This window comes from Hemiscyllium ocellatum, chromosome 3 (genome assembly GCF_020745735.1).
Source record: "Hemiscyllium ocellatum isolate sHemOce1 chromosome 3, sHemOce1.pat.X.cur, whole genome shotgun sequence".
Lineage (NCBI taxonomy): Eukaryota > Metazoa > Chordata > Chondrichthyes > Orectolobiformes > Hemiscylliidae > Hemiscyllium > Hemiscyllium ocellatum.
In genome coordinates, this window is record NC_083403.1 from 12,338,036 (window position 1) to 13,368,035 (window position 1,030,000).

Below are 1,030,000 nucleotides of genomic sequence, written 5' to 3' on the forward strand. Positions count from 1 at the left end.
AACCCGGGACCCTGGCACGGTGAGGCAGCAGTGCTAACCACTGAGCTGCTGTAGCTGTTAGGGGCTGAAGGGATCAAAGGGTTTGGGGAGAAAGCAGAAACTGAGGTGGATGAAAGCCGTGATCAAACTGAACAGCAGGGCAGGCTTGAAGGGCCGATTGGCCTGCCCGTAGTTTCTACATGCCCACCAAAGGTCACTGGACTGGAAATGTGAACTGTTTCTCTCTCGACAGGGTCTGCTGTGACCCCCTCCCGCCCAGCGCAATGTTTTTCCTTCAATGTTTCTCTCTCCCACATGCTCCAACACTGTTTCACTTCAGATACTTTCTCTTAGTCGCTGGTTAGATTAGATTAGATTACTTACAGTGTGGAAACAGGCCCTTCGACCCAACAAGTCCACACTGACCCGCCGAAGCGCAACCCACTTATACCCCTACATTTACCCCTTACCTAACACTACGGGCAATTTAGCATGGCCAATTCACCTGACCCGCACATCTTTGGACCGTGGGAGGAAACCGGAGTACCCGGAGGAAACCCACGCAGACACGGGGAGAATGTGCAAACTCCACACAGTCAGTTGCCTGAGTCGGGAATTGAACCCGGGTCTCAGGCACTGTGAGGCAGCAGTGCTAACCACTGTGCCACTGTGCCGCCCACAAAGGGCCTTGTAAGGTCACAGGGAACACCCCACCCCATCAAACATGGGGATGCTTGCAAAGCAGATTAAGGACACACAAGGAAGAGTCAGACACCCCAGATGGGACTTGAACCCACAACCCCTGGCTTAGGAGGCCAGTGCCTTATCCATTAGGGCCACTGGTTGTGGGCATCACTGGTTCAGCTAGCAATTATTGTCCTCGTTATTCCTAATAACCCAAACAGCAGTGAAACGGCAACTTGGTGAGACTCTGGAGTTACATGTAGGTCAGACCACAGAAGGACAGCAGATTTCCTTCCCTTATATATCATTAGGAGGGGTTGATACAACAACGGGCAGTAGTTCCATGATCGCTTTTAAACCATGGAACTGAAATTTAATTTCAGATTTTCTTCTATTGATTCCAAATGTCTGCCATCGTGGGATTCCAACCCCACGCCCCAAGGACACCGGCCTCTGGACGTGAATTACTGGAGTCATAGAGATGTACAGCACGGAAACTGACCCTTCGGTCCAACCCGTCCACGCCGACCAGATATCCCAACCCCATCTAGTCCCACCTGCCAGCACCCGGCCCATTTCCCTCCAAACCCTTCCTATTCATATACCCATCCAAATGCCTCTTAAATGTTGCAATTGTACCAGCCTCCACCACTTCCTCTGGCAGCTCATTCCATACACATACCACCCTCTGTGTGAAAAAGTTGCCCCTTAGGTCTCTTTTATATCTTTCCCCTCTCACTCTATACCCTCTAGTTCTGGACTCCCCCACCCCAGGGAAAAGACTTTGTCTATTTATCCTATCCATGCCCCTCATAATTTTGTGAACCTCTATAAGGTCACCCCTCAGCCTCCGATGCTCCAGGGAAAACAGCCCCAGCCTGTTCAGCCTCTCCCTGTAGCTCAGATCCTCCAACCCTGGCAACATCCTTGTAAATCTTTTCTGAACTCTTTCAAATTTCAGAACATCTTTCCAACATGAAGGAGACCAGAATTGCACACAATATTCCAACAGTGGCCTAACCAATGTCCTGTTCAGCTGCAACATGACCTCCCAACAATCCCACTGCCCCACTATATTAATGCTATTAATGTATCTACTCCTCCCTGTGATAGAGAGTTCAACATCCTCCGCACTCACTACATTGTCTGTGATGGCCTTACATTTCTCGGCCCTAATTTCCAACCAGGAACATTTAGTAATATACATCTCACTTTTTTACAAAGTTAGAAATCACACAATGCCAGGTCATTGTCCAAAACCTTCACTCTGAAAGTTTGTGATTTCAAATAAACCTGTGGGACTATAACCTGGTGTCATCTGACTTCTGACTGTGCCCCCTGGCACCTCCACATCATCACCGCCTTTCCCACCAGTGCCCACTTCCAGGGCTTGGTTCCTCTGTCTGGTGGCATTATAGACTCATACAACACGGAAACAGACACTTTGGTCCAACCAGTCCACACCAACCATCATCCCAAACTATCCTAGCTCCACCTGCCTGCGTTTGACCCATTTCCCTCTAACCCTTTCCTATTCACGTAACCGTCCAAATGTCTTTTAAACGTTGTAACTGTACCCAGCTCCACTACTCCCTATGGCAGGTAGACACCACCCACCAACCACTCTCTGTGGAAAAAGGGTCCCCTCTTTTTAAATCTTTCTCCTGTCACCTTAAGAACATACTCCCCCCACCCAAGGGAAAAGACCCTTTTGCTATTCACCTTTCTATATGCCCCTCATGATTTTATAAACCTCTGTAAGGTCACCCCTCAACCTCCAGTGAAGAAAGTCCCAGCCAATCCAACCTATTTTTGTATCCCAAACCTTCCCTACCCAGCAACATCCTGGTCAATCCTGTCTGAACCCTCTCGTGTTTAATAATATCCTTCCTATAGCAGGGCGACCAGAGCTGCACTCCAGAAAAGGCCTCACTAATGTCCTGTACCATCTCAACATGACGTTCCCAACACCCACACTCAATGCTCTGAGTAATAAAGGCAAGTGTACTAAACACCTTCTTAATCACCCTGTCTACCTGTGACACAACTTCCAAAGAATTATGGACCTGAATCCCTGGGTCTCTCTGTCCTCCATCATTACCCAGGACCCAACCATTAGCTATACAAGTCCCGCCCATGTTTGCTTTACCCAAAATACAATATTTTGCATTTATTCAAATTAAACTCCATCTGCCAATCCTCAGCCCATTGACCCAATTGATCGCGATCTCTTTGTTATCTTCACTGTCCCCCATTTCCCCAATTCTGGAGTCATCTGCAAACTTACTAACCATACCTCCTATATTCTCATCCAAATCATTCATCTAAATGACAAACAAAAGTGGACCCAGCTCTGATCCCTGAGGAACACCACTGGTCACAGACCTCCAGTGCGAAAAACATCCCTCCTCCAGCACTCCCTGTCTCCTGCCATGAAGCCAATTTTGTATCTAATTGGCAAGTTCACCCTGAATCCCTTGGGATCTAACTTTACTCATTAGCCTACCCTGGGGAACCTTATCAAAGGCTTTACTAACGCCCAAGTAAACAAGGCCTACTGCTCTACCATCAATAATCTTTTCAGTCACTTAATCAAGTTTGTGAGACACAATTTCCCTCAGACAAAGCCACGCTGGCTCTTCCTATTCAGTCCTCACCTCTCCAAATGTATGTAAATCCTAATGCTCAGACTCCCCTCCAACAGCTTCCCCACCACCAATGTCATTAGCAGACAGTGGGATCCCAGGGAGAGCACCTCAAAGTTGTCCTATTTTACAAGTAACATAAAGAGGTGACTCCAGGCCCGGGAAGGTCTCAAATCAGTCTCCTCGCTGACATTTGTTACTAAGTTGTTAATAAGGTTCAGGTAAAATGGGAAGTTGCCCGTCCATTGGGGCCTGCTGGGAAATTAGTCAGGCAGCTCCCTGGGCCACCATATTGGCAGGTTTGGTCAATTAACAGCCAATCACTTTCTCGTTGCAAGGCAGTGCAATTGACATCAAGCCCCTCGGTCTGACTCGGTGCTGCTGATTAATAGATAAAGGGCCTGATTTCCCATAATCATCTTCAAATAGGCCCATGGAGCACCTACTTCAACTTTACCAAAGGCCAGCGCCTCTGAGAGTGCCCTCGGTATCCTCAGCCTCAGCGCAGGCAGGGAGTAGAGGGAAGCATAGGGGAACATAAGAATTAGGAGGAGGAGATGGCCCCTGAATCCTTCCCTGCTGTCTGTAAGATCACAGCCTCACTCCCTAGGCCTCACCTTCTCCTTTGTTCCAGCTCCTCATATCCCAATAGCCCTTACTATTTCACCAATCCATTCCCCTCCCTGACAAAGGTGCTCAGTGATCTAGCCTCCACGGCTCTCCGGAGTAGGGAATTCCAGGCATTCACCATCTTCTGGGAGAAGAAATTCCTTCAGGTCTCACTTTCCAGTGAAAGTCCCCTTATTGTGTAATTGTGTTCCCTAGTTTGAGATTTCCCGGCTGATAGAAATGTCTCCTCAACATCTAGACCCCTCACGAACCTCCATCTTTCAATATGATCACCCTTATTTTTCCAAATATTTTATAACCAGCCAGTTGAGAGAGATTATGACACCCCAGTGTGGGCTGGTTCTTGTTATTCATTCACAGGACACGGGGTGTCGCTTCCCAGGGCATCATTTATCCCATCCTTCATCATCCAGAGGGCAGCTCATAGTCAACCACATTGCTGTGGGTCTGGAGTCACACTTAGGTAGGGACCAGGTAAGGCCAGCATAGAGTCTTACAGTCCTAGAGATGTACAGCATGGAAACAGGCCCTTCGGTCCAACCCGTCCATGCCGACCGGATATCCCAACCCAATCTAGTCCCACCTGCTAGCACCCGGCCCATATCCCTCCAAACTCTTCCTATTCATATACCCATCCAAATATCTCTTAAATGTTGCAATTGTACCAGCCTCCACCACATCCTCTGGCAGCTCATTCCATACACGTACCACCCTCTGTGTGAAAATGTTGCCCCTTCGGTCCCTTTTATATCTTTCACCTCTCACCCTAAACCTATGCTCTCTAGTTCTGGACTCCCCTACCCCAGGGAAAAGACTTTGCCTGTTTACCCTATCCATGCCCCTCGTGATTTTATAAACTTCTATAAGTTCACCCCTCAGCCTCTGACGCTCCAGGGAAAACAGCCCCAGCCTGTTCAGCCCCTCCCTATAGCTCAAATCCTCCAACTCTGGCAACATCCTTGTAAATCTTTTCTGAGCCCTTCAAACATTCACAACATCTTTCCGATAGTAAGGAGACCAGAATTGCACGCAATATTCCAACAGTGGCCTAACCAATGTCCTGTACAGCCACAACATGACCTCCCAACTCCTGTACTCAATACCCTGACCAATAAAAGGAAAGCATACCAAACGCCTTCTTCACTATCCTATCTACCTGTGACTCCACTTTCAAGGATCTATGAACCTGCACTCCAAGGTCTCTTTGTTCAGCAACACTCCCTAGGACCTTACCATTAAGTGTATAAGTCCTGCTAAGATTTGCTTTCTCAAAATGCAGCACCTCACATTTATCTGAATTAAACTCCATCTGCCACTTCTCAGCCCATTGGCCCATCTGGTCAAGATCCTTTTGTAATCTGAGGTAACCCTCTTCGCTGTCCACGACACCTCCAATTTTGGTGTCATTTGCAAACTTACTAACTGTACATCTTATGCTCGTATCCAAATCGTTTATGTAAATGCCAAAAATTGAGGACCCAGCACCGATCCTTGTGGCACTCCACTGGTCACAGGCCTCCAGTCTGAAAAACAACCCTCCACCACCACCTTTGAGCCAGTTCTCTATCCAATTGGCTAGTTCTCCCTGTATTCCATGAGATCTAACCTTGCTAATCAGTCTCCAATGGGGAACCTTGTCGAACGCCTTACTGAAGTCCATATAGATCACATCTACTGCTCTGCCCTCATCAATCCTCTTTGGTACTTCTTCAAAAAACTCAATCAAGTTTGTGAGACATGATTTCCCATGCACAAAGCCATGTTGACTATCCCGAATCAGTCCTTGCCTTTCCAAATACATGTACATCCTGTCCCTCAGGATTCCCTCCAACAACTTGCCCACCACCGAGGTCAGGCTCACTGGTCTATAGTTCCCTGGCTTGTCCTTACCACCCTTCTTAAACAGTGGCACCATGTTAGCCAACCTCCAGTCTTCTGGCACTTCACCTGTGACTATCGATGATACAAATATGTCAGCAAGAGGCCCAGCAATCACTTCTCTAGCTTCCCACAGAGTTCTAGGATACACCTGATCAGGTCCTGGGGATTTATTCACATTTTTGGATTTCAAGACATCCAGCACTTCCTCCTCTGTAATCTGGACATTTTGCAAGACGTCACCACCTATTTCCCTACAGTCTATATCTTCCATATCCTTTTCCACAGTAAATACTGATGCAAAATACTTGTTTAGCATCTCCCCCATTTTCTGTGGCTCCACACAAAGGCAGCCTTGCTGATCTTTGAGGGGCCCTATTCTCTCCCTAGTTACCCTTTTGTCCTTAAAGTATTTGTAAAAACCCTTTGGGCTCTCCTTAACCATATTTGCCAAAGCTATCTCATGTCCCCTTTTTACCCTCCTGATTTCCCGCTTCCTCCCTGAAGACTATGACAGACCAGTTGGGATTGCCCCCATACATCAGGCATGGTCCCATGGCGAGCTTCAGACTCGGAATTCCAGACTGTTTACTGAATTGAAATTCCACACCTGCTGTGGGGGGGTCTCAAGGCCAGCTCCCCCAGAACAGCAGCTAGTTTCAGGATTAACAGGGATCAGGCCATCACCTGAACGACAACCTCCTGCTCTAGAGATAGGGACACTACCACTGTACCACCTAATTTACTCCCCCCATTCTCCGAAACCTGAATGATTAAAGACCTAACCTGATTGCTAAGGCCATTCTTCATGAGTCAATCCACCCCCCCACCCCCCACATTCTCGGAGTCGGCCTGTTGAAATGGCTCCAACAGCAGTATCTTCTTTCTGACATATAGAGACCAAAGCTAGGTGTGAGTTTTCAGGTGTAGCCTTACCAGCACTCTGTACACGTGTAACAAGACATCCCTAGCTCCAAACTCAAAAACCCCTCGCAATACAGGGCAAAACTCCACTTGCTTTCTTAACTATTTGCTGCATCTGTTAACAATTTGTCTTTTCTGCCCTAGATCTCCCAGATCCCTCTGCACTACACTGTTAAGGATTCTCTCTTCATTTCAATTACAATTGATTGCTCTTGCTAACTAACACTTCCCTGTATTAAACTCCATCTGCAAGTCTTCTCCCCCTGAACCCACCCCCCCACCCCCATCAGTCAACATTAGAGAGACCAATATTCCCCACCAATTACTGACAGTCCTATCCTTCTGCATTTTCAATTTCATTATCACCTTCTCTCAGTGGAAAAGCTTTCTATCCCCCAGGCAGTGACTATTCTCCTCTTTTCCGTTAACCTTTAAGCTGCCGTAGATTCCTGCAACTGCTTACAGGCCTGGCATAAAAATATTTGCAATGCCATTCGATTTGACTTTCTGTTCAGTCCCAATTGGGCACTTTGACCTCCATATGACTCCAGACCCACAGCAAGTTTCCTGACTCTTACAATCCCCTCTGGGCCACCAGGGAGGGTCAACACGTCCCCGGTCTAGACCGTGATGCTCACCTCGCCATCTGCAAATGTTTCAGGAAACGATCTGGCAGTTCTACTCCAATATTGTGACCCGTATTTATACCTTGACTAGAGCAAACCCTCTCACAATATATGAAGGAGATAGCCTCGACCCTAACTTGGACTTATTTTCAAGGCAAGTGTCAGGTGATATGTTCCAGATGCAATTCGATTGGTCAAACTCCCAGGCTGAAAGCAAAACACACCTTATCCATACACAATGGTTAAACTATGTCAAAGGAAGGGATTGGAATCACTTACAGTGATGTTAGAAAAGTGAACACAATAATAGATTAATTAACTACGAAACAGTAGCTGTTCCAATATTATAACATCCCATAAACACACCCTTGTTAAATTCAGTTAAATAGTAAAATATATTAAAACAATTGCTGTTTAGTAATTAAATAATTTGTTATTCTGTTAAGTTTTTTCTAATATTCCAATTGTCTCGTCCAGGAAGAAAAACCTCCAGAGAAAGCTCTGAGAGAGAGAGAGAGAGAGAAAATGAGAGAGAAAGAGTGAGAGAGAGAGAGTGAGTGTGGGAGTGTGAGAGTGAGAGTGAGAGAGTGGGAGAGTGAGAGTGAGCGTGAGAGTGAACATGAGAGTAAGCGTGAGAGAGTAAGTGAGAGAGAGCGTGAGAGTGAGAGAGTAAGAGTGAGAGTGAGAGTGAGAGTGTGAGAGTGTAGCAGGGAGAGATGTACTTGCATACCGAACTTCAAACCCCAGCAACTGCCACTGGAAAACTAAAACGAAAAATCCTGATTCCATGGGAGCTGGAGCCCACCCCTTCAGGCTGCTTCTATTGTTCCAGTTTTAAAGAAACAGCTGAAGGCTTCCCAAGCTGTTGACTTTGTTGGCTTTGAAGCAGAGCCGTCAGGGTCGTTGTTTCAAACCCTCTTCATTAAAAAAGAGGACCGAATACACCTCTTAAAACCATAGTATCACCACAAGCAACGTCACTAAAGTACTTCATTCAGACTCTATGCTGTGTGCAATTTACTTTCCTACAATAGTGGAAGGTATAGGGGAGATGTCAGGGGTGGGTTCTTTACCCAGAGAGTGGTGGGGGCATGGAATGCGCTGCCCGTGGGAGTGGTAGAGTCAGAATCATTGGTGACCTTTAAGTGGCAATTGGATAAGTACATGGATGGGTGCTTAATCTAGGATAGATGTTCGGCACAACATCGTGAGCCGAAGGGCCTGTTCTGTGCTGTATTGTTCTATGTTTGTTCTATGTTCTAATACAAACTGCTTACACATTAAACAGAATTGGCTGCTGCATGCTTTTGGGGGAATTGAGCAGAAATGCAAGTCTTGTGTTTATTTTCCATTTTCCAACGTGTGATGGATTTGATGGTTATTCCTGGGTTTCTCTTTGACGTGCTGCTTTCAGAAAGGACAGCTCTTTCCGCAGCACCTCCCCCTCCATCAGGTGACCTATAACATGGTACCGAAGCCCAGGATAGGGAAAGGCTCCAATCAAACACAGGTCAGACGGTTTGCAGCTACAACTGTCCTCGATTCGATGACAGATCGAGAGCTGAGAAGGTTGCAAGGTGACACTGTCGGGAGGTCCTGCTGGCTGGGTAGGTGGGAGCCATTCAGTGTCACAGCCAGGCCAGGATAATGGCTAAACCTGTAACAGATGGAGTTCAATGTTGGGGTCTGTGAGTGCTGAGGGCCATTGAGAGGGAAGCCTAGGAACACCTTCTAATTTCTCCAACATGTCTGTGTAGTCGGCTTTGAAAGAAAATACAAAGAGAGCTTTTGAGTCTGCCTCAATTGCAAAACAATTTTTTGGAATAATATGAAATACGGACTCATTTGACCTGATGACCTTGGACCTGGAAGCAGTACCAACAGGAAGGAAATTAACTGATAGAAGCCAATGACATTAGCAAAGGTGCAAATAGGGTGGGGGCGAGAAAGTGCGGCATAGACAGAAAGCAGGCAATGACAGATACGGGGGGACACCAAATTCGAAGGAGGACAATCAGACAGCTCAACGCAAAGGTCAGCTTTCTTGTTGCAGCAGGAAGAAATGAAGAGGAGCTGAAGCTCTGGAGAAAGTGAGGTCGGAGTGCACTGTCAGCGACAGGATGTGATGTGAATAACTCAGCGTGCGGGAAATGAGCCGAGAGCTCCCGTTCAGACAGCCAGTCCATGATCTGGGTCTCCTTGGTTGGTCCCTCAGAGAGATGCTCAGGAACCGTCAAGACTGGTGTGACCCGGGTTCACGAGCATGTGCCAGACCGGTGGAAGCCATTCCCAGTGACCTCGGATGGACTATACCAGTGTGTGAATCCAACCGGAGAGCCAAATGGGCCGGTAGCACAAAAGGGGCTCTCCGGCCCATCGAGTCTGTACTAGCCTCTCTGCACGAATCCCACTTTCCATCACTTGGCCTTGACAAGTGCAATTGCATGTGCTTTTTACAGGTTGCGAGGAACTCCCTCCCAGCACTCTTTGCTCTAACAAAACACAACCCCAGCTTCTCCGGCCTCTCTCCATCGCTGAAATGCTCCATCCCAGGCAGCGTCCTGGTGAGTCTCCTCCACACCCCCTCTCCAGTGTAACCCTAATCCTTCCTACAGCGCGGTGACCAGAACAACACACACACTGCTCCAGCTGGGGCCTCACTACCTCCAACAATAACCTCCCTGCTGGGATAATCTACAGCATGAGTGATATAGGCAAGCATCCCGTATGCCTCCGTAATGACCCTATTATTCCGTTCTGCCACCTTGGGGGATTGGTGGACAAGCACGCCAAGATGGAAATCCTGCACATTTGTACAAGGACAGACGCAAGTTCTTGCAGTTGCGTAGAATGCGTCTTTGCTGTATCGATAATTTAAGGTGAGGTACCATTCACTTATTAATACAGATTTCATTTATCTCAGTCCTGTGGAAGTACATATTACAGAAATCCTGTCGGTAATTTCATTCTCTTTCGGATTGGTTGGTAAATGTGGCTCTTTTAGTCTACAATCAGGACCTTATCAGAGATCATTCACTCCAAACCTGAAGACAGACTAAACAGCAAACAGGGTGAGACTAGAAGCTGGAGGGGTGGGAGGCAAAAACGTCTCAGCTGCCTGAAGAGCCCTATAAACATTGGTAATGCGAAACAATATCGCCCTACTTCGCAGGGGGATCCGAATACAAAAGAGGGTGAGGTTATACAGCACTCTTACAGAGCCTTGGTTAAACCCCATCTGTATTTGATAGTGGGGGTCAATCCTCAGGAAGGAAATACACATCTTACAGAAAACTGGAGACGGAATCCTCTGACTGACACCGCACGGCTGCTTTACGTTCTGGCACAGTTTGTGAGTGATATAAACACAGCTTGTGTTCCTTCAACTTCAGAGACTTGAGGGACTATCCAACAAAAGTCCTCAAAATTCCTGCAGGTCAATAAACACCAGAAAACCGCTGCAGCGGCAGAGTCCAGAGTAAAGGAGGCCATCATCGTCGGTCAGGGAATGAGTGAAATCAGAAAGACCGGTGGGAACGGGAGACTCACTTCCCCAAATGGCTGTGGGTGTAAGGTTTGAGCAGAGGGACGCTTTTGTGATCGGAATCCTGTTTCTGCAGGGATCAGCATTGGTATGTGTGTGGCACATACGAATGGTTTCGGCTTGAAGGTAGGAGAGTTGACCAATGAGTTTATGGGTGATACAAAAACTGGTGAGACAGTCAAGAGTGAGGAGCGATGCAGGAGGATATAGATGGCCATTTCCAGAGAGATGTAGGCAGGGCAAACAAGGCAAGGGAAGACATGATAAACATTTGAATCCTGGGAAGCACTGAGGATCAGAGGGAGCTTGGTGGACATGCCCACCGGTCTGTCCAGGTTTCCAGACACCTGGATAAAATGGTGAAGAAGCCATATGGGATACACGCCGTGACTGACCAACGCACAAACATTAAGAGTAAGGAGGTGATGCTGGAACTGTGCTCAGGCCACATCGAGGGGATGGTGTGCAGCTCGGGAATCCCCGTTATAGGGGGGCTGTTTCAGCACTGGAGAGGGGGCCGGGGAGAATTACCAGGATGTTGCCTGGCCTGGGAAGTTTTAGTCCTCAGACAGAAAGCTGGAGAAACTCGACAGCACCTGAGGAGAGCAAGCGGAGTTAACATTGAGATGAATCTCTGCTCGCCAGGTTAATATTGGTTGAACACAGGAACACTATCTGCAACACCTTCAGTCACTTGACCCATCTCGGCATTAAATTGTCAACTACATTGGGACAGGACAGGAATGGGGACTGTAACACTCCCAGTGCTTGCAGGGACAAGTGAGTCAGATTTTAGGACCGAACTGTGTGGGTTTTAAACAAATTGGCAAGCATGGGACAACAGGACGTGCTTGGGCAGAATCAGTAAGAAATCAGGGGTCCCACATAAACAAAGCTAACCTCTGAGGATTAATGGCAGTGCTCTGAAGGCAGATCAACTAACTAAATTATCTCTAAATCGTTCACAGATGTCGGCATCACGAGCGAGGTCAGGATTTATTGCCCCCCCCGAGCTTGCCTTCAGAAAGGTGGAATTGTCGCAGTTCCTGTAACTGCCAGTAAATCCACAGGAACTGCGAGGGCAGGAGCTTCGGCTTTTCAACCTAGCGACACTGGAGGGTGGCAATGCTGTAACTTTAAGAGGTTATTTTGTCCTGGGTTTCTTTTAAGGGTGCACTTGTAAAACGGTAGCGTGGAGCTGGCTGGTTAAGGCCACATGAGTTAACAGCTTGGGAGGTCTCAGGTTTTCGTTTTTAACAGCTCGCACAGATCGGGATTTCTGACTCTGGCTTTCTCTGTAACTTCAGAATATATTGGCAGTCTTCACCGAACTTTAGTGAACACATCCTGGCTACTACTCTCTCTGAGATTTCTCCTGATGTTTCTTTCCTCTCCCCGATTGGACAACAGTATCTGAGAATCTGTGTCTAAATTTGCCTTTTTGCCAAGGGCTGCGTTGATGTGATGTTTCTATATTGGAACGATTAATTAGTAATAGATACTGTATCTATTATTGTGTTGAGTTTTCCAATAGGTTATTCTAAATCCCTCTTTCTTTGGCTGTATTTTAATTAAAATGTTTAAATAAAGTGCGTTTTGCAGAACATCGAGTAGTTGAACCAGTCGCATTGCATCTGGAACACAGCACTTTCCAGTTCCCTTGAAATTGGGAAAAAATTAGGGTCCAGGCCACCTTATTAAAATATTTTTGAAGGAGTCTAGCCTGGTGCATAACAGAAGGAACAGGATGGGGAGCAGCTGAGAGGGAAATATACAGTTAGTGGCATTCCCATGTATCTGCTCCCTTGGATGGAAGGGCTAGAAATCTATTTATGGCATTTTATCAAACAACATCTGAATGTTCATTTACTCAACAAATCCACCTCTGAAAACAGGTTTGTCCGATCGATTTTGCCTTGAATTTTGGTCTTCATAAAATACGAGCATTTTTTTAAAAAAAACTGAAGCCACTGCAGCCAACTTTAAAGAATAGTACAAGAGTTTAAAATTGTAAGACATTTACTGTAACAAACAATTTAAAATTAACGTCGTCTAAACACCATTCACAAGGCAACTTCTCAAAACAACGGCCTTTACTCTTACTGGCTCACAGATGGACACCTCAAACCACACTGCCTTGTTATTACAGGATCTCCACGTCGCTACAGGCCCAGATTTTGCAAGCACTATCAATCGCAGTCAGAGTAACATCACAAGCAGACATTCCACTGGCGCAACAAACTCAGTGAACCCCATCAGAAGGGATGGGGTTCGATCAGAATGGGACAATTCCACATTTCCCAGCACCAGCCGCAGTGCAGAGAGCTGAAGGCCGATGCTCCAGGGACAGGGGAAGACTAATAATGAATGGGTTGGGGAGGAGCATTTGTGGGCAGGGCCTGGCAGAGTGAGCTGGGTAAGGGGGCAAGGGCTCAGAGGGAGGTGGGTCCATAATTAGGCAGTAGCAGAGGTTTGCTTAGGAAGGATAACGTCTCGGATAATCGGTTGTTCAGGACGTTACATCCAAGGTGTTGAGGGAGGAGGAGCTTGAATGAGGAGGGGGGGTTTGAGTGAACACGGGGATGTTGATTGAGCGGGGGTGAATGAGGGAGGTGTTGAGGGAGGAGGGGGTGAGTGAGGAGGGTGTTGAGGGAGGAGGGGTTGAGTGAGTGGTGGGAGTTGAGTGAGGAGGGGGATGTTGAGTGAGGGGGTGTTGAGTGAGGAGGGGGGAGTGATGGGGTGTATGTGAGTCGGCAGGACGGAGAGAGCCAGGCCTGTGGTACAGTGGGCAGGGTGAGAGCCAGGCCTGTGGTACAGTGAGCAGGGCGGTGAGAGCCAGGTCTGTGGTACAGTGGGCAGGGTGAGAGCCAGGCCTGTGGGACAATAGGCAGGGTGAGAGTCAGGCCTGTGGTACAGTGGGCAGGGCGGTGAGAGCCAGGTCTGTGGTACAGTGGGCAAGGTGAGAGTCAGGCCTGTGGTACAGTGGGCAGGGCGGTGAGAGCCAGGTCTGTGGTACAGTGGGCAAGGTGAGAGTCAGGCCTGTGGTACAGTGGGCAGGGCGGTGAGAGCCAGGTCTGTGGTACAGTCGGCAGGGTGAGAGTCAGGCCTGTGGTACAGTGGGCAGGGAGGTGAGAGCCAGGCCTGTGGTACAGTGGGCAGGGTGAGAGTCAGGCCTGAGGTACAGGTACAGTGGGCAGGGTGAGAGTCAGGCCTGTGGTACAGTGGGCAGGGCGGTGAGAGCCAGGCCTGTGGTACAGTGGGCAGGGTGAGAGCCAGGTCTGTGGTACAGTGGGCAGGGTGAGAGTCAGGCCTGTGGTACAGTGGGCAGGGAGGTGAGAGCCAGGCCTGTGGTACAGTGGGCAGGGTGAGAGCCAGGTCTGTGGTACAGTGGGCAGGGTGAGAGTCAGGCCTGTGGTACAGTGGGCAGGGTGAGAGTCAGGCCTGAGGTACAGGTACAGTGGGCAGGGTGAGAGTCAGGCCTGTGGTACAGTGGGCAGGGTGAGAGCCAGGCCTGTGGTACAGTGGGCAGGGTGAGAGCCAGGTCTGTGGTACAGTGGGCAGGGTGAGAGTCAGGCCTGTGGTACAGTGGGCAGGGTGAGAGCCAGGCCTGTGGTACAGTGGGCAGGGCGGTGAGAGGCAGGCCTGTGGAACTGTGGGCAGGGTGAGAGCCAGGTCTGTGGTAAAGTGAGCAGGGCGGTGAGAGGCAGGCCTGTGGTACAGTGGGCAGAGCGGTGAGAGCCAGGCCTGTGGTACAGTGGGCAGGATGAGAGCCAGGCCTGTGGTACAGTGAGCAGGGCGGTGAGAGCCAGGCCTGTGGTACAGTGAGCAGGCCCCAGCACCAGCCCCTAGCACCCACTCTCAGCACCAGCCCCCAGCACCAGTTCCCAGCACCACCCCCGGCACCAGTCCCTAGCACACACTCTCAGCACCAGGCCCCAGCACCCATCCCCAGCATCAGGCCACAGCACCAGGCCCCAGCACCCACCCCCAGTGCCAGGCCCGAGCACCAAGCTCCAGTGCCAGGCCCCAGCACACACCCCCAGCACCAGGCACCAGCACCAGCCCCCAGCACCAGGCCCGAGCACCCAGCCCCAGCACCAGGCCCCAGCTCCCACCACCAGCACCAGGACCTAGCATCAGGCCCCAGCAACAGCCACCAGCACCAGGCCCCAGCACCAGGCACGAAGCACCAAGCCCCAGCATCGGCCCCCAGCACCAGCCCCCAGCACCCACCCCCAGGATCTGCCCCCAGCACCATCCCCTGGCACCCACCCCCAGCACCAGCCCCCAGCACCCACCCCCAGCACCAGCCCCCAGCACCAGCCACCAGCACCAGGCCCCAGCACCCACCCCCAGCACCCACCCCCAGCACCAGACCCTAGCAGCAGCGCCAGCCCCAGCACCAGCCCCCAGCACCCACCCCCAGCACCAGGCCCCAGCACCCATCACCAGCACCAGACGCCAGCACCCACTCCCAGCACCAGGCCCCAGCACCCACCCATAGCAGTCACCCCCAGCACCAGGCCCCAGCTGCCATCCCCATCACCAGGCCCTAGCACCAGCCCCCAGGACCAGTCCCCAGCACCAGGCCCCAGCACCCATCCCCAGCACCAGACGCCAGCACCCACTCCCAGCACCAGGCTCCAGCACCCACCCATAGCAGTCACCCCCAGCACCAGGCCCCAGCTGCCACCCCCATCACCAGGCCCTAGCACCAGCCCCCAGGACCAGTCCCCAGCACCAGGCCCCAGCACCAGTCCCCAGCACTAGGCCCCAGCATCAGCCCCCAGCAATAGGCCCCAGCACCAACCCCCAGGACCATCTCCAGCACCAGCTCCCAGCACCAGCCCACAGCACCAGCCCACAGCACCCACCCCCAGGACCTGCCCCCAGCACCATCCCCTGGCACCCACCCCCAGCACCAGCCCACAGCACCAGGCCCCAGCACCAGGCCCCAGCACCAACTCCCAGCACCACCCCCAGGAGCCACCCCAGCACCGGCCCCAAGCACCAGGCCCTAGCACCAGGGCCCAAGCACCAAGCCCCAGCACCAGGCCCCAAGCACCAGGCCCCAGCACCAGGCCCCAAGCACCCACCCCCAGCACCAGGCACGAAGCACCAAGCCACAGCACCGGCCCCAAGCACCAAGCCCCAGCACCAGGCACGAAGCACCAAGCCCCAGCACCAGGCACGAAGCACCAAGCCCCAGCACCAGGCCCCAAGCACCCACCCCCAGCACCAGCCCCTAGCACCGGCTCCAGCACCAGCCCCCAGCACCAGCCCCAGCACCAGGCCCCAGCACTAGCCCCCAGGACCATGCCCCAGCACCAGCCCCCAGCACCAGCCCACAGCACCAGCCCACAGCACCAGCCCACAGCACCCACCCCCAGGACCAGTCCCCAGCACCAGCCCCCAGCACCAGCCCACAGCACCCACCCCCAGCGCCAGCCCCCAGCACCAACCTCCAGCACCGGCCCCAACACCAGGCCCCAGGACCAGTCCCCAGCACCAGTCCCCAGCACCAGCCCCCAGCACCCACCCCAAGCACCAGCCCCCAGCACCAACCTCCAGCACCGACCCCAACACCAGGCCCCAGCACCAGTCCCCAGCACCCACCCCCAGCACCAGCCCCCAGCACCAACCTCCAGCACCGACCCCAACACCAGGCCCCAGCACCAGGCCCCAGCACCAGCCCCCAGCACCAGCCCCCAGCACCAGCTCCCAGCACCAGGCCCAAGCACCAGCCCCCAGCACCAGGCCCAAGCACTAGCTCCCACCATCAACCCCCAGCACCACCCCCAGCAGCCACCCCCAGCATCAGGCCCAAGCATCAAGCCCCAGTGCCAGCACCTGGCTCCAGCACCCGGCCCCAGCACCAGCCCTTAGCACCAGGCCCCAGCATCAGCCCCCAGGACCAGTCCCCAGCACCAGCCCCCAGCACCAGCCCCCAGGACCAGTCCCCAGCACCAGCCCCCAGCACCAGCCCCCAGCACCAGCCCCCAGCACCCACCCCCAGGATCTGCCCCCAGCACCATCCCCTGGCACCCACCCCCAGCACCAGCCCCCAGCACCAGGCCCCAGCACCCACCCCCAGCATCTGCCCCAGCACCCACTCCTAGCACCAATACCCAGCACCCACCCATAGCAGTCGCCCCCAGCACCAGGCCCCAGCACCAACTCCCAGCACCCACCCCCAGGAGCCACCCCAGCACCGGCCCCAAGCACCAGGCCCCAGCACCAGGCCCCAGCACCAGCCCCCAGCACCACCCCCAGCACCCACCCCCAGCATCAGGCCCTAGTACCAGGCCCCAGCACCAGGCCCCAGCACCACCCCCAGCACCCACCCCCAGCACCAGGCCCCAGCACCAGCCCCCAGCACCAGCCCCCAGCACCAGGCCCCAGCACCAGGCCCCAGCACCAGCCCCAAGCACCAGGCCCCAGCACCAGCCACCAGCACCAGGCCCCAGCACCAGCCCCCAGCACCCACCCCCAGCACCAGGCCCCAGCACCAGCCCCCAGCACCAGCCTCCAGCACCAGGCCCCAGCACCAGCCCCAAGCACCAGGCCCCAGCACCCACCCCCAGGACCCACCCCCAGCATCCACCCACAGCACCAGCCCCCAGCACCAGGCCCAAGCACCAGCTCCCACCATCAACCCCCAGCACCACCCCCAGCACCCACCCCCAGCATCAGGCCCTAGCACCAGGCCCCAGCACCAGGCCCCAGCACCAGCCCCAAGCACCAGCCCCCAGCACCAGCCCCCAGCACCAGCCCCCAGCACCAGGCCCCAGCACCAGGCCCCAGCACCAGCCCCAAGCACCAGGCCCCAGCACCAGCCCCCAGCACCAGCCCCCAGCACCAGGCCCCAGCACCAGCCCCCAGCACCAGCCCCTGGCACCCACCCCCAGCACCAGCCCCCAGCACCAGGCCCCAGCATCAACTCCCAGCACCCACCCCAGGACCCACCCCCAGCATCAGGCCCAAGTACCAAGCCCCAGCGTCAGCATCTGGCTCCAGCACCCGGCCTCAGCACCAGCCCCCAACACCAGACCCCAGCACCAGGCCCAGGCACCAGCTGCCAGGACCAGACCCCAGCACCCACTCCCAGCACCAGGCCCGAGCACCTGCTCCCAGCCCCAGGCTCCAGCACCCACCCCCAGCACCAGGCCCTAGCACCAGGCTCCAGCATCCACCCCCAGCATCCAACCCCAGCACCTGGCCCCAGCATCCACCCCAGCACCAGGCCCCAGCACCCACCCCCAGCACCAGGCCCCAGAACCAGGCCCCAGCACCAGGCCAGGCCCCAGGACCAGCCCCCAGCACCCACCCCCAACACCAGGCTCCAGCACCAGGCCCCAGCACACACTCCCAGCAACCGCCCCCAGCACCAGTCCCGAGCACCAGGCCCCAGCACCAGGCCTCAGCACCCAACCCCAGCACCAGGCCCCAGCACCCACCCCCAGCACCCACCCCCAGCACCAACCCCCAGCACCAGCCCCCAGCACCAACCCCCAGCACCCACCCCCAGCACCAGGCCCCAGCACCAGACCCCAGCACCAGCCTCCAGCACCAGGCCCGAGCACCAGCCCCAAGCACCAGGCCCCAGCACCAGCCCCCAGCACCAGCCCCCAGCACCAGGCCCCAGCACCAGCCCCCAGCACCAGCCCCTGGCACCCACCCCCAGCACCAGCCCCCAGCACCAGGCCCCAGCACCAGCCCCCAGCACCAGCCCCTGGCACCCACCCCCAGCACCAGCCCCCAGCACCAGGCCCCAGCACCAACTCCCAGCACCCACCCCAGGACCCACCCCCAGCATCAGGTCCAAGTACCAAGCCCCAGCGCCAGCATCCGGCTCCAGCACCCGGCCTCAGCACCAGCCCCCAACACCAGACCCCAGCACCAGGCCCAGGCACCAGCTGCCAGGACCAGACACCAGCACCCACTCCCAGCACCAGGCTCCAGCACCAGCCCCTGGCACCCGGCCCCAGCACCAGGCCCGAGCACCTGCTCCCAGCCCCAGGCTCCAGCACCCACCCCCAGCACCAGGCCCTAGCACCAGGCTCCAGCATCCACCCCCAGCATCCAACCCCAGCACCTGGCCCCAGCATCCATCCCAGCACCAGGCCCCAGCACCCACCCCCAGCACCAGCTCCCAGCACCAGCACCCAGCACCAGGCCCCAGCACCAGGCCCCAGCACCCACCCCCAGCACCCACCCCCAGCACCAACCCCCAGCACCAGGCCCCAGCACACACTCCCAGCAACTGCCCCCAGCACCAGTCCCGAGCACCAGGCCCCAGCACCAGGCCTCAGCACCCAACCCCAGCACCAGGCTCCAGCACCAGCTCCCAGCACCAGCACCCAGCACCAGGCCCCAGCACCAGGCCCCAGCACCCACCCCCACCACCCACCCCCACCCCCAGGCCCCAGCACCAGTCCCCAGCACCAACCCCCAGCACCCACCCCTAGCACCCACCCCCAGCACCAGCCCTCAGCACCAACCCCCAGCACCAGCCCTCAGCACCAGCCCCCAGCACCAGCCCCTGGCACCCACCCCCAGCACCAGCCCCCAGCACCAGGCCCCAGCACCAGGCCCAGGCACCAGCTGCCAGGACCAGACACCAGCACCCACTTCCAGCACCAGGCTCCAGCACCAGCCCCTGGCACCTGGCCCCAGCACCAGGCCCGAGCACCTGCTCCCAGCCCCAGGCTCCAGCACCCACCCCCAGCACCAGGCTCTAGCACCAGGCTCCAGCATCCACCCCCAGCATCCAACCCCAGCACCTGGCCCCAGCATCCATCCCAGCACCAGGCCCCAGCACCCACCCCCAGCACCAGCTCCCAGCACCAGCACCCAGCACCAGGCCCCAGCACCAGGCCCCAGCACCCACCCCCAGCACCCACCCCCAGCACCAACCCCCAGCACCAGGCCCCAGCACACACTCCCAGCAACTGCCCCCAGCACCAGTCCCGAGCACCAGGCCCCAGCACCAGGCCTCAGCACCCAACCCCAGCACCAGGCTCCAGCACCAGCTCCCAGCACCAGCACCCAGCACCAGGCCCCAGCACCAGGCCCCAGCACCCACCCCCACCACCCACCCCCACCCCCAGGCCCCAGCACCAGTCCCCAGCACCAACCCCCAGCACCCACCCCCAGCACCCACCCCCAGCACCAGCCCTCAGCACCAACCCCCAGCACCAGCCCCCAGCACCAACCCCCAGCACCCACCCCCAGCACCCACCCCCAGCACCAGCCCTCAGCACCAACCCCCAGCACCAGCCCCCAGCACCAGCCCCCAACACCCACCTCCAACACCAGACCCCAGCATCCACCCCCAGCACCCACCCCCAGCATCCACCTCCAACACCAGCCCCCAGCATCCACCCCCAGCATCCACCCCCAGCATCCACCCCCAGCACCCACCCCCAGCATCCACCTCCAACACCAGCCCCCAGCATCCACCCCCAGCATCCACCCCCAGCACCAACCCCCACCCCCAGCCCCAGCCCCCAGTGCCAGGCTGGTATCCAGGATGATAGATTTCCCTGCTCTCTCCCCAATCCGCTCTCTCTCCTGTGCAGGGGCTCGCTCCCAGCCTCTCCCCCGAGATTTTCCCTTTATCATTCCCATCTGGAAAGTTGGGGGGGGGGATAACGTTGTGGTTTGGAGAGTGCCACCCTTTCTCCTCATATGGGAAAACTTTCTCAATCGTTTCTGTCTCCTCCTGAAACGCCTCCCGTCCCCTCTCGGGGACTGGGTCGCCTTCTCTGTCAGTGTTTCCACTGCGTCTTGCCAAACCCTGTGTTAGAACCTGGCCTCTTCCCAGCATCGAACAGCCTCATTCGGAAACAACTGAGGTATGTTCCCCCCTCCCCTCCCCTTCCCTGCCTCCCTCCTATCTTTGGTTCCACCCCCCCCCCCCGGTAACCCCTTTGCAGTTTCATTTCCCCCAGACCCCTGCTCAGAAGCGCACCCTCTCTCTCTCTCTCTCTCTCGCTGGGTTTTATTTGTGGAGAGTTCTGCCCAGTGGTTTATAGGGAATCGTGCTCCCTTAGAGACCCTGGCCAGTGTTACTTTCTGACTTGGGAATGTCACCCCCTCCCCAGGGGGAAGCAGCCTGATTTCGTCCCTCAGTCCTGGGGAAGGGAAGGGGGTGGTGGGGGGTAAGAAACCCCACTCCAGGACCCTCAATGCAGATGGAGGAGTGATGTGGTGAGGGGGCAGAGACCCTCACAAATGGTGCAGTCTTTAATCTTGCCCATGGTTTCATTTAAAGTGAAGGAGAGGGAGAGGGGGAGGGCAATGCAGAAATAGCAAGGTGGGGGGGGGGGGGAGGGGGGTGTTTGGGAGAGAGGGAGAAAGGAAAAGGACACTCACCCTGACATGCTGGAATCCCTCCTCTGGCTGGGTACCCCATCTGAGCCACAGAACACGCCCCAGGTCAGCTTGGGAGAGGTAGATGATAGCAGCGAGGCAACAGAGGCAGGCCAGCAGGAAGCCCTGATCTCTGCGGCTGACCCTCCTCATCCTCCCCGGTCTCCCCCCTACCACCCCCGGCTCAGGGAGACACCGCCTGTGCAGAGACCTCCCTCCCCTGGCACTCCCAGCCAGCGGGCTCCTCTCTCTCTCTCTCTCTCTCTCTCTATCCCTGCCTCCGAATGACATGCCCCCGGAGGGACACAGCCACTCACGGAGGGATCCAGCTTTTTTTTGTGTGTGACTTATTCCCGTGCGTCGCTCCCAGTCAGGGGCTGAGCATCGAGCCGGCCTGCCAGCCCAGGGAGTGTGCAGCAGGGGTGGGGGGAAGGGAGGCACACACAGACACTGTGTCAGAGAGAGAGAGAGAGAGAGTGAGCCGGAGACATAAAGAGAGACAGAGAAAGAGAGAGAGAGAGAGAGAGACAGTGTCTGAGAGAGAGAGACAGAGAGAGAGAGAGAGAGAGTGTGCCTGAGATAGAGAGAGAGAGACAGTACCTGAGAGAGAGAGAGAGAGACAGTGCCTGAGAGAGAGAGAGAGACAGACAGACAGTGCCCGAGAGAGAGAGATAGTGCCTGAAACAGAGAGACAAAGAGACAGAGAGAGAGAGTGCCTGAGATAGAGAGAAACAGACAGTGCCTGAGAGAGAGAGAGAGAGAGAGAGAGACAGTGCCCGAGAGAGAGTGAAAGAGAGAGTGCCTGAGAGAGACTGAGAGAGAGAGACAGTGCCTGAGAAAGACACACAGAGACAGTGTCTGAGAGAGAGACAGACAGAGCCTGAGAGAGAGAAAGAGAGAGAGAGAGACAATGTCTGAAAGAGAGAGAGGGAGACAGAGCCTGAGAGAGAGAGAGAGAGAGACAGTGCCTGAGAGAGAGAGAGAGAGAGAGATAGTGCCTGAGGGAGAGAGAGAGGGACAGAGCCGGAGAGAGAGAGAAGGAGATAGTGCCTGAGAGAGAGAGAGAGAGACAGTGCCTGAAACAGAGAGACAAAGAGACAGAGAGAGAGAGTGCCTGAGATAGAGAGAAAGAGACAGTGCCTGAGAGAGAGAGAGAGAGAGAGTGCCTGAGAGAGAGAGACAGAGAGTGTCTGAGAGACAGACAGACAGAGCCTGAGAGAGAGAGAGAGAGAGAGAGACAGTGTCTGAGAGAGAGAGGGGGACAGAGCCTGAGAGAGAGAGTGAGAGAGAGAGAGAGTGCCTGAGAGAGAGAGAGAGAGAGAGACAGTGCCTGAGGGAGAGAGAGAGGGATAGAGCCGGAGAGAAAGAGAAGGAGATAGTGCCTGAGAGAGAGAGAGAGAGAGAGACAGTACCTGAGAGAGAGAGAGAGAGAGAGAGACAGTGCCTGAGAGAGAGAGAGAGAGAGAGAGACAGTGCCCGAGAGAGAGAGATAGTGCCTGAAACAGAGAGACAAAGAGACAGAGAGAGAGAGTGCCTGAGATAGAGAGAAAGAGACAGTGCCTGAGAGAGAGAGAGAGAGAGAGAGAGAGAGACAGTGCTTGAGAGAGAGAGAGAGAGAGTGAGAGAGAGAGTGCCTGAGAGAGAGAGAGAGAGAGAGAGAGAGACAGTGCCTGAAACAGAGAGACAAAGAGACAGAGAGAGAGAGTGCCTGAGATAGAGAGAAAGAGACAGTGCCTGAGAGAGAGAGAGAGAGAGAGAGAGAGACAGTGCCTGAAACAGAGAGACAAAGAGACGGAGAGAGAGAGTGCCTGAGATAGAGAGAAAGAGACAGTGCCTGAGAGAGAGAGAGAGAGAGAGAGAGAGAGTGCTTGAGAGAGAGAGAGAGAGAGAGAGAGAGAGAGAGTGCCTGAGAGAGAGAGAGAGGGACAGAGCCGGAGAGAGAGAGGAGATAGTGCCTGAAACAGAGAGACAAAGAGACAGAGAGAGAGAGTGCCTGAGATAGAGAGAAATGGACAGTGCCTGAGAGAGAGAGATAGAGAGAGACAGTGCCTGAAAGAGAGGGTGAAGGAGACGGTGCCCGAGAGAGAGAGAAACAGACCCTAAGAGAGAGAGAGCCTGAGACAGAACCTGAGAGAGAGAGAGACAGTGCCAGAGAGAGACAGTGCCTGAGAGACAGAGAGAGAGAGAGAGAGAGAGAGAGAGAGAGAGACAGTGCCAGAGAGAGACAGAACCTGAGAGAAAGAGAGAGACAGTGCCTAAGAGAGAGAGAGAGAGAGACAGAGCCTGAGAGGGAGTGAGAGAGAGACAGAGCCGGTGAGAGAAAGAGAGAGAGAGACAGTGCCGGAGAGCGAGGGAGAGAGAGAGAGAGAGACAGAGCCTGAGAGAGAGAGAGAGGAGAGAAAGACAGAGCCTGAGAGAAAGAGAGAGACAGTGCCTAAGAGAGAGAGAGAGAGAGCCTGAGAGGGAGAGAGAGAGAGACAGAGCCGGTGAGAGAAAGAGAGAGAGAGACAGTGCCAGAGAGCGAGGGAGAGAGAGTGAGACAGAGCCTGAGAGAGAGGAGAGAAAGACAGAGCCTGAGAGAGAGAGAGAGAGACAGTGCCGGTGTGAGAGAGAGAGAGAGAGAGACAGACAGACAGAGCCTGAGAGAGAGAGAGAGAGAGAGACAGAGAGACAGCGCTGAGAGAGAGAGAGAGAATGAGAGACAGTGCCTGAAGAGAGAGAGAGTGAGAGACAGTGCCGGAGATTGAGAGAGAGAGACAGAGACTGCGCTGGTGAGAGAGAGAGTGCCTGAGAGAGAGAGAGAGAGAGAGAGAGATAGTGCCGGAGAGAGAGAGAGAGAGAGAGAGAGACTGTGCCGGTGAGAGAGAGAGTGCCTGAGATAGAGAGAGAGAAACAGAGCCTGAGAGAGAGAGAGAGAGAGAGTCATTGCCGGGGAGAGAGAGAGAGACAGTGCCTGAGAGAGAGAGAGAGAGAGAGAGAGACAGTGCCTGAGAGAGAGGGTGCATGAAACAGAGAGAGAGAGAGAGTGCCTGAGATACAGAGAAAGAGTCCGTGCCTGAGAGAAAGAGAGAGAGAGACACACTGCCTGAAAGAGAGAGTGAGAGAGACAGTGTCTGAGGGAGAGAGAGAGAGACAGTGTCTGAGAGAGAGAGAGAGAGACAGTGCCAAAGTGAGAGAGAAAGACAGTGCCTGAGAGAGAGAGAGAGAGAGAGAGAGACAGTGCCTGAGAGAGAGAGACAGAGACAGTGCTTGAGAGAGCGAGAGAAAGAGAGAGAGAGAGAGAGACCCTGAGAGAGAGAGGGAAAGACTGTGCCTGAGAGAGAGAGAGAGAAAAAGACTGTGCCTGAGAGAGAGAGAGACAATGCTAGAGAGAGAGAGAGAAAGAGAGACAGTGCCTGAGAGAGCGAGAGAAAGAGAGAGAGATAGAGCCTGAGAGAGAGAGAGAGTGAGACAGACAGTGCCTGAGAGAGAGAGAGAAAGAGAGAGAGATAGTGCCGGAGAGAGAGAGAGAGAGAGATTGTGCCGGTGAGAGAGAGAGTGCCTGAGATAGAGAGAGAGAGAAACAGAGCCTGTGAGAGAGAGAGAGAGAGAGACATTGCCGGGGAGAGAGAGAGAGGGAGAGAGAGACAGTGCCTGAGAGAGAGAGAGAGAGACACTGCTTGAAAGAGAGAGTGAGAGAAACAGTGCCTGAGAGAGAGTGAAAGTGCATGAAACAGAGAGAGAAAGAGTGCCTGAGATACAGAGAAAGAGTCCGTGCCTGAGAGAGAGAGAGACACTGCCTGAAAGAGAGAGAGAGAGAGAGACAGTGCCTGAGAGAGAGAGAGAGAGAGACACTGCTTGAAAGAGAGAGTGAGAGAAACAGTGTCTGAGAGAGAGAGAGAGAGAGGGAGACAGTGCCAAAGTGAGAGAGAAAGACAGTGCCTGAGAGAGAGAGAGAGAGACAGTGCCGGGGAGAAAGAGAGAGAGATAGAGAGAGAGAGAGAGAGAGAGAGAGACAGTGCCTGAGAGAGAGAAAGACTGTGCCTGAGAGAGGGACAGTGCCAGGAGAGAGAGAGTCTGAGAGAGAGAGAGAGAGAGAGAGTGAAAGACAGTGCCTGAGAGAGGGCGAGATAGAGAGATAGTGCCTGAAAAACAAAGTGAGAGAGAGAGAGAGAGAGGGACAGAGCCGGAGAGAGAGAGGAGATAGTGCCTGAAACAGAGAGACAAAGAGACAGAGAGAGAGAGTGCCTGAGATAGAGAGAAATGGACAGTGCCTGAGAGAGAGAGAGAGAGAGACAGTGCCTGAGAGAGAGGGTGAAGGAGACGGTGCCCGAGAGAGAGAGAAACAGAGCCTAAGAGAGAGAGAGCCTGAGACAGAACCTGAGAGAGAGAGAGACAGTGCCAGAGAGAGACAGTGCCTGAGAGACAGAGAGAGAGAGAGAGAGAGAGAGAGACAGTGCCAGAGAGAGACAGTGCCTGAGAGACAGAGAGAGAGAGAGAGAGAGAGAGAGACAGTGCCTGAGAGAGAGGGTGAAGGAGACGGTGCCCGAGAGAGAGAGAAACAGAGCCTAAGAGAGAGAGAGAGCCTGAGACAGAACCTGAGAGAGAGAGAGACAGTGCCAGAGAGAGACAGTGCCTGAGAGACAGAGAGAGAGAGAGAGAGAGAGAGAGACAGTGCCAGAGAGAGACAGAACCTGAGAGAAAGAGAGAGACAGTGCCTAAGAGAGAGAGAGAGAGAGAGAGAGACAGAGCCTGAGAGGGAGTGAGAGAGAGACAGAGCCGGTGAGAGAAAGAGAGAGAGAGACAGTGCCGGAGAGCGAGGGAGAGAGAGAGAGAGAGAGACAGAGCCTGAGAGAGAGGAGAGAAAGACAGAGCCTGAGAGAAAGAGAGAGACAGTGCCTAAGAGAGAGAGAGAGAGAGAGCCTGAGAGGGAGAGAGAGAGAGACAGAGCCGGTGAGAGAAAGAGAGAGAGAGACAGTGCCGGAGAGCGAGGGAGAGAGAGAGAGAGAGACAGAGCCTGAGAGAGAGGAGAGAAAGACAGAGCCTGAGAGAGAGGAGAGAAAGACAGAGCCTGAGAGAGAGAGAGACAGTGCCGGTGTGAGAGAGAGAGAGAGAGAGAGACAGACAGAGCCTGAGAGAGAGAGAGAGAGAGAGAGAGACAGCGCTGAGAGAGAGAGAGAATGAGAGACAGTGCCTGAAGAGAGAGAGAGTGAGAGACAGTGCCGGAGAGCGAGAGAGAGAGACAGAGACTGTGCTGGTGAGAGAGAGAGTGCCTGAGAGAGAGAGAGAGAGATAGTGCCGGAGAGAGAGAGAGAGAGTCATTGCCGGGGAGAGAGAGAGAGACAGTGCCTGAGAGAGAGAGAGAGAGAGAGAGAGAGAGAGAGACAGTGCCTGAGAGAGGGTGAAAGTGCATGAAACAGAGAGAGAGAGAGAGTGCCTGAGATACAGAGAAAGAGTCCGTGCCTGAGAGAGAGAGAGAGAGAGACACACTGCCTGAAAGAGAGAGAGAGTGAGAGAGACAGTGTCTGAGGGAGAGAGAGAGAGAGAGAGAGAGAGACAGTGCCAAAGTGAGAGAGAAAGACAGTGCCTGAGAGAGAGAGAGAGAGAGACAGTGCCTGAGAGAGAGACAGAGACAGTGCTTGAGAGAGCGAGAGAAAGAGAGAGAGAGAGAGAGATTGTGCCGGTGAGAGAGAGAGTGCCTGAGATAGAGAGAGAGAGAAACAGAGCCTGTGAGAGAGAGAGAGAGAGAGAGAGAGAGAGAGAGACATTGCCGGGGAGAGAGAGAGAGCGAGAGAGAGAGAGACAGTGCCTGAGAGAGAGAGTGAAAGTGCATGAAACAGAGAGAGAAAGAGTGCCTGAGATACAGAGAAAGAGTCCATGCCTGAGAGAGAGAGAGACACTGCCTGAAAGAGAGAGAGAGAGAGAGAGAGACAGTGCCTGAGAGAGAGAGAGAGACACTGCTTGAAAGAGAGAGTGAGAGAAACAGTGTCTGAGAGAGAGAGAGGGAGACAGTGCCAAAGTGAGCGAGAAAGACAGTGCCTGAGAGAGAGAGAGAGAGACAGAGAGAGACAGTGCCTGAGAGAGAGAAAGACTGTGCCTGAGAGAGGGACAGTGCCAGGAGAGAGAGAGTCTGAGAGAGAGAGAGAGAGAGTGAGAGACAGTGCCTGAGAGAGGGCGAGATAGAGAGATAGTGCCTGAAAAACAAAGTGAGAGAGAGAGAGAGAGAGAGAGAGAGTGCCTGAGAGAGAGAGAGAGAGAAACAGAGCCTGAGAGAGAGAGAGAGAGAGAGAGAGAGAGAGACAGTGCCTGAGAGAGTGAAAGTGCCTGAAACAGAGAGAAAGAGTGCCTGAGATACAGAGAAAGAGTCCGTGCCTGAGAGAGAGACACAGCCTGAAAAAGAGAGAGAGTGAGAGAGACAGTGTCTGAGAGAGAGAGAGACAGTGCCAAAGTGAGAGAGAGAGAGAGAGAGAGAGAGAGAGACAGTGCCTGAGAGAGAGAGAGAGTGAGAGAGACAGTGTCTGAGAGAGAAACAGAGACAGAGACAGTGTCTGAGAGAGAGAGACAGTGCCTGAGAGAGAGACAAAGACAGTGACTGAGAGAGCGAGAGAAAGAGTGAGAGAGCCTGAGAGAGAAAGACTGTGCCTGAGAGAGAGAGAGAGACAATGCTAGAGAGAGAGAGAGAGAATGAGAGACAGTGCCTGAGAGAGCGAGAGAAAGAGAGAGAGCGATAGAGCCTGAGAGAGAGAGAGAGAGTGAGACAGACAGTGCCTGAGAGAGAGAGAAAGACTGTGCCTGAGAAAGAGAGAGAGAGAGAGTGAGAGGCAGTGACTGAGAGAGAGTGAAATAGAGAGATAGTGCCTGAAAGACAAAGAGAAAAAAAGAGAGACAGAGCCTGAGAGAGAGAGAGAGAGAGACAGTGCCTGTGAGAGAGAGACTGAGATAGTGTCTGAGAGAGAGAGAGACTGAGAGACAGAGACAGAGACAGAGCTTGAGAGAGAGAGAGAGATAGTGTCTGAGAGGGAGAGAGAGAGAGATAGTGTCTGAGAGAGAGAGAGAGAGATAGTGTCTGAGAGAGAGAGAGAGAAAGACTGTGCCTGAGAGAGAGAGAGAGAGATAATGCTAGAGAGCGAGAGAGAGAGAATGAGAGACAGTGCCTGAGAGAGCGAGAGAAAGAGAGAGAGATAGAGCCTGAGAGAGAGAGAGAGACAGTGAGACAGACAGTGCCTGAGAGAGAGAGAAAGACTGTGCCTGAGAGAGAGAGAGAGAGAAAGACTGTGCCTGAGGGAGAGAGAGAGAGAGAGAGAGAGAGGCAGTGTCTGAGAGAGAACGAGTTAGAGAGATAGTGCCTGATCGGCCAATAAGGATTGGGTGTTACAGTGGGTCACATACTGTCGTTTCCCCCCTGGGACTGGGTGTTACAGTGGGTCACACACTGTCGTTTGCAACCGTGGGATTGGGTGTTACAGTGGGTCACACACTGTCCTTTCCCCCCTGTGGGACTGGGTGTTACAGTGGGTCACACACTGTCCTTTCCCCCCTGGGACTGGGTGTTACAGTGGGTCACACACTGTCCTTTCCCCCCTGTGGGACTGGGTGTTACAGTGGGTCACACACTGTCCTTTCCCCCCTGGGACTGGGTGTTACAGTGGGTCACACACTGTCCTTTCCCCCCTGTGGGACTGGGTGTTACAGTGGTCACACACTGTCCTTTCCAACCCTGGGACTGGGTGTTACAGTGGGTCACACACTGTCCTTCCCCCCTGTGGGACTGGGTGTTACAGTGGATCACACACTGTCCTTTCCCCCCCTCTGGGACTGGGTGTTACAGAGGGTCACACACTGTCCTTTCCCCCCCTCTGGGACTGGGTGTTACAGAGGGTCACACACTGTCCTTTCCCCCAACTGTGGGACTGGGTGTTACAGTGGGTCACACACTGCCCTTTCCCTCCTGTGGGACTGGGCGTTACAGTGGGTCACACACTGTCCTTTCCACCCCTTTGGGACTGGGTGTTACAGTGGGTCACACAGTGTCCTTTCCACCCTGTGGGACTGGGTGTTACAGTGGGTCACACACTGTCCTTTCCCCCCTGTGGGACTGGGTGTTACAGTGGGTCACACACTGTCCTTTCCCCCCTGTGGGACTGGGTGTGACAGTGGGTCACACACTGTCCTTTCCCCCCTGTGGGACTGGGTGTTACAGTGGGTCACACACTGTCCTTTCCCCCCTGGGACTGAGTGTTACAGTGGGTCACACACTGTCCTTTCCCCCCTGTGGGACTGGGTGTTACAGAGGGTCACACACTGTCCTTTCCAACCCTGGGACTGGGTGTTACAGTGGGTCACACACTGTCCTTCCCCCCTGTGGGACTGGGTGTTACAGTGGATCACACACTGTCCTTTCCCCCCCTCTGGGACTGGGTGTTACAGAGGGTCACACACTGTCCTTTCCCTGCTGGACTCGGTGTTACAGTGGGTCACACACTGTCCTTCCCCCCTGTGGGACTGGGTGTTACAGTGGGTCACACACTGTCCTTTCCCCCAACTGTGGGACTGGGTGTTACAGTGGGTCACACACTGCCCTTTCCCTCCTGTGGGACTGGGCGTTACAGTGGGTCACACACTGTCCTTTCCACCCCTTTGGGACTGGGTGTTACAGTGGGTCACACAGTGTCCTTTCCCAACCCTGCGGGACTGGGTGTTACAGTGGGTCACACACTGTCCTTTCCCCCCACTCTGGGACTCGGTGTTACAGTGGGTCACACATTGTCCTTTCCCCCCTGTGGGACTGGGTGTTACAGTGGGTCACACACTGTCCTTTCCCCCCACTGTGGGACTGGGTGTTACAGTGGGTCACACACTGTCCTTTCCCCCCTGTGGGACTGGGTGTTACAGTGGGTCACACACTGTCCTTTCCCCCCTCTGGGACTGGGTGTTACAGTCGGTCACACACTGTCCTTTCCACCCCTTTGGGACTGGGTGTTACAGTGGGTCACACACTGTCCTTTCCACCCCTTTGGGACTGGGTGTTACAGTGGGTCACACACTGTCCTTTCCCCCCTGTGGGACTGGGTGTTACAGTGGATCACACACTGTCCTTTCCCCCCCTCTGGGACTGGGTGTTACAGAGGGTCAAACACTGTCCTTTCCCCGCTGGACTCGGTGTTACAGTGGGTCACACACTGTCCTTTCCAACCCTGGGACTGGGTGTTACAGTGGGTCACACACTGTCCTTCCCCGCTGTGGGACTGGGTGTTACAGTGGGTCACACACTGTCCTTTCCCCCAACTGTGGGACTGGGTGTTACAGTGGGTCACACACTGCCCTTTCCCCCCCCCGGGACTGGGTGTTACAGTGGGTCACACACTGTCCTTTCCCCCCGGGGACTGGGTGTTACAGTGGGTCACACTGTCCTTTCCCCCCCGGGACTGGGTGTTACAGTGGGTCTCACACTGTCCTTTCCCCCCTGTGGGACTGGGTGTTACAGTGGGTCACACACTGTCCTTTCCCCCCCGGGACTGGGTGTTACAGTGGGTCACACACTGTCCTTTCCCCCCCGGGACTGGGTGTTACAGTGGGTCACACACTGTCCTTTCCCCCCCTCCCCGGGACTGGGTGTTACAGTGGGTCACATACTGTCCTTTCCCTCCTGTGGGACTGGGTGTTACAGAGGGTCACACACTGTCCTTTCCCCCCACTGTGGGACTGGGTGTTACAGTGGGTCACACACTGTCCTTTCCCTCCTGTGGGACTGGGTGTTACAGTGGGTCACACACTGTCCTTTCCCCCCTGGGACTGGGTGTTACAGTGGGTCACACACTGTCCTTTCCCCCCCCTGGGACTGGGTGTTACAGTGGGTCACACACTGTCCTTTCCCCCCTGTGAGACTGGGTGTAACAGTGGGTCACACACTGTCCTTTCCCCCCCCGGGACTGGGTGTTACAGTGGGTCACACACTGTCCTTTCCCCCCGGGGACTGGGTGTTACAGTGGGTCACACACTGTCCTTTCCCCCCTGGGACTGGGTGTTACAGTGGGTCACACACTGTCCTTTCCCCCCTGTGGGACTGGGTGTTACAGTGGGTCACACACTGTCCTTTCCAACCCTGGGACTGGGTGTTACAGTGGGTCACACACTGTCCTTCCCCCCTGTGGGACTGGGTGTTACAGTGGATCACACACTGTCCTTTCCCCCCCTCTGGGACTGGGTGTTACAGAGGGTCACACACTGTCCTTTCCCCCCCTCTGGGACTGGGTGTTACACAGGGTCACACACTGTCCTTTCCCCCAACTGTGGGACTGGGCGTTACAGTGGTCACACACTGTCCTTTCCACCCCTTTGGGACTGGGTGTTACAGTGGGTCACACAGTGTCCTTTCCCAACCCTGTGGGACTGGGTGTTACAGTGGGTCACACACTGTCCTTTCCCCCCTGTGGGACTGGGTGTTACAGTGGGTGACACACTGTCCTTTTCCCCCTGGGACTGGGTGTTACAGTGGGTCACACACTGTCCTTTCCACTCTGGGACTGGGTGTCACAGTGGGTCACACACTGTCCTTTCCCCCCTGTGGGACTGGGTGTTACAGTGGGTCACACACTGTCCTTTCCCCCCACTGTGGGACTGGGTGTTACAGTGGGTCACACACTGTCCTTTCCCCCCTGTGGGACTGGGTGTTACAGTGGGTCACACACTGTCCTTTCCCCCCTGTGGGACTGGGTGTTACAGTGGGTCACACACTGTCCTTTCCACCCCTGTGGGACTGGGTGTTACAGTGGGTCACACACTGTCCTTTCCCCCCTGTGGGACTGGGTGTTACAGTGGGTCACACACTGTCCTTTCCCCTGTGGGACTGGGTGTTACAGTGGGTCACACACTGTCCTTTCCCCCCTGGGACTGGGTGTTACAGTGGGTCACACACTGTCCTTTCCCCCCCCTGGGACTGGGTGTTACAGTGGGTCACACACTGTCCTTTCCCCCCTGTGGGACTGGGTGTAACAGTGGGTCACACACTGTCCTTTCCCCCCCCGGGACTGGGTGTTACAGTGGGTCACACACTGTCCTTTCCCCCCGGGGACTGGGTGTTACAGTGGGTCACACACTGTCCTTTCCCCCCTGGGACTGGGTGTTACAGTGGGTCACACACTGTCCTTTCCCCCCTGTGGGACTGGGTGTTACAGTGGGTCACACACTGTCCTTTCCAACCCTGGGACTGGGTGTTACAGTGGGTCACACACTGTCCTTCCCCCCTGTGGGACTGGGTGTTACAGTGGATCACACACTGTCCTTTCCCCCCCTCTGGGACTGGGTGTTACAGAGGGTCACACACTGTCCTTTCCCCCCCTCTGGGACTGGGTGTTACACAGGGTCACACACTGTCCTTTCCCCCAACTGTGGGACTGGGCGTTACAGTGGTCACACACTGTCCTTTCCACCCCTTTGGGACTGGGTGTTACAGTGGGTCACACAGTGTCCTTTCCCAACCCTGTGGGACTGGGTGTTACAGTGGGTCACACACTGTCCTTTCCCCCCTGTGGGACTGGGTGTTACAGTGGGTGACACACTGTCCTTTTCCCCCTGGGACTGGGTGTTACAGTGGGTCACACACTGTCCTTTCCACTCTGGGACTGGGTGTCACAGTGGGTCACACACTGTCCTTTCCCCCCTGTGGGACTGGGTGTTACAGTGGGTCACACACTGTCCTTTCCCCCCACTGTGGGACTGGGTGTTACAGTGGGTCACACACTGTCCTTTCCCCCCTGTGGGACTGGGTGTTACAGTGGGTCACACACTGTCCTTTCCCCCCTGTGGGACTGGGTGTTACAGTGGGTCACACACTGTCCTTTCCACCCCTGTGGGACTGGGTGTTACAGTGGGTCACACACTGTCCTTTCCCCCCTGTGGGACTGGGTGTTACAGTGGGTCACACACTGTCCTTTCCACCCCTTTGGGACTGGGTGTTACAGTGGGTCACACACTGTCCTTTCCCCCCTGTGGGACTGGGTGTTACAGTGGGTCACACACTGTCCTTTCCCCCCTGTGGGACTGGGTGTTACAGTGGGTCACACACTGTCCTTTCCCCACTGTGGGACTGGGTGTTACAGTGGGTCACACACTGTCCTTTCCCCGATGGACTCGGTGTTACAGTGGGTCACACACTGTCCTTTCCAACCCTGGGACTGGGTGTTACAGTGGGTCACACACTGTCCTTCCCCCCTGTGGGACTGGGTGTTACAGTGGGTCACACACTGTCCTTTCCCCCAACTGTGGGACTGGGTGTTACAGTGGGTCACACACTGCCCTTTCCCTCCTGTGGGACTGGCCGTTACAGTGGGTCACACACTGTCCTTTCCACCCCTTTGGGACTGGGTGTTACAGTGGGTCACACACTGTCCTTTCCCCCCTCTGGGACTGGGTGTTACAGTGGGTCACACACTGTCCTTTCCACCCCTTTGGGACTGGGTGTTACAGTGGGTCACACACTGTCCTTTCCCCCCTGTGGGACTGGGTGTTACAGTGGGTCACACACTGTCCTTTCCACCCCTTTGGGACTGGGTGTTACAGTGGGTCACACACTGTCCTTTCCCCCCTGTGGGACTGGGTGTTACAGTGGGTCACACACTGTCCTTTCCCTCCTGTGGGACTGGGTGCTACAGTGGGTCACACACTGTCCATTCCCCCCTGTGCGACTGGGTGTTACAGTGGGTCACACACTGTCCTTTCCCTCCTGTGGGACTGGGTGTTACAGTGGGTCACACACTGTCCTTTCCCCCCTGTGGGACTGGGTGTTACAGTGGGTCACACACTGTCCTTTCCCCTGTGGGACTGGGTGTTACAGTGGGTCACACACTGTCCTTTCCCTCCTGTGGGACTGGGTGTTACAGTGGGTCACACACTGTCCTTTCCCCCCTGTGGGACTGGGTGTTACAGTGGGTCACACACTGTCCTTTCCCCCCACTGTGGGACTGGGTGTTACAGTGGGTCACACACTGTCCTTTCCCCCCTGTGGGACTGGGTGTTACAGTGGGTCACACACTGTCCTTTCCCCCCTCTGGGACTGGGTGTTACAGTGGGTCACACACTGTCCTTTCCACCCCTTTGGGACTGGGTGTTACAGTGGGTCACACACTGTCCTTTCCACCCCTTTGGGTCTGGGTGTTACAGTGGGTCACACACTGTCCTTTCCCCCCTGTGGGACTGGGTGTTACAGTGGGTCACACACTGTCCTTTCCACTCTGGGACTGGGTGTTACAGTGGGTCACACACTGTCCTTTCCCCCCACTGTGGGACTGGGTGTTACAGTGGGTCACACACTGTCCTTTCCCCCCCCTGGGACTGGGTGTTACAGTGGGTCACACACTGTCCTTTCCCCCCTGTGGGACTGGGTGTTACAGTGGGTCAACACACTGTCCTTTCCCTCCCCTCTGGGACTGGGTGTTACAGTGGGTCACACACTGTCCTTTCCCCCCTGTGGGACTGGGTGTTACAGTGGGTCACACACTGTCCTTTCCCCCCTGTGGGACTGGGTGTTACAGTGGGTCACACACTGTCCTTTCCCTCCCCTCTGGGACTGGGTGTTACAGTGGGTCACACACTGTCCTTTCCACCCCACTGTGGGACTGGGTGTTACAGTGGGTCACACACTGCCCTTTCCCCCCCCCGTGGGACTGGGTGTTACAGTGGGTCACACACTTTCCTTCCCCTCCCCCCCCCCCCCCGTGGGACTGGGTGTTACAGTGGGTCACACACTGTCCATTCCCTCCTGTGGGACTGAGTGTTACAGTGGGTCACACACCGTCCTTTCCCCTGTGCGACTGGGTGTTACAGTGGGTCACACACTGTCCTTTCCCTCCTGTGGGACTGGGTGTTACAGTGGGTCACACACTGTCCTTTCCCTCCTGTGGGACTGGGTGTTACAGTGGGTCACACACTGTCCTTTCCCTCCTGTGGGACTGGGTGTTACAGTGGGTCACACACTGTCCTTTCCCTCCTGTGGGACTGGGTGCTACAGTGGGTCACACACTGTCCAATCCCCCCTGTGCGACTGGGTGTTACAGTGGGTCACACACTGTCCTTTCCCCCCTGTGGGACTGGGTGTTACAGTGGGTCACACACTGTCCTTTCCCCCCTGTGGGACTGGGTGTTACAGTGGGTCACACACTGTCCTTTCCCTCCCCTCTGGGACTGGGTGTTACAGTGGGTCACACACTGTCCTTTCCACCCCACTGTGGGACTGGGTGTTACAGTGGGTCACACACTGCCCTTTCCCCCCCCCGTGGGACTGGGTGTTACAGTGGGTCACACACTTTCCTTCCCCCCCCCCCCCCCCCGTGGGACTGGGTGTTACAGTGGGTCACACACTGTCCTTTCCCTCCTGTGGGACTGAGTGTTACAGTGGGTCACACACCGTCCTTTCCCCTGTGCGACTGGGTGTTACAGTGGGTCACACACTGTCCTTTCCCTCCTGTGGGACTGGGTGTTACAGTGGGTCACACACTGTCCAATCCCCCCTGTGCGACTGGGTGTTACAGTGGGTCACACACTGTCCTTTCCCCCCTGTGGGACTGGGTGTAACAGTGGGTCACACACTGTCCTTTCCCACCCCCGGGACTGGGTGTTACAGTGGGTCACACACTGTCCTTTCCCCCCTGTGGGACTGGGTGTTACAGTGGGTCACACACTGTCCTTTCCCCCCCGGGACTGGGTGTTACAGTGGGTCTCACACTGTCCTTTCCCTCCTGTGGGACTGGGTGTTACAGTGGGTCACACACTGTCCTTTCCCCCCCGGGACTGGGTGTTACAGTGGGTCACACACTGCCCTTTCCCCCCCCCCGTGGGACTGGGTGTTACAGTGGGTCACACACTTTCCTTCCCCCCCCCCCCGTGGGACTGGGTGTTACAGTGGGTCACACACTGTCCTTTCCCTCCTGTGGGACTGAGTGTTACAGTGGGTCACACACCGTCCTTTCCCCTGTGCAACTGGGTGTTACAGTGGGTCACACACTGTCCTTTCCCTCCTGTGGGACTGGGTGTTACAGTGGGTCACACACTGTCCTTTCCCTCCTGTGGGACTGGGTGTTACAGTGGGTCACACACTGTCCTTTCCCTCCTGTGGGACTGGGTGCTACAGTGGGTCACACACTGTCCATTCCCCCCTGTGCGACTGGGTGTTACAGTGGGTCACACACTGTCCTTTCCCTCCTGTGGGACTGGGTGTTACAGTGGGTCACACACTGTCCTTTCCCCCCTGTGGGACTGGGTGTTACAGTGGGTCACACACTGTCCTTTCCCCTGTGGGACTGGGTGTTACAGTGGGTCACACACTGTCCTTTCCCTCCTGTGGGACTGGGTGTTACAGTGGGTCACACACTGTCCTTTCCCTCCTGTGGGACTGGGTGCTACAGTGGGTCACACACTGTCCATTCCCCCCTGGGCGACTGGGTGTTACAGTGGGTCACACACTCTCCTTTCCCTCCTGTGGGACTGGGTGTTACAGTGGGTCACACACTGTCCTTTCCCCTGTGGGACTGGGTGTTACAGTGGGTCACACACTGTCCTTTCCCCCCTGGGACTGGGTGTTACAGTGGGTCACACACTGTCCTTTCCCCCCCCTGGGACTGGGTGTTACAGTGGGTCACACACTGTCCTTTCCCCCCTGTGGGACTGGGTGTAACAGTGGGTCACACACTGTCCTTTCCCCCCCCGGGACTGGGTGTTACAGTGGGTCACACACTGTCCTTTCCCCCCGGGGACTGGGTGTTACAGTGGGTCACACACTGTCCTTTCCCCCCTGGGACTGGGTGTTACAGTGGGTCACACACTGTCCTTTCCCCCCTGTGGGACTGGGTGTTACAGTGGGTCACACACTGTCCTTTCCAACCCTGGGACTGGGTGTTACAGTGGGTCACACACTGTCCTTCCCCCCTGTGGGACTGGGTGTTACAGTGGATCACACACTGTCCTTTCCCCCCCTCTGGGACTGGGTGTTACAGAGGGTCACACACTGTCCTTTCCCCCCCTCTGGGACTGGGTGTTACACAGGGTCACACACTGTCCTTTCCCCCAACTGTGGGACTGGGCGTTACAGTGGTCACACACTGTCCTTTCCACCCCTTTGGGACTGGGTGTTACAGTGGGTCACACAGTGTCCTTTCCCAACCCTGTGGGACTGGGTGTTACAGTGGGTCACACACTGTCCTTTCCCCCCTGTGGGACTGGGTGTTACAGTGGGTGACACACTGTCCTTTTCCCCCTGGGACTGGGTGTTACAGTGGGTCACACACTGTCCTTTCCACTCTGGGACTGGGTGTCACAGTGGGTCACACACTGTCCTTTCCCCCCTGTGGGACTGGGTGTTACAGTGGGTCACACACTGTCCTTTCCCCCCACTGTGGGACTGGGTGTTACAGTGGGTCACACACTGTCCTTTCCCCCCTGTGGGACTGGGTGTTACAGTGGGTCACACACTGTCCTTTCCCCCCTGTGGGACTGGGTGTTACAGTGGGTCACACACTGTCCTTTCCACCCCTGTGGGACTGGGTGTTACAGTGGGTCACACACTGTCCTTTCCCCCCTGTGGGACTGGGTGTTACAGTGGGTCACACACTGTCCTTTCCACCCCTTTGGGACTGGGTGTTACAGTGGGTCACACACTGTCCTTTCCCCCCTGTGGGACTGGGTGTTACAGTGGGTCACACACTGTCCTTTCCCCCCTGTGGGACTGGGTGTTACAGTGGGTCACACACTGTCCTTTCCCCACTGTGGGACTGGGTGTTACAGTGGGTCACACACTGTCCTTTCCCCGATGGACTCGGTGTTACAGTGGGTCACACACTGTCCTTTCCAACCCTGGGACTGGGTGTTACAGAGGGTCACACACTGTCCTTCCCCCCTGTGGGACTGGGTGTTACAGTGGGTCACACACTGTCCTTTCCCCCAACTGTGGGACTGGGTGTTACAGTGGGTCACACACTGCCCTTTCCCTCCTGTGGGACTGGCCGTTACAGTGGGTCACACACTGTCCTTTCCACCCCTTTGGGACTGGGTGTTACAGTGGGTCACACACTGTCCTTTCCCCCCTCTGGGACTGGGTGTTACAGTGGGTCACACACTGTCCTTTCCACCCCTTTGGGACTGGGTGTTACAGTGGGTCACACACTGTCCTTTCCCCCCTGTGGGACTGGGTGTTACAGTGGGTCACACACTGTCCTTTCCACCCCTTTGGGACTGGGTGTTACAGTGGGTCACACACTGTCCTTTCCCCCCTGTGGGACTGGGTGTTACAGTGGGTCACACACTGTCCTTTCCCTCCTGTCGGACTGGGTGCTACAGTGGGTCACACACTGTCCATTCCCCCCTGTGCGACTGGGTGTTACAGTGGGTCACACACTGTCCTTTCCCTCCTGTGGGACTGGGTGTTACAGTGGGTCACACACTGTCCTTTCCCCCCTGTGGGACTGGGTGTTACAGTGGGTCACACACTGTCCTTTCCCCTGTGGGACTGGGTGTTACAGTGGGTCACACACTGTCCTTTCCCTCCTGTGGGACTGGGTGTTACAGTGGGTCACACACTGTCCTTTCCCCCCTGTGGGACTGGGTGTTACAGTGGGTCACACACTGTCCTTTCCCCCCACTGTGGGACTGGGTGTTACAGTGGGTCACACACTGTCCTTTCCCCCCTGTGGGACTGGGTGTTACAGTGGGTCACACACTGTCCTTTCCCCCCTCTGGGACTGGGTGTTACAGTGGGTCACACACTGTCCTTTCCACCCCTTTGGGACTGGGTGTTACAGTGGGTCACACACTGTCCTTTCCACCCCTTTGGGTCTGGGTGTTACAGTGGGTCACACACTGTCCTTTCCCCCCTGTGGGACTGGGTGTTACAGTGGGTCACACACTGTCCTTTCCACTCTGGGACTGGGTGTTACAGTGGGTCACACACTGTCCTTTCCCCCCACTGTGGGACTGGGTGTTACAGTGGGTCACACACTGTCCTTTCCCCCCCCTGGGACTGGGTGTTACAGTGGGTCACACACTGTCCTTTCCCCCCTGTGGGACTGGGTGTTACAGTGGGTCAACACACTGTCCTTTCCCTCCCCTCTGGGACTGGGTGTTACAGTGGGTCACACACTGTCCTTTCCCCCCTGTGGGACTGGGTGTTACAGTGGGTCACACACTGTCCTTTCCCCCCTGTGGGACTGGGTGTTACAGTGGGTCACACACTGTCCTTTCCCTCCCCTCTGGGACTGGGTGTTACAGTGGGTCACACACTGTCCTTTCCACCCCACTGTGGGACTGGGTGTTACAGTGGGTCACACACTGCCCTTTCCCCCCCCCGTGGGACTGGGTGTTACAGTGGGTCACACACTTTCCTTCCCCTCCCCCCCCCCCCCCCCGTGGGACTGGGTGTTACAGTGGGTCACACACTGTCCATTCCCTCCTGTGGGACTGAGTGTTACAGTGGGTCACACACCGTCCTTTCCCCTGTGCGACTGGGTGTTACAGTGGGTCACACACTGTCCTTTCCCTCCTGTGGGACTGGGTGTTACAGTGGGTCACACACTGTCCTTTCCCTCCTGTGGGACTGGGTGTTACAGTGGGTCACACACTGTCCTTTCCCTCCTGTGGGACTGGGTGTTACAGTGGGTCACACACTGTCCTTTCCCTCCTGTGGGACTGGGTGCTACAGTGGGTCACACACTGTCCAATCCCCCCTGTGCGACTGGGTGTTACAGTGGGTCACACACTGTCCTTTCCCCCCTGTGGGACTGGGTGTTACAGTGGGTCACACACTGTCCTTTCCCCCCTGTGGGACTGGGTGTTACAGTGGGTCACACACTGTCCTTTCCCTCCCCTCTGGGACTGGGTGTTACAGTGGGTCACACACTGTCCTTTCCACCCCACTGTGGGACTGGGTGTTACAGTGGGTCACACACTGCCCTTTCCCCCCCCCGTGGGACTGGGTGTTACAGTGGGTCACACACTTTCCTTCCCCCCCCCACCCCCCCGTGGGACTGGGTGTTACAGTGGGTCACACACTGTCCTTTCCCTCCTGTGGGACTGAGTGTTACAGTGGGTCACACACCGTCCTTTCCCCTGTGCGACTGGGTGTTACAGTGGGTCACACACTGTCCTTTCCCTCCTGTGGGACTGGGTGTTACAGTGGGTCACACACTGTCCAATCCCCCCTGTGCGACTGGGTGTTACAGTGGGTCACACACTGTCCTTTCCCCCCTGTGGGACTGGGTGTAACAGTGGGTCACACACTGTCCTTTCCCACCCCCGGGACTGGGTGTTACAGTGGGTCACACACTGTCCTTTCCCCCCTGTGGGACTGGGTGTTACAGTGGGTCACACACTGTCCTTTCCCCCCTGTGGGACTGGGTGTTACAGTGGGTCACACACTGTCCTTTCCCCCCCGGGACTGGGTGTTACAGTGGGTCTCACACTGTCCTTTCCCTCCTGTGGGACTGGGTGTTACAGTGGGTCACACACTGTCCTTTCCCCCCCGGGACTGGGTGTTACAGTGGGTCACACACTGCCCTTTCCCCCCCCCGTGGGACTGGGTGTTACAGTGGGTCACACACTTTCCTTCCCCCCCCCCCCGTGGGACTGGGTGTTACAGTGGGTCACACACTGTCCTTTCCCTCCTGTGGGACTGAGTGTTACAGTGGGTCACACACCGTCCTTTCCCCTGTGCAACTGGGTGTTACAGTGGGTCACACACTGTCCTTTCCCTCCTGTGGGACTGGGTGTTACAGTGGGTCACACACTGTCCTTTCCCTCCTGTGGGACTGGGTGTTACAGTGGGTCACACACTGTCCTTTCCCTCCTGTGGGACTGGGTGCTACAGTGGGTCACACACTGTCCATTCCCCCCTGTGCGACTGGGTGTTACAGTGGGTCACACACTGTCCTTTCCCTCCTGTGGGACTGGGTGTTACAGTGGGTCACACACTGTCCTTTCCCCCCTGTGGGACTGGGTGTTACAGTGGGTCACACACTGTCCTTTCCCCTGTGGGACTGGGTGTTACAGTGGGTCACACACTGTCCTTTCCCTCCTGTGGGACTGGGTGTTACAGTGGGTCACACACTGTCCTTTCCCTCCTGTGGGACTGGGTGCTACAGTGGGTCACACACTGTCCATTCCCCCCTGGGCGACTGGGTGTTACAGTGGGTCACACACTCTCCTTTCCCTCCTGTGGGACTGGGTGTTACAGTGGGTCACACACTGTCCTTTCCCTCCTGTGGGACTGAGTGTTACAGTGGGTCACACACCGTCCTTTCCCCTGTGCAACTGGGTGTTACAGTGGGTCACACACTGTCCTTTCCCTCCTGTGGGACTGGGTGTTACAGTGGGTCACACACTGTCCTTTCCCTCCTGTGGGACTGGGTGTTACAGTGGGTCACACACTGTCCTTTCCCTCCTGTGGGACTGGGTGCTACAGTGGGTCACACACTGTCCATTCCCCCCTGTGCGACTGGGTGTTACAGTGGGTCACACACTGTCCTTTCCCTCCTGTGGGACTGGGTGTTACAGTGGGTCACACACTGTCCTTTCCCCCCTGTGGGACTGGGTGTTACAGTGGGTCACACACTGTCCTTTCCCCTGTGGGACTGGGTGTTACAGTGGGTCACACACTGTCCTTTCCCTCCTGTGGGACTGGGTGTTACAGTGGGTCACACACTGTCCTTTCCCTCCTGTGGGACTGGGTGCTACAGTGGGTCACACACTGTCCATTCCCCCCTGGGCGACTGGGTGTTACAGTGGGTCACACACTCTCCTTTCCCTCCTGTGGGACTGGGTGTTACAGTGGGTCACACACTGTCCTTTCCCCTGTGGGACTGGGTGTTACAGTGGGTCACACACTGTCCTTTCCCCCCTGGGACTGGGTGTTACAGTGGGTCACACACTGTCCTTTCCCCCCCCTGGGACTGGGTGTTACAGTGGGTCACACACTGTCCTTTCCCCCCTGTGGGACTGGGTGTAACAGTGGGTCACACACTGTCCTTTCCCCCCCCGGGACTGGGTGTTACAGTGGGTCACACACTGTCCTTTCCCCCCGGGGACTGGGTGTTACAGTGGGTCACACACTGTCCTTTCCCCCCTGGGACTGGGTGTTACAGTGGGTCACACACTGTCCTTTCCCCCCTGTGGGACTGGGTGTTACAGTGGGTCACACACTGTCCTTTCCAACCCTGGGACTGGGTGTTACAGTGGGTCACACACTGTCCTTCCCCCCTGTGGGACTGGGTGTTACAGTGGATCACACACTGTCCTTTCCCCCCCTCTGGGACTGGGTGTTACAGAGGGTCACACACTGTCCTTTCCCCCCCTCTGGGACTGGGTGTTACACAGGGTCACACACTGTCCTTTCCCCCAACTGTGGGACTGGGCGTTACAGTGGTCACACACTGTCCTTTCCACCCCTTTGGGACTGGGTGTTACAGTGGGTCACACAGTGTCCTTTCCCAACCCTGTGGGACTGGGTGTTACAGTGGGTCACACACTGTCCTTTCCCCCCTGTGGGACTGGGTGTTACAGTGGGTGACACACTGTCCTTTTCCCCCTGGGACTGGGTGTTACAGTGGGTCACACACTGTCCTTTCCACTCTGGGACTGGGTGTCACAGTGGGTCACACACTGTCCTTTCCCCCCTGTGGGACTGGGTGTTACAGTGGGTCACACACTGTCCTTTCCCCCCACTGTGGGACTGGGTGTTACAGTGGGTCACACACTGTCCTTTCCCCCCTGTGGGACTGGGTGTTACAGTGGGTCACACACTGTCCTTTCCCCCCTGTGGGACTGGGTGTTACAGTGGGTCACACACTGTCCTTTCCACCCCTGTGGGACTGGGTGTTACAGTGGGTCACACACTGTCCTTTCCCCCCTGTGGGACTGGGTGTTACAGTGGGTCACACACTGTCCTTTCCACCCCTTTGGGACTGGGTGTTACAGTGGGTCACACACTGTCCTTTCCCCCCTGTGGGACTGGGTGTTACAGTGGGTCACACACTGTCCTTTCCCCCCTGTGGGACTGGGTGTTACAGTGGGTCACACACTGTCCTTTCCCCACTGTGGGACTGGGTGTTACAGTGGGTCACACACTGTCCTTTCCCCGATGGACTCGGTGTTACAGTGGGTCACACACTGTCCTTTCCAACCCTGGGACTGGGTGTTACAGAGGGTCACACACTGTCCTTCCCCCCTGTGGGACTGGGTGTTACAGTGGGTCACACACTGTCCTTTCCCCCAACTGTGGGACTGGGTGTTACAGTGGGTCACACACTGCCCTTTCCCTCCTGTGGGACTGGCCGTTACAGTGGGTCACACACTGTCCTTTCCACCCCTTTGGGACTGGGTGTTACAGTGGGTCACACACTGTCCTTTCCCCCCTCTGGGACTGGGTGTTACAGTGGGTCACACACTGTCCTTTCCACCCCTTTGGGACTGGGTGTTACAGTGGGTCACACACTGTCCTTTCCCCCCTGTGGGACTGGGTGTTACAGTGGGTCACACACTGTCCTTTCCACCCCTTTGGGACTGGGTGTTACAGTGGGTCACACACTGTCCTTTCCCCCCTGTGGGACTGGGTGTTACAGTGGGTCACACACTGTCCTTTCCCTCCTGTCGGACTGGGTGCTACAGTGGGTCACACACTGTCCATTCCCCCCTGTGCGACTGGGTGTTACAGTGGGTCACACACTGTCCTTTCCCTCCTGTGGGACTGGGTGTTACAGTGGGTCACACACTGTCCTTTCCCCCCTGTGGGACTGGGTGTTACAGTGGGTCACACACTGTCCTTTCCCCTGTGGGACTGGGTGTTACAGTGGGTCACACACTGTCCTTTCCCTCCTGTGGGACTGGGTGTTACAGTGGGTCACACACTGTCCTTTCCCCCCTGTGGGACTGGGTGTTACAGTGGGTCACACACTGTCCTTTCCCCCCACTGTGGGACTGGGTGTTACAGTGGGTCACACACTGTCCTTTCCCCCCTGTGGGACTGGGTGTTACAGTGGGTCACACACTGTCCTTTCCCCCCTCTGGGACTGGGTGTTACAGTGGGTCACACACTGTCCTTTCCACCCCTTTGGGACTGGGTGTTACAGTGGGTCACACACTGTCCTTTCCACCCCTTTGGGTCTGGGTGTTACAGTGGGTCACACACTGTCCTTTCCCCCCTGTGGGACTGGGTGTTACAGTGGGTCACACACTGTCCTTTCCACTCTGGGACTGGGTGTTACAGTGGGTCACACACTGTCCTTTCCCCCCACTGTGGGACTGGGTGTTACAGTGGGTCACACACTGTCCTTTCCCCCCCCTGGGACTGGGTGTTACAGTGGGTCACACACTGTCCTTTCCCCCCTGTGGGACTGGGTGTTACAGTGGGTCAACACACTGTCCTTTCCCTCCCCTCTGGGACTGGGTGTTACAGTGGGTCACACACTGTCCTTTCCCCCCTGTGGGACTGGGTGTTACAGTGGGTCACACACTGTCCTTTCCCCCCTGTGGGACTGGGTGTTACAGTGGGTCACACACTGTCCTTTCCCTCCCCTCTGGGACTGGGTGTTACAGTGGGTCACACACTGTCCTTTCCACCCCACTGTGGGACTGGGTGTTACAGTGGGTCACACACTGCCCTTTCCCCCCCCCGTGGGACTGGGTGTTACAGTGGGTCACACACTTTCCTTCCCCCCCCCCCCCCCCCCCCGTGGGACTGGGTGTTACAGTGGGTCACACACTGTCCATTCCCTCCTGTGGGACTGAGTGTTACAGTGGGTGACACACCGTCCTTTCCCCTGTGCGACTGGGTGTTACAGTGGGTCACACACTGTCCTTTCCCTCCTGTGGGACTGGGTGTTACAGTGGGTCACACACTGTCCTTTCCCTCCTGTGGGACTGGGTGTTACAGTGGGTCACACACTGTCCTTTCCCCCCCCGGGACTGGGTGTTACAGTGGGTCACACACTGTCCTTTCCCTCCTGTGGGACTGGGTGTTACAGTGGGTCACACACTGTCCTTTCCCTCCTGTGGGACTGGGTGCTACAGTGGGTCACACACTGTCCAATCCCCCCTGTGCGACTGGGTGTTACAGTGGGTCACACACTGTCCTTTCCCCCCTGTGGGACTGGGTGTTACAGTGGGTCACACACTGTCCTTTCCCCCCTGTGGGACTGGGTGTTACAGTGGGTCACACACTGTCCTTTCCCTCCCCTCTGGGACTGGGTGTTACAGTGGGTCACACACTGTCCTTTCCACCCCACTGTGGGACTGGGTGTTACAGTGGGTCACACACTGCCCTTTCCCCCCCCCGTGGGACTGGGTGTTACAGTGGGTCACACACTTTCCTTCCCCCCCCCCCCCCCACCGTGGGACTGGGTGTTACAGTGGGTCACACACTGTCCTTTCCCTCCTGTGGGACTGAGTGTTACAGTGGGTCACACACTGTCCTTTCCCTCCCCTCTGGGACTGGGTGTTACAGTGGGTCACACACTGTCCTTTCCACCCCACTGTGGGACTGGGTGTTACAGTGGGTCACACACTGCCCTTTCCCCCCCCCGTGGGACTGGGTGTTACAGTGGGTCACACACTTTCCTTCCCCCCCCCCCCCCCCCCGTGGGACTGGGTGTTACAGTGGGTCACACACTGTCCTTTCCCTCCTGTGGGACTGAGTGTTACAGTGGGTCACACACCGTCCTTTCCCCTGTGCGACTGGGTGTTACAGTGGGTCACACACTGTCCTTTCCCTCCTGTGGGACTGGGTGTTACAGTGGGTCACACACTGTCCAATCCCCCCTGTGCGACTGGGTGTTACAGTGGGTCACACACTGTCCTTTCCCCCCTGTGGGACTGGGTGTAACAGTGGGTCACACACTGTCCTTTCCCACCCCCGGGACTGGGTGTTACAGTGGGTCACACACTGTCCTTTCCCCCCTGTGGGACTGGGTGTTACAGTGGGTCACACACTGTCCTTTCCCCCCTGTGGGACTGGGTGTTACAGTGGGTCACACACTGTCCTTTCCCCCCCGGGACTGGGTGTTACAGTGGGTCTCACACTGTCCTTTCCCTCCTGTGGGACTGGGTGTTACAGTGGGTCACACACTGTCCTTTCCCCCCCGGGACTGGGTGTTACAGTGGGTCACACACTGCCCTTTCCCCCCCCCGTGGGACTGGGTGTTACAGTGGGTCACACACTTTCCTTCCCCCCCCCCCCGTGGGACTGGGTGTTACAGTGGGTCACACACTGTCCTTTCCCTCCTGTGGGACTGAGTGTTACAGTGGGTCACACACCGTCCTTTCCCCTGTGCAACTGGGTGTTACAGTGGGTCACACACTGTCCTTTCCCTCCTGTGGGACTGGGTGTTACAGTGGGTCACACACTGTCCTTTCCCTCCTGTGGGACTGGGTGTTACAGTGGGTCACACACTGTCCTTTCCCTCCTGTGGGACTGGGTGCTACAGTGGGTCACACACTGTCCATTCCCCCCTGTGCGACTGGGTGTTACAGTGGGTCACACACTGTCCTTTCCCTCCTGTGGGACTGGGTGTTACAGTGGGTCACACACTGTCCTTTCCCCCCTGTGGGACTGGGTGTTACAGTGGGTCACACACTGTCCTTTCCCCTGTGGGACTGGGTGTTACAGTGGGTCACACACTGTCCTTTCCCTCCTGTGGGACTGGGTGTTACAGTGGGTCACACACTGTCCTTTCCCTCCTGTGGGACTGGGTGCTACAGTGGGTCACACACTGTCCATTCCCCCCTGGGCGACTGGGTGTTACAGTGGGTCACACACTCTCCTTTCCCTCCTGTGGGACTGGGTGTTACAGTGGGTCACACACTGTCCTTTCCCTCCTGTGGGACTGAGTGTTACAGTGGGTCACACACCGTCCTTTCCCCTGTGCAACTGGGTGTTACAGTGGGTCACACACTGTCCTTTCCCTCCTGTGGGACTGGGTGTTACAGTGGGTCACACACTGTCCTTTCCCTCCTGTGGGACTGGGTGTTACAGTGGGTCACACACTGTCCTTTCCCTCCTGTGGGACTGGGTGCTACAGTGGGTCACACACTGTCCATTCCCCCCTGTGCGACTGGGTGTTACAGTGGGTCACACACTGTCCTTTCCCTCCTGTGGGACTGGGTGTTACAGTGGGTCACACACTGTCCTTTCCCCCCTGTGGGACTGGGTGTTACAGTGGGTCACACACTGTCCTTTCCCCTGTGGGACTGGGTGTTACAGTGGGTCACACACTGTCCTTTCCCTCCTGTGGGACTGGGTGTTACAGTGGGTCACACACTGTCCTTTCCCTCCTGTGGGACTGGGTGCTACAGTGGGTCACACACTGTCCATTCCCCCCTGGGCGACTGGGTGTTACAGTGGGTCACACACTCTCCTTTCCCTCCTGTGGGACTGGGTGTTACAGTGGGTCACACACTGTCCTTTCCCCTGTGGGACTGGGTGTTACAGTGGGTCACACACTGTCCTTTCCCCCCTGGGACTGGGTGTTACAGTGGGTCACACACTGTCCTTTCCCCCCCCTGGGACTGGGTGTTACAGTGGGTCACACACTGTCCTTTCCCCCCTGTGGGACTGGGTGTAACAGTGGGTCACACACTGTCCTTTCCCCCCCCGGGACTGGGTGTTACAGTGGGTCACACACTGTCCTTTCCCCCCGGGGACTGGGTGTTACAGTGGGTCACACACTGTCCTTTCCCCCCTGGGACTGGGTGTTACAGTGGGTCACACACTGTCCTTTCCCCCCTGTGGGACTGGGTGTTACAGTGGGTCACACACTGTCCTTTCCAACCCTGGGACTGGGTGTTACAGTGGGTCACACACTGTCCTTCCCCCCTGTGGGACTGGGTGTTACAGTGGATCACACACTGTCCTTTCCCCCCCTCTGGGACTGGGTGTTACAGAGGGTCACACACTGTCCTTTCCCCCCCTCTGGGACTGGGTGTTACACAGGGTCACACACTGTCCTTTCCCCCAACTGTGGGACTGGGCGTTACAGTGGTCACACACTGTCCTTTCCACCCCTTTGGGACTGGGTGTTACAGTGGGTCACACAGTGTCCTTTCCCAACCCTGTGGGACTGGGTGTTACAGTGGGTCACACACTGTCCTTTCCCCCCTGTGGGACTGGGTGTTACAGTGGGTGACACACTGTCCTTTTCCCCCTGGGACTGGGTGTTACAGTGGGTCACACACTGTCCTTTCCACTCTGGGACTGGGTGTCACAGTGGGTCACACACTGTCCTTTCCCCCCTGTGGGACTGGGTGTTACAGTGGGTCACACACTGTCCTTTCCCCCCACTGTGGGACTGGGTGTTACAGTGGGTCACACACTGTCCTTTCCCCCCTGTGGGACTGGGTGTTACAGTGGGTCACACACTGTCCTTTCCCCCCTGTGGGACTGGGTGTTACAGTGGGTCACACACTGTCCTTTCCACCCCTGTGGGACTGGGTGTTACAGTGGGTCACACACTGTCCTTTCCCCCCTGTGGGACTGGGTGTTACAGTGGGTCACACACTGTCCTTTCCACCCCTTTGGGACTGGGTGTTACAGTGGGTCACACACTGTCCTTTCCCCCCTGTGGGACTGGGTGTTACAGTGGGTCACACACTGTCCTTTCCCCCCTGTGGGACTGGGTGTTACAGTGGGTCACACACTGTCCTTTCCCCACTGTGGGACTGGGTGTTACAGTGGGTCACACACTGTCCTTTCCCCGATGGACTCGGTGTTACAGTGGGTCACACACTGTCCTTTCCAACCCTGGGACTGGGTGTTACAGAGGGTCACACACTGTCCTTCCCCCCTGTGGGACTGGGTGTTACAGTGGGTCACACACTGTCCTTTCCCCCAACTGTGGGACTGGGTGTTACAGTGGGTCACACACTGCCCTTTCCCTCCTGTGGGACTGGCCGTTACAGTGGGTCACACACTGTCCTTTCCACCCCTTTGGGACTGGGTGTTACAGTGGGTCACACACTGTCCTTTCCCCCCTCTGGGACTGGGTGTTACAGTGGGTCACACACTGTCCTTTCCACCCCTTTGGGACTGGGTGTTACAGTGGGTCACACACTGTCCTTTCCCCCCTGTGGGACTGGGTGTTACAGTGGGTCACACACTGTCCTTTCCACCCCTTTGGGACTGGGTGTTACAGTGGGTCACACACTGTCCTTTCCCCCCTGTGGGACTGGGTGTTACAGTGGGTCACACACTGTCCTTTCCCTCCTGTCGGACTGGGTGCTACAGTGGGTCACACACTGTCCATTCCCCCCTGTGCGACTGGGTGTTACAGTGGGTCACACACTGTCCTTTCCCTCCTGTGGGACTGGGTGTTACAGTGGGTCACACACTGTCCTTTCCCCCCTGTGGGACTGGGTGTTACAGTGGGTCACACACTGTCCTTTCCCCTGTGGGACTGGGTGTTACAGTGGGTCACACACTGTCCTTTCCCTCCTGTGGGACTGGGTGTTACAGTGGGTCACACACTGTCCTTTCCCCCCTGTGGGACTGGGTGTTACAGTGGGTCACACACTGTCCTTTCCCCCCACTGTGGGACTGGGTGTTACAGTGGGTCACACACTGTCCTTTCCCCCCTGTGGGACTGGGTGTTACAGTGGGTCACACACTGTCCTTTCCCCCCTCTGGGACTGGGTGTTACAGTGGGTCACACACTGTCCTTTCCACCCCTTTGGGACTGGGTGTTACAGTGGGTCACACACTGTCCTTTCCACCCCTTTGGGTCTGGGTGTTACAGTGGGTCACACACTGTCCTTTCCCCCCTGTGGGACTGGGTGTTACAGTGGGTCACACACTGTCCTTTCCACTCTGGGACTGGGTGTTACAGTGGGTCACACACTGTCCTTTCCCCCCACTGTGGGACTGGGTGTTACAGTGGGTCACACACTGTCCTTTCCCCCCCCTGGGACTGGGTGTTACAGTGGGTCACACACTGTCCTTTCCCCCCTGTGGGACTGGGTGTTACAGTGGGTCAACACACTGTCCAATCCCCCCTGTGCGACTGGGTGTTACAGTGGGTCACACACTGTCCTTTCCCCCCTGTGGGACTGGGTGTTACAGTGGGTCACACACTGTCCTTTCCCCCCTGTGGGACTGGGTGTTACAGTGGGTCACACACTGTCCTTTCCCTCCCCTCTGGGACTGGGTGTTACAGTGGGTCACACACTGTCCTTTCCACCCCACTGTGGGACTGGGTGTTACAGTGGGTCACACACTGCCCTTTCCCCCCCCCGTGGGACTGGGTGTTACAGTGGGTCACACACTTTCCTTCCCCCCCCCCCCCCACCGTGGGACTGGGTGTTACAGTGGGTCACACACTGTCCTTTCCCTCCTGTGGGACTGAGTGTTACAGTGGGTCACACACCGTCCTTTCCCCTGTGCGACTGGGTGTTACAGTGGGTCACACACTGTCCTTTCCCTCCTGTGGGACTGGGTGTTACAGTGGGTCACACACTGTCCAATCCCCCCTGTGCGACTGGGTGTTACAGTGGGTCACACACTGTCCTTTCCCCCCTGTGGGACTGGGTGTAACAGTGGGTCACACACTGTCCTTTCCCACCCCCGGGACTGGGTGTTACAGTGGGTCACACACTGTCCTTTCCCCCCTGTGGGACTGGGTGTTACAGTGGGTCACACACTGTCCTTTCCCCCCTGTGGGACTGGGTGTTACAGTGGGTCACACACTGTCCTTTCCCCCCCGGGACTGGGTGTTACAGTGGGTCTCACACTGTCCTTTCCCTCCTGTGGGACTGGGTGTTACAGTGGGTCACACACTGTCCTTTCCCCCCCGGGACTGGGTGTTACAGTGGGTCACACACTGCCCTTTCCCCCCCCCGTGGGACTGGGTGTTACAGTGGGTCACACACTTTCCTTCCCCCCCCCCCCGTGGGACTGGGTGTTACAGTGGGTCACACACTGTCCTTTCCCTCCTGTGGGACTGAGTGTTACAGTGGGTCACACACCGTCCTTTCCCCTGTGCAACTGGGTGTTACAGTGGGTCACACACTGTCCTTTCCCTCCTGTGGGACTGGGTGTTACAGTGGGTCACACACTGTCCTTTCCCTCCTGTGGGACTGGGTGTTACAGTGGGTCACACACTGTCCTTTCCCTCCTGTGGGACTGGGTGCTACAGTGGGTCACACACTGTCCATTCCCCCCTGTGCGACTGGGTGTTACAGTGGGTCACACACTGTCCTTTCCCTCCTGTGGGACTGGGTGTTACAGTGGGTCACACACTGTCCTTTCCCCCCTGTGGGACTGGGTGTTACAGTGGGTCACACACTGTCCTTTCCCCTGTGGGACTGGGTGTTACAGTGGGTCACACACTGTCCTTTCCCTCCTGTGGGACTGGGTGTTACAGTGGGTCACACACTGTCCTTTCCCTCCTGTGGGACTGGGTGCTACAGTGGGTCACACACTGTCCATTCCCCCCTGGGCGACTGGGTGTTACAGTGGGTCACACACTCTCCTTTCCCTCCTGTGGGACTGGGTGTTACAGTGGGTCACACACTGTCCTTTCCCCTGTGGGACTGGGTGTTACAGTGGGTCACACACTGTCCTTTCCCCCCTGGGACTGGGTGTTACAGTGGGTCACACACTGTCTTTTCCCCCCCCGGGACTGGGTGTTACAGTGGGTCACACACTGTCCTTTCCCCCCTGTGGGACTGGGTGTTACAGTGGGTCACACACTGTCCTTTCCCCCCCCCCTGGGACTGGGTGTTACAGTGGGTCACACACTGTCCTTTCCCCCCTGTGGGACTGGGTGTAACAGTGGGTCACACACTGTCCTTTCCCCCCACTGTGGGACTGGGTGTTACAGTGGGTCACACACTGTCCTTTCCCCCCTGTGGGACTGGGTGTTACAGTGGGTCACACACTGTCCTTTCCCCCCTGTGGGACTGGGTGTTACAGTGGGTCACACACTGTCCTTTCCCCCCTGTGGGACTGGGTGGTCACACACTGTCCTTTCCCCCCCGGGACTGCGTGTTACAGTGGGTCACACACTGTCCTTTCCCCCCCGGGACTGAGTGTTACAGTGGGTCTCACACTGTCCTTTCCCCCCTGTGGGACTGGGTGTTACAGTGGGTCACACACTATCCTTTCCCCCCCGGGACTGGGTGTTACAGTGGGTCTCACACTGTCCTTTCCCCCCTGTGGTACTGTGTGTAACAGTGGGTCACATACTGTCCTTTCCCCTGTGATTTATCCGTTCTCTCTCCCCCACCACTCTATCCCTTTGGTTTAATCCATGTCTCCAGATGTTGGGTATTCCCGGTGAATTGACCGTCCTTGCCCACGGTGATGTGTGGAATGCTGCTGCTTGGTGTTGCCCTAACTGGCTCCGTTGGTGATGGCTGGGAGGAGCCAGTAGGTCTCTGACCGGTTTTGATGTGGTCCCTGGTGGGTTACTGGGAACACCACTCAGTTAGGGCCATGGGTCAGGTCCCGGCGAGTGGATTCTTCCAGATCGATGAAGCGAACGAGTGTTTTGGAGATTCCCTCTGGATGCAGCCGCTGTTCCCCATCCCTCAGCCATGTCCCTGTCCACGGGAGGGTCATGATCCACAGTTCCTCCAAATTATTCCAAGGAAACTTTGACCCATGGAGGGATACTCTCGACCGTTTGCTCTAAATCTTACCGTGACCTGGAGATGGTGCCGTGGGAACTTGGATTTGCCAAATTTGCCTCAGCTCCTCGATCGATCATAGGATTTCTCTTGACTCTGTTGTGTGTCAGTATTTCAATTTTATTTTGTTCATTCTATCTTCAAAAACAATTTGCCCACGATGGAAGAGTCCAAAACCAGAGGGCATAGGTGTAGGGTGAGAGGGGAAAGATATAAAAGAGACCTAAGGGACAACTTTTTCACACAGAGGGTGGTGCGTGTATGGAATGAGCTGCCAGAGGAAGTGGTGGAGGCTGGTACAATTGTAACATTTAAGAGGCATTTGGATGGGTATATGAATAGGAAGGGTTTGGAGGGATATGGGCCGGATGCTGGCAGGTGGGACTAGATTGGGTTGGGATATCTGGTCGGCATGTACAGTTGTATGACTCCATCTGCTCTGTGTCTCCAAGTATCGCCCCAGTTTGTGTGTTGTGTTAATGGGATGACATTCACTGGTCGAGCTCAGATGCTGTAAACACAGTTTTAATTCATATAGCAGCAGAAACCCTTTCCCCAGGTCACCCCCTTCACTCCCAGCCACTGGGGAGCTGCCGCCAGGACAGGACTCAGTCAAATCTCCTCGTGGTCTCTTGTAGCCTCCGGCCAGACCCACGGCATCAGCCCCCAGCTCCTGGTTACAAATACATGGTGAGTAGCATCCACTGTGAACAAGAATAGAGAGACTGTAGTGAGGACAGGGTCATTGAGACTGTACGAAGGACAGCGACAATGAGACTGTAGTGAGGACACCGATATTGAGACTGTAGTGAGGACAGTGGAAGTGAGGAATTGACACTGAGACTATATTGAGGACAGCAATACTGAGACTGTCGTGAGGACAGCGACAAGGAGACTGTACTGAAGATCGTGATATTGAGACTGTAGTGAGGACAGTGTCAATGAGACTGCAATGAGGACAGCGATATTGAGACTGTAGTGAGGACAGGGACAATGAGATTGTAGTGAGGACAGCGATATAGAGACGGTAGTTAGTACAGGGACAATGAGATTGTAGTGAGGACAGGGACAATGAGACTGTAGTGAGGCCAGCGACAATGAGACTGTAGTGAGGACAGTGATATTGAGACTGTAGCATGGACAGTGATATTGAGACTATACTGAGGTTAGCAACAATGAGACTGCAATGAGGACAGCGATATTGAGACTGTAGTGAGGACAGGGACAGTGAGACTGTAGTGAGGACAGGGACAATGAGACTGTAGTGAGGTCAGCGACAATGAGACTGTAGTGAGGACAGTGACAATGAGATTGTAGCGAGGAGAGTGATATTGAGACTGTAGTGGGGACAGGGACAATGAGACTGTAGTGAGGACAGCGTTATTGAGACTGCAATGAGGACAGCGATATTGAGACTGTAGTAAGGACAGGGAAAATGAGATTGTAGTGAGGACAATGACAATGAGATTGTAGTGAGGACAGCGATATTGAGACTGTAGTGAAGAAAGTGACAATGAGATTGTGGTGAGGACAGGGACTAAGAGATTGCAATGAGGACAGCGATATTGAGACTGTAGTGAGGACAGGGACAATAAGACTGTAGTGAGGACAGTGGCAATGTGATTGTAGTAAGGAGAGTGATATTGAGACTGTGGTGAGGACAGTGACAAAGAGACTGTATTGAGGACAGTGATATTGAGACTGTAATGAGGACAGGGAAAATGAGACTGTATCAAGAACAGTGATATTGAGACTGTAATGAGGACAGTGACAATGAGACTGTAGTGAGGGCAATGACAATGAGATTGTCGCGAGGACAGTGACAATGAGACTGTAGTGAGGACAGGGACAAAGAGACTGTAATGAGGACAGCGACAAGGAGACTGTAGTGGGGACAGTGACAATGAGACTGCAGTGAGGGCAGGGACAATGAGACTGTAGTGAGGACAGCGACAATTAGACTGTAGTGGGGACAGCGACAATGACACTGTAGTGGGGACAGCGACAATGAGACTGTAGTGAGGTCAGTTACACTAAGACTGTAATGAGGACAGCGATATTGAGACTGTAGTGAGGACAGGGACAATGAGACTGTAGTGAGGACAGCGACAATGAGACTGTAGCAAGAACAGTGATATTGAGACGGTAATGAGGACAGCGACAAGGAGACTGTAGTGGGGACAGCAACAATGAGACTGTAGTGGGGACAGTTACAATGAGACTGTAGTGGGGACAGTTACAATGAGACTAGTGACATCTGTGACACTAAGACTGTAGTGAGGACAGTGATATTACGACTCTAGTGAGGACAGTGATATTGACACTGGAACAACGACAGTGACAATGAGATTGTAGTGAGGACAGTGACAATGAGACTGTAGTGAGGACAGTGACAATGAGACTGTAGCGAGGACACAGATATTGAGACTGTAGTGAGGACAGTTACACTGAGACTGTAGTGAGGAATTGACACTGAGACTATAGTGAGGACAGCAATACTGAGACTGTAGTGAGAACAGCGACAATGAGACTGTACTGAGGATAGTGATACTGAGACTGGAGTGAGGACAATGACAATGAGACTGCAATGAGGACAGCGATATTGGGACTGTAGTGAGGACAGCAACAATGAGACTGTACCGAGGACAGCGATATTGCGACTGTAGTGAGGACAGGGACAACGAGAATTTAGTCAGGACAGCGATATTGAGACTGTAGTGGGGACAGCAACAATGAGACTGTAGTGGGGACAGTTACAATGAGACTGTAGTGGGGACAGTTACAATGAGACTAGTGACATCTGTGACACTAAGACTGTAGTGAGGACAGTGATATTACGACTCTAGTGAGGACAGTGATATTGACACTGGAACAACGACAGTGACAATGAGATTGTAGTGAGGACAGTGACAATGAGACTGTAGTGAGGACAGTGACAATGAGACTGTAGCGAGGACACAGATATTGAGACTGTAGTGAGGACAGTTACACTGAGACTGTAGTGAGGAATTGACACTGAGACTATAGTGAGGACAGCAATACTGAGACTGTAGTGAGAACAGCGACAATGAGACTGTACTGAGGATAGTGATACTGAGACTGGAGTGAGGACAATGACAATGAGACTGCAATGAGGACAGCGATATTGGGACTGTAGTGAGGACAGCAACAATGAGACTGTACCGAGGACAGCGATATTGCGACTGTAGTGAGGACAGGGACAACGAGAATTTAGTCAGGACAGCGATATTGCGACTGTAGTGAGGACAGGGACAACGAGAATTTAGTCAGGACAGCGATATTGAGACTGTAGTGAGGACAGCGACAATGAGACTGTAGTGAGGAATTGACACTGAGACTATAGTGAGGACAGCACTACTGAGACTGTAGTGAAGACAGCGACAAAGAGACTGTACTGAGGACAGCGATATTGAGACTGTAGGACGACAGTGACAATGAGACTGCAATGAGGACAGCGATATTGAAACTGTAGTGAGGACAGGGACAATGAGACTGCAAGAGGACAGCGATATTGAGGCTGTAGTGAGGACAGTGACAATGAGACTGTAGTGAGGACAGGGACAATGAGATTGTAGTGAGGACAGTGACAATGAGACTGTAGTGAGGTCAGGGACAATGAGACTGTAGTGAGGACAGTGACAATGAGACTGTAGTGGGGACAGGGACAAAGAGACTGTAATGAGGACAGCGATATTGAGACTGTAGTGAGGACAGGGACAATGAGACTGTAGTGAGGACAGTGACAATGAGATTGTAGCAGAGAGACTGATATTGAGACTGTGGTGAGGACAGTGACAATGAGACTGTAGGGAGGAGAAGGACAATGAGACTGTAAAGAGGACAGCAATATTGAGACTGTAGTGAGGACAGGGAAAATGAGACTGTAGTGAGGACAGGGACAATGAGACTGCAATGAGGACAGTGATATTGAGGCTGTAGTGAGGACAGTGACAATGAGACTGTAGCAAGGACAGTGATATTGAGACTGTAATGAGGACAGTGACAATGAGACTGTAGTGAGGACAGTGACAATGAGATTGTAGTGAGGAGAGTGATATTGAGACTGTAGTGAGGACAGTGACAATGAGACTGTAGTGAGGACAGGGACAAAGAGACTGTAATGAGGACAGCGATATTGAGACTGTAGTGAGGACAGGGACAAAGAGACTATAATGAGGACAGCGATATTGAGACTGCAATGAGGACAGTGACAATGAGACTGTAGTGAGGATAGTGACAATGAGATTGTAGCTAAGACAGCGATATTGAGACTGTAGTGAGGACAGGGACAATGAGACAGTAGCAAAGACAGTGATATTGAGACTGTACTGCGAACAGACTCCTTGAGACGGTAGTGAGGATACTGTCACTGAGACTACCCTCCAATTGGATCCCCATTACCGCCTCCAAGTGGATCCCCATTATCCCCCTCCAAGTGGATCCCCGTTATCCCCCTCCAATTGGATCCCCATTGCCCCCCTCCAATTGGATCCCCATTACCCCCCTCCAATTGGACCCCCATTGCCCCCCTCCAATTGGATCCCCATTGCCCCCCCTCCAATTGGATCCCCATTGGCCTCCTCCAATTGGATCCCCGTTACCCCCTCCAATTGGACCCCCATTGCCCCCCTCCAATTGGATCCCCATTACCCCCCTCCAATTGGATCCCCATTGCCCCCTCCAATTGGATCCCCATTACCCCCCTCCAATTGGATCCCCATTGCCCCCTCCAATTGGATCCCCATTACCCCCCTCCAATTGGATCCCCATTACCCCCCTCCAATTGGATCCCCATTGCCCCCTCCAATTGGATCCCCATTACCCCCCTCCAATTGGATCCCCATTACCCTCCTCCAATTGGATCCCCATTGCCCCCTCCAATTGGATCCCCATTACCCCCCTCCAATTGGATCCCCATTGCCCCCTCCAATTGGATCCCCATTGCCCCCTCCAATTGGATCCCCATTACCCCCCTCCAATTGGATCCCCATTGCCCCCTCCAATTGGATCCCCATTACCCCCCTCCAATTGGATCCCCATTGCCCCCTCCAATTGGATCCCCATTGCCCCCCTCCAATTGGATCCCCATTACCGCCTCCAAGTGGATCCCCATTATCGCCCTCCAAGTGGATCCCCGTTACCCCCCTCCAATTGGATCCCCGTTACCCCCCTCCAATTGGATCCCCATTGCCCCCCTCCAATTGGATCCCCATTAGCGCCTCCAAGTGGATCCCCGTTACCCCCCTCCAATTGGATCCCCGTTACCCCCCTTCAATTGGATCCCCATTGCCCCCCTCCAATTGGATCACCATTACCCCCTCCAATTGGATCCCCGTTACCCCCCTCCAATTGGATCCCCATTACCCCCCTCCAAGTGGATCCCCATTACCCCGTGCCCCCACCCAGTTTCCAAGGGATTGCAGCAAGTGGGAAGCTACCTCCATCACATCATTCCCAACACACAAACATTTGGAATAATGGGCCCCCACTTTCCACCATTCAGACCCTCCCTTCGGTCAGTGGGTTCACTCCAGCTCCTGGCCTGGATTCCGATATCCGGGGAATGTGTGGGAAAACGCCCTCCCGGGGAATTCGATGCCAAGTAGGAGGATCCCAATGTGTTGAGTAGGCTCCTCCCAGGAGCTATCCCTTACCTCTGCTTCAGTCAGGCAGAGCTCGGAGCCTCCCTTATTTAACCTGGAGTACATCTCTGTGAAAGGAAACAGCGTGCATTACTCCCACTGCCCTCCAACCACCGCTCCCAGCCTCTCATCAGGCCCAGGCCTGTGTTTGTGTGGGGTGACAGACCACTGCCGAGGTCAGAGCCAGCTCCTGGGGACTGGGACTGCGAAGGCAGATTGGCCGAGGAGCTGGATGGAGGCTCGAGTGGGAATAGGAACGCAGAGAGAGTTACTGGGAGGGCCAGGCTGGACCACACGCTGGGGGAGAGACAGGGGTAACGCGTGAGGGGTACTGGGGGAGATGTGGAGGGGAAGATGTGGGGGGGGAGATGTGGGGGGGGGAGATGTGGAGGGGGAGATGTGGGGTATGGAGATGTAGGGGTGAGATGTCAGAGGGAAATGTGGGGGCGGAGATGTAAGGGGGGTGTGGGGGGAGATGTGGGGGGGGGAGATGTGAGGGGGAGATGTGGGGGGGTATGTGGGGGGGTGATGTGGGGGGTGATGTGGGGTGGTGATGTGGGGTGAGATATGAGGAGGGGGCTGGGGTAGTCTGTGGGTTTGTCAGGGAGTTTAGATCAGAGTGGTGCTGGAATAGCACAGCAGGACAGACAGCATCTGAGGAGCAGGGAAATCGACATTTCGGGAAAACGCCTGTGTAAGGGAGGCTGTGGGTGTGTAAGGGGGCTGTGGGTGTGTAAGGGGGGCTGTGGGTGTGTAAGGGAGGCTGTGGATGTGTAAGGGAGGCCTGTGGGTGTGTAAGGGAGGCTGTGGGTGTGTAAGGGTGGCCTGTGGGTGTGTAAGGGAGGCTGTGGATGTGTAGGAGAGGCTGTGGGTGTGTAAGGGAGGCCTTTGGGTGTGTAAGGGAGGCTGTGATTGTGTAAGGAAGGTCTGTGGGTGTGTAAGGGAAGCCTGTGGGTGTGTAAGGGAGGCCTGTGAGTGTGTAAGGGAGGCTGAGGTTGTGTAAGGAAGGCCTGTGGGTGTGTAAGGGAGGCTGTGAGTGTGTAAGGGTGGCCTGTGAGTGTGTAAGGGAGGTCTGTGAGTGTGTACAGGAGGCCTGTGGGTGTGTAAGGAAGGCCTGTGGGTGTGTAAGGGTGGCTGTGGGTGTGTAAGGGAGGACTGTGTGTGTGTAAGGGAGGCCTGTGAGTGTGTGCAGGAGGCTGCAGGTGTGTAAGGGAGGCTTGTGGGTGTGTAAGGGAGGCTGTAGGTGTGTAAGGGCAGCCTGTGGGCATGTAAGGGTGGCCAGTGGGTTTGTAAGGGAGGATGTGGCTGTGTAAGGGCAGCCTGTGTGGGTGTGTAAGGGAGGCTGTGGGTGTGTAAGGGAGGCCTGTGGGTGTGTAAGGGCGGCTGTGGGTGTGTAAGGGAGGCTGTAGGTGTGTAATGGAGGCTGTGGTTGCGTAAGGGAGGCCTGTGCTGTGTAAGGGAGGTTGTGGGTGTGTAAGGGCAGCCTGTGCTGGTGTGTAAGGGAAGCCTGTGGGAGTGTAAGGGAGGCCTGTGGGTGTGTAAGGGAGGCTGTGTGTGTGTGTGTGTGTGTGTGTGTGTGTGTCTGTGTCTGTGTGTGTGTTGTGTGAGGGCGGCCTTTGGGTGTGTAAGGGAGGCCTGTGAGTGTGTGCAGGAGGCTGTAGGTGTGTAAGGGAGGCCTGTGGGTGTGTAAGGGAGGCTGTGGGTGTCTGTGTGTGTGTGTGTTGTGTGAGGGCGGCCTTTGGGTGTGTAAGGGTGGCCTGTGGGTGTGTAAGGATGGCCTGTGAATGTGTAAGGTCAACCTGTGAGTGTGTAAGGGAGGCTGTGGGTGTGCAAGGGAGGCTGTCGGTGTGTAAGGGAGGCCTGTGGCTGTGAAAGGGAGGCCTTTTTAACCCCATACCCATCCTTTATAACCCCATTACCTTCCTTTATAAAGGTAAGTTATAAAGGTAAGTAATGGGGTTATAAAGGAAGGTAATGGGGTTATAAAGGATGGTAATGGGGTTATAAAGGAAGGTAATGGGGTTATAAAGGATGGTAATGGGGTTATAAAGGATGGGTATGGGGTTATAAAGGAAGGTAATGGGGTTATAAAGGATGGTAATGGGGTTATAAAGGATGGGTATGGGGTTATAAAGGAAGGTAATGGGGTTATAAAGGATGGGTATGGGGTTATAAAGGAAGGTAATGGGGTTATAAAGGATGGGTATGGGGTTATAAAGGATGGGTATGGGGTTATAAAGGAAGGTAATGGGGTTATAAAGGATGGTAATGGGGTTATAAAGGAAGGTAATGGGGTTATAAAGGATGGTAATGGGGTTATAAAGGATGGGTATGGGGTTATAAAGGAAGGTAATGGGGTTATAAAGGATGGTAACGGGGTGATAAAGGAAGGTAACGGGGTTATAAAGGAAGGTAACGGGGTTATAAAGGATGGTAATGGGGTTATAAAGGAAGGTAACGGGGTTATAAAGGATGGTAATGGGGTTATAAAGGAAGGTAATGGGGTTATAAAGGATGGGTATGGGGTTATAAAGGATGGGTATGGGGTTATAAAGGAAGGTAATGGGGTTATAAAGGATGGTAATGGGGTTATAAAGGAAGGTAATGGGGTTATAAAGGATGGTAATGGGGTTATAAAGGATGGGTATGGGGTTATAAAGGAAGGTAATGGGGTTATAAAGGATGGTAATGGGGTTATAAAGGAAGGTAATGGGGTTATAAAGGATGGGTATGGGGTTATAAAGGATGGTAATGGGGTTATAAAGGATGGGTATGGGGTTATAAAGGATGGGTATGGGGTTATAAAGGAAGGTAATGGGGTTATAAAGGATGGTAATGGGGTTATAAAGGAAGGTAATGGGGTTATAAAGGATGGGTATGGGGTTATAAAGGATGGGTATGGGGTTATAAAGGAAGGTAATGGGGTTATAAAGGATGGTAATGGGGTTATAAAGGAAGGTAATGGGGTTATAAAGGATGGGTATGGGGTTATAAAGGATGGGTATGGGGTTATAAAGGATGGTAATGGGGTTATAAAGGATGGGTATGGGGTTATAAAGGATGGGTATGGGGTTATAAAGGAAGGTAATGGGGTTATAAAGGATGGTAATGGGGTTATAAAGGAAGGTAATGGGGTTATAAAGGATGGTAATGGGGTTATAAAGGATGGGTATGGGGTTATAAAGGAAGGTAATGGGGTTATAAAGGATGGTAATGGGGTTATAAAGGAAGGTAATGGGGTTATAAAGGATGGTAATGGGGTTATAAAGGATGGTAACGGGGTTATAAAGGATGGTAATGGGGTTATAAAGGAAGGTACTGGGGTTATAAAGGAAGGTAACGGGGTTATAAAGGATGGGTATGGGGTTATAAAGGATGGTAATGGGGTTATAAAGGAAGGTAATGGGGTTATAAAGGATGGTAATGGGGTTATAAAGGATGGTAACGGGGTTATAAAGGATGGTAATGGGGTTATAAAGGAAGGTACTGGGGTTATAAAGGAAGGTAACGGGGTTATAAAGGATGGGTATGGGGTTATAAAGGAAGGTAATGGGGTTATAAAGGAAGGTAACGGGGTTATAAAGGATGGTAATGGGGTTATAAAGGATGGTAATGGGGTTATAAAGGATGGGTATGGGGTTATAAAGGATGGTAATGGGGTTATAAAGGATGGTAATGGGGTTATAAAGGAAGGTAATGGGGTTATAAAGGATGGGTATGGGGTTATAAAGGAAGGTAACGGGGTTATAAAGGAAGGTAACGGGGTTATAAAGGATGGTAACGGGGTTATAAAGGAAGGTAACGGGGTTATAAAGGATGGTAATGGGGTTATAAAGGATGGGTATGGGGTTATAAAGGAAGGTAATGGGGTTATAAAGGATGGGTATGGGGTTATAAAGGATGGTAACGGGGTTATAAAGGATGGGTATGGGGTTATAAAGGAAGGTAATGGGGTTATAAAGGATGGTAATGGGGTTATAAAGGAAGGTAATGGGGTTATAAATATGGGTATGGGCTTATAAAAGATGGGTATGGGGTTATAAAGGAAGGTAACGGGGTTATAAAGGAAGGTAACGGGGTTATAAAGGATGGTAATGGGGTTATAAAGGATGGTAATGGGGTTATAAAGGAAGGTAACGGGGTTATAAAGGATGGGTATGGGGTTATAAAGGATGGTAATGGGGTTATAAAGGATGGGTATGGGGTTATAAAGGAAGGTAATGGGGTTATAAAGGAAGGTAATGGGGTTATAAAGGATGGGTATGGGGTTATAAAGGAAGGTAATGGGGTTATAAAGGATGGGTATGGGGTTATAAAGGAAGGTAATGGGGTTATAAAGGATGGTAATGGGGTTATAAAGGAAGGTAACGGGGTTATAAAGGATGGGTATGGGGTTATAAAGGAAGGTAATGGGGTTATAAAGGATGGTAATGGGGTTATAAAGGATGGGTATGGGGTTATAAAGGATGGTAATGGGGTTATAAAGGATGGGTATGGGGTTATAAAGGAAGGTAACGGGGTTATAAAGGATGGTAATGGGGTTATAAAGGATGGGTATGGGGTTATAAAGGATGGGTATGGGGTTATAAAGGATGGGTATGGGGTTATAAAGGAAGGTAATGGGGTTATAAAGGATGGGTATGGGGTTATAAAGGATGGGTATGGGGTTATAAAGGCAGGTAACGGGGTTATAAAGGAAGGTAATGGGGGTTATAAAGGATGGTAATGGGGTTATAAAGGAAGGTAATGGGGTTATAAAGGATGGGTATGGGGTTATAAAGGAAGGTAACAGGGTTATAAAGGAAGGTAACGGGGTTATAAAGGATGGGTATGGGGTTATAAAGGATGGGTATGGGGTTATAAAGGATGGTAATGGGGTTATAAAGGATGGTAATGGGGTTATAAAGGATGGGTATGGGGTTATAAAGGAAGGTAATGGGGTTATAAAGGATGGTAATGGGGTTATAAAGGATGGGTATGGGGTTATAAAGGATGGGTATGGGGTTATAAAGGATGGTAATGGGGTTATAAAGGAAGGTAATGGGGTTATAAAGGAAGGTAATGGGGTTATAAAGGATGGTAATGGGGTTATAAAGGAAGGTAATGGGGTTATAAAGGAAGGTAACGGGGTTATAAAGGATGGTAATGGGGTTATAAAGGATGGGTATGGGGTTATAAAGGAAGGTAATGGGGTTATAAAGGATGGTAATGGGGTTATAAAGGATGGGTATGGGGTTATAAAGGAAGGTAATGGGGTTATAAAGGATGGGTATGGGGTTATAAAGGATGGTAATGGGGTTATAAAGGATGGGTATGGGGTTATAAAGGATGGTAATGGGGTTATAAAGGAAGGTAACGGGGTTATAAAGGAAGGTAACGGGGTTATAAAGGACGGTAATGGGGTTATAAAGGAAGGTAACGGGGTTATAAAGGATGGTAATGGGGTTATAAAGGACGGTAATGGGGTTATAAAGGAAGGTAACGGGGTTATAAAGGATGGTAATGGGGTTATAAAGGATGGGTATGGGGTTATAAAGGACGGTAATGGGGTTATAAAAGAAGGTAATGGGGTTATAAAGGATGGGTATGGGGTTATAAAGGATGGTAATGGGGTTATAAAGGATGGTAATGGGGTTATAAAGGATGGGTATGGGGTTATAAAGGATGGGTATGGGGTTATAAAGGATGGTAATGGGGTTATAAAGGAAGGTAATGGGGTTATAAAGGATGGGTATGGGGTTATAAAGGAAGGTAATGGGGTTATAAAGGATGGTAATGGGGTTATAAAGGAAGGTAATGGGGTTATAAAGGATGGGTATGGGGTTATAAAGGAAGGTAATGGGGTTATAAAGGATGGGTATGGGGTTATAAAGGAAGGTAATGGGGTTATAAAGGATGGTAATGGGGTTATAAAGGATGGGTATGGGGTTATAAAGGAAGGTAATGGGGTTATAAAGGATGGGTATGGGGTTATAAAGGATGGTAATGGGGTTATAAAGGATGGTAATGGGGTTATAAAGGAAGGTAATGGGGTTATAAAGGATGGTAATGGGGTTATAAAGGACGGTAATGGGGTTATAAAGGAAGGTAATGGGGTTATAAAGGATGGGTATGGGGTTATAAAGGAAGGTAATGGGGTTATAAAGGACGGTAATGGGGTTATAAAGGAAGGTAACGGGGTTATAAAGGATGGTAATGGGGTTATAAAGGACGGTAATGGGGTTATAAAGGAAGGTAATGGGGTTATAAAGGATGGGTATGGGGTTATAAAGGAAGGTAACGGGGTTATAAAGGATGGTAATGGGGTTATAAAGGAAGGTAATGGGGTTATAAAGGATGGGTATGGGGTTATAAAGGATGGTAACGGGGTTATAAAGGATGGTAATGGGGTTATAAAGGATGGTAATGGGGTTATAAAGGAAGGTAACGGGGTTATAAAGGATGGTAATGGGGTTATAAAGGATGGGTATGGGGTTATAAAGGATGGTAATGGGGTTATAAAGGATGGGTATGGGGTTATAAAGGATGGGTATGGGGTTATAAAGGAAGGTAACGGGGTTATAAAGGATGGTAATGGGGTTATAAAGGATGGTAATGGGGTTATAAAGGAAGGTAACGGGGTTATAAAGGATGGTAATGGGGTTATAAAGGATGGTAATGGGGTTATAAAGGAAGGTAACGGGGTTATAAAGGATGGTAATGGGGTTATAAAGGATGGGTATGGGGTTATAAAGGATGGGTATGGGGTTATAAAGGAAGGTAATGGGGTTATAAAGGAAGGTAATGGGGTTATAAAGGATGGGTATGGGGTTATAAAGGAAGGTAATGGGGTTATAAAGGAAGGTAACGGGGTTATAAAGGAAGGTAACGGGGTTATAAAGGACGGTAATGGGGTTATAAAGGAAGGTAACGGGGTTATAAAGGAAGGTAACGGGGTTATAAAGGACGGTAATGGGGTTATAAAGGAAGGTAACGGGGTTATAAAGGATGGTAATGGGGTTATAAAGGACGGTAATGGGGTTATAAAGGAAGGTAATGGGGTTATAAAGGATGGGTATGGGGTTATAAAGGATGGTAATGGGGTTATAAAGGATGGGTATGGGGTTATAAAGGAAGGTAACGGGGTTATAAAGGACGGTAATGGGGTTATAAAGGAAGGTAACGGGGTTATAAAGGATGGTAATGGGGTTATAAAGGATGGTAATGGGGTTATAAAGGAAGGTAATGGGGTTATAAAGGATGGGTATGGGGTTATAAAGGATGGGTATGGGGTTATAAAGGACGGTAATGGGGTTATAAAGGATGGTAATGGGGTTATAAAGGATGGTAATGGGGTTATAAAGGATGGGTATGGGGTTATAAAGGATGGTAATGGGGTTATAAAGGATGGTAATGGGGTTATAAAGGATGGTAATGGGGTTATAAAGGAAGATTTCAGTAAAACAGTACAATACGACCAGATCACTCAATGAATTTCTGGAATCTACTTGTTACAGTTTTCTCAACTAATTCCCGTTCAAAACTCACAAGGGAGTAACTGAAGCCGTGATATGATTTAGAGGAAAGAGCCACCTACTTATTGCATTTACATAGCACCCTTTATCTGGCAACGTCTTCCCAAGATCATTAACAAGGTTTGACCCCAAGCTACACCGGGGGAAACTGGATTGTGTGGTCAAATGTTTGACTAAAAGGTAGGTTTTACAGAGTGTCTTTCAGGAGGAGAGTGGGGTGGCACCGTACAGGGGTGGGAGAGAGCAGATTCCCGAGGGTACAGTTCCAACAGGCCAAGGGTGGAGCTACTGAAACTGGGGGGAGTGCAGGAGGTCTCAGTGGATTGCTGGGTTTAGGGAGATCACAGAGGTCAGGAACTGCAATCGATAGTGAAACAAAATAATCAAAGGAATATGAAGCCAAACCAACAGCAAAATATTTTGAGTAATATATGGAGAGTCAGGAAGTGGTTCAGAAAGGAATGAGTCTGTTCAAGGGAAGTGTGGACCCGCCTGGTCTCCTCCCGATAATGGAAATCCCTCAGCTCACTCTCCCTGTCAATCTCCTCGACTCCCCACTTCCTCATCAGGTCACACAGCACGGGAACAGGCCCTTCAGCCCACCGTCTCTGTGCTGACTATCAAACATCTGACTGCACCGATCCCATTTACCTGCACTTGGTCCCCGGCCTACAATGCCAGGCTTTGGAAATGCTCCCCCAGGTGCTTTTCCAATGTTGTGAGGAGATCCTGCCTGCACCACCCTCTCAGGCAGCCCCTTCCATCTTCCAACCAGCCTCTGGGTGAAAATACCTTCCCTCCCGCCTGAACCACTGACTCCTCACTCTGGGCTCAGACATGTCTGCCAATGGGGAAAATGTTCTCATGGTCTACCCTGTCTATACCTCTCATCATGCTGTATCAGATCCCCCACTCCCAGCCCCCTCTACTCCAGGGAGAGCAATCCCAGTCTGTCCCAGTCTAGTCCCTCCTCATAGCAGAGACTTTCCATCCCTGGGAACATCCTGGGGAATCTCCTCCTTCTGATAGTGTGGTGACCGGAACTGCACTCAGTGTTCCATGTGCGGCCTAACCAATGTTATATGAAGGTGTAACGAGACTTCCTTGTTCCTATATTGTCCACCCCAACTAATGATGGCAGCCATCCCATATGCCTCCTTCTCCACCCTGTCTCACTATACTAACACCCTCAGGGATCTATAGATTGAACACCAAGGTCCCTTTGTCCCTCAGTCCACCTTAGGGACCGACCATTCATTGTGTGTGTCCTTCCCTTATTAAACCTCCCACAATGCATCAGCTCATTATCGGGATTAAATTCCATCTGCCATTGCTCTGCCCAGTTTACCAGTTGACCACCATCAGACTGCAGTCCCCCTTCCACTGACACCCTCATCCTGCCTGGTTGAACTGGTCCTCACCTGCAACAACTTCTCCTTCCAATCTTCCCATTTCCTCCAGTTCAAAGGGGTAGCCATTGGGCACCCACGTGGGCCCCAGCTATGCCCTGCCTCTTGCTCTGGTATATGGAACAGTCCATCTCCCACAGCTCCACCGACACCACCTTCCACCTCTTCCTCCACTACATCGATGACTGGATCAGCACCACCTCGTGCTCCCACGAGGAGGTTGAGCAGTTCATCTACTTCACCAACACCTTCCACCCTGACCTCAAGATCACCTGGGCCATCTCGGACACCTCCCTCCCCTTCCCAGCCCTCTCCGTTGCCTGCGGCTGCGTTTCCCTGCTGCTTTAGCTGCCTTCCTTGAACTATCGAATGCAGTAGATGGAGGAGACGAGGTTAGACAGGCTGCAGAACCATGGGGCCAGATGTTGCAGCCCACTGTATGGCCGCCACCCGCAGAGAAGGGGGAGCAGCTCGAACTGTGTCAGGCTGATGGTTAGGCCCTTGATCTGGGGACAGGTCCTACTCCAGGCCCCTTCTCTGTAACACCAGCAACCAGGGATGAGACCTGGGCAGTTCGGGGTGGACTTACCCCAGCTGAGGCGAGCTGAGGGTTTGATATCGATCAGCATAAACCTTTGTAACCTGCTCCTTTCCATCAAGCTCATATGGCCTTATTGTGCTTCAATAATTGCTTTATTAATCATAACCATAAGACACAGGAGTAGAATGAGATTATTCAGCCTATTGAGTCTCCTCCACCATTCAATCCTGGCTGTTTAGTTTCTCAATCCCGGCTGTTTAGTTTCTCAATCCCATTCTCTTTCCTCCTCCCTGTGACCCTTTACTAATCAGGAACCTGTCTGTCTCTGTCTTAAACACACTCTCTGACCCGGCCTCCACAGCTCTCTCTGTGGCAGTGAGTTCCACAGCATCACCAGTCTCTGGCTGAAGGAAACCCTCCTCCATTCAGTTCGAAAACTGAGACGAGCCTTTTATTGAGGCTCAGGTCCTAGTCTCTCCTACTCATGGCAACATCTCCTCCATGTCCAGTCTGCCCAGGCCTGTTAGTATCCTGTAGGTTTCCATCAGATCCCCCTCATCCTGCTAAGCCCCACCGAGTACAGACCAAGCATCCTCAACCACTCCTCATATGTAAAAAATGAGGTCTGCAGATGCTGGAGATCACAGCTGCAAATGTGTTGCTGGTCAAAGCACAGAAGGCCAGGCAGCATCTCAGGAATAGAGAATTCGACGTTTCGAGCATAAGCCCTGATGAAGGGCTTATGCTCGAAACGTCGAATTCTCTATTCCTGAGATGCTGCCTGGCCTTCTGTGCTTTGACCAGCAACACATTTGCAGCACTCCTCATATGACCCAGCCATAGAGTCATAGAGATGTACAGCACGGAAACAGACCCTTCGGTCCAACCCGTCCATGCTGTCCAACTATCCCAACCCCAATCTACTCCCACCTGCCAGCACCTGGCCCATACCCCTCCAAACCCTTCCTATTCATAAACCCATCCAGATGCCTCTTAAATGTTGCAATTGTACCAGCCTCCACCACTTCCTCTGGCAGCTCATTCCATACACATACCACCCTCTGCCGTGGTAGATTCGAACCCGTCGCCCCAGAACATTAACCTGGAGTCCTGGATTAACAGTCCGATGATATATTAGCATCACACTATCAGCTTCTTTATTGATAATCTCATGAGTGGAGCATGTGCATGGAGACATTGTTCCATTAATCTGCTCAGACATGCTACAATTCACCTGGACCGCAGGTGAAATGGTGAGGCACGTGACCACAGTTGGTGCAGAAAATAGCAAGTGGTTTGGTTGGAAGAGTGAGGGTACAGAGGCAAGATGCATGCTAAAAGGTACAATCTTAACGCAGAGTCCTGGGAATGTTCTGGAAAACTAGAGTACAGACGTTCTGCTGAGGCTCTGGTTGGATCACATTTGGAATATTGTGAGCAGTTTTAGATTAGATTAGATTACTTACAATGTGGAAACAGGCCCTTCGGCCCAACAAGTCCACACTGACCCACCGAAGCATAACCCACCCAGACCCATTCTCCTACGTTTACCCCTTAACCTAACACTACGGGCAATTTAGCATGGCTAATTCCCCTAACCTGCACATTTTTGGACTGTGGGAGGAAACCGGAGCACCCGGAGGAAACCCACGCAGACACAGGGAGAACGTGCAAACTCCACACAGTCAGTTGCCTGTGAACCCGGGTCTCTGGCGCTGTGAGGCAGCAGTGCTAACCACTGAGCCACCGTGCCACCCTGTATCTAGGGAAGTATCTATTGTCGGAGGGGATCCAATATAGCTTTATAAGAATAATCCCAGGAAAGAAGGAATCCCGGGAATCATGAGGGGCATGGATAGGATAAATAGGCAAAGTCTTTTCCTTGGAGTGGGGAGTCCAAAACTAGAGGGCATAGGTTTAGGATGAGAGAGGAAAGATATAAAAGAGACCTAAGGGGTAATTTTTTCACACAGAGGGTGGTACGTGTATGGAATGAGCTGCCAGAGGAAGTGGTGGAGGCTGGTACAATTTAAAAGGTATCTGGATGGGTATATGAATAGGTTTAGGGGGAAATGCTGACAAAGGGGACTAGATTAGTTTGGGATATCCGGTCAGCATGGACGAGTTGGACCGAAGGGTCTGTTTCTTTGCTGTACATCTCTATGACTCTGTAAGTAGCCTTGCAATATGGATTGGCTGGGAGTCGGGAGACAGACAACGGACTGTGGACTGGCTGGATGTGACAAGTAGGGTTCCCAGGAAATCAGGAAGGACTCCTTCACTTGGTGTCTCCCCATAAAATGATCTGGATGCTCTCAGCATGGAGAGTTCAAATCCCAACGCTGTCAGGCCTCAGTTACAGGATGGAGTCTGACTTGGAGCATTCTCTAAAGGACATTAAAACAGAGCGACAGCAATACAGGACGAACTAAACCTTCCAGAGACGGGGAACGTCGGCTCTGAGGACAGGTGGATAATGCTGGGATTGTCCTTCATTGAGGCGAGAAGGTGAACAGAAAATTGAAGAGGGGTTCTCCAAATTTGGTCGAGCTGACAGAGAAACCACTTTGCATTTGTCAAAGAGTCAGATCTAAGATACATGACATGGAGAGAAACATTTAGTCAGCGAGTTATGGTCTGGAATTCCCCAAACAGGAGGAGTGATGGACCAAGAGCCATTCTTTCAGCTGGATAAATGCCTGTAAATGAGGAACGTTACCAGGACCCTGGGCTAGGAGCGGTGAGTGGCCCTTGTTCCAAGGAGACAATGTACTGAACAGTGTCCATTTCCCCTCCTCCCCATCTCTGCGATGACTGAGAACCACTTACTGGTTGTAAACTCCACACGGAGGAAGCAGTTGACGAAACTGTCCAAACTGATCCTTCCTGATGAGTCACCGTACCTCAGAGTCATGAGACTGAGGGCAGAGTTAGTCACTGTAAATCCTTCAAGACACAACAGAAAAAACATCCAGAGAGTAACAGGGAGAAAAAAAAGAACAGCAGTTACTGTGAGACCCTGTAAATGTCATCAACGCAACGTCAGTGTTTGCAACTTATTTTCAGTACATTTCATGTTGATTGAGACGAAGGAAGGTTATGTCAATGTAACAGTCACCATGGTGAACACCCAGAATTCCTGAAATGGGTACAACACTGGTTAGATGCTTCAAGTCCCACTATACCATCCAGTCAGTTATTCTCAGGACAGGTACACACAGGCGCGATTCAGAACAGGACTCCCATTGTCCTATCAAACGCCCATCAGACAGATTCATAGAGGTTTATAAAATCATGAGGGGCATGGATAGGGTAAATAGTCACCGTCTTTTCCCTGGGATGGGGGAGTCCAAAACTAGAGGGCATATGATTAAGGTGAGAGGGGAAATATTTAAAAGAGACCTGAGGGAAAAACTATCACACAAAGGATGGTGTGTGTATAGAATGAGCTGCCAGAGGAAGTGGTAGAGGTTGGTATAATTACAACATTTAAAAGGATGGGTAGGAAGGTTTTGGAGGGAAATGCTGACAAATGGGACGATTTAGACTGAACAATCTGTTTCTGTGCTGTACATCTCTATGACTCTTGGTATAACACAGATTAAATACTTGGTAAATCACCCCACTTTACAGTGTGATATCAAATACTCTCGAGCCTATAGGTTAGACACAGAGTAAAGTTCTCAGTGCTGTATTCTAATAACAGCACTAGGGCGAGTAAAGTGTGGGTTAAGTGCAAAGTAAAGCTCCCACTACACATCAGATACAGTCCATGCAGATTCAACATGGAATTAGGCAAATAAATCTCATATTGCATTGTGTGTGATTTACTTATCTTTGAAGATAATTTATTGTGGGATGTTTTTAGATTTTGAACCAGTGACATATGGGTTTTCTGTGACTGAAGGGATTTACTTGTAAGTATTTCTGTAGGAATGGAGATTTCTTTTGAAACACAGTATCAGAAAGAGACTTCCTGTAAAGATTTGATTGCAATGGGAGAGTTTACAATTATACAAGGTAAACAGTATAGTGCATTGCGCTTTCAGGTGAAAGAATCTCAAATTGCTTTTGAGTTTAGGGTAACACCATATCTTTAAATAATTGCTTTCAAAAGTCTTAGTTGAAACTGTACATGCAAAAATGTTCATCCTGAGAAAGGGAGGTAGTTTAGGACTAATAACATAGAGATTACTTCAGTGTCGTTTTAAATGTTCCAGACCAGAAGTGTTTGGTCAAAAACCCAAATAGGGCTATTTGATGCGGAGAAAGTCTAAGCTCAGATGTATGAAGGTTGCAGGAAGAGTCTATCAGGATCTCAGAATGGGCATTAAAGTCACCATTAAAGTAAGCGCCATAAATGTGAAATCGAAGGAAACTTTTTCTGGTATAAGGATTGTAAAGGAGCATCTTGGGCATTAATGACTTTTTTTTAACCATGTGTTTCAAACTCTTTAATTTGTGTTGTGAGTAAGTAACTTGGTTTATTCTATTTTATCTTCATTTCTTTTCCATAATAAACTTATCTTTCATTTTAAACCCAAATCTGCATTGACCTGCAGAATACTCTCACAGCAAGTACAACACGAGTTAGACGCACAAGTATATCCCTGCTCCACTGTTACATCAATTACTCCCAGGACAGGTACACCATGGGGTTAGATCCAGTGTAATGCTCCCTCTGCACTGCCCCCAGTGAGTATCCCAGGACAGGTACACCATGGGGATTGATCCAGTGTAATGCTCCCTCTGCACTGTCCCCAGTGAGTACTTCCAGGACAGGTACACCATGGGGTTAGATCCAGTGTAATGCTCCCTCTGCACTGTCCCCAGTGAGTACTCCCAGGACAGGTACACCATGGGGTTAGATCCAGTGTAATGCTCCCTCTGCACTGTCCCCAGTGAGTACTCCCAGGACAGGTACACCATGGGGATTGATCCAGTGTAATGCTCCCTCTGCACTGTCCCCAGTGAGTACTCCCAGGACAGGTACACCATGGGGTTAGATCCAGTGTAATGTTTATTGTAAAACTGAGAGCTGAGGAATTGTTTCTAACTCTCCAGTTGGGAATGGAGCAATGACACAGGCAGGTACACAACACGGGAATGGTGTACCAACAGCAGACTGCAGGCCAGGAACAGGGAGAAAGCCATCGCCCCTAATGACAGCGGGTACTCTGGGAACCCATATCACAAACTCAAACCAACGTCTTCAAAAAGCCTCATGGAAACATCATTGATAAATGGGAACTGATACAGTGCAAGTTAGATACAGAGTCAAGCTCTCTCCTCAGTGTCCCATCTAACACTCCCAGCGCAGATACACTGTGGGGTTAGATACAGAGTCAAGCTCTCTCCTCAGTGTCCCATCTAACACTCCCAGCGCAGATACACTGTGGGGTTAGATACAGAGTCACACTCCCTCTACAATGTCTCATCTAACACTCCCTGTGCAGATACACCGTGAGGTTAGATATAGTGTCAAACTCCCTCTACAGTGTCCCATCTAACACTCCCAGCGCAGGTACACAATGGAGTTCGATAGAGTCAAGCTCCCTCTACAATGTCTCATCTAACACTCCCAGCACAGATACACCGTGAGGTTAGATACAGTGTCAAGCTCTCTCTACAGTATCCTGTCTAATACTCCGAGCGCAGATACATCATGGGGTTAGATACAGTGTCAAGCTCTCTCTCCAGTCTCCCATCTAACACTCCCAGCGCATATACACTGTGGAGTTACATACAGAGTCAAGCACTCTCTACAGTGTCCCATCTAACACTGCCAGCACAGAAAAACCATGGAGTTACATACAGAGTCAAACTCCCTCTACAATGTCCCATCTAACACTCCCAGCACAGATACATCGTGGGGTTAGATACAGAATTAAGCTCTCTCTACAGTATCCTGTCTAACACTCCGAGCGCAGATACACTGTGGGGTTAGATACAGTGGATGCTGCCTGACCTGCTGCGCTTTTCCAGCAACACATCTTTCAGGTTAGATACAGTGTCAAGCTCTCCCTGTACAGTCTCCCATCTAACACTCCCAGTGCAGATACACCGTGGGGTTAGATACAGAGTCAAGCTCTCTCTCTGCACTGTTCTATGAGACGTGGTAATTATTCTCACATTCTCACTGGTGAAAAATTGAGCTCTTCACAGGCCACGACCATCACCCTCCTGCCCTCTGAGCCAATCCGAATGGCCTCAATGGTGGCTGGGGGGTGGGGATGGAACATACCTACTTCCTGTAGCCTTTCGGAGAGTTGGGCTGGATTCAGCCGTCCCATTCCATCCAGGTCACTCTTCTGGAAGAGTTCCTAACACACAGACAGAGAGAGAGGGACACACAGAATGAGCTTTTGAAATCACCAAGCTCTCACTATCCTGGTAATAAGGCCTTGTTTGTTCAAGGGTCATCCTTCCCTCCTCCCAGCACCCCCTGGGATACATTCCTCCCCTTCTCCCTCATCGACTCCTTCATCAAACCAACGACCCGCAGTCTATCCTCACCCATCCCAACGTGATCACTGCTCGCTGGAGCCTGGGCCAGTCAGCATGGGGATGCTCAACCTGTCGAAACTGGCACGAACAACAGACATCGGGCCTAGGGCAGGTCCCCAGAGCCTGAGCAATGTGGGAAGCTCACCATTTGTCCGAGTTGTCAAAGGATACGATTGGCATTGTTGTCAACTCAGCTCCATGACATCTCCGCAGCAATTCCTCAGGAATGTGGTGCTGGAAAAACAAGGCAGGTCAGGCAGCATCCGAGGGGCAGGATAGTCATCGTTTCGGGCATAAGGCCTTCATCAGGAATGTGGGGAGGACCCAAGGGGGCTTCGAGTGGGATTGGGGGGTGGGGATGGTAGCTGAGAGTACGATAGGTCGATGCTAGTGGGGGGGGTGCGGGGTGATGGCGATAGGTCGGAGAGGAGGGTGGAGTGGATAGGTGGGAAGGAAGATGGACAGGTAGGACAGATCGTGAGGGTGGTGCTGGGTTGGAGGGTTGCATCTAGGGTGAGGTGGGGGAAGGGGAAATGAGGAAACTGCTGAGGCCATGTGGTTGGAGGTTCCCAAGGTGGATGATGAGGTGTTCTTCCTCCAGGCGTCAGGTGGTTAGGGTTTGGCGATGGAGGAGGCCCGGGACTTGCATGTCCTTGGTGGGGTGGGAGGGGGAGTTGAAGTGTTCGGCCACGGGGCGTTGGGGTTGGTTAGTGCCTGTGTCCTGGCCACATTCCTGATGAAGGGCGTCTGCCCAAAACGTCGGTGTTTCCTGCTCCTTGGATGCTGCCTGACCTGCTGCGCTTTTCCAGCACCACACACTCTTCGACTATGATCGCCAGCATCTGCAGTCCTCACCTCCTCAGGATACTGTCATGGCATTGTAACATTGTACCGTACGAATGAGGCCCTTCAGCCCATTAAGACAGCACTCAAATCTCAATCTGCGCCAGTCCCACCTCCTAGTACGGCCTTAGATGTTACCACATTTCCAGTGCTCATCCACATTCTTTTGAAAGGTTGTGATGTTTCCCGTCTCAAACTGCCCCCACCCCCGCCCCATGGCAGTGCATTCCCAACTCCCATCATTCTCTGAGTGAAAAGCCCTTTCCTCAAATCCACTCTCAGCCATCCTGCATCTCACGATAAAATCCTGCTCCCTCGTTATTTAGCTTCAACTAAATGGAACGGTGGCTTTCACACTGTCCATGTCCCTCGATCTTATTCAAGACTCCTTCCTCAACTCTAATAAAAACAACCCGAGCTTCTCTGGCCTCTCTCCATCGCTGAAATGCTCCATCCCAGGCCAGCGTCCTGGTGAGTCTCCTCCACGCACCCCCTCCAGTCCTTCCTACAGCGCGGTGACCAGAACAACACACACTGCTCCAGCTGGGGCCTCACTAACTCCAACAATAACCTCCCTGCTCGGATAATCTACACCGTGAGTGATAAAGGTAAGCATCCCGTATGTCTCTCTATTATTCCGTTCTGCCGCCTTCAGGGATCTGTGGACAAGCAGTATTCCTCTAAGCTTCCTGGTGTCTTGCCATTCATCGAGTCCTCCCTGTTCCTTCTTCCAAAGTACATCATCCTCACATTTATCAGCGTTAAATTCTATCAGCCACTGACCTACCCATCTGACCACTCCGTTTATATCTTCTGAGTATCGAACCCTTGTCTCCTCATCATTAACCACCCAGCCAATCTTTGTGTCATCCGCAAACTTGTGTACCAACCTTTCACAATCTCATCTCCAGTGTTTGTGAATATTACAAATAATAAGGACCAAAGCAATCATTCCTGCACATTGGGCTCCAGTCTCTCCAACAGACTTCTACCACCATCCGCTGACTCCCATCGCCACCCAAGTGTGGATCCACCTGTCCAGTTGCCATGAGATTTTATCCTCTTTATCAGTCTCCTATATGGGACCTTGTCAAATACATATAAACTACATCAACTACGCTCCCCCCGTTGACACACTCGGTCACCTTCTCAAAACGTTCAATCATATTCATGTGGGCAGCACGGTGGTAAGGTGGTTAGCACTGCTGCCTCACAGCGCCAGAGACCTGGGTTCAATTCCCGCCTCAGTCTGTGGGGAGTTTGCACATTCTCCCCGTGTCTGTGTGGAGTTTGCACATTCTCCCTGTATCTGTGTGGAGTTTGCACATTCTCCCCATGTCTGTGTGGATTTCCTCCGGGTGCTCCGGTTTCCTCTAAAGATGTACAGGTCAGGTGAATTGGCCGTGCTAAATTGCCCGTAGTGTTAAGTGAAGGGGCAAATGTAGGGGAATGGGTCTGGGTGGGTCGGTATGGACCTGCTGGGCCGAAGGGCCTGTTTCCACACTGTGAGTAATCTAAGTAAATGCTTTTTTCGGCAAAGCCACACTGACGATCCCTGATCACACCTTGCCTCTCGAACTGGACATTAATTCTCTCTTTCAGATCTTTCTCCCAATGCTCATCTGACCATTGATCTGAGACTCCCTGGTCTGGAATGCCAACCTCCTTTCCAAGTGGAACCCCATTAGCTGTCCTCCAGTCTGTTGGCACCTCCACTATGGCCAGAGAGGAATTAGAAATTTAGGTCCTAGGTCCAACCATCTTCAGCTGCTTCATCATTGACCTTCCCCTCCATCAGAAGGTCAGGAGTGGGATGTTTGCTGCTGATTACACAATAGTCAGCACCATTTAGAGTCAGAAAGATGTACAGCACGGAAACAGACCCTTCGGTCCAACCCGTCCATGCCGACCAGATATTCCAACCCAATCTAGTCCCACCTGCCAGCACCCAGCCCATACCCCTCCAAACCCTTCCTGTTCATATACCCATCCAAATGCCTCTTAAATGTTGCAATTGTACCAGCCTTCACCACTTCCTCTGGCAGCTCATTCCATACACGCACCACCCTCTGTGTGAAAAAGTTGCCCCTAAGGTCTCTTTTATATCTTTCCCCTCTCACCCTAAACCTATGCCCTCTAGTTCTGGACTCCTCACCCCAGGGAAAAGACTTTGCCTATTTACCCTCCCATGTCCCTCATAATTTTGTAAACCTCTATAAGGTCACCCCTCAGCCTCTGACGCTCCAGGGAAAACATGCCCAGCCTGTTCAGCCTCTCCCTGTAGCTCAGATCCTCCAACCATGGCAACATCCTTGTAAATCTTTTCTGAACTCTTTCAAGTTTCACAACATCTTTCAGATAGGAAGGAGATCAGAATTGCATGCAATCTTCCAACAGTGGCCTGACCAATGTCCTGTACAGCCGCAACATGACCTCCCATCCCCTGTACTCAATACGCTGACCAATAAAGGAAAGCATACCAAATGCCTTCTTCACTATCCTATCTACCTGTGACTCCACTTTCAAGGAGCTATGAACCTGCACTCCAAGGTCTCTTTGTTCAGCAACACTTCCCAGACCCTGAAGTGGTCCATGTTGCAATACAACAAGATCTGGACAATATCCAGGCTTGGTCTGATGAGTGGCAAGTAAAAGTCATGCCCCATAAATGCCAGGCTGTGACCATCACCAGTAAGAGACAATCCAACCACTGCTCCTTGATGTTCTATGGTGTTACCATCACTGAATCCCCCACTATCAACATCCTGGGGGTTATCATTGACTAGAAACTCAACTGGACTCACCATATAAACACAGCAGCTACAAGAGCAGGTCAGAGGTTAGGAATATTGCAGCCAGTAACTCACCTCCTGACTCCCCAAAGCCTGTCCACCGTCTACAAGGCACAAGTCAGGAGGGTGATGGAATATTTCCCACTTGCCCTGGATGTGTGCAGCTCTAATAACACTCAAGAAACTTGACACCATCCAGGACAAAGCAGCCCTGTTGGATTGGTACCACATCCACTCCCTACACTCCCAACACTCAGCAGCAGCAGCAGTGTGTATTATCTACAAGATGCCCTGCAGAAATTCACCAAAGATCCTCGGACAGTACCTTCCAAACCCATGACCACTTCCATCTCGAAGGACAAGGGCAGCAGATACACTGGAACACCACCCCCTGTAAGTTCCCCTCCAAGCCACTCACCCTCCTGACTTGGAAATATATTGTCCTTACATCACTGTCGCTGGGTTACAATCTTAGAATTCCCTCCCTAAGGGCATTATGGGTCAACCCATAGCACATGGACTGCAGCTCACCCCCACCTTCCCAAGGGGCAACGAGGGATGGGCAATAAATGCTGGGCCCAACTGATATCCCACGAGTGGATAAATAAAAGTCAAATTTCGGCCTGTGATGATATCAGACAGTAAACTGTGAGATTTTTCTGCTGTCGGGCAGTTTTCATGGTCACCTGGGTTGCCAGTCCCACCATGTCACACCCACACGGTTGTGGGATTTGAACGATTTGACCAGACTAACTCTCCTCAAAGGGCAGCAGCGAATCCAGATGGAGTGTTGCTCCACACAGCTCAACTACTGCTGCCGAGTGGAAGGTGATTCAGAGAAACACGGTGCAGATAACAAGGTGGGGAATGGGGCCAGTTTTAGGGATCGTGGATTCCAGCAGGACAGGCTGTCAGGGTAAAAACAAGACCCCTGTCACGTCTCAGCCTGTAATTAACCAAAAGATCTTGTGACTCACTGCTATTTGCTCTAACGTACCTTAAAAAGCATCAGTTTCTCCCACAGGCGTCTGAAATCGTGTTTGTCGAGTCCTCCCGTTCCACTGAACTGTGTCTGCCAGTTAAGTCTGGACACCGTGACCACAGTGAGTAAAACAGAGTGTTAATTATACTGCCACTTGCCAGGTAGAGATTCCAGCCAAGGGCTCTGTCTGAGAGGCAGTGTGTATCAGACAGAACCCAGCCAGGCAGTTAGCCGTGCTGGAAGGGTCAGCCCCTGCCTGGGAGATCCCGGTCGTGGTTGGGTGAGTGTGCGGGGACCCTGGTTTGACATATTTTACTCTGACTGGAGTCAGAATCAGTGCCCGACCCCCCTGTGGGAAACACACCAGTCCTGTCAGTGTGGGACCACACTCTGTCCTCATCCAGGACTCAGCAAAGATGATTGGACTTTTAAATTAGTACTTTGTTTCCTTATGGTTTACATTAAAGGCTTTTTGCAGTTTAAACTAACTTAGTTTTTCATGTCTCTACAATCCGATGAAGCATTGCTTAACATTTTAACTCACTTTTTCCCTCCGACTCTGTGCCCAAGTGTTTTCTATACGTTGGTCCTCAGAGAGAGCCGTGTGTGGTGACATTATACACTTCTCACTGGACTCCTGTCCTTCTGTACTTGAGTACACGAGACACTAAAATCGAACATTTCAATTTGAACCTATCTAAGTTAAGACACCATGCACTCATTCCAAACTGCAGGATGTGAGCAAGAGTCGAATGCAGTTGCAAACACACACGGCTCCTCTTCGAAGGTGTCAGGAGCAGTGTCCAGGCCACGGCCCCTTGTTACTGGTTCAGCCACAGCTCAACAGTTGGAAATTCAGATCACCAAGGTCAGGGCGTTGCTCCAGACTCAGGTAAGGCCACGTATCCCTCAGCCCCACACCCCAGGGGCTCCCTCTGTTCCCCCAGACCCACCTCCCACACCCCAGGGGCTCACTCTGTCCTCCAGACCCACCCACACTCCCGGGGCTCACTCTGTCCTCCAGACCCACCCACACACTCCAGGGGCTCACTCTGTCCTCCAGACCCACTCCCACACCCCAGGGACTCACGCTGTTCCCCCAAACCCACCCCCACATCCCAAGGGCACACACTGTCCCCCAGACCTACCCCCACTCCCCAGGGGATCACTCTGTCCCCAGACACACACCCATACTCCAGGGGCTCACTCTGTCACCCTGACCCATCCCCACACCCCCAGGGATCACTCTGTCATCCTGACCCACCCCCACTAACCCATTCGGTTGCACTAATCACACGATGATGTTGACATGTTTGAGGAGGGGTCCTACTGCCCCACGAGATAATGACCTTCAGTCAAACAACAAGACAGCAATGGTGTTAGCGAGGGAGTGGGCGGTGTGTGTGAGTGGACGTGTGTGTGTGTGTGTGTGTGTGTGTGTGTGTGTGTGTGTGTGTGTGTATGGTTGTGTGTGTATGGGGGGGGCGGTGTGTGTGAATGGGCATGTGTGTGTGGGTTTATGTGTGTGTGTGTGTGTGTGTGGGGGGGCGGTGTGTGTGTGCGTGTGTTTGCGTGTGTGGGTGTGTGTGTGTGTGTGTGTGTGTGTGTGTGTGTGTGTGTGTGTGTGTGTGTGTGTGTGTGTCACTGTGCTGACTGTCCACAGGGAGATGCAGACCCAGTGAGGGTGTCTCAGTGTGTGTGTGTGTGTCTGCGTGTGTGTGTGTGTGTGCGCGTGTGTGTGTGTGTGTGTGTGTGCGTGTGTGGCACTGTGCTGACTGTCCACAGGGAGATGCAGACCCAGTGAGGGTGTCTCAGTGTGTGTGTGTGTGTCTGTGTGTGGCACTGTGCTGACTGACAGGGAGATGCAGACCCAGGAAGGGTGTCTCAGTGAGAAAGGCTGGTGGTTAGTGTGAGGGAGTGCAGCCACATGCAAGGATACATCCATCAGCAGCACCATCGCTCGGCAGCTGTCCAGGCTGAACCCCTCAGATGTTCTGTGGCCTGTTGGAATGGAGAGACAGACTGTGGTGTCAATGCAGTTTGCCGGGAAGGTGATATTTCCAGCTCACCGCTACCGGGGATATGGTCAGATCACGCACAGTGTCACTCACCTTGGAGAAAAACTCCATTAAGGATCTTCTGTAGGCCAGCAGCAGTGATCTCCCTGCCCTGGATCAATGAGATAACACTATTTAACCAGGATTTTATCCTGCTCTCGCAAGTTACCCATCGTTACAGTGGGTCACACACTGTCCTTTCCCCCCTGGGACTGGGTATTACAGTGGGTCACACACTGTCCTTTCCCCCCTGGGACTGGGTGTTACAGTGGGTCACACACTGTCCTTTCCCCCCTGGGACTGGGTATTACAGTGGGTCACACACTGTCCTTTCCCCTGTGGGACTGGGTGTTACAGTGGGTCACACACTGTCCTTTCCCTCTGTGGGACTGGGTGTTACAGTGGGTCACACACTGTCCTTTCCCCCAGGACTGGGTGTTACAGTGGGTCACACACTGTCCTTTCCCCCCTGGGACTGGGTGTTACAGTGGGTCACACACTGTCCTTTCCCCCCTGGGACTGGGTGTTACAGTGGGTCACACACTGTCCTTTCCCCACTGGGACTGGGTGTTACAGTGGGTCACACGCTGTCCTTTCCCCCCGGGGACTGGGTGTTACAGTGGGTCACACACTGTCCTTTCCCCCCTGTGGGACTGGGTGTTACAGTGGGTCACACACTGTCCTTTCCCTCTGTGGGACTGGGTGTTACAGTGGGTCACACACTGTCCTTTCCCCGCCCCCAGGACTGGGTGTTACAGTGGGTCACACACTGTCCTTTCCCCCCTGGGACTGGGTGTTACAGTGGGTCACACACTGTCCTTTCCCCCCTGGGACTGGGTGTTACAGTGGGTCACACACTGTCCTTTCCCCCAGGACTGGGTGTTACAGTGGGTCACACACTGTCCTTTCCCCCCTGGGACTGGGTGTTACAGTGGGTCACACACTGTCCTTTCCCCCCTGGGACTGGGTGTTACAGTGGGTCACACACTGTCCTTTCCCCCCCTGGGACTGGGTGTTACAGTGGGTCACACACAGTCCTTTCTCCCCTGGGATTGGGTGTTACAGTGGGTCACACACTGTCCTTTCCCCCCCTGGGACTGGGTGTTACAGTGGGTCACACACAGTCCTTTCTCCCCTGGGATTGGGTGTTACAGTGGGTCACACATTGTCCTTTCCCCCAGGGACTGGGTGTTACAGTGGGTCACAAACTGTCCTTTCTCCCCTAGGACTGGGTGTTACAGTGGGTCATACACTGTCCTTTCCCCCCCCTTCTGGGACTGGGTGTTACAGTGGGTCACACACTGTCCTTTCCCCTGTGGGACTGGGCGTTACAGTGGGTCACACACTGTCCTTTCCCCCCCTCCCCCCCCCCCCCCCAGGACTGGGTGTTACAGTGGGTCACACACTGTCCTTCCCCCCCTGTGGGACTGGGTGTTACAGTGGGTCACACACTGTCCTTTCCCCTCTGTGGGACTGGGTGTTACAGTGGGTCACACACTGTCCTTCCCCCACCCCCCCCCCCAGGACTGGGTGTTACAGTGGGTCACACACTGTCCTTTCCCCCCCCCCAGGACTGGGTGTTACAGTGGGTCACACACTGTCCTTTCCCCCCTGGGACTGGGTGTTACAGTGGGTCACACACTGTCCTTTTCCCCCTGGGACTGGGTGTTACAGTGGGTCACACACTGTCCTTTCCCCCAGGACTGGGTGTTACAGTGGGTCACACACTGTCCTTTCCCCCCTGGGACTGGGTGTTACAGTGGGTCACACACTGTCCTTTCCCCCCTGGGACTGGGTGTTACAGTGGGTCACACACTGTCCTTTCCCCTCTGTGGGACTGGGTGTTACAGTGGGTCACACACTGTCCTTCCCCCCGTGTGGGACTGGGTGTTACAGTGGGTCACACACTGTCCTTTCCCCTCTGTGGGACTGGGTGTTACAGTGGGTCACACACTGTCCTTTCCCCCCTGTGGGACTGGGTGTTACAGTGGGTCACACACTGTCCTTTCCCCCCGGGAACCTTAAACGTCGAACACCTCCCTCGTGCCTGAAATCAAGCCAGCTGTTTACTGTTCCCCACGTCCCTCACTTTGACAGTCAAGGGTAATTCCCACAGGGTTCAGGGGAGGATGGAGGATGAAGAGACAAGAACTTACTGGAGAAGTGGGGGATGATGGGGACATTGGCGGTGGGTACCTCTCTGACCAGCCGTCGTCAGGGTGGACCTGGGCCCAGAAGGGTCTGCCCTGAAATGGAGAGAAAGAGGAGCAGTTACCACCTAGTGATGGGCCTTTCTCACCCGTCCCTAGTTGCCCCTTGAGAAGGTGGGGGTGAGCTACCTTCTTGAACTGCTGCAGTCCATGTGCTGGGTGTAGACCCACAATGCTGTGAGGGAGGGAGTTCAGGTTTCTGACCCAGTGACACTGAAGTCAATAAACCAAAAGGAACAGAGAGGGATGAGTGGTGTCCTACTTAGATCCTTGGCCAGATTGGTCATGTCAGGTGGGCAAGACCAAAGTTAACTTTTGCCTATGGTGCATCTCGAACATAAAGCTGGATAACTGACCACACAATCACTTGTTCATGTGGGTGAAAAGGGATGCCTATCCTGTCTAACACCCTTTGACCTGGAAGCACAACACAATAACAATGAGTAATTTCTTTAAAATGTCTGTGGGATCGGTAATTATATTTCAGACAACGTATAAAATGCTTATCTTTTTCAAATTTGCTTGACTTGGAAAGCAATCAATTGCAATTTTCTTAGATAATGCAAAATACTATGCATGCAGGCCGGTGACCCTTAACCTGGAAGCAGTACTGAAAAAAACAACTTAAGACCAGAAATTGTATGGCTGGAAGACCTAATGGAGGACTAGCGGTAGAAGGTGATCAGAAAATCAAGGACTCAGGTATCAAACTCCAGGTGCCATTAATAGAGAAACTCCTGACGGAAATGACCGTCTTCCTGTTGGTAGAGAAGTAGAATTCCGGAATCTCAAGTGGAAAACAGCGACTGCTGCTGAATGTAACAAAGGGACGATCTGACAGAGTGAAAAGGCGAGCGATTTTAACAAGAGGCTAAACTCGAAGGAAAATAAAATGGGGCGTACTTATTTTGACTGTCGGCCAATCAGGTGCTGATGGATGTGGAAGATGGATTTTTGTTGTATCCACTACTTGGAGGGAAATTGGCCTTTGTGTATTTGAAGCATCATTTGCTTGTTAATGCTTCACAGGTTTGTGTCAAACATGGGAATCCTGTGATCGTTCTCTTTCTGGTCAGTTGGGGCTCAGTGCCATCACTGCCGTTTCTCGAGGAGATCGTGCCCTTCCAGTGTCAGGGAGCAGACAGGGTATTGGGGGCAGAGTGAGAGGGCATGTCGACTTGGGAGAATCAACGCTGATGGGCTGCAGTGCCAGGGTGCCCACCACCACCCCTGTCACACACGCTCTCACCAGCCTCAGATCAGAGACACCAGCCTTGCTCACAGGTTAGTGCCTCATGCCTTTGTGCTCCCTACCCTCTGGGAATGAGATACTTGGTCCAATCTCTGGTTGGGGAATTGTGAGAGATCTCAAAGCACGAGTTACTGGAGCCAGCGTTTAATCCTCATTGTGATATTCTTTTCTGATTACTCTGATACAGCTCATTTCAATTTGTTCATTCATCAACTCTTATGTTCAACACAAAACAACCGTGACGGCACAGAGCCACCGGGCAGCGATGGAAAACTTACCAGCAATCCATTAGGAGACATAGGGCTGGGGGTGAGAGGGGGGCTCAAACTCTCCGAGCCATTGAATCGAGGCAGGGACCAGTTTGACGGATGGATCTGTGAGGAGGCAAACAGAATAGGGGCTGAATGTGACCGTGAAGAGAACGTGACTCAGTAACCACACTGTCTCCAAAACCAGGGGATCGACTCAGTTCATAATCCATAACACTCAACTGCGGTACAGTCACACTCCTGCCTGATGTGTCGCTGCGGTACAGTCACACTCCCGCCTGACATATCGCTGCGGTACAGTCACACTCCTGCCTGACGGGTCACAGCGGTACAGTCACACTCCCGTCTGATGTGTCACTGCGGTACAGTCACATTCCCGTCTGACATGTCACAGCGGTACAGTCACACTCCCGTCTGACGTGTCACTGCGGTACAGTCACACCCCCGTCTGACGTGTCACTGTGGTACAGTCACACTCCCGCCTGATGGGTCACAGCAGTACAGTCACACTCCCATCTGACGTGTCACAGCGGTACAGTCACACTCCCACCTGATGGGTCACAGCGGTACAGTCACACTCCTGCCTGATGGGTCACAGCGGTACAGTCACACTCCCATCTGACGTGTCACAGCGGTACAGTCACACTCCCACCTGATGTGTCGCTGCAGTACAGTCACACACCCGCCTGACAGTCCAGCGATAATACCACTCGGCCATCATCTCCCTCGTTTGGTGTGTTGGGATTGCCAGACCCAGTTTACACTCGGAGCGGTCAGACAGGGTGCATTAGCCAAGACTCACCTGGGCGTATTTATTGAAGATTTGTTCCCAGGAGCTGTAATCTGACCTGTCCAGTGTCGCCTGAGAGAGGGAAAGACACAAAGACGTCATGGTGAAGGAAAGGTCAGAGGTGGTGTGCCCAATCAGTGCCCACTGCCCCATGCCCTGCTCTTGGTCTGTCTGGACCACCGAATGGGTCTGAACAGGTGGTCAAGAGTAAAGTGGATGGAATGGAGAGGGGGATTGGGGTCTGCAGAGAGAATGGACAGTGGGTGTGACTGGCCTGAACATTGGACACCTCTGTGCCCCATCACCATTCCCCAGGGTCAAGGTTGTCTCTCCCAGGTGCTCTGGTTCCACAGAATCCATCTGAGGCTGGGCAGAGGCCTACAGTGTAGGCCCGCAGCTCACCCGTGACAGTCCTGCCTGAGGCCTTAGCATGCTGGCACCTGATTGGAAGGGAAGCAGTCACATGGTCTTCCTCCCTCAGTCACATGGCCTTCTAATACAAACCAGCCTGCCCCGTTCAGAATTCACTCCCACTTGCCTCCTGCTCCGAACCCCCAAGTGCCTGTTGGGAACCAAAGGGTTAAATATCACGAATATAAGATACTCGGCATCAAGAGGTCCGTAGACACTCTCCTCAGTTTGCCGGCTGTGTTTCTAGTGTCCCCCACCTCAGAGACAAAACGTCACGGGGGGGGGAGGTTTGACCTCCCTCTCACTGATCTAAAAACCTGAGCCCAATGTCGAAGGTAGCACTCTGGTGCGGTACTGACCGAGTGCTGCACTGTCAGCGGCGCCACCTTCCCGATGGCATCTTAAACGCAGGCTCCCAGTTGGATATCAAAGACCTGGAAAGATTCTGCCCGACGCCCAGAAATTATCCTCCGATCAATCTTGCTCAATCAAGTCCTGATTTGGAGATGCTGGTGTTGGACTGGGGTGGACAAACTTAAAAATCACACAACGCCAGGTTATAGTCCAACAGGTTTAATTGGAAGCACACTAGCTTTCGGAGCGACGCTCCTTCATCAGGTGGTTATGAAGGAGCAATGCTCTGAAAGCCAGTGCTTCCAAATAAACCTGTTGGACTATAACCTGGTGTTGTGGGATTTTTAACTTCAAACAAATCAAGTCCTGGTTGTCAAAGAGAGCTTGCTGCATCGAAGCGGATTTAATTCTAGCCTCCGTCTGGTGACTGGGGATATAGGTCAGGGTTTCTAATCTATGGGACACACTGCAGGACCATGCCAAAGCTGTGGGTCAGAGTCCAGCGCAGCCCAACAGACTTTAGCAGTTCAACAAGCCCTCTCACCCCCACCTTCCCCAAGAACAGATACCCAGCACCAACATCCTTTCAACAGCAGAACCAAAATTCAGAACATTTGTGTTTTCGTCACACGCCTCTGAGTCAGAGGGCAGCGCGTACCATCGGGTGCTGAAGGTTCGAGTTGGAACTTGTATCTCTGTGAGGGAAGAGACAGAAATCAGGTCACCTATTCCATTTGGAACACCAATCACATCAATCTGCCTCACAGACAGAGTGAGAGAGAGAGATAGAGAAAGCTGAAACATTCAAGACTTAATGGTTTTCCCTTGACCAGGGAACAAGGGAAGGCTGTTCACGTTTGGGATGGGGGTTTGGAATTACGGGTTGCAATTACCCATTATTGTTTAATGACAAAGCCAGACACTCCTGCAGATACTTTTATCCGGTGCCAACCCAAGGAACAGGCTAACCTTACGAGTTGAGATAGTGACCAGAGTGGGGGGGAGGTATTGAGTGCTGGGGGAGAGGAGATGTTGATGGCTCAGATTAAGTGATGGGAGTGTGAGAATGGCAGAACAGCGGGGCGTCAGACTGGAAAAGACAGACAGTCCCATTGGGGTGCAGGGAGGGGAGAGAGGACATAGTGACAGAGAACGTAACAAATAAAGATAAAGGATCGGGAAGGAATGGGACTGGGTTCTGATGGTGTTGAATCTAATATTAAGTCCAGCAGGCTGGAAGCTGCTGAATTTGAAGGTGAGATGTTGTTCCTCCAGTCTGTGCTGTGATTCCCTAGAACACTGCAGATATGTGGGAATGTGAGCAGGACGCTGTGTTAAACCGACCAGCTCTGGGAAGATTGGGCTCCCTGCTTCTACACGGACTGAGGGTGTTCAGCAAAGCGGTCTCTCCAGGCTGTCTTCAAGTTACTCCAGTGGCGAGTTGGCCACACTCGGGACAGCGAACGCAGTCGAGTGGATCGGGGGAGGTACAGGAGGTCAGCTTTCTTCAGGCTGTGAATATGGGAGGGAACGGGATCTCTGAGCTGCTCCGAGTGCAGTCACTGTAACCAGGAGATCCTCCCAATCCCGCCCCCCCCACCCCGACATGAGCTCTCCATTCCTATTGTGGAGATCTCCAAGCGACAGGCGCAGAAGGGAGAGTGGACAGAGAGAGAGTATGGAGGAGAGGGAGCACAGGGAGAGGAAGAGGCTGACGCAGTGAAGTACCTGTGATAACTGCCCTTCTGAAAGTAGGCTCGGAGAAGGAACTCGGCTTGTTCATTGGGGTAGTATGTGCTGGGCTCCAAGACGTAGGTGCCTGGTTCCAGCTGGTACGTTTCACTGGTCTCTCTGACGTTGCGGTATTTTATCTGTTTGACCAGGTAACGCTCGTTCAGAAAGGTCTGTGGCAGCTTCCCGTCTTGTTCCTGGAACTGAGACAGGAAAGGAAAAATAATCAGTAACAATTCGGATCCCAACTCCTTCACTGAGCTCAACGGTCAGTTCCAGTTCCCCACAGCATGATTAGATTAGATTAGATTAGATTAGATTTACAGTGTGGAAACAGGCCCTTCGGCCCAACAAGTCCACACCGACCCGCCAAAGCGAAACCCACCCATACCCCTACATTTACCCCTTACCTAACACTATGGGCAATTTAGCATGGTCAATTCACCTAACCCGCACATCTTTGGACTGTGGGAGGAAACCGGAGCACCCGGAGGAAACCCACGCTGACACGGGGAGAACGTGCAAACTCCACACAGTCAGTCGCCTGAGTCGGGAATTGAACCCGGGTCTCCGGCGCTGTGAGGCAGCAGTACTAACCACTGTGCCACCGTGATGGGGCTGGGCAAGACGGTTACCCTCTCCCCATCTTGGGAGCTGGGTTTGGAAACTGGCAAGAGCCCCATTGAACCAATGGTGGTCAAACACTGTACCACACTGTGCCCTGGTACATCACACTGGTGCCCCTGGGATTCTGGGGTGGGGGTGGGGGCGGAAATCCAACTTGCAAGGCATTCCACAGCCATGGAAGGCTGCACCAGCAGCAAGGGAGGGGCCCAGAGTAGGAACTTCCCAGGGTCACCCTCCTCCCCATCACCCTCCCCCATCCAAATGCAGGCTCCTGGCTGCCATTGGCTAACGCACCCCATTCACCACAAACTTTGGGGCCAATCACCAACCATTTACTGAGCTGGGAGCTGGGGACCAGCAGAGACTGAGCTGGGAGCTGGGACCAGCAGAGACTGAGCTGGGAGCTGGGGACCTGCAGAGACTGGGGTGGGAGCTGGGGACCAGCAGAGACTGAGCTGGGAACTGGGGACCAGCACAGTCTGAGTTGGGACCTGGAAACCAGCAGAGACTGGGGTGAGACCTGGAGACCAGCAGAGACTGGGCTGAGAGCTGGAGACCAGCAGAGATTGGGCTGAGAGCTGGATACCATCGGAGACTGAGCTGGGAGCTGGGGACCATCAGAGACTGAGCTGGGAGACCAGCAGAGAGTGAGGTGGGTGCTGGTGACCAGCAGAGACTGGGGTGAGAGCTGGAGACCAGCAGAGACTGGGGTGGGAACTGGAGGTCAGCAGAGACTGGGGTGGGAGCTGGAGACCAGCAGAGACTGGGGTGGGAGCTGGGGACCAGCAGAGACTGGGGTCGGAGCTGGAGACCAGCAGAGACTGGGGTGGGAGCTGGAGACCAGCAGAGACTGGGGTGGGAGCTGGAGACCACCAGAGACTGGGGTAGGAGCTGGAGACACCATGTAGGCGCTGGACAGTACCAGTGTCTGGCTAGTCAGCAGCTTTCGGGTGGCAGTGAGATGGGTGGGTGGGTGAGGATTGTTGGAGGGGGTGTACTGGGTGTGGAGGGGTCTGAGGGGTTGGGATTTTTCCTTTCACTCATGCTGGGAATCCTGAATGTGGGAGGATCAGAAATGACCAGAACGTAATCCCACTGGACCTCCCGAAAATGTCCGACAGGGACTTGCCCCCCCCACCCCAGTGTTCCAGCACAGTGAATGGGTCCCACACTGATTCCCATGAAATATCACACACTGTCACAATTATCAGGAATATCTCCTCATTCCAGTCACTAAACATTGAGGAGAGAATCATCCAAACCCAACAACAGAATAAAAACATCAGGAAAGGAGCATACACTTACTTTGGGAGGAACCTGAGGGGAGGGGAGGGGAGGAAACAAAGAGAGATTGTTAGCTGCTGATATTTTCACTGAGATTCCCTTTGTAGGTTGGGAGTTTCCCGTTGCCACATTGGGGATGGACAGGTTCGTGGGTACGGAGCCAGACTTTGTGATCTAGATGAATAAGACATTCTATTATTCAAGGGTAAAAAATTCAGGAGCTTCAGCTGAGGGAATTCACTTTAATGTGAAGATGAGCAATTCACACACTGACACTATGCCACGACTGACCTGACCTTCTTAGTTTTAATAGATTTTAACATATTCATAGAGTCATAGAGATGTACAGCGTGGAAATAGACCTTTCGGTCCAACCCGTCCATGCCGACCAGATATCCCAACCCAATCTAGTCCCACCTGCCAGCACCCGGCCCATATCCCTCCAAACCCTTCCCATTCATATACCCATCCAGATGCCTCTTAAATGTTGCAATTGTACCAGCCTCCACCACTTCCTCTGGCAGCTCATTCCATACACGTACCTCACTCTGTGTGAAAAGGTTGCCTCTGAGGTCTCTTTTATTTTTTTCCCCTCTCACCCTAAACTATGCCCTCTAGTTCTGGACTCCCTGACCCCAGGGAAAAAGACTTTGTCTATTTATCCTATCCATGTCCCTCATAATTTTGTAAACCTCTATAAGGTCACCCCTCAGCCTCCGACGCTCCAGGGAAAACAGCCCCAGCCTCTCCCTATAGCTCAGATCCTCCAACCCTGGCAACATCCTTGTAAATCTGTTCTGAACCCTTTCAAGTTTCACAACATCCTTCCTGTGGTGGGGAGACCAGCTGTGAGTCACCATCTGCTGTGGGCCCTGGACCAGGTCTGCTGGGAAACCCCTTCCCCAGGTAACTCCAGCTCTACTCGGGCTCCTTTAGAATATAAGGGCAGGGAGATGGTTTCAGCCACACGGAGATGAGCCAGGTATCTCACGAAGCAGAGTGCTTGATGAGAAACAAGAGTTTGTCCTTGAAGGTCTTCACCAGGAAATGTTGTCACAGCTCGATCAGGGAGCAGTAAACACCGAGTGACCAACACAACGGCCCGCTGTGGTTTGGCCAGTGATCCCACCAGTGACATGGTGAAGACAGGGAGGATGTGTGGGGCATGATTGACTCACTGGCCAGAGCAACACAAAGAACTCTACAGTCTCTAGAAATTCGGTCAGGCCCTTAGTGCAGAACTAGAACAGCTTCTCCATTATATCCAAAAGTGGTATCACACACAACTGGAATTGTTTACCCCATCACAAAATCACTAACCACCGCCTTTAATCACACACACACATACACACACACGCACAGACACACACACACACCCACCAACACACACACACACCCACACACGCACAGACACACACACACACCCACCAACACACACACAGACATACACACACCCAGACACATCACACACACACACACCCATACACACACTCACACTCACACATACTCACACACACCTACACACACCCACACTCACCCACACACTCACCCACACACCCACACACACACAGACACACACACACACCCACCAACACACACATCACACACACACACCCATACACACACTCACACTCACACACCCACACACACACACACACTCACACACACCCACACTCACACCCACACATACACACACACACAGACACACACACCCACATACACACACACACACACACACACACACACACACACACACACACACACCATTAAAGGTGAGGGGTGGGGGGAGCGAATAAATTAAAATGGAGTTGGAGGGGAGATATAGCACTGTTTTCCCCGTGGTGCCCACCCTCTCTCTCTACAGCATTGACAGCACTGATGGACACCACGTGCTCCTTCCCCAATGCCACCCTGGCACAAACATAAACACAGAGGAGGGGCAGGCAGTCGGCAGAGATGACCCCCTCCACGGCCCACTGTCTGGGCCAGGTCCTGGGGCAGACCCGTGAGGAGATCCTCTGAGCTGCCCACTCCCCTCCACACCGTGTGCCCAAAGATCACAACCACACCAGGTTTGTCCAATCTCTAAGAAGGTAGTGCAGATGCCCACAACCAAGAGAAACATAGTCCCGAGCGCCGCAGTTGGGCAGGGAGTCTGTGAACCATCATAATTGTGGAAACAAGAGTTACAGGGATGTGGATCCAAGGGATCTCGGACTCACCATGATGTGAGGGGCCGAACGGCCTGTCCCTATCTCTTAGAACATAAAACATAGAACATAGAACATTACAGTGCAGTACAGGCCCTTCGGCCTCGATATTGTGCCGACCTGTCATACCAATCTGAAGCCCATCTAACCTACACTATTCCATGTACGTCCATATGCTTGTCCAATGACGACTTAAATGTACTGAAAGTTGGCGAATCTACTACCGTTGCAGGCAAAGCATTCCATACCCTTACTACTCTCTGAATAAAGAAACTACCTCTGACATCTGTCCTATATCTATCACCCCACAATTTAAAGCTATGCCCCCTCGTGCTCACCGTCACCATACTTGGAAAAAGGCTCTCCCTGTCCACCCTATCTAACCCTCTGATTATCTTTCATGTCTCTATTAAGTCACCTCTCAACCTTCTTCTCTCTAACGAAAACAGCCTCAAGGCCCTCAGGCTTTCCTTGTAAGACCTTCCCTCCATACCAGGCAACATCCTAGTAAATCTCCTCTACACCCTTTCCAAAGCTTCCACATCCTTCTTATAAAGCCGTGACCAGAACTGTACACAATACTCCAAGTACGTTCGCACCAGAGTTTTGTACAGCTGTAGCATAACCTCATGGTTCCGGAACTTAATGCCTCTATTAATAAAAGCTAAAACACTGTATGCCTTCTTAACAACCCTGTCAACCTGGGTGGCAACTTTCAAGGATCTGTGTACCTGGACACCGAGATCTCTCTGCTCATCTACACTACCAAGAGTCTTACCATTACCCAGCACTTTGCATTCTGGTTACTCTGACCAAAGTGAATCACTCTCACTTGTCCACATTAAACTCCATTTGCCACCTCTCAGCCCAGCTCTGCAGCTTATCTATGTCTCTGTAACCTACAACATCCTTCGTCACTATCCACAACTCCACTGACCTTAGTGTCATCTGCAAATTTACTAACCCACCCTTCTACGCCCTTATCCAGGGCATTTATAAAAATGATGAACAGCAGTGGACCCAACACAGACCCTTGTGGTACACCACTGGTAACTGGACTCCAGGATGAACATTTCCCATCAACCACCACTCTCTGTCTTCTTTCAGCAAGCCAGTTACTGATCCAACTGCTATATCTCCCACAATCCCATTCCTTACTGAACGCCTTGCTGAAAGCCATGTACACTACATCAACCACTTTACCCTCATCTACCTGTTTGGTCACCTTTTCAAAGAACTCAATAAGCTTTGTGAGGCACGACCTGCCCTTCACAAAACCGTGCTGACTATCCCTAATCAAATTATTCTTTTCTCGATGATTATAAATCCTTTCTCTTTTAACCTTTCCCAACACTTTACCAACAACTGAAGTAAGGCTCACTGGTCTATAATTACCTGGGTTGTCCCTACTCCCCTTCTTGAACAGGGGAACCACATTTGCTATCCTCCAGTCTCTGGCACTATTCCTGTAGACAATGACGATTTAAAGATCAATGCCAAAGGCTCAGCAATCTCCTCCCTGGCTTCCCAGAAGATCCTAGGACAAATCCCATCCTGCCCAGGGGACCTATCTACTTTCACACTCTGCAGGATTTCTAACACCTCCTCCTTGTGAACCTCAATCCCACCTAGTCTAGTAGCCTGTATCCCAGTAATCTCCTCGACAACACTGTCATTTTCTAGAGTGAATACTGTCGAAAAATATTCATTTAGTGCTTCCCCTATCTCCTCTGACTCCACACATAACTTCCCACTACTATCCTTGATTGGCCCTAATCTTACTCGCGTCATTCTTTTATTCCTTAAATACCTATAGAAAGCCTTAGGGTTTACCCTGATCCTATCCACCAACAACTTCTCATGTCTCCTCCTGGCTCTCCTGAGCTCTCTCTTTAGGTCTTTCCTGGCTACCTTGTAACCCTCAAGTGCCCTAACTGAGCCTTCACATCTCAGCCTAACATAAGCCTTCTTCTTTCTCTTAACCAAAGATTCCACTTCCTTTGTAAACCATGGCTCCTGTGCTCTACAGCTTCCTCCCTGCCTGACAGGTACATACTTATCTAGGACACACAGGAGCTTTTCCTTGAATAAGCTCCACATTTCTAACGTGCCTATCCCCTGCAGTTTCCTTTTCCATCTTATGCTTCCTAAATCTTACCTAATCGCATTGTAATTGTCTTTCCCCTAGCTGTAACTCTTGCCCAGTGGTATACACCTATCCCTTTCTATCACTAAAGTAAACATAACAGAATTGTGACTGCTATCACCAAAGTGCTCACCTACCTCCAAGTCTAACACCTGGCCGGGCTCATTACCCAGTACCAAATCCAATGTGGCTTCGCCCCTTGTTGGCCTGTCTCCATACTGTGTCAGGAAGCCCTCCTGCACACACTGGACAAAAACTGGCCCATCTATAGTACTTGTACTATAATGTTCCCCGTCAATATTTGGAAAGTTGAAGTCCCCATGACAACTACCCTGTCTCTCTCACTCCTATCGAGAATCATTGCTATCCTTTCCTCGACATCTCTGGAACTATTCGGAGGCCTATAGAAAACCCCCAACTACACCTCCTCCCACCCTGCCCCCTGTAAAAACGCCATCCCATATTCCCAATTCCTTCGTCTCCGCCGCATCTGCTCCCAGGAAGACCAGTTCCAACACCGCACAGCCCAGATGGCCTCCTTCTTCAAGGACCGCAGATTCCCCCCAGACGTAATCGACGATGCCCTCCACCGCATCTCTTCCACTTCCCGCTCCTCCGCCTTTGAGCCCCGCCCCTCCAACCGCCACCAAGACAGAACCCCACTGGTTCTCACCTACCACCCCACCAACCTCCGTATACAGCGTATCATCCGCCATCATTTCCGCCACCTCCAAACGGACCCCACCACCAGGGATATATTTCCCTCCCCTCCCCTATCCGCATTCCGAAAAGACCACTCCCTCTGTGACTCCCTCTTCAGATCCACACCCCCCACCAACCCAACCTCCACTCCCGGCACCTTCCCCTGCAACCGCAGGAAATGTAAAACTTGCGCCCACACCTCCTCCCTCACTTCTCTCCAAGGCCCCAAGGGATCCTTCCATATCCGCCACAAATTCACCTGCACCTCCACACACATCATCTATTGCATCCACTGCACCCGATGTGGCCTCCTCTATATTGGGGAGACGGGCCACCTACTTGCGGAACGCTTCAGGGAACACCTCTGGGACGCCCGGACCAACCAACCCAACCACCCCGTGGCTCAACACTTGAACTCTCCCTCCCACTCCACCGAGGACATGCAGGTCCTTGGACTCCTCCATCGGCAGAACATAACAACACGACGGTTGGAGGAAGAGCGCCTCATCTTCCGCCTGGGAACCCTCCAACCACATGGGATGAACTCAGATTTCTGCAGTTTCCTCATTTCCCCTCCCCCACCTTGTCTCAGTCGATTCCCTCGAACTCAGCACCGCCCTCCTAACCTGCAGTCTTCTTCCTGACCTCTCCGCCCCCACCCCACTCCGGCCTATCACCCTCACCTTAACCTCCTTCCACCTATTACATCTCCATCGCCCCTCCCCCAAGTCCCTCCTCCCTACCTTTTATCTTAGCCTGCCTGGCACCCTCTCCTCATTCCTGATGAAGGGCTTATGCCCGAAACGTCGAATTTCCTGTTCCTAGGATGCTGCCTGACCTGCTGCGCTTTAACCAGCAACACATTTTCAGCTCTGATCTCCAGCATCTGCAGACCTCACTTTTTACTTAAATCCCCATCTCTCTTCCTACCGAAGTCTTTGGTGCCGATGTGGGGCGTGACTTGGGGCTGCTCCCCCTCCCTCTCAAGGATCCCAAAAACACAATCAGAGACATCACGAACCCTGGCACCTGGCAGGCAACACACCAACCGTGAGTCTCTCTCGTCCCCACTGAACCTCCTATCTGTCCCCCTAACTATGGAGTCTCCAATGACTACTGCTCTGTTCCTCTTCCCCCTTTCCCTTCTGAGCAGCAGGGACAGACTCTGTCTTATAGTAACTCAGCAAGCCATCACCTGCCCACTTCCTTGGAGACACAGGAAAGACATGCCAGTCCAAGAAAGCAAAGCAAAGACAGGCACACGGGCCAGAGTCATACGTCCAACAGAAGGTACCTACTCACTGACAGAGCTGGGCAGAGTGGGCAGGCAGCCCGGTTCCCACAACAACACAAGCAGTCACAATCCACAAACCCACACAGGGAGAAAACACACACACAGATAAGCTGGGACTCGAAGCTGTGTAAAAACCCTCCGGAGAACAATCAACAGACCCTTCGGCCCAACCTGTCCGTGCCGACCCGGTTTCCTGAACTGAATGCGTGCCACTTGCCCGTGCCTTTGGCCCATATCTGTCCGTCTCTGTGACGCTGCTTACCTTGAAGAGGGGGCAGGCGATGAAAAGCCGGGGGCTTTTATTTCTCTGCCTGTCCCGGGGTTTTTGCAACAGACACACGATGAAGGTGGAAGTGTTTGTCTCTCTGTCCATGTCGTTCTGACTCAGAGTCACACAGTACTGGGGATTCGTACAGAAGCTACCTGCAGAGAGACATGGCCAACTCAGAGAATACAACAACCGCAGAGTACTTCACATAAGTATGACCCGCCAGGAGATGCAAAAAAACTCTCCGGGACTATTTTGAAGAAATCGTCAAAGGCTCATAAAGTTTTGAACTCTCCCTCTGCAAACAGAAATTAACACGAGGTTGATTGTGCATTTTAAAACGAGGACGTTTTGATACTTGTTGGTGAGCGTGAAGGGACAGGGGGAATAGGCGGGCGTTTGGAACTCAGTCACAGACAGCCATGATGGCTGGCAGACATTAGAAGGGTTGAATGGCCCTGACTGCTCCGATGTTCCTAAAGACATGGGAATTCTTCCAGGAGTAAATTACAGTTCAAGCAATGTCATTCAAACTGATTAACGGGGCTGTGTACGATCTGACTGTCTGTAAGTTAGCTTTCACACACAGTAAACAAGCATGACCCCAGGGTCCCGTACTTCCCGAGGGAACCTGTGCCCCACAACCTGAGCCGCCTCCGGAATTTTAGTTTTGTCCCTGTTAAGGACATAAAAAGGCAGGCCTTGTATCGACTGCTGCTGCACACCGTCCACCTCTTCTCCCTCATCCACCGTCCGGACACGCCTTGGTGGGGATCCCCAGTGGAGGGCCCTCTACGCGGGAGTCCTCCCCCTTTCTCTTGGGGATCTGGGGTGGAGGGTGCTGCATGCAGCAGTCCCCTGCAACCGCAGATTGCGGTGGTTCACGGACTCCCAGCCCGACTGCTTGTTCTGTGGTGCTGTGGAGTCCGTGGACCATGTGTATATTGGGTGTGGCCGTTTGCACTCCCTTTTTGATTTTCTTAAAAACCTCCTCCTCTGCTTTTGATTGCACTTCAGTCCCACGCTCCTGATCTTCGGGCGCCCGGTGCGGAGGAGGGAGGGCAGGTCAGAAGACCTCCTCGTGGGTCTGCTCCTGGGCCTGGCCAAACTGGCCATAAACAGGTCCAGGCAGCGGGCCGTGGAGGGGGTCGTTAGGGCCGACTGCCTGCCCCTCTTCCGCGGTTACGTTAGAGCTCGGGTGTCCTTGGAGAAGGAGCACGCGGTCTCCACTGACACCCTGGAGTTGTTCAGGGAGAGGTGGGCGCCGCAGGGAGTGGAGTGTATTATTTCCCCCGCCAACTCTATTTTGATTTAGTCCCTGCCCTCCCCTTCACTGTTTGATCACACAGCATTGCACTTTGATGTGAAGGGCATTGCTTGTCACAGGCCACTCGGGTGTTTCCTTTCTTCCTGGTGGTGGAAATTAAATAAAGATTCGTACTCCTTGTGTAAATAAAAAGAAAGGAAAACAAGCCTGACTTCAGTGATTGGTGGGGCAAACTCAATGGGCTGAATGGTCTCCTCCTGTTCCTAATGCCTTACAGGTCAAAACAATGTGACTTCAAAACACTGAAGTTCTGAAGGTTCAGCGTTCCGAGGATGAGCAACAGCTGAGTCGAAACATTAAGTCTCTCTCTCTCTGTCTGTCAGTCTGTGTCTCTCATCTGTCTCTCTCTCTCTTCCTCCCTGTCTCTCTCTCTCTCTCTGTCTCTGTCTCTCTCTCTCTCTCTCTCTTTCTCTCTGTCTGTCTCTCTCTTTGTCTCTCTCTCTCTATCTGTCTGTCTGTCTCTCTCTCTCTCTCTTTCTCTCTGTCTGTCTCTCTCTTTGTCTCTCTCTCTCTATCTGTCTGTCTGTCTCTCTCTCTCTCTGTTTCTCTCTGTCTATCTCAGTTTGTCTGGCTGTCTCCCTCTGTCTCTCTCTCTCTCTCTCTCTTTTCTCTCTGTCTCTTTCTTTGTTTCTCTCTCTCTATCTGTCTGTCTGTCTCTCTCTCTCTCTCTCTCTGTTTCTCTCTGTCTGTCTCAGTTTGTCTGGCTGTCTCCCTCTGACTCTCTCTTTTCTCTGTCTGTCTATCTGGCTGTCTCTATCAGTCTATCTGTCTGTCTCTCTTTCTCTGTCTCTGTCTGACTTTCTCTCTCTCTCTGTCTCTTTCTGTCTGAATGTCTCTCTCTGTCTGTCTGTCTGTCTCAGTTTTTCTGGCTGTCTCTCTCTCTCTCTCTCTGTCTGTCTGTTTGTCTGTCTGGCTGTCTCTATCTGTCTGTCTGTCTGTCTCTCTCTCCCTCCCTCTCTCTCCACAGACACTGCTGGAGCTGCTGAGTTTCTGCAGTGCTCTCTGTCATTATTTCACATTTCCAGCATCTTGGTGCAAACAGCATGTTCAGTTGGCTGCCTGGACAAGGAGCTCACCACCATCCAAGACAAAGCAGACCCCTACCCTGGAAGGACCCCACCGTCAGCCCTCATCCTGATGGGGAGGATCACTCGCTACATCAGCTGGTCCCCAGGAGGGAACGGTGCAGAACGACAGGGAGACAGTGAGGGAGCGAGTGTTCCTGCAGAGAGCAGTATGAGGTGTCAGATCAGCCTTTCATGCTGCCATTACTCAGGAATGTTCGGATATTTGAAGCTGATTTCCAGGACAATAACGAGCATCAATGACCAGAGACAGTTGGGAAAGTGGAGTTAAAGCCACAATCAGGGAAATGGGAGAGGAGCTTCGACCAACTGAAGGGTCCATTCCTGCTCCACTCCTTATAACCAAGGGGAGGGGGGATTGGGGAATATGGATCAGGAATATTGGGGAATATGGATCGGGAATTGGGGAATATGGATCAGGGGTAGATTGCGGAATATGGATTGGGAATATTGAGAAAAGTGGATGGGAGATTGGGGAATATGGATTAGGGACAGAGGGAATTCGGGAATATACTTTTGGGGAAGGGATTGGGGAATATGAAATCAGAGGGTGATGATGGTTGTAGTGATGTTGGTGATAATGATGGTTGAGATGACAGTAGTGATGTTGAAGGTGCTAGTTATAATGGTTATGGTTATGGTGGTGATGGTAGTTATGATGTTAGTCATGTTGATGGCGATGATGGTAGTTATGGTGGTAGTGGTAGTAATGGTGACTACAATGGTGGTGATCGTGGTGGATATTATTGTTATGGTGATGGTAGTTATGGTGATGATGATGGTAGAGGGTATGATGGTAGTGGTGGTCCTGATCATTGTAGTCCTGGTGATGTTGGCAACGCTGGTGATCACGTCAGGGAACATCTCCGGGACACCCGCACCAATCAACCCCACCACCCCATGGCCCAACATTACAACTCCCCCTCCCCCTCTGCCGAGGACATGGAGGTCCTGGACCTCCTTCACCACCGCTCCCTCACCACCAGACGCCTGGAGGAAGAACGCCTCATCTTCCACCTCGGAACACTTCAACCCCAGGGCATCAATGTGGACTTCACCAATTTCCTCATTTCCCCTTCCCCCACCTCACCCCAGTTCCAACCTTCCAGCTCAGCACCGTCCCCATGACCTGTCCTACCTGCCAATCTCCCTTCCCACCTATCCATTCCACCCTCCTCTCTGACCTATCACCTTCATCCCCACCCCCCACTCACCTATTGTACTCTTTGCTACCTTCTCCCCAACCCCACCCCTCTCCCATTTATCTCTCCACCCTGGAGGCTCCCAGCATCCATTCCTGATGAAGGGCATTTGCTCAAAACGTCAATCTTCCTGCTCTTCGGATGCTGCCTGACCTGCTGTGTTTTTCCAGCCCCACTCTGGTGATGATGGTGTTTGGAGTACATTGTTTTAAGAACTATATGGAAAATACTGGATGATTTTGGAATATTTTGAAATCCTGTACATTGGGAAAAGTTTTAACACGTGATTTCTCCGAAACTGAAGTCAACAGTTTCTACTGGAAAACACACCACACTGGAGAAGCAGCCTAGCAAAGCTTTCAAGGCGATACGATAGTTCACTGCCTTAATTATTGAAAAAAAATTGAGTCCTGCAGACTCAAAGTCAGAGGAAGAAAGACACCACAGAAGCTGTAAATCTCTCTCATAACATTCTCAGAGCCTCCTGAACTCTGACTGAATTTCCAAATTCCAGTACTCTCGTCTACCTAATCAAATCTGAAGGCGCAGCCTGTTCCAATTCACAGAGACTAGAATCTCCAGCTGTCAGCAATTGAGCTCCATTCACAGGAAGTTCAGTGGCAGAGACAAACCATCTCATTTCAGAATCTTGTTCCACAGAGTTCATTTCCTCAATTTTTCCTTTTCTTTTTAAGAAACATCGTCTCTGAAGGGATGAAGGAAACACGTGTCGGTATGTGGGATGAAGGAAACGTAGATTTAATTGCAGGTGGGAGCTTTGGCATTACTCAGAGCTTGTTACCCATTCTGAGGAAGAAAAATGTTCAAAATAAATTATATCGAGTTAGTAGAGGGAACCTGGCAGAGATTTCTGCAGTAATAGCTGTAAAGGAGGAGGTGAAAGAGAGAGGCTAGGTTTGTGAAGTTACAATCACAAGGGAAGTAAGAACATTTCTGGCTGGCAAATCTTCAGGTAAATATCAATCTTATCTGAATGTTTTGAGAGGTGGGGAACATAGTAATGGACATGTTGGAGTTAGTTTTCCAAACTCTTCTAGATTCAGAAAAGATTCCAGTGACCAGCAAAGAACTCAGGCTAACCCTTGTTTACAACAATGTCAGGAAACAGAGAGCCGGAAACTAGAGATGGGTTAGCCTGAGGGAAATGATCATGTCAGAAAGCATCACCACACACTTCGAAAAGCTCAAGACAATCAGGAAGAGTCTGCATTGATTTGTCAGGAGGGAAATAATGTTTGACCAATTTAACAGAGTTATTTGAAGAAGTAACATGCCTTGGATAAAAGGGAGCCTGGGGATGTACTGAAACTGGATTTCCAGAAAGTAATCAGTAAGCTGCCACTACTTTAGAGGCATAGAACTGTACAGCATGGAAACAGACCCTTCGGCCCAACTTGTCCATGCTGACCAGATATCCTAAATTAACCTTGTTCCAGATGTAGGTTTGCTCACTGAGCTGGAAGGTTCATTTTCAGATGTTTTGTCACCATACCAGGTAACATCTTCAGTGGATCTCCGGACAAAGCACTGCTGGTGTGTCCTGCTTTCTATTTATATGTTTGGGTTTCTTTGGGTTGGTGATGTCATTTCCAGTGGTCATGTAATTTCCTGTGGTGATGTCTTTTCCTGTTCTTTTTCTCAGGGTTGGTAGATGGCGTCTAACTCGATGTGTTGGTTGATAGAGTTCCCATTGGAAAGCCATGCTTCTAGGAGTTCTCATGCATGTATCTGATTGGCTTGTCCTAGATGGATGCGTGACCAGGTAAGATGCATCCAGACACCCGAGCCACTCTCCCCTACAACAAAGGCTCTCAGAAATGACTGCCAGACTACTCGGACCCCTTGGCATCATGGTAGCCCACAAACCCACCAACACACTAAAACAGCAGCTAATCAACTTGAAAGACCCTATACAGACAATGAGCAAAACTACTGTCATTTACAAAATACATTGCAAGAACTGTAACAAATGAAGTGACATCACCACAGGAAATGACATTACCAACCCAAGGAAACCCAAACATTTAAATAGAAAGCAAGACACACCAACAGTGCTTTGTCCGGAGGCTCACTGAATATCTTACCTAGTTATGGTGACAAAAACGCCTGAAAATGACCCTTCCAGCTCGGTGAGCAAACCTACATCCAGAACCTCAACCCAAACTACAAATCTTTCCAAAACTTGTTAATCTAGTCCCATTTGCCAGCACTTGGCCCATATCCCTCTAAACCCTTCCTATTCATATACCCATCCAGGTGCCTTTTAAATGCTGTAATTGTACCAGCCTCCACCACTTCCTCTGGCAGCTCATTCCATACACATACCACCCTCTGTGTGAAAAACTTGCCCCTTAGGTCCTTTGTAAATCTTTCTCCTCTAACTTTGAACCTATGCTCTCTCGTTCTGGACTCCGTCACCCCAGGGAAAAGACTTTGTCTTTTTATCCTATCTATGCCCCTCATAATTTTATAAACCTCTATAAGGTCACCCCTCAGCCTCCGATGCTCCAGGGAAAACAGCCTCAGCCTGTTCAGCCTCTCACTATAGCTCAAATCCTCCAACATCTGTGTACCCAGGGTGTAGGGAGTTACATATTAGCATGGAGAGAGGATTGGCTGGTCGGCAGAAAACAGAGAGAATGCATAAATGGGTCTTTGTCTGATTGAGAGGATGGGATAAGGAAACTCTGTGGTGGAACTGCAACACTTCACAATTTACATCAATGACTTAGATGAGGGGAGTACACAGCACAGGAGCCATATTCTCAAACAACACTGAGCTCGATGGGAAAGTACATTGTGAAGAAGGCATTGGGAAGTTACAATTTAAAACAGAAAGAGCTGGAAGAATTCAGCCGGTCTCTAAGCATCTGTGGAGAGAGAAATAGTTAATGATTCCAAAGCGAACGGACTGAATGTGCTCACCTTTATTGTCTATGTTCCCTCCTGCGGTTTGACCGCTGAGCCAGGCACCCTGGTGAATGGACAGGGCCCATTTCTGCTGGTTTGCACCTCTCAGGAAGTCGGGGGTTAAATTACAAATCACCAACTGGGCAAATTGTGCCTTAAAATCTTGCATCGCCATCCTGTGGAGAGAAAGGGAAGTGGAATGGGAGGCACTGCAGAGGTTCAAGCTGGATTTCTGATCAGGAGGGAAAGGAACAGTGGGACACCCGTGCTGGTTCTGATGGAAGTGTTTGGCAAACATTTTCTCTTCCCGCTATTCCATTCCCTCTGTCCGCAGCATTCCAAGATGAATGCTCAGCTGGAGCCCTGCTCGTGGAAGCTCTCTCCCCCGCACACTCTGATGTGTCGGCTCTCTCTGTGTCCTGGCCTTACGAGAATGCCCAGTTTTAATCACCTCCCTACTGGTGGCCATGTCTTCAGCTTAGTCCTCAAGCTCTGAGCTTTCTTTCTAAACCCCACGACCCTTTCTACCTTGCTTTCCTCTTTGGGAAGTTCTCCTTATAAACTACTTCCTGCCTGCCCTTGTATCTCAGCAGGCATCAGTGTTAAATGTTAGCGAGTTTTGAGAAGATTTGTAGCTCGGGATGAGGTTCTGGATGTAGGTTCACTCACTGAGCTGGAAGGCTCATTTCCAGACATTTTGTCACCACACTAGATAACACCTTCAGTGGGCCTCAGGTGAAGCACTGCTGATAATTCCTGCTTTCTATTTATATGTTTGGGGTTCTTTGGATTGGTGATGTCATTTCCTGTGGTGATGTCATTTCCTGTTCTTTTTCTCAGGGGGTGGTAGGTGGGGTCTAACTCGATGTCTAACTCCGAGTCAACTGGGACAACAAATCCACTCTAGCACAAGCCAAACAGAGACACGCATGAGAATTCCTAGAAGCATGGCATTCCAACTGGAACTCCATCAACAAATGCATCGAGTTAGACCCCATCTACCACTCCCTGAGCAAAAGGTCAGGAAATTACATCACCACAGAAAGTGACATCACCAACCCAAAGAAATCCAAACACATAAATAGGAAACAGGAATTATCAGCAGTGCTTCACCTGAGGCCCACCGAAGATGTTAACTAGTAGGGTGACAAAACATCTGGAAATGAACCTTCCAGCTCAGTGAGCAAACCTACATCCAGTGTTAAATATATACGGCAATCACATTTATATTAGAGTTTGGATTTTGAACTAGTGGCATGTGAGCGTTGGCCTCATATGTATGAAGAGATTTAATGATTAACTCGTCAATGTTTCTGGAATCATAATTTGTTTTTAAAGCCTGCATGAGAGCAAGAGAATGCCTGAAATATTTTCTTTAGTATTGTTAGTTTTAATGATCAGATAGAGGAAAGTTTGAAAAGAATTAGCTTCCTTGTGGTGAGAAGAATCTGGAATTGATTAATTGTGCTGAGGAAGCTTGGGTGGGTTAGCAGAAGTCCTGATTTATGTTAGATGTTATTAAGTAAGAAACAAGTTTCACCTTGTAGAAAGGAGTTAGTTCAGGGCAGGTGGAACCAGTAAAACTAGGTTATGCACAATGGACTGAATGGCCTCTTTCAGCACCATACAAATGCTATGATTCAGAAAGTGAGGAAACAGATTACCGCATTGAAAGTTTGAATTTGAAATTCCAGATGAAAAGTGTTCTGTTAGAACGGGGAAAGGTTATTGGAAGATGATTAAGTCTAAGCTGGCTTATGTGACTAGTCAAGAAAAAGGCGATCAAATTCTCAAGACCAGGAAACAAAGCAGTGAAGTCAAACCAGTGGATGTGATAGAGACGGGAAATGTCTGGTCCAGACTATTGTAAAGTGCTTGGGTTGGAATTATTTGGTATTGAATTTTACCGTTTGTTTTGAAAACTTCCAAATTTCTAAATATGTGAATAGTTCCATTTATTCTATTTTAATTAATTTTTTTATGTAACAAACTTCTGTTTTCATCCTAAAACCAAATCGGCAGTGTAGGGTATGTGTGTTTCGGTGTAGGGTATTTGTGTTTCGGTGTAGGGTATGTGTGTTTCGGTGTAGGGTATTTGTGTTTCGGTGTAGGGTATGTGTGTTTCGGTGCAGGGTATGTGTGTTTCGGTGCAGGGTATTTGTGTTTCGGTGTAGGGTATTTGTGTTTCAGTGTAGAGTAATTGTGTTTCGGTGTAGAGTAATTGTCTTTCAGTGTAGAGTATTTGTGTTTCGGTGTAGGGTATTTGCGTTTCAGTGTAGGGTATTTGCGTTTCGGTGCAGGGTATTTATTTTCGGTGCAGGTTTTTTGTGTTTCGGTGTAGAGTATTTGTGTTTCGGTGTAGGGTATTTGCGTTTCGGTGCAGGGTATTTGTGTTTCGGTGTAGGGTATGTGTGTTTCAGTGTAGAGTAATTGTGTTTCGGTGTAGAGTAATTGTCTTTCGGTGTAGAGTATTTGTGTTTCGGTGTAGGGTATTTGCGTTTCAGTGTAGGGTATTTGCGTTTCGGTGCAGGGTATTTATTTTCGGTGCAGGTTTTTTGTGTTTCGGTGTAGAGTATTTGTGTTTCGGTGTAGGGTATTTGAGTTTCGGTTTAGAGTATTTGTGTTTCGGTGTAGAGTATCTGTGTTTCGGTGAAGGGTATTTGTGTTTCGGTGCAGGGTATTTGAGTTTCGGTTTAGAGTATTTGTGTTTCGGTGCAGGGTATGTGTGTTTCGGTGTAGGGTATGTGTGTTTTGGTATAGAGTATCTGTGTTTTGGTGTAGAGTATCTGTGTTTCAGTGTAGAGTATCTGTGTTTCGGTGTAGAGTATCTGTGTTTCAGTGTAGAGTATTTGTGTTTCGGTGTAGGGTATTTGTGTTTCGGTGTAGAGTATCTGTGTTTCGGTGTAGAGTATTTGTGTTTCGGTGTAGAGTATTTGTGTTTCGGTGTAGGGTATGTGTGTTTCGGTGTAGGGTATTTGTGTTTCGGTGTAGGGTATTTGTGTTTCGGTGTAGGGTATGTGTGTTTCGGTGTAGGGTATGTGTGTTTCGGTGTAGGGTATGTGTGTTTCGGTGAAGAGTATTTTTGTTTCGGTGTAGGGTATGTGTGTTTTGGTGTAGGGTATGTGTGTTTCGGTGTAGGGTATGTGTGTTTCGGTGTAGAGTATGTGTGTTTCGGTGCAGGGTGTGTGTGTTTCGGTGTAGGGTATGTGTGTTTCGGTGCAGGGTATGTGTGTTTCGGTGTAGGGTATGTGTGTTTCGGTGTAGGGTATTTCTGTTTCAGTGTAGGGTATATATGTTTCTGATCAGGAGGGACAGGGACAGTGGGAGACCCGTGCTGCTTCTGATGGAATTGTTTGGCAAACAATTCTCTTCCTGGTGGAAGACTGTCTTACTAAATCAAAAAAGAAAATTAAATCGTTATCCTATGGGCTGTGAAGGATCAGAATGATCCTGGGGTCTGTACACAGGGTAAGTGATCAAAGTGTAATTATCAAATCTGTGCACAGGGAATTAAAAAAAATTCCCGCATGGATGTGGGTGTCACTGGCTGGGTCCCTTATTTATTACCCGTCCCTCGCCGCCCCTTGGGAAAGTGGGAGTGAGCTGCCTTCTTGAAGCACTGCAGCCCACCTGCTGTGGGTAGACCCACAATGCCCTTAGGGAGGGAATTCCAGGATTGTGACCCAGCGACAGTGAAGGAACGGTGATATATTTCCAAGTCAGGATGGTGAGGGTCTCGGAGGGGAACTTGCAGCTGGTGGCATTCCTGTGTATTTCTAGATGGAAGTTGTCATGGGTTTGGAAGGATCGTTGGTGAATTTCTGCAGTGCATCTTGTAGATAGTACACTCTGCTGCTACTGAGCGTTGGTGGTGGAGGGAGGGGATGCTTGTGGATGTGGTGCCAATCCAGCGGGGGCTGCTGTTGTCTGGATGGTGTCAAGCTTCTTGAGTGTTGTTGGAGCTGCCCCCATCCAGGGCAAGTGGGGAGTATTCCTCACCCTCCTGACTTGTGCCTTGTAGATGGTGGAGAGGCTTTGGGGAGTCAGGAGATGAGTTACTCACTGCAACATTCCTAACCTCTGACCTGCTCTTGTAGCTGCTGTGTTTATATGGTGAGTCCAGTTGAGTTTCTGGTCAATGATAACCCCCAGGATGATAATAGCAGGGGATTCAGTGATGGTTATGCCATTGAATCTCAAGGGGCGATGATTAGATTGTCTCTTATTGGTGATGGGCGTAGCCTGGCAGATATGAGGCTTGAATGTTACTTGCCACTGGTCAGCCTAAGCCTGGATATTGTCCAGATCCAGCTGTATTTGTACACAGACTTCTTCAGTATCTGAGGAGTTGTGAGTTGTTCAATTATCAGTGAACGTACCACTTCTGATGGAGGGGAGGTCATTGATGAAGCAGCTGAAGATGGTTGGGCCTAGGATACTATCCTGAGGAACTCCTGCAGAGATACCCTGGAGCTGAGATGGCTGACCTCCAATAACCACAACCTATGTACCAGGTATGAGTCCAGCTAGAGGAGAGCTTACCCCAATACCCGCTGATTCCAGTTTTGCCTGGGCTCTTTGATGCCGCACTCAGTCGAATGCCTCAACACCAAGGGCTGTCATTCTGACCTCCCCTCTGGAGTTCAGCTCTGTTGTCCCATGTTTGAACCAAGGCTGTAATGAGGTCAGGAGCTGAGTGGTCCTGGAGGAACCCAAACTGGGCGTCACTGAGCAGGTTATTGATGACACCTTCCATCACTTTACTGATGATCGAGAGTAGACTGATGGGGTGGGTATTGGCCGGGTTGGATTTGTATTGTTTTTTGCGTACAGGTTATATCTGAGAAAATTCCACATTGTCAGCTCGGTGCCAGTATTGTAATTCACCTGCAACGACTGGACTAGAACCATATGAGAGATCAGAAAGTGGTTCCAGGATATGCACACGGAGTTCGGAATAGACTCACAGAGATGTACACTGCGGAAACAGACCCTTCAGTCTAACCCGTCCATGCCGACTAGCACTTTGCCACATCCCTCCAAACCCATCCTATTGATATACCCATCCAAATGCCTATTAAATGTTGTAATTGTACCAGCCTCCACCACTTCCTCTGGCAGCTCATTCCATACACGTACCACCCTCTGTGTGAAAACGTTGCCCCTTACGTGCTTTTTAAATCTTTCTCTAATCTTGAACCTATGCCCTCTAGTTCTGGACTCCCCAACCCAAGGGAAAAAACTTTGTCTATTTATCCTATCCATGCCCCTCATGATCTTCTAAACCTCTATAAGGTCACCCTTCAGCCTCCGACGCTCCAGGGAAAACAGCCCCAGCCTGTTCAGCCTCTCCCTGTAGCTCAAATCCTCCAACCCTGGCAACATCCTTGTAAATCTTTTCTGAACCCTTTCAAGTTTCACAACATCTTTCTGATAGGAAGGAGACCAGAATTGCATGCAATATTCCAACAGTGCCCTAACCAATGTCCTGTACAGCTGCAACATGACCTCCCAGCTCCTGTACTCAATACTCTGGGAGTACGTCCCTGAGTCAGTGATCAGACTGTGGCATCTGTATGCACGGAACGAGAGATCGGAATGTGATCTTGGGAATCAGTGCACAGGGAGTGGGAGATCTCCTGGGTAAGGAGAGAAGCTGGATAATGGAGACCGTGGTGTCTAGACCCAGGGAGTGAGGTGTGTGCGGACAATGTTTGGAAAGTGTTCCTTACCAGAACTCTCCATCCGCCCTCTTCAGTAGGAGTTGCTCCTTGATGTCAGGATCAATGCGGTTCCACTGCTCGGATCTTGGAATGACACAGAGAAAGATGATTGGCAATGGTATTTCTGATTGTCACACCAGTGAGCTGACGTCTCTGTAACCCCCCTTGCAGCCTGGTTCAAACCAACATGGCTGCACCAGCAGAAAGAATGAGCTATCCATCCTAACCTTGCGTCCCAGCACCAAGGCAGTCTGCGCCTTGCAGATTAGTGTCAAGAGTGTGGTGCTGGAAAAGCACAGCAGGTCAGGCACCATCCGAATTGCAGGAAAATCGATGCTGCCTGACCTGCTGCGCTTTTCCAGCACCACCCTCTTGACTCTAATCTCCAGCATCTGCAGTCCTCACTTTCTCCTTGCAGATTAGTGTTGTTCCCTCTCAATGAGTTGAGGGATTGCCCCACAACCACTAAACTAGGCAGTGAATCCCAGACACCTCCCACTCTCTGCATGAAATAGTTCTTCCTCATGTTCCCTCTAATCCATCCTTCTCCCTATCTGTCCCCTCTCTGCTTGGGAAACCCTCTATCCAAGCCCTTCATTATTTCGTACATCTCACCTTTGCTGTTAGCCAATTAAAACTTTAACCGTACCCAGTCTTTCCTCACGGCTGCTATTCCTCGTTCTTGGGGAATCTCCTGTACACCTGCCCTGAAGTAATTCGACCCTTCCTGTTCCATGGTGCCCATGGATGTGCACAAAAGCCCAGCTGGGTCCTGAGCAGGCTGTTTTAGTTCCAAACTAACATTCTTGTTATGTCTACTCAATACCCTACCCAGTGGAGGATGCCATCTCTTGTCCCTTCTTTATCGCCTTGTCTACCTGTGCTGCCACCTTCAGGAACCTGTGAGCATGCACTCACTTCCTCTTCCACACACAACATCCTCTCACGTTTTGTGTATTCATTCTGGATTTATTTTGCCCTCTCTAAGCTCAAAACCTCACATTTCTCCAGACTGAATACCATTCGCCACCCTTCCAGCCATGCTCCTGCCCCGGCATTTCCCCCATGCCTAATCCACCCACCATGCACGCCACAGGGTAATTTAGCACGGCCAATCCACCTAAATCGACACAGCTTTATGCAGACACAGGGAGAACGTGCAAACTCCACACGGTCTGAGGGCGGACTCGAACCCGGGTCCCTGGCACTGTGAGGCAACAGTGCTAACCACTGAGCCACTGTGCCACACTGCAGCTTTCAATGAGTTTTTTGAGCAGTCTGCCGTGAGCAGGCATATTTCTGAGGGAGGTGATTGTAGAAAAGTCCTGCGGGACAGTACGGTGATCAGAGGTTGGCAGTTCCCAGGATTTCAGGACAGAGGGATGCTGCTTTGGATCAGAATCTAGGTCAGCTTGGAAGGGGCAGGGGTACATAAGACATCACGTATATGGAAGACAGTAGCAGCAGCGGACACAGGGAAAACCGTGCCCTGGATAACATTGTCTGCTCGAGAACTCACAAAACAAAAGTGATCAGCTGCTCACAATCACAGGGCTGCTTGTGAGATCTTGCTGTGCGTTTATTGGTTGCTGAGTTTCCTCCTTCATAATAGTACTTCCTCGGCAGTAAAACACTTTGAGGCAAAAGTGAGAGCTGCAGATACTGGAGATTAGAGTCGAGATGAGAGTGATGCTGGAAAAGCACAGCAGATCAGGCAGCATCCGAGGAGCAGGATGCTGTCTGAAGCATTGGTTCATAGACACATAGAGTCATAGAGATGTACAGCACGGAAACAGATCCTTTGGTCCAACCTGTCCATGCCGACCAGATATCCCAACCCAATCTAGTCCTACCTGCCAGCACCCGGCCCATATCCCTCCAAACCCTTCCTATTCATATACCCATCCAAATACCTCTTAAATGTTGCAATTGTACCAGCCTCCACCACTTCCTCTGGCAGCTCATTCCACACCCATACCACCCACTGTGTGAAAAAGTTGCCCCTTAGGTCTCTTCTATATCTTTCCCCTCTCACCCTAAACCTATGCCCTCTAGTTCTGGACACCCGACCCCAGGGAAAAGACTTTGTCTATTTATCCTATCCATGCCCCTCATAATTTTGTAAACCTCTATAAGGTCACACCTCAGCCTCCGATGCTCCAGGGAAAACAGCCCCAGCCTGTTCATCCCCTCCCTATAGCTCAGATCCTCCAACCTTGGCAACATCCTTGTAAATCTTTTCTGACCCTTTCAAGTTTCACAATATCTTTCCGATAGGAAGGAGACCAGAATTGCACGCAATATTCCAACAGTGGCCAAACCAATGTTCTTTACAGCAGCAACATGACCTCCCAACTCCTGTACTCAATACTCTGACCAATAAAGGAAAGCATACCAAACGCCTTCTTCACTAAGCTAACTACCTACGACTCCACTTTCAAAAAGCTATGAACCTGCACTCCAAGGTCTCTTTGTTCAGCAACACTCCCTAGGACCTTACCATTAAGTGTATAAGTCCTACTAAGATTTGTTTTCCCAAAATGCAGCACCTCACGTTTATCTGAATTAAACTCCATCTGCCACTTCTCAGCCCATTGGCCTATCTGGTCAAGATCCTGATGTAATCTGAGGTAACCCTCTTCGCTGTCCACTACACCTCCAATTTTGGTGTCATCTGCAAACTTACTAACTGTCCCTCTTATGCTCGCATCCAAATCATTTATGTAAATGACAAAAAGTAGAGGACCCAGCACCGATCGTTGTGGCACTCCACTGGCCACAGGCCTCCAGTCTGAAAAGCAACCCTCCACTACCACCCTCTGTCTTCTACCTTTGAGCCAGTTCTCTATCCAAATGGCTAAGTCTCGCTGTATTCTGTGAGATCTAACCTTGCTAATCAGTCTCCAATGGGGAATCTTGTTGAACGCCTTACTGAAGTCCATATAGATCACATGTAGTGCTCTGCCCTCATCAATCTTCTTTGTTACTTCTTCAAAAAAAACTCAGTCAAGTTTGTGAGACATGATTTCCCACACACAAAGCCATGTTGACTATCCCTAATCAGTCCTTGCCTTTCCAAATACATGTAATCCTGTCCCTCAGGATTCCCTCCAACAACTTGCCCACCACCGAGGTCAGGCTCACTGGTCTATAGTTCCCTGGCTTGTCCTTACCACCCTTCTTAAACAGTGGCACCACATTAGCCAACCTCCAGTCTTCCAGCACCTCACCTGTGACTAGCGATGATACAAATATCTCAGCAAAAGGCCCAGTGAAAAGTTCTATCCAAATGCAAGTCAGATTCATCGCCAGCTGGGAAGTGTTTGTTCCGATTCACTGAGCAGGAAAGCAACCTCCCTCTCACACAGCCTGCACCCTCCTGCCATTCAGAAACGTAATGACACCTCTCCTCAGTTACTCTAAACACTGCCCAAGGCTTCCACTTGATGACATGTTACTTTCAAAACATTGGAACAATAAATTCTGACTGACAACAGCAAGCGCTTGAGGCAGAAAAATAGGTTTGCATCCTGGAATCTCACCTCTGCAGTATGGCCTGTCACACCAGACATACTGGATCGTTAACCCCTGGCTATCAAAGCTGGGTTCACACAGGCACAGCGCTGAGGGGTGGCACGGTGGCTCAGTGGTTAGCACTGGTACCCCACAGCGCCCGGGTACTGGGTTCGATAACAGAGAAGCACTATTAGACAGGTTCAATTCTCTCATTGGCTGAGGTTACCACGATAGACTCGCCTTCTCAATCGCTCCCCTCAGCTGTGTCCCTGTTACCTTTTGATACTTAAGGTTGGATGTGGGATAGACATTTGGAACTGAGATGGGGAAACAGTTCTTCACTCAAAGGGTCATGAACCTGTGGAATGCAAGGGATATCTGTGCAGGCCAAGTCGCTGCATATGGTCAAAACAACGATAGAGGAATGGCCAGGCTTTGAAGGCATCAAGGGAGATGGGAAGAAAGCTGGAATGCCGCAATGGGTTGGATAGTCGGCCGTGAATGGATGAGAAGACTCAAAGGGCTGAACGGCCTACTCCTGCTCCTGGTTTCCATAGGGAGGGCAGCGATGACCACCTGGTGTGGAAATGATTGTCAATTGTTGTAAAAACCCACCTGGTTTCACTAGTGACCTTTAGGGAACGAAATCTTTCCCGGCCCTGTCATACATGTGACTCCAAAGGCCACAGCCAATGGGATTCGCTCTGAACCACCTTCTAAAATGGCCTCAAGTAAGTCACTGAGTTCAAGGCCCATGAGGGAGGAGTCAGTCAACGGTGGGCCCAGGCATCAGCTTCACACGTCTCATCAAATACTTTGTTTTTAAATCCTAAACAACATGAAGATTTCTGAAGGAAGACACCCGGGAGCGAATCTTTCCCAACTCATGCCACGAATCCTGAAGCAAACACAGCTGACTATCCCACCTACCAACACAGACATCCCTCAGCACCACACTGGGGTTATCACTCTGACAGCCTCACTCATGTCTGGAGTGGCACTTGAACTCACAACCTTCCCTTCCACAAAAGCGTGTCACACCAACTCAGTACAGAGCCAGCGGGATCCAATCCTTTCCGGATCATTCTCAGCGATCACAGCACCACAGTTTGCGAAAGAACTTGAAAACTTCTCAAATGGAAACACCAACCCTGTTATCACCAACAGAAAGCAGCAGCAAACACTCTCTCTACTTCATCAGATTCAGGGAGTAATCTCCAGTCAGGGCCACAGCAATGACTATACTCACCGGTCACTCCAGCGCCCTTTCCACTCCATCTCGTTTCCCCATGGGTTCCGCACGCGGATCAACAATTCCATTCGGTTTTTGTATGGCACCTACTCCAGCCCATCCCAGAAAAAAAATACAGCTTAGGCAAGATTTCAGTTCATCGAAACAGACAGAAAACAACTACACACACACACACACACACACACACACACACACACACACACACACACACACACACACACACACACACACACAACCAACACCTAGACCTCAAACAGTACACACAGCCCAGAGACAGGACCAACACATCGACCTCAAACAGTACACACAGCCCAGAGACAGGACCAATATATAGACCTCAAACAGTACACACACAGCCCAGAGAAAGGACCAACACGTAGACCTCAAACAGCAGACACAACCCAGAGACAGGACCAACACATAGATCTCAAACAGTACACACAGCCCAGAGAGAGGGCCAACACATAGACCTCAAACAGTACACACAACCCAGAGATAGGACCAACACATAGATCTCAAACAGTACACACAGCCCAGAGAGAGGGCCAACACATAGACCTCAAAAAGTACACACAACCCAGAGACAGGACCAACACATAGACCTCAAACAGTACACACAGCCCAGAGAGAGGGCCAACACATAGATCTCAAACAGTACACACACACCCAGAGACAGGACCAACACATAGACCTCAAATAGTACATACAGCCCAGAGACAGGGCCAACACATAGACCTCAAACAGTACACACACCCGGAGACAGGACCAACACATAGACCTCAAATAGTACATACAGCCCAGAGACAGGGCCAACACATAGACCTCAAACAGTACACACACCCAGAGACAGGACCAACACATAGACCTCAAACAGTACACATAGCCCAGAGACAGGGCCAACACATAGATCTCAAACAGTACACACACCCAGAGACAGGACCAACACATAGACCTCAAACAGTACACACAGACCAGAGACAGGACCAACACATAGTAATCATTGAGAATAAACACATAGGTATCAGTGTGAATAAATACATGCCGGTCTGACAAGAGAAGGAAGTTTGAACATTTAGAGCTTTTTTGGACAGTTATTGAAAACTCTGAAGTGATTACCTCTTCGACCCCAGTGATTGAGTATGCATGCGTCATTACCAGCCCGTTTGACAGCACTTGCTCTCCGCCTTGCTGGGTAGAGAAATCGACAGCACAACATCAGTGTGAGAGAAGCTCTGGTCTGTTTTGTCTGGGGGTGACTGGAGCTGCCGAAGTGGTGAGGCTTTGTGGTGGGTGGACCACTATCAGCTCTGACAACCTCTGCAGATCAACACCCTCTTGTGAATGGAGATCAGACTGACTCGTTTGTCCGAGTTTGATGAAGAAGTAACACACATGATGGATAAAGGGGAACCTGTCGCACTTGGGCTTTGAAAAGACATTGAATGAGGTACCACAGCGAGGGTTCCTTTACTAAACAGGAGCACACAGTGTAGGACACACATTCACATGGAGGCTGGATTAGTGCACCAGCAGGAAGGAGGAGGCGGTAATTAGTGAGGGGGCAACTGGGTTCACTGCAGTATCCTGAGAGGGTTGTGTGGACTCAATGGGTCGAATGGCCTGTATCCACACTGTCAGGATTCTGTGGTCCCCTACCATGATGTGCATGAAGTGACTGAGTGTACGGGATCCACATTTGCTGATGTCACCAAGGTAGGGAAGAAAGAAAACAGTCATAAGGAAGTGGAAATGTGTCAGAGGATACAGCTATGGTCAGTGGGAGGGGAGGAGTGGGGAGGTCTGTGTGTGTGCCACTCACCACCTCCCCCTCGCCGTTTTGTGACCCACGTCTGTACGGGTGAATACTGGTCGATACAGGTGAATATCAGTCTATATGGGCGAATACTGGTCTATACAGTGAATACTTTGTCTTTGTCTCACTCTCTGTCTCTGTTCGAGCCTCACTATCGAACACTCAGGGCTCTGATTGGTCATTGCAGCAGAATCTGAAAAGCTGGACTTGGAGTTCTGTCTGTTCCACCCACTCATACAGACCAGTATTGACCCGTACGGACCAGTATTCACCCGTACAGACTAGTATTGACCCGTACAGACCAGTGTTCACCCGTACGGACCAGTATTCACTCTTACAGACCAGTATTCACCCTTACGGACCAGTTTTCACCCGTACAGACCAGTATTCACTCTTACAGACCAGTATTCACCCTTACAGACCAGTATTCACCCGTATGGACCAGTATTCACCCTTACAGACCAGTTTTCACCCATACGGACCATTATACACCCGTACAGACCAGTATTCACCCACACAGACCAGTATTCATTCATACAGACCAGTATTCATTCATATAGACCTGTATAGACTGGTATTAAACTGTATAGACTGGTATTCACCTGTATAGGTCAATATTCACTGTATAGGCCAGTATTCACCAATAGAGACTGATATTCACCTGTATCGACCAATATTCACTGTATAGACCAATTTTCACCTGTTCAAACCAGTATTCACCCTTACGGACCAGTATTCACCCGTACAGACCAGTATTCACTCTTACAGACCAGTATTCACCCGTATGGACCAGTATTCACCCGTATGGACCAGTATTCATCCTTACAGACCAGTTTTCACCCATATGGACCAGTATGCACCCATACAGACCAGTATTCAGCCATACAGACCAGTATTCATTCATACAGACCTGTATAGACCGGTATTAAACTGTATAGACTGGTATTCACCTATATCGACCAGTATTCACTGTATAGACCAGTATTCACCAATAGAGACTGATATTCACCTGTATCGACCAATATTCACTGTATAGACCAATTTTCACCTGTTCAAACCAGTATTCACCCGTACAGACGTGGGTCACAAAACAGTGAGTGGCACACACACAGACCTCCCCACTCCTCCCCTCCCACTCGATTCCCTCTCCCTTGCCTCTCCTCTCCATCCCCTTCTCTCCTCTTCCTCTTCCACTTCCCTCTCCCGTCCCTCCCTGCCCCCACACCCCAGTTACACTACTAGTTGCGAGTGCTTTCAGTTCAACTGGCTTTTCCAATAATGACTAGGGTCAGGGAGAATGGAACTTGCTCAGACCCAACCCCATTCCCAACCATACCCCATGAGAACCTATACTAGTGACTCTCCCAGTCCTGGACAGCACAGAATGAGGCCATTCTACCCAGCAAGTCCTTTCCTGCCCTCCTCACTGCAATGCAGTCAGTCCCATTCTCCACTAGGGACAAGGGCACTAATGTAGATGTGTTCAGGGATGTTACAATGCACCTCTGGAGCAAGTCAGACTGTCTCCTGTGCTTCCTGTCCCAGAGGTAGAGACACTACCACTGCACCACCAACCCCAAGGGGATTCCTCTAGCTCTCCATAATCTAGGGAATTTATCTCCTGTGAGTGTCAGTAAAATTCCTTTTGAAATCATGAATTCTGTCTGATCTCCCACCCTCGTACTGGGGGATAGGTAAATGACAAAGATGGCATTAACCACAGAGCTGTTGTCTCATCAGAGAGGGATGACCGGTGGTGGTGTATCGAGATGGTCACTGTGCCTCAGGCAAGGGGAGAGATTGAGGAGGTGAGTCCCTCACAGAAACCTCAGCCGGTGGTGGGAATCGAACCCACACTGTCAGTGCTTCAGAGAGAGGTTGCCCAGACAATGAGGTCACTAGCCCCAGGAAGGTTAATGACCCAGAAGCTGATTAAACTGGAGTTATAGTTTCACTCGAGCTCTCCCATCACAGACCGCTCCAAAAGAGGGAGACCTTCTCAGGCAGGTCATTGGTTATCTCACTGACCAACTGGGTGGGTTCTCTGATCACCTCCAATCAAGCGCCTTACAAAACCATGTCATTAGATTAGATTCACTACAGTGTGGAAACAGGCCCTTCGGCCCAACAAGTCCACACCGACCCTGTTAAGAAGGCATACAGTGTGTTAGGTTTCATTCGTAGAGGGATTGAGTTCCGGAACTGCAATATCATGCTGCAACTATACAAAACGCTAGTGCGGCCACACTTGGGAATATTGTGTACAGTTCAGGTCGCCCCATTACAGGAAGGATGTGGAAGCATTGGAAATGGTGCAGAGGAGATTTACCAGGATGTTGCCTTGTCTGGTGGGAAGATTAGGGAGATTTAAACAGTCCTTAGATAAAGCACATGGATGATTTTGGGATAGTGTAAGGGGAGGAGCTGAGAAAAGTCCACAGGTCGGTGCAACACCAAGGGCCGAAGGGCCTGTTCTGTTCTGTGTAACCCTCCGAAGAGTAACCCACCCAGACCCATTTCCCTTCAACAAATGCACCTAACACTACAGGCAATCTAGCATGGCCAATTCATCTGGCTTACACATCTTTGGACTGTGGGAGGAAACTGGAGCACCCGGAGGAAACCCACACAGACACGGGAAGAATGTGCAATCTCCACACAGACTGTCACCTGAGGCTGAAATCGAACCTGGGACCCTGGTGCTCTGAGGCAGTAGTGCTAACCACTGAGCCACCGTGCCATTGTGGTGTGATTTAGAAGGTGTGGGGGTTACATGTCCCTCTTGAAAGGAGCTCTTCAGCCTATCGAGTCTGTGCTGACCTAGCTACACCAATCCCACTTCTCAGCACTCAGCCCAAGTCAACCTTGAACATGAGAGTCATGGAGCTCAAGTTCATCTCCTATTTCACGGTTGTGAGGTTTCCCACCTCAAAGCTCTCTCCCAAATCAAAACAATTTGTGTTTTTGTTTTAAATTGGAACGGATTCTTTTTTATTATTTCTGACATTTAACAGTGAATTTGAATTCTGGAACAGCTGGTGTGGGATATGAACTGACATTCCCTGGAACACCGCACCCTGAACCTTTCTGCTGCGCTCCCACAGTTAACTCTGGGGAAACCCTGCTCCATCAGCCCACCCTGGGTCACCAGCCAACCCAAATGGAAGCCAGCTTTGACTTCGCATTCACAAAGATGGAGAGAGCCCTCACTGAAGGCGCTAGTCATCCTCACCACCCCCGTCCCTCCCTCCCTCACTGCTCCCCCTCTTGTTTACCATGGAGGGGGCGCTGACCTTCTGAGTATTCACTGATTTCTCTTTGTTTCTGTCTAAAGCTCTAAGTTCACTGGGGAAAGCGACGGTGGATCTTACCACAGCGGGAGTGCTGCAGCCCATGAAGGAACCAAAACAGATGGCTCTTCTCAGTGTCATCCAGAGATCCGAAGGGGGCTTCCTCAGGGAGATGACAGACTTAACCCCCCCAGTGAAATCCACCAGTGCTTCCGAGATCTGGCCCATGTGTAAATCTCCGTATGATCCGTACAGCCTGTCACAGAGCGAAAAGAAGAAAAGGTGAACATTTTTCAGGAACTCCGATCTGAGCTCTAGGCCCCCAGAATCTTCGTGTTACTTTTGGAGCTGATTACCAGGCCGGGAGGCGATGGGTGACCCGGTGCTGTAGACCCACCATGAAACAGGCTTCTATCACAAATTAGAGTCATAGAGTCATAAAGATGTAAAGCACAGAAACAAACCCTTCGGTCCAACCCATCCATGCTGATGAGTTATCCCAAATATCTCAGATATCCCAACCCAATCTAGTCCCACCTGCCAGCACCCGGCCCATATCCTTCCAAACCCTTCCTATTCATATACCCATCCAAATGCCTCTTAAATGTTGCAATTATACCAGCCTCCACCACTTCCTCTGGCAGCTCATTCCATACACATACCACCCTCTGCGTGAAAAAGTTGCCCCTTAGGTCTCTTTTATATCTTTCCCCTCTCACCCTAAACCTATGCCCTCTAGTTCTGGACTCCCCGACCCCAGGGAAAAGACCTTGTCTATTTATTCTATCCATGCCCCTCATAATTTTGTAAACCTCTATAAGGTCACCCCTCAGCCTCTGACGCTCCAGGGAAAACAGCCCCAGCCTGTTCAGCCTCTCCCTGTAGCTCAAATCCTCCAACCCTGGCAACATCCTTGTAAATCTTTTCTGACCCTTTCAAGTTTCACAACATCTTTCCGATAGGAAGGAGACCAGAATTGCACGCAATATTCCAACAGTGGCCTAACCAATGTCCCGTACAGCCACAACATGACCTCCCAACTCCTGTACTCAATATTCTGACCAATAAAAGAAAGCACACCAAATGCCTTCTTCACTATCCTATCTACCTGCGACTCCATTTTCAAGGAGCTATGAACCTGCACTCCAAGGTCTCTTTGTTCAGCAACACTCCCTAGGACCTTACCATTAAGTGTAAAAGTCCTGCTAAGATTTGGTTTCCCAAAATGCAGCACCTCTCATTTATCTGAATTAAACACCATCTGCCACTTCTCAGCCCATTGGCCCATCTGGTCAAGATTCTGTTGTAATCTGAGGTAACCCTCTTCGCTGTCCACTACACCTCCAATTTTGGTGTCATCTGCAAACTTACTAACTGTACCTCTTATGCTCGCATCCAAATCATTTATATAAATGACGAAAAATAGAGGACCCAGCACCAATCCTTGTGGCACTCCACTGGTCACAGGCCTCCAGTCTGAAAAGCAACCCTCCACCACCACCCTCTGTCTTCTATCTTTGAGCCAGTTCTGTATACAAATGGCTAGTTCTCCCTGTATTCCATGAGATCTAACCTTGCTAACCAGTCTCCCATGGGGAACCTTGTCGAACGCCTTACTGAAGTCCAAATAGATCATGTCCACCGTTCTACCCTCATCAATCCTCTTTGTTACTTCTTCAAAAAACTCAATCCTTCTCTGTAATATGGACATTTTTCAATACGTCGCTATCTATTTCCCTACAGTTTATATCTTCCATATCCTTTTCCACAGTAAATACTGATGCAAAATATTCATTTAGTATCTTCCCCCATCTCCTGCAGCTTCACACAAAGGCCGCCTTGCTGATCTTTGAGGGGCACTATTCTCTCCCTGGTTACCCTTTGTCCTTAATATATTTGTAAAAACCCTTTGGATTCTCCTTAATTCTATTTGCCAACGCTATCTTACATCCCCGTTTTGCCCTCCTGATTTCCCTCTTAAGTATACTCCTACTGCCTTTATACTCTAAGGATTCACTTGATCTATCCTGTCTATACCTTACATATGCTTCCTTCTTTTTCTTAACCAAACCCTCAATTTCTTTCGTCATCCAGCATTCCCTATACATACCAGCCTTCCCTTTCACCCTGACTGGAATATACTTTCTCTAGATTCTTGTTATCTCATTTCTGAAGGCTTCCCATTTTCCAGCCGTCCCTTTACCTGCGAACATCTGCCTCCAATCAGCTTTTGAAAGTTCTTGCCTAATACTGTTAAAATTAGCCTTTCTCCAATTTAGAACTTCAACTGTTAGATCTGGTCTATCATCTTCCATCATTATTTTAAAATGAATATAATTATGGTCGCTGGCCCCAAAGTGCTCCTCCACTGACACCTCAGTCACCTGCCCTGCCTTATTTCCCAAGAGTAGGTCAAATTTTGCACCTTCTCTAGTAGGTACATCCACATACTGAATCAGAAAATTGTCTTGTACACACTTAAGAAATTCCTCTCCATCTAAGCCTTAACACTGTGGCAGTCCCAGTCTATGTTTGGAAAGTTAAAATTCCCGACCATAACCACCCTTTTCCAACCCATCCAGATGGATTGCTGACAGCACTCATTCCTTCATGAAGATTGTAAGCTGTTGGAAGAACTGGATCCATTGTCAAAGGAAGGCACGACTTGTCGAAGATTTTTGCCTTGCACTTATCAGGACACTTTGCAAGAATAATAGCAGAGGGGAAAACCCATTGAGGGTACTGATTGGTCATCAGGTGGACTCTGTTTGGTCGAGACATTGTTGTGGAGAATGCGCTAATTTGTGTTGTAACATGTCCTGATGAGTATAAGACAAAAAACACTTCATTAGGTGATGTCTCTTTTCAGTAAATGCAGAAGCTCAGTACTAACACTTGGTGAAATAGTTTGTGAAAGGAGAGGGTTTTGGGACATAGGCATTTCCAGTTGCAAATAATACCACCGTCCATCTTGTTCACTTCCAACCAACTGGTTCCATCTACAGAGTGAGCTACCTCTATCAGTGAGTCCACATTAGTCACAGACATTATCTGAGGGAAGTTCCCAATGTTCAAAAGATTAGAAAACTATGGGCCAAAATCCTCCCGAACCTGTCACATTTACCACACCTCACATCTCAATGACCCAAACAGTACGTTCGAACAAAATAAACCTTATCTCATTTTCGTTTCAATGAATCAACACCATATTGAGGAGGGGAGTGCAGTTGGTGTGATTTACGTGGACTTCAGTCAGACCTTTGACAAGATCCCACACGGAAGGCTGGTCCAAGAAGTAAGGTCTATGGATCCAAGGCAAGGTGGAAAATTGGGCACAAAGTTGGTTTACAAATAGGAGGCAAAGAGTGATGGTGGAGGGCTGTTTTGTGATGAGAAGCCTGTAACCAGTGATGTACCACAGGGTGGGACCTTGCTGTTTGTTATTTAAGTTAACGACTTGGATGTGAACATAAATAATGTGGAGGACGGTCTCAGGCCACAATCTGATATTGAGCAGTTGTCAAACTGGACAAAGCAATGGCAGATGGAATTTAAATGCAAGGTGATGCATTGTGGGAGGTTTAATAAGGGAAGGACATACACAATGAATGGTCGGTCCCTAAGGTGGACTGAGGGATAAAGGGACCTTGGTGTTCAATCTATAGATCCCTGAGGGTGTTAGTATAGCGAGACAGTGTGGAGAAGGAGGCATATGGGATGGCTGCCATCATTAGTTGGGGTGGACAATATAGGAACAAGGAAGTCTCATTACACCTTCATATAACATTGGTTAGGCCGCACATGGAACACTGAGTGCATTTCCGGTCACCACACTATCAGAAGGAGGAGATTCTCTAGGATGTTCCCAGGGATGGAAAGTCTCTGCTATGAGGAGGGACTAGACTGGGACAGACTGGGATTGCTCTCCCTGGAGTAGAGGGGGCTGGGAGTGGGGGATCTGATACAGCATGATGAGAGGTATAGACAGGGTAGACCATGAGAACATTTTCCCCATTGGCAGACATGTCTGAGCCCAGAGTGAGGAGTCAGTGGTTCAGGCGGGAGGGAAGGTATTTTCACCCAGAGGCTGGTTGGAAGATGGAAGGGGCTGCCTGAGAGGGTGGTGCAGGCAGGATCTCCTCACAACATTGGAAAAGCACCTGGGTGAGCATTTCAAAAGCCTGGCATTGTAGGCCGGGGACCAAGTGCAGGTAAATGGGATCGGTGTAGTCAGGTGTTTGTTGGTCAGCACACAATCGGTGGGCTGAAGGGCCTGTTTCTGTGCTGTACTGACCTGTACTAATTGTCGATGGTTAGTGAAGTGGTCAGACAGATAGCGAACCTTTGTGTCTGTGCTGCCTCTTTGTACGTTTGTACCCTTCGTTCGAGAGATTAAATCTCGCTACTTGAACAAGATAATCTGCTGTGTCACACAAACAGGCACTTTTGATGTTAATTATCTCGAAATATTGCACCTTCCCTGAGTCCCTCCCTCCATCCCATTGTGCCACAATGTGAAGGCATCAGCTCAAGTTACCTGTACCGTAGTGAGTGACGGTGATGAGCATTAACCTGGGACTCACCGTGCTCCTGTACATTAGTGAGTGACGGTGATGGGCATTAACCAGGGACTCACCGTGCTCCTGTACATTAGTGAGTGACGGTGATGGGCATTAACCAGGGACTCACCGTGCTCCTGTACATTAGTGAGTGACGGTGATGGGCATTAACTAGGGACTCACCGTGCTCCTGTACATTGGTGAGTGACGGTGATGGGCATTAACCTGGGACTCACCGGGCTCCTTTAGATTAGTGAGTGACGGTGATGGGCATTAACCTGGGACTCACCGTGCTCCTGTACATTAGTGAGTGACGGTGATGGGCATTAACCTGGGACTCACCGGGCTCATGTACATTAGTGAGTGACGGTGATGGGCATTAACCAGGGACTCACCGTGCTCCTGTACATTAGTGAGTGACAGTGATGGGCATTAACCAGGGACTCACCGTGCTCCTGTACATTAGTGAGTGACGGTGATGGACATTAACCTGGGACTCACCGGGCTCCTGTACATTAGTGAGTGACGGTGATGGGCATTAACCTGGGACTCACCGTGCTCCTGTACATTAGTGAGTGACGGTGATGGGCATCAACCTGGGACTCACCGTGCTCCTGTACATTAGTGAGTGACGGTGATGGGCATTAACCTGGGACTCACCGTGCTCCTGTACATTAGTGAGTGACGGTGATGGGCATCAACCTGGGACTCACCGTGCTCCTGTACATTAGTGAGTGACGGTGATGGGCATTAACCAGGGACTCACCGTGCTCCTGTACATTAGTGAGTGACGGTGATGGGCATTAACTAGGGACTCACCGTGCTCCTGTACATTAGTGAGTGACGATGATGGGCATTAACCAGGGATTCACCGTGCTCCTGTACATTAGTGAGTGACGGTGATGGGCATTAACTAGGGACTCACCGTGCTCCTGTACATTAGTGAGTGACGGTGATGGGCATTAACCAGGGATTCACCGGGCTCCTGTACATTAGTGAGTGACGGTGATGGGCATTAACCAGGGATTCTAGGAGAAAGTGAGGACTGCAGAAGCTGGAGATCAGAGCTGAAAATGTGTTGCTGGAAAAGTGCAGCAGGTCAAGAGCATCCAAGGAACAGGAGAAGGGTTCATGCCCGAAACGTCGACTCTCCTGCTCTTTGGATGCTGCCTGACCTGCTGTGCTTTTCCAGCAACACATTTTCAGCATTAATTAGGGATTTACTGTGCTCCTGTACATACTGCCACTGAGTGTTACTGGTTGAGGAACATTCTGGTCTCCTTCCTATCGGAAAGATGTTGTGAAACTTGAAAGGGTTCAGAAAAGATTTACAAGGATGTTGCCAGGGTTGGAGGACTTGAGCTATAGGGAGAGGCTGAACAGGTTGGGGCAGTTTTCCCTGGAGCATCGGAGGCTGAGGGGTGACCTTATAGAGGTTCACAAAATTATGAGGGGCATGGATAGGATAAATAGACAAAGTCTTTTCCCTGGGGTGGGAGAGTCCAGAACTAGAGGGCATAGGTTTAGGGTGAGAGGGGAAAGATACAAAAGAGACCTAAGGGGCAACCTTTTCACACAGAGGGTGGTACGTGTATGAAATGAGCTGCCAGAGGAAGTGGTGGAGGCTGGTACAATTGCAACATTTAAGAGGCATTTGGATGGGTATATGAATAGGAAGGGTTTGGAGGGATATAGGCCGGGTGCTGGCAGGTGGGACTAGATTGGGTTGGGATATCTGGTCGGCATGGACGGGTTGGACCGAAGGGTCTGTTTCCGTGCTGTACATCTCTATGACTCTATGACTCTATGTCTGGGTTGGTAATGATGCATGTCTTTATTGGTATCAGATTACAGGTTTGTAAACGTTTGAATGTGTAACTATTAGGTTTCAGATCTATCCTCCTGGTTACCGAGAACCCAGGCCTGGCTGCCCCATTAACTTCACTCCCTGATCTCGTCCCGAGATCAGACAGGGTGCAGCCCAGTTGTCCTCAGTAAACTGGGTTGACAAAGGGACCCCTGGCTGACATCCCGTCATTTCTGCCAAATGTGGGTGGCTTGCTGGGTGAGGGCAGTGTCAAAGTAATTCTCTCACTCCCACTACTGTGCCCCTCCCCTCCCCCCCTTGGGACAGTCATGAGAAGCTGGGAGAACATCAGGGGAAAAGCTGTCATTGCCCACCCAGTCTCGCCCCTTGGCAGTGACTGACCCTCAGTGATGCTCAGAGGGCACACTGCTGGCTGGGCAGCAGGCAGACCGAGACTAAAGCTCTGCCTCTCCAACCTGACCCCCTTCCCATGATCCATCACTTACTTTGCATAGGCCTTCTCCATCAGGGCACACCAGAACTCGTTCCAGTCACATGACCTGACGAAAATCAGCTGACCCTTCTCATCGGTGGGAAGGAGATCATCGACTACAACATCCACCCACTCGCCGAAATGCCAGAACTGCAATCAGAGAGAATAACAGGACCATTTTTGCTGCTGTTTACTCTACTTATCAATGCTACTTAACTGCCTATATTGCTCGCAAGACAAAATTTTTCACTGTACACGTGAAAATAAATTCAGTTCAGTTCAAATCAATTCAATATGGCTGTTCCTGTATCTCAACGCCATGTTCCCATAACCCTTCCAAATCTGAAATTGTAGTGAGGTTTTACTTGTCTTGGTCTCCACAGTTTCCTGTGGTAGACAATTCCACACATTTCACTGCCTGTTGACTGCAAAAAGTTTCCTCATCTCTGTCTGATGCAGCCTGCCCTGCACCTGGAGTGTTTCCTGGTTTTAAACACTTCCCACCCAGGGGAAACATCCTCCCTGCACCAAGTCTATCCAACGCTGTGGGCATTTTTGTACACGTCAATCAGGTCCCCCTCTCATTGTCCTCAACTCTCTGGCCAATCAATCGAAATTTTTCTCATAGGATGGCCTTGCCATGCCTGGGATTAGCTGAGTGAGCCTCTGCTCCCGTTGAGCCGAGTATATCCTCTCTTTGGAAACAAATATGCAATCCTCTGCTCGTGTCTTTCATTTAAATTATTGGCAAGTCCTTCCTTCTCCAGGCGTGCCATAATAAAGGGCAGCAGCGAGACCCTGTCGTTTCAGGCTGGGACTTTAGAGCTTCCTCCTGCTCTATTACACCTTGGTCTTCTGCTCTCTTCTCCCCCTCACCTCCCCTCTCCGGATTGTGTTCACCTCAAATCACTTGGGAAAATGGAAGTGAGAATATCAGCGACTCAGCTGGCCAGCAGCCTGAAGCTGGGTTCACTCAGATTCACCTCTGAACCATTATCAGCGGTACTGCTTCCAGGAGAAATTAAATTGGGAGTTCTCCCGGAATCCCACCTACTTAAGACCATAAGACCATAAGACATAGGAGTGGAAGTAAGACCATTCGGCCCATCGAGTCCACTCCGCCATTCAATCATGGCTGATGGGCATTTCAACTCCACTTACCCGCATTCTCCCCGTAGCCCTTAATTCCTCGTGACATCAAGTAATATAGAGTCTTATAGAGTCATAGAGAAACAGACCCTTCGGTCCAACCCTTCCATGCCGACCAGATATCCCAACCCAATCTAGTCCCACCTGCCAGCACCTGGCCCATATCCCTCCAAACCCTTCCTATTCATATACCCATCCAAATGCCTTTTCAATGTTGCAACTGTACATTATTGAGGAAAGCTGGTTTCTCCTTGTGGGAGCTTGCTGTGTTCAGGGACTTCCCACTGCGCACCAGTGACCAAATTCCAAGGGCATTTAATTAGCTGTCAAACACTGTGGGATGGCCTGAATGTGTGAGAGGTGCAATATATAAATGTACCGCTTGCTCTGTTTCATTTTGCCATGAAACCGTAATGTCTGTTATTCACCTGGGAGGGGGTGGCTGTTGTTCGAGTCTCTCTCACACACACCAGTTATAAACAAGGCCATGTGTGTTAGGGAGGTTGGACACAGATCAGTCACCCAGCCACAGTGTAATGCAGGCAAGCATCTCCTCTTCACAAACCGGACAGTAATCTGGTGGGATAGCTCCCCAGTCTTTGATAGTCCCTGGTATTATGTGGATGGAGATTGAAGTCTGTTCCAGTTGTTATTATTTTGAGGTGCCGGTGTTGGACTGGGGTGGACAAAGTTAAAAATCACACACTACCACACTATAGTCCAACCAGTTTTGTTGGAAGCACTAGCTTTCGGAGCGCTGCTCTTTCATCAGGTGGTTGTGGAATATAAGATCGTAGGACACAGAATTTATAGCAAACATTTACAGTATGATGTAACTGAAATTGTATATTGAAAAAGAGCTGGATTGTTTATTATTAACCTTATCTCATACAGTACTATCCCTCTCATACTGTCTACTGCCATTATACACTTTGCACTGTGCTCCCATTCTTGTGTAACTTGAGTGCAAGTAACAATAAATTTAATTCTAATCCTAATTTGTGTGCCTCAAACATTTCATTCTCCTGCTGTACAATCTCTTCCTCCACTCTTCCTGGAACTAAGCCCCACTGCGTTTGGTCTGATTCATCCCCAGGACCAGTCCATCTGTCTCAGAACCCCCTTCATTTCTCCCCCTCCAGAGGCCCCTCACCTTCGGGAAAGCACACTTCCTCCTCAATCAGACTGCCTATTATACCGTGGAACTTGGACTCTCAGTCCTAAAAGATCTGTATCCAAAGTAACCAAGATAAATAAATCACGTTTGACCTTTCTGCTGAAGGCGTGACCGAGAACTCACTGTTTGCTTTCTCTGAAGGTCTGTTATCAACACGTTGCAAAACACCAACAGAATCCTTCTCGGTTGAATGACTGATTTAAGCCATTCAAAGCTTGTGAAAAACAATGATTTTTATCTGCGTACTTTCATCATTTGCCAAGTTCATACAATAGAGCTCTGTGAAATAAATGTCAAAGTCTTTTCATGTGCAAATACTACACTGAAGTTAAAGGAATTAAAGGCCACATATAGCCCTGAGTCTACTCTATCAATCTGAATATCAATTTTAATCTGTACTGTCACTCCATCATCTCTGAGAGAAATGTATTGCTAGGGAGAGTTGTAGTTTATCAATTGGAAACAACAGTACAGAGTGTTGGTGAGGCCACACCTGGATTACCGCCACCAGTTTTCACCCCTGGATTTACGAGAGGATATACTGCATTCAGTTATGAGACTCTCTTAGAGCCTCAGATAAGTGTAAGTATTAGTATTGTATGTATAAGGGAGGTCTTTGGTTTGTTGGATAGAGTCAATTCCAATGCTTTGTTAAAAAAAACACCTAAGGAACTGTGGTTGCTGTAAATCAGAGACAAAATCAGAAATTGCTGGAAAAGCTCAGCAGGTCAGGCACGTCCGTGGAGAGAGCTCTCCAGTTCTGAGGAAGGGTCAACGGACCTGAAATGTTAACTCTGATTTCTCTCCACAGATGCTGCCAGACTTGCTGAGCCTTTCCAGCACCGTCTGTTGCTGTCAATGTTTTGTTTGGTTACTTGATATGAACTGCATTGGTGACTATTCTTGTATACAAAGAATAAAATATACTTCTGAAATTTAAAAAAAGCAGTTTGAAAGAAAATCATTTATACTGAGTCCTGGGATGAAGGGGTTGCCTTATTAAGAATATTCAACAGATTAGGCTTTTATTCATTCATGTTCAGAAAAACGAGGGATGATCTTATTGAATTGTCCAAGATTCTGAGTGGGTTTGACAGGAAAGATGTTGGGTCAAGATCAGAATTGTGCTGGAAAAGCACAGCAGGTCGGGCAGCATCCTAGGAGCAGGAAAATCGACATTTCAGATAAAAGCCCATCATCAGTGTTTTCCCTTGTTTGGGAGTGTTGACTTAATGATCGCACAGAATAAGGAACTTACATTAAAACTGCGGTGAGGGGAATCTCTGCTTCCAGATGGCAGCATCCTCCAACCCATAGAGTTGTGAAGGTGAGATCTCAGGAAGTATTTAACAAGGAGATCAGTAGATTCCTGAAATATCGGCGATTTGATGGCCACGAGGGGTTGGTATGAAAGAGGTCGAGGCCTTGGACAGATCAGCCATAATCTTGTTGAACGCTAGGCCAGGTTTGATGAGCCAAATGGCTTACCCCTGTCCCTATTTCTTATGATCTTCCCCCACTAGCTACCTGATGAAGGAGCGACACTCCGAAAGCTAGTGCTTCCAAATAAACCTGTTGGACTATAACCTGGTGTTGGGTGAGTTTTAGCTTTGTCTACCCCAGTCCAACACCGGTTCCTCTACAACATGCCTATTTCTGATGTACTTCTACTTTCTGTATTCACCATTGAAAAGCATCACTCCAATTTGAATATTTGATTTCCTGGTTCTGGTCTCTGCCATCAGTGCAGTTACTTTCTCTGGATCTGTCTTTTCCGTGCCCTACTGCATTTTTCTCTCTAGGAACGAACCCTCGTAAACTCCATATAATCTTGTCGCAGCTTGGAAACTCTCCAAGGTCAATACAATATATCCTTGCTGACGTTGGCTGACCACCATGAAATGTTATCCTGCAACTGCTGACTCAACACCATTGACAGAACCAAAACAAAAACTTCCTCCCCTTCGTGTTCCAGCCTGCTTTGGAGAAACACCAACATTCCAGGGCTACTCGAGTTATTGTCTGTGCCTAACCGTTAGTTTCTAACAATTTCCAAACAAAAGATCCACATTTCTCCCTTATTCTCCTAGTTCCTCAACATTTGGGAAATGTCCTCCATTTGTGTCTGATCCAAAGCCAACAATCTCACATGACCCTGGTTTGAACTCTGCCAGAGTTTTATCAATGTCACAAATTCTGTCCACATTCCATTGTAAATCCTGCTCCGTAACATTTACTGTATTCTGTCATCTTTGCAATTCCACTCGTTGTCCAAGTCATTAACTTTTTAACAGACAGCTAAAGACTCCGGCAGAGATCCCAACAACCACTCCTCCCCTTCACCTCCAACTCCAGCTTTCAACATGTCCAGCCATTCTCTCCTTTTTTCCTGATGCTCTCCCGTGTGGAACATAATAAAATGTCTTTCAGAAGCTCATATCGGTGACACCCATAGGCTTCCTGGTCTTCCACAGTTAGAGAGCTCCTTAAAACATCACCGAGTCAAACATGAAATATTCTGCACAATCTGCGCTGACTACACTGCAGATGCTGGAGTCTGAAATTTCCGGATGAAAAGATATTGACCGGAATCATTAACTCTATTTTTCTTTCTCCACTGTTGGTACCAGATACTTGGTGAATCTGTCTGCTTTTATTGCTGACTGTCTCTGACTCCATTCATGTTTGTTCATATTGGAAAGTGAGGTAGTGGCAATATCTCTGAGCTAGTAACCCAGAATACTGCAGGCTGACGTGGATTCAGATCACAGTACAGCAGGTAGCAAAATTTGAACTAAATTTTGTTTGAAAGTCCAGATTTATAAACTGGCCTGATTGTAACCATATTATAAATGACGTGCTTGACTGTAATCCAGAACACGGGATCAATGCTCTGAGGGGCATTGGTTCAAATTGTGAATTTTGAATTCAAGATAAATCTGGAATAAAACGAATTTCATAATGACCATGTAAGTATAAAACCCATTTGGTTCACTCGTGCCCTTCAGGGAAAGTAATCAGCCAACCTTACATGGTCTGGCCTACATGTGACTCCAGACCCACACCAATGTGACTCCAGACTCTGCCTTTGGGGCAATTAAGGATGGGCAAGGAATGTTGATCCAACCATTAACACCCACGCCGCAAGAACATTCTGTTAAGATTCCCTTTAGTGAGGGAAATCTGCTGCGCTGACCTGGTCTAGCCTACATGTGGCTTCAGACTCCTAGCCAATGTGATTGCTCCTGATTACCTTCAGGGGAACAATACTCCAAATGTGGTCTGGCCAGAGCCTTATACAGCCTCAGAGGTACATCCCTGCTTTTATTTTCAAGTCCTCTCAAAATAAATGCCATCATTGCATTTGCCTTCCTAATTACTGACACAGCCTGCCAGTTTATCTTGACAGAATCCTGGACTAGAACTCCCAAGCCTCTTTGCACTTCAGATTTCTGAATTTTCTCCCCATTTAGAAAATTGTTTTCTCTCTCTGGGACATTATATAGTGATAGTGGGGTATACACACATATATAGGACACAGCAATTAGTGGGATCTTATGACAGATATATTACAAAGTAACATGGAATCATTGAATCCCTCCACTGTGGATGGAAGTGGGCCATTCAGCCCATCAATTCCACACTGATCCTCCGAAGGGCATCCCCCCCAGACCCACCTACCTACCTACCTACCTAACCGCTGTAACCCCATATTTCCCATGGCTAATGCACCTAACCTGCACATCTTTGGATTGTGGGAGGAAACCGGAGCAAATTAATGCAGACACGGGGAGAATGTGCAAACTCCACATAGAGAGTTGCCCGAGGCTGGAATCGAACCTGGGACCCTGTGAGGCAGCAGTGCTAACCACTGAGCCACCAACAGTCAGGTAGGAATGCAAATATATTACATTGCAACAGCAGGATATAGCTGGAGAGACATTACATAGCAATATATTACATTGAAACAATAGGGTATAGACGCAAATACACGACAGCAACAGTGCTGTTATTTACAGAGTAACATTGGACTGTATGAACAGACACATCACCCGTGATACCGACCCGAAAGTGAAAAATGCCGCAATAATTTCGTTGGAAGTCTTGATTAGGTGGCACAACATGAGCAAAAAGATCCTGTTCCATTGTCAGGGAGGACAATGCAGCCAGAAACCAGCAGTCTCCTGGAGAAAAAGGAACAACGTCATCAGTGTTAGAGACAATCTCCCATCCTCCCACCTACCTGGTGCAGTCTCTGCCACCCACACTCGATGTTACTGTGCAGATTTGTTAGGGCTACTGGGGCCTTACAAAATGCACCGGACCCAGAGTGTATCTGGGACAGGGTGTAAGCAGATGGGTTTGGTTAGTGAGGCATTGCCCCTTCCCTTTCCCAACCCCATCAGCGTCTGGAGGGGGGGGGTTTGGAAACCTGCACACAAGGGTACAGTTGGAAATTAATGACAAAAATAAATGAATGCTGACATAATAAAGATGGTAGGAGAGGTGGTGTGTTGTGACCGCAGGAGATGGGAGCTCCTGGACACCAGCTTAATCCAGCACGAACATAAGGCCATAAGATGTAGGTGCTGAATGAGGCCATTCAGCCCATTGCGTCTGCTGTGCCATTCAATGGGATCACGGCTGGTCTGATTATCCTGAACTCTACATTCCTGCCTTTTCCCCAGACACCCTTGATTCTCTCACTGATTAAAAATCTGTCTACCTCAGCCTTGAATATATTGAATGACTCGGCCTCTGCAGTACAGAATCCACAGATTCACTATTCACTGAGGGAAAAACATTCCTCCTCATCTCCAGCTTAAATGTGTGACCCCCTTATTCTGAGATGATGCACTCTGGTCCCAGACTCTCCCACAATGAGAAACAACTTTTCAATATCTATCCTGTCATGCTCCCTAGAAATCTTATGTGTTTTAATAAGGTTGCTCTCAGTTAGCCAAATCCCAAAAAGTATAGGCCCAACCTACTCAACCTCTCCTCATAACACAGTCCCTCCACATGCGATATTAGTCTAGTGAATCTTCTCTGGACTGTCACCAATGCCGGTATAGCCTACCTTAGATAATGGGGCCCAAACTGTCCACAGTGACCCGGCTGGTGTCTGATTAATGCCATGTTTTACTTTTATACTCCAATCCCTTTGAAATAAAGGCCAACATCTCATTTGCCTTCCCTTTTACCCACTGAACTTGGAGGCTTTTTGAGATTTCTGCACAAGGACTCCCATAACTTTCTGCAGTCTTTCCCTGTGTAAGTAATGTTCATCTCCTCTATTCCTCCTTCTGAAATACATGACCTCACATTTCCCCACATCATCGAGTCATAGAGATGTACAGCATGGAAACAGCCCCTTCGGTCCAACTTGTCCATGCCGACCAGATATCCTTAATTAATCTTGTCCCATTTGCCAGCACCCGGCCCATATCCCTCCAAACCCTTCCTATTCATATACCCAGCCAGACGCAGCCTCCACCACTTCCCCTGGCAGCTCATTCCATACATGTACCACCCTCTACGTGAAAAGTTGCCCTTAGGTTCCTTTTATATCTTTCCCCTCTCACCCTAAACCTATTCCCTCTAGTTCTGGACTCCCCCACCCACGGGAAGAGACCTTGTCTATTTATCCAATCCATGCCCCTCATGATTTTGTAAACCTCTATAAGGTTATCCTTCAGCCTCCGACGCTCCAGGGAAAACAGCCCCACCCTATTCAGCCTCTCCCTATAGCTTAAATCCTCCAACCCTGGCAAGTTCTTTGTAAATTTTCTACTCCATCTGCCACATTTCTCTCCCACTCACTTAACCCCTCTATGCCCCTCTGCTAACGTTTTGAGTCACACTCAGTAATGGTCTTCCCATTTATTCTTGTGTACTCTACAGACGTGAAAATCTGTGGTGAGTGGTTACAGCTCCAGGAACTTTTGGTCAGATTTTATGAGCTGGAATCAAAGCTGCAGAGACTGTGACATATGAAGGAGGGAGAGAGATACCTGGACACTTTATTCCAGCAAGTGGTCACACTCCTTTAGGATTTCTATGTTTGGGTCAGTGGTGTGGGACAGGAGTGAGTGACCACAAGTGAGAGGTGGGAAGGGAAACCCGAGAATTGGAAAAGGTCAGGCCTTTGCAATTCGTTAACAGGTTTGATGTTCTCTCATCTTGTTTGATTGAGAGCAGGGCCAGTGGGGTGGATGAGTGAGATGACCATTGGTACAGGAGTTCATTTACCTGGGGAAGCCAAAAGGAATGTATTGGTGGGAGGGTGCAGCATATTCAGGGAGATTGACACTGTTCTGCGCAGCAAAGAATGTGAGTCCAGTGCCAGGGTTCAGGATATCTGGCAGGGCATAGGGAATGACATGGCGGTGAACCCCTCTGTTAATTAAACCAGACACCCAGAAAAGCTCACCTTGCCTCATAATCTGTTAAAATCTAAGTGACAGAGAACTCCCAAATTTCACTATTTAATAAAAAAATCATCAATTTATTCTTTAACTCTTTAAAGTGAACATTAAACAACTATTCACAAATCTAAGCCTCCCCGTTCTTTTAACTGCTTATTGTCTACCTTCAGCTCTATAACAATATACTGTTCCAATAAAACACTTACTAAAATTACATCAACTTAATTTCAAAACTATACAGCAGCTGTCATTGTCGGTGTCGTTCTTCTTCTGGCTGAAGATCTCCCTGCATCATCTTCTTTCTTTTATCTCAAATATGTTTCACATAAAAAGATACCTTTGATAAAGAGTGTTTCAACGGCAATTGCTCTGTCTGATTTTTCATACCCCCCAACATCAGATCTTATCATTGGTTCAATGTTGGCAAAACAATAAATTCAAACACGATTGGGTTTTAATATCCTGGGGCATAATTTAAACTGACTGGTTAAATTCAAATTGTTGTCAAAACAGCAACCAACTCAGGTATCCATTTCACAACCAAATGTTACATATTTTCAATTTTCCTGTACACGCTGAGACTGCTATCTGTTCATAGTACAGGTGCTTGTCAGCTCTCAGTGCAGAACAGTATTCACTCTCTCTAAAAGGTACAGAACATGCCTTTGACCTCACAACAGGAAGGATCCAGTTGTCATTGTCCATGGAGATACCAACAGTAAGGTAGAACTAGGAAAGACATTCCATTAAATTCAGAACCTCGAAGATGCTAGCCTCTAGAGTCTTATCTGCAAATTGGCAGAGGGTAAAGACAATTGGAGAGAGATGAATGTGTGGCCAAAGAGATTGGATTGTGAGATCTGGCCTCCAGTTCAGGGAGCAGTGTCAATACTGGGGAGCATGGGACCTGGACCCCAGAAACAGTCTACACCTGAACCAGACTAGGGCTGGGGGTTCCAGTAAATCACATAACTCGGGAAGTCTTAAAACTTGGGAGTTTTAAACTAAATGATGAGGGAAGAGATCAAATTTCGCAAGACATGGAAAATCAAAGAACAGGCTCAAAGCAAGAGAAAACTCTATTCATTTTAGAAATGAAACAGAAAACTGGCACAGCAAGGTTAGAGAGCAGAGAATGTAAGAGTAAATTAACAGGCCTAAGGACAAATCTAAAGGCTCTGTATCTGAATGAATATAAGATTTTAAGCAAAACAGGTGAACTAATTTTGCAATTTGGAAGAAATTAGTTTGACCTGACGGCTATTACAAAGGCATGACTTCAGGATGACCGAGCATGGGATCTGAATATCAAAGTGCACAGAACGTAAAGGAAAGACAGGAAGTGGAAACAGGTGGAGGGATTGCTAATTAATCATGTTAGAGCGCGCCAGACAGTGATGACCTTATTTCAGGAAACACCGATGTAGAAATAGTTTGGGTAGAGATGGCAAATAATAAAGGCAACTATTTTGTGTATGAGAATTGGACAGGCTTCCATAACAACACGATAAGATGGAGTAGAAAGGAAATAAGAAAGGAACTTTATCAGAAAGGTACAACAATAATAATGGGGGATTTTATTTGATGAAGAAAAATCAAGGTGGACAATGGAAGCCTGGGTGAGGAGTTCAGAGAAGGTTTCCAAGATAGTTTCTTAAAACAGCGTGTTCTGGAGCTGACCCCTGAGCGGGCTATTCAACTGGTAGGGTTCAACAAGATGGAATTCATGAATGACCCTATTGTCAATGTGCTTTTTAGCAGCAGTGATCACAATGTCATTGAATTTTACATTCAGTTTGAGGGAGAAAGGGATGGATCCAAGACAAGTATTTTAAACTTAGAAAAGGGAGATTAATGACAGTGTCACCTTGGCTGGCTAAACAGGTCAAGGGATAAGTCATCAGAGATCCCTGGTAGGCGTTTGGGAGGTTATTTCAACATACCCAGAACAAATGCATTCACATGAACTACAAATGTTAAGGGTAAGACTGTAGTTACCAAAAATTATATTGAAGAGAGTATCAAACCTGCAAAGGTAGTGAGGTGAGAAGAATTAACTGAACACAAAGGAAATGCAAATAATGACTGGAAGATTAACAAAGAATGCAAAAAAAGGAATCAAAGTTTGAACACACTGGGGGGTATGTGGAACTATAACATGGTGTGGGGGGGATTGGGAATTAGAACACACTGGGGGGCATGTGGAACTATAACATGGTGTGGGGGGGATTGGGAATTAGAACACACTGGGGGGCATGTGGAACTATAACATGGTGTGGGGGGGATTGGGAATTAGAACACACTGGGGGCATGTGGAACTATAACATGGTGTGGGGGGGATTGGGAATTAGAACACACTGGGGGGTTTGTGGAACTATAACATGGTGTGGGGGGGATTGGGAATTAGAACACACTGGGGGGCATGTGGAACTATAACATGGTGTGGGGGGGGATTGGGAATTAGAACACACTGGGGGGGTATGTGGAACTATAACATGGTGTGGGGGGGATTGGGAATTAGAACACACTGGGGGGCACGTGGAACTATAACATGGTGTGGGGGGGATAGGGAATTAGAACACACTGGGGGATATGTGGAACTATAACATGGTGTGGGGGGGATAGGGAATTAGAACACACTGGGGGGCATGTGGAACTATAACATGGTGTGGGGGGGGATTGGGAATTAGAACACACTGGGGGGGTATGTGGATCTATAACATGGTGTGGGGGGGATAGGGAATTAGAACACACTGGGGGGTTTGTGGAACTATAACATGGTGTGGGGGGATTGGGAATTAGAACACACTGGGGGGGGTATGTGGATCTATAACATGGTGTGGGGGGGATTGGGAATTAGAACACACTGGGGGGGTATGTGGAACTATAACATGGTGTGGGGGGGATAGGGAATTAGAACACACTGGGGGGTTTGTGGAACTATACCATGGTGTGGGGGGGATTGGGAATTAGAACCCACTGGGGGGCATGTGGAACTATAACATGGTGTGGGGGGGATTGGGAATTAGAACACACTGGGGGGTATGTGGAACTATAACATGGTGTGGGGGGGATTGGGAATTAGAACACACTGGGGGGCATGTGGAACTATAACATGGTGTGGGTGGGGGATTGGGAATTAGAACACACTGGGGGGTATGTGGATCTATAACATGGTGTGGGGGGGATTGGGAATTAGAACACACTGGGGGGTATGTGGATCTATAACATGGTGTGGAGGGGATTGGGAATTAGAACCCACTGGGGGGTTTGTGGAACTATAACATGGTGTGGGGGGGATTGGGAATTAGAACACACTGGGGGGTATGTGGAACTATAACATGGTGTGGGGGGGGATTGGGAATTAGAACACACTGGGGGGTTTGTGGAACTATAACATGGTGTGGGGGGGATTGGGAATTAGAACATACTGAGGAGATATGGAATGATAGGGTGGTGGGGGAGGGGGGGGGGGAGGTGGGGTGGTATGGGAATTGTAGTTTCACCACACTGGGAGCTCTGTGCTTGAATACAGGGATGCTCTGATTTTGACACATTGTGTTCAGACCCAAATACCTGGAACAGAATCTTACCCAGCACACTGCCTTGGCACAAATCGAAACGACTGACTCCTTTCACAATAAACTGGGGATTCCGATGGATTTGCTGAAATGAAAGGAAATGTATGAAATCTGAAGGAGTTGGGAGGTTGAAACACACCGTACATTCACATCTCTCCGGGATTTACTGACAAAATTCCTGTCGTTGTTGACCTTTCCGCTCTGCTCACCACAATGTTAGATTGCTCCCGATGTATCTGTGGACAGGCTGATCGACCGGGGCGGGCAGCACAATCCGGATCCTGTCTCTACTCTTTACCCACTTGGAATCAGTGGGTCAGGGTACATCGCAAAGTTCCCACCTATTAGTTCCCCATGAGCTAATTCAGCTCCATCCTTGCTCAGGAATCTCCTATGGTGATTCAGGACCAGGATTTTGGGTATCACTGGGATGGAGCTGTGGAAAGGTGCACAGTGACCTTTGGAATGAAGCATGGGGAGGAGCAGTAGGAACACACCCAACCAGTGCTTAAAGCCCCGATCAGGGCAATCTCAAACACCTCACTCCCCCATCAGAGTGGTAAATAGCTGAAACTCCTCTCCCCGCCCCCCAGATTTTGAGTACCTCTCAATATTTGATATTTCCTCACATCTCCACTCCCCTCATCCATGCACTGCGCAGAGGAACGCCTCATCCTCAGTAACTACCCCAAACTGAGCTGATGACTCACAAATGGGAAATCAGGGATCTTGCTGCTGCTGTTGATGTACATAAGATGATGAGAGATGATGGATCCACCCGGAGGATAATACAAAGCCCAGTGGCGATATGTAGAGATTAGTGGAACTAACAGAGTCGAATTAGCATGTCGTGTCTGAACAGGTAGAACCGGGGCAACTTCAACAGAAACTTCCTTAAGACAAGCACGAAAATAAAGGGAAAAAGCTATTAAGAAAGAATGGCTGGTTTTTTGAAAGTATATTCACAAGGATTGTGGGCCAAATGGCCTTTTCCCATGGTTTTAAGTTCCTTCTGCAATCATTCTGTGTGCTGCTGACTTTGTAGTTCCAGAAGGAACCATCACCCCCCAGTCCAGGATCTGACATTTGACTGCAGATGCTGGAAATCAGATCCTGGATGAGTGGGTGCTGGAAGAACACAGCAGTTCAGGCAGCATCCAAGGAGCAGCGGGTGTTGCCTGAACTGCTGTGCTCTTCCAGCACCCACTATCCAGAATCCAGGATCAGACATCTCCAACTCAGTCACACCCCTGTGTTTCAAGCTGCTCCCAGGATCCAGTTCAGGGGCTGTAGCTTGTGTCTGATGCCAACCTTCCCACATCCCCGAAGCATCTTCGGATTCCTCCTCCAGCTTTCTCGGGATAATAAGGCCCCAGTTCCAGCTGGAGATGTCAGATAGACTGACCCTGAGTGTCTGCACTCGCACTCGCTCCTGGTTTATTAATGAGCCGAGAGTCACCAGCCAAAGTTACGAGATGTTGCTGCTGGCTTCACACAGCCCACAGTGTGAATATCTCAGTGCTTATAGTTTGGAGATGTCAGTGTTGGACTGGGGTGTACAAAGTTAAAAATCACACAACACCAGGTTATAGTCCAACAGGTTTAATTGGAAGCACACTAGCTTCCTCCATCAGGTGGCTGTAGAGTATACAATTGTAAGACACAGAATCTACACCAAATGTTGACAGTGTGATGTAACTGAAATTATACTGAAAAATACCTTGATTGTTTGTTATGTCTCTCATCTGTTAGAATGACCATGATAGTTTCACTTCTTTCATGTGTAAATCATAAAACATTTTTTAAAAGTTACATTCTCAGGTGAACTGTAACAATTGGTGTCAGCCCAGATAATGTCTTCTGAAAGAAGTGAAACTATCATGGTCATTCTAACAGATGAGAGACTTAACAAACAATCAAGGTATTTTTCAGTGTATAATTTCAGTTACATCACACTGTAAACTTTTGCTATAAATTCTGTGCCTTACAATTGTATACTCCACAACCATCTGATGAAGGAGAGTCGCTCCGAAAGCTAGTGCTTCCAATTAAACCTGTTGGACTCTAGCCCAGTGTTGTGTGATTTTTAACTCAGCGCCAATGCCCCTCCTGCACTCATTCACTGCCAGTGAGTATTGGTAAGTAACGTGGTGAATACTAAATCTCAGCCTTGAAAATAAATTCACAAGTCTCACAGAAGTGCAGAATAATTTCAGCTGAGCAGATGCTTTGCCCCTGGAGAAAGTGAGGACTGCAGATGCTGGAGATCAGAGCTGAAAATTATCGACGTTTTGGGCATGAGCCTGAAGAAGTTTCCTGAAGAAGGGCTCATGTCCAAAACGTCGATTCTCCTGCTCGTTGGATGCTGCCTGACCTGCTGCGCCTTTCCAGCAACACATTTTCAGCTCTGTCTCTGGACCCAGGTTTATAACAACTCTCCAGATTGAGCTAATTATATAAAGCATCAAACAGAAGACTATGCACTGTGAACCACTTAATAATGTCTGCAGAAATTTCCTCATGGATTCTCTCAGCCAGGAGCATGTTTCTCCTCGGATACAGCAGGAGGGAACTCGAGTGTATTTCGAGGGATCAGTGTGTTCAACACTGATAGATCTTGCTCTAACTCAGTATCAGTTTATGTTTTAAACCAGCTACAGATTACAAATGAGGAACTTGTCCTGAACAATCACTATTTACCAATTACACAGCCAGTCTGATGGAATCTGCACGGCCAGGGAAGTGAATGCAAAATATATTTGCTAAATTGGGAATGTGCCATGCAGAAACTTAACAATGTAATAGACACTTTCTTTTTATGGATGTAGGTTTGCTCACTGCGCTGGAAGGTTCGTTTTCAGATGTTTTGTCACCATACTAGGACTTGCTGCACCTCTTCCTTTTCCAATTTATCACCACTCGGATAATAAGCTGCCTTCCTGTTTTTGTTATCAAAGTGGATAACCTCACATTTGTCCACATTGTACTGTATCTGCCATGTAGTTACCCACTTATTTGACTGAAGCATCTCTGCATCTTCCTCCGACCTAGCTGTGTGTCAACTGCAAATGTGGAGATATTATATTTAGTTCCCTTGTCTGTTTCATTTGTGATTGGCTGGGGACCAAGCACTGGCCCCTTGCGGGACTCCACTAGTCTCTGCATGCCATTTTGAAAACCACCCCTTTATTCCTGCTCTTTTGCTCTCACTCTGTCAGCCAGCTCTCTGTCCATGTCAGAACATTACATCCCATCTCCTGTGATTTAATTTCACACACCAATCTCTAAAATGGGACTTTGTCGGAAAACTTCTGAAAATCCAAATAAACCACATCCACTGGCCTCCCCTCAACAACTTTACTTGCATCATCAACATCTTCAGCATTTCAAGGGCAGTTAGGAATGGGATGTGCCCCCATCCCATTGGAAGAGAAGAAATGGAAATAAACCCCATGAACAACAGATTTCCTGGGACATTCACAACGTGGTTGTTTGTCACAGACTAAAGATAGGGGGCAGGTAATTTAGGGCTGAAACAAGGAGGAGGATCTTCACCCAGAGAGGGGGGGAGCCTGGGGAATTCCCTGCCTCAGAAAGCAGTCAGGGCCAAAACATTGAATGTTTTCAAGAAGGAGTTAAATATAATTCTACTGGTTAAAGGGATCAATGGGTAAGAGGAGAAAGGAAGAGCAGGGGACTGAGTTGGATGATCGGCCATGATCATACTGAATAGAATGGTTTGAAGGGCTGATGGGCCTACATTTGATCCAGTTTTTTTTTGTGTTTTTGGAGACTTACTGTGTGTAAACAAAGAGTACTTCAGTCTGGCAGCAAACTGGCACTGTTTGTCACAGCTTTCCATCCTTTCAGAGTTTTAGCAAGAAACACCAATGAAAGTGGAAACTGGGGGATACGCTATGATATTTGATACACAGAGGGAAGCGAGCTGATCGGGGGATCCATTATCCCACCGATCACCTGGCTATGCCCTGTTTCTGCATCAGGTTTGTTGGTGAATAAATGCTCAGGCATTATTTATATGGTCGTGAGAAAGGCCAACCTTAGAGTGTGTGGAACTGTAGGATTTGCAGCGGGTTTAGTGTCTAGTGGAAGAATACAGACCAATGATAATGTAGAGACCAGTGAAGAGTACTGACCAGTGAAGATATAGTAACCAATGATGATACAGTGACCAGGGAAGGTGTATTGACCAGGGGAAGGTACAGTGACCAGGGGAAGGTGTATTGACCAGGGGAAGGTACAGTGACCAGGGAAGGAATACCAACCAATGATAGTGTGGTGACCAGTGAGGTTAGCTTTGTGGCCTTCAGCAGGAGATAACTGTCAGCTGATTCTCAATAAGGATGTCAAGAAATGTCATTTCAAAGGTGGGTCTGAGCTGATTAGTACTTTAAGAAAATCTTACTGACAGCTACTGATTGAAAACGGGCAAAGGTACCACCTACCGTTTGGAAATTTAGGAGGGGTAGGAGGTGAGAGGTCACATTGTTGAAGACACATTCCTCATGGGCCTAACAAAGATGTTTATGAGATCAGAAGCGAGAGGGGATCCCATGGAAACACGACCACTTTGGATAGATTCATTCAAATTCAACTCAGCGTGTGAGTTGCTGAGCTCTACGTTCATTGAAGGCCGATTCACACAATGGTCGAGATTGTCATGATATAGTGCTGTGTAGCTGTCTCTGAGTGCTATCCCGGTGATTAGCCTAACAATGTCTAATGAACACATTGCTATCAATTCACAAGTCACAAAGCAGACTTCCTCGGTCAGTACACGCTGAGGTTTCTGTCGTTCCTTGTACTACAAGATGCCTCCTATTGGAAAGCCCATAAGTAAGCTGTTTGTTCATAGTGTAAGCTTGGTACTGAGAAAGGACATGTCAAAACCACAGCAGGGTTGGGGTTTCCGGATCAGTTCGGATCTCCCTATACGTTACACCAGCCCATGAACCTGGCCCAGAAAGTGAGGGTACCCAAACTGAACAGTTTGAGCAATGGGTGAAGCTCACTGTTTCATACTCATACTTTACAGGATCAACACAAGTTGTGTTCACTACCATCAGGATGCTGTATTCAAGATAAGAAGATGATATCATCAACAGCCACAGGGGAGGTGCCAGGAGACTGGAGGGTGGCTAATGTTGTGCCACTGTTTAAGAAGGGCAATAAAGACAAGCCAGGGAACAATAGACCAGTGAGCCTGACGTTGGTGTGGGCAAGTTTTTGGAGGGAATCCTGAGGGACAGGATGTACATGTATTTGGAAAGGCAAGGACTGATTAGGGATAGTCAACATGGCTTTGTGCGTGAGAAATCATGTCTCACAAATTTGACTGAGTTTTTTGAAGAAGTAACAATGAGGATTGATGAGGGCAGAGCGGTGGATGTGATCAATATGGACTTCAGCAAAGCGTTTGACAAGGTTCCCCAAGGGTGACTGATTAGTAAGGTTAGATCTCTTGGAATACAGGGAGAACTAACCATTTGGATACAGAACTGGCTCAAAGGTAGAAGACAGAGGGTAGTGGTGGAGGTTTGTTTTTCAGACTGGAGGCCTGTGACCAGTGGAGTGCCACAAGGATCGGTGCTGGGCCCTCTACATTTTGTCATTTACATAAATGATTTGGATGTGAGCATAAGAGGGACAGTTAGTAAGTTTGCAGATGACACCAAAATTGGAGGTGTAGAGGGTTACCTTAGATTACAATAGGATCTTGATCAGATGGGCCAATAGGCTGAGAAGTGGCAGATGGAGTTTAATTTAGATAAATGCGAGGTGCTGCATTTTGGGAAAGCAAATCAGAGTGGGACATATGCACTTAATGGTAAGGTCCTAGGGAGTGTTGCTGAACAAAGAGACCCAGGGATGCAGGTGCACTGTTCCTTGAAATTGGAGTCGCAGGTGAACAGGGTGGTGAACAAGGCATTCGGTACACCTACCTTCATTAGACAATGCATTGTGTACAGGGCTTAGGAAGTCATATTGTGGATGTTGTGAAACTTGAAAGGGTGCAGAAAAGATTTACAAGGGTGGAGGATTTGAGCTCTAGGGAGAGGCTGAACAGGCTGGGGCTGTTTTCCCTGGAGCGTCAGAGGCTGAAGGGTGACCTTATAGAGGTTTACAAATTTATGAGGAGCACGGATAGGATAAATAGACAAAGTCTTTTCCCTGGTGTCGGGGAGTCCAGAATTAGAGGGCATAGGTTTAGGGAGAGAGGGGAAAGATTCAAAGAGGGGTAAAGTTTATATGCAGAGGTTGGTGTGTGTATTGAAAGAGCTGCCAGAGGAAGTGATGGAGTAGACAGGCAGGAGGCTGGAAGAACACAGCAAGCCAGGCAAGATCAGGAGGTGGAGAAATCAACGTTTCAGGTGTAACCCTTCTTCAGGACAGAGGAAGTGGTCAATTCCAGGAAGGCTGGGACAATTACAACATTTAAATGGCAACTGGAAAGTATCTGAATAGGAAGGGTTTACAGGGAAATGGGCCAAGCGCTGGCTAATGGGACTCGGTCAGGTTAGGATGTCTGGTCAGCACGGATGAGTTAGACTGAAGAGTCTGTTTCTGTGCTGTATGACTGTAAGACTCTACGTTCTACCCATCACACAAATGAGTAATGGGACATTTGATCTTCAGCGTCAATGTAATGCCAGATATGTAGGTTATATATCCCAAAGACTGGCAGATTGTATCAAACTGCATATCCCTTTGGTTGTTCATACTAACTGTGCTGCAAATGTGTTGTTGGAAAAGCGCAGCAGGTCAGGCAGCATCCAAGGAGCAGGAATCTGAAGAAGGGCTTATGCCCGAAACATCGAATCTCCTGTTCTTTGGATGCTGCCTGACCTGCTGCGCTTTTCCAGCAACACATTTTCAGCTCTCATCTCCAGCATCTGCAGACCTCACTTTCTCCTCGAAGATTTTAACATACTAACTGTGCCCCAACTGGCCCGTGATTATAAATCTTGAAACATAGTGTCTACAAAAAATCTGATTCCGTATTTGGATGCTAATTCCTCAATAATTCTGAGAGTGTTAAGGATTACGCTAACAACTAATGCAGGTCAGGTATGCAGTACGATGCACTCAGGTGTCCCAAGTGATTCTTATTAATCCACAGGGTCCAGCAGTTTGCAGAAAGAAAGAAGATGGACACACTTTGCATCTGTTTCAACTCAACAAAATAGCTGACAATCAGTCTCTAGCCAACTCCAGCTTTCTCAGTATTCCTCTTTATAAATTGTCTACTCCTCAATTGAAAAATGATCAACAATTTGCAAGTGGGACTAGAATAGTTTAGTTGGTTGTTCTTTGGCTGGTGCAGACTTGATGGGCCGAAGGGTAGCTGTGGAGACCTCTATTGATAGTCTGCTGCTGATTTAGGGAGAGAGCTGGTGAAATGCCACCAAGGTGTCTCTACCCACTCCAGAGGTGTGCCATAATGTTCCTGAACATTGTCCAAAGGGATCACACCTGGGGAAAGAGGGAATCCTGTTGAGCTTTACGATGAGACTGATGATTTACCATTTGGAACCTTGAAAGGGATAAGGATGGGACAGTCCTGTTCAATGTAAGCAATGCAGAGAGGGTGATCGGGCTAGAAGGTGAAGGAAGATCACTCAGTGAACCCCCAGGCATCTCCTGCGTGTAAACCCACCAATGAACAGCTAAAATTTCTGCCTGAGAATCAAGAAGGTATTATCATTGAGTCATCAGGATCGACCAGGCCAAAAAAGGCCCTTTGACCCATCACATCCATGCTATCTAACTGTTCTACTCCCATTATCCAGCACTTGCCCGATAGCCTTATATCCCTTGGCATCATAAGTGAATCTTTTAAGTATTATAGTGCAAGTGTAACTTCTTTGATGTTATGAGGGTTTCTGCCTCTCCCAGGTTCCAGACTCTCACCCCTCTCTGTGTGAAAACATTTTCCCTTCAATTCCTTCTAGACCTTAAACCTACACCCTGAAGCATTAATTCTTCTGTCAAAGGGAGAAGTTTTTCGCTATCTATGCCATTCATCATTGTACGCATCTCAACAAACAAAACTAAAAACAAACAAGCAGTGAACTTTCACAGCTGACTGACTGTGAAAGTAGAGGCATCTCAGGAACTCAGGTTCAGCGAAAGAAAAACAAACAAGCAGTGAACTTTCACAGCTAACCTTGCAGAGACCTCAATGCGGGAATAACTCATACCTGGGAACATCAGCACCACACATCTTGGAGCAGCACCATGTTTGTTTTCAAGACTTATAAAACTTATCAATCTGTTTTTTTTTGTAAATCCATTGTAGTAAGTAGGGTAACTTTGTTTTTAAATGTTTTGCTGAAATCTGTCTCTTCATTAAATTTTTTAAAGTACAAAACATAGGTGTTCTGTATTGCTGGAGCAGTGTTTTTCGAGATGTAAGACAATGCTATTTTCTGCATCTGTAGACTGTTAAGGGGCAAAGATGGCCTTTCGGAGAGTGATGTGCTCTTCCTGTTGGATGTTGGAGTGTTTCCATGTTACTAACGATTATGTCTGCAGGAAGTGTGTTTGGTTGCGAATCTTATCAGATAGCATGGATCGGTTGGAGTGGCAGTTAGAGGCAATAAGGAATTTTCAGGAGCTAGCAGGTGTGATGGATGGCAGTTATAGGAAGGAAGAAAAATCACAGATACAGTCAGGTAGACGGGTTACTGCTAGGAGAGAGAGGCAGGTAGTGCAGGAGCCCCCCATGGCTATCCCCATCTCAAACACGTATGCTGTTTTGGAAAATGGGGGGAGAGAGCCCAGCAGGAGGTCAATGTGCACATTGGAACCAATGACAGAGGAAGGGAAAAGGATGAGATTCTGAAAGAAGAATATAGAAAGATAAGCATGAATTTAAAAAGGAGGTCCTCAACGGTAGTAATATCTAGATTACTCCCAGTGCTATGAGTTAGTGAGGGTAGGAATAGGAGGATAGAGCACATGAATGCATGGCTGAGGAGCTAGTGTATGGGAGAAGGATTTACATTTTTGGATCATTGGAATCTCTTTTGAGGTAGGAGTAGCCTGTATAAGAAGGACGGATTGCACCTAAATTGGAAGAGGGCTAATATACTGGCAGGGAAATTGGCTAGAGCTGCTTGGGAGGATTTAAACTAGTAAGGTGGGGTGGGGGTGGGACCCAGGGAGATAGTGAGGAAAGGGATTGATACAGTTGTGAACAGATGTGAGTCAAACAGTCAAGGCAGGCAGGGGCAAAGTAGAGAGCAAGGTAGGACTGATAAATTAAACTGCAATTATTTCAATGCAAGGGGCCTAACAGGGAAGGCAGATGAACTCAGGGCATGGTTAGGAACATGGGATTGGGATATCATAGCAATTACAGAAATGAGGCTCAGGAATGGGCAGAACTGGCAGCTTAATGTTCCAGGGTATAGATGCTATAGGAAGGATAGAAAAGAGGGGGAGGGCAAGAGAGGAGGCAGAGTGGTGTTTTTGATTAGGGATAACGTTAAGGCTGTACTTAGGAAGGATATTGCTGGGAGTACATCCAGTTAAGTTATTTGGGTGAAACTGAAAAATAAGAAAAGGATGATCAACTTACTGGAATATTATAGATCTCCCAACAGTCCCAAACAAATTTGTAAGGTGTTCTCAGTTATCTGTGAGAATAATATGATGGAAATGGTAGGGGATTTTAACTTCCCAAACATAGACTGGGATTGCCATAGTGTTAAGGGTTTAGCTGGAGAGGAATTTGCTAAGTGTGTACAAGAAAATTTTTTTGCTGTATGTGGATGTACCTACTAGAGAAGGTGCAAAACCTCCAGGGCCTGGAATACAGAGGAAGGAGGTGAAGCCATTCCGTGTCTCTGAGTGTTTTGCTTTGACTGAGGAGGTAGGGGGTTGGGGGGGGGTGAGGCGGGAAATGGGACAACATGTTGATCATAACTGTTCTGTTGCTAATTAAATTGCATGCTGCTTGCACTATTAGCATGTAAGTAGCTCTGTGTTATAGCTTCACCTAGTGAACATCTCATTTCAATGAATGCCAAATACTGCTCCTGGCATACCTCCCTGCAGCCGTCATTGAACCAGGGTTGATCCCCTAGCTTAATGGTAATAAGAGTGTGAGGTTATAGATGAATACAGTGGTGCTGCAGGTGGTCCATAAGCCTCATGGATGGTCTAATTTGAGCTTCTGGATGTATTTAGAATCTGTACTATCCAGAATGATGATAGTATCAAATATTAGGAGAAAGGTTATTCTCAAAGTGAAGATAGGACTTTGTCTCCAGAAGGACTGTGTGATGGTCACTCCTACCTAACTAACCTGGACAGATGTATCTGCAAATCTTTGTTGCACTTTGCCTAATTTAGTCATTTCAAAATGGTTTAAATCAAATCAAAATTCATAGTTTTGAATGCCTCTTACCACAGTACATGGAAACAGAGCAAATAGGTGCAGGAATGGGCCATTCGGCCCTTCGTGCCCGAATCCCCATTCAATATGATCATGGCTGGTCGTACAATCTCAATATCCCATTCCCGCTTCCTCTCCATACCTGTTGACTCCTTTAGCTGCAAGGGCCATGCCCACCTCCCTCTTGAATATATTTAATTAACTTGATTGAGTTTTTTGAAGAAGTAACAAAGAGGATTGATGAGGGCAGAGCGGTAGACATGACCTATATGGACTTCAGTAAGGCATTCGACAGGGTTCCCCATGGGACTGGTTAGCAAGGTTAGATCTCATGGAATACAGGGAGAACTAGCCACTTGGATACAGAACTGGCTTGAAGGTAGAAGACAGAGGGTGGTGGTGGAGGGTTGTTTTTCAGACTGGAGGCCTGTGACCAGTGGAGTGCCACAAGGATCGGTGCTGGGTCCTCTACTTTTTGTCATTGATATAAATTATTTGGATGTCAGCATAAGAGGTACAGTTAGTAAGTTTGCAGATGACACCAAAATTGGAGGTGTAGTGGACAGCGAAGAAGGTTACCTCAGATTACAACGGGATCTTGATCAGATGGGCCAATGGGCTGAGAAGTGGCAGACGGAGTTTAATTTAGATAAATGAGGTCTGCATTTTGGGAAAGCAAATCTTAGCAGGACTTATATACTTAATGGTAAGATCCCAGGGAGTGTTGCTGAACCATTGGAGTGCAGGTTCATAGCTCCTTGAAAGTGGAGTCGCAGGTAGATAGGATAGTGAAGAAGGTGTTTGGTATGCTTTCCTTTATTGGTCAGAGTATTGAGTACAGGAGTTGGGAGGTCAAGTCGCAGCTGTACAGGACATTGGTTAGGCCACTGTTGGAATATTGCATGCAATTCTGGTCTCCTTCCTATCAGAAGGATGTTGTGAAAGGGTTCAGAACAAATATACAAGGATGTTGCCAGGTTTGGAGGATTTGAGCTACAGGGAGAGGCTGAATTGGGTGGGGCTGTTTTCCCTGGAGTGTTGGAGGCTGAGGGGTGATCTTATAGAGGTTTATAAAATCATAAGGGGCATGGATAGGATAAATAGACAAAGTCTTTTCCCTGGGGTCGGGGAGTCCAGAACTAAAGGGCATAGGTTTAGTGTGAGAGGGGAAAGATATAAAAGAGACCTAAGGGGCAACTTTCTCACACAGAGGGTGGTACGTGTATGGAATGAGCTGCCAGAGGAAGTGGTGGAGGCTGGTACAATTGCAACATTTAAGAGGCATTTGGATGGGTATATGAATAGGAAGGGTTTGGAGGGATATGGGCTGGGTGCTGGCAGGTGGGACTAGATTGGGTTGGAATATCTGGTCGGCATGGACGGGTTGGACTGAAGGGTCTGTTTCCATCCTGTACATCTTTATGACTCTATGAATCTAAATAAATATTGATAGATTAGATTACTTACAGTGTGGAAACAGGCCCTTCGGCCCAACAAGTCCACACCGACCCGCCGAAGAGCAACACATCCAGACCCATTCCCCTACATTCACCCCTTCACTTAACACTATGGACAATTTAGCATGGCCAATTCACCTAACCTGCACATTTTTGGACTGTGGGAGGAAACCGCAGCACCCGGAGGAAACCCACACAGTCACGGGGAGAATGTGCAAACTCCACACAGACAGTTGCCTGAGGCGGGAATTGAACCCAGGTCTCTGTGAGGCAGCAGTGCTAACCACTGTGCCGCCCACGTTTAGTTTAACGAGTGCCTGTACTGCGGAAGAGGCGGTGTTGGATACATTAAGGACCTGATCAGGTGTACCCTAGAACTCTGTGGGAAACTAGGGAAGTGATTGCTGGGCCCCTTGCTGAGATATTTGTATCATTAATACCCTCAGGTGAGGTGCCGGAAGACTGGAGGCTGGCAAACATGGTGCTAATATTTAAGAAGGGTGGTAAGGACAAGCCAGGGAACTATAGACCAGTGAGCCTGATGTCACTGGTGGGCTAGGTGTTGGAGGGAATCCTGAGGGACAGGATTTACACATATTTGGAAAGGCAAGGATTGATTAGGGATAGTCAACATGACTTTGTGCTCTTCAATCATTAAGGATGGTGTGGCGGGATGGGTCACTCAGAATGATGGATTAATGATAGATTGAACAAGAATGGGCAATAACTGAGGCATGCTGGGAAACTAAGGCCAGCCTTGACCGAAGTGGCTGTGGTAATAAACACGCTGCAGAATGAAGGCAGGGTGTAGCTACCAACGAACAGTTTGCAATCAACCCAGAAGCTGCAGACCCTACAATACACACCCAAATTTGGGTTTGAATGGAGTCAATGGAATGGCATCCTCAGGGCGATCGGAAACACCGAGGTGTGTACCAGACACCCTTATTTGGAGGAGGCTACGTGCGCCCAGCACCTCCAGGAATGGATGCCTAAGGACCACCGTCCTATCAACATGCCCCGGCCTGGTTGGGTCTGATTGATCAGGGGGAATCAAGCTTGGTCAATCTATTGGTAAACAGTGAAGACTCTCCCAAAAGGGCACAAAGACTTTCAGGCAAAAGAATCATCGCCACACCACGCTCAGGGCAGTAACTCAAGAGCAAGAAGACACCCCTGGGACCACCGGGAGAAGACGACCAGACGATCATTGCCACGTAGAGCACAGCCAAGCCCTACTGTGGTGGGATATGATCATCCAGAGTTAAGCTCAAGCACAAGATAGCACTTATAGTGAAAATTGTTCATTTATAGGGTTATTTTGTTGTGATAGTATTAATTGTGTCAAATAAATGCGTATCATTGTTTATTGTTATTAAGAGTTGACTCACAGGTTAAAACACACTGTGTGGCAGGCACAGCAATGAGGGTATTTGTGGAGCCAAAGTGCTCACATAAGCTCACACCTTCCTACACCACTCCATTTGCCAGACCTTTGTTCACTTATTTAACCAACCTATAATGCTTTATAGCCTCCACTGGTCTTCCTCTCCACTTACCTTCCTGCCTAGCTTCGTGTCATCAGCAAATACATATCCTCTGTCCTCTATCTAAGTCATCAATATGGGTGGTGAATAATCGAGGACCCAGCATTGATCCTTGTGGCAGAACCATTCAGTCCATCGTGTTAATCTGAAGATGACTCGCTCATTATCAATTTCTGTCTCCTGGTAGCCAGCCTACCTTCTAGCTGTGTTAATATGCTAGCCATAACCTTCAGCTGTTACTTTCTGCATGTAGAAATGACTTTTGTAAATTGAAGAATAGCTCATCCACATGTACCCTGTTATCCACAGCACATTACAAGCCTTAAAGAACTTCAATAATTGTGTTAAATATAATTCCCCTTTCATGACCCCGTGTTACTTCTGTCCAACTACCTCAAACTCATCTAAGTGTCTTGTTTTTTTAACAAATAGCTAACATTTTGCTGTTAACTTGTTATATTTTACCTGTTCCAGATATTAATCTCACTGACTGCTAGTTTCCTGCTTTCTGCTTCCCTACCTTTAGAATAAAGATGTTATGATGCATCAGAAAGGCCAAGAAAAAAACTAAGTGCAAGGGGAAATTGTTCAGATTTGTCTACACAAGCCCATAAACTGGGAAATGCAAGGAAAAAATGGGATACAACACTGGGGGAGAGGCTGAACATGCTGGGGCTGTTTTCCCTGGAGCGTCGGAGGCTGAGGGGTGACCTCATAGAGGCTTATAAAACCACGAGGGGCATGGATAGGGTAAATAGACAAAATCTTTTTCCCTGTGGTGGGTGAGTCCAGAAATGGAGGATATAGGTTTAGGGTGAGAGGGGAAAGATGTAAAAGAGACCTAAGGGGCAACTTTTTCATGCAGAGGGTGGTACGTGTATGGAATGAGCTGCCAGAGGATGTGGTGGAGGCTGGTACAATTGCAACATTTAAGAGGCATTTGGATGGGTATATGAATAGGAAGGGTTTGGAGGGATATGGGCCGGGTGCTGGCAATTGGCACTAGATTGGGTTGGGATATCTGGTTGGCATGGATGGGTTGGACCGAAGGGCCTGTTTCTGTGCTAAATACCTTTATGACTACTAATCCAGAGAATGTTTAAAATTGATTGGATGGAGTATTGGAGACCAAGGGAGATTGGAAAGTACGAAGTTCGACCCGGAGAGTGGAGGACATACAGAGTTAGCTGACGTTGTTAATTGACTGTTGCTACTACAGCAGCAACTTCTATTAGTATGAACCTGTGGACGTTATAAAAATAACCCCTTGCATTTTGATGGCGCTTCCCGTGAGCTTGGAGGTACCGAAGCTCACCACAACCAGCCAGTAAAGGGCAGTTCCTGATGTAACCAGCAAATGTGTGCAGCTGTCACACTCATGGCCGAGGGATCCTCTTCACCCTCTCAGAACTCACATCATTTCTGTGACAGCCAGACTCCTAGGGAATCGATCCTCTGCCCAGGATTCAAAGGGAGATGCCAGGTAGTGGTCAACAGTTAGCAACGGGGGGGGTTTGTGGGGAGGGGCTGGGCATGGACAATTGAACAATAGAGGAAAGTTTGGATGGTGTCACTGCACCCACTTAGTACTCACATGAGGTCTCCTCCACTGCACGGCTTTGACCTTGCTGTCCCCTATGGAGGTCCTGTCAGCCGGGAAGCTGAGGTCCTCAAACAGACAGCGGCTCTGGAGGCAGGCCTTTTGCAGGGACTCATAGTCCTGGCCATTGAAGCTGCTGGGCTTGGATTGTCTTCCTGTGCCCCTGACCGAAAGCCGTGAGCTCCTGTCCATCGCCCGTCCCTCCGTCCGCGGTGAAAGCAGCTCCTGTTCATCCATCCCTCTGGCAGGAACACACCTGAAAACGGAGCAGGAGACATGAAGGGAGTCTGCACTTGCCTCGCCCACCGCTCGGCATAAACCCAACCCTTCGCTTTTCACCCAAAGAGCTGAGTGGGTGGGAATGGAGGGGGAATTTTTCTCTACCTTCTCCAGGCTCTCTCCATTTCCCGTTCACTCTCCCTGGGAAATCCAGGAAACTAACAGCTACTTACCAGTTTGTTCTTTATTGATCAGCTTATCACGATGGTTAAAGTACAACAACGGGCACTTTCTTCCTCCTGCCTTCTCTCCCCCCCCACCACACACACACACACACACACACACACACACATACACACACACACCGACACGCCCACGAGAACAAGTTTCCTGTAATACTAACCGGCTGTTTAAATCCTTAAAGAGCTAGATGGAAAGATTCTTGCTCAACTGTGTTTTCACAGCTGGGAGTGCCTTGTCAGCAAACAAGTTTTCTAATCCCTTCCAGGTGCTGTCATTCTCGGCTGGAACCACCCTTTCCCTGGAAGCAGTGGGAAAGGGCCAGGAATGGGCAGATACCAAACCCCCCTCACATTTCCAGGGAACAGGGAGTGGGCCCTTAGGTTCCACCTACCTCCACAAGGCCGAGGGCCTGGGCCCGAAAGCTGTGCTCCTGTCCCCTCCCTCCTCTCTCCCCTCAATCCCCAGAAACCACCCTGTCCAGGCAACGCACCCCTGTTTTACTGCTTATCCTCCACCTGGGAGGGTCCAGGCAGCTAGGGGGTGCGGGGGTCAGCAGGCAGGACAGCCTAGGGGGAAGAAACTGCTAGCCAAATGTACTTTAACCATTGTGATGGCCGAATCTACGAAAGAGAGACTGGTCAGTAGCTGTTAGTTTCTTGGAGAGTGAGAGTCATAAGATGGTAGAACAAAGTGATTCAAGGTCATTTGTTGTTAGTTATTCCATCCCCTAGCCTTCCTTTCTACCTGTCCTCTTGACAATTCCTGTACCCTTGAGCTCATGGTAACCATGTCTGTCTTATGGTAGTAAAACCAAACCATTTACCTTTTTTTTTAATTCATGGGATGTGGGTGTCATTGGCTGGGCCAGCATTTATTGCCTGTCCCTAGTTGCCCCTTGAGAAGGTGGGAGTGCACTGCCCTCTTGAACTGCTGCAGCCCACCTCCTGTAGAGTTGACCCACAATGTCCTTGGGGAGGGAATTCTAGGACTTTGACCCAGCGACCGTGAGAGGACAGCGATATATTTCCAAGTAGAGGGGAGGGCAACATATCTGCAATGGGTTTAAATTTCACAGTCCACCGAAATGACCTATTAGTTCAAGGGCAGTTAGGAATGGGCAAAAGTAAACCCGTGCCAATGATGTCCCTATCCATGGACGAGCAGCGCCTGCACTATTGAGGCAACTCCCCTCTGGCCGCTCCAGGCACGAGCAATTTGGGAAGCTCTGTGCTCCAGTGTCAGGACAATGGGAAGCAAAGGCTACACACAGCACCCAATGAATCTACATATTCATGTGACCTACCAGATTCCCCCTTTCCACCTAAATTCATATGCCCAAGGGGACCTTGCATGTTGATTGGTTTCAGCAGGACCCACCTCTCCTGATGGAGCTGCTTACGATCAGGGTGACAGCCCTTGGCATCAAAGCCACATTCAACCAAGCGTGGCATCAAGGAGTCTGAGCAAAACTGGAACCAGTGGGTCTCAGGGAGCAAACTCTTCTCTGGATGGAGCCATACCTGGCACATAGCAAGATGGCTGCAGTTGTTGGAGGTCAGTCATCTCAGTCGTCATGGAAACAAAAAGCTGGTAGCATGGTGGCTCAGTGGTTAGCATTGCTGTCTCACAGCACCAGGGTCCCAGGATTGATTCCAGCCTCGGGCAACTGACTGTGTGGAGTTTGCACATCCTCCCCGTGTCTGCGTGGGTTTCCTCCGGGTGCTCCGGTTTCCTCCCACAGTCCAAAGATGTGCAGGTCAGGTGACTTGGCCACGCTAAATTGCCCGTAGTGTCAGGTGTATTAGTCAGAGGGAAATGGGTCAGGTTGGGTTACTCTTTGGAGGTTCGGTGTGGACTTGTTGGGCCGAAGGGCCTGTTTCTAGGGAATGAAATGGAATCTAATCTGGTATTCCCACATGTGGCCTCAGGTGGACCTGTCTATGTTCAGGTGAAGTACATTAAAGTCCAGAACATGGAGCAGCTTAACTGAGGTCAGAGACAGACATAAAATGGTCCCATATAAACAGGGATTGTGTACATCCAGCCTCAACTAGTGCATCGGACTGACTGCCACCCACTTGTTTCTGTATGACCTTGGTATCTAAGAAATTTGCTTCCATAGTGTGAAAACTCAGACTGTGTCTTCCTGTTGGGGGTACAGAGTATACAAGCTCCAGGGTATCTCTGTAGGAGTTCCTCAGGGTAGTGTCCTGGGCCCAACCATCTTCAGCTGCTTCATCAAAGACCTTCCCTCCATCACAAGGTCAGAAGTGGGGGATGTTTGCTGATGATTACACATTCACAACTCCTCAAGCACTGAAGCATTCCGTGTTCAAATGCAACAAGATCTGGACAATATCCAGGCTTGGACTGACAAGTGGTAAGTAACGTTCACTCCCCATAATTCCGAGACAATGAGGGACTTCGCCAAGAATTGAACCATTTCCCCTTGACATTTGTTACACCTCACTTGGGCAAGGTGCTGAAAATCAAGTCCCATAACTCTCAGGGTCATCGTAAAAATGCACGATTCCCCAATATACCTGCCTTTCAGACCCAGGTTAACAGAAAACGCAGAGCAGGAGTCTCTATGTAACGATTTAACCCAAGCAAGTAGACTCCAGTATCAGGTAAATAATTAATCATTCCAATATGTGTGAGGAAAATAATTCTTCTTGATTATATTCAACATTGTTTTTCTTCCTCAGCTTTCTTATCACAGACTGACTAATGAAATCTTAGTGAGGATAAAGTCCGCCCACTGATTACAGTCTCACTACACTTAGACCTCTGTCTCTAAGGGTGTTTGAACTGAATTATTAAAGGGAGATTTATCATTTCATAATATAGCCCGGCATACCCATATTCATGAACTGTGACTAACAGCTAGGCAACAGGGAGCTATTAAACTGATATAACCACACTATACAGTAACCTAATCCTTATCCTAACTCTAACCAGATGCTAATCCTGACCAAATACCAAACTGTAAATTTAACCCTAATTGTAGCCTTCTTCCAATTCCAGGCCCTAATTCAAACCCTGGACCAAACTCACACCCTGTCCCAGGCCTACTCAGGCTGAAGTAACCAATGTTGCACATACAATGGGTTAACAATGAGTCATAGAGTCGAAAAGCACAGAAACAGATCCTTCGGCCCAACTTGTCCATGCTGACCCGCTATCCTAGATTAATCCCATTGATATTTGCCAGCTTTTGGTCCATATCCCTCTAAACCCTTCCCATTCATCTTCCATGCAGATGCCTTTTAAATATTGTAATTGCACCAGCCTCCACCACTTCCTCTGGCAGCTCATCCCATACACGTACCACCCTCTGCGTGAAACAGTTGCCCTTTAGGTCCTTTTCAAATCTCTCCCCTGTCACCCTAAATCCATGTCCTCTAATTTTGGGCTTCCCCACTATGGGGAAAAGGCTTTGTCTATTTACCCTATCCATGCCCCTCATGATTTTATAAACCTCTATAATGTCACTCCCCAATCTCCGACGTTCCAGGGAAAACACCCCCAGCCTGTTCAGCCTCTCCCTGTAGCTCAGATCCTCCAACCCTGGCAACATCCTTGCAAATCTTTTCTGAACCCTTTCAAGTTTCACAACATCTTTCCAATAGGAAGGAGACCAGAATGACATGCAATATTCCAACAGTGGCCGAAACAATATCCTGTACAATATGTCCTCCTGACTCCTATACCCAATGGACTATCCAATAAAGGAAAGCATACCAAACACCTTCATCACTATCCAATACATCTGCAACTCCACTTTCAAGGAGCTATGAACCTGTACTCCAAGGTCTCTTTGTTCAGCAGCACTCCCTAGGACCTTACCATTAAGTGTATAAGTCTTGCCCTGATTTGCTTTCCCAAAACGCAACACCTCACATTTATCTGAATTAAACTCCATCTACCCAGGGTTTGAAAGTAAGAAGCAATAGCAAAGTTCCCCAGCCCCATAACGAAACAGGAAGTCATTGGGAATACCAGGATTCGACTGAAAGTCCCATCCCAGACATCAGCACAGTATCTGCTGTGTCTGCAGACCGACTGGAGAAAAGGTGGCGGGGATTGAGACGTACCAAGCTGCTTTTGAAAAGCTAAAGGCCCTTTTAAAAAGTGAGCCGACACTTGCAGTTCCAAACTTATTTTAAAAATTACAACGGGAATAACGGCAGCGGGAGACCATTCGGCCCCACAACTCTGCTCCATCGTTCAATACGATCGTTGTTGATCAGGTTTGGTCTCAAAAATCGACATTCCCGTTCACTCCGATAACTTCTCATTCCCTGTCGAAGAAACACCTATCCACCTCTGGGTCTTAAAAATAGTCAACGACCCCACCGTTCCTGCCTTCTGAGGCACAGAGTTCCAATGGTGCACGACACTTTGAGAGAAAAGAATTCTCCTCATCTCTGACCCTAAGTGCCCCCTGGTTCTGGACTGACCCTCGGGAGCCACATCCACCCGACCACTCCTCACTCTTCTTCTAGCAAGACCAGCCTGTCCAATCTATCAACCAAGGGGGTCAATAATAATAAGCTCATCAATGTCCTGTAAAAGTGTAACATTCTTAATTTTACATTCAATTCCTTTTGTAATAAAGAATTGCATCCCATTAACCAACTGAGGCAGCACAGTGACACAGTGGTTAGCACTGCTGCCTCTCAGTGCCAGAGACCCGAGTTCAATTCCCGCCTCAGGCGACTGACTGTGTGGAGTTTGCACATTCTCCCCGTGTAAGTGTGGGTTTGCTCTGGTTTCCTCCCATAGTCCAAAAATGTGCAGGTCAGATGAATTGGCCATACTAAATTACCAGTGGTGTTAGGTGGAGGGATAAATGTAGGGGAATGGGTCTGGGTCGGTGTGGACTTGTTGGGCCGAAGGGCCTGTTTCCACACAGTAAGTAATCTAATCTGACCTTTTGTGATACATGCACCCAAATACGTAAATCTTTCTACACTTTGGAATTCTGCTGTCATTCTGCACTGAGATCATTTCCAGCTTTTTTTATTCTTCTTGCAAAATTGAACAAATTCACATTTTCCCACATTATACTCCACCTGCCAGACTGCCAAAGTGGCAAGTAACATTGGTGCTGCACAAATGGACGGCAATGACTATCCAACAAGGGGCCATCTAACAAGTTTCTCTTTACATGGATAGGGTAAATAGACAATATCTTGTTCCTAGGGTTGGGGAGTCCAGAACTAGAGGGTGAGAGGGGAAAGATGTAAAAGAGACCTCAGGGGCAACTTTTTCACGTAGAGGTGGTATGTGTATTGAATGTGGAAGTGGTGGAGGCTGGTACAATTACAGCATTTAAAAGGCATCTGGATGGGTATATGAATAGGATGGATTTAGAGGGATATGGGCTAAGTGCAGGCAAATGGGACTAGATTAATTTAGGATATCTGGTCAGCATGGATGAGTTGGACTGAAGGGTCTGTTTCTGTGCAATATGACTCTATGACTATGACTTGAAATATGTGGTGCTGGAAAAACACAGCAGGCCAGGCAGCATCTGAGGAGCAGGAGAATCGACGTTTCTTCAGGAATCTTATGCCGGAAACATCGATTCTCCTGCTCCTCAGATGCTGCCTGGCCTGCTGTGTTTTTCCAGCACCACATTTTTCAACTCTGATCTCCAGCATCTTGCAGTCCTCACTTTTCTCCTCTATGACTATGACACCCAGTTGCATTATTATCGACGTTCAGTGGGCTAGGAATCCTTGCAGCCAGATTAGGAATTAAATCATCAATATTTTGACTCAGAAACGACAATATAACCAAGGACCCAGACAGACACTATTGCAAAGCATAAAAATGGGATTAGGATCTGTGAGATTTCCCACATTTATCAGTACTGAAAATGTGTTGCTGGAAAAGCGCAGCAGGTCAGGCAGCATCCAAGGAACAGGAGATTCGACGTTTCGGGCATAAGCCCTTCTTCAGGAACACAGTAACCTTATGAAACACAGCTGACATTTTATTAGTTGCCGAAGAGCTGCGTTGCCCGCAGGGTTGCAGTTTACCTGATAATCCACTCTCAGGTTGTGGGTGAACGTGAGTTAATCCTTTAATAAGGGCTGCTTGCCTCAACAGGTATGTCACCATTTGCAAAGAACACCCCCCCCCCACCGTATCTCGGTTTTGCTGACTGTGTCATTTCAGAGCTGTCGGAATTTCCCACCCAGTTCCCGTGTGACGGTGAATGCAGAGCCTGGATGTTTTACAGTGAGTTAGAACACTTCACATTGGGTTAAACAAATCACAGGAGAGTGGGACAGACAACAAGGCTCTACCAGCTCTTTCAAAGACTGGTGCAATGCGTTCCCCTTGTCTGCTGTTATTCCACTGCCCTGCATTGCTTTCCTTTGCAGTGTGAAAACGCTAATTAAAAACACATCAATCAGATGGGAAGGTCCTGGCCTTTCAGACAGAAACCTGATGTAAACTGCTGGAGGGTTCAAAAGGAAGAGAGTATAGAGAAAGCTGATGGTCTGCATTGATCTCTGATGAAGGCTCCTGCCTGAAATGTTAACTCTCCTGTTCCTCTGACGCTGTTTCTCCAGCTCTAAACTTTCTCAACTCTGCGTTTAATCTCCTCCAACCTCACAACCAAGAGAGCAGTTGTGCCAAAGGTAAATGAAATGTCCAAACTTGTACCGATGTTGCCCCTTATCTCTGACGTCAGTTTTTTTCAAAAGACATAATTCAAAGTCAGGCATTGCTGACTGATCCCTCAGGGACCAGGATAACTGAGAATTCAATTGAAAAACACAGAATGTGCTGGAGAAACTCAGCAAGGCTGGCAGCACCTGTGGAGAGAGAAACCAGAGTCAATGTTTTCAGTCTGATTTATTCACTTAGATGCTGCCAGACCTACTGAGTTTCTCCAGCACTTTCTGTTTCCTTTCAGGTCTCCAGGGTCTGCAATATATGGTGGGACGGTGGCTCAGTGGTTAACACTGGTGCTTCACAGTGCTAGGGACCTGGATCTGATCCCAGCCTCAGTCTGTGTAGAGTTTGCATATTCTCCCCGTGTCTGCATGGGTTCCCTCCCACACTCCAAAGATGTGCAGGCTAGGTGGATTGGCCAGGCTAAATTGCCCAAAGCTTTAAGCACATTAATCAGAGGGAAATGGGTCTGGATGGGTTAGTCTTTGGAGGGTCGGTGTGGACTTGTTGGGCCAAAGGGCCTGTTTCCACACTGTAGGGAATCGAATGTAATCATACCTCCTGTTGTTGCGATAGTAGAAGATGAATGTGACACCCCGACAGAACAAAGACCTGACCCGATCTGGTTGCTCCTGTTTGGAGTTGACTGGAATTGAGCAGTACCCAGGAGATAGTTCCTGTGTGTACAAATGTTATGTACCTGACAGTCAGCAATAGGTTTCGCCAGCCTTGGGCACCCCAGTGTTCTCAACGAACAGTGACTGACACATGGTGGATACAAAACTTTGAACTCCACAACCAAGCACAGGGTGGACTTGTGTCATCCTGCATTTAGGCATTCAACACCCGGGATGTACAGCGAAACAGGCCATATGTCATCCTGCATATTTAGATTAGACTTACAGTGTGGAAACAGGCCCTTCGGCCCAACAAGTCCACACCGACCCGCCGAAGCGCAACCCACCCATACCCCTACATTTACCCCTTACCTAACACTACGGACAATTTAGCATGGCCAATCCACCTGACCTGCACATCTTTGGACTGTGGGAGGAAACCGGAGCACCCGGAGGAAACCCACGCAGACACGGGGAGAACGTGCAAACTCCACACAGTCAGTCGCCTGAGTCGGGAAATGAACCCGGGTCTCAGGCGCTGTGAGGCAGCAGTGCTAACCACTGTGCCACCGTGCCACCCACTCGGGATGTACAGGGAAACAGGCCATATAGCCCACGGCTGTGTCATCCTGCATCTAGGCATTCAACACCCGGGATGTACAGGGAAACAGGCCATATAACCCACGGCTGTGCGTGTTTCCACTCCACATCAGCCTCTTCCCACTGTTATTCATCCAACCCAATACACATCCTGCTCTTTCTTATGCCTTTACATGTTTTCACATGCATGCTGTTCCTGAAAGCACATTCCACATTCCACCAGCCTCTGAGTGAAGATGTTATTATTAATGACTGCCTTCTATTAATTACCCTGGATGTGTACAGCTCCTGAAACACCCTGTTTGATTGGCGACCCATCTGCCACCTTAAACAGTCATACTCTTCGGCACTGACACACGAAAGGATCAGTGGTTACTGTCAACAGGATACACTCATCAAGTCCCCTCAGACAGCACCTTCCAAACCCATGACCACTTCCATCTAGAAGGACAAGGGCAGCAGCTACACTGGAACACCAGCCCCTGCAAGTTCCCCTCCAAGCCACTCACCATCCTGACTTGGAAATGAAATCAAACCAAGAACAACTGTACTTCCTACAAGAATGCCTCAGGAAACAAGTATTGCCACCAAGTTTCTGCTGTCAATAACCAGCAGAACAGAACAGTCGCAAAACGCTAAGGGTTTTGATCACTGATGCCCACAATCGTCTTCATAAATATGAACAGGAAACTGCATGCCAAAAAAACTCTGTACTCCAATACTACCAGACCAGAATGGACAGCTACATTAGAACAAGTCATCACCACACAACAACACAGGCCCAGAACTAGGGAAAGACAAGTACTACAGGAGAAACTATCAAAACTCACCCACAACAACCATACAGACAACACAGAGACATGGATAAAGAACCTCTCAGTCTGACCACTCAGAGAAATCCATCCTGGTATGTAGACTAAACATTAACGACAAAGATGCCAGAGAAACTGACTTCCTAGCAGCAACGGAGGCCTCACTAATAAACCACTGACTGGATGAAGAAACACAATGGACTATACGACGGACAACAGCCCCGAGCTTAAGCTGAAAAGGAAACTGGAACACGCTCACCACAGACGACAGGAAAGCAGTGGAGCGAGTCAAATGGGACAAGAACACAGCGAGACTACCAGTGGGCAAAGGAAGGGTGATGGTAATACTCAGCACAAACCAGGGTATGGAGAAAGCAAATAGACTCCTCAGTGATGCTGCTACTTACCAACAGGTGGTGTTAGAGCTGACCCCAAACACGAGAACAGGATCACCATGATGCTAAAGCAACATGTTCTGGACCAGGCCAGACCACTCAAAACATCCTTAAGCAGGCAGTAACTTTGCAATTTGTTTCAGTGAGTGTTCAGTGAAAATTACCCGGAGTAAGATGGCAAGGTTGACTACCAAGTTTTAAAGCAGACAAAAAATTATTCACAAAATTACATGATGAAACACACACCTGCAAATGTGTTGCTGGTCAAAGCACAGCAGGTTAGGCAGCATCTCAGGAATAGAGAATTCGACGTTTCGAGCATAAGCCCTAACACACAGAAGAGCATAAAGGACACAGAACTCAGTCTGTCCAAACTAGACTTAATTATGCTGTTCCAAAAATACACAACAGCCTCCATGAGCAAGCCCCTTAAACACAGTAAAAATCAAACAGAGGCTTACAGGCTGAAGTTAGAAGGGCAGGAGGAGAGAGAGCCTCGCAGTCTGTTTCCACACAACCCACAGCTGAACTGACTCAAACAAGACTTCAGCTTCCAGGACTGACCACTCCCCTTTCATTATACAGGTCACTTCTAAAGCATAAAGGCTTTGGCCTAAATTCTCATCTGTTTATGTATAAGCAAAAAGGCCTCCCAATACCCTTTTCATCTCTGTGCCAAACCAGCTGTTTCTGAGCCTGGCCTGTGTACCTCACCACGGAGAAAAGCCAAGGACACAGTATCCTTGAGAAAAGGAACAGCTTTTTAACAATTCAGTGAGTGGAGCAGCCACACTGATAAAGTTTGGCACAGCCTCCCGATAAAATCCACTTAATCCCAGGAACCACAGTCCTGCTTTTGTTCTTTGACAGTGTGGGAAATATCCCAATTACTTTTGTTTTCGCCTCCCATGGGGCCATTTGTCCATGTCCAGTAACATGGCCCAGGAAGGTGACTTGGGCTTTGATAAATTCACTTTTAGCTCGGTTTACCACCAAGCCTGCCGTCCGAAGTCGATCAAACAAATCCGATAAATGCTGTAAATGTTCCTTCCACGAGTGACTAAAAATCACCAGGTCATCAATGTACACCACACAGATGGGTAATCCAGCAATGACCTTATTAGTCAGTCTCTGAAAAGTGTCTCTGTTAAAAAAGGGCAAAAAGTTTCAGTGGACAGTGGTGTGCCAAAAGGAATTTGACAGCCTAAAAACTGTGTTAACCACTGCCCCAGTATTAACCACCGGATTACACAAAGCCTTTCAAGGTGCCCTACCGATGCCAGTGATGTGGGTGTCGGTGCGGTGCTCCTGCAGGGGGATGACGAGGGAATAGAAAGACCCATCTGGGTATTTTTCCAGGAAGTTGAGCGTTCATCAACAGAAATATTCAACAGTGGAGAAAGAGAGTTTAAACTTGGTGTTGGCATCACAACATTTCAGTGATTATATTACCAGCAATGCATCTGAGACAATCATATACACTGACTATAACCCACTGACATTTGTGGAAAAGTTTAAGGGCAAAAATGCCAGCCTGTCTCGATGGAGTTTGTTGTTGCAGCCATTCAGTTTAACAATTGTGCACGTGGCGGGTCACGAAAACGTGATTGCTGATGTGTTATCGAAACTCGAATGACATACAGAGGCGTTCGGTGGTGGGCGTACCATGGCTTGACTTTGACTGTGGTTGTGCATGTTTGCCTGTGTATAGTCAGTGTTGTGTATATGTGTGTGATTTAGACTACCAATCAGTGTTTATCGAAGGGTTTTAAAAATGAACCATCTTTGAATATTGATGATTCATTTCTTAAGGGGCAGGTGTTACAAAGCTGGTTCCCTTTTTCTAAAAGCTGTTCCTTTTCTCAAGGATACTGTGTCCTTGGTTTTTCATACCAAATGGCATGACTTTAAACTGATATAGCAGAAAGTGAGGACTGCAGATGCTGGAGATCTGAGTCAAGAGTGTGTTGCTGGAAAAACAGGTTTGGAATGAGCTGTCAGAGGAAGTGGTGGAGGCTGGTACAATTGCAAAATTTAAGAGGCATTTGGGTGGTATATGAATATGAAGGATTTGGAGGGACATGGGCCGGGTGCTGGCAGGTGGGACTAGATTGGGTTGGGATATCTGGTCAGCATGGATGGGTTGGACTGAAGGGTTTGTTTCCGTGCTGTACATCTCTATGACTCTATAACTCACTTTGATTATGCCATCTTGGAGAATGCGTTCTATCTCCTTCTGATCCTGTGCCAGCTTTAGAGGGTTATGCCTATAGGGATGTTGCTTAATCAGAACAACATCTCCTATGTCTACATCAACCACAATTAGGTTAGTACCTCCAAGTTTATTTCCACATATCTTCCCATGTGTTAGTAATAACTCTTTCAGGTCAATTTGATTTTGTTATGGAAGGTAACTCAATCATTTATCCCAATTTTTGACAACTTCCTCATTGTCCAGTTTGATTTGGGGAATGTCCAATTCAGAATCCTCTGAACGTGGCTCTTCCTTCATCAGAAGCTCCTGATAAAGGAGTCCTGCCCGAAATGTCAATTCTCCTACTCCTCGGATGCTGCCTGACCAGCTGTGCATTCCCAGCACCACTCTAATCTAGACTCCAGCTGTATTTAGTTGTTCTCTAAAATCTGACACATAGTCCAAATGGGTGACCTCTGAATTCTGATTTGTTGATTTCTCCTTAATCAGTTTTAACGGTCCTCTTACTTCATACCCAAGAATTAATTCAAATGGACTTCATTTCGTCAATTCATTCGGTGCATCTCTGATCGCAAAAAGTACAAACGGAATTCCGTTATCCCAATCATCTGGATAATCCTGACCATACACCCTCAGCACGGTCTTTAGGGTTTGATGCCATCTCTCTAGTGCTTCCAAGCAATTCAGGATGGTACGCAGTCGATTTGAATTGTTTATCTCCAAGCTATCCATAAGCTCCTTGAATGGTTTGGATGTGAATTTTGACCCTTGACCTGACTGTATCTCTATTGGTAATCCATATCTAGTAAAAATTTTAACTAATTCATCTCCAGCCCTTTTAGCTGTGATGTTACGTAATGGGGTTGCCTTCGGAAATCTAGTCGACACACCCATTATTGTGAATAAATACTTATTCCCACTTTTTGTTTGAAGTAGGGGACCTTCGCAATCAATCAAAACTCTTGTGACAGGTTCCTCAGATGCTGAAATAGGTATTAAAGGGGCAGGTTTTACTGCTGCCTGTGGTTTTCTGATTAGCGTCTGGCAAAATTCGGCTACATCCCTGTGTAGTCCAGGCCAGGAAAAATGCCTTTGTATTTTAGCCTGTGCTTTCCTCACCCCTAAATGAACTGAATTGAATTTATGGTCATGTGTACCGAGGCACAGTGAAAAGCTTTGTTTTGTGAGCAATACAGGCAGATCAGAGTTAAGCAGCAGAGATAAGTAAATAATAGGTAAACAGCGGCAAAAACAATAACACAGGTACAGGCAAATGTTAAGAGTTTGAGAGTCCGTTCAGTATTCTAACAACAGTAGGATAGAAACTGTTATGAAACCGGCTGGTGCGTGTGTTCAGGCTTCTGTACCTTCTCCCTGATGGTAGAGGCTGTAGAAAAACATTGCCAGGGTGGGATGGATCTTTGAGAATGCTGGCGACCTTTCCTTGACAGCGGGCTGGGTAGATGGATTCTGTAGATGGGAGGATGGCCTTTGTGATTGTCTGGGCCAAGTTCACCACTCTCTAACTGTCTCCAATCTTGAATGGTACAGTTGCCATACCAAGTAGTGATACATCCAGACAGAATGCCCTCGATGGTGCACCTATAAAAATTGGCAAGGGTATTTGCCGTCATGCCAAATTTCCTCAGCTGCCTGAGGAAGAAGAGACATTGCTGGGCCTTTGTTACCAGTGAGTCCTCATGAAGTGCGTCCAAGACAGCTTATGGCTTCACTTTCTGGGCGGCGGTTAGAGTGGGAAGAGTGACTGCGAGGACCAGTGGCCTGACGGGAATGTAATTTTTAAATATATAAACTTACCTCAGGAGTTTCAGGTACATATTTTGGCAGCTGCTGAATCCCGAGACACTGCACATGTCAGGTCTCCTACCCGCTCTCCTCCTCTAACCAAAACAAAGGACTCTCATGTGCTGCTAAGGTAAGGCATTTCAATTGATATTTCTTGCGTTTCATGTGATTGATTAATAGTTTACTATTAGTTGGTTAATTGAATAAGATGACAGAAGTACTAGAAATTATTTAACTCATAAATTTATATAAATTAATTAGCTAAGCTGAGATGGCTGGACAGGTGATGTGCTGTAGCTGTATGATGTGGGAGCTGGCTGATCCCATTGTGAACGGCAGTGACCACATCTGCAGCAAGTGTTGGTTGCTGGAAGAACTCCAGATTGGAATTGATAATCTGGAACCTGAGTGTCAAACTCTGCAGCACATCTGGAGGGGGAGGGTTACCTGGATGCTGTGTTTCAGGAGGCAGCCACAACCAGTAGATGAGGTAATTCAAATTCAGTCAGTGATCAGGGACAACAGGGTGTGACTATGAGGCAGGTGGGGGGATTCTGAGTTCAGAGGTGGAGGAGCCTCAGCCCCTGACCCTGTCCAACAGGGATGAGATATTTGCTCCCTGTATGGATGAAGAAAAGGGCTGTGGACAGGATGAGCCAGCTGACCACAGCACCATGGTGCAGAAGGCCAAGAGCACTGGGAAATCAGAAGATTGGGAAAACTACAAAAACAAACAGAGGATAACAAAGAGAGAAATAAGGAAGGAGAGGATCAAATATGAAAGTAAGCTAGCCAGTAATATTAGAAATGATAGCAAAAGCTTCTTTCAATACGTAAGAAACAAACGAGAGGCAAAAATAGAGATTGGGGTGTTCTCCAAATTGATGCAGAGGGAAGGCTAGTGCTGGGAGATAAGGAAATAGTGAAGAATTTAATAAGTACTTTGTGTCAGTCTTCACAGTGGAAGACATGAGTAATATCCCAACAATTAAGGAGAGTCAAGGGGCAGAATTGAGTATGGTAGCCATTACAAAAGAGAAAGTACTTGAAACGCTGAAAGGTCTAAAAATTGATAAATCTCCTAGCCCCGATGGGCTACATCCTAGAGTTCTGAGGCAGGTGGCTGAAGAAATAGCGGAGGTGTTGGTTGTAATCTTTCAAAAATCACTGGAGCCAGGGCAAGTCCCAGATGATTAGAAAATCGCTATTATAACCCTCTTGTTCAAGAAAGGATCAAGACAAAAGATGGAAAATTATAGGCCAATTAGCCTAACCTCGATTATTGGTAAAATTCTAGAATCCGTTGTTAAGGATGAGATTTCTAAATTCTTAGAAGTGCAGGGTCAGATTAGAATAAGTCAGCATGGATTTAGTAAGGGGAGGTCGTGCCTGACAAACCTGTTAGAATTCTTTGAAGAGGTAACAAGTAGGTTAGACCAGGGAAACCCAGTGGATGTGGTCTACCTAGACTTCCAAAAGGCCTTTGATAAGGTGCCACACGGGAAGCTGCTGAGCAAGGTGAGGGCCCATGGTGTTCGAGGTGAGCTACTGGTATGGATTGAAGATTGGCTGTCTGACAGAAGGCAGAGAGTTGGGATAAAAGGTTCTTTTTCGGAATGACAGCTGGTGACTAGCGGTGTCCCACAGGGTTCAGTGTTGGGGCCGCAGCTGTTCGCATTATATATTAATGATCTGGGCAAAGGGACTGGGGATTCTGGTGAAGTTCGCCGATGATACGAAGTTAGGTGGACAGGCAGGTGGTACTGAGGAGGTGGGGAGGCTGCAGAAAGATTTAGACAGTTTAGGAGAGTGGTCCAAGAAATGGCTGGTGAAATTCAATGTGAGCAAATGTGAGGTCTTGTACTTTGGAAAAAAGAATACAGACATGGGCTATTTTATAAATGGTGAGAAAATTCATAAAGACAAAGTACAAAGAGATCTAGGAGTGCTAGTCCAGGGTTCTCTAAGGATTGACTTGCAGGTTGAGTCTGTGGTTAAGAAAACAAATGTAATGTTGTCATTTATCTCAAGAGGATTGGAATGTAAAAGCAGTGAGATGGTATTGAGACTTTATAAAGCTCTGGTTAGGCCCCATTTGGAGTACTGTGTCCAGTTTTGGGCCCCACACCTCAGGAAGGACATACTGGCACTCGAGCGTGTCCAGCGGAGATTCACACGGATGATCCCTGGAATGGTAGGCCTAACATACGATGAACAGCCGAGGATCCTGGGATTGTATTCATTAGAGGTTAGAAGATTAAGGGGAGATCTAATAGAAACTTACAAGATAATACGTGGCTTGGAAAGGGTGGATGCTGGGAAATTGTTTCCGTCAGGCAGGGATACTAGGACCCGTGGGCACAGCCTTAGAATTAAAGGGGGTCAATTTTGAACAGAAATGAGGAGACATTTCTTCAGCCAGAGAGTGGTGGGCCTGTGGAATTCATTGCCATGGAGCGCAGTGGAGGCCGGGACGCTAAATGTCTTCAGGGCAGAGATTGATAAATTCTTAATCTCGCCAGTAATTAAGGGATATGGGGAGAGTGCGGGTAAGTGGTGTTGAAAAGTCCATCAGCCATGATTGAATGGCGGAGTGGGGACTCGATGGGCTAAATGGCCTTACTTTCACTCCTATTTCTTATGGTCTCATGGTCTTATGGTCTTGTGGATGACCACTCCCAGGAGCTTGACACTCTCCACTCCTTCCACCTCTGTGCTGTTAATGTGTAGGGGGGCATGAGTAACATCCTGCCGAAAGTCAATAATAGGTTCCTTGGTTTTGCCGGCATTGAGAGCGAGGTTGTTCTCAGGGTACCATTTTTCCAGGTCTTCCACCTCCCATCTGTAGTCTGTTTCATCGCCATCTGAGATTCGACCGCCTATGGCGGTATCATCAGCGAACTTGTAAATGGCATTAGTCAGGTATTTGGTGACGCAGTCATGGGTATACAGTGGGTACAGTAGGGGGCTGAGTACACACCCCTGGGGGGGGCTCCAGTGTTGAGTGTTAGTGAGGATGAAATATTGTCCCCAATCTTCACTAATTGTGGCCTGTGGGTCAGGAAACTGAGGATCCAGTTGCAGAGAGTGGGGCTTAGACCGAGATCACTAAGTTTAGTAATCAGTCTCAAGGGAATAATGGTGTTGAAGGCTGAACTGTCATCAATGAGTAGGAATATTACACAGCTGTTCTTGGTGTCAAGATGTTCTAGGGAGGAGTGATGGGCAAGTGACATGGCATCTGACGTGGATCTGTTGGTCCGATAGGCAAATTGGAGTGGGTGAAGAGTAGTGGGGAGGCTGGAGGTGATTAATGCTATGACCAGCCTTTCAAAGCACTTCATGACCACCGGAGTTAGGGCCACTGGGCTGTAGTCATGGAGACATGCTGCATGAGACTTATTAGGCACAGGGATGATGTTGGACCTTTTGAAACAGGCAGGGACAGTGGCCTGCTGCAGGGAGAGGTTGAAGATGTCTTAGAAGACCTCTGTCAGTTGATTTGTGCATGCTCTGAGTGCACGGCCTGGTACTCCGTCTGGTCCCATCGCTTTCCTTGGAGTCTCACGAAGGAAAACTGATCTGACCTCTGATGCAGTGACAGTTGGGATAGGTTCATCTGGACCTGTCGGAATAGGTGTTACCTCTCAGCTGAAATTCTGCTCAAAGCGAGAGTAGAAGGCGTTGAGGTGATCTGGGAGGGATGTGTCATCATCTGCTATCTTGCACTGTCTCTTTTTAGAACCTGTGAAGTCATTTAGTCCTTGCCATAGTTACCGGGAGTCTGTCTGGGTGTCTAGTTTGGATCGGTATTAGTCCTTGGCTGTTTTAATGGCTCTGCAAAGGTCAAACTGGGTTCCTCATATTGAGTGGGTCTCCTGATCTGAAGGCCTCACGCCTGGTTTTAAGCAGGTTCTGTATGTGCTGATTTATCCAGGGTTTCCTGTAGAGGAACACTTGGGTTGACTTCCTCTGTATGCAGCCCTCCACACACTTGCTGATAAGTCTGTGACAGTGGTGGTGTACTTGTCCAATGTACCTGGGGACACGGTCCAATCAGCCGATTCCAGACAGCCCCAGGAATCGATCCTCTGCCTCTCCGGCCAGCACTGTAATACCACACAGAATGCTTTCACTCTCCTTTGCTGGAAATGCCTTTTGATCCAACTGCTTTAAGTTCTCATCTTTCTGCTGTAACTCAATCAGCTTAGCAGAGCTAAAGATACTCGCACGTTTACCTAGTTGCTTTGTGACAAATGACACCGCGCAGGAGACATCAACAAAACAGACCTGCAATAACCCAACACATCCAACACAGCCTGATTCTATGGACTACCCAAAGTTCACAAAGCAGGAGAACAACCCCCCCACTCCTCACCCCACCCCCAACTCCCTCAGACCTATGACATCACTCCCAGGGACAGCTATCTACAGGTGAGCCAAGGAGTTGCAAACAAGACTGGAACACCTCATCGAATTGTCCAACCGTTCCATTCAGTCCTCCATTTACATCATCAGAAACACCACAATAGAGGACAAAATAATGATTACATATTTATACATCCACCTAATTAAGAATATCATTGTCACATTATTGGATGAAGTGGCTACTGGGAGACCACACCAACACCAGCAGCATCAACAAGAACAGCATAGTAAAATTACTAGACCTATGCCTCACTACGCACTTTACATTCAATGGACAAGTTGTCAGACAAAATAACAATACACCAATGGGATCCTCGATACCAGGACTGATAGCAGAAGCAGTAATGCAATGTTTAAAATGGACAGCCCTCCCCACACCCAAATCTGGGTCTGCTGTGTAGATGATACCTTTATCATCAGTAAATATACACAACTGGAAGAAACCCATTACCACATCAATAACATCCTCACCAGAATAAAGCTCACCAAAGAACAGGAAAATAACAGCAGATACCCCATCCCTGGATGTTTTAATGTAACACTCACCTACCGGTGAACTCCAAATCAGTGTGTACAGGAAGAAAACCCATCCTGACCAGATACTGAACTATAACAGCAAACACCTCAGCACCCACAAACAAGAGCCACATTAGGACACTATTTAACTGGGCAAGGACACACTGCAGTAACCCAGAACTCCAGAAGGCAGAACCAGAACCTGTTCGAGAGATTTCCACAAAACTGGCACCCCAAGAGCACTATTCTCCAATACTTAAGCAACAAACTTAGAGATGAAAACACCATATGACCAAACATACTGTACATCAAAGAAATATGAGAAATGACTAGCCATCTAGTCAGACCCTGTGAAATTTTAGTGGCCCACAAACCAACAAATACCTTCCACCATTTCCTCACAAAGGTTAAAGATTACAACAGGATCTTGACCAGATGGGCCAAAGGGCTGAGAAGTGGCAGTTGGAGTTTAATTCAGATAAATGTGAGGTGCTGCTTTTTGGGGAAGCAAATCTGAGCAGGACTTATACACTTAATGGTAAGGTCCTAGAGAGTGTTGCTGAACAAAGAGATCTTGGAGTGCAGGTTCATAGCTCCTTGAAAGTGGAGTCACAGGTAGATAGGATAGTGAAGAAGGCGTTTGGTATGCTTTCCTTTATTGGTCAGAGTACTGAGTACAGGAGTTGGGAGGTCATGTTGTGGCTGTACAGGACATTGGTTAGGCCACTGTTGGAATATTGTGTGCAATTCTGGTCTCCTTCCTATCGGAAAGATGTTGTGAAACTTGAAAGGTTTCAGAAAAGATTTACAAGGATGTTGCCAGGTTCGAAGGATCTGAGCTACAGGGAGAGGCTGAACAGGCTGGGGCTGTTTTCCCTGGAGCGTCGGAGGCTGAGGGGTGACCTTATAGAGGTTTATAAAATTATGAGGGGCATGGATAGGATAAATAGACAAAGTCTTTTCCCTTGGATCGGGGAGTCCAGAACTAGAGGGCATAGGTTTAGGGTGAGAGGGGAAAGATATAAAAAAAAGACCTAAGGGGCAACTTTTTCACTCAGAGGGTGGTACGTGTATGGAATGAGCTGCCAGAGGATGTGGTGGAGGCTGGTACAATTGCAACATTTAAGAGGAATTTGGATGGTTGTATGAATAGGAAGGGTTTGGAGGGATATGGGCCGGGTGCTGGCAGGTGGGACTAGATTGGGTTGGGATATCTGGTCGGCATCTATGGGTTGGACCGAAGGATCTGTTTTCAGGCTGTACATCTCTATGACTCTATGACCCAACACCATAGAGTGTGTTGGGTCAACAACAGGATGAACATTATCTACACGATACCCTGCAAGGACTGTGATAAAGACTAGATAGGGCAAACAGGAAGAAAGCTGACCACACGAGTGCATGAACAACAGCTCATCACCGCTGGATATGATCAGTACTCTCTCATTTCCAACCGCACAGACAACAATGGACACAAATTCAACTTGGACGATGTAACCATCCTAATACAGGCAACGCAGACACGTCAGAGAATTCCTTGAAGCCCGGCACTCCAGCTGAAACTCAATCAATAAACACATTGAATTGGACCCTGTATACAAACCAGTCAGCTACGGAACCAAAAGGACCAACAAACAGAAACACATAAATACCAGGAAGGGCACAGCACCAACACTGTCTCAAAGACACACTGATGGCGTCATCCAACGATGAAGCGAAATGTCACACTGGTTCGACGTAACAAGTCTACAACCTCAGTATATCGTCGTTCTTTCACTGTCACTGGGTCAAAATCCTGGATTTCCCTCCCTAAAGGCATTATGGAGCAACCCACAGCAGGTGGACTGTAGTGGTTCAAGAAGGCAGCTCACCCCCACCTTCTCAAGGGGGCAACTAGGGACAGGCAATAAATACTGGGCCCAGTCAGTGCCACCTGAAGGTGAAAGTATATTTTAAAAAGCATGGTGGGGTAACAGAATTTAATTTACAATAGCCAATGGCCAGACAGCAACAACTACCATTTTACACTGCAGACTACTGTCATAAACAGTAACTCACATAATCAGGTGCAGGGTTTATTTGGAGAGGGGTGTGGACATGTTTACCTGGTATCATGCACACACGATCGTATTGACATTTGCAAAACGACTGGTTATTTTTAGACCATATTCCGTAACACCGGATCCATATGAAGCAGTAAAATGCTGTGACTGGCCCGCAACCACACTCCCCACGCCCCAGGCTCTAGACCCCAAGCCCCACACCCCATCACCAGGCCCCAGGCCCCAGGCTCCAGACCTGGCATTATCTCAGTGAGGAGGGACCGGGGGTGGGGGGAAGCCTGGGTGAGCTGGGCCTGGAGGGGGAGGAGAGGGGGCAACATTGTAGGAATGCTAGGAGCTTCTGTCCTGGCTGTATGTGGGGTGGTGCTGCAGCTCATTCCCTCCCCCAGTCCCCACAGTGAGGTCCAGCACCAAAGGCCATTTCAAACAGAATATTTAGAATCACAGATAGAGTCATAGAGATGTACAGCACGGAAACAGACCCTTCGGTCCAACCCGTCCATGCCGACCAGATATCCCAACCCAATCTAGTCCTACCTGCCAGCACCCGGCCCATGTCCCTCCAAACCCATTAATTGCCCGTCCCGAGTTGAAGAAGCTGCAGGCAGGGTGCCTCTGCTTTGTGGTTCCATCTCCCTCACTTCCCTCCCGGTGCATCATGTTGCTGCATTCAGAAAAGAGGGAGGTCTCTAGTTACAGTCAATACCCCCACTGCACCCCCCACCAATTCTGACCCCCTCATACCCCTCCTCACTCCCTCACCCCTCACACCCCTCCCCCAACCCCTCACACCCCCACTCCCTCACACCCCTTTGCCACTGCCTCACTCCCCCACCCACTCAGACCCCACCATACTCCCTCATACCCCTCAACCCACCCCGACACACCACTCTATACTCCCTCACACCCTTCCCCCACTCCCTCACACCCCCACTCCCTCACCCCCCACTCACACCCCTCTATACTCCTTCACAACCCTCTGCCACTCCCTCACACCCTCACCCACTCACACCCCTTCCCCACTCCCTCACACTCCTTCCCCACTCCCTCACACTCCCTCACACCCCCACTCCCTCACACCCCTCCGCCACTCCCTCACACCTCTACCCCCTTACACCCCACCATACTCCTTCACACTCCTCAACCCACTCCGACACACCCCTCTATACTCCCTCACACCCCACCGCCACTCCCTCACACCCCCCACCCCTCACTCTGAGCCCCACAAGGTGAGACTGGGGGACGGGAAAGGTGGGCTGGAGTTAAACAGTAGGGCTCACTGCTTGGAGACTTCCACATGTCACTGACACATGGAGGGGGGGAGTACAGGGCAGGGTGGGGTGGGGGTGCACTGCGTGGAATAGCACCGGGGAGTCCACTCCAATCCAGGAAGATTCTCTCTCCATCCGATAAGATCCCTTAATTTTTGTAACTGATTGCACCATATGCAATTCGGCTCCAATTTTCTTCCCAGTCCAGCCTTGGAATAGTAACGTCGACGCTCAGTAGCAACTGTGTGTACTATCTGCAAGATGCACTGCAGGAAGATTCTCAGACAGCATCTTCCAAACCCACAACCACTTCTAATGTGTTACATTCACTCTGTTGTAAGTCACAGGTAGATAGGATAGTGAAGAAGGCGTTTGGTATGCTTCCCTTTATTGGTCAGAGCATTGAGTACGGAGTTGGGAGGTCATGTTGTGGCTGTACAGGACATTGGTTAGGCCACTGTTGGAATACTGTGTGCAATTCTAGTCTCCTTCCTATCGGAACGATGTTGTGAAACTTGAAAGGGTTCAGAAAAGATTTACAAGGATGTTGCCAGGGTTGGAGGATCTGAGCTACAGGGAGAGGCTGAACAGGCTGGGGCTGTTTTCCCCGGAGTGTCGGAGGCTGAGGGGTGACCTTATAGAGGTTTACAAAATTATGAGGGGCATGGATAGGATAAATAGACAAAGTCTTTTCCCTGGGGTCGGGGAGTCCAGACCTAGAGGGGCATAGGTTTAGGGTGAGAGGGGAAAGATATAAAAGAGACCTAAGAGGCAACTTTTTCACACAGAGGGTGGTGCGTGTATGGAATGAGCTGCCAGAGGATGTGGTGGAGGCTGGTACAATTGAAACATCTAAGAGGCATTTGGATGAGTATATGAATAGGAAGGGTTTGGAGGGATATGGGCCGGGTGCTGGCAGGTGGGACTACATTGGGTTGGGATATCTGGTTGGCATGGACGGGTTGGACCGAAGGGTCTGTTTCCATGCTGCTGTACTCCTCTGTGACTCTGTGACTCTAAGTTGCTCCCCCTCTGGGATTTGACCAGAGTTTCTCTTGCTTCTCTGCATGTTGACATATCCCTTGAAGGTTACATTCTTGTTGTGACAACAGTAACTATTCACACTGTGATCTGATCTTAGACACACACATTATCTGTGTGCTGTGCTTACTGATGGAATGATGCGCTGATTGTAATTTTACAAAAGTTCTCTTTCTCTCTCTTGTACCTCCTACTACACCACAACTATTTCTGGGATGTTTTTGTATTCTCTGTAATGGAGACAGAAGCAAAACATGTGTTCATTTCATCCACCATTCCCTTATTACCTCCAAGAGGCTTCTCATTCTTACCCTCTAGAGGACCACACTAACTTTATTTGTTATTTTTCGTAATTATATGTAGAAACTCTTGCTGCGTTTTTAATATATTTCTAGCCAGCTTCCTGTCACACTCTACTTTCTTCATATTGATTAACCTTCTAGTCTTTCTGCGATGTTCCTCATAACCTGACCTGCCAATCATCTTTGCACAATTATATGTTTTGTCCTTAAGTCAGATCTTTCTCTAACTGCTTCAATTAACCTCCCTTTCGAATTCTAATGTAAACTGGCTTCTTCAAGCACAGGGGAGGTGATGATGGCACTGTACATTAGGTACATTCCAGGCGGCAACATTTAGGCGCTAGAGATTACTATCACCTCCAGGTTGCTCTCCTGTGGATGTGAGGAGGCTGTATCATTGGGGTTTTCCCACTGCAGAACTGACCAAACATTAGTGGGCGGCACGGTGGCACAGTGGTTAGCACTGTTGCCTCACAGCGCCTGAGACCCGGGTTCAATTCCCGACTCAGGCGACTGACTGTGTGGAGTTTGCACGTTCTCCCTGTGTCTGCGTGGGTTTCCTCCGGGTGCTCTGGTTTCCTCCCACAGTCCAAAGATGTGCAGGTCAGGTGAATTGGCCCGTGCTAAATTGCCCGTAGTGTTAGGTAAGGGGTAAATGTAGGGGTGTGGGTGGGTTTCGCTTCGGCGGGTCAGTGTGGACTTGTTGGGCCGAAGGGCCTGTTTCCACACTGTAAGTCTAATCTAACCTAATCTAATTACTGTCAGCACAGCCTTTGTGACAGAACTGCTCTGAATACCTGTTGACAATTCAACCGTGCAATCAGCGTTGAAAGGCTTTTGAGTTCTTTCCAGAAGTTGTGTTCACAGAATTCTCCAAAACTGTCATTGGTGTTGTCAGCTGGAGAAAGTGGTGGCAGGCTAATCCTACCCTGTCTCACACTATCAGAACTTGACCTGTAATAAACTCAGAAGAACTTCCCCTGTATTAATGAAGCATAACATCCTCACTTTACCTTCAAATTCTCTCGCGGTAAAGGATCAGATTCCCTTAGACCATGAGACATAGAATCAGTGGCAGGCCATTCAGCCCATTAAGAGCTGAAAATGTGTTGCTGGTTAAAGTGCAGCAGGTCAGGCAGCATCCAAGGAACAGGAAATTCGACGTTTCGGGCATAAGCCCTTCAAGAGGAATGGTGCTGATGAAGGGCTTATGCCCGAAACGTCAAATTTCCTGTTCCTTGGATGCTGCCTGACCTGCTGCGCTTTAACCAGCAACACATTTTCAGCTCTGATCTCCAGCATCTGCAGACCTCACTCTTTACATTCAGCCCATTAAGTCTGTTCCATCATTCAATGACTGATCTCATAATCCCCACAATCCTGCCTCCCGCACTGATTAAAAATCTGTCGGTCTCAGCCTTGAATAGACTGAATGGCCCAGCCCAGACACTCTCCAGTATTTGGTACAGTTCACCTCTCGTGCATCATACAGACACCCCTTTTTTAATTTCATCAGTTTATATGTCTTCCCAATTTTCAGACCATCAGTCAACCAGATGGTTAACGCCATATTTCAACCTTTGGATTCCAGCTTCAAAGCCATTACATGGTTAAATTGGTCTCCCTCAGCAGTTTTCTTTTGTACATCTGAATAGTAGTAACAGGATAGGACAGAGTCAGCGTGGATTTATTAAGGGGAAATCATGCTTGACTAATCTTCTTGAGTTTTTTGAGGATGTAACTCTGAAGATGGACGAGGGAGATCCAGTAGATGTAGTGTACCTGGACTTTCAGAAAGCTTTTGATAAAGTCCCACACAGGAGGTTAGTGAGCAAACTTAGGGCGCATGGTATTGGGGGCAAAGTACTAGATTGGATTGAAAATTGGTTGGCTGACAGGAAACAAAGGGTAGTGATAAACGGCTCCATTTCGGAATGGCAGGCAGTGACCAGTGGGGTACCGCAGGGATCCGTGCTGGGACCGCAGCTTTTTACAATATATGTTAATGATACAGAAGATGGTATTAGCGATAACATTAGCAAATTTGCTGATGATACAAAGCTGGGTGGTAGGGTGAAATGTGATGAGGATGTTAGGAGATTACAGGGTGACCTGGACAAGTTAGGTGAGTGGGCAGATGCATGGCAGATGCAGTTTAATGTGGATAAATGTATGGTTATCCACTTTGGTGGCAAGAACAGGAAGGCAGATTACTACCTAAATGGAATCAATTTAGGTAAAGGGGCAGTACAGAGAGATCTGGGGGTTCCTGTACACCACTCAATGAAGGTAAGCATGCAGGTACAGCAGGTAGTGAAGAAGGCTAATAGCATGCTGGTTTTCATAACAAGAGGAATTGAATATAGAAGCAAAGAGGTGCTTCTGCAGCTGTACAGGGCCCTGGTGAGACCACACCTGGAGTACTGTGTGCAGTTCTGGTCTCCAAATTTGAGGAAAGACATTCTGGCTATTGAGGGAATGCAGCATAGGTTCACGAGGTCAATTCTTGGAATGGTGGGATTACCTTACACTGAAAAACTGGAGCGACTGGGCTTGTATACCCTTGAGTTTAGAAGACTGAGAGGGGATCTGATTGAGACATATAAGATTATGAAAGGATTGGACACTCTGGCAGCAGGAAACATGTTTCCGCTGCTGGGTGAGTGCCGAACCAGAGGACACAGCTTAAAAATACAGGGTAGACCATTTAGGACAGAAATGAGGAGAAACTTCTTCACCCAGAGAGTGGTGGCTGTGCGGAATTCTCTGCCCCAGAGGGCAGTGGAGGCCCAGTCTCTGGATTCATTTAAGAAAGAGTTGGATAGAGCTCTCAAGGATAGTGGAATCAAGGGTTATGGGGATAAGGCAGGAACAGGATACTGATTAAGGATGATCAGCCATGATCATATTGAATGGCGGTGCAGGCTCGAAGGGTTGAATGGCCTACTCCTGCACCTATTGTCTATTGTCTATTGTACTTAAATTGTCATCATTGAATAATCTCTTTGTCTTTCCTGATGCTGACTCATCATGAATGTTTGTGTGTGTGTCCCAGTGTTCTCAAGATGTGAATGTGTCGATGAAATGACCTGTCCTCTGTTTCAACCTTATGACAGTGTTATTGCAATCCTTACCAAGTCAGAGGGGGTGAGGAGAGACATTCTCCTCTCTTCAAAATTAGGAGAAATATCAAATCATAATCTCCTCACGGGCAGGTGGTGAGATCAGGGAGAGATGTGTTTAAAAACCAACTATATGTCCTTCACAAAGGGGAGGGACTGTTAACTAGTTTATTTTATTCACTCATGGGATGTGGGGGTCGCTGGCTGGGCCCAGCATTTATTGCCTGTCCCTCGTTGCCCCTTGAGAAGGTGGGGGGTGAGCTGCCTTCTTGAACCACTGCAGTCCACCTGCTGTGGGTCTACCCACAATGCCATTAGGGAGGGAATTCCAGGATTTTGACCCAGCAACAGTGAGGGAACGGCGATATATTTAGGATCGAGAGTGTGGTGCTGGAAAAGCACAGCAGGTCAGGCAGCATCCATGGAGCAGGAAAATCAACATTTCGGGCAAAAGCCCTTAATCAGAAATCATTTATATTAGGATATATTTAGGATGTGGAGTGGCTTTGAGGGGAACTTGAGGGTGGTGGTGTTCCCATGTATCTGCTACCCTTGTCTTTCAAGATGGAAGTGGTCACGAGTTTGGAAGGTGGGGTCTAAGAATGCTTGGTGAATTTCTGTGTGCACACTTTAATGCTGAGCAGATACATCTTTGTGCCAAATCTATAATCCTTTATCTGAAGGAACTCTTAGAGATAATTTGATAATTGCAGTATGCCCCATCCTTCAGTGCGTGGGTTAATTACAGTTTATCCTTTGAACTATCGCCAATATTGTGCTGCAGTGTATTTGGATCTTTTTGTTCACCCTCATATCTGTATAATAATATAGGCTAGCTGCCAGCACATTGTAAAAGTCACAAGTCACACCACACCAGGTTAGAATCCAACAGGTTGAATTGGAAATCACAAGCTTTCGGAGCGCTGCTCCTTTATTGGGTAACCTGGTGTTGTGTGACTTCTGACTTTGTCCACCCCAGTCCAACACCAGCACCTCCACACCGGGTAAACGTCAGTTTGGACCAGAACCAGCTGGGATACCTTGAGTCAACCCACCACCTTACTGCTGGCTGCTCAAGGTAGCAGGGAAGCAGGGACCCAGTGGAATTATCACGAGACTCTCAACCTGGAGACCCAGCTGGTGGTCAGGGGACCAGAGTTTGAATCCTGCTGTGGCCAATGGTGGAATATGTATTTGATAAAAATTCTTGAAGTAAGACCCTCATGACCATTGATGATTGTCAGGAAGTCAATGTTACAACATTTAAAAGACATCTGGATGGGTATATGAATAGGGAGGGATATGGGACTAGATTAGTTTAGCATATGTGGTTGGCATGGATGATTAGGACAAAGAGTCTGTTATCATGCTGTATGACTCTATCTGGTTAACTAATGTCCATTAGGGAAGGATAATGCCATCCTTACCTGGTCTAGTAGTTTTACGTTATATCAAAGACAAGTGATTGTCTTTTGTGGGAGATAGGTTCAGCCTCAACATAAATCGACATCACCACTTTAGCTGCACGCCATTAACATGAAGAACAGTCTCTCGGGAGAGTTCTCCAAAACTCTGGTGAACACACATCAAAAAAAAATCACCTCACAACTCTGTTCGCTCCCACCGCTGACAGGAAACCTATGTATCGTGAAGGGTGGAGCTTAGTTTGTGATGTCAGTTAACTCCTTCAAATGTGTTGCTGGAAAAGCGCAGCAGGTCAGGCAGCATCCAAGGAGCAGGAGAATCGACATTTCGGGCATAACCCTTCTTCAGGAATGAGGAGGGTGTGCAAAGCAGGCTAAGATAAAAGGTAGGGAGAAGGGACTTGGGGGAGGGGCGTTGGGAATGCGATAGGTGAAAGCAGGTTAAGGTGAGGGTGATAGGCCGGAGAGGGGATGGGGATGGAGAGGTCGGGAAGAAGATTCAGGTCAAGAAGGTGGTGCTGAGTCTGAGGGTTGGGACTGAGAAAAGATGGGGTGAGGGGAAATGAGAAAGCTGGAGAAATCTGCATTCATCCAGTGTGGTTGGAGGGTTCCTAGGCGGAAGATGAAGCGCTCTTCCTCCAGGCGTTGTGTGGTCAGGGTCTGGAGATGCAGGAGGCCAAGGACCTGCATGTCCTTGGCGGAGTGGGAGGGGGAGTTGAAGTGTTCAGCCACGGGGCGGTTGGGTTGGTTGGTCCGGGTGTCCCAGAGGTGTTCTCTGAAACGTTCCGCAAGTAGGCGGCCCGTCTCCCCAATATAGAGGAGGCCACATCGGGTGCAGCGGATGCAGTAAATGATGTGTGTGGAGGTGCAGGTGAATTTGTGGCAGATATGGAAGGATCCCTTGGGGCCTTGGAGAGAAGTAAGGGGGAGGTGTGGGCGCAAGTTTTACATTTCCTGCTGTTGCAGGGGAAGGTGCTGGGAGTGGAGGTTGGGTTGGTGGGGGGTGTGGACCTGACGAGGAAGTCATGGAGGGAGTGGTCTTTTCAGAACACTGATAGGGGAGGGGAGGGGAGGGAAATATATCCCTGGTGGTGGGGTCTGTTTGGAGGTGGCGGAAATGACGATGGATGATACGCTGTATATGGAGGTTGGTGGGGTGGTAGGTGAGGACCAGTGGGGTTCTGTCCTGGTGGAGATTGTAGGGGCGGGGCTCAAGGGTGGAGGAGCAGGAAGTGGAGGAGATGCGGTGGAGGGCATCGTCGATCACGTCTGAGGGGAAATTGCGGTCTTTGAAGAAGGAGGCCATCTGGGCTGTGCGGTGTTGGAATTGGTCCTCCTGGGAGCAGATGCGGCGGAGACGAAGGAATTGGGAATATGGGATGGCGTTTTTACAGGGGGCAGGGTGGGAGGAGGTGTAGTCTAGGTAGCTGTGGGAGTCAGTTTGTTTATAGTAAATGTCCATGTTGATTCAGTCGCCCGAGATAGAAATAGAGAGGTCTAGGAAGGGGAGGGAGGAGTCTGAGACGGTCCAGATAAATTTGAGGTCGGGGTGGAAGGTGTTAGTAAAGTGGATGAATTGTTCAACCTCCTCGTGGGAGCATGAGGCAGCGCCGATACAGTCATCGATGTAGCGGAGGAAAAGGTGGGGAGTGGTGCCAGTGTAGTTGCGGAAGATGGACTGTTCCACATATCCTACGAAGAGGCAGGCATAGCTGGGGCCCATGCGGGTGCCCATGGCCACTCCTTTGGTTTGGAGGAAGTGGGAGGATTGGAAAGAGAAGTTGTTCAGAGTGAGGACCAGTTCAGTCAGTCGAAGGAGGGTGTCAGTGGAAGGATACTGGTTGGTGCGGCGGGAAAGGAAGAAGCGGAGGGCTTTGAGTCCTTCGTGATGGGGGATGGAGGTGTACAGGGACTGGATGTCCATGGTGAAGATAAGGCGTTGGGGGCCGGGGAAACGAACATCATGGAGGAGGTGGAGTGCGTGGGTGGTGTCCCGAACGTAGGTACATAGGTGGGGAGTTTTTGGACTAAGGGGGACAGGACCGTGTCGAGGTATGCAGAGATGAGTTCGTTGGGGCAGGAGCAGGCTGAGACAATGGGTCGGCCGGGGCAGTCAGGTTTGTGGATTTTGGGCAGGAGGTAGAAACGGGCGGTGCGGGGTTGTGGGACTATGAGGTTGGAGGCGGTGGATGGGAGATCCCCTGAGGTGATGGATGGTCTGGGAGATGATGGTTTGGTGGTGGGAGGTGGGGTCATGGTCAAGGGGACAGTAGGAGGAGGTGTCCGCGAGCTGGCGTTTAGCCTCAGCGGTGTAAAGGTTGGTGCGCCAAACTACCACCGCGCCTCCCTTGTCTGCCGGTTTGATGGTGAGGTTGGAGTTGGAGTGGAGGGAGTGGAGGGCTGCACGTTGCGAGGGTGAGAGGTTGGAGTGGATAAGAGGGGTGGACAGGTTGAGGCGGTTAATGTCGCGGTGGCAGTTGGCTATGAAGTGATCGAGGGCGGGTAAGAGGCCAGCACAGGGTCTCTGTGGCCAGCAGAGAAAAAGCAGAATGGTGTGTTGTTTCCCTGGTGCCAGGATCAAGGATGTCTCAGAGAGGGTGCAGAATGTTCTCACAGGGGAGAGGGGCCAGCAGGGGGTCATTGTCCATATTGGAACCAATGATATAGGAAAGGAAAAGGATGAGATTCTGAAGGGAGATTACAGAGAGTAAGGTAGAAATTTAAAAAGGAGGTCTTCAACGGTAGTAATATCTGGATTACTCCCGGTGCTATGAGCTAGTGAGGGCAGGAATAGGAGGATAGAGCAGATGAATGCATGGCTGAGGAGCTGGTGTATGGGAGAAGGATTCACACTTTTGGATCATTGGAATCTCTTTTGGGGGAGAAGTGGCCTGTACAAGAAGGACGGATTGCACCTGAATTGGAAGGGGACTAATATACTGGCAGGGAGATTTGCTCGAACTGCTTGGGAGGATTTAAACTTGTAAGGTGGGACCCAGGGAGATAGTGAGGACAGAGATCGATCTGAGACGGGTACAGCTGAGAACAGAAGCGAGTCAAACAGTCAGGGCAGGCAGGGACAAGGTCGGACTAATAAATTAAACTGCATTTATTTCAATGCAAGGGGCCTAACAGGGAAGGCAGATGAACTCAGGGCATGGTTAGGAACATGGGACTGGGATAGCATAGCAATTACAGAAACATGGCTCGGGGGGTAGGACTGGCAGCTTAATGTTCCAGGATACAAATGCTACAGGAAGGATTGAAAGGGAGGCAAGAGAGGAGAGGGAGTGGCATTTTTGATAAGGGATAGCATTACAGCTGTGCTGAGGGAGGATATTCCCGGAAATACATCCAGGGAAGTTATTTGGGTGGAACTGAGAATTAAGAAAGGGGTGATCACCTTATTGGGATTGTATTATAGACCCCCCCCCAATAGTCAGAGGGAAATTGAGAAACAAACTTGTAAGGAGATCTCAGTTATCTGTAAGAATATTAGGATAGTTATGGTAGGGGATTTTAACTTTCCAAACATCGACTGGGACTGCCATAGTGTTAAAGGTTTAGATGGAGAGGAATTTCTTAAGTGTGTACAAGACAATTTTCTGATTCAGTATGTGGATGTACCTACTAGAGAAGGTCCTGATGAAGGGCTTATGCTCGAAACGTCGAATTCTCTATTCCTGAGATGCTGCCTGGCCTGCTGTGCTTTGACCAGCAACACATTTGCAGCAAGGTGCAAAACTTGACCTACTCTTGGGAAATAAGGCAGGGCAGGTGACTGAGGTGTCAGTGGGGGAGCGCTTTGGGGCCAGCGACCATAATTCTCTTTGTTTTAAAATAGTGATGGAAAAGGATAGACCAGATCTAAAAGTTGAAGTTCTAAATTGGAGAAAGGCCAATTTTGATGGTATTAGGCAAGAACTTTCGAAAGCTGATTGGAGGCAGATGTTCGGAGGTAAAGGGACGGCTGGAAAATGGGAAGCCTTCAGAAATGAGATAACGAGAATCCAGAGAAAGTATATTCCTGTCAGGGTGAAAGGGCAGGCTGGTAGGTATAGGGAATGCTGGATGAATAAAGAAATTGAGGGTTTGGTTAAGGAAAAGAAGGAAGCATATGTCAGGTATAGACAGGATAGATCGAGTGAATCCTTAGAAGAGTATAAAGGCAGTAGGAGTATACTTAAGAGGGAAATCAGGAAGGCAAAAAGAGGACATGAGATAGCATTGGCAAATAGAATTAAGGAGAATCCAAATGGATTTTACAAATATATTAAGGACAAAAGGGTAACTAGGGAGACCTACCACCCCACCAACCTCCGTAACAGAACCCCACTGGTTCTCACCTACCACCCCACCAACCTCCGTATACGACGTATCATCCGCCGTCATTTCCGCCACCTCCAAACGGACCCCACCACCAGGGATATATTTCCCTCCCCTCCACTATCAGCGTTCCGCAAAGACCACTCCCTTCGTGACTCCCTCGTCAGGTCCACACCCCCCACCAACCCAACCTCCACTCCCAGCACCTTCCCCTGCAACTGCAGGAAATGTAAAACTTGTGCCCACACCTCCTCCCTCACTTCCCTCCAGGGCCCCAAGGGATCCTTCCATATCCGCCACAAGTTCACCTGTACCTCCACACACATCATCTATTGCATCCGCTGCACCCGATGTGGCCTCCTCTATATTGGGGAGACGGGCCGCTTACTTGCAGAACGCTTCAGAGAACACCTCAGGGACGCCCGGACCAACCAACCCAACCACCCCGTGGCTCAACACTTTAACTCTTCCTCCCACTCCACCGAGGACATGCAGGTCCTTGGACTCCTCCACCGGCAGAACATAACAACACGACGGCTGGAGGAGGAGCGCCTCATCTTCCACCTGGGAACCCTCCAACCACAAGGAATGAACTCAGATTTCTCCAGTTTCCTCATTTCCCCTCCCCCCACCTTGTCTCAGTCGGTTCCCTCAACTCAGCACCGCCCTCCTAACCTGCAATCTTCTTCCTGACCTCTCCGCCCCCACCCCACTCCGGCCTATCACCCTCACCTTGACCTCCTTCCACCTATCACATCTCCATCGCCCCTCCCCTAAGTCCCTCCTCCCTACCTTTTATCTTAGCCTGCTTGGCACACTCTCCTCATTCCTGATGAAGGGCTTATGCCCGAAACGTCGAATTTCCTGTTCCTTGGATGCTGCCTGACCTGCTGTGCTTTAACCAGCAACACATTTTCAGCAGAGAATAGGGCCCATCAAAGATCAGCAAGGCAGCCTTTGTGTGGAGCCACAGAAAATGGGGGAGATACTAAATGAATATTTTGCATCAGTATTTACTGTGGAAAAGGATATGGAAGATATAGACTGTAGGGAAATAGATGGTGACATCTTGCAAAATGTCCAGATTACAGAGGAGGAAGTGCTGGATGTCTTGAAATGGTTAAAAGTGGATAAATCCCCAGGACCTGATCAGGTGTACCCTAGAACTCTGTGGGAAGCTAAAGAAGTGATTGCTGGGCCTCTTGCTGAGATATTTGTATCATCGATAGTCACAGGTGAGGTGCTGGAAGACTGGAGGTTGGCAAACATGGTGCTAATATTTAAGAAGGGCAGTAAAGACAAGCCAGGGAACTATAGACCAGTGAGCCTGACCTTGGTGGTGGGCAAGTTGTTGGAGGGAATCCTAAGGGACAGCATGTACATGTATTTGGAAAGGCAAGGACTGATTCGGGATAGTCAGCATGGCTTTGTGCATGGGAAATCATGTCTCACAAACTTGATTGGGTTTTTTGAAGAATTAACAAAAATGAAAGCAAAATGGTAGATGTGATCTACATGGACTTCAGTAAGGCATTCGACAAGGTTCCCCATGGGAGACTGATTAGCAAGGTTAGATCTCATGGAATACAGGGAGAACTAGCCATTTGTATACAGAACTGGCTCAAAGGTAGAAGACAGAGGGTGGTGGTGGAGGGTTGCTTTTCAGACTGGAGGCCTGTGACCAGTGGAGTGCCACAATGATCGGTGCTGGGTCCTCTATTTTTTGTCATTTACATAAATGATTTGGATGCGAGCATAAGAGGTACAGTTAGTAAGTTTGCAGATGACACCAAAATTGGAGGTGTAGTGGACAGAGAAGAGGGTTACCTCAGATTACAAAAGGATCTGGACCAGATGGGCAAATGGGCTGAGAAGTGGCAGATGGAGTTTAATTCAGATAAATGCGAGGTGCTGCATTTTGGGAAAGCAAATCTTAGCAGGACTTATACACTTAATGGTAAGGTTCTAGGGAGTGTTGCTGAACAAAGAGACCTTGGAGTGCAGGTTCATAGCTCCTTGAAAGTGGAGTCACAGGTAGATAGGATACTGAAGAAGGTGTTTGGTATGCTTTCCTTTATTAATCAGGGTATTGAGTACTGGAGTTGGGAGGTCATGTTGCGGCTGTACAGGACATTGGTTAGGCCACTGTTGGAATATTGCATGCAATTCTGGTCTCCTTCCAATCAGAAAGATGTTGTGAAACTTGAAAGGGTTCAGAAAAGATTTACAAGGATGTTGCCAGGGTTGGAGGATCTGCGCTACAGGGAGAGGCTGAACAGGCTGGGGCTGTTTTCCCTGGAGCGTCGGAGGCTAAGGGGTGACCTTATAGAGGTTTACAAAATTATGAGGGATATGGATAGGATAAATAGACAAAGTCTTTTCCCTGGGGTCGGGGAGTCCAGAACTAGAGGGCATAGGTTTAGGGTGAGAGGGGAAAGACATAAAAGAGACCTAAGGGGCAATTGTTTTCACGCAGAGGGTGATATGGGTGTGGAATGAGCTGCCAGAGGATGTGGTGGAGGCTGGTACAATTGCAACATTTCAGAGGCATTTGGATGGGTATATGAATAGGAAGGGTTTGGAGGGATATGGGCTGGATTCTGGCAGGTGGGACTAGATTGGGTTGGGATATCTGGTCGGCATGGACGAGTTGGACCAAAGGGTCTATTTCCATGCTGTACATCTCTATGACTCTATGACGCACTGGAAACAGGGACAGTGGGACTAATACCCTCCAGGTTCCCCTCAGGTAGGTTCAACAGATAGAACCTTATTGGGCTCTGAGGAGTCTCTGAGGGGGTTCTGAGGGGATTTCTGTCAGAACCAGAGGAGAACTCCAGTGAGGCCTAGCTCAATTTCAGGAGCCTGTCACTCCCAGCATTCCTTGCTGCAGCGATTGTAACAAGGGCAGCCAGGGGGACCTCACAGAATATGAGTTCCCTACTTGGGATTGTTAACCTGTCCAATCAGGGAGCCCTGGCTGACAGATATAAACAGGAGTGTTTCCAACTGTATTTTGATTTAGTCCCTGCCCTCCCCTTCACTGTTTGATCACACAGCATTGCCCTTTGATGTGAAGGGCACTGCTTGTCACTGGCCACTCGGGTGTTTTCCTATTTTCCTGGTGGTGGAAATTGAATAAAGATTTGTACACCTTGTGTCTCTCACTGTGTCTCACACCTGCACACACACGACATGGGTGCTGGGGAAAAATAAGCACTACCGCAGTTAGGCGGTAGTGTGGGGGTTAAATAAAAATAAAAGCTGCTAGTCACTGCTTGTCACTGGCCACTCGGATGTTTTCCCTGCCAAGAAAAAGAAAAAAGAAAAAAAAAGAAAAAAAGGAAAAAAGAAAAAGATAAAAGAAAAAATTAATAAATAAACAGGAGTGTTTCCAACTCTATTTTGATTTAGTCCCTGCCCTCCCCTTCTCTGTTTGATCACACAGCATTACCCTTTGATGTGAAAGGCATTGCTTGTCACTGGCCACCCGGGTGTTTTCCAGTCTTCCTGGTGGTGGAAATTGAATAAAGATTCGTGCACTTTGTGTCTCTCACTGTGTCTCACACCTGCACACACACACACCATGGGTGCTGGCGAAAAAAATAAGCACTACCAAAAAAAAAAGAAAAAAAATAAACAGGAGTGTTCGCCTGCACACACATGACATGGGTGCTGGGGGAAAAAAATAAGCTGTTAGGCGGTAGTGTGGAGGAAAAGAGAAAAATAAACAGGAATGTCAGAGGTTCAGCTCATTCTGAGAGTTGTCTCTGAGGGAGATGGATCAGTGGTGGAAGACTCCCCATTTTGTGTTAAGGAGGGGAACTGACCTCTGTGCTGCCTGGACCACACCATTATTGTTAGGACAAACAATAAACAGTCATTACGTACATTTAAGACTGAACTAGATAGGTTCTTCAAAGGTAAAGGAATCAAGGGTAATAGGGAGAATGCAAATTATGGGGTTGAGAAATATATCAGCCATGATCAAATGACAGAGTAATCTTGATGGGCTGAATGGCCAATTCTCCCCCCAATACCTTCAGGATTTGGTCATATTCAGTCAGCTGTTTGGTGTGGTCAAAATCAGTATTTTTTTTCCACATAACGGATGAGGAGCAAAATGTCAGGCACACCACCACTCAGACTGACTCTACCTGCACTGGTGTGGACTGTCTCCCTCTTGGAATAAAAGACAGCGAGAGAGAGAGAGAGAGAGAGAGTGTAAGAGAACGAGGTAAAAGGAGGTGAAGGCTGTGATACAGCTGTGGGATATGTACCAAGTGAGTGGGTGTTGCAGAGGGCGTACAGGGTTAGTGGTGTCAGGGGTTGGAGTGGGTGAGAGTGAGGGAGGGAAGATGTTGCAGGCAGTAGTGAGAGCAGAGGAGGATGAGAACCCTTGGTGGGAGGATGAGGACCCTCGGTGGGAGGATGAGGACCCTCGGTGGGAGGTGGGTGCAGTCCCAGCATTAGAGTGTGAGATATCCGACAGACGAATGTGGTACTTATGCTGGCAGAGTGGAGAGCTGTTCCTCCAGAATACAGCCAGGCTGCTGTGAGCTGATTGGTTACAGACCAGGCCGTATAACTGGTGCCTCTGGAGCAAAAGTTCATCCCAACTCTACACCCCATCCATCCGAAAGGACCTCCATATTGCTACCCACACATGCTCTTGCCCCGTCCCTGTCTGTCCTGCGTGGTGCAATTGTCAGGAATTGCGTAGGGCAGCTCCAGACTGCTGGTTTATTCTGGGGTATCCTGGTAGTGGCGAGTAATTCCAGGAAGAGCGTGAGGTAAGGTGGGTTTGGAGTGACTTGTTGAGGATGCCTTATGCTGAGCGGAGGCAATTAATGAGGTGGAAATGTTCAGAGGAATCTCCCTGGGCGCCACAGCGAAAAACTGAACATAACTTGCACTTTGCCAACAATCAGGTCAGATTCCACCCTAGGCTCTGTCAGTTTGTTTTTATATTTCAGACACCTCATGATCTGGTTGCCCCTGGATCTCCTGTCCAATTCGCAGTGGTAGATTCAGACCAATCAGATCCCATTTCCATGAGGAGTCATAACTGACAAGAACCTAAAGTAGCTGTTTTCGTTAGAGGGAAGAAGGTTGAGAGGTGACTTAATAGAGACATATAAGATAATCAGAGGGTTAGGGTGATGGTTTACTGATATTATCACTGGATCCTTGATCCAGGAACTCAGCAAATGTTCTGGGGACCTGAGTTCAAATCCTGCTGAGGCAGCTAGAGTGATTTGATAGTTATTTTTTTAAAATCTGGAATTAAGAATTAAGAATTAAGGATGGCCATAATAGGATCTATAATCATCTAGAAAAGAATAATTTGATTAGGGATAGTCAGCACGGTTTTGTGAAAGGTAGGTCGTGCCTCACAACCTTATTGAGTTCTTTGAGAAGGGGAACAAACAGGTATTTATTAGATTTACAGTGTGGAAACAGGCCCTTCGGCCCAACAAGTCCACACCGACCCGCCGAAGCGAAACCCACCCATGCCCTTACATCTACCCCTTACCTAACACTATGGGCAATTTAGCATGGCCAATTCACCTGACCCGCACATCTTTGGACTGTGGGAGGAAACCGGAGCACCTGGAGGAAACCCACGCAGACACGGGGAGAATGTGCAAACTCCACACAGTCAGTTGCCTGAGTCGGGAATTGAACCCGGGTCTCAGGCGCTGTGCTAACCACTGTGCCACCGTGCCGCCCACGAAGATGAGAGTAAACCGGTTGATGTGGTGTATATGGATTTCAGCAAGGCATTCATAAGATTCCCCACAGTGGGCTATTGTACAAAATGCAGAGGTATAGGGTTGTGGGAGATATAACAGTTTGGATCAGTAATTGGCTTGCTGAAAGACGACAGAGGGTGGTGGTTGATGGGAAATGTTTATCCTGGAGTCCAGTTACCAGTGGTGTACCGCAAGGGTCGGTGTTGGGTCCACTGCTGTTCGTCATTTTATAAACGCTCTGGATAAGGGCGTAGAAGGGTGGGTTAGTAAATTTGCAGACGACACTAAGGTCAGTGGAGTTGTGGATAGTGACGAAGGATGTTGTAGGTTACAGAGAGACATAGATAAGCTGCAGAGCTGGGCTGAGAGGTGGCAAATGGAGTTTAATGAGGACAAGTGTGAGTGATTCACTTTGGTCAGAGTAACCGGAATGCAAAGTACTCGGCTAATGGTAAGATGCTTGGCAGTGTAGATGATCAGAGAGATCTCGGTGTCCAGGTACACAGATCCTTGAAAGTTGCCACCCAGATTGACAGGGTTGTTAAGAAGGCATACAGTGTTTTAGTTTTTATTAATAGAGGGATCGAGTTCTGGAACCATGAGGTTATGCTGCAGCTGTACAAAACTCTGGTGCAGCTGCACTGGGAGTATTGTGTACAGTTCTGGTCACTGCATTATAAGAAGGATGTGGAAGCTTTGGAAAGGGTGCAGAGGAGATTTACTAGGATGTTGCCTGGTATGGAGGGAAGGTCTTACGAGGAAATGCTGAGGGATTTGAGGCTGTTTTTGTTAGAGAAGAAGGTTGAGAGGTGACTTAATAGAGACATATAAGATAATCAGAGGGTTGGATAGGGTGGACAGGGAGACCCTTTTTCCAAGGATGGTGACGGTGCCCCCCCACCACTCTGCCACCCTCCCCCCCCCCCGCACCCTTGCCCCAGCCAGCATACCCCTCTGTTAGTCACAGCTTTGATAGCTTTAAATTGAGGGGTGATAGATATAGGACAGATGTCAGAGGTAGTTTCTTTACTCAGAGAGTAGTAAGGGTATGGAATGCTTTGCCTGCAACGGTAATAGATTCGTCAACTTTAAGTACATTTAAGTCGTCATTGGACAAGCATATGGACGTACATGGAATAGTGTAGGTTAGATAGGCTTCAGATTGGTATGACAGGTCGGCGCAACATCGAGGGCCGAAGGGCCTGTACTGCGCTGTAATGTTCTATGTTCTATGAATGCATTACTGATTATCAGGAAAAACCCCAACTCTCTCTCCCTGTCTTGCTTGGTCTCTCTCTCTCTCTCTCCCCCCCCCCCCCTTTCCGTCCCCTCTCCCCCTTCTCTCACTGCCCTCTCTCTTGTCCCCTTCTCTCTACTTCCTCTCTCTCTCTCTCTTCTCCTGTTGCCCTTTCTCTCCCCCTCCTCTCTTTGCCCTCTCTCTCTCTCTCTCCCCTCACCCTCTCTCTCTCATTCCTTTCTCTCTCTCCCTCACATTCCCTTTCTTTCCCCCTCTCTCTCCCCTTTCTCTCTCTCCCTCACCCTCCCTCTCTCACCCCTTTCTCTCTCTCCCTCACCCTCCATCTCTTTCCCTTTCTCTCCCCTTTCTCTCTCCATCACCCTCCCTCTCTCACCCCTTTCTCTCTCTCTCCCTCACCCTCCCTCTCTTTCCCTCTCTCTCCACTTTCTCTCTCTCCCTCACCCTCCCTCTCTTTCCCTCTCTCTCTCACCCCTTTCTCTTTCTCCCTCCCCTCCCTTTCTCTCTCCTTCCCCTCCCTCTCTCACCCCTTTCTCTCTCTCTCCCCTTTTTTCTCTCCCTCCCCTCCCTCTCTCTCCCCTTTCTCTCTCTCCCTCCCCTCCCTCTCTCTCCCCTTTCTCTCTCTCCCTCACCCTCCCTCTCTTTCCATCTCTCTCCCCTTTCTCTCTCTCCCTCACCCTCCCTCTCTTTCCCTCTCTCTCCCTCTCCTCCCTCTCTCTCCCCTTTCTCTCTCTCCCTCTCTGTCCCTCTGTATCCCCCCTCTCCCTCCCTCTCTCTCCCTCCCTCTCTGCCCTACCGGCTCCCCCCCCCCCACCCTTGCCCCCAGCCAGCATCCCCCTCTGTTAGTCACGGCTTTGACATGTGTTTGTGCCTGTGAGGTACAGGCTGCCCCTCCCTCCATCTCCAGTATTCCCTGATTATCCTGGTCACACGGGAAGTCTCACTCACTCTTATCAGCACTGGGAGGCAATAGTTAGACCAATATGATTGAAATATCCAGTCTGTGCTGGAGCTGTTTTGTAATCAGCCCGTTCTGTGTGATGTTATTACACAGCTCTGGAGTAGGTAAGAGCTCTCCTAATTCAGAGGTAGGGACATGACACTGCACCACAGATTTACTCTCCAGCTCAAACATTGAATCTCTCTAAAGGCAACGAGAGCTCCTTCCAACAGACATCCTCAACAATTCTATCCAGCAATCTGTCAGAATCCTGAACACTTGACCAAATTCTTGATCTTGCAAGGAATTAAGAGCTTGGGGGAAGAGTGTGGGTGAGTGGAGTTGAAACGCCCATCAGCCATGATTAAATGGCGGGGTGGACTCAATGGGCCGAATGGCCTTACTTCCACTCCTATGTCTTATGAACAAAACTGCAGTATTTAACTGGGAGTGATTGCCAGGCATTGGGATGAGGATACATATAAAACATCCTCTCTCTCTCTCTCTCAGCCTTTCCACGTCTCAGGGTGCACAGGTTTGGGGATGAATTATTTTTTGTTTTCCCCTCGGTTCGACCTTCTCCATTTGAGATTTCACTTCTGCCTTCCCCAGTCTGCCACCTGGTGGCAGCCCCAGCTATCAGCAACTCAGGTGAAAACCGCATCCAATACAGAAGGCCTCAGTTTTCAGAAGCTCTGGCAGTGGAGATAGACATCAATACATTAGGATGGAGATGACCCTACTAACCTCCCCTTTACATGTATCTTCAGTCTCTGGTGAAGGATTGACTGGAGTGCCGTTATTCTGGTTTAGGACAGATCAGGATTAAGCTCCATGGGCCATCGCTTGAGTGTGCTTAGCAAGATGTCCAGGTCTCCTGGATAGTCAACAGTTTCCAATGGGTCCATGTCATATATGCTCTGCAAAGGGAGATGATTGTGTTTTGTTGGAGGTCAGTCATCTCAGCTCCAGGAGATCAGTGTGAGAGATCACACCAATACTGGAACATTTAAACATTGAAGTCATAAGCGGGGAAGGCTAATTTTACTCCAATAAGATATACTTTGGACCAAGAGGACAAGGAATAGCTACTTGCAAATAAAACCGTGCATTCGTCCAGATATCTGAGACTGCACTGATCTGGCTGGCAGCTTTGGATCGTTATGGAATGGTCTATCCGGTAGGTTCCTCCTCTGTCTGTCCTGAGTGCAAAGGAAGTTCCACCCCTGCATTGCCCTATCCACCAGTAGCTCCACATTCCTGCCCACACAGTGGTTACTGAATTCCCCCCTTTTTGCCATGTCCAGGGACCGTTCTGGAGTAGCAGAGCTTGCCTGGCTGAATAATGGGCATTTGAAGATGCTCCCAGTGCAAGGGATACTGAAGAATCCTGGGATATCCACTGAGCGGCACATTTTTCTGGGAATGGCACGTGGCAAAATGGGGTCAGAATTGGAGGCAAGAAACACCACAAGAGTGGGGGAGACATCACTAAATCAGAGAAGGGTTACAGCACTGAAGGAGACCCTTCGGCCCATCATGAGCATCATTACCTCATGCCAATCTCCTGCCTTTTTCTCATTGCCCTGCACACCACTTCTATCCAAATAATTCCACTTGGACGTCTCGATTGAACCTGCCTCCAATACATCTCCAGGCAGTGACCACATACACAACTATTCACTGTGTGGAAATATTTTTCCCCACTCCCACCTTTGCTTCTTTTGCAAATCACTTTATATGATTCGGATGTAGGTTTGCTCGCTGAGCTGAAAGATTCATTTCCAGACATTTCATTACCTTACTAGGTAACATCTTCACTGGACCTCATGTGAGTTAATGCAGAAAATTCCTGCTTTGTATTTATATGTTTGGGTTTCTTTGGGTTGGTGATGTTATTTCCTGTGGTGAAGTCACTTCCTGTTCCTTTTCTCAGGGGGTGGTAGATGGGGTCTAATTCAATGTGTTTGTCGATAGAGTTCTGGTTGGAATGCCATGCTTCTAGGAATTCTCGTGCGTGTCTTTGTTTGGCTTGTCCTAGGATGGATGTGTTGTCTCAGTCAAGTGGTGACCTTCCTCATCCATATGTGAGCATACTAGTGAGAGAGAGTCATGTTGTTTTGTGGCTAGTTGGTGTTCATGTATCCTAGTGGCTAGTTTTCTGCTTGTTTGTCCGACGTAGTGTTTGTTACAGTTCTTACATGGTATTTTGTAAATGGCGTTAGTTTTGTTCATTGTCTGTATAGGGTCTTTCAAGATCATTAGCTGCTGTTTTAGTGTTTTGTTGGTTTGTGGGCTACCATGATGCCAAGGGGTCTGAGTAGTCTGGCAGTCATTTCCAAGATGTCTTTGATGTAGGGGAGAGTGGCTAGGGTTCCTGGACGTGTTTTGTCTGTTTGTTTGGGTTTGTTGCTGAGAAATCGGCAGACTGTGTTCACTGGGTACCCATTCTTTTTGAATACACGGTATAGGTGATTCGCCTCTGCTTTGCGTAGTTCCTCTGTGCTGCAGTGTATGTTGGCACATTGAAATAATGTTCTGATGCAGCTTCGTTTGTGGGTGTTGGGGTGATTGCTTCTGTATTCAATATTTGTTCTGTATGTGGTGTTTTTCTGTAGACGCTGGTTTGAAATTGGCTGTTCACTCTACTGTGGCATCTAGGAATGGCAGTTTGTTGTAGTTTTCCTCCTATTTAGTGGACAAGCCAAACAAAGACACGCACGAGAATTCCTAGAAGCATGGCATCCCAACTGGAACTCTATCAACAAACACGTCGATTTAGACCCCATCTACCGCCCCCTGAGAAATGTTACAGGAAGTGACTTCATCACAGGAAATAACATCACCACAGGAAATGACATCACCAACCCAAAGAAACCCAAACATATAAATAGAAAGCAGGATTCATGTACACTGCTTTGCCTGAGGCCCACTGAAGATATTACCTAATGTGGTGATGAAATGTCTGGAAATGAACCTTTCAGCTCAGCGAGCAAACCTACATCCAAAACCTCAAACTGAGCTACAAATCTTCTCAAAACTCACTTCATATGTCTCTTTAAACTATGCTGTTTTGGTCTTGTACCTTTTATGAGCAGAAACAGCTTCTTCCTATATACTCTATCCAGCCCAATCAATGCTTTTACAAACCTCGATCAGATCTCCTTTCAACCCCCTTCACTCCAGGGAGAACTGTCCCAACGTCTTCAGTCTATCCTTGTCACTGACGTTCCTCATCACTAGAACCATTCTAATAACCCTCCTCAGCACCCTCTCCAATGTATTCACAACCTTTCCTATAAAATGGCACCCAGAACTGTACAGGATACTCCAGCAGAGGTCTTATACAAGTTCAACATCACTTTGTTCTTGTCTGCTGTGCCCTTATTATTAATGCCAAGAATACTGCATGCTTTATTTACTGCTCTCTCTACTTTAAATCATCTGTACACATATACACCCAGGTCCTTCTGCTTTTGTTCCTTCTAAGAATTGTACTCCTTATTTTATATTGTCTTTCAGTATCTTCCTACTAAAGTGCTGTACCTCACACAGAGTGCTGTGTGAACTCTGCTACCCATCAGCCCTCTCCGCTGACTGGTCAATGTCCTTTCTAGAGTTCCACACTGCTCTCCTCAGTTTACAATTCCTCACAGATTACTATTCTTCCAAATTTCACATCATTTGCAATCTCTGAAAGAGTACTCTGCACACCAAGATCCAGGTCCTTAATTTATATTCAGGATAAACAATGGTCCCAGCACCGACCCCTGGGGAAATTCACCATAAACCTTCCTCCAGCCCAAAAATATACATTGACCATTACTGTCTGCTGCGTATCACTCAACTAATATTGTATCTGAATTACTACTGATCTGGTATAACTTGACCTTTTAATTTTCCTCACAGGTCTGTTATGTAGCACTGTATCAAACACCTCAGGAAGTCTGTGTAAACCACTTACACAATATTATCTCATCAGGTCTTTCTGTTACCTCCTCAAAAATCTCCAGCAAGTTCTTTAGAAATCCATCTATCTCAAAATTTAAAAAAAGATACATTCATGCATACAGCTTCATTTAACACAGCTCAATCTGCGCTCCAGTCTCCGATGTCACGAACGCAGATAGTCTGGATATGTCACAATTTCTCCAGGTCTTCAAATTTGAAAGAACGGGAGCCCTTTTGTCCGAGGGTTGTTCACGGTGAGTCTGACCTTGGCAATCATTTCTCTGCTGGAGGACCATTGTTCTCTCGGAAATCATTCATGGGGAGATGTCCTTCCGGGAAGACCTTGTTGTTGGCCCTTTATCTTTTCCGGAGGACCTTTAATCCCGAGGACTTGCTCCCAAGAGGAACTGCCCTCTGCCCTCAGGATGCTGCCCCATGTTATCGCCCGAACGACCTACAATCTGGTGAGCGTGCATCACGAAAGATAGCTGCTCTGTCGGAACAGATCTTTGTGTTTCTCATGAGAAGCAAACAAAAAAGGAAAACCCAGAATAGGAAGCCTAATGACGACAATCAAAACATTACCGATAGTCATAGCATCCAGTCCACAGGGGTCCTTTAGGGAAAGTAACTCTGCCATATTTATCTGCTCTGGCCTCCATGTGACTCCAGACCCACAGCATTGTGGATGACCCTCTGAAGTGACTGAGCAAGCTGTATCTGCTGCTACAGAGTCTCGTGAGAGCAATGAGACACGATGGTCCACCTTGCCCAACATTGATGAAGGCAGTGGAAAAGACAACGGCAGAAACAGCCCTATCCACACCGCAAAACCCTCCTGACCAACATCTGGGAACGAGTGCCAAAATTGAATCCGTTGTCTCACAGACTGCTCCTGCAACAGCCTGGCGCAGTCAGACTCCCAGAATCGTATCCTACAGACAAACACCGCTGCTTCTCTGAATGTTCCTGACTTACTCCATTTATGTCATCCTCTGTATCCTTTATTCTCCCAAAGCTGCGGAGTCCCTCATCTCCTTCAGGATGGGGCTCCTCAACAGAAAAAAAAACAAATTGAAAACCTGGCACTTCAGCCTTTGCTAATCCAATTATCTCACCTTCTGCCATACCCTCCTCACCCTGTAGAACACAGGCTGCCTCACCTCCCCAGCCTCTCAATGAATGGAATGCATTTATTTCCTGTTTGTTCCACCTGCACTCTACCACATCACCATCAGGTGCCGCTGCATCACACTGATCAAAACACACTGTAAATGGCAGTGTCCAAAGCTCACATTAAATGGAAAAAGGTGTAGGTCAGAAATTATACTTAGACTATTTTTCAGTTATCTTCATCTCTTTCTTTCTTTGAATAGCCCCTGCACTTATTAATTTACTGGAACCTATCCTGTGCAGAACCTATCATCTCCAGATTTTGGAATTTTCTGACTAATGCTGGAAAACTCAGTATGTGGACTGAAAATAAGATCTTAAGATATTAATATTAACCTGAAACGTGAAACAGTTATAAAGCAATAAAAAAAGAGTCAGTCATTAAAAATGCGTGACTGCTTCTTCCATGTTTCTGCTGCCAAGTACCAAATTAAAATGCTGTTGTGAGATCCTTGGAAATGCTCAAAACATTTTTAGAAATAGAAGTGTTCACTGTCTGGGTCCATTTTTGGATAGGGCATTCTGTCCACCTGATACTATGATTATACAAAACAGATGGGAGATATAGAGAGAATACATTACAATTAATTGGGAAGTGTGGGGACCTGGGAAATAGTCTAAAAATAGAAAACAGACCAGACGCATCTTCTGTGTGCTAGAAAATGGTAAGATTGAGTGTTTCTGTCAGAGCCCAGCTGCACAAGCAGAGAGCATATGCTGAGAGAACATCAGTGAGGGGTACAGACAGGGGTTTCTGCAGCCTCAGACATGGCACCTGGATGGGGTAATGCTGCAAATGTGTTGCTGGTCAAAGCACAGCAGGTTAGGCAGCATCTCAGGAATAGAGAATTCGACGTTTCGAGCATAAGCCCTTCATCTGCCACCCTGGAGCCAGGGCCAGGAAAGTCAGGGAAGTTTTAGATCAGAAGTGGGATGTCTACGACAGAGGAGGTGGTGTTATGTTGGTCAGGGAGAGAATTTACTGCAGGAATGAGGGATGAAATCCTGGAAAATTCCTCAATTGAGGCCTCGTGGATAAAATCTAAAAACGAAAATGGGGCAGGGTTTATTGTAGACTCCCCACAAACAGCCAGATTCGCAGAATCACTGCAGTGTCACACTGCAAAAAGGAGGACGTTCAGCCCACCTGACCTGCATTGACTTATTAAATTGACATCAACACCTGGTGCCTTTCTCATGTTTTTCGCCCCAGTTCCCTTGCACCTTATTTTTATCTAAATGATTGTCTTCATGAATAACTCAACTGAGATCCAGTAGATGTAGTGTACCTGGACTTTCAGAAAGCTTTTGATAAAGTCCCACATAGGAGGTTAGTGAGCAAAATTAGGGTGCATGGTATTGGGGGCAAAGTACTAACTTGGATTGAAAGTTGGTTGGCTGATAGGAAACAAAGAGTAGTGATAAATGGCTCCATTTCGAAATGGCAGGCGGTGACCAGTGGGGTACCGCAGGGATCAGTACTGGGACCGCAGCTTTTTACAAGATATATTAATGATATAGAAGATGGTATTAGTAATAACATTAGCAAATTTGCTGATGATACTAAGCTGGGTGGTAGGGTGAAATGTGATGAGGATGTTAGGAGATTACAGGGTGACCTGGACAAGTTAGGTGAGTGGGCAGATGCATGGCAGATGCAGTTTAATGTGGATAAATGTATGGTTATCCACTTTGGTGGCAAGAACAGGAAGGCAGATTACTATCTAAATGGAATCAATTTAGGTAAAGGGGCAGTACAGAGAGATCTGGGTGTTCTTGTACACCAGTCAATGAAGGTAAGCATGCAGGTACAGCAGGTAGTGAAGAAGGCTAATAGCATGCTGGCCTTCATAACAAGGGGGATGGAGTATAGAAGCAAAGAGGTTCTTCTGCAGCTGTACAGGGCCTGGTGAGACCACACCTGGAGTACTGTGTGCAGTTCTGGTCTTCAAATTTGAGGAAGATCATTCTGGCTATTGAGGGAGTGCAGCGTAGGTTCACGAGGTCGATTCCTTACACTGAAAGACTGGAGCAACTGGGCTTGTATACCCTTGAGTTTAGAAGACTGAGAGGGGATCTGATTGAGACATATAAGATTATTAAAGGATTGGACACTCTGGCGGCAGGAAACATGTTTCCGCTGATGGGTGAGTGCCGAACCAGAGGACACAGCTTAAAAATACGGGGTAGACCATTTAGGACAGAGATGAGGAGAAACTTCTTCACCCAGAGAGTGGTGGCTGTGTGGAATGCTCTGCCCCAGAGGGCAGTGGAGGCCCAGTCTCTGGATTCATTTAAGAAAGAGTTGGATAGAGCTCTCAAGGATAGTGGAATCAAGGGTTACGGAGATAAGGCAGGAACAGGATACTGATTAAGGATGATCAGCCATGATCATATTGAATGGTGGTGCAGGCTCGAAGGGCAGAATGGCCTATTCCTGCACCTATTGTCTATTGTCTATTTCTATTGAGAGAGAGAACGTCAGACGTACCGGCAAATTTCAAAGCTGTAAATATAGTAGGGTAATAATCGTAAGGGATTTCAACTTCCCCAGTAATAACTGGGAAGGACAAAATGTGAAAGGTGTGGAGGACAAATTCCTAAAAGCCAGCTGTGAGAAAGAGAGAGAGAGAGTGTGTGAGTGAGAGAGAGAGAGAGAGAGAGTGTGAGAGAGTGAGAGAGAGTGAAAGAAAGAGCGAGATAGAGAGTGAGACAGAGAGAGAGCTAGAGTGAGAGAGAGAGAGAGAGAGAGAAGTGGTGTTAAACCTAAATTCAGGGAGCAACACCAGGCAAATGGCAGATGTATCAGTGAGGAAGCCTTTCAGTAATAGTCACCATAAATCAATATGATTCAAGGTAGTCACAAAAAAAAGGAGTAAAAGATGCAGCGGAAGTAAAGGTTCAGAGTTTTGGCAGGCAGGTTTCAATGTGGTCAGACAACATCTGGCCAATGTGGATTGAGAGCAGCTACTTGCAGGAAAATCTACATTAGAGGGATGGAAGACTCTTCCAAAAAGAGAATAGTGAGAGTGCAGGCCGACAGGTCCCCACAGACATGAGGAGTGGGACCAACTCATCCAGAGAAGCCTGGATATTGGGGAATGTATAGGATTAGATAAGGGACAAATGGAAACTTATGATAAATACCATAGATGCAAAATGGCAGATGCCCTAGAGGAGTGTAGAAAATGGAGGGGGGGTGGGGGGCTGTTTAAAAAAAGAAATGAGAAAAGCAAAGAGGGGATATTTTTTTTAAAAAGCACTGACGATTAAAATAAAGAAAAATGCAAAAGTATTTTATAAATGTATTAAGGGCAAGAGGATAATAAGGAAAAGTGTACAGCCCGTCAGGCACAAATGTGTGGAGTAATTTACATTCACATTGGAGAAGAACAATGTCAGTGTAGAAATGAGGGAAGGGGACTGTTATATATTTGAACAAGGTGGGGGGGGAGGGGTTTAGTAGACTTAAAAAGGGGGCCCAGACGAAACGTATCCCAAGCTGTTCTGGGAGGCAAGGGAGTAAATGACAGGGGGCTCTGACATTAATTTTCAAAGTTGATGCGGCCACAGGATCATTGCCTGAGGACGAGAGGATAGCTAATGTGGCCCCATTATTCAAGAAGGATGGTAGGGATGAACCAAGTAACTACAGGCTGATATCAATGGTAGGGGAAACTATCAGGGAGAATTCTGAGGGAGAGAGATTCCCTTAGAGAAGGTATATCAATAGGAAATAGTCAACTGGATTTTGTCAGAAGCAGATCACCTCTAATAAATTACACTGAATTTTTGAAGATGGTAACTAGGTGTGTAGATAAGGGTAATGCAGTCACAGGGACTACAGTAAGGCTTCAGAGAAGGGACACTGGTCAAGATGCTGAGAACCCATTGGATTTGGGGTCGGATAGACCATTTGAAATTTGAACAGGAGATGGTTGATCCGACATTCCTCATATCCACATTCCCTGGAAACCTTGAGTCCCCTATTAGTCTCAAATATAACACAAGGACTCTGCCCCACAGCCTGCTGGAAATCCAAATACAGCACATCTGCTAGCTCCCCTCTATCCACTCCGGTTGATGCTTCCTCAAAAGACTCTGATAAATTAATCAGACATGGTTTCCCTTTCATGAAACCACGCTGTCTCTGCTTAATTGGATTATGATTTTCCAAATGAGCTGTTATTACTTCCTTAATAATTGACTTCAGTGATATTCGAACAATTGATGTTAGGCTGATCAGCATATAGGTAATCACTTTTTTTTGCCTCCCTCTTTTTTTGTAGAGAGGCTGCATCAGCCATTTTCCAATCCTCTGATATTTCTCTAGAATCCTTTATGAATTTTTTGGAAAATTACAACCAGTGCATTCACTATCCCTGTAGCCACACTTATAATGATCTTAAAATGTAAGCCATCTGGGCCAGGGGATTTACCTGCTTTCAGCCCCGTCAGGGGCTTCAACTCCATCAGTTTGTCTACTTCTTTAGTGAATGTGATAATATTTGATTTTTCCCCCCATATTCTTTAACATCTAGAGAAAGTCCGCAGTATCTTCCACCATAAAGACTGATGCAAAATATTTGTTTAACTCCTCTGCCTTTTCCTTGGTCCCAAAAATCATTTCCTCATATTCATTTTGACCTCATTCTTCCTTTTTATTTGTATTTAAAGAAGCTTTTATTGTCAGTTTTTATTTTTCTCACTAGTTTATTTATTTTCTCTGTCTTTATTACCTTTTAGTCTTCCGTTGCTGGATTCTGAATTTGTCACAGTCTTTGGAGCCATCGCTGACTTTGACCCCCCTTTCCAATTTGATTAAAACCGAACCAACATAAAGATTGAAGTCACCCATGATTATTGCTTTATTGTTATCACATGCTTTTTATTATCTGTAGCCTTGCCACTGTTTGGGGGTCTGTACACTATTCCCGTCAATGTCTACTTTCCCATGCTGCTCTGTACATTTGCTCAAGTGGACTCTCCATCATCTGAGCCTCAATTGTCTCTCACAACAGTTTTCTTATTAAATAGTGCTATCCCACCAGCTATTCCATATCTTGTCTTTCCAAGAGGTCATATATCCTGGAATGGTAAGTTCCCAGTTTTGATCTACTCTACTTCCGTAATGGCTATGAGGTCATATTCATTTACCTCGATTTATACCATTAGTTTGTCTGAATGCTTAATGGCAGGAAGTAGAGGATGCTGGTCATAGGGTATATGTGTGACTGGAAAAGCCTGTGTCCAGTGGTGTACCATAGGGTTCAGAGCTGGGTCCCCTTCCTGTTTGATGTGTACATTAATGATCCAGACATGAACGTAGGAGCTAGGTTCACAGAGGACACAAACATTGGTGTGGTGATAAACAGTGAGGGAGAAAGCGTTAGACCACAGGACAATATAAACAGGCTGGCCAGATGGGCTGAATGGTGGCAAATAAAATTGAATCTTGAAAAATGTGATGCGATGAATGTTGGGAAGATTAGCAAGGCAAAGGAGTCCATGTGAATGGTAGGACCCGGGAACGTACAGAGGATCAGAGGGATCTTGGTGAGAATGTCCATAGATCCCCAAATACAGCAGGACAGGGTGGAGAAGGTGGTTAGGAGGGCACATGGGGTACCTGCCTTTATTAGTCAAGATACAAGAGTATGGAGGTTATGTTGGAGCTGTACATGTTTGTTAGGTCACTGATGGAGCAGTGTCTGTAATTCTGGTCACAGTACCAGAGAGAGGACGTGATTGCACTGGAGGGGATGCAGAGGAGATTCACCAGGATGTTGAACGGTGCTGGAAAAGCACAGCAGGTCAGGCAGCATCCGAGGAGCAGGAAAAATCGACGTTTCAGGCAAATCCTGGATTCCTGATGAAGGGCTTTTGCCCAAAACATCGATTTTCCTGCTCCTCGGATGCTGTCTGACCTAATGTGCTTTTCCAGCACCACACTCAACTTGACTCTGATCTCCAGCATCTGCAGTACTCACTTTCACCAGGATGTCGCCTGGGCTCAAGTGATTCAGACTGTGCCCATCTGTGCCCTACAGCATATATATTCTGCCAGAGTTAAAGGGAAGGCGTAGATTTGGCGGGCACCGGGCACTGTCCATCGATTGCTATGACCGGTGATAGGGCACCTGCTGATTCTGGTAGGAAGGCTTCCCAATCTCTCACCCAAACCCTAACCATTTCCCTCTCAGTGTAAAAGTCAGCTATCTTGGGCTAGTGTCTCACTGAGGCTTCATGGGTGAAACATGGAAACAATTTACACCTGAAACTTATCGCTTGCCCTCACACCGGCAACAAATGGCTGCCTCTTGGGAATGTCGGATGAAATCCCAACAGAACATTCAGATTCTAGCTGGAATTTCAGCCAATAGTGGGGTGACCTGCTCTCAGATCAAACCCTAATTTCCAGCCTACCAACAAGGGTGCTGCTGATGTTATCTGGTGCACTGGCCCTCTACATTGTGCAGGCTCTTGGGCTCCTCCTATCTCCCCCTGAACCATGACCCTGCTATGGGATGCTAGGTTGTCACTAATCTCATTGTCCCTGGGGATATCTTCACACGGCCTCCAAGCTCAGAGATCCACCCCCCCCCCACCCCCACCACATACAGCCCCCTTCCACCTTCTTCCCAAAATCCACCAGCAGGACTGCCCGGGAACACCCATCCTTTCTGCCTGCTCCTACCACATGCTACTTCTCAGTTCTGATAAAGGGTCACTGGACCTGAAATTTTAATTCTGTGCTCTCCCTACAGCTGCTACCAGACCTACAGAGTTTCTCCAGCAATTTCTGTTTGTTTGCCAGGATTTTACCCCTTTGGAAGATAAACCATGGAATGTGGGAGAGGAGAAATGCTGCAAGGGGTGATCCCCACATCCTGAACAGCCCTGAGGCATGGTACATTGGGGAAACCGAGCAAAGGCTATGGCACTGGATGAATGGGCACCGCACAACAATCAACAGACAGGAGGGCTCCCTCCCAGTTGGGGAACACTTCAGTGGCCCAGGACATTCAACCTCAGACCTTCGGGTGACCATCCTCCAAGGCGGACTTCGGGACAGGCAGCAGAGGAAAGTGGCTGAGCAGAGGCTGATGGCTAAGCTCAGTACCCAGAGGGAGGGCCTCAACCGGGACCTTGGGTTCATGTCACATTACAGGTGACCACCATTACACTACACATACACACACACCTACACACATACACACACTACACATACACACACACCTACACACACACTCTCTCTCTCTTTCTCACACACACAGACACACACACACAACACATACACACACACCTACACACACACTCTCTCTCTCTTTCTCACACACACAGGCACTCCTATACACACACACACACACACACACACACACACACACACACACCCACACACACACACATGCATCCTCTCAGAGACTTAGGCCACATTACACTCTCTCACACACACATATATACACTCTCTCTCACAGACACTCATAACCCCCCCCCACCCCAGACACACATACACACCCCCTCTCACAGACTTAGACACTCTACACATTTACACACACACTCTCTCTGATACACACAACCCCCCAGCCCAGGCAAACATATACACATACACATATACGTTTATGGGATGAATTTGTACTTGCAGAGTTATATTGTACTTTTCTCAAAAACTGCATGAATCCATGTAAGACTCTGTTAACTCATTTTTTAGATTAGAATCAGCCGAAATAATATGGCACAGACAGCAGCACACAGGGGGCTAACACCTTCAACATCTTAACATCTTATCTGGATGACACCAATTGTTACAGTTAACCTGAGAATATAACTTTTAAAAAAAAACTTTTGTGATTTACACATGAAAGAAGTGAAACTATCATGGTCATTCTAACAGATGAGAGACTCAACAAACAATCAAGGTATTTTTCAATGTATAATTTCAGTTACATCACACTGTAAATTTTTGCGATAAATTCTGTGCCTTACAACTGTGCCTTAAGGGCGGCACGGTGGCACAGTGGTTAGCACTGCTGCCTCACAGCGCCTGAAGACCCGGGTTCAATTCCCGACTCAGGCGACTGACTGTGTGGAGTTTGCACGTTCTCCCCGTGTCTGCGTGGGTTTCCTCCGGGTGCTCCGGTTTCCTCCCACAGTCACAAAGATGTGCGGGTCAGGTGAATTGGCCAAGCTAAATTGCCCATAGTGTTAGGTAAGGGGTAAATGTAGAGGTATGGGTGGGTTGCGCTTCGGCGGGTCGGTGTGGACTTGTTGGGCCGAAGGGCCTGTTTCCACACTGTAAGTCTAATCTAAAACTGTGTAGGAGCGATGCTCCGAAAACTAGTGCTTCCAAATAAACCTGTTGGACTATAACCTGGTGTTGTGTGATTTTTAACTTTGTACACCCTAGTCCAACACTGGCATCTCCAAATCATGAACTGAACAAAGATAATATTTCAACTGATTTATTCTACATATTTTTGAAGTACAAAGAATATCAGGTACTACACAGTTAAAGGAGTCCACAACTAATGTGTGGTACGGTGGCTCAGTGGTTACCATTGCTGTTTCCCAGTATTAGCAAGTCGGGTTTGTTTCCAGCCTTGGGTGACTGTCTGTATGGAATTTGCACAATCTTCCCATGTCTGTGTGGATTTTGTTATCTACCAGACCTCAGAATATATTAAGGAGCTAGTCAGACCTTATCTTTTTCTTATTTAAAGGTAAATATAAGGTGTTGCATTCCAGACACAATTTGATTGATCAGACTACTCGATTTGAAGCAAACACACTTTATTCATACACTCCATTTAAAATATAACAAAAAAAGAAAATAATAGGCTTAGCTGTAACTCTATTGGTAAACTTTACTGAATAATAAATTAACCGGCTACTGAATAGTAACTTTCATAATCACACCCGTGGCAAAAGGCAAATTCAGAAAACAAATTGTCTCACATGCAACTCCAGCAGCGCCCAGCTTTTAGATGTAACCGGGAGAGGGAAAAAGTAACTTCCAGTTCTTCAAGGCCTCAGCAACAACTGCTACTGAAAACTGAGAAACTAAAAATTCTGATTCTGTGAGAGCTTGACCACACCCATTCAGGCTGCTTCTATTGTTCCAACCTAACAAAACCTAAAGCCTCAAAGGCTGTTTACTTTATGAGTTTCCAATAGACATCTCAACACCTCTCTCTTAAAAATGTTCTCTTTAAAAAAACCAGGACAAAATAGATCTCTTAAAGCCATTGTATTGTCACAGTTTTCTCTAAGTGCCCCAGTTTTCTCCCACAGTGCAAAGATGTGCAGGCCCAGATAGATTAGCCATGGGAAATGCCGGGTTACAGAGATAGAGTAAGGGTGTGGGGGCCTGGGTGGGATGCTCTTCAGAGGGTTGGTGTGGACTCAATGGGCTGAGTGGCCTGCTTCCACACTGTAGTGATTCTATGATTCTATAATGCATCGCAGAACTAAAACTCCTTTTAACGCAGTATATGCTTTCAGATTCATTGTTGCTTCCATTGACTTTGACAGAGTTCTCTTCCTCGCACGAGTTTCAGGGATCTTCCTTTCCACTTTGTGCAGTTCATTGTATAATGTTCCTTTCAGTCTCACCTGTTGTACCGACTAACTGTCCCTTGGCCATTCCTGAGATTAATTTACCTATTATTACCATTCCAGTTTTGTCTTCTGCTTTCATTGCTGCATCTAATCGAGCTGCTTTAAACTTGGCTGGAAAGATGGTAGGCTTTAGATTCCTGGGGTGAAAATTTGTTGCTGGTTAAAGCACAGCAGGTCAGGCAGCATCCAAGGAACAGGAAATTCGACGTTTCGGGCCAGAGCACTTCATTCCTGATGAAGGCCTCTGGCCCGAAACGTCGAATTTCCTGCTCCTTGGATGCTGCCTGACCTGCTGTGCTTTAACCAGCAACAAATTTTCAGCTCTGATCTCCAGCATCTGCATACCTCACTTTTTACTCTTTAGATTCCTGGGAACTAATATCAGGGGAATACCAAACTGCATGGAGTATTGAAAGAGGTAGATAACGTTTGTGTAAGAAATAGCAAGTTATTTTGGTGGGTTCAGAGTTTGAGGGAAAATAATAAATCTAAATCAGGGTTAATGTGCATGTATGTGAATAACCAAAATGTGGCAAAGAAGGTTTAAAAGTTGCACAGAAGTACAGGCATGTGGCAAATATGATGTTGTGCTATAATTGGGACCTGGATCAAAGGGTAAGACTGGGTGTTAAATATTCCTGCAGACAGAGCATCATGAAATAGAGTCCTGGAGACGTACAGCATGAAAACAGACCTTTCGGTCCAAATCATCCAAGCTGACCAGATGTCCTAACCTAATCGTCCCATTTGCCTGCATTTAGCCCATATCCCTCTAAATTCTTCCTACTCATATCCATGTGCCTTTTAAATGTTGGAATTGTAGCTGCCTCCACAACTTCCTTTGGCAGCTCACTCCAAAACCGCAGCATTGTCTTTTTTCAATAAACAGAGATTTAAAAAGAAGCATGGGTGGGTGATCGAGGATTGGGATCACTGGGGATCAATATCCTGGATCATGGTATTTCCGGGTTTGGGATTATCTGGTAATTAAGGATTGGCAACACCCAGTATTGTTGCCAGATTTGCTGATTTTGTCCCGCACTTTCTGCTTTTAATTCTGATCTCCCAATACTTTGCCTTTATTGGAAATAATACATTTGGTTCCCACTTCCAAATAATTTAGATAGATTGTGAATGTCTAGGGCCCTGGCAATGATCCTTGTGGTACCTCACCAGTAAAACCCTGCCATTCCGAGAGTGACTTGGGGTTACTATTGACCAGAAACTGAACTGGACTATCCATATAAGTATTGTGGCTACAAACGCATGTCAGAGATGAGGAATCCTGCAGTAACTCACCTCCTAACTCCCCGAGGTCTGTCCATCTTCTATACTTTCACACCCTGAAGAGATTTTTGTGCCCTCCTTTATGTTATTTGCCAGTTTGAATTCATAATCTTTCCCCTTTATCAGTTTCTTTATCATCCTTTGCTTGGTTCTAAATCGGTTCCAATCCTCAGATTTATTCTGGTAACTTTATGGGATCAGACACACATGGTAATTGAGGATTAGGATTCAAACTGTGATAATACTGTGCCTTTAAGAGATCTGTTCTGTCCTGTTTCTCTCACAGAGCGATGTTGTCACAATGATGACTTTGAATTCTCCCTGGGTGATTTTTAAGTAAGATAAAATAATCATGAATGGGCTGGGTCAGGCTCACATAGTCTTATAAGCCTTTAGTTTTGCTTTCAGTTAGTTGAGTAGGTTTCTGCTGGTGCTGAAAGCTTGAGTTCTCTACTGCTCGAGTGAAGTCTGCAACAGAGAGGCTTCCTTTAAAAATCTAAAGTGGAAGATTGTTTCTTGCTGTTGGACTGGAGAGAGCCAGCATGTGAAAATAACCACTGTGTTACTGAACTGCCTTTGCCAAGGTTATGCTCATGGGATGCTGACTATTTTGGAACAGTTGATGATTAGTGGTTAGATAACACATTACACAATTGAAATACTTAACAAGATAAAATTATGAATTTTTGTTGTATTTTAATTGTGTTGTAAGAATAAAGTGTTTTGACTAATGTTTAGAGGTGGACTGATTGAATCGCATCTGGAACTCAGCGCCTTTCACTTGCCTTGTAAAAACATAAAATTATGGTCTCCACAATATACTTTGGAAGGTCTGGTCTGGTCCATAACTAAACCAGTTGATGGTGTGAGAGTGAGATTAGATCCAAATTCTGTTACAATGTTGTAATTCCTTAACAGATAGGTTGTTGTTAAAAGGGGACACTGTATTAGTTGCTAGGCGAGCTCATGATTGGGATCTAAAAGGATATATTTGTTACTGAGTTTTCTTTCAAAAATACTGTACACTTTAATCATAAAAATATCTTCATATACATCCATAGTCACTAACACATTTCGGTTCAGTACAGTAGTACATAAACAAACAAATATTGGAGCTTGACTCTATCCAACAAACATACCAAATGCATCTCTTACTTGTAGAATACTATATTTATTTGAGGCCGTGACAGGGTCTGATACCTGAACAGACCCCCACTTACCTTCAGCAGGAAAACCTCAGACAGTGGCTTTTCTCCACTGTGCCTTGATGGCAGCTGACCCAAGCCTTAGTGTGTCCCGAGAATGTAGTCCTGGATCTTGGAATCTGCGATCTGCAATATTCAGTCGTGGTCAACTCCTTGTTCTGGAACCATCAAGTTTTAGACAAAGAACCCTGAGTTGATGGTCCTCCAGGCGCAGTCGATATTTGTCTCGGTGTGCGTCCTGGGTTCAGACCGTTGAGCACAGAGTCCTGCATCATGGATCAGCTCAGGACAGACCTCGACAAAATCCACTTCACCTCTCTCCAGCCTTCTTGTCACCAGGTTTGATGGTTTGACATAACCCTCTATGTTAATACTCTAAATTGTCAGGTGATTCGTACTGGAAAGGTTTACCAGTGCTCCAAGCTTATCAGCTGTGAGGGTTTTAAAAAGAATTAACTGCTCACAGCACCTCTGTACACTCCTGAGGGCACTATTGCTTAGATTTTCCAATACATACCTCATCTTTCTGCAGCAAATTGTCTTCCGATGTGTTGAGAGTGTATTTCATGTTGGCACATAAAGTACAATGTCTGTAAATTTCTTAGAGACTTGTGCACATGACTACGACAGACCAATCAAGTAATTTTTCACCACTTTCCAGGACTTCTTCTCACTAAGGACATGAATATGAAGATGACAAGATCAATTAGAGTCATAGAGTCATACAAATGTACAGCATGGAAACAGACCCTTCGGTCCAACCCGTCCATGCCGACCAGATATCCCAACCCAATCTAGTCCTACCTGCCAGCACCCAGCCCATATCCCTCCAAACCCTTTCTATTCATATACTCATCCAAATGCCTTTTAAATGTTGCAATTGTACCAGCCTCCACCACATCCTCTGGCAGCTCGTTCCATACATGTACTACCCTCTCTGTGAAAATGTTAGATCTCTTTTACATCTTTCCCCTCTCACCCTAAATCTATGCCCTCTAGTTCTGGACTCCCCGACCCCAGGGAAAAGACTTTGCCTATTTACCCTATCCACGCCCCTCATAATTTTATAAACAACTATAAGGTCATCCCTCAGCCTCCGATGCTCCAGTGAGAGGGGAAAGATATAAAAGAGACCTACAGGGCAACTTTTTCACATAGAGGGTGGTGCGTGTATGGAATGAGCTGCCAGTGGATGTGGTGGAGGCTGGTACAATTGCAACATTTAAGAGGCATTTGGATGGGTATATGAATAGGAAGGGTTTGGAGGGATATGGGCCGGGTGCTGGCAGGTGGGACTAGATTGGGTTGGTATATCTGGTCAGCATGGATGGGTTGGACCGAAGGGTCTGTTTCCATGCTGTACATCTCCATTTCTGGACTCACCCACCCAAGGGAAAAGACTTTGTCTATTTATCCTATCCATGCCCCTCATGATTTTATAAATGTCTACAAGGTCACCCCTCAATCTCCGATGCTCCAGGGAAAACAGCCCCAGTCTGTTCAGTCTCTCCCTGTAGCTCAGATCCTCCAACCCTGGCAACATCCTTGTAAATCTTTTCTGAACTCTTTCAAGTTTCACAACATTCTTCCGATAGGAAGACCAGAATTGCATGTAATATTGCAACAGTGGCCTAACCAATGTCCTGTACAGCCGCAACATGACCTCCCAACTCGTACTCAATACTCTGACCAATAAAGGAAAGCATTCCAAACGCCTTCTTCACTATCCTATCTACCTGGAACTCTACTTTCAGAGAGCTCTGAACCTACACTCCAAGGTCTCTTTGTTCAGCAACACTCCCTAGAACCTCACCATTAAGTGTATAAGTCCTGCTATGATTTGCTTTCCCAAAATGCAGCATCTCACATTTATCTGAGTTAAACTTGATTTCTTTCTATTTTCCTGGAATATTTGCATTAGCATATTTAAACTTGAAAATATTTAGGTGAGCACTGCAACAAAGAGATTGATGCAAAGGTGCTCAGTATAGTTTTATCATGGGACCTGGTTGTTTGAAACAAACCAGATTGGAGATGAATGTTTCATTTTAGCTTTAAAGTGAAATAAAATTGTATAGTTCCTAGTAGATGCGAAATCCTCACAAATCTACCCCTCAGTGGCAATATTTACCGAGAAACCAAGAGACAAGTTAGAAGATCAAAAGCTGAAGAAAATTGTCTTTCTTTTGTATGAACTATTTAAATATGTTTAAAACTCAGCCCTCATGATGGAGGAAGAGGGTATTGCAGATGCTGGAGATTAGAGTCAAGATTAGAGAGGTGCTGGAAAAGCACAGCAGGTCAGGCAGCATCCAAGGAGCAGGAAAATCGACGTTTCGGGTAAAAGCCCTTAATCAGGAATGAGGTTAGGAGCCTCCGGAATGGAGAGATAAATGGGAGGAGGATGGGGCTGGGGAGAAAGTAGCTAAGAGTGCAATAGATGGTTGGAGGTGGGGGTAAAGGTGATAGGTCGAGGAGGAGGGTGGAGCAGATAGGTGGGAAGGAAGATTGACCGTTGGGACAGGTCATGAGGATGGTGCTGAGCTGGAGGTTGGAATTTGGATAAGGTGGGGGGGATGGGGGAATATGAGGAAACTGAAGTCCACATTGATGCCCTGGGGTTGAAGGCTTCCGAGGTGGAAGATGAGGCGTTCTTCCTCCAGGCGTTGGGTGCTGAGGGAGTGGCAGTGGAGGGGCCCAGGATTTGCATGTCCTTGGAATGTTCGGCCACGGGGCGGTGTGGTTGATTGGTGTGGGTGTCCTGCAGATGTTCCCTGAAGCGCTCTGTGAGAAGGCGTCCGGTCTCACCAATGTAGAAGGAGTCTGCATCAGGAGCAACAAATACAATAAATGACGTGTGGAAGTGCAAGTAAATCTTTGATGGATGTGGAAGGCTCCTTTGGTGCCTGGGACGGAGGTGAGGGTGAAGGTGTGGGCGCAGATTTTGCAAATCCTGTGGAGGGTGGGTTGTCGGGGGGCGCGTGGACCTGACCAAGTAGTCGTGGAGGGAACAGTCTTTGCGGAAGGTGGATGGGGGTGGGGAGGGAAATATATCCCTGGTGGTGGGCTTTTGCCCGTAACGTCGATTTTCCCGTTCTTTCAGGGTGCTGCCTGACCTGCTGTGCCATTCCAGCGCCACTCTCTAATCTTGCCTCCTGATGGAGTGACTAAAAGGGAAATGTCACGCTGCTCCAATAGAGGGCACTCTATTTGGGGAGAGCAGACACAGCTAAACCTGCATTGAAATACTGTACGAGGTATGCGAATGCTTGAAGGTGGAACTAGCAGCATTTCACCCGCTGAATGCATGTCTTTGCAGAAGAGGTAGCAATAGGCTTTTTAAGCAATTGCTAGAACCAATCAGAATGCCGGAACATTGTTAGACCTGCAGGTTTGTTGATGGCAATCCAGATTTTTCCCATTACAGCCCGCACACATAAGTTTTCATTCTCTGTATTGAAATTGGAACTGACTGCAGCATTGCACTCTGTAAGTCTCTGTCTATGTCTATGCAGAGACCCATAGTCCATGATCAGCTCAGCAGGCACTCTCACGCATGCGCAAGCCACACGGTCCTCCAACTGCGGTCTCCCAGAATCCCGGCATGCATGTCGCAACCGTGCACCACTCTCCCCATTCCTCCACGCTTGTGTTGAGGCTACATGCCAAGCTTGACAACCATCTGATGAAGGGGCAGCGCTTCTAAAGATTAGACTCCCTACAGTGTGGAAACAGGCCCTTCGGCCCAACAAGTCCACACCGACCCTCCGTAGAGCAACACACCCAGACCCATTCCCCTCTATTTACCCCTGACTAATACACCTAACACCATGGGCAATTTAGCATGGCCAATTCATCTTTGGACTGTGGGAGGAAACCGGAGAAAGCTAGTGCTTCCAAATAAACCTGTTGGACTATAACCTGGTGTGAATTTAAAGACTTTCAGATTTTCACAGCTTTGGCAAATTTCCTAAGTGGTTTTCAATGTATGATCCGTTGTAGGAAACACAGCAGTTAAAATGCACACAGCAAGATCTCACAATATAAAGCCATTTATATTCCATCTTTAATATGACAAAACGTTCCAAAGCAGGAGCATTCTAAAAATTGCCACCAAGCGACACGAAATTATATATCAGATGACCAAAGCGGGTTTGAAGGAGTGTCTTAAAAGGAATTCCAGAACTTACAGGCATCAGAAGGCACAATGAAACAACAATAATCGGTAATGCACGGCGAGGGGGGCAAAAAATAAAAGGGGCACAATCTCAAAGGGTTGCTGGAGATGGAGAAGAGTTACAGTAACAGGGAGAGGGAGGCCATGGAAAAATCGGAAAACAAATACGAGGATTTGAAAATGAGCTTGAGCAGGACCTCATAACAGCTGAAAGAATAAAATGAACGGAGAGAGCTTTGGTCCTCCAGTATCCCGAGGTGCCTGGCAGTTGGTGGGGGGGTGGGGGGTTACACAGCGCCTTCAGGTCCTCCAGTATCCCGGCATGCCTATCTATCGGGGGTATTTAATACCTTCAAGTCCTCCACTATTTCGGGGTGCCAGCGGAGCAGAATTTAGCACCTTCAGGTCCTCCAGTGTACCTGGCAGACCATTTTGGGGAGGAACGAGTACTTTCGGATCCTCCATAATCCCGACGTGCCTGATTGTCTGTTTGGGGGGGGGGAACACAATCCGGAAAGCTCAGGTCTTCCAGTATCCCGGCATGCCTGGATCCCCTTTGGGCGGGGGGGAACGAAAGGGGAGAAACCCTTGGGGTCTTCCAATATCCCGGCATGCCTGGATCTCGGGGGGGTGTTGGGGGCGAAACCCTTAGGTTTTCCAGAATCCCGGCATTTCCTTGGGGGGGGGTGGGAGCGAATAGGAAGAAACCCTTAGGTCTTCCAACATCCCGGCGTGCCTGGTTCTCGGTTTTGTAGGGGAAGGAGTGGGGTGCGCGGAGAGTCGGCAGGACACTCTCTGGTCCTCTAGTATCCCGGCGTGCCTCGGTCCTCAGCTGCGCCGTGGTTGGAGGCTGGGCGGGGGGGGGGTGGAGGACACTCACTGGCCCTCCAGTATCCCGGCGTGCCTCGGTCCTCAACTGCGCCGTGGTTGGAGGCTGGGGGGGGGGGAGGACACTCACTGGCCCTCCAGTATCCCGGCGTGCCAGTCGGTGCGGGAGAGGATGGTCGGGCCCGTGTGCCCCTCCCCCTCTGGCCGTCCGCCCGCCCGCAGGGAGCGGCCGCCATGTTGTGTTGTTTTACACCTCAGAAACAGCGGCGGCTGCGGGTGAAGGGGAGCGGATGCCTCAGATAGAGAGAGAGAGAGAGATATATATAACATTGACGGAACCGACTGCGTGCATTATTACATTGACCACTCACTGACCAAAAAGGAAGAGGATAACAACCAAAACAAAAACCAAAGCAGCCGGAGGGATCTGATGCGGGAGAAAAGAAATATTCGTGTGTGTAGGGGTGGGGGAGATAAATAAAAAGGAGAACTTGTGAGGGGGAGAGAGGATAAATGATGAGGATTTGGGTATTTTTTAAAAAAAACATTCTTCCCCTCTCTTTGGGTTGAATGAGATGAAGCTGAGGCGGTTTTGCTGAGGAGGGTTTTTTCTTTATTTTAAAAAAATCCTCATTATTCATCACCAACGGCTTTCCCAAAGCCCTGTCATTGTGTGTTTTTTTTTATATATATATAAAAACACACATTATTTGAGGGGGGGAACCGACGACAAGATGCTGTGTTTTGCTGCAGCCGCCGTGTGAATTGGGGGTAAGAGGAGGAGGGTGAGAGACATTTAGAAAAGGGTGGTGTGTGGAGGGGAAAAATTAGGCTTTTAACCGAAATAACCTTCAGCCGCTTTCTGAGAGCGAAAAAAAACCCCTCCCCACACACACCTACCCAGAGGAGGGAGAAATGATGTGTGTATCCGCCGTCTCTGCAGCTCTTCCTTCACCAGGATTATAACTGTACCCTTGGACCTGGAGGACACTCTGCTGAGCTTTATATTTTTATTATATTTGAGGGGAGGAAGGATGTGCTTTAGAAGAAAAGGAGAGACCTAAATATCTCGAGATCCAGACTGTCCACACAGCCCCCTTCCCAACAACAACCTTGCTGCCTCCAGTTGTGATTTATAATATATATATAAGGCACATTTCTGTGTTGAACAAGGCTCGTAGCCCTCTCCCACTTTCCTCCTGACCCACCTCCTCCTCCTCCACTGCAAGCCAAGATGTCTGCAGAAGTGCGCCTGAAGAAACTGGAGAAAATGATCCTGGACGGACCTCGGAGGAACGGTGCGGCGGTGAGCGTGGAGACCTTGCTGGACATCATCATCTGCCTGTACGACGAGTGCAGCAGCTCTCCCCTGCGCCGGGAGAAAAACATCACCGAGTTTCTGGAGTGGGGTGAGTCCACATTCACTCTCGCTGACTAGAGACTGACTTGTGTTTACCGAGTTTTGCGTCTGCCTTTCGTTGAACGGGGAAACCGACATCTCATTCACAATGTCCAGGTTATTCACATTGGGCATTTTCTCCTCCCCCCCCACCCCCGTCGAGGTTATTCACATTGGGCATCCCCCCCCCCCCCCCCCCCGCTTTGTCGAGGTTATTCACATTGGGCATCCCCCCCCCCCCCCCCCGCTTTGTCGAGGTTATTCACATTGGGCATCCCCCCCCCCCTTGTTGAGGTTATTCACATTGGGCATCCCCCCCTCCCTCCATGTCGAGGTTATTCACATTGGGCATCCCCCCCTCCCTCCATGTCGAGGTCATTCACATTGGGCATCCCCCCCTCCCTCCATGTCGAGGTTATTCACATTGAGCATCCCTCCCTCCCTCCATGTCGAGGTCATTCACATTGGGCATCCCCCCCCTCCCTCCATGTCGAGGTCATTCACAGTGGGCATTCAACCCCCCCCCCCCCCGTCGAGGTCATTCACATTGGGCATCCCCCCCTTTGTCGAGGTCATTCACATTGGGCATCTCTTCCCCCCCCCCCCTCCCCCTTGTCGAGGTCATTCACATTGGGCATCTCCCCCCCCCCCTTGTCGAGGTCATTCACATTGGGCATCTCTTCCCCCCCCCCCTTGTCGAGGTCATTCACATTGGGCATCTCTTTCCCCCCCTCCCCCTTTGTCGAGGTCATTCACATTGGGCATCTCTTTCCCCCCCCCCCCCCCCCCTTGTCGAGGTCATTCACATTGGGCATCTCTTCCCCCCCCCCCCCCCTTGTCGAGGTCATTCACATTGGGCATCTCTCCCGCCCCCGCACAGCCTCTGCATTGTGCGGGGTACAATCTTTCAGGCCTCTGTGACAATGCATTCTGTTTTCGGGGCAACTTATTGGTTTGTGTTTTATTTTATTGTTAGAAAGCAGTGTTGCAAATCCAGCAAAATTCATAGATTGGGGGAGGGGGGGGAGGTGAATAGTAGACAGGGCTATTAGCTCTTAACTTATTCCGCAGGCTTGATGCTGTAGTCTTTTGGGGTTTTTTTGTTTCAATTTAGCAGTAATCCCCTCCTCTCAGCGCATTACTTTGGAGGTGAAATACGATCATCTCCGTGTGTTTGCTGTGACCTAATGGTTAACAAACACAATTGACACTTTCAGATCCTAGACCGTTACGAAAACTGCACACTGTTTTAGGAAGACGTTCAGTCCTGTTTGATTTGTGTCCAGTAAAAAATGAGGTCTGCAGATGCTGGAGATCACAGCTGCAAATGTGTTGCTGGTCAAAGCACAGCAGGTTAGGCAGCATCTCAGGAATAGAGAATTCGACGTTTCGAGCATAAGCCCTTCATCAGGAATAAGAGAGAGAGAGCCAAGCCGGCTGAGATAAAAGGTAGGGAGGAGGGACTAGGGGGAGGGGCGATGGAGGTGGGATAGGTGGAAGGAGGTCAAGGTGAGGGTGATAGGCCGGAGTGGGGTGGGGGCGGAGAGGTCAGGAAGAGGATTGCAGGTTAGGAGGGCGGTGCTGAGTTGAGGGAACCGACTGAGACAAGGTGGGGGGAGGGGAAATGAGGAAGCTGGAGAAATCTGAATTCATACCTTGTGGTTGGAGGGTTCCCAGGCAGAAGATGAGGCGCTCCTCCTCCAGCCGTCGTGTAGTTGTGTTCTGCCGGTGGAGGAGTCCAAGGACCTGCATGTCCTCGGTGGAGTGGGAGGGGGAGTTAAAGTGTTGAGCCACGGGGTGATTGGGTTGGTTGGTTCGGGCGGCCCAGAGGTGTTCTCTGAAGCGTTCCGCAAGTAAGCGGCCTGTCTCACCAATATAGAGGAGGCCACATCGGGTGCAGCGGATGCAATAGATGATGTGTGTGGAGGTACAGGTGAACTTGTGGCGGATATGGAAGGATCCCTTGGGGCCTTGGAGGGAAGTGAGTGTGGAGGTGTGGGCGCAAGTTTTACATTTCCTGCGGTTGCAGGGGAAGGTGCCGGGGGTGGAGGTTGGGTTGGTGGGGGGTGTGGATCTGACAAGGGAGTCACGAAGGGAGTGGTCCTTGCGGAACGCTGATAGGGGAGGGGAGGGAAATATATCCTTGGTGGTGGGGTCCGTTTGGAGGTGGCGGAAATGGCGGCGGATAATACGTTGTATGCGCAGGTTGGTGGGGTGGTAGGTGAGAACCAGTGGGGTTCTGTCTTGGTGGCGGTTGGAGGAGCGGGGCTCAAGGGCGGAGGAGCGGGAAGTGGAGGAGATGCGGTGGAGGGCATCGTCGATCACGTCTGGGGGAATCTGCGGTCCTTGAAGAAGGAGGCCATCTGGGTTGTGCGGTGTTGGAATTGGTCCTCCTGGGAGCAGATGCGGCGGAGACGAAGGAATTGGGAATATGGGATGGCGTTTTTACAGGGGGCAGGGTGGGAGGAGGTGTAGTCCAGGTAGCTGTGGGAGTCAGTCGGTTTATAATAGATGTCTGTGTTGAGTCGGTCGCCCGAGATAGAAATGGAAAGGTCTAGGAAGGGGAGGGAGGAGTCTGAGACAGTCCAGGTGAATTTCAGGTCGGGATGGAAGGTGTTAGTAAAGTTGATGAACTGTTCAACCTCCTCGTGGGAGCACGAGGCAGCGCCGATACAGTCATCGATGTAGCGGAGGAAAAGGTGGGGGGTGGTGCCAGTGTAGTTGCGGAAGATGGACTGTTCCACATATCCTACAAAGAGGCAGGCATAGCTGGGGCCCATGCGGGTGCCCATGGCAACTCCTTTAGTTTGGAGGAAGTGGGAGGATTGAAAAGAGAAGTTATTCAGGGTGAGGACCAGTTCAGTCAGTCGAAGGAGGGTGTCAGTGGAAGGGTACTGGTTAGTGCGGCGGGAAAGGAAGAAGCGGAGGGCTTTGAGTCCTTCGTGATGGGGGATGGAGGTGTACAGGGACTGGATGTCCATAGTGAAAATAAGGCGTTGGGGACCGGGGAAGCGAAAATCCTGGAGGAGGTGGAGGGCGTGGGTGGTGTCCCGAACGTAGGTGGGGAGTTCTTGGACTAAAGGGGACAGGACCGTGTCGAGGTATTGGGAGATGAGTTCGGTGGGGCAGGAGCAGGCTGAGACAATGGGTCGGCCGGGGCAGGCAGGTTTGTGGATTTTGGGCAGGAGGTAGAAACGGGCGGTGCGGGGTTGTGGGACTATGAGGTTGGAGGCGGTGGATGGGAGATCCCCTGAGGTGATGAGGTCCTGGATGGTCTGTGAGATGATGGTTTGGTGGTGGGAGGTGGGGTCATGGTCAAGGGGGCGATAAGAGGAGGCGTCCGCGAGCTGGCGTTTGGCTTCAGCGGTGTACAGGTCAGTGCGCCAAACTACCACCGCGCCTCCCTTGTCTGCGGGTACAGACCTCCCTCCGGATCCTCCGCTCCACCCTTGCAGCCATGCGTCGCCACTTACACTCCCTGCAATCAGCCCTACCCCAGCTCAGGACAGCACTCTCACAGACCTGCAAAGGACCCCTGCTGTTCTTCATCTACAGAAGAATCCACAAACTCAACAAACAGTTCTTCCTAGCCCTATCAGAGATTAAAGACAGTAAGTACCAAAAACTTTCATGTACTTACCCCCACACTCGTGGCCCCTCAACTATTCCAGAATCTTCCACAGGCCTGTCGGACGCCATTACACATGTGGCCTCCACAGCGCCCGCGGCACCAAAGGCCGCCGCCCACCGTGACGTCACTTCCGCCCCCACCGACCTCGGAGCCCCCGCGATCGCCGCCCCTACAACTGCCCCGGTGACCACCACACACACAACCGCTTCCACAATCGCCGACGGACCCGCGACCCACGCGGCCACCGGGAATGACCACCACTCCTCCGTCGCCGCAACCATTTCCGCCCCTCCGGTTGCCGTCGACGCAGCCACTTCCGCCCCCACTGACATCACTAACCTGCAGGAGCACAAATCCTCAGGTTTCCCCGCCCCCACGCCGTCTTTCGTCACTACCCATAACCCCGCCCATAACCCCGCCCCCACGCCATCTCCCGTCGCTTCACGTAACCCCGCCCCCACGCTTATTTCCGTCACGACGCATGACCCCGCCCCCACGTCGAGCAACGTCACCACGTCTAACTCCGCCCCTACTTCGATCTCTGTCCCCGCCCCCAGCTCCAGCTCCAGCTCCAGTCCCACACCAGGTCCTAGCTCCCAGCCCTGCCGGATTTTCACCATCCCTCCAGATCTCCCCCTCTCTGAGGATGAAAGATCAGTCCTCAGCAAGGGCCTCACCTTCGTTCCCCTACGCCCTCGGATTAATGAGTTCAACACGCGGCGAGATATTGAACAATTCTTCCGCCGCCTTCGCCTCCGTGCCTACTTTCACAACCAAGACTCCCGCCCACCCTCTGACGACCCCTTCTCCCGCCTCCAACACACCCCATCCACCTGGACACCCCGTGCAGGCCTCCTACCCGCCCTCGACCTCTTTATAGCCAACTGCCGCCGTGACATCAACCGACTCAACCTGTCCACCCCTCTCACCCACTCCAACCTCTCACCCTCAGAACGTGCAGCCCTCCACTCCCTCCGCTCCAATCCCAACCTCACCATCAAACCCGCAGACAAGGGAGGCGCGGTGGTAGTTTGGCGCACTGACCTGTACACCGCTGAAGCCAAACGCCAGCTCGCGGACGCCTCCTCTTATCGCCCCCTTGACCACGACCCCACCTCCCACCACCAAACCATCATCTCACAGACCATCCAGGACCTCATCACCTCAGGGGATCTCCCATCCACCGCCTCCAACCTCATAGTCCCACAACCCCGCACCGCCCGTTTCTACCTCCTGCCCAAAATCCACAAACCTGCCTGCCCCGGCCGACCCATTGTCTCAGCCTGCTCCTGCCCCACCGAACTCATCTCCCAATACCTCGACACGGTCCTGTCCCCTTTAGTCCAAGAACTCCCCACCTACGTTCGGGACACCACCCACGCCCTCCACCTCCTCCAGGATTTTCGCTTCCCCGGTCCCCAACGCCTTATTTTCACTATGGACATCCAGTCCCTGTACACCTCCATCCCCCATCACGAAGGACTCAAAGCCCTCCGCTTCTTCCTTTCCCGCCGCACTAACCAGTACCCTTCCACTGACACCCTCCTTCGACTGACTGAACTGGTCCTCACCCTGAATAACTTCTCTTTTCAATCCTCCCACTTCCTCCAAACTAAAGGAGTTGCCATGGGCACCCGCATGGGCCCCAGCTATGCCTGCCTCTTTGTAGGATATGTGGAACAGTCCATCTTCCGCAACTACACTGGCACCACCCCCCACCTTTTCCTCCGCTACATCGATGACTGTATCGGCGCTGCCTCGTGCTCCCACGAGGAGGTTGAACAGTTCATCAACTTTACTAACACCTTCCATCCCGACCTGAAATTCACCTGGACTGTCTCAGACTCCTCCCTCCCCTTCCTAGACCTTTCCATTTCTATCTCGGGCGACCGACTCAACACAGACATCTATTATAAACCGACTGACTCCCACAGCTACCTGGACTACACCTCCTCCCACCCTGCCCCCTGTAAAAACGCCATCCCATATTCCCAATTCCTTCGTCTCCGCCGCATCTGCTCCCAGGAGGACCAATTCCAACACCGCACAACCCAGATGGCCTCCTTCTTCAAGGACCGCAGATTCCCCCCAGACGTGATCGACGATGCCCTCCACCGCATCTCCTCCACTTCCCGCTCCTCCGCCCTTGAGCCCCGCTCCTCCAACCGCCACCAAGACAGAACCCCACTGGTTCTCACCTACCACCCCACCAACCTGCGCATACAACGTATTATCCGCCGCCATTTCCGCCACCTCCAAACGGACCCCACCACCAAGGATATATTTCCCTCCCCTCCCCTATCAGCGTTCCGCAAGGACCACTCCCTTCGTGACTCCCTTGTCAGATCCACACCCCCCACCAACCCAACCTCCACCCCCGGCACCTTCCCCTGCAACCGCAGGAAATGTAAAACTTGCGCCCACACCTCCACACTCACTTCCCTCCAAGGCCCCAAGGGATCCTTCCATATCCGCCACAAGTTCACCTGTACCTCCACACACATCATCTATTGCATCCGCTGCACCCGATGTGGCCTCCTCTATATTGGTGAGACAGGCCGCTTACTTGCGGAACGCTTCAGAGAACACCTCTGGGCCGCCCGAACCAACCAACCCAATCACCCCGTGGCTCAACACTTTAACTCCCCCTCCCACTCCACCGAGGACATGCAGGTCCTTGGACTCCTCCACCGGCAGAACACAACTACACGACGGCTGGAGGAGGAGCGCCTCATCTTCTGCCTGGGAACCCTCCAACCACAAGGTATGAATTCAGATTTCTCCAGCTTCCTCATTTCCCCTCCCCCCACCTTGTCTCAGTCGGTTCCCTCAACTCAGCACCGCCCTCCTAACCTGCAATCCTCTTCCTGACCTCGCCGCCCCCACCCCACTCCGGCCTATCACCCTCACCTTGACCTCCTTCCACCTATCCCACCTCCATCGCCCCTCCCCCTAGTCCCTCCTCCCTACCTTTTATCTCAGCCGGCTTGGCTCTCTCTCTCTTATTCCTGATGAAGGGCTTATGCTCGAAACGTCGAATTCTCTATTCCTGAGATGCTGCCTAACCTGCTGTGCTTTGACCAGCAACACATTTGCAGCTGATTTGTGTCCAGGGATAGATTGTAGCTACAATTTTCTTCGTCCGTGAGATCTCAGAAGCGACTGTACATTTTGAGTCGTCAGTAACCAGCCTTGCGCAAAAAAAAAGTGAACGTTTCGTCTCGCCTTTTCTGTCTAAGATTTTCCAGGTCTACACACTCCTGGGTGTGCTACGTCTATTTTTGTGTTCGATAGTTCCAGATGATAAATGCCGGATTACTGTGACAGCTGGAACTGGATTGTAAAATGAATTGATGAGTTTCCGGTTTTCTGTGAAACGACCGGGCAAGACAATTTGTTCAGAAATGCTAATACTAAAATATGCGGTGAAGAATACACGTCATGTTTGACCATACCGCCCCTCAAGGTGTTTTTCTTCGTTATACTTGCAACCTTGGAGACAGTTGAGGAAAAACATGCGTGGAGTACTTAAGTGAATTATATAGCCCTGTTGCACATTTTTAGCGGAATTCTCAACTACAATTAACCTTTTGTGGTAGTTCGATTTTTTTTTGTGCGCAGTAACATTTGCACAAGCTATTTCAAAACTAATAAAGTCGATGAGCATGAGACAGTCTGGGATAAAGCAGGCCTAGAGCTGTGATTCAGAATGTTCAATGCAGATGTGTAAGTTTCAGTGCTGTTTTCATCAGCAGTGAAAGTTTTAGTGAAGAGATGGAAAGAAGATTTTCAAGTTATGAAGGTTTTGAGAGATTCCATTAGAAGCAGTGATGGATGGGTGAATGCTTAGAACTATCCCTACAGTGGATGTAGGGGAGGGGAATCTCAGTAAATTGCACCAGGACAATTAAAGTGTGGAATGCTTGTTTGCAAATAGCGATGGCAGAGTGCCATTGCCATTTTGAGGTTGCTTTAATAAATATTTTAAAAGCAGTATGAAAGGATATAGGAAACGAAGAATAGTAGGTCCTGTTGAGTTGGCAGTGCAGGATAGTGGGCTGAATGTTCATCCCCCTGCTGTATGTTTCTTGAGTTTGTTAATAAATCTATGCATAATTATTAAGTGAAGAATTAGTGATTGCAGCCAACCTGGACACGAGCTGGGTGCTCCTGTTATTGCTGATTGTTTGGAACCATGGCACAGGCATATTTGCTGCAATTAGCTGATGATCTGGGAAATAGATTACTGTATGAGATAACGTAAGAGATGCTGCAACAGTGCAACATGCAAAGAGTCAAATTCTGGTTCTCATCTTATGGACAGATTACATTAAATCTGTTATTGTACATTATGATGTGCAGTGATGAGAAGTAAAAATATTTCTCCTTGCCATGACCACTAAATTCCTACGTTTACCTATGCTTGACTGCTGTTGGGGATGTAATTTATCTTGCTGTTCAGCTGGTATCAATGAACTATTTAATCAACTTCCTTTTATAACTCGGTGTTTCACTTTTTTGCTGTATAGATGTCCTTGTGCCGCAATACATATTTAGAATTCTTTTTCTCTCCAGAAGTCTGTTATGGACTTGATTAGCCAAATAGTCTCTTATCCCCTAATGATTCTGACTTTCTATAATTGGAGTGAATATTAGATACAGATTTGCTTAGGGTGCAAGGAAAGCATAAAATTAGTTTATGCCTGGATGTGTAGTCCTGAGAATGTTATGTTGAAGTATTGCTGATGAGATTTCACTTTAGAAGATTGTGCAATGATTTGAGTTGAGGGCTTGATATTATCAAAAGTACAATATATTTTCATTTGACATTTACTTTCTTATATTGATTCATGATTTGTGTGAATATATGTGTGCCCTTTGCAGAAATGGTAGAAATATGCGGCATGTAATCTGTAATGTCTGCACAGTTAATGTGTATGAATTCAGGGGCAGTCTTGGTATCTGTCTGGACATTTGAGGTAAACAGTCTCATGTTTTTCAGCAAGTTAATGTCTAAGGTGGCAATTAGCTATTCTACTGCTTGAAAAAGATGATGCAGCCGTCATCAGTATTTCAAACAGATTAATGTAGAAAGGATACACAGTATTTAGCGGTAGATGATAAGATCTGAGAGATTGGGCCTTTGCCAGTTGTTATTTTGAAGCATAGCTGAATCTTAATTATAGGATGATTAAAGACTGTTTGCTGTTTATATCAAAACAGTACAAATAAAAGTTTTTGCAGTTGCTTGGAATTTTAACATATGCCCTTAAAAAGCTGTGAAGTTTAGCTTTATTTCATGCATTATGCAGATGGAGCAGTTACATTTGCTCTATTGACAGGACTAGGTTTTACAGTGGCTGCTTCAAATTTATTTAGCATTATTGTGACTCAGCTGGATATGATATAAAAATATCAAAATGCTAGTGCAAATTATTTAAACTGATTTTACACTTAATGGCTATCTGAAAATGTCTACAGATGTTTTATAAGCTGTGGCGTGTTCATCTAATTAATGAGGAGTTGCAATTTGGTTTTGATTATTTAAAGTTGAGTGAACAAACGTAGTGCCAGTTATTACATTTTGTTTTCTGTTATTGACTCTATTTCTGTTCAAGCCTTTCTATATACTGTTTGTCCAAGAATGTTTGTTTTGTGGAGTTCTTTTTGAGTTGCTTTTGAGAATTACAAAAGTATGGCACTGGCAATTTTTGAGCTGCGGCCAATGTCCCAAGGAAAGCCTGTAGTGTGATACTATCTTTTTACTTCTGTCCTGGCCTCCCCCAGCATCAGTCTATCCATTCAAATTGAAGGTGGTAGTGGTTAAAATTGTGGTTTTAACTGATGTAGCAAATTCATTTTACAATCTGAAAATTTGTGTGGTCAGTCTCATTATAATAGCTTCCTGTTTTACAAAATAGCTTTGGCATTTTAAGTTCTGTTTTTATTTAGGAGTTAGTTGATGCAAGTCATATAGATTCCTAATTTTGATATGATGTCTGTTTAAAAATTTGTGAGAGAATTTCCTGCCTGGATCAAGAGACATTTTTCTAGCAGTTTCCCACTTCTACTGTCTTTCTTTGGAAGGTATGTTGAATCTACTGTTCAGAACAAAAGCTGCACTGTTTACCTGGAAGCAATACATAGAGAAATTATTTAATTATTGTTGAACCTACAAGATGTTATTAATCTGTGAGAAGATTTGTAGCTCGGGTGCTCGTTGTTGTGGTTCTGTTTGCCGAGCTGGGAGTTTTTGTTGCAAACGTTTCGTCCCCTTTCTAGGTGACATCTTCAGTGCTTGGGAGCCTCCTGTGAAGCGCTTTTGTGTTGATTCCTTTGGCATTTATAGTGGTCAGATTCAAGCCACTATAAATGCCGGAGGAATCAGCACAGAAGCGCTTCACAGGAGGCTCCCAAGCACTGAAGATGTCACCTAGAAAGGGGATGAAACATTTGCAACAAAAACTCCCAGCTTGGCGAACAGAACCACAACAATGTTATTAATTTGCATAAATTTTTGTTTGGATTTTGGGGTAATTTTTTAAAAATACTTGGGCAAATTTGGCAATAAGTTGCAAACATCTAACATGTTCCAGGAAAGTCTGAAACATTTTGGTAACGTATTAACGTGCACCCACTCTCCTTGCGGGAGGAGGAGGTACTCAATGATTGAAAAATGTGATTTGAATTAAATGCTGAAGATTTAACTTATTTGATCTTGTGGGTGACTCCTGCTCACCCTTTGCATTTGTAATCTGCAATATGTGCCTCTGCTGTATTATGCAAAAAGGCTGAGGTGAAGCAATAAAGATGGAGAGCAAGCTCATGTCGCTGTGGTTACTTTAGTTTTGAGACATGGTATCACTTTGGAATACATATAAGGCTTGATCTTTGGAAAAATGGTTGATTTTAATTTTGCTGGTGAGGTGTCATGGCTGATATAGCTGGTTGAACTGTGTAGCTTGAATGGAAATCATAGAGTCATAGAGATGTACAGCATGGAAACAGACCCTTCGGTCCAACCAGTCCATGCCGACCAGATATCCCAACCCAATCTAGTCCCACCTGCCAGCACCCGGCCCATATCTCTCCAAACCCTTCCTATTCATATACCTATCCAGATGCCTCTGAAATGTTGCAATTGTACCAGCCTCCACCATTTCATTCTGAAGACTCTTTAATGTGAAGATCTTTTTTGAGAAGAGTATTACAAAGCTGTAAGTGCAGTTTGTATATTTTCTGGTAGTTTACTGACCTTGCAAATTTTCATTGCTGTTAGTACTGTTGGTATAATCTCATATCGGTGCTAGTCAAATTGTATTTTGATAATTCATATCAAATGGAAATGTTCTAAAATAGCAAATGGTACCTTGATCAGATTCCTTAGTTGGCTGTGGGAATCAAATAAGGTTAACTCTTGCACTTTTTTTGCTAGATTGGTACATTTTTGGTGATTTGCACTGTTGAATGTGAGATCCTGTAATTGGGACCCTACTCATTGCAGTTGAGAAGATTGTGGTGATCTCATTAAACATAAAGGGCTTGACAGAGTAACTGCTGACAGTGTTTTCTTTCATGGGGGAGTCCAGGACCAGGGGGCTTAATCTCTGAATAAAGAGGTGCCAATTTAAGATTGAGGTGAGGAACACTTTCTTCTCGATGGTTGAAGGTCTTTGGAACTCCTTACCGCAGAGAGCTGTGGGGACTGACTCCTTGTGTACAATTATGGTTGAAGTACGTTCTTGATCAGCTGTATCAATGGTACTGGGGAAAGGGCGGGGAAGTGTACAGGAAGGAGTGTCGGATCAGCCAAGATCGTATTGAAAGGTGGAGCAGGCGCAAGGGACTGAACAGCCTACTGCTGTTCCTATTTCTTATGGACTGAAGGGAGTCAAAGATACGTCATAACTAATTACTTTGAAAATGAATTCACTATTGTTTAGGCAAGAGTTTAGTCAATTTTCACACAGCGATATCAGTCAAGAAGCGGTGGTGAGATGGAAGTGTTTTTGTGATATCATTTGAAGGAGAAGTGTTGGACAGAGTACTGAGAGAACTCGTCCGTTTCGTCAAGTCAACATCATGGATCTCGTATCTGCCTGCACAGTAGAGTATTTTGGTTTAACATCCCATTTTATGGAAGACCCCACCAACAATATAGCAATGTTACAGTAATTCACTGAATTGTCAGACTCATTTATTTGCTTACATCCTGGAGAGGTACTTCAACACACACCCTTCTGAATTTGGTGGTAAGATTGCTATCTGCTGAGCCCAGTGTATTACCTTTCAGGTAAGCTGTCACTGTCCATTGTGTGCTATGTTACACAATAGGCTACATTCAATATACCTCCTTTGTAATAGAAGTCAAATTGTCAGCATTAAGATTAAGAACTCGTGACTGCTTACAAATGACACAGAAAATTATATTCAAGTCCTTTTTACACAATTTTCAACTTGATTTAAGCATATCTTGTACATTTGAGAGGAGACAGTTAGTTTCGTATTGTTTATTGTGGTTGCTAGTCAGGACTGGTGAGAAAAGTCATATGTTTATAGAATGTTTAATGATGGAAATTTATGAAAGCCAAGCAAAACTTTGCCTATGACAACAGTGAACAATTTGTTATTTTTATAACCGTGGCTATTAAAAATAGCTGTTAGGAACAAAACTAGTTTTACTGTTTTTGCTAACCTTTTTGGTAATATATCTTTGTCAGTGAAATGTGTATTTGCCTTTTGAGGATGCATTTGTGTGCCATTTACATGGGGTCAATCTAATTAAGTCATCTTGTTTAATACAACATTGTTTGTCCTGTCCTGAAGACAGCAGAAGTAAAATTTGCTGTTCAAGTGAACTCTTGATTTGTCAAGCATGTGATATGCTGTTCAGCAAGCCTCTTGTACTCTGACTTTTTGCCACTCTTATTCCTGTATCAAAGTTTTACATTGAGTAGATTTGATAATCCAATGAAACTTCAAATTATGTAGTTGATTTATTGTAGGCCACCCAACTATATATTTGTGTATTGAAGTATAGTTTCAACAGAATTATTTCAAAAATAGGGCCACTGTTTAAGAAAGGTGGAAAAGAGAAGCAGGGAACTTATCGACCGGTGAGCCTGACATCGGTGGTGGGCAAGTCGTTGGAAGGAATCCTGAGGGATAGGATTTACATATATTTGGAAGAGCAAGGACTGATTAGGGATAGTCAACATGGCTGTCTGTGTGTGGGAAAGAATGTCTCACTAACCTATAGAACAGTACAGCGCAGTACAGAACCTATTGATTGTTACTTCTTCAAAGACAAAGAGAATTGATGAGGGCAGAATGGTGGACGTGATCTATTTGGACTTCAGTAAGGTGTTTGACAAGGTTCCTCATGCTAGACTGGTTAGCAAGGTGAGGTCTCATGGAATACAGGGAGAACTAGCTATTTGGATAAAGAACTGGCTCAAAGGTAGAAGACAGAGGGTGGTGGTGGAGAGTTGTTTTTCGGGTTGGAGGCTGTGACCAGTGGAGTTCCACATTGATCAGTACTGCGTCCACTGCTTTTTGTCACTTATAAATGATTTGGATGTGAACATGGGTATAGTTTGTACGTTTGCAGATGACACCAAAATTGCAGATGTAGTGGACATCGAAGAATGTTACTTCTGAGTACTTGATCAGATGGACCATTTGGCCGAAGAGTTTAATTTAGAAAATGAGTTACTGCATTTTGGAAAGGCAAATCCGAGCAGGACTTATACACTTAATGGTAAGGCCCTGTGAAGTGTTGCTGAACAAAGGTACCTTGGAGTGCACGTTCATATTTCTTTGAAAGTGGAGTCTCAGGTAGATAGGATAGTGAAGAAGGCATTTGGTATGCTTTCCTTTATTGGTCAGAGCATCAGGTATTGGAGATGGGAGGTCATGTTGCAGCTGTACAGGACATTGGTTAGGCCACTTTTGGAATATTGCTTGCAGTTCTGGTTTCCCTCCTTTTGGAAGGATGATGTGAAACTTGAAAGAGTTCAGAAAAGATCTTCAAGGATGTTGCCAGGATTGCAGGGTTTGAGCTTTAGGGAGAGGTTGAATAGGCTAAGGCTTTTTTTTCTGGAGCGTCTGAGGCTGAGGGCTGACCTTATAGAGGTTTATAAAATCATGAGGGTCATGAACGGCGTGTATAGACAAGGTCTTTTCTCTGGGGTAGGGGAGTCCACAAGTAGACGACAAAGGTTTACGGTGAGAGGCGAAAGATTTAAGGGACCTAAGGGGTAACCTTCTCACAGTGTGGTGCATGTATGGAATGAGCTGCCAGCGTAAGTGGTGAAGGCTATTACAATTACAACATTTAAAAGGTTTCTGGATGGGTATATGGATAGGAAGGGTTTGGAGGGATGTGAGCCAAGTGCTGACAGGTGGGACTAGATTAGGTTAGAATATCTGGTCAGCAGGGACGAGTTGGACCACTGACTCATTGTTCATAAGGACTTGAAATGTCAACCTGTATATGAATTACATAACATAATTTTAAAAACAAATTTAAATTCTTCATGTGTATCTGTTTATGTTCTTATTTTTAAACTTCCCTGCTGTTTATTTACATTGGTAGTATATTGTGGCTACAGAACACTTGTTAAATGCTGTTAACATAGTCAGCGCATAGCACATGTTGTTAGTCTGTCTCTTCACCTAGAACTGACACACTTGCACTGTTGCTGTTGGTTTTGCCAAGAACTGACAAACTACTCAAGTCTAATCTTTTTACAAATTACCTGGTTACTCTTTAAGAACCATGTTTTTAAGGCTAGCAGTTTGATAGTGACTTTGATGTGAGGTTGGATAGCCTTAGTCCATTATCCAGTGGTTCCTTAACTCAAAAGTCCTACGCCGTGAAAGAGTAAGAAGAGAATATGTGTTGGATCATGTCGTAGCTCATTCAGGAGTACATGGTACTAATCTTGAATATGAAGAGCTGGGGAAAAAAAAATCTGTTACCAAAGTTGATGTCTGTTTTGAGCTGAAACATTTCAGTCTCAAATACAACTCGATTTTGACCGTAGCACACTAAAACTCATGAGATCTTTGCAGAGCCTCAATATGGTTGGCCACATCATTTTCCAATGGCCCTGATAATCCAGTTCAAATGGACTTTTCTCTCCTGGTTTCATTTTTACCTATGCTGTTGCCAGGTTATGTTATCGCTTTCATCCTCCACTTCATTACTTCAAGTGTCCCAGAGTCTCTTCTTAACTGCAGACTTCCTCTCCAGGTTATTCCTTGACTCTGTTGCCATGGGTGTGCAGTTTTCTCCCATGTGCACACTAATGATACATAGCTCTACCCCATTACCTTCATTGCCTGTATTGTTAGGTCACTTGTGTGACATCTCTCCTTGGAGGAGTCTCTCTGTGTTCTATTTTATCTCTGTTGTTAGAGTGGAGTTTTTGTTGTTTTGGATCTCCTTATCTAAGGAAGGATATTTTGGCATTGAAGGAAATCCAGAAACTGTTTACCAGACTAATATCAGGTAGTGAGGGACTGTCTGATGAGGAGAAGTTGAGTAGGTTGGGCTTGTATTCATTGGAATTCAATAGCATCAGAGGCAGTCTTACTGAAATATACAAGACTCTTAAAGGACTTGACTTCTGAAGATGCAGAAAGGTGGTTTCCCTTGTTGGAGAGTCTAGAACCAGTAGGTATCGTCTTAGAATAAGAGACTGCACATTTAAGTCAGAGATATGGAGTTTCTTCTCTGAGGATGGTGAGTCTGTGGAATTCTTCATTATGGAAGGCTTTCAAAACCAGGTTGTTAAGCATATTCAAAACTGAGTTTGATTTTTAATCAGTAAAGGAGTTGAGGATTATGGACAAAAAGCAGGAAAGTGGAGTTGAGGAGGATTATCAGGTCAGCCATGATCTTATTGAATAGTGGAGCAGGCTTGACGGGTGAATGACCTTCTGTCCTGTATCTTATGGTCTTATTGTGCATTACTGTCTCACTACTTGGTTGCAAATCTACCACATCGGTATTGCTGGAGACATTTGGGTGGAAATGCTGTCGTTATAATGCTGCCGCCTACTCCTATACAAGCAACTTGAAGTTCATTGAAAACTCAACAAGTTTTAATTCCTTTATTTGGTCATCGCAGTTTCAGTGGTGGGGGTTTTACGTTAGATGCCAAAGCATGTTTTTAAATTTTCGTAGACTGAAACATTTTAATAGTGAGTTTTTATGAGTAAAGTGTTTATAAATCTGAAAAAGCAGAATAAACCTATGTTTTTGACTTGCTTTAGATCTTCTAATTCTGTGGTAACACAATGTAAAGATAACGTAAATACGTAGATTTACCACTTCAATTTTTTTTTCACTGCTGGTTTCATTTAGAAATTACTCAGTAACAGTAAGTCCATGTACTTTAGGAAAGGCTATTCATAGTCTTGGGAAGGTCATTCATTTCTGATGTTTTGCTTTATCAGTTCACTAATGATTTCCTTTGGTGTTGTTGGGACATGCAGCCACTGTGGAAAAATGTAACCGATGAAGGATTCTAAAATTAGAAAATATAATGTAAGCAGTACCTGTTAAAATGCTGATACATGGAGACTTTTATTTGTTCATCAATTGTGAACCTTGCTGGCAAAGCCAATGTTTATTTTCTATCTGTTATTGCCCTTGGCGGTGAATGGGCTTCTAGGTCAGTGTAGTCTGTGTGGTAAAGATCTTTCCACAGTGCTGCTATTTTGCAGGTTTGAAGGTTTTGAAGTAATAGGTGTATTTCTGAGTCAGGACATTGGCACCATGTGCAAGTAACACTTGCTGAAGCCATATTCTAATTTATTGATGCTGTTCTTGTGTTTGGAAGTGCTGATGAAGAAGCCTGATTTAAATGTTCAAGAAATTAATCTTTTTTGTTAATTTTGGTACAGATAAACATGAAACAATTATTATTGTAATTATAAACCAGGCAAGTAAGATGTATTCTGTAATTCTTTGACTTGACCTCCCAGTTTTGTGGACTTGGATGGTGAGTTACATGCTGTAGTCTTACCAGCCTTTTGAATTGCCTGTAGGCACCAGGTCAATTTCTAGTCACCATTATTTTCCATATTGTTCATCGATCAGAATGCGTTGAACATCAAGGGGAGGTGATTAGCTTCTCTCTTGGTGCAGGTGGTTATTGTTAGACACTTGTGTAGCACTGTCACTTATTGATGTAACCTTGGATATTGTCCAGACTTTACAGCATGTTGGCATGGACGACTTCAGTATCTGAGCAGTTGTGAGTAGATTGACTAATGTGTAATTATCATTTGAAGATCCCACTTCTGGCCTTATGTCAGAGGGAAGTTCATTGAAGCAGCTGAAGATTATTTGACCTAATCTGAAGAACTCCTGCAGTGATGTTTTGGAGCAATGATGAGCGATGTCCAACAACCACAACAATTTTCCCTTGCGCTGGGTCTGATTCTAACCGTTGGAGAGTTTTCTCCTGTATCCTGCTGACCGTGCTTACTTTATACAAAAGGCTACAACAGAAAGCTAGTACAATGGAGGAAATATTTGGGCTTAAAACTACTACTTGAATGATGTCAGAATGTTAAGTACTTGATGAGAACTTTGCTCGTGAGTAAATTTTTTAAAAAGTGTTCAAAATTTTACATTATAATCTGTGCTGCTGATAGAGTTTAGGCAAGGAGAACGGAGAGTCTGCTGCGTTTATTATTAATTTTAGAGGATAGTTGTGCCTCAATTAGATGAGAGAAAAATAATGCTGAAATCTTATCTACCTAAAATAAAATCCGTGATCGATCTAGTAATGCATTAACGCTGATGATTCATTTATACTGGAATGTCCAGCTTTATAATGGCACAGCGCAGTCAGAGTATGTTCATTTAATGTTTGGAAACTTGCTCTGAGGAATTAATTTTGAAGAGGTTCCTTTTCAGATTTTCTCCATCTATAATATGTGATGTACAGTATATATACTTTTCAGAAAACACGCTATAAATTTTAAAAGTTTTCCTTTTACAGAAATTGTGTATCAGTTTTTTGGACTTTGGCCATGTCATGGTGTCTATTTGATGCAGAGAGAAAGTGAGGACTGCAGATGCTGGAGATCAGAGTCTAAAAGTATAGCACTGGCAATGAAGGGCTTATGCCCAAAACATGACTCTCCTGCTGCTTGGATGCTGCCTAATCTACTGTGCTTTTCCAGCATCACGCTTTTTGACTCTGTCTATTTGATGTACATATAAAACTCATCCCAGCAAGTGTTTGTTTTTAAGAAATTAATTTCCAGGATTCCTCACTCTGAAGATTTGGTAGTCCTGTTGGCTACAAAATCTTGTCAAAATGTAAAGAAGATTTTTTGACGATTTATTATGAAAGAACTGGGATCACGATTTAAAATTTCCGGCAATCTGTATTGGAAAGAAAAAGTTGTTGGTTTGCTTTGGCCTGGAGTGTCACAGCTTTTCTGACTGAGTAGCCTTTAACCATCAAGCGCTACAGGTCATGATGAACGGTTGTCAAAAATGTTCCATTTTGTTTTAAAACAAATGTTATCCATTGTGTGCTGCATTATTCTACTTTGATCTATCATGTCAGTAGGTTCGCGAGGAGGTCAATAATAGTAAAAGAGCTTTCAGAGTAATACTATAATGTGCATCAAAGTGAACGTAAAATCACTGTATCAATGTACTAAACGATGTTGAGTGAATAAAGTATTTTTTTTGATGAAACGCTTTTTATGGTTTGTATTTATGTTCCTGCTGAGGGTGATGTTAGTTATAACCTTGGATGAGTTCTTTGATTTAAACGATAACTGTACGTCAGAAGTGCTGAAACTCTGACTATCTTCCTTGATGTTGGCTTTGTTTCTGCTCAGAATAATGTTTAAACTTTTTTATTTTAATAAAATGTTAGAATTTAAAGTTATTATGCCTTCTGCAAACACTTTGCAATTGATATATTTGTATATTATTGGTAATGTCTTTTACTTGTTGAGTTTGCTTTTAAAAATAAAAAGCCTAAGTAAGAGGAGTAGGCTTTGAGTATTTGAGCCTGTCTTGCTGATTGTAAGATAATGGTGATTATCAACTTCAACTCCCCTTTCTCGCCTGATCTTTAAAACCCTTAGATTTCTGGATTTTCAAGAATCATCAGTTTCAGTATTGAATATAGTCACTGACTGGATATCTGCACTTCCTGAAAATTTATAATAATCACAACTTTGTGAGAGAAATAGCATTGTGGTATTGTCACTGGGCTATTATCCAGAAACCTGGCTTCAAATCCTAACCTGACAGATGGTGGTGATTTCAGCAGTCTGAAGATGACCAGAAAACCATTGTTGATTGTTACAAAAACCCATCAGGACCACTCATGTCCTCCAGGGAAAGGATCTCCTGGACTGGGCTAGTCTGATCTGGTCTGGTCGAGCCTACATGTGACTCCAAGACAACAAAAATGTGGTAAACTCTTAATAGCCTCTGATACAGCAAATTAAATGATTCATTTGTATCAAACTGCCAATAGAAAATCCTGTTTCAATCTAAAACAGTTAACCCCTTATCTGAACCATTTGGTTCCAGACGCTACCAGTGATGCAACATCTCAGGATCTATCTTCCATTTAAGAGTTACTGCTTTGAGTTGATCATTATTCAAAACCCAAAATGGCTGAGGATTTTAAACATTTTCTGTTGTTCTCTAAGATTTCCAACATCTGCGGTATTTTGTTCTTGTTTCCTTCAGAATTTTACATGTTTCAATTAGATCACTTACCTGTCTTGAGCAGAGCTGGTCCAATCTACTTGGTCTTTCCTTTTACAGGATAATCCTCTGGAATAAATTCAGTGACCATTCTGTCTGGTAATCTCTGTCTATGCTCATTTATTAACCCCAAAGCAATGAGCCCTTACCTTCTGCAACAACTTTTCATGTGACACCTTATTACATACCTTTTGAAAATCCACACGCATTTCCTGGTTCCCCTCTACCTGCATTTATTTATCTTGTTAGTTGCATTCTTAAAAAAGAAATGTGTCCAGTTATCACTTCTTTCTAAGAAATTTCAAATTTGTTGGCGGAACAAATATTCCATTTTAGTTCTCTTCTAATATAAGATATACTGGCATTAGAGGGAGTCCAGTAAGATTCACTGGGCTGGTACCAGATAGGGAAGGACTGTCTTTTGAGGAGCTGTTGAATATATTGAATCTGTAGTCATTGAAATATAGAAGCATGAGAGGCAATCTTATTGAAACATATAAAATTCTTGGAGGACTTGAATGTTTGTTTCCCATGGGACGATCTAGGACCGGAGTGTATAATCTTAAACATGTGGAGGTCATGGTGTTGGACTGGGGTGAACAAAGTTAAAATTACGCAACACCAGATTGTAGTTCAACAGGTTTATTTTGAAGTACAAGCTTTCGGAGTGCAGCTCCTTTGTCAGGTAGTGAGCTGTATTGTGTGATTTTTAACATAATCTTAGAACAAGGTGCATATTTAAGACCGGGAATGAGGAGGACTTTCTTCTCTGTGGGTCGTGAATCTGTAGAATTCTTGACCACAGAGCACTGTCGAGGTGAGGTTGTAAGGTGTTTTCAAGGGTGAGAGAGATTTTTAATCAATAAGGGAGTCAAAGGCTATGGGAGGAAAATATAGGAAAGTGGAGCTGAGGATTATTTTAACTTTGACCTCGTTGAATGGCCTATGTTTATTTTTATGATCTTACTAATATCTAGATCAATCTAGATAATATTTATTATACATCTTTTCAATTGCATCACATCACGAATGAATTTGTAAAAAATAAAGTGACTGTGTCATCTCCAGCCAGGAATTTAAGGGTTTCCGGTCGTCACCAAAATTATTTGCTTTCATGACATTTCTGCCCCTCATTCTTCCAGAATCCTCATTGATACTGAAACCCTGAAATATGGTATGGTTCATACCTGAGCATCTTCCTTGCATGAACTTAACTGTAATTAACTGTCCAACTTTCCTCAAAGTGCTCAGCATTACGTTTCATGTAATTCCTATTTATGCCACCTTAAGCCTGTCTTAAGAATACTGGCTTTTCAACTTAATCAAATCCTATTTCATTATGTTTACCATCTTTTGCACCTATTACTTTATGCTTTACTACCATATCCAGTTTTGGCTTTGATGCCTAAACTATGCTCTTCCTCCATATTTTCTTTGTTATTCCTCTCCTGACCCTCCAAGTCCTCCTTGAAATCAACTCTCTTTGCCATGTCTGTGCTTACTATTTCTGACATAATGAATGTATGATTTAGGACCTGGATTGGACCATCAGGCCCTTTTGTGTTTTCTCTACCATTCATAAAATCCTGGTTAAACTGATTAGTGTACCTCCTCTCTATAACCTTTCATCCCATTGTTAATTAAGAATCCATCTACCTCTGCATTAAAAGATTCAAAGACCGTGTTTCCACCATCTTTTTAAAGAAAGGAAGATCCTCTGAGAAGAAAACAAAACCCTCATTTGTGCCTTAGAAATAAAAGTTACCCATTTAAATGCTGACCCGTAGTTTTAAATCTCCTCATAAACTAAACGTCCTATACCCTGTCCAATCCCCTCAAGATTGTGTATGTTTCAATCAGGTTACCTCCAACTCTTCGAAATTCCATTTGATAGAAGCCCAGCCTATTCAACCTTTCCTCTTATAACAGCCCACCCATTCCAGGAGAAGTCAACCCTCTCTGAATCGCTTTCAATGCATTTACACCTTAAAGAAAGAGACCAGTACTGTACACAATACACCAGATGTGATCCCACTAGTGCTCTATGTAACTGAAGCATAATGTCCCTGCTTCATTATTCAATTCCCCTGCAACAGATAACATTCTTTTAGCTACCCTAATTGCTTCTTGTACCTGCATACTACCTGTTTGCACTTTATGCACGAGAGCACCCAGATCCCTCTGCATCTGAGAGTTGTGCAATCTTTTGTGATTAAGTTAACATGCTTTTCTTTATTCTTGTCACAACACTTTCAAATATTCTCACATTGTATTGAATTTGCCAGGTCTTTACCAACTCCATTTATCTATTTCTATTCCTTTGTAGCTGTCTAATGTCATTTTCACAACTCACTTTCTGACTGTTTCTTTATCTCATCAGAAAATTTATCACCCATGCCTTTGGTGAGAATGTGTACAGGGTATAAGCAGGCAGGGAAAGAGTTTTGTGACACGAAAGGTTCAGCTGAGCATAACTCAGATCAGTTAAAACTTGCAGTTAACAACAGGGTGCTGGAGGCAAGGGTATGGGTTAACAAGGTGGAAAAGCAGTCATCATGTAAAGCCATTTAACAATATTGGAAGCATTCAGTATGCAAGGTCAACTGACCAGAGGAAAATATCCATTGTATGCGTCCAGTTGACAACGTTAAGAGCATTCATTGTACAACAGTAAAGGGTTAATCTCTGCTATTGATATTTGTTGATTGTAATGGTCACCCGGTTAATATGTATTGCCTTATCTGGATGCTTCTCCCTGTAAAATGACTATATGGTTCATTGAAAAACTATTGTTCCAGAGAAGACCATGAACTCCTGTCTCTGTGCACATGGGCGATTGTTTTCTCTCTCTCTCTCACTCCAGAGGCCAGAATAAAGATAGAGATAAAATTATATTGTGTCTGAGCATTTTGCTTCGACTGAGGCGGGGAAACAGAATGATGATATCGGTTCCTTCAAATCATTTGTAGATATTGTAAGAAGTTGAGGTCCTGCTCTGGTCCATGTGGCTCATCACTCATTGCACCGTACCAACATAAAAAGTCATTATATGTGGACTGTCCACGTCCTGTTAGTCAGTCAATATATATCCGTGCCAATATATTATCACTTACTCCATGAGCTGTTGTATTTTCTGCACTGATGTTTGATGTGATGTGACACCTTGCCTCCTATTTCTAGTTGGTTCTGTTTCTATAAACTGTGGAGTGTTTTGGGATGTTATGTTCAAAGTTTTATAATAATGCATATTTTTGAAAAGTAATGGCAGGTTGATACCTGCCAGTCAGAAAGGAGTTACACTGCCAGCAGGAAGGGAGCCAGCAATTCTCCTGTCTTGCTCTGAGGAATTTGAGGTTAATTTCCTAATCTTTCCTGAATGTGATCAATTAAGCAGACATTGAACTGAAGATCTTGATTTGTGCCTCCAGAAAAGTTCCAGGTTCAATGGCAAATTAGTTAATTAATCGACATGAGAGCGCCATATTTCCCAGTTATACTCTTAAACAGTTTTCAAGGCGACATTTAGCATGCACCAAGATGGTACTTTTTGCTTGTCGTGAAACAGCTTACATTAGATGGATTTTACAGTCAGTGGTATAAAGGATGTTGGATGATATTTGAAAACGTGACTTTGAAAAGTAGATATAGATCGGTTAGGTGTGTGGGCCAAAATGTAGCAGATAGAGTCTAATGTGGATAAGTGGGAGGTCATTATTGTTGGTTGGAAAATTGGGAAGACAACCAATTATCTAAATGCAGAGAGACTTTGGAGAACTCTGGTGCAAAGGGCTTTGGATGCCCTAGTTCATGAGTCACAGAAGACTAGAATGCAGGTACAGCAGATAAACATTCCATTCACTTTCTTGATTATATAGCTAAAGGAATAGAATATAAAGGTAAGAAAATATTGTTACAACTACACAAAGCATTGTTGAGGCTTATACTTTGGAATTTAGAAGAATGAGGGGTGAATAAATTGAGATATTCAAGATGATAAAAGGTATGGATTAAACAGACGTGGAGCGCGTGCTTCCTCTTGTGGGGCATTCTAGGATGAGAGGTTATAGTCTTGGGATAAGGGGTAGCAAATTTTAAAATAGTTGAAGATAAACTACTTCTCCCAAGGGTTGTGAATCTGTGGAATTGACTACCCAACAGTGCGGTCGATGCTGGAACAGTGAGTAAATTCAAGTAGGAGTTAAACAGATTTTTAATTGGTAATAGATTGAAAGGATATGGAGAGAAGGCAGGAAAATGGGGTGAGTAGCACACCAGCCATGATCGAATGACTGAGCAGACTTGATGGGCCGAATAGTCTAGTTCTGCTCTTGAATCTTATGAATGTCTGCAAACATTATAAGTTAAATGGGGGTTTTGCCGAACTCTGATTCGCTTGGTTGTTATGCGGATAAACGGTCTTTAAAAGAGATATTGAGGTGTTTTGATCTCACAATCATGTAAATGAAGTAATGACCATTGTCTCCAGTCTGCAAGCCTGTCTCTGAGAGTTTAATTTCTTTCTCTTCTATTTCAGTCTTCCTTGCTTTGATTATAAAGATGTTTAATCCCTTTAGGCTGAATTTTCTTTTCATGGCACATACACATTCCTGATGAAGGGCTTTTGCCTGAAATGTTGATTTCCCCCCCTCTTCGGATGCTGCCTGACCAGCTGAGCTTTTCCAGCACCACACTTTCCGACTCTTGATTTCCAGCATCTGCAGTCCTCATTTTCTCCCACATACACGATAGGTTGAATAGCCTCTTTCTGTGATTCAATTTCATTTAAAACTTTTCAAACAGTGAAGCTGTTAATTAATTTGTATCCATGCGAAGCAAAACCTGAACAGAATGTAGGCTTGGGTACGAAAGCAGTATTGTGGGGAAGAGTCCGTCAACACCACCTGTTAACATTTAACCGAATTAAATGAGAGATGATGCACCGAAGAAGAATGAACAAGGGTTAACTCTATGAATGCCAGGACATTAGGAAGCTCAGAGGAACAGACAGATCCTTGGGTGTTCAAGATTACTGAAGGTGGCAGGGAAGGTTAATAAAGTAGTTAGGAAGACATGTAGGATGCCTGCCTTTATCAGTCAAGGTGTAGATTATAAGAGCAGGGGGTCTATGCTGTGTAGAACTTTGGTTAGGCCACAGCTGGAGTACTGTATGTAATTCTGGTTGTCACACTGGGAAGGCTGCGAATACAGTGGGGAGGGGTGTGGAACAGATTAACCAGATGGTCCATGAGTGGAGCATTTCAGGTTCAGAGAGATGCTGGAAAAGCTCGGGTTGTTTTCTTAGACACTGAGAAAGTTGAGAGGTGTATCAGATTGAGGAGCGTGGATAGGGTGAATGCAACTGATTGGCACTTCAACTAAAACAATGACAAGGGAACACACTTTTAAAGTGAAAGGCAGGACATTGAGTAGGGATTTCAGGAAAAGAGTTTTTGCTGGAGGGTGGTGGGGGTCTGGAATGAGGGTAATTGAGGTGGGCACCCTCAACCTTTTAAATGAATCTTGTTGAGCACTTAAAAGTCTCATTCAAGGTGACAGGCCTAGTGTAGGCAATAGTCTATTTTTGGCAGTACAGACCTGATGGGCCAATGGGCCTCTTTTGTATTCAGTGCTTCTTATGATACTATTTCTGAGTCTGTACCATCACTCATCAGAAACTGGAATGGATCAGTCATATAAATACTGTGGCTAAAACAGTATGTCAGGTGGGAATTCTAGTAACTAACTTCTTGGTTCCCTAAGCCTTTCCCCAATCAAGCCATAATTCAAGGTTTGTGATGAAATTGTTCTAGAGCACAGTAATATAAATGAAATGTTGGCACGGTCCATGGCCTTAGCTGAATTCATTGTGCTTAGCTGTTTTTTGATATCTGGAGGGATGAAACAAATTGTCCAGAGTCTGGTTTCTGTATTGGTGGTGACCTTGGCAGGAAGCAGAGAGAGAGATTGTCTACTTGTTATTCCAACTGAATAAAAGACTTGCTCTGGTGTTAAACCTGAATAATAAGAGTTATGCAGTGCATTATGCAAATTATGAAAAAAATCTGCTCAAAAGTAATTGAATCCTGATTAATCAATAACCAGATTGGTCTAATTTTTGCATAAATCATGGCTGTCCTGAAATGTGAATTTTTGGTTCATCAAATTGGGCTGTTCAATGTTTTGTGTCCCCTCTCTATAAGCAGTGTGCGCTATATGTGGCAGTGGTAGTGTCCCTACCTCTGATCCAAGAGGCGTAGCTTCAAGTTCTGCCTGCTCCGCAGGTATGTCATATCATCTCTGAAAAGGTTGAGATTTTTTTTGTAGTATTCACTTGGGGAAAGAGAGTATTTTAATTAGGCTAGCCAGTAGGAGATTCCTTAATCTGAAATGGGTGAGTGTGCAGAGAGAATTGTCTGAAAAATCTGCAGTGTGTGCTTTTATGCTTTGTTTTACAACCCTTGAGGTAGATTAAAATTGTTTTGACAAATATTAATTTTTCTTTAAGGAGACTGGTGCTCTTAAGAGCCGAACAAGATGCAGAGGTTTTGACACCAAATCTTTCAATAATAAAAGTTGTACGTTTCACACCCTGTAGAAAGATGATTGCAAGTGTTCTGTTTATTTCAGATTTAGATTCAGATTGACTTTGTTCTGGTTTTCTAATTTTTTTCAGAAACAGCAACATAAATCAATCACATTTGGATTTGGTCTTTTGGATAGTCTTTTTCATAACTCTATCAATTTTGGGGATCTTAACCAGTGTTGCATTATTCAGTAATAATAATAGACTGAAGGTGCCATTACAAAGACATGGTTACAAGGAGATCAGAACTGGGAGCATAATTTTTTTTTAAACTAGTGTGGAATGTGGGCATTGCTAGCTTTCTAGCATTTATTGTCTGTCCCTAATTGCACTGAGAAGGCAGGGGTGAGCTGCTGCCCTCCTGCTGTGGGTTGACTCTCAATGTCCTTAGGGAAGGAATTCCAGGATTTTGGCCCAGGAACAGTGATATATTTCCAAGTTGAGATGATGAGTGGCTTAGAGGGAAAGTTGAAGGTGGCAGTGTTCCATATATCTGCTGTCCTTGTACTTTTAGATTGAAGTGGTCATGGGTTTGGAAGATGCTGTCTGAGGACTTTTGATGAATTTCTGCAGTGCATTTTGTAGGTGGTGGTGGTAGTAGTAGTGGTAGTAGTAACTGAGCGTCTGTGGTGGAGGGAGTAGGTGCTTGTGGGTGTAGTGCCAATCAAGCGGGCTACTTTGTGTCAAACTGCTTGTGTTGTTGAAGCTGCACTCATCCAGATAACTGGGGAGTATTCCATAACACTCTTGACTTGTGCCTTGTAGATGGTGGACAGTCACGAGATGAGTTGCTCAGTGGTTATCACTGCAGCCTCTTAGCGCTGGGGGCCTAGGTTTGACTCCAGCTTTAGACAACTAGCTACGTGGAGTTTATACATTCTCCCCATGTCTGTGTGGGTTTCCTCCCACAGTCCAAAGATGTGCAGGTTAGGTGGCTTAGCTTTGCTAAAAGAATTGCCCATAGCATCCAGGGGTGTGCAGCCATGGTGAATACAGGGTTATAGGGGTAGGGTAGGGAGTTGGGTCTGGGTGGGATGCTGTTCGGAGAATCAATGTGGACTCTATGGGCAAGATGGCCTGCTTCCACTTTGTAGATATTCTGTAATACTTGCCACAGTATTCTTAGCCTCTGACCAGCATTTGTAGTGACGGTGTGTGGATGGTGGGTCCAGTTGAATTTCTCGAAAATGTTAACCCCCAGGATGTCATTAGTGGAGTATTCACTGATGGTAACACCATTGATTGATTGTAAAGGGGCAGTGGTTAGATGGTCTTATTGGTGGTGGTTATAGCCTGGCATGTGTGTGGTGTGAAGCCCAAACCCAGATTTTGCATTCGAACACGGACTGCTTTTGGTATCCGAGGAGTTGTGAATGGTGCTGAACATTGTACAATCATTGGCGAACATCCCCACTTCTGATGTTATGATAGAGGGAGGATCATTGATGAAACAGCTGAAGATAGTTGGGCCTAGAACACTACCCTGAGGAACACTTGCACAGATGTCCTGGAGCTGAGATGACTGACCTTCAACAACCACTGCCATCTTCCTGTGTGTCTTCCAACCACTGGAGAATTTTCCCTAATGTGCATTGATTCCAGTTTTGCTGGGCTCCTTGATGCCATAGTCAGTCAAATGCAGCCTTGATGTCAAGGGCTGTCACTCTCACCTCACCTCTGGAATTCAACTCCTTTGTTCAAATTTCAACCAAAGCTGTAATGAGGTCAATATTCAGGGATATTTGACTGCTCAAAGACAAGAAGGAAGAAAAAGAAGGTAGTGTAGCACTGTTAATAGGAGATTAAATGAGGGCAGTTGTGAGAGGTAATCTAGGCTGAGATGGTGTAGATTCTGGATTAGTGGTGCTGGAAGAGCACAGCAGTTCAGGCAGCATCCGAGGAGCAGTAAAATCGACGTTTCGGACAAAAGCCCTAGAGTCCATTTGGGTGGAGGTAGCAGTAGTATGTAGATCCTCAAACAGTAGTCACACTGAAGGAAAGGAGATAAATCAACAAATAATAGGAGCATACAGATCATTCTGCTATAACACCTGTTTTGTTAACACAAATTCGTTGTAAGACAATTGATGAAATGGGGACGCAATTTATAAAGTGCGAACTTTTAAAACATGTGCACGTTGTAACGCGGTTACATTGCCAAGACTTTGTGTTGTTTCTAAAGTGCAATTTTTCTGTAATGCAGGCTTGCACAAGAAAGCATCTATCGCCTTATAGAACTACCAGTGTCAAAAGATTAAAGCAATAATTATAAGTGACTTGAATTTCTTTGTATTTACTTGTGGAATGTGGGCGTTGCTGACTGGGCAGCATTTATTCCTGGTCCTAGATTAGACTAGGTTCCCTACAGTATGGAAACAGGCTATTTGGCCCAAGAAGTCCACACCAACCCTCTGAAGAGTCACCCACCCAGAGCCATTCCCCAACCCTACTATCCTATATTTACCCCTGACTAATGCAACTAATACTTTGGGCAATTTAGCATTGCTAATTCACCTGACCTGCACATCTTTGGATTGTGGGAGGAAACCCATGCAGACACAGGGAGAATGTGCAAACTCCACACAGGCACTTGCCCGAGGTGAGAATCTGACCTGGGTCCCTGGTGCTGTGAGGCAGCAGAGCTGACCACTGAGCCACCATGCCGCCCAGATTTTACAACATTACCTATTACTTTGACCACACTTAATACTTTAGTTTTTCATACTCTAGTTATCTTTGAGAAGGTGGTGGGCTGCCTTTTTGAACTGCTGCAGTCCACCTGTTATAAGTTGACCCACATGCCCTTAGGGAGGGAGTGCTAGGTTTTGGACCTGGCGACCGTGGAGGTACTGTGATATGGTTCCAAGTCAGGATGATGAGCAGCTTGGAGGGGAACTTGCAGGTGGAGGTGTTTTCATACATCTGCTGCTCTTTTCCTTCTAAAGAACAGTGGTTAGCACTGCTGCCTCACAGTACAAGGGTCCCAGGTTCAATTCCAGCCTTGGGTGACTGTCTATGTGGAGTTTGCACATTCTCCTTGTGTCTACGTGGGTTTCCTCCAGGTGCTCCAGTTTCTTCCCACAGTCCAAAGATGTGTAAGTTAGGTGAATTGGCCATGCTAAATTGTCCATAGTGTTAGGTACACTAGTCCGAATAGGATGGGTGTGGATGAGTCACTCTTCGGAGGGTCAGTGTGGAACTGTTAGGTCGAAGGGCCTGTTTCCACACTGTGGGGAATCTAATCTTAAAAATTTCTGCACAGGAACAGGCCCTTCAGCCCTCCAAGCCTGTGCAGATCCAGATCCTCTAACTCATTCTGTTGCCTATTTTACAAGGATCTGTATCCCTGTGCTTCCTGCCCATTCATACACCGGTCTAGGTACATCTTAAATGACACGATCTGCCTGCTTCTGTCACCTCCGCTAGCAACACTTTGCAGGCACCCACCACACTGCGTAAAGAACTTTCCACGCGTATTTCCCTTAAACTTTGCCCTCTCACCTTGAACTCGGGTCCCTTAGTAATTGAAACCCCCACTCTGAGGGGGAAAAAGCTTCTTGCTCTCCACCCTGTCTATACCCCTCATGATTTTGTAGACCTCAGTCAGGTCCCCCAACCTCTGTCTTTCTAATGAAAATAATCCTAATGTACTCAACCTCTCTTCATAGCTAGCACCCTCCATACCAGGCAACATCCTGGTGAACCTCTTCTCCGCACACTCCAAAGCATCCACATCCTTCCAGATGGAAGTGGTTATGAGTTTGGTGAATTTCTGCAGTGCATCTTGTGGACAATATGTGCTGCTGCATGTCAGTGGTGGAGGGATTGGATGCTTGTGGATGTAGTGCTAATTAAACAGGCTGCAATTGATGTCCAGCTTCTTGTGTTGTTGGAGCTGTACTCATCCAGGTAAGGGTGGATAATTCCATTACATTCCTTACTTCTGCTCTGTAGATGATGGACAGGCCTTGAGTTGAGGTGAGTTACTTGCCATAGTGTTCCTAGATTGTGACATGTTCTTGAAGCTACTGTGTTTATGTAGTGAGTCCAGTCGAGGCCAAATCTATCTAGATTTTGTTGCATTTGAACATGGACTGCTTCAGTATCCGAAGCGTCTCAACTGGTGCTCAACATACTGCAATCAGCAAATATCTCCACTTCTGATATTATAATGGAGGGTAGGTCATTGATGAGGCAGCTGAAGATGGTTGGGCCTAGAACATTACCCTGAGGAACTCCTGCAGAGATGTCATGGAGCTGAGATGACTGATCTCTATAAATAGTGACCATCTTCCTATGTGCCAACCAGCAGAGAATTTGCCCCCCGATACCAGTTGATTCCATTTTGCTAGGGCTCCTTGTTGCCACACAGGTCAAATATAGCCTTGATGTCAAGGGCTGTCATTCCCTCCTCACCTCTGAAATTCAGTTATTTTGTCCATGATTGAACTAAGGCTGTAGTTAGGTCAGGAGTTGAGTGACTTTGGCGGAACCCAAACTAGGCATCACTGAGTATGTTCTGCTTGATAACACTGTTGATGATATCTTCCATCACTTTGCTGATGATCGAGAGTAGACTGAGGGCAATAATTGGTCAGGTTGGATTTGTCCTGCATTTTGTGCATAAGACAAAGCTGGGCAATCTTCCACATTGTCGGGTAGATGTAAATATACGGGAAGAGCTTGGTTAGGGGAGTGGCAAGTTCTAGAGTACAGGTCTTTAGTACTGTTGTTAGAAGTATATTACCAGGGGTTGGATAGAATGGGACATTTTTCCCTGGACTGTAGGAGACTGAGGCATGACCTTATGGCGGTCATGAGTGGCATGGTGAGAGTGATGAACCAGTGTTCTTTTCCTAGGGTGGGGGAAGTCCAAAACTAGAGGACATAGATTTCAGGTGAGTGGAGAAAAAATTTACAAGGGACCTGAGGGGCAATGTTTTAATGCAGAGTGTGGTTAAGGTTAGTGTGTGTAAATGGAACGAGCTGCTAAAGGAAGTACTAGAGGCAAGTACAATTACAGCATTTAAGACATTTGGTGAGGTGCATGAATAGGAAAGGTATAGAGTGATGTGTGCCAAATGCAGGCAAATGGGGCTAGTTTAGTTTTGGAAACCATGTTGACTGCATGAGTTGGGCCAAAGGATCTGTTTCGATGCTGTATGATTCTGACTCTATGAAACTGAAGTGGGCCAGCCATATAAATATTGAGCCTTAAAGAGCAGATCGGAGGCTAGAAATCTTGCAGTGAGTAACTCTGGTCAGTGTCCTGTCCACCATTGGAAAAGCAGAAGTCGGTTTTTTGAAAGATCTGTTTGACTGGATGAGTGCAGTCTCAAAACAGCCTGCATAAGTGACATCGCAATGTCACAGCAAAATGCTCTGCAGTAACTCCCCATCCTTTCTTTGGCATCCTCTTCCACGAACCTCTACCAGCAAAAAGGACAGGGATAACAGATACGTTGGCACACCACCAGCTGCAGTTTCTCCTCCAAGCCACTTGTCATCATTGGAGCGAAATTGCTGTTACTTCACAGTCGAGGGTCACAATCCTGATGTGCCTGCAGCAGTTCAAGAATGCAGCACACTGCCACCTTCTCCGGGGCAATCATGGACTAGCAACCATCACCTAACAAGCAAAATCTAATTCCCCTGAATAAAAGAACAAATTGCACAATCACACCTGCATTAACATGCAGTTTTTTTCTCCTTATTTAGTTTGTGACAGCCTTAATTATTTCAAAGATCGGGCAATTGGTCAAATTTTTCATCTTTTTTTAAAAGTTCATTCATGGGATGAGGGCGTCGCTGACCAGGCAACATTTATTGCCAATCCATAATTACTGAGAGGGCAGTTAAGAGTCAACCACATTGCTGTAGGTCTGATGTCACATGTAGACCAGATCAGGTAGTGATGGCAGTTTCCTTCCCTACAGGGCATTATTGAACCAGATGGGTTTTTCTGACAATTGACAATGGATTCATGGTCATCATTAGACTCCTAATTCCAGATATTTTTATTGAATTCAATCCCTGCTGCGACGGGATTGAAATCCGGGCTCCCAGACATTATCTGGGTCACTGGGTTGACAATCCAGTGACAATACCCCTAGACCATTACCTCCCTATCTTTCAGTGAAATGAGGAATATGTATAGCTGGTGGATAAGTGGAATGATACAGAAAGTCAGCCATCATATTGAATGGTGGAGCAAGCTCAAGGGGTCATGTGGTCTGTCTGCTTAAGTTCTCAGTATAGAAGAGTGGTTTTGTGAGAAAACATCGGAAGTGTTAAATGCACTGAAGGGGTGCAAGTAACGTTTTTTATTTTTCAGCAGTCATTTTATTCAACAGTAACAACTTGCATTTACAAACATGCTGGAAAACAATCCAAATAATTCCCATCACAAAATATGTGAAATAAAGATAGATGGCAAGAAGGAAAGTAAAGGAAGAATGAGTGCAAATTTTGGCAGGGAGATATGTTTTACAGAGAATTTGTTTTATTCACAAGTGAATGGAGTTAGAGAGAATTTTGGAGTGTGTAGGTGGTCCAAATGATGTGTTTTCTGCCAGTGGAGGAATGAACAGATGTGGATGCACAGGAAGTTGGAACGAGGACTGGCATTGTAAACATGAAGTGAGTTGAAGGTTGGAAGAAAGCTGGAGAAAGAAAGACATGGATTTACACACGTTTAAATGCACTGATGATTATGCCCATCTATCTTCAGCTGCTTCATTAATGACCTTTACTCTAGCATGGAGTGTAGGAAGTTGAGAGATGACAGTATAGAAGTTCATAAAATAATGAGAGTAAATAATGGTTGTCTTTTCCCTACAATGGGAAATTTCAAGACAAGGAGGCACATTTTTTAAGGTGAGAGGAGAGATTTATAAAAGGCATGAGGCAATTTTTTTCCACAGGATGGTTTGCATGTGGAATGAACTTCTTGAGGAAGTGTTGGATAGGGGTACAGTTACACCATTTAAAAGATATTTGGACAAATACATTAATAGGAAAGATTTGGAGTGATATGGGCCAGGAGCAGACAGGTGGGACTAGTTTAGTTTGGGATTATGTTTGGCATGGACTGGTTGGATTGAAGGGTCCATTTCTGTGTTGTATGACTATGACTCTAAGGTCAGAAGTGGGCATGTTTGCTGGTAATTGCAGTGTTCAATCCTGTTTCTGACTCCTTAGATAATGACCAACTCTCAGAAGAAACCCAGCAAACCATCAGACAGGTAGTTGCACCACCATTAAGCAGAAAAAAGGAAGGAAGGAAACACACTCGATACACAAGAAAGGAAAGCACCGGAAAGACTAAAAACAATAAAAACATTGTTATCCTACCTGTAGACAAAGGATGCTTGACAGTCATTCTAAATCGAAGAGACTATATTGAAAAATTGGACTCACCACTTACAGATACCAACAAGTGGGGATAAACCTGACCCTAAAACTTGAGAACCGAATCACAGCCCTATTCAAAAAAACTTCAGAAATCTGGAGACATAAATAAGACTGACTTCCAAAAAATGAAACCAGACAGATCCAACACACCACTCCTCTATGGATTACCCAAATTCACAAACCAGGAGTCCCCCCCTCAGACCCATAGTCTCACTACCTGGAACACCAACTTACAGAAAGACCAAGGAGCTACACCAAAGACTAAAACATTTAGTTGAAGTCTCACACCACTCCATCCAAGAATTCCTGAAGACCATCAAAAACACGAAGATAGAAGAGGATGAAGTAATGGTCTCCTTTGATGTAACAGCCCTGTTCACATCAATCAACATTAACCTGACCAAGGAAACACTGGCTACGCTATTAGAAGACCCAAAGACACTTACACTAAACACCCCTAACTTCATCAACAAGGACAGTATCATCAAGCTAGTGGACCTATGCCTTACCACACACTTCACCTTCAACAACAAAACCAATAGTCAAACCAATGGAACGCTCATGGGATCTCTGATATCAGGGTTCTTAACACAGGCAGTAATGCAGAGATATGAACAAACAGTTCTGCCAACCATCCAAGTCTACTCTGAGTCCTCTATGGAGGTGACATCTTTGTCATCACTAAACGAAACAAATTAGAGGAAACCTTCAAGACCATCAATAATACAGTTACTGGCACAAAATTCAGTGGAATTTTCCTGAGGAGGAGGAAAACAGGAACAAACATACCATTCCTAGATGTCTCAGTAGAGCAAACAGCCAATGGGGAACTTCAAACCAGTGTCTTCAGGAAAACCACGCATACAGACCAAATATTGAACTACAGAAGCAATCATCCCAACATACACAAACGAAGCTGCATCAGAACATTATTTCAACAAGCCAACACACACTGCAGCACAGAGGAACTATGCAGAGCTGAGGCGAATCACCTATACCGGGTATTCAAAAAGAATGAGTACCCAACGAACACAGTCCGCTGATTTCTCAGCAACAAACCCAAACAAACAGACAAAACACGTCCAGAAACCCGAGCCACTCTCCCCTACATCGAAGACATCTTGGAAATGACTGCCAGACTACTCAGACCCCTTGGCATCATGGTAGCACACAAACCCACCAACACGTTAGCTGCTGTTTTAATGAACTTGAAAGGCCCTATACAGACAACAAGCAAAACTAATGTCATTTACAAAAAATACAAGGACTGTAACAAACACTCCATTGGAGAAACAGGCAGAAAACCAACTAGCCACAAAAAGACACGACCCTCTCTCATTAGTATCCTTACATACAGATGAGGAAGGTCACCACTGCGACTGGGACAACACATCCATCTGATGAAAAGTGAAACAAAGTCACACACGAGAATTCCTAAAGCATGGCATTCCAACCAGAACTTTATCAACAAACCGATCGGGTTAAACCCCATCTATCACTCCCTGAGAAAAGGAACAAGTAACGTCACTACAGGAAATGATATGTTTGGGTTTCTTTGAGTTGGTGATGTCATTAGAAAGCAGGAATTTTCAGCAGTGCTTTGCCTGAGGCCAACGGCAGATGTTACCTAGTAGAGTGACGAAACATCTGGAAATGAACCTTGCAGCTTCGCGAGCAAACCTACATCCACAACTGAACTTGGTAGCTAATATTTTCACTCAACTAATTACTGTGAAAATATACTCTACACCACATATGATTTGAGTTATTAAAAGTAGTACATGTTGAAGCAAAAGTTTTATAAATATAAGATGTCTTATTCTAATTATCTCACTATATTCACTGCTTTCTCAAAACACTTATAATAGATTGCAAGACTTGTATGTGTTTTAAGTGTTCCTCTGTGGGAAGACTCTAAAAGAATATTGACCAACTACAAGAGTTTCTTGTGTAACTTTGGAAAGACTTATCTACCAAACAACATTACATCCTAGAATTTTTTCATTGGCACGCAATACCAGAAATAACATGTTTTATCTGTCAATACATAAATCTATTGACTTCACATTCCAAACCTCTGCTTACTCTAGGTTCCAGAGACCCCATTTTAAAAACATAAATGCACTTTGCCTTTAGATGAACTGAATAGAAGGAGGAGATCCAGTTCATCACTACCCTATATAACCACACTGCAGCTATCCAGGCTACTCTAATTCAGTTTCACAGCTCATTATCCTTGAATTAATTTTACTAAATTGAGATGGTTCATCTACTTCAGACTAGTAAACTCAATCAATAACAGTCTTTCAGCGCATTAGATAAATTGTCTCTTTTGTGCTATCCTTTTTAAGACACAGTATTATGCTGGCTCAGAGCAACAATTTGGTTTAACCAATTCAACTCTGTTCAGAGGCTTCTGTAAACGTTGTAATTGTGAATTTGACAATTCTATAATTCATAGGATTTAGAGAAACTAGCAATACGTGTTCTGAAGAAAGATAAAATTCAGCAATTAACATGCACAAATATACTTTAACTTGAACAGAAAATATGCATTAAAACAACGATATTTGCTTAACAGCATCACTTTTATATCTGACAAGATTATTTTGAAGAACTTGTTAGAGATGTCACATTTCAGTGAGGGTTCAAGAAACTGGTTGAAATGCATGTATAAGTAATCAAAATCTGGAACAACAATAACATTTTACTATCAGATGTTCAAAGCAGCCTTCATCTTAAGGTGCATGAGGTTCAGCTCTCCTGACATGCTTGTAAGCCTACTTCCAGGTTGAACTGTAACACATTATTAAAATGGAGGTCTGATTCATCAAATTGCTCAAACGTGACATATACATACATACTAATCTGATCATAGAACACAAGCCCAGTAGATGCAATTCAACTGAACGATATCAACACAACCAAGGCAATTCAGAATTTGAGATTATATTGGAGAAAAAAAATCTAAAAGGTTTAATTTAATGACAGTTGAACTAATAACCTTCTAGTATGAATAGTTTATAGAAATTTGAAAACCCAAATTCAAAACTACTTAAATTAAGCATTTTAGAAATATCAACAGTCAAGGCTACATCAGGTCAGCTTGAAAAGGTGAAGAGGAAAATCTTTCCTATACAAGTTGAATTCTTTCCCAATGAACAAACCAAACTAAACACGTCTTAAGAAAAACTGTATCTAAAATAATTTTGAGAATGGGGTGCCAATTTTAATGGGAATTCTTATTAAAATTTGATTCTTCAGAGAGCAAGTGAAATTTTGTGCAAATGTAGTGCAACTTTTATTTTCACCAGATCACTTAGCCAAATTAGACAAACGTATCTATATTCAGTCAATACAGAAATCTATTGACTTCACATTGCAAGCCTCTGCTTACTCCAGGTTCCAGAGACCCCATTTTAAAATATTCAGGATGGTACCGGCAAGAAATCTGAAGCAGGGAGCAAGTTCAAGATAATCAAGCTCATACTGTTGCAGGTTATCAGTTAGACAATAGACTTCTGACTGCCCCAAAAGTGCAAGACTGAAAATAACTATTCAGCTACTTATGAATCAGTGTATAGTAATGTGCTACAACAGTAATACAAACAGTTAAGCTGTTTTGGTGGTCCAAACTGAATAATCTTCACTTAGGACATTAAAACTTTTCTATCCATATGAAACAAAAGTAAAGACTTCATATACCAGACTGTAGGGCTGCTCCCTCAGAGGGAGACATGTGGTGGTTTAATCTGAAGATCACCACGAATCAGGCGTAGGAGAGCATTTGGGAAGAAGAGGTCTTTTTCCCGGGTCTTTTCCCAAAATGAAAGGCATAGGTTTAAGGCAAGAAAGAGAAGATTTAAAAGGGACCTGAGGAGCAACTTTTTCACACAGAGCATCGATGGTGTGTGTATGGAACAAGCTGCCAGAGGAAGTGGTGGAGCCTGGTACAATTACAGCAATTATACATGAGTACATGAATAGGAATGATTTAGGGGGATATGGGCCAAATGCACAGACAAGTTGGACTGAAGGATCTGTTTCTGTGCTGAATGACTCTATGTAAGTCCAGGAATTAAACCCTCACAGTTGGTGTCACTCTGAATCACAAATCAGCAATCCAGCCAACCAAGCTGACCATTGAGCAACTCCTTCCAAAGTCTATATCTCCAACAATGCAACATATTCCATCCCGCACACCTGCAACTTCCTAACTCACAGGTCAGAATATTATAATAGAGGTAGGGCTGACAGTATCTTTTTAAAAAAATCTCAGCATGTGCACTTGGAAATTCTTACTATACAGGATGATCCCCATATCCGCAGGTCGTTTTTCTGCAGTTTACTGCAGCCCAAACATATTACAGGACTCCTTCCAGAACCAGGGACCAGAGGGGTTCCCATTTAAACGAATAGGTCCACTTCTATCCACTAATTCAGGCTTGGAACGTATTCTCTGCAGATGGGGTGGGTGGAAGCTACTGTACTTCCAAGTTCACACTGGTTTTTTTTAGGCTGACCGGGTTCACAGAATTTCAATAAAACCAAACTGTGGATGCTGGAAATGTGAAACAAAAGCAGAAATTGCTGGAGGAACTGAAGGTCTGTCTGGCAGCATTTGTGGAGAAGAAACATGAGTTAACATATCAAGTCCAGTGCCCTTCTGAATTCTGAAGAAAGGTCATGAGACTCAAAACGTTAACTGTGCTTTCTCTCCACAGATGCTGACAGACAGATTTTTTTTCCAGCAATTTCTGTTTTTGTGTTGAGGAATTTCAAATTAGATTGGATTTACAGAACTGTTTTTGATCATTTTTATACAGTATTAATAGTCATATTCAAAATTCCAACCGTTTGTGCGCTTAAATCCAGTCTCTGACTTAATGATATCATAATACGTCAAACAAGAACAACTTTTAGAGAATATAATGCAATCCACACAGAGAGGGTGTGATGGATTATGAAGACCTTTTTCAGCCGATCACATCAAGAATTTTCAGAGAATTCTCAACTGATTACAATGCAATAACACATCTGTAACACCACAATTTTGAAAAACTTTGACAGGGTAATTTCGGAGACCGGTTAAAGCAGATAATTACTGTTTCACATTTTCTCCATATAAATGAATTCTCCCCAATCCATTCACATTTGTACAAATGTTCTCCAGATAGTAAAAGTCTATCCTGTTGCAATTTAGGCTAACATTCCCATCAGACAGCTAAAGTAATTTGCTAGACAAAGTTGGAATCATAGATATGTACAGCATGGAAACAGACCCTTTTGTCCAACCCCGTCCATGCCAACCAGATATCCCAACTCAATCTAGTCCCACCTGCCAGCACCCGGCCCATATCCCTCCAAACGGTTCCTATTTATATACCCATCCAAATGCCTTTTAAATGTTGCAGTTGTACCAGCCTTCAACACTTCCTCTGGCAGCTCATTCCATACACGTACCACCCTCTGTGTGAAAAAGCCGCCCCCTAGGTCTCCTCCATATCTCCCCCCCTCACCAAACCAATGGACTCTAGTTATGGACTCCTCAGCCCTAGGGAAAAGACCCTGCCTATTTACCCTTTCCTTGCCCCTCATAATTTTATAAACCTATATAAGGTCACCCCCTCAGCCTCCGACGCTCCAGGAAACAGCCCCAGCCTGTTCAGTCCCTCCCTGTAGCTCAAATCCTCCAACCCTGGCAACATTCCTGTCAATCTTTTCTGAACCCTCTCAAGTTTCACAACATTTTTCCGATAGGAAGGAGACCAGAATTGCATGCAATATTCCAACAGTGGCCTAATCAATGTCCTGTACAGCCGCAACATGACCTCCCAACTCCTGTACTCAGTACTCTGATCAATAAAAGGAAAGCATACCAAACGCCTCCTTCACTATCCTATCTACCTGCGATTCCACTTTCAAGGAGCTATGAACTTGCACTCCAAGGTCTCTTTGTTCAGCAACGCTCCCTAGGACCTTACCATTAAGTGTATAAGTCCTGCTAAGATTTGCTTTCCCAAAATGCATTACCTCACATTTATCGGAATTAAACTTCATCTGCTACTTCTCAGCCCATTGGCCCGTCTGATCAAGATCCTGTTGTAATCTGAGGTAACCTTCTTCGCTGTCCACTACACCTCCAATTTTGGTGTCATCTACAAACTTAATAATTAACCTAAGTTTTTGATTAAACTTAGGAATAGATAGAGTCAGTAGCCAGAGACGTTTCCCCAAGGCAGGATTGACTGGTACGAGGGGTCATAGTTTGAAGATATCAGAAAGAAGGAATGAAGTAGATGTCCGAGGCAGGTTCTTCACGCTGAGAGTTGCGAATGCAAGGAATGCATTGCCAGCTGCGGTGGTGGAAACAGAGTCCTTGGGGACATTTAAGCGACTGCTGGACGTGCACATGGACAGCAGTGAGTTGGGGGGGTGTGTAGGTTAAGTTACTATATTTTACATTCGGATTAAACCTCGGCATAACATCGCGGGCCCAAGGGCCTGTTCTGTGCTGTATGTTTCTGTGTTCTAAAGCTCCCTCTATGCTGTGCCCCCATCAAACACTCCCAGGGACAGGCAATCGATCAAAAAAACTGAAGAACACAACCAACAGAAAAAGTCAAATTTACAAAATGATACAAATCAAATGCATCTCCAGACATCAACTGCACTTATGTCCTTTCTGACCCCTCACACACCGGCCATTAAAATTCACATTAATCAACTACAAATGATTCCTCTGCAACAATGTTATTTAATCTAAAATTCTTGATTACATTAGTGTCTTGTAATCAATTCAGGTTCATATATATTTAAATGAGGATGTGAATGTAAAATGTATCATTCTTCTGCAAGTAGTCCAGTGGGCATTTGTACTTTCAATTGTTCATTGATATTAGGTGAACAATAGATGAGTTCATGCAAAGATATATTTAAGAGAATACAGACATTGGGTACAGTTGTGTGCATACCTTTTCTCCATATTGGCATTAATGTGGCACAAGCACCGTTAGACGAGGAATATACATCAATCTTTTGTGCACATGCATATATTTATTTGAGGGAGTCAAGCAATGAATGTCTTGCTACAGTGCTACTAGCCTCTTCTAGCCATGGTATTTCTAATATTTTCTACACAACCTGATCAGAGATATTATTGCACAACTCTGGAGCAGGTGAGACTTGAACCCAGGTCTCCTGGTCCAGACAGTTTCTGGTCAATGGTAAAGCTCAGGATGTTGATAGTGGAAGATTCAGTTATACCACTGAATCATCAAGGGTCAATGGTTGATTATCCTCAACGAGAGAATCTATTGTCTGGCACTTGCGTGACATGAATTTTACTTGCTACTCATCGGCCCAAATGTGAACATTGTCCACGTTTTGCTAAATTTGGATTTGGACCATTTTGGACAAACACTACATTGGACAAACAGGCAGAAAACTAGCCACCAGAATACATGAACACCAACCAGCCACAAAAAGACAAGACCTTCTCTCACTAGTATCCTTACATATGGATGAGGAAGGACATCACTTCGACTGGGACAACACATCCATCCTTGGACAAGCCAAACAAAGACACGCGCAAGAATTCCTAGAAGCATGGCATTCCAACCGCAACTCTATCAACAAACACATCGAGTTAGACCCCATCTACCACCCCCTGAGAACAGGAACAGGAAGTGACTTCACCATAGGAAATGACATCACCGACCCAAACATATAAATACAAAGCAGGAATTTTTAGCAATGCTTCGCCTGAGGCCCACTGAAGATGTTACCTAGTAAGGTAACGAAATGTCTGGAAATGAACCTTCAAGCTCAGCGAGCAAACTTACATCCAAAATCTCAACCTCAGCTACAAACCTTCTCAAAGCTCGCTATCAAGTTCAGTCTTATATTCTTCAAAGTGCTGTAGAAGTAGTTCAATTGGAGCTTGACCAGTTTTAAAAAAATGTGCTCATGGAATGTGATTGCTGACGAGGCCAGTATTTATTGGCCATTCCTAATTGCCCTGGAAAAGGTGGCAGTAAGCTTCCTTGTTGAAGTGCTATTCTGTGTGGAGATATCCACAGCACTGTTTGGGAGTTCCAGGATTTGGAATCAGTGAAAGTGAAGGAATTGCAATACAGTTCCAAATGGTATGTAACTTGTAGGGGAACTTGCAGACAGTACTGGTTCTGTGTGCATATTTCTTTTGTCCTTCTAAGTTTTAGATGTCATGGGGATGGAAGGTGCTGTTAAAGGGCTGGCAGATGGAGTACAGTGTGGGAAAGTGTGAGCTCATTCACTTTGGTAGGAAGAATAGAGATATGGATTGTTTTTTAAATGGGGAGAAAATTCAGAAAGTCTGAAATGCAAAGAGAATTGGGAGTTCTCGTCCAGAATTCTCTCGATGTAAACTTGCAGGTTGAGTCAGTAGTTAGGAAGGCAAATACAATGATGGCATTATTTCTGAGAGGGCTTGAATATAAAAACAGGGATGTACTTCTGAGGCTCCATATGGCTGTCGTCAGGCCACATTTAGAATATCATAAGCAGTTTTGGGCAATATATCTCTGCAAGGATGCACTGGTCCTGGAGTATGTTCAGAGGAGGTTCACGAATGGTCCCAGGAATGAAAATGAGGACTCTGGGTCTATACTTGATGGAGTTTTGAAGGATGAGAGGGGATCTAATTAAACTTACTGGATGGCTGGGACAGAGTGGATGTTGGGAAGATGTTCCCATTGGCAGGAGTCACTAGGATCCGAGAGCATAACCTTAGAGTAAAGGGAAGACCTTTTAGTATGGAGATAAGGGGGAACTTCTTCAGCCAGAGAACCAGCTATGGGATTCACTGCCACGGAAGGCTTTGGAGGCCAGGTCATTGAGTATATTTAAGACTGAGCTAGATGGGTTCATGATTGTCAAGGGGATCAAGGGTTATGGGGAGAAGGCAGGAGAATGGCGTTGAGAAACTTATCAGTCATGATTGAATGGCGGAGCAGACTCAGTGCTGAATGGCCTAATTTCTGCTCATTTGTGTTATGGTGTTATGGTTTTATGGCGTTGGTGCAGTGCATTTGCAGATGATATCATTGTCATTGTGTCAGTGGAGAAGGGAGAAGATAGTGAAAATGGGTTGGCAATCCACCAGGCTGCTTTGCCCTAGAGGGTGTTGACATTTTGTGTGGTTGGAGGTGTATCCAGGCAGGAGAGTGTTTTTCATATGAAGTCTTAACTTATGCCTTGTTGAAAGTGTACTGGTTTGTGGAATCAGGAGGTGAGCTACTCTCCATAGAATTTGTGGACTCGTGACTATTTTGCAACTAGAGTATTTATGTGACTGGTGTCGTTCAGTTTCTAGCCAATGGTAACTCATGGGATATTTTACAGTAGGCTACTTGGCAATGTTAATAATCCAGATATTCCAGTCAGGGTAATAAAATCTATATTCTAGCACTGTTTCCAAGACGTTTTCAGGGCACATAGCCTTTGCAGTATCTGATGTCTTGGGCTGTTTTTTTCTGTCAAGTAAAGTGTATTTGGCTGAAGATTGCATTTGTGATACTGCAGATCTCTGGAGAAGCTCCAGTCAGATCACCCACTTGATATTTGTCGCTGAAGGTGGTTGCACATGCTTGGGTTCCTCCATTAAATGAGGGATGTAAGGATTGTGCAGCTTCCTCTTATGGCTAGTTAATTAAAGTACTCACAACTCTAGGACTTGTTGGTCTGTTGATCATAATTGTTCTGTTGCTAATGAAATTGCGTGCTGCTTTCACTATTAGCATGTAAGTAGCTCTGTGTTATAGCTTCACCTAGTGAACATCTCATTTCAATGAATGCCAAATACTGCTCCTGGCATACCTCCCTGCAGCCGTCATTAAACCAGGGTTGATCCCCTAGCTTAATGGTAATAAGAATGTAGGCACTGTGAGGTTATAGATGAATATATTGGTGCTGCAGGTGGTCCATATGCCTCATGGATGGTCTATTTTGAGCTTCTGGATGTATTTAGAATCTGTACTATCCAGAATGATGATAGTATCAAATATTAGGAGAAAGGTTATTCTCAAAGTGAAGATAGGACTTTGTCTCCAGAAGGACTGTGTGATGGTCACTCCTACCTAACTATCCTGGACAGATGTATCTGCAAATCTTTGTTGCACTTTGCTTAATTTAGTCATTTCAAAATGGTTTAAATCAAATCAAAATTCATAGTTTTGAATGCCTCTTACCACAGTACATGGAAACAGAGCAAATAGGTGCAGGAATGGGCCATTCAGCCCTTCGTGCCCGAATCCCCATTCAATATGATCATGGCTGGTCGTACAATCTCAATATCCCATTCCCACTTCCTCTCCATACCTGTTGACTCCTTTAGCTGCAAGGGCCATGCCCACCTCCCTCTTGAGTATATTTAATTAACTTGATTGAGTTTTTTGAAGAAGTAACAAAGAGGATTGATGAGGGCAGAGCGGTAGACATGACCTATATGTACTTCAGAAAGGCATTCGACAGGGTTCCCTGTGGGACTGGTTAGCAAGGTAGTTGTCATGGAATACAGGGAGGTCTAGCCATTTGGAGACAGAACCGCCTCAAAGGTAGGAGGCAACAGAGGGTGATTTTTAGATTTTAGATTTGATTACTTACAATGTGGAAACAGGCCCTTCGGCCCAATAAGTCCACACCAACCTGCCGAAGCGCAACCCACTCAGACCCATTCCCCTGGTGGAGGGTTGTTTTTCAGACTGGAGGCCTGTGCCCAGTGGAGTGTCGCAAGGATCGGTGCTGGGTCCTCTACTTTTCGTCTTTCATATAAATAATTTGTATGTGAGCATAAGAGGTATAGTTAGTAAGTCTGCAGATGACACCAAAATTGGATGAGTAGTGGACAGCGAAGGAGGTTACCTCCAGATTACAATGGGATCTTGATCAAATAGGCCAATGAGCTGAAGAGTGGCAGATGGGGTTTAATTCTGATAAAAGTGAGGTGCTGCATTTTGGGAAAGCAAATCTTAGCAGGACTTGTACACTTTATGGTAATATTCTAGGGAGTATTGCTGAACACAGAGACCTTGGAGTGCAGGTTCATAGCTCCTTGAAAATAGAGTCACTGGTAGCTAGGATAGTGAAGATGATATTTGGTATGCTTTCCTTTATTGGTCAGAGTATTGAGTACAGGAGTTGGGAGGCCATGTTGCAGCTGTACAGGGCATTGGTTAGGCCACTTTTGGAATATTGCATGCAGTTCTGATCTCTTTCCTATCGGAAAGATTTCAGAAAAGATTGACAAGGATGTTGCCAGGGTTGGAGGATTTGAGCTACAGGGAGAGGCTGAACAGACTGGGGCTGTTTTTCCTGGAACGTTGGAGGCTGAGGGGTGACTTTAAAGGTTATAAAATCATGAGGGGCAAGGAAAGGGTAAATAGACAAAGTCTCTTCACTGGGGTGGGAGAATCCAGAACTAGAGGGCATAGTTTTGTAGTGAGAGGGGAAAGATTATAAAAAGGGGCACCTTTTTCACGCAGAGGGTGATATGTGTATGGAATGAGCTGCCAGAGGAAGTCGTGGAGGCTGGTACAATTACAACATTTAAAAGGTATCTGGATGGGTATATGATTAGGAAGGGTTTGGAGGGACATGGGCTGGGTGCTGGCAGGTGGGTCTAGATTGGGTTGGGATATCTGGTCGGCATGGATGAGTTGGACTGAAGGATTTGTTTCCGCGCTGTACATCTCTACGACTCTATGAATCGGCCCCAGCAGCTTCCTATGGGAGAGAATTTCACAGGTTCACAACTGAGTGAAGAAATCCTTACCCCTTATTCTTAGACTGTGATCTTGTATTTTGGACTTCCCCAATGTCAAGAACATTCTTCCTGCATCTATCCTGTCCAGTACTGTAAGGACGTTATATGTTTCCGCCCCCCCCCCCCACCGGAATCTTCTAAATTCCTGTAAGTGCAAGTCCAGTCAGACCAGTCTTTCCTCATATGTCAGACCTGCCATCTTGGGAATCAGTCTGCTGAACCTTTGCTGGACTCCATCATTAGTGAGAATGCTCATGGTGTGTGCAGTTTCGGTCTCCTAGTCCAAAGAAGGATATTCAGCAAGGCATTGTTACTCTGATACTCAAATCCTCTCCCTATGAAGGTCAGCACACCATTAGCTCTCTTGACTGCTTTCTGCACCTTCATGCCAACCTTTAGCAACTGTTCCACCATGACCTCCGGTCTTGTTGCATCTCACCTTTTCCTAAACTGCCACCATTCAAATGGCAGAACTCTATAATCAGACTGTTAACACAACTCAAAATATATTTGTGTAAAAAAAGTGACTCGTTAGGCAGGCAAAGATTGTGTTTACAGTTTTTGGAGGATTGGGAGAAAGCCCAGAGGACCACTGACCACAATATATTGCCCACTTAGAATGGTGTTGGAAAGAAACATTGTTTGAAATAGAGACAGCTTAGTGGAAGACAGTCTTTTTCTTGTTATCTCAAAGTATTTTGTTCTCATTAAAACATTGCATTTGCCACTGAGATACATGAATTATGCAAATGATTTGAGTAAAATAATTGAGTGTAATTGCAAATACGTATCATTTTAATATGGATGAACAGAATTCATGCTGGGAGGAAGATTTCCCTGCCTGGTGAATGCAGAACTAAGGGTCTTGGTCTCATTTGACTACTTAGGATTGAGATAAAGGATTTCTTTACTCAGGCAATTTGAATCGAACCTTTAGAATTCTGTACTTGAGTTGTGAATGCTCACTTGCTGAGCATATTAAGAACAAAGTGTGATAGATCTTTTGATAAAGGAAGTAGATGTGGGGTTAGTGTGGGAAGGTATAACTCGTAGAGAATCAGCATGATCACAGGTGTGTAAAGAAAAAATGACCGCTGCAGTAATTGTTTTAATTCCATACTCCAAGGTCAAGGATAGTATTTGCAAGCAGGGAAAAGGCCCTTCTGTCTAAGAATTGGTCTTAACTTTCACTTTAGAGTATCTTTATTGAGACATATTAACATTCTAATTTTCCACATCAACTGTCTTACAATGTGAGTGGGAGAAAATCTGTGAAGTTGCCGGTTTGCTGCCTTTTTGTACAGTGCCTTCATGCACAGAATCGATCCAAGCTGTTCAAATAGATTTTGAGACTGACCTTTATAAGCAATCTCATTAGGCTGAATAGGTTAAACTTTAGATTCGGGGTGATACATTGTCTCCTTGTAAGTCTGTTATTTATTTTTAAAAATAAACTTACATTTCGCTCTCTAACTATTGAGTCTAGATGGTAAATAAATGGCTCACCTTGATTGGATATATCCTGCTGCTCCTTCATTTCTCCTTTCTCAGTGTTTATTGATTTTTCTGAACACTTGACTATTTCTACAGTAGTAACCTTGAGTTCTGGAGAGGAAATCCTGACCATTTGATGAAAATGAGATAAAATATCAATTGTTACAGTGCTTAAATCTACAAGGCTTTGGTGAGAACTTGTTTGTGATTCCTCTTATTACATTTATTTCTGCCTGCTAAAGTTTACATTACAACAAATTGTTAGATTGCTGTGGAGTTGTGTTGCAGGGTGACAGTGATAACATACACTGGGTTTTATCACAGAACATTGGGGTATAAGTAGGTAGTAATTGACTATGTATGTATCACATAGTAAAGTTAGTGACCTTCACTTTTTAATCACGTGAACCCCTTTAAGAAAAGGACGAAAAAGGATCATGATCAAGTATAAAAAAAAATTGGGTCATTCAGATGATCAAAGTAAAAGCCATTTTTGGGAAATAATTCTTTTAATAATTTGGTGAATGTGGCTTTGTTGGTTGTGCCTACATTTATTGGCCATCCCTTTTTGCCCTTGGAAAGTTGGTGGTGAACTGCGTTCATCAACCACTGCAGTCCATTTGGTGTAGGTCTGTCCACAGCGTTGAAATGGATGGACTTCCAGGAATTTGGCCCAGTGATAGAGAAGGAAGGGTGAGATGTTACCAAGTTAGGATGAAATATGGCTTGGAGGGGAATTTGATGATAGAGGTGTTCCCATATATCTGCTGCCCTTGCCCATCTCAATTTGCAGAGGTCATGGGTTTGAAAGGTGCTGTCTAAAGAGCCTTGATGAAATTCTGCAGTGTATCTCCTGAATGGTAAACATTGCTGCTACTGAACAATGGTGGTGAAGGGAGTGAATGTTTGTGTATGTGGTGCCAGTCGAGGAGGATGGTTTGTTTTGGATGATGCCAACTTTCCTGAGTGCTGTTGGAGCTGGACTAATTGAGGTAAGTGGCGAGTATTTCATGACTTGTGTCTTGTAGACAGGCTTTTGGGAGTTAGGAGGTAAGTTACTCATTGATGGATTCTTAGCCTTTGACTTGCGGCAGTAACCACTGTATTTATGTGATTAGTCCAGTTTAGATTCTGGTCAAAGGAAGTGGGATGGAGTTCAGCAATTGAAATCAGTGGTGTTGCCAGAAATAGCAGTTAGATTTTCTCTTGTTGGAGTTAGTCACTGCCTGACACTTGTCATCCTAAGCCTGGATATTATTTAGGTCTTACTGCATTTGAACATTAGTGGGCAGCACGGTGGCACAGTGGTTAGCACTGTTACCTCACAGCACCAGAGACCCGGGTTCAATTCCTGCCTCTCCGTGTCTGCGTGGGTTTCCTCTGGGTGCTCCGGTTTCCTCCCACAGTCCAAAGATGTGCAGGTCAGGTGAATTGGCCATGCTAAATTGTCCGTAGTGTTAGGTAAGGGGTAAATGTAGGGGTATGGGTGGGTTGCGCTTCGGCGGGTCGGTGTGGACTTGTTGGGCCGAAGGGCCTGTTTCCACACTATAGGTAATCTAATCTAAAAAAAACATGTGCTGCTTCCTCTGAAAAGTCACAAATAGTAAAGAACATCTTGCAATCATCAGTGAGCATCTCATCTTTTGACTTTGATTAATGAAATTGCTGAAGATGTTGTGTTGAGTACCCGTAGAGATGACGGCAGTCGGATCTGACCTCTACAACCATAACTATCTTCCTTTTGTTTTAGGTATAGAGTGATATGCAACATGGAAAAAAAGCCCTTTGGCCATCATGTCTGCACTGATGACCTGTCTACTCTTGTCCCATTTGCCAGCACTCAACCTGTACCCTTGTATGCTATTGCATTTCAAATGTTTGTCTAAATGCACTAGAACACTGTTTTTGTTCATCCCTCTACTAACCATGAAGTTAGTGAGTTTCCCCCACTCTATCTGGGTTAAAAAAAACTCCCTTCAATCCCCTTTAAACCTCCTGTCCCTTTAAATCTGTGCCCTCTGGTTTATTGATCTGTTTATGGAGAGGAAAATTTATTTTTATCATCCCTGTCTGTGTACTTCATAATTTTATGCAGGTCTCCCATCAGTCTTCACTGCTCTAAGGAAGACAAGCTCCACCTATCTAGTCAGACTCATCGCCTGCGCTTTGGCCCTTATCCCCTCTCTTCCCTCCTGCAACAGTGATACCGTTCCGTTTGTCCTCACCTACCATCCTACCAACATCGGAACGATGTTGTGAAACTTGAAAGGATTCAGAAAAGATTTACAAGGATGTTGCCAGGGTTGGAGGATCTGAGCTACAGGGAGAGGCTGAACAGGCTGTGGCTGTTTTCCCTGGAGCGTCAGAGGCTGAGGGGTGACCTTATAGAGGTTTACAAAATTATGAGGGGCATGGATAGGAAAAATAGACAAAGTCTTTTCCCTGGGTTCGGGAGTCCAGAATTAGAGGGCATAGGTTTAAGGATGAGAGGGGAAAGATATAAAAGAAACTAAGGGGCAACATTTTCACGGAGAGGGTGGTACGTGTATGGAATGAGCTGCCAGAGGATGTGGTGGAGGCTGGTACAATTGCAATATTTAAGAGACATTTGGATGGGTATATGAATAGGAAGGGTTGGGAGGGATATGGGCCGGGTGCTGGCAGGTGGGACTAGATTGGTTTGGGATGTCTGGTTGGCATGCATGGGATGGACTGAAGGGTCTGTTTCCATGCTGTACATCTCTATGACTCTACGTGCATCCACTGTTAGGTATTTTTATTATTTCACTGAAAATGCCATTTATTCAAAACCCGAAAAATTTGGAAAAACAACCGGCCCCAAGGGTTTGTGACAAAGGATTGTGTACCTGTAGTAACCTCTATCTTCCAAGTCCTTTCGCAGTTTTACACCTTGATCCCCATTCGACCATGCACTTCCCCCAATTACCCTTTTTCCCCTAATGTGGTTATGAAAATACAAAGTGTTTCTCATTATTTTGTTCACCACAGTTTTCTTTTATATATACCCTTTCTCTACATTTTTTTGTATACTCCCTGCACTTCTGAAATGCCTCTAGGGCTTCCAGAGTTTTGAGCCTTTGGTATTTCATAAGCTTCCATTTCCCCTTTTTTGTCTCGAATCAAGTTTGTACCTCTGCAAAGTCTCTTCAAAGGACGCCCACTTTGAAGAAGTTCTCTCCCTCCCTCAAACATGCACTCAGTGAGCCCCTTTCTCACTGCCACCCCTCTGCCTCCACCTTCCCAAATTCTGTACCACCATGACGTGGAGCTCTTCTTCACTGCCTCCGCCTCCGCCTCCGTGCCTCCTTCGATCCCCTTATACCCATCCCCAGTTCTGAAGAATTGTTACACCCAAAACGCTGATTTCTTCACCTCCTGATGCTGCCTGGCTTGCAGTGTTTTCCCAACCTCCTGCTTGTCTGCCCAATCCAGTTTGGCCAGATCTTGTCTTATCACATTGATATTTGCTTGCCAAAATTCAGAACTATTACTTCCGCTCCATCTTTTACTCCATTTTTCAGGACAACCTTGAATCATATTGATTTATGGTGACTATTACTGAAAGGCTTCCTCACTGACACATCTGCCTTTTGCCTGGCAGTGTTCCCAGAATTAAGGTTTAACACAACCTTCTCATGTGCTCACTTCTTGCGCCATGGACCAATGGGCTGAGGAGTGGCAAATAGAGTTTAATTTAGATAAATTGAGGTGCTGCATTTTGAAAAGGCAAGTATAGGCAGGACTTGTACACTTAAGGGCAAGGTCATGGGAAGTGTAGCTGAACTTGGAGAGCTTGAGTGCAGGTTCATAGCTCCTTGAAAGTGGAGTCTCAGGTACATAGGATAGTGAAGAAGGCATTTGGTATGCTTTCCCTTTATTGGTCAGAGCACTGAGTATAGGAGTTGGGAGGTCATGTTGCGCTGTACAGGACATTGGTTAGGCCATTTTTGGAATATTGCATGCAATTCTGGTCTCCTTCCTATAGGAAGAATGTTATGGAACGTGAAAAGGTTAGAAAAGATTTACAAGGATGTTGCCGCCGTTGGAAGGTTTAAGCTGTAGGGAGAGGCTGAACAGGCTGGGGCTGTTTTCCCTGGAGTGTCGGAGGCTGGGGGGTGACCTTATAGAGGTTTATAAAATCCTGAGGGGCATGGATAGGGTAAATAGACAAAGTCTTTTCTCTGGTTTGGGGGAATCTAGACTAGAGGGCATTGGTTTAAGGTGAGAGGGGAAAGATTTAAAAGGGGCCTAAGATGCAACTGTTTCATGCAGAGGGTGGTACGTGTAAGGGATCAGCAGCCAGAGGAAGTGGAGGCATCTGGTACAAAGACAGCATTTGAAAGGCATCTGGATGGGTATATGAATAGGAAGGGTTTAGAGGGATATGGGCTAAGTGCTGGCAAATATGACCAGATTGGGGGGGGGGAGCTGGGTGTTGTTGGACGGGTTTGGGGGCTGGGGGAAGGTGTTGGATGGGGGTATGGAGGGGTGGGGTGCGTTGTTGGAAGGGTTTGGGGTGGGGGAGGTGGTGTTGGATGGGGTTCTGGGGGCAGGGGCTCATGTGCTTTGTGCTGGAGGTAGTGGGCGTTGTTAGAAGGGGTATTAGGTAGGTGGCGGGGGCTCGCACGCTCTATGATGTTGCCTTATCTCCTGAATGGGGAGCAGACTTGAAAAACTCCGAGGCCCTGAGGAAAGGCATTTAATCGATTAACCGAATAATCGATTATCCAAACGAAATAGTGCCCACCCATCTTGTTCGGATAATTGAGATTCCTCTGTAACATTGTATAACTTCCTACTTTGGAATAGAACCAGTTTGACTGAAAATTGGAATACAGACAGACTCTAACCTCATACATTTAATATATTGTCTGAGCTGAGATGTCACCTTTTCTTGTAAAACCTTGATATCTCAAGAATGTGACTTAAAAAAAGTTCTGGGATTTACATATTAATGACGTCCCAGACTTTCAGGACTGAATGGCTTACTCCTGTTCCGATGTTTCCTTTTTTTTTATCTGAATCTTCACCTTCTTCCTCCCAATTATCAGTTTCATGTTGTGAAACTTGAAAGGGTCCAGATTTAAAAGGGGCAACTATTTCATGCAAAGGGTGGTGCCTATGAATGAACTGCCAGAGGAAGTGGTGGAGGCTGGTCCAATTACAAGGTTTAAAGACCTCTGAAAGGTTCTATGAATGGGAAGGATTTAGAGGGATCTTTGTATACTTAAGAGGGAAATCAGGAGGGAAAAAAGAGGTCACGAGATAACTTTGGCAAATAGAATTAAGGAGAATCCAAAGGGTTTTTACAAATATATTAAGGACAAAAGGGTAACTAGGGAGAGAATAGGACCCCTCAGTGATCAACAAGGCGGTCTTTGTGTGGAGCCACAGAAAATGGGGGCGATACTAAACGAGTATTTTGCATCAGTATTTACTGTGGAAAAGGATATGGAAGATATAGACTGTAGGGAAATAGATGGTGACATCTTGCAAAATAGGAGAAAATGAGGACTACAGATGCTGGAGATCAGAGCTGAAAATGAGTTGCTGGAAAAGTGAAGTAGGTCAGGCAGCATCCAAGGAGCAGCAGAATCGATGTTTCGGGCATGAGCCCTTCTTCAGGAATATCTTGCAAAATGTCCAGATTACAGAGGAGGAAGTGCTGGATGTCTTGAAACGGGTAAAGGTGGATAAATCCCCAGGACCTGATCAGGTGTACCCGAGAACCCTGTGGGAAGCTAGAGAAGTGATTGCTGGGCCTCTTGGTGAGATATTTGTATCATCGATAGTAACAGGTGAAGTGCCGGAAGACTGGAGGTTGGCTAATGTGGTGCCACTGTTTAAGAAGGGTTGTAAGGACAAGCCAGGGAACTATAGACCGGTGAGCCTGACCTCGGTGGTGGGCAAGTTGTTGGAGGGAATCCGGAGGAACGAGATGGACATGTATTTGGAAAAACAAGGACTGATTCGGGATAGTCAACATGGCTTTGTGCGTGGGAAATCATGTCTCACAAACTTGATTGAGTTTTTTGAAGAAGTAACAAAGAGGATTGATGAGGCCAGAGCACTAGATGTGATCTATATGGACTTCAGTAAGGCGTTCAACAAGGTTCCCCATGGGAGACTGATTAGCAAGGTTAGATCTCATAAAATACAGGGTGAACTAGCTATTTGGATACAGAACTGACTCAAAGGTAGAAGACAGAGGGTGGTGGTGGAGGGTTGTTTTTCACACTGGAGGCCTGTGACCATTGGAGTGCTACAAGGATCGGTGCTGGGCCCTTTACTTTTTGTCATTTACATAAATGATTTGGATGCGAGCATAAGAGGTACAAGTTAGTAAGTTTGCAGATGACACCAAAATTGGAGGTGCACTGGACAGTGAAGAGGGTTACCTCAGATTACAGCAGGATCTTGACCAGATGGGCCAGTGGGCTGAGGAGTGGTAGATGGAGTTTAATTCAGATAAATGCAAGGTGCTGCATTTTGGGAAAGCAAATCTTAGCAGGACTTATACATTGTACAGAGCCCTGGTGAGACCACACCTGAAGTATTGTGTGCAGTTCTGGTCTCCAAATTTGAAGAAAGACATTCTGGCTATCGAGGTTCACGAGGTCAATTCCTGGAATGGCGGGACTACCTTACACTGAAAGACTGGAGTGTCTGGGCTTGTATACCCTTGAGTTTAGAAGACTGAGAGGGGATCTGATTGAGACATATAAGATTATGAAAGGATTGGACACTCTGGAGGCAGGAAAGATGTTTCCGCTGATGGGTGTGTGCCGAACCAGAGGACACAGCTTAAAAATACGGGGTAGACCATTTAGGACAGAGATGAGAAACAGTGGAGGCCCATTCTCTGGATTCATTTAAGAAAGAGTTGGATAGAGCTCTCAAGGATAGTGGAATCAAGGGTTATGGAGATAAGGCACGAACAGGATACTGATTAAGGATGATCAGCCATGATCATATTGAATGGTGGTGCAAGCTCGAAGGGCAGAATGGCCTACTCCTGTATCTATTGTCTATTAATGGTAAGGTCCTAGGGAGTGTTGTTGAACAAAGAGACCTTGGAGTGCAGGTTCATAGCTCCTTGAAAGTGGAGTCGCAGGTAGATAGGATAGTGAAGAAGGCGTTTGGTATGCTTTCCTTTATTGGTCAGAGTATTGAGTACAGGAGTTTGTCTCTAACAACCTCTGTTTCTTTCCTACTTTGTTTCTAATGCACTGAACAATTCATCTTGAGAGTTTTGAAGACCTAACTTAAAATGATGTAAACAAAACAACTACCTAGCTATCCTGGCAAAACTCTCATAACACTTAAAAAAATATAACTAAGAACCGTATTCTCCCCCTTCTTAACTCACACATCAGGGAAATTCAAATCAAACTTAAAACTGTGCAGAACTCTTCCTCTTTACCCTATCCACGCCCCTCATGATTTTATATGGTCACCCCTTAGCGCCAGCACTTCAAGCGTTGTTCCTAAAGCATGATTTTTCTATAATGCAGGGTTGCACAAGAATGCAACCATTGTGTTCTAGAAGAACTGCACTAGAATTAAAGCTCCTGGTTGTAATGTAAAATAGAGATGATATGTTAATTGCCTTTGAGGTGTGATCAGTAAATGATTGGATTTTGTGAAAATAATGGTCATTCCAGGAACAAACTGTCATCTTTAACAAATTTGTATGAATGATTAATGGCATTCAAGTTTGGGATTGGTAGTTCCAATTTATTGTTTTTATTGTCTCAAGATATATCATATGGATAAGCAACCACTTCTGCGTGTTGCCTTGAGGGAAGCACTAATTTTCTTCAGTCTTCATGGCCAGAACGTAATGCAAATAATTGAAGATACCTCTATTTTGAAGTTGTTCAGATATCCAGGTATTGCACTGGGGTGGACAAAGTTAAAAATCACACACCAAGTTATAGTTTAACTGGAAGTACAAGCTTTTGGAATTCTGCTCCTTCATCAGGTAGCTAATGGGGCAGGAGCAGTGCTGTAAAAGCTTGTACTTCCAAATAAATAAACCTGTTACACTATAACCTAGTGTTGTGAGAATGCAGAGGATTAAAGATGATCAGAATGAGAATGAATAAATCTTTCACCGATCTGACTGTTTTAATTAAACTCAAGATTGGAACAATAGTGGTAAATGAATCCCAGAGATGGTACAGGAACAGTGAATTGCTGCTTCAGGTGAGACTGAAAGTCTAATAATGCAGGAAGCTGTCCAAAGCAGGGTCCTCAAAATGATGCAAGATGAAAAAGAATTATGAGGAAGAAGATAAAGATTCTGAATAAATTGTACTGGTCACAAGGAGTGTTGTTAAAATAGACAAAGTACAATTAATGGTACATCTCCAGCTAGTGTTCTAGAACAGTAAGACCTAGGGGTTCAGGTACATCATTCTTTGAAATTTGTGTCTTAAGAAGGTATTTTGCAGCTTGTTTCCATTGCTATACCATTTGAGTGTAGGTGTAGGGACATCAGGTTGAGGTTGAACAGGATGCTGATGAGGCCTCTTCTGGTGTACAATGTCCAGTTCTGGGTCGCCCTGTTCTCGGAAGGATATTATTAAACTGAAGAGAGTTCAGAAAAGATTTACCAGGCTGTTGACAGGACTTGAGAGTTTAAGTAAAGGAATCCACAGTGGGACAAATTACCCTCACAGCTAGAATATTAATAGATTAGATTAGATTAGATTCCCTATGGTGTGGGTGCAGGGCCTTTGGATCAACAGGTCCACGCCCACCCTCCGAGGAGTAACCCACCTAGACCTATTCCAATATGGATAGACCAGTTCAGATTCTGATCAAAGATAATGTCCAGAAGCTTGACACTGAAGATTTTAATGATGACAACGTCATTGACTGTCAAGAGATGACGGTTAGATTCTCTGTTAGTGATAGTCAATGCATGGCACATGTATGGCACGATTAAGATCACAACTTAGAGAAGGGAATGAGCGACATCTTAAAGTTTTGCTTTCCTGGAATTTCAGATGGGATTTCATAATAGAAAACCAAAGTTGCAGGCAGCAATAGTTATTTAAGTTTTTAAAAAAAAGGTAGAGGGGGGAATGTGTTAGATAGATCTACAAAGGAAGAGACTCACGTTCAAATAGGTAAGCATGATATTGCTCAGTTTACAAGAACTCAGGGAGGAGAATTGTACATATTGGAGGCAAGTTCCTGGTAAGTTGGGAAAAAAAAATCAGGAATGCAAAACAGTAATATTATGATTGTATGATTTGTACATAGTCAGTAAAATTGCATGAATACTCTACTTCAGACTTTAAATGTACAGCAGTATTAACCAGTCTGTCACAGTCCAATGGTACACCTGCCAGCATTTGAAATTCTGTATTTAGATTTCGGAGACTGAGATGGAACAGCTCAAATGAGTATTGGTCGGTGATGCATATTTCAGCATAATTATGGGAACAAAAGGGTAAAATAAGAGTAAATTTTCTATACGGGGAGTTTAAACATGCTTGGCTGAGAAGCAAGTGGGCTGGAAATAGCAATCATAACGGAAATCTGTGACGGTCCAAGAGGACACTGGCAGAAAGTTGAGAAAGGAAATTTAGGCTGAACATGATCTGATCAATCAAACACATGGAACAACAAACTCTACACTGCTCTACTGAGCAGCTGGGATAAGGATCCCATTTCAAAGAAGCAAGAAAAATAATATCTGGCAAAGTGAGCAAAATACTGCAGAAAATCAAAAATAGTACAATAAGCATAAAGGTGAATTTTAAAAAGAAGTTCAGAAAAGAAGAGTAAATAGATCAGGAAACATATGGAGAGAATACACCAAAAAAAACATTTTATAGTGTGAGAAGTATGTAAAGTGCAAGGATAAATGAAGCAACAAGTCAGCTATATTATGATTGCAGTGGCAACCTATCTGTGGAGACAGAGAATATGAGTAAGGGACATCTTGAAGACTTTGAGCTTGGGTCTTTACTGAAGATCAGATTGATTATCACACTATAATTAAAATGAGAGTGATACATATCATGGGAAGAGCCTGTTAGAGAGGAAACCTTATTATGTTTGACTTATTTAAAAACATATACATTCCCATTTCTGAATGAATTGAAAGTCTGGTTGGGATATCTGGTCAGCATGGACAAGTTGGACCGAAGGCTCTGTTTCCATGCTGTACATCTCTATGACTCTATGACTCGTAAATTATAAAAACAGATTGGGTTGTTTGGGACTTGGCTCACTGTAGTGCGGGAGATTGAGGAGTGACCTTATAGAGGTTTATAAAATCATGAGGGGCATAGATAAGGTGAATAGCAAAGGTCTTTTCCCTAACGTGGGGGATTTCAATACTAAGGGATGAATTTTTAAGGTGAGAGGAAAAAGATTTAAAAAGGACACCAGATGGTTCGTGTGTGGAATAACTGTCAGAGGAACTGGTGGATACAGGTACAGTTGCACCATTCAAAAGACATTTGGATTAGTACATGAATAAGAAAGATTTGGTGAGATATGGACCCAACACAGACAATGGAACTAGTTTAGTTTGGGAATATGGTCAGCGTGGAGAAAGTGAGGACTGCAGATGCTGGAGATCAGAGCTGGAAAATGTGTTGCTGGAAAAGCGCAGGCAGGTCAGGCAGCATCCAAGGAACAGGAGAATCGACGTTTCAGGCATAAGCCCTTCTTCAGGAAACATGGTCAGCATGGACTAGTTGGACCAAAGGGTCTGTTTCCATGCTGGATAACACTGTGTTTTAGCCCTCTGATGATGGGTCGTTGTGGGGGATTGATGATGGAAGAGTAGCAATGTCACTAGTCTGGTGAGTTAAAGGTCCAGATTTATGTTCTAGAGTTGCAGGTTGAAATCCTGAAGTGTTGTATGGTGGACTTAGATGAATCTGGAGTATAAAGCAAATCTCTGTAATGGGAAGCATAAAATCAACATCAATTGTCATAAAAATCCATCTAGCTAACTATTACTCTTTAGGGATGGAAGACTCTCAGTTTTGCTTGATCTGTCCTACTACACAGTAATGTAGTTGACTTTTAACTATCCACTGAACTGGCCAAGCAATAAGTTTATATCTGTGCCTGTAGCATAGCAAGCCACTCAATTAAAGGTATAATTAGGAATGCAAATGCTGGCCTTGTCAGCAGTGCCCACACCCCATGAAAGAATAAAGAAGGAAAACATCTTTCATTGCTAGACGGTGCTTGCACTTCAACATTGTTTCCAGAACTCCATGTTTGAGTCCACCAGTCAGCTTCCTGTCCTTGCCACAGTGCTGAAATGGCTCTTATCAAAGTCACAAATAACATCATGTATAGCTGTATTAGAAATAAACTTATTCCCCCCTCATCCTTCTTGATCTGTGTCTGTGACCTTTGCTCTGGTTGACGATACTATTCTACCCTAATATTTATATGGGAGGAGGAGCTCACCCCTGTCTAGTTCTTCCTATTTAGCTGTAATAAGCCTATCACTTTCAGTGGCATTTTCTGCTGCTGCACCATGAGGTCTGGTATTCTCCAATGGTCAATCCTAGCCACACTCCCCACTGCTACTGCATGCTTTCTTCTAGTGACATCATCCAAAAGAACAACATAAGGCTTAGATGGTACCCCTAGCTCTATTTCATCACTACCTGTCTCTAAACTCCACTATTTCTAAATTATTAGTCTGTTTGTTTGACATCCAGCACTGGATGAGAAGAAATTTCTTCTAATTGGATGTTAGAATGACTGAAGCCATTTTTTTGATTCTTTTTGGAAAATTACCAGCACGTTTGAATATTGCTTGGAAGTTCAGGATGATGGTTAAGAAGCAAGGCCAATGGACTAGTAGATGGAATGAAAGAGTAAGAGAAAAGAGTGAAATCATTTATGTAGATTCTGGCCTGATTCAGAAAACAACCATACACTTGAACAGAGCCTCCAACAGGGGGAGATTGCAAGGTAGTAGATGTAAAATTGGAAGTAGAGACTATGGTTTGAATTTACACGATGGAGTAAAGACCACAGAACAACCAGAAGTGGAAAGTCCTCATGATTGTGATGCTTGGATGGGTGTCGATATTCTTAAGATATTGAGAGAGGCCAATAGCATGACTTAGATGTTTTTAGTGGGTTTAAAATCTGTCCTGAGGTATCAGATAAAGGGCAACCAATTTTGTCACACATGTGGATTTGTGCTGAAAAATGTATGCAGATTGGCCATATATGGATAAACAAAACAAGGATAGTTGCTCGGGTTCTGAAGCATGACTCAGTGATACAAATGTTAGAGTGGACTCTCCCACTAGAAAAGTAATCATAAAATTCTTTTAGCTTTTTTTAGACACAATCTCATGGGAATTTAGATAAATCAAGATAAAAGCTACAATTCTGCATCATGATACCATTCAGGGATGTTCAAAGAGGCAGCACAAAAGTTGTGAACACTAAATAAATGCACCAGTGGTTTGAATGATATTTCTAGGGTATGATTAGTTTTTAGCAAGGTCTGAAAGTATACTGTAGTCATCTAAAATCATTCCACAATGTTTTATTGATGTCTTTCGGGTATCTTCACAGTGCGTGTTGATAATTTATGGCGGGGAGTAGATGGTTACGGCACCATTTGAGAGATGTATTATTAGTGATTAATTAGAGCAGAATTTTAAATTTGGAGGTTTTATGTTTTTTTTTAAATCATTAAGGAAAGTAGGTCCTAAATAACCTTAACAATTTTAGTTGACGAGTGTGGAATAATTTTGGTTAATTGCAATAGATTATCACAAATATGATTTCATAGTAAAATTCAGAGAACAGTTAGCAAGCTTGGTTCTCATTTGAACTGGCTATGCACTCGGACTTGACAAGATGCTATTTTGTTATGTTGGATTTAAGTTCAATGATGTAACACCCTAAAATGGAAAATGTTGTAAGATTAAATCTGAAGAAGTGCATACTTAAATTTCCATATTTAGGTGACCCAACAACAAGCGACTAGTGATTTCTCACGATATTTCATATTCTGATATCCTCTGATGCTGTAGTTCAGCTGGTTTTGTAGTATGAACTGTGATAAGAAATGTTAGCTATTGGCTTGGGAAACTAAGAAAATGAAAGCAGTCTTTAAAAGGGCTTTGGCTGTAAAGAACTGGCTGCTCTGGAGACAATTGAATATAGAATTAATTATATTTCTCAGTTTTCCAAGTGAGATCCAAGTGATACTGAATATCGTATATCCATTGAAAGTTACATTGATAATTATTCATTGTCTTTAATGTGTACACGGCAAGAAGGTGTGAGTGAGAAAATGTTACAGATTGGTTTTGCTGACTGACAGCAAATACAGAAGGAAAGGAGGTCTCTAAAGTTAAATGGACAGTTTTACAAGAAATACATAGAGTAAAAAGATGACAGCTTTTCTGGAGGAGATGTGAACGTTACTGAATGTGGAAGTTTTCAATTTCATTTTTATGATTTCTGGTTGTGTATAAAAACACCTTACTCAAAGATTGAGTATGAATCTGTTAGTTGTAGAGTAACTGAGTATTTGTTAACACTGTGGGTGTTAACTAGGAATTCAGTTGTGTCCCTATGTAAAGTTTATTTGTGTGTTTTAAGGTATGTACTTATAAGCTTGTATCACTTTAAATTAAAGTTTATAATTGTGTGCAGATTAGACTGCAGTTCTAAACTTCTGCTTGGCTATCTATAATAGTACTCATTGTCTCCCATTGGTTGGTGCCATGTTTCTTTTGCAATGAGCTACCTCATTTAGTTTGAGCATTACCAATGAAGAGTGAAGTTTGACTGAAGTTGGCAGCAGCAGCGTTACGAGATAAATCCAGCCTAAGAATATCTTTAGTTAATACACTACCTGAGGCATGTCCCACATATGTCAAATCATATGCAAAATGAGCCGACACCAGCAAAATCAGTTTCCTTTGCAGGAGCCAGCTCATTAAATCTAGCCTACAGGCAACATCTATTCACAGTATTCAGCTCTGTTTTCTTACTTTGTGACTTGATTTTTATTCTCCTGGAAGAGTAATTTGAAATGGGTGATATTTTGCAAATTCTCAGAGAGACCTGAATGCTTTACTAAGTTAGGATGGTCTTCTGCTTGAACTAAATGCTATATTCAGCAAATTGCTATACTTAAACATAATAAAAGAAAGGACTATGTAAATGCAGTTCTGTGTACCTTTTCATGATGTGAATGTCCCAAAATGGTATACAGCCAATGGACCTAAATGTGATCAGTGTTGTGATGTAGGGATTGCAACGTCCAATTTAGAAGCAATAAGTTCTCACAAACCAAACTATAATATGACAATAACTAGATAATCTGCTTTTGTGATGTTGGTTAAGGGAATAACCAAGGGATCCCTATTCTTTTGAAATAGTGCCTTAGGTATTTTGTGTCTGCATGGCATGGCTGACTCGGTTTCATACCTCATCTGGAAAATAGGACCTCTGAATGTACAGTGCTCCCTTTGTACTGCATTGGAGCATCAGCCTTGGTTTCTGTACTTGAGTCTTTTGAGGTAAGTATGCTTCTATTGAACCATGATGCAAGTTGTACAATGACTTCATGTTTATGCATGTTTAATTGATGTTCAGAACCAAATTACATGTTGTCAGTGGTGGTACTATTTAGATTCAACTGCTTTTGAAATTTTGCCTTGACAGATGATTTTAGATTTGTTCACCATGCATTGATGCCGAACATATTTTATATCATGCAATATGAAGCTGAGCCTCAAGGATCTGATCAAACAGTTTCAAGGTTAGGCTTATTTATGGTTGCCATTGAGGTGGCTGGTTAGGTAATGTTTTAAAATTACATGATTAGATATGGGACTATTGCTGCAAAGACCTATGCCGTGTAGAGTTAAAGATCTTCATTCTCCTCTCTAAAGTATTGCTAACCTCTAATTCTTTTGCAAGGATCTTAAACTGTAAAACCTATTCAAGTGACTCATGTTCTTCGCGTGCTCATGTTGTACTTGTCAAAGTCTCTACCCATGAATGCAGAAATTCCAGGAAAACTCAGATACAGCAGTATCTGACAAATTACATCATGGTCTTGAAATAAATCCTTGGTATGTGGGTTGTTTGATTCCATTTTCTCTCACTGTTACAGATATTTTTAATCAACTTGCTTGGACATTTTGTGAAATACCTGTGATTGTAGGTATGGTTAATTAGAAAGTTTGGAGATGACTCTAAATTGGAGGTGTAGTGGACAGTGAAGAAGGTTATCTCAGAGTGCAAGGGGTTGGGCCAATGGGCCGAGGAGTGGCAGATGGAGTTTAATTTATATAACTGAGAGGTCCTGCATTTTGGAAAGGCAAATCAAGGCAGGACGTATACACTTAATGGTAAAATCCTGGGGAGTGTTGCTGAACAGAGACACCTTGAAGTCACAGATAGGATAGTATAGAAAACATTTGATATGCTTGCCTTTATTGGCCAGTGCATTGAGTATAGGAGTGGGAAGTCATGTTGCAGCTGTATAAGACATTGATTCAGTCTCCTTTGGAGTATTGTATGCAATTTTGATCTCCCTCCTTTAGGAAGGATTTTGTGAAACTTGGAAGAGCTCATAAAAGATTCTTGAGGATGTTGACAGGGTTGGGGTATTTGAGCTATCAAGAGGTGCTGACTAGGCTGGGGTTATTTTCCCTGAAACATGAGGCTGAGGGGTGGCCTTGCAGAGGTTTGTAAAATCATGAGGGGCATGGATAGGTTTAATAGTCAAGGTCTTTTTCCTCGGGGCCGGACTGACTCTATGACCTCTAGAATAGGTAGGATTTGAACTCAGGCCTACTGGTCCAGAATTCGTGATACTACCATTGAGCCACATGAGCGTCTTGACCATGGACTTGACCATATGGGCTAAAATTGTGAGGCATAGGCGGCACAGAAAAAAAAATTGAAGAAGGAATTACATTTATGTTAGAACCTTTGTAACCTGTGGACTTCCAAAGTGCTTCACTGTCATTTCATCACTTTTGATCTGTAGCCATTATCGTAAAGTAGGGGACAGGCAATTTGAGATCCCATGAGTAACAATGAAATAATGATGAAGTGACATTTTTGCCATTAATTGCTGACTCCCTGTTGCTTGCCCTGTTTTGCTTTTAACACTGGATCTACTAAGACAAGCTGAACAGACAAGTGGGGCTTTAGGTCAAGGTAAAGTCACAGTCTACAAAACCATAGGTCTGCTCTCTCATTAGAGAACGAGAGGGACGACTGGTGGTGGTTTAACTTGAAAGCCACTGCACCTCAGGCAAGAGGAGAGATTGAGAAGGAGAATTATTTATGGTAACGTCAGCCAGTGTAGGAGTTGAACCACACTGTTGACATCACTCTGCATCGCAAACCAGTCATCCGACCTTATGGATTGTTTCACAAATCTGTGTCAGCAACAAGCATACTAAAATTTGAATTATACAGAAAAGGTTATCATAGCCCCTGCGTAAGGGATTCTAGTTTAATGTTTCGTCAAACATCCAGTACTTCTGCCCATGCACAATATTTCTGTTAGTGCTTTGACATTTTAGCCATATTATGTGTTCAAGTTCCATAGTGTCACTTTTTGTTTATTCATTTTGTGCGATGTGGGTGTCGCTGGCTGGCCAGGATTTGTTGCCCGTCCCTAGTTGCCCTTGCGAAGGTGGTGATGAGCTGCTGCCTTGAACCGCTGGAGTCCATGTGCTGTGGGTTGACCCCTAATGCCATTACGGAGGGAATTCTGGGATTTGAAACCAATGACAGTGAAGGAACAGTAATATATTTCCAAGTCAGCATGATGAGTGGCGTGAAGATGGTGGTGTTCCTATATATATCTGCTGCCCTTGTTCTTCGAGATGGAAGTGGTCGTGAGTTTGGAAGGTGCTGTCTGAGGATCTTTGGTGAATTTCTGCAGTGCATCTTTTAGAATGCATGCACCGCTGCCAGTGAGTGTCAGGGCTATCTTCAAGTTTCTAATTTGTTTGAAATCTTCAGTATAGCCATCATAAATAAAGTAGTAAACACTGCCTTAGCACATAAAATTACTGGTTGCATTGCTGCCACAAGAGTTCCTGGTATTTAGGCATCTGTAGTTTGCCAATTGATCCTTCCCTTGCCCTTATATCATGATAGAATATTCTCAGTTTGCTGTAATTGATTTCAGATACTTTAATGAACTTTTACTTGTCACAGACAGTCACATTTTCAAGTATCCAATGCAGAGCAACTGATTGCAAAAATATTTTTCCAAATTGTAATTGTTTAGATCTATGTCTGACTTTCATGCCATCGTAGAAATCATGACGTGAAAATGTAATTCATTTTTGAAGTTTTTATAAGAGTCTGCTTAATAATTAGGGGCTGGTTATATAGTAGGAACTCTGCCATTCACTGTAAACAATAGAAAGTCAGGTTGATATCTCCTTCAATAAATATTGATTACAAGTTCCTAAAGAGCTTATAAATAATAGCTTGTAGAAATATAAAATTTTCAAAATGACCAGAGTTTTGATTATACTTCATTTCCCTCCCTTCCTCCATCCTCAATTTATTGATTTCAGGTATTCTTTGGATTGCTTGTGTAAGTTTTTGCATGCTGTTCAGCCTTTCTTCTCATTCTGTTAGTTATCCACTGATGAGCCATCGAATTTTGTCCTGTATTTACAGAAAATGTTCTATGCCTGGTGTGCCATCAATCTGAGAAGACTCCTTGGTTGTGTCACTAATGAAAAGGCTCATTACTTCAAAGTTCCACTGATCAGTTCAACATTAGAGAAGGCTATGTAACATTTGTAAATGAGAAAGCAACAGTGCGACTTATTTTCTCAGTTCTGAGGAAGGGTCACTCGGCCTGAACCGTTAACTCTGATTTCTCTCCACAGATGCTTCCAGACCTAGTGAGTTTTTCCAGCAATCTTGTTTTTGTTTCTGATTTGTAGCATCCGCAATTCTTGTAGTTTTTATTGTGTTACTCATTTCTCCAACATTTTGATCCAACGTCAGGATATAGGAGTAAAGCCATTCTGTGTTTGGAAGGGTGTTGTTGCAGCTGTGCAACTCTGTGGATACCAGCACATATATTCTCAATTAAGTTAGAAGTTGCAAATAATGAAGCAGTCAATTTGGTTACTCATTGCTTTCAAAGGTCTTGATTTTTTCCCCATTATTCTCAAATACATTCATCTCTCAGAATAAGCCAATGTTTCAGAAAATTGTACTGGCAGATGTTGAAGTTTTTTTTATTTACTTGTGGGGTGTGGGCTTCCCTGGCTTTCCAGCATTTATTGCCAGTCCCTAGTTGCCCTTGAAAAGGTGGCAGTGAGTTGTCCTCTTGAACTGTTGAAGTCCATGTGCTGTAGGTTGACTCATAGTTTTCAAATTTTAAAAATTATTTTTTGGGATGAAGGTGTCATTGGCTAGGCCAGCATTTATTACCATGCCAGAGGGCAGTTAAGAGTCAACCCCATTGCTGTGGATCTGGAGTTGAATGTAGTCCAGACTGGGTAAGGATTGCACTTTCCTTCCCCAAAGGACATTAGTGAACTTGGGCTACTGCTTGCTGTTTGTTTCCCTTTTCTCTTTCCCCACACCCTGTATGATGCTAAACAATAATAAGAACTTCAAAACTTGCAGTGCCATGAGCCAAAAGTTCAAAACTTAGTTATTTGTAATATGAAAGTTGCCTTATTTGAGTACATGTTAAATATTGACTTGAAAAAAATTCTATTTAGCATAGCAAATTCATTCTTTCTCGTGAGGAGAAACTACTTCACCCAGAGAGTGGTGGGTGTATGGAAGGGCTTATGCCCGAAACGTCGAATTTCCTATTCCTTGGATGCTGCCTGACCTGCTGTGCTTTAACCAGCAACACATTTTCAACGGTGTATGGAATGCTCTGCCCCAGAAGGCTGTGGAGGCCAAGTCTCTGGATACTTTCAAGAAAGAGCTCTTAAGGATGGTGGAATCAAGGATTATGGGGATAAGGCAGGAACAGGATACTGATTGAGGATGATCAGCCATGATCATAATGAATGGTGGTGCTGACTCGAAGGGCAGAATGGCCTACTCCTGCACCTATTGTCTATTGTCTTCATGAATATCAAGCCTGCCCAACTTATTTAACCTCCTGCAGGGCTCTGCAGTTCTCCTCTACTCTTCAAAAGATAAACAGACCAAAATAGCAAAATATGTCAGCAGCTTTGTGTCCTCTTATTCTTCCATGAGCAAGTGCTTTTCATGATGTAACATTTCTATGGACCTTGCAGCTCAGAAATTGAGAGGTTTCTTGCAACATTTGCAGATCTCAACAATATTTAACACTTCAACCCCAGGGCATCAATGTGGATTCAACAGTTTCCTCATTTCCCCTTCCCCCACCTCACCCTAGTTCCAAACTTCCAGCTCAGCACTGTCCCCATGACCTGTCCTACCTGCCTATCTTCTTTTCCACCTATCCACTCCACCCTCCTCCCTGACCTATCACCTTCATCCCCTCCCCCACTCACCTATTGTACTCTATGCTACTTTCTCCCCACACCCACCCTCCTCTCATTTATCTCTCCACCCTTCAGGCTCTCTGCCTTTATTCCTGATGAAGGACTTTTGACTGAAATGTTGATTTTCCTGCTCCTCGGATGCTGCCTGAACTGCTGTGTTTTTCTAGCACGACTCTAATCTAGACTCTCGTTTCCAGCATCTGCAGTCATTGTTTTTACCTAATATTTATCCTTGTCTAAAGCACAGTTTCTAACCACATATGGGTGCAATTTACTTTTCCTCAAGCCATAATTAACCACTTGAGCTGTGTCTGTTTGTTACTCCCTACTAAGTAATATAAATATATTGTACTTTATAGAATTTCAACCTCATTATTGATACTGAGGAACCAGCAAACTTTACAATGCTAGTTACTATTTGTGGGTGCAGGAAGTGGAAGTATTAGCCCAGCTGAAATCAGTGCAGCGGCTTGTTTCATCCATGCGGTTCCTGTTGCCTTAATCATATGAATCTCAGTATTTCCTGTGTTGTGTGTGTCATAGAGGAAACTGCAAATTCATTCATATGGGGACTGTGGTAAGTGACTCAACCTAAGGATATCCTGTGGCATAGAAGAACTGTAATGCAATTACATTATGTAAATCCAACCAATTTAAAATAAAAGGCACTAGGCAGAATGGCCAAGCAAATTGTGGCCAAGATCCCTTGTGACCTCCTGAGTTATCATACATCTTATTGATCAGGTAAGAATTATGTTTGGTCATGCAACAGACTACTTGTGTTGTGCTCAGACCTGTGATTAATTCCCACAGGCTAGGCCTAAAGAACTTAACAGAGTTTTGGAATAACAATACCATTAAGTTTAAGGCTTTAGGTTCATAAAATTGCACATATGAATAAATTTATTTTCAATGAAAACGTAATTCAAAATGTCTAATTTCTTTGTTGCAAATTTAGAGATCAGTTTGCACAGTTCTGTTTGAAGTTCAGCAATGCAACATGCACTTGTTCGTTTTAATTAGGAAGTGTCATTCTATATAGCTCTCCAAAGTTCCCTTGCTATATCCTCCAGATAGAGAATATAGAGAGTTAAGCAGAAATTTAGAAAGGAGATCCTTGAGAGTAGTAATATCTGGATTAAACCCGGTGCTATGAGCTAGTGAGGGTAGGAATAGGAGGATAGAGCAGATGAATGCGTGGCTGAGGAGCTGGTGTATGGGAGAAGGATTCACATTTTTGCATCATTGGAATCTCTTCTGGGGTAGAAGTGGGCCTGTAAAAGAAGGAAGGATTTCACCTGAATTGGAAGGGGACTAATATACTGGCAGGAAGATTTGCCAGAACTGCTCAGGAGGATCTTGGGGGTGGTAGGAAGAACACCCAGGGAGATAGTAAGGAAAGAAATCATTTGAGACTGGTACAGTTGAGAAAGGATGCAAGTCTAACAGTAAGGGCAGACAGGGACAAAGCAGAAAGCAACGTGGACTGATCATTTAAATTGCATTTATTTCAATGCAAGGGGCCTAATAGGGAAGGCAGATGAACTCAGGGCATGGTTAGGAACATGGGACTGGGATATCATAGTAATTACAGAAACGTGGCTCAAGGATGGGCAGGACTGGCACCTTAATGTTCCAGGATACAAATGCTACAGAAAGGGAAGCAAGAGAGGAGGGGGAGTGGTAGTTTTGATAAGGGATAGCATTACTGCTGTACATAGGGAGGGTATTCCTGGAAATACCTCCAGGGAAGTTATTTGGGTGGAACGGAGATCTAAGAAAGAGATGATCATCTTATTGGGATTGTATTATAGACCCCCTAATAGTCAGAGGGAAATTGAGAAACAAATTTGTAAGAAGATCTCAGTTATCTGTAAGAATAATAGGGTGGTTTTGGTAGGGGATTTTAATTTTCCAAACATAGACTGGGACTGCCATAGTGTTAAAGGTTTAGATGGAGAGGAATTTCTTAAGTGTATACAAGAAATTCTTCAGATTCAGTGTGTTGATGTACCTACTAGAGAAGGTGTAAAACCTGAAGTTCTAAATTGGGTAAAGGCTAATTTTGATGGTACTAGGTAAGAACTTTCAAAAGCTGAGTGGGGGCAGAGCTTTACAAGTAAAGGGACGGCTGGAATATGGGAAGCCTTCAGAAATGAGGTAACGAGAGTCCAGAGAAAGTATATTCCTATTTGGGTGAAAGGAAAGGCTGGTGGGTTTAGGGAATGCTGGATGACTAAAGAAATTGAGGGTTTGGTTAAGAAAAGAAGGAAGCATATATAAGATGTAAGACAGGATAGATCGAGTGAACGCTTAGAAGAATATAAAGACAGTAGGAGTATGCTTAAGAGGGAAATCAGGAGGGCAAAAAGGGAACATGAGACAGCTTTGGCAAAGAGGGTTAAGGAGAATCCAAAGAGTTTTTGCAAATACATTAAGGACAAAAGGGTAACTAGGGAGATAATAGGGGCCCCTCAAAGATCAGCAGGGCAGCCTTTGTGTAGAGCTGCAGGAGATACTAAATGAGTATTTTGCAGCAGTGTTTACTGTGGAAAAGGACATGGAAGATATAGAATGTAGGGAAATAGATGGTGGCATCTTGAAAAATGTCCATATTTCCGAGGAGGAAGTGCTGGATGTCTTGAAATGCATAAAGGTGGATAAATCCCCAGGACCTGATCAGGTGTACCCTAGAACTCTGTGGGAAAGTAGGGAAGTGATTGCTGGGGCTCTTGCTGAAATATTAGTATCACTGATAGTCATAGGTGAGGTGCCAGAAGACTGGATTTAGGTTAACGTGGTGCCACTATTTAAGAAAAATTATGAGGACAAGCCAGGGAACTATAGTCCAGTGAACCTGACGTCGGTGGTGGGCAAGTTGTTGGAGGGAATCCTGAGGGACAGGATGTACATGTATTTGGAAAGGCAAAGACTGATTAGGGATAGTCAACATGGCTTTGTGGGTGGGAAATCATGTCTCACAAACTTGATTGAGTTTTTTGAAGAAGTAACAAAGAGGATTGATGAGGGCAGAGCGGTAGACGTGATATTTATGGACTCCGTTTGACAAGGTTCCACGTGGAAGACTGGTCAGCAAGGTTAGATCTCTTGGAATACAGGGAATATTAGCCATTTGGATACAAAACTAGCTCGAAGTTAGAAGACAGAGGGTGGTGGTGGAGGGTTGGTTGTCAGACTGGAGGCCTGTGCCCAGTGAAGTGCCACAAGGATCGGGACTGGGTCCACTGCTTTCATCATTTTTTAAAAATGATTTGGATGTGAGCATAAGAGGCATAAAAGTAAGTTTGCAGATGACACCAAAATTGGAGGTGTAGTGGACAGCGAAGAAGGTTACTTCAGACTACAGATCTTGATCAGATGGGCCAATGGGCTGAGGAGTGGCAGATGGGGTTTAATTTAGATAAATGTGAGGTGCTGCATTTTGGGAAAGCAAATCTTACCAGGATTTATACACTTAATGATAAGGTCCCAGGGAGTGTTGTTGAACAAAGAGACCTTGGAGTGCAGGTTCATAGCTCCTTGAAAGTAGAGTTGCAGGTAGATAGGACAGTGAAAGAGGTGTTATCGGAAGGATATTGTGAAATCTGAAAGGGTTCAGAAAAAATTTATGAGGATGCTGCTAGGGTTGGAGGATTCAAGCTATTGGGAGAGGCTAAATAGACTGAGGCTGTGTTCCCTGGAGCATCGGAGCTTACAGAGGTTTATAAAATCATGAGGCGTATGAATAGATAAATAGATAGGATAAATAAGTTTTCCCTGCAGTGGGGGAGTCCAGAACTAGAGGGCATAGCTTTGGGGTGAGAGAGGCAAGATATAAAAGAGACCTAAGGGGCAACTCTTTCGCACAGAGGGTGGTATGTGTATGGAATGAGCTGCCAGAGGAAGTGATGGAGGCTGGTACAATTGCAACATTTAAGAGGCATCTGGATGGGTATATGAATAGGAAGGGTTTGGAAGGATATGAGCCGGTACTGGCAGGTGGGACCAGATTGGGTTTGGATATCTGGTCGGCATGGACGAATTGGGCCGAAGGGTCTGTTTCTGTGCTATATGTCTCTATGAGTATGACTCTGTACTTAATGCACTGACTGATGAAGCCAAGCATGCCAAATGCTGCTTTCATTAACCTGCCTACCTGCAATTCTGCTTTCATCTAGTGAATGAATTTTAAAAATGGAAGTGACATTAAAACACCGGTTGTTTTCAGTGGATTTGTTTTCTCTTTCACTTAAACTGTTAACAGCTTCATTTCATTGAACTTGACCAGCCACACACATTCTACAGCCAGTAACTTGAGCCTTGACTCCTCAAAGTCTGTCAGCTGTGAGGCATAAGGCAGGAGTGTAAATCCTAACATGGCTAGATGTACGCAGCTTTAGCAACGTTGAAAATGCTCAATAATGCCTAGGACAAAACAATCCACTTGATCGGCACTGCATCATTGCCTTCAGTATTCACTCCCTCCATTCCTATGCACTGTGGCAACTCACCAAGCCTCCTTAGACAGCACGTTCCAAGCTCCTAAACTCTGCCACTAAGAATGGCATGGAACACCACCACCTGCGAGTATCCCTCCAAGTGTAGTAACTGCCTGACTTGGAACTATGTCACCATAGCTGCATTGAAATCCAAATCTTCCTTCCTAACGTCACTGCAGGTGTGACTAGACCCTAGACTGTAGTGGTTCAAGAAGGTGGCTCATCACTACCTTGTAATGGGCAACTTGGGACAGGCAATATAAGTTGGCCTAGCCACTGACAACCACATCCTGTGAAAGAATGTTTCTTAAAAATGAGCAGCAGCATTGTTTTCTTGATGTGACCACAATATGTGATAGCAAATTGTGTGGTATAATTGTTTCAAATACAAGAGCTTGTTATTTATAATCTGTCACGATGCTGCGAGGAAAGATGAATATCAAAACAATATGTTCTTGAAATCTGCTTGTTATCTTACACTGCAAGCAGTTGCTCATGAATGTGTGCTTCATGCTTTTCAGATTCAGATGGCTTCAAAAAATAAATCTTGAGCTTTGCACTTAATTTGCTATTTGATTCCCTTTGAGTTAATGGTTTGACTGTTCTAGACTGAGTTAAGTTAATTAATTTTTTAAATGGTGCACGTAGTATTTAAAATTCAAGTAAGAATGCTGTAGTTTAATGCAGTTAACTGGAAATTTGCCCAAGACCCATTCTGTTATACATTGCCATTTAAACACACAATAATTTCAGCATTGTTACTTCCAGTCATCGATAATTCTGTTTGTACATAATAGTTTCAGGCAAGAATGAATCATTGAACCATCTAATCTACATATCATCTCCTAAATTTGTCATAATACATCTAAATCTGATTGGTGTCAGCCTTGACACTCTGGCCTCTGAGCTATAAGGTTATAGCTTCAAGGCTCACTCCTAAGAATTTTCCAGTATTGTAATAAAGGAGTGTGCATGTTGCAAGTATTTTTTTCAATGAGCCACTAAAACTGTTGACACTAAAATGGCATGGCATTGCCCAAACTATGGGTTGTCTCCTTATGTCCTGAAAGATATATGTCATCTAATGCAGATTTATAGATCGTATATCTCAGTGCTGTTTTGCTTCGTGGAAACAAAAATAGACCATTATAATCCCTTGAGCCAATTTTACCATTTAATGAGATCATCGTTGATTTGTGACTTCACTCCAGTGAGTGTCCTTTTCCAATATTTCTTAAGTAATTCCTCCTCTTCTCTCCCCCCCCCCCCCCCCCCCCCCCCCCCCCCCCCCCCCCCCAAGTCAAAGCAAAATGCTTAGAGAGACAGTGTAGTTTTACTTCCTTCAACTTTATTCCGGGCCTTGGTGAGAGAGAGAACAGTCGCCTATGTACACTGAGACATGGATTCACGGTCTTCTCTGGAACAGCAGTTTCTCAATGAACTATATAGTCATTTTACAGGGAGGAGCATCCAGATAAGGCAACATACACATTAACTAGGTGACCGTTACAATCAATAAGTATCAATAGTAAGGATTAAGCTATCTGCTATTACACAATGAATAACTGCTTCACATGATGAATACTTTTCACCTTGTTAACTGACATTACATACTGAATGCTACCTTATCTTGTTAAATGGCTGTACTTATTGAATGCTTTACCACCTTGTTAACCCATTACCCTTGCCTTCAGCACCTCATTGTTAACTGTAAGTTCTTGTATGATCTGGGTCTTGCTCAGCTGAACCTCTTGTTTAACAAAACTCAGACTGTAACTCTTTCCCTGCCTGCATATATCCTATACACATTCTCATTCCCTCTTTTTATCATTTCATGTTAACCAGTGGCATTGCCAGCTTTCATAAGACTCTGACAGCCAGTATTTAAACAAGTTATTGATATACAACATCCGCTGATTATAGTAACAAAAAATAATGTTCTGTTACAGTAATTAGAGTTTGAAGAATCTTTCCAGTGGAAAAAAAATCCACCAGTAAAGTTCTTAAATCCACAGTCCTTAGCGACAACTCTATCCCCTCCGAGTCGAGTGGAAACAAGCCAGTTCTCCAAATCTCCTTCAACAAAGTCCAACCTGAAATCAAAATTCAGCCTGTCCTTGCATGCCACTCCATGGAGAAATCTGATTTCTTTGATAAGGGCAGTTCAATGCTTTAGAAAACTGACAAGACTTCCATCCTTACAGATATGCTTCAGATGGAGGATACCAGCACAGCTGAGCGTGCAGTGCAGCAGCTGCAGCTACAGCAGCAGGACAGGTGAATGCAGCATTCTTTTCTGCTTCTGCTCCCGCTGTGCTGTTCAATGTAACAAAGCCAATAGCTGTTGTGATGTTGATCAGTGAACCAGTATATCCCTTAAATGATCGAAAGACTAGGTATGCTTATGTGGTTTAATGTCCGTAGGAAGGCCACTGACAATGAGCGTACTGACCTCCTCTTCACTATTGTTAGCTTCTTCACTTTTCATGCTCATGACTGGGGACCTGGTTGAATCCATTGAATCAGGTTGTGGAGGGGTGGGCGCTGGAGAAAATGTTAGCTGCTGAAAGTATCTCTGCAATTCCTCTCTCATTCCTTCCTTGCCAAGGTGGTTATCAGTATGAAGACAGTCACATATTTAACTGCACTAAATTGTGTCTGCCTGAAATCAAACCCTCAGGTACCTCATTCAGTTTATTCAAAAATTATTTACCTTTAACAAATTGACACTTGGCTAATGTGAAAGCTGTCAGCATAAGTATTTCAAAAGGCTGGAACAGCAAGAAAACAACAAAATGTTTCCTGCGCTTTAGCCATTGAAGAGGCAGTTTCAGTTTGGATTTAAATCTCAAATATTCATGGAAAATAAATGCTGAATATTTTAAAGTATGTTCTCCAAATGAAACTTCCCAAATAGAACATTCAGAATTACAGTGATAACCTTAGTAGAGATCAACATTCTTTGAATTAGCAATATGAAGGGGGCCAATGAAATCTTAACAAAACATCAAACTAAAAATGCACTCTTCTTTGTGTGAACGCTCTGCATTAGCAACACAGCAGCAAAGATATTTTAATACAATACTCTCACCTAGCTAAAGCATGACCACAGACCCAACTGTTACTTTTTAAACAGGCATTGTAGAATTTCAAATAAATCAGGGGCTCAAGGCACTCAATTGATTTGTTTTCAGGTTACAGGTGTGATAATTTTAAAAAAGGGCATAATGTTGTACAATTTCAAAGTAAAAACAAAATCTGCTCCATTCGTTCTCCCTGTGTCTGCGTGCGTGGGATTCCTCCAGGTGCTCCGGTTTCTTCCCACAGTCCAGAAATATGCTGGTTAGGTGAATTGGCCATGCTAAATTGCCCGTAGTGTTTGGTGAGGGGGTAAATGTAGGGGAATGGGTCTGGGTGGGTTGTGCTTCGGTGGATTGGTGTGGACTTGTTGGGCTGAAGGGCCTGTTTCCACACTGTAAATAATCTAATCTAATCTAATCTATAGACCACAAAACACATTGAATTGAGATCCTGATTCAGACAAGGCAAAACTGTTACTTAAAAGGATTTTCTGAACCAAATTTTTTAAACACCAAACCCTCACAGCATGGCATACTTCACATTGAAGCTTTCCTTTTTCAACCCAAGTATTAGTACAGCATCAATTTCAGCGTTCCTTGGTTGTGTTTTTCCATCCACTAATTGAAATTACGCTTATAAAAAGAGAAAGCCCTCACAGCGGGACACATGGCGCCGCAATCCAAGCCACTCTGTTCCCCAGAACAAAGACTGACATAGCCTCAAATTTTACCATTAGCGGACTTCAACCCCTTTCTCCCTTTATTCCTCACAAGGGCTTGAGTCCCAATTAAACACAGAAAACCCGAATCTCAAACACTGAAAACCAGAATCCCAGTCAAGCACTGAAAACCAGAATCCCAGTCAAGCACTGAAAACCTGAATCCCAGTCAAGCACTGAAAACCTGAATCCCAGTCAAGCACTGAAAACCCGAATCCCAGTCAAACACTGAAAAGCCGAATCCCAGTCGGGCACAGAAAACCCGAATCCCTATTAAATATAGAGAGCTCGAAGCTCAGCACAGTGCAGAGGACTCAAACCTCAATCAAACTCACCTCAGGGGACTCAACCAAGTACCTTGCAGAGGACTCTAACCTCAATCACCCCTTCTCCCACAGGAGACTGTAACCCCACTACTGCACAGAGGACTCTAACCACAATTGCTTACACTGTTTGGCACTTTCATAGTGTCCAGGTTGGCACTTCATCTTTAGGCTTGCTCAGCGCTGCTTGTAGAGTGCCCACCTACACGCTCTTCATTGTACAAGGGTTGATCTCTTAATGGTAACGAGTCATGAGTGTGTTGCTGGAAAAGCAGAGCAGGTCAGGCAGCATCCAAGGAGCAGGAAAATCGAAGTTTCGAGCAAAAGCCCTTCATTAGGAATAAGGCTATGAACTGAGGGGGTGGTGAGATAAATGGGAGGGGATGGGGCTGGGGGAAGGTAGCTGAGAGTGTGATAGATAGAAGGAGGTGGGGAAATGGTGATAGTTCAGAGAGGAGGGTGGAGTGGATAGGTGGGAAGGAAGCTGGACACATAGGGCAGGTCATGAGGACGGTGCCCAGTTTGAAGGTTGGAACTGGAATAAGGTGGGGGGAGGGGAAATGAAGAAACTGGTGAAATCCACATTGATGTTGTGGGTTTGGAGAGTCCCGAGGTTGAAGATATGGGGTTTTTCCTCCAGGCATCAAGTGGTTAGGGAGTGGCGATGGAGGTGGCCCAGGATCTGCATGTCCTCGGCAGAACGGGAGGGGTAGTTGGAAGTGTTTGGACATAGGGCAGAGGTAATGGTTGAGTGGGGGCTATGCAGGGCTAAGAGGCTGCAGAGTAGTTTGAGTAGAATTTGGCTGCTGCTGATGGCCTGCAATGCCTCAGGAATGACCAGTTTTAAGTTGCTAAATCTGTTTAAACTTCCTTCCATTTAGCATGGTGATAATGCCACCCAACATGATGGCGGGTATTCTCAATGTGAGGGTGGATTTTGTCTCTTTTGATGAAGGGCTTATGCCCGAAACGTCGAATTTCCTGTTCCTTGGATGCTGCCTGACCTGCGCTTTTCCAGCAACACATTTTCAGCTCTGATCTCCAGCATCTGCAGTCCTCACTTTCTCCCCTGGATTTTGTCTCCACAAGGACTAGGCGGTGGTTCTCTTACCAATACTGCCATGGGCAGATGCATCTGTGGTGGGCTTATTATTGAGGATGAGGTCAGGTATGTTTTTGCTTCACCGGCACGGTGGCTCAGGGGTGAGCACTGCTGCCTCACAGCGCCAGAGACCCCTGTTCAATTCCTGCCTCGGGCAACTGTCTGTGTGGAGTTTGCACATTCTCTCCGTGCCTGCGTGGGTTTCCTCCGGGTGCTCCGCTTCACTCCCACAGTCCACAAATGTTTAGGTTAGGTGAATTGGCCATGCTAAATTGCCTGTATTGTTAGTGGATTAGTCAGGTGTAAATATGGGGGTGTGTGGGTTTCTCTTCGGAGGGTCGGTGTGGACTTGTTGGGCCGAAGGGCCTGTTTCCACACTGTAGGTAATCTAATCTAATCACCGGCAGATCCAGTCTGACAGCTATGTGGTTTAAGACTCTGTTAGTTATGGTACTGCTGAGCCCCTTTTGGTGGTGGACATTAACATCCCCACCTACAGTACATTCTGCACCCTTGCCGACTTCATTGCATTCTTCAAATGATGTTTAAGATGAAATTGTGAATCGGCAGCTGAGGAAGGCAGTATGTGATGATTGACAGAAGATTTCCGTGTTTGACTCAATGTCATGAGACTTCCAGAGGTCTGAATCACCTTCCTGACTGTACCACAGTGCCTTCCTTATCTGTATGTAAGGATATAAGTTAGAGAGGGTTATGTCGTTTCGTGACTATTTGGTGTTCATGTATCCTGGACACCACTTTGACTAGGACAACATATCCATCCTTGGACAAGCCAAACAAAGACATGCATAAGAGTTCCGAAAAGTATGGCATTCCAACCAGAACTCCATCAACAAACACATCGAATTTGACCCCATCTACTAACGCCTGAGAAAAAGAACAGGAAGTGACTTCACCACAGGAAATGACATCACCAACCCAAAGAAACCCAAACATATAAATCGAAAGCAGGAATTATCAGCAGTGCTTCACCTGAGATCCACTGAGGATGTTTACCTAGTAGGGAGAGCAAACCTACATCCAAAACCAAACCTGAGCTACAAATCTTCTCAAAACTTGCTAAGGAGTGGCTGGATAGGCTGGGGCATTTTTCCCTGGAAATTAGAAGCTTATAAAATCCTGAGGGGCATGGCTAGGGTGAATAGCCAAGGTCTTTTCCCCAGGTTAGGGGAGTCCTGAGCTCGAGGGCATAGGTTTGAAGTGAGAGGAGAAAGATTTAAAAGGGACCTGAGACGTAACGTAATCACACAGATTGAATTTACATTTCGAGTTGAGTGCAACTTTTATTCAAAACTGAAAGGGGTTAAAAAATGCTGTTTTATTTTGTTGTTGTGCTGTGACAGAGGCTAAAGAGACATGAGAGGAATAGATGGTGTGGGTGCCCAGAGCTAAAGACAAAGGGGTTGGTAATTGTGGTGAATGGGAAAATGAGATTTAAATGAGTGTACAGAGGAAACTTGATAATTGAGGCTCCCCTGTAAATGTACATGTGATAGGGAGAAAATGGATCTTCTATTGAGAACTAAGTAGACAAAATACACAAATGGGAGAAGAATGGAGGACAGACCTCATGCTTTTATGTTCAAATTCAATATTGCGTCCTAAAAGCTGTAAAGATGTATGTGTCTTACAAAATAAGCACAGAAAATATGAGCAGAAGGAGGCCATTTGGCAGTTTCAAGGCTGCTCTGTCATTCAATACGCCAAGGGCTGACTCAGTACTTTAACTCAGTACTCTGCCCCTGCTTTCTTCTGAACTCTTTGATTCCTTTAACCCTAAAGCTACATTTACCTAATTCTTGAAAACATTAAATCTTTTGGCCTCAATCCCTTTGTGGCAGACAATTCCAATGACCAGTCCCTGGGTGAAGAAATCTCTCCTCATCTCAGTCCTAAATGGCCTACCCTGTATTCTTTACCTGTGACTCTCGGTTCTGGACTCTGTAGTCATTCAGGTGTTTACCCTCCCTGATCCAGTCTGTCTTCATATGTCAGTCCTATCAACCCAGGAATCAATCTGGGAAACAACTGTTGCATTTTTTCCAGAGCTAGAACATTCTTCCTCTCATAAAGGGATGAAAACTGTACAGAATATTCCAGGTTCAGTCTTATCAAGGCCCTATACAACTACAGCAAGACATCCTTGTTCTTGTACCTGAATCGTCTTGCTGTGAAAGCCAACATACCATCTTCACTGCATCCTCTACTCTTGCTTTCACTGACTGGTGTGCAGGATCCCCAAGTCTCGTTGGACCTTGCCTTTTCCCAATCTGTTGTCTTCCTGTGTTTAACCTCACATTTATCTATGCCATTTATTCATGGATTTTCCCAATCATTCAACATGTCCAAATCACACCAAAGCATCTCTGCATCCTCCTCACAGTTCACCCTCCCAGCCAACTTTGTGAGCCTGAATAGGTGGGGTCCACATACTGATCCCTGCAATACACCACTAATCCGTACCTGCCACTCAGTAAGAGACAGGTTCATTCCTATTCACTCGTGAAGAGTGAGAAAACAAAACTATTTATAGTTAACCTGAAAGTGAATATATTGGTTCTTTGAAGGATAATGTATGCAAAGTGGTTAGCACTGCTGCCTCACAGCGCCAGAGACCCGGGTTCAATTCCGGTCTCAGGCGACTGACTGTGTGGAGTTTGCACGTTCTCCCCGTGTCTGTGTGGGTTTCCTCCGGGTGCTCTGGTTTCCTCCCACAGTCCAAAGATGTGCGGGTCAGCTGAATTGGCCATGCTAAATTGCCCATAGTCTTAGGTAAGGGGTATCTGTATGGGTGGGTTGCGCTTTGACGGGTCGGTGTGAACTTGTTGGGCCGAAGGGCCTGTTTCCACACTGTAAGTAATCTAATCTAATCAAAGATAGGTTCTGATTATTGAGCTACGCTATGGCATCAGAAGGGACAGGTCATGTTTTTACAGTTTTGTTTTGTTTTCTTTAGATGTTAACAGAACTGTTATACATTGAGACAGCGAATTCATTTGCTTAGATTTTAGGCAAGCATTTCATTTTTTCCCATGTAAAGTCAGTTTGAGATAGTTTGGCTCAGTGGTACACTTAGCTGTAAGTTAAAAGATTGTAAAGTACAGTTGCAGATAATCTCGACGTCAGTTCAACCGACCTTGTGAAAAATAGGTTAACTGCCTTGAGCAAAAAGGGATGCTGACCTACTAAGTGGCTAGATGTCAAAAGTAGTCTTTTATATGTGAACAGCTTAGGAACCCCTGTAAGAGCCAAGGGAATAATCGAAATGAAAGTTACTTCATTGATTCATCAGTCACATGCTATGAGACATATGACGATGTAAGAAGAAACTTTTTACCTTGGTGGAGGAATCACTGACTGAAGGGTTTAGATTTAAGAAGGGGCTGGAGGTTTAGGGGGGATATCAGAGCAAAAACATTTTTTGTTCAGAGGGTGATGGGAATCTCGAGCCTCCCTATCTCTAAGGGAGATAAAGGCAGAAACTGTCATAACGTTGAAGAAGTATTCAAATTTATACTGCTGATGCCATGGCATACAAGGCTACTGACTAAGCCCTGGAAAGTAGGATTAGAATAGTTGGGTGGTAGTTTCTAACCGGCACTGACTCAATGGGCCAAAGGGCCTTTTTCAGTTATGTAGTTCTCTGACTCCATTAGGCTAATTGGAGTGTGTCTGAAAGGTAGTCGGTCAAGATTTTCTTGGATAAAGTGATATTAAGACAAGACTGGGTCATTGCGATTTAGAATTCCAAATAATTTGGAGGATGGAATATTGGCCACGTACATGAAAGTTTGTAGATGGCGCCAAATTGAGGTAGCAGCCAATGAAATGTATTAATATGCACTCCTGCAAAGATATTTGGGGATAAACTAGATTAATGGACAGAAGGATGGAGTTCAGCCAAGTGAAGTATCATCATCTGTGGTCCCTTGCAGATGAGGATGGCTCTCTTCCACTCTCAGGGTGAGTCTGTTTATGGCTGTACAGACCGATACGGTAGTGGTCATGGGAAGGGGTGGTTGGGGTATTGGTGTAACAGCGCATTCCTTTTGTTTTTGCCTGGCTTCCGTGTTTTCTTCAATGGCAAGTTTGAGCTGCTTCCCAGATGCTCCTTCTCCACTTTGGATGGTCTTGGGCCTGCGATTTCCAGGTGTCTGTGGGAATGCCGCAATTCGCCGGTGAGACCTTGAGGGTATCATTAATGTGCTTCCTCTGTCCATCTGAAGCTTGTCTGTAGTTTCAAAGCTGGGGGTAGAGCACCTGCTTAGGGAGTCTTATTTCGATCATGCGGACGATGTGCTCAACCTTATGTAGCTGATCAAAGGTGGTCAGTTCTCTGATGCTGGTATGTTGACATGGTTGAGGAAGCTGGTGTTAGTATGTCTTTCTTCCCAGTATCTTGCACAGGCACTGATGGTGGTACTGCTCCATTGAATTTAGATGTCTGCTGAAGACAGTACACTTCTCAGAGCCATACAGGAGGGCAGGAACCATCACAACTCTGTAAACCATGATCTGATGTCAGAACTGATCTCGAACACCCTTGTCCTCAGGGAACTGAAGGGTGCACTAGCACACTGGAGCCGATGCTGGATCTCTTTGTCAATAGCTGCTTTGACGCACAGGACACTTCTGAAGTTTTGGGAGTGGTCAACATACTCTTACAGCCTCTCCGTGGACCTTGATGATTGGGAGTTTGCTCCACAATACCAGGTCAGGTTGGAGGAGGACTTTTGTCTTGTGGATGGTTAGGGTGAGACCCATACTCTCATATGCTTCTGTATGGCCTGGAATATGTCCTCTGAGATTGTACACAAACAAGCATCATTTGTGTACTGTGGCTTGATCACACAGGTGGTTTTGGGCTTGAAGGTGGTGGAGGTTGAATAATTTCCCACTGGTTCTGTAAGTTAGCTCCACTCCAGCATGGAGCTTGACGGTGAGGTGAAGCATTACAGCGAGCTAGATCAAGAACAGTGTTAGGGCAGTGATGCAGCCCTGCTTGGCACCGGGCTGAATGGGAAATGGGTCGATGGTGGAGCCATTTGTCATTACTGTGTCGTCATGGAGCAGGCGAAGGATGGTGACAAACTTCATGGTGCAACCAGAGCGGAGAAAGAGGCTCCATTATACTTCCTGATTGATGGTGTACAAAGGCCTTTGTAAGGTCAAAGAAGATCACATACAGGGGTAGGTTCTTTTCTCTGCATTTCTCCTGCAGCTGTCGCATAGTGAAAATCATGTTTGTTGTGCTCCTCTGTGGCTAAAAGCCACATTACAACTCTGGGAGGAGTTCCTTAGCCACAGGGAGCAGGATCTTGGCGATGACTTTCCTAAAGGTTGGCAACAGGGATATTCCCCTGTAGTTACCACAGTCTGACTTGTTATCTTTTTTTAAAAATACTTACGGCTTGGCATCTGAGCTCTTTCAGGATGCTGTCCTCCTTCCAGACAGAAGCATGTAGCTGCAACAGGAACGCTTTGCTTCCCCACTTCAATGCCTCAGTGGAGATACCATCTACTCCAGCAGCCTGGTTGTTCTTAAGCTGGTAGATGGCTTTCTGTAATTTGTACAAGCCTGGGGTATTGCTGAGTTCATGTTGTGTAGTATGCTGTGGAATGCGGTCAAGAACGCTCTGATCAATGACAGAGTCCTGGTTGAGGAGGTCTCTGAGTGCTTCCCCTAGTCTTTTTTGATGGCTTCTTTGGCTTTGATAAGCGTCACTCCATCCTTGACCAGCAGTATGGTGGGGCTTTGGGTGTTTGGTCTGTATGTGGTCTTGCCAGCACTGAAGAAACAATGTATTTCATGATTTTTGGCCATTCGTTGGGCCTCCAGTGTTTTCTCCATCTTCATGTTGTGGGTTTTTGTACCTTTGCCTTCAGTTGTCTGTAGTTCTGCTTTTTCTCCTCTGAGTGCAGTCATTGTTTTACACTCAAACATGCTGCATGCTACTGCCTTAATTCCTGGATATCATCATTCTCATCAAACGGTCTTGATGTTTCCTGGTTGAGTGGCCAACCAAGGTTTTGCAGGCATTGATGGCTGCTCTAAGGGTGGATCAGAGACCGTTGGGATCCCATGACTTGGTGTTGCTGAGTGTCACTAGGTTTGTGGAGATGATTTGGTTGTAAGAGCCTGTTTGTTCTGAGTCTTGAAGTGCCTCAATTGATTTTTTTGCAGCAGTGCTTTTGTTGTCTCTGCTGCAGTGGGGCTATATTTATGATGATCTTGGCTCTGGTCAGGCGATGGTCCATCCAGCAGTTGTCAGCTCCCGTCATGGTGTGTGTGATTTTAAGGCCTTTCTGATCCCTCTCTCTGACAATGATGTAGTCAAGGAAGTGCTAGTGTTTGGAATGCAGGTGCTGCCACGTTGTCTTGTGTTTGTCTCTTTAGTGGAACAGTGATGATCAGGAGGTTGTGTTTGTGGCATTAGATCAGGAGAAGGGTGCTGTTGGAGTTTTGCTTCCAAATTCAGTTTTGCTTTCCTGATTACATTGCCCCAGAGGTCGACACTTTTGCCAACTCTGGCGTCAAAGATTGATCAAGGCTGGAGTAGAATTTCTCCTTGTCCTCAGCTGCTGTATTGAGCTTTGATGGATATGCATTGAATACTGTGATGTACTGATTCCAAACAAAGGTGAGTTGGTGTGTCATGGGGTGTTTACTTATTCCGTAGGAGGTGGGAAGTGGTTGATTCTCTGGTGAAGCCGACTCCAAGGATGCGGTGCTGTTCTTTGGCCTTGCCTTTCCAGAGACAGTTGTAGTCACCACCTTGTTCTGTGAGCTGTCCTTCCCCTGCCCATCAGGTTCCACTCAAGATGGTGATGTCAGTGTCATAGCACCTGAGTTTCTGAACAGTGAGGGCAGTGCAGCGTTCTGGTCTGTCATTGAGGTTCCAGGTACCAAACATCATCTGACCTGATGTTTGGAAGGTGCATCTGCAAGAGTTATTTTAATGTATAGGAACCATTGCACACTGGTTACCACACAGGCTGAGTAGTGCAAGATCTTGTTTGGTCTGTGGAGGAATTCAGCTAAACCATTCAGCACTGGGCAGCACCTCACACTGGGTTAGTCTCGAGTTGGATGAAGGAGAGAGAGTAGGAAGAATAGTACAGTTGCTGCCATTGTGCTGGTCATTGCCAGTCAGTAATTGTGAAATCATTGTGTTGGGGATGGGGGTTTGTAAAAATAACTGGGCTGGGAATTGAGGTAGTTTAAAACATCAAACTTGGTTTGATGATATCACCGAATTGCTGCATGAATAGTTTATAAAATTACTGGGCAGTGAGGGTGTTATAAGATTATTGGGCTGGGGACGTTTATAAAAGCCCAAACTGGGTGGAGGTGTCTTATGAAACAATGTGCTCTCAGGTTTAGATAATTTAAAAAAGAAGGATCACTGGGCTCAGAGGGTGTTATAAAATTACTGGGTGGGGAATGCTGTAAAGATTTCTGTTTTTTAAAAGAAAACTAAAATATCCTGGACTGGGAGAGTTATATAAATGTTGGAATGGAAGGGTGTTTTTGTATGACTGACAGGGTTACTGATGATTTTACTGATAAGCTATGTGGTGTTATAAAATTTCTGGGGGGGATTATATAAACACTGGGCTGGGGGGGAGGGGGGGTGATTGTAAAAATAATTCTCCCACTAATTTTTATAACCTTCCCCCCCACCAGTCCAGTGTTTATATAATTCCCCCACTAATATAAACACTGGACTGGGGGAGTTCAGGGTGCAGGGTGGGAGGGAAGAAGTATTACAAAAGTCTTGCTGCAGTTGCAGCAGCAGCAGTGGCTGTGGTCAATGGGTGGAGGTTTTATAGGCTGGGATAAAAGGTGGTGGTGGTAACCTGGTCCACAACTGACTGAGCACACAACTGCCTCCTTGCCGTCCCTCACCTCACCTCGCCTTCTTGTACCTTGTTTGACCTCTCCCGCTCACACAGCTCCAGGGGCCAAGACCCAAGCCACTCCTGCTTTCTGGCGCTTGGAACAGGGCACATGAGATAGCCTACAAATCACATACAAATGAAGTATAATATCTAGTTGAATCTCCAACTGGTGAAAGTGGTTTGTTTCAACCTATGCTAGTCGTTCCCCCTCTTATTACAATCCTGAGGCTGCTTGTCAATTGACATTCTAAAGTCTCGGTAATGGAATTTGTGTAATTTCTCCTGATTACTTAACTCGTAGATTCCAGGTATCTTTCTACTTAATCTAGGCTGTACTCCCTCCAAATCCAGTGTATCTTTCCAAATGTGTGATGTCCAGAATTACTCTCAAATTTTTCAGATGTTCTAATTTTCCACATTATTCAAAAACCCCACTCCAGATTGCTCTCCTACAACCTCTTCCCACAGACAGAAGTTGAACACATCCACCAGTAGGTTCAAGAACAACTTCATTCCTGCCGTTATTAGACTGATGAATGGACTCTTTAACTTCAAATAATGTTGATCTTATCTCGCGTACATCTTATCTCATGTGGGATGGAACTTAAATGCCTCACTGTCCAGGTTTCTTTTAACCCTATGATCTGTATGTCCTTACTATGCTCTGCCTGTCCTGCTTGCAAACAAAGCTGTTCACTGTACTTAGGTACATGTGACAATAAAGGAAATCAAATCAGATGTGGTCTTAAACAAGTTTGTACATCATGACTTAGAGTCATAGAGATATCTGACACAGAAACCGACCTTTCAGTCCAACTTGTCCATGCTGACTGGATATCCTATATAAATCTAGTCCCATTTGGCCCATTTCCCCTTAAACCCTTCCTGTCCAGATGTCTTTTAAATGCTGTAATTGTACCAGCCTTCACCACTTCCTCTGGCAGCTCAATCCATACACACACTATCCTTTGTGTGAAAAGGTTGTCCCTTAAGTCCCTTTTATATCTTTTTCCTCTCACCTTAAACCTATACTCTCTAGTTTTAGACTCCCCCACAATGGGGAAAAGAGCATGGCTATTTAATCTGTCCATGCCTCTCAAGATTTTGTAAACTTCTATAGCACAAACCCTTCAATCCTCGAAAGATCTTTTCAGAACCTTTACAAGTTTCACAACATCCCTTCTATAGGAGGGAGACCGGGATTGCATGCAGTACTCCACTAGTCCAATGTCCCAACATGATCTCCCAACTCCTGGGTTCGATTCCCGCCTCAGGCGACTGACTGTGTGGAGTTTGCACGTTCTCCCCGTGTCTGCGTGGGTTTCCTCCGGGTGCTCCGGTTTCCTCCCACAGTCCAAAGATGTGCGGGTCAGGTGAATTGGCCATGCTAAATTGCCCGTAGTGTTAGGTAAGGGGTATATGTAGGGGTATGGGAGGGTTGCGCTTCGGCGGGTCGGTGTGGACTTGTTGGGCCGAAGGGCCTGTTTCCACACTGTAAGTAATCTAATCTAATCTAAATCCTATACTCAATGCTCTGACCAATAAAGGCCAGCATACCAAACGCTGCTTCACTATCGTATCTACATATGACTCCACTTTCAAAGAATTATGAACCTGCACTCCAAGGTATATTTGTTCAGCAACACTCCCCAGGACCTTACCATGAAGTGTATAAGTCCTTTCTGTCCCATTGTATTCTGTTCCCCTCTATAAAGGGCAACAACCCATTAATCTTTTAATTTTGTATTGGTTCATGGCCTTTTAATGCTTTGTGTTGACTAAAGAAATAGTGGCGAAGTGGTCATGACACTAGATTAGTAGAGGCCCAGTTTAATGGTAAGAAGGCTTTGGTCCATGTCCCACCAACGATATATATGGAATTCAAAGCTAATCTCGGCGGTGGTAACCTCGGTAGTGTCATGCCTCAGTGGGATAATGCGCTGTAAATTATGCCCCTCTGTTCCTGGGGTTTTCACAAAAGTTTTAAAAAGTTGCCAATCTTTTTGTCAGGTCTAGGTTAAAATTTCTGTACTTAACAATTGCTATTATTATAAGTAAGTAGATTCTAACCACAGGTTAGAATCTACTTACATTGCTTTTGCCGGCAATGATAATTTCCCTGCCTGATGCTGCCTGACCTGCTGAGCTTTTCCAGCACCACTTCAACCTTGATTCTAATCTCCAGCATCCGCAGTACCCACTTTTGTCTAACCACAGGTGAACAACCATGTAGACATAAACTTTACAAGTTAGAATTAACCCTTTTATAAACCTTCCGTGCACATGAATACGAGACAAAAAATATTCTGAGATAGGTAGAGAACAAATAACTGGAAAAACAGTTCAATGGCACCAGGTTCACCGAGGTGATCCTTGTGCTTTCCATGACTTGGTATTCTTCGGTCTCTCTTCTCCAGGTCCTTTTCACTTCTTCACAGGTATTTGGTACATTAACATATGCTAGTTAAAACCACAGCTTACAACAACTAGCGAAGAGGTCTTGTGGTGCAGTGACCTTAACTGTGAGCCAGGATACCCAGATTCAAGTCCCACATACTTGAGAGTTGTATAAAAACATCTCTACAGGGTTGATATAGAAAATACCCTCAGCAGCTATTAAGGGTGAAGAAAGTGGCTTTCTTCTGGCTTTAGGTATTTTACCACCGAGAAAGGCATGCCATGTGCCTTTGTAGATGGCCCAAATGCTTCTGTCAGTATTATTCATATCCAGAAGTGGTCACCACTACACAAGTGCAGGTTCATAGTTCCTCGAGTACTTGTCCCACTTTGTTTGCAGCCCCTGGCCTATAAAGTCTCCCCCACTGTTTGAACAAAGCAATAGTGTAAACACGACTTACGATGAGTTTCTGTGACTTCCTTTGAAAAAATAGCGCCAGTTCTTGGTTTTAAACCATTTAAGTCAACTTTCAAAATACAGGAAATAAAAGTTTCGGCTTTACAACTGCCATCTATATATCTGGTCCACTCATGTCCTTACCTGGTCTGGCCTACATATAATTCTAGACCCACAACAATGTGATTGACTCTTGCCTGCCACCTGAAATGGCCGAGCAATCCACTCAATTCAAGGGCAGTTGAAGTAGAGCAACTAACTCACAAGCCATAAGACGACTGAACATAAAGAACATAAAAACTCAACCTCCGTGTCCTAGCTTTTCACCATTTAAAAAAAAATTGTCCTGAATCTCTTGGGTTTAAAATGGATGATCTCAAAAGAAAATACTTGTAAATGCAATGCTTTGTCAGGGCAGCATATTGGTATCTACAGCTGTCTGTGGTGTCTACAGCTGTTGAGTCCATTAGCATTTATTGTTTGTCAACAGGTGAAATATACCTGTCACTGCAGTGGAACCCTTCATATGTACTGATTTAAATGGGTACTCAGGGTTTCCGGAATAAGGGAATTATCCAACAGAATCTTCAATTTCCTAGGTAATTCTTTCAGAGTACTCCACTGTCATTTGGGGATTCTTACCCAGCAAGAGAAGGAGAAAATTAGAAAATGGAATTAGTAGTATTCAAAAGGAAACCTCATCACTAATATGTTTTATAATCATGTGCAGGCCCCATTCCATAAATGTGATAATTACTGCAGGGTTACATGTGTTTGTATGTGGTATGCTTCTCAGGTGACAGACTTTCCTGTTCAAACCAGGAAAAATAGGACAGTGATGCAAATAGAAATCTAGGTTTATGCTGTGCTGACTATAATTTGTTTAAACCTAAATGTAGGTTATGTTGCAATTTGTTTTAGGGACAGCATAGAGTGGAGATCTTTAAGAAGCAACAATGTGCTTAACAATGAGTTTCTGTCTTTCAAAGGACTTGCTTTTGCATCTTGTTTGTCAGCCTATTTCTACTGAAAGTTTGTAAATTCCTTTTATAAGAAAAATAATTGTTTGAAAAATAGTAATATGGGAATCATGTGGATCAGTGGTGTTAGAATAGTAGGTTTGTGCAGGAAAAAACAAAGACTTCATCAATATATTGCCCTGCCTTACTGTAAGCGGCTGATGTTTTGATGGGTCTGGCCTGCTGACACGGTTATTTCACTGGGGTTGATGTTTGTAGATTCAAGGCCAAGTCTTGAAGATTAAGTCAGTGGTATGAATGGGGTGGGCAACCAGCAGTTGCAGGTATACTTTAGAGACATTGCTTTCATTCATCTTTTTCAGGAAGAGTTTCTAAAGTCGGTCCATTCAAGCTTCCCAGGAGTCTTTTCAGACTGAGAATAAAAATAATAAAAAAGTCTATTCTTTTTGATTTTTGAATTACCAGTTTGCCAGTAGCTGCTAAATTTGCTAATTGTTTATCCCTAACCTGAACTTCATTTCTCATATTTGGATGAACTGAAAACACCGTGCTCTACTGAGCAGCTGTGATAAGGATCCAATTTCAAAAAAGCAAGTAAAATAATACCTGGCAAAGTGAGCAAAACACTGCAGAAAATCAAAAATAGTACAATAAGCATAAAGGTGAATTCTAAAAAGAAATTCAGGAAAGAAGAGTAAATAGATCAGGAAATGTATGGAGAGGATACACCAAAAAAAGCATTTTTTGTGTGTTAGAAGTATGTAAAGCGCAAGGATAAATGAAGCAACAAGTCAGCTATATTATGATTAAAGTGGCAACCTATCTGTGGGTACAGAGAATATGAGTAAGGGACATCTTGAAGACTTTGAGCTTGGGTCTTCACTGAAGATCAGATCGATTATCACATTATAATTAAAATGAGAGTGATACATACCATGGGAAGAGCCTGTTAGAGAGGAAACCTTATTATGTTTGACTTATTTAAAAATGTATACATTCCCATTCCTGAATGAATTGAAAGTCTGGTTGGGATATCTGGTCAGCATGGACGAGTTGGACCGAAAGGCCTGTTTCCATGCTGTACATCTCTATGACTCTATGACTGCTTTATTTTATTGAGTTTATCATTTGCTTATACCTTTGTAATATCCCTCGTTGTTGATAAAACATCTTTGTCCTAATGTCTCAAATCTGATTTTTTCAACTGCTTTATGTGCTGGTCATCCTACTTGTATCTAAGTTTGACTCAGGGAGAACATGGATTCTAGCCATTCCCAGGTGAAATCTTGGACATCTACTAACTGCAAGATTGCCACAGTGAAGGTAGTTAAAAAGTTTGCTATGCCATTTTGGGAAATGCCAGTTCGCATCTCCCATTTTCTGCCTCAGAATTAATTCTCTTTCATTACCAAGTGTGTATTGGGTATGTACGAAGTTACAAAAATGTTGAATTGGATTTTCCGATGGCCAGAATAATCATTTCTGCAGAGTAGATGGGGAGTTGTATGTTGGCACCCTGAGGAATTTTTAACTTAGCAGACTCTGAAAGAATTACCTAGGAAATTGAAGATTCTGTTGGATAATTCCCTTATTCCGGAAACCCTGAGTACCCATTTAAATCAGTACATATGAAGGGTTCCACTGCAGTGAATAGTTAACATGGAAGTGTCATCCCTGGTAAAGACCCTGGCTAACTTAAACTAGCCCTCTCAATTTATCACATCCTTCCCAAGAATGCAGCCCTAGACCCCTTAGCTACCCCTTATCCTAACCCACTTTCATAATCAGTCTGTTTTTCGTGTTTTCAATTGGTCCTTCGTGCTTGCTGTCTCTATTGTGCATATGCTGCCTCTCAGTTGTGCACGCTGCTTTAACCTCTCTCTTTCTCTTTAATGTATGTTTAATCAGTCTTGCACACGGTAGTCTTTCCCTTTCTCATGAGCAAGTTCTTAATCAGGTGCTCTCACAGTCTCTCTCACTCATGTGTGCGCTACCTACCCCCGTGCTCCATCTACTCTAACCTAACCAAACACTCCCATCACTTAGCTGGCCCCCCTCACACTTACCTTACATACTCTTTCACAGGAGCTGCCTGTGATGCTGGATGTACAATACAGGATACAGCAACTACTGCCATGAGAAAGGGAATGATCCTGCACTACGAGGAACCTGTCAGATTTAAAATACACTCTGCATTTCTGAAGGAGCTGTCATCAGAATCTTCTGTCAGAAATGGGGAACTCTTTGTCAATGTAAATAAGTGAGTGGCACTTTCAGTCTGATTGCCTGTCCTTGGAAGTTCTCACTCATTATTTCAGAAAACTACAAAATGACTGAGATCAGGTCAACATGCCGTAATCTATAATGACTAGAAAGGACCCTGGCTTGAGTTGATTAGTTGGTCACATGGGGAAGGGATGCTTGTGCTGTATGTAAGTTTCACCCACGTGAGCAACGTGGAGTGATTGCTTTTACATCAGATACTTTAGTATTGCTCATTAGTTCATGTACATAAATGATAATATAAAGATGGTGTGGAGGTGCCAGTGTTGGATTGGGGTGGGCAAGGTCAGAAGACACATGACACTGGGTTATAGTCCAACAGATTTATTTGAAATTACAAGCTTTTGAAGCACTGCTCCTTCATCAGACGAAGTGACGATAGAGCGGTGCTCCAAAAGCTTGTGATTTCAAATAAACCTGTTGGACTATACGCTGGTATTGTGTGATGTCTGATGGTATGTGCAAGGGTCAAGTGTGATTACTTTTGGTAAGCTTGTGTTCCAGTAAATGCCTTATGGAAAGGAGGATAGCATTTAGTCAGTGACCATTTCCAGGATAATTTCACGTTATTATTTAGTCCCTTATGTAAGCAGGAATTGTCTTAAATGCACACAGTTATGTAGTCTTAAAATTGAATCTACTTTGTTAGGAGGATGGCAATGGACAGGAAATAAGGTCTGAGGATTTTCTGATTGAAAGAGATTTTCTTGTGCAATATGTGAAATCTCCCATATCTCACATGTATTGTGAATAACGATGCTCTCACATTTTGTTTGGTAATGTTCCTTTGAAGAACCTTGGGACATTTTTGCAGTTTTAAAGATTCATTATTAATGTTGTGTCAACCCAGACTTGACGTGAACACCTTGCCTGAAATAACTTCATATAAATAACATTCACTCTTATATTTTCTTCTTCACCTGCTATCAAAAACAGAACAAACAATGATGCTAATCGGGGTGACACTAAACGGGGTGATACTCATCCTCCTCCTTCCTGGCTAGGAATTCAAATGAACTCCGCAGTGACCTGACTGCCATAAGTGCAGACGTTTGGCATTTGATGTACTTGGATTCGGTCATATCTGATAACTGTATGTACTTTTTGACAACTTGAATAAATGAATATAACATAGTCCTAAGTGGCTTTTATAAATGGTTTTGGAATTATGAACAGACTTGATTACCGTTGAAAATTCCTCACAGTAGATTCAACATGTTCACGTGCAAAACTTTGGGTAATTAAAGGCAGTGTATCCACACAAATTCTACTCAGAGATTTTTAAAGTTTAAAGAAAAACTACTGTATTAAAGGAGAGAAAGACCAATTCTAGAGCAACTTTAATATGTGTAAAGTTTATTGAAATTTGCAGTAATGTCAAAATAAATTTTGAGGTGCACATACTGTTTCTATTTTCATTCCTTTCTTTGTAATGTGATTACTGTTGCAAAAACGTAGACCAAAATAAACATGCCTGAAAAGTTCTTGTCCTGTTTTTCAAAAACTAAGAACAGACTTCAAAAAGCTGTGGTGTGGATAACTTTCTGTTTAACTAATCTGAAATATGTTTCCTGACGTTTCTGTATAGACACTGCTGCTGGTTCTACTCTTGGGAAGGCAGGAATTTGGAGCTGTTTGTGCAGCAGCTGTTCCAAAAAATATGGATATCATGTCATAAAGGGCAGGAACTTTTGAAGCCATTGGCCAAATATTCCTGCCTATTCGCATCCCCTCAATAAAACTGGATTCAGTTTTAAGACTACACCATTGTCTCAGTACGAGACCATTTCTATTTATATAAGGCACTCAAAAATGACACAAAATAACCCTGGTAATCGCCACTGTTTAACTGCTCTCCTTTCCTTTAATGCATTCACAACCATTTATTTGCCTGTCCAACTACCTTAAGACACCTGTGGACATGAACACCGAGGTCCCTCATATCCTTGCTGCTTCCCAGGATTCTATCATTCATCACGTATTCCCTTGCCTTGTTTGTCCTACCCCAAGTGTGTTGCATTATACTTCCCTGGATTGAATTCTGTTTGTCACTAATCAGCTCACCTGACCAGTCCATTTATATCCTCCTATTCTTGGTTTCCTTGTGTATATTTAAGGCTGAGAAAGATTCTTGATCAGTTGGGGAATTGAGGGTTTTGGAGAAAGGACAGAAAAGTGGACATGAGGAATATCGGAGCAGCCATGACCCTGTCGATCAGTATCGAGGGGCCAAACTGTCTACTCCTGTTCTAGATTTTATCTACTTGTCAGCCTGCTAGACCACTAAGAATCTCCTATTTGCTTTTGTGTATGCTTAAAGAAATTAGCAGACCTCCCTCATGACCCCTTTGACTAATGAACACTGACACGCTATTCGTTTAGTACTCTGTCTCCACACATCCACATTCTCACTGTGATCTTTATGGTCCCTACTCTACCTCTAGTTATCCTTTTATCCTTAGTGTACAGAGTAATGGTAGGTAAAGTAAAGTAAAATCCTTTCATGTCCCCTTATTACTTTCCTAATTTACTTTATAGGTTTCCCTTTCATTTTCTGTATTCCTGTAGGATTTCTACCTTTTTGAGCACTCTGTTTCTGCCGTGAGCCTTCCTTTCTCGCTGTATCCAATCCTGTGTATCCCTGATATCTAGGCATCATAGGAGTTGTTGATCTTTTCTTTATTGACATATTGGTCCTATACTCTCCCAGGTTCTTCCTTGAAGATGCTGCCCCATTGATATTCAACTACTCGCCTTTGTTATCTAAAATTAAGTCCAGGAAGCCCTTCACTTGGAGGGCTTTATAAACACTGGCTTAAAAAGCTCTCCTGGATGCATTTTAAGAATTCTGCTGTCTCTAAACCTTTCCTACTTTGACTATCCCGGTTATTATTGGGCAAGTTGAAATTCTCTGCTATCATTCCCCTATTGTTTTTACACTTCTCGAAAATGTTCCTGCATAACTGCATTTCTGTTTCTCTCAAGTTTGTTAGGAGCCTACAGTACACTCCCAACAATGTGATAATTCTTTTTTTTTTGTTTTTAAGTTTTACCCATATGACTTCACTTGAAGTTTTTAACATGGTCATCCCTCCCCATTGCTGTAGTTGATTCCCTGATCAATATTGTGATACCCCCTCCTCTTTTACCTCTATTTCTGTTTTTGCTGAAGACTCTATAACCTTGAATATTCAGCTGCCAGTCCCACTCAATCATTTAATTTGTGCCTTGAACTCATCTACCATTTTAATCAGACTCCTTGCAATAAAAAAACTATCCAAAAAATACCATTAACTTGTCAAAGTTCTGCGGCCTTAACTGGCCTAGAATTTCTATACCTTCTTCACTCCCAGCTGTCTCTTCTAACTTAGGCTGTTCCTTTTTCCTGCTGAGCTTTCTGTCTGAATCCTACCCTCCTGCCCAAGTTAGTTTAAACTCTCTCCAACAACACTTACAAGCCTCCCCTCAATGATTCTGGTCCTATTCTTGTTTAATTGCAACCATCCACCTTGTACATGTTCTACTGCTTCCAAAAAATGATTCTAATGCTGCACAAACCTAACGCCGTCCTCTCTGTACCAGCTGTGCATTGATCTGGACTAGTCACCTATTTCTTTGCTCACGAACATATGGTGCCAGCAATTACTGCCTTTTGATTCCTATTCTCTAATGTGCTTTCTTTCCAAAATTCTGCTTGTAGAATCTCATCCTTTTTTCTGCCTATGTCGTTGGTATCAATATGTACTGTGATCTCTCCCTGACCTTGCCTTTCAGAATGCCCTGCAGCTATTCAGTGACGCCCCTGACCCTGGCACAAGGGAGTTAACATACCAGCTTGGAGTTTCTCTCATGACTGCAGAAACACTTGTTTGTTCTCCTTATAATTAAATCCCGGATATCTGTAACTATAGAAATGCTGTTTTTCGTCTTCCCCACATATAGCAGATCCAGTCAGTGCCAAGAATTTGGCTCCTGCTGCTTTCCCTGCATTGTCTTCTCCCCTAACAGTATCCAAATGATATTTCTGTTAGAAAGATGGATGGTTATAGGAAATCCTGCCTTCCACTACTCTATCTGGTCATCACCCATATCCTTTCTGCTTGTTCAGTCTTCATCTGCGATGTGACTACCTCATTGAATGTGCTATCCACAATGTGCTCCGTGAAAAAAAGATCAAAATAAAGAAGGAGGAAGGGAAGTGAATCAACAGAGAAAGAAACCTACACTGTTGTCTGACCCAGCAGTGAACTTTCACAGCTACCGCCTCTACTGACTGACTTCAAGTACCTCTGGACATAGGAGTTTGTCTGTGAAAAATGAACAAACAGTGAAATCCAAAGCTGACCTGGAGATGGAATGAGCTGCCAGAGGAAGTGGTGAAGGCTGGTACAATTACAACATTTAAAAGGCATTGGGATGGGTACACGAATAGGAAGGGTTTAAAGGGATATGGACCAAATGTTGGCAAATAGGATTAGATTTATGTGGTTGGCATGGACTCATTGGACTGAAGGGTCAGTTTCCACCCTGTACATCTCTATGACTTGAAGTGTAGCTCCAGCTCTGAAATGTAGTTAGCCAGTAGCTGCAGCTGGACACTTGGCCATGAGGGACAACTAAAACTTCCATGATTTCCCACATACATAGGAGGAGCAAACCACAGGTGCAACCTCTGTTGCCATGACTTCCTTTAAGCACTTCTAATATTTTTCCAGCATCCGTGATACTTTACAATTGAAAATATAAGCACTGTTCTCCTTGAAGCAAAAATGATAGATTAATGTAATTGAGGTTTTCAAGGTGATGGATTTTTATACTCCTCCTGGCAAGTGGGTCAGTAGTTATTGCTTATGGGTTTCATGATCGAGAAGGGAAATGAGAATTTTTTTTGTAGGACTGTCATGATCTGGTAACATCCCTGAAAAGATGGTGGAATGTGATCGTAGACATCATTTTGAAAATAATTTTACAAAGTACCTAATGAAGAATTTACACGATATGGTCCAAATGTTATGTGACACACCAGGGATATGAAAAGCATGGTGGTCTGATTATCTACCTCTGTCTTGTAAGTTCCTTTTTTTTAAACTTTTTAATTCCTGGATTAACTTAATTTATTTTCAATACTTCTACACATATTTAACTGGCCCATATTCTGCTCTTTACCTTCCTTATGCTATCATAAAGCAGCATCTCAGCTGTTGTTGAGCAAGAAGAACAATTACTTAACAATACATAACACAGAAATGGGTAATTTGGTCCAATCATACTAGGGCATTAGAACTATCAAAGAATTAAAAATCTCTGCAGCTCAACTGAACCTGTTGTTTTTACTATTCTTGTAATAATTTTGTGCACTGCTTTTTCCAGCATGTTGATTAAGACTTTAAACTGCAGAATAGATGGCATTGGTCCCTGAAGTACTGGGCTCTCAGCAGCCAAATTGCATGATATTAGGAATTGTTTCTAATTTATTTTGATCTGTAGGATTCTGGGTAATCCAAGATGAAGGACGAGAAAAATTTCTGGCTGTAACAGCTACTCCTTTTTGGAGGTATTTTACGTGTTGAAAGTGATTTTCTCAAAGTCCAGGAGCAGCAATTACTGTTTCATACACTGTTGCATTGTTTTGGAACTTTGGAGAAAACAACATCAGTTTTAAAAGGGAGAGGAAAAGACAAAGGAAGCACATGGTGAGGTCGGTGCGGAGGGAGGGAGAGAGAGAAAGAAACTGACGCCATAGTGAACCTGCACAGTTACTGCCTTTGCTGTTTGAATTCATGTATTGCTGGACATCAGAGTGTGTCTGGGAAAATTAACAAACAGTGAAATTCACATATAAAAGAGACCTAAGAGGCAACATTCTCACACAGAGGGTGGTACGTGTATGGAATGAGCTGCCAGAGGAAGTGGTGGAGGATGGTACAATTGCAACATTTAAGAGGCATTTGGCTGGGTATATGAATTGGAAGGGTTTGGAGGGAGATGGGCCGGGTGCTGGCGGGTGGGACTTGATTGGGCTGGGATATCTGGTTGGCATGGACGGGTTGGACCGAAGGGTCTGTGTCCGTGCTGTACGTCTCTATGACTCTTTTGCAGCTGCTGTGACAGACTGTTGTTAAAGTTGTAATTTCTTTGCTGTCTTCTCAGATGAGTGGCACAAATTCCTGATGAAGAGCTCTTGCCTGAAATGTCGGTTCTCCTGCTCCTCACATGCTGCCTGACCTGCTGTGCTTTTCCAGCATCATACTCTGGTCTCCAGCATCTGCCGTCCTCACCTTCTCCAAATTCTCGTGCTTTCAATCTAATATTGCAGTTTCTATTATTCAATTCTGGGTTTCTTCCACAGATGACCTTCCACAAATTCAGTAGGTCCTAATCGCGGTAGAGATGATTATTTGACTCATCAAGTGTGAAATTACCAGCTGAAATGTGAATCCCATTTTTACTCCAGTTTGTTTCTGTTGCGTTCTCCTTGTCCTTCCTGGGTTTGAAGGTCTTTTATTTAAAGGACAATTCCACAGTTGTTAAGTTTCAGGTCTTCAGAAGGTTTGAGAGCATTTTTGGAAACTGATCACAACAGAAGGATATAACATTTTGGTATTAAACAATAGATATGAGGCTTGTGTGAAGATAATATTTAGGGATCAATTCTATTGCATCCATCGACATTTCAGCAGGTCTGGGGCAGGGGAAAAGAAAAACTGAGATGAGTTCAGTTAATAAGGGGAGGGACGGTCAGCATGTGTAGGTCTTTAGACAGCACCTTCCAAATTCTCAACCACTTCCATCTAGAAGGACAAGGGCAACAGATACCTGGGAATACAACCACCTGCAATTTCCCCTCCAAGCCACTCACCATCCTGACGCGGAAGTACATCTCTGTTTCTTCACTGCTGCTGGGTCAAAATCCTAGAATTCCTTTCCTAAGGGCATTGTGAGTCAACCTGCAACAATTCAAGAAAGCAACTCATCATCACCTCCTCCAGGGCAACTAAGGGTGGGCCAGCCAGCGACACCCACTTTCTGCCAGTGAATAAAAAGAAAGTAATGTAACATAATCCTTACTTCTCAGTCATGCATTTTTCTTCCTTCAAGGACCCAAAATGGAGGAAGTGTGAAAATAAAGTAGCAGTTACATAATGTATTTCTTACGACACAGGCTGGAAAAGGTCTGAAATTGAGTTACTCTGTTCAAAGTTTCCAAGGGAATATAATTGAAACTGCTCGCAGAGCAACTCTTGGGTGCAGTTTGGGTTCAGTCCATTTTAATGGTTTGTATTTCAAAAACCTAAATATTGAGCCCTCTGCAAGAATGTCATCCAATATAATTAAATATCTGGACTACCTTGTCCTTGGCTCCAACTGCTGGTAAAATGAGAAAACTATTTTTGGAAAATGTTTTTAATCTGTGGTACCTTTGAAACACACAAAGCTCACATTGATTGTGTATTTATTAAGTGTTTGACACTTTACTCCACCTCTTTCTAATACTAGGTACAACTCTCATTAGTTATGCCAATCTATCCAGACAAAGAAACTTTTGATTATTTTTCAATCACAATCAAAGAAGGTACCACACTTAGTTTTGAGATTTTTTTCAAACTGACTTAGAAACAAAATTAGAAGTAAACAATTGACTTTTAAAGTAAAAATAATTTAAGAAAGAACTTTAATCTGAAAATAGTAATAGTGCAGAAGAGAATCTTCCACAGATGGAGAAAAGTGAAAGATGTCTGTCTAAATTTTTTGCATATTGCAGAGCATTACAACATGTAGATGAGCAACAATTCTGTTATCACTTTCCATTTCTAAAATAAGTGATTTGACTAAAGTTAACAAAGGAGAATGACAGCATGCGTACATAGAGTCATAGTGATGTACAGCATGGAAACAGACCATTCGGTCCAACTCGTTCCTGCCAATCAGATATCTTAATCTAGTCTAATCCTGTTTTCCAGGACCTGGCCTATATCCCTCTATAAACCCTGCCTATCTATAAAACCAAGAACGTTGTAATAGAATTCATGCTTCTGTTTTGGAATAAAAAATGCAGAATTTAAATAAGAAATGTGCAAACACCAATACTATGTTAAATTAATGCAGCTTGTTTTAAAGCCGCATTTTGAAATTTTGTCTCTGCAACCTTCCCCATGGGATTGGAAAGCTATGTAAAATCAGTCCTGGACTAGACTAGAGATATGTCCTGCTCTGGGAAATATTTGCTATTATGCTTACTACCTCTCAGGCACTCTTGTCACTCATTTCCTATGCTGTGTCTGGCACCCTCCTGTCTCATATAGTTTATTGTGACACACTGGTAGACAGAGCTTTAAAGTGAATGCAGCAGTAAGCATCTGGATTTTATCCCCCAAAACGCTTGCTAGGTTAGCTTAACAGACAAAATAAAAGGCAAAAACCACAGCATCTTTTTCTGTTTGTCTTCTCCCCACTGTCCTATCCCTCCCAACCAAATCATACGCATGTAAATCTCTCACTAATGAGATCACAGTGGTAGCTGAAAATGCTGAGTTAAGCTATCAAAGCTGTCTGTTCTGTTGACAATGATGTTAGCACCTAAACACAAAAACGCTTACCACAAATATCCCTATTCAAATATAATCTTGCTGGTGATTCATTTAGCTTCTGAGGAACCCAGCCAGCAAAAGTCTACTGTTTGTGAGTCCTTAGTGTCACATTGTCATTTAGGAACAGGAACAGGAGCAGGGGTAAAAACAATGACTGCAGATTCTGGATCAGTGGTGCTGGAAGAGCACAGCAGTTCAGGCAGCATCCAAAGTGCAGCGAAACCGATGTTTCGGGCAAAAGCCCTTCATCAGGAATAAAGCAGGGGTAGGCAGGAAAATGGAATTGAGGATTATCAACCACTGAACAGCAGAGCACTCTCGATGGAATGAATGGTCCAATTGTGCACATGCATGGGCATGCAAGTACTCAAGGCTGCTCTGTAACTCAACAAGATCATGAATGATCTTCTGTCTCAGTGCCATATTCCCTCACTATACTGTAACATAGAAATCTATTGGTAAATGTCTTGAACATGGTCCATAACTGAGTATGTGCAACCCTCTGGGTGAGAGAAATCCAAAGATTCTGAGTGAAACGCTGATCATCGTAGTCCTAAATGGCCTACCTCTTTTATTATAAAATTATTTCCCTTGGATCTAAAATCCCTAGCTGGGGAAACATTCCTTTTGCATCCACCATGTCATGCCCTTGTAAACAAAAAGGCCTGTATAGGTCACGTCTCATTCCTATAAACTCCAGAGAATACAGACCAAATCTCTCTCATCATACCGTATTTGATTCCTGGGATGCTGGGATAATCCAAGCTGGTGAACCTTCATTGCATTCTTTCTACGGGAAGTAAACCCTTCTTTGGATAAGGAGGCTCAAGTATGCTGGAGCCAAGCATAGACATGAAGTGGATTCTGGAAATCAGCAACAATATCAGAAATTGCTTGAAAAACTCAGCAGGTCAGGCAACATCTGTGGAGAGAAAGCAGTGTTGACATTTCGGGTCCAGTGACCCTTCTTCAGAACGGTGCATGTATATCCTTGGTTTGTAAATGGTGACAATGCTTGGGGAGTTAGGTGGATTACTCTTTGCAGAGTTACCAGTTTCTGACCTATTATTAGATCATAAGACCATGCGATGTAAGGACAAAAGAAGTAGCTCATTTGGCCCATCGCGTGCTTTATCATTCAGTAAGATCACGGCTGATCTGATAATCCTCAATTTGCCTTTTTCCCATATTCCTTGATTCCCATACTGAATTAATCTGTTTCCACCTTCAATATACTTAATGACCCATCCTTGACAGCAGTCTGTGGTAAAGAATTCCGCAGATTCATAACTCTTTGAGGGAAGAAATTCCTCCTAATCTCTGACCTAAATGTGTGACCTCTTGTTCTGAGATTATGCCTTCTGGTCCTAGACTGTCCCACAAGGGGAATCAAACCTTTTCACACCTACCCTCTCAAGTCCTGTGAGAATCTTACATATTTCAATAAGGTTGCTCAAAGTTCTTCTGAACTCCAATGAGTAAAAGCCCCATCTACTCAATCTGTACTCATAAAACAGTTCCCCAGATTAACATGGTGAATGTTTTCTGTTCACAGTATTCTAGCTGTAGTCTGACATGCCCTGCATAGTTTTAGCAAGACCTCTCTATATTTATGCTTCTTTCCCTTTGAAATAAAGACCAACTTTGCATTTGCCTCCCTTATAACTTGCTGAAATTATATGCAGTGTATTGTGATTTAAGCCTCTATGACTCTATAATGTGCGAGGACTTGCAAATCCCCTGTTTTTCAGTTTTCTACAGTCTTCCTCCATTTATAGAATAATCATTTCCTCTATCGTTCCTACCAAAGTTCATGTTAACCTGGGCTCATCAGGGAGCCCTGGCTGACAGATACAAAGAGGAGATTTAGTGGGTCTTCTCACTCTGGGGTCTGGCTCAGCAAGCTGTGTATGTGCAAATAAAGAGTGACTTGGTGGCGGCATATCGGTCTCTGTGCAGTTATTTTCACCCTTCAAGCCATTCACCACCCTTCGCTGTCGCTGGAATTTCCCCCGTAACAGCATTGTGGGTCACCCTACAACACATAGACTGCAGCAGTTCAAGAAAAAGCTCAGCACCACCTTCTCAAGGTCAACAAGGGATGGGCAATAAATACTGACCCAGCCAGTGACATCCACATCCCACTAGTGAATGAAAAAAATAATTCAGATATTGTAGCCACAATGTTTATAGGACTAGTCGAGTTGAGTCTCTGGCTAGTGGTAACCCCTCCACAGGATGTTCATGATATAGGACTTGGCAATTGTACTGCAATTGTTCCTGTAACGGAGTAACGCAAGGAAAATATGTAGTTATCACTACTGAAATTGCAAGATTTTGTGGTTGGGAAAAGTTTCAGTAAGTTGTTAAGCTGCTGACAATGACGCAGACTTGATTTCTGACAATTTAGTTTTTCCCATTAAGTGTATAGTTATGATACTTTGGTGTATCTCAGACTTTAGTGCCTTCAATGCACTGTCACAGTCACTTTTTAAATGCTGTGTTTCAGTGCAAAGGATGAGACCTGCCCAAAGTCTGAGGAGGTTGAAACCAGGGGAAACAACAATTACAGATAGGAAGGTGATTTATAAACATTTAGTTGTGCACTCACCAAATATTGACAATTCTTAAAATTCTCCAAATACTGTTCAGCTTTCCTTACTTTTCATCCTGCTCTCTGTTAACAAGGTTGGAGGATTTGAAGTATAGGGAGAGGTTGAACAGGCTGGGGCTGTTTTCCCTTGAGCGTTGGAGGCGGAGGGGTGACCTTACAGCGGTTTATAAAATCATGAGGGGCATGGATAGGATAAATAGACAAAGTCTTTTCCCAGAGGTGGGGGAGTCCAGAACCAGAGGGCAAAAGCTTAGGGTGAGAGGGAAAAGATATGAGATACCTGAGGGGCAACTTTTTCATGCAGAGGGTGGTGCGTGTGTGGAATGAGCTGACCTAGGAAGTGTTGCAACATTTAAAAGGCATCTGGATGGGCATATGAATAGGAAGGGTATGGAAGGATATAAAATATATTGACTACTTACATGTTAGGTTCCCTTCTTTAGATTCTTACACGCTTGATGCAATTGCAATGCACCAACTTTTGTGAACAGCCAAGATTTATTTCAGCAAGGACAAGCTTTTGGAGGATCACTTAACACTCTTCACGATACTTGCAGAGCATGTCAAGCGAGGCTGTCTGAACAAGGGAACTGTCCCTCCTTTATACAGGGTTCTACATCACAGTCAGTCATGCACACAAGACACAATCCCGTGCCTCTCTCCCCCCCCCCCCCCCCCCCATAGTCATGTCCTGCCCAAACACAATGTGCGATTAAGTTATTTCTTAAAACAGTAGCATTTACAGAGTATGATTACATTGTCACATCCGGCCTGCAAGACAGAAAAACACACCCTCCCAGACATCCAATTTCTTACATGTCAGCAGGGCAAATTAATCCTTTACCATCTCATACAGATTGTGTGCTTTTTAGACAAAATAGAATGTATCTGCAAATATAAAACTGCAAATGCACGTTCACCCCATAGACTTATATGAGTGTGCGCGGGCATGTGAGGGGGAGAGTGTGTGTGTGGAGACGGGGTGTGTGCGTGTGCTTGATAGAGTGTGTCGGTGAGTATGATGGAGTATATGCCTGTGAGAGGGTGTGCGCATGGGTGTGTGTGTGTATGAGAAAGTGTCTGTGTGAGTGTGAGGGTGTGTAAGAGTGTTTTTTGTGTGTGTGAGTGTATAGTGCATTTGGGTCACCTGTAGTGTGACGCGAACCCAAGGTCTCGGTTGAGGTCAACTTCATGGATACCGATCTAGGCAATCAGCCTCTGCTCAGTCACTCTCCATTGTTGCGTATCCGGGAGTCCGCCTTGGAGAACGGTCAGCTGAAGGTCTGAGGCCGAATGTCCCTGACTGCTGAAGTGTTCCCTAACTAGGAGGGAACACCCCTGTCAGGCGATTGTTGCACAGCATCCATTCACCTGTTGTCATCGCATCTTGCCGATGTACTAGGCCTCGGGGAATCCTTGTCTGCAGTGTATCAGATAGACAACATTGGCTGAGTCATATTAATGAATCAAAACCTGCAACCATTCTAAAAGATGAAAAACTTAACAGCAATCTAGGTTTGTTTTCAGTATATCAGATTAGTTGTATGACACTGTGGTCGTTTTGCTATATATATTCTGTGCCCTGTAATCCTACTCCACTAGCTACCTGATGAAGGAGCAGTGATCCGAAAGCCTCTACTTCCAAATTAACCTGTTGTTGTGTGATTTTTAACTTTTTTTACCCCAGTCCAACATCAGCATCTCCATATCATGGCTATCATCAACACTTTTAAATGTTGTAATCGTTTAAGCCCCCACCACTTCCTCTGGCAGCTCATTCCATGCATGCACTGTCCTCTATGTGAAAAAGTTGCTCCTTAGGTCTTTTTTACATCTTTTCCCTCTCACCGTAAATCTATGTTCTCTAGTTTTGGACTCCCCCCAAACCTTAGTTCTTTCCCTTATCCATACCCCGCATGATTTTATAAACCTCTATAAGGTCACCCCTCAGCCTCCGATGCTCCAGAGAAAATAGCCCCAGCCTATTCAGCTTCTCCCTATAGCTCAAACCCTCTAACCCTGACAACATTCTCATAAATCTTTTCTGAGCCCTTTCAGGTTTCACAGCATCCTTCCTATCGGAGGAAGACCAGAATTGCCTGCAATACTCCAAAAGTGGACTAATCAATGTCTTATGCAGCTGCGACATGACCTTCGAACTCTTATACTCAATGCACTGACCAGTAAAGGCCAGCAAACCAAACGCCTTCTTCATTGTTCTATCTACCTGTGACTCCATTTTCAAGAGACTATGAACCTTCAAGGTTTCTTTGTTCAGCAACGCTCCCCAGGACCTTACTCATTAAGTCTACACGTGATGCTCTGATTTGCCTTTCCAAAATGCAGCACCTCACGTTTATCTAAATTAAATTCCATGTGCAAACTCCTTGGCCCATTGGCCTATCTGATCAAGATCCCATTGTACTCTGAAATAACCTTCTTCCCTGTCCACTCCACCTCCAATTTTAGTGTCAACTGCAAATTTACTGACCATATCTCCTATGTTCCCATTTATATAAATGACAAAAAGCAGTAGATTCAACATCGATCCTTGTGGAAACCTGGGGAAGGAAAGCAGAAAGTTAGCATGAAATGGTTCACAATTGGAAAAACAGTTGCCATATTGGCCTTTGTTATACGAATATTAGAGGACCTGAACAAAGATGTTTTATAGAAATAGTGACAAGTGTTTTGCTGAGATGAAAGCTGGAGTGTGGTGTTCAGTTTTGGCCTCCATGCTTAAGATGTGCTTGAGTTGGAGGAGTTACAGTGAAGGTTCACTAAATTAGATCCTGAGGTGAAAAGTTACCCTGTGATAAGAAGCTCAACTTATTTGAGTTCATATTCTGTGAAGTTTGGAAGAATAAGAGGTGAATTCAAAATTTGGGAACACCATCACCTGGAAGCTCCCCTCCAAGTTTCCCACTATCCTGACTTGAAACTGTATTGCCATTTTGTTGTTGTCACTGGATCAGACCCACAGCATTGTGGGTGTCCCTATGTCCCAAGGACTGGTGCATTTCAAGAAGGCATCTCAGCGCGACCTACTCCGGTTCAATTTGGGATGTGCACTAAATGCTGGTCTAGCACATCCCGAGTATGTGTTGTTAAAAAAGGGATGCTGGGCTTGATGGGGTTTATACTGAGAGATTATTTCTGCTGTTCAGGAAGCCCAAAACAAGGGGAACACAGTCTCATGATAACTGAGATGATGGTAGATTATTTTGTTCAAAGGATTGTGAATTATTAGAATTTTCCCCCCAAAGGGTTGTGGATACACCACCATTACATATGTTTAAGGCGGGAGTGGACAGATGTTCTGTGTCTCAGAGAATTAAAGGATGTGGTGTGTGTGTTGGAAAATGGAGTTGGAGTCCAAGATCAGCCATGATTGTATTGAAAGACAAAGTAGACTCAATTGGCCGTATACTGTATTCATGTTTCTTGTGTATCTCAGGACCATTTGTCCTCTTACAACAATGTGTATGGGTGTGTTTCCACGATTCCTTTTATTCCCACACTGGAGCTTTTTATAATTTTTTTCCTGCTGCAGTCACTCTCATGGCTTCTTTACGTAATATTGTCCACTTGATACCAATAAGTGGCAAATTAACACTAGCTTGGTAGCTTGGATTGAAATTTGTTCTCCACTCGTTTAAGCCATCATTCTGTTACGCTGTTATACTTTAGCTTGAAATAAAAATGTATTAATTTATGGTAGTGTTGTGCCTGCTGGCGAAGTCAACATTAATTGGTTTTTCTTAATCTCCTATCAGAAGGTATTAGAAATAAATTATTTAACTTTGCGTATGTTTCAGTAAAGTTCCTTAGCAGACTTCTTTCTGAACTGATATTGCCAGTTTTTCTGACCTATCCATTCTAGGCCTGTCACTCCCATGCAGTGATGAGACAATGCTGTAGTGTCTGAGGTGTCCCTTTTGGATGAAACATTAAACTGAGGCCTGATATGCCTACTTGGGTGGATGTAAAGCATTGGGTGGCATTATTCTGAAGGATAGCAGGAGAGTTCTCTGGTCAACTGGCCAATGTTTAAACTCCACTTACCATCACTGAAACAGATGATCTGACCATCATTTTATTGATGTTTGTGGGAGATTGCTCTATGAAAATTGGATGCTACGTTTCCTACATTACAGTGATGATCTTAAAAGTATATAATTGACTATAAAGTACTTTGAAGCATCCGGTAGTTATAAAAGATGCTGTTAAATGCATGTTTCTTGAGAAAATGTCCCCTCATTCACCAGCTTGCTAGCAACAGAATTGACATCCTCCAAAACAAATATTTCTTTGAATCTTGGTGACAAATTATTGAGCGCAGTACTCAGTGCCTGTACACTGTGCCTACCACGAATGGCCTTCTTTGGTTCATATCCAAATGATTAATAGTATTACTAATTCAGTATTCTGTTTGTTTTGTTAATTCCTGCTTCAGTACTTTTGACATGATATATGCTGCTCCAACTGATACCCCCAGATATGTGTTGGTTATTTTTACATTACAAAGAATGTATGCTGCCCATTTTTCTTACTGCTGATACAAGTATTAAATTTCATATACGACTTTTTTTATTTCAAAAAATATACTTTATTCAGAAAAATCTCTCTGTATATACATAGTCACAAACCTAGTTCAGTTCTCTTTAGTTGCATTTCAAGTAAACAAGCAAAACATTGGACTTTGACTCTATCCACAAAACCAAAGACCTCTGTAATACATACAATACTAATATTTGCATATTTTGAGGGACTGGGATAGTCTGATTACTGAATTGACCCCTAGTCACCTTCAGCAGGAAGGCATGCTACCGTTCAGTGTAGTTACAGGTCGTATTACATCCTCTTAGTGGCCTTGCTCAACTCTCATTCGCTCCCTTCAAAGTTGATGTTGACAAGTTTGGTCACTGTGATGGACTCAAATTGAGTGCTGTGTTATAAATTGGAAATAACTGGGGTCACAGTATAAGATGTCATAAGAGAGTTTATTGTATTCTCTTTATCTTCTCCTTCCTTTTCTTAAAATAAAATACATGGTTTTCTCTCTTTCAGACATTTTCTTCCCTTTCCCCTAGCTGAGGTTCCTCTAAAATTGCCCCTGCCTTTGTCCTGAACTTCCACAGTTCTGTGTTTTCTGTATTCCCACTCCCACTCATATTTTCTGCGTCCTTCTGCAATCTGTGACAACGGTGACATCCATTCATCTCCAAAGTTTCCATTGCTCCCGAGTTGGTTGGTATTGCACTAACTTCTTTCTAGTTTATAACTTCCCATTCCTGCACCATTACCTCTGGAGCCCCCCAAGGATCTAATCTTGGCCTCCTGTTTTTGACATTGACATTGTTAGAGCCCTTGCTGACTTTTAATTATTTTAGTTTTATTGTTTTATCAATTTTGATTAGGAACTATGAAATTGGAATTGTGAGCTAACGATGACTTTTGGATTATGGTTAACGTTTAAAAGGAAAATAGACCAATCAAGCTTTTGTTTGTTCATGAGATTAGGCCTGAAAGTTAATTGTGGGTTAGTCAGATGTTTTGTCACTGAAGAAGAGCATTATGTTTAAACCGAGACCAAAACTTGGCAATTAATGTGGTCAGTGCCAACATTGGTTCCAGTAAGTCTAGAAAAGACCTAATGCTCAAATAGATGCCAGATCTTGAATGGTAACTGGGACTTTGTGGGAGATGGTCATTCTGTCAGGGAATGGTCTGAGTTTCAATCAGGGTTTGGGCTGTATTTTCTGTGCAAAACAAATCTGATTGTTGATGTCAGAGCATGAAAGTTTGAAAGCTTCCTGCAGAACTTCCCATAACCAGCTCTTAGAAGTTCAGAGAATAGGAAACTAAGTGATAAATATCTGAGTGAGCTGATCAATATCTTCAGAAAATCAACCAAGAAACCATCACCTGTGCCTATGGAACAACACGTTGTGAAAACCACTTAAGTAATCTTGCAAATGTTGTTACTTTTTATTCATCCCTTACCTGTTTTGTTTGTATATCTGTCTTTTGGCTAAATGGGGTTGAAACCAATGTTTCTGGGTTTGTAGCATAGAATGATTAGATTGCTTTGTGGTTTAATTTTACTCTGTCAAATTTATTGTATTGTTAATAAATTGCAAAGTCTTTAATATACAAAAGCGTTGAGAATTGTTTATTCACAAACTCTGAGATTGATTATTCAAAAGGTCTGGTTTGGAACCATTGGGGTTAATTTTGAGGGTCTTTCAAGGTTTTAATTTTACTATGTTGTGAATACAAAGGTAGAAAAGCTGATTTGGATTGGCTCTCTGTCGCTGTGTTGCAACAACACTGTCCCTTAATTACAGCATTTGAAGCACAGCATTGTTTTTGTATGTATATTCTCAATACCCAAGGTCTCGAAACATTAGAAATAGAAGCACAATTAGATCATTTGGCCTTTTGAGTCTCTTCCACCTTTCAACATGATTTTCTGTCTCAACTTCACTTTCCCACCATCTCCACATATACTGTAATGACTATCTCAGACCTGAATACAATTAATTGTCACTTTTTTCAGCTTCTATTTTTTTTAGATTAGATTACTTACAGTGTGGAAACAGGCCCTTCGGCCCAACAAGTCCACACCGACCCTCCCAAGCGCAACCCACCCATACCCCTACATTTACCCCTTACCTAACACTACGGGCAATTTAGCATGGCCCATTCACCTGACCCGCACATCTTTGGACTGTGGGAGGAAACCGGAGCACCCGGAATAAACCCACGCAGACACGGGGAGAATGTGCAAATTCCACACAGTCAGTCGCCTGAGGCGGGAATTGAACCCGGGTCTCAGGCGCTGTGAGACAGCAGTGCTAACCACTGTGCCACTGTGCCGCCCACAAATATTGTTTCTAAGTTATAGATTCAAAGAGTAATAGAGTCATACAGCAGAGAAACAAACCCTTCAGCCTAAATTGTCTCTGCTGAGCAGGTTTTCTAAATTGAACTAATCCCAAATTGCCTGCATTTGGCCCATACTTCTCTTAACCATTCCCAACCACGTATCTGTCCAAATGTCTTCCAAATGTTGTAATTGAAACCGCCTCTAACACTTCTTCTGGCAGCTCATTCCATACATGTACCACTCTCTGTGTGAAAAGTTGCCCTTTAGGTCCCTTTTAAATCTTCACCCTCTCACTTTATACCTATGCACTCTAGTTTTGGATCCCTTACCCTGGGGAAATGATATTAGCTTTTCACGTATTAGATTGCTACCACAGTATTAGATGAACAGAAATGTCCTTCATTGAATTGTTTTAGACCTCTGACCAACTCTGTTCCCTAGATAGGATGTCAATTCTGTTTCTAACAGATGTCTTAGGCTGAACCAGATTTTTGACAGGCTTATTTGTATTTGATGCTGAGATGAGCTCAAACCATATCTGTGTGCTACGACTGGCTATTTGCTCCTCTGTAATATATTGCCACAGCTCATCTACTGCAGCCTCCCTCAACTATGTCTTCATTACCTCTAGACTTGACAAATCCAGTGCTTCTTGGTTGTCCCCCAAATTATTCCCAAATTTGGGGATCTTTAAAAACTTTGCCCGTGTTCTTACTTATACCCAAGCACTTTTCACTTGTCACTCTTGTTCTCACCGATCTACGTTGTTACAGTTACGCAGTTCCACTTTTTAAAATTCTCGTTCTTGACTTCAGATCCCTCCTGTCCGAGCTCCTCTTTGTCTGCAATATCCTTGAGCCCTAGAACTTTCCTAACTGTCTGTAACTGTCTAATTCTGACCTGAGCATCCTCAAAATCAATAGTACCAATAATAGCCACTGGAGTTGTTGGTCTGTTTGCTGAGTTGGTTGAGTTTTTTGCAAGTGGTTTTGTCTCCTACTGGGTGATATCTTCAGAGCTGTGTAGCCTCTGGATGAAGCGCTGTTGTTGTGATCTGCCCAGAGTTTATATGGTTCTGTCTATCATGGCGGGTGGTTATATTTTCAGATTTGTACTGTACTGGTCTGTAGATGGAGTCTATTTCAACAAGTTTGTTTATGGCACCAGTGGATGAACACCAGGCCTCCAGGAATTCCCGAAATTGTCTGTGCCAGTATTGTAACGTTGTCCCAGTTGAATTGGTGTCCTTCATTGTCGGTGTGTATTGACATGAGGGAAAACTGGCTGTGTCGTTTTGTTACAAGCTGATGTTCATGTACTCTGGTGGAGAGCTTCCTACCGGTTTGTCCTATGTACTCACAGTTGTGGCATGGTACTTTGTTTATCACATTCATCCTGCATGTTTGGGTATGGGGTCTTTTGTTTTGGATAATAACTGGCGAAGTCTGGTGGTGAGTTTGTGTGCTAATAGACAATGTCTTGAATTTACTTCTTACGTTTCACTGCTTTTCAATCTCGCTTTCTTCTTTTAAGACTGTCCTTAAAGTTTATGTCTTTTAGCAGTTTTTGGTTATCAGTGTTAAATTTTGCTTCAGAAGGTGGGGCTTCTGTATTAAAGCTTAGTGCTTTAATACAGGACTGTTAATTGAGAGACTCGGGAAATGTTCTGGGGAATGGAGTCCAAATTCCACCATGGCAGAAGGTGGAACTTGAATTCAATAAACATCTGGAATTAAGAGTGTAATGATGACCATGAATCTATTGTCAGAAAAATCCATCTGGATACTAATGTCTTTTGGTAAAGGAAATTGCCACTCTTACCTGATATGGCCTGCATGTAACTCCACACCCACAGCACTGTGGTTTACTCTTAACTGCCCTCTGGGCAATTAGGGATGGACAATAAATGCTGGCTGATGTCCTCACCCTGTAAATGAATTAAATTATGAAATAAAAAGACTCTTTAGAAGCAATTTGAAACATTTTATTGAACTAAAAGTACATTGTTTCTTGGTCATTATATTAGTTTCAATAGCATATGCAGAAATATTTCTTGAGGTTTATGCATAGTTGGAATTATGTATTCCTTTATGGAAGATATCATGACAAGGCACTCTAATATCTAGATTACTGTCAGTGCTACGAGTTAGTGAGGGCAGGAATAGGAGGATAGAGCAGATGAATGCATGGCTGAGGAGCTGGTGTATGGGAGAAGGATTCGCATTTTTGGACCATTGGAATCTCTTTTGGGGGAGAAGTGACCTGTACAAGAAGGACGGATTGCACCTAAATTGGAAGGGGACTAATATACTGGCAGGGAAATTTGCTAGACTTGCTTGGGAGGATTTAAACTAGTAAGTTGGGGGGGAGGTGGGACCCAGGGAGATAGTGAGGAAAGAGATCGATCTGAGACTCGTACAGCTGAGAACAGAAGTGAGTCAAACAGACAGGGCAGGCAGGGCCAAGGTAGGACTAATAAATTAAACTGCATTTATTTCAATGCTAGGGGCCTAACAGGGAAGGCAGATGAACTCAGGGCATGGTTAAGAACATGGGACTGGGATATCATAGCAATTACAGAAACATGGCTCAGGGATGGGTAGGACTGGCAGCTTAATGTTCCAGGATACAAATGCTACAGGAAGGATAGAAAGGGAGGCAAGAGAGGAGGGGGAGTGGCATTTTTGATAAGGATAGCATTACAGCTGTACTGAGGGAGGATATTCCCGGAAATACATCCAGGGAAGTTATTTGGGTGGAACTGAGAAATAAGAAAGGGATGATCACCTTATTGGGATTGTATTATAGACCCCCCAATAGTCAGAGGGAAATTAAGAAACAAACTTGTAAGGAGATCTCAGCTATCTGTAAGAATAGTAGGGTGGTTATGGTAGAGGATTTAAACTTTCCAAATATCGACTGGGACTGCCATAATGTTAAAGGTTTAGATGGAGAGGAATTCGTTAAGTGTGTACAAGACAATTGTCTGATTCAGTATGTGGATGTACCTACTAGAGAAGGTGCAAAACTTGACCTACTCTTGGGAAATAAGGCAGGGCAGGTGACTGAGGTGTCAGTGGGGGAGCACTTTGGGGCGAGCAACCATAATTCTATTCGTTTTAAAATAGTGATGGAAAAGGATAGACCAGATCTAAAAGTTAAAGTTCTAAATTGGAGAAAGGCCAATTTTGACGGTATTAGGCAAGAACTTTCAAAAGCTGATTGGGGGTAGATGTTCGCAGGTAAAGGGACGGCTGGAAAATGGGAAGCCTTCAGAAATGAGATAACAAGAATCCAGAGAAAGTATATTCCTGTCAGGGTGAAAGGGAAGGCTGGTAGGTATAGGGAATGCTGGATGACGAAAGAAATTGAGGGTTTGCTTAAGAAAAAGAAGGAAAAGGTACAGACAGGATAGATCGAGTGAAGCCTTAGAAGAGTATAAAGGAAGTAGGAGTATACTTAAGAGGGAAATCAGGAGGGCCAAAAGGGGACATGAGATAACGTTGGCAAATAGAATGAAGGAGAATCCAAACGGATTTTACAAATATGTTAAGGACCAAAGGGTAACTAGGGAGAGAATAGGGCCCCTCAAAAATCAGCAAGGTGGCCTTTGTGTTGAGCCGCAGAAAATGGGGGAGATACTAAATGAATATTTTTTATCGGTATTTACTGTGGAAAAGGATATGGAATATATAGATAGTAGGGAAGTAGATAGTGACATCTTGCAAAATGTCCATACTACAGAGGAGGATGTGCTGGATGTCTTGAAACGGTTGAAGGACCTGATCAGGTGTACCCTAGAACTCTGTGGGAAGCTAAAGAAGTGATTGCTGGGCCTCTTGCTGAGATATTTGTATCATTGATAGTTACAGGAGAGGTGCCGGAAGACTGGAGGTTGGTAAATGTGGTGCCACTGTTTTAAGAAGGCCGGTAAAGACAAGCCAGGGAACTGTAGACCGGTGAGCCTGACCTCGGTGGTGGGCAGGTTGTTGGAGGGAATCCTGAGGGACAGGATGTACTTCTATTTGGAAAAGCAAGGACTGATTCGGGATAGTCAACATGGATTTGTGCATGGGAAATCATGTCTCACAAACTTGATTGAGTTTTTTGAAGAAGTAATAAAGAAGATTGATGAGGGCAGAGCAGTAGATGTGATCTATATGGACTTCAGTAAGGTGTTCAACAAGGTTCCCCATGGGAGACTGATTAGCAAGGTTAGATCTCATGGAATATAGGGTGAACTAGACATTTGGTTACAGAACTGGCTCAAAGGTAGAAGACAGAGGGTGGTGGTGAAGGGTTGTTTTTCACACTGGAGGCCTGTGACCATTGGAGTGCCACAAGGATCGGTGCTGGGCCCTCTACCTTTTGTCATTTACATAAATGATTTGGATGCGAGCATAAGAGGTACAGTTAGTAAGTTACTAAAATGACACCAAAATTGGAGGTGTAGTGGACAGTGAAGAGGGTTACCTCAGATAACAACAGAATCTTGACCAGATGGGCCAATTAGCTGAGAAGTGGCAGATGGTTTAATTCAGATAAATGTGAGGTGCTGCATTTTGGGAAAGCAAATCTTACAGGACTTATACATTTAAAGGTAAGGTTAGATTAGATTACTTACAATGTGGAAACAGGCCCTTCGGCCCAACAAGTCCACACCGACCCGCCGAAGCGCAACCCACCCAGACCCCCTATATTTACCACTTACCTAACACTACGGGCAATTTAGCATGGCCAGTTCACCTGACCAGCACATCTTTGGACTGTGGGAGGAAACCGGAGCATCCGGAGGAAACCCACGCAGACACAGGGAGAACGTGCAAACTCCACACAGTCAGTCGCCTGAGTCGGGAATTGAACCCAGGTCCCTGGCGCTGTGAGGCAGCAGTGCTAACCACTGTGCCACCGTGCCGCCCAAAAGGTCCTAGGGAGTGTTGCTGAACAAAGAGACCTTGGAGTGCAGGTTCATAGCTCCTTGAAAATGGAGTCGCAGATAGATAGGATAGTGAAGAAGGCATTGGTACGCTTTCCTTTATTGGTCAGAGTATTGAGTACAGGAGTTGGGAGGTCATGTTGCAGCTGTACAGGACATTGGTCAGGCCACTGTTGGAATATTGCGTGCAATTCTGGTCTCCTTCCTATCGGAAAGATGTTGTGAAACTTGAAAGGGTTCAGAAAAGATTTACAAGGATGTTGCCAGGGTTGGAGGATCTGAGCTATAGGGAGAGGCTGAACAGGCTGGGGCTGTTTTCCCTGGAGCGTCGAAGGCTGAGGATAGAATAGGATAAATGGACAAAAACTTTTTCCTGGGGTTGGGGAGTCCAGAACTAGAGGGCATAGGTTTAGGGTTAGAGGGGAAAGATATAAAAGAGACCTAAGGGGCAGCCTTTTCACAGAGGGTGGTACGTGTATGGAATGAGCTGCCAGAGGATGTGGTGGAGGCTGGTACAATTGCAACATTTAAGAGGCATTTGGATGGGTATATGAATAGGAAGGGTTTGGAGGGATATGGTCTGGCTGCGGGCAGGTGGGACTAGATTAGGTTGGGATATCTGGTTGGCATGGATGGGTTGGACTGAAGGGTCTGTTTCCATGCTGTACGCCTCTATGACTCTACCTAAGAGGCAATGATCATCATCCTTTATAGTTCTTGCCATCTATCCCAAATGATCTGATGCTGTTGTGATATAGGGAGTTGCGTGCCTTTCAAGGTTTGTGCTCATTTCAGACTCCAGGAATTTGGCACAAAATCTAGGCTAGAACTCCAGCGTAGTGCTGAGACAGCACTTGCCAACTTTTGAATGTGTCAGTAAGTCAGTATCTGTTCTCTTCCCAAAGGAAGCTGAGAAAGATTTGGTGGCTCTGTACTGAAGAGAAAAAATGTATTCTGGCCAAATTGTATCCCTCAGTTGACACCTATAACAGGTGATCTGGTCACTACCACATTTCATTTCTCTTTGTAACAGCTTGCTGTGTGCATTTGGCTCATTGTTTCCCACAGTACAACTGTACAAGAGTTTTCATTGGCTGAGAGGTCAAGAAAGTTGTTACAAAATATAGATCTCTGTTAATGCCACACAGACTAAGTGCAGAGGCTTTTACCCTCTACCAATTCCTTGAGTCACCCTCATGTACATGGAATCTGATCTCTGATCTTTGAGTCTGATCTTCAGCATCTGCATTCCTCACTTCTTCACATCCACAGAGTTGGTTTTGCCATCCAGAGTAGAATCTGGATATGCTGCCAGAACACAATTATTTAAATTAAAGATTCATTGCATTTCACCTGCAGTTCAGAAATTTTCATTATGTCATTGACATTGCCAATTATCGGTGCTGATGACCCCTGACATTGATGGTGGCGTTAAGGAAAACTTCTTTTGTAACCATGTCAAAGTCCTTGCTGTCGTTCCAAGCTAAAACCAGGTCATCCGTCTGGAGCATTTTAATTCAGGTGGGTTTTGATGTCTGCTGGACAGACCACTAAGTTGTTCAATCAGTGATGAACACTCTCAGCACCTAGACATCACGAGGCCCCTAAGTCCAATAGGAAGAAGGTCGATACCTCTACCATAGAGCAACCTGACTGAAGAGAGGAATTCTGAGTGCAGCTCAAGGCTAATCTGGAAAATCTTCACATCTGCCAATAATTCTGACATATTACTGGGATCAGATAAAGTTGGCTGTGCTCGACTCCTTTATCCAGACCATCGTCTGATAAGACTGTTACTGAAATATGTGACCACCTGGAACAAAACTGAGCAGTTTCCATTACCTGCTGGAGCAACCTAAGGTTGGAAACCATGAAGGCAGCATTCCAGCCCGTTAGCTTCAACACCCGAGGATAAATACAGAAGTTAAAGGTCTGAGATGGCTTGATAAAGCTCATGGACTCCAACAATGCTCCGACTTTGGAAGTTTTGTTCAAGCCTATTTATAGATCATTGAATGGACAAATCTTCTTCCCTCTCAGGATGGTATTTCTCTTCTTAAGGATGACAGTGCCAACTGTCACTGCTCAAAATAACATTTTCATCGACTTCTCAACTATGAATCCACAGTGGCAGCTGAAACTGACTGGGCCAAGCCCCTGTGGATGAACCATTATTAATGGAAGACCTTAACAATCAAATTAGAAACAACAAATACTGCAGCTGATGTTTTTCCAGCAGAGGTCTTCAAAGCTGTTGGATTTTAAGGCATCAGAGCGGAAGACAGGAGATTCAGCCCATCAGAGCGGAAGACAGGAGATTCAGCCCATCATGTCTGCTTTGTTGTTTGATCATAGCTGATACGTTTTTAACCCCATTCTCCTGCTTTCTCCTCATAGGCGTTGATCCCCTTACTAACCAAGACCTACCTATCACTGCCTTAAATGCACTCAGTGACTTGGCCTTCACAACCCTCTGCAGCATTTCTATAGATTCAACACCCTCTGCCTGAAGAAATTCTTCCTCGCCACTTAAGGATCATTCCTACACCCTGAGTCTGTGCCTCCAGGTCCTAGTCTCTCCTACTAGTGGAAATATCTTCTCCACTCTGTCCAGCCCTGTCAGCATCTTGTAAGTTTCAATTAGATCCCCCTACCTCAGACTTATAGATTGGACTGAGTACAGACCCAGAGACCTCAACCACTCCTCATATCATAAGCTCTTCATCCCCAGGATTATTCTTGTAAACCTCCTCTGGACTCTTTCCATGCGAGCACATTCTTCCTTAGATATGGGGCCCAAAACTGCATAATATTCCAAATGCATTCTGACCAGAGCTTTACACAGCCTCAGCAATACATCTCTGCTTTTATTTTCTAGCCCATTTGAAATGAATACCAACATTGCTTCCTAACTGACAGCCAAACTTGCAACTTAACCTTAAGAGAATCCTGACCAAGGGCTCCCAAGTCCTTTTATGGTTCAGATTTCTGAAGCCTTTCCCTATTTAGAAAATATTCTTCTGAACAAAGTGCATAACCTCTCACCTTCCCACATTATACTCATCTGCCAGCCTTTGCCCATGCTCCAAGCCTGTCCAAGTCCTCTGCAGCCTCCCAGCTTTCTTAACACTACCTGTTTTGTATTTTACTTATATCAAGACATCATGCACTCATCTGATGGATTTGGGAGGAAAAGGGGACAACACACACACATTACCTCAAATTTTCACAAACCGCATGTGGTGCTCACGAACACACACACACAGTTGTAACCAACTTCAAGAAGGTGACAAATCATGTTGTAGAAGCTATTGATATATTTCCCTTTCGTCCATAACAAGGGAAATCCTCTCATTTTCCAGAGTAGCCTATTTCCTTTGGCTGAGTAAATCTTCCAGAAAAATGGTGTGGCTTTAGATCTTTCAGGTAAATCTTGGACATGTTTTCTTTGTTGCAGGCAAACCAATCAAAAATTGATAACAGCACTTGGAACTGTTCATTGAAGGCATCAATCAGACCAGTGTATTTGGTTTACTAAATCACAACGTTCTCTAGATTGAGCTGCATAAACCTACAATTGCTTTGTGAAGATAAGGTTGCAATTGTCTTGAGTGGAAGAACTGAAACAAGTGACTTCAAAATATAGACACGCCTCAAGCAAAGCTTGATTTTCATTCCTCCCTTACAATACTATTTACAATACTATTTTCCTGATTCACTGGAAGGCTGTTTCATTATCCTAGTGTCCTTCTTGAAGACAGTGCCACAAACATTCAAGTAAAACTACTGCAAAATCAACTGTAATGGACTGAGCACTGTAACTGAATGGATGGAAACTGTTTCTCTTGCCAGTTCCTGTTTTCTCAACCTTCAAGTCGCCAATGTTCAAACACAGGACAAAGAAAACATATCATAGACCCTCTAAAGCAATCCTTGGCAGCATGTACCTTAATAACTGGAGGAACCGGCTCTCAGTCCTCAAATGGTGACAACCTGTCAATCAACTGTATAATACTTTGAGTCACAACATCTTTATTATGAAGCTGAGCAAAGACAGAGAAGGAAAGGAAAGGAAGAAAAAAAAACTCTGCAATAAAATAAACACAAAGGACTGCAGATGCTGGAAAAATAGAGTGCTGGAAAACCACAGCTCTGACCAAAGGTCTCTGTACTTGAATCATTAACTGTTTTCTCTCTTCAGATGCTGCTGTGTTTCTCCAACACACTCTGTTTTTAGAAAATTCTGCATGTTTCCTGTATTTGAGACTTTCTGTCCCAACTTCCCAAAGATCTGCAGTTTGAGAATTAACAAAAATTTAATAGAAAATAGGAACAGGAATAGGCCATTCAGTATGATCATGGTTGATCATCCTACTCAGGACCCAGCTCCCGCATTGGTCCTGTAGCCTTTGATCCCTTTAGCCCTAAGACCTATATCTAACCATTTTTTGAAAATATTCAATCTTTTTGGCCTCAATGACTTTCTGTGGCAGAGATTTCCACAGGTTCACCACTGAAAAATGTGTTGCTGGAAAAGCGCAGCAGGTCAGGCAGCATCAAAGGAGCAGGAGAATCGACGTTTCGGGTATAAGCCCTTCTTCAGGTTCACCACTGCCTGGGTGAAGAAACCTCTCTTCCAGTCAGTCCTGGATTGCCTACCTTGTATCCTTAAGACTGTGACCTTTTGTTCTGGATTTCCTGGTCATTGGGAACAGCCTTCCTGTGTTTATGCTGTCTAGTTCTGTTAGAGTTTTGTGGTTTTCTATGGGATCCCTCCCTTATTTTTCTAAACTCCAGTGAGTCTTCCTTCATATGTCAGTCCTACCGCCACAGGAATCAGTCTGGTAAATTTTAGTTGCATACTCTCTGTAGCCAGAATATCCTTCCTCAGATAAGGAGTTCGCAACTGCACAGAATAGTGTCTCACCAAGGCCCTATACAGTTGCAGCAGGCCATACATGCTCCTGTACTCGAATCCTCTCACTGTCAAGACCAAGATACTATTTTGCCTTCTTCACCCCTTGCTGCCCCTGCATTCTTTCTTTCAGCAACTGATGTACAAGGGTATCCAGGTCTCATTGTGCTTCCTATTTTCCCAATCTTTTGCCATCAGATAAAAATCTGCCTTCCTGTTTTTGCTACCAAATGCCACCATATTATACTTCATCTGCCCACTCACGCAATGGCTTTTGCCCGAAACGTTGATTTTGCTGCTCCTTGGATGCTGCCTGAACTGCTGTGCTCTTCCAGCACCACTAATCCACAATTTGTCAATTAGCCTAACCATTCCTGATGAAGGGCTTATGCCTGAAACATTGACTTTCCCTCTCCTGGGATGCTGCCTAACCTGCTATGCTTTTTCAGTCCCACACTTGACACACTCAGTTACGTGAAAACTCATGGCAGCAACTTGTGACCTGAATGATGTCTTTGAATTGAAGACAGCTAACAGTGAGAGAATACAAGATTTTTTTCTTCTTTTCTTTATAATAGTGGTGTGATTTCTTCTCATGCTTAAGAAATATATCTGTTTCTATTTATAAATTTTCCTTCCTCCTTTGCCCTTCAGACATTTTTGAGGGATCCCGTGTTTTTTCTGAGAATATCCTTTTCCTGGTCAGCTTTGTAGTTAGGTTATGGAGTTAACGTCTAATAGATTGATCTTGTGTATTTATTTTGAAGTGTGCTTGTGTTTAGCCTAGACTTGCTTGACCTCCATATATCTTTAAAGCTCTTAAGGATCCCTTTGAAGTTGTTTCATTATTCTTCAGCTGAGGTGTTTGTAAAGAGGTTCCTTCATCTAGTCTGTTTCAATTCAATCCTTCTTGGAAACATTGAGAATCATATTTTTACAGTTCTCAATTTGTATTGCTTAAAGCAGTTACCTCCAGATTAATTTCAGGGTTGGGGGGGAGGTTAGTAGTTGCGAATGTGTGGTCTGCATATTTTCAGCTGAGTTGTATTAGAAGTTCGAGTTGTGATATTATTATTTTTATCTCTGAGGAAACATATCCAGATTGGAATTTTAGAACCACATCTTACCTTTTGAATACAAGGAACCCATTACTTATATAGGAATTTTGTTTGTCGAAACTCTACTAAATGGCACTATGGCCAAATGTTACTTGGAAGAGCTTTCTCGTTAAAGTAATCAAGACCCAAGGCTTGTTTACATATGGAGGAGTTTTTATAGTTCCTTTTAAATTTTTTACATACTTGGTTTGAATAGTTTGTGGTTTTGGAAATTATGGATTTCTCTAGGAGTCATCGATGTACCTTTATGTGCAACTGCGTTATAGGTTGAGATTCAGTACCTGTGTAATAATAAGTTATAAGGCGGTTAACCCTGCATTCTTTGTGGACTCAGTTGCAAGAAAATTATCTTGTTCTCTCTCATTTTAAAAGTGTTTGGCCTTGCTGTAGATTTTTATTCATGAATATTGCTATTTTGCATTGGAAGCACGACAATGAATTACATTTACTCGTGGTTATGATGCAAAGGAATTTGTAATAACGTTTTGTGGCTTTGTGAACGTGTTGATACCAGTACATCATATCCATAATTACTCTGTAATTGTAGTGTGTTGATATATGTAATGCATTGTGGAGACATACAGAAATGTGTACAGCTATTACTGACCACAGCTTGTCATATCCCCAAAACCATTCTTTCCATTACACAGTTTCTTCGCTGGATTTGCATTTTGTTCCATCTTGAGGTTACTCACACTATTTACCCCCACTTTCTCCATGTGTTCGCCACTCATTCTGTAATTGAATTTTCTTGTTGAATTTCTAAATGATTTTTCTTCATGCCTTCTCTTGCTTTAAATATGTGTATTCCAATAATTTTGAAAACTTTTGATGTCGCCTTGCTTGAAAGCTCAGTGGTAGCTTTGAGCAGGTGTGCTAAATATTGCTCATTGATTGAATAAGTACAAACATGATAAAAACAATGTTGAATGATGAGTGTAAGTCTTAATTTTTGGATCTGGAATTCTAATTCTTATAGGACATCCTATCATAGATAGACAGATAGCAACTCTAAAACTTATTGCTTTAAATAGCACAAATTTAATTTTACTAAGTTGAAAAAGGTGCAATATTTGTATGTCTTTTCTGTCTGGAAAGAACAGGGTTCTTTATGTTAATGTATGTTACATCTAATACACACAATAGTGTGAAACAGGTAGCTTCCCCTCTTGCTCAAATGTTTGAGATACTTTCTCCTTACAGGATAAGCTGAGGTAATCTGGGCATCACTCAAGGCTAAAAGTGATGGTCTCAGGCCTGTTCATGATTTTCCACAATTTACAATGAGAAAAATCAAGGTAGTCATTATTCCAAGGGATGGCTTTGATGTGCCCAGTTTCAGCTTTGAATATCCTTTGCATATCCTTTGTGGAATGAGCCATCATTATTTATAAACTGAAGATCATGGCTGTCCATGGATTGGACTTTTAATTTTCTCAGGAAGGGGCCAAGTTTGAAGAACTTTCTGTCCAGGTGATATTGGATTGCTGACACTGCAGAGTAGGTTTACCTTGGCTGGGGTACTCAGGTAGATGAAGAACGAGGTGGGTGTGATCTCATAACCTTGTTTGACTCTGGCACAGATGTAAAGGATGGTTGTTTCAGATCTTCCACTCAGCGCAGTGGCAATATTGTTGTTACACACAAATCTTAAGAAGGTGACAAGCTTCAGTGACTTCACTGTAAGATCCTTGAGAACTTCCACCAGCAGTGCCTTTGTTGAATCCTGGGGACCTAATAAAAGGATCACTCGATCAAAATGAGCTTACCTGCAGTTGGTTCAACTGTGCCCCTTGTCATTTTGTCTGCTAATCCAGATGCTTCTTAAATGTTGTGAGAGTACCTGCCTCCACAACCCTCTCGAGCAGCACATTCCATGCTACTACCCCCCTCTGGGTGAAATAAAATTCTCTGATCCTGTCCAAACCACTGACTCTTCACCGTAAACATGTGCCCTCTGGTCTTAGACACAACTGTGCTGTGATTCACTGGAGCACTACAGCATGCCAAGGACAGACAAGTGGGCATGCGAACAGGATGCTGTGTTAAAATGACTGGCTCTGGGAAGATCGGGATCATGCTTACACACAGTCCTGCTTGGCATATGCAAAATGGTCACCCAGATTGAGTTTGATTTCTCCAGTGTAGGCCACATTGGGTATAACAAATACAATACATAAAATTGAAAGAGGTGTAGGTGAAATGCTACTTTACTTGGAAAGACTGTTTAGGCTTGGATGGTGAACGGGGCAAAGGTGAAGGGACAGGTTTTGCACCTTCTGTGGTCACACAGAAGGTACTGGGGAAGCAGGGATGGTGTTCGTTGTTATAAATGGACTACGGTATCGGGGGGAGGGGGAGAAGGCAATGATCCCTCCGAAATGCAGACAGGAGGAGCGAAGGGAAGATGTATTTGGTGGTGCCGTACTGCTGTAGTTGTCTGAAATGCAGAGAATAATCCTTTGAATGTGGAGGCTGGTGGGATAAAAAGTGAGGACAAGGAGGACACGATCACGATATTGTGAGTGATAGGAAGGGGTAAGGGTGGACACGTGGGTGACAGGTCAGATTGAGGGCACAGTGGGCGGGAAACCACAATTATGGAAAAAGCAAGCAACATCAGCAATGCTGTTTTGGAAGGTAGCATCATTGGAACAGAAGCGACGTAGGCGAAGGAACTGGGAGAATGGGATGGAGTCCTTGCAGGATGTGGGGTATGAAGAGCTGTAGTGAAGGTAGCTGTGGGAGTCAATGGCTTTATTATAGATGGTAGTAGACAGTTTATTCCCGAAATGTAGACAGAGAGGTCCAGGAAAGGAAGGGGAGTGTTCGAAATGAGCGATATGAAAGTTATAGAGGGGTGGAAATTGGAGGCAAAATGAACATATTTTCAAGGTCCTGGTGGCAGCATGAAATGACATGTAAACAGTGATTGATATACTGAACAAAGAGTTATAGTTAAAGAATTATAGGTTTGTTCCACTAAAGAGGCAGGCATAATTTGGACCCATGTGGGTGCCCATAACCACTACTTTGAGTTTGTAGAAGTGAGTTGAATTAAAGGAGAAATTGTTTAGTGAGGGAACCAGGTCAGCCAGGCAAAGGGGAGTTGTGGTGGATGGGGAGAGTTATGGCCTCTAGTCGGGGAAGAAGCCAAGATCTCGAAAACCTTCCTGTTGGGGAATGGAGGTATAGAGGGATTGAAAATCCATGGTGAACAGGAGTCAGTTAAGGCCAGGGAACTGGAAAATGTTGGTATAGTGGAGGGCATCAGCGGAATTGTAGATGTAGATGGGCAGGGCCTTGACAAGTGGAGAGAAGATGGAATCAAGGTAGGAGGAAGTCAGCTCAGTGGGGCAGGATTAGGCTGATACAATGGGCCTGTGGATTTTGGGAAGGAGGTAGAAGTGGGCTATCTAGGATTAGGAGACTGTAAGATTGAGGGCAGTGGGAGGAGGATCACTGGAGGTAATGAGGTCGGTGACTGCCCTGGAAACAATGGCTAGATGTTCAGTGTGAAGTCCTGGTCCAGGGGCAAAGGAATAAGTTTCCACGAATTGGTGTTGAGCCTCTGTGAGGCAAAGATCTGTGCTCCAGACTACAACAGCAACACCCTTGTTGGTGGGTATGATAACAAAGTTAGGGTTCGACCTGAGAGAGCGAAGTGTGGCAATTTCAGAAGGGGACAGTTTGAGGCGTCAGAGAAACCGAGATGGCTGATGTCACATCAGCAGTTTTCAATGAAGAGATCGAGGGCAGGTAAGAAGCCCGGGGAAGGGATCCAAGTGGAGGGTGGAGGGATCAGTGGAACGGGGAGGAGGGGAGTTCCGGCCCAAAGAAGTGATCGCAGAGGCAGTGGAAAACAGTTCAACATCATGGCGAGCTTGAAATTCATTAAGGTGGGAGCGTAATGAAATGAAACTGAGTCCTTTTGCTGAGGACAGTATGTTCAGCCTCAGAGAGGGGAAGGTCAGGAGGTATGGTGAAAACACGGCAAGGGTTGGGTTTGGGGGGAGTGACGTCGGGGACAGAAAGTGATGGCATCTGAGGGCTGGAAAGGGATGGGTGTGTAGGGATGGTCCACAGGACGGATGGTAGTTAGGGTCTAGACTACAGGCAGTTCTATTGTAACATGTCATAGAGATGTACAGCACGAAAACAGACAGTTTGGTCCAAATTGTCCATGCCGACCAGATATCCCAACCGAATCTAGTCCCATTTGCCAGCACTTGGCCCATATTCCTCCAAATCCTTCCGATTCATATACCCATCCAAATGCCTTTTAAATGTTGCAATTATACCAGCCTCCATTTTGCCTCTGGTAGCTCATTCCATACACGCACCACTCTCTGCGTGAAGAAGTTGCCCCTAAGATCTCTTTTATATTGTACCCTTCTCATCCTAAACCTGTGCCCTCTGGTTCTGGACTCCCCCAGTGCAGGGAAAATTTATTTTTCCTATCTATTTATCTATCCATGCCCCTCATGATCTTATAAACCTCTATAAGGTCAGCCATCAGCCTCCAATGCTCCAGGGAACACAGCCTCAGCTCAAATCCTGGCAACATCCTTGTAAATCTTTTATGAACCCTTTCAAGTTTCACAACATCCTTCGAATAGGAAGGAGACCAGTATTGGAGGCAATATTCTAAGTGGCCTCACCAACATCCTGCATAGTGGCAACATGATCTCCCAACTCCTGTATTCAGTGCTCCAACCAATAAAGGAAAGCTTACTAAATGCCTTCTTCACTATCCTATCTACCTGAGACTCTACTTTCAAGGAGTTCTGAACCTGCTCTCCAAGGTCTCTCTGTTTAGCAACACTCCCTAGGACCTTACCATTAAGTGCTAAGTCCTGCTAAGGTTTGTTTTCCCAAAATGCAGGACCACACATTTATCTAAATTAAACTCTATCTGCCACTCCTCAGTCCATTGGCCCATCTGATCAAGATCCCGTTGTAATTTGAGGTAACTTTCTTTGTTGTCGACTGCACCTCCAATTTTGGTGTCATCTGCAACCTTACTAACTACACTTCCTATGTTCATATCCAAATCATTTCAATGATTGGGTGAGTACGGAACACTGTTTCTAAAGTGCACCCTTTTGAAGTGTGTGTTGGCTATAACGTGATTAGATTGCCAACAGTGTGTGTATTGCACAATTTTTGTATAATGTGAAGTTGCACAAGAAGGCAATGATTGTTTTTTGAAAGAACTGCCTGTCTTTTCTTTGGAGAGTGTTTGGCCTGGCCCATAACAGTGGAAACAGAACTCTTCAGTCCAATTCGTCTGTACCAACCAGATATCCACAATTAATCTTGTCCCATTTGCCAACATTTGGCTCATATCCCTCTAAACCCTTCCTATTCATATACCCATCCAGATGCCTTTTAAATGTTGTAATTGTACCAGCCTCCATCACCACCTCTGGCAGCTCATTCCATACATGCACCACCCTCTGCATGAAAATGTTAACTTTTAAATCTTTCTGATCCCTTTTAAACCTTTCCCCACTGACTTAAACCTATGCCCTCGGGGAACAGACCTTGGCTATTCACCCTGTCCATGTCCTTCATGATTTTATAAACTTCCATAAGGCCACCCTCTAGCTCAAACCCTCCAACCCTGGCAACATCCTTGCAAATTTTTTCTGAATAGCCAAGGTCAGCTGACTCTTGTCTGCACCAGCTCTCTAACTGCTTACCTGATTTCCAGTTTGGACTTTGTGTGTTTCGCCAGCCTCTTATCTGTATCTTTACACACTGTTTCTATTCAGTGATCGACTTCCCCTCTGAAATAATGCAATTGACTGTGCCTCTAACACCCTTCTAAATATTGTATTCCAGGTCTGAATAGGCATTGTGGAAAAGTATTTTTTTCTTACTTCACATTTGCTTTAGCAAATTGCATTAAATTTGTTCTCAACCTTTTTCATAAATGGGAACAGTTCTTAACTGTATTCTCCATCCAGACCTCTCGTGACATTGGAAGCATCTATCAGATCTCCTTTCACCTTCACTCCCAAGGACAACAGTCCCAATATCTCCAATCTGTCCTCAGCTGAAGTTTCTCATCCCTGGAACCATTTTTGAAAATCTCTTGTGCGTTCTTTTCAATGTTTTCTTACAGACCTGATGTGATGTTCTCTATATTAGGGGAAAATTTGCAAGTTGGATGATCGTTTTCTGGAATTGTTTTTCCTCTGGTGTATGTTCAAGCTTCCTCTTCTCTGTTCTATCCTCGTGCCTGTTTTATCCTCTGCCTTACTCCCACATTGACCTTCCTGTCCTCAGCCTTCTGTGCTGTGTCAATGATAAGAGTGGAGGACTTTAGGAATAGGACCATTCCAGTCATTCACATTGAGTTTAACAGAATAAGATTTCAGATTATAATTGTTGATCAAACCTTTCGGAGACCAGCTAATGGTAACTCTGCTGTTTACATTTTTAGCTTCTCTGGACAAATTTCTTCACTTGTTCCATTGCCATCTTATTTTGCCTTGCACTATCCTCCCTTTTGAAATTTAATCCACCCTATTACAGTGCTTTCCTTTTGCTCTTTGCTCTCTTACTGCTTTCTCTGCCTCGGTACTTGCTTTAAACCTGTTACACCTGTAACTGTTTCTAGTTTTGATTGTCTTGAAATACTAGCTTTGTTTCTTTCTCTATAGATACTGCCAGACCTGTAGAGTGTTTTTGTATTTTCTTTAGTAACCTTGGAATGTTTGGCCCTTCTTGGAGTATGCAGACGACCTGGGATCATAACGCAGATTTTATTTTCATGACTGGGTTCAAGTTCAAATGCAGTAAAAATAGATTTTGTTTTGATTCTTTTGAGCATATGTGGAGGCATGAAGTCATTAAAGTGGTGCCAGGAGGTCTATCAGCCCATCAAGTCCATTCATTCTGTAGAGTAGTCCAGTCAGTTCTATTCCCCATTGTATCTCCAATATCCTCCTATTGGTGTATTTCTGACAAGCTCCCGTACAATTTCCTATCTTAAATTTATTAATTGACTCTGCTTGTGCCACCTTTGTGGGCAGCAGATCATTATTGTTCATAGTGTTTTAAAGAAAAAATATTTCCTATATCCTACTACAGTGAGTCCAAAACATTTAAATCTGATGGAAACAGTTTTTCTTTGTCTATCCTTGTCCAAACCTGTCTTCATCTCTTTTGCTCTAGAGAGAAAAACCTCAGCTTCTCTCTTCCTTATCCTTTTTACTGAAATTCCTCATCTCTGGAAATATTCTGTAAAACGTCCCTGTGCCTTTTATCCTTTCTATTATACTATTGAGTGGAGTCTTTGTTTATTGGTAGGAACCAGACAAATGTACACCCTGCCTAGATAGCTTTGGCTATCAAAAACAATTGAGGGTCATTCTAGTAGAAACTATAAATGCAAATGATAAGTTCCTTATGCGTGTTGTACTTCATGGCAAATAGTTAGACCAGAGTTTATATTTTGCTGCAATGGCTTCTCATTAGGATGATTATTTGATACCTTCAAATTGATACCACAAGTGAGGCCAAACATTAAATGCTGGAGGTTAACATGTCATCTATTTTTCTTGCCAATAATGGTGTGGGAACCTTTTTTCAATTTTGGATCAGGAATTGTTGACGTGAATATCAGACCCAGAGTTAGGTTGTAATAGGTGCTAACAAGTTTTACTTATTAACTGGCTTACCTAAAGGCACATGAGGTTTGATGTCCTTAGACATGATCCTTTCTTCCTTCAAAGTAAGCAAGCCGAAATCAGAAGATATTTCACTTCTTGCTACATTTTGAAGATTTAACCTTAATTTTGTAAATAACTGCAACTGAGAATGTGTATAGGGTATAAGAAGGCAGGGAAAGAGTTAACCTTTTGTGAAGCAAGAGGTTCAGCTGAGCATAACTCAAATCAGGTAAGAATTTATAGCAAACAATGAGGTGCTGGAGGCAAGGGCAATGGGTTAACAAGGTAGAAAAACAGTCATTATGTAAAGCCATTTAACAGTATTGGAAGCATTCAGTATGCAAAGTCAGCTAACAAGGGGAAAAGCATCAATTGTATGAATCCAGTTAACATGGTTAAGAACATTCATTGTATAATAGTAAAGGGCTTGGTCTCTGCCATTGATTGTAACGGTCACCCAATTAATATGTATGTTGCCTCATCTGGATGCTTCTCCCTCTAAAATGACAATATAGTTTATTGAGAAATTGCTGTTCCAGAGAAGACCATTAACTCATATCTCTGTGCACATGGGCAATTATTCTCTCTCTCCCCATGGCCTGGAATAAATGTGAAGCAGGTGAAACTCTACATTGTCTCTGAGAGTTTTGCTTTGAGTGGAGGGATGGGGGTGGGAGGGTGGGGTGGTGAGGAGAATGGGATGACACAATAATAGAGTCATAGAGATGTACAACATGGAAACAAACACTTCGGTCCAACCCGTCCATGTCGACCAGATATCACAACCTAATCTAGTCCCATCTGCCAGCACCCGGCCCATATCCCTACAAACCCGTTCTATTCATATACCCATCCAAATGCCTTTCAAATGTTGCAATTGTACCAGCCTCCACCACATTCTCTGGCAGCTCATTCCATACACGTACCACCCTCTGTGTGAAAAAGTTGCCCTGTAGGTCTCTTTTATATCTTTCCCCTTTCACCCTAAACCTATGCCCTCTAGTTCTGCACTCCCCCACCCCAGGGAAAAGACCTTGGCTATTTACCCTATCCATGCCCCTCATAATTTTGTAAACCTCTATAAGGTCACCCTTCAGCCTCCGACGCTCCAGGGAAAACAGCCCCACTCTGTTCAGCCTCTCTTTATAGCTCAAATCCTCCAACCCTGGCAATATCCTTGTAAGCCTTTTCTGAACCCTTTCAAGGTTCACAACATCTTTCCAATAGGAAGGAGACCAGAATTGCACACAGTATTCCAACAGTGGCCTAACCAATGTCCTATACAGCCGCAATATGACCTCCCAACTCCTGTACTCAATACTCTGATCAATAAAAGGAAAGCATATCAAATGCCTTCTTCACTATCCTATCTACCTGCGACTCCACTTTCAAGGAGCTATAACCCTGCACTCCAAGGTCTCTTTGTTCAGCAACACTACCTGAGATCTTATCATTAAGAGTATAAGTCCTGCTAAGATTTGCTTTCCCAAAATGCAGCACCTCGCATTTGTCTAAATTAAACTCCATCTGCCACTTCTCAGCCCATTGGCCCATCTTTAGATTAGATTACTTACAGTGTGGAAACAGGCCCTTCAGCCCAACAAGTCCACACTGACCCGCCGAAGCGCAACCCACCCATACCCCTACATTTACCCCTTACCTAACACTACGGACAATTTAGCATGGCCAATTCACCTGACCCGCACATCTTTGGACTGTGGGAGGAAACCGGAGCACCCGGAGGAAACCCACGCAGACACGGGGAGAACGTGCAAACTCCACACAGTCAGTCGCCTGAGTCGGGAATTGAACCCGGGTCTCAGGCGCTGTGAGGCAGCAGTGCTAACCACTGTGCCACCGTGCTGGTCCAGATCCTGTTGTAATCTGAAATAACCCTCTTCACTGTCCACTACACCTCCAATTTTGGTGTCATCTGCAAACTTACTAACTGTACCTCTTATGCTCGCATCCAAATCATTTATGTAAATGACAAAAAGTAGAGGGCCCAGCACCGATCCTTGTGGCACTCCACTGGTCACAGGCCTCCAGTATGAAAAACAACCCTCCACCACCACCCTCTGTCTTCTACCTTTGAGTCAGTTCTGTATCCAAATGGCTAGTTCTCCCTGTATTCCGTGAGATCTAACCTTGCTAACCAGTCATCCATGGGGAACCTTGTCGCATGCCTTACTGAAGTCCATATAGATCTATATAGCTCTGCCCTCATCAAGCCTCTTTGTTACTTCTTCAAAAAACTCAATCAAGTTTGTGAGACATGATTTCCCACGCACAAAGCCATGTTGACTATCCCTAATTAGTCCTTGCCTTTCCAAATACATTTAAATCCTGTCCCTCAGTATTCCCTCCAACAACTTGCCCACCACCAAGATCAGGCTCACTTGTCTCTAGTTCTCTGGCTTGTCCTTCCCACCCTTCTTAAACAGTGCACCACTGTTTAGCCAACCTCCAGTCTTCCGGCACCTCACCTGTGACTATCGATGATACGACTATCTCAGCAAGAGGCCCAGCAATCACTTCTCTAGCTTCCCACAGAGTTCTTGGGTACACCTGATCAGGTCCTGGGATTTATCCACCTTTATGTGTTTCAAGACATCCAGCATTTCTTCCTTTGTAATATGGACATTTTGCAAGGTGTCACCATCTATTTCCCTACAGTCTCTATCTTCCATATCCTTTTTCCACAGTAAATACTGATGCAAAATACTCATTTAATGTCTCCCCATTTTCTGCATCTTCACACAAAGGTCACCTTGCTGATCTTTGAGGGGCCTTATTCTCTCCCTAGTTACCCTTTTGTCCTTAATGTATTTGTAAAAACTCTTTGGATTCTCCTTAATTCTATTTGCCAAAGCTATCTCATGTCCCCTTTTTGCCCTCCTGTTTTCCCTCTTATGTATGCTCCGATTGCTTTTATACTCTTCTAAGGATTTACTCGATCTATCTTGTCTGTACATTACATAGGCTTCCTTCTTTTTCTTGACCAAACCCCCAATTTCTTTCGTCATCCAGCATTCCCTATACATACTGGCCTTTCCTTTCACCCTGACAGGAATATACTTTCTCTGGATTCTCGTTATCTCATTTCTGAAGGCTTCACATTTTCCAGCCGTCCCTTACCTACGAACATCTACCCCCAATCAGCTTTTGAAAGTTCTTGCCTAATACTGTCAGAATTGGACTTTCTCCAATTTAGAACTTCAACTTTTAGAGCTGGTCTATTCTTTTCCATCATTATTTTGAATCTAATAGAATTATGGTCGCTGGCCCCAAAGTGCTCCCCCACTGACACCTCAGTCACCTGCCCTGCCTTATTTCCCAAGAGTAGGTCAAGTTTTGCACCTTCTCGAGTAGGTACATCCACATACTGAATCAGCAAATTGTCTTGTACACACTTTCCTCTCCATCTAAACCCTTAACACTATGGCAGTCCCAGTCTGTGTTTAGAAAGTTAAAATCCTCTACCATAACCACCCTATTATTCTTACAGATAGCTGAGATCTCCTTACAAGTTTGTTTTTCAATTTTCCTCTGACTATTAGGGGGTCTATAATACAATCCCAATAAGGTGATCATCCCTTTCTTATTTCTTAAGGAAGGAAACAAGATCCTTCCTTCCTCTAAGTTACAGCAAGGGGTCATGTGGCCCCAAGCCCTGGCAACCTGGCAGAGGACTGAATTCTGCTAAATTTTATACTTGTTTTCTGGTTCATCCTGTTTGAATTTTAGGATATGGTCAGTTTTTCACATGGATCAAGTCTAAATACCCGTTCTGCAGCTTGAGGTCAATGCCAGTTAACGGAGGCATGAATTTCAGTTTTGAACAAGGCCCAAATGGTCCATCAAGACAATACATTTGGCACTTGAGATCCATCAGAAGTGAACATGGGAACATTAAAGGATAGCCTGTTTAATTCAGTACCACTGCTAAAAACATGTTAATTGTTAATCCCTTATGTTCAAGCTTTCTTCAAAGATGGACATTGTAAATAATTAAATTTCAAATGAGAAATTGGTGCAGATGATTCTGGTATGCTAACAGACTCAAATGAGATGGTCCACATATTTTCATTGTCCATGTTGGGTAAAAAATGTACTTTTTTTAACAACTGTCCTGTTGAAGACTGCAGCCAACTCTCTTCAAAACACTGATTTTCCAAGGACAAACCATTTATAGCAGGAGAGCTGCTGAAGTGAAGACTCATGACTTTGGAATCTGCTGTTTAATGACAACCCACAAATCAAAATGCTTCAGGAATATTTCATATATTTATAAAATATAAATGGTTTTCTACTTTTATCCTTGCACATTACACATAATATATCTTCAATGCTGATTAATTGGCTATTTTTTAACCTGTGGAAGTCCGTTTTCACTTTTGCCAGTGTTGCCTGAATTCTGCGACCCTTTAAGGCTCATAAATGAATTCGGTATAAAGAAAGTACAATTGAACATCTGTCTAGTCTTTCCCCCTTTTTTTAAATGCATATGCAGAACTCGTGTGGACCATTATTGCAATCTATTTGAACTGCTCCCAAATCGTGTTTCTGCCCATATTTAGGGAACCAACTATCTATCAACAATTCTTCATGATGACACTGATTTTTTTCATCTGGGTGGAAGTGAGATATTATATTGGCTAATAGTTCGTACTTGACTTATGTGCCTTATCCTCACCTGTCACGTTCTCTGATGGTGAGGACATTGGTCGTGGCTGGGAGAGGTGGTGGGGTGTTATTAGATGGAGCTGTTCTCTCCTGTTGTTTGGAAAATCTTGATACCGTTTTTCTTAAGTCATTTTGGTCATGATTGGAATGACCATGATCTGCTTTCCATATGTTTATGTTAATAGCATTGATCTTCATAGGAGTTTTGAGATTCACTTTGAAATGTTTTCACTGGTCCCTGTATGAATGGGCTTTTGGCTCAGTTCTGAGTGGTAGATCTATTTGTGATGTTTTAACTCAAACATTGCAATCACATGTTCAATACATTTTAACTCATATGAGATAATCATGGCCTCCTTTCTTTGGAATGGTGATATGTTTTGTTACTATCCCTGTAGAAGCCAGATACCTTTTAAAAGTAATTTAATTCTCAGTGACTGATTTAAAACATCATGCAACAATGTTTCAGGATTTAAGGACATGTAACAAACAAAATAAAATCAACATTACCAATACTCAGAGTTGCAGAGATGGCATCCCCAATTAGAGTTTTAAGGGATGTGTAGGTTTGGTGCATTAGTCAGGGGTAAATGTAGAGTAATTGGGTAGGGGAATGGTTCTGGATGGTTAATCTTCAGAGGGTAGGTGTGGACTTGATAGGCCAAATGGCCTGTTTCCACACTGTGTGGGTTCTGTGATTCTAAGAAGATGGTCTGTGGCTTGGAGGTGAACTTGCCAATGACAGTGTTCCAATCGGCGTGTCTTTATGTGCGGATGCTCATGTTTTTGTCCTTTCCACTTGATTCCCAATACCCTTTTAAGCCAGTAAGTTGTCCAAGCTTCAACACAGTAGAGAAGCATGGAAACAACTACCCCCTGGTATACCTTTTTTACCATCTTGTTTTGGTCCTACAATTTTCAAACTCAAGTGCACATTTTACTGTTGACTGAGCAAACATTTTGGAGTTTGAGGTGTGCCTCTTCTTCATTGTCAGCTTTTAGGAGTTAATACCTTCCAAGATCTGAGGAGTGAGGGACATTTTACAATGCTTTCCCATCGATGGCATTGGTTTTTGAACAGGCATTGCTGCTTCCAAAGACAGTTTGATTTGCTGATTTGAAGATTTCAGGAAATCAAAGATTCCCTTTATATTTTTGCTGAAGTTGTCAAGTTGTGAAGATCATGGTAGTTGTTTCTCTGGCAGATCAGATGTGAAGCTGGAAATCGGCAAGAGGGGACCTCTGTAATTTGCAAGAGGCAGTCGAGGAGTAATATAGAGAGGTCTTTGTCAGTTGAGAGCAAAGCCACAGTATTTGTTACAGTTTGACTTGTCTCTTTATTTGAAGGTTATGAAGTCTCAGTATTTCTGAAGTAACTTGAATTTCTTCAGGTTGTGTAGCTGAGGAATTATTGCGTCTCCTCCAGGTTTCAGGGATATTGACATGATAGAAGCTTTGTTTTTCTCATTTCTTGGCAGCAGTTATCACTTGAAGGATTGGATCATTATCTAGGTCTCTTTTGGGAGGCTTCCCAGGAGCTACATGTCCAACTTAGAGTTCCGACTAAGTAATTCCATAAAGTGTTTTTCTAGTGAATGTCAATCCTGGCATATCTTTGAGGAGAGTCTTCCAATTTTGGGTCTTATTGGTGTGTCTCTGAGTGTTGAGAGTGCTTTAACCTCTTCGGTTATCCTAAAGCATGTGTATCATGCACGCTAATGGGAAATCAAAATTTTCCAACCTTATCCTAGCACCATTTTATAGATGGTTCTTTGAATTAAGATTTTGGCTGCCTAGTGGGTGAGCTTTTCTGTAGAGTTTGCATTATGTTGTCAGATTTGGTATTCTAACTGTTGATAATTAACAAGTTTTCATATTTCTTCAAAACAATTAACAAAATAGCCCTGGTGTCTTTTATTGGTGTGCCTGACCATTTCTTAGCATGTATGGGTGATGACAGATTTAAATGATGGCCATTCACCTTGGGCATTGGGTGTGACTCCTCCAATAGTTTTGGGTTGATTATGAAATTACTTGCTTTGTGTTGTTTGACAGACCAGAAACATCAAATGTTTTCCATACCACCTGTGGCTGTCAATTCAAATGCCTTTAAAATTCAAGTAAGAATGCCAAAGACTTCTCTTGTTAAGTAGTGTCTTTGACATGACACACTTGGAACTGTTAAATTATGTATTACCAGAAAGGGTGGTAAATATGGATTTAGTTGAGTTGAATAAAATTGTTATCGATAAGGCCAGACCCCCTCAAAATGCATTAAGAAGGTAGCCCAGACTCTAACTTGTATTTTTTTTGAAGGTGGATGTAAAGTGGATAGTCCAGGAATGATGCAGCTGGCCAAACCATTTGGCTTCAAGCAAAACCGAATGTATTTACACACTACACGAACAAAAGAAAACAGAATTTATAATAACTTAACTATTTGAAAACCCAACCAACTCAAAATCACAATTTAACAAAGCTGTTCCAATTCCTGCAATATCCCATAAACACACCCCTTGGCAAAAGATAAATTCAAACACAGGTACTGCCAGGCAGGAGAGAGTTCGGAGACAAAGTTCAGGCAAGACGCTTGTTGAAGCATGGATCCTCTTTAATTGTAGCTGTTTCTTTGCAACCAATAACTTCTGACTGCATGCTAAAACTAAACCAAATTAGAAAAAACCTGAACTGGGAGTCTGGCCACTCCCCTTTCATTATCCAACTGTTCTAATAAAAACCTAAAAGCCTCCTCTGATTGTTGACTTTATGCAGTATCTCTTAGTCATTTTGACACCATTGACTTTACGACCCCTGCTGAAAACAAAACCAAGGATTACATAACCGTGTTAAATGGGCAGCATCGTCGCAAAGTATATTCCCTAAAAAGGAACTATGTGTGATTCTGGAAGCTGTACAATGATATTTCTTGGTGATTCAATATCAGGGCTTGGGGAACCACAGTTTTTGGCTAAACACCATAAGCAACTGTATGACGATCAGTTTCAAACGTGTACACCTCCATCCCCTGTACACTAAATAGGATTTTATGGTCATGAACACCCTATTACAGAAAATAAAATACTTTAAGATGTTTTACAAACATCCAAGATGAAACCCAGTTATAAGTGATGATTGCACAAAGTTCAGCACCATTTGCCACTCCTCAGATGTTGAAACAACCCGTGTCTAAAGGTAGCAAGGCCTAGACAATGTCCAGGTTTGGGCTGATAAATCGCACGTTCTCTCGTGCAGTGCAAGTGTCAGGCAATGGCCTTCTCGAACAAAACACAATTTATCTCTTTCCCTGGCATTCATTGGCATTGCCATCACTGAATCCCCTACTATCCACATTTAGGGGTTTTCTATTGGCCATAAACTGAATGGGACTAGACATGCAAAAGGAACATTCAACACTGGATTAGAAAGAAAAGAATGGCTTTTAACAGGTGCAATAGGAGAAACTCAATGGAGACCCTAGTGGAGTACAGAAAGTACAGCGGGGTGCTTAAGAAAATAATTGGGAGAGCAAAGAAGGTTCATGAAAAAATGCTGGCTAGTAAAATTAGGGGTATATCCAAGATATTATCAACAAGGGACAAAAGATAATGAGGAAAAGAGGACAATCTTTGCATTGTGCTGGAGGACATTGGTAGTGTGTTAAATAAGTACTTTTAGTTTATCTTCACTTTGGAGAAGGAGGGTGTAGGCAGAGAATTTGGGTAGAGGGGTGGAGAGGCTCTTGAGCAGACTGACACGGAGTGAGGAGGTTTTGAAGGTTATGGGGAGTGTAAAAGTGGGCAAATTCCCAAGTCCGGATGAACTTTATCCCGGGCTGCTTTGAGAGGAGCTTTGACCCAAATTTTTAATTCCTCCATGGTCACAAGACTGAAGGACAGCAAATATTCCACTTTTCAAGGAGGAAAGTAAATGTAAACCAGGGAATCATAGACCAGCGAGTTTCACGTTGCTTGGAGGGAAACTATTGGAGAAAGTATTGAGGGAGAGAATTAATCTCCACTTGGGAGAGGCAACGTTTGATCAGAGCTAGTCAGCATGGCTTTGTCAGAGAGAGGTCATGCCTATCAAATTTAATTGAGTTTTTCCAGAAGGTGACCAAGTGTGTAGATGAGGGTAGCACAGTTGATGTATATTTTAACAAAACCTTTGACAAGGTCCCACATGGGAGACTTGGGATCCAAGGTAAGATGTCAAGTTGGGTCCAAAATTGTCAGAGACAGAGAATGATGAAGAAGGTTGTTTGTTTGACTGGAGACTGATGTCCAGTGTATATCACAGGGATCAGTGCTAGTTATTATTCGTGGTATATATAAATGATATATAAGAGAATGTAGTGGAGCTGATAATTACATTTGCAGTTGACATGAAGATTGGCCGGGTGGTGGACAGTGAGGAAGGAGGTCTTAGGTTCCAGAAGGATACGGATGGATTGGTCAGATGAGTAGATAAGTGGCAGGTGGAACTTAACCAGCTAGGTATGAAGTAATGCACTTTGGAAGGAGTAACAAGAAAGTGGAGTTCAGGGCAACCCCTGTATCTGTGGGTCCAGTAACCGTGGTTTCAGTTACCTGTGGTTTACTGCAGCACGAACATATAAAAGGGAATGTTCCAGAACCAGGGACCAGGAGGCTGCTGGGAAGGTATGTTTCCCATTTAAATGAATGGTTTCACACCTGTCCGCGGTTTCAGGTTTCCGCAGTAGGTCATGGAATGTATCCCCCGCGGTACAGGGGTCTCCTGTACTCAGTGAATAACAGGACCCTAAGAAATTGAGAGAAAGAGATGGATATTGGGGTCCTTCTCCACAGTTCTGTAAAGGCAACACAGATTCATAGTCATTGAGACATACAGCATAGAAACAGACCCTTTGATCCAGCCTGTCCATGCCGACCGTAGGGAATCAATCCTGCTTCAATGGAGAATGAAGGATGACATGCCAGGAGCAGAACCAAGCATACCTGAAAGATGAGGTGCCAACCTGGTGAAGCCATCAAACATTTGCATGCCAAATATCAGAAATAGCAAGCGATAGACTGCGCTAAGTGATCCATGAAAATGGATCGGATCTAAGCCCTGCAGTCCTGCCACATTCAATCAAGAATGGTGTTGGATGATTAAACAACTCACTGAAGGAGGAGACTCCACAAATATCCCCATTCTCAATGATGGGAGAGTCAGTGCAAAAGATTGGGCTGAAGCATTTGCAGCAATTGTTAGGCAGAAGTGCTAAATGGATGATCCATCTTGGCCTCTTCAAGCAGTCTCCAGCATCACAAATAAGTCTTTAGCCTATTTGATTCAGTCCACACAATGCCAAGAAATGGTTGGAGATATTAGATACTGCCCTGACAACTTTCCAGTAATAGTATTAAAGACCTCTACTTCAGAACTTGCCAGTTCCCTAGCCAGCTCTACCAGTATAGTTGCAACACTGGCATCTGCCTGACAATGTGGAAAACTGCCAGGTCTAACCTGTACATAAAAAGCAGGACACATCCAACCTAACCAGTTACTGCCCCATCTGTCTACTCTCAATCATCAGTAAAGTGGTGGAAGGTGTCATCAACAGTGTTGTCAAGCAGTACCTGCTCAGCAATAACCTGCTCAGTGCAACCCAATTTGGGTTCCATGAGGGCTACTCAGCTCCTGACTTCATTATAGGCTATGGACAAAAGAGCTGAATTCCAGAGGTGAGGGTGACTGTCGTTGACATCAAGCTGCATATGACTGAGCGTGGCATGAAGGAGCTTTAGGAAAATGGAAAATAATAGGTGTCAAGGAGCAAGCTCTCTTTTGATTGGAGTCATACCTAACGCACAGGAAGATGGTCTTGTTTGTTGGAGGTCAGTCACTTCTGCAGGAGTTCCTCAGGGTACTGTAATAGGTCCAACCGTCCAGAAGGATATGATCAAGCTGGAGAGGGTTCAGAAGAGATTTACCAGGATGTTGCCAGGTATAGAAGGTTTGAGTTATAAAGAAAGGCTGGATAGGTTGGGACACTGTTCACTGGCACATACAAGGTTGAGAGGCAATTTGATAGAAGTTTATAAAATAATGAGAAATATAGGTAGAGTTAATAGTAATTGCTTTTTCCCTAATATGGGGGATTTCAAGACCATGGGGCACATTTTTAAGGTGACAGGAGAGAGATTTAGAAAAGACATAAGAAGCATTTTTTAAAACACAGAAGGTACTTCACATGTGGAATGAACCTCCTGAGAAAGTGGTGGATGTGAGTACAGTTACAACGTTTAAAAGACATTTGGAAAGATATATGAATACGAAAGGTTTGGAGGGTTATGAGCCAGGAGAAGGCAGGAAGGGCAAGTTTAATTTGTGATTGTATTCGGCATGGACTGGTTGGACCAGAGGGTCTGTTTCCATGCTCTGTGATTCTGTGTCTCTATAAGGTTAGAAGTAGGGATGTTCGTCAATGATTGCATAACCTTCAGCACCATTCGCGACTCCTCAGATACTGAACCAGTCTATGTTCCAATGCAGCAAGATCTGGACAATATCTAGGCTTTAGCTGTCAAGTGGCAAGTAACATTCCTGCCCACAAAAGTGTCGGACAATGACCATCACCCAGAAGAGACACATTCAATGGTGTCAGCATCATTGAATCGCCCATTATCAAAATCCTGGGGATTATTATTGACCACGGGGATTATTATTGACCAGAAATTCAATTAGACTCATGATATAAAAACAGTGGCTACAAGAGCAGGTCAGAAGCTGGGAATACTGTGGCATGTAACTCACCTCCTGACTCCCCAAAGCCTGTCCACCATCTATAAGAATGATGGAATACTCCCCACTTGCCTGGACCAGTGCAGCCTCAACAACATTCAAGAAGCTTGACACCACCCAGGACAAAGCAGCCCGCTTTATTGGCACCACGTCCACAAGCATCCACTCCCTCCACCACTGATGCTCGGTAGCAGCAGTGTGTACTATCTCCAAGATACACTGCGGAAATTCAATTTAAAGAGCCTCAGGCAGCATCTTCCAATCTCATGACTACTTCCATCTAGCCGTGAAGTGGAGGTGCTGGTGTTAGACTGGGGTGGACAGAGTCAGATATCTTATGATACCAGGTTATAATCCAACAGGTTTATTTGAAATCACAAGCTTTCAGACCATTGCTCCTTCATCAAGTGAAGTGAGAGGGAAGCACACAACACAGAATTTATGGGCAGAGAGATCAAAAGATCCTTCAAATGGTGTGAAGGGAGTGTTGAGTAATAAGTCTCTGCAGGTGACCAAGAATGTTAGACAGTGTGAGTAAAGTGTCAATATCTGATTAGCAACCGAAGGGATGACCTACAATCTGATTAAATGAGGCAGAGTGATAATGACAAAAAATTAAAAATAAGATGGTGCTGGAGATAAACCAAGTGACTGGAATAACATAGAACAAAAACAGAAACTGCTGGAAAACCCAGCAGGTCTGGCAGCATCTGTGAAGAAAAACCAGAGGAAGAGTCACCACACTGGAAATGTTAACTTCGATTTTTCTTCGCAGATGCTGCCAGACCCACTGAGTTTGTCTAAGTAATATTCACCGTGAACTATCATCAACTGTTAGAAAAACCTTTTGGTTCACTAATGTCCTTTAGGGAAGGAAATCAGTCATCCTTATCTGGTCTGGCCTACGCGTGATGCTAGACGCGTAGCAATGTGATCGACTGTCAATTGCCCTCTGAAGTGACCTTCCAAACCACTCAATTTGACCTTGCACATTCCAATTCAGTACAAATCTCTGGGACAATACTTTGTCTCTACTTAGAACCATTGGCACATCTGTGGTCGATAGATTATTTTCTAAGGAATATAACTGAACATGAAGGTTTTCAGTTTCTTTGATTTCCTTCATGTTTTATTTTGCTGCCTGAACAGACATGGTCTTTGTAGTTCAATGAGCACTTTTTTCTTCATTGCTTAATAGACTCAATAGGACAATAACTGACAGAACTAATAACTGCTTCCTTGTTAACTGCAAGCTATCACAGCCTACTAATGGGTTTAATATTTCACAAAACTGGAAAATATGTTAAAGATTGCTCAATAGACATAGTTTGCAAAGCTGAGGACTTTTATGGGGCTCCCCAAACAGAGAACGAGCTTACATTATAAATCTGGTGTCCTAATGTCAGTTGAACAATTGAGTGCACAACCACTACAGTTGCAGATGCATTAGCTTTGGTACAGGTACTGTGTTCAAACTGTTACAGCTGCCCTTGCATCAGAATAAAAAGATCATACGGGTCTATAAAAAGCTGTGGGAGGATAGTGCTTTTATGATGCTTGCGTGCCAGCCTTTCTTTACAGCACTGATTACTGGAGGCTTTTTGTGATAATTTGCAGACCAGTCTTTGGCAGTTCTCATTTGTCAAATTAGACAAGAATCAATACTCTTCTTACATCTCTTCTTCCCAAAAAAGCATCATTGACTGCAAATGTCAAGTATCTTTGCAAACGAATTCATCAGGTAGACCAGCTTTTGTGCTGCAGGGCTGTAATGCTCATGTTATTGAGATTAGTCATCATTGCAGCTAACAAAGGTTTTCCTTGGTCCTGTGTCTACACATCTCATGTTTACCCTGAGATGAGTTAGATTTGATTATTACAGATGATTTGCTACTTCCCTCTTCCATTCAAGTCAATTGTCCATTGAGCACTTGCTTATAGGTTTAAAAAAATGATTGTTTTTCTGCAGAATTTATTTCTGTTTTATCATTCTCCTCATAAACTGTTGGGTAAAATGTTACTGAATTATCCTTTAGTGTAAATGATGCTGCAAATACACAATTGACGCACAGTCAGTGATAACCAGGGGCATTTTGTATTAAAATACTGGAGATGCTGGAATCTGAAATAAAAACAGCAAGTGATTGACAAACTCAACAGGTCTGGCTATATCTGCAGAGCTAAAAGCAAGTTGATGTTTCAAGTCAAGTGTGTACACATGCAATTAGCAAGGTTGCAGCAAACTTCGCAGTTAACATCTTTTTTTAATAAAGGATATTTATGACAAGGTTGAAAAAATAATATGTAATATAAGCCTATCATGGTAAGTTAGCTTCCTGAAACAGAGGAGTTACTGAGCACGTTGCTCTGATACCTGCATGTGCTATTGAAGTTTTGATTGAATTAACTCATGTAATCTGGTGGCAACTCTAGAATTGGCTTTGAGAAAAATGAGTTTTTATGATCAAGTTGAATTTCACAGAAATTACAGCATGCAAGCATTCCATTCGATTCGTAGAGTCATAGAATACAAAAACAGGCCCTTCAGTTGAACCGCATGCTGACCGCATTTCCCAAACTGAACTAGTCTCACTAGTTTGGTCCATGTCCCTCTAAATCTTTCGTATTTAGATATCTATCCAACTGTCTGTTACATATTGTAATTGTGTCTACATCTGCCACTTCCTCTGGCAGTTCATTCTACAAACAAACCAGTCTCTATGTGAAAAAGTTGTCCCTCAGGTCCCTTATAAATCCTTCTCCTCTCACATTAAAATTATGGTCCCAGTTTTGAACTCACCACCGTAGGGAAAAGATCTTTGCTATTCAGATTATGTATGTCCCTTATTTATAAACTCCAGCTTCTACTCTCCAGTGAAAAAAAAATCCTAGCCTCTCCTCATAGCACAAATCTTTCAGTTCTGGCAATATCTTGGTACATCTTTTCTGAACCCTCTCCGATGTAATAATACTCTTCCCATAGCAGGGCAACCAGAACTGGACACAGTACTCCAAATGTGGCCTCACCAACATCCTGTACAACTGCAACATGATGTCCCAACTCCTGTATCCAGTGGTCTGAGTTGTGAAGGCAAAAGTGCTAAATGCCTTCTTAATCACTGTTTACCTGTGATGCAGCTTTCAAAGAACTATGTGCCTGAATCCCTAGGTGTCTCCGTTCTACAACGCTACCCAGGGTCCTACTATTAACTGTAAAAGTCCAGCCCTTGGTTTTTTATCAAAATGCAATACCTCGCATTTATCCAAATTCAACTACATCTGTAACTCCTCAGCCCATTGGTCCAATTGATCAAGATCTCATTGTAATCTTAGAACCTTCTTCACTGTCAACTATACCACCAATTTTGGTGTCATCCACAAACTAAGTAACCATGCCCCCTCAACTCTCATCCAAATCGTTTATATAAATGTCAAACAAAAGTGGGACCAATACTGATCCCTGCAGAACCCCACTTGTCAAGGGTCTCCAGTCCAAGCAACCCTCCATCATTACCATCTCATTTCCTACTGTCAAGCCAATTTTATATCCAACTGGCAAGCTCTCCCTGGACGGGGTTTGGGGGGCAGGCGGGGCGGTGTTGGACGGTGTTTGTGGAGCGGGCGGGGGCGGTGTTGGACGGGGTTGGGGAGTGGTATTGGACAGTGTTTGAAGGGGCGGGTGGTGAGCGATGTTGGACTGTGTTTGAAGGGGCGAATGGTGGGCGATGTTGGACGGTGTTTGAAGGGGCGGGTGGTGAGCGATGTTGGACGGTGTTTGAAGGGGCGGGTGGTGAGCGATGTTGGACTGTGTTTGAAGGGGCGAATGGTGGGCGATGTTGAGGGCAGGCAAGGGTTCGAGAGCGCTGTGTTGCTGCTAGTCTCCTGAATGGGGAGCAGACTTAATAGAAATCTCCGAGCCCCAGAGGAAAGGCACTGAATCGATTAACCAAATAATCAATTATCCAAACAAAATAGTGCCCGCCCATCTCTTTCGATAATCGAGGTTCCCCTGTAAATCCCCACCACTGATATCAGACTCACAGGTCTGCAGTTCCCAGGCTTCACCTTACAGCCTTTCATAAATAAAGGTACAACATTTGCCACCCTCCAGTTCACTGGCATCTCACCCAAGTCTGTAGATGGTAGGAATCTCTCTGCTAGGGGCCTTGTAATGTATTCTCTAATTTCCCACAATGTCCTGGAATACACTTCATAGGTCCTGGAGATTTTTCCACTTTTATGTTTTTAAGACCTCCAACACTTCCTCTTCAGTAATATGGACTATTTTCAATTTTTATTTCCCCAAGTTCCCCAGCCTCCGTTTCTTTCTTCACAATAAAAACTGATGTGAAGTAGTCATTTAGTATTTCTCCCATCTCCTGTGATACCAATGTAGGCGGCCTTGTTGATCTTTAAGAGGCCCTATTCTCTCTGTAGTTGATCTTTTGCTCTTATGTGCTTGTAGAATCTCTTATTCTTAACCTTATTTACCAAAGCTACCTCATATCCCCTATTTGCCTTTCCCTTTGACTTTCCCTTTCAGAATGCTTTGACGGCTATGATACTCTTCAAGAGATTCCCAGAGTCATAGACTCGTAGAGATGTACAGCACGGAAAGAGCTTTGACAAAGGGTCGGTTTGACTCGAAACACTAGCTCTCTTCTCTCCTTACAGATGCTGCCAGACCTGCTGAGATTTTCCAGCATTTTCTCTTTTGGTTACGAAAAGAAACCCATCAGTGCAATGTGTCTATGCTGACCAGATATCCTAAATTGATCTAGTCCCATTTGCCAGCCCTTGGACCATATTCCTGTAAACTCTTCCTATTCATGTACCCATCCAGATGCCTTTTAAATGTTGTAATTGTCCCAGTCTCCACCACTTCCTCTGGCAGCTCATTCTATATGCGTAACATCCTCTGTGTAAAAACGTTGCACCTTGGGTCCCTTTTAAATCTTGCCTCTCTCACCCTAAACTATGCCCTCTAGTTCTGGACTCCCCCACCCCAGGGAAAAGACCTTGTCTCTATCCTATCCATGCTTCTCATGATTTTATAAACCTCTATAAGGTCACTCCTCAGCCTTCGACGCTCCAGGGAAAACAGCCCCAGCCTGTTCAGCCTCTAGCTTAAACCGTCCAACCCTGGCAACATCTTTGTAAATCTTCTCTGAACCCTTTCAAGTTTCACAATATTCTTCCGATAGGAAGGAGACCAGAATTGCACACAATATTCCAGCAGTGGCCTAACCAATGTCCTGTACAGCCGCAACATGACGTCTGTACTCAATACTCTGACCAATAAAGGCCAGCATACCAAACAGTTTCTTCACTATGCTATCTAGCTGCGACTCCACTTTCAAGGAGCTATGAACCTGCACTCCCAAGGACCTTACCATTAAGTGTACAAGTCCTTCCCTGAATTGCCTATCCAAAATGCAGCACCTCGCATTTATCTAAATTAAACTCCATCTGCCACCTCTCAGCCCATTGGCCCATCTGGTCCAGATCCTGTTGTAATCTGAGGTAAGCCTCTTCGCTATCCACTACACCTCCAATTTTGGTGTCGTCTGCAAACCTACAAACTATACCTCCTGTGTTTACATCCAAATCATTTATATAAATAACAAAAATCAGAGGATCCCGCACCAATCCTTGTGGCGCATCACTGGTCACAGGCCTCCAGTCTAAAACGCAACCACCCACCACCACCCTCTGTCTTTACCTTCGAGCCAGTTCTGAATCCAAATGGCTGGTTATTCCTGTACTCCATGTGATGTAACCTTGCTAACTAGTCTACCATGAGGAACCTTGTCAAACGACTTACTGAAGTCCATAAAAGATCATGTCTACCACTCTTCCCTCGTCATTACTTCTTCAAATAACTCAAGTTTGTGAGACATGATTTCCCACACATAAAGCCACCTTGACTATTCCTAATCAGTCCTTGCCTTTCCAAATACATGTAAATCCTGTCCCTCAGGATTCCCTCCAACAACTTGCCCACCACTAATGTGAGGCTCACCGGTCTACAGTTCCCTGGCCTTTCCTTACCACCTTGCTTAAATAGTGGCACCACATTAACCAATCTCCAGCATTCCCTACATCTACCAGCCAGGCCTTTCACCCTAACAGGAATATAATGTCTCTGGACTCTCATTATCTCATTTTGAGGCTTTCCATTTTCCAGACATCTCTTTACCTGCAAACATCAGCCCCCAATCAAGTTTTGAACATTCTTGCCTCATACCGTCAAAATTGGCCTTCTTCCAATTCAGAACTTTAACTTTTAGATCTGGTCTATCCTTTTCCATCACTGTTTTAAAACGAATAGAGTTATGGTCGCTGGCCCCAAAGTGCTCCCCCACTGGCACCTCAGTCACTTGCTCTGCCTTACTTCCCAAGTGTAGGTCAAGTGCATCCCCATACTGACTCAGAAAATTTTCTTGTACACACTTAACAAATTCTGGAAGTTAACACTGTGGAAGTTCAGTCTATGATTGGAAAGTCCAAATCCCCTACCATAATCATCCTAATATTCTTACAGATAATTTAGATCTCCTTACAAATTTGTTTCTCAATTTCCCCCCATTTGTCTATGCCTAATATATTACTCCTTATTATTCTTGACCAAAGCCTCAAAATCTTTATTTATCCATTGTTCACTACTCTTACCAGCCTCACCCTTCACTCCAACAGCAACAAAATGCCTCTGAACTCTCTGTCTCACTTTTGAAAGCCTCCCACTTGTCAGTTGTCCCTTTACTTGTGAACAGTCTACTCCAATAAACTCTTGAAAGCTCCTGTCTCGTACCATCAAAATTTGCCTCACTCTAATTAAGAACTTTAAATTTTTTTTTACAGGACCTACCCCTTTCCTTAACTATTTTAAAACTAATAGAATTATGCTCACTAGTTCCAAAGTGCTCTCCCACTAACACTTCAGTCACTTGCCCTGCCTTATTTCCCAACAGAAGGTCAAGTTTTTCTCCTTGGAGAAAGTGAGGACTGCAGATGCTCGAGATCAGAGTTGAGAGCATGGTGCTGGAAAAGCAACACCGGTCAGGCAGCATCCGAGGACCGGAGAATAGATGTCTAAGGCATAAGCCCTACATCAGGAATGAGGCTTGTGAGCCAAGGTACCTGAGAGATAATGGGATGGGGCAGGGCTGGGAGGAAGGTAATTGGGAATGCGATTGGTATATGAGGGTGAGCATGGAAGTGATAGGTCAGAGAGGAGGGTGGAACCGATAGTGGGAAGGAAGAAGGACAAGTAGGACAGTTCAAGAGGGTGGCACTGAGTTGGAAGCTTAGGACTAGGATAAGATGGGGGGGGTGGGGAAATTGGGAAACTGGTGAAATCCACATTGATCCCATGTGGTTGGAGGGTCCCAAGACGGAAGATGAGGCCTCCTTCCTCCAGGTGTCGGGTAGTTAGGTTTGGTGATGGAGGAGGCCTGGGCCTGCATATCTTTGGCAGAGTGGGAAGGGGGAGTTGAAATGTTCAGCCACTGACAACTGCGGTTGGTCAGTTTTGGTGTTCTCTGAAACAATCTGTAAGTTGCCGTCCTGTTTTCCCAATGAAAAGGAGACCACATCGGGTGCAATGGATGCAATAGATGATGTGTGGAAGTAGAGGTAAATTTCTGTTGGATGTAGAAGGATCCTTTGGGGCCTTGGATGGAAGTGTGGGCGCAGGTTTTGCACTTCTTGCGTTGGCAGGGGAAGGTGCCAGGAGGGGTGCGTGGGCAGGCTGGTGGGGAGGAGGGGGGAGTGTGAGGTGTGAACCTGACAAGGGAGTCGCAGAGGGCATTGTCTCTCTGAAATACAGATAGGGGTGGGGAGGGAAATAATTTGCTCCTTGTCCAGAGGTTCATCTACCTATTGATAAAGAAAATTTTCTTGAACACATTTAACAAATTTCTCACAATTTAACCTGTCCACATTTATTCTGCAAGTAGTCTTAATTACATGCATGTATCAGCAATATCTATAAACCCTATATATAGGCAGTGAAATGCAGTGACTATCAGAGAATTATAGATCCGCGTGGTTCAGAAAAAGGCCATTTAGCTCATTGTGTTTGTTCTGTTTTTTTCGTAGATCCATCCAATTAGTTCCACTTCCCCTACTCTTTACTCACAGCCCTTTAATTCTTATGCCACTTTGAGCAATTCTTTTGACAGTTATTATTGAATTTGCTCCCATTACCATTTTGCAAAGTGTTCCAGATAACAACAAAATCCATCTCTCCTTTGCGATTAACCTTAAATCTCCAAACTATTGTTATCACCTCTTCATCAATTCACCATTCACGAATTTGAATACAGCTGTCAAATCTCCTCCTAACTAGCTCTGCTCTGAAGAGAACAGTCCCAGCTTCTGCAGTCTTTCCACATTACTGAACCCTAGATCCATTCTAGTAACTCCTCTATGAATCCGCTTGTAGCCTTCGCATTCTTTCCAAAGCATTGTTTTTTATAAATGTAAACAGGCAGGTAATCCGTGCTGCAAACTCTCACACAAATATTATTATTGCTTCCTGTAAGGTTTAAATCCCTTCTCACGCTCTGTAATATCTGGAGAGACGGCTGCGTTCCACACTAGACCTTCAGATATTTCTTACCCTTTATTTATCTGCAGCTTTTTAACTACTGAGCTTATATACCCTTGAGTTTTGAAGACTGAGAGGGGATCTGATTGAGACATATCAGATTATTAAAGGATTGAACACTCTGGAGGCAGGAAAGATGTTTCCGCTGATGGGTGAGTGCCGAATCATTGGACACAGCTTAAAATTACGGGGTAGACCATTTAGGACAGAGATGAGGAGAAACTTCTTCACCCAGAGAGTGGTGGCTGTGTGGAATGTTCTGCCCCGAGGGCAGTGGAGGCTCAGTCTCTGGATTCATTTAAGAAAGAGTTGGACAGAGCTCTCAAGGATAGTGGAATCAAGGGTTATGGAGATAAGGCAGGAACAGGATACTGATTAAGGATGATCAGCCATGATCATATTGAATGGTGGTGCAGGCTCAAAGGGCAGAATGGCCAACTCCTGCACCTGTTGTCTACTGTAGTCAATAGACTCCTCGATCATGCTTGTCCCATTTCAGACACTTGTATTTTCAGTCCTTTCCCTGCCTTCCAGAAAGATAATTAGCTTGCTCCTGCTCCTAAATCTTTCAGTCTCTCAACTGTAGTCAGCCTTTCAAAATCACGGCTGATTATCGACCTCTAACCATTTTTATGTAATATCCCTGTATTCTTCATGTCATTACCTAGAGTTCTATTGATCTCAGTCTTGAAAACGCTTAATAACTGAACTTTCACAGCCAACTTGGGTCAAAAATTCCAAAGATTCACCATCTCCTAAGGGAAAAATGTTTCATCCTCTCATTCCTAAATGGTCTACCCTTGATTCTGAAGCCATGTCCCCTTGTTTTGGACTTGCCCAATCCAGGGAAACATCCTTTCTGCATCTACCCTTTCATGCCCTCTTGAGAGTTTTGTATGTTTCAATCAGGTTTATTTTTTATTGTTCTAAATTCGAGAGAATACAGACACAGTTTCTTTGGAGCATGTAGCAGGCCAAGTGCTGCTACCAGAACTGCGGAGTTTCTCCAGCACTTTTTCTCTTTTTATGTAACTGCATAAATTTGTTGGCTGAATTTGGTATTGAGAAATTAATGTTGCGTAGTGATCTACTTAAAAATTGTTGACATTGCTCCTAATAAACAGTGATGCTACAATACATTATTTTCTGCAGCGGCATAAACTCAGTCCATTGAGAACTGTGCACCTCACAGCTGAATATCTCATATTGTTGCACTACCTATACAAAAGCATCCTCTCCTGAGGATGCCAGAGATCTGAAATACAAACAGTGGGAACTCTTCAGAACCAAAAGCTTCAGAACTTGGATTTAACATATCTGCATAGATGCTGCCAGACCTGCTGGTTTTTCCAGCATTTCGTTTTTATTTGTATTCTCCCATCACTTCAGCCTGACAAAGCATCTATTGAATTTATTTCAAGATCTTCGTCCTCAATTTCAGTAGCCCATCTCCATTTCATCATAGTTGTCTCAAATAGCTGTACACAGCCTTTGTTCTCTCACCCTCATTTTTGCTTTTTGCCTGTTGACTCTCCTGCCCTAGCACTGCATTAGTGGTCAATTTTGCAGCCACTGTAGTGCTTCCTGTAGCAATCTGTTTGTAAATCTCTACATAGCCTACCTGTTCTTTTAAGTTTAAATATTTGTTGCTTATTCTAATGCTTTTCCACTAAACTTTTCTGTTTCCTTTTCATTCTCCTGCATCCTGTCCATTTTTAGCCACATCCTGTAAAAAGTTCTCGGCTGTCTTTCTGTCAAGACACAGATAAGGAATTTATTTTGTCAGAAGGCAGCGAATCTGTGGAATCGTTTGCCTCTGAAAGGACTGTTGAGGAAAGTTTATCAAGCATGCTAAAGGCAGTGATGGTTATGGGGATAAGGCAAGAAGTGAAATTGAGAATTATCAATCAGCTCTGATCGAATTGAATGCTGGAACAGTGTTGATGGGCTGAATAGCCTAATTCTCCTACAGTAATGTTATTAGTATGATGCCAGAGGTATTTAAAATTGAAGTTTTACTACTCTGCGTGAAACATTTAAAGTAGCCTGTTTAATAAAAGAACAAGGTCCTGAGTTATCTTGAGCTTCATGCGGATTTTTTTTTGTTTATTCATTCAGGAATGTGGGCTTTGCTGGCTGGGCCGGCATTGAGTGCAACCCCTCATTGTCCTTTAGAAGGAAGTAGCAAACTGCTGCCTTGAATTGCTGCAGTCCATTTGGAATAGGTATATGCACAGTCGTGTTGGGAGGGAGTGCCAGGATTTTTACCCAGTGTCACTGGTGGATAACAATAAAATATATTTCCAAGTCAAGATGCTGTGTTGCTTGGAGGGAATTTGGAAATGGTGGTGTTCCCAATATCTTGTCCTTTGATCGTGGGTTTGAAAGGTGCTGTTAAAGGAGCTTTGGTGAATTTCTGCAATGCATCTGATGCTACACACTGCTGCTATTGTGTGTCAGTCATGGAGAGAGTGAACGTTTGTGGATGTGGTCCTGTTTCAGCAGGCTTATTTATCCTGGAAGCTGTCAAACCTCTTAGGTGGTGTTGGAGTTGCAATTAACTAGACAAGTGACGAATAGTCCAACACACTCCTGACTTGTGCCTTGTAGATGGATTCCTGTTCTTGATAGTGCGGTTCGGTTCTCATCAATGGTAACCCCAGGATGTTGATAGTTGAGAAATTCAGCGATATAATGCCATTGATTGTAAAGGGGTGATATTTAGATTCTGTATTGTTGAAGGTGGTTGTTCACTTCACTTGTGTGGTATGAATGTTATTTGTCATTTGTTCACCCAAACCTGCGTATTGTCTGGATATTGCATTTGAAAATGGACTGCTTCTTTAAGTGAGGAGTATAGAATGTTGCTGAACATTGTATAATAATCAGTGAACATCCGTACTTCTGATCTTATGATTGAAGGAAGGTTATTGATGCAAATGAAGGTTTTTGGTCTGAGGAACTAACTTCCCTGCCGAACTCCTGCAGTTATGCCTTGGAGCTGAGGGGACTGATCTCCAACAACCTTTGTGCTATTATGATCAAGAGTGTTTCCTCTTGATTCCCATTGACTCCAGTTTTGCTGGGTCTTGCTGGTGCTATATTTAGTGAAATGTAGCTTTCATGTCAAGGGCAGTCACTCTGTCCTCAGGTCTGGTATCAGCTCTTTTGTCCAGGTGTGGACCAGAGCTGTAAAGAGGACACGACATTGTGTGTATTCATATTTTTTGGCGGTTAGAAAACTGAATATTACATTAGATTAGATTTGTAGCTCTATTGCCCACTGTGCTAACAATTGTACTGGAGCCTGGTATAATCATAAATATTCAATGAGACTGTGATACAATGGATGGGTCAGCCAACAAAATAAACTGCTGCTTGTAACAATACGAACGCTTCCTGCAGACAAAATGGAATTTCCTCTCAGCTGCTATCAATGGTATTTTTAACTTATATCCTGCAATTTTCAAACCCAAAGTCTGAATTCTTTGTGATTAATTATAAATTCTTAAGCAGAGCTACTAAAGTCTGCATTTACTTTTGATCTGTTAAACATTTTCAACTGTAATAAATGTGTGCAGGTAATGAATGCATTAGATTTCTTTCATTCATTCATTCATGGGATATAGGTTTCTGTCCAGACCAGCATATATTATCCATCCCTAGTTGCCTTAAGAAGATGGTGGTGAGATGCCTCCTTGAACCACTGCAATCCATTTTTTGTAGGTAGACCCTTGAATGCTGTTAGGGAGGGAGTTCCAGCATTTTAACCCAGTGACAATGAAGGAATGATAATACTTTTCCAAGTCAGGATGGTGAGTGACTTGGAGGGGAGCTTACAGGTGGTACTGTTCTCATATATTTGCTGCTGTAGTCATAGAGATGTATAGCACCGAAACAGACCCTTTTGTCCAACTCGCCCATGCCAACTCGGTATCCCAACTTGCGAGCACCTGACCCATATCCCTCCAAACCCTTCCCATTCATATATGCATCCAGATGCCTTTTAAATGTTGCAATTGTATTAGCTTCCACCACTTCCTCTGGCATCTGAGCGAAAAAGTTGCCCCTGGGGTCTCTTTTATATCTTTCCCCTCTCACCCTAAACCTATGCCACCTAGTTCTGCACTCCCCTACCCCAAGGAAAAGACTTCTGTCTACCCCTCATGATTTTATAAACCTCTATAAGGTCACCCCTCAGCCTCCGATGCTCCAGGGAAAACAGCCCTAGCCTATTCAATCTCTCCCTATAACTCAAATCCTCCAACCCTGGCAACATTCTTGTAAATCTTTTCTGAATCCTTTTAAGTTTCACACCATCTTTCCGATAGGAAGAAGACCAAAATTGCATGCAATATTCCAAAGGTGGCCTAACCAATGTCCTGTACAGTCGCAACCTCCAGACTCCTGTACTCAGTACCCAACAGTGGCCTAACCCGTGTCCTATACAGCCGCAACATGACCTCCCAAGTCCTGTACTCAATACTCTGACCAATAAAGGAAAGGATACCAAATGCCTTCTTCACTATCCTATCTACCTGCAACTCCACTTTCAAGGAGCTATAAACCAGCACTCCAAGGTCTCTTTGTTCAGCAGCACTCCCTGGGACCTTACCATTAAGTGTATAAGTCCTGCTAAGATTTGCTTTCCCAAAATGCAGCACCTCACATTTATCTAAATTAAACTCCATCTGCCACTTCTCAGCCCATTGGCCCATCTGATCAAGATCCAGTTGTAATCTGAGGTAACCTTCTTCCCTGTCTACTTCCCCGCCAATTTTGGTGTCGTCAGCAAACTTACTAACTATACCTTTTATGCTGACATCCAAATCATTTATATAAATGACGAAAAGTAGAGGACTCAGCACTGATCCTTGTGGCACTCCACTGGTCACAGGCCTCCAGTGTGAAAAACAACCCTTCACCACCACCCTCTGTCTTCTACCTTTGAGCCAGTTCTGTATCCAAATGGTGAGTTCTCCCTGCATTCCATGAGATCTAACCTTGCTCACCAGTCTCCCTTGGGGAACCTTGTTGAATGCTTTACTGAAGTCCATATAGGTCACATTTACCTCTTCAACCCTTTTAGGTGCTATGGATTGTGAGTTTGGAAGGTGCTGACTGAGTAAATTTGGAGAATTCCTGCTGTGCATCTTTGCAGATGTAGCTTGGTATGTGACCTGGTTTAAGTCAGAGGAACATGCATTACTTCCTTAAAATTTCTGCTTGACTAGCTGTTTTTTTTCTTGATTGTTCATAGGTAGTTGAGTGGCTGAAGCAAAATTATCAATTGTTCTTAACCCAGTTTGTTGTACTATTTCTGTTTAGGCGGATGTTGATCAGTGTGGACCATTGCAGATGATGCAGTAGCTGTTCATAAACCTCTTTGTCAAATTGGAAGGCAGTTGTAACCCTATATTTGGCTTTAGACTTATGTTTTGTACATTATTCAACCTTGAACCTAGATTTTTTTCTATATTTGTTTCCTAGGGCCATGGGAAGGCTCCTGCCTCTCTTTTGGCATCCGAGTGCTAATTCTTACAGATTTTTTGCACTGTCAGTAACCACCAGAATTAATCTGCAACATATGCAGGGTAGCAGGGTGGCTCAGTGGTTAGCCAGGGACCCGAGTTTGATTCCAGCCTCGTGTGACTATCTGTGTAGCATTTGCATATTCTCCTGCTGTCTGCATTGGTATCTTCTGGGTACTCCGGTTTCCTTCCACAGTTCAAAGATGTGAAGGTTAGGTGAATTGGCCATGCTAAATTGCCTGTGGTGTTAGGGATATGTAAGTTAGTTGCATTAGTCAAGGGAAATGGAGAGTAATAGGGTAGGGGAATGGGTCTGGGTGAGATACTCTTCAGAGGGTTGTTGTGGACTTGTTGGGCCAAATGGCCTGTTTCCGCATTGTAGAGATGATATGACTTCTTTGACTATATCCTTCATCTAGTCCATCTCTAAATCCTCTCTTACTTTCCTTGCTAGCTATTGCTGTCCCTACCTTTTAACTTCTGTCATTAAAACCTAATTTGCATTTATTACTGCAAAACTGAAATTGTAAAACTTCTTGTTGCATGTTTTTCCATCTATCACCATCTATGCGTCTAGGATAGCATGGAGCATATCCAGTCCCACAGAATGTTCCAACCCCTTCACTTCTTACCATTGCCAATCCCATTAACATTTCACTGCTGAGAACTTAAGCTCAGATTTTCATCCTTGTCATATATCCCTCTATTTCAGTTTTTGCCTTCCATTTTAATAAAGACCCATTTATTCCCATTCTCTGTTTTCTATCTGTCAACCAATTCTTGATCCCTGCTAATGGATATTACCCCCAATAACATGTACTTTAACTTTACCCACTAACCTTTTATGAGGGAACTTATCAAAAAGCCTTCTGAAAATCCAAATATTTCACATCTACTGGTTTTCCCATTTCTGTTCTATTAGTTATACCCTTAAACATTTCCTGTGGCTTTGTTAAGCCTGATTTGTCTTTCACAAACTTATGCTGGTTTTGTCCGTTCCCTTCACTGCTTTCCAAATGCTGTATAGACCTCAGTATTTCCTTCACCACTGATATTAGGTTAACAGGTCTGTAATTCTCCGAGTTTTTCTCTTCCCTTTTTAAATAGTAGAGTTACATTTGTCACTGTGCAATCTAGAAACTGCTCTGGAGATTATAGAATTCTGGAAGACGACCACCAATACATTCAATATTTCCAGGGCCACCTCCCTGGAATGTAGATTCTGGGATGCAGGCACTGGGGATTTATTGTCCTTTAACCCCATTAATTTCCCCTGTACCACTTTTCTTCACGAATAGAATAGAATAGAACTTTATTATCTCATGTTCTTTTACATGAAAAATATAGTGAAAAGTTTTATAAGTCTCCCCAACACAGAAGTCATATGTAATAAGAAGAAAAATGTAAAATTAAGGAAAAGTTCATCGCAATTCAGTTAACAGCTCCAGGATTTGGAGAAAGTCAATTAAGGAATGATGGAATACTCTGGGGAAAAAAAAGCAGGGACGAGACCGCCATTCTGGGACAAGACCGCCGACGCTGGGCCGCTGGAATACTGGGCCAGAAACCTCTGCCAAAGAGGACGCCATTCTGGGCTGAGACCACCACTGCTGGACAAGATCTCCACATGAGGGTGAAATTGCCATGTGGGAACAAAGTTGATATGTTGGAACAAGATTGACATGCCAGGACAAGACTGCCACACTGTGCGGAGGTCGCCATCTCTCCTTCTTCAGACACCCGGGCCTAGTCATGGAGCTAGAACCTTGGCTTAGCCTGCTAGGGGTGTCAGCCTGGGACCTGTCCCTTGCCCGCCGTGGGACCCCGGGCTGGGTTGGAATCGGTTCGGCTCACCCTGATGTTGCTGTGGCCAGAGATGTCCTCCTTCACCTGCCTCGCCAGGCTTTAATGAAAAGAAAATGAAGCAAAAAGAAGAAAATGAGCGAAAGAGAAATGAAGGAAAAAAAGAGGATGAGAATGAAAGCTGATGGATTTGAATGAGTCCCATGCTTAGCCCAACTACTCCGCCACCATCTTGGAAAAAAGGTTTTTATAAAAAATACTAATACTGATTCCCTTCAATTCTGCTCTATCACTTGACTTGATTCCCTAACATTTCTGGGTTAATCTCTTAGGACCCTTTTCATTGTTTGGCTAATTGTCCTGTAAAACATTTGGAGTCATTTGTATATAGATGAACAATTTAGAATGTTTTGTAACTTCAATATGTTGGAGATTGTCATTGGAGAGATAATTCATTGTCACTGAAGAGATTATTTTTAATTTTAAGTACAGACTTTTTTTGCATCTTTGACACATGTATTGAAATAAAGTTACTTAGTGGCTTATACCCAATGAGAGGTTTTAGTTTAGATATTTTCATATTGAATCCAGAAGACCCTAATATTTTGGGTATGATTATTTGTGAAAGTCTCAACTAATAACCTTTTTAGACCTAGTACTGATGCTGAATAATAAACTTCAAAATTTAACACAATTTAATTATTCCTTGTGAGGAAATGCTATGCTGTGAATCAGTATTTAGCTAGTCTATTACAAAATCCACAACATTTTGAGAGCAACTCCTAGGTTACAATCCTTTATGGTAGTGATCTCCATTTGCAGATTTCAAGACTTGATACTCTTGCCCTGAAAGATTTAAATTGTGTTTCCTTCGAGGTCTGAAAGTTAGGACAGGCTTTTTAGTATTGTTAATTGATAACAGATCTAAGTTTGAACACATCTCTTGTCTTAACTTAGTACAGAAAAATTAGGATTAGTAAACACTACTAACATTGACAAGGGCTCAGGGTTGAAGCAACAAGGGACTTAAGAGAAATATAACAGCTGTAGATATATCTCAACACTGTGGCAGTTTAATTTATATACTTAAGAAGTCCTGTCATCCTTTTTGGTGTTGGAAGGTTGTCCTGAGTTAACAAGTGTTGAAAATTCAACACAGTGCAATGTTTGTTTTATTATTCATTTATTGGCATTGTTGGCTTGGCCAACATTTATTGCCCAGAGGGCATTTAAGAGTCAACCACATTGCTGTGGGTCTGGACTCACATGTAGGTCAGACCAGTTAAAGATGGCAGTTTCCTTCCCTAAAAGACATTAGTGAACTTGATAGGTTTTTTCAACAATCGATAATGCACTCATGGTCATCATTAGCTTCTTAATTCCAGATTTTTTTTATTACATTCAAATTTCACCATCTGCCATAGTGGGGTTTGAACTCAAATCCCTAGAACATTACTTGGGTCTCTAAATTAACAGTCCAGTGAAATACCACTAGGCCATCATCTTCCCTTGGTACCAGCTAAATTCGAATGTTGCCAGTTTTTTTTATCAAAGTCAATGGTATCTTGTTGAATCATATGCTGTCTATGTACAGTATGTGGAAATCTCTGCAGACAGTGCTGCCAATTGGGGCTATATATGTTGAATGTAAGAGTTCAGATGTAGAGTTTACTGTGATTCTGAGGAGCTGGGGCATTACTTGAACTATGAGAAGGATTCAGACTCTACTTTGCCACCTTATAGGTTTTCTGTGCCCCCAGTAACCTCCAGAATTAAATCTGCAACATGTTCTTTCCATGGTCTATCTCAGATTCCTTCCTCATTTCCTCAACATCTTTTTCCACTTCTGGGGATACATTGTCCACCAATATTCATTACAAACCCAATGAGTCCTTCAGTTATCTGGATTATTCATCCTTACATCTTGCTTCCTATAAAGACTCCATTCTATTTTCCCAGTTTCTCTGTCTTTGCCACATCTTAGCTGATGATGCCACCTTCCACAGAGGGCTTCGGTAATGTCCACCTTTTCCCTCAACTGAGGATTCCCTGCCACTGTGGTTGACATGGCCCTAAGCTGTGTCTGACCCATTTCTCACTCTTCTTCCTTCACCGCTTCTCTTCCCTCCCACAACAACAATTGGGACCTGCCTTCACCCCTCCTCTTCCCTCCACAACACAGATAAGGTGACCCCAGTCCTCACATTCCAATTACCAGCATCCAAAGGGTCATTAGTCCCCATTTCCGTTCCACCCAATGGGATGTCAGCACCAGACACGTTATTCTCGTCCCCTCCCTTATCAGGATTTTGCAGGGTCCGTTCTCTGCAGGAGTCCTGGTCCATTCCTTCTCCATTCTCAGCATCTCCCCAAATTGCCATGGGCACCTCTCATGCAGTTGTTTACTTCCTCCTTCCTCACTATCCAAGGCTTCAAGCAAGGTAAAGCAGCAATTTATCTGCAGTTCACTCAATCGTACACTACTCATATTCACTGCTCACCATGTGGTCGTCCTCTATTAACACAGGTAAAAAATGAGGTCTGCAGATGCTGGAGATCACAGTTGAAAATGTGTTGCTGGTTAAAGCACAGCAGGTCAGGCAGCATCCAAGGAATAGGAAATTCGACGTTTCGGGCATAAACCCTTCATCAGGAATGAGGAGAGGGTGCCAGGCAGGCTAAGATAAAAGGTAGGGAGGAGGGACTTGGGGGAGGGGCGATGGAGATGTGATAGGTGGAAGGAGGTAAAGGTGAGGGTGATAGGCCGGAGTGGGGTGGGGGCTGAGAGGTCAGGAAGAAGATTGCAGGTTAGGAGGGCGGTGCTGAGTTGAGGGAACCGACTGAGACAAGGTGGGGGGGAGGGGAAATGAGGAAACTTGAGAAATCTGAGTTCATCCCTTGTGGTTGGAGGGTTCCCAGGCGGAAGATGAGGCGCTCTTCCTCCAACCGTCGTGTTGTTATGTTTTGCCGGTGGAGGAATCCATCTCAGGCGACCGACTCAACACACAGACAACTACACTGGCACCACCCCCCAGCTTTTCCTCCGCTACATCGATGACTGTATCGGCGGTGCCTCGTGCTCCCACGAGGAGATTGAACAGTTCATCAACTTTACTAACACCTTCCATCCCGACCTCAAATTCACCTGGACTGTCTCAGATTCCTCTCTCCCCTTCCTAGACCTTTCCATTTCTATCTCAGGCGACCGACTCAACACAGACATCTACTATAAACCGACTGACTCCCACAGCTACCTGGACTACACCTCCTCCCACCCTGCCCCCTCCACACTCCATCCCATATTCCCAATTCCTTCGTCTCCGCCGCATCTGCTCCCAGGAGGACCAGTTCCAACACCGCACAGCCCAGATGGCCTCCTTCTTCAAGGACCGCAGATTCCCCCCAAACGTGATCGACGATGCCCTCCACCGCATCTCCTCCACTTCCCGCTCCTCCACCCTTGAGCCCCGCCCCTCCAACCGCCACCAAGACAGAACCCCACTGGTTCTCACCTACCACCCCACCAACCTCCGTACACAACGTATCATCCGCCGTCATTTCCGCCACCTCCAAACGGACCCCACCACCAGAGATATATTTCCCTCCCCTCCCCTATCAGCGTTCCGCAAGGACCACTCCCTTCGTGACTCCCTCGTCAGGTCCACACCTCCCACCAACCCAACCTCCACTCCTGGCACCTTCCCCTGCAACCGCAGGAAATGTAAAACTTGCGCCCACACCTCCTCCCTCACTTCCCTCCAAGGTCCCAAGGGATCCTTTCATATCCGCCACAAGTTCACCTGTACCTCCACACACATCATCTATTGCATCCGCTGCACCCGATGTGGCCTCCTCTACATTGGGGATACGGGCCGCTTACTTGTGGAACGCTTCAGAGAACACCTCAGGGACGCTCGGACCAACCAACTCAACCACCCCATGGCTCAACACTTTAACTCTCCCTCCCACTCCACCGAGGACATGCAGGTCCTTGGACTCCTCCACCGGCAAAACATAACAACACGACGGTTGGAGGAAGAGCGCCTCATCTTCCGCCTGGGAACCCTCCAACCACAAGGGATGAACTCAGATTTCTCAAGTTTCCTCATTTCCCTTCCCCCCCACCTTGTCTCAGTCGGTTCCCTCAACTCAGCACCGCCCTCCTAACCTGCAATCTTCTTCCTGACCTCTCCGCCCCCACCCCACTCCGGCCTATCACCCTCACCTTGACCTCCTTCCACCTATCACATCTCCATCGCCCCTCCCCCAAGTCCCTCCTCCCTACCTTTTATCTTAGCCTGCCTGGCACCCTCGCTTCATTCCTGATGAAGGGCTTCTGCCCGAAACGTCAAATTTCCTATTTCTTGGATGCTGCCTGACCTGCTGTGCTTTAACCAGCAACACATTTTCAACTCTATTAACACAGACTGAGTGACTGCTTTGTTGAACACCAGTGCTCTGTCTGCAGAAATGACTACTAGCTTTCAGTTGTCTGCCACTTGAGCAAACCGCCATGTTACTTGGCCAATATTTCAGGCTTGCTGCAGTACTGCAGTCATCAGTTGTACTTTCAGCACAGGCTGGAAGAGCAGCATCTCATTTTCTATTCAGGAACCCTGCAGTCTTCAGGACTCAATGTTGAGGTCAATAACTTTAGAACCTGAACACTTTCTGCTATGTCCTTTACCCATCCATGTATTGACATGAGTTACTTTCATCATAGCCAACCCATTCTCTCCTATGTTTGGTCCCCATTATAAGTTTTTCTTTCTCCCTTGCAAACTACATTCCATCCTTTCATCTCCCTCCTTGTTGTTCATCCTGTCTGGGCTCCATCTATCTGGTCATTCTTGGTTTAACTCCTTGATTTGAAGTAATATCATCTTTTGAGTTAAAATATTCAGAACCTCAAGTGGTCTGATTCTCTTTGTTAATACTCAAGAATTTCCAGGGCAGTGTGGAATCATCTCTCCTTTCTAAATATTAATATATATTAATCATACATATTTCATTAAATGGCGCTTCCAAAAATAAATCATTTTAAAAATGATGTGGATCCATGATTCTAAATAACACTTGTTTAGTTTCCCATCTGTTTATTTGTGTTTGTCTGCAATTTTTAAACAGTCTTTGGAGTCCTTTCCATAACCGTGTGTGTTGTCACATGATATTGCTTACAATTGTATATTTATTTTGGATTTGTAGCTTTGTCACGTGCTACTTATTGCTTAATGGCCTAGAAATTTAAACTGGTTTTGCTTGCATGCATAGAAAATGGGTACAAGATTAAACACTGGATTAGTTAAAGTACTTAATCCTATTGATTTTGTAAAATAGTGTTCCTCCTGGTATATCGTAACTGTGTAAGCTGGGGAACTGGGGAATACTCATATTCACATTTTAGAATTCATAATAAATGAAGATAAACACCTGGCTGATGGAGTTGAGTGAATGAATAAGATACAAGATCATAAGGCATAGGAGCAAAATAAGGCCATTCGGCCTATCAAGTGTGCTGCACCATTCAATGAGATTATGGCTGATTTGATACTTTACTGCCTTTTCCCCATAACACTTGATTCCATTACTGATTAAAAATCTCTTTCAGCCTTATACTTGATGACCCTTCACCACAGCTCTTTGTGGTAAAGAATTCCACAGATTCAGAACCCTTTGATGGAAGAAATTCCTCCTTACCTGAGTCTTAAAATGTGTTACCTCTTGTTTTGAGATTATGCCCATTGGTCCTGCACTCTCTCACAAGGGGAAACAACCTTTCCACACCTATCCTGTCAAATCCTCGAAGAATCTTGTATGTTTCAATATGGTCACATCACATTCTTCTGTATTCCACCCACTATAGGTCCAATCTACTCCCCCTAATAACACAATACATCCATATTTGGTACCAGCTGAGAGAATTTTCATTGGATTGCTTTCAATGCCAGGATGTCTTTCCTTAGGTGAGGTGACCAAAACTGTTCACAATATTCCAGCTGTGGTCCAACTACTATCTTGTATAGTTTAAGCAATATCTCCCTACTTTAATACTCCATTCCCTTTCAATTAAAGGCCAACATTCCATTTGCCTTACCTATTCCTTGCTGAACTTGGATGCTAGCTTTTTGTGATTCATGGACAGAACATTTTGTTTTGTGGCTTTCTGTAGTCTTCCTCCATTTAAATAATAATCAGCACCTCAATTCTTCCGTCCAAAATGCATAACCTCATATTTACCCACATTACATTCCCATCTATTAATTTTCGCCCACTTAGTTAACCTGTCTTTATCCCTTGACAGACCCTTTGTGTCATCCTCATTACTTGCCTTCATTACTTGAAGGCAAGTAATGAGGATCCCCCCTCCCCCCTCCCCCACCCAAGGTTCTGGGCTCGATATCTCCCCCACACTGGGCTTGCTCTCCCCACCCTGCTGGGCACGGTATCTGTCCTGCGCTGGTCTAGGTATCTCCCCCGTGCTGGACCTGGTATCTCCCCCATGCTGGGCTCATTCTTTTCCCCCATGTCGGGCTCACTCTCCCCCTTCAACGAGTCTCACTGCTGCCAATGCTGGTAGGAGCCAGTTCTGTTGCTGTCGCTACCGCATATGCTGTGGAGGCCAGGCCCGCGTTCGCCCTGCCAAAGATGATGATAAAGGCTTTTAAAGAGAAAAACAGAAAAAGTCTAAAAGAAAAGAACAAAAGGAAAATGAAAAGAAAAACAAAGAAAGCAGATGGCAGCAGACGAGCCCCAGAGCAGGACTGATCTGTTTGAGATTTCCAAGATCTCAGTGTTTTGCCTTTGTTTCATTGGTTGATAGCACAATCAGTAACACACATATGCAACTGAGGTGTACTTAGACTGTGTGAAATGCAAACTGCTGCGTATTGTTCATAAAGTAACACAGAGAGCCTGTGACTAATTGTTATGAAGCATTATATTTGTTAGGTTTCAATTGCCCAGTTGAATTTGACTCAAATTTCCTGCTGAAGCTTGGGTTGCAGTTGAATATCCTCACTAATACTATCCTTGCTGGTTGTGTGTTGGAGTTACCTCTCAAAGCATAGTCAAAAATCACACAACATTGGGCTATAGTCCAACAGGTTTATTTGAAACCACAAGCTCTTGAAGCCCTGCTTCTTCTTCAGGTAGCCAGTGAGAGAGACAGAGTTTATAAGTAAAATATCAAAGGGCCATACAACTGATGTGAATGTATTGAACAAACCTAGATGACTGCTAAGTCTTTAATCAGTTAGAATGGAGGTGCAGATTTCGATTGATTAATATGTAAACCCTGGCACCTCCACATCATGGCTACTCTCAAAGCGGGATATTAAAATGGAGGGTAGCCTTTGCAATACACATTCATAAAGTTGGCTGTAGCAAGTTTTCGTGGGGAGTACAATGCTTTTTGTTTGTTAATAACAGGCTACATCAGAGTTTGGAATTGTTCTGTAACCTCACCAACCTAAAAGTGCAAATTAGTACTGGTTCCCTTCTTTTGGGATTCAAACAGCTTGTTTTGTATATCAACTTGTGAAATGAATCCCCATTCAACAAAAACCGTTGGTCATAGTGTTTGCTTTGTGCAGTTGTTTGTATTTAGCATATACTACACCTATGCTAAGGTGCCTTTAACAGCACCTCCCAAATCTGTAAGCTCTTATCGTCTAGAAGAACAAAGGCCGCTGGCATGTGGGCACACTACCATCTGCACATTCCCTTCCAAGAAGCAGACTGTCCTGACCTGGAAATGTATTGTTGTTATTTTCACTATTCTAGGGTCAAAATCTCCAACTGCCTCTTTAACAGCACTGCAAACGTACCTGCACCGTACTGACAGCACTGGTTGAAGAAAGCAACTTGCTCTGTCCCATAAGATGTAACAAAGATTCTCAAGGGCAAATATGACCTTTGGAATGATGCCTGCATATCCTGAATTCATGAAATATAAAGCAAAGCTTAATAGGATGTCGCAGTAAAGATTACATTGCTTTGTTATAAAGTATCGTAACGTAGATGTCTTTGCAAACTGACTGGAATGATGGTGGGGTAGATGAGTCTTCCTGGAATACTTAACTGCTGCATAAAACATGCAGGGAACTGATTTATATTTATGCAGCTGCTGTTACATCCAGTGCTGTTCATACTCAGGCTGTGTTACTACATTGGCCAAAACTTCAAAAAGCTTTTAAAAATTTTAAATGCCAACTATTTCACAAGAAACTGTCTACTTTGGGGTGATAAAGCTGAATGGTCAAGCATTGCATAATAGTGGTAAATGCAGTAGGTCAGGAAATGCTTCAGCTCATTCTGTCTGGATCCTTGTTAGAACAATCCATTTGATCCCACTCTCTGCAGTTTCCTCACAGCCTTGTAACTTATTTTGCTCTTTAAAGTATTTGTCGATTTCTTATCTGCATATTTCTGTTGATCTGCTACCACTACCTTTTCAGTCAGTGTGCTCCAAATAATTGTTAAAAACATCTGCCTCCTCATGTCGCCACTTTCCTTTTCCAATCTGTCACCTTTGGCATTTTGTATTTTTTACTGTGATGTGGATGTTGTTAGATAGGCTTTTGAGAAGGTGGTGATTATTTGCCTCAAACTGCAGTAGTCTGAGTTGTATCGGCACATTCACAGTACTGATCCTTCTACTGCTTTAAATTTACTTAACCTATGACAACACTTAATGATTCTGAATACCTGTAACAAATCTGCTGTAAGGGGAACAACCCTGTTTTTTCCAATCTGCCCATGTAACTTAAATCCTTTATCCCCAGTGTTGCTAGAGCTATCTCTTTTTTTCACTCGTTCAAAACTCTTGACATCCTTTGTTAAGTATGGTGACATAGTACTATTGCTGAGGACTAACTGGTATTTTATAAAGGTTTAAAACGCTTTCATTTTAGTTCTCTCCTGGGTTATGGGTATGGCTGGTTGGGCCAACATTTGTTGCCCATCATCAGTTGCCCTTGAGAAGATGGTGGTGGGCAGCCTTCTTGAAGTCCATGTGCTGTAGGTAGACTCACAATGCCATTAGGGAGGGAATTCTAGGATTTTGACCAATGACACTGAAGGAATGGTGATATATTTGGAAGTCAGGATGGTAAGCTATTTGGAGGCTAATTTGCAGGTAGAGATATTTCCATGAGTTTTTTTTAAATACCCTCATGGGGCACGGACATTGGAGGCTAGGCTGGCATTTATTACCCATCCCAAATTGCCCTTGAGATGATCCAGTTGAGGTGCCTTCTTGAACTGCAGCAGTTCACATGCTGTAGGTAGCCTCACTGCGTTGGGGAGGGAGTTCCAGGGTTTTGATCTTGTGACGCTAAAGGAACAGTAATGTATTTCCAAGTCAGGATTGTGAATGGCTTGGAGGGGACCTTGCAGGTAATGGTGCTCTCATGTATCTGCTACCTTGTCCTTCTAGCTGGAAATGGTTGTGGGTTTGCGAGGTGCTGTTGAAGGAGCTTTGGGGAATTTCTGCAGTGTATCTTGTAGATGGTACACACTGCTGCTACTGAGCGCCGTTGTTGGAGGGATGGTTGTGGGCTGCTTTGTCATGAGTTCTATGACTCATCAATATGTGTCAAATAGAATAGTAGTCCTAATGTCAACTCTATAAGCAGAACCACTGTTTAATTCCTTCTCGTACAAAAAAATGCTGTTCTCTCTTTTATGTTCGCTAGTCAGTTTTGATTCCACGCTATCATTATCATTGCCTATTGAAAGTCCACATACATAAAAACACATCACCCTCAACAATCCTCACTGTTATGTTGTTAAAGAACAACATATATATTTATACACCAATGTTCAGTACACATTTTCAGATTTCAGCATTAAAAGTTGCCCATTTATTAGTAACAGTTTTCTTTATTTGTATGTTTTATAATCAGCCTTGTCTTAATAGATCAAGTTGAACTGGAGCTCAGCAATTTCAGATCATAACATGTAATTCCTTTATTTTTAAGGACAGTGGCCAATAGTGATGATTTCACCTATGCATTTGAAATTTCATTTTCTGTTCAATGTGTAAATGCTAACCTTTATTCATTCACAGAGCAGTTACAGACTAAGAGCTGCAAAAATACTTGGTAGAAGTATTCCAGAACTACTTTGCAATTGTACATTATAAAATAGAGCAGATGTATTATTTGGTTTTGTAGACTGTATAATTTGCAAATGTCAGAACATTTTTTGTGCACTTTGGTATTTCAGTTTGGATTTTTGCCACAACCATCTCTTGTCCTCTCTAAGACAGTGTCTGTTTCAAAGAATGAAATTAGAAATAGCAGTGACTCCAAAACAGTAATCTGTGATTTTAGTGACGTTCACTGACATAGTGCATGATGGGTTTCGGAAGGCCATCTGAATCTTAATGACTTTCAAGTATTTGAATTGTTGAAGAGTGGGCTTCTTCTGTCACCAAGGCTGGATTCTCCAAAGCCTCCTGTCATTTCATGAACTCATGTGAAGGTGTAACCACCTTAGCCTTCCTGATTGCAAAATTCTGCTGAATCCTTTTTTGATTATTCTGTTGACAGCCAATATGTGAACTGCAAACAGAATCATAACTGCCAGGGTTAGATATACAGCTCTGGGGAAACCGGTGACTCATTGAATCCCTACAGTGCAGATAGAGGTGATTCAGTCCATCGAGCCTGCACCAACCCTCCATAGCCCCAGCCTATCCTTGTAACCTCCACATTTTCCATGACTAGTCCACCTAACCAGCACATCCCTGGACACGCCATGGAGCAGTTTAGTATGGCAAATTCACATATTTGGACTGTGGAAGGAAACCCTTACAGCATGCAAACTTAGGTAGAGAGTTACCCAAGGCTAGAATTGAACCCCAGTCCCTGGCGCTGTGACAGAGCAATGCTAATTACCGTGACTGATTTGATGCACTGTTCTTCATAAAATTACTATTCCACTTTCCTTTCTTCATTATCTCCATCTCCTAAGAATGGACATAAATACTAAATGAATCTCTCATCATGCTAATACATAGCAGTGCAGAGACATCTTCCTCCAAGCAGGCTGAGCAAGTAAGCATTGATATCTAGACCATCAAAGTCATTGGATAGCATGAATTGAAGAATATGAGTGGAAGAATAAATGGAGTATGTTTTTGTAGTGAGCAATAGTAAGTGGAGGGGAAAACTGAGTTGGGTTTCTCCTTGTGAAGAGGAGAGAGGAAAGTGGATATGTTCCTGTGGAGAAGGGGAAGTGAAGTTGGTATCTGTGGTTAGAAAGTGCTGACACTTAAACTTGGTGATGGATTTCTTCATATATTAGACTTTCAGCTGACTAGAGTTATAGAGTCATACAACATAGAAACATATCCTTTGGTCCAATTCATCAGCACCGACCAGACATCTAATCTAGCCCAATTTGCAGCATTTTAGCCCATTTCTATCTATACCCTTTCTGTTCATACACCCACCCAAATGCCTTTTGAATGTTGTAATTGTACCCATCTCGAACACTTCCTCTGGCAGTTTCTTCCATACAAGCACCACCCTCTGCATGAAAAAATTACCATTCAGGTCTCTTTTAAATTTTTCCCTTCTCAGCTTGAACCTATGCCCTCTAGTTTTGGATCCCCTTACCCTGAGGAAAAGGCCTTGCTGTTCAACCTATCTGTGCTGCTCATGATTTTATAAACTTCTATAATGTTACCCTGTCAACCACCAATGCGCCGGGGTAAAAAGCTCCAGCCTATTCAGCCTTTTTCCTATAGTTCAAAACGCCAGTCTCGGTGACATTCCTGTAAATCTTTTCTACACCCTCTCCAGTTTAATAACGTCTTCCCTATAGAAGGGTGACTTTGTATGCAGTATTCCAAAGGTGGCCTCACCAATATCCTATACAGTCATGGACACCTACAGCACAGACAAAGGTCTTTTGACCATTGAATCTGCACTAAGTCAAAAACATCTTCCTGACTATTCTAATCCCATTATTCTAGCAGTTGGCTCATGGTCTTGTATGGAGGAGAAAGTGAGGTCTGCAGATGCTGGAGATCAGAGCTGAAAATGTGTTGCTGGAAAAGCGCAGCAGGTCAGGCAGCATCCAAGGAACACGAAATTCGACGTTTCGGGCATCAGCCCTTCATTAGGAAGGGCTCATGGTCTTGTATGCCTTGGCATTGCAAATGCAGTTATAAATACTTAGTAAGTGTAATGAAGGTTTCTGCCTCTTAGAGGCAATGCTTTCTAGATTCCCACAGCCTTCTGGGCGACGGCGATTTCTGCCAGATCTCCTCTAAACCTCCTTCCCATTAACTTAAATCACTGTTCCCCAGCCATCGATCTCCACCAAGGAGAAAAGTTTCTTCATTTCTACTTTGTTCAGGGTAGACAGATTTTATACATCTCAATCCTGTTCCCCAACAGTCTCCTCTGCTGCAAGGAAAACAATCCCAGTCTAACCAATCTGAATTCATAACTAAAGCTACAGGGTCTACCCACAGCACATTGACTGCAGCAATTCAAAAGCCACCTCACCACACCTTCTCAAGGACAACTAGGGACACGTTAGATATACAGGCCCAGCCAGCGACACCCATTTCCATGAGTGAATAAGCAAAAACGTGCCAGCTCTGGCAATATCCTGGTAAATCCCCTCTGCACTTTCGCCGGTGCACTCAAATACTCCTCTAATGTGGATTCCAGAATTACGCATAATACTTTTGCTGTGGCCTAGACAACTTTTTCTACACTTTCAGCATAACTCCCTTCTTTTGAACCCCTTGCCTCAGCTAGTAAAGGTAGGTATCCTATATGCAGCCTTAATCATTTTAACTACCTGTCCTGCTACCTTATGGGACCAGAGGAGACACGCACCAAGGATGTTTCCCAGGATCCTCCTGTTCATCATGTATTCCCTCGCCTTGTTTGTCCTGTCCTTCCACTCATCAGGATTGAATTCCATTTGCCACTAGTGAGCCCACCTGACCAGCCTGCCTATATCCTCCTGTAACCTGATGCTATCATCCTCACTAGTTACTACCTCACTAAGTATTTTTAAAATCAACTGTGAGGTTACTGATCAACCCTGTTATATTTAACTCTAAGTTGTTTATACTGATCCCATGGAACCCTACTCGACATTAGCTTAATCTCACTAAAATAACCTTCTGCTTTCTACCATTTAAATTTTTTTATTATTCATTCGTGGGATGTGGGATCTGAGTGTCACTGGCTGGGTCAGCATTGATTGCTCGTCCCTACTTGCCCTTGAGAAGGTGGTATTGAGCTGCCTTCTTGAACTGTAGCAATCCACATGCAAATATTTGGATCCAAATTGTCAAATTTCCTTGGATCCGATGAGGTCTTACCTTCGCTAACAGTCTTGCAGATGGGACCTTGTCAGAAAAACAGCTTCCACATCTGGCTTCAAGCCATCAAGAATTGCTGAAAGCTAAAACTAAACAAAATTCTGGTTCTGAGAGAGCTTGGTTTAGGCTGCTTCTTTGTTCTAACTTCAAAAAAAACCCAAGGCCTCAGAAGCTGTTTACTTTATTGGCTTGAAGCAGCCAGCTACGTGTCTTTGTCTCAATCTCTCTTCATAAAAACAACCCAAGACAAATTCATCTTTTAAAGCCATTGTGTTGTCACACCTTTCCCCTTCTGAATGCCTTGTAGCCGCTCAGTGATATCTCTGACCCTGACACCAAGAGGCGACATATCATCATGGAGTCTGTTTTGTAGTCGCAGGCACACCTGTCTGTTCCTCTTACAACTGAAGCCCTTAACACTATAGCCCTGCTGTTCTTCTTCCTCCGCACTTGTGCAACAGACCTGTCTATGGTGCCATGAAGTTGTCTGTCACTGCTTTCCCCAGCACAGTCATTTGCACCAGTAGTAAATCTGTTAGAAAAGGGGATGACCACAAGGGACTCCTGCACTACCAACCTTTCTCTACTCTGCCTGGTGATCACCCATGCCCTTTTTATCTGTTCAGTCTTCACCTGTAATGTGACACCTCACTGAATGTGTTATTCATGACATGCCCAGCATCGTGGATGCTGCCCAGTGAATACACCTACAGCTCCAGCTCCAACTGCACCTAGACACACTTCCAGGACATTTGTTCACCTGGGACAGTTGAAGTGGATGATTTTCCACATATCACAGGTGCTAGCTCTGCTGCCATGACTTCCCTTAAACTCTTTTGCTACTTCTCTGTTTTTGAAAAAAAAAGTTTAATTATACTTATGTAAGAATACTGTATCTGTTACTTTATTCTAACTTCCCCTAGCAATTTTCCTCAATTATATAACTTTATTGACACTGCCTTCCATATATTCCTGTTGTTTCTCAGTTAATCCCTTCTTCCAAATATATGCTTTTTAAAATCATTAATCAATCAACACATCACTTTCCTTTGATGTCACTGTTTGATTTGTTGTTTCAGTTAACAGTCCTATAAAGCTGAACTGTTAAAACCCATATTCTCTTTGCTTAGTTGAAGCTGAAGTGTTGAGCCCTTGATCCTGGGTCTTAGTTCATGCTGTTGCTGACTCTCTTTTCTCTGTTATATCTTAAAAACTCAACTCCTTATTTTTAATGGTGTCCCCTAGTTCTAGTCTCCCCTTTCAGCAACCGTCCTGTCAAATCTCCAGAGTTTCTCATCTATCATAATAAAATCACCTCTCATTCTTCTAAATCCCAGTGGATCCAGACTTTGCTCGTATGGAACCCCTCATTTCCAGGTACCAGTTGAGCGAAGCTTTTCTTGAATTGCTTCCAATGCAATTGTGCTTTCTCAAATCGGAAGAAAAAAAACTATCCTCAGTACTCTAGATTTGATCTCACCAGTGCACTGTCCAACTATAGCAAAGCACATTCCATTCCCCTTACAATAAACAACAACATTCCATTAACTTTTCTCATCACACTTCATCGGAATTGTGGTTGAAATGATCTTTGAAGCATGTTTGCAGGCTATGTCACTGCAAAGCGATGAAATGGCAGCAACCAGGAACCCCACATGTATTTTCTGCTTTTGTTTTTGTGGGATATATGTGTTGTCAGCTGGGCCAGTACTTATTGCCCGTCCTTAGTTGCCCTGGAGAAGGTAGTGGTGAGCTGCCTACTTGAACCTGTCGCCATCAACAAAGGTAAAAATCACACAACACCAGGTTACAGTCCGACAGCTTTAATTGGAAGCACTAGCTTTTGGAGCGCTGTTCCTTCATCAGGTGGATGATGAAGTCCACCTGCTGTGGGTTGACCCACAATTGTGTTTGGGAGGGAATTCCAGGTGTTTCCAGATGCGTAAAGGTGTTTTGTTTACTCCTCATCCTATAGCAGCTGCAGTGGGTGCTACTTGTGCATCCCAGATGCCGATGTCACTGCACATGGAATGTGGTGATGGCAGTGATGCGTGTAAATAACCAGCAAACATTATTAAGTAAAGCTGTAGCCTTTTCCTTTTAGTAAAGAAAGTTGTTAAAATTGTAAACTCGATTCAAGGAAAAAATCTTTAAACACAATTAGTTTCAATCCTTATTCAACAAAATCTATGCTGCCTTCAGGGAAGTAATCCTTTGTGTTGATGTGAGGTTGTTAAGTCAAGGAAGTTTAGCAAAAAATTTTTGATATAATTTCTAAATTTGTCACTTTTCTTAAATCAAAGGATGAAGTGTGTGGTGAGTTGTCTGACAATGCATGGCTGCTCTACTTCAGCTTCCTTAGAGACATGACATCAAAACTGTACTGTGAACTGTGGGAAAACACAGAGACTTAGCATGTATGATCAGTACTGTGAATGCATTTAAATTAAAACTGGGTCTGTTGTCTTCCCAATTACAAAAACAAAATGCTGCGACATTTGCCAGGGCTTGAGAAAATAACAACAAAAAAAAATCAAAGCCCAAGATAAGTGGTTCCATCAAGAAAACATTTGTGCACTTATAAGGAAGTTAATAGAGACATTAGTTTGTAAATTAGATGCGATGGAACTAATGATCAGTTTTGTCTCAAATCTGTTCCTTCAAGTAGACATTGGTACGTTGAATACCACATTCTACAAGGGTTAGGTTTACAAAGCAGTGGAGTTGATCTGGAGATAATTATTGTGCAAAATTATATCGTGCTGAATGCCAGGTCAAGGGACATTTTTGATTAAACAGGAAAATACTCACTTGGATCATTTTAGTGCTTTTAAACTGAAAACTTACTTTTGACTGCACATACCTCTGAGAGATCGTGTTCTCCTGAATGAGGACAGTCAAGTCCAAGTGATGTACCCACCTCTTGGTAGTTTGATTGACTGTCAATGACTAGCAGTCTCAAACGTGTTCAGATTTCAAGACACTGGCTGATAATATGCAGTCACAGGTGTCACATTGAGAGCTGGCAAGTAGAGGACAAAATGAATTATTATGCAACTGTTTATTCTGTAATTTCTTATGTTGATACTGGTGTTGCACTTAACCGTAGATTACTTATTGAATTTAAAAGGTTGGAGACTACTTTGTTGATGGTAGTCATGATTTGGAGGTGCCGGTGTTGGACTGGGGTGCACAAAGTTAAAAATCACAACACCAAGTTATAGTCCAACAGGTTTATTTGGAAGCACTAGCTTTCGGAGCGCTGCACTCCGCCTGATGAAGGAGCAGCGCTCCAAAAGCTAGTGCTGCCAGTTAAACCCTATTAGACTGTAACCTGGTGTTGTGTGATTTTTTAACTTTGTTGATGGTGACAGGAGGTCAGGAAGTGAGTTACATGCCACAGAATTCCTGATGTATGACATACTATGGTAGCCATTGTCTTAATATGGCTGGTCCAGTTCAGTTTCTCGGCGAAAGTGAGGACTGCAGATGCTGGAGATTAGAGTCGAGAGTGTGATGCTGGAAAAGCTCAGCAGGTCAGGCAACATCTGAGGAGCAGGAGAATCGACGTTTTGGGCAAAAGCCCTTCATTAGGCGGGTGTGGAGGTTAAGACCATGCTCACAGAATTTATAGCTAAAGGCGTCCAGTGTCATGGAGATGTGATACTGTAGACAATCTTAGATTTAAACTTCCATCTTTAGAATGGGATATGCTGATTTCAGTTCTTTGATATGTAAATCCCAGAACTTCTTTTAAATTACTTTCTCAAGACAGTTCAACTTTTAAACAATAGGTGTGAACCTGTCTGTGTCAAGATTAGAGCGGTAGCCGAGAGTACAATAAGTAGTTAGAAGTGGGGGTAATAGGTCGGAGGGCAGAGTGGAGTGGATAGGTGGGAAGGATGATGGACAGGTAGGACAGATCATGAAGGTGGTGCTGAGCTGGAGTATTGGAACGGGGATAAGATGGGGGAGGGGAAATGAGGAAACTGGTGAAATCCACATTGATGCCCTGGGATTGGAGCGTCCCAAGGCTGAAGCTGAGGCGTTCTTCCTCCAGATATCGGGTGATAAGGGAGTGGAAATGGAGGAGGCCCAGGACCTGCATGCCCTCGGCAGAGTGGGAGGGAGAATTGAAGTGTTTGGCCAGGGGGCGGTGGGGTTGGGTTGGTCCAGGTGTCCAGGAAATGTTCTCTGAAGTGTTCTGCGAGTCGGCACCCTGGCTCCCCAGAGGAGACCACATCGGGAACAACTGATACAGTAAATGACATTGATGGAAGTGCAGGTGAAACTTTGATGAGTGTGGAGGGCCTTGGATGGAGGTGAGGGGGAGGTGTGTGTGCAGGTTTTGCAATTCCAGCAGTGGCAGGGGAAGGTGCCAGGAGGAGAGGGTGGGTTGTTGGGCGATGTGGACCTGACCAGGTAGTTGCGGAGGGAACGGTCTTTACGGGAAGCGGATGGAGTGGAGAGGGTGGAGGTGGGGTCCGTTTGAAGGTGGCAGAATTGGCGGAGGATGATGCGATGTATATGGAGGTTGGTGGGATGGAAGGTGAGGATCAGGCAGGTTCTGTCTTTGTTGTGGTTGGAGGGGTGGTGTTCGAGGGCAGAGGTGCAGGAAGTGGATGAGATGCGCTGGAGGGCATCATCGACCACGTGGGAGTGGAAATTTTGGTGTGTTCTGTGATGGAATTGGTCCTCCTGGGAGCAGATACAGCGGAAGTGCAGGAATTGGGAATAAGGGATAGCATTTTTGCAGGAGGCAGTGTTGAGTCAGACACTATTGACAATAGACAATAGGTGCAGGAGTTGGCCATTCTGCCCTTCGAGCCTGCACCACCGTTCAATATGATCATGGCTGATCATCCTTAATCAGTATCCTGTTCCTGCCTTATCTCCATAACCCTTGATTCCACAATTCTTGAGAGCTCTATAAGTGAATTCAGAGACTGGGGCAGAGCAGTCCACACAGCCACCACTCTCTGGGTGAAGTAGTTTCTCCTCATCTCTGTCCTAAATGGTCTACCCTGTATTTTTAAGCCGTGTCCTCTGATTCGGCACTCACCCATGAGCGGAATCATCTTTTCTGCCTCCAGAGTGTCCAATCCTTTAATAATCTTATATGTCTCAAGCAGATCCCCTCTCAGTCTTCTAACCTCAAGGGTATACAAGCCCATTCACTCCAGTTTTTCAGTGTAAGGTAATCCTGCCATTCCAGGAATTGACCTCGTGAACCTATGCTGCACTCCTTCAATAGCCAAAATGTCTCTCCTCAAATCTGGAGACCAGAACTGCACACAGTACTCCAGGTGTGGTCTCACCAGGGCCCTGTACAACTGCAGAAGCACCTCTTTGCTTTTATACTCAATCCCTCTTGTTATGAAGGCCAGCATGCTATTAGCCTTCTTCACTACCTGCTGTACCTGCATGCTTGCCTTCATTGACTGGTGTACAAGAACACCCAGATCTCTTTGTACTGCCCCTTTACCTAAATTGATTCCATTTAGATAGTAATCTGCCTTCCTGTTCTTGCCACCAAAGTGGATAACCATACATTTATCCACATTAAACTGCATCTGCCATGCATCTGACCACTCACCTAATGATGGAGATGGAGAGGTCTAGGAAGGGGAAAGAGGTGTCAGAGATGGTCCAGGTGAATTTAATGGGTGGAATGTGTTGGTGTTTCTGCACAGTGGTAGCCCTCAAGATGCTGCCTTGATCACAAGAGCTGTCACTACTGCATCACCTTTGGAACTCAGCACTTTTGACTGTGTTTAGAGTAAGCCAGGAGCTGAGCAGCCCTGGTGGAACACAAACTGAGCATCAGTAAGCAGGTTATTCTTTTACAGTTGCTACCTGATAGCACCCTTTTCATCTCTCTTGCTGATAGTCGAGAGTAGACTGATAAGGCAGTTATTAGCCTTGTTGAATTTGCTTTATATATGCTAGGCACTTTTTAATATTGTCAGGTCAGCGCCAGTGTTGTATCTGTTGTGGATCAGCTTTGCTAAGGGAGTGGTTAGTTTGGAGAAATTTCCAAATCCATACACTAAATAGGTTTAGCAGCAGCACTTCAAGTTTTCTATGACAATTCAAAAATATAAACAGAAATGTGCTCCCTCAGTAAAGATTATGTAATTGCTTAAATGTGTTTCTTGTATCACATATTCCTGTGTGTGTTCACATGTTGTGTTCTAATTTACCCTAAGAACATGCCTATTGCAGTGTCTTTTTAAAATATAAATGAGCCTGGTCAAATTAATGTAAAAAGTTTGTTTTCACTGACATTCTACTGGAGACTAGTGACAGTAATTGTAAACAAGTTAAGCATCAAGTGTGAAATCATGTTGGGATTATTAAAACTGCTGAATTACTCAAACCTGGATTAGTGGTTCACCACTGATACAAAGGTTTTCTTTAAACCCTGGCACTGTGGGTTGATAGACTTGACCTAAAAACATTTTAGCTGGCTGAAGTCACCAGGTGTAAAGTTGACGTCACTTGCTCAAACATTTGTTGTCTTCTTTAAAGCATGAACTGTGATCAAATAACCATTAACAGCATTTCATTGTGAAGACCTGTATTCTTTACTACACAGTCGAATTAGGTCATCCCCTGCATTGTGCCTTTAGGTACTCTCTTTTGGTAGGAACCCCATGTGTACGTTTCTATATAAAACTGAAATGCAAAAGTCATGGCAAAAAATGAGGTCACAACGGATTATTTGATATTTCAATGAAGAAGTTGATTTAGTAATCTGGAGCTTTGAAATGAACAGCTGGCTGTTGGATTCGGTGTGTCCTTTTTTTTCTGCCACTGTTGCTAAGATATATTGATACATTGATGAAAACGGTTTTATTTATGAAGCAGATATTTGAAGCATCATGTCTTGTTTCAGATCCCTGATCTCATTTTAGATTGAGCTGTTCTTATCAATTGTGCCGAAATGATTATAAGAGCAAAATTACTGTGGTCCTCTTTCTGTGATTTTGATGCTTTCACTCATGTTAGTTTCATAAGTTGATCTTTTTGAGTTATCACTAGAAATGTTGATACCTTTTTGAAAATATTTGGAAAATAAGTCTATACATACGAGGATCACTTTATAAATTAGCAGTTTTTTGTTGGATAATGGTATCAAGGGATTATGGAACAAAGGTTCATAATTATAGATATTAGAGTTTCAACCATGATCTAATTGAATGATGAAATAGGTTTCATGAACTGAATAGCCCGTTCCTGTTTCAATGTACAGAGATCTGGAATTGAGGTTGGGATCTTAATATGTTTTGTGATGTTTATATTCAGTCGACTGTTGGAGAGCTCAGGTTTTATTTTGTCTCATTTGAGAGGCTGATTCAATCTAGAATGGTATTCTCTGTATTGCTGATTCAATCTAGAATGGTATTCTCTGTATTCTAACAATCACTTTATCATGTAAATTTTATAATCTCTGATCTGGTACAGGAATGATGATTATGCTGAAACTTACTCATGTAGAATCACGAAATTGACAGTCCAAAAGCACTTGAAATTATGTTTACTAGAAATAGTTTGAATGATCTTAGTATATTGCCTTTTAGAACAGGCCTGAAGAAAAAAGTTAACAGTTTCTGTTGTTACTTAATGGTTTGATAGTGAACAGAAAGTACTTCTTCAATTCTTGATATAGCAATTTCCAGATGTCTCTCTGATTGTGATTAAGAATTCAGTGACTTAAATAAATTTGGGATTCATTAATATATTGCTTCTAGTAAACTGGATACTCAAAAGACAGATTATCCTACATATGATCAAATTATTTCTCAACAACTGCCACATGTTCTGGGAATTTGAAACAGGGCAATTTTCTAGTTTCAAAAAATGACCTAACAAATAGCCACTTTTCTTCATAAAAGTCAAAATTGGTGCATTCATTTATTTCCTTGTAGTTAGCATGCAACAGTATTAGTTCCTGATGTTTACTGAGATAATTTCGAATTTAACCCAGAATATGTAACTGTTTGGGTAATCTTATGAAAATCTCCATTCAGTGGACTATTTAGTTTATTTTTGGATCAGTGCAACATTAACTGATTTGAAGATTAATGCGGCTACGATACAGAAAACTGGGAAGAGTCAGCTCTTCAGTTTAAGTTGTTGTGATCCCAGTAGCATGATATCTGTATGATTGATCATATTTTGTTCCTTTGTTCACTTTAATTTGGTGGACTTTAACTGAAGCATTAGCACAGACCACGGATTTAGCTTGAACAATAAAACAGAAGGGGAGAGGTGAGCAGCCAGAGATTGTGGTCCATATTGGTACGAACAACTTAGGCAGGAAGAGAGATGAGGTTCTGCAAAGGGTGCTCAGGGAGTTAGCTGGGTTGAAAAGGAGGACCTTGGGGGTTGGAGTCTCAGGATTGCTTCCTGTGCCACGTGCCAGCAAGGCTAGGAATGAGAAGATAGTACAGTTAAATATGTGATGAAAAACTGGTGTAAGCGGAGCGCTTCAGGTATGTGGATCATTAGGATGTATTCTGAGGCAGGTGGGACCTGGAGAAGAAGCACGGGTTGCACCTAAACTGGAAGGGCACCAGTATCCTGGCAAAGAGTTTTGCTTGTGACACTTAAACTTGAGTGGCAGGGATCAGGAATCAGGGCAGTAGGTCAGCAAGTAAAATGACTGCGGAGTCAGAGACTAAGGCCAGTAGGACTAAGAGGAAGCTCAGAAAAGGAGGGGTTACTGAACATGGCAGGACTAACGGTCTGAAATGTATTTGTTTTAATATGAGGAGTATGACTGGTTAGGCAGATGAACTTACAGCTTGGACGAATGCTTGTAACTATGATGTTGTAGCTATTACAGAGACCTGGTTGAGAGAGGGACGAGACTGGCATCTTAATGATTTAGATTCTGGGATTTAGATTTTTCAATCCAGATAGAAAAGGATGTAAAAAGGATGGAGGCATTCCGATACTGATAAGTGAGGATATTACAGCTATAGGAGGACACCTTCCAGGGCTCATCCAGAAAGGCCGCATGGTTTGAGCTCAGGAACAGGGAGGGTGGACTCACTTTGATGGGATTGTATTACAGGTCTTCCAACAGCCAGCAGATAATAAAGGAACAGATACGTGGACAGATTGTGGAAAAATGTAAAAACAATTAGAGTTGTTGTAGGGAGTGATTTTAACTTCCCCTATATTGACTGGGACTCACTTAGTGCCAGAGGCATAGATTGGAGGGGAGGGTGGGGAGGCGATGATTGTTAGGTGCATCTGGGATGTGTTTTTGAAAGAATAAGTAAGTAGTCAACCAGGGAATGGGCCGTATTGGACCTGGTATTGGGGAATGAGCCCGGCCAGGTGATTAAAGTTCAATGGGGGAGCATTTTGTTTATAATTCTGTAAGTTTTAAGGTATTTATAGATAAGGACAAGAGTAGTCCTCAGGTGAAAGTATTAAATTGGGGGAAGACAAACCATGCCAATATTGAGCAGGAGCTGGGGAATGGTTTACCAGGATGTTGCCTGATTTGAAGGTATTAGCTGTGAAGAGAGATTGGACAAACTTGATTCATCTTCACCTGAAAGTTGAAGGATGAGGGCAGTCTGCTAGAAGTTTACAAAATATAAGAAGCATAGATAGAAGAGAGAGTCTTTTTCCAGGTCAGAAATGCCAGCCAGGACCATATCAACTGGCAGAGCAGGCTCAAGAGTCTGAATTGTCTACTCCTGCACCTAGTTCTTTTGTTCTTATGTAGTGACTTTAACAAAATATCCCAAAGTGCTTCACATGATAATTATCATGGGTTAGGAGAAAAGGAAGTAGCTGTTGTTGAATATAACTTCACTGGAAAGAATTTCAATGTACAGTAACTTATTATTCTTTCATGGGTATGAGCATTGCAGGCTGGGCCAGTATTTATTGCCCATCCCTAATGCCCAGAGGCATAAAAAGTGTTTCTATACTCTGCTATACCCTAGGACATCACAAATGCTTAGACTTTAGAAAGTACACAAAACTCTCCAATTTAACTGTATTTTGATCCAGATTGTCATAAAAAGCATGGCCCAAGTTTCTGTACTTAACAAGAATTGGCATTTGTTACAGATGAATCAATTCTAACTACAGATAAACAGTTATGAAATTTATTAAGGAGCAGACAAAACCCTCTCAAAACATGTTAAGGAGCTAGCCTAGACCTTAACGTTTTCTTATTTTAAAGGAAGTGCCAGACGTTGTGTTCTGGGTGCAATTGGATCGGTTCGGTGAAAGCACCAGGCTTGAAGCAAAATACACTTTATTCATACAGTATGGTTAAAATACACACAGAAGAAAGGATTGGAATAGCTTAAATCTTTTGGAAAACCTAACAGAATAATAGATTATTCAACGACTAAACAGTAACTGTTCAAATATGTTACATCTCACAAATACCCCCTTGATGAAGGCAAATTCAGTAAGATAGCTTGTTTCCCATGAGATTCTAGCAGCAGGATGAGAACCCAAACTTTAGCTGAAGCAAAGAGAAGGAGAGAGACATAACAACTCTCACAATCCCAACAGCTACTGAAAGCTAAAACTAAAATTCTGATTCTGTGGGAGCTTGACCCCACCCATTCAGGCTACTTCTAAACTTTAAAAAAAGCTCAGGACATCGCAAGCTGTTTACTTTATTGGCTTGAAGCAGAACATTTGACACCTCTGTATCAACCTCTCTTCACAATACAAGGGCAAAAAAAAATCTTAAAGCCACATATCATCGCAGCTGTCAACAGATAAATCTACTAAATAAAACTCAACCCCCTTCCCCCGCCCTGGCCACCTGTGTAACTTCCATCTAACAAACACATTCAAATGGACACTCACAGCAAACATCACAGACGGAGGGAAAACCTGGGTAAGCAGTTCAATAATCTCTGTTCTCAGGATTTTAAGATGTTTCTTGTGCTAATAAGAATACTGTTTCTCAGTGTTCATTCTGTGATGCCTTCATTTACTTGCAGGGGGCATAAAGCCACAAATTACAGCAACTGATGAGAAGAAATGCGCAGAGGAGGTTTACCAGGATGTTGCCTGGTATGGTAGGAAGATCGTGTGAGGAAAGGCTGAGGCACTTGGGGCTGTTTTCATTGGAGAAAAGAAGGTTTAGGGGTGACTTTGTAGAGGTGTACAAGATGATTAGGGGTTTAGATAGGGTTGACCATGAGAACCTTTTTCCACGTATGGAGTCAGCTATTATGAGGGGGCATAGCTTTAAATTAAAGGGTGATAGGTATAGGACAGATGTTAGGGGTAGATTCTTTACTCAGCGAGTGGTGAGTTCATGGAATGCCCTGCCAGTAGCAGTGGTGGACTCTCCCTCTTTATGGGCATTTAAACGGGCATTGGATAGGCATATGGAGGATAGTGGGCTAGTGTAGGTTAGGTGGGCTTGGATCGGCGCAACATCGAGGGCCAAAGGGCCTGTACTGCACTGTATTTTTCTATGTTTCTATGTTCTATGTTCTAAGGAAAACATTAACTGGCTTTCTTCAAGCTGAGCTTTATTCTTCTGCAAAATTCAGAGACAACTCCTGAGCTGACAGAGATCGGTTGGTTTCTCACTATCTTGTTCACAGTCCCAAACTATTCAGCTATCTGGGAGCCAATCAGCTTGTTGTTGGGTAGAAGTCCTTTGTCATAGATAACTGGTCAGTAGTCCATAGACCAAACAGCTACTTGTTACCAGCTAAATCTCCATTTGTAAACAGTTCGTCTGCAAAGCACCCATAATAACTTCTCCAGCAGCTGTATAAACAGCACCTGCAATGACTTGTCAGGTTGCTTCATTCAGAAAATGTGGCAATTCTTAACAATCCTTGGTTTTGAAAACAGTATTTTTTTTTATTTCAGTACACAATCAAAAATACAGAAAAGTAAGAAAGATATGGTCTTTACAAGAGTCAGCTATGTGACGTGTCAGCCAGACTAATCTCGTCTCGTCCTCCCCAACTCTCACCCTCCCCCTTCTCTGCATCACTCACCCTCTCAGTTGACCTGAGTCTGCTCCTCCCCTTGATGTGGCCATGTTCCAATCTAATTACAGAATCACACAGATGTAAAGCCCGGAACTAGAGCCTTTGGTCCAACTTGTCCATGCTGACCAAATATCCTAACCTAATCCAGTCTCATTTGCCTGCAGTTGGTCCACATCCCTCTAAACCTTTTGTATTCATATACCTATCCAGGTACCTTTTTAAATATTGTAATTGTACCGGCCTCCACCACTTCCTGTGGCAGCTCTTTCCATACACTCATCACCCTCTGCATGAAAAAGTTGCCCCTTAGGTCTCTTTTAAACTTTTCTCCTCTCACCCTAAAGCTACACTCTCTAATTCTGGACTCCCCCACCCCAGGGAAAAGAACTTGTCTATTTACCTATCCATGCCCTCATGATTTTACAAACCTATGTAAGGTCACCCCTCAGTCTCCGATACTCCAGGGAAAACAGCCCCAGCCTATTCAGCATCTTCCTGTAGCTCAAATTCTCCAACCCTGGCAACATCCTTGTAAACCTTTTCTGAACCCTTTCAAGTTTCACACGATCCTTCCAGTAGGAATGAGCCCAGAATTGCACACAATATTCCAAAAGTGGCCTAACCAATGTCTAGTACAGAGCAACCTGACCTCCCATCTTCTATACTCGATGCTCTGACTAATTAGGGAAAGCACACCAAATGCAGCCTTCACTATTCTATCTATCTGCAACTCTACTTTCAAGGAACTATGAACCTGCATTCCAAGGTCTTTTTGTTCAGCAACACTCTCCAGGACCTTACCATTAAGTGTATAAGTCCTGCTCTGATTTGCTTTTCCAAAATGCAGCACCTCACATTTATCTAAATTAAACTCCATCTGCCACTTCTCAGCTCGTTGGTCCATCTGATCAAGATTCCGTTGTAATCTGAGGTAACCTTCTTTGCTATCCACTACACCTCTAATTTTGGTGTCATCTGCAAACTTACTAACTCTACCTCCAATGTTCATATTCAAATCATTTATTTAAATAACGAAAAGCAGTAGATCCAACATCCTTGTGGTCACAGGCCTCCAGTCTGAAAACAACCCACCACCACCGCCTTCTGTCTTTGAGCCAGTTCTGTATCCAAATGGCTAGTTCTCCCTGTATTCCATGAGATCTAACCTTGCTAATCAGTCTCCCATGGGGAACCTTGTCGAATGTGTTACTGAAGTCCATAAAGATCAGTCCATCACTCTGACCGTATCAATCCTCTTTGTTACTTCAAAAAACTCAATCAAGTTTGTGAGACATGATTTCCCATGCACAAAGCCATGCGGACTATCCCTAATCAGTCCTTGCCTTTCCAAATACATGTAAATCCTGTCCCTCAGGATTCCCTCCAATAACTTGCTCACCACCGGTCAGGCTCACTAGTCTTTAATTCCCTGGTTTTTCCTTACGACCTTTCTTAAATAGTGATACTATGTTTGCCAACCTCCAGTCTTCCAGCACCTCACCTGTAACTATCGATGATACAAATATCTCAGCAAGAGCCACAGCAATCGCTTCCCTAGCTTCCCACAGAGTTCTAGAGTAGACCTGATCATGTCTTGGGGATTTATCCACTTTTATGCATTTCAAGACATCCAGCACTGCCTCCTCTATAGTATGGACATTTTTCAAGATGTCACCATCAATTTTGCCAGATTTTGTATTTTCCATGACCTTCTCCACAGTAAACGCTGATGCAAAGTACTCGTTTAGTATCTCCCCCATCTTTTGCAGCTCCACACAAAGGCTGCCTTGCTGATCTTTGAGGGGGCCCTATTCTCTCCCTAGTCACCCAATTTACTTATAAAATCCTTTTTGATTCTCCTTAACCCTATTTGCCAAAGCAATCTCATGTCACCTTTTTGCCCTCCTGATTTCCCTCTTAAGTATACCCCTACTACGTTTATACGCTTCTAAATATGCACTTGATTTCTGCTGTCTATACCTGACATATACTTCCTCCTTTTTCTTAACCAAAACCTAATTTCTTTAGTCACCCAGCATTACCCCATACCTACCAGCCTTTCCTTTCACCCGGACAAGAATATTCTGTCTCTGGTCTCTTGTTATCTCGTTTTTGAAGGCTTCTCATTTTCCAGCCATCCCTTTACCTGCAAACATCTGCCCCCAATTAGCTTTTGAAAGTTCTTGCCTAATACTGTCAAAATTGCCTTACTCCAATTTAGAACTGCATTGGGTGGCACGGTGGCTCAGTGGTTAGCACTGCTGCCTCACCATGCCAGGGACCCGTGTTCAACTCCAGCCTCGGGCGACTGTCTGTGTGGAATTTGCATGTTCTCCTTGTGTATGCGTGGGTTTCTTCCGGGTGCTCCGGTTTCCTCCCATAATCCAAAGATGTGCAGGTTAAGTGAATTGCCCATTGTGTTATGTGCATTAGTCAGGGTAAGTATATGGTATGGGTCTGGGTGGGTTATTCTTCAGAGGGTTGGTGTGGACTTGTTGGGCCGAAGGGCTTGTTTCCATACTATAGGGAATCTAATCTAATCAACTTTTAAATCTAGTCTACCCTTTTCCATTACTATTTTAAAGCTAATAGACTTATGGTAATTGGTCCCAAAGTGCTCCCTCACTGACACCTCAGTCACTTTGCTCTGCCTTATTTCTATATTTGTAAAGTTAAAATTCCCTATCATAACCACCCTATTATTCTTATAGATAACTTAGATCTCCATACAAATGTGTTCCTCTATTTCCCGCTGTCTATTAGGGGTCTATAAAACAATCCCGTTAAGGTGATCATCCCTTTCTTATTTCTCAGTTCCACCCAAATAAGTTCCCGGGATGCTTGTTATAAAATGAAAACAAGATTGTTTTTGGTGAATCCTTTGGATCTGTCCAATTCAAAGTTCCTATGATCATTCAATTGCCAATTACCATTACCAAGAAGTTGTTTTTTTAGTGTTCTTGATTACCATAGGACCATAAGAAATAGAAACAGGAGTAGGCCATGTATCTGTTGAACCTGCTCCACTATCAATAGGATCCTGGTTGCTCTGACATCCCTCATGCCTTGCCCTTTCCCCATAACCCTTGATTCCTCTACTGAAATAGCCTTAAATATACACAAGAAATCCCAAGTGAACCAAAGAAAAAACTCTGTAATCCTACTGATCTGCATGGCCATTGACATTTTGAAGAAAAGATTTATTGTCACGTGTACCTGAGTGCAAGAGTACGGGAGTACAATGAAAAGTGTACAGAGTTGTCACTCTCCGGTGCTATCTTAGAATGCAATAGTTAGAATTAAAAACAAAAGCTGCAGTTAAAGAAGCAGAAACAAAGGGAAAGAAAAAGAACATGTTCAGATATGGGTGAGATCCTAAGTGAAGATTTCTTATCTGTATTTACCATGGAGAAAGACATGGAAGCTGGGAAACTCAGGGCAATAAATAGCGATGTCATGAAAAGAGTTCACATTACAGAAAAGGAGGTGCTGGAGGTCCTAAAACGCAAAAAGTTGGTTAAATCCCCATGATCCAATCAAGTGTATCCCAGGACATTGTGAGAAGCTAGGTAAAAAATTGTGGGGCTGATTATGGAAATATTTGTATCATCGACAGCCAAAGGAAGGTAGTTGGAAGACTGGAGGGCAACTGATATTGAGCCATTATTTAAGAAAGCTGCAAGGAAAAGATAGGGACCTATGAGCTGGTGAGCCTAGTGTCAGTGTTCGGTAAGTTTTTGGAGAGAATTCTGAGGGAAAGGATTTGCATGCATTTGGAAAATGCATGACTTTACGCGTGGGAAATCTATCTCACAAACTTGATTGAGTTTTTTTGAAGAGGTGACAAAGATGAGAGATTAAGGCAGAACAGTAGACATTTGTCAACATGGGCTTTAGCATGGTGGACTGGTTAGTGAGGTTAGGTCATCTGGGATTCAGAGAGAGAGCTAGCTAATTGGATACAAAAATTGGCTAGATGGTAGGAGAAGAGGGTGGTGGTAGAGTGTGACCAGCAGTGTGCCACAAGGATCGATGCTGGGTCCACTGCTATAGGTCATTTATGTAAATGATTTGGATGCAGTTATAGGAGGCATAGTTAGTAAGTTTGCAGGTGCCATCAAAATTGGTGGCATAGTGGACAGGGAGGAAAATTATTTAGGAGTACAATGGGATCTTGATCAACTTGACTGCAGATGGAGTTTAATTCAGGAAAATGCAAGATGTTGCATATTGGAAAGACAAACCAGGGCAGGACTTAGACAATTAAGGTTAGAGCCCTGGGCAGTGTTGTCAAACAGAGAGACCTAGGGATGCAGGCTTGAAATGGCATCACAGGCATTAGGGTGTTGGAGAAGATGTTTGGCACACCTGCCTTCATTGGCCAGAGCATTGAGTACAAAATTTGGGATGTTGTGTTACAGCTTGGAGTTTTTGGCGTACAATTCTGGTTGCTCTGCTGGAAGAAGGATGTTAGTAAACTGGAAAAGGTGCAAAAAAGGATTTACAAGGCTGTTACTGAGACTGGAAGGTTTTAGTTATAAGGAGATGTTGGGACTTTCCTGCTTGCAGCATTAGAGGCTGAGGACATTTATAAAATCATGAGGAGCAAAAATAAAGTGAGTAGCCAAGGCCTTTTCCTCAGAGTAAGGGTGTGCAAAACTAGAGGGCATAGGTTTAAGGTGAGAAGGGGCAGATTTAAAAGGGACCTGAGGGACAACTCTTTCATGCAGAGGCTGGTGCATGTATGGAATGAGCTTCAAGAGGAAGTGATGGAGGCTGGTACTGTTACAACATTTAAAAGACCTTTGGACAGGTTCACGGATAGGAAACGTTGAGAGAGAAATAGACCAAACACAGGCAAGGGCCAAACACAGGAAAATGTGAGTAGTTCGGTTTAGGAAAACTGGCCGGCATGGACGAATTGGACTGAAGGGCCTGTTTCCATTCTGTTTAATTCTTTGTGTCAAGATGCCTAATATGCTCATGAACCAAGTACCAGGATACAAATGATTTGCCTAAAGCTTTTATTGCCTGTCCCTAGTTGGCCTTGATAGTGGTGAGCTCCTGCAGTCCTATGGAATAGGTGGCATCTGTTAGGAAGGGAATTCTAGGATTGTGACTGTATTCCGTTGAATCTGTAAGCCAGTATTTGTCTGCAACATCTTTAGCAGAAAAGAGGAGAAAATTGATGCAATTTAGAAAAAGTTCACAAGCCTGTAGGTGAATGTATCTGGAACTCCATCCTAGCAGGAGACTGCAATTATGTAATCACTTGAAATGTGGCTCACTGTTGAATACAAGTTATGAAATTTGGACTTTGCACTCAAGCCTGCAAAAAATCCAAGTTTTACACTGTTTGAAGGATAAGGTGGCAGGTGGGACTAGATTGGGTTGGAATATCTGGTTGGCATGGACAGGTTGGACCGAAGGGTCTGTTTCCATGCTGTACTTCTCTGACTCTATATTGAATGCTTCTTTCAGTGTTAGTTGGACTGTTAGTTTTCCCATGAACAACTGTGCAGTGAGTTGCTATGTTCAATATTCTTGTTCATTACCAAATGTTGATAGAGACATGTGATGGTTTGGATTGTTTGGCAGAGATTATGATTGTCCTTATATGTTCAGTGTTCCATGAGGGAGAAAGAATCTGTGCTTGGTCTATTTGCAGAATGTATTTATTAAGACTCTGAGCTTGCCCACATTTGGTGTTCTGTCATTTCAGAGATTTTTATGATTTGTATTTGTTTAGTTAGCTAGTGTGCTCTTTGTATTCCACAAAATTTTTAATGTTTAGGAAAACTTTGTTTTAATGAAGCAGTCATTGACTCTTCATCCCTGGAGAAAATTTGAATCACCCATGTAATTTTGATACATCCTTGTTATTTTGTGTGGATTACCTGGTGATGTTTTATCTCATGATTTGGAGATGCCGGTGTTGGACTTGGGTGTACAAAGTTAAAAATCACCCAACACCAGGCTATAGTCCAACAGGTTTAATTGGAAGCATACTAGCTTTCGGAGAGTCGCTCCAAAAGCTAGTGTGCTTCCAATTAAATCTGTTGGACTATAACCTGGTGTTGTGTGATTTTTAACAATGTTTTATCTCCTTTGCTTTAATGTGCTCCAGACCGTGTTTCTGATGTGGCAAGATCTCCTCTCTTCTCCCTACTCTTTATTAAGAAGTAGAGATTTCCATTCTTAGTGCTGGGAAGAGTCAGTGAGTGAATGGAGGAGAATCAGTTGTACAGGGCCCATGCACTTCTCCTTTGTTTGAATATGGGACATCAATGGGAAGGTGAAAATTTGAGAAGCCTTCTTGAACTCGTAGTCCATATTGTAAAAATATTCCAAGAGTGCTGTTGACCTGAAGTTTCATAACTATCGTGACATCCATTGTATCTTACACCATTGTTAGCAGATTATACCAAAATCGGTGGTACAGGTTTTTCTGGTATACCGTGTGTTTTGTCAATGCGAATTGGCTATAATGTGATTGACGAATAGTGGACACTGGATAGTGCATGGTTTCAACTGCACGGTTATAGCGATCCTCTACAGTGTGATTTTCTATCATGATTTCGATAGCACAATTTCCTATAGTGCGAGGTTGCACAGGAACACAACCATCGCATTATACCAGAAAAACCTGTATTGTGGACAATGAAAAAGGTTTTCTAGGACTACAGAAAAGATCTTGATCAATTGGATCAATGGGCTGTTAGTGGCAGATGGAGTTTATTTTGGATAAATGTGAGGTATTGCATTTTGGTAAAACAAATGGGCAGGATTTACACAATTAATGCTAGGGCCCTGGTTATGAAGTAGAGCAGAGAGACCTATAGGTTCAGGTACATAATCTTTTGAAATTTGCATCATAGGTGGACAAGATGATTAAGAAGATGTTTAGCACACTTGCCTTCATTGCTCAGACCTTTGCATATAGGAGTTAGGACGTCATTTGAGGTTGTACAGCACATTGGTGAGGCCACTTCTGGAGTATTGTGTGCAGTTCAGGTCGCCCTGCTACAGGAAGGATAATACTGAATTAGAGAGGATTCAGAAAAGATTTATTAACATATTGCCAGGAATGGAGGGTTTGAGATATAAGGAGACTGAGATTTCTTTAACTGGAGTGTTGGACATTGAGGTTCATAAAATCATGGGGCATAGATAAGGTGAATAACAAAGGTCTTTTCCCTAGTCCAAAACTAATGGAGTTATTTTTAAGGTGAGAGGAGAAAGTTTTATAAAGGGCATGAGGAGTAACTTTTTTGCACAGAGTGTAGTTCATCTGTGGAAAGAACTGCCAGAGGAAGTGGTGGTTGCAGATACAGTTACAACATTTAAAAGTCATTTGAATAAGTATGTAATAAGAAAGGTTTGGATGGATATGAGCAAATGCAGGCAAGTGGAACTAGTTTAGTTTGGGAATATGTTTAGCCTGACTAGTTAGACTGAAGTCTGTCTCTCCTTGCTGGATGATTTGAAATGAGCAGAGACCATGTGCTGGTGAATATCATTCAATCATTCTTGGTTTGTAAGCCTGTTATTTTGGGCTCCTTCCAAGGTGGCATTTGGAGTTCATTAAAGTGAAGTGGTGAGTAAAGGAACGATGCCAGTGGAGGCACAGATTTTAATTAAGTGCCAGTGTTTGCAGTTTATCCAGGTCAATAAATGTTGATACTTGCGATACTGAAGTGAGAGATGTTCTACCTCTGCTCGACCAGTGGATGTACATGGATTTAGAGCGAATGCAATAAAATGGGAAAAATATTCTTTGAAGAAGGATAACTTGTAAAAGCAAATGACCCACTAGATATATTTCAAGAATAACACTGCATGTTACTAAAGTTCCTCTGTTTGGTTGAAAGAAAGGTGATCTGCATGGCAGTGTTTTTTTGTTATTTTCCAGTCTTTAAAAATATGATAAAGGTCTGTAGGGACTCTGATAAAATTAATTTCTGAAATAGCTAACTTTCCACCCATTCTCATTCTTCACAAATTAACTATAAATTATACTGCTGTAACTGGTTTGTTGGAGGGTGGAAACATTTGTTTCCAAATATTGCTGTGGGTCCTGTCATATTGCTTCACAAACAGTAGGTTGCTTCGTACTTTTAAGTGCAACTACATCACAGGTCAAAGAACATTATCTGTGCAAAAGATCAAATCGTGTCAGAGTTAATGAAAAGATGTAAATGCTGGGTGAGAATCACTGGGAAAGGCAGAATTTGTTGTCAATCCCCAATTGATCTTGTGAAGGTGGGTGTCAGCTGCTGCTTTAAACTGCTGTGGTGCACTCACAGTGATGTTAACAAGGGAGATTCAGGATTTCGATTTATCCACGGTGAAAGGACAGCAATACAGTTAAAGAGGAGATAGACTTTGGATCAGTAAGGGAATCAAGGGGAAAAGTCAGGAAAATGGAGTTGAGAATTATCAGATCAGCCATGATCTCATTGAATGGCAGAGTAGACTCAATAGGTTGAATAACCTATTTCTGCATTTCTGTCTTATGGTCTGAGACAGCATAAGGTGTTACTTTGTGGAGAACATGCGTCTTGTGGTGTTGCCATGTCTCTTTTGTCTTGGTTTTCTACATGCTAGCAATTGTGAAAATAGACGGTGCTGTCAGAGGAGCTTTGATACATTGCTGCTGTGCCGTTATTGATGGGTACACTGTGCTACAACAGTGTGTCAGTAGTGGAGGGAAGTAATCTGCACATAGGTGCCAGTCAACTGTGCTGCTTTATCCTGGATTGTGTTGTGGTAGTGTGTTATTGGAGCTGTAGTCATCCAGGCAACTAGGGAGCATTTCATTACAGCTCTGACTTGTGCCTTGTAGATGATGAACAGGCTTTGGGCAGTGAGCAGGTGAGTCACCTGCTGTAGAGTTCCTAACCTCTGATCTGCTGTTGTAGTCACAGTATTTATACAATTGGTCCACTTAGTTTTGGTCAGAGGTAGCCCACGTTGTGTCAATAGTGAGAGATTGATGATTGGTGGTGCCATTGAATGTTGAGGGCGGATGGATAAATCACTTGCCTGAATGCTGTTTGATTAAATTTGTACCTGGTTGCAGCTAGCATGCATGTAAGTTGAAACTGTTTTTCAAAATTACAAACTGTTATGGGTACAATGCCAATCTGATCGATTGCCTGTGAGCACAAGTCCTGCTGGAGCTTTTGCTGTTGCAGTGTACTTTTGGTTTTGGAGAGCTTTGTTATTGAAACATACAGAGATAAATTTTCAAAAACCATTTCTATTAGCTAACATAATATTCTCAGTATTGTAATGCCTTCTGCAGTTTCCAGCCCTTTTTTGGGTCAACTTTACAACTGAAGAAAAGCAGTATCATAGGTGTCAATGGGAAAAGAATTTACATTCCATATCGGGCAAACTGCAGAGATTTAATAGCTTAGTGAGTTGTGAGTATGAAAGTTTCCATATTTATTGAGCATTAGGATTGTTTAGCACCACCCTGAGGTATGTGCAGTGATTGCAGACATCTCACACGTTTGTCCAGGGAATTGATTGAGATCATGAGAATAAAGCAGGAGAGGAACAGGAGCAGGAGCTGGTCATTTTGACCCTTGAACCTGCTACCTGGTTGAGTCAGACCAAGGCTGACCTTCTGTCTCAACAGTGGCTTTCCTTCACTGTTCTCATACAGTTTTTATTTATTCAGGGATGTGGCTGTCTGATAATTAAACCAGAATTTACTGTTTATTCCTAGTTTTCCTGAAGGAGGTAAGCTGACTTCTACTGCAGTCTTTGGGGCGTAGGGGCACGTACAGTGTTGTTAGGGCAGAAGCTTTTGACCCAGCAACAATGACGGAACAGCGATATACTTCCAAGTCTTGATGGTATGTGGCTTGCAGGGGAACTTGCAGGTGGTGATATTCCTGTGCCCATGTCCTTCCACGTGGTAGAGACTTTGGGTTTGGAAGGTGATGTTCTTGGACACTTATGGAGTCATAGAGATGTACAGCATGGAAACAGATTCTTCGTTCCAACTTGTCCGTGCCAACCAGATATCCTAACCAAATCTAGTCCCATTTGCCAGCACTTGGCCCATATCCCTCTAAACCCTTCCTATTCATATGCCCAGTGCATCTTATGAGCAAAGGCTAAGCAAGTTGGGACTCTACACATTGGAGCTTAGAAGAATGCGAAGTGATCTTGTTGAAATATACAGGGTTCTGAAGGGGCTTGACAGGGTAAATACTAAGAAGATGTTTCCCCTTAATAGAGTCTAGTACCATTATCTCAAAATAAAGGAGCACCAGTTTATGACTGAGATGAGGAGGAATTGAGGGATGAGAGTCTTTGGAACTCCTTGCCACAGTGATGTATGAGGACGGAGTTCTTGTGTATGCTTAAGGCTGAGATAGCTAGGTAGATGGATTCTTCATCAGTAAAGGAATCAAGATTATGAGGAGCAAGAGGGAAGGTGGAAATGAGGAATGTCAGATTAGCCATGATCTTATTGAATAGTGGAGAAGGCTTGATGGATTGAACAACCTATTTATGCTCCTGTTTCTTATGATCTTACACAGTGAAATGGTGGATGTGATGCCAATTATGTGGGATCATCCTGGATTGGATTGAACTTCTCAAATGTTGAAGCAGCACTAATCTGGGCACTACACGCCTGCCTTGTGCTTTGTAGGTTTTGGGAAGACAGGAGGTGAATTGCTTGCTACAGGATCCCTAGCCTCTGCACTACTCTTGTGGCCATAAGAGTCGCTGGACTCAAAGTATTAACTTTTTTCTTTCTCTTTACAGACACTGCCAGATCTTCTGAGTTTCTCCAGCACTTTCTGACTTTGTTTCAGATCTCCAGCATTCACAGTACTATGTTTTATTTATATGGCTAGTTCAGTTCAGCTTCTGGTCAGTGGTAACTCCCAGCATGTTGGTTGTGGGGATTCGCCAATGATGATTCCTTTAAATGTCAAGGGGTGATGGTTAGAACTTTTATTAGAAGTGGTCGTTGTCCGACAGTTGTGTGATCCAAATGTTAGTTGCCACATTTCAACCCCAGCCATGATAATTGTCCAAGTCTTGCATATATGGACATCAATATCCAAGGAGTCACAAATTGTGCAGAACATGTGCAGTCATCAGCTATGTTCCTTGATGTCCTGTTCACTCAAAGGTGATGATTCTCATTTCCCCTCAGGGGTTCTGCTCTTTCTACAATTCTTGCTCCAAGGCTTGAGTGAGGTCAGCCAAATTCATATCATTGCACAAGTTATTCTTTTGAGATGTCCACTTGTTAGTAATGACAACAAATCCTTTCATCACTTTGCTGATGGTCAAGAATATGCTTATTTGGCAGTACTTGGCTGCGTTGGAATCCATCCTACTTTTTCCGGACTGAACATAGCTGGACAAATTTCTAATTTTTTGGAAGATACCAGTGTTGTACCTGAACTGGAACAGGGATGCGGCACATTTTTAAATAAAGATTGTCAGTGTTATTGCTGATTGCTGTTAGGAGCCATAACCTTTGTTGTATCCAGTGCTTTCTGCCATTTCTAGCTATCACATGGTGTGAATTGAATTGATTTTAAACTTGTTGTCTGTGATACTGAGAACCTCAGGAGCAGGCCAAGATGGATGAACCGTCAGAACGGTTCTGCCAGGCGGTCACGGTTTCTCTTTTTACAGATACTTCTAGACCTGCTGAGTTTCTCCAGCAGTTTGTGTTTTTGTTTCATTTGATTCATTCTATTTGATATTAAGACCATCTAAAGACACTGGAGACTGAAATGGGCGGTGACAACATTGACATTCTTTATTTAACCAGGACCTCTACTGAGCTGCAGTTGGGAGAGAAGCAGCCAGCTAAAGTCAGATCTCACTTGGCTGTTGGGCTGAATTTGAAAAAAAAATCCATGAGTGGAGTTTTTTAAACCTATTTTTCTAATCAACATATTTAGAGATGTTATTATACACTTTTGGAGCAGATGGGACTTGAATCTGGGCCTCCTGGTTCAAAGGTAGGGACAGTACCACTGTACTACAAGGAGGCCTAAGAATGATATAACAGGAAGGTTGAGTTGATTGCTGAGCAGCTGTTGTTGGTCTTTAATTTTGATTAAGTAATGTTTAAAGTGTAATCATAAATGTAAGGTCTCCAGTACATTTTTGATCGATAACTTTGATGAAGTAAAGGTACAGGGAATAATTTCAGAGTAATTTATAACAAGACAGATCAGTCAAAGGGAATATCCTCCTGTGTAATATAGGAAGTCAGGGACAGTTCCAGTGACCAGGGTGGCCATGTGTGCCAGTCCAGTTTTGGATTGATCAGTGGTTGGTGTCACTGTGCGCCATCAGCAAGACTGAGATCTGAGTATTGTGCTTGTACAGTAAGGTAGTAAAGATAAAGAGTGCACAAACAGAAAGAAAATGGGTTTCCACTAGGCAGAGTAAAAGTAAGAGGCAGATAATGTAAGAATCTCCTCGGTCTATCACCTTCTCTGACTGATATACTAAGACTTTGAATATTGAAGCGGAGAAAGTGGTTTTTCAGAAATGTGGCAAGAGCCAAGGTCATGGCACCATAAATAGCTCACTTGTACAATTGAGGTGTGAGAAAGAAAAACATTGAGAGAGCAATAGTGATGGGGGAATTCAATGTAAGGAGATCAGATAGATGTTTCTGTGGCCACCAACATGACACCGTGATGATATGTTGCCATTGTGGTGCCAGAGTTAAGGATTTTACTGTGTGGCTGCAAGACATTGATGACGTTCTGATGGGGGAGGGTTGTGGTACATGTCAATTTCAATGACATAAGTAGAGAGTGGAATGTGATCCTACAAACAAAATACAGGGAGAAAATAAATAATTTCATAGGCAGGACCGTAAAGTAATTATTTTAGGAGTAGTCCCATTGCCACAATGACTGGATTAACATGTGGCTGAAGAGAGGCTGTAGGTCGGAGGGATTTTTGATGCATTATGAAGGTGGGATGTGAACAAACAAGATGGATTGCACCTCAGAAGGATCAGGATCAATATTCAGTCCTTACTCTATCTGCCTGATACTTTTACTCTGCCTGATGGTCACCTATTATCTTTCTTCCTGTAGTTATGCCGCAAAAGGTAGAATGCTGGAAATCAAGCCCTGCTGTTTTTGGAGGCATCACAAAAATTAGAAATCTTAGCTAAGTACAGAAACACTCTAATTTATCTGTTGATAGCCTGGGTCTATCCAGAAAACACAGACCAGGTTTCAGTACTTAACAAAAACTACTACTTATTACAAGCACTGAACAATGTACTATTGACATACAACTCTGGGTCAAAACTCTAAATTCCTTTCTGAGATCTCTGTAAATACGTATACACACAGTAGTACACATGTGTAGAGTGGAAAAATAGCAGCGAAACAATTCAACAGCAGCAATCTTCAGGATTTGATGGATTTGATTTTGTTTCCAATGTCCTTCAGTTCCTCAGTCTTTTCCTTCAGGTTCTCTCACTTCTTCATGTGTGACCCAGAATGACTTGTTCATGACTATGTGATCTCTAACTTCTTAGTTAAAAGAAACAGCTTACAGCAACCAGTGGGAGAAAATAAACTGGCATTCTTCGAGCTTGAGGTGTTTTATTAGATGGGGGGAGTGGTTTGCAGTGGAGGGGTGGAGAAGAAGGTACACCACCTGCTCATCAGCAGTCCCAATGCTTCTACCTGCATTGTTCATACCCGCAAGCTTTTTGGCTATCAAGGAGCCAATTAAATAATGTCAGGATGATGGTCTTTTGCATCCATAATCCATAACTACAGCATTCACAATTTCTGTTGCCATGTTGTGCTGTGTGGAAACTTATTGCTCAACTGCATTCCTTTGCCCCTGCTACTACCTATTGCTTTCTGTTTGGCCAACTCTCAGTTCTCTAACAGGCAGGTATGTTTCAGCTCCACTGAACTGATAACTGTCCCAGGGCTTTCCCAGGCCACAACTGCCCAGTACCAATGAGCAATTGCACCCCTGGCTTCTCTGATTACATACAGCTACAAAACTGGGCTTGTGTAACCTTCCCACTCAGGCTCCTCAGAACTAATAACACCACTTCAGTTATGTAGAGCTCGCACACAATCCTTTTCCATGGCTCTTGACTAAGGACCTGGCTAATTGCTGTCCATTGACCCACTCCTGTTTTGAGGCAAGATCAAATGCTTCAAATCTTGGACATTCTGAACCTGAATGTTACAGTATACAGAGGTGCTAATTAAGGCTGCAGAGGATTAGAGGACATGATGGCCTAGTGGTATTACCACTAGGCTGCTCATCCAGAAATTTGGGTAATGTTTTGGGGACCCAGGTTCAAATCCTGCCATGGCAGATTGTGGAATTTGAATTAACAAAAAATGAGTTTAAAAGTCTAATGATTACCACAAAACTGTTGCCGATTCTCAGAAAAACCCATCTGTTTCAGTAATATCCTATAGGGAAGAAAATCTGCCATCCTTACCTGGTCTGGCCCACATGTGCCTTCAGACCACAGCAATATGGTTGACTCTCAACTGCCCCCTGGGTAATTAGGGATGGGCAATAAATACTGCCCTGGCCAGTAACACCAGCATCCCATTACTGAATTTAAAAAATGTGAAGAATGAAAAAAAATTCCCCACTGAAGTTTCATCATATTACAGGCTATGAGCATTGCTGGCAAGGCCACCATTTTTAATTGTACATTGCTCTTTGGATAGGAGTTTCTGAATTTGATCCAACAACAATGTTTTCTTTTTCTGAATGATTCTTCGAGAGAATCCTTGAATATCTTAACTTATTTTGCTGAACTGAGAGTGCATGTTTCAAGAAGTACAAAAATTATTCCCATTGGTTGTTAAATTTCGGATTTTGGGCTTGATAAAATGTTTGCTTTGGATAGACCTTGAAGCCTGATGCTTACCATAGGGAAGTGTACAGACATGGCAGTTTTGCAGATCTTTCAGTATTTTTGTTATCTTTTCTGTTTTTCTGTATCTCATAGGAAACCTATTCAGCCATCCACTTGATGGAAGCAGGTTTTAAAGTCACGAGTCTGGTGCTGGAAAAGCACAGTAAGTTAGGCAGCATCTGAGAAGTATGAGAGTGGGAGGGGGAGTTGAATGTATCAGTTATAATGTCAACAATTACAAGAACCATTAATAATCATGCAATAAATGTGAAGTGATAATGTCATGAATTCATTGACCTATTGCATTCTCAGCGACCTCACCCCTTCAGCCCCACCCCCTCCCATTTATCTCTCAGCCCCCCCAGCTCACAAACCTCTTTCCTGATGAAGGGCTTATGTCCGAAATGTCAATTCCCCTGCTCCTCGGATGCTACTTGACCTGCTGTGCTTTTCCAGCACCACACTTCTGACTCTGATCTCCGGCATCTGCAGTCCTCACTTTCTCCTAGGAAGGAAGTTTTAATCTGACTTGTGTCTCCTTCTCCATCCTGACTGATTTTAGTTAATTTATCAATGTAGACTAATTTAATAAATATATTTAAAAGAATAAATGTCAACAAATTGTTTTTGCTGGTGGAATATTGTACACCATTCTAACACTCTGTGACTGTGGTATGGTGTTGCAGATTAACTGGGCTGCTTAGATCTGACATTTTTGAGCATTTTGAGTGTTGCAAGGCCTATACACATTCAGGCAAACTCACAACACACTCCTGATTTATGTCTTGTGGATGGTGACAGGCTTTGGAAAGTCAGAAAATGAGTTATTCAATGCAGAATTCCGAGCTTCTAACCTTGACTTTGAGCCACAGAATCTACATGGCTGTTCTAGTTCAGTTTCTGATCAATGTTAAATCCCCCCAAAGTGCCTCTCTGTTGGGAGGTTTAGTTTGTGTAGTGTTGAATGTCAGGGGAAGATGATAAGACTTGCTTTTGTTGCTTAATATAGTTGACTGCTCCATTGTCCAAGCTAACAGATTTACATTCATGACATTATCACTTCACATTTATTGCGTGATTGTCAATGGCTCTTGTAATTGTTGACATTATAATTGGTATGTTCAATCATGTAGCGCCACTTAAGACATGGCAGATCCAAGATTACTTGGATGTGGGTGTCTTGTTGCATGGGTTCACTTGTGCGTCATTTGATAAGGTTGTGTACATAGAATATTTCCTGGTATCTTGCCTGGTCCCACAACAGGGAAATTGTTCACAAGTAGGACTGCAGATAATGAAAAAATGAGCAAACTTGTAGTTCTAAGTGCCTTACACAACTATAGTACCCAGCAAATAAGAGAAGTTGGGGTTTAGTAATGTCACTGGGCTAGTAATTCAGAGTGCTCAAGCCACTGTTCTACAGGGAAAAGGAAATTGGGGGAACCTTCCACAAAAACACCAGCAATTGTTATAAAAATTTATCTGGTTCACTAATGTCCTTTCGGGAAGGAAATCTGCTGTTCTTAACTGGTTTGGCCTATGTGTAACTCTAAACCCATATCAATGTGTTTGACCTATAACTGCCCTCTGAAATGGCCGTAGAAAGCCACTCAGTTCAAGCGGCACCTAAGGGTGGACAACAAATGCTAACTTGGCCAGTGGCAATTCCCGTAAACAATTAAAACAAGAGAGTAAAGTTTACAATTAGTGGGCGACTGATTTTTTTTATCCCGTCACACTGGTAAAGTGGACACCTCATCCTGCTCACCGCCATAGTACATGATAGTTTAGTTAAAGTCCTTGCTTTCACTTTTCCTCAAAGCATTGTTAGTTATCAACATTTGCACATCAGTTTGTACTTTGATGTATTTTTCATTTATATAGATGAGACTTTTTTTTTTAACTTTTATTGTTGCCTGAACTCCTACTGATTTTGCATTTAAGAATTAAATAAAACAAACACTATTAATTTTAAAATGAGGTTTATAACTATGCATGTTACACACTCGGGTTTACATCCTACTTTTAAAAATCCCCAGAAAGAACTGAGGATGCTGTAAGTCAGAAACAAGAACTGAAATTGCTGGAAAAGCTCAGCAGGTCTGACAGCATCTGTAGTGAGAAGTCGGAGTTAACATTTTGGGTCAAGTTCTGATTTCTGAGGAAGGGTCCTCAATCCAAAATGTTAACTCTGATTTCTCTCCGCAGATGCTGCCAGACCTGCTGAGCTTTTCTGGCAATTTCTGTTTTTATTTACTACCTACTTCCTTCAAGAATTTTCTTACAAAATTAAAAATCACCCAACACCAGATTGTAATCCAACAGGTTTATTTGGAAGCACTAGCCTTTGGAGCGGCGCTCCTTCATCAGGTGGTTATGGAGGTTAAGACCATGCACACAGAATTTATAGGCAAAGGAGTCCAGTGTCATAGAGATGTGATACAGTAAACAATCTTACATTTTAGAAAGGGATTTGCTGGTTTCAGTTCTTTGATATGTAAATCCCAGAACTTCTTCTAAATTACATTCTCAAGATGGCTCAGCTGCTGGAAAAGCACAGCGGTTCAGGCAGCATCGAGGAGCAGGAAAATCAACGTTTCGCGCAAAAGCCTTCCTGATGAAGGGCTTTTGCCCAAAACGTTGATTTTCCTGCTCCTTGGATGCTGCCTGACCTGCTGTGCTTTTCCTGCACTACTCTAATCTTGACTCTGATCTCCAGTATCTGCAGTACTCACTTTCGCCGTGAAGTCTATCTGTTTCCCAATGCTATGTCAGACTGACAAACCCTCTGTATAGTTTTACACAGTTTTACATGGATTCATGCAGTTTTTGAGCAAAATAAAATGTGCTTCTGCAAAAACAAATTCACTCCATAAGCTCATATGTGTACGTAGGTAGGAGCGACAGATTGCATGTGCGAGTGTGCACATGCGGGTGTGAATGCACATGACAGAATGTGGGTATATTTGTGTGTGTGGAAGCTTGGTTAAGTGTGTGTGTGTGTGTGTGTGTGATGGGGTATGTGTGAGAGGGTGCGTATATGAGAGAGAGCTTGTGTATGAGGGAGGGGCCTGTTTGTGTGTGTGAGAGAGAGAGAGAATCGTGTAGTGGGATCACCTATAGTATGGTATGAACCCAAGGTCCCAGTTGAGGCCATTCCCATGGGTACCGATCTTTGCGAACAGCTTCTGCTCAGCCACTCTGCGTTGTTTCTTGTCCCAAAGTCCGCCTTGGAGGACAGTCACCCGAAGGTCCGAGGCCAAATGTCCCGGACCGCTTAGGTGTTCCCCGAATGGGAGGGAACACCCCTGCCTAATGATTGTTGTGCAATGTCCAGTCATCCATTATCGTAGCTTCTGCTCAGTCTTGCCAATGTACCATGCCTCAGGATTTCACACCTATTGTTTAAAAGCCAAACTATCTTGAGAATATAATTTAAAAGAAGTTTTGGGATTTACAGATCAAAGAACTGAAACTGGTGTATCCCATTATAAGAGATGAAAGTTGTAATCTAAGATTCTGGATGTAGGTTTGTTCGCTGAGCTGGAAGGTTCATTTTCAGATGTTTCTCACCACATTAGGCAACATTTTCAGGCCTCCAAATGAAGCACTGGTGGTGTAGCCCACTTTCTATTTATATGTTTGAGTTTCCTAGGGTTGGTGATGTAATTCCCTGTGACGACATCATTTTCTATGGTGATATCATTTCCGGTTCTATTTCTCAGGAGTGGTAAATGGGATCCAAGTTGATATGTTTGTTGATAGAGTTCCGGTTGGAATGCCATGTTTCTAGGAATTCTCATGTATGTTTGTACAATAATGCAATTTACAAAAAACCTTGCAAGAACTGTTAACAAACACTACATTGGGCAAACAGGCAGAAAACTAGCCACCAGGATACATGAACATCAATTAGAGACAAAACTATATGACCCACTCTCACTAGTATCGTTACATATAGATGAGGAAGGACACCACTTCGATTGAACAACACATCCATCCTAGGACAAGCCAAACAGACACACACACACGAGAATTCCTAGAAGCATGGCATTCCAACCGGAACTCTATCAACAAACACATTGACTTGGATCCTATTTCCACCCACTAAGAAAAAGAACAGGAAATGACATTACCATAGGAAATGATGTCACCACAGGAAATTACATCACCAGCCCTAGGAAATTCAAACATATAAATAGAAAGTGGGCTACACCACCAGTGCTTCTTTAGGAGGCTCACTGAAGATGTTACCTAGTATGGTGAGTAAACGTCTGAAAATGAACCTTCCAGCTCAGTGAGCAAACCTACATCCAGAACCTCAATCTGAGCTACAAATCTTCTTAAAACTCGTTAACCTAAGATTGTTTACTGTATCACATGGACTCCTTTGGCTATAAATTCTCTGAGCATGGTCTTACCCTCCACAACCAGCAGATGAAGGAGTGGCGCTCCAAAAGCTAGTGTTTCCAAATAAACCTGTTGGACTGTAACTTGGTGGTGTGTGAGTTTCAACTTTGTCCACCCCAGTCCATCAACGGCACCTCCAACTTATAAAACACTTGCATCTTCAAATTATTAACTTCTGCAGGGACCACTGTTACTGTCCACTGGAGAATTTTCCTCAGTTCTAACTGTTCTCAGAAGTGAGGCTTCTGTTTGCCATTTCTTGCTTGGGTGGCTGTCCCTTTCAGTGTTTCCAGGCTACTCTGTTTTTTGAAAGGATACTGTGATATCAACTATAGATTTTCCTGTTAATTTCAAACTAGGCAGTCTTCCAGTTTTTGTTCCTCTGCAAGATTCAAACTGAGATTAAGCCTTACCCGCATTCCATATGGTCAGAGATGAAATTAGTATTTTATTCTCCTGACAGTGCAGGTGCAATTAATTTATTTTGGCTAATGTCTTTCAATGAGCTGCAAACCACACAAGGTCCAAACTGTAACTAAACTCTTCTTAAGCAAGCACCCAACTAAATTGAAACCAGATAACTTTACTAAGCTCCATCCTTATCCATGATGATGCAGCCTGGTCTGGACTATCCTCATAAAGGTCACTTTATGCTAACTCTTTCTCATTTACAGTTTCTCCAGCTAAATAGTCTCATGTACTGTTTTGTATACCTGTTTCTTCTATGCAAACTCTATTCAACAAGCATGGGTAACCTTCTGAACTTCTGTTTTATTTTGGGTGTTTTAGCATAGAGTTATAAAATATAGCAACAGGAGAAGTCCATTTGGTCCTTTGACCTGCTCCATTCATTATGATCATGACTGATCTTCCAACTCATTAGCGTGTTCTTGCTTTTCCCCCATATCCTTTGATTCCTTTAATCCCAAGTGATTTCCAATTCTGTTGTAAAAGGCCTGCCGTTTTAATTACATTTGCCTTGATAGTAGAACTCTGAGGGAAATGAACACCACTTCTGAGATATTAACATGAGCTATGAACCAGATGTTCACAACACTATCAAAAGTGCTCAGAATATCAGAGAAAAATGCAGACCAATAATTTAACTGAAGTTACTTGGAACTTTGGATAGCTCATAATACATTAAAATGTATTTGACATTCTGCTATGGTGATTGCATCCACTAATGCATAGTGACCCTATTTTGACATTGGAAGAAATTACAATGGTTAATGTATGTTACCCAATGACATGGGCTGCTGTACTTCAGCCCTTTTCAAGCAGTAGTTGTCGTAGATGAAGCTGAAACTTCTTGTGCATCAATGGTTTTGGGATCAGATAAGAGGAAAAATACAGAAAGAAATGAAGCATGGAATTTGAAAATGTCTGAATAGCTCTTGAAGCTCATTTTTCTTACACTTAATGAATTCCACACTAGTCTTGTTGGGTAGTTTTGGTTGTGGTTTGCTGCAAGTGATAATGTACACACATAAAGGGCACAGGATCAGATTGACATTTCATTCACAGGCTTCAACACCACTCCATTCCTTCTAAGATGTAGTGTGAATTGGTAACTGCTGCAAGTGTTAAGGTGAAGTTCAGCTATTTATTCACTCCAGCTTATTTTCTGTGCTGTGTTTCATAACCTTTCTCTGCATTCCTTTAATGTGAAGTAATGCTTCTGTTTATGTTTTCTTTCAGCCAAGCCTTTTACTGTTAAGGTGAAGCAGATGCGGCTCCACAAGGAAGATTTCGAAATCCTGAAAGTCATTGGCCGAGGAGCATTTGGCGAGGTAAGCATTCTCTGGCTTGGTGTCAGCAGCAGTCTCCTGGAAATATCCACATGCGTATGTGGAAACGTGGGTGTATTAGTCGGCACGTGGTGCTCTGCGAGCAATCTGCTTCAGTCTGGTTGTTAATTATACTCCAGGGTGATTTGGTGGGCGTGTAGTTCTTACTGTGTTATAATTTGAGGCTAGCGTGTTGACTGGTAGTGATCTGTAATTCTTATTTGGCATTTATGCTTAATGGAAGGGGACCACTGAAAGAAACTATATCCATTCTGCAGCACAGCAAGATGTTAGTTCAAAAACAATGCAAAATGTATCATTGGCCATTAGTTATCACTTATCTGTGGCCCCCTTTGATTATGTTCCTTGTAAGATAAATATTAAAAACACATGCTCTTTAGGGAGCTTGAATTTTTTTTTAAATCAAGGGTTAAAATACCTTTGATTTTAGTCCTACTCCTTTTTCCTCCCTTGCTGCATATTCACCAGGGTCAAGTTAGGGAGCAAGTTGTTGCTACTCTGAACCAACAGCTGAGTATTACAAAGAGAAATCAGGGCTGAGACTTCTCATTGTTTATTCCTTCCATGACTTCGCAGGACTTCTGGTAGCTGTATTGCCCAGATCAGGGTTACCTTTCAACGTTCATTCTGTTTTAAATGAACTAATTCTGGTTTCCTTAAACTCAATTCATTCTTATTACAGTAGCCATATGATTTAATTGTTGATGTCCTAGATCTGTACCATGTGGAGAAGTGTGCAAGGCTTTGGAGGTTCATATGCATTTATTTGAAGCATTGTGACAGTTCAATAATCTCTCCTTATAGATATCTGAAAGTGGATGTAGGTTTCCTCGCTGAGCTGGAAGGTTCATTTTTAGACGTTTTGTCACCATACTCGGTAAAATCTTCAGTGAGCCTCTGGACAAAACACTGCTGGTGTTTCCTGCTTTCTATTTATATATTTGGGTTTCTTGTAGTAATATCATTTCCTGTTCTTTTTATCAGGGAGTGGTAAATAGGATCTAAGTCAATGTGTTTGTTGATAGAGTTCCAGTTAGAATGCCATGCTTCTAGGAATTCTTGTGCATGTCTTTGTTTGGCTTGTCCTAGGATGAATGTGTTGTCCCAGTCGAAGTGGTGTCCCTCCTTATCTGTATGTAAGGATACTAGTGAGAGAGGGTCATGTAGTTTTGTGGCTAGTTGATTTTTATGTATCCTGGTGACTAGTTTTCTGCCTGTTTGTTCAATGCAGTGTTTGTTACAGTTTTTGTACGGTATTCTGTAAATGACATTAGTTTTGCTTGTTATCTGTATGGGGTCTTTCAAGTTCATTAGCTGCTGTTGTAGTGTGTTGGTGGGTTTGTGTGCTACCATGATGCCAAGGGCTCTGAGTAGTCTGGCAGTCATTTCTGAAATGTCTTTGATGTAGGGGAGAGTGGCTAGGGTTTCTGGAGGCGTTTTGTCTGCTTGTTTAGGTTTGTTGCTGAGAAATCGGCAGACTGCTTTCATTGGGTGCCCATTCTTTTTGAATACATGGTATCGGTGATTTTCCTCTGCTCTGCATAGTTCCTCTGTGCTTCAGTGTGTAGCGACTCATTGAAATACTGTTCTGATGCAGCTTCGTTTGTGGATGTTGGGATGATTGTTTCTGTAGTTGAATATTTGGTCCGTATGTGTTGTTTTCCTGTAGACGTTGGTTCGAAGTTCCCTGTTGATTGTTCGCTCTAATGTGACATCTAGGAATGGCAGTTTGTTGTTGTTTTCCCTCTTTAGTGAATTTTGTGCCAATAAGGGTATTATTGATGGGCTTGAAGGTTTCCTCTAATTTGTTGTGTTTAGTGATAGAAAGCAGGGAACACCAGCAGTTCTTCGTCCAGAGGCTCACTAAAGATGTTACCTGGTATGGCGACGAAACGTCTGAAAAATGAACCTTCCAGCTCAGCGAGAACCTGCATCCAGAACCTCAATCTGAGCTACAAATATTCTCAAAACTCGCAAATATCTGAAAATCTCCTTATAGACATCTCAGTTGTGAATCCTCTGTGCCCCCCTTTATATTCCATGAGGTTTTGCTGTGAAATCGCATTGAATATGGCTCTTTGAAAAAGCTGTTCCGTTAGTCTCAACTATTACCTTATAACAGTACACCTCTCTCCTCTGTAATTGCGTATACAGATCCCTTTTGAAAACTACAAATCCAACCCTCTTATAGGAAGTACTTAACAAATCATAATAACTCAGTGTAGAAACAGTTATCTTCCTCCCCACTCCACATTCTTTTGCCAATTAACCTTGTGGATTTTATTATGGATATGGTCAAATTTAGAGATAGAGAGAGGTGGTCTTGTTCATTGAACTGCTTTGCCAGGAAGATGACAAAGTGATTGGTGGAATAAAGTAAGTAGGACTATTTTTGAAAGCCAGGTGGAAAAAAACATTACAAGTGTTGGACAGTACAAATTTCAGAAACTCCTTGTATCAAATAAAGAATGTTATTATCAGCCTCGGTTTGAAATAGTCTTAAAGCATTAAAAATGAATAGTAACTGGACAGAGAAAGCTGTGGTCCATAATACCGTACTGATGCAGCAAAAACAAACAGTAAAACTTCATTGCTTTTCTTCCCAGTCAAAACCAATGTAACCCAAGTACTGAACTAAGAAGTTTTACATTCCCATTGGGAAGAGGTGATGAGTGAATTTGCGTAACCCATCATTTTACAGAATCAAACTTTTTGATTTAGTTAATGTCAGCTTGAGTCCCTGGTAGAAGACTTAGGCTCTGAGTCAGAAAACTGGGATGAAATTCGCTTATCTTCAGCATCTGGTTGGATTTGTATCTCCCAATGAAAGACTGTTTGATGGTCTTATTCTCATTCCATACATGATCCCAGTGTATAATTTCTGCTGGTGTGAACTCAACAACGACTTCTTTTGAAAAGTTTTGATATGATTGTCTGGTTTGCTACAATGGTATCATAAGTGTAAGGAGTTATATTTCTTCCAGGCAAGCAGAAAGCTAAGTTGTGGTTTTGCAGGAAAGTATAATCATCATTGTAAATTTGGTAATGGTGTGCTCCCATTACTGACAAGATCCCGCACTGTGACATCACACAGGCCCTTGTTTTGCAGGATGCATCTGCATGTCATTGATGAAGGCAGATCCTGCTCATGGACAATAAAACATTGTGGTCCATTTACACGGGCACAGTTGAACCTAACAGAGTTTTATAATTGCATGCTGTGGGATTTCCACAGCTATATTCCCCACATTAAGGCAAGGGTGTGATGGAATTTGTTCAACATTGGTATTACAAAACCCCAAAGACTGAAAAAGTTTAATTACATCCTTCATACAATACAATCACTTGCCTAATGATAGGTGAAAGGGAAGCTGAGCTGTGTTCCTTGCTTTATTTTCTCAAGCTTTTATTCTAGTTTTAGTGTTGTAGATTTCATCTTTGCGTGTGTTTCATGATCAGCACTGTGTTGCTGAAAGCTGCTCATATAAACCGTGTATTGTTGGCTTTGAGGCTACAGGTTCTTCTGAACTGTCAGCTGGGTGACCAAAGGAGCCAGAACTGAAATATTAGTTGATTTCAGTGACTGGGAGTTGACGCTCAGGATTTTTCTCCACTCTACTTGTGACTATTTGGAAAACTGTGAACAATGTTTGGCCCTGTATCTAAGAAAGGAAGTGGTGGTGTTGGAGGGCATCCAGAGGAGATTGATAAGAATGATACTGGGGATGAAGGGGTTGTCATATGAAGAGCGGTTGAGGAATCTGAGTATTTCCATGATAGAGTTTAGAAGGATAAAGGGGGGATGTGATTGAATCTCCCAGAATGCTGAGAAACCTGGATTGAGAGGGCGTGGAGAAGATGCTTTGGTAGGAGTGATTTGGACCTAAGGGCGCAACTTCAGAGTGAAGGGACAATCCCTTAGAACTGAGATGAGGATTTTCTTCAATCAGACGATGGTTAGTCTGTGGAATTGATTGCTAGAGAGGGTGAGAAGCACAAGTCATAGAGTCATAGAGATGTACAGCATGGAAACAGATCTTCAGTCCAACCCGTCCATGCCAACCAGATATCTCAACCCAATCTAGTTCCACCTGCCAGCACCCGGCCCATATCCCTCCAATTCATAAAACCATTCAGATGCCTCTTAAATGTCGCAATTTTACCAGCCTCCACCACTTCCTCTGGCAACTCATTTCATATACGTACCACCCTCAGTGAAAAAATTGCCCCTTAGGTCTCTTTTATATCTTTCCCCTCTCACCCTAAACCTATGCCCTCTAGTTCTGGACTCCCCGACCCCAGGAAAAAGACTTTGTCTATTTATCCTATTCATGCCCTTCATAATTTTGTAAACCTCTATAAGGTCACCCCTCAGCCTCCGAGGCTCCAGGGAAAACAGCCCCAGCCTGGTCAGCCTCTCCCTGTAGCTCAGGTTCTCCAACCCTGGCAACATCCTTGTAAATTTTTTCTGAACCCTTTCAAGTTTCACAACATCTTTCTGAAAGGAAGGAGACCAGAATTACATGCAGTATTCCAACAGTGGCCTAACTAAGTCATTGAGTATATTTAAGGGAATCAAGAGTTAAGGGGAAAAGGCAGGAGAAGGGGGTTGAGAAATGTATCAGCCATGATTGAATGGCAGAGCAGACTCAATACGCCAAATGGCCCAATTCAGCTCCTCATCTTCGGTTTTACTTCCTCAAAGAACTCCAATAGACTGATCAAACATGATGATCTTTGCACAAAACCATGTTGACTCTGCCTAATTAGCTTGAACTTCTTCAAGTGCTCTCTTATCACTTCCTTAATAATAGCTTCTTTAGTTTTCCCATGACAGATGTTACGCTAACTGGTCTATATTTTCCTGCTCTCTGTCTCCCTCTCTTTTGAAAGAAAGACGTTACATGCACTATGTTCAAATATAAGAAAACCATTCCAAATCAAGGGAGGTTTGGAAAATTAAAACCTTTGCTTCAACTATCTCACAAGCCATTTCCATCATAATCCAACGGTGAAGCTGACCAGGACCGTGGCTCTTTCTGGAAGAGAAAGTGAGGACTGCAGATGCTGGAGATCAGAGCCGAAAATGTGTTGCTGGAAAAGCGCAGCAGATCAGGCAGCATCCAAGGAGAAGGAGAATCGACTTTTCGGGCATGAGCCCTTCTTCAGGAACGTCGATTCTCCTCCTGATTCCTGAAGAAGGGCTCATGCCTGAAATGTCGATTCTCCTTCTCCTTGGATGCTGTCTGACCTGCTGCGCTTTTCCAGCAACACATTTTCAGCTTGGCTCTTTCTGGCCCACAGGTCCAATGATATACTCATTCCCACTTCTCTGGTGCTTGTAATTTTTCTTCCATTCCTTTCTCCCTTTCATTCCTTTCTCCCTTTCATTTCCTGATTGATTGCTGTTTCTGGAATGTTACTAGTATCTTCTGTAGTGAAGACTGATGTGAAATACCTGTTCAATTCATCTGCTGTTTCCAATTTTATCCTTTAATTAATTCTTCAATCACTTTCTTTAGAATCAATAATCACATCGTTGACTTCTTCATATATTTCTAGATACATTTTTTTAATATAGTTCTGGCCAGTCTTCTCAATTCCAATTTTTCCCTCCTTAATTGATTTTTTTCAGGCATTCTTTGCTGATTTTTATTCTGTTAATTATAATTTGTGATCATCATAAAAATAATAATCTTTATTATAGCGAAGATTGATCTTTTTCAGTTCCTATTAATTGGATAGTTTGACATCAAATCTTGCAAGAAGAAATAGTTTGTTTTCTCTGTCTATTTGACAGTAATTATGATACGTCAATTCAGTATCTGATACTGATACTGGATCCATTAGAGATACTTAGAGTAACTGAATTATAGAGCATGGAAATGACATTCGTTTTGCTGGTTGTTGGTACAGGGTCCTTCAGGTTCATCAGTAGCTGTTATGGTGTGTTGGTGGGTTTGTGGGCTACCATGTTGCCAAGGGCTTAAGGTAGTCTGGTTGTCAGCTCCAAGATGTCTTTGTATGGTAGTGTGACTAAGGTTTCTAGGCATGTTGTGTTTACTTGAATGTGTCGCAACTCACTGCAGCACCCAGGAACTATGAGTTGCAGAAGAAAAATACTTATATTGAATTGAATTGAATTTATTGTCACGTGCACCAAAGCACAGTGAAAAGCTTTGTCTTGCCAGCAATGCAGGCAGATCACATAGTTAAATAGAATAGATAAGTAAATAATAGGTAAACAGCAGCAAAAGCCAAAACACAGATGCAGGCGAATGCTAAGCGTTTGAGAGTCCATTCAGTATTCCAACGACAGTAGGGTAGTAACTATTTTGAAACCGGCTGGAACATGTGTTCAGGCTTCTGTACCTTCTCCCCGAAGGTAGAGGATATAGAAAAGCCTTGTCAGGATGGGATGGATCTTTGAGAATGCTGATGGCCTTTCCTTGACAGTGGGTCTGGTAGATGGATTCTATAGATGGGAGGTCGGCCTTTGTGGCCAACTTATACAGATATAGTGTATTCAAGAACAACAGGTATCCAATAAACACAGTCTGCTGATTCTTAAACAACCAACCCAAACCAGTAGACAAAACACGCCCAGAAACCCTAGCCACACTACCATACATCAAAGACATCTCGGAGATGACAACCAGACTACTCCGGCCCCTTCGCATCGTGGTAACCCACAAACCTTCCAACACATTGAAACAGTTACTGATGAACCTAAAGGATCCTATACCAACAAACAGCTAAACGAATGTCATTTACAAAATACCCTGTAAGGACTGTAACAAACATGGCGCCAAACAGACAGTCAACAAACTGGCCACCAGGATAACACAAACATTAACTAGCCACCAAAACGCATGACCCACTATCACTAGTATCCTTATCTACAGAGGAAGAAGGACACCACTTTGACTGGGACAACACATCCATCCTAGAACAGGCTAAACAGAGACACACATGGGAATTCCTAGAGCCCTGGCATTCAAACCGGAACTCCATCAATAAACACATCGATTTGGACCCCATTTGCCAACCTCTGAGAAAAAGAACCGGAAATGATATCACCCACCCTAACAGACCAAGACACACAAATAGAAAGCGGGATAGACCACCAGCGCTTCACTGGAGGCTCACTAATGATGTTGTCTAATATGGCGACGAAACGTCTGAAAACAAACCTACCAGCTCAGTGAGCAAACTTACAACCTAACCTCAACCTGAGCTACAAACCTTCTCAAAAATCGCAAATGTGGCTGAGTGCTTAAAATGTCGGTGCATAGTAGGCAGTGGACCGAGTGTAGGTAAATGGGATTAATGGAGTTTGGTGTTTGTTTGTTAACATAGACTTGATATGATGTGGAGAAAGTGAGGACTGCACATGCTGAAGATGAGAGTGTGGTGCTGGAAAAGCACAGCAGGTCAGGCAGCACCAAGGAGCAGGAGAATCAATGTTACGGGCAATAGTCCTTCATCTTGTCGAGTGAATCCAATTGGCTGAAGCCGAGCATCTGTGATACTGGGAACCATTGGAGGAGGCTGAGATGGATTATCCATTCAGCACTTATTTTTTGCACTGTTGTATTGAGTTCTTCCATATTTGCGGATTGGGATATTTGTGAAGCTGCCTCCTCCAGTGAGTTGCTTAACTGTCCACTACCTTTCACAACTGGCTGTGGCAAAACTGCAGATCTTAGATCAGATCGATTTGTTGTTGGATTTCTTACCTCTATCATTTGCTGCTTATACTGTTTGACACGCAGGTAGTCCTGTTTGGTAGCTTCACCAGTTTGACACCTCATTTGTGGAAATGCCTGGTGCTGCTCCTAGGCTGCCCTCCTGTACTCTCCATTGAATTAGGGTTGATTCCCCAGCTTTGATGATAATGGTTGAGTTGGGGATATGCCAGGCCGTGAGGTTACAGATTGTTTTGGAGTACAATTCTGCTGCTGTCAGTGGCGCATAGCATCTCATGGATGCCCAGTCTTGAGATGCTAAATCTAATAGAATAACTACAGTGTGGCCCATTGAGTTCTCACTAAACCTCTGAAGAGCATCTCACTCAGATTTAACCCACTATACTATCGCCGTATTTCCCATCTAATCCACCTAACCTGTACATCTTTGGAAGGTGGAGGAAACTGGAACACTGGAAATGGGTGGACTTGCAGCATGGGTTGGTACCTGGGACTTCGATGTTGTAGCCATTTCAGAGTCATGGCTAGAGGAGGGACAGGAATGGTTATTGCAGATTCTGGGATTTAATTGTTTCAGCAAGAACAGAGAAGATGGTAAAAGAGACGGGGGTGTGGCATTGTTAATCAAGGGTAGTATTATAGCAGTTGGGATAATGTTTGAGGATATCCACTGAGGTAGTTTGGGCTGAGGTTAGAAACAGGCAAGGAGAGGTTACCCTGTTGGGAGTTTTCTATAGGCCTCTGAATTGTTCCAGGGATGTAGACGAAAGGATAGCAAAGATGATTCTCAATAGGAGCGAGAGTAACAGGGTAGTTCTTATGGGGGACTTTAACTTCCCCAATATTGACTGGGAATACAATAATTCAAGTAATTTAGATGGGTCAGTTTTTGTTCAATGTGTGCAGGAGGGTTTTCTGACTCAGCATGTAGACAGGCCAATAAGGAGCGATATTGGATTTGCTACTGGGGAATGAATCCAGCCAGGTGTTAGATTTGGAGGTAGGTGACCACTTTAGCTATAGAATCATAGAGATGTACAGCATGGAAACAGACCCTTCGATCCAACCCGTTCATGCCGGCCAGATATCCCAACCCAATCTAGTCCCACCTGCCAGCGCCTGGCCCATATCCCTCCAAACCCTTCCTATTCATATATCCATCCAAATGCCTCTTAAGTGTTGCAGTTGTACCAGCCTCCACCACATCCTCTGGCAGCTCATTCCATACGTGTACCACCCTCTGCGTGAAAAAGTTGCCCCTTCGGTCTCTTTTATATCTTTCCCCTCTCACCCTAAACCTATGCCCTCTAGTTCTGGACTCCCCGACCCCAGGGAAAAGACTTTGTCTACTTACCCTATCCATGCCCCTCATAATTTTGTAAACCTCTATAAGGTCACCCCTCAGCCTCCGACGCTCCAGGTAAAACAGCCCCAGCCTGTTCAGCCTCTCCCTGTAGCTCCAACCCTGGCAATATCCTTGTAAATCTTTTCTGAACCTTTTCAAGTTTCACAACATCTTTCTGAAAGGAAGGAGACCAGAATTGCATGCAATATTCCAACAGTGGCCTAACCAATGTCTTGTACAGCCACAACATGACCTCGCAACTCCTGTACTCAATACTCTGACCAATAAAGGAAAGCATACCAAACACCTTCTTCAAGATCCTACCTACCTGTGACTCCACTTTCAAGGAGCTATGAACCTGCACTCTAAGGTCTCCTTGTTCAGCAACATTCCCTAGGACCTTACCATTAAGTGTATAAGTCCTGCTAAGATTTGCTTTCCCAAAATGCAACACCTCACATTTATCTGAATTGAACTCCATCTGCCACTTCTCAGCCCATTGGCCCATTTGGTCCAGATCCTGTTGTAATCTGAGGTAACCCTCTTCACTGTCCACTACACCTCCAATTTTGGTATCATCTGCAAACTTACTAACTGTACTTCTTATGCTCACATCCAAATCATTTATGTAAATGACAAAAAGTAGAAGTCCTAGCACCGATCCTTCTGGCACTCCACTGGTCACAGGCCTCCAGTGTGAAAAACAACCCTCCACCCTTTGTCTTCTACCTTTGAGCCAGTTCTGTATCCAAATGGCTAGTTCTCCCTGTATTTCATGAGATCTAACCTTGCTAATCAGTCTCCCATGGGGAACCTTGTCGAACGCCTTACTGAAGTCCATATAGATCATATCTACTGCTCTGCCCTCATCCATAATTTGGTTATGTTTACGATAGCAATGGGCAGGGATAGGTATATACCACTGAGAAAGAGGTATAACTGGGGAAAAGGCAATAATGATGCCATTAGGCAAGATTTAGGATGCGTAAGTTGGGGAAGGAAACTGCAGGGGATGGACACTCTTGAAATGTGGAGCTTATTCAAGGAACAGCTACTGCTGGTCTTTGATAAGTATATACCTATCAGGCAGGGAGGTAGTTGTCAGGTGAGGGAGCCATGGTTTACTAAAGAAGCTGAATCTCTTGTCAAGAGGGAGAAGAAGGCTTATGAGAGGATGAGGCATGAAGGCTCAGTTAGAAGGCTTGAGAGTTTTAATGTTAGCCAGAAAAAATTAAAGAGAGGGTTAAGAACAGCCAGGAGGGGACATGAGAATTTGTTGGCTATAGGATCAAGGAAAACCCTCAGGCTATCTATAGATATATATCAGGTATATTCTTTTAGGTATATCATAAAAGAATGACTAGCGTAAGATTAGGGCCAATCAAAAACAGTAGTGGGAATTGTGTGTGGTATCTGAGAACATTGGGGAAGTGCTTAATTAATACTTTTCGTTAGTATTCGCATTGGAAAATGTTAGTACGAATATGGAGGCTTCAAGATTAGATGAAATTGAGGTTGACAAAGAGGAGGTATTATCAATTTTGGAAAATCTCTAAGTAGATAAGAGCCCTGGGCCAGATGGGATTTATCCTTGGGTTCTCTGGGAAGCTGGGGAGGTGATTGCAGAGCTTTGGCTTCGATCTTTATGTCATCATTGTCAACAGGAGTAGTGTCAGATGACTGGTGGATAGGAAATGTTGTTCCCTTGTTTAAGAAGGGAAGTCGGGACAACCCTGGTAATTATAGGCCAGTGAGCCTTACTTCAGTTGGGAGTAAGATATTGGAAAAGATTATAAGAGATAGAATTTATAATTATCTGGAAAGGAATAATTTGATTAGGGATAGTCAAGACGGTTTTGTGAAGGGTAGGTCGTGCCTCACTAACCTTATTAAGTTCTTTGAGAAGATGTCAAAACAGATGGATGAAAGTGAGGCGGTTGATGCATATATGGACTTCACTTTGATAAGGTTCCACATGGTAGTCTATTGCACAAAATATGGAGTTTCGGGATGGAAGCTGATTTAGTGGTTTGGATATGAAATTGGCTAGCTGAAAGGAAGCAGAGGGCAGCAATTGATGGGAAATTTTCATCTTGGAGCTCAGTTACTAGTGGTGTGCCGCAAGGATCTGTTTTGGGGCCACTGCTGTTTGTCATTTTTATAAGTGATCTGGGGGTGTGCACAGAAGAAAGGGTTAGTAAATTTGCGGATGACACTAACGTAGGCAGAGTTGTGAAGAGTGCCAAAGGATGTTGTGGGTTACAGAGGGATGTAGATAAGATGCAGAGCTGGGCTGAGATGTGACAAATGGAGTTGAATGTGGAAAAGTGTGAGGTAGTTCGCTTCGGAAGAAATAACAGGAATGCAGAGTACTGGGCTAATGGTAAAATTCTTGGCAGTATAGATGAAAAGAGAGATCTCGTGTCCAGTTGCATAAATCCCTGAAACTTGCTACCCAGGTTGTTAAGAAGGCATATGGTGTGTTGGTCTTTATTGGTAGGGGGATTGGGTTTCAGAGCCACAAGGTCATGCTTCAGCTGTACAAGACACTGGTAAGGCCGCACCTGGAGTATTGAGTGCAGTTCTGGCCACTGCATTGTAGGAAGGATGTGGAAGCTTTGGGAAGGGTTCAGAGGAGATTTACTAGGATATTGCCTGGTATGGAAGGAAGGTCTTACGAGGAAAGGCTGAGGGAACTGAGGCTGTTGTTGTTGGAGAGAAGAAGGTTGAGAGGTGACTTAACTGAGACATATAAGATAATGAGAGGGTTAGATAGGGTGGACATCGAGAGCCTTTTTCCTCAGATGGTGAAGGCTAACATGTGGGGACATAGCTTTAAATTGGGGGAGGTGATAGATTTAAGAACGATATCGGGGTGGTTTCTTTATTCAGAGAGTAGTAGAGGCGTGGAATGGCCTGCCTGCAACAGTAGTAGACACATTGAGAGCATTTAAATGCGCATTGGACATATGGATGGATAATAATGAACAGGTGTAGGTTAGATGGGCATCAGATTAATTTCACCTGTCGACGCAACATTGAGGGCCGAAGGGCCTGTACTGCGCTGTAACGTCTGAATACTATGTACTCAGACGAAACCCATGCAGACGCACAGAGAATGTGCAAACGCCACACAGAAGAAAGGGTTAGTAAATTTGCGGATGACACTAACGTAGGCAGAGTTGTGGAGAGTGCCAAAGGATGTTGTGGGTTACAGAGGGATGTAGATAAGATGCAGAGCTGGGCTGAGATGTGACAAATGGAGTTGAATGTGGAAAAGTGTGAGGTAGTTCGCTTCGGAAGAAATAACAGGAATGCAGAGTACCTGAATTGAATCAGCATACATGGCGCTGTGAGGCAGCAGTGCTAACCACTGAGCCACCATGCTGCCCCTGTTCAAAGTCTTTCCCAGTTAGCATGGTGATAGTGCCATACAGCATTTGGAGAGTATTCTCAATGTGAAGGCAGAACTTTGTCTCCTGACGGCCTGTGATGTCAGTCTTGCCGATACTGTCATGAACAGATGCATCTGCAGCCATCAGATTGGTGAGGATGAGGTCAAATATGTTCTTCCCTTTTGTTGGTTCCCTTTGCACCTGCCACAGACCCAGTCTAGCAGCAATGTCCTTTAGGACCTGACTAGATTGATCAGAAGTGCTATTTAATATAACTTATTGGTTCCTTTTGAAATTGGTTTTCATGAATTTCAGTCCCGATGAGTTTGAGATAAAAAGCTTCAACCTAATCTCCCTCTTTTGAAATGTTTAAGTAATTGTTATTGGTTTAGTAAATCTAGTATATTGTTGCTTCTGGATCCCCCACCTTTCTGATCCCAATGTAATTTTGATGTGTATTTTGGGGCTGTTTCCTGTTATCATAGTAATTAACTCTGGAGGAAATGCATCTTTTGGTATCATCTGTGCTGGAAGACACTGTAAACTGCTTTGAACATGTAGGCTTAACTGGAGATCAGGCAGCATCCAAGGAGCAGGAGAGTCGACGTTTCGGGCATGAGCCCTTCTTCAGGCTGATGCCCGAAACGTCGACTCTCCTGCTCCTTGGATGCTGCCTGACCTGCTGCGCTTTTCCAGCAACACATTTTCAGCTCTGATCTCCAGCATCTGCAGTCCTCACTTTCTCCTCGAAGATTTTAACTGGAGATCATCACATCAGGCATATTGTAGGCTGCTTCTCCAGCTTTTGCCTGTGAGTATTGTTCTTGTATGTTCAGTCTTGAGAAATCGGAATTTGTCTACTTGACTTGTTTCATAATGCACCAATTAAAGTAAAACCTTATCTGAAAATAAGGAAGATAAGGGTGACAAAATAAAAGTATGGTAAAGATAATGGCACCAAAGTTGAAACTGTACCAACACAAACAACTGTCAGCAAACCAAAATTTGCCTATATTTCCTGTGTGCACTCTGCTTCTGTTTTGATTGGAAACACAAGTCTACTTTAAGAAAAACTACAATTCTTTAAATTTTGTATTCAGTGTATTATTCTCATCAAGGAAAGGAATACCTGCAAATACATCTTCTATTTTATAGCGGCTTAATGTAATTAAATTATTCTCAGTTCTCTACTGGAACATTATAAAACAATGGATGGCATAGGAGATATTAAGATTAGAAGAGATCATTTAATTTTTTGTGTTCTTTTCAGTGTGAATTTGATTACCACTTTTAAACACAAGCCCCAACTCCCATTCTTCCTTTTTATCATTTGTGCCTCACAGGATCCAAGGGTGTCACATTAAGACTCCTTTGTAACATGGATCGAATATCAACATGTATGCGAATGCATTTCTTCAGGCTCATTGGAGGTAGACTTGATTTCAGTGATTTAAGCAATATTAGGCCACTGTTGGAATATCGCATGCAGTTCTGGTCTCCTTCCTATTGGAAAGGTGTTGTGAAACTTGAAAGGGTTCAGAAAAGATTTACAAGGATGTTGCCAGGGTTGGAGAATTTGAAGTAAAGGGAGAGGTTGAATAGCCTGGGGCTGTTTTCCCTGGAGCGTCAGAAGCTGAGGGGTGACCTTATAGAGGTTTACAAAATCATAATGGGCATGGATAGGATAAATAGACAAAGTCTTCATTGGGGTGGGGAGTCCAGAACTAGAGGGCATAGGTTTAGGATGATAGGAAAAGATATAAAAGAGGCCTAAGGGGCAACTTTTTCACACAGTGGGTGGTACGTGTATGGAATGAGCTGCCAGAGGATGTGGTGGAAGCTGGTACAATTGCAACATTTAAGAGGCATTTGGATGGGTATATGAATAGGAAGGGTTTGGAGGGATGTGGGACTAGGTTGGGTTGGGATAGCTGGTCGGCATGTACGAGTTGGAACAAAGGGTCTTTTTCTGTGCTGTACATCTCGATGACTCTATGACTCTGTTCTAAGACCAAAAGCTTTAAAAGAGGAAAGCTTGGTTGAGGTGAAGTTGTATGAAGGAATTGTGTGAAGAGTAGGGGTCAAGGCAACTAAAACCATGGCCCATAATGGTGCAGTGATTGTCATTGGGTACACACTTGATGCCAGAATTTTGGATATCTGTGAGGTTTGTGGGGCAGATGGAAATTAGAGATGGGGACGGGAGAAACAATGATCTTGTTGAATGATGGAGCAGGCTAGAGGTGTCATAGAGCCCACTATTTCTATTTTATCTATTTATATGACTTGCTGTGGGTTAGAATGAGTGGACGATCACTTATGGCATCACGAGGAAATGGTGAAGTGACATATAGAAATAGTGAGAGTGTGGTGTTGAGATAGAGGGCCAGCGATGGTTGTAATGGATGACAGAGTGGGCTCATTGGGCTGAATAGCTTATTCCTCCTATTTTCTCAGTTTCTATGATAATGATTAGATTATCTGGTTTTATCTGTGATTTTTGAAGGATAAGATAGGCATCAGGGATAACACCATTGCGCTTCAAGTAGTTTTCTTCAACTAATGCCATTGGATCATTTACATCATAGGATTGTAGAATAGTTACAGGACAGAAGGAAGCAATCAGCCTTTCATATCTGTGCTAGGGCTGTGTGACAACAACTCAATCTATTCTACTTCTGGCTCTTTTCCCATTGCTGTGCTATGCTTTTCTCTTGAGGACTGCAATACCTTTTGAAAGCCATGATTGAATAAGTCCCCACCATACTCTCACAATGTATTCCAGATTCACAGCTTTCAAAAAGCTTTTTCTTGTCTCACTATTGCTTTTTTTTTCGATCACTGTAAACTGTTATTCTCTGGTTCTCAACCCTCCCACCAATAGGAACAGTTTCTTCCTAAATGTACCCTAGATTTTGAACACGTCTATCAAATTCTCTGTCAAAAGGAGAATAATTCCAGCTGCCCTAATGGAGCCACAAAGCTGAAGTTCCTGGTCCCTGGCAACTTTCTTGTAAGCCTTTTCTCTATCCTCTTTCAAGCCATGGCATTCTTCCTGAATTCTGGTACTCAGAGTTGAATACCATGATCCACTTGTAGCTGAATCACCATTTTAATGAACTTCCTTGCTTTAGAACACCTGTCTCCATTATTAAAACCCATGTTCCTGTCTGGCTTTTTAATCACTTTCAAAAGGTATTTGATACAGTGTCACGCAATAGCTGTGTGGCAAAATGTATAGCTCATTGGACGAAGGCGTCAGTAGCAATATGGATACACATTTACCTAAGGAATAGGAAACAACAAAATGGTTAATTGGTCTCTTTTTGAGCTGAAGGAAGTTTTTTAGTGGTGTTCCTCAGGGTCAACATTGGGACCCATGCTTTTTCCTAAGATAAATAAATGGTCTTGGTGTGCAGAAGACAATTTCAAAGTTTGTCGCTGATACAAAACTTGACAGCATTGTCGGTTGAGAGGAGGGCAGTGTTGAACTCTGAAAGGTTCTTGGTGACAGGTTGGTGGAATGGGTAGAGACAGGTGGCAGATAAATGTGGTCGTTCAACGTGGAGATGTGTCAAGTGAAACCTTTAGGTACAAAGAGTACAGAGACATGAGACAATAAAGGGTAATATTCCCAAGGGTGTGCAGGAACATAATTTTGTGCATAAGTCACTAAAGGTGGCAGGGCAGGTAGAGAGAACTGTTCTTAAAGCATACTGTTCTAGGCTTCATTAATACAGACAGAGAGTAACAAGAATGTAGAGGTTATTCTGAACTTACATAAGACACTAGTTAGACTTCAGCTGGAGTATTGTGTACAGTTCTGGATGCTACACTTTTGCAAGGATAAATTAACAGGAGAGAATGCAGAAGAGGTTTAGAAGAATGATTCCAGGGATGAGAAAGCTTAATTATGAGGATAAATTGGAGCAGTTAGCATTATTTTCTTTGAAAACTTGATTTGATTTTTTGTAATCACATGTCCTTAAGTACAGTGAAAACCTTTGTTTTATGAGCAGTACAGGCAGATTATAGCAAACAAAAATGGACAGATCATTGGCTGCTTAGACAGAGAGAGGCATTCAGGTGACACTGCACAGGAGATGCACAAAGCAAGATCAACGTCAGCAAGATCGGTTTGAAGTTACAGACTCCATTCAGCAATCTAACAATGTCAGGGAAGAAGCTGTTTTTGGATCTATTGGTGTGTGTATTCAAGCTTTGTATCTTCTGCCTGACGGAAGAGGTTGTAAGGGAGCATTACTGGTGTAGTGGTGGGGGTGGTCTTTGATGATGTTGGCAGCCTTTCCTGTGGGAATAAGAATTATAAATGGAGCCCATGGATGGGAGGTTGGCTTCAGTGATGATTTGGAGACGGCGGTGTTGGACAGGGGTGTACAAAGTTAAAAATCACACAACACCAGGTTATAGTCCAACAGGTTTAATTGGGAGGACTAGCTTTCGGAGCCACCTGATGAAGGAGCAGTCCTGCAAAAGCTAGTGCTTCTAACTAAACCTGTTAGACTCATTCGTTTGGCCGAACTGGTCCTTACCCTTAACAATTTCTCCTTCAAATCCTCCCACTTCCTCCAGACCAAAGGGGTAGCCATGAGCACACGTATGGGCCCCAGCTATGCCTGTCTCTTTGTTGGCTAAGTAGAACAGTTGATCTTCCGTAATTACACCAGCACCACTCCCCACCTCTTCCTCCGCTACATTGATAACTGCATTGGCGCCACCTCGTGCTCCCGCGAGGAAGTTGAGCAATTCATCAACCTCACCAACACATTCCACCCTGACCTTAAATTTACCTGGACCATCTCTGACACCTCCCTCCCCTTCCTGGACCTCTCCATCTCCATTAATGACGACCGACTTGACACTGACATTTTTTACAAACCCACCGACTTCCACAGCTACCTGGATTACACCTCTTCCCACCCTACCTCCTGCAAAAATGCCATCCCGTATTCCCAATTCCTCCGCCTCTGCCGTATCTGCTCTCAGGAGGACCAGTTCTACCACAGAGCACACCAGATGGCTTCCTTCTTTAGAGACTGCAATTTCCCTTCCCACATGGTTAAAGATGCCCTCCAACACATCTCGTCCATATCTGCACCTCCACACCCAGACCCCATCCCTCCAACCGTAACAAGGACAGAACGCCCCTGGTGCTCACTTTCCACCCTACCAACCTTTGCATAAACCAAATCATCCGCTGACATTTCCGCCACCTCCAAACAGACCCCACCACCAGGGATATATTTCCCTCCCCACCCCTTTCCGCCTTCCGCAAAGACTGTTCCCTCCATGACTACCTGGTCAGGTCCACGCCCCCCTATGACCCACCCTCCCATCCTGGCACCTTCCCTTGCCACTGCAGGAACTGTAAAACCTGTGCCCACACCTCCTCCCTCACCTCTATCCAAGGCCCTAAAGGAGCCTTCCACATCCATCAAAGTTTTACTTGCACATCCACTAATATCATTTATTGTATCCATCGCTCCCGATGCAGTCTCCTCTACATTGGGGAGACTGGACGCCTCCTAGCAGTGCGCTTTAGGGAACATCTCCGAGACACCCGCACCAATCAACCACACCACCCCGTGGCCCAACATTTCAACTCCCCCTCCCACTCTGCCGAGGACATGGAGGTCCTGGGCCTCCTTCACCGCCGCTCCCTCACCACTAGACGCCTGGAGGAAGAACGCCTCATCTTCCGCCTCGGAACACTTCAACCCCAGGGCATCAATGTGGACTTCAACAGTTTCCTCATTTCCACTTCCCACACCTCACCCTAGTTCCAAACTTCCAGCTCAGCACTGTCCCCATGACTTGTCCGGACTTGTCCGACCTGCCTATCTCCTTTTCCACCTATCCACTCCACCCTCTTCTCCCTGACCTATCACCTTCATCCCCTCCCCCACTCACCTATTGTACTCTATGCTACTCTGTCCCCACCCCCACCCTCCTCTAGCTTATCTCTCCACGCTTCAGGCTCTCTGCCTTTATTCCTGACGAAGGGCTTTTGCCTGAAACGTCGATTTCGCTGCTCCTCGGATTCTGTCTGAACTGCTGTGCTCTTCCAGCACCACTAATCCAGAATCTGGTTTCCAGTATCTGCAGTCATTGTTTTTACCTGTTAGACTATAACCTAGTGTTGTACCCTGCGCATTATTCCTTTTCGGATTATCCAATTCCTTTTGAACGCTTTCATCAGAGCATAAATATAAAAGCTGACATTCCACTGAGTGAGTGCTGTTTTCTCAGAGATACTTCCTTTTCTGGCTTCAATGATGACCTGGACTGTGCACACAACCGTCTGTAATTTCTTACAGTCTTGGGCAGTACCACACCATTATGCATCCAGATAGAATGCTTTCAGTGGTGCATTGCAAAAGTTGATGAGGGTCCTTATGGACATGCCCATTTTACTAAGCTGCCTGAGGAGGAAGAGGTGTTGTGCCTTCTTGACCCATCGCACTTATGTGGGAAGTCCAGGACAGATTGTCAGTTATCATCATTTCTGGGAAGTTGACACTCTTGACCCTCTCCACCTCAGCTCTGTAGATGGGGGGGTGTCGTCCTCCTTTCTTCCTGAAGTCAATGATCAGTTCTTTAGTTTTGCTGTCATTCAAAGAGAAGTTGTTATCATTGCACCACCACCTCGTTTGGAATTTGGCTGCACAGTCGTGGGTGTACAGGGAATACAGTAGGGGGCTGAGAATGCATCCTTGTGGGGCTCCAGTGTCAAGGGTTATCATGGAGGAGTTGCAGTTGTTTGAAGAGGAGAAGACTAAATGAAGATTTGATGGAAATTTTCAAAATCATGACTGGCCTGCTTCGATTAGATTGGAAGGAACTGTCCCCATTTATAAAAAGATCAAGGACTAGGCGTACAGAAGCAGTGTTTTGCAAAAGAAACAGGATGTGAGAATGAACTTTTTCACACAGAGTAATTAATGGAATGCACTGGCTGGCAGCGTGGTGGAGGCAGGTCCAATTGAGGCATTCAAGAAGTTATAGGATAATTTAAATAGAAGGAGTGTGCATGATTCGGGGGAAAGGGAAGAGATTGGTATTAAGTCAACATGCTGAAAGACGCAGTGAAGGCATTTCTGGCCTGAAAGGTCTCCATTTGTGCTGTTACAAATCTATGATCCTCTACTACCTTCTGTGCTTTATGCATAGAATCCCTTTTCCCTCTCACTATCTGCACCTCTGTTAGAATTGTGTGTTTTATTTTATGATGGTTCTTCTCGTTCTTCACAAAATATGTCAATTTATACTTCTCTGAATTAAATTTCAACTGCTGTGTTGTCTGCCTGTTCCACCAAACTGTTTGTCTCCTTATGAAGTCCATAACTGTTTTTCTTGCAATTCACAACCCTTCCAAGGTTTGTGTGATTTGCAAATTTTAAAACCTGAGACTGTAGTTGGGGTCGTGGTTTCACATCTCACCTAAAAGGAAGTATCTCTGAGAAAACAGCACTCACTCAGTGGAATGTCAGCTTTTATATTTATGCTCTGTTGGAAGCGTTCAAAAGGAATTGGATTATCTGAAAAGGAATAGTGTGCAGCGTATCAGGGAAAAGGGGGCAAATGGCTTGAAGTAAATTATTCATTTGTGAGCCACTGTAAATGTGACAATCCAATTGTCCTCCCCTTGAGTTGTAACAATTCTGTGAAGTCCTGCAATAAACCTTGAACCTTCAATTTTCTGATTCCTTGTCGACAAATTTAGCTACAGCTGATAGGGAAGTGGGGACCATTTGGAAAGGATTTGCATTAACATGGTGTAGGTACAGTAAGCCAACCAACCATCACCTGTGCTGCAGGATTGTACACGGTGGATATTTGGCCAGTTGTTCTGCTGTTGATTGTGAGTTAATGACTCCAATCTGGATGGTGTGAAATTTGGATGTGGCCAGGGTATAATTCACCAATGATGGCTTGAACAGTATTCCTTGAATGATGACTGGCATGCGATTGTGAGCACTGGTCAGGGGTCCTCCGTGTTCACCCGTGGTGCAGCACCCTATTGAGACAAACCTGGAGCAACAGTGAATAATAATGATTTTGTTTAATCTGAAAGCAGTTCTTATTGTAGAAATCTTCATTTGAGATTAAGATAATTGACTATTTCCTGCTGGTTTTGTTGAAGTTGTAAGTAATAAAATTGTACAACATCTGATTTGGATATTCATAGCATGATTCCCGCATTCCCCACATTCCACTGTTCAATACAATAACATTGTAGTTATGTTGCATGCAAATTGATTGTTTTGAATTCATATCACCAATGTTATCACAGTCACACCCCACCAGATATCAAGATATGCAAGTCAGTCTCCATTGCAGTTTGTCAGTACCCTGGAGAATCCAGGATAGTAGAGAATGATGTAATAACCAGATGTGCTTTTCTTACAGATGTATGTTTTATATTTATGCATATATTTGTGAAGGTGTTGGTTCGGTCATTTGGTTGCGATGCAGAGTACTGCCACCAGCAACGGTTCAGTTTCTGCATCAGCTGGGATTGCCATGAAGGGCCCTCCTTCTCCACCACTCCTCTCTCCTGAGATGTGGTGACTGTCAGATGAAACCATCCAGTTCTGTCTCTTCACTGACAGAACAGTCCTATGGTATATAAAAGCTCGACAAAATCAGAAGAATGGTATTTGGTCCATTTAGACCATGTTTACCATATGAGAATTTTACTTGCATATTTACTCTCAGTATTCCTACAGCTGGCAGGACCCTAAGTTCTGGGATTCCATGCCTTCACCTCTTTCTTTCTCTCCTTTAAAATACTGCATATAACCTATCTCTACCAAATTTGGTTACCTATCTGTCTCCTACTATCTACTTACTATCTCCTTCAGTGACTTGGTGTCATAGTTTATTTGATAACACTCCTGTGAGTGTTGGAATGTTTTACCATTCAGGTTGTCCCAGGTTGTGAACAGCTTCTGTTCTTGACTCTGTGCACAAGCTGAAACACAGTACAGTCAGTCAGATTACAATAGTCATTTGTATGCCAGATCTTTAAAATTATTAATTCAATCCTGCATAGGATCGCGTCTGTAAGTGTGAGTATTTATAAATCAGACTTTTGTAAATCTGGTAGCCTCTGTAGTGAAATGGATTATACAAATTCAGATGGCTATTCTCATTCTCATTTCCCTTTACCCCTATCCAATCTAGTCTTGAACATTGACGTAGTTTCTGTCTTAAGTTGTAAAATGAATTCCACAGTCATCTTTCACCTCCCCTCCATTAATAAATCTCTCAGTTGAAACTTGCATGTCTGCTCCTTGCCTACATTCTCATAACTACCAAAACATCATGTTTCTATGTGTGCATTATTTCATACTTCCAAACAGAACTATTCAATCATCCCATAATTGTTACTTTCCCCAATTTTTCAGATTTTCATACAAAGCAGCAGGCTCGTACTTCTTCTGTCTTCCAGGTTCTGTTCTGGAGGTGAATGGTTTGCTGTATTGGCACATAGCACTTTATGCTGATGGGTCACATGTTCTATATAATGATGTAGACCATGTGATTTATATATATTTTTTAATATCATTTGCTGTAAGTTTGGTTACTGGTTTTAGAGTTAGTAATATTTGATTGTTATGTATACGTGAAGTTAATTATTAACTTGTAAGTATTTCTGGTCTGTGTTGATTTATTTTAAAACAGTTTTTGAGGCCATGACTTTGAGCTTTATGGTTTTATGTGCCACTGATGGTTTTTGTTTAGCTTAGATCATTTTGTCAGCCAGCAAGATAAATAATGGAGTCTCTAGGCTTTTTGGAAAATCCTGGAACTTGTTTATTTAAGTTTAATAAACAAGGGAACTGCCCATAGCTTAAAGAGAGAGATTTATTTTAGTTTTACTTTGAGTGTTGAGAAATCTATGAAGTTATTGGATTCAGATGGCTGTGTAGACCAGTGGTCCTGAGCAGTAAAGATATAGTGAACTAAATTATGTTGGAATAAAGAGTTAGTGTTAAACCCAGACCAGAAATGTTGGGATAAAACCCTGAAGAGTTACTCAAAGTATTTTTAAGCTCAGGTGCTCCAGAAATAAGCTATCTTCAGGTCAAGCAGATAAATTAAAGTCACACATGACTTAAAATTAAAATGGTGTTAGAGACAGAGACTCTGGTGTGAATATGGTATGAGTGGTACTTAGGGTACTATGTTGTGTTTCTGTTTCCAGTTTATAAAAGGGTGTTTTAGGATTAATGGGATGATATTTTGTGTGTTGTAAATAAGTAGTTTAGTTTATTCTATTTTACCTTTATTTATTTCGTTCATAAACTTGCAACATTAAGATAAATGAAGGGAGTGGGGAGGTTGCAGAAGGACTTTGACATTTCAGGAGAGTGGGCAAAGAAGTAGCAGATGGAATATAATGTGGGAAGGTGTGAGATGATGGTCAGAAGAATAGAGGCGTAGAATATTTATAAATCGGAAATCTGAAACATAAAGGGACTTGGGAGTCCTAGTGCTTAATGTTAACATGAATGTCCAGTTCACAGTTAGGAAGGCAGATGCAATGTTGGCGTTCATTTCAAGAGGGGTAGAAAACAAGAGCAATGATGTACTGCTGAGGCTATAAGGGAATATTGTGAACAGTTTTGGGCCCCGCATTCAAGGAAAGTGTTGGAGGGGATCCAGAGGAGTTTTACATGAATGATCCCAGGGATGAAAGGCTTGTCAAATGAGGAGTGGTTGAGGACTTTGGGTCTGTATTCATGGAGTTTGGAAGGTTGTGTGGGGATCTGGTTGAAACTTAGAGGCTACTGAGAGATCCAGATAGAGTGGTTTTATAGAAGATGTTTTCACTAGTTGGAGAGATTTGGACTCAAGGGCACAGCCTCAGAGTAAAGATATAGCACTTTAGAACTGAGATGAGAAGGACTTTCTTCAGCCAGAGGGTGCACGTCTGTGGAATTCATTGCCACAGAGGGCTTTGAAGGTCAAATCATTGATTGTATTTAAGACAGAAATAGATATGTTCTTGTTAGTAAGGGGATCAAGAGTTACGGAGAGAAGGTGGGAGAATGGGTTTGAGAAATGTCCCGGCTATGATTAAATGGTAGAGCAGACTCGATGGGCCAAATGGCCTAATTCTGCTCCTTAATCTTATAGTCTTACATCTTAATGTTCAAGCAAAATCTGCAGCATTGTGTACTTATGTCCCAGCAAGACACCACTTTATTAGAACCAAATCAAATGAGATCTTTCAAGCTGTGCTTCAGTCAGGGATCTGACTTGTCCAATAATAACATCGGCTGGGATCATAACGATGGGTGCATTCATGTAAGCCAATCACTGACTGACCTTGGAACAGAGTTTGTTAATGTAATTTTCTGCTTGTATTATTTTTTTACATTCTTGTAGTTATTGAAGCTAAACAATGGGCAGTGCTGGCTGAGTCCAACAGGAAATAATACAAATCTTAAGCATAGCAAACCAAATATGCTCCAAATTTGTATCAGTTTGCCTTGACAGGATGTTGTAATTTCCCATGTATGTTGAAGTTGGAGATTATTCGAGTCCTGTGAGGAAAGGCATGCAGTGCAGAGAATTGTTTCTTTTGCAAGTATTGTGGCAAGTTTGCAGGCTGGCTGTTCTCCCCCATGTTCTTCATGGAAAGTGAGCCAAGAAAAGAGCTTTGATGATCTGTAATGTTATGGGCTGTTTCAATGATGAAAAGCTCATAACTCAGAAGCATTTGAATTTGTGAACATATAACATGATCTAATTCCCTTTATTAAAAGAGTTTATGGCAACGTAATGGTTATGGGATCCAGCAGCCTGGGCTAATGATCTGGAGACGTGAGTGTAAATACCACCAATGCAGCTGGAGAATTTAAATTCAGTTAATTGAATAAAACCCTCCGCTCAGATTGTTTCAGTCTGGGTCAGAATTCCAATTTGCAACCCAGACCAAACGTTCTACAGTTATTTATCTGCAATGTTTTGGGTCCATCTTCCACTGGAGAATCCTACATAACTTACATATGCAGGAATCCTTGCAGAGCAGAGAGCAGGAAATCTTTCAGTAGGTCATGCCCCAATCTACAACACTAGCTACTGCATTCCAGGAAGGAAACACAGTTTGAATGCCCAAACTGCAGAATGGAGGAAAGTCAGTGAGGATGGCAGGTGAAGAGCTTGGTTGGGCTGGGGTTGGCTGGCTAGTTGGGTCAATGGGTAATTGGATTGGTTCAGTAGGAGAGGGTAGTTGGGGTAAGGAGAAGTCCAGTAGCATAGCTACTCAGGAGTTAGAACTATTTATAATTGTAACATTTCTTTAGATAACTATCTAAGTTGGAGTCCTGAGCCATCTTGCTCAAGGTTGGAAGCCTTTTCAGAGGTTCCAGACGTGGAACTTCTTGCACAATTCAGGCATCTAATATTTTTTTTTGGGTTATGTTTGGTCTCCAACTATCTAGAGACCAGAGGATTTGAGTTCTTGTATAGGTAATTTTGGGCATTGGTCTATGTCCACATATAAAAACCCATCTGATTCACAAATATTGTCAGGGAAGCAGTCCATCCTCACCCAGTCCAGTCTGGGTTGAATCCAGATTGACATTGATATAGTTGGCTCTCAGGAACATATGGACATGGAAATAGGAATAGACCATTCAGACCTGTGAGCCTGTTCCACCATTCAGTGGAATCATGGGGGAGCTGATCTGTGTCCTAACTCCATATACTTGTTTTTGGCTGATTTCTCTAAATATTTTTGCTTAACAAAAATTTACCTTTCTCAGATTTAAAATTAACAACTGATGCTATGTCTGCTGCTGTTTGTGGAACTGCTGTTTGTCTACAGCTCTACCCCCTGCCTGCATTTTAGGTAAATTGGGCCATAAAGCTGTGGTCTTTCTCCCAGCTTACAAGCAGGATCTTAGTGTGAGCACTCAGTACAGAAAGTCATACCTGTTTTGAGGTAACTGAAGAGCTCCCATGTGACTGCTTGGAGTTGGTCTATATTCAAGAACTCAACAGCCAGTCTAAATAAGTATGCCACTACCGCCACAGACTTCATCAGTAACTGCATGCCAAAGATGTTAGTCCGCATGTTCCCCAATTAGGAACCAGGATATCCACTCCCTACTGAAGTCCAGTTTCAGGCGTTCAAGTCAGGTAATACTGACCTATACAGGAAATCGAGGTATGATCTTTGTAAGGGCATCAGGGATGCCAAGAGACAATACCAGACTAAACTAGAGTCCCAGACTAACCACATAAATGCACATCAACTGTGGCAAGGCTTACATGATTTAATGGGCTTCAAAACGAAGTCTAGTAGATCGCTGGTAACAATGTACCCCTCCCCAGTGAGCTCAATGCATTTTATACTCACTTTGAACTGAAGGTCAGTGAAATGCTATCATTTGCCCTGACAGCCTTGGATGCACTTGTACCCATGGTCACTGCTGTAGACGTCAGATCAGTTTTCTTGAGAGTGAACCCATGTAAAGTGACTGGCCTGGCTGGAGTTCCTGGTTATGCACTCAGATCCTGTGTGGACCAGCTGACAGGAGTATTTGCTGACATCTCCAACAGGTTTTAGAAAGTCAACATTGACGAGTACAATGAGAACAAGTTAGTGGATGAGCAGGAGGACGCATTGGAGCAGCAGGGGCCCGCCTCGCTGGAGGTGGACACTCCCATCAGGCAATATCCTTCTGGCCGCGGGGCTGTCTCCCTCTGTGTGTGAGAGACGAGGGTCTGGCAGAGTGTCGTACATTCCGGGAGGGAAGGTGACAGCTCTTCCCTCCCCTTACTCCAATGTGAAGTTCCCACCTGCTTCAAGAAGACCATTATCATTCCCGTGCCAACAAGAAGTCATATGCAGTGTGCTTTAATGACTGCTGCTTGGAGGTGCTGACATCTGTCATCATGAAATGCTTCGAGAGGTTAGCAATGGCTCACATTAACTCTCGCCTATCAAATTACCTTGATCCACTACAATTCATCTACTGTCATAATAGGTTCATGGCAGATCTCCCTGGTCCTACACTCATTCTTGGAACATCTGGATAACAAGGACACCTATGTAGGACTCCTATTTATTGACTTCAGCTCTGCCTTCATACCTTCATTATCCCATCTCTAATCTCCAAAACCTAGGACTCTGCTCCCACCTCTGCTGTAGGAAACTACCCCTGACACACTCCACAAGTTCGCTGCCTTTCAGACAGGTGGCTGTCTGCTTCTCCCAATCTATGTTAATATTAAAATCCTTCCATAATACTCCTCTAGCTTTACTACACACATGCCTAATTTCTGCAGTTATATAGTCTAACACTTCAAAGCTGCTACAGGTGGTTTGTACACAACATATATTACAATTTTAGATCCTTTACTGTTCCTCAGTTCCACCCATATGGTCTCCACTGAATGCTTTCATATCTGTGATTAGATTAGATTACTTACAGTGTGGAAACAGGCCCTGCGCCCAACAAGTCCACACCAACCCGCCGAAGCGCAACCCACCCAGACCCATTCCCCTACATTTACCCCTTACCTAACACTACGGGCAATTTAGCACGGCCAATTCACCTGACTTGCCATCTTTGGACTGTGGGAGGAAACCGGAGCACCCGGAGGAAACCCACGCAGACACAGAGAGAACGTGCAAACTCCACACAGAGAACCGGGTCTCCGGCACTGTGAGGCAGCAGTGCTAACCACTGTGCCATCGTGCCACCCATGTCTACCCTCATGATTGAAGTAATTATGTGTCTAATCAGAAAGGCTCCTCACCTCATTTCTCATTTTCTCTGTCAGTGCAGTAAATCTTATAACCAGGTATATTTTCTTCACAATTCTGACCTTCCTGCAGCCATATCTTAGTAATGCTAGTACTGTATAGCATAATCTTCAATTTGAATTTGTGTCTGCAGCTAATTTATTTTATTCCTTACAATCTGTGCATGTGTATATAGAGAACTCTTACTTGGGCCATGTGCTGTAACCTGTCCCTCGGCACTGATGCTTTGTTTACCTATTTGTTATTTCTCTCTTGTTGGTTTAATCAATGCAGTTCCTACAGTTTTGTCATTCCCAGCTGTATGTGAAGTAGGTGCCCTGACTCTTTCTTTACTCTCCGCCATGTTCCTCGACTTTGAAACTGCATTGATCCCCGCCCCGAGCTCTCCACGACCTTCTTCCCCCCAGTAGTTTTAAAGTGCTTGTGACCATCCTATTTGGCCTCACTGCTAATCCAGAGATTATAACCTTTGAGGTCCTTATCTTGAATTTTGATTCTGATTCCTGATACTCTTCAAACAGGACTTCTTGCATATGTTGTTGCTCCTAACATGAACCAGAACAACTGCACCCTTCCCTTCCTACTCATTCTTCCAAACTCCATCAAGTACAGATCCAGAGTCTTCAAATGAACCTTAAATGACAAGCTCTTCATCGCCAGGATCATTCTTGTAAATCTCCTCTGGAATCCCTCCCATGGCAGCACATCCTTCCTTAGATATGGGGCCCAAAACTAATCACAGTATTCTAAATGTGGTCTAGCCAGAAGCATATACAGCCTCATCAGTATGTCTCTGCTTTTGAACTCTAGACCTCGTGAAAGGAATGTTAACATTGCATTTGCTTTCCTAACTGTCATGAACCTGCATGTTAACCTTAAGAGCATCCTGAACTAGGACTCTTAAAATCCTTTGCGTTTAGATTTCCAAAGCCTTTCCCTGTATAGAAAATAGTCTTCGCCTCTATTCTTCCAACCAAAGTGCATAATTCACACTTTCCCAAATTATATTCCATCTGCCACTTCCATTTTCTTAACCTGTCCAAGTCCTTCTGCAGGTAAAAACAATGACTGCAGATGGTGGAAACCAGATTCTGGATCGGTGGTGCTGGAAGAGCACAGCAGTTCAGGCAGCATCCAACGAGCAGCGAAATCGATGTTTTGGGCAAAAGCCCTTCATCATGAATAAAGGCAGAGAGACTGAAGCATGGAGAGATAAGCCTGGCTAGGTTGGGGGTGGAGAGAGAGTAGCATAGAGTACAATGGGTGAGTGGGGGAGGAGATGAAGGTGATAGGTCAGAGAGGAAAGGGTGGAGTGGATAGGTGGAAAAGGAGCTAGGCAGGTCGGACAAGTCCGGACAAGTCATGGTGACAGTGCTGAGCTGGAAGTTTGAAACTAGGGTGAGGTGGGGGAAGGGGAAATGAGGAAGCTGTTGCAGTCCACATTGATGCCCTGGGGTTGAAGTGTTCCGAGGCGGAAGATGAGGCGTTCTTCCTCCAGGCGTCTGGTGGTGAGGGAGCGGCGGTGAAGGAGGCCCAGGACCTCCATGTCCTCGGCAGAGTGGGAGGGGGAGTTGAAATGTTGGGCCACGGGGCGGTGTGGTTGATTGGTGCGGTGTCCCGGAGATGTTCCCTAAAGCGCTCTGCTAGGAGGCATCCAGTCTCCCCAATGAAGAGGAGACCGCATTGGGTTCAACGGATACAATAAATGATATTAGTGGATGTGCAGGTAAAACCTTGATGGATGTGGAAGGCTCCTTTAGGGCCTTGGATAGAGGTGAGGGAGGAGGTGTGGGCACAGGTTTTACAGTTCCTGCGGTCGCAGGGAAAAGTGCCAGGATGGGAGGGTGGGTCGTAGGGGGGGGGCGTGGACCTGACCAGGTAGTCACGCAGGAAACGGTCTTTGCGGAAGACGGAAAGGGGTGGGGAGTGAAATATATCCCTGGTGGTGGGGTCTTATTGGAGGTGGCGGAAACGTCGGTGGATGATTTTGTTTATGTGAAGGCTTGTAGGGTGGAAGGTGGGCACCAGGGGCGTTCTGTCCTTGTTACGGTTGGAGGGGTGGGGTCTGAGTGCGGAGGTGCAGGATGTGGACGAGATGCATTGGAGGGCATCTTTAACCACGTGGGAAGGGAAATTGCGGTCTCTAAAGAAGGAAGCCATCTGGTGTGTTCTATGGTGGAACTGGTCCTCCTGGGAGCAGATACGGCGGAGGCGGAGGAATTGGGAATACGGGATGGCATTTTTGCAAGAGATAGGGTGGGAAGAGGTGTAATCCAGGTAGCTGTGGAAGTCGGTGGGTTTGTAAAAAATGTCAGTGTCAAGTCGGTCATCATTAATGGAGATGGAGAGGTCCAGGAAGGGGAGGGAGGTGTCAGAGATGGTCCAGGTAAATTTAAGATCAGGGTGGAATGTGTTGGTGAAGTTGATGAATTGCTCAACCTCCTCGCGGGAGCACGAGGTGGCACCAATGCAGTCATCAATGTAGCGGAGGAAGAGGTGGGGAGTGGTGCCGGTGTAATTACGGAAGATCAACTGTTCTACTTAGCCAACAAAGAGACAGGCATAGCTGGGGCCCATACGTGTGCCCATGGCTACCCCTTTGGTCTGGAGGAAGTGGGAGGATTCAAAGGAGAAATTGTTAAGGGTGAGGACCAGTTCGGCCAAACGAATGAGAGTGTCGGTGGAAGGGTACAGTTGGGGACATTGGGAGAGGAAAAAACGGAGGGCTTGGAGTTCCTGGTCATGGCGGATGGAGGTGTAGAGGGATTGGATATCCATGGTGAAGATGAGGCGTTGGGGACCGGGGAAATGGAAGTCTTGGAGGAGGTGGAGGGCGTGGGTGGTGTCTCGAACATATGTTGGGTGTTCCTGGACTAGGGGGGATAGGACAGTGTCGAGGTAGGTAAAGATGAGTTCAGTGGGGCAGGAGCATGCTGAGACAATGGGTCGGCCAGGGTGGTCAGGCTTGTGGATTTTGGGAAGGAGGTAGAACCGGGAAGTGCGGGGTTCTTGGACTATGAGGTTGGAAGCTGTGGGTGGGAGATCTCCTGAGGTGATGAGGTTCTGCATGGTGTGGGAGATGATGGTTTGGTGATGGGGGATGGGGTCATGGTCGAGGGGGCAATAGGAAGAGGTGTCCTCAAGTTGGCATTTAGCTTCAGCGGTGTAGAGGTCAGTGCGCCAGGCTACCACTGCGCCCCCTTTATCCACTCCACCCTCTCCTCCCTGACCTATCACCTTCATCTCCTCCCCCACTCACCCATTGTACTCTATGCTACTCTCTCTCCACCCCCAACCTAGCCAAGCTTATCTCTCCACGCTTCAGTCTCTCTGCCTTTAATCCTGATGAAGGGCTTTTGCCTGAAACGTCGATTTCGCTGCTCGTTGGATGCTGCCTGAACTGCTGTGCTCTTCCAGCATCACTGATCCAGAACCAAGTCCTTCTGCAGCCTCCCTGCCTCCTCAACACGATCTGTCCCTCTACCTATCTTTGTGTCATCTGCAATAAATGCCCTCAGTTTCTTCACTCTACGAAAAAACACAAAAAAACTGCGGATGATGGAAATCAGAAAAAATATCAGAAATTGCTGGAGAAACTCAGCAAGTCTGTCAGCATCTGTGGAGAGAAAACAGAGTTAATGTTTTGGGTCCAGTGAACCTTCTTCAGAATATTCTGAAACCTCACTTTCTAGCCGCCCAGTGTCCACTCTTGCCTCTCTCTTACCTTCTATATATTTTTTAAAAACTCTTGCAATCTCCTTTTATAATACTAGCTGCTTATCCTCATATTTCATCTTCTCTCCCACCCCCATTGTATTTCCAGTTAATTTCTGCTGATTTTTAAAGGTTTCCCAATCTTCTGGCTTCACACTAATCATCACCACATTGTGTGCTTTCTCTTTTGCTTTTGTGATGTCTCTGATTTCCCTTTTCAGCTGTAGTTGCTTCGTCCTCTCCTGAGTTAGTTTCTTCTTCCTTGGGATAAATTTCTGTTTTACTTCTGGAATTACTTCCAGAAACTCCTCCCATTGCTGCCCCTCCTGCCTGCTAGGCTTCCCTTCCAATTAACTGTTCTGGAATACTATGTGCAGTTCTGGTCACCCTGCTACAGGAAGAATATTATTGAACGGGAGAGGATTCAGAAAAAATTTATCAAGATCTTGCAGAGAACGGAGGGTTTGAGTTATAAGGAGAGGCTGGATAGGCTGGGTCTTTTTGTATTGGAGTGTAGGAGGTTGAGGAGTGACCTTACAGAAGTTTGTAAAATTATGAGGGGCTTGGATAGGGTGAATAGCAAGGGTCTTTTCCTTGGGATGGTGGATTTCAAAACTCGGAGCACATTTTTAAGGGGAGAGGAAAAAATTTTGAAAAGAACTTGAGGGGTCACTTTACACATACAGTGGTATATGTGTTGGAATGGACTGCCAGAAGAAGTGATGGATGCAGGTACAGCTGCACCCTTTAAAAGACATTTGGATAAATACATGAATAGGAAATATTTAGAGGGATATGGGCTGAATGCAGGCAAGTGGGACTAGTTTAGCTGGGGAACGTGGTCGGCGTGAAATAATTGGACGGAAGTGTCTGTTTCCATGGCCAGCTCCTCCCTCATGTATTTCAGTTACCTTTACTCAATTATAACACCATTACATCTGATTTAAGCTTCTCCCTCTCAAACTGCAGGGTGAATTCTATCATATTGTGGTCGATGCACTCAAGAGGTACTTCACCTTAAGTTCCCTAATCAAGTCTGCCTCATTACACAGCAATAAATCCAGAATTGCCTATTTCCTAATGGGCTCTACCATTAGCTGCTCCAATAAACATCTCGTAGACATTCCACGAATTTGTTTTGTTGAGATCCACTACCAGAAAATCTGCATATTATTGTAACCCCCATGATTATTGTTATAGTGCATGTTTTACATACTTTTTCTATCTCCTGATTTATTTTCCACCCCAAATCCTGACTATTGCTAGCAGGCCTGTACACAACTCCCATTGAGGTCTTCTTTTCCATTGCGGTTCCTTCAGTCTCCCCACACAGATTCTACACCTTCAAACTCTTTATCATTTCTTGCTATCGGTTTAATTTCATTTTTTTTAGTAATAAGGCAACTCTGGCCCCTCTGCCCATCCACCTGTTTTTCTATAGGGCGCATTCCATGGAGGGAGTGAGGTGTATATGTACGTTAACGGACTCAAATAATAGAGCAAGTCTGGCGCAGAATGCTTCAAGTCTTTAATTTTTATCAATATTGCAGCAAGAGATTAACACATTGATTTGAATCTTTACTGACAACAAAGAGTGACAGTGACGAATGTAAAACCCCCATGCCTATACCTGGAATATATACTCTGAAGCTTCTTTGGCATCACACTGTTGTTTCAGCTTTTTATTGTCAATTGCATGTCCGTCCCAAACAGCTGTAGGGAACAGCTGTAAAACGCAACTGTGAAGTAACTTATTGTTAACTATTAGAAAACACCATCTTGATAAGTGGCAGGAAGTTTGGAAGAAGGAAGCAGAAATGGTGTCTTGTACGATAACACCGACTAATCTAGGATGTAATTGTTTCTGCCAACTTTCAGACTTTGGTTAGAAGCACAGCTAAACTCTTTAAGGCTTTTTGTAAGTTGTGTACATGTTGCTTATTTTGTTGCAGTCCCAAGCCATTACGTCTCTCCCTCAAATGTAACGCTAAACAGAATCTACTTATTGTAATAATCTGATCAATACTGTTTCTATGTAAACATACATATTTACAGCCTTTTCTAAAAAAACACAAAAGGAAATTGTCATGTTAGGAAGAGCAGCCATAGTTAGAAAATGTCATAAATTTTGGGATTTGGAACTAAAAAGAGAAATCCTTGAAATGAAATTGTAGTGAGGGATTCAAACCGACATATTACATTTCTTTTTACTGTTTTCAGATGGAGTTGTATTTCTATTTATATTTTAGTGGGATCGGTGACTCAAATTCCTTTGAACAAATATCTCAAACCAATAATTCAGGTGATTTTTAAACTAAAATATTTGCCATTTGATATTTTGTTTGTTAATGATTGAGAAGTCAAGATGAAGGGAGCAAATGTAGAACAGAGTAAAAGGGAAGACAGGTTTTGGGAGTTAATGGGGAGTATTTTGTATTCTATGACAGTTGGATAACCTGAATGTAAGATTACAAGTTTGAAAAATAAGGTGTAATCTCCCAAAAGACTTGATGCAAAGTAGCCACGTACAGAAAGTTTTCCTGATCATTTTTTTACAACCTGTCCAGTAAGCGTATCCATGAATGAAGCAGATTCTATTTGTACTGCTAAACCAGTCTACCTGCTTTCACTGAAACTGAGGAGATTTTCTTTTCTCCTCCATTAATTTTGATTCCTCCCCCTCACCTCATTGTATTTTTTGTGAAAGTAGCAGCTCACTATCGTTAAGATTCTTGGTAGCTGTCACTAGATTACACTATTAAGAAGTCTTATGACTTTGGCTGCCAGATAATCAACTCAATGACAAATTGAGGTTATTGGAAGCACTGTAATATTGAGAACTAGTCTTTATTTCAGACTTCAGTGCACCACTGTCTAATGTTGCTCTGGGAAATTTCAGTTCTGTGACCTATTGTATACTTTCAATCATTGACGTTTCAGGAAACATTTCAGGATCTATATACAGATATCTCCCTGCACAGCATCTTTTTCCAGAATATCTGGGTTTTTGTCATATCTCTAAGATCCAGAAATGATACTAGACATAACCAGTACATGGTCAAGCCTTTAAGTGGCTACTGTGCACTTTGCATTTAATTTTCCACATCTACATTTGATTCAGTTACAACTGACAAGGAAAAAGGCTTTTACTATTAAAAGATATCCATCTTTTGTAGAGCCCGACCGCTTTTAAAAAGAAAATTGAATTCCTAGTGGCCAGATGTAAAGAAATTGTATGAAAAGATTTCCCATTTTAAGACATTTGCTGTAAAACAAATCATTGATTGCACACTTTCTTGTGTGATTTTATTCTCTCAACTACAGAAGAATCATGCTTCAACGCAACATTATGATCCGAGTTGATGGTAATACTTTATAAGGCAGATCCCAGACTAAAAGATAGCTTGGTAGATCGTGTTTTGTTTCTGGATTTCTTGATAAAGACTTACACTGAAATCTAAGCGCATGATATTGCAGATTTTCTCTAGCAATAAAAAAGTTTATTTACCTAAAGAAGTGAAGGTAAAAAAGAATGAACAAATTACTTACAGAAAACACATATTCAAAGAATTTTAAACACACCATAAATGTATAGAGTCATATACCTTTATGGTATAGAGTTTATGCCTATATTTTCATGGTGTATTTAATATTCTTTGAATTTGTGTTATTGGTAAATAGTTTATTTATTACTATTAATCCCAAAAGGTTCCAAAATGAAATCACTATCGAATACCTAAAACACTCCTTTTACAGTACTCTTCCCAGAGGAAAAACTTTTCCTAACAGTGTGGACTTTAACTCTTAGACAGGAAATGCTGACAATTTCTTCCTGGAGCTCTCCTATTACTGAGGTTAAACGTTAGGTGAGAGTGACTTGTCCCTGACATCAAGGATACCTAGCAAAGCTATAATAATTGGGAATTGGGGGGAAATATTCTCTGGTTGTTAGAGTCATACCTAACATAAAGCAAGATGGTTTTGGTTGTTGAAGGTCAGTCATCTCAGCTACAGGGTATCTTTGCAGCATTCCTCAAAGTAGATTCCAGGCCCATCATCATTAGCTGCTTTGTCAATAATCTTAACTCCATTGCAAAGTCAGACTGGGGATATTCTCTAGTGCTTGTGCAATGTTCAGCACCATTCACTCAGCATATTGGACTGAATGGCCTCCTTTTGCACAGTAATAATTCTGTGATTCTGTACTTTCCAACTCTTCAGATACTAAAGCAATGCATGTCCAAAAGCAGTAAGACCTGAGCAATATCAAAGTTTAAGCTGATAAGTGGTAAGCAACATTCATACCATACAGTCCACCTCCTATGCATACATGAAAAAAATACATAGCTTCAAATAACCTCTTCAAGATTTTATTCTAACACCACTGGTTTGGGACTACCATCAAAGTAATCTAGTTTTACTATATTTTCCCTTCCTCAACAGCACTGCTCAAAATAACCATTTTCATCCAATGACTTCATAGAATAGCCCAAAACAAAGTAAAATTGAAAGGAAATCTCTCTATAAGCAGCAGGTATTTCCCTGAAGCTCAAAATATTCTATGTTCAGAAGTTTCTAACAGATCTTAAAGTGCAGTGGTCTACTGTGATAAATCATCAACCATCCTAAGGCAAACAAAAACCCATAAGTACTGCCCAAAGATGATTTTGAAACAAATCACCACAGTTACAGTAATACTTGCAAATTTATTATTAACACAGAAAACCCATATGTCACCAACCTGAAATCTAAAACCCATATTTAAATCAATGATATTAAAAAAATAAATCTTTGAAATAAGTTTTAAAATAAATCAGTTTATATCATAGCAATAAAAAACATCCCCTTACAGTTATACTTTACTCAGTCCGTTAAGTAAACATTCTATTGTCCCCGAACCAATCAAAAATGCCTTTTGTGATGAGGAAAATGTTGGAGATTCTCCCCTCTAACTAAAGCTAGGCGAATCTTCCAGTGTTGTATAAATTATTATGAAACCTCTCTCTTCAGTCTGTGTGTGATTTTCCACCCATGTCCATGCCATTGTATTCATAGAGCCTTCCTTGTTTTTGCACTTTGACTGTTGCAGATTGAACTCGCTTGATCTGATCAAAAAACACATAACCAAATCCTACAGTAATGTCCTATGGATTCTGCCTCATTAAAATCAACGTTCTTGGGAGTGTGAATTACATGGGCCTTATATTCTGCTACAAATACTGATTCTGTGACTCTGCCTTGAAATGAAATTAAAAGTTTAGATTTTAACTGTTTACTAAATCTGCCATTTCTAAGACCTTGCTGGAATTATGACATTTTACTTACCATCTCCATAGCTGTCTTTGCTATTTTCAATAGGTCTGAAGACCTTGCATAAAAGCAAAGTATTGAGATTGGTGGAGATTTGAAATAAAAAATGAATTCCAAAGAAGTCATATTGGATTCAACACTAACTTTATTTTTCTCTCCACTGATGTTGCCAGACCTGAGTTTCTTCTGCCTTTTGTTTCTACTTCTTTTTACATTGCACCCTCCACCAAGTAAAACAACCCAGGCCATGCCAGCATGCCCATCCTCTCGTAAATCTTTAACAGTCAGGTAACCAAGGCTTGCGGTCAGCACTATTCAGAGTAGGACACAGGACAAACCACCTCCCTCCCCCCAAATATTCTAGCTTTACCTCAAGTTATGCAGAGTCCCAAAACTTAACAATCCTCCAAAACTTGGAACAAGGCAAATCCATTTCTCTTCTCTACATTCAGGTTTTCTCCAGCTCTGTTTTGAAATTAAATGCACTAAATAAATAACATTTTGAATAAGAACAGGCCATACAAAGTAGTTGCCACATGGAGATGGACTATATTGTGGGGTAACATGATGTTCTAATCATAGCCTTCCGCATTCATATTTGTTGAGAGGCAGGCATGGCCCATTAATGCCGCTTTTGTTCTATCGTTCATTGCATCAGGGTGTTGTTGGGTAGGCCAGCATTTATTGTTCATCCTTAAGAGTGAACCACATTGTTGTGGGTCTCAACTCACAGGTAGGCCAGAGCAGGTAAGGACAGCAGATTTCCTGCTGAAAGGACATCAGAGGATTTCGCTGCACTTTGGATGCTGCCTGAACTGCTGTGCTCTTCCAGCACCACTGATCCAGAATCTGGTTTCCAGCATCTGCAGTCATTGTTTTTACCTACCTAATAGGAGTTTATGCCAATCGTTAGTGATTACATAATCACAGAACATCAGCTCTTTATTCTAGATTTTATTGATTTTAAATTTCACTGTCCACCTTGTTAGGATTTGAATCCATATCTCCAGAACATTGATCTGGGGTTCTGGATGCTAATCTGGTGACATTATCATTACACCACCACCACCCAGATGATACATTATTCTATGATCACAAAATAAATGAAGTATTTTTGTAAATATCAGAATTGCTACAAATCTGATTGGATGCCTCAATTTGGGTATACCAAGTTCATATCAAATTTATTTGTACATTTACAGCCCTGTATTGGAGAATTTTGCTCCATGTTTAGCACTGTGTTACAAAATAGATCATGATTTGTCATGACTCAAAGTCAATTGGATCAATTCACTGAAAAGCTAATCTGATGGATTTGTACTCCTTTCCCCAATGAATAATTTAAAAAGGATTTTAAAAACTTCCGATATGGCTAGCATAACCAATGCTGTGTTACACGCTGTGTGAAGATTAGCAGGCTCTTTCAAAACTATACTTGTGTTAAATTGCTGCATGCTGTGCCACTCAGCATGTGTTTTGAAAAGGAATCTGAATAAAGACTCGTACTTAATTAAAACAATAATTAACATACCACAAGCTGCTCATGAACAGTGTTTGAATCTGCTGCTTTTGACAGGAAAACTCTTCCTTCTACAACTTAAAGCATTATTGATTCAGTGGCTGAAATATGACCCTCTCCTTGGATATTATGCTGTTGGTTGGAATATGATAGCATCATATGACATTGTGGGCCGATCAGTAATCTCAACTTGGATTTCAGTTTTCTTTGCTGAAAATGTGTTGCTGGAAAAGCGCAGCAGGTCAGGCAGCATCCAAGGAGCAGGAGAGTCGATGTTTCAGGCATGAGCCCTTCTTCAGGAATGAGGAAAGTGTGTCCAGCAGGCTAAGATAAAAGGTAGGGAGGAGGGACTTGGAGGAGGGGCGTTGGAAATGCAATAGGTGGAAGGAGGTCAAGGTGAGGGTGATAGGCCGGAGTGGGGTGGGGGCGGAGAGGTCAGGAAGAAGTTTGCAGGTTAGGAAGGTGGTGCTGATTTCGAGGGATTTGACTGAGATGAGGTGGGGGGAGGGGAAATGAGGAAACTGGAGAAATCTGAGTTCATCTCTTGTGGTTGGAGTGTTCCTAAGCAGAAGCTGAGGCGCTCTTCCTCCAGCCGTCGTGTTGCTATGGTCTGGCGATGGAGGAGTCCAAGGCGCTGCATGTCCTTGGTGGAGTGGGAGGGGGAGTTGAAGTGTTGAGCCTCGGGGTGGTTGGTGCGGGTGTCCCAGCGGTGTTCTCTGAAACGTTCCGCAAGTAGGTGGCCTGTCTCCCCAATATAGAGGAGGCCACATCGGGTGCAGCGGATGCAGTAAATGATGTGTGTGGAGGTGCAGGTGAATTTGTGAAGGATCCCTTGGGGTCTTGGAGGGAAGTAAGGGGGAGGTGTGGGCGCAAGTTTTGTATTTCTTGCGGTTGCAGGGGAAGGTGCCGGGAGTGGAGGTTGGGTTGGTGGGGGGTGTGGACCTGAAGAGGGAGTCACGGAGGGAGTGGTCTCTTCAGAATACTGATAGGGGAGGGGAGGGAAATATATCTTTGGTGGTGGGGTCCGTTTGGAGGTGACGGAAATGATGATGGATGATACGATGTATAGGGAGGTTGGTGGGGTGGTAGGTGAGGACCAGTGGGGTTCTGTCCTGGTGGTGATTGGAGGGGCGGGGCTCAAGGGTGGAGGAGCGGGAAGTGGAGGAGATGCGGTGAAGAGCATCGTTGATCACGTCAATGGGGAAATTGTGGTCTTTGAAGAAGGAGGCCATCTGGGTTGTACGGTATTGGAACTGGTCCTCCTGGGAGTGGATGCGGCGGAGACAAAGGAATTGGGTATATGGGATGGCGTTTTTACAGGGGGCAGGGTGGAAGGAGGTGTAGTCTAGGTAGCTGTGGGAGTCGGTTGGTTTATAGTAGATGTCCGTGTTGATTTGGTCACCCGAGATAGAAATGGAAAGGTCTAGGAAGGGGAGGGTGGAGTCTGAGATGGTCCAGGTAAATTTGCGGTCGGTGTGGAAGGTGTGGGTAAAGTGGATGAACTGTTCAACCTCCTCTTGGGAGCACAAGGCAGCACCAATACAGTCATCGATGTAGCGGAGGAAAAGATGGGGAGTGGTGCCAGTGTAGCTGCGGAAGATGGACTGTTCCACATATCCTATGAAGAGACAGGCATAGCTGGGGCCCATGTGGGTGCCCATGGCTACTCCTTTGGTTTGGAGGAAGTGAGAGGATTGGAAAGAGAAGTTGTTCAGGGTGAGGACCAGTTCAGTCAGTCGAAGGAGGGTGTCAGTGGAAGGGTACTGGTTGGTGCGGCGGGAAAGGAAGAAGCGGAGGGCTTTGAGTCCTTCATGATGGGGGATGGAGGTGTACAAGGACTGGATGTCCATGGTGAAGGTAAGGCCTTGGGGACCGGGTAAGCGAAAATCATGGAGGAGGTAGAGGGCGTGGGTGGTGTCCCGAACGTAGGTGGGGAGTTCTTGGACTAAGGAGGACAGGACCGTGTCGAGGTATGCAGAAATGAGTTCTGTGGGGCAGGAGCAGGCTGAGACAATGGGTCGGCCGGGGCAGGCAGGTTTGTGGATTTTGGGCAGGAGGTAGAAACGGGTGGTGCGGGGTTGTGGGACTATGAGGTTGGAGGCGGCGCATGGGAGATCCCCTGAGGTGATGAGGTTATGGATGGTCTGGGAGATGATGGTTTGGTGGTGGGAGGTGGGGTCATGATCAAGGGGACAGTAGGAGGAGGTGTCCGCGAGCTGGCGTTTAGCCTTTCAGTTTTTTTTGGTTTGTTGCAAATATTTTGTCGTAAGTATTTCTCTACACTAGACTGTTGCAATAATTACAATAATAATCCAAGTCTCTAGCTTATACGAATGTCACTTGAATGGTGACCAATTTGGGGAGAGCGGTTTATAGTCATTAAAATTGACATGCTCTGAACTCATTCCTTTCACATGAGAAGCAGATGTTGTTTACGGATTTATGTTCCACTCATGTTCTTAAAGTTTATTATCACTGAGGGTGCTAAGATGGACCTGGTCATAGGGACATTGAAGTTACAAATCAACCATTACCCTTTTACATAGGTAAAATCTAATTTGGATTCTTTTAGTGGTGCTGCCTTAGTAGTTCACGAGACTGGTCTCTTGGGATTTGCACAAGTTGCTACAATATATTGTCTATACTCTATATTGTGTATAATCTGCGCCAATTTAGATCCTCCACCTGTACTGTGACACCACTTTTAAAATTTATGATATCACATTTGTCACATTTCAAGAATGTCACGTCACCCATGCCATTGACAAGAGCTGATAACTGCTGGACTGACCATCATCCTATCTATCCAGTCTACTATCTCCATCAGCTTGGCCTAAAAAAAGCAGTGGCTTCTACGCTTCATTGCTGGTGGATTTGAGCACTCTGCAATTAACAGTTTATCCTGGATAGTGTGTTCGCTGTCTGGAGAGCCTGATTCAAGCGTGTGAAGTTTGGAGCTGCCTGAAATTGGAATCGAAACTAAACTGTGACAGTACAGAACCAGATCGAGTGACCAACTTGAGAATTGGTCATCTCAGGATTTCCTTGCTCTGAGTATGTGGTGGTGAAGTGAAATCTGACAGAGGAGACAAAAACACTGCAGAGGTCTTCATGAACTGAAAGTAGTCATAGAGATGTAGAGTGTGATTTTGACAGTCACTTTTTTTTAATTTCATGATTTGAGAACTTAAGTTTTACAAAAATTCAAAAAAATGTCCGGCAAATCATTGGTACACTATTCTCTTTATGTTTTCAAATGACTCGTGGTAGTAAAGTTCTGGATTTATTACTACGTATTCTTTGCTTTGCAGTTTTTGCTCAGTACACAAGCAGTACATTTCTGAATATGATAGTGCAAAATCTGAGAGACTTATCTGTGAGATTATGAGTTACTTATGACAAAAGTTATCATATCAGTGCACAGATGCACCCTGATTTGCTGAGAATTTCCAGCATTTTCTCTTTTCATAGGAACACAAACTGTGTTAAACTATATATAATAAATTTAAAAAACAATGACTTCAGGAGTAATTTAATATAAAGACAATGCTTCCAGAAAGGCTCTCAAAGAAATCTGGAAATCCTGAGAAAAAACAAACTATTAAAAGGGAGATGCAAGTGAATTGCAACTGGGTCTGTGTCAGTATTTGATGATGTACAGTACTTTAATATAGAATTCCTTTTAGAGTTGGAATATTAGAAGTCGTTTCCAGCATCCATGGTATTTGGATGTTTGTAATCTCAGAAATGCCTTACGCTTGTTTCTTTCTAATTAGTTCAAGAGCTGCACTTAAGTTTATGGCTGAGAAAATTTGAGCATTCCATGATGCAAGCCTTCACAGGCTTAAAAAACAGGTCCATCAATCATGCTGTAACCATTTTTTTTCCGAATCTCTGTCCTTTCACCTCTCCTGATTTGTTAGCAGCAAGGGAATTGCAGCTACAGATTAGAAGTTGAATCACAGTTATCAGCCAAAAAATACTTCCATAAAATGTATGTTAAGAATTGTGGGTCATTTTGCTGTTTGGTCACATTTTCCACACGTATCTCTAAGTGCGGACTCATCAACTGGCAGTCTTGTATGTAAAAACATCAAAAATATATGGCACAGAAGTATATTGGATGAAAACAATGACTGCAGATGCAGGAAACCAGATTCTGGAGTAGAGTGGTGCAGGAAAAGCACAGCAGTGCAGGCAGCATCCATTGTTTTTACCCGCTTTTACACAGAAGTATATTAGCAATGCATCACTTCATGATGCTCAGGGTGTTGATGACTTTGGCTGTTCCATTTCACTGAGGAGTTGATATTTGCAATTATCTGAGGTTCATTTTTTTTCAAAAGCTCGTCTTGAATTATAATGGGGACTACTTTTGATATTTGGGGACCACTTTTAGTCTTCTAGGGAAAACTATAGATCTATCAAGTAGTAATATCATCTTATGTATTTTGTTAACACATAGAGAGTGTGAACTGTCACGAGGAAAATTAAAAGCATTTCAAAATAATTAATTTAATTTCCTCAATAATTCTCTCAGAATTGCAATGGTGCAGAATGAGACTATTCAGCCCATTGAGCTTGCACTAGTTTCATTACCTTGTACCAATCTCATGCTTTTTTTTCATGTCCCCATGCAACATTACGACCCAAAACACCACTCATTGTCCTCTTGAATTAATCAATTCAACATGCCTCCACCACATTTCCAGACACGCATTGCATACCCTAACAACTCACTGTGTAAAAGCTTTTCCTCACATTGGCCTTACATTGTTTGAACGTTAATCAAAATCAATGTCCTATCATTCTTGTTGCATTTACAAATGGAAAGAGCTTCATCAACCTTTAATGAAACTTAAAGCTATAAAACACCGTGTTCCTTCAAACTCGCCAGTCTGGTAACCTTTCTCAATTCAGTACACAGGGGTGTCATTTTTCTGATTGGATACCCTTGGAATTCGTTTCTTCCTGGGTGATTTGGTTGATTTAGTCCACTGCCCCATGGAGTACTGGCTGGTACCTTGAAGTGTTGCAGTCCTGGTCTTATGGTTCTGTGATTAACCTGAAGGATCCGTTGTTATGTTTATTTCTCTCACAAGGCCACTATTCAGTGACCATTTGTAGTTACCATTGAAAAAGTATAGCGAGTCACTACCTTGAATTACTCTAGTCCACGTGGTATGGTTATAGCCATAATTTTGTTGGGAAGAGAGTTCCAGGAACTTGATACCACAACAATGATGACATGAAGGATGAGATGCATTTATATCGCTGTCCCTTCACTGTCGCTGGGTCAAAATTCTGGAATTCTGCCCCATAAGGCCTTTATGGATCTACCTGCAGCACATGGACTACAGCGGTTCAAGAAGGCAGCTCACCACCACCTTCTCAAGGGGCAACTAGGAACAGGCAATAAACACTGGACAGTCAGCTATGCTCATGTCTCACAAATGAATAAAAACTAGCGGTAAGTGGAGGGGAGAAAAGTGTTTAGTGAGTACTGAAGAATGGAATATACTTCATGAAAGTGTGGTGGGTCCAGTTTTGAAGAGGGACCTTTTTTGGGTTTTCGCAGAATAATGTTGAAATGAACTGGTAGCTATGAAAGCATTAGGAGCGGATGAACCCCTCCTATCCTGTATCACTTGTATTGTCAGGTTACTGAAACAATGGTCTGCTGCTTTAAGGCAAGAGTTCTTTTAGCTGTCTCATGTTGCCAGGTATGTTTTTGTCTAATTTATTGAGGTTTCGACCAACAACCATAGGAGGCAGCAAAACTTATGCTGGCTTGACCACTATTAGATATTGTGCTGATATCTAACTTTGCATTTTGCTTCCTTCCTTTGAGTTTTTGTTTTTAATGCTTTCCTCTGGTGACTCCACAGTTTTAACAGACCAGCCATTGAAGGGGATGCTGTGGACTGTACCAATTCTGAAGGAATACTCTGTTTCTGGTCAGCTCTCAGCATCAGGATTGGTGGTTTTGCTATCAGATTTGAGTGTGCTCAAACTTCAGTTTGCCTTGTTTTGACCAACCTTGAATACTAGTTCAACAATATCTTGATTTTAAAATTCTCATATTGTTTCTCATGAATCTTGCAGTGTTCTTCCCTATGGCAGATGGCAGGGAAACTCCATCTCAGTTAATGCAATCAAACTTGCCTCCCTTCTTGATTGTAATCATGGTTACGGCATCCTTGACAATCACTGCTGTCCATGATATTAGTCTCTTGTTTGTGATTCTTGTTTGCAAATACCTTTTCTCAGTTGGCCAAAGGATGACAGTGCACAATGCAGGAGAATGATGAATTCTACCATCCATGTCTTCCTTCGTTAAAAGGAGATTCCCAAGCTATGTTAAATGTTTCACATTTTCCACCATCTAGTCATTGATGTTAATCAGTGAGGTTGGGGGAGATGTTTGCTGTGTGGGCTGGTTAGAAGAGGAACTTCATTTTCTGGGCGTTTATTAAAAGGTCCATTTGTTCTAATGCTTCGAAGAAGAATTCGACAATGACCTTGAGCTCCGGTTCTGAGAGCGCATAGCTAATAAACTAACGGACCCTGGATCGGATGGAGAGAAGAGTCTCCTGGCTATCTACCACAGGCATGATAATTGAAAGAAACTTTCTCAGCCACCTGCTTACAATGGCTGAAGAGCTCCTTCCAGAGTTGCTATATGGTTTTCAGCTATTAGAGGCATCACAGGTATGATCTTCACTGTATGATGACATCAAGAAAGGTGCAAGGAATAACATCAGCCTCTCTGCATGTCCTTTTTCAATCTCACAAAAACCTTTGACTCTGTTGACCTTAAAGGTTTTGGAGAGTGTCCTCAAATTTAGGTGTCCACTGAAATCTGTCTCTGTACTCTGCCTACTCCTTTGACACACAAGCTGTGATCCTCACCAACTAAACTACTACAGACTCTATTCAATAAAAGCTGGGACCAATCAAGGCCGTGTCGTCATGCCAATCCACTTCTCCATTTTCCTCATTGCAATATTGCACTTCACCTCTAATAAATAACCTATATCATAAAGATAATCTGTATAACAGATGGCAAACTGTTCAAGCTACACTATGTCAGTAGAAAACCAAAATCATTCCAACCTTAGTCATAGAGTTTCACTATAGAGATGACGCTTGTGTGTGGATTAATAACCACATATCATTAACACATTGTTATTTTTCCTGCAAGATTGGCCCAATTCCAAAGAGTGTGTACACTTATAGAACAAAGGGAGTCATTACTAAACAATTTTAAAATGTTGAATATTATCATAAAGCACGTCAGTACTGCTGTGTAGTCAAAGCTAAATGTGTGAAGATTGCTAATTACAAACTGGCTGGATGCCTTGGTGCTATGCAGTTGTTAGGAAAGAATGTCAACAATGCAGTAGAAAGAATGGACAATAATGTGGGACTAAAATAGCGCAATCTGTTGTGTAAACCCATAAATTATGCAATGCTTGCAGATTGTTTGACATTTTGACTCAACTCCTCTTAATAAAACATCTGTCAAGATTGTTACTTTTAAAATTAACGTAGCAGAAATGCTTGAAGTACACAGTAGTCCAGCAGCATCTGAGGTGATCAGTCTAACTTTATGAATGTTCTGGTCTTTTCTGTTTTTATCATTTTCTTCTAATTTCATTTGTGTCTTCTTTCCAACTGAGCTACCTCTGATCCCTTTATTTAACCATCAAGTCAACCAGCACGGAAACAGACCCAACTTGTCCATGCTGACCAAAGTTCCCCAGCTGAACTGGTCCGTTTTGCCTATGTTTGCCCCTATTCCCATTCCTGTACCTGTCCAGACATCTTTTAGATGTTCTAACTGTGCCTGCATCTAGAATTAGAATTTGAATTAGCTTTATTTTCATATGTACTCAAATTAGTACAGTAACAAGTTTACAGTCTCCACTTACAGTGCCATCTTAGGTACAGAGGTACCTGGTACAGTTTCTTCAGTTACAAGTGTAACTATGTCATTTATACACTGCTCCATCTTAGGTATAGAGTACCTAGGTATAATTTTTAGTTACAGAAAGGAGAAATGAACAAAAAAATGTTTGTTACAGCTAGACACAGTATAACAGATAAAATGAGAAGCAAAGTTGAAAGACAAACATTGCAGTCTCTTTTCAAGGGCTCTCTCAGCAGACCAGTGCAGGTGGCCTCCATGGGGACTCACTGTTGGCTGCTGCCATGCTCTGGGCAGCTACCCACTCTGCACTGGGCCACTACTCCTACACTGCACTGGGCCACTAACCCCACACTGCACTGGGCCACTACCCCTACACTGCACTGGGCCACTACTCCTACACTGCACTGGGCCACTACCCCTACACTGCACTGGGCCACTACCCCTACACTGCACTGGGTCACTACCCCTACACTGCACTGGGCCACTACCCCCACACTGCACTGGGCCACTACCACTACACTGCACTGGGCCACTACCCCTACACTGCACTGGGCCACTACTCCTACACTGCACTGGGTCACTACCTAACACTACACTGGGCCACTAGCCCCACACTACACTGGACCACTACCCCTACACTGCACTGGTCCACTATCCCTCCACTGCACTGGGCCACTACCCCACACTGCACTGGGCCACTACCCCACACTGCACTGGTCCACTACCCCTACACTGCAGTGGTCCACTACCCCTATACTGCACTGGGCCACTACCCCTACGCTGCACTGGGCCACTACCCCTACGCTGCACTGGGCCACTACCCCCACACTGCACTGGTCCACTAACCCCACACTGCACTGGTCCACTACCCCCACACTGCACTGGGTCACTACCCCAACACTACACTGGGCCACTAGCCCCACACTGCACTGGGCCACCACCCTTACACGGCACTGGGTCACTACCCCTACACTGCACTGGTCCACTACCCCTAAACTGCACTGGGTCACTACCCCTACACTGCACTGGGCCACTACCCTCACACTGCACTGGGCCACTACCTCAACACTACACTGGGCCACTACCCCTACACTGCACTGGGTCACTACCCCCACTCTGCACTGGGCCACTACTCCTACACTGCACTGGGCCACTACCCCTACACTGCACTGGGCCTCTACCACTACACTGCACTGGGCCACTACCCCCACACTGCACTGGGCCACTACTCCTCCACCGCACTGGGCCACTAACCCCTACACTGCACTGGGCCACTAACCCCTACACTGCACTGGGCCACTACCCCCACACTGCACTGGGCCACTACTCCTCCACCGCACTGGGCCACTAACCCCACACTACACTGGGCCACTACCCCTACACCGCACTGGGCCACTACCCCTACACTGCACTGGGCCACTATCCTCACACTGCACTGGGTCACGACCCCTACACTGCACTAGGCCACTACCCCCACAATGCACTGGGCCACTACCCCCACATTGCACTGGGCCACTACCCCTACACAGCACTGGGCCGCTACCCCTACACTGCACTGGGCCACTACCACTACACTGCACTGGGCCACTACCCTAACACTACACTGGGCCACTACCCCCTCACTGCACTGGGCCACTACCCCTACACTGCACTGGGCCAGTACTCCAACACTGCACTGGGCCACTACCTCAACACTACACTGGGCCACTACCCCCACACTGCACTGGGTCACTACCCCCACACTGCACTGGGCCACTACCCCTACAGTGCACTGGACCACTACCCCTACAGTGCTCTGGGCCACTACCCCTACACTGCACTGGGCCACTACCCCCACACTGCACTCGGCCACTACCCCTACACTGCACTGGGCCACTACCCCCACACTGCACTTGGCCACTAACCCCACTCTGCACTGGGCCACTACCCCTACACTGCACTGGGCCACTACCCCCACACTGCACTGGGCCACTAGCCCCACACTGCCCTGGGCCACTATCCCCCCACTGCACTGGACCACTACCCAGACACTGCACTGGGCCACTACCCCAACACTGCACTGGGTCACTACCTAACACTACACTGGGCCACTAGCCCCACACTACACTGGACCACTACCCCTACACTGCACTGGTCCACTATCCCTCCACTGCACTGGGCCACTACCCCACACTGCACTGGGCCACTACCCCACACTGCACTGGTCCACTACCCCTACACTGCAGTGGTCCACTACCCCTATACTGCACTGGGCCACTACCCCTACGCTGCACTGGGCCACTACCCCTACGCTGCACTGGGCCACTACCCCCACACTGCACTGGTCCACTAACCCCACACTGCACTGGTCCACTACCCCCACACTGCACTGGGTCACTACCCCAACACTACACTGGGCCACTAGCCCCACACTGCACTGGGCCACCACCCTTACACGGCACTGGGTCACTACCCCTACACTGCACTGGGTCACTACCCCTACACTGCACTGGGCCACTACCCTCACACTGCACTGGGCCACTACCTCAACACTACACTGGGCCACTACCCCTACACTGCACTGGGTCACTACCCCCACTCTGCACTGGGCCACTACTCCTACACTGCACTGGGCCACTACCCCTACACTGCACTGGGCCTCTACCACTACACTGCACTGGGCCACTACCCCCACACTGCACTGGGCCACTACTCCTCCACCGCACTGGGCCACTAACCCCTACACTGCACTGGGCCACTACCCCCACACTGCACTGGGCCACTACTCCTCCACCGCACTGGGCCACTAACCCCACACTACACTGGGCTACTACCCCTACACCGCACTGGGCCACTACCCCTACACTGCACTGGGCCACTATCCTCACACTGCACTGGGTCACGACCCCTACACTGCACTAGGCCACTACCCCCACAATGCACTGGGCCACTACCCCCACATTGCACTGGGCCACTACCCCTACACTGCACTGGGCCGCTACCCCTACACTGCACTGGGCCACTACCACTACACTGCATTGGGCCACTACCCTAACACTACACTGGGCCACTACCCCCTCACTGCACTGGGCCACTACCCCTACACTGCACTGGGCCAGTACTCCAACACTGCACTGGGCCACTACCTCAACACTACACTGGGCCACTACCCCCACACTGCACTGGGTCACTACCCCCACACTGCACTGGGCCACTACCCCTACAGTGCACTGGACCACTACCCCTACACTGCACTGGGCCACTACCCCCACACTGCACTCGGCCACTACCCCTACACTGCACTGGGCCACTACCCCCACACTGCACTTGGCCACTAACCCCACTCTGCACTGGGCCACTACCGCTACACTGCACTGGGCCACTACCCCCACACTGCACTGGGCCACTAGCCCCACACTGCCCTGGGCCACTATCCCCCCACTGCACTGGACCACTACCCAGACACTGCACTGGGCCACTACCCCAACACTGCACTGGGCCACTACCCCAACACTGCACTGGGCCACTACCCCAACACTGCACTGGGCCACTACCCCTACACTGCACTGGGCCACTACCCCCACACTGCACTGGGCCACTACCCCAACACTGCACTGGGCCACTACCCCCACACTGCACTGGGCCACTACCCCCACTCTGCACTGGGCCACTACCCCCACACTGCACTGGGCCACTACCCCTACACTGCACTGGGCCACTACACCCACACTGCACTGGACCACTACCCCTACACTGCACTGGGCCACTACACCCTCACTGCACTGGGCCACTACCCCCACACTGCCCTGGGCCACTACCCCTACACTGCACTGGGCCACTACCCCTACACTGCACTGGGCCACTACCCCCACACTGCACTGGGCCACTACCCCCACACTGCACTGGGCCACTACCCCCACACTGCACTGGGCCACTACCCCTACACTGCACTGGGCCACTACCCCTACACTGCACTGGGCCACTATCCCCCACACTGCACTTGGTCACTAACCCCACACTGCACTGGACCACTACCCCCACATTGCACTGGGTCACTATCCCCACACTGCAGTGGGGTGATGCCCCAGCTCTGCACTGGACTACTGACCCACTCTGCACTGGACTGCTGCCTTTGCTCTGCTCTGGCAATTGGCATCCCTGCTCCGGGACCAGGTGCCTGAGTCCGAGAGTCTGAGCGGAAAGAAGAGGAGATGAAATATACAGAAGGAGAAGGTAAATAAATAGAAACTGATTGGTTATGTCAGATACATATTAGACTTGATGGATCTGAAATTAAGTGAATAAAATATGACAGACCAATTATAAATGAGTCATATTTTTACCTAGAGGTGCCTAATTGGCGGCACGGTGGCACAGTGGTTAGCACGGCTGCCTCACAGCGCCAGGGACCTGGGTTCAATTCCCGCCTCAGGCGACTGACTGTGTGGAGTTTGCACGTTCTCCCCGTGTCTGCGTGGGTTTCCTCCGGGTGCTCCGGTTTCCTCCCACAGTCCAAAGATGTGCGGGTCAGGTGAATTGGCCATGCTAAATTGCCCGTAGTGTTAGGTAAGGGGTATATGTAGGGGTATGGGTGGGTTGCGCTTCGGCGGGTCGGTGTGGACTTGTTGGGCCGAAGGGCCTGTTTCCACACTGTAAGTAATCTAATCTAATCTAATCTAATATACAGTCGCGAATAAAGCGGTATCAATTTAAGGCTGAGATAAGGATAAATTTCTTCTCTTAGAGGGTTATGTCTCTTTGTAACTCCTTGGCACAGAAAGCTGTGGGAGCAGTCTTATGTATATTTAAGGTTGAGATAGTTTCTTGATCAGTAAGTGAGTCCAGGGTTACCAAGGAAGGGGGAAGAAAGAGGACTTGAATGTTAGATAATCCATGATCCTACCGAATGGCAGAGCAGGCTCGAGGGGCCAGGCTGCCTTCCCATTTCAATTTCTTATGGTCTTAAACTAATATAAATAAGGTTAAGGATCATTTTTGAAATAAATAATTGGGTAAAACTGAAAGTAATGTGAATGAACTGATGAAGGGCTTATGCTCGAAACGTCGAATTCTCTATTCCTGAGATGCTGCCTAACCTGCTGTGCTTTGACCAGCAACACATTTGCAGCAGGAATGAACGAGAGAGAACAGATGGGGCTAACACTGAAGACACGGACTGAATCGAGTTTAGCAATGAGTGGGGTTTTCTGCGGCTGTTCTTTGTATGAAGTTATCATCGGGGCTGTCTCTGTTCAGTGCACCAGAAATGAGAAGCTAAAATCATGTCTCGACTGTTTCAGCATTGAAAAGTAAAGTCATACTCAGCCCTCTTCACTATGTGCCAGAATAATGCAATAAATTGTGGGGGCAAAACCTGCCACCATGGTCACTGTCACAAGCTGCAGCCTTGCTACTACTTCTGTTCTACTACTCAAGTACATCCTGGAAGAACCAGGTAGTTTGTAACCTTGATGTCTTGTTGCACCCTGAGCAAAATTTTAAACCCGACATTTATCGGTATCAACTGCGGCTCAGTAGACCACTGTCTTGCTTGTGAATCGGAAAGTCATGGATTCGGGATCTTCAGAAACCCAAGCACATAGTACAGATTGGTACTTCAATGCAGTTCCAAGGGAGTGCAGCATAGTCAGTGATGCATTCATTGTGGTAACTTCAATAATTATCAAGTCTTGAGAATGTACTTGAAGTTGATTAAACAGGAGACAAAAGTTATGCAGTGAAATTTCTGTGACTCGTTTAAGAGCCTTTCCAGTGGAGTTTTAGCAGATAGATAATACAAATTGGATCTGGTTAATTTTCCTCAATCCATTAAAAGCAGAGTTGAATTGTCAGACTAATTTCATTTTTTACCCGAAGATTTTAACCTACTGCGAATCCTCTTGCAAGGATGCCTTCCTTGAAGAAGCTCTCTTCCTCCCTCTACAAGGATTTCAGTGAGTCTCTCTCTCACTGCACCCCCCAGGTCATCTCCTCTGCACAGAAACTCTTCAGCCACGTTCTCAAACAGACCCGTTACCACAGCCACATCTCCTTCCTCAGCACCTGCCTACGGAACCGACTGATCCCACACAGACTCCGAACTACATTCCAACCAACAAAATTTGGACCCAACCAGGACAACCTGTACCTACAACAAATCCGAAGCCTCCAGCATCAGACCTCCCTCCGGATCCTCCGCTCCACCCTTGCAGCCATGCGTCGCTACCTACATTCCCTGCAATCAGCCCTACCCCAGCTCAGGACAACACTCTCACAAACTTGCAAAGGACCCCTGCTGTTCTTCATCTACAGAAGAATCCACACACTAAACAAACAGTTCTTCCTAGCCATATCAGAAATTAAAGACAGTAAGTACCGAAAACTTTCATGTACTTACCCCCACACTCGTGGTTCCTCAACTGTTCCAGAATCTTCTATCGGCCTGTCGGACGCCATTACACATGTGGCCGCTACAGCGCCCGCGGCACCAACGGCCGCTGCCGACCGTGACTTCACTTCCGCCCCCACCAACCTCGGAGCCTCCGCGATCGCCGCCCAAACAACCGCCCCGGCGATCACCGCACAGACAACCGCTTCCACGATCGCCGACGGACCCGCGACCCACGCGGCTGCCGGGAATGACTACGGTTTTTCCGTCGCCACAACCACTTCCACCCCTTCGGTTGCCGTCGCCGCAGCCACTTCTGCCCCCACTGACATCACTAACCTGCAGGACCACAACGCCTCAGGTTTCTCCGCCCCGACGCCGTCTTACGTCACTACGCGTAACCCCGCCCCCACGCTTATTTTCGTCACGACGCATGACCCCGCCCCCACTCTTGACCCCGCCCCCAAACCGAGCAACGTCACCACGTCTAACCTCGCCCCTACATCGATCTCTGTCCCCGCCCCCACCCCCAGCTCCAGTCCCACACCAGGTCCTAGCTCCCAGCCTTGCCGGATCTTCACCATCCCTCCAGACCTCCCCCTCTCTGAGGATGAAAGATCAGTCCTCAGCAGAGGCCTCACCTTCATTCCCCTACGCCCTCGAATCAATGAGTTCAACACTCGGCGAGATATTGAACAATTCTTCCGCCGCCTTCGCCTCCGTGCCTACTTTCACAACCAAGACTCCCGCCCACCCTCTGACGACCCCTTCTCCCGCCTCCAACGCACCCCATCCACCTGGACACCGCGTGCTGGCCTCTTACCCGCCCTCGATCTATTTATAGCCAACTGCCGCCGCGACATTAACCAACTTAACCTGTCCAACCCTCTCACCCACTCCAACCTCTCACCCTCAGAACGTGCAGCTCTCCACTCCCTCCGCTCCAATCCCAACCTCACCATCAAACCGGCAGACAAGGGAGGCGCGGTAGTAGTTTGGCGCACCGACCTTTATACCGCTGAGGCCAAACGCCAACTCGCGGACACCTCCTCTTATCGACCCCTCGACCACGACCCCACCTCCCACCACCAAACCATCATCTCCCAGACCATCCATAACCTCATCACCTCAGGGGATGTCTCATCCACCGCCTCCAACCTCATAGTCCCACAACTCCGCACCGCCCATTTCTACCTCCTGCCCAAAATCCACAAACGTGAATGTCCCGGCCGACCCATTGTCTCAGTCTGCTCCTGCCCCACCGAACTCATCTCCGCATACCTTGACACGGTTCTGTCCCCTTTAGTCCAAGAACTCCCCACCTACGTTCGTGACACCACCCACACCCTCCACCTCCTCCAGGATTTTCGCTTCCCCAGTCCCCAACGCCTTATTTTCACGATGGACATCCAGTCCCTGTACACCTCCATCCCCCATCACGAAGGACTCAAAGCCCTCCGCTTCTTCCTTTCCCGCCGCACCAACCAGTACCCTTCCACTGACACCCTCCTTCGACTGACTGAACTGGTCCTCACCCTGAATAACTTCTCTTTTCAATCCTCCCACTTCCTCCAAACTAAAGGAGTTGCCATGGGCACCTGCATGGGCCCCAGCTATGCCTGTCTCTTCATAGGATATGTGGAACAGTCCATCTTCCGCAACTACACTGGCACCACCCCCCACCTTTTCCTCCGCTACATCGATGACTGTATCGGCGCTGCCTCGTGCTCCCTCGAGGAGGTTGAACAGTTCATCAACTTTACTAACACCTTCCATCCCGACCTCAAATTCACCTGGACTGTCTCAGATTCCTCCCTCCCCTTCCTAGACCTTTCCATTTCTATCTCGGGCGACCGACTCAACACGGACATCTACTATAAACCGACTGACTCCCACAGCTATCTGGACTACACCGCCTCCCACCCTGCCCCCTGTAAAAACGCCATCCCATATTCCCAATTCCTTTGTCTCCGCCGCATCTGCTCCCAGGAGGACCAGTTCCAACACCGCACAGCCCAGATGGCCTCCTTCTTCAAGGACCGCAGATTCCCCCCAAACGTGATCGACGATGCCCTCCACCGCATCTCCTCCACTTCCCGCTCCTCCGCCCTTGAGCCCCGCCCCTCCAACCGCCACCAAGACAGATCCCCACTGGTTCTCACCTACCACCCCACCAACCTCCGTATACAACGTATCATCCGCCGTCATTTCCGCCACCTCCAAACGGACCCCACCACCAGGGATATATTTCCCTCCCCTCCCCTATCAGTGTTCCGCAAAGACCACTCCCTTAGTGACTCCCTCGTCAGGTCCCCACCCCCCACCAACCCAACCTCCACTCCCGGCACCTTCCCCTGCAACCGCAAGAAATGTAAAACTTGCGCCCACACCTCCTCCCTCACTTCCCTCCAAGCCCCCAAGGGATCCTTCCATATCCGCCACAAGTTCACCTGTACCTCCACACACATCATAGAGGGCGGCACGGTGGCACAGTGGTTAGCACTGCTGCCCCACAGCGCCGGAGACCCGGGTTCAATTCCTGACTCAGGCGACTGACTGTGTGGAGTTTGCACGTTCTCCCCGTGTCTGCGTGGGTTTCCTCCGGGTACTCCGGTTTCCTCCCACAGTCACAAAGATGTGCAGGTTAGGTGAATTGGCCAGGATAAATTGCCCGTAGTGTTAGGTAAAGGGGTAAATGTAGGGATATGGGTGGGTTGCGCTTCGGCGGGTCGGTGCGGACTTGTTGGGCCGAAGGGCCTGTTTCCACACTGTAAGTAATCTAATCTAATCTGTTGCATCCGCTGCACCCGATGTGGCCTCCTCTACATTGGGGAGACGGGCCGCTTACTTGCGGAACGCTTCAGAGAACACCTCAGGGACGCCCGGACCAACCAACCCAACCACCCCGTGGCTCAACACGTTTACTCTCCCTTCCACTCCACCGAGGACATGCAGGTCCTTGGACTCCTCCACCGGCAAAACATAACAACACGACGGTTGGAGGAAGAGCGCCTCATCTTCCGCCTGGGAACCCTCCAACCACAAGGGATGAACTCAGATTTCTCCAGTTTCCTCATTTCCCCTCCCCCCACCTTGTCTCAGTCGGTTCCCTCAACTCAGCACCGCCCTCCTAACCTGCAATCTTCTTCCTAACCTCTCCGCCCCCACCCCACTCCGGCCTATCACCCTCACCTTGACCTCCTTCCACCTATCACATCTCCATCGCCCCTCCCCCAAGTCCCTCCTCCCTACCTTTTATCTTAGCCTGCTTGGCTACTCTCTCTCATTCCTGATGAAGGGCTTATGCCCGAAACGTCGAATTTCCTATTCCTTGGATGCTGCCTGACCTGCTGTGCTTTAACCAGCAACACATTTTCAACTAATTTCATAGAATCCCCACAATTTGGAAACAGACCATTTGGCCCAACAAGTTCACGCCGACCATCTGAAGAATAACCCACCCAGACCCATTCCCCACCGTATTACTCTGCATTTCCCGTGATTAATGCAACTAACCTGCACATCTCTGAACACCATGGGGTAATTTAGCATGGCCAATTCACCTAACTTGCACATCTTTGGACTGTGGGAGGAAACTGGAGGTTCCTCGAGCTGTGAGGTAGCAGTGCTAATCACTGGGCCACTGTGCCCGGTGGCAATTGAGAAAACTTCATTAACTTTTAATGACCTACTGGCTTCAGGAGATGCCACTTTAGAACTATTTCTCCATAGGAAGTATAGGAGTGATTTTAGAGTGATAATCTGTTCAAAGACTCCAGTTTTGCCATACCATTATCCTTTGCAAACAGATTGCATATTTTATTTGATAATACAATTGTGAAGGGTCTCGGAATATTTTCCTACAATGAAGGTGCTGTATAAATATAGCTTGTTTGTGTGGACTAGGTTCTTAATGGCTCATGGATATTATCAAAATTCATTAGGATGCTGCTTGTATCTGTAATGTGTCAAAGACCAGGTACCACAGGAGATGGCTCCTATCACCCTGTGTTTCAGTTAAACTCAGTTGACAGGTGTGTTATATGGCGAGTTATGAGAAGAAAGAATTGAGAATTCTTCTTGCAGCGGTGCTAAATACAGGAATTGGAGTGATTGTTGTATGTCAAGACTGGATAGGAACAGCTTGCATTAATGTGGTGTTTGTATGGCACCTTTAGTCATCAACTTACATTTATAAAGTGCCTTTAGTGTAATAACATGCTTCAAGTGTTATCTAATAATTGTTATTAAAATTACATGTTGAGGCTGACACTGAATTTGTGGATGATATTGTCAAGGATAGAATGGAGTTGAGAAAAAGAAGGGCTCTCTGCTTTATCTTGTACAAAGTTGTAAGTGCTGATGATACTCTTTTAATGAAACACAACACAACTCATACACCAACATTTTCCCTTTCTTTGTAGATTACCACGCCAAACTAAGTTTTTCCCACATTTTCTGTTTGTTTCATGGGCCTAGCAACTAAATATTTTATTTTATTGGAGTATGATTACAATTTCCAGTATAAATTTAAGCAAAAATGAGCTTGAGAATGATTGCTGCCTGGTGCTGGAGTGAAGATTAGAGCTGATTAGCAACACTGGGGGCTTGAGCTATCTGACAGACTTGCATCTCTTAAGGCTGGTATTATTGCATTTGACTTCAAATTTGGAACATACATTGTGTACACGTTTTGCTAAAATAGGTTCTTAATCATGCTGTACTTGGGTTTTTCATTATTCGGGGTGTTTTTTGAAAATAGTACAACAACTTACAGACATCACTAAAGATATAGATTCCTGAGGAAGAAAAGACTTACATTCTGCATTGATGAGATTTAACTCTTAAGAGTATTCAAGATTTGGGTCACAAATTGTGATAACTTGATAAACCATTTTTAAATCTGAATGTAAATGCTGTTGCCATAATTTTCTTTCTAGAATCTTTGTGTGTACCTGACTACAGGGCGTTGTTAGGAATTGTTAAATCTAAAATGACCCAGGCTTTCCTGCCTGTCAGCTAGAGATTAGGTGGTGAAGTAACTGGATATAGCACAGATAGTAATTCTTCATGCTGGGTTTCAAGTTGCGCATGAAGGAACTCAGTGGTGATTAATTAATGAACTCCCACAGCAGGCAAACTTGGCACACAACTGAATGAAAAATCTAAACATTATAAAATTAAAAGTTTCGAGTTTTTGAAAAGATTTGTAGCTTGGATACTGTATGAATTCATAAATTCGTTCATCGAACTGGTGTGTTTTTCTGCAGAATCGGAAGTACGAACAAACAGAGACACATAAATACCAGACAGGACAGACCACCAACACTTTATCGAAGAGGCACTGATGATGTCACCTAGCGAGGTGACCAAACATCTGCAGAAAAACACACCAGCTTAGCAAAGGAATCTGCAAACTTAAAATTAAAAGTTATTCAGAAGTTGGTCTTGTGTTTGGAGATTTTTATGACTGTTGTAAATCACTGGAATTCCACTTTTGCAATTGCGTTGCAGTTTAAAACCACTCGATGTATTGAGCTTTGATTCTGTTATATGCTACATAAAGAGCATAAGATGTATGTGCAGAAGTGGGCCATTCAGCCCACTGAGACTGCTCCGTTGTTCACTGAGATGAATCGTTCATATTAAATATATATATACACATGGTTGGAGAGATGCTGTGAGGCACAGGATTTCAGATTCCAAGGACATTGGGAGTGGTTCTGGGGGAACTGGGATCAGTACAACAGAGGGATGGGTTACACCTGGGCAGGACCAGAACTGATGTCCTGGGGGAGTATTTGCTAGTGTGGTTGGTAGCGTTTAAACTAAACTAAAGAGATGGGAACCTACACAGGGAGACAAAGAGGGAAACAAAGACAAAAACAAAAGACAGAATGGAAAATAAGCAAAATGATAGCGAGAGAATTCAAGGTTAGAAATCAAACAGGGACAGTGTGTAAAATAATGTAAGCAGGAGTAAGAACATTAAAAAGTCAAGCCTTAAAGTCTTGTGTCTTAAAGATGGAACATTTGCATGAATGTGGATAAATTAGTCAAGCAAATAGATGTAAATTGGTATAATATTGTTGGGATTATGCAGTTGTGGCTGCAGGGTAACCAGGGGATGGGAACTGAAACCAGGGGATGGGAACTGAATATCTGGGGGGTTCAGTTTTTAGGAAGGACAGATAAAAAAGAAAATGAGGTGGTGCAGCATTGCTGGTTAAAGAGGAAACTAACCCAGCAATGAAGTGGCTGAGAAACATCAAGAGGCAGACAATAACAGTGGACTTATATATACATCCCCAAATGTTAGTGGTACTGTTGAGGAAGGCATTAAACAAGAAAGTAGAGATGCAAGCAGTAAAATTACAGCTGAAATTATGGATGACAACAATCTGCATATAGATCGGGCAAATCAAATCAGTAACAATACTGTAGAGGAGGAATTCTGGGACTATGTATGGATCCTTTTTTTAGATCAGTATGTGGAAGAGCCATCCAGGGAACAAAATGAGCGTGGTGTAATGAGAAATACATAATTGACAATCTCATGGTTCAAGGTCCACTGGGGAAGAGTGACCATAATATGATAGATTTCTTCATTAAAATAGAGAATGGTTTAGTTGATTCTGAGACTGGGGTCTTGAATCAAAATAGAGGAAACTACAATGGTAAGAGGTGCAAGCTGGCTATGATAAATTGGAAAACGTTATTTAAAGCAGTTATGGTGACTAAGCAATGGCAAATATTTAACAACTTCATGCATGAAATGAAATAATTGGTCATTCCTGTCCGGCATAAAAATAAAAATGGAAAGGTAGCCCAACTGTAGCTGACAGGGGAAAGTAGGGATAGTGTTAGATCCAAGGAAAGGGCACACACATCGGCCAAAATAAGCAGTAAACCCAAACATTGCAAGCAATTCAGAATTAAACAGAGGAGGAGAAAGGGGTTGATTAAGGGAGGGAAATAGTGTACAAGAATAAGTTTGCAAAGAATATACAAACTGACTGTAAAAGCTTGTCTAGATGTATGAAGAAAAATAAGGTTACTGAAGGCAAATGTAGCTTCATTCCATTCAGATTCATGGGAAGTTATAATGGGGAACATAGAGATGGCAGAACAATTAAGTACTTTGCTGTGTCTTCACAAAGGAGGGTATAAATAAAATGCTGAAAATAATGAGAAATACAACGTAAAGGTTTAGTAAGAGGAAGGAAGTAAAACAAATCAGTATTAGTACTCTATGGCATGGAGAAAGTTGATTGGATTAAAGGCCAATAAAGGGCTCTCTAATCTGCATCCAATAGAATTTAAGGAAGTGGCTCTAGAAACATTGGTACAAAGATTGGTGCAAATTGTTTCAAGATTCTACAAACTCTGGAGCAGTTTCTATGGTTTGGAGTGTAACTAATGTAACACCAGTATTTTAAAAAGGAGGGAGAGAGATAACAGGAAATTATAGCCAGTTAGCCTGACATTGATAATGTGAAAAATAGTACAGTCCCTTACGGTGGATGTAATGAGTGGAATTAGTAAGTAGGTGGCTGTGGATGTAGTTTACCTGGACTTTCAGAAGGCTTTTGATAAGGTCCCATACAAGCGTTTAGCATGTAAAACAAAAGTGCATGGGATTGGGTGTAGTGTTATGACATGGATAGAGAGCTGGTTGGTTGACAGGAAATAAAGAATAGGGATAAACGGGTCATTTGCCGAGTGGCGGCCAGCAACTATTGGGGGATCATAGTAATCAATGCTTGGACTCTAGGTATTCACAATATATATTATATACCTTCAGATTGGTATATGAGACAAAGCTGGATGGAAGGATGACCTTTCTACATTTGTAGCTTCCTTAACATTCACCTTCCTTAATGTACCATTGTTCACTCTTTACTTAGGTAACTTTTCTCTTTTTGTTTGGAAATGATTGATTTTAATAACGTACACATACACTCAAATTCCTCTATTTTTCAGCTTTCTGCAGTTTTTCTCCGTTTAGTTCTTTTGTTTCCTTATCAAATTGAACAACTTCACATCTTCCCACATTATATTCCATTTGCCAACTTTTTGCCCACTTAATCTATCAATATATCTGTGTAATTAGTTTATATTCCTCTTGCAATCTAGCTTTCCATGTGTCATCTGCAAATTTAGCCACATTCACTTTCTTGTTCTATGTCATTTATATGTATTGTTTTGGCCCAGGCACTCTGTCCCCAGTCCCTGTGGAACCCACTGGTCATGTGTTACCCCCAACCTGAAAAAGAACTCTTTGTTCCCCACTCACTGTTTTGTGTTAATTAGCCAATTCTCTAGCCATGCCAATGTACTAACCTTTTGTGAGGAATCTTGCTGAATGTCTCACATCTACTGTTCTCCTTTATTTACTCTTGTTGAGGTTTCCTCAAAAAACTCTAATAAATTAATCAGACATGATTTCCCTTTCATAAAAAAACATGCTGACGCTGCTTGATTAGATTACAATTTTCAAATGTTCTGCTATTTCTTAATAATAGATTTCAATACTTTTCCAACAATAGATGTTAGGGTTATCAGCCTATAGTTACCCACTTTTAGCCTCTCTCTTTTTTTGAATAGGCTATTTCCTTGTTCCCAGATTCATTTTCCAAGGAGTCTATATTCATTTTGACGTCTGTCTTTTTAAAGAAGCTCTTATTGTCACTTTTTTATATTTTTCACTAATTTGCCTTTGTTTTTTTTTAGTCTTTATTATCTTTTTAGACCTCCATTGCGGAAATCTGAATTTATCCCAGTCTTCAGGGCTATCAATGACTTTTGCCTCTTTTTATGCTTTTTCTTATAACTTTAAATTTCCTTGGTTATCCATGGTTGGTTTATCTCTCTCTGAAAATCTTTCCTCCTTACTGGCTTGTATTTTTACTGAGAGTCATGAATTGCCTCCTTAAATATGTGTAACTGCTTGCGTACTGTCATTCCTGCTAATCTGTCTATCCAGTTCACTTTAGCTAACTAGGTCCTCATTTCATTGGAATTCCCTTTCTTTCAACATAGTTGCTTCCGACTAAGTTCCTTACTCCCGAACTGATTATTAAATTCTATCATGTTATGATCGCTACTTCCTAGAGGATCTTTTACTCTGGGCGATGTTCTAGAAAAAGTATTACTACCTCAAGGATAAATGCTAGAAATAATAACTGAAAACTAAGTTTAATGTAAAGAGTACTGTTGTTGTATACCCTTGATGTGCAAATAAACTTTCAGTTCTATTGACCAGTAAGATATTTGCTTCATAAAACTTGTGACAACCTTCTGCCAGTAATTTTGTACAGCCCTATTGTTACCCTGTTAGTCTCCAAAACAGTGAAGGATTGGCATCCAAAGGTCATTTGCTTCTCAAATTTTTGCTCACAATTGATCTCTCTCAAGTTCAGAAAAGATAGATCATCTTTAGATATTTCTAATCAATTTGTTCAGACATGTTATGACAGTTTTTTGTATCCTCTTTCGCAAGCCATCTGTGTGTTTGACGACTCGTCTTCTGCACATGACAAGAAATAGTTAATAGAAAGTTTTAACTAAATACACACACAATAACTTATCTTAGAACACTTAAATAGCTGTGATCTTATTTTTGAAAATTATCTGATTTAATAAGCTACTCAAGTTACTGTTCACACTTCTTGTTAATATTGAACCACACTTGCATTGTTAGGTTTATAAATCGAGGTATAGTATATAAAAAACAAGGAAGTCATGCTACACCTCTGCAAATCAGACCATTTTGCCAAATATTGTTCAGTAGTGGGTACCTTATTTAAGGAAGAATATTAAAGCCCTGGAGAGAGCACAAAGGAGATTTAGTATAATGATAGCAAGGATGAGGGATTTTAGATATAAGGAAAGCTTAGAGAAATTGGGCTTATTTTCCTTGGAGCGGGGAAGATTAAGAGAATTTGAATACCTTATTGAGGTATTCAAAATTATTAAACATTTTGACAAACTAAAGAAGGATATTCTGTTTCCACAAGTTGGTATGTCAGTAATTTGGGGTCACAATTTCAAGATTTTCAGTAAAAGAGCTAAGTTAAATATGTGGAGAAACTTTGTCACTCAGAGGCATTGGAATGTGCTGCTTGGGAGAATGGTGGAGGTGGATTTCTTAGGAGGCTCCAAAAGAGAGATGGATATATATTTGACAGTGATGAATTAGAGGCCTGTGGAGATAGGGCTGGAGAGTGGGACAAGCTGGGTAGGTCTCTGGGGAGCCAGTAAAGACATGGTGAGTCAAATGGCCTCCTATCCTGGAAATGTTTTTGATTCCATGTTGATGGTTACGGACTGGGACACGTATATGGGGCAATTGTTGCACTGCTTCCTGTCAAATGCATGACCAAGATATGGAGCAGATGTCGCAGAGAGCTGATAGAAAACTCTTCATAGAAGTCTGTACCCACCAGGGTTTTTAAGAGAACATGTTTTTCTTATCTTCTCCTGACCTGGGAGTGTTCATCAGGGAGTTGATCATCAACCTATGCCAACTTTTGCAACCCAGTTTGTGCTTTGTCAGGCTGAGGGTGGCCTTGTCAATACCTTATGGATCTTCTTGCCTACTAGTATGTTTTTCTTTTCTAAATTCATTCACGGGATGTGAACATTACTGGCTAGACCAACATTTATTACCGTTGCCTAATTGCCCAGACGGCAGTTAAGAGTCAACCACTTTGCTGTGTGGAGTCATATGTAGGCTAGACCAGGTAAGAATGACAGGTTTCTTCCCTAAAGAATGTTATTGCACCAGATGGGTTTTTCCAACAATTGACAACAGTTTCAGGATCAATATTACCCTCTTAATTTCAGATTATTTTATTGAATTCAAATTCCATTATCTGCCATGATGGGATTTGAACCCAGGTCCCCAGAACATTACCTGGGTCTCTAATACCAGCAATATAACACTAGGCCATTGCCTCTCCATGTAATACAATCCTTGTGGCTAGACTGTAGCTTGTGGAAAGTTTTGATTATTGACTTTAATTTTTAGAAAGAGTTAATCCTTTCTCCACTACTTTTAGGGATTTTTTTTTCGTAAGCTCCCCTGTGCACTATTGTATGGTACTCTCAGTTTTTTCTGTTAGTTCACTGTTTCCAGGTCTCCAGATCATGAAATCCAGTCTCATCTGTCCAATCCAATGGAGAGGCTTGAGCATTGCTGATCAGTGAGCACATTTATTTTCCCACCGTAGCTGGCAACCATAGAAATTCCAAACAATGTGCCAAACCTCTACTACTTAAATATTTCTGAAAAGTACAGTACCATTTTAGTAGCTTAATACTAAATGGTCAGCCTTTAATGGTCAGCCTTTAATGGCTCGGATCTCTTTTCACATGAGAAAAGTGCTGGAAATATTTTACAAAAACTGAGCCATTTATGTTTTGATGAAATGCTTGCCTTTTTTTCCCCATGAATCTTACACAGGCTTATATTTTCAGCAATTGCCTGCAATCATTTATAATCTGTTACAGCTGTTTGATTTTGAATAATAGCCTTCTGCCCGAAATATATCTGTCTGGCTATAAATCAAATGCTTTAATTCCTGCAAAACTTTTCTCTCAAAAGAAGTTGCATTTCTTTCTAATGATCTTGCCTTCTGACCTCCTGGTGGTTAGTGGAGATTACTGTGAAGCCATGTGCAGACTGTGTTGCTCACTTCTCCAGTTGATCACTTGCAATGCTTGCCCTTCCTGTACAAAAGGTGCATTTCTTCATTTGCTACTTGGCTGATGGGTGCAATCCAGCTGACCTTATACTGTCTAACAATGGAAATTTCTTGACCATGCCTCCATTGATTTTCCAACTGTAAGGGAAAGATTTCATTCATTCCTTCCTATAGAATGCCAAACTCTGCCAGAAAGTTTGGCCATTACTGAAGTCAGGCAGGCTGGATTAATAGTTCCCAATTATGAGGAATTTTATAATTATAATTATAATTTTCCTTTAGAACAGATTGTATGTTTATAATGTAACATTGTGATGTACAGATACATATATATATATGTGTGTTTAATATAGTTTTTGTAAGTTTAGGATTCTGGTTTTTGAGCGAGTTATCTGTGAACTTTGTGTGTGTGAGTTTGATAATTACATTATATAAGTATTTCTGTTACCCCAGTAGTTAATTTTAAAACAATTATTAAGGCCTTGATAATTGAAACTATATTCACTGAAGTTTGAGAAATGAGGAGAAATCGCATTTTTACCTATACAATTCTAACAGGACTAGGCCAGGTAAACACAGGAAGGATGTTCCTCATCTGGGGATTCCAGAACCCAGGGTCACAGTTTAAGGATACAAGGTAGGCTATTTAGGACTGAGTGGAGGAGAAATATTTTCACCCAGAGTGTAATGAGTTTGTTAAATTTTCTTCCACAGAAAGTGTTTGAGGATAACACATTGTATGCTTTCAAGAAGGATTTGGATATAGTTCTTACGGCTAAAGAAATCAAAGGATACGGGGAGAAAGCAGGATAGGGTACTGAATTGGACGGAGACAGTGAGGTCTGCAGATGCCGGAGATCAGAGTTGAGAGTGTGTTGCTGGAAAAGCACAAAAGGTCAGGCAGCATCCGAGGAGCAGGAAAATCGACATTTTGGGCTGGAGCCCTTTATCAGGAATTGATGAGTTGGATGATCAGGGCTCTTGTTTTCAGTGTTCCTATGTAAAATTCTAACCAATCCAGTCTCTCTTCATGCATCGTCCTGTCATTCCAGTAATCAGTTTCATAGCCACTAATATTCTTCCTCAGATAAGGAGACCAAAGTTCTGTACAATACTCTGGATGTGGTCTCACTAAAAACCTGTATAATTGCATCAGGACATCCCTGATCCTATACTTTAACCCTTTCATAGCCATTATATCCTTCCTCAGATAAAGAGACCAAAGTTCTGTACAATACTCTGGATGTGGTCTCACTAAAGCCCTGCATAATTGCATCAAGACATCCCTGACCCTACACTTAAATCCTCTCACTATAAATGCCAGTGTACCATTTACCTTCTTCATCACCTGCTGTATCTGTATGCTTACTTTCAGCAACTGAAGAACACAGAAGACAATAGAAAATAGGGACACAGTTATGAAGGGGTGAAGGAGCAAAGGGACCTTGGTGTATATTTGTCCAGATCATTGAAAGGTAGCAGGACCAATGGAGAGAGCAGTGAACAAAGAGTACAATGTTATCAGCTTTTTATTAAAAGTAGAGCATTGAGCAGAAGAGCAAGGAGGTGATGTTGAATGCATTGGAGAGAATGTAGAAGTAATTTACTTAGAATTGATCCAGATATGAGAAAGAGGGGATTGTTTCCCCTTGGAGAGGAGAAGGCTGAGAGGAGATGTAGTTGGAGGTTTTAAAATCATGAGTAAGGTGGAGAGAGTAGGTGAGGTAAATGCTTCCTAATCAACAACTCCTGGTGCTCAAATCTGGCAACCCTGGCGAGCCACTGCTCCCCAGAGCTAGAAAATTTGATGGTAAAATGCAGTCCCTACTATCTGCCACATGAGTTCCCCCCCCCATCTAGACAGCAGTCCACATCCCACCCCAGATGGATGTGAAGAATACTCTGGACTTAAATCTACCCTGCTGCAAGTGTTCTGGCGACAAACTTCCCTGAGGCCTCATTCATTGTGGCCTACAACTTCAACCAACCAATCTCAAGCGAGTGCTGTCAAAGTACGACCAACTCCAGCCCCACTGGATGACCGAACATTCAGGATCACTGCGACACAAAGACGTCTACTGCTCCATCCCCCGCCAACACTTTGGAAAATCCGATCACAGTACTGTTCCTCCTCCCAGCCTTCAAACAGAAGCTGAAACGGGAAGATCTTTAACAAAAGGAAATAGTGCTGGTCCAAGTGTCTCCGGGACAGCTCGGTATCAGTGGACTGGACCGTGTTCACATACTCAGTGGAAATCTTAGACGAGTACGCTACCACCATCACAGACTTCATTCACAAATTCTTTGAACACTAATGCCAAAATAGGTCAATCCAGATATTCCCCAGCCAGAAACCTTGAATGAACCAAGAAATCCACTCCCCAGTGATGATCAGGCATGTAGCATTCAAGTCGGATCACCCAGACCTACATAGAAAATTCAGCTATGACCTCCACAAAGCCATCAGGGATACCAAGAGGCAGTACGGGACCAAGTTAGGGTCTACCAAACGGACTCCTGCTGCCTGTGGTCAGGCTCAAACAAGGAAATGGGATTCGAAACGAAGCAGAGAAAGATAGCAGACAAAGACACATGCCTCCCGGACATGCTCAATGCTTTCTGTGCTCAGTTTGAGCAGAATGTGCAGTGTGTCCTGCTGCGAAAGTCCTGGATACACCTGTTCTCTCGGTGACTGCTGCAGACGCCAGATCGGGCCTTCCTGAGAGTCAACCCAAGGAAAGTGATGGGCCTGGAAGGAGTCCCCAGTCGAACACTTAGATCCTGCAAGGACCAGCTGGCAGAAGAACTCACTGACATCTTCCAACGTCTCCCTCCTATAAGCTGAAATCCCCACCTTCTTCAAGAAGCCCATCATCATCCCCGTCCCTAAGAAAGCACATGCAAAGTGCCTTAGTGACTACCGCCCAGTGGCTCTGACCTCCATCATCATGAAGTACTTCGAGAGGATGGTCATGGCCCACATCAACTCCAGACTCCCAGCCTGCTTCAATCCCTTACAATTTGTTTACTGATGTAACAGGTCCACATTGGACACAATTTCCTTAGCCCTGCACTCGTCCTTGGAACATCTGGATAACAAGAACAACTACGTCAGACTCCTGCTCATTGACTACAGCTCCATCCTCAACACCATTATCTCCTCCAGATTGGTCTCAAAGCTCCATGGCATTGGTCTTGGCTTTGCCCTCTTTAGCTTCCTGACCCACAAACTGTAATCAGTGAAGATAGACAACTGCCCGTCCTCCATGATAATCCTCAATACTGGTTCCCCCTCCCACAAATGATGCATCATCAGACCCTTACTGTACTCCCTGTACACCTACGACTGGGTAGACAAATTCTGAATGAACACCATCGACAAGTTTGCTGTTGACACCGCTGTGTAGAACAGTTGTCAAACAATGATGAGTCAGAATACAGAAAGGATTTAGAGAGCTTGATGTTGTGGTGCAACGATAACAACCTCTCTCTCAATGTCGCCAAAACGAAAGAACTGATCAGTGACTTCAGGAAGAAAGGAGGAGACCACACTCCATCTACATCAATGGAGCGGAGCTTGAGAGGGTGGACAGCGTCAGGTTCCGAGGAGTGCATCGGTCAAGAAGACACAACAACGCTACTTCTTCCTCAAGCTACTTAGGAAATTCAGCTAGGCAAAAGTGAGTATCAATGTGGATTTCACCAGTCTCACCAGTTTCCTCACTTGCCTTCCCCCCACTTTACACCAGTTCCAATCTTCCAGCTCAGCACCATCCTCTTGCCCTGTTCCATCTGTCATCTTCCTTCCCACCTGTCCACTCCACCCTCCCCAGTGACCCATCACCTTTACCCCCACCTCCATCAACCTATTGCACTCTCAGCTACCTTCCCCCGGCTCCATCACCCTCCCACTAATGTTTCTACCCCCGAGATTCCCAGCCTCATTCCTGATGAAGGACTTTTGCCCAAAACGCGATTTTCCTGCTCCTTGGCTGCCTGACCTGCAACAAACTCTTGAACATGGGAAATTCAGCAAGTCCATTAGAACCCTCAATAGCTTCTACAGATGCGTCATCGAAAGCATTCCATCTGGGTGCATAATGACCTGGTATGGCAACTGCTCTGCCCAGGAGCGTAAGAAACAACAGATGGCATGATTAATAAGTTTGCAGATGACATTAAAATACACAACATCGTGGACAGTGGGGAAGGTTATCAAAAATTGTAACAGCACCTTGATCATCTGGGGAAGTGGGCTAAGAAATGGCAAATGGAGTTTAATACACATAAATGTGAGGTCTTGCATTTTGGAAAGTCAAATCAAGGTAGGAGTTTCATGGTGAATGGTAGGGCCTTGAGGAATGTAGTTGAACAGAGGGACGTCAGAGTTCAGGTGCACAATTCTCTGAAAGTAGAGTCACAGATAGACAGGACAGGGCAGTGAAGAAAGCTTTTGGCACTCTGGCCTTCGACAGTTACGGCATTGAGTATAGACGTTGGGAAGTTATGTTGCGTTGTACAGGACATTGGTGAGGCTGCACTGAGAGTATTGTGCTCAGTTTTGGTCACCTTGTTATAGGAAGGATGTTATTAAACTGGAAAGAGTGCAGAAGAAATTTACAAGGATGTTGCCAGGACTCAAAGGTCTGAGTTGTAGGGAGAGGTTGGACAAGCTAGGACTTTTTTGTTTAGTGCATATGAAACTGAGGGGAGATCTTATAGAACAGTATAAGATCATGAGAGGCATGGATAGGGTGAATACACTCAGTGTTTTTCTCAGGGTTGAGGAATCAAGGACTACAGGGCAGCAGTTTAAGGTTAGAGGGGAAGAATAAAAGGGAACCTGTGGGACAACATTTTTACACAGAGGGTGGTATGCATATGGAATGAGCTGCCAGCGGAAGTGGTTGAGGTGGGTATATTAACAACATTTAAAAGGCATTTGAACAAATACATGGATAGGAAAGGTTTAGAAGGATACAAGCCAAATGCAGGGAAATGGGATTAGCGTGGATGGACATTTTGGTCGACATGGACCAGTTTGGGCCAAAGGGCATGTTTCTGTACTGGGGGGCTCTATGACTGTAAGGTTGTGTGCACAGCCCAGACCACCACAGAAGCCAACCTTCCATCCATGGACACTACTTATACTTCCCTTTTCTGTGGAAAGGCTGCCAGCGTCATCAAAGACCCCTCCCACCCCAGTAATATTCTCCTACAACCAAGGTACAGAAGCTTGAACATACACACCGCTTCTTCCCTGCCATTATTAGACTGATGAACAGTCCCTCTAAGTTCAAGTAATGTTGATTTTGAAAATGTTGATCTTGCTTTCTGCACCTCCAGTGCAGTGTAACCTGTATCCCTCACTCTGTCCAAGGACCCTGTGATCTGCATGTCCTTGCTTACTATGATCTGTGTGTACTACTCGCAAACAAAGCTTTTTCACTGTACTTAGGTACACATAACAATAAATCAGATCAAATCAAGCTGTTTCCTCTTGGAAGATAAACAAGAACAAGAGGGGATAGACTTAAAGTGATGTGCGAACAAAGCAGGGGTGATGGGACAAAAAACTTTTCCTTGTCGCAAATTGTATGGAAAGTACTGGCTGGACATGTGATGGAGGCAGGTTCAATTCAGAGATTTGTTTGGATGTTTGTTTGGATAGTAATGGTATGCAGGGATATGAGGAAGAGGCAGGAGATTGGCACTGGATAGAGCTGTTTAGGCATTGATGGGCTGAGTGACCTCTTCAACACTGAGATTCTGATGTGCAAGAACATCTGGGACTCGTTGCACCTCCTCTTTTCACAAACTACCACCATTCAGATAATAATCTGCCTTCTTGTTCTTGCTACCAAAGCAGATAATCTTACATTTATCCTTCTTTCACTGTGCATTTGCCCACTCACTCAACTTGTCCAAATCCCACTGAAACATCTGTGCATCTTCCTCACAGTTCACTCATCCCACAGTTCACCTTCCAATCCAGGTTTGGATCATCTGCAAATTTGAAGAATTCCATTTAGGTCTTTCATTTAAATCATCAGTATGTGTTGTGAATAGCTGGAGTCCAGGCATTGATCCCTGCTTTATCCCATGAGTACCTTTCTGCTATTAGGAAAATGACCTGCGTATTCATACTCTGTTTCCTGCCAACCAATTCTCTACCGAGGTCAGCACACTACCTCAATCCCATGCACTATGTGCTTTAATTTTACATGCTAACCTCTTATTTGCAACCCTATGGAAACCTTCTGAACGTCCAAGTAAAGCACATCTACTGGTTCTCTCTTAGCAACTCTACCAGTTGTATCCTCAAGATAAGCTAATAGATTTTTTTAAGCATGGTTTCCCTTTTATAAATTTATGGTGAATATACAACTCTCTTAGATAGGTTTGCTTTCCAATAAGGTAAGTAACAGAGCTTCAGTGAAACAATGTTTACTGTCCCGTCAGTATCAGATGCATCTGTACACAAAGTTATCACTGCAGATGATTTTTGAGAGTGAACGCATGGAAAATGACTGACCCGGATGGAAACTCCGGCTATGCATTCAGATCCTGTGCTGACCAGCTGGCAGGAGCATTTGCTGGCATCTTTAATCTATTCTTACTACGATCTGACGTCCCCATCTGTTTCAAGAAGACAACCATCTTCCCAGTGCCAAAGAAAAATCATGCAGAATGCTCAATGTCTACCACCTAGTGGTTCTGGCCTCCATTATTATGAAGTGCCTCGTGAACTTAGTCAAGCTTCATATCAACTCCAGCCTTCCAGGTGGCCTAGGTACTTGGCAATTCGCCTACAATGTCCTGGTCCACCCATATCAGTGCAACGGTCAAGAATACACAGCAACACCCCTACCTACTCAGGAGGCTAAAGAAATTTGGCATGTCCACATAAAGTCTTACCAATTTTTATAGATGCACCATAGAAAGCAGCCTATCTGGATGCATCACAGCCTGGTGTGGCAGCTGCACTTCTCAAAACTGCAAGAATCTACAGAGGGTCATGAACACAGCTCAGTCCAACACACAAATCAGCCTTCCATTCATAAACTCCATTTATACTTCCCGCTGCCTCGGGATAGCAGCTAAAATAATCAAAGACCCTCCCACCCTGGTTATATTCTCTTCCACCCTCTTCCGTCGGGCAGAAGATATAAAAGTTTGAAAACACATACCAACAAATTCAAGAATAGCTTCTTCCCCACTATTATCAGATTTTTGAATGGACCTTTCATGTTGATCTGTCTCTGTCTGCACCTTCTCTGTGGCTGTGACACTGTATTCTGCACTCTATTCTGCCTAATGCACTTTGTGTGCTACAATCTGTATTATAGCATGGAAAACAACACCATCCACTCTATCTCAGTACATGTGACAGTAATAAATCAAATCACATCAATTTTTGTTCAAGACATTTGGAACCTTTTTTTCAAACTCAAGGGAAACACCCATAGCTTAAAAGGTGAGATGCTTGGTTTCAGTTTTACTTTAAATTTTGGCAGTCCTTGGAATAAGATGACTGTACAGACCATCTGAGAAGGGATATATTGTGAACTTTTTTCCTCAGAGTGGACAGTTAGTGTTCATCCCAGGCCACAGAATTGGGATAAAGCCCTGAAGAAGTTACTTAAAACTGGAAACATTTAAACATGATACATGCTAGCTGCATGAAGAAGCTATCTGCGGTTGTAGCCTCAAACTTTAAACCACAAGTGACTGAAGCCAGCTGAATTGTTAGATGGAGGGTCTCTAGTGTGAGTATTTCACAAGTGCTTTTTTTTGGTACTGTTCCAGGAGTGTGTTTTGAGTACTGTCCAAAAGCTGTTTCTTTATGAAGGAGTGTTTTGGGATTTTCTGTTTACCGTGTGTTTAAAAATCTTTGAACTTGTATTATAAGTAGATGCCTTGGTCTATTCTATTTTAGCTTCATTTCTCTCGGGAATAAATTAATGTTTTATTGTTGAAGCAAAATCTTCAGCAGTATGGGATGTGTTCCAGTGAGAGACCACTCCATAAACTCAAAACCAAATTAAACCATGATGTTTCAAGCCAGCTTTCTGCCTGGGATCTGACTTGCCCACTAACTGCATTAGCTTGGATCACAACAATATTGAACGATAAAGTTAATGTTTCTTTTATTTTGGTTTGATTTCCATGGCTCATGACTCTGGTGTTATAATTTGGCAGTATTAAATCAGTGTTCAGTTATTGATTATTTATTCCATTCTATGTGATTTGAAAAATTTTATATTTAGATCTGTTCTTAATTCATGCCATTTTTCCGTTTGAAATACTGAGTCTGTTTGGTTTATTGATTGTTCTCCTTAGAGACTACTGGCTAATTTTTTAAAATTTACATTTGAGAAGAAATCCTTTTGAATTTGAGACTTGTTCTTTTTGAAGATGTCAATCCTGCTGTGTTAGGATGTGTTGCTGAATAATTCTGTAAATCCATCTATTTATTTATTCTTCAGTTTCTTAGGATATAGTCTTTTTATGCTGAAGTTATATATTCAGTAGCGCCTTTCCATCTCTATAAAATGTTGACTGAATTTTCAAGATTATTATTTTTCTTGACAGACTCATATATTTGCATTTAATATTCTCAGGTCAGTTATTTGTCATGTTATCAACTTCCAGTCCTCTAACTGCCATTTTCTAATGTTAAGTTCATCTTCACTTAAGTTCCAGCATTTAAATATAAACTTCAGCAAATGGTCTTGTCAAGTTAAGATAACCAGTTCAGTCATTTGTTCATGTTGTAAAGTAAACTTTCAAAAATTGAAAGATAAGATGGAACCAAAATGAGAAGAAAAGTTTGTGAGCAATATTATGGGCGATGAACTAGTCATTTATAAACTTTTGCAACTTTGAATCTGTTCAGATGCCAGGAAGCTGTCCATTTCCTTTTTGGAATCCCTTAAGGTTTCCTGTTTGACTGTGTGCAGTGTCAGCTTGTTCCATTTGTTGAACCCTTTTTCCTAAAGTCATTTTGTATAAATAACCTATTGACAGTTTTTCTCCTTGAATCTATGTATGGTAATTTCCTATTATCCTGCACACCACGACACTAAAATTGTCATTTATAACTTTGCAATGTTTCAAGTGCTTTGCCTAGAATTATTCTGAAACTTATGAGTCTATCATATCAAGCTTCCTTTTCAAATAGAGGCTAAATTTTCATTTTCTGAACTCTGTGGTAAATTAAGATGTGGAAAATATCCAAAGAAGTCTATTGCACAGAACAAGTGTCCTTCAGCCCATCGGGTCTACATCAGTTAAAAACAAACACTTAATTATTCTAATCCCGTTTTCCAGCACTTGGCTCACAGCCTCGTATGCCTTGCATCTATATATTTCCACAAGACGGAACATCCCTTCCATGTGCACCCTGTCAGATCTTCTCAGGATTTTGCATGCTTCAATCAATCACATCTTACTCTTCTGAGCTTCAACCAATTCAAACCAATGTCCAATGTTTACTCATAAGGCACCTGCACAGTCCAGATATTAATATAAAACAAAGAACTGCTGAGGCTGGAAATCTAAAACAAACAAAAACAGAAATTGCTGGAGAAACTCAAGTCTTGGAACATCTATGGAGCGAATGCAGAGTTAATGTTCCTTCAGATCTCTGCATTCCAGATACAATTCCTGGATATGTCCTGTTCCAACATCACTGATGAATTGGTAATCCTCTTTTGGAACACCATTTGGAGGCAGTATTGAGGTTAACAAAGGCATTGAATGTACTCCATGTGGAGATTCCAATGTCTACCATCAAGAATAGGTCAGCAAGAACACTACTAACCAAGCTGGTCAAACATTCGAGGATGCAGTTACTGGATTTCGCTTGTAGCAGGTGCTGAAGGAATGAACAAGAGGAAAATTATACTTGGCTCGATCCTCACGGCTCTCCCTATTCAGATGCATCTCTCCGTGACAGTATGAATAGAATTGTTCACTGCCCAGTACTTGTGGATTTGAAGTCCCATTCTCAGAGTGAAGGTGTCATCAATTGTTTTGTGTGGCACTACCACTGTGCCAAATACAATAAAGTTAAAAATCACACAACACCAGATTATAGTCCAACAGATTTATTTGGAATCACTAGCTTTCGGAGCGATGTTCCTTCATCAGGTAACTGTGGAGCAGGATCATTAGACACAGAATTTACAGCAAAAGAATCTTATGATCCTGTTCCACAACTACCCGATGAAGGAGCAGCGTTCTGAAAGCTAGTACTTCTAAATAAACCTGTTGGACTATAATCTGGTGTTGTGTGATTTTTAACTTTGTCCACCCTAGTCCAACACCTGCACCTCCACAGCCTAAATATGATAGATTTTGAACATTGCTAATAACTCAAGACTGGACAACCATGAGGCGATGTAGGCTATCAACAATGACAGAATTGTACTCGAACATGATCTGCAGCTTCTTGGCGTGGCATATGTCCCACTCTAACCATAAAACTGGGAGATCAAACTTGGTTCAATGAAGAGTGCAGGAGGGCATTCATAGAGCAGAACTGGGCATAGCTTAAAAATGAGGTGTCAACCTGGTGAAGCTACATGTGCCAAACAGCATGGGTAAATAGCAAGTGATAAATAATTTCGCATCCAAAGGTTTAGAACTAAGTTCTGCAGTCGTGCCATAAACTATTTGTGAATAGTGGTGGAGAATAAACAACTCACTGGAGGAGTAGGCCACAAATATCTCCACCCTCAATGGTGGGGGAACCTAGCACATCAGTGCAAACATAAAGCTGAAGCAATTCAACAATCTTCAGCCAGAAGTGCTGAGTAGATGATCTATCTTTCTCTCCTTCAGAGGTCCCCAGCGTCACAGGTGCCATTTATTGCTCTATCAGTCTACACGTACTCATCAGTAAAGTGATGGAAGAGATCATCAGCCATGCAATCTTGCAGCTTAACAACAACCTACTCAATGACGCTGAGTCTCTCAGTTTGGGTTCTGACAGGCCTACTCAGTTTCTGGTCTGTTCTTAGCTTTGATACAAACATGACAAGGTGTTTAATTTCAGAGATGAAGCAAAAATGACTGTCCTTGACATAAAGGCCACATTGACTGAGTGTAGCATCGAGGAGCCCGGGCAAAACTGGAGTCAATAGGAATCTCAGGGAAATCTTTCCACTAAGCAGTGTCATACCTAGCACAAAGGGGGATGGTGGTGGTTGTTGTTTGAAGTCAATCATCTCAGCTCCAGGACATGGTTGCAGAGGTTCCTCAAGTTCGTATCCTAAGCCCAACCATCTTCAGCTTCATCATTGACCTTCCCTCCCTTCTATAGGTATGTGAGGAATAAAAGAATGACTAGGGTAGGAATAGGGCCAGTCAAAGACAGAAGTGGGAAGTTGAGCGTGGACCCTGTGAAGATTGGAGAGGTGCTAAACAAACATTTCTCATCAGTTTTCACTCAGGAAAAGGAGAGTATTGTAGAGGAGAAGAATGAGGTATGAGATATTAGACTAGAAAGAAGCGAGGTTACTTACAAACAGGTATTATCAATTCTAGAAGGAGTGAAAGTAGACAAGGCCCCGGGCCGAATGGCATATATTCGAGGATTCTCTGGGAAGCTAGGGAGGAGATTGCAGACCCTTTGGTTTTAATATTTGAGTCATTATTGTCTACAGGTTTAGTACCAGACGACTGGAAGATTGCAAATGTGCGCTTGTTAGAGAAGGGCATTAGAGATGACCCAGGTAATTATAGACCAGTGAGCCTTACTTCTGTTGTAGGAAAGGTTTTGGAAAGGATTAGAAGAGATAAGATTTATAATCATCTAGCAAACAACAATTTGATTTTAGATAGTCAACATGGTTTTGCCAGGTCGTATGTCACAAATCTCACTTGAGTATTTTCAGAAAGTGACCAAGCATGTAGATGAGGGTAGTGCAGTTGACATGGTATACATGGACTTCAGTAAAGCCTTTGATAAGATTCCACATGATAGACTGTTGGAGAAAAGGCAGAGGCATGGAATTGAGGGTGATTTGGTAGTTTGGATTAGAAACTGGCATTCTGAAAGAAGGCAGCGAGTGGTAGTTGATGGAAAATATTCAGCCTGGAGCCCTATTGTTAGTGGTGTGCCGCAAAGATCTGTTTTGGGACCACTACTGTTTTTCATTTTTATAAATGACTTAGACGCAGGCATAGGTGGATGGGTTAGTAAATTTGCAGACGACACTAAAGTAGGTGGAGTAGTGGACAGTGTGGAAGAATGTTGCAGGTTACAGGGGAACTTAGATAAACCGCAGAATTGGGCTGAGAGGTGGCAAATGGAGTTCAGTGCAGCTAAACATGAGGTACTGCACTTTGGGAAGAATAACAGGAAGGCAGATTATTGGGTCAAGGGAAAGATTCTTGGTAGTGTGGATGTGCAGAGGGATCTTGGAATCCATGTACATAGATCCCTGTAAGTTGCCACCCAGTTGGATAGTGCTGTTAAGAAGGCACACGGTGTGTTAGGTTTCATTCGTAGAGGGATTGAGTTCTGGAGCTGCAACATCATGCTGCAACTATATAAAACGCTAGTGCGGCCATACTTGGAATATTGTGTATGGTTCTGGTTGCCATATTTCAGGAAGGATGTGGAAGCATTGGAAAAGGTGCAGAGGAGATTTATCAGAATGTTGCCTTGTCTGGAGGGAATGACTTATGAGGAAGGCTGAGAGACTTGGGTCTGTTCTCATTGGAAAGAAGAAGGCTAAGAGGGGATTTGATAGAGACATGCAAGATGATCAGAGGATTAGATAGTTAGGCAGTGAAAGTTTTTTCCTAGGATGATGACGTCAGCTTGTAAGAGGGGGCATAACTACAAGAGGGGTGATAGATTTAAGACAGACATCAGAGGCAGGTTCTTTACGCAGAGAGCGGTCAGGGCGTGGAATGCCCTACCTGCTAATGTAGTCAACTCAGCCACATTAGGGAGATTTAAACAATCCTTAGATAAGCACATGGATGATGATGGGATATTGTAGGGGGACGAGCTGAGAATAGTTCACAGGTCGGCGCAACATCGAGGGCCGACAGGCCTGTTTCCACACTAAGTAGTCTAATCTAATCTGACACAAAGATTTCTTGAGTAATTTTCAATTAGCAAATAAATAAAAGGTTCAGTAGCTTTCTATGTACTGGTATATCTATGCTGATTTTAAGAAAGCCTGTGAAGAGAGCTGTTAAAGTTTTGACTGTGGTTGTTGAGCATGCCAGTGAAACAAAAACCTCACTACTCTGTGCCTTATGGTGTGAATATTCTCTTGTACAATACAGCCTTTATGATGAAATAATTCAAGCTCGCCAGAGTCCTTGATTAGGATAGATTATTGATCAAAACAAGATAACATTTCATGCTAACTGTTGGACGTTTGGTTCCAAAGGTAATGTTGACAGCTGAGTGGTCTGTTGGATTTGAACAAAACAGCGAACATTGCTGTATTTGAAAGTGATTGGGATTTTCTTTCTTTAAAAAGGACTCATAGTAAACACTGATGCACTAGCAAATTAAGGGCCTCAAATTAAGGTGAAATTATGTGTGATGAGATTCCATTTGAATGTTTTACAACATTAAACTATTGGAAAAAAGTGGTATTTACGGTAGATGGGTGCAGCTGCATTCATCTGTGATAGTCAAGAGTGAAGACTTTGTGTGAAGATTTTGAAGTAGAATTTTGATAACATTTATGAGCTACTATTGGAGTAATCTTACATCTGAATCAAAAGGTCATCAGTCCAAATTGCACTCCAGAGTCTTGAGACTGTAACTTGTCTTGCATTTCACTACAGGACTGGTATTACCATTTTCTGATGAGGCATTAAGTAAAAGTCATCACTGCTTCCTCAGTTGGATGCAAAATATTAAAAATTTAAAGAAGAGTAAATAGCTGTCAGCAAATGTTCCTCAATCAATGTCACATTTGCCTTCACAATACTGACTGCACTTTGAAAGAAATTCATTGCCTATGAAGAATGTTCCTTCGAATGATTTGTTTACTGCAATGTGAATCTCTGAGGTTGTGTTGAAGCCAATAGGTTGGTATACAACCAGTGTTTGTGGAATCTCCCAGAAGGCAGTACAAGTATGAAGGTTGCTTCTGAATGTCTTTGAAACATTCTAAACACTTGTTCTTCATTTGTTCATGGGATGTGTGTGTGTCTCTGGGAAAGCCAGCATTTGTTGCTCATCCTTTAATGCCCTCAAAGGAGTGGTGGTGTTAGTGAGTAATCGTTTTTGGACATTGTAGTTCTTGTCATATAAGTACATTTGCAATGCTGTTAGGGTGAGCGTTCCACTATTTTGACCAGGTAACAGTGAAGGAATAGTGATTAGTTCCCAGTCAAAATGGTGGGTGAAATGCAGAGAAAATTGCAAGTGTTAGTGTTCCCATGTGACTCCGTTCCTTATCCTTCAAGGTGATAGAAGTCATTGCTTTGGAAAGTGCTGTCAAAGGAAATTTGGCAAATTGCTGCATTGCTTTTCAGAAACGATACACATTGTGTGCCAATGATGAAGGATATGAATGTTTAAGATGCGGGTGAGGTGCCACTCAAGTGGCCCACAATGATCTGGATGGTGTCAGATTTTTGAAGTACTTTTGGAGCTGAAGTGAATCACTGACCTGACTTTGGAGATACAGTACTAATATCGCTGGCTCAGTTTCAGGACATTAAGTTGGGACATTCAGCAATAGTAATGATGTCGAAAATTGAGGGGAAATGGTCATTTTCTCTTGTTTCAGGTGGTCATTTCATAGAGTCATAGAGATGTACAGTATGGAAACAGACCCTTCAGTCCAACCCACGCTGACCAAATATCCCAAACCAAACTCATCCCACCTGCCAGCATCTGGCCCATATCCCTCCAAACCCTTCCTATTCATATACCCATCCAAATGCCTTTTAACTGTTGCAATTGTACCAGCCTCCACCACTTCCTCTGGCAGCTCATTCCATACACGTACCACCCTCTGCGTGAAAAAGTTGCCCCATAGATCTCTTTTATATCTTTCACCTCTCACCCTAAACCTATGCCCTCTAGTTCTGGTCTCTCTGACCCCAGGGAAAATACTTTACCTATTTACTCTATCCATACCCCTTATAATTTTGTAAACCTCCATAAGGTCACCCCTCAGCCTATCAGGCATTTGTGTGCCCCCAGAGTTATTTGTCACTTGGACATATAATGCTTCAGTACCTGAGGATTCAGGATTAGTGCTGAACATTGTGTAATCATCTTCACTTCTGATCTTATGATGCAGAGAAGGTCATTGATTATTGATAAGATTCCATGCAAATTCAAATTCTCAACCATTTCTGCTGATATAATTAAGCTAATTTATTTGTGACGAGCGCAGTAATTTGCACTATCTTGTTTTTCCTTTGTTGTAGGTTGCTGTTGTGAAGTTAAAAAACGTTGAAAAGGTTTTTGCCATGAAGATCCTCAACAAATGGGAGATGCTAAAGCGAGCAGAGGTACATTCATAAGGAGTGGTTATTATAATGAAAATACCAATTTTGTGATGTAGTTTTAAACTTACTTGGTTGAATTTGCAGTTGCTGGGACACTTCCAAATGAAATCTGTCTTCAGTTATGTGATGAAAAAGCAAAAATGCACTTTTGAGCTAGTTTGATGCTGAAGTGGTATTGTTGATTTTATTACATGAGTAAAACAAGCAAACCTAACCTCTAATACTGTACCACGACAATGGCAGAAAGATTGAATACTTTTTGTTCAACAAATGTAACTTTGTAAATAAAATAAAACTTTATAACTACTTAATTCACAGCCAAGAAGGGATTATTCTCCCTTCCTTTCATGAATTTTGTGTCTCTGTCAGCAAAGTCTAATTTAATTTGTGGTAATTAGATTGGGGTTGAACATAGAAACAGTAGTAGACTGTTTAGCCCCTTAAGTTTGTTCTGTCATTCACATAGATCATGGCTGGTATGTATCTTCGTTCTATTACCTGCTTTGGTTTTATAATGCTTAACATTCTCACATTTTAAAAATGTAAACCATCTGAAATAAGCCTGAATATATCAATGAGTGTTTTTCAGATTTACAGGGTGTGACGAGTGGGGTCTCATTGAGGTATATTCGCTTTCTAATTTTTACAGTTTATATTAGTGACTTACTTGAGGGGATTCAAGGCATGGTGGCTAAATTTTCAGGTAGGAAGTGTGTTGTGAAGGTTGCAAACTAACTGTAAACAGGGTAGAAAAAATAATTGGTAGATATTATTGAAGTCAGGGGTTATGGGTGGGGAGTTGAAGCTGTGGCGTATGGGGTGGGTGGGAAGTGGAGGAGTGTGTGAGCTGTAAAGTGGCTAACTAAAAAAAATGAGCTGATCCTCAAGCTTTGTCAGAACATTGCAGCAGACCCAGTAGATGAAAGTGGTTTATTGAATAGCAAGTAACTAGTAGGTCAGGGTCATTGCTATGGTCAGAGCAGAAATGTTCACCAAAGCATTCATCCAGTCTGCATTTGGTTCTTGTCAAAGTAAGGGAAACCGAATTGTGAGCAATGAATACAGTTGACCAGATTGAAAGAAAGAGAAAGTGAGGTCTGCAGATGCTGGAGATCAGAGCTGAAAATGTGTTGCTGGAAAAGCGCAGCAGGTCAGGCAGCATCCAAGGAACAGGAAATTCGACGTTTCGGGCATAAGCCCTTCATCAGGAAGGGCTTATGCCCGAAATGTCGAATTTCCTGTTCCTTGGATGCTGCCTGACCTGCTGAGCTTTTCCAGCAACACATTTTCAGATTGAAAGAAGTACAAGTAAAATGCAGCTTTGTGTAGAATTTGTGTATGGTGCCTTGCATAGTATAAGAGGAAGGGGGTAAATGGACAAATATTTCACCTTTTGCAATTGCAAAGGAATGTACTACGGGGAAGTGAGGAAGTATTAGGAGTGATGGAGGAGTGGACCAGGAACGAATGTTCCCTGAGAATAACTGAGTGTGGAGGGTAAGATGTATTTGGTATTAGCATCCTGCTGGAGGGTATGGAAATTGCACAGGCTGATCCTTTGAATGCAGAGACTAATGGTGTAAAGTGAAGACAAGGGAAGTTCTATCATTCTGAGAAGGCTGAGGGCAGAAGTGCACAAGATGGGTTGGACACAGCTGAGGGCCCTGTCAAACACAGATGGGGAGAATCCTTGGTTGAGGAATAGAGATGATTTCAGACGCAGCCCAGTGGGAAGTGGTATAATCACTTGGATGTGATGGAGGCAGAGAAACTGGAAGAATGGAATGAAATCATTGCAGAAAACAAAATGTGAGAAGGTATAGTCCAATGTAACGGGAAGCTGGTGGTTTTGTAATGGATACTATTGTACAGCCTGTCTTCAGAAATGAAAACAGTGAAATCAAGGAAGGAAAAGGAAAAGTTACGAAACGACAAGGTGAACGGGAAAACATGATAGAAATTGGAAGCAAAATTGATGACTTTTTAAATTCAGGACAAGCGCAGGAAGGAGCACCAAAGTCATTGTTGATGAGTTGGAGAAAGGTGGGGGCCCAAGTAGGACTGGAACAAGGAATGTTCTACATACACCACAGAGAGATACTCATAGCTAGGATCCATGCAGGTAACCATTGTGACACCTTTATCTTATGTAATATGAAATTAGTTAAAGGAGAAATTGTTCAAAGTTAGAATGAGTTCAACCAGGTGAAGGATGGTGATGGTGGATGGAGACTGTGCAGGCCTGATGGTGGATGGACCTGTAAAGGAACTGTACGTCCATGGTGAAGAGGATGCAACTGGGGCCAGAAAACTGGAAACTGTGGAACAAACATAAGATGAATCACAATAGAATCATAGAGATGTACAGCATGGAAACAGACCCTTCGGTCCAACCCATCCATGCCAACCAGATATCCCAACCCAATCTAGTCCCACCTGCCAGCACCCAGCCTATATCCCTCCAAACCCTTCCGAATCATACACCCATCCAAATGCCTCTTAAATGTTACAGTTGTACCAGCCTCCACCACATCCTCTGGCAACTCATTCCATACACGCACCACCCTCTGTGTGAAAAGGTTGTCCTGTAGGTTTGCCGATGATACGAAGTTAGGTGGACAGGCAGGTAGTACTGAGGAAGTGGGGAGGCTGCAGAAGGATCTAGACAGTTTGGGAGAGTGGTCCAGGAAATGGCTGATGGAATTCAACGTAGGCAAATGCGAGGTCTTGCACTTTGGAAAAAAGAATAAAAGCACAGACTACTTTCTAAATGGTGAGAAAATTAGTAAAGCCAAAGTACAAAGGGATCTGGGAGTGCTAGTCGAGGATTCTGTAAAGGTAAACATGTAGGTTGAGTCCGTGATTAAGAAAGCGAATGCAATGTTGTCATTTATCTCAAGAGGTTGGAATATAAAAGCACCGTTGTGCTACTGAGACTTTATAAAGCTTTGGTTAGGCCCCATTTGGAGTACTGTATCCAGTTTTGGTCCCCACACCTCAGGAAGGACATACTGGCACTGGAACGTGTCCAGCGGAGATTCACACGGATGATCCTTGGAATAGTTAGTCTAACATAGGAGGAACGGCTGAGGATCCTGGGATTGTATTCATTGGAATTTAGAAGGTTAAGGGGAGACTTAATAGAAACTTACATGATAATACATGGCTTGGAAAGGGTGGACGCTAGGAAACTGTTTTCGTTAGGCGAGGAGACTAGGGCCTGTGGACACAACCTTAAAATTAGAGGGGGTCAATTCAGAACAGAAATGCGGAGACATTTCTTCAGCCAGAGAGTGGTGGGCCTGTGGAATTCATTGCCGCAGAGTGCAGTGGAGGCCGGGACGCTAAATGTCTTCAAGGCAGAGATTGATAGATTCTTGATGTCACGGGGAATTAAGGGCTACGGGGATAATGCTGGTAAGTGGAGTTGAAATGCCCATCAGCCATGTTTGAATGGCGGAGTGGACTCAATGGGCCGAATGGCCTTACTTCCACTCCTATGCCTTATGGTCTTTTATATCTTTCCCCACTCACCCTAAACCTATACCCTCTAGTTCTGGATTCCCCGACCCCAGGAAAAAGACTTTGCCTATTTACCTAATCCATGTCCCTCATAATTTTGTAAACCTCTATAAGGTCACCCCTCAGCCTCCGACGCTCCAGGGAAAACAGCCCCAGCCTGTTCAGCCTCTCTTTATAGTTCAAATCCTCCAACCCTGGCAATCCTTGTAAATCTTTTCTGAACCTTTTCAAGTTTCACAGCATCTTTCCAATAGGAAGGAGACCAGAATTGCACGCAATATTCCAACAATGGCCTAACCAATGTCCTATACAGCCGCAACTTGACCTCCCAACTCCTGTACTTAATACTCTGACCAATAAGAGGAAAGCATACCAAATGCTTTCTTCACTATCCTATCTACCTGCGACTCCACTTGCAAAGAGCTATAACCCTACACTCCAAGGTCTCCTTGTTCAGCAACACTCCCTAGAACCTTACCATTAAGTGTATAAGTCCTGCTAAGATTTGTTTTCCCAAAATGCAGCACCTCACATTTATCTGAATTAAACTCCATCTGCCACTTCTCAGCCCATTGGCCCATCTGGTCAAGATTCTGTTGTAATCTGAGGTAACCCTCTTCGCTGTCCACTACACCTCCTATTTTGGTGTCATCTGCAAACTTACTAACTGTACCTCTTATGCTCGCATCCAAATCCATTTATGTAAATGACAAAAAGTAGAGAACCCAGCACCGATCCTTGTGGCACTCCACTGGTCACAGGCCTCCAGTCTGAAAAACAATCCTCCATCACCACCCTCTGTTTTCTACCTTTGAGCCAGTTCTGTATCCAAATGGCTAGTTCTCCCTGTATTCCGTGAGATCTAACCTTGCTAATCAGTCTTCCATGGGGAACCTTGTCAAATGCCTTACTGAAGTCCAAATAGATCACATCTACTGCTCTGCCCTCATCAATCCTCTTTGTTACTTCCTCAAAAAAATCAATCAAGTTTGTGAGACATGATTTCCCACGCACAAAGCCATGTTGACTAACTCTATTCAGTCCTTGCCTTTCCAAATATATGTACATCTTGTCCCTCAGGATTCCCTCCAACAACTTGCCCACCACTGACGTCAGGTTCACTGGTCTATAGTTCCCTGGCTTGTCCTTACCACCCTTCTTAAACAGTGGCACCACGTTTGCCAACCTCCAGTCTTCGGGCACCTCACCTGTGACTATCGGTGATACAAATATCTCAGCAAGAGGCCCAGTAATCACTTCTCTAGCTTCCCACAGAGTTCTCGGGTACACCTGATCAGGTCCTGGGCATTTATCCACCTTTAACCGTTTCAAGACATCCAGCACTTCCTCCTCTGTAATCTGGACATTTTGCAAGATGTCACTATCTGTGTCCCTACGGTCCATATCTTCCAAATCTTTTTCCACAGTAAATACTGATGCAAAATACTCATTTAGTATCTCCCCCATTTTCTGCGGCTCCACACAAAGGCCGCCTTGCTGATCTTTGAGGGGCCCTATTCTCTCCCTAGTTACCCTTTTGTCCTTAATATATTTGTAAAATCCATTTGGATTCTCCTTCATTCTATTTGTCAAAGCTATCTCATGTCCCCTTTTTGCCCTCCTGATTTCCCTCTTAAGTATACTCCTACTGTCTTTATACTCTTCTATGGATTCACTCGATCTATCCTGTCTATACCTTACATGTGTTTCCTTCTTTTTCTTAACAAAACCCTCAATTTCTTTCGTCATCCAGCATTCCCTATACCTACCAGCCTTTCCTTTCACCCTGACAGAATATACTTTCTCTGGATTCTCGTTATCTCATTTCTGAAGGCTTCCCATTTTCCAGCCGTCCCTTTACCTGCGAACATCTGCCCCCAGTCAGCTTTTGAAAGTTCTTGCCTAATACTGTCAAAATTGGCCTTTCTCCAATTCAGAACTTCAACCTCTACATCTGATCTATCCTTTTCCATCATTATTTTAAATCTAATAAAATTTTTGTTGCTGGCCCCAAAGTGCTCCCCCACTGACACCTCAGTCACCTGCCCTGCCTTATTTCCCAAGAGTAGGTCAAGTTTTGCACCTTCTCGAGTAGAAGTAAATGGGGAAAACTGTATAAGGCTAGATAAAATAGAGTCACAATAGGAAGAAATAATTTCAGCGAGGCAGGGACAGGTTAAAATGATGGGTCTGTCCGTGCAGCACTGTTTGTGGATTTTGGGAAGGAGGTAGAAGTTAATTGTGCATTGTTGGGAATCTGTGTAGAGTGCATCTCCAGAGGATCCGAGGTCAGTGACAGCCTGATGTTCAGTGGTGGAGTCATAATCCAGGGTAGGTAGGACATGTCTGAGAATGGGCACTCAGCCTCTGTCCGATTGAGGTCACTGTGCCAGATGATAACTGTATCACCCATATCTGCAGATTTGATAACAAAGTCAGGGTTGGATCTGAGAGGGTGCAGCAAGTTCAGAGGAAGACAGGTTAGAGTGGGTGAGTAGAGCTAAGAAATTAAGGTGGCTGATATCATGCCTGCATTTCTCAATGAAGAAAACCAGTTGGATGGGTCCAATAGAGGGGGAGTTTTGGAGAAGGTATAAGGGTCACATGGCAGGGAAGAAGACTCTAGTCCAATAAGACAGAAGGAGAATACAACAGAAGAAGAGTTCAGTGTCATGTCATACCAGAAATTCAGTGAGTTTGGGGACATAAGGGAATAAAACTGAGTCTTTTGCTGAGCACATATGATTCAGCATCAGAGAGGGAAAGGTCTGAGGATATTGTGAACGCACATAAAGAAGTGGGATTGGATGAAGTGATATTCCATTATTAATCAATATTGCATATCTCAGAGATGCAGAGCCATCTGGCGTCCTCGTGCTTCAATAACCAGCACTTAGTATGCAGGTATGACAAGTAGTGAGTGGCCTACTCCTGCTCATAAATTCTTTGTTCGTATTATGGAAAAATTATGCTATCCCATTTGCTATATTTTGGTGTGAATGAATTTTGGGAGCTGTCTGTAAGCAGTTAGTTATATTCCAGGGTGTATCATTGTGCAGAACTGATGTGATCCAGTTAATTATTTTCTAGTGGTCATTGTTGGGCAGAGCTGATGGTTACTAGTTAGTTGTATTCCGGTGAAAGGCAAGAAGGTTTAGATAGGTGTTGAAGAAAAATGTTTTCGCCCAAATGGTGGTGGGAGCCTAGAATGCGCTGTCTGGGAAGGAAGCAGAGATGGGTAAGCTCACAACCTTTAACAGATACTTGAATGGTCTCTTGAAATTCAAGGCTATGGGCCAAGTGAAAAACTTTAAGGGGAAGTGACAGTCTAGTGGCATTATCACTGGACTGGTAAACATGAAACCCAGGGAATATTCTGGGAAGCCAGCTTCAAATCCTGCCATGGCCGATGGTGGAATTTGAATTCGATAGTTGAATTGAGAGTTGAATGATGACCATGGATCCGTTGTTGATTGTCAGGTAAAACCCATCTGGTTCGTTTGTGCCCTTTAGGGAAGGAAATCTGTCCATCCTTGGCTAGTCTGGCCTACATGTGACTTTAGAGCAATGTGGTTGACTTTTAACTGCCCTCTAGGCAATTAGCGTAGCCAGCAATGCTGTCATGAAAAGAAATAAAACTGGTAAAAGTTTAGCAGTGCAGACTCAATGGGCTGAAAGGCCACTTCTGTGATTCAATGTGAATCACTGTGGAAAGCGATATGAATTCCGGTTTGTTATATACCAGTGTGAATCATTGTACAGAGGTGATAATATGCAGTTATATTCCAGTTATGTTCATCACTGTGCAGAACTGATGATGTTTACTTAATTATGTTCCATTATTCATCATTATGTAGGGCAGATGTATCACAATCAGTTATACAGTCATAAAGGTCTATTGCATTGAAAAAAGATATTCGGCCCATTGAGACTGCGCCAGTCAAAAGCACTACCTAACACAACTCTAATCTCATTTACTGGTGCTTGGCCCATAGTCCGTATGCCTCGGCATTGCAAGTGCACGTCTACTTACTTATTAAATCTTATGATCCTTTCAACCTCTACCATTCTTACAGGGAGTGTGTTCCAGATTTCCACCACCCTCTGAGTGAAAACATGTTTCCTCACATCCCTTTGAAACTTCCTCCCCCAACCTTAAATCTATACCCCAATTATTGATCCCTCCAACAATGGGAAATGTTCCTTCCTGTTTGTGCTTCTCAATTTTATACATTTCAGTCATGCCTCCCTTCGATCTCCTCTGTTGCCCTCTCTCTCTCTGTCCTCCTCTCTCTCTGTTGCTCCTTCTATTTTCTCTGTCACCCTCTGAACAGATTGTTGCTGAGCAGGTGCTGCTTGATAGCACTAGTGGTGGCATCTTCCATCACTTTATGGGTGATCGAGTGTAGACTGATGGAGCAGTAACTGCCCGGGTTGGATTTGTCCTGCTTTTCGTCTACAGGACATACCTTGGCAATTTTCCAGATTGTTGGATCGACGCCAGTGTTGTAACCATACTGAAGAGCTTGGCTAGGGCAGCGGCAAGTTCTGGAGGACAAGTCCTCAGTACCATTGCCCATAGCCTTTGCAGTATCCAGTGCCTCCAGCCATTTCTTGATATCACATGGAATGATTTGAATTGGCTGAAGACTGGTATCTGTGATGCTGAAGACCACTGGAGGAGGCCGAGATGGTTCATCCACTTGGCTTTTCTGGCTGAAGATTACTGCAAAAACTTCAGCTTTATCTTTTTAATGGATGTGTCTGGCTCTTCTGTCATGGAGGATTTGTCGAGCCTCCTCCTCCAGTGAGTTGTTTAATTGACCACCATCATTACAACCCTGCCACATCCCGTTGTGAGAGCTGGATCTGATATGTTGGTTGTGGGATCGCTTAGGTCTTTCTATCGCTGACTGACCGTGTTTATATTGTTTAGCGTGCAAATATTTGGTAGCTTCACCAGGTTGACACCTTATCTTCACATATGACTGGCGTTGCTCCTGGCATGCCTTCCTACACTCTCCATTGAACCAGGGTTGATCCCTTGGCTTGATGGTAATGGTTGAGTGGGGGGTATGCCAGGCCATGAGATTGCAGATTGTGCTGGAGTACACTTATGTAAGAATATAAAAAATAGGAGCAGGAGTAGGCCATCTGGTTCCACGATTTGCTCCACCATTCAATACGATATTGGCTGATCTTGTGGCCTTACCTCCACTTATCTGCCTTCTCTCCACAACCCTTAATTCCATTGCTGTTCAAAACATTATCTGTCTTAGCTTTAAAAACATTCAATAAGGAAGCCTAACTACTTATATGGGAGATGTTCCTTCTAAATCTGCTCCCCCTAATTTTGAGGCTATGCCCTCTTGTCCTAGACATCCTCTCTACATCTATCTTACCTATTCCCTTCATAATTTTATTATTTCTGTAAGATACACCTCATTCTTCTAAATTCCAATAAATATAATCCCAGTCTATTCAGTCTCTTCTCATAAATCAATCCCCTCAACTCTGGAATCAGTGAACCTTCTGTGCACTCCCTCTAGTGCCAGTATACCCTTTCTCAAGTAAGGAGACCAAAACTGCACGCACAACTCCAAGTGTGCCTCATGAGCACCCTATACAGCTGCAACATAACCTCCCTACTTTTAAACTCATTCCCTTTAGCAGTTCTGCTGCTGTTGATGGCCCACAGCGCCTCCTTGATGCCCAGTCTTGAGCTGTTAGATCTGTTCAAAGTCTGTCCCATTTAGCATGATTGGAGGGTATTCTCAGTTTGAACGCAAGACTGGGTCTCCACAAGGACTGTGCGATGGTCACTCTTTCCAACACTGTCATGGACAGATTCATCTGCAGCTGGCAGATTGGTAAGAATGAGGTCAAGAATGTTGTTCCCCCTGTTGATTTCCTCACAACCTGCCATAACACTAGTCCAGCAGCTCTATCCTTTAGGACCTGACCAGCTTGATCAGTAGCTCATGGTGGCTTATGGTGGCGGACGTTAAAATCTCCCACTCAGAGTACATTTTGTGCCCTTGACATCCTCAGTGCTTCCTCTGAGTGTCATTCAGGAGTACCAGTTCATCAGCTGAGGGAGGGCAGTACATGGTAATCAGGCGGTTTCATGAGACATCTTTGGGTCCAAAATCAATATTGAGGCCTCCCAGGCAACTCCCTCCCAACTGTATCCCACTGTGCTTCCACCTCTGCTGGGTCTGTGGGACAGGACATATCCAGGGATAGTGTTGGGGGTGTTTGGGACATTGTATGATTTCATGAAATGACTGTGCCAGGCTGTTGCTTGACTAGTCTGTGAGACGGCTTTCCCAATTTTGGCACGAGCCCCCAGATGTTAGGACTCCTTTGCAGCGTCAACAGGGCTGTTTTCTTGTTGTCTTTTCTGATGCCCACATTGATGCCAGGTGGTCCATCCAGTTTCATTTCTTTGTTGAGATTTTGTCGTGATTGATACAACTGACTGGCTGGCTAGGCCATTTCAGAGAGCAGTTGAGAGTCAACCACATTGCTGTGGGTTTGGAGTCACATATGGATCAGAGCAGGATTTCCTTCCTGAAGGCAGCTGTGAGCTAGATGTATTTTTCCAATAATCAACAATGGATTCCTAATCCAGATATTTATCTTAGACTACCTGATCTGCTACCTTAAGGTTCTAGTGGTCAAAAACACCAAGGTCCCTGTGACTTTCAGTAATTGTCAGGCTCCTACCATTCCCATGCCTTGTTTGTCCTGTCCAACTCATCACCTCACATTTATCTGGATTGAGCCCTGTTTGCCACTGATGAATCCATCTCTATCCTACTGTAATTTTAAGCTATCCTCCTCATTATTTACCATCCCACCAATGTTTGTACCATTTACTGATCCACCCAACTATATTCAATCATAGAATAATACAGTGCAAAATAAGCCCTTTAGCCCTTCAAGTCTGTACCACCTAAAGTATTCTACTTTGCTGCAATCGACCCATCGTCTTAAATGTTATGATACTTCAAGTAATTATCCAAATACTTTTAAAGATTGTGAGGTTTCCTACCTCGACTACCCTCCAGACAGTGCATTTCAGACCCCTGTACCTTCTGGGTGAAGCACCTTTCCTCATATCTTCTCCTACCTTCCATGTTAAAATGATGCTGCCTTGTTAATGACACTTCATCTAATAGGAATAGTTTTCTTTTCATCCTGTTCATGTCTCTCATTGTCTTATACATCATCAATCATATTCCCCCTCAACCTTCTCTGCTCAAAAGAAAACAACCTGAACTTATTCAGCCTCTCTTCATACCTGAAATGCTCCACCTCATGCAACATCCCGGTGAATCTCCTCCACAAACGCTCCAGTGCAATCCCACACTCGTCCTACAATGCGGTGACCAGAACAGCACACAGTGCTCTAGCTGTAGCCTAGTCAAAGTTCAGTACAGCTTCAATGTGACCTTCCGGCTTTTATAAACTATGCCATGACTGAGAAAAGCAAGTATCCTGTATACCTTTTTAATTATTGTCTTGTCCTGTCCTGCCACCTCCAGGGATCTACAGACAAACACCCAGAGACTCCTCCGTTGTTCTAAGGTTCCCCGTATCTTAGCATTCATTGGGGATTCCCTTATCTTGTTTCTTCTTCCAATTAAATCACCTCGTTTATAACAGGATTAAATTCAATCTGCCATTGATTTGCCTTTCTGACCAATCCACTTATATCCTCCTGTAACGTAAATCTTTCCTCCTTGCTATCAGCCACCAGTCTTTGTGTCATCCAAAATTTGTTATCATCCCTCCCAAATTCTCTTCTAAGTCCAAGTCATGTATGTAAACCACAAACAGTATTGCCCTCATCCACATAACTGATTACCTCTTCAAAAAAAAATCAATCAAGCTGGTCAGACATGGCATCTCCTTAACAAAACCATGCTGACTGTTCTTCATTAATCCCTGCATCCCCAAGTGCAAATTAAACTGTCCCTCAGAATTGTTTCAATGATTTCTCCACTGCTAGGGTTAGACTGACTGGCCTGTAGTTTCCTGGATAATCCCTTGCTCCCTCTTGTATTCATTGGCTGTCCTGCAGTTCTCTGGTGCCTTTCCTCTGGCTAGAAAGGAATTGAAAGTTGTTGCCAGCATCCCTGCTATTTCCTCACTTGCCTCACTCAACCGCCGGGGATGCATTTCATTTAGCCCTAGAGATTTAGCTACTCTTAATTTTGGGAGAGAGTGGAGACTGCAGATGCTTGAGATCAGAGTGTGGTGTTGGAAAAGCACAACAGGTCAGGCAGGATATTGCTGCTTCTCAGATACTGTCTGATCTGCTGTGCTTTTCCAGCACCGCACTCTTGATTACTCTTAATACTGCCAGACCACTCAGAACGCCATCTTTGTCTAAGCTGATTTCTTTAAGTATATCATAATCCTGCTCCCTGATTTCTTTAACCACATTGTCTCTCTTATTAGTAAACACCAATACAAAATAGAGACAATCCTTGAGTTCCTAATATCCAACTTTAGACATGCTCGTACTTCCAAACAGGGATGTAATTTTAAATACCAGACATGTGAACATTTTTCTCTTCTTACAAAGAGGTACTTTATATTGTCCTGAATTGTGTTCTGACTTGTGTACAAATCAGCTTGTGAATGGACTCCAGAATGGAACCCATTCACAACCTGGGGACTGCCTGTACCCATTTAGAACCCTACCTGCATTCTCGAACTCCACGTGCAAATTATCATGGCACCTACTCTTTCCCTTGTTATCCTTTGACCTTTAATGCACTTGTAAAATTACTTAGGAGGTTCCTTTATTTCAACCTGCCCCCTTTCCTCCAATGTGAATCATTGTGCATAGTTAATGATATCTAATTACTTATATTCCACCGTAGATCATTGTGTTGATCTACTTTGTGAATTACCTGTATTGTGCGGTGTTGATGATATTATTTATGATATTACATTGTGAATCATTGTGAAGAGCCCTTGATACCAGTTAGTTATATTCCAGTGTTCATCTTTGTGTAGAGGTGCTGATAGTATTTAGTTATTTATGTTTGTTTACCTTATTGTGTATGGAGCTGGTGCTATGCTGGTAATTGTTTTCTAATGTATTTGTTGTTTGAGCTTTGGAAAGAATCCTTTTGCTTCTCTCTAAAATGTGTTATTGGGACAATTTTACACAGCTATAAAAAACTCTAATTGATACATATACTTCGGTGAATAATAGCTTGTTTATGTAACATTGAAAAACTGGAGTAACTCTGCATTGAAGAGGTTGTGTTGTGTTTTATAATGTTACACCTTGCATGCCTCTTCCATTTTTTACACAAGGACCAGTTAGTTCTTGCAGGTTGATCCTTGAGTCAGCAAGTAGTCATCTTTTTTAAAGCTTGCTAAACAAAATTCCTTTATATGTCTCACTGAGAGCTATTCAAACATGTAAGAGATTGACAGTCTGATGGGAAGGAGTATGAATACCAACTGTTATGAGACCAAGCTAAGCTGTGAGCTACATTTGATAACAAGTTAGATGCTCGAAAGCACATTAAACAATTTGGCCTGATGTCTAATTTCAAGTGCAGCTATCTTTAACTTGTCGATCATGTACAATTACATTGGATTGCAATTTAGAAAAAAAAAATTGAAGTAGATTAACTACCTGGTATTTTCCAGCTGGTACAACTTGTCAAATTTCCAAATAGTTTGTAGTGATATATCCCTGATATCTCAGTTTGAAAGCATCTAACTATACCACTTGGATTAGGAAGTAGGTGGATAGAGAGAGAGAAAATTGACCATAGTTTAGCAGATTTCTTGCCTTTAAAGGAGTCTGTTGGTTATAGATTTCTCTGAGCCATGGTGGTTATTACAAACAAGCTTTTTAAAACACACCATTGCATTACAACCATTGCATTAATATCCTGTTTTAAGCAACAGCAAAAAAAAAGACAAAGGTAGAAAAAGGTTAATTTAAAGGTTAATTTCTTACTTTTAAATGATTCAGCAAAAAATTGGAATTACTTTGAAAGTGAATCTCTGTGTGCATAACCCCTCTTAAATTATTATGCTTTCACCTTTTGCATTGCTTTACAAAGCTTTACCATTTGGTGTTGATTCATGCCTTCACTAGTATGATGCTGTATCCTGCTGTCCAATGGTGTAGGAGCCCACCAACTCAGAATGATTCACTGTTGGATATTTTTTCTCCTGTCTTTTTATGTAGAGGTGGGAATACCCAATGGTTAGTATGAACCCGCACTCTGTTATTCAGGTATAGTGAGCTGATATTCAAGTTAGTATTAAAAAATTCACTAAATAGTTGATCTCTTTTCTCTCTCCATGCCCTCTCAATGTAGCATCTTCATTGTTTAAGGATTGCTAACATGTCTCATGCCTGATATCACTATAGGGCAAGGTACAAATATAAACCCCAGGAACTACGTCTGCTGGTACAGAGAGTAAATTCACGCTATTGGTGCTGTTCTGTGTCACTTTCTGGCTATCTTGCTAACTGAGCTAAGCAACACAATACTTGCATTTAAAAATAACAGCTTAAATTTTAAGACATTAACCATTTCACAGTATGTATGGCCTCCTATTTGCAATTTTATCTACTCTTGTGTACAACTTACATTTTTGTTTAAATTTAGACTGCCTGCTTTCGAGAGGAGCGGGATGTGTTGGTAAATGGAGACAGTCAGTGGATTACCACATTGCACTATGCTTTCCAGGATGAAAATTATTTGGTGAGTTACAACCTGGAACATGATTTATTTTGTGCCAATTTTACATAGCGGTTTTATTTCATTTCTAATTAATATACACCCCAGTTTAGCCTTATTGGTCAGTACACCACTTCTAAATTCATGAGATGGATATTTGATTTCTTCTAGCCCTGGTCATTGTACACCATAAATGTTGGTAAGAAAAGTAACTGTTATCGTCAGAGTTGTTTGTCCTCTGGTGTTTCTCTTCCTTTACAGAGCAGTGCTTCCTTTCACCTGACCCCTCTCTTTCCCTTACTCAACAACCTGTAACAAAAAAAACTGAGTGCAGCTGCAGACCATTTCCTATTTTGTAACGTAAAGTGTCAAGAGATTGCCGTCTAAGTTAAGCTTTCCTTTCACGATGTTAATGACTGCATACAGATGACCAATGTTTTAAAATATATCTCTGTATTAATAAAGATGCAGAGAGTACTGTGGTCTGCACAGTTTTGATCTCCTTACTTGAAAGAAGATATAATTGCAGAAATAGTTCAGCAAAGGGTTTACTCAGTCATCCCTGGGTTTGAAAGGCTAATTTTATGGTGAAAAGTTGAACAGGTTGGGCATACACCTATTGGTGTTTGAAAAATAACATGAAGAGACTTGATAGGGTGGGTACTGAGAGGGTGTTCCTCCTTATTGGAGGACATAGTTTAAGAATAAGAGGTCCCCCTTTTAAGTTGAAAAGTAGGAGATCTTTTTTCCTGAGGATCGTTAGAATATGGAATTTTCTTTCCCAGCAGGTGGTGGAGACTGGGTCAAAGCAGAGTTTAAGTAGAGATTTCATTGAGGGATTCGAGTTATGGGCACTAGACAGGAAAGTTAAGGTGACACAACAGCCAGATCAATTATGATCTTATTGAAAGATTGAGAAAGCTCCAAAGGACCAAATGGTCTATTCTTACACTTTGTCATTATTCATTCAATTGCTTGAGTTAACTAATCGCTGGTTGCAGCCTTATTGTTTTGCATGTTGAAAGCCTCCATGGTTATCAATAGTGAAGCAGTAACATTAATTCAAAATTAAAAATACAGCTGAAAATAAAAGTATGAAAATGAAAGCCAGCTCAGACTATTTAAAGAGAACGTTGGTTTCACCAGTTTGGGTTTTTGATGAGGCAACAGATATCAATGAAGATAACGGCACTAATGTGGTCTATTTAGACTTCCAAATGACAGCTGATGCAAGATATTTCATAATAAGTTTGTCAGCAAAGCTGAAGCTCATGGGCAAAACAGGAAAGTGGCAGCATAGATATGAAGTTGGCTGAGTGAAAGGAAATAGTGGAGTGGTAAACGGTTATTTCTTGGGCTGGTGAAAGATTTATCTTGGAATTTCCTAGGGATGAGTCCCAGAAACACAGCTTTCCTTGATCAGAATTAATGAGCTAGACATGTGTACAGGAACCAATTTCAAAATTTGTGAATGACAACTTGAAATTTTGTGAACTATGAGGCTAATGATTTACTTCAAGAACTCATAGGTGGATTGTTAAAATGGGCAGACAAGTGGCAGATAGAAGTAAATGCAGAATGTGAAGCAACATTTTGGATGGGAAGAATGAGAAAAGCCAATTTATTATAAAGATTACAAACAGGGAGACTCGGACTATGTGTTTGAGCTGTTTAAAAATTGGGTAAGTGAGTAAAAAAGATGCAGAATCCCAGACTTTACAAACAAAGACATCGACCAGAAAAGTCAAGGGAATTCTGTTAAGCTTTCACAAAAGTCTGATTGATGTTAAAGTGGAACATTGTACCCAATTTAGGGAACTTCATTTGGGATAGATATGAAGGCTTTCGAGGGGCTACAGAAAAGATATATATGAATTTTTGTTTTTGTTCATTTGTGGGATGTGGATGTTGCTGGCTTGGCCAGCACTTATTGCCAGTCCCTAGATGCCATTGAGAAGGTGATGGTGAGCTACCTTCTTGAATCGCTGCAGTCATGTGCTGTAGATTTACCCACAATGGCATTAGGGAGAGAATTCCAGGATTTTGACCCAACAACAGTGAAGGAACGGCAATGTATTTCCAAGCCAGGGTGGGGAGAACTTGCAGGTGGCACTCCCATGAATCTGCTGCCCTTGTCCTTCCAGATAAAGTGGTCGTGGGTATGGAAAGTGCTGTGGAAGGATTTTGGTGAATTTCTATTGTGCATTTTGTAGAACATACACACTGCTGCTACTGAGCGTCGCTGTGGAGGGAGTGGATGTTTATGGATGTGGCTCCAATCAAATGGGCTGCTTTGACCTGGACAGAAACTAGATCACAGAACGTTACAGCGCAGTACAGACCATTCAGCCCTCAATGTTGCGCCGACTTGTGTAAATAATCTGATGCCCATCTAACCTACACCTTTCCATTATTATCCATATGTATGTCCAATGCCCATTTAAATGCCCTTAATGTTAACGAGTCTGCTACTGTTGCAGGCAGGCCGTTCCACGCCCCTACTACTCTCTGAATAAAGAAACCACACCTAATATCTGTCCTAAATCTAACACCCCTCAATTTAAAGCTATGTCCCCACGTTAGCCTTCACTATCCAAGGAAAAAGGCTCTCACTGTCCACCCTGTCTAATCCTCTGATTATCTTATACTTCTCGATTAAGTCACCTCTCAACTTGTTCTCTCCAACAAAAACAGCCTCAGTTCCCTCAGCCTTTTCTCGTAAGACCTTCCTTCCATACCAGGCAACATCCTACTAAATGTCCTCTGAACCCTTTCTAAAGCTTCCACATCCTTCCTATAATGCGGTGACCAAAACTGCACTCAATATTCCAGGTGCGGCCTTACCAGTGTCTTGTACAGCCGAAGCATGACCTCGTGGTTCTGAAACTCAATCCCCCTACCAATAAACAGTAACACACCATATGCCTTCTTAACAACCATATCAACCTGGGTGGCAACTTTCAGGGATTTATGCACCTGGACACCGAGATCTCTCTGTTCATCTACACGGCCAAAGATTTTACCATTAGCTCAATACTCTGCATTCCTGTTACTTCTTCTGAAGTGAACTATCTCATACTTTTCCACATTAAACTCCATTTGCCACTTTTCAGCCCAGCTCTGCAGCTTATCTATGTTCGTCTGTAACCCACAACATCCTTCAGCACTATCCACAACTCTACCTACCTTAGTGTCATCCACAAATGTGCTTACCCATCCTTCATCCAGATCATTTATAAAAATGACAAACAGCAGTGGCCCCAAAACAGATCCTTGTGGCACAACACTGGTAACTGACCTCCAGTATGAACATTTTCCATCAACCACCACCCTCTGTCTTCTTTCAGTTAGCCAATTTCTGATCCAAACTATTAAATCACCCTCAATCCTGAAACTCCATATTTTGTACAATAGCCTACAATGTGGAACCTTATCAAATGCATTACTGAAGTCCATTTACACCACATCAACCGCTTTACTTTCATCCACATGTTTTGTCACCTTCTCAAAGAACTCAATCAGGTTAGTTAGGCATGACCTACCCTTCATATAACAGTGTTGACTATCCTAATCAAATTATTGCTTTCCAGGTGATTATTAGTGTTAAAGTTGTTGAATGGGGTCCCATGGTGTTTGGTCCTTGGGCCCCAACTATTTACGATGACTTGGATGTGTGGGAAAAAGAAATCAAATTTGCAGATGACAATAAAATGTGTGGGAAAGTAAGTCACTGTGAAGAAAGACATGTTCAAATGGCTGTGGATATGTTAAGTGAATGGGCCAGAACTTGGCAGATGGAATTTGATGCGGATAAGTGTGAAGTTATCCATTTAGGTTGAAAGAATAAAAAGGTAACTTATTATTGAAGAGGAGAGAAACTTCAGAATGCTTCCAATGTCTCTGCTCTTATTATATATGTCACACTGACAAAGACAAGCATCCTGTATGGCTTCTTAATTACCCTGTCCTGTCCCTTTCAGGGATCTGTGAACAAGCACCCTAAGATTCCTGTCATTCTTTGAGCTTTCTACTTCCTTATCATGCTCCTTTTTCCAAACTGCATCACCTCACATTTATCAGGGTTAAATTCCATCTGCCACTAATCTGCCCATCTGACCAATTCATTTTTATAGTTTCCTATAACCTATAACCTTCCTCCTCACTGTCAACAGGCACTCCAACTGGCCAATCTTTGTGTCATTCACAAATTTACTTATCACTTCCCAAACATTCTCATCTATATGATTTATGAATATCACAAACAATAAGAGACCAGCACTGAACCCTGTGGTATGCCTCTCCGCACCGGGCACCAATCACACAAATAGCCTTCTACCACCACCCTCTGTCTTCAGTCTCTAAGCCAGTATTGGATCCATGAACATTTACCTTCTTTAATAGTTTCCCATAAGGGACTTTATCAAAGGCTTTGCTGAAATCTTTATAAACTACATCGTGTCCTATCCTCATCAAAACACTTACTCATCTCCTCGAAAAGTTCCATTAGATTTGTTAGGCAAATTGGTTGTATTCAAGAGTGCGACCTGACTTGGGGATTCAATGAAGTATGGTAACAATAATGGAATGAAATATAACAAACTATTAATTGAAAAGTGACTGTTTTGCTCATCACTTATTTTACATTTCATTTTGATCTCAGTATCTTGTGATGGACTACTATGTGGGAGGAGACCTCTTAACATTACTCAGCAAATTTGAGGACCGGTTACCAGAGGATATGGCAAAGTTTTACCTGGCAGAAATGGTTTTGGCAATTGATTCTGTTCATCAGCTACACTATGTCCACAGGTAAGATGATCTGATAAAATGGTTTGATTATGCCAGTTATCACAGTGCTAACTGTGACTTGAGAACTTATCTTTCCTAAAATGATATAGACTAGCAATAATTGTTCTCAACTTATATTTGGTTTTAAAATTGTTGTTGTTTCAATATTGCTCTAAGCTAATATACAAATTTGCCATTATTGGCTTATGTCTAATTGAGCCAATTCTGAAATTGCAAGAGTGAGCAAAATCACATGACACTTTCTTTTAAACAACCTTTCAGAAAGCATTTTAATTTTTCAAACAACAATGAGCCATGTGCATTCAACCTTTTGGTAATATCTCTTATCATCACTGGTTTCAGCAGAAAATTTATTAAAGTCTGGAGGAGAAAGTTGAGGCTTCAATGAGTTTAATATTTATGGATTTGGTGCCTAAGTTTGCAGAACAGTATATAATTGTGAGTCTTGAAAATCGACTCTCAGTGGAATAATAAGATAAATAAAGTAGGCACCAGGAGCTCAGAAAAAAATACTTTAGTGCTGCATCTAATTAAATTATTATTTAGATAAAAATTAAATGATAAAATTCCATTGGATCCATATGTTTAATGTATGACTGTATTCTCTATTTTAAAACATACACACAGATCCAAGATTGTAACTCATAATAAATGCATTAAAAGTAGAGAGCCTTTAGGTTTTTCAGCAGGAAGAGGCTACAATGACATGACCATGGCAACCAAGTATATTTCTGTATGGAGCAAGGGAAGACCAATTACCAGTTTGTCTCTGAACATCAGTGCTGGAGCACCTGTGTATATATGACTCTAATTTGTGTAATTACAATTTGATCAGATATGTGAGCCAATTAAAGGAAAGGAAAATAGCAGAATTTTTCAGGAATACAGACAGGACATGTTTGTGCCAAGTCCATCCACTAGTTTTATGTACCAAATGTTGCCTAATAGAGTCATAGGGCACAGAAACATACCCTTTGGTCCAACCAATCCATGCCAACCATAATCCCAAACTAAACTAGTCCACCTGCCTGTGTTTGGCCCACATCACTCCAAACATTTCTTATTCATGTATTTATCCAAATGTCTTTTAAACATTATAACTGTCCCTGCACCCACCACTTCCTCTGGAAGTTCACTCCACATGCGAACCACTCTCTGTGTAAAAAAGTTACTCCATGTCTTTTTAAAAAATCTTTCTCTTCCTCACCTTAAAAGTATGCCCCCTAGATTTGAAACCCACCACACTAGGGAAAAGACATCTCCCATTCGCCCTTTCAATAAACCCAAATAAGGTCTCCTCTCAATCATGGACACTCCAGTGAAAAAAGTCCCAGCCTATCCAGCTTCTCTTTGTCACTCAAATCCTCCATTCCTGGCAATAATCCTGATAATTTTGTTTTCTGAATCCTCTCCAGCTTAATAATATTCTTCCTTTAACAGGGTAACCAGAACTAGACATGGTAGTTCAGAAGAGGCCTCACCAATGTCCTGTACAACCTCAACATTACATCCCAACTCCTATACAAGTTCTGAGCAATGAAGGCAAGCATGCTGAACAGCTTCTTAACTGCCCTGTCTGAATGTGACACAAACTTCAAAGAATAATGTACCTGAACCAAAATGCAATGCCTTGCATTTATCCAAATTACACTCCATCTGCCACTCAGCAGCCCATTGATGATGACGTCTTTGTAATATTAGATAACCTTTCTCATTGTCCATTATACCACCAATTTTGGTGTCTTTTGCATGCTAACCATTCCTTCTATATTCTTATCTAAATCATTTATATAAATGACAAACAAAACTGGGCTCAGCACCAATCCCTTTGGAACATCGCTGGTCACAGGTCTCCAGTCCAAAAAACAATCCTCCACCACTACTCTCTGTCTCCTGCCATTAAGCCAATTTTATATCCACTTGTCAAAGTCTTTACTAAAGTCCGAGTAAACAGCATCTATCGCTCTGCCCTCTCATTCATTTTGGTTACTTCCTCAAAAGATCTCAGTCAAGTTTGTGAGACATGATTTCCCTTGCACAATTCATGCTGACTATCCCTAACCATTCCTTGTCTTTCCAAATACATGTAAATCCAATCTTTCAGAATCAACATCAACAACTTAACCACCACCAAGGTCAGACCTTAAAGTCTATAGTTCCCAGGTTTTCTCATTACATTCCTTCTTTAACAAAGTCTTTTCACATACCCTTCAATTCAACCGTGCTGAATGAACTCAGTTGAATTTTGATCCCATTTGATCAGTCGGCGTCATTGTTCATTCCTAGTAGCATTTTACACACAAGTTTCAGAAAATTCAACCTCATATTTCCTTAGCACTTTTAATAGCCTCAACTTTAATTCTATTTTTTAAACACTTTGTCAGGGTACAGATTTTGCTCGGGACATTTTGGATATTTTTACATCAAGGATAGAGAAGTCAGTGTGTATTTTTTTTCCTGTTATGTGGGGTGTAGTTTTGAGCCGGGCAGGGAAACCCAGCTGGCAAATGTTTTTGGGTCCCTGAAAATATTGCCTAGGTTCCTGATCACTATATCATCCCAATCAGGTTTGGTTTTATTGAAATGATTTGAAGTTGGGGAACTACTCAGTAGTCTGTTTGTCTTTTAAGTCTGATGTTTGTGTGTAACACTAAGATGATAAGAAAGACATTTCTGCATACCAACAGAGTTAAGTTTCATGTTAGAAGTTTCTTGGCAGCCAGATTTCCATAATATTAATAGAAAGCGATAATGTAACAAGAGCAGCTGGTGTAATGATCATACAGACATTACTGGTGAGCTATACTCACACGAGGTATGTATTACATGTCCAATCATTGAGGATTTCTTGTGGATCCTTGAATAGACAGAGGTGAAAGCCAAGGTTACTTGAAATACAGTTGAGTTGTTGGGCAATATTTAGATTAGCATGATGCCAAAGCAGCTAAATCACAGTGTACTTTTAATCATTGATGACAGATGAAAGGAACTGACCAGGTCCAGCTTGCATTCAGTACTGTGTACATTTAGGATAGTGAGTGTCAAAACTTGTAGGATTTGTTTGGACACAAACATACTTTGTCACAGAGCCAGTAAAGCATTAAACTTTATTAATTTTGGGACAAAAAGGATGCTTTTAGTACTACTGATATCTGCATTGTTACCTCTACCACAGAAAAATGTTACACATTGGAGCAGGGTGGGGAATTCAATTCTCAGCATAGTGCTGGGTCAGCCATTTAAATGTAAACAATTACTGTCAGTACTCCCTGTATAAGATCTTTGTATTCTGATTTCAGCTGGAACTTTGAATTCCTTTCCTCCTTACCTTTGTATTCCAAAGATAACAGGATTTATGTCATTTTATCATCCCATGGTCAATGTGTTGGCATCTCGAGCACTCAAAGAGCTGTGTCAATTTTGTGGTACACAAAAGCACTGTTGGACAAAGATATCACATCTTTGTGACCACCTAAGTAGACACACAAACTCAACTTCTGCAATGCCTTTGATCACATATTTGGGCTTGCTTTGATGGTGATGCGTTGAGAATTCTCCACCTACACACAGTATTAAATTAAAGTCTTAAGTTATGTAGGATATTTAGCACAGATCCAGGCCATTCAGCCTAATCAAACTATCCCAGCCTCTTTACACCTCCACCCATCTTTCAGCATTTAGATCTGTTTTTGTTGATGACCCTTCCATCACTGTTGTTCAAGAGTAGTCTAATCGGGCAAAAAGTTGCTGATTGGATTTGTCCAGCTCTTTGTGTACAGCATAGTCCTGGACAATTTTCCAAATTGGTTAGGGGCGTGACAAATTCTGTCAACCAGATATCCTAACCTGATCTAGTCCCATTTGCCAACACTTGGCCCGTATCCCTCTTAAACCCTTCCTATTCATATGCCCACCCAGATGCCTTTTAAATGCTGTAATTGTACCAGCCTCCACCACTTCCTCTGGCAGCTCTTTCCATACACACTCCACCCTCTGTGTGAAAATGTTGCCATTTAGGTCCCTTTTATATCTTTCCCCTCCAATCCTAAACCTATGCCCTCCGGTTCTGGACTCCCCCACCCCAGGGAATAAACTCTGATTTCTCTTCACGGATCCTGCCAGACCTGCTGAGCTTTTCCAGCAATTCCTGTTTGTGTTTCTGATGTAATGCATCCGCAGTTTTTTCGGTTTTAATGAAACTACTGTGTGATTGATTGTTATATAAACCCATCTGGTTCACTAATGCCTATTAGGGAAGGAAATTTGACCACTTTCCCTGTTGTTGGCCTACATGTGACTCCAGAGTTACAGCAGTATTAAAAGCCCTCTGAAATGGCTGGGTGGGTCACAAATGCTGACCAGGTGACATAATGTGCTATGAAAAGATTTTTTAAAAATATGTAATTTGCGCTATTGAAGAATGAAGCACATTCATCACACACCATACCAAAACAAGTTATCTTTTATATCAAAACAATAATTAAAATGTTGACATAAGGCCTAATTAGTTTTGATTTAGAATGATATGTTTAAATGGTATTACAGAATTTGACCTAACGTGATAGCCACAGCACTACTCATTTAGGTCAGGATTATTATAAGTTTCTACTTCTTGCTGAACTCCAAAATCTCAATACTCAATAAACCTGATATGTTGCAATGAACAGGGGTCAGGGTTATGTCACCCGGTAGTGTAGGTAGTTGCAAACTAAGCCTCGTCTCCCGTTACAGAGCAATTTTCCTGAATTCCTGTGGCATTTTGTAATCAGTATAAAAATGTGAAGAGCAAAGATGGAGGGAATTAAATTAAGAAGTTGAAGTGAGACACTTGGCTTAGATTCCAACTACTTACAGCTAGCTTTAAACAAGTGGGCTTTGCACCTGTTAGCTAATTTCCTCAACACTGCCTTTTCCATAACAGATGTTATTCACTTGTTGCCTATTCTTATCTAGGTCTGCCAAAAACCCTAACCCAAGCAAGATAGCACTTGGGAGGACTCAGCTACAATATATGTATGAAGACATATAATTTTCGCTCGTTTTGAAAATGGAAAATTTGGACGTTGTCATATCAGTCAATTGCAAATTCTTAAACAAAAACAGAAATTGTTGGAGAAACTCAGCAAGTCTGACCGCATCTTTTGAGAGAAAGCAACGTTTACATTCCAGATCTAGTAATCATTCTTCAATTCTGAAGAATGGTCACCAGACCTGAAATGTTGACTCAGCTTTCTCTCCACAGATGATGCCGGAGCTGCTGAGTTTCTCCAGTCAATTTTGTGGTTTTGTTTCAGATTTCCAGCATCCTGGTTTAATTGCAAATTGCATCTTTGGTTTAATTGCAAATTCTTGGTGTGTTCATAATTTCTTGTCTTTGCAAACGTAACTTGCTTTGTAACGTTACTCATTTCAATCCCTCTGCCATTTCTGCAATGTCTTGACACAGTGCCCTCCTGTGCACTACACTCATTTTTCAACGTATTTTTGCCTGAACCTTTATACTTTCATCTCTGCTCACCAGGATCAATGCATTAATGGAGAAAATAGAGAAAGAATGAAAGGATTGGTATATTTAACATCTATGGTCACACAATGGTACTTTTAGTATAAAGGGTACAGGAATTTCATAGTCATATACTATTTAAAGCTTACTATTTTGAATGTTTAGATGCATAAATCTCTGGAAGCCACTGTGTAGGTGCCGAATATAATCAAAAATGCCTAAAACAATGTTGAACTTTGTCAAGGGTGTTGGAAGGTGGCTCTTGGGGATTGGGGTGCTGCCCTGGGCAAGCTTTTGGTAATGAATTAAATCAGCTGAATCTTGATTGAGGCTGTTAACCTTGGCCAATTGGGAAAGCCCTGCCTGATGAATAGTTTGATGCCGGAAGAAGCACAGCAGGTTAGGTAGCAGGTGGATTAGAATCTCCTCAGTTAGGGCACTGACTCCAAGCTGGCTGGCTACAGGTGCCTTTTGTTTCTTCATTCAGGAGATGTGGGCTTCACTGACTGGGTAGTGATGAACTGCTTTCTTGAATCACTGCTGTCCATTTGTTGTAGGTACACTCACAATTTGATTTGGGTGTGAACGTAGTAGGTATAGTTAGGAAGCTTGCAGATGGCACCAACATTGGAGGTAGAGTGGACAGCGAAGAAAGTTACCTCAGAGTACAACAGAAATTTGATTAGATGGGCCAATGGGCTGAGAAGTGGCAGATGGAGTTTAATTTAGATAAATGCAAGGTGCTGCATTTTGGAAAAGCAAATCAGAGCAGGACTTATCCACTTAAAGATAAGATCCTGAGGTGTGTTGCTGAACAAAGAGATCTTAGAGTACAAGTTCATAGTTCCTTGAAAGTGGAGTCACAGGTAGATAGGATAGTGAAGAAGGTGTTTGATATGCTTTCCTTTATTGGCTAGAGTATTGAGTACAGGAGTTGGGAGGTCATCTTGCAGCTGTTAGGTCATTGGTTAGGCCACTTTAGGAATATTGTGTGCAGTTCTGGTCTCCATGCTATCGGAAGGATGTTGTGAAACTTGAAAGGGGTCAGAAAAGATTTCAAAGGATGTTGCCAGGGTTGGTGGACTTGAGTCATAGGGAGAGGCTGATTAAGCTGGGGCTGTTTTCTCTGGAGCATCGGAGGCTGAGGGGTGACCTTTTAGAGGTTTATAAAATCATGAGGGGTATGGAGAGGATAAATAAGCAAGGGTTTTTTTTGCCTGGAGTGGGGGAGTCCAGAACTAGAGAGCATAGGTTTAGCGTGAGAGGGGAAAGATATAAAAGGAACCTAAGGAGCAACTTTTTCGCGCAGAGGGTGGTGCGTGTATGGAATGAGCTGCCAGAGGAAGTGGAGGAGGCTGGTACAATTACAGCATTTGAAAGACATCTGGATGGGTATATGAATAGGAAGGGTTTAGAGGGATTATGGGTCAAATGCTGGCAAATGGGACTTGGTTGGGATATCTGATCGGCTTGGACGAGTTGGACTGAAGCGTCTGTTTCCATGCTGTACACCTCTATGGCACTCTTACTGTACGACAATGCTCTTAGTGAGGGAATTCCACAATTTTAAAATGTGTCCTCATTATTCCTGCAATATATTTCCAAGTTAGGGCGGTGAGTAGATTAGAAAGAAACTTGGAGGTGGCGGTGGTGTTATTTCCCCCCATTGCTCTATTGCCCTTTTCCTTGTAGGTGGCAGTGGTCGTGAGTTTGGAAAATGCTGTCTGAAACACTGCTGCTGTGTTGTTTGTAGAGGGAGCTGATGTGGTATTGGTCAAGTGGGCTGCTTTGTCCTGGATGATGTCACGTTTTTCAAGTGTTGTACAAGCTGCACTAAGGGGGGAGTATTATATTCCTCACTTGTGCTTTGTAGTTGGTAGACGTCTCAGCTCTGATGAAGAGTCATCTAGACTTGAAATAACTTGTTCTCTCTCCATGGATGCAGTAGGACATGGATCCCCAGCATTTGTTGTTTTCAGTACAGATTCCAGCATTGCAGTCATTTGCTCCTACAGTAACTCCAAGGATGTTGATAATGTGGTATTCAGAGATGGAAATAGCATTGAATGTCAAGGGGTGAGAGTCAGATTCTCTCATTTTGGACCTGGAAATTGCCTGGCACTTATGTGGCATGAATGTTACCTGTCATCCCAAGTCTGAATATTGTCCATGTCTTCCTTCATTTGGGTTGCTTCAGTATCTGAGGAGTCATAAACATTGCTGAACATTGTGCGGTCACCATCGATCATCCCTGAAGCAGCTGAATATGCTGAGATTGGGCCTAGAACACCACCCTCGAACTCCTGCAGTGCTGTCCATGCAATGTTTAACCTTCACAACCTCAGGCATCTTCTATTGTGCAGTACATGACTCCAAGCAGCAGAGATTCTACCCCTGATTTCAGTTTTGCTCGATAGCATTACTACACTCTTGCCTCTCCTCTGAGAGGGTGGGAATTGGCTCGGTTGAATTAGTTTTGCTTTTTGTGTACAGGACACAGGAGCTTGGGAATTATTTCACATTGTCTTATGGATACTAACATTGTAGCTGCACTGGAACAGCTTGACTTCGGCATAGCAAGTTCTTTAGCCAATTTGATATTGTGGTGCGAATCAAATTGGCTGAAGGTTGGCTTCTGTGAAGCTGTGGATATCCTGAGGAGGCTAAGATGGATCATCCACTTGGCACTTCTGGCTCAAGATTGCTGCAAATCCCTCACCTTATCTCCTGCACTGATGTGCTAAGGTCCTCAATCAGAGTGGATGGTATATTTGTGGAGTTGCCTCCTCCTCTTCCAGTGAGTGTTTAATAATCCACCGTGATTCACGACTAGATGTGGCAAGATTGAAAAACTTTGATTTGAGTTGTTGGCTGCGGAATCACTTGGCTCAGTCTATTAAATATTTGCTATTTGGCATGCAGGTACCTTGGTTACAGCTTCAAGTTAACACTGTTAGAACATGGAGACAGACAACCAGAACAAATCAGTCTCCCATCCTTGTATTCGTAATACAGTAGAATTAAAATACCCAATGACTCTCAAAATTGACCCCATTGGTTCTTAACCAGACTTTCTGAATAACATGTTTATAGCCAATACTGGATGCCAGATTTCTAGTGTAAACACAAGTATTAATAATTCATTAATAATACAGTTTAGCAGAGCAAAGTTAAGCCAGAAGATAGTCTGATTGAGGTCCATGATTTAAACTTAATTATCTTTAATTCGAAGTCCAACTCTCCCACACAGACATACAAATAGACATAGGTAAGGGATAAATCAAAATTCACTTAAGCTGTTTCCGTAATTTTTAATCTCTCAGGCACATGTATTGTACCTAGCTCAGTTTCTGACAGCACCGATGTAGGCAGATAGCTTCCAGTAGTTTCTGAGGAATATTCGTGTAATCCTTATAACTAAGACCCTATTCTCTGAACTTCCAATATGTTGAAAGTGAGAGAACAACCAGGGAGTAATCCTTCTAATTTCAACACGGTTCAAAAGCCAGATTTGTTGTCTCCCTAGGAGTCCCAGTGAACATTCAACATCTACTTCATCATAAGGCCTCTCAGGAGTGTACCTATAGGGCACTTTTTAACAAGCATTAACCTGCAATTAACTTTCAGGCCTGGCCTTATAAGCAAATAAAAGTATGTCCCCTTTTTTAAAACACAGTCCAAAGGTCTTCAGCTCTCAAATGACAGTTCACAGCTTCAAACCAAAAATGATTTTTAAAAAATGAACATCGACAAGGGTTCTGACAGCACCTCATTTTTCAGCATGCCTGGTGCTGCACTTGGCCTCTTACACTTTTGATCCAACCATTATGGGTTGATGATAATGGCAGAATGTTGAAAATAGCAATCCATGAGGTTGCAGATTGTGGTTGAATCCAGTTTTGTTGCTGGTGGCCCACAGTCCCTCATGAATGCCCAGTCTTCAGTGATAAAGCCTGTTTCAAATGTATACCATTGAACGTGGTGGCATTGCCACACAACACAATATAGGGTAATCTCAGTGTAAAGATAGAATGGTACAATAACCACTGTTACCAACATCCTCGTGGACAGATGCTTCTGTAGCAGGTAGGTTGTTGGAGGATGAGGTTTAGATTGGTTTTCACTCTTGGTTCCCTTGCCAACTGCTACAAACCCAGTCTTGCAATTATGCCCTTTAAGAACTGACCAGCTTGGTCAGTAGAGATTCAACCAAGACATTCTCAGTGATGGAAATTGATGCCCCATCCTCACCCCAGTGTGCAGTCATCTTTGCCACTGCCTCTGCTTTCTTCAAGTGGTGTAGATAACATGAAGGGTTCTGATTCATCAGACAGGGGCATTGGTATTTGGTAAACTGTGTTTGACCTGATGTGATGGGTCTTAAATCAATCTTAATCTTGAACACACCCAGGGCAACTCCCTTCTGACTGTCTACCACTCTGCAAGCCAAACAAGACGTACCGTGGATTTGTGATGGTGTTGTCTGGGACATTTGTCTGTAAGGTGCAATTCCATAAGTATGACTATGTCAAACTGTCACTCTTATAATTTTAGCACAAGCCGTAGATTTTAGTCTTCTGTGGCCATCATTAGATTTTTAATTCCAGATTTATTTGCATTAAAATTTCATCATCTGTTATGGTGAGTTTTAAATCCAGAACTCCATTCAGTTCTGTGCACAACTGTTCTCAAGGAACAGATGTGCAATAAGTGTGCCAGAGCTCAGAGTTAAATTATGAGGCTAGTCAGCCTGACATCAGTGGTGGGAATGGACAAGCTGGTTAAAAAAATAATAAATGGGTTACTTAGGTTTATAAATGGAATAATAGAATAACAAAGGTTTGTTGAATATAGTTAGTATTTTCCCTATCATGAACACGAAAAACAGGAGCAGGAGTAAGTAATTCAGCCTCTAAGCCTGGTTCAGCATTCAATGTGATCATGGTTGATCTTGATTTGGAGGTGCCGGTGTTGGACTGGGGTGTACAAGGTTAAAAATCCGACAACACCGGTTATAGTCCAACACTAGCTTTTGGACGCTGCTCCTTCGTCGGGTGGTTGTGGAGTTTATACTCTACAACCACCTGATGCAGGAGCAGTGCTCTGAAAGCTAGTGCTTCCAATTAAACCTGTTGGATTATAATCTGATGTTGTCTGATTTTAACATGGCTGATCTTATCCTGGTCTCAACTCCACTTTGCTGCCCGCCCTCTATAAACCTTCAACCATTACTAATTAAGCATTCCCACCTCAGGCAGCTGTCTGTGTGGAGTTTGCACATTCTCCCCATGTCTACGTGGTGGGTTTCCTCTGGGTGCTCTGGTTTCCTCCCACAATCCAAAAATGTGCAGGTGAGGTGAACTGCCCGTGCTAAATTGCCCGTAGTGTTAGGTGAAGGGGTAAATGTAGAGGAATGGGTCTGGGTGGATTGCTCTTCGGAGGGTCGGTGTGGACTTGTTGGGCCGAAGGGCCTGTTTCCACACTGTAAGTAATTTAATCTAATCTTTCTGTAATGACATATTCATGTATTCTTGCAAATAATGCATTCCACAGGGTCACAACCCTCTGAGAAAAGTAATTTATCCTCATCTCTGTTTTAAATCTGCTACCCCTTGATCCTAAAATTATGACCTTGTGTTAGGTTGCTGCACGTAAGGAAACATCCCTTCTGCATCTACTTTGTCAATCCCCTTTAGTATCTCATTTACTCTCAATGTGATCTCCTCTCATTCTTCTAAACTCCAGAAAGTATAGACCTTAGCTGCTAAATCTCTCTTCATAAGACATTATAATATAAGATTGATTTTTGCTATGATCTACCAATTATACTTTTTCATTTGAAATTTTGCATTATGCATCTGTCCTGATGAGTGCAGGGTGAGAAGCTTCAACATCAAGTCTCTCTCTTTAGTATTACACTGTGTTTTCTTGTTTTAGAAATCTCATTGTTTGGATTGATGGATTCACACCTACCCTATCCCACCTCGTCATAATTTTAATCACTTTTATAGAATTAAGCCTTAGTGATCCCTATTTTAGTAAAACAGTTGTTTCTATTTGTATTTTTCTGTGCATCCTCGCAAATTTTCATGATACATCCTCTTTGTATTGTGCAGCTTATACTTATTAAGATTTTCTACTACCACACTTCTTTTTGAACATGCAAGTCCCCCTAAGTTATAGTCTGAAGAATTTTCTTCTTAAATTTGAGCTAGTTATAGGTGTAACAACTGGAGAAATTTCTGTTGATATTATCTGCATTCTATTCAATGTTTTATCTTTCGCCATTATGTTTGTCACACTTACCAAATGTTCCCTATATGGTCTCACCAATGCTTAGATATGGTAGTGTTTATTTCTCCTGTTATTAGCAGCTAAATGTACAGTCTTTCTTCGATTTGATCAATTGTACCCACAATTTAACAGTATTCCCTTCACTCTGTAATCATTTATGAAACATTTCTGTAATCAATTGCCCTTTGGCGCACAAAGATCTGAAGGGGCTTTAGAGTTCTGCATCTCTTTGCTCTCTCACAATAATTGGTAAAGAAGAAGCTACAGACCTGAAGGCTGGAAAGCAGAAGCATGGCACTTTGCTCCCGTTACCACCCAATTTCTCTGAGCAAGGCTCTCACAAAGTACAACATCTATGATTTGATCTCTGGTTGCAATCAGGAAGATTTTGGAAATGTGGAAAATGTGATACTTCAATAGGGTCAATTATTTGCAGCCTGATAATAGAAGCCAATCCTAAAGTTAATATAAATTTTGAAAGCAGTCAGAGTTTGAAAGCAATCATAATTGTTGCTTTGGAGTCAGAAGTTAGCACCATGCAGAATAACAGAATTCAAATTTAAAAATGCACTTTCCATTTATTTTCTGAGCCATGTTAAAAAAAGTATGCTTGTTAAATACCCTACATTTCTCACTGTTTCCACTCAATTTTCTGCTTCTTGGCAGCTCTCTGTTATCCAGCCAAGATTGTCCACCTCAGGAAATACCTCAGCTATTGAAACTAGGGCTTCCTTGTCTGTGTAGCAGAGTGCACAGAATGTGACATCAGTGGGAAACAAGTGGGAAAGCTTTACTCAGGTAGATAATGATTCTGAGGAAACTTTGTCAACCTGAAATGTTAACTGGTTCTCTTTTCACAGGTGCAACTTGACCTGATGCGCATTCCTAGCAATGTCTGTGTTTTCTTTAAAAGAAATATACAACCATGAAGCTAAACCTTCTATTGTGTTCCCCCTGGGAAGTGTCCTTGCGTTTAAGCATTCTGTGCATAAATATTATTATATTATTCTCCCTGAAATATTCATCTTTATCCTACTCTGTCTGACCTACATAAGTCCTTTGTACACCATACTTTAAATTTACACCCTTCATCCTTGTCTTCAAATTCCTTCAAATTTAAATTGTTGTTTCACCCTATCCATTCAGTCTCCTCTATCCCCTTCCGCATCTTGAGCTAGTGTTTTAGGAAGCTATTCCAGAAAATAGCACCAAGAAAACTTGGCTTTTCCACCATATTTTCTGTTCCTTATCCATCCAATGGTGATAAATGTCTCATCCTTTAAAACCTTCTTGAACCTTCTCTCATTGGGGAGGCAATGGCCTCGTGGTATTATTGCTGGAATGTTAATCTCGTGATGCAGATAATGTTTCAGGGACCTAGGTTCAAATCCCTCAACAGCAAATGGTGGAATTTAAATTCAATAAATATCCAGAACTGAGAATTTAATGATGACCATCCCGTTCACTAATGTCCTTCAGGGAAGGAAACTCCTATTCTTACCTGGTCTGGCCTACATGTAACTCCAGACCCACAGCAATGTGGTGACTCTTAACTGCCCTCTGGGTAACTAGAGATGGCCAATGTATGCTGATTTAGTCAGCAACTCCCTTATCCCATGAATGAGTTTTTAAAAACTCTTGTCTTTTCTAAAAGGTTTCAGGTGAATTGACCTAATCTCTCTTTGGCTAACTTGCTTCTCCCCAATATCTTGCTAATTTGTGCAATTCTTTGGGATAGATTTTACATGAAAGACAGTGTAGGAGAAACAGAAATAGAACTAGGCTATTTAGTCCACCTGACCATATAGTTGCAGTCCTGAGCCAGAGAGAATAACGGTGATAAAGCAACAGCAGATTCAGTGTTGCAACTGATTTCTGCTGAAAGCTCCTGTCATCAATATTTCATTAAACTCATGGAATAGTTGCAGTACACAACTGTGTTCATTCTGGCTGTCTGCAAGAGCAGTTTATCCAGTCTCACTCCCCTCCTTTCTCACCATAGTGATAATTCTTGTTCTTTTTAGATAATCAATTCCCCTTTGAAAGCCTCTATTGACCCTACCTCCATCACACTGTAAAACATTGCAGTCCAAATTGTAATCACTTGCTGTGCATAAAGGTTTTTCCTAATGTCACCATTGCTTTTTTTTCCAAGTCACTTTGTCTGGCTGTCAAATTTTTGGAGGTGTGAACAACTTTTCCCATTGTACACTGTCCAGACCCATTGTGATTTTGAAAACCTCCATTAAATCTGCTTTCAATTTTCTCTTCTCCAAGGTCAACAGTCTAATTTCTCCAGTCTGTTTTACACAACTGAAGACCCACAATCCAGGTTTGTGAAACCTTTCTGCACTCTCGGTAACTCTCCTAAAATGTGCCCAGAGTGAGACACAAGATTACAGTTGAGGCTAAACCAGTCTTCTAAACAGGCTTATCATAAATTCCTTGTTCTTATCAAAAACAAAATACTGCAGATGCTGAGGAATCAGAAGTAAAAACAGAAAGTGCTGGGTCAATTCAGTAGGTTTTAGTTTTAAGTAGTGCTGGAACCTTTTGAGGTCGTGACTAGTAGGTTGATGAGAGGGAGCCAGTGGATGTGGTTTACTTCGACTTTCAGAAGGCTTTTTGACAAGATAACACGTAAGAGATTAGCATGGGTTTGTGGGTTTGAATACTGACCTTGATGGAGAGCTGGTTGGCAGACATGAAACAAAGAAGGGATCTTTGAGTGGCAGGTAGTGGGTTTCTGCAGAGATCAGTACTTGGACACGAGATATTCACAATAAATACTAATGATTTATATGAGGAAACTAAATATTTCTTCATGTTTGCAGAAAACACAAAGCTGGGTGGGAGGGTGAATTGAGAGGAGGATGTAGAGATGCTTCAGTGTGATTTTGACAAGTTGAATGAGAGGGCAAATGCATGGCTGCTGAAGTACAATGTGGATAAATATGGTAGCAGAAACAAAAAGGCAGATCATTACATGAATGGCGATTGATTGGGAAAAGGCGTGCAATGAGATCTGGGTGTCCATGTATACCAGTCACTGAAAGTAAGCATGCAGGTTCAGCAGGCAGTCAAGAAAGCAAATAATAATGTGAGGATTCAAGTACAGGATCAGAAATGGCTTTCTGCCATTGTACAGGGTCTTGATGAGACCACACATGGAGTACTGTGTACAGCTTTTGCCTCATTGTCTGAGGATGGATGTTCTGGTTGTGGAGGGAGTGCAACAAAGGTTCACCAGACTTATTCCTGTGTTGGCAGGACAGATGTAGGGGGAAGAACTGAATCGCTTTGGGCCATGTTCTCTGGAGCTCAGAAAGATGAGGTGGTTCTTGTGGAATCCTGTAAAATTCTAATAGGACTATACAGGGAAAACACAGGAAGGATGTTCCTGATAATGGGACGTTCCAGAACCAAGGGTAACAGTGCAAGGATACTGGATAAGCCATTTAGGAATGAGACAAGGAGAAATTTCTTCACCCTAAAGTCATAGAGTCATGTAGCATAGAAACCATCCCTCGGCCCACCCTGTCTGTGCTGACCAATAGACACCAGCCTACACTACTCCCATTTACCTGCACTTGGTCCATTGCCTGCTATACCCAGCATTTTAAGTACTCGTTGCGATGCTTCTTAAATGTTGAAAAAAGTATCTGCCTCCAACACCCTCTCACGCAGTATGTTCCATTTACCTTCCACCATCTGGGTAAAACAAATACTACTCAGATCTTCTCTAAACCACTTACTTCTCGCATTAAACATGTGCCTTCTGGTCTTATACATGTCTGCTTTGGGGAAGAGATTCTCTTATCTACTTTCTCTATACCTCTCATAATTTTTATTATACCTCAATCAGATCCTTCCCCTCAGCTTCCTCTGTTCCAAGAAAAATAAACCCAGCCTATCCAGTCTTTGCTCAAGACTCAGACTTTTTATCCCAGGTGTCATCCTGATCAATCTCCTGTGCACCCTCTCCAGTGCAATCTCATACCGAATCGATGTTTTATAAAGTTTGAATAAGATTTCCTCGTTCCTATATTCTAGACTTCAGCTAATGAAGGCAAGCTTCCCATTTGCCTTTTTCACCATCATATCTACATGTGTTGACAGCTTTGAAAATTTATGGACTTATACATCAAGGTTCCTCTGTTCATTATTACTCCCTGGGGACCATTCATTGTATGTATCATTCCTGATTAAACCTCCCAAAATGCCACACCTTGCACTCATTAGGGTTAAATTCCATGTGCCATTTCTCTATCCAATGTACCAGCTGATCACTATCAGACTTTAGTCTGAAACCATCCTCCTTACTACCAACACCACCAATGTACATGTCATCTGTAGACTTATTAGTTATACCTTCGATACTCATGTCAAAGCCATTAATTTAAATAACAAACAGCAAGGTCCCAGCACCGAACCCTGTGGTACATCACTGGTTACAGGCTTCTCATCACAAAACAGCCCTCCACCATCACTCTTTGCCTCCTATTTGTAAACCAACTTTGTGCCCAATTTGCCACCTTGCCTTGGATCCATGACCCTTACTTCTTGGACCAGCCTTCCATGTGGGATTTTGTCAAAGGTCTTACTGAAGTCCATGAAATCACATCACTGCATAACCCTCATCAATGTATTTAGTTGCTGTTTCAAAAAAAATTCAATTAACATAGACAGGATTTTCCCCCTAACATCTGTGCTGACGATCCCTGACCAATCCTTGCCAATCCAAGTGTTGACTCATTCTGTCCTTCCAAATTTTTTCCAGTAATTTCCTTACCACTGACATCAGACTATCAGGTCTGCAATAACTTGGCCTATCCGTGCTGCTTTTCTTGAGCAAAGCAACCACATTAGCTATTTTCCAGTCATGTGGCATTTCACCTGTGATAGCGGAGTGTTAAATAGACTTACCTGCAACTAGCTGTTCCCAGTTTATGTTTGCCGGATCCTGTCTAATGATATTGAAATCAGCCTTCCCTAAATTTAGATACATAAAGAACAGAATGTAAAATGTAGTATTACAGCTACAAAAAGGATGCAGAGAAAGATCATCTTTAACATAAGGAAGGTCTGTTCAAAAACCTGATAACTTTTGTGGGAAAGAAGCTGTTCTTGAATCTGTTGGTGTGTGTTTTAAAACTTCTGTATCTTCTGCCCAACATTAGAGGGTGGAAGAGAGAAAACGAGGGTGGGAGGGGTCTTTGATTATGTTGGCTGCTTTCCCGAAGCAGCTGAAAGTGTAGAAGGAGGCAGTGAATGGAAGGCTGGTTTTCGTGTTGGACTGAGCTGTGTTCACACTTCTGTGTAATTTCTTGTGTCTTGGACAGAGCTATACCACACTCTGATGCATCCAAGTAGGATGCTTTTTGTGGTGCATCAATAAAAATCGAAAAGAGTCATTGTGGACATACCGAATTTCCTTAGTCTTCTGAGGAAGTAGAGGCTCTGGTGTACTTTCTTGACATAGCATCAATGCGGACAGACTGTTGGTTACATTTACTCCATGGGACTTGAAGCACCATTGACCCAGACAGAGGAGTGTCCTCCACTCCACCTCTTGAAGTTGATGACCACCTCCTTTGGTTTGCTGCCATTGAGGAAGGGATTGTTGTTTTTACGCCATGCCACTAGGCTCTCTATTTCTTTCCTGTACTCTAAGTCTCATTGTTGTTTAAGAACCAACCCTCTACTGTGGTGCCAACAGTAAACTTGTTATTGGAGTTAAAAGAGAATAAATACTTTCCTTTATCAATAATGCAATGTCCCACCTCTCTCACTTTCCTCCTATCTCGCATGAAAGCTGTATACCTGGAATGTTGGACTACAGCCTTGTCCTCCTTCAGCAACAGAAATGTTCCACAAAGTGGTCACCCAGTCTGCCTTTGCTCTGGCCCATGCAAATGAGACCGTATTGTGAGCAATGAATGCCACGTATATATTGAAGAAGTGTGAGTAAATTACTGCTACACCTGGAGTCATGGACTGTAAGAAGGGAAGAGATAAAGTGGTTATTGCTGAACCTTCTTGGACAGTGTGGAGGGTTGCTGTAAAGGTTCTTTGCTTTTATGCTCTGTAATCCAGTTTATAAAGCCCAGGATCGTCTATGCTGTATTCACCATTTTTTCAGCTTGTCCTATCACCTCTTATGATTTATGCACTTTATACACCCACTGCTGCTACACATCTCTTACAATTGTATCCTTTCATTTAAAATGTCTCTTAACATTCTTACTACCAGAATGTGTCACTTCATATGTCTCTACATTAAATTTTGTCTGTCACTTATTGCTCGTTCTGCCAGCCTGTCTATGACCTTTTGAAGTCTTATACTATTCCACCTCACAGTTCACAATATTTCTGAGTTTTGTCTAGTCTGCAATATTTGAATTTGTGGCCAGTACCTCACAATCTAGGTGATTAATATATGTCAAGGACGCAAGGTCCTGATAGTCATTTCTTTAATGGTGTTATTAAACATATAATCAATGAGATGACACAATTCTGGAACTCCCTGTAACTCCTTGAATGATTGATCTCACAAACAAGGAGGAGACCTAAATCCTTCAATAAAAATAAATATTGCTTCTTTAGGTACTTCAATGGTATGTGAAAGAAGGTCTTAGAATAGCAGCGCTCAAGATTCTGGATCTGATGCTTGCTGCTTCAATTGTGTTTGACTGAATCCATATATCGGAGATTCATAATGGTGAAATGTTGAGATTCTGACACCATGGTATTTCAATCAACTGGAAGAAAGGTACAGATTGGGGCGGCATGGTGGCTTAGTGGTTAGCACTGCTGCCTCATAGCACCAGGGTCCCAGGATCGATTCCAGCCTCAGGCAACTGTCTGTGTGGAGTTTGCACATTCTCCCCGTGTCTGCGTGCGTTTCCTCCGGGTGCTCCGGTTTCCTTCCACAATCCAAAAATGTGCAGGTTAGGTAAATTGCCCATAATGTTAGGTGCATTAGTCAGAGGGAAACAGGTCTGGGTGGGTTACACTTTGGATCGTCGGTGTGGACTGGTTGGGCTGAAGGGCCTGTTTCTGCACTGCAATGAATCTAATCTAATCTCCCATTTTATATCAGTTGGGTATGTGTCCAAAATCATCAACCTACAATCTCATTCTTTTAAACTCAAGAGAATGTAGACATAAGGAAAACAAATCACTCAGAGTTACTCAGGGGCGTTTCTAGACTCCAGTGTATGTTAAGGGAAGGGAGCACTTACAGACAGATGCCCTACAATGCATTGTATAACTTCTGGAAGATACAAGCCTTGCTTATCCTGATCTCTGTTGTGTGAAAGTGATCCAATTTCAGAATCATTGGTTTTATAATTTATGTGTTCTGCAAGATTCAGTGCCAGATTTGTTTTTGGAATTTTTGAAAAAGCTGAAGTAAGCAACCTAATATTGGCTGGAAAACTGAATGTAATTACATTCCTATACAAGTGGATAAACTCTAGAATTCCCATGTCCCATTTATTTACCTAAAGAAACTTCTCTGTCTATAAGTGCTCCCTTCCCTTAACATACACTGGAGTCTGGAAACGCCCCTGAGTAACTCTGAGTGATTTGTTTTCCTTATGTCTGCATTCTCTTGAGTTTAAAAGAATGAGATGCAGTCTCATTGAGACAAATTATGCGAAAACTCGATGGGATAGAATCTGAGATAATTTGTATTAGTCAGGGAATCAAAAGTACATTATAGTGAATATGTAAGAACAAGTAACTTTGCTGTTCATCCGAGACGATCTTTAAATAAAATACTGTGTTTTTGGGAATGCTATCTCACATTTACAATGCGGTGCTAATCAATGTGATGCTGAGCTACATTTAGACTTTTTTTCTCCAAATGTTTCACCTCATATTCAGAATGCATTTGTATAATCTAAGCACTATTTGTACTATTACCTCATTGCTCACCTCAGAGCATTTCCACCAAAGCTGTCATGAATGCTTTGATCACTTCTAAATTTGATTTACTTATACAATTCACTCTTCTTCCCTAATGTGTTTTGTTGTCCTCTTCTCCTTTAAAACATTGGTTTCTGGCCCAGTTTTTGGTCATCTCTCTCAATATCTCATTTGGCTTTATGTCCATTATGTTTCTGTGAAGTGCTTGACACTTTTCCCCATTAACAATCCACAACTACAAGTAACTTCTAACTATTTTATACGGACCACAAAAAACCAAACCATAAATGTCTGAATGAAATAAATATTTTACTTCAGAAGTCATGACTTGTACATGTGTAATCTCTCTGTTCTGTCTCCTTTTTTTTATTGCATCTCGTACATTTTTTGACCTTGCATGATAGACCTTGCAGAGGTATGCCGTTTTGAAAAAGTTCATGTTCAACTGAGACACAGTTTGGGATCTTGGATAAACTGCAGAGTGCACCTTAACTTGAGCCACTAGAATATCCCCTTGAATTCATAATCCGTGATTTGACCCAGCTTGTCAATTTCTAACAATTCCTAGTTAGAATTGCAACAAATGGTTTTGACTCGCTTCATTGGAAAGCATTGGTCACATCCTACTACCTTCATAAAAACTGCGAGGAATTCTGGAAGTTCTTTCCCTTTCGAATGACATTGGCATGGGCTTGCAGTATGCTCCTTGCATACCCTCTCAAAAGAGCTGTCGGTGGTTTATCCCAATGCTTAGTAGCAGTGAGTTGCTAATGAAGCCCTACATAGCACCCAGACAGTGGACTGTGTTCCTGAAAGTATTTTACACGTGTAGCAAGGATTGGAGAGGTGTGAGAGTGGATGGGGTGGTGGGGTGATGGTTTTAGAAAGACAATGAGAGTGAGTGCTCTATAGGGTGTGTGTTTCCAGATTAGTTGGTGAATTTGAATTAGGTTCCTTGTGATCTTGAGTTTGCTTGTTTTGAAAATGTTTTGTTATTTTCTGGGCAATGTAAAGCATTGTTCAGCACATTTGAATTTATTTAACTTGGTTACAATTGTTACCTGTTCCTTACCTGACATGACCTGCTCAGCTACAATTGTTAAAATCAGGCCAGGGCTTATATACTTAATGGTAAGCTCCTGGGCAGTGTTGCTGAACCAAGAGACCTTGGAGCACAGGTTCATAGCTCCTTAAAAGTGGAATTGCAGATAGATAGAATCGTGAAGAAGGCGTCTGATGTGCTTGCCTTTACTGGTCAGTGTGTTGAGTTTAAGAGTTGGGAGGTCATGTTGTGGCTGTACAAGACATTGGTTAGGCCACTTTTGGAATATTGCGTGCAATTGTGGTCTCCCTCCCATAGAAAGGATGTTGTGAAACTTGAAAGGGTTCAGAAAAGTTTTACAAGCATGGTGCCAGGATTGGTGGGTTTGAGCTATAGGGAGAGGCTGAATAGGCTGGCTATTTTCCCTGGCATGTTTTGAGGGGCATGGATATAGTAAATAGGCAAGGTCTTTTTCTAGAGGTGGGAGAGTCCAAAACTCGAGGGTAAAAATATAAAAGGATCTGAAGAGCAACTTTTTTTTAATGCAGAGGAATGAGCTACCAGGGGAGGTGGTTGGGGCTGATTCATTTACAACATTTAAAAGGCATATGGATGGGTACATGAATAGGAAGGGTTTAGAGGGATATGGGCCAAATGCTAGCAAATGGGACGAGATTTATGTAGGATATATAGTTAGCATGGACAATTTGGACCGAAGGGTCTGTTTCCATGGTGTATATCTCGATGACTCTATTTCTTAGTCTCGATTTGAGTACACTCAGTTTTCTGAAGTCTTGTTGAGATTTTAACATTTGTTTGCTCCAACTTCAAGAATTTCAGAAAGTTTCCAGCTTGAAATTTTACCTCATTCAACTTCTACTGAAGGTTGTAAATTGGTGACAAGTTTCATTGTGACCAGTTTAATAAAGGGGAGGTGGATTCACAGTTGTTCACTTGCTTTGCCATTCATTCCTGATTTATGGCCACCTTCTTAGGAGCAAAGTAAAATATTACTTAAATTAACAGAACAGGCACATTTAGGAGAAAAATTAATTGATCTCTGATGCATACTTTGTATACTTGCTTTAACTCATGTTGACTTATAGGAATGTAAAGTTTAATGATGAACATCTAAATCAAATATTGGGACAGAAATTGGTAATGGAAAGCAGGCAAACAGGGGAAAGCAGGTTCAGCAGTTTACTGTGTAATTATCACGTTCCACTGCAGAACCTGAACACATTATATCGGCTGGTATTTCAGTACATACACAATCGAGAATTTTTTGCTCTGTGTAGATTCCATCCTTCAGAGATCTTAATCTGTTTTATAGCTATTGAAGTTTTTGAACTAAAGTCTCTGTCATAATGTAGGAGACATTACAATCAATTCATACAAAGCTGAGTCCTAAAACATCTACAAAGCAATGACCAGATAAATCTGTTCTAAAGTGAATATTGATCGAGGGATACATATTAACTAGGACACTGTGGAAACCTCCCTTGCTCTTCATCCTATCATAGAATTCTCATCTTAACATTTCATTTGAAAGAAGGTACCTTTAACAATGCTGAACTATAACTTTAGATAATGTTTTCAGCTATCTGGAGAGAAGCTTAAACCCATAATGATCTGTGGATCAGTGGTGAACTAACAATAGTGGAATAGCTACTAGATGCCAAAAGAGCTATTCTTGGTTCTATTACATTATGTTCATCTGACCCTTGTGCATAATAAGTCTATAATAGTAGATTGGCACTTCATTCACATTGTCCCAATATGTAAAACTTGCATCATAAATATTCGTCTCCACTCTGCTGCTAGCATTAATCTTGAGTTTATTTTTACCTTGTTCTGATTGGGAGTTTAACTAATATGAATACAGATTATTGAATCCTGATTCTCAATAGCACTTAAAACAATAATTTTCATTCATTTCATTGTATGGGCATTTGGCATGTTTGCAGCTATAATGAAAAGCTGTTAACAGTACTTATGTCAAATGGATATTTGACTAGTAAACCAGTGCCCTCTATATTTTAAACCAACTGTACAATCCTTAATTAGTAACAACCTGCAAAAATCAAATTTGTAACAGTGAGAGAATTAGCATTTAATTCTTGATTCACAATAATTTGCATTTGTGCACTGTGTTTCAGATGAGAAATAGTTGCTGAACAAAGTTGGAGAAGTACCAACATCATGTCGATTCTGAGGTGGCTTTTAGGAGATTTAGCAAGTGAAAGGTTTGCTAAGAGCATGAAAGAATATTTTTATAATGAGGAATGTAGTAATTATCGAGGGAGGGGCCAGTGGATTTTGACAAAATGGCTGTGCCTTGCTTTAAATTATCAGGAGTAGGAAGCTTTGTTACGTGTGTGGGACGAACGAGAGAGGATGCCAAGAAGACCAGTGGCAGATGAGCTTGATTGAAAAATGATACACTGGTCACTTCATTTTTTTTGGTGCCAAACAAGTGAAGCACACTGCACAGGAGTGCAAAGGATCCTTTTTCACTACTTTTGAAGAAAATTGATGGGTGTATCCAGTCACTCTCCCCCTCTATATGGGTATAAAAATCTCCAAATCTTCCCCACTTGTTTGCTGGAAAGCTTTCAGCTGTTTAATCATCAGGTACAGATAGAATATGGTTAAATTATAAGACCCCATCTTTCCAGGAGTTAAGGTGCCTGTTGATGCATTATTTGATCTCATATACAAAAGATGATCATCTGAGTGATGTACTTGGAAAGCGGTTGAATTGTACCCCCAGCACCTACAAAATAATTGAAAATGAAATTATTTAGTTTTTCAGAGACGTGTTTAGTGCTACTGACTTTGCATCTTTCAATCTATAACTGCCTATATTTAAACTGAAACCAAATTAGTACTAGTAGCCGTTGCAAAAATCAAGATATTTCATATAAATGCCAAAGTAGTCTCTGAACGCATTCCCAGCTATGTAAACAACTGGTCATCTTGGCGTGATCTGTGAGATAAAATGCTGCTGCATGCCATAGAGAGCAATATGAGCAAATAGACTGGCGTATGCTTGTCCAGTTCATTGCTAATCTAAAAGCAGAACCTGCTAATCATTCATTACATCTTTGAAATGAGCCAACTGCAAGGACTTGCATTCATTTTTATTCAGGAAATTGTTTCGTTCCAGTTGCTAGATTTTTCATTTATAAATTGCTGTGCGTGATAGCAGCATAAATTTCATGAAGATTTGTGCTACTAGTGTAGTGAGTCTAATCAACATAATCAGCATTCTAGCTGTAAATTGATTTATCGCTGAAAAAATTCAACCATGCCCCCTCTCCATTCCAATAATCTCAAACACAGATGAAACTCACTCTAACTGCTTCCTTGTATTCTTCACCACTTCCACCCAATTTCTCCCTTCAAACCTTCCTTTTGCGCTGTCCTGAAAGAAACTGTGCTTCTAACTCAAAACAAACAGTCCTTCCATGCTCCCATAGTATTCTCTTCAGTATTATCTTAGCAACAGAAATGATAGTATTATAGAATCTCATTCAGTCCATCAAGTCTGCACCGATTCTCTGAAGGACATTCCACCTAGACTGCTCCTACCCACTGAGGCAGCAGTGCGGACCAATGAGACAGCAGTGTTAATCACTGAGGCAGCAGTGTTAATCACTGAGACAACAGTGTTAACCACTGAGGCAGCAGTGTTAATCACTGAGGCAGCAGTGCTAACCACTGAGGCAGCAGTGTTAACCACTGAGGCAGCAGTGCTAACCACTGAGACAGCAGTGTTAACCACTGAGACAGCCGTGCTAATCACTGAGGCAGCCGTGCTAACCACTGAGACAGCAGTGTTAACCACTGAGGCAGCAGTATTAATCACTGAGACAGCAGTGCTAACCACTGAGACAGCAGTGCTAACCACTGAGACAGCCGTGCTAACCACTGAGACAGCAGTGTTAATCACTGAGACAGCAGTGCTAACCACTGAGACAGCAGTGCTAACCACTGAGACAGCCGTGTTAACCACTGAGACAGCCGTGTTAATCACTGAGACAGCAGTGCTAACCACTGAGACAGCAGTGTTAATCACTGAGACAGCAGTGCTAACCACTGAGACAGCCGTGTTAACCACTGAGACAGCAGTGTTAATCACTGAGGCAACAGTGCTAACCACTGAGACAGCAGTGTTAATCACTGAGACAGCAGTGCTAACCACTGAGGCAACAGTGCTAACCACTGAGACAGCAGTGTTAACCACTGAGACAGCAGTGTTAATCACTGAGGCAACAGTGCTAACCACTGAGACAGCAGTGTTAATCACTGAGACAGCAGTGCTAACCACTGAGGCAGCAGTGCTGATCACTGAGACAGCAGTGTTAGTCACTGAGACAGCAGTGTTTAACCATTGAGACAGCAGTGTTTAACCACTGAGACAGCAGTGCTAACCACTGTAACAAAATCAAGCTCATTCATTGCCCTTCATCCTGTGTTTGCTGGTCAGTATTGATTCATGGTTCACCAACATCTACTTTTTAAAATTTTCATCCTCATTTTCAACCACTCCCACACCATGTCCCATTCTGTCTGTAACCGCCTCCCGTTGGCTAACTGTGAAGTAACTATGCTGTTCAGTTTTTGGGGATAGTTGTATCCCTGACCGGCAATGATTTATTATTAAGCTGCTGCTCCTTCAGTTGTCTCGGCCTTTAGATCTGAAAATACTCCTCTAATTTCCTCCATTTTGTAGCTCTCTTCGCTGCTGATACCTTAAATAAAACATACCTCCTGGACCAACATGTAGTTACTTATCCTCACGACTCTTTAGACATTGTGTCAGTTGTATCTCATTGCGTTCCTGTGAAGTGCAATAGGATATTTTGCTATGTTAAAGGTTATATAATTTTCATGAATATTAACTGTAGCCAGACATATTCTGCTACTACTTTTGATCATTATTTAAAATTTATTTTTAACTTTTCAAGTGTGAAAGTTTATTTTCTTACTTCCAGTAAGATGGTGGTTAAGTCGGACTTCTAAGCCTGGGGCTCATCCTCTCCGTCCACTTTTTATTTGATTCTTTTCTCTTGTCTTTTATTTTACTTACCTGATTAGGTTAGAATAGATTCCCTACAGTGTGGAAACAGGCCCTTTGGCCCAACAAGTCCGCACCGACCCAGACCCAGACCCATTCCCCTACATTTACCCCTGACTAATGCAGCTAACACTACGGGCAATTTAGCAGGTCCAATTTACCTAACCTGCACATCTTTGGATTATGGGAGGAAACCCACGCAGACACGGGGAGAATTTGCAAACTCCACACAGACAATTGCCTGAGGCGGGAATTGAACCCGGGACCCTGGCACTGTGAGGCAGTAGTGCTAACCACTGAGCCACCGTGCTCTTGGTGAAAAGCTTGGTCACAGTGACGGCAGCGTGGACTTGTGGCGGCATTGTTGGAGGTGAGTTTGGCTTCCTGGTGGCGTCTGCATTGTCAAAACAGTCTTATCACCAACTCATGGCTGCAGCTGCTGTGGTGGTGAGTTTGGCTTTCTGGCGGCGTCTGTGTCCAGCAGAGGTGTTGGCAGCAGAGGTGCGTTTGTGTCCAGTATGAGACCTGGCTGCACCTCACCTGGTGAGGTGAGTCCGAAGCAGACTCATGGCCGCGGTGGCGGAGTTGTTTTTGGGCTGATGTGGTACCTGGCTGCATTGGTGAGGTCCAGTGAGCACTCAAGTGGTGAGTGCATCCGTGGCGGCGAAATGATACGGTGAAGGGGACCTGTGCCTGGCTACCAGGTCCATGACTCATGGTGGAACACTTAACAAGAAGGACTGTTGGACACTTAATTTACTTCTTAATTTTTCAGTCTTTATATTCTGTGTCACGGTTTATTTTTCTGTGTTTGAAGATGATGCCGGAGAGTGGTGACACGTCACTGTTTTTTCTGACACGATGCAGATGACAATAAATAAATCTTAAAGAACATATTATTTTTGTACCTTTCTGCACATGCTTTGGGTGGAGCGCTGCAAAACTAAACTGGGTCGTTGTGAAATGTGGTGCTTTACTAGAGCTATGAATACAGGACAGACCGCTTTAGACTTAACCCAGTTTTCCTAGGCTTTGTTAACTACGTAGTTACTGATTTCCTTCTGTGCTCCTTTGCTGTCAACAAATATTTGATCAATATATATTTGAATGAGGCGATAGCCTTAATCCAGTGACCAAGTAATGCTCTGGGGGCCTGGGTCCAAATCCTGTCATGGAGAATGATGACCCAATTTGTTAGAATGATCATAAAATTATCAAGCATATCAGCAAAAGTTATTAAAGTGATATATTTGAATTGTTGTTTAATTTATTCAGAGGGTGAAGACATTGTTAGCAAGGCCAACATTTATTGTCCATCCCTCATTGTCCTTGAGAAGGTGATGGTGGTGAACTGCCTTCTTGAACCACTGTAGTCCATGTGTTGCAGGTTGACATTGCTGTTGGCAAGGGAGCACCAGAACTTTGACTCATTAACAATGAAAGAACAATAGTATAGTTCCAAGTCAGGATTGTCTGGCTTCAAGGGGAATTTTCAGGCATTCCCAAATGCCTGCTGTGTTTGTGCTTCCCAATGAAAGAGGTTACAGGTTTGGAAGGTGCTGTCATAGCAGCCTTGGTGAGTTTTAGCAGAGTATCTTGAAGATGGATTTTGGATTAGTGGTGCTGGAAGAGCACAGCAGTTCAGGCAGCATCCGGGGAGCAGTAAAACTGACGTTTCGGGCAAAAGCTCTTCATCAGGAATATTGGTCCATACTATTGCCGTGGACTGAATGTTTATGATTGATGTGGTGTTATTTGAGTAGCTGTTTTCTACTTCATGATGTTGAACTTCTTGAGTACTGTTGGAACAGCAGGAGCTTTATCCAGGCAAGTGGTGAAAATTCCATCATACTCCTGACTTATTTTTTGTAGATGGTGTTCACGCTTTTGGGAGATGAGTTACTGCAGAATTTCCAGCCTCTGACCTTTTCTTGTAGCCACAGTATTTTTATACTTCGTCCAGTTTCTGGTCAATGGTAACCATCAGGATGTTGTTATTTGTGGTACTCAACGATATCATTGAACATCAGGAGGCAAGAGGTAGATTTTCTCTTGTTGGAGATAGGCATTTCCTGGCATTTGAGTGGTGCAGATGAAACGTGTCACTTGTCCTGATCTTACTGCATTTGCTGCATCTGGACACAAGACTGGTCCTATGTCCTAGATGTCATGAATGTTGCTAAACATGGTGCCTCATTAGCAAACAACTCCAGTTCTGATCCCATGTTAGAAGGAAGGTCATTAATGAGGCAGCTGAAGATGACTGGACCCAAGAGATTACGCTGAGGACCTCATACAGGGATATGCGGACTAAAATGATTCACTTCCAACCAACAAAGCTGTTTTTCCTTTTGCTCCAACTAGTACAGAGTTTTCCCCAATTCATATTTACTCGGGCACCTTAATGCTGCATTCAGTTAAATACTGCTTCTGTGTCAAGGCCAGTCACCTTCATTTCACCTCTCGGGTTCAAGTCTTTTGTGCATATTTGGACCAAGGCTGTTGTGAGGTCAGGAACACAATGATTCTGACAGAAGCCAAGTTAGGCGTTACTGAGAGTCGATTATTATTGAGAAAATACTGCTTGATAGACTGTTGATGACAGCATCCATCCTGTTGCTAACAATGGAGATTATAGGTCATTATAACACACTGTTTCTAAAGTGCAAAGTTTTCAAGTGTGTATTGGTTATACCATGATTCCGGCCTCATCAATTTAAATGCTGCTACTATCACACAATTTTCTTTTAATACAGGATTGCACTAGAATGGTTCTACCACTTTACAGCAGAACTGACTATAGACTGATAAACTGACTGCATCAGACTTGTCCTGTATCTTGTAGACAAGACATAACCTGTGCAATTTTTCTCATTGCCAGTTACATGCCTCAAGGCACATCTAGTTCTGGAGTATAAGTTTTCAGTGTTATTGCCAGAGTTTTGTCAGGACCTTTGCGGTATCCAGTCAGGCCAGCAGCTATTTGACATCTCATGGGATGAATTCAGTTGTCTGGAGACCGGCGTCTGTGACACTGGAGAACCCGGGAGGAGTTCGAGATGAAGTCCCTTACTCTTCATTGAGGAAGTACAATCATTACACAGACCCAGTGGGCTGTCTTATCACATTAGACATGGAAGATAAAAGGAATAAGGTTGATGGTAATCCTGATGTCTGAGAAAGCAATTTATTAAGACCATTATTATAATTTATTAGGAACAAACAGTATGTAGGATATCTGAAGTTGAGCATTTTCTGTGGTATTTTTATAATTTTAACTGGTTTTCCTTCAGCTATAGGGAAAGAAGGAAACTGTAATCTGCACCCCGTAAACCATAATCCCATAATCCCATAGCTCATCAGAGCCTTAGTGAATAATTGATCCTTGTGCAGTTGTGGAATGAGAATTGGATCAATGGTTCTCCAACTGCTCATCTTTAAATAAACCACGTGTATCTGATATTTCATCAAACTATTGCTGCTGTTGAGGGTTGTAAAGAGTGATTTGGGATTATTTATCGTCATGCCACATGTAATCTTTCCTGACTTGTTATTCGTGCAACATGTTTGGTATGCCTGGAACATAAGGATACGAGGGAAATTTGAGGCCTGTTATGTATGCTGGGCTTTCTGCACAGATAGAGAGAGAGAGAGAGAGAGAGAGACCATTAGCAATCTCTGGCTCATCTTCTCAGCAAGTGCGGAGCGCCCTCTGCTGTTCAAGACTGCCAATTATCTCAATCATCACCAAACTTAAAAATCACACAACACCAGGTTATAGTCCAACAGGTTTAATTGGAAGCACTAGCTTTCGGAGCGACGCTCCTTCATCAGGTGATAGTGGAGGGCTCAATCCTAACACAGAATTTAGAGCAAAAATTTGCAGTGTGATGTAACTGAAATTATACATTGAAAAATTGAGTGTCTGTTAAGCCTTTCATCTGTTAGAATACCGTGAAAGTTTCACTTCTTTCATGTGTAAATCACAAAACCTTTTTTTAAAAAGTTGCATTCTCGGGTTAGCTGTTAACAATGGTGATAGCTAGACAATATGTTGAAGGTGTTGGCCCCCTGTGTTCTCTGTCTATGCCATGATGTTTAGATTGATTCTCATCTAAAAAGTGAGATAACTGAGTTCTACATAAATTCATGTAGTTTTTGAGCAAAGTACGATGTAACCCTGCAAATATAAATTCATATGTGTGCATGTGGGTCTTTGTCTGTCTGTGTGTGTCTGTCTGTCTGGGTTGAGGGTTGTGAGTGTGAGAAAGTGTGTGTGTGTGTGTGTGTGTGTGTGTGTGTGTGTGTATGTGTGTGTGTGTGTGTGTGTGTGTGTGTGTGTGTGTAGTGAGTGCAGTGTGTCTTAAGTCTGTGAGGGGGTGCATGTGTGCGTGTGTGTATGTAAGGGTGTGTGTGCGCGTCTGTGTGTGTGTGTGTGTATAGTGCAATTGTGGTCACCTGTAATGTGACATGAACCCAAGGTCCCGGTTGAGGCCCTCCCTATGGGTACCGAACTTAGCTATCAGCCTCTGCTCAGCCACTTTCCTCTGCTGCCTGTCCCAAAGTCCGCCTTGGAGAATGGTCACCTGAAGGTCCGAGACTGATTGTCCTGGACCAGTGAAGTGTTCCCCAACTGGGAGGGAACACTCCTGTCTGTGATTTACACGTGAAAGAAGTGAAACTATCACGGTATTCTAACAGATGAAAGGCTTAACAGACAATCATTTTTTCAATATATAATTTCAGTTTCATCACACTGTAAATCTTTGCTATAAATTCTGTGTGTTAGGATTGAGCTCTCCACTATCACCTGATGAAGGAGCGATGTTTTGAAAGCTAGTGTGCTTCCAATTAAACCTGTTGGACTATAACCTGGTGTTGTGTGAGTTTTAACTTTGTACACCCCAGTCCAACACCAGCATCTCCAAATCATGATCACCAAACTTAACCTTACAGCAATGTATTCGTCAGCAATTTTCAGAGTTTGCCATACTTAGGCTTAGTGTTTGAAGGCTACGTATATTGATTTTCATTTCAGAAAGAAGCTCAGCATGAAACTAATGATTGGTTGCACAATATTGACTCTGAACTCTCCACTCCATTGTACGTGGCAGTACTGTGAACAAGGAAGTTTTTTTAAAGTTTCGATACTCAAGTTTATTTGTTTGGTCTACAAATGCTGGCTATTTTGATATTCCATCTCGTTAGATATTTCTCCAACAGCAATCATTTCAAGCGTTTCTCCATCAGCAATTTGACAATGTAGAACATCACAGCCCAAGTCAGCCCAATACTTCATGTCAATAGATGTTTTTGTATATTCACGTACAATAGCAATGATTACCTTAGGCAGTCATTTTGTTTCCACCTCTCCAGCACAGGGATATTATTTACTGACATTGTTAACAGTCCACTGTCATCCCCCACTACCTCAGACTGACATCAACCCCTCCTCAAAACAACCCAACTGACCGCCTCCCCCCCACGTTCTACCTTCAGATCTCCACTCTCCCTTTTCTGTAATACTGTCATCTCCTACATACGTGGCCATCTTTCTCAAAACTCAGATCCCTCCAATCAGGTTTGTGTTCCATCACAGTGCAGAAATTATCCTTATCAAAGTCATAAATGACATCTAATGTGTCTTTGACTAAGGTAAGCAGTACCTCTTGCCTTTCTCAACTTGTCTATAGCCTGTGAGGCAGTTAACTACACTATCCTCCTCCAACACTTCTCTCCAGTCATCAAGCTGACTGAGATGGTATTTGCTCAGGCATACGTAAACTCATGAAGTGTGGTAAAGAAGGTTGGTGTGTTGCTGGTGCAATTAGTCACTTGTGAGTATGAAATCATGATTGCAATGACTATTCCTGGCAGTGCGGGCCTGCAGGTTAAGGCCTCCCTGTACATGGATGACGTCGCCATTTTCTGCTCGGATCCGATGTCCATGCGCAGACTCATGAGCATATGTGACCATTTCGAACGGGCCTCGGGGGCCAAGGTAAACCGAGGCAAGAGCGAGGTCATACTCTTCGGGAACTGGGCCGACCATCCTCGATCCCCTTCACGACCGACCACCTGAAGGTGCTGGGTATTTGGTTTGGGGGGGGCTGGGGCGTGCGCCAAGTCTTGGGAGGAGTGTATCAGCAAAGTGTGGCAGAAACTGGGCAGATGGAAGCTACAGTCGCTCTCCATCACGGGAAAAAACCAGGTCATCAGGTGTGAGGCACTGTCATTGCTGTTATATGTGGCACAGGTCTGGCCTATTCCCAGAACCTGTGCCGTTGTAGTTACCCGGGCCGTCTTCCAGTTTATATGGAGATCAAAGATGGACCGGGTCCAAAGGGACTCGCTGTACAAAGATCTGGGCAACGAGGGAAAAAAATACACCCAATGCCACCCTCACCCTGATGGTCACCTTTGTGTGCGGCTGCATCAAGCTGTGCATGGATCCCCGGTACGCAAACACCAAGTGTCACTATGTACTGAGGTTCTACCTGTCCCCGGTGTTGCGAAGGATGGGCCTGGCCTCGCTGCCGTGGAACGCTCCGAGTAGTTGGACTGTTCCGTATCACCTGTCCTTCGTGGAGAAGTTTATGAAGAAAAACGCCTTTGACCACAAGTCCATCAGGAAGTGGTCAGCACGTAGTGTCCTTGAGACCCTTCGGGAAAAGGAGAGGGCGGATCCTATCGAGCGGTTCCCTGAGCAGACTGTCAAAGCTATTTGGCAGAATGCCTCATCGCCAGAACTTTCCAACAAGCACCAAGACATGGCTTGGCTGGTGGTGAGAAGGGCTCTGCCTGTGAGATCCTTTGTGCATGCCCGGACTCTCAGCCGCACTGCACGCTGCCCCCGAAGCGGCTGCGGGGGGGACGAGACTGTCGCACACCTTCTGGAATGTGCCTATGCAGGACAAGTCTGGAGAGGAATGCAGTGGTATTTGTCGAGGTTCGTCCCGAGCAGCGCCGTGATGCGGGTCTCCGTGCTCTACAGTCTGTTCCCCGGGACGCACACTGAGACGAACATCAACTGTGCCTGGAGGATCATCAACTCGGTGAAGGACGCTCTCTGGGTGGTCTGAAACCTGTTGATCTTCCAGCTGAAGGAGTTGACCCCGACTGAGTGTTGCAGACTGGCACATTCCAAGGTCCAGGACTACGTGTTGAGGGACGCGCTGAAGCTTGGGGCAGCTGCTGCCAAGGCGCGATGGGGAAAGACCACCGTGTAACATCTGCCTGCCTGAGAAGAACAGGGGGCCCATGCAGTCATTTGGGCTCTGCTGACACCTCAGCTCAATATATGGGCATATGATTGAAAAATGTACAGACCTGTATATAACAATGATAATTTCTGATCTGTGTTGACATATGTATGGCATGACCAAATGTACAGACCATCAAATTATTTTATGAATAAAGTATATTTTTGAAATTAAAAAAATGAAATAATGGTTACAATGGCAATTTGACTAAAAGAAAAGGGGATAGGGCTGATTATTAAACATTCTTGGATGCAAAGTGTACAGGAAAAAGTAGAGGAGAGTTGGCTTGACTGATCAAAGGGAATATTGTAGTGCTACAAAGAGAACCACGGAATTTATAAGAGCTGTCAGATCTATTTGCTTAGAGCTAAGAGAGAACAGAGGAATAAGAATTGCAGATGCTAGAGATCTGAGACAAACAAAACTAAAAATTGCTAAAGAAACTCAGCAGGTCTGGCAACATCAATGGCAAGAATTTAGAATTAATGTTGTGAGTCCAGTGATTTTTCTCCAGAAAAGCACATGAACATGTGCATGAATTACAACAGTTATTTATTCCTGTCTCGCATGAAAGTAAAACAGGAAAGGTGGCTCCACCAGGATTGACAAAAGGAATTAAAGATTAGGATCGATCTAAAGTGGAAACTTATAAAATTGCCAGAAAAAGTAGCAAGCTTGAGTGTTGAGAGCATATTAGAATTTAGAAAAGGAGGATGAAGAGGGGAAGAATAGAGGTTGACAGTAACATTGCAGGAAGCATCAAAACTGATCATAAAATTATCTATCCACATCCATCAAAGTTTTATCTGCACATCCACCAATATCATTTATTGTATCCGTTGCTCCCGATGCGGTCTCCTCTACATTGGGGAGACTGGGCGCCTCCTAGCAGAGCGCTTTAGAGAACATCTCCGGGATACCCGCACCAATCAACCACACCGCCCTGTGGCCCAACATTTCAACTCCCCCTCCCACTCTGCCGAGGACATGGAGGTCCTGGGCCTCCTTCACCGCCGCTCCCTCACCACCAGACGCCTGGAGGAAGAACGCCTCATCTTCCGCCTCGGAACACTTCAACTTCAGGGCAAAAATGTGGACTTCAACAGTTTCTTCATTTCCCCTTCTCCCACCTTACACCAGTTCCAAACTTCCAGCTCAGCATTGTCCCCATGACCTGTCCTACCTGCCTATCTTCTTTTCCACCTATCCACTCCACCCTCCTCCCTGACCTATCAGTTCCATACCCACCCCATCCACCTATGTTACTCTATGCTACTTTCTCCCCACCCCCACCCTCCCCTCATTTATCTCTCCGATCTGCAGGCACCCTGCCTCTATTCCTAATGAAGGGCTTTTGCCCAAAACGTCGATTTTCCTGCTTCTCGGATGCTGCCTGGACTGCTGTGCTTTTCCAGCACCATTCTAATCCAGAATTTGGTTTCCAGCATCTGCAGTCCTTGTTTTTACCATGGGTCTGGTGTCAGGGCTGATTTGAAGAGAATCAGTATTAACAAGAAAAAATGATGCTGGTGAAATTAATGTAATTAAAGGCTGACAATCACCAGGTCTTGGTCATCTACATCCTAAAGGACCCAAGGAAATGGCTGTAGAAATGTCGGATTTTTGGTCATCTTCCACAATTTTATAGATTCCTGCAGATTGCAGTGTGGCAAAGGACTCAGAAAAATAATTACAGACCAGTTAGTCTTGCGTCAGTAGTGGGGAATTGCAGGAGTCTGTTATAAAAGATGTGATTTCAGAACATTTGGAAAGCATTAACAGGATTGTACAAAGTCACCGTGTTTCTATGAAAAGCCAGTCTTGTATATCAAACTTCCTGGAATGTTTGAGGATCTGACTAGCAAAATAGATGGGGGAGAACCAGTAGTTATGGTGCATTTGGATTTTCAGTAGGCTTTCAATAAGGTCCTTCATAAGAGGTTATTGGGCAAAGTTAAAGCACATGGGATTGGCAGTAATGTATCAGTCTGAATGGATAGGAAGGTATATGGGAATAAACGGATTATTTTCTGAGTGAAAGGCAAAGGTTAATGGAATACTGTAAGGATCAGTGCTTGCACCCCAGCTATTCGCAATTAGTAAATTACCTGGCTGAGGGAACAGAATGATACATTTCCAAGTTAGCTGACAGTACAGAATTGTGCAGGGTGGAGAGTGATGAGAAGGATAGAAGGAGCCTTCAGGTGATTTAAACAAGTCAGTGGGCAAGCAGATGGCAGATATAGGACTGCGTACCTAGATGTAAAGTTAGAAACATCGAAAATAGATGCTGGAGCAGGCCTTTCAGCCCTCGAGCCTGTACCATCATTCAACATGATCATGGCTGATCATGCAATTTCAGTATTCCATTCCTGCTTTCTCTCCATATTCCTTGATCCTTTTAACTGCTCCCTATTAAACATATCGAGTGAACTGGCCTGAACAGCTTCCTTTGGCAGACAATTCCACAGTTTCGCAATTCTCTGAGTGAAAACGTTCTTCCTCATCTCAGTCCTGACTGGCTTATCCCTTATTCTTAGATTGTGCTCCTAGTTATGGACTTCCCCAACATCGGGAACATCCTTCCCACATCTAGCCTGTCCAATCCCTTCAGGATTTTATATCTTTCTATGAGATTCCCCCCTCATTCTTCTAAATTCCAGTGAGTACAAGCCCAGTAAATCCAGTCTTTCTATCATTATATTCTATTTAGGGCAAATGATTTGGGTTTGGTCCTTATAGTTAGCAATATGTTGATGCTAGAAGGATGTGTTCATTTGTTCGGATATGATGAGGAAGTGACAAACTATAGCAAAACACAGAGGACTTGTGTATCTAACTGATTGCAGTGTTTCCTGGGTGGATTGTAGAAGGATGATCCCTGTGATTGTCGACTGTTCATGGAATGGCAGTATTCCCTGTCGTTGTCAATTGGCGATGGCCAGCTGTATTCCCCGTGGCTGTTGGTCAGTGCTGGTGCAGAAATATTCCCTGTGGTTATCAGTTTGTGCCGGTACAGGAATATTCCCTGGGGTTGTAGATTGGTGCTTATACCAGAATATTCCCTGTGGTTGTGGATTGGTGCTTGTACAGGAATATTCCCTGTGGCTATCGGTCGGTGCTGGTGCAGAAATATTCCCTGTGGTTGTGGATTGATGCCAGTACAGGAATATTCCCTGTGGTTGTCGGTCAGTGACGGTACAGGAATATTCCTTGTGGTTGTCGGCCAGTGCTGGTACAGGAATATTCCCTGCAGTTGTTGGTCAGTGCTGGTACAGGAATATTCCCTGTGGTTGTCAGTTGGTACCAATACAGGAATATTCCCTGTGGTTGTCGGTCGGTGCCGGTACAGGAATATTCCCTGTGGTTGTGGATTGGTGCCGGTACAGGAATATTCCCTGTGGCTTTCGGTCAGTGCTGGTCCAGGAATATTCCCTGTGGCTGTCGATCGGTGCCAGTGTAGGAATATTCCCTGTTTTTGTCGGTGCCGGTACAGGAATATTCCCTGTGGTTGTTGGTCAGTGCCGGTACAGGGATATTCCTTGTGGTTGTTGGTCAGTGCCGGTACAGGAATATTCCCTGTGGTTGTGGATTGATGCCGGTAGGGGAATATTCCCTGTGGTTGTCGGTCAGTGACAGTACAGGAATATTCCTTGTCATTGTGGATTGGTGCCGGTACAGGAATATTCCCTGCGGCTATCGGTCGGTGCCGGTACAGGAATATTCCCTGTGGTTGTCGGTCGATGCTGGTACAGGAATATTCCCTGTGGTTGTCGGTCAGTGCTGGTACAGGAATATTCCCTGTGTTTGTCGGTCGGTGCCGGTACAGGAATATTCCTTGTGGTTGTTGGTTGGTGCTGGTACAGGAATGTTCCCTGTGGTTGTGGATTGGTGCCGGTACAGGACTATTCCCTGTGGCTGTCGGTCTGTGCCGGTACAGGAATATTCCCTGTGGTTGTTGGTCGGTGCTGGTACAGGAATATTCCCTGTGTTTGTTGGTCAGTGCTGGTCCAGGAATATTCCTTGTGGTTGTCGGTCGGTGCCGGTACAGGAATATTCCTTTTGGTTGTTGGTTGGTGCTGGTACAGGAATATTCCCTGTGGCTGTCGGTCGGTGCCGGTACAGGGATATTCCCTGTTTTTGTCGGTGCTGGTCCAGGAATATTCCCTGTGGCTGTCGATCGGTGCCGGTACAGGAATATTCCCTGTGGTTGTTGGTCAGTGCCGGTACAGGAATATTCCCTGTGGTTGATGGTCAGTGCCGGTACAGGGATATTCCCTGTTTTTGTCGGTGCTGGTCCAGGAATATTCCCTGTGGTTGTCAGTCGGTGCTGGTCCAGGAATATTCCCTGTGGCTGTCGGTCGGTGCTGGTCCAGGAATATTTCCTGTGGTTGTCGATCGGTGCTGGTACAGGAATATTCCCTGTGGTTGTTGGTCAGTGCCGGTACAGGAATATTCCCTGTGGTTGTCGGTCGGTGCTGGTACAGGAATGTTCCCTGTGGTTGTCGGTCGGTGCTGGTACAGGAATGTTCCCTGTGGTTGTCGGTCGGTGCTGGTCCAGGAATATTCCCTGTGGTTGTCGGTCAGTGCTGGTACAGGGATATTCCCTGTGGTTGTGGATAGGTGCTGGTACAGGAATATTCCCTGTGGTTGTCGGTCGGTGCTGGTACAGGAATATTCCCTGTGGTTGTTGGTCGGTGCTGGTACAGGAATATTCCCTGTGGTTGTCGGTCGGTGCCGGTACAGGAATATTCCTTGTGGTTGTTGGTTGGTGCTGGTACAGGAATATTCCCTGTGGCTGTCGGTCGGTGCCGGTACAGGGATATTCCCTGTTTTTGTCGGTGCTGGTCCAGGAATATTCCCTGTGGCTGTCGATAGGTGCCGGTACAGGAATATTCCCTGTGGTTGTTGGTCAGTGCCGGTACAGGAATATTCCCTGTGGTTGATGGTCAGTGCCGGTACAGGGATATTCCCTGTTTTTGTCGGTGCTGGTCCAGGAATATTCCCTGTGGTTGTCGGTCGGTGCTGGTCCAGGAATATTCCCTGTGGCTGTCGGTCGGTGCTGGTCCAGGAATATTCCCTGTGGCTGTCGATCGGTGCTGGTACAGGAATATTCCCTGTGGTTGTTGGTCAGTGCCGGTACAGGAATATTCCCTGTGGTTGTCGGTCGGTGCCGGTACAGGAATATTCCCTGTGGTTGTCGGTCGGTGCTGGTACAGGAATGTTCCCTTTGGTTGTCGGTCAGTGCTGGTACAGGGATATTCCCTGTGGTTGTCGGTCGATGCTGGTACAGGAATATTCCCTGTGGTTGTCGGTCGGTGCCGGTACAGGAATATTCCCTGTGGTTGTCGGTCGATGCCGGTACAGGAATATTCCCTGTGGTTGTCGGTCGGTGCCGGTACAGGAATATTCCCTGTGGTTGTCGGTCGGTGCCGGTACAGGAATATTCCCTATGGTTGTCGGTCGGTGCTGGTACAGGAATATTCCCTGTGGTTGTCGGTCGGTGCTGGTACAGGAATATTCCCTGTGGCTGTTGATCGGTGCCGAAACAGGAATATTCCCTGTGGCTGTTGATTGGTGCCGAAACAGGAATATTCACTGTGGCTGTTGGTCGGTGCTGGTACAGGAATATTCCCTGTGGTTGTTGATTGGTGCCAGTACAGGAATATTCCCTGTGGTTGCCGGTCAGTGCTGATGCCAGAATATTCCCTGTGGTTGTCGGTCAGTGCAGGTGCAAGAATATTCCCTATGGTTGTTGGTTGGTGCTGGTACAGGAATATTCCCTGTGGTTGTTGATTGCTGCTGGTACAGGAATATTCCCTGTGGTTGTGGATTGATGCCGGTACAGGAATATTCCCTTTGGTTGTTGGTCGGTACTGGTGCTGGAATATTCCCTGTGGTTGTGGATTGATGCCGGTACAGGAATATTCCCTGTGGTTGTGGATTGTGCTGGTCCAGGAATATTCCCTGTGGTTGTCGGTCTGTGCCGGTACAGGAATATTCCCTGTGGTTGTGGATAGGTGCTGGTACAGGAATATTCCCTCTGGTTGTGGATTGATGCCGGTACAGGAATATTCCCTGTGGCTGTCGGTCGGTGCTGGTACAGGAATATTCCCTGTGTTTGTTAGTCAGTGCTGTTCCAGGAATATTCCTTGTGGTTGTCGGTCGGTGCTGGTACAGGAATATTCCTTGTGGTTGTTGGTTGGTGCTGGTACAGGAATATTCTCTGTGGTTGTGGATAGGTGCTGGTACAGGAATATTCCCTGAGGTTGTGGATTGGTGCCGGTACAGGACTATTCCCTGTGGCTGTCGGTCGGTGCTGGTACAGGAATATTCCCTGTGTTTGTTGGTCAGTGCTGGTCCAGGAATATTCCTTGTGGTTGTCGGTCGGTGCCGGTACAGGAATATTCCTTGTGGTTGTTGGTTGGTGCTGGTACAGGAATATTCCCTGTGGCTGTCGATCGGTGCCGGTACAGGAATATTCCCTGTGGTTGTTGGTCAGTGCCGGTACAGGAATATTCCCAGTGGTTGATGGTCAGTGCCGGTACAGGGATATTCCCTGTTTTTGCCGGTGCTGGTCCAGGAATATTCCCTGTGGTTGTCGGTCGGTGCTGGTCCAGGAATATTCCCTGTGGCTGTCGATCGGTGCCGGTACAGGAATATTCCCTGTGGCTGTCGATCGGTGCCGGTACAGGAATATTCCTTGTGGTTGTTGGTCAGTGCCGGTACAGGAATATTCCCTGTGGTTGTCGGTCGGTGCCGGTACAGGAATATTCCCTGTGGTTGTTGGTCGGTGCTGGTACAGGAATGTTCCCTGTGGTTGTCGGTCGGTGCTGGTCCAGGAATATTCCCTGTGGTTGTCGGTCGGTGCTGGTACAGGGATATTCCCTGTGGTTGTCGGTCGATGCTGGTACAGGAATATTCCCTGTGGTTGTCGGTCGGTGCTGGTACAGGAATATTCCCTGTGGTTGTCGGTCGATGCTGGTACAGGAATATTCCCTGTGGTTGTCGGTCGGTGCTGGTACAGGAATATTCCCTGTGGTTGTCGGTCGGTGCTGGTACAGGAATATTCCCTGTGGCTGTTGATTGGTGCCGAAACAGGAATATTCACTGTGGCTGTTGGTCGGTGCTGGTACAGGAATATTCCCTGTGGTTGTTGATTGGTGCCAGTACAGGAATATTCCCTGTGGTTGCCGGTCAGTGCTGATGCAAGAATATTCCCTGTGGTTGTCGGTCAGTGCAGGTGCAAGAATATTCCCTATGGTTGTTGGTTGGCGCTGGTACAGGAATATTCCCTGTGGTTGTTGATTGCTGCTGGTACAGGAATATTCCCTGTGGTTGTGGATTGATGCCGGTACAGGAATATTCCCTTTGGTTGTTGGTCGGTACTGGTGCTGGAATATTCCCTATGGTTGTGGATTGATGCCGGTACAGGAATATTCCCTTTGGTTGTTGGTCGGTACTGGTGCTGGAATATTCCCTGTGGTTGTGGATTGAGGCCGGTACAGGAATATTCCCTGTGGTTGTGGATTGTGCTGGTCCAGGAATATTCCCTGTGGTTGTCGGTCTGTGCCGGTACAGGAATATTCCCTGTGGTTGTGGATGGGTGCTGGTACAGGAATATTCCCTCTGGTTGTGGATTGATGCCGGTACAGGAATATTCCCTGTGGTTGTAGATTGTGCTGGTCCAGGAATATTCCCTGTGGTTGTCGGTCTGTGCCGGTACAGGAATATTCCCTGTGTTGTGGATTGTGCTGGTTCAGGGATATTCCCTTGTTTGTTGTCTGTTCATGGGATGGTATATTCCTTGTGGCTGTTGGTTGGTGTGGGTATAGTTGAGTATTCCTTTTGACTGTTAGTTTGTGCTCGTATAGTAAATATTTCCTGTGGCAATTTATTGCACATGGAATGGAGATAGAACATAGAACAGTACAGCGCAGAACAGGCCCTTCGGCCCTCGATGTTGCGCCGCCCTGTGATATTCCTTGTGACTATCAACTGGTGCTGTTCTGGCGCTAACCCCTGTGGTTGTCGCCTGGTGCTGTTATACTCGTGACTTTTATCATCTACTATTCCATGTCTCCATCCAAGTTCCATTCTACATCATGATCTCCTGATCCAAAATATTTTCTAACCATTGCAAAAATGACATCTTTGACTAACAATGCAACCCCATCCCCTTTACCTTGTCTACTTTTCTCTCGAATGTCATATATGCCTCAATATTCAGGACCCAATCCTTGTCAGTCTGATAATGGCTGTCAGATCTATTTGCTGACTTCAATATGCATTATGAATTTGTTTACTTTATGATTGCTGGGTGCATTCAGACACAGTTTTGCTTTTTGTTATCTTAGTGACGCCTCTTGAATGTTAATGTATTCCTAGCTTTTTTCCCTCTTTTTCCAGGTCTACTACTGATTATTCAGTGATGTTCTCCATGGCCAGGAATCTACCACTGATTGTACAGAATGTTCCATGTATCCAGCTGGGATATTCCCAGTTGCCAAGTGATGGTTGACTATCTTCTCATAACTTTATAGATTCATTCTTGGAATTTTTTCCACTCGATGAGAGCAATTATAGTTATCCTATGGCACAAAATAACTGTGCAGGCAAAAGTGAGGACTGCAGATGCTGGAAACCAGAGTTTTGGATTAGAGTGGTGCTGGAAAAGCACAGCAGTTCAGGCAGCATCCAGGGAGCAGGAAATTCCTGATGAAAGGCTTTTGCCTGAAACGTCGATTTTCCTGCTCCTTTGATGCTGCCTGACCTGCTGTGCTTTTCCAGCACTACTCTAATCTAAACACAAAATAACTATGTGTTTGCCATTGACTCTAAATTACACAGAAGTACACTTATTAGTTGTGCTCTGAGTAGCTACTGTGTAATCACACAGACTTCAATCTGTTAAATGTCAATTAGTATGAAATAAAAGTTTCTACAGTCCTAGTTTCACTCATAGTAGATAGGGTGAGACTGTATAACCAGAATAGTGCATTTTTCTGTTACTTGGAGCTTGTTGAGTGTTTTGATTTGTGTTGCCAGAATGCATGCTGAGACTAAATCTTGCTACTCCATGGTTAAAAAAAAAACCTTTTTGTACGGAGTACAGGTAAATTAATTCAAGAGAGAAAGTTGTGTTTACATAACACTCTTAATATTTTCAGGATATGTCAAAGGTTCTCAACTACTATGTCTTTGAAATATTTGTTGGCATTTGACCACTCACTGGGCAAAAACAATCAGTTTAGCAATGTCACACAAATGGTCAGGCTTACGTAAACAGTAATTTTTTTGAATGAATGTTGGCAGGATATTGGGAAATCTCGAATGCGCTTTTTACAGTACCTGGAATCCGTAATAGAACATACGACATAGAACAGTACAGCGCAGAACAGGCCCTTTGGCCCACGATGTTGTGCCGGGATTTAATCCTCATGTCAAATATACTAACTTAACCTACGCACCCCTCAACTCACTGCTGTCCATGTGCATGTCCAGCAGTCGCTTAAATGTCCCCAATGACTCTGCTTCCACCACCACTGCTGGCAACGCATTCACAACTCTCTGTGTAAAGAACCTACCTCTGATGTTTCCTTTATACCTTCCTCCTTCAAACTATGACTTCTCATACCAGTCAATCCTGCCCTGGGGAAAAGTCTCTGGCTATTGACTCTGTCTATTCCTCTCATTATTTTGTACACCTCGATCAGTTCTCCTCTCTTCCTTCTTCTCTCCAGAGAGAAAGGTCCAAGCTTATTCAACCTTTCTTCATAAGGCAAGCCCTCCAGTCCAGGCAGCATCCTGGTAAACCTTCTGTGCACCCTCTGTGCAACAGAACCACCAAATCAGCATTTGCTGTAAGATTATGAAAGTATGGAAGGGTGGATAGAAAGCAGCTGTTCTCCTTAGTTGAAGGGTCAACAACAAGGGGCCATAACTTTAAGGTAAAAAAACAGGAGGTTTGGCTGGGATTTGAGGAAAGCATTTTTAGTGGTGGTACTCCAGAGTACATTGTCTGTTAGGGTAACGTCACAATCTTTAATAAGTACTTGGATGAGCACATTGTATGTCATAACATTCAAGGCTATAGGCCTCGAGCTAGAACATGAGGCCAGAGTAGATTTAGTGTAATCTTGGTGGTACAGATTTGATGGGCCAGGGGCCTCTGTCTGATTCTATGATTCTAGTGCTTGGGTATCTATTCCCCTCATACAGCACTCTGTCACTATCTGCAGGCATGCTAATCTACAATATGTGCTTAACTCTTTGACTGAGATTGAATCGGAGGGAACAGTGATATTGCGGATCCAAATTGATGGCTTTTATCACATTACCTGTAATCTATATCATACAGCTGGATCACCAGATCAGTATTTGCTGCATTTATTTATGTATTTATTCATTGGATGTGAATATCTCTGAGAAGGCTGGCATGCATTGCTCATCCTAGTTACCCTGAGACGGGAGTGATGAGAGTTCTGTTTAAAACGTGATGGCAGTTTGATAAAGCAGTAAATTATATGGCAATGCCAAGTTAACCATATAGTGCGCTCCGAAATCACAGACAAGTCAGACCAGATTCTGAATTCACAGTCAGAAAGAGCATAAACATAAAGTTATATCTTTCTAACTTGTCTTCTGTCTCGAAATTCCCCTTTTCCCTCAAATAAATCTAAATTAAGTTCCTGTTTTAAATTCATCTTCACTGCGTTTGCTGGATCCTGGAGCTTACATTTTGAAGTAAACAATTGTCAAGATATTTGAAACTATTGCGGAGACAGCGATTCTATTCAGTGAAGAGAGACTGTAATTTAATTCCAAGGGTAGTGACGGTGACCGAGTTTGGCGAGTAGTGTCAGCCTGGATAGAATACATGGATGGAGTTACTCAGTACAAAGATTGCTTTTCCAAAATAGGAACACTTAGCAGGTAATCCAGTTTTTAGACTTTTGAGTGTGATTTCTGTTGACTATTAATAAGCAGTGTCATTTCTTGGCACCTTCATTATTTTAAACATACTATCCTAAATGACCTTGAACAAAGTTGTCAATATTTTGACCTGGTTTTTTTCACTCCAGTTGATGCTTTACTCCTTTGATATTTCATTTTGTACCACGCTTTGTGTCTATCTTTCACCTTACCTCACTCTGTCTTGAACATGACACCACCTGTTGCTGGAATCCTTCCCGTTGTGTATTTTCGGAAGGATGTGCATTGGACATGGATCTTCATTATTTACAAGCAAGGCAAAATAACTTCATCTCTCTGACAGTCCGCTGTGAGCAGCCAAATTTAATGATATTGAAAAGAAGAGCCAGTTACCATCCTTCTCCTTTTAAAATCACTGTTCCATTTCGTTCCTCGTCGAAACTGTTATTTGATACCTCTGGATTTCCTACCTTCCATCTCTCCCTTTTCAGAAAACCCTGCCTGTATTTGAAGCTTGACCTGAAAAATGATGGGCACAGTGGCTTATGGGAACACATCAAAACAAGAAGCCTTCTGTTGATCTGCTTGTTTTACCACATCTAAACTGAGTAGTTCTATATTCCTGCCCAACGCAATTGCAGCTTGATTCTATCTTGTAGGCAGCCTGTGGTGCAATGGTGCACACATTTATCTGACTATTGTATCCATGTGAAGGCAACTGGAGCCATCTGCTTGGAACTTTTGTTTGTCATCTCTATCAAATATAAAAGTTTTGAAAATAGTTCTACAGAAGCTCACCAGAAGTTGTGTTAAAGCTGTGGTCAAGGAATTGTTCCAATCCTGCTGTTTACTATTCTCAGCATCAGTTGGCACAAAATATGTTGCTATATTGATGGCAGTAAGGAAGTCAAAAGTTATAGGTGTAAGGGAGAATAGTGGAAGTGAGGCTTATCAGATTAGCCACAGCCTCACTGAAGAGTGGAGCAGGATGGATGGACCAAATGCCCTACCTCTGCCCCTACTTTATGGTCTTCTGATCTTAAATTAAGCTTACGGATAGTTTAATGTCAAGCAGAAAGAGATGACAAGAGGGTAGCCAGGATAGTGGGATGTGTGGCCCAGCCCGAAGGAAATATAAAAGCTGGCTAAGTGACCAAGATGAGAGAGGAGAAGTGAAGACCGTAAATTGGCTGCAGAGTGTACAAGAGTGAAGAATAGAAAATTCAGTTTCGGTACTGATTCAAGGGAAACATATAAGAGGGACAAACGCATGCAGCAGAGAGGATTTCTAGCAGATATCCAAATGGGATTAGTCCCAAAAGATCTCAACATGAGAAAACAGGCCACAGCTGAATAAGGTGACTAGGTAGGGTCTTTCCAAGGATGGCAGCCATTATACATGACTGATCTAGATGAAGGAACTGAGGGTATTCTGGCTAAGTTTGCAGATGATACAGAGAAAAGTAGAGGTTCAGGTAGCACTGAGTAGGCAGGGAGGCTGCAGAAGGATTTGGACAGGTTAGGAGAGTGGGCAAAGTAGTGGCAGATGGAGTACAATGTGAGAAAGTGCCAGGTCATGCACTTTGGTTGGAAGAATAGAGGCATGGACTGTTTTCTAAAAGGGAAGAAAATTCAGAAGTCTGAAGTGCATTTGCCTTCCTAGTTACTGACTCAACCTGCAAGTTCACATCGAGAGAATCCTGGAGGAAATTCCCAAATCTCTTTGCACTTCAGACTTCTGAATTTTCTTCCTCTTTAGAAAATAGTCCAGGCTCTACTTTTCCTACCAAGGTCACGATCTCACACTTTGCCACATTGTACGCCATCTGCCACTACTTTGCCCACTTCTGTCCAAATCTTTCTGCAGCCATCCCATCTCCTCAGTGCTACCTGTCCCTCTACCTATCTTTGTGTCATCTGCAAACTTAGCCAGAATGCCCTCAGTTTCTTCATCTAGATCATTAATGTATAAAGTGAAAAGTTGTGGTCCCAATACTGTCACTTGTGGAACACTGCTTGTCACCCTGAGAAGGACCCTTTACCCATACTCTCTGCTTACTGCCAGAGATCAGGCTACTAACCATGCCTCTAACACCATGCGTCCTTATCTTACTCAGCAACATCCTTGTATGGCACCTTATCAAAGGCCTTCTAGAAATCCAGGTAGATAACATCCATTGGTTTTCCTTGGTCTAATCTGCTCATTACTTCCTCAAAGAATTCTAGCAGATTTTTATCATGATCTACCCTATTTTACCATACACTTCCAAACATTCAGATCTTACCCATGACTGAGGTTAGGCTAATTGTTCCATAATGTTCCATCTTCTGCCTTACTCCCCTTTTAAATAAGGGTGTCACGTTAGCGATTTTCCAGTCCTTTGGGACCCTCTCTGATTCTAGTGATTCCTGAAAGACTACCAGTAACGCCTTCACTAGCTCTTTGGCTATCTCCCTTAGAACTCTGGGGTGTAGTCCATCTGGTCCAGGTGATTTATCCACCTTCAGGCCACTCAGTTTTTCTAGCACTGTCTCCTGAGAATTAGCAAGGAGTTCAAATTTGGCATTTCAAATTATGGGAATTTGGAAATTAAACAGTGACTCAAATATAATTCTGTGCAAACAGTCTTTCTTGGAAAATGTCAATTCTTTTGCACTTTGTTGTACCAGATCTGAATAGGAAGATGAGGCTGCGACCATGGAGGAGATGGAGTAATTCAGCAGTCACATCAGACCACTCACCTGGTTAGGTACAAAGTCCGCTCCAGGTTCAGGGTTTGAGGTGCTGGAATATGGTTTGCCCATGAAAAGCCAAAGATGGAAGACAAATGAGAATTAAAATAAATTGACAATAGAGAAGTGTATGGTGAATTTTCAGCTTTGGGTGATCCCAATAAAACATGAATCATTTTTAGTGAAGCCTCATCCACGTGGATTTTCCAGTGCAGAAGGATTTTTTTTGCAAGAGAAAATGAAAACTCGCCCTCCTGATGGGAAATACAAAGGAATAAGAGTGGTAAAGAGCTCATTAGCCACTGAAACTCTGAGTCTTGTTGATGCTGTTGACATGATCTTCTATTTTTCTAAGATCTTGAAGCAAGTGCAGTATGTAACAAGGACTGAAAGAATAATCCCAGTACAATGTTACATAAATAATTGACCTTTGTGGGATGACAAACGTTCTACAAAAGGTGTAAGTGAAGCTCAGGATAGATCTAGCTAATTTAAAGCAGATGCCAGAGAGGGAAGAAATCTTTAAGCTTAGGTGGGTAGATACAAGTCATCAAACAATTGTTTCACGAAGAGGAATGACTAAAAAGAAAAATTGTTTAAGTTCTGAGAGGCTGGATATCTTGCTGTGTAACAATGGAAATATGAAATTGTGTTCGTAAATATCTATGTATCCTTGCATTAAGGCAACTTAACAGCTGAGTGCTTTGCCCCTGGTGGGTAGTGTTTGTAATTTGTTAGTTGGGTAATTTGTTTATTTGATGGGTTTGGTCTAAAAAGAACTGAATTCTTCCCCAGTGGGGAGGTGACTTCTGGACATCACAAAAAGAAAGGTGAAAAATGATGTTGGTAGTATTCTATAGATTTACAATAAAACCTTTGTAATCATCACGTCATATAGTTATACAGCACAAAAATAGACCTTTCAATCCAACTCGTCCATGACGCCAGATATCCTGAACTGATCTAGTCCCATTTGCCAGCATTTGACTCATTTCCCTCTAAACCCTCCTTATTCATGTACCCAAGTGTCTTTTAAATCTTATCATTGTACCAGCCTCCATCACTTCCTGTGGCAGCTCATTCCGTACACACACCACCCTCTGCATAAAACATTGCCCCTTAGGACCATTTAAAATCTTTCCCCTAGTACCTTAAACCTATGCCCTCCAGTTTTGGACTCTCCTACGCTATGGAAAAGACTTTGGCTATTCATCATATCCATTCCCCCCATAATTTTGAAAACCTCTCACCCCTCAGCCTCCGACGCTCCAAGGCAAAAAGCCCCAGCCTATTCAGCCTCTCCCTATATCACAAACCCTCCAATTCCAGCAACATATTTGTCAGTCTTTTCTGAACTGTTTCAAGTTTAACAACAACTTTCCTATAACAGAGAGACCAGAACTAAACACAGAATTCCAGAAGTGGACAAACCAATACAATTGTAAATCCCAACTCTTTTACTCAGTGCACTGACCAATGAAGCTGCAAATGTGTTGCTGGTCAAAGCACAGCAGGCCAGGCAGCATCTCAGGAATAGAGAATTCGACGTTTCGAACATAAGCCCTTCATCAGGAAACATGACCAATGAAGGCAAGCGTGCCAAATACCGCCTTCTTCTCCCTGTCTCCTTGTGACTCCACTTTCAAGGAGCTGTGTATCTGCACCCCCAGGTCCCTTTGTTCAGCACTCCCTGGGCCCTACCATTAAGTGTATAAGTTCCGCCCTGATTTGCCTTGTGAAAATGCAACACCTCACATTTATCTAAATTAAATTCCATCTGCCACTCCTTGGCCTATTGGCCATCTGCAAGGTTTGCTAAAAATCTTTTGCTGCCTAATTCACCATATGGATATCGGTTTATGAAACATTTTTCCCTATGTCTCCTCTCTATAAACTTTGTGTCTGTCATGGCCAACCTCCCAGTCCACATTTGTAACATCCCTTCCTTTGGTTTGGTATCAATTCTTTGTCTAATTGTTTTTGTGCTGTGCCTTGAGAGATTTTCATTGATAAATGGTGTTAATGTAAATACAAGTTGTTGGTTTCCCACCAAACTCTGGCTGAAATCTTAGACCCTGAATGCCTTGTATGTAGACACTGTAGCTTGAAATTCTCTAATCTTTGCTCAAATCTCATCTCTTTTACGCACTGAATCATTTAGTATTCCACAGCTGGTGCAGATTATGTGAATGCTCATGTTTGTTATTTTAGGGGATTCGTGATCACTGTTCCTTAATCTAGGCAGTTGACAATTTATAACAATTTTCTGATAGTTTATTGAAAAGCAGCAGTTTAGATGTGGCCTATTAGGTATTTAGGCCAAGAGAGGAAATGCATGACCCATGACAGTTGAAGACCCTGGACTGATCCCAGAGCCATTCTATAGAGCTTGAAATATTGAGTTTGCCTCTGTATTTCCCAGTGGTCCTACGCCCCTTTGTAGTGGTGTCTGGTACTCTTTGGTAGTATTCATACCAACTGTATCTGTTCTTGCTTCAGGCTGATATTGGGGAACTGCTGGCCTTCCTCAAGGGGATCCACATCACTTCCACAGGCAGCAGATACATGGGAATACCAGCAGCTGCAAGTTTCCCTCTAAGCTGCTCACCATCCTGACTAGGAAATATGTCACCGTTTCTTCACCGTCGCTGAGTCAAAATTCTAGAATTCCCTCCCTAATTGTGACTTAACCCACAGCAGGTGGACTGCAGTGGTTCAAGTACACAGCTCACCACCACCTTCTCAAGGGCAACTAAAGGCCACAAATGCTGGCCCAGCCAGCAACACCCACATCCCACAAATGATTTAAAAAATGGTGTGGCTCACTTCCTCGGATCTTCTTTCCCCTTCCTCCCCTCCTATCCCTGGTAATTTTCCTTGTTTTAGGGTTTGAGCATCAATGCTACTTCAGTCACCTGTCTAACACCTCCTAGCCAATGGCCATGTGGCAGTCACATGATGTTGGATGACTGTTGGCCCAACTGTGGGAGGATATTCCTGGAAATACATCCAGAGAAGTTATTAGGGCGGAACTGAGAAATAAGAAAGGGATGATCACCTTATTGGGATTGTGTTATAGACCCCCAATAGTCAGAGGGAAATTGAGAAACAAACTTGTAAGGAGATCTCAGCTATCTGTAAGAATAATAGGGTGGTTATGGTAGGAGATTTTAACTTTCCAAACATCAACTGGGACTGCCATAGTGTTAGGGGTTTAGATGGAGAGGAATTTGCTAAGTGTGTACAAGACAATTTTCTGATTCAGTATGTGGATGTATGTACTAGAGAAGGTGCAAAACTTGACCTACTCTTGGGAAATAAGGCAGGGCAGGTGACTGAGGTGTCAGTGGGGGAGCACTTTGGGGCCAGCGACCATAATTCTATTAGATTTAAATTGTGATGGAAAGGGATAGACCAGATCTAAAAGTTAAAGTTCTAAATTGGAGAAAGGCCAATTTTAACGGTATTAGGCAAGAACTTTCAAAAGCTGATTGGGGGCAGATGTTCACAGGTAAAGGTACGGCTGGAAAATGGGAAGCCTTCAGAAATGAGATAACAAGAATCCAGAGAAAAGTATATTCCTGTCAGGGTAGGTTGGTAGATATAGGGAATGCTGGATGACTAAAGAAATTGAGAGTTTGGTGAAGAAAACGAAGGAAGCATATGTCAGGTACAGACAGGATAGATCAAATTAATCCTTAGAAAAGTATAAAGGAAGTAGGAGTATACTTAAGAGGGAAATCAGGAGGGCAAAACAGGGACATGAGATAGCTTTGGCAAATAGAATTAAGGAGAATCCAAAGGGATTTTACAAATACATCAAGGACAAAAAGGTAACTTGTGAGAGAACAGGACCCCTCAAAAATCAGCAAGGCGGCCTTTGTGTGGAGCCACAGAAAATGGGGGAGATACTAATGGGGGAGTATTTTGCATCAGTATTTACTGTGGAAAAGGATGTGGAGGATATAGACTGTAGGGAAATAGATGGTGACATCTTGAAAAATGTCCATATTACAGAGGAAGAAGTGCTGGATGTCTTGAAATGGGTAAAGTTGGATAAATCCCCAGGACCTGATCAGGTGTACCCGAGAACTCTATGGGAAGCTAGAGAAGTGATTGCTGGGCCTCTTGCTGAGATATTTGTATCATTGATAGTCACAGGTGAGGTGCCAGAAGACTGGAGGTTGGCAAACGTGGTGCCACTGTTTAAGAAGGGTGGTAAGGACAAGCCAGGGAACTATAGACCAGTGAGCCTGACGTCGGTGGTGGGCAAGTTGTTGGAGGGAATCCTGAGGGACAAGATGTACACGTATTTGGAAAGGCAAGGACTGAATAGGGATAGTCAACATGGCTTTGTGCGTGGGAAATCATGTCTCACAAACTTGATTGATTTTTTTGAGGAAGTAACAAAGAGGATTGATGAGGGCAGAGCAGTAGATGTGATCTATATGGACTTCAGTAAGGCGTTTGACAAGGTTCTCCATGGGAGATTGATTAACAAGATTAGATCTCACAGAATACAGGGAGAACTAGTCATTTGGATACAGAACTGGCTCAAAGGTAGAAGACAGAGGGTGGTGGTGGAGGGTTGTTTTTCAGACTGGAGGCCTGTGACCAGTGGAGTGCCACAAGGATCGGTGCTGGGTCCTCTACTTTTTGTCATTTACATAAATGATTTGGATGCGGGCATAAGAAGTACAGTTAGTAAGTTTACAGATGACACCAAAATTGGAGGTGTAGTAGACAGCAAAGAGGTGCTGCATTTTGGGAAAGCAAATCTTAGCTGGACATGTACACTTAATGGTAAGGTCCTGGGGAGTGTTGCTAAACAAAGAGACCTTGGAGTGCAGGTTCATAGCACCATGAAAGTGGAGTCGCAGATAGATAGGACAGTGAAGAAGGCTTTTGGTATGCTTTCCTTTATTGGTCAGAGTATTGAGTGCAGGGATTGGGAGGTCAAGGTGTGGCTGTACAGGACATTGATTTGGCCACTGTTGGAATATTGCGTGCAATTCTGGTCTCCTTCCTATCGGAAAGATGTTGTGAAACTTGAAAGGGTTCAGAAAAGATTTACAAGGATGTTGCCAGGGTTGGAGGATTTGAGTTATAAAGAGAGGCTGAGCAGGCTGGGGCTGTTTTCCCTGGAGCGTTGGAGGCTGAGGGGTGACCTTTTTGAGGTTTACAGAATTATGAGGGGCATGGGTAGGGTAAATAGGCAAAGTCTTTTTCCTGGGGTTGGGGAGTCCAGAACTAGAGGGCACAGGTTTAGGGTGAGAGGGGGAAGGTACAAAAGAGACATACGGAGCAACTTTTTCATGCAGAGGGTATGGAATGAGCTGCCAGAGGAAGTGGTGGAGGCTGGTACAATTGTAACATTTAAGAGGCATTTGGATGGATATATGAATAGGAAGGTTTGGAGGGATGTGGACCGGGTGCTGGCAGGTGGGACTAGATTGGGTTGGGATATCTGGTCGGCATGGACGGGTTGGACCGAAGGGTCTGTTTCCATGCTGTACACCTCTATGACTCTATCTGAGGGTTAGTTCACTATTCTTTCTCAGAATAAATACTTACTTTCAAAACCAACACACTGATAACAGGGTGTGTTTGACACCAGTTAAATTGTTCAATGGGTATTGTGAGCTCTGTAATTCTTCCCTCTGCTTTCACATTCTAGAATTTTGGAAAGTTAATTATTGTATCTCCTTATTCAATCACGGCATGAGGTCATTTCTTGCCCCTCCCCAGTTTCCCAGAGGGGTAGTTAGGAGTCAACCATGTAGGCAAGTCAGGTAAAGATGGTAGTTTCCTTGCCTTAGTGAATCAGATGGATTTGTACCTGGCATCTGCCGTGGTGGGATTCACACCTGGATCCTCAGAACATTACCATGTCTCTGTATTAACGGTCTAGCGATAATGTAGGCCCTTGCCTCCCCATTGCTGTCATAGCTCTTTGCTAAAATCCATTGACTAATTTCCCCCATACACTATGTTAAATGGATTAACACTGATGGTTTAGAAATACAGAGTATGGAGTAACTGTTATGTTTGTTTTGACAATGAGGTGGTATGTAATATACCTCAGTATATTTATCTTCACATCTGCCAAAGCACATTTAAACCTTTTATCATGCCATAGTTTGACTATCCTTCAATCACACACACATATATATGTGTGTGTGTGTATGTATATATATATATATGTGTGTGTGTGTGTGTGTGTGTGTGTCGGTGTATTTATTTTTGCATCTTCTAGTGCATTTATGGACCTATTATCATGCAGTGGTTTGAACGTGTACTTCAATCATGGTCTGACCAATTATAAAATCTGTACATTTCATTTCTATTGTTGAGGCAGTATATTCTCAAACTCAGTCTTTTTAAATGTCCTTAGCCATAAACAATTTTCAGTATAATTTCCCTTCTACTTTTAGAACTATGAGAAAATTTAGAACATAGAACATTACAGCGCAGTACAGGCTCTTCAGCCCTCGATGTTGCGCCAACCTGTGGAATCAATCTGAAGCCCATCTAAACTACACTATTCTGTTCTCGTCCATATGCCTATCCAATGACCATTTAAATGCCCTTAAAATTGGTGAGTCTACAACTATTGCAGGCAGTGCATTCCATGCCCCAACAACTCTCTGAGTAAAGAAACTACCTCTGACATCTGTCCTATATCCATCACCTCTCAATTTAAAGCTATGTTCCCTCATGCTAGCCATTGCCATCTGTCCACCCTATCTAACCCTCTGATTATCTTATATGTCTCAATTAAGTCACCTCTCAACCTTCTCTCTCACGAAAACCATCTCAAGTCTCTCAGTCCTTCCTCATAAGAGCTTCTCTCCATACCAGGCAACATCCTAGTAAATCTTCTCAGAACCCTTTCCAAAGTTTCCATATCCTCCCTCTGGTGCGGTGACCAGAACTGAACACAATACTCCAAATGTGGCTGCACCAGAGTTTTGTACAGCTGCAGCATGATCTCATCGTTCCGAAACTCAATCCCTCTACCAATAAAAGCTAACACACTGTATGCCATCTTAACAACCCGGTGGCACAGTGGTTAGCACTGCTGCCTCACAGCGCCTGTAGACCCGGGTTCAATTCCCGACTCAGGCGACTGACTGTGTGGAGTTTGCACGTTCTCCCCGTGTCTGCGTGGGTTTCCTCCGGGTGCTCCGGTTTCCTCCCACAGTCACAAAGATGTGCAGGTCAGGTGAATTGGCGAAGCTAAATTGCCCGTAGTGTTAGGTAAGGGGTAAATGTAGGGGTATGGGTGGGTTGCGCTTCGGCGGGTCGGTGTGGACTTGTTGGGCCGAAGGGCCTGTTTCCACACTGTAAGTCTAATCTAATCTAATCTAACCCTATCAACCTGGGTGGCAACTTTCAAGGATCTATGTACCTGGACACCGAGATCTCCACACGATCAAGAATCTTGCCATTAGCCCAGTACTCTGCATTCCTGTTACTCCGACCAAAGTGAATCTCCCCACACTTTTCTGCATTAATCTCCATTTGCCACTTCTTAGCCCAGCTCTGCAGCTTACCTATGTATCTCTGTAACCTTCAACATCCTTCGTCATTTTCTACAACTCTACCGACCTTAGTGTCATCCGCAAATTTACTAACCCTCATCCATGTCATTTATATAAATGACAATGGACCCAAAACAGATTCTTGCAGTACCCCACTAGTAACTGAACTCCAAGATGAACATTTCCCATCAACCACCACCCTCTGTCTTCTTTCAGCAAGCCAATTTCTGACCCAAACCGTTAAATCACCTTCAATCCTATGCCCCCATATTTTGTACAATAGCTACCATGGGGAACCTTGTCAAAATGCCTTACTGAACTCCATATACACCATATCAACTGCTTTACCCTCAGCTGCCTGTTTGGTCACCTTCTCAAATAACTCAATAAGATTTGTGAGGCACGGCCTACTCTTCACAAAACCATGCTGACTATCCCTAATCAACTTATTCCTCTCTAGATATTGTAAATCCTATCTCTTATAACCCTTTCCAAAACTTTACCCACAACCAAAGTATGGCTCACAGGTCTATAATTTCCAGGGTTGTCTCCACTCCCCTTCTTGAACAAGAGAAAACATTTGCTATCCTCCAGTCTTCTGGCACTATTCCTGTAGACAATGAAGACATAAAGATCAAAGCCAAAGGCTCATCAATCTCCTCCCTGGCTTCCCAGGGAGGCTTTGTTATTTTAATTACATTTATTTAGTGGTTCTAGCATTCAATCTCTGCTGGACATGATTCAGCATTCCTGACACTGTCATGTTACACCTGTGATTAATATTATATCCTGCATTTTTGAGCAATTTTCTTTTGATCAAATTTGCCTTCAGGTGAAGTGATGTTTGAATTTGGCTGATTTTTGGATGGAAGTTGCGCTTTCTATCTTTTTTTTATAATTCCACAAACCTATCACGTTGTAAACCATAAGAATCACAATTGGGGGGGGGGGGGGGGGGGGGTGTTAATGCAGCACACCAATTTTAAGCAAACTGTTATCTAGGAATTTCTAATTAAATTTTACGGACCATATGTGCTGGCATTAGATTTCTAATGCATTGTGCTAATTAATACAGTATAGTACAATGCCTGATTTAAAGTCATTGATCCATTCTTAAGATTGCAATTTGGGTGAAATTTAACTATATTAGAAGTTTCTTTAGAAATCAGTGTGTAAACTGGAGTTAGGAGGTTACTTTTGATCAGAAAGATTGAATATGTTATTGTCTTTTCCTAAATGAAATAACTTAAAATTCACTAAATATAAAACAAATGCTGTATAAATTCAAATTAGAAACTGGGGAGGTGTGTTGTTTGGATGTTTGTGAAGTTGATACCTTGTGTTTGCCTCTGTATGTTCGCAGTGAAGTTTTCTAATATATTCTATGTACAACACATGGACTGCAGTGGTTCAACCACCACCCCCTTCTCAAGGGCAACTAGTGACAGGCAATAAATGCTGGGCCAGCCATCAACCACCCACGTCCCACGAGAGAGTAAAAAAAGCTGCAGTTTTGATGTTGACACAATTATACGATTTATATAAACATACTTCAATGCTATTTAACAGTCTTAGCCTTGACTGCCAACATTTAGTATGGTTTCTATTTAAGGAGTTGTTCATTTGTTGGGTCCTGAAGCCAGAAATAGTTATTATGCCATAAGAGTAATTATGTGTTAGTGTTTACTCAATTATTTTTTCTCCACTCTATAAATATAACCAGATGTTGCTTTAATGGACTAATGGGATGATGGAAAACCTGAATGTGAATGACTTGTCTATCTAACATATTATATTATTCTGCTGATGTGAATCAAGAGATTATAAATACTATGAATCTTTTAGATACATAAGCTTCTGGAAGCATTCTTCCTTGCAGTCAGATTTCAGGTCAATTTTGTTAATCTTGTTTAAGTTGGAAGGTCATAACCGTGGCAATGTCAGTTTATATTAAAAAGAAACTACCCTACCTGCTGCCATTATTTCTGAGCTGGTACTCTCTTAAAATCTATTAGAACCACGGAAATGTTATAGCTCAAGAAGAAGCTGCTCGGTCCATTGTGTCTGCGCTGGCTGGATAAACTAGCCATTTATTCTAATCCCGCTTTCCAGAACCTGTTCCATCATGCAGGCTACAGTGCTTCAGGTGCCAATCCAGATACCTTTTAAATAAGGTGAAAGCTTTTGTCTTAACCACCAAACTGAACAGGAAACTCCCAAGGTGAATAAGTTTTTTTTCATATCCTTCTACTAATCACTTTAAATCGATGCCTCTGGTAATTGATTTAACACTAGGCGAGACAGGTCTTTCCAGTACGCTCTGGTCAAACTCCTCATTAGTTTATATCCCTCAGTTAAATCACCCCTTAGCCTCATCATTCTAAGGAAAATAACACTAGTCTCTTAGATGCAGTTTTCAAGGTCTGACAATGTTCTTATAAATCTCCTCTTACTGGAACAATTAAATCCTTCACATAGTGGTGATCGAAACTGTACACAAGCCTCTGGCTGTGGCTTAACCAGTGTCTTATTTAGCTCCCACATTGGGCGCTTACTTTTGTGTTCAGCAACTACTCCAGTGAAGGAAAAGATTCCACATGCTTTCTTACCTACCTGCCTGCCACTTTCTGGTTCTGTGGACATGGGTTCCAGTCTGTCACTTTCTCCACCTCTCTCAATACTCTTCCATTTATTGTGCTTCACCTTGCTTTGCTTACCCTCTCAAATGCTTAACGTCACATTTTTTCAACTTGAATTCCATTTATCAGTTTTCCGCCCTCTTAATCACATCATTGATATCATCCAGTAGCTTACAGTCATCCTTTTTGCTATCAAACAACCAGCCAGATTTTGTGTAATTTGCATAATCCTGCTTCCCAGATTTAAGTCTAAATTATTAATGTATTGAAAGTTACATCACAGGTAGACAGGGTGGTTCAGAAGGCATTTAGCATGCTTGCCTTCCTTGCTTAGAACATTGACTATGAGAGTTGGATGTCATGATGAGGTTGTACAGGATGTTGCTGAGGCCTCTTTTGGAATACTGTGTTCAGATCTGGTTGCCCAGCTATAGAAAGGATTTAGGGTGTAGGTTTGCTCGCTGAGCTGTAGGTTTGATATCCAGACGTTTCATTACCTGGCTAGGTAACATCATCAGTGGCGACCTCCAAGTGAAGCGAAGCTGTTGTCTCCTGCTTTCTATTTATATCTTTCTCCTGGATGGGGTTCCTGGGGTTTGTGGTGATGTCATTTCCTGTTCATTTTCTGAGGGGTTGATAGATGGCATCTAGGTCTGTGTGTTTGTTTATGGCGTTGTGGTTGGAGTGCCAGGCTTCTAGGAATTCTCTGGCATGCCTTTGCTCAGCCTGTCCCAGGATAGATGTGTTGTCCCAGTCAAAAAGGTGGCTTTTTTCATCCGTGTGTAGGGCTACGAGGGAGAGAGGGCCGTGTTTTTTTGTGGCTAGCTGGTGTTCATATATCCTGATGGCTAACTTTCTTCCTGTTTGTCCTACGTGGTGTTTATGGCAGTCCTTGCATGGAATTTTGTAGATGATGTTGGTTTTGTCCATGGGATGTACTGTGTCTTTTAAGTTTGTTAGTTTTTGTTTGAGAGTGTTGGTGGGTTTATGTGCTACTAGGATTCTGAGGGGTCTCAGTAGTCTGGCTGTCATTTCTGAGACTTCTTTGATGCATGGTAAAGTGGTTAGGGTTTCTAGCTGTGTTTGGTCTGCTTGTCATGGTTTGTTCTTGAGGAATCTGCGCACTGTATTTTTTGAGTATCCGTTCTTCTTGAATACGTTGTGTAGGTGGTTCTCCTCTGTTTTGCGTAGTTTGTCTGTGCTGCAGTGTGTGGTGGCTCATTGGAATAGTGTTCTGATACAGCTTTGTTTGTGTGTGTTGGGATGGTTGCTGGTGTAGTTAAGTATTTGGTCAGTGTCGGATTTCTGTATTCGCAGGTTTGTAGTTCTCCGTTGTCCTTTCTTTTCGACTGTGACATCCAGAAATGTGAGTTTGTTGTCAGTTTCTTCCTCCTTGGTGAACCTAATGCCTGTGAGGGTGTTGTTGATGATGTTAAATGTCTCTTCTATCTTGTTTCATTTTGTTATGACAAAGGTGTCTCTATGTAGCGGACCCAGATTTTTGGTTTGATGGTTGGTAGGGCTGTTTGTTCTAGTCTTTGCATTACCGCTTCTGCTATGAATCCTGATAGTGGAGATCCCATGGGTGTGCCGTTGGTTTGTTTGTAGATTATGTTGTTGAAGGTGAAGTGGGTGGTGAGGCACAGGTCCACTAGCTTCATGATGTTTTCGTTGGTAATGTGATTGATGGTGGTTGGGGTGTGTGTGATGATCTCTTCTAAAAAAGTGTGATGAGTGTTTCCTTTGCCAGGTCGATGTTGATGGAGGTGAACAGTGCTGTTATGTCGAATGAGATCATTGCTCCGTCTTCCTCTATTTTGGTGTTTTTGATGATTTTTAGGAATTCCTGGGTGGAGTGGATGGATTGCTGTGACTCTTCTACTAGGTATTTCAGTCTTGCGTGTAGTTCTTTGGCCAGTCTGTAAGTTGGTGTTCTGGGTAGTGCGACTGTAGGTCTGAAGGAGGCTCCTGGTTTATGGATTTTTGGTAGTCCGTAGAATCGTGGTGTATTGGTCCCGTTGGGTTTCATTATCTGGAATTCCGTCTTGTTTAATTGTTCGGAATTGTGTAATTTGCTTCGGAGATATGTAATTTTGTTTCCTAATTGTGGGGTCGGGTCTAGCGCCACCTGTTGGTAGGTGTTGGTGTCTGCGAGTAGTGCATTGGCTTTCTCAAGGTAGTCCCTTCTGTTCAGGATGACTGTGAGCAGGTAATGTAACGATGGTTTTTGAGGTTTTCTAGGGCTTTCTTTTCTTGTATGTTCAGTTTGTTTCCTGCCCTCTTTCAGCTCAGAGTAGGTGCAACTGTCTGTCTGATCGTTTGTTGTGTTTCTTCCGTGAGATTGTTGTCCTTCAATGTGGTCTCTAATGCCTCTAGGAAATCCTTCTTGTCAGCGTCTCGGTAATTGAAATTTAATCCTTTGACTAGTACCGCTTCTTCTGTATCTGATAGGGTCCGGTCTGATAAGTTCTTTATCCATGCCCCTGTGTTATTGGTTTTGTCTTTTTTTTTGTGAGCTTGTCAAGTTTTTTCTTCAGGTCCCGATTTTTCTTTATCTGTGTTTGTCGTTGTTTGGTGTTTATGGCTCGTTCTACAACATCTGTCCATTCTTGATTTGTTGCTTATTTGAATAACGGTTTTTGACGCGCAATTTCCTGGTTGTACTTTCAGAGTCTCTGGTGGGCGTCATTGATTAGTTCTCGGAGCATTCTGCGGCCGTTTTGTTCTGTTAAACTTCTGGCTTGAGGTGTTTTTATCGGCGGTTTATATTGGAGACATATTGGCAGTACCTGTTTTCTTAAACATTCATGCAGGAAGTACAGTTGTTCGCGGGTGGAACTCTCTCGGATGGCATTCCTTTCCCATCTTCGGGCCAGTTGTAGCGTGTTGCGCCTATAGGTTTTCGCAAGGTTTGTGAAGGTTTGTAGCTCAGGTTGAGATTTAGGGTGTAGGTTTGCTCACTGAGCTGTAGGTTTGATATCCAGACGTTTCATTACCTGGCTAGGTAACATCATCAGTGGCGACTTCCAAGTGAAGCGAAGCTTTTTTCTCCTGCTTTCTAGACCCCTCGGAACCCTATAGCACACAAACCCATCAACACTTTCAAACAAAAACTAATAAACTTAAAAGACCCAGTGCATCCCATGGACAAAATCAACGTCATCTACAAAATTCCATGCAAAGACTGCCACAAACACTAGGTAGGACAAACAGGAAGGAAGTTAGCCATCATGATACACGAACACCAGCTAGCCACAAAAAACACGACCCTCTCTCCCTACACACCGATTAAAAAAAGCCACCTTTTTGACTGGGACAACACATCTATCCTGGGACAGGCTAAGCAAAGGCATGCCAGAGAATTCCTAGAAGCCTGGCACTCCAACCACAACGCCATAAACAAACACACAGACCTAGATGCCATCTATCAACCCCTCAGAAAATGAACAGGAAATGACATCACCACAAACCCCAGGAACCCCATCCAGGAGAAAGATATAAATAGAAAGCAGGAGACAACAGCTTCACTTCACTTGGAGGTCGCCACTGATGATGTTACCTAGCCAGGTAATGAAACGTCTGGATATCAAACCTACAGCTCAGCGAGCAAACCTACACCCTAAACCTCAACCTGAGCTACAAACTTTCACAAACCTTGCTATAGAAAGGATATTATTCAATTGGAGATAAATCAGAAACATTTTACCAGGATATTGCCAGGAACGGAAGGTTTGAGTTATAGTGAGGGGGTGGATAGCTTGGGACTCTTTTTAACTGGAGCATGGGAGGTTTAGGAGAGGCCTTAGAAAAGTTTGTACCATCATGAGGGGCAGAGGAAAGCTGAATAGCAAAGGTTTTTTTTCTCCTAAATAGCAAAGGGTGGGGAAGTTCAAAACTAGGGGGCATATTTTTAAGATGAGAGGAGAAAGAGGAACCTGAGGGGCAACGTTTTCACACAGGGTGGTTCATATTTGGAATGAACTGCCAGAAGAAGTGGGCAGATACATGAATGGGAAAGGTTTAGAGGGATGTAAGCCAAATGCTAGTTTAGGATCAGTCTAGTTTGGGAAACTTGGTCAGCATGGACGAGTTGGACTGAAGGGTCTGTTTCCATGCTGTATGATTCTATGACTATATATACCAAAGACAACAAGAGACCTAACATTTATAATCCTGTAGGAAATATCCACTAACTGTTGCCCTTTGTTTCCTGGCACTGAGCCAATTATGAATCTGACAGGCAATTTTTTCCTGTGTCTTCTGAGTTATAATTTTTCTGACCTGTCTGCTATGTGGGACTCTGCCAATTGCTTTACTATAATCTATGTAAACAACATGCAGTACCCTCATCAATCGTCTTTGTTATTTATTCCAGAGGCTTCCACCTGTAGAGTTGCATGCTCTTTCCTTGAGTTTGATATATGCTGGCTAAAATTGTTATCCTGAATACATTTCAGGGTTTTTGTGCCTTTCTTGCTATAGTGTTTCAGTTGATGTTTGAATGGTCCCAACTGATTGTTTCTCTACTCAGAAATCTACTGACGTTTGCTCTTATGTTTGCATATGTAGGTTTTAACGCTGTTAAATTCCTTTGCTGTATATTTTTAACCTCTGCCTCATCTGTCTTTTCAAACTCATTTGTTAACGTTTCTGACTCCTGTTTTCTGATCTGAATTTGCCCTCAACTTCCCATTCGCTGCCAGTCTAGTTTAAAAACTCCCCAACAGCATTAACACATCTCCCTGTAAGATTGTCTTGTTCAGGACCACTTTTCCCAGAAATTGCCCTCCTAAACAAGCCTTCTAGCCACATATTCAATCACTAAATTCTCCTAATTCTGTGATCACCAGTGTGTGGGACTGCATCATCAAATTTCATAGTGCATAGGATACTGATCAACTGGCTCCCAAAAGAGCCACGTAGCTAGTTCCATTCTCCAGGCCTATCCCTGCAGCCCACTAAATTTATCACTTGCATATTCAGCTCTGTTTTGAAACCTCCTATAAAATCTGCCTTCAACACTCTCCCATCTAGCAAATTCCAAATCCTAACAGCTCTCTGAGTAAAGAAGATTTTCCTCATGACACTCTTGCTGACAGTCTTGAAGTTGTGACCTCTACTTACTGACCATACCAACTAATGGAAAGAGAATGTCCTTCTTTAGCCTGTCAAAATTGTCCATAGTTTTGAGTTTCTCTATGAGGTCACCTCTTAATCTTCTCTGTTCCAAGGAGAATAAGCCCAATTTCTCCAATTTTTCCTTGTGTCTGAAATCTCTCATTCCTGGTATCTTTCTAGTAAATCTGCTTTGAACTCTCTCCAGGGCTTCAACATCCACTGTAGTCACATGTGGTCTGACCAGTGATTTGTAGAAGTGTTGCATCACTTCCTTGCTTTTATACGTTATAGCTTTATTTACAAACCCAAGGATCCTATAAGCCTTCTTAACAACTATTTCAGCTTGCCTGGCTAGCTTCAGAGAATCATGCACTTCAACCTCGATGTCCCTCTAGTCCTGTATTCCCCTCAAAGTTGAACCATTGAGCCGGTATTGTCTCTCCATGTTTCTTCTACCAAAATGCATTCTCTCACATTTCTCTGCATTGAAATTCATCTGGCAAATGACTGTCCATTTAGCCAACCCCACTGAAGACTGCGGGTAATCCTCAGACTGCCACTTTATGGGTCCAGCTCTTAAATCTTCTATCAAGCTCCCTGAAATCTGTTTTCAGGACCTCATTTGTATCTCTACCTAAGTCTTTGGTACCAATGTGGACCACAACCTCGGACTAATCATCCTTTCCCAAAAGAATTTCCTGCAGTTGTGCAATAACATCCTATAACCCAGCAGCAGGAGGAGGGAAACATCATTGCAGAAAGAACAGCAGTGAGGTTTGCTCCTCATAGGATGCTATGTAAACACAGGTTGTTGAGTATGAGGTTGAAAATGTCAAGGAAGGTAAATTTAAGGCTGAAGGCATTGGTCTTTCTGAGGCTTTTGAATGAAGTCAGATTAGTAAGGTGGAGTTGTCTCCATTCGTCTTGTTTGTTGTTTGTGTTTTAAAAACATTGCTTCAATAGATTCTTATCAAATGACATTTTTGGACAATTCTTCAGTATTTTGGAAAATCTAAGAAAAGTAGTAATTCAACTCTTAAAATGTACCAGCAATCATCTCATACAGCCATTAGAACGAGTAGTTGGTTGCATTCTGAACTTCTGTCTGATTTCCCATTTCCTTTTTGGGTGAGCGTTTTGCTTGTTGTTATTTTCTATAACATTCATCCTCCAATCAAGTCCTTATTTAAAGTATTATTATATGCACATCTGTTTGATGTCTTCATTGAAGGTTAATATATCTGATTATTTTTATACAGTGATCGACTTCTTATCAGTAATATCTAGAGACAGGCGTTATCCAGCTTTGTGTCTGCAACGTTCTAGAAGATGTGATCAGTATGTTATGGCCCAGATCAGATCCCTGGGTTTTAGTTATGATCTGAGCTGAAAATGTGTGAGTGATCAGTCAGCTCTGATCTCCAGCATCTGCAGACCTCACTTTCTCCTCTTTAGTTATGATCTGCTCAAGACTTTCTTTTCAACTTTTTTCTAGGCAATTATGAAGAGAATAAAGCCATACAGTACCATGGTTTTAAACAACCAAGAATAATTGTTTGAACTGAACAAGTCAGAAAAGTAAAATAATCTACAATATCTATCTTGTAACTAAGCATCCAGAATTGACACAAGGAAATATGAACTAAACAGACAAACTGTGCCCTAGTACACCACACTGAGATGGCAGATGTAACCAAGGCAGATCCTATGAATTTTCTCAACTATCCATCTGCATGTCAGTGATCAAGTTTGTTACAAAACCTTTGAGCAATGTTTCTCCCTCACGAAGAACTTCAACTTTCTGCTTTCAAAAATCTGGTCTCTGAATTCCTCAAAGACTGCACAAAATCATACTGCTTCAGTGAGAGCTCTCTCCTCATTGGTCCTGTCTGTTTGCCTGGGACTGCATTTCATTGGATTGCCTAGGCTGCAATCCAGTGCGTAACCGAGATAAATGCATATCTCCAAGCTAGCAATGCTCTGTACATCACGGGCTGTATTGAGTTATAAATGGCTCCTGGGGCTTCTTCTGAGCCCTGATGTTCTCAAGCAGAGAGCCAGTGGTTTTCCATTGCCTCCTCTGCTCCCAAGGGCTCCACTGAGCCTTAATTGCCAGAACTAACAAACAGCATCACTTTCACTGCCTACAATCTCCTTAGCTGCTCGTGGTTCGAAACCAGGACCCTTCTTTATGGGGCCATAGTGGGTTCCGTGGTGGCTGTTTATGTGCCACAACACCAACCAAGTCAAACTCTTGTCCAGTTGGCTTAGTCCTTTAGCTGTAGAGTGGAAACTAGAAGAAAGCATGTAGTGTCTATCATGCTGTCATGCTCTATACATGCAGTGAAAGTCTCAGGCGACCAGGAAATGGAATCTTTGGCCTCTGCACAGAATTAAGGTAGAGTTTCATGTTAAGTACATCAATAATGTAACGTCTACTCTGTCCTGTTGGATCTCCTACATGCTACATTCGGCATATGACCTGTGTGGACTTGCATTGTATTAGTCTTAAAAAAAAAGTATGTAACTTAAAAAATAATAAAAGCTGCAATTTGTTTGGTGCTGACAGGTTGGGATGAGACAGCAGGAAATGTATCCACTGATTGTAAGGCACATCTCTTTTGAGTGAAATGGAATCAGTTTACTGTAGTTGATACTTGGCCTGGAGATTAACTTTTTGTTCTTGTCTTGCTTGTAGGGACATCAAACCAGACAACATTCTACTGGATGTAAATGGGCACATCCGGCTGGCAGACTTTGGCTCCTGTCTCAAGCTCATGGAAGATGGAACTGTAAGTTATGTGTTTTTTCTCTTTTAAATGGTTTTGGAGCATTTTCACTTGTTAAGATGATAGACATGAATGCTGACAATAAACTATTTCCCAATATTCTTTCATCCTAGTTGATTTGCGTGTTTTGGTTGCAAAGTAAATGTTGTCTCTGCACCTTACCCATGGCAATCCCTCAGTCATAACATCTGTAAAGATTCTCCTGTTCACTGGACTGTAAATTAGTGTGTCTCACCTCCACTCGAAGCATCATTTCAAAAGAGATAGCGACCTGGGTATTATGAGAATACAATCCCTGTTTTCCAAAATACCTGCCCGGCTATTGCTTTAGCCTGGTACTACATTCAACGGTGCTCTCAGATTTTCTGTTAAATTTGAGGTTCTAGTCCGTTCAGTTAAATAAATGTTATATCTAAGTGCATGCATGCATAAAAATAAATTTTATTTTATCATTTTTTAACTGTAAACCTGATGACAGCAATGGGGCTTCTATTGGCAGATTGAAGTAGATGAGCCAAATGCCCATCCTTTCTGTACTTATCTTTGTGATATATTGATGACAGGTACCTTTTTCATTCCAGCGAACGATTTCTCTACTCAGCAAGGATCAGGTAACTCAGGCAGGCAGCACGTGTGTGTCTCACGCTCAAGCCCTCGATTTTGCACACTGGGGGTCACGCTGTGCCATGCCAGCAGCACTATGCCGACACGAGACAGAAATATTCCAAAATCGCAGTTAACCAAAACTAAATATCCCTTTACCAGGATAAACACCTTCCCCATGTGCCCTCTAACAGGATATAAATCTTGCCCATACTGCTCTTTACCAGGGTATGCACTCCACCATGTCCCTTTACCAGGATATACACCTCACTTTCACAGCCCTTTACCAAGATAAGCGCTTCACTCACACAGCCCTTTACCAGGATATACACCTCACTCACACAGTCCTTTACCAGGATATACACCTCACTCACACAGCCCTTTACCAGGATATACACCTCACTCTCACAGTCCTTTATCAGAATATACACCTCACTCACACAGTCCTTTACCAGGATATACACCTCACTCACACAGTCCTTTACCAGGATTATATACCTCACTCACACAGCCCTTTACCAGGATAAGCGCTTCACTCACACAGCCCTTTATCAGAATATACACCTCACTCTCACAGCCCTTTACCAGGATATACTCCTCACTCACACAGCCCTTTACCAGGATATACACCTCACTCACACAGCCCTTTACCAGGATAAGTGCCTCACTCACACAGCCCTTTACCAAGATATACACGTCACTCTCACAGCCCTTTACCGGAGATACACCTTCTCTACACAGCCCTTTACGAGGATATACACCTCACTCACACAGCCTTTTACCAGGATAAGTGCCTCACTCACACAGGCCTTTACCAGGATATACACCTCACTCACACAGCCCTTTACCAGGATATACACCTCACTCTCACAGCCCTTTACCAAGATATACACCTCACTCACACAGCCCTTTACCAGGATATACACCTCACTCACACAGCCCTTTACCAGGATATACACCTCACTCACACAGCCCTTTACTAGGATATACACCTCACTCACACAGCCCTTTACCAGAATATACACCTCACTCACACAGCCCTTTACCAAGATATACACCTCACTCACACAGCCCTTTACCAGGATAAGTGCCTCACTCACACAGGCCTTTACCAGGATATACACCTCACTCACACAGCCCTTTACCAGAATATACACCTCACTCACACAGCCCTTTACCAGGATATACACCTCACTCTCACAGCCCTTTACCAGGGTATACACCTCGCTCACACACCCCTTTACCAGGATATATACCTCACTCACACAGCCCTTTACCAAGATATACACCTCACTCTCACAGCCCTTTACCAGGATATACACCTCACTCACACAGCCCTTTACCAGGATATACACCTCACTCACACAGCCCTTTACTAGGATATACACCTCACTCACACAGCCCTTTACCAGAATATACACCTCACTCACACAGCCCTTTACCAAGATATACACCTCACTCACACAGCCCTTTACCAGGATAAGTGCCTCACTCTCACAGCCCTTTATCAGGATATACACCTCACTCTCACACCCCTTTATTAGGATATACACCTCACTCACACAGACCTTTTCCAGGGTATACTCCTTAGTCTCACAGCCCTTTTCCAGGGTATACACCTTACTCACATAACACTTTACCAGGATATATACCTTCTCCATACAGCCCTTTACCAGGATATATACCTCATCCATGACCCTTTATCAGGTTAAACTCTTCCACACAGATCTTCTTCAAGATTAAACACCTCACTCATGACCCTTTACCAGGATAAACACCTTCTCCACACATCCCTTTATCCAGATAAACACCTCCATAATGTCCTTCACCAGGATAGACACTTCACTCAATGCACTTCACCAGGATAACACCCCAGTCTTACGATCCTTTACCAAGATGAACCATAACCCTAACCCTCACTCACCAGGTCATTTACCAGGATAAACACCAGACTCGCACACATCTATTTACCAGGATAAACACCTCATTCTCTTTGCCGTACACATGTTTACCAGGATAAACACCTCATTCTCTTTGCCTTACACATGTTTACCAGGATAAATGTCTCACTCACACCATTCTTTACCACAATAATTTTACCAGAATGACAATATGGCCATTCAGGTTAAAACCAGTATTATACCACTGGTGCAGACAGACAGAAGTGCTGAAAGACATTGGCCTTACATAAATACATTATACTTTGCTGGTACTTCAGATCTTTGCCTAAGGTGTACCATTGCATGCAAACTTACAATTCTCATTTCCTTCACCGATGCTCATTCACTGTTGCACATGGACATGCCTCCTTATCAGCAGTGCTGTACTGACCCAGCTGCATTATACCTGAAACACATGTCTGCCATACACTGTTCATATAATTAATTCCTTACTAAATTCCCCATGAACCTTTCATGGTATTTTTTTCTAATATTTTTGAGTAAACATCACATCTGTATATTGTGGTTTGTGTGCAGCTAGAGATACTTCATGCTTATCCCATTGACATAAATTGCAGAGCTTATCAAAGCTTCAGTAGCACATGCAAACATTAATTTTCTTAGGACAAGCACCAGTATTTACTGTGTGGTAGTTAACTTGCTGCAGTTTAGCAGTGAAAGAGAAATGTTATTTTTAAATATTAAAATTAAGCATGCACTTTAATTCCCACAAGATATTTCCTGAGCACAAAGTTGCATGTATCTGCTGGGTTTGAGACAACTTTGCTTAATGTCTGCTGAGTTATTTCTGCTCAAAGTGCATATTGTTGCTGGATTTTCCTCTTCTCTCAGTGAATCCAATGCCTAAGTTGAGTGGCAAATGGTATGTTGGCATATTTCACAGCGACGTACTGATCTTTGTAGGAATAGCACTTTCCTCTCACTTTTGACGGATTTGTAGAGCAAATGATATTTTCTACGTGTAATGATATTGGAGGAGATTCAGCAGAACATATTGATACAATTTGAATTTGACCTTGTACGTTACCAAGCTTCCTTCAGTAATATACCCAAGACTGAGACTTTACCACCTAGGTAGATGAATTGACAGCACAAAATACATATACATGGATATGATATAGTTATAATGACAGAGATATGGCTGCAGGGTGACCAAGAATGGGAGCTGAAAATGTGTTGCTGCAAAAGCGCAGCAAGTCAGGCAGCATCCAAGGAACAGGAGATTCGACGTTTCGGGCATAAGCCCTTCTTCAGGAAACTGAATGATTCCTGAAGAAGGGCTTATGCCCGAAACGTCAAATCTCCTGTTCCTTGGATGCTGCCTGACCTGCTGCACTTTTCCAGCAACACATTTTCAGTTCTGATCTCCAGCAGCTGCAGTCCTCACTTTCTCCTCGAAGATTTTTTTTCTCGACCAAGAATGGGAACTGAGCATCCAGGGCTTTTCAATTTAGAAAGGACAGACAAATAGGGAAAGGAGGTCAGGTAGCATTGTTAGTACAGATAATTCAACACAATAGTGAGGAAGGATATTTGTGTGGAATATCATGATGTGGAATCTCTGTGAGTCGAAATAAAAAAGACCAAGACTCTGAAAACAATCATAGGGGCTACCTTTACACCCCTAAACAACAGCGGAGATGTAAGGAAACACATGAAACAGATTAGAGACACATGTAATAAGGTTGTAGCCATAATGGGTGATTTCAATTGATTGGATAAACCAGACTAGCAATAATACTGTGGCAGAGGAATTCCTGGAGTGTATACATGATGGTGTTTTTCAGACTAACATGTTGAGGAAGCAGTTAGAGACAGGCTGTCCTAGACTGGATACTGCGCAGTGTGAAATACTTAATTAACAATCTGGTTGTGCGGTGTCTGTTGAGGAAGAGAGACCATAAAATTACAGAATTGATCATAAAGATTGAGTGTGAAGAAGTTAAATCTGAATCTAAATGAAGGGAACTACAAGGGTATGGGCCCTGGTTTGCAATGATGGATCGGGCTTATAGTGGAAAGGCAATGACTAATACTTTAGCAACATATGTATTCATTAAGCAACAATTATTTCTATATGATGCAAAAATAAAATAGGAAAGGTGGCTCAACCATGGTGACCAAAATAAATTAGAGATAGAATTAGATACAATAAGGATACATATAAAATTGCCAGGAAAAGCAACAAGCCTGAGGACTGGGAGCATTTAAAAATTCAGCAAAAGACAACAAAAAGATTCATCAAGAGGAAGAAAAGGGAGCTCCATTATACTTGCATGGAGCATCAAAATTGACGGTAAAACCTTCCAAAATACGTGAAGAGGAAAAGATTAGTTAAGAGTAATGTAGGTGTCTAGTTATAAATGGGGGAACATTGCACTGGGAGCAAAGAAATTGCAGTATTGAAACACATTTGGCTTTACCTTCCTGGAATTGTTACAGAACCAAGGATCTCGTGAGAAGGAAAAATTAAATAAAATCATTATTGGTCAAAAAAAAAGGTACTAGAGAAATTAATCGCGTTAAAAACTGACAGTTCACCAGCACCTGATAATCTGCATCTGCAGGACTGTGTCAGAAATGAGGAGAATTCTTTTTACTTAAGAGTTATGGACCTTTGTGATGTTACCACAGCCATGATCACATTGAATGGCAGGGCAGGCTTGACGGACTGAATGGCCTGGTCTTTTCCTGTGTTTCTGTGTATGTTTTTCCACCTTATTGGATCCATGCCTCAGACCTGATCTCGTAACTATTTCCTGGAGGACTCAACAAGCTCAGTCAGTAAATGCAAAATACCAACAAATGCTGGAGATCTGCAGTAAAAACAGAAGATGCTGGAGAACCTCAGCAAGTCAGGTAGCATCTATGGAGAGAGGGAGAAAGAGATAGAGTTCATGTTTTGAGTCTGATTTATAAGACCTTATAATCTTTGTAAGCCCTGTATGAGCTATTCTGCTACAAAAGATAGATTTCTTATCATAGATTTGTACATTTTTTTAAAAATTTCATCTACTTTTCTAATCAACTAGTTCAGAAATGTTATTACACATCTCTGGAGCAGATGGGACTTGAACCTGGTCCTCGCAGTCCAGGGATAGGGCCACTACCACTATGCCACAAGAGGATCCTTTCTAGCTTGAAAGATTGAAACCTTCAACCATGTGACATTTTCAACTATTACAAAGACAAGCCATCCTGTTACTGAAGAAAAGACTTGTATGTTAACTCTGTTTCTCTCTCCATTGATGCTGCCAGACCTGCTGAGTTTCTTCAGTGTTTATTATATCAAGTTACTTGTTAACTGCAGTTGATGTGGAAATACTCAGATTCATATCTTAACTAGCAAAGCTTGAGTCATTAGGAATCGGGGAGAAAACTCTGCTGGTTGAAGTCTGACCTGGTACAGAGGAAAATGTTTGTGTATGTTGGAGATCGGTCATCTCAGCTACAGGATATCTCTGATAGTTCCTCAGACTATCGACCTAGGCCCAACCATCAATGGCCTTCTTTCCATCTTAATTGTCAGAAGACGGGATATTTGCTATTTTTCTCATACTGAAGCAGTCCATGCCCAAATGCAGCAAGACCTGGACAAAAGCCAACAGAAAAACAGACATTGCTGGTGAAACTCAGTAGGTCTGGCTGTCTCTGTCATTCATCAATGTCCTTTAGGGAAAGAAACTGCCTTCCTTACCTGGCCTGGCTTACATGTGACTCCAGATCCACGACAGTGTGGTTGACTCTTAAATACCCTCCGGGCAATTAAAGATTGGCAATAAATGCAGCCTAGCCAGTGACACCCTCATCACATGAATGAATTTTAAAAACAGTCATTGCTCATGTTTTGAATCTATTGACACCAGCATACCTATGTTCTGGACAATGTCAAGCTTGACCTGACAAATGGCAGTAACATCCATGCCACACAAATGGCGGGCAATGAACATCTCTAAGAAGAGAGAATCTAACCATTGCCCTTGTTGAATCCTCTGTTATCAATATCTTGGAGGTTACCATTGACCAGAAACTGAGCTGGATTAGCCTAATGAACACAATGACAAGTCAGAGGGTAGGCATTCTGTAGTAACTAGGGCACTTCCTGACTCCCTAAAGCATATTCACCATTTACAAGGCAGAAGTAAGGACTGTGATGGAATATGTGAATGAGTGCAGTATCAACAACAGAAGCTTGATGGCATCCAGGACAAAGCAGCATGTTTGACTTGACACCATATTCACAATCATTCTCTCCCTCTACCATTAATGCTCAGTAGCAGCAGTGTGTCCCATTTAGATTAGATTAGATTCCCTACTGTGTGGAAACAGGCCCTTCGGCCCAACCAGTCCCCACCGACCCTCGGACGAGTAACTCAGCCAGACCCATTTCCCTCTGACTAATGCACCTAATACTATGAGCAGTTTATCATGGCCAATTCACCAGAGCACCCGCAGAAAACCCAGGCAGATACAGGGAGAATGTACAAACTCCACACAGACAGTCACCTGAGGCGGGAATTGAACCTGAAACCCTGTTGCTGTGAGGCAGCAGTGCTAACCACTGAGCCACCGTGCCATCACTGTGATGCATTGCAGAGATTCAGAAAGACCCCTTCAACAGCACCTTCCAAACTATGACCACCACCATCTAGAAGTACAAGGGTGGCAGATATGTGGGAATACCCTCACCTGCAAGTTCCCCTCCAAGTGGCGTTCCTTTACTGTTGCTGGGTCTAAATCCTAGAACACCTTCCCTAATATTATGGCATTGTGGGTCAGCTAGAGCAAGTGGACTGCAACGGTTCAAAAAGGCAACTCACCACCCCTACCTTCTTAAGGGCAATGAGGGATGGGCAATAAATACTGGCCAAGCCAGTGATACCCAAATTCCATGAGTGAATAAAAAGGAACTGCCTTTTACTTATGATATTTTCCTATGCCTTTCCTTTTTAGTTTTTCCTCTTTCCCTATTTTTTCTCTTTTGGGCAGTGTGTCTACTTGGAGTATGAGTAACATATGCAACTTATTGACATTATAAATCTTAGATATAATCATTAGATGGTACTATGTGATGAAGCATCTTGTTGTTGTTTCTAAATAATAGTGAATTCCATCTAGAAAGATGGTTGTTGGGGTTAGTGTTTAGAATTTGGGCTGTAAATGACACAATGAAAAGAAACGCTATTGGCAAACTTAGCTGATTCTGTAACAACTGTGAAGGGCAAACTAGATTAGGCGGTCGTCATTAGGGATAAAGGGATACTTATTTTAAGGGAAAATAGACATATTCCAACAAGTTAGAAAATTCTGCAATGCATGGTAGTATCAAACGTAAAGAACATAGAACATAGAACAATACAGCACAGAACAGGCCCTTCGACCCACGATGTTGTGCCGAACATCTATCCTAGATTAAGCACCCATCCATATACCTATCCAATTGCCGCTTAAAGGTCGCCAATGATTCTGACTCTACCACTCCCACGGGCAGCGCATTCCATGCCCCCACCACTCTCTGGGTAAAGAACCCACCCCTGACATCTCCCCTATACCTTCCACCCTTCACCTTAAATTTATGTCCCCTTGTAACACTCTGTTGTACCCAGGGAAAAAGTTTCTGACTGTCTACTCTATCTATTCCTCTGATCATCTTATAAACCTCTATCAAGTCACCCCTCATCCTTCGATGTTCCAACGAGAAAAGGCCGAGAACTCTCAACCTATCCTCGTACGACCTATTCTCCATTCCAGGCAACATCCTGGTAAATCTCCAAAGCTTCCACATCTTTCCTAAAGTGAGGCGACCAGAACTGCACACAGTACTCCAAATGTGGCCTAACCAAAGTCCTGTACAGCTGCAACATCACTTCACGACTCTTGAACTCAATCCCTCTGCTAATGAACGCTAATACACCATAGGCCTTCTTACAAGCTCTATCCACCTGAGTGGCAACTTTCAAAGATCTATGTGCATAGACCCCAAGATCCCTCTGTTCCTCCACCTGATGGAGAACCCTACCGTTAACCCTGTATTCCACATTCTTACTTGTTCTTCCAAAATGGACAACCTCACACTTGGCAAGGGTTCCATCTGCCACTCCTCAGCCCAGCTCTGCATCATATCTAAGTCCCTTTGCAGCCGACAACAGCCCTCCTCACTGTCCACAACTCCACCAATCTTCGTATCATCTGCAAATTTACTGACCCACCCTTCGACTCCCTCATCCAAGTTATTAATAAAAATTACAAACAGCAGAGGACCCAGAACTGATCCCTGCGGAACTCCACTTGTAACTGGGCTCCAGGCTGAATATTTACCATCTACCACCACTCTCTGACTTCGACCGGTTAGCCAGTTTTCTATCCAATTGGCCAAATTTCCCTCTATCCCATGCCTCCTGACTTTCCGCATAAGCCTACCATGGGGAACCTTGTCAAATGCCTTACTAAAATCCATGTACACTACATCCACTGCTCTACCCTCATCCACATGCTTGGTCACCTCCTCAAAGAATTCAATAAGACTTGTAAGGCAAGACCTACCCTTCACAAATCCGTGCTGGCTGTCCCTAATCAAGCAGTGTCTTTCCAGATACTCATAAATCCTATCCCACAGTACCCTTTCCATTACTTTGCCTACCACAGAAGTAAGACTAACTGGCCTGTAATTCCCAGGGTTATCCCTATTCCCTTTTTTGAACAGGGGCACAACATTCGCTACTCTCCAGTCCCCTGGTACCACCCCCGTTGACAGTGAAGACGAAAAGATCATTGCCAGCGGTACTGCAATTTCCTCTCTTGCTTCCCACATAATCCTAGGATATATCCCATCAGGCCCGGGGGACTTGTCTATCCTCAAGTTGTTCAAAATGTCCAACACATCTTCCTTCCTAACAAGTATCTCTTCTAGCTTACCAGTCCGTTTCACACTCTCCTCTTCAGCAATACGGTTCCTCTCGTTCGTAAATACTGAAGAAAAGTACTCATTCAAGACCTCTCCTATCTCTTCCGACTCAATACACAATCTCCCACTACTGTCCTTGATCGGACCTACCCTCGTTCTCATCATTCTCATGTTTCTCACATACACATAAAATGCCTTGGGGTTATCCTTGATCCTATCCGCCAAGGATTTTTCATGCCGTCTCTTAGCTCTCCTAATCCCTTTCTTCAGGTCCCTTCTGGCTATCCTGTATCCCTCCACTGCTCTGTCTGAACCCTGTTTCCTCAACCTTATGTAAGCCTCCTTCTTCCTCTTTACTAGACATTCAACCTCCCTCGTCAACCAAGGCTCCCTCACACGACCATTTCTTTCCTGCCTGATAGGTACATACGTATCAAGGACACGTCGTATCTGTTCCTTGCAAAAGTTCCACATTTCCTCCACATCCTTCCCTGACAGACTATGCTCCCAACGTATGCTCCTCAAATCCTGTCTTACAGCATCGTAATTTCCCTTCCCCCAATTGTAAAATCTACCCTGTTGTGCGCACCTATCTCTCTCCATAACCAAGGTGAAAGTCACAGAATTGTGGTCACCATCACCAAAATGTTCACCCACTAACAAGCCCATCATTTGTCCCGGTTCATTACCGAGTACCAAATCCAATATGGCCTCCCCTCTGGTTGACAATCTACATACTGAGTTTATGCAGTGTGTCCTGGACACACTGCACAAACACCGCCCCATCCAATCTACTTGATCTAAAGAGCTTCCAATCAATATTTGGGAAGTTGAAGTCGCCCATGACTACAACCCTGTGGCTTCTGCACCTTTCCAAAATCTGTTTCCCAATCTGTTTCTCCACATCTCTGCTGCTATTGGGAGGCCTATAGTAAACATCCAACAAGGTGACTGCATCTTTCCTATTTCTGACTTCAGCCCATACTACCTCCAAAGGCAGATCCCCCTCAAACTTCCTTTCTGCAGCCGTTATACCATTTCTAATTAGCAATTAGTAAAGGAAAATGTATTGTACAAAGATGGGTGGCACATCAAAACATTAGACAGAATATCAAAAATAAGTGAAGATTGGCTAAAAGATTAATAAGAGAAAGCTAATTAGAAATATAAAGATAGATAGCAAGAGCTTCTATAAATGTTTGAAAAGGAAAAGAATTAGTTAAAGTGAACATGGAGTATACAGAAAGTGGGTCTAGTGAGTGGCGGAAAATAAGGAGATTACAGCTAAGTTATAAGTTAAATAGCTGTTTTGCATTGGTTTCCACTGTAGAAGGTACAAGTAACATCTCAGAAATATCTGTAAATCAGGGAGTGGAAGGGAAGGATGAACCCAAGAAAGTAACAAGCACGAAGGAAATGGTACTGAGCAAATATTCAGACCAGCAAGCTGACAATTCCCAGGTCATGATGAGCTTTATCTGGGGGGAATAGAAAAAGTGGCTTATTAGATATTGATTTTAATGCTGCAAAACTTCTTAACTTTTTTGCATAAATAGACCTATTATATTGAACAATAGATAACTTTATTTGCAAAAAGGACACTCTAGGTTAGTTAGATCAACATCTGTCATTGGAAAGATGTTAGAAGCTAGTATTAATGGAGTCATAACAGCACTAAGAAAAGCTTGATGTAATCAAACGGAGTCAACAAAATTTTAAGAAAAGGGTAGTCATGTTGATCCAATTTGTTGGAATTCTTTAAGGATATAATGTGTTCTGGATAAAAGGAAACTGGTGGGCATACACTTCTTAAATTTTCAAAAGGCATTTCATAGGATCATAGAATCCCAACAGTGTGGAAGCAGACCATTTGGTCTGTGGAGTTCACACTGACCCTCCAACCAGCATTTCAACCCAACAGCCGCCCACCCAACCCTATTCCTGTAATCCTGCATATCCCATGGCTAATCCACCTAGCCTGCACATCCCTGGACACTATGGGCATCCTGCCCACTATTGTCAATCCACCTAACCTGCATATGTGGGAGGAAACTGGAGCACCTAGAGGAACCCACACAAACATGGAGAGAATGCACAAATTTCACACAGTCGCCCGAGGCTGGAATCAAACCCAGGTCTGTGAGGCAGCAGTGCTCACCAGTGAGACGATTTGATGAGATGCCACATGAAAAGTTATTTTGGAAAATAAAAACTTATGTTGTCAGGGCTAATATATCGTCATGGATAGAAGATTGGTCAGAAGAAAGACAGGAAACAGAAAGTAGGCATAAATGTTTCATTTTCTGTTTAGTAAGATGGTGTGCCACAATGATCAGTTTTAGTCCTCACCTTCTTACAATTTATATGATTGAATCAGTGAAAGGGCCAAAGGTGTAAATGCTAAATTTGCAGATGACGCAAGATAGTTCAGACTGTGAGAGTACAAATGAGGAAGCTACAAAGGAATAAGTTGAGTGGGAAAAGACCTGGAAAATGGAGTATAGTGTGGAAAAAATGTGAAATTGTCCATTACAGAGTAAAAAAAACATTTTACTTAAATGGTGAGAAATTGCAAAGATTTAAGTGGAGGCCTAAAGGAATCACCAAAAAGATTAGTATGCAGGTGCAACAAATGATAAGAAAAGCTAATAGAATGTTATGGTTTGTTGTAAATGAGTTGAATACAAAGATATGCAGGCTTTTTTCAGTTTTATAGGGTATCGGTAAGACAGTATCTGAAGTACTGTGCATAATATTGGTCTCCATATCTGAGGAAGAATGTAATTGTGTTGAAAGCAGTTCAGAGGCTTACTAGACTAATACCTGGACTGTCTTGTGAGGGACGGTTGGACTTAATGGGCTTGTATCTCCTGGATGGTAGGATTGTAATGGGTGCCTTGAATCAAACAGATGTAATCCCGAAGTGAAAGTTCCTTCATTCCTGTGAAGAATTCAGGAACTTGGGCTTGGTGTTTAATAATGGGTCGCCCATTTAAGACAGTGGTCAGCTATGATCTTATCAAATGTCTTGAGGGACCAAGCAGCTTATCCCTGCTCCTAATTTTTTGTGGCAGAGAAGTAGAATTAACATGATAAGTCAATGAACTTTCCTCAACTGGCTCATCAGAAGTTGCTCGTGTATTTGCATAAAATCATTAGCACTTGATGAAGACTCGTATTCAATATCCTCTCCAGAAACATGGGAAAATGTCTTAAAAAACACTTTTTAAAAGAAAGTCTGAATTGAGACTTGGTTGTTGTTTGGGCTTTAGGCTTAGCTTTAGCGTGATTGCAAGAAATTTAACATTTATTTCTGTGATGCAGGTCCAGTCTTCTGTTGCAGTTGGAACACCCGACTACATTTCTCCTGAAATCCTGCAAGCCATGGAAGATGGCAAAGGGAAATATGGGCCAGAGTGTGACTGGTGGTCACTTGGTGTCTGCATGTATGAAATGCTTTTTGGAGAAACACCTTTTTATGCAGAATCTTTAGTAGAAACCTATGGAAAAATTATGAACCACAAAGTGAGTGTCCTTTATCTAGCCCCCCTCTAACCTGTTTTTTTATATGCTTTCCCTTGTCAGATAACTCTAGACATGATTGGATCCACTAAGGTTCCTTAGTAACCTAAGATGTGTTGTTTTATTAGGAAAGAAGCGTTCTGCTAAATGATCTGCACCTATCTCTTTAAAAACTGTTACTTGACAAGGATGGGAAATTATGTGTAAAATGTTGTCTGCTGTTTTAAGTTTCTTCCTTCTCAAAACACTTCATAAATTCAGTGAAGGAACAGGCTTATCAAACAGGCTTACTTGACTGGCATTTCAGTTCTGAATTTGGAGACACAATGGAAATTTATATGTTTTGGTGGAGAGGGAATTAACACCAATCTTCTTTTGTACCATAAGGTAGAAATTCTGATTGTGAAATGCATCAAATAAAAACTTTAGCATTTCATACCATTACACCTAGCATGGCACTGTTGAAATGTTTGTGGTCACCCAGTGATTTGTTGCAACCTCCTTTTACCCTTCCTAATAGTATAGTGGACATACCTACTCAATGAACTGCACTGTTCAAGAAGGCAGTCACCATCACCTTCTGTAAAGTGATTCAGGATATGAAGTAGATGCTGGCGCAGCCAGTGAACCCCACATCCCATAAAAGAAAAAATAAAATCTGCAAGGAAAGTAGCAGGTGAAGCCATCAATATTATGGTCAGATCATCTAATTAGACATTTTTTAAATAATTGTTTTGATTAGAAATTGAATGAAGAAAATGGCAAGAGGCAACAGGAATAGGAGTGGTTTATAATCACCAAACAGTGGTGATACTTTAATACCTAACATAAATCATGAAATTAGAGTTACATAAGTAGTAATCGTGGATAAGTTCAGTCTGCATATAAACTTGGTAAATCTAATGAGCACCAGTGCTGTGGAGGAAAATTTCCTGGAATACATTTGAGATAGTTTTGAATGTTGAGGAACCAACTGGGACAGTTCTGAAGAAGTGTTAACTCTGAAATATTAATTCTGCTTTCTCTTCACTCTGCCAGACCTGGACAAAGACAATGAAGGAACACTAATTAATAATGTAGTTGTAAAAGAACCTTTATGAAATAGTGAACATAGTTTGATAGAATTGTCCATTAAGTTGATAAAATATGAAGCAGAAAGTGGGTATTCAGCTCATTGATGCTGCACCTACCATCTGAAGAGCGTCCCACCCAGATCCATTATACACACACGCACACACACACACGCACACACACACACACACACACACACACCCCCCACATGTACCATGGCTAATCCAACAAGCCTGCACATCCTGGAACACTATGGGGCAATTTAGCATGACCTTTCCAGCTAACCTGCACATCATTGGACTGTGGGAGGAAACTGGAGGAAACACAGCAGAAACCCGCACAGGGAACACTGTGCAAACTCCACACAGATAGTCACCCAGCACCGGAATCAAATCTGAGTCTCTGATTCTGTGAGGCAGCAGTGCTAACCACTGAGCCACTGTGCAACTGTAATGGCTTAAATCTAAGCAGGAGCAATTTTGAAGGTTTGAAGAGGAAGTTGACTGTGGGGATTAATGAGGTACATTTAAAGGTTTGATGGTGGATAGGCATTGGCCAGTATTTAAAGACTTAACTCTCAAAAAACATGACTTGCATTAAGGCTCAAATACTGAAAGGGAACAGTAAAAGAGCCATGGCTAAAGGGGAAGTTAACGGTATCATTAGATCGCAGGAGGAGACTTATACAGTTGCCAAAAAAAATTGTAAGCCTGAGAATTTAGCCAATTTTAGAAATCAGTAAAGGAGGTTCAAAATGTTTGTAAAGAAAGGGAGAATTAAATGTGAATGGAAAATAGCAAAAAATAAAATAGATTGCGAAAGCTTCTGTAGGTGCATAAAAAAGGAAAGATTAGCAAAGATAAATGTGGGTCCATTAAAGAATTTATAATTGGAAATAGAAAAAAATGTACTTTGTCTATGTCTCCACAGAGGAAGGTACACGATACTCCCTCAAACGGTTAAGTTCCAAGGGTTTAGTGAGAGTTTGGGGCTGAAATAAATTGCTATTAATAAAAAAAAGTCATATTGGAGAAATTAGTGGGACTGGAAGTTAACAGATTCCCAAGATCTGATGATCTTCACTTAGCGAGTTAAAAGAGATGCCGACAAGGACAGTGGATATATTGGTGATCATCTTTCAAATTTCTAGTAATTCTGCAACAGTGTCTGCAGATTAGAAAGTTGCAGATTTAACCACAAAGCAATACTGACTGCCCTACAAGATGAACCAAGGACACAAACACCAAACAGCAGCAGCTTCATGAGCAAGGACAACACCCTCAAGCTAGTAGACCTGTGCCTCACAACTGGATTGTTATCACTTCCCCAGGATTTCCCTAAAACCTAAGAACCAGTTCAAAAAAATGTCATATCTGTATCAAGGGCAATGTCAGTGATGATTTAACTCTGGTAATTTCTGATGCTTTAATGAATAATACCTGGAAGCCTCTTGTTTCTAAGCATGTAATTAATTTCTGTATTTAACTCTCCCACAACCAGGAGCGATTTCAGTTCCCAGTGCAAATCACTGATGTTTCTGAAAATGCTAAAGACCTTATCCGGAGGCTGATCTGTAGCAGGGAGCACCGGCTGGGTCAAAATGGAATTGAAGACTTTAAGAAACACCCATTCTTCAGCGGCATTGATTGGGACAACATCAGAAATTGTGAAGCACCTTATATCCCTGAAGTTAGCAGTCCCACAGATACGTCAAATTTTGATGTGGATGATGACTGTTTGAAAAATTCTGTAAGTTACGTCATATGTATGAATTTAGTTTAGAAGAGGATAAAATTCTAGGTACCTCTCAGGTGAATCTGTATCTTAGACAGTGATTTTTCAATAAACCATCAGGATTCAACAAAAAAACATTTATTAGTCATTTTATAGAGAGGAAAAGTAAATACTCCAATTCTGAAGTAAAAATAGAACATTAGCAAGATGCAACAGGTCAATCAGTATCAGAACAGAAAAGGACATATTATCTCTTTTCATCTATTCAAGAACTTTTATCTGACATCATCTTTAATTCTTCATCTTTGTATTATTTGAAATATCCTTTTTTATATCTGTCTTGTCAGCTTCCTAAGTGCGAGTTCTACATATTTTGGATGATTCACCCTCTCAATAATATTCAAGTTAACCACAGTGCATACGTGACTATGAGACATAGGAGCAGAAATAAGCCATTCAATCTACCATCTTCCAATGAGATCGTGGCTGATCTGATCATCCTCAGCTCCACTTTCCTACCTTTTCCCATAACGCTTAGTTACCTTATTGATTAAAAATCTGTCTGTCTCAATCTTGAATATACATAATGACCCAGCCTCGATAATCCTCTGCAGTAAAGAATTTTATAGATTCATTACCATCTGAGAGAGAATTCCTCCTCATTTCTGTTTTAAATGTTGAACCTGATGTTCTGAGATTATGCTGTCTGATCCTGGACTGTTCCACAGGGGGAATCAGCTTGACCACATCTGTGCTGTCAGGTCCGATAAGAATCTTGTATGTCAATGTTAACTGGCAAAGCTTTGTGTTTGAGAATGATATAGTATTCATGAGAGCGGGATTAAAAAATAAAATGGAGGGTTGACTAACTTTATGTACAGTGTATTTTGCGTTGGAAATGCTTACCTGTGTGTATTGAATCTTGTCTAAGTGCTAAAGAGTTTATTCATCAAATGTATGAGGAGAAGACATGTTTGCACAGTATAGGTTCCAGCATGAAGTCTATGATATTGTTCAATCTATCTCTGGTTTAAGTTTTCTGGGGACAGTTACTGACAGGTAGGATTTGCATCAGCATGATAATTGAGTTGTAGTTAAAAAATGAGTTATGATCCTAGTGTGAAGCCAGAATCTTTTTGATATTTTGTTTTGAAATATATCCCCTCAGCTTTCTTAATTACATTCTTCACATTGCTTGTACACATATCACCTTTCAAATTGTGTCTTTTTGTAAATCAAGCTTTACTATTTTGAATGAGGTCAAGGTAGATGTAGGTAGGTAGGAAGTTTACAAAACGATATTTATTGGAAACAAGAATCATTGGAAAAACCACAGGTCTTACGGTCAACATAACAAATGTTACGCCATTGCAAAACCCTGAGAATAAGAAATTTGTGATATGATTTAACATTTTCTGTGAAGTGCTTTCTGAAGAGAAATTTAATAATAAAATAAAGCAGGTGGAAAGGAAGGTGCCTCAGGGTGTTAAGGGTTATGTCATGATCCTTCCCCGTTGACACAGGATAACATCATCAGGAGGTAATTATTAAATGAGAGACTGAATGATGCACGTTATCAGTGAGGAAAGGATATTATCAGTTTAGATTGCTTTTAAAACCTACATAAAAATGAGAAAATAAACAAGTCAATAAAGCATGCCTTTTGCTCTCTTTCAGGAGACGATGCCTCCACTTACACATACCGCTTTCTCTGGGCATCACCTTCCATTCATAGGGTTCACCTATACTACTAACTGGTAAGTGCAGGGATTTTGTTTTGCTGTGCTGTATGAATTTGCAAGCTCCTCACTTTCAGCTGCACTTTCAGCATCTACGATGATATAGTATTTGACTGGATGAGTGCAATTCCAACAATAATCAAGAAATTTGACATCACCCAAGTCAAGCAGCCACTTGTTGGCACCACATCGCCAAATGGTGAGTTCCTCCACCACCATAACTGCACTGCATGCTGCTTACAAAATGCATCACAGAAATTTATTAAGGCTCCTTAGACAGCAACTTCCAAACCCACGATCACTGTCTCTTGACAGTCAGGGACAATAGTTACTGGGGAACTTGCAAATGGGTGGTACTCCTCCCCAAACCACACACCATCCTGACTTGGAAGTACATCACCAGTCCTCCTGTGTCCTGTAACTCTCTTCAACAGTATTGTAAATGTAACTACACTAAATGGACTGCAGCAGTTCAAGCAATGTAATAATATCCTTCAACATATGCTTTAGAATCATTGACTCGCACAGACGGAGACTATGTGGCCTACTGACTCTGTTCTAGACCTCTGAAAGCACAATTCAGCTAGTCCCACCTATCTGCCCTTTTCCCATAAACCAATAATTTCCCTTTGTTTCCAAATGTAAATTAAGTTTCATTTAAAAGTTATAATTGAATATGTCTTAGAGTCATAGAGTAATAGAGATGTACAGCATGGAAACAGACCCTTCAGTCCAATGCGTTCATGCCGATCAGATATTCCAACCTAATTTCAACCTTTGTCAGCACTTGGTCCATATACCTCTAAACCCTTCCTATTCTTTTAAATTTTGCAATTGTACCAGTCTCCACCATTTCCTGTGGCAGCTCATTCCACCTCCCTCTGCATGAATAAGTTGCTCCTTAGGTCCTTTTTATATTTTCCCCTTCTCACCCTAAACCTATGCCTTCTAGTCCTGGACTCCCCCACCCAAGGGAAAAGACCGTGTTTATTTATTGTATCCATGCCCCTCATGATTTTATAAATCTCTATGAGGACACCCCTCAGCCTTTGACTGTGGGAAAACAGCCTCAGCCTATTCAGCCTTTCCCTATAGTTCAAATCCTCCAACCCTTTGTGAATCTTTTCTGAACCCTTTCAAGTTTCATAACATCCTTCCAATAGGAAGGATACCAGGATTTCAAGCAATATTCCAAAAGTGGCCTAACCAACATCCTGTACAGCCGCAACATGACCTCAGTTGAGGAGAAAAGATTGGATAGAGGGAAGATTTTGCCGTAGGTTCAGGAGCTGCGGGGAGACAATGGCTATCATTTGAACAGCTGTGAGGCAGCTTTAGATTCCTGCATTTTTGTTTCACATGCGAGTGTGACATAAATTCCTCAAACTCCAGGTTTGGCTCCTACATCAGTAAGAGTAATGAGAATTTTTTTGTACAGTTTTTTGAAAAACCATGATCCTTTCTTCAGCGATGCTGGTCAGAAAATGTTTGGATTCCCTGACAGAGGGCTTAGATGGAGCAGCCACTGAGGGTGTCAAAGTGTCAGAGATGTGCAGACATCTCAGCAGATGGTAAGACTGGAGAAGAAGACTGGGAAGTAGTGGGTCATAGAGGGTTTTGAAAACATGGACAAGACGTTTTAAATGATGACATTGTTTGAACGGGAGCTAGTGTAGGTTACCAAGTACAGGAGTCAGAGGTGAATACAAATTAAGGCACAGTCTGTAGCATTTTGGATGACTGTAAATGTTCCCAGGATAAAATGCGGAAGACCAGCCAGGAGTGTATTGGAATAATCAAACCCAAAATAACTAAGGTATGAACAAGAGTTTCAGTATTAGATAAGCTGTAATGTAGCAAAGTTGGGTGATGTTACAGAGTTGGAATTAGTGCTGGCACGAATATGTGGTTGAAAGTTCACTCCAGGGTCAAATTTGGCAACAGATTTGTGAGCAGACTGATTAAATATCCCATTGTTTCTTGGGAAGAAGGAAGAAGTCAGAGGTCCAGGCTTTATTGCACGGATTGAAAAATGTAGCCTGAGTCTTCCCAGTATGCAATTGGAGGACATTTCTGATCAGAGAAGCAGCAACATGAGAGGAATTGAGGGAGAGGGTTATCACATAGACCTGGGTGTCGACAGTGTGTGTGAGGGAACTGTGATGTTACCAAAGGCCAGCATTGAAATCAAAAGGAGGAGGGAGCCAAAGCTTGGTTATTGGGTGACACAAGAGGTAAAGTTACACTAGTGGGAAGAGCAGCTATTGTAAATGATACTCTGGATATAATTAACTAGGTAGGAATGGAGCTGAAGAATGTGTTGCTGGTTAAAGCACAGCAGGTCAGGCAGCATCCAAGGAGCAGGAAATTCGACGTTTCGGGCCAGAGCCCTTCATCAGGAATGAGGAGAGGGTGCCAGGCAGGCTAAGATAAAAGGTAGGGAGGAGGGACTTGGGGGAGGGGCGATGGAGATGTGATAGGTGGAAGGAGGTCAAGGTGAGGGTGATAGGCCGGAGTGGGGTGGGGGCGGAGAGGTCAGGAAGAGGATTGCAGGTTAGGAGGGCGGTGCTGAGTTCAAGGGAATCGACTGAGACAAGGTGGGGGGAGGGGAAATGAGGAAACTGGAGAAATGCTCCTGCCCCACCGAACTCATATCCGCGTACCTCGACACGGTTCTGTCCCCTTTAGTCCAAGAACTCCCCACCTACGTTCAGGACACCACCCACGCCCTCCACCTCCTCCATGATTTTTGCTTCCCCGGTCCCCAACGCCTTATCTTCACAATGGACATCCAGTCCCTGTACACCTCCATCCCCCATCACGAAGGACTCAAAGCCCTCCGCTTCTTCCTTTCCCGCCGCACCGACCAGTACCCTTCCACTGACACCCTCCTTCGACTGACTGAACTGGTCCTCACCCTGAACAACTTCTCTTTCCAATCCTCCCACTTCCTTCAAACTAAAGGAGTTGCCATGGGCACCCGCATGGGCCCCAGCTATGCCTGCCTCTTCGTAGGATATGTGGAACAGTCCATCTTCCGCAATTACACTGGCACCACACCCCACCTTTTCCTCCGCTACATCGATGACTGTATCGGCGCTGCCTCGTGCTCCCACGAGGAGGTTGAACAGTTCATCAACTTTACCAACACCTTCCATCCCGACCTCAAATTCACCTGGACTGTCTCAGACTCCTCCCTCCCCTTCCTAGACCTTTCCATTTCTATCTCGGGCGACCGACTCAACACAGACATCTATTATAAACCGACTGACTCCCACAGCTACCTGGACTACACCTCCTCTCACCCTGCCCCCTGTAAAAACGCCATCCCATATTCCCAATTCCTTCTTCTCCACCGCATCTGCTCCCAGGAGGACCAATTCCAACACCGCACAGCCCAGATGGCCTCCTTCTTCAAGGACCGCAGATTCCCCCCAGACGTGATCGACGATGCCCTCCACCGCATCTCCCCCACTTCCCGATCCTCCGCCCTTGAGCCCCGCCCCTCCAACCGCCACCAAGACAGAACCCCACTGGTTCTCACCTACCACCCCACCAACCTCCATATACAGCGTATCATCCACCGTCATTTCCGCCAACTCCAAACGGACCCCACCACCAGGGATATATTTCCCTCCCCTCCCCTATCAGCGTTCTGCAAAGACCACTCCCTCCGTGACTCCCTCGTCAGGTCCACAACCCCCAGCAACCCAACCTCTACTCCCGGCACTTCCCCTGCAACCGCAGGAAATGCAAAACTTGCGCCCACACCTCCTCCCTTACTTCTCTCCAAGGCCCCAAGGGATCCTTCCATATCCGCCACAAATTCACCTGCACCTCCACACACATCATCTATTGCATCCGCTGCACCCGATGTGGCCTCCTCTATATTGGAGAGACGGGCCGCCTACTTGCAGAACGCTTCAGGGAACACCTCTGGGACGCCCGGACCAACCAACCCAACCACCCCGTGGCTCAACACTTTAACTCTCCCTCCCACTCCACCGAGGACATGCAGGTCCTTGGACTCCTCCATCGCCAGAACATAACAACACGACGGTTGGAGGAAGAGCGCCTCATCTTCCGCCTGGGAACCCTCCAACCACAAGGGATGAACTCAGATTTCTCCAGTTTCCTCATTTCCCCTCCCCCCACCTTGTCTCAGTCGATTCCCTTGAACTCAGCACCGCCCTCCTAACCTGCAATCTTCTTCCTGACCTCTCCGCCCCCACCCCACTCCGGCCTATCACCCTCACCTTGACCTCCTTCCACCTATCACATCTCCATCGCCCCTCCCCCAAGTCCTTCCTCCCTACCTTTTATCTTAGCCTGCCTGGCACCCTTTCCTCATTCCTGATGAAGGGCTCTGGCCCGAAACGTCGAATTTCCTGCTCCTTGGATGCTGCCTGACCTGCTATGCTTTAACCAGCAACACATTTTTCAGCTCTGATCTCCAGCATCTGCAGACCTCACTTTTTACTACTAGGTAGGAATGGAACCATGTGAGTGGATGAAGTAAGTGAATGTACGATATCCAAGTTGGTGGATGGCACAAAAATAGGTGGGAAGGCAGATGGTGAGGATAACACATAGTTTGCAGAAGGATATAGACACGATAATTGAGTGAGCAAAAACTGGCATATGGAAATTACATGGGGAAATGAGAGGTTTTGCACTTTGGCAGGAAGATTAGAGGAGCTGAATAATTATTTAAATAGAGGAAGATTTCAGAATGCTACAGTACATAAGGGGATTGAGAGTTCTCATACATGAATCACAAAAAGCAAGCATTCAAGTTCAGGTAACAGGAAGGTTTGGAAAATTGTGATCAGTGCTTCATCAATCAAACACATACTTTCCTCATTTATCACATAGTGATCATAATATATTCGAGTTCATTTGTCATGTTTGAAAGTGAAGAGCAGGAATCAGGTGAGGTTTAGAGTTTTAGATTGCAGTAGGGACGATTTGAATAAGGTCAGACAAAGACTTTCCACAGTCTGCTAATGGGTAAAACAACTGAAGAACAGTGGAGGATGTTTAGAATAACATTAAACACAATACAAAACCAGTTTATACCCCTCAGAGGGAAAAGCTCCACTTCACCGAAATAATCAGGCATGGACAATTAATGAGATAAGGGACCGTATAAAACTAACAGGAAAGACTTAGAAAAATGCAAAAAAAAGTACAGATCGTGCTGAATGGGAAAGGTACAAAGACCAGCAGAGGACCACAAAGCAGCTTATAAGAGTGACTAAAAGGGATTATGAAATGAAACTTGACAGGGACATCAAAATCAATACAAAGAAATGCTACAGTTACATAAAGGGAAAATGGGTGATCAGGAGCAATGTTAGCCCACTGAAGACTTAACGTGGAGATACTGTCACTGACTATGATGAAGTAGCAGACATATTGTATAATTACTTTGACTTAGCATTTAAAGTAGAAAAGGGGAGAGCTTACTGGAAATCCCGAGGAAATTAGTAGTGGATCAGGAATAGGGACTGAATAAAATTAACTGAAGTAAACCATCAGTAATGAGGAAATTAATGGAATTAAGATTAGATTAGATTCCCTACAGTATGGAAAGAGCCCCTTCGGCCCAACAAGTCCACACCAACCCTCCGAAGAGTAACCCAGCCAGACCTACTTCCCTCTGACCAATGCATCTAACACCACGGGCAATTTAGCACAGCCAATTCACCTGACCTGCACATCTTTGGACTGTGGGAGGAAACTGGAGCACCCGGAGGAAACCCACACAGACACAGGGAGAATGTGCAAACTCCAAAAGACAGTCGCCCAAGGCTGGAATCGAGCCTGGGAACCTGGTACTGTGAGGCAGCAGTGCTAACCACTGAGCTACTGTGCCACCCCCTTGGCAATTAAACCTTGACAAATCCTCAGACCTATTGGTTTCCATCCGAGAGTGGTGAAGGATGTCAGGGAGCACATTGTAAATGCCCAAACTATAATTTTTCAGAGATCTTTAGATTCAAAAGTTGTTCCTCTGGATTGGAAAATTGTACATGTAACTCTATTTTTTTAAGAAGGTCGAATGAGGAAAACCAAGGAATTACAAACTAGTTAGTCTGACATCTGTGATGGGGAAATTGTTGGTGTCTATAGTTAAGGAGAAGGTAGCTGAGCGCTATGAAAATTTTCGGTTAAATCAGGGCAAGCCAGCATGGATTCATTGCCATGCCTGACAAACTTCACTGAATTTTTTGAAGAGGTGACTAAGGTAGTGCCAGGGAAATGCCTCTGGATATTGTTTATATGGCTTTCCAAAAGGCATTTGGTAAAGTCCCACATAACATTCTGTTATGTGGGGTAAAAAAAGCCAATGGAATTGAGGGTAAATTACTGATATGGCTGGGAAACATGTTGAGTGTCAGGGAACAGAAAGTAGAGTCCTCAAATTGGCAGATATGTGACCAGTGGTAACTCTCAACGGTTTATGTTAGGGCCTTATTATTTATTCACAATTTGGATGTGATACAGAAAGTCAGATATGCAAATTTGCTCATGACACAAAATTAGGTGGCATTGTAGACAGTGTAAATGATAGTCTGTCAATATTCTCCTGTAATTTTATGCTAAGTGAATGGGCACAACTGTGGCAGATGAAATTCAATGAAAGCAAGTGTGAGCTTATCCATTTTGAACCAAAAACAGATAGATCAGGGCACTGATTATAATTATTATTATTACTATTATTATCATTATTATAAGGAGTACTGCTTATTCCTCACCTGACAAAGGAACAGCACTCCGAAAGCTTGTGATTTCAAATAAACCTGTTGGACTATAACCTGGTGTCGTGTGACTTCTGACTTTGTCCACCCCAGTCCAAAGCTGGCACCTCCACATCATCACAATGTGGAATGGGTTTTCTACTGGGCAATGCACCATTTACAAGATTGTGTAAACATGGGATTTCATAATGTTTAATATATCCTAAACGTGGGATTTCATCATGTTTAATATATTGACAATCTAAGCTACAAGACCTATTTCAAATCAATTTTGGCAGCAAAACTGAGAAGGCTAATGATTTTAGAATGACTGGATTCATTCGTTGAGCTACTGAGTTTGACAACATAATCAATTTACTCAAAATAATCATAGATCATTTTCAATCAGCTATGTTAATAGACAACTAAAATATATGAGTAAAACAACATTTGCAATTGACACAAAACATCAGTTAGACTATTACATGCAGATTCTTTTCTTTATTCCTTTATGATTGTTGCTGATGTTATGACCCACTTAGGAGAACATGCTGATGCTTGAACACTACTATTCCAAAGGTCATCACAAAAGTCAACATTTAAGTACATAAAGTCCTCAATTACTTGTCTGATAGATTCAAGTTAACAGAAAACATCAACCAGACTCCTGTATTGAACAATTACTACCACTTATTACAAATAAAAGATCTAACCACAAACTCAACAACTATCGGTAATCAACAAATAATTCTACTTGTTGAAACTATAACCCCTTTTAAAACCACACACTGTCATATAGGCAAAAAAAAATGTTATGGGTGAACAGAGAAAACAAAGTGGGGAACAGTTCAGTACATCAGTCCACAGGGTTCAATGAGAGGTCCCCTTTACTTTCCAAGGCCAAATAACATTCAAGAAGCTCAACTCTACCAGGACAAATCAATCTTTCTATTTACAGCACCTATTTGCAACTTGAAATATTCACATCTACCATTGATAGACAGTGGCAGTGTGTGTACCACCTACAAGGTGCAATGAAGCAACTTCCAAACCTGTGATCTCCATCACCGAGAAGAACAAGGGCAGCAGATACACGGTACCACCACCACCTACAAATCCCCCTCTAAAGTGTACACCTGGCTTGAAACTTATCATTATTCAATCACTGTTGCAGCAACAAAATATGGGAATTCCTTCCTAACAGCAGTCTGTGTGTACCTATTCCCCATGTTCATAGACTATTTACGGAATAATTTCTGACAACAGCACGTTCTGGAGCCAACCACAGAGCAGCCTGTGCTAGATTTGGTATTGTGCAACAAGGTAGGATTGATTAATGACCACATTGGAAGGGTGTCCTTGGGTATAGGCAACCTTAGTGCGGTTAGATTTTATATTCAGGTTTCAGCAGTGAATCCAAGATTTTAAACTTAAATAAGAGAAATTAGTAGAGCATGGGAGCAGATCTAATTAAGGTATCCTGGCAAATTGGATCAATATAGTAGATATTTAAAGAGACATTTCAGAATACACAGACTAGCTACATGCCTATGAGCAAGAAGAATTCCAAAAGGAAGACTACTGTACTGCAATATTACATGTAAAGTGTGTAAGTCTGCAAAGGTGGTTGGCATTCAGAAGCTTGGATAGAATATAAAAACTGGCAACGATTAATTTAAAAATTAATAAAGAGAGCAAAATTAGAGACATAGCTAGTTAAAAATATTAAAATGGATAGTAAGAGTTTCTGCAGTTCTTTTAAAAGGAAAGGAGTTAATAAAGTAAATGTTAATCATTTAGAAAGTGAATCTGGGAAATTAATAACAGAAAATAAGGAAACAGTAGCTTAATTGATAGGATATTTTGCATTGGCCTTCAATGTAGAGGACATAAATAATATCCCAGAATTATCCATCACAGAAATATCTACCAGTCAGGACATTGAAGTGATGGAGAATCTCAAAAAACTTACACTCCCCGTGATAGTGATCCTGAGCAAATTGTTGCAGGCTGACAAGTTCCTGACTCCTGATGGACTTCATCCTGAGCTCTTAAAAGAACAGGCTAGTGAGGTAGTTGATTTACTTGGTTTTACTTTTCCAATACTCCTTGGATTTAGGGAAGGTTCTCAATTTCTCCCCCTACCTGAGTGGTGGTGGCCCTCATGTTAAACCATCACCAGCTGTCTCCCCATAATGAGAGAGCAGCCCTATGGTCTCTAAGGAATCTTTACCTTTTTACCATTAGAATGGAAAACAATGTATGTAACTCCTTTATTCAAAAAAGGAAGGAGATAGAAAGCAAGAAACACAGGGCAATTAGCTTAACATCTGACACAGTGAAGATATTAAATATTTTTCAAGATGTTATAGCAAGATACGTTGAAAAGTTTGAGGTAATCAGACAGTCAGCACAGTGTTGTAAAAATTATAACATGTTTAAGCAATTTGCTGATTTTTTTAAGTAAGATGTGCTGTCAATAGAGATAAACTGGTGGAGGTGCTGTACTTAGATTTTCAGAAGCCATTTGATAAGGTGTAACTTCAAAGGTTATAGTGGAAAATAAAACCTGATGGGCCAGGGCTAACATGTGGATGGATAGAAGATTGGCTAGCTAACAGGAAACTAAAAGTTTCAAAAGTGGGTCATTTTCTGATTGGCAAATATAACAGGCAGTGTGCCACAGGGATCAGTGTTAAGACCTCAGCTTTTTACAACTTACATAAATGACTTGCATATAGGACCAACGTTATGATTACTGAATTTGTGTGTGACCCAAGGATTATGTAGGAAAGTAAGCTGTGAAGAGGGTGAGGAAGGTACAGAGGAATAGAGACAGATGAAGTTAGTGGGCAGAGAGCTGGTAAATTGAGTATGTAATGTGGGAAAATGTAAAATTGTTAATTCGGCAGGAAAATTGAGAAAAGAGTGTATGACCAAAATGTAGATCTCTATAATGTTGAGGGATCTGATTGTCCAAGAATGTCTCGTTTTATTGCAATGAGAATTGAACACAAAAGTCAGCAAGTTATGCTTCGATTCCACAGGACATTGATAAAAACCACTTCTGGAGTTCTGTGTAAAGAATTGGTGTCCTTATTTAAAGAAAGATGTAAAAGCATTGAAAGCAATTCAGAGAAGGTTGACTAGACTAATACCTGGAATGGGTGGGTTGTCTTACAAGGAAAAGTTGGACTGATGGGGTTTGTATCCCTGAAATTTAGAAGATTAAGAGGTGACTTGATTAAAAAATGCAAATTATTAGGGGTCATGGCAGGGTGCATGTGGAAAGAGTGTTTCATCTTGTGGGACACTTGAGAACTGAAGGTCACTGAAGGAGTCCCCCACTTAATACAAGGATGAAGTGAAATTTTCTCCTCTGGGGGTTGGATGTTTTTGAAGCTCTTTTCCCCAAAGGATGGTGGAAACAGAGTGATTGAATATTTTTTATACCAGAGGTCCATAAATGTTTGATTGACAATGGGGCAGAAAGTTGTAGGGTAGATGGGCACGTGGAATAATCAGATCAGCCGTGGTCTTATAAAGTATTGGAGCAAGTTTGAGGGACCAACGAGACAGCCTTTCTGAACTGTTTTGCTTATATGTTTGTATAAACTGTAGAATTTCAAAAAGACAGCTCACCACCAGCTTCTCAAGGGCAATTAGTGATGTGCAATAACCAGTCACCGTACATAATGAAGTACTTAACATTTAAAGCTTACCAGTCTATTGTTAAATATTGCACGAAAAGGTTTACTCATTTTCTCTGCCATTTTAAATAGTTGGCTTAAACTGCAACTTTCAAAGACATAATTTGTTACAGATCTGTGTATAAGTGTTGGTGATCTTACAAGTGCAAATTTAAATTTCAGGTACAGCCTGTTCAAGAGCAGGCTTATTTGTGAGGAGTTCAGGTTTTTCTAGTAGAAGCTACCTGCATCGTGCTAATTGGATTTCAAATATATCCGAGCGCTTTGTTTTTGTCTTGCTTTACACCAGTAATTATTTATGTCCAGTGCAGATATTTTCTAACATATTTGTTTTCTTCTCAGTATTCTGTCTGACAGAAGCAGTCTGAGAGATGCTGCTGGTTCATCCTCAACAGATGTCGATATCAATGTTCAGCGGACATTAGAGGACAGCCTGGCCACTGAGGCTTACGAGAGGAGGATACGACGTTTAGAACAAGAAAAACTTGAACTGAGTAGGAAACTTCAAGGTGAGGGTCTAAAGCAAAGCCAGATTTTGATTTGTGACATTGTGAAGCAATCGCCCCTGATGTCTGTAAAATTATAATGTTCAGGCACACTGTGAGAAACTTAGGAACAGTAGTGGATTAATTAGCCCCTCTGAGCTGTGTTCTATCTCCATGTACCCTCTTTTACCCTTTATTCCTTAATCTATTTTCTTAGTACAAGTCCACGAATTAAAATGAATAATATACCTAGCATCAATTGCCATTTACTGAAGTGAATTCCAAACTTCTTCCACGGTTGGTATGTAGATGTGTTTACTAATTTCACTCCTCTAAAAATCTACTTTAATTTTTAGACTATGCCCCTTCACCCAGTATTCACCAATATTCCAATTGTACTCTAGTCAGGGCTTATATAGCTATAGTGGAATTTTACCCTCTTTTAGTCTTCAGGATAAAGCCCAGCATCCATTATTGCCTTTTTTTTGTATTTGTCTGTGACTTTTTTATAATCTATGTATCTCAACCTCAATATGTTTTTGGACCTCCACTAGTTAAAACTTACACCACTTCACCAGCTCAAATTGAGAATAATTAACTGGAGAAATGCCAGCTTCAGTGATTTGAAAAGGGATCAGACCCAAATCACCTGAAGTTAAAGGTTAGCAGGTGAAACTGCATTGGAACAATAGCTGTCTTTAGAGAATTGATCATTAATGCACGGACAAGGTATATTCTCGTGAAAGTGAATCAAACCTGTATAGACTTTCTTGGATGATGAAAGAGATAGAGATGAAGATGGAGAAGAAAAAGACTGGCAGCCAACATTTCAAAGGGAATGTAAAAGTCTTCCATAGGCCTATCAATAGTAGAAAGGTGCTAAGAGGAGGAATGTGGATAATTCAGGACTGAAAAGGGGATTATGCATGTTCACATTGCTGAGATATTAAATTGATATTTGTGTCTGTCTTTAGCAAGAAAAAAGATGTTTTTCAGGTCGTGTTGAAATGGGAGGCAGCTTTATGCAGTCATGGGGTATGGGGGTTGCTGGATAGGCCAGCATTTACTGCCCGTCCCTAGTTGCCCCTTGAGAAGATGGTGATAAGATGCTGCATTCAAGCCCTGCAATTTATTTGGCATAGATATTCCCACAATACCGTTAAGGAGGGTTTTCCAGGATTTTGACCCAGTGATATGGTAGGAACAACAAATAATTTCCAAGTCAGAATGGCAGTGATTATGAGTTTATGACTGTCTAATGAGCTTGGTAGGTGACTTCAGTACATCTTGGAAATTGTAAACATTGCTGCTACTGTGTGTCAGTGGCAGAGGGAGTGAATGTTTGAAGATATGGTGCTATTCAACAGATTCTGGATTAGTGATGCTGGAAAAGCACAGCAATACAGGCATCATCCGAGGAGCAGTAAAATTGACATTTCGGGCAAAAGTCCTTCATCAGGAATACAGACAGAGTGCCTGAAGGATGGAGAGATAAATGAGAGGAGGGTGGGGGTGGGGAGAAAGTAGCATAGAGTAACAATAGATGAGTGGGGGAGAGGATGAAGGTGAGGCAGCCATTGGTTACGCAGACCATTCATTTTTGAATATAAGATCGCGTCTTCACTCCTCCACATTGTCCGCAGTGCAGTTTCAAAATTCCTGCTGCCTTAACGTTGCTTCCTTTTGTCTTGTTTGTTAGAGTCTACACAGACTGTTCAGGCACTTCAATATTCAACTGTGGATGGTCCAGTAACTGCAAGCAGAGAACTGGAAATTAAAAGGTTGAAGGAAGAAGTGGAAAAATTGAAACAACAAGTATTCGGTAATATATTCAATTTTATGTCGGGGTTCGCTGCAGTTTATTGTGTTGGTCAAATTATGATGATGTTTAATCCGAGAGAATATTTTGAAAATGCTTTGTGTTATGGCAGCACTGGGAACTGGAATGCTGTTCAAAAGAGCTGACACAGCCATAATTATCAGAATTATTTCCTTCCATGCTGTGCAGTTTTACAATTCTATGACTTTGATACTTCCTTAGACAATAAGACACAGCACCAGAAGTAAACCATTCAGTGAGATCATGATTGACTTGATAATCTTCAGCTACACTTTCCTGCCTCTTCCCAATAACCCTTGATTCCCTTACTGAATAGAAATCTATTTCAGCCTTGAATATACTTAATAACAGCCTCGACAGTCCTCTGAGGTAAAGGATTCTTAGTATATTAAAGTTAGTTATACATTTGCTTTGATTTTCTACTGAGATAGCTTCTTACTAGAAAGGGCTGTCCACAAATGTGTCTCAGCCTTTGGGAGGTCAACCTCAGTTTATATATTTACCAATCATGCAGGAGTGAGTCATTTACCCTGGCACAGGTGTGTGCTGTCTACAAAAATCAACTCGGCCAATTATTGCCACCTGAGCCTGCTCTCGATCCATCAGCAAAGTGAAAGTGGTTGTTAATAGCGCTATCAAGCCACACTTGTTCAGCAATATTCTGCTCACTGCCATACAGTTTGGGTTTCACTGATGGCACTCAGACTTCTGACCCTTTAGTCTAAACATGGACAAAAGAACTGGTCTCCAGAGGTGAGAGTAAATGACCTTGCATTTGACCAGGTATGGCATCAAGGAACCCAACCAAGATTCACTTTAAATGGAATGGTTGTGGTTGTTGGAGGTGAGTCATCTCAGCTCCAGAACATCTCTTCAGGGTAGTCTCTTAGGCTCAATCATCTTCAGCTGCTTCATCAATGATCTGTTGTGGTTATGTTCGCCGAGCTGGAAGTTTTTGTTGCAAACGTTTCGTCCCCTGGCTAGGGAACATCATCAGTGCTTTGGAGCCTCCTGCGAAGCGCTTCTTTGATGTTTCTTCCGCTATTTATAGTGGATATAAATTCCACTATAAATACCAGAAGAAACATCAAAGAAGCGCTTCGCAGGAGGCTCCAAAGCACTGATGATGTCGCCTAGCCAGGGACGAAACGTTTGCAACAAAAATTTCCAGCTCGGCGAACAGAACCACAGCAACGAGCACCCGAGCTACAAATCTTCACACAAACCTTGATCATCAATGATCTTATCTCAATCATAAAGTCAGAAGTGACCAGTACGGTTTGTGTCATACAGGTTCCAGTCAATGACCATCTACCACAAAAGCATATCTAACTGTCGCCCCTTGATATTGAAATTCTGTTGGCTACCATTTACCACAATCAGAACTGGACTGGCTGTTATAACTGTTGTTGGTACTGGTTGCAAGTGCTTGTGGGAACGTAGGAGTTCCATGATAACTGTAAGTGATTGAAATTATGATTCTTGATTGGGATTGTTAACCTGGGCCAATCAGGAAAGCCTTGGCTGACCAATATAACCAGGAGATTGGAATCTCCTAGTTGAGGATAGAATCTGCCTTCCTGTTTTCACAATCAAAGTGTATAATCTTACATTCATCTACATTATACTACACGTGCTATGCATTTGCTCACTCACTCAGCTTGTCCAAATAATCTCTGCATCTTTCTCAGAGGTCACCCTTTTATCTGGCCTTTTTGTCAGATGCAGATTTAGAGATATTACATTTAGTTCTCTGATCTAAAGTATTAATACTTATTGTAAATAGCTGCTGACACTGACCCCTGCCATCTAGTAAAAGGCCTGTTTATCCTGCTGTTTTTTTTTCCTGTCTGCCAACCAGTTGTCTATCCATCTCAGTATACGACCCCAACTCATGTGCTTTAACTTTAGAACATAGAACAGTACAGCACAGAACAGGCCCTTCAGCCCACGATGTTGTGCCAACCACTGATCCTCATGGATGCACCCTCAAATTTCTGTGACCATATGCATGTCCAGCAGTCTCTTAAATGTCCCCAATGACCTTGCTTCCACAACTGCTGCTGGCAATGCATCCCATGCTCTCACAACTCTCTGTGTAAAGGACCCGCCTCTGACATCCCCTCTATACTTTCCTCCAACCAGCTTAAAACTGTGATCCCTCGTATTAGTCATTTCTGCCCTGGGAAATAGTCTCTGGCTATCGACTCTATCTATGCCTCTCATTATCCTGTATACCTCAATTGGGTCCCCTCTCCTCCTCCTTTTCGCCAATGAAAAATGTCTGAGCTCAGTCAACCTCTCTTCATAAGATAAGCCCTCCAATCCAGGCAGCATCCGGGTAAACCTCCTCTGAACCCTCTCCAAAGCATCCACATCTTTCCTATAATAGGGCGACCAGGACTGGACGCAGTATTCCAAGTGCGGTCTAACCAAAGTTTTATAGAGCTGCAACAAGATCTCACGACTCTTAAACTCAATCCCCCTGTTAATGAAAGCCAAAATACCATATGCTTTCTTAACAACCCTGTCTACTTGGGTGGCCATTTTAAGGGATTTATGTACCTGCACACCAAGATCCCTCTGTTCCTCCACACTGCCAAGAATCCTATCCTTGATCCTGTACTCAGCTATCAAATTCGACCTTCCAAAGTGCATCACCTCACATTTATCCAGGTTGAATTCCATCTGCCAACTCTCAGCCCATCTCTGCATCCTGTCAGTGTCCCGCTGCAGCCTACAACAGTCCTCTATACTGTCAACGACAACTCCAACCTTTGTGTCATCTGAAAACATGCTGACCCATCCTTCAATCCCCTCATCCAAGTCATTAATAAAAATTACAAACAGTAGAGGCCCAAGGACAGGCCCTGTGGAACACCACTCACCACTGACTTCCAGGCAGAATATTTTCCTTCTACTACCACTTGCTGTCTTCTGTTGGCCAGCCAATTCTGTATCCAGACAGCTAAGTTCCCCTGTATCCCATTCCTCCTGACCTTCTGAATGAGCCTACCATGGGGAACCTTTAAATGTTATTCTTTTATGTGGGACTTTGTTGAAAGCTTTCTGGAAGTCCAAAGAGACCACATCCACTTGCTCCCCCTCATCAATTTTGTAAGTTACATTCTCAAAGAATTCCAGCAAATCTGTCAAGAATGGCTCATGCCCTCTGTGATGGAAAAGTAAATTCCATCGATTCAGTACTCTGAGAGAAAAGAATCCTTCTCATCTCTGCTTTAAATGTGCAAGCCCTTATTCTGAGATTATGCCTTCTGGCCCTGAACAAAGAGAAATGACCTTTCTGCATCTACCCTGTCAAATCCCTGTAAGCTTCAATGAGGTCAACTTTCAACCTTCGAAACTTCAAAGTGTGCAGGACCAATCTATTCGATCTCACTTCATAAAACAATCCCTTCATACTTGGTATCAGCTCCCCCCTTCTCTGGACTGTCTCCTGTTTCAATATATCTCTCTTTCAATTAGGGCTCAAAACTGTTTACATAATTACAGATGTGGTCTGTCTAATGCCTTTTGAAATTTCTGCAAAATCGGTCTATTTTTATATTCCATTCCCTTTGAAATAAAGGCCAGCATTTCATTTACTTTCACTATCATCTGCTATACTAGGATACTGGCTTTTTTTGTGATTTATGAAGGGGGCTCTCTAATCCTTCTGTCGCTTTCTGCAGTACTTCTTCATGTAAATAATATTCAGCCCCTCTATTCTTAGCCAAACTGTATAACCTTGCATTTTCCCACATTATATTATATCTGTCAAGTTTTTGGCCACTTGCTTAATATGTCTATGTCCCTCTACAAACTCTTTTTGTCATCCTTACCACTTGCCTTCCCACCTAATTTTGTGGCATCCACACGGTTGGCTGTAGTACCTTCATTTTCTCCATTCAAGATATTAATATAGTGCTACTCCACTAGTCATAGGTTTGCCATCCTGAAAATGTCCCCCTTATCACAACCCTGTCTTCTCTTGGTTAGCTCGTCCTCTATCCATGCTAATGTACTATCTCCAACAGCATGTGCTCTTCTAAACATCATAAAGTGTGGTACCTCATCAAACGCCTTCTGAAAACCCAAATATATTACATCCACTTCTCCCCTTGATCTATCCATAGAGAGTTCTAACAAACACCTTTCAGGATAAAGCAGCCTGCTTGATTAGCACACTGTCCATCACCATCAACATTCACTTCTTTCACCAGCAAGGCACGGTGACAGCAGTGAATACCATCTCCATGAGTGCTTGCATCAGTTCACCTTCAACAACATCTCCCAAACCCATGACTACTACCATCTTGAAGGACAAGAACACCACCACCTGAAAGTTCTCCTCCAAGCTACATGCCTTCCTAACTTGGAATGATAATTGCAGCTCCTTCATTATCAGAAGAGATCCCTCTCTGACAATGTGTTGGGGTGTACCTACACCCCATGGATTGCAGCTTGCCAAAACCTTCTCAATGGCAATTTGACAATGGCAAACCAGCAAATCCCACATCCCACCAACGGGAAAAAGGAAAATGTTTCCAGCAACATCTGACTGTGTATGATGAGGGTAACTGCTCATTTAAGGTGGTGCCCTTCAATTTCAGCTGCTTTTATGGTATTAATTATAGTTCCAATGATTGAGTTGTTGAGCAAATATTCTAATTTTATATGGTTGCAAATAACAGGCAAATTGCATCATATTGTTTAGATTGTCAGCCTGGATTTTTAGCTCAAGCACTAAACTGGATTGCACAACTCCCTGACTTGGAGGTGAGCTACAAAAATAACCTTTCTGATTACAGAGGAAATAACTTCATACGCAAACCAAATTAGCTTTTTGTTTCTTTCAGCTAAATAGGTGATTTAGCCATTAATTGACACACAAAAGCTACAGCTACTTAAATCAGAGTTGAACTCTGCTGCTTCACTTTCTGACCCTCATGCGCATATTCCATTTCTGCATACTGTTACTGTGAGTGTTGTTTTAGCTTTCTCCGTGGGCAGTCTTTCACCACTTTCTTGTGCTGTAATTAGATGATTTATCACTTACATAGTGTCCCAGAAAAAGTGAAAAGAAAATGCAGAGGAACCTTGATTATCCGAATATCAATTATCCTAATTTCAGATTATCCAAAGAAGATCTCAAGGTCCCAATGGAAACATTACATCAAAGAGATGTTTCCAACACTGACCGCATCTTTTGTTTACGATGATTAAAAGTGAACTCGGCTTACTGAAATGCTGCCGAGAACAGTACTGTACATTGATGGGAACCCAGGCACTGTTTCCAAAGGACTGACCTCTCTCGCTCTCTCTCTCTCTCTCTCTCTCTCTCTCTCTTTCTCTCCCCCCACACTTGCCCTGGAGTTCTACACAGGGGTGTACCTTAACCCCCCTCGTTCCCCAGATAATCTCTCCAACATTGTCCTCTACAGGACAAAGGTGGAACTTGTCAAAAAGTTGCAGTGAGAAGGTGTGTGTGTGTGTGTGTGTTTTGAGACTCACCCCCCCAAAAGCAGCAGCAGTCTTACTGTTGGTGTCCAGTTCTGCTGTCCCAGAGAGAGGGGGGAGGTGGATGGGGGAACGGGGTTGGGGGGCAGACAGGGAGCAGATGTGAGCGGTGGGCAGACGGGGTACGAGGTTGGGGGCATACGGGTGGGGATGGGGGGCAGACGGGGTTGAGGTGGGGATGTTTGGGGTTTGAGGGTGGATGGGGTAGTGAGGCTTTTGTGCGGTGTGCTGCTGCCTAGTCTCCTAAATGGGGAGCAGAGTTAGCAAGTGCTCGCTGTGTCAATCCCATTGAACTGATGGTGGTGGTGGCGGTGATTTGGGGGTGTTTCAGTAATGCTGCAGGTCCCTCACACACAAGTGTGTGTGTGTCTCTGCTCAGAAACAAACTCTGAGACAGACCGAGGGAGCACGGCAGGCAGAACAAGGAAAAAGGAAACTTCAGAAAACTCAAGTCCCAGAGGAAAGGCATTGAATCAATTAACCGAATGATTAAATTATCCAAACAAAATAGTGCGTGCACATCTTGTTTAGATAAGAAGCAGCAGTGCTAGCCACTGTACCACCATAGGTCCCATACAGTCAGGAAGAGGGAAATTGTAATGGGGATGTTATAACTAAATACTCATTTTGGTTCTGCCTTCACAAATAACATTCCAAAAATGTTGGAGAATGCAATGACTAATGGGAGGGAGGAACTGAGGGAAATAAGTATTGGTAGGGAAATGGGGCTGTGGAATTTGTTGGGATTAAAAACTGATATATCCCCAGGGCCCAATAATCTACACCTGAGAATACCTGGATATGGCCCTAGAAATGGTAGATGTTTAGTGGTCATCTTTCAAGATTCTAAATTCTGGAACCATTCCAATTGGAATGTAGCCAATGTAATCCCATATTGTAAAAACGATGTCGAGAGGAAACAGGGAATTATTATCCAATTACTCGTGACATCAATAGGAGGAAAAATGCTCAAGTCCATTCTAATATTAAAATGATTTAACATAGAGCACTAGGAAAATAGTGACAGCATCGATCAGAGTCAGCGTGGATTTACAAAAGTGAAATCATGCTTGACAATTCTGTTTGAATTCTTCAAGGATATAATCAGAAATGTTGATGAAGTGGATGTGGTTTACATTGAGAAGGCCTTTGATAAAGTGCCACAAAAATGATTAGCATGTAGAATTAAAGCATATGTAATTGGGGATAACATACTGACATGAGTAGAGAACTGGTTGGCAGACAGGAATCAAAGAGTAGGAATAAACAAACATTTTTTGAGCCGATGACTGGTGGGGTACCACAGGGATCAGTGCTTGGACCTCAGCCATTCACACTGTATATTCATTATTTACATGAGGAAACTAAATTTTGTATCCCCAAGTTTAGCAGATAAGACAAAACTGGGTGGGAGGGTGAACTGTGGGGAGAATGCAGTCATGTTTCAGTGTGATTCAGACAAGTTGAGTGAGTGGGCAAATGTGTGACTGATGAAGTATAATGTGAGAGTATCCACTTTTTAACAAACACAGAAAGGCAGATTATTATCCAAATGGCAATGTTGGGGGGAGGGGTAAAGTAATACCTGGGTGTCTCTGACTCCAGTTGCTGAAAGTAAACATGAAGGTGTGGCAGCTGTGGCAGGCAGTGAAGAAAGCAAAAGATGACTTTGCCTTCATTGCAAGAGGATACGAGGACTCAAGCAGGGATGTCTTGATGCTGATATACAGAGCCTTGCTGAGACTACATCTGGAGTATTGTGCACACTTTTGGTCTCCTTATCTGAGGAAGGGTGCTCTGGCTCTCAAAGGAGTGCAATAAAGGTTTACCAGACTGATCCCTGGGATGGCAGGACTGATATACAGGGAGAAATTGAATTGGTTAGGAATGTATTCACTGGAGTTTAAAAAATTCTAACAGACTTGGACTGGGTAAATACAGGAAGGATGTTCCCAGTGACTGGGAAATCCTGAACCAGAGGTCACAATTTAAGGATACAGGGTTGACAATTTAAGACTGAGATGAGGAGGAATTTCTTTTCCCAGAGAGTGGGGAGTGTGTGGATTTTTCTGTCACAGATATTTGTAGTGGCCAAAATATTGATGTTTTCAAGAAGGAATTAGTTACAGTTCCTAAGGGGTCAAGGAATCAAAAGGGTATGGGGAGAAAGTGGAAACATGAAACTGAGTTAGATAATTAGCCAAATGAATGGAAGCGAAGGCTCGGGACACTGAGTAATTAACTCCTCCTATTTTCTATGTTTTTCTCATGTCGAGACATTCCAGTTCACTCCTCACTTTGGGCTGCGTAATGAAAGCTCTTGAGTTACCATAACTGGCCTCTGTGCATATTGTCAAGGAGAAAGTGCACATGCCATCCATTTTGAAAAAAGTGTGCATGTGTATGAAGAGAAGCGAGTTTATCCATCACCTCTTACCCAATTGAAAACATGTTAAATCTGTCGTATGAAGAATGCTTGAAAGCTGCCAGTATCAAGGAACCTGGGACTATTTGTTGAACATTTCCCAGCAGCAGTCAATACATCAGGGGAGGAAAGAAGCAATTTGGACTAACCTACAATCCTGATGAAGGGCTTTTGCCCAAAACGTCAATTTTACTGCTCCTCGGATACTGCCTGAACTGCTGTGCTCTTCCCAGCACCACTAATCCAGAATTTGGTTTCCAGCATCTGCAGTTATTGTTTTTACCTACAATCTGGACCTATTCCACTTTTGGAATATTGTGCGCATTCTGGTCTCCTTCCTATCCGAAGGATGTTGTGAAAGGGTTCAGAAAAGATCAACAATAACGTTGCCAGGGTTGGAGGATTTGAGCTATAGGAAGAGGCTGATTAGGCTGGGGCTGTTTTCCCTGGAGTGTCAGAGGCTGAGGGATGACCTTATAGAGGTTGATAAAATCATGAAGAGCGTGGATAGGGTAAATAGGCAAAGTCTTTTCCCTGCAGTGGAGGTGTCCAGACGTAGAGGGCATAGGTTTAGGGTGAAAGGGGAAAGATTTAAAAGGGACCTAAGGGGCAACTTTTTCAATCAAAGAATGGTGCGTGTATGGAATGAGCTGCCAGAGGCAACCATTAAAAGTCATCTGGATGGGTATATGAATAGGAAAGGTTTAGAGGGTTATGGGCCAAGTGCTGATAAATAGGACTAGATTAGTTTAGGATGCCTGGTCAGTATGGACGGGTTGAACCGAAGGGTCTGTTCCGTGCTGTATATCTCTATGACTCTGCTCTAATATGACTCCTTCCCCTGCAACCGCAGGAAATGCAAAACTTGTGCCCACACCTCCTCCCTTACTTCTCTCCAAGGCCCCAAGGGATCCTTCCATATCCGCCACAAATTCACCTGCACCTCCACACACATCTATTGCATCCGCTGCACCCGATGTGGCCTCCTCTATATTGGAGAGACGGGCCGCCTACTTGCAGAACGCTTCAGGGAACACCTCTGGGACACCCGGACCAACCAACCCAACCACCCCGTGGCTCAACACTTTAACTCTCCCTCCCACTCCACGGAAGACATGCAGGTCCTTGGACTCCTCCATCGCCAGAACATAACAACACGACGGTTGGAGGAAGAGCGCCTCATCTTCCGCCTGGGAACCCTCCAACCACAAGGGATGAACTCAGATTTCTCCAGTTTCCTCATTTCCCCTCCCCCCACCTTGTCTCAGTCGATTCCCTTGAACTCAGCACCGCCCTCCTAACCTGCAATCCTCTTCCTGACCTCTCCGCCCCCACCCCACTCCGGCCTATCACCCTCACCTTGACCTCCTTCCACCTATCACATCTCCATCACCCCTCCCCCAAGTCCCTCCCCCCTACCTTTTATCTTAGCCTGCCTGGCACCCTCTCCTCATTCCTGATGAAGGGCTCTGGCCCGAAACGTCGAATTTCCTGTTCCTTGGATGCTGCCTGACCTGCTGTGCTTTAACCAGCAACACATTTTCGACTCCGCTCTAATAACCTATGTTATTAGAGTTAAAACAAGTTTGCCACTAAAGAAATTATTCATGGGGAATACTGGCAACCTTCAATGCATTTCCTAAACATACTTTCAATAGGTTGTGTGCGAGTCAAATAGCAAATGTTTCATGATATCCAGGTTTGCAAAACTGCAGCTGAAGATTCCAGACGAACAAAAGATAGCTTCACTTGGATGAGATTCTTGTCACCGGTTATTGCTGGGATTGTTTCATGTAGTGGCATGTCTGGCCCGCTTTCATTTTGTGTACAATTGCACAATTAGTAAACTTATTTGGCAGTGCTGTACCGAGGGCCAGCATCAGTACTGCCCAATGCATTACAGTCACAGTTTGTGATCTTGAAGCTCAGAATATTGTACATATGTTCATGGGATGTAGATCACACTAGCTGGGCCAGCATCTATTGCCCATCCCTAATAGCCTTGGAAATGATGACAGTGAGTTGCCTTCTTCAACAGTTGTCTTTGAGGATTGGAGGTATCCACTGTGCTGTTGAAAGAAGTTCCATGATTATAACCCAGATTCTGAATGAATGGTTATGTGGTTTCAAGTAATGATATACAATTTATTGCTGTAGACAGTGATGGAGTAACCACTTTCTGTTTTTATTTTTCATTTCCAGCATACACAATATTTTACTTTTGTTTCAGTATCTGAAATGTTATGATTGGAGCTGAATGTTGTGTAAACATCAGTAAATGTCCCACCTCTGACTTCAAAATTAGCACTGTCATTGGAGATAGCTGAAGATGCTTGGATGCTTCACTGAGGAGATGTCCTGGACCTAAGATGACAGAGATCGATAAAAGGTGGATTTTGAGAGTATTTCTGAGAGTATGACTATCCGGCTGTTGTTTGACTAGGCTATGGGACAGCTCTTTGAATTTTTTTTTACAAGTTCCACATGTTGGTAAAAAGGAGTTTGCAAGGTTGGCCACAGTTCGCTTTCTATTGTCGTTAAACGTTGTAGCAGTTTGACACAGCAAAGTAGCTTGCTAGACCATTTCAGAGAGCAGTTAAGAGTGAACCACGTTGCTGTGGATCTGAAGTCACATGTAGGCCAGGCAAGGTAAGCAGGCAGATTTCCTTCCCCAAAGGCTGCATGTTATTCTGATGCTTTGTTGAGCTTTTTACTGTTGTGGCATCTTTGGTTTGTGTGTGCTTGTGTAGAGAGCTTTATTCTACATCTACCTTATGATGTCTCTGATCTGCATTTATCAAACAGCTATTTCAGGTCTGTCTCATCCCATTGTATTCATTGCTGACAATGTGGTTTTCTCAACACTGGAGAGACAAAACATGGACTGGGTACCTGTGTGCTAAACACCCACGTTCAGTCGATAAAATGAACCCAGGTTTCCAGTTGCCTGCCACTTAGCACACTGCCACGTTCCAATGCCAGTTTTTCTGTTTGAGGCCTGCTGCAGTGTTCCAGCAAGCTTCATGTAGCTCAGCACTCCTTTTGTTTCAGGACCCTGCAGCCTTTAAGACTCAACATTGAGTTCAATAATTTTTAGCCTGATCACGTCCTTCCCTGTTTTGTTTTACCTAACTCCACATCCTGGTCCTGTCAGTACTTTCAATACAGCCTACCGATTCTCACCCAGTCTTTGTCCTATTATCACATTACATGGGCTGTTTTCCACACAGTATTTACTTCTATTCTTAGCTCTCATTATCACTTATTCAGCTTCTCCTATCCTGGCTTACAATCGATAATCCCCTTCTCTGCCTACCCCTTTCACATCTCTCCCTCTGGGTTCCATCTCAACCCATCTGCTCACATTCTCCACCAACACTCCATCCTCATCCCTCCCAACTCTGTCTTCACCATAAATGCCATTTATTTCTCATTCACCAGACTCGCAACATTAACTCTGCATTCTCCCCACAAATGCTGCCGGACCTGCTGATTACCCAGCTATTCCTGTTTTTTTTAATCTCTGACCTATATTAGCTTGTAGAGATAGAGTATAGAAATCCTGGCTTAACTAGCTACTTCTGTCATTCCTAACCTCAAGGAAATACAATTGGGTAAAACCACTAGAACGTTCACTGTTCCGAATGTCAAAGGAATTTCACTGAAGAGCTTGATGGATTATTATCCTGATAAAATTCCTACATGTGCCAATTTTGAATCAAGCAGCAAAGTAAAGTTTGACAAATTTTATAATGAAGAATAGTTGTTGGTTAATTTTAACTCATTCCATAATGCAATCAGTGAAATCAGTGGATGGATTGTTGAGTCCTCTACACCTTCAAATGTTATCGAAATTCCCCCGCCCATTAAATTTCAGCTTCACATTATTTCAGGCTATAGGATGAGGCATTTCTTTCAATGTTTCTCTCTCACCTTCGCCCTACTTCTCCTCAGCCTGCTTTCTATTAAAGCCTGCAGTCTATGAACATGGCCCTTCAGAATGAGAAAACCAAGAATAAAATGTGAAATATTCTGACTGTAATTGCAGCCTGCTGACCCTTGTCCTCTGCATTTTTGAGTATTCAGCAATTTGCACATAACTAGGAAGGCGCTTGTGGAAGATTAAGAAATATGCAGAGGTCAGTGGTGAAGGAATCATTCAATCAATAATGGTGCATTTCACTGACATTTGGCATTGGAAATGGTACTTGTGACAGATCAATGTCAGGGAAAAGGATATTTCGAAAGAAGGGGTCCAAAATTCCAAATCAAATGGTTTTTATTTGAAAAATTTGGCTCAGTTTGTCAGGCATTTCATTCTTCAATCCTGTGGGGAATTTGATAAAACATGACATTTTTGTGCATTCAGAACACCATGTGTTTTCAATTGAGGAGAGGGGAAGTCAAGGTTCTAACTGATGAGCATTAAAGCAAGCAACTGAATATGAAATATTTACATTGTCAAATATGCAAATTCATTATTTAGCTATTATTCATTTACTTATGTAGAATATTGAACAAACCTGAAAATATTTTAATTGCACTCAGAGGGTGAAATTGATTTTGCCAGAATGCAAAACAGGTCTGTTGCTTTTCAGCACTCTGTTTAATGCTGCACACAAATTTCCATTAAAATCTTGAGTAAAAATAACCATCATACTTTTTCAATATTTATGAACTTTTGCTGTGCTTATATTATGGTAGAGTTTTTTTTCTTCTTGGTTTCTGTTTGTATTACTTTGGGAATCATAGAACATAGAAGGATACAGCGCAGTACAGGCCCTTCGGCCCTCGATGTTGCGCCGACCGAATCCTACCTAACCTATACTAGCCCAATAACTTCCAAATGCCTATCCAATGCCCGCTTAAATGACCATAAAGAAGGAGAGTTCACCACTGATACAGGCAGGGCATTCCATGAACTCACAACCCGCTGTGTGAAGAATCTACCCCTAACATCTGTCCTATACCTACCACCCCTTAATTTAAAGCTATGTCCCCTAGTAACACCTGACTCCATTAGCGGTAAAAGGTTCTTAGTATCTACCCTATCTAAACCCCTAATCATCTTATACACTTCTATCAGATCTCCCCTAAACCTTCTCTTCTCCAATGAGAACAGCCCCAAGTGCCTCAGCCTTTCCTCATAAGATTTTCCTACCATTCCAGGCAACATCCTGGTAAACCTCCTCTGCACTCGTTCTAAAGCTTCCACATCCTTCCTATAGTATGGCGACCAAAACTGCACACAATACTCCAGATGAGGCCTCACCAGAGTCTTATACAACTGCAACATGACCTCAGGACTCCGGAACTCAATTCCTCTGCCAATAAAGCCCAGTACACCATATGCCTTCCTCACAGCACTATTTACCTGGGTGGCAACTTTCAGAGATCTGTGTACATGGACACCAAGATCCCTCTGCTCATCCACACTACCAAGTAGCCTACCATTAGCCCAGCAATCCATCATCCTGTTATTCCTACCAAAGTGAACGACTTTGTAAAGTAAAGTCGTATATCTGACTATTTCCTATTGAAGTGTTGACTGCTGCAAAGGATATATGAATGAATTAAAAGTATCGTAGTGAGCTTTCTTTGTGTACTTTTTAATTAGCTGGTGGCCTTAGCTTTAAACAATAAGGCATCCAACATGGGGAATACTTGACTCTCAAATTTCTGATTCTTTTTGGAGTAATATGCAGATTTAAGCATTCTGAATTTTTTTTTAAAATCCTGAAGTAATTGCTGTAAGAAGGCAACAGGGGTGGCTTTAGGTCTTCAAACATTAGGGAAGGACTGCTAAAGGTGTATCTGCTTATTGAAGAAAAGACATTTGAGTAAAGATTTGACCTAACTTTGAAGAAATTTAGTTAGGGTAGATAATAGACATTTGCACCAAGAGCAGGCAACTGGAACAGAGAGAACACTGAAGCTGGCTGAGCGGTTTTCTGGAACAGAGAGAACACTGAACCTGGCTGAGCGGTTTTCTGGAACAGAGAGAACACTGAAGCTGGCTGAGCGGTTTTCTGGAACAGAGAGAACACTGAAGCTGGCTGAGCGGTTTTCTGGAACAGAGAGAACAGTGAACCTGGCTGAGCGGTTTTCTGGAACAGAGAGAACACTGAAGCTGGCTGAGCGGTTTTCTGGAACAGAGAGAACACTGAAGCTGGCTGAGCGGTTTTCTGGAACAGAGAGAACACTGAAGCTGGCTGAGCGGTTTTCTGGAACAGAGAGAACTCTGAACCTGACTGAGCGGTTTTCTGGAACAGAGAGAACACTGAACCTGGCTGAGCGGTTTTCTGGAACAGAGAGAACACTGAAGCTGGCTGAGCGGTTTTCTGGAACAGAGAGAACACTGAAGCTGGCTGAGCGGTTTTCTGGAACAGAGAGAACGCTGAACCTGGCTGAGCGGTTTTCTGGAACAGAGAGAACGCTGAACCTGGCTGAGCGGTTTTCTGGAACAGAGAGAACGCTGAACCTGGCTGAGCGGTTTTCTGGAACAGAGAGAACGCTGAACCTGGCTGAGCGGTTTTCTGGAACAGAGAGAACGCTGAACCTGGCTGAGCGGTTTTCTGGAACAGAGAGAACGCTGAAGCTGGCTGAGCGGTTTTCTGGAACAGAGAGAACGCTGAACCTGGCTGAGCGGTTTTCTGGAACAGAGAGAACGCTGAACCTGGCTGAGCGGTTTTCTGGAACAGAGAGAACGCTGAACCTGGCTGAGCGGTTTTCTGGAACAGAGAGAACGCTGAAGCTGGCTGAGCGGTTTTCTGGAACAGAGAGAACGCTGAAGCTGGCTGAGCGGTTTTCTGGAACAGAGAGAACACTGAACCTGGCTGAGCGGTTTTCTGGAACAGAGAGAACGCTGAACCTGGCTGAGCGGTTTTCTGGAACAGAGAGAACACTGAACCTGGCTGAGCGGTTTTCTGGAACAGAGAGAACTCTGAACCTGGCTGAGCGGTTTTCTGCAATGTGTTTCCAAGTCTTATGGAGGTTGCTTATAAATTTCATGTATTCGGGCCTCTTTTGGTTGAAGCCCTCTATACCATAGCATATTTTGTTCAGATGTATTTACAATGGTGCTCACCACCTCTCAGTCGCATTTGTTTTGGATTTCATTTAGTTTTCTTTATACATACAGTTGGAATGAAAAGAAGGAAAGTTATTTCGACGAACTCTTAAACTGACTTTATAACTGAAGTTCAAGGCAGCTTTTTAGTGATGTTTCTGGTTAACTTTCACTAACAGCATGTGTTTATTGCATTTATTGTCAATCACAATACTCAGAGCTTAGCAAAATAAGATGTGGCCTTAATAAACCATACAAGACTGTTAGGAAGTTTGACAGGATAAATGCTAAAAGATTGTTTCCCCCTAGATTCTGGGACAAGAGGTCATAATCTCGGTGTAAAACCTTGCTGTTAACACAGAAATTAGAATGAATTTCTTCTCTGAGAGGGTAATGGATCGATGGAATTCCCTGTTGCAGAGAACTGTAGAGGTTATGTCGTTAAGTTACTCAAACCTGAGAAACTAGATGTTTAATCAGTAAGAGAATCAGTGACATTGGAAAAAGCAACAGAGTTGACTTGAGTGCTATCAGATCAGCCATGATGTAATTGAGTGGTAAAACAGACTCAATGGGTCTTGCAATACAACTGCATGACTTGCAGAGCCATTTCCTGACGGCAGCTGAGAGTTAACCACTTCTATATCTGGAGTCACATATAAACCAGAGTGGGTGAGAAAGTCAGGGATAAAGACATTACTGAACCACACGCATTTTATAACAATCCATTTGTTTCATTATTATTACTAGCCTTTTATTCCAGATTTATTTTCATAAGTGAAATCTCCAACTGATGGGTTTGAACTTAAGTCTTTAAGTCATTAGTCCAAGCCTTTGGATTACTAGTCTAGTTACATAACCGTTATGTAATCCTACCCCATAATGAATTTGTCAGTACTGTTAGTACAGTTGGGTGAATAGTTTTGTTATGAAGTCATTTTCAGCGACTCAGAAATCTGTGAATAGTTATTTTTTCTAAAATATACACAGGAAACAATCTCTTCTGGAGAGATCATAATTGCAGGTACCACCCTGGAGTCGCCAATCTACCACTATCTATTTCTATCACTTCTTTAGGAGGACAACATGTTGGGACATAAGCTTTCCAGTAGCAATATAGAATCTTTGTGATTAAGTGACATATTAATGCATTAAGTGTGTTTTTCTCTGGATTTATAATGCAGGGAAGTGCTCAGAATCTCTTGTACTTTCCAATAGTTTCTAACATCTGCAACATCTGTTTTTACCTTCTCCTAATTGATGACATCTGAGGACAATGATATTGTTGGGCCAGCAGTACTGTTCCCATGGGTTTTACTGTGGTCCTAAATCAGCAGCACTGTTCATTTAGTTTGGTATGTTGCTGTGGCAACAGCGTTGTGTTGGGTTTGATAAGGTGCTGGGGCAGTGGTAGTGTTGTAATTGGATATGATGAGATGCTGGACAGTGCTGTTGTTGTGTTGGGTTTGGTGAGGTACTGGGACAGTGGTATTGTTGTGTTGGGTTTGGTGAGGTGCTGGAACGGTGGTATTTTGTGTTGGGTTTAGTGAGGTGATGGGACAGTGGTGTTGTTGTGTTGGGTTTAGTGAGGTGCTGGGACAGTGGTAGTGATGTAAATGGATTTAGTGAGGTGCTGGGACAGTAGTAGTGATGTAATAGGATTTGGTGAGGTGCTGGGACAGTGGTATTGTTGTGTTGGGTTTAGTGAGGCGCTGGGACAGTGGTGTTGGTGTGTTGGGTTTGGTGAGGTGCTGGGACAGTGGTATTGTGCTGGATTTGGTGAGGTACTGGGACAGTGGTATTGTTGTGTTGGGTTTGGTGAGGTGCTGGGACAATGGTATTGTTGTGTTGGGTTTAGTGAGGTGCTGGGACAGTGGTATTGTGTTGGGTTTAGTGAGGCGCTGGGACAGTGGTGTTGTTGTGATGGGTTTGGTGAGGTACTGGGACAGTGGTATTGTTGTGTTGGGTTTGGTGAGGTGCTGGAACGGTGGTATTTTGTGTTGGGTTTAGTGAGGTGATGGGACAGTGGTGTAGTTGTGTTGGGTTTAGTGAGGTGCTGGGACAGTGGTATTGTTGTGTTGGGTTTGGTGAGGTGCTGGGACAGTGGTATTGTTGTGTTGGGTTTAGTGAGGTGCTGGGACAGTGGTATTGTTGTGTTGGGTTTGGTGAGGTGCTGGGACAGTGGTGTTTTGTTGGGTTTGGTGAGCGCTGGGACAGTGGTGTTGTGTTGGGTTTGGTGAGGTGTTGGGACAGTGGTGTTTTGTTGGGTTTGGTGAGGCGCTGGGACAGTGGTGTTGTTGTGTTGGGTTTGGTGAGGCGCTGGGACGGTGGTACTGTTTTGTTGGATTTGGTGAGGTGCTGGGACATGGTATTGTTGTGTTGGGTTTAGTGAGGCGCTGGGACAGTGGTGTTGGTGTGTTGGGTTTGGTGAGGTGCTGGGACAGTGGTGTTGTTGTGATGGGTTTAGTGAGGTGCTGGGACAGTGGTATTGTTGTGTTGGGTTTGGTGAGGTGCTGGGACAGTGGTATTGTTGTGTTGGGTTTGGTGAGGTTCTGGGACAGTGGTATTGTTGTGTTGGGTTGGGTGAGGCGCCGGGACAGTGGTAATGTTGTGTAGGGTTTAGTGAGGCGCTGGGACAGTGGTATTGTTGTGTTGGGTTTGGTGAGTTGCTGGGACAGTGGTGTTGGTGTGTTGGGTTTGGTGAGGTGCTGGGACAGTGGTATTGTTGTGTTGGGTTTGGTGAGGTGCTGGGACAGTGGTATTGTTGTGTTGGGTTTGGTGAGGTGCTGGGACAGTGGTATTGTTGTGTTGGGTTTAGTGAGGTGCTGGGAGAGTGGTATTGTTGTGTTGGGTTTGGTGAGGTGCTGGGACAGTGGTATTGTTGTGTTGGGTTTGGTGTGGTGCTGGGACAGTGGTGTTGGTGTGTTGGGTTTGGTGAGGTGCTGGGACAGTGGTATTGTGTTGGGTTTGGTGCGGTGCTGGGACAGTGGTATTGTTGTGTTGGGTTTGGTGAGGTGCTGGGACCGTGGTATTGTTGTGTTGGGTTTGGTGTGGTGCTGGGACAGTGGTATTGTTGTGTTGGGTTTGGTGTGGTGCTGGGACAGTGGTATTGTTGGATTTGGTGAGGTGGTGGGACAGTGGTATTGTTGGATTTGGTGAGGTGGTGGTATTGTTGTGTAGGGTTTGGTGAGATGCTGAGACAGTGGTATTGTTGTGTTCGGTTTGGTGTGGTGCTGGGACAGTGGTATTGTTGTGTTGGGTTTGGTGAGTTGCTGGGACATGGTATTGTTGTGTTGGATTTGGTGAGGTGCTGGTTCAGTGGTATAGTTGTGTTGGGTTTGGTGAGGTGCTGGGACAGTGGTGTTGGTGTGTTGGGTTTGGTGAGGTGCTGGGACAGTGGTATTGTTGTGTTGGGTTTAGTGAGGTGCTGGGACAGTGGCATTGTTGTGTTGGGTTTGGTGAGGCGCTAGGACAGTGGTATTGTTGTGTTGGGTTTGGTGTGGTGCTGGGACTGTGGTATTGTTGTGTTGGGTTTGGTGAGGTGTTGGGACAGTGGTATTGTTGTAATTGGATTTAGTGAGGCGCTGGGACAGTGGTATTGTTGTGTTGGATTTGGTGAGGTGCTGGGACAGTGGTATTGTTGTAATTGGATTTAGTGAGGTGCTGGGACTGTGGTATTGTTGTAATTGGATTAGGTGAGGTACTGTTACAGTGGTATTGTTGTGTTGGGTTTGGTGAGCTGATGAGACAGTCGTGTTGTGTATTGGTTTTAGTGAGGTGCTGGGACAACAGGAGTCAAGGGATGGTTACAATGGAAACCGGCTGAATTGACATATAAAAATGACATTGCTGTGTATCAGGCAACTAATTATCCTGTGGTTTGTTCCAGATTTTGGTCAGATGGAGCAGCAGCTCGAAGAAGCAAGTCTCATCAGAAGGGATTTTGAGGATGGCTGTCGACAAATTAAGGCACTTGAGAAGCAAATCAAATTGTCGAAGCAGGAGAAAGATGATCTTCAGAAGGTAACTACACATTCTGGTTCTATTGCTTCTGTCATCTGAGGAAAGGCTTGGAGTCCTAGAAAGGTGGCTGTTCGTTTGTGAAATATGGTGTAACAGTGTTTCTTTCAAGTATTTGATAAAATACTTGTAAGGCCTGCATTTTTCATATTTGACGTCTAATGCCATGTGAGATAGATCATATGAGCTTTTATTTCCGCTTGCAATTTACGTCAACAGCAGAGAAGAGAAACTGAAAAGGGCCCTGATGTAAAGAGAACACCATCCCATCCAGTCAGTTATAGAATTTATAAACTATGTGCTGGAAACACAGCAGCACTATTACCTGAAGCTGTAAAGGTTACCTAAAATTTTGGATGCTCTCTCTGAACAGAATTGAAAAAATAAAGAGAACTCTTCAGGTTGTGGGGATTTCATCCTGCCAGCTGAAAAGCAACGAATATTGGAACCTTTTCCGTAGGAGCATCGGACTTCGATGCAGAAGGAGGCCATTCTGTAGATGCTGAGCAGTACTTTCAGATTGCAAGGTTGTAAATGTCATCCAAGTATTAAAGAAGGGAAGGAGAGAGGAATCCAGGAGCCTTTCGCCTGTTGTTAATAGTAAAATAAAATCTCCTATAAACAGTGATGCCTAGAAAACAATGAACTGATTCAGCAGAGTCAGGAAATAGTTATGAATAAGAAAACATATTTGCCAGATCTGTTGCTGTTTTTTTATGAATATAGCTAGCAAAATAGATAAGGGGGAAACCAATGGAGTTTCAGAAAGCTTTCAATAAGGCCCTCATGGGTTAGTAAATATCATCAGAGCAAATGGCCTTGGGGGCAAATATGCTAGTATGCTTGGTTAAAAGAAAGAAAAAGGAGTAGGAATAAGCTGTTCATTCTCAAATTGGCAGGCTGTGATTCAGGATGTGTACCAGTGATTATGATGTGGGAATTAAATGTAATATGTACAAAATTGTAGTTGATAGAAAACTAAGTGGGGATGAGGGTCATGAGGGTGATGCAAGATGCTTCAAATGGATTTGGAGATGCTAACTGAGTGAGCATTAATTTGACAGATGGAATTGAATTTGCTGAAAAGCAAGATTATCAACTTTGGTAGAATAAACTGAAACACAGCTGATTTCTTAAATAGTGAAGCTGGGAAACATTGAAATTCAAAGGGACTTGAGTGTGGGGCAGCACGGTGGCTTAGTGGTTAGCACTGCTGTCTCAAAGCACCAGGGATCCAGGTTCAATTCCAGCCTCAGGCGACTATATGGAGTTTGCACGTTCTCCCTGCATCTGTGTGGGTTTCCTCCTGGCGCTCCAGTCTGGCTCAATGGTTAGCACTGCTGCCTCACAGCTCCAGGGACATGGGTTTGATTCCCGTCTCAGGCAACTGTCCATGTGGAGTTTGTACATTCTCCCCCGTGTCTGCGTGGGTTTCCTCCAGATGCTCCGGTTTCCTCCCACAGTTCACAGGTGTGCAGGTGAGGTGGATTAGCCATGGGAAATGCAGGGTTATGGGGTAGGTGGCAGGTCTGTGTGGGATACTCTTCTGAAGAGTTGATGTGAATTTGTTGGGCCAAATGGCCTGTTTCCACACCATAGGGATCCAAGAGTGTCCTTGGTAAGTTGGATTGAGTCATTAGGGTCAAAAAGGTTTTTATAGCATGGAATGAAGCCTTTTGGCCCATTGTGCCCATGTCAATCATCAAACAGCCATCTATTCTAATCCCATTTCTAGTAGATGGCCAAGACCCTTGAAGGCTGTGCTTCAAACAGTTCTTAAATGTCTTGAGAGTTGCTGCCTCTACCACCTTTTCAGGCAGTGAGTTCCAGATACCCTCAACACTTTGGAAAATGAGATGAGTCAGGACATTTCCCTTATTGTAAAAATTAACCTGTTCAGGCAGATTATGACACACCTCTGAAGCAAGTGGGACTTAAACTCTGACTTTCTGACCCAGAAGTAGTGACAGTATACCAACACCTGAAGAACCCCAAAGACATTCTTCTTTATTGGTAAAATTTATTAAATACTCAATCTTTCATTTCATAAATCAAACCCCATAACATGCTGGTTACAACATACTACTGGATTAGGTAGAGCAGATCTTCTGGCCCAAAGGGACACTACAACTCACCACATGACCCTCATTACTCAATGTTACATTTTTGAAACAGTCTGTTCAAAAATGCTGTTGAACAGCTCTGGAGCAGATGGAACTTGAATCTGGGCCTCCTGACTCAGGGCTAGGGACACTACCATAGCACCACAAGAGCCTTTTACTCAATCTTATATTTTTCTGCTTTTTTATCTTTTACTCAGTCTTCAATATTTTCAAAAATTCTTCTGTTCAGAGATGTTATTTGCACACTACTGAAGCAGGTAGGACTTGACCTCAGGAGTAGAGATGGGGGGTATTACCACAGCACAACAAGAGAGAGTCCTTTGCTCAGTCTTACTTTTTCAGTTTTCTGCTTTTACTCATTGTTACAGCTCCTTCTGTGCACCAGTCCAGCATGTTCCCCCGTTATATCTGTCCAGTAAGTTAATTAACCAACTAACTCTAACCTGCTTAATTGCTTGCTTTTTTTAAAATCAACATGAATACATTATGGCATACAACCAGTGATTACCGCTGTGTCACCAGGTCACATTTTGTCTTTGCCTGTTCATCAGCATGATAAGAGACAAAAAAAAACTGCAGATGCTGGAATCCAAAATATACAGGCAAGAGGCTGGAAGAACACAACAAGCCAGGCAGCATCAGGAGGTGGAGATGTCAATGTTTCGGGTGTAACATTTCTTCAGGACTGGGGTGGGTGGGTATGGGAGAAGCTGCAGATAAAGGGGGTGGCGGGCCAGGGAGGCGAAGTGGGGATAAGTGAAGACAGGTAGAGGGTACGACCTGGTTGGTCATTGGGAGGAATGGATCTGGTTGGTGGTGGAGAGCAGTGGAAGGGATGGAGAAGGGCTGGGAAGGGAGTCGGGGGATGGGAAGGACGGGATGGGGCCATTTGTCACAGCAGATTCGCCGTCGACAATTAGCCACTGCCCTTTGACCACCGAGGACGCTTAGCCACCGCCCATTGGCCACTGAAGACGATTCATCACCGCAAATAAGTCGCATATTTTGAATATTGGTGATAGCGTTCACTTGTTTTAATAACCATTTATTTTTGTTAATAGAACTTTTAAAAATTTTCTTAAAAAGTATGCATAGACATATATTGCTGCAGTTGGAGCAACTCGTCAATACACTGATCCTGATTATGCTTGAAAAGTAAAAATGATTATTGCTATGACTTTTGTGCCACTTCCTGACCTTGATACCTACGTAGAAGCACTTGCAGATTTTTTGCCTAATGGACCACCCAACCACATGGAAATGTATTGGGACGTTAAGTGCAAAAGGGGCGAGATTTATATATGGAACAGCTGATAGCGGGTTACCCACCACAAATAAAGCTAAAAACAATCGAGATGCAGAAGATAGAATAAAAAAAATTGTTCTTGAATACGGTGAAAGAGATTGTTTGGAATATCTTAGCGGTATAGCGCATAACTATCAAATGAACTGAAATTTCATTGTTTAATATTAATGTGAGATTTTACTGCCATTATAAAGATTCTTAAAATATATTTCCTTTTTCTCGTTAAAGTTTGTAACTCATTTTTATATATAAACCAATAAAATGATATTTATTTTGCCTCTTTTTTTTATCAATATGTAGTATGTAGTTGTATAAAGGGGACTGAGAAGTATGAAAGAACAGGCGGGAGGGAAAACAATCAGTACATATATATACACACTTCCGGTGGCAATTAGTCTCCAGAGGTCAAACAACCCCAGTGAAGAAATGCTGGTGGAGAACCGGCAGTGGCTAATCATCGGCGGTGAATCTGCCGTGGGGAATCGTCACCAACCTTGGGGCAGGAGGTTATTTGAAATTGGAGAACCCAATGTTGTGTCCTCCAGGCTGAAGGTTGCCCAAGCGGAAGGTGAGGTGTTGTTCCTCCAACGTGCAGTGTGGTTTGTTGTGGCAGTGGAGGAGGCCAAAGATGGTCATGTTGGAAAGGGAGTGGTTAGGGTTAAAAATCAGACAACACTGGGTTATAGTCCAATAGGATAACCACCTGATGAAGGAGCAGTGTTCCGAAAGCAAGTGCTTCCAAATAAACCTGTTAACTATAACCTGGTGTTGTGCGATTATTAACTTTGTACACCCCAGTCCAACTCCGACACCTCCAATTCAGGAGTGGTTGGGGGAATTGGAATGGGTGGTGACTGGGAGGTCCGGTCGGCTCCTATGGACCCAGCTGTGATGCTCGGCGAACCGTTCCCTACGTTTACGTTCGGTCTCCCCAATGAAGACAAGACCACATCGGGAGCATCTGATGCAGTAAACCTCTGTCTCACCTGGAAGGACTGGTTGGGGCCCTAGATGGAGGTGAGGGGGGGTGGTGTATGAATCTATTATCGGGGAAATGCAGGAATGTAGAGTTGAGGTTAAAATCAGATTGATCATGATCTGATTGAATGTTAGAACAGGCTTGAAGGGCCTTCTTGACCATGTTGCCAGACAGAGTTAATGCAGTGAGAACGTTTCCCCGGGCTAGGCGGGGGCTGTGTCAGGGGCATAACATCAGAACATTTAGGACTGCAATCAGGAGAAATTCCTTCACTAAGTGCGTAGTGAATCTTGGAAGTTTTTTACCCCAGGATTGAGGAAATTCGATTATTGAATAGGACAGAAATCAGGAGATTTCTGGATCACAATGAGGAATCATCAAGGGCAGTTCTAGAAAATTACAGAGAGGCAGAGATCAGCAATTATCTAGTCTGGTGGAACAGGGTCAAAGGGCAGTCCCTCAATGGCAGTAATATCCTTCCTAAAGTAAGGGGGTCAAAGCAGCATACGTTATTCTAAATGTGGCCTGACCAAGATTCTATACAATTAAAGCAGAGCTTCACTATCCTTGCATCCTCATTCTATTGTGATAAAGACTAACGTTTCATTTGTCTTTCTAATTGCTTACCACACCTGCATGTTAGCCCCCAGTGATTTATTGATGAAGGTATCCAGGTTTCTTTGTACATATATTCTCATCTCTTATCACATAAGAAAAACTCTGCCCCTCTGTTTCACCTACTAGAGTAGATAAGTTCACATTTTTTGATATTATATTCCACCTGACCACTTACTAAGTCTGGACACATCCTCCTAAAACTGATTTGTATCTTCCTCACAGCACACATTCCCACCTAGCTTTGTGTCATTCGTAAATTTAGAAATATTACATTTGATCCCCATATCTAACTCTTTGATATATATTATGAACAATTGGGGCCCAAGTACAGATCTTTGAGATATAACACAAATCACAACCTACCAATGTGAGATGACCCATTTATTCCTGCTCTCTGCTTTAGTCAGTCCTTAATCTATGCCTGTATATTATCTCCTATCCCATGTGTTTAATTTTGCTAATAAGCTTCCATGGAGAACTTTATCAAAAGCATTCTGGAAATGCATATATATAATGTCCACTGACTCCCCTAAATCAATCCTGTTCATGTACCAAAACACTTCAACAAATTTCCCAAATTCATGCTTATTATGGCTAATCAGATCATTGTTATCCAAATGTCCTTTTCTTTATTGTCCGTTGAATGTGTGTCACTGGCTGTGGCAGCATTTATTGTCCAGATGATAGTTATGAGTCAATCCCATTGGTGTGTGCCTAGAGTCGCATGTAGACCAGACCAGGAAGACCAGTAGATTCCCTTACCTAAAAGACTTTAATGAACCATACATGATTTTATGTATGGTGGTTACTTAGTCGCTGCTAAGTTATGTTTTATTCCAGATTATCATACAATCCCGAAATTGCAGAAAGAAGCCATTCAGCCCATTGAGTCTGCACTGATCCTCTGCATCCCAGCCAGACCCAGACTCCCATCCAATCCCCATGTTTAGCATGGCCAATCTACTTAAACTGCATAACTTTGGAGTATGGGAGAAAACCGGAGCAACCAGCAGAAACCCACGCTGACACGGGGAGAATATTCAAACTCCACATAGACAGTCGCCCAAAGCTAGAATCAAACGTGGGTCCCTGTCACGTGGGGCAACATTGCTAACCACTCAGCCATTGTGCTGCCTGATTTATATTGACTTCAGATTTACAAATTACCATGGTGTAATTCATCCCGTAAACCCAGAATATTAGTCATTACCCCTATATCCCACCACTCCATTTATCACATCCTTAATAATAAAGTCTAGCATTCTCCCTGCTACTGATGCAAGGCTAAAAAATCTGCTGTTCACAGTCTCCTCCTGCACGTCCTACCCTTCTGAAGTGTTTACTCTCTTCTGATCTGCAGGAGCCATTTCAGAATCAGTGGAATTTGGATGATACTTACCAGTGAATCTATTATCTCCAGAACTAACTCCATCAGCACTCTGGGATGTAGAATATTAAGTTCTGAGTGTTTATCTGTCTTCAGTCCCATTAATCTTTCTCATATTGTCTTCTTCTTAATACTGATTTCTTTCATTCCTCATTATCCATAATCTCTTGGATATCTAATTCTGCAAGATTTCTTGTACCTTGCACAGTGAAGATAAATGCAAAGTAATAATTATACTTTTTTTTGTCATTTCTCTATTCCCTTTTATAAATTCCCTGACTGTAACAGACCCACGTTTATAATGTACATTATACAATTTTTACAGTCTCTTCTATGTTTTTCACTAGTTATTTTTATTGTTGTTGACTGGGTTAACCAGGATTATTTCTGAAAATCTGTGCTCCAAGCAGAGGGTATGCTGAGTAATTCAGGAATTAGTGGCGGCACGGTGGCACAGTGGTTAGCACTGTTGCCTCACAGCGCCTGAGACCCGGGTTCAATTCCCGACTCAGGCGACTGACTGTGTGGAGTTTGCACGTTCTCCCCGTGTCTGCGTGGGTTTCCTCCGGGTGCTCCGGTTTCCTCCCACAGTCCAAAGATGTACGGGTCAGGTGAATTGGCCATGCTAAATTGCCCGTAGTGTTAGGTAAGGGGTAAATGTTGGGGTATGGGTGGGTTGCACTTCGGCGGGTCGGTGTGGACTTGTTGGGCCGAAGGGCCTGTTTCCACACTGTAAGTAATCTAATCTAATCTAATCTAGTTAATTGATGATAAAGGCTGAATGTGTTAATTCACCAAGTTAGATTTGTCCTGCTGTTTGTAATTTGGATGATCTTCCACATAACTGGTTCGATACCAAATTCATGGGGCAAAGCCTTATGATTTTTGGCTGAGTGTCAACTTTGTTGAGTTTCTTGGACACTTTCTTTCCACAAGGCCTAGCAGGTAATCTCAACCTCAACTTACCAAACTTGCCTCATAAAAAAATGAAAATAAAAACAAAACACTGAAACTCCAGCATCACTTGAGAGCTAAATAATTGCAATTTCAGGATGTAGGTTTGGAAGGTTCATTTTCAGACGTCACCATACGAGATAACATCTTCAGTGGGCCTCCGGGCGAAGCTTCATCTGGAGGCTCACTGAAGATTTTATCTAGTGTGGTGATGAAATGCCAGGAAATGACCCTTCCAGCTCAGTGAGCAAACCTACATCCAGAACCTCAACCTGAGCTACAAATCTTCTCAAAACTCGCTAAATACAGTTTCAGGCTGATGATCAGCTGTTATTGTTTTGTGGCAGCATTAACAAAAACAAAGTGGTTTGTTTGAAGCAAAGTTATTTGTGTGGGGACCACAGTGCAAGTGTAAGTCTTATTGGGGAACAATTATTTATACTGAATGGATTTATACTTCCACTATATGAGCTCTTTGATGGTTCTCAACACAGTGTTTTATTAATTTTGTTCTCAAATGCTGTTGCAGTGTATTAACTTCCATCCTGTGTGCTTTTGTTCTCTTTTGATGTTGAGATAATTTGTTTCTTAATGCGTTTATAATGCTAAAATGGCCCATTAATCTTCAAATTGTGCCGTCAATGCAGGAAATGTTTGAATCCAATGAAAGGTTGAAATTGCAAACCAAAGAACTTAAAGATGCCCATAGCCAGCGTAAACTGGCCATGCAGGAATTCTCTGATATGAACGAGAAGGTCACAGAACTGCGTTCCCAGAAACAGAGGCTTTCCCGACAGCTCCGGGACAAAGAGGAAGAGATGGAAGCAATAATGCAGAAGACTGAGAGTTTGCGCCAAGAACTGCGGAGAATGGAGCGAGCCAAAAAAGACGTAGGTTTGATTTTCAGTTTTGGGTCAGGATTGTGGTTCCAAGTATTGGTTTGCTAGCTGTGGCTTTTCATTTAAAATTCCACTGCCATTCTTCAGGAGGAATGGTTTGTAGCGGAAACTAGAAGTTAAGTGCATGTACGAACAGAAGTCATGGAGGAGGGGGAGGGCATGCGTGGTTTCCCGAACGTATGTGGGGAGGTCCTGGACCAAGGGGGACAGGGTGGTGTTAAGGTGTGCAGAGATAAGTTCAGTGGTGCAGGAGCAGGCTGAGACAATGGATCAACTGGGGCAATCAGGTTTGTGAATCTTGGGTAGGAGGTAGAACAGGCGGTGCCAATGAAGTTGGAGGCTGTCGGTGGGAGATCCCCTGAGGTGATGAGCTTGTAGATGGTCTGGGAGATGATGGTTTGGTGATTGGAGGTGAGGTCGTGGTCGAGGGGGCATTAGGAGGAGGTGTCTGCGGGTTGGGGCCTGTGCGCCAAACTACCACTGCCCGCCGCCTCCCCTCCCCCGGTTCTCTAGTTTGACGGTGAGGCTAGGGTTAGAGTGGATGGGTGCGCGATGCGAGGTTGAGAGGTTAGACTGGGTGATAGAGGTGGACAGGTTGAGGCAGTTGATGTCACAGTGGCAGTTGCAAATGAAGAGATCGAGGGGTGGGTAACAGGCCAGCACGGGGTATCCAGGTAGATGGGTGTGTTGGAGGTGGGAGAAGAGGTCCTTGATGGTTGGGTGGGAGCCCAGATGGAAAATGTAAGCACGGAGGAGGAGGCAGCAAAAGAAAGGTTCACTGTCACAATGTGTGTTGAATTCATTGATCCGGGGGCCTGGGGGATGAAGGTGTGGCCTTTACTGAGGACTAATCATTCATCCTCAGTGGAATGGTAAAAACACGGCAGGGCTGGGAGCTAGGACCTGGTGTAGGGCTAGAGTTGGGAGTGGGGGCAGAGACTGGCTCTGGAGTAGGTGTGGTTATAGGATCGGGGTTAATGTCATCAATGGAAGTGACACTCACCATGAGGGTCAGGGGGCGAGGAAGCGGTGCTATCGATGGCATCCTCAGGGGCAGAAATGATGTAACACGTGACGTTCGCGATGATGTCAGCAGTGTTCTGGTGACATCGGTGGGGGTGGAAGTGGATAAGGTGGCGGCAACTACGGGAGAGGACGTGATGTGCCGGGTAGACTTTGCAGTGGTTTCGGCAGCAGTATATCTTGTGGCGGTTGTCTTCCTGGCGATCGCGGAGGCAGTTGTCTTCCTGGCGATTGCAGAGATGGTTGTCTTCCTGGCGATCGCGGAGATGGTTGTCTTCCCGGCGATCGCGGAGATGGTTGTCTTCCCAGCGATCATGGAGATGGTTGTCTTCCCGGCAATTGCGAAGATAGTTGTCTTCCTGGTGATCGCGGAGATGGTTGTCTTCCCGGCGATCGAGGAGGCGGTTGTCTTCCCAGTGATCACGGAGGCGGTTGTCTTCCTGGCAATCGCGGAGGCGGTTGTCTTCCTGGCGATCGCGGAGGCGGTTGTCTTCCCAGCGATCGCGGAGATGATTGTCTTCCTGGCGATTGTGAAGATGGTTGTCTTCCCAGCGACCACGGAGGCGGTTGCCTTGGTGTCGATTGTGGAGGCAGCATAGTCGGCAGTGGCTGCCGTCTGTGGGGTGACAGGGACAGAACTGGTGTCATCATTTGCCGCAGTGGTGGTGGCTGGTGTGGCCGCGTGGCTAATGGCATCCAAGTGGTTCTGGAGACCAGGAGAAGCTTCTGGGGTGATTGAGGAAACCCAAATTTGGAGGCAAGTACATGAAAGTTTGGTGTACTTACATTCCTTGATGTCCAGTATGATTTAGAAAAAGCATTTGTTGAATGTGTGGATTCTTCTAAGGATGAAGAACGGCAGAGGTCCTTTGCAGGTCTGGGAGAGTGTGGCCTTGAGCTGGGCAGGGCTGAGTGCAGGGAGTGTAGTTTACAGCGCATGGCTGCGAGTGTGGAGTGGAGGATCCGGAGGGAGAACCTGGAGACTTTGGATTTCCTGTAGGTAATAGTTGCCCTGGTCAGGTCCAATTGTGATGGTCTGGATATACTCCGAAGTCCATGCTGGATCAGTCGGTTCTGTAGGCCAGCGCTGAGGAAAGAGATGTGGCTGTGGTAGCGAGTCAGTTTCAGCGGAGTGCTAACTGAGTTATTGTGCCAATAAGGGCGGGGGTGAGGTACCTGCTGGGTAACGTTTCAGCTCGGGTGTGGCTAGGGCTGAAAGATTGGGTTTGGTGGGGTTGTGGGGCGAAATGGACCACAGGTCTAGTGGAGGCAGGATCCGATGAGATTGCGCTGGGTCTAGTGGGAGTCTCAGTTGATCTGATCTGGTGCGGGGTCTCAGTGTGATGGGTCCAGCAGCGGTCTTGGTGGGTAGGGGTCTCAGTGGGTCAGGTCTGGTGGCAGCAGGGTTTGGTCTGGCAGAGGGGCATTTGGGTTCTGGACATAGAGGAATTGGCCAGCGGAAAATTCAATTTCATGGTAATCCCTTTGGAGTATGCTGCAATGGGGACACCACAGGACCCTAATGTACAACTCCCATTGTGGCCAATGGCAAATCTGCTGGGTTTTTATCCCCAATTCCCCTTGTTTCTGTATTTGTAGAAGCCTTTCATTTAGTTTATTGAGGACTTTTAGAAATTTGATACTGAATGTGGAATTTCTTTGAAGGATTTGATGGTTTGGCAGTTCTGTTGTAAAGTTGGTTTAATCCTGGCTGCTATGTCACTTGAGTATGATTTCTTCCAATCAGTTGGACGTGCAGATGGAAAAAGCAGCAGCAGAGGCATCCAAGGAGCGAAAACTGCGGGAACGGAGTGAGCAGTACTCAAAGCAACTGGAAGATGAACTTGAGGGGCTCAAGGTGAGAGGGCGATGTGAAAATTAAGAAACAGGTCCCTTGCATTGATTTGTTTCTGGTTCTGTTGGTAAGAGAGATCATGGATGAGATATCAAGTGATAACTCAACAGTTTCCAGAGATATGACACAATATCATAGTTCAATGAATTGGAGAATAAGAGTGATAGAACCCTCGAGGAAAGGTATTCATCGTGTTTGGTGGAACAGAGTAAGATTGAGGGACTGTTTAGAATTGTAATGTATCAATGGTGCATTACTGACCAAGCTGGCTGAGTCCTGAAGGACATAGCTGGTTGAGCAGAAGAAAGCAACAAAAGTGGAAATCATACTTGGCCTCGGCTTCACCAAGCTGCCTGCTGCACATGCATCTGTCTATATCAGTATTGGTACAAGATCCACCACAAAATGCCTGTGGAGATAAAGTCGCTTCTTCATATACCCTCCATCATGCTGTGTAGCACTAGTCACCATGTTAAATGGCAGTAGATTTAAAACAGATAAAGTAAACAGATTCCGAGCGGCTCAATGGTTAGCATTGCACTCACAGTCACCAGGGAGCTGGGTTTGATTCCAGCCTCAGGCAGCTGTGTGGAGTTTGCACGTTCTCCCCGTGTCTGCTGGGTGTTCTTGTTACCTCCCACAGTACAAAGATGTTCAGGTTAGGGGGATCAGCCATGGGAAATCACCCCAGTATTCAGGGATGTACACACCAGGTGCGTTAGCCGTGGGAAATGCAAGGTTACAGGGATAGGGTAGGAGGAATGGCAATGGGTCGGATGCTCGGAGGGTTGATGTGGACCTGTTGGCCAAATGGCCTGTTTCCACACTGTGGTGATTCTATTCTAACTCAAGAACAGAATCCATGATATTATTGGCCATTTGTAATGTTCTACTAGAACACAATCTGTAACCTCGTGTACTGATACATCACCCACTCTATGATTACCACCCAGCCAAGCGATTAACCCTGATTGATTGGAGAGCGCAGGAGGGCATGTAAGGAGCAGCACAGGGCATACCTAAATGTAAGGTGTCAGCCTAGTGAAGCTACCAAATAGGACTACTAAAACACCAAACAGCATGAGCAGCAAGTGACAGACAAAGCTAAGCAATTCCACAACAAATGGATCCAATCTAGGATCTGCAGTCCTGCGTTCAGTCTTGAATGGAGATGAATAATTAAACAAATTACTTGCAGAGGCGGCTTGGATGGGGGAAAAAAAAAGCTTCATCTCCAGTGACTGAATTGGTTATTGGTGAATTTGGTATAACTAAAATTAATAAAACTTAAAATGAAGTGGTGTCCATAATGTTAGTCATGACACAATCAGCAATTTTGGATTATTTTAACTTTGGGCAGTATGAAAAGGTAACTAACCGTGTCTGTATTCTTATGCCTCTGAATATTTTCAACAGAAAAGGCAAGTTGGACGTTCCCCTGGTGTGAGCAGTACAGAGCATCAGCAGGAAGTGGCCAAACTCAAAGCTGATCTGGAGAAAAAGATTGTGTTCTACGAGGAGGAGCTGGCCAAAAGGGAAATCCTGCACATGACTGAGATCAAGAACTTGAAGAAGGAGGTGCGAGATGCAGAGGGACAGCATCTCACCCTGAAGAAAGAAATAATGATTCTGAAAGACAAGTTAGAAAAAACCAGAAGAGAAAGGTAAGATTTAGCTTCAATTCATTTTCTGTCTGAATTAAAACCTGCAGAAGGCCTGGGCTCCTGAATCTGCTGAGGACATTTGCTCAGTTCCTGTGGAGAGCTCTGTGTGGCTGAGAGGGAACGCAAGCAAAAAATGGTATTTATTTATATAACATGTTTCACATCTCAAACTAATGTGTTGGCCTTGAATGACGTTTTGAGGTTGAATTAGTATCGAAGGATAAATTAGTCAAGAAGCAGCTCATCTGGACAGGGCATGCCCGACACTAGCCTCCCAAAGTTACTGCTGGGATCTCCTCCATCTGCAGTGTTTTCCTTTTGCTCTCCTGGGAACCTGTACATGGGAGGTGACTGCCAGGAGGAAAGCAGAAATACTTGAGGGATCTCCTCAAAGCAAGCCTGCATGAGTCAAACATCCTGTTGACTCTTGGGAGGACTGTGACTTGTGACTGACCAGAATGGAGGTGGCTGATTCTGGCAGATATTGGGGAAACACATAAATCTCCAAACAACCCAGCTACTCAAAACTTCAACTCCCACCTGCCCAACATGTGTCAGAGTCTGCAAACCATGTAGTGTACTCAGCAGCCAGCTCATAACCAATTACATCAAAATGGAAAAAGGTCATCCTGTATCCTAAGGACTATACTCCCAGTAGTCATTGAATCATCCCTCATTTCACATATTTTCATTGATTGAAGTGCATGAAATCAATGTTTGTTTTATTCTTAGATAATCTTTAGTTTTGAGATGTTAAATTTAGCTTCTTGTTCTAATTGGAAATGTATGTGTGAACCATTCAGAATAATTTATAACATGCTGTTAGTGAGGAGTTGTTGATATAAGGTTTTATACAGTAATCAATATTGTTTCAGTGGCACTGTTCATGCATTGTTAAAAGTCTAATGGCTATACTGCATCTTGACATGTTCTGATGTTCCCAGCTGTGATTTATGACTTACATATTCCTTCTGTTAAGCAAAGATTCTAAGGAAGTTCAAAGCTATAAATTAATTGTAACTTCATGAATCATCTGATTTATGTCAGTATCATGCACAATGGGTGGTATGCTAATATTCAGAGTAGAATGGTGATATTATTGAAATTCTAACGATATTTCTTCAGATTTCGATACCATAGAATCATAGAATAATTAACACAGGAGGAGGTCATTCAGCCCATCATGTCTGTGCTGATGATTCAGCTATTCGATTTCTCTGTTCTTATTCTGTACCCCTTTAATTCCCTTTTTCCCCTTCGAGCACTTATCCCTTTCTCTTGAGCAAGGAGAAAGGTATTCATCAAAACACACTTGTACACCAATATACGGATTCATAATGAGAATGAGGATAATACAATATTAGTACAATACAATATCCATTTATTGTCTTGTGTACTCTGTTGTAGGAATACAGAGAAAAGCATTTACGATGTCTGCCTTCTAATGGCAACATCTTAGGTGTAAGTCCCTGGGTACAGTTCTTGGATACAGCAGATAAATAAAAGTAGTTGCATTACTTGCTCAGTTGAAAAATAAGTTAAAAATAGGACATCATTAAGGGATTGATATTACAGTAAGGTAGGAAATTTCAAATAAACATTAAATTGCAGCAGCTCAGTGCAGGGCTTCCACACGTGGTCTGAACGCCTGTGCCCAGACCACAGTCCCAACAGCCAGCCCTGCTTCACTCCAAGCCCCAGACTGTTCTGTACCAGCACTCAGCTGTGCCAGGACTGCCTCCACAGCTCTGGTCTTTGCCCAGAACTCGCTGCCCGTGCGAAGCTCCAGGGCTCACAGCCCACGTGCTGTACCACGGCTCACTGCTCACAGTGTTCCCGGCTCATAGCCCACACGCCAGGGATCAATTGACTAGTATGGCAGCTATATTCAAAGGTTTTATGTCAGTACCCATAGAGGAATTATTAAGTAGCTTCCTCAGACAAAGAATTATTTCAAAAGTAATAATATAAGAATTTCCAGGGTAATGAGCCATCAGGGGCATTGAAAGGACAAATCACCTATGATATCTAATGGATGTTTAGACTAAAGGCAAGATCATGGTTTTATGGGATTACAGATTCTCACAGGGCATTAATGTTATAGTTTTTCAAGGAGGTGGTTTAGATACGAAGTTATTACAGACAAGCATGCAATGGAAATTCAAGGCCACAGCGGTGGAGTGATGGTATTACTGCGTTGCTTGCAGAAAACAAGGGTTTGTGCTGGGAAATTTCAAAATGTAAGTGAAACTTCCCAATGTATTTGAACCATGGTACCCATCTAGTAGAGTCTGGTCTTAGATCATCGTGTAGTTCATGTAACAACAAGTTGCATTTATATTGCACCTTTACCAGACTAAAATCTCCAAAGATACTGCACAGGAAGAATGTTATCACAATGTTGCTTGATACCAAACGTATAAGGAAACAAGGAGACAGGACCAAATATTTGGTCAAAGAGATAGGAATTCGGGAGCAATTTTGAGGAGAGGGAAGTAGAAAGATGGAGTTGATGCGGGAGGGAGTTCCAGAATTTTGTGCTTCAGCAGGTGAAGGCACAGCCATCAATGATGAAGCACTTTGGGAATTGAGGTGAAGCCAGACCTGGAGGTGTGCTAGATCTCAGTGTTGTTGTACAAGCAGATACGCACTTCTGTTGCATTGCCCACATGGTACCATTGCCTAAGCAGTCGTGCACACACCTTTGAACTGGCCATAAAGATTTGATAAGTTTGGAAATGTCCCGCATGATAGGCTAATTAGTAAAGTTAGATCACATAGGATTCAGGGAGAGCTTGCCAAGTGAATGCAAAATTATTTAATGGCTGGAGACAGAGACAGAGTGGTGGAGGGTTGTTTTTTCAGACTGGAGGCCAGTGACCAGCGGTGTTCCCCAGGGATCGGTACTGGGTCCACTTTTATTTGCCATTTATATTGACAATTTGGATGAGAATACAGGAGGCATCGTTGGTAAGTTTGCAGATGACACCAAATTGGTGGCATAGTGGACAGTGAAGAAGGTTACCTAAAATTACAGAGATCTTGATCAATTAGGTCAATGGACTGAGGAATGGCAGATGGAGTTTAATTTGGGAAAGTGCAAGGTATTGCATTTTGGTAAAACAAACAAGGGTAGGACTGATACAATTAATGGTCAGGCCCAGGGTTGCAGAACAGTTACCTAAGGGTTTAGGTACATAATTCTTTGAAATTTGCGTCACAGGTAGACAGGGTGGTTAAGAAGGCATTTAGCACGTTTGCCTTCATTGCTCAGACTACTGAGTATAGGAGCTGAAAATGTGTTGCTGGAAAAGTGCAGCAGGTCAGGCAGCATCCAAGAACAGGAGATTCGACGTTTTGGGTATAAGCCCTTCATCAGGAATGGATGATTCCTAATGAAGGGCTTATGCCTGAAACGTCGAATTTCCTGTTCCTTGGATGCTGCCTGACCTGCTGCGCTTTTCCAGCAACACATTTTCAGTTCTGATACTCCAGCATCTGCAGACCTCACTTTCTCCTCTACTGAGTATAGGAGTTGGGATGTTATGTTGAGATAGTAAAGGACATTGTTGAGGCCTCTTATGGAGTACTGCATGCAGTTCTGGTCGCCCTGCTATTGGACTGATATTAGTAAGTTCAGAAAAGGATTTACCAGGGAACGGAGAGTTTGAGTCATAAGGAGAGGCTGGATAGGCTGATACATTTTTCACTGGAGCGTAGGTGGTTGAGGGGGTGACCTTATAGAGGTTTCCAAAAGCATGAGAGGCATGGGTAGAGTGAATAGCAAGGGTCTTTATTCCTAGGGTGAGGAAATTCAAAATTAGGAGGCATATTTTCAAGGTGAGAGGGGAAAGTTTAAAAAGGAATTGGGGGCAACCTTTTAACACAGCGGTTTGTGTATGGAATGAACTGCCAGAGGGAGTGGTGGGTGGAGGTTAAGTTAGATTAGATTACCTACAATATGGAAACAGGCCCTTCCACCCAACAAGTCCACACTGACCCTCCGAACAGTAACCCACCCAGATCCATCCCCCTACCCTATATTTACCCCTGTCTAACAGATCTAACACTATGGGTAATTTAGCAGGGCCAGTTCACCTAACCTGCACATCTTTGGATTGTGGGAGGAAACCGGAGCACCCAGAGGAAACCCACACAGACACGGGGAGAATGTGCAAACTCCACACTAACAGTCGCCTGAGGTGGGACTCAACCAGGGTCCCTGGCGCTGTGAGGCAGCAGCGCTAACCACTGAGCCACCGTGCTACCCTTACAGCATTTAAAAGACATTTGGATAAGTACATGAATAGGAAGGGTTTGGACAGATATGGGCCAATGCAGACAGGTACAACTAGTTTGGGAACGTGGTCAGTGTGGACCAGTTGAAAGTAAGAGAGCAGCGAATAAACAATCAGTTCCCAGGGTGAGGAAACCTAGCTCCTTGATTCCAGATTGTGGGGGATTGGATAATGGGGACTTTACTGTAGTTAGAGTTTGAGAACTCTCTGGTTTTGAAAATACTGCTCTCATATTCCAGAATTTTGGGCTGCAGTGCCTGAAATACTGAACAGCACCAAGGAAGTGTTTCTTTACAAAAGAAATGTGCATGAGAATCAGTATGCAGTCAGTCTGTACATGAACCCTGAAAGCTTCACCCTCAAACCAATTCATATCAAACAAGCAGATCACGCAGTGGTTTTGAAGGAGAAAACAGATTATTATTTGTATAGCAATTTTCATAACCTCATGATGTCACAAATCATTTCATAGTCAATTAACTGTTGAAGTACTTTTGCTGTAATGCAGAAAATACAGCAGCCAATTAGTGCAGAAGGCAGCCCACAAACATTACTGAGTTAATGAAAAGATAATGTGTTTTATTGATGATGACCGAGGGTTAAAACCTGATCCATTTGTCCTGGATTTCTGTGATGCAGAAGCTGTTCATTGATGACAAACGTTTTAAACAACTGACAGTCAGTTGCTCCTCCTCTCTCTGCAGTCACTGCCTAACTAATTGATCTGGGGTCCAGAGCTGGACACATTAGTCAGATGAGACTGAAAAACATGTTTCTTGAAGTTATCATAACATCCTTATTTACTAAGCAGCGTCCTGTTCAATGAACAATTTGGAATAAATTATAAATTTATTCACAGTCAAAATGAATGCCTTAAAACTTCTATTACGAGCAGAGCAGCTCCAATTGTCCATCACTGGCCAGTACCAACTGTGGAAGAATTATCTATAGCAAACCTGAAGCCTGTGGAATAAAAAGGAATGGGGAAATATGACTGTAATGTTGCCTGAGAGTCATAAAGTACAGAGTTGTGGCGAGCCAGTAGACATGATCTATTTGGATTTTCAGAAGGCCTTTCACAAGGTCCTACACAGGAACCTGCTAGAGAAGATAAGAGCACACGGTATAATGGGCAAGGTACTGGCATTGATAGCAAAGTAGCTGACTGGCAGATGGCAGAGCGTGGGGCTAAAGGGGTTTTTACATTGGCAGCCAGCGACTAATGGAGTTCCGCACGGGTCAGTGTTGGGACATAGCTATTCACGTTATACATCAAAAATCTAGACAAGGGAATTGAGAGCATTATTTCTAAGGTAGTGTTGAGGAACCGGGGAGTCTGCAGAAGCACTTGGACATGCCAGGAGATTGAGCAAAGAAGTGGCAGATGGAATATACTGTGGCAAAGTATGAGGTTAAGCATTTAGATAGGAGGAATAGAAGTTCTGACTATTTTCTAAATAGGGAAAGGCTTTGAAAATCTAAAACACAAAGCCAGCTGGCAGTCCTCTTTCAAGATTCTCTTAAGGTTAACATGGAGGTTGGGAAGGCAAATGTTGGCGTTCATTTCAAGAGGGCTAGAATACCAGAGCAGAGATGTACTGCTGAGGCTGCATAAGGCTCTGGTCAGACTGTAGTGAAAATATTCTGGACCCCATAGCTAAGAAATGATGTGCTGGCATTGGAGGGGTCTAGACAAGGTTTACAAGAATGATCCTGGGCTGAAGGGCTTGTCATATGAGTTATAGTTGAGGACTCTAGGTCTGTACCCGATGGAGTTTAGAAGAAAAGTGCGGGATCTGATTGAAACTTACAGCATCTGAGAGGCCTGGATAGAGTGGCCATTGAGAAGATGTTTCCACTATTAGGTGAGACTAGGACCTGTGTGCACAGCTTCAGACTGAAGGGACAACACTTCAGAACTGAGATGAGGAGGAATTTCTTAAGCCAGAGGGTGGTGACTCTGTGGAACTCATTGCCGTAGAAGTCATCGAATGCATTTAAGACAGACATAAGTAGATTTTTGATCGGTAAAGGGATTAAGGGTTACGGGGAAAAGGCAGGAGAATGGTGTCGAGAAACATATCAGCCATGATGGAATGGCAGAGCAATGTCAATGGGTGGAATGTCTCTTCTGGTGGACAACTGTTTTTTTTACAACTGGAGATATACAATGGAGTTTCAAGGGTCTGTGTGCAGAACACTTTTTATTTGCTCTAGATGCTGATGACTGAGACCTGGACAGACAAAACACAGTTTCAAAACCTGTAAATGATGCAAAATGGTATAAAGTGTCATGAAGTGTGAGAAGAATATTATACGCTTCATGGAACCATCGACAGATGGAATGGATGATCATGTCGCAGATTAAATTTAATGCTGCAAGTTGTTAAATGATACTGATATGTAAGAAGACAATGAGAGGCAATATGAATGAATAGATACAAGTCTGAAGGCGAAACTGAAACATGCACGTCTATGTGAGATGACAGGTCAAGTTGAGAAAGGCACATGGCTTTTATAAGTAGAGACATAAAGTAGGAAAGCAAGGATCCTCTGATAACTTTAATAAAGTAGTTATTCAGCCTCGATTGGACTATTTTGCCAAGTTCTGGACCCCACACTTCATAAGGATGTGAAAGTAAAATCAGAGGAGATCTGAAAGTAACATTCAAAATCGGGCTCTGGGCGGAATAGGTAGGGAGAAACTGCTCTAGTTGATGGAGAGATAAAGAACAAACAGGCGTAGATTTAATATAATTTGCAAAACTGGAAATGACATCATGAATAAACGCATTTTCACAAAGTGAATGGTTAGAATTTGGAACAGAATATTGTGGAGGCAAGTTCAATCCAGGCCTAGAGTCATACAGCTTGGAAACTTACCCTTTGGTCCAATTCATCCCATTTGTCTGCATTTGGCCTATATCCCCCTAAAACCATTCTTATTCATATACCTATGCAAATGTCTTTTAGATGTTATAATTGTACTTGGCTCTGCACTTCCTGTGGCAGCTTGTTCTATACACGCTCCACCATGAGAAAGCTGCTCTTCAGGTCCCTTTCTAATCTTTTCCTCCTCACCTTAAACCTATACCTTCTAGTTTCTCCACTACCCTGGGGAAAATACCTTGGCTATTCATCTTATCTGTGGTCTCCTATGTGCTTATTCGTTTCTCAGTAAATATCCATGTATCTTTCAAAGGTTAATATTGCATCTGATTGCAGCCACATTTCAGGCACTGCATTCCAGTTAATATGGCTTTGTCAGGATAATAATAGGTATCATTAACTGGGGATTTTTTTGCAATTGAATTATAACTGAAGATATTAGCAATTAACACAATGGAAAGGGATGCAGAACGTTGAATCCTTGGATCACATGTTCCTAACAGGTGATCATTGGGATTTCGCAAAAATGCTGTTAATCAATACAATTCAAACACAAGACAGTTGTTAGATGTGCCAATGAAATCTTTGGGACAGAATAAGCAAATTGATGTCAATGTTCAAAAATTTCTAAACTCTTTTCCTTGTTCTTTTAATGTATCCTACCACTGTACTCTATATTGTAACTAACTTCGTATTTTCTGATTGATGGTGGACTTGTGCCACAAAAGCACTCTGAACAAAGTGATGCCTTTCATTTAAGGTAAATGGTGGAACTAGATTAGAAAAAAAAACTGACTGCTGCATATTTGAAATAAATATTTTCTTTAATGTAGTCAGAACGAAAGGGAAGAATTCGAGGGAGAATTCAAGCAAAAGTATGAACGAGAGAGAATCATGCTGAGTGAAGACAATAAGAAATTATCAACTGAACTTGATCAGGTGAGGCTGCTGTGGGCTTCTGGGATTTATTGTATCCTTGTGATGACTGTTTCACAAAGCATGAATCACTGAAGTCGATTGAGCTTTGGATCGAAAGGCTTTGTAACTCCCCACTTCGAATATTTGTAGTGAGTGATCTGGGTCTCCAACTAATCTTCTTTATACATCCCCATGTTGCATAATGTTTGGAATGTGAAATAATTGGTCCTTTGAGGCTGATTTACATTTATGTAATGAAATTCAGGCAAAAGATCATTCTTCACAAAAATGTCCTTTGAGATGTCAGTCTGAGGAAATTGGTGCATGCAGACTCTGAATGACCTATGAATATTTCCATTCTCTCTCCATCTAAATCCAGAAGAATTGTTTATCTATTAAATGTTAAAGTCAATCCTGTCAAGATGCTTCCTGAGCACAAATTCAGCTATCAAAGGGTTGTTGAGAGATTAACACTGTTCCTTTAGCGTGTTAAATGCAATTAAGGTAATGTTAAATTTTTATGTGAATTGTATAGGAATTCATGAAACTTTAAAAATTAACCCCCACTTAAAATGATTTCACAATCAGAATTCAAAATTCTATAAACATGAGCTTAATGATTTAATCAAAGATGATAATTAGAGTCATAGAGATGTACAGCATAGAAACAGACCCTTTGGTCCAACCCATCCATGCCGACCAGATATCCCAACCCAATGTTGTCCCACCTGCCAGCACCCGGCCCATATCCTTCCTAACCCTTCCTATTCATATACCAATCCAAATGCCTCTTAAATGTTGCAATTGTACCAGTCTTCACCACTTCTTCTGGCAGCTCATTCCATACATGTACCACCCTCTGTGAGAAAAGGTTGCCCCTTAGGTCTCTCTCACATCTTTCCCCTCTCACCCTAAACCTATGCCATCTAGTTCTGGACGCCCTGACCCCAGGGAAAAATCTTTGCCTATTCACTCGACCCATGCCCCTCATAATTTTGTAAACCTCTATAAGGTCACCCCTCAGCCTCCGGCGCTCCAGGGAAAACAGCCCCAGCCTGTTCAGCCTCTCCCTGTAGCTCAGATCCTCCAACCCTGGCAACATCCTTGTAAATCTTTTCTGAACCCTTTCAAGTTTCACAACATCTTTCCGATAGGAAGGAGACCAGAATTGCATGCAATCTTCCAACAGTGGCCTAACCAATGTCCTGTACAGCTGCAACCTGACCTTACAACTCCTGTACTCAATACTCTGACCAATAAAGGAAAGCATACCAAACGCCTTCTTCACCATCCTATTTACCTACGACTCCACTTTCAAGGAGCTATGAACCTGCACTCCAAGGTCTCTGTGTTCAGCAACACTCCCTAGGACCTTACCATTAAATGCACAAGTCCTGCTAAGATTTGCTTTCCCAAAATGCAGCACCTCACATTTATCTGAATTAAACTCCATCTGCCACATCTCAGCCCATTGGCCCATCTGGTCCAGATCCTGTTGTAATCTGAGGTAACCTTCTTCGCTGTCCACTACACCTCCAATTTTGGTGTCATCTGCAAACTTACTAACTGTACCTCTTATGCTCGCATCCAAATCATTTATGTAAATGACAAAGAGTAGAGGGCCCAGCACCGATCCTTGTGGCACTCCACTGGTCGCAGGCCTCCAGTCTGAAAAACAACCAACCACCACCACCTTTGAGCCAGTTCTGTATGCAAATGGTTAGTTCTCCCTGTATTCCATGAGATCTAATCTTGCTAATCAGTCTCCCAGAAGCAGTGTGTAGATTCAGTCTTTCATCAAGTGCATCTCAGAAATTTGAGAGTCCAAAAAAGTTGAAAGTAGCATGTTCTAGAAGGAATATTTGAGAATTATTGCAGAAGGAACATCACTTGAACTTGAGCAGGTAGTCTGTGCTTATATTGCAGTACCAAGGGAGGACTGCAAGTGTAGATTCCATCTTTCAAATTACTAATGCTTCACTCTCCTCTTAGAGATGGAGTTGCATGGAGAACAGAATGCCTCCTCTTGACCCTAATCATCAGTCTTCCAAAGCTCAAATCATAGCTGTATAAATAAAAAGTATTTTTTTTTAATTACCTGTTCCTGCCATGTAGGTAACAAGTGTCAAAGCTTTACTGCTCATCCCTACTTGGCATGAGGTTATTCAGATCAAGTATATAATCTGGTATTGGAGTCACACATGGGCTATCCAAATCATGCCTTTTGATGGTTTGCACTTTTTGTTAGAATTCATGATCGTTCTGCTGAAGGGCGCACATTGGATTGTCACATTTCTTTGCCGGTACTGACTGATCTATGTATTTTTAGCAATTGCTGTTTTTATTCATCATGCATCAATTTTGGGGAAAGACAGAAGGTCATCATCCCCACTATTCTGCTTCCATTACTCTGAATGCTACCCTACAATAGCTTCTCCCTTTGGATTTTCTCAAATGAATAACAATGTTTATTTACATAGCACTTTTACCATTAAGTATGTCCCAGGATACGTCATAGCATTGTCAACATGAGACTGAGCCAGATAAAGAAATATTAAAATGGAAATAGGTTTTTAAGGACCACCTTTAAATGAGAGGGGAGAGGCAGAGAGGGTTAGGGCTGGAATTCCACAGCTTTGAGCTTTTACTGCCCCAGTAGAGCATTTATAATCAGGAACATGCAAGAAATGGATAAGTGCAGACATATCTGAGGTTTCTTAGGCTGGAGAAGGTTACAGCTATAGGGAGGGGCAAGGATGACTTTGAAAACAAGAGAGAGATTATTAAAATCAATATGATGATTAGTCAAGAGAGACGGTAGCTCATTGAGCCTATTTGTAATAGAATGCCTCTGAGTGTTTGTTAGGACAGGGGCAGCAGATTATTGGGGTGACTTCAAGTTTTTGGAGGGCGAATGAGCATTTTCACACAAGCAATTGGTGGAGAACACATCCTGAGTGATACAGAGTCAGAGTGAGTGTGTATTTCTGGACATTTGGTGCACAATGGGAATTTGATGCAGAGGAGAAGAGGTGCCTTTTGCCTTTCTTTTTGGGGTTTATGGTTTGTGAGGCTACACTGTATAGTAATGAGGACTAGGGACTAAGCGCCATAGATATGTGGTGAAACTTGAAAGATTTACAAGGATGCTGCCAGGGTTGGAGGATTTGAGCCAAAGGGAGAGACTGAACAGGCTGGGGCTGTTTTCCCTGCAGGGTTGGAGGCTGAAGGGTGACTGTATAGAGGTTTATAAAATCATGAGGAGCATGGATAGGATAAATAGACAAGGCCTTTCCCCTGGTGGTGGTGGTGGTGGAGCGGGAGGGGTGCGGGTTTGAAAGAGGTAGAGAACTAGAGGGCATAGGTTTAGGGTGAGAGGGGAAAGACATAAAAGGGACCTAAGGGGGAACATTTTGACACAGAGGGTGGTGCATGTGCAGAACGAGCTCCAGAGGAAGTGGTAGAATTGCAGCATTTAAAAGGCATCTGGTTGGGTATATGAATAGGAAGGATTTAGAGGGATATGGGCCAGGTGCTGGCAAATTGGACTAGATTAGGTTAGGATATCTGGTCGGCATGGACAAGTTGGACTGAAGGGTCTATTTCCATGCTGTACATCTCTATAGCTCTATGAGTAATTGATATTATTTGGTATTAAATATTTGCAAAAATGTTTAATTTAAAGTGGTAATTCACAGAAGGGAAGCTGAAAGCCTTAATATGCTTCTGCTGCTCTATGTGGGAACAAGGGAACGTTTCCATTGCCCAGAGCCAGCCTCTGTGCAGGAAGCGTCTCCTGCTGCATAACCCAGGTTAGGGAGCTGGAGCAGGGCTGGGGACACTGTGGATCATCTGCAAAGCTGAGAGTATCACTGATAATACATGATAACAGATGAAAAGAGAGATCTCGAGTCCAGGTGCATAAATCCCTAAAAGTTCCACCCAGGTTGATAGGGTTGTTAAGAAGGCATATGGTGTGTTGGTGTTTATTGGTAGGGGAGATTGAGTTTCGGAGCCACAAGGTCATGCTTCAGCTATACAAGACACTGGTAAGGCCGCACCTGGAGTATTGAGTGCAGTTCTGGTCACCGCATTGTAAGAAGGATGTGGAAGCTTTGGGAAGGGTTCAGAGGAGATTTACTAGGATGTTGCCTGGTATGTAAGGAAGGTCTTAGGCGGAAAGGCTGAGGGAACTGAGGCTGTTTTTGTTGGAGAGAAGAAGGTTGAGAGGTGACTTAATTGAGACATATAAGGTAATCAGAGGGTTAGGTAGGGTGGACAGGGAGAGCCTTTTCCTCAGATGGTGAAGGCCAACACGAGGGGACATGGCTTTAAGTTGGGTGGGTGTTAGAATTAGGGCAGATATCAGGGGTAATTTCTTTACTCAGAGTAGGGGTGTGGAACGGCCTGCCTGCAACAGTAGTAGACTCGTCAACATTAAGGGCATTTAAATGGGCATTGGGCATACTTAAGAGTAACAATGAAATGGTGTAGGTTAGATGGGCATCAGATTATTTTCACAGTATGACACAACACCAAGGGCTGAAGGGCCTGTACTGTGCTGCAATGTTTGATGTTCTAAGTGGGGATGTTCACTGATGATTGTACCATTCAGCACCATTAGCGACTCCTCAGATACTGAAGCCGTCCATGCTCAAATGCAACAAGTTCTGGGCAGGCTTGGGTCGACAAGTGGCAAGTAACATTCACACTGAGACACTCTCACCACCGCCCCTTGACATTCAACGGTATTACCATCATTGAATCCCCCACTGTCAACATCCTTGGGATTACCATTGGCCAGAAACTCAACTGGATTCACTACATAAACACAGTGGCTGCAAAAGCAGGTCAGAGACTAGGGATACTGCAGCGAGTAACTCACCTCCTGACACCTCAAAGCCTGTCCACCATCAACAAGGCACAAGTCAGGAGTGTGATGGAATACTCCCCATTTGCCTGGATGGGTGCAGCTCCAACAACACTCAAGAAGCTTGACACCATCCAGGGCAAAGCAACCCACTTGATTGGCACCACACCTACAAACATTCAATCCCTCCACCACTGGCGATCAGTAGCAGCAGTGTGTAATATCTACAAGATGCACTGTGGAAATTCACCAGAGATCCTTAGCCAGCACCTTCCAAACCCATGACCACTTCCGTTCAGAAGGACAAGGGCAGCAAGTACTTGGGAACACCATCACCTGCAAGTTCCCCTCCAAGCCACTCACCACCTTGACTTGGAAATATACCACTGTTCCTTCACAGTTATTGGGTCAAAATCCTGGAATTCCTTCCTTCCAGCATTGTGGGTCAACTCACAACAAGTGGAGTGGAGCAATTCAAGAAGGCAGCTCACCACCACCTTCTCAAGGGCAAATAGGGATGTGCTGTCAATGCTGGCCAGCCAGCAACACCCAAGTCCCACCAATGAATTTTTAAAAAAGGCAGTGAGCATCCAATGGTCAGACACATTGCTACAAATGAGGTAGGTTTTAAAAAAAGTGGGATGAGGTCATAAAAGCATACATAGAGAAGTAAGTTGAAAAATAGGATCTCCAAGGTACTGATCTTAAGGTTGGTACCAGTGCCACGGGTAGAGTAAGGCAAATCATGAATAAGCCGTAAGGATCTGATTGGGTAATGTACAAACTGACTAATAACAACTTTTGCTTTTGGTGTCATGCAGCTCACTATCATGTTTGAGAAGCTAAGTGCAAGCAACAAACAGATGGAGGAGGAGTTACGTGACTTAGCAGAGAAGAAGGAATCAGTGGCCCACTGGGAGGCCCAAATCACAGAGATCATCCAGTGGTTAGTGAATTTAACTGCTTGTTCGCGATGTACAGTTTAAAACAGCCTGCTGAAGGATGGGGAGAAAAAAATACTGCTCTTACAGGTTTTTAAGAATGCTATTACTCTGGAATTCTACTATCAGCAAAAGCAGATATAATGTAAATAAAGATGCAAATGTCTGTATAGTTTATGACACTCAGGACTCCCGGTCACGGGCACGGTCAGGAACTCCCCTGTCATCAGGCACAAAGCATTAGTTAGGCATGTTCAAGGACTTGAACCTAGTTAGTCGAAAGGAATATGGATATATGTTCAAGCATGATGATTGATTTGAAGGTACAACCAGGGTGATGATTTTCCCTAAAACTGCTACTGTGGAACTTCTGGTGTTAAAGCTCGGATATACAGGCAATGAAGAATAGGTTCCTGAACCAGCTTTACAGACTTAAGCTTTCAAGTCGGGATACACACTCCGTGTTGTACACCTTCATTCAACAACCACACTCAGCTTGCTCCAGTATATGTGGATATTTTACTAATCAACCTGTTCAGAGATGTAATGACAAAATTCTGCAGCAGGTGGGACTTGGACCTGGGACACTACAACTGCACCACAGAGCCCCTGTAGCTAGTGTTATTCGTGTTAACTAACAAACAGCAGCACCTTTGTCATCATACAAGAATACGAAAGTCAGGTGACTGTTTCTGCCTCCTTTCAAATTGGGGATTTTTCATACATAGTGATAGTCCCTGCACTACAGAAAAACATTGCCCCTTTTTTTATTTAACCTGTTTTTGTAATCAGCTTGTTCAGAGATGTTAATACACACTCCTGAAGTAGATGGAACTTGAACCTGGATTAGAGTGGTGCTGGAAAAGGAAGGGCTTTTGCCCGAAGCGTTGATTTTCCTGCTTCTCGGATGCTTCCCGACCTGCTGTGCTTTTCCAGCACCACTCTAATCTCAACCATGACTTCAAACAGTCTTCACTTTTGCCTAGGGAACTCTAACCTGGGTCTCTCAGTCCAGGGGTAGGGAAATCTACCTCTGCACCACAAGACCACTCTCCTATGTATGTGCTCAGAGATGTTTATGGTACACCTCTGAAGCAGACAGGATTTGAAATTGGACCTTCTGGCTCACAGGTAGGGACACTATCACTGCCAAATAATGCCCATCACCTGAGTACAAATAAGCTTTTTTTACTCTATAATTAGCAACCTTATAATTGAGGCCACGGTGCTGAGCAGTGTAGGTGCTGTTGTGGGATGGGTGGCTGCTAAATATAGTAACAGGGATACGAGGTAAGGAGGAAGAGTGATGGGGGGGAGGGTAAGAGGAGAGCAAATATAGTGAGCAGAGATAGAGAATGGGTGAGGGGGAACAGGACAGAGTGTAGGTGAGGGAGTGGAGCAAGTGGAGTGGAATCTGGTGGAAATATGAAGTGGGTGGAGTGAGAGGACGGAGGAACTGAGAGAAGAGAGCACAGGGAGGACTGTAGGATTGGGAAGGGGAGAAGTGAGTGTGTGATCTTTGAGGAGACAAGTATTCAGTTAAAATGCATGTGCACTGAACAGTGATCTGGGACTGGAAGTGCCTTGAACTAAATAGGCTGCTTGGGACATCATGAAAATCGACCAAAGTGTCAGCTGCCATGGGGCAAAGACTGTAATGCTGGCAGGAGTTTTAGCCCATTGAGTACAAAGAAAATTTAAAAGGAATATTGATCACCTCCAAGCCAGCTACATGTCAATAGATTCATTCTGACATTTCAAGAAGCAGCTGAGGATACTGAATAGTGCAAACATTATGGCCCTCAGTCAGTTTCCTTTCCCCAGTTACATATCTGGCAGTCTGCATTGGAGCAAAAACATACAGGAGACAAACCTACTAACAGGAAATCAAGACAGTGCAGATCATAATGTTCTCTATCTAAAGGCTACCTAAGCTGCGTCCTTATTTTTAACCCCCTCCTGTTAGAATGCAAGCAACTCTAGCAATGTACATCAACTAAATATACTGACTTTGCCTTAGAATCCCAGCTGAGAAAAGCATGTGTGGAGGTGAGTGACTGAAAGGATTATTTTTTGAAAAAAAAAATCACCCACTCAATTAATTTCAGATTGTTGTGAAAGGGAAACTCCCTGTTGGTCATGGCCTCTTGATATTTAAACATTGATCACACTGGCTTGGCCACTCTTATTGCCAGCAGGTTAGGAAATAAACACACTCTTTAATGAAGCACATTTCATGTACATCTCACCGAATATAAAGTACACCTCTGCACAGAGGATTATCTGAATGTGGGATTACTGGACCCAATCCAGAAAGTAAACAGCAGTCTCAGCAAGTGAGAGCAGATATTAGAATAGTCACATGTTAGACTGAAGGGAGCACTGTGCACAACTGTGGGGTATTTATCATATTTGAGGTCTTACTTTGAAAACCAAATCTGTAAATTCACTCCTATATTTATTCCAGGTCTGTCATCTATCCTCTTGCAAACGTTAAAATTAATTCTAATCACCTAAATAAAATGCTTTTTCAACCACCTTCTACTTGCTGAGTCCAGCTCCAATCTTAGTTGGAGACATGTGGCCTTGAATTGCATCTCCCCATGTTTTTGGAGTGGTTGTTTTAACCTGTCATGGGCTTGAAATGTTTGCTTAATTCAAGTAATAACAGCATTTTCTGTTCCATTATATGATTCTTCCCTTGCATATTGCTGAAGAAAGAGACATGTTGGCTAAGCTTTTTGTCTTATACAGATATAGGAATTAAAAGGAAGAGTAGGTCATTTGGTTAACTTTTAGTCACCAATAAAGTGACAGGAGATGTCATTCACAGTACTATAAAACAAAATTCCAAACGAGTAACTTACCCACTGACACTCAGGACTTGACTACAGCCTTTGTCAAAACATTTATTTGATAAATAAAAACAGTCTGGAATCCATATAAAAAGCTAAATGGGATTGACAAACAGGCGTAGAGTAGATGATTCTCGTTATGGGACAATCCAAAATGAGTGGTCATGGTTTTAGGATAGGGAGGGGCAGATTTAAGACAGAAATGAGGAGAAATTGCTTCTCTAAAAAGGTAGTGAATCTGTGGAATTCACCACCCCAGAGAGCAGTAGATGCCGGGACATTGAATAAATTTAAGGAGGAGATAGACAGATTTTTAATTATTAATAGGTTCAAGAATGATGGAGAATGGCAGGAAACTAGAGTTGAGGCTGAGATGAGATCAGACATGATCAGACTCAAGGAGCTGAATTTGCCTGCTCTAGCACTGAGTTCTTATGTTCTACTTGAAAGCTAGCCACAGGATCATCAGTTCTCATTTAAAAAGAAACCACCTGGTTCGCTAATGTCCTTGAAGAAAGAAAATCAGTAATCCTTAGCTGTGATCCTTTACATGTAATGTTGTCCCGAAGCTGCTGCACACATCAATCAGCGTGCCGATGGCGTTTGCAGCATTGACTTGTGGTTCTGGACATCACTGCCATACATGGACCTGAGGGGTCCACATATAAGTCTAAAATTACTGGAAACTTGGGAGCCAGACGATAATCATCTCCAACAAGGGAAAAGCTACCCATATCGCCAAGTATTTGAATTGTGTTACCATAACTCAATCCCCCATTATCAACATCCGAGAGTTACCATTGACCAAAAACTAAACTGATCAAGGGGATGAAAGTTTATCAGGGGTAAGCAGAAATGTGGAGTGACCAGAGGAGCATTGATTGTATTGAATGTCAGGAATATTTGTGGGGCCAAATAGTCTATTTCTACTGGTAATCATATGTTCATTCCCAGTAATTCCATTAATGTCTTAAATTGAAGATTCAGTATTTTTAAACGGTGTCCTCCAAACTCACCAACAGAGGAAAAGATCCTTTCAGCATCCACCCTGTCACCCGAGTGTGTCTCAGTAAAATGACCACTTATTCATCAAATTGCTAATGGATACATTCCCAACTTATTCATATTTAACTCTTAGCATAATACCCCCTATCCCAGATATCAATCTCTAACCTCTCTTAAATAAAGCAATCAAAACTGTACACGGTACTCCAGATCTGGTATCACCAACCCCTTTGTAGAATTGTAACAGTTCATCCTGACTGCTACATTTCATTCCTTTTGCAATAAGCAACAACATTCTGTTTGCTTTCCTAATTGTTTCCTGTACTTACATGCTAACTTTGTGATCCATGTCTAAGGACACCCATTACTTTATCTGAGTCTGCAATCTCTCTCCAGTTAAATCATATGTTGCTATTATGAGATTCCTGCCAAAGTGGGCAATTTCACACATTCCTACACGATACTTAATCAATGAGCAGGTCAAATGCAAATTTCAAAGAGAACACGATGATTTGTGCCATAGGTGTTAAGGATGTTAATTGTTAAAAAGTCAAGTTAGCTTACTAAGGTTTGTAAACAAGTGCTGCCCTGTCTCAGAACCATATCTAACAGGAGATGTTTTGTTTTGGGTTTGCTCGTGTAGGCTGATTGAATACAGTTTGTACCCTATTATAATCAAACAATTAAAAATGGCATTTGATTCAATAGGCCAAACATTGGGGTGTGCGCCTATGAATTTAGCATCACACCAACAGTGAAATTTATATGGCTCCTTACTCCATCATGTGGTAAGCAGAGAACATCTGGACTGACAGCAGTATCTTGATTAATGGAACATACTACTCATGTAGCCACTACATGGTAGCAATAGAATTCATTAGTAGTTGTATTAACAACCAATTTAAGATCCTCAGACAAGCTCATAACATCACTCATTTACAGTTGCCAGAAGCAACATACATACAATCACAGATGCACATTTAATGCAAACAAGAGAAATATGTTCAAGCCTAGCATCTTGTTTCAATGATCCAGGAGGTAAGGAAATGCATAGTTTATGTGGTCTTTTCCATGACAACAGCTCTGCTGATCAGTATCGACTTGCCAACAAGTGAGCACTTTTTTCTTCTTTAATATAAACAGTTATGATCATTTGAAATTTGGCATTTTTGCATTTGTTCTGGTGATGGAAGATGCTTCCTTGAACCACTGCAGTCGATGCGCTGTTTTATTCTCCTTTCTAGCAGTTGGTACAACTGAATGGCTTACTAGGCCATTTCAGAGAGCAGTTAAGCTGCCATATTGATGTGGGGTTGGATGCTTTTCCAATCAGCAATGGTTTTTTTTAAAATTCATTTGTGGGTTGTGGGTGTCACTGGCCGGGCCAGCATTTATTGTCCATCCCTCATTGCCCTTGAGAAGGTGGCTTCTTGAACTGCCACAGTCCACATGCCATAGAGTGACCCACAATGTTCTTACGGAGGGAATTTCAGGATTTTGACCCAGCAACAGTGAAGGAACGGCGATATGTTTCCAAGTCAGGATGGTGAGTGGCTTGAAGGGGAATTTGAAGGAGGTGGTCTTCCTATGTGTCTGCTGGAAGTGGTCACAGATTTAGAAGGTGCTGTCGAAGGAGCTTTGGTGAATTTCTGCAGTGCGTGGTCAGTGCTGTTTCTGAATATCGGTGGATATGGTGTCATGTGGGCTGTTTTGTCCTGGATGGTGTCACGCTCCTTCAGTGTTGTAGGAACTACCCTCATCCAGGCAAGTAGGGAGTATTTCTGACTTGTGTCTTGTAGAGGGTGAACAGGCTTTGGGGAGTTAGGAGGTGAGTTACCTGCAACAGTATTCCTGGCCTGTGACCTGCTTTTATAACCACCATGTTTCTGTGGTGAGTCTAGTTGAGTTTTTGGTCAATGGTTACCCCCTAAGACATTGGTAGTGAGGGATTCAGTGATGGTAACCCCATTGAATGCAAATTTTGTACTATCAAGTAAGTAGATTGTTTCTCCTAGTTTGCACTGTACTCATTTGATAGCAGTCTCGCCTCTGAGCCAGAAGTTTGTGGGGATTGAACCCATTGTCCATCCTGGTGCAACCTTCTAGTACTGAGGGAGAGCTGCACATTTGGAGGTGCTGTTTTCAGAGAAGTGGAAGAACACAGTGGCTCAGTGGTTAGTACTTCTACCTCACAGCACCAGGGTCCCAGGTTCAATTCTAGCTTTGGACGACTGTGTGTGTGGAGTTTGCACTTCTCTCCGTGTCTGCGTGGGTTTCCTCCCACAGTCCAAAGATGTGCAGGTCAGGTGAATTGGTCATGCTAAATTGTCCATAGTGTTAGGTGCATTAGTCAGAGGGAAATGGGTCTGAGTGGGTTTGTTGGGCCGAAGGGCCTGTTTCCACACTGTAGAGAACCTAATATAATATAGTCTAAACAAAGCTCTTTCTGCTTCCATAGTTCAGGTGGATGTTGAAAAAAAAACGCATGACATTCTTCAGAAATTAGCAGGAAGTTCTCTTGGTCCCCTGAGCAACTTTTACTCCCTCAGCTGAGGTAGATTAAATGCCCCTTCAGTTAGTTGTACGGTCTTGTTGTGCACAGCAAAGTTACATTAAGATTGCTAGTGCTCATTCAACAAATAATACTGACTGCGCTTCACAGTAATTCACTGTATGGGATGTCTTTTACAATCTGTTGCAGTGCCATATCTGATTCACCAATTTCGTTTAGGGAAGAAACTATCACCCTTACCTCATCTGGCCTATTCGTGACTCCAAACCCACATCAATGTGGAAGCTTAACTACCCTTTGAGATAGCCTAGTAGACCATTCAGTTGTACCAACCGCTAGAAAGGAAAATAAAGGATGAAAATAGCACATGGGCTGCAGCGGTTCAAGAAAGCAGCTCACCACCAGCTTCACAAGGGGCAACTAGGGATAGGCAATGCATGCTGGCCCAACCAGTGATGCCCGTGTCCTTCAAGTGAACAAAAGAAAAATGTTTCACTTCAAAATTAGCAGGAGCCGCTTTGAATGTTTAATTGTGCCAGGCAATGGATGGGATTTGAAGTATTTGTAGTTAATTTTGAAATGTAAAATTTTATAATTTTGTGCATCTTTAGTTTACAAGCATTTTTGCAGCACTGGAATTATTGAGCAGCCTGTGTGCTTTAGTGCAATGTTAACTTCATTGGTTACAAAACAAGCCTGTTTTATCTTATTTATTAAAGATATAAACTGGCACATGACTGTGAAATCTGTAATTCATCTGTTCACGGCTGCTCTACTCAGTGGTTTAATGATTTTGCTTTGTTGTTGGTGAAATGTAGTTGTCTACTGCCACATTGTGGTCACGAGGGATTTTACAGCCATATCCAAATATTCGCCTGGAAGTCATAGATTGGCCACAGCACGGAATATGGCCTTTCAGCCAGTCATGGCGATTCTATTTCTCTTCAAGAACTATTGAGGTAGTCCCCTAGTCATTTCCCCTGGCTCTACAACATTTTTCTCTACAGATAATTGAAAGCTGATTAGTAGGATTAGGCTAGTTATCTTTTTCCTGCCTGATATCTTGTATTTTGGCGCAGACATACCACAGCCAAGTGTTCTCTTTCTGTGATGTTAGCTTCCTATGATTTATATGAATCTATGAAAACTGTACTTGAATTTGCCTCACCATACTTGTTGGTGCAATCCAGATCCAGACTGCTCACTGCATAAAATTAATGTTATTTCTGATGGTTTTTTTGCCAGTCACCTTAAATTAGTCTATTGCTGAATAAATACAGATTTTGTCAAAGCTTTCCATTTTGTACCTATCAGGTCAATTTGCACAAAATACCAATGAAAAAGGGAAAGAGCATTTATGTTAAATGAGAGGAGAATGCTAATTGGTTAGCAACTGAACTCTGATCAGCAGAGGCATTGCAGTGGCAATTGCACTAGTTAATGATGACTGACATGTAATTACAAACCTTTATTTAAATTTTACCTTGATTGGTGCGGTATTGTCCTGAGACATGAACCAGGGAATGGCTGTCATTTGTTTTGTTGAGTGTTGCACTCACTTTAAGATTGGCCTAATCAGCACCATGGTAAATAGGGCCTGAGCTATTTATTCACTGTGCAAGCTTGATGCTGAAACCAATCAGATGGGAGAAGAACACAGATCTGATCATTTTTCCTTGTTCATTGTGCAGATGTTTGAACAGTCTCAGACCACCACATGCAGTCCTCAAAAGTGCTCAGCCAACCACAAATTACCCTGGAAGGACAAGGTGTTACAAAGGTTTGAGCAACAGATGCATCATGCAGTAACAACAAGAGTGCTGCTGACCACCAACAGATACTGCTGCCAATCCATTATACAAATTAATAATGGGCTATATGACTTTCATTACCAGTGTGATGAAGGCCAAACGCCCCATATTGGCAAGTAGTGTCAAACAGAATGCCCCTTCAGCTGTTCATGGCCAGCAAGGTACTGACCATACCCACACAACAGTGCTTGCAAACCTCCCAGTATATGTTCCACATTAGATAGGAGTCTGTGACTGGATAACATTTGCGAAACAATACCGAGTATGAGAAGAATTACATTGACAAGCATTTTAAGATTATTAGTCTGGCTCACAATATAGTGAAACTTGTGTACACTGGAAGTTATATATATTGATACTCAAAGCCTTAAAGAACACGTGCCCAGATTATATCTTAACTCAACAAAATAGGCAGCATTAATTTTCTGGTTCACCTCTCAGAGCAACGCTTTGACCAGTCAGTCACCCCACCTAACTCAGAATTTAAACAAAATTTGACACTTAACTGTCAGTCATCATTAACTAGTGTATTTTCCATAGCAACATCTCTACCAATTAGAGTCTACTTGCCAACAGATCAGTGCTCTCCTTCTATTCTTCTGACTTTGATATTTCTTGCAGTTGACCTGATGAATGCAAGTTGAAAACTTTGACAAAATGGGTCTTTTTCAGAAATGCTGAAATCCTATATCACAAAGCAACTATGTAAGTCACAGTCCTTTGGTTTTCAACCCTATCTCTAATAGGAACAGTTTCTCCATATCTAATCTGTCCAGTCCCCTTTATTAAAGCCTCCATTAAATCTCCACTCTCCCTTCTGTTCACCAAAGAGAGGAGACCCAGGTTCTTCAATCTATCCACGTAGCTGAATTTTTCCTGCACCATCTCCAATGCCAACACATTTGTCCTAATGTGTGATCTAATAGTGTTCCAGTTAAGGCCACATCATTTATACAAGTTTGCCATAAATTCCATTCTTTATACTCTCTGTGCCTCTGTTTTTAAAATCACAAGGTTCCCTTTGCTTTATTCTCCATATTTTTGATATGCCCTGCCATTTTCAGTGACTTATGTGCATTAACCCACAATCCTTCTGCTCCTGCATTCCCTTTAGAAATTCATGCCTCTTTTCATCCTACCAAAATGTACCGTTACCCACCTCTCTGCATTAATTCTTTTCAGCCTGCTTCTTCACATTCCATTAGCTTTATATGTCCTGTTGTGTTCCCACCTGTAATAAAATTCAGGTCACTTACAGCAAGCCGAAAGATTCTAACAACAGACTAAGGAAGCTGTTTCATGCTGCTTTGTGCAATGGCTACCCAGTGGTAATTTTCACTATTAGGTTGGTGCCATCAGTCCAAAATATCTACTGCTTATCATACAATTGAATAACACCATACCTGAATTTCATTGTTTCTGTAATGTCAAACACATAGAACACATTCCCTGATGATCGTATGATTGATTCAAGCAGCATGTTTCCTAGGTTTTTAATAGGTGCCAGTTAAACATTCAATTTAGGAACAGGGTTGATGGTCAATGTGATTACTCCACCCCAAATTACCTTTCCCCCAATTGCTTATCAGGAATCTTTCCATCTCTGCCTGAGAAATATTCAAGGGCTATTCTTTCACTGCCTGTTGAAGAAGAGAGTTCCAAAGGCGTACAGTCCTCTGAAAAGCATTCTCCTTATCTCTGTCTTTAATGTGCAAATCTTTATTTTTAAATAGTCGTACTTAGTTTTAGATTTTCCTATAGAGGGAAATAGTCTGTCAAGATCCTCCAGGATCATTATCATTCTCAGCATTCAAGAAGTTATGAAGATAGTTAAAGAATCAAAGATGGTGTTGGTGCAGTGTTAGAGATAACTCAGGAGATCAGAATGTCAAATTGGTTTGGGTGGACAAGGATGAATAATGGGAGTGGTCTACAGGCCCCCTAACAGTAGCCATACTGTAGGCCAATGCATAAAGAATTGAGTACTTATAATAAGAGACTGTAAAGATCATGGGTTATTTTATTCTCCATATAAAGTAGAAAAATCAGATTGGTAATAGTATGGAACCGGGGCTCAGTGAATGCTTTTGTGATAGTTTCTTAGAGCATCACATTCTGGAGCCAACCAGGAGTTGGCGATACTTCACATGGTATTGTGACAAGATGGACAAATGACCTCAGAGTAAAGGTAGCAGTATTCATAATATGATTGAATTATATATCAAGTTTGAAAGGGAGAAGAATGGTCTATGACCAGTAGTTTAAGCTTAAATAAGGACAACTGTGTGCATGAAAGCTGAGGTAACTGAAATGAACTGGAATACTAGGCTAGGAGATCGATCAGTAAAAAATCAGGGTAGATACTGAAAGGGATATTTCAGAATACGCAAACAACATTCAAGAACTTTGACACCTGCCCACTAGATTGGCACCACACCCACAAACTTCCGCTCTTAGCGGCTCAGTAGCAGCAGTGTGGACCATCTACAAAGTGACCTGCAGTAATTCACCAAGATTTCTTCAGCAGCACCTTTCAAATTCACCATGTGCTACCATCTAAAAGGACATGGACAGTACAAACATGGGAATACCACCCCTGCAAGTTCCTCTCTAAGCCACACAGCATCATGATTTAGAAATATATTCATGTTCATCTATTGTTACTCCGTTAGAATCTTGGTACCCCCTTCTCTACTAGCATTGCATGTGCACCTACACAAAATGGACTGCAGCATTCTGAAGGCAGCAGCTCATCACCAGCTTGTCAAGGGTTAACAAAGATGGACAATCAATGCTGGCCTACCAGCAAATCTCATGTAAATAAAAAATAGTTGGCCATTTGCTTTCTATTATAAAGAAAAATTCAAAGAGGAAGTCCCACCATCTGTGGTTAACTAAAACATTTTAAAGTAAATGTCAAATTTAAAGAGAAAGTGTATAATTGTGCTAATGTCAGGTGACTGGGCAGAGCACAAAGAACAAGAGAATGGCTCAAAGGTGAATCTGAACAATGACAGCATGAGAGAAGGCGAGCTAGAAATGTAGTGAAGGGTTAGCTTCTATAGTTCGTGGAAAGAAAACTGCATAAAGTTAAAGTTGATCCCCTTGATTGAGAATGTGGAGTTAATAGTAGATAATAAAGAAAAGTCCATATGTAATAAGTATCTTGTTTTGTCTTCAACAAAGAGGATTCAAAATTAATCCCAGTAATAGAGGTAATTCAGGAGGTGAAAGGGAGAGAGGAATTTGGTAAAATAATAATCACTAGGCAAATCGTACTAAGCAAACTGATGAGCTCTGGGTCCAGATGGGCTCCACCCTGCAGTATTAAAAGGAGACCGTGACATAGTGATAATGTCACAGAGACAGGAGTAATTGGTGCCAGCAGGTAGGTCTGACCATTATCAGATCAGTTATGATCTTATTGTATGGTGGATAGAGCTCGAGGCCCAAATGGCCAACTATTTTTTATTTACATGAGATTTGCTGGTAGGCCAGCATTTATTGTCCATCTTTGTTAACCCTTGACAAGCTGGTGATGAGCTGCTGCCTTCAGAATGCTGCAGTCCATTTTGTGTAGGTGCACACGCAATGCTAGTAGAGAAGGCAGGATGCTGCCTGGCTTAGAGGTTCCGAGCTATGAGGAAACATTGGATAGACAGGAGCTGTTTCCTAGGAGCAGCTAAAGTAGAGAGAGGACCTGATAGAGGGCCATAAGATTATGAGAGGCATGAATAGATTGGATAGGAAGGTACTTTTTCCATTAGTAGAGACATCAGTTAGCAGCAGACATAGACTTATGATATGAGATATAAGACTAAGAGGGAAGTTGAGAATTCTTTTCACCCAGATATTGATGAGAATGTGAAACTCTCTGTCTGAAAGGATAGTTGAGTTAGAAGTTCTTGAACTTTTAAGCATTATTAGATAATCACTAGCCTTAGTTTCCAGAGCTATTGGCCAAGAGCAGGAAAATGGGATTAACATAGTTAATCTGTTTGTTGACCTGAGTGGACACAATTGGCTGGGTGGCCTTCTATACTGTAAATGTTTATGAGTCACTACAAGATGGATTCACTGGCTGGACACAGATATCATGAAATGTGACAGTATTTTAAATTGAGTTAAATATGCTTCCTCAGTTTTCCTCCACCATTCATGGTTAAAACCTTCTCCTGAATATTCCATCTTTACCGTAGCCTGTCTCAGTCCTTGTCTGAGTTGCAGCCTCCAGTGTGTAAGTATGATTTAACTGTCTTTGCTGTTTTCAGGGTGAGTGATGAGAAAGATGCTCGAGGCTACCTTCAAGCACTGGCAACTAAGATGACTGAGGAGTTGGAATCTTTGAGAAATTCCAGTTTAGGAGTACGAGCAACAGTAAGGATCATCCTTCTTTAATTCTGGGCTGTTAAAATCCAGTTATCCTTTTCTTTCCAGGTGCAAGCTCTTACACATGTATGGACAATAAAATACTTGGTGCATCTAGGCTGTCCACACCACGGCATCCAATTCATCAGGACAAAGCCACTTGCTAAACTTTCCATCTCCCATTATGTTCTTAGACTCCCTTACTTCTCATATATTGGCTGAATCCTAGCCACCTTAAGTTGATTCAGTATCAACTTGTCAGTAATGAAAAAAGTGCGCAAGTTTCAAAAGCCATCCCAATTGATCACATGTCCCCCAGCTCTCAGTAAAAGGAATTAACCAAACCATAAAATTAGTAATTTCTTAAAAAATAAGTGCAAGACATTGAATCATTTATGTTCCTCTTCTGTCTTCAGACCAGCTTGTGTTGGAAGCTAAGCCACAGCTGGAACTTGCAGTTATTGATGCCAAGTACTGACTGTGTGAAATAGATGCACCTTTCAAAGTTGTCTTCATCTTTCAAAGAACAAATCAACAGCATATACTGTTGTACAATACAATCAAATGATTCCCTTTCTCTTTGTCCCTTCTGTAATTCTGCCTCTTGTCTCTCTCTTTCTCTCAGGATATGCCATGGAAGATGCGTCGGTCGCAGAAAGTAGACATGTCAGCTCGATTGGAACTACAATCAGCACTCGATGCAGAGATCCGAGCCAAACAGGCAATCCAAGACGAGCTCAATAAGGTCAAAGCAGCCAGCATATCTACAGAATGGTGAGCTCACTAAACTGGAACAGTGTTTGTGCTGAGTAAGAACTGCCTGCTTTTCCCAGTTATGGCTCATCTTTCTCCCAATACATATTTTATCTGTATTCAGAACTAGGCAATTTTCATAACAAGAGCCAATATCCTAATAGAAGAACTTTCTATTTGTATATAAACTGTGTCTGAGACAGTATTTCCAGATTTAATAATTGCAGTTTCATATACATTTGAGCACTCAAAGTAATGCTGATTCCCAGATGCTAGTGTACATGGTGGATGTTTTTGCAAATCAAATAATTATCAGAGCAGTAAGCTACAAGGAATATAATGATGGCATATTTAAAAAGGAAGGATAGAATTAATTTGTGACTTTAAGAACATATTATTGAAACATGTAAAGTCCTGTAGGGATTTGACAGTATGGATGCTGAAAGGACTTCCCCTTGTGGAAAACTACAAGACTCTATTTAAAATAAGGGCTCTCCGACTTAAAACACAGATGAGAAGAATTTTTGTCAGAGGATAGTGAGACTGTAGACCTCACATCCTCAGAGAATGATGGAGGCTGGATCATTGAATATTTTTAAGATGGTGTAGTATAGCTTCTTGACTAATGAGGGAATCAAATGGTATCAGAAAGTGGAGTTGAGACATTATCAGATCAGAGCTGAAAATGTGTTGCTGGTTAAAGCACAGCAGGTTAGGCAGCATCCAAGGAACAGGAAATTCGACGTTTCGGGCCAGAGCCCTTCATCAGGAATGAGGAGAGGGTGCCAGGCAGGCTAAGATAAAAGGTAGGGAGGAGGGACTTGGGGGAGGGGCGATGGAGATGTGATAGGTGGAAGGAGGTCAAGGTGAGGGTGATAGGCCAGAGTGGGGTGGGGGCGGAGAGGTCAGGAAGAGGATTGCAGGTTAGGAGGGCGGTGCTGAGTTCAAGGGAATCGACTGAGACAATCAGCCATAATCTTATCAAATGGTAGAATAGGCTCAAAACACAGAATGGCCTCCCTCTAATTTGCATGTTCATGTGAATGTATTTCTGACATGGTTTAGAAAGTGATCAGTCCCTTCAATTATGGAGTCCTTTTGAAGATCTTCATGTTGTGACCTCAAATGGACTCTGAATTCAGAAGGGCTCATGCCCGAAACATCGATTCTCCTGCTCCTTGGATGCTGCCTGACCTGCTGTGCTTTTCCAGCAACACACTCACGACTCTGGATTCAGATGTCCAGACAAATCAAAGCTGCTTTTATACCAATGGAACCATTTCAAGTTACATCAATGCGAACGGACTGCAGTGGTTCAGGGAGGCAGTTCATCACCATCTTGTAAAGGGCAACTAGGGATGACCAGTAAATGTTGGTCAGACACTGATGCCCATGTCCCATGAACAAATTTTTTAAAATAGAAATATACCTCTTGAGGTTGACAGACACCCTGTGAAAACAAGCAAATTCTCTGTACTTGGAGTTTTAATGTCTCCCTGTCAGCATCACACCTTCATGATTCAACTGTTTCAATAATTGAATTTTCTTATCCCATCTGTCAGTGCATATGTTAACACGTAAAATAGTCCTTCTCAGCTATCAGAAGCTACTAAATTAATTACTGATCTAAGACATTGCCAGGGGGTATCTATCGCCCAGAATACCACTAGTTATGTATTTTGGTCTTCCAAGTGATAGATACAATTAACTTTACTAAACAAGAACACGAAAGCTCATTTTTTAAAATATTTACAATCAGTTAAAGCATAATATAGAAATCTTCTGTAGAGAACAGATCAGATCTCAAATGGCTGTCAGTAGACCTTCGCTTGGAAAAAGCTGCAAAGAGCCCTGCGAGATAATGCTTAAAAACTTGTTAATATGAAGGAAAACAAGTAGACTGTGTGACTGTTTGGAGGTCATCAAGCTAATAATGGGCACAATGTACTTCAGTTTAAAAGAATTATAGAAAGAGACAAGAAAATAACGGCAGTGAAAATGCTCAATGGGAGAAAATCTAATTTTCATAATTTTATGGAGGCATCTAGCACAAGTTAATTGGAAAATTTAATTCGGGAATAAATCAGTAACAGTGATGGAAGGCCTTTGGGGAAGGGAGAGGATAGTGCTAACTAAACATGCTGTTTTGAAGGGGGAAAAGCAAAATGTCCAAAACTCAGGTACCCTGGATGACAAAGGAAATAAATGTTAATATAAAACAGGAAAAAGCTCACGACAGATGTCAAAAACTACATTCAGCAAGATTATGGAAAGAAGTGAAAAGTTTAATATGGGAGACAAGGAGAATTTTCGCGAAAAGATTCAGCAGCAGTGAATTGAACAGAAAAAATTTTACATGTGTTTTACTGGCAAAAAGGGTTGGACCAATTAAAAGACCCAAAAGGAAATATCCATGTGGAAACAAATGTCAAAATTGTATGAGTAAATACTTAGTACCCAGCTTCACAAAGAATGTACATGATCTGACGGTTATACTGAAAGACAAGATGGAAGTTAGACATGGGATAGTGACAGGTGAAGATGTAACTTAAAAAGGCTTAAAATTACTGAAAATTGATACATCATTTCCCCCTGGAATGCATCTGTAGTATCAGAGAGCTCAAGGATTGCTAATGTAATCCAACTATCCAAGAATGAAGGAAAAGTTATACGAGCAAGCTCCAGGTCAGCCAATCAGTCATCAGTAATAAAGAAAATACTGGAAACCAAAATCAAAGTGAAAACAAACCTTCATTTGAAAAAACATGGGGTAGCCAAGGAGACCCAATATAGTTTTGTGAAAGGTACATCTTGTCTGGCAAACCTGGTTAAGTGTTTTGATTAGCCTTCCTGGTGATCAAAGTAATACAGCAGATATTATATGTGGCTTTCTGTAAGAAAATCAACAAAATGTCATGGAGAAGGCTTATTGAGACAAAGAAATTAAACGGAACCTAGTAGTAATAATTTTTAAAAATTAGGATAAGAAGCAAGGGGTAGGAGGTGGATGGATTTTGTTGAAACTCTGGCAGGTAATGTTCTTTGCCAAAGGTTAATTTTGGGCACTTTACTCTTTTCAACGTTTGAAACCTAGACCTAAACTGTAGTTTTGAAGGAGTATTTTAAAAACTTGGCAAGGCTAATGAAGCTAGTTATTGTCTGGTGAAACAGGTAGATAGGATGGTGTCGTTGGCAGATAGAGTTCAATGTTGAGATGTGTGCAGTGATACATTTGGGTAGACTACAATGGAAATACACTGTAGTATGAATAACATGATTGTGAAACATGTGGCTAGGCAAAGAGTAAAAAATGAGGTCTGCAGATGCTGGAGATCACAGTTGAGAATGTGTTGCTGGTTAAAGCACAGCAGGTTAGGCAGCATCCTCCTATTCCTTGGTTGCTGCCTAACCTGCTGTGCTTTAACCAGCAACACATTCTCAGCTAGGCAAAGAGGCCTTACTGCCCATATACACAATCCTTCAATGCATCAGGAGATGCTGGTGAGGTGGTTTATCAATAGAAGAATAGAATATACAGCAAACGTTGTGTTAACTGGCACATTATCAACAGCATTCTTGATAAACCAGCAAAATTATATACCACAATGTCTGAGTATTTATGCTGTAAATAAAGTATATGGGTGATGTGTATACCCTCTGCATTACATTTCTCTTACAGTGTGTTTTTATGTTGATTTTAGGAGGTGTGTTCATGTTTTTACATAGATGTTTGAGAGTTGTTGATCTCTCAAAGGTTTGCTTGTTCAGGGTTTGCTGAGGTGATGTGTACCTCTTTATAATCCAGAATATTTGATCATTCAGCACACTCCTGGTCCCACTGGTGCCAGTTAATAAAAGGTTTGCTGTAAAACATTATAAATCACTGCTTATGTCTCAGCTGGGCTATTGTAAACAATTCCAGGTGGTAAAGTGGTGAAGGTTTTAGAAAGACTACAGAGAAGTCTTATCAGATGTTACCATGGTTGAGCAATTCCTGTTATGTAGAAAGTTCAAAATATTATTGGAAGGGAAGGATTAAAAGGTAACATGATTGACAATTTCAAGGTGAAAGAGTAAATAGAGAAAATGGATTCCCTAAAGCAGGTGGGTTAACAACTAGATATCATGTACATTAGATAAAGATCTTGATGACTGATGAGGGTAGGATTTTCCCCAAGTTTCTAAGACTATATCATGTATGTGAAAGGTATTGAGAGCTGATTTTATAATGTTATGGAGAAAGAAAAAAGTGAATTCAGTTATTTTATAGTTGTCCTCTTCTGTCTAAAGCAGATAAAATTTAATATCTTGTTATTTTTAATTATGTTCCTGAAATAACACCACAGAGGCCGATATCCTGTCACCATGGAGCCTTTATTTATACGTGAACAGTCCGTGACTATAGTACTGTCTCACACAGTTAGACACCGGGTGTCAGTATCTCTGATACTCTCCTTTTTATCTATCAGCCAAGGCTCCCTGAATGGGCCAGATTAATAGTCCCAATCAGGGAACTCATATTCTATGTGGTCCAGCTGGTAGATCTCGTTCCAATCACTACAGTTCCCTTTGAAACAATCCACTATACATTCATCCCAATCTACTGCTTGTGCAATCCAATTTTTAACCAACTCTCAACAAGCACTCTTTAAGGTTAAAGATAAAATGAACACAGGTTCTCAATCACAGGGAGACTTATTTTTTTGCAATGCATACACAAAGCATAGAAGGGGAAAAGAAAACAACAGTAAAGAAAAAGATAGTTGTAATAATTCACATTAATCAGAGTCCAACAAGTCAATAAAGTAAAACAAAGAACTGCGGATGCTAAAGATCCGAAACAAAAACAGAAATTACTAAAGAAATTCAGCAGATCTGGCAGCATCTATGTGGAAGAATGTTCCGAGTCCGCTAACTCTTCAATTCCAATAAGTCAATGCCCAGTGAAGATTCTTGCAGTTGGCTGTTCTGTTGGAATTGTTTGGTGCAGGTGGATGCACTGCAATATGATTCTTGCCCACTAAGAATTAGTTCACGTTTCAGATATAAGCAGGATTCTTCTTGGAAATCCAGGTTTATAAGATGTCAAGAGTAGGGGCAGGTTTTAGTTGGGCCTGCAGCTACTTATTGTCTGTTTTGTTACTAAAAGGCAGTCTGAAGTTTGTCATGTGAAAGAGTTCCTGGAAATTGTGGAATTACCTATTTTGGCAACAAGAATAAAAATGATATTAATGAAATGAGTATTTGTTTGGTAGTATAGAACTTGAGTATCGCTGGAAAAGGCACTTTTTGTCAAAGCTTTTAGTCTTCTATTCAGTTGGTACCAATGACACAGTAAGGAAAGGGATGAGGTTATGCAGCGAGGATATAGAAAATTAGGAGGAGGTTAAAAAGTAAGTGTTCAAAGGCAGTAACATCTGAATTACTCCCAGTGCCATGTGCTAGTGAGAGGAGGATACAGCAGATGAATGTGCAGCCGAGGAGCTGGTGCAGACAGCAAGAGTGCACAGTTTTGAATCATTAGGATCTCTCCAAGGGTAGAAATGACGTATATGCGAGATACAAGTTCCACCTAAATTGGAAGGGGACCAATGTCCTGACAGCTAGTGTCACATGGGAGGCTTTAAACTAGTAAGGGCAGGAAACCAAAGGGATAACAAGAAAAAAGGCTGAGGTTGGTACAGTAGGTAAGGGAAGCAAGTCAAACAGTTATGGCAGACAGGAGCTTGGGGCAGAGAACAAGAATGAGCAGACTGATAATTTAAACTGCATTTACTTCGATGCAAGAGGCCTGGCAAGTAAGGCAGATGAACTTAGAGCATGGTTGGGAACATCAGACTGGGAGATTGTAGCTATTAGAGGAATGTGGCTCAGAGAAGGGCGGGACTGGCAACTTAATAATCCAGGTTATAAATGCAATAGGAAGGATAGAAAGGGGAGCAAGAAAGGAGAGGGAGTGGTGTTTTTTTGGTTAGGGATAGTATTATGTAATGAGGGAAGATGTTTTTGGGAAAATATCCAGGAAGTCTTTTGGGTGGAACTGAGAAATAAGAAAGGGATAATCACTTTTTTGGGGTTGTACTTCATGGGATTGAGACTTCCCTGTAAAATTGAGAAGCAAATAAGTAAGGAGTTCTCAGATATCTCAGTCCAAAGATGTGCAGATTAGGTGAATTGGCCATGCTAAATTGCCTATAGTGTTAGTTACATTAGTCAGGGGTAAATGTAGGGAAATATATCTGGGTGGGTTGCTCTTCAGACAATTGGTGCAGACTTGTTGGGCCGAAGGGCCTGTTTCCACACTGTAGGGAATCTAATCATATCTATAAGAATAATTGGGTTGTAATGGTAGGGGATTTTAATTTTCCAAATATAGACTGGGACTGTCATGGTGTTGAGGTCATGGATGGGAAGGAATTGAAGTGTGGGCGAGGAAATTTTCTTGTTCAATATGTGGGTGTATCTGCTAGAGAAGGAGCAAAACGTGACCATCTCTTGGAAAATAAGGCAGGGCAAGTGACTGAGGTATCAGTGGGGGAGCACTTTGGGGCAAATGATCATAATTCTACTAGTTTTAAAATAGTTACAGAAAAGGATAGAACCGATCAAAGGGTTAAAGTTCTAAATTGGAGTGAGGCCAATTTTGACTGAAGGAACTTTCAAAGGTTGATTGGGGGAGGAATTTTGCAGGTAAAGGAGACAGTTGGGAAGTGGGAGGCCTTCCAAAATGAGATAATGAGAAGTCAGGGACAGCATGTTCCTTTTGGTGTGAAGGGCAAGGCTTGTAGGTGTAGGGAATGCTGGATGACTAGAAAAATTGAGGCACTGGTCAAGAAAAAGAAGGCAGCATATACCATGTGAAGAAGCTGGGACAGAGTGAATCTTTCGGAGTTTAAGGGCAGTAAGATTAAACTTAAGAGGGAATTTAGGAGGACAAATGGGGACATGAGATAGCTTTTGGCTAATAAGGTTAAGGAGAATTCAAAGAGATTCTATATATACATTAAGGACATAAGAGTAACTAGGGAGAGAATAGGGCTATTTAAGGTTGTTATCTATATGAAGAACCACAGGAGACGCGTGAAATATAAATGAATATTTTGCATTGGTATTTACTGTGGAAAAGGACATGGAAACTAGTACCCTGTTTTAACCATCCTTGGCCCAAAATGATCACCTCGTATTTCTTCTACATTAAAATCCATTTGTCATCAGTTTGTCGATATGTGTACTGATTTAATGCTTTTGTAATTCTATCTAGACTATTTACTTAATCTGTTATCCTTCTATCATTGGCAAGTTTGGATGTGTAGTTTCCAATCCATCATTATTGTTAATAAAAAGAGTAAGCAGTTTAGGCCCCAGAGCAGACTTGTGCATCAGCAGTCCCACACTTCTAATTGGAGTGTCTGACCATTACTCCGACTGTCTGTCCCTCTTTAAAGTGAACTTCAGGGTCTAGAGCTGAGGCACTTTAAGACAAGATTGCCAATGGTGGAACGATTGAAATCAGAGATGCACAGGAGGCCAAAATTGGAACAGCACAGAAACCCTGGAAAATTGTCAAACTGGAAGAGTGTTTACATTCCAAGATATTTTCCACCCTGAAGGAAGATGCCTTTTACAGCCTATAACCAGTGCTATTATAGTTCTTAAGTAGTGAGCAAAACATAAGTTTTGAACAAATTGAGCTAACCACTGAAAAATGTCACATTTTTCCCTACAGGTAGGTAAGGCTGAAATACACGATATAGATAAACCATTGTTGAAGTTAAATGAAAGTCAGTAACAATTGTTTTGAATCATTTTATATTGATTCCTAGTCATATTTTTAGATTTTCTGTTGCTGTTCAAAAAGGAAACCATTTTGTTCTTTTAAAAGCCCAGACCTTAAAAATCCTGAGATGCGTGTACATTGTGCTACTAATTGCACCACCACTTACTGCATGGTGTATGTATGAAATGTGCAGTGATGTAATCCAAGCACACATCATGGATGCTGATTTCCAGTGCCAAATTTCAGAGGTGAAGCTAATTTTTATAAGTTTACAGTAATACATTTATGTAAAGCATTTCGCAGCCGTCAGGATATATTAAAGGACACATGTTATGACCAGGCCAGACCCCCTCAAAACATTTCAAGAAAGTGGCACAGACCCTCACTTTGCTAAGCTGTTTTAAGTAAGTGTAATGTGGATATTCCAGGAGAGATGCAGCTGGTCAAACCACTTAGTTTTAAACAAAACAGAATTTATTTACAAGATTACCAAATGTAACACGAACAAAAGAGAACAGAATACCAAATAGCTTAACCTATCTGAGACCCAACAGATCATCCCAACTTAATGATGCTGTTCCAAATACTTGTAACAATCCCCATAAACATCGCTTGGCCCGAAAGGTAAAATCAAACACAGGGTTTTACAGGAGAGGAGTCAGAGAGAGATCAGCATGGACCTGCTTGTCTGGGTTCAGCCACTTTTGCAACATTACTGTGCTAAAAAAAAGATCAAACCAAACTAGATGAAGGGCTTTTGCCCGAAACGTCGATTTTCCTGCTGCTCGGATGCTGCCTGACCTGCTGTGCTTTTCCAGCACCACTATAATCCAAACCAAACTAGAGAAAAGCTGAGCTGGGAGAACTGGCCACTCTCCTTTCACTGTACAGGTGTTTTTTGTAAATTTGAAAGCCTTCTGCCTTAGCCAGTAGCTGTTAGCTATTATCGATTTGACCCTAAAATCTTTCAACTTAGACGTTTCAGAGTCTGTGCCTTTTACAACCTCTCTGAGAGAAAAAAATGGACAACAAAACCTTGTTAAAGGAGCAGCCTCGTCACACATAGCAGCTTTGAAGGATAGAGAGAGTACAGTCATTATTGTAATCTAGGAATGTGAGGTCACCTTCAGTCAGTGTGATCATTGAAAACATTGACTGAACCACGTGGTATGTGATGGAAGAAATTAATCAAAGATGGCAATAAATGCCAAAAACTATAATAGACCTTTTAAGGGTGGTCTTTCGTCATCTTGATGTTTTATGATGTTCAAAGTTAAAAACTTGGCATTTACATATTCTCCTTTGGCCATATTCTGTAGTTCTGTGGTTTTCCAGGCATGTGTCTACAAGTGTCTGATGCTGAGATTTTTTTTTGTCTGAAATATCTAATATCTGTTGCCAGTTTGGAGACATTGTGGACCACATAGTAAATCCACCAGCATCCCATGTCACTGATGGATTCTAGCCAGTGTGTCCAACACAGCCGTACGGCTCTAGGATGGTGCACAGATACTCTTCGACCGATAACAATACTTTGTTTCAGAAATCAGGTGAAATTATGTAATTTAGAAATAGCAGTTATAATATTACGAGCTGCAGTATTTATTTAACACCTAGCTGTCCTGCCCAGACACACCCCTCTCTCAAATGCAATGGTAAACCCAGTTTTTAAATGCAAAATATGATAAAAAAAATACATAAATGGAAAGCTAGTGAAAAACATATTTTTAAGCCACGTATTGGAAAAGCAAATTAATGCAGTTTACCAAATGGGGAAAAATGAGACAAGGGGCTCTATTGAGTTTGATGTAAAGTTGGATACTGGAGGTGCAAGTCTTCTTGGTTGAATGACCTTTCCCTGTTCCTGACTGTTTCAAAATCCTGGAGTTCCCTTGCTAACAGCAGTGTGGGAGGAGAGTCGATGTTTCGGGCATAGGCCCTTCATCAGGAACATCGACTCTCCTGCTTCTTGGGTGCTGCCTGACCTGCTGTGCTTTTCCAGCCCCACACTTGTCAACTGACCCTCCAGCATCTGCAGTCCTCACTTTCTTCTAATAGCAGTATGGGTCCTACTTACACCAAATGGACTGCAGTGCTTCAAGCAGGAAACTCATCACCAACACCACCTCAAGCAACTAGGAATAGGCAGCAAAACCACATCCCCTAAATGAATTGGAACAAATGAATACCGTACCAAAGTGTGGGCATTGTTTGGCTGAGCAATCCATTTACATGGACCCTCTCCTGAAAATGTGTTTGCTTTTGTTCCAGCAAATTGCAAGATGGTGAGAAAAGAAACCAGGAACTGCTGACTGAGATTGAAAAACTCAAGAAGGACATGGAGGAAATGAAAACAGAAAAGGGTAGGGCAATGCAGGACAATTGGCAACAGATCCTACCTACACTTCACTATGATTTTATCATTCTTCCTGAAAATACTGCCTACCTGAAATTATTTTACATTTATGGAAGTAAATAAAGTAAACATAGTAGTACGGTTTTTGGGATAATTTATAAATCATGTTAAAAATTGATAATAATTGAGACTGTCATGTTGAACTAATGCTTGTTGATAGTTAAGGCCACATGTTGATCTGCTAACTGGAACTGGTGATGGTTGAGGAACACATGTTGCTTTGATAATTGGATTTGGTATTGGTTGAGGGCAGTGTGAAGAATTAGTTAATTGGAATTGATGACAGTTAAAATAACTATTCATTTCAAAATAAATGCAAATAATTTGAGTCCTAGGTTCAGTTTTTATTTTGATGATGGTTGACATGTAAATAGAAGAATTATTCTCATTTGTTGGCTGCCTCAATACTTGGCAATAGTATCAGTGTGATCCTAATGAAGTTTGAATGTACCCTGTCAAATTAGCAGCTCTTTGTCATTCCTGCTGTGCAGTAAGCACTCAGCGTGGTCTTAGGATGAGGAATGGAATTCTTGATCTCTTTCTAAATATCGAATTTTGTTACTTAGTTCTAAGTTGTCTTCATCATTGTCTTTTTTTCCTGTGCCTGGGGCTTCACTAATTAAGTGCATATAATTAGAGATATCTCTTGCAGATTTGAACCTCTGCTGGCAGATTGATGACTAATTTTAAGGAAGGAAATGTTCCTTTGCATTTTCTAAATTTTTCACCCACGAGGACATGTTCTTCTGCTGCAAAGAAAGAAGCTAGTTTTTAAATGAGTACCTAGTAACGGTTAGGGTATATTTCATTTCTAAATTTTATAATAACATAAGAACTGGTGGTAAGGTTGATAATCTGTACATCAAAAGGAAAATAAGTAGTTGAGTTAAATACTGTGCAAGTTAACTGAAACAGATTAAGGATTGCTGACAGATTGTGTGCCAAGGCAGCAGTATGTAAGAGCCAGTATGATCCAGGGCAAATGTAACTGCAGCCAGCATCAATCTATAAACTCTGCAACACATCAGAGAGGGGTTCACTTACCTGGCCATATCATTCCAGGAGACTGTGACATCCCCTAGGATAGAGTATTCTGACTTAGTTACTGATCGGGGAAATGAGGGTATGACTGTGAACTAGGTAGATAAGGAGACAGGTGAGTTGGAGGGATGCTGGAGCCTCAGCCTTTGCAATTGTCCAGCAAGTTTGAGGTCCTTTCACCCTTTAGATGAGAGTGAGGGCGAGTGGATGTGCTAATAATTCGAGTAGGAGGAGCACAAAGGAACATGGTAGTAGAAACTGGTATAGTGAGGAGGGATTGATACTGTTTTCTGCAGCAAAGAGCAAGAGTCTGGAAGGCTGTATTGCCTGCATGGTGCTAGTGCTTGGGACATTTGCTCAGGGTTAGCGAGAAATGTGCAGTGGTGAAGGGGAGGATTGATTCATCACGGTCAATGTAGCTACCAACAATATAGCCAGGTGTCTTTTTTTAACTGATTCATGGAATATGGGCTTCACTAGTGGTCAGGAAGGTAAGTGGCTTGGAGGGGAATTTGCTGGTGATGATATGCCCACATATCTGCTGCCTTATCCTTCTTGAAGGTAGTGATCATGAGTTTGGAAAGTGCTGTCTCAGGAGCCTTGGTGACGTGCTGCAAAGCGTCCTTTATGTGCATTCTTTACACTGCTGCTTTGGTTGTGAAGGAAGTGGATGTGGTACCAATCAATTTGGCTGTTTTGACTTGGGTGGTGGCAAACTTCCGGAATGTTGGAGGAGGTGCACTCATCAGACAAGTGGGATTATTCCAAGACACTCTGACTTGAGTCTTGGAAAGATAGACAGGCTGTGAACTGTGCGCTGCAGGATTCCTAGCCACTGATCTGCCCTTGTAAACATAGTAATTTTTTAGGTGGTCCAGTTTAGTTTCTGGACAGTGGTACCCCCCCCCAGGACATTGATGCTTAGGGATTTAGTGAAGGTAACAGCATTGAATGCCAGGAGAAAATGGTTATTGGAGATGGTTATCGCCTGGCTCTTGCGTGGCTCAAATGTTATTTACCACTTTTCAGCTTAAACCTGGGTTTTGTTCGGGTCTTGCTGCAGTTGGACATGGACTACTTCAGCATCTGAGGAGTCATGAATGCTGCTTAACACTGTGTCATCAAAATGACCATCCCCACAGCTGACATAATGATGGAGGGTAGGTCATTGATGAAGCAGTTGAACATAGTTGGTCCTAGGACACAGCCCTGAGAAACTGAGGAACTTGACTGACCTACAAAAACCACAACCAAAAAAACTATCTAATATGCTGTTGAATACCTCAAATGAATCTGCCTTCACCAAAGTCTGAGTTGCAGACTTTACACTGCATCAGGGAGGAAGAAAGCTATCTTTCAGTCACACCTTTTTAAATTATCTCGTTCAAACTTGGTCTGTGATCGAGGACAGAACAGTGTTTAGTTGAATTAGTTATGGGGGACCCATGGGTATCCCTCGAGGGGCCTAAGTCTCTGCATTTATATGACAATAGAAAAGTTCTTGTGTGAATGGGAGTGGGGACTGTAGGAGAACAAGCAAACGGACTACAGCACTGTGCTACAGGAAGACATTCACAAGTGGGGAGTAAACAGGAATGTATTAATAGGGATCAGTATAATGTGAAGTATAGATACCATTCTCTGCAGCTTTGGGTGTATGTCCTGAAAGCTATGTTATGTGCCTGGTGCCAGGTTAAAGGACAGCTCTTTGAGACTGGGAAAATACCTTACAATTGGAGGGGGGAGGGAGGGGTCCAGTTGTTGTTGTCCCCATTCAAAGGACTGGGAAAGATAGATTTTGAACAGTTCAGAAGCAAGATCACCAAGGTAATAATTTCTGGATTCCTACCTGAGTCATGGGTAGTTTTGCATAGGATAAATAAAATGAAGGAGTTAAATGCTTAGCTTAAAGATTGATGTGAGAGGAATGTATTAAGTTCATGGATTCTGGATTAGTGGTGCTGGAAAAGCACAGCTGTTCAGGCAGCATCTGAGGAGCAGTAAAATGGACGTTTCGGACAAAAGCTGATGAAGGGCTTTTGCCCGAAACGTCGATTTTACTGCTCCTCGGATGCTGCCTGAACTGCTGTGCTTTTCCAGCACCACTAATCCAGAATCTGGTTTCCAGCATCTGCAGTCATTGTTTTTACCGACAGTTCATGGAGAAGTAGCACCAGTTCTGGCCTGGCAGGAGCTGTTCTGGTCAAATGGGTTTCATTTGAACCATAGTGGGACCAGTGTGCTGGCCATTCAAATAACTAGGGCTGTAGAGAGAGAGCTTTAAACTAATTGGGGGTACGGATCAGAGAAATGTGACTTAGCAAATTGAAAGAATATGGCTGTATGACAGTGCAGCTCTTTTGACTATCACAAAACGAAAAGGGATTGATCCCAGGGAAGAGGTGATCAGTGCAGAAGTTTGCCACCTGCTCCACCCTGAACGAACACTGTGCAGGTAATTCTTCTATAACACAATGCTGCAATCTTGTGCAACTCTGCATAATAGAAAAATCGCACTTGAGAAAAAATGTTGAAAGTCTTGGTGATGTAATTGTGTTACAACCAACACATGTTTTGAAAGTTTGCATTTTAGAAACAGTGTCCCCAATTCCTCAATCACGTTACAGCAAGTTCGTGTTATTGAGGCGTGTGTTAAAGCAGATTAACCTGTAAATAACAAGTGGCTGACTTGGAGAGAACGATTTTGACCCAGAGTTGTAGTATCAGGAAAAACCAGGCAGCCTCAGGAACATCTAGCTTTCAATGGGAAGAAGCACAGTACAGCTAATATTTATGTGGTACATTGTGCTACACAGGTGCTTTCCATTTTTTAAAAAACGTAAGAAATTTTGACACAGCACCGTAAGAAGACAGTATAGAGCTAGAACTCCTACACAGAGAGAATCCACTACTTTGTTCAAGCTAACACGATTGAAGCAGTTGTCCCTGCATTCCTGAGTATCATGGGGCAGCGATACACTCTTAACCTCCTGAGGATCTGGTACAGCCAGAGAAGCTGGGTTCCAAAACTTCTGAAGAAATAGTAGGAATCCTACAGAATCATTTTTTTAAATCAAAGTTATTCATGATTGCTGAAACTCTAGCCTTCAAATTGTCTTTAACCTTAACAGTTCGGCAACTGGTGCAACAGGATCCACAGCAGATACCATCGCCCTGGCCCTATACACATTCCTGGAACATCTGGATATCAAGGATATCTACGTCAGGCTCCTATTTATTGACCATAGTTCCACCTTCAACATCATAATTCCAAATAAACTAATCTCTAAACTCCGAGACCTAGGAGGGTTCCCCTCCTGTAACTGGATCCTCGACTTCCTGACCATTCACTGCAATCAGTAAGAATAGACAACAACACCTCCTCCAGCATGATCCTCAACACCAGTGTCCCCAAAGGCTGCATACTCACCCCCTGCTATGCCTCCTCATTCACTCATGACTGTGTGGCCACATTCCGCCCCAACTCCATTTACATGTTTGCTGACGACATCACCATCCATTGGATGTCAAACAATGACGACAGAATGCAGGAAAGAATCTGAGTGTTTAGCAGCATGATGTAAAGACAACAATCTCTCCATTAACATCAGCAAACCAAAGGAGCTGGTCACTGACTTCAGGAAGTGGAGAGGACGGCATGCCCCTGGCTATATCAATGGTACTGAGGTGGAGATGGTCAAGAGCGTCAAGTTCCTGGGAATGATGATCACCAACATTGTCCTGGTCCATCCTCACCAATGTCAAGAAAACACAACAATATGTGTACTTCCTCAGAAGGCTAAGGCAATTTGCCATGTCCATGAGGACTTTTATCAATTTTTTATAGATGCACTATAGAAAGCATCCTATCTGGATGCATCACAGCTTAGCATGGCAATGGCTCTTCCCAAGACCACAAGAAATTACAGACAGTTGTGAACACATCCCATCACGTGAACCATCCTCCCATCCATTGACACCATCTATACTTCCCACTGCCTCAGGAAAGCAACTAAACACATAATCAAAGACCCTTCCCACCCTGGATATAATCTCTTACATCCTCTTCCATCAGACAGAAGATATAAAATACACGTACGAATAATTTCCCTGCTGTTATCAGATTTTTGAACGGATCTCTGAAATGCTAATTCTGACCTCTCTCTCTTTACCTTCTCCATGGCTGTAACAGTGTATTCTGCACTCTGTTCTGTTACCCTGATGTACTTTGTATGGTACAATCTGCCAGTATAACACGCAAAACAACACTTCTCATTGTATCTCAGTACATGTGACAACAATAAGTCAATCAATTAAAGAAAGATTCAAATTCCACAAACGCAACCAGCAAGCGTCGTGGTGAATCTATCTCCTAGTTTGTAGTAACTTCACAGACACTAGCAGAAAGCTACGAATTTGTTAACAGTGTAAACTATGCTATCAGAGGCAGACTGGTGGGGTGGTTTAAGAAGTGAAAAAATCCAGAAGAGGTTACTTCAGAGAAAAAAGGACCAAGACTTAAAGAAAGCACTTGAAATATCAGTCTCCATGGACCTAGCAACCAAGGAAGCTCAGCTCGAGGATGAGGACACACAAAATGCTGGCTGAGAGACTTCATAAAATGATGACTGACATATAAGCACCAATGCAGACTCAAAACTGCCAACAGTATGGGAAATCAAGTCATACAGCAGGAAATTGCTGGTGTAAAGAAGCTGTATGCCCAAACTGTGGCAAAAACTGACATATTGCCATAGGCATGTTTGAGGAAGGAAAGAGACAAGAGACAGGAAAAAGCACAGAAACCAAGGAGTTGGAAGAAAATATGCACAGTGCTAAAAGAGCATGGGGAAAACATAGATTATAGTCTGAAGTGGAGCGATTATTAAACATAGTGGCCATTGCTGGTGACACTAACCAATACTGGGTACTGAATGGAAAATCTTTAAGCATGGAGGTGAATGTTGGAGCGGCGGGTCCATTGACACCTAAAAGTATGTATCAGAAGCGACGGAGTCACATTGTGCTGCAACCCTCAGAAATTGTACTGAGAATGGACACCTGCAATGTGGTGCCTTTAAGGTGTTGTATCAATGAATGTTGAGTCATACAGTCAGTCTGATAATTTGGCCTTGTACTTTTCCAAAGGAAATTTTCCAGCTTTGTTGAGAAGAACATGGTTGGCGAAACTGTGCTCTTCCAGCACCACTGATCCAGAAAATGGAGAAAATCGAACTCAACTGGACTAAAGTGAATTGCTTGTGAAGTTCTGAAATTGATCTAAAACAAAATCTAAAGAACATACCATTGTTTTAAATGGAAATCTGGGAAGCATGAAGAAGATGTCTGTCAAATTGATAATGAAAGATGAGAATCAAGTAAAATGTTGCAAGGTTAGATCGGTAATCAGACCAGAGGTCAAGGCAGGCATTGGGTGGTATGGTGGCAAAGTAGTTAGCACTCCTGCCTGACACAGCACCAGGGACCTGCATTTGATTCCAGCCTCAGGTGACTGTGTGGAGTTTGTACATTCTTCCCGTGTCTGAATGGGTTTCCGTTGCATGCTTTGGTTTCCTCCCATTGTCCAGACATATGCAGATTAGGTGGATTGGCTGTACTAAGTTGTCCGTAGTATCCAGGGATTCTAAGAAATCAAGTCAACTATGAATTGAACCAGGATGACACTTTAATAAACCTTACAATTAATCTGCTTGAGAAGATTGACAGTGACTACTACATGTACAACACTGCAGCTTTGACTACAATCTTGTACTAAAAGCTTTAGGATGGCTAAGCTCACAAGGATGGTACTGCCACCCTGCGTTGTGAAATTAGCAGGCCAGTCACAGCAGTACAACAGACAACAGGATCCATCATTGAGCTCATTATTCATAAACTTAAGCCAGACGACAGTGAAAAATACACTTCCAACATTGGAGACCAACAAACTGGCGCTCCTTTGAAAGCCCTTTCTGGTACTTTTTAAACAAGTCCTCTGGAACAAGAAGGTTGGTGAAACTGTGAGCTTAGTAAGCGTGATGCTTCCACAGAATGGAAAAAGGGGATGGAATGCTACATCCCACTGACAAGATTGAAGTTAACCAAGTGGGTTCAATCTCTGAATTGTCAACCTGCAAGCTGAAATGAGAAGATGCTGGTGTATCTGCCTGTGATTCAAGCGATCAACAGACCACAGATCCCTTAAAGTGAAAGAAGTGCCAGTGTTCTTCATGAAATCTTTGGCTAACATAGTTGAGTTGACATCGAGACGAATGATCAACCTGGAGTATCAAATATTGGAACACAATATAACTACTGTCCCGAAAAAGGAAGATCTGGTCCTTGGTTCTAATTACACATTTGAGCTACGGCATGCTTCAGTACATGACCTGAATAAAAGTGATGCTGGGTTGTATTCTTGTGACATTGGCACTGTCAGAGCAATTGCTAAGGTAGCAATCCAAGATCTGAACATTGGAATCACAAAACAGCTAAAGAATTTAGAGGTTAATTCAGGTGAATGTGAAGTTTTTGAATGAGTACTTTCTCATGAAAGTACTGATGACTATCTTTGGATTGTAAATGGCCATTGATGGAAAGCAGTGAATGAGTTGAGGTATTTAATATTAGCCAAAAATACACCCTGAACATTAAGGAGAGAACTCTTTCAGATGCAGGAGAAGAATGTTTCCATTTGTGAAATCTCAGCTTGAAAACATCGTTGATAGTCAAACAAAAACAAACAGAAATCACAAAACAACTTAAGAATTCAATGGCGAAAACTGAAGAGATTAAAGTGAGCTGTGAAACCTCTGTGATCCTCTGTAGTGAAATGGTTTAAGGATGACCAAAGACTTAGAAAGAGTCAGATAAATGAAATATCTCAGCAAGAAGCTGTAAGTACATCAAGTCACTACAAAGAACACTGGAGAATATTCATGTGAAGCAGAGATTTCTACATCCTCATTTTACATGAGGTGTCAATCCATTTAACCAAGAATTATGCAACATAGAAACTAGAGAGAGGGCCCACTGTATCTGAATCTGAGTGGAACAGCCAGAACTGAAGCTTGTCCAGAACAAAGGCAATGACCAGAAAAGCCAACAAGAAAAATGGATGGACACTTGAGGTATGCCGACGTCTGCGCAGGAATCAATGTCTGCCAGGGTACCATACCTACTGACTTGTATGTATTGTTGTAAATATTGTAAATGTTTTCATTGTAGGAACTGCTGACGTAAAGGGGGAGCAACGTTGTGTATTTGTTTAAGTATGTTGGACTATCACTTTAAGAATCTGAGTTCATGAAGTGATGATGGAGTCATTGGCCATTTTGAGGGGAAACAACTCAGTCAAGCCTGCTGCCTTGTAGAGTGACAAGTCCTGAATAAAAGCTCTTGTTGTTTTAAATGCTGTGGCTTCTAGTCCTTCTTGAAATGTAACATGCCCCCACATTTTATATTATTTTCAGAGTTCTTCCAACCAAAGTCACCTCACACTTTTCTGCAATGAACCTCATCTACCACTTATCCATCCACTCTACAATCTTGTCAAAATCCTTTGGTGTTCCACACTGTTGGCTCAGTGGGCTGAATGGCCTACTTCTGCTTCTGTGTCTTGGTCACACAGCTCAGTCCAGAGCTTTGTATCTGGTTTTGTAACCTATACAATGAAGAAACCACAATAATGTTTGCTAAATTTGCTGTTGATCCAAAGGTGGGTGGGAGGTTAAGTTGTGAGGAGGACATAGAAATATAGAAACAAAAATAAAAGTTGTTGGAAAAGCTCAGCAAGTCTGGCGGCATCTGTGAAGAGAAATCAGAGTTAACATTTTGGAACTGGTGACCCTTCCTGATGGTAGCTTGGAAAATGTCAGTTTATCTGCAGAAGATAGGGTGGGGGAAGGGGTAAGGAGTAAATGATAGGTGGGGATAGAGCCCAAAGAGAAAGAAGAGGTTGGAAAGTCAAAGGAGTGGGATAACAATCTGGCTGGGAGGCTGAATAGTTGTTAACAGGGACTGTTAGTGAATAAGTAACGTGTAATGGCAGACTGTGTGATAACAAGGTCTGGTGTGTGGGGTATGGGGCTTGGACATAGGAGAGTTCAAGTCCTAAAATAATTGAATATGATATTGAGCCTGGAGGGCTGCAGGGCTCCCAGGTGGAAAAGGAAGTGTACTGAGCTTTGGTGCAGCTAGCCTGAGACAGGTGTTGGCCAGGGAACAGGGTGGGGTGTTGAAGTGGCAGGCAACTGGAAGCTCAGGGTCTTTCTTGCAACGAGAACACAGGTGTTCTGCAAAGGCTACGGCTTCATTTCGCCAATGGAGAGGACACCGCATTGTGTCCTCAGACAGGCAGTGAATGCAGTAGACTAATTGTGAGAAGGGCACGTAACGTACTGCTTCACCTGGAAGGTGTGTTTGGGCCCCTTGGATACTGAGGAAGGAGGAGGTAAGTGGGCAAGTGTTACACCTTCGACGTTTGCAGAGGAAAGTGCCCTGGACTTGGGGGATAATGTTGGGAGTGAAGGAAGAGTGGACCAGGAAGAGGGGACCAGAAAGAGGGGAATATGTGTCTAGTGGTGGTGTCTCGGTGGAGGTGGTGGAATTGGCAGCAGATGATCTGTATGTGAATGCTGGTGGGATGGTAACTAAGGACAAGGGAAACCCTATTGCTGTTGCGAGAGAGAGAGGAGAGGGGTGAGAGCAGAAGTGCAGGGGATGGTTTGAACCTGGTTGTGCGCCCTGTCAACAATGGTGCTGGGGAATCCTCAGTTGAGGAAGAAGGACATGTCGTAGACTCCCTTGACAAAGTTGGCCTCTTTGGAACATATGAGACGGAGGAACTGAGAGAATGGAATGGAGTCTTTACAGGAAGCAGGGTATGAGGATGTTTAGTCCAGGTAGGTGTGTTCGTTGATGGGTTTGTAGTGGCTATTAGTGGCCAGTCTATCCCCAGAAATTGAAACAGAGATGTCAAGGAAGGGAAGGAAGGAGTCAGAGATAGACCAGGTGGAAGGGTGGGGTGAAAATTGGAAGCGAACTCCACTAGCTTTTCCAGTTCTGGACAAGAGAGGGAAGCAGGACCAACGATATCATCAATATAACGGAGAAAGAGTTGTGGGTGGGGCTGGAATAGGACTGGAACAAGGAATGCTCCATGTACCCCACTAAGAGACAGGTGTAACTGGGGTCCATGTGGGGACCCATGGCCACCCGTCTGAATTGAAGAAACTGAGTGGACTTAAAAGAGAAGTTGTTCAAGGTGAGAATGAGCTTGGCCAAGCGGAGGCAGGCGATGGTGGGTGGGGATGGTTTGGGCCTTCACTCCAGGAATAAGTGGAGAGTCCTGGGGCCAAACTTGGTGGAGGGTGGACGTGGAAAGAGATTGCATGTCCATGGTAAAGAGGAGATGGCTGGAATATAAAGTAGGAAAAAGTGAAATTGTTCAATTTGACACAAAAAAGGCAAGATGTCAAAATGATGAGAGATTGCCGAATACTGAGATACCAAGGGATCTGGACGTCCTCGTGAATGAATTGCAGAAGATTAGTCTGTAGGTACAGCAAGTAATTAGGAAAGCTAAATAAAAACCGAAAGAACTACAGATGCTGCGAATCCGAAACAAAAACAGAAGTTGCTGGAAAAGCTCAGCAGGTCTGGAAGCATCCGTTTTGGGTCCAAGTGACCCTTCCTAAGAACTCTGCCGAGGAAGTTCTGTGAAAAGGGCTCCACATCCAAAATGTTAACGCTGATGTCTCTTCACAGATGCTTCCAGACCTGCTGAGCTTTTCCAGCAACTTGTTTTTGTTCCTAATTAGGAAATCTGATAGATTTATTGTTTATTATGAAGAAAGTTGAATAAACAAGGGAGGTTATGCTTCAGTTATGCAGGACACTAGTGAAACCACATCTAGAGTACTGTTTATGGTATTGGTCCTTTTATTTAAGGAAAGATATGTTTGCAATAGAATCAATTTGGAGAAAGTTTACTAAGCTGAAATAGGTGTGTTGTTTATGAAGAAAGGCTGAACTGGCTGATCTTGTGTCTACTGGAGTTTAAAAGAATAAAAGTAACTTGATGAGGAGTTTGCCCGGTTAGAAGTGAAAAAGATGTTTACTTTCTTGGGCAAGTCTAGAAAAATGGGTCACTGTTTAAAAATAAGCAACCACTCATTTAAGACAGACGAGAGAAATATTTCCTACAGATAGTTATGAGTCTTTGGAATGTTCTTCTTCAAAAGGCAATGAAAGCAGAGTCCTTGAATATTTTTAAGGTAGAGTAAGATTTTGGTAAGCAAGGGGTTGAAGGTTATGGGAGAGGAGGGGGGATGTGGAGGAATCACCTCAGCGTGAACGTGTTGAATGGTGGAGCAGGCATGGAGTGTTTGCTCTGAATTTGTGCTTTCGTATTTTGTTTGTGAAAATTACATATATCAGGAACTAGAGTCTGAATATCGCTGAAAAGAGAGACATTTTGTCAATCTTCTTTTGCACTCATCAGGCCAAACAGATTTCAAACAATCACAGTGATTCATATAATTTATGTGACAACATGGCTCTCTCTTCAGCTATGTTTGTGAACTGGGCCCTATTATTTACCCTGTACTATAGCACATTAATCCACAAGTTTTTCCCTTGGCTGACTTATCTGTGACAGGTGAGTATGTCAGATTACATAACTTTTATGACAGTCTGATAAAGATCTGATTCTAATGGACAACAATCTTGGATTTGCAGGAATAGTCATTGTCCCTACTCAGAATGGTGTAAGGATCTATTCAGTGTTGAAGTGTTACAGTTAGACTTAATTATTGTTTATGAGTATTTTCAAGTTTTTTTGTGGAATGATGATATTTTGCAGTAACTGATGTTAAAATGTAGAGTTACCTCTTTAAGAAACTGCACCTCAAACATGTTATGGTGTCCACTCCCCCTTGTGCAGGTAGACCGGTCCTCCAGAAAAGGTGCAAGCTAAATATTTCCTTGCGTTTAAAAGAACTTGCTGCTGTTTTTCTAGGTGTAAAGCACCAAGACTCACAGAATTCTTTCTTGGCATTTTTGAATACACCTGCCTCTCCTCTGGATCAATTCGAAGTGAGTAAAATAAATTATATAGTCACTTACTATATGTATGTGCAATTCTGTTTTCCCCTTTTCCAAGACTCCCTTTTTGTGGTTGAATCCTTTACTTGGTTAATTGTTCTTGCTATGTTGCTGAATGAGTGAGTGACACTGTTAATGAGTTAGCTCTGAAATAGTTATTCATTGTTTTTAATTTAATTTCTTTCCCCTCTCCACACTGTAATGCTTCTGTTTCACTGTGGGATAGGATTCTCTGTCTTCCTCTTCTTCTTCATTGGTAGACTTTTGGAATGATGTAAGTTCAAAAGCTTTCAACCAATGAGCCCTCAACTCATTGGTTCAGGTCAATTAAAAAAAAAAATCCCTGTCTGGAAAATACAGTCAATTCACAGAAGTCCATTAATGTTCATCAGCAAACCCATACTTCCCAACTTAAAAGTAAGTCTTCCAAGTGGAAACACCAGGGCGTCCAGAACTGCAGATCATCTCCCACCTGAACCTTTGGGTATCATAGGGGGGGGGGGACTGAAGAGAGAAATTGTAAATTATCCAATTCTCAACTACTAACCTTGTTCTTATCAATTGTAGGAAAACTAGAGCACTAAATCCAGCCGCATTCCACTGTTTTAAAAAAAATGGCCATGATACTGTGAAATCAGAGAAAAGTAGAGACTAAAACTTAGAAATGGTTCTTTTTCCTATGGAGTACAAATTCAAGAGTAACATTTGCTTTGATACACTATTACTTGCAGATGCACTGAAACTAGATGGGTAATGTCAGCAGTCTATTTACACATGATGTTTACAAGACAAGGAAATGCGTAGCAATTCGGGTGTGGCCATTCTACCTGTAGTAGTTACTGACTTGGTACTTAAAATTTACAGCTAAAAATTAGCTCAATTAGTTTTCAAGCAGCTACAATATTCTGGGAGATCAGTGCAAAGGGCAAACTAGATTAGCAGCAGATCATGTTAAACCTGTTTAAAACCCGGGTTTACTGTCAGCTAGGATATTACACCCAGTTCTGAGCATCACACTTTAGGAAGAATGTCAAGACATTACAGAGAATACAGAAAAAGTTCATGAGAATGAATCAGTTGAGACTTGAAAAGAAAATAGGACCATGATTTGAAAAGGGAATTTTTCCAAGTTGATAGGAAAAGTGCAGTGGAGTAATTGCTCCATCAGAGGGCCAGAGTAGGCACATCATGCAGAATGGCCTCCTCCTGTACAATAGCTAGTCTCTGATTCTGTATACCATCCGTCCAAAACATAATGAAAGAATCTTAAGCAACTAAGAATAATATAAACAAACAGTCTTAAAAACCACATAATATAAATAAACTTTAACCCAAGTGAATTTGACTGTATTTTGTTTCTAAGATCTTGTGTGTGACCATCCTGTAGTGTCTTGACTTTGTCTTTTATAGTGTTTGTTTTTAGTAAACGCTATGTTGATAGAATAACTAAACTTGTTTTGAATTATTATGGTACTAGCAATGAGCAATTAAACAGAATTCAAATGAAGGGTAATTGACCTTCAAAGCTAATTCCTTCTCTGTCTGCAGATGCTGTCTGACATATTGAGTATATCTGTTTTGATTTTAGATTTCTTGCTTCTGTAGAATTGTGTTTCTGTGCAATATGTCTATTTTCCTTAGAAAACTGTCCTTTTTAAATGATTCCCTCATATGAATATGACTAATGGTAATGTGTCTGATTTAACTGAATAAAAGAAGTCACATTATAGGTGAATAAATTGGGACTTTAAATATTAAGAGAGAGAGTCAGGACAATAGCCTATACTATGTATGTATAGTGTTTCCTATGAGTATCATCTCTTATGCCAGTCACCTTTAAGCTCCACTTGATATTTTCCAGGGAATGTCTCCCAAAGCTCAGCATAACACAACGAGAAACTGTCAGTGAGGAGAATGCACTTGTTGTTGAATGCAGATTAACAGTATTCCAGGGAGTTAGGAGTGATATTTGAGCATGGATACAAGATTGGTTAGCACACATGTAACAAACAGTAGGCATAAACTGAGTTGTTTTAAACTGGCAGTGGCACAGTACTGGGCATCAGAAATTTACAATCGACTTTAACTTGAATGAAGAGGCAGAGAGTATTGTTTCTTAGCGTGTTGCCGATTTAAAGTTAGTTGGGAATGCAGCCTGTTAGGCTGCATACGGATGTAGGCAAGTTCACTGAGTGGGCAACGAGGTGTCTGATGGTGTATAATGTGGGGAAGTGGGAGTTTATTCAATTCAGCTGAAAGACGTGAAAAGTTTTTTTTAACAGGAGTGAAACTTGTAACTATTGATGTTCAGAGGGACTTGACTGTGTTTGTGTAAGGAACATACAAAGTTGCATTAAGGTAGAACAATCAATGAAGAACGCGAATGGCATATTGCCTGTTATTGCAAGGGGACTGGAGAACAAGAATAAAATAGACTTACTACAATGATACAGGTCTTTGGTGAAACCACCCCGGACTACTGTGTACAGTTTTCATCTCCGTATTTAAGGAACATTGAAGCAACTGGTGTTGAGAATACCTTATACTGTACTATGTGGCAGTAGCACAGAACACAATGGGACACATTTAAAGACTCAAGAATGGGCATCTGTGAAGTTGTGTAGGCCATCAGCATCAGGAGGATTGTACTTAACACAACCTCAAAGCCTATCATGTTTCCCACTCAATTATTACCATCTTCCAGAGAATAAACACTGGTTCAATGAAGAGTGCAGGAGGGCATGTCAGCAGCAGTATCAGGCAAGCTTAAAAACGAGGCATAAGTTTGATGAAGCTATCATAAGCACAACTTACCAAATAACGTAAGCAGCAAGTGATAAACAAATCGATTCCACAACCAACAGACTGGATCTAAGCTCTCGTGTCCTGCCAAATCCAAGTCATGAATGGTATTGGACAGTCAACTTGCTCGAGGAGGAGCTTCTACGGACATCCCCATCTTCAATGAAGGGGGAGCACGGTCCATCAGTGCAAACAAAAAGGCAGTTGCAACAAGCTTCGTGTAGAAGTGCCAAGTGGATGAGGTTCCAAGCATCACAGATGCCAGTCTTCAGCCAATTAAATTCAATTCACATGATGTCAAGAAATGACTTTAAACATACTGCTAAGGTTCTGGACCCCTTCAATGTTCTGGCACTAGGCCTGAAAACATGTGTTCCCCAATTGTCATGCTCCCAGCTAAGCTGTTCTAGTACTGCTACAACACTAGCATCTACCCAATAATGCAGAAAGTTGCTAAGAAATGTTCTGTACGCAAAAAGCAGGATAAAGACAACTCAGCTAATTACTACACCATAGGTCTACTCTTGATCATCAGTAAAGTAATGGAAGGTATCATCAAGCAGCGCTTATAGCAACACTGATGCTCAATTTCAGTTCTGCCAAGGTAGTCTAATACCTGACATCATTATAGGTTTGTTTACAAAACGGGCAAAATAGCTGAATCCCAGAGTAACTGAGAGTAACTGCCCTTGACATCATGGTTGCATTTAACTGAGTATGGCATCAAGGAAGTCCACCAACACTGAAGCCAGTGGAACCATGGGAAAACCTCTGCACTGGTTGTAGTCATACCTAGCACAAAGAAAGTTGGTTGTGGTTGTAGGAAGCCAGTCACCTTGGTCCAAAGGTGTCATTGCAGGAGTTCATCAGGGTGGTATCCAAGGCCTAACTATCTTCAGTTGTTACATCAATGATCATCCTCCTTTCATAAAGTCAGAAGTGGGGATGATTGCCACTGACTACACAATGTTCAACGCCATTCACAACTCCTCAGATACTGAAGCAGTCCATGCACATATGCACTAAGCAACATCCAAGTTTAAACTGATAAATGACATGTATTATTTGCACAACACAAGTGCCAGGCAATGTCTGTTATCAGCGTTTACCATTGACTAGAAACTGAACTGGACTAGCCATATTAATACTGTGGCTACAAGGGCAGGTTAGAGGCTCGGAATTCTGTGGTGAGTAATTCACATTCTGCCTCTGTAATACCTGTCTCTGTTTATAAGACAAGTCATAAGTATGCTGGCTTACTCTCCAAATGTCTGGGTGGGTGCAGAATGCCACTTTTCTAGAAACTGAACTGGACTCGCCATATAAATACAACAGTTGTAAGAGCAAATCAGAGGTCAGGAATCCTGCAGTGAGTAACTTCCCAAAGCCTATCCACCATCTGCAAGCCACAAATGAGGAGTGTGATGGAATATTCCCCACTTGCCTGGATGAGTGCAGCTCCAACAACACTCAAGAATTAATTAAATAAAGTTCTGCAGCACTCCGTCAACAGCTAGCATAGTCGATGACACAGATCTCCCACAAGGTGACAAAGCTGTGTACAATATTTCACCAAGGTTATGTACAGTTGCAGGAAGACATCTTTACTTATGGACTCAAGGCAGCCCGCTTAATTGACATCACATCGACAAGCATTCACTTCCTCAACCACAGGCATTCAATGGCAGCAGTGTGTACCATCTGCAAGGCGAGACAAGGAGGCATTATCACTAAACTAAGCTCATGTTCTGGGGAGTAGGGTTCAAATCCCTCCATGGCAGATGGTGGAATTTGAATTCAATAAAGAATCTGGAATTAAGGGTCTAACAGTGACTATTGTCAATTCGGAAAAAGCCATTTGGTTCACTAATGTCCAATAGGGAGGGAAATCTGTCATCCTTACCTGCTCTGGCCTACATGTTACTCCAAACCCACAACAGTGTAGTTCCCTCTGGGCAATTAGGGATGGGCCTAATCAGAGATGACATCCTTTGAGTGAATAAGAGTAATGCATTGCAGAAATTCACAAAGGCTCCTTAGGCCGCACCTTCCAAACCTATGACCAATATTATCTTGAAGTACGAGGGCAGCAGATCCATAGGTTGTCTTCCATGTGCAAGTTCCCCTCCAAACCAGTGTATCACTGTTACTTCACTGTTGCTGGGTCAAAAGTTAGGAACTCTAGGTAGCATCAATTGGGCAATAAATATTGGCCCAGTCAGTGACACCCACATGCCATGAATGAATTAATAAAAGGTCCCACATTCAAACTTACCCAGGTTTTTTTGACAGTACTTTCCAAACCACCTAAAAGGACAAAGGCAGCAGATGCACAAAAACAGCACCATCTGTAATTTCTCTCCAAGCCACTCCCCCTCCTGACTTGGAATTATATTGCTGTTCCTTCACTGGTGGATCAAACTCCTTGAACTTGTTTCCTAACAGCACATACAATGTGAGGACTGCAGTGGTTCAAGAAGGCTGCTCACTGACATCTTCTGAAGGACATTTAGGGATGGACAAATAAACCAGCATATCCAACAATGCCCACATCCCATGAATGTATGAAAAGGTGCTCCTCAAGATGATCCCATCATTCCAAGGATTAATCTGGATTAATTAAACCTCTGTTGCACTCCCTCTATGGCTAGTATATTCCATACCCACTCATTGATGAAGGTGAAAACTGTACAGTATTTCAGGTATGGTTTCACCAAGGCTATATACAATTGCAGGAAGATATCTTTCCTTGTGGACTCAAATTCCCTTGTCATGAAGGTAACATACTGTTTGCCTTTCTACTTGCTTGCTATGACTGGAATTCTAACTTGTGGTAACTCAAGAAAGTTGACATGCAGGTGTAGCATGCCAATAAGAAAGCAACTACTTTGCTAGTCTTCATCATAAGGAATTTGAGTGCACAAGATGTCTGGAGAGGAATAAAGATTCTTCTGTTCTGTCACACTGACACAGGAACTAAGTTGTCTATTTTGAAAAATATATTGGAACTGTGTTTGGTAATAGATTGTAGTTTCTTCAAAATATCAGGTGTTTGAACTACTGGCCTGCAGTTATTATTAATAGGATTTTATAATGCTGTTATTTTTGGATGCTTTGATGGGCTGAAATTATTAAGAGATTGGTTGAGAGGCTGGTCTGTGGAGAATTACGTGATTTTTTTTGCCAGCAGTTATTACTGAATATTAGATTGTGTACTTGGGCTGTTGTGGGATGTGAGTCGCTGATCTGAAGTAATTATGGAATGTATGAGTGACTAGTGTCTAGGCATCTGAGGGTGACTGGTTTGCAGTTGTTAGTTACAGTCGCCTAGATTGTTAGGGGTAGATTCTTCACACAGCGGGTTGTGAGTTCATGGAATGCCCTGCCCGTATCAGTGGTGAACTCTCCTTCTTTATGTTCATTTAAGCGGGCATTGGATAGGCATTTGGAAGTTATTGGGCTAGTATAGGTTAGGTAGGACTCGGTCGGCGCAACATCGAGGGCCGAAGGGCCTGTACTGTGCTGTATCCTTCTATGTTCTATGTTCTAGACCATTTTGCTCGCTTATTAAGCAAGCAGTGAAAGAATGAAATAAAGCAAAGGGAGGCTGTGCAGCCCATCCTGCCTTTGCTAACTTCTGAATGAACATCCCAGTTCCCTGACCTTTTCCTATAACCCTGTATAATATTATCCCCTCAAGCATTTATTCAGTTCCCTTTTGAAAGTTATTAAGGATCTGGCTCTCTTGAGCAGCACATTCTTCATCATCCCCACTCAATGTGAAAAAGGTTTCTCCTCAAGACATTTCTTAATTTCCTCATATCTACCACAATATTTTCTAAAGACTTACGCAGTAAACTCACCTTCATATTTCCCATTGTACTTTACCCCTCTGCCACCACCATCCAATCCAAGAATTCCTTCATTGTACCAATCTTGATGTTCAACTCAAAGTATACCAGACCTTTCTGGAATTTACTTAATTTTCCCTGTGCAACTTGCTATTTTTCAAGGTACAAGTTACAAGATGCTTCCATTATCATTTAGTTGAACAATTCTCCAGTTTTTTGTTTACAGAACTTACAACGGTGAACTCTTCAGGTCCTTGTCCTGATGCTTTTAATTCCCAGTCCACTCCCACAGCTTCTGTGCAATTCTTTCTAACCTAATTATTGCTTTCTACCTCAAAACTTTAGGAATGCTACAGATTTTTTTTCCACTAGCTACAAGTTGGAACAGATCTTCCAGTTACTTTTCCTTCAAAAAACCCAAACTGAACAGTGTAACTCTGCCAGCAAACACACAAATTAAACAAGAAAACCTTCCATCCTTACATCCTGTCACCATAACGACATGGTGTGCTAGGAATGATTCAAACAGAAATAAAAATTAATTATTTTACCTTTAATACAACTCTTTGACACTGCAACCCATAGGAATAATGTATATTTCAAATGGATGTGATTGCTTTCTCTGTACACCTCCAGGTTCCATTAGAAGCTCAGAGTTAGATAATTTATCATTCAAGTTTTTCACCATTAACTCTGACCTTACACAGTAGGTTAGTTTTTACACTGTACAGGTAGTCCTCCTATAACACGGTCATTGTGACCCCGTGCAACGTTGTGTTATAGAAAATCGCACAATAGAAGTAATGAGGCCTATGGGACAAACAGGGTTAAGGACTCCAGTTTAGCGAACCTCACCGTTTTTGGTCAGTTACAGAATTGCCAAGTTATTATAAGTGAAATTTCCCAATATATTGTTGTATTCCTGGCACCCTGTGGAGTGGAATTTATCCAGAACTTGGCTCTTCGCTATTAAAATTTGTGAAACTTCCGAAAAAAATTTTAATGCAAATAATTTTTTTTTTTGGTGGCTAGGACTGGGATGCTCTGAACAGCTGGAGGTTTTGATGGGTCTCAGGTTTCTGAGAGAACTCTCAAATCCCTCTTCCCCTCACACCCACCCCCTCCTCCATGGTCTGCCCGTCCTTTCAAACACAAACAGAGACTGGGTGAACTTGGATGAGGCATAACTTGGGAATGGACGGGGTGGGCAGAGATGAGGGTCACCAGTGGTCCATCCTTAGTTTCACACATGGACCCTTCCACACACATACACCGTCTCTTGTAAAGTTGCCGTGTGTTGAAGCTTTAAATAGCCAGCAACTGAGTCTCTGCTTAACAAAAGGCCCTGCTTATTCTCTAAACCACACTGTAATTGCACCTTATTTCACTCTCTATCTTTCTGTCTCTTCCCATTCCTTAGACCCCACACCCCCAACTCCATGCATGATCCCAGTAAGCATTCCAGTAAAATATTCCGATGTTTGCTAACCCTACTTTGTTGCAGATAGAAGCAAAAAAATGCACACACACAGACAACAATCTCTAGCAATAGATGTGCCAGTAGAGTGAATCACAGCCGGCCGGTAATACAGGGATGGAATCACGTGACAGTGAACGTGGAGTTCATGTTACTAAAAAGAGGTCTCAATTCACAAATCACGTTACAGCCAATTTGTGTTTATGAAAACTACCTGCAGTTGATGCCAAGCTTCTTTGACTTGCATTTACATAAGCATTGCTTATGTGTTTCTCACTGAGTGACCCACATTTATCTACAATGAAATCTTTCATTGCAAAAAGTTATGTTCTAAAATATATCATCCAAGAACAATATTTTTCATGTATGATTTGAAACATCTGTGTCAAACTCTCTTCAACTCTTCTAATCCATGGAAAACTATCCCAGCTTTTCTTGTCTCTCCATGTAACTGATCTTCCTTATCCATGGTACCATTCTAGGAAATCATTGCCAGGGTATTAATATCATCACCCCTTAAAATGATGTGGAGGAGCCGGCATTGACTCGGGTGGACAAAGTTAAAAATCACACAACACCAGGTTATAGTCCAACAGGTTTATTTGGAAGCACTCGCTTTTGGAGCGCCGCTTCTTCATCAGGTGGTTGTGAAGGAACAGTGATCCAAAAGCTAGTGCTTCCAAGTAAACCTGTTGGACTATAACCTGGTGTTGTGTGATTGTTAACTTTGTCCCTAAAATGCTCCATCGCCAGATCATAGCAACACGACAGGTGGAGGAAGAGCGCCTCATCTTCCGCCTAGGAACCCTCCAACCACAAGGGATGAACTCAGATTTCTCCAGTTTCCTTATTTCCCCTTCCCCCCACCTTGTCTCAGTCAAATCCCTCAAACTCAGCACCACCTTCCTAACCTGCAATCTTCTTCCTGACCTCTCCGCCCCCGCCCCCACTCTGGCCTATCACCCTCACCTTGACCTCCTTTCACCTATCGCATTTCCAACGCCCCTCCCCCAAGTCCCTCCTCCCTACCTTTTATCTTAGCCTGCTGGACACACTTTCCTCATTCCTGAAGAAGGGCTCATGCCTAAAACGTCGATCCTCCTGCTCCTTGGATGCTGCCTGACCTGCTACGCTTTTCCAGCAACACATTTTCAGCCCTAAAATGCTATACCTGGAATTGGTCGCTTTACTAGCTGGGATTGAACAAGTATTTTATAAAAATTCAGCATAACCTGCTCGCTTTATTAAGCTGCCCATCGATTTATAAAGCTCAGAAGACCCAAGAATCTGGTTTGCCTTTTTAAACAACTTCTACCCATCCTACCACCTTAAAAGACTTGTAAAGATGCCCCTTACTGCTGTCTGTTCTTGCATCCCCTTTAATATTGTACAGTTTAATCTATATAATCCACTTCATTCTTCTTACTGAAATGTGCCACTTCAGCTGGCTGTCCATTTTTTGATTCTGACTCTGTACTCCTGAAGCCTTTTTCTACTCTCCTTGTTCTTTTAACCATGTTTCTTTTGAATGCATATCTATAATGAATGTCTGTGACATCAGCCTGTGGTGATGTTCCTGCTAGTATTATTCAGTACATCCCTTTGCTTGGTGCTTAAGTGGTCACTGCTGGTTCTCGGATGTTTTGAACAGTCAGTGGTAGTTTTCGGATGTTTTGAACAATCGATGTTTGTTGTCAAATGTTTTCAGTGTTTGATGAAGGTTATCAGATGTTTTCAGAAGTGGTAGTTACTGGATGCCTGAATGATCGATGGTTGTTATTGGATATTTTGAGCATCAGATGTGCTTGGTGGCGATATTGGATTTTCCTGTGGTTATTGGATATTGGAATGAACTAGGGTTATTCGATGTTGGGGTTTAGATCAGAGTGGTGCTGGAAAAGCACAGCAGGTCAGGCAGCATCCGAGGAGCAGGAAAATCAACGTTTCGGGAAAAGCCCTTCTGCAGTCCTCACTTTTGCCTCGTTATTCGGTGTTGGATTAGCCTTGGTGGTGTTTGGACGGTTGATTGGCCTGTGATATTATTGGATGTTGGATTGACCTGTGATTATTATTGGATGTTGGATGTTGGATTGGTCGTTGGTTAGTATTGGATGTTGGATTGGACTGGGGTTATTATTGGATGTTGGATTGGACGTTGGTTAGTATTGGTTGTTGGATTTGTCTGTGGTTATTATTGGATGTTGGATTTGTCTGTGATGGTTATTGGATGTTGGATTGGCCTGTGGTTGTTATTGGATGTTGGATTGGCCTGTGATTAGTATTGGATGTTGAATTGGCCTATGGTTAATATTGGATGTTGGATTGGCCTGTGGTTGTGATTGAATGTTGGATTGGTCGTTGGTTAGTATTGGATGTTGGATTAGCCTGGGGTGGTTATTGGATGTTGGATTGGCCTGTGGTTGTGATTGGATGTTGGATTGGTCATTGGTTAGTATTGGATGTTGGATTGGTCGTTGGTTAGTATTGGATGTTGGATTAGCCTGGGGTGGTTATTGGATGTTGGATTGGTCTGGGGTTATTATTGGATGTTGGATTGGACGTTGGTTAGTATTGGATGTTGGATTGGCCTGTGGTGGTTATTGGATGTTGGATTTGTCTGTGGTTGTGATTGGTTGTTGGATTGGTGTGTGGTTAGTATTGGATGTTGGATTGGCCTGTGGTTGTGATTGGATGTTGGATTGGCCTATGGTTAATATTGGATGTTGGATTGACCTGTGGTTGTGATTGGATGTTGGATTGACCCGTAGTTGTGATTGGATGTTGGATTGGCGTGTGGTTAGTATTGGATGTTGGATTGGCCTGTGGTTATTATTGCGTATTGGATTGGCCTGTGGTTGTGATTGGATGTTGGATTGGTCTGTGTTAATAATGGATTATTGCTTGGCCTGCTGACCAATATTTTGCAGGCCATTGTCTCTTTCTATTCACTTTAATTGAAGAACACTTTTAAAGACAGACAACTATATTTCACTTTTTTTAAGTGTTCTACTTAATAATAAGCGATAGGTGATTGTGAGATAAGTATTTCCTCAATGTAGAAGTCAAAACTGTGATGGTGGCTTATGGTAAAGTAACTAAATTACTAATCCAGGACCCCCAGGTTAATATTCTGGGGACACAGGTTTAAATATCAGCGTGGGAGGTGGTGGAACTTGATCATGATTCAGTTCTGAAATAAAAGGCTAGACTGATGGTGACCACTGTCGATTGTTGTAGAAACCCATTTGCTTTATTAAAGTCCTTAATGGAAGCAATTCTGCCATCCTTACTTGTCCTGACCTACATGTGACTCCAGATCCACAGCAATACCCTTTGAACAATTAAATGCTAGCCTAGCCAGCAATGCACATATCCTGAAAATAAACAAATCAAAGTATCAGTGAACTTTATCCAAATCCAGCAGATGGAGCCAGGTAAAAGGCACTTTGCTCTCACCTCAGACTTCAATTACCTTCCTGTCCCATAGTTACAGAGCAAGGTCTGGTTTTGACTATGTCCTGCCAAAATCCATCATGACAGTTTTGAGAATTGAGTTCAGCTTTTTTTAAAAAATTGCAGAAAGAGAAACTTCCATTGGGAAAGTGACCGTGAAACTGTTGAATTGGAAAAAACCCGACTAGGTTGCTAATATCTAAAATAGAAGGAAACACGCTGGCCTTCCCAGGTACAGTCTCCACAGTACTGGTATTGCCCCTTAACTGTGCTGTGAAAGAGCCAAGCAACTGACTGAGTTACCACTGTTTTCACTCACTAACTGGAACTAGGTAAGAAATGCCTTCCCTACATATGATGCCTACATCCTGGGAAAGAATTTAAAGGGAAGGTCTTTGGTAATGATAGAGAGAATCCATCCTTTTGAAGAGTTTGATTCGGGCTGTGGAATATTCCTTCTTGTAAAGGTTTTTCTTGCACTGTGCCTCATGGGCTGTTGATAGTTTTGCATGTTTAGGATGGGAAGACATGCGGTAAGGCAGCATCCAAATAGTAATTGTTAATTTATTAGTTGTTAACTTGTGTTTCCTTTCTCTGTTGAAGCATTCTCGTGCCTGTGTTCCAGCTAGCAAAGGCAGACGTGTAAGATTCTGTCTTTGTTTTACTGCGTGTGTATTTATTAACAGACATATATACTTGTGTGTGTGTGTGTGCACTGCAACCAGTCTAAATGCTTCTTGTCAATGCTGCGGCTATATGTCCACTGTCCTTTACCTGCCTGAATCCTTTCTCTTTCTCTCCCTCCATAGAATGCACGTTGCATATGTTCATTCTGAATTGCTTATGCTGCATTACTTCAGTCAGGAAGCCATAGTGGTCACATTGTTAAATCCTTTCAATTATATGAATCTTTATTCAATAGTTACCAATCAATATTTAAAGATCATTCATTTAACAATGAATCTCAGTGAGATTTCATAATGAGTGAACATAATTAAAACCAATCTTTTTTGGAAAGGTGAAATATATTAGGACTTGGTAATGGGATTCTGATTATAGTGTATATCTAATCTCTTGGGGGGGGCATATTGATCTTACTTGATTTTCATTTCATGCATTTGATTTAAAGTAAAAACAGAAATTGCTGGAAGTATGCCGAAAGTCAAGAGTCGTCCAAAAAGACTGATCTATAAATGACATGGATTTTAAAGACACAGGATAGAACTCGATTAAGATCAATTAGAGACATCTGTATAGCCTATGACCAAATAATAAAAACGCAAGTACTTATAAAAACCAGGTTAGATACATTGGGAACCGTAAACCATTAAATTTGACACAAGTTTAAACCAGACCCTGCTTTCTGCTTTACAAATCCTTGCCTATGCAATAGCACATATTACTGGATGGAGAACTAAGACAGGCCAGAAACTGCAGTCTGCTGGGCCAAACTTGACTCACTTTTAGGATCTATGCCTTGCCATTTTTGCTACTGATACAGCCTTCACAGCAGATATAGAGGCAATGGAGAACCTTCGAAACAGAACTTCATGTATGATACCAGAAATGTGAGGTTACAACTGTCGGGAAAGTTTCTTGGAAAAAGAAGTTATCTTTGATGATGGGCAGGGAGTAAGTGTTTCATAAAATGTAAGGTAGTCAATAATCAATCCAAAAGAAATTCAGGAGAAACATTCATACCAACTTGTGGTTTGAATTTGGAAACCATTACCAAATGCAGTGATTGATGGAAATAGCCTGGATATATTTCAGAGGAAGCTAGTTAAACAGAGGGAGAAAGAAAATGTTGATCACTTCAGATGAAATAAGGTCGGAGGAGGCTACTGTGGGAAAGAAACACCATGTGAACTGAATAGACAATTACAGGGGGATGTAAACACCATAAAATTGCAGTTTGGTGTGTTTGAATAGGCCATGTATCAACTGGAATGGTAGTGATGAAAATGGCAGCGAGGGATTTTCATTCCTAGATTGTGTTCCAGAGAATTTTGTACAGCAGTATATGCCCAGTCCAACAAGAAAGAAGGCACTGCTAGATCTAATTCTTTGGGAATGAACTGACCTTGGGCAGGGAACGTAGAGGAAACAGTGATCATTGTATTAATAGGTTTAGGATATTAGTAGAAAAATGACATTATTCAATCAGAATAAGAGTAGCAGAGAGCAGACTTAAATGGGGGGGAGACCAGAACGGAGCCCGATAGACTGGAACCAAAGGCTGGGGTGAGAAACAGTAGCTGAACAATGAGCTACCTTCAAAGAGCAGATTGTTTTGGTGTAGTCAAGATATGTTATCCCAAAGGGAGGGCTAGAACAAACAAACCCAGGGCTCCTTGAATACAAGGGAGGTAGAAATTAAGTTAAAATGAAAAAGTGTGCTTATAATAGGGGTCAGGTAGTGGGTACATTTGAGAACCAAGTAGAATACAAAAGGAAGGTGATAAAGCAAATAGAAGCAGCAAAGAGGGATTATTTTTAAAAAAGACTGGCAGCTAACATAATAGTAATCTCAAACTAATATAGATGCACATCAAAAGACAGATAGTGATTAACAGAGGAGTGTGGTCAAAAAGGCAGTTTGCCTGTAAGGCAAGAGGCATGGCTGGGTGTTAAATTAATACTTCGCATTTGTCTTTACAGTGAGAGTAATTCAGTCACTAGAAGAATTTAAAATTGAGGATTTATTGAATAAGCTGTTAATAAGGTACAAGGACTAGATGAGATGCATCCAAGGATATTTAAGGATGTGAAACTGGAAATTGTAGAAGCATTGGCAATTACCTTTCAGTCTTACCTGGATTCAGGAGTGGGGGGTGGGGATTTGTACATGGATTCAGGGACGGGGGGTGGGGAATTGTGCATGGATTCAGGGACGGGGGGTGGGGACTTGTGCATGGATTCAGGAGTGGGGGGTGGGGATTTGTACATGGATTCAGGGGCAGGTGGTGGGGACTTGTACATGGATTCAGGGACGGGTGGTGGGGATTTGTACATGGATTCAGGAGTGGGGGGTGGGGATTTGTACATGGATTCAGGGACGAGGGTGGGGACTTGTGCATGGATTCAGGAGTGGGGGGTGGGGATTTGTACATGGATTCAGGGGTGGGGGGTGGGGATTTGTACATGGATTCAGGGACGGGTGATGAGGATTTGTACATGGATTCAGGAGCGGGTGGTGAGGATTTGTACGTGGATTCAAGGGCAGGTGGTGAGGATTTGTACATGGATTCAGTGGTGGGGATTTGTACATGGATTCAGTGGTGGGTGGTGGAGATTTGTACATGGATTCAGGGGCGGGTGGTGAGGATTTGTACGTGGATTCAAGGGCAGGTGGTGAGGATTTGTACATGGATTCAGTGGTGGGGATTTGTACATGGATTCAGTGGTGGGTGGTGGAGATTTGTACATGGATTCAGGGCGGGTGGTGGGGATTTGTACATGGATTCAGGGGCGGGTGGTGGGGATTTGTACATGGATTCAGGGCGGGTGGTGGGGATTTGTACATGGATTCAGGGGCGGGTGGTGGGGATTTGTACATGGATTCAGGGCGGGTGGTGGGGATTTGTACATGGATTCAGGGGTGGGTGGTGGGGATTTGTACATGGATTCAGGGCGGGTGGTGGGGATTTGTACATGGATTCAGGGACGGGAGATTTGGAGAATTGCAACATTACTCTCTTGTACAAAAAGACTTGTAAAGATTGTCCTAACAATTACAGATCAGTTGGTTTGTCAGTGGGAAAGTTTCTAGAAACAATTATGCAGGGTAGAATTAATACTCACGTGGAAAAATGTGACTGATTAGAAGAATCAGCATGGATAATCATGTCTAACTAATTTGTTGGAGCTTTTTGAAGATGTAAGAAAGAGAATTGAGGCGTTTGATATTGTGCCACACAGACTTGTGAGGACAATTATAGGGCCTGGAATGAGAGAGACAATAGTAAGATGAATTCAAAATTAGCTGAGGAATAGCAAACAGGATGTAATGGTTAATGGGTATTTTTCAGGCAGTAGAGTTCACCAAGGTCGGTATTTGGAGACTTGCTTTTGCCAGTTACAAATGATTGATCTAGCTCTTGCTATATTGGGGGACAGTTTCAAAATTAGCAGCGAAAACTTGGGAGAATTGTTACCTCTGAAGTGGATAGTTTAGAATTTCAAAAAGACAGTTACACAGTGCAGAGAAGTATGAGGTGTCACACTTTGGTAAAAAGAACATGAGGAGACAGTACAAAATAAAGAATACTGTTCTAAAGGTTATGCAAGATCAAAGAGAACATAAGTCATTAAATGTGACAGGACAGGGAGAGAGAACTGTTAATAAAGCATGCAGTTTTCATAAATAGGAGCATAAGAGAGAAGAGCAGAGAGGTTATGATGAACTTGTTTAAGAAAATGACTAGACTTCAGTGGAAGTATTGTGTACGGTTCTGGGTGCCACATTATGGAAAGGATATGAATGCAGTGGAGACATTTGTAAGAATAGTTCCAGGGATGAGACACTTCAGATATGTGGAAGATTGAAAAGTTGGGACTGTCTTCCTTGGAGATGAGCTGGCCAAGAGAAGATCTGATAATTTTCAAAATCATGGGTCTAATTTAAGAGTATAACCATGCTCACCTGTAAGTGGACTAATAATCAGAGGGCACAGTTGTAAAGTATCCTGCAAAAGAAACAACTGCAAGGTGAGAAAAGATCTTTCACACAGTGAGTCATTAGGATCTAGAACATGCTTCCTAGAGTGTAGTGGAGGCATGCTGAACTGAGGCATTCAAGAACATTGGATAATTGTTTAAATATAAACTATTTGTAGGGTTATGAGGAAAAGGCAGGAGATTGACACTAAGTTAAATTATACAGACGGCTGTTGTAGACATGATAGGCCGAATGCACTGCATTCACATCCTTTCCATAATGTGGCACCCAGAACCGTACACAATACTTCAGCTGAAGTCTAGTCTTAAACAAGTTCATCATAACCTCTCTGCTCTTCCCTTATGCTCCTATTTATGAAAACTGTATGCTTTATTAACAGTAACAGTTCTGTGATTCTGTGCTGAAAAGAAAGAAATAAACTCAGGAGTTTGCACTGACACCATTGAGCCTGCTCTGCTTTTTTATAAAATGATACCTGAATTGCTACATCAGCTCTACTTTCCTACCTGATCCCCCTCAACACCTGAAACTTTCTCCTCATCCCAGTCCTAAATGGCTGACTATTTGTACTTAGATATTATCTCTAGTTCTGGACTCCATGCATGGAAATAACATCTCAGCATCTACCTAGTCAACCCCGTAGAATTTTACGTTTCCACAAGATCGCCTCTCACTTTCGTAACTTCAAACAATTCCACACAATCTCAGGACAGCCAATTCCTCCCAAGGATCAATTTTTGATGCATCTTCTTTGCAGCAATGATATAGTTCCTTGAGTAAGGAGTCTAAAACTGTACTCAGTAGTCTAGGTGTGCTTTGACTAAAGCCATGTGGATTTGTAGCTTCATTTTATCAGTTTTAGACACAAACTCCCCCAGTTCACCATAAAGATTCACATCCCATTTGCCTTCCTAATTATTTACTTTACATGCATGTTTACTTTCTGTGATTTGTGAACAAGAAACCCAAATTGAATCCCAACAATCATTGAAAAGATACTCCGCTTTTCCATTCTTCCTGCCAAAGTGGATAATTTTACACTTCCCATGTTATATTCCATCAGCCATCATCTTACCCAGTTACTCAATTGGTCTGTTTCCTGTTCCATAAGTCCAACCACACCTAGACTTCTGTCAGCTTTTAAAAAAAAAATCCTGGATTGGTGAAATAAATATTGAAATGCATACAACTATTCCAAATGAAAGACCAATGTTTGATTGTTCCTTTTAGATAATGGTTGTGCACAGAACTGTTAAGCTGTCCATGTTTCCAGCAATTCCTGCTTTTATTTCGGTGAGCATGCAGGCTCCCTCATTCATTTTAATTCAGCAGTTTTCTGACTGTAGCATTACCAACTCTGGAAGTTTTATCACATGATCGCATCACCATCCCATCTTACACAGTCCCAACCCAAATAATATTTGTTATAACAAAGAAAATACTCAAAAAAAAGTAATAAAATATAATGCATCTCTGAGCTTGCTACTAGTTTGGTTGCAGCAGCATCCAGAAAACTAACGTTAACTTCGAGAGATTCCAACAGAGTCCTGGAATATTAGCAATGCCACAGGGTTATGCCAGCCATTTCTGATAACTGATTGAGAAATCACAGCTGATAGGAAATTTTAACTCAGTTGGCATTGTCATTAGAGACTCCCAGTGGTTTGTTTAAGAAATGTATTGATCCCGGTTAGTGGGCCTTTTATTTTAAGAGTTATAGAGTCATGCAGCATAGAAACAGGCCCTGCAGTCCACCATGTCAATGCTGACCAACAAACACCAAACTATATTCATCTGGTTTGTCTATACAAGTTGATGGCTTACTATGCTCTGGCAATTTTACGTTCTTGTCCAGATGCTTCTTGAATGTTGCAGAAGTGCTTGGCTCCACTACCCTCTTAGGTAACATACTCCAGAAATGTCTGCCATGGAGAAAGGATTCCCGTGGTCTACCCTATCTATGCCTCTCATAATTTTGTATACCTCAATCAGACCTCACCTCAGTTTCCTCTGCTCCAGGAAAACAGCCCAGTCCCTCCTCATGACAGAGACTTTCCATCTCAAGCAACATCCTCATGAATCTTCTCTGTACCCTCTCCAGTGTAATCAAGTCCTTCTAATAGTGTAATGACCAGACTGCACACAGTATTCCAACTGTGGCATAACTAATGCTCTATAAAGTTGCAGCAAGATTCCCCAACTCTTATAATTCTGTGTCCCAACTCATGAAGGCAAGTATCCCATGTGCATTCCTGTCTACCTGTGATGACACACCAAGATCCCTTTGTTCCAAAGTGCGACTTAGGGATCTACCATTCATTATTAACTGTGCTCATTGCATCCTTAAAAGATTCAGTAGATTTGTCAAGTGTGATTTCCTTTTTGTAAATCCGTGCTGACTCTTTCTGATTCTGTCACTGTTTTCCGTGTACTCTGCTATTAAAGCTTTTGTAATGATCTCTTGCATTTTCCTTACTATCAATGTCAGGCTAATTGGTCTTTAATTCTCTATTCCCTCTCGACCTCCTTTCTAAGCTAATGGGGTTGCATTAGCTGGTTGCATTAACTACCCTTTAATCCATAGGAACTGTCCCAGAGTCGATTGAATCTTGGAAGATGATCACCAATGCATCCACTAGTTTTTTGGACCACTTCTTTAAGTACTTAGATGTAGCTTATTGGTCCCTGAAAAATTACCAGTCTTTAATTTCAGCAACTAGTCCAACGCTCACTAATACTGGTTTCCTTCAGTTGCTCCCTCTGACTCGACCCTGTGCTTCTCAACATTTTTGGGTTTTTATTTGTGTCCTTCTGTGCGAAGACAAAGCCAAAATAGGTATTTAGTTGGTAAGCTGTTTCTTTGTTCCCTATGATAACTTTCCCTGTTTCTGATTGTAACAATTGTACATTTGTCCTCCCTAATCTTTTTTCTTCACTTATTACAGAAACTTTTGCAATTGTTTTGTATGTTCCCCATAAGTTTTCTCTCATACTCTATTTCCCCATTCTTAAACCAATCCCTTTGTTCTTCTTTGTTAAAATTTAAACTGATGCACCCATCTACTGGGGTTTTTTTTTGGCCAATTTGAGTGCCATTTCCAAATCTCTAATTCCCCTTGTTAGCCATGGTCAGGCCACCTTTCCTGTTTTATTTCTGTGCCAGACAGAAATGAACAATTGTTGCAGTTCATCCATGCAGTCTTTAAATGTTTGCCATTGTCTGTCCACCATCATCCCTTTAAAATGTCCCCCAGTTTATCATAGCCAGGTTGTGTCTTATGCCATTGTAGTTTCCTTTGTGACCCTCAACTGAGAATCAACCGCATCACTTGCGATTTTAATGGTGAGTTCTATGACTTAGTCCCCATGACATATTGCCTCAGAGTGTCTGTGATGCAGTGAATCAAAGCATCCGTGCCACAGTACATTGCAACCCCTATGTCACTGCAATCAGAGCAACAATGGCTGCCATTCCTATGAAATAATCTAGCATTGAAAATTTACGAATCCCACAAAACAATTTTTCCTTATTGAAAAGTAATTAAACTCCAGTGCCTGTATCTTGGACAGGTTGGAGCTTTGATCTTAAATTGATTTAAATGCAGTCATACTTTAGCAGTAGAATTTGCATTATTCATTTCAGGCCATGAAGCTCACATTATTATTAAACATTCTATATTAGAAAACATTGTTCAACTCACCATGAGTCATCCTAATATTAATGTTCATGTCTGCTTTTGGGGCCAACTAGGTGTTTCACAGTTTGTTGTCTAAGTGTTTCTATCTTGCTGGTTCATTCTTGTTGTCAACTATGGCTTCTCTTTCCAAACTGGCGATTATGCTGTTGAGACCTTTGCAGTAGTCAGTGAATTGCAAGTTAAACACAGGGCTTGGGTTGGTACAGCTGAGGTTGAATGGTACTTGAATGGGAAGTGGGATGGAGGATGCCACATTGGTCAACAGAATACCAACATTTATCCCTAAGACAGAAGTTGCAGTATTCCTTTCATCATCTACTAGCTTGTTTCTACTTCTCTGCAAAATCAATCCAGCCAGTGATAACTGAATATTTTAATTGGTAATGAATTGCCGTAGTTTTTAAATGTTTTTAAAAAGTAACAATTAGGATACTGATAGAAATTTAAAAGCCTAGCAAAAGTATCTGAATGTCAGGTTGCTGCCATTCCTCGTTCAACTTCCAATGCTGTCTCAGATGGCACATGAAGAATAACCATTTGGGAGTGAGGCCACCTGATCATTGATACCTTAGAAGCTGTATCCCAACAAGACTCTGTACCTTCAGAGGAGGTGTAAAAAATTATTTCTGTCTGAAGATTTTGTGAAAAGATATGTAAATTGCATCAAATTGTGTCCTTCAGATTAGTGCTTCTCTCTCTGATTATAGTAATTTGTACAGTATCAAATTATAGTTTACAATCTATTCCTATTAATTCAGTCATTGTTTATTTGAACAAAGTTCGCAATTTCTTGTAGTTCAAATTAATGTTAGAAGTAAAGTGGAACAGCAAGCATTTTTTTACTGAGAGTGACATGCAATCCAAATTCAGATGTACATTGCTCCTTTTTTGTTGCTGGGTCAGATTTATGGAGTCTCCTACTTAACAGCACTGTCGGAACTCTTTCACGTAGATTGTAGCCATTCAAGTGGAAAGCCTACAGTCACCTTTTTAAACCAAGTAACTGCGCTAAGAGGAATAGACTGTATTGCTGTAGATTCTGATGGTAAACAGCTGTCTATGTTACACTGTAGTGCAAAACGTTGCGAGGCAAAGGAATACTGCAACTTTGACAATTTTTTGCAAAAATAAAAAGTTGTTCCATTTGTGAGAAGAAACATAGATAAAGGATGCCAGCCAAGCTGCCTACTGCAGATTCCTTAAATGCATTTGTGCAGTTTATATTTTGTGCAATTTGAAATTAGGATTAGTATAGTGTTTCAATTGAATTCTATCTAATTCTTCTCTCTGTTACAAAACTTCAACATAAACAGGATCTTTTACCCTTTTTTAAATCTGGCTTCACTTTGAATACTGTGTGCTGGTGACACTTTCTAGACTCACATTTTGGATATGCTTGCACCCTGTAAGATGTGAGTGCTTGGATTTGCATCCGTAATCTCTCCACACAGTAACTGTCTAATCTTGATTAGCGCATTTGTGGGAGGCAGTAAGTGGGGAGAATTACTGTGAAAAAATAGTACAGGCATAAATGGGCAGCATGCCTCACTCTGAGAGTGAAGGAGATACCTTAAGAATGAAATGGATGAAAAGGAGGTCAAGTGTTTTAAAGTTAGATCATTCTTGTATTTTTGCATTACATTTTAAGTTTAGATTTTTCTTTTAGAAATCTGGGTCATCTGCATGCATCATTATTTAAAAGAATTTCTTTCCGTAGATTGATTCCATTGAGAATTTCAACCTGTCCAATTCTCCATCTGGTGACGAGGTGAAATCACAGATATATTCTCGCTCTCGGTCGCCATCCACAGCAAGTGATATAGAACCTGTGGAGGTGGGTATGTGGCAGTCCTTGTACTGTCTCCTTTTCCCTTGGCATCACACTGTTTGTAGCCAAGCATACAGAGGCAAGCAACCTAATGCTGGTATTTAGCCACAGCTCTTCGCAATCAGTGACCCTGTCTCAGGAATAAAGATACTGTTCTCTCTCTTCTCTATCACTCGCAGCATCCCTCACAATGCGTGATTTCAACATTTGGTCAGCATCTGCCTGAGTGTGTTGAAATCAAAGCTCATTGCACTGCATGCTGCAATTTGTTGTAGTCTGCCATCTCAAAACTAGAGCACTTTACCTCCCCTAGGCTTTGCTTCCTGTACTATCAGTAAACTTCTAAATCACAAGCCTGCTATCAACTGTCATCAGTTTACAGATTTATCTCATGTACTGTGCTACTCTTTCTCACATTGTCTGTGCCCTGCAGTATAAAGTCTACCCCTGCAAGTCTTGTTTTCAGTAAAGTAGCTTCACCAGAGAAAAAGGAAACCAATTTTGTAAATGTACTGGCAGGTGCCCCTCTTGGGTGACTCAGAAGGAACACACTGATCAATTCCTTCAGGGTCAGTGTTAAAAAATGGGGGAATCCAGGTAATTGCATAATTTATAATTGCATAATAATTGCTCAAAGGGCTATTGTACGTCGCCATCATTTCAAATTGCAAGTTCATTTTAAAAAATAATTTACAGCAAAAATGGTTTTTGTTGCCTCTAGTAGATTGAATATTCTCACCAAAGGTAGTTTTATTTCATCAAAAATAATAAACCATGCTCCAGTTAATGCTAATAAGAAGAATTAAACACAATGTTTGATCAAAATGTTGCCAAGAATAGTGAAAAGACTGAAGATTGAGAGTATTTTATAATTCAGCAAAAACGGATCAAGAAATTAATGAGGAATGACAATATGTAGATAGACTAGAAAGAAACATAAAATAGATAATAGACAATAGGTGCAGGAGTAGGCCATTCTGCCCTTCGAGTTTGCACCACCATTCATTATGATCATGTCTGATCATCCTCAATCAGTATCCTGTTCCTGCATTATCTCCATAACCCTTGATTCCAATACCCTTGAGAGCTCTATCCAATTCTTTCTTAAATGAATCCAGAGACTGGGCCTCCACTGCCTTCTGAGGCAGAGTATTCCGCACAGCCACCACTCTCTGGGTGAAGAAATTTCTCCTCATTTCTATCCTAAATGGCCTACCCCTTATTTTTAAGCTGTGTCCTCTGGTTCGGGACTCACCCATCATTGGAAACAGGTTTCTGCCTCCAGAGTGTCCAATCCTTTAATAATCTTAATCAGATCCCCTCTCTTTCTTCTAAACTCAAGGGTATACAAGCCCAGTCGCTCCAATCTTTCAACATAAGATAGTCCTGCCATTCCAGGAATTGACCTCGTGAACCTACACTGCATTCCCTCAATAGCCAGAATGTCTTTCCTCAAATCTGGAGACCAGAACTACACACAGTACTCCAGGTGCGGTCTCACCAGGGCCCTGTACAGCTGCAGAAGAACCTCTTTGCTTCTATACTCAATCCCTCTTGTGATGAAGGCCAGCATGCTATTAGCCTTCTTCACTGCCTGCTGTACCTGCATGCTTACCTTCATTGAGTGGTGTACAGGAACCCCCAGATCTCACTGTCCTGCCCCTTTACCTAAATTGATTCCATTTAGGTAGTAATCTGCCTTCCTGTTCTTGCCACCAAAGTAGATAACCATCCATTTATCCACATTAAACTGCATCTGCCATGCATCTGTCCACTCACCTAACCTGTCCAGGTCACCCTGTAATCTCCTAACATCCTCATCACATTTCACCCTGCCACCCTTCTTTGTATCATCAGTAAATTTGCTAATGTTACTATTAATACCATCTTCTATATCATTAATATATATTGTAAAAAGCTGCGGTCCCAGCACGGATCCCTGCGGTACCCCATTGGTCACCGTCTGCCATTTGGAAATGGAGCCATTTATCACTATTCTTTGTTTCCTGTCAGCTAACCAATTCTCAATCCAAGTCAGTACTTTGCCCCCACAACCATGCGCCCTAAGAAACAAAACTAAGTTATCAACCTTTTTATTGATAAATGAGAAAAGTAGTGAAAACAGATGTGGGCCCATTAGGGGCAGAAACTGGTGAAATAAAAATGGCGAACTGGGGAATTAAAAAGCAACTTGCTACTTGTCTTCATGGTGGGTACATAAACATTCTAGAAGTAATGGCAAACCAAGGATTACAGTGAAAATGAAAAATCTTTTTAAAAGTCTGACTATGTTAAGAAATAGTAGTGAAAAATTAATGAGTGGCTTCCTACAGTTGTCCAGAACTTTGATAAGACCACACCTGAAAAAGCATACACGGTGTTTGTCCCCATTGGGATGCACGATAAATACTAACACAGCCAGTGACCCCACACTCCATGAATGATTTTGTTAACTAATTTAAGGAAGGATGTATTTGCTTTAAAGGTGGTGCACAAGGGGCTCACTAGATTGTTCCTGGAATGAGAGGATTGCCCAGTGAAAGGAGGTTGAGTAAAATAATCTCGAGATTTAAGAAGACTCAAAGGTGATCCATTGAAATATGCAAGGTATTCTGAAGAGGCCTGATAAGGTAGACGGAAACAGAGAAGTTGCATCCCTTAGCTGGAGAATCAAAAACAACACAGGGTCTTGGAACGAGGGAACAAGGGATCTATCTTTTAAAACGCAAATGAGGAAACATTTCTCCACTTAAAGAATTGTGTGAATTTTTTTAAAATTTGTCTACTGCAGAGGGTTGGTGATTGCCCCATTGCTGGAAATACTGGATGGGATGAACAGATTTTTCGTGTCTCAAGAATTATTAGGAACAGATGGGAAAGTGAAGTTGAAGCTCAAGATCAGCCATGATCATATTGAATGGAAGAGCAACTTGATGGGTCGTTCCTATTTCTCATGTTCTAATGCAGAAAATTAGCCATATCATGTTGAGTGGCAGGACCAACTCTGCTATTTTTAATATTCTTCTGGCCACCTCATGTTATAGGATGCATGGTTATGTTTTACCTTTTGGGCGGATTTTGCACAATATAAATATCTATCAGTTCTGAGTGAAGTGCACCTAATCTAAGGAATTCAATCAGATAATTTTCCCTATTCTTAGGTCCAGAGGAGTTGGGTGAATGATTTAGGCATAGGAATACTTGCACACAACAGATTTTTTACATTTTGATACCCTTACATTTAATGTTAACCTTCTTGAAAGGAACAATAAGTTGAAGGAGAACATTTCACCAGTTGTGAAGGAAGTAAAATGTTTGTACTGTCTGATTAACCCTAATTGATTATTCATCCTAGTAATTGAAACTAACCATCTTTATCTGAACTTGAATAGGGAACTGACAATCCTCAACGTACAGTACTGACGCCGACCATCAGGTCCTCCTACAGTGGTTCCAGTGTCTCAACCCCAAAGGTAATGCTCTCTATAACCTCAGATAGCTGTGTTCTCCAAGGATTACACTTGAGCTTCTTTACAAACTTAATGCATTTGCCCCCTCCACTCTCACTGCGAGAGACTGATCTTTCTTTCTGACCTCTAGGTAGAAACTGTAGGAACTAACCAACCTCCTGGGTGTCAGTTCTTTGGGAGATTTCCTTGTTATCAAGGCATTTTTCTCTGATTAGGCTTTACTCTGCATGTGAGGTTAGAGGTGGACAGAAGTCGATCCACAAATGCATAAACTTTGCATTGAAACTCTGATTTGTAAAGGTACAGTGTGAATACTAAATACATTTTTTATGCAGCCCATCTGTTTAAATAAATGAGCGCATGCCTGCTTTAAAAGGATTTGCACACCACTTTTTTTCAGTATTTGTCCATTAATCTTTGCACAGATGGTTTGGAGGGAGACACTCCTTTGAACTAGTAATCCATATTTAAAGGAGTGTTTAATGACAGCAAAGGATTGGATTATTTTCTCCATGACAGCATGTGTTATCCAGCAGCTTTCAGTGTGAGCAATGAGCATTAAATGCCGTTCAGAGTTTAACGACTATCGATGCTTACTATAAGGGTTTTTTTTCTCATTTACAGCCGAAGGCTCATCAGTTTGTCGTGAAATCATTTAACACACCAACAAAATGCAATCAGTGCACATCCCTGATGGTTGGCCTAGTACGACAGGGCTGCACTTGTGAAGGTGAGAATAATCACTAGGTATGACCTAACAGCCATTGCGTTCAGTGTCATTCAAGGTGTGAAATACTTTGTCATTTCAACATAATTAACATAATATATTTGGAACTAATTTGGTTCAGTGTTAATCATGAGAGTTTTTAAATGTAATATTGTGAGCTAAATTTTACAGTCCTCACTGATTTTATTGGTTGATTTGGGTCTTGGCTCTGTATGAGTTGAACAGCAATACTGGCCTCTACCACCTCTTCACCCTATCATTATTGGCCAGGCTTCAGTCAGCTGGGCCCTTAATTCCCTATAAATCTCTCCAATATTATCTCCTTTAAGAGATAAAAACCAAGCTATTGAGTATCCCTCTGAATATCCCCTTTGGTTTCACTCCTGTGAAGCACCTTGGCACATTTTACCATGTTGAAGTTGCTGTGTAAATCTAAGTAGTTGTTAGTTGCCCAAGGTGAACAGAGTGAGCTTCAATAACCACAGACAAGTTTATGTGTCACAGTCTCCTGTTACAGATCACATAGTTTTCCTGTCGATTTAGGTTTTGCATCTTACCTAAACTGCTCCTTCATAATCAAAGAAACAGAGAACATCAGATTCAGATGCAGGAAACCTAAAATAAAAATAGAAATTGTGGAAGAAACTCACCAGATCTGGCAGCATCTATGGAGAGAAAAAAGGCCTCCACAGATGCTGCCAGACCTGCTGAGTTCCTTCAGCAATTTCTATTTTTGCTTCTTAATAAATTATCTTTGGAGTTTCTAACAAGTGCTGAAGATAATCCGTGATTTCCAAACCCTAAAACTTACAGATGAAGGCATCACCATCAAAAGTAAATTTGTTTGGTGCCTTTTAGCGAATTTCCTGTGGGATAAACAAATGCCCCACTTCACCTTGCCAAGGAATCAGCTTGCAGCTGTCACCATATGCTGCTGTGTTCCAACTCTTTACAGCAACAGACAAAGTCAAGGGGGTATTCTACACCAACCTTGAACAAATCAGAGCTCAAGTCCCAATAAACAGAAAAGTCATAGAGTCATTTAGCATGAAAACAGACCCTTCAGTTCAACACGTTCATCGTAATTTAGTGCTTCTCTGCCATATCTTAGAGCTTCAGTAGCAATTTGTTATTTTCATTCAGGTAATCTGGATGTTGCTGGCTTGTTCAGCATTTATCTCCCATCCATAGTTGCCCTTGAGAAGATGTGGTGAGCTGCTACCTTGAAATGCTGCAATCCATTTAGCATAGGTACACCCACAATGCACTTAGAGAGGGAGTTCCCTAATAGCATTGTGGGACTACAAATTGGCAAGAGTACATAAAATTTGAGGTACATATCATTAGGTTGGTGTGGGAGAATTGGGCTCCTATTCTTAGAACACTGGCACCAGTAGTGGGAATAAAAATAATTTTTCAATGAGACAGACTTTAATTGAACCGTACTAGGGCTGTTTTCCTACTGAATCATGTATTTGGGTTTATAGATAATTAGTTGGGAGAGATTTGCTTGATGTGACGCTTAAAAATTAAAAAGAAATGAGGAAGCAAAGGTACAGAGTAGTAAAGAGGTGAACAATAATCAAAGTGTGACAGGAATAGGTAAACAGTGAGGAGACAAGTGCGACAGAAATTAAAATCAGAATGATTCTTGATAACAAAAAGTTTGTTTCAGTCTCCTTATCTGAATGCACATATACATTATAGCAAAATAGATGAGTTGAGGGCACAAATCAAAATAAATGAACATGACTTGGTAGCTATTACCGAACTGTAGTTCCAGGGTGACCAGGACTGAGAACTGTATTCAAGTTTATTCAGAGTTTGGAAAAATTAAACAAGTAGGAATATAAGGTGGAGTAGTACTGTTAGAAAGGAAGGTATCAGTGCAATGGAGAGTAGTGATACAGGTGTGATAGATTGTTATGTGGAATCAGTTTGGACGGAAGTAAGGAATAGCAAGGAAAACAAGTCATGGATGGCATTGTCTTCATAACCCAGAGAGTTGCTTCACTGTAGTACGTTATATAAATCAGGAAAGAATGGAGGCATGAAAGAAGGATGATATCGTCACTGATGATTCCAATCTGTAGATTAACTGGACAGGTCAGATAGGCAAGGGTAGCATAAAGGATGAATTTGTATATTACATCGGGGACTTTTTCTTAGAGCAGTATGTTGCAGAACCTATCCAGGAACAGGCTTTTTTAGATCTAGTATGATGTAATGATACAGAATTTAAAACAGATTTGTAGTAAAGGATCCTCAAGGGTGTAGTGATCACAATATGGTACAATTTTACATTCAGTTTGAGGGAGAGCAACTCATTCACAAACCAGTGTCCTCAGTTTAAATAAGGGCAATTACAGAGATATGAAGAAAGTGTTGTTATAATCAGCCTGGGAAATAGTCTCAGGGGAAAGGTGGTGGATAACTACTGAGGGACATTTAAATAGATATTTCATAATACTTAGCAAAAATTAATTCCAGTCAAAAAGAAGGATGAACCATCCATGGCTAATGAAGCTGGTCAAGGTATATGTACAATCAAACATTAAAACATACGAAGTGGCATAAACTAGTGGTAGACCAGAAGATTGGGATAATAGAGTCATTGTCATTCGGCATGGAAACAGGCAATTCGGCCCAACTTGTCCATGCCAACCTGGTTTCCGAAACTGAATAGTCCCATTTGGCTGTGTTTGGCCCGTATCCCTCTTAAAGCTTTCCTATCCATGTAACTGTCCAAATGTAATGTAAATGCTGTATTTGTACCCACCTCCACCACTTCCTCTGGCAGCTCATTCCATATATTATGTTTTTAAGAACCAACAGCAGATGACTAAAAAGTTATTTGTAAGATAGAAAATTGATTTGAACGTAAATTGGCAAGAAGTATAAAAATAAATAGCAAGAGTTTCTATAAGTGGATAAAAAGAGAATAAGAAAGATAAACTATGTACTTGGAGATGCAACTGTAGATTTGATACAGAAATAGCAAATAATTTAAACCAATATTCTGCATTGGTCTTAACAGTCAAAGTCACTGCAAGTTTCCCAAAGATATCAGATACGCTAATGGGAAGAAAGGTCTTGTAACATTCTCTATCATAAGGTATTGACAAACCAATGGAACTGAAGGCAGACAAGTCACCGGGACTTGATGGATTGCATCCAAGGGTTTTAAAGGACATAGCTGCAGCAATAATAGAGTCATTGGTCAAAATGCTCCAGAACTCACTGGATTCTCATGTGATGAAACACAGGGATTAGTTAAAGTCAGTCTGCTTCAATGCAAGGAGTGTCAGAAATAAGAGTGACGAACTTAGAGCATGGATTAGTACTTGGGGATACGATGTTGTGGCCATAATGGAGATGTGGGTTTCACAGGGGCACGAATGGTTGCTTAATGTTCCAGGGTTTAGAATGTTTAAAAAGAACAGGAGGGTGGAAAAAGAGGAGGGGGTGTAGCATTGCTAATCAGAGAGTGCATCACAGTTACAGAAATGATCAGAGTCTGCTGAGTCAGTATGGGTGGAAGTTAGGAACAGCAAGGGAACAGCCACCACATTGGGGGTTTTATACAGACCACCTAACAGCAGTAGAGAGATTGGAGATCTCATAAGCGAGCAGATTCTGGAAAAATACAAAAGTAGCAGGGTTGTTGTTACGGGTGATTTCAACTTTCCCAATATCAACTGGAACGTTTGGATGGAGCTGTTTTTGTCAGGTGTGTTCAGGAGGGTTTCCTTACTCAGTGTGTAGACTGACCGATGAGGGGAGAGGCCATTTTGGATTTGGTGCTCGACAATGAGCCAGGCCAGGTGTCAGATCTCGTGGTGGGAGAGCACTTTGGTGACAGTGATCACAACTGCCTCACATTTAACATAGCTTCAGAGAGGGAAAGGAGCAGTTACCGAGAGAAGATATTTAATTGGGGAAAAGAAAATTATGACGCTATCAGACAAGAGTTGCGAAGTACAGACTGGGAGCCGTTGTTCCACAGAAAGGGAGCTGCAGATGTGTGGAGACTGTTTAAGGAGCAGTTGTTGCGAGTGATGCACGCATTTATTCTGCTGAGACAGGTAAGAAGGAGTAAGATTCTGAAGGGAACAACACAAAGAATGCTGGAGAAACTCAGCAAAGCTGGCACCATTTGTAGGTAGAGAAAGAATTAATTATTCAAATCTCATATAGCTCCTCTTCAGAACTGAGGGGGCTTGACAGGGTAAATGTTGAAGATGTTTTCACTAGTAGAGAAATCTCAAACGAGAAAACATGGTTACTGAATGAGGGAACTTTCACTCAAGTGAATTTGAAGGAATTTCTTCTATCAGAGAGTAGCATATGTCTGGAATTTTCTACCTCAGAGAATTATGGCGGTTGAATCACTGAAAAGATTTAAAGAGGCCATTGATAGATTCTTGAAATATCAAGGAGTTGAGTGATATGAGGAGCTAGTACGAAAGAGAACTTGAGGCCGAGGGTAGATCACCTTGATCTTCACAGATTTAGAGTCATAAAGATGTACAGCACAGAAACAAACCCTTTGGTCCAACTCATCAATGCCGAACCAGATATCCCAACATAATCTACTCCCACTTGCCATCACCCAGCCCTTATCCCTCTAAACCCTTACTATTCATATTCCCATCCAGATGCCTTTTAAATGTTGCAATTGTACCAGCCTCCGTCACATCCTCTGGCAGCTCATTCCATGCATGTTCCACCCTCTGCTTAAAAGTTGCCCCTTAGGTCCCTTTTATATCTTTCCCCCTCACCCTAAACCTATGCCCTCGAGTTCTCGATTCCTCCATCCCAGGGAAAATACTTTGTCTATTTATCTATCCATGCCCCTAATGATTTTATTAACCTCCATAAGGTCATCCCTCAGCCTCCGACGCTTCAGGGAAAACAGCCCCAGCCGATTCAACCACTCCCTACAGCTCAAATTCTCCAACCCTGGCAACATCCTTGTAAATACACAACAGGCTTCTGATAGGAAGGAGACCTGAATTGCACGTATTATTCTAAAAGTGGCCTCACTAACATCCTGTACAGCTGCAACGTGACCTTCCAACTCCTGTACTTAATACTTTGACCAATAAAGGAAAGTATACCAAACACCTTCTTCACTATCCTATCTACTTGTGACTCTACTTTCAAGGAGCTCTGAACTTGAACTCCAAGATCTCTTTGTTCAGCAACACTCCCTAGGACCTTACCATTAAGTGTATAAGTCTTCTAAGATGTGCTTTCTCAAAATGCAGCACTGTGACCAGTGGAGTGCCACAAGGATTGGTGTTGGATCCACTACTTTTCATCATTTATATAAATAATTTGGATGTGAACATAGGAGGTATAGTTAGTAAGTTTGCAGATGACACCAAAATTGAAGGTGTACTGGATAGTGAAGACGGTTACTTGAGACTACAGTGGGATCTTGATCAGACGGGCCAGTGGGCTGAGGAGTGGTAGATGGAGTTTAATTTAGATAAATTACATTTATCTAAATTTACATTTACATCTTCACTGTCCATTACACCTCCAATTTTCTAGTCATCTGCAAACTTACTAACTATACCTTCTATGTTCACATCCAAATTATTTATATAAATGACGAAAAGTAGAGGACCCAACACCAATCCTTGTAGCACTCCACTGGTCACAGGCCTCCAGTCTGAAAAACAACCCTCCACCACCACCCTCTGTCTTCTACGTTTGAGCCAGTTCTGTATCCAAATGGCTAGTTCTCCCTGTGTTCCATGAGATCTAACCTTGATAACCAGTCTCCCATGGGGAACCTTGTCGAATGCCTGACTGAAGTCCATAAAAATCACATCCACTGCTCTGCCCTCATGATTCTCTTGTTTATGTCTTCAAAAACTCAATCAAGTTCATGAGACATGATTTCCCACACACAAATCCATGTTGACTATCCCTAATCAGTCCTTGCCTTTCCAAATATGTGTAAATCCTGTCCCTCTGGATTCCCTCCAACAACTTGCCCACCGCCGACATCAAGCTCACTGGTCTATAGTTCCCCGGTTTGTCCTTACCACCTTTCTTAAATAGTGGTGCCACGTTAGCCAACCTCCAGTCTTCCGGATCGTCACCTGTGATTATCGATGATACACATATCTCAGCAAGGGGCCCAGCAATCACTTCCCTAGTTCCCACAGAGTTCTAGCGTATACATGATCAAGTCCTGGGGATTTATCCACCTTTATGCCTTTCAAGACACCCAGCACTTCCTCCTCTGTAATATGGACATTTTTCAAGATGTCACCATCTATTTCCCCACATTCTATATCTTCCATGTCCTTCTCCACAGTAAATAGAGATGCAAAATACTCTGTTAGTATCTCCCCCATCTCCTGAGGCTCCACGCAAAGGCTGCCTTGCTGATTTTTGAGGGCCCCTATTCTCTACCTAGTTACCCTTTTGTCCTTAATGTTTTTGTAAAAACCCTTTGGATTCTCCTTAATTCTATTTGCCAAAGCTCTCCCATGTCCTCTTTTTGCCCTCCTGATTTGCCTCTTAAGTATACTCCTCCTGCCTTTATACTCTAAGGATTCACTCGATCTATCCTGCCTATACCTTTTTCTTAACGAGACCCTCGATTTCTCTAGTCATCCAGCATTCCCTACACCTACCTTTCACCCTAACAGGGATATACCGTCTCTGGATTCTTGTTATCTCATCTTTGAAGGCATCCCATTTTCGAGCCGTCCTTTTACCTGAGAACATCTGCCTCCAATCAGCTTTTGGAAGTTCTTGCCTAATACCGTCAAAATTAGCCTTCCTCCAACTTAGAACTTCAGCTTTTAGATCTGGTCTATCCTTTTCCATAACTATTTTAAAATTATGGTCGCTGGCCCCAAAGTGCTCCCCCACTGACACCTCCGTCACCTGCCCTGCCTTATTTCCCAAGAGCAGGCCAAGTTTTGCACCTTCTCTGGTAGGTACGTCCATATGCTGAATAAGAAAATTTTCTTGTACACATTTAACAAATTCCTCTCCATCTAAACCCTTAACACTATGGCAGTCCCAGAGTTAAAGACATCTTATGGGGCAGAAAGAGGTCATTTGGCCCACCTTGGCTGCAACAGATCTGCACAACTCCTGTGTCTTTATTCCTCCCCTCCCGCCTCTCTGCCCTCATCTTCCTGCATCACACTTGTTTCCTTTTGTATCTAGTTGAATGGTGGAGCAGGCTTAAGGGGCTGAATATCCTGTTCCTGCTCCCATCTTTGCTATGTCCCTACTAAAAAAGGCCATCTGCACTTGATGCCTTGTGTTCTCTGTTGAATTATCTTTTCTGCTTCATACTGATTTGTTGTTATGCCGATATAGTAGTGTGTCACATGCTACAGAATGGAGTCATTGACACATGTTGAAAATGGAGTCTCTGTTAAGGAGACCTGTGAAGTGCTCCTTCCTGAGGGCATAACTGATCCTCTGTGCTTGATGAGCACTTTCCATTCTTGGTCAGCTGTGGAATGGTGCCTGGGTGAAGGGACAGTAGGGTAGTCTTGATTGCTCTGAAGAAACCGTGTACGTCGTTGTTCTCAGCTAACTGTTGGATCACCTACACTTTCTCCATCCACCATCTGCTCTTTGGTGTATGGCTTTTCTGCTGGACCCCAGCCTTCAATCATCTGTAGAGCTATTTCTTAGCTCTCAAGTTGACTTGCTTTTTCAGGTTCAGAAATACCTTGCAATTTTAGCTTATCAGTTGCTAGATTTTATTAAATTCCATTAGAGGGTGTGCAAATCACTGGTTCGGCTAGCTTATATTGCTCATCCTTAATTGTCCTTGCGGAGAACGTGGTGGTCTGTCTCCTTGAACCGCTGCACACCTACATTGTCATCCAAGAGGGAGTTCCAGGTCAAACCCCCTCAAAACACGTTAAGGAGATAGCCTCGATACTAACTTTTATCTTATTTAAAGGCAAGTGTAAGGCACTGCTTTCAAGATGTGATTCAATTGGACAAACTACTGCCTTTAAACAAAACTTTCTTATTCTTACACCACAGTTAAAATGCAAATTACAAAATAAATTTGCATAACTTTAACTCTATCAAAATACTTTGCAAAGTAGTATATATTTTAACAAGTACTCATCAATTTTTCCAATATAGCAGCATCCATAATCATAGGGGGTATGGATAAGGTAAGTAGACAAGGTTTTTTCCCTGGGATCGGGGAGTCCAGAACTAGAAGGCAAAGCTTTAGGGTGAGAGGGTAAGATATAAAAGGGACCAGAGGGTGGTATATGTATGGAATGAGCTGCCAGAGGAAGTGGTGGAGGCTGGTACAATTGCAACATTTAAAAGGCATCTGGATGGGTATATGAATAGGAAGGGTTTGGAGAGAGTTGGGCTGGGTGCTGGCAAATGGGACTAGATTAGGTTGGGTGTCTGGTCAGCGTGAATAAGTTGGACCGAAGGGTCTCCTTCTGTGCTGTACATCTCTATGACTTTATGACCCTTGGCAAAGGTAAATTCAACGAAACCGATTTCCCTCACTGGGTTTGGGGCGGCACAATGGCTCAGTGGTTAGTACTGTTGCCTCACAGCACCAGGTACCCAGGTTCAATTCCAGCCTCGTTCTCCCCATGTCAGCATTGGCACCCTCTGGGTGCTCTAGTTTCCTCTCACAATCACAGAAAGATGTGCAGGTCAGGTGAATTGGCCATGCTAAATTGCCCATAGTGTTAGGTGCATTAATCAGAGTGAAATGAGTTTGGGTGGGTTACTCTTCGGAGGGTCGGTGTGGACATGTTGGGCTGAAGGGCCTGTTTCCACACTGTAGGGAATCGAATCTAATCTAATCTATCACCTTCAGTCCAGCAGAAGGAACACTGACAGAAGGAATCTAGCAGCAGAGAGAGCTGTATTTAGCAGCCACAATTCCAAAACTCAAAAATCCAACAACTGAAAGCAAAATTAGAACCCTGGTTCTGTGTAAACCTGACTCAACCCACTTCTGCTTTGTTCGTCTAATTTTTTTTAAAACCCAAATCTGATTAGTCTGCTTTCCATGGAGCAGACATCTCTGCACCAGGTTTACAATACCTCCCCTCAAGAGAAAAGGGGCAGAACAAATACCACGTAAAGGTACATTTCCTCACGCTGGATTTTGACCAAGATCTCCTGGTTGTTCTCATTGATACAGCCTTTGGTGTTTCCTGGTTGAGTTATCATGAGTCTGTTCTGACATGTTGATCATGGATACCTTGAGAGCAGACCAAATTCTATGGGCACTCTGGGTTGCCAGGAATTGACAAGTTGGTACTGAGGCGCTGGCTGAACGTGGCCTCAGTATCTCAGTATGGATTTTCCTGAGGCACTGTTTCTGTTGCATTGCTGTTTTGGGGCAACGTTGACAATGAGGACAAAGGAAATTTGGAGCAAAAAAAAACTAATATTCATGAGGGCCAAAATGTGGCAAGTGAAATAACATGGATTAGTGTGAGATTATCCATTTTGTTCAGAAGATTAGAAAGACAACTTACCTAAATGGAGAGAAACTTCAGAGTGCTTCGATGCAGAGGTATCTGGATATCCTCATGTGAATCACAGAAAACTGGTTGAATGATGGCAGGGAAGGCAGGCAATAAGGAAGGCAAATCGAATTTTGGCATTTATTGTTAAAGGGCTACAAAGTAGGGAAATGTTGCTGTAACTGTACAAGACATGAGTGAGACCGCACCTGGAATGTTGCATATAATTTTGGTCCTTTTACTTAAGGTCACTACTCAATCAGAAGGATGTGGATGCTTAAGAGAGGGTACAGACGAGGTTCACCAGGATATTGCCTAGTATGGGGGATTTTAGCTATGAAGGAAGATTGGTTAGATTTTTTTTTTCACTGAGATTGTGGGGCATCCTGATAGAAATTTATAAGATTGTGAACAGCATGGATAGAGTGGAAAGTAGGAGGCTTTTTACCAGGGTCAGTTACTTGGCGACATGGGTTCAAGGTGTTGGGGGAAAAGGGGTGGGATTTAAAGGAGATGTGAGAGGCAGCTTTTTCACACAAAGTGTGGTGAGTGCCTGGAATGCGCTGCCTGAAGAGATGGTGGAAGCAGACACAATAGCAACATTCAAAAAACACCTGGATGAATTACATGAATCGGAAGGGAATAGATGGACATAGGTTCTGTAAGTGAAGACAGTTTTATTATGGAAGGGAAACTGTGTCAGCGCAGGCTTGGAGGGCCAAAGGGCTGTATTGTTCTTTGTTCTTGTTCTTGTTCTTTGGATGTAGTTGCATTGGAGGCAGTTCAGAGGAGATTTGCTATATTGATTCCAGGGTTGAAGGGGTTTGTCTTACGAAAAGAGATTGAGCAGTTTAGGCCTATACTATCTAGAGTTGAGAAGAATGAGAGAAGATCTGATTGAGAGTATATAAGATGCTAAAGGGGATTGACAGAGTAGACATAGAGAGAATGTTTCCCCATGGGGAAATCTAGAATGAGAGCTCATAATTTTAGGATACAGTTCACTGATTTAAAATAGAAATAAGGAGAAATTACTTCCTTCAGAGGGTGGGGAATCTGTGGAATTCACTACCCCAGAGTATGCCTGATGCTGAAAAACTGAGTAACTTTATGAAGGAGATGGACATTCCTTAATTAGTAATGCATTGAAGAGTTATGGGAAGCAGGAAGGAAAATGGAATTTAGTCTAAGATATGATTAGCCAAGATTGTATTGAACAGTGGAGCAGGCTCATGGGACTGAATTGCCTATTCCTACTTTAGTTTTTGTGTTGTTAATCAGCAACTTCTAAATCAATTAACTGGTTTAAGTTTATATTGCTGTTTGTGGGATTTGTTCATCTACCGTGAAGATAAATTAGCAAGTAATGTAAAATGAACAGTAAGAGCTTCTTTAACCATATGAAAAGGAAGAGAGAGGCTCGAGTGAACAAGTGTTGTTTCAAGGAGATGGCTGTGGAAGTAATAATGGAGACTCAGGAAAAAGCAGAGGAGTTGGGAGATGATGACGTTGTGGTATTATTGCTGGACTGTTAATCCAGAGACCCAAGTAATGTTCTGAGAACCTAGGCCCAAATCTCGCCATAGCAGTTAATGGATTTTGAATTCAATAAAAATCTGGAATTAAGAGTCTAAAAGTGATTGTTGATTGTCAGAAAACCCCATCTGGTTCACTTAAGAAGGAAACTGCCATCCTTACCTGGCCTGGCTTACATGTGACTCCAGACCTATAGCAATGTGCTTGACTTGTAACTGCCCTCTGGGAATAAATTCTAGCTTAGTCTTCACACCCTGAATGAATTTTTAAAAAAGTTGCACAAGTAATTTAGTTTTCATGCTAGAAGTCACTATTAGCAATTAATAGCAGTCACTGTATCTTAATTTAATTTATATAAGGGCTCTGACATGTTTCTGAAAAATGTTATAAGTTGCTAGAGATTTGTGTGTTTTCTTTTATTTGTCTGATTTACCTTTCTGTTCCTTGTATTACTAATCCTTTCCAAATATGTCATTTCCCCAGGGTGCTCATTGCTAAATAATAATATAGTCAGGATGTTGCAGCCAGATTTCAGGAAAGGATGCAGCTCATGTTGGTCTTCCTCCTTGTACCCCTGACCAAAACTCTGCTGCCCACTTCATAACTCTCACCAGGTCCAGTCCACCCATCACCCCTGTACTCCCTAACCTAAATGGCTACCATTTAAGCAATGTGTCAATTTTAAAATTCGTATTCTTGTTTTCAAAACATGGTGTACCCCCGTGTTTCTGCATCCTATCTCACGTCCATCACATAAAATTAGGAACTGAAATAGGCCATTCAGCTTCAAGCCTGCTCTGTCATTCAATAAGACTGTCACCAATCTATTTGTGTTTTGACTTCCACATTCTCATTTATCCCAATGATCTTTGATTCCCCTGTGTACAAGTTATCTGCACTTCTCGTATTCTGGATTCTTGAGCATCATTAACTTTTGTCACTCTACTGTGAGAAAATAGGAACGAGGAACAGGAGTAGGCCATCTGACCCTTTGAGCCAGCTCCACCATTCAATAAGATCATGGCTGACCTCTTCATGCCCTCAGCTCCACCTGCCAGCCCTTTTACCATAACCCTTAATTCCTTTACTGTTCAAAAGATTATCTATCTTAGCTTTAAAAACATTTGCTGAAGAAGTATAATTGCAACATTTAAAAAGCATTTGGATAGGTATATGAAAAGGAAGGGTTTGGAGGAATATGAGCTGGGTGCTGGCATTTAGGACTAGATTGGGTTGGGATATCTGGTCGGCATGTCAAGTTGGACCGAAGGGTCTGTTTCTGTGCTGTACATCTCAATGCTCTCTCTAAGCCTCAGCTACTTCCCTGGGCAGGGAATTCCATAGATTCACAACCCTCTGGGTGAAGATGCTCCTTCTCAATTCAGTCCTAAATCTGCTCCCTCTAATCTTGAAGCTACACCCTCTTCATCCTATTTAGGAAACGTCCTCTTTACTTCCGTCCTATTTATGTGTTTCGATAAGATCCCCCCTCATTTTATTTATTAAATTCCAGTGAATATAATCCCAGTCTACTCAGTCTCTCCTGTTAAGCCAACCCTCTCAACTCTGGAATCAACCTCGTGAACCTCCTCTGCACCCTTCTCGTGCCAGTACATCCTTTCCCAAGTAAGGAGACCAAAACTGCACACAGTACTCCAGGTGTGGCCTCACCAGCACCCTATTCAGCAGCAACATAATCTCCCTGCTTTTAAACCCAGTCCCTTTAACAATGAAGGACAGAATTCCATCTGCCTTCTTACCTGCCTGTTGTACCTGTAGACCAACCTTCTGTGATTCATACACAGTGACTTCAGTCTTCAGTGACTTTAGCCCTAATTGCCTCCCTAATGCTCTGTATCTCTCTTTTTTGATTAGAACTTGCTAAGATGTACACCCTTGACCAACTTTCTTCATTATAGAACCTAATACTCCTTAAATGCTGGACCGTCCAAGTTCGTTTGATAATGGCTCCTCTGAAATTGGGAGGCTTTACTGCATTAAAGCTGCTGTAGAAAATTAATTAATGATCGTTGGTCACACGGTTACTTGATCAATTAAGGTGTTGTTTCATTTTTAGTATGTGGGTTCTCGTGCCACGTGACTTGTGCAGACAAAGCACCGGCTGTGTGCCCCATCCCACCTGACCAAACAAAGGGACCACTGGGGATCGACCCGCAGAGAGGCATCGGGACAGCATATGAGGGTCATGTTCGGGTAAGAGAGAAACAGTACAAAGCTATGGGTTCACAGACCTGGCTGTAAGTGGGGGAACGTGTGATCATTTGAACTGGCAGTCATTCTTGTGCCATCACCAAAGGAAGTCACATTTATGGAAACAGCTTCATAGGCATCATTTCTCACAGCTAAGATCTGTTCCTTATAAACTTTGATATTTTAAATGGTTTAAAGATTCACAAAAACTTTATGCATGTTTCATTAAAAGATCTCTACAATTTACAGAGACATGTGCTTCATTGTTCTGTTGTTTTTGGTTTATTTACTATATTAGCCCTGATGGTGACAGTTATCAAGTCCCAGACCAGAGTGTTGCATTGTTTGAGTTCCATCATTCAGAGGCAATGAATGATCAAGGACCTTTGTGGTTATGCATATGAACATTGAAGGTCCTATAGTATAATTTGTCAGTATATTACAAGTATGGAAGGCCTTTTATATTTCACTATCTCACTGAAAAGGTAGAATTTCTCATCCACTTTGTCTTCTTTACACAGTCTAATTAGATAGTGCCTTCTGGCCAAGTATTGAGATTTCAAAAAAGAAGCCCATAACCAATCAAAGTGAAGTGAAGCCAGTACTCAAGCCCAACGAAATTGTTTACAACTTCAGAAACAATTTGAAGTAATGGAAAAGAAATTTATCTTCTGAGACTCTTGAGGGTTTCTGCTCTTCCCAGCTGAAATTCCAGCTGCTAGAATCATTTTCACTAATATCTCCATCAACAGTTCTCAGGAACCTTTGGCCAGTTTACTGCACAGCTCCAACCCAGTGCATATTTCCCAGTATGACAGGATTTGGGCTTGCCAAGAGGTGGTGAGCTGAGGTGTGGTGCACTGACAGCTGCCATGAAGCTCGGACTGAGTGAACAGCTTGTGAGAATCCACTTATAGTCATATAGTGCAGAGTGTTTACGTTTTTCAGTAGTTCACAAAAAATGGGTCAGCCTTTACTAGCAAAACATTTGGTTGACAGTTTTCCATCTGTGGTTATTTGTTTCTTTGAGGGGTGGAGATTTGCAGGGTCAGCAGGGATTGGGTTAGGAAGAAAATGTTCAGGCAAGATGCTGCGGGTGTCAGGATGTGGTGAAGGATTGTTGCAGCACTTTGCCTCTCGATATCTTTCAATGTTATATGATCATTAGTGTGATCAAAAGCCATTCTCTCACGCCATCACACAAACGCTTCGAATATCATGTGTCCTTACTTCCATCACTCAAACTTCTGAATTTTTCCTTCCTAGGTACCCAAACCAGCTGGAGTGAAGAAAGGGTGGCAGAGGGCACTAGCAGTAGTTTGTGATTTCAAACTGTTTTTGTATGAAATTGCAGAAGGAAAAGCTTCACAGCCAAGTGTGGTGGTTAGCCAAGTTATTGACATGAGGTATGTGTATGGAACTCTTCCTCTTCTGTGTGGTCACCTGCTGCTTTATCCCATTGCTCACAGGGATCCGAGGCAGCCTCTGTGTAGCTAAAATGCTTCCCGAACAGGGATGCTGCACTGATAGTCTGTCCATTTTTACTGCCAGCTATTGATCAGTATCAGAATTCCCACCTCCCAGTCCGAACATTATGTGTTCGAGTCTCACTCCAGAGACATGAACACAAAATATAGGCTGACATTCACGGGCAGTACTGAGGGCGTGTGCGCTGTTGAAGGTGCAGCATTTCGAATAAGATGTTAAGCTAAGGGGGTTTAAAAGATTCAATGGTGCTATTTTGAAGAAGGGCTAGGAATTTCTCCCTTGTGTGCTGACTAATATACACCCCTCATCCAACATTTCTCAATCGAACTAATCAGTCATTATCACATTGCTGTTGGTGGGAGTCGCCACACACAAATTGGCTGCCATGGTTCTTAACTTACAACAATGACTAAACTTCAAAATGTGTTTTATTGGATGTAAAGTGTGTTAGGGCATCCAGAAGTTGTTAACTGCATTATATAGATTTTTTTTTAAGTGGTACAGGGCTTCCCAAAGTATTTTGAGGTTGTAAGCTGAAGATTTGAGTGCGATGCAGTGATAGTTGCCGTGAAGCTCCGACTGAACAGCTGGGAGGCAGCTTTAACTCCTCCCAATTCTGTCAAACCGTGTGCGTGGTCTGAATAGGAGCAGAATTAGGCCATTCGCCCCATCGAGTCTGCTCTGGCATTCAATCATGACTGATATGTTTCTCAACCCAATTCCCCAACATTCCCCAGTGAACCTTGATCCCCCGTACTAATCAACAAACCTATCTATCTCTGTCTTAAATACACTCAGTGACTTGGCCTCCACAGCCCAATGAGTTCCACAGATTCAATCTTTTGTTGCTTTCAGTTGTTTATACAAATGACTCAACTTTGAGACCTGGTCCCTGTAGAAGTAAAAGTGGCAGATTTTTCCATGCCCCTTGCCCTACTGTTCCAGGTCTTTCCTCTTACCCAACCCTAACTCTCCCTGACAGTTCTCATTGAAGGGTCAGAGCAATTTCCAGCCTTGAAATGGGGTCCCAGTGGGAAAAACCTTGGGAATCCCTGAGGTAATATGAACATTTATGTTAAGTATATTTTCATGAACATTCAGTCTTTTCAAATGGTTAAATTAAACATGCAGAGCTTTGTACATTATAAAAGCACAAGCACAGTTCGTTACTTTGCCTTCTGAATATTGTTGACCCTTGAAGTCAGTCAGGAATGAATCCTTCTTTGCCCTCTGAAGCTGTCAGCACATCGATGAGATATCATTAAGGGCAGAATATTGTTGTTTTGTTTTCTTTAAAAAAAAAGTATTTTCTTTTTTAATTTCCTCCCAGGGATGAAGAGTTTTCAGTTAGCTCTGTATTAGCTTCTGATGTTATCCACGCCAATAGGAAGGATGTCCCCTGTATCTTCAGGGTAAGTGGTAGTGTCGCTATATCCTGAGGTGGGAGGGAAGCTTTTTAACAATGGCAAGAGACAAATGGCAGAGGGATTACAGTGAAACCCTTTCATTAGAATGTCTTGTTACTTTGGGGTTTCCAAAATTTGAGGTTGTATTTCGAAAATAATCTGTAAGAACTTTCATTAAGTTGCATTTATTAATTCTATACTGATAATAGTTACACTTGCCTACATTGTCATCAAATTATTTCTGTGTGTTGCAGTTACAATGGCTTACTTTTCCTCTTTTTATAATGAATACTTTCCAACTCTGCTTTTCCTACTGGAAATATGAACATATTAAGAAAGAAATACAAAAGTGCAGAACGATCCTAAAGTGACACTAAATTTTGATTGGCATAATTTATTGGTTTTTCAAAATTCCCTAGTCCAAGTGCTGGGCTTCATTTAGGAAATAGGATGTTCTGGGTCCATTTCCATCATTTTCTTTATTATTTCATGCAATAGTTATCTTTTCTCTGTCCCTCTAGTTCTTCTTTCTTTGTTTCACTATCTATTTTTTCTCTCATCAGATTTCCCTTTCACTCGGTTCCCAATATGTCTCCCTCTTGCATTTTTGTCTCTTGGTTCTGTCTCCCTCGCCTCATTCTTTTTCCCTTGGATAATTCGCCCAGTTGTCTCCCATTATTGATATCCCTTCACGATCTCTTCACTATTGTGGTTGCACATCTCTAATCCTTTATCCTCTTCTCACTCTTTCTCAAGCATGTGTTCTGCCTTTCCTCCCCACCTTTTGTTTTTATCTTTCCCTTCTCTCAATCTCTGCTTCTTGCTCTCTTTCTGTCTCTTCTCCTTTCAGTGTTTCACAATTGGTCCCTTTTGTTTTTTTCTTGTCCTCCTCACTTTCTGCACTCCAAAGCAGTCACATTCCTGATTATATTGCTTCTTCCTCTTTGGAGTAAGTAGCTATAATGGTACATCTTGGAGTGGCAGTGATTAATGAATCAGTAGCATATGATATCAAAGTATATTGGTTCGAAATCCAATAAAGTGGCGTTATTGTTTAGGCAAATGCAATCTATCTTTTCGAATACCTCAGGAATTCCTCTCAGTATGTGAAACAAAATTTGTGTTCTGTACATTACAGCATTGCTATCAATCAGTGTCAAGGTATTTCGGTTGTTAAATTGCCTAAGAGGACATAAATGAACCTGGCTGATTCATTCATTCAAAACCAGTAAGTAAAATGTTCTCATAAATGCTGGATTCATGCTTAATTTAGTTTGAAGCTGGAGCTTAGAGTCAAATGATTTTGTACCTCAAAGCTCTGTGGCCTGGATTCCTGGCCACAATCTTGGTATACATTTACTTCCTGGTCTTGTTATGAAGTGCTAGCTGGAGTTCTGGTTTATACCCTGCCTGACCTTTGTGAAGGGCAGGGACAGATTCAGCCCAGATAGCATTAGTCCGGTCTGCCACTGAATTTCTTGGGCACATGTACCATTTGATAATATTGGATAACAGTGAATAATATTGCTTTAATAAAACAAGGTGGGAAAGCCCTACTTGAGGAAATGGGAGCCTGATCCATTGGTGTTTGTATTTACATGTTAGAGTTGGTAGAGTCCTATATGATTATACATTTTTCTTCCTTTGTTTGTGTGACATATTCCTACATTTTCCTATTTTGTGGCATAATGTAAGGCATTGTTCTTCAAAGCATTCTCTGTCCACAGCTGTTGTTCAAGTGCCTGTTAAATGAACCATCTTAATTGTAAATTCCTTGCTTCGTCTGCATGACACTTAACCCAATATTTAATATCTCTGCATGGCAAGGCCTCTGAAATGATAGCAGGTTTATTTACTGTAACCTTTTGGATTCCGTCATGTCATATACCATGGGGAAAAGGAAGATGAGTTCTTCCCAGGCTCATGTCAGTGCTGCTAAAAACAATTATTTGCCCCATGGTTTATACTTCCTCCTTCCTAGTTTAAGTCATTGCCTGCTCCATGCATGCCTGAAGATCAATTGTCCTATCAGTGGCAACTTTTAGTGTGCCTTATGTTATAGATTACCCTGATTCTAAACACCGTATCAGGTGGTGCCTTCAATAAATGTGATCAAAAAGGGCCATTCACTTATTAGTGGGTAGATAACTGCAACATCAGCCAGTGAATCTCAGCAAGAACCACTGGAACCCACCCTGGAACTTGCTTTATTCTAATAAAAGTGTCCCAGTTTCTCTCACTTCTCATAATTGTATAATGTTAATTGAACATTAGGATCAAGACTTGCTCCTTAAGACTACTCCATCATTCAGTCAGATCATGACTGATCTGTGTTTTCCTTCTTTTTGATTCCCCAGTCATAAGGCTTCTATGTATTTACTGTTTTGAATTGTTTTAAATATTTCAATTAGATCATCCCTTAATCTTTCACACTCAAGAAATGCAACTCAAGTCAGTAAACCATATAATTTAACCTTCTAAGCCCTGGTAAATGTTCTGAAACTCTTCTGCATCCTCTTAGTAACGCACTGAAGCAAACACTGAAAGCTGAATAGAGTGTTCTGTCTGCAGCCTAACCAATGATTTATATAAGCCTCCCATCAGGTTTCTTTCTATCATATTCTAAACAACAAACAATAAAATCAAGAATCCTATGTGCACTTTTTAGTCAACTTTGCCTGACACTTTTAACTATTTCTATTTCTGAATTCCTATTGTGTGTTATATTATTGCCCCTAAGACTTACCAATTGTTAGATTGGGTAGAATGTTATTCCCTACTTTGTCCCTGTGTGGGCCAGAGTGTTGGACAATCTTTTCAGAACCAATGGTTTGAGAGATTGTGGTGAAAACTGTCAGTTCTGTTCTGACTTAACCCAGAATGCTGAAATGCTGTTGGAGTCCCACTGTCTCCTCCAATATGAGTTCACTAATGTTTCAGTATTATGCTGTTCTTTATGAATGATCCGATATAATTGCTCCAGAACCACTCTCATTCTCAGCATCTCATACTTCAGTGAAAATCAATAGCATCTCCTCCGATACTCCCATCTCCATGAAAGAAGTTTCCTTTTTCATCTCCAATTTGTCCTAACTTTCCTTTCATCTTTTACTTTTTGTGTACTTCTTTACAAAACACTTTACTAATCTCTATGTTTGTAATCGTGCTTCAAAGTTCCTACCAGAGATGATCCTCATTCAGGACGTCAGGGACAGAAGGCAATCCAGATGACCAAAACCTCACCCATTCTCAGAGCTTGAGAATCAGCTGTGTGGGGGCTAGCTCACACCAGTACTCAATCACTTGTTATATTGTCCCATTTAGTCAGACCTTTTTATAATACCTACTTTCTTGGTATTTTGTTGTTAGGAATAGCTTTTTAACATAACTGACCTGGGAGAATAATAATACTTTGATGTGTCAATTTGGAACAATTCTCAAAAGGTGAAGCCAGTGATTCCAATCCAAGTGTATTATCGATGAGCTGAGGCAAGAGGATAGGAGCATGATGCACACTGCCACTATTTGATACTGAGCTACAAAACTTGCTAATGATGGTGCATGACTATCACCTCTCTACAATTTCTTGGACATACCTAAACAAGGATAGATTTTGGTTCTGTCCTCAGGTAAAATATTATTGCCTCTGAATTGTTTTTGCCTGCTGCCATCATAATAGGTAGTAGCTTGCTGCCTGATCCACTTTATGGTTTGCTTGGTTTCGTTCGGACATGATTGACCAGCAAAAAAAATCGGGTGTTAGTTTGAGGGTATTCTCATTATTGCCTGAGAACTGTGTTGCCTATCACCTAGCGACACTGGCTGTGAAATTAGCAAACTTCTGCAAAAGTTGATGGTCTTTTTCGGTACCCTTTCTGAGTCCATCCCTCTTCCGTTTTTCCTCCCCAGCTTTGACAAAAGGACTGTGTAGTTCAATCCCCTCCTTACAGGTAGACCTCTGATGTAGCTGTTCTCTTCTCTGCCTTAGGTTCCGCTTACAGCAGAACCTGGTAGGTGGGTTGGGCCCATTAAACAGACCCCGAAACTCCATTCCACACGTGACCGTAAAACTGCAACACATATTAAGGTATTTTTACTCTGTACAATTAATGCTGCTCCTTCCTCGTGGAGATGACATTTCCATATCTTTGCATCCCCTGGTACGTACTCCTTGGTGATGTAGACCCTCCAAGGACTACTTACCTACTGCACACCTGAATACAGTGCTTCTCTTGCTTTTCTCCAGAACTAAAAATGAACAAGTACCTCTTAAAATACTTCATGGACGTCTTTTTGCTTCCTTATTTTTATTTGGGATTCTTTGCAAGTGCAATGTGTCCATATAACCGATTAACAGAAATGTTTCAGTTATTTGTGGGTGGCACGGTGGCACAGTGGTTAGCACTGCTGCCTCACAGCGCCTGAGACCCGGGTTCAATTCCCGACTCAGGCGACTGACTGTATGGAGTTTGCACGTTCTCCCTATGTCTGCGTGGGTTTCCTCCGGGTGCTCCGGTTTCCTCCCACAGTCCAAAGATGTGCGGGTCAGGTGAATTGGCCATGATAAATTGCCCGTAGTGTTAGGTAAGGGGTAAATGTAGGGCTATGGGTGGGTTGCGCTTCGGCGGGTCAGTGTGGACTTGTTGGGCCGAAGGGCCTGTTTCCACACTGTAAGTCTAATCTAATCTAATCTTGTCTAACCATGAATAAAAATCCAGCTTTTCACCAGATGACAACACTAATCAGATTACAATTACCCCTTTAAATAAAAGATACAGAAACTGCCACATAGTGAAAGATCCTAAATTTCCTTTCAGTGCTTGGTTTAAAGTAATCCATCTCAAATGTTCAGTTCTCCGGCAGTGAGAAGAATTTTCCTATCTTATACAGATGTGCAAAGCATCGTCACCACAAAGGGTGGTAGTTCATCCCCACTCGTTCAAACAACTAAGAATGAAGCAGTAAATGCAGCCTTGCAAGCAAGGCCTACACCCCAGGAACAGTTTTGTAAAGCGTTCTTATGATCCCTAATTCCAGATAGCGTATTAATCCCAATGTCTGTAAAATTAATCAAGAACGCAGGCAGCAGATAAACGAGGTTTCATATTTGAGGAAGGAAATTGCTCCTTAAATTAATCGCGTATACTTTTCAAGGCCCATAGATTTTCCTCAACCTACGTTCCTGTGGGAGGTGAATAGCACCCGTTAAAAGACCTTTCCCTGACCTCCTGGATGTAATGATGGAAAAGCTTCATGTTTTTTCAGTCCAGTGTTGAATCTGTATTACTAAGCCCTACCAAGATATATTTTGGAGGAGAGGTTCCCATGATTTTGTCAGGACTGCAGTTATAATGCTGAATGCTGGATTCAGCTGTTCATCTACAAAACTTGCTTTAATTTGGGATTATTGACATTCAGTTCAACTATTACCTGGTTTAATCACATCATCATAATAGGGGAAGGAGAAACAGGGGGAACATGTTTGGTTCCTTTATAGTGTAAATATTGAGACAACAGCTAGGTTATTTGAATTATTTTTTTTCTTGCAACCCTAACCTCCATGAAGTATATTAGTACGGTAGCATTTACAGAACAAAAAGGGGGCCATTCAGTGTACCATACCTGTGCTAGATAAGGTGCAATGTTTCTGTTTTATGTTGCATGTACTAATAAAGAGTGTAACTGCTAAACCATGTGATTATGTCATTGTGAAGCAGTGGCATCCTCAATGTGAAAACATTAGTTTTGTTTTGTTCAACAAGCCTGGAATGAAAATACATTAGTTTTAAAATAGCTACATGTATTTTGATATAATGTTGACCCAGATAGTTTTGCAGCTGTAAAAGCAGATGAATATTAGCAGCAAAAGCATGCCAAATTTAAACTATTTATCAATATTTACTGTCATATGAGATATTGTTAACTACCTTGTAGGATTACTTGCACCTGTTTGTCACCATGTCTCGACTGATTCAAATTCAAAACCAAACTCTGGAAAAAGCTGGTTTAAGCATCCATTCGATCAATAAGTTTCATATAAAGCTATATGTTCAAATGTATGTATATATGTAAAAATGATTTCTGTTTAGCTTGTTGCTTCCTTCCATGACTGAAGTGGTGGAACTTCTTCAAAGGTCAGAGCTGACAGATGTAAAAGACTTCATGACATAAAGAAGCTTGCTCCCCAATGTCTGAGCCAATATTTATTCCTGAACTAACACGAGGGTCATTATGTCCCTTGCTGTTTCTGATACATATGTGACTTGGCAAAATTTGCAGATGAGATGAAACTTGAAACTATTGTGAACTAGTACTGAATTTCAGAAGGACCTATTCAGGTTGGTGGAGTGGTGGTCAAGTAGCATATTCAATTTAATGAAGAGAAGTGTGAAGTAATTTTTTCTAGGAAGAATGTAGTGAGACAATACTGAATAAATTATAAAGAGGATGTAGGAGCAGAGAGACCTGAGTGCATGTGTGCACAAATTATTGAAGATACATGACAATTTGAGAGTGCAGTTAATGAAGCATACATTATGCTTGGCTTTATCGGGTAGGAACATTGAGTACAAAAGCAAGGAGATTTGTTAATGTTGTCTAAAGCATTGTTCCAGCTTCAACTGCACCCAGTTCTGTTTCTTTAGGCATCTTTGGGAAGGATGTGAAGATCTTAAAGAGGGTACAGATGGAAGATTCACAAAGCTGACTCCAGGACTTCAGTTATGTAGATAGATTGGAGAAACTGGGTTTGCTCTTGGAGAAGTTTAGGTTAAAAGGAGATTGCGGTGAGGCATTCAGAGTAGTGAGTGGCTTGGGCAGAGTAGATTGGAAAGCACTTCCCATTGACAGAAGGATCAAGCAGCCGCGAGCAGAAATTTAAGTAATCAATAACAATGTGAAGAAAAGCTCTTCCAGGCAGCGAGTACTTAGGACCTGGGGGTTCAGTACCTGAGGAGTGTGATGGGAATAGGTCCTACTGGCAGATTTAAATTGATGTGGGTCATTCAGAAGACAAAAACTTGCGGGATTACAGGGAAAAGTGGGGGTGGTGACATGAGGTAATTTACTGTGGCTCAGGACATGATAGACCCCATGTCTTCCATAGAGGTCAACAGCACAGAAAATGCCCTTTGGCCCATCACATCTGTGCTGTTACTGTTAATGATTCAATGAAATTGATTGGCCATTATGTCTCTCTATCTCTCTCTCTCTCTCTCTCTCAGTGCTTGTTATGCAAAACTTGCTGGAGCAGTTCCTACATTGCAATAACAACTCTGTTTCAAAAAGTACCTCATTGATTGTAAAACATTTTGGAAAAACTTATGAAGGGTGCTGTATACATATAATGTCTTTTATTAAGCGTCATTATTTGAAGTTACCCAAAATGAGACTGTATTTCCCAGCCTAGAAGTTTTTTTTTAAAATTTCCTTCATGATTTCCTCCTTGCACAGAAATGACAAAGGTATAAATGCTCCAAAGAACGAGGATCGAAATATCAGCAGTAAAGATTTACTGTTAAAGTAGGAATCTCTCTGAAGAAAATTGTGTGCCATTCAAGTTGAGAAATCAGTTAAAAGATTTTCATGAACAAATAGGCCTCAAATAGCTAGAGGTTTGAGATGTAACACCACTGTAATTAACTCTGATGATACTGCATATGTTTGACAATATTTACCCAGTATGGATGGCAGCACTTGATATGCATGGGTGCTGTGAAGTGGTGTGTATTGTGTGGTATGGGATACCGGTTAAATTGTACACATGTTGATACAGATTAATAGATTTATATTTTGTCAGTTTTATCTTAAATACCTTATGCATTGTTCATGCGTTTTTTTAAAAAGTTGACCTTGGAATGTTGGTGCCACTAGCTAGGCCAGTATTTATTGCCTGTCCCTAATATAAGGACTAGAATTCTCTTTTAAATGGGTGCAATCTCTGAGATTGACCTTTAGCTGCATTAGCGCAATTCAGCCATGCAGTGGAATAAAGAAAGCTTGAACAAGAAGAGTTATATTTTTACATAATGTGGCCGGTCTACAGGTAGCTAGTTTCATCTGAATTTTCAGATAATCTAATAGAGTGGTTAAAGTTTGAAAGACAAGTAGAAAATAAGACCATGTAGACAGTTTACATCCTACATTCAAACTGCCTTAGTTCTCCCTTTAACATCACTTCATTTATTGCAGGTTACAGCCTCACAACTATCAACGTCCAATAACAAGTGTTCAATCCTCATACTGGCCGACAGTGAAAACGAGAAAAATAAATGGGTGGGGCTGCTGACCGAGCTGCACCGGATCCTCAAGAAGAACAAACTCAAGGACCGATCGGTCTTTGTTCCAAAGGAAGCTTATGACAGTGCCCTGCCACTCATTAAGACAACACAGTCAGCTGTGATTATAGGTAGGGATATATGGCCTAGATATCTGGTATCATACTGACACTAAAGTTCATACATGATGTTGCTCAGTTCTGTCATAGGCAGAACATCCCTTTGGACCTATTTGTAGAAAATGCCACTTGTGTCAACGCGACAAAACAGCAGTGTGAATCAGCTTTTTTAACCTGATGTTCAAATATTTGAGATAATTTTCCTTTCTAGAGTAATTTTAAGTCAATGGGCACTTTGCAGATTGCAAAGTGATGTTTGTACAATGAGTTTCTGTGCTGATGTGGTCGCAGGTGACAAATTAAATAAAGCAGCCTGTGCTTTCAGTTTTATATGCAGACTATGTTCATACAGTCTAGACTGGCAAAACCCAAGACAAAATGTTTATTGATCAATATGATTCTCTGTCTGGGCAGCACCTTCCAAGCAACTCTATATGCTAACAGCTACTCAACCAATTAATTTAAGGTAATCATTCAAGCTCATAATGCGATTCATTTATCCCTGTTGGAAGCAACATAAAAGCGCAAGGAACCATTCTGTGCAAATAAAGGAATGTGTTTAAGCCTTCTGCCTTTGTGGGTGTATTCAGAAAAATGAAGATATGTTTTCCAGTCGCTTTTCCTTAAGGCACTATCTCGACCAATCAATGTTGAAATGCTAATGATCAGCAGCACCCTTTTTTCCTATAGTATAAATTGTTATGGCATTCTTACATTTGTCCTGATGAGTGCAAATAGTGGGGTGGACGTAGAAGGGGGCATTTGTCGACATATTATGAAAATCTTCAGGAGAAGTCGGGTTGTTATATTTGGTGATTCCAATTACCCTAGGGTAGAGTATGGGGCACAGATGAGAGAAATCCCTGCAGTGTGTGCATGAGAACTTTCTGCTACAGTACAGTTCCAGATATAACAGGGAAGGAGCTGTGCTGGATCTAGTCCTGGGAAATGAGGCAGGTCAGGTCGAGAGCGTCAGAGCGGGTGAACATTTGGAAAATAATGATCATAACAAAGTAAGTTTTAATATTAAGTTGGAAAAGGATAAAAAAAAGTCAATCCTTAAGATTCCATCTGGAAAAGGGCAGATTTTAGAGTACTAAAAGTGAAATTGGATTCCAATAATTGGATACACATTTGGTGCATAAAACAATGGATGAAAAATGGGAGAATTTTAAGAGAGAAGTGGATTGGGTACAAACGAGTTACATAACCATGAGAAATAAATACATGGTATCCAAAGCTAGAGTACCCTGGATAACTAAGGATATTGATGAGAGAATAAGGAAAAAAATTAGGCATATGATGCAGACAGAAATAATAATAGCCAATGGAAATCAGGAGGAGTATCTCAAGTGCGGGAGAAAGGCTAAGGCTGGAATAAGGAAGGCGAAGAGGAAGCGTGAGAGCAGGATGGCAGGCTGCACTAAAACAATTAATAGTAAAAGATTAGTGCAGGACAGATTGAGGCCTGTAAGGAATAATCAGGGTAAGCTTAAAGGAAACAAAAGAACTGTGGAGGCTGGAAGTCAGAACAAAAACAGAAATTGCTCAAAAAACTCAGCATCTGTGGAGAGAGAAAGCAGATTAATGTTTCAGGTCTAGTGACCCTTCTTCAGAACTGATTCGAGCTAGGAAACGGTTGATGTATATGATGACGATGGAGTGGGGGGAGGAGTTGACGTTTGGTGGTGATGGAGCACAGACAGAGAACAACACTTGGGGCAAACAATGGAAAGGGTAAAGGTCAGCCTGGGAGAATCAACAGCTGCTAGTGGGGACCATTAGTCATTGATATTGGGTTGGTTGTGGTAGCCCATGTGATGACAAGACTTGCTTTATGGAGGTTGGAGTAGGGAATTGGGAGAAGGTGCTCAGATATTAAAGGTCCTCAAATGGAAACTGAGATACTGTTGTTCCAGCTTGTGCTGAGATTTGCTTTGCTTCCGTGATGCAAGGGTTATGGCAGAAGTACTAAATTAATATTTAGCTTCTGTCTTCACAAACTTAGAAGATGGTGACAATGGCCTCATTGAAATGTGGGTGTTGAGCAACTGAATCGTACAGTAGTAGATAAGGAAGAGGTTCTGAAAAGGCTGGGCGCACTCTGGATAAAGAAGTCACCAGGCTTGGATTGGGTGCATGCTAGATTGCTGACAAGTAAGAAAGCAAACTGTGGAACTTTTGACAGAAATTTTCCAGGCCTCTCTGAGCAGTCAAGTAGTTCTGAGGGACTGGAGGATTGCAAATATTACACTATTATTTAGTTAAAGCACAGAGGATAACCAAATAAACTACAGACCTGTCAGCTTAACATCAATAGTGGGGAAACTGAGGGGAGGCCATGATACGGAATAGGATAAATATATACTTAGAGAAAAATAAGTGCATACTAGACAGTCAACATGGCTTTGTTCAAGGCACGTTATACCTGACACATTTAATTGAATTCTTTGATCAGATGACACAGACAGTGGATGAGGGCAGTGCTGTGGATGTTGTAGATTCAGAAAGCATTTGACACATTGTCATGTGTCAGATTGGTTAACAAATTAGAATATTTGAGATTGATGAGTCATTGACAGCATGGATTAGAAGTTGGTTAAAAGATAGGAAACAGATGGTTATATAGATGGGCATTTCTCAGAATGGAGACAAGTTGTAATTGGTTTTCCTCAAGGGTTGGTGTTTGAACCCTGACTTGTTTTGATTTTTATAAATGATTTGGAGATGAGTGTTGAGGGCAAACTCATTGTATTTCCAGATGATAATAAGCTGGGGAGAATAGTAAATTGTGAGGATGACACTGAGGGACCTCAGAGGGACTTGACAAGTTGGCTGAATGAGCAGACACCTGGCAGATAAACTTCAAAGCAGAGAAATGTGAGGTAATGCACTTTGGTGGAAGAAATATGGAGAGACGATACAGGTTCAATGGTTCAATTTTCAGGGGAATATAGGAGCAGTGGGACCTCAGGGTTCACGTGCATGATTCTCTAAAGGTGACCACGCAAGTTCAAACAGTTGTTTAGAAGGCTTATTGGATCCTTGGATTTATGTATAAAAGCAAGGAAGTGATGCCACACCTCTACCAATCATTGGTCAGACAACATTTGGAGGATTGTGTTCAGTTCTGGGCACCTTATTTAAGGAGGAATGTTAAAGCCCTGGAGAAAGTTCAAAGGAGATTTACTAGAATGATCCTAGGAATGAGGGACGTTAAATACAAGGGAAGAATAGAGAAATTGGGCTATTTCTCCTTGGAATAGAGAAGATTAAGGGGTGACTTTATTGAGATATTCGAATTTATTAAACATTTTGACAGAGTAAAGAAGGATATTCTGTTACCATCAGTTGGTGTGTCAGTAAAAGACTTCGACGTTTCGAGCATAAGCCCTTCTGATGAAGGGCTTATGCTCGAAACGTCGAATTCTCTATTCCTGAGATGCTGCCTAACCTGCTGTGCTTTGACCAGCAACACATTTGCAGCTGTGATCTCCAGCATCTGCAGACCTCATTTTTTACACGTGTCAGTAAAAGAGCTAAGAGTGAGATGTGGAGAAACGTCTTTACTCAGAGAGTTATTAGGATTTGGAATGTGCTGCCTGAGAAATTAGAGGCAGATTCCATAAATTCATAACCGTACAACAAAGAAATAGTCCAACCCAGCCACGCTGACTAAGTTTCCCAAACTAAACTAGTCAGCTTGCCTGCATTTGGCCCATGTCCTTCTAAATCTTTCTTATTCATGTACCTATCCAAAGGTCTTTTAAATGTTATAATTGTATCTATATCTACCATTTCCTCTGGCACTTCATTCCACATAAGAACCACCCTCTATGTGAAAAGTTGCCCCTCAAGTTCCTTTTAAATCTTTCTCCTCTCACCTTAAAAATATGCCCTCTAGCTTTGGACTCCCCTACCCTGGGAAAAGATCTTTGCTATTCACCCTATCCATGCCCCTCATGATTTTATGAACCTCTATAAGGTCACTCCTTAGCCTCCTATGCTCCAGGGAAAAAGGTCCAAGCCTATCCAGCCTGAATATAACTCAAACCCTCCAGTTCAGCAGCATGCTTGTAAATCTTTTCTGAACCCTCTCAGAGAGCAAGATATACATTTGGAAGTGATTAATTCAGAGGGCTACAGATATCAGGCAGAGAATGGGACTAGCTGGGTAGCTATTTTGGAAGCCAGTACAGATATGATGGGTCAAACAGCCTGGACATAAAATTCTATGATTCTATCAGAGTCTTCAGCAAGGTGTATTTGTTTTCAACAATATTTAAGCCCTTTATTACCAAGCAGTTGTTTTAAATATTAAATTATTCATTTTAGATCAGCATTTGAAAACTTTCAAGCAGACTTTCCTGTTTTGCTTCCGCTATTAGTGTCATTGTTGATTCAGTTGTGATAGAACAGTACTCAGGGAGTGTTGTCTTTTAGATAAGACAATCAATTGAGGCCCTCTCGCCATAAACGAGGAAGGAAATTGAGGAAGTTTTCTGGCTGGTATTTACCAAAGACAAAGATTAGTTGATCATTTTACTCTATAGTGGTTTTGTGGCTTTGCTCTTTGTAATTTAGCTGCTGCATTCAACATCATAACAAGAGTGATTATACTTCAAGAAAATTTATAGAACATAGCTTTATTGCACATGTATGACACAGGGTAAACCGGTCTGCTAATTTGACCAGATCCACAGAAAAGCTCACCTCGCCTCATAATCTGTTATGAGTGAGGAGAAAGTTCTTGCAGTTGCAGGGGAAGGTGCCGGGAGTGGAGGTTGGGTTGGTGGGGGGTGTGGACCTGACGAGGGAGTCACGGAGGGAGTGGTCTTTTCGGAACGCTGATAGGGGAGGGGAGGGAAATTTTCTTGCGGTTGCAGGGGAAGGTGCCGGGAGTGGAGGTTGGGTTGGTGGGGGGTGTTGCCGGGAGTGGAGGTTGGGTTGGTGGGGGGTGTTGCCGGGAGTGGAGTTGGGTTGGTGGGGGGTGTTGCCGGGAGTGGAGGTTGGGTTGGTGGGGGGTGTGCCGGGAGTGGAGGTTGGGTTGGTGGGGGTTGTGCCGGGAGTGGAGGTTGGATTGGTGGAGGGTGTGCCGGGAGTGGAGGTTGGGTTGGTGGGGGGTGTTGCCGGGAGTGGAGGTTGGGTTGGTGGGGGGTGTGCAAAACTTGCGCCCACACCTCCTCCCTTACTTCTCTCCAAAGCCCCAAGGGATCCTTCCATATCCGCCACAAATTCACCTGCACCTCCACACACATCATTTACTGCATCCGCTGCACCCGATGTGGCCTCCTCTATATTGGGGAGACAGGCTGCCTACTTGCGGAACGTTTCAGAGAACACCTCTGGGACACCCGGACCAACCAACCCAACCACCCTGTGGCTCAACATTTCAACTCCCCCTCCCACTCCACCAAGGACATGCAGGTCCTTGGACTTCTCCATCGCCAGATCATAGCAACACGACGGTTGGAGGAAGAGCGCCTTATTTTCCGCCTAGGAACCCTCCAACCACAAGGGATGAACTCAGATTTCTCCAGTTTCCTCATTTCCCCTCCCCCAACCTTGTCTCAGTCAAATCCCTCGAACTCAACACCGCCCTCCTAACCTGCAATCTTCTTCCGTGCCCACCCCCACTCCGGCCTAACACCCTCACCTTGACCTCCCTCCACCTATCACATCTCCAACGCCCCTCCCCCAAGACCGTCCTCCCTACCTTCTATCTTAGCCTGCTGGACACACTTTCCTCATTCCTGAAGAAGGGTTTATGCCCGAAATGTTGATTCTCTTGTTCCTTGGATGCTGCCTGACCTGCTGCGCTTTTCCAGCAACACATTTTCAGCGCTAAAGTATGAGTGACCAAGGACGACAAAAATCTTCTGATGTAAAGAAATAAAAATTAACAATTTATTCTTAAACCCCGAGAAACGCAAGAACATTAAACAACATGCTAGCCAGGATAGGAAATGACACAATAGGCAGGATGAGCACGTGGCTTGAGGGATGGTGTAGGAGGGAGGGGGTTCAGATTTGTGGGACATTGGGACCGGTTTGGGGAAGGTGGAACTATTACAAACTGGATGGTCTACACCTGAACCAGACCGGAACTAACGTCCTTGGGAGAGTTTTTGCTATTGCTGTTGGGGAGGTTTTAAATTAATGTGGCAGGGGGCTGGGAACCAGAAGAGAAGACTAGTAGACAGTGAGGTGGAGACTAGAGACTGTAAGGATCATGAAGTTAGCATTACCAAGGAGAAGAGTAGGCAGAGAGCAGATGAACGCAAAGGAACTGGCAGCCTGAAACCTACTGAGCTCCTCCAACAATTTCTGTTTTATTTCAACCTCCAGCATCTGCAGTTCTTTATTTTTCTGTCAGAATTACTACCTGAGCTACAGGCAAACTGGCATGCAGGAAGTAAAGTCAAGGAAATAAAAGTGTGACTCTAAGATTAGTGTGAGTGAAATGGGTTTCAGATTGAGAGGCACTGGCACCAGTACTTGGATAGAAAGGAGCTGTTCTGATGGGATGGGCTTCACTTGAACCATGCTAAGACCAATTTCCTGGCAAATTGAATAACGAGGGCTGGATTACCAGGCAGCAGTAAAACGCAGAATGGGGTAGGAAAGGACAAAGTATGCAAACAGAAAAACAGCAGTAAATACAGTCAAAGAGGGGAAAATAGTAAAAAGGCAAAATTAATGGTTCCTTACTTGAATGGGATGTGAAGCTGAACTGTTAGTGGGATGCAGACAAGTTATAGTGTGATTTGGACAAGTTGAGGGAGTGCACAAATGCATGACAGGTGAAGTGTAATGTAGATGACAATGAGGTTATCCACTTTGATAGCAAAAACAGGAATGCAGATTATGATGTGAATGGTGAAACTGTAGTGGATGTAGGTTTGCTCGCTGAGATGGGAGGTTCATTTCCAGACATTTTGTCACCCTAGTAGGTAACATCTTCAGTGGGCCTCAGGCGAAGCAGTGTACATGATTCCTGTTTTCTATTGATATGTTTGGGTTTCTTTGGATTGGTGATGTCATTTCCTGTGGTGATGACATTTCCTGTTCTTTTTCTCAGGGGATGGTAGATGGGGTCTAACTCGATATATTTTTTGGTAGAGTTCGGGTTGGAATGCCATGCTGCTAGGAATTCTTGTGCATGTCTCTATTTGGCTTGTTCTAGCTTGGATGTGTTGTCCCAGTCGAGGTGGTGTCCTCCCTAATCTGTATGTAAGGATATCAGTGAGAGAGGTTCATGTTGTTTTGTGGCTAGTTTGGTGTTTATAAATCCTGGTGGCTAGTTTTATGCCTGTTTGTCCAATGTAGTATTTGTTACAGTTCTTACATGTATTTGGTAAATGGCATTAGTTTTGCTTGTCGACTGTACAGGGACTTTCAAGTTCCTTAGCTGCTGGTTTAGTGTGTTGGTGGATTTGTAGGCTACCATGATACCAAGGGATCTGAGTATACAGACCCTGTACAGACAACGAGTAAAACTAATGCCATTTACAAAATACCGTGTAAGAACTGTAACAAACACTACATTCGACAAACAGGCAGAAAACTAGCCACCAGGATACACGAACACCAACTAGCCAAAAAATGACATGACCCTCTCTCACTAGTATCATACTGATGAGGAAGGACACCACTTCAACTGGGACAACACATCCATCTTAGGACAAGCCAAACAGAGGCATGCACGAGAATTCCGAGAAGCATGGCATTCCAACCGGAACTCTATCAACAAACACATCAAGTTAGACCACATCTAACACCCTCTGAGAAAAAGAACAGGAAATGACTTCACCAACCCAAAAAAACCCAAACATATCAATAGAAAGCAGGAATCATGTACACTGCTTCGCCTGAGGCCCACTGAAGATGTTACCTAGTAAGGTTCCTCACTCTTTAACCAATTATTAAATTCTATCACATTATGATCACTACTTCCTAGGGGATTTTTTCCTTGGAGGTAATTTATTAAACCTGCCTTATTACCCATTACCCTATCCAAGATACCCTGCTCCCTGGTTAGTTTCAGTCAGAAGTCACAAAACACCAGGTTATAGTCCAACAGGTTTATTTGGAAGCACACTAGCTTTCGGAGCGCCGCTCCTTCATCAGGTTCATGAAGGGGTTGCGTTCTGGAAGGTTGTGATTTCAAATAAACCTGTTGAACTCTAACCTGGTATCATGTGACTGCTGGCTTTGACCACCTCTGTCCAGTACGGGCATTTCCACAACCACCTGAAGGAGCGACGCTCTGTAAGCTAGTGCCTCCAAATAAACCTGTTGGATACTCACCTGTGTTATGCAATTTTTTAATTTTGTACACCCCAGTCCAACACCAGCACCTGCAAGTCATGGCAGCTCCACAGGTTGGTTTCATGGCATAGTGCTCTATGAAATTATTCCTAATGCACTTTATGAATTTGTTGTCATATTCTTTTAATAAGTATGAAAATTAAAGTCACCCATAAGTATTCTTCTGTTCTTTTTCCATTGCTCCTACTATTTGTTGATTTGTACCCCTTTCCCACAGAGTGGCCACTGTTTGGGGGTCTGCACACTACTCCGACAAATGTTTTACTTTCCTTGTTTTTTTCCAACTTCTACCCAATGTACTGTAGATTATCCAAACCAGGATGTCATTTCATATCTTATTAAATAGGGATGGTGAGGGTGCTGTCTGGGACATTGTCTGCAAGATATGACAGGTTTCTCAATTTTGGCACTATACCCCAAGTATTAGTGAGTAGAACTTTTCAGGGTCAACTGGCCTCCATTTGCCATTCAAATATGGCGAAGAATCAAACCTCAGACTGGTACACTATTAATACCTGAGGTTGGCAGTGCAGTGGACTGCTAACGCATAGCACATTGTGAAGAAGGGTCACTGGACCAGAAACATTAACTCTGCTTTCTTTCCACAGATGCTGCCAGGCCTGCTGTGTTTTTCCAGCAATTTCTGTTTTTGTTTCTGATTTCCAGGCTCCACAGTTCTTTGGGATTTTTTTTGTGACTGGTGCTGTGATAACTTGAAACAGTGTTTTTCTGGCACTATGTGGTTGATGTCTAGCACCTTTGTTAGGCATGAAATACAAGCCAGGAGGAGAAAACCATGATACAGATGGTAAATATTAACACCTCTTCCCCTCGCTTCACTGCATTCCAGATCATGAAAGGATAGCACTGGGAAATGAAGAAGGATTGTTTGTAGTCCATGTCACCAAAGATGGTAAGCAGATTTCTTTCTAACACCATGATTGATTTAGATCCTGTACAATTCCACATGTAATAATATTTCAGTTTATTACCAACATAAACAACAACTTTTGTTTTGTGCTTTCTCCCTTTAAGTGCTTGATCTTCTCTGGTGTTAATTTGCCATTTTTTTTAACATAATTTGTTCATGAGATGTGGTCACCATAGTCTAAGCCAGTAAATTTTCTTACAGAGTTTCCTTATATAGATACTTCACTGGCAAAGATGTGAAAATGCAATTCAGAATTAATCTTCTCCACAGAATCCCTGCAGTGTGGAAGCAGGCTATTCCGCCCATCATGTCCCCACCAACCCTCCAAAGAGCGTCCCACCCATCCCCGTAACCTTGTATTTCACATGGCTAACCCATCTAACTTGCGTATCTTTGGACTGTGGGACAAAACCGGAGCGCCAGGAGGAAATCTATGCAGAGAGAATGTGCAAACACCACACGGAGAGTCACCCAGAAGCTTGTATCGAACCTGGGTCCCTGGCAGTGTGTGGCAGCAGGGCTAACCACTGAGACACCGTGCCATCCTATGTCCTGCCTCTTCCAATGGGGACTGATCTACATGTCACAATCAGAATGGATAGCATGCCATTAAATAGAAACGGAAAGCCTGTACAAAAATATCGTGACCCTACCCCCCACAAATTAGCCAAGTGCCTGCTCTCTGTCTGAAAACTACCAGCTTCCTAGCTGACACTTTTGAAATCCACAAAACTGGTCTTGCTCAGAATGTGGTTCATTGTTGGATTACTGACTTGCACTCTCTGCCACTTCACTCAGTGTCATTTGCTTGATTTCCCTGACACTCCCTTTCCCTGACACTGGTCCTTAATACTGACTTTCCCCGGCACTCGCTTTCACTCCAGCACCTATTTTACCCCTGACTTTCATTTACCCCCCTCACTACCCCCCCCCCTTCACTTTCACCTACCTAGCCCCACCCCCACCCCCACCCCCTCCAAGCCAGCACTCCTCCCTCCTCACTCTCACTTCCCCCTTCAGGACAGTGACAATTATGATGTGACTCCACCTTTTCTCAGAACTGTAGGAAGAAAAGGCTTTTGAGGATCTTGTGTCGGATTCTCGACTTCAAATGCATGGTCAGGAATTACCCTTCATGCTGGCTGGGAAAGAGGGGAGCTTACTCTCATTCTGTGTGGGTTGGGAGATGGTTTCAGTCCACTGCTAGACAAATTGCAGATGAAATGAATGTGAAGGAAAGGAAATGACTTTATCTAAGCACGTATCACAGCGCGCAAACATCTTGAGGAACTTTATTGTGTCCTCAGTGACTCCGTGGAAACACTGTCATCGGTCAGACGTCACGAGATTAAGTCCCATTCCATGAGAGGGGTACCATCTTAGGTAGATGTTAAAATCCCAATGCGCTGTTCACTGAAGAACAGCAAAGATCTTCCTATTGTCTTGGTCAATATTAACCCCTCAATCAGCACCACCATATCTGGTTGATGGAGATTGCTATGCGCTCATTACCTGCTCTTGTTGCTACATTGTATGCAACTGTGCCTGCACCTCATTGCATTTTAACATTTTGAGGATGTGAAAGTTGCTACAGCAATGTAACTATGCAGAATGAAAACTTCCTTTCCTCTTCTCTTTGCTAGAAATCATCCGTGTTGGTGATAATAAGAAGGTCCATCAAATCGAGCTCATCTCAGGGGAGCAGCTCATCGCTGTCATTTCCGGAAGAAACCGGCACGTCCGCCTCTTCCCCACTTCTGCCCTTGATGGTCGGGAAGGCGATTTCTTCAAACTGGTGGAGACAAAGGGCTGCCAGACTCTGGTATCGGGAACAATGCGCCATGGTGCAGCCACATGCCTCTGCGTGGCCATGAAACGACAAGTGCTGTGCTACGAACTCAACCAGAGCAAAACTCGTCACAAAAAGTTCAAAGAAATCCAAGTCCCAGGCAACGTGCAGTGGATGGCCATTTTCAGCGAGCGCCTGCTTGTCGGCTACCAATCCAGTTTTGCCAAATACCCGCTGCAGGGGGATGGGGGTCCCATAAGCTTACTCCACCCTGATGACCACACACTCTCCTTTATCACGCAGCAGCCCAATGATGCAATCTGTGCAGTAGAAATCTCTGGCAAGGAGTATTTATTGTGTTTCAGTACTGTGGGCATTTATGTGGACTGCCAGGGTCGAAGGTCAAGGCAACAAGAACTGATGTGGCCGGCTATTCCCACAACATGCTGTAAGTTGGTTTGTATTTGTAGATTGTCCAGCTAATCCGCATAGTACTTGGACACAGCCCAAAAAGTTCCTGCTCCCTTTTTCTGTTGAATTAGCCCATTCCTGCAGAATTCCAGGTTTATGGGGTGATACTCTGATGTACAAGTTGAGTGCCTTCATTGCAAGACAAACAGGAGGCATAAGAAACAACCACAATAAAACTAAACCAATTGTCCTTTTCCTTGATCATGGGGGAGTGTCCCTAAATATAATGCAATTGTACTTATTTGTGCAGCACTTTTAACATAATGAACCATCCCAAGGCGTTTCATGGGAGCATTTAGAACAGATTTTGGCACTAACATGGGAGGGCAGGTGAACAAATGTGCAGTCAAAGAGATAGGTTTTAAGGTGCATCATTAAGGCAGGAAAGAGAAGAATAGAGAGGGAATTCCAGAGCTGAGGAACTTTGTGGTTGGAGACAGGACAACTAATTGTGGAGGAATTAAAATTGTAAATACTCAAGAGGCAAGAATGATAGGATTGCAGACACCTCAGATGGACAACAAGACCTTTGGAGAGATTCTTAAAAAAGGATGAGAATTTTGAGAGCTTTGAAGTTTAATTAGGAACCAAAGTAGGCCCCCAAAGACAATTTAGAGGTAGGTAGCAGAGTTTTGGGTGATTTATGAAGTTTAGAATGTATGGTGCTGCCCAGAAGAACTTTGGACTGATTAAGTCTAAAGGTAATAAAAGCACAAATGCGAGTTTCCACATAAGGTGAATTAAAGTGAAAATTAGGTGAATTTATGGACATGGAAATAAGCGGTTTAGTGAGGGCTGGATCAGGGTTCAGAACCTCATTTGAGAGTCATGCATATTATAGACTTGGCCAAGCCCCCTCAAAACATGTCAAGGAGACAGCCTAGATCCTAACCTTTTCTTATTTTAAAGATGAGTGCTAGGCCTTACGTTCCGAATGCTATTCAGTCGGTCAAACCACCTGGCTTCAGACAAAATGCACATTATCATTATCATATATTGTGGTAAAAATACAGATAAAAGAAAGATTAGAATAACAACTCTATTTGAAAACTTAACAGCATGATAGATTATTTAACCAGTAAACAGCAACTGTTCCAATATAGTAACATCCCATAAACACACCTTTGACAAAGGTAAATTCAATAAAGTAGATTGTCTCATTTGCAATTCTAGCAGCAGGAAGAGAACTCCAGCTTTTAGCTGTTACAGAGAGAGGGAGAAGAGCTTCTACATCCAGCTTCAAGACCCCAGCATATATTACTGAAAGCTAAACTAAAAACCTTGGTTCTGTGGGAGCTTGACCCCACCCATTCGTCTACTTCTATTGTTCCAGCTTCAAAAAAATCCCCAAAACCTCCCAAGCTGTTTACTTTATTGGCTTAAAGCAGACCGCTCAGCAACTCTGTCTCAATCCCGCTTCATTAAAAAAAAGGACAAAATGCATCTCTTAAAGCCATGGTATCGTCATACATATGGACACCAAGGTTGTGACCTGTCTACTTCAACCTCAGACAGTTGCCTAGTGAGTTGGAGTTGGAGGATGGGAAGTGGAGTGTATGTGGGGGCCAGACGTGAATAGTTTTGTCTTATCAATAATTAATTGGAAAACGCTTCCTATAATCCAACATTCGATATTGATCAAGGAGTCTTAACAAAGAACATAACACACTGGGGAATGTATAACAAACTTACTTTCTAAGTTTGTTGATGGGATGTGAGTGTCGTTGGCTGGAGCAGCACTTATTGTCCAAGTGCATCCCTGTGTGACTTTCTAGGGGAATCGAGTCAATCTTATTGCTGTAGGCTGGAGTCATCTGCCAAATGTGGAAAGGATGGCAGATTACCTTCCCTAAAGAACTTTGGTGAACCACATGAGTTTTTATGACAGTTGACAATGTTTACATTAGACTGGATCTTAATTCCAGAATTTTTGAAATTAACTTCAAATTTCACCATCTGCCACAGTGGGTTTTGAACTCATCTTCTTCTAACATTATCCCAGGGTTCAGGATGACTAGGTTCAGTAACATAACCATTTCTCCAACATCCTCCCCCTGTGAATGGTCTTGTTAAGTATAAAGAAAACCACAAAATGATTCTCCAATCCAAGTGGAAAATTGGGTTTTCTGCCATGATTATATTTTCAGTTCAGATGTGTTCATCACTATGTACGAATTTCCTGCAGTTCACTCATAGTGAATCAGAGGAGACACTCTTTTCACTGAGAGGAATGTTATACAGTGTTAACATCTTTTATTCATTCAGGGTATATGGGCTTGGCTGCTGGACCAGCATTTATTGCCCATCACAAGTTGTCCTTTCAGAAGCTGGCGCGGTGAGCCACCTTTTTTAATTGCTACAGTCCTTGGGATGTAGGTACACCCACAGTGCTGTTAGGGAAGAATGTTCCAGGCTTTTGCCCCAATGACAGTGAAGGAACGGCGATATATTTCCAAGTCAGAATGGTGAGTGGCTTGAAGGGGAACTTGCAAGTGGTGGTGTCCCCATGTATTTGCTATCCACGTCCTTCAAGATGGAAGTGGTCCTGGGTTTGGAAGGTGTGTTGCTAAGTTTCTGCAGTGCACCTTGTAGATGGTACACACCACTGCTCCTGAATTTTGGTGGTGGAGGGGCTGAATATTGGGGCAGTAGTTCCAAACATTCGGGTGTGTTTTCATCCTGATGAAGGGCTCTGGCCCGAAACGTCGAATTTCCTGTTCCTTGGATGCTGCCTAACCTGCTGTGCTTTAACCAGCAACACATTTTCAGCTCTGTGTGTTGTTAAGCCTCTTGAGTATTGTTGGAGCTGCACCCAGAGCTACACTCATCCAGGTAAGTGGCACTATTCCATCACACTCCTGGCTTGTGTCTTGTAGATAGTGGACAGGCTTTGGGGAGTCAGGAGGTGAATTACTAGCGACAGTGTTCATAGCCTCTGACCTGCTCTTTCTGTGACTAGTTCAGCTCAGTTTCTGGTCAGTGGTGACCACCAGATAGTCAAGAATTTAACGAAGATAACGCCGTTGAATATCAAGGTTCAATGGTTAGATTCTTCTTGTTGGAGATGGTCATCACCTGGCACTTGTATAGTGTGAATGTTAGTTGCCGCTTGTCAACCCAAACATGGATACTGTCCAGATGTTATTGCATTTGGCATGCACTGCTTCAGTGCCTGAGGGGTCACAAATGTTGCTGAACATCGTGCAATCATCAGCAAACATCCCGACTTCTGACCTTATAATGGAGGGAAGGTCATTGATGAAGCAGCTGAAGGTGGTTGGGCCCAGGACACTACCCTGAGGAGCTCCTGCAGAGATACCCTGGAGCTGTGATGAATGACTTCTACAGTACAGGCATATTCTCCTACCAGTGTAAAACTCACTCTAGTTCTCATTGACTCTAATCTTGCTCAGGTTTCTTGATGTCACACAGTAATATATTATTACTGCATGTCTTGTGGATTGTGCATACTGCTGCCACGATGCATTGGTAATGCAGGGAGTGACTATTGAACATGGCAAATAGTGTCAATCAATCAGGCTGCTTTCTCCAGCGTGCTGTTAAGCTTCTTTATTGTTGTTGGAGCTTCATTCAGGCAGGCAATTGCAGAGTATTCCTTCATGCCTCCTGACTGGCGATTCAGGAGGTGAGTTACTTACTGCAAAATTCCCAACCTCTGACCTACTTTTGTAGCTCATCATTGATTTGGCTTGACCCAATTCAGTTTCTGCTCAATGGTAACCCCAAAGATGTTGGTAGCGGAGGATTTATTGATGGCAATGCCATTTAATGTCATGGGGAGATGGTTAGCTTCTCTCTAGTTTGCGATAGTTGGTGCCCAACACTTATAGCATGACTGTTACTTGCCATTTATCAGCCAAACCTGAATGTTGTCCACGTTTTACTGCGCCTGGACTCAGGTTGTTTCAATAGTTGAAGAGTCATGAAAGGTACTGAACATCGTGCAGCCATCAGCGAATATCCTCACTTTGGGTCTTATGATGGAAGGAAGGTCATTGATGAAGCCGCTGGAAACATGTGGTCTCAGGCCATTGTACTGCAGATCTGGCAGGAATATTCTGGAACTGAGGCAACTGACTCCCAACATCTCCAGCGATCTTCCTTTGTATCAGATATGTTGGGTTTTTTTTCTCATTGGCTTCAGCTTTGCTCAGGCCCCTTGGTGTCAATCTCTGTCAAATGTTGTCTTGGCGTCATTCTCACCTCAGCTCTTTTTTCATACTTGAACCAAGGCTGTAATGAATTCAGGTGTGGTGTGACCCTGGCAGAACCCAAACCAAGAGGCAGCTTGACCATTGCCACTAAAGCGTAATTGATGATATCTTCCAGCACTTTGACTATTGAAAGTAGGATCTCATTCCTGAAGAAGGGCTCATGCTCGGAGCGTCAATTCTCCTGCTCTTTGGATGCTGCCTGACCTGCTGCACTTTTCCAGCAACACATTTTCAGCTGAGATGGTAATTGGCTAGTTTGGAATGGTCCTACCGCTCCTGGCATGTCCTCCTATATCACTCATTCAACCAGCTTTACTTAATATCTGTGATGGCATAACCAAAGAGAACAATGAACAAAGATATTTTACAGCCCAGGAACAGGCTGTTCAGCCCTCCAAACCTGAGCTGATCCAAATCTACTGTCTAAACCTGTCGCCCAATTCCTAAGTATCTGTATCCCTCTGCTCCCCACCTACTCATGCATCTGTCCAGACGCATCTTGAATAAATCTACTGTGCCTGCCTCTATCACCTCTGCTGGCAATGCATTCCAGAGGCCCACCACTCTCTGTGTGAAGTACTTGCCACGTATATCCCCCTTAAACTTTCCACCTCTCACCTTGAGTGTGACCTCTCATTATTGAATCCTTCACCCTGGGAAAAAAGCTAATCTCTATCTACCCTGTCTAAACCCTTCATGATTTTGTAGACCTCAATCAGGTCCCCCCTCAATCTCCTTTTTTCTAATGAAAACAAATCTAACCTACTCAACCTCTCTTCATAGCTAGCACCTTCCATACCAGGCAACATCCTTGTAAACCTTCTCTGCACCCTCTCCAGAGTGTCCACATCCTTTTGGTAATGTGGCAACAGAACTGTGCACAGTATTCTAAATGCGGCCGAACCAAAGTCTTGTACAACTTTAACATGACCTGCCAGCTTTTATACTCAATACCCCGTCCGATGAAGGCAAGCATACCATATGCCTCCTTGACCACTCTATCCAGCTGTGCAGCAACCTTCAGGGCACAATGGACCTGCACTCCCAGATCTTACTGGATCATCAACTTTTCCCAAGACTCTTCTATTCATTGTATAATTCGCTCTAGAATTGGACTTGCCAAAATGCATCACCTCTCATTGCTTGGATTGAATTCCATCTGCCACTTCTCTGCCCAACTCTCCAGTCTATCTACATTCTCCTGTATTTTTTGACAGTCCCTTATGCTTTCTGCTACTCCACCAATCTTCGTATCATTTGCAAACTTGCTAATCTGACCAACAGTCCCTTCTTCCAGATCATTTATGTACATCACAAACAACAGTGGCCCTAGCACTGACCCCTGTGGAACACCACTGGTCACCTTTCTCCATTTCAAGAAACTCCCTTCAACTACTACTCTCAGTCTCCTGTTGCTCAACCAGTCCTTTATCCGCCTAGCTAGAACACCCTACACACCATGTGACTTCACTTTCTCTGTTACCATGGGGAACCTTATCAAGTGCCTTACTAAAGTCCATGTATATGACATCTACAGCCCTTCCATCACCTATCAACTTGGTCACTTCCTCAAAGAACTCTATTAAGTTGGTACGGCACAATCTCCCCTGCACAAAACATGTTATCTTTCACAGATAAGTCCATTATTTTCTAAATATAAATAGATCCTATCCCTCAGTATCTTCTCCAGCAACTTTCCCACCACTGACATTAGGCTCACTGGTCTGTAGTTACCTGGAGTATCCCTACTACCCTTCTTGTACAGCGGGACAACATGAGCAGCCCTCCAGTCCTCTGGCACCTCACCTGTGTTTAAGGATGCCACAAAGGTATCTGTCAGGGCCCCTGCTATTTCCTCTCTCGCATCCCTCAGCAATCTGGTACAGATACCATCCAGTCCTGGGGATTTGTGCACGTTAATAACCTCTAGCCTACCCAACACATGTTCCCTAGATATGTCAACGTGATCCAGACTAATCTCAACATGCATCATGTTCCTCTTGAGGTTTTAAGCTTGAGCATACTGTACAATAGCCTGAAGAGTTATGATAATGAACTAGCTACCTAGATTAAAAAAATTGAATTTGGTAAGTCCAGAATTTGTAGCTCCACTTTCACCTTCATGGGAACTAATTTTTTAAAAAATTCTTTAGTGGAATGTGGGCTTCACTGGCTGGGCCAGCATTTATTGCCCATCCCTAGTTTCCCTTGAGAAGATGTATGAGCTGCCTTCTTGAACCACTGCAGTCCATGTCTGTAGGTTGACCCACAATGCCCTTAGGGAAGGAATTCCAGGATTTTGACCCAGTGACAGTGAAGGAACAAGGGTGGGGAGTGGATTGAAGGGAAACTTGCAGCTGTGGTTTTCCCAGGCAACTGCTGTCCTTGTCCTTCTAGATAGTGGTCATGGGTTTGGAAGGTGCTGTCTAAGGATCTTTGGTGAATTTCTGTAGTCCATCTTTAAATAGTACATAATGCTGTGACTGAGTGTTGGTGGTGGAGTGACTGAATGTTCATGCATGTGGTACCAATTCAAGTGTGCTGAATGATATCAAGCTTCTTAAGTGTTGTTGGAGTTGCACTCAGCCCCAGCCAAATAGAGAGAGTTCCATTATACTCCTGACCTGTAGCTTGTTGATGGCACCTCTGCTTTGGGAAAACAAGATGTAAGTTATTTACCACAGAATTCCTAGCCTCTGACATATTTTGTAGCCAGAGTATTTGTATAGCTAGTCCACTTCATTGACAGAATGTTGATCATGGAGGTTTCAGCAATGGTTAGATTCTCTCTTGTTGGAAATGATCATTACCTGACAACTTCGCAGTATAAATGTTATTGACACAAGTTTGAGTGTTGCCCTATATGTAGACATAGGTTTCTTCAGTATCTGGTAGGCCGTAAGTAATGCTTAACATTGTGCAATCATCATCAAGCATCAACCTTCTGATCTTAAGGTGGAAGGAAGGTCTTTAATGAAGGAGGTGAAGATAGTTGGTCTTAGGACACCACTCAGTGGCATTCCTGTAGGAATGTCCTAGGTCTGAGGTGATTGAACTCCAATAAAAACAAGCATCTTCCTTTATGCTGGGTCTGGTTCCAATTAGCAGAGAACCATAGAACATAGAAGGGATAGAATGGACAAGGAAGACCTGTTTCCCAAGCAGAGAGGTCAGTTGCCAGAAGGAACAGATTTAAAATGGTCATTGGGAGAAGGGTTAGAAGGAACATGAGGAAAAACTTTCATGCAGAGAGTGGTAGGTGAAGGAATTCACTGCCTGTTTTGGTGACCACGGTGGAATCCCTCAACTAATTTAAAAGGAACAACACTGACCTTCAAGGCACACACTGCCTTGGTGCTGGAACATGAGGTTAGAATGAACAGCTAATTCATTCCACTGGTGCAGATATGCTGGACTGAAGGTTGTTGTGAATACTTTAGCCTTCTCTTTTGTACTGGTGTACTGGGCTCATCCATCGTTGAGGACAGGGATATTTATGGAGCCGCCTCCTCCAATGAGCTGTTTAGTTTTTTTAGATTAGATTAGATTACTTACAGTGTGGAAACAGGCCCTTCGGCCCAACAAGTCCACACCGACCCGCCAAAGCGCAACCCACCCATACCCCTACATATACCGCTTACCTAACACTATGGGCAATTTAGCACGGCCAATTCACCTGACCCGCACATCTTTGGAATGTGGGAGGAAACCGGAGCACCCGGAGGAAACCCATGCAGACACGGGGAGAACGTGCAAACTCCACACAGTCAGTCGCCTGAGGCGGGAATTGAACCCAGGTCTCTGGCGCTGTGAGGCAGCAGTGCTAACCACTGTGCCACCGTGCCGCCCTAAGTTGTCCTCCATCATTCACAACTGGATATGGCAGGACTGCAGAGCTTTGGTATGATCGTGGTTGTAGGATTGCTTAACCATTATCAATCACACACTTCTCCTGTTTTGTACCTTCACCAAGTTGAGACCATTTTGAAGTATACCTGGTGCTGCTCATTCCTGGTGTTTTTTGAACCAGGGTTGATCTCTGAGCAAGAAGGCATGAGTGAGTTGGTGCTGTTCTGAGCCATGTGGTTACAACAGTGATTGGCTACAATTCTGCTGCTACTGATGACCCGTGAATGCCTCATGGATGCTCAGTTATGAGTTGCAATCTCTGTTCAAGTTGATCCCTTTTAGCATGGTGATCGTGCAACGCAAAACAGTGGCGGAATGAAGATGGGACATTATCTCCACAGTGACTGTAAGGGTATATGAGTGGATTACTCCACAGATGGGCCAGGATTTTCCCTCCTGTAGTGGGTTTGCCTCACCAACTGACACAGATCCAATCTAGCAATTATTAGAACTTGACCAGTTTGGAGTGACGGAGCCAACTCCTGGTGATGGACATCAGATCAGCTAAGGAAAGCAGATTTCATTCCCTAAAGGACAATTGTGAACCAGAAGGCTTTGTTTTTTGACATTAGATCCATTAATTCCAGAAGTTATTGAATTCAGATTTCACCATCTGCTGTGGTGGATTCCAACCCATTAACCTGGACTACTGTTTCAGTGATATTATCACTATGTCACCACCTTCTCTAAGGTTCTTTGAGTTGCTGAAATGTAAGCTGGTAACAGTGCAACAAAGAAAAGTAAGCATTAGGGACATGTATATCTCCTTAAACAGTGACATTTAAAGATCAAGAAAGAAGCCGGCTAGAGGGTCAAGGAGGCCCAGAGGAGTTGGTTAGGATTGCATCAACGATTATTGTTTCACTCTAAGGATCTTATACTCTTAATCATTAGCTCTTTCTACACCCAGATGACTGGGTAAATTCAGCAAATTCTTAAAACAAAGGAGGTGAAGGGTGAGGTGTCATTTGTGCAAAACAAACAGCAGAGTGGTATAAGTTGACCAACTTTCCAAAGAGTATCATTCCACTTGCACCTCTCAGTCCTCTGAATTACTGGCCAATTTGAGAATTGAAAGTACGATGCACCATTAACAAACTGTTATCTTTCCAGTAGGATTCAGGCCCTTATGAGAGAGCTTCCCAAAATAAGAGAATAGAAGTTAATGTAGTAGAGAGTGGCATGTAATCCACTCGGTGCACCGTTATACAACACTGGTTTGTAAGGCAGTTTGATTGAAGTTTGGAAGATTATGAATGGCACAAATAAAGTAGGTGCAGACAAACTGACAGTGTTATTGGCATGTCCATTTGTGAGGCCTACATGTGAAAAATCTGATGCTCAATAAGATTTTGGTTGTTCTTTACTTTCTGGGTGGTTGAATTTTGGAATCTTCTAACTGTTCCACATACTACAGATTCTGTCCATCCAAATTCAAGCCATGTGTGAACAGAATGCTTGGTGCTTGTTAGACACAGCAGTGAAGTAATGATGGGTACAGCTCTCTTTCTGTTGCTGATAGTAGTGAGAGTAGTCCTGTTAGTGACTGAGAGTGAATGCAAAAACATGTTTTGGCACAGCCAAGTCTTATAGTACGTGTGTAATTGTTCCCTGTAATACTAGCACTGTAACACTAATTAATCAGCAATGGAATGAAGCCTAATTGGGTACAGTTGTAGTTCTACATTTTCTGCTCCACACTAGACTTGGCTAACTGTAATCCAATAAACCCACCGAAATGAATCTGATGCTTTTGATTCTCTGCAGGTTACAATGCTCCATATTTGTCTGTGTATAGTGAGAATGCTGTAGATGTATTTGATGTGAACACTATGGAATGGATTCAGACAGTTGCACTAAAGAAGGTATGTTCACTTCCCTGCCCTGGCTGTTTGTTTTACTTGTAATATTCTTCTCCTTTCTCTCTCTTCCTTGCTGAAATATGGATCCACAGTAAATCATGACTTGCTGTTTCCTGTCCTTCTTGTTTGTTCACTTCCTTTCCCCCTTCTTTCAGTCAGATGACCCCTAAAATCCCCATCTCTAGTGAATGTTATCTGAGTTTCCCGACTTCCTCCATTATTACTAAGTCCCATCATTTCAGGTGTCTTTCTGAATTGTCTCAGAATGGTACAGCGTGGAATGAAACTCCTCAGTCCACTTGTCCATGCCGGCCAAGTTTTTCAAATTAAACCCGTCCCGTTTGCCCCTGTTTGGCCCTGTAAACCTTTCCTATTCCTGTACCTGTCCAAATGTCCTTAAACTGTTGTAACTGTACCTGCATTACCACTTTGTCAGGCAGTTCATTCCACATAGGAACCACTCTCTGTGTGAAAAAGGTGTCCCATCAGGTGGGCCAATGCTCCCTTTCCAAGGTAGGAGCCCAAACTGCAGTGGCTTGACTAAAATCGAGTATTTCCTTGTTTTTATACTATATCTCTCTTGTTTTGGTCCCAAATTTCATTATTCTTCTAAATCCAGAAAGGCAAGAACGTGAGGTTGAGGGTTATCAGGTTAACCATGTTCTCATTGAATGGCAGGGCAGGCTGGATGGGCTGAATGGCCTATTGCTGCTCCTACGTCTTATGGTAAATCCCTTTTGCATCCATCAGCTGGCTTTTAGTGACTTATATGTGATTATTAACCAACCCTTTAACGTCTGACTATTGACATTGTAATTCTAATTTAAACTAATCAACTTGTTCAGAGATGTTATTACACACCTCTGGAGCAGGGGGACTTGAACCCGGGCCTTCCGGTCCAGGGATAGGAACATTACAAAAAGAGGGCCCAGAATTTGTATCCTGTGGGCCCTGTTTCTCCTATTTTATTCATACTGTTCCATGTCAGCCCTATCTGCACACACTTACTATACCGAACTGCTATGCTATAATCTCCACCAGTGTACACGTGCAGCTCTCAGCAGCAGCATAATTGGTTGGAAAAGCTACACTTGGTAATTAGTAACGAATCAAATTAAATTATGTTTGAGAAATTCCTTATGGGATTGGTTACAGTGAGCTGCTTTTCTTACAGGTTCGGCCACTTAATACAGAGGGGACACTTAACCTGCTGGGTCTCGAGACTATCAGGTTAATCTATTTCAAAAATAAGATGGCAGGTATGTCTGGCAAGTGACTTTTATATTTATGCAAGATTAAAATTTGCCATTAACTTAGTTATTTTAGGATTTGCTAAACAGCACCTTGCATTACTAAGCCAAGCAGCCTGAATGGACCAAGGTAACCAGGTTAACCATTATATGACCTTCAAAATGTATTCCCCACATTGGTCCCTGGCTATTCCAGCCCACAACACTGTGTGACTGCTTACTCAGCCTTTTACATCATGTTCATTTTATCCTCTACATTTTTCCTGACTTGTATTTCAGGTATGCCACTTTCTATAAAACTTGGTTATTAAATCAAGTTTTGTTCAGATATAAAAATAGAGAATTTTTACTTGACCTTTAAATTACCCAGTCCCTCGCTCAAGGAGAAAGTTGTCAATCTAGAGAAACCTTCAACAGAAACCTTAAATATCAACTCGTGTCTGATCACAACATGTGGCTTTGTGCACTACTCTTCATAGGACTATCTGAGTGACAGTCTAGAAGGGATCGATCAATTATGGCCCAGGACTGCCCTTAAACCATTTCAGTAATATCAAGAAAAAATGTTTTCACAATTACCAAGGATCTAACTTTAGAAGATCAACTTGTCTCTTAATACTTTTACATTGAGCTATTTCCTTCGCTCCCACAGAAGGGGATGAGCTTGTTGTTCCTGAAACATCTGATAACAGCCGCAAACAGATGGTCAGGACCAGGAGCAAACGGAGATATTCCTTTCGGGTGCCTGAAGAGGAGAGACTCCAGCAGAGAAGGTGAGCAGAGCCTCTCATGTTACAGAACGTGTGTATCCCCTGTCCCCATCCCAATCTCTTACCTTGTTCATGCTGTCTCCTTGGTGCTCAAGTTGTCCTTCCCACATAGTTAATGTTGTATAAGAATTAGTCTTGTGGATTTTTTGTTGGCACTTTACAAAGTACAGCTTTGTGTATCTGGCTCAAAGTGTTGAATTTTTGGGTTTGGGATATGTTAATGCTGTAAAAAAATAAGTGGGATCTCTGGAGGTCATCTTCTCTGGTACACCCCCTGCCACTCTCAGCTGCTCCTCAGCCTAAACATCAGTGGACAAAGGCAAGAGAAAAAAATGAGGTTACCATATGGATCAGTCAACATCTATTTACAGGGTGACACTAAGCAGTGAAAATTGCCTTATCCTTCCAACTAAGGAGAAAGGCATAGAGGGACAGGAAAGTAGACAGGATAATGTTAGTTTATGTTTCAATTAATTTAAATATGCATTGATTTTGGATTCCTTTTCTTTTAGAGAAATGCTTCGAGATCCAGAAATGAGATCCAAATTAATCTCAAATCCAACTAATTTCAACCACATTGTACACATGGGCCCAGGTGATGGCATACAGATCTTAAAAGATTTGCCAATGGTAAGTTAGCCAAAGGTATGCTATTTCAGACTCCACCATTTTATAACAACTGTTTACATTATGGAGCACTTTATAAACCAGCAAAGTAATTCTAGGCCCTTCTTAATTGGAGCTAAACCCTAAAAGCCCTTAATAGTGCACAGTTTCTCTTTAAATGTCTCTTCAGAAGACTTCACTTGTGTAATTTGTTACTTTTTACTTTTTTAAATGTTTTATTGTTGTTTGCTGAGGTTTTACAAGACATAAAGCTACTGTCAGCTTTCTGTGCCACTACTACTGGAACTGGTGAATTCCTCTGCTGAACTATAGTCTTTCTTTTCCATAACATTTCTTTATTTCTGTTGCTCTCTGAATAGCCAGAATCCCCACATCCACCTCCCAATCAGCACTTCAGCCTGATCTCCACTCCAACCAACTTTGAACACATTTATCACATGACTGTCCACTCTGCTGAGAAGTTCCTGTACCACGAACCCCACGTCTGCACCCTTTCTCCAGACTCTGCCTCCAGCTTGCCACATTCCATAACACCAAGGGTATGCTGTGTGTGCTGGCCTTCTCACTAACTGATATGCAGTGCCTTGTGTTTATGTGCCACTAATCAAACCAGGCCTTGCACCGTGCCATCTGCTTTGAGCTTTAGCAATTCTTCCTGTTTATTGCACGTGACCCCTGTCATTACTGCCCAGAGACACAGATTTCTGTGTAACTTGAGCTGAGATGTGGACCGCTGAGCGAATTTCAAGAAAGGAAGAATCCACAGTTAGGTCAAGCCACTTCAAGCATGAGCAAAACAGCTGAACTTCATTGGGGAGGTGAGAGGGTCTGTGCTTGTACAGTCGCTAGACCCAAAACATTGACTCTGCCTTCTCTCCACAGATGTGGACAGACCCACTGAGTTTCTCCAGCAACTTCTGTTTGCGTTTCAGATTTCCAGCATCCGCAATGCTTGGTTTTATTTAAGACAGAAGTGAGTTTAGAAAGGCTAAATGGAATATATTCTAATTCAAGGAGCCCGAAGAATAAGACGGACAAGCTGAGGGCACAGACAGGCATGCGGGAGTATATTATCATAGCTAAGACTTTGCTGAAAGATGATCAGGGAATCAATTATAGCAGTGAGGAGAAATTATATCTTGGAAGGATCAATAAATGAGGCCAAATGGGTTAAAGTGAAAAACACAAATAGGGTGAAAATGCTGTTGGGTACATACAATATAAACACCATGATCTTCAACTCCACCTTCCTACCTTTTCCCCATAATCCTCATTCCTTTACTCATTAAAAATCTGTCTAGCTCAGCCTTGAGTGTACTTAATGAACCAGCCTGAAAAACCCTCTGTGGTAAAGGATTCCACAGATTCACAGCTCGCTGGGGGAAGAAATTCCTCATCTGTCTCTTAAATGTGTGAACCCCTTATTCTGAGATTATGCTGTCTAGGCCTGGACTCTCCCGCAAGGAAAAACAACCCTTCTCCATCTGTCCAGTCAATTCCCCTAAGAATCATGTCTGCTTCAATAAAGTTGCTGCTCATTCTTTGATATTCCAAAACGAATAGGCCCAAACTACTCAGCGTCATCTCACAAGAAAGTCTCCCCATCCTCTGAACCACCTTTGTTGAAACAGTTCTGGACTTAATGTTCAGAAACGAGCTGGGGCAGGTGGAAGGTGTATCAGGTGGCAGCATTTTAGAAATAGTGACCCTAGTTGATAACAAATGATTGAGAATGGTTAGGGAAAAAGATAAGGATGGGCCAGGAATACAAGTTCTAAACGTGGGGAAAAGTTAATTTCACTGAAATAAGATGCAATTTGGCCTAAGTAGACTGGGAGCAGCTATTTGCAAATAAAACAGTCAGAGCTGTGGGAGACATTCAAGGAGGAAATAGCGAGAGTACACAGCAAATAAAGACACAGGCTGGGACCAGGACCAAAGAATCCTGGATGTGAAGAAACTTAAAGGTTAGGGTTAAGTAAAAAAAAAAGCTTATGGCAGACACTGAGAGTCCTTAAAGGAGTATAAAAAAATTCATTTACAAAGAAAATTGGAAAAGCTAAGACTTAAGAAAGCATTGAGGGGTAGAATGAAGGAAAACCCATTAGGCTTCTTAAATATATGAAGGTGAAGAGAATGACTAGAGAAAGAGTAGGGTCCATTCGAGGTAATCTGTGTGAGGTCTTTGAAGACCTGATAGAATGTTTTGCATCAGTCTTCATAATGAAAAAAGACAGTGCAATTATCACCATCTGGGTGGAGGACTATGAAGTATTAGTGGAAATTAACAGTGTGATGAGGGACTAGCAGATAAATGCAGGCTGGATGAGATGTATCCCAGGTTGTTGAGAAAGACAAGGGGAGGAGATAATAGAGGCCCTCGTCGTAATTTCCAACTCCTCTCTGGCCAGAGGTGAAGTGCCAAAGGTCTGGAAAACTGCTAATTATCTCACCTAGTGTCCTGCTACCTTGAGGGAACGGTGGATATGCACACCAAGGTTCCTCTGAGCTTCAGTACTTTCCACTGTCCTACCATTCATAGTATAATCTCTTGCCTTATTAGCCTTCCCCAAGTGCATTATAGAGTCATACAGCATGGAAACTGACCCTTTGGTCCAATTCATCCATGTTGACCAGATATCCCAATCTGATCTAGTCACATTTGCCAGCATTTGGCCCATAATCCTTCCTATTCATATACACTTCCAGATGTCTTTAATTTGTTTTAATTGTACCAGCCTCCACCACCTCCTCTCGGACTCATTCCGTACTCATGCTATTGAAGGGTGCCTGATGATCTCTGGAATCCTATCCTAGTGTAGACTGCACTCCACCGGTGTGGACTAACCTGATATTTCGCAGCCCATTAGTGCTACTGAACTGAGAGTGCAGCTGGTTGATTTAATGACATCCCTAAGTATTGAAATAAAAATCTCTAAAGTTATAATTTTGTGGCTCCAACTGTTTAATCTATTCGGATATCTTATTGATTCTAGTTCCCTCTCACCCTGATTGTTTCTTCATAGAATCTACGTCCTCAGGATGAGAAGAGTCGGACTATGTTTAGCGCTTCCGTCAGTATCCCTGCTATTGCACGATCTCGCACAGAACCAGGCCGCTCCATGAGTGCCAGCAGTGGGCTGTCGTCAAGTAAGATTTCACTCTGCCTTGATCCTTATAGAAAGTTGATGATCTACTTGTCTTATGTGCCACTCAGCCTTGTTAATGCAGTAGTTGTGGCTTGCTACCCTCCTCCAATGATAGTAAAACAGCAGGCAAACAGCTTCAACCACTTCCGTTACTGAGCCACTTAATGCTGCACAGTCAGAGGCAAGCTCCCAACTGAGAAAGGTCTGTTCCTAAATGGGACAACAGGCACAGGTGATCAAGAGTATTCGGGCCAATCTTCACCCAGACATATCGAAAGAACAGGACCCCATCAGAACCCAGGTTTCTCACCTCATCCACCCATTTTGTGTAAAGAAGGTGTTCCTGAAGCCCCAATTTGCTTTTCCACATTTTGAGCCTGTACCTCTTGGTCTGACAGGCTTCACTACAACAACTTGCACTTACAGACCACATAGGGGCAGCACGGTGGCACAGTGGTTAGCACTGCTGCCTCACAGCGCCAGGGACCTGGGTTCAATTCCCGCCTCAGGCGACTGACTGTGTGGAGTTTGCACGTTCTCCCCGTGTCTGCGTGGGTTTCCTCCGGGTGCTCCGGTTTCCTCCCACAGACCAAAGATGTGCGGGTCAGGTGAATTGGCCATGTTAAATTGCCCGTAGTGTTAGGTAAGGGGTAAATGTAGGGGTATGGGTGGGTTGCGCTTCGGCGGGTTGGTGTGGACTTGTTGGGCCGAAGGGCCTGTTTCCACACTGTAAGTCTAATCTAATTTGTCCTGCGGGACTTCTTAAATAGCTATAAGGATGTCAGGCTGATAGGTGATAGCAAGGCGTTCAAAGACTTGAACATAGAGCTGGATTTAATGGGGATTTGTAAGGTGAAACGACAATTGGAACCATGAATGTATCCTTTTACTGTGGGATCAGTTTACTTTGTTCATGTTTCACATGTTACTGTTCCTACAGGATCAACGGCACAAAATGGAAGTGCCCTTCGAAGAGAATTCTCAGGAGGAAACTATGTCAACAAACGTCAACCAATGACGTCGCCCTCCGACGGCTCTCTTTCTTCGGGTGGAATGGACCCGGGAAGTGATGTTCCAACGAGGGAGTTTGAGCGTGATGTAATTCACACTTTAATATTTTTCCCTCGCATCCCAAGTTATCATTTCTATTGTAAGATCGCTCTACATAAGATTCCATCCATGAAGCTTCTTAACAGCATTTCAAACATCCCTAGAATGTTGACACCCCAGCCCAATCTAGCAAGTCTACTGTCAAACGGTACACTCTCCCCCACTTCACCAATGCCTGACTGCACCTTCTGCACTCTACTGTCAGACAGAGACTCCACCCTGTGCCACCTCCTACACTCCCTGGGCCAGTGTCAGATTCTGCCTATCACTGGCTGATTGAGAGTGTTACATGTCAATGATGCCAAATTGGAGTGGAGTTGGATACCAGCCAGTTTCAGTTTCCATCTCCTGAAAAACATGAGGAAACAAAGTTGGTTTTTCCAACACTCTGGCTGCTTCAATGGTCATTTTTGTTCAGTGCTGAGAACACAAATTATCAGAGTTATCAAATGAAATGACACAGTTTGTCAAAAAAAGTTCATATTAAAAAAGAGTGAAGATTGTAAAGATTCCCTTCACCAAATTCATTGCTGATCAAGAGCTGAAGCAGGCTGTTGGTCTTTTGTTTCGGCCAGTTCCTGTTTTCTCCTTCACATTGTTACACCGGGTTAGTGTTGTTACACCGGGTTAGCGTTGTTACACAGGATTAGCGTTGTTACACCGGATTAGCGTTGTTACACCGGATTAGTGTTGTTACACCGGGTTAGCGTTGTTACACGGGATTAGCGTTGTTACACCGGGTTAGTGTTGTTACAATGGATTAGCGTTGTTACACCGGATTAGCGTTGTTACACCGGGTTAGCGTTGTTACATCGGGTTAGCGTTGTTACACCGGGTTAGCGTTGTTACAATGGATTAGCGTTGTTACACCGGATTAGCGTTGTTACAGTGGATTAGCGTTGTTACAGTGGATTAGCATTGTCACACCGGGTTAGCGTTGTCACACCGGATTAGCGTTGTTACATCGGGTTAGCGTCGTTACACCGGGTTAGTGTTGTTACAGTGGATTAGCGTTGTTACTCCGGATTAGCGTTGTTACACCAGATTAGCGTTGTTACACCGGGTTAGTGTTGTTACTCCGGATTAGCGTTGTTACTCCGGATTAGCGTTGTTACTCCGGGTTAGCGTTGTTACTCCGGGTTAGTGTTGTTACTCCGGATTAGCGTTGTTACACCGGGTTAGCGTTGTTACACCAGATTAGCGTTGTTACACCGGGTTAGTGTTGTTACTCCGGATTAGCGTTGTTACACCAGATTAGTGTTGTTACACCGGATCAGCGTTGTTACACCGGGTTAGTGTTGTTACACCGGGTTAGTGTTGTTACACCGGGTTAGCGTTGTTACACCAGATTAGCGTTGTTACACCGGATTAGCGTTGTTACTCCGGGTTAGCGTTGTTACATCGGATCAGCGTTGTTACACCGGATTAGTGTTGTTACTCCGGGTTAGCGTTGTTACACCGGGTTAGTGTTGTTACATCGGATTAGCGTTGTTACACCGGGTTAGTGTTGTTACTCCGGATTAGCGTTGTTACACCGGGTTAGCGTTGTTACACCGGATTAGCGTTGTCACACCGGGTTAATGTTGTTACACCGGGTTAGTGTTGTTACAAAGGATTAGCGTTGTTACACTGGATTAGCGTTGTTACACCGGGTTAGCGTTGTTACACCGGGTTAGTGTTGTTACACCGGATCAGCGTTGTTACACCGGATTAGTGTTGTTACACCGGATTAGTGTTGTTACTCCGGATTAGCGTTGTTACACCGGGTTAGTGTTGTTACTCCGGATTAGCGTTGTTACACCGGGTTAGCGTTGTTACACCGGATTAGCGTTGTCACACCGGATTAGCGTTGTCACACCGGGTTAGCGTTGTTACACCGGGTTAGCGTTGTTACTCCGGATTAGCGTTGTTACACCGGGTTAGCGTTGTTACAATGGATTAGCGTTGTTACACCGGGTTAGCGTTGTTACACCGGATTAGCGTTGTCACACCGGATTAGCGTTGTCACACCGGGTTAGCGTTGTTACACCGGGTTAGCGTTGTTACTCCGGATTAGCGTTGTTACACCGGGTTAGCGTTGTTACACCGGATTAGTGTTGTTACACCGGATCAGCGTTGTTACACCGGGTTAGCGTTGTCGCACCGGGTTAGCGTTGTCACACCGGATTAGCGTTGTTACACCGGGTTAGTGTTGTTACACCGGGTTAGCGTTGTTACACCGGGTTAGCGTTGTCACACCGGGTTAGTGTTGTTACACCGGATTAGCGTTGTTACACCGGATTAGTTTTGTTACTCCGGATTAGCGTTGTTACACCGGGTTAGCGTTGTTACACCGGATTAGCGTTGTTACAATGGATTAGCGTTGTCACACCGGATTAGCGTTGTCACACCGGGTTAGCGTTGTTACACCGGGTTAGTGTTGTTACTCCGGATTAGCGTTGTTACACCGGGTTAGTGTTGTTACACCGGATCAGCGTTGTTACACCGGGTTAGCGTTGTTACACCGGGTTAGCGTTGTTACATCTGATTAGCTTTGTTACTCCGGGTTAGCGTTGTTACACAGGATTAGCGTTGTTACACCGGGTTAGTGTTGTTACAATGGATTAGCGTTGTTACACCGGATTAGCGTTGTTACACCGGATTTGCGTTGTTACACCGGGTTAATGTTGTTACACCGGGTTAGTGTTGTTACTCCGGATTAGCGTTGTCACACCGGGTTAGCGTTGTTACACCGGGTTAGTGTTGTCACTCTGGATTAGCGTTGTTACACCGGGTTAGCGTTGTTACACAGGATTAGCGTTGTTACACCGGATTAGCGTTGTTACACCGGGTTAGTGTTGTTACACCGGGTTAGTGTTGTTACACCGGGTTAGTGTTGTTACAATGGATTAGCGTTGTTACACCGGATTAGCGTGGTTACACCGGATTAGCGTTGTTACACCGGGTTAGCGTTGTTACACCGGGTTAGTGTTGTTACTCCGGGTTAGCGTTGTTACACAGGATTAGCGTTGTTACACCGGATTAGCGTTGTTACACCGGGTTAGCGTTGTTACACCGGGTTAGTGTTGTTACAATGGATTAGCGTTGTTACACCGGATTAGCGTTGTTACACCGGGTTAGCGTTGTTACTCCGGATTAGCGTTGTCACACCGGGTTAGCGTTGTTACACCGGGTTAGTGTTGTTACACCGGATTTGCGTTGTTACACCGGATTTGCGTTGTTACACCGGATTAGTGTTGTTACACCGGGTTAGTGTTGTTACACCGGGTTAGCGTTGTTACAATGGATTAGCCTTGTTACACCAGATTAGTGTTGTTACACCGGATCAGCGTTGTTACACCGGGTTAGTGTTGTCACACCGGGTTAGCGTTGTTACACCGGGTTAGTGTTGTCACACCTGGTTAGCGTTGTTACACCGGATTAGCGTTGTCACACCTGGTTAGCGTTGTTACTCCGGATTAGCGTTGTCACACCGGGTTAGCGTTGTCACACCGGATTAGCGTTGTTACACCGGATCAGCGTTGTTACTCCGGATTAGCGTTGTTACACCGGATTAGTGTTGTTACACCGGGTTAGCGTTGTCACACCGGGTTAGCGTTGTTACACCGGATTAGCGTTGTTACATTGGATTAGCGTTGTTACACCGGGTTAGCGTTGTCACTCCGGATTAGCGTTGTTACACCGGGTTAGCGTTGTTACACCGGGTTAGTGTTGTTACACCGGATTAGCGTTGTTACACCGGATTAGTGTTGTTACTCCGGGTTAGCGTTGTTACACCGGGTTAGTGTTGTCACTCCGGATTAGCGTTGTTACACCGGGTTAGCGTTGTTACACCGGGTTAGCGTTGTTACATCTGATTAGCGTTGTTACTCCGGGTTAGTGTTGTTACACCGGGTTAGTGTTGTTACAATGGATTAGCGTTGTTACACCGGATTAGCGTTGTTACACAGGATTAGCGTTGTTACACCGGATTAGCGTTGTTACACCGGGTTAGTGTTGTTACACCGGGTTAGCGTTGTTACACCGGGTTAGTGTTGTTACAATGGATTAGCGTTGTTACACCGGATTAGCGTTGTTACACCGGGTTAGTGTTGTTACACCGGATTAGCGTTGTTACACCGGGTTAGTGTTGTTACACCGGGTTAGCGTTGTTACACCGGGTTAATGTTGTTACACCGGGTTAGTGTTGTTACTCCGGATTAGCGTTGTCACACCGGGTTAGCGTTGTTACAATGGATTAGCGTTGTTACACCGGATTAGTGTTGTTACACCGGATTAGTGTTGTTACACCGGGTTAGCGTTGTTACAATGGATTAGCCTTGTTACACCAGATTAGTGTTGTTACACCGGATCAGCGTTGTTACACCGGGTTAGTGTTGTTACACCGGGTTAGTGTTGTTACACCGGGTTAGCGTTGTTACAATGGATTAGCCTTGTTACACCAGATTAGTGTTGTTACACCGGATCAGCGTTGTTACACCGGATTAGTGTTGTTACACCGGGTTAGTGTTGTCACACCGGGTTAGTGTTGTTACACCGGGTTAGCGTTGTTACAATGGATTAGCGTTGTTACACCGGATTAGCGTTGTTACACCGGATTAGTGTTGTCACACCGGGTTAGCGTTGTCACACCGGATTAGCGTTGTTACACCGGATCAGCGTTGTTACTCCGGATTAGCGTTGTTACACCGGATTAGTGTTGTTACACCGGGTTAGCGTTGTTACACCGGATTAGCGTTGTTACACCGGATTAGCGTTGTCACACCGGGTTAGCGTTGTCACACCGGATTAGCGTTGTTACACCGGATCAGCGTTGTTACATTGGATTAGCGTTGTTACACCGGGTTAGCGTTGTTACTCCGGATTAGCGTTGTTACACCGGATTAGTGTTGTTACACCGGGTTAGCGTTGTCACACCGGGTTAGCGTTGTTACACCGGATTAGCGTTGTTACATTGGATTAGCGTTGTTACACCGGGTTAGCGTTGTCACTCCGGATTAGCGTTGTTACACCGGATTAGCGTTGTTACTCCGGATTAGCGTTGTTTCACCGGATTAGCGTTGTTACACCGGGTTAGTGTTGTTACACCGGATTAGCGTTGTTACACCGGGTTAGCGTTGTTACACCGGATTAGCGTTGTTACACCGGGTTAGCGTTGTTACACCGGATTAGCGTTGTTACACCGGGTTAGTGTTGTTACACCGGATTAGCGTTGTTACACCGGGTTAGCGTTGTTACACCGGGTTAGTGTTGTTACAATGGATTAGTGTTGTTACATTGGATTAGCGTTGTTACACCGGGTTAGCGTTGTTACACCAGGTTAGAGTTGTTACAGTAGGTTAGCGTTGTAACAATGGATTAACGTTGGTATCTGGAAAGATATGACCACAAATTACTGGAGTTTGGTCACAAAATCCTACAAACCCCTTAATGGTGAGTGGTGAGTTATAGAACATAGAAAAGTTCAGCATAGAACAGGCCCTTTGGCCCCTGATGTTGTGCCGAGGTTTAATCCTAATATAAAATATAATTACCTAACCTATGCCCCTCAACTCTCTGCTGTCCATGTGCATGTCCAGCAGTCACTTAAATGTCCCCAATGACTCTGTTTCCACCACCACCGCTGTCAACACATTCCATGCATTCATAACTCTCTGTGTAAAGAACCTACTTCTGATGTCTCCTTTATACCTTCCTCCTAATATCTTCAAACTATGACTCCTTGTACCTGTCAATCCTGCCCTGGGGGAAAGTCTCTGACTAGTGACTCTATGCCATTCATTATTTAGTACACCTCGATCAGGTCTCCTCTCTTCCTCCTCCTCTTCAGAGAGAAAAGTCTGAGCTTATTCAACATTTCTTCATAAGACAAGCCCTCCAGTCCAGGCAGCATCCTGGTAAACCTTCTTTGCATCCTCTCCAGAGCCTCTGTATCTTTCCTATAGTAGGGCGACCAGAACGGGACACAATATTCCCAGTGTGGTCTCACCAGGGACTTGCAGAGCTGTAGCTAAACCTCACGGCTCTTAAACTCGATCCCCCTGTTAATGAGAGCCAAAGCACCATATGCTTTCTTAACAACCCTATCCATTTGGGTGGCAACTTTGAGGGATTTATATTCTTGCACACCCAGATCCCTCTATTCCTCCACACTGCCAAGAATCCTGTCTTTAATCCTATATTCAGCATTCGAGTTTGACCTTCCAAAATGGATCATTCCGCATTTATCCAGGTTGAACTCCATCTGCCATTTCTCAGCCCAGTTCTGCATCCTTTCTATGTCACACTGCAGCCTGCAGTAGCCCTCGATACTATCGATGGCACATCCAATCTTTATGTCATCTGCAAATTTACTAACCCACCCCTCAACCTCCTCATCCAAGTCATTTATAAAAACTACAAAGAGCAGAGGCCCAAGTACAGAGCCCTGTGGAACCCCACTCAACACTGACCTCCAGGCAGAATACTTTCCATCTACAACCACTCTCTGCCTTCTGTCAGCCAACCAATTCTGAATCCAGATCGCCAAATCTCCCTGTATCACAGACCTCCTGACTTTATGACTGAGCCTACCATAGGGAACCCTATCAAATACCTTGCTGAAGTCCATATACACCACATCCACTGCTCAACCTTCGTTGACCTGTCTCGTCACCTCCACAAAGAACTCAGCAAGATTTGTGAGGCATGACCTGCCCCTCACAAAGCCATGCTGACTGCCTTTAATCACACTATGTTTTTCCAAACAGTTATAAATCCTATCCCTCAGAATTCTTTCCAAAACTTTGCTGACCACAGATGTAAGACTGACTGGTCTGTAATTGCCAGGGATTTCCCTATTACCCTTGAAAAGAGGAACAACATTCGCCTCCTTCCAGTCCTCTGGTACGACTCCCGTGGAGAGTGAGGAAGCAAATATTCTCGCCAGCAGCTTAGCAACCTCCTTTCTCGCTTCCCAGAGCAGCCGAGAATAATTCTGGTCTGGCCCTGGGGATGTTTCAGTCTTAGTGTTTATGCTGATGCTTATCAACCTGACTCCTGCCTCTCAGTATAGGCTGACTTCTCAGAGTCGTGTTGGATGGACAGTATTTTCCAATAGCACCCACATTCCAGAGGGTAACATCCGGTTGTCACCTTCCTGCTGTTCAACTAGAACTCGCTTGTGAGGAAAGGATTGGAGGCAAATTACAGAAAAGTTCCCTCAATGCAATCAGTGAACCTCAACTGTGTGACTGTGTCGATAATCCCTTCTGTGTTCTTTTTCAGGATTCTGATTCTCCAAGACACTCCACAGCGTCCAACAGTTCCAACCTGAGCAGCCCACCCAGCCCCATCTCGCCCCACAAACCGCAGTCACTCTTATTGGAAAACGCAGAGCACATCAGCTGGGAAACATGAGATTGCTCAGCTCTGGAAATTCTAACAAATCAGCCCTTACTTCTGTCTTGCTGCACCCAGTCCTACTCTGCTGTTCCAACCTGTGCCGGGCTATTGCTGCAGATCCGTCAAAAAGGCACTAGAGGTTTATGGATTCAGGAGCAAGGCCTGATCTCGTAAATCTATATCACACTCACACACACACACACACACACACATATACATATACACACACACACACACATATATACATTTACGCACATACACACACACAGACGCACACACACACATATATACACACACACACAGATTGGGCAGGAGCTTTTGCCTGCTGACCCCGTCATGTTTCTCTCTCTCTCTCATAAAAAGAGGAAAAGCAGATCTCTTGCCTCACACAGCAACATCAGCTGCTCTTCTAGCGTCCTTGGGGGTGTGACTTCCTCTGATTTTTAAGAAATGGGATCTTGGTCATAAATTGTATAGCTGATGTTTAAGGTGTTGTTTCTCATTGCAGCTTTATAGGCAGTTACTTTCTCAAAGAATAAACAGGTTTGGGGGGAAGGTAGGGTGCAGATGGTGGAACACAGCCTTGATTTTCTATCATCACTTCCATTGATTCCAACAAATGACAGGGACATTCCTTTCTGTCATAGTGTGATCAGGCTTCTTTTAATTATTATTTTATTCTGCAATAATATGTGTACATCTGCAAACAAATCACCAAACCTTATTTTGCTAAAAGAAAAACACACAAAAAAAAGTTTTTTTTGTGATATAGAATATATATAAAGTATATAAATATATATATATATAAAGTTGTGTATAGTTTTACTTGTTGAAATGGCAACTGAAGGAAAGATTACTTTGTGTGTGACGTCACAGTCCCTGCTGGTAGATTCTTTATATATAGTTCTTCAGTGTAGTATCCAAGATGCAACTGAAATTTAAAAGTTTAAAAAACTGAAGATGTGGAGGCTGAAATGAAAAGTAATAGGCACTGTACTTCAGTCAGTAAAGTACCAATTGTAGATGGTCATTGATTTATGTTGCATGTTGCAAAATTAAAAACGACTGTGCACTAGTTTAAGGCTCCGCTGAGTTCAGGGGAGATTTGTTGATGCAGTTTGAATAAAGAATGTCCCTTTTTGTAGTCACTCGAAGGCAGTATTTGATTAAACATCCAGATATTAGAGCAACATTATATATTTTTTGTACACTACACACAGCTGACTTGCTGGGGAAGGTGGAATTAATTACCATATCAGCTCCTTGTGTCTGCTTTGCCAAGTCCCTCCCCAGATATTTATGTATTGTTAGACTGAGAAGAAGCCCAGGAGTCCGACAGCCTGGGACACTGAACGCTTTGATGGTTAGTTTGCTTTTTTGTCAGTGTCCGATTCCTACATTCCCTTTGTATATTCTTCAAGTCCAACAGTTCCTGCTTTTGTCAACCTCTACCCATGTTACTGTCTGCACCTGAGGAGGGCAAGAGACATCAAATTTATTGAGGAGGCTTGAGTAGGTTAAAGGATGTTTAATGCACAGCCAGGTTTGACAAGTAAGCATTTCGGGGCTGGTCAGAGTTGTTCAGACAGCGAGGGAAGGAAAAGAAAACTCCCTGCACGAGATGACTGTGTAAAAACAAGGGAATCTGACTGTTGTCTCACTCCGTACGGTTACGAAAGCTCAGAGTCAATTGTGTAAAATAAAAGGTGCTTTTGTTTTTAAAGGAATGATGTGAAATTTGAGATGAGTTTGCCTCTGATTTTAAAAGTGCAAAAAAAAAGTTCTTCCCTGATAGCTGTCACTGTGTTGCATTTTTGTTTCCATGGCAGAACGGTGTTTAAATGAGATTAAGGCGGAAGAGGTGGGTACTGTCCTGCTGCTCAAGTTCCCACATGTACAGATACAAAAAAGACAACAAGGGAACTGTCAAACTCTGACTGTGAATTATAGACATGATTGTGCAGAGAATTGTGAGCAAGGGGCCGGAGGAGGCATTTACTACTTACTGGTGTTCCATGGGGACCGACCTGCCTTTCACTATAGCAATTTCATATCATTTATTTCCAAGAGTTTTTAAGGTCTCCCCCCCACCCCACCACTACTACCACCTTTTTGTAAGATTATTGTACAGTTTTGCATGTGTTAGATGTAATCAGTTTTTTTTTAAATCTTTTGGTTTAGGTTAAAGGCTGACTTCACTAAATTAATTGCTTGGCTTTATCACTCAGTTTTTGCCCTTAATGTTTTTAGGGGTTAATTTGTAAGAGGAACTATTGCTGATTGTAGATTCTTTTGCACAAGAATATTTAAGGTGGGCAGTCTGACTATTAAAGACCAGCCACCATTATTTTATGTTGGTGACACACACTAAATATTAACCAAGACTTTGATGTATTTCAATAAAACAGGGAACTGTTCCAAATGTGGTTGTTTTTGGATTGTTATTGCTTTTAGGGTAAGCTGTGGAAAAAAAAGGGGCAGATCGAGTCATGCAGCTCACTGCTCTGGCTGCTTTGGGTTGGTCTGAGAGAGTGGAAATTTTGGTTTTAATAAAGGAAGTCAAAATTGAATGTGTCTGTCCTTGCAATGCCTGCCTTGAATACTGACTCCTGCTATCACCTCATTCCTTTCACACACACTGTGGGGTTTACAACAAGGATGTGTTGTCTGCACACAGCGGACAGGTGATGGTGTGTTTATGTTCTTTCTGTGTGCAGACACAGACCAGTCTGTATGTGCAGCCCCAATGAATCAAGGATGCCAGAAAACTCTTTCAGTTCTCAGTCTTGGTTTTGTCCTCACTTTGAGGATAGCAATTAAGTTATAGACATATCTCTGCTGTTTAAGAGTAGCTGTGATTTGTAAAATAACTCGGACGCTTTTCACAGGGCGTTCTGAAACACTTAAGGATAGGGCACTGTTCTAACTGTAAACAGCAAACTCCCATAAACAGCAGTGAAATTAAAAGCATAGAACAACATCGGAACTGGCCCTTTGGCCCACCATTTCCAATGTGCCGTTCTTAACTAATCCCATCTCCCTGTACATCGTCCATATCTCTCCATTGCCTGCCTGTTCATGTCTATATATAATCACTTGATCAGTTGAGGAGTAAATACTGTTCGATGAGATAAATTAGAGGTGACATTAAGCTTGGGTAACTAGTGCAGATTAGAGGTGGAAAGACTGACCAGGTTAAGGATGGTCTATCAAAAAGTCTCAAGTAGGGTGTTACCATTTCTAAGATCAGCAATCATCAAGTGTCAATACGTATGTTATAGGAGACTTCTAAAGTTATGGAACAGTGACTGTAGAGGAGGGACAAATCTGAAGGCAGTAGGCGAGGCAAACACAGAAGGTCACTGAGTATTGAGCTGAACATGAAGTGGGAGCTGGTCAGAATGTGGCGATGTACATGGAGCTCAGAGCTGGTGATTTCCGAGGCTCCTTTCTGTGGTGGTTGTGGAGTCCTGCCTAGAAATCAGTGTGGAGTATTCTAAACAAGTATGTAGCACAAAGCTGCCTTCTGGTGACTGTTTAACAACCATTATTAATAATACTTTGACTGACAGCATGCATTTACTGAGTAAGAAAGTGAATAAACCTTTAATTTTAAAATTCCATAAGTGAGCTCTGAATGAGGCACATTTTCACAGAATGTATTGAGAGAGGAGCCTAATTAAGAACTGGCTGAAACTGGATTCTCATTAACTGACTGAGCTAGTTCCTTTCTGTTATGGACATATCTAAGTAGCCAACTTAGTACGATGTAGCACTTGACTGTACAACTTACATTAGAGTCATGTGCTCATTGGTGAGTATTTCTAGTCTTTAAACACAAAGTCTTTTGTTTAGGTATCTCTTTTACTCATTCTTAAAATCACTTATTGGATGGAAGAGTAACAGTGTGGAAAAAAAGGAAAAGCAATCTCCAAAGAGATACTTTGAGTATAAAGAATATGGACACTAGCGTTTTCTTCATTCATTCACAGGATGAGGGCATCATTGGCCAGGGCAGTTAATAGTCAGCCACATAGCTGTGGATTTGAACTCACATCGAGACCAGTTAAGTGAATTAATTCATACCTTAAGTATGACTGAGCTAGCAGGTTAGGTGATGTGCTGCAGCTGTAACATGTGGAACTGCTGGACACCTCAGTAAACACGTCTGTACCAAATGTTCTCAGCTTGGACCAACTTCAAATCAGAGTTAAGAAGCTGGAGGGAGACCTGCAGACATTACACTGTGTCAGGGAACGGGTAAGTAACCCAGACACTCTGCTCCATGAGAGGTCCATGGTCTAAAATCAAACACGAGAGGCTGACAAGGGAGCCCCAAGGGGCAGTCCATAAGAAACCTTGTTCCCTGCATTTTTCCAGCAGTATAGGGGTTCTTGCAAGTTGTGTGAGAGTTAGGATGGGTGAACTGACCACAGCACCTTGCTACAACCACCATTGGACTGGTTTTAGTGCCATTATAGCTTTCCTTATACAAGAGTCCCAGAGTATTCCAGCTGTGGTCTGACCAATGCTTTGTATAGTTTTGGCAAAGTCACCCTACTTTTATAGTTGAGAAGACTGACTAATAAAGACAGAGTTGGAATAAAGGGGGCATTTTCAGGGTGGTAACCTGTAACTAATGGAATGTCATCGGGATCAGTGCTGGGTCCACTATTATTTACTATATATATATTAATGACTTCAATGACAGTGAAAAGCTTATCGCCAAGTTTTTAAGTGACAAAATATGTGAAAGTGTGGAGGATGACATGGAATGATAACAGCAAGTTCAGTGAGCAGGCAAAAAACTTGCAGCTGAAATATAATGTGGGAAAATGGGAGGTCACGCATTTGGGTGGAAGTCTGCAGGAGCTGAGTATTATTTAATGGGCCTAGACTGCAGGAAGCTGGGGGTGGGAGTGGCTGCTCCTGCATTCATCATAAAACACTAGCAGAGTTACAAAAACAAGTTGCTACAAAAGCTCAGCAGGTCTGGCAGCATCTGTGAAGAGAAGTCAGAGTTAACGTTTTGAGTCCAGTGACCCTTCTAAAGAAGATCCTGTTGCTGAGATAGAGAAAGGAGATTCTGCTGAGGGAATGAAGGCAGCTGGGAGCTACATTATTAAGCAGAACCAGAAAGTTGTTAATGTTTGGATTATACCTGAGCCATCAGCAAATTGGGTCAAAGAGGTAAATGTATCGCTGAATGTTTGATGTTAGAGAAATGGAGTCAATTTCATGGTACATTGGCATCAGTCCTGGGGAAGGAGGGAGCTGTTCTGATGGTCTCACATTCCCGAATCATTATAGAACCAGAGTCCTGGCAAAATTGCATAACTAGGGCTGTGGCTTTAAATTAAATATTGGATGGGATGGGGTTTAGTTGCCTGGAAAATTATGGAAAAGGTTAACACAGGCAAGGGTTCAACAAAGTTATTAACCTTCCCAGAACAACTTCTAGGGCAGAGAGTATGCAAATGGGATGAATCTAACTTCAGGCACAGCAGGTAAGGGGGCAGCTGTGAGAAGGGGGACAGTCAATGCAGGACTGAGGGTGTTGTACTTAAAATGCACCGAGTGAAGAATGAAATCGGCAAGTACAAAGCGGATATCAGAGAGCCAGGACTGAAGGGGATCAAAGCTAGGAACTAAATATCCAAGAGTACACGTCGTACTGAAAGGACCAGCAGAGGGGCAGAGTTGCCTTGTTAGAAAGAAATGAAATGTCAATTACAAGAAGTGATGCAGAGTTGGAATGTGTGTGGGAAGAGTTGAGGAGCCTCAAGGTGTTTAAATAAAAACCGTGATGGGAGTTACGGTCAGGCCTCCTCGCAATAGTCAGGATACGTGGAGGGTTTCTGGAATGAGCTGCCAGAGGAAGTGATAGGTGTTGGTATAGTTACAACATGTAAAAGTCATTTCAACACATATGGAAAGGAAAGGTAAGGTTTAGAGGGATATGGACCAAACACAGGTAAATGGGGCTCACTTAGTTTGGGAAACTTAGTCAGCATGGACAAGTTGGACCGAAGGGTTGTTTCCGTGCCTTATGACTCTATAAATCAAAAGTTAGAAAAGGCATGTAAGAAAGGTACTAGCATGAGGTACCTCAACATGCAGGTGAACTGAACAACCAGGTTGGTAGTGGATCTCAAGAAAAGGAATTTGTTAAATGTCTACAAGATGGTTTTCAGAGCAGCTTGTGGTAGAGCCCACAAGGGAACAGGCAATTTGGATTTGGTGATGTGTAACAAGGCAGATTTGATTCAGGAACTCACGGTGCAAGAACCCAGAGGGGGCAATGATGATCATATGATAGAATTCACTCTGCTATTGGAGGAGGAGAAACTGGAATCCAATGTAGAATTATACAAATTGGGACAGGAGGGAGGAGCTGGCCAGAGTTGATTGAAGAGAAGCCTAGCAGGGAAGACAGTGGAACAGCAAGGGCAGGGGTTTATGGGGGTAATTCAGGAGAGACAACCTTCTTGATTGGTAGTAGGATCAAAAGTAATGGGGAGAAGGGGAGAAGATAAGAGAATGGAGTAGAGAAACATTGCAGTCACGATCGAATGGCAGGGCAAACTTAGTCTGAACAGAGTCAAGATTGTGGGGTGCTGGAAAGGCACAGCAGGTCAGGCTTCATCCAAGGAGCAGGAAAATTGACGTTTCGGACATAAACCCTTCATCAGGAATGCGGCTAGGAGCCTTGGGGGTGGAGAGATAAACTGGGGAGTGGGGTTGGGGAGGAAGGTAGCTGAGTGTTATTGGTGGATGGAGGTGGGGATAATGGTGATAGGTCAGAGAGAAAGGGTGGAGGGGCTAGGTGGGAAGGAAGATGGACAAGTAGGAAAGGTCATGAGGGTGGTGCCATGTTGGAATGGGGAGAAGGTAGGGAATGGGAAAATGAAACTGGTAAAGTCCACATTGATGCCATAGGGTTGGAGGGTCCCATGGCAGAAGATAAGGCATTCTTCCTCCAGGTGTCGGATGGTGAGGGAGCAGTGATGGGAGAGGAGGCCCAGGACCTCCATGGCCTTGGCAGAGTGGGAGGGGAAATTGAAGTGTTTGGCCAGGGGGCAGTGGGATCAGGTTGGTGCAGGTGTCCCAGAGATGTTCTCTGAAGTGCTCTGCGAGTAGGTGTCCTGTCTCCCTAGAGGAGACTGCATCAGGAACAACAGAACAGTAAATGACATGTGGAAGTGTAGGTGAAAGTTTGATGGATGTGGAAGGCTCCTTTGGAAAAAGGTGAGGGAGGTGGGGTGGGCACAGGTTTTGCAATTCCTGCGGTGGCAGGGGAAATTGCCAGGAGGAGAGGGTGGGTTGTTGGGGAGCATGGACCTGTCCACATAGTCACGGAGGGAACAGTCTTTACAGCAAGCAACTGGAGTGGGGAGGGAAATATATCTCTGGAGGTGGGGTCTGTTTTTAGGTGGTGGTAATGGTGGAGGATGATGCAATGTATATGGAGGTTGGTGGGGTGGAAGGTGAGGACCAGTGAGGGTCTGTCCTTGGTGCAGTTTGAGGGCAGAGGTGTGGGAAATGGATGAGATGCATTAGACATCATCCACATGGGAGGGGAAATTGCAGTCTTTAAAGGAGTCAATGTGTGTTCGGTGGTGGAACTGGTCCTGGAAGCAGATGCAGTGGAGATGGAGGAATTGGGAATACAGGATAGCATTTTTGCAGGAGGCAGGGTGGGAGTCGGTGCATTTGCAAAAGATGTCAATGTTGAGTCATTGTTGATGGAGATGGAGAGGTCCAGGAAGGGGCAGGAGGTATCTGAGATGTCCAGGTGAATTTAAGATCAGGGTGGAATGTGTTGGTGAAGTTGATGAACTCCTTGTGGGAGCACGAGGTGGTGCTTTTGCAGTCATCAATGTAGCGGAGGAAAAGGTGGGGAATGGTGCCAGTGTAACTCCAGAAGGTGGGACTGTTCTATGTCGCCAATAAAGAGACGGGCACCTGCATGGGCCCCAGCTATGCCTATGGCTACTCCTTTGGTCTGGAGGAAGTGGGAGGATTCAAAGAAGAAATTGAGGGTGAGGACCAGTTCAGCCAATTTAGAGTGTCAGTGGAAGGCGACTGGTGGGAACGTCAGGAAGAGGAAGAAACAGAGGGTTTGGAGGCCCTGGTTATGGCAGATGGAGGTGTATAGGGACTGAACGTCCATGATGACGATGACGTGTGGGGTGGCCGGGGAAACTGAAGTCGTGGAGGAGGTGGAGGGCATGGGTGGTGTCCCGAACGTATATGGGGCAATCCTGGACCAGAGGAATAGGACAGTATAAAGTTGTGTGGAGATGAATTTGATGGGACAGGAGCAGGCCTTTAATCATTTTCACCATGATGGTTTGAATCACTTAATTCTGCTCCTTTGTCATATGCTCTAAGTTAGTTCCACAACTAAGCTCATTTCCTGCTTTCTAAAAGCTGGTTTACCAGCAATCAGTTCACAAACAGCATCGACAGTGTAGCTTGGATAGTTGTAGTGTTGCAAGGAACCCTTTCTGCATGTTACTTATTGTGGACCTCAAGATGTTAGCAATTAAATATAGAACATCAGAAATATTCACTATATACAACAGATATCCAGAGGCCATTGATCACAAACATGATTTCTTTAATTGAATCAGCATGATAAGTATACAAAAAAATTGATGATCTCTAAAGTAATTCACTGTTCATTATTTCCTCACTAATCACTTCAGTATGTATGATACAAATTCAGTTAATTAATACAGTAAAATCTGCCAAATGCCCCCTGCTTAGGAGAATTGGAAACTTTCCCCAAACATCATTCCTCCTTTGCTATCGAAGAACACACACTTGCTTGTTTCGTGCAATCCCGTGTTCAGTGGAACCCTCAATTCCTGTTTTGAAAAATAAAACTGTCTCTGCAATTCCTTTTTAAGCAAAAGAAACACAGTAAGATGGTTAGCTCAGGAGCACCTTCCACTCCCTGCTGCTTTTCACCTCCATCCTGTCCTGAATCGTGCTGGAGACAGGTTGCTCTGGTTTAAGGGGGGGTGGCTCCTTGCTTCACCTTTCTGCTCCAGTATTTCTGGTAGGCATCCTCAAACAAATGCTTGCAGGGGATCTGCGCATTGAGCTTGCTGCAGATAAGGAAGGAGCCAGCCATCTTGCGGTGGAGAGAGTAGGTCTCCTCTGGAGGAGGGACTAGTCTATGTCGCAGCATGACAGGGATCAGACTGTGGATCTGCTTGGTGGTGTTCTGATGCCCAAAGTCAAAGGGCTCTGTTGATGAAAAAGCTTCACCAAGGATCATCACTGCATTCACATGGGCATCTTGCATAACCTCAAATTTTAAAAAAATTTCTTTATTACAGTGTACACTCATTATTCTGAATCACGATCATTACACCACACAAGGCAGCCATTCAGCCAGTCATATCTTTTGCCGACTCTCTGAAGGAGAATTTGTTCTCCTGTTACTGCCACCTCCCCACAGTATGATATATTCTTCCTTTTCAGATAATCACCCAGTTTCCCCTCAGAACGGCTGGACTGAAACTGCTCCATAGCAGAGTCAGGCAGCACATCCTAACCACCCGCTGCATGGAAATGTTAACCTTCCTGTCTCCGTTGCTTCTTTCACCAGTCATTTTAAATTTGAGCTCTTTAACTTCTGATCTTTCCAAAGGAAACTGAGCGGATAGCTGCTAAGCTTGCAGATAACACAGTGTGATAAGGAAGTGAGGAGGCTGCAGAAGGACTTGGGTGGGTTTGGAGAGTGGGCGAAGTGGCAGATGGTGTACAACATGGGAAAGTGTGAGGTTAAGCACTTGGCTAGGAAGAATAGAAGCACTCACCACTTTCAAAAAATGGTGAAGTACTTCAGAAATCTGATGAACAAAGTGACTCTAAAGGTAAATATGCAGGTGGAGTCCGTGATTAAGAAAGCGAATGCAATGTTGTCATTTATCTCAAGGGGTTGGAATATAAAAGCACCATTGAGCTACTGAGACTTTATAAAGCTCTGGTTAGGCCCCATTTGGAGTACTGTGTCCAGTTTTGGTCCCCACACCTCAGGAAGGACACACTGGCACTGGAACGTGTCCAGCGGAGATTCACACGGATGATCCCTGGAATGGTAGGTCTAACATATGAGGAACGGCTGAGGATCCTGGGATTGTATTCATTGGAGTTTAGAAGGTTAAGGGGAAACTTAATAGAAACTTACAAGATAATACATGGCTTGGAAAGGGTGGACGCTAGGAAATTGTTTCCGTTAGGCAAGGAGACTAGGACCCGTGGACACAGCCTTAGAATTAAAGGGGGTCAATTCAGAACAGAAATGCGGAGACATTTCTTCAGCCAGAGAGTGGTGGGCCTGTGGAATTCATTGCCGCAGAGTGCAGTGGAGGCCGGGACGCTAAATGTCTTCAAGGCAGAGATTGATAATTCCTTGTGACATCAAGAATTTAAGGGCTCCGGGGAGAATGCAAGTAAGTGGAGTTGAAACGCCCGTCAGCCATGATTGAATGGCGGAGTGGACTCGATGGGCTGAATGGCCTTACGGACTGGAGTCCTAGTTCATTCAGGATTCTCCTGAAGGTTAACGTCTAGGTTCAGTCGGCAGTTAGGAAGGCAAATGAAATGTTAGCATTCATTTCGAGGGGGCTAGAATACACGAGCAGGGGTTTATTCCTGAGGCTGTATAAGACTCTGGTCAGATCACATTTAGGTCCTATATCTAAGGAAGGATGTGATGTCCTTGGAATGGATCCACAGGAGGTTTACAATAATAATCCTGCAGATGAAGGGGTTGTCATCTGAGGAGTGGTTAAGGACTCTGGAGCTGTACAATATAGAGTTTAAAAGGATGAGGAAGTAATCAGATTGGCCAGGATAGTGTGGATATGGAAAAGATGCTTCCACTAGAAAAGACCAGGACATGTGGGCACAGCCTCATAGGGAAGGTACGATCCTTTGGAACAGAGATGAGGAGGAATTTCTTCAACCAAGGGTGGTTACTCGGTGGAACTCATCACTGCAGACGGCTGTGAAGGACAAATCAGTGTTTTTAAGACAGAGACAGACAGGTTCTTGATTAGGAAGGGGATTGGGAGACGGCAGGAGAATGGTTTGAGAAAATGGTCTAATTCTGCTACTATATCTTATGGTCTCTCCTCTGTCCAGATCACTCAATTTTAAGTATCGATCGAATCTCCTCTAAACGTTCTACTTCAGGAAAACAGTTTATACACCTCCCCCCAACTCAAGTTTAGAGAGTGAGACTGACTGGACAGTATGCCTGCTGATGTGAACTTCCGAGGTATATAGAGAGATTTTGTGACTGTGACTGTGACTGCCAAGAAACACAGGATGGCTTTCACACGGTTTATCTTGTTAATTTAACCCTTCAATCATTCAGAAGCTAAGGATTACTTAGATTACTTACAGTGCGGAAACAGACCCTTCGGCCCAACAAGTCCACAACGACCCGCCGAAGCGCAACCCACCCATACCCCTACATTTACCCCTTACCTAACACTACGGACAATTTAGCATGGCCAATTCACCTGACCTGCACATCTTTGGACTGTGGGAGGAAACCGGAGCACCCGGAGGAAACCCACGCAGACACGGGGAGAACGTGCAAACTCCACACAGTCGCCTGAGTCGGGAATTGAACCCGGGTCTCAGACGCTGAGAGACAGCAGTGCTAACCACTGTGCCACCGTGCCGCCCATAAGAAAGTAAAAGTGTTCTCTACAGACCAGTTAGCTTGATATTTCTAGTTAAGTGCAGAGTCGCCATGAACACTCCAGAAACCTTTGCAAGTCCCTCTCTAAGCTTTTCCACAAACCTGGCTTATATCACATCAGAACCTTACATTGTAAATTCTCACAGGTTCAGCTTTAACTCAGCCTGAACTTGCTGTGCAGCACCTGCAGTGTATTTACTGAGCACCAGGTTAGACCACAAAGAACAATGCTACAGAGTGGGAACTGGTGGCTCTCCTGCAAAGCACACAGTTGCTGAGACCAGAGTATAGGATACATCCAATTTAAAATGAAGGGTGTCCTGGGGAGTAGAGGCGTGTGGCAGCAGATGGAGATATGTAGTATAAAGCTCCTCTTTTTATACAAGCAGCCACATTGTGCATGGACAGCAATAGACAGGTGAACGCCACACTTGGGAACCTTACTGAAACATCTGCTTACCTTCGTTTCATAACCAGTAAGAAACTTAATTTCAATCGACTTGCTCAGCACCCGTGCTCTGTCCCCACTCGCTGCAGAGCGCACAATCTGTTGAAATAGAATAAACAGGATTGTACAGACAAGGATCAGCGCAACAGTGATTTATACAAAGACTTGGCCAGAATTGAGCATAATGTATCACTGAAGCAGTTGAAGGCCGTGACTACAGTAGGTCAGAGGCTAGGAATTCTGAAGTAATGCCTCAACTCCCAAAAACCTATCCATAACCAGGCACCAATTCAGGAGTGAGATGTAATACTTCACAACAATACACAGAGAAGCTTGGCTTACAAGACAAAGACGTTTACTTGACTGACACCTCACCGATCATGGTTAAAAGCCATTCCCCTCTCCACCAATACACACTAGCAGCAGCATGCGCCATCTTGAAGATGCACTGCAGAAATTCACCATGACAGCACCTTCGAAGCCCATGACACTTACTTCTAGAAGCACAAGGACAGTGTATACACCAGAACACCACCATCTCCAACTGGGATGCTATTCTTTATTATGGGATAACTTAAACATTGAATAAGGATGTTTTCCTTCAGTGATACAGAACATTGGTGAGACCACATCTTAAATACTGTGTACAGACTCCATCTCCTTTAAGGAACGATGATACCTCGCAGACTAGGAGAACCGTTTTTTTCCTCTCGAGTTGTACAATTTTGGAACTCCCTGATTGTAGAGGTGGGCGTCATTAAATATTTTTAAGACAGAGGTAGATGGATTCTTGTTAAGAGGGAAATCGAGGCTCATCAGGAAATGTGGAATTCAAAATACAGATCAGTCAATTGTTTTAGTGAATGGCAGATGAGGCTCAAGGAGCTGAATGGTCTGCTTTTAATTTGTATATTCCCACATTCCCCTCCAGGCCACACACCATCCCCAACTACATCAGTGCTCCTTCACGGTCAGAGTCAAACTTCTGAAACTCCCTTCCTCACAGCAATGTGGGTCGGCCTGACAGCACATTGGCTGCAGGATTCAAGAAGGCAGCTTTCCATCATCTACTTAAGGGCAACTAGGGTCAGGCATTCTGGGGGAAGGGTCACTGGACCTGAAACATCAGCTCGGATTTCTCTCCACAGACACTGCTGGGCCTGCTGGGATTCTTCAGTAATTTATGTTTTTGCGGCTACAATTAAACACAAATCACACACTGGGCCCTTCAGTGGTTCAGATGGCAGTAACCTGGAGAAAAGATGGTAAATGTTTCTCTCCTCTATCTGTAAATGTTTGGGATGAACTTCTGTAAATACTAATAGCTTTCAGTAAAGGGAGTATTTCAGAATCTCTTACCTCAATGTAAGTGTCAGTAAAGTCTTCATCAAACCCTCTTGTAGCTCCAAAGTCCAATAAGGCCACCTGGAAGTGAAAGAGAGAAATAATTTCCAGAAAGTTTTTGCACTGGTTTAAGGACGTGACTGAACGACATGCCCCAGTTCTGCAGTCTCTCCTGTACCTTTCACTATAAACGCCAGACCCTAACCAGGTTCTCCCTCTCCAGCAGGGAGGAGTCATTCACACCTGTCCCGTACATTGCCGAATGCACCACCCTGCACCAAGCCAGCACCGTGTGCCTGAGAAACAGTACCCACCTTGCCAGTCTGGGGGTTGTAGAAGAAGTTGGACCAGTTTGGGTCAGTCTGCATGAAGCGGAATTCAAACAGTTCCTGCAGACAGAGTCTCAGGATGTTCTCACTGATCTGCACAAGGGGAAGTAAAAGCTGTTGTTACACACAAGCAAGAGAGTTATCTCACACAAACAAGGCCTTTTCTATCAGAGAGAGAAATGTGTAGGATCACTCCTTATTGCAAAGGCCTGAATCCATAATCCAAGTGACTCTTGACTGCAGCTGAGGAAATGCTGCACTGAGATTAGCGGTGATTCAAAATCTCCCAAAACATCTCTCAGAAACAAAGTATTTCTGAAGCACAGCAAAGATCAAATAAATCTTTTCTGTCACATCTATTTCATCTGCAATATTCTTTCACGATGAGCAGTGTTCCAAAACCACCTCCTAATCCATGTAGAACAAAAGTGAGTCATAGTCACACAGCACAGAAACAGGCCCATCAGTCCAACCAGTCCATACTAACCATAATCCCAATCTAAACCAGTCCTATCTGCCAGCATTTGGCTCCCATCCTTCCTAGCTTTCCTATTCAAGTACTTACCAAGTGTTTTATAAACACTAACTGTAACTGCATCCACCACCTGCCCTGGAGGTTCATCCCCAACACAAACCATTATCGATGTAAAAAAATTGCCCCCGTGTCTTTTTTCAATGTCTTAACTTAAACATATTTCCCCTAATGTTGAAATACAGGGAAAAGCCACCTGCCATTCAATACCTTATCTATACCCGCTCCCCCATGATTTTATAAACCTCTATATGCTCACCCCTCAACCTCCTGCGCTCCAGTCAAAAAAGTTCCAGCCTCTCCTTATACCTCAAGCCTTTCATTCCCAGCAATATCCTGGTAAATCTCCAGCTTCAAACATCCTTCCTGTAACAGGATGCCCAGAACTACACACAGTTTTCTTGTACAACCTCAACGTGACATCCCAACTCCTATACTGAAAGGGTCTGAACAATGAAGATCAGCATGCTAAATGCCTTAACCACCCTATGATGCAAACTTCAAGAAAAATGTACCAAAACCCAGAGGTCTCTGGTCTCCAGCATTACCCAAGGCCCTACTTTTAATTGTAGAAGTCCTGTCCTTGTTTGTTTTATCAAAAAGCAATATTTCACATTTATCCAAATTAAACTCCATCTGTTACTCTTCAGCCCATTGACCCAATTCAAGATCTCTTTGTAATCTTACAGAACCTCTTCCACTGTCCAATACGCCACTAATTTTGTTGCCATCTGCAAACTCACCGACCACGCCTTCTATATTCTCATCCAAATCATTTATATAAATGCTGAAAAGCTGGGCCCCAGTATTGATCCAAGTGGAACACCACTGGTCACAGGCCCCCAGTCTGGAAAAGTAATCCGTCTCCTGCCATCAAGCCAATTTTCGATGTAATTGACAAGTTCATCCTGAGTCCCATGTGATCTAACTTTACTAATTAGTCTACCAAGCAGAACCTTGTAAAAGGCTTTAGTAAAGTCCAAGTAAACAAGTCCTCCCTCCCTTATCCACGTAGCACGAACAGTAAATCCTGACCAAGTATTCCAAGCTAAGGATCCAACACAAGCCTCTCCCATAGGCCAGAGAAGGGATGGAGTCACCTCACAATCACCACTGTCCTCACCACTTTCCTACACAATGCCACTTTCCCAAAGCACTGCATCCAACTTGTCTCCCTCTCCCTCCCTCTGACACTGGCCCATCTGCTGAGATCTTTGGATCAGGAGGACAGAATTGTAAGCACCGAGGCACGATATGCAGCATGTGAGATTCCCCCACCAACCCCATTATTACATAGTTTCTGATCTCCTGGCTCAGTCCGTCTGCCTTGTCCAGTGGGAAGCCAGGCACCAGCTCCGTGGTGAGGATATGTTTGCTGCTCAGATGGTCAATAACCCGTGGCACATAAAAGAAAGGGTCATCCTTCACCAGTTCCCTACAGGAGGAAATGAGGAAGACCAGGTTAATTACAAAGCCATTTACAAAATTCCACATGCTGAAATTGCAGCAGCGTCAATGCAAATTTATATTCCATTTTATTTTTTATTCACTGGTGGGATGTAGCCAGTGTTTATTGCCTGTCCCTAGTTGCCCCTTGAGAAGGTGGGGGTGAGCTGCCTTCTTGAACCGCTGCAGTCCATGTGCTGTAAGTAGACCCACTGAAGCCTTGGGGAGGGAATTCTAGGATTTTGACTCAGCGGCAGTTAATGAACAGCGATATATTTTAAAGTTAGGATGGTGAGTGGCTTGAAGGGAACGTGCAGCTGGTGGTATGCCAACGTGCTGCTGCCTTTGTCCTTCACGATGTATGTTGTTGTGGGTTTTGGAAGGTGCTGTCTCAGGATCTTTGGTGAATTTCCACAGTGCATCTTGTAGATAGTACACACTGCTGCTGCTGAGCATCAATGGTGGAGGGAGTGGGTGCTTGCGGGTGTAATGTCATTCAAGCGGGCTGCTTTGTCTTGGATGGTATCAAACATCTGGAGTGTTGTTGGAGCTGCCCCCATCCAGGCAAGTGGGGAGTACTCTATCACACTCCTGACTTATGGCTTTGGGGAGTCAGGAAGTGAATTCCTCATTGCAGAATTCCTACCCTCTGACCTGACTTTATAGCCATTGAATTTAAAAAGGCTAGAGCAGCTGACTTTCTGGTCAATGATGACCCTCAGGATGTGGGGGACTCAGTGAAGGTAACACCATTGAAATGTCATGGGGCATGGTTGGATTGTCTCTTATCGGAGATGGTCATTGCCTGGCATTTGTGGGGTGTGAATGTCACTCATCAGCCCAAGCCTGAATATTGTCCAGGTGTTGCTACATTTGAACATGGACTGCCTCAGTACCTGAAGAGATGCAAATGGCGCTGAACATTGAACAAGCATCGGTGAACATCCCACTTCTGACCTTATGACGGAGGAATGTAATTGTAGCAGCTGAAGATGGTTGGGCCTAGGACACTATCCTGAGGAACTCCTGCAGAGATACCCTGGAGCTGAGCTGACTGACCTCCGAACACAATCGCCTTCTGACTCCAACTAGTGAAGGGATTGTCCCTGCTTCCCACGGATTCTAGTTTTGCTAGGACTCTGATACCACACTCAGTCGAATGCAGGCGTGATATCAAGAGTTGTCATTCTCCTCTCCCCTCTGGAGTTCAGCTCTGTTGTTCATGTTTGAACCAAGGCCGTAATGAGATCAGGAGCTGAGTGGTCCTGGAGGAACCCAAACTGGGTGTTACTGAGCAGGTGCTGAACGGTAATACTGTTGATGACACCTCCCATCACTTTACTGATGATCAAGAGTACATTGGCTGAGATGGATTTGTCCTACTTTGTGAATAGGACATAGCTGGGCAACTTTCCACACTGTTGGATAGATGCCAATGTGTAACTGTATTGGAACAGCATGTTCTGGAGCACATGTCTTCAGTATTATTTCCAGAATGCTGTCAGAGCCCGTAGCTTTTGCAGCATACAGTGCTTCCAAACAGGTCACATGGAGTGACCTGGAGACTTGTATCTGAGATGCTGGGGACCACTGGAGGAGGCCGAGATGGATCACCCACTCGGTCCTTCTGGCTGAAGTTTACTGTGCAAGCTTCAGCCTTACCTTTTGCTCTGATGTGCTGGGCTCCCCCATCACTGAGGATGGGGATATTTGTGGAGCATCCCCCTCCAGTCAGTTGTTTAAGTGTCCACCACCATTCACGGCTGGATGTGGTAAAGCTGAAGAGCTTCGATCTGATCCATTGGTTGTGGGATCACTTAGCTCTCTCTCTCTCTCTCTCTCTCTCTCTCTGTGTCCTTGCAGCTCTGTGCTGCGCCATTTCAGAGGGTAATCAGGGGTCATTGTTGTGGGTCAGGAGTCACACGTAGGCCAGACTGAGTGAGAAAGACCGTTTCCTTCTCTAAAGGACCAGATGGGTTTTTCTGATATTTGACAATGGTTTCACGGTCATCATTAAATTGAAAATTACAGTTTCTTATTGAATTCAAATTCCACCATCTGTTGCGGCAGGATTTGTACTCTCCTGCTTTTCGGATTATAATCCAACAACAATCCCACTCAGCCATCAATGCCCCTCATAGATACATGTAACTTAAAAAATTCCTATCACTTCCTAGTTGCAGCGTCAGAGCTTGCTTACCCTGTACAAAGCAGCAATGCTGGCTTTTAACAGCATAATGCGTTGCCTGGGTAAGATTCCACAAATTGTAACAATTTATATATAAACAACCTGTGGAAACATGCTAGTTTAAATACCTGCTTATCAGAGCAATGACCCTGAAGGAGTGTGTGAGAGTGTGCGTGAGAGTGTGGGGGGGAGGAGGAGGAGGAGAGATGGTGGGAGGAGATGTTGTGACAATTCCAACTTTACAGAAACAGATGAACCGTTTTAAGTGAACCTGAGACAGAGACAGTCTCCACTCTGCAGGCTTCATCAGATTCAATGTTAATGCTGGGGACTTGTAACAAGAAAATACAGCCCAGCCACCAGTCTCATCGGGCAGGAGGTCAGCGCCCACTGTGGGGCAACATGGAATAAAGCCCAGGCAATCATGGATTTTAAGTGGCTTTGGGACAAAAGAAATGGTTGCAAGAATCTGGCAGAAACACCTTTCCCTTCACTGACAGTTTGATAGCATCAACTGATTAGAGTAATGGGGAACGGGTTTGGGTGGGTTACTCCTCGGTTTCGGTGTGGAAGTGTTGGGCCGAATGGCCTGTTTCCACACTGTAGGAATTCCATGAACTTGCCCGAGACAGTGACAGTAAGTTGCCTTCATGACCTGTTACAGTCCATGCGCTGTACAGACACATACAATACTGGACTAAACTGGCAGCATTTTGGCAGCATGAATACTTTGGGTCGATGTTCACTAGCGAGAGGGACAATAAAGTGCAGAAATCAGGCAGAGGGCCTGTGACACAATTTTTAAAAATTAGCACCGACAGAAAGTGAGTTCTGAGTGATCAGGCCGGCTTTAAAAGTAGATACATCTCCTGGGCTGAATGAAACGTATCCCAGGCAATTCAGTAATGTAAGGAGGAAATAGCAGGGGTGCTGGGAATAATTTTCAATTCCTTTCCGAACACAGGAGAGGTGCTGGACATGGTCCCGTTGTTCAAGAAGGGAACCAGGAATAAACCAGGAAACTACAGTCCATTCAGCCTAACCTCAGTGGTGGGGAAATCACTGGATGTAATTCTGAGAGATAGTAGTAATCTCCAGTTGAAGAGGCAGGGATTAATCAAGACCAGTCACATGGATTTGTTCAGTGGAGGTCATGTCTGACCAATTTGATTTTGCAAAGAGGTGACCAGGTGTGTAGAGGAGGGCAATGCTTCTGATGTAGTCTAATTGGACTTAGCAAGGCTTTTGATTAGGTCCTGCCTGGGCGACTGATAGCGAAGGTAAGAGCCCACTAAATCCAAGGAAATTCTGCAAATGGGATCCACAATTTGCTAGGTGCTGGGAAGCCATGACTTGGAAATATCTCGCTGTCCTTCACAGTCGCTGGGTCAAAATCCTGGAATTCCCTCCCTAAGGGCATTGTGGGTCTACCTACAACACGTGGACTGCAGCAATTCATGAAGGCAGCTCCCCACCACCTTCTCAAGGGGCAACTAGGGACAGACAATAAATGCTGGGCCCAGCCAGTGACACCCACATCCCATGAGCGAATAAAAAAAAAGCAGAGGGTGGTGGTTGAGGGGTGTTTTCCTGACTCCGTCTCTATCCACAGGGGGCAGCATTGCAGCCCTTGCTGTTTGTGGTTATACAAATAATTAAGACTTGAATGTTGGAACGGTGATCAGCAAGTTCACAGAAAATACAAAACTTGATAGGATGGTAAATAGTGATGAGGATAGATTGAGGCATGGATAGGCTGGTCAGATTGGCTGATCTGTAGCAAATGGGAGTTTAATCCAGATAAATGTAAGGTCACACATTTGCACAGGACTAACTTGGCAAAGGAATACATGAGGAACAGGAGGATCCTGGGAAACACAGATGTGAGGGACCTGTGCCAGTCCGTTAAAGTATCAGGAGGCACAGAGTAAGGTGGGAAATGGTAGAGTTGCCTTTATTAATCAAGACAGAGTGTTTAAGAGCAGGGAGGTACGCTGGAATATAGAAAACAGTGCAGGCCGCAGCTAGAGCACTGGATTCCACATGATAGGAGAGGTGTGATACCAGAGCTCAGGGTGCACAGGATGGTGCCTGGACCAGAGAGTTCCAGATACAGAGAGCAGTTGGATAGACCGCGCTGGTTTTCTTTTGAGCTGAGGAGATTGAGAGGGGACATGATTGAAATGCATATTATTATTATGGAGGGTATAGTTAGGCTTGACAGGAAGGAACTTTACCCCCTTGGCAGCAGGATCAATGATCAGGGCACTCGCGGGGGGGGGGGGTTAGGAATCTGAAGCTCATTGTCTGTCAGAAACCCTCAAATCATTGCAGTAACATTTAGGCCCCATGTGTCCAAATGTCTGGGGTTGAAGTACTGGCACCTTCCGTCAAGAGAAAACCATGGAAAACCCTCCAACCCTGAACAAACATCATACCCAAAGACAACCAGCTGAACGGATGAGGGCAGCAGATACATTGGAGCACCAGCTCCAAGCCAGTCACCATCCTGATTTTGGACAGGATCAGCTGTCCTTCACTGTCACTAGGTCAAAATCCTGGAGACTCCCTTTGTATCAGCAGTACGGGTGTCCCTGCACCCTCGAGACTGCAGCGATTCATTGAGGCACTCACCATCACCACCACCTCCAGGGAAATTAAGGATGGCCAATAAATGCCAGCTGTTATGAAACTAACTTTGCCAATTTGCTGGCATGGTTTTCTCAGGTGTAGGATAAGGACTGCAAGATCGAGGAGCCAAGGGTGGGAGGACATCCTCTCCATTACCAGTACCATTTACCTCCCCCTCAGCTCAGGACTCAACTCCCCAGCTAGGATTATTTACACTGCTGCCACTGTGTTACTGCTTCGGCAGAGCTGGTGACTTCCACTGATGGTACTGAACACACTTGGCTGTAAGGCTGCAGGTCATAATCTCAATCAGCTCTTTGTGTTTCAGCTCCCGGGATAGGAGGTAGGTGGGTAGCTAACATTTCACACGTACCTGAACTGCTTATAGCACGCTGCTTCCCTCTCATAATCACATTCCAGGGAGAGTTCACGGCTCATCACCTCAATCATGTGCTCAGGAAACAAACCTAACAATAACAGGAAATGCTTTTCAAATGCTTGAAATCCACAAACAACTGGCATTTTGTGAAAAGATGTGCAGTTACTTTACAACACGCACTTAACTGTGAAATGTAGCAATATACTATTCAGCAGAATGGGAAACCAAGCAGACTAAGAAGATATCAAGAGACATGACTAGAAGGTTTGAGAAACACCTTTAAGTACATTTAAAGTACATTCCTGCCAACGTTGTGTGCCAATCTTGCTCTCCTGGTCTTTTAATATCCAGAGAGCTCAGGATTGATCGGACCTACCTTTCCCCTTTGTGGGAATGTACCTCAACTGTAGCCAAACCACACCTTTATAATTACAGCCACTGACCACAAATCTTGGATTCCATTTTCTCTGGGCTAGCTATGTTCGCACCATTGGAACTAACCCTCCCCTAGTTATTTGTTCTCAAACACAAACATAAAATATGAGGAGCAGGCCATTTGTCCTTCGAGCCTGCTCAGTCATTCATTACAATCAGGGTTGCTCCAACTCAATAGCCCATTCCAGCTTTCCCTCCAATACCTTCGATCTTTTTAATCTCAAATGCTATATCCAACTCCTTGAAATCAATGTTTTGGCCACAGCTGCATTCTATGGTAACAAATTTCGGAGACTTACTACTACTTGAAGGAATGTATCCTTATCTCAGTACTAAACGATATACCCTGTATCTTAGATTGTGACCCCTGGCTCCAGACTTGTCCCTTATGGGAAATATCATTTCTGGACCTCCCCAGTCTAGTTCCGGTAGAGTTTTATGGGTTTCTATGAAACGCCCCTGTCATTTGTTTGAACTCGTGAATATAATCCGAACCAATTCAACCCCTTCTCATACATCAGCCCCACCACCGAAGAATCAGTCTGACAAACTTTTGCTCAATAGCTAGATCAGGAGGCCAAACTGCACAAAATATTCCAGGTGTAATCTCACCAAGGCCCTGTACAATTGCAGCAAGACATCCCTGCTCCTGTATTCAAACCCTCTCACTATGAAGGCCAGCATACCATTTGACTTCAAGTACCTCCGTGCTTACCTTCAGTGACTGGTGTACAAGGACACGCAGGTCCTGCCATAGAGTCACAGGTGTATAGCACGGAAACAGACCCTTCAGTCCAACTTGTCCATGCTGACCAGATATCCCAACCCAATCTAGTCCCACCTGCCAGCACCCGGCCCATATCCCTCCAAACCCTTCCTATTCATATACCCATCCAAATGCCTCTTAAATGTTGTTGTACCAGCCTCCACCACTTCCTCTGGCAGCTCATTCCATACACGTACCACCCTCTGCGTGAAAAGTGGCCCCTTTCCCCTCTCACCCTAAACCTATGCCCTCTAGTTCTGGACTCCCTGACTCCAGGGAAAAGACTTTATCTATCTACCCTCTCTCAATTTTAGAAACCTCTATAAGGTCACCCCTCAGCCTCCGACGCTCCAGGGAAAACAGCCCCAGCCTATTCAGCCTCTCCCTGTAGCTCAGAACCTTCAACCCTGGCAACATCCTTGTAAATCTTTTCTGAACCCTTTCAAGTTTCACAACATCTTTCCGATAGGAAGGAGACCAGAACTGCACGCAATATTCCAACAGTGGCCTGACCAATGTCCTGTACAGCTGCAACATGACCTCCCAACTCCTGTACTCAATACTCTGACCAATAAAGGGAAGCATACCAAACACTGCCTTCACTATCCTATCTACCTGTGACTCCACTTTCATGGTGCTATGAACCTGCACTGCAAGGTCTCTTTGTTCAACAACACTCCCTAGAACCTTACCATTAAGTGTATAAGTCCTGCTAAGATTTGTTTTCCCAAAATGCAGCTCCTCACATTTATCTGAATTGAACTTCATCTACCACTTCTCAGTCCATTGGCCCATCTGGTCCAGATCCTGCTGTAATCTGAAGTAACCCTCTTCGCTGCCCATTACACCTCCAATTTTGGTGTCATCTGCAAGCTTACTAACTGTACCTCTTATGCTCGCATCCAAATCATTTATGTAAATGACAAAAAGTAGAGGACCCAGCACCGATCCTTGTGGCACTCCACTGATCACAGGCCTCCAGTCTGAAAAACAACCCTCCACCACCTCCTTCTGTCTTCTACCTTTCAGCCAGTTCTGTATCTAAATGGCTACTTCTCCCTGTATTCCATGAGATCTAACCTTGCTAACCAGTCTCCCATGGGGAACCTTGTTGAACGCCTTACTGAAGTCCAAATAGATCATGCCCACCACTTTGCCCTCATCAATCCTCTTTGTTACTTCCTCAAAAAACTCAATCACGTTTGAGAGACATGATTTCCCACACACAAAACCATGCTGACTATCCCTACTCAGTCCTTGTCTTTCCAAATACATGTACATCCTGTCCCTCAGGATTCCCTCCAACAACTTGCCTACCACCGACATCATGCTCGCTGGTCTATAGTTCCCCAGTTTGTCCTTACTGCCCTTCTTAAACTGCCCAACCCTAACACTGTTCCCTAAGTGATCTCAGATATCCGATAGACCTGATGCCTCATTCCCAAGAAGCAGGTCTAGCAGTATCTCCTTTTAATATGTTTCCAATCCAACATCGATGCAAAAGATTCTCATAAACACAGTCTAGGAACTCTTACCCTTCTGTGTCCTTCACAGCTGTACTACCACCCCAGTTTGTATTGGATTTATTTCATTAAAACTACACTATAATGCTTGTACTTCACTGTAATATCCTGCAAACCTGTTCCTCTAAATCTTGTCCATGAAGTGATGGGCGATAGAATATACCCAACAATGTGATGGTCCCGTTCTCATCCATTCTGGCATGTGGGTCAGCATTTCTTGTCCTTGCGAAGGTGGTGGTGGGCTCTCTCCATTTCCAACATAGATCTGGTTCCTGATCTCTGTGGGCCAAACCCCCTCTCTCCCAAACTGTAAATAGTCTCCCTAAACAACACAGGCAGCCAACCTTATATTCAGGAATATCTAGGAGACAGGTCCATCTTTGTTTGAACCAGGTCTCTGCGGTTATCACAATGTCAGGTTTCACTTGGTTATTTGCACACGAGTCTCACTCACCAATCATATTTACCATTCTCTGCACATTCACGGTAACTCCAATTTCATAGAATCGTCAGATCTCTAAAGTGTGGAAACAGGCCTTTTGGCCCAACATGTCCACACCAACCCCACTGTAAAGTAACCCACCCAGACCTATTCCTCTACCCTATATTTACTCCCGACTAATGAACCTAACCTACATATCACTGAATACTATGAGCAATTCACCTGACCTGCACTTCTTTGGACTGTGGGAGGAAACCAGAGCACCCAGAGGAAACCCATGCAGACACAGGGTGAATGTGCAAACTCCACACAGACAGACAGTCACCCAGGGATGGAGTTGAACCCAGGTCCCTGGTGCTGAGGCAGCAGTGCTAACCGCTGTGCCTCCATGCCGCCCTGATTTTACAACATTACCGATTACTTTGACCACATCTAATACCTTACTTTGTTGTACTCCAGTGTCTCTGTCTAAGTATTCTGTATGCCTTGTGGCCCTCTCAAATATTATCTCCTGGTTCCCTTGCCCCTGCCCTGTTAGTTTAAACCTCAATGTCCCTACAATCTAAAGCCCTCCCTTCCCATACCATCTTTCCAGTCACTTAACCATCTGCTTTACCCTTCTATTTCTGCACTCACTGGTGTGTGGCACCAGGAGCTGTCTGGAGATTACTATTATGCAGATACTGCTTATTAATTTTCTACCGAGCTCCCTAAATACTGACAACAGCTCCCACCCCTTTTACTTTTCATGTTGTTGATTCCAATACGGGTCTCGAGTGCTTGTAGTTCATCCCACCATCTCTCAGTGCTCCGCACCCACTCAGACATCTCTGACCCTGGAACCTGAGAGACAACAAACTATCGCAGAACCACATCAGCAACACCATGTCTTGTCTCTGGCTTCCCTTCCATAATAAATGATTGCTTCCATTGATATTCAGAACTGAACAACTAGTTGGACAATGAGACACACAGTCAGGCAATTCCTGCTACACCACCTGCCTGGTTCTCCTGGACTGCCCAGTAGATACGTGTACAGCCTGTGTATCCATAAACTGCAATATGGTGACGGCATCTAGAAACAGATTAACAATGAGCAGGTCTCAGGGACGTGTCTCAGTGAACTCCGGTAAGCTCTGGAAATAGAAGACATGGGCAAGGTTCACCCTCCCTCACAGGGACATGGATCAGTGACAGAAGACACAGAACCTGGACCTCATCAGTCACCAAACAATAGCTAACTGAAGCAAGTGAGATATTCATGTCTGAGGCACAGGTCACTCACCTTCAGGCAGAGCATTGCTCATGTTCATGACTGTTATCAGGTTGGCAACATCACTGGCAATACTCTGAGCAACTCCAGGATACTGCAGACAATAACAGGAATAAAACCACTCAACCAGGTTATAATGCATGCATTTTCCCCCTCCCCACAGGGTAAGCCCCAGCCTGTGAATAAACCACCAACACCTTCATTCTCCCCCACAATACAACGACAACTGGTATTTGTACAGTGCCTCTAACACAAGGAAATGATTACAAGGTGCATCAGAGGAGCATCATAAAACAGGGATAAAGCTGGAAAGTGAGACTGAAATAACGATCAGCCACGACCTCGGTGAATGGTGGAACAGACTCAAACGGCCCAACAGCCTGCTCTTACGCCTAGTTATCATATTCTTATGAGCCACAGAGAGCGATCAGGTTAGATGACCAAATGTTCAATCAAAGTGGTAGGTTTTAAGGACTGCCTTACAAAAAAGAGTAAGACAGAGGCAGGGGGTGGAGAGAGGATTGTTCTGACCAAGGGTCAAGGCAGCTGAACACATGAGCATCAATGGGGGAACAATTAAAATCAGTGATACCAAAGATGCTAGAATTCAGGAAATGCAGATATCTCAGGTGTGGGCTAGAGGAGATCAGAGAGACTGAGAGGCAAAGCCATGCAGGAATCTGAACATAGGGGCAAGAGTGTTAAAAATGAGCTTGGGGCCAATGCAGACACCATGAGCATAGGGCTGTAGGTGAACCGTACTTGGTGTGAGTTAAGACACAGGCAGCATTTATTGCCCTTGAGAAGGTAGTGGGGAGCTCTCTCCATTTTCTTTAGCTCTAAGACAGATTCGGTTCTTGATCTCTTTGGGGCAAACCCTCTCTCTCTCTCTCTCTTCAGAACCTCAAGTTTAGAGAGGGTCCAAATATGGAAGAGCAGTTAGGAAACGCATTGGATTAGTCAAGTCTCGAGATACCAAAGACAGGAATGAGTTTTCATTAGCACATGAGCTGAGACAAGGGTGGAGGCAGATGTTAGAGGTGATAGATTCTTGGTCAGTCAGAGGTTCACGGGTTACAGGGGAAAATACAGGAATGTGAACACAAGGAATGTCGGATCAGTCATGATCTAATTGAATGGTGCAGCGGGTTCAAGGGACCAAATGGCCTACTCCTGTTCCTATTTTTTTAAATGGCCTTATCGGTGAAAATAAGCAGTGAGCCCAATATTACCGTTAGATTCACCTTACATCTTAGACTGTTGCTAGGAAGAGGGATGGAGGAGGTTCATAACGAACGGACAAAAAAATTGTTTCAGCGTTCCCAATATTTGATTGGGGTGTGAGGCTACCAACACCATAACACAGCTTTAACGAAGTCAGCAAACAAGCAGACAAGCACTTTAAGGCAGAAAACCATGTTACACAAACCTGAATCTTCATAGCCACCTCCCTGCCATCTTTCAGCTTTGCCAGGTGGACTTGGCCAATGGAAGCAGCTGCAAATGGTCGATCTTCAAAAAACTCCAGATCATCTTTCCAGTTAGGCCCCAGGTCACTGCTCAGCACCTTCTGCAGAAAGATAAACAGAGCCATGGATAAAGATGGCAGTCAGGAGGCAGAGGGACTGGACCTTTAGTAATTGACGTGGAACGGTTGTGTGCAGCCCACAAAGGCTGGCTAATCCAGGAGGGTAAATGCTCGAGGCGAGGGGGCTAGGGTCACCTTTGTGGTCAGCAGAGTCACAAACAATCAAACCCTTGGCCTGCTCAGTGTCTGGGTAAATTCCTCACTCAGGGATTGGGAGTGCGTGTTACAAGGGAAGTGAAGGGTGGTGATGGTGAGAAGCAGAGCGTTTAAAGAGAGAGCAGTGCACAGGCCAAGAGGTGAGACTCAGTGATTACGGGGCAAGGACAGGCAATTAGTGAAGGAGAGGGAGGGCAGTGGGTATAGGGACTGGGGGCAGAGGGATGGGCACTAACCATCATCTGTTTGCTGGGCATGAAGTCGGCGCTCTGTCGAGCACGTTCGAATATCTTCTGTAGCTGAGGGTTAATGAAAGCTTCATCTGGAAAAAGACAAAACAAAACAGGTCAGAATCAGATACCGGTGTCCAACTCTGGAGACGGTGATCAATGAGAATGCAAACTGGCAAACACATTACAAACTACACTAGGGTCACACTCCGGGACCCCACAGCCCTGCAGGGGTCTCTCTCTCTCACACACTCACACCCTGGGACCCCACAGCCCTGCAGGGGTCTCTCTCTCTCACACACACTCACACCCTGGGACCCCACAGCCCTGCAGGGGTCTCTCTCTCTCACACACACTCACACCCTGGGACCCCACAGCCCTGCAGGGGTCTCTCTCTCTCTCACACACACTCACACCCTGGGACCCCACAGCCCTGCAGGGGTCTCTCTCTCTCACACACACTCACACCCTGGGACCCCACAGCCCTGCAGGGGTCTCTCTCTCTCACACACACACACACCCTGGGACCCCACAGCCCTGCAGGGGTCTCTCTCTCACACACACACACACACACACACACACACACACACACACACACACACACACACACCCCTGCGGGGGGGGGGGTGGGGGGGGGAGAGAAGGGAGGGAGGCACACCAGGGATACCTCTCTGCCCCCACGGGGTGGATACACAGTGGGGAGGGGAACCCCACAGCCCATGTCCAGACAGCTCACAGCCCTAATATGTCAGTGTTTGATCTCACCTGGGTTTAAATCACATTGTGAAGCCCTGATTTCAAGGTTGTCTTTCTGTTTATATTTAGAGGTGAAGGAAAACGAAGGAAAATACCGAGCCCAGCTCAGTATCTGCAGTCCTCCATGTCAAATACAGAGCAAAGGGGCCCATGTCCAGATGATCACGGTATAATATGAAGTAGCTGAGGCAGCTCCGATGTATGGTTGGAGGGAGCAGTGAAGGGAAGGGGCATATATAGGCCAAGCAACTGGCGACGACTTCATGAAACAAGAATACCCAGGACCTCAAAACCTCAATTTCTTAAGAATCAGGAGGAAGTTTGCACTATCTGACTTGCTAAGTAATTTAAAAATAAAGATGATGTAATTACCAACATACAAGGAATAGGAGTCTGAAAGAAAGTCAGACAAAATGGTGCAGGTCTTCCTTATTTTACAGAAAGGGGAACTCAGTCAGTTTTCATAAATATGGCAGGAAACAGGAAGCAGCGTCAGAATTGGAATTCCTACAGCACCTTCCCTGGAACAACATCATTCGGGCCAAACATGTAACTATACCCTCTCAATGGTCAAATCCTGAAACACGTGCAGCAATTTGCTGGGCTCCCCTATCACTGAAGATGGAGAGGCTCTCTCACAACTGGACACAGTAAAACAGAGCTTGGAAATAACCTGTATTGAAGTTCCACACTGCTCCTCACTTAACTCAGGCAATAATCAGAGGTAACACACATTACCCATTGTGTCAGATTTTAAAGACAACTTTTGTTAAAAAAAAATTCACTCACGGGATGAGGGAGTCACTGGCTAGACAAACATTTCTGGCCGATCAGGCACTTAAGAATAACCACATTGCTGTGTGTCTGGAGTCACACGCAGGCCCAGACCAGGTAAGGATGGCAGTTTCCTTCCCTAAAGAGCTTTGTTGAACCAGATGTTTTTTATTGACATTCAACAACACGTTCATGGTCATTAGACTCATAATTTCAGATTTTTTTTTTTAAAAAAAGCTGAATTCAAGATTTCGTTGCACTTTGGATGCTGCCTGAACTGCTGAGCTCTTCCAGAATTCAAATTCTACAACCTGCCATGGCAGGATGTGAACCTGGGTCCCTGGATTAACAGTCCAGGGATAATACCACTAGGCCATTGCCTCAAGGAATATGATTTCTTGGCAGAGCCACAGAACCACACAACAAGAAAGGAGGCCATTATATAACTGTCCAATTCGGCCCATTGTGGCTCCTCCCCTGAAGCCTGCCAATTTTTGCCCACCATTATTTATCCAGTTCCCTGTGATTTATTAAATCTGGTTCCACTGCCCCTTTTTAGGTATCATTATAACGTGCACAGCCCTGACAGTTTCCTCATCTCCTTTCATGCTAGTCACCTTACATCTTAGTTCTCTGCTCATCACCAACAACAGCTTCTCCTTATTGAAGCCCTTGCATTTTAAACACCTCTCTCAAACCCCTCTTACCATTTTCAACTCAGAGGAAAATAAAACCGAGGTCTACAGTCTTTCTGCAGAAATTAACTCCCTCGCCCACGTGGAGGTGCCGGTGTTAGACTGGGACGGACAAAGTTAAAAATCTCACCACCAGGTCATGGTCCAAGATGTTTACTTGCAAGTAATACCGTTTGGAGCGCTTCAGGAAGCTGTGGAGCAGGATCATAAGGCACAGAATTTATAGCAAAAGATCACAGCATCATGCCATGAAACAATATATTGAACAAACCTAAACTCCTGTTAAGTCTTTCATCTTTTAGAATGGGTTGCAGGTTTCAGTTCATTAGGTTGTAAATCTCAGAACTTCTTTACAGTGAGAGGGTGTGTTTGCACTTGCTTGGTACAGTGTGTGCATGAGTGTGACGGTGTACAAGCAGAATTATATTTGCAGATACATTCTATTTTGTTCAAAAAGCACAAAATCTGCAGGCAGTCAATCCATGTAAGATTTTATAAATTCCTATTCTGGAAATAGAACCAGTCTAATTCCGGAATTGGGATACAGACAGGCTCTAACCTCACACCTTAAATGCAACATCTGAGCTGAGATGTCACTTTTTTTATATATATAAAGCCTTACATTGTCTCGAGACCGTGACTGTAAAGTTCTGAGATTTACATACGAATGAACTGAAACCTGAAACCCATTCTAAAAGATGAAAGCCTTAACAGCAATTTAGGTTTGTTCAATATACCATTTCAGCAGCATGACACTGATCTTTTGCTATAAATTCCGTGTCTTATGATCCTGGTCCACAGCCAACTATTGAAAGAACAGTGCTCCGACAGCTAATGCTTCCAAATAAACCTGTGGACTATAACCTGGTGTTGTGTACCTCTTCCTTGGCCAACATTACCCCAGAGCTTTAATTCTCCATAATTTGGTAAACTGGGAATATCCATGTCTACCAAATAGAAAAGGCAAACTCAGATTTATTTGATTTTCAGTTTTGCATTGGCTTCTTGTAGACACCAAGAGAGTTTCCAGCAATAACACTAACCATCTCCGTTCACCCACTGCTGCAACTTTCATCTTTCGGCTCAATTGTTGCACTGAATTCCCAATGGAACCCAGCTTTTTGCCTCGAGACATTAGGTTATTTCAACTTTGACAGTCCACGTGCTAACTCGCACTACATCCTATTCACAATCATCCGGACACTTGCTGGTGCATGGCCCAGCAACACTATTATCGAGCACCTTTGGGACCAGGAATGCGCCGGTCCATTTTAAATTCTCATTCTGGTTTTCAAATCATGCCGGACCCACCCCCGTCCCTATCTCCGTGACCCCCCGCCGGACCCCACCCCCGTCCCTATCTCCGTGACCCCCCGCCGGACCCCACCCCCGTCCCTATCTCCGTGAACCCCCGCCGGATCCCACCCCCGTCCCTATCTCCGTGAACCCCCGCCGGACCCCACCCCCGTCCCTATCTCCGTGAACCCCCGCCGGACCCCACCCCCGTCCCTATCTCCGTGACCCCCGCCGGACCCACCCCATCCCTACCTCCGTGACCCCCGCTAGACCCCACCCCCTCCCTATCTCCGTGACCCCCACCAGACCCACCCCCATCCTTATCTCCATGGCCCCGCTAGACCCCACCCCGTCCCTATCTCCGTGACCCCACATCAGACCCACCCTCTGCTGCTATCTCCGTGACCCCCTGCCGGACCCACCCCCCATCCCTATCTCCGTGACCCCCCCGCCAGACCCACCCCATCCCAGCTCCGTGTCCCCCACCAGACCCACCCCCGTCCTTATCTCCGTGACCCCCACCAGACCCACACCCCCGTCCTTATCTCCGTGACCCCCACCAGACCCACACCCATCCCCATCTCCGTGACCCCCACCAGACCCACCCCCATCCTTACCTCCGTGACCCCCGCCGGACCCACCCCCTCCCTATCTCTGTGACCCCCGCTAGACCCCACCCCCTCCCTATCTCTGTGACCCCCGCTAGACCCCACCCCCTCCCTATCTCTGTGACCCCCGCTAGACCCCACCCCCTCCCTATCTCCGTGACCCCCACCAGACCCACCCCCGTCCTTATCTCCATGGCCCCGCTAGACCCCACCCCCGTCCCTAGCTCCGTGACCCCACATCAGACCCACCACCTGCCCCTATCTCCGTGACCCCCTGCCGGACCCACCCCCCCATCCCTATCTCCGTGACCCCCCGCCAGACCCCACCCCCATCTCCGTGACCCCCACCAGACCCACTCCCCTCCCCATCTCTGTGACCCCAGCCAGACCCACAGCCCGATGAGATACCTCCTCATCCTAAGTGTCCAATTGTATTGAATGCCAAGTTCCTTAGGTCAGGAATTCACTCCCTGCCCATCTTCATCTCACTTTCCTCCTTTAGAACAACCACCTTTGTTTTAACCAGCACCTTATGAACCAGCCCCCCTCGATAAACCAGCAAAGTTTACATGCCTCAAATACCAGAGGCTTACTGTTTTATCATGATCTACTGGAATTTCTGAGTAGTCAGTTGAGTGAGAGAGTTAGAAGACTCTCTGCTAGTGAGTTTTATTTAAGGCAAAGTTGCATTAGTATTTAGGTGATCTATGCTGTAAAGTGACGTATATATCATCTGTATTATGTTTCTATTACTTAGTCTGTGTTTTTAAATATTGATTATGTAGAGCTCTTAACTATCCTGAATATTTGACCAGCCTGCATACTCCTGGTTTCATAGGTGCCAGTTAATAAAAAGTTGGCTGAACATGAATATAGTCACCGACAGTGCAAACTCCTTTCTCCATCCATTTCCTGGAAGAAGAGATTTCTCCTGAACATCCTGTAGGATGTATGAGGGACAACCTTACATTTAAAAGCTTCCAAACTGGTGTTTCTTTCAATTTAGCACACCGAATATACCAATCACAAAGCTTTATCCTGTATATCGAGGTATCCAAAGACAGATTGGAGAACCACTCTGTTGAATCCCTCCCCCTCAGTCTACATTAATCCTGGTGTCTCTATTAGCCTAAAATATGCTGGAAAGACAAAGGTCAGGAGAAGGATGACAAACATCCCTTTTGATCAGGCATTTCACAGCTACTCAAATGCAATTTTGAGTTTAGCCATTTCAAATCGAATCTTTACTTGTTAGTGAAGATTCGATTTGAAATGGTTAAACTCAAAATTGCATTTGAGTGAAGATTCTAGGCAAAAGTGAGGACTGCAGATGCTGGAGATCAGAGTCAAGATCAGAGTGGTGCTGGAAAAGTACAGCACGTCAGGCAGCATCCAAGGAGCAGGAGAATTGACGCTTCGGGCAGGAGCCCTTAATCATCAGTGAAGATTCTAGACCCATTCTGGCATGTTCCATTTCTACCTCTTTACTTAGACATCATTATTTCTTCTGTCATTTATTCCCTCCTTCCCCCCACTCTCCTCTTGTTCTCACCCACCAACCTGGCCCACAACCCTTGCTTCTCTGTTTCCCTGCCTTTCTAGCTGTATAAAAACCTGTGTTATCTCTAGCTTTTAGCAGTTCAAATGGAAGGGTAGTGACTTGTAACTTTAAATGTTTCTCTGTTTACTGGTGCTGCCAGAATGGCAGAGGATTTCTAGCATTTACAGTCAATACTATTGAACTCAAAGTTGCCATTATGACTGAACTGCAAAGGGAAGGTCAGGAATCCAGTCAGCGTCCCTTACCTTGAATGCTGAGCATCTGACCTATTTTGAGAGCTGCACCTCGCACTTTACACAGAGTGTTCACAATCCTCTCAGCATTCGCTTCAGATAAGAAGGGACTGCCGTCAAGTATAGCTTTACCACCTGCTGGGAACAGAACGTATGTGTCAATAAAACAAGTTCAAGGACACACTGCTAAATGCTAATAAACAATTAGTTCAAGCTCTTGCCTGTTGCATCAACATTGCTTGGATTACAGAGAAAACATTTGCTGTTTCATGGAAGTAACTGTTATCAAACACTGACTTTCAGAGGAATAAGGCTGTTGACTGCAAGAGATGGGGTGCGGGCACGTGAGGGTGGGGGGCGAGTGGGCACACGAGGAGTGGGCAAACACTCAGGGATATTACCAATTTTTAAAATGGTCATCTTCACTTAGCACTGCTCTCAGCATGACTCCGTCTCCTCCTCTGTATGATATGGAGATGCCGGTGTTGGACTGGGGTGTACCAAGTTTAAAATCTCACAACACCAGGTTATAGTCCAATAGGCTTAACTGGAAGTGGGACCACCCTGAAGGAGCAGTGCTCCAAAATCTAGCACTTCCAAATAAACCTGGTGCTGTGTGATTTTTAAACTTTGTATCCTCCTATGCAGTTTTATTATCTGGATGACGAGAGCCAGGTTTGTAATAAGTAACTTATTTTCTGCAGCAGGGATTGGAATATACAAATAAAATAAGCAAACTGAATATAGCCAGCATTTAAAACTGGAGGGAGCGAAAGAATGTGCGTGAACAAAACAGAAGAAATATGTTTTGTCCATTTTCTGACCTGTGAAGAAACTCATTGCCATCAAACTGGAAGAGGGTGAAGATTAGGCTGAAAGCTTTATACATTAAACAGAAGTCACTTTGCGGTAATTCAAGCCTCCTGTTGACTTGGCAGAAATAACTTTAAACAGGCAGCTCAGGACCAACTGACATCTCCCAAACACATTCCCTGATAGAAACATAATCTTGACTCCTTTGAAGCCTTTGAAAAACAAAAAGCAACAATCAACTGTATCTCTCAGAAGTACACTAGATCAATAGCTAGCTACAGGGATCTGCACAGTCTCAGGGAGATCAGTGGACTCAAAATGAGACAAAACTAGGATCGGTTATTGAACACAACTGCTCCAGTGAAGCCAGGTTATAGCTAGATAGGCCTCAGAAACATGACCCAGTACCTAGCTAGCCACCAGAGCCTCCCCATCATACAGATAGCCCAAACAGTAATCACGACCACTCGGCACTGGGTTAGCTGTGTGGTCTCAGTCTGCTGCAGCTTAACCAAGGTAACAGAGAATTCCCCATGAACATGTAAGTTAGGAGCAGGAGTAAGTCAGTCTGTCCCTGGAGCCTGCTCTAAACTATTCAGTCTGATCAGACTAACTTAAACCTTATCCACTGCACACTACCTCCTCAAAAGAACTCCCACAGATTGGTCACACATGATTTCCCTTTCATAAAGCCATACTGACTCTGCCCAATAACTGAACTTATCTAAATGCCCTGTTATAAACATTCTTAATAACAGCTTATAACATTTTCCCTACGACAGATGTCGAGCTCATTGCCCTGTAGTTTCCTGCTTTCTGTCTCTCTCTTTTGAATAGAGTAACATTTAATAGATTCCAACCAAATGGGACTGTCCCCAAATCAAGGGAATTTCAGAAAAGGAAAACCAATGCGTCAAATCTCTTACCCACAGGATGTGGACGCTGTTGGCTAGCTCTGCATTTCTTTCGCATCACAAAGTGTTAGGCAGGCTGTTTACTGTGAACCACATTGCTGGGGCCTGGGGTCAGAAACCCACCTTCAACTTACACAACTATCACTACGCCCTACAATGAAATCATTCAATTAAAACCAAAGATTTATGAAGGATATATGAAAGCTAAGCTTCAGGTCATGCACCTGCAAAAGAAGAAGTAGTATAAAGGGTACCACAGAGATAGGGCCACAATGCCTGACCATCACCTGTAGTGGAAGGCCATTCGGACATTGAACTGAGGTGGGTATGTTTTTGTTTAAGGAAATACCGTGAAGACTTTCGAAAGGGAAAGACTGACCATTAACTCCAATTGGAAAAAGGAGTTAACAATTTAAAAACACAGTCAGTCAGTGTGCGATTTCTTCACACTGAGATCCGAACACACTGTCACAGGGAGCAATCGAAGCAGAGTCCATCACATCAATGAAGGGAAAGTCTGGGTAAGACTTTAAAACTGAGGAAGTGACATGCAGGCTGAATACTGGCTGGATCAGTCAAGCAAGCACAGGGCATGATTTGCACATCAGTCCAGAACCAAGTCTCAGAGTAAGCAGGAAGACACCAAAGAGACAGCTGAAGAGGAATGGGTTCAGAGTGTGGTGAGTCTTTGGAATTCTCTATCCCACAGGGCTGTGCAGTATGTGGGATACATGTAGTCACCAAGTGTGCTCAAAACAGGGATCAAAATCTTTCTGCAAATTAAAAACAAAAAGATATGGGGATAATACAAGAAAAGCGAGGTTCAGGTGAATGATCACCCACACCATGTGAATGGTGGGATAGGCTCGATAGGCTGAATGACCTACTACTGCTCACATTTCCTCTGTCCCTCAATTCAATGCTGCAGTTTCTTTTATAGCACAAAGAAAACAAACTTTCTGGAAAGAGAGATTGGGACAGCTGCTGGAAACAGACTCTCTAAGCATTGACTTTCAGCGACAGCAATGTCTCCCAAAAGAGTGAGAGAGAGAGGAGAGACAACAACTGCAACTAAAATTCTTGAAAAGAACAGACAAAGCTGTGGAAATCCAATACTTTTACTTCATTAGCTGCTGACCAGAGATTTTAATTTGGAATCGAACAACAGACACACACCAGGATTTGTGCGGCCTGAACAGATCAGTAGTAGTAAGTAAATGAAGCAATTAATATCCTTCAAGACCTACCACTCCCAGAATACACATGAACTCTTTTACCCAGTAACTGCACTTCACACAAAGGGCTTCAATGACTGAAATGCTCTGGACATCAAGGTCATTAAAAACAAAAACAACTGTAGAAATGCAAATTTACTCCCTCAAAAGCTATTCTGAAATATTTGCCCTCTCATGGTTTCTATAAAAAGGAACCTTGGAGCTTTAAATGGCATGAGCTTTAATGACAGCCTCCTGCAAATAACAAAACAACTGCAGCCGACATTCCAGCAGCCAGCGCAAGTCAGAGCAGCTTTATCCGGGAGGTAGGTTTCCTCTGCACCCCTCCCTCCGGGCCACTGGCCAAGGAGATTACAGCAAAGTGACCTTGGAGATAGACCAAGCACTTGCTTTTTATAAGCCGCGGCACTTCCAGCCAGCAGTTCCACCATCTGACCCAAGTGTTTACACCGACTGCGTGTTCTCTACCCTCAGCAAGTTGTGGTGCTCATGTTCACTAATTTATTTAGATGACTAGAAATCAAAAGCACATGCAGGAGATGTCAGACAGAGTGGGATTTCCCAACTCAAAAGGCCCTGCAAGGTTGAGAATAAACAATCCACCATTGAATCAGGAGACCATTCAGCCTACCATGCCTCTTCTGGTCAGCCCTTGATCAACCTTTTATTTTTCCTTAGACTTCTTTGGACCTTGCTGCACTGGGTCAATGGCTCTTCACTTAATCCAACAAGTAGATGAATACTAAGCAGATGGCTGCTGGTTTCCCACTGCTCTCTGACCCACACAGAAGAAAATAACTTACACATTTTAATGATGCTTTTCACAAACTCGAAGTATCCCAACAAAGTTCTCTTTTGACATGCAGTCATTTGTCGTGATGGAAATGCTGTCACTTTGCACAAAACTCCCTCCTTAAGCCCAAACTACAAGATATTCCCAGACACCTGCCCACCCTCTGAATAATATGTTTCCTCAATTTCTATCTTAAATGGGCACCCCTTTATTTTTATACGATGACCTCCTAACTCAAGAGCCTCAGAAGGCAACCTGTTCATTCCAGGGATCAGTCTGGTCAACTTCCTCGGAATCACTTCCAACACCTTCCGTAAGTACACTGGCCAGCACTGTACACAGTACTCCAGAAGAGGTCTCTGCAAGGTCTGCCATGCATAGCCTCCCTACTCTCACATTCAACTCCCCTCTCAATTAACTATAACGTTTATTAGGTAAAAATGACGACTGCAGATGCTGGAAACCAGATTCGGGATCAGTGATGCTGAAAGAGCAAAGCAGTTCAGGCAGCATCCAACGAGCAGCGAAATCGACGTTTCGGCAAAAGCCCTTCATCAGGAATAAAGGCAGTGAGCTGGAGAGATAAGCTAGAGGGAGGTGGGGTGGGGAGAAAGTAGCATAGAGTACAATGGGTGAGTGGGGGAGGGGATGAAGGTGATAGGTCAGGGAGGAGAGGGTGGAGTGGATAGGTGGAAAAGGTAGGTCAAGTCCGGACAAGTCAGGGGGACAGTGCTGAGCTGGGAGTTTGGAACTAGGGTGAGGTGGGGGAAGGGGAAATGAGGAAGCTGTTGAAGTCCACATTGATGCCCTGGAGTTGAAGTGTTCCGAGGCGGAAGATGAGGTGTTCTTCCTCCAGGCATCTGGTGGTGAGGGAGCGGCAGTGAAGGAGGCCCAGGACCTCCATGTCCTCGGCAGAGTGGGAGGGGGAGTTGAAATGTTGGGCCACGGGGCGGTGTAGTTGATTGGTGCGGGTGTCTCGGAGATGTTCCCTCAAGCGCTCTGCTAAGAGGCGCCCAGTCTCCCCAATGTAGAGGAGACTGCATCGGGAGCAACGGATACAATAAATGATATTAATGGAAGTGCAGGTAAAACTTTGGATGTGGAAGGCTCCTTAAGTCCTCTCTCACCTCTATCTAAGGCCCTAAAGGAGCCTTCTACATCCATCAAAGTTTTACCTGCACTTCCACTAATATCATTTATTGTATCTGTTGCTCCCGATGCAGTCTCCTCTACATTGGGGAGACTGGGCACCTCTTAGCAGAGCGCTTGAGGGAACATCTCCGAGACCCGCACCAATCAACCCGCACCGTTGCCCAACATTTCAACTCCCCCTCCCACTCTGCCGAGGACATGGAGGTCCTGGGCCTCCTTCACCGCCACTCCCTCACCACTAGACGCCTGGAGGAAGAACGCCTCATCTTCCGCCTCGGAACACTTCAACCCCAGGGCATCCACGTGGACTTCAACAGCTTCCTCATTTCCCCTCCCCCACCTTACCCTAGTTCCAAACTTCCAGCTCAGCACTGTCCCCATGACTTGCCCGACCTGCCTATCTCCTTTTCCACCTATCCACTCCACCCTCTCCTCCCTGACCTATCACCTTCATCCCCTCCTCCACTCACCTATTGTACTCTCTGCTACTCTCTCCCCACCCCCACCCTCCTCTAGCTTATCTCTCCATGCTTCAGGCTCACTGCCTTTATTCCTGATGAAGGGCTTTTGCCCGAAACGTCGATTTCGCTGCTCGTTGGATGCTGCCTGAACTGCTGTGCTCTTCCAGCACCACTGATCCAGTATAACGTTTATTAGCCTTTCTGATTACTTGCCGTACCTACACACCAACGTGGAGATTCATGCACGGCTGAAAATGTGTTGCTGGTTAAAGCACAGCAGGTTAGGCAGCATCCAAGGAATAGGAAATTCGACGTTTCGGGCATAAGCCCTTCATCAGGAATGAGATTCATGCACTACAACACCCAGATCTCTCTGCATCTCAGTGGTCTGCAACTACTTACCATTTACAGACTACCGCATGCTTTATTTTAAAAACAGTTTCTGCCAAAATGGAGAATTTACTACCTTCCTACGTTATACTCTATGTGCCACTTAATCAAACCTCCGCTCAGAGTCAGAATGTGGAGAGGATGGAAAGCAAGTTAGGGGCAATACCGTTTCCCATCCTTTCACAAAGAGGGTGTGCCCACTTGCCCAGGAGACTGCGCTAGGGGCTGGGATCACACTGAACATCCCCTCCAGGCCTCCCCTCAGTGCAGAGGGGCCCAATCCCTACCGCACTCCAGTGGGGACCACCTTTGGAGCTTAATGTGAAAGACCCCAATTCAGAAAGACCAGTCAGTGAAAGCACTAGAAAGGTTTTAAAGGTGAGGCCGATCTGATAGAATTTATGACAGATAATTAAAAAAAAAGACAGCACACAGCTGCCAAAATAACTGAGGGACAATAACAAGTGAATGCTGCAGCTCTCACTGAGCCACCACAATCCACACTGTTTACAAGGTTAACCGGCAGAAACAGGGGACTGTGCCAATTCAGACAAGGTTACTCAAGGGCAAACACAGCATGGGCCTCCAATAGCACCAGGTTTCAATCTCTTAGGTCAGCATTTTAAACCCTTTAATGCAGAGGTGCCAATCTTCACAATATTTACTCTGTATTTGTTCAACACTTACAGTGGGGCAGGAGGGAGGAGGCAGAGACGAGATACTGCTTTACCACAATTAAACAGCACAAACAATTTATGTGGGTGAAAGTTGTTGATAAGATTGGACAGAAACCACTTCCTCTGGAAGGAGAAGCTTGGGACAAGGGCTAGCCACTTCAAACTGATGAGGGGCTGTTGACGGAGGACATTAGGAAACACTTTCTGATAAAAGGTAGTAGGAAATCCTCCTCCTCCCTCCCCACTGTACAGGTTACAGTGACAAAAACAGAGTTAGGATTATTTCAGCCACAATCTAAATGAATGGAAGAGCCTTGGGAAAAGTTGATGGACAGAGAGACCTGGGAGTGCAGGTTCATTGTACCCTGAAGGTTGCTGACAAGTGGATAGAGTGACCAAGAAGGCATATAGTATGCTTGCCTTCACTGGACGGAGTATTGAGTATATGAGCTGGCAAGTCATGTTAAAATTGTACAAGACATTTGATCGGCCACATTTAGAATACCGTGTACAGTTCTGGTCGCCACATTACCAAAAGGACACGGACGCTTTGGAGTGGGTGCAGAGAAGGTTTACGAAGATGTTGTCAGGTATGGAATGTGCTAGCTATGAAGAGAGGTTGAGGTGGTTAGGTTTATTTTTATTAGAAAAAAAAGAAGATTGAGGGGGGACCTGATTGAGGTTTATAAAATCATGAAGGGTATAGACAGGGTGGATAGAGACAAACTTTTTCCCAGGGTGAGGGATTCAATAACGAGAGGTCACGCTTTCAAGGTGAGAGGTGGAAAGTTTAAGGGGGATACATGCGGCAAGTACTTCACACAGAGAGTGGGGGGCATTTGGAACGTGTTGCCAGCAGAGGTGGTAGAGGCAGGCACGGTAGATTCATTTAAGATGCGTCTGGACAGATGCATGAGTAGGTGGGGAGCAGAGGGATACAAATGCTTAGGAATTGACCGACAGGTTTAAACAGTAGATTTGGATCAGCTCAGGCTTGGAGGGCCGAAGGGCCTATTCCTGGACTAAGTTTTCTTTGTTCTTTTTAAGAAATGAACAAGCTGCAGGATACTGCATGGCCATATGTGAGGAAAATGGGCAGCTGGAAGCTATGTGAAGGTAGTAAAAGGAGCAATGACTTACAAACCTAAAGCTTGTGGGAGGCCAGTGACGCTGGGGGAGACTTTTAGCCAAGCCAGCAATCTGACTACATTTAGGGAAAGATAGTAAAAATGACAAGTAGTTGGAATTATCCAGATTCTGCAAAGGATACCAGGGATGGATGTTTGCTCTGTTCTGGGACAAGCAATGGCTGCCATCCTCCTCTCCTGCGTGATCATGATTGTCACTGAATATCCCTGTTTTTAAACTGGGCCAATGTGCTGGGGGCCTACCCCTTTAGAATGCAGCGAAAACAAAAAATAAATGCTGGAGATCTCACCAGGTCAGGAGAGACACCAAGCTAACATTGAGTCTAGATGACTCTTCACCAGAGCTAATGTGAAGTGCTGGGGGGGTGGAGCTGGGTTAGAAAGGAAGCTGCAAAGCCCAAGAGCAGTCTACACTGAATCACAACCTGTATGGAGTTAGCCCAATCAAGGCAGCGACATGGCCTGGTTGCATCATCAACTCAGAGGCAGGGGGTAAAACAGCCAGAGCTACTGCTCCAATTGCTAAGTTAGCTCCTGGAGAAAGGGAGTACTCAAAAGAAAGGCAGAAGTGAACTTGGCTACGATGCCCATGCAGACAAACACATACACCTGATCAGCCTCCTGCCTTGGTTTCAGTCCATTCAAACCTCTGCTGTCCATGTCCTTATTCCCACCATCACCCTCTGTGCTCACTGACCTACACAGCTTCCCAACCTGGCAAAATCTCCATTTTAACATTTCCACCTTTGTTTTCAAATCCTCCGCCCTTCTTATTTCTGTAATCACATCCAAGCTCTGATAGCTCAAGATAGCTGAACCACATGGCTAATGGCCAAAATACACGGAACCTTAAACCAGCCTAAGTCCACATGTTTCTGTAGGAGTTGGGAGGGGAAGGGGTGAAAATATTTTTAAAAGTAGAATTTTACTTCTTTTTAAATACAAAAGATGCCCCGCTCTACACCATCTTCACGCCAAACAAAACAAATGTTAATAGCATCTGGCCAATGAGTTATTTATTCTTTTAATGACTGCAGCAAGTTATCAACAGCACAGAGGCCATTTTGTCAACACTCCAACCTGCACTTGGACGGTTTTCTGCTCTCTCAGCCTTGGGTATCAACCATTTATAAAGCAGTTGGCCGGCGTTCAGGAAGCCAATTCTGATACAACACACCCGCTGAGGGGAGAAGAACCTGCTTTCACCTTTCCCTCCACTAAATCTCCCAAACATCCCTTTGGCCATGCAAAAGAAAACCCACTCTCATATTGCCCCAGTTTAAAAACAGGGGTTTTCAGTGACATCCCTGTGACCACACGAGAGAGAGGAAGGTGGTAGCTATTGCTTGTCCCGGAACAGTGCATGAAGGATGCCAGGGATGGAGGTTTGCTATCAGGATAATTCCAACCACTTGTCATTTTCACTATCCTTCCCGAAATTTAATTAGGAATTTCTTTCTTGGCTAATGAGATGGGAAATAGGGAACAGTTACAGTATATGAAGTCAGATTTCAGGATAGAAACTGGGCACAAAGCAAGACAAACGCACGAGCTTTCTTTTTATCTATCCAGGATTGTTGCAGCACTGAAGTTCTTCTGAAAGATCATGGACCTGAAGCATTAACTCGGCTTTTTCTCCACTGTTGCTATCGGACCCATAGTTTCTCCAGCAATTCTTGTTTTTGTTTTAGATTTCTAATATCCACAATTGTTTCATAAAATTCTATTTATTCATGACAGATGTAGAGCTTAACTGGCTTGGGATACCCTATTTTCTCCCTCCCTCATTACATTTGTTAACTACTAATCCAGGAAGTCCTTTACAGAATCAAGGGAATTTACAAAAACAATCTACTATCTCTGCAGCCATCTCTTTTAAATCCATAGAATGACAGGCATCAGGTACACAGAATCTGTTGACTTTCGGTCCCATCAATACTTTCCAATATTGTTCTTCAAAAATTATTATTAATAAAGTTCTTCACTTTCATTAACCCTTTGTTACACACTAATTCTAGTGTTTGTGGAATGCTCCACATGAAAATGATCACAAAGTATTTGTTTAATGTCATTCCCTAATCCCTCATCACAATGTACATGTATGGCAGGAGGTTGGGAACTAGAACAGCAGGTCAGTAAGTATAGAAACTGGGGAACAGCTCGAGTCTAAGGCAAATATAGCTAAGAGGAAGAGCAGTCAGGGGAGATGCCCGAGCTCCGCACAACTGGAGGCATAGACTACATTTGCTTCAATGCTAGAGGTATAACAGGCAAGATGGATGAACTTCGAATGCAAATTAATGCACGCTATTATGTAGATGTTACTATCACAGAAGTGGATGAAAGAGGGATAGGACTGGCAGCTTAACATTCTTATCAATGTTTTAAATGAGACAGAAGAGGAAGCTGAAGAGTTGGGGGAGTTGCATTACTGGTTAAGGAGCTTAACACAGCTGTGTTGAGGGAAGACTCTCTGGAGCCATTTTGCAGCGAGGCATTCTGGATAGAGCTCAGGAGTAGGAAATGTGCAATCACAATGCTGACTGACTTCCTAGCTGCCAGCAGGAGATAGAGGAAGAAATATGTAGTCAGATTCTGGAAAGATGTGAAAGTACCAGGATTGTTGTGGTGGGTCATTTTAACTTCCCTCAGTGCCAGTGGTTTGGATGGGGAGCAATTTATTAGGAGTATTCAGGACAGATTTTTGAATGATGGAGGGGGCCATACTGGACCTGGTATTAGCAAACAAGCTGGCCACGTGGTCCAGAATGGGGGAGCATTCTGGGAATAGTGACCATAATTCAGTAGGTCTTCAGGTACTTATGGATAAGGACAAGAGTGGACCCTGGATGAAGGTGTTAAATTGGGGGAAGGCCAATTATAAGCAAATTAGGCAAGAATTGGATAATGTAGATTGGACGAGGCTGTTTGAGGATAAGTCCACATTTGACATGTGGGAATCTTTTAAAGGTCAGTCGATTAGAGTACAGAACAGGCACATTCATGTGAAAATAAAAGACAGAATGGCAAGAATCGGCAACCTCAGATGACTGGGGAAATTAACAGCTTAGTCAAAAATTTTAAAAACGCATATCTAAGGACTAGGAAACTAAAAACAGAAGAATATTGAGAGAGCAGGAAGGAGCTCAAATGGGGAGTTAGAAGGACTAAAACGTCTACAAAATGTCTTTGACCAGCAAGGTTAGGAAGAATCCAAAGGCACTTTATACAAGTATTAGGACAAATAGGTAGCTGGAGAAAGAGTAGACTCACTCAAGGATTAGAGGAGGGATGTCATTTGTGCAGGCAGAAGAAATTAGTGAGGTCCTTAATCAGTACTTTATATCAACATTCACCAAAGTAAGGGATGCTGGGGGGAAGTGTGCGAATACTCTCCGGCAGGTCGACATTACGAAGGAGGAAGTATTGGACATCTTGAAATACATTAAGGCAAACAAACCCCCAGGGCCTGATGGGATCTATCCCAGAATACAGTGGGAGAATAGGGAGGAAGTAGCCAGGGCCTTGAGGTATCTTTACATCATCTTTGTCCTCAAGCAAGGTTCCAGAGGGCTGGAGAATGGCCAGTGTTGTTCCTTTAAGGAGGAAACAGCGAATCCAGGTAATTACAGACCAGCGAGCCTGATGTCAGTGGTGGGGAAGCTGTTCGAGAAGATAAAGAGACACAGGATTTCTTCGAATTTGGAAGTGAATGGACTTGTTAGTGATAGGCAGCATGGGTTTATACTCATCAATGTGAGTTTTTTTGAGGTGGTGAGACTGATTGATGAGGGAAAGGCAGTGGATGTTGTCTTCATGGAGTTTAGTCAGGCATTTGATAAGGTACCGCATGGCAGGCTGGTACAGAAGTTAGAGTCTCATGGGATCCTGAGTGAGCTGGTTCGATGGTTACAAAACTGGCTTGGTCACAGAAGAAAGTGTGGCAGTGGAAGGGTGTTTGTACAATGGAAATCAGTAACTAGTAATGTTCCACAGCCATCAATGCTGGGACCTTGGTCGTTTGCAAAATATATAAATGATCTGGAGGAAAGTGTAGGTGGTCTGATTAAGTTGGTGGAGTTGCAGATCGTGGGGAGAATTGTCAAAGGATAAAGTGGATCTAGGTAGATTGCAGATTTGGGCAGAGGAACTGCAGATGGAGTTTAATTCAGACAAATGAGAGAAGTGACAATCAGACAAGTGACACTTTAGAAGATCAAAATCAGGTGCAAATTATAGAATAAATGGCAGGACTGTTCGGAGCACAGACATAGAGGGATCTGGACGTACAGGTCCACAGATCCCTGAAAGCAACAACCACAGATGGATGAAGTGATTGGTCAAGGCAGCACACAGCACACTTGCCTTTATCAACCAGGACACTGAATATAAAAGTTGGCAAGTTACGTTACAGCTATACAAAACTTTAGTTAGGTCCCCTTTTGGAATATTGCGTGCAGATCTGGTCACCACACTACCAGGAGGGATGTGGATGCTTTGGAGAGGGTACAGAGAAGGTTTACCAGGATGGTGCCTGATCTGGAGGTTGGGTAAATTCAGATTGCCCCTCAACCTCCATCTTTCCAGTGAAAACAATCTGATCGGGGTCTACAAAATTATGAGACATGGAAAGGGTGGATAGTCTGAGAGAGATTCGGGAATATATAGTGACGGAGAATTATGAAATATTTCTTCAACTGTGCACTACATCATTCAAAAGAACAAAAAAGGACAACACCTTGGAATGCTAGGTTAAACAAAACCTGTTTTGTTGGGACGACGAGAAACTTCAAGATTAAAGAGGAGTGTGATACTAACAGGCTGTTGATCTTCAGTGCACTCACTGGCTTTCCAACTCAAGCTATGTTACGTAGGCTGTTGTTGTCTCAAACACCATTTGATACTATCAATTCATTTAAAGTCACCTTCAGAAGGCACGGTACATTTAGATCGGGATGATCACATTTAGAAGTGATAGCCTCTAATTTAATTTCTCCTGCCTCATTCTGCCTTCTCCTGACATTTCAACACAAGTTTCTACAAGTCCATACGATAGCACCACTCCCTGCTCCCAACCACAATTTAAAGAATGTGGACTTCTTTTTAAAATACAAGATATTTCCTTTTCCTCCACTCAAGCAAGCCAAAGCAAATTACACATATACACCAACCCACCCTGACACCATAACCAACAGCCACCTTTCCCCCCCCACCAAAAACACTGACCCATCCTCTCAACCCCTGTACCCATGGATCCCAGGCAAATGCCAACACAGATCCAGGAAAACCCCTGACATGTCCCTGTAAAACATACCTAGTTCACTAAAGTTACTGATCCTCTCCAGTGACCCCTTGTTTATACTGACACAGTCCTGGGAGGCCGATGTAAATATTTAACAGATTCTCCGTCACCTCTAATTCACAGATTCTGATATTATTGCAGAGTCAGTCCATGTGTACATTCTATTTGAATGGGTGCAGTATAATCACATATCCTTGCTCTCACCCCATAACAGGTCCTTTCAAATCCCTTATTTTAGATACATTCCACTTTTATTGTCCGCCTGCATGATCACTGGTGATCAAACAGTCCTTGTAACAGTAGCATCTGGATGGGTACATTATGAGAAAGGTTTAGAGGGATGTGGGCCAAATGTTTGCAGATGGGACTAGATCAGAATACGATATCTGGTCGGCATGGACGAATTGGATCGGAAGGTGTGTTTCTGTGCTATATAACTATGACTCTAGTATCCTCATACATTCCCCTAATGATATTCCCAGTTCTATCATCACTTGTGACCTCACGAGTTGATGACTGTAACAGAACCCTGGCGGGTCGACCACATTCTACCTCTGCTAGCTGGAGTTTCTCCAAACTTCTATTGTCTGCGATCCAACTCACACCAAAAGCCTGTTGTTTCACTGACTTTAGTGTCACCCAAAGCAATGTCACAAGTTGAATATTCTTAGCTTTGTTTCAAATCTCCCTGTGGCCTCACCACTCTCTCACTGTTCCTGCCCAACAACTCAGACTGGTGTGCTCCTCTAATTCTGGCTTCTTGAGCCTCTCCTTTTAATTTCTCCACCAATGGTGGTCATGCTTTAGTTGCCTCAGATCCTATGCTCTGGAATTCTCACCTTACACCCTTAAAGGCACCCCTTAAAACCTTACCTCTTTGACTGCACAAGAATGTCAATTTGTATAATAATGCATTTAATTAAAATTCTCGAGACACACACTAAAAATGTTTCATTTTATTAAGGGTGCTATATAATCATAGAATCTCTACTGCGGCAAAGCAGACCATTTGGCCCAATGCTCTGAACAGCATCCCACACAGACCCATTCCCCACTTTGCCTGTAACCCTGCATTTCCCAGGGCTAATCAACCTAGCCTGCACATTCCTAGACACTATGGGGCAGTTTAGATTAGATTACTTATAGTGTGGAAACAGGCCCTTTGGCCCAACAAGTCCACACCGACCTACAACCCACCCAGACCCATTCCCCTACATTTACCCCTTCATCTAACACTACGGGCAATTTAGCATGGCCAATTGACGTGACCTAACCTGCACATCTTTGGACTGTGGGAGGAAACCGGAGCATCCAGAGGAAACCCACACAGACACGTGGAGAATGACATTGTGGAGTTTGCACAATTGCCTGAGAGGGTGGAATCGAACCCGGGTCCCTGGCACCGTGAGGCAGCAGTGCTAACCACTAAGCCACCATAGTGCACTAAATGCTGTTGCTGTTCCCCAACCAGCTAAAAACAGGCTCAGAGACCAATCCATTTCCATCGATATCTCCCACAAGACTGTTTAGTCACATGCAACATGACCAAGACACTGTGGCTGATAAACACAGATCACAGGTCCATAATCCAGATAAGCTCAGAAGAGCACGGTATTTCAAATACCTTCTAAGTGAAGCAGCAGTTTACTTGTACTTATTTAAGTCTGGTCTCCTGTATTCACTGGTGACAGTGCAGTTTCCTCCATATTGGCAGGAACAAACACAGACTGGGCGACTGCTTTGCAGGAAGACCTCAACTCCATCTGTAGGAATGACTCTGACCCATCATTCACTTGCTATTTCAACCATCTCACCCTCACATTAATGTTTCTGTCCTCAGCATGCTTCAGTTTTCCACTTTAGAGCATTCAGGATTCAACAACTTCACAGCAGAAAAACTGTCCTCCATTTTGATTACACCCTCTTCTCCCAGTGTCTTATTTGCATAGATCTGCCCTTAGCACAGCCAACCAGCTTTCTGCTATTGTTATCTATCAACAACACCTTTTCTTCATCTCTCTCTCTCTCCTCCACCACCATGAGCATTCTCTTTGTCTTTTGCAGTGGGCATCCTTGCCTACTGTTCCACTTGCTCCTCCACATTTTGCATTTTAATGAAAGCATTTCCTAGCCCCCACCAGAATAAGTCACAAATGAGCTCAAAACATTGAGCTACTCTATCACTTTCCACTTTTATTTCAGCTCTCCAGCATCCATAGTACTTTGCTTGTCATTCCAACAATACATTTGCTTTCACTTACCCTCACGTTCTTCAGGTCGCCATGTCTTCTTAGCAACTTCTGCTAAGGCTCCGATTCCAAGACCAACAGCTAAACCTGTTCAAAGAGAAGAACGAACCATGAGAGCTCTGTCAGGAAATCAGTTCCATGTTCTTACGCATTCACACAGCCTGGCTCCAGAACCAAAAAAGGGGAAACATGAAAACTTTCACTCACAAATAATTCATTAGCATACAAAGTTCACAACCTCAGAGGCTGAGGAGACCCAAGAATGCACAGCCACCCAATGAAGGAGCAGCGCTCCGAAAGCTAGTGCTTCCAAATAAACCTGTTGGACTATACCCGATGTTGTGTGATTTTTTTAAACTATGCTCAGACATGTTAAACAGATTTCCAACCCGATCTTTGTGGAGAGCTGCCAAGCAGTGCTGAGCTCAGGAACACAGGATGGACGGACTGACGCAAGGCTGTACTGGCAACTCCCATCTCCTGACACAAATCTGGTCCCTATTAAAGGCAATCCAAGGAACCTTCATTTCTCTGACAAGGTATTCCCAGTAATGATTTACTGTCACAACAACTAGAGCTAGAAATATTGCAGGCATTCACATGCATTAGACATCAAACTCCTAAGTGTCAAAGTGTACAAAACAAAGCAAAAAAGCTAAACATTGCATTCTGCTTTTATGTTGACTTCATGTTATGATTCTACATATACCCACCATTCTGTAAAAGTACCCTTATCCAAATGCAATTAAAATCTAAGTGACCTCAGACTATGTTCTCTGGATAGCGAGACTACACTTTCCAACTGGATTAGTGATCTACTATTTAAAACAACTTCAGTTTGTAGCCTTTTCCCCATCACTGCAGCCCTCACTGAGCCTGTGACTAATGGTTCTACTACCTTTTCAACGTCAACTACTAGCTAGCTCCCAGTCAGAGATTGACACATTTTCTGCTGTTTCTGGATCTAATTGGGTGTTCAGAACTAAAGAAGGATCACTGAACCCAAAACATTAACTCTGCTTTCTCTCCACAGGTGCTGCCAGAGTTTTCAGCAGTTTCTGATTTCATGCATCAGCAGAGCCTTGTGGTTTGTGATAGGATCCTGAGTGCATTTCCTAGTAGCACAGTGAATAAAGTTTCAATTGAGGCATTTAAGGGCAGTGGATGATTGTTTCACTTTAAATAATATGCAGGGTTAGAGGGAAAAGGCAGGAAAACTATGGCAATAAGTTAAAATCTTCAGAATTAGCTGGTCTTTCTGGTGCCATATGAGCCCTGTGTAAGATCTCCAATTGCATAGCCTGTGCTAGGTTACATACTGAATTTTTCCTTACATTCCCCCAGATATCTACCCATATCGCCGGTCAAATGTCCTGGCCTAACTTTAGGTTCCACGTCTTACGAGTCCTTCCATATCCCCCAGAGCACGGCCTTTCTGTAAATGATATAAAGTACTAAGTGAAAGAGTACCCATGCACCAGAGGACCCTTTTCTCCACATCTGATTTATAACATTGGACCAGCAGCGTGGTCTTCCTCTGTATATAGTCCCTTATCTGGAAGTATCGAGAAAGGTCCTTATTGGATAATCCATGTTTCTGACCTAACTGACTGAATGACATCAGGACCTCTCCCTCCAACAAGTCTCCCAACCATGGGATGCCATTGTTCTCCCATGTCTTAAAGCCGGAGTCCATTGCCCCAGGTTTAAATCCTTGGGCTCCTACCAAGGAGGTAAATGGCGAAGTCTTAAATCAATTGTCCTCGTCTTGCCTCATTATCATCCAGGCTTTCACCGTATTTAAGATAATTGGACTATTGCATTGCGGCTTTGTTCTTTGCACTGTATTTTTCTGTTTTGATTTTTTTCTTTATATATAAATGTTTTGCAAGAGATTTTTTAAAAATCTTTTCAATAAAAATACTTACAACACAAAGCTTCAGACAGCCAGTGCAGACATGATGGCCAAATAACTTCCTTCTGTACCAGAACAATTCTATGGCTCCTCAAAATCAACTCTAATTAAACACGACGTCCTAGCCATGCTACTTCATTTGTTAACATCATGGGTCTCTCACTATTCTGCTATAATCTAAAATCATAGATTCTCGCACCTCCGTGGCGGCACGGTGGCTCAGTGGTTAGCACTGCTGCCTCACAGCACCAGGGACCTGGTTTCAATATACAGACAGTCACCTGAGGCTGGAAGAGTTTGCCCATTCTCCCTGTGTCTGCACGGGTGTTCCGGCTTCCTCCCACAGTCCAAAGATGTGCAGGTTAGGTCAATTGGACATGCTAAATTGCCCACAGTGCCCTGGAATGTGCAGGCTTATGGGAAATGCAGGTATGTAGAGATGGCATTGGGATGGGATGCTCTTTGGAAGGTCTGTGTGGACTCCATCGATCAAATAGCCTGCTTCCGCATTGTTGGGACTCTATGCTGTATCCTCTATGCTAAGTCTTAGATTAAATGGCCCCCTTCAACACATTTCCAGCCCTTTCTACTGCCCTCACTTTTTGAATTACAGTCTTACACTTGCTCTAAAATCTGCTGTGATCCATCCTGAATTTAAGGAATCTTTTGGACAATTATAACCAATGCATCTACTATCAGTGTTATCACTTCTTTTTAGGCTGCAAGATGCAGGCAATCTAACCTTGGGGACTTGCCTGTCTTTATGGCCAAAAGTTTTCAAACACAGATTCCTTTGTAATGTTGATTGTTTTAGGTTTATTCCTTCAATCGCCTCACGAGTTGCCACTATCCTTGGCAAGTTTCTTCTACCATGAAGACAAGTGCAAATTATCCATTCAATACCTCGGTCATTTCTGTACTTCCCACACACTCACTCCAGGTGACCAACACTAGCTTCAGTTAACTCTTTTCCTACTCAAATACTTGTAGAAACTTACTATAATGCTTTTATGTTACTCATTATATTCTTTTTAGTCATTCTTTAGCTACATAAGGTTTACCCAGTCTTCTGGCCTACGACTAACCGGGTCAGATTTGTCCACTCTTTCTTTCAGTTGAGGCCCATTTATATCTAAGTAGAAAGGCAGCAATGATACATTCTTCCCACTAAGATACCCATTTAAGAATTAAATATATTCTGAAAATCTGCCACTGCACTTCTATAATCCTACCATCAAACCTAATTTCTTAGTCTATTTTAACCAGCTTTTTCTTCATACCCACATAAATAGCTTTATGTTTACTTTTATTTGGGTTCCTACGGATGCTGCCAGACCAGCCGATTCTCCAACACTCTGTTGTTACATCATTGGACTCACCATGAACAATGAAACTAGAGATGTTTTTCTTCATTCACTCTCACAGATAAGGGTGTCGCTGGCTAGGCCAGCATAAATTGTCCAGAGGGCTGTTAACAGTTAATTACATTCTGTGCTCACATGAAGGCGACACTAGGTACCGATGACAGCTTCCTTCCCTTAAGGACATTAGTGAACCAGTGCCAGTGTCATAGAGTCAGATGTACAGTACGGAAACAGAGCTTCCGGTCCAACCCGTCCATGCTGATCAGATATCCCAACCCAATCTAGTCCCACCTGCCAGCGCCCGGTCCATATTCCTCCAAACCCTTCCTATTCATATACCCATCCAAATGCCTCTTAAATGTTGCAATTGTACCAGCCTCCACCACTTCCTCTGGCAGCTCATTCCATATACGCACCACCCTCTGCATGAAAAAGGTGCCCTTTAGGTCTCTTTTATATCATTCCTCTCTCACCCCAAACCTATGCCCTCTAGTTCAGGACTCCCAGACCCCAGGGAAAAAAAAAAACCTTGTCTATTTACCCTATCCATGCCCCACACCACCTTCTTCATTATCCTATCTACCTGCGACTCTATTTTCAAGGAGCTATGAACCTGCACTCCAATGTCTCTTTTTCAGCAACACTCCCTAGGACCTTACCATTAAGTGTATAAGTCCTGCTAAGATTTGCTTTCCCAAAATGCAGCACCTCACATTTATCTGAATTAAACTCCATCTGTCATTTCACAGCCCATTGGCCCATCTGACCAAGATCCCGATATAATCCGAGCTAACCACCTTCACCATCCACGACACCTCCAATTTTGGTGTCATCTGCAAACTTACTAAGTATACCTCTTAAGCTGATATCCAAATCATTTATATACATGGCAAAACGTAGTGAACCCAGCACCAATCCTTGTGGCACTCCACTAGTTACAGGCCTCCAGTCTGAAAAACAACTCTCCACCACCACCCTCTGTCTTCTACCTTTGAGCCAGTTCTGTATCCAAACGACTAGTTCTGCCTGTATTCCATGAGATCTAACCTTGCTAATCAGTGTCCCATGGGGAACCTTGTCGAACGCCTTACTGAAGTCCATATAGATCACATCTACCGCTCTGCCCTCATCAAACCTCTTTGTCACTTCTTCAAGAAACTCGATCAAGTTTGTGAGACATGATTTCCCACGCACAAAGCCATGTTGACTATCCCTAATCAGCCCCTGTCTTTCCAAATACATGTACATACTGTCCCTCAGGATTTCCTTCAACAACTTGCCAACTACCGATGTCAGGCTCACTGGTCTGTAGTTCCCTGGCTTGTCCTTACCACCCTTCTTAAACAGTGGCACCACGTTAGCCAACCTCCAGTCTTCTGGCACCTCACCTGTGACTATCAATGATACAAATATCTCAGCAAGAGGCCCAGCAACCAATTCCCTAGCTTCCCACAGAGATCTAGGGTACACCTGATCAGGTCCTGGGGATTTATCCACTTTTATGCATTCCAAGACATCCAGCACTTCCTCCTCTGTAATATGGACATTTTCAACATGTCACCATCTATTTCCTTACATTCCTTATTAGCTAAAAGAAAATTGGAATACTGCACATTCTAAACCAGCCATCCAGATAAAATGACAACTCTGAAACTAATGCCTTTCCACCCCAAATCCTACCTAAATCAATCAAGGATGCCTACTCCCAAAAAACCCCCTTTCATCCCCAAACCTTCCTCCTCCTTATTGCTGCAAAGTCCTTCAATCACCTCAAACACACAGAATCCTGATTTTTTTTTACTGGCAGAGATAATAGGATCTTCAAATCCACCTGACCGGGTTAGGCGAGGTCTGAACCCTCCAGAACACAGTACTGCCTCAGTCTGGTTAACAATGAGCCCAAGCCGAGAACTCACTCCCATCCAACTCTGGGAAAGCAAGCCAAGCTCTCACGTGGAATAATATTGACTCACTTGTTCTCTGCATTCCATACACGGACTCATCCCATTTATTGTCTTTAATGCAACGTGACAGAGGTCCAGAAAACACTCAAAGTGCATTACCTCCAAAATTGGCCAGCCTGCCAATTCGAGTGGATGGTACTTTGCGTTCACGTGCTCGCTCACTCAACTAGGGGAAACAGAAACAAAGATAATTAAGTCAAGGGGTGAGGAGAAAACACTTTCACAGCTTCAGAATGGGCCAGCTTGTCAACCTTCACTCAGCTGGTACATCAACCAAAAGGCTGTGATTTTAGTTCCTGCTCCACTGGCCTGAGCACAATGATTTAGGCCCGTTTACGTTCAGTGCCCTGGCCAATATCTACTCCTCAATCAACACCAATTACAGGGATTGTGCTGACCACTAAACGATTGCTAATTTGACACAACAACAGTGACAACATTTCATTAGGACTTCAGGAGACTGTAAAGTGATGAGTGACATTCTGAAGCTGGGAAAGGCGCTAGCAAAATGCAAGTTTGCTTCAAGTGAATGGTGCATTTGAGTGAAGTCGGTTCTTCGACCCATGCTGCCCAAATTCTCCTTTCTGCATCATAGCCATTCTTCTTGAATCGGTCTTCCTCCACAGGGACTTTGAGGTGTTCAAATATTTTAACGTGCTTTATAAAATGTTGCAAATTGCCGTAGTTTAAATTAGTATGTTGTTGAGTATGCAGTGAGAGCCCTCCCGAGGTTCTGGCTATTTTATTCAGGGGTATAGGTCTACTGAGCTCACCTTCACAGCCAGTATGCCTCCTTCTCCACTGCAGTATCTGCCTCTGCTGTGCCTCAAACTGCAGCTGAGGAACCTCTAGGTGCTCCAAGTCTCAGTTCAGCCCATTGTGACGCGCAGTCCTTTGAATCAGGCCACTTCCCGACACACTCTCTAGAATTTGTCAAATCTTTCCTCTTCAGGTACTTATCCAATTCCCATTTGAATGTTATTACTGCATTTGCTTTCAACTTGGCACTTTCAGGCAGTGCATCCAAACCACTGTGTAAAATGAATCTTTTCATCTGATTTAGTTTGTGGCAAACCTATGTGTTTGGTGAACTCTGCTATCAAATCTCCCCTTAACCTTCTTTATTCTAAACAGAATCATCGCAGCCTCTCTAGCTTTTATGGAAAACTTGACAGAACTCCAGGATCCCAAAAATACAAAAGACAGATTGACATATTCAATCACCACAAATACACAGCTCTACATCTTTAGAAAGGTTGGTGGCATACTTGTAATGTCATTGGATAAGGAATCTTGAGCTCTAGACCAATGTTCTGGGGAATAGGTTCAAATCACATGTTTACAGATGGTGAAACACAGATTCAACAAAATCTGGGATTCTTAAATCTCAGTTCAAAGGCTGTAGGGTCTACAGGAACAGACTGGCAACTATTGAAATGTTCTTAACTTGTGAAAGGTATCGTATAATCATCAGATTTCCTTTCTGATTTCTGGGATCGGGCTCACTAGCGTCACTGCATCCTCAGGGCCCAGTGTTACAACAAGCTACATCTCCTATCTTCTGAGATATTACTGCCCATCATTCAGAACACTGCTGCCAATATGAACTCCCTTGGAGGCAGAAAAAGGGAGGAATATGAGAGGCATGAAGTATGTCATGAAACTTGAAAGGATTCAGAAAAAGATTTACAAGGGTTGGAGAATTTGAGCTATAGAGAGAGGCTGAATAGGCTAGGGTTGTTTTCCCTGCAGCGTTGGAGGCTAAGGGGTGACCTTGTAGAGGTTTATAAAATCATGAGGGGCATGGATAGGATAAGTAGACAAAATCTTTTCCCTGGGATTGGGTTGGGGGGGGGGGGGGGGGGGGGGGGGGGGCGGCGGCGGTAGAGTCCAGAACTAGAGGGGTGAGGGGAAAAACATATAAAAGAGACCTAAGGGTCAATATTTTCACACAGAGGGTAGAGCTGCCAGAGAAAGTGGTGGAGGGTGGCACAATTACAACATTTAAAAGGGTTGAGAGGGATAGGGGGCAAGTGCAGACAAATGGGACTAGATTGGGTTGGGACATCTGGTCGGCATGGATGAGTTGGATCTGCTTCTGTGCTGTACTTCTCTATGACTCTACTTATGAGGTGTAGAGGCAGTGTTTGATTCCAGACAGCAGTTTTCAATGCCCAAAAATGGGCTAACTAAAAATGGTAGGCTGGGAGAATGCAGGAGTTGGCAATTGTGTTTCGCTGGCTACACTACCCTGCGAGAAAAAGGTCACCAGTCTTATATGGAGCATGATCAAAGTACAAACTATTTAAAATATACACAGAGGACAAACAGAGGCAAAGATGCCAGCTAGCATGTAAACAAGTTAGGCTCATTAATTTTTCTTGGATTGAAAACTTTTCTAAAAACATCCATAAGAAAGAAGTTTGTTAGTTAATGAGACCAAGACTTATTTTTAATACACAAGTCACAGCACTAACAAAAGACAGACTTGTATTTATATAGCACCCACTGCACCTACTAGATATCTCAGCCCTTTACAGTCAATGAAGGGTCATTGGATGTAATCAATCTTAGGAAACTCAGTGGTCAATTGGCACACTGTGTTCTGAAGTAAACAACAAGGAAAACCAATGGTTAGATTATTCTCAGATCTTTTCAACAGAGTTCTTGCTAAGGACAGTCCAAAAAGAAAGCGATACTTGCAGTCCAGTCACTAGTGTCAACGCACTGAATGTCCATACCTTACTGGGTTGTGTAATAATGCAAGCTGGCTGCTCTCAGTCACATCACAGGCTTGGGCATGATGTCTAGACTGACACTCTAGCGTAGATGAGGGAATGCTGCACTGTCAGAGATGCTACCTTTCAGACAAATCCTCACCTGTCCTTCCAAGTGGATGAAAAAGATTGCACAGTGCTGTTTTAAAGAGCAGCAGGGGAGCTCTTCCAATGTCCGGGCTAATGTTTATCCACAAAAAACAGTAATTAAAAAACAAATTTCATCATGATCATACTGCTGTTGCGAGACGCTGTTAATAATTTATTAATAACCAATACTATACATCAGAAGTTCAACATTGGCTGTACAGTGGTATGGGACATCCTGAGGATGTGAAAAGTGCTAAAGAAAGTTAGTTTCCTGGTCGCCAGTACTGAAAGTATGATTGGTTCTTGTTAAAAACCCAGCTGGCTCACTACTGTGGTTAGGGAAGGAAATCTACTGCCCATTCCTGATCTGATTTATGCACAACATCAGTTCTATAGCACCGTGGGTTGGTTGTCTCTTCTTCTCAAATGGCCCAGTAAGCCACTCGGTTGAAGGGACCTGTGCCTGCTAACATCATCTCCATCCCATGAAAGATGGAAAACAAAAGTAGCGCAGACTAAGTTAGCATTCTGAGGAGAGGAAACAGAGTGAGCTACTCAGGATGTTCAAGATGTTAAAAGGAGTTCTTGGGTCAGTTGAAAGAGACTATTTTTCAAGATGACAACTCCAGAACAAAGTCACCACATCAAAATTAGAGTTAACCCATTCAGGGATGCCACCAGGAAACATGCATTCGTTTGAAAGCTAATGGAAAGCTGAACTCTCTCTCTCTTCCAACAAAAGGCTGTTGAAGGTCAATTGAAAACCGAAAGCAGAAACTGATTTTAGTTAGACAAGGGAATTTATGATTAGTGAACCAGGCGGGGGTTTGATGGAACTCAGAACAGCTCAATTACGATCTAACCGAATAAGAGATTAGGCACAATAAGCTGAATGGCCTGTTCCAGTACCTTATGTATGATGCAAGGGTGTGTGTATTTACAAGCTGATATTTTGGAAGGCTGGTGAGGCCCTTGAGTGATACGGGAGAGATTTAACAAAATGGTCCCAGGAAGAGGCTGGAGAAGGTGGTCCTTTCTCACAGCAGACAAGTTGAGAAAATGGAAGCATTCCCAAATCACCAACAGTTTAGATAAAGAATCAATGCCAACAACAGATGGGTCAGAAGTCAAGAAGCAGTTTTTGTGATTCATGAAAGAACCAGTGGGGAATAAGGGCAATTCGCTTCATTTCAAGTCAGAAGTCACATGACACCCAGTTATACTCCAACAGGTTTACATGAAATCACAAGCTTTCGGGGAGCTGCTCCTTCGTTAGTTGACCTCACCTGATGAAGATGCAGTGCTCCGAAACCTGTTGGAGTATAACCTGGTATCATGTGACTTCGACTTTGCTCATTCCAGTCCAACACCAGCACTTCCACATGATGTTTTGTTTAAGTATAAGTCATAAGATCTGGACTGCACTGCCTGCAAAGGGAGTGAAAGGTGGTATAACAATAACTTTCAAAGGAGAATTGCATTTGAATTGCAATTGAAGGGAAAAATCCACAGGGCTGAGGAAAGAGGAGGGCAGGATAATTTAATTACTTTTGGATTACCCAGCCAATGGGTCAAACGGACTCCTTCCATTCTGTATGATTCCATGTCTCTTGTTCACTGGATTGAGTGAAGTATTTAACTGTAGCTGCTTGTTGATAAAAGCTGTGCAGAGATAGACTAAAAGCTGACTCGAATATTACATTCCCCATGTCAGTATCAACATGGCCAAATTACTTGAACCTCAATAATTCTTTTGAAAATGAATTAACACTAATACTGAACTTCCAGAAGCTTCTATCACCCAGATGGATTCTTCAAGTTTGCAAACTCACAACATGTTAAGGTTGACTCAGTCCAAGAAGAAGGTGGGGAAAGAATGGGACATACCATCTGTCTGTAAGGTTTGTCTGTAGGAGATACTTTGGCCTCTCGAGCCTTGTCGATATCTTCAGCAGTTAGCCCGCTGACAGAACGGTGGTCTTGATGGAAGGACCTCCTCTGGGTTCCAGATGAGAAGGGGCTGCTCAGGTCCCCAGGCTGTCCAGTGAATAACCCAGCGTGCTTCTCAGGAGACGATGAGTCAAACGCCGTGGGGTCAACATTCGCCTGGTGCTGCTGGGTGGCTGTGGTGAAGTCTTGCGTCACCTCCTCATAGGCCTCACCATCAAGACTCCACCTGGAAGTGAAATCCTTGTCTAGTTCCGAGAGGTTTTCTTGCCGTGATACAACATCCTAGAATCAGAAAATAAACAAATAGCAGGCGGTTACATGCAGTGAGCAAACCGGTGGCAAATCTCCCACACAACAGAGTTAACCTTCCCCTTCACTTGGCTGGTTAAAACAAGGCCAGGTGATAATGCTTGGCTTTGAAGACAGCTCAGAGAACCTTCACGAGGTGAATTCCTGAGATGAAGGGGATTTCTTATGAAACGTTGAGTGGGTTGGCCGATACGCATTGGAGTTTGGAACAGTAAGGTGATTTTATTGAAAGATAAACAGATTGAGGGCTCGATAGGTTCCATGCCGACAGCACGTTTCTCTTTCTGGGGTAAGTTGAGGACGAAGGGCACTGATTAAGGATAGAGAAGTCTTCCACCTCAGATACGGATGAGAAGAAATTTCATCCGTCAATGTCATTCATAGTTTGGGGTTCTCTGCTGGGTCAGTAAATATGTTCAAGCCCGAGCTGGGAAGACTTTGGATCTACAAAGGAGATGAGGGTTATGGAGTGCAGGATAGCAAACTAGATCGCGGCCATGATCAGATCAGCTACAATCGTGTTAAAAGAGAAACAGGCTCAGGGGGTGCTGTGGCTTCCTTCTGCTCCTAATTTGGATGGTCTTCTGTTCTCAGGGAGGAACATCAGCACTTATAAATAAAACCAAAAAAAACTGCAGATGCTATAAATCAGACAAAAATAGCAATTTCTGGAAAAGCTCATCAGGTCTGGTAGCATTTGTGGAGAGAAATCAGAGTTAATGTTTCAAGTTGAGAGACCCTCTCCCTGTTCTGAGGAAGGGTCACTTGACATTAAATCGGATTTGTCTCCTCAGATGCTTCCAGAGTTAATGTTTCGAGTCAAGTGACCCTTTCTCAGAACAGGAAAACTGTCACTCAATCTGAAACGTTAACTCTGATTTCTCTCCACAGATGCTGCCAGAGCTGATGAGCCTTTCCAGCAATTTTTGTTTTTGTCTCCAGCATTTAGAAGTTCCCCACCAATTTGCATACCATCCGAATTTGGGAATACATTACTGTTACTGGGTAAGAATCCTGGAATTCCCTACTTAACAGTATTCCTACTTCTCAAGGACTGCAACAGTTCAAGATAACAGTACATGACCAGCTTCTCCAGGTCAATTAAATGGCAGCAACAGTGGCATGTCCAGGATGAACAAATACATGGTTTTGTTGAAAAGTGGCTCTGTACCTGCACCTTTCCGACTGCTGCACTGATGGCATCTTCGGCAGACGCCTGCCAGTCCCTCACCGCTGCCACTCGCATCTGCATGGTCTGGGTCTCAACAATGGCCTGGCTGAGCTTGGCAAGGCCCCTCATCAACATGAGAACGTCACTCGCCATGATGGGGCTCCGCTTTACCTTTCTGCTGGAGAAAGAAACTGCCCTAAATTAGTAAGCGAATCAAACACAGGAACTACCTCACAGCAAACTGCAACACCATGGAAAACAGTGCATTTCAAATATCGAGTGGCACCTTCTCAGGAAGCACAAAGTTCTGCACACGCGCGCACATAAACACAGAACTGGGACTCCCTGGCCCTTAGGCAAATGTGGCACATCCAATAGTGACTGGACTAACCACTACCACAGCCTGTTAATGACACAATGCCCTCAATGTAACAGACAATATATTTTCATATTGGGAGAGGGTGAGGAAGAGAGAGGGAGAAAGAGAGATTGCCTTCCAACAAAGTTTGGATAGACTAGATTTATACCTGCTGGAAGAGTAAGAGATGACTTAATTGAAAGATCCTGCAGGTTCTTGACGAGGTAGATTAGCAGAGGAAGTTTCCTCTTGCAGAAGGATCCATAACATGGGGATCGTTGCTCAAAAATCTGGGGTTACCGGTTTAAAACAGATGAAACAAATTTGTTTTTCTTCCTCAGAAAAGAATCATGACTCTTGGAATTCTCTTTCTGTAAGGGTAGTGAAGCAAAGATTTTGACTTTTTATTAGGTGGATAGATCCTTGTTAAGCGAGGGGGTGAAACGTTTTGTGGTATAGATGGAAATGTGGACTTGAGTTACTGACTACAGTTCAGCCTTCAATACTATTACCCCCTCGAGACTGATTACTAAAGTAATCTCAAACTAAGCCCCACTCTCTGCAACTGGATCCTCAGTTTCCTGACCCTCAGGCCATAATCAGTGAAGATTGGGGACAATATTTCATCCTCACTAACACTCAACACTGGAGCCCCCAGAGGTGTGTACTCAGCCCCTTACTGTACTCATTGTATACCCATGACTGTGTCACCAAATACCGCTGATAACACCACCATAGTCGGTCAAATCTCAGATGGCGACAAAACAGACTACAAATGGGACGTGGAAAACATTGGAAAAATGGTGCCCTGAGAACAACCTCGCTCTCAATGCCGGCAAAACCAAGGAACCCATTATTAACTTTCGGCAGGATGTTACTCATGCCCCCCTACACATTAACAGCACAGAGGTGGAAGGAGTGGAGTGTCAAGCTCCTGGGAATGGTCATCCACAACAAGCTTTCTTGGACTCTTCATGTGGGTGCACTGGTTACAAAGGCCCAGCAACGTCTCTTCTTCCTCAGACACTGAGGAAATTTGTCATTAAAGTGAATACCCTTGCTAACTTTTATAGGTGCACCATCGAGGGCATTCTGTCTGGATGTATCACTACCTGGTATGGCAACAGTACCATTCAAGATTGGAGACAGTTACAGAGAGTGGTGAACTTGGCCCAGACAATCACAAAGGCCATCCTCCCATCTCCAGAATCCATCTACCCAGCCCGCTGTCAAGGAAAGGTCGCCAGCATTCTCAAAGATCCATCACACCCTGGCAATGTTTTTCTACAGCCTCTACCGTCAGGGAGAAGGTACAGAAGCCTGAACACATGCACCAGCCGGTTTCGAAACAGTTTCTATCCTACTCTTGTTAGAATATTGAATGGACACTCAAACTCTTAACAGTTGTCTGTACCTGTGTTTTTGTTTTTGCCGCTGTTTACCTATTATTTACTTATCTATGCTACTTAACTCTGATCTGCCTGTATTGCTCACAAAACAAAGCTTTTCACTGTGCCTCGGTACACATGACAATAAATTCAATTCAGTTCATTTAAATTCAATTTAATTAGTGATCTTAGTGAATAATGGAGCAGGCTCAAATGGCTGAATTGTCAATTCTTTGCATGCCCATTTACCCAGAGGAATTGTTGTGTTTTTAAAGGAAAGATCGGACACCAGTCTACATGTGGCAACATTAAGACAAGTGGCCAAAACTTTGGTTAGATAGATATGTTTAAGTAATGTTTTGGAGATGGAGGGAGATGGGGAGGGCATTCCAGAGGTTAGGCTGAAGGTGACTGAAGACATGGCTACTTACAGTGAACAATTAAAACTGGGGAAGCAAAGAAACAAGGTTTGGATACATGCAGTAAAGGATTGTAGAAGATGGTTTCAGAGATATGAAAGGATTCAATGACAAGGCAAGAAATTGTAAAGTCGAAATGTTGCTTAATCAGAAGACAACATAGGTGGAAATTGATCAGGAGAATATATGGAAGCATATGACCAGCCACTGTTTCACTTGAACTATTGAGAGCAGAGTTAACTTGGAAATGAAGGAAAGTTCCAGCAGTAGACCTGCTGATGCAGTACATAACAAGCCAAGACAAGTTCATTTTGCTGCCTGAGGCACAATGTGTTAGATACTGTTCAGAAAGTGCAACAGCAAAGCAAGCTTACTGTATCTTCAAATCTCCCGAAACTAATGGACGGGATCTTGACCAAATGGGCCAATGGGCTGAGTGGCAGAGGGAGTTTAATTCAGATAAATGCGAACTGATGCATTTTGGGAAAGCAAATCTTAGCAGCATTTGCACACTTAATGGTAAGGTCCTATGGAGTGTTGCTGAACAAAGAGACCTTAGAATGCAGCTCCTTGAAAGTGGAGTCACAGGTAGATAGGATAGTGAAGGCAGTATTTGGTATGCTTTCCTTTATTGGTCAGAGTGCCGAGTACAGGAGTTGGGAGGTCATGTTGTGGCTGTACAGGACATTGGTTAGGCCACTGTTGGAATATTGCATGCAATTCTGATCTCCTTCCTACCGGAAGGATGTTGCGAAACTTGAAAGAGTTCAGAAAAGATTTACAAGGAAATTGCCAGGGTTGGAGGGTTTGATCTACAGGGAGAGGCTGAACAGGCTGGCATTGTTTTCCCTGGAGCGTCAGAGGCTGAGGGGTGACCTTAGAGGTTTATAAAATCATGAGGGGCATGGATAGGGTAAATAGGCAAGGCTTTTTCCCTGGAGTCAGGGGAGTCCAGAACTAGAGGGCATAGGTTTTAGGGTGAGAGGGGAAAGATATAAAAGAGACCGAAGGGGCAACTTTTTCACGCAGAGCGTGGTACGTGTATGAAATGAGCTGCCAGAGGAAGTTGTGGAGGCTGATACAATTGCAACATTTAAAAGGCATTTGGGTACGTATAGGAATAGGAAGGGTTTGGAGGGATATGGGCCGGGTGCTGGCAGGTGGGACTAGATTGGGTTGGGATATCTGGTCAGCATGGATGGGTAGGACTGAAGGGTCTATTTCCGTGCTGTACACCTCTGACTCTGACATCCTGCTCTCTAACTGTGACCACGCAAACTCCAACTGGTAGCCCCACCCCACCAGCCTTATTACAGCTTTGCACAGACAGCAATTTCTCAAATTTAGCCACATCCAACATTACTAAACCAGAGATATTGTGCAATTTGGCTGCTGCATTACAACAGGAATAACACTTCAAAAGTATCTTGTTCACTGTTAAGTGCTATGGAGTGTCCCAAGGTTGTGTACGACTCTATTTAAATGCATATTAATATTTTCTTCCTTATGCTCGTCTCCCCGCCTGCTCTAATGAAGGTGCAAGGGACAGAAAACAAACTCACGGACTGCGGGACAAGCAGGAGGCTTACATTTACAGAAAACGGAACGATACAGCAATTGTCAAAAGTCATTTGTTTATTCCAAGGGAGTTGATTGCACTGAGTGGTTTGGTTAGAGTAAACTCACAGCTGCTATTGCCAGTGTCGCAATACCAACACTTCTTAAAGGGGAAATGTGAGAGTGCTTGAAAACACTAATTATGCTGGAACACCCACAGAAACCTCAGTGTCAGTGATTGAAAGAATGAAATAAAAAGATTGCCATTCCTTTTTAATTCACAGGATGCAAATTGCCACGGTCACTATTTATTATCTGTCCTTAACTACCTTTAAAAAAAAGGTACTGTTCTGCTGCATTTTAAGTACAATTGAGTAGTCTGCTAGGCCATTCCAGACAGCAGCTAGTAGTTACATAGAGGCCATACTGGCAAGGACAGTGGGTTTCATCCCACAATGAACATGTGTGAAGCTGATGCTTTTTTCACAACATTTTGGTGGTTTCTGATCATTATTTGGTTAACTGAATTTAAGCTCCCCCAGCTGCTGTGGTGAACTTGTCTCCACGTAAGTCATGATATATAATAATCAGTAAAAGGCCAGCAATACATGCACATGGTACCCCACACACACCCCTCCCAAGGCCTTTGATAAGCCAGGATATCCCAAAGCACCTCAAAGACAATTAATTCCTTCTGAAATTCACTATCAGAAGAGAGAAGAAACAAAAAAATGAAAAAAGGGACAAGGACAAGACAAAAAGGAATACAGAAAGAATGCAAAAGAAAGAGAGATAACTGTTGGAAGATTGCAGAGAGCACGAGAAAGACAGTGGGGATTGGAAACAAATAAAAGAGGACCTGTAGTGCCTTTCTAATAAGTGTGGAAAAACTTCCCAACAGGCTTCACATTGGTGCCATCACAAAATGGATGGTGACCAAAGACAATGACTGTCAAAGAGACAGGTTTGAAGGACATTTTTAAAAAGAGAGATGGTGAAGCTTAGTCGTTGAGGGAGTGAATCCCAGAGCTTAGGACCTATTCACTGATGGCATGGCCATGAAAAGCAGAACAAACAGCTGACCTCCGAGAACCCAGTCAGAACAAAGCAGACAGTTACAGTATTACTGTACAAGAGAGAATTGTACATTGCAGACATTGGGAAACAGTGTTTCCCAGTAACAAGAGTGCTGAGAGACAGTGCACAGATGTTTGGATGGGACCAGTGGACAGGGAATTGGATGTCAGCCTGGAGTGCACTGAAATAGGCTGAAGGTGACACTCATTTGAGAGAGAGTTTCAACAGCAGATGAGCTGAGACAGGGACAGAGAAGTGATATTACAGACCTCAAACTCAGCAGTCTGTCACAGCTGGAACATGAAGTTAGAAGCTCAAGCAGACATCACATAGATACCGACAGCTGACAAACAGAGACTGGGTGTTAACATCAATAACAAGGTAACCAGTTAGTCAGTATCACGCTCCTCTCCAATCCCATTCCAGAGTCTCTGCCAACCACGTTCCTTTCCAATCCCATTCCAGAGTCTCCGCCAACCACGCTCCTCTCCAATCCCACTCCAGAATCTCCCTTTGTAAACCCATTCATCATGGCAAGTCATCATTCACCGACTAGCCCTCCATTTCTTTCAACATTATTGAATATAGTCATCCAACTGCATGAACAAAAGTCTGCAATGGTGTGATACCTTATCATACTGCTCAGAAACACGGTACAGAATTTTACGATTGTGATTTTTTTAAAAAAGAGATGCGCTAGATCACTTTGAAAGTAAATATAATCAGTTTATTTGCACATAGCAAGGTTCCACTGAGCAAGCTCCGATAACCAGCAATGAGATAACGAGAGAATCTGCCTTCACAAGGCAGATACATGTCGGCCAGAATACCAGGAAGAACTCTTTCTCTGTCAAAGAAATATTAAGGGATCTTCGCCAACCAGCTGGGGATAGATGAGGTCTTGACGTAACATCTCATCTGAAGGACGGCAGTGCAGCACTCCTTTTTCAGCAGAGTATCAGCATATTTATTGTCACATTTCTCGAGTACACATGAGCCCACAAGCTTCTAACTCAAGCTTATGATCCATTCAGCCATGACTGAAACCTCAAACATGCTTAACCACCTCCTGTCCTCACATTCCACCCAGTTACCTTTACTGTCACATTCAAATGTCACCAAGGCTTCAATCCTACATTATCTCCATTGGCCTGGTCAAAATTTATCCCTTTCAACAACTTTAGTGGAACAATTGGGGGTGGGCAATAAAAACTGGTCAGCCAGCAACATCCATATCCCACCAGTGAATAAAAAGAATTATCAAACTGCTTTGCGTGGCATCTTGCCATGTGAAAACTGACTGCCACCTTTCCCACATTGTAATAGTGTCGACACTTCAACAACTGCAACATTTGAGAGACATTTGGATGGGTATATGAATAGGAAGGGTTTGGAGGGATATGAGCAGGGTGATGGCAGGTGGGACTAGGTTGGGTTGGGGTATCCGGTCGGTATGTACGGGTTGGACCAAAAGGTCTGTTTCCATGCTATACATCTCTATGACTTTACAGTGAACGAATTCCTTGTGAACTGTTCCATGACATCCTGAGATTGTGAAATGGGAAGAAGAGTGAGGCATTCAGCCCCTCAAGTTTGTTCGGTCACTCAACAGAATGAAGACTGATCTGCAACCTAACTCCATGTACACACTTTTGCTCCATATCCTTTCATAGCGGTTGTCTGGAAAAACAACTTCATAATTGACTGAGGAACAACAGCCATTTGAATAGTCCCAATTTTCTTTGTACATAGAAATCACCTAACTGCTAGTTTCCCTCCAGGCCACACCATTACGACTTGGAAATATATTCCCATGAACATTTTGGGGTCAAAATCCCGGAATGTCCTTCCTAGAAGCACCCAAGGACTACAGTTGTTCTTGAAGGTTATTAGGGATGACAATGCCTACATCCCATTAAAGAATAATTTTTAAAATACCCCTTTTAAAAAAAGTCACATAGAATATTCACCTTACTTTATGTTCAAAATGCTCACTTTTCTCTTCATTCTTTAATGAGATGTCTTATAGTTGGCAAGGCTGACATTTGTTGCCTATCCCTCATTGCCTTTGAACTGATTAGCACTCCAGGCCATTTCAATGGTCAGTTCAATTATGATGCTGTGCATGTGGATCAGGTTAGCAACCAATTCCAGATTTTTTCAAAGTTGAATTCCAATTTCACCACCTACCGTGGTGGAGTTCAATCCCATGTCCCGAAAATATTAGCCTAAATCTCTACAACAACGGTCCATTCAAAGCGGGCAGCATGATAGCACAGTGGTTGGCACTGCTGCCTCACAGCGCCAGAGACCCGGGTTCAAATCCCACCTTGGGCAACTGTCTGTGTGGAGTTTGCACATTCTCCCGTGTCTGTGTGGGTTTCCTCCCACAGTCTAAAGATGAGCAGGTTAGGCGAACTGGCCATGCTAAATTGCCCATAGTATCAGGTGAAGGGATAAATGTAGGGCAATGGGTCTGGGTGGGTTGCTCTTTGGAGGGTTGGTGTGGACTTGTTGGGCCGAAGGGCCTGTTTCCACAGTTAGTAATCTAATCTCAAAAAAATTACTACTACACCACTGCTCCAGAAAACAACCATCGTTCTTTCTGCTAAAGTACAATGCCCTGGAATTACTTTTCCCAAACCTCTGTCCCTTCAAAGACTCTGCTAAAGCCCACCCCTTGGGTAGAAGATCAGGGCCACCTCCTTCTTTGGATCATTGGCATTTCCAATCATGTTTCTGTGAACCAACCTGGAACATGTTTCCACGTTAAAATGTACAAGAATAATAAAAGTCTTTGTTCAGTCAGTACTCTCAGCTTTACACTCAAACTCCTTGGGCAAATCATCAAAACCAGACTGTTACACTCCAATAAGCAGTTCGGTTTTAATTCTGCTTCGCTACTAGTATCTCAAACCTTTGTGTTTCTCTTCAGGATTGCCAGGTCTGCTGGTATGCAGTGGGGAGGGGGTGGGGACAGGGGTATTGTTGTAAAGTTGGTTATTTACAAAGCAAACAGGGTTCCATCAATCACATTGCTCAAATTATAGGCAGGCCAGGTCAATGCTCAAAGTGCAAGGTTGAAAGGGGGAGGGGGGCAAAGAAAATACCCAGACTAGATCTTAACGGTCAATGAGGAAAGACTGAACAGCCTGGGCTCCTTACTCCAGAACAAAAGGCATAAGGGGTGAATCACAGAAAGTCTTCTGGATTACAAGATTAATAGGGTAACTACAGAAATCCAGAATTAATGTCGTAAGGAAAAGATGAACAATAAAAAATTTAAAAGAACTTTTAAGAGAAAGTTCTTTACATGGAGAGGGATTAGAATGAGGAACTGACTAACACAAGGAGTGGCCATAAAAGGGAAGCTGCATAAACATGCTGCAGAAAGGATCAGAAGGAGAAATTGTTTGGGCTCAAATTTATAATGTTCTATGTTTATATAGCAGCTTTCATATTATGAAAGGTTGCAATCCTTCATAAAAACATTAAAATTTCACACCAAGCCATGTGAGTTATTACAGCAAATGATTAAAATCATGGTCAAAGCAGTCAGTGTTCAGGAGTCCTGTTCAACAGCGATTGGAGAATTTTAAAGCCTGGGGACTTAGTAACAGAAGACACAGCCACCAACAGCAGATGGATTAAAATCAGCTCAACAAAGGACACCCGTGTGGTGCAATTACAATAATACCAGCACAGACCAGTTGGGCCAAATGGCCAGTTTCTGTTCTGTATATTCTGAGGGCTCCAAGGAGCATGATTTAAAATAACACGAAGCATAGGTTTTGAAAGTCTTCAATCATATGGCAGAGGGAAAATACAACAGGTTACCAGATTCTGGACCAATTCTACATTTGTGGGAGGGAGACAATACATCTTAAAGACCTGGTATAGGAGATATTCATTCAAATGTTTTCATTTCACCCTGGCTACTACTTGAACTGTAACAAGGTAGTCTCATTGTAAAAAGTGACCTTGAAAGAAAAAGGACACCCTCTAAGTTTTACACTAAAAGAAATTCTGGCAAATGCAACATGGAGTCTGCAAGAGCTCCACCCCCTTAAGAAGTTTACATCAGTGAGTAGCTCAATGGCCAACTTGTGTTTTTTTTAAAACTGCACACCACAGCCTCTCAGAATGGAACCTTTAACCCTGTAAATAATCTCAAACACGTCCATAGATCAGGGAGATGGACTCTCACAAATGGAAACTTGTTAAGATTGCAGATCTGGGGTCCTCACCTTCATGCTGTTGCTGTTCATAATGCTGACTATCTGCACTAGCCTTCAGAAAATCTGTCTGCCTGTCAGTCAGCCATGGAGGGTGTGTTAAACTAAGCAGAGTTTGGCAAAACCATGTTATTCCCTCCCTCTCTCCTCGATGTATTTTGTGGCAACAATTACAATAATCCAGACAGCAGCAACTTCTTCATACACCACAAACCCCAGAAACACATGACATCCACAAACTCCTCCCACTCATAACATACACCCCAAAAAACCCCACCCCCAGCAATACACACCCACCACAAGTCACCCCCCACCCACAGCAACATAACAAACGTAAACCCCACCCTCCCAGGTGCAGCAAGATACAGCCAGCACAAACTCCCCCAACACAGAGCAACATAAGGTCACCGCCACAAATTCCCCTTCCACACCAAAAACCACCCTCTGCCACAAACAAACTTCATCAACAACACTCTCCACAAACTCCTGCCCCACACTTACCCTCCCCAAATCCAGAAGATCCACATTTCAAACACCCACAACACCCTCAATACTCACTCTTCTGCCCCTCAATGCTGCAGAGCACGGTGCTCCTCCAAACACCCTCTCATTTCCCCCAGGAACCCCCTCACCATCTGCAGGAACCCCCTAAACACCTCCAGGACAACCACCCTCACCCTCTCCAGGATCTCCACCTCAGATCGGCCCTCCACACCCTCACCAGAAACCCACTCCTCATCCTCTCTGGGTTCCAACCCAACCCACCCCTCCAGGAAAGCCACCACTTCCAGGAGACACTCTCCCCCCCCCCACCCCATCTCTCTGGGAGACCCCCCCCACCACAAACCCCCCACCCCATCTCTCCAGGAGACCCCCCCACACACACCCCCTTCTCTCCAGGAGACCCCCCACAGCCCCCCTCCGGGAGACACCCCCGCACCCCCCCTTCTCTCCGGGTGACCCCCCTCCCCCCCACCCCCAACCTTCTCTCCGGGTGACCCCAACCCCAACCCCCACCCCCAACCTTCTCTCCGGGTGACCCCAACCCCAACCCCCACCCCCAACCTTCTTTCCGGGTGACCCCGACCCCAACCCCCACCCCCAACCTTCTTTCCGGGTGACCCCCAACCTTCTCTCCGGGTGACCCCCACCCCCAACCTTCTCTCCGGGTGACCCCCACCCCCAACCTTCTCTCCGGGTGACCCCCACCCCCAACCTTCTCTCCGGGTGACCCCCAACCCCCACCCCCAACCTTCTCTCCGGGTGACCCCCGACCCCCACCCCCAACCTTCTCTCCGGGTGACCCCCGACCCCCACCCCAACCTTCTCTCCGGGTGACCCCCGACCCCCACCCCCAACCTTCTCTCCGGGTGACCCCCAACCTTCTCTCCGGGTGACCCCGACCCCAACCCCCACCCCCACCCTCACCCTTCCCCTTCCCCTTCTCTCCGGGTGACCCCCCCTCCCTGTTGTACTGACCCGGAGCGGATCACCATGTGGGACACGAGCACCCTCCCTCTCTCTCTCTGACCGGGGAAGGTGACCTGCCCTGACCAGGCTGCCCCCCCGGCCCTGCCCGGGGCCCATCAGGACACAGCCTGACCGGGGGGTGAATGGTCACCACCGCCGCTGTCCCTGAGCCAAGGCTCGGGGTGTGTGTGTGCGCGCGCGCCATCCGCCACGTGAAGCCCGCCAGACAAACCTGCAGAGCGGGAGACCGTCCGTGCGGTGATGGCGGCTGTGGCTCGGCTCCGCTCCGGGCCGGGCCGGGCTGGGGTGAGGGGGTGAGCTGCCGCGCCGTGTCCGCCAAACTCACCGCAACTGGCTCCACAACAACAACAACAGCCCCCCAATCACATCCCGCCCCGTCCCAAACCCGGTACCCGATTGGTCACTCTATCCGTCAATCATCGTTCCCCACTTCGATTGGTCACTGCAGCAGCTATTGCAGCATCCTCCCCTTCAATTGAACGGTTCAACCGTCTATCACGCCTGTTTTTGGCACCATTGGTCGCTCGTCCTGTCCATCACCAAACTCCGTTGTTCGATTGGTTGATCCGCGATTAAAATAACATGTCCACCCCGCCCCCCACGCCGATTGTGAGGAGAGCCATGGTCCCACCACGTGGAAGGGCGGGGTCAACCACCACTTTCGAAGTTGATTGGCTGCAGCGCCGCCTATCCGTCATCGAGGTTCCTGCCTTTCCAGCCGGTAACACGCCGCTGATTGGTCCAACATCTATCCTGACGCCGGTTGGCTGTCGCCAGGCAATGAGTTGCGAATGTTGGCCGCGTGCTGTCGTGACGGCAGCCAATGAGGCCGCGAGGCGGGGTCGCCTGGAGTTGCCAATCTCCAGATTGGAGAGAGTCCTGTCTTTGTGAGGTTTGTAACTAATTAAACACTTTACTTCAGTATCTAAACCTGAGTATTACTCAGGCATGTATCCACACCCATATCACATCAATATCCTCATCTCCATACCTGTATCCACACCCATATCACATCAATATCCTCATCTCCATACCTGTATCCACACCCATATCACATCGATATCCTCATCTCCATACCTGTATCCACACCCATATCACATCGATATCCTCATCTCCATACCTGTATCCACACCCATATCACATCGATATCCTCATCTCCATACCTGTATCCACACCCATATCACATCAATATCCTCATCTCCATACCTGTATCCACACCCATATCACATCGATATCCTCATCTCCATACCTGTATCCACACCCATATCACATTGATATCCTCATATCTATACCTGTATCCACACCCATATCACATCAATATCCTCATCTCCATACCTGTATCCACACCCATATCACATCAATATCCTCATCTCCATACCTGTATCCACACCCATATCACATTGATATCCTCATCTCCATACCTGTATCCACACCCATATCACATTGATATCCTCATCTCCATACCTGTATCCACACCCATATCACATCAATATCCTCATCTCCATACCTGTATCCACACCCATATCACATTGATATCCTCATATCTATACCTGTATCCACACCCATATCACATCAATATCCTCATCTCCATACCTGTATCCACACCCATATCACATCAATATCCTCATCTCCATACCTGTATCCACACCCATATCACATCGATATCCTCATCTCCATACCTGTATCCACACCCATATCACATTGATATCCTCATATCTATACCTGTATCCACACCCATATCACATCAATATCCTCATCTCCATACCTGTATCCACACCCATATCACATCAATATCCTCATCTCCATACCTGTATCCACACCCATATCACATTGATATCCTCATCTCCATACCTGTATCCACACCCATATCACATTGATATCCTCATATCTATACCTGTATCCACACCCATATCACATCAATATCCTCATCTCCATACCTGTATCCACACCCATATCACATCAATATCCTCATCTCCATACCTGTATCCACACCCATATCACATCAATATCCTCATCTCCATACCTGTATCCACACCCATATCACATTGATATCCTCATCTCCATACCTGTATCCACACCCATATCACATCAATATCCTCATATCTATACCTGTATCCACACCCATATCACATTGATATCCTCATCTCCATACCTGTATCCACACCCATATCACATCAATATCCTCATCTCCACACCTGTATACACACCCATATCACATCAATATCCTCATCTCCATACCTGTATCCACACCCATATCACATCGATATCCTCATATCTATACCTGTATCCACACCCATATCACATCGATATCCTCATCTCCATACCTGTATCCACACCCATATCACATCGATATCCTCATATCTATACCTGTATCCACACCCATATCACATCGATATCCTCATATCTATACCTGTATCCACACCCATATCACATCAATATCCTCATCTCCATACCTGTATCCACACCCATATCACATCAATATCCTCATCTCCATACCTGTATCCACACCCATATCACATTGATATCCTCATCTCCATACCTGTATCCACACCCATATCACATCAATATCCTCATCTCCACACCTGTATACACACCCATATCACATCGATATCCTCATCTCCATACCTGTATCCACACCCATATCACATTGATATCCTCATCTCCATACCTGTATCCACACCCATATCACATCAATATCCTCATCTCCACACCTGTATACACACCCATATCACATCAATATCCTCATCTCCATACCTGTATCCACACCCTTATCACATCAATATCCTCATCTCCATACCTGTATACACACCCATATCACATCAATATCCTCATCTCCATACCTGTATCCACACCCTTATCACATCAATATCCTCATCTCCATACCTGTATCCACACCCATATCACATCGATATCCTCATCTCCATACCTGTATCCACACCCATATCACATTGATATCCTCATCTCCATACCTGTATCCACACCCATATCACATCAATATCCTCATCTCCATACCTGTATCCACACCCATATCACATCAATATCCTCATCTCCACACCTGTATACACACCCATATCACATCAATATCCTCATCTCTATACCTGTATCCACACCCTTATCACATCAATATCCTCATCTCCACACCTGTATACACACCCATATCACATTGATATCCTCATCTCCATACCTGTATACACACCCATATCACATCAATATCCTCATCTCCATACCTGTATACACACCCATATCACATCAATATCCTCATCTCCATACCTGTATCCACACCCATATCACATTGATATCCTCATCTCCATACCTGTATCCACACCCATATCACGTTGATATCCTCATCTCCATACCTGTATACACACCCATATCACATCAATATCCTCATCTCTATACCTGTATCCACACCCTTATCACATCAATATCCTCATCTCCATACCTGTATACACACCCATATCACATCAATATCCTCATCTCCACACCTGTATACACACCCATATCACATCAATATCCTCATCTCCATACCTGTATCCACACCCATATCACATTGATATCCTCATCTCCATACCTGTATACACACCCATATCACATCAATATCCTCATCTCCATACCTGTATACACACCCATATCACATTGATATCCTCATCTCCATACCTGTATACACACCCATATCACATCGATATCCTCATCTCCATACCTGTATCCACACCCTTATCACATTGATATCCTCATCTCCATACCTGTATACACACCCATATCACATCAATATCCTCATCTCCATACCTGTATCCACACCCATATCACATCAATATCCTCATCTCCACACCTGTATACACACCCATATCACATCAATATCCTCATCTCCATACCTGTATCCACACCCTTATCACATTGATATCCTCATCTCCATACCTGTATACACACCCATATCACATCAATATCCTCATCTCCATACCTGTATCCACACCCATATCACATCAATATCCTCATCTCCATACCTGTATCCACACCCATATCACATCAATATCCTCATATCTATACCTGTATCCACACCCTTATCACATCAATATCCTCATCTCCATACCTGTATCCACACCCATATCACATCAATATCCTCATCTCCATACCTGTATCCACACCCATATCACATCAATATCCTCATATCTATACCTGTATCCACACCCATATCACATTGATATCCTCACTCATATCCACACCTGTATTCACACCCATATTATACATTTACTCATATCTATACCTGTACCTGCACCCATATCACATTGATATCCTTAATCATATCTATACCTGTATCCACACCCTTATCACATTGATATCCTCATATCTATACCTGTATCCACACCCATATCACATTGATATCCTCACTCATATCTATATCTGTATCCACGCTCATATCACATTGGTGTCCTCGTATTTGTACCTGCACCCATAGTACTTTGGTTTCCTCATATCTGCACCTACACCCATATCACTTTGGTATCCTTACAGACATAAGGATCCACATCCATATCACTGTGATATCCTCATTTATATCTGTGCTCATAACCTTGGTCGTACCTGTATCCTCACCCATATCCACTTTGATATCCTATTCATGTCTGCACCAGACACTCATCCATTTCTACATTGCTATCCTGCACTTGTATCTTCATTCATATCCCACTTTTACCTGTAGCTTTGCCCAAAACCAATCCCCTCACCTATCAACATATCTATACACTATCCTCTCACATACCCATAACTCTACCTGGATTCTGACCCAATACTGCACCTGCATGTCATCTCCTTGCCTATATATCTGCACTCATATCCTTACCTATACCAACCACTGTTCCTTGTAACTATATTCTCAACCATGATAGCACCTCTTATCATCTCGAACGTCTCTGCATCTGCACCTGCGAGTGATACCTCACCCATATCTGTACCCTGCATCTGCATCTATACCCATGTCCTCACTTGATCATCCATCATCATCTGCACCACATATTCTCACCTGTGCATATATCCTCACTATGATCTGCACCTGTACTTGTCTTTACTTTCCATATTCTTCTTGTAGCTGAAGACATTTTCTCAACTGTACTCACATACTATATTCATATATTCCACCAGCCTATACTCGTATCCAGCCCTGTATTCATTTTTTCAGCATTGTTAGTATCTATAGCCATAGTTCACCTGTTAATGTATCCTGAACTGTACTCAATAACACACCATTAGCTATTTCTGTACTTTTATCCTTATATTCATAGCGTCCCTACAGTGTGGAAAGAGGCCAGTCAACCCACTTGATACTTCAAATAGCACCCCACCTCGACCCAGTCCCCTAACCTATCCCCATAACCTCATTTTTACCATGGCTAATCCACATAACCTACGCATCCCTGGACGCTACAGGGCAATTTGGAATGCCCAATCCACCTAAACTGCATAGCTTTACACTGAGAGAGGAAACCCACATAGCCCGCAGAGAACATACAAACTCCATAGTCACCCGAGAATGGAATTAACTCCAGGTCTCAGGAGCAATGAGGCAGTAGTGCTAACCAGTGAGCCACCATGCGTTATCTGTATCTACATTTATACCATTTCCACACTTTAATTCATTCACAGGATGAGGGCGTTGCTGGGTGACTAGCTTTTATTCACCAGCTCTAGATGGCATTGAGAAGGTGGTGGTGAGTTGACTTCTTGAACCGCTGCAGTCCATTTGGTGGAGATAATCTGGGATTTTGACACAGCAAATCGAAGCAACAATGATATATTCCTGATGTACTGTGCTTGTATTCATATTGTTGTCTACACTTGTAACTGATTATGCATTGATATTCACATGTATAAATTGCTTGTATCTCACTTCTACCCTTATCTCTAACAATACCTTTATCTGAAACTTCTAATTTCTTCATTGTTCTAAAGTAATCTCCAGTCTATGATTTCTTGCAACTGATTCACCAAGCACATAAATAATCGTTCACAATTTACCCTATCAAATAACTGTTCATCTTCAACACTCCGATAACTGAATCATAGCACTGAAGGAGATTATTCAACTAATCCAGTCTGTACTGGTTCTGTGCAAAAATGGTTCACTTAGTGCCACTCCTTTGCTATTTCCACATAACCTAACAGGTATTTCCACTGGTGGAGGCAATGGCCTAGTGGTATCATTGTTGGAATGTTAATGCAGAGACCCATGCAATATTCTGGAGAGGGTGGGTTCAAATCCTGCCATTCAATAGATATTTGGAATTAATGATCAGCATGAATCAATTGTCAGGGGAGGAAACTGGCCTACATGTGACTCCAGACCCACAACACTGTGGTTGAGCCTTAACAATTAAGGGCAGGTGATAAATGCTGACCTAGCCAGTGATGTCCTCATCCTGTGAATTGAGTTAAAAAAAAATTATGTTCCAATTTGATATTGAAAGTCATAATTAAATCTGACTTAACCACATTCTTGGACAATGCATTCCAGATCTTAATCATTGATTATGTGAAAACACTTCTCTTCATGTCGCAAGTGTTTATTTTTGCCAATCACTTTCAGTCATGTCCTCCAGTTCTTAATACATCTTGGTACATTCTTAATACAAGAACTTTTTTTTCTCTATCTCCCCTTGTCCTCAGGATTTTGAACAGCTCTACCAAATCTCCTCTCAACCTTTTACTCTCGAAGGAGTCAAGTCCCAGCTTCTCTAATTCATCTATTATAACTACTCCCTTTAGAGCAAAATATCTTTTTTCAATCATTTTCTCATAACTTTCAGCTTCCTTGCCTAATCTAACTCTAATGAACAAACTTCACCACTCTTGTGATTCAAACATCCCGCCTATTTATCCTACCCAACACAAGCGCTCTGCATTTTAAATTATTCCTTTAGACAATTTCAGCTCTAGTTAAGAGGTACAAGTAAACGATCTTTGATGGAACCAGCCACAAACCTTATTGCAAGTCTGTAGGTCAGTACTGAAGGAACTACAGTGTAAACAAAGAGTGAAGGTACCGGGAGCTTTCTCATTATGAATTTAGCAGCATACCTCCTATAAAGTTGCTCATGAGCAGTATGGCACTGCAGCACCATTGTGTGTTTAGCTGATGCCAGCCTGTTTTTTTTAAGGCCACTGCTCAAGCACCTCCTGTCTGGATCAAGGGAGCCCTGGCCCTGACCCAACTAGAAGCCAGTAAAATATATACTTCAGCATCAGCGTAGAAGAAGCCGGGATGGTTTTGAACAGCTGAGAAATTGGGCATGGGAGAGATTCCAGGGGAATGATTTCATTTTGGAATTCACAACTTGGTTATGTCCGAGACTTTGAAACCAATGTAATAGTCATCCATGTTGACTGGAACTGATGTCAGCTGAGAAGTCGGTGCCAAGTTCTCTCTAAAACTGCAGCCTGCATTCCACCCAGCCTTGTCAGATGCTCTGCTGAATGCACTTTCTTCTGACAGCCGGCTATTTCACCTCCTCCTTCCCCTGTGACGTAACATCCTGTTTTTCAAGGCTGGTGAAAGGGGCACTGAGTAGTCGTAATTCAAAGCCTGCCCTCAATGGTTCCGTTTAAATGGGAAACACACAAGTCTGGAGCTCCCACCTCATTACATGACTTAGTAGAGGGCTAAATGGGTTCCACTGTCCTGGGTGCCTGTTTACACTACTGGCTGCCTCTGTGCTCAGCAGGGGACCAGGCAGCACTGGATTGTTGCACACTTCCTGTGAGGTACCTTATTCTTAATTGGACGTAATTACATAGGATTAGGTTTCATTTCCAATTGAGCTTTTTGTCAACTTGTAGAAGATTCTTGGATTGATATTGTAGCTTGAAATATTACAATAACAACAACTTGTCTTTATGTAGACGTTGAACGTAAGAAACCATTCCAAGGCAATTCACAAGACTGTGTTATATGGCAGCAGCATATGTGATCAAGTTACGTTAGGTAAAATTTGGTCATCTAGTCTAAAGTTTAGTCAAAGCAGTAAGATTTGAGGAGTGTTTTAAAGGAGGTGTGTTTGGTATAGCAAGAGATCTTAGTAAGCCTTCTGGCAAGAAATCCTCCAAAAATCTTAAAACTCACACAAAAACAGGTTATAGTCCAACAAGTTTATTTGGAAGCACTGACTTTCAGTGCTTTCATCAGGTTGTTGTGAAGCAGGACCGTAAAACACAATTTATAGCAAAAGATTATAGTGATGCAATGGTACATTGAACAATAAGTCTTTCAACTTTTAGAATAGATTTGCTGGTTTCGGTTCTCTAATATGTAAATCCCAGAATTTCTTTTAAATCACATTCTCAAGATAATTTAAGGTTTTATAACAAAAGGTGACATCTCAGCTCAGACAGTGCCTTAAAGGTGTGAGGTTAGAGCCTGTCTGTATCCCAATCTTGAGTCAGATTGGTTCTAATTCCAAACTGGAATTTACAAACATATGGATTGACTGCCTGCATTAACTGTTTACAGATTCTGCATTTTTTGAGCAAAATAGAACATATCTGCTAATATAATTCGGCAACTACAAATTCACCCCATAAACTTATATGTGTGTGCACGTGCAGGGGAAAGGGGGAGAGAGACACACACAGAGTGAGTGTGAGTGCACGTGAGAGACCATGTGTTTGCATGTGTGCAAGCTTGTTAGTGTATGTGAGTGTTATGGGGTGTAAGCCTGTGAGAGGATGCATGCGTGGGTAGGTGTGTGGAAGGTGTATGACAGATGGTATGCATGAGTGTGTGAGTATGTAAGAGTGTGTGTGTGTGAGAGAGAGAGAGAAAATCATGTAGTCAGGTAATCTGTAGCGTGACGTGAAACCAAAGTACTGGTTGAGGCCATCCTCATGGGTACCGAACTACCTGATGAAGAAGCAGCGCCCTGAAAGCTAGTGCTTCCAAATAAACCTGTTGGACTATAACCTGGTGTGTGATTTTAACTTTGTCCACCCCAGTCCATTATCTTTCTTCTTCAATGTGTATCTGTTTCATCATAATTGTTTGTGTATATTTTATTAAAGTTTGTAAGGATTCTTTTGAGATTTCAATCTAATCTTGGAGTAGACAAAGAGTAGTGATAAATGGCTCCATTTCGGAATGGCAGGCAGTGACCAGTGGGGTACCGCAGGGATCCATGCTGGGACCGCAGCTTTTTACAATATATGTTAATGATATAGAAGATGGTATCAGCAATAACATTAGCAAATTTGCTGATGATACAAAGCTGGGTGGCAGGGTGAAATGTGATGAGGATGTTAGGAGATTACAGGGTGACCTGGACAAGTTAGGTGAGTGGACAGATGCATGGCAGAGGCAGTTTAATGTGGATAAATGTATGGTTATCCACTTTGGTGGCAAGAACAGGAAGGCAGATTACTATCTAAATGGAATCAATTTAGGTAAAGGGGCAGTTCAGAGAGATCTGGGTGTTCTTGTACACCAGTCAATGAAGGCAAGCATGCAGGTACAGCAGGTAGTGAAGAAGGCTAATAGCATGCTGGCCTTCATAACAAGGGGGATTGAGTATAGAAGCAAGGAGGTGCTTCTGCAGCTATGCAGGGCCCTGGTGAGACCACACCTGGAGTACTGTGTGCAGTTCTGGTCTCCAAATTTGAGGAAAGACATTCTGGCTATTGAGGGAGTGCAGCGTAGGTTCACGAGGTCAATTCCTGGAATGGAGGGATTACCTTACACTGAAAGACTGAAGCGACTGGGCTTGTATACCCTTGAGTTTAGAAGACTGAGAGGGGATCTGATTGAGACATATAAGATTATGAAAGGATTGGACACTCTGGCAGTAGGAAACATGTTTCCGCTGATGGGTGAGTGCCGAACTAGAGGACACAGCTTAAAAATACGTGGTAGACCATTTAGGACAGAGATGAGGAGAAACTTCTTCACCCAGAGAGTGGTGGCTGTGTGGAATGCTCTGCCCCAGAGGGCAGTGGAGGCCCAGTCTCTGGATTCATTTAAGAAAGAGTTGGATAGAGCTCTCAAAGATTGTGGAATCAAGGGTTATGGAGATAAGGCAGGAACAGGATACTGATTAGGAATGATCAGCCATGATCATATTGAATGGTGGTGCAGGCTCGAAGGGCTGAATGGCCTACGCCTGCACCTATTGTCTATTGTCTATTGTCCTGCTGCTTACTTTTGTACCCTTTGATTCTTCCACACATTATATTCTTGAAATGTTTGTGATCTATCAAATCAGATCCTAACAAATATCCAGTTTGTCCAGCCTTCTCAGGACGGGTATGACGGCAGATATCTCAGAGGGTTGGAGAGCTGGAGGAGATTACTAAAAGAAGAAGGAGTGAGACCATGGAGGGCTTTGATCGTGAGAAACCAGTTCAGAATGTGTTGAACTTGACAGGAGAATGGAATCTAAAAGTAGGGAAGCTTTGCTGCAATTGTACAAGGTGTTGGTAAGAGAACTTTGTACAATTTAATCTCCTGAGGATAGAAATGCAGGAAAGCCCATTCAGGGAAGGTTTACTTGTGGGATGAGGAAGACTATGAGGAAAGGTTGGATTTGTATCTACTGGAGTTTACAAGATTAAGACGTGTATAGTAGATAAGATCCTAAGGAGACCAGATAGAGTAGATAGTGAGAGGCTGTTTGGCCATCTCTTCCACATGTTCCTATGGATTGAGTTTAGACCTGAGGGGAGTTTCAGCAGCAGATGTTACATTACAAAACTGGAACTCAGTTGTCTTAGCAATGGTATAAAATTGGGGTTGAAAATGTGTTGCTGGTTAAAGCGCAGCAGGTCAGGCAGCATCCAAGGAACAGGAGATTCGACGTTTCGGGCACAAGCCCTTCATCAGGAAAAAATTGGGGTTGGAAACTTACCTCAGGCAGCAAGGTTAGCTTAGTCTCAGGCATCTGCTGAGGAGGCAAATAGAGTCAACAGCAATAGGACACAGAGTTTGGAGGGGTTAACATGGTCAAATTGCATGCTTTCCAGGTTTCAGTTAGAAAGAGAAAGCTTTGTCAGCGCAGACAAATTCCTTGTTACATGTGGACTGTTTATCTAGTGTGTGTCAGTTTCTTCTCCACATGATTATTTCTTCAATATTTCGATGTCACAACTTGCTCAAACTCAATAAAATGTTTGCAACTAAGAATGTCCTCGGGGCCCTACATCCAGTGGATCTCTCGCACTGGCTTGTCTCACTTCAGTTTCCTCCCGACGCACTTTAAAAACTCATTTCAAAGCTCATCTCACAAATTCATAGCTTTTTTTTATAACACAAAGTGTTTCAACTAATTGTGTTGGTATCTGTCATCCAAACATGTATCCACTGTAATCCCACTTTCCAGCACTTGGTCCATAGCTTTGTATGATACAGCATTTCAAGGACTCATCTAAATATTTCTTAAATGGCTTGAGGGTTCTCACCCTCACCACCCTTTCTCTTTTATCGGGTGGTTCAAATGTCACCTACAGAACCCATATGGAGGAGAAGGTGTTTGAAGTTGCACTATTTGACATTAGCTGACCCCTCGATTAATCGTTCCCAGCTGAGAGAAATCCCCACCCTGACATTCAGAATGTCTGAGAGGCTGTTGTGGCTCAGTGGTAGTGTTCCTATCTCTGACCTGGGTTCAAGTCCCACCTGCTTCAGATGTGTGTAATAATACTTTTGAACGGGTTAATTCGAAAATATTCAGATGCCAGAATGTCCGTGATTTATGTGATATAGGGAGTTGAACATGGATTTATTGGAATTGCTCACAGTCAGTGTTGATGTTGGAGGGTCTGGGGTAAGTCTTTGCCTGCAGAAGAAACCCTGCCTCATCTAATAACTTTGACAAAGAGTTTGCGTTTATTAAAACACTTGTCAAAAAACTGCAAATACAAAACTGCAATTGCAAATTCACCCCATTGACCTATATGTGTATGTGTGATTGAGAGAGAGGGTGTGTTTGTGTGTGTGTCTGTTTTGAGGGGTGGGGTGGATGGAGGTATTTGCAGGTATATTCAATTTTGTTCAAAAAGCACACAATCTGTAGACAGTCAGTCTATGTGACATTTTATAAATTCCTACTTTGGAAATAGAACCAACCTGATTCAAGGTTGGGATACAGACAGACTCTAACCGTACACCTTTAATGCATTGTCTGAGCTGAGATGTGACCTTTTTTAATATCAAACCTTAAGTTATCCTAGGACTGTAACTTGAAAAAGTTCTGGAATTTACATATTAATCAATTGAAACCTGCATTCCCATTCCATGTGATTAAAGACTTAACAGCAATATAGATTTGTTCAATACATGGCATCAGTTGTATGACACTTTGATCTTTTACTATAAATTCTGCATTCTATGATAAATTCTGCATCCCCACTAGCTACCAGATAAAGGAACACCGCTCTGAAAGCTTGTGCTTCCAAATAAACCTGTTGGACTGTAACCTGTTGTTGTGTGATTTTTAACTTTGTCCACCCCAGTCCACACCAGCACCTCCACATCATTACAAAGACATCAGTGAAGACCTGTGATTAATTTAACAGGCCAAGCTGATCCAATTATTTGTCAGTAACGGTAGGTTGATACCTACCCTACTAACTCACAGCAACCACATCAGCCCTAGTCACTCCCTCGGTGTAGAGTCAGTGGAATTTCTCAGCTCTCTTCCATTATTTCAGTTGTCCCTATTCACACCATCCACACGTTAACAGAGAGCTCCCAACTTAATTCCCGACTGTAGTCCCAGCATGGGAGATGGTGAAATTTTAAAATCTGGAATAAAGAGCCCACCTAAAAACCCATCTTGTTCACTAATGCCCGTCAGGGCAGTAAACTGTTGTTCTGGTCTGACCTATCCTGTGACTCCAGACTCATAGATCCGTACAGGATGGAAACAGACCAACTCGTCCATGCTGACCAGATATCCTAAATTAATCTAGTCCCATTTGCCAGTTTTGGCTCATATCCCTCTAAACCCTTCCTATTCATGTAGATGCCTTTTAAATGTTATAATTGTACTAGCTTCCACCACTTTCTCTGGCAGCTCATTCCATAGACACACTCCCCTCAGTGTGAAAAGGTTGCACCTTAGGTCCCTTTTAAATCTTTCCCTGCTTACCTTCAACCTATGCCCTCTCGTTTTGGATTCCCCTACCCTGGGGAAAAGACTTGTCTATTTATCCTATTCATGCCCCTCATGATTTTGTAAACCTCTATAAAGTCACCCCTCAACCTCTGATGCTCCAGGGAAAACAGCCCCAGCCTGTTCAGTCTCTCCTTATAGCTCAAACCCTCCAATCCTGGCAACATCCATTTCAAGTTTCACAGCATTCTTGCTGTAACAGGGTGACCAGAACTGAATGCGAGATTCCAAAAGTGGCCTAACCAATGCCCTGTACAGCTGCAACATGACCTCCCAACTCCCGTACTCAATGCACTGTTCAAAACGGGAAAGCATACCTAATGCCTTCTTCACTATCCCGTCAACCTGGGACTTCACTTTCACTCCAAGGTCGTACATCATGGAAACAGAACCTTCTGTCCAATTCATCCACGCTGACCAGGTATCCTAAATTAATCTAGTCCCATTTGGCCCATATCCGTCTAACCCCTTCCTCTTCATGTACCCACCCGCAGCAATGTGAGTGGCTCTGATTTGTCCCCTGCACAATAAGGGATGGCAATAAAAGCTGCTTCAGCCATCATTGCCCCACATCTTGAATAAATGTTTTTTAGAAGTACTGAATAAAAGGTGTGCTTTTACAAGTCCTTCAGTGTGGATAACAAGAATTTATGTAATGCCAAGATGAAGGTTAAAATTCCATTAGTTGTATTAGTGACACTTTGTTCCTGCCCACTAGTTTTTATTGACAATTTTCCGACAATACCAATTTCTTTGAACTTCCAAAGCCTGTGTAGTAATGGGATTCCTGCTGGTTCAACATTGGATATAAGTCATTGATATAACAGAGTAAATAGGATCTATTTGTTTAATATAATTACTGATAGAACATGGTAAGTAATATATTCAATGGAAGTTCATAACCTCTCAGCATTTGTGTGGACATAGTACATGTCTGCACTTGTTTCCTTGGAGAATGTTTGACTACAGTGTGTTTCTGATCTGTTTACATTTCACTCGGGTAGACTCTTGTTAATTAAAGTTTTAGAGAAAAGAAATGAGGGAAGTATTTATATGAGGAAAGTGAATGCACAATGTCATGTTGTGGCTGTACAAGACATTGATGAGACCACTTTTGGAATACTGTGTACAAATCTTATCGCCCAGCTAAAGAAAAGATGTTGTTAAACTTGAAGGTATGCAGAAAAGATTTACAAGTACATTGTCAGGATTGGAAGGTTTGAGCTACAAGGCGAAGCTGATTAGGCTGGGGCTGTTTTTCCTGGAACGTTGAAATGGTGACCTTATAGAGGTTTATAAAATCATGAGGAATATGGATAGGGTGAATAGACAAGGTCTTTTCCTTGGGGTTGGGGAGTCCAGAACTAAAGGGCATAGGTTTAAGGTGAGAGGGAAAATATTTTAACAAAGGACGTTGGGAGCAACGTTTTCTTGCAGACGGTGATGCACGTATGGAATGAGCTGCCAGAGGAAGTGGTGGAGGCTAGTACAATTACACTATTTAAAAGGCATCTTAATGGATATATGAACAGGAAAGGTTTAAAGGAATATAGGCCAAATGCTGGCAAAGTGGAAACAGATTAGATTAGATTACTAACAGTGTGGAAACAGGCCCTTCGGCCCAACAAGTCCACACCAATCCTCCGAAGAGCAACCCACCCAAATCCATTCCTCTACATTTACCCCCTCACCTAACACTATGGGGCAATTTAGCACGGCCAATTCACCTAACCTGCAAATTGTTGGACTGTGGGAGGAAACCAGAGCACCCGGAGGAAACCCACACAGACACGGGGAGAATGTGCAAACTCCACACAGACAGTTGCCTGGGTCTAGATCAGAACTGGGATGTCTGGTCGGTGAGGACATGTTGGACTGAAAGGTGCTGAATGACTCTATGGCTTCTAGACTTTCTCCAGTAAGACAATAATAACTTGTCTCTCTTTAATTCAATTGTACTTGCCTGCATTAAATTCCATTGGCCACAGTTTTGCTCCTGCATTTTGTCTGTCACATTTTGATCCCTCTAACTGTCTGTGTCCACTGACTTAATGTCTTGAACACATGGCTCTCTGTTCCTTTATCCCAAGCACTGCCACCCAGTTGAATGGAGTGCTACAGAAAATCAGAGGAGAACAAACCCGCACAATGTGCAAACCACTGGCAAATAGGTTTCAATGCCGATAAATGTGAGGCAGGACATCTGTGTCGGAAGATAAGAAAATCACTTTGGAGTTGGAATGCGGGTGGGGTGGAGGGACAGAGGAATCTCTGAGTTCAACTACAGCCATCATCAAATATTGTGCCACATATTAACAGAGAGGTCATAAAAGAAAGCAAACCAATGAAGCACTGACCCTTATTTCTAATTGGGTAGAACTGAAAAGTAGGGAAAGATGTCAAACCTATATCAAGTCTTGTTTATACCACACATAGGTACTGTATGATGTTGTGGTCACCCTATTATTATTAGGAAATACAGGAAATGGAGAGAAACAGTAATGGTTCAGAATGATGATAAAGTTGGGTGCACCTATCAGGAAAGGATTGATAGGCTGGATCCGTACTCTTAACTAAAGAAAGCCAACGGGGTGACCCAATAAAGAACTTTAAATTTATGAAGGGTTTTGTTCGTGTGGAAATAGAGAGAATATTTCCTTTTCTTGGGAACAGCAGAACTAAGTGTCAATATGAGCTAGTCACCAAAAAATCCAGATGTTCAGAGAATCTTCTTTACACAAAGAATGTTGAGATTGAGAAACTCACCACCACACAGAGCAGTGAAAGTGAATGGTATAGGTGCATTTAAGTGATGCATTTATTTGAAGCATTTGAGGAGGAAGGATGAACCTGGTCGATCTAGATGTGCAAAATTGGGAGAAGTCTTGCGCGCGGTAGAAACGCCTGCATGGACCGGTTGGGCCGAATGGCTGTTTCTGTACTGTACATCCTGTATATAATACTGAAATCTTTACTCATCTCCCTCAGCATGGTCCCATTATCTCAGGTATTACCCAGGCGACCAAATATGATTCTCTCAAAGAAATTATAGACAAGGATATTAGCACGTCCATGAAAGCATGTGTTCTGTTTGATCTTTAAGGTCCAAAGTAGATTAGATTACGATTAGATTACTTACAGTGTGGAAACAGGCCCCTCGGCCCAACAAGTCCACACTGACCCGCCGAAGCGCAACCCACCCATATCCCTACATTTACCCCTTACCTAACACGACGGGCAATTTAACATGGCCAATTCACCTGACCTGCACATCTTTGGACTGTGGGAGGAAACCGGAGCACCCGGAGGAAACCCATGCAGACACGGGGAGAACATGCAAACTCCACACAGTCAGTCGCCTGAGTCGGGAACTGAACCCAGGTCTCAGGCGCTGTGAGGCAGCAGTGCTAACCACCGTGCCGCCCACATTCTGATAGTATCTTTAAAATGAAAAATATACAATCCCTCAAGTGCACCAGTTAATAACACCTTTTGTTTGTATTTCACTTATACAAATTATACCATTTAGGCCTGTTTTCTCTAGAATTTAGATGGTTAAGAGGTAATCTGATCAATATCTTCAAGAAATTATCAGGAAAAGAAAGAGTAGATAAAGATAAACCATTCTCACTGGTTGGGGATTCTAGAACTAGGGGCATAGTCTGAGAATTAGGGCCAAACCGTTCAGAAAAGAACATTGAGCAGTACAGCACACCTTGTTTCTGCTGGCCACAATGTCATTCTAAACTAATTCGCCAGCACATGTCCCATATCCCTCTATTCCCTGCACTTGTCTGTCTAAATGCCTCTTAAATATTTTATCATCTACAATGGTTAGGCCACTTTTGGAATATTGCATGCAATTCTGGTCTCCCTCCTATCAGAAGGATGTTGTGAAATTTGAAAGGGTTCAGAAAAGATTTACAAGGATGTGGACAGAGTTAGAGGATTTGAAATACAAGGGGATGCTGAACAGGCTGGGGCTGTTTTCCCTGGAGCGTCAGAGGCTGAGGGGTGACCTTATAGAGGTTTATAAAATCAAGAGAGGCATGGATTGGGTAAATAGACAAGATTTTTTCTCCGGGGTGGGGGGAATCCAGAACTAGAGGGCATAGGTTTAGGATGAGAGGGGAAAGATTTAAAAGGGACATAAGGGGCAACTTTTTCACACAGATGGTGGTGTGTGTATGGAATGATATACCAGAGGAAGTGGTACAATTGCAACATTAAAAAGGCATCTGGATGGGTATATGAATAGGAAGGGTTTGGAGGGATATGGGCCAAGTGCTGGTAAATGGGACTAGACTGGGTTGGGATATCTGGTCGGCATGGACGGATTGGACTGAAGCTTTGACAAAGGGTCAGTTAGACTCGAAATGTCAGCTCTCCTTACAGATGCTGCCAGACCTGCTGAGATTTTCCAGCATTTTCTCTTTTGGACTGAAGGGTCTGTTAGTCTGCTGTAAATCTCGATGACTCTATGATTCAACCACCTTCCCTGGCAACACGTTCCAGGCACCTACCATCTTCTGTGTAAAAACATATCTCACACATCTCCTTTAAACTTTACCCCTCTTGCTTTAACCAATGCCCTCTTTTATTTGACATTTCCACTTTGGGAAAAAGACCGTCTCTATCTGCCCTGACCATACATAGAACATAGAGCAGTACAGCACAGAACAGGCCCTTCAGCCCATGATGTTGTGCCGACCACTGATCCTCATGTATGCCCCCTCAAATTTCTGTGACCATATGCATGTCCAGCAGTCTCTTAAATGTCCCCAATGACCTTGCTTCCACAACTGCTGCTGGCAACGCATCCCATGCTCTCACAACTCTCTGTGTAAAGAACCCGCCTCTGACATCCCCTCTATACTTTCCTCCAACCAGCTTAAAACTATGACCCCTCATGTTCGCCATTTCTGCCCTGGGAAATAGTCTCTGATTATCGACTCTATCTATGCCTCTCAGTATCTAGTATACCTCAATTAGGTCCCCTCTCCACCTCCTTTTCTCCAATGAAAAAACTCCGAGCTCAGTTAACGTCTCTTCATAAGATAAGCCCTCCAGTCCAGGCAGCATCTTGGTAAACCTCCTCTGAACCCTCTCCAAAGCATCCACATCTTTCCTATAATAGGACAACCAGAACTGGACACAGTATTCCAAGTGCGGTCTAATCAAAGTTTTATAGAGCTGCAACAAGGTCTCACGACTCTTAAACTCAATCCTCCTGTTAATGAAAGCTAAAACACCATATGCTTTCTTAACAACCCTGTCCACTTGGGTGGCCATTTTAAGGGATCTATGTACCTGCACACCAAGATCCCTCTGTTCCTCCACACTGCCAAGAATCCTATCCTTAATCCTGTACTCAGCTTTCAAATTCGACCTTCCAAAATGCATCACCTCACATTTATCCAGATTGAACTCCATCTGCCACCTCTCAGCCCATCTCTGCATCTTGTCAATGTCCCGCTGGAGCCTACAACAGTCCTCTATACTGTCAATGACACCTCCAACCTTTGTATCGTCTACAAACTTGCTGACCCATCCTTCAATCCCCTCGTCCAAGTCATTAATAAAAATTACAAACAGTAAAGGCCCAAGAACAGAGCCCTGTGGAACACCACTCACCACTGACTTCCAGGCAGAATATTTTCCTTCCACTACCATTCGCTGTCTTCTGTTGGCCAGCCAATTCTGTATCCAGACAGCTAAGTTCCCCTGTATCCCATTCCTCCTGACCTTCTGAATGAGCCTACCATGGGTTACCTCTCATAATATTATGTATTTCTATCAGGTCGCTCCTCTGGCAAAAGCAATCAATGTTTTCCCACCTATCCTTATATATAATGCATTCAATTCAGGCACTATCCTAGTTATCCTCTTTTGTGTCCTCTCCAAAGCTTCCACATCCCTGCTGTAGTGTGGCAACCAGAACTGCACACAATGCTCCAAATGTGGCCTTAGTAAAGGATTTTTATACAGCTGCAACATGACTTGCCAACTTCTTAAGTCAATGATCTGATCGATGAAGCCAAGCATCTCATGTCTTCTTTACCATCTATCTACTCGTGTTGCCCCCTACTGGGAGCTATGGCCTTGCACCCTAAGATCCCTCTGTATTATCAATGCTCCTAAGGATCCTGCCAATTAGATTAGATTAGATTCCCTACAGTATGGAAACAGGCCCTTCGGCCCAACCAGTCCACACTGACCCTCCGAAGAGCAACCCACCCAGACCCATTTCCCTCTGACTAATACACCTAACACAGTGGACAATTTAGGATAGCCAATTCTTCTAACCTGCACATCTTTTGGAGTCACGGTTAGGAGATGCCGATGTTGGACTGGGGTGGACAAAGTTAAAAATCACACAACACCAGGTTATAGTCCAACAGGTTTAATTGGAAGCACTAGCTTTCGGAGCAGCATTCCTTCATCACCTGATGAAGGAGCGGCGCTCTGAAAGCTAGTGTGCTTCCAATCTTTTATACCGTACACCTTCCTCTTGCATTTGACCTCCTAAAATGCATCACCTCCACTTGTCCAGATTAAATAAAAATGTTAGGAAGTGCTTCTGAACGTAAAAGGTGGGGAAGGTTTGGAACTCTCGTCCACAAACAGCAGGGGATGCTCAATCAGTTGTTTATTTTAAATCTGAGATAAACACATTTTTGATAAGGAAAGGTATCAAAGGATATGCACCAAAGGCAGGTCCATGGAGTTAGGCCACAGCTCAGTCATGATCTCATTGACGTAGACCATGCTCAAAGGGCTGAATAGCCCCACACCTTCATCTTCTGACTGAGAGTCACTGTGCTTGAAACATTAATTCTGCTTTCTCTCTGGATGCTGCCAGACTTGCTGAGTTTCGCCAGCATTTTCTGTTTTTGTTTTAGATCTCCAGCATCCACAGTTCTTTGGGTAAGTATCCTGCTCCTATGTGGTGAAAGTGAGGACGGCCGATGCTGGAGGTCAGAGTCAAGGTTAGAGTGGTGCTGGAGAGTTCCAAACTTTCCCCACGCATTCATTTAAATAAACAGATCAAAATCAGTTTCGGTGGTTCTTGCATATCAGAACATTTCGTTATTGGTCTGGAAATAAAACTTGAACATTGACAAAGGCCAACATTTGAAAACATTGACAGAAAGCTTGCCAACAACACGGATACTTAAGTTTCAAAAGATCAAGTGCCAAGTACTATTTAATGGGTTCAAAATAGGAACATAGGAACAGGATCAAGATTAGAGTGGTGCTGGAAAAGTGTGATTTTTCTCTTGGTAGGTTTGCCTCAGACATGGAGGTTCTCAAAAGGATTTACAGATGGCTCCCATATCTGCCCTCTTTCCAGCAATTTGGCTTGAAAGGTAATTACAGACAGACTTGAATGGGACAAGACCTTGGACTTTGAAAGGGAAAAGGCTTGGACTAAATCATCACTGTGCTGTGATATTTCAGGGAGGAGTTACCCACCACTGCCAGGACATCCTGGAACTCCCGGCATGTATGCCATCTCTAAAGTTGATAAAGTGCGGCACTGGAAAAGGCACAGCAGGTCAGGCAGCATCTGAGGAGCAGGAGAGTCGACATTTCGGACAGGACCCAGCCACAGACTGGTGACATGGTGTCAGTCCGGAGCTGCCCTTCGCACTGCACATAGAGGAAGGCCAAACAAAACGAAACACTCCCCAGGGCAGCAGAGGTCACACTTCATCATAAATACAACTGCATATTCGGAAATCCAATGATAGTTTAAGGGCCAAGATACACAGGCTACCCTTCCTTCGCCTCATCCCATCTGAGAACCCTGCCTGAGGGAACACTGGCCAGTGTAGACTAACATCAATCCCACTGCTCAATATGGCAGGACCACATACAAACGGTTTTAAAACATCCACTGTAATTCCACATCAGCAAAAGCAAATTAGATGAAAACAAACAAAAAGTTGCATTTACTTCTGGGAACAGACAGGGGATTTTTGAACAACGACAGATTCACAGTCAGTGAATGATCTCTGCCCGCAGCACTTATATGTTAGAACTGTGTTTTGATGAAGTCTTGTCTGGACTGTAATGCTCATTGTTACAGTGCTCTTTCATGGTGAAGGTGATGTTCCGCCAACACTTTCTTTTTGTTTCTTTATTCATTTACAGAATGAGAGTTCTCTGGCTCCCATCCCTAATTGCCCAGAGGACAGTTAAGAGCCAGCCACATCGCAGTGGATCAGGAGCTACGTGTTGGCCAGACCAGTTAAGGATGGCAGCTTCCTTCCTCATCTTCCTCTTCAAAGGTTGTTGCTGTTCTCCCAGCTCGTCAGCGTCTGTCACATCTTCTTTGCCTGCTGCAATGGTGCACAGCACACCATGCTTAGATCATCTGACACACTCCGTGCCTCCCCCACCTCCTGAGGGCAGCTTCAGCTGCAGCCTCTTCATGTGGAGGTTGCTCAGTACCTGCTGAAGGTTGCTACTAGTCCTGAGTTTGCTGGCACTTCTGGCCCTGTGCCTTCTCTGCACCACAGCAGCAGCAACAATAATCTCTGCTGTGGTTGGATCCATTGGTCACGGTTCCAGTAAACCAATATCAGAAACAGAACAGGTCCTTAGTAATGTGAGCAGTCAATATTCAAATCCCCTACAAATGAGACATGGGCAACTCCAACAAGGATGGACAATAACTCGGATGTGGACCTTTGACGTCAGGACTTTGTTCTGATACATTCAGCATGAGCCATGACAAGTAAGTAGAGTTGGAGATTGTAAGTATGGTAGATTGCTGAAACTGTTTCTTCCCAACCCCACATCGGTCAACAGAAACAGCATAAGAGCATGTTGGTGAATACAGACAGTTCATGGTGAGAGGACATGAGTATCTGTTCCAGTCTGGGAAGTACAGGAGACCCAGAGGCTATCATCCTCAATGCTATTTCCTTCACAGGAACAGGGTACAGCATCCCCTTATGCAGTCTGTGATTGTCTTCGTGAACTCTGACCTACTGGTGACACATTTAAAGTCACCCTGCGATTACTTCAGCTTTATAGAGACAACTCTGGTCTATCTGTACTGATCAATGACTTGGTGAAGATTGCTTGTCATCAGGATTTGTATCCCACACAGTTGGACAGAGCCTGCATTTCCCATACAGGGAGCTATAATTACAGATGATTTCATCCTGTACTGTGTAAGTGTCTGATTAATGCAATCACCTCTCAGAGAGTCTCATATTGCTCACAAATAGAGCCTGTGTGCTCAGAGAGAAAGTAAACAGTGCCTCTGCCCACTCCAAGTGAGGTCACAGCCGTTTTCCATCTCCATTGCTCATCTACAAGCCCGTAAGACTACAAAATAAAGGAGCAGAAGTAGTCCATTCAGTCCATCGAACATTCTCTAGTTTGGCGTGATTGCCACTGTACTGCCATCAACACGTGAGGAGATTGTCCACAGAGTCAATGCATGGCATAGAGGGTCACAAGCTTAGCTTAGTAAACCAGGGGCTATAAGACATAGCAGCAGAAATTAGATCATTCAGCCCACTGAGTCAACTCCGCCATTCAATCATGGCCGAAATGTTTCTCAAACCCATTCTCCCACTTGCTCCCTGTAATCCTTGATCTCCTTTACAATTAAGAACCTATTTATCTCTGCCTTAAATATACTCAATGAGCTGGCCTCCACAGCCTTCTGTGGCAATGAATTCCATAGATTCACCACTGTCTGGCTGAAGAAGTTTCTCCTTATCTCCAATCTAAAAGGTCTTCCCTTTACTCTAAGGCTCTGTCCTGGGTCCTAGCCTCTCCTGCCAATGGGAACATCTTCTCAACATGTAAGTTTCGATTAAATCCCCGCCTCATCCATCTAAACCACATCGAGTATAGACCCAGAGTCCTCATATGTTAAGTTGTTCATTCCTGGGACCGTTTACATGAATCTCCTCTGGACACTCCACTCCCGCAAAATGCCATGTTCCTTTCTTACACATCTCTGTACACTAAACAGCAATTTTCCTACATGAACCCGTCCTACAGCTTAGCCATGCCAAACATCGCTCTGCACTATCCCCCATTCAAGGCTCCAGTGATGGTGACTGTCAATGACCCTCCCTTCACATAGTGACCCAGGTCCTCCACACTATTGTTCCCCCTCCCACCACCCGACACTGTACGTTGAGTTTCCCCCTTCACAATAATTTCCCCATCTTCATCCCAGCACGCTGCCTCTAATCTCCACAACGGACATCCCCACATCCCTACCACTGACCCCTGACTAACTCCATAAACTTTCAGTAGCCATCTCACCAATGAGATTCCACATTAGGTTAGACATTGGCTCTCCTTTCTCTTGACATCAGGAATCTCCTTGCTGGCCGATATTCCCAATTGTTTTCACCAAAGTCCACAGGGATTGAAAAGATTCCACCCACAGAATCTAACATGGCCCTATCACAGAGTTGAATGGATTAATTTATCCAATTCTGCCTCTTACTTTTGAAACTTAAAATTTCCACATGCCTCACACCCTACATTTACAATCAGAAATCAAAGGGTTTGTCACATGGAGAAGTGACTGAAATAAAGAGTTGTTAATTGGAATGACGTCTTTGTAGGAAGGCAGAGTGAAATATTTTCAGACATATCACTTGACTTGATGGTGTTAAAATCCAACTGAAAAAGAATCAAACTCCATTTTAAGGCTTTTATTTGAGCTTTTTTATGCAAAAAGTTATTCAGAAACATCTTTAATTTAAATCGTATGAAGTAATAGCAGTTTTACTAAAAAGCTCTAACGCAATGCAAATGTGGTGTTTTAAAAAGTTTGAGTTGACTTTCCAGAAAAACCGAGCAAAAGCTTCAAGGCTGAAAAGTCTTATCTTTTGTGAAACATGCTGTTCAGTGCATCTCTCAATTGCACATTTAAATTTATAGTCAAAACAAATCCACACCAGCATCTTTAAATTAAGATGCCATTTTATGCTTTAAAAGTTCTGTTTTGGATGCAGAGTCTTACATTGAAATAGTGGTTCCAACAGAAGGTATACCGTCAGAGTACTGATTCATAGGTACATGTATCTGTCCACGAGTATCTTCAGTTTGGATCTTGACTTCAGCGCATGTTATGGCTTGTAATTACATCCAACGCAGCCGTGAAAATCACTGTACCTTTGAGTTCTGTACCTTTGGCCCATGCACCTCTGCCTGTACACACGTTGTAAAAGTAGGAAAGGTTACCTTTCCTGAAGAAGGACAGGGCCACGTTCTAAATATCCATGGTTTTCAGAGCCTTCAACAAAAATAGAACATAGAAAAATACAGTGCAGTACAGGCCCTTCGGCCCTCGATGTTGTGCCGATCCAAGCCCACCTAACCTACACTAGCCCACTATCCTCCATATGCCTATCCAATGTCCGTTTAAATGCCCATATAGAGGGAGAGTCCAACACTGCTACTGGCAGGGCATTCCATGAACTCACGACTCGCTGAGTAAAGAATCTACCCCTAACATCAGTCCTATACCTACCACCCCTTAATTTAAAGCTTTGCCCCCTAGTAATATCTGACTCCATACGTGGAAAAGGGTTCGCATGGTCAACCCTATCTAAACCCCTAATCATCTTGTACACCTCTATCAAGTCACCCCTAAACCTTCTTTTCTCCAATGAAAACAGCCCCAAGTGCCTCAGCCTTTCCTCATATGATCTTCCTACCATACCAGGCAACATCCTGGTAACCCTCCTTTGCATCCGTTCCAGTGCCTCCACATCCTTCCTATAGTATGGCAACCAAAACCATCAACTATTACCCTCTGTCTTCTTCCTGCCAGCCAATTCCTAACCCAAACCTCCAACTCACCCTCAATGCCATACCTCCGTATTTTTTGCAGTAGCCTACTATGGGGAACCTTATCAAACACCTTACTAAAATCCATATACACCACATCTACCGCTTTACCCTCGTCCACCTCCTTAGTCACCTTCTCAAAGAATTCAATAAGGTTTGTAAGGCACGACCTGCCCTTCACAAAACCATGCTGACTATCCTTGATCACATTATTCCTATCCAGATGTTCATAAATCCTATCCCTTACAATTCTCTCTAAGACTTTGCCCACAACAGAAGTGAGACTCACTGGCCTACAGTTACTAGGATTATCCCTACTCCCCTTCTTGAACAAGGGAACCACATTTGCTATTCTCCAGTCTTCTGGCACTATTCCTGTAGACAACGAGGACATAAAAATCAAGGCTATGCAATAGGCAAGGAAAGAAAAGAAAGAGAGAGAAACCTCCAACCACTAAAGGGTTGAGAACCAGAGGACGTCATTCAGGAAGGTTGGTGAAAACACAGAAGGTGAAATAAGGAAAGGTCTGTTTTTCCAGTGATTATGGTCAGGCCACATTTGGGGTATTGTGTGCAGTTTTGGACCACATAGCTCAGGAATCATGTTCTGACCCTGGAGTGGGTTCAGAGGAGGTTCACGAGAATGGTCCCTGGAATGAAAAGCTTAACATATGAGGAACGTTTGAGTATTCTGGGTCTATACTCGATAGAATTTAGAAGGATGAGGTGAGATCTAATTAAAACATACAGAATACAGAATGGCCTGGTCAGAGTGGATGTTGGGAAGATGTTCCCATTGGCAGGAGAGACAAAGACCCAAGGGCACAGCCTTAGAGTAAAGGGAAGACCCTTTTAGAATGGAGATAAGGAGAAACTTCTTCAGCCAGAGAGTGGGGAATCTGAGGAATTCACTGCCACAGAAGGCTGTGGAGGCCAAGTCATTGAGTATATTTAAGATGAAGATAGATAGGTCCTTGATTGTCAAGGAGATCAAGGTTTATGGGGAGAAAGCAGGAGAATGGGGTTGAGAAACTTACCAACCTTGATTGAATGGTGGAGCAGACTCAATGGGCTAATTTCTGCTCCTATATCTTATGGTCTTATGAAATGGTTAGGATCTGGAATGTACTGCCTTAGAGAGTGGTTCAAATAATAGCTGTGCTAAATAATTTGGGTATGCAGCCGAAGAGAAAGGACTAATCATGGGGTGTATTCATTTTCTCTTGCAGAGAGTATTCTGAGGGTCCACTTTCTGTATCGTTCCCATTCAGTGACATTATGGTTCTGACCATGGGGACCTCTTTATTGATAGAATGGCAGCTTCATTTGTCTGTGTTCATTCATTGTATGTATGTGTGAAGCACTTGGGGGATATGATGAGCTGACAAGGGATTGTCAGTGCAGCAAGAGTAATCTACACTGATTCCTGGGGTGAGGCCATGGTCCAGTGAGGGCAGATTGAATAGACCATGCCCATAGTTCCTGGTGTCCAAAACAATGAGAGGTGATCTCATTGAAACATGTAAAATTCCCATTCAGGAAATGTGGACAGAACAAGTCACAGTGTCAGAAACAGGGGGCTGGTTTGGGACTGAGACAATAAGCTTCTTCCCTCAGGTGACTCCAAACCTTTTCAATTCCTTACCCGATAGAGAGATTTAGATGCCAAGTCATTGAGCATGTGAAGGAAGACACTGATAGATTTTCTTTGATTTTTAAGGGAATTGAGAGATACAGGGAAAGGACAGGAAGGTGGGGTTGAAGATCAGCCATGATGTTATTGAAAGGTGCAACATGATTGAAGGGCTGAATGGCCCACTCCAGCTCCAGTTTCTTACATTCCAATGCTGTTATTCACTGTCTCCAAAAAGCACATTTTAAGGACGAAGAGACAAGAACTGATAAAACATCCTGATAGCCTCAGGCAGAGTCCCAGAGTGTTTAATAACCAAACAGAACAGTGCTCAAGAAAGTGTGGTCACTGTTGTAATATGGGAAACATGACTGTCAATCCGAACACAGCGCAGTGTCACAAACAGCAATGAGATAATGACCAGCTCATCTGTCTTTTTTAAGTGATATTGGTTGAGAGATAAACATTGGCCACGACGCAGGGTTAAGATTTGTTTCTGACAGTAATTCGATGCCATTTTTGGTTATGTTGTCAGTCCCTCATGTTAATCATTACTTGTCTTTTTATATATAAATATATCAAGTACGAGTGGAATCCATTGAGTGATAGCAGCTTTAATATGACAGCTGGTCAACACAGCGATTAAATATTTGATTATTAATAGTTACCTGGTTATCTTTGCTCAGCCTGAAGGACCTAGCACCATTTCCTGATGTTAAAGGCTCTGCTGTTGTTCCCAGGTTGACACTGGTTGGGATAACCTCCCACCCTAGCATTTGCACTTATTTCTCTCACCTTGCCTTCAAATCTTGTTGGTCATTTGCCCAGTGGACCTTGGACCCCTTAGCCTGATAGCCCAGTGTGCAATAAAGCAAAAGTGATATCCAGAAATTGTGACACTGGTAGAGAGCCAATGCAGCTGGGCAATAAACCTTGCAACAAATGAGATTACATTAAAGAAGGATATTAGCATGATAAAGACCAAGGTTACAAACTGGAAAAAAGCCAGTCAGAAGATTAGGAAGATAAAATGGACAATATTGACAAACGATCTTGGAGAACACCAATTCAGTTTAACAGAGTACGAGGAGAAATAATTCTATTTAAAAAAGAGAAGAGGGTGTTGTGGATGGATAAGGAGGTAAGGGAAATATTGAGGATATAAAAAGGGACAGGGACTAAATCCACAAAGAGCACAATAAGAGAGAAAATGCAGGCTTGTGAAGTCGAAAACAAAAGGCAGGGAGAAACTCTACAATTAACCTATCAAGGGACATAAACAAAACAATGAAATATTCCACAGACACACCAATAAAACTCCAATAGGTTATAAAGCCTGGTCTATAGGGATTGCATATTTAAAAACCTAGACAAGAGATAACAGAGGTACTGTTCCACATGTTTAATAATTCACACTAAACAGTTTCACTACAAACAGGGATTGAACCCATTAGGAAAACCTCCATTAGAAGTAGCACTTCCCATTGGCAGACACAACACACTTATTGGGGACAGCTCATTCTGTATTGCTGGAATCACAGAAACTAGGATCAGGAGGAGGCCATTCAGCCCATTGAACCTATTCTGCCATTCAGCATGACCATGGCTGATCCTCCATCTCAATGCCATAGTCCTGCTCTCCCCATACACCCCTGACATCTTTAGTGTCCTTGAAATCTATTTTTTTCATAAATATATTCAGCAACTTCGCCTCCGCAGTGTCCTGTACTAGAACATTCCATGGGTTCACCACCTCTGAGTGAGGACATTTCTCTCAATAAGACCATAACAAAAGCAAGACAAGTACTTCAGTTTATTTCTTGAAGGATAGTATTGAAAGGTAGAGAAGATGTTTAGACCTGTTTTGGGCCTTGGATCAGCCGCAGTTGGAGTACTGTGGTTTTAGTTCTGGTCGCCATGTTAAAAAGGATATCGAGTGATTGGAGAGGGTAAAAAAAATTTACAACACAGATAGAACAACCAGTAAAACTGGCGCATGAGATATACTGGTCCAACTCATCTCGTATACCTCGAAATAGAGCTCCAGTATGATCAGTATATTAATTTCCAGTATGACCCTTTTTGTTCCTGTTTTGTTTTCCCTCTGGGAAGGATACTACCAGGAAGGCTCACTAGACTCAAAGCACAAACTCTGATTTCTTTCAAGCTGCTACCAACCCCACTGAAATTTTCCTGCAATTTCTGTTTTTGTTTCTGATTTACAGCATTCACAGTTCTTTCAGTTTTGATTTAGTGTTTAACTCACTGCCACATCTCTTCCAGGCATGTCCATCTTGAAGAGGTTCTGCCCCTCTCTCTCTCTGATAGGATTTCCATCCCAGTCTTTTTTTCTTGTCTACCGTCATTAATTTCACTGTCGCTCCTGGTGTTTGACAGGGTATTTGCTAAAACTCGTTTCCACAGCCGCATCACATTCCTCAGTGACTGCCTCGGGCTCAGAATCACTGCATGTGGATTCTAATTCAAGTTTCACCCAGAATCACAGGTATCTCTGCGACGTTCAGTGCACCACAGGCAGCTGTCCTCGCTGCATCCTGAGATCCACGCTCTGTGCCATGCAGACTCTCAACCCCTCTCTCTCTGACAGTACTGTTTCACACTAGGGCAGACCTGCACTGCTCCTCAGTTTCACTTTATCTTCCGGCACATTCTACGTGCTAACAACCACTTCTGAGGAAGGGTCAGAAGGGCAAGGGTAACTTGCATAAGACCTCACCATTTACCCCCTAAGTTGGAGCCCCAGGATTCAGACCGGGGTCAATAGATTCTGCCTTTAAAGCATGGGAGGTCAAGGGAGTCTCCTGTTTGAAACCTGAAACATTAACACTGATTTCTCTCCATAGATGCTGCCAGATCTGCTAAGCTTTCCCAGCATTTTCTGTTTTTGATACCAGGAATGTGTGATATTTCTTTTGAACAGAGGAGACTGGTGGGTGACCTAATGAAAGCTTTTAAAATGACCATACCCTTCATTCCAAACAGAGTGTTTTCAGTAACAAATCCAGAAATTGCTGGAAATGCTTAGCAGGTCTGGCAGCATCTGTGGACAGAAATCAAGTTAACCTTTTGGGTTGAATGACCCTTCTTCAGTTCCACAGGTGCTGCCAGACCTGCTGAGCTTAACCAGCAATTTCTGTATTTGTCTCTGATTTATAGTAGTTCTTTTAGTTTTTAGGGTGTTTGCAATTGTTGGGGAAGAGTAAAATTTAATGGAAACAAGATAGACACCAAAAATCCAAACAGAAGAAACGTTGTTTCATAGGGAACTGTGAGAATGAGGAATTCACTGCTACATGAAATGTGTGTGGTTTATTAGTTTAAAGGAGTAATAGAGGAAAGTCATTCAGTGCCAGTAGTTGATATTCAGTGCACTGGAGACTCCTTCCCGTTCAGATCCGGTTGCAAATGACTGATTTTCCTATTTCGCAACAGTTATTAAATTTATTTTTATTTAAAAGCCAGTCATTAAATGCAAAATATGGTGAGCAGGAGGTATGGATTTCAATATTAGCCTTCACACTGGAGGGGTAATGAGGGGGAAAATGTGGAAGGCAGGGATGTGAGGAGGGATAACTCAAAAAATAAAAAGGGCGAACTCTAAATTGTTAGAATGCTACTGAGCACTTTCCAGCGAGTGACGGCGTGCTGTAGTCACTGCTGTAATGTGAAGAATGCAATGCCGAACTTGTACACAGCAAACTGTCACAAACTGAAATATAATTATGATCAGATATCTGCTTTTGTGATATTCATTGACGAATGAATATAGTCCAGGACTTGAGGGATCGCTCTCCCATTCTCCTTCAAAATAGTGTCACAGAGAATCCTTTATATCCACCTACAACTCACTCCAAAGACAATGCAGTGCTCCCTCAGCACTGCATCACAGGATCAGTGGGAATTGTGCTCAGGTTTCTGGAGCAGGAACTGAACCCACAACTCACAGGAGCAGAAGCACGCTGTCTACACCTCTGTCTTCACTCACCCTGTGGCCCGGTCACTCCTCATTGGCTCCTGGCCTGGCAACACCTTGAATTTAAAATTCTTATCCTTATTTCCAAGTTGAACCATTGTCGCACCCCTCCCAAACCCTAGGGTGTTGTCCAGATCTCCACCAACACACCTTTAATGTTGGCCATTGTGTGATTGGAAAATATGTTGCTGGAAAAGCGCAGCAGGTCAGGCAGCATCCAAGGAGCAGGGGAGTCGATGTTTCGGGCATGAGCCCTTCTTCAGGAATGAGGAAATGAGGCCTTTCCTCATTCCTGAAGAAGGGCTCATGCCCAAAACGTCGACTCTCCTGCTCCTTGGATGCTGCCTGACCTGCTGCACTTTTCCAGCAACACATTTTCAGCTCTGATCTCCAGCATCTGCAGTCCTCACTTTCTCCATATTTGTGATTTAGCTGGTCAAAAGACATCAGGCCCTCTCCCTCAAATAGGTCTCTCAAACAGGAGACTCCCTTGACCTCCCATGCTTTAAAGGCAGAATCCATTGACCCCAGTCTGAATCCTGGGGCTCCAACTGAGGGGGTAAATGGTGAGGTCTTATGCAGGTTACCCTTGCCCTGCTCCACGCTTTGACCATGTTTATAATAATCAGGCTTCTACAATGCTCAGCAACAGATCTCATCCTATCCATAAACAGCAAGTAAAGGAGAGGGCACCTTGCCTGGGAGGCCTCAATGTCACGCCATATCGGCCTCCGATCCTTCCACACCCAGTCAATCACATAGGACAATAAGGTGCGTCTTTGGTATTGCTTAAAGTCTGGGAGGTCTACCTCTCCTATACCCTGTGGGAGTTGCAACTTGGTGTTGGGCCAGGATATGGCAGGTGGGACTAGATTGGGTTGACATATCTGGTCGGCATGGATGAGTTGGATCGAAGGGTCTGTTTCCGTGCTGTACATCTCTATGACTCTATGACCAGAGACAATGGATAAGTGTGCCCGTACAAACCTTGCACGTGGTTTAAACTTTGACGAACAATCCGGAGCCAAGTGGACCCTGTGGAGAATCTTCAATTGTAAAGCATGGGTCCTATTGCAAATTGATACCTTTCTTGTATTTTACCAAACATCTTCCCATGCCTCTGAGGAGACCTCAATGCCTAGCTCTTTCTCCCACACCCTGCAGTGTCGATCGAACTCATATGGGGGGCGCGGGGGAGGGGCACTCCCTGGTTGGTGATATAGAGTGCGGACAGAAAGTGTACACTTGGTACTGAGCATCCTCCTCTCTTTGTCAGATTTGTAGGTATCAAATGTGTAGCCTTTTTTTGAATGAAATCCCTAACTTGTAAAAAAACGAAAGAGGTCCCTGCTATATTGCTTGTGTTTGTGTGCTAATTGATCAGAAGACATCATTGTGTCTCCCTCAAATAAATTGCCCGTGCAAGACACACCCCTAGCTGCCCAATGTTTGAATCCTGAGTCCATCATCCCCAGTTGAAAACCCAGCATGGCCACTATAGGTGGAAGAAAAGATGTTTTGCCAATATTGCCATCCCTCTGCCGAATTGCCCTCCATGCTTTAACAGTATTGATAACTACTGGGTTGTGGTAATATCCCTCACTGTCCTCATGTTGTCCAAAACAGCAAGTTAGTAAAGGGGCACCTTGCCTGAGAGGTTCTGATATCTGACCGTATTGAAAGAGGGTCCCCACAAGCCCAATCACTCACGTAAGATAAAAGCGAGCTCAATTGATCATTTTTAATGTCCGGGAGATCTACTCCCCACCAATCTGTGAGGCAATTGCAGTTTAACTAATTTAGTAAGGGGCCAGTTATGATGCCAAATAAAAGAACTGAACCAGCTGTTGTTACTCGGCCTTCTGCCACGTCCAACTGGCAGAGTAGGAAATAACTAACCTCCCGGCATAGGCTTTGGCAGTTTTCCAAAGGACCGATAGGCTCCCAGCCGAGCCTGAATTATTCCTGAAGATTCCTGAAGAAGGGCTCATGCTGGAAACATCGATTCTCCTGCTCCTCTGATGCTGCCTGACCTGCTGGACTTTTCCAGCAACACATTTTTCAGCTCTGATCTCCAGCATCTGCCGTCCTCACTTTCTCTGAGCCTGAATTAATGTCTAGGAACGCCATAAATTCTCTAGAGAAGTACTCCACAATCCCATTGTCCTTAAGGATAAAAGGATTCATTCATCAGTGCCTCGGGCCCACTATAGCATCCTCAACCTTAACCAACAGGTACACAAGAGCATGATCGGAGATGGGAATATTACCAATTGTACAAGATGCCACCATGTCCAGGATTGCCACGGGGTGGGGGTGGTGGGGTCAGAAAAAACTCAATCCTGGTGTGACATCTGTGTGGATTGGGAAGAAACGTAAAATCCCTGCCTGTAAGGTGGGGACTCCTCCAAACATCCACAAACCCAAACTCCACACCCAGATCCACTCATTGTTTAGTTTGGATAGAGGGTATCATGGGATCTTTGGACAACCTGTCTACTGTGGGATCCATAAGACAATTAAAATCTGCCCCTAGAATGATAGGCCGAGACTCGAGACTGATCAATTTACAGAATGCATCCACCAGAAACTTGAGAGGATGGGCCGGAGGGCAGTAAACATTTAAAACATATTCGTCCTTGTTTATCAGGGCTTTGAGGATTACAAACCTCCCGTGTGTGTCTTTAACACACTCTAGTAACTTAAATGGGAGATTCCACCTAACCAATTTAGTCACTCCCCTACTTCTGGTATTAAAAGATGAAAAGTAAACCCAATCAAAGCCATTCTGCTATAGTTTCAAATACTCTCTATCATCCAAATGTGTCTCCTATAACAAAGCAATATCCACCTTTTCCTTTCTAAGACTCGAAAGTCCCTTTTTCCTCTTAATTGGTGAGTCACTCCCCTTGATATTCCAGGTACACCATTTATAAAGTCAGTAGCCATAACCTTCTGCAGTAACATTTAGATTCCAGAGAAGAGGAACTCGAAATACGAATTGCTGAGCCTTAGTGTCGCAAGACCCATCGAACATAAACTAAAATCACTACAGTTAACAAACCTACAAAGCTATCAAAGACTGTATACAACAAAAACCAGAAAACAAACCAACATATAAAGCGCCAATGGTGCTGTAAAGGGAAACTCACCTCCTGCCCAAAGGGGGCATCTATACATCCCAAAACTCAACTCCCCATCCCGCTGCCAATACTGCAGTCCGGGTATTTCAATACCTGAGCTAGGTATAAATTGCCCATAAGTAGGCATCTAGCCATCCCAACCATTTTCCCTCCTCCTAGCTGGAGCCACACCGTGGGGTGACACGGTGGCTCAATGGTTAGCACTGCTGCTTCACTGCACCAGAGACCTGGGTTCGATTCCCATCTGTCTGTGTGAAGTTTGCACATTGTCCCCGTGTCAGCGTGGGTTTCCTCCGGGTGCTCCGGTTTCCTGCCACAGTCCAAAGAGATGCAGGTCAGGTGGATTGACCGTGCTAAATTGCCCACAGTATTAGGTGCGTTAGCCAGGGGTAAATATAGGGTAGGGGAATGGGTTTGGGTGGATTACTCTTTGGAGGGGCAGTATGGATTTGTTGGGCCATAGGACCTGTTTCCACACTGTAGAGAATCTAATCTAATCTCGATTTGGAGATGCCGGTGTTAGACTGGGGTGTACAAAGTTGAAAATCACACAACACCAGGTTATAGTCCAACAGGTTTAATTGGAAGCACACTAGTTCCGAAAGCTCGACTATAACCTAGTGTTGTGTGATTTTTAACCTAATCTAATCTCAAAATACACCATGGAATAACAATGTGCAGAAAGTAATTTTGGACAAAAAGTAAACAACCCACTGATCATTTGGTAACATTACTTAGAAATTGAAAGTGAACATCCCAGCCGTCCCTGAGCATACTTTAGACCAGATTATTCCCAATAAAAAATGGGAAAACAAAGCCCTGACTGGACTTCCTCTTCTTTTTAAAGAAAAGTAGAGATATACCCCAACAACCTGACTATTTGTACATACTACATTATTCAGATTAAGTTAATTTGTCCACAAAGTTTCTTGCCTTCTCCGACATGTCAAAGAGATGCACAGATCCATCTAAGTTTATCAGAAGCACCACCGGATACCTCAGAGAGCACTGGATCCCGAGCTCCCTCAGTCCTCTCTTGATGCCGTCATTGGATTTTCTTTTCCTGATCACCGCCGCTGAGAAGTCCTGGAAAAACATGATCTTAGAGCCCTCGTAAACTAAGGTTTTCAGATCCTTCCCCTGGATTCTGGAAGCTCCCACCATTCCCTCCTTACCTCTGTAGAGATAAAACCACACCAAGATAGGACAAGAATGTTGGTCTAGACCTGATCTCCACACCATGACCCCTTGACCCCTCTCAATCTTCAAGCTTCCCATTCAAATCTCCAGGTTAAGGAATTTCGGAAACCAGTCCTCAATGAATTCCACTAGTCTCTCACCTTCCTTACCCTCTGGCAGACCAACGATCCAAATATTTCTTTTCCTGACCCTGTTCTTGAGGTCATCAACCTGGCCAAGCAAATTATGGACCTGCATCTCCAGGGCCTGGGCGCTATCCATGGAGGAATCGTTTTCAACCTCTACCACTGCGATTCTGCGTTCTACCTCATCCGTCCTTTTCTCCAGGTCTCCCAGCTGCTGTTCATGCCTCTGCAGCATGGTAGAGATCGGGGCCAACTTCTCCTCTATCTGCTTCCCCAGCATCTCGCAACATTTCGCGAGCTCCTTTACCAGGAGCCGGTAGGAAATGGAGTCCAAGGATCCTGCTGGGTGGGCCGCGGGCCTGACCTCAGACGTGCCTCCTCTTTTCTTCAACATCCCTGGACAGCGAAAACTGAGGTAAGTTGTTCTCTAACAGTCTCATGGGACTCCACGACCTTTCCAGAGTCTCAGGATATCGTGGTGGTCCGGGGAGGGTGGGTTAGGACTTCGTTCCTGCTTGCGATGCGGTGAGGAGCTCTGAAATGTGATGTTTCTAGATCACCGCCATCTTGGATCTCCCCCGAAACCTAATATTTACATACTTAAAAATTAAAAGTGGACGCCCAACCCATCCCCTCCATACACCAACCCCATTTGTCTTTACTAAAAGAGATAACCACCTCACACCCAGAGTAAACAAGGGAATAACAGGATTTAGTAAAAAAAAGGAATTTTACACAAAAGCAATGCTGAGCATATAAAACCAACAACCAAGAGAGCAAAGGATGTCCCATTGTCCATAGTTTCTTTTCTGACCCAGACCATCTATTTCAAAGAGTTTAGCAATTCCCTTGCTTTCTCTGTTGAGTCAAAGTTGTAAACAGACGATCCATGGTTGAAGTGCAGTACAGCTGGGTACCTCACAGACTATTGAATACTCAGGTCTCTCAACCTTTTCCTGATTTCATCAAATGATTTCCACTTCTTGATTACAGCCCCAGAGAAGTCTTGAGAAAACATAATTTTTGACCCCCTTGTGTACCAGGGCTTGTGAGCCTTTTCCCAGCCTTCTGGAGGCTTCCATTATCATTGCTCCTCCTTGTAACAGTGGAGTAGCACTCGGACCAGGCGGACATGCTGATCTGACCCAGATCTTCCAATCGCAATCCGGTGGGCCCGCTCCACACACACCCGACCTGACTTGACTCCCAGCCCTGGGAACTGTGGGAGCCACTGCTCCAGGAAGCTAACCAGGTTCTCACCTTCCTCACGTTCCAGGAGCCTAATTATCTGTACATTCTGCTGTAGACCTTGATTCCCAAGGTCGTTGACCTGGTCTAGCAGGACCTGACCCTGGATTTCCAGCGTTCGAATCCTCTCCTCCGACACCACGGTCCTTTGTTTGACCGCCTCAGCACGTCGAACAAGCATTTGAATCTCCCGCACATGCTTTTGTAGCACGGCAGAGATCAGATCCAGTGCTGACTCGATTTTTCCCTCAGAGTTTTACAAACTCTGAGACTACGTTCTGTTGCTCCAATGGACTCAAAGGTGCCGCTGCAGGGGTCAGGACCATGACCGCGGGTGTGCCCAGCACTTGTTTAGATTAGATTAGATTACTTACAGTGTGGAAACAGGCCCTTCGGCCCAACAATTCCACACCGACCCGCCGAAGCGCAACCCACCCATTCCCCTACATTTACCCCTTACCTAACACTACGGGCAATTTAGCATGGCCAATTCACCTGACCCGCACATCTTTGGACTGTGGGAGGAAACCGGAGCACCCGGAGGAAACCCACGCAGACACGGGGAGAACGTGCAAACTCCACACAGTCAGTCGCCTGAGTCGGGAAGTGAACCTGGGTCTCTGGCACTGTGAGGCAGCAGTGCTAACCACTGTGCCACCGTGCCGCCCCAGAGTCACTGTAGGGGAGTGCCCTTGCTTACTGCGATCCTGGCGCACCCTTTCCTTTATTCATCTTCGTCTTCCTCCCAAAACGTTAGGATCGATATTTAAAAGGTTCTAGGGGTTTTGATTTACTTTATTTTCCCAAGTTTTCTTATAGATGGCAATGGGGAGGTGGGGTGTGGTAAAAGCACCACTTTACTTGAGTTTTGATGCAGAGCCCAGCACAGCAAACCTATCAGATTGCTGCCATTTTTGATCCCCCAATAACCTTATTATAACTGCAAGTAGGTTTCAGAGCACTGCTCCTTCATCAACCACCTGATGAAGGAATGTTGCTCCGAAAGCTAGTGTGCTTCCAATTAAACCTGTTGGACTATAACCTGATGTTTGTGTGATTTTTAACTTTGTACATCCCAGTCCAACACCAGCACCTCCAAATCATAACTGCAAGTACTCTTTGTTGTTGAAGTTCCTGGTCTTTTTTTGACTGCTCCCCACTGAGACAGGGAACATCATTGAGAATTGTCTCACGATATACCGTGTGAGACAGAATCACCAGGAAGTGCTGCCACCTAGTGCAGCCATGCTGACATTGTAATAGTCACCAGACCTTTCATTGGCGTACAAACCCAAAGGACAAAGAACAGTACAGCACAGGAACAGGCCCTTCGGCCCACCATGACATATGACACCTTTCTAAACTGAAGACCTTTTGCCTCGATTCCCCGCCTGTCCACATATCTGTCAAAATGCCTCTTAAACGTTGCTATTGTTATCTGTTTCTACCACTTCCTCTGACAGCATACCAGCTCCATACCAAGTTAAAAACAACACCTCTCACATCTCCTTTTCCCTTAAACCTATGTGCACTAGTAATTGACATTTTTACCCTGGGAAAAATACTCCAACTATCCATACCTCTCATAATTTTGTAAACTTGTATCAGGTGCCCCGCCTCATCCTCTGACATTCAAGTGGAAACAAACCAGGTTTGTCCAATCTCTCGTCTTAGTTAATGGCTTCCAAACCAGGCAACATCCTGATAAACAGTTTCTGTACCTTCTCCAAAGCCTCTGGAATGTATTGAGTGGTGAAAGGTGCGATAGGATCGCCATTTGATGGGCCAAATGGCCTCTCACTGACATGTAATAGGCCTTTCTCTAGGCAGCAGTTGAGGGAGTTTCTGATTTAGCAGACCTGGTGTGAGTGTGGGTTGGAGAAAGAGGCTGGTGGGAGGCGGTAAAGGAATTACTTTGAGATGGTCACATAACCCCTGTTAGGAACTGGTATTTTCCAGTTGTGTTTCTATGTGAATAAGGAGCCACTGGACCACCTGAAGTTATCAATCATTGCAATGCCATTTGGTTTGGGATCCAGAGGAGCCAGCCCTGACCTTTACCTACGGTATTGACTGCCACAGGGTGGGTGTGGAGAACGGGCCTTGCGCCCTTGTCAGTATGTCTCTGTGACAGACATGCACTGACTGACTATACTCCAAAGGTTCTGCATTGACCAGAACATCAGAAGAGCTACATACATATGTCTGTGCTTTTCACTTATATCCAGACAAACCAAGCAACGCGTTCCTCCCTCTGCTCCCTCTCAGGACTGGGACGATTCCCCATCCTCACAAACCGCTTGGCTAGCCCAGTGCCCCGCAGTCACCTCTGTAGTCCTTGGCCCAAGAAGTGAGAGAATTTTAATGGAATATGAGTACAGCAAGAATCCAAGAGACTCTATCCCAGTGCCTCCAGCTCTCTGAGCACCTGGGAATGGTTAATGGCTCCGTAGCAACCTCCTGACCACAGCTGTTACCCGGGATGAAGGTCACCACAATGGTGCAACAAGGACAAATTATATAGCAGCTTGACAGGGTAATAGCTGACATTTTGTCTGTAGAAGGTAGGAAACTTCCTTTTGACTGGAAAACTACCAGTAAGCATTATCGAGATACAGCGTTGTTATATTACAGAGTTTAAAAGTCTGTCAGATAAGGAAAGATAAACAGCATTTCTGTATTGAAGGAGGAAGAATCTAGTACAAAAAGAAATTAAGGCATCTTAGTGGGTTCGATTCCAGCCTTGGGCTGTGTGGAGTTTGCACGTTCTCCCCGTGTCTGTGTGGGTTTCCTCTGGGTGCTCCGGTTTCCTTCCACAGTCCAAAGATGTGCAGGTTAGGTGAATTGGCCATGCTAAATTGCCCATAGTGTTTAGGGATGTGTAGGTTGGGTGCATTAGTAAGGAGTAAATATAGGGTAGAGGAATGGGTCTGAGTAGGTTACTTTTTGGAGGGTCGGTGTGGACTTGTTGGGCTGAAGGGCCTGTTTCCATACTGTAGGGATTCTAATCTATTCTGTTCTGTTCATAGAGATATTGCAGAATTGTAAAGACTTTAAAATAAGGAAAATAAATAATCATTAAGAAGAACTAGACATCTCATTAATTTTAAGCATGATAAGAAATGAGTTTTACTGTTTTAACAAATTATTTATCACAGGTAAAAAAAATCAAATTCCAGCTTAGAGATGTAGCTGTATATTCCAAGTGGAACAGCTGGAGGTTAAATATTAAAAGATATGCTTAATATTAAAAGTGTAAGGTGGAAGAAAATGTTTCCAAGTCTTAAATAAGGAAGTTCACTCTCGCCCATGCACACATGTCTTAACTTTATCCTCAACTGGAAGAATTCAACTGGTTACAATGGACAGTGAACAGGTCACAGTCATAGAGATGTACAGCATGGAAACAGACCCTTCAGTCCAACCTGTCCATGCTGACCAGATATCCCAACCCAATCTAGTCCCACCTGCCAGCACCCGGCCCATAGCCCTCCAAACCCTTCCTATTCATATACCCACCCAAGTGCCTCTTAAATGTTGCAATTGTACCAGCCTCCACTCCATCCTCTGGCAGCTCATTCCATACATGTACCACCCTCTGTGTGAAAAAGTTTCCCCTTAGGTCTCGTTTACATCTTTCCCCTCTCACCCTAAACCTATGCCCTCTAGTTCTGGACTCCCCGACCCCAGGGAAAAGACTTTGTCTACTTATCCTATCCATGCCCCTCATAATTTTGTATAAGGTCACCTCTCAGCCTCCGACACTCCAGGGAAAACATCCCAGGCATGTTGAGCCTCTCCCTGTAGCTTAGATCCTCCAACTCTGGCAACATCCTTGTAAATCCTTTCTGAACCCTTTCAAGTTTCACAACATCGTTCCGATAGGAAGGAGACCAGAATTGCATGCAATATTCCAACAGTGGCTCACCAATGTCCTGTACAGCCGCAACATGACCTCCCAACTCCTGTACTCAATACTCTGATCAATAAAGGAAAACATACCAAACGCCTTCTTCACTATCCTATCTACCTGTGACTCCACTTTCAAGGAGCTATGAACCTGCACTCCAAGGTCTCTTTGTTCAGCAACACTCCCTAGGACCTTACCATTAAGTGTATAAGTCCTGCTAAGATTTGCTTTCCCAAAATGCAGCACCTCGCATTTATCTGAATTAAACTCCATCTGCCACTTCTCAGCCATCTGGTCCAGATCCTGTTGTAATCTGAGGTAACCTTCTTCGCCGTCCACTACACCTCTAATTTTGGTGTCATTAGATTAGATTAGATTACTTACAGATTAGATTACTTAGATTACTTACAGTGTGGAAACAGGCCCTTCGGCCCAACAAGTCCACACCGACCCGCCGAAGCGCAACCCACCCATACCCCTACACTTACCCCTTACCGAACACTACGGGCAATTTAGCATGGCCAATTCACCTGACCTGCACATCTTTGGACTGTGGGAGGAAACCGGAGCACCCGGAGGAAACCCACGCAGACACGGGGAGAACGTGCAAACTCCACACAGTCAGTCGCCTGAGTCGGGAATTGAACCCAGGTCTCTGGTGCTGTGAGGCAGCAGTGCTAACCACTGTGCCACCGTGCCGCCCTAACGCCGTGCCGCCGTGCCGTCATCTGCAAACTTACTAACCATACCTCTTATGCTCACATCCAAATCATTTATGTAAATGACAAAATGTAGAGGCCCCAGCACCGATCTTTGTGGCACTTCAATGGTCACAGGCCTCCAGTCTGAAAAACAACCCTCCACCACTACCCTCTGTCTTTTACCTTTGAGCCAGTTCTGTATCCAAATGGCTAGTTCTCCCTGTATTCCATGAGATCTAACCTTGCTAATCAGTCTCCCATGGGGAACCTTGTCGAACGCCTTACTGAAGTCCATATAGATCACATCTACCACTCTGCCCTCATCAATCTTCTTTGCTACTTCTTCAATAAACTCAATCATGTTTGTGAGGCATGATTTCCCACGCACAAAGCCATGTTGACTATCCCTAATCAGTCCTTCCCTTTCCAAATACATGTACATCCTGTCCCTCAGGATTCCCTCCAACAACTTGCTCACCACCAAGGTCAGGCTCACAGTTCTATAGTTCCCTGGCTTGTCTTTACCAGCCTTCTTAAACAGTGGCCCCACGTTAGCCAACCTCCAGTCTTCCGGCACCTTACCTGTGACTATCGATGATACAAATATCTCAGCAAGAGGCCCAGCAATCACTTCTCTAGCTTCCCACAGATCAAGTGAGACCAGGTTATTACCAAGTCTGTCCAAAGAGAGTCAGTCAGAGAGACAGCTGGTCCAGGAGCAAACACCTTCTGAATAATCGGCCAAGGAGCAAATTAACATTTTATTGGCTTTCCAAGACTCATGGGCGAACTTGGCAAGAATCTACTGTGATTAGCTATGGAATCATAAGACACATGTTCATCATGACTGACAAGACCCAACATCGCAGGCTACAATCAGCTCAAGCAAAAATGATAGGAACAAAAGACTGTAAAGGAACGTGGTACCACTCAGTGGAATGGTGTTGAAGGGTGGCTGGTTGAAACTTCCAGTGAGTTGGCTGAGAACACATGTATTGAGCAGTTCCAACATTTTACAATCATAGAGTGCTTACTCATTTATGATTGGAGACTAGTTATCCCGGCTTCCCTTTGGGAAGATCTCCTAAAAGGAAACACTGGGGACATTTAGGTTTAGCCAGGTGTAGAGCCAGGTCCCAGCCCCCTGCAGTGACCAGGGGTACTGAAGATCTCAGAACTCACCATGAAATCTGTGATTACACAGGACAGGAAAACAGGCCACTGCCAATCAGTCACTTGTCACTGAATCCAACCCGGCCAATTCCCACCCCATCAGTCTACTCTCAATCATCAGTAAAGTGATGGAAGGTGTCATCAACAATGCTATCAAGCAATAACCTGCTCAGTGACGCCCAGTTTGGGTTCCTCCAGGACCACTTAGCTCCTGACCTCATTACAGCCTTGGTTCAAACATGGGACAACAGAGCTGAACTCCAGAGGGGAGGTCAGAGTGACAGCCCTTGGCTCCAAGATCAAAACTGAAATCACTGGGAATGGGGGGAAATACTCTCTGCTGGTTAGAGTCATGCCTGACACATAGGAAGACGGTTGTTGGAGGTCAGTCATCTCAACTCCAAAACGTCTCTGCAGGAGTTCCTTAAGGTAATGTCCTAGACTCAAATCTCTTTAGCTGCTTCATCAATGACCTTCCCTCCATCACAAGATCAGAAGTGGGGGTGTTTGTCGACCATTCACAAGTCATCAGATACTGAAACAGTCCATGTCCAAATGCTGCAAGACCTGAAAAATATCCAGGATGAGCTGACAAGTGAGATGTAAGATTTGTGCGTCACAAACGCCAGGCAATGATCATCCCCAGCAAGAGAGAATGTACTCACTGTCCCGTGACATTCAATGGCATTAACATCACTGATTGCCCTACCTCAACACTCTAGGGAGTACCATTGACCAGAAACTCAGCTGAGCTTGCCACATAAAGACAGTAGATCAAGAGCAAGTCAGAGGCTAAGAATCTTACAGTGAGCAACTAACCCACTGACTCTGCTAAACCTGTCCATCATCTACAAGGCTCAAGTCAAAAGTGTGTTGGAATACTCCCTACTTGCTTGGGTGAATGCAGCTCCAACAGCACTCAAGAAGTGAGTTTTAAGAAGATTAGTAGCTCAGGTTGAGGTTTTGGATGTAGGTTTGCTCACTGAGCTGAAAGGTTCATTTCCAGATGTTTCATTACCTTATTAGGTAACATCTTCAGTAGACCTCATGCAAAGCACTGCTGAAAATTCCTGCTTTCTATTTATATGTTTGGGTTCCTTTGGGTTGGTGATGTCATTTCCTGTGGTGAAGTCACTTCCTGTTCCTTTTCTCAGACCCCATCTACCACCCCCTGAGAAAAGGAGCAGCAAGTGACTTCACCACAGGAAATAACATCACCACAGGAAATGACATCACCCAACCCAAAGAAACCCAAACATAGAAATAAAAAGCAGGAATTTTCAGCATGCTTCACATGAGGTCCACTGAAGATGTTACCTAGTAAGGTAACGAAATGTCTGGAAATGAACCTTTCAGCTCAATGAGCAAACCTACATCCAAAATGCTCAACTACAGTAAAGCAATCTGCTTGACGGGCAACACATACACAAACATCCAGCCTGTCTATCACGGAGGCTCAGAAACACCAAATTTTACCATCATGCCCTGCAGAAATTCACCAGGGTCCCTTGGACACTACTTTCCACGATGACCTACAAGGACAAGGGCAGCAGATACAGGGGAACACCACCGCCTGCAAGTCCCCCTGCAAGCCACTCTCCATCCTGATTTGGAAATATATTGATTTGGAGTGTTGTACTGAGGTACACAAAGTTAAAAATCACACAACACCAGGTTATAGTCCAACAGGTTTATTTGGAAGCACTAGCTTTTGGAGCGCTGCTCCTTCATCAAGGCTCCGAAAGTTTCCGAATAAACCTGTTGGACTATAACCTGGTGTTGTGTGATTTTTTTTAACTTGGGAAATATATTGCTGTTTCTTCACTGTCACTGGGTCAGAATCCTGGAATTCCCTCCCTAAGGGCATTGTGGGTCTGCCTACAGCACATGGACTGCAGTGGTTCAAGAAGGCAGCTCACCCCCACCTCCTCAAGGGGCAACTGGAGAGATTTTCCAGACTCCGCAGAGTGAAGAACAAGATCATGGTCAACAATTCTGAAGCTGAAGACTTACAATCTTCCAGGTTCAAGGGAACATGCTTTGGTGAACCAGGACTCCTGAAATCAGAGACTCAAGGGGTGAGACAGGGTCATGGTAAAATTACTATAACACAGAAATGTATAAATATTAACTGCAGGAACAGAAGCTTGAGAGTGATGTTGTGTATGTAATGTTTCTGAATGCAGACTTTATTAAGGTCTAGTCAATCTTGTGATGACATCAGGAGGAAAAGGGCAGAGCAGGTTAGGAGGCTCACTATTGTTCTACACCTAAGTCTAACCTACTCATTGAACCTGTACTTGATTGATAGATGTCATGCAATGAACCAAACTTTGATTAAAACAAGTGCCTCTTCTTATTAAGACCTGCCAGTGTAAGCTCTTCCACCGAGTTAAGCAAAATGGATGGGTGACCTGGCCAAACAGAGGGTGGCATTGTTGTCTTCACATTTCACACAACATGAGCCATAGATGGAGACGGTAGAGCAGATGATCAATAGATTGAATCAGAGAGAGAGAGGCAGACAAGAGGAATGGTTTAGAGAGGGGCTTTCAGAGCTGAGGGCAACTCAAGGCCAGTGATAGGGCAATTTCAATAAGGAATACTCAGAAGACCAGAATTAGAGGAGCTCAGAAATCTCAGAGCATTGTGGGACTGGAAGAGGAAGAAACGTTGTCACTGAGGAATTTAAATCCGACGTTGAGGCATCAGGGATATTGCCTAAGCTTAGCCCCTGTTGTGTGGATATTTACAGAACCCTAGACTTCACTCCCAGATTTACACACTTCAATGTGACACACTAAAACTTGGTTTTCCATTCTCCGCAACCCAGGCCCTCTCCTGGGAATGTTGTTTCTGGAGAACTTTCCTTGCACCTTTTCACACCTTTGTGTCTTACTGGGATTTCCAAAGACTGTCAGAGATCTGGATTGGGCTAGGACATAGAAAATAGGAGTAAGAGTAGGCCGTTTGGCTCTTCAAAAGCCAGTTTAGATTAGATTATTTACAGTGTGGAAACAGGCCCTTCGGCCCAACAAGTCCACACCGACCCGCAATCCACCCATACCCCTACATTTACCCTCTACCTAACACTACTGGCAATTTAGCACGGCCAATTCACCTGATCCACACATCTTTGGACTGTGGGAGGAAACCGGAGCACCCGGAGGAAACCCATGCAGAACGTGCAAACTCCGCACAGTCAGTCGCCTGAGGTGGGAAATGAACCCGGGTCTCTGGCGCTGTGAGGCAGCAGTGCTAACCACTGTGCCACCGTGCCGCCCAGCTGTGCCATTCAATATGATCATGGCTAATTATCCAACTCCGTCCCCTATTCCAGCTATCTCCCCATACACTTTGAACCCTTTAGCCTCAAGGACATTATCTAACTTGTTGAAAAAGGTCACCTTGGCCGTCTGCGTGACCACATCCCAGCTTCCTGTGACAGGGTTCATTGTTTACCGCTCGTTCCCACGGCAGATCTCCTCCACTCTAAGTGGGTTTACTTACTTGCTGGCTAGTGCTTGCCATGATTATGAGATAGGTCACCCACACAGTTCTCCCAGACCTCCCAGATCCAGCACTAGGTGGAGGGCCTGGTTGCGTTCAGTGGCCGACAGCGGTTCTATCTAGCTCAGTTCGAATTTTAGCGTGGCCCTGTTGCAATAATACAAGGCACCAGCAAGGGCTGCTGCTGCCTCAGTGAAATTCACACAGGAAGATGCACACTGTGCCTTGCCTCTAGGTTATATTACTGAGAGGCTGAATCGTCAATGCTCAGGCTCAGTGCAGCTCATCTTTATCAAACTACACCCAGGGAGAGAGAGAGAGAGATCAGAGCTCCTGCACTTCCAACTGACCTTTTCCCACAATATCCCACTTGACTTTAAATAACAATTAATAAACAAACCGGGTGTTATCTTTTCATTAACTCCGGGATGGATCTGGAGTAGCTGGGCTTTGACAGGACACACTGATCCCCTCATGTGCTCAGACCAGATCTGGTTCCTTGGACACGAAGGAGGGAAGTTGGGCTCTATGCTGGGAGAACTGACCTTGAAGAGAGAGAGAAACAAGAAGAGAGGGTGTTGTGGGTGGCATGGTGGCTCAGTGGTTAGCACTGCTGCCTCGTAACACCAGGGACCCAAGTTCGATTCCAACCTCGGGTGAATGTCTGTGTGTGGAGTTTGCACGTTCTCTGCGTGGGTTTCCTCCGGGTGCTCCGGTTTCCTCCCACAGTCACGAAGATGTGCAGGTCAGGTGAATTGGCTGTGCTAAATTGCCCACAGTGTTAGATGCATTCGTCAGGGGTAAATACAGGGTAGGGGAATGGGTCTGAGTGGGTTACTCTTCGGAGGGTCGGAGTGGACTTGTTGGGCCACTAATCTAAAAAGTCAGTGTCAAGGTAGGAAAGCAGGGGCAACTGGAGGGTTAAAGCTGGGCTGGAGTCTGAGTGAAAGGTTGGACATGAGGTGACATAATTACCAGGCTGTTTCAGAGAGTAAAATCCAGGCAGGGTAAAAATAGCACATTTCCTCCCCGACAGAATATTATTGAATCACGGGGATATGTAAAATCTTAACAGTTTCATAACCACGTTTTCTTTCAGATGTATTGACTTGACCAGATTTCAGTTCCCTAACTGTTCAGGGTCAGGGTTTGAGCTCACATCTCCAGGTCATTGTTTCAGTAAATATCCCCAGGTGAAAAGCTTGCTCAAGGAGGTGGGTTTTATGGGAAAGGAGGAACAAAATGATGATTCGGGGTTTAGATAGGGTTGACAGTGAGAATCTTTTTCTGCGTATGGAGTCAGCTGTTACTAGGGGACACAGCTTTAAATTAAGGGGAGGTTGGTATAGGACAGATGTTAAGGGTAGATTCTTTACTCAGCGGGTTGTGAGTTCATGGAATGCCCTGCCAGTAGCAGTGGTGGACTCTCCCTCTTTATGGTCATTCAAGCGGGCATTGGATGAGCATATGGAGGTTATTGGGCTGGTGTAGGTTAGGTAGGATTTGGTCGGCGCAACATCGAGGGCCGAAGGGCCTGTACTGCGCTGTATTTTTCTATGTTCTATGTTCTAAAAGGTTTAGAGAGAGAATTCCAGGAAGAAAGAAAGGTTGTAGGGAGATAATTCCAGACAATTCTGGAATTCTGATAATTCTGAACATAACTCAAGCAAACAAGCACAGAGAGTGCTGGAGAAACTCAGCAGGTCTGGCAGCCTCTGTGGAGAGAAAAACAAAGTTAATGTTTCGGGTCCAGTGACGCTTCAGCACCATTAGAAACCAGGAAAACGTGGTATTTATGCTGTCGACAGGGGGTGGTGGGGTGGGGGGGCGGGAAGTATGCAGATAGGTAGGGAGTGAGCCGAGAGAGAGAGGAAGAGAAGGTGGGCAGACAAAGTGATTGTTGATAGTAAACCAGGGATTAAGAGAAGTTAGATAGGTGATAATGGGGGCTGTGAGTAATTGAAACCTGGGGTTATAGAGAAAGTATTAGACAAGGAGGGAGGTGTTCAGGTTCTATGACTGTTAAACTCAATGTTGAGTTCTGAAAGCTAGAAGGTGATAGATGGGATATTGTTCTTCCAGCTTGTGTTGAGCCTCACTGGGGTATCGCAGGAGGCCTGGGACAGAAATGTTGGCCAGAGAACATGGTGCTGTGCTGAAGTAGCAGGCAACTGGACGCTTGGGGTAATTTTTTCTGTCCCAGGCCTTCTGTGATACCCCAGTGAGGCTCAACGCAAGCTGGAAGAACAATATCCCATCTATCACCTTCCAGCTTTCAGAACTCAACATTGAGTTTAACAATTATAGAACATGAAGTTAAAAATCACACAACACCAGGTAACAGGCCAACGGCTTTATTTGGAAGCAGGTGGAAGCGAGCTCCTTCATCAGGTGGTGGTGGACTATAAGATCTTAAGACACAGAATTTACAACAAACGTTTACAGTGTTTTAGATTAGATTAATCTTCGGCCCAACAAGTCCACACCGACCCGCCGAAGTGCAACCCACCCATACCCCTACATTTACCCCTTACCTAACACTGCGGGCAATTTAGCATGGCCAATTCACCTGACCCGCACATCTTTGGACTGTGGGAGGAAACCGGAGCACCCGGAGGAAACCCACGCAGACATGGAGAGAATGTGCAAACTCCACACAGTCAGTCGCCTGAGTCGGGAATTGAACCCGGGTCTCTGGCGCTGTGACGTAACTGGAATTATATATTGAAAAAGACCTGGATTGGTTGTTCAGACTACTGTCTGAGGTCTTCCTGCTGAAGGTAAATGGGGGTCCGTTCAATTCTCGGACCCTCCTAATGCCTCAAATATATCCAAATATAGTTAGAAAAGCCTTTGGTTGGTTTGTTGGATAGAGTCAAACTCCAATGTTTCTTTGATTCTATTGTACACGAACTGAACTGCTTTTGTGACTATGTAAAGATACTTTTATGGATAAAGTATATTTTTGAAATTAAAGAAAGTCACCATTCAGCAACCCTTAGCAACCATTCCATGGAGTGTTGAATGTTGGCTGAACGCGGTTCCTGGGAAAGGGCTCCTGGGGGTCGGGGGTCTGGAAGTCGGAGCAGAGGCGGAGGGAGGGGAGATTCCAGCAGAGCCCCTTCCCAGTGTGTTGGTTCCCTTGACTGGGGAAAGGGTTCCTGACAATGAGGAAGTATCATCCCCCCGAGACCCTCTGTCCCACATAGGCCATGGGTAAACACAAAAATAAATCCACCGACGTTGGAGATCTGAAATAAAAACAAAGTGTAGGAGAAGCTCAGCAGGCCTGGCACTACTTTGGAGAGAGAGAGAGAGAAACAGTGTTAACGTGACTCTCCGTCAGAACGCAAAGGCACATGCAAATGTGTTGCATGGCAATTGAAGGACCTCAATTGACCACTGGGCAGGGAGGGGTGTTTCTCGAGGAGCTGAATTGGGGCTGGAGGGAGTTGGCTGGGGGGAGGGAGAGTGTGAGGTGGGAAAGCAGCAATCAATCACCCTCCCTCTTTCCTCCCCTCCTCGCTTTCGAACCTGCCACTGGGGGAGGGGTTAGAGTGGGAGAGCCTCAGGGTTAATCTGTGAGAACAACAAGCTGTCAACTGGCTGTGCGTATGTTTGTTGCTGTTTGGAGCCCAGTGTTTCCAAAACATCAGCTTTCCTCAATTCTGCTTCGCGTCAATCAGAAAATGTCAATCTTCAAGGAGCAAGCTATATTGTGATGCTGCTGTTGACTGCATTCAGTCTGCCTACTCCATGGAGACACACTACAGTTTCTGTAGGCAGCCACTTGTGGCTAATGGCCCATAATATGCCCCCTCATTGGCAGAACAGTGAGTTTAACTATAACTCCTTAACTACAACACAAGGTGACCCCTATATCCGCGGATCCTGTTACTGCCATTTCACTTACTTGTGGCTTACCGCGTCCTGAACATATAAAAGGGAACGCTCCAGAACCAGGGACCAGGAGGCTGCTGGGAAGGTAAGTATCCCATTTAAATGAATGTCCGTGGTTTCGGACTTCCGCAGTAGGTCGTGGAAGGTATACCCATGGGTATGGAGAAGCTACTGTATATAACAGCAAGAGGCCATGAGACACAGCAAACATGTCCACCCCCCACCACCCCCAAATGTGATAAGCAACACACTTTAGTTTGACTGCATTCAGGCTAAAATTAATAGTTGGATTTATTTACAACAAAAGAAAAGCTCAGAAGCAACATGTCACAGGATATTACCGATTGAACAGTTATTTGGAAGAGCATACCAATAGAATCAGTCAGAATAGAATAGTTACCTGCTCATGATGTATGTCTTGCACAGATTGTGGCCAGACCTTTGGATAAAATGGCCATCATTCTTCACAAAGTGATCATGGCACCTATCTGATGTGGAACGGTCTGGGCTCACACTGAACTGGACTCATAGAACATAGAAAATTACAGCAGAGAACAGGCCCTTTGGCCCACGATGTTGTGCCGAGGTGTAATCCTAATATAAAATATAATAACTTAACCTACGCACCCCTCAACTCACTGCTATCCATGTGCATGTCCAGCGGTCGCTTAAATGTCCTCAATGACTCCCGCCTCCACCACCACAACTGGCAATGCATTCCATGCATTCACAACTCTCTGCATAAAGAGAGTTCATTTAGGTATTCCCAAATGAAAAGCTTCAGAATAAGAGGGTGCCAGTTGCTCAAGACCAAAGACACATTTTTTTCCTAAAAATATACCTTATTCATAAGATTCATAAGAGTACAGGAGTTGGCAGGTCATGTTGCGGCTGTACAGAACATTGGTGCACCCACTGTTGGAATATTGCGTGCGATTCTGGTCTCCTTCCTATCGGAAGGATGCCGTGAAACTTGAAAGGGTTCAGAAAAGATTTACAAGGACATTGCCAGGGTTGGAGGATTTGAGCTGTAGGGAAAGGTTGAATAGGCTGGGCTGTTTTCCCTGGAGCATCAGAGGCTAAGGGGTGACCTTATAGAGGTTTATAAAATCATGATTTGGCGATGCCGGTGTTGGACTGGGGTGTACAAAGTTAAAAATCACACAACACCAGGTTATAGTCCAACAGGTTTAATTGGAAGCACACTCGCTTTCGGAGCGACGCTCCTTCAGGTGACAACCACCAGATGAAGGAGCAGTGGTCCGAAAGCTAGTGCTTCCAATTAAACCTGGAAAAAGTGAGGACTGCAGATGCTGGAGATCAGCATCAAGATTAGAGTGGTGCTGGAAAAGCACAGCAGATCAGGCAATATCCGAGGAGCAGCAAAATCGATGTTTCGGGCAAAAGCCCTTCATCGTGCCCGAAATGTCGATTTTCCCAGTCTCTTCCAATTAAACCTGTTGGACTATAGCCTGGTGTTGTGTGATTTTTAACTTCAGAAAATCACGAGGGGCATGGATACGGTGAATAGACAAGGTCTTTTCCCTGGGGTTGGGGAGTCCAGAACTAGATGGCATAAGTTTAGGGTGAGAGGGTAAAGATATAAAAGAGACCTAAGGTGCAACTGCTTCACACAGAGGGTGGTACGTGAATGGAATGAGCTGCCAGAGGAAGTGGTGGAGGCTGGTACAATTGCAACATTTAAGAGGCATTTGGATGGGTATATGAATAGGAAGGGTTTGGAGGGATAGGGGCGGGTGCTGGCAGGTGGGACTAGATTGGGTTGGGATATCTGGTCGGCATGGACGGGTTGGACCAAAGGGTCTGTTTCTGTGCTGTACGTCTCTATGACTCTGTCTATAAACAGGAACATTACAGCAATAAGACTATCATTGGACTTGCAAGAAAATTCCAAGATAACAGATTCTACGTGATTCAAATGTAACAGCCTTAGTAATTACAGAACACATTCTGCATACAGGTGTACAGCTATAGCTGGGGGCAAATCATTTCATGTCGGAAAGTTCAATAGAATGAAGTTTTTCTCTGGACAGCATGTTCCACCCTGAGGTGCCTGAATTCAGTTTTGATACGCTGATAAGCACAATGAACATTCCTTGTTAGGCTTGCAGCCTGAGAGATTCTGCACTGTTTCCAGTTTCTCTCGGTGTGCTGTGGCTGAAAGGCCTCAGGCACTGCCCTGTCCCCATTGCAGCGGCTGCCACATGCTTTCGCCTGTCCCTCAGCATGTAGCCCTTGAGCTTGGAATGTGCCAGTCTGCCCATTTGGTCAAGGATAACCCTTTGCACTGGAAGATCAACAGCTTTCAATCACACCAGAGCATCTTACATTGGATTGGCCATCCTCCAATCACAGCCAATGTTTGTCTCAGTGTGTGTCCTGGGGAACAGCCCGTCGAGCACAAGAGTCCAGTGTCAGAGAGTCACTTAGGATGAACCTCAACAAGGATCACTGCAGCCCTCTCTTTGCAAAGGCACATTCCACAAGGTTATATTCCCTGGCACTGCCATCTCAAGGTCAATGTGTAGAGTAGGGGAGACTCTGGCCATGTAGGAACGCTGATAGGAAGGACCTTTCTCACCACCTGCCATGTTAGGTCCTACTTGTGGAACTATCTGACACCATTGAGCTTCTCCTTTACCCACAGGATCTCAAGGATGTCACGTGCTGACCACTGCCCGGTGCATTGTGGTCCAAGGTGCTTTTTCACATAAAAGTTCTCCTTGAGGGACAGCTGGTACAGAATGGTCCAACAAACAGGGCAATGTACTACAGCCATTAGACAAAAGCAAATTACTGCGGATGCTGGGATCTGAAACCAAAAGAGAAAATGCTGGAAAATCTTAGCAGGTTTGGCAGCATCTGTGAGGAGAGAAAAGAGCTGACAGTTCGAGTCTAACTGACCCTTTGTCAAAGCTAAAAACAGGGGAGAAATAGGGAGATATTTATACGGGGTTGAGAGAAGGTGAGTCATGGCTCCAGAAGCAAAGGTAGCAATAAAGAGGTGATAATGACAGTGCACAGAGAGATTATAGCGAGACTAGGAGCTGTGAATGAGTCATTCTCACCTTCTCTCAGCCTCGTATAAATACCTCCCTATTTCTCCCCTGTTCTTAGCTTTGACAAAGGGTCAGTTAGACTCGAAACGTCAGCTCTTTTCTCTCCTTACAGATGCTGCCAGACCTGCTGAGATTTTCCAGCATTTGCTCTTTTGGTACCATAGCCATCCTTCCTCACACCAGAGTGGTACTGGGTCACAAAGCTCCAGTCAGCAACACCCAAAGGTGGCCATCAGTTCTCACACAGAAAGCCGCCAGCAGCATACTAGAACTTCAAGAGAATCATGGCCATCGCCAAGGTGAACGTGCAGAGGAAAGGTCTGAAGGTGAATAAATTACACAGACCGACGGATCGCACCTCATAGTTCTGAAGGAGATAGCCGAGGAGATTGTAGAATCATTGGTGGTGATCTTTCAGGAATCATTGGAGGTGGGAGGATCCCAAAGGATTGGAAAATGGCTAATGTAACATCCATGTTTCAGAAGGGAGGGAGGAAGGAGACAGGAAACTACAGGCCGGTTAGCCTGGCTTCAGTTATTGGCATTGTCCATTTTAGGTAACATTATTAATGATGGGATTATAGAGTCATGGGGGTGCATGGTAAAATAGGGCTGAGTCAGTACACTTCATGAACGGGAGGTCATGCCTGACACGTGTGCTAGATTTCTTTGAGCAGGTAGTGAGCAAGTTAGACAAAGGAGAATCAGTGGATTCGATCTATTTGGATTTCCATTTGGCCTTTGACACGATGCTGCACAGGAAGTTACGAAATAAGATAAGAACCCATGGTGTTAGGGGCAAGGGACTGGCATGAATAAAGGATTGGTCGACTGGCAGAAGACAGGGAGTGGGGATAAAAGGGGTCTTTTTCAGGTTGGCAGCTGGTGACTAATGGAGTTCCACAGGGGACTGCATTGGGACCACAACTATTCACATTATACATTAATGATCTAGACAAAGGATCTGAGGGCATTGGTGCTGAGTTTGCAGTTGACACAAAGATAGGCAGAGGGACATGTAGTGTTGAGTAAGAGGGGACGCTGTATAAGGGCTTAGACAGGCTAGGAGAGTGGGTAAAGAAGTGGCAGATAGAGTACAGTGTGGAAAAGTATGAGGCTATACACTTTAGTGGGAAGAACAGATGCATAGACTATTTTCTAGATGGGGAAAGTCTTTGGAAATCTGAAGCACAAATGGACTTGTGAGTCCAAGTTCAAGATTCTCTTAAGATTAACATACAGGTTCAGTAGGCAGTTGGAAAGGTAAATGCAATATGAGTACTCACTTCAAGAGGGTTAGAAAACAGGAGCAGAGATGTACTGCTGACACTGTATGAGGCTCTGGTCAGACCACATTTGGAATATCATGAGCGGTTTTGGGCCTCAAATCTAAGGAAGGATGGGCTGCTGTCGGGGGGGGGTCCAGAGGAAATTTACAAGAATGATCCTGGGGATGAATGGCTGAGGACTATGGGTCTGTACAAAACAGAGTTTACAAGGATTGGGAGTTGGGGGTTGGGTGGGGGTGAGAGAATCTGTTTGAGACTTACAGGATATTGAGAGACCTGGATAGAGTGCACATGGAAAAGATGTTTCCACGAGTAGGAGAGACGAGGACACAAGGGCAGAGCCTCAGAGTGAGGGGATGAGGAGAAATTTCTTCAGCTAGAGGATGGTGAATCTATGGAATTCATTTCCATGGAGGGTTGTGGAGGCCAAGTCATTGAGTGTAAGTAAGACAGAGATAGATAGATTCTTGATTATTAAGGGGATCAAAGGTACAGAGAGAAGGCAGGAGAATGGGGTTGAGAAACATACCAGCCACGATTGAATGGCAAAACAGACTCGATGGGCAGAATGGCCTCACTCTGCTTTGGTATCTTATGGCCTCATGGTGTTAGGATGAGGTTGCTGATGGGTACACTTTCAGCCCCTGTATCTAGAGGTTTGTGTTCCTGTGAACACAGCCAATTTTCAACATCCAGATGGATTTGCCAATGGCTCAAGGGCTCACCATAGCTCTGGAGGCGGCCATAGACCAGAGCAGGGCCATGGACAGCATCAAGAGAAACACCCTGTGCCTGAAGACCAGGCTGTTCTTGGACTGGATACCATTCCCACATGCTCCCATGTTGTTGGGGCCATGGATACTCACTCCTTCAGTATTATAAGGCAGACTCCTGGTCCTCCGAACGATATCCCAGGCACCTTCAGGAAATCTGACTTGACAGCAAAAAAGGGTCAAAAGATCTAAAAGGGTCATCAAAAGCGGGCCAACCCACTTGCCAAAAAAACACAGTCCTGCTCTAATCTGAATTTACCATGGCTCCCAAGGTCAGGTCACACACATGCTAACTGATCTGTGAAGAACTGGCAGTGGATCAAAGCAGCTGCCGTCCATTGCAGGATAAATAAAACAGCCAAGTTGGTGATTGAGGCACACTAACCCAGCTCACCTTGTATACCTCAAAGGGAACCTCCAGTCTGCCCAATTCCAAGTATTACTGGTTTGATTTTTAAGTGGATTTTTTTAAAAGCCACATGCCTTCATTTTTCGTGATAGTCCTCCATTTTATGCCCACTTCCCTACTGAGGTAGACAAGCATCACAGCAAGCCAGGCAGCATCAGGAGATGGAGAAGTCAACTTCTCTTACTGAGGCCTTTGGGAAAAGGTTCTGTGAAAAACACAAACTGGACAAGAGAGAGGCAGATCTGATTACAAAATTTTCATTCAAAGCTTTCACGTGATTCTCAGCCTCATTTTGGAGAAGACACAACTGAGCATAAATTTACTCAGCGACTCATCCAAGGCTGCACTTACTTCACAAAGGTTTCACCAAGTGGGATGTGACTTGCACCCGGGGAAGGTTACTACACTGTCTGTAGTTTGCAGATCAAACACTCTGACCTGGTTCAGTAGGGAGGATGCAGGCGACAGTTCGGATTTTACATCAGGTCTTGACTTTAACATTTTAAGACGTATTTCAGAGTTAGGGATTTCCAGGTTTTTTTTTTGCTCAGTGCAGAATAAATCCCCCTCTCACTTGAAAATATACCAACCACGGAAGGGGTGTTTCCGTTTGTATAACCAGCACTTGTTGAATTTTCCACTCAGAATGAGAGCAATTGTATCCACTGTAATCTCTTGGTTTCTGAGGGGGTTTGACATGATAAATACTGAGAGAGTCTCGGTCAGGGGTGGGGGTCATAGTCTCAGAACAAGACCATACGAAATATGAACAGGAACAGGCCATTTGGCCCCTTGAGTCTGTTTAATACCATTCCACCAATAAATAAGACCACGGCTGATCTGACATTCCTCAAGTCCACTTCTCCAGCCCTTTCCTTCAGATCCTTTACTGATCAAGACTTTACCTCAATCCTACCTTAAACGCAAGGCCTCTGCCCCCACAGCTCTCTGGAAGGGGCCAGCCACTGAGGACTGAGATGAACAAATCTGTAATCCTCAAGTGGCTGTACATTTTTGAAACACTCGAAATCAGAGGCCTGTCAATGTTCAGTCAGTAAGGGTATGGATAGATTCTTGTACAGGGAGGATACATTCGAAAGAAAATTAAGTGGGTCATGGGTTTGAGTCCAATTCTGGAAAATCAAGTGTAAACTCTAGCCTTCCAGGACCACGTTGTTGGAGGCGTCATCGTTTGAATGGAAGGGTAAACCAAGAGCCCTCCCAGGTGGACATACCAAACGGTGAAGAGGATCAGAGTGCTTCCCTGCTGTTGTCCTGGCCAATGATTAGCAGCAGTCAGAAGTTCAAACAAGTTATCTGGTTCCTTTTTGCATTTTGCCATTTACGTACAGCTCGCTGTGTGTACAAATGGCCGTGCACCCTGCAGTACCACAGCAATGAGGTTCGAACACTACATTGTCTGTTAGCACTCGGAGAGACCCTGAGGTTCTGAAATGTTCGGTAGATACTCAATTTCTTTCTGATATCGGCAGAAATCCTGGATTGGTGCAGAATCAGCTGTTGGACCATTACGAGATGATCATAAGGCCACACAATATAGGAGCAGAATTAGGCCATTTCACCCATCAGGTCTGTCCTGCCATTCAATTATGGCTGATCTGCTCCTCAACCCCATCCTCCTGCCTTCTCTCTGTAATCTTTGATTCCCTTATGAATCAAGAACCTACCTATTTCTGTCTTAAATACACTCAATAAAGTGGTCTCCACAGCCTTCTTCAGCAATGAGTTCCATCGATTAACTACCCTCTGGCCAAAGAAATTCCTCCTCATCTCAGTTCTAAAGCATTGGCCCTTCACTCTGAGACTGTGGCCTTGGGTCCTAGTGCCTCACACTTATGGAAACATCTTCTCCATGTCCATTCTATCAAGGCTCTCAATAGTCTATACATTTCAATCAGATCCCCCGCCCCCCCCCTCCAAATCCTTGTAAACTCCATCAAGTACAGACCTAGAGTCCTCAACCACTCCTCATAATAACATGTCCTTCATCCCCAGGATCATTCTTGTAAATCTTCTATGGAGCCCCTCCAAGGTCAGCACATCCTTCCTTATAAAAGAGGCCTGAAGCTGGTCATGATATGCTAAATGCGGTCTGACCAGAGCCTTATACAGCAGTACATCTTCTTTCTTGTATTCCAAAAATCCTGAAATGAATGCTAACCTTGCATTTCCCTTCCTAACTACCAACTGTTGTTAACTCTCAGAGGATTGGCTGACTGGCAGAAAGCAGACATTGGGGGTAAAGAAGTCTTTTCAGGATGGCAGTAGATGACTAGTGGAGTTCCGCTAGGGTCCTCAGAGTGTGGTGCATGCATGGAATGAGCTGCCAGAGGAGATGGTGGAGACTGGTACAATTACAGCATTTAAAAGACATCTGGATAGGTACATGGTTCGACAGGGTTTAAAGGGATATGGGCCAAATGCTGGCAAATGGAATTAGATCAGTTTAGGATACCTGGTAGTTACGGACAATTTAGACAGAAGGATCTGTTGCTGGGCTGTACAACTCTATGACTCTATGCCTTGGATGACAATTTTTCTGGTGTTTACCAACCTTCTCTCTGTTTCTGCGTGTGTTTCCTCCGGGTGCTCTAGTTTCCTCCCACAGTCCAAAGTTAGGTGGATTGGCCATGGGAAATGCAGGGTTACATTGGGGAGGTGGGTCTCTCTTTGGAGGGTCAGTGTGGATGCGACAGCCAAGTGGCCTGCCTCCACACTGTAGGGATTCTATGATTCTGTGATTCTATTCACAGTCCTGCGAGAGAAGGAACTTCTCCTCATCTCTGTTTTGAATATGCTTATCCTAAAGCCATGGGCTCTCTTTCTGGATTACCCCACGTGAGGAAACGTCCCCTCCAAGTCTACTTTGTCAATCGTCTTTGGCATTGGTATTCCTCAATTACAGGCTAGAAGGGAGCTCAGAAATGGACTGAGGAGAGCCAGGCGGGGACATGATAAGACTTGGCAAGAAGGATTAGGGAAAACCCAAAGGCATTTTACTCATACATGAGGAATAAGAGAATGATGAGGGAGAAGGTAGGGCCGATCAGGGATAGCGGAGGGAACTTGTGCGTGGAGTCTGTGCAGATAGGAGATGCCCTAAATGAGTTTTTTGCTTCAGTTTTCTCTAAGGAAAGGGACCCTGTTGTGAATGAGAACTTTGAGGAGCTGGGATACTGGCTTAACCAGATCAAGATTGATGAAGTTGATGTGCTGGAAATTTTGCCAAACATTAAGATTGATAAGTCCCCAGGGCCAGACCAGATTTGTCCTAGGCTGCTCCGGGAAGTGAGAAAGGAGGTTGCTAAGCCGCTGGCAAAGATCTTTGCCTTCTGACTCTCCACGGGAGTCGTACCGGAGGATTGGAAGGAGGCGAATGTTGTTCCTCTTTTCAAGAAGAGTAATAAGGAAATCCCTGGTAATTACAGACTAGTCAGTCTTCCGTCTGTGGTCAGCAAAGAATTCTGAGGGATAGGATCTATAACTATTTGGAAAAGCATAGCGTGATTAAAGGCAGTCAGCATGGCTTTGTGAGGGGCAGGTCATGCCTCACAAATCTTATTCAGCTCTTTGAGGAGGTGACGAGACAGGTCGACGAAAGTCAAGCAGTGGATGTGGTGTATATGGACTTCAGCAAGGCATTTGATAAGGTTCCCCATGGTAGGCTCATTCATAAAGTCAGGAGGTATGTGATACAGAGAGATTTGGCGATCTGGATTCAGAATTGGTTGGCTGACAGAAGGCAGAGAGTGGTTTTAGATGGAAAGTATTCTGCCTGGAGGTCAGTGTTGAGTGGGGTCCTGCAGGGCTCTGTACTTGGGCCTCTGTTCTTTATAGTTTTTATAAATGACTTGGATGAGGAGGTTGAGGGGTGGGTTAGTAAATTTGCAGATGACACAAAGGTTGGAGGTGTCGTCGATATTATAGAGGGCTACTGCAGGCTGCAGTGTGACATAGACAGGATGCAGAGCTGGGCTGAGAAATGGCAGATGGAGTTCAACCTGGATAGATGTGAAGTGATACATTTTGGAAGGTCAAACTCAAATGCTGAATATAGGGTTAAAGACAGGATTCTTGGCAGTGTGGAGGAACAGAGGGATCTGGGTGTGCAAGTGCATAGATCCCTCAAAGTTGCCACCCGAGTGGCTCGGGTTGTTAAGAAAGCATATGGTGTTTTGGCTTTCAATAACAGGGGGATCGAGTTTAAGAGCCGCGAGGTTTTGCTGCAGCTCTACAAGTCCCTGGTGAGACCACACTGGGAATATTGTGTCCCATTCTGGTTGTCCTACTATAGGAAAGATACAGAGGCTTTGGAGAGGGTGCAAAGAAGGTTTACCAGGATGCTGCCTGGCCTGGAGGGCTTGCCTTATGAAGAAAGGTTGAATAAGCTCGGACTTTTCTCTCTGGAGAGAAGGAGGAAGAGAGGAGACCTGATCGAGGTGTACACAATAATGAATGGCATAGATAAAGTCAATAGCCAGAGATCTTTCCCCAGGGCAGGATTGACAGGTACGAGGGGTCATAGTTTTAAGATCTTAGAAAGAAGGTATAGTGGAGACGTCAGAGGTAGGTTCTTTACACAGAGAGTTGTGAATGCATTGCCAGCGGTGGTGGTGGAAGCAAAGTGACTAAGGACATTTGAGTGACTGCTGGACATGCACGTGGACAGCAGTGAGTTGAGGGGTGCATAGGTTAGCTTGTTTTCTTTTAGATTAGATAATCCTTGGCACAACATTATGGGCCGAAGGGCCTGTTCTGCGATGTACTTTTCTATGTTCTATCTCCTCTCGTTCTTCTAAACTCTAGCGGGTATGGGAGCAAGGTGCTCAACCTCTGCTGATCCACGCTGACGGAATGGGACATGATGGGAGGAACTGTTTCCACAAACAGAGATTAGTTCAAAGGTCAATATCAGGGGCAGCAGAACCAGGGAAAATCAAAGCTAAGAATACTGATGTCCCAGATGAAAACCCAGACATAGAAAGAAATCAAGTGTCCAGTCAAACGATGCCACTAATGAGAGCTTTGAAAGCTAGCGAGTGCAATGTCTTGTGTTACCAGATTTAAAAACCAGAGTTTCTCCAAATAAAAAGAAAGACTTGCATAGCCTCTGATCAATAATGTCAGGTCCTTCAGATGTAAGTGTACAGGAGGCCATTCAGCCCAATTGCTCCACATTGGATAATGATCACCGGATTGTGTGTTTGTGATAAATATCGGTCACGTTGTCAGGGAGAGCTCCCCTGTTCTTCACCAAGAAGGTACTGGAAGACATTCTTGTGTTCATCTGAGATGACAGAGAATTTAACATCTCACGTGGACGAAGGCACACACAACAGTGCAGCTCTCCCTCCACACTGCACTGGAGGGTCAGGCCAGATCTCCTGCCTTAATGTCCCCAAGTGGGGCTTGAACCCCTGATGCTATGACTCAGAGAGATGAGGATGCAAAGGCTTAGGTCAGAAGTCACAGCTGTTGTTTTGAGATAAATGCTTGTGACATCAATTCACAATTATTTTAAAGATATTTGCACAACATTCCTCTGTCTGTTATTTACACAAGGTGTTAGCTCGCCTAATCTTCCTTCAGTATGCAGTAGAATGCAATTGATGTGGAGTAATCTGTTGCTTGATAGCCTTTTCAAATAAACAGAGGGTTGTCCAATGTAAAGACTGATAGTCTATTCTCTCTGGAATTGAGAAGGAGTGGTGATCTTATTGAAGTATGTTAGGTCCTGAGTAAGGGGAGGTACTGTTTTCTCCTGCTGGATGGTCTAGCCGGTGATATAGAGCTGGACCTTATGATTTTTGGCTAAGCCCCACTTATGTTGAGTTTGTTTGGTGGGATTTTCACCCAGTTTTCTCTCTGTATCTTCCCAAACCCCCACATTAACTACCAAGCCTGCCCCTATGGCATCTATCATACCTGCTGCTGGTCCCATCTTCCCACATGCCATTCCCAGGGCAACTCATCAACCACTGGATACTGCCTGAAGACTGGGATCCCTGGCACTTATGTCATGTTTGGATGTATGCCCACTGGCATTCCTGCTCAGTCAGGTAGGGAGTTGGAACATGTCGGAGAAGGGGAGGATGGCACTGTGATTCTCCCACAAACACCAGGAGGTCCCGGTCGAGGCACTGGTGCTGAGGAGTGGAGCCCTCTTTCTGGAAGGCCAGCAGAGGAAGCCACTCCACCAGACCTTGGTAGCCTGGCCCAAGGTCACCAGCCAGCTCATAGCCAGCTCCGACAGTCGGGGGGAGGACCAGCAGAGCCATATGGAGGTCAATGACCTTCTCTGCTGTGCCAGGCTAGGTGCCAACATTGTCTCACTGCCACCTCACGCTCACTCAATCTTTACCCACCTCCCATCCAGAGCCAGACTTTACTGTCTCACCATTATCTGCCACATCTTCCCTCCCTTGTGCTTACCGCCATCAGCCTCCCACAGGCCTAGCAGAAAGGGAGGGGACCCTGACATCCCAGTCTTCACCAACCCATCCCCCAACCCATTCCCGAGAGAATCCGGTCTCTCTCGGGATGGGGTCTGGGAACCCTCCTGCGGAGATGCTGAGATGTCCATGTCCCACCAACAGAGTCAATGCCAGTCTTGCAACCCCGCCACCCTGCCCCAGCCCCCAGCAGCCCAGATCCTACCAGCCTGGGAGAAAGTAGGAGGGCATTCTGGTGAGATTGTCACCGTGAGAGCTCTGCAGCTGGCCTAGCCTCCAGGGTCAAGGGGCTCCACTAACAACAGTCTCCGTCGACTCCAGCTGCAGACGAGGGAGTCCGTGAACACAGAGCCAGAAGGCCAGGAAGAAAAAGACTCATTGAGGACTCTGTGGTGGCATGGATGACAATATTACCCTGCAGTCTTTTTTTTATTAATAATACGACCGCCTTGACCTTACATCTTAGTTTGTTTTTAAAATAAATGAGGGAGAGTGGAATCTCATAGAAACCAATAAAATTTTAACAGGCCTTGACAGGATTAATGTTCCTGATGACCAGGAAATCCAGAACCAAGGGGTCACAGTTTAACAATATTGGGGTAGGCTGTTTAGGACAGAGATTAGGAAAAATGTCTTCTCCCAGATGGTAGGGAGACTGTGGAATCATAAAACCTCTACAGTGTGAGGCAGGCCATTCGGCACATCGAATCCACACCGAGCCTTCAAAGAGCATCCCACTTAGACCCATCCCATCCCTACAACCTCACAACTCTCCCTGGCCTACACCGTGTGGGCGGCAGGGTGGCACAGTGGTTAGCACTGCTGCCTCACAGCGCCTGAGACCTGGGTTCAATTCCTGCCTCAGGTGACTGGCTGTGTGGAGTTTGCACGTTCTCCCCGTGTCTGCGTGGGTTTCCTCCGGGTGCTCCGGTTTCCTCCCACAGTCCAAAGATGTGCAGGTTAGGTGAATTGGCCATGCTAAATTGCCTGTAGTGTTAGGTAAGGGGTAAATGTAGGGATAGGGTGGGTTGCGCTTCGGTGGATCGGTGTGGACTTGTTGGGCCGAAGGGCCTGTTTCCACACTGTAAGTAATCTAATCTACATATCCCTGGACATTATGGGGCAATTTTAGTGTGGACAAGCCAACTAATCTGCACATCTTTGGACTGTGGGAGGAAACCAGGGCACCTGGAGGAAACCCACACAGACACAGGGAGAATGTGCAAACTCCACACAGACAGTCACCCAAAGGTGGTATCGAACCCAGGTCCCTGGTGCTGGGAGGCAGCAGTGCTAACCAATGAACCACCGTGCCACCCTGACCTTGAATTCATTGCCATTGCCAGTGGCTGAGGCCAAAATATATGTTTTCAAGAAGGAGTTGGATATAGTTCCGAGGGTTAAAGGGCACTGAGCAGGATCAACCATGATCATATTGAATTCAGAGAAGGTTTGAAGGGCCAAATGGCCTACTCATAGAGTTACAGAGATGTACAGCACAGAAACAGACCCTTCAGTCCAACTCCATGCCGACCAGACATCCCAAACTAATCTAGTCTCATTTGCCAGCCCATGTCCAGATCCCCCAAACCCTTCCTATTCATTTACCCATCCAGATGTCTTTTAAATGCTGCAATTGTACCAGCCTCCACCACTTCGTCTGGCAGCTCATTCCATACACGCACCACCCTCTGTGTGAAAAAGTTGCCCCATAGGTCCCTCATATCTTTTCCCTCTAACCCTAAACCTATGCCGTCTAGTTCTGGACTCCCCCACCCCAGAGAAAAGACTTTGCCTATTTATCCTATTTATGCCCCTCATAATTTTGTAAACCTCTACAAGGTCACCCCTCAGCCTCCGACGCTCCAGGGAAAACAGCCCCAGCCTGTTCAGCCTCTCCCTGTAGCTCAAATCCTCCAACCCTGGCAACATCCTTGTAAATCTTTTCTGAACTCTTTCAAGTTTCACAACATCTTTCCAATAGGAAGGAGACCAGAATTGCACACAATATTCCGAAAGTGGCCTGGTCCTGCTCCTGTTTTCTATGTTTCTATGTTCCTGATTAGTTATTTGTGTGTCTGAATTGAGCCTGAATGTAACTGCTCTAGACCGAGGCCCCAGCAGCAGGATGTCCCACGGATTGTGGTCTCTGCTGAGAGCCAGCTGCAGCATCTGAAACAAGAGGAACAAGGCCGTATTGACGGGGCCTTGGGTACTGCTGATACCCTCAGCCCTCAGCCTACACTGTCCCGACTCTTTCCAGTTGTGTCTATTGAGGAGGGGTTAGTGTGAATGAGGAGCTCAGTGATGTCTGGGTCAGTGTGGTATCCATCCAGGGGGATGATGCAATCTGATGATCAGGGGTTAAGGGGGCCCGCAGCTGTGTGTCCGCTCCTGGGTGTGAAATGTTGTTTCCCCATCGGTTGGTCCTACAGGCCTCCCACTCCTCTGCCCCTCACAGATCTTACACACACACACAGACGCACGCGTGCGCACACGGACACACACACAGATGCGCACACATACACGCACGCACAGACACACACAGACGCACGTGTGCGCACACATACACACAGGCGCGCGCGCGCGCACACACACACACACAGACACGCACACATACACACACGCATGCACAGACACACAGACACGCACACGCACATGCAGACACATGCGGGCACACACAGACACACACACACAGACACGCACACATACACACATGCATGCACAGACACACACAGACACACACACACAGATGTACACACACAGACACGCACACATACACACACGCATGCACAGACACACACAGACACGCACACGCACACACGCAGACACATGCGGGCACACACAGACACACACACACAGAGACACGCACACATACACACATGCACGCACAGACACACGCACACACACTCCCAGACACACACACTTAGACGCATGCACGCACGCAGACACACACAACACACACACGCACATGCATGCTCGCACAGACATATACACACACGCATGCACAGACACACACATAGATGCACACAGACGCACACACACAAACGCATACACACACGTGCACACAGACACATCTCTCACTCTGACTGTCGGTACAGATATTTTAATCCATACCTGTAGCTGTCCACAACACCAACAGCACCCCCACACCAAGCCCCTGGTATGTGAGATGACAATGCTCGAAACTGCCCTGACCACCATTCCCCCACCCCACCCCCAAAGCTGGGGTATCCTGATTGTGGATGAACTATCTCCCTTCCTCCCCCACATAACCAGCTTTTACTGTACTTCCCCTTTACTGCTGCACCCCTGTCCTTGCAATAGTTGTTCAGCCCACCACCTTCCACTCTCCAGTCCTGCAGAATAACTCACAATTAAACATTTGGTAAACTGAATGTGTGTTGTTCCCACTCTGTACTCGGTTGTCTAACTCCTGTCTCCACATCGTGCCTGGCAGACTTGGTTAGTTCACTACCTTGGTCAGAGCCAGACCGATCATTCTGACCCATCCACCCTATAGCTCTATAACACCATGCCTCTTCGCCACGACCTTTGTTAACCTCTTGTTCAACGCACTTTACCTGACTATTCCAATGCTTTCCTTGGCAGCCACTCACAGTGTACCCTTTAATAAACTTGAAGCCATCCAAATTGTCTGTGTTTTAACGTATATTAAATCCAGGTTAGCCTCTGAGCTCCCTGCGTTGGCTCCCTGCAGTTCAACAACATTTCAATGTTAAAAATCAGAATCCCTTTGTGGCCTAGTCCCTTCAGTCTAAGCCCATAGCGCTCAGAGATCACTGTGCTCCTCTCATTCCAGCCTCTTGAGCATCCCTGACTCGGGGGGTTCCTTCACCACATCATGCAAGAGGATGGCTCAATGCTTAGCACCACTGCCTCACAGAACCAGGGTCCCAGGTTCGATTCTAACCTCGGGTGACTGTCTGTGTGGAGTTTGCACATTCTCCCTGTGGCTGCGTGGATTTCATCTGGGTATTTGGGTTTCCTCCCACAGTCAGGTGAATTGACCGTGCTAAATTGCCCATAATGTTCAGGGATGTGGAGGTTAGGTCTATTAGTCAGAGGCAAATGCAGAATGAGAGGTTAGGGGAATGGGTTTGGGTGAGGGTTGGTGTGGACTTATTGAGTCAAAGGGCCTCTTTACACACTGTAGGGATTCTATGGGTAGCTCACAACCTCCAGGGCAGAGATGAGGTAACAAACACAAGCTTCACTATGAGATTTTATTTTGAAAAGTGGGTTTCTCTTACAGTGTGCAGCAAGTTAGCATCCTCCCAGAGGATACTCCCACATCAGAGAGTGAGACACCTTGGGGGTAGATTTAATCTGATGGTCACCATACCTCAGGCAAGCCCTTTGAGCTAACCCTCAGCCAGCATTGGAATTGAACCCTAAAGCTGTTAATGTATAGACTAGTGTACGGGGAAGCGATGGCCAAGTGGTTTTATCACTAGACTACTCATCCAGAAACTCAGTTCTGGGGATCTGGGTTCAAATCCCACCATAATAGATGGTGGAATCTGAATTCAATAGAAGAATCTGAGATAAGGGTCTAACAATAACCATGAACCTGTTGTCAGTTGTTAGAAAGTCACACCTGGTTCACTGATGTCCCTTAGGGAAGGAAATTGCCATCTTTACATGGTCTGGCCTACAGCAATGTGGTTCACTCTTAACTGCCCTCTGGGCAATTAGGGATGGGCAATAAATGCTGGCCCTGCTAGCAATATGTCATCCCGTGGATGAATAAAGAAAAAAAAGTCTGTATGCCAAACTAGTAGTCCTGCTAACTGAGCTAACCAACTCAGGCTTGGCCCAGGGTGGCTGGAATGACACAAGGTCTGTCAGAACAGAGAGGATGCAGCTAATCAAACACACGAACAATAGAGAGAGGACATTTCTTCCTTTTTTGCTGAGCGCATTCAAATGTGACATTAAACAAGTACCATGGATGGATCTGGTATTGTGAGACAGGATGTGTATTTTAATGTGGATGGAAAATCAGAAGTGGTAGAATGTGATTTGAATGAGATTAATCACCTGTGCCTGTGTAAATCATGGTCTCTGGTACTTTACAGGCAAAAAATAGCATGCAAAATGTTCCGATAGCAACAGGCTGGCTGTCTCGAAAGCATGGGCTAGAGCTGCTAGCCCTACTGGAGGGGATTCAAAGACTTTTGTTGGAACTGTCTTTAAATGTCAGCCAAGAGAAGACAGGCCAACCCACTCCCTCCAACAGTGAATGAGGAACTAGCCTGTTTAAGATGGAGCTCTGTTTTCTCATTCAAAGTCCCTGTTGCTGGGCTCAGTACACATACACGTACTATCACATTCCCAGCAGCACGTATCATAGCTTGGAGTTACATATTGAATCGCTGTATGTGAACACCACTGAGTACCAGCCCAAACACTGCTGTGCCAACTAAACAATGCACCAGGACTTTATCTCTGAGATGGAAGTCCAAGATGGCAGCAAGTTGATGGGGGGTGCGAAGGAGAAGATTAGATCTGGAGATTACCACATCACAACATTACTCTTTATCACATCGCAACACAGCACATTAATGCCTGATCTGGTTCTCCAGTAGAGGACTGTAGAGGAAAAGGATAGACCAGATCTAAAGGTTGAAGTTCTAAATTAGAGAAAGACTAATTTTGATGATATTAGGCAAGAACTTTCAAAAGCCGATTGGGGGTAGATGTTCACAGGTAAAAGGACGGCTAGAAAATGGGAAGCCTTCAGAAATGAGATAATGAGAATCTAGAGATAGTATATTTCTGTTAGGGTGAAAGGCAAGGCTGGTAGATGTAGGGAATGCCGGGTGACGAGAGAAATTGATGGTTTGGTTAAGAAAAAGAGACAAGCATATGTCAGGTATGGACAGGATAGATCGAATGAGTCCTTAGAAGTGTATAAAGCCAGTAGGAATATACTTAAGAGGGAAATCAGGAGGGCAAAAAGGGGGCATGAGATATTGTTGGCAACTAGGGTTAAGGAGAATTCAAAGGGTTTTTACAAATACATTTAGGACAAAAAGGTAACTAGGGAGAGAGTAGGACCCCTCAAAGATCAGCAAGGCAGCCTTTGTGTGGAACTGCAGGAGATGGGGGAGATACTAAACGAGTATTTTGCATCAGTATTTACTGTGGAAAAGGACATGGAAGATATAGAATGTGGGGAAATAGATGGTGGCATCTTGAAAAATGTCCATATGACAGAGGAGGAAGTGTTGGATGTCTTGAAATGGTAAAGGTGGATAAATCCCCAGGACCTGATCAGATGTACCCTAGAACTCTGTGGGAGGCTAGGGAAGTGATTGCTGGGCCTCTTGCTGAGATATTTATATCATTGATAGTCACAGGTGAGATGCTGGAAGACTGGAGGGTGGCTAATGTGGTGCCATTATTGAAGCCAGGGAACTGTAGACCAGTGAGCCTGAAGTCGGTGGTGGGCAAGTTGTAGGAAGGAATCCCGAGGGACAGAATTTACATGTCTTTGGAAAGGTGAAGGCTGATTAGGAATAATCAACATGGCTTTGTGCGTGGGAGATCATGTCTCACAAACTTGATTGAAGATTGATGAGGGCAGACCGGTGAATGTGATCTATATGGACTTCAGTAAGGCGTTCAAGAAGGCTCCCCATGGGAGACTGGTGAGCAAGGTTGGATCTCACGGAATACAGGAAGAACTAGCCATTTGGATACAGAACTGGCTCAAAGGTAGAAGACAGAGGGTGGTGGTGGAGGGTTGTTTTTCAGACTGGAGGCCTGTGATCAGTGGAGTGCCACAAGAATCAATGCTAGGTCCTCTACTTTTCATAATTTATATAAATGATTTGGATGTGAACATAGGAGGGATAGTTAGTAAGTATGGCGATGATTGGAATCCAAAATTGGAGGTGTAGTGGACAGCGAAGAAGGTTACCTCAGATTACAATGGGGTGTTGATCAGATGGGCTATTGGGATCAGGAGCGGAAGATAGACTTTAATTTAGATAAATGCGAAGTGTTGCATTTTGGGAAAGCAAATCTTAGCAAATGGTAAGGTCCTAGGGAGTGTTTCTAAACAAAGAGACCTTGGAGTGCAGGTTCATAGCTCCTTGAAAGTGGAGTCGCAGGTAGATAGGATAGTGAAAAAGGCATTGATAGAGTCATAGAGTCATAAAGATGTACAGCATGGAAACAGACCCTTCAGTCCAACCCGTCCATGTGGACCAGATATCCCAACCTAATCTAGTCCCACTTGCCAGCACCTGGCCCATATCCCTCCAAACCCTTCCTATTCATATACCCATCCAAATGCCTCTTAAATGTTGCAATTGTACCAGCCTCCACCACTTCCTCTGGCAGTTCATTCCATACACGTACCACCCGCTGTGTGAAAACGTTGCCTCTTAGGTCTCTTTTAAGTTTTTCCCCTTTCACCCTAAACCTATGCCCTCTTGTTCTGGACTCCCCAATCCCAGGGAAAAGACTTTGTCTATTTATCCTATCCATGCACCTTATAATTCTGTAAACCTCTATAAGGTCACCCCTCAGCCTCCAACGCTCCAGGGAAAATAGCCCCAGCCTGTTCAGCCTCTCCTTATAGCTCAAATCCTCCAACCCTAGCAACATCCTTGTAAATCTTTTCTGAACCCTTTCAAGTTTCACAACATCTTTCCGATAGGAAGGAGACCAGAATTGCATGCAATATTCCAACAGTGGCCTAACCAATGACCTGTACAGCCACAACATGACCTCCCAACTCCTGTACTCAATATTCTGACCAATAAAGGAAAGCATACCAAATGCCTTCTTCACTATCCTATCTACCTGTGACTCCACTTTCAAGGAGCTATGAACCTGCACTCCAAGGTCTCTTTGTTCAGCAACACTCCCTAGGACCTTACCATTAAGTGTATAAGTCCTGCTAAGATTTGCTTTCCCAAAATGCAGCATCTCGCATTTATCTGAATTAAACTCCATCTGCCACTTCTCAGCCCATTGACCCATCTGGTCAAGGTCCTGTTGTAATCTGAGGTAAGCCTAGGGATTCATTTCCAGAGGGATAGGAGAAGTTACGTAAAACTTTAAATATATATCCTGGTTAGATCACAGTGAGAGAATTGTTAACAGCTCATCTCCATATTATAAACAAGATCTAGAGTCAGGTGATCACTACCCCAGTGAGGTTTCAGGACATGATTTTGGGGTCACAATGGTTCTAATGATGGAGCTCATGTTGAGGAAATCCTGACAGGTTTCTAACGCACGTGATTAACATTTTTTCACAGCACACAATTAGCTAGAAGGGAAGGAGAGTGAGCAAGTTTGGTACAGGGAACTTCTCCGTCTCTCTTGACTATGTCCAATTATCTTTTGGACTCAGTGGTATAGTGTATATTAAAACTCAATGTCAGACACGTGGTTTCTGCTGAGTTTAATTCCACGTTTCTACTCATTCACGGCCTATTTAGTGTGGCTTTTGCTTAATTTATGATAACATGGTTCCAGAGGTTGAAATGATTACTTTTTGTTTTGGTAGCTTGGGCCATATCAGTTATGAAGCCCATGTCAGGGGGCTCTGGCGGTGAAGTGTCCCTCCCTCTGATCCAGGAGGTAAAGTTTCAAATCCCACCTGCTCTAGGGGTGCGTCATAACGTTTATGAACAGGTTGTTTAGGACAAAATCTGTGCCTCGTTAGGTCTTTTTAAAATCACTTTTATGGGATGTGGGCATCGCTGGCTGGCCCAGCATTTATTGCCTGTCCCTAGTTGCCCCTTGGGAAGGTGGTGGTGAGGTCCCTTCTTGAACCGCTGCAGTCCACCTGCTGTGGGTTAACACACAGAGCTATTCCTGATAAAGGGCTCTTGCCTGAAACGTTGACTCTCCTGCTCCTCGGATGCTGCCTGACCTGCTGTGCTTTTCCAGCACCACACTCTCCACAGTGCTATTAGCTCTGTCATCTAAGATAACACTGTCACAATAAGAATTTACATTTCCAAACATAGATCTGGGATGTCTACTGGTGATGTGAAATTTGATAGTTAAATATGAAAAGGTACTACAGGCAGTGCCTGGGTGGTGAATAAGTCAGTTTTTTAGTGCATCGGACGCAACTCAGGACAATATAAATACAAAAAAAAAATTTGCATGTCGGATCTTTAAAATTACATTCCTCTATGGGATCGCATTTGTCAATATTAGCGTGTGTAAATTGGACGTTTGCAAATCAGGGCTCCCCTGTATCCTGCTTTATATAGTTTGACTTTGTCCACCTCACCTCCCGTTCAATAACTCCCGTATCCATCAAGTTTTCACTTTGGGACCAGACCAAGTCTGAGGCATTAAGAGTTGCTCCAAAAAATAGTTTGGGAAACGTAGTGGAGGAGGTGAAGGTCGTTCAGCCCTGCTCCACCATTCAATTAGATCATGGCTGATCATCTACCTCAGTGTTACTTTCGGACGCCAATCCCATATTCCCCTGCTTTCCTTACTCTCCAGAAACTTATCAAATCAATGTTCAATGATTGAGCTTCCACCCCCCTCTGATGTAAAGAACTCCAAGGATTCACCATCTTCTAGTGAAGAAATTGCACTTCATCTCAGTCTGAAAAGACCTGATTTTTATCCTGAGGTTATGTCCCCGGTCCACACCCCATCCTATCTACTTATACCCTGCAAGAATTTAAGTTTCAGTGAGATCACTTTCTCATTCTTTAAATCTCTAGAGAATATAGAACCAATTTCCTCACTCTCTCTCTTTGTAAAACAATCCCACCTTCCTGAGGATTGGTCTGGGGAACCACACCGGATGACCACTCCCCTATACCTCTTTTGACAAGGAGACAAAAACTGTACCCAATGTATAATAACAACCCTGAATAGCTTGATTTTGGAAAATACGTGTGTATATAAATATATGTGTATAATTAATTAAGGTTGGCAGAACAAGAAGGGGGAGTAGTTAATAAACACACAGTTTCCTAAGCTTTATAATTAGAAAACATGGTTACAAGAGCAGGGAGGTGATGTTGAACTTGTTGAGGATACTATGTCAGCCTATAGAGTTCTGGGCCTTCCTTTGTGTTACTTGTGCATGCTGATCTAAGGTTATCCGACATCCATTTGGAGACCATCAGTGAGATAATTGAAGAGAGAGAGCTGAAGAGGTTTATGGGAATAGTTCCAGGGATGAGGAATTTCAGGGATGAACAGATTGGAGAAGGGAAAGCCAAGTGGGGATCTGACTGAAGTTTTCATAATCGTTACAGATCTGGGTGTCGTAACGAGGGAGAAATGATCAGGATCAAGAGGCACAGTGATGAGTAAAAGAAGCAAAAGCGATTTGAGGAGAAGTATTTTAGCATAGCGAATTGTTCGGTTAACAAATGCACTACCTGGGAGCCTGGTAGAGACAGAGTGGAATGAGGCTATCAAATGGCTATTGACAAGGTGCAGGGGAGAAGGCAGGAAAATGTTGTAAGGCAAGATGCTCATTTGGAGAGCTTGCAAAGGCATGATGGGCAGAATGGCCTCCTTCTGCTCTGTAGCAATTCTGTGGTTTGGTGAGGTTGCATCTCACCAAAGCTTTCTACGATTGCTGTGAGATATCTTTACTTCTGTTTTCAAATCCCTTTACGATGAAGGCTAACAATACCATTTACCTTCCAAATGACTTGCTACATCTGCATACTAACTTCTAGTGGCTCATGGGCAAAGACACTCAGATCCTCATGAATGCCTGCATATCCTAACCTCTTCACATTTAAGAAATATCCCTAATTTCTGTATTTTTTTTGGGTAACTTCACACTTATTCACATAATATTCCACCTGCCATATTGTCATCTATTCACTGAACTTGCCCAAGTCCCTTTGAAGTCTTCTTGCATTTTCCTCATGACTCACATTTTCACTTAGCTTTGAGTAAATTTGGAAATATTTAGGAAAATATCTAAAACATTAAAAGAACTCCAAGTTCCAGTGTATATATGCATATGTTATTAAGGGTGGCAGAACAGGAAGGGAGAGTAGTTAATGACACACTGGTCCTCATATATAAACCATTGGTATAGATTGTGAATAATTGCAGATACTAGCACTGACCCTTATGGCCCACCAAGAGCAACAGCCTACCAGCCTGAGAATTCACAAGGTTGATAACAGTGAACGTGAATTTAATAGCAGGAAGCGAGGACTGCAGATGCTGGAGTTCAGAGCCAAGACTGTAGTGTTGGAAGAGCACAGCAGGTCAGGCAGCGTTCCTGATGAAGGGCTTATGCCTGAAATATCGATTCTCCTGCTCCGTGGATGCTGCCCTGACCTGCTGTGCTTTTCCAGCACCACACTCTCGTACTTGAATCTCACGGAGAGATTGAACAGGGTGGGATTCCCTTTCTTGAGAAAAGTGAGGACTGAGAGTGGCCTGGTTATGCTGTGGAAGAGTTTAATTTAATCAGGAAGGAAGTGAGAGTTATGGGGTAAAGGAGTTGAAGACGGTCATCAATGAGCTCCATTGCCTCCTTCCGCTCCAGTATTACATGCTGTTATAGATATATTGGAGATGACAAGATCAATAGGAGATTTAATTGAGGTACATACCATACTGAGGGGACAGAGTAGGCAGGGAGAAACTATCTCCACTGGTGAGGCACTGAGTTTATATCAGAAGAGACAAAAACAGCAGGAGGAATATCTCTTTACACAGCGAGTAGCCAGGAACAGGAATGTGCTGCCTGACAGTGTGGTAGAGACAGGGTCAATTCAGCATTTTGGGACAGAAATTATTAGATTAGATTACTTACAGTGTGGAAACAGGCCCGTCGGCCCAACAAGTCCGTACCGACCCGCCGAAGCACAACCCACCCATACCCCTACATTTACCCCTTTACCTAACACTACAGGCAATTTAGCATGGCCAATTCACCTAACCTGCACTTGTTTGGACTGTGGGAGGAAACTGGAGCACCCACGCAGTGTGGGAGGAAACCCATGCACACACGGGGAGAATGTGCAAACTCCACTCGGTCAGTCACCTGAGTCGGGAATTGAACCTGGGTCTCTGGTGCTGTGAGGCAGCAGTGCTAACCACTGTGCCGCCCACTATGTCATCTGAAAGGGATGAAGGCGCAAGGTTACAGAGAGGAGAAGGGAAATGTATCTGTATGAATTGCTGAGTCAGAGCTGGGTAGGGGCTCTGGGTGAATTGCTGAGTCAGAGCTCGGGGAGCACTTGGTGAATTGCTGAGTCAGAGTTGGGAAGGGGCACTGCAAAAATTGCTGAGTCAGAGCTGTGGAGGTACTCTTGGTAAATTGCTCAGTCAGAATTGGGAGGCTGAAAATTGCTGAGTCAGTGTTGGGGGATGGGCTCTGGGAGAATCGCTGAGTCGGAGGTGAAGAGGGGCTCCGGGAGAAGAGCTGAGTCAGAGCTAGGGAGGGGTCGCTGGGAAAAGTGCTGAATCAGTGCGGGGGAGTGGCTCTGGGTGAATGGTGGAATCACACTGCCAGTGGTGACACTATCAATGCAGTAGCAATTCTGTGATTCTGAGGTCTGTCCAGGTTCAACATGGAGTAGATGTTTCCATTTGCAAGGGAGACCGGAACTAAGGACTATCAAGAGAAGTTAATCAATTGATCCAATAAGGAATCTAAGATTATTTACTTTATTCAGAGAGTGGTGAGATTGTGAATCCCGCTAGCATGGGGGGTGAGAACTAATGTAACCGCATTTAAGGACATTAGACAACCCACCTATCACCATCCCACCTACCCTTCCCCCAGCCCCACCCCTGCCTCCCTCTAGTGACCTCTGGGCTCCCCTCCCCCTTCCCAGTCCGAGTGAAGGCTCATGGCTGAAACGTTGACTTTCCTGCTCCTCGGGTGCTGTCTGACTTGCTCTGCTTCTCCAGCTTCGCATCTGACTTCCTGCATCTGTAGTCCTTATTGTCTCCAAGTCACACTAGGAAGAACAGAGTGTGAGGGCACGTTGGGTTGGGCTCAGGGAGAGTTGACTTGCAAAAGAGCAGATGGGGACTCAGGAAGAGTTAAAACACGGGACAAACCAATTTGGCCCGATGGTCTCTTACTGTCCATCAAATAGCACTTCATTTGACTTCCCACAAGAAGAAAATAGTGAGCCAAACTTTGCTCTGGGGGCTACAGTGCCCCCTCCCCCACACCAATACAAATTCTTTCTCTGTCCTTTGGATTTACGTAGATTTAAATGTGTTTTTCAAAAGCTGACAGCTGTTGTGAAATGTTTCCATCCTGTTAGGATATTCTTACCCACATTAAACGACATGTGTTTAACAATGTGATTGGTGAACATCACTCTGATCCTGCAAGGTGCAGATGTGAACCAAGCCAGAGAGGTTTTCTCTGCGGCTATTTTGAGAGAGTTTGTTCTTTATTTTGTCATGTCAGTCTGGAGAACATCATTTGTACTTTTCCTATCTGGTATCACGTACAATGCAGTTAGATTCAGACTACAGTTCCCTCTACCCAGGGCCCAGCACTGCATTTATTAAAATCCAAGACTTAAACAAGCAAGCTAGGCTGGGTGAAGGAGTGCAGCATTGTCACTGGCACTATCTTTCACAGATGACCCTCTGTTTGTTCCAGTTAATCAAACAGACCCTGTTATGAGCATCCTGGTCAATATTCATTTTAACATAAAATGGGTGGCACAGTGGTTAGCACTGCTGCCTCACAGCGCCAGAGACCCGGGTTCAATTCCCGACTCAGGCGACTGACTGTGTGGAGTTTGCACATTCTCCCCGAGTCTGCGTGGGTTTCCTCCGGGTGCTCCGGTTTCCTCCCACAGTCCAAAGATGTGCGGGTCAGGTGAATTGGCCATGCTAAATTGCCCAGTGTTAGGCAAAGGGGTAAATGTAGGGGTATGGGTGGGTTGCGCTTCGGCGGGTCGGTGTGGACTTGTTGGACCGAAGGGCCTGTTTCTACACTGTAAGTAATCTAATCTAATAATCCAAACAGGTATTCAGGCATTCAAGCAAAAGCAAAACACTCTGGGTGCGCTAAGCATGAAGTAAAAGCAGAAAGTGCAAATTGGAGGTATAGTAGGACAGTGAAGAAGGTTACCTCAGAGTACAAAGGGATCTTGATCAATGGGCCAAGGAGTGGCAGATGGAGTTTAATTTAGATAAATGCGAGGTGCTGCATTCTGGAAAGGCAAATCAGAGCAGGACTTATACACTTAATGGTAAGGGCCTGGGCAATGTTGCCAAACAAAGAGACCTTGGGGTGCAGGTTCATAGCTCCTTGAAAGTGGAGTCACAATAGACAGAGTAGTGAACAAGACATTTGGTTTTTTTACCTTTATCAGCCAGTGCATTGAGTATAGGAGGTCATGTTGTGACTGTACAGGACATTGGTTAGGCCACCTTTGGAATACTGTGTCCAATTCTGCTCTTCCTGCTAAAGGAATGATGCTGTGATCTTGACAGAGTTCAGAAAGGTTTTACAAGGGTGTGGCCAGGGTTAGAGGATTTGAGCAAAAAGGAGAGGTTGAATAGACTGGGGCTATTTTTTCTGGAGCATCAGAGGCTGAGGGGTGACCATGAGGGGCATGAATAGGATAAGTAGACAAGGTCTTTAGGTGGGGGAGTCAAAAACTAGAGGACATAGGTTTCAAGTGAGGAAAACTTTAAAAGAGACCCCAGGGCAACTTCTTCTCACAGAGGGTGGTACGTGTATGGAATGAGCTGCCAGAGGAAGTGGTGGAGGCTGGTACAATTGCAACATTTAAAAGGCATCTGGATGGGTATATGAATAAGAAGGGTTTGGAGGGATGTGAGCCAAATGCTGGCAAATGGAACTAGATTAGTTTTGGATATCTAGTCAGTATGGACAAGTTGGACCTGGATCTGTTTCCGTGCTGTATGGTCTGAAACATTAACTCTGCTTCTCTCTCTCTCTCTCTCTCTCTCACACACACACTCAGACCTCCAACAGTTTCTCCAGCAGTTTCTGTGTTTATCTATCCAGTCAGCCATTTTGGAATTTAGCTGTAATTAGCTGTGCATTAGCTGTAATCCAATCAGTTGCTCTGGTCATCTAATAACAACACAGCTCTCATTTTGGAGAATCCATTGATATGAGACACATTCTAGACCATATAACATTTTTGAGCTGATTGATTCAAGACGTGAGCCCCCTTCTCTTTCAGGCAAAAGCTCTCTCAAGACTTTCAATACAACGACACCTTCCAAGTCAAGTACAATCCCCAATCAGAATAGCCATGCACTGTCGATGCATAACCAATAGGTGTCAGTTCATCATGACCTTTGACAGGATCAGGGCAGAATTGGACATTGCTCCTGGAGGTGAAAGGTTGAAGGTGACACAGCCACCATTTTCCCATCACACAGTTTTCACTTCCAGCATTAACTAAAAACCAGCAAACGTGCGACTCGGCAGCTTACAAAAAAAGAGTGATGAGGAAGTAGTGTTTAGAGCTCTTTAACTGAGAAACTGATCTTAAAACTGACCAACAGAGTTTAAGGTGAGCCTCAGATTTGAGGCCATGTCTCCAGATTGGGTTGGGACAACAGGGGGAGGAAGTATAGGAGAACAGGAAGTGTGGCAGTAACTGTCAGAAAGGTTAGGCAGGAAAATACCAGCTTAGCCATCACGCCTACCTGGCCCTCACAACTGACTGCAGGCCCATGACTTATACCTCACACCCACTTATTCCACATGGACTTGCTTCCCTCACCACCGTCTGCACTCTCACCCCACCGCAACATCCTGCGCTGGACAAATGAAAAGCACAGCCAATAAGGGGATAATTTAATCTGGGAAATCCCTCTCTACTTCTTAGGGGTGATCAGTAACCAGGACCAAGTTTCTGGGCACCTGTACTTTCATGTGACCTTTGCTGTTGGTAGGAATTGACCCAACTCCCTATTGAAGACTTGCAATGATCCAAATAGTATTAAAATGTTATAGAGTTTTGATTATTTAACAGGGCTTTAATTTAGTGGGAATCACTGGCAAGGGCACAGTTTGATGCCCATCCCAATCTGCCCTTGAGCCCATTGAGCCATTTCAGAAGGCAGTTAAGAGTGAAACACGTCATTGTGATTCTGGAGTCATGTGTAGACCAGACTAGGTAAAGGTGGCAGTTTCCTTCTCTAAAGGGCATTGGTGAACTAAATGGGGTTTTAACAACAATTGACAATGGTGACGTGGTCACCATTACTGAAATTTAATTAATTGGTCTTAAATTTCAACAGCTGTTAAGCTGGAATTTGAATCTCTGAGCCCACAACATGAACTGAGGGCTCCTAGATTACTTATAAAGTGACATCATCAGTAAACCCACAACTCTACTCAACTGCCGTAGAAAGTTGAGCCGCCAATGAGTCAACACTACCCTGATACCGTACAGGGAGGCATTGCCTGTCAGCACTAGATTTCGCTTAGGATCATAGTACATCAACACCTTAGACAATGATAGCCTGCTTCTTCACTTCCCTAAAGGCTACGTCTTGGCTACGAGACCATTTCCAAGTCTGTCCCCTTTTTAATAGCAGATATAAAGGTGCCAAGATGGAGGCCAGGTTACATATGAACTTTTTGTAATAATTCACTAATCTAAGGAAAGACTTAAGCTAAATACGTGGGAGCCAGCACATCTTTGATCACCCTCTCTTTATCTTCCAATGGTTGTAACCCAGTCTTGTCAACTCTGTAGCCCAAGCTGGTCATTTGGGGTACCTGGAATACACATTGCTCCGTGTATGCCTGCCTGGGAGAAATGTGTCCAACTTCTCTAAATGCTCTTTATTGGTCCTCCTTGTTGTTAGCACATTGTTCAGATAAATGGGGTACACCTTGTAAAATGTTCTCCATCATCCACTGAAAAATGGCACAGGCTGACAATACCCCAAATGGCAATCTTGTGTATTGGTACAAATCTAAATGGGCGTTAATTGTAGCATATTTCTTGGAATCTTCATCTAATTGCAATCGCAGGTACACGTGCCTCATGTTCAGTTTTGTGAAGGATAGGCCCCAGCCCCAACAGCTTTCCAGGTAAGTTCTATAGGAGGAGATAGCAGAGCCATTGGCCTGGATTTTTATGTCGTCATTGTCAATGGGAATAGTACCAGAGGACTGGAGGATAGCGAATGTGGTCCCATTGTTCAAGAAAGGGAGTAGGGATAGCCCTAGTAACTATAGGCCAGTGAGTCTGACTTCAGTGGTGGGCAAAGTCTTAGAGAGAATGGTAAGGGATAAGATTTATGAACATCTGGGTAGGAATAACGTGATCAGGGATAGCCAGCATGGTTTTGTGAAGGGCAGGTCGTGCCTCACAAACCTTATTGAGTTCTTTGAGAAGGTGACTAAGGAAGTGGACGAGGGTAAAGCAGTAGATGTTGTGTATATGGATTTTAGTAAGGCGTTCGATAAGGTTCCCCATGGTAGGCTAATGCTAAAACTTCGGAGGTATGGCATTGAGGATACTTTAGAGGTTTGGATTAGGAATTGGCTGGCTGGAAGGAGACAGAGGGTAGTAGTTGATGGATTATGTTCATCTTGGAGCGCAGTTACTAGCGGTGTACCACAAGGATCTGTTTTGGGACCATTGCTTTTTGTTATCTTTATAAATGATCTAGAGGAAGGACTTGAAAGCTGGGTAAGCAAGTTTGCGGATGACACAAAAGTCGGTGGAGTTGTGGATAGTGAGGAAGGAAGTGGTAGGTTACAGCGGGATATAGATAAGTTGCAGAGCTGGGCGGAAATGTGGCAAATGGAATTCAATGTAGCTAAGTGCGAAGTCGTTCACTTTGGTAGGAATAACAAGATGATGGATTACTGGGCTAATGGTAGGCTACTTGGTAGTGTGGATGAGCAGAGGGATCTTGGTGTCCATGTACACAGATCTCTGAAAGTTGCCACCCAGGTAAATAGTGCTGTGAGGAAGGCATATGGTGTACTGGGCTTTATTGGCAGAGGAATTGAGTTCCGGAGTCCTGAGGACATGTTGCAGTTGTATAAGACTCTGGTGAGGCCTCATCTGGAGTATTGTGTGCAGTTTTGGTCGCCATACTATAGGAAGGATGTGGAAGCTTTAGAACGAGTGCAGAGGAGGTTTACCAGGATGTTGCCTGGAATGGTAGGAAAATCTTATGAGGAAAGGCTGAGGCACTTGGGGCTGTTCTCATTGGAGAAGAGAAGGTTTAGGGGAGATCTGATAGAAGTGTATAAGATGATTAGGGGTTTAGATAGGGTAGATACTAAGAACCTTTTACCGCTAATGGAGTCAGGTGTTACTAGGGGACATAGCTTTAAATTAAGGGGTGGTAGGTATAGGACAGATGTTAGGGGTAGATTCTTCACACAGCGGGTTGTGAGTTCATGGAATGCCCTGCCCGTATCAGTGGTGAACTCTCCTTCTTTATGGTCATTTAAGCGGGCATTGGATAGGCATTTGGAAGTTATTGGGCTAGTATAGGTTAGGTAGGATTCGGTCGGCGCAACATCGAGGGCCGAAGGGCCTGTACTGCGATGTATCCTTCTATGTTCTATGTTCTATGTTCTCTACGCGAGGGATTGGGTATTTATCCCGCTGCGAGAAGTGATTTACCGTTTGTTTAAAATTCTCTCAAAGGCAAACTGACTCACTAGGCTTCACAATTGGTCAGATCAGTGCTGCCCATTCTGCAAACTGCATTATTTTATTCATTCCTTCACTTGCCAGCCTTCTGATTTCTTCCTCAACTTTTGGCAAATGGCACTGGACAGGCCTTCCAGAATTGTGGAAATGCTTCCTGGTCAACATGTAAGACAGCCTTAGCTCCTTTCTTAGTCCCTAGACCTTCCCGAGAAACCTCCAGGTATTTAATTAGGAGTTCACTCAGACCTAATTAAAAATGTTGAGCCAATCTAGGTGAGTCTTTCTCAACTAATTTTACCCCATCAGGCTTAGGCCTGACCCTTTCACTGCAATCAGTGGTAACTGAACCAGTTGCTTCTCATCAGGGAAGGATAATAGGCAAGGTAGGTGAACTCAGAGCTTTGGTTAGGACTTGGAATTATGACATTATTGTGATTACGGACACTTAGCTAAAAGTGGGACAAGGCCGACAGCTGAATATCCCAGGATTTAGTTTCAGGTGTGATAGAAAGGAATATAGAAGGAGCCAGGGAGTTGCATTACTGATGAAGGAGTTCATCACCGTTGTACTGAGGGAGGTTGCATTAGAGGACTTGTGCAGCAAGGCAGTATGGGTAGAACTCAGGAATAGGAAAGATGAAATCACAATGTTGGGGTTGTACCTTCCGACAGCCAGCAGGAGAGAGAGAGGACAGAGCATGGAGACAGATTCTAGAAAGATGGAAGGTTGTTGTGGAGGGTGATCTTAACTTCCCCTGCATTGACGGGGATTCTCTTCATGCTAGGGGCTTGGATGGGGCAGATATTGTAAGGCGTGTTTCTTGAAACAGTCCAACTGAGAAAGAGGTTATATTGGAACTGGTTTTGGGAAATCAGCCCAAACAGGAGAGTGAATTTTCAGTGGGGAACATTTAAGGAGTAGTACCATGAGTTTTAAGATACTTATGGATAGGGATAACAGCAGGCTTTGGGTGAAGGTATTAAATTGGAGGAAGGTGAACAACAACAGGCAGGAACTGGAGAATTTTGATTGGAGACGGTTGTTTGGGAGGGAGGTAAATCTGCATCGGACATGTGAGAGTATTTCAAACGGCAGTTGATAAGTTGATATGTGCCAGGTTTCTGCAAAAATGGGTGTTAGGTGTGGCAAGTTACATGAACCCTGGATGACCAGGGATGTTATGACCTTGGTCAAAAAGGAAAAGGAAACAGTAACACTGAAAAAGTAAGGTGTGGGTGGGTGGGAACTGACAAAACCCTTGAAGTATATAAGGAAAGTAGGAAAGAACTTAAACAAGGAATTCCAAGGGCTAAAAGTGGTCATGAAAAATCATGATACATAGCAAACAGGATTAAGGAGAATTCTCAGGATTTTAATACATATATAAAAAGCAAGAGGGTAGCTAGGGAAGGGGTTGGTTCACTTAAAGACAAATGAGAGAATCTATGTGTGGAGCCAAAGGGGTAGGTGAGGTCCTTAACGAATACTTTGTGTTGGCATTTGCCAAAGAGAAGGAATTGGTGGAGGATGATCTCAGGGAAGGGAGTGTTGAGTTTCTAAGGCAAGTTGCTATGAAAAAGGAAGAGGTGTTTTGCATCTTAAAAAAGTATTAAGGTGGATACAATCCCAGGTCCTGATGGGATCTATCCCAGAATATTGAGGGAGCGAGAAAGCAAATTGTTGAGCATTGACAGACATCTTTGTAACCTCTTTGGCCACGAGCGAGGTTCCAGAGGACTGGAGAATAGCCCAGTGTTGTCCCATTGTTTAAGAAGGGTAACATGGATAATCCAGGAAATTACAGGCCTGTGGGTCTCATGTCAGTGGTAGGGAAATTGTTGGAAAAAAATTCTCAGGCACAAGATCTATACTTATTTATAAGTAAATGGACTTATTAGTGATAGACAGCATGGTTTTGTGTAGGGGAGGTCGTGCATCACTAATTTGATCGAGTCTTTTGAGGAGGTGATGAATATGACTGATGAGAGAAAAGGTGAAGTCACATGGTATCAGGGGTGAGCTGGTAAGATAGGTTCAGAACTGGCTCAGTCATAGGAGTCATAGGGTAGCGGTGGAAGGATGCTTTTCAGAATGGAGGGTTGTGAGTACTGGGTGTTCCACAGAGGTCAGTGCAGGGGCCTCTGCTCATAATCTACATAAATAATTTAAAGGAAAACATGGCTGGTCTAATCAGTAAGTTTCCAGATGATACAAAGGTTGGTGGAGCTGCAAATAGTGAAGAGGAATGTCAAAGGATACAATAGGATATAGATCAGTTGGAGGCATAGGCAGATGGAGTTTAATCCGGATAAATGTGAGGTGATGCATTTTGGAAGGTCAGGTACAGGTGGAAATTTAACAGTAGATGGCAGAATCCTTGGGAGTATTGAGATGCAGAGGGATCTGGGTGCGTAGGTCCACAGATCGCTGAAGATGGTAGCGTGGGTAGATAAGGTTGTAAAAAAGGCCAATGGCATACTTTCCTTCATCGGAAGGGACATTGAGTATAAGGATAGACAAGTTATGCTGCAGCCTTATAGAACTTTCATTGGAATATTGTGGTCAGTTCCAGTCACCACACTACCAGAAGGATGGGGATGCTTTGGAGAGGGTCCAGAAAAGATTTACCAGGATGTTGCCTGGTATGGGGGATTTTAGCTGTGAAGAAAGGTTGGATAGACTGGGTTGAGGGGCGACCTGAGAGAAGTTTATAAGCCCGTGAATGGCGTGGATAGAGTGGAAAGTATGAGGCTTTTCCCCAGGGTAGAGGCGTCAATTACTGGAGAACACAGATTCGGTGGTGGGGAAGTTTAAAAGAGATGCGCTAGGCACGCTTTTCTCACAAAGGATGGTGAGCACCTGCAATGCACTGCCAGAGGACGTGGCGGGAGCAGACACAATAGCAGCATTCCTGAAACACCCGGACGAACACATGAATAGGAGGGGGATAGAGGGTTACAGATCCAGGAGGTGAAGAGAGTTTTAGTATGGAAAGGCCAAATTTGGCAGCGCAAGCTTGGAGAGGCGAAGAGGATGTTCCTATGCTGTATTGCTCTTTGTTCTTTTGTTGTTTTTTGTTAGTATCAGACTGTGAATGCAAAAAGATCTGGTCCTGACAAAATCAAAATAGCTGGCCAAGATAGGGGGAGCAAAAGGCCTTTTCAACTCAAGGCAGAAATCTTTCTGGACCCAATGAGACCCTATCGCTGTGGAGGACAGTATTTTATTATGGGGAGCAAGAGTGATTGTCCCGAGCAAAGGTCATCACCAGGTACTGGCTGGACACCACTAGGGTCATCCAGGGGTGTCCAAAGTGAAGATGCTGGTGAGATTAGATTAGATTAGATTATTTACAGTGTGGAAACAGGCCCTTCGGCCCAACAAGTCCACACCGACCCGCCGAAGCGCAACCCACCCATACCCCTACATATACCCCTTACCTAACACTATGGGCAATTTAGCTTGGCCAATTCACCTGACCCGCACATCTTTGGACTGTGGGAGGAAACCCACGCAGACACGGGGAGAACGTGCAAACTCCACACAGTCAGTCGCCTGAGGCGGGAATTGAACCCAAGTCCCTGGCACTGTGAGGCAGCAGTGCTAACCACTGTGCCACCCTCAAATGTTATGCCCTGTGGCCAGGATTGGGCTGCAAAGTTGGGCAGGGCCCAGAGTGGCAACAAGGACAACAAGTACCGCCAGCAGCACCTCCACAATCATGGGGGTGGCTGGGTCACCACTGGACTCAATTATGCTGGCCCTTTTGTAAGCTCAATGTCCCTAGCCTTTGTGGATCCCACTCAAAATGGTTGGCTGTGCACAGAGTTCATTCGAGTTTGACAACAGAAAAACTGCGAGCTCCTTTTGCAATTCACGGGCTCCCGGAAGTGTTGGTCACAGACAACAGGGAATTTGAGTATTTCCTAAAGTGAAATGGCATTTGGCATACAAGGACAGCTGCATATCATCCATCATCCAGTGGTCTGGCAGAAAGAGCAAAACTTTGAAGGTAGACTTAAAGCAACAACTTACAGCTTCACTAGAAACCGAACTGTCCTGGTTGCTATTCGATTGTTAGGTCACCCCTTACGCAACCACAGCAATAGCTTAAGCAGAATTGCTAATGAGGAGAAGGCTCCACATTAGGTTAAATCAGATCTTAGGGTGGATAAAATGTGGAGATGGAAAAAGCACATCAGGTTAAGCAGCATCAGAAGGGCAGGAGAATCGACAGGATCCTTCATCAGAACCGGGAAGGGGGAAGGGGGCTGGGGGCTGAGGGAAAGGTAGGTGGGATGGTGATGGTGGATGAAGTTAGGAGCTGAATGGGATTGGTCAGTGGGATGGGTGGAACGGATAGGTAAGAAGGAAGATGGACAGGTTGGGTCAGATCAAGGGGATGGAGTGGAGAGGGAGGGCTGGACCTGGGATGAGGTGGGGAGGGGCTGGATAAATTTGGAAGCTGGTGACTTCTATGTTGAGGCCCCACATGGAAGATGAGGTGTTCTTCCTCCAATTTTGCGTGTGGCTTTACTTTGACGGTGAAGGAGGCCCAGGACAGACATGTTGGGTAGTGGGAGAGGGCGTCAAAATGGCTGGCAACCAGGAGCTGGGGTTGACTGGAGCGTGTGGACCATAAACGTTCCCTGAACCGATCCATGAGATTGTACTCGGTCTCTCCGATGTAGAGGTCACCAAATCGGGAGCAATGGATACAGTCAATCAGGTTGGAGGAATGATTTGGAGATGCCGGTTGGAGGAAATGCAGGTAAATCTCTGCCGGACTTGGAATGATTCTTTGGAGCCTTGGATGGTCACTATCTCTAAATCTGATCTTCCCAGACCCGGCAGTGGGAGGCTGGAATTGCTAAGGCCGGTCACAAGACTCCTCTTATCAGGACAGACAGTCTCCTTGGTGAGGCAAGGTTTGGTTCTGAAACCAGAAGAATGGCCCTGCATGAGCCAAAGGCATGGTCAACACGAGGTCAGGTCCCATGACATACAAAGTTCAGACAGGAGAGGAGGTCCTGAACAAGCGCAAGGACCACAAGAAAGCTGCAAACTCACAAACCGGGCAGAAGCAAAACACCATGGGGGGCACGGTGGCACAGTGGTTAGCACTGCTGCCTCACAGTGCCAGAGACCCAGGTTCAATTCCCGCCTCAGGCGACTGACTGTGTGGAGTTTGCACATTCTCCCCGTGTCTGCGTGGGTTTCCTCCGGGTGCTCCGGTTTCCTCCCACAGTCCAAAGATTTGCGGGTCAGGTGAATTGGCCGTGCTAAATTGCCCGTAGTGTTAGGTAAGGGGTAAATGTAGGGGTATGGGTGGGTTACGCTTTGGAGGGTCGGTGTGGACTTGTTGGGCCGAAGGGTCTGTTTCCACACTGTAATGTAATCTAATCTAATACCTGGCCCCTCAAACAGCTGGGAAGACTGTCAGAGCCCATGGGTTCTCTCCCTCCATGTTGAAGAAATCTCTGACTCTGAGATGGGCATGGTGGATGTTGCAGCCTCGACAGCTTTACTGCCTGAAGAAGAGAATTCATTTCTTCTGAGTTGCTCCAGATGCAAGTGGTGTGTTCCAGTCCAGTACACGCTGCCCATATCCGAGGCAGAGTTGGAGGGACTGGACCCAGCAGGAGCTACAGGAAGAAGATTAGGCCTACATCCCCCAGACCCAGAGTGGAAGAGATGTAGTCAGCCAAGTGGAACGCATAGAATATGAGTTCCCTGATTGGGGCTGTTAATTTGTTTGGTCCAATCAGGGAGCCTGGCTGTCAGATTTAAACAGGATTGTTGGGGTGCTGCTCATTCTCTGAACTAGCTAGGTTAGTGTCAAGGTCTATGCACATGTAAATAAAGAGTAACTTGGTGATGGGATACCTGTCTCTGTAGAGTTATTTCATAACTGCAGTGGAAAGGGATAGGCCAGAGATGAAAGTTGGATCTTCTCCCTGAGAACACACCACAATAGGTGGAAATAAGGCCCTTTCACTTGGAAGCACGTATTCCCTTTTACAGTTTAAACTCTTTTCTCTCTCCTCCATCTGCATCCCCACTCTCCTCACTCCCTCTATCTTGCCTGGCCACCAGCTAATCTGCAAGGTCATTGGGAAGGGACAAACTTGACAGATCTCTCTCAATGCTACCTTGGTGTAACCACTAGGAGGTGTGCAAGAGCTGTCTGGGCTGACTCACTCTTCAGATTTCCACAAGCAGTGTCAATCATTTTCATCTGTCATTCTTCAATAAAGTAACATGTTATCATAACAAAACCGGAGGCTACGGGAATCAGGGTGAAAACTCCACCAGTTGATGTCATATCTGGCACATAGGAAGGTGGTTGTTGTTGTTGGAGATCAGTCAGCCCAGCTCCAGGGTATCTCTGCAGCAGTTCCTCAGGGTAATGTCCTAGGACCAACCATCTTCAGCTGCTTCATCAATTACTTTCTCTCCATCATAAGGTCGGAAGTGGTGGGGGGGGGTGGGGGGGGGAGGTGGTGTTCGCCAATGTTTACACAATGTTCAGCACCATTCCCGGCTCCTCAGATACTGAAGCAGTCCATGTTCAAATGCAATATCCAGACTTGGGCTGACAGGTGGCAAGTAACAGTTGCACCACACAAATGCCAGGCATTAACCAACTCCAATAAGAGACAATCTCATAGTCACTCCATGAATTCTTTCCCCCACTGCAGTCAACATCTGAGGGGCATTACCATTGACCAGAACTGGACTGGAACCACCATATAAATACAATGGCTACAAGAGGAATTCAGAGGCTAAGAATACTGCAGTAAGTAACTCACCTCCTGACTCCCCAACGCCAAGGCACAAATCAGGAGTGCGATGGATTACATCCACTTGCCTGGATGGGTACTGCTCCAACAACACTCAAGAAACTTAAAACCACCCTGACAAAGCAGCATCATAATCTCAAACATCCCCTCCCTCCATCACCGACGCTCAGCAGCAGCAGTGTGTACTATCTACAAGATGCCCTGCGGAAATTCACCAAAGGTCCTCAGTCAGCACCTTCCAAACCCACGACCACTTCCATCTAGAAGGACAAGGGAACAAGGGAATGCCACCACCTCCAAACCACTCACCATCCTGAGTTGGAAATATATCACTGTCCCTTCACTGTTGCTGGGTCAAAATCCTGGAATTCCCACCTTAAGGGCACTGTGGATCAACACATAGCACATGGACTGCAGGGGTTTAAGTAGGCAGTTCACTATCACCTTCTCAAGGATAACTAGGGATGGGCGTGAAGTGCTGGCTGAACGAGTGATGCCCAAATGCCACAAGTGGATTTTCTAAAAGGACTGTTGTACTTTTTAAGTGCTTATTCCCGAATCCTTGTCACGGTGAGTTGGGTGGCAGTATATTTCACCTGGGGCCTGCAAGGTTGAGCATTGACCCAGGCAGGTTGGTGGAATGGGCAGTCAAGTGGCAGATGTGGTTCAAGGCAGAGACGTATGAGAGGCAATATAAAACAATGGGGGCAGTTCAACTGGAGGTGGGGGTAAATGCGCCCGAATAATTGAAGGTGGGAGGATCCCGGAATTTTACAGAAGGGATAGGATATGAATGGAAACTGTTCTGGTCAACCCCAATATAACACACTGCTCATAGTGGAATATTGCATTCAGTTCTGGTAACACATTTCAGGAAGGATGTGTGAACAATGTGTGAGAGGCTGCAATGAAGGTCGACGAGAATCATTCCAGGGAAGGGAATCTTCAGTTGCATTGGGGAAGTTGAGAGTGTTTTCCTCAAAGGGGAATGTTGAGAGGAAATTCGATAGAGGTGGGATAGACCAGATCTAATAGTTGAAGTTCTTAAATGGAGGAAGGCTAGTTTTGAGGGTATTAGACAAGAACTTCCAAAAGCTGATTGGGGGCAGATGTTCGCAGGTAAAGGGACGGCTGGAAAATGGGAATCCTTCAGAAATGAGATAACAAGAATCCAGAGAAAGTATATTCCTGTGAGGGTGAAAGGAAAGGCTGGTAGGTATAGGGAATGCTGGATGACGAAAGAAATTGAGGGTTTGGTTAAGAAAAAGAAGGAAACATATGTCAGGTATAGACAGGATAGATCGAGTGAATCCTTAGGAAAGTATAAAGGCAGGAGGAGTATACTTAACAGGGAAATCAGGAGGGCAAAAAGAGGCCACGATATAGCTTCGGCAAATAGAGTTAAGGAGAATCCAAAGGATTTTTTTTACAAATACTTTAAGGATAAAAGGGTAATTAGGGAGAGAATAGGGCCCCTCAAAGATCAGTAAGGCGGCCTTTGTGTGGAGCCTCAGGAGATGGGGGAGATACTAATAGAGTATTTTGCATCAGTGTTTACTGTGGAGAAGGATATGGAAGATATAGAATGTAAGGAAATAGATGGTGACACCTTGCAAAATGTCCATATTACAGAGGAGGAAGTGCTGGATGTCTTGGAACGCATAAAGATGGATAAATCCCCAGGACCTGATCAGGTGTACCCCAGAACTCTGTGGGAGGCTAGAGAAGTGATTGCTGGGCCTCTTGCTGAGATATTTGTATCATCGATAGTAACAGGTGAGGTGCCCGAAGACTGGAGGTTGGCAAACGTGGTGCCACTGTTTAAGAAGGGTGGTAAGGACAAGCTAGGGAACTATAGGCCAGTGAGCCTGACCTCAGTGGTGGGCAAGTTATTGGAGGGAATCCTAAGGGACAGGATGTACTTGTATTTGGAAAGGCAAGGACTGATTAGGGATAGTCAACTTTTGTGTGTGGGAAATTATGTCTCACAAACTTGATTGAGTTTTTTGATGAAGTAACAAAGAGGATTGATGAGGGTAGAGCGTTGGATGTGATCTATATGGATTTGAGTAAGGCGTTTGACAAGGTTCCCCTAGGGAGACTGGTTAGCAAGGTTAGATCTCATGGAATACACAGAGAACTAACCATTTGGATACAGAACTGGCTTAAAAGTAGAAGACAGAGGGTGGTGGTGGAGGGTTGTTTTTCAGACTGGAGGCCTGTGACCAGTGGAGTGCCACAAGGATCGGTGCTGGGTCCATAGATTTTCATCATTTATGTAAATGATTTGGATGTGATAATAAGAGGTACAGTTAGTAAGTTTGCAGATGACACCAAAATTGGAGGTGTAGTGGACAGCGAAGAAGGTTACCTCAGATTTCAATGGGATCTTGACCAGATGGGCCAATGGGCTGAGAAGTGGCAGATGGAGTTTAATTCAGATAAATGAGAGGTGCTGCGTTTTGGGAAAGCAAATCTTAGCAGGACTTATACACATAATGCTAAGGTCCTAGGGAGTGTTGCTGAACAGAGAGACATTGGAGTGCAGGTTCATAGCTCCATGAAAGTGGAGTCGCAGGTAGATAGGATAGTGAAGAAGGCGTTTGGTATGCTTTCCTTTATTGGTCAGAGCATCGAATACAGGAGTTGGAAGGTCATGTTGCGGCTGTACAGGATGTTGGTTAGGCCACTGTTGGAATACTGTGTGCAATTCTGGTCTCCTTCCTTTCGGAAGGATGTTGTGAAACTTTGAATGGTTGGAGGATTTGAGCTACGGTGAGATGCTAAGTAGGCTGGAGCTGTTTTCCTTGGAGTGTCAGAGGCTGAGGGGTGACCTCATAGAGGTTTATAAAATCATGAGGGGCATGTGTAGGTTATATAGACAAGATCTTTTCCCTGGGGTCGGGGAGTCCAGAACTAGAGGGCACAGGTTTAGGGTGAGAGGGGAAAGATATTAAAGGGATCTAAGGGGTAACTTTTTCATGCAGAGGGTGGTACGTGTATGGAATCAGCTTCCAGAGGAAGTGGTGGAGGCTGGTACAATTGTAACATTTAAGTGGCATTTGGATGGGTATATGAATAGGAAAGGTTTGGAGGGATATGGGCCAGGAACTGGCAAATGGGACTAGATTAGGTTGGGATATCTGGTCGGCATGGATGGGTTGGACCGAAGGGTCTGTTTCCGTGCTGTATATCTCTATGACTCTATGAGGTGGTCAGTCCAGCGCAGTGCTGCAGGAGTGCTGCCCTTTTGAATGTTCTGTATTTCAGATCCATAGTCACCTCTCTGAGGTAGATGTGAACAGTTGCCAGGATCCATTTGTTCATGGGGATGTTGCCCCATAACCAAGGGGTGAGGGGCTAGGGGAAGCAGGTGAGGGGGAACAGGTGGTTGGGGTAGTGTTCTCCATCAGGTCCTGGCCAGTAAATGCTGGCTTTGAGCTGAGCCTGCTGATCCAAAGACCCAATTGCCAGGTGGCCAGCAGCATTGTGACCCAGGCTCCAGGCCTAGCCCTGTGTTCGGAATGAATCGCTAACAGGTTTTCCTGACCCTGCGGCCGGGCCGGCCTGCCTATCTACTCCCACACATGTCTGTGTCAGCAATTAAATAATCTGCCCAAAGAAAGAGAGAATAGAAAGTAAAATAAACTGTAACCTTCTCCCTCCCCACCCCCCCAAAAAACCATTTCACATTCAGCCTCAGAGTTACTGTAAAATTATGACATTGCGGTGTGTGCACTTTCTAATGGCTCATGAGCAAGTCTGTTGTTGGTGGTGAACTTTCTCAAGTTTCGCATTGTTCGAGTCCCTATTCGGAGCCCTGTGTGTGGTTGTGCTTGTGTGTATTTTTCTCAGTGTCTCTGTCTCCATGTTTGTTTGTGAGAGTGTGAGTGTGTCACTGTGAGTGTGTGGGGCGGGGTGGGTGGGTGTCTCATGTGTGTGTGTGTGTGTGTCTTTATGTGTGAGTGTCTCTGTGTGTGACTGTGAGTGTGTGGGGCGGGGTTGTGGGTGTCTCACTGTGTGAGTCTTTGTGTGTGAGTGTGTGTGTGGGGCAGGACTGTGTGTGTCTCACTGTGTGTGTGTGGGGGGGGGCGGGGGTGTGGGTGTCTCACTGTGTGAGTGTGTGGAGTGTGGGTGTCTCAGTGTGTGTGTGTGTGTGTCTTTATGTCTGAGTGTCTCTGTGTGTCTCACTGTGTGTGTGTCTCACTGTGTGTGTGTCTTTGTGTGTGAGTGTGTGTGTGGGGCAGGGGTGTGGGTGTCTCACTGTGTGTGTGTGTCTTTATGTCTGAGTGTCTCTGTGTGTGTGTCTTTATGTCTGTGTGAGTCTCACTGTATGTGTGTGTGTCTTTATGTCTGAGTGCCTCTGTGTGTGAGTGTGTGTGTGGGGCGGGGGTGTGAGTGTCTTTATGTCTGTGTGTGTGTGTCAAAACAAGCTGCCTCGCTCACATACACTCTTCAGAACCGACAGTCACTCACTCACTTCCTTCCTGCCCGGAGAGCAGTCAGACACACACACACTGGGCTCTGAACCAACCAGTCGCTGCAAAGAGAGAGAGAGAGAGAGAGAACGAGATCGGAAAATATCAGCGCTCAGCCGAGATCAACACACACTCCCTGCTGAGAGGAGAGGAGAGCCGAGCGGAGTGGGCTGCAGCCTCCCAGCCTTGGAGCTCAACTCTACAGGCTATGAACAATTTCATTGCAACTTGAGGAAAGCGGCAAGTGTCTGGAGGGGGTGGCTCCTGCAATCCTGTCCCCACCCCCTCCTCCTCCTCCTCCTCCTCCCCACCGTCTCTCTGTGAAGCCAAGTTGTGTAGTTTGTTGTGAGTGAAGCTTCAATGTGCTTTTAATTGCTGCCCGCCTGGACTTGTGTTACTGCAAGAGTGTTTTTTTCCCGTGGGCTGGGACCGCATGAGGAGGGTCCCCATGCTACCCTGAGTGCTGGATTCCGGACTGGGAACTGCAAAGATCCCTCCTGGACGCTGAACGTGTGTGCAGCCCTTGAGGTGTTTATCTATGTTGTTCTGGGGTCACTGGAGAGTTTAAAAGTCAGCCTCTCTCCCTGCCACATCCACCCCAGGGCACTGGCTACATCAAAGAGTGGTGTAGACTCCCGCAGACTGGCACCGGTTTAACTGTGAGGCAAGTAGGGGCAAAGAGGGTCTCTGAAGAGGATGGTTATTCAAGCACTGGGCATTTGGAATCTGCCCAGGTGCCACTCGGATTTGCAGAAACTCTGCAGTGCTTTGTAGGGCACTGGAGAGGGGGCACTTAACGGGACACATTGACATCGCCACCAGCAGCGCCTCAGTTCACCTGCCTCTGTGCCCACCTCCCACTCGCTCGCCCGGATCTGAGCGAGGGGTCATGTTCTGAATAGTCACCCACCAGCGGATTCATTGGCGATGCCCGGGCAGATTTCTTAACCTTGGCGAGGTGGGACAGCCAACTCCTGGCAGGGGAGGGGAGGTGGGCACCGGGGAGTTTAAGGCTGGATGTCAATGCCCCCCATTACCCAGGGTGCTTGCCCGGCCTCCCGCACTGCCAGCTGCTGATGCTATGGCTGCTTGCACCTTGATCAGCCTGGGCAGAATGAACAACGACGTCAAGACAGACTGTCCCCATCGAACCCCCAGGCTGGCGCTGAAGGTGCCCGAGAGACACGTCTCGCGTTGCCATGTGCGCCTGGCGCCGAGCCCTGGGGTGAATGGCGGGCGTGGGCTCTCGCCGGCCCGGTCCAGTGAGGACCTGCGAGTGCGCGGCCGATCCCCAGGGCCAGCCCCTGCTCCAGAGGGAACGTCCAGCTCCCCCCTCAGCCCCCTTCCACAGGGCAAACAGGAGTGCGGAATCCCTGAAACGGCCGGAGATCAGCAGGAGCTGCTTCGGCGCAGGAGCCTGGCCAGGAAGTGGCAGTGTTCCCGATCAGATGAGGAGATCTCAGCAGGCATGGGGGTCACCAGAGGCAACCAGTCGGAGCAGAGCAGGGATACAGCACTGCTGGCAATACCAGGCAGCACATTGAAGAGGAGCACCATTTCAGGCCAGGAGGAAGGCAGCCAGTTAACCCGGCACTGTCCGAATGAGGACCAACACCCTGGAGATCGGCTGAACAGCCTCAGGACTCCGTCTCCGGCCTGCCCTCTCCCCTGTCACCCGTTACCACCTCCTGCCACCCAGTCCGGCCTGGTGGAGATCCCCCACGTCATCGTGACAGAGCACGGGCATGACGACAGCAGGGGGGAGGCCAACGATGACGGGAATCCCAATGGTCCCCGGGTTTTCATCCGCAAACTCTCCTCCTCGTCAGCCTCCTCCGCTGGCTTCTCCTCCTCCTGGGACGAGTCGGAGGAAGACATCTCGAGTGACCCGGACAAAGGAGGGGATGCCAGCTCAGCCTTTCTCCAGACCCTGGAGCACCAGCCGAAACCCAGGGTGGTGAGTACAAGCACTCACTTCTCACTCTCCTGATCACCCTCCATTAACAAGGGAGGGAGGGAGGGAGGCAGCAACAACACTTGCATTTACCTAGCGTTGTCACATAGCATCACGGTGCTTCAGAGAAATGCCACATGCAGATGTCAGATTACATTCTGGCTATCAGGCCCAATGACCCAAAAACGTTTGCTCAAACAGGTAGGGTTTAAAGAATGTCTAAAGAATGGTTTAATAGAGTCAATAGCCAGAGACTTTTCCCCAGGGCAGAATTGACTGGTATGAGGGGGGGCATAGTTTTAAGATATTAGGGGAAAGGTAGAGAGGAGACATCAGAGGTTGGTTCTTTACGCAGAGTTGTGAATGCATTGCCAACGGTGGTGCTGGAAGCAGAGTCATTGGGGACATTTAAGCGACTGCTGGACATACACATGGACAGCAGTGAGTTGAGGGGTGCATAGGTTCAGTTATTTTATTTCACATTAGGATTAACCCTCAGCACAACATTGGGGGCCAAAGGGCCTCTTCCATGCTGTACTTTTCTATGTTCTATGTTCTAATGTGTTAAAAGAGGAAAAGGTGTTTGAGAGATGAGAGGTACGGGGAAGAAGTTCCTCAGTTTATGGGCCAGGCCACCGCTGGTGGAACAGGGAATATTGAGAACGCACAAAAGACCAGAATTAGAGAGCTCTTGGAGGATTGTCAGACAGGGGCTAGATTACAAAAGTGGGGAGGGGTGAGTCTGGGTAGGCATTTGAAAGCAAAGATGATAATTTAAACTTTGGAGCATTTCTCAACTGGTGGATCACTGACCACGTAGAGAGTGCTGAGTCGAAGCAACACAGAGCAAGCTCAGAAAAAGTGAGGCAGAATTCTTAGTGACCTGAAGTTTACAGAGGTTAGAATGTGGGAAACCAGCTGTGTGTGTGTGTGTGTGTGTGTGTGTGTGTGTGTGTGTGTGTGTGTGTGTGTGTTTTCTTTAGATTCTAATCGATCAAAAGTAAGTGGCTTATAAGAAAGCTAGAATAGTGGTAGGCCTGAGGATTGGAAGCAATTAAGAACAACCAAGGAACTGATTAGGATTAGATAAAGAGAATATGAGTGTAAGCTAATGAGGTACATAAAGTCAGAATATAAAAGCTTTTATTGATATGTGAAAAGGACTAGCAAGGATAAATATGGCCTCATTAAATAGAGAGGAACATTGATCTGTTCTCCATTATAAAGGTAGGAATAGTTATTTCAATAAGCTGTTCAAACACTTTGTAACTCACTTCTTGAACCACTACACCACAAGAGCCCAAAGCGATCACAGCAGAACTCATAGATCACAGCAGTGCACCACCTGATAGTATCTGGATTCCCACTGAAATGAAAGGTCTCATCCAGTAGACCAAGTGACCACCAAGTCCTACAGTGTATTGCAATTGTCGAGGCTAGAGTTAACATAAACTCAAAGGAGGAGCTGAGACTGCTATTGTTACAGTGGTGGAAATATTCAGTCGTTATGATAGTGTGGATGTATCGTCAAAAATGGATCTTGGCATCAAACAAGATTACAAAAAGAGGAGCAGGCCCATCAAGCCTGTGTCAGTTCATGATCTTTATAGAAGATAACCAGAGGGTTAGATAGGGTGGAGAGGGAGAGCCTTTTTCCAAGTATGGTGACGGTGAGCACGGGGCTGGGGGGCATAGCTTTAAATTGAGGGGTGATAGATACAGGACAGATATCAGAGGTAGTTTCTTTACTCAGAGAGTAGTAAGGGTATGGAATGCTTTGCCTGCAACGGTAGTAGATTTGCCAACTTTAAGTACATTTAAGTCGTCATTGGACAAGCATATGGATGTACATGGAATAGTGTAGGTTAGATAGGCTTCAGATTGGTATGACAGGTCGGCACAACATCGAGGGCTGAAGGGCCTGTACTGCGCTGTAATGTTCTATGTTGTATGCTCTGGCTGTGATTGTGGTTTCACTTTCTCCCGAACTCCCTTTTGTCTGACTCCGGCTTGAATATGAGAGTGGTGCTGGAAAAGCACAGCAGGTTAAGCAGCATCCAAGGAGCAGGAAAATCAGGATGCTGCCTGATCTGCTGTGCTTTTGCAACACCACTCTGATCTTGACTCTAATCTCCAGCATCTGCTCTCCTAACATTTGCCTCAGGCTTGAATACATTCAATGACCCAGCCTCCACTGCTGTCTGAGGTAGACAATTAATAAACCTCCCAAGGAAGAAATTCCTCTTAGCTCTGTCTTAAATAAGAGACCTTTTATTTTTAAATAATTCCTCCTAGTTCTAGATTCATCACAAGAGGAAAAGTCCTCTCTACATCTACCCTGACAAGCCTTCTCAGAATCTTGTAGCTTTCAGCAACAACATCTCAACTCCAATGGGTAAAAGACCAACCTTTTCTCATAAGATAACACCTTCACCCCAGGGATCAGCAAAATGAACTTTCTGTGAGCTGTTCCTAATGTCTCCTTAAATAAGGGGACCAAGTGCTATCCACAGTCCACCAGCTGTGGTCTTACCAAAGTACTGTCCTGATATAACGGGTCTCCCCTAACATTATACTCCATCTATCTTGCAATAAAAACAACATTAACTTGTCATCCCAATTATTTGTTGTATCTGCAGGCGAAATGTTTGAGATTTGTTTACAATAACTCCTCACCCTGTTTGTACTTAGCATTCTTCTCTGTTCAAACAGTATTCTGTTCTTCCTACCAGAGTGGACAACAGCATGTTTTCCCACATTGTACTCCACATGCCAAGTTTTTTGACCACTCAAATTATCGACATCCCTTTGTAGTTTCTCTGTACCCTCCTCGAAACCTGCTTTCCTGCATATGTTTGTATCATCTTCAAGTTTGGTTACAATACAATTTGTCAACCAGGCCATAAGTAGATAGAGTCATAGAGTCACAGAGATGTACAGCATGGAAACAGACCCTTCGGTCCAACCCATCCATGCTGACCCGATATCCCAACCCAACCTGCCAGCACCCGGCCCATATCCCTCCAAACCCTTCCTATTCATATACCCATCCAAATGCCTCTTAAATGTTGCAATTGTACCAGCCTCCACCACATCCTCTGGCAGCTCATTCCATACACACACCACCCTCTGTGTGAAAAAGTTGCCCCTTAGGTCTCTTTTATATCTTTCCCCTCTCACCTTAAACCTATGCCCTCTATTCTGGACTCACCGACACCAGGGAAAAGACATTGCCTATTTACCCTATCCATGCCCCTCATAATTTTGTAAACCTCTATAAGGTTACCCCTCAGCCTCCAACGCCCCAGGGAAAACAGCCCCAGCCTGTTCAGCCTCTCCCTATAGCTCAAATCCTCCAACCCTGGCAACATCCTTGTAAATCTTTTCTGAACCCTTTCAAGTTTCACAGCATCTTCCTGATAGGAAGGTGACCAGAACTTATAAAAAGATTGAAATCTCAACACTGATCCCAAACATAGTTTGCTAACCTGAAAATAATGTATTTATGCTGACTCTCTGATTCCTACTTGTTGGTCAATCCTTTATTCACATTAGTAAATTGTCCCAATCCCACAAGCTCTTAACTTGTTCAAGAACTTTTATGTGACTCCTTATCAAATGCTTTCTGGAAATCCAAATACACTTACACCTACCAATGTTGCTTTATCAATATGTTTATCATAACCTCAAAAATCTAATAAATTTGTCTAGAAATATTTCCCTTTCACAAAACCATGTTGATTCTGCCTGACTATATGCTGATATATACAGAGGTGGATGGTGGTGTCATGGTAATGTGGCTGGACTGATCAAGATATTGGTTCAGATTCCACCAGGGTAGCTATGAAATTTAATTTTAATTAATTATTTTTTGAAAAAGAGCCCAAAACTAGTAACGGTGACCTTAAAACTATTATTGATGGTTGTGAAAACCTTCCAGGTTCATTACTGTTCTTTGGGGAAGGAAATGGACTGTCCTCCACTACATTTGATTCCAGATCCATAGCAAAATGGCTGACTCTAAAATGCCCTCTGAATTAGCCTGATATCTCTGTTACGAATGGACAACAAATGTTGGCTCTGCCAGCAATGTTCACATCTAAATGCTCTGATACTACCTATTTATGATATTGAGGTGGTGGTGGACAAGTCACATGACACCAGGTCACTTGATGAAGGATCAGCGCTCAGAAAGCTTGTGATTTCAAATAAACCTGTTGGACTATAACCTGGTGTTTGTGATTTCTGATCTTGACTACCTACTTAATAATGGATTTTAGCATTTTCCCAACAACAGATGTTAGACCAACTGACCTATAATTTTCTGCTTTCTGAATTCCCCTTTCTTGAATTGAGGTGCTTTATTTATGGCTTTCCAGTACACAGGGATCTTTCCAGAATCAGGCATGAATTACAACCAATGCTCCCACTGTCTTGGCAGACATTTATTTTACAAGCCTAGGATTCAAGCTATCAGGGCCAGGGGACTTGTCAGTTTGTCTAGTCTTTCCAGTACATTTTTTTCTAATATTCTTAGTATCTTCTGCTGTAAAGACAGATACAAAATACTTGTTCAAGTTCTCTGCCATTTCCTTGCTTTCCTTTATCAGTCTCACCATCTCATCTGCGAAGGGACCAACACTCACTTTAGCTCCATCTTACATCGACAAAGAAGCTTTTACAGTCTGTTTTTATATTTCTTGCTGGTTTACTTTTTTCTGAGTCTTCTGGTCTATAAATCTTCTGATATACCACAACTCTCAGCATGGTAATGTGTGTCTTTCAACGTGTTACCAAATTTACAAACAGTCTGGTTAAGCTATAAGATAAAGTCGATGAGCAGTTGACAATGCACTAATGATAGAGGGATTGAGGCAGGTACCATTGAGGTAATTGGTGGGTGCGACCAGCCTGTTTGTAAAGACTAACACTGTGCCAGTTGATGCTGTCACAGAGGGGTAATATGGAGATGAGGAATGGGTAGGACTAAGGATTGATCTGTGGGGGAATACCAGCGGTACTGGTGCAGGAGAACATCATTGCACTGCATGTAGGTTTGGAGATCACTGACAGTAACCATGCTCTGGGCTGGAGTTGTTACAGACTGTGCAATGACATGAAATCACAAACACAGTATATCCGTACCTTAGGGCAGAGAAGATTATAGAGTCATAGACTTGTACAGTACAGAAACAAACCCTTTGCCCTAACTCATCCATGCTGACCAGGTATCCTAAATAATTCTAGGCCTGTTTGCTAGCATTTAGTCTGTATCCCTTTAAACCCTTCCGATCCATTTACCCATCCTGATGCCTTTTAAATGTTGTAATTGTACCAGCCTCCACCACTTCCTCTGGCAGCTCATTCCATACACGCACCACTCTGTGAAAAGATTGCCACTTACATATCTTTTCCTTCTCACCTTGTGCCCTCTAGTTTTGGACTCCCCAACCTGAGGGAAAAAGACCTGGACTGTTCGCCCCACCTATGCCCTTCATGATTCTATAAGGTCACCCCTCAGTCTCCAAGGATATTTAAGAGGGGTGTTCCAAATCATAATCTATCACGGGAAGTAATTAAGTAATGAGGAAGTGTTTCCAGTAGTATGAGTTTTGGTAACCAGAGAAGACAGATTTAAACTAGCTGGCAAAAGAGGAAAATTGCGGTGAAAACAAATTCAATGGAAGGGGAATTGGATAAACATTTGGAAAGGGGAGTAAGGGTAGGGTGGGGGAGGGGGGTCAGGAGAAGGATCATTTAGGTAAAGTGCTGGCAGAAGAAGTTGAGTTGTTAGGAATGGGGGTTTCTCTTTGTTGTCACACCCCCCAGCACTCCCCAGATTCCTGGGTATTCCCTGCTTCCACACCAGAGAATAACTGCGAGTCAACACGAAGGAATTAAACCCAAAGTCTCAATCTGATTGTTTCAGAGAGACATTCAAAGTCTTGGCAGCTTCTAGCTCTCCTGTGTGATGTAGCCAGGGCTATGATTCTATATATATATATATATATATATATATATATCTATATATTTACACACTATTATAAAATCGACTCAAAGCAATGGAATTGTTTGTCATATCTTACTGTCGTTTCTGTTGCATCTATTTCGGTGGAAGGCTTGTTTTAAACAGAGAGTACTGACGAGATTATTGTTTGGGGGAAGCAGAATGAGGTAATCATGGGCTCAGGGAATGAGGAAATTGGATTCATAACTCCTTAGTGCGCTCTCATTAACCCAGGGGGAGGAGACAGACCATCTGAAGAAAGTTTGCAAAGTGCTTTCCCTTCCTATTCCCCTCCCCCACACCACCCCACCCCCCACTCCCTCCGATAGCATTTGGTCCCAGTGGACATTCCTTTGTGTGTTTCTGTCAGCAGAGGCACCACAGGTGGCGGCACGGTGGCACAGTGGTTAGTACTGCTGCCTCACAGCGCCTGAGACCCAGGTTCAATTCCTGACTCAGGCGACTGACTGTGTGGAGTTTGCACGTTCTCCCCGTGTCTGCGTGGGTTTCCTCCGGGTGCTCCGGTTTCCTCCCACAGTCCAAAGATGTGCGGGTCAGGTGAATTGGCCAAGCTAAATTGCCCGTAGTCTTAGGTAAGAGGTAAATGTAGGGGTATGGGTGGGTTGCGCTTCGGCGGGTCGGTGTGGACTTGTTGGGCCGAAGGGCCTGTTTCCACACTGTAAGTAATCTAATCTAATCTAATTAGTTCAGGATAACCTCCAATGCAAACCCAGGGTGACTGGGCAGTAGTCAAGAGTGGGGTCTTCCAGATTGTTTTCACACCTCCTCTAGTTCAGGGACAATTGGGATTAACTACTAGTCACCAAACAGGGATCTGCTCCAGAGGTAGAAGAGGGCGTGGGAATTGGTGAGGGACAGTGTGAAAGTGGGAGTCTAAAGAGAGAGAGAGAAAGGATCTCGGAGATGGAGATGTGGATCCTGGACAGAAATAGTGGGAGAGTTGGCCTGGCAGAGAGAGAAATAGAGAGAGAAAACTAAAGGAAGGAAGCTGGCAATAAAGGAAAAGAGACAAAGAAAGAGAAATAGCGTAAGAGAAAGAAAAATGAATTGACAGGAGAGGTAAGGAAAAATGAGGCAATAAAAGGTCAGAAGAGAGGAAGGCAGGATAAAGAGAAACAGAAAAGAGGAGAAAAGGTTAAAGACAAAGAGAGGGGGGAAGAGGAAGAGCATAAGAAAGAAAGCGATAAAAAAGTAAAGAATCAAAGAGAGAGAGAGAGTGGAAAAAACAATATGCTGCAGTGAGATTGTGAGAGGAGATATTATCTCTGTTAGTAACTCATTGCAGCCAGTGCGTTGGCTGGGCCTGTTCTCAGCATTGTCACCTCCACTCCTTTCCCCTCCTGTAAAACCTTTCGAGTACACCACACGGTGTTGTAAAGCAGGCCAGGCCGGTGTCTAAAACACTTACTTTCACCATCTTTGTGTGCATGAGCTTGTGTGTGTGTGTGTGTGTGTGTGTGTGTGTGTGTGTGTGTGTGTGTGTGTGTGTGTGTGTGTGTGTGTGTTCGAGTGTCTGCATGTGAAGGTTATTTATGTGCATGAGAGTGTTTGTGTGTGCAATATTTCATGTGCGTAAGTGTGAAAAGCGTACACCTTGTTTTACACAGTGTAAGGAGTCCCTGTGGTAATGGGTCTGGCCCTCCCATGTTGTGTCAGACTGGGAGTTGCTGTCCCATTGTGGAAAGATTTGACGTGATACTCTGTGATAACAGCCAGCTAGCTTGATGTTCCATGCGATATGTCAGTGCTGGCCCTGACACGGGCCCTGTTTATCTCTCTCCCTCTCTGTTGCATCTAGTTGGTTATTTTTGTGTTGAAGCTCAGGGCCTTTTGGTTGGAAAATTATTTATTTTTGAGCAATTTTTCAAATGTGCCAAGACAATAAACAATTGCTATGTCAGCGTGAACTGTGGTGAACCAGCCCCATAAAGCAGCTACAGTGACAACCCACAGTTTAAGATTTGTTTTCTTTTTATCTTGGACTATAATTACTCCAGTTTGATAATAATTTGCATAATTAGCCACAACTGATGTTGTCCATGCTTATCTATACAATTGGGAGAGGGGCTAACATCTTTATGAGTCTTCACTGCCCTCCTGTACTCCATGTGGTGGGAGATTCAACTGCGCACCCCTGAACTTGATTATCTGCTTGTGACCACTTTGCAAAAGTGAGGACTGCAGATGCTGGAAACCAGAGCCTAGGTCAGAGTGGTGCTGGAAAAGCACAGCAGGTCAGGCAGCATCCCTGAGGAGCAGGAAAATCGACGTTTCGGGCAAAAGCCCTTCATCAATCATTCCTGATGAAGGACTTTTGCCTGAAACGTCGATTTTCCTGCTCCTCAGGGATGCTGCCTGACCTGCTGTGCTTTTCCAGCATCACTCTGATCTAGACTGTGATCACTTTGCTTTTTGCTGTGCCTTTTCTTTGTTAAGAGATTCCTGAGAATGAGAGGAAAACAACGTCTGACCAGAATGATGTAGGGTTTGGTGAGACCTCTCTGGAATTAGGAGGGAAGTTTCAGATCTCCTTATCTGTGGAAGAATGTGGCTGTGTTTTAATGAAGTGCTACAAAAGTTCACAAGATTGATTCCTGGGATGAAGAAATTGTTTTATGAAGAGAGATTGAATAGATTAGGTCTGTATTGCTGGGAGTTTGGAAGAACAAGGTGATCTCATCAAAACAGAAAACAGAACATAACATTTTAGGGAGCTTAACAGATTACATATTGAAGAAAAGTTTGCCCTGGCTGGTGAGTTGAGAACTAAACGCTAAGCTGAGGATAAGTTGGGCAGCCATTTGGAGCTGGGATGAGGAGCAGGTTCCTTCACAAGGCAAGTCCTGTCCTTCTCCAATCACTAAGGTCATCAAAATAGCTTATAGTCATTGAAGTCTTGTAGTCACTCCTGTAATGCAAGAAACGCAAGGCTCCTCCAAACAGCAATACAATTCTATGCAGGAGGCCATTCAGCCCATTCAGTGCTGGTTGAGGGATGAATATTGGCCTGGGTATCAGGGATGACACACCTACACATCTATCTGAGAGAAGTTCAGGACTCAGCAGGAAGGGCAATCAGCTCTGCCAGAGCCTGGCTCAGTCCGTTCTATTCCCAGAGGCGGATTTGAACCCAACATCTTTGGACTCAAACAAATCATAGAATCCCTAAAGTGTGGAAGCAGGCTGTTCAACCCATCGAGCCAAAACAACCCTCCGAAGAGCATCCCACCTCCCCCATTCCTGTAACCCTGCGTGGCCTACAAACCTGGTCTGCACATCCTTGGACACTATGGGCAATTTAGCATGGCCAATTCCCCTGACCCGCACACCTTTGGACTGTGGGAGGAAACCAGAGCACCCGGAGAAAACCCACACAGACATGGGGAGAATGTACAAACTCCACACAGACTGTCACCCAAGGCTGGAATCGAATCCAGGCCCGTGGCGCGGTGAGGCGAGGCAGCAGTGCTAACCACTGAGTCACCGTGCTGCCCATAAAGGATGGAGATGCATTTAATTAAATCATGGTTAACGTCCACAGATTTATAAATCTTTAAAATTCTCTACCCTTGGGTGGACACTCCATGTTTGAGCCCTTTCCAGGCAAACGTTGAAAGATTGTTTGGATGATAAAGAAATCTGAGCAGAATGGGATGAGGCAGGAAAGTGAGGTAGACGTTGGAAATCAGACACATTCAGACTGGGTGACAGAACAGGGTCAAGGGTCAATGATCTCCTGCTCCTATTATTTTTAACAGTTAAATACCCACATTGATTTTCCCTTTTCTTGACAGTACAACTACAATCAAGCATAGGCTGCAAAGAGCTTTGGGGTGTCCGAAGGTTGTGTTAGGTGTTATATGAATGCACGTCTGTTCATTTTATTGATTCTCCTTGATTGTATAGCCACAAAACCCTTATTAAAAATAAGATAGTGGAGAGTTTGGATGCAAATAAAATCATAAATGATAGCCAGACTGGGTTATTGATGGGGAAGTCTTGCCAATTTAATTTATTGCTATTTACTAAAACTGTAAGCAAGGAGGTAGATAGGGAAAAGGCATGTGGGTGCGGTGTACTTAGATAACAGTAAGCCCTTTGATATTGTGCTTCTGGAAAGAATAAACTGTGGATGGAAAATGAAAGGGCCTTACTGATGATAAATTGTAGCTGTTGTAACAATATTAACTCAGAAGAGTAAAGCAAATTAACTGTTGAGGTGTATTAAAAGGTTAATATTGAACTAAAATAATAAGGTAATGATGCTGCTTAGGAAATCATTACTGTGACTGCTCTTTGCTTAATGTCTGTTTGCCACAGTAAATAAAGGATATTCCAACTACTTACACAAGGCAGCAAACTAGAATAATGGAGGGTTTGAGAGCTTGAACTCAAAGGATTGACAAAGTACTGTGGGCATGTTCTCCATGCAGAGGAGATACTCCCCATAACAGGGTCGCAGCTACAAGGAACCTCAGGCCCTTGGTCTTGCTGATCAGTTCAGGCTGTTTTGCCTTCTACAGAAAGAAGATGAATTTAAACTGATTCTGCAGAAACATTTCGTTGTGATTCGAATTTGCCCTTGTCTCTCATTTAGTGAAAACCAAGCATTAGGTTTGGTTAAATATGGAATGAGTGATCACCAGGTCCTTTCCTCCCCCACATGAAAGAGGAGCATTCTTGTTGAATGGACAGATTAGCCTGTGTTAACATTGGGGCTTGACCACTTGTTATAGAGTCATAGAGTCAAAGTTGCAGAGCACAGAAACAGACCCTTTGGTCCGACTCATCCATGCTGACTAGATATCCTCAATTAATCTAGTCCCATTTGCCAGCACTTGGCCCATATCCCTCTAAACCCTTCCGATTCATGATGCCTTTTAAATGTCCAGCCTTCAGCACTTCCTCTGGCAGTTCACTCCATACATGTATCACTCCCTGCCTGAAAAAGTTGCCCCTTAGGTCCCTTTTAAATCTTTTCCCTCTCACCTGAAACTTATGCCTTCTAGTTTGGCCTGAGCTGGGAATCAAGGCTAGTTTCAGAGTCAAGGCAGAGCTGCGTAGTGCTGGAATGAGGAAGGGGTGGGAGAGGCTAACATACAGGTGGGATCAGGAATTCTTGCTGCATTCCTCATGAAGTCATCTTGTCCCTGAGTGCTTAGGCTATTTGCCACAGAGATTCCTGGCAATGATTTCCTATCACCACCAATTCCCATTCCCACTCCCACCAATTCCCATTCCCACTTCTACCAATTCCTTATCCCACTCGTACTAATTCTCAATCCCAAACCTACAATTCCCATTCCCACTCCTATCAATTCTCAATCCCACTCCTACCAATTCCCAATCCCATTCCTACCAATTCCCAATCCCATCCCACCCAATTCCCAATCCCATCCCACTAATTCGTCTTCCCTCTGGTTCTCACTCCCACTGCCTGATTCTGAATCTCACTGTCCATTTCCCACACCACTCATGAGTCTCAGCTTTAACCTTGTAGCATATTTGGGAGGGTCATGTTTTTGCACCTAATGAGGCGAGTGGGTGGTGGGAGCCAATGTCGCAGCTGGTGAGTGGGGAGCATGTGGTCAATGGGCTGTCTCATGCCCTCCTAGCTGTTCTGGAATGGCCAGATGTTGCTCTGTCTGTACTGTGCCCTGTTCCCAGTGTTAGTAGGTGAAGGAGTACTGCCTGTGGGAAGCGTGGCTGGATTCTTTAGCCAAGAAGCTGACAGTAATGAACTCACCAAGGGATGGTTCAGCCCTTCACCACCTCGTACTTCATATCACCTAGCTGCTCTAGCTTGGGTCTGCCAGTAAAGAGAGAGAGCTTGGGCAGACTGAAGACATCAATAATTGGGCAAAGGTGTGGTTCGCAACTGAAACAGCAATAATTAGAAGTTATAAAACACTCAGTGATTAGACGGGAATCCTAGTGACTCATCATTGAGTGTTTTCTTACGCAACACCCATCATATTCACTTTTACTCGCCAATGTTCCCACATCTTCTTCATCCCTGACCATTCTCCCTCTCTCTCAATTACTAATCATTCTCTTCCTCCGTTCCTGATCTTTCTCTCTCTCTCTCTCTATTCCTGATCATTCATTCTCTCTGTCGCCCTATTCCTAATTTTTCTCTTTCCCTCTCTCTCCATTCCTGATCATTCTCTCTTCCTCCATTCCTGACATTTGTCCCCCTTTTGTATCCCTCCATTTCTCTCTCTCCCCCTCGATGCCAGATCTTGCTCTCTTTCCCCATTTCCAATTTTTCTTTCTCTCTCCCAATTTTTGATCTTTCCCTCTTCTCCATCTCTGATCATTTTCCTCTCCATTCCTAATCATTTATTACCTCTATTGCTCAACATTTTCTCTCTCTCCATTCCTGATCGTTCCCTTTCTCACTCTAGTTTGTACAAAATAGGAGCAGAGTAGGCCATTTGGCCCTTCATGCCTGATCTGCTATTCAGTTAGATCATGCCTGATCTGCTTGCATTCTCCATCTATCCCTGATATCCCCCCATTCTCCTTTCTGACAAGCACCTCTGAGTAAAACATATTTAATGAACTCACCTCCATTGTCTTCTGAGACAGTGTATTCCAAAGTCATAAAACCCTCTGGAAGAGAAAAATGTCCTATCGTCTGTGACCTGAAAGGATAAACCGTAATTTTAAAACTGATCCCCCTGGTTCTGGACTGTCCCATAACAGGAAACATCCTTTCCTCCTCTACTTTGTCAAGAGCATTCAGGATCTTATAAACTTCAATCAAATTATCCCTTATTCTTTTGAACGCCAGTGAAAATAAACCCAGACTGTCTGACCTCCCCTCATAAGACAGCTTGCTAATTCCTGAGATCAATCTATTCAACTTCCTCTGAATCTTCTCCAATCATTTAAATTCTTTCTTAAATAAAGTTATGCACAGCATTCGAGATGTGGCCTCACCAATGCCCTGTATAACTGAGGTGTAACATCCTGATTTTTATGTTCAATGCCTCCTGTAATAAAGAAAGGCATCCCATTGCCCTGCTTGATTACGTGCGTACCTGTATGCTAACTTTGTGCAGCACAGCCACTAGAACATTGAGGTCTCTCTGCACCTCAGAATTCTGCAGTCTTTCTCCATTGAAGTAAACCTTAGCTTTTCAGTCTTCCTGCAGTAGTAAATAATATCCCACATTACACAATGATCAGTTTGAGAAACATCACAAACGTGTCATGTCTTCCACGTTGGTTTGATCAATTAACTCATTAAGACTTGCTCTTTTGTCAACCGATCAACAGTATGACATTTACACAGAATAATTCCAAGACAATCACAAGTGCAGCTGACACATTATGGCACCGAATTCAGTGCTTCTATTTTAAATAAAACTTCAGCATTTCCAGTTACTGCGACAGATCAGTCTGTTCCTGCTGAGTCTCAAGTCTTGATGTAAACAAACGTGCACATTCCTTCAGCCTAAACATAAACACTTTCAAAACCATGTCCTCTTCCTAACCATGAAGTCAACACCATGCTTTGTCCTTGTCGTTTCATTCTTATTTAACTTAATTTAACTTCATTTTGGCTAACCCAACAAATTTAAAGTTGATACCTATAGGTCATGTGATGTGGACACCACTGGCGGAGCCAGTATTTATTACTCTTGAATTGAATGGCTTGCAAGGGCCCTTTCAGTATCACAGCCACATTTGCTTCCTCAGTGCCTGCCTCCGTAACCAACGCATCCCACACGGGCTCCGGACCACCTTTAAACCAGCAGAGTTCGGACCCGAACAGGACAAACAGTACAGACTACAGATTCAAAAACACCAGCAACAGTTCTCTTTCAGGATCCTCCGCTCCACGCTCACAGCAATGCGCCGGCACCTAACCTCTCTACAGTCAGCCCTGCCTCAGCTGAGGGCCACACTCTCTCAGAATTGCAAAGGACCCGCTCTGTACTACATCCTCAGGAGAATTCATACTCTCAACAAACAGTATTTCAATTCCATCTCAAACATCCAAAACTGTAAGTACAACAAACTTTTATCCACCCACCTCCATAACCAGCGCTCCTCAAACATTCCAGAAGATTCCCCTGGCCTCGGAAACGCCATTAGCCATGCGGCTGATGCAGCTACCTCCCCCACTCTGATTGATGATGTCACTTCCGCCCCTTTCAGAGTCAACTGCATTTTGTATTTTTCAGAGAACATGAAACTTAGAAGCTTTGCAAACTGTGAGGAGTGGAGTGTGGAACTCTAAAAGGACATTGACAAATTGATAGAATGGCAGATAATTCTTGGGAAAACATTGAAAGGTAACACAAAATAAGGCTATAATTCTCAAAGAGTTGCAGGAGCAGAGGGATCTGTGTGCAAATCATTGGCAAGACAGGTAGCTAGCAATAAATAAAGCTCTCAGCTTTATTAAAGGGGACATAGAGTACAGGAACAAAGAGTTGATGTTGAAATTGTACATGAAATTTATTGGACCTCAGCTGAAGTATTGTGTATTGGGTGTTTATTGGGTGCAACATTATAGAAAAGATCTGAATGCATTGGAGAGAATATAGGAGTGATTTACAAGCATGTTCCAGGAATGAGAAACTTCAGCAATGAGGGTAGATTGAAGACGTTGGGCTTGTCTCCCTTGGGGAGCAGATGGCTGAGCAGAGATTTGAGAGAGGCTTTTAAAATCATGAGAGATCTGAATGGAGTAGATAGGAAGAGGCAGCTCACACTTGTAGAAAGGATCACGGATGAAAAGGCATAAATTGGAAATGTATAATCAAAGCATGTAAGGAAAAATTGTCCACCCAGTAAATTGTGAGGGTATGGAATGCATGCAGTGGAGGTAGGTTCAACTGAGGCATTAGAAAGGCCTTTGTGAGTATACAGAGGCCACATTGATCACGGACAGCTGCTTTCCCTTCTTAAAGGACATGACCAAGGCAGATGGGTGTTTGGAATAATGAACAGCATTGCCATGAACAGGTTTTCATTAGAGTAGCTTTTAATTCTAAATTTTCATCAAGTTAAAATGTCTCCACACCCATGCCCCAGAACATTGCCAAAGACACTGGATTACTAATCCAGTGAAACTACCAATAGATCACAACCTCCCCCTATTAATTAGCCTTAGGAAAGTGAGTAATGGATGTGACCTTAAGAGATACAGTTAGTAAGTTTGCAGATGACACCAAAATTGGAGGTGTAGTGGACAGCAAAGAAAGTTACCTTGGATCACAATGGGATCTTGATCAGACGAGCCAATGGGCTGAGGTGTGACAGATGGCGTTTAATTCAGATAAATGAGAGGTGCTGCATTTTGGGAAAGTAAATCTTACCAGGACTTATACACTTAATGGTAAGGTCCTAGGGAGTGTTGCAGAACAAAGAGTCCTTGAAAGTGGAGTCGCAGGTAGATAGGATAGTGAAGAAGGTGTTTGGTATGCTTTCCTTTATTGATCAGAGTATTGAGTACGGGAGTTGGGAGGTCATGTTGTGGCTGTACAGGACATTGGTTAGGCCACTGTTGGAATATAGTGTGCAGTTCTGGTTTCCTTCCTATCAGAAGGATGTTGTGAAACTTGAAAGGGTTCAGAAAAGATTTACAAGGATGTTGCCAGGGTTGGAGGATTTGAGCTTTGGGAGAGGCTGAACAGGCTGGGGCTGTTTTCCCTGGAGCGTCAGAGGTTGAGGGGTGACCTGATAGAGATTTATAAGGAAAAGTACAGTAGGCCAAAGGCAGCATCCATGATAATATTTCCAACACTGAGCTGAAAATGTGTTGCTGGAAAAGCGCAGCATGTCAGGCAGCATCCAAGGAGCAGGAGAATCGACGTTTCGGGCATGAGCCTTTTTTCAGGAAGCGTCGAACGTCGATTCTCCTGCTCCTTGGATGCTGCCTGACCTGCTGCGCTTTTCCAGCAACACATTTTCAGCTCTGATCTCCAGCATCTGCAGTCCTCACTTTCTCCTATTATTTCCAACAGTCTGGTTACCTTGGCTTATTCACATTTGCGTAATGGGTACAGTACTATTGTTAGACTGTAAAACAGAGTTCTGAAACGGTATAGAAAAGACTTACCAGGCTGTCACTCCAGGATCTAAGAGGCTATGACTACACGGTGGCTCAGTGGTTAGCACTGCTACCTCACAGAGTCATGGTTTGATTCTACCCTCAGGCGACTGTCTGTGTGGAGTTTGCACATTCTCCCCGTGTCTGCATGGGTTTCCTTCGGGTGCTCCGGTTTCCTCCCACAATCCAGAAGATGTGTAGGTCAGGTAAATTGGCCAGGCTAAATTGCCCGTAGTGTTCGGGGATGTGTAGGTTGGATGCATTAGTCAGGGGTAAATATAGGGTAGGGGAATGGGTCTGGGTGGGTTTGTGTTCAGAGGGTTTGTGTGTGGACTGGTTGGGCCGAAGGGCCCCTGTTTCCACACTGTAGGGATTCTATGATTGTCAGAGAAAAGTCGGGCAAGATGAGACTTGCTTCACTGAACAAGTGAAGACCTGACAGAAGTTTTTAAAACAAACAAAGAGGCTGGATAGGGTAGAAGGGAGGGACGGTTTCATCAAGATAGTTATAAGCTGCTCAAATGAAAGAATTTATTTGCGCAGAATGTGAAGCCCTCTGATACATGTTTCACTACTACGTGAGATTCTGGCTAATTTGCATATAACTCTAAATATCTGCCTTTGTTTCTCATCCCTTACAATCTTTGCTTTACAAATATCCACCAAAGGCAGATTTAGATTTAACAACCGATCTTGCATCAAGTGGTGTTTGTGCGAGAAAGCGACAATCTGCTTGTACTCTTTGTATGTAAAAATAATTTGGAATTTTCCTCCTGGAAGGTGTGGCTCTAACTTTTTGACTTCATCCTGGGATGCTACTCTCCAACTGCCCTGTCTGTTCCCTTTATGTCATGATTTGGAGATGCCGGTGTTGGACTGGGGTGGACAAAGTTAAAAAATCACACAACACCAGGTTATAGTCCAACAGGTTTATTTGGAAACATTAACAGCGCTCCGAAAGCTAGTGCTTCCAAATCAACCTGTTGGACTATAATCTGGTGTTGTGTGATTTTCAACTTTGTTCCCTTTAATATCTTCAAGATTTCAAACTAATCACCCTTTAACATCCTAAATCCCACGGAGTACAGCACTAGTTTGTTTAACCTGTTTATACCTTGAAGTCCAGGTATCATTCTAATAACCTTGGGCACACCCTTCAAGGCTAGTGTAATTTTGTTTTAATTATTCATCGACTGTGGGTGTCACTAGGTTAGCATTTATTATCCATCCCTAGTTGCTCTTTCTGAATTTTGGTGCCCAGTATTCTCTAGGGATTTCATAAAGGTCAGCAAAACTGTTCAAAAAGAAGGACTCAATGAGAAGGATAAACTATCCTTGGTGGTTAAGGAGAGTAAACCAAGGCATTCAAAGTGCCAAAGGGGAAAGGGAGGACTGCAGAAGCTGGAGATCAGAGTCGTGAGTGTGTTGCTGGAAAAGCGCAGCAGGTCAGGTAGCATCCGAGGAGCAGGAGAATCGACGTTTCGGGCATAAGCCCCTCATCAGGAGTTCAAAGTGGTAAAACTGAGTGTTGGCCCACAGGATTGGATTTTTTTTTAGAATCTAGCATCGAATGACCAAAAATCTAATGAAAAGGGAGAAAATTGATCATAAAAGCAAATTGGGAAGAAATACAAGACCAAACAGCAAGAGCTGTTATGGATATATAAGAAGAAAGATAATGGCTAAACTGAAAGTCAGACCTTTACAGGATGCAACTGGGGAATTGATAATGGAGAACAGAGAAATGCAGATCAATTAAACAAACATCTTTCATCAGTGAGGGACACTGTAAATATCTGAAAGATCACAGATAAGTAAAGTGCTAACGGGAAGAAAGATCTTTTTGACGTTCTCTATCACGAAGGACAAATTATTTGAGGCCCCAGAGATGGCGAAGGCATTAGTTGAAATATTCCGCAACTTCCTGGATTCCTTGGAAAACCACTGATGTGATACCCCCGTATAAGAAGGAAGTAGGAAAATATTGGCCAGTTAGCCTGGGAGTCCATTACAGAAAGAAGCAAAAACAGGACATTTAGAAAAGGTTAATGCAATCAAATAGAGTCAACATGGTTTTGTAAAAGGGAAAAAGTGTTTTAATAAATTTGCTAGAATTCTTTCAGAGGATACAGTAAATAAAGTTGATAAAGGGGAAATGTTAAATGTGTATTTGGATTCACCATCTTCAGATGTTTTATCAATGACCTTGCCTCCATCATAAGGTCAGAAGTGGGGATGTTCAGCACCATTCGCGACTCCACAGATACTGAAGCAGTCCATGTTGAAATGTAGCAAAACCTGCACCATGTCCAGGCTTGGGCTGATAAGCGTCAGGTAACATTCACACCACACAAATGTGAAGCAATGACCATGACTAATAAGAGACAATCTAACCATTGTTCAAGGTTTGTGCGAAGATTTGTAGCTCAGGTGCTCGTTGTTGTGGTTCTGTTCGCCGAGCTGGAAGTTTTGGTTGCAAACGTTTCATCCCCTGGCTAGGAGACATCATCAGTGCTCTGGAGCCTCCTGCGAAGCGCTTCTTTGATGTTTCTTCCGGTATTTATAGTGGTCTGTCCTTGCCGCTTCCGGGTGTCAGTTTCAGCTGTCCGCTGTAGTGGTTGGTATATTGGGTCCAGGTTGATGTGTTTGTTGATGGAGTTTGTGGATGAATGCCATGCCTCTAGGAATTCCCTGGCTGTTCTCTGTCTGGCTTGCCCTATGATAGTAGTGTTTTCCCAGTCGAATTCATGTTGCTTGTTGTCTGAGTGTGTGGCTACTAGGGATAGCTGGTCGTGTCGTTTCGTGGCTAGTTGATGTTCATGTATGCGGATTGTTAGCTGTCTTCCTGTTTGTCCTATATAGTGTTTTGTGCAGTCCTTGCATGGTATTTTGTAAACTACATTAGTTTTGCTCATGTTGGGTATTGGCTCCTTTGTTCTAGTAAGTTGTTGTCTGAGCGTGGCTGTTGGTTTGTGTGCCGTTATGAGTCCTAAGGGTCGCAGTAGTCTGGCTGTCAGTATGGTTATGATACATTAGGAGCATTTCAGAACTGACAGCCAGACTACTGCGACCCTTAGGACTCATAACGGCACACAAACCAACAGCCACGCTCAGACAACAACTTACTAGAACAAAGGAGCCAATACCCAACATGAGCAAAACTAATGTAGTTTACAAAATACCATGCAAGGACTGCACAAAACACTATATAGGACAAACAGGAAGACAGCTAACAATCCGCATACATGAACATCAACTAGCCACGAAACGACACGACCAGCTATCCCTAGTAGCCACACACTCAGACAACAAGCAACATGAATTCAACTGGGAAAACACTACTATCATAGGGCAAGCCAGACAGAGAACAGCCAGGGAATTCCTAGAGGCAAAGCATTCATCCACAAACTCCATCAACAAACACATCGACCTGGACCCAATATACCAACCACTACAGCGGACAGCTGAAACTGACACCCGGAAGCGGCAAGGACAGACCACTATAAATACCGGAAGAAACATCAAAGAAGCGCTTCGCAGGAGGCTCCAGAGCACTGATGATGTCTCCTAGCCTGGGGACGAAACGTTTGCAACCAAAACTTCCAGCTCGGCGAACAGAACCACAACAATCTAACCATTGTTCTTGACATTCAATGGTGTTCCCATTACTGAATTGCACGAGCAACATCCTGAGGGTTATGTCTGACCACAAACTCAGCTGGACTTGCCACATAAACACAGTGGCTACAAATGCAAGTTAGAGGCTAGGAATACTGCGGCAAGTAAATCACCTCCTGACTTACCAGAGCCTGTCCATCATTTATTAGATACAAGTCAGGAGGTGGACTACTCCTCACTTGTCCTGGATGGGTGCAGCTCCAGCAGGAAGCTTGACACAAGGCAGCCCATTTGATTGACACCACATTCCTCAAACATCCATGGACTGCAGTGGCTCGAGGGGCAACCTTCTCAAGGGCAACTCGGAATAGGCAATAAATGCTGGCCGACATGAATAAATAAAAACAAAAGACTTTGCATTAAGTTGAATCCTGGCAAGCGGAAGATTTTGGAGGCATGTCATGCCGTGTCATGTGCCCGTGCAGTGAGGTGCAGCTAAGTTCTGGTGGTCTAAGTATAAGAGGTTAATTAGGACACGGAATTAGTGATAGGTTAAACATAGAACATTACAGCGCAGTACAGGCCCTTCGGCCCTCGATGTTGCGCCGACCCTGTCATACTAATCTAAAGCCCATCTAACCTACACTATTCCACGTATGTCCATATGCTTGTCCAATGCCGACTTAAATGTACTTAAAGTTGGCGAATCTATTACCGTTGCAGGCAAAGCATTCCATACCCTTACTACTCTCTGAGTAAAGAAACTACCTCTGACGTCTGTCCTATATCTATCACCCTGCAATTTAAAGCTATGCCCCCTTGTGCTCACCGTCACCATACTTGGAAAAAAGCTCTCCCTGTCCACTCTATCTAACCCTGTCTGGGAGTAAAGTTGGTGAGTGTGTTTTGAGGGATTCTAAAACGACCTTCACAAATACCCGTACAGATGGAAGTGTTTTGTGCCCGGATGTTGATTACTGATCACCCATGTATATGTACATACTGCTGGGTCAAAACATAAAGAAAGGCTTACACGTTTAAAGTAGCTACTTCAGCAGACACTATAAAGCTCTTCTCAGTCACTTTTTACAGTATAGTCACTGCTGACAATAAAACAAGGTTCTACAAAGAAACCTTGACTGAATGATGAGGGTGCTTTTTAGTGATTGTACCTTAACGATAAATGTTGGCCCAAGTTATAGGGGACAGCTCCAAAAGAACAGTTAGCCATGTGAATTTTTTAAATAGTTAGCCATGTGAATTTTTGGAACAGTTAGCCATGTGAATTTTTTTAACACCTGAGAGGATATGGTTTGATATTGTGTTATAAAGACTGTACCTCTGACAGGAAGCACAGTACTGCCATAGTGAATATGGAGAAAAAAAAGCAGAAATTCACAAGGTCTGGCAGTGTCTATGGAGAGAAAGAGAGACAGAGAGCGACAAAAACAAAGTTAATGTTTTGAGTCCAATATGACTCTTCCCAAGGATAGTTGGATTAACTACTCCAGTCTCTGGAGTTGGGTGTGAATATTATAACCTTTAACTGTAATTTAAACACAGGACTAGGCTCTTATTGACCTCTAAGGCAGGTCGTGGTCTCATTTGGATTCCTGTTTGGAATTCCCATTGTGACCACAGCTAGAGCAGAGATTCTTTTTTTTGTCTTTGCATTAAATGTCACCATGATCAAAGCAGACATTGAAACTGCTCCCCCGACATGTCCCCACCCCCGGCACAGCTGTCACAGCCTCCACCCCTGCCCCTCTCCCTCCTCCACTCCCTGTTTGCGAAATGTCAACTCCGAGGTGAGTGGGAAATCATTCCTGATGTTCTAAACATGAAATGCAGGGGCTTGACCACTGTGCAACATGAAGAATAAGTCTCACTGGGAAAACATGTCACCAGAGTTTACCTTGCTCTGAGTTTTAAAAATCCAGCGAGCGCAAGTTATCAATAAAGCAAACACAGCCATCTTTGTTTTTTTGGCTTCAACCAGCACATGGTTAGACCGTTTGGTTAAACTGGTCCATCCTGGTATTGATGCTCCTCATAGATCTGCTTTCATCCCTTCCCCACCTAACCCCAGCAGCACAATGTTCGACTTCAATTCTTACCTCTACGTTTATCCAGCTTCCTCAATTCACCTCAATCAGTTCACGTGGGAGTGACTTCCACATTCTAACAGCTCTCTGAGTAAAGAGGTTTCTCTCAATTCCCTCTTGGACTGAAGCGTCAGTACCTTATAATCTCTGACCCCTATTCCAATCAAAAGCAACTTCCCTGCATCACACGTCTAAAACCCTATCCTCAGTTTTAATGAGCCCTCTCAGCCCCCTGCTCCTGATAGAAAGGATCATCAGCTGGATAATTCTGTCCAGTTTCGCTGAACTACCTTCCAGACTGTGGGGATCGCTGGCAGAAGGGCTCCTAGCCAACACTTGGCAGATATACAAAAAAAAAGGGAGATTAAGTGGCCATTTTAAAGACAGTTAATAGATACAGATTGGAATGTTCCGGGTTCTAGCCCCTGCCGAAGTGTCGGGAGCTGAGACCTCCTGATGTTAGACTGGGAAATGAGGATGGTGGAAGGGGTTGGGGAGAGGGGTGTAACAGGGCTCACAGCTCTAGGCAGGCTTCCTGGGCATTGTCCCACCCATCTACCCTCAGCAGACATTACAGATCAACCCCCCCGTTCCACAGAAGCCATTCCAACGGCAGCCTGGTTTCTGTTTCAAATTCCGACTTGAGTAAGGAGGGGAGTAGCTAAAAACTGAGATCCCTCCTGTCTCTTGGAGGGTTGCACCTCTTTCCGTTTTTGAAGGTCCTCTCTCCAGCTCCGAGAACTCATAAGATGTAAAATTAGAAGTAGGCCATTCAGCCCATTGAATAGCTCCACCGTTCAATAGATCATGGCTGATCCGAGAATTCTCAACTCCACTTTCCCTCCTTTCCCCCATTACCCATGATTCCCTCACTGATCAAAGATCTGTCTATCTCAGCCTTGAATATATTGAGTGACCAGCCTTGACAGACCCCCTAAGAATTTTGTAGGTTTCAATAAGGTCACCTCTCATTTCTCTAAACTTCAGTGGGTCACCTGGGCAGACAACCTCAATCACCCACAAATATGCCCTCGCTCCCCCTGCCCCCACCCCAGCCACAGTTGGCCAATCTGGAATGACTGACCATTAGGCAGCTTCATCCAAAGCACTGTGAGGTGATGATTTCAGCCCAACGTTGGTGCCCTGCTCAAGGCCCACAGAATGATCTCCCTGGGCCCTAGCCGATAAGGAGTTAAACACACACACACAGGGACAACTCAAAGTTGGGAGGGCAACTTTCTTGGTCAGTGCCCCTGATGAGCAAGGCCCCTCGTGGCCAGCTGTATGGCCATGCATACCCACCGACTGGCACTCAGAGCTGTCTGTTGGAGACTCGGGGGGAGAGAGGCACGAGACCAAGACTATCCGATACTTGGGTCACAATGGAAGAGCCTCCATTGTGCACCCCCACTGCCCAGCAAGAGGAAGCTGTCATAGCTGTCTACACCCTGAATGGAGTGGCACGGTGACTTAGTGGTTAGCACTGCTGCCTCAGCGCCAGGGACCCGGGTTCGATTCCCACCTCAGGCGACTGACTGTGCTGAGTTTGCACATCATCCCCATGTCTGTGTGGGTTTCCTCCGGGTGCTCCGGTTTCCTCCCACAGTCCAAAAATTTGCAGGTCAGGTGAATTGGCCACGCTAAATTACCCATAGTGTTAGGTGCATTAGTCAGGGTAAATATGGGCTCGGGGAATGGGTTTGGGTGGGATACTCTTCGGAAGGTCGGTGTGAACTTGTTGGACTGAAGGGCTTGTTTCCACACTGTAGAGAATCTAAAAATCTAATTGCATTCCCAATGGCACCTCCTTCAGAGCAGTATCTGTCTGTGTGAGGACATGATAGAGATTGTTCTGACAGCACAGGCTTCGAACTGTAAGATGCTGCGTAATATGCAGCAAAGCCATTCTGGGACATATTGTACACTGGAAAAGGAAACTGTACTGTGTAAATGCAACCTCCCCCTCACTCACACATACAGACTCCTTTGAAAGGAATGTGTGCTGCAGCTCTCTCCTTTTCCCCTTCATTCTTCCTCTCTCTGTTCTTTATTTAGCTTTCTACTTATTTCCTTTTTTCTCTTTATTCATTTCTATCTATTCTTTCTCATTGCCTTTTGTTCACTCACTTTCCCTCACTGCCTTTCTTCCTCTCATCTTTCCTCCTTTCCTCCTTTCACCCTGTCACTCCTTCTATCGCTCTCGATCCAGTCCGGAGTTGCTTGATGTTGTGTCTGTGTTTATTTTGGGCCCATGCTCTGAAGGGCACTTTCTCCTCCATTCCTCGCTGTGAGAGAGTCAGGGCTGGGCTTCAGTTAGCACCAGGGCTGATGTGCAGAGGCTATGGCCTGAGGTGCAAGATTGGAGGCTGAGGACAGAGAGACACAACCTCGAGAGAGAGAGAATGCAGCCAGAGATTGAGCTGAGGACTGAGCCTGAGGACCAGGTCTGACAGGACTGAGGCTAAGGCCCAGGCCCCAGCAAGGCCTGATGGTGAGGCCCAGGACCCAGCAAGGCCTAATGGTGAGTCCCAGGCCTCAGCAAGCCCTAATGGTGAGGCCCAGGCCCCAACAAGGCCTGATGGTGAGGCCCAGGCCCCAGCAAGGCCTGATGGTGAGGCCCAGGCCCCAGCAAGACCTGATGATGAGGTCCAGGCCCTAACAAGGCCTGATGGTGAGGGCCAGGCCTCAGCAGGAGGGCTGATGATGAGGCCCAGGCGCCAGCAGGAGGCCGATAATGAGGCCAAGATCCAAGCAGGAGGTTGATGATGAGGATTAGATTAGTTACAATATGGAAACAGGCCCTTTGGCCCAACATGTCCACACAGACCCTCTGAAGAGTGACCCACCCAGACTTATTCCCCTACCCTATAGTTTCCCCTGACGAATGCACCAAACTCTATGTGCAATTTAGCATGGCAAATCCATCTAACCAGCACTTGTTTGGACTGTGGGAGGAAACCGGAGCGCCCAGAGGAAACCCACGCAGACACGGGGAGAACGTACAAACTCCACACAGACAGTCACCCGAGGCTGGAATCGAACCCGGGTCCCTGGCGCTGTGAGACAGCAGTGCTAACCATGGTGGTGTCACGGTCCTGCCCAAGGATGAGGGCCCGCAAGGCTCCGAGAGCCAGCGGTGAATCAACAGAGAAGAAACTAACAGCTCACAGCCACCATCTCACTACCACAATTAAAAAAAAACTCAAGACACAACAAAAAAACATGGTGATTCAAAAAACAAAAGAGTAACGGGGAGGTGGTGAAATCACTGAGTGTAAGCTCTGCTGACTGATTACAGCTGACGATAATTTTTTTTCTCTGAAAAGCCAACTTTTTAATAATGTGGTTTTGACGGGAAGAGAAGGGTGAGAGTTTGCTGGCTGCTCTGTTTGGTACGTGGAGCTCAGTCACGCAGTGCCCTGACCCAGATAAATTCATTTGCCTTCAGACCTCGAAAACATCTTACCATCTGGGGAACTGATAGATAGTATTAATCAGATGAAGGAAGGACCTTTTATCTGTCTTGTTATTGTAGTAAACAATCAGGAAGCCAGTGGCTACCGTCAGATTGTTCTTCCTGATAGGGAGAGGTCTCCTTGATCAACAAAGTGTTTGAGGCTAACACTTACAGGACAAAAGGACAGCTCCCATCTTACTCATTAATCAAGTTTCTCTTCATCCCTTCCCCCAATTTGTCTCTCCTCGTTTCTCCCTCCTTTCCTCTCTCCTCCCACCCACCACTCAACCCCCTCCCATTCTCTTCCCATTACAGCCCTCCCCATTGCCCCCCTCCCCATTGCCCCCCTCCCCATTGCCCCCTTCCTCATTGCCCCCCTCCCCATTGCCCCCCTCCCCATTGCCCCCTTCCTCATTGGCCCCCTTCCCCATTACTCTCTCCCCATTGGCCCCCTCCCCATTGTCCCCCCTCTTCATTGCCCCCCTCTCCATTGACCCCGTCCCCATTGTCCCCCTCTCGGTTGCCCCCTTCCTCATTGGCCCCTCCCCATTGGATCCCTCCCCATTGGACCCTCCCCATTGGACCCCTTCCTCATTGGCCCCTCCCCATTGGATCCCTCCCCATTTCCACTCTCTCCATTGGCCCCCTCCTCTTTACCCCCCTCCCCATTGGCTCCCTCTCCGTCACCTCCTTCCCCATTCCTATTGTCATTTCCCCCTTCACTTTCCCTCTCCATACCCTCGCCCACTCCTTCCTACCACCTCTCTACTCCAGCCACCACCACTCTCTGACCCTGCCTCCCTTCTCTTTTCCCCTTCCCTCCCCTCTCCTCTTCTGTCTACTTATCATCTACACCACAGAATAACATGCCGTTTTGAATTCTGTCCTCAATTTGCAAAACAGAAGGTCACGTGAGGAAAGAGGGGTCGAGTTTAAATTTGCCTGCGCTGGGAGTGCAGGGGTCACTTTCTCAGAGGAGGGGGATGGACACAATCTGAAGGCCAGACACTCGGGAGAGGAGAGTGGGCACTGTCTGAGGGTCAGACACACTGGAGGAGAGTGGGTGCTTTGGGACACTCAGAGGAGGGGAGTGGGCACCGTCTAATACTCGGAGGATGGGAGTGGGCACTGTCTGAGAGTCAGACACTCGGAGGAGGGGAGTGGGCACTGTCTGAGAGTCAGACACTCAGAGGAGGGGAGTGGGCACCGTCTAATACTCGGAGGATGGGAGTGGGCACTGTCTGAGAGTCAGACACTCGGAGGAGGGGAGTGGGCACTGTCTGAGAGTCAGACACTCAGAGGAGGGGAGTGGGCACTGTCTGAGAGTCAGACACTCAGTGGAGGGGAGTGGGCACTGTCTGAGAGTCAGACACTCAGAGGAGGGGAGTGGGCACTGTCTGAGAGTCAGACACTCGGAGGAGGGGAGTGGGCACTGTCTGAGAGTCAGACACTCAGAGGAGGGGAGTGGGCACTGTCTGAGAGTCAGACACTCGGAGGAAGGGAGTGGGCACTGTCTGAGAGTCAGACACTCGGAGGAGGGGAGTGGACACTGTCTGAGGGTTAGACACTCGGAGGAGGGGAGTGGGCACTGTCTGAGGGGTCATGCACTCAAAGGTGGGGGACTCTAAAAGTGACCTTCCTTTACCAAATCCTGGCTGGAATTTCCTGATGGGTGCCTTGAACTTTCCAACATTAAAGGGGTCATTTGGTCCGACTGGCACATGCTTGTGTTTATACTCCTCACTAACCTTCTCTTGCCTCTCTTCATCTCACTATATTGCTTTCTCCCCCATCTGTTTATCCTGTTTTCCTTTCATTGTATCTGTCTTATTCACCTCAAGGACATATTGTGACGGAGAGTTGTACCTTGTCACTAGTGAATGTGGAAGGAGGTTTACGTTGAATTTGCTGTTGAACTTGTTAGTGACTATCTGACATTGATGGCTCTGGTCTGCTCTCCTGTAAGTAAAAATATCTTCTTCATACCTTCTTGATCAAAGCCTTTCTTAGTCTTACAGAGCTTGATCAGAGGGAGTGCCTTCAGTCTGATCCTGCTACAGATGATGGGTTTTAAGGTGTTGAAAGCTTTCTGAATGGTATCAGCTTTTCGATCATGAGTGAACAGTAGGGCAGCACAGCAACCCCATTGCCTCTTTGTTTGCGCTTCAATCAAGTTGCTTATTTTTATCACGGACAGCAGTTGTCATTGACATTTGTATAGAGCTGTCACAACAGTTAGCTCTTTGAGTGAGCACCACCTCATCAACACAAACACTGGGCTCAGTTCGGGCCATCAGGTATGGACTGGGGCGAGAGGCAGCACACAGCATAATAACATCAAATCCAGGCTCTCATCTCCATCCAGACTATACAGGCATTCTCATGGGGCAGGAGGGGGTTACAGAGATAGGGAGGGGGGTCTGGGGCAGGAAGGGGTTACAGAGATGGGGGGGGGTCTGGGGCAGGAGGGGGTTACAGAGATAGGGAGGGGAGTGGGTCTGGAAGGTGTTACAGAGTTAGGGAGGGGAGTGGGTCTGGGGGGATTACAGAGATAGGGAGGGGAGTGGGTCTGGAGGGGATTACAGAGATAGGGAGCGGAGTGGGTCTGGAGCGGGTTACAGAGATAGGGAGGGGAGTGGGTCTGGGGGGGGTTACAGAGATAGGGAGGGGAGTGGATCTGGAGGGGGTTACAGAGATAGGGAGGGGAGTGGGTCTGGAGGAGGGTTACAGAGATAGGGAGGGGAGTGGGTCTGGGGGGGATTACAGCGATAGGGAGGGGAGTGGGTCTGGGGGGATTACAGAGATAGGGAGGGTAGTGGGTCTGGAGGGGGTTACAGAGATAGGGCGGGGAGTGGGTCTGGAGGCGGTTACAGAGATAGGGAGGGGAGTGGATCTGGAGGGGGTTACAGAGTTAGGGAGGGGTGTGGGTCTGGAGGAGGTTACAGAGATAGGGAGGGGAGTGGGTCTGGAGGGGGTTATAGAGATAGGGAGGGGAGTGGATCTGGAGGAGGTTACAGAGATGAGGAAGGTCGAGGCCGCTACATGATTTGACCATCACTTTGAACATTTTAACAAATTCTTCAGTGAGTTCATGTCCCTATGTATCAGAGGTTACGTCCTCACTCACGTCTCAGTGTTTGTGCTGTTTGATCTCCCCTCCCTTCCCCCTCTCCTTTCTTTGGTTGTATCCCTCGCCTGTGCCTCTGAATTTTCAGTCGAATGATCCTGTCAAAGATTCTGCACCTGAGCACTCTCTGTTCTTCTTTCTCGGTTTTGAAATGCCTGCAGTGTTTTTGTGAGGATGAGTCTGGGTCAGAGAAACATCGGGAGAGAGTTTCACCCTGTTCCGACAGGTCATGACTGGTGTCAAGGACAGCACAGTGGGTCAGTGGTAGGCACTGCTGCCTCAGAGTGCCGGGGATGTGGTTTCAGTACCACTCTTGGGTGACCGTCTGTGTTTCTCCAGCTGCTCCAGTCTCCTCCCACAGTCCAGGTCACATGGATTAGCCATGGGAAAAATGCAAGGGACGGTGCGGGATGCTCTTCGGAGGGTGGGGGCGGACTCAACGGGTCGAGTGGCCTCTTTCAGAAGTGTGGGGATTCTATCATTCTTCGGATCTAATGAAGAAAAGGCCCAGCATCCAAAATTGCACAGTCCTTCGGGAATCTGCTGCCCAGCTCCGTGTGTGACGTTGGGAAGGAGCTGGGTGACTGCTGGTTGTGGAGGATGTGTGTCCTCCCCTCCATCCTGCACTGTAAACAAGCAATGTGGTCTGCTCCCTCTGGATCCACTGCCCTCCCTTACCCACCTCCTCAATCCCTCAGGGATTTGAGACCTGCCAAAAGGGCCGGGATTATAGCCTGGATAGTTTTGTATTAATTATTGGGGAATGAGGTACTCTCAGTTTGAGTGACTTCCTCAGCGCTCAGACTCAAACAACAACCCCACCCCCCCCAACCTCCCCTGAAAGCTCCCTCCACCAGCCCCACCCCCATTCTTCCTCCGCAACACCTTGAAGGGTCACCAACCCCCAAACATGCATTTCCAATTCAGAACAGAACTGGAGAGAGGAAGTGGATGCTTATTTACCGTGGGTGACCTTCCTTCATGACTCATTTGAGCCAAGGCACCAGGAACTGAGGAACAGTACGGGCTGAGTTCAAGTCCTGGTCTCTTCAGTTCCTCGGTGCCCTGAGCTCAGGAGGAGAGATTCCACTTGCTGAAGAAATTTTTCCTCACCTCAGTTCTGAAGGATCGTCCCCCTATTCTGAGGCTATGCTATTCTCCCCTATGATTGGAAACATCTTCTCCACACCCACGGCGTCCAATCCTTTCAGGATTCGGTGAGATTCCCCTCATTCTACACTTGCCATCATTGGCCAGAACATTGAGGACACAGGTTGGAACATCATGTTATGGCTGTACATTGGTAAGGCCATGTTTAGAGGACTGTGTACAATTCTAGCTAACCTGCAACTAACATAGTTTACAAAATACCATGCAAGGACTGCACAAAACACTATATAGGACAAACAGGAAGACAGCTAACAATCCGCATCCATGAACATCAGCTAGCCACAAAACGACACGACCAGCTATCCCTAGTAGCCATACACTCAGACAACCAGGAACATGAATTTGACTGGGAAAACACTACCATCATAGGACAAGCCAGACAGAGAACAGCCAGGGAATTCCTAGAGGCATGGCATTCATCCACAAACTCCATTAACAGACACATAGACTTGGATCCCATATACAAACCACCACAGCTGAAACTGACACCCGGAAACGGCAAGAAGATCCATCAACAGACACATCAACCCGGACCCCACATACAAACTACTACAGCTGAAACTGACACCCGGACGCGGCAAGAACAAACCACTATAAATACCGGAAGAAACATCAAAGCAGCGCTTCACAGGAGGCTCCAATAGCACTGATGATGTTCCCTAGCCAGGGAACGAAACGTTTGCAGCAAAAACTTCCAGCTCGGCGAACAGAACCACAACAACGGACACCCGAGCTACAAATCTTCAACCAGACTTTAACCTGCAACAAGAAGACTGCTATTAAACAGTGAAAGGGTGCAAAAAATTCACAAGGATGTTACTGAGACCAGAGGGTTTGACTTAAAAGGGGAGGCCAGGACTTTTTTCCCTGGAGCATCGGAGGCTGAAGAATAACCTTAAAGAGGTTATTAAATCACGAGGGGTTGTAGATAAAGTGAATAGCCAGGGGAGGGGGGAACAATCCAAAACTTGAGGCCGTAAGCTTAAGGTGAGGGGAAAGATTTAAAATGGATCTGGAGAGCACCCTTTGCACACACAGGTTGGTAGGTGCATTGAACGAACTGCTTCGAGGGAGTGGTAAAGGCGAGTACATTTAAAACATTTAAAAGACATTTGGCCAGGTACATGGATAGAGCAGGTTTAGAGGGATATGGGCCAAATGCAGGCAAATGAAACTAAGTTCAGTTTGGGAAACCTGTTCAGCATGGATGCGTTGGGCCGAAGGGTCTGCTTCTATAAGACATAGGAGTGGAAGTAAGGCCATTCGGCCCATCGAGTCCACTCCGCCATTCAATCATGGCTGATGGGCATTTCAACTCCACCTTACCCGCATTCTCCCCGTAACTGTGCTGTATGACTCTACAGACCCAGAGTTCTCAACCGCTGCCCTTCACCTCTGGGATCATTTGTTAAATCTCCTCTGGGCCCCTTCCAATGCCAGCACATATTTCCTTAAACATCTGGGCCCAAAACTGCTCTTGTTTTCTAGCCCTCTTGAAATGAATGCCAATGTAACTTTCCTAACTGCCAACTGAACCCTGTGTGTTAACCTTCAGAGAATCTGAACTAGGACTCGCAAGTCCCTTTGTGCTTCAGGCGTTTGAAGCCTTTCCCCACTTTGAAAATAGTCTACTCCTCTGTTCCTTTGACTAAGGTGCATACCCTCACACTTTCCCACATTGTACTCCATCTGCCACTTCTTTGCCCACTCTCCTAGCTTGTCCAAGTCCTTCTGCAGCCTCCCACTTTCTCAACACTACTTGTCCCTCCATTTATCTTTGTGTCGTTTGCAAACATAGCAACAATGCCCTCAGTTCCTTCATCTAGATTATTAATGAATAACGTGAACAGTTGTAGTACCGAAATTCACCCCTGTGGAGCTCCACTAGTCCCCAGTTGCCAATCTGAAAAAGACCCCTTTTATGCCATCTCCCTGTCTTCTGCCAGTCGGCCAGTCCTCTATCCATGCAAGTATCTTGTGCCTAATACCATGGGCTCTTAACTTATTTAGCGGCCTTCCATGCGGCATCTTGTCAAAGACCTTCTGGAAATCCAAATAGATCACATCTACTGCCTGTCCTTTTTCCACCTTGCTCATTACCTCTTTGATGAAATATAGCAGATTTATCAGGCATGACCTCCCGTTGACATGTAGCTTATCCACCTTCAGACCTTTCAGCTTCCCCAGCACCTTCTCCTTAGTGATGATCACTACGTTCACATCTGCCCCTTGCTTGAAGTTCTGGTATGCTGCTAGTGTCTTCCATTGTGAACTCTGGATCAGTGGTGCTGGAAGAGCACAGCAGTTCAGGCAGCATCCAACAAGCAGCGAAATCGACGTTTCGGGTAAAAGCCCTTCATCAGGAAATTGTGAAAACGACTGCAGAGTAGTTTCTCCACCATTTCTTTGTTCCCCATTACTAATTGTCCAGCCTCATGTTCTAACAGTCCAGTGTCCACTCTGACCTCTCTCTTACATTTTACATTTCTTAAAAAAAACACTTGCAATCTTTTTGCTTATTCTCGTATTTCATTTTCTCGTCCCTTTTTACTTTTTTAGTTATCCTCCATTGCTTTTTAAAGGCTTCCCAAACCTCTGGCTTCCCATTAATTTTTTATCACATTTTCTTTTGCTTTTACGCTGGCCCTGACTTCCCTCATCCCGTCCCTAGGTGCCTCATCCTTTCCTTAGTATCTTTATTCTTCTTGAGATGAATTCTCCTGAATTACCCCGAGAAAATCCTGCTGTCGTTCCTCCACCATCTTCCCTCCTTGGCTCCGCTTCCAAACAATTCTGGTCAGCTCCTCCTTCATGTCTTTGTAGTTACCTTTACTCAATTATAATACCGTTCCATCTGATTCCAGCTTCTCCCTCTCGAGCTGCAGGGTGAATTCTGTCATATTATGGCTACTGCCCCTTCACATTCAGCTCCCTAATCTACCTCAGTATGCATCATCAAATCCAGAATTCCTGCTCCTTAGTGGGGTCTACCTAAAGCTGCTCCAAAAATATGTATGTAAAAGGATTTAATTAATGATACAGTTCAACTCAGATCATGAATTGAAATAATTTTGATTATCAATGCAGTAATTTCCTTCTTATTGACACAGTGGGAACCATTCAGTAAACGAAATTCAATTCAGAATCTACACACAATATGGACATCAGATGAAGATCTGATCAGATCCTGTTCACTCACCTAGAGCCCACAATTTCAAAAATATACTTTGTTCACAAAAAAAAACTTTGTATATTTACATTGACCCAAAAGCAGTTCGGTTCTGCACAGTTGCATATCAAGCAAACAAACAAAATGTGGGACTTTATCCCAGAAAAACCAAAGACCCCTCTTACACAATACTAGCATTTAGATATATGTGAGGCATTCTCTGAATGGACCCCCACACACCTTCAGCAGAGAGACCTCAGACAGTGGTCTTTCCCCGGTGCACCTTGACAGCAGCTGCCCCCAGCTTCACTCCGTCCCTCGGCGCACGTCCTGGACCTTGGAATGTGCCGGTCTGCAAAACGCAGCCGGGATCAACTCCTTGTTCTGGAAGGTCAACAAGTTTTGGGCAGACCAAAGAGCATCTTTCACAACTTGCTGGAATATATTTATGATGAAAATTAAGCCTTAAGGTTCTGCATTTTCTAATTTTACAATCGACCATTTGCCATTTAGCTGAGGTGTCAGAAGGGCCCCCTGCTCTTCTTTGGCAGAGGGACCTTATACGGTGGTCTATCCCCACCGCGCCTTGGCAGCAGCTGCCCCAAGTTTCACTGCGTCCCTTATCACGCAGTCCTGGACCTCGGAATGTGCCAGTCTGCAACACTCGGTCAGGGTCAACTCCTTCAACCGAAAGACCAGCAAAGTTCAGGCAGACAAAAGAACACCTTTCGCCGGTTGATGGTCCTCCAGGCACAGTTGGTGTTTTTCTCTGTGTGTGCCCCAGGGAATAGACTGTAGAGCACAGTATCCCGTGTCACGGAGCTGCTTGGGATGAACCTTGATCAACACCACTGCATCTTTCTCCAGACTTTTTTTGAGTAGGCACATTCCAGAAGGAGGTATGTGACAGTCTCGTCCCCTCCATAGCTGCTTTGAGGACAGCGTGCAGTGCCACAGAGAGTCCGGGTATACATAAAGGATCTCACAGGCAGAGCCCTTCTCACCACCAGCCAAGCCATGTCTTGGTGCTTGTTGGAAAGTTCTGGCGATGAGGCATTCTGCCAAATGGCTTTGACAGTCTGCTCAGGGAACCGCTCGATAGGATCCGCCCTCTCCTTTTCTCGAAGGGTCTCAAGGACACTACGTGCTGACCACTTCCTGATGGACTTGTGGTCGAAGGTGCTTTTCTTCATAAACTTCTCCATGAAGGACAGGTGATACGGAATGGTCCAACTACTCAGAGCGTTCCGTGGTAGCGAGGCCAGGCCCATCCTTTGCAACACCAGGGACAGGTAGAACCTCAGCACATAGTGACACTTGGTGTTTGCGTACTGAGGATCTACGCACAGCTTGATGCAGCTAAGTACAAAGATGGCCACCAGGGTGAGGCTGGCATTTGGTATGTTTTTCCCCCGTTGTCCAGATCTTAATACATGATGTCTCTTTGGACAGGGTCTATCTTTGATCTCCACATGAAGTGAAGATGGCCTAGGTGACTGCGGTGGTGCAGTTTCGGGGAATAGGCCAGACCTGCGCCACGTATGACAACACTGAGAGTACCTCACCCTGGATGACCAGGATTTTACTCACTACAGAGAGTGACTGGTGCTCCAGTTTCTGCCTCACTTTAGTGACACACTCCTTCCAAGTCTTCCTGCACGCTCCAGCCCCTCCAAACCAAATACCCAGCACCTTCAGGTAGGCCGATCCTGATGGGAAGGGGATGAAGGCTTGGTCAGCGCAGTTTCTAAAGAGCATGGCTTCGCTCTTGCCTCGATTTATCTTGGCTCCCGAGGCCTGTTTGAATTGGTCGCAGGTGCACACGAGTCTGTGCACTGACGGTGGATCCGAGCAGAAAACAGTGACGTCATCCATGTACATGGAGGCCTTAACCAGTAGGCCCTCGCTGCCAGGAATAGTCAGGCTTGCAATCTTCCTGATGGACTTGATAAAAGGCTCTATACAACATACAAACAAGGCAGGAGAGTATGGGCAGCCCTGTCTCTCTCTGGATTTGCATAGGAAGCTTTTGGATTCCCACCCATTGACAGAGACTGCACTAACATTGTTGATGTGGAACAGACAGATCCAATTGCAGGTTCCCTCCCCAAAACCCATTTTGGAGAGAACACCCCTCATGTACATGTGCAAAATCCTGTCAAAGGCTGTCTCCTGGTCCTGGCTGATGAGGGAGGTGTCTATCCCTCTTGTCCAGCACATAGATGATTGTATCCCTGAGGAACATGAGACCCTCAGCAATCTTCATGCCTAGTACAAGACAGCTTTGGTTAGGAAATTTTTTTATTTCAAAAATTTATTCATAAAATATTTTGATGATCTGTACAATTGGTGGTGCCATACATACGTATACATTCCATTTCTTTACATACAGAGTTGGGAATTAATCATTGTATATACAGGTCTGTACATTTATCAATCATATGCCCATATATTTAGCTGGGGGGTCAGTGGAGTTTAAATGACTATGTGGGCCCTCTATTGTTCTCAGGCAGGCAGATGTTAAACGGTGGTCTTTCCCCACTGCGCTTTGGCGGCAGTTGCCCCAGTCTTCAGTGCGTCCCTCAACACGTAGTCCTGGACCTTGGAATGTGCCAGTCTGCAACACTCACTCAGGGTCAACTCCTTCAGCTGGAAGATCAACAGGTTTTGGACAGACCAAAGAGCGTCTCTCTCTCCGAGTTGATGATCCTCCAAGCTCAGTTGATGCTCGTCTTGGTGTGCGTCCCGGGGAACAGGCCGTAGAGCACGAAGTCCCACGTCACGGCACTGCTCGGGACGAACCTCGACAAACACCACTGCATTCCTCTCCAGACTTCCTCTGCATAGGCACATTCCAGAAGGAGGTGTGTGACAGTCTCGTCACCCCGCAGCCGCTTCGAGGGCAGCGTGCGGTGCAGCTGAGAGTCCGGGCGTGTATAAAGGATCTCACAGGCAGAGCCCTTCTCACCACCAGCCAGGCCATGTCTTGGTGCTTGTTGGAAAGTTCTGGCGATGAGGCATTCTGCCAAATAGCTTTGACAGTCTGCTCAGGGAACCGCTCGATAGGATCCGCCCTCTCCTTTTCCCGAAGGGTCTCAAGGACACTACATGCTGACCACTTCCTGATGGACTTGTGGTCGAAGGTGCTTTTCTTCATAAACTTCTTCACGAAGGACAGGTGATACGGAACGGTCCAACTACTCGGAGCGTTCCGCGGCAGCGAGGCCAGGCCCATCCTTTGCAACACCGGGGACAGGTAGAACCTCAGTACGTAGTGACACTTGGTGCTTGCGTACCGGGGATCCACGCACAGCTTGATGCAGCCACACACAAAGGTGGCCAACAGGGTGAGGGTGGCATTGGGTGTATTTTTTCCCCGTTGCCCAGATCTTTGTACAGCAAGTCCCTTTGGATCCGGTCCATCTTTGATCTCCATATAAATTGGAAGATGGCCCCGGTGACTGCGATGGCACAGGTTCTGGGAATAGGCCAGACCTGTGCAACGTATAACAACACTGACAGTGCCTCACACCTGATGACCAGGTTTTTTTCCCATGATGGAGAGTGACCGTAGCTTCCACCTGCCCAGTTTTGCTACACTTTGCTGATACACTCCTCCCAAGACTTGGCGCACGCCCCAGCCGCCCCCGAACCAAATACCCAGCACCTTCAGGTGGTCGGTCCTGACGGTGAAAGGGATAGAGGATTGGTCAGTCCAGTTCCCGAAGAGCATGACCTCGCTCTTGCCTTGGTTTACCTTGGCCCCCGAGGCCCGTTCGAACTGGTCACAAATGCACATGTGTCTGCGCACGGACAACGGATCCGAGCAGAAAACGGCGATGTCATCCATGTACAGGGAGGCCTTAACCAGTAGGCCCTCGCTGCCAGGAATAGTCAGGCTCGCATCCTTCCTGATGGACTTGATAAAAGGCTCAATACAACATACAAACAAGACAGGAGAATATGGGCAGCCCTGTCTCTCTCTGGATTTGCTTAGAAAGCTTTTGGAATCCCACCCATTGACAGAGACTGCACTAACATTGTTGATGTGGAACAGACAGATCCAATTGCAGGTTCCCTCCCCAAAACCCATTTTGGAGAGAACACCCCTCATGTACGTGTGCAAAATCCTGTCAAAGGCTGTCTCCTGGTCCTGGCTGATGAGGGAGGTGTCTATCCCTCTTGTCCAGCACATAGATGATTGTATCCCTGAGGAACATGAGACCCTCAGCAATCTTCATGCCTAGTACAAGACAGCTTTGGTTAGGAAATTTTTTTATTTCAAAAATATACTTTATTCATAAAATATTTTGTACAATTGATGGTGCCATACATACGTATACATTCCATTTCTTTACATACAGAGTTGGGAATTAATCATTGTATATACACGTCTGTACATTTATCAATCATATATCCATATATTTAGCTGGGGGGTCAGCGGAGTCCAGTTACTGGGTGGGCCCCCTGTTCTTCTTTAGACAGGCAGATGTTACACGGTGGTCTTTCCACACCGCGCCTTGGCGGCAGCTGCCCCAGTCTTCAGCGCGTCCCTCAACACGTAGTCCTGGACCTTGGAATGTGCCAGTCTGCAACACTCACTCAGGGTCAACTCCTTCAGCTGGAAGATCAACAGGTTTTGGACCACCCAGAGAGCGTCCTTCACCGAGTTGATGATCCTCCAGGCACAGTTGATGTTCGTCTCGGTGTGCGTCCCGGGGAACAGGCCGTAGAGCACGGAGTCCCACGTCACGGCGCTGCTCAGGACGAACCTCGACAAACACCACTGCATTCCTCTCCAGACTTCCTCTACATAGGCACATTCCAGAAGGAGGTGTGTGACAGTCTCGTACCCCCGCAGCCGCTTCGAGGGCAGCGTGCGGTGCAGCTGAGAGTCCGGGCGTGTATAAAGGATCTCACAGGCAGAGCCCTTCTCACCACCAGCCAAGCCATGTCTTGGTGCTTGTTGGAAAGTTCTGGCGATGAGGCATTCTGCCAAATTACTTTGACAGTCTGCTCAGGGAACCGCTCGATAGGATCCGCCCTCTCCTTTTCCCGAAGGGTCTCAAGGACACTACGTGCTGACCACTTCCTGATGGACTTGTGGTCAAAGGTGCTTTTCTTCATAAACTTCTCCACAAAGGACAGGTGATACGGAACGGTCCAACTACTCAGAGCGTTCCGCGGCAGCGAGGCCAGGCCCATCCTTTGCAACACCGGGGACAGGTAGAACCTCAGTACGCAGTGACACTTGGTGTTTGCGTACCGGGGATCCACGTACAGCTTGATGCAGCCACACACAAAGGTGGCCATCAGGGTGAGGGTGGCATTGGGTGTATTTTTTCCCCCGTTGCCCAGATCTTTGTACAGCAAGTCCCTTTGGATCCGGTCCATCTTTGATCTCCATATAAATTGGAAGATGGCCCCGGTGACTGCGATGGCACAGGTTCTGGGAATAGGCCAGACCTGTGCAACGTATAACAACACTGACAGTGCCTCACACCTGATGACCAGGTTTTTTCCCACGATGAAGAGCGACCGTAGTTTCCACCTGCCCAGTTTCTGCCACACTTTGCTGATACGATCCTCCCAAGACTTGGCGCACGCCCCAGTCCCCCCGAACCAAATACCCAGCACCTTCAGGTGGTCGGTCCTGACGGTGAAGGGGATCGAGGATTGGTCGGCCCAGTTCCCGAAGAGCATGGCCTCGCTCTTCCCTCAGTTTACCTTGACCCCCGAGGCCCGTTCGAACTGGTCACAGATGCACATGAGTCTGCGCACGGACAGTGGATCCGAGCAGAAAACGGCGACGTCATCCATATACAGGGAGACCTTAACCTGCAGGCCCCCGCTGCCAGGAATAGTCACCCCTCTCAGGCTCGCATCCTTCCTGATGGACTCGGCAAATGGCTCTATGCAGCACACAAACAAGGCAGGAGAGAGAGGGCAGCCCTGCCTGACTCCAGATCTGACTGGGAAGCTATCTGATTCCCACCCATTGATGGAGACTGCACTGACAATGTTGGTGTAGAGCAGTCTGATCCAATTGCAGATTCCCTCCCCAAAGCCCCTTTTGGAGACAACCATCTCTCATGTATGTGTGTGATATCCTGTCAAAGGCTTTCTCCTGGTCCAGGCTGATCAGGCAGGTGTCCAACCCTCTGTCTAGGAAATGTACCCAACTCACATCAAAGAGACTCACACACATTTGACTAATTGGGATGGTTGCTGTGCTGTCATACGGATCTGGACAGGCTTTCTGGTGGAGGTTACTGTCAATGATGGGAGGCTGAAACCTGGAGCTTCTGGCTACAGGCAAGGAGTGTGGCACAACTTACAAGTGAGAAGAGGAGACAGCAAGATGCCATATTGAGGCTTGTGATAGGGTGGCTGCCTTTGTTCACTTATCAATTCTTAAGATGATTGGTGGGCCATCGGGTGAGCTATCTTGTCAGTAAGATCAGTGTGGTGCACCACCACATTTCGAAAGTAAAAGGGAATTGCATGCAAACAGAAGCCAAAGGAGGGACGCCTTTGAAATGTGGTGTGGGTTTGAAAGGGTCATGACAAAGCCAGCATTGATGTACTTAATGGGAAGCTAAAGAAAGACACCAGGCCAAATAAGTCGCGAAAAACCAAGACTTCCATTTATGTGGTGTCTTTCATTGATCTCAGATTGTTCCAAAGGGCTTCACAGGCTGTGAAGTATTCTTGGAAGTGTAATCACTTTGTAAACGCAGAAAATGCAGCAGCCAAAATGGGTATATCAGTCTCCAACAAGCAGTAATGTAACAATATAACCAACTAATAGATTGGTACTAATTGAGGGTATTGACCAGGGAGAACTCCCTTGTTCGTCTTTGATGTGGTGCGTTGGGATTTTCTTTGACATCCAACCTGACAGGACCTTGGTTCAATGACTCCTGTGACAGACAGCGTTAGCGACTGGGCAGCACTCCCTCAGTGCAGTACTGCAGAGACTGTGGAATGAAGCAGGAATCCTGTCAGTTGGCAACAAACAACACTGTATGGATTGATCAACGTACAATTTGTCTTTCAGAAATATGTCATGAATCTGCCCAATGGTTAGGCCACCATTGGTATATTGTGTGCAATTCTGGTCTCCTTCCTATCGGAAAGATGTTATGAAACTTGAAATGGTTCAGAAAAGATTTACAAGGATGTTGCCAGGGTTGGAGGATCTGAGCTACAGGGAGAGGCTGAACAGGCTGGGGCTGTTTTCCCTGGAGTGTCGGAGGCTGAGGGGTGACCTTAAAAGTTTATAAAATCATGAAGGGCATGGATAGGATAAATAGACTCTCCCTGGGGTGGGAGAGTCCAGAACTAGAGGACATAGGTTCAGGGTGAGAGGGGAACAATATAAAAGAGACCTAAGAGGGGCAACCTTTTCACGCAGAGCGGGGTGTGTGTATGGAATGAGCTGCCAGAGGAAGTGGTGGAGGCTGGTACAATTGCAACATTTAAGAGGCATTTGGATGAGTATATGAATAGGAAGGGTTTGGAGGGCTATGGGCCGGATGCTGGCAGGTGGGACTAGATTGGGTTGGAATATCTGGTCAGCAAGGACGGGTTGGACCAAAGGGTCTGTTTCCGTGCTGTACATCTCTATGACTCTATAATAAGCTTCTCAGTTAGCGCTGAATCTACCTGCAGCATCTTTTCAGGCAGTGAGTTCTAGAGCAAGTCACCCGTGTTCTAACCACTGACCTGCATGACTCCCACTCCCACGTACCCTCGTAGGAAGGAGTAATAATGTACTTGATTCAATGGACTGGGCTCATTGCCCCAGGAATACCCTCTGCTCCCTAGGGGTTGTGGTGTCTGAAGCCCAGCCCAAATTGTTGTCCAGCTCCCTGTCTCTGGTGAAACCACGGGGGTTTTGATGCCCTGCTCATTGTCCAGCCACATAGAGCAATGTCACTTTGAGACAGGAAAACTGGAGGACAGGGTGAAAAGGAAGCCAATTGAAGCACATCCCCAGACACGAATAAATAAAAACAAACATCAATTCATATCACCATCCCAAAACATTGCACAACACTGTAGTGCTTTGGAAATAAGGCAACGTGTGACCCCTGCACAGCAAGATCCCACAAACAATAATGAAATGAAGTAGCTGATCATTTGTTGGATAAGAGTTAAACATTGGCACAGGCAGCATCACACTATCATTTCTATCCAGTAGCAGGATAGCCCAGAGCAGAGTTTCAAAATTTCAACCTGACTGAAGGCAGCCCTGACAGTGCTGCACACCCCCAAGACCACATCATAATCAGAACCATCCTCTAAACGTACTTGAGCATTTCAGGAAGTCAGAGGAGGAGGGTGAGGGAGAGGCGTTCTATTACTGCACGGTTGGTGTCAGGCTGGAATATGGCCTCTGCTCTGACACCTGAAGCTGTGACGTTCTACCTTGGAGGTAGACAGAGTTCTCTGGCTATAACTCAGGCCTAGGCTCAGCGTGACTTTCCGCACCTCAGATGACGGAGGTGATCATATGTATGCTTATGCTGTCAGTGGAGACCTCACTACAGCCTTCCCCTCCTCACTCCACCCAACTTCTTCTCCTCCTCCTCCTACCCACTCCTGTCTCTATCCTTCCTCCAGCCTTACCCTGCTCCAGCCTCAAACGCGCCCCCCACCCCCCCACCACTCCCTCTTCCATCTCTCCTCCACCTCTCTCAATCATTGCTCTTTGTCTCCCCCTCATGCCTCCATTTCCTCTCCCTCCTCCTCCTCCTCCACCTCTGGTCACCCTTCATCACTGGCTCCTTTAACATTCAGTAACGTCTGACTGGGAAGGTTGTCAGGCCTTGACAGGTTTCACACCAACACAGCACTGCGGACGTTACCATGGTTACACCACAGCAGTTACATTACCACCAAGTTACATTAGTCTTTCAAACAAGGCAGGTTTTAAATCTAAACAGGAAAAGGTTCTCGTCCTGTGACAGTGAGGTAGCTTTCATCGCGTTCCTCCACCCTCTGCCTTAAACCACTGATTCTTCATTTTGTTGCCTCACTGCGCGCTCTCTCTCTCTCTCTCTCTCTCCCACACACATATTGACAGAACTCTGTCTCACAGAGTGTTAGACAAGGGATAAATGTTGTTCAGAATAACACAAGAACGTTACTTCTGCTTCGATAAAATACAGACATGAGACTATTTACAAGACTTGAGAGGGAAGATGGAGTCTAGGATTAATATGTCATAGGAACCCCTCACAGTGCAGCACTGACCTGCAGTAGTGTAGCACTACAAACCCATTTCCTTGATGATTTCCAGGTAAGAGCAGCCTACTGGCATCTTTTAAAGAACTTTTTTAAAAGCACCCCATCTACTTTGAAACCTCTGGCTTATTCCAACTTGGAATGGACACACCATGTGTCCACGAGGTTAATGTTTATCTCATGGAGACCCACCAGGAGACTCCAGGGTCTTGGCAACTGTAGAGGGAGCAGATGGGGTTTACTGTTCCCACACCATGGGGTGTGGATGTTGTTGAATAGGGCAGTATTTATTACCACCTCTCTCCCATCTCTAACTGCCCTGTCACAATGTGTGGTGACCCCATTAAAGAGCCACATGAAATGTCAGATCTGACTGAATGGCTGGAGTGACCCAGTTTTCTGAGAGGGGATGGTCAGTCAGCCGAGTGGACCTCAGCAGTTGCACAACAGGTGCAGCCAGTGACAGTTCCAACTCACTGTTGTTCGAGCAATATGGCCCCTGTCAGAGAGAGAGAGAAAAACTCAAGGACAGTCATGTACACAGTGTACCTCACAGCTCATTTCCCAAGCACTGGCTTCTCACCACATCTCTCTCGCCCAAACTGAAAGGACCTACTCTTAACTGACAGCCCAAAACATTCCTATACTCACCGGGCTTCAACAAGTTGTCCCCATGTTTTTGCAATGATCTTACTCCTGACATCTAGGGCTTTAAGGCTTGATGGCAGATTTTTGATTGGGTCCAGGAACTTTGAAAAGAGAGTTACTGCACTTTTTGGATATACGATGGCTATATAAACTTGTGTCTAACCAAATTAGCAGGCATATGGGATGAACATCATTTGCCACAGTGTCAGTGTATATAAGAGAGATTTATCACAGTAATAAACTGTGATTGTGTATTCAAGTGAGGTTATCACAGTAACATACTGGGATCTATCTATAATAGAGTGGTTTATCACAGTAACACACTGGGATCTGTCTATAATGGGGAGGTTTATCACAGTAACAGATTGGGATCTGTCTATAATAGAGAGGTTCATCACAGTAACAGATCTACAATAGAGAGGTTTATCACAGTAACAGACTGGGATCTGTCCATCATAGAGAGGTTTATCACAGTAACAGACTGGGGTCTGTCTATAATGGAGAGGATTATCACAGTAACAGACGGGGATCTGTCTATAATGGGGAGGATTATCACAGTAACAGACTGGGATCTGTCTATAATGGGAAGGTTTATCACAGTAACAGACTGGGATCTGTCTATAACGGAGAGGTTTATCACAGTAACAGACTGGGATCTGTCTATAATAGAGAGGTTTATCACAGTAACAGACTGGGATCTGTCGATAATGGGGAGGTTTATCACAGTGACAGACTGGGATCTGTCTATAATAGAGAGATTTATCACAGTAACAGACTGGGACCTGTCAATAATAGAGAGGGTTATCACAATAACAGACTGGAATGTGTCTATAATGGAGAGGTTTATCACAGTAACAGACTGGGATCTGTCTATAATGGAGAGGGTTATCGGAGTAACAAACTGGGATGTGTCTATAATAGCGTGGGTTATTACAGTAACAGACTGGGATCTGTCTATAATGGGGAGGTTTATCACAGTAACAGATCTACAATAGAGAGGTTTATCACAGTAACAGACTGGGATCTCTCTATAATAGAGAGGGTTATCACAATAACAGACTGGGATCTGTGTATAATAGAGAGGTTTATCACAGTATCAGATTGGGATCTGTCTGTAATAGAGAGATTATCACAGTAACAGATCTACAATAGAGAAGATTACCGCAGTAACAGATTGGTATCTGTCTATAATGGGGAGGTTTATTACAGTAACAGACAGGGATCTGTCTACAATAGAGAGGTATATCACAATAACAGACTGGGATCTGTGTATTATAGAGAGGTATATCGCAATAACTGACTGGGACATGTGTATTATAGAGAGGTTTATCGCACTAACAGACTGGAATCTGTCAATAATGGGGAAGTTTATCATAGTAACAGATGGGATCTGTCTATAATAGAGAGGATTATCCCAGTAACAGACTGGGATCTGTCTATAATGGAGAGGTTTATCACAGTAACAGATCTACAAGAAAGAGTTAAAAATCACACAACACCAGGTTATAGTCAAACAGGTTTAATTGGAAGCACACTAGCTTTTGGAGCGATGCACCTTTATCAGGTGATTGTGGAGGGCTCGATCGTAACACAGAATTTATAGGAAAAATTTACAATGTGATGGATCTGAAATTATACATTGAAATATTGCTTGTCTGTTAAGCCTTTCATCTGTTAGAATACAGTGAAATTTTCACTTCTTTCATGTGTAAATCACAAAACCCTTCTTTTTAAAGTTGCATTCTCGGGTTATTTTTGGTGAGAGCTAGACAATATGTTGAAGGTGTTAGCCCCCTGGGTTCTCTGTCTATGACCTAATGTTTAGACTGATTCTAATCTAATAAGTGAGATAACAGTGTTTTACATAAATTCCTGCAGTTTTTGGGCTTAGAGTTCTACATGAATGTATTCAGTTTTTGAGCAACATGCAATGTAACTATGCACTACAAATTCACCCCACAAAATATATGTGTGCATGTGGGTCTTTGTGTGTGTCTGTCTGTCTGTCTGGGGTGGTGTGTGTGTGTGTGTGTGTGTGTGTGTGTGTGTGTGTGTGTGTGTGTGTGTGTGTGTGTGTGTGTGTGTGTGTGTGTACGTAGTGGGTGCAGAGTGTCTTAAGTCTGCGAGGCTGTGTGGGAGGGTGTGTGTGGGTGTCTGTGTGTACCTGTGTCCATGTGTATGAGAGAGTGTGTGTGTGTAGGACTATCTGTGTGTGTGTAGTGCAATGGTGGTCACCTGTAGTGTGACATGAACCCAAGGTCCCGGTTGAGGCCCTCCCTCTGGGTACCGAACTTAGCTATCAGCCTCTGCTCGGCCACTTTCCTCTGCTGCCTGTCCCGAAGTCCACCTTGGAGGATGGTCACCCGAAGGTCCGAGGCTGAATGTCCTGGATCACTGAAGTGTTCCCCAACTGGGAGGGAGCCCTCCTGTCTGTTGATTGTTGTGCGGTGCCCATTCATCCGTTGTCGTAGCCTTTGCTCGGTTTCCCCAATGTACCATGCCTCAGGGCATCCTTGCCTGCAATGTATAAGACAGACCACGTTGGCTGAGTCACATGAGTACCTGCCATGTACAAGGTGGGAGGTGTTCTCACACGTAATAGTGGTATCTATGTCCAGAATCTGACACGTCTTGCAGCGTCCACCATGACAGGATTGTCTGGAGTTGTCCTGAGGGCCGGGCAGTTTGCTACGAACAATGATCTGTTTGAGGTTTGGCGGTTGTTTAAAGGCAAGTAGTGGAGGTGTGGGGAAGGTCTTGGTGAGGTGCTCATCCTCATTGATAATGTGTTGCAGGTCACAAAGAACATGGCATAGTTTTTCAGCCCCTGGGAAGTACTGAACAACGAAGGGTACCCTGTCGGTCGCAGCACGTGTCTGTCTCCTGAGGAGGTTATTACAGTTCCTTGCTGTGGCACGTTGGAACTGGCGGTCGATGAGTTGAGCATCGTACCCCGGTCTTGTGAGGGCATCCTTGAGCACTTCCAGGTGTCCGTCACGTATCTTTGTATCAGGTCATAGACAGAGAACACAGGGGGCCAACACCTTCAACATATTGTCTAGCTATCACCATCGTGAGCAGCTAACCCGAGAATGCAACTTTAAAAAGAAGGGTTTTGTGATCTACACATGAAAGAAGTGAAAATATCACTGTATTCTAACAGATAAAAGGCTTTACAGACAATCAATTTTTCAATGTATAATTTCAGTTACATCTCACTGCAAATTTTTCCTATAAATTCTGTGTTACGATCGAGCCCTCCACTATCACCTGATGAAGGAGCGTCGCTCCGAAAGCTAGTGTGCTTCCAATTAAACCTGTTGGACTATAACCTGGTGTTGTGTGATTTTTACTTTGTAAACCCCAGTCCAACACCGGCATCTCCAAATCATGTTGACAATAGAGAGGTTTATCACAATAACAGATTGGCATCTGTCTATAAAGGGGGATGTTTATCACAGTAACAGACTGAGATCTATCCACAATAGACAGATTTATCATAGTAACAGACTGGGATCTGTCTATAATAGAGAGGTTTATCACAGTAACAGACTGGGATGTGTCTATAATAGAGAGGTTTATCACAATAACAGACTGGGATCTGTCTGTAATAGAGAGGTTTATCACAGTAACAGACTGGGATGTGTCTATAATGGAGAGGTTTATCACAGTAACAGACTGGGATCTGTCTATAATAGAGAGGTTTATCACAGTAACAGACTGGGATCTGTTTGTATTCGAGAGGTTTATCACAGTAACAGATTGGGATCTGTCTTTAATAGAGAGGTTTATCACAGTAACAGACTGGGATCTGTCTATTATGGGGAGGTTTATCATAGTAACAGACTGGGATCTGTTTGTATTTGAGAGGTTTATCACAGTAACAGACTGGGATCTGTCTATAATGGGAAGGTTTATCACAGTAACAGACTGGGAACTGTGTATAATACAGAGGTTTATCACAGTAACAGATTGGGATGTGTCTATAATGGGGAGGTTTATCACAGTAACAGACTGTGATCTGTCTACAACAGAGAGGTTTATCACAGTAACAGACTGGGATCTGTCTATAATAGAGAGGTTTATCACAGTAACAGACTGGGATCTGTTTGTATTCGAGAGGTTTATCACAGTAACAGACTGGGATCTGTCTATAATGGGGAGGTTTATCACAGTAACAGACTGAGACCTGTCTACAATAGAGACGTTTATCACAGTAACAGACTGGGATCTGTGTATAATAGATAGGTTTATCACAATAACAGACTGGGATCTGTCTATAATGGGGAGGTTGATCACAGTAACAGACTGGGATCTGTCTATAATGGGGTGGTTTATCACAGTAACAGACTGGGATCTGTCTATAAGGGGGAGGTTTACCACAGTAACAGACTGTGATCTGTCAATAATGGGGAGGTTTATCACAGTAACAGACTGTGATCTGTTTGTATTCGAGAGGTTTATCACAGTAACAGACTGGGATCTGTCAATAATGGGGAGGTTTATCACAGTAACAGACTGGGATCTGTCTCTAATGGGGAGGTTGATCACAGTAACAGATTGGGATGTGTCTATAATGGAGAGTTTTATCACAGTAACAGACTGGGATCTGTCTATAATGGGGAGGTTTATCACAGTAACAGACTGGGATGTGTCTATAATGGGAAGGTTTATCACAGTAACAGACTGGGAACTGTGTATAATACAGAGGTTTATCACAGTAACAGATTGGGATGTGTCTATAATGGGGAGGTTTATCACAGTAACAGACTGTGATCTGTCTACAACAGAGAGGTTTATCACTGTAACAGACTGTGATCTGTCTATAATAGAGAGGTTTATCACAGTAACAGACTGGGATCTGTTTGTATTCGAGAGGTTTATCACAGTAACAGACTGGGATCTGTCTATAATGGGGAGGTTTATCGCAGTAACAGACTGGGATCTGTCTATAATGGGGAGGTTTATCACAGTAACAGACTGGGATCTGTTTGTATTTGAGAGGTTTATCACAGTAACAGACTGGGATCTGTCAATAATGGGGAGGTTTATCACAGTAACAGACTGTGATCTGTCTATAGTGGGGAGGTTTATCACAGTAACAGACTGTGATCTGTCTATAATAGAGAGGTTTATCACAGTAACAGACTGTGATCTGTCAATAATGGGGAGGTTTATCACAGTAACAGACTGGGATCTGTCTATAATGGGGAGGTTGATGACAGTAACAGACTGGGATCTGTCTATAATGGGGAGGTTGATCACAGTAACAGACTGGGATCTGTCTATAATTGGGAGGTTGATCGCAATAACAGAATGGGATCTGTGTATTATAGAGAGGTTTATCTCAGTAACAGACTGGGATCTGTCAATAATGGGGAGGTTTATCACAGTAACAGACTGGGATCTGTCTCTAATGGGGACGTTGATCACAGTAACAGATTGGGATGTGTCTATAATGGAGAGTTTTATCACAGTAACAGACTGGGATCTGTCAATAATGTGGAGCTTTATCTCAGTAACAGACTGGGATCTGTCTATAACGGGGAGGTTTATCACAGTAACAGAATGGGATCTGTATATTATACAGAGGTTTATCACAGTAACAGACTGTGATCTGTCAATAATGGGGAGGTTTATCACAGTGACAGACTGTGATCTGTCTACAATAGAGAGGTTTTTCACAGTAACAGACTGGGATCTGTTTGCATTCAAGAGGTTTATCACAGTAATAGACTGGGATCCGTCAATAATGGGGCGGTTTATCACAGTAACAGACTGGGATATCTCTATATTGGGGAGGTTTATCACAGTAACAGACTGGGATCTGTTTGTATTCAAGAAGTTTATCACAGTAACAGACTGGGCTCTGTCTATAATGGGGAGGTTTATCACAGTAACAGACTGGGATCTGTCTACAATAGAAAAGTTTATCACAGTAACAGACTGGGATCTGTTTGTATTCGAGTGGTTTATCACAGTAACAGACTGGGATCTGTCAATAATGGGGAGGTTTATCACAGTAACAGACTGGGATCTGTCTATAATAGAGAGGTTTATCACAGTAACAGACTGGGATCTGTTTGTATTCGAGAGGTTTATCACAGTAACAGACTGGGATCTGTCTTTAATAGAGAGGTTTATCACAGTAACAGACTGGGATCTGTCTATAATGGAGTGGATTATCACGGTAACAGATTGGGTTCTGTCTATAATAGAGAGGTTTATCACAGTGACAGACTGGGATCTGTCTATAATGGAGAGGTGTATCACAGTAACAGACTGGGATGTGTCTACAATGGAGTGGTTTATCACAGTAACAGACTGGGATCTGTCTATAATGGGGAGGTTTATCACAGTAACAGAATGGGATCTGTATTATAGAGAGGTTTATCACAGTAACAGACTGTGATCTGTCAATAATGGGGAGGTTTATCACAGCAACAGACTGTGATCTGTCTCCAATAGAGAGGTTTTTCACAGTAACAGACTGGGATCTGTTTGTATTCGAGAGGTTTATCACAGTAACAGACTGGGATCCGTCAATAATGGGGCGGTTTATCACAGTAACAGACTGTGATCTGTCTATAATGGGGAGGTTTATCACAGTAACAGACTGGGATCTGTCTATAACGGAGAGGTTTATCACAGTAACAGACTGTGATCTGTCTATAATGGGGAGGTTTATCACAGTAACAGACTGGGATCTGTCTATAATGGGAAGGTTTATCACAGTAACAGACTGGGAACTGTGTATAATACAGAGGTTTATCACAGTAACAGACTGGGATCTGTCTATAATGGGGAGGTTTGTCACAGTAACTGACTGGGATCTGTCTATAATGGGGAGGTTGATCACAGTAACAGACTGGGATCTGTCTATAATTGGGAGGTTGATCGCAGTAACAGAATGGGATCTGTGTATTATAGAGAGGTTTATCTCAGTAACAGACTGGGATCTGTCAATAATGGGGAGGTTTATCACAGTAACAGACTGGGATCTGTCTCTAATGGGGAGGTTGATCTCAGTAACAGATTGGGATGTGTCTACAATGGAGAGTTTTATCACAGTAACAGACTGGGATCTGTCTATAATGGGGAGGTTTATCACAGTAACAGACTGGGATCTGTCTATAATGGGGAGGTTTATCACAGTAACAGAATGGGATCTGTGTATTATAGAGAGGTTTATCACAGTAACAGACTGTGATCTGTCAATAATGGGGAGGTTTATCACAGTGACAGACTGTGATCTGTCTACAATAGAGAGGTTTTACACAGTAACAGATTGGGATCTGTTTGTATTCGAGAGGTTTATCACAGTAACAGACTGGGATCTGTCAATAATGGGGAGGTTTATCACAGTAAGAGACTGGGCTCTGTCTATGATGGGGAGGTTTATCACAGTAACAGACTGGGATCTGTCTACAATAGAGAAGTTTATCACAGTAACAGACTGGGATCTGTTTGTATTTGAGAGGTTTATCACAGTAACAGACTGGGATCTGTCAATAATGGGGAGGTTTATCACAGTAATAGACTGGGCTCTGTCTATAATGGGGAGGTTTATCACAGTAACAGACTGGGATCTGTCAATAATAGAGAGGTTTATCACAGTAACAGACTGGGATCTGTTTGTATTCGAGAGCTTTATCACAGTAACAGACTGGGATCTGTCTTTAATAGAGGGGTTTACCACAGTAACAGACTGGGATCTGTCTGTAATAGAGAGGTTTATCACAGTTAAGGACTGGGATCTGTCTATAATAGAGAGGTTTATCACAGTAACAGACTGGGATCTGTCTATAATGGGGAGGTTTATCACAGTAACAGACTGGGATGTGTCTACAATGGAGAGGTTTATCACAGTAACAGACTGGGATCTGTCTATAATGGGGAGGTTTATCACAGTAACAGAATGGGATCTGTATTATAGAGAGGTTAATCACAGTAACAGACTGTGATCTGTCAATAATGGGGAGGTTTATCACAGCAACAGACTGTGATCTGTCTACAATAGAGAGGTTTTTCACAGTAACAGACTGGGATCTGTTTGTATTCGAGAGGTTTATCACAGTAACAGACTGGGATCTGTCAATAATGGGGCGGTTTATCACAGTAACAGACTGGGATATCTCTATAATGGGGAGGTTTAACACAGTAACAGAATGGGATCTGTCTACAATAGAGAGGTTTATCACAGTAACAGACTGGGATCTGTTTGTATTCGAGAGGTTTATCACAGTAACAGACAGGGATCTGTCAATAATGTGGAGGTTTATCACAGTAACAGACTGGGATCTGTCTATAATAGAGAGGTTTATCACAGTAACAGACTGGGATCTGTCTATAACGGAGAGGTTTATCACAGTAACAGACTGTGATCTGTCTATAATGGGGAGGTTTATCACAGTAACAGACTGGGATCTGTCTATAATGGGAAGGTTTACCACAGTAACAGACTGGGAACTGTGTATAATACAGAGGTTTATCACAGTAACAGACTGGGATGTGTCTACAATGGAGAGGTTTAGCACAGTAACAGACTGGGATCTGTCTATAATGGGGAGGTTTATCACAGTAACAGAATGGGATCTGTGTATTATAGAGAGGTTTATCACAGTAACAGACTGTGATCTGTCAATAATGGGGAGGTTTATCACAGCAACAGACTGTGATCTGTCTGTAATAGAGAGGTTTATCACAGCAACAGACTGCGATCTGTCTGTAATAGAGAGGTTTATCACAGTAACAGACTGGGATCTGTTTGTATTCGAGAGGTTTATCACAGTAACAGACTGGGATATGTCTCTAATGGAGAGGTTTATGTCAGTAACAGACTGGGATCTGTCTCTAACGGAGAGGTTTATCATAGTAACAGACTGGGATCTGTCTATAATAGAGAGGTTTATCACAGTAACAGACTGGGATCTGTCTATAACGGAGAGGTTTATCACAGTAACAGACTGGGATCTGTCTATAATGGGAAGGTTTATCACAGTAACAGACTGGGAACTGTGTATAATACAGAGGTTTATCACAGTAACAGATTGGGATGTGTCTATAATGGGGAGGTTTATCACAGGAACAGACTATGATCTGTCTACAACAGAGAGGTTTATCACAGTAACAGACTGGGATCTGTCTATAATAGAGAGGTTTATCACAGTAACAGACTGGGATCTGTTTGTATTCGAGAGGTTTATCACAGTAACAGACTGGGATCTGTCTATAATGGGGAGGTTTATCACAGTAACAGACTGAGACCTGTCTACAATAGAGACGTTTATCACAGTAACAGACTGGGATCTGTGTATAATAGAGAGGTTTATCACAATAACAGACTGTGATCTGTCTATAATGGGGAGGTTTATCACAGTAACAGACTGGGATCTGTCTATAAGGGGGAGGTTTATCACAGTAACAGACTGTGATCTGTTTGTATTCGAGAGGTTTATCACAGTAACAGACTGGGATCGGTCTATAATAGAGAGGTTTATCACAGTAACAGACTGGGATCTGTCTATAATGGGGAGGTTTATCACAGTAACAGAATGGGATCTGTATTATAGAGAGGTTTATCACAGTAACAGACTGTGATCTGTCAATAATGGGGAGGTTTATCACAGTAACAGACTGCGATCTGTTCGTATTCGAGAGGTTTATCACAGAAACAGACTGGGATCCGTCAATAATGGGGCGGTTTATCACAGTAACAGACTGGGATATCTCTGTAATGGAGAGGTTTATCACAGTAACAGACTGGGATCTGTTTGTATTCGAGAGGTTTATCACAGTAAAAGACTGGGATCTGTCAATAATGTGGAGGTTTCCCACAGTAACAGACTGGGATCTGTCTATAATAGAGAGGTTTATCACAGTAACAGACTGGGATCTGTCAATAATGGGGAGGTTTATCACAGTAACAGACTGGGCTCTGTCTATAATGGGGAGGTTTATCACAGTAACAGACTGGGATCTGTCTACAATAGAGAAGTTTATCACAGTAACAGACTGGGATCTGTTTGTATTCGAGAGGTTTATCACAGTAACAGACTGGGATCTGTTTGTATTTGAGAGGTTTATCACAGTAACAGACTGGGATCTGTCTACAATAGAAAAGTTTATCACAGTAACAGACTGGGATCTGTTTGTATTCGAGAGGTTTATCACAGTAACAGACTGGGATCTGTCAATAATGGGGAGGTTTATCACAGTAACAGACTGGGATCTGTCAATAATAGAGAGGTTTATCACAGTAACAGACTGAGATCTGTTTGTATTCGAGAGGTTTATCACAGTAACAGACTGGGATCTGTCAATAATGGGGAGGTTTATCACAGTAACAGACTGGGATCTGTCAATAATGGGGAGGTTTATCACAGTAACAGACTGGGCTCTGTCTATAATGGGGAGGTTTATCACAGTAACAGACTGAGATCTGTTTGTATTCGAGAGGTTTATCACAGTAACAGACTGGGATCTGTCTTTAATAGAGTGGTTTATCACAGTTAAGGACTGGGATCTGTCTATAATAGAGAGGTTTATCACAGTAACAGACTGTGATGTGTCTATAATGGGAAGGTTTATCACAGTAACAGACTGGGATCTGTCTGTAATGGAGAGGTTTATCACAGTAACAGACTGGGAACTGTGTATAATACAGAGGTTTATCACAGTAACAGACTGGGATCTGTCTCTAATGGAGAGGTTTATCACAGTAACAGATTGGGATGTGTCTATAATGGGGATGTTTATCACAGTAACAGACTGTGATCTGTCTGCAGTAGAGAGGTTTATCACAGTAACAGACTGGGATCTGTCTATAATAGAGAGGTTTATCACAGTAACAGACTGGGATCTGTTTGTATTCGAGAGGTTTATCACAGTAACAGACTGGGATCTGTCTATAATGGGGAGGTTTATCACAGTAACAGACTGAGACCTGTCTACAATAGAGAGGTTTATCACAGTAACAGACTGGGATCTGTCTGTAATGGAGAGGTTTATCACAGTAACAGACTGGGAACTGTGTATAATACAGAGGTTTATCACAGTAACAGACTGGGATCTGTCTCTAATGGAGAGGTTTATCACAGTAACAGATTGGGATGTGTCTATAATGGGGATGTTTATCACAGTAACAGACTGTGATCTGTCTGCAGTAGAGAGGTTTATCACAGTAACAGACTGGGATCTGTCTATAATTGGGAGGTTGATCGCAGTAACAGAATGGGATTTGTGTATTATAGAGAGGTTTATCTCAGTAACAGACTGGGATCTGTCAATAATGGGGAGGTTTATCACAGTAACAGACTGGGATGTGTCTACAATGGAGAGGTTTATCACAGTAACAGACTGGGATCTGTCTATAATGGGGAGGTTTATCACAGTAACAGACTGGGATCTGTTTGTATTCAAGAGGTTTATCACAGTAACAGACTGGGATCCGTCAATAATGGGGCGGTTTATCACAGTAACAGACTGTGATCTGTCTATAATGGGGAGGTTTATCACAGTAACAGAATGGGATCTGTCTCCAATAGAGAGGTTTATCACAGTAACAGACTGGGATCTGTTTGTATTCGAGAGGTTTATCACAGTAACAGACTGGGATCTGTCAATAATGTGGAGGTTTCCCACAGTAACAGACTGTGATCTGTCGATAATAGAGAGGTTTATCACAGTAACAGACTGTGATCTGTCTATAATGGGGAAGTTTATCACAGTAACAGACTGGGATCTGTCTATAACGGAGAGGTTTATCACAGTAACAGACTGGGATCTGTCTATAATGGGAAGGTTTATCACAGTAACAGACTGGGAACTGTGTATAATACAGAGGTTTATCACAGTAACAGAATGGGATCTGTGTATTATAGAGAGGTTTATCACAGTAACAGACTGTGATCTGTCAATAATGGGGAGGTTTATCACAGTAACAGAATGGGATCTGTGTATTATAGAGAGGTTTATCACAGTAACAGACTGTGATCTGTCAATAATGGGGAGGTTTATCACAGTAACAGAATGGGATCTGTGTATTATAGAGAGGTTTATCACAGTAACAGACTGTGATCTGTCAATAATGGGGAGGTTTATCACAGCAACAGACTGTGATCTGTCTGTAATAGAGAGGTTTATCACAGTAACAGACTGGGATCTGTTTGTATTCGAGAGGTTTATCACAGTAACAGACTGGGATCTGTCTGTAATAGAGAGGTTTATCACAGTAACAGACTGGGATATCTCTATAATGGGGAGGTTTATCACAGTAACAGAATGGGATCTGTCTACAATAGAGAGGTTTATCACAATAACAGACTGGGATCTGTTTGTATTCGAGAGGTTTATCACAGTAACAGACTGGGGTCCGTCAATAATGTGGAGGTTTCCCACAGTAACAGACTGGGATCTGTCCATAATAGAGAGGTTTATCACAGTAACAGACTGGGATCTGTCTATAACGGAGAGGTTTATCACACTAACAGACTGGGATCTGTCTGTAATGGAGAGTTTTATCACAGTAACAGACTGGGATCTGTTTGTATTCGAGAGGTTTATCACAGTAACAGACTGGGATCTGTCTATAATGGGGAGGTTTATCACAGTAACAGACTGGGATCTGTCAATAATGGAGAGGTTTATCACAGTAACAGACTGTGACCTGTCTATAATGGGGAGGTTTATCACAGTAACAGACTGGGATCTGTCTATAATGGGGAGGTTTATCACAGTAACAGAATGGGATCTGTGTATTATAGAGAGGTTTATCTCAGTAACAGACTGGGATCTGTCAATAATGGGGAGGTTTATCATAGTAACAGACTGGGATCTGTCTATAATGGGGAGGTTGATCACAGTAACAGACTGGGATCTGTCTGCAGTAGAGAGGTTTATCACAGTAACAGACTGGGATCTGTCTATAATTGGGAGGTTGATCGCAGTAACAGAATGGGATTTGTGTATTATAGAGAGGTTTATCTCAGTAACAGACTGGGATCTGTCAATAATGGGGAGGTTTATCACAGTAACAGACTGGGATCTGTCTATAATGGGGAGGTTGATCACAGTAACAGACTGGGATGTGTCTACAATGGAGAGGTTTATCACAGTAACAGACTGGGATCTGTCTATAATGGGGAGGTTTATCACAGTAACAGAATGGGATCTGTATTATAGAGAGGTTTATCACAGTAACAGACTGTGATCTGTCAATAATGGGGAGTTTTATCACAGCAACAGACTGTGATCTGTCTACAATAGAGAGGTTTTTCACAGTAACAGACTGGGATCTGTTTGTATTCAAGAGGTTTATCACAGTAACAGACTGGGATCCGTCAATAATGGGGCGGTTTATCACAGTAACAGACTGTGATCTGTCTATAATGGGGAGGTTTATCACAGTAACAGAATGGGATCTGTCTCCAATAGAGAGGTTTATCACAGTAACAGACTGGGATCTGTTTGTATTCGAGAGGTTTATCACAGTAACAGACTGGGATCTGTCAATAATGTGGAGGTTTCCCACAGTAACAGACTGTGATCTGTCGATAATAGAGAGGTTTATCACAGTAACAGACTGTGATCTGTCTATAATGGGGAAGTTTATCACAGTAACAGACTGGGATCTGTCTATAACGGAGAGGTTTATCACAGTAACAGACTGGGATCTGTCTATAATGGGAAGGTTTATCACAGTAACAGACTGGGAACTGTGTATAATACAGAGGTTTATCACAGTAACAGAATGGGATCTGTGTATTATAGAGAGGTTTATCACAGTAACAGACTGTGATCTGTCAATAATGGGGAGGTTTATCACAGTAACAGAATGGGATCTGTGTATTATAGAGAGGTTTATCACAGTAACAGACTGTGATCTGTCAATAATGGGGAGGTTTATCACAGTAACAGAATGGGATCTGTGTATTATAGAGAGGTTTATCACAGTAACAGACTGTGATCTGTCAATAATGGGGAGGTTTATCACAGCAACAGACTGTGATCTGTCTGTAATAGAGAGGTTTATCACAGTAACAGACTGGGATCTGTTTGTATTCGAGAGGTTTATCACAGTAACAGACTGGGATCTGTCTGTAATAGAGAGGTTTATCACAGTAACAGACTGGGATATCTCTATAATGGGGAGGTTTATCACAGTAACAGAATGGGATCTGTCTACAATAGAGAGGTTTATCACAATAACAGACTGGGATCTGTTTGTATTCGAGAGGTTTATCACAGTAACAGACTGGGGTCCGTCAATAATGTGGAGGTTTCCCACAGTAACAGACTGGGATCTGTCCATAATAGAGAGGTTTATCACAGTAACAGACTGGGATCTGTCTATAACGGAGAGGTTTATCACACTAACAGACTGGGATCTGTCTGTAATGGAGAGTTTTATCACAGTAACAGACTGGGATCTGTTTGTATTCGAGAGGTTTATCACAGTAACAGACTGGGATCTGTCTATAATGGGGAGGTTTATCACAGTAACAGACTGGGATCTGTCAATAATGGAGAGGTTTATCACAGTAACAGACTGTGACCTGTCTATAATGGGGAGGTTTATCACAGTAACAGACTGGGATCTGTCTATAATGGGGAGGTTTATCACAGTAACAGAATGGGATCTGTGTATTATAGAGAGGTTTATCTCAGTAACAGACTGGGATCTGTCAATAATGGGGAGGTTTATCATAGTAACAGACTGGGATCTGTCTATAATGGGGAGGTTGATCACAGTAACAGACTGGGATCTGTCTATAATGGAGAGGTTTATCACAGTAACAGACTGGGAACTGTGTATAATACAGAGGTTTATCACAGTAACAGACTGGGATCTGTCGCTAATGGAGAGGTTTATCACAGTAACAGAATGGGATCTGTGTATTATAGAGAGGTTTATCTCAGTAACAGACTGGGATCTGTCTGTAATGGAGAGGTTTATCACAGTAACAGACTGGGAACTGTGTATAATACAGAGGTTTATCACAGTAACAGACTGGGATCTGTCTCTAATGGAGAGGTTTATCACAGTAACAGATTGGGATGTGTCTATAATGGGGATGTTTATCACAGTAACAGACTGTGATCTGTCTATAATAGAGAGGTTTATCACAGTAACAGACTGGGATCTGTTTGTATTCGAGAGGTTTATCACAGTAACAGACTGGGATCTGTCTATAATGGGGAGGTTTATCACAGTAACAGACTGAGACCTGTCTACAATAGAGAGGTTTATCACAGTAACAGACTGGGATCTGTCTGTAATGGAGAGGTTTATCACAGTAACAGACTGGGAACTGTGTATAATACAGAGGTTTATCACAGTAACAGACTGGGATCTGTCTCTAATGGAGAGGTTTATCACAGTAACAGATTGGGATGTGTCTATAATGGGGATGTTTATCACAGTAACAGACTGTGATCTGTCTGCAGTAGAGAGGTTTATCACAGTAACAGACTGGGATCTGTCTATAATTGGGAGGTTGATCGCAGTAACAGAATGGGATTTGTGTATTATAGAGAGGTTTATCTCAGTAACAGACTGGGATCTGTCAATAATGGGGAGGTTGATCACAGTAACAGACTGGGATCTGTCTATAATGGGGAGGTTGATCACAGTAACAGACTGGGATCTGTCTATAATGGGGAGCTTTATCACAGTAACAGACTGGGATGTGTCTACAATGGAGAGGTTTATCACAGTAACAGACTGGGATCTGTCTATAATGGGGAGGTTTATCACAGTAACAGAATGGGATCTGTACTATAGAGAGGTTTATCACAATAACAGACTGTGATCTGTCAATAATGGGGAGTTTTATCACAGCAACAGACTGTGATCTGTCTACAATAGAGAGGTTTTTCACAGTAACAGACTGGGATCTGTTTGTATTCAAGAGGTTTATCACAGTAACAGACTGTGATCTGTCTATAATGGGGAAGTTTATCACAGTAACAGACTGGGATCTGTCTATAACGGAGAGGTTTATCACAGTAACAGACTGGGATCTGTCTATAATGGGAAGGTTTATCACAGTAACAGACTGGGAACTGTGTATAATACAGAGGTTTATCACAGTAACAGAATGGGATCTGTGTATTATAGAGAGGTTTATCACAGTAACAGACTGTGATCTGTCAATAATGGGGAGGTTTATCACAGTAACAGAATGGGATCTGTGTATTATAGAGAGGTTTATCACAGTAACAGACTGTGATCTGTCAATAATGGGGAGGTTTATCACAGTAACAGAATGGGATCTGTGTATTATAGAGAGGTTTATCACAGTAACAGACTGTGATCTGTCAATAATGGGGAGGTTTATCACAGCAACAGACTGTGATCTGTCTGTAATAGAGAGGTTTATCACAGTAACAGACTGGGATCTGTTTGTATTCGAGAGGTTTATCACAGTAACAGACTGGGATCTGTCTGTAATAGAGAGGTTTATCACAGTAACAGACTGGGATATCTCTATAATGGGGAGGTTTATCACAGTAACAGAATGGGATCTGTCTACAATAGAGAGGTTTATCACAATAACAGACTGGGATCTGTTTGTATTCGAGAGGTTTATCACAGTAACAGACTGGGGTCCGTCAATAATGTGGAGGTTTCCCACAGTAACAGACTGGGATCTGTCCATAACGGAGAGGTTTATCACAGTAACAGACTGGGATCTGTCTATAACGGAGAGGTTTATCACACTAACAGACTGGGATCTGTCTGTAATGGAGAGTTTTATCACAGTAACAGACTGGGATCTGTTTGTATTCGAGAGGTTTATCACAGTAACAGACTGGGATCTGTCTATAATGGGGAGGTTTATCACAGTAACAGACTGGGATCTGTCTATAATGGGGAGGTTTATCACAGTAACAGGCTGGGATCTGTCAATAATGGGGAGGTTTATCACAGTAACAGACTGGGATCTGTCTATAATGGGGAGGTTTATCACAGTAACAGACTGGGATCTGTCTATAATGGGGAGGTTTATCACAGTAACAGACTGTGACCTGTCTATAATGGGGAGGTTTATCACAGTAACAGACTGGGATCTGTCTATAATGGGGAGGTTTATCACAGTAACAGACTGGGATCTGTCTATAATGGGGAGGTTTATCACAGTAACAGACTGGGATCTGTCTATAATGGGGAGGTTTATCACAGTAACAGAATGGGATCTGTGTATTATAGAGAGGTTTATCTCAGTAACAGACTGGGATCTGTCAATAATGGGGAGGTTTATCACAGTAACAGACTGGGATCTGTCTATAATGGGGAGGTTGATCACAGTAACAGACTGGGATCTGTCTATAATGGAGAGGTTTATCACAGTAACAGACTGGGAACTGTGTATAATACAGAGGTTTATCACAGTAACAGACTGGGATCTGTCGCTAATGGAGAGGTTTATCACAGTAACAGAATGGGATCTGTGTATTATAGAGAGGTTTATCTCAGTAACAGACTGGGATCTGTCTGTAATGGAGAGGTTTATCACAGTAACAGACTGGGAACTGTGTATAATACAGAGGTTTATCACAGTAACAGACTGGGATCTGTCTCTAATGGAGAGGTTTATCACAGTAACAGATTGGGATGTGTCTATAATGGGGATGTTTATCACAGTAACAGACTGTGATCTGTCTGCAGTAGAGAGGTTTATCACAGTAACAGACTGGGATCTGTCTATAACGGAGAGGTTTATCACACTAACAGACTGGGATCTGTCTGTAATGGAGAGTTTTATCACAGTAACAGACTGGGATCTGTCTATAATGGGGAGGTTTATCACAGTAACAGACTGGGATCTGTCAATAATGGGGAGGTTTATCACAGTAACAGACTGGGATCTGTCTATAATGGGGAGGTTTATCACAGTAACAGAATGGGATCTGTGTATTATAGAGAGGTTTATCTCAGTAACAGACTGGGATCTGTCAATAATGGGGAGGTTTATCACAGTAACAGACTGGGATCTGTCTATAATGGGGAGGTTGATCACAGTAACAGACTGTGACCTGTCTATAATGGGGAGGTTTATCACAGTAACAGACTGGGATCTGTCTATAATGGGGAGGTTTATCACAGTAACAGACTGTGACCTGTCTATAATGGGGAGGTTTATCACAGTAACAGACTGGGATCTGTCTATAATGGGGAGGTTTATCACAGTAACAGAATGGGATCTGTGTATTATAGAGAGGTTTATCTCAGTAACAGACTGGGATCTGTCAATAATGGGGAGGTTTATCACAGTAACAGACTGTGACCTGTCTATAATGGGGAGGTTGATCACAGTAACAGACTGGGATCTGTCTATAATGGAGAGGTTTATCACAGTAACAGACTGGGAACTGTGTATAATACAGAGGTTTATCACAGTAACAGACTGGGATCTGTCGCTAATGGAGAGGTTTATCACAGTAACAGAATGGGATCTGTGTATTATAGAGAGGTTTATCTCAGTAACAGACTGGGATCTGTCTGTAATGGAGAGGTTTATCACAGTAACAGACTGGGAACTGTGTATAATACAGAGGTTTATCACAGTAACAGACTGGGATCTGTCTCTAATGGAGAGGTTTATCACAGTAACAGATTGGGATGTGTCTATAATGGGGATGTTTATCACAGTAACAGACTGTGATCTGTCTGCAGTAGAGAGGTTTATCACAGTAACAGACTGGGATCTGTCTATAATAGAGAGGTTTATCACAGTAACAGACTGGGATCTGTTTGTATTCGAGAGGTTTATCACAGTAACAGACTGGGATCTGTCTATAATGGGGAGGTTTATCACAGTAACAGACTGAGACCTGTCTACAATAGAGAGGTTTATCACAGTAACAGACTGGGATCTGTCTGTAATGGAGAGGTTTATCACAGTAACAGACTGGGAACTGTGTATAATACAGAGGTTTATCACAGTAACAGACTGGGATCTGTCTCTAATGGAGAGGTTTATCACAGTAACAGATTGGGATGTGTCTATAATGGGGATGTTTATCACAGTAACAGACTGTGATCTGTCTGCAGTAGAGAGGTTTATCACAGTAACAGACTGGGATCTGTCTATAATTGGGAGGTTGATCGCAGTAACAGAATGGGATTTGTGTATTATAGAGAGGTTTATCTCAGTAACAGACTGGGATCTGTCAATAATGGGGAGGTTTATCACAGTAACAGACTGGGATCTGTCTATAATAGGGAGGTTGATCACAGTAACAGACTGGGATCTGTCTATAATGGGGAGGTTTATCACAGTAACAGACTGGGATGTGTCTACAATGGAGAGGTTTATCACAGTAACAGACTGGGATCTGTCTATAATGGGGAGGTTTATCACAGTAACAGAATGGGATCTGTATTATAGAGAGGTTTATCACAGTAACAGACTGTGATCTGTCAATAATGGGGAGTTTTATCACAGCAACAGACTGTGATCTGTCTACAATAGAGAGGTTTTTCACAGTAACAGACTGGGATCTGTTTGTATTCAAGAGGTTTATCACAGTAACAGACTGGGATCCGTCAATAATGGGGCGGTTTATCACAGTAACAGACTGTGATCTGTCTATAATGGGGAGGTTTATCACAGTAACAGAATGGGATCTGTCTCCAATAGAGAGGTTTATCACAGTAACAGACTGGGATCTGTTTGTATTCGAGAGGTTTATCACAGTAACAGACTGGGATCTGTCAATAATGTGGAGGTTTCCCACAGTAACAGACTGTGATCTGTCGATAATAGAGAGGTTTATCACAGTAACAGACTGTGATCTGTCTATAATGGGGAGGTTTATCACATTAGCAGACTGGGATGTGTTTATAATGGAGAGGTTTATCACAGTAACAGACTGGGATCTGTCTCTAATTGAGAGGTTTATCACAGTAACAGACTGGGATCTGTCTACAATAGAGAGGTTTATCACAGTAACAGACTGGGATCTGTCTCTAATTGAGAGGTTTATCACAGTAACAGACTGGGATCTGTCTGTAATGGAGAGGTTTATCACAGTAACAGACTGGGATCTGTCTATAATGGAGAGGTTTATCACATTAGCAGACTGGGTTATGTCTATAATAGAGAGGTTTATCACAGTAACAGACTGGGATCTGTGTATAATGGGAAGGTTTATCACAGTAACAGACTGGGATCTGTCTATAATGGGGAGGTTTATCACAGTAACAGACTGGGATCTGTCTATAATGGAGAGGTTTATCACAGTAACAGATTGGGATCTGTCTATAATTGGGAGGTTTATCACAGTAACAGACTGTGATCTCTCATAGATGTTTATCACAGTTACATTCTGGTACCTGTTTACCATAAGTAGGTATGTCATAGCACCAGCTGCAAATGTGTTGCTGGTCAAAGCACAGCAGGCCAGGCAGCATCTCAGGAATAGAGAATTCGACGTTTCGAGCATAAGCCCTTCATCAGGAATAAGAGAGAGAGAGAGAGCCAAGCTGGCTAAGATAAAGGGTAGGGAGGAGGGACTAGGGGGAGGGGCGATGGAGGTGGGATAGGTGGTAGGAGGTCAAGATGAGGGTGATAGGCCGGAGTGGGGTGGGGGCGGAGAGGTCAGGAAGAGGATTGCAGGTTAGGAGGGCGGTGCTGCACCAGACTGTGTTCTGTCTACAATAGAGAGGCTTATCACAGTAAAATACATTGGGTCTGTCTGTATTGGAGAGGTTATCACAGTTACAGACTGAGGTCTGTTTGTATTAGAGAGGTTATCACATTAACAGACTGGGATCTGTTTGTATTCGAGAGGTTTATCACAATAAAATACTGGGGTCTGTCTGTATTGGAGAGGTTATCACAGTTACAGACTGGGATGTGTTTGTATTCGAGAGGTTTATCACAATAAAATACATTTGGTCTGTCTGTATTAGCAAGGTTATCACAGTTACAGACTGAGGTCTGTTTGTATTAGAGAGGTTATCACAGTAACAGACTGAGGTCTGTTTGTATTAGAGAGGTTTATCACAGTAACGGACTGGGATCTGTTTGTATTAGAGAGGTTATCACAGTAACAGACTGGGATCTGTTTGTATTAGAGAGTGTATCACAGTTACAGACTGGGATCTGTCTGTATTAGAGAGGTTATCATATTAACAGACTGAGGTCTGTTTGTATTCGAGAGGTTTATCACAGTAACAGACTGGGATCTGTCTGTAATAGAGAGGCTATCACAGTAACAGACTGGGATCTGTCTGTAATAGAGAGGCTATCACAGTAACAGACTGGGATCTGTCTGTAATAGAGAGGCTATCACAGTAACAGACTGGGATCTGTTTGTATTCGAGAGGTTTATCACTGTTCCAAACGACAGTCTGTCAATAATCTAAAAGTATATCACTGTTACAGTGTACTTTGGAGAGGAGTAATCCTGTCTCTATTAAACTTTAAAATTGGCTGTTACACTTCCTGTTTTTACTCTGTCGGTGGGGGAGGGTAGTGGGTTAGAATGTATTATGTGTTGGGCTGGGCGTTTTGGGAACGAACCCGAGGAGGCTGCAATTCCTGGACTGGGCTGCATAGGAACCCTTCCTTGTGTTCATCCTGTTAAAATAGAGGTTAAATCATAAAACATACCTTCTGTTCACTCCCCCTCCATATCCCATTCATATCACACTAAATCCATTTATCCAAACCCCATCACACATTACATTTCCCTCTCCATACCAACTCACCTAACACCCACCATGGACCAAGCTCAGGCAACATGCTGACACTATCAAGCCACATTCCTGATAAAGGGCGTCTGCCCAAAATGTAAATTCTCCTGCTCCTCGAATGCTGCCTGACCTGCTGCGCTTTTCCAGCACCACACTCTCGACTCTGATCTCCAGCATCTGCAGTCCTCACTTTCTTCAACATGCTGACACAGTCTATCGATGACATCACTGTCACAAAAAGCACTTTAATTAAGATCGAGTCGATAAACTAAAAATGCTTCAACTGATCTCGAATGAAAACAAATAAGGTGGTTAATTCCTTATGTCAATAAATATTTACAGTCCACAAATAATTGGAGCTGTCCATAAAAATACTAATTCAGTCGGTACCTTATTGTGAAAATTATAGGTTTGGAAATCAGTCAAGTCGCTCAAATCTATAATGGTTTCAAGTGAACAGCTACTGCGGAATACAGAGTTTAACTCTACGCATTTTCTTTCCGGACATTTTTTTGACACTTAGACCATAAGATGTGGAAGCAGATGTAGGCCATTCAGCCCATCAAGTCTACTGTATCATTCAATAAGATCATGGCTGATCTGACCATTCTCTACTTCAGTTTTCTGCCTTTTCCCCATGACTCTTGATTACCGTACTGATTAAAAATCTGTCCATCTCAGGCTTGAACATACTTCATGACCCTACCTCTATAATCTTCTGTGGTAAGGAATTCCACAGATTCACCACCCTCCGAGAGAGGAAATTCGTCCTCATCTATCAATGTGGTTGTCAGTGTTTATCACACCCTTTCCTGCAGTAATCCATGTTCCTTGATGCCTCTGCCCTGGTATGTTGAATGTCTTTACCTGCACAATTATTATCCCATCCCTATCCCAGCATGTTTCCTTCTCTCCCGACAACCAACTACCTCAACCTCCCAACCACAACATCGGTCCCTGATAACCCCCATTGGTTTTTCACTGAGATGACTCCCAGAGCGTGTGGAATGAACTTCCTGAGGAAGTGTGGGTGTGGGTACAATTGCAATGCTTAAAAGACATTTGGATGGACACTTGAATAGGAAAGGGAGGTATGTAGGCCAGGAGCAGGCAGGTGGGACTAGTTTAGTTTGTGATTATGTTCAGCATGAACTGGTTGGACCGAATGGCCTGTTTTCGTTCTGCATGACTCTATGACTCTATAACTGACTGCAGCCACTCCCCTGGTCAACTTTGAAGGGAAGCCCAACTGACCAGACCCCTGACCAGTATTCCTGACCAGCATCCCTAATTGGACACCTGACCAGTATCCCTAACCAGACTCTTGACCAATATCCCTGACCAATGCCCCTGAGACGACCCCTGACTGATATCCATGGCCAATATCTTTGGCTAGTATCCCTAACCAGTATCTCTGGCCAAACCTGACCAGTATCCCTGACCAATATCCCTTACCAGTATCCCTGACCAATATCCCTGACCAATATCCCTGACCAATATCCCTGACCAATATCCCTTACCAGTATCCCTGACCAATATCCCTTACCAGTATCCCTGACCAATATCCCTGACCAATATCCCTTACCAGTATCCCTGACCAATATCCCTGACCAATATCCCTGACCAATATCCCTGACCAATATCCCTTACCAGTATCCCTGACCAATATCCCTTACCAGTATCCCTGACCAATATCCCTGACCAATATCCCTTACCAGTATCCCTGACCAATATCCCTTACCAGTATCCCTGACCAATATCCCTGACCAATATCCCTTACCAGTATCCCTGACCAATATCCCTGACCAATATCCCTTACCAGTATCCCTGACCAATATCCCTTACCAGTATCCCTGACCAATATCCCTGACCAATATCCCTTACCAGTATCCCTGACCAATATCCCTGACCAATATCCCTTACCAGTATCCTTGCCCAATATCCCTGACCAATATCCCTTACCAGTATCCTTGCCCAATATCCCTGACCAGTATCCTTGCCCAATATCCCTGACCAATATCCCTGACTGATTTACTGTGGCTCCCTGGAGTTGTTGCAGTGGATCTGCAGGACTGCCCATTGCCCACTTACATTATAGATCCCTTGACTCTAACTGCCCAAATGGCCCACTGACCATATCCATGCCCTGGACTGATATGCCCTTGATTTACCTCGGCCAAGGATCCCACTGACTGAAGGCGGATTCCCTTGGCCTGACTGAAGATTTTGGGCATGGTCATTTGCCCGCTGCATGTGCAGTGTGTGTTGCTGTGGAAGATGCTGGTTCACAATGTGGGGTGTGAGATGTATGGCAAGATGGCCACCCTCTAGACTGAGGAGCCGCTGAGCAGCAGGACAAGCTGCCTGCCTTTATGTCTCTGTGAGGCAGCAGCTCAATGAGATTTTAAATCCTGACAGAGGATGAAACTTAGAAAGGCAAGGCAGAATTATAGTCAGCATCTGAGAGGGTGCAGTGTGTGTGAGCACTCAGAGGTCTGAAATGCTTCCTGGTCAAGTCTGTTAGAATCCTTTTCTGCGTGGTGTCCAGGCAGGAGCATTACAATGAGAGATGTTGGTGTGTTCCAAAGTGCAATATTGAGGTGTGCAGAGGCATGATATAAGAGACTAGGGAAGCTGGTGTGTATCCAGTACCAATGCTTATAGAGGAAATTTGACGTTTCGGGCATAAGCCCTTCTTCAGGAATCCTGAAGAAGGGCTTATGCCCGAAACGTCAAATCTCCTATTCCTTGGATGCTGCCTGACCTGCTGCGCTTTTCCAGCAACACATTTTCAGCTCTGATCTCCAGCATCTCACTTTCTCCCCAATGCTCATCGAGCAGGCAGTGTACATAGGCCAAAGTGAGGACTGCACTTGCTGGAAACCAGAGTCTAGATCAGAGTGGTGCTGGAAAAGCACAGCAGGTCAGGCAGCATCCGAGGAGCAGGAAAAATCGACGTTTCAGGCAAAAGCCCTTCATCAGGAATGTACATGGTGTCTGCCCTAAGATACTGGTATCCAAGATGGAGGCTGGAAGGAGCAGAGAAGTCCTCTTGGACTTCCATGCTGGTGATTGTTGCTGTCTAGTTTCTACCCATAGGGTGAGAGATCAGGACTGCCAGTGAGGCCAGATAATGTCACGATGACACGTCAACGGTCCGAGTCTGCCTGTTGCCTGTGAGACTCTTGTCTGGCTGTTCAATGAGTGAAGAATTGGATTCTTTTTCCTCTTGACTTTGAGAATCTTCTTTCTGTCAACCTCACCCTAGTGTGGCATTGTTCGGGGGCTGGGAAGGTTCTGCCTGGAGTCGCTGTGGGTGATGCTGAGAAATGGGATCTTTCACGCCCACTGCAATGTCCAACTGGGTTTTGTTGAACAGTTTGTTTAAAGGCCCAGTGACAGCGTTGCTGACCCCCAGCCCTGCCCTTCACTGGGAGTGGGTGCCTGGATTGGGTGCTGGAGGTCAGCCGTGATGTGAAACCATCACCCTCCTTCCTGTCTGCACCTTAAGTCAGCCAGATCTGGCAGCAGCTAACATACCATGCAGAATCAGAAGCTGTTCCAAAGATTGAAAAGCTTGTCAGATTGAAGATCAGGCAACACAGCCACTCCATCTGGTGAGAAGATGGGGCACACTGATGACACTATCAAAACCGCAGCGTCGAGTGACTCCCTTTCCTTACATCTACCGCTGTGACCTCCACACCAGGTGCAATGGAAAATAATACCCACCCCCACCCTCCCTGGCACAACCCTCGACTCAGTCTCCAAAGCAGAAAGCTGAGAAGCTAGGTAGGACCCACAGAAGGGTCTTGACAGTGTGTGTACAGGGGGAAGCCAGTAGGAAACAGCAGGGTGTCTGGAAGCACAAAAATAAAGCTCATGTCAGGTCCTGCCCAGCTGTGAGTTGAACAGCCACTGACAGGGTGAAAGCTCACACAGAGACTGTCGGAACCTGCTATTTTTACACACTCAGATTTCTACTGACGTCAGGAGAAGGAAGAGAGGTGTGCGACAAGCTCAGACAATGTTTCAAACTTTCTTTCAGATATTGAGATTGGACTTGAGCCAAGCTGTCAGTAATTCCTCGAATTTTGGGTAAACAACAGGTTTTTCTTGTTTCCAATTTTAGTTTGCAGCTAAGTCAGGAAGGCCCTCATGCAGCTAAAAGAGCTATCCTGAAGCCTGGATCCGTTTCAACTCAGGCACAATAACCTGAGTCCCTCGTCATATGGGGGTAGCACGGTGGCACAGTGGTTAGCACTGCTGCCTCACAGCGCCAGAGACCCGGGTTCAATTCCCTCCTCAGGTGACTCTCTGTGTGGAGTTTGCACATTTTCCCCGTGTCTGCGTGGGTTTCCTCCCGCAATCCAAAGATGTGCAGGTTAAGTGAATTGGCCATGCTAAATTGCCCGTAGTGTTAGGTGAAGGGGTAAATGTAGGGGAATGGGTCTGGGTGGGTCGGTGTGGACTTAGATTAGATTACTTACAGTGTGGAAACAGGCCCTTCGGCCCAACAAGTCCACACCGACCCACCGAAGCGCAACCCACCCATACCCCTACATTTACCCCTTACCTAACACTACGGGCAATTTAGCATGGCCAATTCACCTGACCCGCACATCTTTGGACTGTGGGAGGAAACCGGAGCACCCGGAGGAAACCCACTTGTTGGGCCGAAGGGTCTGTTTCCACACTGTAAGTAATCTAATGTGTGGACTAGTTGGATTGAGATGGAGTATTCATTTTCAGGCAATTTATGAGGAGCCACAGAGTTTAATCTTCAGGCTGGTCCTCCCAGCTAGGATCAGGAAGGAATGTCCTGGCTTACCAGGCTACATTGTTGTGACTACCAATTCATTCAGATGTACCTTCAACTGAATTCTGTCCTGGGAGCCTGGAGCCCAGGATTACACTGGAGCTACACATCAACACAGCGGCACAGTGGCTCAGTGGTTAGCACTGCTGTCTCACAGCACAGGGTCCCAGGTTTGATTCCAGCCTCGGGCAACTTCTGTGTGGAGTTTGCACATTCTCCCAATGTCTGCGTGGGTTTCCTCCCACGGTCCAAAGATGTGCAGGTCAGGTGAATTGACCTTGCTAAATTGCTCACAGTGTTAGGTGCATCAGTCAAAGGAAATGGTTCTGGGTGGGTTACTCTTTGGAGGGGCGGTGTGGACTGGTTGGGCCAAAGGGCCTGCTTCCACACTGTAGGGAATCTAATCACAGCACAGACACATTTTTCAATCCCCTTTCCTCCTCCTCACACCCATTCCTCACCTGTCCCTGACTCCTCGCTCACCCACTCCTAGGCCTGTTCTCAAACCCACAATCCTCAACTAACCCCCATTTCTTAACCACTGCACACTCATGGCCCCTCATTTCACTCTCATAGTCATAGAGCCATTGGGCTGTTCAGCATTGAAACACATCCTTCGGTCCAACTCGTCTATGCCAACCAGATATCCTAAATTAATCTAGACCCATTTGCCAGCATTTGGAATCCAGAAGTCTTTTAAATGTTGTAATTGTACCAGCTTCCGCCACTTCCTCTGGCAGCTCATTGCATACATGCAATACCCTCTGTGTGAAAAAGTAGCCCCTTAGGTCCATTTTAAATCATTCCCCTCTCACCTTAAACCTATGCCCTCTAGTTTTGAACTCTCCTACCCCGGGGAAAAGGCTTTGGCTATTCATCTTATCCATGCACCTCATGATTTTATAAACTGTGATAAGGTCACCCCTCAGCTTCCAACGCTCCAGGGAAAATAGCCCCAGCCCATTCAGTCTCTCCTATAGCTCAAACCCTCCAACCCTGGCAAGGTCATTGCAAATCTTTTCTGAACCCTTTCAAGTTTCACACGATTCTGCCTATAACAGGGAGACCAGAATTGTACACAGTATTCTAAAAGTGGCCTAACCAATGGCTACAACATGACCTCCCAACTCCTGTACTCAATACTCTGACCAATAAAGGAAAGCATACCAAACGCCTTCTTCACTATCCTATCTATCTGTGACTCCACTTCCCAGGAGCTATGAACCTGCACTCCCCAGGACCTTACTATTAAATGTATAAGTCCTGCCCTGATTTGCCTTTCCAAAATGTAGCACCTCACATTTATCTAAATTAAACTCCATCTGCCACTCCTCAGCCCATCGGCCCATCTGATCAAGATCCCGTTATATTCTGAGTTAACCATTTTTACTGTCCACCACACCTCCAACTTTGGGAGGGCTAAAATGCAGAGTAAGGGTTTCAGCACTCATATGAATTCAAAGTAAATGGAAAACAAAGCTCCTTCAACACAGGATGAATAGAAACTTGTGGGTGGCACAGTGGGCTCAGTGGTTAGCATTGCTGCCTCACTTCACCGGGGTCCCAGGTTCGATTCCAGCCTTGGGTAACTGTCTGTGTGGAGTTTGCACATTCTCCCCGTGTCTGCGTGGGTTTCCTCCGGGTGCTCTGGTTTCCTCCCACAGTCACAAAGAAGTGCAGGTCAGGTGAAATGGCCATGCTAAATTGCCCCATGGGCAATTGTTATGGTATATCAGTCAAAGGGAAATGGGTCTGGGTGGGTTACTCTACAGACGGTCAGTGTGGACTTGTTGGGCCGAAGGGCCTGTTTCCACACTGTAGGGAATCAATCAAAACCAGTCAAGTGCTGTAGGGATCAGTGCTGAGGCTTCAGCTAGTGACAATGACTTAGATGAAGAGACAGGCTGTATACAGTGGCCAAAGTTGGTGCTAACACCAAGATGGTAGGAAAGCAAAATAGAAGGAAGGTATAAAGAGTCAGCAAAGATTGGTTAAGCAAGAGGCAAAAAAAAAGGTCACTGGACCACAAAGTGGTAAAAATTAAGTTTTCCATTTTGACAGGAAAGATGGAAAAGCAGATTATTTTAAGTGGAGAATCAACAGATTGCAACAGCATACAGACTAGATTCTCATAAAAGAAATAACAGAAAGTTAGCACATAGGCAGAGTAAATTGTTAATATTTTGCTTTCCACATTAATTTCATTGTACAGTAGTGCAGGCTTTATTGGATGAATACCTTAAAGCTGTTCCTCTTTCTCATGACTTTACTTTGAGGCTATAGAACAACTGAACGGTTCCAAGTTGAATACAGTATCTTTTTAATGATAGAATTTTTTAGTGGTTACTCTACATCAGTTTTCACTAAACAAGCTAATGTGTGTTAATACAAATAAAGCATCAACCTTAAGTTGGATCAGGCAAATATTGAACAGATGAACTGAGATAAATCAGTTCCCCTCTTGCTTGTGCTCTGTTCTCAGCTGGGGACAACAAACACTAAAGAATTTTCAGCATGCAACTATCATATTTCAAATAAATTATGGTAATATATCAATTAAGAAGCAAATTCTAAGGTTTCAGTAATGACAACAGCATTATATTATGTACAGCTCTACAGAAAAAATTCACATCAAATATACAAACATTACACAGGTAAAAATATTAAAAATGGGAGTGTATCTGGTACAAAGAATAAAAGGCTACACTCTTTAAAACTGCTTGGAGTTATGTGGTGTTAAATTTATAGCTGTTTTAATTCATGACTGGCATCCTGAGCAGGGGGCAGTGAGCATGACGGAAAGAGGGAGGGAGGGGAGGGAGAGGAGGGATGAAGACGAAGTGGGGGGAGAGGAACAGGAAGGGAGGGTGGAGAGAGGGAGAGGAGAGGGGAAGGGGGAGACACACTGACCATCACACATCCCCAGCACACCCAGCCCTGTCACCCTTCAACATTTATCTCAACCCATCACTCCCCTCCATCACCCCTCACCCATCATCCCCATCCTCTACCCCCTCACCCATCACTCCCCTCCATCACCCCTCACCCATCACTCCCCTCGATCACCCCCTCACCCATCATCCCCATCCATCACCCCGTCACCCATCATCACCATCCATTACCCCCTCACCCATCATCCCCATCCATCACCCCTCACCCATCATCCCCATCCACTACCCCCTCACCCATCATCCCCATCCACTACCCCCTCACCCATCACTCCCCTTGATCACCCCCTCACCCATCACCTCCATCCACTACCCCCTCACCCATCACTCCTCTCCATCACCCCCTCACCCATCACCTCCATCCACTACCCCCTCACCCATCATCCCCATCCACTACCCCCTCACCCATCACCTCCATCCACTACCCCCTCACCCATCATCCCCATCCACTACCCCCTCACCCATCTCCACCATCCATCACCCCCTCACCCATCACCTCCATCCACTACCCCCTCACCCATCATCCCCATCCACTACCCCCTCACCCATCTCCACCATCCATCACCCCCTCACCGATCATCCCCATCCACTGCCCCCTCACCCATCGTCCCTATCCATCACCCCCTCACCCATCATCGCCATCCACTGCCCCCTCACCCATCGTCCCTATCCATCACCCCCTCACCCATCATCACCATCCATTACCCCCTCACCCATCATCCCCATCCATCACCCCTCACCCATCATCCCCATCCACTACCCCCTCACCCATCATCCCCATCCACTACCCCCTCACCCATCACTCCCCTTGATCACCCCCTCACCCATCATCCCCATCCACAACCCCCTCACCCATCACTCCTCTCCATCACCCGCTCACCCATCACCTCCATCCACTACCCCCTCACCCAACATCCCCATCCACTACCCCCTCACCCATCACCTCCATCCACTACCCCCTCACCCATCATCCCCATCCACTACCCCCTCACCCATCTCCACCATCCATCACCCCCTCACCCATCACCTCCATCCACTACCCCCTCACCCATCATCCCCATCCACTACCCCCTCACCCATCTCCACCATCCATCACCCCCTCACCGATCATCCCCATCCACTGCCCCCTCACCCATCGTCCCTATCCATCACCCCCTCACCCATCATCGCCATCCATTACCCCTCCTCACTCATTACTTTCCACCCACCACTCAATCACCAATCACTCCCCTAGCCAGCAGGTCCCCTAAACATCCGACCCACCACCTGCAGTCCCCCCAGCACCCTTGCACCATTATTCCAGCTCCCATAACCCCAGCCCCCAGACCCTCAGTACCTCCACCATCACGCCCACATTGCCACCTCAAAGCCATCACCCCCTCCCCTCTCACCTCCACTCCCTCCTCTCATCCCTCACAGTCTGTAGACACTGGAGAGGTTGTGGATTTTCTCTGTGATTGATGCAGTGCCATCTGACAAAGGAAGTGAGAAATACCGGGCAGCTTCTCGGGTCAGTTTCACTCACCCTGAACTCTGCCACAGAGCTGACCGAGGGCTACACTATATTAATTAGCCTGCCAATAGGGGATTCCTGTACGTTCTCTTCGAAGGGACGAAAGGGGAGTGAGCGAAGGTATCGCAGACAGCAGGTTGTTTGAGATCCACTCAGCCACTCGGTATTTGCCAATCAAAACCTGAGCGTTTCTATTTGCATTTATTGCAAATCCAGCTCCCTTTCTGCTCAGTCTGATTTTGAGTCAAATCATTAGTTTACACGTAGGAGCTGATGGCCACAGCCCAGCTGCAGGCAGGACACAGGAGAACTCACATAAAGGTCCAACAGCTCAGCGAAAATTGCGACTTGTAATTTATTCTTTTAAAGGACATTGTTGGCAAAGGTGGGTGTCTCTGCTGCAGGCTGCCTGCTGTTGGAAGACCCACAATTGCCCTTAAGGCAGGAATTCCAGGATTTTGATCCAGCAACAGTGAAGGAATGGTGATAGGTTTTCCAAGTCAGGATTGGAGGGGAACTTGCTGGTGGTGGTGTTCCCATGCATCTGCTGCTCTTGACTTTCTAGATGGAAGTGGTTGTGGTTTTGGAAGATCCTGTCTAAGAATCTTTAGTCACTTCTGCAATGTATTTTGTAGATAGTACACAATGCTGCTACCGACCGTCAGTCGTGCGGAAGTGGATGTTTGTCGAAGTAATGTCAAGCAAGCGGGCTACTTTGTCCTGGATGGTGTCAAGCTTCTTCAGTATTGTTGAAGCTGAATGTATCAAGGCAAGTGGTGGCTCAGTGGTTAGCACTGCTGCCTCGCAGCACCAGGGACCCGGGTTCGATTCCAGCCATGGGCAAGTGTCTGTGTGGAGTTTGCACATTCTCCCCGTGTCTGTGTGGGTTTCCTCCGGGTGCTCCGGTTTCCTCCCACAATCCAAAGATGTGCAGGTCAGGTGAATTGGCCGTGCTAAATTGCCTGTAGTGTTAGGTGCATTAGTCAGGGGTAAATGGGTCTAGGTGGGATTCTCTTCAGAGGGTCGGTGTGGACTTGTTGGGCTGAAGGGCCTGTTTCCACACTGTAGGGAGTCTAATCTAATCTAAGATAAAGACAGTTGGGTGTTTTGAAAAGCAATTAAGGTGGACACATCCCCAGAATCTGATTGGATCTATCGCAGAATACTGAGGAAATTGCTGGGGCCTTGTGTGAAATCTTTGTATCCTCTTTCATCAGAGGAGAGGTCCCAGAGGACTGGAGAATAGTCAACCCTGTTCCTTTATTTAACAAGGGTAACAGGGATTATCGAGGAGGCGCGAGTGGAAATTTCTGGAGCTTGTCCAAAATCTCTTTAGTTGCAGGAGACTGGAGAATAGCAACATGCTGATTAACTCAGCCCCATATCTGTTCAGGTGTGAACTGTCCTGCGTGTACAGGTCCCATCTCTCAATAGCCTTGGAATCTAAAGCATCCTCCACCAGCTTTCTAGCCATACATTCATCAGCTTTACTCTCCTCTTTGTATCCTCACTCACACGGATCATTGGAAATTACTGTTTTTGAGCTGCTGCTTGTTAAACTCCTAGTTAGCTTCCCAAACTCTGAAACAGAAACAGAAATTGTTGGGGAAACTCAGCAGGTCTGGCAGCATCTGTGGAGAGATAAACAGAGCTGATGTTTCAAGTCCAGTGACTCTTCAACAGAACTGATAGCAGCTAAGAAAAGGTGATATTTATGCTAAAGGTGAGGTTCATAGGAGGGAGGGAAGAGGTGAGTGGATAGGTGGAAATGGAGTCCAGAGAGAGAGAGATACGAGAGGGGGGTAAACAAGGAGATAATGGATAGCAGGCCAGGAAGTGCTGGCAAATGGGACTAGATTAGGTTGGGATATCTGGTCAGCATTGATGAGTTGGACTGAAGGGTCTGTTTCCATGCTGTACATCCCTATGACTCAATGACAAAAGAAAAGCTGAATAAGTGATAATCCGAACTGAGAGTGGGAGAGAATGGGTGATTTGTTCTGAAAGCAATCTACATGATGTGATTCTCGGCCGAGGTGCAGATGAGAATGAAAATGGTTCCTGTTCTGAAGAAACGTCACTGGACTTGAAATGTTAACTCTACTTTCTGTCCACAGATGTTGCCAGACCTGCTGAGTTTCCTCAGCAATTTCTGTTTTTGTTTCAGAGTTTAGGAAGCTAGCTAGGATTTACAAGCAGCACCTCAAAAATAGTAAATTCCAGTGACCAGTGTGATTTCTGTTTGTGTTGCATGCCCTACTGCACTCTCCACTGAGTTGCAAAGTGTGGGGCTGGAAAAGCACAGCTGGTCAGGCAGCATCCGAGGAGCAGGAGAGTCAACGTTCTGAACATAAGCTCTTCATCAGGAACGAGGGCTGCTATCAGGAATGAAGGGCTCCTGCCCGAAACATCGATTCTCCTGCTCCTTGGATGCTGCCTGACCGACTGTGCTTTTCCAGCACCACACTTTGCGACTCTGATCTCCAGCATCTGCAGTCCTCAGTTTCTCCTGCACCTTCCATTGAACCAGGGTTGATCCCCTGGCTTATGGTAATGGTGGAGTGGGGGAAATGCCGGGCCATGAGGTTACAGATTGTGCTGGAGTACAGTTCTGCTGCGGTGATGACTCACAGAGCCTCATGGATGTCCAGTCTTGAGTTGCTAGATCTGTATGAAATCTGTCCCTACAGTGTCACACAATACAGGGTATTCCTAATGTGAAGGTGGGACTTTGTCCCTACAAGGACTAGGCGATGGTCACTCTTACCAATACTGTTATGGACAGATTTATCTGCAGCGGTAGTTTGGTGAGAATTCTGGGAGCTTTATGATGGACAGGAAATTGAAGTCCCTTCCATTACAATCCACCCAACTCGGTCTCCCTTTGGAGCAGTGGGTGTAGGTAAGGGGGAGGCTTTACTCAGTAGGTTGAGTAGCCATGTGGATCAGAGCTAACAGTACAGGGATTCAACCACCCCCTCAGTGGGGGGAGTAGTTCCTAGCTGTAACCCAACGTGCTGTCGGGCGAACGCAGGGCAATGAAAGAGGAGCCAAGCTCTGGTCCCGTCGATAGGTGGAAAAATCCTCTTTTTGTGAACTGTATTAAACCCTTGTACCAATTTAAAGACTTCCAGGTGGTGAGCTCTCTGTTTTCTCTCTTTGAGAGGAGGAACAGCCGTTGTTATGGTGGTGTTCAAGATGCACATTCAGCTCGTGTTCAGATTGAGAACTGGTCTGTTCACGGTGCTCCAGCTGAGGCTCTGTATGGGGCAAACAGAACGTCTTTCCAACTCAAATCCTCTGGGAGTGAGCAGTAGGCTGGGTTTGCATTTTTAACTTGCTGCTGTTTGTGATTTGTACATCTGTGCCCCAATCCAACATTACTCAGCCCCATTTATTGCACTATACTTGCTACTAAACCCGGCTGAAACAGTCACGGTCCACAAATAGTTAAACGCAAAGGAAAATGAGAGCTCCTTCAAGGATGTTGACTTAACCTTTAAAGTCTTGGCAAAGACGTTTGTTTCTTGGATTAGGCAAGCCTTTTTTTTTGTTCGCCAAATGATTTTGAAAGCATGTTAATGACCGCTCCCTTGACAGCGCCTTGCTGGTTAGCCAAGATCACTAACTAAAGAGAGGAGATGAAAACTTTTGGGAAAACAGGGAGAGTGTTGGAGGAGGAGAATAAGGATTCGAGAACAGGAGCAGGAATGTCTTGCTGCAATTGTACAGGGCCTGGGTGAGACCACCCCTTGGAGGATTGTGTGCAGTTTGGATCTCATTATCTGAGGAAGGACGATCTGGGACAAAGTTTCACCAGACTGATTCCCGTGATGACAGGACTGATCTGTGAAGAGAGATTGGATTGGTTCGGATTATATCCAGTGCAGTTTAGGGCTTTTTTTCTCCACTAGGGGAGTACAAAACTAGAGGGCATAGTTTTAAGGTGAGAGGGGAAAAAGAAAATGAAAAAGAACCTAAGGGTAACTTTTTCATGGAAAGGATAGTGTGTGTATGGAATGAGCTGCCAGAGGGAGTGATGGAGGCTGGTACAATTACAACATTTAAAAGGCATCTGAGTGGGTACGTGAATAGGAAGGGGTTAGAAGGATTCGGGCATACACAGCAAATGAGATTCACTCAGTTTGGGATGTCTGGTCAGCACAGATAAGTTGGACTAAAGAGCCTGTGTCCATGCTGCATGACTCTGTGACTGCTTCCTTGTTTTTCATGGAGCTACATTACCTTTAACCGAGCCTTGTTTCTAACCCTCTGTCAGTCGTCGGATTCAGAGTGAGTTGAAACTGAGCCTCACTCAGTTGTGGAACTCCCTTCTGCTGAGAGGGCCAGGCTCTGACACTTCTGCAGTTGAATAGCCTGGATCCTCACACGTGAAAGATGGCTGTTTGCAGGAGAAGGTGGGACAGAGAGTGTGCAGGATGGGGGCAGGCAGGGTCTGGGGAAACCCATTCCTCAGCAAAGAGCTAGGAGGGAGGTAAACCTGATCAGACAGACAATACCAGCAGCCCTCCCCTTGGAACGGACTAACGTTAAGAGGAGATTTTACAGTGCCATTCAAAATCAGCAGTGGCCCTGATCGAGGAAATAAGGGGAAACGTTCCAGTCAGTAAGCAGAAATTACAGATTTAAGGTTCATGATAAAAGAACCATAGGGCAAATTGGTTGGAGGAATAACTAAACTCAGAGAAAGGGCCCAGAGTGTAATGCAGGAGGCTGCAAATCAGGCCGGATGAAGGGGCTGCACGGTGGACTGAGTGAAAAATCTCTGACAAGCTGTAGGAGCAATGGAAAGATGTACTCAGTCCGCCAATCCCAAAACTTAATAGATAAGTTCAGGTTTTACCTTTACACATACACTGCGCAGACACACACAAATCAAACTGACAGCACACACTCATATAAACACACACGCGCCAATCTATCAGCATACCGATACACACACACATCAGTCTGTCAGCATACAGATACACACACACAGCACAATCTGTCAATACACACAATCAATCTGTCAGCACACACACGCACACACACCTCAGTCTGTCAGCATACAAATAAACACACACAGCACAATCTGTCAATACACACAATCAATCTGTCAGCGCGCGCACACACACACACACACACACACACACACACACTCCACAACTACACACATAAAGCTCGCCCACACACACACACACACGGACAGCTGCGCATTGACACAGCAATGCACACCAACTCACATACTCACCAACACACGCGCAGACTACAGGTTCACAACACATTCCACATCTACAACAAAGCATGTGACAACATATTCTCCCTTTCTGTCTGTGTGTCTCTCTCACTCCAGTACTTGCTGCACCTTTAGGCTTAAATTCCTGGGCTGTCTAACAATCCAATTCAGAGATGGGGCAGGATAACTGCTTCTGACATGTACAGGCTCAGCACCCTGAACACCAAACTATCCAGTCTCCAGAAATGCAGCAGATTAATGCAGCCACTATAGGTATTTGTTGGGAAAGCCAACATGGATTTGTTAAATAACACTTCACTAGGATTGAATCTTTCTATGAGCTATCAGAGAGGGTTGATGAGGGTGATATGGACTTCCAAAAAGGCAAGTGATTAACAGTCTTGTTGAGATAGACATTAAGAGAGACTGGCAGACAAGGAGGACAAGTAGTAGATTAAATTGAATGGAGAGAATGTGAAAAGATTAATGTTTGGAGAAAAGGCAATCTAAATTAAAGAGTATAAAAGGCTATTAGGCTATTAAAGAGTATAAAAGAGTTATAAAGACTAAAGGACATATAGGACCAAAGGGATCTGGGTAAAAATGTTTTTAAATCATTGTATGTGGCAGGGCAGGTTAAGAACAGTTATTGTGATCTAACACCATACTCATAACAATTCACAGTCCAGTAATACCCCTCTCAACCTTGTAGCATTCCTGAAAAGTGCAACTTTAAATCAAACAATTTTAATTGAATTGGATTTTGCCACAAGAACAATGTGAGTCAGCTTCCCTTTCACATCTGAACATATCATTAAAAGATTAATGATTAAAGCTTAAATACTTTCCACTGCTAAATTCCAATGTAATATTTGTAAATTCTGAACTTTATAAATAAAACAAAGTTAGAAATAAAAGTGCTTTGCTAATTCTTTCAACTTGACTCTCTCTGGCAACTCCCGCTCCTGCGCTCTCCCACTTGGCATCTTCCACTGGCCACAGCCTCTCACTTGTCTGGTCCAGCTGCCATCCTTCAGAGGGTCTGGGAGACTGGGGGAGGGAGCAGGCAAGGGTGCAAAAGGGGCTTGAAGTAGGAGGAGGGTGGGGGTTCTTGTGGAGATGGGGGAAGGGGGGGGCGTGTGTGAGTAGGGAACCACAAGCAGTCAGTCGGAGAGCTGGAGAATCTGGGGAGTGGGTGAGGATGATCCAAATCATTGCCGACTGGGAGATGGTGAGACAATGTAAGCCCCAGAGTGAAGTGACACAGCAGAAGAGATTTAGATTTTAAAATCCAATCCAAACCTTCCTCCAAATAAAAAAGAAACCATTCCCTTCCCTCGGCTTCCCGACACTCAGCCAACTGACCTATCTCTCTGACATCATCACTCCTCTTTCTATGAAAGAGGTTTTAACTGTGCTGACACTTCCCAAAATGTGGCACTGTATCCCAGTTGTGAGTGAGTGGATGAGTCGATGTTAATCATGCTTCAGGTCAGTCTCTGTGGGTGAAAGGTGCTCCCGTTCACTAGCAATTGGACACAGGGACCAGGTCCTATCCTGGAAGGAAGTCAGACTGTGCAGCACACTGTGGAGGAATAGCAGCTCTTTCTCCTGAGGCTCAACTGCAGGACGCCAAAACATCGGGTCTCGGGCAGACTCAGGAATTGTGGCATTCCAGCTAAATTCAGCACTTGTTTGAGGATGTTTGGAGAATGTGTGTGTGTTTTTGTTGGGCAGGATATTTACAGGAAAAGGAATTCCCTCAGTATGTTGGCTAAATAAAGCAGCAGGGTAAAAAATGAGGTCTGCAGATGCTGGAGATCACAGCTGAAAATGTGTTGCTGGTTAAAGCACAGCAGGTTAGGCAGCATCCAAGGAACAGGAAATTCGACATTTCGGGCATAATCTTATGCCCGAAACGTCGAATTTCCTGTTCCTTGGATGCTGCCTAACCTGCTGTGCTTTAACCAGCAACACATTTTCAGCTGTAAATGAAGCAGCAGATTATCATGTTATCAACAGTGCAACCGACAATGTTCAAAGTTAAAAATCACACAACACCAGGTTATAGTCCAACAGGTTTTGTTGGTAGCAGTAGCTTTCGGAGCAACGCTCCTTCATCTGGTGGTTGTGGAGTATAAGATGGTAAGACACTGAATTTATAGCAAAAGTTTACAGTGTGACATAACTGAAATTAAATATTAGAGAAGCCCTGGGTTGTTTGTTAAGTCTCTCATCTATTAGAATGACCATGTTGGTTTCAGTTCTTTCACTAGAAAATCCCAGGACTTCTTTAAAAGTGACATTCTCAAGTGAACTTTAACAATAGGTGCCATGTCAGCCCAGATAATGCACTGAAGGTGTGAGGTGTCCTGTGTGAGGCTGTCTGTGCCCCAGTGTTCAGACTGATTCTAATCTAAAAACGGGGTTTACAGAATCTTACATGGATCCATGCAGTTTTTGAGCAAAATAAAATGTAATTCTGCAAGTACAAATTCACCTCACAAGCTTATATGTGTGTGTGCATATGTGTGTGTGTGTGCGGGGAGGGTATGAGTATCTTTGGGACAGTGTGTTTATGTGCAGGTGTGTGTGAGTGTAAAGGGGTATAAGTCTGAGACGGGACAGGTGTGTGTGGGAGTGTATGTGTGAGCGTATGAGAGAGGGTCTGCGTGAGTATGTGGATCTGTAGGACACACACACACAGACACACACTCACACACAGGCACACACACAGACACTCCAAAGACACACACACACACATTCCTGTAGACACACATACACCTACAGACCCATACACTCACGCAGACCCTCTCTCACACACAAGCTCTCTTTCGTACGTTAACCCATACACTCCCACAATCACATGCACACACTCACCCTCTCACAGACTTATACCCTATATACTCACACTCACACACATACACGTACACACAGATTCCACAGACACTCATAACAACAACCCTTGCCCCCCCGCAACACCCACTCATATGCACACAAACACATATAAGTTTGTGAGGTGAATTTGTACTTGCAGAATAAATTTTATGTTGCTCAAAAACTGCGTAATTCCATGTAAGATTCTGTAAACCCTGTTATTAGATTAGAATCATTCCAAACATTGGGGCACAGACAGCCTCACACAGGACACCTCACACCTTCAGTGCATCAACTGGGGCCAACTTTGCACCTATTGTTAAAGTTCACTTGGGAATGTCACTTTTAAAAAAGTCCTGGGATTCTCTTGTGAAAGAACTGAAACCAACATGGTCATTCTAAAAGATGAGAGACTTAACAAACAATCCAGGGCTTCTCCAATATTTAATTTCAGTTATGTCACAGTGTAAACTTTTGCTATAAATCCTGTGTCTTAAGATCTTATACTCCACAACCACCTGATGAAGGAGCAGTGTTCTGAAAGCTAGTGCTTCCAATTAAACCTGTTGGACTATAACCTGGTGTTGTGTGAGTTTTAATTTTGTACACCCCAGTCCAACACTGACATCTCCAAATCATGACTGCAATGTACAAAGCAGCATGCCAGAGGCAATGAAATAAACCTCTCTCGCTTACATTCTTTTCTCCTTCTGTTCTTCCTTATTTTTCTTCATAGAGTCATACAGCATGGAAACAGAACCTTTGATTCAGCCAGTCCATGCCGACTATGTTTTCCGAACCTGCTGCTGGCACATATCCCTCCAAACCTTTCCTGTTCATGTATGGGGATCATTTCATTCAATGTTCATGATTAGTATTCGTTCCCAGCGAATCAAAGCTTGACTGATTTCCAATCCAAGAACTTTAACATCCACTCCCTTCCAGGCTCTGTGGCAGCTGTGGTCATACCTACAAGGTGCACTGCAGAAGTACACCACAGATCATTAGACAGGACCTTCCGAACCCTTGATTACTCTCATCGAGAAGGACAAGGGCAGCAGATATGTGGGAACATCACTCCCTGCAAGTTCCCCTCCAAGCCACTCACCACCCTGACTTGGAAATATATTGTCCTTACTTCACTGTCGCTGGGTCAAATCCTGGAATTCTCTCCCTAAGGGCACTGTGGGTCAACCCACAGCACATGGGCTGCAGCAGTTCAAGAAGGCAGCTCACCCCCACCTTCTCAAGGGGCAACTAGGGACGGGCAAAAAATAGCCAGTGAATTTGCGATGAGCCGTGATACTGAATAGTGGGACAGGCTTGAATAGCTCACTCCTGTTACTGTTTGCCAGGCTTCATGTCAGACCTTGTGTGTTTGAGCCTGTGTGTGAATGTATTCCCGGGTGTGGAAGGATCTTGCCAACTGGAAATTTCTCTTGAAGTGAGAATAGCAGCTCAGGACGAGGGGCAATTGAGGAGCAGAACAAAGTGAGTGCCCTGTCCAGAGCAGGACTCAGCTGTAAAACCTGGTTACTGTCTAACAGGTTGGTGGGAACAGCCATATCCATCATGATTTGGAGATGCTGGTGTTGGACTGGGGTGTACAAAGTTAAAAATCACACAACACCAGGTTATAGCCCAACAGGTTTAATTGGAAGCACTAGCGTTCGGAGTGACGCTCCTTCATCAGGTGGTTGTGGATACACAATTGTTAGACACAGAATTTATAGCAAAAGTTTACAGTGTGATGTAACTGAAATTATACATTGAAAAATACCTTGAATGTTTGTTAAGTCTCTCATCTTTTAGAATGACCATGATAGTTTCACTTCTTTCATGTGTAAATTTTTAAAAAGTTACATTCTCAGGTTAACTTTAACAATTGGTGTGAGCTCAGATAATGTGTTGAAGGTGTTAGCCCCCTGTGTGCTGCTGTCTGTGCCATAATGTTTAGACTGATTCTAATCTAAAAAATGAGTTAACAGAGTCTTACATGGATTCATGCAGTTTTAGAGCAAATTCATCCCACAAACATGTATGTGTGTGCGCGCATGTGGGTTTGTGTGTGTGTCTATGTGGTAGGGAGTTGTGAGTGTCTGTGTGTGAGAGAGAGAGAGAGAGAGAGAGAGAGAGGGAGAGAGTGTGTATGTATGTGAGAGAGAGAGTGAGTGACTGTGAAGAGGTCTAAGTCTGTGAGAAGGTGCATGTGTGTGTGTGGGAGTGTGTGTGTGTGTCTGTAGGAGTGTCTCTCTCTGTCTCCCTCTGTCTCTCTCTACTTCTCCCTATCCCTTTATCTCCCTGGGCCTCTCTCTCTCTCTCTCTCTATCTTGCTCTGTTTCTCAGTCTCTCTCCATGTTATCAGGCCAGTCCAGTGTATCCTCCCTAGTCTAAATTAAGCCACACGTTTCACCCTGTACACTGAAAGTGTAACTTGTAATCTGTAACAGCTAACCTAAGTGCAGTTGGTTTGCCGTTGAGAAAGGCACTTTGCAGAATGCAAGGGAATTGTATTTCAGTGTCTTTCTGAGTCATAGAACAATACGCAGACCTCAAGATAGACGATCGAGTGTCATCTGAAAAATAATATACAGACTTGAGTTTATTAAATAATTTATCAAGCCTTTCACAAATATCTGTTACACTATTTAACAGCAGTAATTACACTTACAGCGTTAATAGCTTTAGAAGATTTTGACACACATTCAAACTCACAGAAACAGACACACATACATATATACATATACAGACACTCACACACATCCAAATACATGCACAGAAACACACAGAGAAAGTATTGCAATATGATACGGAGAACAGTAGCCATTTTATGGAAAGTTGAGATTCTATCAACTATAAGATAAAGAACCAATTGAGCTGCAGGAGGAATGTTGGCCCTGGACACTGGGATTCCGCTGTTCCTGACTGAATACAGGCAGAATGAGGTCATTCAGGCCTGTACCATTCCAGCTGATTAGCCTCGGAATGTATTCTGGGGTGTGGAAGGATCATACCTCTTGCCATCTGGGGGTTTCTCTTCACATGGGAATAGCAGCCCTGAAGTGGGAATACATTTGCCTGACCTTTCTCCAGATATAGCCTTGACAAAGCTTCTTTTTGAAAGGTGTGCTGTGATTTGAACAAGGACAGCCAAGTGGTCTTGATAGAATATGACTTTCCTGATTGGGGCTGTTAATCTGGTCCAATCAGGGAGCCCTGGCTGACAGATATAGGCAGGAGTGTCAGGGGTTCTGTTCACTCTAGAGCTGACTCAGGGGAAGTCGGACACTGCAGCACTCCCTCAGTACTGACCCTCTGACAGTGCGGTATTCCATCAGTACTGACCCTCTGACAGTGCAGCACTCCCTCAGTACTGACCCTCTGACAGTACTGCAATCCCTCAGTACTGACCCTCTGACAGTGCGGTATTCCATCAGTACTGACCCTATGACAGTGCAGCACTCCCTCAGTACTGACCCTCTGACAGTGCGGCACTCCCTCAGTACTGACCCTCTGACAGTGCAGCACTCCCTCAGTACTGACTCCCCGACAGTGCGGCATTCCCTCAGCACTGATCCTCTGACAGTGCGGCACTCCCTCAGTACTGACCCTCTGACAGTGCGACACTACCTCAGTACTGACCCTCTGACAGTGCAGCACTCCCTCAGTACTGACCCTCTGACAGTGCGACACTACCTCAGTACTGACCCTCTGACAGTGCAGCACTCCCTCAGTACTGACCCTCTGACAGTGCAGCACTCCCTCAGTACTGACCCTCTGACAGTGCGGCCCTCCCTTAGTACTGACCCTCTGACAGTGCGGCACTCCCTCAGTACTGACCCTCTGACAGTGCGGCACTCCCTCAGTACTGACCCTCTGACAGTGCAGCACTCCCTCAGTACTGACCCTCTGACGGTGCGGCACTCCCTCAGTACTGCAATGCAGCTTCAGCCTAGGTGTATGTGCTTTGATTTGTGGAGCTAACTTTGTTGTGCTTAACTCTCAGGAGGGAACTGTATCCTCCATTCTCCCCAGTATCTGTGGTTTGTTTTCATGCTAACATTTATTGACTATGGCTTTGTCTGTCTATACCCATCTCCACACCTTTTTGCCTTCTGTCCCACAGTTTTAATCTCTAATCTCTAATGCCGCCTAATCTCTCCCCGACCTTCCCTTTCTTCCCCTGTTCCTCCTTTTTTAATCAACATTAAACTCATCACATTTCCACTTGCCTTTAGTTGTGCAGTCTCCAAACATTACCTCTATTTCTCCTTGTCCACAGACCTGCTGAGTTTCTCCAGCATTGCCTCTGTTTGTTTCAGATTCCCAGCATTCACAGTGTTTTTCAATTATCCCAGAACGTTAGCTTCTGGGTTACAAATTATTACCATTGCACCATCCCATCTCGTCCACATCCCGCACCTCCGCCCTCAGACCCCACCCCTCCAACCGTAACAAGGACAGAACGCCCCTGGTGCTCACCTTCCACCCTACAAACCTTCGCATAAGCCAAATCATCCGCCAACATTTCCGCCACCTCCAAAAAGACCCCACCACCGGGGATATATTTCCCTCCCCACCCCTTTCCGCCTTCCGCAAAGACCATTCCCTCCGTGACTACCTGGTCAGGTCCATGCCCCCCTACTACCCACCCCCTCCCATCCTGGCACTTTCCCCTGCCACCGCAGGAACTGTAAAACCTGTGCCCACACCTCCTCCCTCACCTCTATCCAAGGCCCTAAAGGAGCTGAAAATGTGTTGTTGGAAAAGCGCAGCAGGTCAGGCAGCATCCAAGGAGCAGGAAATTCGACGTTTCGGGCATAAGCCCTTCATCAGGAATCATCAGAATTCCTGCTGTGCTTTTCCAGCAACACATTTTCAGCTCTGATCTCCAGCATCTGCAGTCCTCACTTTCTCCTCGAAGGCCCTAAAGGAGCCTTCCACATCCATCAAAGTTTTACCTGCACATCCACTAATATCATTTATTGTATCCGTTGCTCCCGATGCAGTCTCCTCTACATTGGGGAGACTGGGCGCCTCCTAGCAGAGCGCTTTAGAGAACATCTCCGAGACACCCGCACCAATCAACCACATCACCCCGTGGCCCAACATTTCAACTCCCCCTCCCACTCTGCCGAGGACATGGAGGTCCTGGGCCTCCTTCACCGCCGCTCCCTCACCACCAGACGCCTGGAGGAAGAACGCCTCATCTTCTGCCTCGGAACACTTCAACCCCAGGGCATCAATGTGGACTTCCACAGTTGCCTCATTTCCCCTTCCCCCACCTCACCCTAGTTTCAAACTTCCAGCTCAGCACTGTCCCCATGACTTGTCCGGACTTGTCCTACCTGCCTAGCTCCTTTTCCACCTATCCACTCCACCCTCCTCCCTGACCTATCACCTTCATCCCCTCCCCCACTCACCCATTGTACTCTATGCTACTCTCTCCCCACCCCCACCCTCCTCTAGCTTATCTCTCCACCCTTCAGGCTCACTGCCTTTATT

General features: G+C 44.5%; 5 protein-coding genes across 15 annotated transcripts in view; 2 read left to right on the forward strand and 3 right to left on the reverse strand.

Annotated features, from left to right (window-relative positions):
• The window catches only part of galnt14 (UDP-N-acetyl-alpha-D-galactosamine:polypeptide N-acetylgalactosaminyltransferase 14 (GalNAc-T14)), a 205,891-nt gene extending 184,453 nt beyond the window's left edge, over positions 1-21,438 (reverse strand). The window contains exon 1 of one of the 2 annotated variants that reach the window (XM_060855677.1): positions 21,288-21,438. In XM_060855677.1, the coding sequence (XP_060711660.1) occupies positions 21,288-21,437 (150 nt within the window). In that variant the 5' untranslated portion in view covers position 21,438. The remainder of the gene's footprint in view (positions 1-21,287) is intronic. The other variant, XM_060855685.1, reaches the window with a different exon arrangement.
• Positions 21,439-53,419: 31,981 nt separating this feature from the next.
• LOC132836295 (calpain-11-like) lies at positions 53,420-153,803 on the reverse strand. Of its 4 annotated transcripts, none has more exons than XM_060855703.1 (23): positions 153,749-153,803; positions 153,121-153,382; positions 138,112-138,184; positions 132,156-132,274; positions 125,778-125,914; positions 118,987-119,161; positions 114,919-114,990; positions 113,800-113,888; positions 109,044-109,118; positions 103,327-103,487; positions 96,761-96,921; positions 88,233-88,438; positions 87,163-87,199; positions 85,752-85,811; positions 84,959-85,054; positions 83,375-83,464; positions 81,273-81,330; positions 81,101-81,162; positions 79,177-79,245; positions 74,282-74,360; positions 70,867-70,983; positions 58,586-58,641; positions 53,420-53,614 (listed from the first exon to the last, which is right to left on the reverse strand). In XM_060855703.1, exons 2-23 carry the CDS (start codon positions 153,361-153,363, stop codon positions 53,588-53,590), a joined length of 2,262 nt encoding a protein of 753 aa, XP_060711686.1. In that variant the 5' UTR covers positions 153,364-153,382; positions 153,749-153,803; the 3' UTR covers positions 53,420-53,587. The 4 variants fall into 4 exon arrangements, with proteins under 4 accessions (XP_060711686.1, XP_060711681.1, XP_060711694.1 ...); XM_060855698.1 differs by lacking the exon at positions 153,749-153,803 and adding an exon at positions 153,579-153,676; XM_060855711.1 differs by lacking the exons at positions 132,156-132,274; positions 138,112-138,184; positions 153,749-153,803 and adding an exon at positions 153,579-153,676.
• A 61,852-nt stretch (positions 153,804-215,655) lies between these two features.
• On the forward strand, positions 215,656-781,185 carry LOC132830661 (serine/threonine-protein kinase MRCK alpha-like). 3 transcript variants are annotated; one of them, XM_060848487.1, is made up of 38 exons: positions 215,656-216,821; positions 417,340-417,431; positions 496,685-496,768; positions 510,946-511,041; positions 515,678-515,826; positions 580,610-580,703; positions 593,493-593,693; positions 596,262-596,510; positions 598,173-598,252; positions 609,030-609,196; positions 610,872-610,994; positions 629,916-630,049; positions 638,061-638,303; positions 641,083-641,193; positions 642,607-642,854; positions 650,875-650,980; positions 656,651-656,775; positions 669,225-669,330; positions 669,947-670,095; positions 680,123-680,214; positions 692,329-692,405; positions 714,094-714,210; positions 717,597-717,677; positions 718,299-718,404; positions 731,524-731,660; positions 732,924-733,063; positions 734,476-734,557; positions 738,540-738,638; positions 742,742-742,958; positions 752,128-752,190; positions 753,852-754,445; positions 764,380-764,477; positions 765,649-765,733; positions 766,377-766,497; positions 767,007-767,124; positions 770,148-770,271; positions 771,211-771,368; positions 778,647-781,185. In XM_060848487.1, exons 1-38 carry the CDS (start codon positions 216,647-216,649, stop codon positions 778,776-778,778), a joined length of 5,373 nt encoding a protein of 1,790 aa, XP_060704470.1. In that variant the 5' UTR covers positions 215,656-216,646; the 3' UTR covers positions 778,779-781,185. The 3 variants fall into 3 exon arrangements, with proteins under 3 accessions (XP_060704470.1, XP_060704472.1, XP_060704471.1); XM_060848489.1 differs by lacking the exon at positions 738,540-738,638 and adding an exon at positions 767,481-767,660; XM_060848488.1 differs by lacking the exon at positions 738,540-738,638.
• A 6,184-nt stretch (positions 781,186-787,369) lies between these two features.
• Positions 787,370-849,676, reverse strand: coq8aa (coenzyme Q8A, genome duplicate a). 5 transcript variants are annotated; one of them, XM_060848519.1, is made up of 15 exons: positions 849,538-849,676; positions 838,802-838,976; positions 837,259-837,603; positions 832,604-832,670; positions 827,274-827,348; positions 812,140-812,265; positions 806,211-806,296; positions 805,660-805,800; positions 804,243-804,324; positions 799,786-799,879; positions 794,441-794,582; positions 792,601-792,708; positions 792,302-792,367; positions 790,955-791,041; positions 787,370-788,082 (listed from the first exon to the last, which is right to left on the reverse strand). In XM_060848519.1, the coding sequence occupies exons 2-15, from the start codon at positions 838,952-838,954 to the stop codon at positions 787,783-787,785; spliced, it is 1,872 nt and encodes a 623-aa protein (XP_060704502.1). In that variant the 5' UTR covers positions 838,955-838,976; positions 849,538-849,676; the 3' UTR covers positions 787,370-787,782. The 5 variants fall into 5 exon arrangements, with proteins under 5 accessions (XP_060704502.1, XP_060704512.1, XP_060704494.1 ...); XM_060848529.1 differs by having other exon boundaries at positions 838,802-838,979; XM_060848511.1 differs by lacking the exon at positions 849,538-849,676 and adding an exon at positions 849,315-849,339 and having other exon boundaries at positions 812,140-812,262.
• A 91,126-nt stretch (positions 849,677-940,802) lies between these two features.
• Positions 940,803-1,030,000, forward strand: part of LOC132830718 (inositol-trisphosphate 3-kinase B-like) — a 116,371-nt gene continuing 27,173 nt past the window's right edge. The window contains exon 1 of the mRNA XM_060848549.1: positions 940,803-942,756. Within this exon, the coding sequence (XP_060704532.1) occupies positions 941,881-942,756 (876 nt within the window). The 5' untranslated portion in view covers positions 940,803-941,880. The remainder of the gene's footprint in view (positions 942,757-1,030,000) is intronic.

Bases quoted from the DNA above. Each gene is read 5' to 3' on its own strand.
- LOC132836295 (XM_060855703.1), bottom strand. From the start codon at position 153,363: ATGGATGAACAGGAGCTGCTTTCACCGCGGACGGAGGGACGGGCGATG. The intron at 81,331-83,374 runs GTAAGTTCTTGT...TCATTGATCCAG, and splicing joins CATCATCCCCCACTTCTCCA to GGCAGGGAGATCACTGCTGC. The intron at 74,361-79,176 runs GTACGTTAGAGC...TCTGTGTGTTAG, and splicing joins AGAAACTGATGCTTTTTAAG to GAACTCTTCCAGAAGAGTGA.
- LOC132830661 (XM_060848489.1), top strand. From the start codon at position 216,647: ATGTCTGCAGAAGTGCGCCTGAAGAAACTGGAGAAAATGATCCTGGAC. The intron at 770,272-771,210 runs GTAAGATTTCAC...CTGTTCCTACAG, and splicing joins CAGCAGTGGGCTGTCGTCAA to GATCAACGGCACAAAATGGA. The intron at 771,369-778,646 runs GTAATTCACACT...GTTCTTTTTCAG, and splicing joins CGAGGGAGTTTGAGCGTGAT to GATTCTGATTCTCCAAGACA.
- coq8aa (XM_060848502.1), bottom strand. The intron at 806,297-812,139 runs GTAAGGGACGCT...GTCTTTTTCCAG, and splicing joins TCAGATGCTCAGCATTCAAG to ATGAAGCTTTCATTAACCCT. The intron at 791,042-792,301 runs GTAAGAGATTCT...CTATTTCAACAG, and splicing joins TTACTGACACTTACATTGAG to ATTGTGCGCTCTGCAGCGAG.